The sequence below is a fragment of the Rhinolophus sinicus genome, chromosome 4, assembly GCF_057876585.1.
Source record: "Rhinolophus sinicus isolate RSI-liver-muscle chromosome 4, RSI-T2T, whole genome shotgun sequence".
NCBI lineage: Eukaryota > Metazoa > Chordata > Mammalia > Chiroptera > Rhinolophidae > Rhinolophus > Rhinolophus sinicus.
The window spans coordinates 47,616,297-48,592,724 of NC_142504.1; the positions used below are offsets into that span (position 1 = coordinate 47,616,297).

The 976,428-nt window shown below is 38.9% G+C and overlaps 4 protein-coding genes, 3 long non-coding RNA genes and 3 pseudogenes across 18 annotated transcripts; 5 read left to right on the forward strand and 5 right to left on the reverse strand.

Annotated features, from left to right (window-relative positions):
• Positions 1–114,516: 114,516 nt before the first annotated feature.
• ORC5 (origin recognition complex subunit 5) lies at positions 114,517–193,168 on the reverse strand. 3 transcript variants are annotated; one of them, XM_019713598.3, is made up of 14 exons: positions 192,981–193,168; positions 190,733–190,825; positions 187,542–187,742; positions 176,892–176,966; positions 173,861–173,972; positions 168,408–168,538; positions 159,807–159,855; positions 159,630–159,720; positions 153,486–153,538; positions 151,983–152,095; positions 151,009–151,056; positions 144,849–144,959; positions 123,812–123,924; positions 114,517–115,315 (listed from the first exon to the last, which is right to left on the reverse strand). In XM_019713598.3, the coding sequence occupies exons 1-14, from the start codon at positions 193,050–193,052 to the stop codon at positions 115,270–115,272; spliced, it is 1,308 nt and encodes a 435-aa protein (XP_019569157.1). In that variant the 5' UTR covers positions 193,053–193,168; the 3' UTR covers positions 114,517–115,269. The 3 variants fall into 3 exon arrangements, 2 of the variants coding, with proteins under 2 accessions (XP_019569157.1, XP_088653923.1); XM_088797797.1 differs by lacking the exon at positions 114,517–115,315 and adding an exon at positions 115,369–115,542; XR_012498863.2 differs by lacking the exon at positions 114,517–115,315 and adding an exon at positions 137,882–137,998.
• Positions 193,169–275,363: 82,195 nt separating this feature from the next.
• LHFPL3 (LHFPL tetraspan subfamily member 3) lies at positions 275,364–823,228 on the forward strand. Of its 5 annotated transcripts, none has more exons than XM_074340619.2 (4): positions 275,371–276,024; positions 650,073–650,309; positions 772,101–772,128; positions 820,891–823,228. In XM_074340619.2, exons 1-3 carry the CDS (start codon positions 275,586–275,588, stop codon positions 772,115–772,117), a joined length of 693 nt encoding a protein of 230 aa, XP_074196720.1. In that variant the 5' UTR covers positions 275,371–275,585; the 3' UTR covers positions 772,118–772,128; positions 820,891–823,228. The 5 variants fall into 5 exon arrangements, with proteins under 5 accessions (XP_088653924.1, XP_074196720.1, XP_074196719.1 ...); XM_074340618.2 differs by lacking the exon at positions 820,891–823,228 and adding an exon at positions 807,383–807,491 and having other exon boundaries at positions 275,372–276,024; positions 772,101–772,148; XM_074340617.2 differs by having other exon boundaries at positions 275,374–276,024; positions 772,101–772,148.
• On the reverse strand, positions 321,915–323,788 carry LOC148758369 (serine/threonine-protein kinase MARK2-like). The gene has a single exon (XM_088798076.1). It carries the CDS (start codon positions 323,667–323,669, stop codon positions 321,915–321,917), a length of 1,755 nt encoding a protein of 584 aa, XP_088654202.1. The 5' UTR covers positions 323,670–323,788.
• Positions 709,151–710,390, forward strand: LOC109454568 (RNA 3'-terminal phosphate cyclase pseudogene; annotated as a pseudogene).
• LOC141573190 (uncharacterized) lies at positions 807,873–814,275 on the reverse strand. Its single transcript, XR_016021083.1, has 3 exons — positions 814,035–814,275; positions 813,648–813,812; positions 807,873–808,047 (listed from the first exon to the last, which is right to left on the reverse strand). It is a non-coding gene; the product is annotated as an uncharacterized LOC141573190 (long non-coding RNA).
• A 13,274-nt stretch (positions 823,229–836,502) lies between the features above and the next one.
• LOC109454566 (ornithine decarboxylase pseudogene) lies at positions 836,503–838,216 on the reverse strand (annotated as a pseudogene).
• Positions 838,217–848,225: 10,009 nt separating this feature from the next.
• LOC141573188 (uncharacterized) lies at positions 848,226–876,198 on the forward strand. The gene is made up of 3 exons (XR_012498859.2): positions 848,226–849,725; positions 851,131–851,784; positions 872,779–876,198. It is a non-coding gene; the product is annotated as an uncharacterized LOC141573188 (long non-coding RNA).
• On the reverse strand, positions 854,216–898,995 carry LOC141573189 (uncharacterized). Of its 3 annotated transcripts, XR_012498860.2 has the most exons (5): positions 898,013–898,995; positions 871,696–888,873; positions 869,854–869,954; positions 869,053–869,151; positions 854,216–857,494 (listed from the first exon to the last, which is right to left on the reverse strand). It is a non-coding gene; the product is annotated as an uncharacterized LOC141573189 (long non-coding RNA). The 3 variants fall into 3 exon arrangements; XR_012498861.2 differs by lacking the exon at positions 869,854–869,954; XR_016021084.1 differs by lacking the exons at positions 854,216–857,494; positions 869,854–869,954 and having other exon boundaries at positions 863,556–869,151.
• A 227-nt stretch (positions 898,996–899,222) lies between these two features.
• KMT2E (lysine methyltransferase 2E (inactive)) lies at positions 899,223–975,004 on the forward strand. Of its 4 annotated transcripts, none has more exons than XM_088797800.1 (27): positions 899,224–899,609; positions 915,431–915,503; positions 918,405–918,589; positions 933,800–933,914; positions 934,972–935,201; positions 938,056–938,136; positions 942,445–942,503; positions 943,246–943,418; positions 943,794–943,832; positions 947,020–947,250; positions 947,361–947,491; positions 948,423–948,540; positions 949,483–949,592; positions 953,827–954,091; positions 954,822–954,920; positions 963,451–963,612; positions 963,937–964,242; positions 966,139–966,393; positions 966,554–966,698; positions 967,237–967,487; positions 967,867–967,923; positions 968,075–968,638; positions 969,641–969,927; positions 970,729–970,817; positions 970,906–971,031; positions 971,207–971,304; positions 972,153–975,004. In XM_088797800.1, exons 3-27 carry the CDS (start codon positions 918,519–918,521, stop codon positions 973,617–973,619), a joined length of 5,529 nt encoding a protein of 1,842 aa, XP_088653926.1. In that variant the 5' UTR covers positions 899,224–899,609; positions 915,431–915,503; positions 918,405–918,518; the 3' UTR covers positions 973,620–975,004. The 4 variants fall into 4 exon arrangements, with proteins under 4 accessions (XP_088653927.1, XP_088653926.1, XP_088653928.1 ...); XM_088797802.1 differs by lacking the exon at positions 915,431–915,503 and adding an exon at positions 935,679–935,767; XM_074340600.2 differs by lacking the exon at positions 915,431–915,503.
• Positions 923,419–928,209, forward strand: LOC141573187 (L-lactate dehydrogenase A chain pseudogene; annotated as a pseudogene).
• Positions 975,005–976,428: the final 1,424 nt, after the last annotated feature.

The following is a 976,428-nucleotide window of genomic DNA, read 5'->3' on the forward strand; positions in this document are numbered from 1 at the left end:
AGTGGGAGAGCTATGACTTGAACTTGCGTCTGATTCTAGAGTCCCAGCTCTTAACCCTGGAAAATGCCTCTAAGGAATGCATGTTGATATTGTTAGAAGGATGGGAAGAGAACTAACTATAACTATTCTTTATCGAATGTCTGATTACTTCACTTAATTCTTATATTTGCCTGTGAAGTAGGTATAATTATCCTCATTTTATAAGAAGAGAAAGTTGAGATTCATAGAACTTAAGTAATTTGTCAAGGGCTCTCAGAAGAGTAGCCTGGGATCAAATCTGGCCACACTTGATCCCAGGTCACTGCTTTAAATAAATCATTTAGTAAAACCCTGATATTGGGTCCAGGACATAGCTGGCACTTAATTCCAAGAACCCAATTCCCAGGAGGTCCCCCTCTTTACTTTATAAGGAGTGCTCTTTTTGTGCCTCTCTCACCATGGTTTTCTTAACATTCAATTTATGTGACTCAGTTTATTTTCCAATCTCCCCCCTTTTTTTGTGCTTTCCTTACATTATACAACATTACTTTGCTACGTACATTCAGGCAACTTTTACACTCTTAACTACTCAGGCTGGGATCACTGACTACAGCCCTGTGGTTGTTCATTAACCGGCAGAGAGACTGTTTAAATAATGCCCTGAGTGTTGTTGAGCTGCTTAAAAAGAGGGTAGATGCTGGTAAACCCCACTTAGCAGTCCTTTAGACTGGACGGTGCCTTTACAGTAATACAGGCCCAACCGCACACATCTCTGAGATTTTCTTGGTTGAATCCACTTCGACTATTTATTATTAATGCTTTTTAATAATCTTAAAAATAAATCAGGAAAACGCAGAATATGGGTATAGAATCACCTTGAACATTAAGAATAGCATCTTCCTTCAAGAGCAATATAATTTAAGTCACACAATAAGATGGCAAACCAGGTAAAAATTCAAAACTTCCAGTTTCCCAGCTCATGTGCTGAACCTTAGATTTTAATTCTATTTAATGAACGATAACAAACATCTTCAAGGATATTTGTCTGGTCCACAAAGCCTACAAATCCTCAAACTAAATGGAAAAAAAAGAGAAGTACTTTTCAAGCTAAATTGGTTTACATCCAAAAAATCTGCAAAAAATAAAAAAGGTACTGTCAGAGGTGAAACATGAGTTAATCTGGGAAAGGAAGTTTAAAATGGGGTAAGATTCCTTTATAATTAAAAGAGCTTTGAAGTGGCAATTAGTCCACCCAAAAAATTACATTTAAGCATTCTTAAACTATAAATCCTTTCTTGAGGATAAGTAGAAATTTTTCCCAGTATTGAATTTGAATAATCATAACACAATAGGGATTAAATTAGATATATATATGTATATATATGTATATATATATATATATATATATGTGTGTGTTTGTGTATATATATATATATATATATATATATATATATATATATATATAATCAGAATTTTACATCTGTCAGATCCACAATTTTCAAATCACTGGGAGGTGATGAATCTAAATGAAATATAAAAACAGACATTGAATTACATTTAAAAGTCGCAAGAGCTCACTCATTGTCTGCCTTTCATTGATTTTTGAGCCAAACATTTTGATATATTAACATAGGGAAAGTGAATCACTACTCTTATTTATTATGTAAAAGTCAAGCAGAAAGTATATAAAATCAAAAGATATATAAACATAAATATGGAGAGGGTGAACAAACTGAAATCAGTCAACTCTTTAGGCTAAAAAATTGTAATAAAAGGCCAAATAAGAGAAAACCCTTCCTTACATAGCAGTTAGTAAATATATAAAATGTATTACCCATAAGAGGTGGTACAATCTGAAGAAATTGAGGCTCTTAAGTAAAAAAAAAAAAAAAAAGTTTAGCTAATTCTTTAGGAAATGAAACTTCACTGGGAAAGATGGGATATTTGAAGATTGGTTCTGATATGCATGTCCAGCTAGAACATGTTACTTAATGCACCCCAAAATGAAAGATAAGCCATCTCACTAAAATGAGATAAGCCATGGGTCAATAAAAAGTCATTATATCATAACATTTCTGAAAAGGAACCAATTCCTCAACAGTAAAGATCCCTTTATTCAAGCGTTTCTGCTCCCAGGGATTTACACAGGCTCTTTCCTCTCTCCGGGGTGTACCTCCCATTTCTGGTGTCCTAACTGCACCCTCAGTCTTCCCCTCCCCCACCTCACTCCTCTCTTAAGTGCTGTTAACTCATCCTCCAAGTCTCCATTCACATGTTTGTTTGTTTGCCTCTGAAAGACCTTTCCTGGCCAGCACCCCCCTTCCTAAATCAGGTTCTCTATTGCTGCATTCTCCATTATGATAGGCCCTAACCTACATGTGTGTATTCAAATCGAAATGAAATAAAATTTAGAATCAAGTTTCTTACTCACACTAGGCACGTTTCAAGTATTCAATAGCCACATGTGGTTAGTAATCAATGTATTGCACAGAGAACTTATAGACTGTTGGCTGATTTTATGTGTCCACTTGACTGGCCTAAGGGATGCCGAGATAGCTTAGAAAACATGACTTCTGAGTGTATCTGTTAGGCTGTTTACGCAAGAGATGAGCATTTGAGTTGGTGAACTGAGTAAAGCAGCTGGCTCTCCAATGTCAGTGGGCATTATCCAACCATTGAGGGCCCAAATGAAACAAAAAAGTAGAGGAAGGGAAAATTCCCCCTCTCTGCTTGAGCTGAGACATCTCTCTCCTGCCCTCAGACATCTACACTCCTGGTTCTCAAGTTTTTGGCCTCAGATCAGGACTTACACTACCAGGCCTTCAGACTCAGACTGAATTACACCACTGGCTTTCCTAGTTCTCCAGCTTGCACATGGCAGATCGTGGGGCTTCCCAGCCTTCATCACCATGTGAGCCAATTCCTATAGTACATATCCTCACATATATAATCTCCTGTTGGTTGTTTCTCTAGAGAACGCTGACTAACACATGGACTTTTTTTACATCACTTCAGAAAGTTTTATTGGACAACACTGTTCTATATTGAATGGATAAATGAATGCTCAGTCACCAACACATTCATTCAATCAGTATTTATCAAACATCTCCTATGTGCCAGTCAAATTGCTAGATGCAGTGCACACAGTAGTGAATAAAGCTAATACAGTGCCTACCCTCATGGAGTGTACAATCTGTAGTGTTGGGGCTAGAACAATAAACATTATAATAAACGATAACTTCTGCCACTGGTAAATGTTATGAAGGAATAAAACAGGATGACGCAGTAGAGAGTATCCAGGGCGGGGAGGTTCCTTTAGATTAAGGATCAGGGAGATTCCTGGAAGAGTGAAATTGAAGCTGACACTTCATGAACATGGGAGAGTCCACCACATGACCATGCAGAACAGCAGTCCTGCCAGAGCACACAGCTAGTATGAAGGCCTAAAGCAGGACCACACTTGGGACATTCAAGGCTCAGAAAGGACAGCAGGAGAAGGGAAGTACTGTATGGGAGGAGGCAGGAGAAGCAGGCAAGGGCAGAGCACATCACTGATGGAGAGATTTGGGTCAGAGTGACATGAGCTAAAAGAATTAAAATTAACTAAGGAATAGAATATCTAGGAATGCCCAAAAAGGATTGAGAAAACATTTCTAGTAAGTTTTCTCCAGGGTTTCAATAAATATCCAGCATAATATTCTAATGTGATCGTTACCAGCACAGTGTCTGTCTATTACGGTATAGCAAAGTACATGCATTCATTCATTTACTCGGCAAATGTTAATTGAACAACTATTATGTGCATGGGTTAGGCACTGGGAAAACGGTGGTGAGCAAGATAGACACAATTCCTGCTTCACAAAGATTATATTTCAGTGGGATAGACAGGTGTCAACATCAATTACTATAATCAATGATGGAGTTATGAAAGTGATGCATGCTTTAAAGGGAAATAAAGGATAGCAAGAAAAAAAGGCTTAACTGAGAAAGAGTCAAGATCTATGAGTGGTTAGTTTGGTAAAAAGTGCTGAAGAGAGGAGGAAAAAATATTTCAGTCTAAAGCAACTGCATGGAAGAAGGAGCCTATGTGGACAGGAAAGTGGCAGATTCAAGGCCTGAAAGAATCTCAGTGCTGATGGCGTAGAGCATCCAGGTCGTCTACTGGCCCTGGTGAGCTCCTAGCCCTGAGAGTGAACAGAGTGGGCAGGGCCTCGTGGGCCACAGCAGGATTTTGGGTTTTTTCCTGAAAGCAATAGTGGGGCATGGAAGGGATTTTAAGCAGGGACATATACAATGGTTATGTTTGTACGTTTGGAAGATCATCTTGATTACAGTGAATTGGAGAGCCGTGAAAGTAGATGCCGGGAAAGGATTAAGATGTGGTACAAGTAGCTCAGGTGAGAGGTGATGGTCTGGAGGGGAGATAGAGGGAAGAGGGTGGAACTGAGAATATTTAAGAGATAGAACTACAGGACTGGTTAATAGTCGGATCATTGGCTGGACAAGGGCTAAGGGGAGAGAGAAGTGCTGACAGTGACATTCAGGCTTTCAAGTTTAGCAACTTGGTGACTGTCACTGTAGGATAAACAATTTTTATTAAATACTGTTTATTAAGTAAACTTTTTAAGGAAGTATAAATATGCACATAGAAGTGAACAAATCCTAAGTGGAGAGTTCAGTGCATTTTCATAAACGGAACACCCCATGTGACAACATCCAGAGAACATTAGGCACAAGTGCCTGTAACCCCTTTGAGCTATCACCCCTCCCCAAGGCATGGAAGGGATGTTAAGCAGGGACATAGCATGTCTTCAGGATGGTTCATTTTGCCTGTTTTTAAACTTTATCTAAACGGAATTGTACGATATATATGATTTTATGCCTGGCTTCCTTGGCTCAACATCATGTTTGTAAGAATGATCCATGTTGTTGCATGTAGCAATAGTTTGCTCATTCTTATTATTATGTAGCATGGGGGGCAGAAATGATCATTTGTTTACATATTGTTAATGAAAATTTTGGCTATTTTCAGATTGGGGCAACTATGGAAAATGTGCTTGAAAATACTCTTGTGCATGTCTTTTGATGAACATTATTACATATATTTTAGTTAAGAAAGGGAGTGTTGGATCGTGAGGAACCTCTTTTAACTCATTGCCAAACTTGTGAGATATAAGGAGACATCTGTAGAGGTCAAAAATGAAGTGAAAGCAGGAAGTCAGTGATAAGCCAGTGAGTGGCCAACCCACCCAGGACTCTGTGCCACCTGCCCGTTTCAATAGACCTTGAACTTCCATTTTGATGGCCTTGTGGGGTGTGGAAACAGGAGATAAATCTTAGGGCCTGCCCAAGGTGAGAAGAATGATAGAATAATGCTGCTGTATGTGAGGTTCGCAGATCTATCTACAAATTATTTGTTCCCAGTCCAGAGATACGTATAGAAATTGAGAGTTGGTGTTCAGAAACTTTTATAGTAACTTTATAGTGTAGTAACATCCAAGCAACATTCCATTTTTCTAGTAACTCATTTTGCTTGTATTTTACAAAAGTATCTGTCCATGATAGATTGCCAACAAGTAGTTTGTGAAGTACTGTGATAGGAAACTCATGCATAAATATTGACCCATCCTTAGTACCTAGACTCTCAATGGAAAGGTGAGCTAGAAAAATGTTTTCATTTGTCTCAATATCGGCATAGGGTGGTGATGGCAGGGGAATTCTCTCAGCAAAATTTGAAACTGCAATCTGGTTCTTAAGAATTTCTGGCCCAAATTATACTTCTGTTTGATTTGCAAAACCTTCAACCAAGAATTAACTTTAAAGTGGTCCTGGATGGAAAGTGCTCCTAGGCACCTGGCAGAAACAAATTCAAATTTGTTTAAGTCAGGCTTCAAAGAATTATAACAGATAAAGATGTATTGAACATATGGTCATAATCAAAAATCACTAATACTGTGAGAAAACAGAACCCAATGAGTCAATAGAAACAGTAGATAACCAGACTCAGACCCACAAACACTTCACATAATGGAGTTATCAGCTACAGAATACAAGATGTATATATTTAATAAATTTAGAAAAATGCAATAATATTTCAAAACTATAAGTAAGAATAAGAGGCTATCAACAATGACCGGGCATTCTCAAAGTGAAAAACACGATAACCAAAATTTAGAACTCCAAGGACAGAGACATCTGCTTCTGACAGTATGGAATATTATACATTCTTGGAGGACTTCTTCCTGTAAAACAACAAGATCCAGCATAGAACATAATTTTCTTGTATTATTGGGCTTCTAGAAAGTCAAGGAAATCCCTGAGACCAGGACATTTTAAAAAGGCACCAAACATGAGGGGAAACCAGAACCATGTGCAGTGAGCACATATGAATGTGGGTTCCCAATTGTTTTGGAAACTCAATATATCATCAGCTGGCACTGCAGCTCAGAAGGGAGAAAAAATGGAGTTTTCAATAAATGTGCTTAGGCAACTTGTTACCCATATGGAAAATAACACAATTGGACCTTAGCCTCTCAACTGAGGCCACAGGCTTAAGTATGGAGCTCTCACTTGCACAGTCTCCCCCAAGGCCCTAAGGGGGCCTAGAGAAGTGAGATGCTATGGCCACATTGGTGAAGAAAATTGTCCCTTCCTATTTAACTACCTCTTCACAACACTTCTCTTTGTGTAAACTGTCACTGGAGCAGCTGTGAGCATTTTGGGGGAGGAAGGGACAGAAATTAATTTGGAGGTTCACTGCATGTGAGTTTAGTTGAGTATTATTATGTGGTTTGCAGTTGCTGTCTGTTCACTTAAGTTATTGCCAGATTCTGTTTCAGTAAAGAATAACTTCCAGAAATACTTTTGCTGTCCACTGTGTGGGCCTAACTAGACATGACCTATAGGTGCCGATTAGAGGTTGTATCACAGATTGTGTTCTATAGGTTGTATCACAGACTGTGTTCTGTGGCCCCTGGTACCAGAAATATGTGGAGTGGTAACAATGTACGTGATGTATGGAGCCAGAAAATAGTCTGTGGAAAATTCTTCCAGTCATAAAATATTTCAAAAGTTCTCCTCTGTCAGACATACATGAAATAATGTAATGTTTACAATGATAACTATACACTTTTGATGTTGTATAATTTAACTAGAATTCCTGTATTTGATTGGCACAAACCTGTAATACCACTACAAACAGCAAATATTTCTATAAGTGAAGTGTCATGTTCCATGATTCCCAATCTATTGAATCACATATTTAGTGGGTCTGATGCACCTCACTCTGACAATCTGATGGTTTCAAACAAAAAGTGCACAGAATTATCACCACTGCAATGAAATGGCCTGAAGAAACAAGTGTTCCAGTGACAAATCTAAAAAATATTTATGAATAGAACTTGGAATGTGGTATCAGTATGAGTAATTTGATAATAATTGTGTTTGCTTTTGATTTGCTTTTGATTTTGCCTTAAATTCAAATTATTTTTGTTTTTCATAATTATTGATTATACGAATATTCAAATATAATGAGGAAGAAGTATTCTAAACATAAAAAATTGTTTTTTAATGGCTTCAAGTTTTAAAATGTCAAATAGTATCCTTTTATATAACAATGGGAACCAAAATCTCTGAGAGTCAATGTCATTAAGACCAAGAAAAGAATTAAAATAGCCAAGGATATAGATGATAATAATGAAATAGAAGAGACAATGGAAATTATGAGAATTAGTGCCCTCCCAAACATGAAATAGAGAAGATGAAAATAATATAAAGAAAAATACAGTTTATATGATCAATACTACATACATGAAGCTTTGCAGCAACTTCAATTTGACAAATGTCGTGACTTGGACAAGCACCATGATCTTTCAGTTTTGTTCTGTTCAGATGGATAATTGAGTAAGCTCAATACCATTTAATGAGAGTTTTATTTAAAAAAATTCAAAATAGTAATCCCATTAATATTTTTAGAAAATCAAATCATACAATAAACAAAAGAGCTTCTCAAACAGACATTTTGAAAAAAACAAACAAGTTTTTAAATGGTAAAGCCACTTTAAGATCTCATTTGGACTATTGCAAGAGTAAAGGATAGCTTTTACTGTTTTGTCAACTCTTAACAAGACATATGAGTTTGTTCATACCAGATGGATGTTCAGACCGTATGAATTTATTACGATCCCCAAAATGCACTCAAAGCATAAGAAGTCTATGACATATGAAGCAATTTATTGAAGAATATGCCGCCAAAAATGTAGGAAAAGAAATATTACAGAAGTGGATCAGGCAGTTCATTAATAAAAATATTATGCTATTTTTCTGGATTTTGTGATGTTTTTGCTAGCTTTTTACAATTTTGTACTGTTGTAAATTTTTCTCATTCTTAACAAACATTCCCTTTTATACATAGTTTATTATTTTTCTTAAAAAGGACTCCCAAGTTTTATATGTCTCATGCACCACAAGACCTAGATCCATCTCTGCTGAGATGGAACATAAAGCCGATGTGCATATGCGTAGTCTTACCTCACGTTCACCGGCAGCATCAATCAGTTCCTTAATTCCCTCTTTTTCACTTGTATGTCTAAGCTACCATTAACCTGTCCATTGGATCTTCATTTTTAATTGTAGTTATATAATACACATTGAAGGAAGGTCTGAGACACAAGAAACAATACTGTATTGTATATATAAAAATTTGCTATGTTAAGTGTTCTTATGAAAAATAATAATGAGGACAGGAAGAAACTTTTAGAGGTGATGAGGAAGAAAAAATAATAATGAGGACAGGAAGAAACTTTTAGAGGTGATGGATATGTTTATGGCATAGATGTGGTAATGGTTTCATGGGTATATACTTATCTTCAAACTCATCAAGTTGTACTTGTTAAATATGTACAGCATTTTTATTGTCAATCATCCCTTAACAAAGTGGCTGTTTTTAAAAATTCTGAGCAGAATAATGGTAATAATAATGAATAATATAGTAACAAAGAAATGTTGTACATAGAAATTTAAAAGTTAAGTTGTGGAATATATATATATATATATATATATATATATATATATATATATATGTATGTATAATTTGAGGCTGGTGTAATCAGAATTAGTGTTCAGTAAGAGGATACTAACTTCAATCTTTATTAATAAGAGTTTAGTTTAATTAAACATCATGTTTAATATGTACCAGTGTGCAGAAGGCTGACTAATGAGGGGGCAAGAGTAGAAGATCAAATCAACCTTTGTGCCACTTGCCACACCCAGACTAGAGGATATGAGAATGGAAAATTATGGACTGATCTGAAACACTCAAGTACAAAGATGCGCAAATTCTAAACAATCCACCAGAAGAAAGATAGTACAGTATGACAAAGTTGGGTTCACTCCATGCCCAAAAGAATAATTTAACATTAGAAAAGCTTGTAACTCTATTTAAAAAATTAAATAATCATTTCAATAGATATAGGAAATTCAGCGTCTATTTATGATCAACACATAGCAATATAAAAATTGAAAGGAACTACTTTAATCTGATGAAGGATATTTGCAAAAAAATTCTAGAAGAAATATTATTCTTATTGGTGAAACATTAAAAGCATTACTTTTAAGATCAACAATGAGATAAACATGCCCTCCTTAATCATCATTTTTATTTAACATTCTATTGGAGATCCTAGTCAGTGAAATAACAACAACAACAACAACAACAGAAAAGGCAATCCATACAAATTGCAAAGGAACAAACTGAATTCTTAGTTGGCAGTTAATTTGTTCCAGCGTATTGAATATATGTTGTATTGTCTCTTGGCTTTCATTACTGCCATTGAGAAGTCAACTGTCATCTTAACTGCTGTTTATTTGAAGGTAATCTATATATTTTTTCTGCTTTTTAAAGAATTTTGCTTTATCTTTGGTGTTCTTCAGTTTAACTATGATACATTTTTTCTGCATAAAAATCCAATTAACTTTTGTAACTCACATATTCATTATAATAGTCTGTACATGTCACCAGTGATTTGGTTACCTACATGGAAAACAGGGAAATATATAAAATAATACTACTCAGAGCAGCACAACAACACAACAAGAATAAAATAATTTTCCCAGGTTACTTAACTCCTAGAAAATGGTGGAACCATAATTCAAATATAGACAGAATGTTCCCTAGCAACTAACCACTACTCTGCCTTGAGTCAAAAAAAGAGAAACAACAATGTCTGATACCAGATGAAAAAAGTTATAAAACAAGGTAAAACAAGATACCGTTTCATACCTACTAGATTGTCAAAACTTAGAAGACTGACAATAGCAAGTATTGGTGAAGCTATGAATTGACAAGAACTCTTAAACACTGATGCTGAAATATAAATTGTTGCAACCATCTGGAAAGCAATATTTCAATACCCAGTAAAGTTGAAGCAATAAAGTAATTTTGTCTCTGGCTATATACCAGAGACACATCCCAGTGGGCACAGAAGGAGAAATATACAAGAATGCTCAAAGCAATACTGCTATTATTAGCGAAACCAAAAAATGGAAAACACCTAAATATCCATTAATTGAAGAATAAATACATGCTCTGGTTATACAATGAAGCAAAGGTTCTTGCTTTTTTAAAAGCTTCATTGAAGTTTAATTTAAATACCATAAATTTCAGCCATTCTCAGTGTACAATTCAATGATTTTTAGCAAATCTACAGAGTTGTGCAACATCATCACAATCCAATTTTAGAACATTTCCATTACCCGAAGAAAGATGCCTCACGCCCGTGTACAGTTAATCCCATCTTCCTCACCCCAGCTCCAGGCAACCACTGATTTACTTTCTGTATATAGGTCTGCCTTTCTGGACATTTCATATAAATGAAATCATAAAATTTGTAGTCTTTGGTATCTGGCTTCTTTCACTTAGCACCATGTTTTTGAAGTACATCCATACTGTAGCATGTACGAGTATCAGTACTCAGTTCTTATTATTGCTAAAGTAGTATTCTAATGCAGGGATAGACCATTCCCTTCTTGGCTATTATGAATAATGCTGCTAATAACATGCACATACAAGCCTTTGTAGGGATGTATATTTTCATTTTCTCTTGGGTTAGATGCCCAGGAGGGGCATTGCTTGGGAGCAAAGATTCTTAACCTTACTTGTGCCAAGGGCCTCTTTGGTTGTCTGGTGAAACCTATGGACCTCTTCTCAGAATAATAATTTATTTTATTTTATTTATTTATTATTTTCAGGTGTACATAACAATGTAATAGTTAAACATTTACACCCCTCACAAAATGATAGCCCTACTCTCCCAATCTACTACCCCTCTGACATTGTACATAGCTGTTACAATTCCATTGACTCTATTCCCTATGCTGTACTCCACATCCTGTGACTATATATATATTAAATTATAGTTGACATTCAATATTATTCAGCTTCAGCTTCAAGTGTACACTGCAGAGTTCAGGCATCCACACCGTCCATGAAGTGGTCTCCCTAATGAGACAAGTGCCCATCTGACACCCCACAAAATCCTTACAACACTTTTGATTATATTGCCCAAACTGTCCTTCATATGCCCGTGGCAATATTGTGGTTACCAATTTGTGCTTTCCAATCCCCTCAGCTTCTCCCTCATCCCCACCCTACTCCCATCTAGAAACTACAGCCCTTTCTCTATATCTCTGAGACTATCTCTGCCCACTCTACTCATTTATTCTGTTCTTTAGATTCCACATATAAGTGAGATCATATGGTATTTGTCTTTCTCAGTCTGACTTATTTCACTTAGCATGATGTTCTCTAGGTCCATCTATATTGTCTCAAATTGTAAAATTTCATTCTTTATGGCCAAGTAATACTCCATTGTATAAATGTACCACAGTTTCTTAATCCAGTCATCTACCAATGGGCATTTCGGTTGTTTCCATGTGTTGGCTATTGTGTATAGTGCTGCAATAGTCATAGGGGTACATATATTTTTTCGAATTAGCATTTTGGATTTCTCTGGATAGATACCTCCTAAAAGTGGAATTGTTGGGTCACAAGGTAGTTCCATTTTCTCAGGATAATATTTTTTTAATGTAATGCCTTTAAATAAAATATACAAATACATAAATTATATTAAAATATGGTTGTTATCAACATACTAAAAAGTTATGGTAATATATGTGTTTTTATTAACCCATTAAATAATTAGATATAGTAGCAAGATAAGCAATTAACAACTTTAAAGTATAATAATTAATGAGCTTTGTCCATATTTCAAGATCTCTGTATTAACCATAAGGTGATATGGAAATATCAGTGATTTCTATTGGTGATAAAGTCACATATTACTACGGTAGGTTGCCTACTTCATAATTGAAGGAAATGCTAAATTTTAGTTAAAAGTAGTGAAAATTCTATTTCATAGATTTTCCCCATGTTCTGCTGTGTTCTCAACCTATTAAGAACTTGAAATGTAGTATTAGTAGTGAAAATGAATGAAGGCAAGTTACTCATTTCAACAAGAATGAATCTTACAACCATAATGTTTAACTTAAATAGCAAGTTGCAGGAGAAAATATACACTATTGTACCACTTGTATAAAGCTTAGTTACCTGCTAAATAACACTATTTGCTGTTTAGGCATTCATACAGATATGGTAAAGTATGAAAAATGCATGGTATGATAGACAGCCAATTCAGAATGGTAATTACCTCTAGGAGGGAAGGATAGAGATTTGTCCAAGGAGAGGGTAAGGGGACTTCAAAGTACTGTATTAATATATTTCTTAGACTGATACACAGATGTTGGTTATATTATTTTATGTGTTTATATTTTGTTTCCAATGTATACATTTCCATATGTATGAAATATTTCCATATGTATGAAATATTTCATAATAAACTTTTAAAGAATGAATTAACTCTTTTTAAAACTTATAATTAAAGAAAAATTATATAGCCTCTACTTAAATATAAATTACAATATTCAAAATATTAATGTCCTAAATAGTGACTAAAATACTATGCTATGCTCAAAATTATGAAACTGAAAAATGGAAAGTGAAAATATTATAACATTTTTTCTCACATATTATTCCTAATTGAGAATTCATCTAATTTTTAAGTATTTTAAAAATTTTTTCAATTACAGTTGACATACAATATTGTATTAGTTTCAGGTGCACAACACAGTGATTAGACATTTATATAACTTATGAAGTAATCACCCCAATAAATCTATGTTTAATTTTTAAAACCAGCTTTAAAATGCTTTCAGAGATGTTTAATATTCATTCTCTTTATATTTTCTTTTACTTTTTATTATTTGAACTCTCTGGACTTTCCCCAGACACCTCTTCCAGACAACTTTTTTATTTCATTACATTATTGTTGGAGTTAATAGAATCTTCTGATTGTAAGCAATGGAAACCCCAGTCAAATTAGTTAAATCCAAAAATAGCTATTTATTAGTTGAAATAACTGAAACATCCAAAAAAGTTCTAACTTTGGGCATAGCTTAAATAATGCTGCCAGGACTTAAATAATACTGCACTCACTATCTCTCCATCTCTCAGCTCTGCTCTTTCCTGCAGTGGGATCCAACCAGCCCTCTCAACATGGTAGCTCTTGGCAAGTCCACGCACACTTTATCATTACAGGAGTCAGTCTCATGGGATTGTCTTAGAGTCATGTGCCAACCCCTGAACCAGTCACTGTGATGGAAATACTGATTGGCCCAGTCTGGGACATGTCTCCTAGAGCCTCGACTGAGTCAGTGAAGAGTCAGGTCTTCTGAAACCACATGGACTATGAGGGAGAAAGAGGTGGGTCCCCAAAAGAAAATATACCAAAAGAAGGCAAAGTAACTGGTAAGCAAAACAAACAACAAATGTCCACTGAATCAACTGAAGATTGACATATTCTCCCATTGCCTAGCAGTGGAGGTTCATTCTGGTGTCATGTAGTTCTCCGGTAATTACAGGATGTCTGACAATATGAATACATTCTTCCGCTTAATGATGAGTGTTGGTCAGGGCCAGTTTTTAGAAGTAGCATTCATGATAAGGTAGTTTTAACTTGATGAATAAAAGTCTGGACCATTGTAAAATAGAGGCCAGAACTCCCACGTTCTATAAAACTCAATAATATTAATGGCGTTTCCTATTCAGATCCTCAGTTTGCTACTTCCATGATGAAGTCCTACATGAATAATATATAACTCTATAAATCTTTCCAGTAAAGTTAAATAAAAAAGAAGGATTTGTTTAATACTGTTGGATTCAATGCTGTGTGCTGATGTAATGGGAAAATTATTCAGGAACATTCCATTCTTAAGAAAATACTGCCCACATAATCGACGTCTTGATACACCTGGGCTTATAAAAAGCTGGAATCCATGCTTTCTGAACACATGACCTTGTCGATAATTTTCACCACACACAAAAAATTTATCTTGGAATTCCACAGTTGCTATTAGTGGTGCTCAAAAAGTAAGTTCTCTGAAACGGGCAAGGATACAATTGTAGATGAAATCTACCCACTTTCTTTCCACAACATTCAAGGACATTTTCTGAGGAGGTTCTCTACATATAAACATTCCTCTCATTGAAGTAGGTAGCCAGTATTTTCCTTATCAGGGATTAAACTGAAGGGGATTAATAAATATTGATTTATTCAATATTGTTCACCTACAGTATGCCAAGTACCATGCTAAGCCCTGGGGATATAAAAGTGAACTGAGACAGTCTAAACTCTCAAGGAGTTTGTAGTCTGCTGGAGGAAACACACAGACAAGTAATTATAATATAGTGTGATAAATATTTGCATAATATACATGTGGTACCTCGTATTGAGGATCAGCAAGAAAAACAATGGAATGGAATGGCAGCGGTGTTGGGAATGCTTCAGTGTAGAATGAATGTCTTAGGGGAGACTTGGGCTAAGTGTTAAGGAACAAGTAAGAATTATCCAGGTACAAGAAGTGGGGTGGGGTGGGAATGGAAAGAGTAACCCAAGCTGAGTAAACAGAGAAATGAGCAAATGTAGTTGATTCAGCTCATTAAAAATAGGCTAAATGAAGGATGTATGGACCTGAAGATGTGAGCATTTCCTGGTAGGCCCTGAGAAGGGTACCGACTAAAAACTATGTGTCAAGTGCCCACTGAGATCTTATTCATATAATTGCAATTAATTTAGGCTTATGAACATTTTAACAGGTTGATATTCTTGGGGGTGGTTACAGGAGAAACATCAGTCATCTACATTTTCATGTCAATTAGTTTAATCCGTTTGCTGCCCTAACATTTGGTCTAGATCAGAGGTCAGCAAACTTTTTGTGTAAAGGGCCAGATGGTAAATATTTTTGGCTTTTCGAGCCACGCAGTTTCTGTTACAACTACTCAACTCTGCAGCTGGATCGTGAAAGCAGCCACGGGCAATAGATGCGCCAGTGAACGCAGCTGTGTCCCAACAGAACTTGATGAACAACATCAAGACACCTTGATTCTCCAAGATCTCTGTACAGGCACTAGAGCTCTGACTTATACCAAGGGCTTTGCATTCCAAAAACAATGCCCCTTCCTAGGCATGCTGACCACAACGACAAATCTTGAACTCTGAATATCTGCCTGGACAGACAACCCTACCCCCCCCCCATTTATCTCTTAAATGGCCATCCCTCGGAGGCCATATAAGTTGCTTCTCTGGAAAATGGTGCTGAAGAGGAAGGGAAACCCTGCTCATCTTTCCTTGATTCATCCCATCCGTCCAGAAGAGGCAGGAGGTAGGAATCCTAGACAACTAAATGGCTTCTCTTATTCCAGGGGTTAACCCCCTGTTCAGTTTATACTGTAAAGCATCAGACTTCCTCCCTTCCTCTTCAGCCTGACCTGCGCATAGCACACAGGTGTTCTTGGAAATAATTTTGTCTGCGTGCAGGTGACAGGGAACATTGCATTCCAATTCTGAATTTATTTCTCCCCCCTCACACTCACCCCCGAATATAGTAAATCATAGTTAGCGTTTAAGCCTAAACATAAAAGCCTCTTTAACACATTACATAGCTAAATTACAGCATTATTCCACTGCTAAGAGCTCTGTCATGTTTAGTAAATGTGTGGGTCTTGGACCATGAAACTCACTCTGAAAGGCATAAAAATAAGAAACTAGGAATACCAAGCCTTTTGGGAGGAGAAAAAAGAATAAAACTGGCTACCTTTAATAATTTATTTTTCTCATTCTTTATCCTCATTTGAATTTGAGAAAATACTTAAGGCTTAGAGGGAACTTGTTCATGCCAAACAATTTATCTCTATGAATTCCTTTTTTGTGCACTTCACAAGTCAGAGACACAAAATAATGCCACCATTACTTGCCAGTTGCATGAACTTTGATCTCAGATGGGTCATGGGTCAGTTTCAAACAAAGCACTAAATGTGAAATGATAAGCAACTTCCATGCCTATGATATTACGAGATTTTATTTTTCACATATCGGACACAATGGCATATTTTTGTCTTTATTTTTCAGTTAATGACTGTGATGTGGATATTGCTCCAAGTCAGGGACAGGTCTGACCATAGTGTTGAAGACATAAACTTCTCAGCATCACACAATCCAGTACAATATATCTTATTACCTAATCATTTAATGGACGTTTCATTGTTCATTACTATTACAGGATTTAATCAGAGAAAAGCCATTGATTAAATTTGCCTTATAACTGAAAATCTGACATTTTAAGGGTTATAAAACTAGTCATGGTTAAGACATGGTTCCCCAAAGCTACTGCTGAAGCTGCAGGTTCTAATGCAAAAAGTAACTTTAAAAGCCTTAACTTAGCCACATTCTCTATCATTTATATAATTCATACAGGAAGTGCTAAATATCACACATGTTATATTAAAAATGTGAGTTAAGGTGTTTATAACAAGACTAATGCATCAGTATTAAGATATGTAAATGAATTTGGACCCATGACTAAAAGTGCTCAAATCCAGTTGGTTTTGTAAATAATCAAGCGGTACAAATGGTGTGACTGTAGCATTGGATTTGGGGATTATAACCAACCATCTCCCACACAATCCCTACTCTTTTTGCATGCACTGCTAGCCCTCCATGGTTCTGACTATTCTAGAGGGTTTGTGAGGTTTGTTTTATGAGAACCCACAAACCTAAAAATCCAATAAATAGTTCTGACCTAATTTAATGTCTCCTGTTAGTTATATGTTCATTTTTAAGAAATAATAGTTATGATTTTTAAAAAATATTATTTTAGTACTTTGTGATGCTATATATATATATATATATATATATATATATATATATATATATATATATTTAATAGTTTGGCCAAACTGAAGCCTTTAAAATTATGACTATTATTATTTTGCACTACTATGTGAAGCATGAACAGCAAACGTCTGCGACCATGTCTAAACAATGATGAGTTTTATAACTCTTAAAAGTAGATTTCTCAGTTATAGGACAAATTTTGTTATTTTATTAAATTCTTTATAATAAGACAAAATTATTTATGACATTGTTCCTCCTTTCTAGTAAAATTCTTTTTTAGTTCACCAAATTACTGCCTGCAAGATGGGTTTACAATTTTTTAAATGTACTTGTAAATGTTTGTTCTAGATAACCTTTGTCTGAAATGTTTTTGAAATATTAATGATCACAAAAATCTCCTTCCATTGTATAACAGTTTGTAACAATATAAGGTACACACAATAATATAAACCCCTAGCTGCTTGCCTTTTCAGTTAAGGTAGAATTCAAGTCAAAGGTATCGGACAATTTAGAATTGTTTTCTCTGTTCAGTATGATTAACTTTACACCTTTGGGTTGCCACAGGCTGAGAAAGCTGGCAAAAAGAATACATTTTATGCTCTTATAATGTTTAGCTCCCAGATATTGTCCTGAAATACTCCCAGAGTTAAAATAGCCATTTATTTGAGATGTACACCATATGTGTTGTCTGTAATAGAAGGACTGATTTCCTAACTTTCCTTTACTTTAATGAAAATACAGTCTAGCCACCCTGCTTTATTTTGCAGAAGCCCTTCCAGTGGGGGAGCCATGGTTCTTCTGAGAATTATTTAAAGTGTCCGAGAGAGAGGATTTTCTCCAAGAATGGGCATCTCAGAGGCGCCACATGAGGTGAGGTCAGGAATGCTTTCTCATCAGAAGGCCCCGAGACCAGGCACCCCACAGGGAGGATGGCGTGCTTCTCTCTCTAAAGGATCCACGTTCTCTGACCTGGGTGGACACGCTGACCCATACACAGGGTGACAGAGGCTGGTGAGTTATTGGGATCGAGCAGCTTTGCTTGCTGACACTAAAACCCTAAAGTTTGTATGTCAATATGCAGCACTTTCTGGGGACTCAGTAATGGGCTTCCACCACAGCCCTCCTCTCTGCCTCTGTTAATCATTGAACTCTCTTCTGAATTTGAGAATGAGTCATAGCTTTAACTCTAGGACAGCCTGATAAAGGTTCAGTATCAATGACTTGCCCTGGGATTTCCAGGTCAAAGGAAAAGGAAAAAAGAAGGGAAAATGACAACAACTGCCAACTTAACAGAGGCCCTAAGGGAAGTGTTAATCGGTGAAAAATAAAGTTGACCTCAAAATGACCTCAATACAGCAGTGCTCCCTGTCCATGCATAAACTGAGCATATACTAAGATATAACATCTAAAGTAGGATGGAGCTTCATTTATCCGCCACATTTTGAGTTTTGCTAATAATTGGTGTAAATGGCTGCTACTGATTGGAACAACTACTTTCCTGATCTCTATATAAAGCAACTGGTTCACTGAGGTTTAAAGTGAGCATTTGTGACTGATTCTCTAAGAGAGGAAATCACAGGTAAACCCTCAAAGATTTTGAAGTCCCTGACTTAGTGATTGTACCTTCCAATACATACTATTAATAAAGCTGGGCATGATTTTATTGTCTTGGAGGTATTTATTTTGTTACATTCATTTTAGGAACTCAATTGTTAGTATTCTTCAGCGAGCTTAAAGCCAAAATGATGGAGGGGTTTTTCTTGGCCAAAGTAGATACAAACAAGGAAATCTGGACTTAAGGAAGGAGAAAATCACATTTCAAAGATTTAATAATCAGGATAATTTTCTAATTATCCTGACAGGTGAAATTCTAAGACCTCAAATAAGAGCATAATATGTTAAAATAGGTTAATGGGTGCTTTTATGGTCAAATGTATTGTTTGACGTAATTACTAAATTAAAAAAATATATACAAGATGAAGTTCAGGGACTAAGGAAGCCCTTAGGTCACATCTTACCATGTACCAGGTAAGCCTTATATGCTGCCTCAAATTCCAATGAGCAGTCCATTGTTGCTGAAATTTATTTTCTAAATTGCTTATTGTTGAAAAGTAAACTATTAAACAAGGGTCAGGGAAATAATACAATAAGTGTTCAGTAGATGACTTAGCAATTTTAGTAATTTCAGGCCATAATGTTTACCTTTTCTTAACATTCCATAATTGAGGAAACACTCACGCACGCAAATACTCATTTAATTCACTTCTTAAAATAAATCCATGCAGTTGGTATTACCATTCTGTTCTATCGACGTCAATCGTAAGGCTCAGTGAGTTTAAGAGCACTCAACAAAGTTTCATTGATTCAAACAATTATTGGTTAACTGTCTACAATGTGCCAACCACAACTAGTAAATAAACTTGAACCGAAATCTAATAACTAAATCTATTGTTGGAAACATGGTTCTAGTATCTTCCTCCACACAGAGATACAAGCAGCAGCTTCCAAACTATTTGAGTTGCCATATTAGTTGAAATCTCTTTGCCATCCAAGCACTGTGCCAAGCTACCTCTGACAGTCTGAGAGCGAGAAAACCATGGCTTTCTTTAACCCCTGAAGTACTAACTAAAGGGAAAACTGTGAGCTAGAGCTGAGAGCCAGATATCCCTTTCCCACACAGGGCTTTTCTCTGCACTTGCTCTCCTCTCTGCCTGTGTCCCACTGTTTCCACTTCAATTAATTCTTATTCGAAAATCAATCTGAAAATAAACGTGGTTCTTAAGAAAAATAAAAGAATAAGCCTGATTTTTAAAAAAAGAAACACAAAATAGACACGGTTTTAAAAGAGATTTAACCACAGATATGGAAGAGATTGTAGAAATTGTGGGGGAAATCACTGCAACACTTTGGCAATAAAATTGAAAATATAGAGGGAAGTAATAAGTTCCCCAGAAAAATACAAATTACCAAATTTAGCCTAAGAAAAGAATGAAAACCTAAACATACCAATAATTATAGAAGACAACTAAAGATATACCATTAAGAAAAGCTACAGGCCGAATTGGCGTTACAGAACTATTTAGTCTTTAAAAACTGGTGATTCATGTCACTTAATGTACTCATGCTCAGAAAAATGCATTAATCTCCATCGTATACAGCCAGGAAATCCTTAAATAAAACCCTGGAAGCGAGCGGTAACTGGCTACATTATTCTCAGAGCGCTTTGAAAAGTCGTCACAGGCTGAGCACTGGCATAAGAACTGAATCTTCATTAACTTGTAAAAACCACTGGCCATGTCTCATGACTTCCTGGGACTCTGCCCCACCCAACTAGTGCTGCAATGTTGAGGGCACTCTCAACACTGGGTCAACCAGCCTGGCCCACTTACACCTAAGGAGGCTCTTTCAATAGCTGGACTTTACTGTCAGACAGCTGGTAGCAATAGGCCTAGGGGGCCTGGGCCTTTTGCTAAGCTGCCCTAGGCCCACTACTGGCAGCTGAGCTCAGTCAACAGCGAGGCCACCCCCACATGCCTCCAGGACCAGCACAGGCAGCAGTCAACCACATATAGCTTTATGGCTCCTACCAGGTAGCCATGGGCTGGTAGCAGGTAAGGCTGAAATTGGCCTGCACAAGAGCCCCTCCCAAGAGATACCAGAAACAATACACCCAGAGGCCAGCTTCAGACCACACCAGAGCACTACGTGGCTAGCCCAACAAGCAGCACACCCAAAGGGGGTCTCAACAGGCACAAGAGCATTCAGAGGCAAATCCTCCTCTGAGGGGTCAGTCCCCACACATCAGCTCATACACTATGGATGTAGCCAATTTTCACAGTCATTCAGCCTGGGAGTCAATCCCACCCACTAATGTGCCAATGGCAATCAAGGCTCAACTACAACAGGAGAACAGACTCAAGGGACACTCCTGGAACACATGCACAAGAGATCAGGGAGACTGTGCCACTGGACTACACAAAACACATACTACATAAGGCCACTCAGCAAAGAGTGAGAGAGATAGCACATCTACTTAACACATAGTAGCAAACACAGACAGGCAGCAAGAATGAGGAAACAAGAAAACATGTCCCAAATAAAAGAACAGGAGAAACCTCCAGAAAAATAACTAAATGAAATGGAGGCAACCATAAACTCTATCTACCAGAGACAGAGTTTAAAATACTAATTATAAGAATACTTAAGGAACTTAGTGAGAATTTCAACAAAGAGATGGCAAACATAAAGAAGGACATAGACCATAAAAAAGAACCAGTCAGAAGTAAAGAATACAATAACTGAAATGAAGAATATACTAGAAGGAATCAACAGCAGATTAGATCAAGCAGAGGATTGAATCAACAATTTAGAGGGCAAGTTAGCAGAAAACACCCAATCAGAGAGAAAAAAGAATTTTTTAAATGAAGGTATTTTAAGGGATCTGTGGGACAACATCAAGCATAACAACATTCACATCATAGCAGTGCCAGAAGGAGAAGAGAGAGCAAGGGATCAAGAACCTATTGGAAAAAATAATGACTGACAACTTCCTTAACGTGGTAAAGGAAATAGACATACAAGCGCAGGAAACGCAGAGTCCCAAACAAGATGAACCCAAACAGGCCCACACTAAGACACATCATAATTAAAATGCAAAGATTAAAGATAAAGACAGAATCCTAAAAGCAGCAAGAGAAAGACAAGTAGTTACTCACAAGGGACTATAAACTGATTTTCCTACAGAAACTTTGCAGGCCAGAAGGGATTGGCAGGAATTATTCAAAGTGATGAAAAATAAGGGCCTACAACCAAGACTACTCTACCCTGCAAGGCTATCATTTAAAATTGAAGGAGCAATAAAAAGCTTCCCAGACAACAAAAAGCTAAAGGAATTCATTACAACCAAGCCAGTATTACAAGTAATGTTAAAAGGACTTCTTTAAGCAGAGGAAAGGAGAAAAGAAAAAAAAAAAAAAACAGAGATCAAAAATATATACCTACCAATAATCACTTTCAATGTAAATGGATTAAATGCGCCAATCAAAAGACATAGGGTAGCTGAATGGATAAGAAAACACGACACTTACATATGCTGTCTACAAGAGACCCACCTCAGATCGAGAGTCACACACAGACTGAAAGTAAAGGGATGGAAAAAGATAATTCACGCAAATGGAAATAAGAAAAAAGCTGGGATAGCAATATTTACATCAAACCAAATATACTTTAAAATGAAGACTATAATATGAGATGAAGAATGTTACATAATAATAAAGGGATTAATCCAACAAGAGGACACTACCCTAGTAAACATTTACGCTCCAAACCTAGGACCACCTAAATATATAAAGCAAATATTGATCAACATAAAAGCAGAGATAAAAGGTAACACAATCACAGTAGGGGACTTTAACTCCCCACTGACACCAATGGACAGATCCTCCAAACAGAAGATCAACAGAGAAACAGTGGCCTTAAATGACACACTAGACCAAATGGATTTAACTGATATTTTTAGAGCATTTCACTCCAAAGCAGCAGAATATACATTCTTTTCAAGTACACATGGAACATTTTCCAAGATAGACTACATGTTAGGCCACAAAATAAGTCTCAATAAATTTAAGAAGATTGAAATCATATCAAGTGTCGTCTTCTCTGACCACAGTGGTGTGAAACTAGAAACCAATTATAAGAAAAAAACTGAAAAACACACAAACATATGGAGACTAAATAACATGCTACTAAATAATGAAGGGGTCAAAACAATGAGATCAAGGAAGAAGTCAAAAGATACCTTGAGACAAATGAAAAAGAAAACACAAAAACTCAAAATCTATGGGACACAGCAAAAGCAGTCCTAAGAGGGAAATTCATAGCAATGCAGGCTGACCTAAAGAAACAAGAAAAATCTCACATCAACAGTCTATCTTTACACCTAAGAGAACTGGGGGGGAAAAAACAGCAAACAAAGCCCAAAGTTAGTACAAGAAAGGAAATAATAAAGATCAGAGTGGAAATAAATGAACTAGAGACTTAAAAAAACAGTACAAAAGATCAATGAAACAAACAGCTGTTTTTTAAAAAAGATAAACAAAATTAACAAACCTTTAACCAGCCAGATACATTAAGAAAAAAAAGAGAGAGGACCCAAATAAATAAAATCAGAAATGAAAGAGGCAAAGTGACAACCCACACCACAGAAATAAAAAAAATTAAAAAAATTAAGAAAATATTACAAGCAACTATATGCCTACAAATTAAACAATCTGAAAGAAATATATTAGATTGGTGCAAAAGTAATTGCTGTTTAAACGGTTAAAATTAATTGCAAAAGCCACAATTACTTTTGCACTAGCCTAATATAAATTCCTAGAAGCATACAATCTTCCAAGGCTGATCGAGAAGAAACAGAAAATCTGAACAAACTGCTAACTACCAACAAAATTGAATCAGTAATCAAAAAATTCCCAACAAACAAAAGTACTGGACCAGATGTATTCACAGGTGAATTTTACCAAATATTCAAAAAAGAATTAACACCTAGCTCCTCAAACTATTCCAAAAAATCCTAGGAGGGAAGGCTCCTAAGCTCATTTTACGAGGCCAACATTACTCTGATTCTAAAACCAGAAAAAGACATTACAAAAAAAGTAAATTATAGGCCAATATCCCCAATGAATGTAGATGCAAAAATCCTCAAAAAAATATTAGCACACGGAATTCACCAATACATTAAAAAGATCATACACCATTATCAAGTGAGATTCATTCCTGCTATGCAAGGTTGATTCAATACCACAAATCAATTGACGTGATACACCACATAAACAAAATGAAAAATAAAAATCATATGGTCAGACCAATAGATGCAGAGAAGCATTTGACAAAATCTGGTATCCATTTATAGTAAAATCTCTCAGCAAAGTGGGAATAGAGGGAACTTTATTATATCTCAACATAATAAAGGCCACATAACCACAGATAATAGCATACTCAATGGGGAAAAGCTAAAACCATTCCCCTTAAGATCAGGAAGAAGACAAGGATGCCCACTTTCACCCCTTTTATTCAACATAGTACTGGAAGTTCTAGCCACAGCAATCATACAAGAAAAAGAAATAAAAGGCATTCAAATGGGAAAGAAAGAAGTAAAACTGTCATTATTTGCAGATGACATGACTCTATATGTATATAGACATCTACATATATCTATATATATATATATATGTGTGTATATATATATATATATATATATATATATATATCCTGAAAGATTCCACCAAAAAACTATTAGAATGATACAAAAATTAGTATTCAGAAATCAGTTGCATTTTTATACACCAATAACCAACTATCAGAAAGAGAAATTAAGAAAATAACCATTTACAATTGCATCAAAAAAATGAATAAAATAAAATACCTAGGAATAAATTTAACCAAAAAAGTAAAAGACCTGTACTCAGAAAATTATAAGACACTGAGAGAGAAATCAAAGAAGATATAAATAAATGGAAACATATACCATGCTTGTGGATAGGAAGAATTAATATAGTTAAAATGTCCATACTACCCAAAGCAATCTATAGATTCAATGCAATCCCTATCAAAATACCAATGGCATTTTTCACAGAACTAAAACAAATAATCCTAAAATTTATATGGAACCATGAAAGACCCCAAATATCCATGGCAATCCTGAGAAACAAGAATAAAGCTGGAGGTATCACCCTACCTGATATCAAATTATATTACAAGACTATAGTAATCAAAACAACATGGCATTAGCATTAAAACAGACACATAAATCAATGGAACAGAATAGAGAGCCCGGAAATAAATCAATGCCTATATAGTCATTTAATCTATGACAAAGGAAGCAAGAATGTACACTGGGATAAAGACAGTCTATTTAATAAACGGCGCTGGAAAAATTAGGTACATACATGCAAAAAAAATTAAACTGGACCATGTTCTTACACCATATACCAGAATAAGCTCAAAATGGATTAAAGTCTTAAATGTAAGACCTGAAAACATAAAATTCTTAGAAGAAAATATAGGAAGTAAACTCGCAGACATTACCCTTAGTAATATTTTTTACTGATATATCCCCTCGGGCAGGGGAAGCAAAGAAAAAATAAACAAATGGGACTATTCACAATAGCCGAGATATGAAATCAACCAAAATGCCCATCAATAGATGATTGGATAAAGAAATGTGGTATATTTATACAGTGTAGTATTACTCTGCAATAAAAAAGAATGAAATCTTACCTTTTGCAACAACATGAATGGCCTACAGGATATTATGCTAAGTGAAATAAGTCAGACTGAGAAAGACAAATATCACATGATCTCACTTATGTGGAATCTAAAGAACAGAATAGATGAGCAAACAAAACAGAAACAGACTCATAGATACAGAGAACAAACTGATGGTTGCTAGATGGGAGGAGTTTTTGGAGGATGGGTCAGAAAGGTGAAGGGATTAGGAAGTACAAATTGGTAGTCATAAAATGGTCATGGGGATGTGAAGTACAGTATGGGGGATTTAGTCAATAATGTAAAGACTATGTAGGGAGTCAGGTGGGTACTGGACTTATCGGGGGAATCACTTCATAGATTATATAAATGCCTAACCACTGCACTGTACACCTGAAACTGATATAAAATAATACTGAATGTCAACTATAGTTATATATAGAGAGAGTTATATGACTATATATATATATAGTCACAGATATAAAGTACACCATAGGGAATATAGTCAATGTATTGTAATAGCTATGTATGATGTCAGATGGGTAGTAGACTTGGTGGGGTTATCACTTTGTGAGGGGTGTAAAGTCTAATCATTATGTTGTTTTGTACACCTGAAACTAATTTTTAAAATTTTAAATAAAACCCAATAGATAGCACAAACAAGAAACTTATAAATCAGTTTTGCTTATAACATAAATGCAAAATTCTAAGTAAAATATTATCAATCTAATCTAGCAACAAATTAAAAGAGCAACAATTTGAGTTTATTCCAAGTGTGAAAGGACAGTTCAAAATTAAACAATCTTTCAAGATAATTCATTACACCAACAAATTTGGTGTGAAATGTATATTGTTATGAATATAACAATAGTATACTAAAATGAGATTTATCAAAATTCACCAGTCATTCCTGATTTTAAAAACCTCTAAATAAAATGGAAGTAGAAGGAAAATATGATATAAATTATTTAACACAAACCAGTAGTCAACAAAAAAAACTAAACAGTAAAATGCTAAAGCTATTTCTGTGAAAATCCTGAACAATGCAAAATGTCCACATCAACATTAATGTACAACATCATTTTAGAGCTAATGCATTAGAAAATAAAGTCATATAAACATTGGAAAATAAAAACCAATTATTATTTTTTGCAGGATATGACTACAAACATAGAAACTCCAAGAAACTCATTTAATAAGTTAATAATATAAAAAAGAATGGATTTGAGGTAATATACAAAAATATTTAGTTTCTCTTTATAAAAGTAGCAATAACCAATAGAATAGCATAGCATATTTATAACAGAAATAGAAATATCATTCATGACAGCAATAATTATGATAAAGTACAGATGAAGAAAAATATAAAATTGTACTAGGGAACATAAATAAAGAACAGAAAATATTGGATGATATACCCTGATCCCGAATGAGGAACTTGAACATCATAAAATGTTACCCTTTCAAAATTAATATGCAAATTTAATTCAATTCAAATATACACATTTTGGAGCTGAGTAACATTTTAAAGGTCAGTTGAAAGCATCTGAGAATAGCAAAGAAGACTGAAAAAGAGAATTTTAATAAGGGACTTGCTTTGTTAGATAACAAATATAATATAATTCTACTATAATAAAAATAGTAGAAATAGACAAAAAATAGAGAGTGAAGGAAAAACCACCAAGTATAGATAAATGATAAAGGTAGTATTCTATTTATAGAAGGAAGTAGAGATTATTTAATATATAATGCAAATAGATAGTAGGCTAGTCATCTAGGAAAACAAAAACAAAATTCATTCCCTATCTAACTACATATATATAAATAAATTATATATGGATTTAGGTTTAAATGAAAAAATAAAGCTATTAGTTTGCATAATTGTGGGGCAGAGGAAATCTTCATAAGCAAGACAGGAAACTCAGGAACCATTAAGCAAACTAATAAACATAGATCCTATATAACAATTTAAAAGGCTTTTAGGCCTTTTAGGGCAAACTATATTATAAAAACAATACTAGCAAACAAACAAAAATATTGGCTTACTGTGCACCAGGTGCTATTCTACATGTTTTACATTTATTAACTCATTTAATCCTCTTTCCATTTTATGAATTAGGTAGTATACGTATTATCTTCCCCATATTTCAGATGATGAATCTATATAGCTCCAGATCACACAACCAATAAATAAAACTAGAATTTGAACGCACACAGTCTGGCTCCAGAAATTGGGCACTACACTAAATTGCCTCTCACATCATTGATTAGGAAAATATATTTGCAACATATATTACCATCAATTATACCACAAATATACAATTAATTCTAAAAATTAATAATAATAATAATAGACAAGCAACTCAATAGAAACACTGACAATGGATATGAATGGTTAATTCACAAAAGAATAAATCCATTGGCCAATAATCGTAAAAAATGCTCAACCAACTGGGCAAATACCAGTAAAAGCGGTCGTAAATTATAAGGAATGATAAAATCCAAGGTTGTCAAGGATGTGGGAAAACAGTCACACTCAGACAATACTGGTGGGAGATTGAGGATGAATTGCCACACTTAAAATCTGGCCTTATCACTGAAAATGTAATACACGTATATCTTTCTATGCAGAAATTTCACTTTTGGGAATCTGTCTTATTGAAGTAAAAACATGACAATGTAAGACTGCTTATAAGGGTATTTATTACAACATGTTTGTAGTTGCAATTAGTTATGGTATATCCATTCTAAGTAATATTGTGCAGCTGTTAAAAAGAAAAGAGTAAGATTTGTATCTGTTACTCTTTAGGGATGTCCACATACTGTCAAGTGAGAAAACAACTGGCAAATAATGTATATAGTATCCTCCTATTTTTAAAAATTAGACATTATAAGATAATCTTTGCTTTTATCTAGGCATTGAGGAAGGCTGTTAATATCAGTGTCCTCTGGGAGTGAAATAAAAGAGGTGGTTATAAAGGAAAAGACTATTATCTTTTAAATATATAGATTGTCCCACTTGAAAAAAATTTAATCTGAAATACCTGCATATGCGAAGATAATTTCTGGAAGATACCCAAGAGTGGGGTGGAATTTGAGTATGCGTAAGGGAAAGAAACTTTTTCTCTTCATACCCCTTTGTACTGTTTGAAGTTATTTTTCAAATAAGGAACATGTATTCATTTTTTAAAATATGATAAACTAATTCCAGTGATTGAAAGAAGCACAATGTCACCCTTCAGGGACAATTTAAATTTTAGTGGACACTCAGAACTTTTCATCTAGGCAGAATAAGTCTATTTTATTCGAAATAGATCACCAGGGCCAATAGGAGAGGAACTCTTCAAAACATGCCATATACGACTCATTAACTTGGTCTGTCTATGAACAATTCTTTTCAAATATTTCCTTCTCATGTATAGAATTTCACTTCTTGAACTTAAAAGCCATGCTGCCAGGATTCCAAGGAAACTAGGAGGGACACATTTAGTATTAGGATAATAATCCATGAAATATGGAGGGAAGAGATTGGTAAACACATCATATATGTCTATTAACGCTATTCCTATCACTCCACCTCATGTCATTTTTTGTATCAGGCTGATTCACAGATCAGAAAGAACCAGAAAGCTTTATGTGTCAAAATTATTTGTTGTGTACATGTCTCAAGGAAACCTAAACTAGTGATTGCATTTCCAAGGACACTGTGAAAAGCCGTTTGTTGTTTTCTAACTTTATGTTACCAGCAGAAGGTAGACATTGATCACCTAAAGAACAGATGGCCATACTGATAGAATAGATATTCTGCTGTTAATACTACAGGCAAATCCAGCAGGCAGAAATTATAGTAACTAATAAAAGGAGAAATCATTTACTTACATAAGTTATGCCATAATATCTGAATTGTTTGGTGTGGGGAAGCAGAAAGAAACACTTAAAAGTTATTCATTATTTGGAAGTACTCAGGTTCAATTTTTTCTCTTTATATTGTCTTAATAAATCACACATAAAGTATTTACCCTTGACGGAAAAAAAATAAATGGACTGAGAGTTGAATGTCAGGTTGAGTAGGGAATCTTAATTGGAGAATAATGGTCCTTAATGGATATGGATGACACTTTTAAGTGAAGTTATCCCTTTCTCTCTGACCATCTCAGCCCCCAACACAAAGTGATAATTGCTTTAAAAGCAATATAGTTCTGGATACACTAATAGGTATTTTTTCCCAAGGACTGTAAGTAGCAAATTTCAACACCTGATGAATCATGTTATTTCTCATCTCACTTAACACATTCTAATAGGCAGCTTAAAATCTCTTACAGGGTATTCATTTATCTCAATGCAAAATGTTTGAAGTTGAAATCTGGTCCAGAAAAAATGGAGCAGAGAAATCAGGAAAGGGAAATTATATAACTGTCATCACAAATAATATTCTGTTCTGGACCTTAGTCATAGCATTTTTACCATGAATGCCTATATTTCCTTCTCAAGAAAAATTTAAAAATCATCAAAAATTTAGAAATCTAAATAAAATATAGACAAACATTGAGTGTCCTAAATGAACTCATTGTGAGAAAGATAAAAGAAAATGAGAAAAAAACACTACATCAGGTTTTTTACAGAAATGGAATAAACACTTGCAACATTCATAGAAGAGAGAAGATAATTGTGGTCAGGTACATTATATTCCGACTCCTGAGAAAATATCTCACAGTCAGTCCAGGAAATGAGTTCTGAGATCCTTCCTGTATGTGGTAATATGTCCCAGGGAGCTTTATTGTCTATTAAATGCTCTACTTTCACACCGTCTAAAAGTGGATATGCATTTTTATTGATTTTTATGTACCACACTTTCTGTCCCAAAATGGACTTAAGATAGCTTAAAAAGACACATAAAGTGCAACAAGACCTCATAAACTAAAAGTATGAGCAAAGAAGAAAGGAAAATATAGATGGGAGCATAAATAGAGCCAAAAATACAGCCAAAGAAGACATGTTATAATAAGCTTACTCTTGTTATTTGTGGGCTACAGATTTGGTGCAAAGCTCCTTAACAGTGACTGAGAAAGGGCAAACAAAATCTAGTATATCCTTATAGAAGGAAAAAATCATAATGAAACTTCAGCATTGGCTTAAATTATTTTATTTGTAATAGTAGTAAAAAGATAGTGGTAGTTAGAGTTTAATCCTCACAAAGTCTAATGAAGTAAATATTACCCCTTTTTATAGATCAGGAAACTGAGGGAACAAGACCATGTACCTAGTAAGGGATAAAGTGAGATGTTACTAAATGTGCATTTAGATAAACAAGGTATAAACTCTGAGTGCGATAGCTTTATGTATTCGACTATGTGAAAGAAATTTGATTAAATACAAACAAACCTCAAAAAGCAAGTCAGCTAACAACGACAGTTTTTATATGATAAACGATGTATGAAACTAAGTCCTCCGTGCAACATTAATGAGGAATTGAGTGCTCAGATGAAAGTTCATTTAAGTTTAGCATGCTGTAATTTGATGACTCAATCTTCCTCTGTTTTTCTTTAATTAGACACTGAGAAACCTGGTTCATGTGGCCTGTTGTGATGCTGTTTGGCCTTCCTTCGGTGAGAAGACATTTTCAATGTATCAAGCTCACCAGTGTTCTTTTCTCATTAGCTTGCAATAATTCAAGAAGTACCACTAGGCATCAATTCTATCTGAAGCACAAATAAGAACTCAGGTAGTGGAACTGTGGAGCAGTTTTCAATTATAAGATACAAATGGTCTAAAATATGCTTAGAATGTCATTTAAATAAAACACAAAACTTAAGTATTCTTGTGAATAATCTCCAGTCCCTTCTTTTGGGAAACACTTGTTTTGGGAGAAACATACCTGACAATGTTTTTAATTTTAAAAATAAATACATTACTTAGGTGTTACTAATCTTCATACTAGGGGACAGTTATTTGTCACAGGAAGGGACATATAAAGAGAACAGGAATTAAATTAATAATGTTTTTGACATGTCTACAAAAAAGACAGGATCTTGAAAATATAGTGATGACATCACACCAATGGGCAACTCAGTAAAAATAACTGTGATCCTCTGATTTGATTTGAGGATATATTTTTAAGTAAAGAAAAGCCAAACTTTGGGGAAAGAGGCTTGTGGCAATGAACTCAGAGATGTCAAATACCTGAAATCAGCAAGCATATGTTGCCGGGTGAGCAGAGACAAACCCATGGGCTTTAACATCAAGAAGCTCTTCTACAGAAGGATAAAGAGCCCAATAAAAATTGAACCTGAAATAGACACATTCTATTTCTATTTGCAGATGGACTGAGAAAATATTCCTTGGAAGTGTGCCATCCAAATATGTATATTTATATAATATCCTTGTTGGAAATCAATAAGACCTATAAGAGTCATGATTTCTTTTGCTTCCATTTTCAGTACTGTTAACAGTTAGGATGTTTTCAAACTGACTTAAACAGTAATAAAATGCATTTTTCTTATATAATAAAAAGTCCAAGGTAGGGCTTCAAGTTTAGCTGATTTAGCAATTCAAAGAACTACAGGCCTCGTGTTCTTTTCCTCACAATGCTTTGCCTTCTTCCTACAAGTTTCCCCAGTGATCAGAGCACAGTTACCAGTAATAATAAGTGTACATAATTCCTCATTTATATCCAGCAGAGAGCAAATAAGAGTTTCTCCCCCAATTATACAATAAGATTCCTGACTTTCAGTATGATTGGCCTCACATGGGTACCGTTACAAAGAGAATGCCATGAGCAGACTGCTTCAGTCAGGTTACGAAGCCAACCCAAGTAAGAGACGCTATGATTGCTTTAGGTTAGGTAAAGCCCATCCAGGGGCTAGGCGGGGGTCACCTTTCCCTACATCACATGAGCTGCGTTTTGTGGATGCCTGAATAAGAGTTCTACTGTGAAGGGGACGTGGGGATAGGATGCTGGGAAGACAATCAACAGATCTTCTGGCAATAAAACCTTTTCCTGACAACAGAAAGGCAAAACGTTTTGTGCTGTGCCCTGATATATCTTGTATGGACTACAGGGGGCAGTACTGGCTCAGTACACAGTGCATCTGTCGAAGTGAGGGCACTTCTCTGCAGAGGTGTTTTTCTTTAAGAGTCATATAACATTTGCTATCACTAAATCATAACTGATATTTTCATCAATTAAAATCACAGCTACTTGGAGTCGAATGCAGAGAAATAATGACTTGTTCCTTTTCTCAGTATCTCATTATAGGACTTTTCTGTACCTTTGACTTAAATCACAGAATGATTTGATTCAGCAAGAACAGTTTATGCATTTGATTAACATATTTTCCCTATCAACCATTGCTGTGTGCTATAAAACGTGTAAACAGGCAAAAGATACTTCTATGTATTTATTCTATACAAAGCAGCATGGATAACATTACACTCAAATGTTAAAAATGTTAGAAAGATAAGCTAATAAACATACCAGCTTCTGATTTAATCAGGAAGATCTCTTGGATGAGTTAGCCTCTGAGCTAGAAATGAATGAAAGGTCAAGATGGAGAGGGAAGGTATTCCAGATAAGCAGGCTCCAGTGGACAAAGGAAGAAGGCTGAGCAGGGTGGTGACTATCTGAGAAAACAGTAGTGGGTGGGAGGATGGAAGGGAGGATCATGGGACTAGTCACGGATAACTCAGGCTGGATTCTGAATTACTAGGTAATGAGAAACCTAATGAAGGAGATAGGAATAAAACTAGCAGTTGTTTGTTGTCTAAAATGTGCCAGACACTGTGTTGAGTACTTAATATATATACTTTTTAATCCTCATAAGAATCTGTAAAGTAAGTTTTATCGTTATCACCTTCTATTTATGGCTGAAAAAACTGAAGGTTAAAGATGTTAAGTAAATTGTCCAAGATCATACAGCTAGTAACTGGCAGAAGAATTTTAATCCAAACCTGTTTACTCCAAATCCTCAGATTTCCCCATTGCCTAATATTGTCTTCTGTTGGAGGAGAGAATGATATATAAGAATCTTAGCATTCAGAATTGACCAGAGGCTATCGGATAAAAATCTGAGAGAGGCTACTCCAATAATCTAAAAGAGCAGGATGTAATTAGCAGACAGGTCTTGCATGACGTTCTTGATTGTGGAGCTCTAGATGAGATAATGTTCAGATTACTTACAACTAATTAAGTACAGGTGGCAAAGGATTCTAAAGTATCTCTAGGTTCTATGCTTGGTTAACCGGTCCAATGATTCTGCTTCCAACATAGAAGACAAAATGTCAGGAGTTGATCATCATTGTCATAAAGAATAGTAATTGGGTCCAGTAGCATTTGGAATATATTTTTGTATGTAGACCCATGCGAAATATTTCACAGAGCTCTCATTTAGGAGCAGAGCTAAATTTCAAATTTTCTTAAAATGTGCTGAGTACCCAATCCACTTGGAATTTTTTCTCATTTGGAAAAAGACTAAGTTTCCCTTTTTCTTTTATATATTGTTGATGTAAGAAAGATATCTAAAAATCTAAATTATCTTAGTCTAAAGTTTAGAGTCTAAACAAATCGACTATTGTTCAAGGTGAATTGACAAAACTAACTGACATTACAATATAATTCATGGTAGTTCTCCATGAAATAGCAATTTCTCCCTGTCAACTTTAAATACATATTCAGCTCACATTCTAAAGTCCTACCTTCTTTTGATTCCATACATTTCAACTGAGGTTGGTTTGTTTCCAGGTCTGTTTTCCTCAATAGAGAATTTCAGGACAGGAATCCTATTATTCACCTTTGAAGAAAACCTCTGTCACAATTTAATTTAAGAAGTGTGTGGTAAATGCTTGTTGAATAACAACATGTCCGTTAAATGAAAATTTAACATTTTCTATTAGGACTGTTGGAAAGAAAAGAGCTCCTGGTTCCTCTGCTTTTTGCTGCGTGACTTCAAATAAGATCTCTAACATTCTGAATGTTATCAATGATGCCTACTGAACAGTGTTGCTGTGAAGACAAACAGCAATATATGCAAAACCATGATATATATTATTTATTTGATTAAATAAATTGAGTTACAATGGTGTAAATTAGACAGCATGCCGTTAAACACCTTAGACATGTCAACAAGGCAAACATTGATGATTTAGTCTGAGGATTTGACAGTAAGTAAAAGACCTCTCCTAACATAGTCTATAATTCAACTGTCTTATAAATTCAGATTGGTAACCCTCAAAAGATTTTTCCTTTCCACTGAAATGAAGTTTAGTAATAATAAAAAATGAAACAAAGACTCAAGAAATGAATACATGCTTTCTAGAATATCAGAGTTGTTTTTCCCCCTTGCCCTTCACTGTTGACATTCCCTTGAGCAAAGAAGCTATTACATTTCTTTAGATTTTTGCAGTACATCCACTCTGTACAGCTCATCAATGATCATATAACTCCCAAATGGCTTAAGTAAGTTTTGCACTAAAAAAAAAAAAAGTCAATGTTAAGAGTATAAGATATAAAGAAGGATGCTATTGGGGGAAGAACTGGAGGACACAAAGAAAAAGAATAATGGGGGGTAGCTAAAAACTATGGTTTCAGTCTCAGATTAGAGGTTTGGAGGATAGGAGGGAACAGAAAAAAATCAGAAAGGCCATATTTCTGAGCATCCAGCAACAATGAATTCTAAAAATGTGATCCTCTCAGACACAAATGCTTCTTCAAACCTCCATTCCTCTCAGGTGCAATACAAGAAAGTATTGTTTGGACATTTTCTATAATAGCTACTATGGTGCTAGGGAACAAAGAAAAAATGTAGAATTAGCTCAAAGGTCAATGTTGTTTGCTCAAAGGTTTAGGCCATACTACAAAATCCCTACTCGTGACCTTGCCCTGAATCCTGATCAATGGACACAGCAAAAAAGAAAACAGAGAGATGGGGGAATCAGAAACCTTTGACCTCCATGGTCCTGAAACTGGAAGCTTTTCTACCACTCACAATTCAAGTGGGCAACAAATTAAACTAGACATTAAAACAATCAAGTTTAAGGTAGGTAAGATTTTTAATACAATCTAGAGAAAGATCTAGAGATTTTATTAACTATTAGAATGGCTTTCTGAAGACTTATTGTTATTTAAAGTCTTCACTTAGGAGTTCCATCCTCTCTCTCCTTACCACCCAAGGGTGGTTATTCTGCCTCTTACCGTGTTTCCCCGAAAATAAGACCTAGCCAGACAATCAGCTCTAATGCATCCTTTGAAGCAAAAATTAATGTAAGACCTGGTATTATATTATATATATTATATTATATTATATTATATTATATTACCCGGTCTTATAGTAAAATAAGACCAGGTCTTATATTAATTTTTGCTCCAAAAGATGCATTAGAGCTGATTGTCCAGCTAGGTCTTATTTTCGGGTAAACGGGGTAGTACTTTTGGTAAGGAAATACAATAGTGTGGCTGTTCATAACTCAAGTCCTTGACTCATACAATCATAGTGTTGAATCATATGCAACTACTTACTAACATTATGCTGTTTAGAAAGTTATCAACCTCTCCATGCCTCAGTTTCTTCATGTGTAAAGAGACATAATAATAGCACCTGCTTCACAGAATTGTCGGGAGTGTTGAGCTCAGTACTTGACATAAAAGATGCAATAAATGACCCATTAATATTAAACATATTCCCTGTTAACAGAGTAGGAAGTCAAGGGGCTGCTCATTTAGGAAAATATGCCTTGCCTTGGAATGATGCACTAGCATGTGGGGCACAAAGAAAAGATGTATGGTGAGCCCCTATGAGGAATTACTGGATGGCTTGCATCTGCTATTGAAAAAGAAACTATGAAGTGACAGCTCCACCATTTCCCAAAAAGGGCAGAGAGGACGCAGTCTGTTCATAGTGGCACCCTCTTGAACGGATATTTGTGTGAGCAGCAGATTTAAGTTTAAAGTTTTTGCTTTTAACTTTTAAAGCTCTTAAAGAAATGTTTCCAAGTGAGCTGTATGAACTCTGGGCTAGCCCTTGCCTCCAGGGGGTTTGAGGGAATGAAGCTTTGGACGCTGGGGCTTAGTCAAACATTAAAGGGATTGTACATGTCTTTCCTTATGCAGCCCCCAGGCAGAAAGGATCATCTCTCATTTTTAAAAGCTTTCATTTTTCAGGGCCTCTTGGCACCTCAGATTTATTTTATATCTGAGTTTTATAGCTGTTATTTATTAATTTTTAGGTAGTCTACATTTATCTATTTTATGCTTTCGTTTGGCTCTCTCTTTTGGGTATTGTTTTTTGGGAATGTACTTTGGGTTAGAACCCAGCTAATATGCACTATTGACAAGAATGTCTGCTGTGAGTTTTTGAAATGGATGGATAATAGATCAGCAGACTACTTTTAAAGTTTTTTAAAAGACTACTTTTAAAACTATTTTTAAAAGTCAAGGATACTGCTTTGCAACATATACTCTAGTCATTTATTTTAACACGTGTAATTTGAGAAATGGTAACAGTGGGATGTTTTTAAAGCCTTTTATCTGTGGTTCTCTGAATAAGCTTTTATTGTGGTGAGCCCATGGGTCCAATTTATTATATCAAAAACAGAGGTTCCAAGAAGTTAACAGAATTACCCAAGATTATATAATAAATTGTAGCCAATCTGGACATGGAGTCCAGGACCCTTGACCAGTGCAGGATCCTGCATGTGCATTAGAATGACTGAAAACTTCTCAGACATGGAGATTTTCCCATCCCCACACTGTGAAAATCCACTTCTGGAATGTGGACAAGGGACCAGAAATATTAATTTTTATACATAGTTCTATATATATTAGTTTTAATAATGCTGAGGTTGTTAGTCCATGGATCACACTTCAAAAACTACAGGAACAGGTTGAAATGAGACACAGCAGACAGGTAAAGAGTCTGACTGTTGTCTGATCAAGATGGCAGACTAGGTAAAGGCTGTGCTTGCCTCCTCTCATGACCACATCAAAGCTATAACTAAACAACTGTCATTGAGAATCATCTGAAATCTAGCTGAACCAAAGTTCTACAACTAAGAACATACAGAAAAAGCTACCTAGAGACTGATAGAAGGGGCAGAGATGTAGAACAGGCTGGTCCCACACCCATGTGTGACCATTACAAATTGGGAGGGATATCTGGCTGCAGAGGTACCACCTCTGAAAGGAGTGAGGGGTCCCAGCCCTATACCAGGCTCCCAGTCTGGGATTCCAGGGCTAGGGAGAGAAGTCACCATAACTCCTGACTTTGAAAACCAGTGGATATTGTGGCTGAGTGAGACTAAAGGTGGCTACAGTCCCAGGTGCTCCTCTTGAAAGGCCCACACATGGACTCACTCAATGACAGACTCCAGCACTGGGTAGGGACATATGGAGAGGAACTGAGTTGTCTGGCTGCAGGGCAAGGACTGAAGGGGAAGCTTTCTCCCAGACAGAAGTGCTGACAAAATTAATTATTTCTTTGTTGAGTCCTCCCTATTGCTGGCATAGGCAGCTGCCATAACTGAGTCTCCATTAACCTGGCTAACAGTGGTTGCCCTACTCTAGTGATTCCATGAGACCTTGTCCCTCCTAACTTGCTAGCCCACCCATGCCACTTCTAGGGACATTTCCATACAAATGGCCAGTCTTGGCTCATACTGCAGACTTTCCTAAAATCTCTCAAAGGTGTACAAACCCCCGAAAAGCAGCATCTGGCCTGGGCATGCCCCATACCTCTTGCTAAGCAGCCCCAAGCCCAGCACTAAGGGCAGCTGGACTCAGTTCACAGCTTACATTTCCCAGCACCTCCAAGCCCAGTACAAGTGGCAACCATCTGCAGATCACGTTGTAGCTCATAACAAGTGGCCCTGGGAAGGGCACAGGCAGCGGCTAACCTTGGCCTGAAACAGAGAGCCTCCCAAGAGGCTTCAAGCCACACCAGAGTACCGCCCAACCACATCTACAAACAACATACCCAAAGGGCAGACTGGGAAGGCAGCAGAGCCCTGCTAAAACAAATTCTGCTCCTTAGGGTGAGCCCCTGCACAACAGCTCCTCCACTGTAGTATAGCCAGTCCTCACAACCAATCAGTCCAAAGGTCAATCCCTCCCACTAATGTACAAACAGCAACCAAATCTCAACTACAACAGGAGGGCATACACATCTCACACAATGGACACACCTGGAGCACCTGGCTCAGGTGACCAAGGAGACTGTGCCACTGGGCTCCACAGGCACCTAGTACATAAAGCCACTCTACTAAGACTGGGAGATATAGCAGCCCTAACTAATACATGGAAACAAACATAGGGTGGTAGTCAAAATGGACTGACAAAGAGACATATGCCAAATGAAAGAAAAAAACAAAGTTCCAGAAAAAATAACTAAATGAAATGGAGGGAAGCAGATATGGAGTTCAAAACAATGATTACAAGGATGCTCAAGGAGCTTAGTGAGAACGTCAACAAACAGACAGCAAGAATATAAGAAGGACATAGAAACCATAAGAAAGAACCAGTCATAAGGGAAGAATATAATAAGTGAAATGACAATGCACCAGAAGGAATCAACAGGAGACTAGATGAAGCAGAGGACTGAATCAGCAATTTGGAAGACAAAGTAGCAGAAAACACCCAATCAGAACAGCAAAAACGAATTTTTTTTAAATGAGGATAGTTTAAGAGATCCTTGGGACAATATCAAGTGTAACAATATTCACATCATAGGGGTACCAGAAAAAGAAGAGAAAGAGCGAGGGATTAAGAACCTATTTCAAGAAATAATGACAGAAAACTTCCCTACACTGGCAAAGGAAATAGACTGACAAGGCCAGGAAGTGCAGAGAGTCCCAAATAAGATGAATCCAAAGAGACCCACAACAAGACACATCATAATTAAAATGCCAAAGGTTAAAGAAAAAGAGAATCTTAAAAGCAGCAGGAGAAAAGCAGTTAACTACAAAGGAGCTCCCATAAGACTGTCAGCTGATTTCTCAACAGAAAATCTGCAGACAAGAGGGGATTGGCAGGAAATATTCAAACTGATGAAAGGAAGGGCCTACAACCAAGATTACTCTACCCAGCAAAGCTATCATTAAGAATTGAAGGAAAGATAAAGAGCTTCCCAGACAAGAAAAAGCTAAAGGAGTTCCTCACCACCAAACCAGTATTACAAGGAAGGTTAGAGGGACTTCTTTAAGATGAAAAAAAAAAAAAAATCAAAGACATGAATAATAAAATGGTAGCAGCTATATATCTATCAACACTTATGTGTAAGTGGATTAAATGCTCCAATCAAAAGATAAGGTAGCTGAATGGATAAGAAAACAAGACTCTTCCATGTGTTACCTACAAGGGACACTTCTCATGAAAAGACACAAACAGAGTGAAAGTAAAGGGATGTAAAAAGATATTTCATGAAAATGGAAACAAAACAAAAGAAGTTGGGTAGCAATAGTTATACCAGAAAAAATAGACTTTAAAACAAAGGCTATAACAAGAGACAAAGAAGGATCCAGAATCCCACTTCTGGGTATTTATCTGAAGAAACCTCAAATGCTACTTTGAGGGGATGTGTGGATTCATATGTTCACTGTAGCATTGTTTACAATTGGGAGGCAGTCTGGGTGTCTGTCGATGGAAGAATGAATTAACGAATATAATGGAATATTGCTCAGCCATGAAAGGGAATGGGATCTTGCCATCTGCAGTGGCGTGGATGGACCTGGAGGATATTTTGCTGAGTGGAGTATGTCAGACAGAAAAAGACAGATGCAATGTGATTTACTTATATGTGGAATCTAAATAACAAAATAAAGAAACAAAGAAAACAGAAACAAACTCACACAGAGAACATTTTGATGGTTGACAGATGGGAAGGGGGTCTGGTGTGCATGAAAAAAGGGAAGGGATTAAGAAGTACAAATTGGTTGTTACAAAGTAGTTATGGGGATGTAGGGTATAGCATAAAGAATACAGTCAATAATATTGTAATAAGTATGTATGGTGTCAGATGGGTACTAGACTTATTGGGGTGATATATGGAAGAAGGTTTGGGGGCAGGGTGAAAGAGCGAAAGGATTAAGAAGTACAAATTGGGAGTAACAAAATAGTCATGGGGATGTAAAGTAAAGCAAAGGGAATATAGTCAATAATATGGTAATAATTAAGTATAGTGCCAGGTATGTACTAGACTAGTCAGAGGGATCATTTATTAAATTAAATAAATGTCTAACCACTATGCTGTACATCTGAAATTAATATAAAATAATATTGAATGTCAACTGTAATTGAAAAATTAAAAAGGGGGGAAGTTAGAGGGAAATAAGAGGTTCAAATTTCCAGGTATAAAACAAGTAAGTCATGGGGATGTAATGTACAGCACAGGGAATATAGTCAATAATACTGTAATAGCGTGGTACAGTGTCAGACAGTTGCTGGACTTATCATGGTGATCACTTCTTTAGGTGTATAAATGTTAAATAACTATGGTGTACACCTGAACCTAATATAATATTCTATATTAGCTATAAAAATCTTTTTAAAACAGACTGAAAAAAATACATCTTTAAATCCAGTTCATAACTCTATGACAATGATTTCTCAAACTTTCTGGATTCAGGATACATTTAAACTTTTAAAAAACATTAAGAATCCCAAAAAGCTTTCATTTTTGTAGGTCATATTTATCAATATGTATTGTACTAGAAATTTATATGATGACATTTAAAAACACTTACTTAGAAATCCATTTAAAAATAATAAATCCATTCCATGTTAACATAAACAACATATAAATAACCATATTTCCCCCCAAAAAAATTAATGGGAACAGTGGCATAATTTTACATTTTTGCAAATCTCTTCAATGATTGGCTTAATAGAAAACAGCTAGATTCTCATATCTGCTTCTGCACTCACTCTGTTGCAATATGCTGCTTGGTTTGATTTATATGAAGAAAATCTGGCCTCACCAAGAAACTTAGTTGGAAAAGGATGAACTATTTTAATAATATTTTTATTTAATTGTGGATATGCTTCTTTGATGCTATAGCAAAACACAATGGTGGATGTTTTGTGAAGGTTGGTTGTGATATGAAATCTGAAACCATATAAATAAACTTTTCATATTTTGTCACATTGGAATCCATTGGTCTCACTTGTATTTTGAATATTCTTTTTACCTCTTCCTGATTTTGTTACATATTAGTCATTTAAAAAACGTTGTTTTACTGAATTATACAGATCTTCCAAATTTTGACATATTTTACTATACAATATTAAAAATTTACACTTCTTAATATTACCATCTATATAATCATGAAAGTTAAGTATTGAGAAGCTGTCAAGCTCATGGTGGTAGATATGAACTTTCCAAACTCCTGATTTCCACTTAAAAGCTTGGATTTTATTATTGGCAACAAATAACTAAAGTTAGAACCAAGGCTTACTTGATCCATTTTGCAAAGTCTAAAAAGCCATATTTTATGTGTCAGTCATTCTTTCAAATTAAAATAGTGTTCCATGAAAAAAGTGGCAGGTTCAGCTCACAGTCAAACAATTACACTATCGATTTACAACCACTGAGACAACCATGCTTGAGACCGTTGGACTTTGGTACTTTGTGAGCACTTCCCATTTTGTCACATAGACTAAAAAAAATTTCTCAAAAATTGCGATTTCATAAAATTAATAATTTTTACTGCTTCACCAGGGACATTCTTAATTGAAACCAGAGTTTGTTTGTTGTTGTTGTTGTTGTTGTTGCTGTTGTTTGTTTGTTTGTTTGTTGAACTACAAGTGCATAATGGTGAAGAATGACTATTAGTGCAATTTGATACTGTTGCCATATTTTCGGCTAAGGTGTCAGCAGCTTGCTTTTGTATTATCGAGAAAAATGTCAACCCTGCAAAAAAGGCAAATAATACCTTAGTGTTTTTAGGAAACTAGTTCGGCCCTTGCAGACCTTCTGAAAAGGTGTCCAGTACTCCCAGGCTCTGTGGACCACACTTTGAGAACTAATGCTCTGAAAAAACAGTTTGCTGTTATTTTAATATAATCCAGCCTGGAAAATAAAAACACAAACTCAGCATGCTGTCCTCAATTTATTGGTTCATCGTCCCTCAAAAAGGTGACACAGGAGGTGTAAATGAATACAATTAATTAACCAGTCATTCCCATTAAACCATCTAAAAGAAAGTATGTCCTAGATATATGAAAAAAAAAAAAGTAGACCACTTTCTTACACCATATACAAAAACAAGCTCAAATGTATTAAAGTCTTAAATGTAAGACCCGAAACCATAACACTCCTAGAATTAAACATAGGCAATAAACTCACAGACATTACCCTTAGTAATACTTTTACTGATATATCTTCTCAGGAAAGGGACAAAAAAGAAATATAAACAAATGGGACTATATCAAATTAAAAAGTTTTCGCACAGCTAAGGAAACCATCAACAAAATAAAAAGACAACTTACTGAATAGGAGAAGCTATTTTCCAGTGATACATCCAATAAAAGGTTAATATCCAAAATATATAAGAAACTCATACAACTTAACACCAAAAAAATCTGATTAAAAAAATGGGCAGAGGACCTGAACAGACATTTCTCCAAAAAGGACATAAAAATGATCAACAGACATATGAAAAGATGCTTAACATCACTAATCATCAGAGAAAATGCAAATTAAAACCACAATGAGACATTACCTCACACCTGTCAGAATGGCTATCATCAATAAATCAACAATCCTTGGTGAGGATGTGGAGAAAAGAGAACCTTGTACACTGGTGGTGGGATTGCAAATTGGTGTAGTCACTATTTTGTAACAGTTTGGCATTTCCTCAAAAAAATAAAAATAGAACTACCTTAGTACCCAGAAATTCTACTTCTGGGTAATTATCTGAAGAAATTCAAAACATTAATTTGAAAAGTCATATGCACCCTTATGTTCACTGCAGTGCTGTTTACAATAGCCAAGATATGGAAGCAACCTAAGTGCCCATCAATAGACAAATGAATAAAGAAAATGTGGTACATATACAATGGAATATTACTCAGCCATAAAACATGAAATCTTGCCATTTGCAACAACATGGATGGACCTAGAAGGTATTATGCTAAGTGAAGTAAGTCAGACAAAGAAAGACAAATGCCATATGATCTCACTTACATGTGGAGTCTAAAAAACAAAATAAACAAACAAACAAAACAGAAACAAATTTATAGTTACGGAGAACAAATTGTTAGTCACCAGATAGGAGGGGGGTTAGAAGGATGGGTGAAAAAGGTGAAGGGATTAAGAAGTACAAATTAGTAGTTAGAAAACAGTCATGGGGATGTAAAGTACAGCACAGGGAATATAGTCAATAATATTGTAATAACTATACATGGTATCAGATGGGTACTAGACTTATCAGGTGATCATTTCATAAGTTATATAAATGCCTAACTATGTTGTATACCTGAAACTAATATAATGTTATATGTCAACAGTAATTGAAAAATAAATTTGAAGAAAATTAAAAATAAATTAATAAATAAAAATATCTTCTTGTAAAGCTGGCAAACTGGAAAGCACGCAACATGAGATAAAAACTCATCACCATAGAGTGGGCAATAACACAAGTGTCAAATGATGGTTACACTGTATGGAGGGTCCCCATGCTATTGTTTTACTCTTGGCCCAATACAAAATGAGGGATTAAAAAGAGTTTGGGGGGAAGTTTAGGTCCCCGTGGCTCTTGAGGCTATTTCATCACAAAGGGAAACATATTCCTTACCTCGGCATGCATTGTATACCCTAAGCAATACAGAAAGCACCTTCACCCAAGGGCACAAGTGTTCTGAATGTTGGGCGTTGAGGGAATTGCTATTGAAAAAATAATAATCTGATGGGAGAGATAAAAATAAATTTCAATTTGCCCTTTAGGCGTTCATCTGCCAATGACTGGATGTTACTCTTGTTTGCCTTTTTCCCTTTAGGCACAAAGATGGAAAGGTGCAGACATCTGCCGTCTAGCTATGTATTAATATTTATAGCTGCAACTTTCAACACAGTCAAAACTGGAAAGAGCCTTAGTGTCCCTTATATCTGACACATTTTACCATCACAGTGAACATTTAATATGTATTCCAGAAACTGAGCAATGTTTAGTGACTTTGCAATTAGTTTTCAGTTATTGCCTTCTGTCTGTGGGTCACTAGTTTGGAAAGCAGGTAAGAGCCGTGGGTACCAGTGCTTTCTGTCTCCTCACTAACTACTTGTGTGGTCTGAGCAGGCCTCAAGTCTCCCATCTCACGTGCATGTATATGACGGGGCCTGGACTTAACAGTGCACAAAATCCTGGAGTTGGAAGGTCTTTGGAAAATATTATCCACGTCGATACCCTCTTTGTTGAAGCAAAAATAGCCATTGGTAATTTACCACTTACTATAACCAAGAGTTAGCCTAAGTGTTGTGTACACATTAACTCAATCATTAGCCTAGTGAAGGACACAATTACTGCTATAACCATGATGCTTGTGTTCCTAAAATTCACACACAAAATCATGTATTAAAACACAGGTCTTATCGGAAAGTGGGGTTGCGTACAATACTCAAGAACTTTCCCATGGCACATTTTTAAAAAGTGGCACATAATCAAAATGGTAGCACATTTTTATAGATATGAAATAGTTAGGAAATACATAATCACAGCAAATAAATATGGTACTTTACCTTGAAAAATACCTGAAGCTTGCTTGTGGGCTGGGCACCTGCAGCTCCATGGTCTGTCCACCTGCTCCCAACTGCCAACCTGTGTGCAGATAACAAAAGAAACAAGGAAAAGAATGAGAGAAAAGATAAAGACAGAAAACAGAGAAATAAGAGGAAAAGCATAAAATAAGCTGAGAAGAAAGAGGGAAAATTAACAAGAGGGGTCGTTGTCTGACTACGTGGCCCAGAGCAGCTGCTTGTTATTGTGAAGTGGGGGTGGGGGAGAAGGGTTATCAGAAGTCAGAGGGGAAGCTCTAACACCAGATGTGGATGGACGTGGTTCCTTGTCCTGCCCAGATGTTCACGTCTGTATATTCCACTGGGGCTTGGTTTAGCTGGGTGCAGTTTTCTGCATTCATCTAGTGTTTCTAGTATACCAAACTGGGCGTTTGTTCAACTTCTTTGAACAAATTCACGTTTTTCTTAACGGGCCTTGCAGCAGAACTGGCTGTATCTCCATCTTATGTATGAGAAATCAGAGGAGCAGAAAGGTTAAGTAAATTGTTTAAGATTAGGAAGCTGAAAAGAGGTAAAGTCCATACTTGAACGGGCTGTCAGCACCAAAAGCTGTGTTCTCACTCCCCGGGCCGCAGTGCCCTCCCACCTGAGGGAGGAAGTGACCACACCTACAGCTTGTACAATTCAGCTTCCAGATTTAAAGATCTCAAAGCAGGAAAAGAAACAAAAAAGAAAAAAGGTGGCAGCTGATAAGTGGCTTCAGAGAGAGAGCAAGTGACCATATCATCCGCCACACAGTAAGTATATCTATTCCGATACTCAGAGACCATGTTTCACATTCCCAAATGCATTTTGCAAGACATTCTTATTCTCCCTTAGTCCACAACTAAGAGATTGTGTTGTGCCCCTTAAAATTTTGAAAGAACATAGGAAGGACAAGCATTTTCTGTATCAGTAGAGTACCTTTTTTAGCATGGCTGAGGGAAAGGGTGGGCACCCCTCATTGCCCTAGGGTAGTGACTGAGAAGGGGTGGGGAAGAGCCTTGATTTGTGGCATCTGCCCATTTTGTGGACTAAATAATCCTGCCAAGGCCAATTTCAAGCAACTAAGATTCATAACCAACTTGCAAAAGTCCTGAATATGTGGCATACGTAGCACTTCCAAGCCAGCAAGAACAGGCCCTGACACAAGCCAGGACGCTCCAAGCTCAGCCCCCCAAGGTCCCAGCTCCCCTGCCCTCCTCCGGGTATTGGCTTCATCCACACGCTGGCAGCAAGATGGCTCCAGCTGTTCCTATTATCACATCCAGACATGACAACGCCCAAAGGAAGAAGAAGGACCAGCTCCTTCTTGCAGCTCTTTTTTGGCAGCAAGGAAACCTTTCCCAGAAACTCCCCAACAGACTTCCCCTCTTGTCTTACTGTCTCGAATTGGGTTTCATGCCAATTGTGGGTCTTAGTGACTCAATTCCCACTAGATGTCTTCAGCAAATCTCTGGAGATTTGTTCTATTAAGAGGAGTGGAACTTGCCAGATTCATGGACCCCAAGTTTCTAGGTTTCCCTGGGATGTTGATCAAGGAGAGTCGGTGTTTAGGCATTTTAACAAAATTATTAAATATTTCCTTTTTTCTGTTGGTAAAGATACAGTTGGTCACAGTAAGGTAAGTGTATGACCATGATTAGCTCAGAATGTGGGGTAGAATAGATGTTGGAAAGGCAACCACTAATATCACTACAAATAAGTCTCCATGAACATTTATTATGTGTACTTTCTATTGTGCTAGGGACTAGGCTAACCCTTTCATGTATTATATCATTTAAAAATAAATCCAGACGGTACATACTTTTATTAATTTCATGTTACACCTGAGGAAACTTAGGCTAAGATTGGTGAATCACTTCAAATTACTCAGATGCTGAGCTGGACACAAGCCTAAAGACCACTCTGTTATATGGAGAGAACATATATAAAAATCACTTTGTAAATTTAAATGTCCTATTCAAATTACCAAGGCAAGCACAGCATAAAGCTCAGCAAACTGGGAATGGACAGATAGGAGAGGAAATAACCATGTAAGTATGAAATTTGTTGCTTTAAATGCATCCAATCTTTCAAGCTCTAAAAATTTTATCCTAAAACATGGAAAGAATCTGTGTATGTGACTTTTGTGATGTCACTGAGATGGAAGAAAGTGCCAGAAAACTGGGAAAAGCAAATGCCTGCATTTTCAAGAAGCGAAAAAGAGTAGATTGTGAACTAAATAATAATAGCTAACATTTACTGAGGCCTGGGATTGTTCCAAAAATTTTGTGATGCAGAATTATTATTCTCTGCATGTTATAGATGAAATACTGAACTCATGGAGTTTCTAAAAGGATTAAATAAGTGGTTAAATAAGTAAAGAATTTGTAACAATTCCTGGCACATAGTAAAACCCTCCATAAATGTAGGCGATTATCGTTATGGAGAAATCACAGTTCTCTTCTTTATGCCTGTGATGCACCATCTTTATTTATTTCATTTACACTTATTTAATTTATAGCTGTCATTTCTTTTTCTAATTATCTTTCATTAGCAATATTTTATAGCAATATTGTATATCAAAGGAGAGTACAATGTTAGTAGGTTCATTTTGCAGGAAAAGACACAGGCAAGCAGATTAAAGAACATCTGATGTAAGATCCTGTTATTTGTCTAGTGGTTGAAGCAGGGTTAGTTCCTCTAACATTAGGACACAAGGACACTTACAGCTCATCTCTCCAACTCATCACTGTCAACTACATCTGAATCCAGCCTCTTCAGCAGTCTGGGACCTGGGAGATGAATTCCTCAGCCTAGCTTAAATTGCTGATCTGCTATTTACTGAACTATTCTCTTTTTCTTCCCTTTGTGTTTCCGGCCTTTGTCTGCAAGTAGTCATAAAAGTTTCATATAATGACAGGTAAGGGACTAGGAAAAGATGCAGGCATATGGAATCTAACACTTGAAAGATGTTTTTGTCCTGCAATGTGCTTCAAAAAAAGCAGTTTTCTGGGCATTAAACCGTAACAATGAAAGAACCCCAGCCCTTGCCAGGGCTGAATTATTTTGGCTAGAGAGTCATTTTGCCTCACCTCATAAAAATAGGTGTGTTTGTTTCTTAGACACACTTGAATTATTGGAATGTATGAATAGCTCGAGAATGAAAACGTTTCCAAATTCTGAAATGTGAGTGCAGTGGTTTTGCTTGTTTATTTATTTACACAGGAATTTAGATCTCTTTTATTGTGATACTTATTAGCATACAATTCCCACTAGATGGCTGCAGCAAATCCTTGGAGATTTATTCTAACAGTAGTGGACCATGCCAGATTCATGGACCCCTAGATTTTGTAAGTTTCCCTGGGATGTTTATCAAGTAGAGTTGGCATTTAGTTATTTTTATAAAAATGAATATTTTTACTTTTTCTATCAGTTAAGATATTAATTCTAAGTTCAATTCCTTTCTCATCCCCTAATTTGAAATCAATCTTATTGTCATCCCAAATGTGTTTGTTTACTAATGTAATCAAGGACCACCTCATAAAGCAGTCTGTACTACTGATCCCCCAATAAGTGGAAACTGAGTGTGTATATGCGTGTGTGTGTGTTTGTGTGTGTGTGTGTGTGTGTGTGTGTGTGTGTGTGTGTGTGTAACCACGATCTGGATAATATAAAATTGAAAGAAGAAATTTTAACTTTCATTCCTGACTTGAATTTATATTATTGTAGAGAAGAAAGAAGGCCATTTATCAAGGAAGGGAATGTTGGTTGGTCCCACTCACGGCTCTCTTTACCTCCCATCCCACAGACTGGAAAAATCAAAAAGGTTACTGGTATTCTGGGAGTAATGGTAGGGTGACCTACCCACTCCTTCAGCCAATCAAGTAGAGGCACAAAATCCCATTGACTGTTATCTATTATTACACCAGAGTTAAGTAATACAGTTTCCAGGGACCTTGGTGTGGCAATGATTTAGATTGACTTTCTTCATCTATTTGGGTTATCTCTGATTTCCACTCTTAGATACTGGGTCTTACTCCTAGACTCTCGGTCCCTGACATCAATTATAAGAGAACATTCTGTTGGGCCCTCTCCCGGTGTCTTCTCTTATCTCCCTCAAAAGTACCTCAGGCTCTATAACCATTTTTCTACCCACCACCAAAGGGCAGACTTCATCTTCTGTCCTGCTTTAGCTGATGGCTTATAGTTACTCTATGTACCATCCAGTTCCTCTAACACACTGAGTGAGGAGAGCTTCAAATCTGTGAATGAATAGGAAGAAGGAAGAGACCAGAAGATCTGACCTGAGAGTGAAAAAATCTAGCAACCATTGAGACACTTCACATCACTAAGGTTAATTCCCTCAGGGTATCTCCTGCACTCAGCATGATGCATTAGTGCTGGTCTCCTTCCCTTCAGTTACATTCGAAAGAATTCCTATCTATCCTTCTTCAAGCTTTGAGAAGAGCTGGGTTCTGTGAGGGGACAGATTGGGGCGCAGGGTAAAGAATGGGAAGAGATAATCTTATATCACTTTAGGAATCACTATATTAACAAGCATCATTGATTACAAAACAATTTCCTTATTACAACATTAAATGTATGTTGTATCATATTTCTATGTATACAAACACATATGGATAGAAGTTTTTATGTGGGAGTGTGTGCAGATTTCCTTCTTCCCCAAATCACCCAAAAATATCCTGTAATTTCCAGACTATTCCTCACCCCCTTCAGTCTGTGAAGAGGATCAATTCTCTCTCACTGTGAGAGATGCTAAGTTATTTACATAATAAATGACTTACAGAGAAGTGAAGTGGTAGGAGAAAGTAAGAACAAATGTTTTTGGCAAAGTTCAAGAAAAAAGGTGACAGAGCAAATGTAAAGAGAGAAGGCAATGAAAAGAGAACTATATGTTTGGATTCCTATCAGTGTCCTTTGTAAGAGGCAGGTAAGGAATGGAATTCCTTATAAAGTATTTTTGGCTATTAAATGTACTTCATTCATATTTTTTCAAACAGCTTTATTAAAATATAATTTACATGTCACGTATTTCACGCTTTTAAAGGGTACAAGTCAGTGGCTTTTATTCACAGAGTTGTGCAACATCACTATTATTTAATTTTAGAATATTTTCATCGTCCAAAAAGAAACCCCATGACCACTAACAGTTCCTCCTCCCCCGCCCTTGCAACCATAATATCCTTTCCATTTGTATGGGATTTGCCTATTCTGGACATGTTATATAATAGAATCATATAATATGTGGCTTTTTGTGGCTTCTTTCTCTTCACATAATTTTAAGGTTCATCTATGTGGTAGCACGGATCAGTACATCATTCCTTTTTGAACAAATATCCATTGTACACAGAGACCACCTTTTGTTTATCCACTCGTCCACTGACGGGCGTTTGTTTCTATTCTTTTTGGCTATTACGAATGCATGAACATTCATATACAGGACATGTTTCCAATTCTCCTGGAGATAAATATTTTAAAAATACACACACACACACACACACACACACACACACAGGGAGCACAAATGTTGGGTCATTTGTTTACTCTATGTTTAACATTTTAAGAAACTGCCAAACTGCTGCACTATTTTACATTCTCACCACATTGTGCCAAAACTTATTATTGTCCATTATTTAGACTATCAATGTACTAAGGGGTATTAAGTGGCATTTCATTGTACTTTTGATGTGCATTTCCCTAATTTTTAATGATATTGAGCATCATTTCCTGTGTTTCTTGGTCATTTGTACATTTTCTTAGGATAAATGTCTATTTATATTCTTTACCCATTTTTAAATTTGGTTATTGATCTTTATGTATTCTGGATACAAATCCCTTATCAGATAACATGATTTGCAAACATTTTTTCCCATCCGGTAGATTGTGGAAAGCTTTCAGTATTTTACCATTAAGTATGATGCTCTCTGTAGGTTTTTTGTAGATGTCCTTTATCAGGTTAAGAAAGTTCCCTTCTATTCCGTGTGTGTGCGTGTGTGTGTGTGTGTGTGTGTGTGTGTGTGTGTTTTGTGAAAGAGTGTTGAATTTTCCAAATGTTTTTTCTGTATCTGTTGAAATGTGATCATGTAATTTTTGTCTTTCATTCTATAATATGGTATATTATATTGAGTTTTGTATGTTGAGCCACCTTGCATTCCTGGGATAAATACCACTTGGTCATGTTATATAATCTTTTTATATAGTTTCAGTTGTTGAGGACTTTTTTCCATCTATTTTCATAAGAGTTATTGGTCTGTAGTTTTCTTGTGATGTTTGGTTTAGCTATCAGGATAATACTGAACTCAGAATAAGTTAGGGAGTATGCCTCCTCTTCTATTGGTTGGAAGTTTATAAAGAATTGGCATTAATTCTTCTCCACACATTTGGTAGACGTGACCAGTGAATGCATATTGGCCTGGGCTTTTTCTGGTGGGAAATTTTAAAATTATGGATTCAATCTCTTTGCTTGTTATATATCTCTCCATATTTTCTATTTTTTCTTGAGCCAATTTCTATAGTTTCTGTCTCTCTAGGAATTTGTCCATTTCATTTAAGTTATCGAATTTGTTGGCATGTCTTCTACATGTCATGCACAGTTCCAGGTTCCAGGAATAAGGGGTGAGGAAGAGAGAAATACCTTGCCCTTATGAAGCATATATTCTCTCATAAGAAAGGTGGACAAGAAGTAAAAAATAAAAGTTATAATACACGATACAATATCAGGAACGGCTGTGCTTATTGAGTACAGTTTAATAATAGATGACAGCTTATCAAACTATTGGATATTATATTCCAATCATAATAAGTTAATACATGAATATAACGTGCTAATAGATGCCTATCAGGTTAAACAGAGTCTCAGAATGAATTTCCTTTCATATATCAAACTTATAAAACTCAAATATAATTTGCATATGCATTTTATTTTTAAAACTAAGGTGTGTCCACAAAGATATTAATTAGTCAGTTAAGACAATTCATTGAGGGGGAAACAAATCAAATCAAAACAGTTATCTTCTTAAGTGCCTAGTTATTTTGGTGGCACTTAATCTCATCATACAGCTTATGTGAAGCACTTTTTCAGTGGACCACTTCAATTTAGTAAAAATGATGGCCCTACATAGATATAATCTGACTAAATGGAAGGCTATCTACTTGAGACTGTACATACTGCACAGCTCTGGGTAAGCCATTTGTATTGTTTATATTGTGATATAATGGACTATGATTCAGAGTTTAGCTCAGGACCTTGGACAGCACCTGGTTAATCTGTCATGTTAGTGCATGCAAAAATATTAAATTTAATTACTAAGTTATGCTAAGTCCTTTATGAACCCAATCTCATTATCAATAATGACACTGTGAGGTAGATATTACTATTTTTTTCTCTTTATAGCTGAAGACACTGAAGCCCTAAGACATAAGGTCACGTTGCTAGTAGATGGCTGAGACAGAATTTGAACACAGGAAATTTTATTCCAAGCTGCTTTGTCTTTACCACTGTATTGTCCTGCCTCCCTTATAAGCAACAGATTATATATGTCAAAAGTACTTACTTTGTCAGTTACATGTAGCTAACCTCACCTTCCTCAAGTTACACTCTTTAATGAAAACTTTGCATATGAAATTTATAACAAAAATTAAAATAAAGCTATTAATTGGTCAATTAAGATGATTCAAGGGGTGGGGGAGGGCGAACAAGTCAGAACAGCCATCTTCTATCCCCACCACTTTTTCCTAAACACCATACATCCTTATCCTTGTCCCCATGTTCGGAGGCAGCATTTTCAGAGACTTCCTGTGGAGACAGGTTATGCTAGAACTCATGATGAGCTAGGATAACTATGAAAGTAACAGAAAAAACTCAAACACATTCGCAATTCCTAGACCTGCAAATGATCTGTGAGTTTAATGGTACTTTAACCTTCTTCAACTACCATAGCATTAAATCATCAGCTTTTCTCCATTAAACCATGTAATAAAAAGATTCAAAATACTGTATTTAATTATCTATGTGTATAAAATGGAGTAAAATCACTCAAGCTATGTGTTTCTGAATTCTATATATCTATACTGAAGTGGTTCACTGTTAGTGTTTTTGGTCCCTTTGAGTTTCTTAGAAAACAAAGACGGGTGGCTAGAGTATTTCTAGAACAATTAACAATGATCTTGCTGAAGGCCTGCTTACCTATTGTTCCTCTTTACTTTTAACAAGCTCAAAGTCTTTTATAATAACAGAGAGGAAATGCTGTCTCAAAAGTATTGAAAAACAACATACAGTACATATCCACTTTCAGATAGTACTAAATACAACCTCAAACATGAAGACTAAATCAAATGGAATAGTCTGACATCAGGCCACTTCTTGGGATTCTTATGCTGAGAGGCTCACATCTATCCTAAAGCAAATCATACACTGTGTTTTCATCAAGTGTTTTGTGCTTCCATTGTCTGTGTAATTCCCAGTTACCATAACAGGGCACCTGGTTCTCTGGTTGCACTGTGATGAGCACATCTGATGAGCTTGTGGCAGAATGTTCACAGGCAGCATCAGTCACTGTCGAGAGATTTATGATCCACATATGAGATGAACAGTCTGGCGCACACTGATTATTTTACTTCTGAGCTGCACCATCTGTCTCCACCCAGGAATCTTAAAGATTTCTTAGATAATGTTGCAGGATCATCTTTTAAGAGGCATTATCAGTGACCCTCCAACCACTCTGACTAAAGCAAAATTGATGTAGGAGCGCTAGCCAATGAGTCTCAGAAATTAAAGGACTTATTACATGCAAATATCCTATCCATGAAAATAAGCTTTTACTAACCATTTAGCAAAGGGGGGAAAATATGCTCTACACTATCTGAAGATTAAATTAGAAATGCCAATACCTATTCTGCTCATAGATTTAAGGATATAAAAATGTAAATTCTGAATGCAGTAGGGCTGCCTTCCTAAAATAAATTACTACTGATTTAAAAGGTGGCCTGAGAGCTATGTTTAGCTACAGTGACAGAGACCATGCTTACCAAATACCCATGTGCTCTCTCTGAGGTAGTGTCTTTAAAAGTGGTGCTGGGTATAACATTCTTTGGGTAGTTTTTTCTAAAGACCAGCCTGCACCTGAACTATGTATTTCCCAATCCCCCTTGCAGATAGGATCGGGCCGTGTGACTAAATTGACCAATCAGCTCTGAATGTGTGCAGGAGCTGGTACGATTTTTCCATCAGTCTCTTCCCCAGGGAAGGCAAGCTTGGAGAGCATGCACACGTGTCAGAGAAAAAGGAGGTCTGCTTGGCCAACACTGAGCTGTATGAAAGTGAGACAAAACTTTTATTGTGTTAAACCCCTGAGATTTCAATATTGTGTGTTGCACTTAATTACTGTGAATAATACAGCCACAAATATCACATAGCACTGAGATTTCTCACCACTAAGAACAAATATTATTTTCACTATAAAATTGGGAATGAAGAAAGAAGTTTTTCTCTTATCAAAGGAGTTAGAGTTCCGTAGCTATTCTAGTTCTACCATGTTTCCCTGAAAATAAGACTTAACTGGAAAATAAGCCCTAGCATGATTTTTCAGGAGGACATCCCCTGAACATAAGCCCTAATGTGTCTTTTGGAGCAAAAAATTAATATAAGACCTGGTCTTATTTTCGGGGAAACGTGGTATGGTATTGCCTTTAAACATTATGCTGATTACAAAGTTCTTTGGGTACTTTTTTTTTCTAAAGATCAGCCTACCTTAATTATGTTGAGGGATGTTCAAAATAAAGATCTCGGGCCGGCCCGGTGGCTCAGGCGGTTAGAGCTCCGTGCTCCTAACTCCGAAGGCTGCCGGTTCGATTCCCACATGGGCCAGTGGGCTCTCAACCACAAGGTTACTGGTTCAATTACTCGAGTCCTGCAAGGGATGGTGGGCTCTGCCCCCTGCAACTAAGATTGAACACGGCACCTTGAGCTGAGCTGCCTCCTGGATGGCCCAGTTGTTGGTTGGAGCGCGGGCTCTCAACCACAAGGTTGCCAGTTCAATTCCTCGTGTCCCGCAAGGGATGGTGGGCTGTGCCCCCTGCAACTAGAAATGGCAACTGGACCTGGAGCTGAGCTGCGTCCTCCACAAGTAAGACTGAAAGGACAACAAGTTGAAGCTGAACAGCACCCTCCACAACTAAGATTGAAAGGACAACAACTTGACTTAAAAAAATAAATAAATAAATAATAAAGATCTCTATCCAGTTATTGTTATTCCAGTAATATTAGTAGGCTGGAAAAACAATATCTAATTCCAGTACCTTGGACTACATGTCCCAATGGCTTCTAAACAGTAGCAAAGCACCTCCCCTGAAAGAACTTTAACGTCAAATACTTCCTTGATCTTTTCAGGTTGGGCACATCATAGTAACTGTCTGGAATCAGAGGTAATATGGATGAGGTGCCAGGAGAGAAGGGCAGAGGAACCCAAGTTTTCACAAGCGGCCATCATGAGCTATCTGCCCATGAATAATAATTTTTATGGCGAAATCTCATTGTTATTCTGAAGGCATGTCTCATTATCTTAGCCACAGTAGGTGAAGCACAATGAAGGAATTATTTGCAAGAAGTCCTCGGCTGTAAGCTACATTTGGTAACTCAGAATTGATTCCAGTAGTGTAAGTGTTGTAAAAAACCTGTGGTGTATGTAAGAATATTGCCTGTAACTCATCAAAGGAAATCATCTGTGAAATGTGACTAAGAAGTCTTGATAAGGAATATATATCAACTTCCTATACTTATACTAGATGGGAAGAATCATTATTTTTTTATACTAGGAGGTATATAACAAGTTAAATTTCCCTTTGTTCTCTTCTCCAACCCTATTCCTCTCTCTCACTAGATATTTAATATTGTCTGTCATTGTAATTTAGAATGCAATCTTCCACTCAATATTTTCACATGTAAGTTGTCATTCTATTTTCATCTTCTATAAATTGCCTCATGAGATCTGTTGTCTATTTTGTATTAGGTAGTTTTTTTCTTACAGATTTGTAGGCACTTTATATGTTCTGGAGTCCAAAATGTTACTTTAACATATAATTACAAATATCTTCCTCAGTCTCTTGTTTTTGTTTATTCTGTCCTTTGTGGCATAAAAGGTTTTAATTATTATGTGGACAAATTTATTAAACTTTTTACTTAATGGGTTGTGCTTTATGTGTCTTCTGTTAAAAAAAATTATCTCTTCCTACTACAAAGTCATGAAGATATTCTCCTATATAGAAATTTCTATTTTCAAAGATGTTTCAGTGTTTTCCCATTATTTGCTGAATTTTTGTGCCTTCTTTTTTCCATAATGCCAGCCTTATTTCTGCATTAGGGTAGACAAAAGTGGATCCCTGCTTCTGTGTGTATGGAGGACACAATAATGAATAGGGAATCCGCAATTTTATGAGGCTCGAGGGTAACTATGTGCCCCCTCCATAGTTTTCCATTCTTGTGGTGGAACATCCATTACATAACACTCCTGGACTCTCTCACCCCTCTTCATCTGCAGAAACGAAGGAATTTCTTATCTGCTGAGTGACTTTAGAAGCAGGGGCTATGAGTATATAGCTTAGCTCCTCCTTCCCTCTTTTCTCTTTGGGATTTGTCTGGTTGCAGAGAAAATGTGCCACAAGGTAAGCTTAGTGGTAAAGTCTCTGCCACTGCAGGGGGAGGTCACAGTTTTCCTGTGCTCTTTATGATGGGTGGGTAAGTTAGTCAAATTCTGGGATTCAGCATTAGGAAATTCTCCTTGCCACACACCTAAGTTACATCCTCCAATTCAACACTAATCAACAATAAACCTAATACTTTCATCTTCATTTGCCAGACTTGTTTATCTTCTGGTTCAGAACTTGGTATGGGGGGAAGAGTGCAACAACCCAGACCAGAAAGTCACCATTTGAACTGGGGGAAATTGTCTAAAAGACAATTTGAAAAGTCCCAAATAGGCTGCAAAGCATTTGTCAACTGAAATCAATTCAGTCTGGGAATGGGGAATGGACTTTCACATGAAGATACAGTGATGTTTCATTGAACTCAGAGAAAAGAAAGCAGTTGGACCTCAGGAAGGAAGTGGAACCAGGAAATGCAAGCCCAACTGAATTCTCTCCATCGTGTGTCTTGACATCCCTATGTGTTTGCTTCATTCTTCTCTTTCTTTACAGACAGGCTTTCTCTGCTTCTTCAGACCACATGGGCGTGTGTGTGTGTGTGTGTGTGTGTGTGTGTGTGTGTGTTGAGGGGAGCCCAAGTGATCCAGTCAATTGTAGCCATGAGAATAATCATAAAGAATGTTTTGTATACTGTATCAATAAATCAATAATGTAGGTTATCAGCTAAGAGTGAAGAATGAGAAACAGCTGTATGAGGTTTGGAGTCTAAGGAGAGAGTATAAAATTGTTGGATGGGAGAGAGGGACTTGAAATTTAAGTATCATAGCACTGGTAGTCTGTGCTGAGAGCACCTGTGAGATTTGTGGTCCTATACTTAGAAACCAGTCATCTGAGATACAATAGTTTCCTCACTAAAGAGCTGCTGATGGGGGACCTGATCCAAGTAGTGTGGTAGATAAACGCTGTGCTTGCCTCCTCCCATGACCACATTAAAATTACAAATAATGATAGAACAAATCAACCTGGAGATCCATCTGAAGTCTAGATGAACAGAAGTCCTATAACTAAGGATATAAAAAAGAAGTTATGTCAAGACTGGTGGAAGGGGCTGAGACAACAAAGTGGGCTGGCCCCAAACCTCCATGTGGTGGTTGAGAATTGGGAGGGATATCTCAGATGCATACATTGTCTCTGGAGGAGTGAGGGACCCCAGACCCACAGCAGGCTCCTCAACCCAGAGTACTGGTGCCAGGACGGAGCGCTCCCACAACAACTGGCTGTGAAAAACAGTGGGGATTCCAACCATCCAGGTGAGAAGGAAGGCAGGTAGAAACCCAGACATCCTCTTAAGGGGCCCACACTCAGGTGCACTCACTCGCAGGCAGTCACGCCAGGCTCCAGCCCAGGGTAGTTGACTCAGGAGGTGTCAGGGACATACAGTGAGAGATTGAGGTGTCTGGCTCCAGGGTGAGGGCTGAAAGAAAAGTCACCATATGCCCTGTGTAGAATCCTTCTCCCATGCAGCCAGCAGGCAGACACTATTTTTTGTGTTGAGCTCTCTCCCACACTGCCAAATCTGATTCTGCATTGGACTGGTGAACTCCATTCGCTCCCTCCAGTTGACATGCTGGGTCCTCATCTCACCCAACTCACTCAACACCTGAGGCACTTTCCTGACCAGCAGCAAGCCCCACTCAGATTGCACTCTTTCTTGGACAACTGTTGGGAGTCTGCAGGCCCCAGGCAGGTGGCAGCTGGGCTTGGTGTACTCTGAGACTTTTTGCTGAGCAGCAGCAGGCTCAGCACTGGCACTAAAACATAATCTACATTAACCTGGTGAACACCACTCATCCCACCCAGGTGACTCACTGAGACCCTGCTTCACCCAACTCACACACTGCACAAGGCTCTCTCAGTGGCAGAGCCTATGGGAGCCAAAAGATGGCAGAAGGCCTCAAGGGGCCCCAGGCATTGTACTGCAGGCAGATGTCCTCAGTTCTCAGCGTGGCCTGCCCTGCAAGCATCCAGGTCCAGCACAGGCATCAATCAATGGTAGCCCTGGGCCAATTGCAAGCAGTGGTTGACCTTGGCCTGCATGGGAGCCCCTCTCAAGAGGCACCAGAACCAACACACCCAGAGGTCAACTGCAGAAACAACAGAGCACTACCCGATTACCCCACAAGCAGCACACCCAACGGGGGTCTCAACAGGCACAAGAGCCCACGGAGATGAATCATGCTCTGTGGTGTTAACCCCCACACAGCAGCTCATAAGAGGTGGGTGTGGTCAGTGTTCACAGCAGGCAGCCTGAGGGTAAATCTCACCCACTGATGTGCTAACAGCAATCAAGGCTCAACTGCAACAGGAAAGCACACACAACCCTCACAAGGGACACTCCTAGAGTACACAGCACAGGTGATCAGGGAGACTGCACCATTGGATACCACAGGACACCTACTACATAAGGCCACCTGGTGAAGAAGGAGAGACATAGAAGATCTACATAACACACAGAAGAAAAACACAGAGAGGCAGCCAAAATGAGGAAACAAAGATATATGTCCCAAATAAAAGAAGAGGAGAAAACTCCAGAAACAGAACTAAATGAAAGGGAGGCAAGCAACCTACCAGAGACAGAGTTCAAAACAATGGTTATGAAATTGCTTAAGAAGTGTAGTGAGAATTTCAACAGAGATAGTAAGCATAAAGAAAGACATAGAAACCATAAAAAAAGAACCAGTCAGAAGTAAAGAATACCATAACTGAAATGAAGAATACATTAGAAGGAATCACCATCAAACTAGATGAAGCAAAGAACAAATCAGCGATTTAGAAGACAGGGTAGCAGAAAACATCCAGTTGGAACAGCAAAAAGAAAAAAGAATTTTAAAAATGTGGATAGTTTAAGAGACCTCTGGGATAACATCAAGCATAAGAACACACATCATAGTGGTAACACAAGGAAAAGATTGAAAGCAAGGGATTGAGAACCTATTTGTAAAAATAATAACTGAAAACTTCCTCAACCCGGCAAATGATAAAGGGATCAATCCAACAAGTGGATATAACCCTAGTAAACACCTATGCACCCAACGTAGGAGCACCTAAGTATATATTGGGTTGGTGCAAAAGTAATTGCAGTTTTTGCAATTACTTTTAACTTTTATACTGCAATTACTTTTGCACCAAGTATATATATATATATATATATATATATATATATATATATATATATATATAATATATATCACAAAAAATTCCACCAAAAAAAGTATTAGAACTGATAAATAAATTCAGTAAAGTAGGAGGATACTAAAAAATTAATATTCAGAAATAAATTGCATTTTTTTGTACCAAAAACAAACTACCAGAAAGATAAATTATGAAAATAATCCTATTTACAATTGAATCAAAAAAAACAAAAACCCAGGAATAAATTTAACCAAGGAAGTAAAAGACCAGTATTCAGAAAATTATAAGACATTGAAGAGAGAAATTAAAGAAGATACAAATAAATGGAAGCATATACAGTGCTCATGGATAGGAAGAATTAACATAGTTTAAATGTCCATATTACCCAAAGCAATCTATAGATTCAATGCAATCTCTATCAAAACACCAATGGCATTTTTCACAGAACCAGAAAAAATAATACTAGAATTTATATGGAACCATAAAAAAATCCCAAATAGCATGGTAATCCTGGGAAGGAAAAACAAGGCTAAAGGTATCATGCTAGCTGATATCAAACTATACTACAAGGCCATAGTAATCAAAATAGCATGGTACTGGCATAAAAACAGACACATAGATCAATGGAATAGACTAGCGAGCCCAGATGTAAACCCATACTAATTGGGTGATAACTTCATAAATTATATAAATGTCTAACCACTACACTGTACAGCTGAAACTAAAATAAAATATATTGAAAACAATTAAAAATAGAACCACCTTATGACTGAGCAATTCCACTTCTGAAAAAAAAAGAATAAAATTCTTTAGAAGGAATATTTTACACATAAGTTTTCTAAGATTTTATATATCTAAAATTGTCTTTATGTTACCATGATATTGATTGATAATTTGACTCAGTATAGAATTCTAACTTGAAAATTATTTTCCTCAGAATCCTAGAGTGCTAAAATTTCACACTGAAATGTCTGCTTGTGGATCTTTTTCTGTTCACCCTTCTGAGAATTTGGTGAGTAAATTCAATCTTAATTTAAAATAATCTACTTCAGATTAATGCTAACTTAATTTCGATATATAGAAAGTTTCCTCAACATACATCCCTTCCTGCCTCCCTTCTTGGACTATTATTGGCATATGAATTACACATTTATATGTTGTAAATCCATCAACATAGTCCTATAATTATAGTTTTATGCAGTTATCTTTTAAAACAGAAGAGAAGAATTATGAAAAAGGCAATTCCAATCTAAAGATTCATCTTTTTAGCTCTGAGAAATTTTCTTCTATTATTTCTTTGATAGTATCTCTTTTTTTCCTTCTGTTTTCTTTTCTTAAAGCTCATACTAGTGTGACTTGCTGTCTCTTTGTATATTTGCTCTGTTATCCCAACTCTTCTATTATTTCACCAAGAGTTCCTTCTTGTTCTCTGAGTGTTCCTTTTCTATAGTACTTTGTTCTTAATTTATGAATATATTATATTTTATTAATCTATTAATTTAAATAGTAATACTTGCTCCTGGGACAAAACTCAATAAAGAAAAAAATGTATAGTGCAAGCTCTTTCTCACCCAGTTCCCAGCAATAGAGAAAATCTTGTTATTAATTTCTTATGAATTCTTCAGAGATATTTCGTGAATTTTAAAATTGTACATGCATTTAAAAATATATTCTTGAATCTCTTTGAAAATATGATTTCAGTTTTTTTGTGTTTTGTTTTTCTATTCTCTTCTCTTTCCTAAATTATCTCGTATTTATTGGGGATCAGATAGTCTTTATCTTGGATTTTCAATTTCATAATTCTGGTTTTCTTCGTATGATTTATTGTCTATTCACATGTAAACATAGACTAGATTACTGTTTCTAGGAAGCAGATATGGATTTTCTCCCATTTTAAATGTTAGTATACTTTCTTGCTCATTCTTACCCCTGTGTGGTAACGGTGAAGGGAGTCAACATAAAGGATTTATTTTAGAATAAGAGGTTGAGAGTTGGTCTACATGCTTGTTCCATGAACAAATGGAGAGGCCGGAATTCACCCAGCAGCCTTCTCTTTGGCAGTCTGTTGTATGTGTTTACACAGACTTTCAATTAACACCGTGTTTTCCATCTTCCTTGTCACTCTCACATTCCTGCCAACTCCAAGTTCAGAGTCTTCCTGGGTTTTGCATGGTGGCTCGGCTGTCTCCACACTATGGCCCTTCTTTACATTTACACAGAACTGTGTAAGACTATCGCTTCCACCAATTTGTAGTAGTTATTAATATCTTCCACCAGATGAAATCTCTAGTCTGCTGGGGGTCCCCTCCAGTACATTGTCCTTGGAAAATGTTCTGGGCATTGATAAATAATGCAGTTCAAGTACTCCAGACAAGACTGTTATGTCATTTTTTAAAGTAATGTAAAAGGATATCCCATGGTGGTGGTGGAAAAATTATTTCTCTGTGGAAATAAATGTTTTTTAATGTGAAGATTGTCAACCTGTTCTTGTGGGTTTGGAGACACCTTAGGATGAGGGGAAACCAAGAACAAAAGAAATGCTATTTTTTTTTTTATTAATTTGTACCTAAAGCTTCCTCCACTCTCCATCTGGAAGATTGGTGTTTTCCTGAAAGACATCTGGTAGCTCTGCCTATTCTAGGTTTCTCATTAGTTTAGACAACAAGGAAAATGCACTGCAGTTATTATTTCTTCCTTATAAATACAGCACCTTGGGATGGCTACAGCATTTTGGATATTATTGTGGCTTCATCTCCCTGGGAATATTTCTCATTTCCTATTTTGAGATATATTGTTCTTTTCTTCTGTTAGAAGGCCCTTCACTCATCTAGGCTTCTAGCAACACTATAAAATTAGAAAAAAAACTTCAGAAGTTGCAAAACAGATGATTAACAGTAGTGCTGTGGCCTTATTAAGCTAAGGATCTCACGCTGTTTACCCATTCACACATGCTTATTGATTTAATGTTTTGTAAATTTAGCTCTCTTCAGTCTCAGCTGATGTGTAGGTGCATACACCAACCAGACTGATATTTACACCATAAGTGAGAAATAACTTGATAATTTATGAGTGGTGAAACCCAAAGTTGAACAGGTTTTTCCTCAGGAAAGGAAAAAACACATGTGGCACATTTTAGACAACTATCTTTTTAGACTCTTTAATTTTAAGAACATATGTACCTTCTGGTGGGGTGGTTGCAGGGAGCATTATGCAATTGGGTCAGCCACATTTTCCTTTATGAAGTGTTTCTGGAAGAAACACTTTTGCTCTGCATTTGTGCAGAGGCTGGGCCTGCGCTAATGAGGGCATCCTGGGAGTTCAGTGGCCACATTAGGGATGTCCGAAGGTCCATTACTAAGTGTCTGCCCCTTGGAGACACCACAATGACAGAAGAATTATTAAAACAGATCCTATGCATTGTCTGACATGGGCACATCCCTTGTTTGCGTGCCCTGTGTTTTAATAAGAGTTCTCTGGTTTTGTTCTTTTAAACTAGGGAAATGGATTTGGTTACAAAAGAGCAAAAGTTCTTCCATTGAAGAGAAGAGCACATATCAATTTGGGGAGGAGAAGTTAGAGGAGAGTTTGCTTTAAATTCCTCTTGGAAAGACACCCCCCGCACACACACACATGCACACACACTTGCTTGCACACATATTCATGCTCACGTCTATGTACTTAATGATGACAAGGATGGGAAAAGCTGAAGACAAAAAAGGAGGAGCCAGACGGTCAGTTCCCTTCCCCCACACACTTGCTCTCCTTTGGTCTGGAGATGTCTGTGGCTGCCTAAGGGCACCTGAGGTGGAAAAATGATCTAAAGTACAATAGCGTGTGTCTATAGTTTCTTACCCTCACAGCGGCATAAAGATCCCTGAGAGACAATGGACTTCAATGCAAGACAGAAACTGCGTTGGCTTAGTTTTGCTACCGGCTGTCATGGAGGAAAGGACTAGAAGTCAGGAAGCTGGTTTAAAGGTTGAAGCTGGAAAAGGGAGGAAACACAAGGGGAGGCATGCAGCAGTCACTGATCTATAGTAATTCTGGAAATCGGTCAGGCACATGTTATTTCTTGATAAAAGCCCACTACTGCTTCTTGGTTCCTGAGTCTCAGTTCAAGCTGACAGTGCTTCCACTGGCACAATTTTCTTAAATATTCTGGAGGTTCTCCAAAAACCATATTAAGTTTTAAGTTTCAATCCGTTTAACAAGGTCAGAGTCTCAAATCTCTTTAAGATGAACTCTCTTCTACCTTGGAGTCCTTATGAAGCTGCTGTGTGACAATCCCTTAAGATTCTAAGATGCACCGTTGTTCCACAGAGTCTGTGAGGCATACCTTAAGATCTTTAGAAGGACTTTCATCAGTTTGAGTCCATGAGGTAACATTTTAAATCATTCTGAGGTTTTAAAAGACGATCTTACAGGTCCATCCTAGATTTGATCTTTGCCTGGAAGCCATTTCTTAATTTGAGAATAGTTTGCCATTTGAAGAGATTGAGGAAAAATATACTTTTATTTTCACATCTAAAAAGTCCTGGCTCCTTTATGTTTCTTCAAAATTTGCTTGAAAATTGAAGAATTGCTATATTAGTTTTTAAATTTCTATGTAACAAATTATTACAAAGTTAGTTGTTTAAAGCAACACAAATTTTTATTATTTCACAGCTTCTGGAGATCAGAAGTCAAGCATATTTTACTGGGTCCTCTGCTCAGGGTCTCACAGGCTGAAAGCAAGATGTCAGCCAGCTGTTGTCATTTGTAGGCTTCCAAGCCTACGGGAGAATGATCTGCTTCCAAGCTCCCTCGGTTGATGGCAGAATATATTTCCTTGGATTGTATAACTGAGGTCCCCATTTCTTCTGCTCTCAGCTCCTAGAGACACTGTCAGGTCCTTACCACATGGCCTTTCCATGGCTCCCTCATATTTCAAAGCTCTTCACAGAAAGGCACTAGTGACGAATCACCTAATTAGGTCAAGCCCACCTACGATAATCTTCTTTTGAATAACTTAAAGTTAACTTATTAGGGACTTTACTTACATCTGTGAAATTCCTTCTGCCACATTCTGTAACCTAATCATGGGTACAGCACCAGGAGGTGGAGACCGTGGGGGCATCTCAGAATTCTGCCTGCCACAGCTTAGTTTTGGTTAATCTCTCTTCTCCCGGTTTACTCTAAGTAGCTTAAAAAGCCAAGCAGAACTATCAGTGCTCTTCCTGGAAACTTCCTTAGCTTGATCATCAAGTTTACTATTATATTTTCTATTTTTCACATTCTGTTACTACATAACAAGGGCCTCCATTTCTCCAGCTTCCAGTAATATTTTCCTCTTTTGCTTTAGGTCCCATTGACAGCTTCCTTGGGGTCTTTTAGATTTCCACTAACACTCTTCTGAAGGCCCTTTAAGTTTTCACTAACATTCTCCTTGTGTCCCTGCCAGCTTCCACCAACCATGAGGTGCAAAAGCCAATGACATGAAGTTGCAATGACTAAAACTTAGTGACTAAAAACAACAACAATCATTTTTTAGCTCACAAATCTGCCAGGAGAATTCCAGACACAGGTCTGTGTTTACTGAACCAATTAACACATAAAATGAGATGAGATTGCTCTGTTAGATTAAATTCTCTGATCCAGGAGTTCTACTTTTTAACTATCAATAATTAGTTATTTGGAACAAACTCCCCACTGAGAACTAGAAAAGCTGGAACACACACACACACACACACACACACACACACACACACACACACACCAAAACAGTTAAGCTGTATGTGGATAATACTTTAGGGAGAGGAAGGAAGCCCAAAGAGGTGAGTCTGGCATTTGGTGCCACTGTTCTTTCAAGAGAGGGGGCATTCTTACCAGCAATAGATGAGAAGCTGAGCAGAACGTTTAGCAGACACAAGTCTAGGAAGTAAAAACTGAAGTTCAAGGGTTGATAAAGAAGAGGAATCTATTTCTAGAGGTGATTTAAGACTCCAAAAGGATATATACCTGGAGTAGGAGTAAACTGGAAATAGACCAGCCCTCCCAGACACTGACATTCAACTTCTAATCATTTTAATTTCTGATTGTAAGGTAATCAGGAGAACCTAGCTCAAGGTCAACTTCCAAAAGTACAAGAAAATTCTCTCTAAAGAAAGATTACATTATCCAGAACTCAAATTTCCCAATCAAAAACATTTGGGTATTTGAGAAGATGAAACTTAACTGAAAGTCAAGGTAATAAAATATATGATAGATATTGATTATTTTGTCCGATGGAGTTACTAGACATGAACTTCAAAATATGTTCAAGGAACTAAAAGAACAAAATAGTGAACTTCAGTAGAGGAAAAAAAAAAAGATTGAAATAGCTACTCTAAAATTAATAGTAACTGATATTAAGAACTTTATGATTAATATACTTGACCTAACTGCCATATGTAGAACAGCACACCCAACAAGTATAGAATTCAAGTATAGAATCATTTATCAAAATTGAACATATGCTAGTTCATCAGCTACGCTAACAAACTTCATAAAGTTAAAATTAGAGAGTATATTATTTGACCATAGTGGAAATAAGTTATATATCAATAACAACACCACCACTAAAAAAACTAGAAAATTCCTATATGTTTTTGAACTTAAACTATAAACTTCTAAATAACCATGTGACCCATAAGAAATTGTAAATCAGAAAATACTTAAAGTAAATAACAATGAAAATCAGACATACATAACATAATTTGTGTGGTGAAACTAAAGCAGTGCTTAGAGGGAAATATATAGATGTCAAATATATGTTAGAAAAGAAAAGGGGCTAGAAATCAGTGATTTAAGTATCTATGTCAAGAAGTTACAAAAATAAAATAAAATGAAACCCAAAGTAAGTAGAAATAGGGAAATTAAAACTACAAGAGCAGAATTTGTTTAAAAAGCAACAGAAAAGAAAGAAGATTAACAAAGCCAAAAAACGTATTCTTTGGAAAGATTATGAAAATGGATAACACCTTGGCATGACTGATCAATGAAGAAAAGAGAGAAGGCACTAATAGTAATAAAATGAAAAAGGAATATTATTACTGGTCCTTCAGACAATAAAAACATAATATGAAGATATTAGGATTATGATGAAAGATTGGAACGTTTAGGTAAAATGGAAAAATTCCCAGAACACACTGACTACAACTGACACCAAAAGGTGGAAATTTATCAACTGATTCTAAAAGTTGTATGGAAATAGAAAGGGCTAATAATAACTAAGATAATTTTAAAGAAAAAGAACATCGTTGGAGGAGCCACACTACTGAATATCAAGATTTGTTATTAAGCTCCTACAATTGAGACTATAATATTTGTACAAGGATAGACTAATAGAGTTGGAACAGAATAGTATCAAACAAAAGACCCACCCACATATGGACACGATTTATGTGAAAGGTGGCACAGCAGAGAAGGGAGAATATGGTCTTGCAACAAATGGTGCTGGGCCAATTGGATATCCATATAAAAAAAAAAAAAAACCTGAAACTAAAATTCAGCTATTATTTTACTGTTCCCAAGGTCATAGTAGGAAAAATTCTAGGGGAAACAAAAAAAAGAAAACAGGAAAAATCTGTATGAAGCAGGGTTGGCAAAGATTTCTAAATGGACACAAAAAAACACTAACCATAAAGGAGATGAATAAATTAGAATAAATTAAATTTAGGAACTCGTGTTCTTAAAGGACAATACACCAATAAGAGAATGAAAGGCAAACCACAGAATTTTTTAGATATTTGAAATTTGAAAAACATATAACAACGGGCTTATAGCAAGAAAAAGCAAAATAACTTTCATAAATCTGTAAGAAAAATATAGACATTTCTATACAAAGATATTCAAATGACCAATAAACATATTAGAAAGTGCACAATATTATTACTAACCAGGGAAATACACAAACTAAAACCTCAATGAGATACCACTACACCCCCCACCAGGATGGTTAAAATTAAAAAGACTGAGTATATCAAGTGTTGGTAAGAATATGGAACAACTAGAACTTTCATGTACTGCTGGTGGGAATGAAATTGGTGTAACCATTCTGGGAAAATGTACAGTACACATACCTTATGACCCACTAGTCCACTCCTAGGTTTATATGAGTATTGAAGAAAAATGCTTAAATATATAAACTAAAGACATATATGAAACTATTCACACCATTATCTGTAGTAGCTAAAAATAAAACATGATAAAAACCAAAGTTCCATTAACCACCAAGTGATAAATACTGTGTGGTTTAATCATATGCGTATAATAAAGAACAAGTAGCAATGACAATTAATGTTCTAAATGCCACACAAAATGGATCAACCTCATAAACATAACATCAAGTAAAACAAGTCAACCCCCAAAAATATATATGTTACATGATTCCATTTATATAAAGTTTGAACACAGGCAAAAATAACCTTGAGTGATTGTATCTGGGGAGGATAAAGGAAGTAGAGATTAGAGGATTGCTCTTTCCCTAGGCTCATGGAGTTTCAAAGCATATATGCACAGGTCACTAATCCGCCAGAGACTGAGGATCTCCAGATCTGCTGATTTCTAGAGCTTACTCTGCAACTTCTCCTCTCTGATACTATGCTTCACAAATCCTAACCACCTTAGTGTCCCAGAACCCCACAGTGAGAACTTCAGGCTTTGTTTGGGTTCCCCCTTCCTGAGCTGAGGCCTGGCTTCCAGGCAGAACACTGGAGTAGTTGAAAGGCTCACGTCATTTGTTTCCCTCCTTCCGTGGATCACAGTCTTGCACGGCCTATTATTCAATGTCTAAAAACCATACTTTAATATATTTCCCCACTTTTCTAGTTGTTTATGGCAAGACTGCAGTATTAAAAATGTGAATATTTGGATCCAATTCCTGGAAATTCTGATTCACTAAGTCCAAGGTGAGGCCCAGGCATCTGCATTTTGAAAAAAATATGGAAAAATGATTCTGCAATGCGGTTCCCTACTTGTCTATGATAAAAAAGAGGCCATTGCCACTTACTGATAGCCCCATGGTTCCCTATTTGAAATACTGATGGTCACCTTTACACATATACACATACAATGTGCATATTCAATTAGCATATATCATTATTTCAATTAGTATGTATTTATAAACCTGTTATTTTCATTATGCTGGGCATTATGAACCTATGATTTGAATTCTAAAGTGAAAATATATTCACCATTTTAAAGCACAAAGTCAAACTGGCTTGACATGCATGCCTAATTTTTAAAAATCATGTTGGATATCCCTATACAAATGACATCTCTGTTCAAGAATTTTTATGATTTATTGATCTTTTAAGAAAACTGCTGAGTCCCCTTACATCCAGCTTCTATAATCTGTAGCAGTTTTTAAATTATTCAAACACACACCCACTATAATGTGCATACACATGTGTTTTTAAATAATATAATAGCATTGGTAGCTAATACTTATTGAGCACTTATGTGTCAGGGATTGGACACAATTCTTTATATTAATTACATCTTTTAAAACTCAAAATCACCGTAAAATGTAGGTCTTGTCATTATCTCCTTTTATAGAGGATGGTATTCTTGCGAAATGTTAGGCAATGACAAGGTACAGAACTACAAATCACCTCATATTTGTGACTCCTAACTCTATGCTTATAATAACTATGCTGCAAAATCCATGCAGAATTGGAAACATTCCCCCAAACATTTTGAAATAAGAAAGTGAAACAGTGAAGAAATTTTGGCCACACTCTTTCCTCAGATAATTAAGATATTAAAATAAACCTCTTTTAGGGAGAGATCCAAGATGGCAGAGTAGATAAACACTGTGCCTGCTTCCTTCCATGAACACATGAAAATTACAACTGAATTACAGGACAATCAATTTGGAGAACCATCTGAAGACTAGCTGAACAGAACTTTTATAACTAAGAATATAAAGAAGCTACATCAAGACTGATAGGAGTGGAGAAAAGAAACAGGCTGGCTCCAAACCTCTGTGCGGTGGTTGAGAATCAGAAGAGATATTGTCACGCAGGGTGTCATGCGGGATCTCAGCTCCCGCTCCCCACATAAGAACGCAGGATATGGTGAGGCCAAAAAGGAACACTCATGGAGCCATAGATAGGGAAGTCACACCACTATGGTCTCACTGGCGGCTGGGTTGAGACACAGGAGGCAGGAGTCACATGATCCACAACGCGCTGTCCATTTGTCTCTGCCAACCAATCTCATTTGCTAGCTGCAATCCGTAATCCACACTCCGCCATGCCACGCCACACTAAGATGCCACACTACAACGCCACGCCACCACACCACACCACTACACCACCACACCACAACTTGCTAGCTTAGCCGCGGCAGTTATATCAGTGGCTAATGGATAACCGCAACAGCCGATGGCCAACTAGTCACAGCTGATGACCATCTACTACCTGAGCCAGCACCTTTCTATGTGAGGCCAAGAGCCTGGAAACTGCTCTCTGGGGCTCTGTCCCCACAGATATCTTGGCCATGGAGGATCCCCACAGAGGAGTGAGGGACTCCAGGCCTGATACCAGGAAGGGGAAACCCCCACAACACCTGGCTGTGAAAAACAGTGAGGACTCCAACCTTCTCAGGGGGATGGAAGGCTGGGGGAAACCCAGCCATCATTTCAAGGGGCCTGCACACAGACTCACTCACTGGCAGGTACTCACCCAGGGCTCTGGTGGAGGGACAGTGACTTGGGGGCATCAGAGGCATACGGGAGGCAGACTGAGGTTTGCAGTTTCAGAACTAGGGTTGGAAGACAGTCGCCAGTTTCCTGTAACGGGGCCTCCTCCTGTGCAGCTGGCAGGCAGGCGCCATCTTTCCTATGTTGAGCCCTCCCCCACAGTCCAGATCTGAATGATTGGTTTGGTGAGCTCTGCTGCTCCACCCTGCTGACTACTGGGAACCTGCCCTACCCAACTCCCCCAGCACCAGAGGTACTTTCTCACGAGCAGACAGCCCCACCCACATTGCATTGTTTCTAGGAACACTATCAGAGTCCACGAGCCCCAAGTGGGCAGTGACTGGCCTCTGTGTGTTCTGAGACTTTTGTTGAGTAGTTTCAGACTCAGCACTGACACCAAACCAGAATCTACATTAACCAGGTAACCACAACTCTTCCCCCTCTAGTGACTCCCTGAGACCCTTGCCTCACCCAACTTGCATACTGTATGAGGCTTTATTGGGGTGTCCTGACTTTTTGAAGAGCTACCCCAGACCTGGTACTGGTGGCAGACGTCCTCAGTTTGCAGGATGGCCACTCCCACACACCTCCAGCTTTAGCAAAGGCAGTGAACAGTGGATTGCTTTGTAGCTCCTACCAAGTAGACCCCAGCTGGAGGGACACAGTGGGTGACCTGGGCCTGCACCAGAGCCCCTTGCAAGAGGCCCCAGAACCAATATACGTGGAGGTTGGCTTCAGACCACCTCAGACCACTTCGCAATTAGCTCCACAAGCATCACACACAAAGGGCGGTCTCAACAGGCACCAGAGCCCGCTGGAGTGTATCCCACTGAGTGGGGTAAGCACCCTGCACAGCAAGTTATAAGCTGTGGTTGTGGCCAAACCCCACAGCCAATCAGCCCGAGGGCCAGTCCCACCCACTGATGTACCAATAGCAATCAAGGCTCAACTATAACAGGAGGGCCCATACAAGGGACACTCTTGGAGCACCAGGAACAGGTGACCAGGGAGACTGTGCCAGGGCCCCACGGGCACCGACTAACTAAGGCCACCTGGCCAACTGCCCAAATGCAGAAGACATAGCAGATCTATCTAATACATAGAAACAAACAAAGAGGAAGCCAAAATGAGGAAACAAAGAAATATATCTCAAGTGAAAGAACAGGAGAAAACTCCAGAAAAGGAACTAAAAGAAATGGAGGCAAGCAACCTACCAAAGACAGCGTTCAAAACAATGGTTAAAAGGATGCTCAAGGAACTTAGTGAGAATTTCAACAAAGAGATAGCAAGAATAAAAATGGACATAGAGACTATAAAAAAGAACCAGTCAAAAATGAAGACTACAATAACTGAAGAATGGACTAGAAGGGATCAACAGCAGATTAGATGAAGCAGAGGACTGAATCAGCAATTTGGAAGACAAAGTAGCGGAAAATGCCCAATCAGAACTGCAAAAATAAACAAATCTAATAAAATGAGTATAGTTTAAGAGACCTCTGGGACAGCATCAGGCATAACAACATTCATATCATAGAGGTACCAGAAGGAGAAGAGAAAAAGCAAGGGATTGACAACTATTGGAAAAAATAATGACTGAAAACTTACCTAACCTGGTGAAGGAAATAGACATACAAGTCCAGGAAGCACAGACAGCCCCAAACAAGATGAACCCACACAGACCCACACCAAGATACATTATAATCAGAATGGCAAAGGTTAAAGACAAAGAGAGAAACATAAAAGCAGCAAGAAAAAGGCAACTATAGTAACTTATAAGGGTGCTCTCATAAGACTGTCTACTGATTTCTCATCAGAAACTTTGCAGGCCAGAAGGGATTGGCAGGAAATATTCAAAATGATGAAAAACAAGGAACTATAATCAAGATTGAGCTACCCAGAAAACTATCATTTAGAATCAAGGACAGATCAAGATCTTCCCAGACAAGAAAAAGCTAAAGGAGTTCATCATCACCAAACAAATATTACAAGGAATCTTAGAGGTATACTTCTTTAAGATGGGGGTGGGGAAAAGATTAAAATTACAAATAATAAAATGGCAATAGCTACATATCCATCAACAATCACTTTCAATGCTAATGGATTAAATGCTCTAATCAAAAGACATAGCAGGACTGAATGGATAAGAAAACAAAGTCTAACATATACTAGCAATACATATACCAGACAAAATAGACTTAAAAAAAAAAAAAGTCTATGACAAGAGACAAAGAAGGACCCAGTAATCCCACTTCTGGGTTTTTATCCAAAGAAACCCAAAACACTACTTCGAGGAGACATGTGCATTCATATGTTTATTTCAGCATTATTTACAATGGCCAAGATGTGGACACAGCCTGCGTGTCTGTCAATGGAAGAACAGATAAAGAGGAGGTGGCTCATATATACAATGGAATATTGCTTGGCCATGGAAGGAAATGGGATCTTGCCATCTGTGGCGGCATGGATGGACCTGGAGGGTATTGTGCTGAGTGGAGTGTAAGACAGAGAAACACATATGCAATGTGATTTTCCTTATATGTGGAATCTAAATAGCAAAATAAAGATACAGAGACCATTTTGTTGGTTGCCAGATGGGAGGGGGTAGTAGGGGTGTGTGTGAAAAAAGGGGAAGGGATTAAGAAGTACAAATTGGTAGTTACAAAATAGTCATGGGGATGCAAAGTAAAGCATAGGGAAGATAGTCAATGATATGGCAATAACTATGTATAGTGTCAGGTGGGTACTAGACTAATTAGTGGGATCATTTCTTAAATTATATAAATATCTAACCACTATGCTAGTCACCTGAAATTAATATAAAATAATATTGAATGTCAACTGTAGTTGAAAATTTTAAAAATGGGGGAAAATGTGAAGAGGAATAAGAGGTCCAAATTTCCAAGTATAAAACAAATAAGTCATGGTGTTGTAATGCACAGCACGGGGAATATAGTGAATAATATTGTGATAGTGTGGTACAGTGTCAGATGGGTGCTGGACTTATCATGGTGATCACTTCTTTACGTATACAAATGTTGAATAACTATGGTGTACACCTGAAACTAATATAATATTGTACGTTAGTTATACTTTTAATAAAACTCTTAAAGTAAAATAAAGCTCTTTTATAGAAAGAAGTAAAGTAAAAATTGATAAATGAGAATTTTTCTAATGATAAGCCTTTTCCCTCAAGTTAGCAATGAACTTTCAAGTCAATATTTACTATTATTGATTGAAATCTAAACATACAGTTAGTTCAACTGACAAAGGAAGTTTTGCCATATCAAAGAACTTTGATACAGATAAAAAAGAAAATGATTAATCCTGGAGGAATCAGAACTTTGATCCCATGTTTACCCTCAGGTGAATGGCAGCAGACACTTTACCAAAAAAGAGTCATTAAGGTAAATTGGTGACTTCAGGAGTCCCTTGGATCAATCCATAGTTCTCCCCATGTTTTAATACCCAGTTGTCTCTGTATAAACTGGATGGATTCTGTTCAGACATCTCAATATCACACATTCTCTACTCATTAAAGCTGCATCAGGTAAGGTATTGTCCCATCTCCGAAATAACTGTCTTGTTCACTTTCACTAAAAACACTAAGGCAATCTGTGCATATGTGCTTCAGAGACTACCATAAAAGGAAAGAGCTGGGGTAGTTTTCTATTACTTCTGTTTTTGTCTTTTTAAAAAAATATACCACCTTCCTCTCTTTTGCCCTTCCACACCAGAAACATTTCTGTTTTATAAAACTCAGTTTAAAGAAACTTGGGTTAATGAACTCCACATGAATAGAAATGATGTCCAGGTTTCCATAGTGAACATTAAGGTTGTTCATTTCCATCTCTTACAGCAATTGCAAACTGAAAGTTATACCAAACTGGATGTTTAATGAGCACCTGTGTCAATTTACTTGTGATATAACTCGAGCTGCTACAAAAATTGCTTTTGCAGAAAAGATGAGAAATGATAAACAAGCTCATCTTCCCAGAGGTATAGTAGCTTATCCGTAACTATCACTTCATAAACAGATTCAATCCAATTCTCATCTTTTGGTGTCTCTTAGAAAAGCAGTACCTGCCTTGGAAAAGGGTAGGAAAACATATGCTCTGGCTCCAACTCATTGATTTGGATCCCAACACAACCACCTGCTAACGGTGTAGTCTTGGGCAAATCACTTACCCATCCTGTGCCTCTCTTCTTTATCTGGAAGGTGGGAATAATAAGAGTACCTATCTAACAGGGTTGTTGTGAGGTTGAGTAGGTGATTTTAGGGGATAAACCTCAGCTTTCTTTGACTGCTTCCATGGTCATTGCAAGGATGAATTCCCCAAATATATCTCAATCTTATTTGAAGTAATACAGATAATAGCTAACAGAGTTAAGAAATATCCAAATCCACTATATTTGCAATATATCCTAGCTAATTTCATCCAGCCTCAAGACCCTTTACAAGTCCCTCTTACATGCAGAATCTACCATTGAGCAGCCTTGACAAAAATGACATTGTGCATATTCCTCCAAATTCCCAAAGTACTGTATCTTCTGCCTGCCTCACCCTTGTGGTTTATCACATATTTTCTTGTATTCACAATTATACTTCCTAAGAAAAATGTGAGCTTCTCAAAGGTAGGAACTTTGTGTAATAGTTCTTTGATTCCTCTCTTACAGTCAGCAGCAGCAGCGTCGCCAATGTCATCATCATCATCATCACCAAATGTACTCTTATATCATCATCACCATCACCATCACCATCACCATCACCACCACCACCACCACCACCACCACTGCCATCATCATCATAACATCCTCTCTTATCTCTTCAGCTAAGGCAATCCCCCAACAGGGCTGACAGCTGAAGGCTATCTGCCAGCTGCACTCCCCATGGCTGGAGTGATAAATCCTTTGTTTCTGAAGAGGGATCTGGATGGTACATCAGAAAATCCACTATAATTCAAGTTAGTCATAGGTATAATAACCATAGAAGATAGAGCCAGATCTTCCTGCACTTGGGCAGAGATTTCCCACCTGTCCCTCTGTGATTGTGCTGTGTGCATTTTCCTAGGGGAATCGATTGGATGACCTCTGAAGGCTGACCTTATCTATTATCAGCCCATGAGTCAAAGGCAGTTAAGAGGCTTCCTTGGGCAAATAATTATTGCCCTAGTGAATCAGCATGTCAAAGCTAACAAAACAAAGGTGTCTGTTTGAGTAACCACATTCAATTACAGGTCCAAGGAATTCTACTGATGATCCATTCCCAACTGAATCCAAAAGAAGTTGAAGAAGAGCTCAGAGCTGGCTCCACAACTTTTTAAAAAAACACACCAAAAACAATGAGAAACTGTCTGAGAAATAACAGGTGGCTGTGTCTGGGGTGGGTAGATGATGAGACATGCTGTACAGTCCCACGTGGAGATATGCTGGCAGGTAATTTTCTAGCTGAGCCTTTTCTCTCTCCAGATTTCCCTGAGCAGATTATTGACGTCTCTGCTGCAACCAAAGGGACAGTAAGATAATATCCTGGAAGCTCTAGAACCTACAGAGGTAAAGAGTAAACAGCATAAGTGCAGGTGAGCTGGCAAGACCTCAGCAACTGCTCCTCCTCAAAGTATCCTCACAGTTTGAGCAATTACAGCATCGCTGGATAAAAGCAGTTCCTGGGAAGAGGAACTGAACTCTCAGGGTGGAGATGAGGCAGGGGTGGCTTAGTCCTGGATTTCAACATAAGGGCCTCCATGTGGCAGTCCCCCCCCCCGGGGCCCTCCCCCCAAATATAGCCCTCCATGTCTCCTGACTCACTTGGAGAAACACTAGCCAGGGCCTAAGAAGCTTTTGCCCCTCTCTCTAGGTGGACATCACTAGCCGAATATGCCACTGAGGGTCTCCCAGAAAATGGTGACAACATCAAACTGATAATTTGACAAGACTTTAGTAATAAGACTATTTATAGTTTTATTTTTACTGTTATTTATAGCATATAGCAGTACGCAAGTGCTAGCAACAGGCCTGAAAGAAGGAGGGGAGGTAGGAAGTTATCAGCATCCCAGGGAAAAAGTCATTTGGAGATGGCTGTCTTGACAGGAGTTCTGGTCTTTAGTCAGGACACAGCCAACACTGTAGGGGGTAAAATGAGAGTAAATACCCTTGACCTCACATTCTCCCTTCCCACCGTTCTCCTGCTGGGTCTCCCCTGTGGCTGAACCCCACGGGAAGCAGAGTACAAGGGAGCCTGTTGATGTCATTTGTACAGGTCAGCCTTCAGCGACGCTGAGCAAGGTGGGGAAGGTGGACAGTGGATCAATAAATTTTTACTATAAAATTTAAAAAAATAATGAAAAACTTGCACCCAAAAAAGCAGACTTAATGTAACAGACAAAAATATTACTTAAGTAGTATTCAGAGGTATGAGGAGGAATAAAATGCAGCTGGCAGTATCGATAGGGCAGCGAAGGGGGTTGTGTACGTGTGGGACGGGGGGAGGGGTTGTCGAGGAGAAGGACAAGACACTGTGCTAAAGCCCCTGTTTCCTTTGTGGGGAAACATAGTTTCTTTAGATATTGATGGAGAAAAAATAAGCATAAGTGAGCATTTAATACATTAGGATTAACAATGATAAAAATAAGAACAGGTGTTTAATGTTCTAACTCCACAAGAACATTTTAATCTATTTAATGGAAGATAGGAAACAAGTAACAGAAAAGAAGCATTTATGTAAATCTGAGAAATCAATATAAATGGAACAAACTCATTGAATAATCTGCAGACTTTTAGATTGAACACTGGGGTAATATGGACTAATAAATTCCTTACAAAAATTAATTTAAATTAAATTTAAACAGTTATGTTTAAATAAACATAGGTAAATGAGAAGAACCATATGATCATTTTAATACTATATGCTACATATATTATACACTATATATATAATATGCTATATTAATTAGCTATACATATATAACAAACAAAAAAAGTGACAGTGGTTAAAGAACATAGAAGCTATTTCTCTCTCCTGTAAGAGAAGTCCAGAGGTAGGATGCAGGGCCGATATCGCAACTCCACAGCATCATCAAAGCATCCCTCTCTTTCTTCTGTGCCACCCTTACCATATGGCAGCTGTCCCCAAGGTCCACCCACGGATCAATATGGTTGCCCATACTCCAGCCATCATTTCAGCAGTCCAGGCTGGTGGCAGAAAGAATCAAAGGAAGAAGAGGAGGAACTTGCCTCCTCCATCTTAAAGATTCTTTCCAGGAGTCTCCCACACACTTTTGTTTATATCTAATTACTGAGAACTAAGTTATATGGCCTCACAACAAGTGAACGTAGGTCACTAAGAGCAAATATTTATGGGCCTTACCCTGTGTCAGAATCATTTTAAGAGCTTTAAGTGTCTTAATGGACTCAGTCCTCAGAACAATCTTAGGAGGTAGGTGCTATTCTTATTCCGACTTACAGATGAAGAAACCAAGGCACAGAAAAGCTACGAAACTTATCCAAAGTCACACTAGTAGTAATTAGGTAGTGATTAGCAATGTCAGTATTCTTAATCATTATACTTTGCCTTATATAGAGTAAAACACTATATATCTAAAGCATTATTATTATTTGGAATAAATTAAAATAGGAAGTTTCCCTGTTTCTGTGATTAAATAACTGTTCTACAATGTGGGTTTCTTTTAGAAAGCAGTACCTCATATAGAAACTTTCAAGAACTATTCATGACATGTGGTACTTCTCATCTACGATTTCAGTTCTCTGACTTTAAATGCTTCTATTACCTGAATCCAAACTAACTTTTATAGTGGCCCCAGTTATCAGGGGTGATAGATAATGGTATCTCGGCTTATACAGCCACAGAGCTGTGCACAGTGTCTGTCTGTCTATTATGTTCCCAAAGAAAGAAATGTTCATATTCTGATGTTTTTATTATCAACAGAATCAGTAAGTGATCTACACAGAGTTTACAATAGAACTGTAGAGTTTTATAGAATATGATCACATCATCTAAAATGCATGCAGGGTCTGCTTGTGCAGCTGTAAATCAGAAAGACAACATGTGCTGCCTGTTCTCCTTGTAAGAGCATCTCTAAACTCATATTAAACTTACAAGCTGTTTTCTTGAGATGATTAGAGAACCAGACTCTGGGCCCTTTGAGCCGAGGACGCTCCTAACTCTTTGGAATGTACTTTCTCTTCTAATAATGGCCGTTGAGCCACTGTCTTCTGCTCCGGCCGCTTCTACCCCTTTGAAGTGTACTTTTTCTTCTAATAAACTGCTCTTTCAGCACTTTAAAAAAAAAAAAAAAAAAAAAAAGAAGAATAGAAAATGAATTCTGGTAAATTCCAGGGTTTACCCAATTTATCCCTAGCAAAAGTTGGAAAGTTGCACATTAAACTTTACCTTTCCTTCCCCTCAGCCTTTCTTGCTGAAGGATGTGTCGATGTTTTGTTAAAGGAAGCACTGCTGGGAGAGGCTTTTTCCTCTGGGGTATTCAGTCTCCTGTGTCTGATTTCCTACAGAGTGCTAATTATTGTTGGAAACCTGTTAGATGAAGTTTGTCCATTGGGCATCCTTGCACAAGGAACAGAAATGAAATTACCACTTCATTTCTCATAAACATCAGGTTGTCAACAAGAAGGCAACAAGCAGTGCCAACTTCAGATAGGAACTGGTGACCCCCAGGGAGCATGCTAGCTTTAGACAGAAGTTAGGACGGGTGCTGAGATGGGTGAGGAAACTAAGCTGGCCAGAAATGACTTTCTCCTCTTGTAGGATAATATCTGAAATTCCATAGTTTGAGTTTCACTCCTTAGTTTAATGTGGGGAGCCATGGTTACAGGAAACTCTGAGCTTTACAGAATGGCTCGGTTTATGCTACCTGTTTCCTCCCCCTGAGGCAATTGTCTCTGCCTGCACCTGGGGGGAGCTTAAGCTTGTAAGCTGCTCAGGTATGTGGTGGGAAGGCCAGTTCCCGGACACAGAAGCTGATGCCTATCAGGGCAATTGATAAGATAATTACTTTTGGGGGTTTCAGTGAATTTTGTGTCTCCTATGTAAAAGTTAAAGAATTTACAGTTGCTAAGATAATGCATACTTTCGTTGCTAAGTTGCACGTACTCAAACTGCATATATAGGTGCAGTAAAATAAATTTAGTGTCTCCAGCATCACTGGGGTCCGCGATCGCCATCATCATATGTGAGAGTGTCTTTTATTCATTCCCACTCCCCCATTCGGGAACCCATCGACTTGTGGCGGCTGGCCCGTCACAGTTTAAGACTTTGCAAGGTTATTGAACTGCAATAAATCTAAGGAAAGAAGACATTTTAAATCTTTGCAATTCTTTGTATCTTACAGTGATTAAGGTTCAGAGCCTATGAGAATGTTTTAGGAATGGAAAGAAGGAAGAATAAGAATACACCCCGGAAGGACAGGGGAGGGGCAGGAGCTGGAACAACCCAGTGTTGTCCGAGTCCTGCCTTGCAGTATCATCTCTGACTGGTCAGTCCCTCACTGGGTCACCGAGTCACTGAACCAAAGGGGAATCCGAGGGGCCTGGTCATCTCACAGGAAGAACTGGGAAGAATTCTTTCATAAAGAGGAAATCACAGAAGACCTCAAGTCAAGAGGAAAGGGAAAAGGAGACCCTGGTGATATTGTGTTGTTGTTGGTAACAACTAGTTAGGTCATAAGCCAACACGTTTTGTCAACCATAATGGAATAATGGCTTTGGGCAAAATTCTACTTAAAGGTGGTGAAGGTAGAAGAATGAAATGAAACAGTAATGGGTGAATTAGGTGCCCTCCTCCTGTGAACCTAGTGAGAAAAATCATATAGATACACAAAAAAAGTTAATAGTAATTCAAAGCAACATGTCTATTAATACAAATTAGTAAAACAGGGAGAGTATGTTAAGTGAAAGTTGAATCTGAGTAGCATTGAGCAGAGAACACTTCTTGCAGAAGAGATCTGAGCCCCATCAAAAGGTGATGTCAGACACAAGTCATCAAGGAAGAGGCCATTCCCAAGTATTTTTGGTTTTGCTTTTCAAGAACTGCCCAACATGTATAAATGAATGTAGACATTGGTTACATGGGCCTCTGGGTTTCAATTACACAATTAGAATAGAGGCAATTCTTCAGTGAAACAAACCTCCCCTGCTATAACTATGGGTTACAGCTTTGGAAAGTCTACCTACATTCTCTAATCTCAAAATGCCCAATAACATCCCTTCCTTTGTACTTGCAATATTATAATAATCTACTTATGGCTGTTTTCTCAAGAGTTTGAAAGTCCTCAAGCGCTGGGATAATGCCTTATTCATCCTAGTAACCCCAATACCTGACACAGAATATAATGAATAGTTGGCAGTCATTTATTCAGTCAATACTAATTGAGCACCTATTTTGCTATATGCCAGATAGCACAGAGTAGTGAACAAAACTAGTGGAATTCTTGCTTTTATGGCACATTCCATGCAATGCCTGCTAGTCAGTGGGTAACTGGACGAAGGGGTGAATGGCTGGTCGACTGTGTATGCAGACACTGTAGATGTTGCCAGGACATTACTTCTTGAAAGGGGTGAAACCCTTTGTTTGAAAACTTGTCTTCGTCTTACCAATAAGGGTGTCCCAGAGATGCAAAGCATCCCCCTGTGGCAGAGAGCAGTATGGTTGGATCGGTCAGAAAGAGGCTGTAAGGGTTAGATGGCCTGACAGGAAAACAGGGTCCAGGATAACCAGGCCACCAGGTCTCGAGCATCCAGAGGGCTGCTCCATCAACTTTAAATAAGGTTTGTCTAAACACTGTTTTGCCTAAGCTCTCTTTCTTACTAGTTCCTGATTCAGTCGGCGGCTCATTAATCCTATTTACAAGTTGTCTCACACTCATTTATGTGCTGTTCCGCTCAAGACTCCCGTGATGTGAGTTTCTAGCTAAGTCTAATGTTTCTGTTCTTACTCTCTGACGGCCCTGATACATTTTTTTCCCCTAGCAGCTGATCAAATTGATCAGTACTAACTACTCATCACCTAACCCTAAATGGCCCTGCAATTTTTCTTAAAAAAATTTGAATAAAGCATGTCTTAAATTTATAAAAGAATGAGAGTAGAAAATTGACTTCCCGTAAAATAATGGTTTTGCATTGGTCACCATTCATTGGTGACAAAAACTCCAATCTTTAAAAATGCAGTTTTAAAATATAAATCATTAATATCTGTATAGCATTTAACAAATTATTTCTTGATTCTCACAATCAACCCATAAAGGAAATAGGAATGGTATTTAATATATGACAAATGATGAAACTTTAGAGGACTATTATTTTCTTTTTTCCCCAACTATTTTATGAAAAACTTCAAATAAAGTTGAAAAAGAGTACAGTGTAAATATTTTGCTAACTTTATTTATCCACATATAAAAACATTTCTCTTTTACTGAACCATTTGAAAATAAATTGCAATCATAAATTTTATCTCTAAATATTTTGGAATTTGTCAATTAAAATAATGACATTCTTCTTTTATAGCCATTTTACCCTAAGAAAATTAGAAACTATTCCCTAATGTTTTTTAATATTTAGACCATGTCTAAATTTTCTTAGCTGTCTCTAAAAGGTTTCTGTTATTTTTTTAATGAGATATAATTCACATACTATAAAATTCATCTTTTCAATGTGTTTAAGTTAGTGGTATTATAGCACTCATACACCATCATCACTATCTAATTCCACAATATTTTTATCTGCTCAAGGAAATCCCCTACCCATGAGCAGTCAATCCTCATTCCCTCCTCCCTTCAACCGTGCCAACCATTAACATACTTTCCACCTCTATGGATTTGTTATTCTGGACATTTCATATAAATGGAATCATGCAATATGTGGCCTTTACATGTATATCTGGCTTCTTTCACTTAGCACAGTGGTTTCAAGATTGATCAATGTTGTAGAATGTATCAGAACACCATTTCCTTTCATAGTTGAAAGTATTCCTTTGTATGAATATACAACATTTTGTCTATCAATTCCTCAGTTGATGGACATTTGAATTGATTCTACTTTGGGCTATTATGAATAATGTTGCTATAAACATTCATGACAAACTTTTTGTGTGAACACTGTTTTCAACTCCCTTGAGTCTATGCCTAGGAGTGTAATTACTTGGACATATGGTAACTCTATATTTAATATTTTGAAGAACTTCCAAACTGTTTTCCAAAGCAGTTGAACCATTTCACATTCCTACCATCACTGTATGAGGGTTCTAGTCTCTCCACATCTTCACCAACACTTGTGATTGTCCATTATTTGATCATAGCCACCCTAATGCATATGAAGTAGTATCTCATTGCAGTTTTGATGTGCATTTACCTCATGACAATGCTACTGAGAATCTTTTTATTTACTTTTTGGCCATTTATATATTTTCTTTGGAGAACTGTCTATTCAAATCCTTTGCTCATTATAAAGTCAGGTGATTTATCTTTTATTATTTGTCTTTTATTGAGTTGCAAGTGTTCCTCATATATTCTGGACATCAAACCCTTATCAGATATAGGATCTGTAAACATTTTCTCCCATTCCGTGAGTTGTATTTTCACCTTCTTGATGCTATTCTTTGAAGTACAAAAGTTTACAATTTGGACGACGGTCAATCAGTCAGTCTTTTTCTTTTGCTATATGTTCTCTTGGTATCATATATCTAAGAAACAATTGCCTAATCCAAGGTCACAAAGATTTACCTCTATGTTTTCTTCGAAGAGTTTTATATTTTTTGTTTTTACATTTAGGTCTATAATTAATTTTGGATTAAATTTTGTGTATGGTGTGAAGTAGGGGTCCAACTTCATTTTTTTTTTTTTTTGCACAAGGATATCCAGTTGACCCAGCATCATTTGTTGAAAAGACTATTCTTTCCCCCATTGAATTCTCTTGGCACCTTTGTCAAAAATCAGTTCACCATAAATGTATGGGTTTGTTTCTGGACTGTCAATTCTACCCCATTGACCTATATGTCTAAATGTTTGCTAATTTTTTGCTGGTCTTTATTATTGTAGCTTTGCAGTAAGTTTTGAAATTGGTAAGTTTGTGTCCTCCAACTCTGTTCTTTTTTTTCAAGATTCTTTTAGCTATTCTGGGTCCCCTCTATTTCTATATGAATATTAACATCAACTTGTCAATTTCTGCAAAAAAAAAGACAGCTGGGTTTTGATAGAGATTGTGTTTAATATTCTAAAAAATTACAAAGGGTGACTTTTAGGAGCTGGCCAATAAGCTTTTCTAAGCAAAGAGGACAATTGCTTTTAACTATTTTAATTGTCTGAAAGGAGTAAATGTGGGGTATTTATTCCCATTTTTAAATAACTTCATTCATTTTGAAGAAAAATTACATTAAATAGATGCAATACTGAATTTCAAAGGGTGTTCATGAATAAAGATGTGCTCTAACAAGTCATCGACTGCACTGTTACCAAGAACTAGTGCGCTTTAATCAGCAACTTAAAAAAAAAAGATAATTTTGCAAGGAATTTTTTTTTTCTTTTGAAGAAATCTGATTGCTAATTATTAAAGAGAGTACTACATAACTCCAACAACTCAGTGAGGAACAGAGTGAAAGATGAATTTTCAACGAATGAAAATTCAAAAAGCAACAACCACACTTCAGTCTGTTGGTATCAGCTCTTAAATGCTACTTTCTAGAAGTCTGATTGCCTAGGAAATCAGTTAGTGATGCTTTCAAAGAAAAAGATTTTTAAATGCTTCCTTTTATGGGCACACCAAACCCTGCAGTTGATTTTTATCACCACTTGTTCTCTTCCTCAATGCTTCATCATTCACCCCCACATCCTCTTCACCGAGTGCTTCCCTTTTTTTGGAATTACACCTATGCATTTTTTAATGTATGTTAAAATAAAGTTAAAATATATTATCACACAAATCATTGATTTCTTTCACCCAGGTCACTGTTGACCCATTCTACACCAAACTCTTGGGTTATATCCTGAAAAGCGGCAAGTGACCTGGCTGGGGAGCGTCTGGATCAATTCAGGTGAGTCCATCCATGAATATCAAGATATGATGCTATTCACCCCGCACTGACTCTACAACAAGACAGACTTAGGAATCAATTTTCGTTATAAAAAATTGTTTGGTGCTTCTAGAACAAATTCATCTTCAACAGAACTCAAGATTAATTAGACATTACATTTTTTTCTGCAGCTAATACTATGAAATCAAAGAAATAATACTCAAATATATATGTCATAAATGTGAACTTTGCCAGCTGCAAAATCTCTCATAAAATAGCTACTTCATGGATTATATGAGGGAAATTTTAATCTCAAAGTGGTAATTTTTAATCACTCAGTTTGCTTCTGAGTCACCCACCTCCCTCCACTGTCAGAGAGTCTACGTTTAGAGAAGGAAACTGATTTTAATACAACTATATAGAAAATATAAATAATGAAGTACATCTAATAAGAAAACTCCAGTAGCATATTCCAAAACAAATATTACAAGTGATATTTTTCTTATCTAGTATTTTGAGCTCTCTGATTTACTAGCCTCCCATGTATTACCCTAAACTACCAAAAGATGAACATATGTATATTTAATGTGTCTGAGCTCCAAAAGGTAACATGTGTTAAGTCAAATACCCACTCACACAGATATAAGTACATTCACCCTCACTTGTTTCACTCAAAAGTTTAACCTTCCAGTGAGGTGCAGTTTCTGAGAAACTCCTTGTTTAGTGTGATTCGAAACAACTCAAGCCTAGGCTCTCCTTGCTACAAAATCCTTGTGGAAAATTATTATAATAAAGTGGAAAATTATTATAATAAAGTATACTTTTCCAAAGAATGTGATTTTAATGCTTTCATTTCTTTAATTCATAATTTGATATTATTAAAGAATGTACTCTATGACAGTAGCTTTGAAACTTATTTTTCACTCTGACTCCCATAAAAAATAGACAACTCAATGCCCATATACAGGAGTGTGTGTGTGTGAGAGAGAGAAATAACAAGTTTTATGAAACAATGCTTGTCCTTACTATATGCAATGCACTCTGATATTTTCTATTTTATTACTTTAATTTTGGAAAAATGCTGAGTAATCCACCCAACTGATTTCACAAGTCAGTAATCGTTTGATAAACTCTACTCAGAAGGACAGTCTTATCACATCAGAGTAATCCAAGAATTGGACCTCAGTTTGTCACCTGATAACCCCAGCTTTGACTCGGCTGCCTCCCCCTTTGAGTGACCAAGAAGGCTTATGATTCTTTCGTTTTCTTTCTTTTGTAGTAGTCTGAGATGTACTGCAGGTAAATACAAACATGCAGAGATAAGACTCAGCAATCTCATAGCACCAATTGCGGGCTTTTTAAAATCCCTGTATCTTGCATATAGCAATGTATAAAATTGGTGATTATGTAATCAGCAATTAAGAGAGGAGAACATATTGGAGGAGAAATAGTCCACAAAAGCAATGCACACATAATGTGCACGTCCTAAAATCTGCCTCTCTCAACTCACTTTTTATCCTGTCCTCCCTAATGTCAACTTTTTTGCTCAGTAAGTAAAATACAGTTGCCTTCTTTGCCCCAATGCCTGTTTTCTTTCCCAGAAAGTTGCTTTTCTCTTAGACTCATGGCAGCCTTCCACGCAGTCTCTCCCCATCCTTTTCTAGCACTCTCTGAATAATGGAAGCTCTTTATTCCATCCAGGGCACTCACTCTCACTTGACTCCTCACACACTAATCAATCACTCATTGCCCAAGGATTCCCAGTAAACTCTGGCTCCCCTTCCTCTCCTGCCAGAACATCTTTTCAGCTTTCATCAAACAAAGGCACATGATTACATAGCCAACCTAGATAGGAAAAACACAAAACAAAAGAGGGGTTTAAAAAATTATTTCATTACAGACAACATTGTAGTTTATTGGGTAGATACTAGTCACTGTATCTACCCAGCATAAGATAAAGATTTTATTTGATTTACCGAGGGATTAGGTGAAATTAATTGACCCATAGGGAATTCCCTACTCTTGCTCTGGCTAGAGAAAAATTCCCTTTAGTAGCCTCAGCCTCTCTGTTTCACTGCATATATCACCTTGCTAGTGAGGTTGTGTCGCTTTTAATCTTCCATCTCATCAGCTGTGGGTCTTGTTAATTATTTTTACTTTTCCTACAAAGAATCTTTCTTTTCTTGTTACTTAGATGACCAAACTAAATATAAATTAAACTTGTAACCTAGAGTGGAGTATCTTTCTGTTCAAAATGTTTTTCTAGCATCTGCCATATCATCTTTTTAGAAGTCATATTTTATTACATCATTCCATCTGAAAAAAGATGGTCTAGGTAATATTTAATACCAGATGGCAAAGTTCAATAAAAAATAACCTACTTGACTCTTTTAGCTTTATTGCTTTTTCCTGATTTTAACTAATAGATACTTATATACAATTTTTTCCAAAATTATATAAAGGTATAAAGATAAAAGTGAAAATCAACCATCATTCCACCACTTAGGATTAATCACTAACAACTTTGGTACATATTCATGAAGACACTTTTCTCCCGTATACATACGTCACACACAAGCACACACACAAATATAATATTTTTTAAAATCTCAAAGGTAGTTAGTTGCCCTTAGGTGGTTGGAGTAGGGACAATTTTTTTTTTCCTACTTCTTTACATCTTTCTCTGCTTTCCACATTTTTTATAATGTCCATGCATTGGTTGCAAGTCACAATTAAGGAAAATCAAAAACTAAAAAGACTAACAGAGAAACTATGGTGACGAGAGGTCACGTGGCAGGGCAGAGGGAGGGCGGGGGTAGGTAGTGTGAATGGGCCGGGAAAGGAGAGCAGGTGGGACTGGGGAAGGGTCTGCAGAGGAAGGAAGTTCCAAATAATCGCACCTAAGTCTCATTTCCTGCTGCTGTTCTCCCAGAAGTGTCACACTTGGGCACCTTCACAGTCATTGTCACATGTTTATATTTTCCGGGACTTTGCTAAGAGCTGATAAAAAGAAAATTACCTAGATCTTTTGCCAGTGTCAAGAAGTGAGGAATAATTTATAAGTATTTCCTTAACTTTTGCTGGTTGGATCATTATGAAAAACCCCACTCATAGATAGGATGGAGCTCGCAGGAAAGATGTGGTTATTATCTGTGTTCTTCCATCATCAGGCTGGGGAGGAAAAAGTGCACACATCTCTGCAGGGCTAAAACTGAGTCTCCATAGGCCACTATTTCAATCCAACTCTGTTAAATTACACTCCCTCACCAATCCCAGGAAATTCCCCTTTCCCTAATGAAGCATTTGTCACCTTTTCCACACTGAACCTCCAGCCCGTTCCTCTCCTGCACCTTCAGATCACAGCCCATCCATCTCTTCCCTTTGTTTTACTTGAGGAGGGAGGCTTGTTATATATTGCTTGTATAATGCTTTAATCATGGATTATGGGTTGTTTTACAGCTCCCTGAATGCTTTGGCAAGGTCTCCATATAAATAAAATTATTATTATTAAAATCAATTAATCAGAGGCACAATTCACTTTTTAGTGTCTGACATCCTGAAAGCTAACTGATGTAGAAAAGTCTTTTTGTTCACATGCAGTGTAAAAACATTTTGTGGAATGAATAATATAGACCATGGTATTATAGAGATCCTTCAATTGTAATTTGTACGTACAGATGGATGCACTTCTTTTTGTTAACCCGTTAAGGATCAATGATTGATCAGCAGTGAAATAAGATACGCTACTAAGTAACTGTATTTAGGAAGTGCTGCTGAGACTTGTCCTATAATTTGCAAGCCATTTTAGTTCATACTCAGCAGAAGAAAGGAGGGGAGAAGCAGCTCCTTGTATAATTAGAATCTCTAATCCACCTCAATCTCTATTTGATAGGTTCCCTGGAGTAATTAATTACTGGGTTTTTCTTTTTAGTAAACTTTTTATTGAAACATACCTAACATACATAGAGAAAAGTGTGCAAATCATAAGTGTGCAGCTCAATAACTTTCACAAAGGAAACAGAAAAAAAAGCGCCAGTCAGATCAAGCAATAGAACAGCACCACTTTTCAGAGACCCCTCACGCCACCTCCCACGATTACCCTTCCTCAAATGTCATCCTCTCTCCTGTCTCCAGGTTAGTTCTGCCTGTTTTGTAACTTTCTATATATGCTGACTCACAGGCTAGATTCTTCTGTGTCTGTCCAGTGACTTGGCTTTAATGGTACTTAGGTTTTTCATTTATTAATTAAGGACCTGCCACGAGGCAGGAATTATATGAACGCTGGGGACTATAAAGACCTATCAGAGACAGTATCTGCTCCTGACAGTCTTTCATTTCAGGGGGATGACAACATGTACACAGATGGGGGCAGGTACCTGTTGATTCTGTGAAGGGAGACAGTGGAACTCCCAGCAGATGGGGCTCAGCCCCACCGGGGCTCCGTAGGTAGATTAAAAAGAATTCCCAGATGTCTACCTTGATACCTGCTATAAAATTCTAAGTTCTCTAAGGGCTTGAAGAAAAAGTAGGAAGGCATCATAGTGTTGTTTGGACAAATTACTGTGGAGGGGCTTCCTGGGGAGTTGCTGGGACCCTTCCCTTTCAGCTCATTCCACTCGCCTCCTCTTTCCAGCTCTTCCACCCCATCCTCCTCTACTTCCCTTACTCCCTGTCCCCTCTTCCTGGGTCTCCTTCTCCTCAGGACCTGCAGCTTCTGGCCCCACCCCTGCTCTGCACCTCCCTCTCCTGACTGACCCGGGCTTCCAGGGTGAGAGGAGACAGAGCTGGAAGCCTCGGGGCTCATGATGCCCACTCCCCCTCTGGTGTGGGTTCCCTCAGGGTTAGGGGTTCACAGCACTCCCGGTGCTGAGGACTGAGCAGGTGGGGAGCATCGATAAAGGGGAGGATAAATGTGGGCAGAGGCACAAGATGAATACAAGCCACAAGCAAAGCCATTCCAACCAATCCTGTTTGCTTTCCCACTTTGAGTCCTGCGGTCAGTTGAAATGGGTTTGGCTGATTTAATATTTATTGTGTTCCTTGTACCATCGCCAAGCACTGTTTAATTTCGGGTATTGAGGAGTTGTGGATAGAGTTTTGTTTTGTTTTGGCTCCTATAAATCCATCCTTCTCTCCGAAAACCAAAAAGGTGGTTTGGGGTGATGGCTGGTCCACTGTGGGGAGGTTGCTCTGCTGTCTCCTGCCGGAGGGAGGCTCTATGTTCAGTGTCAACAGGAGACCATTTAAAATACCGCAAGGGACCTGGACCTCCTGCTTCATCATTACGGCAAGAATCCCCAGCCGCTGTTTCTTTTTCATCTGGTTCTGACAGGGTGGTTTTTGTATTTTACCCACTGGCTGCCTACATTGGAGACTTGGCTAGAAATGAGCTGGCTGAAGTTCTGTCCAGACAAGATGAATGCCCAGGGCTGGGAAACTATAGCAATTGGAAGAGATAGCTCGGGTCCCTCTTCACACAGGATTTGCCACCAGGGGATGTGAGAGTTTTAGAGCACAGACTGTGACTATCATTTGGCAACTGTTAGGTTATGTTTAGAGGCAAAAGCTGCTCCCAGTCTTTCCCTTGTGATGGCAAAGCAGGCCTCACAGGTGCTGGGCTAGGAGAGTGAGATCAGGCGTGTGGACGTGGTGCAAGGCCTGGCACCGCAACTCCAAGGAGTGGTGTCTTCATCTCTTCTGGATGCGATTCTGTTTTCCAACCAGAGGATGCTCCGGTGCTAAATGCAGAAGCTTGCTGATGTGCAGGCCCTCGGGTCAAAAGTGGATTTTTAAAGGGGCCAGACTCCAGGTTTCCAGAAGGGGCATGGTTGGAACTCAAAAAATGTAGCTCTCTGGTTTGCATGTCTGATAAACAGATCTTACGGAAGGCCAGAGGTCCCATCACCTCCACAACAGAGAGTGTGTGAGGTTCTGGCCTCATTGAGCGGTCACCAGGTCCCAGACCGGGAATGACAGAGGAGTTCTCCTAAAGAAGCATCTCCTTGTGCTTCTTGGAGCTGGGGACTTCAATAAAAATAAAAAATAATAACTAATCAACATAGTAGTTTAAACTTCTTACATAAAACCCATTGAGTAAGAATCAATACCATTTAGATACTAATATAGCTATTAAATAGATAGTAAGTAACGAAAGAGTGCTGGGGTTAATTGCTAATTGTTATCTCAAAGGATGTATGGGAGAATTACATAGATGTGTCTTGTGTGTAAATGAAAGCTTATATGTAATATCCTTTTCATGCTATGAAACATTTATTCAGAGCCTGTATTGTACCTGAAATTATGTCTTATGTGGGAATTAGAGATGGGGAAAAACATAGCCCTGTCCCGAAGGCCACAATCCAGTGCTTGAATTCATGAATGTTTCTCAGAGGAAGCACAGCTCTGAAGTTATAATGGTAGTAAAAAAGATTTGAGACCAAAACAATTGATGTCTCTTTTTCTCTTATACACTATGCCCCGTATGCAGGTCAGGCAATCTTGTTAGCATTAGCATAAAAACATAACTAGAATCTACCACTTCTCACCACAGCTCCTCCACCGCCCTAGACCAAGCCGTCTTCATCTTTCATTTGGAATACCCTCCTAACTGCTCTCCCATCACAAGATTCTAAACACAGTAGACCAAGCGGACTTTTGAAAGCGTGCCTCTCCTACGGTATACTCAAGGCCCTATGGTTTCTGGTTTCCTATTTCAAAATAAAAGACAACGTCCTTACAGCGATCTTAATTGATCTGGGCTCCCATTCCCTCTCTGAACTCATATCTTATCACCTCCCCCAACTGTTTGCTCTACTACACCCGTCTCACGGCTGCTCCCTCACCCGTCCTCCCAGTTACCCTTTCCCAGGGTCTTGGCACAAGCTCTTCCCTCAGCCTGGACCATTCTTCCCCATAAAGTCACATGACTAACCCCTCATGATCTTCAAACTTTTATTCAAATGTCACCTTCTCAATGAGGCTTACCCTTACCACAGTATTTTAAATCCCCCCCACTCACACACGCACCAACTCTGGCATTCTGGTACCCCTAACTTGCATTTATTTCTATCCATGACTTACTGTTCTAAAATTTGTGCAATTTGCTCGCTTATTATGTTTATTGTTTATTCTTCATCTCCTTCCACTCGAATGTAAATTCCACTCCATTTTTGCTATTTTATTCACTAGTATATTTTTTAAGCCCTGGAACATTTAACAATCATATTTGTTAAGTGGGCAAATTCATCACATAATCAGGGTAGGGAGATTCCTTAGAAATAATCCAACTTCTCCCACCTGACACCTCAGACTTCTCAGGATGCATCTAATACACAAACTGAGGACAGTCGGTACTTCTATGCTCTAAACTCAGCTCTGCTAAGAGGGCACTCCTTACAATGGATTTATTTACATAGTTCAACTTAATTTCAACAAGTGCTTCTAAAATTATCTGCAATGAAAGACCTTTTTTTTAAAAAAAAAATTCCAATCTGCAATGGACCAATACTTTTATACATTACCATAAAAATTAATTACTAGAAACATATCATTCTAAAATAGATAAATAGTAATAAATTCATAAAATATAGTGCATTATTATAAGATTCAATGGAAATATAATTACTCTGTCAAATTGCTATAAAAATTTTCAACACTTACTTCTAATCTCCTTCCTTATGTCATGGTGGGTGAGTAACAACAGCTGGAGAGACAAACTTGGAGGGACAGCAGTCTACTCTGCTTTCTTTCACTCTTCTCTCCTGCCCCTCCCAAGCTTTCAGTCTGTCCTGCCCCTCAGGCCCTCAGGTCAACCAGGTGGGCCTATGTGTTTTGCTAACTCTGCCCACAATTCTTCCTGGGGAAGGCTTCCAGAAGCCTGCTATGGGAGCCTTACAAATTTGGTTTAACAGAAGCCCAGTGAGTTGACCTTTGGAACGTGGGGTTAAAGCCTTATCTTTCTGAAGTCGTTTATCCTTCTGTTGGGGAACAGCAAGGCCACTTTATTTTACGTCTCATTACGTTCACTATTAATGAAAAATCATATTTCTTAAAATGCAACATGCTCAATAAACTTTGCATGTATGGTACTTGGGACATCTAAAAACAAATCTAAAAGTTTATCCATATGTATAAATGTAGTGAACAACATATTTCTTATTTCACAGCAGTTAATAGCTTATTGTCTGAATACAGTAATAATAAGAATTGCACCTATAAAAGCGACTGACCATTTAAAAACTGCTGAATATGTTTTGGGGGAGGAAGTTGAAATATAATTTGGAAAACAAAAAAGGTAGTGAAATCATATTTCTCTAGACATTTAAAAATATGATACATGCAACAGAGTTCATATTTCAGAGTGCTGTAATTTCTCCTTTTACTAATACCCTGACTGAGCTTTTGTAAAGGTACCAGGCATTTGTTTTCAGTTTATGTATGGGATTTCTCCATGGAGATATGTCCATAACATGAAGGCATCCAATATAGAAAATGACATGCAATGCCTTTATTCTTCCAGTTTAATTAATGCCGTGACAACCACTTGGCAGAGACTGCAGTGGAGAGAGAGGAAGCCTCTGCAGGGAGCTGCAGGTTATAAGCAGTAAGGAAACTGTCAAACTATTCCTGGGATCCAACATATCAAAACCCGAAGCTAACTGTGCAGCACCACTGGAGATGAATTCCAAGGAGAACAAGCAACTTGAAAAATTGGGTTGTTTAGTCTAATAAGGAAGACAGTTGATAATGGTAGAAGTCGTAATTTTTGGTGCATTTCAAATTTCTAGAAAATGGATTCCCACCTTTTTAAAAGTCCTAATACCTATTCAAGTCTTTTTGATTCTGCTGAGCCACATTTGAAAAACTGACTCTTAGGAGACACTGGACTTGGAGCACTGCACCATCACTTACGTAAGGGGTAACTGTGTAACAAAGGATGGAGCCTGCCTGGAATTCCCCGTGTCTGGCTACAGCTGAGCGTGAGCCCTTCTCACCCTGATACCCAGCGTCTCTTACCAAATATGGACTAGTGGTGAGCTGGGCTGTTCCCCAGGAGGCAGAATGGCTGAATGCAGAAGTGCATCTCACCATAAGCAGCATTACCTGAGGGACTAAAGTGTTCTAGGAACTTGAGGTTTAGAAGACAAAGTTGTAGCACAGTGAAAACTGAGAATGGAAAAAGAAATAATAGTGAAAATGAAGAGTTAAAAAAGCCACAAGAGGAGGCAGCTTAACACAAGAGAACAGTTTCATTTGGCCAGAGTGACAGAAGCTGTAAAGAAACAGTACAATATGGTCAGAGCCAGGGGACAAGGCTCTCTCACTACAGGAGCTGTGAATTGAGTGGTGCGATTCCAGTGGGTGAGGCTCTGCTGCCAACCAGACCCTCCCCTCACCCTTCCTGAAGATGAAAGCAGTCTTGGCCTCCAGGTTTTGCTCGCCTGGTTCCACCACTTAACATCTTACCAGTTCAGTGCCCAGGCCACAAGCCCTCTCTTTCCCCGCATGCTGTCCCCGCACAATGAACTGCCTCTATTTTGTCCAGCTGGATAATTGCCTTCCCATTCCTCCACCGTGTGTGCCTCTATCACAGTACTTACCCCACCAGATGGAAGGAGGCCTCTCCTGACCCCCAGTGGATGTGACCTTTCCCACGCCTGAACCCCTCAGCACTCTCCTCGGTCATGACATAACCTGGTGTGTGTATCCTGGTCCCACCACCCTTACTGCATGAGCCTCCATGCAGGCAAGGATGGGGTTCCACTCAGCTGCATATGCCCTGCCCAGTGCCTGGCCACACTGGTGCCGGCTGAATACCTGTGTGTGGAAACATAGCTACTTTTTCCTCAACAAAGAAGAGTCTTCATATGGGAGGCATCATCACGGCCCCCAAAGATATTGCCTGGAACATGTTGCCTTACATGGCAAAAGGGACTTTGCAGATATGAAGGGTTTCGAGATGGGGAGATTATCCTGGATTCTCTGGGTGGGCCCAAGGTAATGATCACAGGGGTCCTTATAGGGGAAAGGAGAAGGCGATGTGATGACAGAGGAGGGAGTCAGAGTCAGTCAGACAGATCTGAAGATGCTCTGCCACTGGTTTTGAAGATGAAGAAAGGCACCAAAGCAAGGAATGCAGGAGGCTTCCGAGACCTGGAAAAGGCAAAGGAACAGATTTCCCCCCAGAGCCTCCAGAAGGAACTCAGGCATGCTGACAGGTGGATTTTAGCCCAGGGAAACCCATTTCAAACTTCCTACCTCCAGAACTGCCAGACAGTAGATTTGTGTTGTTTTGAGGCCTAAATTCATGGTTATTGGTTATAGCAGCAATAAGAAACTAATATACTTCCAGCTATTCAGCTGTCAGAGGCCTCTTCCCCTTGGGCATGTGACCCGCAGAGCAGTCTACTTTGAACTCCCTCGTGGCCCGTTCAGCAACAAGGCAGGCCCACTGTCTGCACAACCTTCCAGGTCTTTTTAAATATCTTCACAGGGGCAGACGCCGTGTCCCACCCTACCACCACCACCATCACCACCACCACCACCACTGCCGCAGCCTTTGAGATCAGAGTTTTGCTCAAGGGAAGAAAGCACCATTTCAGGAAAGCCTCCACTTGAGAATGAACAGTTTTTACTTAACACATTTATAAACCCAGAAATATTTCTACACTGTGTGCTCTGAGTCTGAGTGGAGGTGGGACCTCCACAACACTGCCCGAGGGTCAAGGAGGGTCTCACAGACCTGATGTGTGCCCAGCAGTCCCTGACCCCTGTCAAGTTTCCTGGATTTGCCTGTCCCGTAGCCCTCTTTCCTGCTGGAGTGCATGCCTGTGGGTGCAAGGTCTGAGTCTGTCTTATTGCTGCTGCATCTCCAGGGAGCACTGCACACCTGTGTGGAATGAATGAAGCCACTGCCAGCTGTACTGCCTAAAGGAAAGAGCTACCCAGAACCAGCACTGATGGGCGGCTCAGAAGGGCACTTTATATGGGATGCTCCCCGCAAGTCATTACAATTTGCCTTTTACCCCTTTTCAATCTTGTGATTTGACAGAGTTAATATATTTCCAGTTGACATTCTCTTCATTGGTGTTCATGACCCAAATTTCTCTGGTGTCTATCTTAGCCTTCCTCTCTTTTCACTATTCCAGTGCAGGATTTCGTCCATGGTCAGGACTTCAGCTGCCACCCATAAAATATGACTCCCAAATCTACCTCTAGCTCAGGATTTCTCCAGAGATGTCCATCTCCTTAACGGTGCCTGACTGTTGCAGGAACAAGCTTAACATAGGTAGAATAATCTTCAACAATTACAAAGTAATAGATAATGAGGCCCTAAATCATTTGATAAAGTTGAGTGGTTTTCTGGCCTCATTGCTTCACAAGGAAGGACATATCACCCTATTTTGCAAACTAGTCCTAATTTGAAATTATTTGCTTTAATTCTATCTCATTTAGGCTTTTGCGGATATAAACAACTGTAAGCACCCTCATTGTAAAATTCCTTCACAAACAATGAGACAGAAGTATAGTCACCTCTTCACCTGATGTGAGAGCAGATAGAGGAAAATTCTGAGGGAATATAATCAACTGGAATACAGGAGTCCCCTTTTATCCAGTTTCACTTTCTGTGGTTTCAATTACCCGTGTTCAACTGCAGTCTGCAAATATTAAATGGAAAATTCCAGAAATAAACAATTCATCAGTTACAAATTGCATGCCATTCTGAGTAGCATGATGAAATCTCCCGTCTGCCTGCTTCGTCCCCCACTGGATGTGAATTATTCCTTTGTCCAGCATATCCACTCTGTAGAGGCTCCCGGCCCATTAGTCACTTAGCAGCCACTTCACTTGTCAGATTGACTGTGGCAGTATCACAGTACTTATGTTCAAGTGACCTTATTTTATATAATAATGGCCCCAAAGCCATTCACAAAGCTCTGCAGATAAGGAGAGACTACTGTAATTACAGTCCGCTGTACCAAGTCTCACGCCCCTCCCTCAAGCATATCCTTCATGGGCAGCTCCTGTGCCTCTGCATAATGGTGGTAGGTGGATGACCTGTTCCCTACCACCCAGCTCGCATTCCGGCATTATGCTTTCCTGGGGCTCCTCGCATCCAACTAATAAAATGTTCAGTAGAACTTGTTATAAAGATACTGTCTGTAAATGACATCTCTAAATTCATCAAGGACCTGGCTGGATGATCCTTAAAGTAAGTGACTATCAGTTGCAGAAATACTGTGATAGGTGCCTCTTTTTTTGTTTTTTGTTTTTGTTTAAGTGCTCATGCTGGTTGTTATTTGTTTGTATTGCTTATTTTCCATATATATATATGTGTGTATATATATATATATATATGTATGTATGTATATATATATATATAGATGTATATATAGATGTATACACACACACACACACACACATATATATATATATATATATATATATATATATACACAAAAAAATGTAAACACATTTTAAGACAGGAATAAACTGTATTAAAATTACACTGATGGTAACCACTTTGAGCACCTTTTGCAATTGCTGAAGTCAAATGTGACTTGTATTCATCTTTTGTTATCAGTATGTCTTGAGTGTTACAATTTTAATACCATTTTTTCCTTTCTTAAAATGTGTATACATTTTTTGGCACCCTCTATAGAGAATACATATATAAGAAAAAAATTATATGTATATATATATTCTTCTTTCCTGTCCATTCATAATTTAATTTTACTGCTGTTGACACTGATTGTAATCAGAATAACTATCAAATGTCACTAATGCACCATGTATTCCATAGAGCATGTTTTCAAACCTAGTTCTCAGACAAGCCCTAACTAAGCACCCAGCCTCACTGGGCGCTCCTCACCCTTCCATATGCTGCTACTGAATTGACCTTTTATGGGCTTAGCATTTTAATCAGTACACTTTTAGATGTATTAATTTACAAGAACTAGTTTGGAAAAAGCTTTTTTTCAGATGACTTTATTTTAATACAGACATCTAACGATTCTTCTCATTCATTAAGTTTGTGAATCTACAAATACAAGGCAAGGATTTTCGGTAAATAATTTTCATACCCTTGCTGTGTTCTTAATAAGTCCGTTATATTGTCTCAGCATCACAAGCCATAGATTTGCAAAGCAGCTTGTTAGATTCAATGCATTTTCTTCCTCTCACTGTCAGCATTTAAAACAGTCAGATTCCCACGACAACTGACCCCACAGGGTCCCGTCTCCACTGGCTGCTCGTGACTGACTGGAAGACAGAAAGCCCAGCTGACACTGACTGTAGGGTCACAAGTTTCAGCAGCAGCCCCTCACCATGACCCAGGAGTATTTCCAGTGGGGAAGGAAACATGCCTGGGTTAACGAGTCAACCACCTGCCCCTTCCCCATACACGAGCTGGTTTGACCGCACTCGCTCTCTGAGCCAACGGCAAGGCTTCAGGTGAGAAACGGACCACTTCCTCACTACACACATTTTGGGAGCCCTTGGAATACAATATAATGCAAATATGCTGACTCAGTATTTGGCAAAGGTAAACTACGAGACCTTAAAACTGATGCTTGTGTGTCTACATCCCCATTAACTAGAATTCCAAGGTTTGTCTCAAGGACTCAGCCTGTCTTATGCAGTTTCTAGAGAACAACAGTATTGAAAATACAGTGGTACCTCGGTTTTTGAACATAATTCGTTCCAGAAGACCGTTCGAGTTCTGAAAGGTTGGAAAACAGCCAACAGCTAGGCCTCAGGATCTTGCACTCAGTGGAAGCCGTGTGACATGTTCGACTTCCGAGGAGTGTTGAAAACTGAAGCATTTACTTCCGGGTTTATGGCATTCGTAAACCGAAATGTTCATCAACAGAGATGTTTGAAAACCGAGGTACTACTGTATACTGATCAAAACTTAGCATCACCAAAATGGGTGTAGTATGGCTTGAGTTTGAAACCGAGCTCTGCATCTCACTTTGCTGTGCCTTGGAAATACCTCTTAACCCCTCTAAGCTTTGGTTTCTTCATTGATAAAAAAAAGAATAGTATCTCCCTTGCTGGGTAGTTGAAAATGTGGCAGAATTTATGAAAATGGGAAATTTAAACCTAGGATTTGCCTTTCCCTGCTTTTTGATTTTGGCCTTTTTTTGTTTTACTATTATGATTAAAACCACTATAAACATTCAAGTACAGCTGTGCTTTTTTGTTTGATTTTGTTATTGTTTTGGTGGATAGCGGTTTTCATTTCTCTTGAATAAAACCTTCGGAGTAGAATTGCTGGGTTGTGTGTATAGTGTATGTTTAAGTTTTTAAGAAACTGGCAATTGTTTTCCTAAGTATCTGTACCACGTGGCATTCCCAGCATCATCAACATAAGGGGGTTCTGGTTGCTCTGCATCCTTGCCAGCACTTGACAGTTTCAGTCTGCTATCGTTTGTTTGCTGTCTTTAGCTAAGCTATGTGTTGCCTCGCCGTGGTTTTAGCCTTTCATTTTCTTCTGATTAATGATGTTGAGAACTATTCATGTGTTTCCTACCATCTTTATATCTTTTTGATAGGGTGTCTATTGAAATCTTTTGTGAAAATTTTAATGGGTTGTTTGTTACCGAGTTGTTGACTTCTTTACATAGGGATGCCAGCCCTATGTGTTTTGTCACTATGCTCTCCCAGTCTGTAGCTTTGCTCATTTTCTTTTTCTTTTTTCTGTTAAATTTATTGCGGTGACATTAGTGACTAAAATGATAAAGGTTTCAAATGTACATTTCTATAATACGTCATCTATGAGGTCTGACAGTTAAGTTTGCGAACTCATCCTAGAAAAAGTGCTACATAGCTCATTGCTGAATCTCACTACAGTCACCTTCGAAGTACTCCCCTTGGGAAGCTATGCACTGGAGTCAGCGCCTAGTCCACCCGTCAAAGCAATTTTGGAACTCTTTTTCTGGAATGGCCATCAGCACTGTCATTGTATTACCCTTGATGTCCTGAATGTCATCAAAATGTCTTCCTTTCAATATTACCTTTATCTTTGGATAAAGAAAGAAGTCATTGGGGACCAGATCAGGTGAATAGGGAGGGTGTTCCGATACAATTATTTGTTTCCTGACTAAAACCTTCCTCACAGACAGTGCCAAGTGAGCTGGTGCATTGTCATGAGGCAACAGCCATGAATTGTTGGAGAAAAGTTCAGGTCGTCTAACTTTTTCATGCAGCATTTTCAGCACTTCCAAATATTAATAGTAAACTTGCTTAACTGTTTGTCCAGTTGGTACAAATTCATAATGAATAATCCCTATGATATCAAAAATGGTCAGCAACATCATTGCAACAAGTCCTTGAACTTAATTGTCAGACCTATTTGCATTGTATGTTTACCACTGAGTCAGTTCTCCTTCTATCACCAAATATTTGACCTCTTTTACCCTCTTCTACCAGCCCCCTCTCCCCTTACCCTCTTAAAAACGTCTTTTGAAGAAAATGTTTAATTTTGATGAAAAATGATTTATCATTTTTCCTTATATTGTTTGCAATTTTTGTGCCCTAATAAATCTTTGCCTAACCCAAGATCACAAAGACTTATTTTTATGTTTCCTTTGGGAGTTTTATAGTTTTAAGTTTGAAATTTAGATTTATAATACATTTTGAGTTATTTTTTATACATGATCCAAGTTATGTGTCATGATTCTTTTGTTTTGAATATGGATGTCAAATTTTTCCAGCATCATTAATTGAAAAGACTATCCTTTCTCTACTGAATTATTGTGACACCTCTATTGAACATCAATTGATCTATCTCTATCTATGATCAGCTGATGTTGGAAAAAGATGCTAAGATCATTTAGTATATTTTATTATATTTTAGTCATTTCAACCTCGCCCCTTCCCTCTTTCCCTCTAACTAAAATGTTGTCTGTGTCTATAAGTTTTTGTTTATTTGTCTTCTTCTTCTGTTGCTTTCAGTTTTATATCCTACATGAGTGACATCACATGGTTCTTGACTTTTTCTGTCTTACTTATTGCACTTAGCATGATAATCTCAAGATCCATCCTTGGTGTCACAAATAGAAGTAGTTCATCCTTTCTTACGGCTCAGTAATATTCCACTGTATATAGGTACCAAATCTTCTTTATCTGATCACCTATCAAGAAACACTTCAGTTGTTTCCATGTCTTTGCCACCATGAATAATACTGTAATGAACATAGGGGTACATGTATCTTTACGAATAAATATTTTCACATTTTTGGTAGGTACCCAGAAGAGGGATTGGTTGCTGGGTAATATGGTAATTATAGTCTTAATTTTTTGAGGAACCTCCATTTCCTAAATGGCTATACCAATTTACGTTCCCACCAGCAGCGTATGAGGATACCTTTTACCCCACGACATCTCCAACACTTGTTATTACTTGTCTTGTTGATGATAGCCATTCTAACAGGTGTCAGGTAGTATCTCATTGTGATTTTGATTTGCATTTCCCTAATAGCTAGTGAAGTTGAACATCTTTTCATATATCTATTGGCCATTTGTATGTCTTCTTGGGAGAAGTGTCTGTTCAGATCCTCTGCCCATTTTTTAATTGGAATGTTTGTTTTTTTGTTGTTGAGTTGTATGAGTTCTTTATATATTTTGGATATTAGCCCCTTATCAAAGGTGTTGTTTGCAAATATCTTCTCCCATTCGGTTCGTTGACTCTTTGTTTTGTTGATGATTTCTTTTGCTGTGCAGAAGCTTTTTAGTTTTACACAGTCCCATTCATTTATTCTTGACATTATGTCCCTTGTCTTGCGGTCAAATTCACAAAACCCTCTCTAAGATCAAGGTCCATTAGTTTAGTACCTATGTTATCTTCTATGCATTTTATTGTTTCAGGCCTTATGTTTAGGTCTTTAATCCATTTTGAGTTAATTTTTGTGCATGGTGACAAATAGCAGTCTAGTTTCATTCTTTTGCATGTGGCTTTCCAATTTTCTCTATTGTATGTTTTCTCTATTGTATGCTCTTTTGTTGAAAATTATTTGCCCATATACATGTGGGTTTATTTCTGGCTTCTCAGTTCTGTTCCACTGGTCTGTGTGTCTGTTTTTCTGCCAATGCCATGCTGATTATTGTTGCTTTGTAGTATAACTTGAAGTCAGGGAGTGTGATACCTCCAGACTTGTTCTTTTCTCTCAGGAATGCTTTGGCTATCTGGGGTCTTTTGAGATTCCATACAAATCTGATGATTTTTTGGTTCTAGTTCTTTAAAAAATGCCATTGGGATTTTGATGGGGATTGCAATAAATCTGTATTGAGTAATATGGCCATTTTTAACTATGTTGATTCTTCTAATCCATGAACAGAAAATAACTTTGCATTTATTTGCATCTTTTTCAATTTCTTTTAATAATGTCTTATAGTTTCCAGTGTGTAGGTCCTTTATTTCCGTTGTTAGGTTTATTCCTAGTTATTTTATTCTTTTTGTTGCAATCGCAAAAGGAACTGTGTTTCTGAAATTTCATTGTTAGTATATAGGAATGCAATGGATTTTTTTTTTGTGTGTGGAGTATTTAGGGTTTTCTACATAAAGAATCATGTAGTCTGCAAAAATAGATGACACTTTGACTTAATCATTCTCAAATTGGATGCCTTTTATTTCTTTCTCTTGCCTGATTTCTCTGGCGAGGAGTCCAATACTATGTTGAGTAACAACGGTGAGAAAGGGCATCCTTGTCTTATTCCTGATTTGGAGGAAAAGCTTTCAGTTTTTAACCATTAAGTATGATATTAGCTGAGAGTTTGTCATATATGGCCTTTATTATGTTGAGGTACTCTCCTTTTATAGCCATTTTATTAAGTTCTTTAATCGTAAATAGCTGCTGTATCTTGTCAAATGCTTTTTCTGCATCTGTTGATATGATCACATAATTTTTATCCTTTCTCTATTCATCAGAGATGTTGGTCTGTAGTTTTTTTGTGTGTGTTATCCTTTCCAGGTTTTGGTATCAGGGTAATGTTGGCCTCATAAAATGAGTTAGGAAGTCTTGCCTCTTTTTCAATTTTTTTGGAAAAGTTTGAGAAGGACAGGTATTAAATTGTCTTTGAATGTTGGCAGAATTCACTAGGGAAGCCATCTGGTCCTGGACTTTTACTTTTGGGGAGGTTTTTGATGATTGTTTCAACTTCCTTACTGTTGATCGGTCTATTTAGACTTTCCAGTTCTTCGTGATTCAATCTAGGAAGACTACCTCACTATCTCAATCACTGTAGCTTTATATTTATTCTTCAAATCTGCTAGTGTAAATTCTCCAATTTTTTTTCTCCGTTTTGTAAAATTGGTTTGGCTATTCTATTGCCTTTGCATTTCCATATAAATTTTACAATCAGCTTTGTCAATTTTTTTCAAAAAAAAAAAAGTCCTGCTAGGATTTTGAATGTTATTGCATTAAATTTATATAAATTTGGAGAGAAGTGACATCTTAACAATGTTGTCTTGAAGACAATATATTTCTCCATTTATTTAGGTCCTCTGATTTCTCTCATCATTTTGTAGTTTTCTACATAGAAACCTTGCATATGTTTTTATACCTCAGTATTTCATACTTTTTGGTATTACTGAATTTTTAAAATTTCACTAATTGTTCATTTCTAGCTTAAAGAAATACAATTGATTTTTGTGCCCTGTATTCTGCAGCCTTGCTAAATTCACTTATGACTTCTAGAAGCTCATATTATAGACACTTTGGAATTTCCTACATAGTAGATGAGGTATCTGCAAATAGTGACAGTTTTAGTTCATCTATTCCAATCTGCATGGCTTTTATTTCCTTTTCCTCTGCTATTTCATGGGCTAGAATCTCCAGTATACTTAACGTATTTATTGGAAGTATATTTATTAGGAATGGTGAGAGTATATTTTATATGAGTGCTGATAATAGACATCATTGCTTTTTTCCTGATGTTAGGGGGAAAACAGATATTTCAACATTAATTGTGATGTTAGCTATAGGTTTTCCACAGATGACCTTTATCAAATATAGAGAGTTCGCTTTAATTTCTCATTTGCATGGGGTTCAGTTTTTACCTTTTGTTTTTTAAACCATGAATGGATTATGGATTTTGTCAAATGATTTTATCTATTAAGGTAATCATGTGGTTTTCTTTCTTAGTCTAATGACATGGTGAATTATATTGATTAATTTTTGAGGATTAAATCAATCTTGTATTACTGTAAAAACTCCACTTGGTTATAATATATCGTTATTTTTATGTGTTTGGTAGCTTTCATTCATATTTTCCTGGGGATTTTTGTCTCTATCTTAATGAGGGATATTAGTCTTCAAATTTTCTTGTTATATCTTTGGTTTTGGTATCAGGGTAATGCTGGCCTTGTAAAATGAGTTGAAAAGTGGTCCTATCGCTTTTATTTTCTGAGTTTGTGTAGAATAGGTATTATTTCTCCCTTAAATAAGTGTTAGAATTCTCCAGTGAAGGATATGGCTCTTCCGGTTATCTATTCCTTCTTAAGTTTTGGTAATCTCTGTTTTACAAGGATTTGGTCCATTTCATTTAAATAATCAAATTGATGGGCACAGAACTGTTCATAATATTCTGTTTTTTCCTTTCAAAGTCTCTGAGATCAGTGGTTATATCCTTTCACACAGTAATTTGTGTCTTCTTTCTTCTTGGTTAGTTTGACCACAGGTTTATCAATTTCGCTGATCTTCCCTAGTGATAAATAGATTTTTTGTTCTGTAATGTGTCCCCAAAGATTATTAGATTTGTTTCCTTCCCCTCCAGTGGTTTATGGCTTTTTTTCATAGGAAGGTAGGGGAGAGTCATATGAGTGGGGCTTCATACCTTTTCATAGCAGCTGTTTCTCCCCTCTCCCAGTTCTGCACAATGAAGAGGATTTCTTCAGTGTCTTGCCCTGCCCTCATTCTTATGAACATCTGGACAAGAGCCTGTGAATGCATGCAAATTCATCTTGTGTCTGCGTCTCCCAGGAATTCTCTATTTTCATAACAACCTACACTCAGTCGTTAGCAATCTGTTAAAATATTTAGCTGTATTCTTCTTACCAACTTATATGACACCTAGCATCTGGCCCAGGTTAAGCAAATGCTCATGTCCTGCTTTTCTTTGATTTCAAGTCAGCTTTGGTTGGATCTCAGGCTAGTTGGTTGCTCTGCCACCGCAGCTTTCTGGTGGACACAAGAAGAGTCATGATTTTGTAGATTTATCTTTTTCTTCTTGTATGATTGGGGATACTCTTTCTGATTTTCTATGCACGTAGCTTTTGATCCAGCAAATGTATTTTTTCTATACCAATCAGGAAAGAGAATTACATGCATTTCTCATTCACATATGATGGACAATTAATATATATTCATGATCTTATTCCAGAATTATGCTAATTCTCCTTCTCTCTGTTATAATATGCCCAAAGGGACCTGAACCATCTGGATATTACATGAAACATCATATTGGTTCACTGTGTTGATGACATGGTATTAATTGGGCCTATTAAGCAAGAACCTGCAAGGAATCTGGACGCCTTGGTATGACAACACATGTCCCAGGTGCTGGATGGGAAATAAGCCTCACGATGATTCAGAAGCCTTCCACATCAGTGAAGTTTTAGGGGTCTGGTCTGAGATATGATGTGATATCCCTTCGAAAGTAAAGGTCAAGTTATTGCACTTACACCTCCTATTGCTAAAAAAGAAATACAAGGTGTCTTCAGATTGTGGGGCAACATACACTATTCCTACCTATTTATCAGTGATATAAAAGGTTGCTATTTCTGAGTAGGGAGCAGAGCAGGATAGAGGTCTGTAGGGAATCTAGGCTGTAGTACAAGCAACCCTGCCTCTTGGGCCGTACAACCCAGCAGTCCCCATAGTAATAGAGACCTGTGGGACAGAAGGATGCTGTGTGGAGCCTCTGACAAGTTCCAACAGCAGAGGTATAGCACAGTCCCATTCAGGGCTGAAGCAAATAGCTCTTGGCATGCTACAGCATCTTGGTAGAAGCTGAGCATCTAACCATGGGACATCATGTGTCACATGGCCAATTATCCATTATGATGAACAGGGTACTCTCAGACTCACCAATCCAGCAGCTGTCCATTTTAAAATGAAAGTGATACATTGAGGATCAATCTCAAATAGGTCCAGAATGCATAAGAAAGCACAGAAACAGGTTACCCACATCCACTGTTGCACCAATGCCTCTCCCACAGCTCATATCTATGGCTTCATGGTGGGTTTCCCCATGATCAACTGATGCAAGAGGAAAAAGGCTGGTTTTGTTTCTTGGATGGGTGAACTCTGTATGTTGGTGCAAATTGAAAATGGACTGTTGTTGCATTAGAGCGCTACTCAGTAGAGGTGACAGTGGTGAGTGGAAATCCTCCCAGTGGACACTTTTGAGTGGTCATCACTTCATGTGAAGAGAGAAGCAGCCCCAGGTAAGATTACAGTCAGACTCTGGGCCAGGGGTGAATGGCTTGGCTGGTTGGTCAGAAGCCTATAAGGAACAAGACTGGAAAATCAAGGACAAGACAATCAATCTGTAGAAGAGGCGTGTGGATAGACCTATGAGAAAGGCATAGACCAAGAGGCTCTTATGCATCCACTGCAGAGTATGCACTAAATCACCAAGTGAAAAGAGAGTGGGTCAGAAGATGTCAGCCAGTGTCTGTCCTCAACTATCCCAGTGCTTGCACATGAATAGCAGAGATTCCAGCTATGCGTGGGCCTAAAACTATGAGTGGAGGGGGAGGAAAAGAATCCTGGAAGACAGTTCAAACTACAAAAGGCTGAGTTACTCTTGAATTGGCCAGTTAGTTTCTACCATCAACAGAAGCGGGGGCTCAAAAGCTAAGTGAATTTCAGTTGTTGTTGTTGTTTTTTTTTTCAAAAAAAAGAGCCTGTGATGCTTTTTGCTTGAGTTTGTCACACTTAAGATGTCTCTGAATTCCTTGTTTGGTGGGAGGGGGCTTGAAGTTTACATTGTCATGGTCACTTCTAACCAACTCTTACTTCAGCTAACTGTGGTTTCTACTTGGTATTTTGTAGGCTTTAAAAGAAATTTACTTTAGTGTCAACCCATTTATAGGAAACAGCCTTTTTAAAATGATCTCCCCCAATGTATAGCTATTACAGAAAGTTTAAGAGTTCCAAAAAATGGTCACATCTGGAATTGTAAAGCAATAACTTAAAATTTCTCCTTGGCTGTGTCACCCATACAATAGCCCAGCTTACAGTCTCTCTCTCTCTGTCTCTCTGTCTGTCTCCCTCCTCCCCGTCCCTCTCCCTTGCCTGATCCTCTGAATCAAAAACAAATTCTCACTTCTTTACATAAAAGAGTTTAGCCTTCCAAGGAACTCTTAGGGTTTCATTTTCTGCCCTTTCTGCAGCTTCTTTCTCAACTTCTGCTCCTAGCTACTCATTGAGGTATTTTCTTCCCTGAGAGGTATTCATTCTGCTGTCAGCTGTTGAGTGAATACATTTTTTTCATCCAAATTATATAAACATGAGAGATAACATATGAGAACTGTCTATTACAGTGCCAGACACATAGATGCTCAAGTGGTAGTTAACATTATTACAATCACATAGTTTTAACAGTGAAAAGTACGAGAAAAAGAAAAATCAATTTCCATTTCAAAGGACAATGTGTCCAGTAGTTTAACTTTTGTCCTCATCTTCCTTACTCAAGTAGCTCTTATTTATTGTACGATAATGATGGACCCATACTGACAGTTTTAATCATTAACGGACTTGTCTGCTTTCTACAACTAACTGTCTTGCTAATGACTGCCATTGTTCCCATGGAGATTAAGAGAAAATCCATGCAAACCAATCCAACACCTGGAGCCACACTCCAAGCATGTCCTCTACTGAGATTCAGTAGTGAATTCGTCATAACTAGGATGAAAAATACAACAAAAGATATAGATATTTCTAAGGGAAAGAAGACAGTTAGGTACAAATAATCAAATATTCCACACTTAGATCTACTTAGAAGAAATTTTTATAGATATGGCATATAACTTTATTTATTTATGAAATGGAGAGAAAGTAAACATATCATAATAAGAATAGCTTTAAAATAATCGGCTTTTGAAATTTAATTAGCATATTTAACCTGTATACTCAGCATTTACAGGGCATTCTGTGTGGGCTGGGCATGGTGTACATTGTTATATCTAAATCTATGATTCATTCACTCCTTTTCTGTCGTCTTTTGTTGTTTTTTTTAATATTGCAAGGACCAGTTGAAATTTTCATATTAAAATTTAGTATTTAAATTTTAGTATTTAAATAAAAGAAGTTGCAATTGTATCAAGAATCCCCTCTTCCCATAGAAGAGATTGAACTCCCCAGGGACAGGGGTCATGCTAGAAGGGTTCTGAATGTTCCTGGGCAACTCGGCCAGCGAATGGGAAGAGATTTCTAACCATATTTCCTTTATAGACACAGTTCCCTTATATATTTCCATTGAGATGATGACGAACCTCATATTCATACCTCCAGCCTGGGCTTCTACCCTAACTCCCGACTTCTCTATCTGCCTCCTTGCCAGCTCCACTGAGATACTTAGTAGAAATCTCCAATTTACCATGTCCACACCTGAACCCCTTACCTTTTCTCCTCTCCAGTCTTCCAGATGTTCAGATAAAAAACTCTGGAGTCTACCTTGACTCTTTCTTTCACAGTCAATATCTAATTAATTAGTACATCCTGCAGACATTTCTTTCAAGTTATATCCTGAATCTGACAACTTCTCATCACCTCCACTGGTAACACGCTTACCTGAGCCACCATTATCTCTCACTTGGATTATTTTAATAGCCTTCTAACTGCTCTTCCTGCTCCCATGCTCATCTCCCCTATAGCCTATTCTCAGTGTAGCATCCGGTGATCCAGATCACGGATCCAAATCAAAGCCAGATCACGTGATTCCTCGGCTCCAAACTCTCCCCATCTCACAAAGAATAAAAACCAAGGTCTTTCAGCACGCTGCCAGGACATACACGACCTGGCCACCTCTCTGATCCCTCCTCCTACCACCACAGTTGCCCTTGCGTCCTATACTCCGACCACATTGGCCTCCTTGCAGCCACAGTTCCTGTGCTTCAGAAGAACGAAGAAGAGGTACCTCGATGGCGTGGAGGGATGCCCGGCAGTCTCTGCCACACCAATTCAAATTTTGAAATGACATAAAATATACTCCATATGCATTTAATACTATTTTTCAGCCTATATGTCCTGTGTGGTGATTTAGAGCGTTTACAAATTCTTTGACATTCCTTCTGTCAAGACGTGGGTCTAATTCCCTTCCCTTTAATATAAGACCATAACCTCTGCCTTAATCACAATGCTATAAAAGTGATGCTACTATGCTATCTTCTGCAGCTCGGTTAGAAACGGCCATGCAGCTCCTGCGGGTTTCCCTCGGGAAACCTTTCTGAACCTAGTTGCCATACCAGGAAGAGAGGAGAGAACACACAGAGAGAGCATGAGTAGGTGTTCTAGGTGACAGCCACCAGCCAGAATCAGCCCCCAGACGTGGGTGAGCCAGCCTGCATGCAACCTTCATATGATTCCAACCTGAATCTCGAGCTGCCCCCAGGTTACCACTTGGAGCCAATCCTTGCCCAAACTGCAGATTCACGATCAAAATAAATGACTGCTGCTTTTAGGCCATTAAGTTTGGGGTGGCTTGTTACCCAGCAGTAGATATCCTGTTTCTGGGCCATTTTGGATTCCAATTTCTACAAGTTAACATCTATTTCACTGTCTTCCTCCTTTCATACTTCAATTTTTTTTTACTCTTTCCTCACTTTAGTGTTTCTTTTTTTCTTTCTCCCATTTCATCATTATGATAAGCATTTTAAATAAGCAATTCTATTAAAAGAGACATATTGGCCACACGTTTGAAAATTGGTTTTTGATGTCTTTGAGATACTGCTTTTCATTATATTGATGTAGTTTCACATTTCAACTACTTATATGTAAATATCTGAGCCAGAGCAATGCCTCTATTACAGGGACCACGCAGGGGTTAGGGACTCCGAGCCCTGTGTAGTCAAAAACCCACGTGTAACTTATGACTCCCAAAAAACTTTACTAACAGCTATCTGTTGACCTGAAGCTTTACCAATAACATAAACAGTTGGTTAACACATATTTTGTATATTATATGTATTATATACTGTATTCTTACAATAAAGTAAGCTAGGGAAAATATTAAGAAAACCATAAGGAAAATATGTACATATATTATATCCATTCATAACATACCTAGCTTTTTCTTAATTTTTGATATTTCTAGGCTACACGGTTCATTTGGGAGTTTCTTCAAACTGTCGCAAATCTCCAAAAAATTTTCCAATATATTTATGGGATACAATCTGCATATAAGTGGACCTGTACAATTCAAACCCGTGTTGTTCAGGGTCAACTGTACTATGGAAGTCAGCTAAAAAAGATGAAATTGTCGTTGGATCTAACATTCTTCACAGAACTAAAACTCTATGTGGGTTTGGTTTTTCCTTTTGGGACCATATAACAAATGGCACTTAGCCGAGGTCTCTTACTGCCACTTCATATAAGGAAGGGCATGAGGTTTACATGAATAGTGGAGAATCGTTACTTAAAAAATTAATTTGCAGTTGAAGAGCAATAGTTACAACCACATTCTATATATTTTCTTTAACTCATTTCAAGATGGTTTCTCCCTCACCATGTCAGGGACACTACATTAAGAACTAAGACCTTTAACTCACTAAATAACCACCTCTATTCTGATGACTCATACATTTATACTCCGTAGTAACTCTGACCTCTGACCTAAATCTAACGACCTACTTTACATTACTTGGATTTCTTATAAGTAATCAAGGCAACATGTCTAAAACTGACCTCCTGATTTTCCTCACCCCACAGGCCGAAGTCCTCCCCCAGGCTTTCCTATCTCGAGGAATGGCTCTACCAGTGCTGATAGCACCTGCTGTCCAGGCCAGAACTCCATCTCCTCTGTGTACAGCTGTATCTCCTTTCTGACACAACGCCTGACACATAGCTGGTACTTAGTACTTGTTGAATAACAATGGAATACTTTTATGGCAACTGCCATTAAATCAGATTCTCAACTCCATCATAGACCAAGGAAATGAATTATGGTTTATCCCAAACGCAAGCAGATTTTTACTGATGCTAAAACCCAGGCCCTTTCCATCGTGCCAGAGCTACCACTATTTACTCAAACAGTTGAATGCCTTCTAAAATTCCCGTCATTACTGTGCATCAACATGCAGTTAAATGAATGAATTGATTATAATTTTCTCTGCTCTACCAAATTTCTACTTCTCATACTGTGTCACTGCCGGAAAATGAACACTGTGTATTCAGGGCATTTAACAGCAAATTTGAGTGAAATGTTGATATCTTGATAGGAAAGATTTCTTTGAGCTCTACTAAGCATTTTTGAAGGCAAATTGTGTCAGCAGGCTGAAATTACATGCAAAATTATCTAAACTATTCACATATGACAGGCAGTCACACTTTGTAGCAGATGAAGCTTTCAAAATGTAGGTGATGAAGCTGAATACTATCAACCTCTCATGCAGTTACCTCCAATCCAAGTCTCTGCTCATGGCTACAGGCATAAAATACAAACAATTATGGCACACAGTCGTGTGAGGCATCAGGTAGCAAGGGAGGACACTTATAGTCCTGACTGCACACATGGGCTCCTTGCTGCCTTTCATCTACTATGTTAGAGACTTACTGAGTGCTTGATACGGTAAGAGATGCATTATTCCTGGACTTGGTTCATTACTCTACTTTTCTTTGTATGGTACAAGCAGTGGTATAGACTTTGGAGAGACTAAGGAGGCATCCTCTAACTGAGTTTTCATGCTCCAGACCACCTTAATTACATTAAACAATTGTTGGTTAACTAAATCCATTGGAGATACACCACTAATTGTCCAGCCACCATAGCTTGAGAGCAAACAATGTAATTGCTCCGTCACCTGCCCTTTGATTCATTCTCAGATCATGCTTTTGACTATTCAACAAGAGCCTGAAAAATAAGTAATGAAATCTGCATGTGAATTAGAACCCAGTAGATAATACTTCCATTCTAAAGAAATCCAAGGTATTGTGTCCATTTGAGTAACTCCAAAATTTTAAACAAGAAATAATTTTCAAAGATACAGTTAGTTAAGAGTACCTCTTCTCTTTTTAGTTAAAATGTTACCACATTCTCTCACTTTCCTCCTTTCTAGGCCACAAATAAATATTTCATGGTAGTATTAATAACAACCGCTAATATTTGTTGAGCACTTACTATGCGTCAGGTACCTCATTAATTCAGTTTTTCAACCTTGGCACTCCTGACATTTTGGACCTAATGATTCTGTTGTGGAATATGCATTTAGGATGTTTAGCATTCCAGGCCTCTGCCCTCCCCACTCACACCTAGTTGTGACAGACAAAAATTGTTGTTACAATTTGTCTAGAAATTGTAAATGTTCCACGGTGGGCAAAACTGCCTTAGATATATAATTTATTTAGTCCTCTAAACAACTCCATGAGACAGTTCTAGTCTCCACAGCACACATGAGAAAACAAAGGCACATAAAGAGCATAAAGAGTCAATAACTTGCCTAAAGTCACACAACCTGTGGAGATACGGCAGGTATTTGATCCAAGCTAGGCTGACTGGATAGCCCTCTTAACTGCTGCCGGGGGACTTCACCCCTTTCTGACTTTAGGACTTAATGAAAAGAGGCTTGTTGGATCAGAATCCCTTCTAGAGTTATGGAAAAGGAATTGCTTCAGCAATGCATTCAGGGACTGAAACTGACTTGAGAGGGAAGATGCAGTAAGGTCTTCACCTGACTAATGTATACCTGCATCATGGGAATTGAAAGATATTTTAAAAACGGAGGATCACACATGTATGAAAAATCTAAAATCCCACAGCTTAGTCACTTCTTGTACCACCTAAATCATTTTTAGCTAGGTAGAATTTAAGCACCTCTTCTGTTAATGAAAATATCTGGCCCACCAACCAGCATTATTGTCATCATTATATTCCCTCCTGTAATTGGAGATTTATACCTTTCAATTAGAGAATTCACTTGCAGATGACCCTTGTTAAAATGCTATTATCCATATTAAGCTCTGTTAATCTTCATTTAAATAAATTAATCAAATTGCTGAGTCATTTAGCAAGCCATTAGAAAGTAAATTACAAAACAGGAAAGTTCTGGTGGCCCCGTCAGGAGCAGAGAAAATCTGGTTACAAGGTATTTTGCAGAGAAGCCGCGTGTGGGGCTGGTAGCTCAGTATGGGGCATACAAGACGGGCAATGTGCTAGGCAGTGGACAGGTGGCCAACAGTGAGGAGAAGCCATGGAGTCACTCACAGGAAACTGCCTCCTGTCTATCCCTCTCCCCAGTTCCGTTTGACAGTCTCTCAACCCTCCCATACTCTAGAGCTCTTCCTTCGACATGCAAGTTGGTCCCAGCCTATCCAGGAAGGCTGCACAGCAGACTTGCCACTTAATAGTAAATTCGGAGGGCTGAATATTTTTCCAGTAGCATTGCCCTTCCTGGAATCAGCTACCCAAACTGTCAACCAAGCGTAAATGACCTGGCTTTGCGAAAATGAAAAATGGCCAAGTTTTATCCAAGGGTCTATGGATTTGCAAATCACAAACACTACCAGGTTAATACCCAGAGTATTACAAAGAAAAGAGAAAAATTGAGAGTTCTTATAGTAAAAAGTACATTCTTGAGAAAAAAATCAGTCTTGCATTCTTAGCTTCTGGACTGGTCCAAGATGGTAACCTTCTAGATGTCAGATGATCTGGATAACACGTCAGGTGATCTGGACACGTGAACATCCTTTCCTACGTTCTTCAGAGGGTTATCTATAGGATATATATGTCTCCAAGAATTGACACGTAACAGAAATTTCAAAAGTTTAAGTTCCAAGACTAGTTAAAGCAAGGATACAATTGTTTCTTCATATCTCAGCCTACTTCATTTTAGTAATTTAACAGCTTGCCTATAGTGACTCCATTTTATTTCTTCACTACTTTATATAAAATACATTTTATTTCACTCACTACTTTAATGATACATGGATTCTGAGTGTGGGAAAAGTAAGCCTGCACTTGCAATGCACATGGCTTTTCCCTGGTCCTGGCTTCTCCAAACATCTTGTGGAACACAAATTCCACCATTTTCTGTGGGACCAGAGACAGGGTGAGGGTGCTCTATCACTCATTGTGGATGTCATCCTTTGGGCAAGAAAGTCTTCCCTTGCTGTCTTACGTAGGGGGACAAAAAAGAATTTGTCTTGTCCTGCTACTCACTACCCCTAAATAAATGCAAGTAGACAACTGTTTGTTTTCTTTGATCCAGAGTGTCAGATAATGACTACATTTTTGAAAGGCTTCCTATCTGCGAGTGCCTACTGTGAGAATTTTTCAAGAAAAGAATGAAAGCATAAAATGCCACTGAAATTTAAAGTAGGCTCTGTAATTAAGCACTTTAAATATGCTCAAAACAATCTTCAGCATTCAAAGGCTAACAGAAAGCTTCTTCAAAAATATGAACAGACAAGAAAATCAGACCCAAGGTTCATAACTGATATAACAGGAAAAAATTTTATTGTGGAACTTTAAAGGCCAATGATTCAAAACAGAAAAGAAAACTATCCTGCAGATTAAAAAGCTAGTTGGAGTGGTTAACTGCAAGAGTGGCCAGATAAATCTCACACAAGCACACTAGTTACCAAGCAGACTTGAGATGGAAGGAAGGTTGGCCTCTATTTGATCAAACTACTTTGCCTTTTGAGAAAGGCAGGGTTGAAAGATAAGCATATACAAGCTTGGATTTTAAAAAAACCTATTTATTATATGTTGCAACTATGATCTTTTAAAGCAGGAGCCTTAGGAAAATCTGCTTTGGCAAGCAACTGCAGAGGCTCCTGTGGAGAGGAAGTGGAAAGACTGGGCTTATATACAAGGGCTGCTGGCACCTTCAAAGCGCAGGGGATAGTTCACAGCAAAATGTAGTCCTAAGTAAATGGGTTTCAGGCAATTTCAGTGTTAAGATAACATCATTAAGAGTAGAACAGATTGTGCTCAAACCCTGCTGTTTATAATTAACACGTTGCTTCCAAATACTCCGGGGTCCCTGGTAAATAGTCTTCTGCTCACATCCACCCAGACCAATCAGAGTATTTTCATCAGATTCCATGCTGGGCCAGCACCTGTCTGGACAAATCCAATTGAGCCAAAGAACTCCTCTCCCTGGCCAGCTAAGGAGTTGGATGCACACAGCTTGGCTTAGTCATTGTCACAGTGTCCATATGGCTTTGAAGCTTGTTTTCACAAGAAATCATACAAGTATTTTATTATGTCAAAGTTCACCGTCCTATAAACAAAAACAGATAACACGTTAGCATCCTCACCCCTCAGACTGCTCAGCTTTGTACGTATGATTCTGGGAAGCACATGCAGAATAATTCACAGCTGATGCTAAATCATCCTCTTGTGCTATCAAAAGCACCATGACAGGATCGAGAGTAATTTTTCAAAATGTCGCTAGGAAAAGAGTTTCTTTAAAAAGTTTTTTCCGCTCCATACATAGAGTTTGCTTTTCTAAAAAACAAAGGAAATGAAGTTAGAACTATTCAACATTCTGTATTTCAATTTTATTACAGAAAGTTTAGATTTCATCTGAAAGCTATTTGCTTTTTGTCAAATAACCAGAATAAAGTAATTAGAGATGCAAAAGTATTTAAAGCTTCTTTGCTTTTGAACATTGTTTATCTTCCAAAACACCTGTTTTATCATTACATAATACATAGCTCATCTGTCCTCATTTGTAGTTTTCATTCTTTTCAGTCTTAACACTGGCTGACCTGTGTGTGTATTGTAACTAAATCTGTATGATCTAAGAATACGATACAACAGACGATGTGAATGTATATTTTTGTACTCTGATGGCAAGCAGAATAAAATAGAAGGGAAAGAGAGACATATAATTATTTTCCTTTCTCCAAACTCATTCTTCACTATAAATATTCAAACTTGGAGGTTTATTATGTGAATAAATGGTCAAAATAATTAGACATAATGATCTAGCAGTAAGTATAAAATTAAAGCCTTAAAGTAGTCTATTCTGCAAAAATAATCATCCATGTGAGAACAGCCTTTTAAAGATTCACTAATTGCATGCTCTTATTTATTAAACCATCATCAATTAATGTTTTTGTCTATCATTTTGTAATACACTTCCTAAAAACGTTTCTAAGCAAATGACTGACACATCAATTTTTTTTTTTAATTTGGAATGGGGAATTATAAATACTGCTTATGAAAACACATTTAAAAATAGCTCAAATGGGATGCGATGGCTATTATGGTACCTAATGGTGGACTGCAGAATACCTTAATTGTTTCATAGAACAGTGCCTGCCTGAAGAATATCTAAACTTTTCAAATGGCATAGCAGCACTGTCAAAACAATCCTGTTATCACTATTAGTAACAAAACAACTAAAAACAGGTACTAACATTTTTTTTTAAATCTTATCTCAGGCATAAAGACACAAAAGGTACAGTTATTATATCATAAAGCTGTATTATTTTGTGTTTTTCTTTCATTCAACTCTAGAACCCCCCAAATTTACTGGCAACAAGGTAGTACTAACAGATAACTTTTTCTAAAAATTCATGATATTGGTGAAAAGATATTTTGTAGAGGATCTTAGAAGAAAACACACATAGTAGGCTGTTTTTAACCATAGGCAAAAAGGGAAGTGGAATTTGTACATCCCTCCAGGGACATTCCCCATGACTTTGGGTCTTAACGTTATAAACCTGAAGTGGCAAGGTAAAGTGGGCTTACTGTCAAGTTTTACCTTTTTTTCTTTTCTTTTTTTTTTTGCATTGGATGAAAAAGAAGTTTAGAAGAAGGTTAAGATTAAAACAATTTAAATTCTGACACTATGGGATTGATTAAAAGATATTATTTGATAGAATACTACCCAGCCATACAAAATGATCCATATGAAGAGATACCTACAGTATTAAGAGAGAAAAGGAGAGCAGGGAATTACAACTATGTTTTGACAGCCAAGGAGAAGTGTTTGTACGATGGACTAAAAATAGACGAGAACATAAACAAATGAAAATACTATGACTTGTTAATGGCAGCACTCTTATTCAGTAATCTATTTGTGTAACTCTAGCATAGTTTGTGCAATAAAATTTCCTTTAATAGAATGAATGGACTGATTTAAAATCACTAAGCAATTTAAATGTATTAATTTATAAAAGTTTAACTATATTCCACTTCTCTGCTTTGGCACTAGGAAGTACTCAAGCAAATTGAATAATAGTTAACATTTCTGGAGTTTTTAAAAAAACTAAATTAATCAGTTACTAAATATGTAAGATCATTAAAAAACATTTATTGCACAAAATGCATGACTACCTTCCTCTATCATCACTCCATCCTCCAATACAAAGTGGTGACTTCCCAACTAATCCCCACGTAAATTATTCTAAGACGTGGCAAAATTTGATAGAATAACCACAAGGGCAAGATGCAACATATTCCAAATATAACTTTGTGCTTCAAGGACTTAGAGACAAACAAGTCACTTTAAAGAAAGTTTTAAGTTACAAAGGGAGTTATGTACTTTGCAAGTGCTTTCTCTGGTTTTTCATGGTTTCAGATGCCTATTAGATTCACATAAATACAATTTTAAGATTTTAGATAGTTTCTGTATACCACAGGAAATTCTTTCACAGAACCCAAATTAATTATTTTCTAAAGTAAGCATCTAGAAAGAAATAAGATAAACAAAAACAGTGTTGGTGGCAACTTACCTAGGATTAATTCTTAAATTAAATCAGAATTTAGAATATTTTAATACAAGCTAATTACATAGCCTATATCTAAGTATTTAATTTAGACTTTCTCCTTTTATGTCACTTTGTTGATTCTTTTACAACACTGAAATACTTCTTTCTCATGGGATACTATTTTATTTCATTTTCCTTGGTGGGCAGTTTGAGATTTTTTTAGTTTAGTTTGGTTCGTCTGACAACATGCAACCGTACAACTTTAAGTTGCAATCTTAAGTTATCTCATGGTGTCTTCCCACAGACTGTAGAGGAAAACAACACTGGAAACAACTACCATTTACATTGAGAACAGGCAGTATTTCGTAAGTGTCTCAGTCGCCTGTCATCTGCGTTCTCCCCTACTCTGCCTCCATATTCTGTGCTCCCTTTCTGGAACCAGCCTCCTACTACTTCTGTGTCCAAACCTTTCCACTGCTCCTTGGTCAATAAAGATCTCTATGATTTCTACCTCTTCCATGAATGGCTTTTTCTCTTCCATGTTTAACTGAAAGTTGGCTTCCCTGAAAGAACAATCCTTCTCTTCAGCTCTTTCCTATGAGGTTAGACTCTCCTGTGCCCCAGGCAGTCCTGTCGGATGGGGTTGGTCTTTGCACAAAAAGCTCTGCTTCTGAGACGCAAACCACTGCATTCACCACACTTTATTCCCCTTATCACCATCTCTTAGTCACCAAATAACATAGCGCCCAGTTTCGTCTTCCTTTCCATCCCAAGATCTACGTGAGCCTTAGTGACTTCACTGCACACTTGTCGTTTTTACCTCCAATGGCCTTTTCTGCTCTCATGAGCCATGATCAGAAATGGACTACCTCTAAAAACATAAATTCGGACCTTCTACCCTCTGCTCCCTAATCTCTATCTTCAAGCTACCTGAGCACCTTGAGACAACCGGTTCACAAACTCCTCCACTTTGTCCTGATCTACAGCTACTTACTGAGGACCCATGTGCCACACAGTGAACTATTAGCCCTCCACCGGCTTCACCTTCTTCCTTCCCTTCCCAGCCTAGACCCCACAGCTCATCACTTCAAGCGCTCATGTGTGGACATGCTCTCGTTTCACCTGGCAAAATCCCCGTCCTCTGTGATTTCAATCACATCTTTCTGCTGTCCCAGTACCCGCATGTAGAATGATGCTGGAGAGGACGACCAGTTTCACAGATTTGTGCCACAGCAAATTCAAGGTCAGAAACCTCAACTGGGCCTTCACCACGCCCAGCAAGCTGCCTTCCTTGTCAGTACATTCTTCCATTCCCACAGCAGCTGCTGCAATTATCCATATTCCTCTCAAACTGCTACTACTTTTGCCCTTAGTGTTAGTCTCAAAGTTGGCCCCTCCTTCTCAGGTAAAACAGAAGCCATCAGACCAGGACTCACTCAACTTCTGTTTTTTGCAAATATTTTGGTTTTTTGCTATTTTAAAGATTCTGGTTTTTGCAAATATTTTAAAGATTCTGTTTTTTGCAAAAAGGTTGGTTGCCTCTTTCTTTTGCTGATGATTTCTTTTGCTGTGCAGAAGCTTTTTAGTTTGATGTAGTCCCTCTCATTCATTTATTTTTTATTTTACTTCCCTTGTCTTTGAGGTCAAATTTATAAAATCCTTTTTGAACCCAAGGTCCAAAAGTTTAGTATCTATACTTTTTTCTATGCATTTTAATGCTTCAGGTGTTATATTTAGATCTTTGATATATTTTGAGTTAATTTTGCTGTATGGTGACAGACAGCAGTCAAGTTTCATTCTTTTGCATGTGGCTTTCCAATTTTCCCAATACCATTTATTGAAGAGGCTTTCTTTGCTCTATTGGATGCTTTTGGTTCCTTTGTTAAAAATTATCTGCCCATATACACGTGGGTTTATTTCTGGGTTCTCAATTGGTCTGTGTGTCTCTTTTTCTGCCAATACCATGCTGTTTCGATTATTGCAAATGCCTCCAATAGGGGTTAAGGGGCTAATATCCAAAATATGTAAAGAACTCAACAACAAAAAAATAAACAATCCAATTTAAAAATCGGCAGAAGACCTGAACAGACACTTCTCCCAAGAAGACATACAAACGGCCAATAGATATAGAAAAAGACACTCAACTTCTCTAGCTATTAGGGAAATACAAATCAAGCCCACAATGAGATACCACCTCATACCTCTTAGAATGGCTATCGTCAACAAGACAAATAACAACAAGTGGTGGAGAAGCTGTGGAGAAAAAGGAACCCTCGTACACTGTTGGTGGGAATGTGAATTGGTACAGCCACTATGGAAAGCAGTATGGAAGTTCCTCAAAAAAATTAGAATTACCATATGACCCAGCAACCCCTCTCCTGGGTATCTACCCAAAAAATCTGAAAACATTTCACTGTAATGATATATGTACCCTGATGTTCACTGCAGCATTTACGGTGGCCAAGACATGGAAACAACGAAAGCGACCTTTGATAGATGATTGGATAAAGAAGTTATGGCATATATACACAATGGAATACTACTTGGGCATAAGAAAAGATGAAATATTGCCATTTGTGACAACATGGATGAATCTTAAGAGTATCATGAGAAGTGAAATAAGTCAGACAGAAAGAGAACCATATGACTTCACTCATGTGGGATATTAAACTGAAAGCAACAAATGAACAAGACAAACAAACAAAAATTCATAGACATAGACAACAGTTTAGTGGTTACCAGAGGGTAAGGGGGGAGTAGATGATAGAAGAGGGTAAAGGGGGTCAAATATATGGTGATGGAAGGAAAACTGACTCTGGGTGGTGAACACACAATGCGATATACAGATGATGTATTATAGAATTGTACTCTTGAAAGCTATATAATTTTACTAACCACTGTCACCCCAATAAACTTTAAAAAAAAAAGATTCTGTTTTTATCTCAAGAGTTATGGAAAACTACTGAAGACTTTTATGTAGGAGGGTGACATTAAATTTTTACAAGATCATTTTGGGTATAGCATAGACAAAAAAATTATAAGGGGATAAAAGTAGACAGAAGACCAATTAGGAGGCTACCAGAGAAGAGATGATTGTGGCTTAGTCTAGAGGAAGAACAGGACAAATGATAAAAGTAATTTTGAGATACAGAGGAGGGAGTGGTAGGCTCCAGGACTAATGCTTAGATACCAGGAGTGTGAGAACGCAGTGTCAAGAGCGACTCCCAGGTTTTAGCCTGTGTAACATGGCAGACAGAGTGCAGTGCCAACTGCTGAAGTAGGGAGCTGGCGGCAAGCTGGATCATTCTTTTTTGTTGGCAGGTGGAGAGAGAGGTTAGCGTTCCTGGGTGCAGTTTTGGAAATGTATTGATGTAGCTAGGAAACATCCAACAAAGGTCAGGAATATTAGAAGAAAGGTCTGGCCTTTACAATTGGGGAGTTATTAATACACGGATGGTGGTTGAAGTCATGGGTATAATTCAAACTGCCTAGAAAAAAAGTATAATATCAAAAAATAGCCATGCCTCAAGGACCAGCTACATTTAAAGGTCAGGTGGAGAGGATAAACTGGCAAATGAGCCTTAGAGAAAAAAAAACAAAAAACAGCCAAAGAATAAAGAGAAAAACCAGAGACTAGAATCATGGGCTTTAAGAGAAGAGAGTTTAAGAAAGAGACAGCGGCCAACAGTGTCAGGAGCCACAGAGCAGACAAATAGCCTGCAGACTAAAGACTGTTCTGAGGAAACGGAATTCAGAGCACAGGTGAAGAACCCTCCTTAGATACTAGGGAAAGGGACCCACCCTACTGAAGGAAAGAATGATGTAGGCAGCTGAAGGAATTCTCGACAGACGTTTTCCATTTGTTCTGTGAAGCAGTGGATGCTGAGGAGTGACTACAGATGTTAGGATTTGTAGCTACACTGAAAGAAGTCTAAACCACGTGCTCTCCTGTTCAACACATGAGGTGGAATGGTTGGGAAGCTGGTAGAAGATAATCAATCATAGGAGAACAGGGAAAGAGAGCCAGATTGCATGAGTCTCAAAGAAGCCCACATGTTTAGAAGACTTTGGGGTTAGTAACAATCTGGAAGCAGCAACAAAAACAAAAGAGGACAGTGAAAGTGCCTGCAACCCCAAGGGATTGGGGTTTGAGAAATAAGTAACTACTACTAGAAGTAACTCCAGGGAAAGTAGTATCCCCAGGTAAGAACCAAGTTTGCATTAAGGCAGAATGTTAGGAAAAAATAGAGGATATGGGATGGAGGGAAAGAACGGGAAGTTAAATCATCAAAAAAGTATAAAACATCATGGGGATGAGAGTGGACGGGGGCAGATGTGGGAAGAAGAAGGTAGTTACTCTTTGGATACTGCTCATGGAAAGCGAAGAAGAATGAAAAAGCAAAGGTAACAAAGCAAGTAATAGAGCTAGTAAGTTCCAGGTCTACAATTCCTGCTCCCGTCTGAGGTGGTAAACAGAAGTCACTTCCCTGGATGTGTCTAATATCACTGATGCTGCAGATTAAGTCCCGCCCGCCTCAGTCTGGCTCACGGCATATTCCTCATATGGGGCAGCCACAAGCCGCTGTCCTGTACGTGACTGCTGGGGCGCGACCCAACTCATTCAGAGCAATGACAAAATCCCTGAAGCAAAGGTGCTTCATTCAAAAGTTGTGTCTTTGATAGAGGCTCTTAGATATAAAATTTTTAATATCATTGTTTGGAAAAAGAAAGTCATTGCCTTAGGGTCATGTTGAATACATTAAAAAAAACCTTTTTGCTCAATTTCTTCTGTGTAAACGGTTGCCCAGTTTTATCATAAACAACACATTTCAAAACCCTTATTTTATGTTTTAGAGTCTACACACCATGAAAATGTTTCAAATACCTGCATCATATTATAATACAGCTTTTAATTCAGAAGAGACTTCAGGGTAGAGGCTGCCAATGTGTACACTTCAGAACTTCAAGAAGCTGCACAATTCATTAGAGGAGATCTACAAATCCATACCCACGTCAAGCACTGTTTTCAGTCTGAATACTGTTTCATGCCTATGTGTTATCAATTTGAAATAAGTTAATACTGTCATCATTAATTTTAAAAGGACACTAAAATGAAATCTTCACACTCAAAAATGCTGGGAAAGCTCTGTCTTATGGATTGTCTTGTACCACCTACCATTCTACACGTACGTTACCTCTTCTACTACCAGTCTTGACAGACTGTTATCCAGCTACAACCATGAGATGACATCAGCTATTCATGTAAATGGATGGAACATTTTCCATAACAGTAAGTACATCTCTTTGTGAGGAAACTTCTTATGTTTTTTGATAGCTCTCATTTTGACAGACATACTTTCTTTCCTAGGGCTTCTAACGCACTACAATTATTCAGAATTAGTTTCATCCATTTTACATATGAAAACCTCTGAAAATACTTGAGATGGTTACCACATCCTTTCTAAGGCTTTTTTCCCCCCCACACCCCGTCCTTCAGCCAGGGATGTGACATGCTTCCTCACTCTGCCACTCTCCTCCTACCCCCTCAGCATGTACCCATTTGTCAAAGTCCCCCTTCAAACTCCAAGCACAGCACAGCACATTAGACTTGACCTGCCTATGGCAACACACACTAGATCTATTACATCCCTTGAATGAGACACCAGGATTTTTTAAACCTTGCAGTCAGCTCAAACACTCAGGATTTAAGCCAGGTCTTTCCCGCTTTATTTCAGTATGTGTGAGTTTTTTGTAGTCAACTGTCTGTTATATCATACCTTGCTACTGTGGGGTCTGCTATTCCGGTGCGTTAAGGTCTTTCAGAATCTTGATTTTTGCTATCTGACATATTAGCTAATTCGCCCAATTTTATGTCATTTGTAAATTTGATGACAGGATTAATTCTACAGTGAAACGTATTCATTCTTGGCACTTAAATGATCTTTTCTTGCTTAAATAACCAATGACATTACATTAGGAAGAACATTAATTTTTATACTTGGTATATCATTTACATAATTCAAGACATTTTACATTCACAATTATTCTATGCTTACCTAGCAACAGCTCTGATGAAGTCTAGAGATACTGTGCATTTGTATTTTGGTCCATCAAGCTGATCGTCATGGCCAACCAGGGTTAACAGCTGCAGGGTCACTAGAGAAGTAATCTAAAAAAAAGCATTTTTATGAGAAAATGTTGTCATGAGCTTACATGATACCCTTGTTTCTAAAACACTGTGTAGTTTCCATTGATAAAGATATATAACTGAATTCACAGGAATATCTGCAAAGAATATGACTACTTTGAAATTTGCATACACAAATTTGTACATATGCTCGAAGTCCTAGTTAATCAAACTAAAGTCAGTCTTTAAGGATTCCACTAGAGAGAGCTTTGTTTCATTAATGACTCACGACACAACTGCGAACCTTTAAAACTACAAATAATGCCCATCCCTTCTCTATGTGTGAATTTTATGGAGTTTCTATCTAAATATCTCAGAATATCAAACACACGCTCCCTTGAGATTCAAGCAGTTTAAATGTGGATGTGGGCCTTTCTCAGAATTGGGTAGCTGGTTGGAAGAGCAGTAAGAAATACTGCTGGGCAGACCTGGGCTTAGTCTTGCTTTAAAAATGACTGCCAAGTCAAGAAAACACCAGAAGGATTAGTCCAAACTAAAAATCACCAAAGATCTCCTACCACAAGATCCCTACTCAAGGAAATTCCTTAACTATAACTCCAGGTGAAAGTAAACTGATCCGTTAGAAGGTCTCAAATGTAAGAAGGAATGAAGAATGAAGAAAGTGACAACCAAGATGGTGCAGTAGGTGAACGCTGTGTTTACCATCTCTCACAACCACATCAAAATTACAGCTAATCTACAAAACAACCATTATTGAGAATCGCCTAAAATCAAGCTGGACTGAAGCCTTTCAACTAATGAAAGCCACTTACAGACTGGCAGGAAGGTTAGAGAGGGGGAACAGGCTGGTCCCACACCCACAGGAGGGCTATTTCGGCTGTGGGGGTCCCTCCCCAACCCCTAGAAGGGCAAGAGATTCCGGCCCCTCTCCAGCTCAGGGTTCCAGTGCCAGGGAGAGAAGTCCCCATAATTTCTGGCTGTGAAAAGCAGTGGAGATTGTGACTGAGTGAGACTGAGGGCAGCTGCACTCACAGGTGCTCCTCTTAAAGGGACCGCACCGCACACGGACTTACCCACCAGTGGAATCACTCGCTTTGAGCTCCAGAGCTGGTGCAGCAGCTGGAAAGGCGGCAGGGGCATACATGGGGAGAACTGAGTTGTCTGGCTTAGGACAGAGGCTGGAGAGGTGGCTTTCTCCTGGACGGGGAAGCTGACGGAGGCCACTGTTTCTTTGTTGTGCCCTCCCCTTTCCCACCATGCAAACACAGGTGGCTGCCATTTCTGAGTCTCTGCCGATCTGATTGGAGACCTGGTCCCACCCAACTTTTGGGCATACCCAGGCTGCTTTCGGTGGCTTTTTTGTGCAGACCGTCTGCCTTAGCTCAAGCTGCAGACTTTCCCAGACTCTCAACAGTTCACGGAATGCAGACAAGCAGCGTCTGGCTTGAGCGTGTCCTGTACCTCTGTCTGACCAGCCCTAAGCCGGCACTAGTAGCAACCGGCCTTGGTTCACAGCTTGGCCTCTCAAGGTGCGTCCAAGCACAGCACGGGTGGCAGCCATCTGCAGATTTCTTTCTGGCTCCTGCTGGGTGGCCCCAGGTAGGGCACAGGCATTGGCTGAACTTGACCTACAGCAGATCCCCTTCAAGGTGGTCCTGGGGCTGGCATCCCCTGTGACCAGCTTCAAAACAAGCTGGAGCCATAGGGTCAGCCCCTGCACAACAACTCCTCCACTGTAGTCAAGGCCAGTCCTCACAACCAGTGAGCTCAAGGGTCAGTCCCTCACACTGATGTGCAATTATCAACCAAGGCTCAACTATAAGAGGCTCACGCACAACCCACACAAGGGACACACCTGGAGCACATGGCTCAAGTGACCAGAAAGACTGTGCCACTGAACCCCACAGCACACTACTACATGGGCCATTCTAAGAGGAAGACATAGCAGCTCTGTGTCACACAGGGAGGCAGCCAAAATGGGGAGACAAAGAAACGTGTCTCAAATAAAAAAACAGAACAAAGCTCCAGAAAAGGAACTACATAAAAGGGAGATAAACAATCTGTCAGACGTAGAGTTCCAAACTCTGGTTATTAAGAATGCTCAATGATCGCAAGGAGAACTTCAACAGGGAGACAGAAAGCATCAAAATGGAGATGAAAACCATAAAAAAGAACAAGTCAGAAATAAAGGATACAATAATGGAAACGAAGAATATACTACAGGGAATCAACAGTAGATTAGATAAAGCAGAGGATCTAACCAGCGATGTAGAAGATAAGGTAGTAGAAAACACCCAACCAGAACACCAAAAAGAAAAAAGAATCCAAAATATTGAGGAGAGTTTAAGGGACCTCCGGGACAACATCAAGCATACCAACATTCGCATCATAGGGGTACCAGAAGGAGAAAAGAAAGAAGAGCAAGAAATTGAAAACCTATTTGAAGAAATAATGACAGAAAACTTCCCTAATCTGGTGAAAGAAATAGAAATTCAAGCCCAAGAAGCACAGAGAGTTCCAAACAAGATGAACCCAAAGAGGCCCACACCAAGACACATAATTAAAGTGCCAAAGGTTAAATAAAAAGAGAGAATCTTAAAAGCAGCAAGAGAAAAGCAGTTAGTTACCTACAAGGGTCAGCTGATTTCTCAACAGAAACTTTGCAGGCAAGAAGGGATTAGCAGGAAATATTCCAAGTGATGAAAAGCAATGATATACAACCAAGATTGCTCTACCCAGCAAGGCTGTCATTTAGAATTGAAGGACAGATAAGAAGCTTCTCAGACAAGAAAAAGCTGAAGGAGTTCATCACCACCAAACCAGTATTACAAGGAATCTTAGAGGACTTCTTTAAGATGGGAGGGGGGTTAAGGATGGGTGAAAGGGGAAGGGATTAAGAAATACAAATTGGTTGTTATACAGAAGTCATGGGGATGTAGGGTACAGCATAAGGAATATAGTCAATAATATTGTGATAACTAGGTATGGTGCCAGATAGGTACTAGATCTTTTAAGGTGATAGTTGGGAATAGGGTTGGGGTGGGGTGAAAAAGGTGAAGGAATTAAGAAATATCAATCGGCAGTTAACACAGTATAAAGTATATAACCAACAATGTTGTCAGGATCATGTAAGGTGCCAGATGGGCACTGGACTTATCAGAGGGATCACGTCATAGGAATGTAGATGCCTGACCAATGCACTAAACACCTGAAGTAGAATAATACTGAATGTCAACTATAACTAAATATATAGGTATATATAGTCACGGCATGTGGAGTACAAGATAGGGAAGATAGTCGATGGTATTGTAACAGCTATAGAAGATGTCAGAGGGGTAGTAGCTTGGGGGGTGGGTGGGTTATCACTTTATGAGGGGTATAAATGTCTAACTATGATGCTGTTTTGTACACCTGAAATAAAAATATATATATATGATTGAAAAAAAACTAAATAAATAAAATGGTAAATATGATGGTACATCTAAATGAATTTGCCTGTACAGATGATAACAAAAATATATTATGGATTTAAAAATAGGATAAGTGCACAATACCAGTAATACATAAATTGGGAGTGGAGAAATTATGGTTAAAATGTCCTAAGGCCCTGTGGTATCTGAGGAAAAAAATAAAATATTCATTAAATTTAAACTTTTAAATAAGAATTAAGAGGGCAGAAACAATTGTATACTTCTAAATTGGTAGAAAGGGAAAACTGAATTATAAAAATAATCAATCCAAAAGAAAATAAGAAACAAAAACAGGTAGGTCAAATAAAAAGTATAAAACAAGGTAATAGATATAAACAAAATTAAGATAATTATAATAAAAGTAAACACACTAAATGCTGCAAATAAAAGACAAAGTTTGAGTGATTGAATAAAACCGTTTAGAAGAGATATATCTAATGGGATTTACAGATGATGTAATACAGAATTGTACACCTGAAATCTATGTAATTTTACTAACAATTGTCACCCCAATAAATTTAAAAAAAAAGAAGAGATACATCGAAAAGAGAAGAATATGGAAAGATTAAAAGTCAAAGGAGAGAATGAGAGATATCAAATACTAAAAAAAAAAAAAAAAAAGGAAAATGAAGGTATATTAACATAGACAAAAGAGACTTAAGAGATTTAAAGAAAGGTTCACTTCATGACAAAATGCAGGCCCTGCACTCTTACTACAATTGACTTGCTTGAAACTTTTACTATGAAGACCTGAGACACAGAACAGGATGGGCAGCAAGGAATAACGGGGTCTTTGGGGGACAGTAAGTACTGCTGAAATCTGGATAAACTTGTATCCTTCTCAGTTTGGAAACAGGCACCAATCACAATGAAAGTAGGCCTGAAATTTCAACAAATGGGAGGAACCATAGAAAAGAGTTAACAGTTTCTTATGGCGAAATACATTAACTCCAATCCTTTCTATTTTTCTGTAAGGGATTCATTTGCTAAAGTAGGTTAGTAATAGTCATATGAAACTCACACATTAATGTGCCTTTATTATTAAAGACAGGTTTCTTTAGTTCTTTTTAATATGGAGGAAAACATTAATTATCTTATACATAGCCGGTGGCATTTCCTTTTAATATTCTTATAATTCAACTTTCTTGTGATTTGACTATTATCATATATTTAATTCAGTTCTTTAACTCAAATAATATTATTCTTCATAGAGAAACACAAGATCTGTCTTTAATAAAGTTAAAATTTCAAGAATATTTTTAGGTATTTTACAATTTTATTACTTTTACCCCATTATTTACAACAAATTTCCAAAGGCAGTTAAATTGAACCAAACAGTCCTTTGAGGTCACTCAGTTCTACCAGGATTCCATGAATAAATTAATCATGTAAATTGTGTAAAGGACAGAGTAGATGTAGCACTCAAAAGGCATTTCCGAAATATTAATAAGATGATAGCTCAATTTTGGGGGAAAGGGTCTGATTTAGGAAAAGCCAAAACACAAAAATCTAAACCAAAATGAAGCAATTCAATTTGGATGTGATCTTTTTACATTAAAAAATACTTATTTCAGAAAACTTTTATTCCCTGACCTTACAATATGAACAAAACATACAGAGTTTAGGAGAACATCACATAAAGCACTGAACAACTGCACCAACAATTTATAAGCACTATGCCAGTTTATTAAAATATTGCTAGAGTAAAACTGAAAAAGTCAAGTACAAAGATTAACTTATAGGGTCAACATTTTGAATCTGAAACATATACCTAAATAAAAAGTTCTGGGAAAAAATATAGGAAACTTTGGGAAAATTATTTCTATACATGCATTAAATAGAATATCCACCTTCCTCTTCATTATCCAATACTTAAAATTATCTTTTTTTTTTTTTTTTTTTTTTGCAATCCATGAAGCTCTTGAGGACTTGCTCTAGGTACTGTGTATTCAAAGATTAACAGGATCACAGAAAATATTAATTTACTTCCTTGCAGAACTTTATTCATGACAATATGATGAAGTCCTATCTTTATGCTGACATGAATACCTAAATAGCTTGATATGGTCAGTGGGAATATGGCAGCGTGTCTAGTCAGGTAAGGTACTCAGGACCAGATTCTGAGCAGTCTCGGTTTTGTACGTGTGCATGTGCTGCCCCATGTACAGGTCTGACCAGAGTCTTTCCCATCTGCAGCAGCAGCCTTTCCTGTTGTGACAATCATACCTGTTGTTAAGGTCCCCAGTGCAGAAAATGTTAGAATAAGGCTCTAGTTCCAGCAAGAAAGAATAAATTGGAATATTTTACAGCCAATAAAATTAATGTCTTAAAATGATTTAATCTTTGTTGGGAGAAAGCTCTCCAAACAATGGTAAAATACACTTGAATATGCTGGAATCTTTTTTAGCACTAATTTACAGAAGGCTTCTCAGGCAATTGAACTTTGAATTACCTTGGAACACATTTCATAAATATACTAACAAAGAGCCTAGACAGAAGAGTTAGAAAGAAGAAAGAAAATATATAGGAAGACCTATTGTCCAGACAAGAGGCTTATTGTCCAGACATATTGTCCATTCATATTTACTGCTCTTCCCTGCTAAGTTCAACTATAAACCCTGGAAATAACGTAAGAAGCAACAAGGAGGACTCTGCAAGGTAGAAAGAGGAAGGTAGACTGCATAGGGACCCAGGACTGGAGGAACAGGTAGAGGCAGGGAACTTGTGACTCCCCACCCAACAGCACAAGGTGACCCAGGCCCAGCATCCTCCAACCCTCAACCCAGAACAGAAAGCTACTCAGGTAGATTTACTCCCCCCTGGAATGAACAGGAATCCTGCCAAAAAGAAATGGCAATTGTAAATTCTGTATCTCAAAAAAACTATCCTTCATGAATGAAATAGAAATAAAAACATTCTCAAATGAGAAAAAAATGAAGAATCTGTCAGACCTACTGTACCTTTAAAGCACAGCTAAAGTGCTTCAAACAAAAAGGAAATGATAAAAGAAGGAAACTTAAGCATCAAAGAAGACAATGGAAAGAATATGTGGATAAATCAGACTATCTTCTCATGAGTTTTCTAAATCATATTAGATTAAAAATTATACCACCACTGACACTCAAAGACAATATTTCAAAAGTGGGAAAGTAAAGAGACCTAAATGGAAGTAAGGTTGCCACACTTCCCTGGAAGTGGTAAAACATGGATACCACTTATAAAACTAAATACGCAATAACCACGTTACCCATCAAATGCACCCTTGGGCATTTATCCCAGAGAAGTGCACGTCCACACTAAACCTATGCATAAATAGTATAAACCTATGCATAAAATAAAGTACTATGCATGTTCATAGTACTTTATTTATAATCGCCAAAAGCCTGGTAAGAACCCAGATGTCTTTTAATGGGTGAATAATTAAACAAACTGTAGCACATCTATATCATGGAATACTTGCTCAGCAATAAAAAAGAATGAACTATCTACATACACAACAATTTGGATGAATCTCAAAGGAATTAATTATACTGAGTGAAAAAAACCAATCTCAAAATGTCACTTACTAGATGATTCTGTTTATACAAATTCTTGAAATGACAAAATCTTAGAGGTGGCAATTAGTGGTTACCAGGGATTGAGGGAGGAGGCAAGAAGGAGGTAGGTGTGGTTAGAAAACATTTTAGAGTTGTAACAACAAGTTTGAAATTAAGCACTTAATCTTAGAAATGTTTAACATATTAAAAATGTTTAGCCAAAATAATGCCTCATTTTGGGTGTTGATGAGTATTAAAGGTGTTTTGCCAAGACTATTATCTATTGGAATAAAGATTCCAGTCAGCGCTTTTATCTTTTCTTCCACTGCCCTTCAAAATTCCTAAGACTGACACAGGTAATCTGGCATTCACTCCTTCCCTCAGGATCTAGCAGAGGACATGGACAAAATTTAAGAGAGGGGGGAAAACAAGAGCTACGGGAACAAACTATTATCAGTGACCACGGGTGATCAGTGGTACAGGGGCTGGAACTTAATGAGTCCATGCTCTAGAGCAGATATAGACATTGACAGATCTCTATCTATAGATTAGCGATGTAGACATTGTGCTAGGTACTTTATAGTTGATCCCAGAACATTGGTTTGAACTGCACGGGTCCAATTATACATGAATTTTTTCATTAAATATGTATAGTGCTGTAAATGTATTTTCTCTTCCTTACCTTTTTAACATTTTCTTTTCTCTAGATTACTTTATTATAAGAATATAGTATATTGTAATACATATAACATACAAAATATGTTTTGACTGCTTATGATATCAGTAAGGCTTCCAGTAACAGCAGACTATTAGCTAAATTTTGGGGAGTCGTTACACTTAGATTTCAGACTCTTAGGGGGAGGCGTCCATGCCCCTATCCCCCTGTATTGTTCAAGCATCAACTGTAATTTCTTCAATCCTCATAATAACCCCACCATGAGTTAGATACTACAAATAAACTTTTTCCAGACAAGGAAACAACTTCAGAGAGGTTAGTAAATGTTCAGTCACCGAGCTAGTAACAGGAAAAGAAGCACTGGATTTGAATACCATCTGCATCTCCAGCCCATGACTCGCACCACCCCAAAGAGGGAGCTGCAAACACAAAGAGGTAACTGAACAGACTAAGGAAAGCTTTATGGATGAAGTGAGTAAAATGACAAATCTGGAAGCATTTCACATTGAGACGGGTACTATGAATGACGGAGGTTAGAGATGCAGCAGCAAACACACTGAAGATAAAACAGAGAAAAATCCTTAAAGGGAACTGTAGCAAAAAGGATAAAGTATCTCAATATAGGCAAATGTCCTGCCCCAGGGACAGTCCCGTGAACAAAATTACCTGATGTGAGGGGTTTGATGTCACCAAAGTAAATGTGGCATTTATTAACCTAATGACATATTAATACTTCATAAATCAGATTGCATATTATATTAGGCATAAATTACTGTTTTAAGGTTTAATTTTTAAAAGATGAATAATTCAAGGGAGGGGGGGAAAAGCATGATTTCTTAAAATCTGAAATTATTATAACACTGAAAATGGTACCCCAATGCAAAATTTCTTATACATTTGTGAATTAAAAAATTCATGACTATAATTCATATATAATCGCTGAATGAATTAAGATAAACATTAACAATTTAAAAGGCAAAGGTAATGAAATGGTCTTTCCTGAAACACTAGAATAATCTTAATAATTTAAATAAATTTAAAAATTTGTGGGAAAATTATTACTCCTCTTTGTGGTTTGTTACCTACAAAGACATATTCTCTTGCCAATAATTTTCAGATTTTATGAGAGTATACACTGCTTTCTTGCTTTCTTGTCTATGTGTCAAGTTCATACTCAAATTCAAACAAATAAAATTAAAATGAGTAAAAAAGCAACCGGGTAGTGGGTTTTCTTTTTCAAAGTCAAGATTTAGACTTTGTGTTAAAAAATACTGAATAAAGTTAAAAAAAAAAAAATCTGTATTCAGTCAGTGACTTTACCTCTAAGTTTTAGTCATGATCCCATTGACATTTTTCCTCAAAATAAAATTTCTGCTTTTCAGTCCTTGGTTTAAAAATAAACAAAACTTCTTAAAATCTGAAGCATCTTGCTATCAAAGAGAATGGTATACCCTAGCTTTCATATGTTAGCAGCATATTAATACAAATTAAAGGGTTTTACTTTACTTTAGCTTAAAGTAATCAATCTACCTAATTCAGAAGCCAAAGTATATATTATTTCCCTCTGACTAGCACTTGTCACGACTGAGATATTCACAAAGAAAAAATGAGAACCTCCTTCTACAAAGAATATTTTTTAATTTACATCTTAAATGGGGTTGTGCAATATTTGCTTAGTTAATCTTTACTCTGTGTACTATTATGTTCTTTGTTCTCATCCATGTAGGGGATGAGCTGATTATTTATGTCTTAACAATAGGAGTTCGTGTACCACAGTGCGGATTTTTTTTTTTTCTTAATCTGAGAGGCAGTCACTAACAAGCTTCAGCTGGAAGTGAAGTGCTTGATGTTAAAACAGTGTGAACCTGTTCCCGGGCTAATAAACTATGTTCTTTTTGCCAACAAAAAGAAAATCAATTTACAACTGTAATTAATTTTTAACACGCTCATTACTTTTATACTTTCATAGGTTGGTACATATGTCAATTGATTTGTGAAATAGCCTATCTTGCTTGCCCTGGAGGAGCTTTACAACCTGAAACATATTAAATTATTTAAACAAAAGAACTTAATATGTGGTATGTCAGTGTATAAGGTTTGCACAATCCAATAGGCACTACATTTGATCTGATTTTGGGCCATGTGACAGTTCATGAGCATATACCAAGAGAGCTCAAATGACGTTTTTACACACACAAAGTAGAGGTGACGAGTACAGCAATGGAAGAGATAGGCAAATACTGCCAAAGCTGTTCAACTTAAAATCATCACCTCTGGAGATTCACCTTTGGAATTTTTATTTCCAAAAAAAGGGCAGGGAGTGGATTGTTATTCTTCAAATATGCTCAGGTAAGCAAAAAGTGGCATGTGTGTTTACACACGTGTTTAGAGGCACTCTAAGGAGAGTGCCTCTCACCTCTGGAACTTATCAGCACACAAATGCCTGTAAACCGCTAGTATCTAGAAAGACCACTTGCATGCTTAGGGAAAAGGGAAGTTATTCATTGAGTGAATCCCACATTCAAGACCCTGTTCCAGTGACACAAAAATGAAAAGACAAGGTCTTTGCCCTCAAAGAATTCAAGGTATTGGGGAGACAAGCATAATAAAATGGTAATGACACAATATGAAAGCTATGCTAGTGATATGTACAGAGGGTGCCAAAAAAATACATACACGTTTTAAGAAAGACAAAAAAACTATTAAAATTGTAATACTCAATGTATATGGATAACAAAAGATGAATACAAGTCATGTTTGACTTCTGCAATTACAAGAGGTGCTCAAAGTGATTACTGTCAGTGTCCAGACACTTCTGATTACGGCGAACTACTACTTGAGCAATGTTGACCAAAGTGTCCAATGTATACATTTTTTTGGCATCCCGGTATAAATGCAATTATCTGATTATAGAGAAGGGAATGACTAAGATGGAGGGAGAAAAAATGTAGATTCATTTTGAGAAATGGCACTTGGGGCGTGGACCACAAAGCATGAGAGAGCGTTCAGCAGTGGTAGGGGACAGCACATGTAACAATACAAAAGAAAAAATGGTGTGCTTTCAGAGAAGAAATAGCTTACTATGAATGGCATATCACATGAATGAAGGAAGTGGCAGGAAATGGGGCCAGTCTGTAAAGGGCCTTACAAGAAATGCTATGGAACGTAGACTTTGTTTTATAGACAATGTAATTCATTTAAAAAGTATAAGCAGAAAACAATTTTTATTTTTTTTAAAGATTTATACTGACGAGTATGGAAAATGAATTAAAAAATGTCTGGTGACAGGGAGAGCAGTTAGGATGCGTGTGTAATAGTCTAAGAGATAATGAAGCTACAGATTTAAGGCAATGGCAGAGGGGGGTGAGAGGCAAGGAATTAAGTTCAAGACACATCTGTATTTAGGAGGAAAAATAGATTGGACTTATTGAATAAATGGAGTGAAAACAAAAGGGTGGATTCAGAAATAATTTCTCCATTTAAATGGAAATCTAGAAACCATGTATTATCCTTGTTTTTCTAGCACCTAACATTGTGCATGTCACAGAGTATATGCTTGGTAAAGAATGAATGAATAAACGACTAGTTCTGAAATCTAGGTAGGGCTGAAAAAAACACAGAAGACGTTAATGAGGGAGTAATTTGGTTTGAGATATGTCATATCCTAAATAAACCTAGCACGTTCAGGTATTATTGTTCAGTTGGCAGTGTGGATCCAGAGCTAGAGGATAACAGCTAGAAATACATAATTCAAAAGATCTCAGCGATCTCAGCTTACACATCGCACTGGAAGCCAGAGAAGTAGATAAGGCAGTTCCAGGTAAACCTAACTTCCCTTTCATATTCCTAACTATATGGGCATGATTACTTTCTATTCTAAGAATTCAACTCTTTGGCACCATGCAGAGTGCCCCAGATGAGGGAGCAATTAAGTTCCATACGGACTTGGGACTGACGACCAAATTTCTCATCTAGGGGAAAGCACAAGGACTTTCCTACAGCACCAGCTACTGAAATATGTACAGGCAGGTGAGGCCAGTCGCCACCGAAGGACTCCAATGAGTTGTGAGCTGACAAGGAATCAAGACAACTTCTCATTGGAAACAGTTCCCTTAAGCAGCAACATTTCTTTTAATTATCTTTTTATAAAAATATTTTTAAATGTAGCAAGTTCTGTAAGGTAGGTTTTTCCAAATCACTTTTCTCCTAACCTGTTCTTATTAAAACCCCTTTTCTCATTAAACCAGTCTAGTCATAAAGCTCTATGTGAGGTGTGCATTTGTCTATGTAGTCACTGTATTAACGGCACAGATTCTTAAATCGCTATGTGCAAGCACATATCCACACAAACTTTGTTTCTGTTTTTAGCAAAACATCTGCCAAGTCAAATAAAATTTATTGGTGTTGAATACATTTCCTCAAAAAAAAGTGAGTAAAAGGTATACATTTGGTATATTTATTAGAAGCAATACTAGGCTTTGAAAAAGGTAGTTATGAAATACTGCCTACAAAAATAAGGTATCAAAGTACTAATTATTAAAAAGTTGGAGGCCTAATTTATGCACTTTCTAATCCCTTAGGCAGTATTTTCCATGTCACCCTTAAGCAATGGTTCCATTTTTCTAGAATTCAGTAAAAATGTCTGTTGCCGGGCTGGTAAGCTCCACAACGACAAAGTGGTCACATTGTAGAAATTTAACACCAGGTTTAGGGAAGACAAGAGAAGACTGGGAGTAAACACTGTTCTATCACAAATGAAAACAAGAAAGACACCTTTTTAACCCATTGGCAAGAGAGTAAAATAGCCTGTGCTTTTTATTCTTTGGTAATGATTATTAGCATTAGTATCCCTTACAACAAAAGTGCCGCTAAGGAAAATCATAGGGCAACTTACCTCTTTTCAAATATGAAGCATCCCAAGACAGTTTTTTTACAATCTCCTGAAACAGGCACCTACCGCATAGTGGTTTGAGGGTAGGACAGTAACACCTCCACCACAGGGGTAGCAGGAGATTTGGGAACCTAATTTATTCCACCAGTAAAGACTGAGCATGGTGGCAGCAAGGCTCTCAGCCGCCTGAGAAGAGCCTGCCTCTGTCAGACAGCAGTCCTGCTGACCAATTCATCAGCAGAGTGGGCTTTTTTACCATCTTTGGAATGGAATGCCTCACAGTCTCAGTTGTGGTTAAGAAAAAAACTAGTAAGATTATTAGACAATGTTAGCATTCAAGATATTTTCTGTGATTTACATAATTTACCTTAAGTGTCAAATATTTCAGTTGGATACTATAAAGACACTGGAATGCTGGTACAAGCTAAATGAAGCACAGAGAAATTGAAAAAGAATAAATAGCTTTTCACGTTTCCTAATACGCTAGTATCCAAGGAATTTGTTTCTAGGAAAACTCTTCCTTTTGTTCACCAACTCATACTCAAATCACTTTATATGAATATATAATAGCTAGATATTAGTATGTTACATTTTGTGTTTATGAGGTTCAAACTGTTATCTAATCAATATATGTATGCATTAGGTAGATTTCATCAACTATGACTTCTGATGTTATATGACTAGCACTTGATAAGTATAATTATATTACTTTTTTATAGAAATATAAATCAAACAACTATAACATGTAATATACAAACTAATTTTTAAAGGTAAATAAGTCTTTTAAATAATGTCTATAAAATCACATATTTGATTGAAGTGCTTTTGGTTAAAAATCTATAAAAATAATTTGAAATACTGTACATAAAAGAGTGATGTGACAATTCCTGCATGGGATGGTGGGCTGTGCCCCCTACAACTAAAGACTGAAAAGGGCGACTGGACTTGGAGCTGAGCTGCACCATCCACAACTAGATTGAAGGACAACGACTTGGAGCTGACGAGCCCTGGAGAAACACACTGTTCCCCATTATTACCCAATAAAATATTTTTTTTAAAAAGTGATGTGAGCATAACATTTAATCATAAAGTATTTGCAATATAACCATGTAACTTTTTAAGAAAAGCCACTTAGATTATAGTAGGCCATGCACAATACACTACTTATTTGTCCATAACTTTCTCAAGTCTTAATTAAGATTAATTCCAATAAACATAACTAACTACTTATAACTAAATTTAGTTGATTACTAGCAAAATTTAGTTATGACATAGGTATCAATCATGCTCCACAACTAAGTTCAAGGCATGTCATAAGGAAATAGTCAACAAACAGGTTTTTTATTTTACTTGGAAGAAAACACTTAAATACTCGTAGTACTTATATTATCAAATGCAGTGGTACCTCGGTTTTCCAACGTAATCCGTTCCGGAAGGCCGTTCGAGTTCTGAAATGTTGGACAACAGCTGACAGCTAGGCCTCAGAATCTTGCACTCAGCGGAAGCTGCATGACTTCCGAGGCTTGTTGGAAAACCGAAAACCAAAGCATTTACTTCTGGGTTTACGGCATTCAATAAACTGAAATGTTCGTCAACAGAGATGTTCGAAAACCGAGGTACTACCATAACAGGGACTACAAGTGAAAATCGTAGTCTTATTTATTCACTGCAAGTATTTAAGTGTTAGTTTTCACTTAAGTAATCAAGTATTAGTTCCTTCAGCAAGTATGTCCTCCCCATAAACACATACATACTCGTATACCATTAACTCTTCTAGAGACTAGAATCTGACAACTACACCAAGTATAAGCGAAGGGCAGTGGAAGCCACAGGCTGACTCCGGTCCTTGAGGCAGGAACTACATTTTTCTCACTTTGAATTCTAGAAATATAAATCAAACAAAATCATCAAAACTGAGTGCCTGGGACATAGTAGGCCCTTAGTAAGTGTCTCTTAGATGAAATTTTAAGCAGAGAAAGAAAAACTTAATTCCAATTAGGATTGGAATTCCAAACTTAATTTGGCCTTCACTCCGGCCAAATACTTATTTACTAAAAAGTAAATACTGACTTTGAATTTGAAGCTTGAATTAGATAAAAATATTTTTATTGTTAAACATTTCTGAATTAAATAATATTCTCCAAATCCCTTCTTTACTTGAAAAAATGAAAAATTATATAAATTTATCTATATTTGAAGAAAAATGCCAAAAATCTGTTTTGGGTTGAATAAAATGGTAGCTGCCCTAACAAGTATAGCAAAACATCTTCCTACAGCTGTGGTAAATTAAAAGTTGAAGCATCTGCTTCAAAATACTCTCCTAGATAAAATAAATTATCATTCTTCTTTCTGACTGATGATAAATTCATTTGGAAAATATCAAAATAATTAGTTTAGATATATTCTGTATGGCTCACAAAACCAACACCTAAATGAGTAGAAAGCATAGGATTATCTAAATGCTATCATTAATGCAACCTTTATAAGAAAAGATCAAGTTCATTCATGACTAAGAAATAAAAATGATGTAACAAATAGTCCAAATATAGTCCAACATATAGCATTACAATGAAAGTTCAACAGCACAGAAATTACAAATGGAAATGTATATTTTTGGGAAAAATATATTTGTACATTATACTTTGCTCCAAAATGCTTTTTATACTGTTTTGAAATGAAAATAAATTTATGAGGACATTTAAATTTAATTTTTCCTTATTAAAGTATGTACAACTAAATATAAAGCCATTCAGAAACTAGATATTAATTACTAAAAAATGCAACCTGTCAATATGATACAAAGAATTATTTTCTAATGTTCCTTTTCTTATCTTTCAGCTAATTTTAAATATTAATTCAGAGTGCACTGTTTCTTATAATATAGTAATGTAATAACTATATGAAACCTTTTAAAATGTAGAATTACAGTGAATTACCTTCAAAGATAATTTTTCAAAATGCTAATTGATCAAATAAGATCAATGGTAATATGTGATATAAATATATAAGTAATTAAATGTTCCTAATTTTTTTAAGATAATTCTTTTAAAAGTCACTTTAGAAACCTACAGCAATAATTTTAGAAATAAACTATTCACTGATTTTATCATCTGTGAAAAGATAAAGCATTATGATTTAAGATTTTAAAATAAGTGATACACCTGATGACAGTCTTGAAGAACTATACTTCTACTACCTTCATCTACTAGCTAAAGACTAGTTAGGTGGCCAAGGATAAGTAAAGAGAAGATACAGAAATATCAAGAGATGAAATAGAATATTCAAAAATTTCCAAATTAATCATTTTTCTTCAAGGAAAAAAAGATAAAGCAAAAACGTTTAACCTGCTTTTAATATATCGTATTTTGCCGTGCATAATGTGCATTTTGCACAAATTTGTGAGGGAAAAATAAGGATGCACATTATACATGGGTAGTACTCATTCCATACCTATATAAATGTTTTTAATTCTTTTATCTATGCTTATAGTTAAAAGTGTAACTCTAGAAATCAATAACCATATCTGTATACAAAATAATACCCAGGAATACGAGAATCAGTTTGGTTGAACTTGCGACGATGAAGAGTTCTTGGTCTTCTATGATGCATAAGTATGGTAAATTTGTTACTGGTATATAAAATTTCTTGTATCTTGTATCTGTTCTTGTGTTTTATAATTATTTGTTACATAAAATTTCTTGTATTATAATATGTTAAAAAATAAATGCTAAAATTCCTTTATAATACAAAAAACAAGTGCCTAAATGTAAACAAATAAAAATTTGAATTAAAAAATTCAAATGAAAGATTTTTTTCCCTGAAAGTTTAGGCCAAAAACATGGGTGCGCATTATACACGGGAGCGCATTACACACAGCAGCGCATTAATACACAGCAAAATTCAGTAGTTCTGGAAAAAAAAACTACAATTCAATAGCAGTATTTCTTTTAAAGATGATAAATGGTCTTTAATAACATATCTGATCAAACTGTTTTGAAAATAATAAATTTTATCATTTCTTGCATGTAAATGGTATAGTTTATCTATTCTATCTATGCTTAGAGGGGAAAAAAAAATGAAAATACCAGGATCAATGCTTTGTCATTCACAAAGTTCGGGCATATATTGGACTACATTTATTTTATTTGAATGAAAAGGTTTAAAATAACCTATAATCATGACTGTAACATTGTAGTAAATTGGATAAGGCTAAAATTATCTTACCAGTCTAAGAAAAATTTAAAAATCACATTTCAATTCAATGAATGAGCATTAATCTAATATAAAATAGCAAATATACTAATATTCGCTTATTTATGAGACTAAAAAGTTAATGAGTAGAATTTCATCTAAAATTTAATAAAGAATACAGAAATTCAGAATACCAACTACAGTATAATACTATTACTAATACTATTATGAATTTATTATTCTCAATTAGAATTTTATTAACTTTAAAGATTCCTTAAACTACTGTTTTTATAACTTTATTACATAATAGATTTAATGAAATGCAATGGAAATAAACCTTTGGTTCAAGAGAATTTTGATCATATATATATACCACATTTGATCAATTTATTATATGTGAAAAATTATAAATAATTGTGTATCTGGTAAATCAAGCTGTAAAGTAGTACATTACTAAACTCTTAAAACAATTGCATATAAAAAAATAGAAAAAATAATTATCGCATACAGACACATTACAGCCAACAAAAAGAAATTTACTTACAGGTGGAAAATTTTATGTAACAAAATTCCTAATCAATTTTATTTACATTTTCATGAAAGTGTGTACAGTGTACACATGTATATCATTAAAAATCTTCAGGTAATTTTATTTTATTTGAATAAACCAATGTATTAAGTTAACAACTTTCTTTAAATATAAAAGACAATATTAACAAGTAAAAGGTGTTTCCTAGTTCACCTTAAAACTAGAATGCAACAATATCGCCATCTAGTGTTCATATCAAATAAGCACTTCCAATACAAATATACTTTTGTTTTTCACTTAAGAAATTAAGTGTGCACAGGTTAAATACAAATTGTCATTCCTATGAGCAAGAAGATAGTTTTGATGGATGAATAAAAGGAGAAAAACAGAAAAGGTCACTGGGAGGCAATGGGAAGAAAAAGAAAATAAGGCATGTGGGAGAAATACCCATCTTTTGGATGTGATTTTTGCCACATTTTGTTCTTAAATACAGTAAATATGTTTCTTGTTTGTTATGAATATTTTACTGACCAATCAAAAGTAATGGTCAGCTTCTTAGGGTTGGCCGCATAATTCCTTTGTAGTGCCCCACCCTCAATATCCCAAATGGGAATCAACTGAGATCAAGTCCTAAGTGATGTGTCATCAAGTGAATATAAACTCAGTAGAGCCATGTTTTAAATATACAAAACTTATTCTGACTACTGCTAATGAGAAGAGAAAGAATAAAACGTTGTTTTAAGTTGTTAAGGTTGAAAAGAATTTAACTTTGTTAAAAAATAAAGACACATCTTGGGCCAAATTGTTTCTTAATTACAACATTACAAACACTGTTAAATACAAAGATAGGTGACATTATTCATCTATAATCAAAGCCTGCTGCTCGGGAAGTCTTCCTCAAGTCTGGAAGCTACCAGTGATTTGCTATGTGGCCTTGCACAGATCTCTTAGGCATTCTGACCTCAGTTCCTTCTCTTTAAAGATTAACCTAGTATATGGCGAGACTTTATAAAATGCAAAATGCTCTGCTGATGTAAGGTACGACGTGTAAGGTAGACGTGTAAGGTAACAACAAGCAAGGTGCGGTGGGTGGTGGCAGCAGTATTACTACTATAGATCACACTGCAGTGACTGCTACCACTACCACAATACAATCCCATCCTCTACAACTAAACCAGTGTGACAGTTCCCAAATGTGCCTTGCACTTTCCTAGTCCTACCCTTTTGGTCAGATTATCCTCCCCACATAAATCTCTAGTCTGATTAAACCCCATCTATTGGAAATAAGATGTCAGCTGATTTTATCTATTATTTTTCCTTTTATTTACCCATTTCCTCATTTCTGTACAATAAAAATGAATCACTTATTTAAATTAGAAATATTTAAAGAAAAATAAAATCCTACTCATTCACCACAGCCCATCTCCATTTTTCACCTTGTCTGTGAAGTCATCTCTCTCTCTCATCCTGCCCAATCCAGAAGTGATCTCTCTCTGCTCGAAACTTCTCAGCAGCACTAACTAGTATTCATTTCCAACCTTACGACATTATTTTTATGTACATGTTTTATACCCTAGAATAAATTACAAGATCTCTGAAAGGAAAAAAACATTTATTATCCTTCGTGTCCCCCAGGAAGGTAATTTTTGGGTACCTGGGAAGTACAATTACATGTGATACAAATATTAGGTGGGTGCAAAAGTAACTGCAGTTTAAAAGGTTAAAAATAATTGCAAAAAACACAATTACTTTTGCACCAACCTAGTACCTTCCTCCTCTGTTTAGAAGTACCTCACTTCCCTAGGCTTTAGTTATCAGAGATTTACATGCTGTGTCATACGAGCAATGTCATTTATCCTCTCTGAGGCTCAATTCCTTACAATAAAGATCGTAATACCTATTTCATAGTTATTGCAACAGCTAAAATTTAACAAAATACTCATGTATTGTATGTAGAAAGCTATTAATACAATGTAAAGTTTGATTTTAAATTACTTTAGTTTCAAACAAAGCATTTTAAAAACATATATAGGGGAAAAAATCCCCATAATACAGGTTAAAACTGAATTATGTAGGGCCGGCCCGATGGCTCAGGCGGTTAGAGTTCCATGCTCCTAACTCTGAAGGCTGCCAGTTTGATTCCCGAATGGGCCAGTGGGCTCTCAACCACAAGGTTGCCGGTTCAACTCTTCGAGTCCCGCAAGGGATGGTGGGCTCCGCCCCCTGCAACTAAGATTGAACACGGCACCTTGAATTGAGCTGCCTCCCGGATGGCTCAGTTGATTGGAGCACGGGCTCTCAACCACAAGGTTGCCAGTTCAATTCCTCGAGTCCCGCAAGGGATGGTGGGCTGTGCTCCCTGCAACTAGAAAACGGCAACTCAACCTGGAGCTGAGCTGCGCCCTCCACAACTAACACTGAAAGGACAACAACTTGAAGCTGAACGGCACCCTCCACAACTAAGATTGAAAGGACAACAATTTGACTTGGAAAAAAGGCCTGGAAGTACACACTGTTCCTCAATAAAGTCCTGTTCCCCTTCCCCAATAAAATCTTAAAAAACAAAACAAAACAAAAAAAAAACACTGAATTATGTAGATTTTTAATATTGGCATTAGGGCTACCAATCTACCTACCTATTTAGTTAGTTATATGCATAGTCTAATACCAGACTAGATTAAAACACAGAAAGGCAGACAAAATTTTCTATAAATGCTGACATAAAAATTATCTAAATTCAATTTAAACGGAGAACATGTATGTTTGGTTCTCAAGGACTTCTTTAAATGAAGAATTAAAAGTTACCACCAACACACATTAGGTTACAAAGTCTAACATCCACTCAGGGACCAAATTTGTTTTCAGTCAATTAAAATTTAAATGTCATTATTTACATATTTCTCAATCTAAAACCTTATACATAAAATACTCACTGCAACATCTCAGGTGACTTTCCTTTTCAATAAATAATAGTATCATTTGCTTTTTCTTCTATCCATTCATACTATGTGCTAAGTATTGTTTTTGTGGACCATTTAAGAAATCCACTATATTTTTAATAAATGGGTTTTTCTTAAAATGGCAACTAAAAACGAAACCTTAACTTTATTAAATACGTCCTAGTTCCTATTTTTATGCTACTGCTGCCATCTAGTGAAAATTTTGAGAACTCACTCATTCTGGAAAATAGATTATTTTTTTTAAAAATGCATACTGCCAACCAGCAAGGTATATACTCGTGTATATATATGAGGAATAAGGATAATAAGATTACTTCTTTGTAAATAATTTAAAAAATTTTTTCATTAAATTATATTTCTATATTACAATTCATCAATTTAATCATGAAGCCTCTTGTTTATTCAGCAATTATAATCATTTAATTTTAAAATTCTTGTTAAAAAAAGAAAAAAAACCAGAACATCAAGCTGTTTTTATCAAGTTATACCTGTAAATATATGTAAATTCAGTGATACCCTCAAAGACTCTATACTTGGAATTTTCAATTACTTACCAAGAACACTGTTCATTATATAGCTAAAACACAAACATGCTGACCAAAACTCTAAAGGCCTGGAACCCTACCAGCTATACTACCTGAAAAATTTCATAAAGATAAAGACGATAGATAATAACCTATCAATAAGCTTACCTGTGAAAATATATTTGCTGTTGGAGCAACTCTGCTGTCCACAATACTGTATAATATTGCTAATAATCTATCCAGTGGAAACAGTTTGGGTCCAAGGAGATGATTGCTTGTCTGTAACAAAAAAGAACATGGATTTTCTTCTTATAGCAGAGAACTCACTTTCTGAACTATAAATTCCCAGTAACAATATACTTATACTCTACAGTTGCCCAAAGATGCTAACAAACCCAACTTGCAGTACCTGATGTAATCACGATTTATCATGTAACATTTTCTTCAAGATTTTATGACTTAGCAACAAATATTAATTAAAGAATTCACAAGTCACTCAGCCTAGTCCTAAACATCACCCCTATTTTGCTATTGTAACCAGATGGTAAGTGACTTAGCTAAGTCATTTGTCAAGATAGTACATAACCAAAACCAGGGTCTAGGTCCTAACTCCTAGCCTAGAACTTACTACTTCCTTCTCACCATTCCTCTTTGTGCCACAGGCTGGAAAATGTGTTTATTCATCATTAACAGTTCAAGAAAGATCAGCTGTAGTGAATACTAGCTTTGAAAACTAATAAAATGTTTTATAATTTGTGACTAAGCTGTTGGCCCAAAACAATGTAAAATTCATAAAAAGTTTAAAGACTGTAAAATGTTCATATTGATATACAAAGTCATACGGTACAATTACTTGTCACTAGAAAACTGCAGTGCTCAAGGTCTACTCTGTTAGATGATTTTAGCAGCAATGTAAGAATTTAAGTACTCTATACTAGCAAATGGCAAATAAAATGGGAAGGTATATTTACGTGCATGGGAATAACTATTTCTTTAAAGAAGAATGACTGTAAAGAAAAATACCTGCTCAGAATTACAAAGGAAGTATCTACCTCTGCTATTTATATCTAAAAGATAGTTTACAAATCATGTTTCCAAGTCTTAAATTTTATATGCTTTTCTGATTAAATACTTCAAACATTTACAGAAGTTAACATAATAAATATCAATGACCCCACCAACAAATTTTGTCAAACCCTAACATTACACAATATGTCCAAAGAAATAAAACATTAAATCACATTACAGATCAGCTGAAGCTCCCTTGCACTCCTCTCACTTCCCACGCTCCCCATCCCTCCCTAAAAGAAACCACTATCCAGAATTTGGTGTTTTTACCACTTTCATGAGGTTTTTATACTATATACGTATCTATAAACAATATACAGCATTGTTTGATCTAAAATTTTACATAAATAATATCACTTTGGACATAGCACTCTACCGAATGGTTTTCCTTAGACATTGTTTTTGAGATTTATCATATTGACACTTATAGCTCTAGTCCATCTTTAAACTATCCCACAGAATTCCATTTTATGACAAATCATCACTATCACAAATAATATTGTGATGGACAATCCAGTTACATTTTTCCATGTGCACATGTATGAGTTTCTCTCGGTGGGGTTGCTAAATTAAAATATAGGGCACAGACAATGCTATGTGTTTACCAACACTGTTTCTCCTTGGGACACAGGAGGACTACATTTCTCAGTCTCCTGCAGTTAAACGGAGGTCATACAATTGTGTTCTGGTCAATGGGATATGGGTGAAAGTGATGTAAGCTACTTCTAAGTCTGGCCTGCAAACCACTGGATCGTTTAGTTTTCTTTCCCTTTGGTGGTAACTTTGGAGGCTATCATGTTTTTCACTTGACCTAAGATAAAAGTATGCCACCCAACTCATATTCAATTGTGTCATGGGCAATATATAAACCTTTGTTATGTTAAGCCACTGAGAGTTAGAGGGTTTATTTTTTTTACTGCAGCACACCTCAGCCTACCTTGACCAATACAAAGTACATTCACATATTGCCAACCTGCAGAATATTCAGGCTCTTCTTCCACATTTTCACCAACACTTGGAATCATCAGACATTTTTTTCAGTTTTCCCAATCTGAGAGTGTGAAATACCTTACTGCTGTTTAAAGTTTCATTTCTCTCATTAGTGAACATGGCTGATAATCACGTCATGTTTGTTAGACACTCAAGTTCCTTTTTGTATCATTTACCCATTTATTGATTCGATTTTTGCTCTTTTCTTGTTGGTTTGTATGAGTCTTTAAAAACTAGATACTAATCATCTGTCAGTGGCATGAGTTCAAGAACAATAGTTAACATCATGGTGGGATTTGAAGTCAGACGGTCCTGGAATTGGATGCTAGTTCTACCACACTACGTAATCTTGGGCAAGTTATAAAATTTCCCTTTAATACCCCAGTATATCCTCATCTAGAAATAAGGACAAGAATAACCACATTCATTAGATCACTGTGAGAATTAAATGAGATCATGTGCAGAGCTTAACAGTGTTTGGCTCATAAGTGCTCACAGCTTTCAGTATTACCATCATGATACCGTGTTTCCCCAAAAATAAGACCGGGTCTTATATTAAGTTTTGCTCCAGAAGACGCATTAGGGCTTATGTTCAGGGGATGTCCTCCTGAAAAGTCATGCTGGGGCTCATTTTCCATTAGGTCTTCTTTTCGGGGAAACACAGTACATTTGTTTATGTGTTTTTTTTCTTTTCTAGACAAATGCCTTGAAAACAATATTTTATTCACCATTTTACCCCTAGCACTTGGGATTGTTAGTTAAATAAGTGGAGAAATGGATAATGAATGAATGAATACAATAGTGTTTAGAGAAAAGAAAAAATTAAGGCAAATGTTGAGATAGCTAAATGGAATTGGTGTCCCTGCCCTCATTATCACTTAGAAGTGACTTGAGGTTAGTAAAAATCAGCTAAATTCCTGAAGTGCTGGGAATAATGTGGGAGGCAAATCAGGTTGAGAATTACACTGTGAAAGCTGCTGATACTTCTTTGATTTTCACTTTTGTTTTTATTTTGTGATTAAAAAATACATTTCCAATTTAAAATTAAAGTGTCCTAGTGGCATGCAGGGCATATGGCATTTATTTTCTTCACTGAACCGTGTGTGCTATAAATGAAAAATGGCTTCCTACCTAGAGAGGAAGGCAAAGTCTGAGGAATACCTCACTAGATTCACTACAGGTCATTAGAGAGAATGAAGAAGGCCTATAAGAATGGAAGAGAGAATCAAAAAAGGAAACCAAGTAAAATAATTTTTGAGGGGGTGGAACGGAATCAAAATTGGTGTAGAGTCAAGAAAATTAGAGACAGGAACATAAACTTAGAGTTATGAATATTTATGTCAGAAAAACAAAAACTAGAAACAGTTAAAAGTTGCCTTTGGGGAATAGGGGCTAAGGGTGAGGAGAGGAAAAGGACGTGCTTTTCCACATAAACTAACTGGCAAGTAACCTGGTACCACACAGATGCATTAATTGAATTAAAAAGTAAAATCTTAAAAAAAAATCAGTGTCAGCTGAGGACACACAGAGAAAAAGAATCATACAACTGAAGATATATTAATAGATTTAAGACAACTGTTGTGATAATTATTTGTGTGGTTTGCTTTTTAATGTTTGATGCCTGATTAACGGAGAGCTTTGTGAGGGCGAAGACAATACCATTTTGTTCTCCACTCTATCTGTAGCATCTAGCACAGTGCTTGGCAGAAAGTAAGAATTCAACCAAGATTTTAGGAAGAGAGGGGAAAAAATATTAAAAAACTGGTAAGTATACACAGGGAGCTTTCAGTTAAGCTCAGATTTTAGAACATGAACCAAAGACAAAAGAGGCTACTATAAAAGTCTAATCTGTAAGAATAACATCAGAAGAACTAGAGTTCATCTAGAACTAGAGACAGCTTTATGATGTCTTTGCTCAGTCTCCTGTCAACACAGTCCTTCTCCTAGACTTGTACAAAGCCACCCATTCCACAAGGATGGTCTAAAGTGCCAGTCCTTTCCCAGTCCTCACTCATCTTCATCACTCAAATTATCTCCCTCCTCAAATTTCTTAAATGCTTTCCTCTGTCTAAAGGATAAAATTCTTAGCTTTATGTTCATTCTTTAATTTTCTTCATTCATTCATTCCATTGATTCATTTGTTCAATCAACACCCATCAAACATCACCAAGTGCTGAGATACGGAGCTGAACAGATGGGCCTCCTTTCCTTCGGAACTGGTGAGTGAGGCTATTCCTCCACAATTTGCCCTCAAGTGACTTTTCTCTGAAACTCACCACACACTCCAGCCAACTATATTTCATTATTTCTTTTATATGCCCTACATTTTCTCACATCTACTTCTTGGCTTAAATCATTTCAACTGAAATGTCTTCCTCTTCCAACTTTGCATGTCTAATCCTCACCATTCTTTAGAGCCCACTCAAATGCAAGCCCTACCACCAATTCTTGCCTGACCAATCCAGGTATAAGTACTCTCTCCTACCAATCCTTTATGACCCAAAGCATCCACACTTGAAAGAAAGAGGGTACAAAGTCAACAATCTGCCTATGGTGGAAGGCCTAATCAGAGACATCTCAGCGAAAGGGCATACCAGAAACATCTTTTCAACCCAAGCAAATGGTTTTGTTAAGGGATTTCCCCTTCTAAACTCAGGCATTGTGTGAAGAGAGGAAAAAAGTCTTCCCTGAGAATTTTAACTAAAGCTAGGGCTAACAATGATGTGGGGGCAGAATTCAATCTTTGTGGTCTAAAAATCCACATGTGAGAATTGAACTTCGAATGATCCCAGGTTACTGGTGTTCTAGCGCCTGCACAGAAGTCAACGGAAGACCTTTCTAAAGGAACACACCTCAGGTCTCAAAAATTCCAAAGATTAAGTTGAGCCAACAACTAAAAATAAGAAAATGTTCAGGAAACAAGGCATCTGTGCATGATACAGTAAAAATAGAAAATGTGGAATTAGACCAACAAGGACTTCTAATATCAGAATATAAGATAAAGTATATAAAATAGGTATTTTTATGTTAAAGACAAATATGACTAGAAAAAGTACAAAAGTAAACAGATAAACTTGAAACAAACTGATAAAATTTCTAAAAATTATAAATAAGATTACTGAAATTACAAAGCTGATGTAAACAGGAGAACAGACAAAGCTGAAGAGAAAAATCTCATCATAGAACTGAAGAAATTACCCATAATATAGCACACAGAAACCAAGTGAATGAAGAATGAGAGCGAGATAAGAGACAAAGAGGGCAGAGTGAGAAGACATATCATGTCTCATCTGTATCTCAGGAAGACATGGTAGAGAGAATGGAGAAGCAATATTTGAAAATATTCTCATTTCTGAGAATTTATCAGAAATGAATAAAGACATCATTATTCAAACTCAGGAAGCAAAATCAATCCCACGTAAAAAGAAATCCAATCTCACAAACACCACACCACACGAAAGGAAAAGAAGACTTAAAAGCAGCTGGAGAAAACAGATAATTAAAATAAACAGACTTTTTCAGTAGAAACAATGAAGCCAGGAGACAGTAAGACAATGTCTTCAAAGTCCTAAAACACTTTTAATTTAGAAGTGTGCAATGAGCAAAACCACTTTTAAGAATGAGAGCGAGAAACAAATCACGCCTTCTCTAATGCAAAGTTTACAGTTCAAACTTCTCCATCTTCTGCCAAGAGAAGCAGCAGGGGCTTAGATATATGAAGTGGAACAAAGGCTCCTTTCAACTTCCTGCCCCAAACCCCCATCTTCAAAGGTACTCAGTTTCTCCAATTCCTGAGCTTTTGCAGATTTCTCAGGCCAAATCAGCTTGCTGGAGAGGTTTCAGCCTCTCTGGTCTGCTGAGTCACCTGTGTATCTATCTACTATGCAATTCCAAATTTTCTGGGTCTCTCATCTGCTTAATCCTTTGTATGTTTACCTCTTTTATTTCTTCAACGTCATTTTTGTGGGTGTTCCCAAGGGGGAAAAAAGGAAAATCAGCTGTGCTTAATTAAAAATTCCAGGGTGAACTTTTTCACCTATACTAAAAAGACTTGTCAACTTCCCTTTTACCTCTAGTACCAGCTCGCCTAAATGTGCCTTCAATTGCTTTATACAACATAACAAACTACTAGTACAGTATTATAATGGTACCACAGCAATATAAGTAGCTTCTTATATCTAAATGACTAATAAAAGCATGCATTTATCCACTTCCTACAGAATCCTAAATTCATGAGTTTTTCCCATTAGAGAAATTAAAATGTAAATACCTTTTCATGTTTCTTTAGAAAGTTGGTTTTCTTGATTTTCCCATGATGCTGCAATTAAGGAAAATAATTTTTAAGATGAAAATAAGACAGTATTCCACAAAAACAGAAAACATAATTTATTTAAAACATGGCATACCTAATACTAATGTATCTTAGGTTTTTTAATTTTATTCTACTTATCATTTAAAATACCACCTTAAAATATCAACATATTTTAGGCTGATTTGACTTAGATTTCAATTATATACAGATTACTTTTAAATGTAAAGAAAAAGGTTTTTAAAATAAAAGTGATATTTCCTAAAAGAACTTATTATACTGATAAATTACAGCATATTTACTTCTATAAAAACAAAAATTCTAAAGATAAATGGATTTTTCATTTATCTAAAGATAAATGAAAGCACTGATTGAGAGCATTTAATTAAGTACTTGGTATTCAATAAAAGAAAACAAAAATAGATATGGTTCTTGCCCTCATGAAACTAAAGATTAGTGGGAGAGATAGGCAAAAAAATAAAAATTCACTATAAATACATTTCATAATAAATAAAATTGCATATTTTTTTTTCAAAAAGAAAACAATTCTAAAATGAGATTTCTTCAGCTAATATATACGCAGAAGAGGCTCCTGAAGGTTCTAAATAATGTATGGAGTATATGACACTACAGCTGGAGCTTTAGAAGAATAAAAGTTACCACACTTAAAATTATTCCCATCTCTCGTATTCAAACAAAACCTTATTTATGTATTTTTCAAATCTAGACTTATTACCTAAAGTATACCTGAACTCTTCTATGAAACTATTTTTCCCATTCAGATTGTGATCTTAAAGTTTTTAGAGGATGAGTCCTAAATACATATTTAGCAATCTCTTACTCTAATCTCTGCCCCTTAGAAATTTACAGTTATTGAAAAATTTCAAAATATTCCTGGGATCTTCAAAAATAAAGTGAAAAGAAGTAATTATCACCTTAAGGAAGAACCTCTTGTCAGTTCTTGCTGGATTATATGAAGCGAGGTACGCAGCAATTAGAATAAACTTAGAGTAATATGGAAGTTCCACATGAGTATACGCTGAGAGACCTATACAACAAAAAACTTTTATGAAGGTATTTCCTAGGCAACCATTGGATTTCAAGCATCTCATCTTTTCTCATTTACCTTTTGACTTCCATACAGCATTCTCTAGTCAAAATGACCTACGCCTTGAGCTTCAAGTGCCATGATAATGACGGTGGTGGCAGTGAACATTATTACTGATATGTTTTGCTCATTCCATCACGTGTTTGGCTCCTATTCTTAAGTCTACATCCTACGGTTCCTGCTCTTCAAAGCCACACTCTCCATTAAACCTTCCATGATGCTTCCCTACCACACCAAAACAGAAAAATCTGTCCTCTACTATGAATTCCTACTTTGTATATTTCACTTACAGCCCATGTAACTTTATACCTTGTATTAACAGTTAATTATACTGAAATTATATTTCTTACCAAGCTATACTGTTCACTGAAGGAGCCACACTTTTTTTTTGTATCCAGTACCTTTCACAAAGAAACTAATTGAATGAATGGATAAATACAACAATTGGGTCGATCAAGCAGCAGTGATCTTTATGAGGGAAAAAGGAATCTGATATTTACTGAAAACACAGTATATGTCAGTCACTGTGCCAGGTGCTTTATTTAAGCATCTCTGAATCTTTGCAGTAACTTAAAGCTAGATATTCTTCCCATTTTACATGAAGATACTGAGCTGTGCTCAAGGTCACACAGTTAGGGAGTAGTGCAGACCAGTCACTGCAGATTTTCTAACTCCAGACCTATTTCTTTCCATTAAAACACACACTGAAAATCACTCGTGTAGCATCTCGAACACTGAGAAACCAAAAGAGACAAAACAGAATCTCAATACCACTTCATTTCATACCACTTCTCTCAACCACTAACCACTGATCTATTTTTTAAACAAGAATATTTTAATTACTTATTTTTTTTAAAAAGTAAAAGTTGTTACATTGGTATAAATCCAAAGTAAGTTTCTTTAAAGAAAACAAAAGCACAAAGTTTTTAAAACATAATCAACTGAAATGCATCCCCCAACGAGATTAACATAAAATTGGGTTTATTTCACAAAACTCATGAAATACTTACTCGTACATACTGAGGTAAAATTGCATCATATAGTTGTTTTAACAAAAGCATTTAACAAAATACAAACTGCTTGATTTTCATCTGATAATAATCTAACATTTAGAAAACAGAAAACTGGTATTCATACTTTACTTTCTTCCATTAAAATGAAGGTTCACTTAAAAGAAAATCATAAATTAAAAAATCATTATAGGTTATAAAGTAAATTTACTTTTATAACACTACTGACTGTAATCTGCAGCATTAACTTTAGTGTCTTGATTATTAGTAATCAAATAAAGAAGTGTCTCTGGTAATTGTCTCAATACTTCCTTTGATACCTTTCAGTTGTCCTGGGTCTGTGTCATCTTTCTGTAGCTTTTCCCACTGTGAACTGAAAGAAAATAGAAAAACAATAATAGGTTGCAAATATACTAAATCAATATACTATACTTGAAACAGAGTCCTACAAAAAGTAAATTTTTAAATTTATTTACAAAGATTCAATTTCCCTATAAACAAGTAATGTACCAGGGGTGCCAAAAAAATGTATACACATGACTTGTATTCATTTTTTGTTATCGGTATATATTGACTATTACAATTATAATAGTTTTTTCCTTTCTTAACACGTTGCGTACGGCGGGGTTTAAATCCCTCGTGAAGATTCTCGTGATACATACGCAACGTGTTAAAATGTGAATACATTTTTTTGGCATCCTCTATATACACAATACAAGGTCGGACAATTAAGTTTGCAAACTCATCCTAGAAAAAGTGCTACACACCTCATTATGGTCACCTTCGAAGTACTCTCTTTGGGAAGCCATGTACCGACACCAGCACCTAGTCCACCCTTCAAAGAAATTTTGGACCTTTTTTTGGAATGGCCATCAGAACTGTTGTCGTATTACCTTGATATTCTGGATGTGATCAAAATGTCTTACTTTCAATATTTATTTTATCTTCAGGTAAAGAAAAGTCATTGGGGGCCAGATCAGGTGAGTAGTGAAGGTGTTCCAATACAGTTATTTGTTTACTGGCTAAAAACTCCCTCACAGACAGTGCCGTGTGAGCTAGTGCATTGTTGTGATACAAGAGCCATGAGTTGTTGGTGAAAAGTTCAGGTAGTCTAACTTTTTTAGGTAGCCTTTTCAGCACGTTCAAATAGTACACTTGGTTAACTGTTTGTGTAGTTAGTACAAATTCATAATGAATAATCCCTCTGATATCAAAAAAGGTAGCAACATCGTTGCAACAAGTTCGCAAACTTAATTGTCATACCTTGTATATATGTTTATACCGCTATAAAATCATTTCGTATATATTAGAATAACATGAACTCATATACCAACACTCAGATATTAATTTTTTTAAATCTCTTTTCCTCTGATCATAATTGTAAAGCTATCAAAAAGTACCAACAAATAAACAGTATCACCTATCATTCAGTAAAACTCCCAATGATCCAGTTACCATATTAGATATAATTGTTTTATGCTATTTCTAACCTCAGTAACAATCTCTTAGAATAAGTATCATTACATCAGAAAACTGAGGCCCACAGGTTAAGTTAGTTGCCCAAGGACACCAGCCAGTCAATAGCTGAGCTAAGAACTAAATCCTTGTAGAATGCCTGCAGACTTCATGCTATTTCCACTCTCCCACTCTCTTACTTGCAATTAAAACTGTTAAACATCCCTAAATATTAAGACTATGAAGTGATTATATGTCAACTCAAAATCACAAGGAAACACACCATAGTGTAGTGAAAAGACTGCCCGGGGATACAGAAGTTTTAGTTGTACGAGACCCAAAATAAATCACTAACCTCATCGAAAAGGCAGTTAGATGCAATGATCTGGAAGGACCCCCTCCAACTCTAAAACTTTCTTACATGGCTCTTAATATGCTAATTTAAAAGAAAATGCCATATCAAAACAATTAAATACCCTAAATCAAACTGTATATATTTTTTCAAGTCTGCAAGCACAGTTGTGGAGAGGAAACCTAGTATAACAAACTGACTTTCAAAGTAGATCATTTACTCCACCTTATGGCTGAACAGTGCTTCAAAGATTAGAAAGTATTTTCACATTCATTACTTCTTGTAAGTGCCAACAAAAATAAATTTTTATCCATTACAATGTTATAACTCAAGACTTTGCAATTTTAAATTATTAAGATTTTCTTACAGAGCAATTACCCATTTAAGTTGTTATTTAAGCTCTCAAAAGACGACCAGGGAAAAACTGACCATGTTTAATTGTAAGAGAAGAGACTAACATTTACTAAATGTCTATTATGAATCCAGCTCTTAACATATCCCATTTAACCCACATAAACTTTTGAAAGACTCATTTTTCTTTTTTCACAAATGACAAAACTGAGTCAGAGAGGTTCAAATTGACTAAGGTTGACTAAAGAAGAAGATGCCTTTGCATATATAAAGATACATATATTTGCCTATTTTTGAGAAAAGATAGAGAATAGACCAGAAATGCTATATGTGGTTATAAAAAGAGTGAAAACAATAGGATGGATGTGAAACTTCTTTGAGTACACTTCTCTTAAAATGTAGTTTTAACTTCTGAATTGTTCTTTGATATTCATCTCTTCTTCAACAATGAGTTTGTTCTACTTTGCCCTATCTCTCCCTTCTCTTCATTTTTTTAACTTTGTAACTGTATTATTTTTACCGTCAGAACACGTAAAAATATATATATACACACACACATATACCATATACATATGTAATATATCTCATATATATGGCATATATATTATATAATACCATATATACATATATATGTGTATATATACATATGTGTGTATATGTATGTATATATGTATATACACACACACACATATATACGTGGTATTCCTCTACCTTTGTTTCCACCTTGTAGTTTTGAGCTAAAATTAGCTTTAGTGCTCATCATAAATCCTTTTGCTAGTTTCTGCAGTCATCTTTGTTGCACCAACACTGTCATGAGTAGACTATTCAGAAGGAGTTTATGATTATAGAGTTCCGAGTTCTTACATGTTTAAAACTGTTTTTCTATAGCCCTGATATCTTAATGACAGATTGGCTGAATATAGAATTCCTTGCCTCACACTTCCTTTCTCCTTGAGTTTCTTGAAAATGTTGCTATACTTCTTGTCTTTACTAGATTTACTTGCCTTGGTAAGTGATCAATCTTTTTGCCTAGGTCAGAGATATATTTTTCTTTAATGTTTACTTTTAAAGCTAAAAGTACAAGAAAGTCTCTCCAGTAGGCTGAATAATAGTCCCCGAAGATGTCCATGGATATCCCTGGAACCTGTGAACATTACCTTACGCGGTAAAAGGGACTTGACAGATGTGACTAAGTTAAGGATCTTGAGATGGGGATATTATTCTGGACTACCCAGGTAGGCCCAATGTAATCAAGACTCTTCTAAGAGAAAGATAGGAAGTCAGAGAGAAGATAAAAATGATACATTACTGGCTTTAAAGACAGAGGAAGGAATACAAGCCAAGGAATGCAGGTAGCCTCTCGTTGCTGAAAAAAACAAAGAAACAGATTCTTCCCAAAAGCCTCCAGAAGGAAGGCACCCATTTTAGACTTCTGAATCCAGAAATGTAAGAAAATAAATGTGTTTTGTTTTAAGCTACTAATTTGTGATAATTCATTACAAAGTAATAGACTAGGGCAGTCTCTCCAAATTGACTATTCTAGGCCAGATGGAAAGATGAACCTTTTATTATGTAGAGCCAGGTTTTCTTTTACTTCTGGAAAGTTTTCTTAGATTGTAGTTTTAATTCATATCCATCGTTTTCTTTCTTCAAGGACTCCAATTATACATACATTGACTCTTTTTTTGCCTAACACAATTATTACATTCTACTTTATTATTTGTCTCTCTTTATTTAGTTTTGTCCTCTTGGTTGTTTTCATCTCCCTCCTCATTATCCTTTATTATATTCTCAATTGAATGCATTCTCCCTTGGAAATCTTAAAATTTCATTTTCATTTCTGAGACGATTACTTTTGCTTGGATTTCATTCCTGGGATTGGTTAACTTTTGTTTCCCATCCTCCTCTTCTTTGGCCATTTATTCCGAGTTGTTGAATTTCTAATTTAAGGTATTTTTTTCATATCTGAAAATGCTGTTTAAAAATTTTAAATCAAGTTGGAATATTGTGTTACATCTACCTCTGCTTTATTTTGGGTGGGAAGGGGCAATTTTCTCAGTTGAAATTAAAGCAGGGCCGGTTAGGACCCCCATAGTGGAGGCCTCACTGTGACCCCAGCCTCACCTTTCCTTGCCTTATAGCTTAGTAATAGACTGTTCCCCTGCGGCTTGAGCTCTGAATGTCCTGTCCCAGTTCCCTGCTTTAGAAAATTACCCTGAAACTTGATTAATACCTTTCTGCTTATTGATCACAATCTCTATGGTCTAGCATTCTTTCCCGGCTACTCCCATCAGTGTTCCTGGGTTGCTGATGCCACCGGAGAACACATTGCCAAAGGGAAGGCTTCATGCAGACCCCAGGAACCGGCACACAGCCTTGTCACATAGCCTCTGGAGGAACGCCCAGATTTTCCCTTAAATACATGAAGCCGGTCTCAGAATGTTAAGGCAGTTTTTGGAGGTGTTAACCCCCCATCTTCTCAGACCACCGGTGCTCTGATAACAAACACTTATCCTATAGCCCAACTCCTGTGTTGGTCTATTGGCTGAGCAGTGCAGGCAGCACAAGTCCCGGACTCGACTGGACTCTGGTTTCAAAATGTTTTTCTTCACATATTCTGTTTCTCTTATACTACCTTTTCATGGCTTTTCCATTTTGTTTCCTGTTCATTTTGAAATGCCCAAGGTTTGCATAGATCAGCAAATAGATGATTCTATGAATGCAGCAGTGAGGGTTGTGGATGACTTAGATTTCTTAATTCTGAAGTACTTTTTTCTTTAAGAATAATGAAGTACAGTTTCTTTAATACATAGTGCCATTTGAATGGGGAAAGACTGGCGTATCTTCTGATTTTGTCATTATCTTTTTGTTTGACAGACAGAGGTGTGGGTAGGCGGGAAGGGTGTTATCCCTATTTCTATCCTTTGCTTCTGTCTTCACTACCACGCCTCCAGGGGATGCCTTGTCCTTCCAAATCACTTCCCTGTCTCCTTTCAGAAATAGTACTTTCCCAGGACTGCCACGCTAATTTTTGTCCTACATTCTCTTAAAACACTTCGTTTTTATTCTCCAGTAGCCAGTACTCTAATCCTTCAGGTCTCAGACCTGTTCTCAGTATTTTCTCATTCAGGTTAGACTTTCTTTCTGGAGATTTCCTCTGTATTTCACCACTACTAGGCAACCCCATCCCCTGCCCCCACTGTCCTTTCCTCTTTTCCTTGCAGTCTTTGCTTAATTGCACTTCAACAAGAGCTCCAGAGCTGGCTCTGCAGACTTGTTATTTCACCATTTACAAATAAACTGAATTTGTAGTCAACTCTATAGACTCCTAGTTGTGCTGTAGGAAAGGGTTATAAGTGGTTTTATTTGCTTTTGTTATTGATCTTATAAAGAGAACAGGTTTAGGTGGTCATCATTATCCTACGGAAAACTGCCTTTTCATTGTTATATAAGAATCGTTTTAATAAACATCAAATTTTTCTACCTTTAAAAGAGTAGATCACAAGCTTTTCTATTTTGTGACTTCCAAAACCTCTCATCAATGACTTTATTATTGAAAAGAAGAATAATAGTATCTTTGTAATGTTTCTACTGTTTCAGAGACTATTAAATTTTAACCTCAATTATAGTTTAATCACTGAATTAAATTGAAAGCAAAGTTATTAAAGTAGCTTAGAGAATAAGGGATTTATGAGAGAAAAATGATAATAAAATTGACTAGAAAGAAAGAAAAGTAGATACTGTTGATGTTTTTAAATTTCTTATGTTGCTTTGTAACCTAGGCTTAATCAAACTCCTATAAGGCACTTTATTATTCACAAATCACTTTCACATATATTATCTAACCTTCTAAGGACTGTTAGAGGAGGAAGCTAAGGACTGGACTTTCTAGGTGACTTGCTAAGACCACATAAGGCAGAAAATGGCTGATCTGGAAATCAAAACTGTTCTTCCCACTACATTATGTGCCACCATGTCTCCTGAGCAGTTTCATTACTAGGAAATTCTAGTAAAAGACAAATGTAGATTTACGATTTGATTTATATATTTCTTCAATAATCAAATTTTCATACCATTCAAATATCTAACAAATACAAAAAACAAACCTAAAACTGATTTTCCTGTAGCTATCCAGATCTTTAAATTTTTCAATTGTTTCAAATTGTGTAACATACAGGTTAAAAATTGTCCTTCCCAAAACAGTAAGAAATAATACAAACCTCCAGAGTTTTTTCCAGATGTGAAGAAGGTAAAGGAAAACATGTATATTTTAGTAAATATCCCAAATAAAGATGTAGAATATTACCTTGATATTTCCCTGAGATAAACAGTCTGCATGGCTTTCTTCAAATGAGGCTCAATATTTCTCCAGAGTTTGCGAGTATCACGGTCATTTGCTATCCCAAAGGGGAGAAAATTTAAATAATTTAGAGCTTATAAAAATTTTTTTAAGAAATATTAATAAATAAAATTACATAGTTACCTTCTCCTTTAACTACAGGTTCACAATATTTCGGAAAATTAAGTACTGCCTGTAAACAAAGAAAAAAGTAGTTATCTACCACAATTAGGAATTATTTTTCAAGTAAAATTTTTATTACAATTCAGGCAATTTTATTTCAATACAATTGCTCAAGTTAAATGTTGTTATAGCTTATTACTACAATAATAAAACAGCAAATATCAATAATAGTTGCAAAACAATATGTAAAATATTCCTTAGTTGACTAAATCCTACCCTAATGTATTAGCCCTGAGATATAAAGTAATATAATAAAGCATAATTTATAATTTTAGGTCATTATTATGTCACAAAGGACCATAAAACATACAATAAAACACCCGCAGCCCAAAAAACTAACCTGTTATTTTCAAGGTCTGATCATTCTTACAAATTAAACATCATCTAAGTCAGTACAACTCAAATTATTTCGACTGGTAGCACTACCAGAGACTGTTACAAATTCAAGTTCTTGGCACCATCCCAGCCAGGCACACTAGGTCAGGGTCTCTGAGGATGAGTCCCAGGAATCTATGTTCTAACAAGGAGTTCTATGTATTCTGAAGTCTGAAAAGCACTAACTAATCATATCACATAGTTTTTCCTAAGTCAGCACTGCATCCTACTGAAAGGTTGTTTAAACAAGTTGAGTACAGATAATTGTCCAAACAGTCTGCATATTTAAGTAAACCTATAAAACCTACCCTTTACCAACAAGTGGAAATTTACAAACAAAATATCTGTTCAAATACAAAATACTTTTCACAACTTTGGCTATTAACATTCAAAGATGCTCTCCAACATTATGCCCATTTCTCCTACATTAATCCTCAAATATAGGCAAATTCCCACTTCCCTGTATTAGGATTATTTACAACAAAATCTATATTCAAGCCCACTAGTATTTTAAACTGTCCTCCTAACTACCCAGAGAATGAAAATAAAAAGGCTATTAACAAAATCACAAAAATAATTCCAAAGTCCAAGCAGATGACTTTTTGATATTGAATTTTTTACTACCACTATACATTTTTCCACATAACTCCTCATTATTCCTTAAGTTTTAAGTATATAGTTTACTCTTAACTAGTTGCATTAATGAAAAGGTGGCGGAGGAGAGGCGTAACTTTATTAAGAAATAACCAAGTGCTCAGGGAATACTAGTACCCATAACAGTAACAGAAGCATAATTATCAAGAACTAATTATGGCCATCTGTTACCCCATTTATTCCTGACAAGTACACTTTTATTATACCCATTTGTCAGCTGAGGGAACAGAGCAAAATATAATTTGCCTACAAGCACACAGAGATTACAATGCCTGAATTTATGATTGTGGATCTGTGAGATGTTCTGGGAATTTATTTCAAAACAAATTGAGGATGCCATGTTATCAAAGCCTGATTCAGGTGAAACAGAGAATACAGACATACTGCATTTTGCAGTGTATAATGCGCACACATGTTTTGGGCCCAAGCCTTCAGGGGGAAAAAAAAAATCCTTCGTTTTAATTTTTTTATTCAAATTTTATTTGTTTACATTTAGGTACGTGTTTTTTCCTATTATGAAGGAATTTTAGCATTTATTTTTTAACATATTATGGTACAAGAAATTTTATGTAACAAAACATGAGAACAGATACAAGGTACAAGAAATTTTACGTACTGGTAACAAATTTACAATATTTACATATCATAGCAAGGCCAAGAACTCTTCATCTTCAGAAGGCCAGGAACAAATTCATCATAAATTCAAGAAAATCAATTATCATATTATAGGGTATTATTTTGCATATGAATACAGTAGAATTAAAAACATTTATATAGATACAGAATTACTACTACCCATGTATAATGCTCATCCTTATTTTTCCCTCACAAATTTGGGCAATAAAGTGCACATTATACAAGGCAAAATATGGTATTTGTTTTATTGCACTTCACAGATACTGTGTTTTTCACAAACTGAAGGCAAGATCTTCCACCAGGAAAAATGCTACGACTCGCTTTATTGCAATACTCGCTTGATTGACTGTGGTCTGGAACCCAACCTGCAATATGCCTGTACTCACCTTACAATGCAAAGAAAAACTTGCATTGCTTTAAGAAGCAAAACAACGTATGAAGAATACTGAGTAGGTTGCCACAAGATAGGACAGGCAATTTGGGAAGATCTTCCAGCTCTTCCTCAGTGAGATTTTCAAAGAGCCTTCATCATTGTATTTGAAATTATGTATTAGAAAATAATCTGATACGTGTACACTGTAATAAGCAGAATTCTATGATAGACCCTAAGACTCCCGGCCTCTAGTATACACCCACTTTCTCTCAGTTATTCAATCAAACACTAATTACGCACTGCTGTGAAGCAATTTTGTAGATGCAATTAGGTCCCAAAGATTACACTATTAAAGGAGAGTTAAAATAAGGAGATGACCAGATAAGTCTGACCTAATTACATGAGCGCTATAAAAGCGAAGTTTCCCCTGGCTCATCAGAGATGATTGGGTGTATAAGGATTCAACATGCCCTTACTGGCTTGTAGATGAGGGCCACATGGCAAAGAATGTGGGTGATCTAGGAGGCCAGAGAAAGACAGCCAGCAAGGGAACTTTGGACCTCATTCTTACAACCAAGAGGCACTGGATTCTGTCAACAATCTGAATGAACTTGGAAGCGGTTTCCCCCCAGTCTCAAGATGAGAATTCAGTTCAGCCAAAACTAACTTTAGCCGTGTGATATCCTGAGCAGAGAAGCCAACAGCACAGAGCCTGGCTTTCTGACCTACAGAACTGTGACCTACTAAATGTGCATGGTTTTAAGCCACTACATTTGTGGTAATTTGTTATGCAGCAATGATGCTATGACGTAGACATTATTATTATCATCCCCATTTTACAGAGGAGTTAAATTATGCTTCGAATCTTTGACTTCCACTTCTTTGATCAGCTAGAGAAAAACTCACCCCTTTTAAAGGACTCATGGGATTAGGTCAGAACCACCCTGATAATCTCACTGTCTTAAAACAGGATATCTGGAAGCCAGACTGATGTGAAAAAATAAACAAGTTAAAATTCAGATGAGGAACAAGATATTTACATGGTTTTCAAAGTACCTCCCCACAAAATACATATTAATTACAAAGGGGAAAAAAAAATCTTAATCAAATGATCAAAGTGAACATTACCAGTAATGAGATAAAATCCAATCCTGTAACACCTGACAGGCAAGATGCAATGAGCACACAGCATCATTTCTGTGATATTTCTGTCAGATACATAATCTGAATCTAACCATGAAGAAACATTAGACAAATCGAACTTGAGGGAGATTCTACAAAACTAGCCTGTAACCTTCAAAAGGCTCAAGATCATGAAAGTCAAAGACTGAGAATGTTCCAGATGAAAGTTCAAGAGAAATAACAACTAATTTGTAATATGTGATGATTCTGAACTGAATTGTTTTGTTCTTAAGCACATTATTGGAAGAACTGGCAAATCTTGAATAGGGTCTGAGCATCAGATTGTAGGAATAAATCATTTTCTGATTTCGGTGACTGTGCTGTGGTTATGTAGGAGAATGTCTTTGTAGGAAATGCACAGTAAACATTCAGCGGTGACGGGACAGCAAAACTTACTCTCAAATGTTTTGGGGAAAAAAGAGGAAAAGTTATTTTTACTGTATTTGCAATTTTTCTATAAGTTAAAATTGCTTCCAAATTTTTAAAATAAAATTTAAAAACAGCCACTACTCTTATTATCTTGTAAAGACTATATCTAATAAAGTAATTAGAGCAAACTAATAACATGTCAATATCACTGAATGTGGTCGTGACACAAAAAGAATTCTTAATTATCCAAAGCCATAAGTGAAGGCACCCTGTAAAGGCCTAACTAGGAAAGCTGTCTTAAATACCACTTCCTGCTCACTCCAAGTCTAAAGAAGACTTGTCAGAATATGGCCCAGCTCCATTTACCATGGATGAATATCTCAAAATGTTGAGCAAACGTAGATAGATTTTAAAAAGAACACATGCTTATGTTTCCATTTACAAAAAGTTCAAAAACAAGCAAAACTAATCTTTGATATTAGAAGTAAGGACAGTGATTTATCTTTGGGGAGGAAAGAAGAGGCAGAAATTGGGAGGAAACATGAAATGGGCTCCTGAGATGCTGGTAATTTTCTGTTTAACCTGTATTTATTTACACACGTTTCGCTTTGTGATAACTCAATGAGATACATATTTATTATTTCTGTGCTTTTCTATATGTAATGGTATATTTTAATCAAAAAGGTAAGAAAAACAAAAACAAACCTAACTAGATCATTTCTCCTAATTAAAGAGTCTACCTCTCTCTTAAGTACCCTTAACCAAAGAACAGCTCTTCTCTGTAAAAAAGCATCCTCATCCATAAGGGAATCAGTACAGGGAAATAAAAAAGTGGTAAAGGGCACTCACTCACCAAGCCACCTGTCAAATCAACTTTGGCAATCAATGGGATGATAGCTGTTCTGCCAGATCACCCCTCAAACTTCATATGACTTTAATATATGATATAAACCTACAGCAGGTACTAGCAGTCTCCATACTTGGGCTCTGGTTCATGCAGATAGTAAGATCTCAATCTATTTTTAAGCCCATGAACTTTTGCTCAGCAGAAGAAGGAAGCAAATTAAAATTAACTGGTCTCTAACAGGTTATCAGGCATTTTACATGCATTCCCATCTTGTTATTTCACAGGATTCCTTTGAGGTAGGTATTATATCTACTTAACAGAAGAGACAACTCACATTCAAAAAGGTTAAGTAATTTGGCCAAGATCACAGACCTGGTAAATGAAGACGAAAAATGAGGATTCATGATAGTACCTTCCTTTGCAGGACTTGTAAGGATTAATTGAATTAGTAATAGTGTAATACTTATGAGCTTATGCTGTGGAGCCAGACACCATGATTCTTTATTCACAAAATTTTATAATCTTTTTCATTTTAGTTCTCAGGGACCATTTTTTCCTATCATACAATCATATGGAAAATAAGCAAAAATCTAGTATGTACAAAAACACATTAGTATACACTGTCTTTAAGAATCCACTGATAGCTGGAGGAGAGGTTTGCAGCCATTTCAGAACAATTGCTTCCTCGTCAAAAATATTGTTTAAAAAATATGTAAAAGGGTGGCCGGTTATTAGCTCAGTTGGTTAGAACGGTGCTGATAACACCAAGGTTGTTGGTCGATCCCTGCATGGGCCACTGTGAGCTGTGCCCTCCTTAAAAAGAAAAAAATACGTAAAGGAATTTGAGATACCATTTGAAGTAGTCAGAGATTAGCTTGGTCAGCTGCACGTGCGATGGCTAAGCATGTGTGAGGCAGCAGTGTTCTACCTGAACGTTATGCAGCTTCTCTGTACCGGCTCCTTCACTATCCTGCTCCCAGTACCCACTCTTCTACTCTTCAAACATCCAGGGCGCCATCTACCCCATGCTCACGAATGAAATCAAAACTCCTATTCCGTAGGAATTGCTGGGTCCTGACTAAGAAAAGCAGCTATATTGATCAATTAATTCACAAAGCATAAATGACCCCCTCAGAAATGATATTTTAGAAGGAAAATACCTATTCAAATGACTTAGTGGTATCAGTAATATCACCTAACATTTTTACAGGTATTGTTTATAAGCACTTTAATACAGAGTATTTCATTTTATACCCATAAGAATCCTCTGAGGTATGTATTCTTAGTCGCACTCAGAAATGAGGAAACTGAAGCACAGAAAATGAAGTATCGTACCCAACATGACACAGCTGGTAAGCAGCCAAGGTATTTAATGTTAAAGTATTTTAATATTAAGTCCTCTGCTCATTCTACCACATATACTTCAATGATTTGGCACCCTCTGCTTAGTCACTATGTCACCAGCCACCACCACTAGCCACAGGCCCACACAAAAACAACCACCACCAGGCAGCAGAAACTCGGAATTACACTCTAAAGGACTGCTAAGCTCTGGCTAAGCAATCATTTTTCTGAGTAATTTCTAAGAAAATTATGATATTTGGGGGGAAATGGTTTGTAATACAATAAGTTTAAATTGTGACACACGGTAACAAAAAGATCATGCAAAAGTAAAGCTTATTTAGAAAATGAATTATTCTGTGCTTGGCATTTATATGAGTATAAAATTAACTTCTTCAATTGACCTTTTTAAAAATTATAATTACTACTTTTTAGGACTATCATACAGATTGTCAGAGAAGACAAACCTAAATGAATAATCAAAATAGTACTTTAATTTCTCCTATTTTGTGCTGGCCTCCAAAATAATACTACTTAAAGAAACAACAACTCCTAAAGCAGATTGAATTGACTGAAAAGAATCTTTTGCATATAATTTATTAAACTTTCAAGAAATATGCCACTTACAAACTTTGAAACAACACTATCCATTTGATGGAAAAAAGGAAAATTTTTTTCTCCTAAACACATGGAGAAAATAAGAACACTGTTATTTTTTCACCAATGCTTAAAGATCATTTTTTATAAGTATTACTAGTAGTCCATTAAGTTTAGACCACACTTCAAGCTTCAAGTTTATGAATACAAGTTATGACAATTAAGTTCACGAACTTGTTGCAATGACATTGCTAGCCTTTTTTGGTATCAGAGGGATTATTCATTATGAATTTATACCACCTGGACAAACAATTAACCAAGCTCACTACCTGGAAGTGCTGAAAAGGCTATGTGAAAAAGTTAGACAATCTGAACTTTTCGCCAACAATTCATGGCTCTTGCATCACGACAATGTACCAGCTTACATGGCACTGTCTGTGAGGGAGTTTTTAGCCAGTAAACAAATAACTGTATTGGAACACCCACCCTGTTCACCTGATCTGGCCCCCAATGACTTCTTTCTTTACCTGAAGATAAAGGAAATACTGAAAGGAAGACATTTTGATGACATTTGGGACATCAAGGGTAATACGACAACAGCTCTGATGGCCATTCCAGAAAAAGAGTTCCAAAACTGCTTTGAAGGGTGGACTAGACACTGGGGTCGGTGCATAGCTTCCCAAGGGGAGTACTTTGAAGGTGACCATAGTGATATTCAGCAATGAGGTTTGTAGCACTTTTCCTAGGATGAGTTCGCGACCTTAACTGTCCGAGCTCGTATGATGTAGCAATAACAAAAAAAGCTATAACCTCATCCCTAAATAAAATCATTCCTAAGTGAAACCCAAAGGACTTACATACTATATTTAAATACATATTTTCTCCATTTACATTTTTTTTTTTCAGAAATGGTTTCCCTAAATAATTCTTCCTTCTTCTATAATCGATGTGAAATGGCTGCCAACACAAATTCCCACTGGATTCACGGACATCAGTGCTGAGGAGCAGGAACTACAGGTTATTTCCCAGGAAAGACAGATGAATATCTGCTCACATCTCAGTCTCACCCAGGGACCAGTCACTGATCCTCTCTCCTCTCTGAAAAAAACCTCTGCTGTCATTTCCCCTGGGCACCAGGGATCCAAGATATTGAACTCCTGGAGAGATTTTAGTGACAAATTTAAGTTAGAACAGCTGGTCTTTTGTTTTTTTCTCAATTCAGAAAATGATTGAATCTACAGCTAAATCAGAAGAGGCCTGGAATCTAAAACTTGTGAAAGGTACAACAGGTGAACACAAGTTTAGATGGTCATCTTCTCCTAATGATGTCTTAAACACACATTCAAACACACATTGACTCCCTCCGCGTAATACTTTTCAGAGGGAAAAAAAAAGCAAAGCAAAGAAAATGTGCTAAGAGATATAGAAAGTTACTTTGATATATAGAAAGTCACTGTTTCCCAGCCTTAGGTATATTACTATTTTCTGTTACACGGGGAGAGCCTAAGTATTATTAATTGAATGTTTCTAAAAGGGAAACCAGACATCCTTGCCTCCTTTCTTTCACATCCCCACAATTAAAGTGGAAAGGTCAAAGAAAAAAATTACAGTAAACAATCATTTTCCAAACTGCCTGTGAAATATAAACAGTTATTCCAATGTTTAAAAAATTTTTAGGTAATCTTTTGTACAAATTATAAAAGTAATTTTTATATAAAGATTACTAACACAAAGTCAATGGCTAATGAAAGACCTGTAATTAAAGCTTCTGATCATACTCAAGTTCCTCTAGATTCCAGACCACTTTCAGTACATACATAAACACTGAAAGATACTTCTCAGAAATATTAACAAAGAGATGTAAAATTGCTTATTAAGTTTTTACACCTTTCTTTATTCTTCATTTTGATTTTGATGGAAGTCTAGATTTTCTGCAATTAGACAGGAAAGAAAGAAGGGGGAAAACACTCCTAAGGAATCATGAAAAGACATAACTAAAGATAAATGAAAATTTTCTAATCAGGTCAAAATTTGTACTAACCCACAGATTTCTACCTTCTTAGGGTGTATTAGCCTCAAAAAGCCAACTCAAATTTTCCAGAATAAATTTTCACTTTCAATCACATACCATTTGTACATGGAAGAATATTAAGATGTAAATTTTTTTTAAAGCAAATTTCACACTCACCAAATGTCTGAGCTCATTCAAATCCCGGCAGACGGTGTAGAAAACTCCAAGAAGAATATTAATGTAAGCAGCATAGAAATCAGCCGAATACTCTGGAGGATGATCTTGGGACAGGATCTTTTGAAGGTTCCCTAATCACAGGACACAAATGAACTCAGAATGATTAATACAGCACCCTAGTTAAATCTTATAGCATTTTATAACAAAGGTTTAAAACAATAAATACATACACCTAGCAATAAGGGATAAAAATATTACAAGATTAGAAAAGTAATACAAATTTTGAACCTGAGGTAAATCAATTATAAATCTAATGTTCTAAAAAAAAATAGTAAATGTTGCTTAAGACAAATATTAAACAAACAATGGCATCTGAAGAAAATCTCAAGAATCTTATTACTAGTAAAATCAGTATCAAGGACAACAAAATGATATATTCTATTCTATTTTTCTGCCTATTAAGTAAATCAACTTGTAAAAACAAGGAGTACTACATAAACTAGGGGTACTGCCACCAAACTGGAAAACGCTCTTCAGTTTTCGTAAAATGAATTCATAAATATTTTAATGAAATCATCATACTTTGTCATTCCCCCGTTTATAAAACATTTTCTCCCTACAACTTAGGGATCTTTATTTCTTTTCTATCTTAAACTCTTTATACAATATCACACGTTCAGATTCTTAAACTTGTATTTAATTCTGTTGGAAATATCGTATTGTAGAAGCACAGTTAAAATTAAAGAGAAACAAGCATCTATTATTCAAAATTTTCCAGTTATAGTACATGAATCAATTAGTCATTCACTCCTTACTGCAATTCCCTCTGACTTCTTGATGCAGTGGTTTCTTTACACGTCTCAATTTAGAATTCTTTGAAAATGACTGCTACTGTAAACCTAGTTCCACAGGGTTCAAGACTTATGCAATCCTTACAAGTAAAAACTCTTACAGAATGTTCTCATCATGTCATTTTCCTTTTGTTTAAGGTTCTGATTAAGAGCATTTTTAACATGGATATCACGCTATTTACCAGCAGCTCTTGACTTCAACCATTCTCCTGTTCTCTTGTTCCTCACAATCAGTTAGATACAGGTACACGATCAAACAATATATGTGGACTATCAACACATATTCATCAACAGAAATATAGAAACAGCTATATTATGGGGATATTTTAAACAGGGCAGTTGACCCCCCCAAAAAAAGAAAAAGTTTTTTTTTCAAAGCTTAGTTTCATGCTTAAAATATTATCCTGAACAGATTCCAGATGGAAGACTGTTACTTGATCTGCATTTTTATATCACAGCTACTGAAAAAATACACAAAGGCTAAAACTTGACGTTAGTGTCTATGTATTTTTATATTCTAATAGCAAAACTTAAATCTAATGTCACTAAGTTTTTTACAATTATGCATGGGAAAATATTTGATTTGATATTTGATCAGAATGCCCCAACATCTCTATGTAGATGTCCCTTATTAGTGCCTCATGTGAAAGTTAATTAAATGTTACCACTGGCCCATTTCAGTCCTGATGAAAGTCTTGTAAGAATTAGAAATCTTCAGTGTGTTACTGTAAAAGTAACCCAACTTATAGACCACACACAAAATCTCAGAGTACAACTCCACATTAAAGTAAGCCATGCCAGCTCTGATAGTCTAGGACTATTCAAACTTACTAAGAATCCCATCTCTAACAAGAAGTTAAAAACAGTGCACTAACAAGTAGTAAATAAAGGGAAGGAGAAACCATTTGACTGCTTTCCTGGTATCTTAAAACTTCACTACAAAGTATAGTCTAACACATATTAGAACAACCATTTCTAACTTGGAGAGGGACTTCCGCTTCCAGTCGTGAGGGAGTAAGAGGATCCAGAAATACCCTCCTATAATAAACAACGAAAAACTAGACAAAATACAGAACACAACTATTTTCAGACATCAAACACTAGGCAGTAAAGGACTGTGACAACTAAGAAAAGGGAATAAATGAGGTCTCACCATCAGCCAAGCTTTCTAACTAGAGGTACTTTTAGAACTGTGGTATAAGGAGATTTCCAAAAGGAGTCCATTAGTCTCACCGAGTTAAAGAGACAGAGACGAGAGTAGAGGGAGCTAACGCAGCTAGAATTTGAGAGGCAGAGTACATATGAGAAGGGACCTATGCAAGAAAGAGCTCCAGAAATCTGCACAAGGGTTCCCCTTGAGTCTTGACTTAATACCAGTCTCTCCATGCACAGAGCAAAACCCCATGAGGATAAGCAAGAACCTCTGGGAAAAAACAATTTTGGAAAGCTGTAAGTCAAACAATTTACAGAGTTCACACAGGGCTGTGAATCATTCATGTTCCCACCGGTCAGAATAGAGAACCTCTACGGAATGCATGGGGCATTCAGCACAGATCCCAGAAGAGCTATGTCTTATAAGTGGAGCTAAAATTAGCCGCAGAAGCTTGTCTACATTCTATCTCCAAAAAAGCTTAAAAGTAGCCTTCAAAAGGTCTAAAAGTAGCCTTAAAGGGGTCTAATATAGCTTCAAGTAATTTAAATGCCTACCAGAAAAGAGTCCACCATGCAATAACAAAAGAACACAATATCATTCAATCAAAAAATTACTAAACACACTAAGGATAATGGATAGCCAGAATAGAGAAAAATTGGTCAACAGAAATAAATCCAAATTGAAAGAGGTAATGGAATTAATAGACAAGGGCATTAAAACAAGTGTTATAAATATGCTCATATGCTCAAGGACATAAAGGAAAACAAAAGCATAAGGAGATCTATAACAAAAAATTCCACTGGATGGGATTAACTGTAGATTAGACATCTATAGGAAAAAAAAAGTCAGTAAACTTTTAAAGGCATAGAAACAAAAACTACCCCAAATAAAACAGAAAAAGATTCAAAAATTTAAATAAAGAGATTCAGTGGGACAATATCAAGTGGTCTAACATACCTGTAATGCAGTCCCAGAAAAGGGGAAGGAGGTGGTCAAATTTTTGAAGAAATAATGGCTAAAATTTTGCTAGTTAATGAAACTATATCCAAGAAGCTCAATAAATCCCAAGTAGGATAAACAATAAAACATATTTTCTTTTTTTATTTTATGTATTATGGGGTTTATAATAAATGTAGAAGTAAAATGTAGGACAATAATAGCACAAAGGTTGTGAGGTAGAAAATTATAAGTAACTGAGATTTTCAAATGGTTTATTATCGGAGCATAGCTTATCCTGACTGATATAATAACTAAACCAAAAACTGATCAACTGGATTATAAACCACCTGAAGAAGGGGGAAAAAAAAGCATTACCAAAAGATGAGTAGTCTGCATGTGGCAGAGACCAGAAAACAAAAATTCCAAATTGGGCCTCTAGTGTTAATGGAGAGGAGAGGGTGTCCTCAATATCAGACACCATATTCCTAAAGATGATGTATGTATCAGTTATGATTGGATTACTTACCCGCTAAGATTATCCCTTTCCATGCTTATTCTGACTATAATTTGGCTTATCAATTAATGCTTCCTTTCTAAATGTCTTTTTGTATGACTATGGTATTTTTGCTTAAAAAAAATCTTGAAATGTAAATGGCACTAGAATTTAATAATCAGATTAAACTTAGCTCATTACGTATATACTTTTCAAAAATCTAGTAGCCTACACTCTCTAAAATTGGCAAGATCACTTTAGTTATTTAATTATATCCTCAAATCCTCTCGATCTATTCTACTTTGTATCTTTTTTCACCTTTTAAAATTTTTAATCAAATTCCATAATTCACTATAGCATACTTTAATCCAACTTTACTAAGATGTAGACCCCCAGCATTTTTAATAGTTTTCTTAAATTCTGAATAATTTTTCAATACTGAAGTCTACAACGGGTCACAAAAAAATTTATCTTCAAACAGTGTGATAACATAGGTGCAAAGGAATTTTTTTAGTGAAATCCTTTGATTTATTCTTTTCTTCTTACCCTTTTTTTCCTACCCTTTTCCCTCCTTATTTTGTGATTTTCATGGAAGAGAAGCTATTGTAAATAAGGGCTCCCTTCATCTATTTTTTTGGTTCTTTTTTTAAATCTCAGTTAATTAGTTAAGGCAGGAGGTGATTTTGATTGCTGTTCTTGTGAAACAGGCAAGAATGTGTTGTTGATCTTAATGAATGTTTACAGCTGATTAGTTCAGAAGTCTAGTGTTAATGAGGCCAAGGTCAAGGAACGCTATTTTTTCAGAGCTTGCTAACCGCCTTATGCTTCCTAGTTACAATCTTTGAATCAGAAGTATCATATTTGTATAGTGACATCACAGTATTAATCTACAAAGCTATTCAGGAACACAAAAAGCTATTGTGTTCTTCCAAAGATAAACATCATTACAATCTATGACATTTAAAATTAAAGACAAACCAAAAAGAAATAAAAAACACAAGGGTTAACAGTTACTCTAAAAGTTACAGTAATGAAAAATGAGATTTACAAAATAAAAAATGCATCTCACATAGTACTTAGGCCAAGTACATGATAAAGATACCAATACAATTTTAATGTGCTTTGCCAACCTAGTCTGTTTCTTATTTGCATGGATGTTACAATTGCAGTATATACATCTTAATGTCTAGCTTAAAAATGTAAAAACACACAAGCACAAATATGAGAGAGAACTGCTTATTCAAAAAATTATAGTGATTATACAAGAATAACCCCTCTGAGTTCCAAAATAAAACGTCTGTCAGTGTAGAAACATGAGGTATGCTAAAATATAGTAAACGTTTAAATTAAAAAAAAAAAATTATTACAGTAAAAGACACATCCATTAATCCCCTTCAAAATACTCTCCCTTACTTCAAACACACTTATCCCATTGTTCCTGACACTTCCTGAAGCAGTTCTGGAAGTTGTCTTTGGTGAATGTCTTTATTTCATCCTCCATTATGAAAATGCTCTGTGTCACACATCGCTTCTGGTGCTGCAATTTCTGTCAAATAAAAACATTACATAAGGTGGATGTGTCCTCATCTACCTTATTCACCGGATCTGGCACCATGCGACTTTTGGCTCTTACTCAAATTCAAAATGACCATGAAAGGTAAACGTTTTGAATAGATTCAGGACATTGAGGCAGCCACGACAGCGCAACTAAAGACACTCACAAAAGAGGACTTCCAGAACTGCTTCAGAAAGTGGCAAGAACAATGGGTAAGTGTTCGAAGCAAGGGGGGATATTTTGAAGGGGATTAACGGCAACGGGTCTTTTATTGTAATATTTTTTTTTACATTTAAACATTCACCAAATTGTTTGATCACACCTCGTAAGCAACATTTTGAGACAGGTAGCAAAATTTAACAGATTAAGAGATCAAAGTATTCCCATTTGAACATGCTAGCTTCATCTTCCAAAGACTACTTTACTGAATATCACTTGTAAAAATAATGTTTTAACATTTACCTATGCTATAATCAGGGAAATACAAAACAAATGGCTCAAAGCATCCAGTATTTGGACGAAACTTTTCCCAAACAATTTCACTGAGTAAGATAACCGTCACATTTCTGTCGGTCTGTAAAAGAAAAAGAAATAATAGTAACTTTGCATTTAAAAATCTTTACTAGAGCAATAATTCCATTTGAATTTTTCTTTCAAATAAATCCAGCAAAGTTCCAACATATAACAAATTATTTGTATATTAATAAGCCATATTTAGAAAACCTAATCAAGGAGTTACTCCACTAGCAAATTTTCATACATAATTACTTGGAATTTCCATAAAACTTTTAGGTTAATCAACATTTCAGTTACCCATGAAGGCTAGGACAGTCACACAAGGACTTATTTTATAGAAACACATTTGCTTAAATAATTAAGATAAAACCTTTTAATGGGAATTTTCAAAAAAATCATTAGCTTTCAATCAAACAAAAAAGGCAAAACTTAACATCTCTCACCATTACAATGGCTACTGCAACCCAGAACAAAGAAATACAAATTGAAGAAAAACAGGTAAGCCATACTATACAACCACATATTATTTAAAAATTTTTAAGTTTTTAAAAGGTTATTTTCACACAAATTATCACATAAAATTGATGCTCAATACGCATTAAAAACACAACCAAGTATGACTGTTAGTATCTAAAACACCAGTGTTAAGTAAACAGACATCTTTTGGAGTATATTTAGAAATTATAATTAGCATACCAAAAAAGAACATTGCAAGAACAAACTTACTGTGTACGTTATCTTTCCACAGAGTGGCCCCAAATGCCCTATGCATGCTAGTGAAGAATTTATCTGTAGATACCTCTGCATTTTCAACACAAATTTTAATTTTTTCCATATTCTTTTGACATCTCCCAAGTTGACAATGCAGACATAGCTGTTTTGTTCTATAATTACTCTTAGGACCCTAGCTCATAAATAAATTATAGTATACTTTGATGATAATTTACTATTTATTGATTCCTAACTTATGTCTAATCTTATATTCCAATATTCATTATTTAGAAAAAACTCTTTTGACTAACAAAGGCAGCTGAGTTCAATAAATTAATAATTCCACAAAAATCTAGCATCTTTATGAAATTAAGGACAAGATGTTTACTTTCAAATGCTCTTTTTGTCTTATAAGCTTATTAACTTTTAAGAATCCTTGAATTTATTTCTATAGGGATAAAAAAGTATGCTCTAAACACAAGTTGATTCAAAGCATTGAGCTGCCTTCGCTTTAAAATATGATTATCCAAAAGCATTTTATAAAGTCAGTTAAAAAATACTGAGAGGCTTAAAAAATGTATCAGTCTGAAAGGATTTTAAGTTGGTAATGTTCTCATCTGTTCATCTGAAACTACTTTCAATATATAATATCTATCATAATTTCAACTTCATTTTACTCGGATAAATATTTATTATAAAAAAACATTTACTATATAAAAACAGGAAATGTTTTTACTCTATTTCTCTTAAATGAAATACGTTTTTAAAAATCAAGCATGTTTTCAGAAACATTAAAACAACAATTCTCTTTTCTGTTAGAGTGGAGATTACTGAGAATTTTTAAATTTTGTTCAGTTTCTATAATTAAAACTAAAAAAAAATTGTGAAAAGCCTAACTACTATGAAGGGACGCATAATCACCATCACTGGGCATGAACGGAAAAAATGCAGTAAGCTATACCGCAGGGCAAGATGATAGCAAGAATGCACTCTGGATACTAGACAGGGAGTTCTAGACCAAAGCAATGGGAAATAGTGGCTGTGAATGCCAAAAAACAAACACAGCAGAATAATAAAAGACAAGAGACGTCATCTGCTCAAATGAGATGGGCCCCTGATCTTAGTAGTAAGATGCCAAGAGTTAATCAAACTGGGAAAGGCTAAGCTGTGTGAGGAAACTTCTACGACAGGCCACCAAGAGCTACACTTAATCTTCTCCTGTCCTCTCCATATTGGAAAACTATAACTAAAATTGAACTTTAGGAGTCAGCCTTAGGAGCACAATGATTTCAGGGCACTTGGAAAGCCTCTCTGAACTTCTAACAGTTTCTCAAATCTGAGTAACGCATTTAACTTTTCAAAGGTAGGAATGCTCTGAACACTACCCCCCACAAATACTGAATTAATTCGTACTATATATAATGTTACTTATTATTTAAATAACACAGACATAAAACTAGGTAGATATAAACTATTTATCCTAAAAGTGGTCACAAAATTATAAAACCCAAAATAAATTTGTAAGTTAAATACAAAACTAGAAAATCAAAATTTAAATTAACATTAACTGAATATGATGAACAGTACTGCTTGCTCAAACTAATCTATGTTCACAAAGTGGAACAGTCACAGTTCTTTTGAGTTCAGTATTCCTATACCAACTGGTATTGGTGAACACTGAATTCTCTCACCAATTTTCTTTATTTAAACAACTGTAAAATCCTGTTTTTGCCATAATATCATTTGGCTTTCACCTGACACATATGCATATTAAAAAATATGCCTGCTCTCTTCCCAGACCATGACAATTAGAGCAGTATTAATACTATTCAGTGCCAACACAATTGCAAATTGAAATACAAAGCTGGTTCTGACACCAGTGTCCATGACAAAGAACTCAAGATGATACAGAATAGACATATCATTTTTTTTAGATTATTGAAATGAAAAAAAAACTTTTTAATTCTTGCAGAAAGCTCAGTCTAGCCCACTACCATTTAGTCAAGCAACCACCTAAAATCTTTTAATAGAAAGCAGTGTTAGTTACTTGTAATTAGAAATAAAAAGCTAAAATTGAAAAATAAATGTTATCAAGTCACAAATCGCTTTAATTTTGATAAATGCTAATTTCACTCATAATAGAGAAATGCAAATTAATACTATATTAAGATACCATTTCTCCCTATCAGACTGGCAAAAGTAAAAAGCTGACAACACAGTCTATTGATTAGGCCACAGGGGAAAAAGATTCTCACACATTACTTACCAATTCTTGTAACCTAAGAAACCCAGGCAAAATATTCGCTTCCAAATCTCTTAGATACTCCGCTTTATCTAGAACCTTATTAAAAAAAAAAAGTAGCATCAAAATCAATTTGCAATGCCCTTTTACACATTTACAATTAAGCTACAAAATTACAAAAATTAATAATGCACAATTCCAGAAGTGAACTTTCTATGTTAAAAAGAAAAACTGTAACATGAATTTTTAAATGCTATTTAGATTTGTGGAAGATATTTTAAATAGGTCAAGTAAGTTAAAAAACGGACTATTTATGACACGTTTTAATTCAAACTTCTAAATGGAAAATGAGTCACAGCGACATTAAAAAGGTTTATTTTTCAGGTATTCTACCAAAAAGATAATGATATAAGATGCTCTAAGGACATTTTCTTAGGTTTAAAAAAATACAGGCCGGCCCGGTGGCTCAGGTGGTTGGAGCACTGTGCTCCTAACTCCGAAGGCTGCCAGTTCGATTCCCACATGGGCCAGTGGGCTCTCAACCACAAGGTTGCCAGTTCGATTCCTCAACCCCTGCAAGGGATGGTGGGCTCCGCCCCCTGCAATTAAGATTGAACAGGCACCTTGAGCTGAGCTGCCACTGAGCTCCTGGATGGCTCAGTTCGTTGGCGCGTGTCCTCTCAACCACAAGATTGCCGGTTTGACTCCCAAAAGGGAGGGTGGGCTGTGCCCCCTGCAACTAACAAGGGCAACTGGACCTGGAACTGCACTGCGCCCTCCATAACTAAGACTGAAAGGACAACAACTTAACTTGGAAAAAGCCCTCGAAGTACACACTGTTCCCCAATAAACTCCTGTTCCCTTTCCCCAATAAAATCTTTAAAAAAAAAAAAAAAAAGAAACACAATCATGTGCATTTTTTATCCCATTTGATAAAAGACAAATGTTCACCATAAACCAAAAAATTTCAGCTCTTTCTGACCTAAAAGAAAGACACACAAGAAAACTCTGAATTTCATCACATAAAACTTTTTTTGCTTGAACTTTAGCTGCATGCTAAACCCTGTTTAACTGGATAATAGATCATGTTAAGATAAAAATTTTTGTTCAGTGTTATGACAATGTTATTGGGATTATGTTTGTTTAAAAGGTACTTATCTTTTAGAGATATACAATATACATATTATACTATATACAGAAAGATATAGTATACATATATAGATTTATGAGTGACATACATACATTCAGGAACAATGAAATGGGGTACAGATGACACAAAAGTCTGGCTACATGTTAATGATTGAGGCTGGGTGATGGGTTCATTTGGGTACACTACACTATTCTGTTTAGGTATTTGAAATTTCTATTTTAAAAAACCATTAAATTTTTTAAAAAAACCTTTCTGAAGAGGTCATCCATCTGTCCATTAAAAAAAAATCAAAGTCTTAAAAGCACTATTTAAAATATTTACCCTAACATTTTACTTTTTGTTATGGAAATTTTAAAATATACACAACACTAGGGAGATGAGTACCATGAATTCCCATATATATTTCACACAATTCAAACAATATCAACATATGGTCAATCTTGTTTCTTCTATCCACCCTCCACTTTTCCTTCCACCATCTTGCTGGATAATTTAAAACAAACCCCAGAGATAAATATGTCGTATGCAGCTATAAAAAATGAGCACTTTTTAAAAACATAACTACAGTATCATTATCATGCCTAGAAAAATTAAACAATATTCCTTAGTATCATCTAATAACCAGGATTCAAATTTCCCCACTTGCACCATAAATGTCTTCTCAGAGTTAGATTATTTGATTCAGGATCCAAAAAGGTCCATACATTACATTTGGTTTGTTTCTTGTTTGGTTCAAATAACACTTCTACTAAACCATCTTTTTTGCCTTTTAGTTAGGTCATGTGTCATGTAGAATTTTCCAAATTCTGGATCGGCTGATTGCATTTCTGTTGCATCATTTAATGTGTTCCTATATCCTCTATATTTACTGTAAAATAATCAGTAGATCCAGACTTTTGATCTGATTCAGGTTCGAGTTTTGGGCAAGAATACTTCACAAATAGTGCTGTGTATGTCTTACTGAATTACATCAGCAAGCACACAAGACCTGGTTATCTTTTTTATGATGTTAAGATTGACTGACAGGTTCAGGTGTTGTCAGCCTGATCCATCCATTCATTATCAAGTTCCCCAGAAGCTTTTCTCCTAATGATTTCAGCATCAACTGATGCTCACTACCTATATACATTATTAATTAGGGACTGCAATTATTAATTAGGGATTACAACACTATAATCTCCTATGATTCTTGCTGCATTTATTGGAGGACATTTTTCTGGAAAGAGCTCTCCCTCATCCCCTATTTGGCTACCCAGAAATAAAGTTCACATAGGACAAAAGGAATAAATGCTTGATTCTTCCTTTGCGTGCCTATTTTCAGAATAATGAGTGTATGCCTGTATTAGCTTTCTGTGGTTGCTATAATACATTACTACAAATTTGGTGGCTTAAAACAGACTAACAATTTATTCTTTCACAGTCCAAAGTCTGAAATCAGTTCAACTGGGCCAAAATCAAGGTGTTGGCACAGCCATATTCCCTCCACAACTCCATCCCTCACCTCTCCCAGCTTCTGATGGCTGCCAGCACTCTCTGACTTGTGACTGCATCACTTTAATTTTCCAGGCCAGCATGTTCCAAGTTTCTCACTCTCGCTTGTTTCTGCTTCCGTATCTGGCTGTATCTTCTGTTTATGTGGTGTAGTCAAATCTCTGTCCGCCTGTCTCTATATGGACATTTGTGATTGCATTTAGGGCCTACACAGATAATCCAGATAAATCTCCCCATCCCAAGATCTTTAACTGAATCACATCTGCAAAAACGCTTTTGCCAAATGAGGTAACATGTACAAGTTCCAGGGATTAGGACCTGATATTTTCAGGGGCCATTATTCAGCCTACAGCAGTACGCTAGTAAATTAAACTCCCATAGTAACCAATGAGCTGAGGTTTTGTTTTTATATATTTATTTAATATCATTATGAATTCCTGAATTTTAACATGTCTACTGTGCTTGCATCTACTTTTTGATGGTCAAATTGTCTCATCTTCGGCCAGTTGAAGCCCCTTCAGAATGGCTTCTTTGTCTTTTTCCCTCAGCTTTATTGAGATATAACTGACACATAATAGTGTATAAGTTTAAGGTGTATGAGTTGATCTGATACATTTACATATTGCAAAATGATTACCACCATCACGTTAGCTAACACCTCTATCACCTCACAAAATTCCCCTTTTCTGTTGTGAGAACATTTAAGCTGTACTCTACTCTTTTAGCAACTTCCAAATACATAATACAGTATTATTAACTATAATCACTATGTTCTACATTAGAATCCCCAGAACATATGCATCTTCTAACTGGAAGTTTGTACCCTTTGTCCAACATCTCTCCAGTTCCCTTACCCCCTAGCCCCTGGGTAACCACCATTCTACTCAGTTTCTATACGTTTAGCTTTTCTAGATTCTACATATAAATGAGATCATACAATATTTGTCTTTCTATGATTTACTTCACTTAGGATAATGTCCTCAGGATCCATCCATATTGTTGCAAATGACATGATTTCCTCCTTTCTTATGGCTGAATAATACTCCATTGTTAAAAATACTATAAACTGAGGCTATTCAAAATGGAGCCACCATTCTAGCGGAACTGCCTAGCATATCTTGTTCCTTGAACCTTTGTACTTGGCCAGACCTTTGCACTGGGCTAAAATCAACATTGTTTTACAAACAATTGTTTGTAAAGCCAGCAGGAAAGCAGACATCCTGACCACAAGGACTGATGATTATGGACTCTCTATCTGAAGACAGAATCAGTAACCAATCATGTATAGCTGAGTAGCTCAGCCTGTTAGAACCAACAGGAATTCTTTTTCTTTTCATGTCATTATTTCTTTGCTTTTCTCATAAAAGCCTTTTGCTTTCATCCTTTAATAGAGACACTATTTGGGTTTCTGCGTAAATCTGTACTACCCAAATTGCAATTCTTTAACTCCAAATAAAAACTTCTTGCTTCTCATTTCAGCTTTTTAATTTTAGGTTAACGTTATATACTACATCTTCATCCACTGATGGACATTTAGGTTGTTTCCATTATCTTGGCTATTGTAAATATGCTGTAATAAACATGGGAGTGCAGGTATCTCTTTGAGAACCTGAATTCATTTCCTTTGACTACATACCATAAATAAGATTGACAGAATTTAATTTTAATTTTCGAGAAACCTCCATCCTGTTTGACATTCCTACCAACACTGCACAAGGGTATCCTTTTCCCCCACATCCTTGCCAACACTTGTTATCTCTTATCTTTTTGATAGACATTCTGACAGGTGTGAGGTGGTATTTCGTTGTGGTTTTGATTTGCATTTCCCTGATGATTAGGGATGAGGAGAACCTCTTCATGAACCCGTTGGCCATCTTTCGAAAAATGTCTACTAAGTTCCTCTGCCAATTTTTTAATCAGATTATTTTTTTCCTACTGAGTTGTACAAGATCCTTAAATATTTTGGATATTAACCCCTTTTCAGATATATGACTTGTAAATATTTTCTCCCATTCCACAGACTGCCTTTTCATTTTGTTGATGGTTTCCTTTGCTGGGCAGACGCTGTTTAGTTTCATGTCATCCCACCTGTTTAGTTTTGTTTTTGTTGCCTTTGCTTTTGGTGTCAAATCCAAAAAAAAAATCACTGCCAACACTGATGTAAAGGAGATATTCTCCTATGTTTTCTTCAAGGAATTTTAGTTTTAGGCCTTATGTTCAAGTGTTTAATTCATTTTGAGTTGATGTTGTGCATGGTGTAAGATACTAGTCCAGTTTCATTCTTTTGCATGTGGCTGTCCAGTTTGTCCAACACTATTTATTGAAGAGACTGTCCTTTCCCCAGTGTATATTCTTGGCTCCTTCATCATAAATTAATTGATCATGTATATATATATATGGGTTTATTTCTTAGCTCTTTATTCTGTCCTATTGGTCTATGTGTCTATTGTTATTCCAGTACCATACTGTTTTGATAACTACAGCTTTATACAATAGTTTAAAATCAGGAAGTGTGATGCTTCCAGCTTTCTCAGGATTTGTTCTTCTTTCTTAGGGATGCTTTCACTATTCAGGGTCTTTTGTGATTGAAAAAAATTTTTAGAATTGTTTTTTCTATTTCTGTGAACACTGCCATTGGAATTTTGATAGAGATTTTATTGAATCTATAGATCACTTTAGATAGTAAGAACATTTTAACAATATTAATTCTTTTGATCCATGAGATCCTCCGTCTTTTTTAAATAACCCTAGTAGTTGATAAGTCTCCTAGTTTTCTAACATGGCAAGATGTTCTAAGTTCCTCTTGTACAATTTCTACCAAGAACTGAAATCACCCTTTCTCCAAAGAAAGGGTGTTTTTTTAATCATTTACACTTTATTAATAGATTATTGCAAATTATAATTATTTAAATTAGGCATAAAATTAAAATGTAGGTAAAATTGCTTTCCTGAGTAGTACAAATTGTTTTCTATCTGTTTTATTAAATAGACAGCTTGGAACAATATGAGTAATCAACTTAAGATATTTCACTCCTAACTAGTTTAGACAAAATAAAGCTAAAATTATTTACTGCTAAAAAGGTATAAATTAGTCTCTCCACTATGCATTCACATTATGCAATTTTCCCATCAATCTCCATTTAAATAACTCTTTGATTCAGGACACAAATTCAAATAAATTGGTCAATTTTTATGTCCATTTTAATATAGAACACAAAGCTGGAGCATTAATAGTTCATTCTGATTTAATATAGGTAACCAACTGTAATTAATGATTTTATGGTATTCTAATAAATTATCCTCTTCAAAAGCAATTATCAGATAACAAATTCAGGGAAGTAAAAAATTTAATTCAGATACAGGCATTTTTCTTAATAATTTACACAAAGGCATTCTAATAGACTCTTGATTTGTAAATTAGTTTACTGACAAGAAAACATTCTCAGCCACCTTTCTGTATTACTTCCTAAGTACTGAAGCTTACCAGTTCATATATTAGATAGCTGAACAGTCTATAGATTTACTCTAAAAAATGTTCTAAACTAATTATCTTCAAAGTTATCCATTCTTAACCTTTAGTCAACTAATAAATACTTCCTGAATGCCTACTTTACTCCATTGGGCCTGACAAATGAGGAGGGCCCTAATTACTCCTCATGGCTGTTTCTAGAATATTGATTCTCTCTTCTCCCTAAAGACACCACAGCTTTAAAATTCTACTTGTTGAAGCCATCCACGTATTCTTGTGTCATTCCTCTTCATTCTATAAATGTTAGTTTCTGACTATCACTTCTCTAATACAACTCTTACATTTTTTGGATATTTCAAACTGACATAAATGGCCCATTCTGATACAGTAGACTCTTAATTCCTTATATTCCTCTCCACCAGTGATCTTGTCTCCTACCCTACCTCAGTGAAAAAATCAACTTATTTCTTAGATCACTGGTTTTTGAAATGTGATCTGTGGCCCCTTGGGGGAGGTGGGGAGAATCCCTGATATCTTTTCAGGAGGCTGAAAAGGTCACCATTATTTTCATAATAATACTAAAATATGATTTGCCTTTTTCACCATGTTGACATTTGCACTGATGGTGCAAAAGCAACGGTGGGGGGCTCGCCCAGTGGCTCAGGCGGTTAGAGCTCCATGCTCCTAACTCCGAAGGCTGCCAGTTCGATTCCCGCATGGGCCAGTGGGCTCTCAACGACAAGGTTGCCAGTTCAATTCCTCGAGTCCCGCAAGGGATGGTGGGCAGCGCCCCCTGCAACTAAGATTGAACATGGCACCTTGAGCTGAGCTGCCTCCTGGATGGCTCAGTTGGTTGGAGCACCGGCTCTCAACCACAACGTTGCCAGTTCAATTCCTTGAGTCCCGCAAGGGATGGTGGGCAGCGCCCCCTGCAACTAAGATTGAACACGGCACCTTAAGCTGAGCTGCCACTGAGCTTCCGGATGGCTCAGTTGGTTGGAGTGCGGGCTCTCAACCACAAGGTTGCCGGTTCGACTCCCGCAAGGGATGGTGGGCTGTGCCCCCTGCAACGGTAACTGGACCTGGAGCTGAGCTGCGCCCTCCACAACTAAGACTGAAAGGACAACAACTTGAAGCTGAACGGCACCCTCCACAACTAAGATTGAAAGGACAACAACTTGACTTGGAAAAAAGGCCTGGAAGTACACACTGTTCCCCAATAAAGTCCTGTTCCCCTTCCCTAATAAAATCTTTAAAAAAAAAAAAAAAAGCAACGGTGGGTTAAACTAGAGCCTCCTTAGCATAAATCAAGGTGGTAATGGTGCCAAACTATTTTAGTCACTATGCATGTACATTTAAAAAAAAAAAAATAGACTTCCTGCTTCTAAGAAGATGGAGTAGATGTACTTTTTCCTATTCTTCCTCCTAAGTATTACTAAGAATCTTGAATATTATATATATATATATATATATATATGTACATATATATGTATATGTGTATTATATAAATATACATATATATATATATATATATATATATATATATATATATATGTATATGTATATGTATTTATAACAAACAGGGCTCTGAAAGGTAGAGAGAAGGCAAACTAGCTAGGGACCTCAGAACTGGAAGAATGGCAACTCACCTCAGAGAGAGTAAACTGCCTGAGTTGTCTTCTGCCTCTCATATCCCTGATGTGGAGTTGAAGAAGCCAGCTGAAGAAAGGCCAACTAGCATAGACCAAAAAGCCCCAACAAAAGCCTGCTCTCTCATCCAAAGGACGAGGAAAGGGCAGCTTAGCAAGATTTCCAGGACACTGCACTCTGCAAGTTTTCCTTGTACATCACTGATTTATTTTATTATTATTTATTTATTTATTTATTTATTTATTTATTTATTTATTGGGGAATATTGGAGGAACAGTGTGTTTTTCCAGGACCCATCAGCTCCAAGTCAAGTCGTTGTCTTCAATCTAGTTGTGGAGGGTGCAGCTCTCTGGCCCATGTGGGAATCGAACCAGCGAACCTGGTGCCATGAGCACTGCACTCTAACCACTGAACCAACTGGCCGCCCCATCACTGATTTCTTGTCTCGTTGTTTGTTCTTCCTCATCTCCTGAACACTGAAGGGCCACAGGACTCAGTCACTGGACTCACCTCTGTCTTGGTGACCTAATCCAGCTTCACAGCTCACAACTCCAAAAAGCATCATCATATTTGACCACAAACTCAAGTGTCCAAGTTCTAATTCAACATCTCTACTTGGACTTAACATGCCCAAAACCAAACTCCTGATCATTCCTCCCCCACAGGAAAACCCCACCTGCCATAGTTTTCTCCACTCAGATAACTGACAACGCCGTCCTTTGAGGTGCACACACACTTCTGAGTCATTCTGATTTCTTTCTTTCTCTCCTCCTCCAGGCTCAACCAATCAGAAAATTCTGTCAACCCTATCCTCAAAATATACCCAGGCCACTTCTTACCACCTCCATTGCTACTACCCTGGTCTAAGCCAACATGTTTTGCCTAGATTATTACAAATGCCTCATAACTAATTGTATTAGTTTTCTAGGGCTGCCATGACAAAGCACCACAAACAGGGTGGCTTAAACAACAGAAACTTATTGCTCTGGAGAAGTCCACAATCTAGGTGTTGACAGGTCCATGCTTCCTCTGAAGGTGCTAGCAAAGAATCGGTTTCACGTCGCTCTCCTAGCTTCTGCTAGTCCCTTGCCTTGTGGCAGCGTAACTCCAATCTTTACATAGCATTCTCCCATGTGCATGTCTGTCTCCAAATTTCCTTTTTATAAGGACACCAGTCATACTGGATTACGTGCTCAACCTAGTCTGGTATGACTTCATCTTAATTAGAACTGCAATGACCCTATTTCCAAATAAGGTCATATTCTGAAATATTAGAGGTTAGAACTTCCGCATATGAATTTCTGGAGTAAACAAGTCAATCCATAACACTCGTCTTCATGTTTCTATCCTTGCACCCTTCCATTGATTCTCAACATTACCACTCTCCCCATTAAACTAGTCCAGCCACAATGACTTTCCTGATATCCTTTGAATACACAAGGCGTGCTCTAATCTTCTTTGTACTCTTGTGTAAACCTTTTTGCTTGGAATACTCTTTTTTTCAGAAGTTTTCATGGCTTGCCCCTCACTTCCTTCAAGTTTCAATTCAGTTATCATCATCTCAGTGAGATCTTCCCTGTCTTCCCTACTTAGGAAAATAACTATTCTCCCTCACCCACCTGATTCTCTCTTTGTTAATGTAGCACATCTGACAGACTACATATTAACTTGCTTCTTATCTATCTTCCTCAACTAAACTATAAGCTGCAAGTGGGCAGAGATTATTTTTTCCCCTGTTCTACGGCCAGTATCGAGAATAGTGCCTGACATACAGGAAGTGCTCAATAAATATTTGTTGAATAAATGAATGAAATTAAAAAGTGGAAGGAACTGTTTTATACATTTAAGGAGATGCAAGGATAAGTAAGATTTGGTCCCTTCAGTGAGTTTATAACTTACTGTTTTAATAAAGCTTTATATTAAAATTCAATTCCAGTTCCCGAGATAATCATTTTTTAAAACGTTAAAATATTATTAAAAAATTCACGACTGTTGTGCTCGCTTCGGCAGCACATATACTAAAAAATTCATGACTGTAAAACACATTACACATTTTCAATTAACTGCTAGTCATTTTCACATTGATGTTACTACAATTCAAAACTTAGCTAACATAAAATCAGTGATTCATCTTTCCCCACAAACCTACCCCATACACAATCAACAGGTTTGACCTTTGTTGTCTCTTGCTTTTTTTCCTTTCTGCATCTCCCTTCTCAACTCTAGTCCAGGCCCAAATTTCCTCTAAAGTAAACAGCTACCAAAACCTCAAAACCGTTCATCCAGCCTTCAGTCTTTCACCTCCTCCAAACCATCTAATCAACATGCCTTCAGAGTAATCTTCCTAAAGAATGTTTGTTGCTCTAAAATCTTTACTATCTCTTCTTACTACATTGAAAATGAAATAAAGTGTTTTAATATAGTTTTCAAGACACTCCATGATCTGCCACCACCTACATTTCTAGACTTTTTCTCCCTTCATATTTACAACCCACTAAATCTAGACTATTTGACATTCCCGGGCCTCCATTCCTATCTGCATGCCTTTACTAATAGAATTTCTCCATCTGAAATTCCTATTCTTCAGTTTCTTCCTACAACACCCTAATCACTCTTTTAGATCTATCTCAAGTGCTATCACCTCTGGAAACTGTATCGGATGTACCTAAGTCAGTACTTTACATCTCATGGTTATCACTTACCACATTCTGTATGTGATCATATGTCAGTATATGCGTCATAACTCTTCTATTAAACTGAAGCTCCCTCTGGATAAGAAATACATCTAAAACATTTTGTATTCCAAGAGCACCTTGTGTAGTGCATTGTACATAATGAGACTCAAAACAAATATAAGAAAACTGAGTGAATAAACCAGTTTTCAAATAAGAGATGATATAATTAAATTACTTACAATATATACGGTCTGATCCTTGAGACTTTTAGCTTTGGTTACTTGTTTAAATAAGTGAACAAAGTCATTAAATGTGTCACAGGTTATCTGAGTAGAACATCCATCCTCTGAAGAACTGAACTGATCCAACTTGTTTAAAATTTGTTCCAAAAGCAGCTTCAAGGTAAAGCATTCAACACAATTCACAAAGACATGTGGGAGCTGAAAACAAAGCACAAAAAAGTATAAACAGAAAACACATATATACAATAATAGTTCTGCTGGATATTCCCTATTTGCCCTTCTAAACCTATACCCCACCATTTTCCAACATGCTCTGTGTCCGAGCAATCTGAACGCTACACATGGTATCGCTCAGACTCTTATTTTCCAGCACTGGTTGGATTCAGCCAATGAGAAAAACCAGCAGAAAACTGAAGAGTGATAACAAAGAGAAGCTGAATATTTATTCCCTTGATTCCCACCCCTACCCCTCAGTGGTCCAGTTTGACAGCACCTACGACCTTCTACCAAAGGCCACAGCTCCAGTGGGGCAGCCCTTAATGTAAGGCTACAGCTCTTGCTGCGGTCTGGTAATTGTTCCTTCCTGTGGCCAGTTCAGATCTGGGAGAGGTAAAGGCCCTCAGTGCTTCACCATCCCTTATTGGCTCCCTTAACATTTCTTCAACCTTTGTAAAATATAGTCCCTTCGTTAAACTCACTTCAATTATTTGAGTTTGCCATTTCTTTCCTATAGGCATTCAAAGCGAACTTGTATTTTCCTCTAAAGCATTCTTATAAGAAAACCCAAGTACATTTGAATGTTAAAATTCTTAGAGGAAATTTTATAGTTATAATTTTAAGATAATAATTTTAATGATGAATGAACCTAGATCAAAAAATAATTTTAAGAGTTAGAAACCATAATAATCCTATGAGGATTGAGACTTAGCTCTTCATTTAGGGAACTATCAAAATGGAGGTAATTCCCGAAGTAACCAGGAAACAAAAGACGCTCACACATACAGTCTCTTTTTGGGGTGAAATCACAAAAGCAGTACTGATCATTAGAGGAAGATAACTTGTAGCATCTGGGACAAATAATGGAACCTCTAACTACTTCTAGAGATACTCTAAAAACCTCACCCAATAAGGAGGCTTTTCTTTCTCTGAGTAATGGTGTAACTAAGGCTACATTACATCTACTTTGGCACAGTTTCACCGGCATTTGCTGACCTCCTTTACCTCCATTCCTTTATGAACCAGAGTCCACAAGATCTCTGTTATGAATAAGTGTCTGGCTTACTACTATCTGTGTACTACACATGACCTTTAATGGCAGCATATTCTAAGCGTCTCTTCGTGTACCTGTACCAGAAGTAGGAATAATCATCATTTATTATAAAGATTAAAGAGCAGCAAAAATTATGTGTTAAAAAATGAAATATACCCCTTAAGTATGTGACTTCCTGAGTCGGTTTTCATGCTTTTACTCTACGTACATACATTTGAACACTTCATACACAGGGTTCTCAAAAGCAAATGCCTGATCCAGACCTTGTACACTCAGATTCGGGAATCTGGTATGAAGCCCAGGCATCTGTATTTGTAAAATGCACAGGTGATCTTAGGGATCGAAGGCTAAAATTCACAAGTTGTATGTGCCAAGCATGTGCTTGGTTCTGAGGATAATCTCAAGAAACTCAGTCTTGAGCCAGTGAAACACAAATACAGTATCACAGCTGAAAGGACTCTAAATATTTTGATAGAATTAAGCACAGAGTACTGAGGTTGCACAACAGAGGAGAATCTAAAACGCCCTAGGAAGTCAACAATGGCTTCCCAAAATATAAGAACACCTAGCAAAATACATAAGCATTTGCCAAGCAATACGGTAGTAGAGGCCGAGTGAGTGAGTACAGGAAAACCATTCCAAGTGGAAGGAGCCCAGGCTTGAAATGTGCCCAGGCTTGAAAGTAAGAGAGCAGGAACTGTCAGTCGTTCAGTATACCATACAAAACATGCACCTCCAGAGCTGGAGCTTGGGACTGGGGTTAGCAAACTGCAGCCTGTGGGCCGGCCATGTTTTGGTCAAGTTGTATTAGAATACAGCCAACCATACCCATTCAGATGGACACTATCCACAACTGCTTTCACACTAAGGCAGAGTTCAGTACTTGTGGTAGAAACTATATGGCCTACAAGCTTACAATATTTGTTACCTGACCCTGAAGAAAAAGTTTGCCCATCCTGGCTTAGAACATGACTGACAGTATGGCAATAATCATTAATAATAGCAGATACCCTTATTGAGTGCTTACTATATATTAAGTAGTGTACTAAGCACTTTTCGTGTATTAACTCGTTTAATTCTCGCAACAATTCCAAATGTTGTCACTTTTAGCACTACTTTTCAAATGGGGAAAAAACTAAGTGGTAATTCCAGAAGGAGAACATGAGTCTGCCAGACTCTACAGCCCAAATTCTTAAATATAATAGTTAAGACTTTTATATTATATTATAAAAGTTAAACTGAATTCAGCTCATGAAAGGTCTTATGTATCAGACAAAGCACCTGAATATTTTCCTAATGATCTTAAGTGACTGAGGAGACTGTTGCAGAAATACAGGTAGGAAACAATGGTAAGTGAAACGGAGATAGTTATGGCTGTGATTAAAGGTACATGGCGTTGAGACAATAATAATGTAGAAGGAGTAGAACATGTTTACTGGTTCGATTTACCATGAGAGTGAGGATGAGGAAAGAGAAAGTTTAACAGCTATGTGACTATCGATACCCTTATAAGCACTATGGGAAGAAAGGTAGGGTAAAGGTGATATATTCAGTTTCGTACTTGTGGACATTCAGATTTACCAGTATCAATATTATAAATACAACAATGGAAAATAAACAGATTTTAATAGTTATTAAAGAATTTATCATCATGTGTTTTTTCCCAAATATTATCAGCTAATGAAAGTTAGAAATAAAAAAAATCACTTTCTAACATCAAGGCTCAAGTTATATAACAATCTTTTCTGAAGCCTACAGTCTTTGAAGGTAGTTAAACAAAAGTTGGTCAGAAATGTTTTATGTAGATGATATTCCTTCAGAGAAAGGTAAACTGGACTAAATAAGCTCCCAGATCCCTTCCATTTCTAGGACTCAGTAAAAATCAATTAACATTGAGTTTATTTAGGGTTATTCTTACCTCTAAAGTTTTCAACAAAGTTTGTGTTACATAGGTCTTTCCACTGGCAGTATGTCCATAAATAAAAATAGATGGGAAGCTGAAATGATGTCTCTAGAACAGAAAAGAAAAATTTCAATCTGCACATGCAAAACAGAAAATAAACATTTATCAACTCACGAGAAAGTTTCATGTAGTAAAGTAAAATATTGAATACAAATTATTTCAAAAGTGAGCATTCAGTGGAGTCATCACCACACTTTGTACCTAAATTCAACTCTAAGCAGTTCCTCTGTTAAAAAATTAAAATTTCTAAAAAATTATATTTGGCATATTTATTATATACTACATTATTATATATAGTTATAATTTTTATCATTGTACAGATTTATATATACAAACTTGTATTTTCAAATTTATAGGAGATTTAAGAGGTTTTTCAAGGATAATTCTGACCACACTTCATTTTTATTTTAACCCTTTTGTAAAGAATCTAATCCCCACACAGGCTGCAACTGCATTACACATTTTAAAGCTCTGAAACTAAACAAATGTAATCACAGGGTTAGAAGGATTTCAAGAGTCCTCTGTTCTTAGGAAAACTTACAGGATATTTTTGAGTTATGCATACTAAATTACCCTGGCCTAAATGTATACATTTCATCAAATAAAACAACTATAAAGTCTACATAGCACATATTTCAAAGTACATATTCATAAGATCCTCCAGTAATATATTAAGAGTAAGCTGCCTAGTGAAAAGTAATACTACAAATATGCTTCAGTCATTCAACGCACATTTAAATACTGAAAACCATGATACAATGAAGAGTATAAATATCAGTTAAAGACAAAATCTGCTTTGAAGGAGCTCGTAGTCTAGTCAGAAGACATACATTTTAAAAATAATTACAAGAAAATTGGATGATGCAACTTCTATGAGAAAGTAGTCTCTATGAGCATCACCTACCTCTATAGTAGTAGTCACAAACATTTATCACATTCTAGCCACTAAGTTATACATTTCCTCTTGCAAGACAAATTGGAAATCAGATTTATACAGGAAAAAACTTTCTATATGCCATATGCCTAATGCAAAAGCAGCCCAAACCCTAAAAGTAAACTAAAAATGGGTGTTTTAATACGATAATCCTTTTTGGAAAATGCATGTAAAAATCCTGTAAATTACCTAGCTCAAAAATTCTGTCCCAAGAATTAAATGCACGCTTGCTGAACATCTTGTACACAAATACTATATTTCACCTCTAAAGAAAAGTTCAAAACATCCTGCAAAAAATTTTTTCAAGCTCCACTAGAACGCTTCCTTTATGGAATCCTGCCACACTTGTCCGCGTCCATTATTTGGTGCTTAATAATATCCCTCCTTATAACATCTTTCTTATTGTTCCCTAGAACTAAATTGAACTCTTGCATTGTTATTTAACCTTTCACCTTCATAAACTCCCCAATATAAACTGTAATGGCCAGGATCTGGCACAGTGCCTGACACAGAGAAGGTGCTCAGTATTTATTTGTTGAATAAATACATCCACTTAAAAATATTAACTAGTTTTTTGAATCTCCCACGTACACAGCACCTTGCAAAAAACTGATGTTAAACATGATCTGCAGTAAGAGTAGAGCTCAAAAGCCTTTCTGTGACCCATACCGCGTTGACACTGCGCATCTCTATTTGCCAATATTCTTTCTCAAGAGGACCACTTCTGGTTGGAGTGATCTGGGAAAAGCCGCTGAATTTTTAAACCTGAAGCACTGCTTTGGCCCTCACTGATCTTTAAAACAAATATATATATATATATATATATATATATATATACACACACACACACACACACACACACACACACACTTGATTACACCAACTACCTCACTGAAATGTGCGAACTTACATTTGAATAAATGACACACACCTGTTGTTTAAAATCCTGTTCAGCTAGGTGAAAATAAGAAGCAACCGCTAGTGACTACTTTGGGCTAACACCATCTCCAAAGTGCGGCGTGTCTGTAAACGCACGTCGTGGGCTAACGTTCTGCAGGGCAGGCCCGTCCTTCTGTGCAGTTCCCTTTTAAAGGGGCTAACACAGGTTATTTGGGGAGAAGGAGTGGGGTAGACCTACAACACCCCCTATCTCAACGTAAAAGATGTTCTACTGCCCCTCAATCCAAACACACACACAAAAGGAACACGTCGCAAGACCTCGAAAACGTTTGTCTCCGGGATCTGGAAAAGATCACCTGACCACAATACCTCTCCAAATAGAGACTGCAAGGTGGACACTTGGGACTCGCGACAAAGCACCATGTTTTCCAAGTGAGGCATTCTGGCGGCTACCAGGGGACAGTACAGCCGCGGCCAGCCGGCGTCCCGAAACAAGCCAAAGCTTCACCTCCACACCACGAGCCCCTCTCCCGCCGGAAACCCGACCCGCCAGTTTGTGGGAGGGGCCGGCGTGCTCGTGCGTCGGCGTGACGTCAACTCGCACGCGTAGTTTCGCCCCGCCTTAGTCTCCAACGGTTCGAGGTATCAGGCCTTGGGTGCTTGTCTGCAGGACAGTTTGGCGGTGGCTGCTGCCCGGGGGTGGGCATCTCCAACTGCGTCCTTTGCCACCCAGAGCCGGAGAGGACGCGGGGATGCGCAAACAGGGATGCAGCTGAAAAGAGCTAATTGAGCTCAGTGGCCTGCGAACCCGTGGCTTCTGTTTTCCCTCCTTGAGGCCCCAAATTTAGAAACTCTGAGAATGCAGGAGCTTTCGCCCTGGAGCCCCACGCAGGAAGGGAAGGCAGGCGTGGAGCTGAGGCCCGTCTCTTTACAGGAATGTGGGGAAAGCGGGTTCAGATGACCAGTATATTCAAAAGATGGTTTTTTTTTTTTCATCTGACGAGGGTGTAGGAAATTAGTGGCATCCGGGACAGAAAAAGAATGTAATGGGTTGAATAAATAACTTGAAATTGCTAGTCTTCATGCAAGCCTGAAACCAGTTCTACAAGTACCTCTCCCTAAGAGGAGGAAGTTCTAGTCTATGTTGGTGAGGGTAACAGGAGTAAAAATAATACTACCTTTAGCATAAGGCTTTCACGTGTATTTATTTATTCATGGAACACCTGCCAGAAACCAGACACTAGAAGATTCTGCAAATGAAAAGATGTAGAAATGCACGGTGAAAAAACGCTTTGGGGTCCTGAAACAAGTAGGTTGGGGCCACTGACTCAACGACTTCCAGAACAGAGACCTTGGAAGAATCCTCAAACTATTCATTTTGCATCTCAACTTTCTTATCTATAAAATAGGAATAATAACAGTAATAGCTAGGATATTGCTAGGAGTAAAAGATGATATACTTAGTGTATGCTACACATAGATTTAAATTGTAGACATCATGATCAGATTCTTATGATGGCCCAAAGGATCTTGTGATAATCATTGTCTAAAACTTAGCTACTCAAAATCATATTTTTAAAGCAACAATTCAAATACAATTGCCTAAGCAAGAGAGAATTATAAAAAGTACAATGGGACCGTCCATCAAATCTTTCAATATCTCTTCCTAAGGGAAGTTAGCCCCTACCACCCTCCTAAGACTGGGTTATACAGTCTCATGATACTACATCTTTATACAACATTCAACAGAAGTATAACTAAATAATTAAAGGTTAGTCTCGCTTGCCAGGTGCTTTATGAGAGCAGGAAATCCTGTCTTCATAGTTCCATCTTCAGCATTTACCGTAGTGCCTAGTATGATAAGCAATAATCGTTGACCTGAGAGGAAGTGCCTTACTGCCTGGAGAGATTAAGGAAAGTTTCCCAGAGAGAGGAACCAGGAAACTGAGTCTAAAGAATAAGGTTCACTGTGAGACCGACAAATTCTAAGCAAAAGAAAACAGACAAGATAAAGACAAAAAGGGGCAAACAGCCAATCCCATACCAGGGACTAGACAATAATTTTAAGAGTAAACCTAGTGAGTGGCAAGACGTCAATCGGACAATCTATGTTATGCTAAGAGAATTGTATCTTATGAGGCCACAGAGAGTTTACTCTGAAACAAAGTTACCTTTGGTCATCTACTGATAAGGAAATTTAAATGTGAAGGACCAGCACGATCTTTAGAAATTGGGTAATGTATCCTTAGTACCATGTTAGACATTGTGAAAGTCCTCATAGATAGATGAGGACACTGTTTAGGGTATTATCTGAGAATAAACCAAATATTTTTTTCCAAAATAAATATATTTAATAACATAAATAGTGATCAAATAATAATTATATTCATATATTTATATTAGGAGTAAACATGAAGTAGATTTGAAAGCAATGTCATACTTAGGCAGGTTGCTGTATTATTTTATGTACCTTCTCTAACCTTATTATAAATCTTTAATTCAATCTAAACATGATGTCCAACTTTTCCTCTCCTTCTATTTACCACCTGTGAGAGGCAAAATATGAGCGTCCCCAAAATAGCCACAACCCAGTTTCAGTGCCTGTGAATATGTTAGATTACATGGAAAGGGGGAATTCGGGTTCCAGATGGAATGAAGATTATCAACTGACCTTGAGATGGGGAGAGGAGACCGTATTATCCGGGTTGGCCCAGTGTAATCATATGGGTCATTCTTTGTGAGGCAGAAGGAGAACCAGAGAGTGACCATGTGAGAATGGTTTAGACTGACATTGTTGGCTTGGAAGTGGGAAGAAGGGGAACATGAGCCAAGGAATTCAGGCAGCCTCTAAAAGTTGAAAAAGGAAAGAAAATACATTGTCCTTTAGAGCCTCCAGAAAGGAATGCAGTCCTGGTGAAACCTTGGTTTTAGCCCATTGAGACTCATTTCAGACTCTGACCTCTAGAAGTATAAGAAAGAAAAAACAAATGTGTTGTTTTAAGCAATTAAGTGTGGTGATTTGTAACAGCAGGAATAGAAAACTAATACACCACCTATTACATTGGAGTTCATTCTGATCTTTCTGCTACGACAAAAATTTGTATACACTCTACTGATTAGCACTCATGTTGACTAGTTTTCATAGTAATTATGTTTGGAAACAATTCAGGGATATTGAAGTGACTAAAAAGGATATTTGTCTTATACATTTTAAGAGTGAGGATCATAATACAGTATACCCTGAAGTATAACTTTTTTATTGCATCAGCATATGGAACAACTCTATTGAAATTACATCAAAATGTAAAATGCAAAAAAATGGTGGAAATTCAAAGTTGTTGAGCAGGAAAGCTCAACAGAATATCTCTAAATTACTGTTAGGTTAAGCAGACAACAATAGTAAGGATATAGGAGATTTTAAAAACATAATTAACAAGCCATGCAACCAGACAAAGCCATGCAATAAATAATAAAAAAATTCATCTTTCTAAGCATATGCAGCACATTTACTTAAATTGACCACCATGTACCAGGGCATAAAGCAGATCTAAACAAATTTTAAAGGATTGGTTATCATAAAGATCATATTCTCATTGCAATGCAATCAAAAACAGATGTCAATAATTAAAAGTTTAAAAATATCCATAAGTTTGAGAATTTAAAAACATGCTTCTAAATAAGTTAAGAAATATCCCATTTTTAATTATGTTTAATACTGAGTTATTTAATAACAAAAATAGTAAATATCAAAACCTGTAGAATGCAGTGAAAGCAGTACTAAAAGGGAAACAGAGCCTTAAAAATTGGAAATTAATGCTAAGAGTCCAACTGAAGTAATAAGACTCAAGTCATTAGAATGAACCCAAAAGTACAGGAGAAAGGAGAAAGAAAGAGAAAAACAGAAACGTATAAAATAGACAACAAATATCAAGTAGGAGAATCAATAAAACTAAAAGTTTGGTTTTGAAAAAAATAACAAAGTAGACCAGAAAGGTACAAAATAATAATGACTGGGAGAGTTGACACCAATAAATATACAGCCCAAATTATAAAGAAAATAAAACTGAAAAGCTTTGTGTTAATAAACTTGAAAACTTAGTCCTATGGTCTGAATGTCTGTGTTCTCCCAAACACAAACATTAGGATTTCATATGTTGAAAGCCTAATGTCCAATGCGATTGTCCTAGGAGAGTGGAGCCTTTGGGAAGTGATGAGGTCACGAGGGTGGAGCCCTCTGGAGAGGATTAGTGCCCTTATAAAAGATCCCAAACCCTTTCCATCACATGAGGCTATCGTAAAAAGGTGCCAGCTATGAACCCGGAAGAAAGTTCACAATAGAACTTGACTATGCTGGAGCCTTGATCTTGAACTTTCCACCTTTCAGAATTGTGAGAAATAAATGTTGTTCATAAGCTACCCAGTCAGTGTGTTTCGTTGTAGCAGTCTGAATGGACAAAGACATTGTTCGGGGTTTGGTTTGGTTTTGTTTTTTTCAATATTCTTGCTCTACCCTCAACTTGTGGCCTTTCCTGTGCTTGTGCACCTGAAATTCAGAGGTGGTCTCCCTCCACATTCTTGCCTCTCCCCCAGAGAAAGAATGCTGCTTTTGTTACTTGGCACCAAGCAAAGACTCACTGCCCAGTATGCATAGATGCCAATACTATGGCACTAGCTTTTGAGAAAAGAAAAAGGTTTTATTGCAAAGTCAACCAGCAAGGAGACAGAAGGCAAAGCTCAAATCTGTCTTCCCAATCCAGACTTCAGGGCGAATTTTAAGGAGTTAGAGGGAACAGGCTGGTATGCAGAAGTGCTGGCAGGGCAGGTTTTGATTGGAAAGCTTTGGAACTTGGCCATTTATGGTAAGGGGCTTCAGCACCCCATCTTCCTAGACAACAGACCCTTTGCTTTAGAAAGGGTTCAAGTTCCAGTCATGTCCTGGTCCTTTGTTTCAGTGTGAATGGGGGGGGGGGGGGGAGTGGCGAGACTTTGGTTCCAGGTGCAATTGGAGGTCAAAGTTCTCTCCTCTATGCATGCTTTGGCTTGGAGATGCCTTGAGAGGCCAAGCCCTGAACCAAAGCTAGATGCCACTAGTGTCAGGCTTGGGGCTGCTCAGTCAGAGGAATGGGGCACACTGATGCTAGATGCTGCTTGCTTGGGTTTTGTGAACCTTTGAGAGATTTTAGGAAAGTCCATCGCATGAGCCAAGAGAGCCTGTTTACATGGAAAAGCCACTGAAAGCAGCTTGGGAATGTCTGAAAGTTGGATGGGGTGGGGTCTCAGAGAATCACCAGGGAGGGGTGGACAAATGATGTTAGCTAGGTTGATGGAGACTCAGATATTGGGGACACCTAGGTCTGTATGCCAGGAGGAGGAAAGGCTCAAGAAAGATACAATGGATTCTGCCAGCACTTTCTGTCTGGAAGAAAGCTTCTTCTCCAGTCCTCACTCTGAAACTCAACAACTCATTTCCTCCCCCATGTCTCTGATGACTTTCAAGCTGCTGCCCCAGTGCTGGAGCTCAGACCGAGTGAGCCCATCAGTGAATAAGTCTGTTCATGGGACCTTTTAGAGGAACACCTGGGACTCTAGCTGACCTGTGTCTCACCCAGCCACAATTGCTGCTGGTTTTCACAGCCAGAAGTTATGGAGACTTCTCTCCCCAGTGCTAGAACTCTGGGCATTGAGCCTGGTGTGGAGTTGGGACCCTTCACTCCTCCAGGGGAACCTCCATGGCCGAGATATCTCTCCTGATTTTTAATAGTCATATGCAGTTGTGGAACCAACCTGTTCTACATCTCTGCCCCACCTACCAGTCTTGAGGTGGCTTGTTCTATATGTGCTTAGTTGTAGGACTTCTGTTCAGCTAGACTTCAGGGAATTCTCAGTGATGGTTTTTCTGTGGTTTAGGTGTAATTTTGATGTGGTCCTGAAAGGAGATAAAGATAGCGTTTACCTACTACACCATCTTGACTGGAAAATCCTAAGAGAATTTTGTTTAAAGTGACCTGGTCAGTGACTTTCCACTTTCAAACCAATGAATGTGGGGCTCCAGTATCTGACTTGCCATAATATTTCAGGCCCTAGGTGTTGATCCCCTCATTGGGGACAAACTGATCACCCAGGCTCATCCTTGCTAGCACCAGGCACATTTTATCCACTCAAGTTGGGGAGAACTGACCTTGGGTCAGTAATTAAGCAAGTGTTTGCTCAGTGCAATTGAGTTGAAATGAACAGCTGCCCTGAGTTAGGTCTGCCTGGCTGCCACTGGCAACTCCCTCTGGGTTTGCTGAAGAGTAGTAAATTATAGAACCTTTAGTCTGAAACAAAGTGCACACATACAATACAGCAGATTGAGTACTCTGCTGTACAGTACTCAGATAAAGAAATGCAAGACTCTGGGACTCAAACCCAAGGTTTAGGATTCAAACCCAATGTTTGAGGACCTCAGCAGTTTTAAACTTTCCTCCAATTATCTCCCTACGGTAGTACTTGAACCCACAATCCTCAAAGATTCTTAGACAATTTTGGCACAAGTTCATACACAAGTGTATATTTGTGAGGTCATTCACCTGAAATATCTTTGATCCAGGGGCTGTCTTTTCTTCAGGGCTCTCATTCCACCTCTTCTTCAAGAAGCCATCTTTCCTTCGATTTCAGGCTAGTTTCCCTGTGATCTTAGCTCTCTGATGAGTTAAAGAAAAATTATTATTTTTCATTTATCTAGCTGTGATACTGTAATTTATAAAGGAAATATATATTTGCTCTTCATCTTGTTTCTGGCACAGAGCTCCTAAAACCCTTGGAATTTCCTTAGTGGTGAGAGTGGCGAAGTAGTCTTTTGTTATGTTAATAATGAGATGACTTTTCAAATAGAGAAAGTAGTGCTGAGGAGCCTGAAGCACCACAGCAGAGAAACCAGAACCCAGAAGATGAGCCTCTAGACAAACCAGAATAGGCCAATCAGGATTGGTTGTGGTCCCTACCCGCTACAGTGCCTCAATCAGGCAGTCACAAGACTTTGGTCATTTCATAGTCACCAAAATTATAAGAAGGGCTCACTGCCCAACATGCATAGAAGCCAATACTATGGCACTGGCTTTTGAGAAGAAAAGAGGTTTTTATTGTTAAGTCAACTGACAAGGAGATAGGAGGCAAAGCTCAAATCTATCTTCCCAATCCAGAGTTCAGGGAGACTTTTAAGGGGAACAGGCTGGTATGCAGAAGTGCTGGTGGAGCAGGTTTTGATTGGAGAGCTCCAGAACTTGGCCATTTATTGTAAGGTATGGTAAGGGGCTTCAGCACCCCCATCTACCTGGACAATGGACCCTTCACTTTGGAAAGGGTTCTGGTGTTCAAATTCCAGTCATGTCATGGTCTATTGGTTCAGGGAGCAGGGTTTGAGACTTTGGTTCCAAGTGCCACTGGAGGTCAAAGATCTCTCCTCTGAGCATACCTTGGCTGCATGACCTTTGGTTTTGGTCTGTTGTCTCTAAAAATCAACTCAGTATCTTCTTAAAAACAGAATAGGACCACTTTGAGCTGGTTCTGCAGTTATATTTTGTTTTATACAGAATAAAAGTTGAACTAGAGCTTTGTTCATTTCCAAATTTCCAACATTTCTCATATTGATTTCCCAAAGGAAAGGTGGCCACTCCTCTTCCTCTAGATTTTCACGTCTTAGGGAGGCTTTCTCCTGTTCTGCCCTCAATCTTGTTTTTGAGCATTTAGTGGAGGTCCTTGGAGATAAGCCTATGAGTGAGAATGAATTCCCTTTGCGTCTCTGGCTCTGTATTAGCATTTACCAAATTATCAAACATTTTAGCTTTGAATATTTTTACCTGCTTGTGTGGCACCTATCTTCTCCCCCACCCCTAATTTTGCCACAGGTGAGTCAGGGTTGTTATTCATTTCATCTCTTCTTCAGGAGCCTGTCTTTCCTTCAATTTCAGGCTACATAGTTTCCCTGGGATCTTAGCTCTCTGATGAATTAAAGAAAAATTATTATTTTTAAATTATCGAGCTGTGATATTGTGATTTATAAAAGGAAATAAATATTTGGTCTTTGTCTCATTTCTGGCACAGAACTCCTAACACCCTGGGAATTTCCTCAGTGATGAGAGCAGCAATGTTGTCTTTTGTTATGCTAATGAATGACTTTTGGAGTCCTCCTAAGGATGGAGCCTGGTTACCAGGATGTAATTAGAAGAACGGAACTTTCAGTCCTATCCCCCTGATTTCCAAGGTGGGAAGAGGAGGGCTGGAGGTTGAATCAATCACCAATAGCCAATGACTTAGTCAGTCATGACTATGTAATGTAGCCCCCATAAAACCCCAAAAGGATAGCTCGTAGGTGCCCTTTTGGGAGCATTTCCACACTGAGGCACCAGAATATTTCCATGTGCTAAGCCCCAATCTCCAAGAAAACAGAAGGTTCTTCATTTGTGACCTTGCCCTACATATTGCTTCATCTGGCAGTTGATTCATATCCTTTAATATTCTTTATGTAAATCAGTAATCTAATGAGTAAATGGGTTTTGAGTTCTGGGAGCCATTCTAGCAAATTAACGAAACTGGAGAAGGGGGTCATGGGAGCCTCTGATAAATATACCCAGCCAGTCAGAAGTCGCGGGCAACTTGTAGGACTGAGCTCTTTACCTGTGGAATCTGATTCTATCTCTGGGTAGACAGTTCCAGAATTGAGTTCCAAAGTGTTGAATTCTCAGACACCCTGCTGGTGTCCAAGAATTGCTTGTTGGTATGCGGAAGCCTCCACAGACACATTAGAATTGGGTCTGGGAACACCTTTTCTCCAGTTTTTCTTGTTAGGATGGGAGTAATGCTGTCCAGATTTTACAATCTAGATAGTAGTAGAACTCAACTAGTTATGTTTTTACATCAAAGCTCACATATGTTCTCTTACCTCCTTTCCCTTTTTACTCATTCTTTCTGCTCTTGGTTTGAACCTTCCATCTGAATGCAATTTCATCATTGATTCAGGCTGTATTTCTAGGAAACCAAACCTAAGACATCTACCTAGCTTAAGTCCAAACTCCAATGTTATGAAACTCCCCCAATTTTTTCAAGAAAATTTTCCAGTCGCTGAAGTCTCATAGAATTTATTATTTACACTTGTTATAGCACTTAAAACTCTCAATCTTGTATAATGGATATTTGTGCTTATGGTTTATAGGCACCAACTGGATTAAAATACCCAGATTCATTTATTAACTCCATTCATTAATCTAGAATCTATTGAGGACCTATCATGCTGGAGTGCCAGAGATTCAGTGTGACCAAGAGAGACGTGGTCCCCATCCTCATGAAACTTACAATCTAGGAAGAAAGACAATGAAGATGTAATCAGAAGATTATTGAGTGCTACAAATGACAAATCACAGACAGTAATAATTATTCATATAAACACTTATAGAATGAATAAATGAGTGGTTGAATAAATGTGTGAATAAAAAAAAATCTCTTCTCCACAATCTCCCCCTCTCTTTATATTACATTTAGCATCAAATATAATGTTTCTTATGGTCCATGTCACATTATTTGAGAATTTCACTGTGTATAGCCTCAGGAAATATTTTCTACAAAACTTTTTCTTTGATAAGTGATCAAAAAGTAGCTCCTTCTAAGTGTTGGGTTTTCACTACAGGGCCACAGTTTTCAGTGCTTCATACTCTCTGAGAACTACTTATATTAAAAGTTTTTTTAATATTACATTGAATAGAAAAACATTTTGGAATTCAACTCAACTCAAATTTATTTCAATAAGGTAATTTTAAAAATTATACCACAAAAGAAAAATAAAGTAATAAGGATATGTAATGAAACTATATTCAAAAGTAATTTATGTAATGAAATAAAAGAAAATCTAGTATCAGGGTGAAATTAAATCCATATTAAGTTGAAAAAGCAATTCAGTTAACTTTCACACTGCAACAGCCACATAGATCCATTATTTTTGCTTTACTTCTTTTAAAACTTTCAATATTGCGTTTCTAAGGAAAATTTATTGGACAGGGTAATTTGACCCTGCTTAAAAGACATTATAGTCACTTTCACTAGTGAGTATTCATGAGTCCATTCTTAGTCAAAAGATAAAGTATAGCTCTACAGTTAAATAGGTTTAAATTAGAATCTTGACTCCAACAGCTGTTAACTGTGACCTTAGGTTAGGCATTACTTTTCTAAGCCTTGGTTTCCTCATCTGTAAAGTGGGGGGAAGAGGAAATAAAAGTAATACTTACCTCACAAGGTTGACATTTCTGTACCTCCAAAGAGAGATTATCTCTGCCCACAGTGAACGTCCTCAGCAGCCTGACTATCCATCAGTGTGCCTGAACCACAAAGGAAGGCAGGGATTTGGCTGGAATTGTTCAATACTCTATCTCCGGTCCTAGAATAGTGACTAGCATATACAAGGTGCGCAGTTAATATTTGTCAAGTAAATGTATGTGATGTGTTTAACACAGTGCTTGTATATGGCAAACATCATTATGATTATCATTATTTTGTTGTTTTAGTCTGCCCAAATTCAAATTTGTAATTTTTACCCTGCTACTTCCATAGTCATTCCTTCTCAGTAAATTAGCACCACATTTTGTTTTTTTTTTTACTTTCTTAGGCCAACACTTTTGAAGTCGTATTTATTTCCTCTTTTTTTCTTCATACCTCACAAATCCATCATAAATCCTGGCTCTATCTTCAAAATGTCACGTAAGACACCTTCCCATGGGTCTCTCACATTTCTAGATGTCTTGTGAGCAAGGTACTGGCTGACCTTTTTTCAAGACTATTTCTTCCAGCATGTATTTCTAGCAAGTAGCTTTGGAAGATACAGATAGTATCTCTCCCTAGAGCAAAGGGGCAGACAAGTTTTCAGGGAAAGCCATCTTCCCAGTACCTTGGAGCTCTTCTTGGAGCCAATAAAAAGTTGCAGCCCCTCCTGTTGGGGGTGGGAGGTAGCTGCTGGACCAAACTAGTTCCTTGTCCAGGCAACAGAAGAATTCTGGGAGTCTCAGACAATTCAATTGCAGTACCATAAATTCTAGCCTCTAACCTCCAGTCTCCTCATATATCTGACACAGGAAGACAGTCACAGCCACCCCCACAGCACTTCAATTTTGGGGTCCAGCGTATCTAAGCTTAACCAGTTAGGATTTGTCATTCCCACTGAGGACGAGGTAGATTCAGAGTCCTTTTGCAGTGCTGTCTTCTCAGGGATCCAGTTGTTATTCTGACTCCAAGGGTGTCATCTAGAAGCAGAGAAGAGTAGCTGCAGAGCTACTTGAAGCCATCTGGATCTCAATCTTCCAGCCATTCATTGAGGTCCTCTTTCCCCAGTGACCAGGACTCCTGCTGGGGTAGAATGGTGGAGAATGCTGTTTTAATGTCTTAAAACTCCTTGTAAACAGCTGATAGCTGAATCATCATTTCCAGGAAACTAGGTAATCTCAGTGGTTGTCCCACTGGGATAATTCTGTGCCCAATAAAACAGAAGGAATGAAAGTGGCGTATCTCGACTCTATCTTGAGTGTATAGCTCACAGTGGCATAGATCTCTATGGGTTGGAGGAAGATTTGGGACACTCAGGTCCTTGCTTGGTGCCCTTGGCTTATGAATGTCACCTGACAAACCTGTTCCTTACTCATGCCATGTGATAGTGCAGAATTCACCTTTATCTGCCTCACTACACTGCAGAAAAGGCAAAACAAACAGAAGATCGTAAAAACACCTCAAGAGAAAAGTCAGAAACCTAGAAAGAAACCAGAAATAGACTGACAGTAGACTTTCCTACTCAAAAAGGAAGACCAGGAGAGGAAGAATCTCTTCCAAGATATGAGAGAAAATATCAGTCTCAAATTGTGTGCAGAGAATACCTTCTTTCAAGAATGAGAGAAAATTAAATTTATTTTGATAAATAGAAACTGAGGGAGTTTACCACCAACAGATTTATACTTAAGTTACATGTAAAAGCTGTACTTCAAAAGGAAGGAAAATTATATCAGAAGGAGGGTCTGAAATTCAAGAAGCAATGGTGAGAAAGTGCTAAACATAAATTTAAAACATTGCAAAAAATATGGTGATGATGATAGTATAAAATTTTATAAAAAATTTATTTACCAAAGCAACAATAACAATAAAATAAGTCCATGGCAATAAATCTAAAAAAAATAAGCAACCATGAGCGAATCCCTCTAAAAGTATACACATGTATGAAAACCTTGAGCTATTTGGTCCTGTCTCCAGTAACTTGGCAGCAGCACCTGTAAAATCCTCAGAGCCACTTTCAGGAGGACCCCGGGGAATAGGGATGCAGGATGCTGAGAAGCCCTAATGTAAAACTGGATGTTTGTCCAGTCAGGGAAGCCCTCAACCGTGTATTGCTCCTCTTTCAGAATACTTCCCAGCCAGCCAAACATGGTCCATTCAAGATGTGGAATGAGATCTGAAGAATCTACTGGTGGTTTCTTTATAAGAAATATTCGACCACACCTTGGGAAGACCTTCCTAGTCCCTAAACACCCTTGATATATAATTACATCCTCCACCTTTCTTTGTACTCAAGGCATAACACAACCTGAGTGGTGTCAGTCGTGGAGTATTGTTGCAGTTATGGAGACTTTATTCAAGGCACTTCACATGTACTTACACTTGCCTACTATTTGCTGTTAGCCCAGCAGCAAAGAGCACAGATCTACTAAGTGCTCCATGCTTTCCCACTCTTAGTCTTGTTCCCATATCCCAGACCAAGCCAGAGCCTAACTTAGGAGAAGACACAGATGGGTCAAGGGTCCCAGGTAGAAACAAATATAATCTGACTGTTTGTGTTATGTGAAATTATACTCAAGTTCCCAAATGTTCCACCTCTATTCTTGTCTTACTGAGTCATCCCAAAATTTTCTGAGGAGAGATACTTCCTCATCAAGAAAAGAAGGAAATAAAATGGAATGGTAAGGAAGAAATGTCAAGAAGTGAAAAAAATGTAAAGAATAAAAAATGTAAATCAAACTGTTATCAGGAGGGTGATGGCAATATATCTTTAAAAAGCAGCCAAGAGATAAGAAAGGTGACAGAGAGAAAGATATTGGAAAATTAATTATGGCAAATATGAATCCACACACTTAGGTGCAAACCACTACTTTCCTTTGTTTTTTAAAATCTAATTTAATATGACTTTGGTCTCAATTTCCATGACCAGATTGAGAGAAAGTTCAGTCTCAATGATATTGGAACCCCCTGCCACCCACCTCAATCCTATGAAGGACTCCAGGAAACTTACAAAATATTATGGGTGGTACTTCCTATCTTCAGTCCAACCTCGTTACCACTAATATTCCCACTGTCCTTGATAGACCTTTGAAGGATCTTCTACTTCTTTGGGCATGTGAATTTTTGCCAATGCTAGGTGACTGTCTTAGTCCACTTGAGCTACTATAACAAAATACCATAGAGTGGGTAGCGTAAACAATAGACATTTATTTCTCACAGTTCTGGAGGCAGAAAGTCCAAGATCAAGCACAGAAGATTTGGTTCCTGGTGAGGTCCTTATTCCGACTTGCAGACATCTGCCTTATTGCTGCGTCCTCGTATGGCAGAGTCAGTGAGCTCTGGCCTCTCTTCTTATAAGGACATTAATCTCATCATGCAGCCTCTCCTTCATGACCTCATCTAAATGTAACTACCTCCCAAAGACTCCACTTCCAAATATCATTGCATTGGGGGTTAGGGCTTCAACATATGAATTTGGGGAGAGGACACAAATATTCAGTTTATAATGGTGACTAAGTGGCCCACCTCCTCCCGAAGTTTTGCCAGCGATCCCAATGCAGCCTCAGGTCCCCATTCCCAGTGGAGGCTGCTGATTTCTGAACTCTTCCTTATCTTTGAAAAATCCACTGTCTCTCCTTTATCTATCTCTCACTCTTCAAAATCATTCACTTCTTTCCATTTCTTCCCAGTATAATTCCCTCAAGGATTTCAGACTTTTGGGAAACAGATGCCAGAGAGGGAGGTTGCCTACAGAGAGGCAAAGGAAAATGAAGGACCTGATTACTTTCTTGGAACCAGCGGATTGGGAAAAACAGTACTAAAGAATACAAATTAATATCTCAACAAAAAATCCTTTCACGTTACAGTCCAAGAAATTTTGTGTAATGTCAGCCAGACTCAGACCTTGGTTAGGCTACAAATGGATCATATAGAAATGGGTACTTTTATTTCCCAGTCTCAGAACAGGGCAGTTATGGCTGAAGACTGCTGACCAAAGAGCCCTGATTCACAGTGCTAGCAATGCAATATCAGCAGCAGGTGATTGGCCAAGCCTGGATAAATAACCAAGCACTACAATTGGCATCCAGTTCATTATTAGCTACTGTCTATAATACAGGTCCACAGTTCAAAAATCTAGAAAGCTCTGGAAAATGAAAGTTTTTTGTTAATTGTTTGGAAGCAATATCTGGCTTGACCTGACTTGGGGCTATTCATAGTTTTCACTTCTCTTATTTTGTGTGAGTAGTTGGTCATATGCTTTGTTGGAGAGACAGTAATGTGTTTGATAGTAGTGTGTTGTCCCAGACTTGCTGGGGATAGTAAATAACATATGGCCCACACACCATATTTTCTTTATAAAATCTAAAAAAAAATCTGAATTCCAAAGCATTAAACCATAAGGGTTTAGAAAAATGATTGTGGAACTTGTGTACTTTGATGTTACTAGCTCACACTCAGAACAACTCTTCCAAGATACACTCCTCGAGTCACTTATTTCCAACCACAGGGAAATACAACATGAAGCAGAAGTGCAGGATAATCACTCTCAAGACTGATTAACCGGAAGGCCTGGTCTCTCCTGAGGGCAGACAGGGAACAATGAAACATGAGGAAAGGTAACACATGGCCAGGGCTCCCTGGCTCTCCACGTGGTGTGTAAGTCTGCTGGTCAAGAAAGCAGTAAATCCAGTGTAGCAGTAACTCCCTTCCTTTTGGCGGGGCTTTATTCGCATATCGGGAACTAAAGGGGAAGATGAGGCTGTGTTCTATGCCCTTGAGATGGAGGTGAAAGGCAAGAGGAGAGGGGAGTGTGCAGTCACTATTACCCAGCCTGAAGCTTATTAGAAGAAAGGGATCTTTGGGAGAACAGAAATCCAGGTTTTGCAACCTACCAAGGGATTTTGCCGAGTAGTGACCACATGCTTATTAGATCTCAGTTTTATATGAAAAAGAAGATGTAGTTGGGAAAAAGAAAGCAGTAAAGAAAATAAAGAAAATAAAATAGAAGTCACTTCAATAGGAAATGGTTTATTTCATTATATGAGAAGATGAGAGCTAATACACAAATTCTGTAAGAGGTAAAAGGCAGACAAGAGTCCAAGAAAATCAAGAGGAAAGGTATTGAAATATATGGGCCTCCTTGCACCTATTTCACAGTGTGAGAAGACATCTAGGTGTTGTTTTCTCAGTTTGAGAAAGCATCCACAATGTGAAGACTTTATTGTATAAGAAAGCATTCATATGAGCAAGTTCAAATGCTTTGATGAACGAAAGAGCTGTGATTAACTAAACAAGTATAATTTAAACTTATCTACCACAACATATATATGAAATATACTTATTTTGGAGATGTTCAGTGTATTTCTTACATAATACCACTACTGTGAGCTTTAAGGAGCTCACCGCAGGATTTGACTGGCTTAGAATCCTTCATCACCATTTGAGACGTGGCAATCTATCCGCTTATAGGGATCCTGTTAACCATATGTATCTGACCAATGTTTGCTCCATAATGCATATTCTCATGAAGAGGCTGGGGGGTGGAAAGGGAAGCAATTCTCACAGACTGATTTACTCAGCAGCTCAGAGTAAGATTTAAGCAAGGTTCCCATTTTCCTATCTAGGTTGTGGATGTGACAGAGCAGTGTTCTACCCCTCTGTCTCACTGGGGGATTCACTGGCCAGTTTCCAGCACAAGCTGTAGAAAGGGCTTTTGACCTACTTTCACATGCTGCTAGTTTTCACCTGACATTACCTCCAGCATCTTGCTAAGTGTCTTTACTCTCAGTTCTGTTTTCTCACTTTTTCTTAGCTGCCTCCTGGGATTACCTTCTGCTCACCATTGGTTTGTGTTTTACTTCCTGGCTTTGGGATGTCATCCATTTTACTTGTTTATGTGGTATCCAGCATCATCTCTGCCTAAATTCAGTATCCCCATCCCCTCAGTTCTCATCCTGAGAGATGCTGTACTATTTTCCTCTCTGATTAGCCTCCTCCTTCTATGTCATATTCTTATCCAGCCTTTCTTTGATTATTTACACATTTAGAGACCAGAGACTGCCATACATGCCTTTAAAATTTTGCATAATGCCTATCTACATGGACATTACTACATGGCTCATTGAACATTTGTCAAATTGAATATTAATCAAGCTCATTTTCAAAATACAATCAATTCTGGTCATGAAAACACTGGTGAGTCAGGATGAGGACTTTGTTTTTTTAATAAAGTAGAATGTGAAAAAAATGAAAAATCAAGTGTATTGCAGAACAGAGTACTATTTTGTGAAACTTGGGTTTTACAAAAGTTGGGGATTTTAGGACCAAGTTATTTTTCATTACTGTAGGTCATGGGTAAAAAAAGTTTGAAAGCTATGAATTAGATTTCAGAGTGGGTTAGATAGATTAACTAGACATTTGTTGTTTCTGTCAAACACCTTCTCTGACATACCTCTAGCAACAGAACCACTTCCATTTCATGCTTCTTAGACAGAGTTAACCCTACCCACCCAGCCTTGTTGTCAACAGACAACTCCATCCCTTGTCATGTGTTTGGCTGATGAGGAAGCACTTAGCACGAGCAAGTCAAATCAAGTGCTCCCTGGGAATTTTTTTTCCTAGAGCTATGAGGAAAAACTCATTTTTCCACTGGACTTCCCAAGTTGGTAGAATATAACTTTAAGGCTACCATTGGATATATTGGAGAGGATTGGAGAGAGAAACACTGCCCCCATCCCAGTGTTACACCTGAACTTTTTCATTACAGGAGACGATATACTTTCTTTTTGGCTTAAGGTCATTTAAATTGGATTTTTGCCCTTTACAACCAGAAGAATCCTGGCCAGTATAAAAGAGCATGGAATGAAGAGTGGGGAAACCTGAATTTAGACATAACAGTGCCACATCCTATCTGTAGGACTCTTGGGAAATGTCAAAAGCTGTATAGGTCTGTTTTCTTTACCTCTGAAATAAGAGAAAAGAATAAGATGGTAACTCACAATCTTTATTGGTCATCAGAGTTCCCTGTGGGGCTTTTAAAAATATAGATACCTGAGCTCCACACTATTTCTGAATCAAAATCTATAAGAATGTGGACCAGCGGACATTTGTAATTTTGAAATGACCTTAGGTGATTCTGATGCACAGCCGCTGCGGTGAGTGCTGGACTAGTCATCTCTATGGTGTTTTCTATCCTAATACTCAGTGCTACGATTCCTCTGAGATCGTCCAGTCTGATTGAATTTCCATCAGTTGACATAGTGACAAATGCAGAATCTGGATTCATACTATTGTTGTTGACTGACCTGAAATGAGTGATGCAATGTAAATGGTAATAATTACTAATTAAGATGTGCTATCACTATTCCTAATTAGTCTTATAGAGAAGAAGTGCCAATGCATCAATCACGTTTTCTTGTGCAGACACTCACAGTATGTTTGCCATCATAATAAACTCTTTTATTCCCTGAGAAGTAGAGGCTCAAGAGAAGGAATATGGAATTAATAATAATAATAATAAGTGCAAGAAAGTCATATGATTAAGTTTGCTGTGTGTCATTACAAATATTTCTAGTATCCAGAAGTATCACATTTCGGTTCTTTCCTATGTCAGAGCACAGATGTAAATTAGAGATGTAAGACAAGTGATATTACAATGGCCTCAGTGATCTTTCTCAAGTAATTTTTTCTTGCCTAATGATTTCATTCTGTATAGAAAAGGCACACTTCTCTCATGAATAAAAAAAGAAAAAACAGAGGTAAGTCTCATTACCCCTACAGATTTGTGTCTATTTTCCTTTATAATAAGCTTCAAGGTAATTCATTAGTCTGTTCATTGTTTTTCACAGGAACACAAACAAGACTAGCAGACTTGAAATCCTTCTTCTAGAAGAGTGATGTCTTGGTAAATTTTCATTATACTCCTCTTGCTCCTACCCTTTGGTGGAAACCGCAGTGAGTTATGGAATAGCTGCAGAGATGTATGCAAGGCTTTCTAATGCATGTACCCAACTCATTGTTCCGTGGTCTCCAGGGCAGTGGCCAAAGAACGGAAAAACATGTGTAGGTCTGCTATTGAATGATTGATGACGACCTTTGGGAGAGAGGAAGAGAATGGATGGGGACAAGCAAGTAGGCAGGATTGGGGAAGCAAGATAAGAGACAATTTTGTACCTGAGGAAATAACTATTTTTGAAATGTTAGAGTAGCCTGTCAGACTTGACAATTTTTTTTTTCAGATTCAGAGGAAACTGGAGTAATTATAGGCAGTAACTGTCATTGTCAAGATAGTTCTGTAATTAGAGAAGCAAAAATATGTCTCTTGTAGAGATACCTCGAATAAAGCCATGGGAACAGCCATCACATAGGAAAGGTTAATAAAATCAGAACAGTCAGATAATGGCACTGAAGCTGAAGACTACAGTAATGACCATGACAGAAGAGAACGTCTTCCATCGTTCAAACACAGACTTGTTTTAAAGCAAATCTGGATGGAGCAGTCTGGAAGGAGAAATGGGTCCTGGAATCTGCAGTAAAATTGAAGGGAGGGCACAGAGGAAAAGCCTACTGAATTCGTCTGCATTACCTAGTCAGATTTTTATAATCCTATGTGTTTTCTTAAGTTAATGGAATAAAAAATAATTTGGGGTGGAGGAATAAGATTCTTTCTTTAGACTCATAGTACAGTTAGAATCCATTTTTGCTCAGTGTAAATCTAATTAAATGGTTTAAGTGAGGCAGCTCACTGTCTACAAGCAGTCAATGTTTTAATAAGCATTGAGTCAAAATCTTAACTACCTCACAATTTGGAAAAATGAGAAAACTTCATCCAAGAAAGTGTGTAGGAAATATGTATGAATTAAAGTGCTAGCTGGAGGAATATACTTTTCATTTATTTCATAAACAGGAGAAGCAGTTGGATAAAGATGCCTTCAGGTGTCTGGACCAGATTTACGGGTGTCCAAATAGACATCCTGGATTCTAACAAAGGCACATGATCAAATCACTCATTGCACAATCTTGTTATGCATACTTTTTGGTTTTTAATTCATAAATGTCTCTGATTCTTACACACCAATAAAAGGAGATTAAGAGAAACCAAATCTTTAGCTTTTTATGTAACCTCATCTTAAAATGGTTTTCAGAATATAAGAAAATCCCAAGGAAGTTTAAATTTCCCATAAAGCCAGGTAAAAACATCTCCCTTCCTCCTCCTCTTCTTCCTTTCCTCTTCTTTCCTTTCCTCTGCATTTTATATTTAGGATATGAAATCTCTCTAAGTAAAATGTGAGAACTGTGTGAAAATTAGGCGAAAATGGACTTTTGTTTAGGAAAGCTTTATTCATCAGACACAAATAGATATAATCTTTAAATACTAACATATCAGTCTGATGTAAGAATGATTTTAAAATTCAGGTTTAAAAAGGAAAACCAAAACATTAAGATTTCAATCGACAAGACTAGAGTGAAGGTATTTTTCCACCAATGTAGTTTTTTTTTTCCCTTTTCATTTATTGCTCAGTATAATGGACCAGTTTTCTTTCTGTGCTTGAGCCAATAATATCATAACCAGTATCAAGTTTATCCAAGGATAGTGTTACTGCTGGTAAGTCCAAGGGGAGCTAGCTGAACATTACTGATGGTAAAATGATAGTTATGTTTGTGGTTTTAAAAAAGAAGTAGCTAGAATTTAAACTGTTGTGGCCTAAAGAGTTGCTTAAAAGTTTAATATTTCTGGTTCAAGTAGATATGTTAATTACTTATAAAGAAGAAATAAAAATGGTGTTCTTAGAATTCCAATTTTTTATATCTGAGAGGCTCATGGCACAAAGTACCTTTGAGTAGTTTCATTTCTGTTGAATTGACCTCCCATATAGAAGCTGCGCCATTATCTCTATATATAGCTCAATATAATTGCAAGACTCACTCACCTGAAAACATGTTGAAACTATTCTTTCATTGCTCAAATATTCATTAAGACATCAGAGTAAAGGTGCTGAGGAAATGAAGATGAAGGAGATGTGGTCCCTTCAAGAAGTCCAAAATCGGGGCGGCCGGTTGGCTCAGTTGGTTAGAGCTCAGTGCTCATACCACCCAGGTCGCCAGTTCAATTCCCACATGGGCCAGGGAGCTGTGCCCTCCACAACTAGATTGAAAACAATGACTTGACTTGGAGCTGATGGGTCTTGGAAAAACACACTATTCCCCAACAAAAATTTTTTTTTAAAAAGCCCAAAATTTAGGCAAGAAGAAAGACATTCATAAATACATGTGTGTTAAGGTCAGACATGGAAATATATCCAATTGCTAGGACAGTCTAACTCTGCCAGGAAGAGTCAAGAGAAAGCTTCAGAGATTATTTGATGTTTCAGTTGAGTCATGAGGGATGATTCGAAGGCTCACAGATAGGAGTGTTCCAGAAAAGTGAAGCACCTGTGAAAAGGCATGGAATTATACATGAATGTTTGAGGGCAGCAATTATTTTAACTTAGCTAGAACAAAGATTGAAAAATTAGAGGTTAACTGAAGATAAGGAGACAAGAAATTCAGATGGAGGTCAAATGGAGTTTACATTTTATCCAACTGGCCAGTATTTCTTAGCCTTCAGAAACACACACGTATCATTCTGCAAGAAAATTCAATGTGATTAATAAACTTCTTTCCCCCATTTCCTACTACCAAAGCCTTCGGCTTAAGAACCCCTGATAAAGGAAGTATTTTAAGTCAGAGAATGATACAATAAAATTCATGGTTTAGAAAGACTACCCTTACACGCAGTGTGGAGAATGTTACGTGATGATCTCTCATGTACCAGATTTGAAGAGGGACATATCAATGGCCAAGAGATCCATTAGCATCTCTGTCAACTCAGTTTTTTAAAAATCTGGTAATGAAAACACACGTGAGAGGAACGTTTCAGGAAACAAGTGGTATGTGTGTATCTCCGGTTTCAGTCTAGCTTCTCTCACCTGTCACATCAGATGACTTGCTTCCTGACTCATGACCTTTTGATCCACTGTTTGGATTCTGATTAAGATCTCTCATCTTGCTGAAAATCTCACAGAATAATAATTGGTTACCAACTCCCTTTTGGCACAGCCTCAAGACCTCCCACATCAATGTATGTTTTTCACAGGCTGCTTATACCAGATTTTCTCTAGTCCCATGAGCTGGCCCCAGAAAGTAGAAAACTAATGTCACCTCTAGGTGAGAGGTGACATAAGACTAAACAAAAATAGGGGCTTGGGGAATAAAGATGTGTCCCAGGAAGAATAACGGAACTTAGTTACCAACTGAATGCAGAGGATGAGAATGAGAGGGAGACATTGATGACTTTCAGGTTTTGAGCTTGAGAGACTTGGGTGCTTGACAAAAGGATATAAGAGGAAGAGGAAATGCAAGGTAGATAAGAGATATGAGGGTTTTTTGGAGACCTGTCTGCTGATTTTGAGCCCTCTTCAATTCATCCAGGATCAGTAGGGCATGTTCTGCCCATCTATTAAATGTTGATGAATCCTAGGGATTGAATCTTGCTTGCCTTGTTTTACCCTGGCATGCTGACTTTGCACAGTCTTACCCATTCTCGTGGCTTCAACCACCATTGCTTGAATGCTGGTCTCTCTACTTCCAATCTCTCCCCTTTCCAATTGGATAACAGGAACTCAATATTTATTGAAAAAATGGTATATGGTTGGGTGAACCCATCTTTCACAGTGGTTCAAGAGTTCTCTTTCTAAAATGTAAATATGAGTCAGTCTGGAGTTCAGGATTATGGTCATTGTGGAGCCAAGATACAGTGTAGAATCAATTAAAGAAGGATTGGCAATGGATGAGTTCACCCTGGGAGAATATATGACTAGAGAAGAAAGGCAGCAGGGGGCAGAACTTTGGGTATCAACAATGTTTAAGAGTTAAGCAGAAGAAAATGAATCAGGGGAAGTTACTGAGAAAGAGTGAATAGGGTGGTGGGAGGAAAACCAGGAAATCCTTGTACCTTAAAAGTTAAACAAAAAATTTTTTTTCAACAGTAGGGCCCATGAGTGACATGGCTATAGTGGCAGGGATGGAGGCATGGCCCAGTAGCATGGCTCCTACTTATCGAGACTTTTCTAGTTACTACCACTGTTGAATATCCAATCTACCATCAACAGAAACCAACACCGAGCTCCCATTATTATCTCTTGCAGGGTCCACCTACCACTTGGTGCAAGTTGACTGCGTCGCACCTCTTCCAATATGGAAGAAGCAGCAATTCATTCTGACAAAACTCGACACATATTCTGGCATGGGTTAACCTTTCCTCTCAGGCAAGCCCTCAGCCAGCACCACTATTCAAGGACTTACAGAATGTTTGAGCCACAGACATAGGATCCCACATAACATTATTTCAGATCAGAGGATTCACTTTATAGAACAGGAGAAGTGGGACTAGGTCTTTGACTATGGGATCCAGTGCTCCTACTGTTCTGCATTACCTAGAAGCAAATGGTCTGATAAAGCATTGGAGTATCCTACTAAAAGCATAACTGATGTGTAAGCTTGGAGACAATGTTTTACAAGAACGAAAGGACACAATATACACTCTGAATCAAATAATTTAATAGAATTTTGTGTCCTCAGTAGGAAGAATGACTGATCAGTTCAGGGACCAAGAGGTGAAGACAGGAGTCTCCCTGCTTGTCATCACTCCCAACTGAATCCCATTGCTTTCCATATGAGCAATTGGTTCTTCCCATCCCTGCAACTCTGACCTCTGCAGGTTTAGAGGTCCTGATTACAAAAGAGGGAATATCTGCATCAGAAGACAAGGCAAAAAATCCTATTGAATTATAAACTATGATTGCTGTAGTACTTCAGGGTCCTTGTGCCAATGGACCAGCAGGTAAGAAGGGGTGTCACCATCCTGGCAGCGATAATTAATCCTGATCATTGAGGACAGGCAGAGTTGCATAATGGGAGCAAGAAGAAATATGTTTGACACTTAGGTGACTGGCAGGACATCACTTGATACTTCAATGCCCAATTTTTGTGGTGGATGGAAAACTGCAGCAACCTTGTCCTGAGAAAATCATGGTGATTGGGTCTGACCCACCAGGGATAGCTAGCTGAAGAATCTAAAATGGACAGTAGGGGAGGGAAATGATGAATATCAGTTGCAGCCTTAAGACCAGTTGGAGTGACAGGGGCATAACTCATCCCACTAGCCTTCTCTGCTAAGTTCCTCCAGAAAGAGCAATCAACTAGCATCCTGGAGGAGTTGTTTCCAGAATACATATATATTAACAATGAAATTTCAGAAAAAGAAATGAAAAACACAATTCCTTTTGCAACTGCAACAAAAAGAATAAAATGCCTAGGAATAAACTTAGCAAAGGAGGTGAAGGACCTATACACTGAAAACTATTAGGCTGGTGCAAAAGTAATTGTGGGTTTTGCAATTATTTTTAACCTTTTAAACCACAATTACTTTTGCACCAACCTAATATAAGACATTTTTAAAAGAAATTGAAAAAGACACAAAGAAATGGAAAGATATGCCGTGTTCAAGGATTGGAAGAATCACCATAGTTTAAATGGCCACATTACCCAAAGAAACGTACAGATTTAATGTAACCCCCATCAAAATCTCAATGGCATTTTTTAAAGAAATAGAACCAAAAAAATCATCACATTTGTATGAAATCACAAAAGATCCCAAATAGCCAAAGCAATCCTAAAGGAAAAATAAGAAAAACAAGGCTGGAGGTATCACACCCTTGACTTCAATTTATACTATAAGACAACAATAATCAAAACAGGATGGTATTAGCAAAAAGACAGATACACAGACCAATGGAATAGAATTGAAAATACAAAAATAAACCCACATATATATGGGCAGATAACTTTTGACAAAGGAGCCAAAAACATACAATGGAGAAAAAGAATAAAACTAGACTGCTATCTGTCACCATATAACAAAATTAACTCAAAATGGATCAAAGACCTAAACACAAAATCTGAAACAAATTGCATAGAGGAAATCATAGGTACTAAACTTACGGACTTTGAGTTCAGAGAGGTTTTTATGAATTTGACCCCAAAGACAAGGGAAATAAAAGCGAAAAAAAAATGCATGGGACTATATCAAACAAAAAAGTTTCTGCACAGCAAAGAAACCATCAACAAAACAAAGAGGCAACCAACTGAATGGGAGAAGCTATTTGCAAACAACACCTCCAATAAGGGGCTAATATCCAAAATATATAAAGAACTCGTACAACTCAACAACAGAAAAACAAACAATCCAATTGAAAAATGGGCAGAAGACCTGAACAGACACTTCTCCCAAAAAGATATACAAATGGCCAACAGATATATGAAAAAATGCTCAACTTCATTAGCTATTAGGGAAATGAAAATCAAGCCCACCGTGAGATACCACCTGACACCTGTCAGAATGGCTATCATCAACAAGACAAATATTAAGTGTTGCAGAGGCTGTGGAGAAAAAGGAACCTTCATACACTGCTGGTGGAAATGTAAATTGGTACAACAACTATGGAAAACAGTATGGAGTTTCCACCAAAACTTAAGAATAAAATTACCATGTGATCTAGTGTTCCCTCTCCTGGATATCTACCCCAAAAAATCTGAAAACATTTATCCATAAAGATACATATCCCAATGTTCATTGCAGCATTATTTACGGTGGCCAAGACATGGAAACAACCAACGTGTCCTTCGATAGATGATTGGATAAAGAAAATATGGTATGTATACACAATGGACTATTACTCTGCCATAGGAAAAGATAAAATACTGCCATTTATGACACTATGGATGAATCTTGATATTATCATGATCAGCGAAATAAGTCAGACAAAGTCAAGAACCATATGACTTCACTCATATATGGAATATAAAACTGAATGCAACAAAGGAACAAGACAAACAAAGAAACAAAATTCATAGACACAGCAACAGTCTAGTGGTTACCAGAGGGTAAGGGAGGAGGGGTTGTAGTAGAAGAGGGAAAAGGGCATCACATTTATGGTGATGGCAGGAGAACTGACTCTTGGTGGTGAACATACAATGCAATATGTAGATGATGTATTATAGAATTGTACACTTGAAACCTATATAATTTTACTAACAAAAGTCACCCCAATAAATTTAACAAATAAAAAAATAATGAAATTAAAACAAAACAAAACAATTAAGGATGACTGAACACTTCCCATTCCAGCCTATATGCCCTGTGGACAGCCTTCATCTGTCAGCCTTTTCAACAATTGCCTCCACTATACAGATCCCCCAAGGTCAAGTTCCTTCTCAGGGCAGCCCCCATCTGATCATTGATTAATGTGGGAGTGTAAAAGCCTGGCTATCTTGACCCAATTCGGGCTAACTTTAAAGTTCCTTTCTTGTTCTAGGGTTCTAGCAGTCAACCAAAGCTAACCCGATCACAGGGTTGGGCATCCAGCAGTTTCTTTCACATACCAGTAGGTGCTTCATACCTGAGTCCATGAACAAAATGATGAAATACCACAATTGATGGTCTACTGCGTGGTGGGGGAGTGATTGTATCAACCAGGGTGCCCGTGGACAAGTACTAGCCACTGAACCCCATGCTGCATGCAAGTGTTCTTTAAGGATGGGTGGCCCTAAGACGCTATTTCCACTGACCTATATTTAAGCATGGTAATTAAGGAAGTCAGTGCTCAGAATCCAGGCTCTAGACAAGCGAGGTCACATCCAGCATTGTGTACTATACACACATGCTACTATTCTAAAACACCAGAATTCACGGGGAGACTTCCTCAAAGACAAGTTGCTATACTGATATGCATCTTAGATTATTTTACTGAAATAATCATTGCAACCACCCAGGCAAGTAGTTGTGAGCTATGACCTCTGTTTTCTTATCCATAGAATAAGCATAATAATACCTGCCCAGACTGCCTTACAGTGTCTTGTATGGGTCAACTGAAAACATGTGAATTCACTTCCTAAAAACTAAAGCACTAATCCAATAATCTCAACCACCTAGCCCAGAGACATGTTTGGCTTTGATAGAACACATTTTTTAACGTTTTAAAATTTGGGTGCCTTCGGAAGAATGACAGTCCTCAGGTTTAACACCTGGTAGGCTTCATTAATTTATACAAACTGCCTGACCCTGAAGGCTTTTGAGCTTGTAATTCTGCTTATGCAAATGTAAGATATTATCACTATCAATGCTTTAAAAAGAATTCGTACTATTACAATAATGTATGCATCATTAACAATGTCTAATAAATTATAGATAAATCTTTCTATGTCAACTGTAAATGCATCCCATTTCACGGGAACTCACTGAAGAGAAATGTGCTATCTTATTCATTATTATATCTCTAAAGCCTAAGACAGTGTCTGGGCATTACAAATGCTCAATAAATACTTGTTGGGCCTAATTGAACTAGATGGTGAAGAAAGTGGGTCATTGTAATAGGATAGATGTTAAGGAAAAGCAGGACATGGGGAAAAAAAAGATGCACGAGACCTGTGGAAATAATAGGTCAAGTAGAAATTAGTCTTCACTCCTCTAAAGAGAAGAGAAAAATACTAAAACAACAAATATTGAGCACCAAGTGGACACAGGGGCACACCCAGGACAGTTTAGACACCAGGGGATAGGTTCAGGGAAGGGAAAATGGTGTAGGTCTTCTAAAGACAAGTGACTGAGACCTGTGTCTGTCCTATAAGAGGAAAGCAAAACTTCTGAGTGTTGATGATTTTGGCAGACAATATCTAGGCTTGTTGGACAGACACATACGGGGCTGCCTGGCTAGGGGTGGTCTGCTCCATATGTGCAGGTAGGTACCCGATTTAGGACTGTAGCATCAGCTGCCTCTGCTTCTTATGTAAGATGCCTGTCTAATGATTAGGGTGTTCAGCTCTGCTCTGTGTGTGAAGTGCCCCTGTCAGGATTACATCACCCAGTCCTGTCTGCACAAGTGACCAGAACATAGTTTATCAGCCTTTACTCTTTCTCCTTCCTCCAACTTCATATCCGCAAGTCACCAAGGCCTGTGATCTCGTTTAGTATAAGCCACAGCCTGGAATGGAGAGTAGACTTCAAGCACTCCATGCTACAGCCTGGACTGTGGTCTAGATACTTGTGGCTTCCAGACTGCCACTTCTTCCTGCAACTTCTTTCTAATTTTTATTACATTGCATTTGTTTCTCCCTTACATGGCTCCCACCTGCTTTCCAAATTGAATTAAAATCCCAACTCTAAGGATTCATTCTTATCTTCCCACGGGACCATCCTGTTGCATTCGTTCATGCACGTTCATGCCCTTTCTTCCATCAGGCCATTCCTTGTACCCTCATACTCTCCTCTGAAGTCTGGGCCTATTCTATTTTCCATTTGCAGTGGTCTCCTCAGTTTTCTTCACCATTTGTAATTTTAATTTAATATTTTAATTTTGAAATGTGGGATTATGTATGATTTTGGGAAGTTCTTTAATAATACATTGACTCAAAAAGTCATTTTCCTAAGCATAGCTTATCTATCTGGGTAAATGGCCTTGTCACTTTGGGAAGGACAGACATCCTATGGTGAGGAAGGAAGGGATTCCTATATACGAGAATACCGCCACACTGACCATCCATAAGAAGGAAAATATAGCAAAATTGTCTTCACTTGAAGCAAGGTCGGCAAACTAGGGCCTATAGGTCAAATCAGCCTGTTGCCTGATTTTGTAAATGAGACTTTATTTGAACACAGCTACACTCAGTTGTTTATATATTATTCATGGTTGCTATCATGCTACAATGGCTAAGTTGAGTAGTCACAACAGAGACCACAACAGACGCTAAAATTAAAATCCAGTGTCTAATTTTTTATATGATGTTTGCCAACAACTGACCTAGAGTTTTCTTGTTTATGTTAGCCTGTCTCATCTCCTCCATCAGACTTCAGCCTACTTAAGAACATGTCCATATTTCCCCCACTGCAACTTGTAATACACTCCATAAAATGAAAAAAGGTGAATTTCTGATTGAATGGCAGGCAGTCATCCAAGAAACTTTTGTAAGTGCGCTGGATGAGCAGGAAAATCTAGAGATGATTTATATTTTATGTAGTGGAAAGGCTATAGCCATGCCCTTTATTCTCAATACATTGATTTTTTTTTTTTTTTTTTTTTTACTCCACAGAGGCACCATAAGAAAAACATTTCAACTTTGTTGAAAAGGTTTTTAGGAGACACAGTCTCTTGGGAAAGGGGCAATCTGGTTCACTGCGGCAGCCACATCTTACTGCAGTGCTTGGCAAGGAGGAGATGCTGGACAGATATTAGTCCAATGAATAATGAATAAATGAGCTTCCTCTTCTGGTTGCATATAACTTTATTTAAAATAAGCTGTTTGAAAACATATGTAAACTTAAATTTCACAATGTTCATAGCTCCCTGGTTAATTAAATAACACCCAGGCACATGTTTGTTCAAAGAATGCCAACATATGTGCAGAGAGAGCACCCACAAGACAAGCATTTTCAAGATGGCAACTTAGGAAGACCCTGAACTCACCTCCTCCCACAGACACACTGAGTCTATAGATACATATGGAACAATTAATTGCCTCTTTAAAAAATCCTAATGGCTGGCTGAGTGACAACTGCACATTGGGTAAATGAGAAGAAAATCACATCGAAGTGGGAAAGGCTGGGACATAATCTTGCCATAAGCCCCACCCCTGGCATAGTGACCTACCACTGGGAGGGAACTCAAACTCCAGAGTTTATCCCTGAGGAGCAAAGGGTTTGAGCACCACATAGGGCATCTCAACTTTTAAGACATACACTTGAGAAACGAGCCCACAAAATATATAGCTTTGAAAACCAACGGGGCTCACATCCAAGAGACCCACAAGACTGAAGCCATCAGAGAAACCACTCTTAAAGGGCTCCTGCAATCAGACTCACCTGCCCCAGGGCCCAGCTCAGAGACAGGGGATCATGCCCAGACTTAAAGTGAAGGAGGTCACTTGTTTGTATTAAAGCATCAGCCTGAAGGCCAGACATCTATTTAACACATGCATCCAGGACCCTGCTGGAACACCGTCTGGAGAGTAAGACTGGCAGGTGCCATCCTTGCTCTCCCTTTGCTATGCTCCAGAGCGCCAGCATCTCCCAGAAGGAAACTTTTATACACGTCTGGTGACCGGGTTTTGCAGCTGCTACCTAAGGGATGCCTCTTGATTGTCTGGCTCTGGAGGCCAGCAAGCTTGCGTTCCTGGTCCCATGAAACTCTGTGTGTGTGTGTGTGTGTGTGTGTGTGTGTGTGTGTGTGTGTGTGTGTTCTGTATAAAGAATAATTTCACCACCCTAAAAAGTCCCCTATACAAAAAAACTCCCGTATGCTTCACCTATTCATTCCTCTGCTTTCCCCTGAACCTCTGACAATCACTGATCTTTTTTGTTATGTCTATACTTTTACCTTTACCAGAATATTATGTAATTAGAATATAATTCCAGAATCTCATGTAATTGGAATCACACAGTCTTTTCAGATTGACAGTTCTTTCACCTAGCAATCTGCATTTACGTTTCCTCCATATTTTTCTCTAGCTTGATAGCTCATTTATTTTTATTGCTGAATAATATTCCATTGTATGGATGTACCACAGTTTGTTTATTCATTGCCTACTGAAGGACATCTTGATTGCTTCCAGGTTTTGTTAGTTATGAGTAAAACTGATATAAACACTCCTGTGCAGATTGTTGTGTGGATATATGTTTTTAACTCAGTTGGGTAAATAACTAGAGCACAATTGCCTAACCGTGTGTTAAGACTATGTTTAGCTTCTTCGTAAGAAACTGCAAAACTGTCTTCCAAAGTTCTTACACCGGTTTACATCCTTACCAACAATGAATAAGTGTTCCTGTTGCTTCACATTTTTGCCAGTTTTAGTGTTATTTACTAAAGTCAGTATTTTTGGATTTTAATCTTTCTAATAGATATGCAGTGGTATTTTATTGTTCTTTTAAGTTGCAATTCCCTAATGACAAATGATGTTGAATATCTTTTCATATGCTTCTGTGCCATCCATACATATTCTTAGCTGAAGCGTATGTTCACATCTTTTGCCCAATTTTTTATTGGTTTTCTTGTGGAATTTTAAGAATTCTTAGTAAAAACTTTTGACAAAAAGAGTCTTACTTGGGATGTACTCGTTACATACTGTAATACTGTAGAGAGCTCTCACTAAATATTGTTGACTAGGTCTTATTTAAGACTATTGATTTTACAAAACTACTGATTTTAAACATAATTATTTTATTCTGAAATTTACCTAATTATCCAGACTTTTCTGATTCAGCTTTTTATGTGTTAACTGTTTTATCCACTAACCAATTAAACATTTTTTTTTTCTGCCTTTAGAACAGCTAGGAAATAATATATTCTATGTGTTTGGATAAAGAATGGCTGAAATTGTATGGGTAATGGAAGTGTAAAATCAGACCTCCCTCAAAAATAGTCTACTTCTGCAATATTCATTTATTAAAAATAGGAATATAGAATAATCAAAAAAATTAAAGGTATTTTTAAAAATTGTTCTGAACAGACAATAATAAGTAAATTTTACTGTAACACCTTCACTGTAAAGCCAAAGGAAGAGAGAATAAATGGTGCAGTCCAGGAACAGATGATAGTGGCAATTAATATTCATAACAGCATCGTATACATATAAAATATTACTGATTGTTATAGCTAGTATATAAAGTCCAATTGACTCTCAGGATTAGCACAGTAATGTCATTATAGTCTGAAATCTTGTTATAAAACTGTAATCATGCTAGCTTAAATAAAATGAGAATTTGTAGCAGAAAAATTAATTCATTTACTTACATTTTGCATTTGACTTAATTTAAATGCCTTCTGTCTAAATTACATATCACATAGTCCTATCAGGATTGTACAAACAAAAGAAAATGGAAGCGCCAACTAAGGTACCGCCTACAGGGTGGGAATATCTGGTTAACAAGAAACAAACATATAGGCTACTTTCTCGAATGGAGGGTATGTAGAAGCAAGATCTCAAAAGGCAAAGAAAAATACAGAATCAACGGAGCTAGTTAATTATTATATTTGAGTTGTCTGAATTGAATAAACTGCGCGGTTCAAGCAATGAGTTACCATCCTCATTTGTACATGATTTTATAATTTCCTATGCACCAAAACAAATGAAAAAAAATATTTTCAAAAAATTCTTTCTGTATGTTTAACTTGTCTGGAGGATATTTTAATAAAATAAAGGCTTGCAAAACAAAGAGTTAAGAGATCTGGGTTCAAGTCCAACTGCCACTTACTAGTCATGTAATCTTGGATCATGATGTTTAAAAGTGTGCACTTTGGGCAGGCTCCCAGATATGAATTCTTCCCTCTGCTCTTCTCCCTTCCCTCAAGATCTCATACCCTCCTTCTAGCTTCTTTCCTATCAACACACCCTTTGACTTCTTTCCTCTTCCTCCTGCTTCTCTCTCCCTTCCATCTCTGCCCTCTGTTTTTTCTCCTTTTCTTTCTCCTAGTCACTGTTCTCTTCTGTCTTTCTGCTTCTATTTCTAAAAGATATACACAAAACGTGCTCATTTTAACCATTTGCCAAATGTTAATAGAATAGCTAAGTATACCCAGTTTCAGGTCTTTCATTAACATTATTTTATTTTCGTTATTGTGATTTTCATCTGTCATGTTTTCAGGCTGCCCAAAATATCTTTTTAACACCCTTGCTATATTTGAAAAATTTGCAGTTCATGAATTCAATACCTCCTTCTAAGCCTTCTTTGCAGCCAAAGCCCAGGCATATGACTGTCAGATTCCACAAATGGTACTCACCCATGTAACACTCAAGATTTGAAAGAAGGTAACTTGGAGCAGAAGAGTCTGCATGCTGGCAAGACAAGGTGTGACAACGATGAGAATGCATGCCAGACATCCAACAATGGGAAACATATTAAACACAGGCCCCAGATGCTACCTTCTGAGAGCCATCGCATTTGTACTGAGGCCACACTTTCCACACAGCTGCTCAAGAGTGATGCAGGAATACTGAGGCTGGCCCATTCCTACTCTCTGATGACCAACTTCAGCTGAAGGACTCCCTGAAGGACCTCCCAGAGACTTCCTTAGACTGCAGCAGTCTCACACATCTCTAATCACCTTCCAGCTCTTCTCCCTTCACTCAGGGTCAGACTTGGTTGGAGGTCTGATGGCTCTCCCCTCCTATTCCAACATCCTCTATTTTCTCTCACATAAGTGTTAGCCCTACTAATATCCTGCATGTTTAACTCTCTTAGTCTCTGCTTCGAGGAGGACCCAGAGTCATACAAGAGGCATTCAGCTTTGAGGGAAGGCAGTGGCTGCAAGTTTGAGTCCCTGGCATTGAAATAGCAAGGTTTGCACAAAAGTCCAGGTTCTGGTATCAGGGCTTGTTGAGGGCTCTGGTGGATATTTCCTTATCAAGACAGTTCTAATGTACGTTTGGGAACATTTTCCCTAGAAGTTCAGCCTCAAACCTCATTTTCTAGCTATCCCTGCAATTTCATGAGCTTCTTAATATCTTACTATAAAGTATAATTTATGCTTAGTCAGCCAAAATATCTTTTTCTTCCTTACAAGTAAGAACTTTAGATACAGAAATTGATTATAGAAGGGGTTACAGGCAACAGAACCTCAGAGAAATGGAGAAAATCTGGAATGGGTTATCTGAACTGGTTAGGACTGCAGGATCCTAAAATCTAGCTGACATACACAGTGACAAAGAGCTAATTAATACAATTAACACCTACAGCCGTATGGAATAAAGTGTCCATTAAAGGTGAGACTTTGTATGACCAAGCGCCTGGCTACCATAGAAAAAAATATGAAGGTTGTGAGAAATTTAAGGGCTGTAGGATAAGCTGGGCTGCTTCTAAAAGCACTGAATAGCTTAAAGAAAAAGGATATAAGTCTCAGCTTACTAAATTTGTAGCTCACAGAACACCAAGGAATGTCTATTGATGATGATGTAGAATTTCTTACCAAAAGTATTTGTAGGATAACATATTAGAAAACCAGATTCAAAATTTTATTTTCTGGATTGCTTAATTACATCAGTTGAATTCACAGCCATGCCTGTCTGTCTAAGGAAGTTAAGGGAAAGAATGGGAGCTCAAAAATTGGAATGGGAATTTAAGGGAAGATGTGAGTGACTCAGAATATCCCAAATCCACAAACTCTCCTGCACCTCTCTCCAGGAGCAGCACCACCTGCTCCTCTGTCTGAGGAAGCTCTGCCTGACTTCTTTAAAGATCCTGTGATGATCTCACCTCAATTTCCCTGCAAGGGGAAGGGGAATTCTCCTCCTACCACGTGTATCATCTCCCATTGTCTCCAGACCATTACCTGGAATTAGTTTCCAGCAAGTCCAAGGTGGGCAAATACAAAGTCAAACCCAAGGACCAAAGACTCACGCTCCAAAAGAATGGCAAGATTTTGCTAATTTGCGTTGATGAATGGAAGAAAAGAAGGAAGGAAAGAAGGAAGGAAGGAAGGAAGGAAAGAGGGAAGGAAGGAATGGTGGAAGGAAGAAGGGAAGGAAGAAAGAAGAGAGATGATATTTATAGTAATATGTTCTAAAAGAGACAGAACAAGGACAGGGGAATACCTTTAGATTGGGTTACATTTATTCATATGAGTGCACATATCAGAGTTACTGGATTAACGTTTGAGAGAATTACATAGGGGTTGTTGTTTGGCCAGCTGACTGAAACCTGGACTCAGCAGTGCCTGCTGTGAATGCTGATCAAACGCCCCTGTAGTGATCCCAGGATCAGGAGGTAAAGACTGTCAGACAGCTCCTTCCTCTGCCAGCCCCAGACCTGCTTACTCAGTGGGTGCATGGAAAACATAACTAAGCCAGAGTCAGATTCTGTTGCTTGAAACTGAGGACTCTAATACAATATATATATCTTTAATTTTAAAAATTAAACACAAGGTGTATGGGTTCTCCAGAAAAACAGAACCATATATATATAAATTACACACACACACACACACACACACACACACACACGTAATTTATTTATTTATTTTAAGGAATTGACTCATGCTATTATGGATGAAGGCAAGTCCAAAATCTGCAGAGTGGGCTGAGAGGCTGTCCCAGGAAAAGCCAATGTTACAGTTCAAGTCTGAAAGTTATCTGCTGAAGTATTCCCTCTTGCTTGGAGGAGGTCCGTTTTTTTGTTCTCTTCTGGCCTTCAGCTGACTGGATAAGTACCACCCAATGGAGGCCACTCTGCTTTACCCAAAGTCCACCTATTTAAATGTTCAGCTCATCCAAAACATTGTCACAAAAACATCCAGAGTGATGTTTAACCACATACCCGGGCACTATGGCCCAGACAAAGTGACATATAAAATGAACTATCACACCAGATAAATACAGCTCTTTATCAGAATACTGAGAATCTGCACTAGAAATTAAGAATGATTTCTATAGATAACTGTATTTAATCTTTTTGTAAGTAACCCAAAAAATGAATGCTAAGACAATGTAATGTGAGTCCAGTTTAAAATGTTGAATTTAAATGCTACAGAATTCCTTACTACCCCCTTTTTTAAACAGCTTGTTCTAATGATTAATGGTCAGATAGGAGGGCACCAGTCTATTACGCTTACTCTCAATTCTTTTTTCTCAGTCAATATGCTTTATTCAGAGAGTCCACGCAGGTAACTTGGTATTCATGGCACATACCTACAGAGAAGCCTGTGAAAGATAATGGGTAAACACTAAGGCACCAAAGTTCTGATCCATCGGGTCATCAGGCTATTGATCGTGCTTGTTTATATTTGTCTTGCCAACAGCAACCCTAAGATATGTCACCTTAATGTGTTTGACTGGAAAATAAGTGCAAAATCACGGAATAGATCACACACTTCAGTGAAAGGCAAACAGATAAAAATGATAGAGATTTAGAGAATATTTTCTCCTAGACAAATGGAGAGTTAACAATAAAAAGGATATTCTTTTTATTTAATTCAGTCAAAATTACTTTTTCACGATGTCAAGGTGATAGAGCCCCTATAGATAATATTCTCATAAAAATTTCTCTGCCAAATATATACACTCAAATGAGATATGAAAAGAAGCAGTGAATTATTCTGTTGAAAGCAACTTTTTATAATAAAAATCTGCAGAAAAAGATGAATTGACTTTACGCATTATGATATAATTATTTGACCTCCCTTGAACTGAGAATTTCAAGGACTCTGAGAGCCAGACAAAAAGCTATTTAGTTTCACCGAAGGCCTTATAAGCCTCCCCTTTAAACCAAGCCTGGATTCAATGTTCAAGGTAATTATTACTTGGTGACTCACAACAGGATGTCCTTGGCCACCAACAGAAGAGGTATACTTAACACACCAGTTTTACACTGGGCTTCCCGTGTCAAAACCCACAGGTGCTCCCCAATCCTGCCTTTGAATAATCCAGACTAGTCTAGAAAGTGTCATAGACATGCATATAAATTGACCTTTCACAGTATAACACTTAAGACAATGACTTTATTATTTCATATCGTCTTCAACAGTTTAATGATATAGCTGGGTATGGCATGGTAAAACATTTTCTCTTGTTTTCAGTTCATGAAATGCCTATGCAATTTGTGGCTAGTGCAGTAGATGGCACTGTTTTAAAACTTCCTCAGTTTGCAAATCAGGACGATTGGATGGTTATCTTTAATCAGGCTAGTTATATTATACATATAGATGACTCTGTACCAAATGGTCATGCTTTGATTTTCACAGTTGTTACTTCCTGGGAAAATGCTAAAAGGCAGTGAAACTTGAATTAACAAACACTATTTGTGTACTTGAGAGGTGCCAGTTATTACTTGGGGAGTACATGAAATTCCCTGAGCCATGGGAGCGGGAAAAGTCAGGGTTAAATTGTGTTAATAACGGTCATCTGCAGATACTAATAGAGACTAGATAACATTAAATGTGCTTTAAAAAGAAGCCAATACTGAAATAGAGGTTTACATCTTACATGATAGGCATTTAGTAACCCCAGGAGAGCTGAAATTGTTCTCCCCTTTGAAAAATATTTCTGACTCTCAGATTTGCATTGGAAATCATTAGAAAATGCTTTTGGCTGTGTATTGTTCAGCATCAGTAATATGTTATTTATTTTCACTGTCTATTATAGACATGTATGTCTCTGGCTTTTATCAACTCCACCAAGAAGATGTATTTAGGCTTTCTTTTTTTGTTGTTGTTGGTTTTTTTTGTATGTGTGTGTGTGTGTGTTTTTTTATCACTGTGTCTTTTCACCATAAAGCTACAATGAAAATTCTCCATTGTGTCTGAAAATAGGTGGAGGTTCCTATGATTGGAGGAAGACCAGTAGGAAACCAGCTAGGCCTATCTCCTGATTAACTAGGCATTTTGAGGAATCCACTGTTCTCCAACCTGGCACTTTCTTCTTCTCCAACACTTCCTGAATACAGAATATTAAACACTTCGCCAATGAATCATGAGTAATGATTTGGAATCTCTGCTTCATACACACCCAGTATGTGTTTTTCCTATTTTAGACCAATTCCTGGTCATACTCTTGGTCCCACTTCCTACTGCTTCCTTTGGAGATTTGCTTCCCGAATTACCCATTCTGTCTTCCATCTCAACTTTTCATTTTCATTGGCTTCCTCCTCTTCGCCAAGAAACATGCTTAATCTTTCTCATCCTAAAAAAAAAAAAAAAAAAAATTAAACTTAAAAGTCTTTCCCTTGATCCAGAACCTTATTTTAGTTATTGCCTGTGTTATCTTAGGCTGCCATAGCAAAATACTATAGGATGAGTGGCTTAAACAACAGAAATTTATTTTCTCACAGTTCTAGTGGCTGGAAGTCCACGATCAGGGTGCCAGCGTGATGGGGTTCTTGTGAGAGCCCTCTTTCTGGCTTGCAGATAGCCACCTTCTCACTGTGTCCTCACATGGCAAAGAGAACCTCTCCTTTTAAAGCCACTAACGCTATCATGAGGCCCTACTCTCATGACCTAAAGTAACCCTAATTACCTCCCACAAGCCCTATCTCCATAACCATCATTGGTGTATGTGTGGTAGCGCTCCACACCACAGTCCATGCATTGAGCGGAGGAGACACAAACATTCAGTTCATAACATTGTCCCATTGTCCTTCCTTTGGAACTTTTCTGATAACATTTTGGGAAAAGTAACTTTCACTTCCTGCTCCTCTTCCTCACCTCTCATTTCCCCACAACTCTCCACAATTTGGCTTTCTTTCCTCATAATGTGACTGAAATCACTAAGCTCATCAGTGACCTTCATATTTTAGTTCAAATACTGCTTTTCTGTTCTGATTTTATCTGAGTGTCCACTGCTGTTGACCACTTTATTTCTTTTCGGCTTCTTCCTCTAGCTTCTAAGACATGATGCTGTTTTTTGACTCCTAGTTCCAGACTTTCTTCTTCTCAGTCTCATTTGGATTGGCTTCCTCAATGCCAGGGTTCCATCCTTGGTGCTCTTCTCTTCGTAACTATATCCTCTCCTGCTCACTGCCATGTCGTAATCACTGCCTCTGTGCTGTGGTCGATTACCCTCGGACCCCTCTGTCCATGAGGCAAAGGGAACTCCCTGCCTGCCAGTGATACTGGCCTAGTTATTTAAACAAGTTATTTTTTAGAGGGAACTAAAATCTGCCTCTTTACTAATTCTGTGTTTTCCTTTGTGGCAATATAAAACAAATTTATCTTGTCACCTCTCTAGGAAAACTCTTAAAATACATATTTTAAAAATCTCTATAATGGACTTTCTTAGTTTTCTCTTGCCAACGCTACTGTTCATCAGTAGGTATGGTCTTCAGGCTGCTCCAATCACCTCTGAAGTCTTCACTATTTGTCAATTTCTTTCTTTAAATGTGCCAATAAAAAAAATCAAACACAATACTCCAGAAGTAAAGAAACTATTAGTCTCATGATCTGGACACTATTCTTTTAAGATACAATGATCTTCTACAAGATGTTTTCATAAAAAACAACCTGCTTTCAAACTACACTGCCACACTTGGGGGATTTTCTAAATGAAAAAATACATGAATTATCATTTATTTCTATTGAATTTCACTCTACAATTTTTTTTAGCTAGTATCCTATCTCATAAAAACAATAAATTGTAATTATATAATCTCTTGTGTAGTTTCTTTCTATTGAATAAATCATCATTCCTAGTTTTACCTTTTGAAATTTGAATAATCTTGCTTTCTGGGACTCTCTCCAAGTCACTGATATTGTTGAACAGGATGAAGTCAAGGAAGAACCTCTTATACTTTACCGAAGATGCTGTGTTTGTTACTGGCAGTGCTGTGTGTTTATTCAGGATTTGCTCTGGAAGGGGGCTGACCCACACAGTGTCATTCATAAGCATCATCTGTGTTTGTGCAACCTTCCATAACTCACCACTGATGCAGTCATGTCAACAACCCATCCATGAGGCTGTCGTGGAAATCTTCACCAAATATTTATTAAAAATCAAGATACATTAAAGTCTATGATGTGTTTGTGTTCCATCAAACCATTTCTTATCCAAAAAGGATAAGATTCATTTGATATGCTTATTCTTGCTGAACTTGTTTTTTGTAGCCAATGAACACTACATGTTCCATCAAACCCTCTGTTTTATCATATGTCCAAAACTTTTCACTTTATCTTGATTTTTTATTTTAATTTTCAGACAAATTTTAATTTACCTTTCCCTTTCCGTTCTCATGTCATGCCTTGAGTAGTTAGGCCAGGTAACTGGGCAGTGAGAATTCATCTGTTAGGAATTAGTTCATTGTTTTAGGGTATTTTGCTGACAGATTTCTGTAGCATGGTTTGTTACAGTGATGAGAAACTCTCGATACCCTGAATAATATGGATTACTCCTCTGAAGCAAGTTTTACCATTGTGTCACACAACAGTTCCCCAAAATATAAAAACTATACTTGTCCTTTGCATATCAGTGTCCCAAGTATGTTAGTGAGATTTAGAGTGTGCTTTTCATTCAGTATTTTAATCCCAGACACATCAACAGCAACATGTTTCAGGAAATTTTCATTAGCTGTATCATCAGCTTGTTTCACACTCAGTTACAAACATTCCAAACACTTTGATTGCAGTGTAAATGTTCAGCCTCAAGATTCTTCCACATTCCAAAATATTGCCTCAAAATTGATGATTGAGCATTTGTTTCTCTCAATTTTCACAGCTTTCCAGAAACATCTTAGTCAAGCAAATACACAGGTATAAATACCATCACTTTTTGGTTTTGCCTCTTCTTGACTCCCCCCTCATCTACTTGTCATTAGGGCCTGACCCAACGGAGCAAAACAACTCTAGCTGTTCTCTTAGCCATCTGAGCGTCTATTATCAGGCTGAATTTCCCCTGAACTTCTGTTTTACTGTCTCTTGCTTATCACTGACAATTTCCCATCCTCATTATTACTGGTCCATCTTTTATCTTTCCAAGCCTAGATAATCAACCCTCACGAGCAACATTTGCAGTTAAATTAAATCTCATCTACATTTAAGTTTAAATTTTCCAAGTGTTAGCCCTTGATTTCCAGCTGTGAAATGAGACACTTTGATTTCTGTGAAAAGAATTTCAGGCCGTAGTCAGCAGGTAGAAACATGTTTTGCTTCTGGTGGGGCAGGAATTTCTTCTTGTTCCTGAATCCGATTATGTCTAAGGCTGGCCCTGAAAGGAAAGCTCCTTTTTGCTGGACACAAAGGGGAGCTTGGTCAGAATGGGCAGTGGAGAGTTTAGGCCAATCCATTAAGACTACTATTTCAAGAAAACTACAGAGCAAAATTTTGGGGGGAAAAATTGTAAACCCCCAGAATGAAATTTTCACTTAACCTCTAGAATAGCCAAAAGGGAATCAAACAACACATGCCTCTTTCATAATTTTTGGGACTGTAATTAAGTCTCTTAAGAAGTGAAGAACTATATTGACATTGTTCTTTTGTTTCATAAGCCGCATGGGTTATAATGAGTGATTGAATAGCATGGTGAACAGCAGTTGACTAAAGTTGATCAAATATGCCTGATGGAAGAACAAGTCCCACATGAGGTCAATTGTAATTTCTGGTAAAACGATTAAGTCGTGGCTCTTAGCAAGATTGGCTGAAATGAAAAACATTGGTCCCTCTGACATGCAGTCATATTGGAGATCAAAAGATGATACTTTCAACTAAAAATTAGGTTTCTACTATAGCACTTTATATAATGACAAGCCATTGGTGATTCCCAATACAAAATCAAACTATTCAGGAAAGAGAAAGCCTAGGAAGTATGAAAGTAATGTTTCTTTTGTAAAAATTAGTCTATCCCTAAAATTAATTCAAGTCATGAAAAATGCAGTACTTCATCTGGAAAAATCAAATTTTGACTTTCAACATTCAACATGTTGAAGAGGTAGTATATTAGCAAGGCTGACATTACTGGAAGCCAAACTAATTGGTTGCTTAGATGATGCTAGAATTTCTGTGGATCTCACAAAATTTTTCTGCTTAGACATTTTGAGCAAATAACTTTGAAATAGCCTTCCCTAGAATGGTAGGGAGGAGCTGCACACATAGATATATTTATCTTCATTCATTTATATTGGCATATTTTCAAGGAAATTGAAACCAGAGAATGGTAGGAAAACCATTATAGAAATACACAAGTACAGTTTTCAGTAAAATTGGGATTCTGTCAGAAGGTAGGAAATTGTCTAGTGACCAAATGTGAATGAATGAATGACTTGTTGACATGTCTGATTCCACTTACATAAAACAGATGGCCTTCTCAGTTCCCTCACTATCCTTTGGTCATCTTTCTTCTCCCCAACTAGGATTAACATTGATAGATAGATTGCAAAAGATGGTGGCCTTATTAAACTGCTTCTGTTGCTATGGTATTGGCTTTTGCACTGCCTTTTTCTCTTTTTTTATGTGGCTCATAGAAACCAGCCAGAAAACAGTCTTCAGGAATGGGTTATCTATTCCTGTAAGGGTAAATAGGTTAGCCACAGAGAGCGTCAGAAGTGTCTTATGAGACGTTAGAGAACTCTGTATCAGCAAAGCAAGTGGTCTAGTAGCTGGAATCTGGAGGGTCTTTGGTCCTAAACCTCATGGGAACTTCCGGGTAAGTAGCTTCACGTTTGGTATCAGCTCTAACATCATAGCATTAAGATCAGATACTGCTGGTCTTGCTTAGAATTTACACTGTTTTCACACCAAAGCTGTCGCTTGTTGGGAAACAGCAGCAGGGACCACACATTGATTGGCAATCAGAAGATGGCTGAAAGTTTTTTGTAAAGGTAGACCATGAGGCAAGGAACATGTATTATATATGACTGGAGCGCTGAAAACAGCAGCCTTCCCCATGGTGTGCCTCTGTTCTGTGAGGAAAGAAAAGCTGATCACAAGTGGACATTATCAGCCTCAGATGGGTTCATGCACTAGGAAGCAGCAATAGCAGAAGCAGTAATACGAGTGTGTGGATTTGCATGCTGCTGCCTGTGCGCTTTGTTACTTAAACTTAGTGACGAGGTACATCTCAAATTGTGTATGAAGTTTACTGAAGGAAGTGGCATTACAGGAGTACTTTCCCTTTCAATAACATGTGTTCTCCATTGATTTAAAAATAATCTAGTGTTCTAAGTAAAAGACCTGTATTTGCATGGGAAAAAGCCAAATTTGCATTTGGAGAGTTAAAATAGGGAATAGCATGGCAGGCAATGAGCAGGATAGGCTGGACTGATCTATAATTCCCAAAAGCATGGAAATCAACATTTTTACCTCTTGAAAGGATAAAAGGGAAAGGAAAAAATATATTTAGCAATGGGCTGGCATTTGCCATTGTTTGTGACTTAACCCAGTTGCATATTGAAGAGCAGTTGCAGTCCTTCATGATTTATGTAACACTTAGAGCAGTACGATCTGTTTACAAAGAACTTCTTTGATGTGCTCAGTGAAACAGCCCATAAAGTCATATCTTTTCCACCCAAATTACATTTGATCTGAATTCCAAATTCTGTCCTAGAAGGGAGTGCAGGCAGTCAAGTACATTTGCTCTGCGATGAGCCATGGGAGGGTCCCAGACCTCTCAGAATCCCCATCAGCGGCTCTGTCTTCTCTGGGCTGTTAGGCCTCCTGAGGCTGCCTTCTTCATCAGCATCGTACCCTGAAGTCACTGGGGGGAAACTGTGATGTTCCCCTGCCTAGCATACAGTCCCTCTTCTGTCATTTGTGCCCCAGTTTTGCTCTGGGAAATTATCCGTCCCTCCTTCTCTAGATGTAGCTTTAATGGGCATAACAAGCATGGTGCCCTGCCATTATCTGGTCCTGGGGTTAGGACTATGACCCAAGCCAGGCCAGCAGAGGCTTTCTTCTGTGAATCTGACTCTTGAACTGAGACTGATACAAAGAGCTGGCCTATTCCTGCAATGGCGTTTTGAAGAGATTGTCCACTAGTTCTTATTATTGAGCTTCCCAGACTGCTCCGGGCCCTGTCTTTATTACATACATACTTGCTATTTTAATTTGCAAGTCGCCCCAACATTCATTCTCTCTTTCGGTTTTCTTTTTCTTTCCTGTTTCATTGATATGCCAGCCTATTCTTTTTTTTTTTTTTTTTTCAGTTACAGTTGACATTCAATATTATTTTATATTAGTTTCAGGTGTACAGCATAGACATTTATATAATTTATGCAGTGACACCCCCCCACCCCCGCCCTGATTAGTCTAGTGCCCACCTGGCACTATATATGGTCGTTGCAGCATTATTGACTATATTCTATACACTATACTTTACATCCCCATGACTATTTTGTAACTACCAATTTGTACACCTTAATCCCTTCATCTTTTTCACCCAGCTCCCCAGCGCCCCTCCCTTCTGGCAACCATCAGTTTGTTCTCTATATCTATGAGTCTGTTTCTGTTTGTTTGTTTATTTTTTTCCTTAGATTCCACATATAAGTGAGATCATATGGTGTTTGTCTTCCTCTGTCTGACTTATTTCACTTAGCATAATACCCTCTAGGTCCATCCATATTGTTGCAAATGGAAAGATTTCATTCTCTTTTATGGCCGAGTAATATTCCATTAATGTCTTCTTTATCCAATTATCTACTGAAGGGCACTTGGTTAGCTTCATTATCTATCCTATTGTAAATAGCGCTGCAGTGAACATAGGGGTGCATATATCTTTTCAAATTAGTGTTTTAGATTTCTTCAGATAAATACCCAGATGTGGAATTGCTGGGTCATAAGGTAATTCTTTTTTGTAATTTTTTGAGGGACCTCCAAACTATTTTCCATAGTGGCTACACCAAATTGCAAACCCACCAACAGTGTACCCAAGTTCCATCCCAACCAAGCATCCTCACCAACACTTGTTTGTTGATTTATTGATTATGGCCATTCTGACAGGTGTGACGTGATATCTCACTGTGGTTTTAATATGCATTTCTCTGATGATTAGTGACATTGAGCATCTTTTCATATGTCTATTGCCAGTGTGTATGTCTGCTTTGGAGAAATGTCTATTTATGTCCTCTGCCCATTTTTTAATTGGATTGTTTGGGTTTTTTTTGGTGTTGAGTTGTATGAGTTCTTTATAAACTTTGGACATTAACCCTTTATCAGATGTATCTTTGGGAGACTGGAGGGAAAAGTAGTTTGAGTCAAGCAGAGCATTGGTATTTTCCTGCTCCCCCATATTTTGGTATCCCCCAGTGCTTGCCTTAGTGGGTCAGACCTGATCTCTAGTGGAAACAACTTATTCTTACATCTGTTTAGTGCCTCTTCATAAGAGCCAGACCCAGCCCTGTGCTAAGCAGGTGTTGAAAACATGCCCACTGATTGACTGATTTGCTAATTGAAAACTCTTAGCTTTATAACGAGAAAATAATGTGTGTTTCATTGTACATTCATGAAAAACACTCAGTAAGAGACTTTGTTTACAAAATATATTTTACAAAAATATCTTTCATAAGGTTATTTACTATTTTAATGTTTATGTGAATCTTTCTATCTAAAAGACTCAAAAGCATTTTGCAAACAGATTTATTACCTATATAGTGTTCCAGTCAATTAAAGTAAAATTCAATTAAAATGCAACCACCTCCAAAGTAGGCACAGCAGATGTTTAACAGCTCACAGCGATACCTCACAGCAGTGCAACTTAAGCAATAGTTGACAAACGAAAAGGAAGAATTCCATTTTCTATTTAAGTTACAGGAGCAACAGAGAGAAGCAGAATGTAATTATCCAAATTAGAAATTTTCTGTGACACTGAGGTCACCATCTCCGCTATTCACAGAAGGCACAAGGGCTATGTATTGATCACGTGCAGCCAAGAACACTGCTTTTTGTCTCTGCTGATGGATAGCCCCTCAGGCACACGGCCTCCAAATACTCCAATGATGAGAATTCACAACAAAGCTGGGGATGCTTTTCAGGTCTTCAAAAAGGCAACCCCTGACTTCTTATTCTCCTACCCTAGGGCTCAGAACAGGGCTCGACCACCAGAGTATACTGAATGACACAGAAGAATACTCTGGAAATGTTGCAGCCGTAGTGTCTCTTTTTGTCCAGTGCAGGAGGGATCGTACTGGTAATCACCTCAATCCTGAGTCTGGATGGAGTGGAAAACATTCTAACACCTTCATTCTGTGAGTTTCATGTTCACTGCTGCTGAACTAAGGGATACTGAGGTGGGTTGGGGTTTCATCTACATATAGAGATGTGATTTGAAGACAGTGACTGCACAATATCAAAGCAGCCTTACAAAGAGGAAAAAAATCAACCTTATACTGAAAAGTGCCTGGATGGAAAATTATATATGCCTCCCTTTCTTCTTGATATGAGCTTATTCTGCATCCATAAGCCAGCTTGATCGTCCTGTATGAACTGACCATATGCCTTACGATCATGCATTTAATTTGAATGCTGGATAGAATAGGTTTTCAGATAGAAATGGAAAAGAACAGTCTCTTGACTTCAGTGTAGGTTGAACCTAATGATAATTTGACTCAATTTTGCCTTAATCTGTTAAAATTCTAAAATTAGAAATAAGCAGAAACATGTTAATGGATTTGTCTCTGGGTCAAATTTCTATATGAACTAGCCATCGTAGTACTACTATATAATTCATTCATTTTGGTAATGGCCACTGCAAACAACTTACTAATACATACAGAATTAGAATGAACAATTCTGCTGTCCCCGCATGCTGAGGGAAGGAATTTCCATGGTTTGAAGGAGAGGGGAGCCAGTAGTTTCTGGTAGAGGCACTGTTTACCTCTAAATCATAGTCAATTTAGATGTTGCTATAGCAATTTTACCCAATAAGAAATATAACAAAGGCTGTTTAGATATTATTGTATGACCTCACCTCTAGTCTACGGATTGCAGAGATTAAATACTGAGATATGTATTTTCCTCCTGTGTAAGGAAAAACAGAAGTCTTCTTTAAGAGGTTTATACGGACCTGTCTTTATCAAGTTCAAGCAGATGCAAGTCAATATGTTTATTACACATCCACATGTGCACAAACTGTGTTGAGCATGAGGCAGATATAAAGATGAACAAAATGAGCTCTTGAATCCTTACAATGTCTCAGGAATCTAAGGAGATAAGAAGGGGCAAAAGCCGAGTAACAAGGTCACGCAGAACATTTATGGTAGAGCCAGAAATTGCAGTAAAACTTTTTGTTGTCTGGGGCTTCCCTTCAGAAGCAGAATTTTGAATTAGGCCTGAGAAACCTCAAATTATTTTCAAGAGCATCCATAAAGAGTGATGGAATCAAGTAGGTTACCTTAAAGACAGCCAAAGAATCATTCCTGGTCACACAGAGAGGAGACTAAATTTAGAGATTAAGATAGAGGCTGTCATCGCTCTCCAGACTGAAATTTCTCCCATCACCTGACAAACTTTATTCCATAAATAATCTCCATCTCCGGTACCTCCCAAGCCTCTCCCTGACCACGGGCCCTTCTCAGCACAGAATTTGATCAACTTCCTTATGTCTAAACTAATCGTATCAACAAGCAAAATCTTACCTGGACCCTGAGCGCCTCCTACATATCTCAATCTTTCTCTTTCCCTTCACAGCCAGACTGGAAAAGGAATTTTCTGCACTTATTGCCCTTGCTTATTTATCTAAGTTTTGCCTCAGGCACCAGGAATTTGGCACCACACTACTGAGACTGCTTTCCTAAGATCACTAACAACCACTTTTCTTTCATTCATCTCAGTGCTGCATTGATCCTGTTGCTAGTTTCCTCCATTTTGAATCTCTCCTTACCACCCTCTCGAGGACACCACCCTTTCTAATCTCTTCCTTCTCAGACCACTTATTTATGGCCCGCTTCATAGGCAGCTCTTCTTCCACCCACCCCTTCAATAATCATTCTTTCCCAGGATTCCATTCTTAGTCCTCTTGCTTTGTCAATCTCCCAGAGAACCGTGGAGAGCGGAAATAATATGAGCTTCTGAGACAGTCAAGAGGATTGGAGCACTGACTCTTCCAGTTATTAGCTATGTGATCTGGAGCAAAGTATCTGACTTCTCTGAACCTCAGTTTCCTTGTCTTTAGTACTATGGGGCTAATCATGCATAACTCAGCAAGTCCTTATAGAAATAAATGTGAAACCATAAGTAGAGATCTCAGATCTGCCACATGGTATGTGCTCAGTAAATGTTCATTCCTCTTCACCTACCACCTCTCTGTTAATAATGTCTTAATTTATTTCTCTAGCTCAGACCCTCACTCAGTGAAGGTATACACCCTTTTGGGGCCTACAAGTCACCTTAGGTCCTACTCTCCACCTCACTCCCACATGGAGTACCATTGCCCTTAAAGCTCTTGAATCAATTACTCTCTCATTTTCCCATTATGACTCCCATCTTACTTTGGGGTATCCTCATCTATTTTCTGAACTATTATAGTAGTCTTCCCGTTGCTTTCCATCCAGTCATTCCCGCTACCACCCCCCACTTTACCTCCCTCCATATTTACCATCTAATGCTTCTTCTCTACTGGAGACCCTTCACTGGCTCCCCATTGCCTAGAGAACGAAGCTCACATCCTTTGCATGGCATACAAAATCCCTGAGTTTACCTTTTATTATAACTTTATACCTTTATTTCCAGCCCCTTTCTGTAGAAATCCTGCCCTCCATTCTTACTGATTTACTAGGTAGTAAGTTTCCTAACTCACATGTCCTTATATTTTCTCTGCCTTTTACATCCTGATTTCTCTACTGGGTGTACTCTACATCCTCTTGTTCATCCTGTAAACCTCAGCTTAGCAATCACCTTCTCTACTGAGCCTTTCCTAAAATTTCCCCTTCTTCTACCCTGTATACATTTTTCAATTCAACATTTATGTCTTTATTCAATCAATATTTATTGGACACTGAATTAGTTATCTATAACTCTATCTATAACAAAGTACCTCCAAATTTAGTGGCCTAAACAACAACAACATTTATTAAAAAATAGTTCCTATGTGTCAGAAATTTTGGCACAGCTTAGCAGGGTTCTCTGGCTCAATCAGGGTCTCTCATAAGACTTCAATTAAGGTGTCATCGAGTGCTGCACTCATCTTAAGACTCAACTAGTGAAGTATTAACTTTCATGTTCATTCATGATGGTAGTATTGAGTTCCTGGAGAGCTGTTGAACTGAGGGCCTCAATTTCTTTCTGGCTGTTGGGTCTAAGGTAAGTAACCTTTAGATCCTTGCCTCTCCACAAGTCATGTCTCAATATGGCAGCCCACTTCATCAGGGAAAACAAGTGAGAAGGGGTGGGGACCACCAAGATGGAAGTTAAAGTCTTTTAAAACTTGATCTCAGAGGTGACACCCTCATCACATTTACCATAAAGTGTTCATCAGAAGCAAGCCACTAGCTCTAGCCCACATTCAACAGGAGGGGATGACACAAGGGCATGAATTCAGGAGTAGAGATCATGGTGCCATCTATCACAGGCACTAACTACTGGACTAGGTTTCTTTTGCCATTAAGGCTAGGAAGGGAGGGAGGTATGGGTACAAATAGTTGCAGCAATTTGAAAAGTGATATAATAGAGTAGTATGAAAGTGCATCGATTAGAAAGATGCTTAGCTGCAAGTTACAGCAAATCCAATTACAGAAAATCCAACTCCTTAAACATATAGGAGTTTAGTTTTCTCACATAATATAAAATCTAGAGAAAAGTTATTACTATCATTGATTTAGTGACACTCAACAGGAAGGTCAAAATCATTGTAATTCTCTCAGTCTTTAACTCATGCTTTTTTTGCCTCATGAATCTATGATGGCTACTGCACCTACAGACATTATTTCTCATTTTAAGGCAAGAAGGAAGGGAGGGGGACATTTGACTTTATTGTCCCATAGCTTAGTTTTTGTGTTTGGGAAGAAAAGCTTTCCTCAGGAGATTTTCCCTTGGAGGCAATGAAGTGCCACAATTAACAGTATGGATTGTGAAGACAGACTCACTAAGTTCAAATCCATCTCAGCCATTTATAAGTTGTTTGACTTCATTTATGCTATCTAACCAATCTGCATCTCACTTTTCTCATCTGTAAAATGGTTATACCAACTTACTTCACAAAATTATTGTATGAATTAAATTATTAAACTTATGCAAAGATCCTAGAATAGCACCTGTGTAAACTTTATATATCTTATCATTATATTTTGATACTTCTATCTAATCAGCAAGAACTAGGTCACATACCTATCCTTGGATGGATCACTAACTGAAAGGAATGAAATTATATATGACTGTTTTCGACCATCGATTCATCCTTTAGAGCTGGATAGGGACCTACCCACCTAAGATCAAAGGATCCCACCTACCTGCTGAACAAATTGGGCTATATTATCTGGGAGCAAGGTGGCAGGAAAAATAAAGGCTGTTGGGAAAGCACAGGTATTTTGGAAAATGTGGTAGGCAGAACAATAACTCCCCAAAGGTGCCACTCTCCAAATCTCAGAAACCTGTGCATATATCACCTTACGAGTTTAAAAGGACTTTGAAGACATGATTAAATTAAGGATCCTGAGATGGGAAGCTTGTCCTGGATTACCATGTGGGCCCAATGTAAAAACAAGAGTCCTTAGAAAGGAAAGAGGGAAGCAGGAGAGATAGAGGCAAAGAGGAGATGTGAAGACAGCAGCAGATGGTAGAGTGATGTGATTGCTGCCTTTGAAGATTAAAGGGGGTAAAAGGATGTGGGCAGCCTCTATAATTCGGAAAAGACAAGGGAAAGACCCTTCCCTGGAGCCTCCAGAAGAAACACAACCCTGCCAACAACTAGATTTCAGTCCAGTGAGACTCATTTTGGATTTCTGAACTTCAGAACTACAAGAAAATAAATTTGTGTTGTTGTAAGCCACTAAGCTTGTGATCATTTGTTACAGCAGCAGTAGGAAAGTAACACAGGACAGAAAGGTGAAACCCCACCTCTGCTCCTGTCTCTTCTCCACCTGTATCCCAGGCTCACCTTCACACAGCACTATCACACCCCTCTCAGTGGACACAACTTCTCTGAGGGCAAGAATGGTCTTATTTCCTGTTGTATTCTCAAGGCCTAATGCATTTTATGACACATAGTAGTGGACACTTAACTGTTTTCAAAGAAATCCATGGATTAATTATTAAAGAAGTGTCTCACCCAGTAACAATTTGTTAAGGATTACAACAAAGGAGGTAAGTTAAAATCAATTTCTAAACTCAATTAGTGAAAATAACTGGAAGCATAGGAATACAGAGCACACCGGACCAGATTTTAGGAAGTCACAAAGGGAAATATGAAGTGTCTTAACACTATATGGTATGTTGTGTGTGTTTTTGTATGTGTAAACTCTTAACACTTTGCTCCTTATGGTGGGATAAAATAAGCAGAGAATGGTAAATGACAGAGGGACAACACCAAAAGCCAAGAAGGAAAGGAAAATAGAGTCTTGGAATCTTTAATAATATTTTAGCAGAATAATTAATAAAATAAGAGGAATTTCCAATCTAGATCAATTAGATAAGTTTTCCCAAATTGAACCCACATGTAGGAATTTAAGCTATTGAATATTTTAGAAGTATTATTGCTAGGTTAAAAGAGGTATATTTATGAATTAATATTTTAGTATATTAATAGCTCCCAATTTACAGGGACAATTTCTTTTCTGAAAATCACAAAAGAAATTTTATTCACTTAACCACCAGGCTGCCTAGAAACTAGTGGTTTTCTTAAACTGTTATTAATAGAAATTTTAGACAAGAACTGCAATACTTTCAGCCACCAAATCTGGAATATCAAAGTGACTTCTCATCTGCTGTGCATTTAATACATTTACTTAACTCAAGCTACTTTCAATTCAGTGGAAAATCAGGAATAATTACACTTAAAGAAAAAAGAACACTTCTAATTATTTATAAAGGACATGATCATAGGCTCATATTGCTTCTTACACTTTTCTTTCTCTAATTTTATTACTCAGAAAGGGGAATAATTTGGTTAATGAATTTAAATTTGGTGGTGGTGTGTCATGCAGGGTGGCATGAGGGGTCTCAGCTCCCGCTCCCCACATAAGAACGCAGGACATGGTGAGGCCAAAAAGGAACACCCATGGAGCCATAGATAGGGGAGTCATACCACTATAGTCTTGCTGGCGGCTGGGTTGGAGACAAAGGAAGCAGGAGCCACACTATCTGCAACCTGCCATCCATTTTTCTGCAATCTGCAACCCACACTCCACCCTTGCTAGCCCCCATCTTCTGCTAGCGTAACCATGGCAGTTATATTACTGGCCAATGGCTCACTGATTACAGCTGATGGCCAACTAGCCACAGCTGATGGCCATCCAATCACAGTTGATGGCCATTTACTACCCAAGTGAGCACCTTTACACGTGAGGGCGAGAGCCTGGAAACTGCACTCCTGGCTCTGTCCCCACATGGTGGGATTCCGGAGAAGATTTATGACAGCTAGAAATTTCTGCTATTTATGACACAACAAAGTTGATCTCCAAGCCCAGAAATGGGGACAGAGCCAGGAGTGCAGTTTCCAGGCTCTTGCCCTCACGTGGAAAGGTGCTCACTCGGGTAGTAAATGGCCATCAACTGTGATTGGATGGCCATCAGCTGTGGCTAGTTGGCCATCAGCTGTAACCAGTTAGCCAATTAGCCACTGATATAACTGCCGCGGCCGCACTGGTTGGAGACGTCGAGAGTGGAGTCGGTTAGCAGGCAGAGAAGCGGACAGCAGGTGACAGGTCGTGTGACTCCAGCCTCCAGTGAGATTATAGTCATGACTCCCCTACCTATGGCTCCGTGGGTGTTCCTTTTTGGCCTAGCCATATCCTGTGTTCTTATGTGGGGAGCGGGACCAGAGACCCAGCAGGCCACCCTGCATGACAAATGGCAGAGCTGGCAGGATCTCCCGCATGATATATATTTACATCCCAAAGTATAAAGCCTGGGCACTGGAAACTGACTGCCTTTGTTGCAAATCTACACTTACCATTTACTAAATGATTGTTCTCACTGCATCTCAGTTTCCTTCTCTGTAAAGTGGGGGCAATAATAATAATAATAGGACATGTGTCATAGGGTTATTGTGGGTTTTAAACTCATTGATTAAAGTGCTTAGGACAGGTCCTGATCTACTGTAGGCTTATAATAAATGTTAGCCTTTGTTATAACCTGTGGCTGTTCTGAATGATCTAGTGATTACTTACAGAAATTCTGTATGATTTATGGAATCATGGAATCCATGATTTCATGGAATCATGGAATGTTTGTCGTAGGAAAAAAAAAAAAGGTCTTAAAAATCACCTGGCCTAGTCCCTTCAAGGCTTCTTGCCAATCTATTTTTTTTTCCATACAGTAGTCAAAGTGACCTTTCTAAAATGTAGACATGATCAATGACTCATCATTTCCAAGGTAAAGGCCAAACTGTCTCACCTGGTTTTACAAAGAGCTGCTCACCTCCCCTCATCACCTATCAACAATTTAAGTCTGTTTTGCCAAAATCTCCCCTCCCTTGGGCCTTCCCTGGAGCTGTTGCTTCTGCCTCTAACACTCTCACAGTTATCTCACTATTGTAACCCCTACCTACCTTAAGGTAGGGTCACTTCTCCTGTAGCACTTACCATATTGTAGTTGCTTTGTCTGTATCTAGCTACTCAGCCCCAGTTCAATGAGGGAAAGGATCATCCCCATCTTCTCTATAGCTTTATCTTCTAGACTAAGTTCAGTGCCTGGAACATGGTAGATGCAAAACAAATATTGGTACTGTGAATAAATCATTAAATCAATGATTTTTTTTCTCCAGGTTACTCAGGGCAAAGATGGGATTAGAATTAAGGTGCTTTCTCCATAGGCATTTGATCAATTCTTTGGACAAAATGGAAAGGCTTTGCTCAGCAGTCATTGAACTTGTCAGAAGAAATGTTTTTTTCCAAATAACAAACATAAACCCTCTTACAGTAAAACAGCACCGGGATTATATTTTAAATTCACTCATTTTTTCCCCTGGATCTATTCCTCGCCTTAGCTTCTTATAAACATGAACATATTTTCATTTCTTGATTTTATTGTTTTCACTTGTCAGATTGTGGGGACAGAGGCCCAGAAAGTAGTTTACAGGCTCTCGGCCTCACGTAGAAGGGTGCTGGCTCGGGTGGTGAATGGCTGTCGGTTGTGGCTGATTGGCCGTCGGCTGTGGCCGGTTAGCCTATTGGCCGCTGGTATAACTGCTGCGACTACGGAGGACTGCCGAGGATAGCAGGAGAGCAGAGGAGGAGGGCCGAGAGAGAGGAACAGAGGAGAGAGTGGAGAAGAGTCGTTGGTTGGTCAGTTGGCGGAAAAGCGGACGGCAGGTCGGCGTCCGGTGGGCCCAGCCTCCAGTGAGACCGTGGTGGTATGGCTCCCCTACCTATGGCTCCGTGGGTGTTCCTTTTCAGCCTCACCATATCCTGCGTTCTTGTGTGGGGAGCGGGAGCAGAGACCCCGCAGGCCGCCCCGCCTGAAAGATGGCGCGGCGAGAAGGCCTCCGCGCATGACAAATGGCGCAGCGAGCAGGGTCTCCCGCACGACACAGATAATCATATTTTTCTTTGTGTGTGTGTATAATGGAGCTAAGATTAACATGGGTATTTTTGCTTGGCAACTTCCATTTCTGAAACTTCTGATTATAACCAAACATCTTTAATTTGATGCTATATCAGCAATTAGGAAGGGAAAATTTTTATGATGGGAAGTATATGTCTCATAGTTACTCACTGTTGTAGTTGTGAGAAAGAGAATAAAATCTTCGCCTGATCTCATAAATCTGCTAGAAGTTTTAAATCAAGCAAAGACTGCTGCTCCCCTGTGCAGAATTGAGGAGACAGCCTCAGAGTATTGATGCTCAATATAACCACTCCATCCCAGCATTTACATCAACTCTGGTAGAAGAAAATGGGACCCCAATATTCTGCATTCCTGGCAATGCCCTCACCTGCCCTCCTCACCTACAGGCCCAGCCTCTCTGGCCTACTCTGCTTTGACAATCCCGGCACTAATTTACTTACGTTCTTTATCTCTGCTTTATTTAGTTACCAGTGGGAGTCCAGGATGCCAGGTCACCTCTCCTCCCACCCACTGTAACTCCCATGCAATTCTGCATATCCTCTTTTCAGATTTGATCTTTCTCCTATCCTTTCTACCAGTTCTGTGAAACTCATTTTCCACCATCAGAAAGTCTTCGCAGAACATCTCATTCACCTTCCCCACTGAAAGGTGGCAATCCCCTCAGGACTCTTGCTTCCACTTTTGCCTTCTCCATTGAAGGCTGTTTTCTCTCCCACACTCTGTGTAACTGGGGTTGGAGGTGGTCCTTGCTTCTCATCACCTCCTATGGACCATTCTTCCTCATTCCTCCTTCCTGCCAAATACCAGTTAGACTTTGAGTTGTCAGAATCAGTCACTCACTGTCTCTCTGGTTGATGTCACCTTCTGACACCTCCTCATTATTTGAAGACTTTACCTTAGGCCTTATCTTGGGTTCAGATTCCCCATGAATCAGCCTCTGGGGTGTTTGCATGGAGGAGATTTATTGGGGAGTGCACTATGGAACAACACTTCTAAAGCAGTGAAAGAAGTAGGATTAAATTAAGGAGAAATTGATCTGTGATGTAACTGCAAGAGAGGACTCAGCTCACTCCCTGGGAGCAGCAGAGTTGGGATATTCCTTCAGAGTCGGCCCCAATTGATGATGTCACCTGAATCTCTTCAAGGACCTACTTCTTTTGAAGTGAAATCTCTTAGGTTCAAAGGTTGGGTGGCCTCTTGGTTTGCAGAGGTTAATGAACTATGATTCATTAGCTAATGAAGGCGTGGAAGAGATGGACACAGAGCTTGTTGGTGGTACTGGCACAAAGCAGAAGTAGAGTCAGAAGTGGGGTCAGCAGGTGGCATTAGAGACTAAAGTTATGTTGGAGACAACAGAAATGGTGATGCAAGTGGGTTACAGGACAGCAGCAATACCTACTTCTTCCAGTAGGAGCTGAAGCTGGCATGGCATGGGAGGTAAGAGTCACTTCTACGGTCTGTCTTCCTCACTAGGACCACAGCCTTATATCCTTCGCCTTTGTCCCATCAGTCCTACCCAGCTCAGTTCTGGAACTTAACAGGAACACAATGAACTCAAATGAATCAATCAGATATTCAGAGTTTACTCTCCCCAGCACATTTGCATTTTACAATTCCCCTCATATGGAATTAAACATTTATCCAGATCTACCTTTCTCAGACTCGAAAGCAAATAAAAACGTAGATTTGAAAATAAAAAAAAAAACAACAAAAAAAATTTTTAAATGTACCTTTAAACATTGAAGACTTGACAAAATAGTGGGGAACTGCCAGACAAGTTCTGCAAGAAAGATAGATCCTAGCAACATAAGGAAAGTCACTGAGTACCAAGGCTGCCTCAGGGCATCTGCCACTGTTAGGAAACATACCAGGAAACTTGAGCTTTGATTCATCAGCCTCAGGGATAGGGGGACAGAAATCAAGTCCTACACCAGAAAATTCTACAAAACATTCAATAATGAAATATTTCAATGATAAAATCATTCTGGAAAAACTCTTCCAGAGACTAGAAAGAAGAAACATTTCCCAACTCCTTTTATGTAGTTAATGTATCCTTGATTCCAAAACTCAATAAGGATAGTAGTATGTGAAAGGAAAAATAGAGGCTAATCTCAACATATGGAAATAGTTGCAAAACACAGGCATGTGAGAGATTGGGTTAACATTATAATCAGTCAAAGTAATTCATCACAACAGAAGATTGAAGTAGAAAAAGCATATGGTCAACTCAAAAGAAAAAGAAAATATTGCTTAAATGCACTATTAGAATACTATGGACTACTATAACCAATGGTAGTGAGTTAACTATAGCTAAATGCCACAATATAAATGAATCTTACATATCATGTTAGCCAAAGAAGTAAGAAATTAAAGAACACCTATAGCATTCCATTTACATAAAGTTTTTAAAACAGGCAAAATGTAATTATATTATTTAGGAATGCTTTCATAGCTGGTAAAAATATAAAGAAAATAAATTCTTACTGTAAATACGGGAATGCTGTTACCTTTGGGAAAGAGGGAAGGGGCTCTGATTAGATGGGATCCATGGCAGGAGCTGTCAATATTTTATTTCTTGATTTAAATGGTGGTTACTTAGGGGTTCACTTACTAATTATTGTAATTGTTAAACTTTATTTAAGGTTTATGCACTTCCAAATATGTATCTTATATTTCACACCAAAAATTGTTTTTAAGAAAATCTTTCAAGACTCACGGAAATAAAGCTCTCATGGTTGCATTTTAGGGACCAAGTCTGAGAAGTAGCAGGAAAGATATTTTGGGGTAAGATGGGCAGACCCATGGTCCCTTCATCCGCATTACACACCAGCTGTTTACTCTCTTACTCCCATAGGCAACCTTGCCCTGTACAATCTACCTCACTAGACTGGAAAACCTGGTCCTTTTCATTTAGACAGTTGTCTATTGATTTTTCCATAATGTTTTGGAACCAACCAAACCAACACTATGATTAGTTCAACCATAACATATCTTAAATTTAAATAGAAAAAAACAGGAATTATTTTCACATCTTTTAAAAATTTGAATTACACAACCAATGAATGTGATCCCAAAGCAACTAAGATGATTATTCAAGCTTTGTAATTTGTCTGGTCATGGGTCATAAGAAATAAAACACACTGAAAGAGTCAATGATATAAAATAAAAACGAAAATTTTTTTTTCTTGAATGATAGCAACAGTTCATCAGGGAAAAGCCTAGGAGTTGTCTTGGCAACAATAATACAGGAAAGTAAGCCTCTAGCCTCCAAGTCGCCTTTTTCTCTCTTTCCTAGTGCTGGCACTAAATAGTAAAGAATGGTCCCACATGATGTGTAAAACCCATAATGTTTATATATTAGTCTCAGTTAACTCATACAACAACTTTGAGTTTCAAAACAAATAGTATGCTGATGAATGTTAGAGAGTAGAGACATCTCTAATGAATGTACAATGCATCCAAGACCCCTAAAATAAAATAATATGGCATATGGTTGGGTTTACTGATGGGTTTACTCTCCAGATCAAACCTGATTAGCATCCTGTCTAGCTTCAAGTTCTGAATTTTGCTTAATCTCTCTATGACACTTGACTGTAACACATCTAATTCAGCTTTCATATCCCTGGTCTCCAACCAGCCAACACTTAGCTATTGTACAATAAATAGTTAGTAGAGTATGCTGATTTAGATAGAGCAGTTTGGAACTAAACAGATCTAAGTTCAAATTCCAGCACTGCCACTTATTTGCTGGGCAATGTTGGGTGACTTATTTAATACTTCCAAATTTAAAATTTCTCATGTATAAAATGCAGATAACTATAATTATAAATATAATCCCTTATAGGGTAGTTATGTTAAATGAGATAATGTGTATAAAAGCACTTAGCACAGAACTTAGCACATACTAAACACTCTAAATATTAATTATTATTATTATATATAAAATACTGCCTATGGCTTATAATCAGATCTTTTAAGCAATTTTTGACATCACAAAAAATTAGAGTTCTTAGAATTGTAATTCTCAGCCACTTTATTCAACTTCTGTTCCCGATCTAGTGTGTTTTATTTCTCAGTTAATACTTGGAAATTTTATTCAAAGATGACTCTGAGAGCCTTCCTCTGTAGCTCTTGCTGCTTTATTATGCTTCTTATTGGGTCCTAGTCTCAATTACAATTAAGAGTGGCAAGTTCTGAGAGACAAGACTCAGTTTAATTTCTATTCTTCTATAGTTTAGTAAGTAAGATAAAGAAGTATGTCATGTCTATGAGTATAAATAAATAGGAGATTGGGCAACAGCTGGCAAAAAGCTCAAACAAATAAAAATACTGTGGGATGACAATCCCATGGCAAGAATTAAAATGTTGATTCAAAAAGATATATGGGGGTTCCAGTCAAGATGGTACAGTAGGTAAACACTGTGCTTACCTTCTCTCATGACCACATCAAAATTACAACCAAACTACAAAACAATCATTGTTGAGAATCACCTAAAATCTTGCTGAACTGAAGCTCTACAACTAAGGACATACAGAAGAAGATACCTCGAGACTGGTGGGAGGGACAGAGATGCAGAATGGGCTGATCCCATGCCCACATGTGACCATTAAAAATCAGGAGGGATAGCTTGGATGTGGAGGTTTCCCCACCCCCGGAGGAGGGAGAGGTCCCAGTACCACCCCAGCCCAGGGTTCCAGTGCCGGGGAGAGAGGTCCTCACAATTTCTGGCTGTAAAAACCAGCAGAGATTGTGACTGAGTGAGACAGAGGGAGGCTGGAGTCCCAGGTGCTCCTCTTAAAGGGACTGTGCAAGGACTTACCAATGGAATCACTAGCTCTGGGATCCAGCGCCGGGGCAGCAGCTGGAAAGGCAGCAGGAACATATGGTGGGGAACTGAGTTGTCTGGCTTGGGACAGGGGCTGGAATGGCAGCTTTCTCATGGATGGAGGAGCTGGTGGAGGCCATTGTTTCTTTGTTGAGCCCTCTCTCTTCCCAGCGTGCTATAACTATATGTAAGCGGCTGCCATGTCTGAGTCACCATCAAGCTGGATAATGCTGATTGTCTGCCATGACCTGATCATTCGAGTACCCACCTGGCCCAACTTTTGGAAACACCCAAGCTGCTTCCAGTGCCTTTTTCATACACACTGCCTGCCTTAGCTCATGCTGCAGACCTTCCTAGGGACTCTCAAAAGTTCGTGGAACCCAGAGAAGCAGCATCTGGCTTGAGCATCCCCTGTACCTCTGGCTGAGCAGTACTAAGCCTGGCACTAGTGAAAGCCAGCCTTGGATTACAGCTTGGCCTCTTGAGGTACTTCCAAGCATGGCATGGGTGGCAGACATCTGCCAATTTCTTTGTGGCTCCTGCTAGGTGACATCAGGTGGGACATAAGCTGTGGCTGAACTTGACCTGCAGTGGATGCCCTTCAAAGTAGTCCTGAGGCTGATGCCAAAAGAAGCTGGAGCATTACCCAGCTGTCTCCAAGGATGACATACACAAGGGGTAAATTGAGCAGGCACCAGAGCCCTGCTGAGGCAGATCCTGCTCTGTACGGTCAGCCCCTGCACCACAACTCCTCCACTGTAATCATGGCCAGTCCTCACAACCGATGAGCCCAAGGGTCAATCCCTCTCATTGATGTGCAAATTGCAACCAAGGTTCAACTACAAGAGGAGGGCACACACAACCCACACAAGAGACACCTGGAGTACGTGGCTCAAGTGACCAAGAAGACTGCCACTGAGCCCCACAGCACACCTACTACATAAGGCCATTCTACTAAGACTGGAAGACATGACAGCCCTACCTAATACATAGAAACAAACACAGGGAGGCAGCCAAATGAGGAGACACAGAAACATGTCCCAAATAAAAGAACAGAATGAAGTTCCAGGAAAAGAAGTAAACAAAATGGAGACAAGCAATCTACCAGAGGCAGACTTCAAAACATTAGTTATAAGGATGCTCAATGATCTCAGGGAGAACTTCAACAAAGAGATAGGAAACATAAAAATGAAGATAGAAGACATGAAAAGAACCAGTCAGAAATAAAGAATACAATAACTGAAATGAAAAATACATTATAGGGAATCAACAGTTGATTAGTTAAATCACAGGATCAAATCAGCTATTTAGAAAAAAAGGTAGCAGAAAGCACCCTATCAGAACAGCAAAAAGAATCCAAAAAATTGAGGAGATTTTAAGGGGCCTCTGGGATAACATCAAGGATACCAACATTCGGATCTAAGGGGTACCAGAAGAAGAGAGAGAGAAAGAAAGCGAAAAACCTATTTGAAGAAGTAATGACAGAAAACTTCCCTAATCTGATGAAGAAAATAGGTATATAAGCCCAGGAAGTGCAGAGAGTTCCAAATAAGATGAACCCAAAGAGGCAAACACCAAGGCACATCATGATTAACATTCCAGAGGTTAAAAACAAAGAGAGAATCTAAAAGCAACAAGAGACAAGCAGTTAGTTATCTACACGGGAGTCCCCACAAGACTGTCAGCTGATCACAACAGAAACTTAACAGGCCAGAAGTGTTTGTCAGGAGATACGCAAAGTGATGAAAAGCAAAGACCTACAACTAACATTACTCTACCCAGCAAAGCTATCATTTAGAATCAAAGGACAGATAAAGAGCTTCCCAGACAAGAAAAAGCTGAAGGAGTTCATCACCACCAAACCAGTATAACAAGGAATCTTAGAGGGACATCTTTAAGATGAAAAAAATATATATGAATAATAAAATGACAATAACTACCTACCTACCAACAATTACTTTCAATGTAAATGGATTAAATGCTAAAGATATGGCGACTGAATAGACAGGAAAACAAGACCCTTACATACGCTGTCTATGAGAGATTCACTTCAGATCAAAAGACACAGACTAAAAGTAAAAGGATGGAAAAAGATATTTCATGAAAATAAAAAGCAAAATCTGGAGTAACAATACTTATACCAGAGAAAATAGACTTTAAAATAAAGGCTATCACGAGACAAAGAAGGACCTAGTAATCCCACTCCTGGGTATTTATCTGAAGAAACCCAAAATGCTACTTTAGAGGGGCGTGTGCAGCCATATGTTCACTTCAGTATTGTTTACAACAGCCAAGATACGGAAGCAACCTGGGTGTCCCTGAATGGATGAATGGATATAGAAGAGGTGGTACGTATATACAATGGAATATTACTCAGCCATAAAAAAGAAGGAAATCTTGCCATCTGGGATAATGTGGGTGGACCTAAAGAGTACTGTGCTGAGTGTAATAAGTCAAATAAGTGAAAGACAAATGTCATATGATTTCACTTATAAGTGTAATCTAAAGAACAAAATAAACAAATGAAACAGAAACAAACAGAGAACATTTTGATGGTTGTCAGATGGGAGGGTGGTTGGGGGAAAGGCGAAGGGATTAAGGAGTACAAATGGGTTGTTACAGAATAGTCATGGGGATGTAGGGTATAGCACAAGGAATATAGTCAATAATATTGTAGTAACTATGTATGGTATCATATGAGTACTAGATCTATGGAGTGATAGATGGGAGGGGAGTTGGGGGGCAGGGTGAAAAAGGTGAAGGTATTACAAATTGAAGAAATACAAATTGGTAGTTACAAAATTGTCATGTGGATGGAAAGTGTCAGGAATATAATCAATAATATATTAATAACTATATATAGTGCCAGGTGGTACAGGTCAGGGGAATCACTTCCTAAATTATATAGATGTCTAACCACTATGCTGTACACAGGAAAATAATATAAAATAATATTGAATATCAACTCTAATTGAAAAATTGGAAAAGGGGGGAAAATCAATAATATTGTGATGGCATTGTACAGTGTCAGATGGTTGCTAGACTTATCATGGTGATCACTTCTTTAGCATAGGGAATATAATCAATAATGTGTTAATAACGCTGTATAGTGCTAGGTGGGTACTGTTGAATAATGGTGATGTACACCTGAAACTAATATTGTATATTAGCTATATTTTAACATAAATTTAAAAAAAAAAAAAAAGTATATGCACCACTATGTTCATTGCAGCACTATTTACGGTAGCCAAGGTGTGGAAGCCACCAAAGTTTCCATCGATAGACAAATGGGTAAAGAAGATGTGGTACATATATACAACAGAATATTACACAGCCATTAAAAGTAATCAAATCTTGCCATTTGCAACAGCATGGATGCACGTGGAGGGTATTATGCTATGTAAAATGTCAGGTAAAGAAAGACAAATACCATGTGATTTCACTTATATATGAAATCCAAACAATAAAATAAATTAACAAACAAAACAGAAACAAACTCATAGATACAGAGAAAAATTTAATGGTTGCCAGATGGGAAGAGGTTGAGGAGATGTGTGAAAAAGATGAAAGGGATTAAGAAGTACAAATTGCCAGTTATAAAAGTAGTCATGGCAATATAAAGTACAGCATAGGGCATATTATCAGAACTATTCTAATAACTGTATATGGTGTTAGATGTATACTAGACTTATCAGGGTGATCACTTCATAAGGTATATAAATGTCCAATAACTATTTGTATTCCTGAAACTGATATAAAATTGTATGTCAACTGTAATTGAACAATAAATTTTAAAAATAAATTAAAAAAAAGAATTAGTCCAAAATGTACAAAAAAGTCTTGATAAGATTTATTGTATCTACTAGTTCTAGAAAGCCAAAAAAGGTCATAACCAACCAACTACGGTTCCATTCATTTGGTTAGAAAACTTCTGGGAGTACAACAGAGGATTTTGAAAACAAAGAATGAGTTTCTTGATTCCAAAATAAAATCTTTACCATCAGCTAACAGCCATGGGTTAGGAGTATGGACTTGAGCCAGGCTACGTGCCTTTTCTTTCTTTTTTTAATTGAAGTATGACAGAAGCACAGAGATTTTTGTGTACAGCTTGATGAATTTTCACAAAGTGAACACATTCCTGTACCCACTACCCAGATAAAAACAAAACAAAAACAAAAACAAAAAAAAACACAGAACACTATCAGCACAACAGAAGCCTTCCTGAGGCCCCACCCCAGTCTTTCCTGCCCTCAAACGTAACCACTTTTCTATTATTGTCAATTAATTTTGTCTGTATTTTAACTCCATGAGTAGTTTAAATACCTTTAAACAAAGATACAATATACACTTCTGTGTTTGTTTGTTTTTTGTTTTTTAAAGATTTTTACTAAAATATAGCTAACATACAATATTATATTAATTTCAGGTAAACATCATAGTTATTCAACATTTGTATACTCAAAGAAGTGATGACCATGATAACTCCAGCAACCATCTGACACTGTACCAAGCTATCACAATGTTATTGACTATATTCCTTATGCTGTTCATTACATCTCCATAACTTATTTGTTTTACACCTGGAAATTTGGACCTCTTATTCCCCTTTACCTTCCCCCTCTTTTTAAATTTTTCAATTGAAGTTGACATTCAGTATTATTTTATATTAATTTCAGGTGTACAGCATAGTGATTAGACATTTGTTTAATTTAAGAAATGATCCCCCTGACAAGTCTAGTACTCACCTGGCACTATACATAGTTATTACCATAGTATTGACTATATTCCCTTTACTTTACATCCTCATGACTATTTTGTAACTACCAGTTTGTACCTCTTTACCCCTTCACCTTTTCACCCTGCCCCCAAGCCCCTCCCATCTATCATCCCAACAAATCTAGTAACAATATGACAACATATCAGTACATAGTTATTATCATATTATTGACTATACTCATATTCCTTATGCTATACCCTACATCTGCATCATTACTGTGTAACAACCAATTTGTACTTCTTAATTACTTTCCCTATTTCACTCACCATCTAGCAACCATCAATATGTTTTCTGTATCTATGAGTTTGTTTCTGTTTTGTTTCTTTATTTTGTTTTTTAGATTTCACATATAAGCAAAATCACATTGCATCTGTCTTTCTCTGTCTTACACTCAACACACACAATACCCTCCAGGTCCATCCATGTTGGTGCAGATGGCAAGAACCCATTTCCTTCCATGGCCAAGCAATATTCCATTTTATATATGTGCCACCTCCTCTTTATCCATTCTTCCATCGACAGACACCGAGGCTGCTTCCACATCTTGGCCATTGTAAACAATGCTGCAATGAAAATATGGATACACATGTCCCCCTAAGTAGCATTTGGGTTTCCTCAGTAACCCCCTTAGTGGGATTACTGGCTTCTTTGTCTATTGTTACAGCCTTTGTTTTAAAGTTTATTGTGTCTGGTATAAGTATTGCGACCCCAGCTTTTTTGTTTGTTTTTTTCATTTCTATTTTCATGAAGTATCTTTTTCCATTACTTTGCTTTCTGTCTGTGTGTGTCTTTTAATCTGAAGTGATTCTCTTGTAGGCAGCTTGTATAAGGGTTTTGTTTTCTTATCCATTCAGCCTTCCTACGTCTTTTGATTGGAGCATTTAATCCATTTACATTGAAAGTAATTGTTGATAGATATGTAGCTATTTCCATTTTATTATTCATAATTTTGATTTTTTTTTTCTGTTTCAGAGAAGTCCCTCTAACATTCCTTGTAATACTGGTTTGGTGGTGATGAACTTCTTTAGCTTTTTCTAGTCTGGGAAGCTCTTTATCTATCCTTCCATCTTAAATGATAGCTTTGCTGGGCAGAGTAATCTTGGTTGTAAGTCCTTGCTTTTCATCAGTTTGAATATTTTGTGCCAATCCCTTCTGGCCTGCAAAGTTTCTGTTGAGAAATCAGCTGACAATCTATGGGAGCTTCCTTATAAGTTACTAGCTCCCTTTCTCTTGCTGCTTTTGGGATTCTCCCTTTGTCTTTAACCTTTTCCATTCTAATTATAATGTGTCTTGGTGTGGGCCTGTTTGGGTTCATCTTGTTTGGGACTCTCTATGCTTCCTGCACTTCTATGTCTATTTCCTTCACTAGGTTAGGAAAGTGTTCCATCACCACTATTTCTTAAGTAGGTTCTCAATCCCTTGCTTTCTCTCTTTTCCTTCTGCTACCCCTATGATGCAAATGTTGTTATGCTTCATGTTGTCCCAGAGGTCTCAAACTATCCTCATTTTTTGGATTCTTTTTCTCTTTTTTTCTGTTCTGATTGGGTGTTTTCTGCTACCTTGTTTACCAAATTGCTGATTCAGTCCTCTGCTTCATCTAATCTGATTATTCCTTTTAGTGTATTCTTCATTTCAGTTATTGTATTCTTTATCTCTGATGGTTCTTTTTTATGTTTCACATGTCCTTTTTTATGCTTACTATCTCTTTGTTGATGTTCTAAGTTCCTTGAACATCCTTACAACCATTGTGTTGAACTCTGTCTCTAGTAGATTGCTTGCCTCCGTTTCGTTAAGTTCTTTTTTGGGAATTTTCTCCTGTTGTTCATTTGGGATGTATTTCTTTGTTTCCTCTTTTTGGCTGCCTTTCTGTTTGTTTCTATGTGTTAAGTAGATCGGCTATGTCTCCCAGCTTTGGGCAGTGGCCTATGTAATAGGTACCTGTGGGACCCTGGCACAGTTTCCCTGGTGCTCCAGGAGTGTCCCTTGTGTGGGTTGTGTGTACTCTCCTGTTACAGTTGAGCCTTGATTGTTATTGGCACATCAGTGGGTGGGACTGAGACTCAGGCTGATAGGTTGTGTGGGGTTTGGCCATGTCCACACCTTGCAGGCTGCTGTGAAGGGGGCCTACCCCACTGAGTGGGATTTGCCCCAGTGGGCTTGGGTGCCTGTTGAGACTGCCCTTTGGGTTTGCCACTTGTGGGGCTAATTGGGCACTTCTGTGCTGTGATCTGAGCCAATGTCTAAGTATGTTGGTTCTGGGGTCTCTTGCAAGGGGCTCCAGGGCAGATCCAGGTCACCCACTGTCTGTGACTGGTTGGTGACCATCTGGTAGGAGCTACAGAGCAATCCACAGTTGTTCACTGCCTGTGTTAACCCTAGATACTCATAGGAGAGGCCACGTTGCGAATGAAGGACAACTTCCACAAGTACCAGGCCTATCTTTGCAAAATGCCAGTACACCCTGAGGACAGCTGCCACTTGCCAGCTCCCTTAAGGTTCAACCACTAATAAAGCCTTGTGTGGTACACAAGTTGGGTGCAGCAAGGTCTCAGGAAGTACTAGAGTGGGAAGAGTTGTGGTCAACAGGTTAATGTAGAGTCTGGTTTGGTGCCAGTGCTGAGTGAGCCTGGAGCTACTCAGCAAAAGTCTCAGAACACACCAAGGTCAGTTGCTGCCCAACTGGAGCCTGTGGACTCCAATAGTTTTCCAAGAAAGAGTGCAATTTGGGTAGGGCTGGCTGCTCTTGGATAAAGTGCCTCTGGTTTTGGGCAAGTTGAGTGGGGCAGGATTCCAGTGAGTCAGCAGGATGGAGCAAGTTGAGTTCACCAGACCAATCATATTCAGATTTGGCCTTGTGGAGGAGGGCTTAACACAGGAAAGATGGTGCTGACCTGCTGGCTGAAGAACCCCACAGGAGAAGAACCCCACACAGGGAAAATGGCAACTGTCCTCCAGCCCTCACTAGGAAGCCACACACCTCAGTCTGCCCACTGCATGTCTTCAACACCCCCTGAGTTGCTGACCCTTCACCAGAGCCCAAGGTGAGTGCCTGCAGATGAGAGAGTCTGTGCGCGGGCTATTTAACAGGACATCTGGGTTTCCCGCTGCTTCCCAACCCACCCAGATGGTTGGAATCCCCACTGTTTTTCACAGCCAGGTGTTCTGGGGGCTCCTCTTCCCAGCACCAGTACTCTGGGCTAGGGAGACTTGTTTGCAGCTGAGGTCCCTTGCTCCTCTGGGGGGAACTTCTGTGGCCGAGATATCCTTCCTGGTTCTCAACCACTATGCAAACATTTGGGGGTAGCCTGTTTCTCATCTCCACTCCTCCTACCAGTCTTGATGTGGTTTCTTCTTTATATCCTTAGTTATGAAACTTCTGTTCAGCTAGACTTCAGATGATTCTTCATGTTGATTGCTCTGTAATTTAAATGTTTTCCTCTAAGGAAGCAGGCACGGTGTTTATTTACTCCATCATCTTGGATCTCTGTTTGATTTCTTTTCATCAACAATATTCTTGTGAGACTGTGATTTATAATAAATATATATTTGGTCTTTTGACCTTATTCCTGGCACAGAGCTCTTAAAACATTTAGAATTTCCTAAGTGATGAAAGTGATGAAGCTGTCTTTTGTCACATTAATGGAGATATTTTTGGAAAGCCTTTGGGTAACCTAACAATGGGGCCTAGTTGCCAGGGGAACCAATAACAATGATTAGAGTATTGAAACTTTCAGTCCCAAACCTCCAACATGAGGAGCTGGAGTTTGAATCAATTGCCAATGGCCAATGATTTAATCAAATGAAAAGGACTGGATTCAAAGAGTTTCCAGTTGGTGAGCACGCGGAGGTGCTGGGAGATTGGTGTGCCCGGAAAGGGCATGGAAATTCTGCTCCCTTTCCTCATACCTTGCCCTGTACATCTCTTCCATCTGGCTGTTTCTGAGTTATATCCTTTTTATAATAAACCAGTGATCTAGTAAGTAAAATGTTTCTCTGAGTTCTGTGAGCCTTTTTAGCAAATTCATTGAACCCAAGGAGAGGGTCATTGGAACTTAAGCACAGGTGACATGCATCTGAAGGGGATGCCATTTTGTAGGATTGACCCCTTAACCTGTGGAATATGACACTACCCCTGGGTAGATAGTATCAGAATTGAGTTGAACTGTGGGACAGCTGGTGTTGGAGAATTGCTTATTGGTGTGGGGAAACAACCTTCCCAACACACACACATTGGAATTGGTTACCAGAACCTTTAGAGACTCACCCCTGTTGCGTACACTTGCAATTTGCTAATTCTCATCGCTATATAGTATCCATTGTATTAATATATTACAATTTAAAAAATCCATTTACTATTGGTGGACATTTGGGTTGTTTCCTCTTGGAGAGTTTTTACAAATGGTGCAATAAACAGTCTTGTACATGTCTTTTGGTATATATTATACAGAATCCCCTGCATTTTTGTTAGGGTGCATACCTCAGACTGAAAATGCTGGATCATACAGTATGCAAATGTTGAGTTTTAGTAGATACTGGTGAACCAGTATCTCCACTTTGTCAAAGCAGTTTTGCCAAATTGTACTCTCACCTGAAGTATATGAGATTTCCAGATGTTTTTCGTTCTCACTAACACTTGGTATGCCTGTCTTTTTCATGTTAGCCTTACTGATGGGTATGCAGTGGTATCTCACTATGATTTTGATTTTCATTTTCTTGACGAATAATAACGTTGAGCATATTTTTATATGTCTACTGACCATTTGGTTATGCTGTTTTGTAAAGTGCCTGGCCAAACTTTTTGCCCATTTTTCTATTGTATTGTCTGGTTTTTTTTCCATATTGATTGGTAAGAATTTATTAATATCATATATTATTAAATGTATATGTACATATATATATTCATATATTCAAGGGTTCATAAATACCAAAGTAAAACCAATGAATCACTGAAGTAGTAATTAGTAACATTTATTGCGCTCACACCAAAAATACAGTTTGCAAACTGGGAGCACTCAAACCAAAACATGGAATGAGGCTCAAAGAACTGACCAAAGCAGGTAACTTTTAAATCTTTTAAGCAAAGAAACAATTATTTGTGAAGAATTGACAAAAGAGTTGGGTTTTGGGGAAGCAATTTACTGAAGAAGTAGCAAAGTTTGTTTATACAACCTCTCAGCCCTAAATCTCTATGTCTGGAGATAAGTACACCTTCTCTTGGTACAGGAGGGTACCTTTCCCATGGGAAATGTATTTCCTCCTTTCAAGGGGAGCAAAGGAGAGTCAGAGTGCCCTTCTTGCATTAGCTGTTTCTTAAGTGACTTCAATTAAAAATAATCAACATGCCAATGTGGCAAATTTTGGGGTGGCCTGCCCTGAATTCCATCATTAGTCTTGCCATATAAGGTCAATTAAACGTTGCTTGTATAACTAAATTGATTTTGTCTGCTCAGGGAAGCTTCAAGGCTCATCTCTATTTGCTTTTGATTTTCACAATATATAAAAATTATTCTGGACATGATTTCTTTGACAGATATAGGTACTACAAATATCTTCTCTCAAACATTCTTTCTTATTTTTTTACTTTCTTAACAGTGCCTTTTAAAGCATAGAAGTTCTCATTTTAATGCCGTTCAATTTATCAACATAGTTGTTAAGAAAGTAGGTTCGGAAGTTCGTTATATGATAAAATACCAGTTCTGACTGTTACTGACCCTGTGGGACTTGGACAAATTGTTTTACCTCTCTAAGTTTGAGTTTCCTCGTCCATAACAGGGGAATAGTAATCTCATCTCTCACATGGTACTGTGGTGAAGATTAAATAGGACCATCTGTGTGAAGTAGTTGGAACACTACTGGGTGTGCACACTATTTTGTGCTCCACATCACTGTCAATGTAATTCTCATTATTTTATATCCCTGTTAAAATATCCATGTAATGAAACCACTATTTTAATAGGTTCACATCATGGGGTAAACATAATTAATTTGTTCATATTAACTTTAATATAGAAACATAATTTTCTGGCACTGTTTGATATTGTATTGCAGGCCTGGGTCAGGCAGCAGAGTTGAAGAGAATTTTCGCATTGTCTAGAATCTATATGGCACTTGATTTGCCAGCACAGTTGATTTTGACTCTTCAATTGTCTCAATCCATTTTTATGTTTAATAATGTCAGTTATGCCTTACTATAGTGAAATTCTACCACACTATGTAGCTAAAGCCTTTGAAAAAGAAAACATACTTCATTATTCTGCCTTTAATATCACTGGGAAAACGTTCTTATGATCACATTTAAACAGTTCTTCATCTAGATTTACCTGAAACTTTATTAAACAATTCCCTGGAAGTAAGGTAGGTATTTCTGGGAATTTGTTGAAAACACTATGGTATCATTCATTGTACTGTGGTTTTAATTTTCTAAATGATACTCTAGTTCCTCAAGTTACTAGGGCAAACTGAAAATCAGGGTTGTTCTTCCCCGAGTGATCTTGCAATAAAACTGCAATGAACGTGAAGACAACTGAAGTGGGAAGGAGAATGATTTGATGACTATCGTCTTGAAAATTATAAACTGACTCATTTCTTTCAAGATTGTTTCACACACACCATCTTTCTATAAAGGCCATGCAGTGATTAGCCATCTAAAATGAAACGAACTGGAAGCAGTGAGTCATGATGGATACAATATAAGACTTGGTATTTACTGAGCACATGTTATAGCAAAGCACCTTCTTACCACTTGATGTGTGTTATTTCTTTTAACCTTCACAACAATCCTCCAGAAGGGGTACCATTTTGTATCCATTGTACAACTAAAGAAACAGCCTTGGAGAGAATACGTAATTTGGCCACTATCACACAAGTAATAAATAAGTCAGGATTCAAACCCAGGTGTCCAGACTGAAGATCTGTCACTCTTTATGTCCAATGCTCTATTTGCATTCTATCAGTAGACACTTAACTTTGGGGAGGAGACTAGAACAGCGCTTCTGAAGATGTACTCCAGAGAAAAATTAATTATTAATATGTCCCTGCACTACAATTGTGACACCTTACCAGCTTACTCATCAGATATGCTTCAGTGAATCCACAAATTCCCTCAATTTGTACATACCCAGTAAGACACACTCTACAAAGCATGCAAAAGTAAAATCGAGAACGTAAACCATTCCAGACACTTTTGTATAGAAGAGATGCCACTGAAAATTCCTTTGATCCAGGTATTTCTATTATCCTTGGATCCAGGTATTTCTATTACCCTTGGAACAGTCTTTTAAACTACTTCTCTACCAATCACATAATTATTATCGTCTTGAACCCTCTATCACCTAAATAGCATAAGAATGAGAAATGAAGATAGGAAAGAAGAGACTAAAGGAGAATAAGGTATTGGACAGAAATAAAGCAAAGAGTTGGAATCAAGACTGGGTGAAAACGTACAAATTCTTTATATTAACATGATTTCTTTGTGACTTTTTGATGTGCTGCTTTTATAGTTTCTTCCGCTCTGTTCAATTATTAAATTGAAAAGTATTTTGTAAGTGACCAAATAGTCTGATTTAATGACCTCTATAACCCAATCTGGATATTTTTTCTGTAAAGTACGAATCTCATTTACTATATGTTCCTGTTATTTCTTGTTGTGTGACAAACCACCTCAAAACTTCATGGCTTAAAACCATAGCAATCATTGATTTGGTAGCAAGGCTTTGCAGAGGTGGCTCATTGCTGCTCCCCACAGCCCTGGCTGGGGTGGCTCACACACAGCGCTGCAAGATGGTGCTGGCTGCCGGCTGGGAGTTCTACCAGAGCTATGGAATGGAGCATCTCAGTTCCTCATCTTACGGGCTTCTCCACAGGCTGTTTGGACTTCCTCATGGCTTGGTGGCTGATTTCCAAGAACAAAGGTCTCAAAAGAACCAGAAATAAGCTGTTGCCTTTTATGGCTTAGCTTCAAGTCACATAACATCACTTCTGTTGTAATCACAAGTGGGCCTAGATTCAAGAGGAGGGAATATAGTTCCCACCTCTCAACAGGAGCAGCAATAAAACCACACATTAAGAGCAGCATGTGGGATGGGAGATACAGCTGTGGCCATTTTGGGAAAGTGCAACCTGCCATGCCACGTTGTTCATTCATTCAATAAATTATTTACTGAGCACTGAATTAGGAGTTATGTTTTCAGTGGTGAGGAAAATAAACACTTACTGTCTGGTGAGGGAAATAGGCATTATTCAAATAGTCATGTAAATAGATATATGACTTAAAGATATAGAGAATTATAACTGTGATAAATGGTACAAATGAGAGGTCATGAGAGAGTCTAAGGCGGTCTAAGAGATCAGCAAAGGCTTCTTTCCAGGAAAACAAGTAAGAGTTAAACTGAGATCTTAAGGATGAAGAAAGATAAATTTCTGAGAGAACATTCCATGCACAGGGAAAAGCAGGTGAAAAGGCCCTATGGCAGAAGGACAGAACGTGGTGAGAACAATGACACAAAGAAGGCTTATGTGGCTGGAGAAGAGAGTGAGAAAGCGAGAATAGAATGGGTTGAGGCTAGAGAGGCTTATAGAAGAAGTTTCCAGACCAGGCAAGAGCACGCGAAGGTATTTTGCCTTTAGTCTCACAGCAGCGAGAAGCGATTGAAGTGTTTTAAGCAGAGGCAATGGCCTAATCATATTTGCATTTCAAAAAGTTGTCCTTCACACTGTCCTCATTGTGAAGGATAAAGAGTAGAGGGTGAAAGCAAGGAGGACAGTGCTGTAGCTATTGTAATAGTTCAGGCAAGAGGTGATTAATAAATTAGACTGGCCTGGTGGGCGAGATGGGAAGAATGAAACAGATACAAGAAACAGATAGGATGTCCTGTGTTTATTTAGGTCTCTCCTGAACTACTGGACTCCAGTTCCTCTAAAGTAATAGGGGTTGATTCCTAATAACCTTTGAATCCACACTACTTAGCCCACCATCTGGAATTCAAGAGACAATTAATGAGTGTTTGTTGGATGGATGGATAGATGGATGGCTACACAGAAGAATGAAGAAAATAGACACATCTCTCCTCTTTAGTTCCCAGTTCTCCTGCCATCGCACCCTTATTCCTATCGCTCTCTCTTCTTATAACATCCTTCCTGCTTGTTCTCACTTCTCTCTCCATCCCCTCATCAATCCATCCCTCATCAAGGGAGCTTTCTTGGATCTCAGGCTAGTTAGAAGCTTCCCCTTTGTGCTTTCAGAGGGCATCTCCAGGAGATGTTAGCACGTAATGCACTGAATTGCAATACTCAATTTGTCTCTTTTACTTGATTGCCTGAGCTCCTTCAGGCAAGAACTGTGTCTTGTTCACATCTGTAACTGCAGCACCTACTAGCAAAGTGTACAAACTACAGTAGGCACTGGTTGCTATTTGTTTGTATCAATGAATGAAGGAAATGACTTCCATGTATGTAAGACCCCCAAATGCAAACAGAGCTGACATTCTGTGTGTGTGTTGGGGGCGGGAGGGAGGGGGGCGATGAGGAGTGCGACTAGTCTTCTTCCCAAAGGGTTACCATTGCCTCTGCCTGAGACTAGGCCAGAAGGTTACCGGTGAGCACTCTTCATTTCTCTTCTCTCTCGGTGTGCAGCCAAGAATCTGCCTCAACATTTGAAGAATACCCAGCTGAGATCTCAGAATTCTCCATCATGAAATACAGCAGGAATGAATTAGGCCTGAGAAATATTTAAAAGCAGGTGTTCGATTAAAAATGTAATAATCAAATACCCCTCTCAACAGAACAATTAGTTGAAGCATTATTTCATGCTTTTAGTGAAGACACTAATGAAATGTAAATACTCATGAAGCCAGGAAACACCACCAGGTGAAACATGTAATGATTTAGGCCAGTGCTTCTTAAACTGAAATCCATGACATATCCTTCAGCATTTGTGAGTTCTCTAGGAGAATTTTTCATTTTAGTTTTTAATTTGGTGCTAATTTAAAAATTAATACAAGCATATTTCAAATTATCTGATACGCTTACTGTCTGTTGGGAAAACAGGCTGAAAAACCGTACTGAAAAGTAGTTTCAGAACAGAGGAAGGCTCTGTATTTATCATTGCATTGATGCCGAGTGATCCATCAAAGAATTTATTTTTAAATGTGTTGGTAAGCAGGTCCAGCTCCATTATACATCTCAATGTCAAGGTGATAACACTCACCCCACAACTCTTATACAGCTCCTACTACTTTCAAAGACAAATAAACAAACCCCCCAAAACCTCTTCCTTTTGGCAGGAATAATTTACAACTGAAAATCATTTTCAAATAAGATGTTATTTTCTTCTTTAGTGACTGTGATACAATCATTTGAAAATGATATAGTGCATCAGAGTAATATCGTGAACACATAATAGAAGCAGACTTTATGTATAAACCCATTCATTCATTCTTTTGATATCTGCAATACACCAAGCACTGTTCTATGCTTTGGGGATACAGTAGTGACTCAAACGAAGTCCCTGGTCCTGTGGAACTTACATTCTAGTGAATGACATCTAGACACCAAGTAAAGCAAAAGCACATTATAGCCCAAAGATGCAAAAGTTATATAGTAGTTAGGAAGGAAAAAGTGGTGAGAACTGAGTTGCCACAGGGCACATTGTAGTCTAGACATTGCAGCCTCTAAAATATCTATACTAGATCAACCATAGCCAAATTCATAGCCACAGAGGACTTACTGAGTTGGTCTTGTCTTTATGCATATCAATTTGCATAAAGTCAATTAGCATAAGTGAATAAATAATACTTTAGACAAAGATTTTTATTAGGTGGTATCTTTAAATTTCTCCATTATATTATGGAAATGTTCATTTGAATTTTATTAGTTTGGTGGTTTGACATATTTAATTTGTAAATTTCTTTTGGGTTAATTGCATGAGGACATGAGGAGGTTTTAAAAGAAGGATAAGCATTAGGAATTTAAATTCGAGTTATAAACAGTTTTATTGAAGTATAATTTACATGCCATAAAATTCAATCTTGTAAGTGTGCAGTTCAATATTTTTTTTTGTAAATTTCTACCATTGTGCAACAATTACCATAACCCTGTTTTAGAACAGTTTAATTTCCCACAAAAGTTCTCTTGTGCCCATTTGAGTTCAACCTCTGCTTCCACCTTCAGCTCCAGGCATCAGTAATCTGTCTCTGGAGATTTTCATTTTCTGGAAAATTCTTATAAATTGAATCTTTTGTGTTTGGCTTCTTTCACTCAGTATAATGTTTTTGAGGTTTATCCATCTTGTAGCAGGTATCAGTTTTTTCATTTCTGTGGCTGCATGAATCCTGTTACATAGATAAAATACATTTTTTTAATCCATTACCAGTTCATGGACATTTGGATTGTTTTCTAGACAGTCTGACAAGCTCTCTCTCTTTTGATTGGAGTGTTTGGTCCATTCACTATTTTTCTAAGTTTAAAAATATATGTATAAGTGTGTGTGTGTGTATATATATATATATATATATATATATATATATACACATACATATATATACACACACACATGTGTATATGTATATATGTATATATGTCCACACATGTTTATTTTTACATATAATTTTCAAAATTAAACTTTTTATTTTGAAAGAATTATAGACCCATATGCAATTATAAGAAATATTACAGAGAAGATTCTTGGGTACCCTTTACTCAGTTTTCCCTATTGGTAACATTTTGCAAAAGTATAATACTATAGCACAACTAGGATATTGATATTGATACGGGCAAGATACAGAAAATTTCCATCAATGTAAGGATTACCCCTCCCAACAGTTGCCCTTTTTAGCCACACCCACTTCCTTCCTATACCCACTCCCTCCTTAACCCCTAGCAGCTGTTAATCTGTTCTCCATTTGTATAATTTTGTTATTTTAACAATATTAAATAAATAGAATCAAACAATATATAATCTTGGATTGGCTTTTTTTCACTCAGCATAATTCACTCAGGTTATTGCATTGTATCAATAGTTTCTTCCTTTTTAAAAATTGCTAAGTGATATTTAGTTTTGAAGGATAGTTTTCCTGGATATAGAATTCTTGGCTGGCAGTTACTTTTCCTTTTAACATTTTGAATATGTCATCCCAATGCCAGTAGCCTCTATTGTTTCTGATGAGGAATTAGCCATAAATTGTACTGTTGTTTCAGTATTCTATGAATTATTTTTTCTTGCTGTTTTCAGTATTTTCTCCTTGTCTTTAGTTTTAGAAGTTTAAATATGCTGTGCCTAGATATAGATCTCTTTGTGTTAATCCTGAGATTTGTTGACCTTCTTGGATTTGTAATGTTGTTCATCAGTTGTGAGAAGTTTTCAGCCATTATTTGTTCAGGTAATCTTTCTGCTCCATTATGGGATTTTCATTACACATTTTTGGGTATACTTAATGTTGTCCCACAGATCTCTGCTTATTTTTCTTTTTCCTCTGTTCTTCATATTCGATACTTTCTCTTAAATTATATTCAAGTTCACTGATGCTTTCTGGTATCAGATCAAATCTGCTGTTAACCCATCTAGTGAATTTTTTATTTCAGTTATTGTACCTTCCAACTCTAGAATTACCATTTGGTTCTTTTTGTAGTTTCTATCTGTCTATTAAGGTTCTCTGTTTGTAGAATAAAGTTATATTTTATTTCAGTCTTTAAACATGGTTTTCTTTAAGTTTTAAAACATATTTTTAAATAGTAGCTTTGAGGTTTTTGTCTTCTACAACCAACATCTGGGTCCACTCAAAGTCAGTTTCTGCTGATTAATTTCTCTCCTAAGTAAATGTTAGACTTTTCCATTTCTTAGCATGTCTCAATACTTTTGTTGAAAACTGAACATTTTAAAATAATAAATTACAGTAACTCTAGATTCTGATATTTCCCTCCTGAGAGATTTTTTTCAGTAACTTGCCTGGACTTAACTTACAGAATCTGTCTCCCTCATAGTGTATGCCTGCTGATATATCTGCTCACATTTTCAAAAGAAACTATTATTCTTACATTGATCTTTTAGCCTGGTTTCCTCAACGTTTTCTCCAAGTCTGTATAGCGTAGTGGCCAGGTAATGATTTGGACAGCAGCTATGCTCAAATACATAAAACCCGTAAAGCTTCCATCTTCTGACAATGAATTCAGGCATTTCTCAAGTCTTCCTCAGCTTCTACTTTCCACCAAATTCTTTTTTGTCTCCCTGGAATGTGCATGTCATTCCTCAGTTAGCCAGGGAGGTGTAGAGGATTTATCTAGCTTTTCTATGGCTCTCTCATTTCCAGGGTATCTCCATTAAATTTCTGACTACTCACTGCTTGCCCCAGTAGGATCTCAGACTACGAGAGCCATCGGTTTTCCACACTCGTTTTCTATTGCGCTTGCTAATTTCCGTAATAATGTTGTTGCTGTGGACTTTTGTCCTCCACTCCTAATGAAATTTTCCCCTTCTGGCAGAAGCTGATGGTGTTCACTGCTAGCTTGCCCTACTAAAATAATATGCTGATTGAGCTGGAGGTAAGTAGGAAGGTATGCAAACCAGGCAAGAAGACCACAGATTCCCACTTATCCAAATTTCAGCATTTCTTCATAAACACCTGTCAATTTTTTCTTTGCCTTTGTTCAAAATTCAGGGCCTTAAAATGTCTGCTTTGGCAATTTTATTCAGTTTTATGTTTGTTTTGGGGGAGAGGGGGCACTGACTTTTACATGCTGTCATGACTGAAAGGTGATTAAATTAAGATTTATGATTTAAATATTTATTCTTTATTTAGGTAACATTGCAACAATAGTTTTATAAGTCATTATTGTAGGTACACTAGAGTGTTTTTGTTTTTTAAAAGGATATATACTCAAGTTTGGAAGATACTGTAGGCTTTTGAGAATTCACAAGGCAACATAAATTTTCTCCACCTTGAAACTAAATGCCATTTCTGATCAAACATACCTTAATAGACAGAATCATATATCATGTCTGAATACTGTAAAGTGAAGAAATTCATTATGAATTTATCTTCTCAAAGGACATTAGTTTTCAGTTTATTAATTTTTCCATGAAAAAAAATACTAAGTAGAGGCAGATTCTTCAATAAAAGAGTGGATATGATGAAGTGTTTATTCAAAATGAAATTGTCTATAACCTTTAAGCAAAAATCATATTTGCATATAGTCTTTCCAGGAAAACATTTGAAAAGTCAGTTAATGTTGAAGTTTTGTCAGGGGATGGATGTAATAGAGTTGATTAAAGGTCTTGATTTTTCACTCATTTGTTTCCTATAAGAGGTTTTTATATTCCTAGCACATTGACTTTTGGCTTTTACATATGATATACTTTGGCCCATGGAATATGAGAAGACATGCTACATTCTATATTTGAGCAGACTTTTAGGTAGTTTTATAACTTGCCTCAGCCTCTTATACTTCTGTCTTTATGCCAACAATATGCCCCAGTTTTTTTGTTTTGTTTTGTTTTGTTTTTGTCATAAGGCTGAATATCTCCACAGCCTGTGCTAATAGAACCATCTCTCTGTTAACCTTGTAAGGGGCAGCTCCTTCAACTTGGACTTCAGAATGAGAATACAAGCATAGCTGCAGTCAGGTCCAGTGCCTGGAGCAGGACCTTAGCCAACCAGCAACCATTATGTGGTGTGGGTTAGAAGTATATGTTTGTGGATAAGACACTGAGAATTTGACTTGCTTCTGCAACAAATGCTGATTAAATACAGACATAAAAATGGGCCTCTTCAACAAAAGCACTGCATTATCAAGATTATTATTTTTATGTCACCATAGCAGGAAAAGAAAGCCTCTGGATGGGTTTCCTTCACATTTAGAGGAGTGTTTGGTGTTTGTTATGAGACTTCAAATGTATGTTCTGTGGCTTAGGGAGATTCTCAGAAGGGCTGAACCTGAGGTTTAAAACTCAAGTAATGTTAGGAAAGACAAGCTTTGTGGATAAAGATGTCTTTAGCAGACAACCCAGGCAGCGGCTTCAAATACAATCCCGAAATTGAAGGTACTAGGGTAGATGTTCCAAATGAGGGTGTTGATTTTCAATCAAGGTGCACCTTGAGTGGGGAAACACCATGAAGTAGGTTCAGAATGAACAGCAGATAGAATTTATTTTTTTTAAAGATCAGGAAGACCAACTAGTACTAGATTAAAAGAGAATAAAACCTACTGAACTTAAAACTTTAATATAACATCGCTCCATTAGACTTAAAAAAATCATACCTCAAGTGATGGTAATGTTTCCGTAGTATTTTATTCAACAGAGGTCATTACTTATCTTCAGACAGAATTGTTCTGAAACTATCAAGGACTTAAAAGGTTCACAGAGAGATGGTTCTGTTAGCACAGGCTGTGGAGATGTTCAGCCTTATGACAAAAACAAAACAAAACAAAACGTATGCTCTTAGCTGGTCTGGAAAAGTGAAAAGAACTTATAAAAGGAGGACTCTTACACAGAATCCAATTCAAAACAGAGGAAAAAAGGAAAGAAAGAGAATGACTGATATTCCTATTTCCCATTTCTCTCTATGCGTGAAGGAGCTCACATCTCTTTGCATAGTAGTAGACTAAGGTGCAATGAAATCAGAGCCTTGTGATCTATTTGATCTTGATTTGCAGGAGGCGTTGAAACACTCAATCCATCTGATTGTCACTGCTATCTTAGTGACTGATTAACTAAGAGGTATTTCCTGATTTCTGCAAAGCCCTAAAAGAAAACTAATGTGGGAGGGCCACAGGGAAACCCTCCGTGAGTGAAAAGACCTTCATTATTAGAATCTTTATATTCTGAAGTGGGATCTGACACTGACATTGATAATATCCATAGAAATCAATTAAGTAACAGATTTTAGAAATCATCTCTTTCTCCATTTCCCAAGGTAATAATATTAGCAATGACTCATCTGAAAACACTAAGTACCTATTGCCTGAAAAATTATAACAATTGGATTTCAGAAAGAGATTTCAATTTTAAATAAAATGTCTACATCACCAGAGTCTGATATCTCTTGTTAAGTCTTGCCTCATTTTTTTTTTTTTTCAAGTACTGGGTTTTATGATTTCTTGCAAAGTCACTCTGGAATAGTCTTTGTAGAAGTGAATAGAATTTTACTGCATAAAGAGACCTTAGAATTCACCTGATGTGCCCTCTCCCTCACCATAATTCTGGAGATGAGAAAATGGAGCCCCAAGAACCTGAGTCTCTCACAGTTAGGCAGAGTGGGTACTGGGTCTGGATCCCAAGTCTCTTGCACTCCAAGGCTTTCACACTCCCCCAAGCCACCATAAATTAGTTTAGGATCAAAACATTTAATCCTTTAACTCATCCAGAATCTTTTTAGTAATGTTACACAGTCCAACTATTACGTTGTTTTCTCTTTTATATTCATTAAGACACAGTTTGGGAAAAGAGTGGGACTCACTACTGACTCTTTGTGGCAGTAAGAGAAAAACATTTTTAACAGTGAAGTTTGAGATTTGAATGTTCAGTATTTCTAATTCAATGCTGTCAGTGACACTGACTTCTACTATTTAGCACATATGAATCATGTTATAGTTTCAAAATAGTTTTCTATCAATAGTAACTTCTTAGCATGAATCAGGCTAGTTTTATTATTTCCTCCTCCCCACAACAGCTTTCCTGGTCACATCCTATTTGGTGAATGTAATTAGTTGTCCAGATGTTTAACTGTCTGAACTCCTAAAGTCTGCCTGCTGCCAGACAAAGCTTTGGATTCAGGGTAGGGACAGTTTTACCTCCGGGGTTTCTGGGTGCCAAGAACAAAGTTGGAGATGGGCAATGGACGGATTTGGGAAAATGTAGAAGGACAATCTGCCTTCATTGATGACAACTAAAGAGTTTACAGGTGTTCTAGCTCATCCCTAATTCCAAGTCTGGGGAGACCCTGCTTCATTCTAGGAATCTGCTATAGTGTAGGGCAGGATAAAGGGGGGAAGAAGAGCTATTGGCAGGGTTCAGTGTATCCCCAACTGACCCCTCACCTCAAGCAGAAATCATGGGATCACTTTCTATCAGGAATACACCAACACTGCTGTTCCCAGTTGCTTTGACAAGAGGGGACACTTTGAGCGATTCTGAGCATGAACCCAAAGGCAATTTCAAACCTGGAATAAGAATAAGGCTCTCCTTGGGCGTGACTCAAATAGAAAAGCCTTTGAATCACAATATTTGCATCTGAGTCACTCGCCAGTCTTTTCTTCATTCTATAAAGGCACTTTAAACAGGCCTCTAACTAGGCCTTTTGATTCTCAGCCTTTCCCCTGAGCAAACTTCCATTTCAACCACCCCATAGGAACCGTAAGATCTCTTTCAGACATTGGTTTTAAAGAAAGACCACTCATACAAGTAGTTTTGGGGAGACTTGAGGGTTTGGGAGAATCACTAGGACTGACTGTCAGTTTGTGCTGTAAAGCTATCTCTGCGCCTGGGACACATGGCTTGCCAGATGGCCCCATAAATATGATTGCTCTCACTTTTTCTCTTCCTCCTTTCATGTTAAAACTCTTCTGATTTACCAGAAACTTCAGAGGAGTGAAGACACATGAAACCTGACGGGAGTTCTGACCTTCCGTTGCCACCAATGCACTGAAGATGCATCATCACGAATTATATTTTTAGAGACTTGCAAGTGTTATATTGGGCACGCTCATATTTAGGTCATACTCTCCACCTCCCCCAAGTCCCTCTGATTTTTTGAAGACCTTCTGAGCCTCTACAACTACACTTGCAAGAAATTCTTAGTCACCTAAACTTACATGTCTCATTCTACTGTTTAATTCTGTCCTCTTGATTTCCAAAGTCCTGCCTAATGGACCTTGAACTATGTATGTCTAAATTTCATACTTATAGGAAAAGCTGAATGTAAGATTCCAACACTAACCCTTTTAAATTTTTTCCCAGTTTCAGCCTCTTCATTATCTTGGGTGTCCCATATTCCTCTTTCCACTCTCTTCCTCTGTCCCCCTGTACAATCTCAAATCTTCAGGTTATTAAATGAGGGGCATGGATGGTCTTCATCACTTAGGGTATAACGTTTCTTCCATTTACGTGCAGTTTATGTATCCGCATACCTTTTGGAGCTTTCCTTTTCACCTCCAAACCCCCACCTCCCCAAACTGAACCATTCTAAACTTCCTTAGCCATTCCTGGTAGTTTCATACATCACCTGGTATCTAACATCTCTCACTGCTCTAGTAAGAAGGTGGGCAGGTTGGGCATCATGGCAAGATGGTGTCAAGGAGCTTACATATGTTTTTGCATTATAATAAAATGTGCAATTTAGTGGAGAGTTAGGGGTCAAATTCTGATAGAATCCTCTTTCTGCTTGGAGAATTCAGTGGTCATGTTTCAGAATGGTTTGTTACCAAAATCTGCTGCTGCAAGGAAGGTTTCTGGCTCCATTGTTCTGAGTGGGGGTTACACATTTCTTTTTATCTGAATCAGAAGGAACCAAGAAAGTGACTAATGGAAATAAAGAAAAGGAGTTTGAAAGGCAGGGACTGTTAACAGCAACAGAAATACTGGAAAAGGAAAACATTAAGCTAAGAAACAGCACAAAGTGCAGGTATGAAACAGCAATGCCACATGAAAATGTAAGCAATTGTGTATGGACAATTCAGGCGAAAAGACTCTGAAAACAAATCTGGTTGCTGGAGCTTTGGCTGCTGGGCAGGGGGAGATATCTGAAAAATAAAAACTATCACCTGCTGTCTTCCTCATTGTAGTTTTAGCATCCAGCATAGTGCATATTTGTGTACGAAATATAACACTGGCCAAACTACCCAATGTTTTCAGATAAACTATACGTTTCTGTGACACTGTCACTTCCATGCCCCACAGGCCCCATCTATGGCAGGATTCATGGGAAGAATGATCTGACTTAAAGGAATGCAGGGGGCATCGACCAGCACAGTTTATCTGGCTACATGGGGGGTGGAAAACGAGAAGAGAAAACCAGCTCAGTTGAGCAGCTATGAGACCACCTTTGAAGTACGTCTTTTATATTATTGCCTGCCAGCTCCTTCCCAACTTCTTTCTCCACCTCGTCGACCCGAAGCAACGGAGGAGTCAGCCAGGGGGAGTTCTGTTGTAACTGGGAAGTCTCTTGAGGGCAGTAGTCTCCTCTCCCTTGGCGTTTCTCGCCTGCACCTGCCGCGCTGCCCCTCGAGCCTCTGCAAAGATGCAGAGGTCGAAGCACGTTGTTGTGCGGTGCTGAAATGCTCCCAGATTCCGCCTCGCGCTCCTGGTCCCTAACACCAGCTGGGATCCTGGGATCACCTCTAGGATCCCCGTGGGTGTTCCCGTACCTTCCTTAGATTTTCCTCTTCCCCAGCTGCAGGCCCGCTCCTCCCGCCCACGCCCGGCACCCGAGGGGCGTCCCAGGCTCTACGTGGTCCTCCAAGCCCCGGGGCACCCGGCGGCGCGGGCCGGGCGGGGAGGGGCGGGGGAGGGGCGGAAGGCGGGAAGCCGAGTCGGGGGCGCGGGAGCTCACGCGTCATGTTGCCCCGCGCGGGATTTGTCGCTTTCAGCTGCAGCCGCTGCAGCGGCGGCGGGAAGAAGGGTGGAGGGTGGTGAGAAGTGCTGGCACCCCGGCCGGGAGGGGGGGCCGCCAGGCTGTGCCGGGAGAGCCGGAGGGGTGCTCGGCGCTGCCCCGCCCTCCTTCCGGGAGCGAGGATGCAGACTCCGAAACTGGCGCTGCTGGGCTGAGGCGGAGGCAGGGGAGTTGCAGCGCGCCGCTCGGTGAGTGTGTCTCCTGAGCGCAGAGAGGCGGGGGAGGCGGAGGACGAGGACGAGGAGGGGGAGGGGAGGGGGAGGAGGAGGAGGAGAAGGGGGAGAATGCCCGGAGCCGCCGCTGCCGCCGCCGCCGCCGCGATGCTCCCGGCTCAGGAGGCTGCGAAGCTGTATCACACCAACTATGTGCGGAACTCTCGGGCCATCGGCGTGCTGTGGGCCATCTTCACCATCTGCTTTGCCATCGTCAACGTGGTGTGCTTCATCCAGCCCTACTGGATCGGCGACGGCGTGGACACCCCGCAAGCCGGCTATTTCGGGCTCTTCCACTACTGCATCGGCAACGGTTTCTCCCGGGAGCTGACCTGCAGGGGCAGCTTCACGGACTTCTCCACGCTGCCCTCGGGCGCCTTCAAAGCCGCCTCCTTCTTCATCGGCCTCTCTATGATGCTCATCATCGCCTGCATCGTTTGCTTTACCCTCTTCTTCTTCTGCAACACGGCGACCGTGTACAAGATCTGTGCCTGGATGCAGCTCACCTCCGGTGAGTGCGCGCTCACCTCCGCGGAGGCGGGGGGACCCTGGGGCGCCTGAGCCGGAGGGGCGGGAGTGGGAGTGACCGGGCAGTGAGCGCCGCTGGGAGCCCAGCAACTTAATCCGCTCAGGCTTGGGGGTGTGGGTGGCGGGAGCCCTGGGAGGCCGGAATCCCCGCGCTTCGCCAGCCCCACCACAAGCCTCCTGTCCTGGGGATTTCGAGAACCTCGCAAGTGCGGGGACGCCACCCAGAGGGACCCGCGGGAGGCAGGGCGGTTGCTGGGCCGAGTCCGCTCAGAACCAAAGATTAGGAGAACCTGCCGCTTAAGGCTCGTGCTGAGGCGCTAAAGAGGGACGGACACAGCGAGGCGAAAAGCTAATTTGGAGAGGTTGTGGTTGAAGGAGAGTCAGCCTGCTCTGTCCGTCTCTGGGACTGTTTCTGTCTTTGGTTCATGAGGGTGTGTGTGTGGGGGGTGGTGGGGGGGGTGGGGGGGGTGGTGCTGGTGGCTGGAATGGAATTGTTTCTGTGCGTCCCGGGCAGTTATAAAAATGTTATCATGCATTCGGAAATTAATAAATCCTAATTGTTTTGGGTTACACCCTTTTAGGAAGAATGTAGCTTAGAATGTTCCTTAGCAATCCCCTGTCAAGTCTTCAGTTTGTTTCCATTCCATCTTTAAACAGAGAGAGGTCTTGAGGGAATCAAGGTCTCGTTTTTTTGGGGGGAAGTGGCTTTAGGGAGATAGGCAGAGAGGAAAACCTGTTTTATTAGTATCTCTGATCACTCTTTGTTTGTTGGTCATACATTGTTGCTAGTTGGAGAATATGAAAGTATTTGTTTCTGAATATCAAACTTTTAACCTAGAAAGGATGGGGGTGCATTTCGCGGTGGCTTTGGCGAGTGGTGAAACAAAACTGACTCCTTTCTCTACCTGCGGTGAAGCCGTGTCCCTCTCTACTAGCCAGTTTGGGTGCCCTGCCTTCTAAAGGCAGCCTCCATCCTCTGACACTTGACACTCTTGTACCAGCATTGTCTCTGTCCTTTTGATTTGATGGATGGTCTGGTGTGGAGAAATAGAGGATGTCTCAGGCAGCCAAATTTTCTCATTTGTGTTTTGTTTTATTTGATTGTGTTCATACTTCAAAGATGTTAAACCTTCAAGATTTTGTAGTTACTCCTATGGTTGGGAAGGTTTTCTGGGGAGTAGGGATTTGATCACCGCGTTTACCAGAGTGTCTTAAGTTGCTGGGCAAGAGAGATGAGGTTCATGATTTTATATGACTAGTTTGATATAACAGAAGCTTGTGGGAAACTAAACTAGTATAGAAGTACTTGCCTTGTATTAAGTGTGTCTCAGCTCATTTTGATTTGCCATGAGCTGTGAACGTGCCCTATGTGAAAGGCAAGAAAAGAGCAGCAGCAGAGGCCCCCAGCCCCCACATACCATTATTCTGGAATGTAAGAGTTCTTTGCTTTTCCTTCTGTCCTTCCACTCCCAACTTCTTGAAGAACCCTCCACCACACACACTGTATGTTTTAATATATAATGTAAATGCTTATGGCCATTTCAAGGGCAGACTAACTTTGAGATTTGGAATAAATTCACGTATGAAGTTGCTCTTGATGCTTAACTCTGATTTGACTTTGAAGACATTGAGGATGCAGGTGTTTTAGGAAAAGAACTGACCCTACACACCTAATTTTAATTTTTCTAAGTTAAATGACCTATTTAGACTGTTGATTTAAATTAGATTGTTTTTCAAAGGTCTGAAAGTAATTTGCAGGTGACTTATCAATAATTCAATTCTAAATGTTTTATTTTTATGAGATTTTTGTACTTTATACCCCAGTTTTTTCTTTTAAAAGGAAAGATTTGAGAAAAATTACGAGCTTTGAAGTTAATGCAAACTGCAACTATTACAATGATTTTTTTTTTACCTTCCTCTACCTGGAATGAGTACACAAAAATCATTTATTCTGGGGTAGTGAAATATGATGTCATGTTTTCAGAAATTTGACATAAATGTACTACCCTGTTTCCTGTATGTCAATGTAAAAATGATAGCCTCATACTGAAGAAGATATAAGGACATTTACTTCATTTTTGCAGCAGTACAGATCCTTAAGTTCTAGGCATACTTTTTGAAAGCCTTTATTTATAATTTATTTGGTATTTTATTTCTAGATAAACCATAGAAAGACATAAGTTTATTCATGAAGAATATTAATTAAAGAAGAATGGATTATGATGACAGGGCAATTAAGAATCAGTCAGCTATATTCACAGATTTTTAAGGAATGGGATGTAGACGATATTTCTGAAGAATGTCACATTTAATATGGTTTTTGGGGTTTTTAAGTCTCATGACGCTAACAAGAAATTTAACATAATGTAAGTTACTTTCAAAGTTTAGTTTCTAACCTTGAGACTATTCTTTAATGTTAAGACCTCTCATACTTTTAACTGTACCAAGGCTAATCTCAAATGTAATGTGCTACCAAGAAAGATGAGACTTAATGTGACATTTGCTTGTTAGAGGCTGTTTAAGCCTTATTGAAGGTCAAATGATTAACTTGTATATTTAGTTATCTAAGCATTTTAATATAGTAATGTCATTAATTAGAGCCAGGTAGAATATAAAATTCCATATGAAATGATATACTAAAATGATGAGGCAGGAAACTCTTATGGCACTACAACATCAAAAATTATTCTTTTTGTGATTCTGAACAATGAACTAAAAAAGGTACTTAGTTTATTGGACCTGAAAATGATGTTGCTCTTCTATCTAGATATGTAAAGCACATATAATTAATGGTGCTATTATGAACACCTGCCCTAACTCTCCCCTCTAAATCATTATTAACCTCAGTGGAGTGAAACTACAGAATTAGGAGCTAATATGTCACACTACTGTTGGCTGTAATCCTATACTTAAGGACTATTCCTGATAGAAAGACTGAAGACATAAAAAAATACATAAAATAAATAATAAATTAGAGATACAAAATTTCCAAATCTACAGAGAGACAGCTTTTTGAGAAGAGAGATTTTTCTTCTTTCTCTATTATTTCTCTAACACTGGAAGAAAAGAGGTAGATGTGTAATTGGTCAGGCAGGGTAATAAAGCCCAGATTAAAAAAAAAAATCCAGATGGGAAGGGAATTTTGTCTTTCTGGGAACTTGATTCTCTGCTTCCCGGGTTTTGTTCCTTAAACAGTATTTCAGAATGTTTCCAAGTCTCCAGAGGTGTTTATTTGTTTTACTGATTATAAGCTATATCTTGAATTGTTTCCAGAAGCCCTAGCGTTAACCATTATAGACCAAAGAAATCTTTTATTTTTTTTAGTAAGCTAATGCATTAAGGCAGAAATTAACATTTTTGTTTTTAGACATCTACCATGGGCTTCTTGGTTGAAGGCAGCAGACGAGGAGGTCCTCTCTTTGATGTGTGAAGAAGGGCTCCTGATACAGGTTGGATTTCCTTATTCAGGAGGGTTAAGGATAGGAGAAGGGGTTTCATTCCCCAGATCCTTTATCTCTTGTTATTCTAAGTGCACCAACAAGAAGGGCCACCAAGATGGCAAGGCTCTGTGGCAGAGGTTAAGGACTGAATTGCTTAGTCACTTTCCTTGGCCTCCTAGCCTTAGTTTTCCCCAGCTCCTTTTAGCCAGCTTGCTTTTTTAAACTTTATAACTTTGTCATTTAGGTGAGATGAGAATCACCAGAGGTAATCATTGCATTTCTTAGCCTGAAAGACTAGCCTTTGTAATGTTATACCATCCTCTCTTGTGGCATCTTGCTCTTGTTTAATGTACCTTATTAGCATTTGAGATGACAAGTTTTATGTGTTTATTTGTTTAATATCTGTCTTTTCCAGTACACTGAAAGTTCCATAAAGTCATGTCTGTTTTTCTTCATATAGCATAGAGGTCAAGATCATGGACACTGGAGTAAAAAGATGTGGGTTTGAACCCTGACTCTGATACTCACTGACTGTGTGACCTGGGGAATTAATCTCTCTCTACTTCAGTTGCTCACCTGCAAAGTGGGCATGTTATTGTCTTTACCTCAGGAGATTGGTACAAGGATTAAATGAGCTAATGTATATACTGATAACAGTACCTGGCACATAGTAAACAAGCACTATTTGAGAGTTAGGTTTGGTAACTGTTCTTGTATTGTTATCATTATTGCTATACCCTGGCACACAGTAGTATGTCTGGCACATAGTAGGTATTCAATAAATTTTTGTTGAGTTAATGAATTTAAAAAATGAATTATTAATGGGGCAAATGAAAGGAGAAAGAAGTGATTTAAAATTTCCCACATGCCATATTGAGAAGTGAATACAATATACTTTGAAAGCTGTTGTGCTCATCTTTCTCATTGGTTTATGGCATTGGCAGTAATCACACAAGAGGAACTCTTCCAAAATTCTTTGATGACAATGGTTGTAACTTGACAGCCTAATTCATGATGATCTTATTTTCATATCGAGGCTTTCTCTGATGCATAGGTAATGATCTTCATTACAATACTGGGATGGAATCAATTGTACAGAGAGTGCCAAAAAAATGTATATACATTTTAAGAAAGGAAAACTGTATTAAAATTGTAATATTCAATATATACTGATAACAAAAGGTGAATACAAGTCACATTTGACTTGTGCAATTACAAGAGGTGCTCAAAGTGGTTACCATCAGCGTCCAGACACTTGTGATTATGGCAAAGTACTGCTTGAGAAATGTTGGCCAAAAGTGTCCACTTGTATACCTTTTTTTTGCACCCCCAGTATCTTAGAATTCAGCATATTTTCCCTTACCTTTTAGTTTCTCGTGAAAAAAGTCACATTATTAAAGATGGAGGTTTTATGTAAGAATCAAAAGATCAGGCTTTTTTTCATAAGCGCGGGGATCCATTTTCAGGTTGGATTTCCTTATGCCCTTTCAGGAGCAATCTGGACAGATGAAGATGTGACTTCTAGGTTTCCCATTTCTCCTTTCTGGGCATCGTGAAGATGTGCTTTCCTTTGACCTACCAGAGAGCCTGCCGTACCTGCTCAGATGGGTGGCCCTGTGTGTGCAGAACTCTGATGTGGGTGCCCTGAAAAGGGGACAAGGTTGCAATTCACTCAGGTGCACACTCAGCATTTGGGACCATTAACAGTTCTGACCATTTGGCTGGTGTTGAGCAGTATGAGGAAGCAAGGTCTTGCCTCAAAGAGCTGCTAATCTCTCCTGAGTTCAGTTATGGAATGACCATAGATGGGTTTTTCCTCTGCCAGAGCATTTCAGATACTCCCCCAGATGCAGAGGAATGAAGTGTACCCCCAGTAAGAGCATTTTCATTTTCTAACAACATATTCTAATTATGAGAATTTTTTATTTACCAAGCCAAATTTATAAGGAAGTGATTTGAAATGAGAATTTAGAAACTGGATGTGTTTTTTTTTTTTTTTTTTTTTTTTTTTTTAATTTTATGTAGTGTGACAAGGAATGTGACAATTGAAGAGAAGTTGGAAAAATATTAATGTGAATGTCAAAACAAATAATTTTTATAACAGTGAGATTTTAAGTGAATATCTGTGAAAAATAACATGCCCCATATAACCCATAAGATATATTGTTAGGTGATTTTTTTTTTCTTAGTTGCAAGGCTGCACGTTTAACAGCTTTTATCCACTGTAAAAATGTTAACAGGTGTTTATATACTTCTATAAGTATAAATACATCCATACATACCTATCTAACCAGAACGTGGTATCAGATACTTAACATGAAAACAATTATTTAGTGATTAGTCTTATGTTTGGTATGAGGCTATGACCCAGTAAAAAGAACCCAGATGGTCAGCCAGTATATTACATTTTATGTGCATACTTGAGAAATCTTTCAAAGTGAGCAAAATTGAAAAATAAAATAAAAGAAACAGTAGTGCATATAGCTATAGTTAGAGTATGTGGCTCAGTGCACTTCTGTGTCTGGTGTGAGGAGATAAACTATGGGGAAAGGAGTAGAAAACTTCAGATCATACTAGTGTGAAGCAAAGAATACTTCAGGAAAATTCTAATTTAGGGCTCACTATGTGATAACGGAGTGTTTTAAAGTGTAATTTCCATAATACATTTGAACTTTGGGGGTCAGCACCAGCTTTAATTAATGTGATTTTTCCTTATAAGGAGTCAACTGGAATTTTTATTTGATATGAGAAAAGGCCAAGGAGCTGACCTTTATTCTTAATAATAACAAGTAGGTAACGATGGAAAGTAAGAGTCTGGTTCATTTAACAAATAGTAGGTAAGTTATTTGATGACTTAAACATAAAGCTGTTATAAAAAGTCATTGGAGCATTAAAAAAAGAAATACACAAAAACAACCTCTCCCAGAATCCTAAATGTTTCCACATAATTAGTATCACATAGCTCTCAAATTATGGCTATGATTCTATGATGCTCCTACTGCAACATGTCATTGTACCATTCATACTTAAATTGTCCTAATTGTAATCTTGAGCGTACTTGTCATCTCTTTTCCTAAAATAAGATAGAGAAATGAGTGGCTTGCAAGAGGAAGATAAATAGTTTTTTGATGAATCTAGACATGAACCATAACTAGCTTCTACTGGGCAGAATGAAAGAAGTAAGTAAGTCTTTCTGAGAGTTGCTGGCATGGAATTGCCAGAATGGGTCTCGCATACCTGAATTCTGACATCTTCCTCAGCCTAATAAAACCAGTTCTGTGGCAGAGTAGGGACTGTCTAATGTGCATCATAGGAGAAGAGATCGTAAATGACAGGCTGAGCGAAGTTAGTCTAATTGCATGAAATTTTGAGATTATTGATTATCAATGAAAAGGCTAGTGGAAGAGTAGTGAAAGGTAGTGAAACGAATGATAAATAATTGTCGGGTGATAAATAAATAAAAATGGCCTTATGTCAGAATCAAACATGCAGGACTTAACTAATCAAGAGTGTTCTCCATATCTTTTTCCCATTCGAAAACAGTGGCAGACAGGAGTTTGAAGGGAACTCATCTTTAGCTTTTATACTGAATGCATCATAGACCCATTTACTTAAGTATCTGAAAACTATTTGTGGAAATAGTCTGGGAGGGGAGTTCTTCGCACATTCCATTTTGGGTTTTAATGAATATCAAGGGTGAGGCTGCAAAATGAAAACGGGAAATGTGTATCATCATTGACAGAAGGCTCGGTATTTGAAAAATAGGCAAATATATCCAGTTGTGAAGAATGACAGGGATTAGAAGAGTGACACCAAAAATAGTTGAAGTTTGAATAAAAAAGACTTGAAGAAATTCAAGGTTCAATTTGATAACATCAAAAGCCTGTTAAATTTGATATAACCAATGGATTAAAATGTATTGACACAGGACAAACAGAGAGCTGGAATATGCATTACGATGCAAAGCTGTGTGCAAATCCTAATTACCAAGAAAGAAGATTTATGGCTCCATCCCCCCTCCCCCATACAGGGAGTTATATTAATAGATTCTAAAATCAAGGTATTCAAAGGGAATGATGATCGGACTTCTTGTATGGCCAATGGGAATATAGAGAAGGATTAAAATAAACCAACCTAGAAAGAAAAGTCATTGTAAAATTTGATAAAAAGCATTTTATAGTTTCTCTATGAAAATCTTGTTAACAGGTTGTGAAGCTAAATTGATTTGTATAGTGGTTATAATGGGGTAAAGGGTACTTACTGTGAATATTTAGGGTAAATGTATTTACAGAGCATTTGGTAATGTGTAGTATAAGCCAGGTTGAATTTTCTAAGATTCAGATGATTAATAACCAACAATATTGTGGATCCGTGTAATGTCAATTATTAGTTAACTGAGTGTTCTCATTTTAACCAGTTAACTGGACAAGGTATGATCACAAAAGATGGTGAATGTTTAAAGAAAAAAAATTATTACAGTAAAAGACATGTCACAATTAATCCCCCTCAAAATACCCCCACTTGCTTCAAACACATTTATCCCATTGTTCCTGCCACTTTCTGAAGCAGTTCTGGAAGTCCTCTTTCGTGAGTGTCTTTCATTGCGCTGTCATGGCTGCCTCCATGTCCTGAATCATTTTGACTTTAGGGAAGAGCCAGAAGTTGAACAGATCCGGTGAATAAGGTGGATGGAAGACACACCATAATGGTTTTTTTTCCTCTCCTTCCCCCCCTTCCTCTCCAATTCCAACTCAAGCTGTTGTTCTCAGTCTAGTTGTGGAGGATGCAGCCCCCTGGCCAATGTTGGTATTATAGCCTTGTATTCTACCTGGCTGAGGCAGTTGGTCGCCGGCCCCTGGCCAGCCGCTCACAGTAGCTCTCTGGCTGCTGGCCACTCACGCTGGTGTGTTTTTATTTGACAGAAATTGCCGTATACCAGAAGCGACATGTGACACAGAGCATTGTCATGATGGAGTACGATTTATAGCGCACCTTAAAACACACCTTCTCTCAACTGTAGCTCAAACCCAACTGATTGCACCAAACAAGTTGAAACATGTCACATACTGTTATTAAGGTTTGATGCGCCCCTTTCAGTATTGAAGATCCCTGCCTTTCCACTGGATGGCACTCAGCAGCAGCATTCACTGCATTTTGTGACCACAACGGAAAGGCTCAGTGTCACACATTGCTTCTGGTACAGCAAATTCTGTCAAATAAAAACATTACAGTGTGTCCTCATCCAACTTATTCACTGGATCTGGCACCGGGCGACTTCTGGCTCTTCCCCAAAGTCAAAATGACCATGAAAGATAAATGTTTTGAATCGATTCAGGGCATCGAGGCAGCCACGACAGTGCGAGTAGAGATGGTCATGAAAGAGGACTTCCAGAACTGCTTCAGAAAGTGGCAAGAACAATGGGATAAGTTGCATTCAAAGAGAGGGGGAATATTTTGAGAGGGATTGATGGCAGTGTGTCTTTTACTGTAATAAATTTTCTTTTTATGTAAACATTCACTGTATAATAACACTGTATGATATTGTTTGATAACACCTCGTAGTACTGACTCGTTGGCATTTTTTGAAAACCTTCATAGGGAAAGGAATGCTGTGCACAGTGATTTTACAAATTTGGTTGGTGACATTTTGGTGGGTCATGATATCAATTTAGTATGTAATGATCGGCATTAAAATTTGGGTTAAAACAGAATAGAAAATATGAATGCCATACACAAATAAGGATTTTATGAAACCTTTATTTCCTAAAATATTTACATATATGTGTATGGTCTAGATTGCAATGTATAATGTATTGCTTTCTGTGAGTTGTAGTTAAAATATTTGAAAGATACTGTTCCAGAGAAAAGATGGTATAGTATGAATTTGGAAAAATAATTTTCTCTTCTTTAGAAAATTGTGAAAGTTTTGCACCAACTTATAGGTAATTTTGTATGAGAAGGTAAAGTAGGTAAAATATACTTAACTTAAGCAATTTGTGACATTTTTCTTTGCTTTTCTCTCCTTCATTAATGACTTTAATTACTAATATGCCCCAATTAGATTATGGGTTGATTGAAAATAAGAATTATTTTTCCAGATGTGATTTGATTAGCCATTCATGCTATAAAAAAAATGACATGGTTCACTTTTGAGCAACAATCTAGCTAAGCAAACATTTAAACAAGTGTACTTAATCCAGTGCTAAATGGGTGGACTCCTAGGCTTTTAGAAGTTGGATACATATTAAAACTTATTTGGCAGTCTCCTGACTTTCTAGATAAAGAAATAATAGTGGTAAATACTAACTACTGAGCAACTACTACTTGCAAAAACCTTTAGTTTACTATATTTAACAATCACAACAATTCTGCAAGGTTAATATTATAATACCAATTTTGCAGATGAAGAAATTGAGGCTTAAAAGTTGTTCACAGTCACGGAGCCAGTAACTAGTTTGAACAATAATAATACTCTCCCCATGCCCTACAGCATATTACCTCAGAGTCAGAGAAATTAAGAGTTTTGCCAAAATTACACATTGGAAGAATTGAGACTAACACTCATCTCAGTCTCAGTGCGCTACTATTTGTACCACTTTCTTTCGCCTCCTAACTTAATGTACATTTGTTTAGTATAAATCTTCAACATGAATTTTCACCATTCTGTATCAACATGAAGGGAAGGAACTGCTATTTACAGGGAAAACAATTGTCTACATGTTTACCAAATTTCCCTCTCAAGCACGCTTACTCGTAGGTGTGATGAGCTACTCCTCATCCCATCCTTTTCATTTTCCTAACCTAGAGCTTGACTGGTCCTTTGCCCACACTGCCCCTTTGGTTATACCTCTGATCTCATAGCTACCAGTCTTGGACTGTGCATCCTACAGGACAAGAACACATGTCAGCATATCTGGCTTTGTATCATCCATACCTGCCCTGTATCGTATACGGAAACCTTCTTAATAGATGTGCTTATTGATGATGGTGGTGATGAAAGTGGTGATGGTGGAAAGGATCGCCAAGTCACAGACACAGTTCCAGAGAGGATAATAGACTTGGCAGCTTCTGGAGGCATCAGTGTGGGGAAGTGGTCGTACGGTTTGCATCCTGACTTGACCACTTATTGTCTGGATGACTTTGGGCAAGTCATCTAAGTACTCTTGACTTTTCATATTCTTGATGATATTTTTCTAAGGTTTATATAATTGTATTCCAGATACATACAGAGAGATTGCAAGTTATAGGCATTAAAATAGATCATCTGCTAACCAAGTGTTGCTGAGCATTTATCAACAAAGTAAATGTTAGGAAAATCATCAAAGATAGGGTGAACTTAAAGCAGAAAGCAAATAGAATGCAGTCCTAGACAGACAGATAGGTATCCAGAGTTAGATTTCCTCAATATAATGACCTTAAATAAAAATACCTATTTTCTGTATTCTCAGGATTATTGAATTAATCCATGTAAAACACTTAAAAGTGGACCTAGCACATAGTAAGTACTCAATACATGTTAGCTATGATTACTGTTATTACTGCTATTACCATCAAACAGAGCAGGACTAGAGGAGTGATTAGTATTCAGAAAATTTAGTAGACAGAAAGACTGAACTCAACAAGCGCAACTTAAAGAACGACAATTTCGTTTCACAACGTGTATATGCATACCTTCCTTGTTCTGAGGATCAAGAAAGAAAATGCCTATGAAATCCTTTTAGAAACTGCACAGTGTTATATGAATGCCATTGTAATTCCTATAATGGGTATTGTATATTCTTAACACACACCATATTGAGTTAAGGGTTTAATTTTGTGTTAACAGGGTCTAGCTCTTCCATTTTATTTGCCTAGAGTATTGATTCAAAGTAACACGAATGTATTTTGGAGATAATTTTGAACTGTTTAATAATTTCAACCAAAGAAACTTGAAAAATAAAGCCATGTTATAAAGGCAATGTGGACCGGCTTATGTTAAAACCTAAACACTTAAGGGCCGGCCCGGTGGCTCAGGCAGTTGGAGCTCCGTGCTCCTATCTCCAAAGGCTGCTGGTTCGATTCCCACATGGGCTCTCAACCACAAGGTTGCTGGTTCAACTCCTCAAGTCCCGCAAAGGATGGTGGACTCCGCCCCCTGCAACTAAGATTGAATATGACACCTTGAGCTTAGCTGCCACTGAGTTCCCAGATGGCTCAGTTGCCAGATGGCTCACAAGGTTGCCAGTTCGATTCCCGCAAGGGATGGTAGGCTGTGCCCCCTGCAACTAGCAACGGCAACTGGACCTGGAGGTGAGCTGCGCCCTCCACAACTAAGACTGAAAGGACAACAACTTGAAGCTGAACGGCACCCTCCACAACTAAGATCGAAAGGACAACAATTTGACTTGGAAAAAGTCCGGGAAGTACACACTGTTCCCCAATAAAGTCCTGTTCCCCTTCCCCAATAAAATCTTTAAAAACAAAACAAAACAAAAAAACCCCTAAACACTTAGGAATTCTTATGAAGTTCTCCTAAGTGATAGAGAAATACCCCAATTATTTCTTCTTCACAGTTACCAAAAACAAAATGGAATAGTCTCCATGTTTAATAACATCATGTAACAGCAGGAACATATCTGCAGCAGCATTTTTTTCTATTTTAAAGGTAGATGTAGTGTTTTGAAAATTGGTTCTCAATGTTATATCTGTGAATATTTTTCTTCAAATAAAGTAGTGATTTAAGATTTTCTGATTTATGTTCAAATGAAGATTATGTTGCTCAGTTTTTCATTAACACGTTAATTCCTTGTATTTCTTTAGTTTTTCTAGAGAAAGTTATTAATAAAAAGACAACTCAACATTGTTTCTTATTAATATTTTCATTTCAGGTTTAAAGTCATGAGCTTATTATAAAATGAGAATATCGGTTTGTTATGATTACACACTATGAGTACCACCCAAAGCACTGAATTGAATAATGAGTAAATTATCTTATTGTCAATATCCCTTTTATGGTGAATATCCAGAGTTGCTGTTGACAAGGGAACTTACTAAGCATGCTCGAGAGATGCTGTTGGAGAGATGCTGGGAAAGAGATGCTTCTAGAGATGCTGGTGAATGCTGCTGGACAGTCTCCCACCTGCATCCTGGAATCCACAGTTGAATAGCTCTGCTCTTTGAGACCTCTCAGTCTTCAGGAAAGGGCTTTTCAGCAAGAGAGCTAAAATGAGGAAATGGGGCAGGAGATGACCGATCTAGTTCACTTTACTGAGGACCCCTCAGTTGACTGCAGGATGGGCTCTAGAGGGAGCTCCAGCCCTGTCATCTTGTGCTTCTCAGAACTTTGCCTCTTAGAGGGTCAGGTCCAAAGTCGTTTTTCTCCTACACTGCTTGTAAGATAACATTTTAGAGGACGGAGGGTGGAGAATAAAATATGAAGGTTGAAAAACATTGAGAAAAAGGATTCATTCAGAATATGTAGTGGGAGGAAATCTCCTTTTACCTGTAAGGAAAAAGCCAACTCCCCCTGGACTTTCCTGCAGCCCATGCCTTGATACTGATTTTTAAAAAATAGTCTCTATAACTTATCTGACCTTCTGGAAGCTTTTATGACGCTCCAGTTATGTACTTTTGTAAAGGACTCATGGGCATGGTCATCCATCAGAACATTTGGCTGTTATTTCTTAGCCTAGATATGGACACTTGGGGGTAACTCGGACATCACTGGAGAATTAACAGGTCCCTGGAGAATTCAAAAGAAGTTGAGGGATTCAGAACTACAGAATTCTAAACAGCTGTTTGATCTTGATGGTCATGAGCTATGCATTATGTTGGCATCTCTGCAGCATCCCAAGCACATTTTGCAAATGAAAAAAGTAGACTTGGAAATTCCATTTCTTTGGAAACTTTAGTGACTTTTAAGAATTTAAAAATAATATTTACGTAATTCAGAATGTGGGCCCCAGCCATACATAAATAATGCTTTACAGGATCAGAATGAAAAACTGGGCACCTAATTTAATTACTAGCTACATGGTCCAGTCTCCATTTCCTTAAAAACAACAAAAGAAAAAGAGAAGGAATGAGTGTCTTTATCCCAAAGCTGTTGCAATTGGACACAGTTGTGCGCTCTCACATAGGTTTCTCCACCAGAAGCCACTCAAAAAACACACAAATTCTGTTCTTTTTTTTTCCTTTTTTAAAAAATGGGACCTGAGCTCAATCTGATTTTCATGTCTTTGGGAACCTGAAATGCAGAATGTTCTTGAGAAAAACCTTCAAAAAAGCACCCTCTCCTCAACATCGAGCCTTTTATTCCACCTCAGTCGAAAAACATTAACTTTAATCCTCACCAGAATTCCTCCTCATTAGCCCCAGTGCCCTACTCTGGCGCCAGTACCCACAAAAGTGTCTGACCCTGAACAGGCCAAGCAGAATATCTGAAGCTACTGATCCTGCAGTTCAATACAGCACATTAGCGTTGCTGTGGGACCGCTTCGAATTTGGGGGCCGTCTTAATGTGTGTAGAACAAAGGGGAAAAGTTCTGCAATCAATGTGAGCTCATCTGACAGAGGCTGTTCTCTTCCTTTGTGTACTATTAAAGAATTGATTTTTTTTTTAAACAAAAGTCTCTAAAAGACCAACGTAATGATTGTGAGAGGTAGGCCCTAATTATTAATGCTTTAATTGTGATAGATTTATTCAGGTAATACAATAAGTCTCACATATAATTCTTCCTCTCCAAGTCTCATGGTGACATGAGCAGTTCATATGGAATTTAGTCCTAAACGTGTTAAAGTATTATCTAAGTTTAGGGTAGAAATATGACTTATATGAAGGCAAGCTTGAACTTGGACAATGAAAGAGAAGGTGATTTAAGTTTCTGTTGTAGTTATAATGTTATTTAGCCTAACCATCATTCTGGTTTTGTTTTAATATTTGCAAAATGAATCATTGTTTTAGTTCATCTGCAAACATATTATGAATAATATATTTTACAGTTGTGTGTGTGTGTGTGTGTATGGTTTAAAGAATAATAATAAAATGATCACCCACTTTTCTGATTATACCCACCCAGAGGTAGCTACTTTCCTCTGTTTTGTGTTATTAGCTTACATTCCTTATAATACTAATATACATATTCACGCACTGTACATATAATGTACACTAATATACATATTCTTGAGTAACATAGTGTTTAATTTTTGTTTTTCTGTTTTTACAGGAAATATTTTTAATATTTCATCATTTAGTATGACATATGGGGTAGATTTTTTCTTTGCAAATGTTATTTATAAGGTTAAGAGAGTTCTTTTATATTCCTACACTGATGTTTTTAGATAGTGAATATATGTTGAATTTTTTTGAACACATTTTCTACATCTGTTGAGATGATCAAGTGACTTTTCTGAATTAATATATATTGATGAGATGAATTATAATACTGGCTTTTCTAATGTTGAAATAATCATGCATTTTAAAAACAATACTACTTTGATATATATTGTGAATCTCAGTCTCTAATATCCAATTAATATTTTAAAAAGTATTTTCATGAATAAGGTTGGTGTTTATTTTTTCCTTTGTCATACTGTCTATCTAGTTTAGGTATCAGGATTATGTAAGACTCATAAAAATAGTTAATTTTTATACTCTCAAATTTTTAAATTTGTATACTATTGGAATAATATGTCCCTTGAACATTTAATAGAATTATCATATAAAACTGTCTGGGCCTCATGTTTCTTTGTAGGAAGATTTTAAACTACTGATTACATTTCTTTAGTTGTGTAATAATTTAGATTTTTTAATTTCATCTTGAGTCAGTTTGTAAAGATGTATTTTTCTAATAATTTATTTCATCTACATTTTCAAATTTATTGGCATGTAACTGTTCATACTATACTCTTATAATCATATAAGAGTTGTTTGTTGATATCTTCTCATTTTCTTTAGACCAATTTTGCCAAAAGTTTGTCAGATTTATTAGTCTTTTTAAAAGAGCCAACTTTATCTTCATTGTTCTTCTCCATTACCTTCTTCTGTCCTATAACATTAAGTTTTGCTTTTATTTTTTATTTCCTTTCTTCTATTTTGTTTGGGTTTATTCTCTTGTTCTTTTTTTAACTTCTTAGTTTGGTTACCAGACTCATGAATTTTTAGCTGCTACAAACTTACAGAGAACACTCCTTATCTAGAGTGAGACCGAAGAGATCGTCATTAAAAGTTTTGATCAGGAATTGCATGAACCATCTCAAGGATAACCTAAAGGGAAAAAATAGATGTTCATGAAAGAAAGCTCAAGTTACTTGTTAAAATATGTACAAATCTTCTGGAGGCGTGGTTTATACGAATTTGGTATGTTTAACACTTTGTGTACGGCAGGGTTTAAATCCCTCATACCCCTCTGTTCCGGCAGGTTTTTAAAAGAAACTACTTTAAAATGCACTCTTCTCTTTAAAGCGTAAATGCTCCTATGTCATTTATTATTTTTCTATGGAATTTTTTAGGATTTACTCACCTATGATGTTAGTAATCCCTCCTGGTGTGATACTGCAGAAAGCAGCTTCCTTTGTTATTAACAAAACACAAATAATTCAATAAAATGTGCAAAGTAAAAAGAGTCAACAGTAAAAACGAGAATTCTCGTTATCCGTCCTTAACGCATGGCTCAGAAAAAAACGAAGATTCTCGTGATCCGTACGCAACGTGTTAATATTGAATGTATATTCAATATATTTAATTTTAATATTCTGTTTTTCTTACATGAAGCAATTATAATAAATGTTTTTGAAAAGTTACATATAGATGCTCCCAAATACCCTCACATTTGCTCCAGCAATTACGGCTATAATAATATCATTTTCTGTGTGTATCATGATATGAAAAAGATGAGTGAAAACTCAAACACTACCAATCAGTTGGTGTCACCAAGGTCAGTGTCAGATTTAGTGTTCAGTTGCTTCTTTGGACTCTTGCTTTGTCTTTTTTCTTATCTCTAAGGATTTCTCTTATCAGCTCAGCCATGCATGTTTTAAAATGTTCTGAATTTTTATACAGCATTTTGAAGTATTCTATTTGAGAGGGTTTTTTGGGTTATCTAGCCTGCCATATTTCCCCAAATGTAAATCCCATGGATAATATTCAGTTGACTGCTTAGTTCCATGGCCACATAATCTCTAAACTTCAAAGTGCCAAATCACCAATTTATGCCATTGCTGAAAGAGGGACAGGATCAGAGAAATGTGGATTGATGCATGCAAACTAATTATAATTTCTGAACTACTACTCAAAACTCATGAATCTCCCACAGTGAGTAAGTCTCATATTTTTCTAAGATGAACTATATATTAAGAGCAAAGGAGTGAAAGTCTCTACTTCCAATAGCATATGCATGTAATGCAGTCAGTAGATTTCTCTTAGTTTTAATGTAAAAATAGCGAATGAAATCACAGAAATACTATAATTGGGTTCTCAGTTCTTCTTTTTTTCTTTCATTCATTCATTTATTCTTATTGCATGCCTGTTATGTGCATTAGAGAAGATAGGACGGCTTTCTAATACTTTCTAATATTTAGGATTCTTCATGATTTGTTTTCACCTCAGGTTTGGAAAGAATTTTGTATTACTAAAAAGAAAAGTGTGGAGGCAGCTATATCACACCAGATAAGTACAGAAGCTCTAAAACCAGAACATCTGGGTTTGTGTGGTAGCTGCTTCATTTACAAGGTCATTGTTTGACCTTGGGCCAGTTGTTTAGCATATCTATGCCTTAAATTTCATCATCTGTAAAATGAGGATAAATATAGTCCCTTTCTCACGTCTGGAAAACAGAAAATACTCATAAATGTTAGGTAGTAGCGTCAGCAGCAGCAGTGTGGTCACCATCGTCGTCACTCTAGAAAGGCAGCCTAGGAAGGAACAAAAAGAAATAAGGACCTAGCATATTGCTGTTCTATAAAAACCCCGTATCACCTCAAGATTTTATTTCTCTTTTATTCTAGAAAAGAAATCATGTACTGTACATTTGTGGGCTATCAGTTCATGGCTACTTCATTTTTTGTTGGGTGAGGCTCTTTCCAGTCTAGGTTTTTGTTGTGGGGATTTGATGATAGTGAGAGAAGGACAGAAGAAGTTGTGGAAGTTCCCTGGAGTAGGTGCCCCTTTGGCCCTCTTTTTGGGGATCTGTAGAATGACATCATTAGGGCTCAGAGAGGAAGTGTAGCAGTTAGCAATTGTAGCTCTGTGTGATCTTATTGGAAGCTTCCTAAGGACAGGGATGTGGATGTTTTATTCACCATTGCACATTTAGTGCCTAGAATGCTTCGTGTTGTAAGTTTGCCTTATCTTGCAATGTACTAAACTGATGCCACAACTCAAAGCTTATTCTAGTAACCAGTATAAAGACAATTTCTCGGCTGTTTTTAGAGAAGGGGTCAACATAGTGATTTTCCCACAGAGTCAGTGCAACCGGGTATCGTACCGTTTCTGCATGATTTAAGCTTTACTTAAGAAAACAGGTTCTATTTTTATTTCAAGTAAACCAAATGATGAACTGTGAACCAAACTTTATTATACTTTAATATTTGTGTATATGAATATGAAATGACATTCTAAATGGCTCACCTTGACCAGAGAAATTTGACACTGAAAAATAGATGTTTTGTTAAAAAATAGATGTTTTGGTTTGTAATTTTTGACCTTACCACAAAGAATGCAAATGTTATAGAACCAAGTAAACACTAACATATTTTAGTATAAACGTTGTTTTCAAACAGATTATTTTCCAAAAGAAAGTCTTTTAGTTCTCAGCCTTTCAGGTAACAACCATAAAATCAGAGTAGAGCAAGGTGGGACGTTGTAGAGGACAAAGGGAAAGACAAAAAGACAGAGAGCAGTATAGTTCAAGGAGCGAAACAGATGGGACTGACATGTGACAGAGCAGCAGTAATCTCGTGAGTTCCCACTATCCCTGCTCCACTTACGGACGTTTATATAATGGTTGCAGGAGGAGAACTGACCAGGGAAAGTCTGATCAGAGAGCCAAAACCCCATTTGTTCCTACTCCTCTCCCTCCTCCTCCTTCTTCCTCGCAAATTTGGCTTGACATTCAAATTCTCTGGCAAGGAGAACAAGCATGGAGTTTCTAAATGAAAAAAGAAAAAAAAACCTATATAGGTAGGGAAAGAACGTTTTATTTAGAAGCTAACAAAAAGGTGATACAAAATAAAAAATAATTAATTCAAGCTTCCTTCAAAATACAATCACAGCAGTCTGCTGCTTCCCAGGGTAATAATAAAGTGGTGTCATAAGATATATTGCATAATCATTTTTTCTTACAAAATAATTGTTTTACCTTTTTCACTGTTGTGAGTTTTTTTAAAAACATAAACCCTCAGATACATAAAAATATGTAGAACTTGGGTACAGTTGTAAAGTAGATATTGTAAGCTAGAGAACAGTGCTGAGAAATGAATAATTCTGTATGGTAAACCCCAGACATACAAGGGAGCCCTTTCATGATATTTCTCAGTTCCATTGTTCACAAGTTTCTTTAAGAAGATGCTCCTTGTCTTTGATTTTAAAATGACTTTGTAATGTCTGGCTGTTATGGCAACTGCTATTTTATTAAAGGGTAACATAGTCAACTAAAATTGTCAACTTGTTAGCGTGCTAGTCTAGATTTCCTTTATATTTACTCTCTTTTCTGACTTATTACATATTTGATATAATCTTACCTTTTTGGAAATGCTTGTGTTTTCCTGTATTTATTCATATATTAGATGAATACTATTGTTACGTCTGAATGAGGATTCTGTGTTATTGCCAAGCCAGCTCCTTTTGCCCACGATAGTATCACTTCCTGGGAGCTCACTGTGTACCAGGTGCTGTTCTGGTGCTCGCCATATGACCTCACTTAATTCTCATAAAATCAATGGGTGCTATTTATTCTTCTTGTTGTCGTTACCATTTCACTGATGAGGAAATGGAGGCACAGAGAGATTAAGAAGTGTGGGCAGGATCATACAGCTGGAACTGTGCTTGTGCTGTCCAATACAGTAAACTCTAGCCACATGTGATGACTTAAATTTAAGTTAAATGACATTAAACATTTAGTTCCTCAGTCACACTAGCCACACGTAAAGGGCTTAACAGGCCCATGTGCCTAGTGGCTACTCCGCTGTACAGTGTAAAACAGAACGTCGCTGTGGTTGCAAAATGTTCTGCTGGATGGTGCTGCTGTTGAGGAAGCAGTGAAATCAGGTTGGAACCCAAGTGGTGCGATTCGAGGGTCCATACTCATAACTACTTCACTGAACTGTTTTATGTCCCCCCTTCCATTAACAATAAAGGGGCTGGCACTGAGAGACCATGAGCTGATGTTAACCTGAAGGATAAAGGACAAGACTAATGTCTAAAGCCTGAATGGGAGAGGTGTTCATTCATTCCACACGTCTTTATTGAACACCTGCAGAGTGACAGGTACTGTTGTAGATGCTGTTGATACAGCTGTGAGCCAAACAGATGGATTCTCTGACCTCACAGAGCTTACATTCTGCTGGGGCAGACAGGTACAAACACATAATTAAATAGACAATATGTCAGGTGGTGCTAAGTGCTGAGGAGAAAGCACAGCAGAGTGAGGATGATGCTAGGCAGTCTGATGAAAAGTCTCTCTGATAAGACATTTAAGAAGTGACCTGCAAGGAGGACACACAGAGAAGTGGGTACAGCAGGGCAGAGGCTCTGAGGCAGAGATCTGTGAGTTCAGTCCACATGTTCAGTGCCACACAAAAGGGCAGGCATCCACAGAAATTCCTTCTCTTCCCAACTGTCACACATCATCTATTCATTCTTCCTTATCCTTGGTATGCTGTCCCCTTTCCTTCCCAGTTCCTATATGTCATCCCTCGAGTCATTAGAGCCCATTGCATTTCTCTTACAGGTATTATTAATTTTGTAGTTTTCAGACTTTGGAACACAAAGCAAATCTTAGCACCCTTCCATGATTAACCTTGTCTGAAAGGAATTACAGGATCATATATGTTTGAAAAGTCTTTTTGCTTTTCATGGCCTCCTTCCCCCAATGAATAGAGACTAGCCTACCCGATCAGAAGTTACTATATTTATAGCCAGGCTGATAAAATTCTTTTTAGAAAACAATTAAGATGAAAAGCAACTAAATCATGGTTTAAAATTTTACTTCTGGACTCAAGAAACAGTCTTACGAATTTAATTTTTAATTGTTAATCGTTGGACCAAGCATAGAAAATGAATGCCTAGTCTTTGAGTAAATTAAAAAATGTCAAGATAGCAACTACGTTGATAGCCCATAGGGCTACATTCAACCTCTTGTTTGCAGTGTTAGGAAAGATTTGATTCATAAGGCAATCCCTAGAAACTTCTGTGCACCCTCGCTTCCTGACGATGGCGCTGTTCCTCACTTGGTCTCTACATTCTGTAAAGCCAAGTCCATGCTTTTCTTTTCTCTGTAAACATCTAGCACTACTAGATCACTACTCCCTTCTTGTCATAGTGAGGACAAATGAATTATTAAATGTAAAGCATTGCTTCTATGTTTACATTCCAAGCATTTTCTATAGAAAATACTTCTACATGTAAAGTTTTTAGAATAGTACAAAGTACATGAGTACATGATAAGAACTCCGTAAATGTTAGCTGTTGTCATTATTGTTCCCAGCACTCTACTCCCTTTCTCTGCTTGATTTAAGCAGATCTTGCCTCAAACCTCAAAGCATCCTACCTTCCTTGCTGCAGCCCAAGTGTATCTGCCAGTCCCAGCCCTGTATCCTGGACAGCTTACACGCAGTGCATGTCTCCTTTGGTGAGCATCACTTCCCATCCTGATCCCCCCTAATCTACCCTTAAAATTGGAGTTCTGTGCCCTAAAAACCTTACAAATCCTATATTAGGCACTGCTGAGATTTTATGTATTCACTACAGCATTTTATAATCTGAAAGGAAGGCCTCAAGGCAGAGGATAATCAGCCTGATTGTCCAGGGGTGCCACTTCCTCCATCTTTTTCCCTTGTGTAGGGCGGATCATGTGTGCGCACCTGCAGTCTCTAGCCAAGAGCCAGGGTCCAGTGGGTGTGGGTAGGATCCAGGTAGAACTAACTGCTCGCTCCTGGCTAATCTTCCAGTAACAGTTGGGGCTCCCCAACCCCTTTGAAAAACAGTCTAGAAAAGCTTAAGAGTTGGCAGCTGAGAGGGAGTGAGTCTCCAACTGTACTGGGTAGGTGCCTGATGTCAGTGGGGGGCCTGTGAGGGCTACTCAGAAGGGCTGTTTTCCCTCTGCAGTTCTGGATGCGTCACAGAGGCTCTGAAAGGATTGAAATGTACTGATCTCTGTTTACAATGTATTTGTGAGGAAACACTAAAAGCTCTGACATGTTCATGAAGCCAGGCATTTTTTCCATTTTATATATATGTGTGTATACATACATATGTACATACGTACATACACTGGGGTGGCGAAAAAATGTATACAAATGGACACTTTGGTTAGTGTTGTTCAAGCAGTAGTTCTCTGTATCATCCTGACACTGATGATAACAATTAAAATTAAAAATATTACAATTTTAATACAGCTTTCTTTTCTTAAAATGTATATACATTTTTTTTTTTTTTGGCACCCTCTCTTTCTCTATCACACTGTGGGCCACTCTGTGAGGAAGTATAAGATGTTTAGCAGTAGCCAATGGTGGAGGGATTCACATTTTAGAACTCCCTGGGCTTTTCGGCGACATTGGGTGAGCCATGCTGCTTGTTAGGTGAGACTAAACGAGGACGGTAAGGTATGGTGGCATCACCCTTTTTCCCCAAAACTTCTTAATATTCTGTCATTGAATCACATTAGTCTTTTTTATTTATGTTTCCTCAGGCTTTAGTTTGCGTCTGTGTTCCTGCTAGATACAGAGATAAATTATTCATTTGTATGTAAATAAAGATAGCAGATTCTGGATGGCAAAAGTGTTTGCAGAGTGAGAGTAATTCCTGGAAGATGAAGGATAACCCTTTATAACTGCCTACAATTAGCATTATGGCACCTTATTTTCTTTATTGATGTCCAATTAGCCTGGAGTTAAATAAGCTATGAGCGTCCATGCCTGATAGAGCAGGGTGTGCTTCGAGCAGGTGGCAGAACTGGCATAAACTCCAAGGGAGAATCGTTTCCACTGAAGGAATCCTGGGGTATACCACGCTGTGCTGGGTGCTTTACTTTCCTTAACACTCCTTGAGAGTAGATCTTGTTATTTGCTGATGATTCAGCTGAAGCTCAGTGATGTCATGTGACTTGTCCAGAGCCACCATGGAAAGTGGAAACGCAAGGCTCGATTCTTCGTCGCTCTCTTTTTCTATACATTTTTTCTAGTTAGTTCCTTTTCCCCTCATTTCCCACTCCCATTGCCTTCCATACCCACTAGCAAACCTTTATAACAAATCAGATGTGTATCTTTTTGTTTGTATGGATTCTCGTAAAAAAATAATCTTTCTCATTCGTGTTCCTGTATTTTTAGTTTCAGTAAATGGTATTCTGCTATAGATTTCTTTCTCTTTTGTGATCTATTTATTTATTTAAAAAATTTTTCATGCAGCACTTGGTTTGGAAGATCCATTCGTGCGGCTTCATGTACTTCTTTCTGGTCCATTGCTGCTCATGGCTGCACAGTACTCACAGTAGTACCTGCCACGCTTCGTCTGGCGACAGACAGCCAGATTCCCTCTGCCTCACGCTGAATAACCCTGCGGTGGACATCCTGTCACAACCCTTGATCGCCCAGATTGGGATTGTTTGGACCATAGGTCACAGCTCTGTGAACTTAGACTGTATTGGGTCAGTTCTCTGTCCAGGCTGGCTGCTCCAGTCCACATGTCCACCAGCGGTGCAGGAGTGCCCCGGTGTCCTCTCATCCCCACTGGCACATCCAGTTTTCTCATTTTCCTTATTTTCTAATTTTGGTCAGTCTGTATGTCTAAAGTGATATCTCATTGTTCTGGTTTGCATTTCTCTAAATTGTAAATGTTCTTTAAAAAATCACCTCTTCATCTTTTCATATGCTTGTTTGCTGAACGTTTTCTACTGCTATACTGTGTTCCATTTCAAGGGATGAAGGTCATGGTCAGGGTCCTGTTCATCTCTCTAGACCAGCACTGTCCATTCGACATATAAAGCAAACCACGTTGTAATTTCAAATTTTCTAGTAGCCACATTAAAAACCGTAAAAAGAGACAGGTGGAATTAATTTCAATACTATGTCTTATTTAACTCAATAGCTATAAATTATTATCATTTCCATATGTAATTGATAAAACAATTATTAGTGAGGTGTTTTATATTTCTTTTTCCATACTAAGTCTTCAAAAATCCCATGTGTATTTAACAATGAAAGCATATCTCAATTTGGATGCTAAATTTTTGATGATTGAATGAAATGTCACTTTATACAAGTAAAATTTTGTTTAACAAAAAAATATTTTACATTTTCAAATAAAATTTTAGATATGCCTGATTTTTAGAAAGCCTTTCTTATATTGAACTAAAATCCGCTTTTCTTTCATTTCTATTCATCTGCTGTAATATTGTTTTCCATGGCAGCACCTAAAATGTAATCTGTATTTGAGAGGACACCCTTGTAAGCTTTGGATTCAAGTTCTTGAGTTTCTCTTTTCTCACGACGTTTTCTCTTCTCTAATGACATAGTTCCTTACTTAATCACACTGGGCCCTTGGGTTGATTGCATTCCCAATTGTCCATATCTTTCATAAGATGGGGCACTAGAAACAGCACGGGTCTTTAGATGTAGTCTCTGGGTAGGTGGGGCAGTGTCCAGATGAATTCTAGCTTCCTCTGACCCAGAGTAACCTGAAACTAAATTAGCTTTTAGCAGTCACATTTGGACTTGGTTAACAATTACTTGTTGTCTGGTAATTCATCTGTTGATGTTTTCCAAGCACCCCTATATGTTTAATATATCTATAAAAGTATAGTTCAAATGTGACTTCCTATTTGCAAAAATTTCTAAGCAAAGGGAATCAAGCTTATAAAAATAAAATTTGTTTAAATAAAATAGTAAATTCCCCTCCACTGTAACTGCTCCCCAAAAACTTTCCAAACACCCCTCCTCAGAAATAACTACAGCATGTCTTAAATGACTGGAGAAATTTCTTGGACCTGGAGATTAGTGGAAAGCCTCTTTCTCCACTAGCATCTATCCAGGATGAATTAGTAGAACAGTATTTGAATCTGTTGTTAATCTGGCATAAGGATTAGTTACTGTATTTACTGCAAAGGCAAAGTCAGCACACAATCTCATTTTAATAAGAAAAATATGATACAGAAAGGTAAATCATCTTGATATTATTGATATAGTTCATTACACAGATGTACCAAATTAAGAGATAATGATATGCATTGTGGTAAGCATTAATAATAAAGAGTGTGAAAGATTGTAGGACAAATGTAGTATCAGTAAAATGGTCATATTAGAATGCAGCTTTTATAACAGAGGAAACATGCTGTAACAAAAGAATGAAAAATGTGGTTGCTGCAATTTACAGTCACATACGCAGACATGGTCACTGCTCAGGCCAGGGCAGGTGACAAGAAAGGGCAGAATCCAGATTCAAGGCAAGAATATAGAAGATCAAATAATTTTCTTTCTTGTTTTCTCTACTCCTTGGTGTTGACTACAGACTTCCCCCAACCATATATCCAGAGAAAGAGGTAGCAACTTTTCCCCTTAAATTAAGTGAGGACCAGTTTGAGAGGCACATGATGAATAGAAATAATCAAGGGAACAGGAAGATACGTGGGCCTGGAATCACCCTTACCCGACCCTTCTGAATCCTCCCACTTCCTATTAGTTCCTAGAAGAGTTTTGTTTGGACCATGCAGCAATGCAATTCAAGTGTTTTCTTTTAGTTTTGGTAGAACAGGGAAACAGAGAGAGCAAGGTGGGGGAGCAGACAAAGAATGAATAAAAGGAAAACCCAGCTTTGACCCAAAAGGATTCAAGATGGACTCTCTAGCTCCCGTTTCTTCAGACTCCTCAGGACTGAATTCACTTCAGTGAACAGTCTCCTTATAGACTGTGCTGGTCTTTGTAGGATCCCAAAGATGAGTGATACATCACTAGCATAATCTGATGGGGAGGAGATGGCACGAGCACACAGAGAATGAAAATCCAGGGCAGAGTGTGATAAGTGGTCTAAAAGACACAGTGTTGTAGGAATTGGTGGGGAAGGCTTCACATTTAATTTAATTTGGGGATTTGGGATGAACTGTTGAGTAAATGGTCTTTGAAGTGAACTTTAAAGGATGAGTAGGATTTTCATAGACAAAGATGAGCTAGAACAAGTACACTAGGCTATTCCTTTAGAGGGAAGTCCCAAGTGGTATTCTGCAGGCAGAATTCCTTGCCTAGTTTGGAGTAAAGGGCTAAGAAGTAAAGGCTTCCATGCCTGTGCTCTCCAGGTCTCACAGCCTCATGAACATAACCCAGCGTAGTCTAAGAGCGTGAGACACCTGCCTCCTTGACAAGTCATGTGCAGTACTGGCCAAACACATGGTCAGCAAGTATGAGTCTGAACCGAGGATACAGACAGGCAGGTTCTTTCCTTCCTCTTAATGGCAAGTAGTAGTTGTGGCTGGGGCATCTGGGCAAATAACTGTCTAAAACAACCTTGGCATCTTTAAAGCGCTGTAAGCACTAGCCCTTAGGTAGCCAGCTTCAGTGGACTAGAAAAAGCAGAATAGTATACATTTAAGCCCTTTTATCCCTCCTGTATTAGTCAGGGTTCGACCAGAGAAACAAAACCCATAGGAGATATGTATTAAGACATTTATTCCAAGGAATTGGCGTACACCATTATGAGGACTGGCTGGGTGAGTCTGAAATCTGCGGGGGAGGCTACCAGTCAGGGCAGACTGGAACTCTTGGGCGTGAGCTGAAACTGCTGACCATGGGTGAAATTTCTGCTTTTTTCCCGACGGAATCCTCAGTTCTGCTCTTAAGGCCTTCCAATTAATTACGGACTTTAATCACATCTACAGGGTACCTCCATGGCAACACCGAGATTCATGTTTGACTGACTAACTGGGGCCTATAGGCCTACCCAAGTTGAATGTAAAATGGACTATCACACCCCTCATAGACCAGCCCTGATATTAAGGCGAGGGCAGGTAATATTAACAGTGGGATCAGGTAACTTATAGGAATGGCAGAGGGGAATCAATCAAAGATACAAAACACCACTTATTATATGAATCTACTTATATGAATATCTGGAGCTGACAGATCCACAGAGACAGAAGGCAGATTGGTGGTTGCCAAGGGCTGGGGGCCGTGGGAGATGGGAGTGACTGCTGAATGAGGACAGGTTTCTCTTTAGGAATGCTGTACATGTTCTGGGACTGGATCGCAGTGAGGACGGCACAACATTGTGAATGTACTAATGCCATTGGGTTGTGTACTTTAAAATGGTAAATTTTATGGTATGTGTATTTTTACCATAATGAAAATAATCAAATGCAACTGTCATTAAACAGTGCTCCACAAAGCCGCCTGCTGTGGGCCCAAAGTCTGAACACACCTCACTGTGGGTCAGTAGGGTGTAATTGAAAAGTGCCAGTTTAGTGTGTTTACCTTTGGGGGGGGGGGGGATTCGGGTCCTTGACAAGTGGCAGCCTCGGCTCCCTTACACACGTGCGATGGACATTGCTCAAGCCTATTGTTCCAAATCCCCAGCTGTTAATGTGAGGACACAGGCAGGTAGGTGTTGCTTAGACAACTTGAAAGTACATTGGGTAAAGATGATATAAGATTGGTGGCTTTCACAGAACCGGTAATGGAGATCTTCAAATGCGGGGATCTTTTGTATGGAGTGTGCCGATTGGGAAGAATTTCTGACCTGTCAGAAAAAACCCAGAGATTTAACTTGGCTGTTGTACTTGGGTTCCTGGGAATATTTTACTGCCATGGCTCTTCTCTGCTGTTCAGGCTTGCTCTTTATTGGGAACTGTGATGTGTGGTCCTTTCCTCTGTGTATGGTATGAGCTCTCGGTCGGCTTACGGTGGATGTCAGCATAATGATCCTTTGGCAGCAGTGACAGTTCAGAGAAATGTTTTTCAAATTTGTTGCTACTGACAGACATAGATGAATTCCCAACTAGAGTTATGGATCACCAAGAAAATGGGCTCTGACAGCGCCCTGGAGCTGGGGAGCGAAATGGACCTTCCCTGGAAGAGGCTGCGCGGGGTACAGGTTCAGAGCTGATATGCAGAGCTGCACAGAGAGGGCCAGCTCAGAATGCCTTCCTGTGTATGTCCATGCTTCTTCCTTCTCAACTGGAAACAACACGTGACATGGTTAATGCCCTCAGTACAGATTTCTCCTTGGAAGTATTTTCAGCTCTTTTAGAAGCAACATTCAATATTTGCAGTCACTAAGGAAGAATCTACTGATTGGCATAAGTGGGACTTCAGACGACTGAAAGAATCTTTGGGAGATCCTATCTTGGGACATCATTGATGTCCCTTTTACAAGTTAAAAATGAAATTTAAAAGTTACTATTAACCATCATACATGCTGATTTCATATAGATGATTTTAGCCTATAAAAACATATTTCAGACAAAATTAATTTTTTGAGATGTGAATGTTCCCATCCTTAATGGCTCAATAAAATATATCAAAAAGCTAAGTATAATTTGCTGTGGTCCTTTCCACAAAATTGAATAATTCAACTTACACATCTAAGGCATCCTCTGACTTATTTACTCCCTTGAGTCCCACATGTGGGAACCTATAAGCAGCTTTATATTTATGGGAGGAAGATGTCTGCCCAAATGAATCTACCAATGGCCTAGTACAGTGTTGAAATGGCCACGGTTCGGGTCCATGTTTCAGGCTGGCCTCCTCTAGGGGACACCTATTGAAAGGCAGTTATTAGTGTGATGTGGCGTGTTAGATGTCTGACATGTGCTAGGCACTCCGTACATGTGATTTTTTTTCTGACAATTTTGTGAGATATATCTCATATCAACTTGACACTCAGAAAGGTGAGTCACTTGCGCAAGGTCACACAGATAGTAAGTGACAGGGTTGACTTCAAACCTAGGACCGTCTGATCCTCAAACCCTGTCATTTTCCATTATACCATGCTAAGCAGGATTTTCAGGAGTTTTAGCTACAGCTAATGTCTGAGTCTATTTGAGCTGTTATAACAAAACACCACAGACTGGGTGGCTTATAAACAACTTTTATTTGTTGCTCACGGTTCTGAAGGCTGGAAGTCTAAGCTCAGGGAGCCAGCATGGTTGGGTGAGGGCTGTCTTCAGGGTCACAGGCTTCTTGTGTCCTCACATGGCGGAAGGGACTAGGAAGTTCTCTGGGGTCCCTTTTATAAGGCCATTCATCTCATTCATGAGGGCTCCACTCTCATGACCTCATCACCTCCCAAAGACCCCACTTCCAAATACCATCTTGGGGGTTAGGCTTTGAACATGTTAATTTTGAGGGCACACAAACATTCAAACCATAGCAGGTGGTCACCAGAAAATGGAGCACAGGGCACCCACAGTTTTAAAGGAGACAAGGTGATCCAGAGAAGTTTCCTGATAAGAAAACCTGGACAATGGAAAATAATTCACTTAAGGTATTTCTGTTCTCTTAGGAAACACAGCATAAGCTTCCACTCTGCTTTGGAGCCTTGCCTTCCCATGTGTCATGTCTTCCTCCATGCTCGTGGCACACCCGCCCATGTGTCTATAGTCACGTTTGTCAGACTTTATTGTGCCTGGCACAGAGCCTGGCACAGAATAAGACCTTAATGAATGTTTATTGAATTAATCAGGTAAAGGCATCCATGTACATCTCGGAGAATGGGAAGATAAGAGGGAGACTGTGTGCGTGAAGTAGGAAACCAGGGACCAGCTAACTGGACTTGAAGACAAGCCACCTATTTCTATGTTTGTCTGAGGATGGATCCGCGGGCACCTGAAATATAAAAGCAGTGACAGCCTTGATGATAAAATCCAGGCTTTCTATTCATTGTATTTTCAGCTTTGGGTGGGTGGGGGTTAGATTTCCACAGTGGATTTTTTTAAAGTAAGTGCTTTCTTGTGTGTATCGGTACGTGTTTGTGTGTTTATACATTCACATGCATTTTTGCCCAAGATGAAAAAAAAAGAAAGAATTTGCAGAAGGCCATCATAAAAAGGGGAAATAAGGAGACTATCTGCTCTGAAGATTCAAAAATCCTCATTTTGGCCTCTAAGCTAAGGATTAGATAACTGTAGCCTGTGGGCCTAAACCCTCTTGCTGTATGTTTTTGTACAGTCACACAGAAACCGAGCTAAGAATGGTTTTTACATTTTTTTAGTGGTTGAAACAAATGAAAAGAATATTTCGTGACATCTGAAAATTATATGTAATTCACATGTCCGTGCCCATAAATAAAGTTTTATTGGTACCCATCCATACCCATTTATTTACGTATTATTTGCAGCTGCTTTTGTGATACAAGAGCAGAGCTGAGTAGCTGCAACAGTGACCATATGGCCCACAAAGCTTCAAATATTTACTATCTGGTTCTTGGCAGAAAATGTTTGTCACCCTCTGCTCTAAGCCACAATGGTGTCATTCTCTTTTAAGGCTGGTGGGAAAACAGAATTGCTTCCACTATCTTAGGAGCGTTCTAGCACAGTGTATTGATTTTATTTATAGGCTTCTATTGATTTTTGGTGTTACTTTAATCTGTGTTGTCATTGAAGGGCCAGGAATAATTGTTGTACATTGTGAAGGTACATTCTAAATAGCATCTGGAAAATCTCTCATGATTGATTTTGGCAAAGCAGCTTTAATCTTTAAGTTGCTTTTGAACCCTTCCACCTGAAAGTGAACACTAAAAGAAAGGGTGAGATGGGTAATAGCATCCCTTGGCCATGAGGGCTGCTGGGAGGATTAATGAGATAATGTATAGGCCGCACTTTGGGCTTCTTGAGGAAAGGTGCTACAAAAGAATAAGACATTATTAGTAATACATAGAGGGCCCTGAGGTAATGATAATCTCTGACTCACAAAATAATAGGTTTCCACTCAAACAATTTAGATTTGATGATTAAACACATGTTTGTAATGGGGCTGAAGTAGCAAGAAAATCTTGGAGCAAGGAGAGAGATCGTTGTGATTTCAAGGTACATAAATCTGTCTTGATTTAAAACAGGACAATTTTGGGCAGATGCTTCAGAGAAATAAAGGCGAGGGAGCAGGGAGAGTAGGAGAAGGAAGAGGAAAAGCCCCACAGCGTGTGTATTTCTGCGATAGTTAAGCTGTGGACAATGGGCTCCGGCTGCTGGGGACCCTCTGAGGCACCGTGTAGAATAAGCCTCAGACTGCTTTTCCTGAGGAGGTTGGAATTAGTGAGCTCACTAGATGATAAAAATGACTATTGCCAGGTAATGAGGTCATAAATTGTGCCAGGTGCTTTGCCTAAGTAGTTTTGTTTAATTCTGGAAAAAATCTGGACAGGTATCTAGTCATATTTAACAACAAGAAGCTGAGGAGTTAGTATAAATTACATAACGTCACTTAGTAAGTGTTAGGCCTGCGACACAGATCCAGGTCTGCCTTCCAGAAGAAAAGCTCATGCCCTTTCCTCTGTGCTATGCAAGAATGTAATTACTGCCTACTGAAATTTAAGTTGTTTCTAATTTTCAGTGTCGGGAGGATGGGTGTATGTTGGGAGGTTGTGCTGGACTAAGAACCCCCAGAATCTTGTTGATTTAACCACAACTTGTTTCTCACATATTAGTGCAGGTGGCCGGGTGGCTTCATGTGATACCGTCTTCATCTGGGATCCAGGCTGATGGGGCAGTAGTGTAATGCAGGGAAGCCTGCTCACTGCGCCATTTGTCGTGCAGGGAGGCCTGCGGGGTCTCTGCTCCCGCTCCCCACATAAGAACGCAGGATGTGGCTAGGCCAAAAAGGAACACCCACGGCGCCATAAGTAGGGGAGTCATACCACTATATTCTCTCTGGCGGCACTATACTCTCACTGGGGGCTGGATCCACACTGTCCGCAAACCGCCATCCACGCTTGCCAGCCCAGCCGCCATCTTCTTGCTAGGCCCCCATTCTTTCTCTTCTCTGCTAGCATAGCCACAGCAGTTATATTAGTGGCCAATGGCTCACTGGTTACAGCTGAAGGCCAACTAGCCACAGCTGATGGCCATCCCATCACAGTTGATGGCCATTTACTACCTGAGCCAGCACCTGTCTATGTGAGGCTGAGAGCCTGGAAACTACTTTCTGGGGCTCTGCCCCCACAAGTAGTATGTAGCAGTGCTGGCTCTGGGATAAGGGGAGTGAGGTACCTCTGACTCACTTTCACGCTCTTGCTGGTGAAAGCCTTGCATTTACACGACCCTGGGAGTGAGTGCCTCCAAAATAGTGTGCCACAGGCCCCTCGCTTCCTTTACCCTAGTCCAGTGCAAATGGCAGAGACAGAGGTCCTGGTGAAGTGCATGTAGCTTTCTCTCAGGGTGACGTGCTATTTCTGCTCACATTTCATTGAAAAAGTGGGCAGGACACCAGATATTGTGAACAATAATAGTCTCCCAGAGTAAGGTTTGATTTAATTCATTTTTACAAGCTCCCTCCCTTTTCTTGTTAATAGGTTAACAAGTTTAAGCTATTAAGAGGATCATCATGGCTTGGAATTTATTTAATTCAGATGTTGACTTTCTCATGTGGTCTCATGAAAATTCAGAGTAACCAAGTGCTGCAGCTGAAAGTTCTTCTGAGTATTAGAACTGGGGTAACAGGGAGGGAGTTTTTTCCTACCCCCAGTCAGCGATCCAAAGCCAATCTTGGGATTTTGCCATTTCCTGGATGGCATGGGATACAGAGGAGACAGGCGGTTATTACCCAGAGATTTCATCTGGAACGTGTAATAAGAGCCTTTGGCAATAGGCACAGCTTGATAATAATACAGTGTGATGGTGGTGAGGGGCTTGTTTACCGGTAGTTGTCCTTTTCAACTTGTGGTCTAGTAACTTATTCTGTTGTGGACTGCATTTTCTCTGTGAGCTAGAAACAAACCAAAGAGAGTAAATGTAAAAGGACCATTAACTGCTCTCCCCCACCCCCCACCCCTGCCCACCCCCCACACACATGCATGTCAAAGAGGTATTGCAGGAAGAAAAATGGCTTTGAGCAAATAACAGCAAAGCTGATAGTGGATATTAGGTTTTTATGTCTGCTTAGCCCTGTTCAGAAGTACAGAGAACCCAGATCTTCTACCAAAATTCTTTTCTTGTCTGGGGGCAAGTTCTAGGGGTGGAAAATGGTGTGGTCGAGTCAGAATTGGAATTCAGGTGTTGGGGGAAGAGGGCAGGGCCTTAGGAGGTAGGGAATGATATGACAGCAAAACACTATTGCATCTTTGCATTTTTGCACACTCTAACACGCACCCATTGTGCGAGCATGGGCAGGTCATTTAACTTTGCTTTCTTTACTTGTCAGATGAGACTGGAGAAGATTGTAGTTCTAAATTTGGTTATCAATAAAGGAAGAGAGTGTCAGTTCAGAGGGCTAGCAGGACTGAGACATTTCTTTTTTTAGGCTAGAAGAGACTTGAGGGTGTTTGTACTTTGACTTAGGGAAGGAGTGAGTTGAGAGAGTTATTGAAGGTGCGGACAAAGAACATTTCTGTCAGAGCAAAGTTGTGAAGGAGGTGGGAAAGAGTGACGTCAGGAGACCAGTGTGGAAAATTCAATCCTAAAAGGTGGGGATGCAACCCGCTCTACGCTGGAGCGAGGACAGAGAAAATGAGGAGAATATAGTAGCATCAAGAAGATAAAAAGCCGGTGCCAGCTTGGTCATCTGCCTAGAATGTATTGTCAGGGAGGAGAGATGGACATACAAAGGAGTAGAGAAAATGTTTGAAACAACCGTGTGGAGAGTGATCAGGAGAGTCACCAAGAGAGGAATAGAAACATTTGAGAGTGTAGCAAGGACTTAAGTGAAGTAGAACAACAGGAATTATGCTGGACCCAGTCGCCATATTTTTCCTAATTGGACACATCAGGACAAGGGCAAGGAGGGTCCCAATGCAAGACAGGACCACCTTGGAATGATTGACTTTGGCAGCTTGGCTTGAGAGGAAACCACAGTTTGCGGTTTCCTGCGGTCTCTGTGAGGGAGTAGAGAAGGTTTAGTAGGCACAAGAGTGTGGGAAAGATGGAAGGAAAGCAAGTTTGGGACATGCAGGAACACTGGAGGTAAAACAGTACTCAGCAAAGATGTACTAAGACCTATGAGTGGTTGAAATGGAGTGGGAACTACATTCTCTTTTTTAACAAGGTGGGCAGAGTGCTAGGCGGTGAACCCAGTGAGGCCAGGGCCAAGGGTCTCCTTTATTTTGATATCCTAGCGTTTAGCATTGTTGTCGGGCCCATAGAGGATGCTCAGTCAATCTTTACAGAAGTAAATCAAGCTGAATGTTGTCTAGGATGATGGGAAAATATGGAGTCGGGGAAAAAAATTCTGCAATGACTGGGCTTTAGACAGAATTGGCTTGTGCAAGTCTCATCTCATTCAGAGAGGTGACTAAGTTTCTTTTGCCAAGCATCCTATCATGCGGGCTTTCCTTTCCTCTCTTTACTACTGGCTACACAAGTAAGGGGTAATTTCCCTAACTATACCAGCTGTGCTTCCCATTTCTATAGGAAGTGTTCCTGCAATCATCCTAATATAAAATTATATCCTCCTGCTTGCCCGTCTGAATACATTTTATGGTTTTATGGCTTTGACTACATTCTTGCTAGAAAGTCATTCCTAGAAATTCAGTAAATGTAATACAGAGAAAATGAAACAAGAGTGAGGACCCAGCTAATTTGTATTAGAGGTGGGTGAGTCCATTTGTGGATTACTGAATTTTGAAAAATAGCCAGCAAAGAGAAAACAAATAAATCAAACAGCCAGTCCTGCCGAATGTAGGGTTTTTTCCCATTTATTTTGCTAAGTGTGGATGGTTGTTAATTACATATTTATGACACTACTTCATAGCTTAATTATGAATGTCCTGAAGCATGTTTTCTAAACATAATGAAGTCTGGACTGCATGGGACCCACTCGCTCCATTAATCTGCCATTGAACTTTATCTGAGAAGTGGGTTAAGTTTGCTGTGGAGTTTGTGGATTAATTAAATTGGGGTGGATGTAGCTGGATTCTCATGATCAAACTAAAATACCAGAGAGACAGTCTTCATTTTGGAGAGATTTTATGAAGTTTCTACTGTTACTGCATACAAATAATACATTTGTATTGTAATCAGAGAGAACTATTTCGATGTTGAGTTCTGAGGGCAACCCTTCATTTCCAGCTTTGGAATTAGATGCTCTGTGTTTAACTCCTAACCTGAGTGCACATTTTTCTTATTTTCCTATTTCCAAATTAGAGAATTGGTATGTTATACTCAAGCTTCTGTGTCTTAAGATGGGATTCAGTTTTAACCCGTCTAGTACTAATGCTGGGCCAGATAGAATGGGCTGTTGATGGCTCTGGGACATATCATGTTTCCCGAAAATAAGACCAAGCCAGACCATCAGGTCTACCATAGCTGATCAGATTTTAAGCGGGCAGAAGAGGGAGACTGCTATCTAATGGATGACCACAGCTAAAACTAGTGGATTTGGAAACATCAACATAATGGATATGTGTTTTGCAACTTGAAAATGCTAAAGCTGTTCACGTAGTATTAGAAAAAAAAATGTGTGCGTGTATTTTGTTTTGTTATTGTTTTTGGCTGCCTGGAGAAAAAAAAAATCGCATTGTTGTGACTTGTAGAAGAAAGTGGGGGTTGGGGGTGGGAGATGAGAGTAAGGGGGATCAAATGTGAGAGAACTGACTCTGGGTGATGAACACACAATGGGATTTATAGATGATGTAATACAGAATTGTACACCTGAAATCTATGTAATTTTACTAACAATTGCCACCCCAGTAAATTTAAATAAATAAATAAATAAATAAATAAATAAATAAATAAATAAATAAATAAATAAAAGAAAGTGGCTGTTGCTGAAGGATTGCTGGGACTTTAGGGGAGCGTATCTCACAGTAAATTTTTTTACTTTTTATTGTTGCAACTAAAGACACAGGGAAAAAATTGCATATATGTAATGGTCCTTTTACTAGAAGTAGCTACATCCCCCAGGCTTACTTTTCCCTGGTACTTCTGAACTTGAAGCCTTTAGCCCAGAAGCACTGTTGAGCATTTTTTCATATGTCTATTTGCCATTTGTATGTCCTCTTTGGAGAAATGTCTCTTCAAGTCCTCTGCCCATTTTTCAATTGGGTTGTTTGTTTTTTTGTTGTTGAGTTGCATGAGTTCCTTGTATATTCTGGATACTAGCCCCTTATCGGAGGCACTGTTTGCAAAAATCTTCTCCCATTCAGTTGGTGGCCTCTTTATTTTGTCAATGGTTTCTTTTGCTGTGCAGAAGCTTTTAAGTTTCATATAGTCCCATTCGTTTATTTTAGCTTTTACTTCCATTGCCTTTGGAGTCAAGTTCATAAAATGCTCTTTGAACCCAAGGTCCCTAAGTTTAGTACCTATGTTTTCTTCTATGCAGTTTATTGTGTCAGGTCTTATGCTTAAGTCTTTGATCCATTTTGAATTAACTTTGGTACATGGTGACAAATAGCAGTCCAGTTTCATTCTTTTGCACGTGGCTATCCAATTCTCCCAGCACCATTTATCAACATCACTAATCATCAGAGAAATGCAAATCAAAACCACAATGAGATATCACCTCACCCCAGTCAGAATGGCTATCATCAACGACAAATAATAACAAATGTTGGAGAGGCTGTGGAGAAAAAGGAACCCTCATACACTGTTGGTGGGAATGCAGACTGGTACAGCCGTTATGGAAGGCAGTGTGGAGGTTTCTCAAAGAATTACGAATAGAATTGCCATATGACCCAGCAATCCCTCTTCTGGGTATCTACCCAAAAAATCTGAAAACATTTAGAGATAAAGACACGTGTGCTCCAATGTTCATTGCAGCTTTGTTTACGGTGGCCAAGACATGGAAACAACCAAAATGTCCTTCGATAGATGAATGGATAAAGAAGTTGTGGTATATATACACAATGGAATACTATTCGGCAGTAAGAAAAGATGATATAGGAACATTTGTGACAACATGGATGGATCTTGAGAGAGTAATGCTGAGCGAAACAATTCAGACAGAAAAAGCAGAGAACCATGTGATTTCACTGATATGTGGTATATAAATCAAAAACAACAAAAGAACAAGACAAACAAATGAGAAACAGAAACTCATAGACACAGACAATAGTTTAGTGGTTGCCAGAGGGTAATGGGGGCGGGGGGTGGGGGTTGGGAGATGAGGGTAAGGGGGATCGAATATATGGTGATGGAAGGAGAACTGACTCTGGGTGGTGAACACACAATGGGATTTATAGATGATGTAATACAGAATTGTACACCTGAAATCTATGTAATTTTACTAACAATTGTCACCCCAATAAATTTAAAAAAAAAAAAAAAAAAAAAAAGATGGTGGGGTAGGTAAATGCTGTGCTTGCCTCCTCTCATGACCACATCGAAATTACAACTAAACTACAGAACAACCATTATTGCGAATTTCCTGAAGTCTAGCTGAACCAAAGTCCTATGACTAAGGACATACAGAAGAAGCCACCTGGAGACGGGTAGGAGACTGTAGGAGGGGCAGAGATGCAGAACGGACAGGTGCCACATAATTTTCCCAAGTTATTCAAGCTGGTAAGTAACAGAGCTGGGATCTGAACTCACATGTCTTGCTCCAGAGCCCATTTTCTTAACTGCTACACTAGTCTGCCTCTCTGATCCAATCATATGTTGTAATAAAACATACGGTTTGTGAAGTGTTCCTTCCTGTGGTGAACTCTTAGATGTTCTGTGTTCCTATAGTCTAGTTAGTTGAAGAAAAAGCTACTGTATTTCTTCTGATGTTTTTTTCCCCCTAAGATATATATATATATATATTAGTATCAGGTGCATAAAACAAAGTAATACTTAGACGTTTATCATTTATATCCCTCACATTGTGTCAACCCCCCTCCCCTCAACCATTATCCCTCTGACATCGCACACAGATATTACATTTCCACTGTCTCTATTCATAATGCTGTACTCCGCTTCTTTTAAGTATATATATACACACACACACACACACACATATATATATACTTGTAGTTTCTTGTAAGTATATATATATACATATATATAAACTTGTAGTTGACATTCATTATTGTTCAGCTTCAGCTTCAGGTGTACAGTGCAGTGATCAGGCATCTACATCATCCCTGAGGTGGTCTCCCTAATGAGACAAGTGTCCATCAGGTACCCTACAAAATCTTTACAACATTATTGATTTCATTCCCCAATTTAACTTTCGTAACCCATGGCAATCTTGTGGTTACCAACTGTTTTCTAATCTCCTCACCTTCCCTCTTATCCCCAACCCCCCATCTAGCAACCCTCAGTTTTTCCTCTGTGTCTCCGAAACGGTTTCTGATTAGTTTATTCACTTATTCTCTTCTTTAGATTCCACATATAAGTGAGATCATATGGTATTTGTCTTTCTCTGTCTGACTTATTTCACTTAACATAATGTTCTCTAGGTCCATCCATGTTGTTGCAAATGGTAAGATTTCTTTCTTCTTTATGGCTGTGTAATACTCCATTGTATGAACATACCACGGTTTCTAAATCCAGTCGTCTACCAATGGGCATTTCGGTTGTTTCCATGTCTTGGCTATTGTGTATAGTGCTGCAATAAACATAGGAGTGCGTAAATTTTTTTGAATTAGAGTTTTGGATTTCTTCGGATAGATACCTGGGAGTGGAATTGCTGGATCATAAGGTAGTTCCATTTTCAGTTTTTTGAGATACCTCCATACTGTTTTCCATAGTGGCTGCACCAATCTGCAATCCCACCAACAGTGCACGAGGGTTCCCTTTTCTCCACATCCTCACCAGCACTTGTTGTTTGTTGATTTATTGATGATAGCCATTTTGACTGGGGTAAGGTAGTATCTCATTGTGGTTTTTACTTGCATTTCTCTAATGATTAGTGAGGTTGAGCATTTTTTCATATGTCTGTTTGCCATCTGTATGTCCTTTTTAGAAAAATGTCTCTTCATGTCCTCTGCCCATTTTTCAATTGGGTTGTTTGTTTTTTGGGAGTTGAGTTGAGTGAGTTTTTTATAAATTTGTGATATTAACCCCTTATCAGATATGTCATTGTCAAATATTTTTTTCCATTCAGTAGGATCCCTTTTTGTTTTATTGATGGTTTCCTTTGCTGTGAAAAAACTTTTTAGTTTGATGTAATCCCACATGTTTATTTTTTCTCTTACTTCCCTTACACGAGGGGATATATCAGTAAAAATCTTACTCCAGGTAACGTGTGTAAAGTTTCTTCCAATATTTTCTTCTACGAATTTTATGGTTTCAGATCTTACATTTAAGTCTTTAAGCCATTTTGAATTTATTTTTGTATATGGTGTAAGGAGTTAGTCCAGCTTCATTTTTTTGCATGTGTCTGTCCAGGTTTCCCAGCACCATTTATTGAATAGACTTTCTTTACCCCACCGTACATTCTTGCTTCCATTGTCGTAGATTAAATGGCCATATAGGCATGGATTTATTTCTGGGCTCTGTATTCTGTTCCATTGATCTATGTGTCTGTTTTTATGCCAGTGCCATGCTGTTTTGATTACTGTATCCATGTAGTATAATTTGATGTCAGGTATCGTGATATCTCCCACTTTGTTCTTATTGCTCAAGATTGCTGAGGCTATCTGGGGTCTTTTATGGTTCCATATACATTTTAGGATTGTATGTGCTATTTCTGTGAAAAATGTCATTGGTACTTTGATAGGAATTGCGTTGAATATATATATTGCCTTAGGCAGTATGGACATTTTAACTATATTAATTCTTCCTATCCATGAACATGGTATGTGTTTCCATCTATTTGTATCTTCTTTCATTTCTTTCTTCAGTGTCTTATAATTTTCTGAGTACAGATCTTTTACTTCTTTGGTTAAATTTATTCCCAGGTATTTTATAGTCTTTGAAACAATTGTAAACAGGATTGTTTTTCTTAATTTCTCCTTCTGATGTTTTATTATTGGTATATACAAATGCAACTGATTTCTGAATATTAATTTTGTATCCTGCTACTTTACTAAATTCATCTATCACTCTAATAGTTTCTTGGTGGAGTCTTTAGGGTTCTCTCTATATAGTATCATATCATCTGCTTATAATGAAAATTTTACTTCCTCCTTACCCATTTGGATGCCTTTTATTTCTTTTTCTTGCCTGATTGTTGTGGCTAGAACTTCCAGCACTATGTTGAATAGAAGTGGAGAAAGTGGGCAACCTTGCCTTGTTCCTGATCTTAAGGGGAATGGTTTTAGCTTTTTTCCATTGAGTATGATGTTAGCTGTGGGTTTATCATATATGGCCTTTATTATGTTGAAATATGATCCCTCTAGTCTCACTTCCTTAAGGGTTTTTACTATAAATGGCTGCTGGATTTTGTCAAATGCTTTTTCTGCATCTATTGATATGATCATGTGATTTTTATTTTTCATTTTGTTAATGTGGTGTATCACATTAATTGATTTGCGGATGTTGAACCACCCTTGCATACCAGGAATGAATCCCACTTGATCATGAGGTATGATCTTTTTAATGTATTGCTGAATTCTGTTCGCTAATATTTTGTTGAGGATTTTTGCATCTATGTTCATTAGAGATATCGGCCTGTAGTTTTCTTTTTTTGTGGTATCTTTGTCTGATTTTGGGATCAGGGTGATAGTGGTCTCGTAAAAAGTGTTTGGGAGTCTTCCCTCCTTCTGGATTTTTTGGAACAGCTTGAGGAGAATAGGTGATAATTCTTTTGTGAATGATTTGTAAAATTCACTTGTAAAGCCATCTGGTCCAGGGCTTTTGTTTGTTGAGAGATGGTTGATTACTGATTCAATTTCCCTGGTGGTAATCAGTCTAGTCAGGTTTTCTGTTTCTTCTTGTGTTAGCCTTGGAAGGTTGTACGCCTCTAGAAAATTGTCCATTTCTTCCAGATTGTCAAATTTGTTGGCATATAGTTGCTCATAGTAATTTCTTAAAATCTTTTGTATTTCTGTGGTATCTGTTGTCACTTCTCCTCTTTCATTTCTGGTTTTATTAATTTGGGTTGTCTCTCTCTTTTTTTAAATGAGTCTGGCTAAAGGTTTGTCGATTTTGTTTATCCTCTCTAAAAACCTATTCTTGGATTCATTGATCTTTTGTATTGTTTTTCTGGTTTCTATTTCATTTATTTCCACTCTGATCTTTATTATCTCCTTCCTTGTACTCCCTTTGGGCTTATTTTGCTGTTCTTTCTCCAGGTCCCTTAAGTGTGAAGATAAACTGTTGATTAGTGATTTTTGTTGTTTCTTTAGGTAGGCCTGCAATGCTATGAATTTCCCTCTTAGGACTGCTTTCACAGCATCCCATAGATTTTGGGTCGTTGTGTTTTCATTTTCGTTTGTTTCAGGGTATCCTTTGATTTCTTTCTTGATTTACTGGTTGACCCATTCATTATTTAGTAACAAGTTATTCAGCCTCCATGAATTGGTGTGTCTTCCAGCTTTTTCCTGTAGTTCATTTCTAATTTCATAGCACTGTGGTCAGAGAAGACAATTTGTATGATTTCAATTTTCTTAAATTTATCAAGACTTGTTTTGTGGCCTGACATGTGGTCTATCATGGAAAATGTTCCATGTGCACTTTAGAAGAACGTGTATTCTGCAACTTTGGGGTGACATGCTCTGAAAATATCGATTAAATCCACGTTGTCCAATGTGTCATTTAAGGCCGTTGTCTTCATATTGATTTTTTGTCTGGAAGGCCTGTCCCTTGTTGTCAGTGGTGTGTTGAAGTCCCCTACTATGATAGTGTTACTGTTGATCTCTGTCTTTATGTCAGGCAATATCTGTTTTGTATATTTAGGTGCTCCTATGTTGGGTTCATAGATGTTTACTAGGGTTATGTCCTCTTGTCGGATAGATCCCTTTATTATTACACAGTGCCCATATTTGTCTTTTAATATATTGTTCATTTTAAAGTCTATTTTGTCAGATATAAGTATTGCAACTCCAGCTTTTTTCTCATTTCCATTTGCATGAAATATCTTACTCTAACCCTTCACTTTCAGCCTGTGTGTCTTTTGATCTGAGGTGAGTCTCTTGCATACTGCATACGCAAGGGTCTTGCTTTCTTATCCACTCAGCCACCCTATGTCTCTTGATTGAAGCATTTAATCTGTTTACATTTAAAGTGATTATTGATAGGTACATAGTTTTTGCCATTTTTAAATTTCTAGCTAGATTGTTTTCATCTTTCTTCTATTTACAGAAGTCCCTTTAGTATTTCTTGCATTGCTGGCTTGGTGGTAATAAATTCCTTTAGCTTATTCTTTTCTGGGAAGCTCTTTATCTCTCCTTCAATTTGAAATGATAGCCTTGCTGGATAAAGCAATCTAGGCCTTTGGTTTTCATCACTTTGAGTACCTCCTGCCACTCCCTCCTGTCCTGCAAAGTTTCTGTAGAAAAGTCTTTTGATAGTCTTATAGGAGTTTCCTTGTATGTAAGCCGCTGTCTTTCTCTTGCTAGTTTTAGAATTCTCTCTTTGTCTTTAACCTTTGCCATTTTAGCTATAATGTGTCTTGGTGTGGGCCTGTTTGGGTGCATCCTGGTTGGAACTCTCTACACTTCCTGTGCTTGTATGTTGGTTTCCTGCACCAGGTTAGGGAAGTTTTCAGTCATTATTACTTCAAATATGTCCTCGGTCCCTTGCTCCCTCTCTTCACCTTCTGGAATTCCTATGATGCACATGTTGTTGCGCTTGACGTTATCCCAGAAGTCTCTTAAACCATTTTCATTCATTTTTATTCCTTTTCTTTTTGTGGTTCCGCTTGGGTGATCTCTGCTAACTCATCTTCTAAGTTGCTGATTCGATCCTCTGCCTCATTTAACCTACTGATAATTCCTTCAAGTGTGTTCTTTATTTCAGTAATTGTGTTCTTTAGTCCTAACTGGTTGTTCTTTATGATTTCTCTATCCTTCCTTATGTTGTGACTTAACTCCTTAAACATTCTTATCATCAGTGTTCTGAACTCTGTCTCTGATACGTTGGTTACCTCTAGTTCATTTGGTTCCAATTCTGGAGGTTTCTTCTGTTCTTTTATTTGGGACATGTTTCTTTGTTTCCCCATTCTGGCTGACTCTCTGTGTTTGCTTCGATGTATTAGGTAGATTCCCTAGGATTCTTGGTCTTTGCTGGGTGATCTTATGTAGTATGTGTCCTTTATATTTGACTTGCACCACTTCTCCATTCTCCTGTGCGTGTGCTCCAAAAGTGACCGTTGTGTGTATTCTCTTGTTCAAGTTGAGCTTTAATTGATTTTGGCTTGTCAGTATGTTGGATTGACTCCTACACTGTCTAGTTGTGAGCATTGGCTCTGCCCACAGTGGATGAGCTGCTGACCCAGATGAGGCTTGACCCCCATGAGGTCTTGTGCCTGTATAGAGTTCCCTCTGGGTGCATCACTTGTAAGTCGAACCCGGTATTACCCTGGTTTTGTCTGGAGTTGGCCTCTGGGTATGTTGTAGGGCCCTGGTGTAGGGCATTTTCAAAACAAACCAAATCAACAAGCACAGCAACAACAGCAACAAGAATAGCAAAGAAAAAAACCAAATACACTCACATGTAAAAACAACCGATAACCCACACTCAACACAGGCAAAAATATCAAAAGCACACACACACAAAAATCAATACAGAAAAATGGAAAGAAGGAAAAAAAGTAAGGCCAGGGAAAAGAAAAAAGAAAAGAAGAGAGAGATAAAGGGGAAGATATATATATGCTAAAAATGACAGTAACAGTCACACACACACAAAAGCAGTGCCAGTCTTGAGTTAAGCTCACCAAACAATCTCCAGGTTGTCCTCTTTTGTACAAAGAGTCCTCTCCGTCTTGTGGAGAGAGAGCCGGCCACCTGGTGCCCAGAGTGACCCTGGCACTGCAGTTCTAGGTGCGCGGGGCTATGGGGACTGGTTGGTAGTTTTTACAAAGTCAGTGCAGTGTCTGCTCTCGCCTGCACATACGTGCACTGAGTGCACCACAGCCAGCCCTGTGCCCAGGTCTGCTGAGTCTTAGGCATTTCTTCCCTTGGGGGTGTGGGGGATAAGAGTGGAGGTGTGTGGGTGTGTGGAAGGCTCGATATTTCTGAGCAGCTGAAGGCCCTGAGTTGCCTCTGCCATCTGCTGTTAACCCTGCATGTGTCTCTGCAGCTGTAATTGTCCTGCCGCAGCAGCCCAGAAAAGGTGGGGGCTGAGAAGGGAAGTGTCTGCCACTTTCCAAGCCCAGCAGTGTCACACGCTTCCTAGACTCTGCCCTAGGTCACTGTTGCAAAGCGACTTTTTCCAGGTCCTGAGCACTACAGCTCCTCAGCACTGCAGCTCCTCTGTCGTCTGACACTGCTCTTCAGTTCAGGGACCAGCTTGAGACTCTGGAAGGGCAGGGGTAGGATTGCTGTGGGAGAGTGGGGGAAGGGGCCCAGGTAGGGCTTTTGCTGTTTTGTTTGACCTAGGGCCCAGCTGGAGATTTCTGCTGAGGTTACTGCCTCAATCATGGGATGCGCTGCTCTCTCGGCAGGAGAGTTCAGCTGTGGGACGCAGAGAAAGAGCCCATCTCCTGGCTCTTGTGATCTCTGTTCTGTGTCCTGGGACCCCCACGTCTCCCAGCCGCGGATGTGGGCTGCATCTCCACACCACTCCCTTCCCTTTTCCCCGGCTCACCCAGTTTGCCCACCTTTGAGTAATCCTCATAGGAGCCTCTTAGCTGTTCTGTGTGATGAGCAGAGTGTCCTTTGATAGGTTATAGATGTTCAATTTGTGGTATGTTCTGGAGGAGAACGCAAGAAGACCACCCCGCTGCCGCCATTCCTCTAGACTCCATTCTTTGATTCAGCTGAGCTGGTGGTAGAATCTAGTGCTTGACAAGGGTTATGCTGACTGTAGTGTTAAACCATTGGGTTTATTCCCACTCCGTGCTCCAGCACACTTCAGGGAAATGTTCCATTCTCACCAATAATGGTGACCCAACCATGCTCTGACCTCTAAGAAGAATGGGATGCAGAGCTGTTGGCAGCTCATGTCACTTTAAAGATACACAATTTAGACAGTGCTGGAATCATGGGGAAGAGATGCTCTATTTCCTTTGGGATGCTGATGGGATATGACGTCATCCTGTGGCAGTTGGTGGCCACCTTGCTTTCATAAAGGAAAAGACCACCTGAGAATGGCGCCAGCACAGAGGGAAGAAGGCAAAGCCAACAGGTCAGGAGAGATGATTCCTGTTGACATCATTGAGCACACAGGAAGGAGAATCTCTCACAGAAGCCCCTGTGGACTTCCTGTAATACCTCATTAGCCAAAACTAGGTCATGAGTCCCTGCCTCATCCAATCACTAGCAGGGGGTTGGGAGAGGGGACTGGTCGCCATAACTGGCTTGGACCGGCTGTGATTCCTTCCAGTTGAGCATCCACCGGAAGAAGGCAGCATGTATGCTGTGTTAGCAAGAAACACCATCCTGCCACAAAGGAGAAATGGACAAGGGAGCTGAGGGTTCAAAGCCAGGGGAACAGAAGACCACGAGGGTACAACATGCAAAGGTGCAGAGTTGTGCCAGTTAAGTCCAAGTATTGCATCACTACATGCTCTTCATACTGGAGAATGCAAAACAAGAGTACCCAATACATCTTTCTGAAGCAAGACATTTATTGAAAGGTTTGGAAAACCAAGGACTTTAATAAGAACCATCCCCTCCCCACAGAGCAGGGGAGGGAAGAAGGGCCCCAGGAAAAACAGTCCAGTCTCTGAAGTTTCACCCAGCTGGGGGCCGAAGTGGTGGACCTGCAGCAATGGTGGTCCCTCCTCCTGTCTCTCAGGGAGCTCCAGGACGTCCTCCAAGGAGGTCCTTCTGAAGGCCCCGGAGATGCTGGATGCCACGGCGATGCCAGATACCCTGGCCGGGAATCCCATGCAGAGAACGCCATGGCACTGGTCACATCTCCGTTGTCTGCTGGCCCAAGTCCTCTCTCCCACGGACACACCATGTGTATTTCTTGTACTGCTGCGACCTGCAGTTTGCATCCAGCCTCTGGCCGATCTCCTTCACCATGTGGTCAGGCTCCCTGGACCTCAGTTTCATTCATTTCAGCCTTTAAAATGCAGGGAGCCAGGCTTGACCTCCCCGGAGTCTTGTTCTAGCCCCGCGTTTGCTGTCAAAAGTCTATAGGGGCTTTACCTGACTGCAGCACCCCTTCTTTGGAGGCAGACAGAACAGTTTTCGTAAGAAGTTGAAGCACCCCCTAACCACCTGCCGCCGGCTCGGCTTGATGTTTTCTGTGTTTCCACTGCTGCTGCTGGTGCTGTGGCTGGAGATAGAGTCCCCAGGGTGACATTGGGGGGCTGGGCTAAGGATGGTGCTGGAAACAGAGCTGAGATCGGGAGTGGCGGTTCTGGTACCTGGTCTGTGCTCAGAAACAGTGGTCGTGGAGCCTGATGTTTGCTCGGGAGTGGCGGTCCTGGAGCCCTGGCTGTGCTTGGGAGTGGAGGGCTCGGGAGTGGTGTTCCTGGACTCCCGGCTGGTCTCAAGAATGGTGGTCCTGGGGCCTGATCTTTCCTCAGGAGTGGCAGTCCTGGACCCCCGGCTGGGCTCAGGAGTGGAGGTCCTGGAGCCCCAGCAGTGCTTGGGAGGGGACGGCTCAGGGGTGGCGTTTCTAGACTCCCGGCTGGGCTCAGGAATGGAGGTCTTAGATCGTGGGCTGGATAGAGGTGGGGTGGTCCTGGACTCAGGAATGGTTATGCTGTACTCCTGGATGTATGTAGGACCGGCAGACTCTTGGGTCTTCTGCCCTGGTTTGTGGGCCATAGGCTGCTGCTCTGCCTGCTGGCAACCGGACCACTCGGATTGAACCTCCTGGGCTAGGGTGGGGCTGCGGCTCTGGAACTCAGGAGGATGGAAGGGCTTCACTTTGATGGTTCGAGTCTGGAATTTTAAGTTTTTTCTGTATAAAATGCGGTATGTGGCCAAGATGTTATTGCCTGTTTTGTTAGACAGTGTGTCCTTGATGTCTTCACAGCGAAAGCCCAGGTTCACCATTTCTTCTATGACCCAGGTATCTATGTCATCACTGGGTGGCTCAACATATGGCTTCAGTTCTTCCTCTTGGCCCATGTTCAGCCAGGGATCTGGCATGATGGCTTTCAGATCGCCTCTCTGCTCAGGGTTGAGGTTCAGCAGTTTTGGGAGGAGGTTTGCCACGTGAATGGACAGATAGCTTGGCACCACATACCGCCCGCTGGCTATCTTCATCATCAGCTCTGGCCAGCTCGTCGCATGGAAAGGGACGGTGTCCGTCAGCATCTCGTACAGCAGCACTCCCAGGCTCCAGATGTCCGTGGCACAACTGTCATACCTTTCGCCCAGGAACAGTTCTGGGGCTGTATATAAGAGACTGCCACAAAACGTGCTGCGTTGATGGATGTTGGAGGATGCACCAAGTCCAAAGTCTGCCAGTGTGGCGTTCATCTGAGCATCTAGCAGCACGTTTTCTGGCTTCAGGTCCCGGTGAGCAATGCCCTTCTCGTGGTAGTAGTGCACTGCTGACACCAGCTGCCGGAAGACGCCGCGGGCCGTGTCCTCTGACATGCGGCCGTGGGCACGGAGGTAGTCCAGCAGGTCCCCTCCGGGCACGAACTCCATGACCAGGTAGAGGGATTCCGCCCAGCTGATCACGTGGAATAGCTGGACGATGTTAGGATGCTGCAAGTCTGCCATGCAGTGGACTTCTTGCAGGAGACAACTGCGCGTGTTGTCAGAGACCCGTTGTTTGATGATTTTCACAGCCACCTTCGTCTGCGTGAGAATGTGCATGCCCACCACTACGTTGGCAAAGGTGCCCTCGCCGATGGATCCAATGAGCTCGTAATGGGCACTGGGGGGCTCCTGGTCAACAGGGATGTCTGTAAACTCACGTGACATGGTGACCCGCTAGCTACGCTCACTGACGATACTAACGATGCTCTCCAACTGTGCTCACAAACAATAACTGTACTAACTACGCTGACTAAATGTACTAACTGTATCAACAATATTACTAAGTATGCTAATAATAATAACTATACCAACTGTGCTGACTAAATACACTATCAATATTACTAACAATACTAATAAACAATAACTATGCCAACTACACTGACTAAATGTAATAACTGTACTAACAATACTAAGTAATAATGCTAACTAAAAAAAATGAGACCAAGGAAACAAGAGGGAAGGGGAAAAATAAAACGGGGGGAGGGGTTGGGGGGAGGGGCTAATAAATAATAACTATGCTAACTACACTGACTAAATATAATAACTGTACTAACAATACTAAGTAATAACACTAACTAAAAAAATGAGACCAAGGAAACAAGAGGGAAGGGAAAAAATAAAACGGGGAGAAAACCAGCTAAAACTTCCAAGTCCAACAGGTCACCACAAATCAGCTTCCTGGGCTATAACGGACAGAAAGCTCAGCCCAGCCAGGGCCTTATCTAGCAGCTATGGGTAATTTCATCACACTGGTGCTTTACGAGCTCAGAGCCAGAAACTGACCATGTGTGGCTAAGGATAAACTACAGTGGATTTCTCAGTTTTGGGTTTCTCATTAATTACTCTGAGAAAAAGGGGGGACCCCAAAGAAATTTTTGTTCATGTGGGATATTAAAGACTGATATTTACTTCATTAGAATTTAAAGTCTATAGGATGCTTTAAAAAGAAAAAAAAAAGTGTATTAGAATGTTTTTCCAGGGGTGGATAGCATTGCATTTTGAAAAGCCCTTAAGGTGATTTGTTTCCACTCCCTCAGCCAAGAAATCGTGCTGCCCTTTGAGAAGCACTACTTGGGTGTATAATAAAGTAAGTTTTTATGTAAAATGATCATTTAAAAGGCATCTACAAGCAATTGTTCTTTAAAACCACCTTGTGCTTATTAATACTGTAGCTTAGCTGAGTAGTTTCCACAGAAAATACTTTCAGGTGTGTATTCATTTTGGATACCTTCAGTTGTTTGTTTGTTTGTTTTGTTTTTAAATAAATGAAACCCTGTTAAAAGTGAATTTGCTTCCAAAAGTGGCTACTTCATAGGCATAAAATTGACTGGGCTCAGGGGAATCAGATTGAAATAATGCTAGGGACACGAAGTCTACAAATTTCCACTATTGATTCAATGCAGGTAATTGTTTGCACAATTTCAGTTTCACAACTTCCAGAAGTAAGTGTTGCCTGTTTTTCTCTAATTAGTAAATTACCACATGTCAATGTTCGGTACATTGTTTAGAACAGATTTGTTGTCAACTTTTGTGTCAGTTTAAAATAATCCACTTCAAATCATGGGAAAATCGTGAATATTTAGTGATATATTGGATCTGATCTCAGTTTTCTTGAAGAGATACTGTTTTTCTTTAAGCTCTTCCTGATCCACTGTCCTGAAGCTCCAGACATAGCTGAAACGTTTTAAAACTAAACCATTAAGTCTTTCAGACTATACCTCCCATGTTTCTCCCTTAGCAGCACACAAAATGGAATGAAAGAAGCATCTTAGAATTATTATAATTCAATGTGTTGGGATAACTTATTTGTGCCATATTTATTTCAAGTGTGTTTTTGTTCTTAAAATTCATCCATTCAAGTTTGTCTTCCTCACCAGCTCCCAGACGCCATTACCTTCCCATTAGTGAACTCTGATGCACCTCTTCCTTTGGTCTTTGATCTGTCGTGAGACTTTTGACATTATCGGTGGTGTTTTGGGTCCTACAGAATGCCCCTCCCCATGTCCCCACACACTCAGGATTTATAGTGATACTCATGGATACTGAGATTTTCTGAGAAATTCTTCTGTTCTAATTGATACCTGCAAAAGTACCAAATTGGACACCTAACATGGTTCCTGAAAGCAGAGTAACTTACAACTGAAAAGCCTCCTTTTCTCTGTTGTTGACAGAAGATGCTGCAAAGCTACATCACACATGCCTGCTTGATATTATCAAAACAATTATTCATGTATTCATCTCGGTATCCCAGATCTGCACTACAGATCCTGCAGACATGGTCTTCACGAGTGCATCAACAGAATCCTGTGTCACCTGCAGTAAATCATCCTCAGCCCGCATCACCCGCCTGCCTCCCGACACAGTGCTGACCGGGAGATAGGGAGCCTCACTTTGACACTGGGGAGAACTGAGATTCTCATCATGGAGGAGCTAGTGATACTGAAGTCTGGTGCTATTACTTACATGTCTCAGGACCTCAGAGCGGACGCAGCCTTGCCCTTTTGCTGAGTGGGCATGGCACACAGTGAGAAGAGGCTGAAAGATGGAATTGTTTTCATTCAGTCAAGCAGTGAAGCTGTGATTGAGTGACCAGGAACTGTGCATCACACAGTGTCTTCACTGAGTTAAGACAATTGTTAGACTTTGATTAAAATGTGCCTTAGCTTTTGATGGGAGCCACACAGATGAGTCAAAAAAATTTTATTTTTTAATTAAAATTTTAAATTAAAAATATTATTTTAAAGAGACAGGTAAAATTAATTTTCATAACATGTTTTATTAACCAAATTTATCCCAAGCGTTATTGTTTCAACATGTAGCCAATCAATGTAAAAATCTTAAAGTGATGTCATATATTTTCTTCTAATTATGCCTTCACAGTCGGTTTTGTTGTTTTTATATGTACAGCTAGCTCTTCTCGGTTCAAACTAGCCACATTTCCAGTGCTCGGTGGTCCTAGGTATTAAACAAAAGGAAAGTGAGTGAACAAAAGGAGGACGGTCCCAGAAGTGTTCACACACAGATTCATTCTGGTTTTCCAGCATCCAACAGCAAGACGTAAACATGAACTGTGACAGGCACAGAGTCGAAAAGATATAAAAACAAACTCTTTGCCCCTTAAAGCACATTTATTTCTGATGATAAAAGTTAAACAGACATTTCTCAGTTGATCTTATCAAGCACATGGCATCACATAATCATCAGTGTCTGTGAAAAAACATCCTTACACTAAAGACTGGGATGAGTTTCACTGGGCTCCTTTTCATAATATCCTTCCATTGTTCTCACTGCATGAAAAAAGAGCCAAAGAACTCCAAAACCCCCGTGAGTCAGAAAAAAAGCAATCTATAGGACATTTGGAAGGAGGTGACATACGATGGCACCCAGCAAATGGCCCCAGATGTCTGGCTCTACATTGCAGTGCATTTCTGGGTACCTGGAGCAGAGGTCGCAGACTGGCAACTTACGGGCGTCACGAGACCTACAGGTATGGTGTCTTTATGCCACAGAGTTAGTTCCTACAGTGTCTATTTTTAAAAATTATATTCTAACATAAAAGTCAGGCAAGTTCACATAAAAATCCAGATTTTGAGCAATTATGAAGCCGGTCACCGGTAACACTGGATTTTCATTTCCACAAAGTTAACGTTGCTGGAGAGCGCCCCCTGCTGCATTGGCTGCTGTGCCGCCCACCTCTTGGGGGTGGGGGCCGGCAGAATGGATTCACTTTACTCACCCATAACAACTCAGCCCAAATAGATCTTCATTCACTGACAACCCTCCTGCAGAGGCAAAATGGACCATCTGTTTTTCAAGCAATCCCATCAATGTTGCTTCTCTCTGCACAACTCTGTCAAGGTTTGAATGACCCTGAGCTTAAGGTCATTTCTATGGCAGCTCTTATGTGTGCAACCAGCCAACTATTAGACTCCATTCTTCTTTTTTTAAATTAGTTTCAAGTGTACAAAGCAATGTAATAGCTAGACAGTTATCATTTATACCCCTCACAAAGTGGTAATCCCCTTTCGCCAGTCTACTACCCCTCTGACATCGCATACAGCCGTTACATTTCCACTGTCTCTATTCCTTATGCTGTACTCCTTTTCTTGTGTGTGTGTGTGTGTATATATATATGTATATATGTATATATATATATATATATATATATATATATGTATTTTTTAACATATACATATATATGTAAAACTATATTTGACATTCATTATTATTCAGCTTCAGGTGTACAGTACAGTGATTAGGCGTCTACACCATCCCTGATGTGGTCTACATAATAAGTGTCCATTGGATGTCTTACAAAATCTTTACAACCTTATTGATTATGTTCCCCAAACTGACTTTTGTATCCCTGTGGCAATCTTGTGGTTACCAACTGTGCTTTCTAATCCCCTCGCTTTCTCCCTCATCCCACCCCCCTACCATCTAGCAGCCCTCAGTTTTTCCGCTATATCTCTAAGACTGTTTGTGGTTAGTTTGTTCATTCATTCCATTCTTTAGATTCCACTTATAAGTGAGATCATATGGTATTTGTCTTTCTCCGTCTGACTTATTTCACTTAATGTAATGTTCTCTAGGTCCATCCATATCATTACAAATGGTAAGATTTCGTTCTTTATGGCCGAGTAATACTGCATTGTATAAATGTACCAGTCGTCTTAATTCAATCGTGTATTGATGGGCATTTCGGTTGGTTCCATGTCATGGCTATTGTAAATAGTGCTGCAGTAAACATAGGGGTGCATAAATTTTTTCAAATTAGAGTTTTGGATTTCTCTGGATAGATACCTGGGAGTGGAATTGCTGGATCATAAGGTAGCTCCAATTCCAGTTTTTTGAGACACCTCCACACTGATTTCCAAAGTCGCTACACCAGTCTGCAATCCCCCCAGCAGGGCACGAGGGATCCCTTTTCTCCACCTCCTTGTCAGCACTTGTTGTTTGTTGATTTATTGATGATAGGCATTTTGACTGGGGTGAGATGGTATCTCATTGTGGTTTTCATTTGCATTTCTCTAATGATTAGTGAGGTTGAGCATTTTTTCATATATCTGTTTGCCATCTGTATGTCCTCTTTAGAAAAATGTCTCTTCATGTCCTCTGCCCATTTTTTAATTGGGTTGTATGTTTTTTTGGAGTTGAGTTGAATGAGTTTTTTTTATTAACTTTGGATATTACCCCTTATCAGAAATATCACTGACAAATATCTTCTGTCATTCAGTAGGATTCCCTTTTTGTTTTATTGATGGTTTCCTTTGTTGTGAAAAAATTTTTCAGTTTGACATAATCCCACATGTTTATTTTTTCTCTTCCATTGCCCTAGGGGTTATGTCAGTAAAAATATTACTCTGGATAACGTCTGTAAGCTTTCTTCCTATATTTTCTTTTAGGAGTTTTATGGTTTCAGATCTTACATTTAAGTCTTTAGTCCATTTTGAATTTATTCTTGTATGTGGTGTAAGGAGGTGGTCCAGCTTCATTGTTTTGCAAGTGTCTATCAAGGTTTCCCAGCACCATTTATTGAATGACTGTCTTTACCCCAATGTATAGTTTTGCTTCTAATGTCGTAGATTAAATGACCATGTAGGCATGGATTTATTTCTGGGCTGTGTATTCTGTTCCATTGATCTATGTGTCTGTTTTTATGCCAGTACCATGCTGTTTTGATTACTGTATCCTTGTAGTATAATTTGATGTCAGATATCATTATACCTCCCACTTTGTTCTTATTTCTCAAGATTGCTGAGGCTGTCCGGGGTCTTTTGTGGTCCCATATAAATTTTAGGATTATATGTTCTATTTCTGTGAAAAACGTCATTGGTACTTTGATAGGAATTGATTTGACTATGTATATTGCCTTAGGCAGTATGGACATTTTAACTATATTAATTCTTCCTATCCATGAACATGGTATGTGTTTCCATCTATTTGTATCTTCTTTCATTTCTTTCTTCAGTGTCTTATAATTTTCTGAGTATAGATCTTTTACTTCTTTGGTTAAATTTATTCCCAGGTATTTTATAGTCTTTGAAGCAATTGTAAATGGATTGTTTTTTTAATTTCTCCTTCTGATGTTTTATTATTGGTATATACAAATGCAACTGATTTCTGAATATTAATGTTGTATCCTGCTACTTTACTAAATTCATCTATCACTCTAATAGTTTCTTGGTGGAGTCTTTAGGGTTCTCTCTATATAGTATCATGTCATCTGCATATAATGACAATTTTACTTCCTCCATGCCAATTTGGATACCTTTTATTTGTTTTTCTTGCCTGATTGCTGAGGCTAGAACTTCCAGCACTATGTTGAATAGAAGTGGAGAAAGTGGGCAACCTTGCCTTGTTCCTGATCTTAAGGGGAATGGTTTTAGCTTTTTCCCATTGAGTATGATGTTAGTTGTGGGTTTATCATATATGGCCTTTATTATGATCCCTCTATTCCCACTTCCTTAAGGGTTTTTACCATAAATGGCTGCTGGATTTTGTCAAATGCTTTTTCTGCATCTATTGATATGATCATGTGATTTTTATTTTTCATTTTGTTAATGTGGTGTATCACATTAATTGATTTACGGATGTTGAACCACCCTTGCATACCAGGGATGAATCCCACTTGATCATGGTGTATGATCTTTTTAATGTATTGCTGAATTCTGTTCGCTAATATTTTGTTGAGGATTTTTGCATCTATGATTATTAGAGGTATCGGCCTGTAGTTTTCTTTTTTCGTGGTATCTTTGTCTGATTTTGGGATCAGGGTGATAATGGCCTCATAAAAATTGTTTGGGAGTCTTCCCTCCTTCTGGATTTTTTGGAACAGCTTGAGGAGAATAGGTGATAATTCTTTTTTGAATGTTTTGTAAAATTTACTTGTAAAGTCTTCTGATGGTTCTTGAAAGCATAAGAGAATTGTAGAGTTCTAGATCCTTCTAGAGAGACCCCAGACAGTGGGATTTGGCTCCAGTCTTCAAAAGAATCCAATCCACCTGCTTTATTCCATTTTTTTCATAATTCTGTTTCCTACTTTCAACTCTCCACTTCCCACGACATTAACACGTTACGTACGGATCACGAGAATCTTCGTTTTTTTCTGAGCCATGCGTTAAGGACGGATAGCGAGAATTCTCGTTTTTACTGTTGACTCTTTTTACTTTGCATATTTTATTGAATTATTTGTAGAATAATTATTTATAGAATAATTTATAGAATAACTTATTTGTAGAATCTATTATTTATAGAAAAATAATAAATGACATAGAAGCATTTACGCTTTAAAGAGAAGAGTGCATTTTAAAGTAGTTTCTTTTAAAAACCTGCTGGGACAGAGGGGTATGAGGGATTTAAACCCCGCCGTACGCAACATGTTTAAAATAGCTTACCAACAAGGGCATGTGGTTTTTCTGTCCGGGGTCACCCATGGACGATGGCAGCATTTGGCATTAGAGGAGAGTTATTTGAAAATAGTTCTTTCTTAGGGTCTAATTCACTTGATTCTGTGTTTTCCAGTTAATTATGTCGTTCTCTCCTATTTTTTAGTTTCTTTCTGGTTCTCAGAGTTTCAGAATATAGTTCCATGTTTTTACTTTGAACTTGATACTTTCATTGCTTAACTTGCAAATTCTAGAAAAGTGATATTACCATGACATTCCCCACCTGAGAAATTAGGCAAATTTTCCTTTTTTCCAGATTAGTCACAATATGGATGTTACACAGTAGGGATGAATAATCCACAGTAGGGGGTATGGTATTCTTATGCTTAGAATTTGAAAGTGACATTCTGGAATACTTGTAAGAGTATATAGGCACATAATTTTACATAGACAAACAGTATTACAACAACAGCAACAACAAAAAAGTGAGCTGCCTGGGATATGCACATAGCACATGAGTGTCCCCCCATTTTATGAATATACATGTAGAAGATATATATTTTCCATGACAGAGTTATCCACACCAAAAGTCTGGATCAGAATTATCTCACTGCACATCGAGCACCTCAGAGAGCATAAATTTTTTTTGGTGGGTGGATTAATGGCCAGTTAATTCGTTTTTCTTTTCAGTGAAGTTACAGTCCATTTAAGAATAACCTAGCCCTTTCGGTACTGTTGCCTTTTTGGTGATAATTTGTTCCTGTTCCAAGCAGCCATTAAAAATAGTATGAATTCAGCCAGAGTGGTCAGGACCTAAATATGATTTCAGTCTTGTAGCTGGAGGTCCTCACATGTCCACCCACAACATAATTCAGCCTCTAGCAGCCTGTATGTTGGTGAGCAAGCAGTTTTCTCACATATGCTTTGACATTCAGGCTCTTATCCTTTTTCAGTCAGGGAGCCTGTGAAATGGAAACTCAGGGTTGCAGTTCTGAATCTGTGATGTTGATGTGGGACCGACAGGAACAGTCAACCTATAACTTGGCTCTAAGTATTAGCACAGTTCTCGATGCATCTGTGACTTCAGTGTTCCCAGGGTGCTGCTCACATCCTTATTTTTAGGATCAGGTGGTTGTGCTTCTATTATACATTATCCAGTGAATGCTTGAATAATGAATTAATCCCAATAAAACATTGTGCCTGTCATTGACCATACTTCTGAGAAAGGAAATGTCTGTGGCTTAAACATGCATTTCCCAAAGATTTCCTGAGAGATACTTTTTTTAAAAAAACAGTTCCATATGCAAATAAGTTTGTGAAATGCTGCAGCTCTAGTCCTCTACTAAAGATTCATAAAGCCTAAGGACATATTAAAGCTCTGAGAAGTCCCACTCAAAATGATGCTGGTGAACTTGGTTAGTCCAACATGTTCTACTTATTTGACTGTTAGCCCTTTCCCCCCATGACACATCTAGTAGAATAGTGTACCCAGTTGGTATATTCTGCTTTAAGCAAAAATTTCAAGACAACAAGGTGATTGAATTTTACTTGAAAATAACATCAGAGAAAAAAGTCTTATTTGCACGAAAAATTGTGAAATAAATGAAATTTTAGTTGGATGAAACTAGAGAACACTTGATTCAAAAACATTATGTATGTTTTTAATATTTCTGGAATTGTTGCTGTTTATTGATGGTGTGTTATAACCTGACATCCTTTCAGCTCCTGAACTGGGAATAAACTTTTTTTGAATATTCATTGTTTTGGAAGATACCTCTGTTATCTATGACTGGGTATTAAAGTTTCTATGCAGCCTAGGAGTGGGTGGGGTCTGGAGACACATACGAAAAATGGAATAAGACACAGCACGGGAAGTACTATGTTGGTGTCGCCTCGGGTGTTAGAAACACACAGAGCCCTGCCTTGATCTAATGGGATGGTTTTAGTAACAAACTCCTGTGAAGGGAGTCAAAGGGAGTAATGTTATTGCAAGGAATTTTGGAGCCCACTGGAAGTATGGGTTCCTTTATCAGACCATGAGCTTCACAGGATGACTTTGTGTATTTTTGTGTCTTTAGGTCCTAGCACAGTGCCAGGCACATAGTAACGAGGAAATTGTGTTTTTTGAATCTTCAATGATCTGGTAGAATTGGAAGCCGAATGTTTTGACTACCTGTCATTCAGATCATATTTCTTTGCCTTACTAATGCTACTTGCTTCAAGCAATACACACAAACTATTAGTGGATTTTAAATTCAGTCCACAATGAATTTTATCTGTAGAAATAATAATGCAAAGTAAAAATGAAAATGATAAAAACTGCACACGGTAAAATTTGGTATGTTTGGCAAATGAGTTGTAAAACCAAATCTGGTAAAATTGAAATCTGTAAAAATTGACCTGGGAAAAATTTGACTTGAAAAGTAATCAAGGTAATATGAAACTAACAGACTCAAAATTACACATGGTTAAACTTCTTATTAACTGAGAGTTCACAGAATAATGAAATCTTGACAACATTTAGATTTGACCTCAGAAAAATAAATGAATTTGGCAGAATGGATGTAAAGGAAACCTCACAGACACTTTTCTGGTTCCTCCACTGCAACAACAGGTTTCGTGAGGCAAACTCGCATGGGATAATGTTTCTTTCACTTCATTTTGCAGAGCATGTATTATTACAGTTCTCTCGCATCTGGCATGGTCTTACCTTTATTATAGCTCCTGCCTTCATCTCCTGTATTACAGTTTACCATCACCTTGCTCTCTGCTTACTGTTCCTCAGCATGCTTCAGCAGCATCTGGAATACTTACTAAAAATGCAGATTCTTGGGTGCTACCCAGAGGCTACAGATCTGAATCTATAGGGTTTGGCCTAAGAGCCTGCATCTTTACAGAGTATTGCATGATCCTTATGGAGATTACAGGTTAGGAACTCTAGTTAATGTGTAGGATTTATGATACTGGATGTTGGAAAGGACATGAACTAACTATACTATTGATGGCAGACTCTCAGGACAAAGTCAGACATTCATTGATTTATCCAATCATTCAGTACTCAGTTTGGGGACACTTCTATGTGTCAGGTTCTGTCCTAAATGTTGGGGGGTGGGTATGGGAGGTATTTAATAAAATCAAGACCCTACCTTTGTTAAGTTTACATTTGAATGTGAAAGACTGACTATACACAAGTAAAAATGAATAAAGTGTAGGGAAGTTTTCCTATAGAACTTTTCAATGTATTATCGGATGCCAAGAGCCCGCAGGAAGGGAGATGCTAGCTGAGGTCTGTGAAGCCAGGAATCTCCCCAGTAGGGGCAAGGATAATACTGGAAGTTTTCTCTTGATAATATCCCCGCTACTTTTCTTGGAATGTAGATTGTCATGGGATAAGACGGGGCCGAACTGGCTGGGGGTTATGAAACGATGCATGATGAGAAGGGATTTTTGCTCTATAAAATCTTTTGTCAAAAATATGCTCCTTGGGTGGACATCAAGCAGGTGATAAAACTGGCAAAGTGTCTGCAGGTCAGTTTCCATTACTCTGGGCTGGCAGGGAAGCCGTGGCCACATACTCCTTATCACAGCTAGAATATATGGTGAGTTATGTTATTTTAGTCATTTTACCAATAATAGTTATACTCGTACATCTACAATTCAGAATGCATAGTTTTGTCCTTGAAAGTTCTTGTAAAGGAGTCTCGCAAAGCAAGACTGCGTTGTTGGTATCCAGCATGCCTGAGTTATGACTTTAAAATGTTGACGTCTGTTGCAGTATGAAGCTCCGTTTTCTTGTTGGAAATTGTGCTTGGTGAGAACCAAGGAAACACCACAAGTTGGCTACAATTTCCCAAATATCTGGACAGTTTCCAGTTCCCCACTAATGCCATTTCGACTTCAGGAAGGTTGAAAATATGCCAAACTGTTGTGGGTGGCAGGGGACTAGATGCATTGTGACATCTTGTAAAGTTCCATGCCTGGTTTAATCACAGGATAGAAGGTAAGAATTTGTTGACTCACCAGCTATCCTCACAGGCGTGTAGTGTAAATGCTCCCTATGAGAGGGGACCAAGAGGGATCCAGAGGTGCTGGGAAATGATGGATGCCTCTTGCAAAACACACTTAATTGTTAAAATACCTTTTTATTTTCCTGCTTATTTGTCACCTGGGGTGGGGCATGGCTCCATTCTTTACAGCAAAGGAGGGCAATCAGGTTTTGATGTCTCACAAAGGCACGCATAAATAGGAGGAAAAGGAAAAGTTTAAGGAAAGGAGCATTTCAAACTGAATGTTTGGAAAAGGATGTCTTCATTATAATATCTTTGTATTCTTTAGACTCAGTTTTTAAAGAAATGAGAGAAGCCTCCTTTGCTTGGAATACTTAAAACCATCTATTGACTTTTCTGAAGAATCAGCTTGCACCTGTGAGGAACTGGGTCAATTAACCTAAGTTGACGCTTTCACCATTTTCTGTGACAGCTGGCAAAACAGTGACTGCTCCACATTTCACCCCACCCCAAACTTTCAGTGTCTTCTCAGCATTACATAATCCCTGGGAAGGACAAATCTGTATATTTAAAAAAAAACTAAGAATGCTTCCTAAATTTTCCTGTGTCTTCTCAGTAAGAACAGCTAAGTTTTTATTTGCCTTTAACTTAGAAACCTAGAGTTTACTTGCCTGAGGCTTCTCCAATTCTTGTAAAGATTCCTTCTTGTGAAAACAAAATGGATGCAGCACTGCATTAGAATTCTGAACTTTCCCAAATGAAATTTACTTTCAGCCTTGTCTTTTAAAAATATCAACTCTTTGGGGCTATAATATTCATATAATAAAATGCACTCATTTCAAGTGTACAGTTGAGAGTTTGGACAAACTATACACCTAAGTAACACTATCACAGCCAAGAGGGAAACTTTCTACCACCCCCAAACTTTCTCCCTGCCCCTTTGTGGTCATAAACCTCTTACTCTTGACCCAGGCAACCACCAATCTATGTTATGACATGGTAGATTAGCTGACATTTTCTTGAATTTCAGAGAATTGGAATATGCAGTGTATAGACTTATGCCCCTTTTGCAGAACAGCTTTTCAGATTTATCATAATGATTGGGCTTATCAGTAGTCCATTTCTTTTCATTGCTGAATAGTATTCCGTTGTATAATGTACTACATTTGTTACCTATTGATGAGCATTTATGTTGTTTCCAGGTTTTAGCTATTACAATTATGGTTGTTATGAGCATTCATGTACAAGTCTTTGTGTAAATACGTTTTCACTTTTCTTGGGTAAATAGCTAGGAATGGAATTCCTTAGACATTGAGTAAGTGCATGTTTAATTTCTAAGAAATTGTTAAATTGTTTTCCAAAATGGCTGCATCATTTTACCTTCCTACCAGCAATGTATGAGAGTTCCACTTTCTCTACATCTTCATTCACCCTTGGTATTGCCTTTGATTATAGCCATTATATAGATGTATGGTGGCATCTCGTTGTTTTAATTTGCATCTTTTGGTGTGCCTATTGGCTACCAGTATATCTTCTTCAGTGAAGTGCCTTTTCAAATCTTTTCTAAGAGTTTGGTGTAAGAGTTCTTCATATATCCTTCATACGAGTCCTTTGATTTATATGTAGACCTTGAATATTTTTTCCCAGTCAGTGATTTGCCTTTTCATTTTTCTTAATGGAGTCTTTCAAAGAGTTCAATTAATGTTTTTCATTTATGCTTTGGGTTCAATTTATTCTTAAGTCTCCTAATGTATCACCCAATGTATTGCTCCTAACTTCTGAAAGATGGAACCAATCAGATCAGGTGAGAGTGCTGACTTTTATTTTATACACTTAGCACAGAAGTTTTGAAAGAAATAGTGCCAGATGGCCTGGAGTTACAGACCTTGCTGTTTCCTTCCAACTTCCGTACAACTAGGTCCACTTCTAGGGCAAGCTTGGAAATCTAGATTGATTGGCAGGTCCCTGGTACTGTTCTAGGACAGAGCCAAGACTCCAAATTGGTCTCTGAGGGAATTTGAGGTAATTTGGGGGAATGGTCCACACTTCCTGGGCCTTCCTCAGTGCAGACCTGTCTGAACCAGAGCAAACTAACTGCTGACATCGGGGAATTTCCCTTGTAAGTTTGTAAGTGTGCCTGTCTGTGGTAGATGCTTTCTTGAACATGGAAATGGTGTCACTCCCTCATTTAAAGAGGCTAGTACCATCTTTGAAATAATAAAGTGCTTCTTTTCTTTTAAATTTTGATCATGTGAGCTATATTAGTTGTTCAAACTGGCAGTAATGAAGCATAACATCCAAGGAGGAGAGTGGTACAATAGACACATTAGCTGATGAACTTTCCTGGAGTTAATGCTTTTAGGACAAGATCTAATAGATCAGAAAGCCACCAAACTATCTGGGAGGAAGTCACAAAGTTTCATGTGAATGTGTCGATCTAATTTGAACTGTAGGGGAAATAGAGGTATGGGGAAAGGGCTCCTTAGCAGTCACTGCTCTGCTGTGTAGAGGAAACAATGGGTGTGAGGGGCGCCTCAGTCTGGGACCCTCCACCACAGTGTTATCCTAGGTTTTATCAAATCTTGTGCTTATCATGATAGGAAATGCCGTAATTATTTACTGGACTGGTTACGTGAAAATCCTCTGATTAGAGCAGAAACATTGAATTCTGCCCATGACATAGATTTAATGGGAAAATATTACTTTCTATTTGTTGATTCATAAAGTGTTATCTGTTTCATTATTGATATATATATATATATATATATATTATATTTTTACTAATAAACATAGTGGTTAAGAGCACAGGATCTAAAATCAGACTGATTGTTTCCTGTCATAACTCTATCACTTATCAGCTGTGTGACCTTGAACGTGTGATTAATTGTATCTTTTTTGAGGCTCAAGTTTATCAACTGCAAAATAGGGATATAACAGAACCCATCTCATAGAGTTTTGTTATGAAGATTTATGCAGATAATACATGTGCTTGGCACATGGTGAGTCCTTAATAAATATTAACTTATTTTATTTTAAATAACATACTTGTACAGATACATATGTAGATATGTTGAGAGGTGAAAATTTAGAGATGTTAGATATGGACATGGGAAATAATAATCCAGCACATGGTAATTGACATTTCTGCAGAAGGTTTAAGAACAAATGGAACATAAGCAGTATTCATAGATATAAGTAGAAGAAAACATTCCAGGGCTCCAGAAAGACCTGAATCTGCAGATTGAAAAGGTTTACCATGTTTCAGGAAAAGTTAATGAAAATCGCTGTAATCTAAACATATCTGTGTGATATTTTTGAATTTCAAGAGTAAAGAAAAATTCTGGCAAACATTCAACAAGGGAAGAAAAGTTTTCTACAAAGGAGTGAAAAGTCAAGTTAGCCATAGAGCTCTCCATAAGATGAAGGTCATGTGTCAATAGATTTTTAGGAGAAATGTTTGTGACTGATAAATTCTAAGCCATGTATGCCCTGAAGAAATCAGAAAGACATTCTTAACTTTGGAAGGGCTTAGAAAATATGTCATTTATATACAATCTTGAAAAACTTGACTTATAAGTATTCTCTAGCCAAGAAATAAATGAATAAAAACAAAGAAAGCAGAAAGGGGAATTTAAAAGGAATTGTTGCGAACATTGAAGTCAGTTGTGTAGATTTAATTCTTAACTGTTGAAAATTTGTTTACTTTGAGTAGAATGTAATCTTAATAAATAAATCATAAGAGATAATATAAATACTAGTTTAGTATTTATAAACTTGTTAGAAAATCCTAAATTATTTTTTAAAATAGCAAGTGTGAAGCATAGTAAGGAGAAAAATAGTAAATATCATAATTTTTTATCCTCAAGAGAGGCAGTTAATAAGTACTGTTTCACTCTCCTGCTGATAATTAGTGTCATAGACTCAATGTGTATTTTAAAGCTGAAAAGTACTTATAAATGGAATTAGAAATAGAACTACACCTTCCAAAAAGCATTGAAACTGCAAATTGGCGTGTATGATGGGTGAATTTTAACACATAAAAATTATTTCTCAATAAGGCTATTTTTAAAAAATATCTTTTGCAACATGATTATATTTTTATACTTTTTAATAGTACCTTGATTTTGCCTGTACAAAATAAAAATCATGAAGCATGATGGGATTAAAACCCAACATTGACTTATGACTATATTCGAGTTATAAGTTAAAGTGAGTGGTATTCCTCTATTTATTGACAAGATTTACAGATCAAGTTATTAACAAGAGAGTTCAGCAGAACTCTGTATGTAGGAGCAGACGTTCAATACGGTGACTCAAAAAGGTCTACTACTATAGAGCTTCTAACATTTCTGCCATATACGCTTAAACGTTCTTCTTTTTCATATTTCCATGGTATGCTATTCAGTACATAAAGACCCATGACTATTATTTTTTTATTATGGGCTAACCCCTTTATCAATATAAATAATCCCCTTTCCCCCATTTATGGTTTTTGCCTTCCTTGCATTCTGTTATGAATGATCCTTCCCTCCCTCTTCCCTCCTTTCCTCTCCTCCTCCTTTCCTTTGTTCAGGCACTCTGTATCAGGCACTGACCGTATGAATTCTGGATATGTTTGTTCGCAGTTTTCTTATCTGGATAAAATTGTAAGTAAAACAGATATGGTCCCTTATCTCATGGAACTTAAAATCTAATGACAGATTAAGATTGTAATTCCTGTTTTCATTGTTTGCATGATAAATCTCTGCTAATCCATTACTATAAAAGATTTTTGTAAATGAATAATGGTAAATTGATTTTGACTTGAAAAAATCCAGTCTCTTTCAATGACAGCTTGGTGTTGGGTGAAATATTATTGCTTCTATTGGAACACATGCACTGGAATGATAAGAGACACTAATTTGATTAAAACTGCCTAAGATTAGCATAAAAGTATACACCCTCATCCGTTGTTTGAATTAGCCTTTGGAAAGCAATTGTGAGGTGGGCAGAAGTGTGTTTTGTTCCCCACTCCCTCTGTGGGGTCCCTGGGCCCAGTCCTGGAATACCTAGCTCCCCTTTACTTCACCATACATTCACCTTCCTACTAGATTTTGGCTTCTGAGACTCATTCAGGCACATGGATGCAGAGGGAATTCTTGACTGTCTAGGGCACTGGTTCTCCAAGTGTTTTCCTTGGACCAGCAGCATCAGCATCACCAGGGAATTCTGTTATAATGTAAATTCTTGGGACTTATCCCCTGTCTACTGAATTAGAGGCTCTGGGGGTGGGGTCCAGCAGTTGTGTTGAGCAAGTTCTTCTGCCGATTCTGATCTCACAGTCCTCAAGCTTGCTGCACAGAGGAGTCATCTGGAGAGATTTGCTGACTACTGATGCCAGGGTCCCCCCTCCAATGATGCTGGGTGTTTTTTTTTTAAATTAAATTTATTGAGGTGACAATTGTTAGTAAAATTACATAGATTTCAGGTGTACAATTCTGTATTACATCATCTATAAATCCCATTGTGTGTTCATCACCCAGAGTCAGTTCTCCTTCCATCACCATATATTCGATCCCCCTTACCCTCATCTCCCACCCCCCACCCCCCACCCCCCTTACCCTCTGGCAACCACCAAACCATTGTCTGTGTCTATGAGTTTCTGTTTCTCATTTGTTTGTCTTGTTCTTTTGTTGCTTTTGGTTTATATACCACGTATCAGTGAAATCACATGGTTCTCTGCTTTTTCTGTCTGACTTATTTCGCTCAGCATTACACTCTCAATATCCATCCATGTTGTCACAAATGTTCCTATACATCTTTTCTTACCGCCGAATAGTATTCCATTGTGTATATATACCACAACTTCTTCATCCATTCTTCTTAGACGTAGTAGCCTAGCATCAAGAGCTCTGAACTTGTGCAGCCAAATTTGAGTGCCAATGGCCTAGCTCTTTACAGTTGTCAACGCAAAAACATCCAGCCTAAGAGAAAGCTTATGAGTTTATTTGAGCCAAACTGATGACAATTGCCGGGAAGCAAAGTCTCAACATATTGAGAAAATGCTCCGGAAAATGTCCGTTTTTTATTTTATGCATTAGAATCAAAGGAGGAAGGTTACATGAAATCCATTAGTTGTAGATTAAGGGAGTGGGAGAAAACAAAGCAGGGAAATCTCTGGGATTGGATAAAAAGCAAAATGGAGAGACACACATTTATTTTACATTGGTGGGTACAGGATAGTTAATAGCATTTTATAGTACATAGCGATGGTATTTGGGGAACAAGATAAGAATGAGGGATTTTGTAGTTTTCTGCTCTGGTATAGTGGGTTGTGCCCCCTCGGGGGTCCAGAACAAGGAATTACTCTGACATTCCAAGGGTATGTTATCTTAGATACAAAAAGAAGACAGACAGGCTCACTTAAGGTAAAGATTGACCTTTGTCAAGGAAGCTACAGGCCAAGGATGTGACTTCCCGCCATGGCCCACCTTAGTTAGGAATTTTTATGTTCACGCCATCCTATGAGGTTATCTTCAGTCTCCTGAGCTTGTCAGGCTTAATATGTGGCCCTTTTCCGTCCACACAGTCATTCTCTTTGTACCCCATTTCTGATCATATTTTACGTATCCTATGTCTTATTTCCACAAAGAAATCTGACAAATAAAAGAGCCAGCTTCAGTAACTAAGGTATTGTGGTAAGATGGTATGCAAAGTGCTTGCCTGAGCTTCCAGACAGATGGCCCAGATGACTGTTCAGGGCCCTGGCACTTACCTGCTGTGTGATTGTCAGCAGGTCATCTCCCTTCCTTATGGCTCAGTTTTCTCACCTGAAAAATATTAGTCAAAATACCTGTTACATGCTTACCATGTGCTAGCCACTCTTAAAGGCAGCTTATATGCAATAATGAATGTACTGTTCACAGTAGTTCTATGAGATAAGTACATACACTGTTTGCCCCCCTCCCAGATGAGAAAACCGTGCGAGGCACGAGCACCTCACAGAGCCGGTCTTCACGTGCAGGCCATCTAGTACAGCCCGTGCCCCTGACTACCATGCCATAGTGCCTCGTCATAATGAGAGTAACAGTTGGACCTTGGGAGATTTTTGTGAGGATCATAGTGTAGTAACAAATGTAGAAATCTAGTAGTACTTTAATATCTTTTCTCCTGGGAATTGTGCATGTTTTAGTGTCAGTGCTTGTAGAGGCTCCCAGCTTACACAGTAAATCTGATGTGGAGGTTTCAGGGGCCAAGACAAACTATGGGTGGGGTCCCGGGTGCAGGCCTGTCAGTGCTGCTCACAAATTAGTGGCTTCTTAATCTGCACAGACAGAGCCTGGCCTTGTCACTCGTCATTAAAGTTAATGTTTTAAAATGTACATGCTAGGCAAGGGAAGGTATAAATGTAAGAGTTTTGCCTCAGTCAGGGGGCATCCCATTCGGGAATCCCTCCCTCTCGGGAGCTGCATTTCTCTGCTTTTTAATAAACTATGCTCTTTTACAAAAAAATAAAAAATAAAATAAAGTGTACATGCTAATTGGCCCCTGTGAGTGTACCTTTAACTAGATATTCAAGATGAACTTGGCTTAACAGTTTTTGCCCTGAGATCTTAGCATTTCATTAGCATTTGCTGATTGAGTGCACAGCATCTGGCTTCTCTTTCAAAGTGTAGCTATGAACCAAATGGTTTTTTCTCCTAAGGAGCAACATTTTAAATTCATTTGATTTCTGGATGGAAGAATGTTGCTCTCGGTAAGTAAGCCTGGACCTTGTTGCTAGTTTGCTTCTCTTTTCGACAGTATTCAAAGTCTGAAGGCAAGAAAGCATTGTTGTTGTCAGAGTCAGGGGAAAAGGTCTTATGGACCCTTATTAAAGGCTAGTTTGGAATCTTGAATGTCAATAGAGCTCTTTTCTTTGGGACTTGTGGAATTCCTTTGAAGCATGTCTTCAGTTATCTGACCTCTAGCAATTGCCTTCTTTCAGCAATCAGGAGAGCCTCTTTTGAATCCTGGAAGCTTGGCAGCCATGAATATTACTCTCCTGGCTTTTCATTTTCCACCTGCAACCTATAAGGATAGGAGAAATGGAAAAGAGAAATTTTGAATAATTAAAGCAGAGTATGTGGGGAGAATAAGTTAAATAGTGGACACTAATGATGACAAAGGAAACTAAATGAAACCAAGAGAATTAGAGGCCCAGTGAACAAACATGTCCAAAAATGGTTTTAAGTCCAAAAATTGAGGGAGACTAAATGAAAGATTTGAGAATAAAATGGAGATAGGAGACTAGACAGAGGGTAAAAGGGAAAAGTGAAGGATCTGGAGTCTTTTAGGTAGTTATTTGGATGCTAAATGCCACAGTAATTGGTTCGATGCAGGCAAAATAAATACAAAACTGGGTGGTAGATTCAAGAGGTGGTGGCGTCAAAACGGAGATGCCCCCCCCCCCCCCAAACTTGGGTTGGAGCAGTTATCTGTAAAGTCAATTTGCGAGACTTGAATGAAGCCAAAGTAAGACTAAAGAATGGACATATCAAAAGGGGTTGTTCAGAAATTGCACAGATGACAGGTAAATCAGCAAAGAGGATTTGGATGAGAATCATTCAAAGTTTGCCCAGGAGAGGGAAGTCTTTCACACCAGAGGTAAAAGCAGTTGGGGAATTAAATCTTAGTCTTTTTTTTTCTTTTTAATTTTAATTTTTCAGTTACAGTTGACATTCAATGTTATATTAGTTTCAGGCGTACAGCATAGTGGTTAGACATTTATGTAATTTACAAAGTGATCCCCCCAATTGCAGTGAGGAATTCTACAGGTTACCTTAGTTTAGCTGGAATGCTCCATTTGAAAACTTGCGGCTTCTGAGCAGATAGGTACTGAATGTCCAGCTTTCTGGAAAGGGGACTGTATGCCTCTGCCACTTGTGGAACCACTTTTCCAAATCCTGTCCCGTTTTCACCCTTCTCAAGCTTGGGGAAAACCCAGGTCAGGCCACTTCCTCTTCTTGTTTAAGCATCAGTTTTCCTTGTCATTCCAGTTGGTGCATTGCCACCTGAACTCCTTGCTGGGCTCAACTTTCTGAAAAAGGCTGGGGCGGCCCAAAAAAGCACAAAGAAGGTACTTATTTCCTCCCTGTCCTCTACTTCCCCCTCAACCAACTCCTCTAGCTAAGAAGAGCCTTTAATCTTACATGGTAAGATTACCTTACATTATTCACAGTCTCTTAAAGCAATAGGGACAAGGCAGAAGTTAAGATTGTAATAGATTCTCAAGACTCAGTAGCCCAATGCCATCAAACATTTGATTTTGTAACAATTCTCCTTGTCCTTATTCTGTGTTTACCTGGCGACTTTCTCAAAAGGATTTGTCTTCCCATTAGATCTTCCCATTAGACCTTCAGGGAGAAAATGCAGTAGGCCTTGTGATATACTTATTGTGGTCCTCACGGCATTTATAGTTCTTATTATAAATTAATAAGTTGGCATTCTGATCTCTATGAGCTGAGCTAATGAGAAGCTGTCTGAAATATGGCCCCACTTATGTGCTGACAGACTGGCTTTAAGCTGAGTTTGCAAAGCTGAAGGCCAGACTTGGCACCAGGGTAAAATCACAAAGATAATGATTGCCTCTTTAAAAGACATCTTGGTAGGCAGCCAACCTGCTTCTCCTGCTGACACTTGAGCTCCCTGGGAGGATGGATTCTCATCATTTATGCATGCATTCACTCACTTATTCATTCACTCACTCATGTAATAATTCACTCATTCATTCAAGAAATAGAGTACGTTTTCCTTTAATTCTAGAGTGAGCTAAGGTAACTGCATTTTCTTACCTCCATTATAGTACTGTGGACTATATAGGTGGTCATAATTGAAGGTTAATGCATCAACTGTCACATTCTGTTATTTTGTTCTTTTACTATAGAAATAAGTTTTAAAATACTTATTTTAAAAGCTTGAAAGGAGGAAGCACTTCTGGAATGGACCTCCATTGAATCTCCACAAAAGCAATAAAACACTGACAAAAGTTATCAAAACCAACTTTTTGAGCTCTGGAAATTAAATAAAGGCTTGCAAAACTCTGAGAAGCAGCTATTCAAGAAAAACAGCCGAGTCTCAGAACAGTGAGCTTTATGGCATTTTTACTGGTTCTATACCACTCCTCTCCCCTAACTCTGTAGCTTTGAATACTAGCAACCTCACAATTATGGTAGTTGTAAAAAACAGCAGCCTAGCATCCACTAGTGCGGGCATAACAGGTTAGGAATCTAACCAAAAAGCCCCATCTGCAGAGCATTGTCATTCTTTGACCTGTCTCACAGTTCATGGAAAAGTTCTGTTCACAGGGCACTGTCATTATTTTATCAGAGTCAGAGCTCACTCTGCAGGAAAACTATCCCTGAGGAGTGTGTAAAAAACAATTATTGGCAATTATTTAATATCACACATGCCTGAGGCTGCAATGACAACTGGGACAAACAAGAGTCTGCCCCAAACTTAAAAGATAGATATGAGAAACAAGATATCAAGAGGAATTTTTGAAAAGTTCTGCTATAGTCCTGGGGATCTAGAAGGCCACATACGCGTGCAAAGCTGTGATCATGTCAGGAAAGACCAGAGAATGTCCCACTTTCTCATAACTGGCCAACACTGAGGCTCTGTACAAGCAGGAAATGAAGGCACTAAGGCAGAGTTATAAACTTCCAGAACATTGCAAGTGTGGCCCAGAGCACACATAGAGCCTCTCAACAAAGGCTGGGAGACTGTAGGTTCAAGGCAGTAAAGAAAGTATTTGCCCAATCATTAGCTGACTAGTGAGCTAACTGAGCCGAGACGTCTGTGGCTACACATAACAGAATACAGGCTGTATAGAACTAGTTCAGGAAAGACATTAAACAAACAACAACAACAGAAATAAAAAAAAAGAGCAACAACAATAAACCCTGAATGGGGGGAGGATCTGATTTCCACAGTTGCCACATTATATTACTTAAAATGTCCACTTTTCAACAAAGAATTACATGTCACCCAAAGAAACAGTTAAGTATGGCCCATACACAAGAAAAAAATAAAGCAGTCAATAGAAACTTATCCTGAGAAAGCCAAGATGTTGGACTTACTAGACAAAGACTTTAAATAAGCTTCATGAATATATTAAAAGAACCAAAAGAAACGATATCTAAAGAATTAATGGAAAATATATGATGTCTTACCAAATAGGGGTTATCAGTAAAGAGATAGATAATAAAGAACTGAATAGAGGTGAGGGGATTAGAAAACACAGTTGGTAACCACAAGATTGCCACGGGGATATGAAAGTCAATTTGGGGAATGTAATCAACAATGTTGTAAAGATTTTGTAGGGTATCCGATGGACATTTGTCTCATTAGGAAGACCACCTCAGGGATGATGTAGATGCCTGATCACTGCACTGTACACCTGAAGCTGAAGCTGAACAATAATGAATGTCAACTACAATTTTATATATATATACATAGTTACAAGAAGCAGAGTACAGCATTAGGAACAGACAGTGGAAATGTAATGGCTGTGTGCGATGTCAGAGGGGTAGTGGATTGGGGGAGGGGTGTTGTCACTGTGTGAGGGATATAAATGATAAATGTCTAACTATTACATTGTTTTGTGCACCTGAAACTAATTTAAAAAATGTTAAAAAAAAAAAAAAAAGAACTGAATAGAAATTTTGGAATTTAAAGAAAAATAACTGAAATAAAAAATTCATTAGAGTGCTCAAAGCAGATTTGAGCTGGCAGAAGAAAGCATCGGCAAAACCGAAGCAAGCTCAATCAGTATTATTCAGTCTGAGGAACAGAAAGAAAATGAAGAAAAATTATCAGAATCTCAGTGGCATATCAAGTCCTACAAGCAGAGGTGTGAGAGGAGAGAGAGGGAAGGTGACAGAAAGAATAGTTGAAGAAATATTGGCAAACTTCCCTCCAAATTGATGAAAAACATTAATCTAAATACCCGAGAAGCTCAGTGAATTCCAAGTAAGATAAATTCTACACCTGGACACGTTATAGCCAAGTCATTGAAAGACAAAGAGAAACAGAGAACCTTGAAAGTAGTGAGAGAAAAACAATTTATCAGATATAAGGGATGCTCAAAATGATATGCAGTTGACTTTTCACTGAAAATGCTAGCCAGTAGGCAGTGCAATGATATATATAAAGTTCCCAAAGAAAAAAATTGTCACACCAATCCTTCATAAACTTTTATAAAAAAAAGAAATAAAAAGCTTCCAACTCACACTGATACCAAAATCAAAGATATCACAAGAAAACTACAGACCAATATTTTTTATAAACATAGATATAAAAATCCTCAACAAAATACTAGCAAACTGAATTTAGTCACATACAAAACAGAGTATACACTATGAACAAGTGGGATTTATCCCAGGAATATAAGGTTTGTTTGAAATCAGAAAAGTCAATGTAATATAACTTATTAATAGACTAAAGGACAAAAATCACATGATCATTTCAATAGACATAGGAAAAGCATTTGACAAAATGTAACATCCTTTCGTGATAAAAATGCTCAACAAACTAGGAATAGAAGGGAATTTCTTTAACCTGATAAAGAAAATGTGAAAAACCCACAACTAACACCATACATCTATAGTCACTTGATTTTTTAACAGGGATGCTAAAACCATTCAATGGGGGAAAGAATAGTCTTTTCAACAAACAGTAGTGGAACAATTGGATAGCCTCATGCAAAGGAATGAAATTGGGCCTCCTACCTCATACCATATACAAAAATTAACTCACAGTAGATCATAGATCTAAATGTTAGAACTAAAACTATAACACTCTTAGAAGAAAGTGAAAATACAACCCACAAAATGAGAGAAAATATATGTTTTAAGGATCTAGTATCCAGGATGTATGAATGACTCTTATAAGTCATCAGTCAAGAGACAACCCAATTAAAAATGGGCAAAGGATCTGAACAGACATTTCACCGAGAAAGATACACAAATGGCCAATGAACATATGAAAAGATACTCAACATCATTAGTCATCAGTGAAATACAAATCAAAACCACAATGAGATACCATTTCACACCTACTAAGATGGCTAGAGTAAAAAAGTTAGATAACAACAAGTGTTGTCAAGAATGTGGAGAAATCAGAACTCTTATACACTGCTGGGAATCCAAGATGGAACATAGTCTGGGGAGAAGGGTGACAGTGTTCTAAAATTAGATAGTAGCAATAGCTGTACAACTTTCTGAATATACTAAAACCGACATATATTTTAAAAGAGTGAATTGTATGGTATGTGAATTTTATCACAATAAAACTGTTATAAAAAATTCTGGCTCAGTGTTTTGGCAAAGCAAACAAAAAGTCTGTCTAATAACAGTAGTTCTTAACTTTGGTGTATATTGAATCTTATTAAAATGCAATTTTGATTCAGTAGTTTTGGGGTGGGGTCTGAGATTCAACATTTCTAATGAGCTCTCAGATAATGTTGATGCTTCTGGTTCTCAAACTAATAGACTTGCAAAAAAAAAAAGTCTGGAAAGATAAGTTTAGAAATATTATCAATTAATAGGCCTGGTGATGTAATTTAGGTCATTTTAATTTTCTTTTTTATATTCTCCTAAGTTTTCTGATTCTTTGAAAGTTTTTTGTTTTGTTTTGTTTTATTTTACAATCAGAGAGAAGTAAATAGGAAATAAAAAATAAAAAAGGAAAAGAAATCCTCTGCAAGCATGTAATATTTGTTTTAGGCTAGTTTTAGTTTTCTATCTTACATTTGTGTCATGAGTATTAATTTTGTAACAAAATTATGGATGAAAATCTAAATATATACATTTGTATTATTATTGATATTACATTTTCTTTTTAAATATCTGGTTAGCGTTAGTAAGGCAATTGACATTAATTAGTTATAATTACTAGCCATCATTTTCTAAGGATCAGCACTGCCATATGCTGTGACTGGTTCTTGCATAGAGAGCTAATTTTAATATCACAGTTACCCAATATCTATTTACTATATGCCTCATTGCTGTGAAAGACACTGAGGAAGAAGGAATTCTAAAGATTTGATTTACAAGAAACTTATGATTTTATTAGGTACTGGACAGCTTACTAAATAACAAGGCTCATTTTAACATGATTAACAAACATGTTTTTTTTCTAAAACTGTGTGTCAGTTTAAAACGCTAACCTGTGTGTTGTTATTTCAGAGCAGTTCAGTTGTTGTTGTGATAGCCGGATTCTTCTGTGTGCTCACATGCTTTCCAAATTCTTTGAGTACATTCAGTGACTTGCTTGTGTGCCCCAGCCAGTCTGCCATGTAGTGTCACTTGTATCATTACAGAGCAATAATATTTTTCTAAAACTGACAGCTAGTTTCTTTGCCACCTACTCTCAGACTTTCTCCTCTACTCCTAACCTAGCAGCACTCTCCATAGTTGTTTTGTACTTAGTTATCAGAAGGACCTACTGACTGACAGGAAAAACAGTGGTTAGAAGGATGGGAGAAACTGTGCAACAGGTGGAAGAAATAAATTGCCAGCTGCTGAGATACTGGCTTTTTTGTGCAATTTTTCTGTCTCAATTCTGCACTGTCCCAAACATACATGATGACAATAAATTTCAATACTTTATGAGAATAAATATCCTCAACTTGGATTTTTCTAGGTCAGCAGGTGATTTCACTTATTGGATTAAGTCATAATGACATTTATTCTTTATTTCCTAATGTTTAGGCGTGGTGTTCAGTTAGCTTTAGATTTTACGACATCCTCAAAAATAAAACTTTTCTTTTTTTTAATGAATATACATTTATTAGTAAAGACTCTTACTGGCCTAAAGTGATGGAAATAGGCAAGTAAACCTAAACCCCAAAGGAAAAATCCAGGGTTGTCACACTGGCCTCAAGAACCAGGTGGTTGGAGCGCCCTGCTCCTAACTACGAGGTCGCCAGTTCCATTCCCACATGGCCCAGTGAGCTGCGCCCTCTACAGCTAAGATTGTGAACAATAGCTCTCCCTGGAGCTGCGCTGCCGTGAGCAGCTGAAGGTTGGCGTGTGCTGACCATGGGCTGCCTTGAGCTGCTGTGAGCGACTGACCGATGCTCAGCTACTGACCGCCCCAGCCTGGGGGGTGGGGGGCTGGGGGGGTGGGGGGGCGCAAGGCTCATAATATCAGCATGGGTCAGGGAGCTGTGTCCTACACAACTAGACTGAGAAACAATGACTTGAACCGGAGTGGGGCAGGGGGAGGCGGAAGAAGGCGGGAAAAAGAAAGAACAACAAAAAAAAGAACCAGAAGGCAGGTGGGCTTGAAGGAAGGACATATTGGAAGACCACCAAAACTCCTGTTGTTCGTTCTTCTCTCTCTGTTGAGCACCTTTCCCTGCCCTTGCATCCACATCGTAGAAAACATGACCACTGCATTGCCTATTCATTTCTGTGTTCATAAGCTTGTAGATTCAGCCACACTAAGAGGGACCAACTCTCTCTTGGACCTATTCCAGACTCCCAGGAAAGGGTTTGGCCCAGTTTTTTTTCAGTTGCCTACCTTATATTTAGGCCACGTTGTAAAAAAATGGCTTTCAAAGACCCACTGTTCTGGGGGACATGAGTTATGTCAAATGCAGAGAAACAGAGATGACACAAAATGACACAAGAGGAATAATAGCTCAGAAATGAAGGTCTCCAGAGCAGTGGTTATGGTAAGATACCACAGAAAGTTGGCAAGAGATCAACCGACTGACTGAAAGCAGAAGGTACAGCCGGCAAGGGTAGAGTGATGATGCTATAACTCTGAGGTCCTCAAGGGAAGGAATGACAGCGCCATGATATTCATCAAAGCTCAGTCTCGCGAAATCAGAGGCATCCAGTTTTCCCCAACCCATATTAGATGCCCTATGTTTTTATCATGAAATATTGTACAAAAGCACAATAATGAATGGTTAAGGGGAAAAAAGGTGAAAATGTGCAGAGATTTTCTTCTGTTTTCAGTTGTAGTGCTTTGCTTGGTTGGGTTAAAAAACATCAGATTGATATACCCAAGGAGTCCCAATAAAAGCTGGAAATCAGAGACTATAAACAAAATGAAACGTGAAAATACATATTAGACCATAAAGAACATTCTTATAGAACTTGGGACACATTTAATTTAAAATAATTAGTACCAGTGAATTTTCCCAAAAAATGTTGTACAAATTCTATTAAAGTAACAATTTAGGTTACAATTTAGATCATGTAGCATTCTCGTCTTAATAAATGCTCTATAGTTGTAACGCCAAGAGTGGAGAATCTTATTATTTTTTTGGGTTTCATTACTCAACAAATCATTTCACCATGTTCCTTTTCACTTCCATAGTTAAGTCACTAAAAAAAAAAAGGTATGAATTGAGATTAAATTGTGCTTAAGTTTTGACCTTTTTATCACGTCATCTAAGAAAACCTGAGACGTTTGAGACATTCCTGGGAATTCATGGCCGTGCTCACAGTGGTGGCATAGGAAGAAAAATACTAACTTTTGGTCAAGATGTCTTCAACCACTTCATCACATTCCCCCCCAGTTTTTTCTCCAAGGGACAGCACTTTCCTTTTCCCCTTTCCTGGGAGCCCTCACTCCTTCTTCCAGTACACATGCCTCATGATAGCAAAAGCTGTGCATTTCTTAGCCTCCAATAACCCACTTACTCAGCAAGCACTTCCTGAGCATCTACTTCTGGAAAGGCAGAAGCAGGGGTGTGAACAACCAGAAAAGAAGCAGTGCACAATGGGAGTAACGCAAGGAGTGTTTTGTTCGAAGAGGAGGTGACGATAAACTTGAGCCTTGCAGGGAGAGTGGGAATTTGACAGTGAACAAAAAAGGGGCATTCTGTGTTAAATAAATAGCACAAAGAAAGGCTCCTATAGGTAAAAAGTGGGAATTTGATAGTGAACAAGAAAGGGGCATTCCGTGTTAAATAAATAGCACAAATAAAAGCTCCTGTAGGTAAAAAGTTTATCTTGAGCTCCATGGAGAGCGAAAAACAGAACCACTTAAATGTGCAATTTCTCCTGATAGGTAGACAGGGTAAGCCCTTATTTTATCTCTTTCAGGAAGACAGACCAACTCCTTTTAATTTTTAACATGGGTGTTATGTTCTAATCTTTTAAGTGTTTTGATTGTAGTTTTGGTAAGTCTCTTCATCTCCTTCTCAACTTTTTTAAAACATAAATATCACAACTATACAAACTCTTCCTATGAAGGTTTTACCAGTCAGGAAGTCTAGGGTGAACTATAGAAGCAAATGAGTCATTGTCAGTTTGTAAAAAGTTCATATACTCTTTCTACTTGTTTTGAGTTAGGTCCCTTCCCATGGAAGCAACTCTGTATTATCTTCCATGTGAAAAGCATGAGGAAAGGCAGAGCTCCAGGACTCAATCCCTGTTTTCAAAAATCATTTCCTGAACAGAGGAAACAAATGTTGCACATGTAAAAGTATTCCTGGTCACAGTTAGTAATCTATTGCTGTTCTATCTGGATCATTTTCTTCATGTTATTTGTGGATTTCCCTTTTCTCACTTTGTGGCAAACTATGACAAAGTAAGGAGAGAGGTGAAAAATTGTCCCAGTAAAAGCATAACTAATATTTTTAATGCTTTATAATTTACAAAGTGTTTCCACATGTTTTGCCTCATTTAATTCTCACATGCATCCTGTGTTTATTATCCCATTATACAGAAGAGAAAAGTGAGGCACAGAGAAATAAGGTAACTCACTTCTCAGTATCTTCCCGCCATTAGCAAGGAGTTCCAGCCCACGCCTTCCTGCCTTTCACATTTCATTATAGTCTAGCAATTCTGAGCTGCCTGGGCAACTGTCACATCCCATTCCTTACTCTTACATTTCTGTTCTTCACTGTCAAATTTCTACTTTGCTTCCTCCAGGAAACTTTCCCTGACAAAAAGAGTATCTTACCTCCTGGGTAGTCTCATAGAAACTACATGTTCCTATATCACAGCTCCTATCACACTGTTTACTGTGATTTGTTTGCCTGGTTTTTGCCCTTGCTGGCTGTAGCATCTTGAGAGCATGGATTAAGTCTTATTTGTTTTGATTTCCCCAGTGCCTACCATAGGGTCTGACATATGGTAGGTGCTTCAAAACAGTCCTAATTCCCTTTCTAATGACTGAGGTTATAGTTCTGGTTGGAGTGAAAAAACTGGTTTCCAGAAGGTTCTGTGTGCTGCTGAAAGGTGGCAAGGAACTGGGGAGAAGATGCTGTTTCCCGTGGAGTTTTCTGAGGGATAGAATTTCTGTGAGCTGGCCCAGAAGCTGCTACGCCTGGTGTCCCCTCACTTCTCTGGACATCTGGGGTTCTAAGGTGGGCAAGGCCCTGGTGCAGCTCTAGGATACTAGAGTAAGCATTCAGGTACTAAATTAGTTGAAATCAGAGTGAGTGTTGGTATTTTGTGCAATTTTAAATTTGCTGGGCAATTTAAGATTTTTATTTATCATTTATTATTGCTCTGATGATTTTTTTCACATCTACTCTAACTGGGTGAGATCAAAGTATCTGACAATTCTCTTATGTTCTTCTGTTGTTAAGGCAATTATGTTACCTTGAAGTAACTATCCAAGATACCCAAGGGGTTGTATTGAGGGCTATATAAAGACTCTATGAGAGATTGGAACATGACCTGCCATGTATTTTTACAGATTAATATCTCTGAGCAGTTATCCAGGCTCGAGTTACTTACTGAAGTTCAAAGAAGATGACGTAGATTTTCAGCTGTGGTGATGGACATAAGAAGCATCTGAACCTGCCAATTAACTATTGTTAGAAAGAATAGTTTGACGTAAATTATATTTCCACTAACGTCGTATTTGGCAAATTTGGTTCAACATTTAATGGGAGAATATAATTAACCCTATTTGGTTGGTCAATTCTTTCAGCTACCAAGGGGCATATTCTTAAGGTTATTCTTAATGATAAGCCATTTGGTTGTCATTTTGCTAAAGAAAATCAAATATTCTACATAAACCATACTGATGTTCTTTACTTTATGAGTTATGCTTACCTAATAATTCCAGTTTTCTATTACCTAACATCTGATTTTTATCAGAATGTATAAGTGGTAAATGTATACGTGGTAGATTTTTCTAGCATTTTGACCCCAAAGACAATATTCTTTTCAGTCAGCCAAACTCAGAAACTCAAATATCCTTTAGCATTTCCTAAATTAGCCCAGCATCTATAATTTCTGCGAAAACCATAGACATTTCAAAAGTGTTCTCAATATTTTCACCTCAAACTTTTCAAAATTTTCCTGCTTCTCCAAAACGTTTTAAAGAACTGCTTATGATTTTTCCCATTATAATCATTTGGAATTATTTTTATAAATACTCTGCATTGGTGAGGACAGCCACAATCTGTAAAGGTGAACTGTGTGCTTCATTCCATTGTCGTAAGTAATTGAGAGCTATTAGTTTTACGTTGACATCTATACTGGAGTCCTATAGAAGTAACAAAATGCGTATAATTATCCTGATTGTTAGATAGAGGGGAAGAGGAAGCCAAGCATCACTTCTAGTCTGTGGCTTGGTCCTGGTCCTCGGCTTGGCTTTTGGGTCACTTCACCTCTCCTCGTCCGTCTCTCACTCCCTAGATAGTGATCTAAAGTAGCACAAGTAATGAATTATGTGTGTAGAAAAATCAAGATTCTCAGCTGCAAACTAAGCACAGTGGAACATGGCTATTCTGGGTCCATGTCTAGCTGGCATTTATCCCAAATTAGTTACAAAGATCCTTGAGATTAGTGGAGGAAAAGAAAATCTGAAAGAAAACATTTTTGTGCCTTTTTCAAAGGCCGTAGGGATGGAATTTTTAAAAATATACTTGGCGTAATATTTAAGCTAACATTTTCATTAAATAAAAACAACCAAATCAATTTCAGCAGTGTTCAGAAGACCAGAAAATAATTTGTATTTACCAACTAGAAAAGGACAGAGACCAATGGAAAAGAAAAACAAATGAGCGTAACTTTTTGTATGACTTAGAAGTTGAAAAACAAAAGCAGAAATCCTAAACTCAAATAAATTTTATTTAAGTAAAAAGAAGATACCCGGTATCAGATATTTTTCAGAAATTTAATTTGGGAAAGAGAATATTTAGAAAATATAAGTTAAGACAAACTACTTTTATACTAAAAATAGCCATAAATAATCTTACACATTCTTTGTTTTTGCTAGTGGTATTTGAGTGGCTTGCTGTGAATCTTTCCTTAAGAGAAAGATTCAGAAAATTGAAGAAAGAATCCAGTGAAGAGAAAACAAATAATACAAATTATTAAGGGAATAATGAAATTAATTTACCAGGAAAGATTAAAGTAGCAAAGAATGTCTAGTTTTGCTTTGAAGTGACTCACGGGAGTGATAATAACAGTCTACAAACATTTAAAAAGTGTAAAGCACTGAGAAGAAAGAGGAATTATTTAGTGCAATGCCACGTGGGTATAATGAGAAGTAACAGGATAAACTCAAAAAGATTGCAAAAAAACCTTCCAACCTATGAATACTTTTGGTTGGCTGACTATTTACTGGAAGTGCTGTAGGTTTTAAACATTGAGCTTTCCGAGCAAATAAAACATAAAAGGTCCTCTTTGTTATTTCTTATTAGTCTCAATTAATCCACTAACATCTTCGGATCCAAATACCAGAGAACTCCCTCGTCCCTTGCACCACATGAGGACAAAGCATGAAGATGGCCCTCTATGAATCAGGAATCAGGCCCTTACCAGATACTGAATCTGCCAGTGCTTTGATCTGGGACTTCCCAGCCTCCAGAACTGTGAGAAACATATTTCTGCCATTTATAAGTCACTCAGTTTGTGCTATTCTGTTATAGCAGTCTATACAGACTAAGACAAGTGCCTATCTACTGTGTGCCAAGAAATTAACGTATTTTCTGTCATTGATTCCTCAAAATCACCGTAAGATGTTGTTATAACTATCCCCACTTTAATTGATTATTAGTTAAAGTCAAAGGGTGACTAACATGCCCATAGGTGTGTAGTAGAATTCAAACCCAGGTTTTCTGGCTCCAGAGCCCATGATCTTTTCTACTGAAGTAAATTTTTTCTTCTCAGAGAGAGACATGGGTAGGTGTGCAGGGAGAAAATGTGGCTGCCACTGCTACTACACAGTGGTCAGCTCATCTCCGGTGTCCTTGGTGACTGACTGGGAAATGCAGTGGGGACAATAGAGATACTCTCTGATCTCTTTCTGTTGTCCACGGCAGTGTGCTAAAGTCAGTGGGATTCAAAAAGATACATGACACACACCTGCTTTCAGGGAATGTATAATTTAGGGGACATTCCAAGGGAACTGCGTAGTCTGTCTTTCTAGAAACCTGTGCTTGATTCTTCTATCTCTTGGTCATGAGTTAGAAAGACCTTGGACTTTATATTGTGAACTGATTACTGCAATAAGGTCAGTTAACACATCCATCACATCACATAATTAATTTTATGTGTGTGTGTGTGTGTGTGTGTGTGTGTGTGTGATGAGACCATTTAAGATCTACTCTTTTAGCAAATTCCAAGTATATATAATAAAGTATTGTTAACTATAAATTAGATCCCAAAACTTATTCATCTTGTAACTGGAAGTTTGTACCCTTTGGCCAACCTCTCTCCATTTCCTCCCCAGCCCTGACAACCACCATTCTACTTATTGTTTCTATGAATTTGACTTTTTCAGATTTTATATATAAGTAAGATCATACAGTATTTGTCTTTCTCTATCTGATTTCACTTAGCATAATGCCCTAAGGTCCATTCATGTTGTCACAAAAGGCAGGGTTTCCTTCTTTTTATGGCTGAATAATATTCCATTGTGATTTCATTTCATATATGTGTATATGTATATATGTATATATATTAGGTTGGTGCAAAAGTAATTGCAGTTTTTGTAGTTATTTTTTAACCTGTTAAGCCGCAATTACTTTTGCACCAACCTAATATATGTGTATCTATGTATCTCCAAAGTGGAATTGCTGGGCCATATGATAGTGCTATTTTTAATTTTTTGAGGAACCTCTATACTGTTTTCCATAGTGGCTGCACCAATTTACATCCCTACTAACAGTACACCAGGGTTCCCTTTTCTCTACATCCTAGCCCATGCTTCTTTCTTATCTCTTATCTTTTTTATAATAGCCATTCTATCAGGTGTGTGGTGATGTCTCCTGATTTTTAGGAAGAGCACTTGAACCAAAAATAGGAGACCTAGTCCAGATTTCTTCAGTAACCAGCTGTATAACTTGAACAAATGATTTAACCTCTCTGTATGTATTATCCATTGAAGAACATTTCTTACCTGCCCATAGGGATGTGATGAAAATCGACTGGGTAGCATAAAATAACAAATATGAAAACAAGTTAAAATAATGTGACTGTGAAAATAAGTGAAATATACATCTGTTGGTGACTAAAGGGAGTAATAATCCACAAATTGAAATATTTACCATTTAAACTGACCCACTAAGTCATTCCTGAATTATAACACATTTTATTAAGGATTAAAGTGAAGCTTCTGGTCAAGATGGCAGAGTAGGTAAATGCTGTGCTCACCTCCTCTCATGACCACATCACAATTACAAATAAACTACAGAACAACCGTCACTGAGAATCACCTGGAGTCTAGCTGAACTGGTCCTATAACTAAGAATACACAGAAGAAGCCATATCAAGACTGAAAAAAAAAAAAGATTAAAGCAAGGTCATCCAAAGGACATAAATAGTGCATTACTTTGCAGCAGTGAGGAAAATATGTGTAACAATCTACTTAATATCGTGTTGATTAGTATGGATCATACAATCACCAAATGATCTTAATAACTCAACAAGGAAAGAGCTAAGAAGGAAATTAGTAAACATGTAAATTAAAACATTTGAAGGAAGGATTGGCAAAGCAGAATGTCTCATGCTGATGTTTCTTGACTGTTTCATCGTGGCTCTGAGTGATTTTCAGAAATGTGATTAATTTCCTCAATCATGCAGGAAAAATCAGGACCCAACCAGATATTGTTTTAATGGGAAACACCTCATTCTGTGATGTAACCACTGCAAAATAGAGAAGACATATTGTCTATGCCCTCATGAAGGTATATTTTTTCTAATTGGATTAATTTCAGCGAGGGTATTCTAATTAAAAGGTAATATGAGCTTAGTTGTGTAAACATGTTATAACTATTCTCATGCTTGCTGGCAATCAGTTGATTTTGAATATGTTAACCTCTTGATTTTTGACTTGCAAGTTCAGTTCTAGGTTCCAGTATTTTTTTTTTTATTGATAATAATGTCGATTACTTATCTTTATATGTGGAAGAATCAACATCTTGATATCATCTTGATAGATAGCTACAGTACCATTGACTATATTATGAATATCTTAAAGTCATTCCTCAGAATGGCAGGTTATTCTGGCTAGATATAGTTTTTTGCAGTAGAACAACCAGAAAGGCTTATTGGTATAACTTTTTGGCCAAAGATGGTAGGAGGGTAAAGATCATTTCTACAGTATTGTGTATTTTTGGAATTCAATAGTCTTAATTCTTTGATAGCTACAGGTAACATGTATGTCCTTCAAAGATACTCCCCACTTTCCTCCTAAAATCACCCATCATAGATCTAACTGAGGCTTAGAATAACAGTTTCAGAACAATGGAAATAGGCTACCAAAAAGAAGTCCTCAGAGAACAAAATTTGCTCCTTCTAACTCCTTTAATAGTTGTTGGCTTGTTCTAATTTCATTTGAAGTCATCAGAATATAATAGGACAAACAGCACAGACAAGAAAACAAGTTTGGATAAGAGCGATATTAAAGATAACCCAAAGAAATATTTTCCTTTTAAAAGTAATACTGCAGTACTACAATTCAGCTGTTAAAAAGTAAAAAACAAACGAACAAAAACATTTATTTAAATTGGTGGCAATCTGTAGAACTCGATTTGCTAACTCCATTAAACACATACAAAGCAAGAAGCAATATTTTAAATTGATTTTTAAAAAATCTATTTCAGAAGATGTGACTGAAGTTCTATGTGCAGGTCTCTTTCTGATTGTTCAACTCGGTATAAAGAGAACATTGGCTTAAAATTAAGGTGAAAGGAACAAGGTCTTTCATTTTGCTCTATCCCCTCTCTTATCTGCCAGTAAAAGGCACAGATCTAACATCCAGTGAGATCGCCCCTCAATGTTAATGAGAGCTATGTTTTAGGGAGTGTTTACTGTGGTTTTAAGCACTGTGTCAGCCCCTTACATACACTATATTGTCCATTTAGTCCTCACAGCAAGCCCCGAGGGGGCATGGCTTTCACAGCTGACAGATGAGGAGGCTGAAGTGAAGGCAGGTGAAATAACTTGCCCACAGCTTTGAAAACTGAGTGGGAGAGTCACACCCACAGCCTCTGCTCCTTACCAACCCACTCCATTCCCCTGCCCCCCTGTGTGTGGCTGATGTGTGAAGATTATCACAGGGAGGGACCAAATGAAACTAGATTTGTTCAACAGTTATTCAGAATAAGCCTAGATGACGCAAAGCACCCGATAATGAAATCCTACTTACACACTGTAAAGATCTGATATCCTGTCAAGCTTCTCTAACAGTTTCAAGGCTATAAGGACCAGCAGGGTAAGGGCAAAGCAAGGCGAGGTCTACCACCCCCATTGCAGTGCTCTGCGTTCTCTGGGCTGAGATGAACACAGGACGTGTGTACGTGCTTTGTGCAGGTCCCGTCGCGGAAGAATCTCCTTTTATCCTATAGATTTCCATAGCTTATGTGACTTCTTCTGTTGTATGTCCTATAAATTTGTAGATTCCAGGTATATTTAGCACAAGCAATCCTGGATAGACCAGATATATCCTACAAAAAGTGTTCTGTAAGTAAGGACTCTTCTGCTAGTAGATATAGTTGTTTGCCAGAAGTCTGTCATTAGCATTTTTACACGGAGGTTTGAATGGGTCCCTTGCCATCTTTCTTTCCAAAGTTCTTCACCCCCTCCGACTCACCCCCACCCATTCACAATAAAGGGAAAGAATGGATTGCAAATCTGCTCTTGATCCATTTACTTCCTGCAAATTTAGAGGAAGAAATGATAGCTGCTGGTCTCTTTTCAAAATCAACTACTGGCTTAGAAATATGTTAGGCAAAGGGAGGGAAAGAGATAGGCTCTGGCTTATTGACACCTGCAAGTTCCTTCCCCATCAGACCAGTCATGTTGGTGGCCAGCGTCAGTCAGCAGAGTGAGACCCCAGGGGGCACTGACCGCTTTTTCCCTCAAATGAATTTGATGTTGTTAAACTAACATTGACAGAAAGGCCAAGATGTAGCTGTACGTAGGTATCACATCCTCACCTTGTTTTCCTTTGCCTAGGGCAGGGGTGTCAAAACTGCAGGCCCCGCCCTGTGGGCCAACTGCGGTCTGCAATCCCTGCAATCCGTTGTTAATTGACCCTCAGCAAATTCCAAAAATATACTTAGTTTACTTAAATAAACCAGGTGAGGCAATACTGCACTTCACCTTGAGTGAGTGGCCCGGCTGTTTGTGTATTTTACCGCATATGGCCTTTGGTAAAAAACGTTGAAAAAAGTTTGGACACCGCTGGCCTAGGGTGTGCTGGTTGCCCCAGTGAGCCCTCACCCTTTGGTTCTACTTCTCTGAATCCTTACCATCCTTGGGCAATTATATTGGCTAAAACTTAGAAACCACTTACTTGTCAGGTACTCCTGCAAGGTCTTTTTTTTTTTTTTTTTTTTTTTTAATTTATTGGGGTGACAATTGTTAGTGAAATTACATAGATTTCAGGTGTACAATTCTGTATTGCATCATCTATAAATCCCATTGTGTGTTCACCACCCAGAGTCAGTTCTCCTTCCATCACCATATATCTGATCCCCCTTACCCTCATCTCCCACCCCCACCCCGCTTACCCTCTGGTAACCACTAAACTATTGTCTGTGTCTATGAGTTTCTGTTTCTCATTTCTTTGTCTTGTTCTTTTGTTGTTTTTGGTTTATATACCACATAACAGTGAAATCACATGGTTCTCTGCTTTTTCTGTCTGACTTATTTCGCTCAGCATTACACTCTCAAGATCCATCCATGTTGTCACAAATGTTCCTATATCATCTTTTCTTACCGCCGAATAGTATTCCATTGTGTATATATACCACAACTTCTTTATCCATTCATCTATCGAAGGAAGGTCTTTTTATATTAGCTCATTTAATCCTAAGAGGAACCCAGTAGACCTGTTTTGTAGGTAAGGAAACAGACACAGAGCAGAAAGATCACTTGTTCAAGGTTACATAGGTTGTAAGAGGTAGAGTGGAAACTGGAACCCAGATGGTTTGGCTCAGAGTCCATGCTCTTGACCACTAAGCTCCTGCCTTTTCTAAGAGAACTGAGCCTCGTGTCCCTCACCTCCAGTGCCAGCTCCCTGGGATGCTCCAAATGGTAGTGTGCTCTGCACTACAAAATTCAGCAGATAATAATAGAAATACCATCTCACATTGCTTTTACTATCCTGAGGTCATTGTTTATGGTCCCATCTATTCCCATCAGAGTCAAACACTAGGCACAGCTTCCAGTATATGGGATCACCTGTGTTTTTTTGTGTGTGTGTTTTTTTTTGCCAGGAACCCTGTTTTTACTTTCCATTTGGCCCACTAGCCAGATTAATTTCTTTGCTGTAGAAAAATTGACTTAAAATGTAAGAATCTCTGGTTCATTAGAAAAGACAGAGTTTTAAACAGTATGTTACAGTAGAGATGGAATATTTAAATGAATGCCTTCATCTCTTCTAAATGTGGCACTATATTTTTCTATTATTTCAGTGAAAAAGAACTGTTTCTCATAAAAGTTTATTTTTCTTTGAAACCTCTTCGTTAGCATTTAGTATGAATAGTAGATGGAAATTCAAATTTATACTGAAGATGATTTACCATCAGTCACAGCGGCTTTCATACTTTATCCATGTAAAAATTATGCTCTTAATTAGAATTTCCCTTGTGCTTTTTAAGAAATAGAGAGCTTCAGGAATAAGAAGAGGAAATTGCAGCTGATGACTTTTTCAGGATCCCTAGCAGAGGAATTCCTGTGTGGATTTTTAAAAAGATGCTGCAGAAGGAGGACATTGTTAGACATTTTGTGGAGTTTCTTAGGAGCCTCTGTGTTCTGAGCAACACGTGCTTGTGCCCAGATCTGAGGACAGGGAACTCTGAGACAAAACGCAGCTGTCCTGATATTTTTAAGAGAATTGTAAGGGAGACTGTGTGCAATCAATTAAATTGTTCTTTCCCCCTTTCAGAAGGCAGAAACAATTTGTAAATGCAGAGCTGCTGCTGAGAATGTAAATGGACTAGAGTATCTGTTTATGCTGTTAGGTTTATGCATAAATTGTAGATGGCACAAGCAAGGTCTTACTGACCTCAGTAGCTAAGCAGTGAGGCAAAACAGGCTCATGGTATTCAGTTTCATGCTGCCAACCAGCAGTCTTAACATTACAATTTTGAGGGTTGAATTCTCTTACTGATTGAAGAAGAACTTTAATAAATTCAGATAATGTTGCCGTCTAAAAATTTTATCCACCATTCCAAATTAGTGTGTTTCCAATGTTCAATAATGGTGTCGCTTAGGGCGTGCTTGGTTTTAATGACAGCTAGCTAGCATTCATTCACGGGTCAGCCAGAGAAGAAAACAAATAGCCCCCTATGGTTACGCTACCAGTGCATGGTAACTCTGATTAGCATGTAATTGAGATCATGCTGGAAAACAGTGAGTGCAGAAATTGATTTGAGGTCATAACTTTTTTTTTTTTTTTTTTAAATCATCAACTGGTGTCAGTTTGAGCAGAGCCAAGAACTTGGAAACAGAAACAGAAAGGTGGGAGAATAAGTTCTTACTGCTACATTAGGGACACTTGCTCACTCATGCAATTATTAATAATTTAACCATTCAACAGCGAATATTTGTTGAGCCTGTTCTGCGTGTAATGCCTATGCTAGGTGCAGATAACATAGGTAAGATACAACTTCTGACTTGAAAGCTTGGGTGAGCAGCTGTCACTCATCATTCTGTGAATGATGCTGCATATGTTTTTTGCTTAATACCAAAGTGTTAGATGGATTCTCTATCCTTAAACACTATTTTGAAATTCCTACTGAGGAAATAATAAATGATAGTATCAGGTTGGTGGCAGACCTTGGGTCATTGTTTCTTTCCTTCCTACCTCTTGCAGGATTTTTGAAACTTTTATAATAACATGAAAGACAATTGTGAAAAATTAATAAACCACAGCTGTTCCCTCACCCCAACCCCTATACAGTATTTTCCTAATGTTACTTTCCAGTTCTTGGCTACCTAAGTATATATTTTCACATCCCTATAATAATAAAACACACCCCATTTTCTAGTCGGTCTTTTTAAATTTAATGTGATACATAAACATACTTTTTAATTATTAAATATTTTGAACATTTTTAGGTTTATAGAAGAATGGGGTGGAATAGTGAATTCCCATATTCCTCCCACCACCTGCCCTGCACACATTTTCCTCTACTTGCATCGTGCTTTAGTGTGGCACATTTGTTATAATTGTTAAGCCAATATTGGTACATTTAACTAAAGTCCACAGTACACATTGGGGTTCACTCTTTGTGTTACAAATTTGTCCTTTGGTAGATGAATGGATAAACTGTGGCACCTCCAGACAATAGAATATTATTCAAGGATAAAAATAAATGAGCTCTCAAGCCAAGAAAAGACATGGAGGAACCTTAAATGCATATTGCTAAGTGAAAGAAGCTAATCTGAAAAGACTACACACTGTATGATTCCAACTATGTGACATTCTGGAAAAGGCAAACCTATGGGGAGCGTAAAAAAGGTCAGTGGTTGCCAGGGGTTGGGGGGAGGGACAGATGACTAGATGGAACCCAGAGGATTTTTAAGGCAGTGAAACTATTCTGTATCATACCGTAGGGGGGGATACATGTCATTATACATTTATCAAAACCCATAGATACATAAATATTTTTGTAGTTATAAATAGTTGTAGTATTCCTGGTGGAAAACAACAGAAATATAGCCAATTTAAGTAGGAAAAGAATTATTAAAGGGCGTTAGACACCTTCTAGTATTTCTAGGAGGGTTATAGTTGGCTAGAGACCCCCAAACAAGGACCCAGTCAGGTCACAAGCATGACGAGTAAGGACATCCCACCACTGCCACCAAGTACTAGACATTGTAGTTTGCACGGGAGATAGACTGGTGTGGGTCAGTAGATACCACGTGTTACGGGTTGCATCCCCCACCCTGCCAAAAGAAGAAGAAGGAGAAGGAGAAGAAGAAGACAGGTTAAAATCCTAACCCTCAGCACCTCAGAATGTGACCTCATTTGGAAATAGTTGCAGATATAATTAGTTAATTAAAGATGTGGTCATACTGGAGTAGGGTGGACCCATAATCCAATATGACTAGTCTTCTTACAACAGAAGAAAGGCACACAAGGTGGAGATGGCCATGTGATGAGAAGGGCAGAGAGTGGAGTGATGCAGCTACAAGCAAAGGAAAGCCAAGGATTGCCCGCAAATGTTAGAAGCTGGAAGAGGCAAGGAATGATTCTTCCCTACAGCTTTCAGAGGGAGCATGCCCTGCTGACATTGATTTTGGACTTTAGCCTCCAGAACCATGAGATAATAAATGTCTCTTGTTTTAAGCCACCTAATTTGTGGTGCATTGTTACAACAGCCCTAGCAAACTAATACGCCACCCACTGCCATATCATCTACTCACTGTTCCCCCAACTCTCCATCCCCTGCTGTCTCCAGGGGGAAACCTTCCCTGGCCCCCCTTTCTGGATCACCAGCTCCACTTTAAATTATGGCAGGAACATTTGAGCAGTGAATCCTAGAGCACATGCCCATGGCCTAGTTTCAGGGAAGGCTGGGGAACTAGGATCTGGCATTTTCTGCTTCTATAGCCTTTCACTGAAACTCATAAGCTATGGAATTCCCCGAGCACAGGAAGGGGCTCAGATGCCAGACAACCAACAAGAGAGTCAAATGTCCAATATAATCAACTTTATAATTAAGAATTTTAAGGGCTGCATAATATTCCGTTATAGCTGTGCCATTACTAAAAAGCTTTTTCTATTTTTATTGGGTCAGTTAGAGTAACTTCCATATTGCTGTTATTTTGCAGGGTGACATGCATGTGCCTATAAGTTTTTGCTGCTGTTGAGCCGTGTCTTGAGTGGAATATTACAGCCTTCATGAATCCAACTACATATTCAAAGGCATTTTGTTTCAAAAGCGTTTTCCCAGTTTACAACTTCATAGCGTGTATATACATGTCCCTGTTTCATCATAATCCTAGTACTAAGTGATTTTTTTGAAGTTTCTTTGTATTTAACTGGTAAAATAAGTATAAAATGGTAGCTTAGGTTTGATTTGATTTGCATTTACTTGCTCTTTAAAAAGAATAAATATTTTTCCACGTGTAGTTTGTACTTCGTATTAATGCATAGCAGACCAGGTACTAACTCTGCACCTGCATTATCTGTTTAAATCCTTAGAGCAAGCCTACCAGAAAAATACCATTATAGTTTCCGTTTTACTGATGGAAAACTATAGCTCAGCCAGGATATGTAATTTACCCATGGTTACACAGTTACAGATGGCAGAGTTCTTAGCTTAAATCCTTGTTTGTCTAACTCTAGAATGCAAGCTCTTTACCCTGTGAATGGAAGTTGTGTCACGCAGTGAATCTAGCAGACCCAATTTGGTTGCAGTGTAGAATGCAAGTTGGATATTGATGAAGGATAAACCATAAAGAGGAGTATTGATGAAAACTATGGAGGATGCTTAAATATCAGGTGAATTGGTTTGAACTTAGTAGGGACTAGATACCACTGGTGTTCTGAGTGGCGGAATTGTGGGTTCAAAGTGTTGCTTTGGAAGAGCAATTTGGCAGCTTTGTATAGGATGTAGTGGAAAGAGAGATTCTGGAATTAAGGGGTCAGTTAAAGAGAGAAATTACCATTGGTAAGGTAACAAAAGCTTAAAATATAGTTGAGAGATTGATGTAGAACATTTGTGAATTTGAAAGACATTTCTAAGTGAGTGAAGAGAATTTAATGGCCCATGAAATATGGGGAGAAAGAAAGAAAAGAAATAAGTCAGAGATATATCATGTTTTAAATCTGGGTGACTGGAGGATTTGATACCACTGAAAATACATATATAGACGTTAGAAGGAGAGTAGATTTTGGGGAAAGACTATCAACTTGACTTTACACATGTCGATTTTGAGGCGGATATCTTCCAAAAGTTCAAGAATTCAGAACTAGAACTTGGGGAAGGATGAAGCTAGAGCTACAGATTTGGGGTCCTTTGAGGGGAGATACTAGTGGAAGGTGTTGGCCATATGCACTGACTCAAGGAAAGGTGGAAGAAGAGGTGGAGGCTGGAAGCTCAGGAATGTCACACTGAAGGGAAGGAAGGAAGAACAGGGATGGAGGGACACCAAGAAGTAAGTCTCTGTGCTATGATGGTACAAATATGGTCGACCATGATGAGGGTGCTCAGAAATACACTGGTCGTACCCTTGACAAGTTTGCGCTCATCCTCAGATTCCAAGTGAAAAACAAAGTTTAGGGAAGGCAGAGGTCAGCTTTGGCTCCAACCCCAGGAAGAATTCCCAGGGCCCAGACTCAGCCATGCAGAGGACCCCATCTGCAGAGGCTGGATAAGCCTTAGGAGCCCAGAAGCCAAGCAGGATGGAAAGCACTTTTCTGGGCCTTCTTTGAGAATTTATAGCCAGGCTTTCTTATTGCTTTTTCTACACAGAAGGGAGAGAGACCCAAAGGGCACGCTAGTAGCGGGGCCGAACCCATTGGCACTGTGTTCAACAAGTGTCCGTGGTAGTCTACCCTCTCTGGTAGGTGGAATGGAGGACTCAGGACATAGAACAGCTACGGCTGTCCTCTGTCTTGCATTTAACGAAGAGACAAGACAGGAAGGCAGGCAACAAAGAGGCCTGTAAAAGAAGGAAAGAGGAGCTGAGTGATAGAGAGGTGGTGATAGTGTAGAAATTCCATGTAAGGATGGAGGAAGGTAAAAATTAAAGAAATGTTGCATTTAAGTTTTAGATGGTTACTGGTGGCTACCAAAGGGTGGATTTAGTAGATGAGTAGATTTAAACCAAATTGACAGGATTAAAGAATAAGCAGGTGAGAAGCATGAAAATGAATTAACATGGACTACACTTTGTGGTAATCTGCATTGAAAAGAATGAGATGAGCCAACAACTCAAGGGTGTATAAGACTGAGACACTTGCAGTTGTTATTTTGTATTGTTTGAAAGATAAGGGAGACTGACAGAGAGAGGAAAAAGTAAATGTAGTAAGTTTATGCAAAAGAAAAATACATATTTAATGAAATAAGACCCTGGGAGACACGAGAAAGGATAGAATTAGAAAAGAACTTCTCATTGAAATTTTCAAAAGAAGAAAATACTCTATAGTCTGAAAGGACTGGTGAGCAAGGATAGCTTTGCTCCTGTAGATTTAAGGAAGAAAGAAAAGATGTAGGGAGATTTGGAAGGGCCTACAACCTACTGCTCTACCCAGCAAAGCTATCATTTAGAATGGAAGGACAGATAAAGAGATTCCCAGACAAGATAAAGCTAAAGGAGTTCATCACCAAACCAGTAAAACCAGTATAATAAGGGAATCTTAGAGGGACTTCTTTAAGAGGGGGGAGGGAAGGGAGATAAAAAAAAGTATGAATAATAAAATGGCAATAACTACATATCTATCAACAATTACTTTAAATGTAAAGGTATTAAATGCTCCACTCAAAAGATACATAAGGGCTAAATGGGTAAGAAAACAAGACCCTTACATATGCTGCCTACAAGAGACTAATTTCAGATTGAAAGACACACACAGACTGAAACTAAAATGGAAATGAAAAACACACACCAAAAAACTGGGGTAGCAATACTTATACCAGACAAAGTAGGCTTTAAAACAAAGGCTAGAACAAGAGACAATGACGGACCCAGTAATCCCACTTCTGTATATTTATCTGAAGAAACCGAAAACACTATTTCGAAGGGAAGTGTGCATCCATACGAGTATGTTCATTGCAGTATTATTTACAATAGCCAACATATGGAGGCAGCCTGGGTGTCTGTCAATGCATGAATGGATAAAGAGGAGGTGGTACATATATACAATGGAATGTTACTCAGGCATAAAAAACAATGAAATTTGCCATCCGCAACAACATGTATTGACTGTTGTGCTGAATGGAATATGAGACAGAAAAAGACAAATGCCGTGTGATTTCACTTATATGTGGATTCTAACAAACAAAATAAATGAACAAACAAAACAGAAACAAATTCACAGATATAGAGAACATTTTGATGGTTGCCAGATGGGAGGGATGCTGAGGAGACGGGTGAAAAAGGGGAAGGGATTAAGAAGTACACATTGGTTGTTACAAAATAGTCATGGGAGGGTAAAGTAAGGCATAGGGAATATAGTCAATAATATGGTAATAACTATGTATGGTGTCAGATGGGTACTAGTTTTATCAGGATGATCACTTTGTAAGTTATATAAATGTCTAATCAGTATGTTATACACCTGAAACTAATGTAATCTTGTATGTCAACTGTAATTCAAAAATAAAAATTATTAAAAATAAATGTAGGCATTTTGGGTGACGGTAGGGAAGAGATAAGGTGGAAGTGAGTCCTGACCAGATGAAAGGTGTTATAACAGGAGAAAACTGGACATGTTGCAGATAGCAACCGGTTAGCAGCTGATTTTTATGGAATAATATCATAGAGTTAGGGGTCAGAAAGAAAAGACCCACTTAAAAGTTTTCTTGGGAAGAGGCCATGAAGATGATTTTCTTTCTGTGGCATCTTAAACTAGAGGAAATGAAGTCTTCACTGAGTGTTGGAGAGGCTTGGCCAGGGAAGCCAGAGAGAAGATGGTGGCTGTCAACATGGGACATTATTTAAAGCACTGAAAGAGAGAACTAAAAGGAGGAGAATGAAGACATTGAGGAGGAAGAAATGGATTTAGGAATTGTTCAGACGTGGAAAGCAAAGATTGCCAAAGTCCTGCTAATGATGGTCTCCCTAGTTTCTTCTTCTTCACGGAAGAATTGGATTGGGCTATGTGGATTATAGAGATTCGCTTATCTTTAATTTTTATTGCAGAATGGTTAAGCATAAGTTCTAATCTACTTGGGCTTGAAGCCCAACTCTCATGTACTATCTGTGTGACTCGGGCAAGTTCCCTTATTTCTCTAAGCCTCGGTTTCCTCACCTGTACAAAGGGGATAATAATATAATATCTATCTCATGGTGAAGTTTACATATGGTATAGCACCAATAAAGGGTCACAGGACTGGCAACTAGTATATATTCGTTAACATTCCCTGTTACCATGATGATGGTGATGATGGTGATGTAAGATACATTGGAAATTCAGAGGTGAGTAAGAGACCCCATCCGCAAGGACTTAGAGGCTTTGGGGAAATATGTTAATAACTTTGAGTGACTCAACAATCATAATAAAATTAATTGATTCATTGAACAAATAGTTATGGGCCCCTTACCCTGTGACAGGTGCTGGGATATGTTGGTGAATGAAACATGCCAAGATTCCCTGCCCTCATGATATTTGTATTCTAGTGAGGTGAGAAAAAAATAAATGACAGAGTACATAAGCATAGTCCATCAGGAACTTGTATGTGTTATGAGAGGAAAGGAGAACGAACTAATGGTAATGGACATCAGGGTGTGGAGAGCTGGCCGAGATGCCAGTAAAAATAGAGGGGTCAAGTTAGGCCTCATTGAGCAAGCTGCTGGGGGCTGTGATGGACGTTTATGAAGAGCTCATCAAATGGGCTGCAGCTCATGCAAGCATGGAGGTAGGCCAGCAAAGTCGGCCTGGCCATGGGAGAAAGGAAAGGCTTCCCTGTCTAGGGGATGTTTGAACTAGTAATAGAAAGGGCCAGCGGCAATCAGAAAGACTGACAGACCTATGGAAAACAGTACAGAAGTTCCTCCAAAAATTAATAATACAAATACCATATGATCTAGCAATGGTACTTCTGAGTATGTACTGAAGGAAATAAAACCACTATTGAAGAGATATCTGTACCCCCATGTTCGTCGCAGCATTATTTATAAGAGCCAAAACGTGGAAACAACCTGTGTCCACTGATGGATGAATGGATAAAGAGAATGATATAGGGCCAGCCCGGTGGCTCAGGTGGTTGGAACGCCATGCTGCTAATGCTGAGGTTGCCAGTTTGATTCCCACGTGGGCCAGTGAGCTGCGCCCTCTATAGCTAAGATTGTGAACAACAGCTCTCCCTGGAGCTGGGCTGCGTGAGCAGTCAGAGGTTGGCATAAGCTGCTGTGTGCTGCCGTGGGCTGCTGTGGGCTACCATGAGTGACCGGTGGCCAGCGTGAGTAGCTGGCAGCCAACATGAGTGGCCGGCCGCCGGTGAGAGTTGCTGTGAGCTGCTGACCGATGACTGGCGACCGACTGCCTCACCCGGGGGGAGCGCGAGGCTCATAATACCAGCATGGGCCAGGGAGCTGTGTCCTACACAACTAGGCTGAGAAACAACAGCTTGAACCGTAGTGGAAGGAGGGGAGGCGGAAGAAGTGGGGAAAAAAAGAGAATGATATATATGATATATGCAAAGGAATATTATTCAGTCATAAAACAGAAAGAAATTTTGTATCATTTGCAACGTCATGGAGGAAACCTTGAGGGTATTATGCTAAGTGAAATAAGTCAGAGAAAGACACATACTATATGATCTCACTTACATGTGGAATCTAAAAAAAAACCCTCATAGAAATAGAGAACAAATTGGTGGTTGCCAGAGATGGAAGGAAGTAGATGGGGAGAGGCTGGTCAAAGGATACAAACTTCCAGTTTTAAGATGAGTAAGTTCTGGGGGTGTAATGTGTAGCATGGTGACTGTAGTTAACAATATTGTATTGTATGTTGCACAGTTGCTAAGAGTAGATTTTAAAAGTTCTCACTATACACACACACAAATAGTAATTCTGTGAGGATATGTTAACTAACCTTATTGTGACAATCATTTTGCAGTATATACATATATAAAATAACTACACTGTACACCTTAAACTTACACAATTATATATATACATATATATGTATGTATATATATGTGTGTGTGTGTGTATATATATATATATATATATTTATTTATTTATTTATTTATTTATTTATTTATATCTCAATAAAACTGGTGGGGCGGGGCAGGGAGAGAAAAAAAGCCAGCAGAGAACTGGCCTTTTGAGGGAATGGCTTGGGCAGAGCTTCAGCTTTGCTATTGGAGGCAATATGATGCACCCTAATGTCCTCTCCTAAAAGAGAACATTGTAAAAAAAAAAAATCACTCTCTAGTGCTTTAGACAAGAAATTATCCTATAAATGCTTCTCTCTTTTAAAAGGGGGAGGGGACATGGACTGTGGTTTATAGTGTTTTTCATATTAAGTTTTTTAAAACTATGACTACTTTGCCGTGTGTGACTTATTGGTATCATTATAGAGAAATTGGTTTTCTGATATAGCTGCCTCATGATGGGCGCTGGCTATGCAGGAGGCGGCAGAGCCCCACTTGGCTCAAGGTACTTTTTCTGGGGAATCACAGAACTGTCTTTTGTAATTCACAGAAGTGCTGCTGAATGAAGGTACAGAAGCAGAACGGGCTTCCACTGAGGCACAGAGGAGCTCTTACAGGATTCACACCAGAACTACACAGGCAGCCTTTCAACTCATTTCCAAATGCTCACAACTTTCCATTACAGAGGAGGCTGTGCGAGACCAAAGAAAGACAGATAATAAAAGTATAGACTAACTGAATAAATACATTGTAGCCATCTCCCCCGCCAATAACAAATCCAAATATTGCTTAATCTAAAACATCAACCAGCCAGGTCTGGAGACATTTTCAGTTGTCACAACTATGTAGGGGAGAAGCTACCCTAGTGAGCAGAGGCCAGGGATGCTGCTGAACTGCCTGCAACGCACAGGACAGCCCCCAGCACAATGAATTATCCAGCCCAAAATGTCAGTAGTGCCGAGGTTGAGAAACCCTGTGAGAGAGCATAGAATTTAAGCTGGGAAAGTGGGACGAAGACATGAAGTAGAGAAGGGGCAGTGAAAAGTGGTACCATGACTGCATTGTAGGGTCCAGTAAGGAGAAAGGTGTGTTGGAATCAGGTAGTGGAGGGGATGGTGGGAAAGCAGATGTGGGGTTGGAGAGTGGAAATGCTTGGAATTGGGATTTTGGAGGGTGGTGTCCAGATATTGACACAGCAGTTCCCCCTTATCCACGGGAGGTATGTTTCAAGACCCCCAGTGGATACCGGAAACCATGTATAGTATTGAACCCTATGGTATATATGTTTTTTTCCTCTACATACATACCTATGATGAAGTTTAATGTATAAACTAGGCACAGTAAGAGATTAACAATAATAACTGATAATAAAATAGACTAATTATAGCAATTATACTGTAATAAAAGTTACATGCATGTCTTTGTTGCCATTTTTAAAATAAGCTTAATGTTTGAACACAAGCATTAAGATACATAATAGTCAATCTGATAACTGAACCAGCTACCAAGTGACTAGCAAGTGGGGAGCGTATATAGTGTGGAGACATTGGACAAAGGAATGATTCACCTCCCAGGCAGGACGGAGCTGGACATTGTGAGTTTTCATGCTACTTAGAATGGCATGCAACTTAAAACGTATGACTTGTGGCATTTTGTGGAATTTTCCATTTGATATTCTCACACTGTGGTTGACCACTGGTAATTGAAACTTTGAATAAGGGGTACTACTGTATTGATGAAGGACATTTACATGTCACATACACACAGATGTGAACTTGAGTGTTTAGTCCCACCTGTAGTAGCTTTGTGATCTTTGTTAACTTTTCTGAGCACTCTCTTAATATAATGTTGCCTGGCATATAGTAGGTGCTCAATAAATGTTAGATCTTATTATCACTATTATGATGATGATTAGACAGGCCACTGTGGTTATTTGCTATAATGTCAACTAAGAGGCAAGGAAGGACAAGAAATAAAAGAAAAAGGAAAAAGCAGTTTAGATGAAATACTTTTCTTGGAAATCCAGCTTTCTTTTAGCTCTTATATCACCTTTGTAGGTGATTAATTATATTGCTAATTTCTATTTTTAGTGATGAAATTGTATTTATATTTTCACAGTTGGGAATGTCTGAGGAATTCTCTTAATTCTGGGAGGAGATGATTTGGTGAAATTATTTTCTGGAATGTTTTTCTGAAGCTTTTTTATAGAGAGGATTAAATGAAGTATTTCTTTCATCTTCTCATTTTTAACCTTTTACTTACAAAATAAATAGCTTCTTATCCTTTCCCAGCTCCCCCTTATATTGGGCTGAATACTCTTAATGTAAACTGTTATATATACAAGATACATTTCAGGGAAGCTTCTGTGTCATTTGAACTGTTGTTTCATCAACAAAACCTATTACTTCTGTTCACAATGGCAAAATTGTAGCTGAACACAGAGTAGCTGAACATAGAGTAGTGTAAAATGTTATCACTCCCCACTGATGCAGTGTGGCATTAAGTTATCTTCTAGTTTATTGGCTTGGTGTTTTCTACACTGTCCTTTTAAGCGCTTTCTTTTATTGTATGGTGAGATTTTAATTTTTCTTGCTTGTTAAGGATTGAAATTTCTTAAGTTGACTTATTGTGAAATTTTTATTATATTGCTCTGCACTATGTTCCAAATCATAGTGAAACTTAAAAAAATGAAGTCCGTGTTTATGAAAGGGACCAAATTGAGAGCAGATCAGAGGATTCAAAAATGGGTGTGCCAGGGGTAACTTTCTTCTGACAGTTCTCTATTTTAAATATGTTTTGTTAAGAATTTTATTTCTCCAAGACATAAATATTTTATTTCTTGGACCAGCCTCATGCTTTCGTTTACATTAGTGGGTTAAAAGTAATTTTTGATGACTGTCTTAGCATTGAACTTTCACTGGCTTTATAATTATCTGCTATGGTCTTTCTCTACTAAGTGCAGTTCCTTAAGAGAAGAGGAATGATGTATTATTACTCTCACTGCCACACCAGCAACCTGCCAGCCCAACATGTGACACATAACAAACATTCAAAAATGTTTATTGAAATAAAATTGAATTAGTGAATAGTTAGTAAACATTCATAGAGTTACTTTGTCCTAGGTACTGTGCTAAGTTCTAGGGATTCAAAGGCCTTGTATTTCGTGGTGTTCATAGTCTAGTCAAACCCAATGGAGACTTGTCCATTGTCAACACTCAGTTTTGTTTATGGAGGGATGGGAGGCATGGTGGAAGAAGGAAGGGAGGTAAAAAATAAAAAAATGCAATGTCCTTCAATATCTTTATGGAAACCAGTCTAGTTCTCAATGAAATCTCTGTAAATTTGACAAGCTGACTTTGTGGATGAGTGAAATGTTATTCCTAATCTATTCCAGGCTACACTAAACTATCTAAGAAAGTAATAGGTGAAGTAATCATAGACCTTTTCCTTCCTAAAGGAAACAAATTATTCTTTTTAATCTGTTAATTACTTAGATAAAAATGGATGGTGCTAGTGTCAGATCATTTTTTAAAGCACTCCTGGCAGGCTCTTTGTTTGAAAGTATTTTGTCAACATGTAGTTTAAATTACCATGGAAATTTGAAAGAAGCAAACCACATATCTTAAAAAACATTCTGTGATCAAGCTTTGTACTGACACAACCGGGCTTGTTCCCTGGCTGATTTGGTCCACATGAGGGCTTTTCTTTGCTGTAAGTTAAAATTCTTTGTGCTGTCTATCTGGGGTTATAAGCAGACCAGTGGCTTATGTGGAATGTGAAGCTCTGAATCCTATTTCAAATTCAAATTGTCTAGTTTTTCAGGTACTTGACATTTTTATGTGCAGGGTCATGAACAAAGTAGGTTGGATGATTTGATTTAAGCAGAACTTGAAACACCTCATGTATCAGCTTTTGCTGTGATGAGCATCAGGAATGAGAACTATCACCAGAAGTCCCAATTGTTTCTGGAAAATATGAAAGCTGAGATTACATAACATGTGCCAGGACAGAACATGTCTCATTTTTAAATGGATGGAAAGTGCTCTCCCAATAAAGTAGATAATATCTCAGTGTCACACACATCAGGTAGGTAATGGTAACATTTCACCTTACTCACTTAGTTTTTAAATGGTCAGTTAGCCATTTAGAACTGCAGTCATATTATACTGCCTTTGTCTGATATCATCCTAAATGACGGCCATTTTGTAAATGCCTATCCACAATTATGTTGAAATCTACATATATAAGCTGGTAGTGTGGTCCCATAATGCCAGATTTCCCTCACTTAGGAGAGACTATAGAACAATTCATATATGAAAACAAGATCATAAAAATAATTAAATTATTCCGCTATATGCAAGAATGCGTGCTATCTAATAAGTAAATTTCTAGTAGTTAATATCCGTTTTACAGAGATGAGAACAATTGAATCTCCTTGATGACTTAGGAGGTAACAAAAGTAGACATTTGCTTTTCAGGTTTGACAGTTTGGCACATTCTCTCTCTAATGTCTACCTACCGTGTTTCCCTGAAAATAAAACCTAGCCGGACAATCAACTCTATACATCTTTTGGAGCAAAAATGAATATAAGACCCGGTCTTATTTTACTATAAGACCGAATATAATATAATATAATATAATATAATATAATATAATATAATATAATATAATATAATATAATATGATACCAGGTCTTATGTTAATTTTTGCTCCAAAAGACTCATTAGAGCGGATTGTCCAGCTAGATTTTATTTTCGAGGAAACAGGGTATGTATGGTTGACATAGTAACAATTGCTATCCTGATTACATTGTCTGATTAATGTTAAATCTAGAATTTGTACTTAATCAAATATTCACAGAGCTTCACATAGTAGTAAAATATCTGTCTCAAGCTCAAGTCATGGTTTCTGACTTGTCAGTTATGACTTGTCTTTGCAGGACTATTTGAATTAACCATTTAAGATTTATAAAATAACTTTGAACTCAAGAAATTTTTATTTTGTCATTATTTTCATATTATATTTGTTTCATTGTTTAGAAATCAATGACACAATATATTTACTCATCCAAATGCCTAGCTTTAACATGATATCAATATGGTTTTCCTTGGCAGACTAATAGATTATTTTTTAAAATAACTCGATAGGAAGATATTTTTGGAAGCTTTCCCTGTATATACATACTAGACTCTGGGAATTAAACACTGATGTCAGGGCTAGGTTCAGAATTTGACCAAAAATAAATAAAACCTTCCTGACTTCCAAATGCTTATACAAAAAGAAAAATCCCTCTGAGAAACTTAAAGACATAATAAAATCAGTAATTACCAGTGATGTTCTATGTTGTTCTTTTTGGTCATAAATATTTCTCACTTTATTCAGAGATATATGCTTTTGTTGTTGAAATTGCTGATACTACCAGCATTGAAAAATTAAGACCCAAAAAGGTGATCTGCCCTATTTAAAACAACAGCCTAGATTTTTTTTTTAATAAATGAGTATGTATTAAAATACTTCCTGTTCCACCTTCCACGAGAGTGGGACAAGGTTTCGCTCTTTCCTATAGAAATAGTTGTCAGCCCCTATTAATGTGCTCCCAGAGTCTTCCCTCAGTTTTCTGAAGTTGTCCTCTCTGAAACAGCCAAGGATGGAAATTTTCCATCTATATCCTTGCTAGGCACTCTGACATAGATTTGCTCTCCCAGCTAGGAGTTAACCATCCCTGATGCTACTTATACCAAACCAAGCCAAACCAACAAACAAAATGGCATAGAAAATATCAAAACAGAGCAACAGCTATTTAAAGATTCAGGGACACACATTTAGGGGTCTATCTGTGTCATTCCTTAATTACTTCTTACACAAAAGTTGGAGTCTCAGCACTGCTGCTGGGGCTATAAGCAGAACAACTTAGGCAAGTTACATTGATTTTACTTTTCCTTATCTATAAAGGTAGGGCAATAACACATAACAGGGTTGTTTTGAACCTTAAATGAAATAATATATGTACAGTTATTTTCCATATAATGATGTTTTGTCAACGATGGACTTATAAAGGAAGACGATAATGGAGCTGAAAAATCCCCATTGCCTAGTGACATTGTAGTCATTGTAATGTAGTACAAAGGTTGCACAAATCCACAAGGCTGTGGTTGAGATGACAAACAACTTTAACCTGGGTTTGGATGAGGATGGCATTGAGGAGCTCCTAGAGGGAGGGGGTTCCTGAGGAACTGACTAATGAGGAGTTGAAACTGGAACAAGAACGGAATACATAGCTGAGGAAGAAGCAAGCGCAAAGGAAACTGCAGGAGAAGAAAAGGAAGAGCCCCCAAGAAAATTCACAGTGAAGAGTTTAGCAGAAGCTTTGCAGACCTTAAAAAATTTGAAAACATGGACTCCTACCCTGAAAGGTTTTCATTAATAGAGAGGAATGTGCATGGTGCATTATCTGCTTAAAAGCAAATTTATGATTAAAAAAAGAAAACAAAACAAAACGCCAAGCAAATCACCATGGATGTATTTCTGAAAAGAGCCTCTGTCAGGTCCTTCAGGGAGTATTACATAAGAAGGCATTGTTATCATAGGAGTTGACAACTCCATGCGTGTTATTGACCCTGAAGACCTTCCAGTGGGATGAGTTGTGGAGGTGGGAGACAGTGATATCGAGAGTCCTGACCCTGTGCAGGCCTAGGCTAATGCGTGTGCTTGTGTCTTAGTTTTTAAGAAAAATGTTTAAAGAGATAAAAAAAAATTTTTAAAAATTTAAGAGGAAAAAATCTTATAAAATAAGGATTTAAGGAAGGAAAATATTTTTGTACAGTTATGCAATGTGAATGTGTACAAGCTAAGTGTTATTACAAAAGAATTGAAAAGTAAAAAAAATTAAAAATTTATAAAGTAAAAACATTATAGTACATTAAGGTTAATTTATTATTGAAGAAAGAAAAATATTTTTGAAAAAATTTATTGTAGCCTAAGTGCATAGTGTTTATAAAGTCTAAAGTAGTGGACAGTCATGTCTCAGGCCTTCACATTTGCTCAGCACTAGCTCTTTTACTCCCCCAGAAGAAACTTCCAGCCCTGAAAGCTCCATTTATGGTAAGTGCCCTATATAGGTGTACCGTTTTTATATCTTATACCATATTTTTACTTTACCTTTTCTGTTTAGAAACACAAATACTTAGCACTGTGTTACAACTGCCTACAGTATTCAGTACAGTAACATGCTATACAGGTTTGTAGCCTAGGAGCAATGGGCTGTACCATATACCCTAGGTGTGTAGAAGGCTGTGCTATTTAGATTTGTGTAAGCATACTCTATGATGTTCACACAATGATGAAATCACCTAACAACACGTTTCTCAGAATATCAGTGCCATTAAGCAGTGCATGACTGTATATGAATTTGAAACATGATTGGGGCAAATCAACAAAGAATAATACAAGAAGAACTTGATGTCTAATGCAGGAAAGAAAGAAAAAGAGTGACTGATGTGGACATGTGGTTTATAAAAAGCTATGTGCCTGTTGATATTCGAACCAATCTTTAAAGTCAAGTCTTGTGTTCTACTTGAGATACAGAAGGACAAAATCAAGGAGAACTAGCTCAGTGGATCCTCGCTCTGCTCTAGCCATTACTCTTGGCAGGGCTTCAATATCAACTGAATATGATGGTGACAGTCATTTAGAAAACATGAAGGAATAAAAGAGAAAATGGAAATGAAAAAAAACTAAATTTAAGGCATTTTTAAAAATCTGGTTTGCAGTAAGCATCCTGTCAGTCTTTGTCCTGTCTTCTTTCAAGTTGGAGTAGTTAATCCCTCATCCAAGAGACATCTGTTCTCTGGATGGTAATGAGGAAGGTAATGAGGACATTAGAATAGAAAAAAACAAAGACTTAGCCAGCTCTTCTAGAGCCTGTTGCAGTATCCTATGGTGTTCTAACTAAAATACATGTGTATTTTAGTTTATTTAATTTTTTTTTCAATTACAGTTGATATACAATATTATAGTAGTTTCAGGTGTACAACACAGTGATTAGACATTTATATAACCTACAAAGTGATTACCCCAATAAATCTAGTACCCACCTGACATTATATGTAGTTATTACAATATTATTCTCTCTATTCCCCATACTATATTTTACACCCCTATGACTATTTCGTAGCTACCAATTTGTACTTAATTCCTCTCCCCCTCTTCACGTACCCCCAGACTTCCACCTGGCAACCAGTCAGTATCTATGAAACAAGCTCTCTGTATCTATGATCTTGTTTCTGTTTTGTTTGTTCATTTATCCTGTTCTCTAGATTCCACAAATAAGTTAAATCATATGACATTTGTCTTTTTCTGTCTGACTTACTCCACTCAGCATAATACCCTCTATGTACTTCCATGTTATCACAGATGGAAAGATTTCATTCTTTTGTATGACTGAGTAATGTTCTATTTTATATATGTTCAACCTCTTTATCCCATTTATCCATTGATGGGAACCAAAGTTGCCTCCATGTCTTGATTATTGTAAATAATGCTGCATGAACATGTGGATGCACATGTACCTTCAAAGTACTGTTTTGGATTTCTTTGAATAAATACCCAGAAGTGGGATTACTGGGTCCTTCTTTGTCTTTTGTTATAGCCTTTGTTTTAAAGTCTATTTTGTCTGGTATAAATATTGCTACCCCAGCTTTTTGTTTGTTTGTTTGTTTGTTTGTTTCCACTTTCATGAAATATCTTTTTTCATCCTTTTACTTTCAATGCATGTGTGTCTTTCTATCTGAAGTGAGTCTGTTGTAAGCAGCATATGTAAGGGCCTTGTTTCCTTAGCCATTCAGCCACCCTACGTCTTTTGATTGGAGTATTTCATCCATTTACATTTAAAGTAATTGTTGATAGACATGGAATTTTTGTCATTTTCTTATTCATATTTTTGATGTTTCTTTTCTTCTTCTTCTTAAGGAAGTCCCTTTAACATTTCTTGTAATACTGGTTGGGTGGTGATAACTCCTTTATCTTTTTCTTGTCTGGGAAGGTCTTTATCTGTCCTTCAATTCTAAATGATAGCTTTACTGGGTAAAGTAATCTTGGTTGTAGGTCCTTGCTTTTCATCAGCTTGAAGATTTTGTACCCATCCCTTTTCGCCTGCAAAGTTTCTTGTTGAGAAATCAGCTGACAGTCTTATGGGAGCTCCCTTGTATGTAACTAACTGCTTCTCTCTTGCTGCTTTAAGATTCTCTCTTTGTCTTTAACCTTTGGCATTTAATTATGATGTGTCTTAGTGTGAGCCTCTTGGGTTCATCTTGTTTGGGATTCTCTGTGCTTCCTGAGCTTGTTATGTCTATTTCCCTCACCAGGTTAGGGAAGTTTCCCGTCATTATTTCTTCAAATAGGTTTTCAATTCCTTGCTTTCTCTCTTCGCCTTCTGTTACCCCTATGATGCAAATGTGCTTGATGGTTTCCCAGAGGTCCCTTAAACTATGCTCATTTTTTATTTTTGGATTCTTTTTTCTTTTTACTGTTTTGATTGAGTGTTTTCTGTTATCTTTCAAATTGCTGATTTGATCCTCTGCTTTATCTAATCTACTGTTGATTCCCTGTAATGTATTCTTCATTTAGTTATTGTATTCTTCATTTCTGAGTGGTTCTTTTTTGTTTTCTATCTCTATTTTTATGTTTCCTATGTATTTGTTGAAGTTCTTCCTGAGATCATTGAGCATCCTTATAACCAGTGTTTTGAACTCTGCATCTGGTAGATTGTTTGTTTCCATTTTGTTTTGTTCTTTTTCTGGAGTTTTGTTCTGTTCTTTCATTTGGGACATGTTTCTTTGTCTCCCCATTTTGGCTGCCTCCCTGTGTTTGTTTCTATGTTAGACAAAGCTGCTATGTCTCCTGGTCTTAGTAGAGTGGCTTTATGTAGTAGGTGTCCTGTGGTGTCCAGTGGAGTAGTCTTCCTTGTCACCTTAGCCAGGTGCTGCAGGTATGTCCCTTGTGTGGGTTATGTGTGCCCTCCTGTTGTAGGTGAGCTTGGTTGCTGTTTGCACATGAATGGGAGGGATTGACTTTCAGGCTGGTTGGTTGTGAGTAGCTGTTGTGCAGAGGCTGACCCTACAGAGCAGGATTAGTTTTAGCAGGGGTCTGGTGCTTGCCCAGTCTTCCCTTTAGGTGTATCTTTTGTGGAGATGGTTGGTTGGTGCTCTGGTATGGCCTGAAGCTTGCCACTGGGTGTCTTAGTTCTGGGCCCTCTTGGGAGGGGCTCTGTTGCAGGCCAAGGTCAGATGCTAGCTGCTGCCTGTGCCCTGCCTGGGGCTACTTGGTATGAACTACAAAGTGACCTGCAGATGGTTGCCACTGTGCTTGGCTTTTAGGTGCCTGGGAGAGGCTAAGCTGCAAATTGAGGCTAGCTGCCACTCGTGCCAGGCTTAGGGGTGCTTTAGCAAGAGGTACAGGACCAGATTCTGCTTGTTTGGAATTTGTGAACCTTTGAGAGATTTTAGAAAATTTCGCAGCATTAGTCAAGACAGGCCATTTGTATGGAAAAGACACTGGAAACAGCTGAGGTGGGCCGACAAGTTGGGTGGGGTGCAGTTTCAGGGATCACCAAGGCAGGATGATGTTAGCCAGGATGGTGTTAGCCAGGTTGATGAAGTCTCAGATATGGTGGCCGCCTATATCTGCACACTGAGTAGTGAGAAGGGCTCAACAAAGGAACAATGACTTTCATGAACACTTCTGTCTGGGAGAAAGCTATGTCTTCAGCCTTTGCCCCAAAACTAGACAAGTCAGCTCTTCACGTGACCCTGGTGCCTTTGGAGCATATGTGAACTTTTCTGGGGAGGGAGCATATAGCTTTCACCTTTGAAAGGATTTGGGGATTCAAAAAATTGTAAGAACCACTTTATGATTAATGAATTGGTCTTGGTATGTAATGGGCTATTTTATATTCTGTGTAAAGGAGTGAACTTAGGCACAAGATCAGTCAGTGTCCCAGGTCCCATTTTATGATGGCATATTTATACATATTATGTCTCTGAGAATTCTTTATTGAATTTGTAGTACTATACTGTATGTAATGTAAACTGAGGATGTGGATCTTTGTTAATCAAACTTCTGTGCAAATAGACTTGGAAGGTGATTAGAGGCAAATTCAGACCTAAAATTTCAGGCTAATACTAATAAATCATATTTGAGATAGGCTTAAGCTTGAAAAACTATTTTGTAGCATTAGATTTAAGTTACTGATCCATTCTGTAGACAAATAATTTTAAAAACCCATCAATGTTTTTCACATAGATAATTACTAATAATATGATATATTAGGTGTTTACTTAACTATTTATTAATATATCATCAATTATTAAGTATGTTATGTGCTTATTAAGTGTTTTGTTTGCATCTGGAATGTATCTTTTTTATTAAAGATGTGACTCCCTTATTTGGTAGCACAACATTAAATGAAAAGTAAACATTTAAAAATGAAAATAAATGGAAAATGGGATTAAATGCTTTCCATTCTTTTTAATATTCATTTATTAAAAGACATTAGACTTTGCTATTTTTACTTCCAGATTAGATTTCTTATTTTTATCACTCCTATCCATCCAAGATGTATACACTAGTACTCTTTATGTTAGGACATATTCTGGATTTATTAGAGCACAAAAGTGTCCTCAATCAATGGCTCCTTGCTTGGATTCTTTTTTTCTTTTTCTGTATACTAAAAGTTCACCTCAACAAAGTCTTTTATTGAATAGTTTTTATTTTTGTCTAAATGTACATTTCCTCCAGCATTCATTTCATCTTTTGGGTAACTGTAAAATAAGTGATTATTTTAAACTGACCCCATGGCCTGTGATTCAATCTCATAAGGTCAACTGGGTTCCTTATGATTTTTAAACAACAAAATAAAGGCCATCTCCAAGATTCTAGAAGAGACCTGGTAATGATAATACTATTTGTTCTAGCAGTATGCTTTGGATCTGCATTTGAATGTGAGGATGTCTGATGTTTTGAGAATTACAATAGTAATAAAAAAATTTCAAATATTATGCATGTTCGTTACCTTCTAGATTTGCACCAGCCATTATGGTAGCCTCTAGCTACATGTAGCTACTGATCACTTGAAATGTGACCAGTGCCACATATTGAAAGAATATTTTAGAGATATAAGGTTAAATAAAATATATTATTAAAATTAGTTTCACTTGTTTCCTTTTACTTTTTTAATGAGGCTATAAGAATATTTTAAAGTTACATAAATGACTTGCATTATATAATTATGAAAAGTTATGTGATATTACTTATTATAATAGCAATTAATATAAAATAATTATAATTGTTAACATAATAGTAACGTAATACAATTTATTGAATAATATTCATTATGTAAAGTTATCTATGTGGCTACCACTGGTCTAGGCACTTTATCTGCACTTTAATTTCATTTAATCCTTACAATAATCCTCTGAGGCATGTATCTTTAATATTTGTATTTTTCATAGAAAAAAACTGATCAGAGAGATTAAATAGCTATCCCAGGGTTAACTATGGTACAGCCAATAGTCATGCCCAATCGATGTTCCTAACCAGCAGTCTCTAGCGTTTTTGATGATATACCCCCATCAGTTCTTTTTTGCCCCCAGTGAGAGCAATGTGATTGAGTATGCTTCTTTTTTTTTTTCAAATCTTGGATTCTTTGTGACATAGCAATTTGAAGGTCTCATTCATTTCTTAAATGCATGCATTTAATGGATCTGACGGCTGAAATCTATGTACACCAACAATATGTGCATCATATAAGGAAGGGCATCATTGACAGCGCTTTCTAAATTGTAATGCTCAATATTTTTATCCACTCATTAATTATGCAAACGTTTTTATTGAAATTCAGCTAGTGGATTTCTGTCTCTCTTCATGTCATTCAATTGCTCTTGCAAACTCATTGGATAATGTTGCATTTTTATCAAGTGGTTCCTACTAAAATTCTTTGAAAGCTTTAAAACAGGTTTAAAATGATGTGAGACCTTTTAGAGGCGACACATTATTTTTATGAAGAAAAAAATGGAAACATTTCTATATGTTTATCCTTAAAATTCCATGTTTAAACATTTCTGTATGTTTATCTTTTAAATCTTTCTGCTCTCATTGCTAAAAATGACACTTTGCTTTAAGGGGACAGATTAAATGTGATTAGATTTTCCTCAAAATATCTGCTCTGCAGCATACTATTAACCACTGGTCATGACAAAGAAGTTCAGAAATTTCTAGCAAGTGTCCTTTGTCAAAAATCATGCAACATATTTAAGTTAGACAACTTTCTTAAGTTCTGTACTTTGTCACAAGATACCAAGTATAAAAATTTTATAGTTACCAATTATTTTATTGAAAAGTATTATGAAGACTCTACCAGATTCTACTTTAAAAGAACTATTGGCACAAAATGAACTACATTGATAACACACTGGTACACTGTGCACTTTGGCTTCCCTTGTTTGTGGCATCAGCTTGACTGTGCAGATAATGATTTTCACACGTGGGGCTTTCTCTGTAATCTTACCTTGGAATTACTTTTTAAAAAATCTTAATTTAAAAAGTTACTTCACTTGTCTGAGGAGATATATCATTAATATTACTCAGGGTAATGTCTGCAAATTTACTCCCTATATTTTCTTCTAGGAGTTTTATGCTTTCTGGTCTTACATTTAAGTCTTTAATCCATTTTGAATTTATTCTCATATATGGCATAAGTAGGTGGTCCAGTTTCATTTTCATTTTTTTGCATATGTCTGTCCAGTTTTCCCAGCACCATTTATTAAATAGACTGTCTTTTTACCCCAATGTAAATTCTTGCTTCTATTGTCATAGGTTAAATGACCATATAAGAATGGGTTTATTTCTAGGCTTTCTATTCTGTTCCATTGATCTATGTGTCTGTTTTTATGCCAGTACCATGCTGTTTTGATTACTATAGCCTGATAGTGTGATTTGATGTTGGGTACTGTGATAACTTCCACTTTGTTCTTATTTCTCAAGATTGTCGTGGCTATTCAGGGTCTTTTATGGTTCCATATAAATTTTAGGATTATATGTTCTATTTCTGAGAAAAACGTCATTGGTAGTTTGATAGGAATTGCATTGCATCTATATATTGCCTTAGGTAGTATTGACATTTTAACTATTTATATATTAAAGAATGAAATCTTACTATTTGCAATGATATGGATGGACCTAGAGAACATTATAATAAGTGAAATAAGTCAGTTGGAGAAAGACAAATACCATATGATCTCACTTATATGTGGAACCTAAAGAACTGAATAAATGAGCAAAGTAATCATAAATAGTCTTAGAGATATAGAGGAAAAACTGATGGTTTCTAAATGGGATGAGGGAGAATGGGAGGGGACTAGAAAGTACAAATTGGTAACTACAGTATTGCCATGGGATATGAAAGACAGTTTGGGGAGTACAATCAATAATGTAAAGATTTTGTAGGGTGTCAGATGGGCACTTGTCTTATTAGGGAGACCACTTCATGGACAGTGTAGATGCCTGACCACTGCACTGTACACCTGAAGCTGAAGCTGAATAATATTGTATGTCAACTATAACAATATATATGTATAGTCCTGGGAGTACAGCATAGGGAATAGAGTCAATAGAATTGTAATAGATATATACGATGTCAGAGGGGCAATAGATTGGGGAGGCTGTCATTTTGGGAGGGGTGAAATGTCTCACTATTACATTGTTTTGTATATCTGAAACTAATTTAAAAAAATTTACTTCACCATTGATTACATTTGTGCAGGTTTTCCATAAAACATTGTTTTCATCAAATAATTCATGTACTGTGAGCATATAGATTGTCTGGCATATCTTTCCTTTAGAGGCTTACAAAAATAATTCTTCATGTTTTTGTTATTGAGGTATAATTTGTGTATAAGGGCAATTACAAAACATTTTAAATGATAATGGAAATACAACTGATCAAAATTTGGGAATACAGTTAATGCAGTGCTTAAGGGAAATGTATGTCTTCAAATGCTTATATTAGAAAGGAGGGAAAGCTTAAAATAATCAGTGATTTAAGTCTCCTGTTAAGAAGGTAGGAAAATATGAGCAAATTAATCCAAAAGTAAGTAGAAGAAAGGAAATAATAAAGAGTAGAAATCAATGAATTAGAATGTAAACAATAGAGAAAATTCACAAAGCCAAAAGTTGGTTTTTAAAGACATCACCAAAATTATTAAATGTCTAACAAAGCTGTTCAAAAAGAAAGAGAGAAAATGAAAATTACCAATATCAGGAAGGAAAAGGAATATCACTATAGATTCTACGTACTAAAAATGAAAAATAAATAATATGAACAAATCTATGCCAGTAAACTCAGCTTAGATGAAATGACAATTTCTTGAAAAATACAATTTATGAAAATTGATACAAGATGAATTAGAAAATATGATTAGGCCTATATCTATAAACAATGTTAAATTTATTAGAAAAGGTTTCCTCACAAAGCAAACTTTGGATCTAGGTCATTTCACTGGTAAATTCTATGAAAGAATTAAAGAAGAAATAATAGTGTTATACAAACTCTTTTAGAAAGCAGAAGAAAAAGAAATACTTCCTGACTAATTTTATGAGGCCAGAATAACTCTGGATACCAACGCCAGGCAATAACATTATAGAAAATTACAAATGAATAGCCTTCATAAACATAGCCATAAAATCCTTTTAAAATTAACAATTCAAATCCAGCAATACATATAAAATATTATAAAGGGTATATTTATAATATATGTAATATATACTGACCAACTAGGGTTTATCCCAGTAATGAAAAGTTGGTTTAACATTCAAAAATCAAACAATGTAACTTAACCATATGAACAGACTAAAAATTAAATATATGAATATCTCAAATGGTGCACAAAGAGTATATGACAAAATTCAATGTCCATTCATGATTTAAAAAACAACTATCAGTAAACTAAGAATAGAAATAAACTTCTTCAGTCTGGTAAAGGACATTTGCAAAAAGCCTATAAGTAAAATAATAATAGTGAAAGATTTTTTACTTTCCCCCGGAGATCAGGAACAAAACAAGGATATCTACTTTCACCATGTTTATTCAACATAGTAGTAGAAATCTTAGCCAATGAGTAAGACAAAAAAAGAAGTAAAACAAAAACTGATAAGAAAGAAGTAAAGTGTCCTTATTTATAAACAACATAATTGGACAGAAAATTCTAAAGAAGCAACCACAACCTCAACTACCACAACAAAACACACTGGAACTAGTAAGTTAGTATCAGAATATAATATAAAAGGTCAGTATACAATACAAAGCCATAAACTTGTCATCCATAGAGTGTGGTTTTAAATGAGCCAAATAATTAGTTTGCCCACATGAAATTTTGACCTATTCAAATAGCAATTAAATGGAACATCCTAATAATTAGGGGAAGGAAACTTTGAGTAATTTAAATTCCCGTATAGCTAATACTTATATACAGAAGGTGCCAAAATATGTATACACATTTTAAGAAAGGAAAACTATATTAAAATTGTAATACTCAATATCCACCGATAACAAAAGATGAATACAAGTCACATTTGACTTCTGCAATTACAAGAGGTGTTCAAAGTGGTTACCATCAGCATCCAGACACTTCTGATTACAGAGAACTGTTGCTTGAGCAATATTGACCACTTGTATACGTTTTTTTGGCACCCCAGGTATGTGCGTACATCCATATACACATAAGCAAAAGTTAATCAACCTACAGTTTATACATCCTCTTTTCAGACACTCATCAAATTGAAGAGAACAATTCACTGGCTTGTTTTCTCTCTGTCCCAGCTTCTCTCAGTAGTATTAGTAGGACAGAAATGGCTGAAGGAGAAGAGTAAGGAAAGAGGAAGAGAAGGTAAGCCTTTTTAGTTGCAGAAACTGTGATTGCATGTTGACTGAATTAGAATGCTAGGGGTAGAGCTCAGGTGATATCATCACTACAGAGACTTTCTGGTTGGTTGAAGACATGGGCTATGGGGACTTTATTTCTAAGGAATTGTGTGATTACATAGATTAACCATCAATCCTAAGGGAGACTGGTTTTCTACTTGTAAGATGTTTACATATAGTAACATCTGATTTGTTACCTAAGTCATTTAAGTGGTTTGTTTCAATTTTTTTTAGCATTTTTAAACAGCTTTATTGAGGTATAATTAATATTTTTAAAAACTGCACATATTTAATGTAGATAATTTGATGAGTTTAGACAAATGTATACATCTGTAAAACCATTATCACAATCAAGTTAATAGACATATCCATCACCTCCAAAGGATACTTGTGCCTTTTTTATTTGGGGGAGGGTAAGAACACTTAACGTGAGATCTACCCTCTTCATTTTTTTTAAATGCACAATACAGTATTGTTACTGTATTGTGTTGTACTATGTTGTACAACAGATCTGCACAAATTATTCATCTTGCATGACTGAAACTTTATACCCATTGAACAGCACCCCTCCATTTCTTCCTCCCCCCAACCCTCAGCAACCACATTCTGCTCTGATTCTGTGAATTTGACACTTTTAGATACCTCATATAAGTGGAATCATACAATATTTGTCCTTCTGTGACTGGCTTATTTCACTTGGCATATGTCCTCCAGGTTTATCCATGTTGTCACACATGGCAAGATTTCCTTTTTTAAAAATTTAATTTAATTAAAAATCTTTTTCAATTGTAGTTAATGTTCAGTATTAGTTTCAGGTGTACAACATAGTGGTTAGACATTTATATAATTTATGAAGTGATCCCCCCAATTAGTCTAAAATCCACCTGGCACTATACATAGTCATTATAATACTATTTACTATATTCCCTGTGCTTTACTTTATACCCCTGTGACTTTTGCAACTGCCAATTTGTACTTCTTACTACCTTTGCCTTTTTCAACCCAGTTCCCCAACCAACCTCCCATCTGGTGACCATCAGTTTGTTCTCTGTATCTATAAATCTGTTTCTGTTGTTGTTTCTTTTGTTCTTTAGATTCCACATTTAAGTGAGGTTGTATAGTATTTGTGTTTCTCTGACTTAGTTCTCTTAGCATAATACCCTCTAGGTCCATCCCTTTTTAAGGTTGAATAATATTCCATTGTATGTATATACCACATTTTCTTTATTCATCCATTGATGAGCATTTAGGTTGTTTCCATGTCATGGCTAATGTGAATAATGCTGCAATAAACATGGGAGTGCAAATATCTCTTTGAGATCCTAATTTCAATTCTTTTGGATATATATCCAGTAATACGATTGCTGGATCATATGGTAGGTATATTTTAATTTTTTTGAGGAACCGCCATACTGTTTTCTATAGTGACTGCACCATTTTGCATTCTTACCAACAGGGTACAGGGTTCCAGTTCCTCTACATCTGCACCAACCTTGGTTGTCTTTTGATTTTGGGATAATAGCCACTCTAACAGATGTGATATAATATGTTATTATATTTTTGATTTGCATTTTCCTGGTAATTAGTGATATTGAGCACCTTTTCACATATCATTTGGCCATTTGTATGTCTTCTTTGGAGAAAGGTCTATTCAAATCCTTAGCCTATTTTTAAAATTGGGTTATTTGTATTTTTGCTATTGAGTTGTGGGAGTTCCTTATATATTTTAAATATTAACTCCTTGTCTGTTTCAATTCTTTTAAGAAAATTCTAGCCCTATTGTAATTCTTTTCCATGTCAGCCTATATGTGTAGAAAGCGACATGGAGCTTTGATATAGGGATTCTTGCTTTTTAAAAGATCAAATGAAAGACATTATGTGTTTAATTGAACACAATGAGAAATTTATAGAGAGTGAGGAAAAAATATACAAAATCTTGCAGAAAATACCTATAAGAGTAGATTGCTAAGGTTTTGTGAACCATTATCTTTTTTATGAAGCAATTCATGTGTAGGAAACTAGATTTGTGGCTTATTGGGTAGAATCTGGGTTTTTAGGTTGATGATTTCTGAATATTTCTTCAGCCAGATGGTTCTACAGGGTGGGTGCCATCTGACCAGGCAATGTTTAGTTAGATTATTTGTGTGTTTATTAAAGCTTGCTGGCAACATATTGTACCCTTTTAAAATGTCTCCTTGGCAAACTGCTGAGTTTGGAGTGGTGATTGTTTTTGAAGTATCACTGGGCTGTCAGAGACCACTACTTACTCTCCTGTACTCTAGAATGCCAATCAAAATACCAATGGTGTTTTTCACAGAGCTAGAACAAATAATCCTAAAATTTATACAGAACCACAAATGTCCCCAAGTACCCATGGCAATCTTGAGAAAAAAGAACAAAGTTAGAGGTATAATGCTGTGTGATATCAAACTATAATACAAGGCTATAGTAATCAAAACAGCATGATACTAGCATAAAAAGAGACACGTAGATCAATGGAACAGAATAGAGAGCCTAGAAATAAACCCACATTTACATAGTCATTTAATCTATGACTAAGGATGCAAGTATGTACAGTGCTGTAAAGGTAGTCTCTTCAATAAATGGTGCTAGGGAAACTGGTCACATACATGCAAAAAACTGCAATTGCACCACCTTCTTATGCCATATACAAGAAAAACTCAAAATGGATAAAAGACTTAAATGTAAGATCCAAAACTATAAAACTAGAATAAAACATAGGCAGTAAACTCTCTGACATTGCTCTTAGTGATATTTTTTTCTGATCTATTTCCTCAGACAAGGGAAAGAAATGAAAAAATAGATAAATGGGACTACATCAAAAATTTTTTGAGGAACAGTATAGAGGTTCCTCCAAAAATTAAAAATAAAGCTACCTTATGACCCAGCAATTCCACTTCTGGTTATTTATCTGAAAAAATCCAAAACACGAATTTAAAAAGATATGTGCGTCCCTGTGTTCACTGCAGCATTATTGACCATAGCCAAAATATGGAAGCAACCTAGGTGCTCATCAATAGATAACTGGATAAAGATGTGGTACATATACACAATGGAATATTACTCAGTCATAAAAAATGAAATCTTACCATTTGCAATAACATGAATCAACCTAAAGGGTATTATGTTAAGTGAAGTAAGTCAGACAGAGAGACAAATACCATACGCTTTCACTTATATGTGGAATCTAAAGAACAGAAGAAAACAAAAAACCCACAACTGTAACAGACATAGATACAGAGGATAAATTGACAGTTACAAATTGATGGAGCTAGATAAAAAAGGTGAAGGGATTAAGAAGAAAAAATTGGTGGTTACAAAACAGTCATGGGATGCAAAGTACAGCATAGGGAATATAGTCAATAGTATTGTAATTAACTATGTATAGTGCCAGAGGGGTTTTAGACTAATCGGAGGGATCACTTCATAAATTATATAAATGTGCAACCACTACACTGTAAAACCGAAGCTAATATAAAATGTTGAATGTCAATTGTATTTGAAAAAACAAAACCAACAAAAACGAAGGTTAAAAAAAGAATGTCGGCGCCGGCCCGGTGGCTCAGGCGGTTAGAGCTCCATGCTCCTAACTCCGAAGGCTGCTGGTTCGATTCCCACATGGGCCGGTGGGCTCTCAACCACAAGGTTGCCAGTTCAATTCCTCGACTCCCGCAAGGGATGGTGGGCTGTGCCCCCTGCAACTAGCAACGGCAACTGGACCTGGAGCTGAGCTGCGCCTTCTACAACTAAGACTGAAAGAACAACTTGAAGCTGAACGGCACCCTTCACAACTAAGATTGAAAGGACAACAACTTGACTTGGAAAAAAGTCCTGGACGTACACACTGTTCCCCAATAAAGTCCTGTCCCCCTTCCCCAATAAAAATCTTTTAAAATATATATATATATATATATATATATATATATATATATATATACTAAAAAAAAAGAATGTCATAGGTGTGGCAACTTTTCTTATTTGTTAGTTTAAAAATACTCTATAGTTGGTCAGAAGTTTTCTGTTGTCTAGGCAGTTTATTGGTTTGTTTGTCATAGTTGTTTTTGTTTTTAATACTGTATTGGTCATCTTGCCAAGACCTGGTGGTCTTGTGTATCTATTTGTTCTTAGAACACTTAGTAACATTTATGTTATTAAAACATGGGTTGGTATTTTATAGAATTGAAGAATTAATTTTACAAGCTTTAGTGTATAGGGAAATGGCATAACATAATGGATAAGAACACTGGTTTGAAAATCAGAGTTCTTGAGTCCAACTCCAGCTTCCCTACTTACTAGATATATCCTACTTACTAGATATATCCAAGCTACTCAATCTTTCTCATCTTTGGTTTTCTCATTGTTAAATGGGGATGTTAAGAATAGCTACCTTATAAAATTTTTGTGAAGAGTAAATGAAGTAATCCACTTAACACAGGGCCTGGCACACAGCAATGTTCAATAAACTTTTAACACTTTTGACTTTCTCTATTTATTAAGAAAGTGACATAAAATGGCCACACTTCTAGCCTAGTGTCTTCTTGTTTGTATAGACACTTTTTGCATTTATAACAATCAAATTTATATTTAGGGAAAGTTGAAAATATAAAACTTACAAACAGTTTATGTCATTCTTTTATAAGTCTTTTAAAAATGGGGTTTTGCACATTGTAATACTCCAACAATTTTTTTGGATCCCACCTCTCTTAATATCTCTCCTGTAGGTTAATAGCAGCAAAGCGAGAAGAGAACCAAGATGGTTTTTCTGTCCTTTGATTTAATCTGAGCCTCTTGACCCTGATCCATAAAACAGGGTATTTCATCTGCAGGAGATGCTAATGAAAATCAAGTGTTGTAAGACATTGTTCTTATCACCAGGAAGGTTTATTAGTCAGTGCCTTCACAGAGGGATGCAGAGTGATTGGACAAAACTGGATATTTATTTGATGAAATGCCTTGTAGGTCAATTTCTATGAATTTTTCCTCAAGAGGCCTGGGAATTATCCCAAAAATGAAAAAACTAAAAGTTCTTTGGACTTGAGAAGTGATTTTCAGTAGAAATTGACTTGAGGGAAATCAGTTCTGTTTGTGTTTTGCTCTCTGATCATTTGAAATGGCATCTTGCACTATAGGAGGAAGGGGCAGGTGGAAAAACAAATATAAAGACATAATCACAGAACATGTGGCCATCAGAAAATCATGCAGAGCTGTATATATTCTTTCTGTATCTATAAACCCTTCGGGTAGGAAGATTCTTCCTCAGAGCTATTTATAGATAATAGTTTCAGTAGGTACTCATATCACATCTAGGTCTTTACACTCACAGAGTCTTAAATTTCTTTTTTAGATTTTTATCAGCTTATTTTTAAACTGTCAGTTACAAAATAACATGTTTGCTCTGATAAATGCATACTAATAGATCAGTAAATTCTTAACTTCGGGAGAATTTTACTTTTCAGAAACAGAAAAACTGTCACATTAGGAGCGTTGTTGAAATCTGCAGTTGTTATTTTGCATTTGGATCTTGACTGCAACTTTCTAATACATTTCATCCTTTTTTTAAAAATTTTATTGGGGAATATTTGGGAACAATGTGTTTCTCCAGGGCCCATCAGCTCCAAGTGGTTGTCCTTCAGTCTAGTTGTGGAGGGTGTGGCTCAGCTACAAGTGCAGTCACAGTTTTAAATCTTTAGTTGCCGGGGGGCGCAGCCCACCATCCCGTGTGGGAACTGGCAACCCTGTTGTTGAGAGCTCATGCTCTAACCAACTGAGCCATCCAGCCGCCCCTCATCCTTTTTTCTAGTACAGCTCTTTTTCTGGTATATTATATGATGGAATATAAAATTGTGTTGAGCTTGGGTCTCAGACGGTGGAGTGTGGGGACTTGCTTGTGTTTTGGGGTAGACAATATTAAGAAGCTGGGATCTTATTCTCAAAACTCTGATGATAACTTACTTTGAGCAAAGGAAAAGTTATAAATTTCCCTCCACAGTGGTCTTTGGGATTCAATTTCTAAATACTGAACTTAAAAAGACAATACTTTCTCTAAGGATGTGAAGTATTGAACTAGCTTAGTGATTTACAGAATTATGTTTATCTTTAATAAATTTTCATCTAATTGGTCATACAAGTCAAAAAGTCAGTCAGGATCTTTATAGAGCAAGGCCACCGATGGTATTTAAATCTTTAAATCCAATTTTTTAAATCCAATATTTACTTTTTAAATTGAGATGTAATTGATATAAACACTATATTAGTTTCAGGCATACAACATGATGATTTGTTATATGTACCGGGGGTGCCAAAAATAATGTATACACATTTTAAGAGATGTTATGCATTACTTTTTGAAGTTGAATTGAATTAGGGTAGCAATGCGTAGCATGATATTAGCTCAAAAGATGGCGTTAATCAAATGAAAGCTAGTGTCATTCATTGTGTTAAAATTTTAATACAGTTTTATTTTTTCCTTTCTTAAATTGTGTGTACGTTTTTGGGGGCACTCTGTATAAATTTTAAAATGATAACCAAAACAATCTAGTTACCATTTATCATCATACATAGTTACAATTTTTTTTCTTGTGATGAAAACTTTTGAGATCTACTCTCTTAGCAACTTTCAAATATATAATCAGTATTGTTAACAGTGGTCTTCATGCTGTACATTACATCTCAGGGTTCCATGGCATGCCTTAGTATTGCTTTTGTTAGCTCTTAGTGTTTCGCATTCATGACTGCCCCTTGTTCTGGGAACTTCCGGCAGGTACTCCTCTTACCCTTTTGACTTATGTGTTCCCTAAATAGAGAATCCAAGGTTCACATCTTAGGCATTTTTTATTCTCTGTGAAACATTTCTTTTTATAAAAATGCTTTTAAAATGTTACTTTATACTTTTGACATCTTTCTATTAGTCAATTTAAATAAATGAAAATACCCACTTATCTGAAAGTAAGTGTTGAGGACACATGCATGGTATTAAGTTGAACCACGTGAAATTACTATTTTTTAGGTCAAATGTTGGCAATTTCTTCTTTTTCTCTTGTATTTTTATTTGCTTTCTCTACTACTATGTAGGAAATCTATCTTCTGCTGTATAAATTGAGATATGATTTACCTTTAGGCTTTTTAATACATTTTAATGAAAAAATTCTCATTTTTAACTAAATTGATTTATTTTGATGTTATGTTTTTCTCCTCAAGTCATGTGAGTAACTTCCATTATCATTAATTTGCTACCAATAGTGCAAAGGAAGATTGTATCCTTGAGTTCTTTTTCAGTGAAATAATTTAGTGGAACCATAGATTTACCTGACTTTGTTGTCTTCTGAGGAGTATTGGATAGTGAAAAAGATAGGGAAGTTCTTTCCCTTGTTTTGCGCTTATTCAGTACATAGTTTATTCATTCCTGTCTGCAGTGCCAGAGTTAGAAATAACTATAGCCAAATTTGAAGGTCTCACCCTGGAGCAGGTTCATCTTGTTCCTTGGCAGGCACAGACGGTACTTTATATGATGACTCTGTAATTACCCAGTTTTGGTAAACATGCATTATTTAGCAACACAGCAAAATGGCTCCTTCAGAGCCATTACATTGCAGTTCATCAAATAAATAGTGGTTTAGCCATTTTCATGAAAAATGTGTGTTATTTCATTGACAGACTGTCAATCCATAGCATTGAGCTAATCCCCTATCACCCTTTATGAGTATTTTGGAAACTCTTTTCAAAAACCATTGCTGTATTATATGAAAACTGCACAGTGCTGTACTTCAATGTAAAAGTCATGTAGTGTGATTGTTTTTATGGGTATTCCTATTACGAACAGTAGCTCACTGTTAGAGATATCAGCACACAGCTCCCAGACTATTAATGTGAATTGGTTTCATAGAAAAGAAAATGGCTTGATTGCCCTTAAAGAATGGAAAGAAATGATTTTATAAGGTTTAGGCTTTTTCAAGATGTTTACTTAAATCTGGAATAATTTAATGACAGAATTATAAAACCCATTTAAGAAGATGCGCTGAAGTGTCTATTGCTCTGTCTGAAAGCAGGTGTGCGCTGGTGAGACTGAGCTTTAATACAAACAGAGTTTGTTTCACAAACAAAATGCCTTTCAGACTGAAATGAACATGATGTCTTTACTTGGTCTTCAAAAGGATTCATTTTCTTCAGGATAAAATTACAATGTGGGGTTTCCGTATCTCTTCCTGAGGGACAAGGAGAAGTACACTTAGAACTCAAAGAGAATTCCATGGATACAGTGGTGAGGAATCTGTGCTCATTTGTTTCTGAGCTGATGCATCGTGCAGGGATTTCTAACAAAGCAATGCATTAGGATGTAGATAGAGTTCCTACCCACTGTAATGGTTTTATTCCCCCCGAGAGACAAAAATAGCTGCCTTGGCACACTGGGGTGCTGGGCCTTGGTGGAAAATGTCATGCAGTTTCGTGCTTCTTCCCCTGATGGCTTCATACATATATTGAGCACAGATGTGACAATATAAATATATTTAGTAGATTGTCACACCCGTGACAGAAGTAGGAAATTAGAATGGAATAGTGTATGTAAGGACTTCAAGATGGAATCCCACAAATCACATCAGGCTTTGCTGCATTCAGTAACTCTACAAGGACAGGGCAAAGAAGAAAATCTTGATTGCCCTCACATATGAATTAACAGTGGTTTATATCTCAGTGTGTCTTTTCAGGCCTTAGTGTGAGGGTTTGCTTTAATCCATTTGCATTCCTGAGAAAATTCCTTCAGTCCACGTTGCTATCCATATGGGTGATATACTTAGGGCCGAACTGAGTTTGAGGACAAAGGGTTTTTCTCCATGGTTCTTTTCCATCATCCTTTGTGGTGATAATGGCCTCAGACTCTGCCTTCTCTCTCCCGCTAGTGACTCTAGGCTGTATTCCTTAAGAATGGTGAAATATTAGTAACATTTTCTATCTTGGAAATAAGAAAATATTGTTTGATAATCAGAGTTGTGTCTGCTTGGATTCTCTTGATTGGTGACACATGAGAGGGACAGTTTCTTTACACTTCACCTGTTTCTCTCAGTTCATACAACTTTGTGGCTTTGATTTTACGTTTTCATCCCTCATTTGAATGGAAATATTCAAGGCAAAGGTCCAACAGAAAACGCCCTTATGAAAGATGTTATATGACAGTTTTCTGTGGGTCCCCCCCCCAGAAACATCTGTGACCTTCTGAGTGTTCCTGAGGACTCTCAGGAAAAAGTATCTCCTGAACCTATCAGAGAAATCTAGAGAGTAGGGAGAGGCAGAGGAAGAAAAGGAAGAAAAACATTGTTTTAAGTATGGAGCTTGGCACCAAATGAGCCATCCTTAGGATTAAAGACCCTTTGTGACTTCTGAATTTTAAATGGTGCCTTTTAAAAAGTAGGTGTAAGAAATGAAGTTACCCTTCTAGATAAGACACAAAGAAATAGAATGATGGTGTATGCTCTGTTTGCCCTCATGGCTTCCATGTGAATGTCCTAACCCATTCTGCAGTGAGCTCCTTATCACTCTGTCCAGAAAGCCTTCACTACAGAGACAAAGCAGCGTGGAAATTAATGGATAAGGCTCCTATAAACCCACCTCTATCTCTTCCCTTTACCTTTCCATTCTTTGGGTCCTTAGAGCTGGGAGGCTTATAGGTGGACCAGGGCTCTGAGTAAGGAGCCCAGAGTTCCTCCTAAAAATGCAGCGGGACTAGGACTAGAGAGAACCGAAAATGGAATTGGAACTGTAGATCTAGATTTCACTTTTCTGGATATAGTATGCATGTAGTGGCTAATTTGTTTTTTCATGGAGGGAGAGTTTTGACAGAAAAGAGGGGACACTACTCATACAAATTACAAATTTTAAAATTTGTAAAACCTGTAAAGTTATAGATTTTAAAATGTCTTCCTGGTGATAAGCTGGCAGGACTGGAAAATGAACTTGGCTGTCTTATTCAAAGTTAAGACAGCTGAAGAAATTGGAATCAGTAAGGCAAGCCATTCAATTATAAATCGATTAAGCATATCTAATTTATAAAGTACTAAGGTATTACCGTGTTTCCCTGAAAATAAGACCGGGTCTTATATTAATTTTTGCTCCAACAGACGCATTAGGGCTTTTGTTCAGGGGATGTCATCCTAAAAATCATACTAGGGCTTATTTTCAGGGTTAGGTCTTATTTTTGGGGAAACACAGGGAAGGAGGAATATCTTGATGCTTGTGATGAAGAGTTTTATTTCATTCTGTTTGTTTCTAATGCAATAGTTTTTTCTGATTTTAAAAATAATATGTGAAAACAACACAGAAAAAATATGAAGAAAGTGAAAATTGGTAATCATCTTAGTACACATAAATAACAATTGTGAACATTTTGGAAAACATGTCCGTTTTCTTTTTATGCTAAAATATATGTGATAAGATTGGCTATAGAGAATATAAAATATTTTTATAAATATTTTAAAATATTTTTGTTTTGATAAAATGACCCACGTTTATTGCTTAACATTTGCAAATAATATAGTCAAGTACAAAAAAAAAAAAAAACTTCCCCAAAACTATCACCCAGAAATAGCTACTGCTAACATTTTGGTGTTCTTTCCTTTGAGTCATCTCTCTATGCATAGGAATAGATTGATTTATGTGACTTTTACATGAACGAGATCTCCTATTTACTCAAAGTATGGCATGGCTACTTCTCCCATCAGACATCAATTTTAATGGGTGCAGTGTATTTCAATCCATGGATGCATTTTATTTTACCATTACTTTATTGATGGACATTTAAATTGTTTACAATTTTCACACAGTGATGCAGTAAGCATCCTTGTACCTTGAACCTTTCTTCACTTATTCAAATTATTTCCTTAGGATACATTCTTAGAAGTGCAGTGCCTGGGTCAAAGGGTATGCCTATTTTAAAAGCATTTTATATCTAATGACAAACTTTTATAATTTTAGTTTATATTTCTTTGTTTACTAGGTGGACTTAACCTTGTCATATTATTAATTAGCCATTTGTATCTTTTTCTTTTATTGATATTTTTCATCCTTTTATCTGTATCTTTTTTGTGAATTGCCTCTTTTGTACTTTTTTTATTTGTAAAAGTTCTTTATATAGTAGATTTTAACCCTGTGTCTGTCAAATACTTTTTCAGTTTGTAATTTGTCTTAAAACTTACTAAATAGTGCCTTTACAGTTTGCTGGCTCTTGATCTGAGATTTGCTTGTGTAAAAGAAAAATTGCACTGGATCAGCTAAACAGGCAAGGAAGACTTTATCACAACTATTGCAATAGGGCAGGGAGATTGAACTCAACTCCACTGAAACAAAAGGTGGCATTTTAAGTATTAGAATGAGCTGGTGGCCAAAATACTAGAGGACTTGTGGGGTGGGGGAGGTTAGTCAATGTGATTTAGGCCATCTGTGTCTGCTAATTGGTACTTATTGAAGTTTGGCTCCTACTCTCCTCCCACAGACACTGGGAGATAGGGGTGGAATTTTTCTTGATGATTACATTTCAAAGGGATGGCTTCCAGGTCCTTGAGAAAGACATTCCTGAATCACAGAAGACTTAAATCTCTAAGAGGCACAAAAAGAATCAATAATTGCAAGTTTTTTAAAGTAAATGCTCTAAGAAAAGGGAGGCTTAAGGGCCTATAGTCAGGCCTTTAAACCTTTCTAACATTTAGTCAAGCTAAGGGGGAGCTAAGACTGCCTTGCTCACCTGAGGAATGGTAATTCCCTTCTCAGGAGTAGGGAAGGCAATCAGAGAAAGAGATGGAGGAGAGACGGATATCTCTGACTTTTCCACATACTGACTGAAGTACTTCTCAGGCAGAAGCCAGGGCTAGAATCCATGTCATGTATGTACAAATGGTGGTTGAAGTGAAAAGAACATGGGGGACGGGCGTCAGTCAAACCCTAGGTAGACCCATTGCTGCTGTCCCTGAAAGATGCCACCACAATCAAGTAGTGATAAACAAAGCAGGCAGTCAAAATATACTCGTATGTTGTAAGATTGGTCCTCATCTGTGAGAAAGAAGAATGATTGTCATTGGGCACTCAGAACTGGGATTCTGCCAGTTCCTGCTTGACTTACTGCATCCTCACCTGCCAAAAACTGTAGCTGTCAAGGCCATCTACAGGTAGTATCCATAACCTAAGAGCAAGAGCCCTGAGAGCCCCAAGGAGGCCTGGATTCTAATCGCAGCTGTATTATTTATTAGTACCCTGTAGACAAGTAATTTAACCTCTGTGCTATTCAGTGTCCTTACCTGTCAAATGGGGATAATAACTCTGTTCAAGATTATTGGGGTAACTCAGTGAGGCCATGTATGCAAAGTGCCTGGCCCAAGTCCCTCACATAGAATGAGCTCAATTAATTTCTGTTTCCTTCCTTACCACGCTGCCTATCTAATTCGTAAATGCCACTCCTCTGCTTTCATTAAAAGACATGAGTGGCAAATTGCCTAACTGTTCCATTCTTTAATTCCTATATGGCCCATGTAGAAAGGTATAAATTACTTGGAAATCCTATCCTTTGGTTTTATGGTCCAGTGTACAGTCTGTGAATTCTGAATGAAAGGAAACGAGATATGTAACCTGCTTCTTCCATCTTCTCTCATTAGCTGTGATCAATCAGCCAGTCTCCTCTTTGTACCGCCATCATTTTGCCTCACAGCCTCCTCAGAGGGTTTCCTCCGTAGTGTCATTTAACCTTTATGCACCAACTAGGTGTCGATTGCAGTATTTCACTTCATCACTGGATCTTATGATTTAAAAATGCACATCAATTAGCCTTTTGCTTTTAATGAGTTATTGCTGATGAGGCAAATTAATTGAATCACAAAATTCTTAGGTCTGTAATGTGCAAATAATTGATTCACAACTAATTGAAAAGTTTCTGATCTTAAAATTTGGACAGTGTATGGCAAGCGCTTTAAAAAACAGAATCTAAAACCTGAGTCATAAAAAAAGAGGGACTTAGACTTTGAATTCTACATATTTAATAGCTATTTCTTTCAAACAACTAAGAATTAGCACCTCAAGACAATGACAAAGTACATGCCTTATAAGATTGTATAAATATTTAGATTATTTGTAAGAAAAAATACTAGAAGGGTCAGAGCAATCTTTATTTTCATAAATCATTGCATGTAATTATTCAGTGGTAATTATTTTATATTTTAAGCATTCACAATGGGAATTTACTTGATTATGAAGTGTTTTGTTTTTTGTTTGTTTTCTTTTTTTCTGTTGTCCAAAACAGCATGGAGCACATAAGTGCCAGGGATACGCTTGTTGTCTGTATTTGTTTGTTTGATGATGGAGTCACTTTTCAGTGAGTTGACTATTATAGTTCTGCATATAGAAATGAAAAGTATCTTTTACAATTTTATGTAGTCTATGAATAAAAAATCTAAATATGCATACATATTTAATTTATAAAGTTGTATTTATACAGTGTAATGCTTTATGGTTTTGTAAGCTCAAAAATTATGATGAAATAGTTAACTCATGATAGAGCTAATAAACTCACAGAGGAACTTTATATTTACCTGGAAGACTAAAGGGTAGAAGGAGGAAATGCATACATAGTGTACATCCTTTTTTTTAAATGATATTTAAGAAATTAAAACAATAAAGAGATACATTGTTTGTGTGTTCGGAGTGTAGTTTCAAAAAAAATAATCCCAATGTGTAAAAACTAATTAAGTTAGGAGATGTTGCCAAAGATACAGTAACAATTATACAGTGACTTCACATTTTAGCTTTAAATGCTTTAAGATTGTTTTCAGCTTTAACAACTCTGGGGAATGATTGAGTCCCCAACTCATTTTTAAAGGATTTCTCTTTCCTCTCCTATTTTTTTTTAAATCTTGTGTGCTATCATTGGCCTATTTGCTCTCAGCCATCCTGTGCTCGGCTAGGTCCCAGCACTCTCAGACTGTATTTCTCACATCCGGTGTCCGTGGGCTTTCCATTAGGTTCTGCTAAGGAAAGGCTCTGTTTGGGGATTCGGAAGTATGGAGATGAGAGGTGTCTGGGTTCTGGAGGGTTTACAACAGTGCAGTAGCGGTACCAGCATTGTTAGCCTTGGCATTGCAGGTGTGTGGTGGTGGGGAGGGGCGGCGTTGCAAGAGGGCCTCTGGGCAGCAGAGCTTGCAGCAGCAGGCTCCAGGGCTCCTGCGCACACAGCCAGGCTGAAACAGACAACAACAAACTTGCAGCACAGCCCCGGCCGCTGAGAGTGTTCTTGCTCCTCCAGCCCAGGGCAGCCGTGGTTTCCTACAGTACTAATCTTTGAGTAATTGTACCTTGTCGCTTTGGCTTCTGAAGTGCTTCCAACACCCGTGTAACCAATTCCTCTATTGAATTTCTTTGTGTTGAAATATCTAGAGTGGTTCCTGTTTTCTGATCGGTTCCTAGAGCACTGTGTTCAACCCCACATTTAAGTACCACTTCTTTCCTGTTCGTGTGTCAAAATCCTACTATGTTAATGTACTCTGAATTTTACCTGAAGTAACAGCTTTAAACCCTAGATGAAATTTTAGCCTTGAGCATTGAGTTTCATTCTGAGTCTTCTTCAAAGAAGCCAATATAACAAGATGGAGTAGGCAGAAATATTACTCTGAGGAGATCAAAATTCATGGTGCAAACTGCCACAATTGACCATCCAAAGAGTACTTTGTTGATGTTTCGCTATGGAGGATGTGGAAGGCAGGAATTTATAGGGACCCAAGTACTTTTATGGCTAGCTCTACCCATCTTGTTCCTAGCTGTGTCATGCATCCCAAGCTATAGCGTTGAAAACTAACAGAAGTGTCTCCTTAGTGACTAGTACTAGAGAGGAAATAAGTATATACTTGTCTTTTTGTTCCAGGATTAATAATGGGATCTAATATTTGAACGTGATATCCTCCTTTATGCATATAGTTTTCCAAGGAAATGTTAACCTGATTTCAAAAAAGAGTCCATTTTTATTGCTTAAACAGATTTACAAAAAATAAATAAATAAATAAAAATGCATCAATATACTTTTACCCAGCAACAATTTACATATCTGAAAAGTTATCTCTTAAGCTATTGTTACTGAGAATGTGCAAAAAACCCCGAACAAAACATTCAATATTATTGGAACTTATCACTTTGTTTCTGATTTCAATCTCCTAAAACTGTGGTTTTTTGGATACCTCCTAGAGGCTAGGGATACATTTGAATTGAAGGAATGAACTGCAGAAGTTTATCATATAAATGTGTTTTTAGACAATACTTACATCTTTGTCCTTCCCCAAGCAGGAAATGTCAACATTGGAAACAAGAGAAATAAGTAGACTGTGTTCCCTGCTCAGACAGCTGTGTGTATGTGTTAGTCCATGTGGGTTACTGTAACAAAATATTGTAGCCTGGGTGGCTTATAAACAGCAGAAATTTATTTCTCACAGTTCTAGTGGCTGGGAAGTCCAAGATCTAGGCACCAGCTGGTGAGGGCTGGCATCCTGATTCATAGATGACATTTTCTCACTGTGTCTTCACGTGGCAGAAGGGGTGAGGGAGCTTTCTGGGTCTCTGTTTTAAGAGCACTAATCCCATTCATGAACCCTAACCCCATGTCCTAATACCTTCACATTGAGATTAGAATTTCAACATATGATTTTGGGGGCAATGCAAACATTCACTCTATAGCATTACACTAATGTTACTACTAAGAATATCCAGGTAATTTGGGCATAAACTGCTCTTCCAATGATTAAAAAGTAACCATTGTTTTTCTTTTTTTTTTCTTCAAATTTTGCAGCATCTGATTAAATCCCTATATTGTCAGTCCTTGTGCAGCCATAGCTCTGCCAGTATTTCCATCAGTCCTAACCAATTGTAGCAAACTGTTTTTTGTGCATTTAGTTGGGCTGAGACTTTAGGGATAAGTGGAACTGGGTGTTTAACCTAGCTATAATCCCTGCCTATGGATTAAAAGGGATGTTAGCTGGAATTGAAACCTCCTGATGAGAATCAAATGAAACCATGTTGTAGGACCCCACCTGTCTCAACAGCATAACATTTGCCCAGAATCACTATCTGAGTTTTGGTTCCTATTTTCATTGTTTTTCTTTCTCAAGAACAATATTTCTGACTCTTCCCTTTAACTATCGCTACCTCCCTCCAAAGTGCCCATCCCTGCTAAGAATGAACATCTCCCAGTGCTTCTCCAGTGGTCAACTCCATTATTAATGTCAGTTTCTACTTTAGCTTCACATTGGTGTCCCTTTTTTCCAACATTCTCTGTAGAACACATTTTTTATTTTTTTACTTGCATCTGTGAAGTTGAAGTGTCTAAAGTTAGTTGTAAGGTAGGGCAAGGACAGTGACTTTGAGTTTATCGTTCTTTGGTGGTATCAATAAGATTCATTGTAAAAATGGGAGGCGAGGCATATTCCTTGTCCTACCTGTCTCACATGGTTGATGTGACAGTCAAACAAGAGTAGATAGAGGGTTTTTTTCCAGTCACGATTAAGGAGTAGTAAACAAGTGCCTAGCTCCTCTCACAACCACATCAAAATTACAACTAAACACTATCATTGAGAATCACCTGAAGCCTAGTTGAATCAAAGTCCTACAACTAAGGATAAACAGAAGAAGCTACATCGAGACTGGTAGGAGGGGCAGAGACATGCAAAGGGCTAGTCTCACACTCGTGTGACCATTAAAAAATCAGGAAGGATATCTTGGACACACAGGTCCCCTGGAGGAGTGGACAGTCCCAGTGCCACATGAGGCTCCCCAATCAGGGTTCCAGTGCTGGAAAGAGAAGTCTCCATAACTTCTGGTTGTGAAAACCAGTGAAGATTGTAGCTGACTAAGATAAGGGGTGCGGCAGTCCCAGATGCTTTTCTTAATGGGCCTGTACACAGATTTACTCACTGATAGACTCACTTGCTGTGAGCTCCAGTGCTGGGACAGCAGCTTGGAAGGTGCCAGGGATACATGGAGAGGGACTGAGTGGTCTGGCTATAGGGTGAGGGCTGGGGGAGCAGCTTTCTCATGGATGGAGTAACTAACAGAAGTTATTGCTCCTCTGTTGAGCCCTTCCCCTCAACCGGCATGCAGTCACAGGTGGCCACATATCTGAGTCTCCATCAACTTGGCTAACACTGTTTATTTGCCCTGATTCCCTGAGATGCCGACCCACTCAACTTTTGAAAATACCCGAGCCGTTTCTAGTGGCTTTTCTGTGCAAACAGCCTGTGTTGGCTCATGCTGCAGACTTTTGCAAAATCTCTAAAAGGTTCACAAAATCCAAACAAGCAACATCTGACTTTGGCCTGTCCTATACCTCTTGCTAAGCAGCTCCAACCCTCGGTTCTTGGCTTGGCCTCTTGAGGCCCCTCCAAGCACAGCATGGGTGGCAGCTGTCTGTGGATTGTGGCTCATGCCAGGTGGTCTCAGGCAGAGTACAGGCTGCAGCTTAGCTTGACCTGTAGCAGGTCCCCTCCCAGGAGTCCCTGGGGCTGGCACACCAAGTGACCAGGTTTGGATCAAGCTGAAGCATCACCCAGCCACTTCCAAGGCTGACACACTCAAAGGGCAGATTGGGCAGGCACCAGAGCCCTGCTCAAGCACATCCTGCTCTGTAGGGTCCGCCCCTGCACAACAGCTCTTCCACTGTAGTCAAGGCCAGTCCTCACAACCATGCAGCCTGAGGCTCAATCCCTCCCACTGACATGCAAACAGCAACCAGGCCTCAACTACAACAGGCGGGCACACACAACCCACACAAGGGACACACCTGGAGCACTTGGCTCTCGTGACCAGGGACACTGTGCTACTGGGCCTCAGAGGAAACCTACTACATAAGGCCACTCTAGCCACTCTACTAAGACTGGGAGGCATAGTAGCCCTACATAATTCATAGAAACAAACACAAAGAAGCAGCCAAACTGTGAAGACAAAGAAACATGTCTGAAATAAAATAACAGAAGAAAGCTCCAGAAAAGAACTAAACAAAATGGAGACAAGCAGTCTACCAGATGCAGAGTTCAAAATATTGGTTATAAGGATGATCCGTGATTTCAGGAAGAACTTCAACAAAGAGAAGGGAAACATAAAAATGGAGATAGAAACATAAAAAAGAACCAGTCAGAAATAAGAATACAGTAATTGAAATGAAAAATACATTAGAGGGAATCAACAGTAGATTAGATGAAGCAGAGGATCAAATCAGTGATTTAGAAGGTAAGGTAGTAAAAACACCCAATCAGAACAGCAAAAAGAAACAAGCATCAAAAAAAAAAAAAAAAATGAGGATAGTTTCAAGGGGTCTCTGTGACAACATCAGGTGTACCAACATTCGCATCATAGGGGTACCAGGAGAAGAGAGAAGGAAATAGATATAGAAGCTCAGGAAGCACCAAGAATCCCAAATAAGATGAACCTAAACAGGCCCATATCAAGACACGTCATAATTAAAATGCCAAAGTTTAAAGGCAAAGAATCTAAAAAGCATCAGGAGAAAAGCAGTTAGTTACCTACAAAGGAGCTCCCATAAGACTGTCAGCGGATTTCTCAACAGAAATTTTGCAGGCCAGAAGTGATGGCAGGAAATATTCAAACTCATGAAAAGCAAGGACCTACAACCAAGATTACTCTACCCAGCAAAGCTGTCATTTAGAATCGAGGACAGATAAAGACCTTCCCAGACAAGGAAAAGCTAAAGGAGTTCATCAGCACCAAACCAGTATTACAAGGAATCTTAGAAGGACTTCTTTAAGAAACAAACAAACAACCTAACTAAAAAATATGAACAATAAAATAGCAATAACAACATAGCTATCAATAATTACTTTAAATGTAAATGGATTAAATGCTCCAATCAAAAGATAGGGTGACTGAATGGATAAGAAATCAAGACCTTTACATATGCTGCCTACAAGAGACTCACTTCAGATCAAAAGACACACACAGACTGAAAGTAAAGGGATGGAAAAAGATATTTCATGAAAATGGAAACAAACCAACAATAAAAAGCTGAGGTAGCAATACTTATACCAGACAAAATAGACTTTAAAACAAAGGCTGTAACACGAGACAAAGAAGTATCCAGTAATCCCACTTCTGGGTATTTATCCAGAGAATCTCAAAATGCTACTTCTAGGAGACATGTGTATCCTTATGTTCATTGCAGCGTTGTTTACAATAGCCAAGACATGGAGTCATCCGGAGTGTCTGTCAATGGATGGATAAGGAGGAGATGGTACATATATACAATGGAATATTGCTTAGCCATGGAGGGGAATGGGTTCTTGCCATCTGTGGCAGCATGGCTGGACATGGAGGGTACTGTGCTGAGTGGAGTATGTCAGAGAGAGAAAAAGAGATGAAATGTGATTTCTTTTATATGTGGAATGTAAAGAACAAAATAAACAAACAAAACAGAAACAAACTCATAGTACAGAGAATATTTTGATGGTTGCCAGATGGGAGGGAGGTTGTGAATGGGTGAAAAAGGGGAAAGGATTAAGAAGTACAAATTGGTTATTACACAGTAGTCATGGAATGTAGGGTATAACATAAGGAATATAGTCAATGATACTGTAATAAGTACGTGTAGTGTCAGATGGGTACTAGATTTATTGGAGTCATAGATGGGAGGGGTTTGGGGGGCAGGGTGAATATGGTGAAGGGATTAAGAAGTACAAATTGGTAGTTACAAAATGGTCATAGGGATGTAATATAAAGCACAGGGAATATAGTCGATGACTTGGTAATAACTAAGTGTATTGCCAGATGGGTACTAGACTAATCAGGGGAATCAATTATTAAATTATACAAATGTCTAACCACTATGCAGTACTCCTGAAATTAATATAAAACAATAGTGAATGTCAATTGTAATTGAAAAATCTAAAAAGGTGGGCGGGAAGGTGAAGCAGAATAGAGGTTCAAATATCCAGGTATAAAACAAATAAGTCATGGAGATATAATGTACAGCACGGGGAATATAGTCTATAATATTGTGATAGCATGGTATGGTGTCAGATGGTTGCTGGATTTATCATGGTGATCACTTCTTTAGGTATATAAACGTTGAATAACTATAGTCTACACCTGAAACTAATATATTGTATGTTAACTATAGTTTAATAAAAATCTTAGAAAAAGAGTAGATAGGAGGAAGTAAGAGGTAATGGAAAGAACCTAAGTTTGTGGGTGGGGCAGAAAAACCTCAGCTTACCTCATATCTCTGCAACTCAATAACATGAGATCTCCTTGAGTGTCAGTTTCTTCTACTGTAAAACAGGAGCAATAAAAACTCCTACCTGTCTATTTCACAAAAGTGAATTAGAAGTAAATGAGATATAGTATGTGAATATACTTTATATATTGGAAAGTGCTATAAAATGTAGGTTATACAGGCTGATCTCTGATCAGGAAAAAAGTGGCAAACTGACTATGAGGGATCAATCCATTTCATTATCCCATATTAGATTGTAGTACATGACAAACAGCCTATCTTCCGTTATTTGGCAATCTGTGTATAGATACATACTTAACTCAATAACATTTCTTGGGTTGGTTTCTCCTCACCCAATCAAGAAATTAGATACATTTGGATAGGACAATATTTGAGAATAGACAAATTGAAAACATGGATTGGCAATAATTGATAATTTGCACTGAATAAGTTATGAACTTGGACATCAAGTCATTTGGTTTCTTTCTTTACTTCTCTCTTTCCTCCTCCCCCTCTTCCTGTTCTTCCTCCTCCTCTTCCTCTCTCTCTCTGTTCTCTCCATGTTGTTTTCCACATCTCTCACCTGTAGGCTAACCCATGAATTTCCTTACTGTTTGGTGTTTTTGCCTTCCCCAACATTAGAGTAACGGGTAAGTCTTTAACTCTCCCCCAGGAGAGATGGATCTGTCAGTGTTTAGTGCACTCAAGATATTTTAAACAGAAAGATTTAATACAGAGAATTAGATGTTAGTGAAATCATTGAAAGGTATGGAGAAGCAGAAATAATCTGGGCTGTTGAGTTCAAGGTTAAACTACCATAGCTGCAACCTAGAAGTCAGGAAGCTTCTACTTCCCTCCCGTCCTCCCTGCCTCAGTTGGCGTGCACCCTTGAACCTGGTGCCCAGACTCTGGAAAATGGAACCTAGTTACTGAGGTCGTAACTACCTATCTTGCCAGCCAAAATCACATGGGAACATCACCTTGGCAATTGCGTTCAGGACTCCTGCTGCTAGGGAGTCTAGAAATGCAGTTCTTAACTTCCCATCCTCTGCAAGACGGGTGAGAATGGAAGCTAGTGCCAATAGCTTCAGCTTGGGAAGCTGGCTGGCTTATATTGCCAGATCATCCTGAAGTTTTCAGAGGCAAAGGGAGAAAATAATGACTTTGAATTATAAAGAACCAATAAAATGGTTGCATCATTTGCACCCTTGCCAGTGTAAGCGAAGATAGGACGATCTGCTCTCAGACTGAAAGTTGTATAGGAATGGTTCAGCTTGGAGCAGCTTCTACGGAGCATGAGAAATTCACCAAGTAGGAAGTACTGTGGAAGGGACTTTCTACCTTTAACCTTTGAGGTGCTTCCCCGGGAAGACAAGTTTGATCATTGAGCTCTTGTGTTATGTATTCAATAGGAGACTCCCATTTAACAGGCTCACATCAAACCTTTGCCCTGTGGGCATATGGATGGTTTGATCCAGCCTCTGGTCACTGGAGTAAATAAAGTGGGCACCGACAGCTTCAGAGCGGATGGGTTTATTTCTGAAATGGCTGCTGCAGATTATTACAAGTGCTGTTTGGAAGCAGAGAAGCAATGTCATACAGCGGGGCTAACAGCAGACCTTTGTTCTATTTCCAGCTCATCAGCAATGTGTTTTACGTAGTAGAAAAACGACAGGGTGTTTTAACTCCCTGCCACCTTTTGTGGCATGACCCCTGGCATCAGCCCATCTGAGCGGTGGTATTCATTTTGTGAATACTAGCTGGTAGGCATTAATTGGAAGTGGTGCCAAACTGGATTTTGTTTGTGTGTTTTTGTCTTAGTAAAAGTTTCCTCCCAAAATAAATAACCTATTAAATATTTAACTATTCTTATTCTTAATATTATTTGCCAGGTTTAGCTAAGTCATAGAACTTGGTATAAATCTTCTCCAAAGGGTGGCCACGTGCCTCAGGTCACTAACTTTAAATTTGTAATTCTCATTCGTTTTCCTGATTACGCCCACTTGAATCTAGCTCTTGGAGATCTCCAGGATTCATGATGGTCTCCCTTTCTAAATTACCTTTAACAGTGTTAGAACTCTGTTCCCCAATAGTAAACATTAAATTTTGTTGCTGCTCTTCTAGAAGCCGATGAAAAATGGTTATCAGAGAATCTTAAATCAATTTGAATCAATGTAGTATTTTTTTGTTGGTTAGACAAAAATGACATTTCTTACCTCTCAGAGCATGAATGAAGTTCAATTACTGTCCTAAATGTGAGACAAATTATGTATTAATATCTGTCCCTAATCAAACATTTCCTCTGAGCACAATTATAGCACAATTATAGAAAAGTGTAAGGAAGTAGGTCGCCACACTCTGAGAATGCCTGCATCCCAGGTAAGGGTGCTTGCTATATGGGGTTCAGGAGTTAGATTAGAGTGTGCATTGCCTGTGCTTCATTCTGGAAGGAGAGACCATACTTAATGATGAGAGGTTGGAAAACAGGCCAGCTGGGAGATATTCAGACAAGAAGAAAACGGATATTGTTGCGGTTTTCCCATCCTCTGTTCTTAGTATCTGGCCCCATATTTTCAAAAGCAAGAAAAGGAGAAATGAGCAGTTAGAGTGGCCTTCGCCAGAATTGGCTTTTATTGATAATTCCATTTCACTCCTATTTCACAAACAGGGTTAATCTATATTCATCCTCTTATTTTTTAATAACTACTCATTCTCTGTTTCCCATGTACTGTAGTTCCATTCATGTAACGTATTGTGTGTAAGACAGGATTTTAAGGCATTTGTAATATCTCAACTCATACTGAACGTGGCTAAGATAAGACATCTCATCTTTATGACCATCTCCATATCTGGCCCAGGAGCAGTACCACCATGTTACATTTATTCAACACTTTTAGTGTTCTCTATGTGCAACCACAAACAGCTCTACCAATATTTACTCACTGAACTCTGATGACAACCCTATTGTTCCCTGTTGTACAGATGAGGAAACTGAGGGACAGAGTGTAGGGAATTTGACCAACTTCACATAGCTAATGATTCCCAGACTGAAATCTGTACCCAGGAACGCTGGCCTGGAGTCCACGTCCTTAACCACTTTGCCTCTCCAACACAACCACAGGCACAAACACTTGGGATAGTCTTTCCATCCGATGCTTTCTCTTCATAGCAATTCCTCTGGCTTTTCCATTCCTTCCCGTTCATTCCCACTCTCATTTCCACAATCTGGATTCTAACAGGACCTTTTCTGTGCACCCTATGTGTTACATTCAGGACACTGTCTCCCCACCAGTTCCCAGCCCAGCTTACACCTTTCCACCCTTTGTCTTGTCGAAGCTTTCTGTTTCCAGGGAGTCCAAGAAATCTCAGCTTTTCTACAAACACAGCCCTGACCAATAAGAAGGCAATTTCTCTTTATAAACATGGAATTTCTGTGATTTTCTCTCTTATCATATTCCTGATGTATGATCATTACGCTCTATGCAATAAGACAATTAGATAAGGTATTTTTCCCCATAGGGTATGCTCAATTACTTTTGGTAGATTTTCTGGGTTTGTGTAAATGTTCACTTAGACCCTAGATGTCAGGAACAGTAGTTATAATTCACTTCAAGGCATCCCATGAAATAGTCTGTTGTGGGAATTAGATAAATATCTTTGATGACAATGATAATAGTGACAATGACAGTGCTCGGTTGCAGGATGAAAATATGATGCTTTGCTGCTGATGTTGAAACAAAGTGAGGTACCTTCCACATTGCCGTCCTCTTCTCTTCCCGTCCCTCCTCCATCATGTGACCATGTGCTTATAGTAGTACAGCTACAGTTCTGATACGCATTATTGCATTTAATTCTCATCACCAATATAAGGTGGATATCATTACTCTTATGTTGCACATGAGGAAACAGATGTTTAGGTAACTTACCCTACTTCATTTATGGCAGTGCCAGGGTTTAAAACCAAGGCAATGACTGCAAAATCTGTGGTCTTGACCTTTACTGTTTATGGTTTATAGAAACCTTCATGAATCTCAGATAAAAGGGTCTCTATTGTGTGACTTTTGAAAAGTTAGGTAACCACTCTCATTTTTCCTGGCTACATTTCATTGTAATTCATAGAATCAGAAAGCTGCATAATAAAATTTCACATTTAGTTCTTTCCATTTGGATTCATACCTTGAAATGGAATTATCTTAACGAATATGTATATATATTATGAGAAATCTTACACTGAAGTTGGATCATTAATGTTTTGATCAAATATTTTACTTAATGTAAACTTTTCATTCCTCAAGGTTTGTAAATGTGTACTATTTTAGTCACTATGATTGAGCAAAACAAGATACATCAGCTTCATGCCACTGATGAATTGTATATGCTTTTAAGAAGGAAAGACGAGCGGTGGATAGAAGCTACATTTTTAGGAATCCAGCTTCACTTTCCATCAAGTGAGAAATCTGCAGTACAATCCTCAAAAGCTACTTCATTCTATTTTTAATTACCTTTAAATATATTTGCTTTGTAGAATAGTAGAAAATATAGGCGAGCAAAAGTAGAAAATACAACATCCTATTTCTACCACTCCCAGAGCATCACTGTTGCATTCTCCTGCATAGCTTTCCAGATCCGTTGCACACATATGTGTATGAGTATTTGCCAATATTCATTTTTAATTAATTAAAGTGTTATCCTATTATACCCTCTATTATGTAATATTTTTTTTCCAACCAATGATTTCATTTCCATTTAGGTAAAATTTCATCTCATCTAAATCAAATCCATATTCATATTTTTGCAATAGACCCAGAATTTTTCTGTATTATTTGGTTTGTTCAAACCAGTATCATTAAATTTGGTTATTATCCCTTAAGGCTCTTTTAATTTAACACAGTTATTTTTATGAAACTGGCTTGTTAAAAAATGCAATTTCATCGTAAACTGTCACAATCCAATCCTAGACTGAAGATTTCAAACCTGATCAGAATAAAATTTGATGAGGCGTTATAGGAGCCACCTTCATTAGATCCTCCAGGAGACTGATAACAAATATTAATGATACTAATAAGAGATTCCTAATTTCAAATAGCTGTGTTTTAAATGAAATTAAGATTTTATTCTTTGTGGAACTAGATGCAATGAAATGGAGAACTGTTTTCAAACCAATGGCTCAGAATTACAGTGACATATTTTGTGAAATATAAATCCTACCAATATATCGTCAATGGTAAGAACAACTGCCAAAACTCTGTTGGAAATAAAAGCTTCTTTCAAGTGTAAGTTTTACAACCTGTTAAAATGTTTTTCTATACAATTTATGGTTGGCCTTTTCTAAAGATTTTTTCTTAATGACAATAAAGATTTTCTTTATGCAGATTCTTCCTAGTTGGACTTCTCAGTGGAACACTTATATCTTCTACAATGTTTCACTTGTATCTACTCAGAATGAATAGCAAATGGCAGCCAAGTCGGCAAACATCATAAAAGCCTTAATACAAATAGGCTTAGTTCTTATAATCTTCTTCGTATCTCATCAATTGCTTTTTCTATTTGCCAGGAAAACTGGCATTCAGTGCTGTTTGTGCTTGTCAATCCATGCATTGTGGTAGAAAACTTGGGCTCTGGAGTCAGAGCAGCCTGGTTTTATTTAAATCCCTTCTCTTCCGTGTGACTTTAGGCAAATTACATAACCACTCTGTGCCTCATTTTCCCTGGTTGTAAAATTAGAATAAAACAGCCTCTATCTCTTGGAATTGTTGTGGGGATTAGATGTAATACTCATTTAGAATAGTGCCTGGCACATAGTAAGCATTAAATAAGTGTCAGAGTAAATTTGTTTTAAAAACTGGATTTGACAAATGGCACTTGCTCTGAAAATGTTCCTTGATATCCACCCTTCACTAAGAGATACAAGAAAAATAAAAAGTAAAACATGTATTTGGGGAAAGTTATTTATAAGTTGTATGATACACATTTCCTCCTCTCGTCTAGACACACACACACACACACACACACACACACACACACACACACACACAGTGTGCACTATTTGCCCACAAGCTCACCATTTTGCTCTCAAACCTGCCACTGTCAGGGAGCAGGACAACATCTCAGGCCAGGAGGCACATGTGATCTACTCAGCAGAGCAGCCATGTGAAATACATCCTAGGCCTTGTTGCTTCTACCCCAACTCACCGCAGTAAAAGAAAATCATCTCATCCCCTGCCTTCTGGAAGTCATCCCTGAACAATTAGAATTCTGCTCCTAGAGACCTTTGAAGGCCTATTTTAGGATTCAGTACAATTAAATTGGACAGGTATTTGAGCGTTTATTATGAAAAGGCACTATGCCAGGACCAAGGTGAATAAAAAGATTAAGAACTTATCCTTGACCTCAAAGACCCAGTGGCTCCAGAATAAAGGATGTAATAGCAGAACGTAATATATGCTGAAAAGACATAAGCACGGAGTCATGGAGAGGCTTTATTTTCTGTTGCAGAGAGAAAAGGTGGGTTCTTCTTACTGGAGAACATGGAAGAAGCACATGCCAAGATAAAACCATAAAAGAGATAAAGACACAGAGGTCTAAAAATGGTATATACTAGGGAACTGTGGGATGTCTGAAGCAGTGTGTATTGAGAAAAACAACTAGAAATATAAATTGGAACCAAATCACAAAGGGCACAGAATCTTTGCAAGGTTGAACTTCATGTTTTATGCCAGAAGAGCCACCATAGGTCATTAAGATGAGAAGAGAGATAATGTGATCAGTTTAACGATATTCTTCTCTGGGAATTCTTCCTTTTATATAAAACGCCCCTTGTGAGCTCTTAACTTGCTCCCATTAAGTTTTTAGTATGGATGCTAAAACCATTGTTTCTCATTATATCTAAACATTATTTCCTAGTTTTTATACTCTGTCATGTTTTTAAGATGGTAAGTTTTATGTTATGCACTTTTTATCACAATTAAAATTTTTTAAATTAAAAAAATCATGTCTTACAGAAAGAGCTCTGTGGTCAAGTATGTTTGTGAAACATGCGTGCTTATGATTCCATTTTGGTAACCTAAGAGTTCACAAGGTTCTGAGAAGTCCTACAATAAAAGAACCCACAACTTCATTTAGAGCTGAATTTCCAAACAGTGTAAATAGTAGTACACACTAGTTTTTCTCAAAACAATTTAGGAAACTTTTGTTAGACCCTATGACTAGAAAATCATGAATGACTTGTTCTCTATTCTTTCTTGATTCATCAAGCAATGGTTTTTGGCTATCAATTTTAGACTCTTAATTTTGAGAACAACTCTTAATAGATATTGTCACTGACGCTAGTCTATTTCAGAAGTAATTTTTCTTCTTGCTGAGTGTCGCATGTCTTGAATCTGTGCTTACTAAGCTTAGAGAAATCTGAGTGGTGACATTTGTTTATTATTGAAAACACTTATTAGATGTTCTTCCAAACATTTTTCATTGGCAGACATCTAGCTATTTCTATCTAAAGTGGGCATGCCCAAAGGAGCCTCTTTGTGAATGATTATTATAGAAAATTAAAACAAACACAAAATCCCATCAGAGATTTTCCAACTTGGAGATACCACTCAAGAGATGTAAAATAGCAAAGTAATGTGAGAGAACTGTCCTCGTGAAAGGACTGGGAAACGATTTCAGATGATTTTGATTGTTGATGTTGTTCCTGACTTTTGTCACCCCTTAAGTATTATAAGACCCAAGTGTTGGAAGAAATGGGAGTATATAAATGACGTCTACTAAAGGCCTGAAATGACTCCTTAGCACCCTCTTCTCTTTATTGCTAAATGAAAAAAAGAAAACGTTTTGGAGGAATTATTTTCACTAAAATCTTTGTATTAGATAAATTAGAAACAAGTATACTCCATAAGAGAACATATCTGGAGCAATATTAACTACTTTAAGGCAGGAAAGGGGCTGCTTAATAAATTACTATTGATGTGTGTTAAATATTTTATTGTGATCCTGGTCTCTACGGACATAATTCCTTATTGGTAGTTTCATTCATTTATTCACTCATTCAGTACGTATTTATCAAGTGTTCGCTACATGCTAAGCACTGTGCTAGGCACTAGGCATAAAGTGATGAGCAAATCCAGTGTGGTCTCTGCTGTCATGTATCCTGCCATTAAGAGAAGATAAGCATTAATCAGATAATCACACAAATGAGTGGATGATTATGAGCACAGTGATGTGTTTTAAAGAAGAAATGCTGTCCTAACATGAGCGTTAATAAAGGGACCTAGTACACCTACGAGGGCTTCACTGAGGAAGTGACACCTAACTGCGATTCGAAGGAGGACCAGGAATTAGCCAGAGGAGGAGAAGGGAAAGCTTTCCAGACATATGGACAGCTTATGAAAAGGACTAGGGGCTGGTCCATGTTGAACTTTATCTGGCGACAAATAATTATGAAATCTTTGAATGAAGGAAAGATTAGAAGAATAAGCATTAAAATGTTAGATGCCAATGTTTTTCTCCTTTTTAATAAACTGTTTTATTTTTGAAGTTTAAAGTTATAAAAATCTCCATGATTGAAAAGGACTTTTATTAGATTGTTAGTTTTATAGGAACCCTCTTATGAGGCTCTAGTCTCTTAATAAAACTCCTGATTGGTTGAGAAATTATTTCAACTTTCACAGAATTACCTGGCAAAGGAAGATGTGTATCTTGCTAGTTTCTGGGGCTTCAGTCACCAGGGATTCCTGGAAGTCACAGCTTCCGAATGAGTAAGAGCAAAGATCATGGACCCTGGGGGCTCGTGGGAGAGTTCCGATGTTTGCTTCTTCAGTCCTTTCTCTTCTCTCCGTTGCTTCTAGACACAGAGAGTCTTAAGGAGGCATGGAGTCCTCCAGAGGGAAATGGCAGTAGGACAGGGGTTGGGAACAACCAAGACTCTTCGGCTCATCCTAATTCTTCATTGGCCAGTGGTTTACCCCTTTACTTGGTTTTGTCTCACCCATGTCCCTGGTGTACGGAGCCCGAGCAGCAGGAATCTGATGTCCTCTAGTGCTGTTTACAAGTGTGTTCCATGCATGCTGTCCCTGCATCTTAAATTTCTCTCTTAGGGAATAAATATTTAAAGGCTACTAACGAAGGAGATTTACCAAGTTTCAGGCACTCTTTGATATGTTGCGGCACAATTAGCTCTCAACTATTCATCTTAGTTCCAATGTACAAATAAAGTGCTCTCTGTAATGTCCTGCAAAGACAGTTCTGACTGAGGTGGGGGTGGGTGGTAACAGGACAACATCGCCCCAGAACCACATGAGGGGATGACACACCTATGCCTGTGCTGTCCTGGGAGATTTCCCTCCACGTTGAGTAGAACCACTCCCAAGGAACTCTGCCTTGACTGGAGTCCGCGGCAGGCTGGGATCGGCTAAAGCTGGGGTTGGCTGTTGGCTCTTGATCAAATTGTGGGAAAGGACTTCATGCTGATAGAAATCTCCAAGAGCCCACAGGACCCTTATCTGAAAGGAGAGAAAACGGGGCTTAGTTTACCTAAATCTAGTCAACCTGTGTCCTTGACAGTGAGCACTACCATACAAGCACTAACAGTTCTCATTCAGGAGTTAATCTTTTCCTCAGGTACTTCATTCTCTACTGGCTATTCTAAGGGACCACACAGGGGCTCTTCAGTGTGCTGGTTCTGTACCACCCTGGGCTAATACAAGGTGTTGAGGGGATATACAGGGCACTTCTTCCACTTCTGTTAACATTAAACAGCCCCCAAAGGGGGAAATTTGTTCAGTTCCCAGACTTCCCCCTGTCTGCCAAATCTGCAAGATTTTTGAGCCCTCACTGCCTCAGCATGTTTTCTACTCTCAGTCCCCACAGGTGGGCCCTATATATACACATAGAGTAATACTTCCTGTTTGTGTAGCCGTTTATTATTTCCTAGAACGTTATTGTTGATCATCTCATTTGTTCCTCACAATTAATCTGTAAGGTCAGCAAAATAGGTTTCATTAACTTAATATGCAGAACGGAAAACAAGTACTTGAGGAGAAAGCTTATAATGTTTAAATGGTATTTACTCATCACACTTTTATACTAAACATTTTGAAGCATTTCATCATGGATACACGTATGGAGAAAAGAAAACATCGCATAGTAGGTAAATCAAGGCCCTGGAAGGAGACAGACCCCAGTATGAGTTCTGGTGCTGTGGGACTTATGATTAATTATTCAACCTCTCTGAGCCTCTCTCTTTAATTGTAAAATAGGAATAATGATTCTACTGCACAGAATTGTTGTGGAGCTCATATGCAAGTCATTTAGTTCAGTACCTGATGCATAGTTGGTGCTCAACAAAGAACCCCCCCTTCCCAAAAGGCATAAAGCAAAACAGTACTCAAATTAACACCTAATTGTGACTAGCCAGTTGCAGATAGCTCTGCCTAACTGCAGATGAAAAATTATAGAGCAAATGTCTTTCTATGAAATGGAAAATGTATTTGGACTAGGAAAGAGAATAAACAACTTTATCTGGACAATTGGAGTGGATTATTCTCAGAATATTTCAAGGATATGTAATTGTGAGGCTTGAACATTAGCTATTTATGCCCAGTTGTCAAGTCAAGAGTTGCTTCTTTGTGCAGCTCTCTATTGTAAGCTGTTTTGAACAACTTCGTTGGAAAGTTAAGTGTCTGAAAAAAAAATTATGGAACATATTCTACCATTGTTCTACACACAGTGTCCCAGAGCTGATATTATGGCCAGAACAGGCCATGCATAAAACAGGTATTGGGTATGCAAATAAGCTAACAGTAATGAAATCTTAAATAACCCGTGGGCAAAATCAGGAATTTTTATCAGTAGATATTCACAGACTGGCATTTAAACTAGAGTGGTTGAGGGTGTGGGTGGTGGTAATTCGAATGCATTTAAGAAAGCGTGAGACTCACCTGTTCATGAAATGAAGCACTCAGGTCTGGCCTTTTAAGGAATCACTTATGGAGGAACGGTGAGATGAAGCGAGGAGAGAGCATTCTACTCATTTCTACCCCTGGTCAATCATGTCACTTAGCCTTGCTGGGCAACATGATTCTTATTTGTTAAATGCTGGGCTGTTCTAACACAGACATTCTACACTTCTCTGGATAAGGCCCTTGAATAAGGACACTCCTTAACAAAAAAGCCATCTGTGTCTCACTGTTCTACTGCTCCTCCTTAGTGCGTGGTCCTGTCAGTTCTCATCCAGATGATTACGCTAGTCCTGACTGGGTTCCCTGCCTCCAGTCTCACGCCCTGAAATCCATGCACCATATTGCTTTAAAACTATCATCTTTCAAAACTGTCAAAGTCATCAAGTCACTTCCTACTTTCCAGCCTTCAGTGTCTTCTCATTAGTTTCATGAAAAAGCATTTCTATGACATACAAGGGCTCCATGATTAGGCTCTCCACTTGTCATTCCTGCCTCATTGCTCACTTTCCCTCACCCTAGGCTCCAGCCACACAAAATTACTTGCAGGTCTCCAGCACACCTGGATACTTCTTGCCTCTATGCCTTTGTTTATACTGCTCTCCCTGCCCGGAGTGCTCTCCCTGTTGTGTACGTCTCCCTATCATCCACTAAATCCCAGGAACCCTATCTGATTTATCCAGTGCTCAGGGCTGTGCCTCACACATAGAAAGACTTGATAGTTAGTGAAAGAATGAATGAATGAATGATGATAGTTCAGATTTCAGACTAGACATTCAAAGAGTATTTTATTTTCAGTGCTGCTTAAGTTACAGAGATAGGCTGCTCACACAAAAAGTTCATCTTGCCTATAATAAACATGGCAATTCAGAACCCAGAGACCAAACTCAGTTAATTTTGTGGAGATCATTGGTACAGAAAGGAAACTCCCTGGACAGAGTTCTTATTCTCTGAAGGAAAAGTTCTAAGTTCTGGTCACTTGTGCCTTCTTCTATAAAGCATAGATGCAATCTCTGAGGAGCAGTGGGGAAGTCTCATGGGCACAGAAGGATAAGAAAAAAGAAATATGGTTGGAGATTGACGATGAGAGCAGGGGAGCTGGTGAGGAATCCAGTGTGTTTGTGAAAATACCCTGAAAGAGAGTATTACTGTTGTCATGCGGGAGACCCTGCTTGCTGCGCCATTTGTCGTGCAGGGAGGCCTGCGGGGTCTCTGCTCCCGCTCCCCATACAAGAACGCAGGATATGGTGAGGCCAAAAAGGAACACCCACGGAGCCATAGGTAGGGGAGTCATACCACTATATTCTCTCTGGCAGCACTATACTCTCACTGGAGGCTGGATCCACACTGTCCGCAAACCACCATCCACGCTTGCCAGCCCAGCCACCATCTTCTTGCTAGCCCCCATTCTTTTTCTCTTCTGTTAGCGTAGCCACAGCAGTTATATTAGTGGCCAATGGCTCACTGGTTACAGCTGACGGCCAACTAGCCACAGCTGATGGCCATGCAATCACAATTGATGGCCATTTACTACCTGAGCCAGCACCTGTCTATGTGAGGCTGAGAGCCTGGAAACTACTTTCTGGGGCTCTGCCCCCACAACTGTGTATAAGGGGAAGTTGAAATGTTTAAATGTCTCCTAAATACAAGGTATATGGCACCCCATTCCAAACATTTTGAGTGTTAATAAGAGCCCTTGCATATGATGATAGCTCTTTTAGAAAGCATATAGGCTCAAGGACTAAGCGCTTGACCTTGCAAGCTCAGATACATCACTGTGTGGTAGCAGATATTGGTGCCCTACCTACATCTGTAACCGTGCACCCACGTATCCCTCCCACCCCTTGAATGTTGGTGGCTATGGGCTCACACTTGTACCTTTCACTGGAAAATTGCCCTTATTGGAGGCTAATTGCCCTGCCTGAGTGGTTACATGCTTCCCTCTCCACAGGGATGGTCTGCAACTGACTGATTAATACAGGAGTAAAAAAGCCCAGGTCCTTTTCCTCAAGGTGAAAGATTTCTGTAGTGCTTGCTAGTCACACTCTAGTTCCCCAGGGGATCACACTGAGGTTAGATTTCAGCTGAATCACATCCTTGCTTTATCATCTTCCCCTGTCATCTCCCTCTTCTCTCACTTCCTTACAAGTTTGTCTCTTGAGAACACTCCCTCAATAAAGCACTTGCAAAATTACTTGGCTCAGACTGTACTTCTAAGCACCCAATCTAAGCCACATGGGTAGACTGGAAACCCTCTCATGGAGCCTGACCTTCCGGATCAAAGTGTTGCAGAGGGTTTCTGTCAATCACATATTTGCCCAGATGGAGCCTTTTCCAGTCTTCTCACCCTGATTAGATGTCCCAACAATGGGTAGTTAGCAAAGCTCTTCTTTAAGTTGGGTCTGTCCTTTAAGGCCCTGTGTGTTTACACTCCTATGACTCTTCGCCTGCTTCCGTGTGCGTAGTAGGCAGAGTGAGTCAGTCATTTGTCACAAACAGGGCTAAAAGAAGATACTGCCTTTCTGAGGTTTGCTTTTCTTGTTGTTCCTTCTCTCTGCCACCTCCTCAAACCTAAAACAGCAATTGCTTGCATCTCATGAACATTGAACATATTTAGAACCCAAAAGGCAGCTGGCAAGTTGCCCAGTGTGCCATATGCACCTTTTCTCACTCCAGGTGTTCTGCTCTTAACTGGCAGCTCACAGGCTGACTGTGGTCTAGTCTGAGGAAAAGAGAAGATCTGGGAAGATATGCTCAGCATATTTTTTCATAAAGCCAAGTCTCCATCTGGGCTTTCGTTTGTTGGACAGTGTTTATTATCTACTCATGTGGATGTGTACACAGGATTACAGTGAGGACATTGATATACTTCATACCCTGCTGATGTGGACACATGTGGAAACATGTGAAGATACTCCCAACTCCAGTTTTGCAGTTTGATGTGATGTGGGGGCAGAGCCCCAGAAAGTAGTTTCCAGGCTCTCGGCCTCACATAGACAGGTGCTGGCTCAGGTAGTAAATGGCCAACTGTGATTGCATGGCCATCAGCTGTGGCTAGTTGGCCGTCAGCTGTAACCAGTGAGCCATTGGCCACTAATATAACTGCCGTGGCTACGAGAGAGGAGAGAGGAGAGAGGAGAGAAGGATGGGGGCTAGCAAGAAGATGGCGGCTGGGCTGGCAAGCGTGGATGGCGGTTTGCGGACAGTGTGGATCCAGCCTCCAGTGAGAGTATAGTGCCGCCAGAGAGAATATAGTGGTATGACTCCCCCACCTATGGCTCCGTGGGTGTTCCTTTTTGGCCTCACCATGTCCTGCGTTCTTGTATGGGGAGCGGGAGCAGAGACCCCGCAGGCCGCCCGGCACGACAAATGGCGCAGCGAGCAGGGTCCCCAGCATGACATGTGACCACAGAATTGGGGTATTGACTCCAAAATAGATGGAAGGCATTAAATTCTGTGGAAATGTGCTCAATGCAATAAAAACAAAAGTTTGGGGACCACTTCACCAACTGATCAGACGGCAGGACCCAGTCATTGGTTTTCATTAGTGGTCTTGACTTGTGTTGCAAGATTGATTCTGTTCCCTTAGATGCCCTTCTGGTCCTAAAGTAGGATGGAAAACAATCTCCAGCAAGTGGTGATGCTTAATTAATTGTTGATAAGCTATTTCTGAGTGCTATGATTAAGTGGGAAAGGTATAAATCAATAGGACTGTCAATCTAATTCAACATTTTGTAAATTTTATGTTAGTTGTAATTTTATTTCTTAACCAAAGAGCAAAGTTTTAAAATTAATGATACACAGACTTTTAAACAGTTATTTTTGCTGTTTGCCTTAGGAAAAAGAAGTATATCATGTAAAGGAGATGTATATATGCTGCCTAAGCGAACACTATGTAAAGGAGATGTAAAATTAAACATGTGGGTGAAATACTCCTGACAAATTTTTCAAAAAATATTTGGAATATTTATAGTTCTTCTAAGTAACTTAGTAAAAATACTTAAACTTGTATTTTAGACATTAGTCATTTAATGTAAAATATGAATTCAAGTAAATGAACATATAGCTTATATATCAAATTTTTAAATGGTTTTTATTAAAAAATATAGCTAACATACAACAGTATACCAGTTTCAGGGGTACACCACAGTTATTCAGCGTTTATATACCTAAAGAAGTGATCACCATAAGTCCAGCAACCATCTGACACCGTACCACGCTATCACAATATTATAGACTATATTCCCTGTGCATATATTACATCTCTATGACTTATATGTTTTATACCTGGAAATTTGGACCTCTTATTGCCCTTCAGCTTTTACCCCCTTTTAAAATTTTTCAATTACAGTTGGCATTAAGTATTATTTTATATTAATTTCAGGTGTACAGCATAGTGGTTACACATTTGTATAATTTAAGAAGTGATCCCCCTGACTAGTCTAGTACCCACCAGGCACTATACATAGTTATTACCATATTATTGATTAGATTCCCTATGCTTTACTTACATCCCCGTGACTATTTTGTAACTACCGATTTATAATTCTTAAACCCTTCACCTTTTTCACCCTGTCCCCTAACTCCCTTCCCATCTATCACCCCGATAAATCTAGTACCCATTTGACACCATACATAGTTATTACAATATTATTGACTATATTATTTATGATATACCCTACATCCCCATGACTACTTTGTAACAACAAATTCCTACTTCTTAATATCTACCCCTTTTTCACTGAACCCCCTAACATTCCTCCCATCTGGCAACCATCAAAATGTTCTGTGTATCTTTGAGTTTGTTTCTGTTTTGTTTATTTTGTTCTTTAGATTCCACATATAAGCGAAATCACATTGCATCTGTCTTTCTTTGTCTAACATACTACACTCAACAGTATCCTCCAGGTTCATGCATGCCACTGCAGATGGCAAGAACCCATTCCTTTCTGTGGCTGAGCAACATTCCATTGTATTATATATATGTACCACCTCCTCTTTATCCATTCATTCATTAAGAGAACACAGACTGCCTCTACATCTTGGCTATTGTAAATAATGCTGTAATGAACATATAATGCACAGGTCTCCTTGAAGGAGCATTTTGGATTTCTTCGGATAAATACACAGAAGCAGGATTACTGGGTCCTTCATTGTCTCTTATTATAGCCTTTGTTTTAAAGTCTATATTGTCCGGTGTAAGTATTGCTACCATAGCTTTTTTTTTTCTTTTTCTATTTTCTTGTTCCATCCTTTTGCTTTCAGTCTCTGTGTTTCTTTCAATCTGAAGTGAGTCTCATAGGCAGCATAGGTAAGGGTTTTATTTTCTTGTCAATTCAGCCACCCTATGTCTTTTGATTGGAGGATCTTATCCATTTAATTGTTGATAAATATGTAGTTACTGCCACTTTATTATTCATATTATTTATTTATTTATTTATTTATTTTTTGTCTTAAACAAGTCTCTCTAACACTTCTTATAATACTGGTTTATTGGTGATTAACTTCCTTCACTTTTTTTTTTTTTTAAACCTGAGAAGCTCTTTTTCTCTCCTTCAATTTTAAGTGATAGCCTTCCTGGGTAGAGTAATCTTGTTTGTAGGTCCTGCTTTTCATGACTTTGAATATTTCCTGCCAATCCTTTCTGGCCTGCAGAGATTCTGTTGAGAAATCAGCTGACAGTCTTATGGGAGCTCCCTTGTAAATAACTAGTTGCCTTTCTTTTGCTGCTTTTAGGATTCCCTCTTTGTCTTTAACCTCTGCCATTTTAATTATAATATGTCTTGGTGTGAGAATGTTTGGGTTTATCTTTTTTGGGACTCTCTGCACTTCCTGGGCTTGGAGATCTATTTTCTTCACTGGGTTAAGGAAGTTTTCCATCAATATTTTCAAATAGATTTTCAATTCCTTGCTCTCTCTCTCTCTGTCTCTCTCTCTCTCTGTTTCTCTCTCTCTGTTTCTCTCTCTCTCTCTCTCTCTCTCTCTCTCTCTCTCTCTCTCTCTCTCTCTCTCTCTCTCTCTCTCTCTCTCTCTCTCTCCTTCTGGTACCCCTATGATGCGATGTCGGTATGCATGATGTTGTCTCAGAGGTCAACTGTCCTCATTTTTCTTTATTCTCTTTTCTCTTTGCTGTTCTGACTGTGTATTTTTTTCCTACCCTGTCTTCCAAATCATTGATTCGATCCTCTGCTTCATTTAATCTGCTGGTGATTCTTTCTAGTGCATTCTTCATTTCAATTGTAGTCATTTCAGACTGGTTATTTTTTATGGTTCTTATGTCCTTTTTTATGCTATCTTTTTGTTGAAGTTCTCACTAAGTTTTTTGAGCATCCTTATAATCAGTGTTTTGAACTCTGTCTCTGGTAGGTTGCTTGCCTCCATTTTGTTTAATTTTTTTTCCTGGAGGTTTTTCCTGTCCTTTCATTAGGGATGTATTTCTTTGTTTCCTCTTTTTGGCTCCCTCTCTGTTTATGTTTCTCTGTATTAGGTAGATCTGCTATGTCTCCCAGTCTTGCCAGGTGACCTAATGTAGTAGGTCCTATGGGACCCAGTGGCACAGTGTCCCTAGTCCCCTTCTCTGGGTGCTTCAGGAGTGTCCCTTATGGGTTGTGGGTGCTCTCCTGTTCTGGTTGAGCCTTGATTGCTATTAGCAGATCAGTAAATGAGATTGACCCTCAGACTGACGGGCTGTGGGGTTTGGCCATGTCCACAGCTTATGGGCTGCTGTAGGATGGGGGCTTACCTGACAGAGTGGGATTTGCCACAGTGGATTCTGGTTGAAACCACCCTTCAGTGTGCCACTTGTGGAGCTAATTGGATGGTGCTCTGCCAACTTCCAAGTATGTTGATTCTGGGGCCTTTTGTGAGGGGCTCCAGTGCAGGCCAAAGTCAACCAATGCCTGTGACTGGCCAGTTTCTACCTGGTAGGAGCTACAAAGTGATCCATGGTTGGTTGCTGCCAGGGCTGGACCAGCAGGCATGTGGGAGAGGCCATGTTGTGAAGTAAGGATGGCTGCCACCAGTACTGGGCCTGGGGTAGCTTCATAAAAAGCCAGGACACTCTGAGGCCTACTGCCAGCTGTCAGCTCCTGTAAGGTTCAGCCACTGATAAAGCCTCCTATGGTACAGAGTTGTGGGGACAGAGTCCCAAAGAGCAATTTCCAGGCTCTCGACCTCACGTGGAAAGGTGCTGGCTCAAGTAGTAGGTGGCCATCAGCTGTGACTAGTTGGCCATTAGATGTAACCAGTTAGCCATCAGCCACTAATAAACTGCTGTAGCTAAGCTAGCAAGAGCAGATTGTAGCTAGCAAGTGGGGTGGGTTGGTTGGCAGAGAAGCAGAGGGCAGGCTGTGGATCGTGTGGCTCCTGATTCCTGTGTCTCCAATCCAGCCGACAGTGAAAATATAGTGGTACAACTCCCCTATCTATGGCTCCGTGAGTGTTCCTTTTTGGCCTCACCATATCCTGAGTTCTTACACGGGGAGTGGGACCAGAGACCCCGCATGACAGGAGTTGAGTGTGGTGGGGTGTCAGTGAGTCACCAGGGTGGAGTGAGTGGAGCTCACCAGACCAGTTCAGAATCAGATTTGGCCACGAGTGTGGGGGTGGGGAGTTCAACACAGGAAAGATGGCAACCACCTGCTGGCTGCATGGGAGCAGTACCCCACCCAGGGCAACTGCTCCTCCAATCCTTGCCCTTAGGCCACACAAGTCAGTCTTTCCCTGTATGTCTCCCATGCTCCCTGAGTCACTGTCTCTCTTCCAGAGCCAAGGGTGAGTGACTGCGAGTGACTGAGTCTGTGCATGGGCCCTTTCAAAGGACGTATGAGTTTCCCACAGCCTTTCATTTCACCTGGACAAAATCCCCACTGTGTTTCATAGGGAGCTGTTGTGGGGTCTCCTCTCCCCAGCATCAGTGCTCTAGGCTGGAGAACCTGGTGTGGGGCTCGGGTCCCTCACTTCTCCAAGGGGAACCTCCATGGCTGAGATATCCCTCCTGATTTTCAATCACCACATGGAGGTTTGCGGTTGGCCCGATTCACATCTCTGTCCCTCCTACCAGTCTCAATATGGCTTCTTCTTTATATCCTCTGTTTTACAACTTCTGTTCATCTAGACTTGAGCTGGTTCTCCAGGTTGATTGTTCTATAATTTAGTTGTAATTTTGGTCACAGGATGAGGCAAGCACAGCGTTTATCTACTCTGCCATCTTGGATCTTGCCTCAACTTTATTGAAATGTTTTTAAACTGTATCCTTGCTATTCCAGTCTTATTTATCATAATCGACCTGGAGATTAGAAATTTTAATTCTGTTTTCCTTTCCTCTCCTTCAGTGATTTGGGGTTCTTTAAGTTATAACCTTTCGTTATTAAAAAAGAAAGAAAGAAAAAAATAACTTGTCTCGCTATGCTGTGACTGCATCCCACTTCTTCCTTTATTTGATTTTAAATGGTGTCACTGGCTCTGAAGGATCAAGTGAAGCAGGACTGAGCAGACAGATACTAGTGACACACCCCAACCCATAGGAGATCGCAAGCGCACTCCTCCGCTTACTCACCCCACCCTCACATAGAAACACCTCCCTCCCCTTTCCTCCTTCACTCCATCTTTCATAGCATGGACATCCTTTGCCAAAGTCCTGGAGACAGAGCATCATGAGGATGGGCAAGGGAGAAGGTAAAAGATTCCGGGGTCCACAGGGAGTGTGCTCCTGTTGATCTCTTTGGCTTCTTGATTCCTTTTGAACTTACACTCTTGAAGTCTCTCTTCTCTCCCCAGGCAGGTGAGGTAAAGGATTTAAGGTACCTCATGCAGAATAGGAGGGTTCTCCAGAGATGAGAATGGGGTGGTAGGTAGGGGATTGAAGGCCTAATGAGACAGTCTTTTCTTTTTTTAACATATTATTCATACAGTTTTTAATAGGTAATTCATCCATGCAATTTAAACATCATGAAGTATATAAAATTATGCAGTGGAAACTCTGTGTCCCATATCTTATTTCTATCTTCTTAGTTCCTAGGCACGATGATGAGTTTTGCACTTAGAGCAAGATATTTTATCATGCAAAGGCAGTGTCCCTTAATTCTTATTTTATGGAGTATTCTTTTTTAAGAAAACTAAAAGTGGTGATGATATGTTTTTATTTTCTTGAGAATACTGGTATGGTGAATTATATTAATGTAACTCTAAATATTAGACCATCCTTTCGTCATTGTTAATAATATGATGTTGGATTCCATTTACTAGTATTTTATTTAGTATTTTTACATTGACATCCTTAAGTGATACTGTTTGTGGTTTGAGAAATTTTTTTGTGCACAGTTTATCACATTTTGGTATTAATACTATGGTTACCATAGAAACATAATTTGTAAATATCCCTTTTATTGTTTACCCTGGAATAGTTCAAATAGCATTGTAATAATATTCCTTTAAAAGGTTTAGTAGAATTTTTCTGCCTCTTGAGGCATCTTGGCCTGGCACTTTTAAGGGATGGGGGAGATCCCTTTGATGGCTTCCTCTATTTCATCTATGGAAAGTAGACACTAGATTTTCTATCACTTTTTTTTTTTTAATTGAAGGAAGGGAGACGCAAGGGTAATATTGCATGCCAGCTGTGACTCAAAAACCTGAAGCTCTCTTCTTCTTGGCTGCCACCACGACAGGCTGCTTCCTGCAAATAAGACCTATCTCCATGATTTGTCACGTAGTCCACTCTCTTTTGCTTCTCTAAACTAAACCGACTCAGCTCACTCCTATTTCTACAGCCCGCTGTTACAGGCAAGGTCCCTTTGGAACAGGCCTCTTAACTTCAGAAAGCGTATTTTTTGTCATTCCTTTCTGAGATCTCCCACAGCTGAATTCTTGCCATAGAAATCTTTGCTTGGCTCCTTTTCAGTTTCCCCAATGCAGCTCCTGAGTGAACTTCATTACTTTTGGCAACCCCTACAAATTTTTAGTTTCTTCTAGTTTTGCCAAAAATTGAGTGTGCTTTTGAATGGTTCTCAAGAGGAGAAAGGGCAAATGCTGAGTTATACAACCATGTACATGGCAAACTTCCTTGTTGAATTTTGGATTCTTGAGGTAATAATGCTCTGTTCATTGGTTCACTTTTCCTTGGAGAGGTAAGACCTTCAGTGTAAAAGGGCCTTCATGCTTTTCATCTGGTCCACTTGAGTTTGGGATCCTGGGACATTTCTTTTCAACATAGGGGAATGATTGCACAACCTCTCTCTCACCTCCAGAATCTGCCGAAGAATTCGGAAGGACCAAGACCTGAATTATACTTACCTTTTTTACCTCTTAAGGGGATGTCAGATGGTCAAGGGCTGAGAAAAAGTCCATCTGACCATGAGACGATGCCAGCTGACAAGGCAGCACTGGGCTTCTGGACATATGGCAATGGACTGCAAGTGTGGTTTAGGTAGGACTGTGGTGTCAGGGAACCCCAACTGCAGTGACTTTGTTCCAGAGCATGCAACGAAGTTCCAGGCAGGCAGCAAAGTCTGCCAGCACTCAGTAGGATTCAGACTCTGCCACTGAGAATGAGTAGAGCGTGCTAAAAAGCAGGTGCCAAGTTCTTGGGAGATCAGGAGGCTGAGGCTTTAGGCAAAGAGAACAAGGTTGTGTAACCGGAACATGGGACCTATGTAGTCACAGTGTCCTGTGCTCAGAAGGGGCCCCCACATAATTTCCTGCTCTGCTGTCACTATCTCGAGGTTCTTAATACTTTCTGAACAAGGACCCCTGAATTTTCATTTGCACTGAGCCCTGCAAATTTTATAGCAGGTTTTATGTGTAAATCAGGATAGGCTCAGGGAATTCCTATTCACCTTTTAGATTTCAGTTCAAATCTGGAAATATATCCTCTCTTACCTTTTATGTCCTCATCATCTAGTGTGCTTCAGTAAATAAATACATTAGTTTAATGGTCACCAGAAGGGAAGCACCAGGTCCAAGTAATTGACCTTGGGCTCTTTCAGCTCCCCCTTGTCAGAAGTACAATGGAACTCAGAACCTGAGATGGGAATGAAACCACAGGTTACTCAACTCTAGGCACTGAGAAGTGTGAGGCATGGATCCGGCCTGTGAAAGACCATAAGGATGATGATGTAGGGTGGTACCAGGTACGTGCTGTATGTGGTGTCACAGCACCATGACCAGTATCCCCACCCCACCCCAAGTCCAGGCAGATGTGACCGTCTAGTTCACTGGAATAGTTTGGAGACAAGGAATTTTTTTCAGTTTATTCTTATTTGCCATGTGGCTGGGTATAAAAACTGTGTGGTTTACAGCGTCCTTACTGTTCATACCCTAAGCTTCCCAATTCCTACCACTGCTCACACTGTGGCCCATTGCAGGCTTACTATGTGCTTCCCAGGGAGTGTTTTTATTCACGCCAATCATCTGACAGAATAGTCTAGGGACTGGCACCAAGAGCTATGCGTTTGCCTTGTGATCAAGCCTTTGTTAGGCAGTTTTGTAACTAATTTTCAGATAGTTTCTGTAGTTTTATCATCAGTCCAATTTTTCATCTTCCTAGCAGTCCACTTTCTTTTTATTTAGCAATTAGACATTCTTGCCTAACCCTCTTTTCCTAATTATTTTACTCAATAAGAGAAAAAGAATCCCCAAAGGAGTGACCAACATTCTCTCATCCTTTAAGGTGCTTCCCTTTCTACTACCAAGAGACCTTTGTATGAAAGCAGCCTAAATCACCCCTGGTAGAGTGAGATCTCTTCCTGATTCATATGAGATTCACAAATAAGTAATGATCCCTGTCCAGAGACACCAGAAGCTGCAGCAAACAGCAAACACATGGAGCCATTAATTCTTCTTGACCTGTGGCAGAATATCTGAAAATCAGATATTCTCGGAGTACTCAAATCCAAGAATTCCCCCTGGTCACATTAGGCACCCTTAAAAAAAAATAAAAATCAGGCTCTCCACTCTCCATTGGGCACATAGAAAACCACAAAAGGGCCTAAAGACCTAAGGCTGCTAAAAGAAAAAATTAAATCCGCATATGTTTCAAATATACTGAACTAGGAGTCCATGTACATACTGAGTTCATTTGGAACTCAGTGAAAGTTTCTGAAACGTCTGGTATCTAGATCCCAGGGGCCCAGGATTTACTCTTAAGGGTGTGTAGATCCAGAAAACAGAGCCCAGAGAGCGGGAGTAATGGGCCTCCCTCCAAATGCAGCTCTGGGAGGTAACCTAGGGTTTAGATTGGACCAGAGACTCAGATAGGCATCGCTGGCATTTCGTTTCTATCCTGACTGCATAGATTTACCTTTTGCATCAGTACTCAGTTAACAACGAATTCCGGCAGTACTCTACTTTCCCACAGAATATGCAGTTGGGGGAAATGGAGTGGGAAAGGACCACTTCATCCAAGCTTTAGAGGATTTTTAATGTGTGCCTAGGTGTATATATCCCCTTATAGATCATAACATAACCCAGCTGAAGTTTCCAAAGTCATATTCATTTTAGGTATTTTCATTTAGCGTTACAAGTAAAGAAATGACCCTATCGAGCTTGGCAAAATTGCAAGAAATTTTCCATGTGAAAAAAAAACAAAGTATAGATGGGGGAGGGGGCTAAACATAAAAACAGTATCTCACACATTGCTTCAGGGTGGGCAGGGAAATATCAGGACACTAACAGATACCTGCTGGGGTGTCATGCAGGGTGTCATGAGGGGTCTCACAGCTCCCGCTCCCCACGTAAGAATGCAGGACATGGTGAGGCCAAAAAGGAACACCCACGGAGCCATAGGTAGGGGAGTCATGACACTATATTCTCGCTGGTGGCAGGGTTGGTGACACAGGAAGCAGGAGCCACACTATCCGCAACCTGCCGTCCATTTCTCTCTGCCAACCAACCTCACCTGCCAGCTGCAACCCACTCCGCCAACTGCAATCCGCTCCTGCTAGCTCAGCCACCATCTTCTTGCTAGCCCCCATTCACTGTTAGCATAGCCATGGCAGTTATATTAGTGGCCAATGGCTCACTGGTTACAGCTGACAGCCAACTAGCCACAGCTGATGGCCGTCCAATCACAGTTGATGGCCATTTACTACCTGAGTGAGCACCTTTCCACGTGAGGGCAAGAGCGTGGAAACGGCCCTCCTGGCTCTGTCCCCACATAGGGTAAATCAGATCACTACAGTAGGGGAGGGGAGGCCGATTGGCCAGCCTCTCAGCCTTCTCCTACCATGCCCCTTCACACTGAAAGTGCTAAGCAACTGGGGTTGGGCTAAGCAACTGGGGTTGGGCGCATAGAGGCATAATATAAATAAAGCATAGAATTATAATCCTTTTGCATTTAAAATTGATTTCTATTGTATTCTGTATTTATATTATCCAAGCATTTGAATATATCCAAAATAATCAATAAAAAATTTTCCCATACAAATTAAAATGACCAACGCAAAACAACAAAAACAAATCAGAAAAAATTTTAAAACAATAATTTACAATCCTCAATTTCATTTCTATCACATTTTAAACACATTCTTCATCTCTAAGAATAAATATTCTCATTCAAAAGTCACACAAAAATTAGGTCTATGTTCTAAGGAAACGTGTGTGTGCACCAGTGTGGAATGTTTATGTGAAAAAAGTTAATTGGGTTTGAATGTTTCTTTTTTTAGTATGTGCTGATTCACCAAGCATTAATTTTAAAATGATTAAAGATTTTCTTCTGTTCTAGCATAAATTATCAACCAATAGATAAGAACTACAGGAGAGTTTGAATAACAATGCTACTATGAATTGAATTTTATTTTAAAATATTGGTATGCATGTGCTGTTTCATTAAATGATCATTCCCCATTTCTTATTTACAAGTAGTTAACAGGAAACAATATCAAATTTCTAGCAGGGCAAAGAGGAGACTGACTTGCCCTAAATTGCTTAGTACCACCTCATCTTAGGGAGATATTTGAGTTTCTAGCTGGTTATCTCTGAAACAGATCCATTCAGAACATGCCTGAACCTAAGGTCAGACCCTAGACCATACTGAACTCACCAAGGAAATGGTACCTTGCAAGATGTATTGGGCAATAGCTCTGTCTTCAGGCTTTGCCTGGCATGCTAACTATTTTGTTGGATATGTTTTCCATTTGGGACTTTGTCCAGTTAGCACAGAAGAGCTTAATAAATATTGTATAATAATAAGTATTCAAGACATGTGTTTTGATTCTTAGGTAAATTCTCTGAAAATCTATTCTGCTTTCCCATTTATTTATAACTACCATGACCACCAATTTAAAGGATATTTGACTCATGAGAGCCTGCAAATTCCTTGCTTTCTACTTTAAAGTGTCTCTATTATAACCACCCTCTCTCTTTTCCTTTCTGCCTTAAAGAAGGATGTAGATGGTCACCTTCTTCCCTCCACTTGCATCTTTGATCCTGTGCTCTCCTGCCTCTTTAAGGGCCTTTGTCCATCCATCATCACTCCCTACTTTTATCCCTCCTTTTCCACCAGATCCTTCTCCTGAGTCTGTAAATAGAGACAAGTCTCGCTGATTCTAAAAAACAAAGCAACAAAAACTTCATTTTCTCTTTCAAGCAATTCTCCTTTATTCCTAATTTATTTATTCTTAAACTTACTAAAATAACACTGTTCCACTTCATTTTCCACATGGTCATTAATTCTATGTAATTAGCTACTGTTCCCACTATGCCCTGGAATCCTGAAGGTTCCAATGACTTCGTTAAAACGCCTCCCAGGTCTTGGTGCTCATCGTCCCTGTTCTGTCTGCAGAACCTGATCTCCTTTCTTGAGTGCGCTTCACCTCTGACACCGGGCTTTCCCAGTTCTCCTTGGACTTCCTCGAGTGCTCCTTCTCCACCTCCCCTCCATCCCCCTCCATCTTCAAGCGTAGTGAGATTTTTGATCTCTGGATCCTTTCTCCATCCCCTAAAGCTCCCTGCCTCTGAAATGTCACCCAGTATCAGAATGTCAGTATCTCCTCTGTGTAAGGACTTCCTGATCTAAATTTTAGTACCCATCCTCTCTCGAGAGAGCCCTTGCATCTTGAGAGCCTGCTGGCCTTTTTCACCTAGATGTACTCCAGACAACTTTAAAACTGAACTCACCAGCCAAATTGTCTCCTAAGTCAGCTGCTCCTGCTGCGTTCCTCATCCTGCTGATGCCCCCACACTCCCAGTCTTGGAGCCACTAGGACCCCTCTCCCTTAACCCCATTGTCAAGTTCATTTTCAGATGCTATTGATTTTACTTCTGCAATGATTCTTGCAATAATCTTTTTTTCTTTGTTCCCACCACCACAATGCAAACTCAATCACTCATTACTTCTCTCCTGAGCTATTACAGTCAACTCCCAACTAATGTCCTCTCCTGGTCTCTTACTTCTCTATACCATCCTAGAGTCCTACGCTATCCAGTAAGGACTCATGGGTCACAGGTGGCAACTGAGCTCTTGAAATGTGGCTAGTCCCAACTGAGATATGCAGTAAGTGTAAAATACATACCTGATATTGAGTACTTAATACTAAAAGAACAATATAAAATATCTCAATAATTGTTATATTGTTTACATGTTGAAATGATAATATATTATGATATATATTAAAATAAATTTCATCTTTTTTTGTGGTGACTAAAAATTTTTAAATATATTGCTATTAGGTCTAGTGCATGGTGAGGTTTATGTTATTTTTCTCCTCGACAACTTTAACAACTTCTCCTTACCATGAAATGATACTGACAATAGAAGCAATAACTAACATATGTTATTTTACAAAATGTTTTCACATCACTGCTTCATTTAGTGTAAAATCCAGATCTTTTAGTTCAACATTCCATGCCCTGAACCATCTGGTCCCAATCTTTGACTATATTTCCCATTTATTCATTCACTCGTGTAATAGCTATGCATCTCTCTCTCTACTCCTTGTTTATACCTTCCACGCCTCAAAACCTTGTCTACCACATATTCCCCCCTTACACCCTTGCATTCCCACCCCCTTTGTTTATAATGTTCCCTCTGTTAGAACTTTCTTCTCATGTTCACATGTCCATATCCTTCCATCCTTCACTATCTTTAATGAAATCTTCCCTGCTTCTTCCATGCCAGAAAAATATTGCCCCAACTCCTTTAATGCTCTGTGTATGTGCAAATTGCTGCATGATCCTCCAAAAGATCATGCTTGCTTGATCCCTTTCCTCTTTCAAAATCCACAGCAAGAGGCAGAAGCCAAGATTGCAATTAGCTCTTTAATATGTCATGCTGTTTCCTCTGTACTTCTGTCTCTCCTGAGGTGCTTCTATCTCCTCTTCAGGAAAGGCTCACCCCCTCCCCATGACCAGCCAGGAAGTCAATTACCTTCTTTGGATTTCATGGCACTTTTATTTGAGCAGTGTTTCACTTCATTTTGTTCATGCCAGATACTCTGACATTATCTCATTTAATCCTCACTTATTCACTTTAAGATGGTAAGCTAATTGTCTGTAGTCACAGAGTTAGTACATAGAAGAGCCAGGATTTTAAAGTCTTGCTGGTTCCAAAGTCTGTGTTTAGCCATTAGCTCAAGTGTAATTGAATACATGCCGTGAATATGTATGTCATCATCACTCCTACTATAGATGTTAAACCCCCTAAGGGCAAGAGCAGTGCTTGCTGTCTGTGCCTGCACAGAGCACTACATATGGGATATGAACACAACGCATTACTGGAAAGGGAGCGAGGGGAAACCTGGAAAATTTTAGTCTGAATTTTTATAAATTTTCCAGTTCTTAGGAACTTTCCCAAATTATTTTTTCAGATTCTATTATCAATACAATAAGTAATAACAAGTGTTGGAGATGTAATGGAGAAAAAAGAACCTTATACGCTTTTAGTAGGGATGGAAATTAGTGCAGCCACTATGGAAAATAGTCTGGAAGTTGCTCAAAAAATTAAGAATAGAATTACCACACATCCCAGCAATCCCTCTTCTGGATATCTACCCAAAAAATCTGGAAACATTTATCCATAAAGATATCTATACCCAATGTTTATTTCTGCATCTTTATGGTATAAAATTAAGGGTATACATGAAGAACAAGGTCCTTTTTGCTCACTCCATCATTCCTTCCCTAAACAGCTTCCCACAGCCTATTTTGTGGATAAAGACCCTAGTTTTATAGGTGATTTGCCAGGTAGCTGAGGTGCTGGGAGTGTAAGAATGGAGGAGTAGATTATGAATACCATTATTAGGGTCATCAAGTATGACTGACAAAAACCAAAAGCATTCTTCCCAGAACATGTTTTACACATTTACAAAGTTTACTTATGTGCCAGAACAAAGCATTTCTAATTCACTTGATAAAGAAGATTCTTAGGTTTCAATCCCAAAAAGTAAAATTTTCTTTTGAACATTATTAATTTAAAAAAATATACAAACTTAATGTGAGGGTATATATATTTTAAAAACATTGCTAATTTATATAAAGAAGATTCTTAGATTTCAACCTCGAAAGTAAAATTTCCTTTTGAACATTATGAATAAAAAATACACACACAACATAATGTGAAGATACACACACACATGCATATATTAGGTTGGTGCAAAAGTAATTATGATTTAAAAGGTTAAAAATAATTGCAAAAACTGCAATTACTTTTGCACCAACCCAATATATGTATATATAAAAGGTAGAACAGTAAAGCCAACTGGAAACCACTTTAGAAGCCTTTGTCTTCATCTTTGAGAGCTGGCAGATCTGCCATTTTTAGTAAACAGCCTATGATATGCATTTTGGGGGTGAAATCTCATTTCTTTTATTCCGCTGTTGCTATGGTTACCATCCTACAGAATCCCTGCACACACCACTTTAAAAAAAAAAAAGGAGGAAAGGAGCACAGACATCAATTTCAATATTAACATCTTTTCTCAAATATGCAAAACCAGATACAGTATCTGCTGAGGTGTGGAAAGTGCTGGCCATTCTTCCCTCCAGAGGGTCCCTGATGGGACACTGCCTGGAGCCTTATCAGAAATCTCTGGCACTAATGTCCCAGTGTTGCCCATTAATCCCATCTCCAGTGTCACCTTGGAAGGCAGCAGACACCTGGAGGGGTGGAAAAGCAGAGGCAGAGCCCTACTGGCTCATTTGGAGAATAGTCTGGACACCTGAGTCACAGTATCCTAACCACTCATAGCCTGGCATAGATGACATATGAGAAGACAGGATCCAAAGGCCTGGATTTTAGGGAAGTTAGAAAATCTAGGGCCAGTCCGGTGGCTCAGGTGGTTGGAGTGCCGTGCTTCTAATGCTGAGGTCGCCAGTTCGATTCCCACATGGGCCAGTGAGCTGCGCACTTTACAGCTAAGATTGTAAACAACAGCTCTCCCTGGATCTGGGCTGCCATGAGCAGCCGGAGGTTGGCGTGAGCTGCCGTGTGCTTCCATGAGTGGCCAGTGGCCAGCATGAGTGGCCGGCAGCCAGCGTGAGCCGCCGGCAGCTGGCGAGAGCTGTCGTGAGCTGCTGTGAGCAGCCAACTGAAGACCAGCGACCGACTGGGGAGCGCAAGGCTCATAATAGTCCCTGTAGGGCCAGGGATCTGTGTCCTACACAACTAGACTGAGAAACAATGGCTTGAACCGGAGTAGGGTGGGGGGTGAGGGGAGGTGGAATAAGGGGGAAAAGAAAAAAAAAGAAAATTAGGCGTGTGGGTGGGGCAAGATGCCCAAGGCCTGAATGAGTTTTGCCAAGTTCTTTTTTCTAAGATTTATATTTGATCCTCAGTTTCCCAATCTCTAACACAAGGACAAAAAATTAATGCCTGCCTCACAGAGTTACTGTGAGGATTATTAAATAAGATAATCACTGTGGATATATTTTTTGAGCTTGTGGTACTATAAAATGCAGTTTTTAATCATTGTGGTTATGGTTATTACTATGAAAACAAAATCAGCCATGACCTCCATGACTGGAAAAAACTCCCATGCCTTCCAGCAAAACACCAGGTCCGGAGGTTTCCCCTCTCATCTATATCTGCCTCTTATTGTAGACATTTTATCTTTGCACTAGGAGATAACTGGGCCAAGAATTTTTAATCTGAAATGGATTTTAATCTTCATTTGTTGCATTCATTCTCTGCACATGGAAACAACTTTTTTTTTTTAATTTTCATTTTTTTGAGCAATAAAAACACTTTGAAATGTCTGCTGTTGGGTAAAAATGGGTCCACAATCAATTCTAAGCTAAAAATAGACTATTAAATAAATCATTATTTTTTTAAAAGATTTTTAAATATAGCTAACATAAATATTATATTAATTTCAGGGGTACATCAGAGTTATTGAACATTTATATACCTAAAGAAGTGATCACCATGGTAAGTCCAGCAACCATCTGGGACTGTACCACGCTATCACAATATTATTGACTATATTCAATATGCTATATATCACCTCACCATGACGTATTTGTTTTATACCTGGAACTTTGAACCTCTTATTTCCCTTTATCTTTCCCCCACTTTTTAAATTTTTTAATTACAGTTGACAGTCAATATTATTTTACATTAATTTCAGAAGTACAGCATAGTGGTTAGATATTTATATAATTTAAGAACTGATCCCCCTCACTAGTCTAGTACTCACCTGGCACTATATATAGTTATTACATTTTATTGACAATATTCCCTATGCTTTACTTTATATCCCTGTGGCTATTTTGTAACTACCAGCTATACTTCTTAATCCCTTCACCTTTTTTACGCTGTCCCCTAAACCCCTTTCCACCTATCACCCTAATAAGTCTAGTACCCATGTGACACCATACGTAGTTATTACAATATTATTGACCATATTCCTTGTGCTATACCCTACATCCCCACGACTACTTTGTAACAACCAGTTTGTACTTTTTAATCCCTTCCTCATTCCCAACCCCCGCCCATCTGGCAGCCATCAAAATGTTCTCTGTATCTAAGAGCTTTTTTCTGCTTTGTTTCTTTGTTTCTTTTGTTCTTTAGATTCCACATATAAGAAAAATCACATTGCATCTGTTTTTTCTGTCTGACATACTCCACTCAGCACAACTCCCCTCAGGTCCACCCATGCCGCTGCAAATGGCAAGAACCCATTCTCTTCCATGGCTGAGCAATGTTCCACTGTATATAGGTACCACCTGCTCTTTATCCGTTTATCCATCAATGGACACCTGGAGTGGGAAGAGTTGTGATCAACAGGTTAATGTAGACTCTGGTTTGGTGCCAGTGCTGAGTCTGGAACTACTCAGCAAAAGTCTTAGAGCACACTGAGGCCAGTCACTGCCCACCTGGGACCCATTGACCCCGACAATTTTCCAAGAAAGAGTGCAATGTCGGCGGGTCTGGCTGCTTGGGGAGAAAGTGCCTCTGGTGTTAGGTGAGTTGAGTGTGGCACGTTCCCAGTGGCTCAGCAGGGTGGAGTGAGCCGAGCTCACCAGACCAATCAGATTCAGCTTTGGTCATGGTAGGGGCAGGCTCAACGCAGGAAAGATGGTGCCGGCCTGCAGGCTGCACGAAAGGAGAACCACCTCAACAGGGAAATGGCAACTGTCCTCCAGCCCTCAACCTGAAGCAACACAACTCTGTCTGCCCCCCGCCCCCCCATATGTCTCTGACACCACCTAAGTTGCTGACCCTTAGCTGGAGCACAAGGTGAGTGCCTGGGAGTGAGAATCTGTGCATGGGCCGTTTAAGAGGATGTCTGCCCCAATTCAGTGTTTTTCCCCCGATGTCTCTGGCACCTTTGGAGCCACTGCCTCAGCACTGAAGCTTAGAATGAATGAGTCTGTCAGTAAATACATCTGTGTGCCGGCTTTTAAGAGGAGCACTTGGGAGTCAAGCTGCCCTCCATCTCACTCAGACACAATTTCTGCTGGTTTTCACAACCAGAAGTTATGGGGGCTTCTCTCCCCAGCACAGAAACTCTCAGCTGGGAGGGGCTTGGACCCCTCACTCCTCTGGGGGACATCCGCAGCCGAGACATCCCTCCCGATTTTTCATGGTCACACGTGGGTGTGGGACCAGCCTGTCCAGCATCTCTGCCCCTCCTACCAGTCTCAAGGTGGCTTCTTCTGTATGTCCCTAGTTGTAGGGCTTCGGTTCGGGTAGACTTCAGGTGATTCTCAATAATGGTTGTTCCGTGGTTTAGTTGTAGTTGATGGGGTTCTGAGAGGAGGTGAGCACATCTTGACTGGAAATCCCCACATTTAAGTAAATTGTTAAATAGAAAGATGCATTCATCTATTTCTCTTTTGTGTATCAATTCCAAAATGTTCAATGAATTTCCTTCCACGATGACAGTGAATCAAGGTTTACGCATGGACACTTCCAGGTACAATAACTCATGGAAGCTCAAATTAAGTGAACCATGATTGAAACTCATTTCTTTCTTCAAAAGTGATGGCACAGAATATGGCAGGTAAAGCTTTTTGTTGCCTTAATCTTATTCCTGAGGGAAGTCGTGTAATCTTAACTACTTTATGAGGAAAAGAAAAATACAGGGATATGCGTCAGGAGACAGGAAGTCCAGTCCTCGCTTTACCATCAGCTTGATGAGTGATCTTAGGAAAACCACTTAACCCTGGTTTACCAGTTTCCTTGTTTTCAAAATGAATCACACCTTTCCTACTTGTTTCAGCAGAGTTCTTGCTATAAAACGAATTGATGTCTGTGTGCTTTGAAAAAAAAAATTTTAATGCTATCCCAAACCTGCATTGTTTACATTTTTGTTAATATTTGCCCTTAAGGGTAGAAACCCATTAAGGTTACAATGAAGCATGACCCAGCTCTTATCCTTTAAGTTGCTATCTTAGTATCACCCCCATGCAGGCTCTGTTGGAAAGTTCTATCACCAGCCAGTTTCAGTGGCTACCAGGCCTTTGTCATGAGAATGAGGGAATTCTTTGTGTTTGTGTTAGCTTTCAGTGCACCAGTATTGCATCTTTAATTACAGAGTGTTTTCCCTCCCCAAAGAGGCCTGGTGACTAGTAATAAGATGAATTAGCTCAATCTGTTACGTTAATTTCTTTTTATTGGGAGGTTTAACTCATGAAATTAATGATCTCATCCATATTTTGAAGCAAGATAATAAAACGCAAGCAGCTTAATCACATTTAACCCCAAAACTGTGCAGAATTAGTAAATTGCTTTAAAAGATTCCATTATATTTTAGTAGTGATTTCTTCATAGTAAAAGAAAAAAAAATTACTGCCAGCAATAAAGAAAATAACAAAATGAACCAACAGTTTAGAAAGATGTTTTATAACTTTTATTTTTCCAGATGCACTAAATAATATTATTCTGTCAAATAATTTTAAGGGATTGTTAATACAGTCTCTTTAACAGAGGATTGACTCATAAAGATGAACACAGTACATGTGGGTGGGTAAATGTTTGTACTGGCTCTGCATCATCTCTGATTGGATGGCTATTTCCAGGACTGATTTAGTCCAAGAAGAAATGGGAATATGGCTACATATTGGTGCCTCACAGGTTCCATAAGCCTTTTGTTTTAATGGTGGCAGTTCTTCTGAGGTTTGTTCCTCTCAGAGACAGTTGAGGGGGCTAGATAGTTTCTGGAAATCTATTTTAACAGCCTGTTGATTTTATCAATATATGTGTGATCCCTTCTAATCAACTAGAGATCAATACTAGATATTTTGAAAACCAAAATGGAAAGAATTTTCTATAGCCTAGTTTGTGATTTTAAAAAGACTGCTTACTAAATTTTGCATTATAAGGTTGAAATTAACATTTTACTTTTATGAAGGTAACAAGAAGATAGTGACATTATATATTTTATATATTATACACACACATATATATGATATATATGTGTGTATGTGTATATATATATGTATATATATATATATATATATATCGCTCCACAATTTCATTATTAAGCATTTTGTGTGTTGATGAGCGATGAGGTACCAGTGATTTTTGTGCTGTCTTAAATCCACCCACCTGTCCTTCCTCCTTACTTTTGGGCTCCTACAGGCTTTCATCTTCTCTCACCTGGACCGTGGTAATTAGCCCACTTCGGTCCCCCTGCCTCACGTCTTTCCCTCTTCCACACTTTTCCCTCCCCACTGAAAACTGAGTGAATTTTCTCAACACAAATCAGATTACTCACCATCCTGAAATTCTTGAGCAAATCCTTGCCCATAGAATAAAGCCTCTCTTCTGTTCTTATGTGATTGTGCACTTCTCTCAATGCTGCAGACTCCTCCATGTCTCCCAGCCTCTGCTCCCGGGAATATTCCTGTTGCCCTTTCAAAGGCCTTGTCATCCTTCAAGTGTTTTGTGTCCTGAGATGCCCTCTCAAACCCGCCTCATCTCCCCTATACTTCCAGGCTAGCTTGCATGAGATATTGCTATCTTGGTATGTATACTTGTCATTTTATATTACAACGTTGTATTTACCTCTTGCCTCCTTATCTTTATCATTAATATATCCCCAGAGTTTATCGCAGTGTCTGGCAAAATTGCTCAATAAATGTTTATTGAATGAAGGAAGGAAGAATAAGGGAACAAACTGCTTGGCTTGGTGTATGTTTTTTAATTCCAAATATTATTGCTTGGGTAATCGTATTTTTTCACAGACTCTTTACAATATAATAATCCAATACCACATACCACTTTAATGCTGCTTTTCTTTCAATAACATTTGTTCTACTAATTTAACAGCTATTAAGTAAGATGAAGCCTTCAAAACCAGTCAACTAAACTGCTCTAGTCACTTAATGCTCTACACAATTGCTAATATGATTTAAACTGACGGCGAAAGTTTTTAGATTTGAAGTTAAGAGCAAATAAGATGCTAGTAAAATTTGGAACTCCATCTAAATGGAAGTTTTTGCACATAATTTTATTGTTGTGAACATAGAACTGAAGATAAACAGTTTATCTCCTGAAGTAACAGGAAGCCACTCACTCCTTCTCTTCCAGGGATTTGGGGTTTGTATTCCGCAGGCCCTGCTCTTCCCTTACATCCACCGTAACATACCCCAAGTTCAGAGATCCTGGGCGAGTTGACCTGATACAACCTGAGGCTGAGGTGTATTATGAGAAATGAAAGAGAGTGCTAGAAATCATAGGTACCTATTTGAAATAACTGGAAAAGGAAAGGTTGTAACTCAGGGAAAATCACAGAGAAAACCAAATATATTCTGCAGCTATGTCTAGACTCTGCTATTGAATTAACTGTAGCATGGTTGATTTGATGGTTGTCCTTTTTCTTTCCTTTTCTTTTTCTGGCTGTAATAACTGGATTTCTGAACAATAAATTAGATCAATTGTACTGTACTGGAAATCAAATTAACTGAAAGGAATTTCAGAAAAATCAGGTTGTGGCCCGCTTATTGTAAATACATTTGGTCACAGGGGTGGAAATTAGATTTCTAAAGGTACCTATAAGGAAAATGATTCAGTGAAAATAGACAAGAATCATCAAACCTTCACATGTCATTATTGAGATTTTATGGAAACTGAAACAATTAGAATTGTTCATGTCCACAAAAATGGTATCCTAATACTATAGCACACGTTACTTTCTATATTATATGTGAAATATTATAGTACAAAACAATTTATTTGCTAACATCTGAACTAGTTAACATTTGTTCTCTTCTTCCCATGGTTTGCAATTTGGAAATAAATTCCACTTTTACATAAAGAATAGGGAAGAAGTCAGTATTAAATGCTTCAGTTCTTAAAAGATAAAATGCTTACCATCAAATCAAGAAAAAAAATGGTTTTATAGTCTTCTTATTTGAAGTCAAACAGATATTCAAGTAGAAACTACAGAAACAATGTTGGCTAAACCATCTGATTAGTAGGTTCTTACAGAGGTTCTGACTCTGGTGGCATGAATTATTATTGCTCCACATTAAGATACAGAAGATTGTACCTGCTTTCCAGGGTGGATCTAGGATGCTGTGTTCGATCTGTCCCCATCACACGCATCACCTCCAGAGGTACCAGGGTATGCTCCTTTCAAGAAAGGTGAAATGCACTCATGTATTGTAACTTGCCTAAAATGCTTTTCCAACCCTTACAACTCAAAGAATTTCTCATAACATTTATTTTCCCCATGTCAGTATTGTTAGGGCATAAATAATATTTCTTGTTGTTTATTCAACTCTATTCCATGCTCATTGGGTAATAAGATGGTTCTGGTAGGTCTAGTACCTAGGGCATTTTGTTTTAAAATAATAATACTCAGTTACATCTGAGTCCTTAGAAAGGGGCATTCTTTCACATTGTCAATGGTAGTATAAATCATTTCAAATTTTCAGGGTAAGAATTAAAAAACAGTTACTAACAGCCTTAGAATTCCACAAATCCTTGATACAGCTAGTTGCTTCTAGAAATTTATTCTGAAAATGTAATTACATATGTTTGCAAATATTTAATTATTTAGAAGCTCATCACATGTTTGTAAAAAGAAAAGCTAGAAACAAATTAAATACCCCATATAAGGGATTGGTTAAGTAAGTTTTATGGGACAGTAGAATACTATGAAGCTATTGAAAGATAGTCACATACAATTTAAGTGGTAAGATCAGTTTAACAAATAGAATGAACACAGCTATCCTGTTTTGGTCAAAGCAAACACATATATGCACACACACACGTGAAGAAAAGACTGGAAGGGATGTAGCTTTCTCTGGCTTCTGGAATTATAAATGTTTTTTATACTTATCTTTTTCTCACCTATTTTTTTTCTTGATTTTCTATAATCACGTTTGTTTATAAGAAACAAACAAACAAAAAATTCATTTTTATGTGCTCAAGACAATGATTTCCAAAATGTTATTAAGCATTCTATTTCAAGATTTGATCATTTCCATATTTAAGAAAAATTTTTTAAGTTCAATGAACATTTCTTTAGTTTTCATGTATGCACATTTCTTTAGACTCTTGTTTTATGTTTTGTTTTGTTTTTATTTGGTTGATAATGGAAAATAACTGTTCAGCCCACTTACGTGAACCATGCTCTACTTGAAGATAGTAATCAAGTTTCCTCTTATTCATTTTTCTCTCCAGGCCTAAAAAGACCCTATTCTTTTCATCTTTCTTTGTGAACCACTTTTCTCTTCCTTTAATCTTTATTTGTTATTCATCTCTGAACCTTCTCTAGTTTCGTCATATGAATTTAAAATGCAATGACCAAACTGGAGACAATCAGAAAAATGTAGCTAAGATATACTGGAAGGAGTTGTCCTTAACCCTTAGCTATTCAAGAGCATGATAAGTTCTTTTTAATAGTCATAGTTAATTGTGCATTTACTTTTCATTTATAAACAGTTAATGTTTCCCAGGGTTTTCTATTTTTTTGCTACATTTTTATCTTATTATACTTTATTCTAATTTTTAATGTCTGCAGTTAGATTTTTGTCTTCAATGTTTTCTCTTTGTTATACTTACGCATATGGCATTAAATTGCATTCTTCTGATATGAAAATATCTCAGAAATGTCAAGGTCATGTGGTGTGAAGAGCAATAAAAATTCTTCTGATTAAGAATTCTCCACAGATCTGGTCAGTACATTCTTGACTGTTGGTCATGAATGTGGAATACAAATATGTTGGCCTTAGGGCTGATTCTAATACACACCACACCACATCACCTCTTCCTCCAGGTTGCAGCCTTAATTAAACTATCTGCCCACATTACAATAGGGCAATAAACACCTTACTGCCTACTTTGTTGATGAGACATGGTGTATAATGGCATTAAAACATTTGCCATATTTCAAGATAAATTACTTGAGTACTATCCCTTCGTTTTTGCAGTGGAAATATCATAAAAACAATACAATTGGCTCAGTATGCTTTGCTCGTCATAGAGTTACTGTGGCAGTGTTTGGTTGGCTGATCATCAGCAGTGGAACAGTTGGCCTGATGAAATGTTCCTAGTCTTCAAGGATTGCAGAGTCACACTGCTTATATGTAGGAGGTAGTGCATCAAAGCAAAACTCTTCAACATTTTAGTGTGTCAGAGTGACAATGTTCCCCCAAATCTATATTTAGAAAAATGAGCACTAAAGAAAATATATAATACTTTTCTGTCCTGTAGGACATAAATTATATAACCAATGGAATTTTTGTCTTCTAACTCCATCATTACATTCAGTCATGAACAGGAGAAAACATTTTACCTGGGCTGCATTTTCTAAAAGGCATCACATTGAAATGAGATATGGAAATGAAAAGCTTTCACATTGCTGATGTGAAGAGCAAATTAGAAGCAAATGATGGTAATTATAAAGCACAACCTTGCGTTCTTCTGTATATGCCTAAAGGTAATGAGAAAGTAGAGGGTAAAAAGTTGGACCTGGTAAAGATGGAGAATTGCGAGCTGTAGTGAATTACAGACGAAAAAGGCATAATGATATCCATTGTGTTGGGGGAAAAATTGAGCAAGGATGGCAGAGTTGTTTTGTTTGAGAGGAAAAAAAAATTAAAATTCTTTAGAAATATTGCAATTGGTTAATTATCCTATGTATAAAATATATTTATATATCAAAAAAAGATAAGCACAAGGTGATGAATGAATGACTATAGTAGAAGAACCCAGTCAAGTATTCAAATATGAATAAATACAGTTAATGGAATTAGTCACTGTTATAATTACCAGAGCTTGTCATGGTAATATGAAAGCTAATCTCTCTCAAATAGATTAATGAAGAGTCTTTAAAAAGTCACTTTTCTCCATTTTTAAAGATCACAGTTATAGGTCAGAAGTTATATAGTGAAAAGACATCTTGTACATATTTCTTCTTCCAAAGCGAAAATGGACTTGATTACACATAACTTGTACACATTTCTTGAAAGTGAACTTCACTTTTAATTCACTGGAATAGTATGAAAACTGACCTTATAAGGAAAATATTTTTTTCTCCCAACACCTCGGAGCATGCAGAGCACACTCCGTACATTATCCCATCACTGAACTCCTACTCATATCTCAGGACTCAGCTTAGTTGTACCTCCTCTGGGAAGCCTTGCGTGAGCCCTCAAGTCTCCTAAGGATTCCAGTGACAATTGCTGTACATATCATGTTGCTTCCTACTTAGCCCATGACTTGTTCACTTATCTGTCTCTGCCACTAGACTGTGTCAGCTCCTTGAGGCTGTATTATACTCACTGTTGTATATCTAGGACCTACCATAGTATCTAACACTAACCTGTGTTCATTAAATACATATAATATCACTTGGGCCTCAATTTGTTCCTGAAAGATATCGATTGTGATCATCATCCCCATTTTATAATGAAGAAAAAGAGGCTCTAAGAGCTTCTGTGATTTGCACAAGGCCATACAGACAGTTAGTGAAAGAGCTGTAATTCAAACATTTGGTACAGAAACCAAAGACGATAGAATTTTAACAGGGGTAACCAAACAATTCTAAATGCAACAGACATCTGGATTTAATTTAAAGAAAAGGGTACAGAGGTAACTGGTAATCTTTGAGAGCAGTCTCAGCACAACACTGAGGAATGGAAGTGTAACTCCAGGAAATTTAGAGAAAACAAATTGCAATGAAAGGGAAGTAATAGAAACAAGTGATCAATTCACAAAGTTTTCCATTGGAGGCCACAAAGTGTGGAGGTCACTAGGAAGGCAATTAATACAATTCTTTCAGAAGGAAAGACCTGTTGCACATTTAAAGCACAGAGCCAGGTTCCACCTCCAGGAAGATGGAGTAGATATATTTTCCTCTATTCCTCCTGCTAAGTACAAGTAAAAAGTTTGGGCATTATATACAAAACAAACATAAGGAGACTCTGAGTGGTGGAGAGAAGGAAGATGGTCTGGAACAGTCGGCCCTCAAATAACAATATGGAAGTGAGTTCCCTGTGTTTTCCCAGATGTGGAGCTGAAGAAACCAAGAACACAGAAATGCCAGTGGGAAGAGAGGAAAAAAAAGTCCCAACTAAAGCCTGCTGTCTCTAGCCAAAGCACCAAGAAATAGGCAGCCTAGCAAGATAAAAAAAACTTTTAGATTATGACCAGTCTATTCCAGCCAAACATTATACATGAAACTGTGGCCCTATGCCACCCATTCCAGCCACAGCCAAGTGGGGAGCTTAGACTTCCACTCTCGCCAAGCTGTAGTGAGCCCTCCCTCCCACCCCCAATCTGCTCTGGTGTTAGTGCAGACCACCTGGGAAGCCTGGACTTCCACCTCCACCCAGCAGTAACCAGGTCCTCCTCCATTCCCCACTGGGGTGGTGTCAAAGGAGGTCTAGTGTAGAGTCAGGACTTCCACTATCACCCAGCAGTAATAAGGCCACTGCCACTACAGTGTCAGTGGAGGACACACAGGGACCAGAACTCCCATTCCTTACCCAGGAGTAACAAAAAGCCCACACCCTTGGGTCTCAACAGATCCCAACGAGGGAACATGGAGTCCTACCTGCACCTGGAAGTAACATCACAGTGTACCTCCCCTTTCCTCTGCCAGAGTGGTATCAGAAAAAAAATAAAGTTAAAACAGAAGTTTTAAATAAGACCAGGAGTCTTATAACATAACATGAAAATGTCCATATTCCAGTCAAAAATCACTTATATCAAGAACTAGGAAGATCTCAAACCAAAGGAAACATGGCAATCATTAGACACCAACACCAAGATGACAGAGATGTTAGAATTATCTGAAAAAGATTTTAAAAACATTATGATAAAATACTTCAATGAGTATGAAGAAGCTTGAAACAAATGAAAAAATAGAAAACCTCAGGAAAGATGTAGAAAGTCCCAGCAAATAAAAAGAGAATATAAGGAAAAACCAAATGGAAATTTTAGAACTGAAAAACACAATAACTGAAATTAAAAGCTCAGTAGATGGAATCAACAGCAGAATGGAGAGGTTGGGAAATCATTGAACTGAAAGTTAGAACAATTGAAATCACTGAATCTAAGAATCTAAGATACACAGAAAAAGAGACAGAAAAAAAAAAAGAATGAGCCTCAGGGACCTGTGGGATTATAACAAAAGATCTAACAGTTATGTCATCAGAGTTGCAGAAGAAGAGAAAGGATGAAACTGAAAAAGTACTTAAACAAACGTTGCCTGAAAACTCCCCAAATTTGGCAAGAGACATAAACCTACCGATTCAGGAAGCTGAGCAGGATAAACAACCTAAACCCAAAGATATCCACACCAAGATTCTCTGTAATTAAACTTCTGAAAACAAAGAAAAAAAATATTTAAAGAAGCCAGAATAAGATAGCACTTTACCTATGAGGGAGGGGAAAATTAAAGAGGTAGTGAATTTTTAATTAGACACCATGGAGGAAAGAAGGAATTGGAAAACTGTTTTTCAAGTGCTGACATAAAAGAACTGGCAACCCAATATTCTATACCCTGCAAAAATATTCTTCATGAATGAAAGGGAAATCAAAACAATCTCAGATAATAGGAAACAAAGGAATTTGTCAGCAGTAGACCTATCTTAAATGAATGGCTAAAGGAAATTCTCAGAACAGAAAGGAAACAAAAGAAGGAACTTTGGAACATTGAGAAGGAAGAAGCAACATGATAAGCGCAAATATGGGTAAAGACAAAGGCTTCTTTTCTCCTCTCCAGTTATCTCTTTGGCAGTTGAAGCAAAAATTACAACACTCACATGGTTCAAAATGCATGTAGAGGAAATATTTCAATGGGACTATAAACTGGTGGTGCAACTACTCTGGAAAACAGCTTGGCAATTTCTTTAAAAACTAAACATTTAACTACCATACGAACCAGCACTTAACAGTCCTGGACATTTATCCCAGAGAAATGAAGACATATGTTCACACAAATGCCTGTATATAAGACTCGTAGCAGCTTCATTCGTAATAGCCAATAATCAGAAACAACTCAGATGTCTTTTAAAAGGTGAACAGTTAAAACAGACAGTGACCTAGTCCTAGCAGAGAATACTGCTCAGCTGTTAAAAGGAACAAGCTATTGATGCATGCAACTACCCAGAGAATTAATTATGCCGAGTGAAAATACCAATCCCAAAAGGTTACATACTGTGTGATGTGATTTACATAACATTATTTACATGACAAAATTGTAGAAATAGAGAACAGAGTAGTGGTGGCCAGAGGAAAGCAGTAGGTGAGGTTGGAGGGGCAGGCCTGTGGCTATTAAAGGGGGATCCGTGTGATGATGGCAGTGATATGTGCTTTGAATGTATCAACACCAACGTCCTGGTTGTAATGTTGTACTATAGTTCTGCACACTCTTCCTTTTGGGGAAATTGAGTGACGGGTTTAGGCGTTTTCTGCATTTTTCTTACAACTGCATATGAATCTACGGTGCTCTCAAAATAATTATCTTTTAAAACAAAATGCACAGAACCATTAGAAAGGGAAAGATTGAAGATGAGAAGAGAATATGAGGGACAAACAGGAATGGGAGTTTTACTTTTCATTTAGGAGCTCTCCCTGGTGTTCCCACAGTTTCAATGCCAATACAGCTGTTTATTAAGAAGTTAAAACAGAGGAGATCTCCATAACCTGGAGAGTCCTAATGCATCACATGGAGGTAATAGTTCAAGACGGAGAGTAGCAAATGCCAACACGTTTTATCTCTTCCCTCCTTGCATTCTCACTGATCAAATTACTCAACCTAGAACAGCAGATCTCAATCTTGGCTAAACATTGCAATCATCAAGGGAGCTTTAAAGAAATACCATTGTCTGGATCCACCCCACCCAAAGATTCTGATTAAATTGATCTAAGTTCTCTCTTGGGTATTAGCATTTTTAAAGGTCTAGAGTGATTGCAAAGTGTAGCCAAGCTTGAGAACCAGTGGCCAAATGGAGTTGCACAGCCTGTTTGAATGTTATTTCTGGGTACAAATCATATGTTTGTTTCCAATTGAAAGTGAAGAGACAAGCTTGTGGTGTGTGTCAATCATTTCACTGTACCTGTAGTGATGAGGTTAAGTACGTGTTTTAAGGTAGAGATCTATTTATAAAGGAAATCAATTACCATGGTTGTTAGCTTCCCAAACTGGGAAGTCCTCACACTTCCCTGCCTGTCTCACTGGCCTTCTTTCAGCTTCTAGAACATTCCATGCTTTCTTTTGCCACAGAGCTCTTTAACATATGCCATTCCCCTACACAGATCAAGAAATCTCTCTTTCTCTCTCTGTCTCCCTCTCCCTCTCCTTCTCATCTCATTCTCACATCCTCATTTTCTTTCCCTTGTTTGCCTAAATAATCTCTTTCAGATCTCACTCAGCCTTCAACTCCTCAGAGGACATAGCATTTTATGCTACCACAAACCTCTTTCCCAGTACCTACCAGTTATAATTTTACAGTTATAAATCTACAATTATTTTATCATTATTCCATTAATAGCTGTCTCTCCCACTAGAATGTAAACTCTCTGAGGGCAGAAATCTCATTTGTTTTTGCTCACTTTTTTATCTGCAGCCACCAGCCTAGTACCTGACATATTATAGGTGCTCTATAAATCATACATTACCTGAATGAAACAATCTCTATTTAGAAACTTAGGGGGTGTTCACCAGAGATGGAAGATGCCATAAAAGCAGTTGCCTAGGAATGGTTCAGCCGCAAACTAGTTAATGTGACCTTGGGCAGATCACTAACTCTCCGTGGGGCTCAGTGTATATATCTGTGAAATAGGGATGGTCCTCAAACTTGGCTGCACATTAGAATCACTGGGGAAGCTCAAACTACCAATGTCTGGGCCACCACAGATGTCCTCATTTAACTGGTTTAAAGTGGAACCCGGATATTAGGTACATACATTAAATGCTTCAAGGTGATTGAATATGCAGTCAGAGTTGAGAACCACTGGACTGGGCTTCATGAAGTCTAAAGTCTGGCACAATTATAGAATTTTACGGTTGTATAAAACAACCCACCTTCTTTTGAAATGACCCTCCTTTTCTGTTAGGATAAGCTATACATCCTCCGGCTTCCTCCACGCCCATGATACTCGGAGACAGACACAAAGTGAATACTATTTTAACCTACCACCTTCATTTTTTCCTTTTTTAGTTTCTACAGTGGTGGTGTTAGCACTGCCATCTCCACAGACTTGGCCTGTTGGCACCCTGTGAAGTGAGACCGTGAGATGGTGCTATGTGAGGTGCAAGTAAATTGGAAATTAATTATTGACCTAAAAACAAAGCAAATAACAATTTGCTCTTTTGATTGTTAACTTTCTGGTTTTCAGAATAACAGTTTAAAATCACATCTTTCCATCCAAATGCCCAGAGGGATTCAACTGCACTGAAGGTTAATTCCCTGAGATGTTTCACTCTTGAACGGTTGCCTGGTTTGGTTTTTAATATTTGGCCCTGAAAATGAAGTCTGATGCCAAATTTTCTTTGTTGTCATTTTTTAGCTGTAATTGGCTCTGAGATATAAAAGAATTCATCAGGTTCCGTGACTGTTACCCATAACAGAGTGATACTCGTGATCAAAGAACTGGAATCACAAAATGCAAATAAGGAGAGAGCTTATTACCTAGGCATATGAGAGGCTGCTCCAGAGTTCAAAGCCAGTGCTACACCCTCCAGTTTCCTCTGCGCTGTATTATGTTTTGCTGCTGTTTACTGGGGTTGTGACATCAACCTCAGCTGATTAGTAGAATGACTGGAATTATAAACAAATCATGCTTTGAAGTGGTGTGACTTCATTCTAATTAGAAAAATTCTAATTAGAATTTGGCATAAGAAACAAAAGCAGTATGAGGGGGAAGAATTTTGTACATCTCTTTGTAGCCCTGGAGATCAAGTGTACCTCCATGGTGGTCTATTCACCGGGTGTGCGAGACCTGTGTGTAGAAAACAGCTGGACAATTGAAGTTGTTGGGTAGCCATCAGGAAGAGTTGCCGTCTTTATTCTTGAGCAGTGTGGACAGTCCTCTGCCTGAGTTACTCCGATACTCAGGTGAGTCCCTACATAGACTGTTCATTCTTGCAGCCAGGAGAGTACTCTCTGAGCCCGTTCTTTAGTGGTTCAGTTACTTCTATGGTGCGTCTCTGCGTGCTTAACCTAACTACTCAAAGATAAAGGCTTGAATGAATTCGTTAGGCACAGAGAAACCTTTTATCTGGGGAGGGAAAGGAGGGAAGACAGCCAAATGGCTGGCTTTCTATTCTTCTGTATTGGGGAAGGGAGAGTAAATGAGAAAAATTCCCCTTTCTTCACTTCCCACCCCTCAAAAAAATAGCTCTGGCCATAAGCCAGATATAAACCCTCTTTTAGAATGGAGGCCACTTCAGAAAGAATTAAACATTTTGACCATTCACACTGTAGTATGGGTTATGTGAATTAGAAAACCAGGTCACTTTCTTCCTCAGGGAGGTCAGCCATAGAGAGAGACTGATGGTCTGGATTGGGAGGGAGAGGAGCAGTGAGGTGAATTTCAGAGCATAAGAAAAGAAGGCTTCAGTGGTGTGGGGGATTTCGGAAGGTTAGAAGCGGCTGAGAACTCCTGATGCCTGAGTATAGCAGTGAAGTCCAGGAGTCGGGTGTCATAGACAGGGCAAACTACAGGCCATTTCAAATAAGGTTTGTCTACTTTGGGCGTTTCCTAGATTTAGCTGTGGAACTATGTGGCAGTGAAAAATATACTTCCTGCTACATTGGGTATGTATATTGCTATTGGCAAATAAGAGCTTTTACTCTCTTACCCTAAAAATTAGAAGGTATGACTTCCTTAGGAAAATGTGTGCAGTCAGCTACCCTTGCGATCTATCTGGAGACTCAAACACTGGTTGTAGCACTGCTTCCATCCTCCCCTTGGTTCCCTAAGGCTGGAGAAGTCCACCCTGGGGTGCGTGTGCTTCCAAGACTCAGAGACTGTCCATGCGGTGGGCACACACAGAGAGCATAAGGAAATCAATTTCCAGATGACGTCTTTCCTGAAACTGATCTACTGGAGACGGGCCCTGCGATCAACAGTCAAGGTCCTGCTTTCCCATTTCCCCTTTCCAGTCACTCTTTTCTGGTAACCTCCAGAATGACAAACAAAGGGACAACTAGAAATATGGACGTTAGATAACCCTTCTTTAATCAAAGCATTTAAACGGGGGGATGCGTCTTTCCTGTTTTAGACACATTTATGTTACTGGCCAAGCCTGGTGTTAGAAAGTAAGTCTGATGGTCCTCATTGAGATGTTCTGGATTCCCACAGTGATGGCAAGTTTTCTTTAATGGCCTCATTTTTCCCACCCACCCCCAACTATTTTCAAAGAATGTGTTGCTTCTGTGGGAGAGTTCTTTGAGAGCAAAGCAAAACAAAACTTAAAACGAAATCGAAGATGGCAGCGCTTTCTGTCATCCTTGCAACAAACTCTTGGCAGAGCTTCATACCCTATCTACCTCCCTAGCTCAGAATTAAAACTCCAAAGTGAGGTGGCTGCCACAAAGGTGCATATTAACACATTTATTAGAACTGAAACATGAGGCCAAACTGTCTCTAATAAAAAGTGAGGTTGTCAAGCCAATTGTTTGACATTAAGGACAGCTTAGCCAGTTAGCAAAGCTATCAAAGACATCTTCCATACATTGAATAAGCTAGATCTGCAGCTCCAAAGTTTTGATAAAAATTTAAGTCATGTTATGAAAAAAACTCATATTGGCAAATTAGAATTGAAATTAACAATGTTTTTTTTTTTTTAAATTTTTCCAAGCATTTCTGAGTATAGTGAGTTAAATAAGATGCCTTTAAGTGAAAGAGAAGCAGGTATAATGAATAATCATTTGAAAAATCTTGGTAAAATCATTTTGGTACACTTCCCAGAACCTGATAAAGTTAGTGCTGCTAATAATGAGTATTGAGTGCCTGTGCAAGACAGGTTTCTGCTTTCCAAAATTAATTAAAAGTTGCCAGAGTTAGGGGATGGGGGGTGGGCAAATTGGTGAAGGGGATCAAAAGGTACAAACTTCAATTATAAAATAAGTCCTAGAGATATAATATACAGAATGTGACAATAGTTAATTATACAATATTGCATATTTGAAAGTTGCTAAGAAAGTAGATATTAGAACTCCTCATCACAAGAAAAAAATTGTAATTATATATGGTAATGGACGTTAACTAGACTTTGTGTGGTGATCATTTTGCAATATGCAAAAAAACAAATATCGAAACATTATGTTGCATACCTGAAACTAACATGTTAGATGTCAGTTATACTTCAATTTTACTTTCAGTCTGTGTGTGCTTTGATCTGAGGTGGGTCTCCTGTAGACAGCATATGCGTGGATATTGTTTTCTTCTCCATTTAGCCACCCTATGTCTGACTGAAGCATTTAATCCGTTTACATTTAAAGTAATTATTGATAGGTATGTAGTTATTACCATTTTATTTTCGTATTTTTTATCTTTTCAAAATTATTTTTCTTAAAAAAGTCCCTCCAACGTTTCTTGTAATACTGGTTTGGTGGTGATGAACTCCTTTAGGTTTTTCTTGTCTGGGAAACTCTTTGATTCAGTTTTGCTGAGTAGAGCAATTATGATTGTAAGTCCTTGCTTTTCATCACTTTGAATATTTCTTGCCAATCCCTTCTGGCCTGCAAAGTTTGTGTTGAGAAATCTTCTGATAGTCTTATGGGAGCCACTTTGCAGGTAACTAACTGCTTTTCTCTTGCTGCTTTTAAGGTTCTCTCCTTGTCTTTAACCTTTGGCATTTAAATTATGATGTGCCTTAGGTGTGGGTTCATTTCGTTTGGGACTCTATGTGCTACCTGGGCTTGTATGTCTATTTCCTTCTCCAGGTTAGGGAAGTTTTGCGTCATTGGTTCTTCAAATAGGTTTTCAATTCCTTGCTCTCTCTTTTCTCCTTCTGGTACCCCTATGATGTAAATGTTGTTATGCTATTACATATAATGGAATGTTATTCAACATAACAACAAGGAAATCCTACCATTTGTGACAACATGGATGGATCTTGAAGGCATTATACTAAGTGAAGTAAGTAAGACAGAGAAAGACAAATGCTGTATGATCTCACTTATATGTGGAATCCAATTTAAAAAAATACACGCACACCAAAAACATAGAAAAAGAGAGCAGATTTGTAGTTACCACAGGCAGAAGGTGGGAGGTGGAGGAACTGGAGATAAGTAGTCAAAAGGTACAAACTTTCACTTACAAGACAAATAAGTACCAGGGATATAATGTACAACATGATGACTGTAGCTAACACTGCTGTATGACTTATGGGAAAGTTGTTAAGAGGGTAGATCCTAAGAGTTCTCATCATGAGGAAAATTTTTTTTTAATTTTATGTATATAAGATGATGGATGTTAACTAGAACCTATGGTGATAATTTCACATTATTAAATTGAAGCATCATGCTGTACATCTTAAACTTATGCAGTGATGTATGCCAATAATTTCTCAATAAAAATGGACAATAAGTAAATAAAACATGTTTTCCAGCCCTTTTTATAATGGAATAAGACATTTCCTAGGATTAGGGAGGAAAAGTTAGTTATAATAAAAAATAATTTTTTCTTTACATCTATATTATATGTGTTAACAGGGTCAAAATGTATGAAGTACAACTTACCTCAAGACTCATTAACCAAAGCTGACGTTGCCTTTCATTTTTCCCCGTTCTATCCTGTAGACTACAGCCTCGGCATCTTTTCTATCTTTCCCATAAAAATTCATTATAATGAATGTTTAAGATACACACAGCCGCTTAGATATGTGAGGCATGTATGTGCTTCAGCAGCCATGTTGGTCTACCCTGCAACATGGAAATAGGTTATCACTCTTCATGAATAACTGCAACAACAATAAAAGTCCAAGGAAATCCAGGACATTGCTGTCTTCATCCTGGTTTGGTAAGAAAGTAATGGAGCCTCTGAAGTGGTTATCCTCCATCCTGGCTAGACTGCTAGGGAGAGTTTAAAACATTCAGATTCGGTATTCATCCTGAACGTATTAAGGAAGAATCTCCCAGATCCATCCCAGGAATCCTTCAAATGGTTCTGATGCAGTCAGTCAGTCCACAAATAGGTTTTTAGGAACCCTTTCTATCAATGAATATAACAAAATCTTGATGAATTTCACAGGACTGCTTTTCTCCTTTGCCTTAAAGTCCAGCAGTATTATGTTCCAATGAGTTAAAGAACACTGACAGATACGTATGTAGGATCTAGTCACAGAATATGGCACAGAGGTAGATGATAGGATGAGGACAGGAGTTGAGCAAGGCAAGTAGGATGGTAGATCAAGAAGACGGGTCTCGTGCAAAGAAGGGGCCAGGAATACATACCAAACACAAATAGACCTTGGAGCTGTGGCATGGTCCACATTGACACAGGAAGTCAAGTTCATAGGAAGGCAGCTTAGGAAGACCAGGCAAAAGACCTGGAGATACAGAGATCTCCATCGCAAGATGCTGAGGCATATAACCTGTCCCTGATAGAAAACTAGTTCAATTACTGATTTTATGGGAGGGGCCAGCAAGTGGCCCTTCTGGTCCTAACACCAATAACGTGATTTGCTTATGGATCTTTCACCAGCCTGGAGCATCTAGAGGGCAAACCTGGTGTCCTCTCCCTGGATCCTCAGACCCACCCCAGTGCTTGTCAGTATTTGTGGAATGGATTAAACTGAATCAACCACTCCTGACAGAACGTATGGTATTTCTCAAGAGTCTTATAAAATCTTATCTACAAGAAAAAAGTATGTTTTAATTTTGGGACAATAATTGCAACACTACTTTGACTAAATTCCAAGAATAGTGGGAATGCTTTAATGCTGAGTTGTATTTGGCCTACAGTCCTTCAGATTTCTTCCAAAATTTATAGGTTCTATGCCTCCCCTAAAATATTCTTGCAGCCCTATTCATCTCAACCAATTCATTCTTTTTTACTCTCAGCAGTTTGCTTTAAAAAAAAAAAGAAAAAGTTTTTATTCATTTTTCCTGGTTTGGCTTCTGCAGTGCTCCAAAGCACTGACAAATTATGTACACCTCGTTTTTCTGCTATAATGTTGACTTCCTAAGGAAGCAGAATGTGCTGTGGCCATATGCATCATTGTGGAAATAAGAGAAGGTGGTGCTGATTTAACAGCTCCTTCAGCTTGTGTTGGAGTAACAGTTCCTCTTAAAGTAGTCGTGGGTGTGTTTGTTTCCCACTCAAGAGTTGAGCTCCTTAATGTGTATCACACATCTTAAATCTCAATATGCTGCTCACTGTTTTAGCTCCAAAAACCACTAAATTCAAATCTCCCAAGAGAAGCAGTTCCTCCCCTTTCAAAATTGCTCGTGTCACCACTTTTATATGTACTTATTCCACTAGTAGTGTAACATACTGACATCAGGCATTGGAAGTCTGAAGACTAACAGCATCAGTATAAATATATATGATAAATATTCAAGGAGCCTTCTAGAGCCTCCTAATTTTATGATTTTCCTGGGCATTATTTTACTCTAGGGTAGTGAGGATACTTTTGGAAGTAACAGAAACCCAAGTCAATGAATTTAACAAAAGGAGAAAGTGTTGGCTTACATAACAGAGAAGGCTATTCAGGTAATTCACAAGATTGAAAGAAGAGCTTAAGGAATCAGGTCTCAGGGACTGGTCCAGAGGAATTGTCTCCAGACCTCTGTCTTTATCTTCTCTTGACTCTACTTGTCTGTTTTTGGCTTTATCCTGTAGGTAGGGAGGCTCTCCCAAGTGTGAAGAGGGCTGCTGGAAGACGCTGATTCATACCTCTCAGCTTGACAACTCCTGTAAAAAGAGAGCATCTTTCTCTCAGAGTCCATGTGTCAATCCAAGAAAAGATTTGGAGCCATATTCCTACCTTCTTGAACAAAGTTTCTCAGCTTTTACTGTGCATAAAAATGATCTCAGGTGCTTTTGAAAATTCAGATTCTCAGGTACAACCAGCAAAAATTCCAATTCAGTGGTTAGATAAACCACATGAAATGGGGAAGAGGTGGTTTTCCAAAACAAAGGGACACTAGTCAAAGAAACAAACAAACAAAAAAATACACCCATAAAAGAGTTTCATTTAGGATTTGTGATTCCATTAAAATGTCCACAAGCATCTGTGTGGCATAGCAGTGGTGCCATAAAATATAGACATGGACAAAAAAGATGGAGCCTTTTGTATGAAGGTATCACAGCAGTCCTGAGTTCTCTAGTTACAAATGACATATCCATTAGCTACTTAAGTACCCTTATGCATTATGTGTATAAGTAAATAATGGCCAATGTCATCTTGAAAATGTGACATACCCCTTAATGATATTAGTTAAGCATTTCTTTAAAATGTTGATTGCTATGTTCTGAATGTTTGTATCCCCCCAAATTTATATGTTGAAATCCTAAGGCCTGATTCGATGGTATTAGAAGGTGGTACCTTTAGGAGGTACTTAGGTCATGAGGGTGAAGTCCTCATGAATGGGATTAGTGCCTTTATGAAAGAGACACCCAGAGCTCCCTTACCCCTTCCACCATGTGAGGATATGGCAAAAACGCACCAGCTATTAACCAGGAAGAAAACCTTCATTCAGCCATGCTAGTGCCTTCTTATCTGGACTTCCCAGCCTCCAGATGTGTGAGAACTAAACTTCTGTTCCTTATAAGCTACCCAATCTAAGACGCTGATGAACAATGCTGTGGACCCGCTTGTAAATGTTATCTAGACTTTCATTGACATGGCAGTTAAGACTTTTTGGTGCACTAACAGCAGAAGCCAAGAAGCAATTTTGAGATTCCCAAAATTAGTTCTAATTCTGTGGACCTAGTATTAATAACATGAAATTCTTATCAGTAAAGACAGAGAACCCACCACTCATTCAGTGGTTATATTGGGTACCCATTAAATGAGAGGCAATATTCCAGTGATGAGGAAGACTGAAAATCTCTACCCCCTGGAGCTTACACTCTAGTAGGGAAATAGACAGTAACTGAACACATATTCTTGTAATAAAATGCCAAATAGTGATAAGCACAATGAGGAAAAATGACGCTGGGTAAAAGAGTAACAGGGGTATGACTTTAGCTGAAGTGTCAGGGAAGGCCTTTCCAAGGAGATAACCGGCCATGCTCAGATCTGGGGAAAGTACAAAGGCACAGGCCTTGAGGTGAGAACAAACTTGGTGTGGTCACACCAGTATGTCTACAGCAGCAAGTGGTGGGTGATGAGGTTGGAGAGGTGGGCAGGGGGCGGATACTGTACGGCCTTGTAGTCCATGGCAAGGACTTGGAGTTGTATTCTAAATGTGGTGGGAGCTATTGGAGGACTTAGGGGGTGGCAGTAGTGAGATCCAGTTTTAAAGTTCTATAAGGTCTCGCTGATATTTGTGTCTGGCGTAGACTGAATGGCCAGAGTAGAAGCTGAATACACTGGATTGTAGACCAAGGAGAAGAGAGTTTCAATAAGAAGAGGGTAGGAGCTAATATGAAGAATCCCCCAAATAGGGAGAGTGGAGACCAAAAAAGGCCTTGAGTTGGACAGTGGATCAGTTACTATTTTTAAATAAAAGAAGAATATCAGTAGTGATCTTTGAAGAGGGATGAATATAGACTGTTAGGGAGGGAGCTGGACAGCAGAGGAGTGAGGGACGGTGATGAGGGAGGTCAGACAACAGACCCAATATGGCCCCTTTGAAAGTCTTGGCCTCACTAAGGCCATGTAGCTCAACTTGTCCTCAATTATAGGTCTGAATACAGAGGGAAATTCACTTATCTTCTAAACTCTTAAGGAATATCCACTTCCTTCCGCCTCCCCAGCTGATACAAGATAGTTTGGGGCTCAAACTATAACAAGGTCAGAAACTTTTAATATTCAAAGAATGTGACCATATTTATTTAAATGTAAATCACAAATCAAAGTTTATGCGTGGTTATCTTTGAGGACATTGATCTCTATCCTTCTCCATCTCTTGGAAATGGCTGTTCCAAATTAATTAAACTCTCAAGGGAGCAGAAGATTCCTGTAGAAGGCTGATAATTAAATTAATAGCTCCTTAGACCTTGTGATACATTTTTCACAAATAAAACTGAAATAAGTTGCTTTTATATCAGCAATTCTGCATGTTTGATCATTTCAAAGGGAATAGTGTTTTCCTTTTGGGTTCAGCAGCCACCAGGGGGTTTATCAACACATTTCAAAGCAATTGAGTGAGTTGCTATGATTGCTAGAAACATATACAGAGGACTTTTCAGTTATGTAAATAGAGTAGAGTCATTTGGCTTCCTCTTGGAGGATAAGCAGTGTTGTCATAAGGGGATTGAAGCTAAATCTGGTAAAGATGCACAGATTCCCGTAAAAGGATTTTGCTTTACTTTTTTCATCCTATTTACCCCAGGCAGATAAGCAATTTAAAAACACCTACTGTATGCTCATGACGGTGTGGTGCATACAGAATCATGGTCCCTGGTATCAACAAGGAAAGAACTAACCGAGTGAACAAAAACAAGCACATAAGAATCAATGGTAAACAATCTAAGGGAATATATAATGAAGTGCTAAACCATGTGCAACAGAATATTAAAAAATGTTCCAATCACATGGGATTATTTATTGTCCCCTGAGCATACAGGGCCTTTTTGAGGATTATGAAAGGTCAGTTGCAACTTTCATGTTAATTAAGAAAGTCATAATTATGTAGATTCCATGCCCTCACACCCCCTCTTTTTATTTTCTAGAGAATTAAGTCCACACTCCTTAGCATGGAATCCAAGGTGTATGACTGAAGGCTGTTTGGGGGTATAAGGGATCGGAAATCCAACTCAAACTGGCTTTGGCAGAAAAGGAAATTCATTATTCATTAGCTCATGTAACCAGTTTAGGGGTGGTTTATTTTCATGCATGATTTGATCTAGGAACTCAGTTCCTCCCAAGCTTTCAATGAAACCTTCTCCTGCATGGCCTTCAGTCAGACTCCACATGTTAGCTCCTGACAGCTCCAGGCTCACAGTCCCAGTGGGCAGAGTATGTGCTTTCTTCCCAAGAGACCCAGCAGAAGGTTCATTGCATCTCTTGTTTCTGATTGGATTGAATGTCCATCTATGAACCAATGACTATAGTCAGAAGTATGTGATGCTCTGATTGACCAGACCTTATTAACATGGCTCCCTTTGGATAGTCTTTTGCTGTCTTTAGGACAGTAAAACAACATACCTTAAATACAAGATTCCTCACGTAGGCCTTGTGTCCCTAGCTTCATCTCTTACCATTCCTTGTTCGGCCCCCAGTATTCCAATCACAAGGAATTCACTCCTGTTCCCTAAGAACTTTAGGCCCTTTTCAGGATTAAAAGCTCATGTCTATGCATTTTCCACTGCTTGTGATGTCATTTCCTGTCTTCAGAAAAACTCAGTCTCATAGTTCAAGATCCAGTTCCTGCCTGACCTGAGCTGACAAAGGGTCCTCCAAGAAGTGCAATTAAGAACAGACGTCAAATATTGGGTACAACATCCTCTTCAGTGAAAGTAGTCATCAAGTGATTCCTCTTTCCAGTCTGTGAGCGATCATCCCTCTTTCTCTCCAGAAGGCAGAAAATCATGTTAAAAGATTTGGCCCACAGTTTGAGGGCCAGACTAATTGGGGAAGTGGCAGGAGAGAACCAGCCTTGTTCTTCAACTTGCCTAGCGAGTGGCATAGATGAGTCACAACAAGAGTGGGCAGAGTCTGTGGGATCAGTCCAGAAAAGGCTGAATCAGCACAGAGGGTGGAGATTCTGGGGTGAGCCTAACATCGAGTCAGGCTGGGGGGAACTAACAAGGGCACATTTGAGACTGGGACTCAGGTAGAATGAGTCAGGCTCTGAGGGAGTAGACATGACGAGAAGAGTGCAGATGTGCAGGTACTGGTGCCCAGACAAAACGGCTATGAGAGAGTATCGCTTCAACTGCTTTTCATCCAAGAATGTCTGTGCTGTGTTTATCCTCCTAGTCTACATGGTTTGGACAACTTCTGTTGAAATGTTAAAAGTAGTGTAACATCTTTGAGATATTTGGAAAGAAAAGATGATAGAATTGAACAATCGCCATTAGGTTGCAACTCAGAGTTTGAGACCTGGGCCCTTAGTTCTAGATCGAAGTCATTTTACATCCCACAGAAATGAAAACAAGTTAATTCCCATAGACTTGCAGAAGGTGAGATATTGGTTCTATTTTCTGGTTACTCCAATGTAGCCTAAATCACTTTGCACTACAGGCCATTGGCTCTTTATGGCCACAAACAGTGAGTATATGGCCGAAAGGGTGCTTTCTTCCCCAGCAGCTATATTTCCGGTACACCCAGGGCCCAGTGCAGCCACAGCTGTAATTGACAGGCAGCTAGTGCGACTGGTTGTTTGCTTATCCTTGTAAAATTGAGCGTGACAAGCCAGTGAGGGGTGGAGCTGTGCCTGTTGTAAACACGTTTAGAATTCGAGAAAAGCAAAATGTAGATTTGAGAATTTGATTTGTGAAGCTCATAACTATTCATTCATTTCTTAACCATAGTTCATTAAATTTAACAGCTGTGTGACTCCGTATTCACAGATGACAACTGCAACATATTTTGGGTAATAAATTACTAGCTGCTTTAAGAAACGGGGCTGATTTAACAGTGTGTTGTGGGTAGTAGTAAAAGCACTAAAATCTCTTTCTACCTCCAAGGGGTTTGTTTTAAAGGTTTAGATTACAATGATAATCATTCTTTTAATCCTTCACCATGGAAGCAAGTCCATTTTCACAGGCAGTCATTTACTTGTCTTGTAATAAAAAGTAATTTATGATACGTGATATCAATTTACATTTATACTTTCTCTCCATGGCAGTGGCATAATGCTCTTTGGTTGTTCTAGTGGAAGTGCTTTACAATTATCTGATATCTGAAATGAAAATATTGCTTGTATATAAAAAACTAAAAGTTCTGAAAGTCAGAGCAGGGCCAGGAGTAGGTCTGAGTTATAGAGTTGAAGTCAGCACTGAAGGATGCCCACTGAACATTTGTTTCTTGTGTTAAATACGACGAATGCACATTTTTATGACAATTATTGCATCTCTTTTCATTTGGTTTCATTTTTGTCATTATTGACTGTTCTTTTCTTTCCCTCTACAACCCTTTCCTCTCCCCAGATATGTCCAGACAGATCAGCTCACTTTGTCATTTGGGAACTTCAGGGAGCAGTAGGACTGTAGTGAAGATATAAGCAGCTATCACAAGCTAATAACCATGACATCTGTTAACCACTAGACAAAATAAGAGTGTGCAAGAGCCATTGGGTCTGAACTGACTGTTTTCCCAGTGGGAGGGTTAAACTTCAGCTGATTAACACACTCATGATCCCGATTAACTTTGTGGCACAGTGTTTACATAATTATGCCATTGGCCATGAAATGAGAATCTTACTTTCAGAGTTGCTTCAAAGGCAATTGTTTCACTTTTTCCTGGAACCTGAGACCCTTAAAGAGATAGCCTGGCCCACATTTTATCTGCAAACATGTCTTTCAGGATTTCTCCAAGGGTCCCATCCACATGCACAATGAAGGGATCCATATGGAAATCATTTATGTTGTGGGTATGAATAGAGGGCCACAAACTCTAAAAGTACAGGAAATACCATCTTTCTTTTATTTCGGTTAATGATTTAATTCTGACTTTGCCCTACACCGCTTTGCTGGGCTACAACCTCAGCTACCCATAGGGCCCTCCCCACCACCGTTTTGCTAAGGTTCTGGGAGTCAGGATGACCGCCTCAGCCATCAAGCATCTGTTCCTACATTGTCCCCGCCCATGTCATCAGTTCATTGATGGGTGGATTTGGTTGACACTGGGCACACAAGGAACTGTGTCAAGGCTGGGAGTCCGGGGCCTTGGTTTCTCCTGGGTTCGGCCACTTCTCTGTGGTACTGCCAAGGACTAATTTCTAAACTCTAATAATGCCCAAGGAACCACACATCTCCTCCTTCCAGCCTACGTAACCTGTTTTTAGCCTTGGAAAATCTTTCCCTTTCTCCCTGTTTCCATCAGAAGCATGCACATAGACTTCTCTTTCATCTTCCTGACTCTGCGAAATCCTCTCTTTTCATGGTTTCCTCTCACAGGTGCCCCCATCTCCTTACACCCCATTATTCTCAATAGGATTTTGCTTCTGAAAACAAAAACAAGGAAGGGAAGTTTCTATAGGCAATTTATGTTTCTTTCTCTGAAATGGAAGAGAAAATATACAATGAAAACTGTAAATGATGATCACAGAAAGTTATCCTTGCATAGATATATACATACATATATTCTCATAGGCAGATGCCTGATCGATTTGCAGGTCCTGTGACAAAAGGACCTGCAAATCTTATGCACTGAGTGATCTGTGAATTTGTCATAGTATCCGAGGTAAAAGAGGTGCTGACTTTAACACATCAATGATGAGAGGGTGGAGACAGGGTCAGCTTCCCAGAAATCTTCCAAGGAATCTACTGTAATTGTCAGGCTTCCACTTCCAAATTATACTCTTTTACCCATAGGATTATATATAATACAATGATTTTTGTGGTCATCGTTTAGCTATCAGCATTAGCCAAATCCTCTATGTTCAAATTGGCTGTCCCTTGACCTCTGTCTGCACTGGGCTTGTGTGACCACTCTTCTTTGAAACCGTTTTCTCCCTTCGATCCCACAGAAGCGCTCTTTCATGGTTCTCCTCTGCCTTTCTCATCTGTCCTCCTTGAACTCTTTCATGAGGCTGTTTCCTTTGTCCACATCTGAATAGTTGTCAGTATACAAGTTTAGGCTTCCATTCTTGGTCCTCTGTTCCTCTCACAAGACGATCTCACTTGCTCCCTGAGTTTTCATCACCAACCATCCACTAACAACTCACCCCTGTCCAGCCCGATGAACTTTGTACCCTCAGACGCATATTCAAATGCATGCTGAGCACTCCCATTTGAATGTTCCGGAGCACCTCACGCTCAATATATCCAAAGCAGAATGAATGCTCAGTTTCTAGCCAATGGACCTGCGTCCCTAATTGTGGTTCCTTTTAGCGTCAAAACAGTTGTAATGCCCATCCCTGCTCATTAGTGTTGACGAGCCCACCCAGCCACACAAAATCAATACCTATGCTCAGTAGTTGCTACAGCTCCAGATTTACGTGCTGCCTCCTTGTTACTACTTTTATCCACCTGGCTCTGGGACTCCAGGTTTGACTACACTCTTTGCTTCTGACCCTGACAATTTGATTATCTTTGGTCTCCCTTTTTGCTTTTTGCACTTCGGCTTCCCTTTTAATACTTGACTCTGTCTCTCTGATAGCATCGTCCCCTGCAATCTTGGAAGGAAACATCCAGTCAGTCAGGCTAACGTCCTCGGCTGCCCTCCCCTGCCGAAGGGTGAGCCGGCCTCCTGACTTCCAGACTTTGCTTGATTCCCCACTTTCATTCACTTCCTCACATGGAGTTAAGCACTATGCTCCTCCACACCCCTGCTTGCACTGCCTTAATTTAAGCCCTCATCCACTCTTCCCTGGATTATTCAAACAAGTTCCTCATGGTCTCCAGTCTCTTGTTCTGTTCCCCACATCGCAGCCAGAATGACTGTTCTGAAACGCAGTGCTGATCATTCTTTGCTTAAAACTCATCAGCAAATATTTGCAGCCCTGATAGCTCATCAGAAAAAAAAAAAAAAATCCATGAAACATTTCAAATATATTGATTTTGGCTTCAACTCCAGGAATGGTAATTTAGTGGATCTGAGATAGGGCTATTGCACTGGTGTGCTGAAAGGTCCTCAGGGAACTCTGACGAGCAGCTTACTTAGCAAGGCCCCCTCCCCCACACATTTCCATCTGACCTCCTGCTTTAGGACAGCTGGAAGGTATCTCTTCCCATTCTCTATCCCGGGGTCTATTACAGCCTTGATGTTCATTGACACTGACTGAACAACTGCAGGATGACAGCAAGTTTTATCAAAGAGCCAGAGCTGTTTTGGAGGTCCTTAAGTACCCTGAAGCAACAGTGCAAAGCTTTCTTTTGTAATTGTTCACAGTGTAATTCAATATATTCCTTGTCTTAATTCTATGTTCAGTGCTATTTTTATAGAGTACTAGACAAAACAATTCCTCACCCTCCTTGGTATTTACACCTTTAAAGTATTTATAGACTGCTTTTATATCCTCACTTAGTCATAACTGTGCAGTACACATATTACTTCCACACTATTAATTTAGAAATCCATTCCCCTATAAGGTGATAACTTTTCCTGAATTATTCCATTTTTTCTGTAGTTCTTAAATTGGGGTTTTTCTGCTTTGAATAGCTAGATTATAAACCCACTGATGATAGCAATGATGGCTTCAGCTTCACTGTCTCCTCTCCCATTCCTGACACAGACCTGGGCATAAAATACAGGGAAGGGAGGGAAGAGTGGGTTTCCCAAGACTCCCACTTCTGTCATTTTTTTGGCCCGGTTAACCCATATTTAAGATGCTCATTACTCATACCACTGGCTATTTTAAGTATCAGTATTTCTGATTGAACTGCAAATAAGCTTATTCAGGCTGCATTATTCTTTGGTAAGAAAGAAAACCTAGGAGAAAATGGAATGCACTGTATTATTTTACATGTCTGGAAAAGGATTGACCACATTATGTAACTTGAAAATTTGTCAAAAATCCAAATGATGCTTCTATCAAGCAGTGTGAATTTATCATTCTGAGTCTGTATTACAAGAAGTTGTATTTGGCTGCAAGCCAATGAAATGTACCAAAATGCAATTTCCAAGGCATTCAGAGCTGTACCGCTCGTTTGATTCTGTGCATGCCCGTGTAGTAGCTGGAAAATATTCATTAACTTTCTGTTACTAAGTGAAATGATTCAGGACCCACTTCAGTAAATCCTTGATAATTCATAGACACCCTCTGCACTGACAGCCCTCTTAAGCATCCAGTTCTGTTCTAGACACAGGTGTGAGGGGAAAAGGGGTTTTCTACCAGCAGAGGAATAACCCCAGGGCCCTGCAACAGTGAAAGCCACAGAACGCCTAAATTTCAGACAGAGAACACTGATTTGTTGTTAGGCCTATTAGAAAGAAAAGAGCCCTGTGCCAATGGAGGAATGTATCAAAACCAGGCCAGCCTTTGAGAGCTAAGGAACACGGCAGAAGCATGGGCATCCAAAGAGATTAAAAAAAAAAGAAGGAAAGCAGAGAGAGGAGATGGTGCATAATGAAAGCAGAAGGGATAACAAGCCATAGACTTCATAAGCTTTTTATAGATGTTGGGATGGAAGTCATGGAAAGACAGAAAAGAAATAGTTATGTCGTCAGAAAGTTGGAAGCAAGTGATGTCAGCACACACTGTAGTGATCCCCAGAGCCAGCTATGTGTGCTCATTAGCACAGATGGTGTAGCTCTGCCATCTGGAGGGGCTATCACTGTGCCTATAGGACCCCTTACCAAACTACATCACCTTCCTGTGGCCCAGACTATCTATATCTTCCTCTGCAGCCATTGCTGCATAGAGGGCATGGTAAATCATTCACAATCATAAAGAGAATCCAAACTCAAGTCAGGATAAAATGGCATTAGTTTTATTTGTTTACAAAGGCACAGATGTATATAATACATTTTTAAATATCAATATTTCTAATTTTTAAAATATTTAGTATAAACCCTCAAACAAGAAAACAAACCAGAAATGCCGAAAGTCTCTTATGAAACTGGGGGACACCTGTAACCCCAAGCTGCAGTAAATGAAGATGGAAGGCAGGTATATGATAGAGGACAGTGAAGTCAAATTTTGACTAATTCATGTATCTTTTAATGGTCGACCCAGCTCATGTGCCTGGAAATATTTGTGATTTCATCTCCAAGCCAATTTGAAATTTTATTTTCCCCAAGTGCAGTTTCCCAGACCATTACAGCAAGTCTTTCCCTAAAGCAGGAATAATAATTGGCTTTCTATCAATTAAAGTTGTTCTGTCAGAGGAAGACATTGATCCAATTTCCTGTGATCTGTTCTTGCTCAGGACACATGAAACGTGACTTTTGACCTCTTGCTCCTCATATCTTTCCCCTTGAGTGCCAGCCTAAAGTTTTCTGTTTAATGTAATCCTTTTACACTGATGATATGATGCTTCTATTGCTTACTTCCTCTCTAGAGCCCATACTGTTTATTTCTGAATGGTAACAAATTAAGCTTGCATTTACACAAAAATTATTTCACTAACTTCTTTCAAGTCAATACATTTATAATAGAACACACCCAAAAGTACCGAAGAATGTGAATAATGGGCAATAGCATTAGGCTGAAATGACCACCAGTTTTATCCTTCTCCTATATTTTTTCCTGTGGTCTTTGATATCAATATTGTGGACTATTTAATCTCCAACTCTGATTAACCTTTTTTTAGATTGCAGAAGGTGCTTCTGTCACTCAGGATATGAGGCTAAAAAGGAATTTTAACTGTTGAACCCTTGCAGCTTCCTTAATGAGCCTGGCTGATCTTTAACCCAAGAAATTGGTGGCCCATCTGTTCAAGAGGAGCTTGACTCCTGCAATTGTTTGGCTCACGTCACAGAAGGCATTTCAACACACAGCCTCCATCTGGTCACTGCTACTTGCTAATCTAAAAAGAGACTTGGGGACGTGGGGGAGAGTGACATTTCCAGTTAACAGTAATTGTTTCTAAAAGCTCTCAGCTTCTTTTTATGTTTCCTCCTCCTTCTGACACTTTCATTTCCCATGGAGGACTTTCAGAGAATGAGGTTATCAGTAGACTCTTTAGACTATAAGAAAGTTATTCTCGTGCTACATTTCCTCAGTCACTCAAGCTTGGTTTTGCTTATTGGTTGTTTATCTGTTACCCCTCCTACTCAATTGTGGGTTCCAGCCCTAATTAATGGATTTTCCTGGATGCATTGCCCATATCTGAAGCAAGTGTGATGAAACGGTGATCTCACTAAACCTGCATCTAAATCATCACCCAACCTCTCTGTTTTGTCTGTCTTGATGATTGATAAAGGTTGTACATGTAAATCCATGATACATCTGTCAGTTTTTATTAACTTGGATTAAAATTTTGGATTCCCTCCTTCATGGATGTGAACACTTGAAGCTCAGATAATCATATATAGATGAAGGATTGTCATCAATACACTTATTTTGCTAATCTAAGTCAAGAACAGCACTCTCAAAATGTGGTATATGTTTACAATGGAATAATATTAAACCTTAAAAAAGAAGGATATTCTACCATTTGCAAAAATGTGGATGAACCTGGAGGACATTATGCTAAGTGAAATAAGCCAGACACAGAAAGACAAACACTGCATGATGTCACTTATACTGTGTTTCCCAGAGAAAAAGACCTAGCCCTACAATCAGCTCTAATGCATGTTTTGGAGCAAAGATTAATATAACACCCAGTCTTATGTTACTATAATATAAGACCGGGTCTAATATAAAATATAATATAATATAATATAATATAATATAATATAATATAATATAATATAATATAATATAATATAATAGTACAATAATCTGAAATAGCCAGAATCATAGAAACAGAGAGTAAAATGGTGCTTGCCAGGGGCTAAAGGGTGGGGGAAATGGAGAAGTATTGAGCAAAGGGTATAAAGATTCATTTATTCAAGTTGAATAAATTCTAGAGATCTAATATACAACATGTTGACGACTATAGTTAACAATACTGTATTATATACTTGAAATTTGCTAAGAGGGTTGTTAATGGAATGTGAGAGAATTCACAAGACTCAAAAGGAATAGAAGTTAGGAAGTTTATTTAAGAGAAGCACTGGCAGAGGAATTGCCAGGGACAGAGTCCAGAGCAGATTGCTGCAGGCAATTGCCCCTAACTTCAGGTTAGCTTTTTCTTATATAGAAAGAGGTAGGTAAATTTTCTTACAGCAGGAGATGTGACGTCCAAACTTAGGACATTTGATTTATAGACTGAAGTCGTTTGACTGACATATTCTGGTTATATAACTAGTTTCTTTCTTCATATGCCGTTACTCAGAATGCATACAGAAAATCCCACAGGGGGCCCAAGCCATAATGTTCGTTTTATTTTAATTGTATTATAATGAGGCAGAAATTCAGGCCATGGGCAGTCTCCAGCAGTCTGCACAGGTGTCAGAAACCAACTAATTCCAGTTGGGGTCTTATCTCCTTTTCCTGAGGGTGTTTGGACAGCTTGGTTTATCTCTAGAGGATGAGCATGGGCAGTCCCTGGAGAGGGGATGCAGGCCTGGGCAGTCCCCCTTGGGCTCACTTTTATTAACTTTTTTTCTGCTTCATCACTTACCATGCACTATTTTATTAATTAAGCCTTGAAGTACCCAAGTCATGAATCACCACTGCATAATTAATGCTAAATTTTTAAATAAAGATAGCCCTTTCTACTCCACACAGGCTTTGCAAATCTGAACACTGTGACAGCTAAAGGGGAGCTTGTAAGGAATGTGTTCTTAGATCAAAGTTCAGGAAGCATAACTGTATAAGATTCCAAGATGTTAAAAATAATCTGATACCTAGGGATGAGTGTCACCCAAGTGCACAGAGCTGAGTTGCAAAAGCTGGAGCCCAGTTTAGAAGATTGTCTTTCAGATGTCTTGTGTGGCCATGAACATTTGTCTTTGAACACAGAATCATACATACACTAAGTATTGGGGAAAGGATAACAACACTTTCAAATGCCATCTAAAAGCTGTCTAAAATGTTTTATTTTTCTCTTTTAAATACGCTATTTATTTATTTATTTATTTACTTACTTACTTACTTACTTATTTGAGGTGTACAAAGCAGCGTAATAGTTAGACATTTTCACTGCCTCATCATCCACTCTACATGGCAGCCGTCCACTGCACAGGGCAGATAATTTGCCATTGCTATTTTTTTTAATCACAAGAGAATTGGAAGGAGCTTTATGTCCACATAGACCTGGGTTCAAATCCTGATTCTGTCATTTGTTAGTATTTTTGTGATCTTGAGCAAGTTTAAAATCACGAATAAAGGGGGAGGACTGGGGGTTGATAAAGAAAGTAAGGATGTGTATACTAGGCAGAATAATGGCCCCCAACGATGCCCACAGCCTAATCCTCAGTACCTGTGAATACAGTAGCCCCTGCTTATCAATGGGGGATGTGTTCTAAGACCCCCAGTTGATGTCTGAAACCATGAATAGTATAGAACCTTATATATACTAGGTGTTTTTCCATACTTACATACCATTTCACTTAAAGGAAACATTTTATGTCTTCTCTTTGGCGTATCTGAATTGCCACCATCACCACTCTTGCACTTTGGGACCATTATTAAGTAAAATAAGGGTTCCTTGAACACAAGCACTGCGATACCGTGACAGTGGATCTGATAATGGAGACAGCTCCTAAGTGACTAATGGGCAAGGAGCATGTACAGCATGGAGACACTGGACAAAGGGATAATTCAGGTTCCAAGTGGGATGGAGCAGGACGGTGTGAGATTTCGTTAAACTATTCAGAATGGCATGAAATTTAAAACTTAAGAGTTGTTTACTTCTGGAATTTTACATTTAATATTTTCAGACCTTGGTTAACTGTGAGTAACTAAAACAGCAAAAAGCAAAACCATGTAAAGGAGGACTACTGTATGTTACTCTACACGGTAAAACTTTGCAGATGTGATTAGATTAAGGACCTTGAGATGGAGAGATTATCCTAGTTTATCCAACCGGGCTCAAGCTAATCACATGGGTCCTTAAAATCAAAGACTCTGTTATTACTCAGGTCATAGTCAGAGAGAGATGTGACTATGGAAGAATGGTCAGACACATGTAACATTGCTTGCTTTAAAGATAGAGGAAATGAACTATGAGCCAAGAAATTCAGATGGTCTCTACAAACTGGACAAAAACAAAACAATGACACAATCTCCCTTAGAGCCTCCAAAAAGGAATACAGTCCTGCCCTTTAAGACCTGTGTCAGATTTCTGACCTACAGAGCTGTAAAGTTATAAATACATGTTGTTTTAAACCACTTCGTTTGTGGTGATTTATAAAATAGGTATTCCTGGCAGTGGAAATGGTACATCCACAGGCAGAGTCAATTCAACCACTTTAGTGCAGAATGCTCTTATTTGATGCCCACTACTTACTTGCAAGGCCCTTTTCTACAAAGCTGAGGAGATGCTGCTCATTGTTCCCTATGTAAAAACAACTCTAGTAGGTAGGATACAGGAAGTACCCCAAGAAGTGAACTAAATGAAGAGAAAGATTGCCCCTGGTGTGGGCACAACTTAATTTTTACATGCTGACTTTGAAGGAGTAGAAGTTTTCCAGGAAGGGAAGTGTGGGAAGAGTATATTGGTGTAGGGCATACAGCCCATAGGTCAAGAGTTTCTGGTCAAGAAAGAAAATAACCTAGTCAGGTCTGGTTGGCCTAGAAATGAGATCACTGCTGGTCCATGATGAAATATGCACCATTGTTTTCTCAGAAATGAGGAAAACAAAAACAATGTAGTGAGTCCTTTCATAAAGCTAAATACATTCCATTTAAATTCTTTTCTTTCATCTTGAGATTATATTTCTTTCTATTTTTGTTATTAAAGTTCCTTTTAACAAAATGATAGTGGTTGTTGCTGCCATTGTTGAAATGTTTTTATCTGGAAAAATTAAAAGTTGGCAAACCTATGTTAGTTTTCTTGGTGTGGGTGTGTTGGGGTAGAGAAGGGTCTCTGATTCACAAAATGTGGACGTCTGCAAGACAGAGTACTATGGCAAAGATTGAACTGGGGGGACTAATAGGCAATAATGAGATTCAGCTGGAGAGTTAGAGGGATAGATTTATGCAATGATGACTACCATACTAAGAGATTGGGCTTTATTCTCTTGATAACAGAGAGCTGATGAATGTATCATTCAATGCTGTGTTCTAGACATTGTGTCAGGTGTGGGTAAATTATGTAGTGTGAGATGGGAGTGATGTTGTAATACACACCTTACCTCACTAGAGTGGTAGACTATTGAGGAAAGTAATCAAAAAACTATATTTTTGAGGATGGGAGGTGGTATTGAAAGTGTGGTTGGCAGAGGGGACAGAAAATTCTAGAGCATTGTTCTAAACCACAGCAGATTCCCCCTCCCTCCCCCCAGGTTACACGGACATTTGGCAATTTGTCTGGAGACACTTTTGATTGTCATCACTGGGGTTGGGGTTCTATTGGCATCTGGTAGAGGCCATCCCACAATGCATGGGACAGCCCCCCACAACAAAGAATTCTCAATCAGTTATTGATTATCCCATTTCTGTCCATCCTCACTGCCACTATCTTAGTTCAAAGCCATTGTTATCTATTGTCTGGGTTACTGAATGTAACAACTTCCTGCTGGCTTTCCTCTCATTCTTTTCCCTACTATAGTTGGAGGGAGCTTTCTAAACAATGCTTCTCATCTTATCACTTTCTTCCTTAAAATCCTGTGGTGTGGAGGGAGGCGTTGGCTGTTTCTCTACCTCACTGTGCTTGTGCTTGTTTTCCTAATATCCACATCCTCCCCACCACACCCATCCACATACACACACACACACACACACACACACACACACACACACACCTCTGGCTAACGCTTGCTCCAGCTCCTTCAGGACTCACTTTCAGAGGGAGAGCTTCTCTGATCCCCATGGCTGATGTCAGTGTCCTTCAAGCTCTCCCATGGACCAGTGCGTATCCCCCCATTGCCTTAACCACTCTTTGCATCAGTGGGTCACTTATCTGTCTGTCTCTTCCACTAAAATGTAAAAGCAAGGACTGTGTGATTCTAATGCGTACATAGTACACATCAAGTGATATATGTTGAGTGAATGACCCCCACCCCCGTATGAATGCTGAGTTGGGTTCAGTACTCTTGAGACACAGAAGGGCCAGATCAAAGCCTCTTTCCTCCCCATAGGCACAAGGTGGTGAGGACCTTGAGTAGGGTTTTGACCGTGGTGAAGGAAAGAGAAGAGGTGAAATACACAAAAACAAGGCTATAAGACTTGTTGACAGATTGGCAATGTGGGAAGATAGAGAAAGAATACTGAAAAGGATTTGTAAGTGAACAAGTGTGTAAGACGAGAATGCTACGATTGTCATAAATGACAATAGAGAAGCGTGCTTCTGTACTGCAAATTCTCAGTAAATGTTAAATGAATAAACTTGAATGTTTCTTCTTAAACTTGAGAATCATCTAAATAGAATATATAGATGGAATTTAAAACCACCTATATATAAATGGGATGCCCCCAGAGAGTATGCCTAGCAAGGAAGAAAAAGGAGCCCAGGACCAAGCCCACGGAGCACCAACAATTATAGGTCATTAAAGGAGGAGCCTGGAAAGGGGATGAGAAAGCAGATGCCAAAAGGTAAGAGAAAATTGGAAGAGTGAGAGCTTGCTATGGAAGCCAGGAAGGAAGAGTGTTTAAAGAAAGAAGTGGTTCATCTCAGTGCAGTGCTGAGAGACTAAGTAAGATAGGGGGAGAAGTGACTGTTTCACAGAGCTTTCCTTTTTGGTAAACAAAAGTACCAGGAGGGCTAGCAGACCTCAAGGAGCAGAGATGACTGCTAAAGGGGAAGGCAGCTTGGTTCTCTGATGCCCCAGTTCCAGCACCTGGTCGTGGAGACCTGGCCTTAACTGTTTTCATTCCTTATATCACTTTGACTTTGTTTCCCTAAGCAAGGTAAGGCAATTCGGCTTATGAAGATTAAAGCCGTCCACTTGTCTGAGTGGTCTTAAGGAGACCGATAACTTTAATGGTTGAGCCAGTGAGAAGTGGTCGCTTTTTCTGATGAACAGAAACACGTGCGAGAACTGTCATAAAAAACCTGAGCCCTGATTGCAGACCCAGGCTGCTCTTCAAGACTTCCCAAATTATTCCTATACCGAACATGCTCTAATACCCAATTCTATTGCTACAACTGCCCAGAAATGGAATCTTGGCTAAGAGACCCTGCCCAGACAAGTCATGGTCCTCAATAAGGCATTACCCTTACCTCCTCCTCACACACAACCATTGCAGGTGGGAGGCTGCTGGGACCACCCAGTGAGGAAGTGAGGAAACCACCCAGTGGGGAGTGAGGAAACAACTGATGTTGCTTCTTTTTTCATCTACTTTTTTCAGTGCAAGGGTTTTTAAAAATGCCTGCCATGAGGAGTTTTCCATTTATTCAACACACAAAAGTGGGTGAGGAAAAACGGAATTATCTGATTTTACTTCTTCTAGCCAACCTAAGTGCCATTCAGAGCACATGGAAATAAATCAATGTACTATCATTCAAATGCTGATGGCTATAAAACATCACTAATAACTGGAATTTCAGTCCCTTTCCAATGAATGTTAATCCCATTTTTAGAGTATGAAAGTAACTCAAATAGTAAACTAACATTTTTAGGTTTGGGGGAAATTTTGTATGGCTCCAAGGTCATCTGAGAATATAAGCTCACCATGTACACAAGTCACTTTGTGTAACAAGTGGTGATCAGGCAAGCAACCACAAAGTTATAATTTGCCTTCACAAAGACAGACATTTGGAACATTATGAGGTCAGGTGCATTTTGATGGGACATCTGTTGTCCTCTCCCTTAGAAATATAACATTTTCATTTCCCATTAACCCCAATCCCTGAAGTCATTTATCTCTCAGTTCTTTCTAGGCCAACTGGGAGTTTCAGCTGAGAAATGATGGGGGGAGCCATTCAGTATCAGTAACAGGGGCTCTTGACAAAGCCCAAAATAGTCCACCCCATAGGTCAGTTGTCCTCCACTCCATCCTTCATCTTGCATCTCTATTTATCTGCGAGATGATTTCTGAAGAAAAGAGAATGTTTTAGGTGGCAAGTGGGAAATGATTTGGGGTAACGGAGAATGCAGTTGTGGAATTCTTTAAAATGACACGTCCTCTTCCTGCCTCTCACCACAAATGGAGCTGTGGTTATAAAGCAGGCTCTAGAAAAAGAAGAAGCATCTTGTTAGCCTTTTGAAAGGGTATGTGTTTTAACTTAGGACAACCTCATTTAAGCTTCAAATTTAGGATTTCTGGATTAGGAATATTAGATAAAACCTGACAGTTTTCCATTGAGATTTATACCAAAATTGATACTGCCTTATGTCATCTTGAATTCAAGCCTCTGTGTCCTGCCTGACCAGCACCCAATAAGCTCTCATATCATTTTTACCTTTGAAAGTTGCCCAGTTCCTTCTTTGGTTTGATTAGGGCCAACTAATAACCCTAAAATCAATCATTCCCACTTACACCATTCCTGTGAAAACACGTGCTTCTTCACAGTCACTGCCTTCTTATCCTCTTCTTTCGCTGGCTTTGTTTGTCACTGAGGAAAGATTGAATACCAGATAAGTCTCACCAAATGGAATCAGTCCTACTCAGTTCTAGGCTTTTTACCACTGAACGGCCTGCTCTGGGGCCTCCTCGCCAATGTTCAGCTCTGCAAATTCCCATCTCATAGAATCACTTCCTAGATTCTTGCACTTTGTCTCATACTGGCCTCCAGGGAATATCCAAACTAGTTACCAGCCAACTCATCTGCATCTTTGCCTGCCTTCTCTGACTATGAAGAAGGGTTCTAGTCTTCCAAGGGCTTTCCTCAAGGTGAGTGTGATCTAGTGGCTCTGGTAGAACACTGTGTGCACCACCTCCCTTCCAATTATATGGACAGCGCCCAGAGATGCTCCTGTGCCCAGGGGACTTAGTTTAGCCATTTGAATCCTTCCAGCTCTTTCCTACCACAGTGCAAAAGCGTCCCGTAATTAGAGCTTGCTGCTTTAGCAAATCTATGTGAAAAGTCTAAGAGCAAGGAAATTGCTGTGTCGGCCTTCCTGGTCAGCCTCCTGCCTCCACCAGGCCTGCTTCCACGTGGGGCCCTGCAAACTCAAAGTATACAACAGCTAAGAACTTCCTTCCAAATGGAACAGGCATTTTCCTTTCTTTCCTAGCTTGTCTGAACATCTTCATACACTAAAATGTAAAGGATTGTTGGCTGTCTATGAGCCCACTGTGAGCTGAACATCTTACAAAGGATACTTGACACAAACACACAAAAATTACAAAGGAGGAGATTTGGGGCCTGGTATTAGCAAACTAAATTTTTGTTTCAGAGGCTGGTTCTGAGCTATGGAGGCACGTTTCATTGTCATCAGTGTTTTAACTAACTTTCTGAAGCAGAATGTACTTAATGCGTCTTTAGTGGATGCACCCTGTTGGCCATCTGACTTTGAAAGAAATATCCCAGGGAAATAACCATGGAATTTGATTTAACACCTCATTTATAGTATTTAATTTTATATTTCTAGTAGAAATACATGAATCCATTACAAAATATTTAATGTAGTACCTTTGAATCAGTAAACTATTTTTTTTTTTAATTCCCTTGATGTGTAGCCAAGACTAATTGCCAACTACTTATTAGCCACACATTGTATAATGAAGGTTCATAAGGCACTAGATAACAAATGTAACTTTCTGGGGGGTGAGGACAAAAGACACTCAAAAGAAACTCAAATAATGAAACTATTAATTGATGTGAAGACTGTTCTCTTAATGAATGGGCCCCTCACTGTAATAAATGATAATGTAGATTTCTTTCATTGTAGTACAAATTGTTACTATTCTAATGTTCTTAATAACACATTGAATTAGGATTCACTAGTTGAAGAGGATCATATAGAGAACTCATCTTCTACAATAAACTCTTGTGTCCTCCAGAGGCTACACAACTGACTTATGAATGTTCTTGGTTTGGATTTGGAGGCCTGGGTTCAGAAACCCAAAACACTACTTTGAAGGGACACGTGCATCCATATGTTCATTGCAGAATTATTTATAATAGCAAGATGTGGAGGCAACCTGAGTGTCCATCAATGGATGAATGGATGAAGAAGAGGTAGTATATTATACAAGGCAATATTACTCAGCCACACAAAAGAATGAAATCTTGCCATCTACAACAACATGGATGGACTTAGACTGTGTTTTGCTGAGTGGAGTAAGTCAGACAGAGAAAGATAAATGTCATATGATTATCACTTATACGTGGAATCTAAAAAACAAAACAAACTCACGGACAGAACATTTTGATGGTTGCCAGATAGGAGGGGCTTGGGGAGGTGAGTGAAAAAGGGAAAGGGATTAAGAAGTACGAATTGGTTGTTACAAAGTAGTCATGGGGATGTAGGGCATAGCATAAAGAATATAGTCAATAATATTGTAATAACTATGTATGGTGTCAGATGGGTACTAGATTTATCGGGGTGATAGATGGGAGGAGAGTTGGGGGACAGGGTAAAAAAAGTGAAGGGATTAAGAAGTACATGTTGGTAGTTACAAAATAGTCATGAGGATGTAAAGTATAGTATAAGGAATATAATCAATAATATTACATAACTGTGGTGTCAGACGGGTACTAGATTTATTGGGGTGATCACTTCTTATATAAATGTCTAACTGCTATGTTGTACTAATATAATATTGTATGTCAACTGTAATTGAAAAATAAAAAATGATTTTACAAAAAATAATATAAAATCTCCCTAGGCAATTATATCAACATATACAACTAATTAATACTTGAAGATTAGAAGCTCACTACATGTTTTAGAGTGGTATTTTATCCCTAGTAGTATCTTCATCCTATTATTTAAACTAACCCAAATTTCTGAAACCAATGTTCTTTTAACCATAAGATTTGCTTTCCAATAATTAATGCAGTTTTCCCTCTCTTAATTTCTTGTCGTATTTTAAACAGTTGTTCTCCAGTTGAATTTTATGTATGAACTCAAAATAGTGCTGTGTGTGTTTTTTTAAAAAAAAAGGAAAGCAAGAGAAGAAAACAAATAAATGGAGAGTTCAAGTAAATATAAATATGTGTAATCTACATACATCCCCAAAATGGTGTTTTTTTTTAAACCTGATGATTTTTTGAGTTAAGCATTCTATTTGTAACTGTTTGCTGGAAATAATCTTTTCTTTAAGTGCTCCAATAGGAATCCCTGCAAAGGAGAGATACAGCCTGGCCAGGCTTGCAGCAGTTAGCCCACCCATGTGCATGATAAGGAGGAAAGAGGTGACCACACCGTTTTTCTGTATCTTCCTAAGGGAGAGAAATACAGCAGCAGTTCTCTGCCACTTTGAGACTCCATATTACCAGCAGCAGACTGCGAAGCAGCCCCGGGAGGAGAGCAGGCGGCCGCCATCGTGCTTGCGTTCGAGTATCCTGCAGTCCAGCTGCCTGCACAACACTGCTAGACGGTGCATTTATTTTAAATGTTTGATAGAGTTGTGCAGTCCTTAAGGGATTTTTAGAGCAGAACTTTTGAGTCAAGAAACATTTGGGAGAACTGGACTTGACTTCAAAATTTAAAGAATTCAGTAGTTAGACTTGTGGAGAAAAGAGACTATAGGTTGAGACGGAAGTTAAGATGTACACAGGGAATAATGGGGGGAACTGATCCATTGGTGAGAAGATAAGTAAATAGGAAACATGACTGAAAACATAATGTGAAAGTTTACATTTAATCAATAATCAAGGTGGACTACTGAAAACTGAAGATTGTAGATCAGGAAAGATACTTTCCAGTCCTTACTATATTGGCGACACTGTTCACACACACACACACACACACACACACACACACACACACACACGGTGCCAAAAAACATATATACACATTTTAAGAAAGGAAAACTGTATTAAAATTGGAATACTCAACATATACTGATAACAAATGATGAATACAAGTCACACTTGACTTCTGCAATTACAAGAGGTGTTCCAAGTGGTTACCATCAGCGTAATTTTAATACAATTCTCTCCCTTCTGTGAGTGTGTGTGGTATATTTTAAAAAAATAATTGACCCCTCTCTACAATCCTATGAAGTGGGCATTGTTAATCCCCATTTTTCAAATGCAGGAAGTTAAGTAAACTGCCCTAGGTTGCTTAGCTAACCTGTGATAGAATTAGGATTTGAACCCAAGTAGTCGGTTCCATAGAGTACTTTCAACCACTATCTTCTTTCATGCTCTTGAAAGGAAGTGCTGGGAGGAACATTAAGTGTGATTTTTCTGTCATTGAGCTCACTTTAATGTAAGAGAATGAGTAGGAAATTTGTCCAGGAGACTGGTAGAGTCTTGATAAAAGTAATTTTCCACAAGGGAGATCTGTTTCCTGCCATGTGAAATGCTATAAAATGAAAATAGGACTGTTTTTAACATTCTTCAGTGGTAGGAATATGGTACCTATTATTGCTTAGCACAAATAATCAATATTAATTAAAATATAGCTAGAGGAGTCTCTAACCTAATACCTTTTCAGGGTGCACTCTTTTCAGCACCCCCTGCATGCATGCTTACTTAATATATAATACGTATTTTGGTATACTCTTGCTCTACCCAAATATGTGTTGGAGTCACGGGAACCCACAAGGGACATTGGTGTCAGGGTTTTGCTTTTACAATTGGCATATAATGAGGAAGAAGAGATGAGATTAGAAAAGAAAACTTGTAACAGCTTTGAATAATCTGAGAATGTCTTTACACAATGAGGAAACTTTTTACTTACCTTCCATATTTCCATATCTATCTGGAGACCTTGATTATTTGTAATTGTACTTACTATGTTCCAGGCAGTGTGCTGGGTGGGCACTGCCCTCCTGGAATTTACAGCCAAGGGGAGGACAGAGATGTTAACCAAGAAATATGATAAACATGTTGATTGTTATATCATAAGTCTTGTAAAAGGAACGGTGGAGGCCAAAGGGAAAAGGCAATCATTTTTGCTCTGGAGAGAGGAACAGAGGGTGGGGCAGGGCTGTCAGACTGTCAGGTGATGTGATTGTGGAAATAACAGTTCAAAGGTGAGGAACAGTCTTCAGGCAATATGGGAAAGGACACTGTCCAAAGACACGGTTACATCATAGGTTATTTAAAGGACCACAGAATGAGTAGGAGACAGACAGTATAAGAGGAAGCTGGAAATTTGCCAAAAACCAAAAGCCTGATTGCATGAGAGGGGTTTTGGACTTTCTCCCCTACGCCATGAGGAGTCAATGGGGTTTTAAGCAGCAAAGGATCTTGTTGGTCAGATGTGTGACTTAGGAAGGTCGCTTTGACTTCTGCTCTCACAAAAGCAGCAAGATTAACCATCTCTATTTAAACCTATGAAAATGATTTCAGTATCATAGAGAAAAGAAACTGGATTCAAATAGAGGAATTCATGTAGGGGGATATAGCATTATTTTATGATGTTTTTAAAACAGTGAGCAATTATTCTAGATTTTTTAAGCTATTTGTATCAGAAGTCGTAGTTGTCCTTGATATCTCTTTTTTTTTTCAATCACACACTTCAAAAAGTGTTTTTATCTTCCAAACAGTATGAAAGCCGCTTAAAATTTTCCAGAGCTCTCCTAGCTCACTCTCGCCAGGTTATATTTAGCTCAGCTCTAGACCTTGACCTTTTCAATAGACTGCACAACATGAGGCACTAATCGGAACAGTTCTTACTAGACTGAATAAGGTTAGTGGCTCCTACCCTGGCCTTGTACACACACACACACACACACACACACACACACACACACACACACTCATTCATGTTTTGGAGTATTTTGGAAAACAGCTATTAAGTTGGCCCAGGGGAAGACAGATGTTTTGTAATTTTGCCAACAACATAGGTTTTAAGTAGGCTTTATTTCTTTGAGCTTAGGAAAAGCATAGATTTGTATTCCTTCCTTTCTTAAGAAAATTTTTTTTCTGTTTGAACAATGTTGGCATGTTTCTAGTTGCTATAAATCTTAACTTGAATAGCTCTTCCTTGGGTTCTGTTTCTCAGGTATGATTTGGTTTGCAGGCAGGATCTGTATGATTGACCTGCAAGGGTGTAGTGTTCTCCCTCGGAACGTGAACCGTCGCCTCCTTTCTGTACTTGCCCCTCCCCCACCCCCACTTTGCTGTCCCTGCTTCTGTGGATTCATTTTGCTCAGGGAGGCCTCTGTCATGTTGTCAAGGTACTTTTAATGCACCATGAAGTTTATTTACAAATGCCTCACTATATTATTTATTATTGTAGTGTTAATAATAGTTGTAGTATTGATGACAAAGCAGGAGACCAGGCATGCCCTCCTTGCACTTGGCAACACAACTACCCAAAAAGTAATCTAAATTTGGCAATCCCATTTAAAATAAGGATGATTATCAAAAAATAAAACAAAGGAGAACTGGACACTCAGGGCCATACTGGCTAGTTCTCCCAGGGAGGAGTATGAAAACAGAAAGAAGGACTCTTTCTGAAGCACATCAATCTCCATGTGGTGATTATAGAAACTTGGCCAGCTGGTCATTCCCTTATTTCATGGTGTGCACTGCTCATCAGCCACCTTCTACTCTCTAGAACACTCAGTTTCACAGCCTGGAATCTCCTGCCTGCTTTGGTGGAGTACTACCTAACTTAAGCCTTTTCAACACTTTTTCCGGGAGGTGGTTATATGTGGAGGTTAAAGGTGTGGTCTCTGCCTGGCTGGCTTTGAATCCAGTTCCACTACTTTCTAGCTATATACCTTGGGGAACAACCTCCTTGTACCTTAGTTTTCTCATCTGTAAAGTCCTACCTAGACTTAACGTAGGACTTAATGTAGTCTATAGCAGCATTAGAGAGGTATCAGGCAGCACACAAATGAGCAAGGCATGAACCAAGTAATGAAGATGAGGGAGAATAAACACTAGCGAGAAGACCAGGGTGGAATAGCCAGGCACAGACAAGGGCCAGCACCACTCTAGGCGAGCAGGGCTGTGACCTTTCCAATAAGGAATAGTTAGCCCTCTGACCTAGTACTGTAGCAATTTCCTCCCAACTGGTTAAGGCTCACCAGAGTGTCATCCTGTTCATGGTTGGGCTGGTTGAGATCTTCTAACCAGACTGAAATATCACTGAGGGTCCTGTGAGGAGGGTTTAGTTTCCTAGGGGTAGAGTAGGAATGGGAAGGCATCTCCTTCTCTTCTCGGAAAAATTATCTTTGGGACTCACTATCGCCTTTGAGTTAAGCAATAGAGACCTGAATCAGGGTTGGAGACTTAAAATGAACCAATTCAGTTCTTGGCCATTTCTAAGAAATTGTATATTACCTATAATTAAGCTATGTTATGAAATTTATATATATATGTAGATTTTATCATTGAAATAATTTTAAGTATAGCAGGTTTTTAGGTGTGCTAATTGTAATCTAATGGATCCAGTAAAGAAAATTGCTATCTCCTAATTTTCCTTTTTTTATCTAGATTTTTATGATCTGGAAATATAAAGTAGGAATTAAGCCCAAGGGTTCAGATCCTGGTTCTGCTTTTTATCAGCTGTGTGACCTGAGGATGCTACTTAACTTCTCTATGTTTTGGTTTTCCCTCTTTAAATGAGGATATGAGTGGTGCATATTTTATGTGTTATTTTGAAGATTGGATGGGTTAATATCCATAAAGCATTTAGACTGCTGCCTCATTAAATGTTAATCTGTATGATGATTATGATTATTTATATATTAGATTTTCTTTATTGTGAGGTACCTCTCTGCTCAGTGTGCAGCTTCATACCATGTTATTTTGATCCTGAATCTAAAATAAGAATCCAGGTCTTGTTTTATAGATGTTTTGCAACATCCTTGCCCATGAGAAACAACATTTCACATTCTTAGTTTACACCTCCTGAATTGAAGCCCGAGGTTGGCCTCTGAAGATTAATCTGAAGATTAATAACTCAGGGCAGAAGGCAGCCCACACAAACTGTGCTGTAAGACACAAAAATATGCTTTCCTCTGCTGTTTTTCCACCTTTCTGTCTATTTTGATAATAAGTTATAAAGGACCCAACATCTTCAACCTAGATAGAGTTAGGTCTTTCTTTTGTTGTCTAGAATAGAGGGAAGGAATTACGAGACCACTTACTATTTTGCTGGTCTCTGAGTACCTTCCAGAAAATTTTTAACTCTCTTGGTTGGATATGAAACTGCTTCTATGCCCAATGAATTTAGAAATATGAATCTAAAATGTAAGTGGTTTAAAATCACGTCGTTCCCATTTCTCCTTTCAGTTTAACTTTTCTTTTGCTGTGCCTTACTGATCTTCGTCACATTTCTCATGAGCCTTAAGGCAATTTACAAATTAAAAGCACAAAATATTGAGATAATTTCACACCCTACAAATAAGCAAGTCCCCTCTGTTGCCATACTAACGTCTCAGCTGTTAATGACATTTCATGCTGAGAAATAAACACTGGAACTTAATTAGTCCAGACCTGGGGAATCTTCCTCTCCCATTAAGTAGTGTCTGGACAGACTAGAGGCTCAGGTGTTGACAGTGTGAATGTGAATTATTGTGGATCATGGATTTATTCTGATATGTTCTTCCAGGATTTACTTGTGATGTCTCTATCTCAACGTCCTTTCCATAAGATACCCAGGATTCCTCTTGATGTTTATTTCTGGCTGATGACAATTTATCAGTAAAGAATCTCTGATCTGTAGCACCATACTTTATGTTATCCATCAGTCTTATAATGGGTCATCCTTGTCTCTTTCATTTTGATAAATAGCTCAGTATTTTTGGTGGCAGGACTGTTTATTTTGTTGTTCTTGGAATGCTCTTACAAATCTCAGTTGATTTGACATTCTCATCTTCATCTGGGAAAGGGATGCATTATAATGATATTATAATTTTCATTAATACTTATTTTTCTTATCATGCATTCTAGATGATTTACAAAGGTTATTTGCCATCAAGTTCCTCATCTTGCAAGGCAACTAACCAGACTGCACGCCAACAATCTGATTGGAAGATCCTTGGAATATGTTTTATCCCCTTCAAATATAGCATTCTATATACAAAACTCAATAAATGTAAATTAAGAAATCATCTGGCTAAGCAGAAATATTAAAATGGGCCTTTAGTCAAGGCCTTAGTGATTGAATGTTAGGCAAATTGAGTAACAATGACTGATCTTCCTGCCATAGAAAATCCCCAATAACAGCAGCAACAGCTACCATTTATTGGGTGCTTGTTATGTGCCAGGCATATGATAAACATTTCACAGACAGTATCTCATCCGATCCTCTCTATAATGCTACAGTGTGGCTAGAGAGATTAAGTAACCTGGCTAAAGTCATACACCTGATAGAATCAGGATTTATACCTACATTTGTCTCACTTAAAACCTATGACCTTAACCCCTATGTTATGGGCTTTATTGCCTCTGCTTTTACTGATTGATGTTCAGAGGCCTAAATTTGGATCAGAGCTTTGTATGTCATATCCAAGACTCAGTAATTCTTGATGTAATAGTACCACTTTTAGAAAACTTTTCCCTACATTATAAAATATGCCACTAAGATAGGTAAAACAGCCAGCAGTAGGAACTGATGACTTTCAATCCTGTGCCATTTAATTCAACAAATATTCATGGAGGGCCTGTGTTGTGTAAAACATAAAGCTGATTATTGCAAAGGATACAGAGATATTTGAATAATATAAGTATAATGAACTCATCTAGATACCTCATAGAATCTGATCATCTATATAAAAGTGTTCTTATATGAGAAAGAAACTAAACAGACAAAATTGGACATAGAGAAATGTGTTCTGAGTGTGTTTCTATGGGCTCTCTTGTTGGCAATGCCTTATAACCGAGGCAATCAGATGTGAGTGTGTACCCAGTCCACTTCAGAAGGTGACAGGAAGGAGGTGAGGGTAGGAAGGTTGGTCTTGAAATAACAGAACATCGCCAGGCTCTCTTCTGAAGCCTACAAGCGCCATGCCATAATGCCCACTTTGTCTCTCTGTAGGAGAAAAGTGTGCCTAGATTTTCAATCTTCTTGAGAAGACTGGGGAGGAGAGTACCACCTTCCTTTCAGTGCTAGAGTACAGGCTGGGATGCTTCTGTGTAAATGTGAATTACCCATGCTCACTGCTCCCATTAGCAACAAGTTTCCACTAGTGATCATGAAATATAAACTAAAGGAAGTCAGTGGTGGAATCTTTTGAACCTAGAAAATTAAATAACTTTGTGTGGACTGCATTAATCTGGAGTCATTTTACAAATGGCTTAATTTGTCAACAGAAAAATACTATTAATGAGTTAAAATTATAGGTGGCCAGTAGGCTTTAGTAAAGTAAAAATAAGTCTTTGAAATCACCTAAGCATTCAAACATATGGAACAAATTTCTTGAAAAACATTAAGTTCTGTGGAGATAACCTTATTCAGTTTCGTGGCTCATAGATATTTTGAAAGAAACTAAAGTCTTCTAGAAAAATCATAATTTTAAGTCTACCTCCTGTTCAGAACGCTCTGTGCTTTAAACAATACATTTAAGAGACTGATGCATCAGATGCTATTTACCTGAGCACTTTTTAAAAAGCTGTATTTAAGAATAAAACTAAATTGACCTATTAGTTAAATTGGTCCAACTGAACAAAACAGGTTTGTTCAGCAGATTTGAGAGGGGGAGGTTTAGAGAAAAGAGAAGGAATTGACCGGAAGTAGAGGAGAAATAAGAGCTGTCTGAATGTTTAAACTGGGTTAACACTAATTTAAAATACATATTACTGATAGCTTGGCCCTTTAATGAAGGCCATTCAGCAAATTCATGTGCTTCATCTGGTTGGCTAACAGGCTCTTTTTATTTCTCAAGTTTCCCTGTTTGCTAAGCGGCACCACACTTTATCTTCCTGACTACACGTAATTCCCAACAATCTTGCAATATGACCTGTCACTCCAAAGGATCATTTCTGGGGCAAGTGTAGTCTTTGGTGTATCTCATGTTGCATCTCGATTCATCAGAAAATATGATAACAACTGGCTTTTGTACAAAAACTGGGTCTGCACAGGCAAGGGAGACTTTTTAAATCTTCCTTTAGTAGCTTTTATATTATTACTCAACAGACATTCTGGGCCCCCATTCTGGGACAACCGCAGGTGAGTGACGACTATTTATGACAGGACCAACAAGCGTGGTACATACACTATTAAGGCCACAGCCGTCCATTCGCCAGAGGGAATAGGCATCTCAACTGGAGGAGCCAAACACAGGTGGGAATTGGGAGGTAAGCTCTAATCAGTTTTGTGACGCAGAACCTACCTTCTCCCTACACTTGTCACCTACCCTCAGCTTCCACATCTGGAAGTACAAAAAGAAAATGCATTTACTGCACATGTTGAGAAAGTGAGTTGTGAATAATAAACATTTATACAAGGGATTCCAGAGTTTCTTTTTAATATTAAGGAGGAAAAATGGTGGGATTTCAAGTAATATCCAAAGGTCATTCATATTATTAAATCTGAGAGACATGGACAGGGCCGCAACATGGGCCTAAAGCCCTGTTCTCATCTCTTTCCCATTGGTCCATTGATGGCTCTGGAAGTCTCGTCTTTCTTCCCCACTGATGACCCTGGGGCAGTTGTGACCCTATTTCACAACAATTAGTATTTTTTAAATGAAAAGTTTTGAGGAAATACTACGTGACTGAGCCAAGTCCCCTCTGTGCCATTTATTTCTTCATTTATCCAAGCACCAAGGGAAAGCATTATTTATCCCTTAAATGCAGTTCTCATTTAATAACTGTGTTGCATGGGGTACTGCACAAGGAAAAAATGTTGTAACCTTTCAAATGAAGCTAAAAATTCTCCTTGACCTTCTGTTAGGGTTTTTCTTCTCCAAGTAATATGCTTGTGACTCATCCCTCACACTCTTTTGTGCCAGTCTTCCCCAATGACTGTTGTAATTCTTGGCAAACTTGGTTTTATTTGTGTAACTTCTTCCTAGACAGCTATATAGAGATGCTCCTCAACTTACCGTGGGGTTACATCCCGATGAAACCAATGGAAGTTGAAAAACATCATAAGTTGAAATTTGCATTTTACACCTGAAATTAATATAAAATAATATTGAATTTCAAAATAAATAAATAAAGTGTAAAAAAAAAGAAAATGCATTTAATGCACATAACCTACTGAAATCATAGCTTAGCTTAGCTGGTTTCTATTGAATGTATATCGCTTTCACATTATCATGAAGTTGAAAAACCATTAAGTCGAACCACCTTAGATTGGGGACTGTCTGTATTTTCTATATTTTGTATACAAAGCAGAGTGATCTTTATATAAAATTAAGTTTAGGTGGCACAGTCTTTCACTTAACTTCTGTGAAAACAGAGTTTCCAAAGGGATTTGTAGTGATTGAGAGACCATGCACATTTTAGAAGATTCTAAATATCCAAAGGAACACATGTGCAGTAGAGCAGTCTTTAGTCATGGCAACGTTTTAGGCCCTGAAAATAAATCACTCATTCTCAGGAGATGCCACTGAGTAGAAGAGCCTTTTTTAGGAGGGGCCAATGCAGTTCTCATTTGCCTTGGTTATACTCACATTGTGTCAGGAGATGTGAGCATTTTGTATTCTTCCCTTTGAATGTATTGACACCCCCCCCAAGGCTGGTGTGTCAGCCCATCTGTGGTATCAAATGAAGACCTGGGTAACCTTTAGGGTCAAAATCAACAAACAACTAGGACAAGCATCCCTCTAGTCACAAAGCTATGTTTGTCTATTCTTTTTGGAAGGTTCTAGAATCTTTTTAGACAGTATAAAAAACCTGTTTTGTCAGAGACCAGCCCACAATGAAGGAAGTGACTGGGGCTGGTGATGAGTGAGGGGGCTTCTTTCCTTTTAGTTTGTGCTGTGAAGATGTTTCCAAGGACCCAGGGCAGCCATCAACGTGCTTCTGCAGATCCCTACCTCATTCTGTAGAGACAGACGGGCCCTGCTGCTGAAATAATTGTCATGCCAACTGCGCTGTATGTGGACCCTCCCATCTCTCTGGGTCTTGGACTCAGATGCATGTCTGCTGCCCTCTCAGTCAGGGCTTGGGGTACCAACAATGTAGGTACTGTAGGTTCAAAGATGTTAGAAATGGAAGGGGCCTGAGTCTAATACCCTTGTTTGAACTGCCGTCATCTTCAATCCCCACACCCCTCCTATGGGCCCTCAAGGAACCCTGGAGACAAAGAGCTTCTAATAGAATCCTTGATAGGTGTGTACTGGAGATTCACCTGGGGAGAATTTTCAAATTCAGTCTCCATAGAGAGCGACTGACTCAGTAGATACAAGGTGGAACTCGTAAGGTGATTCTGATGTGCAGTCCTGGTTAAGCATCTGATACCATGCGACACTCTTCCTCTGGTGCTAAAGGTACTTGTGTTATGCTCATCTCCCTCACCAAAGTGTGAGCTCCTTAAAGGCAGGGACTATGTCCTATTCTTCTTTGAATCTTATTACTATCTTATGGCAGGTACTCAGTATTTGTAGAATATACAGGAAGTTCTTCAGCTGAGAAAGCCAATGGCGGTGCATGTTAAATGACTTAGCCAAGGATACATAAAGAATTTGTTGCACAGTTGACTGTAGGGCTCTGATCATCTGTTCTATTACAGAACTTACTGTTCTATTGTCCCCATACTGACATCTCAAGTTTACCCTGTAATCTTACGGTATCTACACAGCCTGTCTCTAATGGGACCTAACTTTTGACTGCAGCCTATATTGCATCCTAACAACCATACTGCCTATCTGGCAGCTTTCCTGTTCTCTTCTAGTTGTCTCTGTCTTCATGGGTGGAAACCCATGGCATGGTGCAGATTCTTGTCTCCAATAAAAGTATCCTGGTGGCACCCTCCCTGAGGCCAGAGAAATCAGAATTCATCTCCTAAAGCATTATAAATTAATGACTACACTTTTCAATCAGTTCTTTAGATCGCTGTTAAATTTACCATGACTCTATTCCTTGGTATGTAAAATAACATAATGTTTCTAAAAATCTAGTGGGCTCTTTTTTATTTTTGTGAATTAATAGGGGAAAAATCTTTATATTGACTGAACATTGAAGCATATATTGAGCATATGTGGAAATGACATGCTAACAAATATATTTTAACAAAAAACAATCCCCCTAAGAATTAATAGATTTGGTGATTAGTCTTCACTAGAAAGTTCAAAGCCTCAACTGCCATATTTTTATTAAAGTATATTTTTCAACTCATCATTTATGTTGTGGCTCTGGATAGATGTCCAGCTATAGACAATATAGTGATTGAAGTACAAAGAATCAGAGGATGAGGTGTTCCTGTGTCCTTCCTTACCTTCCTCCCCGGGCCATGGTATCTCTTATATTTATCTCTAGTGTAGCACCCATGACATACAAGTATTACTGCAAGTATTTGTTTTTATGACTATGTCCTCTACTGGACTCCAGGCAACGTAAGGGCAGAGAAGTGTTTTATCCATCTCTGTATCACCAGCATCTAGCTAATAATAAGACATGGAAATGAATGAATGACATTTTACCTGCAAACTAAAGATAGTTTTACTTTCATGGCCAAGGTAGAAAGAATTGCACATTACTGTCCTCTTTCTCATTCAATGATCTCTTAACAGCAACAATTGTGAATAGAGTATTCATAATGATGGCTAACATTTATTGAGGGTTTATATGTGCAGGCACATACTTAGTTTTGATATTATGACATTTAATTCTGACAGCAAGCCCTGTGAGCTAGATGTTGTTGTTTCCCCTGTGTGCACGATACAAAACAGGCTTACTAAAGTTGAGTAACTTGCCCCAGGTCACATGGCCTGTAAATACTGGTAATAAGAGTCAAACCCAATTCTGTTTGACACTAGAGACTTTCTTAACCACTGTGCTATGCTGCCCTCTCTCCCCTGCTGCCACCCAATTTTCCTAATTATCTTCAAGGACAATCTTAAGGCAAACTCATGAGAATCATAAATATTTGCTAAAACAGAGACATGCCTCATTGTGTTTTAAAGCACCAGAGTCTTATATAAAAATGCTAATTTCTCCAAAATATGTTTTCTCTTATATGTTTAAAATGCTGGCTGAAATTAAATTAGACTGTTTCTGTGTTTCCAGCAGCCATTGGAATGGGTAAAATTTATCATTACAGAGTGAATACCCAATGAATTTTGATTTATTGAGTGTAGCCTTCCCACCTTTTGCCTGTGTTTGTCAGTCTCACCACGTGCTCAGCAGTCATCAGCATTGTACCCCCTCATGGTGGCACCACGCTTTGGTCACAGACAGCTCAGGCATCAGCCTTTCCTTCGGTGACTTCCACATACAAAAATGCTTCGCCCAAAAGAATGACTGTAATTTCAGGTCCCCTGGTTATGTCCTCAGTGACACCACTATCTATTCAGCCAAGGTTATGTAAACCAGGATTCATATCAGAACTTGGACTTGATGGTATGATTCGCAGTTTTTATGTCACAAAGCAAAAAACAAAAACAAAAAAAAGGAGCAGTTTTCTTGATAGCAAGGAGCAAATTTATTTCTACTCCCTGTCCCTGTTTATCTTAGGATGGATGCCTCATTTTCTCTATAATCATCAGTTTTTCACGAACAGAAGTGTTTCTAATAAACTCTATGCTGCTTTCTTATGAACTCATATATATTATTAATCCCACTTTTCCGTCTCATAATCATTCTGGAATACTACCTGTTCTTGTCTTGTAAAGAATCAGACATTTTCACGTTGCTCACACATCCTGCCTTTCGTGTTCACCCAGTAAAAAGAGTTCTTTTGGAGAACCCAGGAGATGTGAGTAAGAGTAGCATCTGAATTAAAATGTTAATTTGATTATATTTCACACTCTGCTTAAATTCATGTTGCCTCAGTATTAAAAACCTCTTATAAACTCTTTTAGCAACTTCACCCTAAATGCTTCACGATGTCAGTAATTCATACTTCTCATTTTTACATGATACTTTGAAGTGTCAACTTTAGACTGTATAATAAAAAGGCCATGAAAAAGTTCAGAATTTTTCATTTCATCCAGTATAGAGACCATAAATGATTCTCCATTAAACCAAACTCCTCTGATTTTCAATCTTCAGTCAACGGCAAAAGGTGAAGGGTAGAATGAAGTTCTGTGTTTCTGCACAGATCAGAGAATCTTCCATTTGGGAAAAACCTTGAAGATCCTCCTTCTCCATCCTTTGCCTCCTTACAGTGCAGCTGTCTCATCTCTGAAGACTCTGGCAAGTGGTTCCCAGCCTTTTCTTGAGCACATTTAGTGGAAAGGAGCTCACTCCTTTGAAGGAAGCCAAATTCACTGATAGGTGTCTCAGGTTATAAGAAAAATGCTCCTTGAATAAAAAACAAAAATATTCTTTCTTTTTATTTCCATCAACCTGAATTCTGCCTTCAGAAGAAACACCACATATATTTAATCCTTTTTTCCCTCTGACAACCCTGTAGGTGTTTGCAGACAACTAAGTCTTCTCAAAGCTAAACATTCTTCCATCTCATTCCTCCCTCAGAGGAATGGTGTTCAGTATATTTATCACCCTGTGGTTCTCTGGATGCACTCTATTTTGGTTAAAATAGTTTTAAAATTATACGTTTTTATTTTTTTTTTTAAATCTAACAATGCATATGTAAAGTAGAATATAAAAACCTTCTAAAATTTTAACACTCCCTCCCCAACAGATAACCACTCTGAGCCATTTGTTGAATATTCTTCTGGCTGCCAGTCGGTCTTAAACTACAGCTTTTAACTGAGTAATTCTGTTCCCTTCAAGAGAAAGACCACCTGAGTTTCAAAAAAACAAACTTTACAGATCAAAAAGTATGATGGTGTTTTAAAGGATTTTCCCCACAGATATTAATCCATATTTTTTATAAGACAAACCAAACAAAAGTTTTAAAAATAACACAAGTATAATTTTTGGCTCATGTATGGTCCACCCTTTGGAGACATGGCTTTGGAAGCAAGAGGGAAATGTGGGTGTCAATTTGGTGAATGATTAAGTCTATTTTAGTTCAAAAAATTAATATTCTACTTGAGAAGAAGAATTCTACAGCTTCATGAACTTACTTGAGGGTGTGAAAATCAAGCCTTTTGGGGAGATTTCCTTTTCTTCAAACACTGGGAATATACATAATAGTGTTGTCTGTCAATTTTTATATAACCCAAGGTCACAGACCAATGTTTTCTTGAAAAATGTGATCTACTATGTTGTATTTAATTTTTCAAAAGAGCAAAAATGGTTCTCACTATTTTACTAATTAGCTACCTCATAATAGCACATATTTCCTCACAGTGCTATGCTTTTAGGGGTTCATCTTGTATAGGGATTAAAGTAGATCAGTGTTTTCCTAAGTCTGGAACTTCATCACTGGTATTACAGCTGGTAATTTTAAGCATTAGGGACCACACTGAATAACTGTGAATCATAAATGAGAAAGGTATCTCTTCTTCAATTATCTTTCAATTCTATTAATTAAAAGAACAAAGTCTCTTGTTGGTCTCTAACATTAACCAGTTTCCTTTTAAATAGCAATAGCAGGTCTTTTCAGGCACAGCTTTTGGCCAACCACAAGATTTAGTTAGAACTAAATAGATTTTTTTTCATTGTATTTACATGAACAATTATCTTATATTTATGGCAATTTGTTTTCTGTTAAAAGTAGAATAGGAAGTTTTCTTTAAATCAATTCATTTAGGGAAGAAAAGTCAATTGATTTAAAGAAAAATATTAAATAAATTATGTGCAGGTGGTGTTTGACTATCAAATGGTATATGGATAAATTTAGGAAACTCAGATGTAAAGGAAATACCAACTAGTATGAGACAATTTTCTATGTAGGTGTTTGCTCCACTTGGAATTTTTTTGTCCCTCCTATTTTCAGCTACAGTTATACTTATATCAGTTATTGAATGGCCCTTTCCTCCTACCTGCAAGAATCCTGGGAACAACTTAGGAGAAGCCTGTTACTATTTTAGTCTTCCTTCACTAAGCTCTTCTCAGTGGCTCTTCCTGATTTAAAAAAAAAAAAAAAAGTGATTAGTGGGTAACATCCCCTTTCTCTCTCAATACTGTCATTTATTCTGGTCATAGTGTTTTGCATTGCACAACTGTATGCTGCATGTTCCTCTTCCCTTTATGAGTTCCCCATCTAAGCTTTCTGCTTTGTCTTTGTAACAAGCAATAGTATTGTACTTTAATTTTGGTGTCAGTGAGAATGACATCCATTCACAGAGAGCATGAATTGGAGGAGGCAGAGAGTGGAATGACTGACATTGGGAATAAAAGATTATTGTATTGCATCTTGAAAATATTTACTGCTAAGTCAGATCTCTTGATTGTGTCCAAAGCAATACAAGTGGACTCAAAAAACAGGTAACTATGAAAAACCCCAGCAAAATTAAGAAATTATGGAAGTTCCCAGTAATCTAAGTATCATGTCAAGTGAGTTTTCACCAATTGTTTTCACCACTAAAGATAGTCAAACAATGAAAGTCCAACAAAGAGAGATGGTTTAGTTGTCTACTCTTTTCAACTGAAAAGAAACCTGTCATGTCAGTCTGCTACCATGCATTCTCATACTCTAAGTTTCAACAGGGAGCAGAGACAGGGGCAGGAATTAGCTGTGCTGGATAAAGGAATGTAACTCCTACAATATCATTAATGAGTTGTTAATTTTTAGAGAATTAGAATAGAGTAAAATACACTTAACATACAATTATACTGAAAATATAACTATCATCTTTTCATTCAGAAGATCCCTTAAAGTACATTTTTAAAGGAAGTGTTTTGGCAAATGCTAACTTGATGAAAAACTGCTCAAAGCAAATAGCAGCTTTCAGAGTTCCTAATTTTATTGGGGTCTTTTGCCAGGGAGAAGGGAGAGGAACTAGCAGGATACCCTCTATTAAACACAGTTTTTAAAATGCTGTAAGAATTTGAGGGTAGTAAACATAGGTTTTTGTTAAAAAAAAAACCAAAAACTATAGTACACTTTTGTTTTCTTTTTTTTTTTTTTTTTTTTAATTTGGGACTATGTGTTTCTCCAGGGCCCATCAGCTCCAAGTTGTCCTTCAATCTGTTTGTGGAGGGCACAGCTCCCCTCCAAATCCAGTCACTGTTCTCATTCTTAGTTGCAGGGGGTGCAGCCCACCATCCCATGCAGGAACTGAACAGGCAACTTTGTTGTTGAGAGCTCGTGCTCTAACCAGATGAGCCATCCAGCCGCCCCAACACATTTTCTTGATAAATAGAAACCGAACTACCTATTCTGGAGTGATATGATAAGGGATCTTTTTTGAATTTGGGAAGCCTAATTTAAGAATTTGTTTATGTTTATTTAGGATTTCCTCCCCAGTCTTGCATGCTCTTAGGGTTTTGTCTCTGTTCCTTGTTACTGTTCTAGAGAAAGAGAAGGCAGTATTGGAACAAAAGAAGAGCAGCCATAGACTGCCAGGGGGATAACGTGACACTGTACGCATGCAGGTCCTGGAAAAAAGATGAGAAAGGGCACATGGGACATTTTAACCCCAGTATGATCTATGAGAGTTTTACTAAAACATGATCATTGCTTTTGATAATAAACATTAACTCTTTAATCATTATGAATGTCTAATGGAAGTAATAAATTACTTATTCGTACATTTGTTTCTGAGTGGATGGAAATAGAACACATACAACAGAAGACTTCTTTTACCAAGTGGCTAAGATTAGTGAGGTTGAGCATTTTTTTCCTATGTCTGTTGGCCATGGGTATGTCCTCTTTAGAAAAAGATCTCTTCATATTCTCTGCCCATTTTTTAATTGGGTTGTTTGTTTTCTTGGTGTTGACTTGAATTAGTTTTTTAATAAATTTTGGATATTAACACATCAGATGCATCATTGACAAATATCTTCTCCCATTCAGTAGGATGTCTTTTTGTTTTATTGATGGTTTCCTTTGTAAAAAAGCTTTTTAGTTTGATGTGGTCCCATATGTTTATTTTTTCTTTTATTTCCTTTGCCTGAAGGGATATGTCAGTAAAAATATTACTAAGGGTAATGTCTGCAAATTCACATCCTATATTTTCTTCTAGGAGTTTAATGGTTTTGGATCTTACATTGTCTTTAATCCATTTTGAACTTGTATATGACATAAGGAGGTTGTCCAGCTTCATTTTTTTTGCAGGTGTCGTACACCTGAAACTAATTTTTTAAAAAAGTGACTAAGAATATTTTGCATGATACTAATTCTTTATATTTGGAAGTTGCAAGAGCCTTAGAGGGAATCCAATTTCCCCAGTTTGGCAAGTCAGAAATCTTAAATCCAGAGAAATTGTGCCCAACTCAGTTAACCATCAAGCCAGAACTAGATGTCAGAGCCCCTGCATGTCAAACTATTCCTCCACTGCACTTTCCCCTCTTTTAAGAATTCTCTTTAAGGGTTTGCATGAACTCTATGATATGCCCCTAATTACATTGAAAAGAGTCAACCTTGAAAAGAAATTTGGAGATTGGTTTATTTAAACAATATAACAATAGAAGTTGAGTATGATTAGCAAGACAATTCTGTCCATAAATTTCACTGTTTTGTGTGCATTTTTAATGTTACTGACAAATAAGTCCTTTTTTAACATGTGGAAAGTGAGTGATAAAATGGCAGACAGTGCCTCTACAGCTTTAAAAAACAGAAACAAGCAACCTGCCCAGAAAGTCCCCATGGTCGACTCCTTCACTTTACCCTCTAGAAATGAAGAGGGAACCTGCTTCCCCTACCCCAACTGGTGTTCTTGAAAGCAGTATCTCCAGAACCTCCACATAGAAGGGGCTTAAGGAACCAATCTTTTTGGAATGGGTGGTTAAGGAATTTATTTTGTAGCCAAGATTGCAAACATGTTATTTATATTTAGACTATTCATTTTGAATAGTTTGGGGAAGGGAACAGATGGAGATTATAGGTGGGCTCAGGGTACCTCTAATATGCCTCCAATGCTAGACATTGCACTAGTATTATTTCTTAACCTTTCAGACTGCCTTCCTGTCTAAACAAAGGATACATTGGCTTACCCCACAAGCATAGTGAACACAGGTCTTCCTCCCAGGGCAGACCTACTGTTCCTCTGTCTTATTGGAGACAGTTGCTGTCCTTTTTGTCATGACTTACACTGTTTAAGGACCATTCATTTCCCAGTGCCCTTCAGTCACTTATCTTATACCTTGACCTCCAGGTCCTTGGAGAAGCAAACAAGTTATGACTATAACCACATCATGACTAAGGTTTAAATAGGGAAGCGATTAGTGCAAAATTTCCAAAAGCCATTAGTCTTATCTGCCATCAATTCCTTACTCTATGTATGAGGTCTGACAATTAAGTTTGCAAACTTGCCACAGTGCGCTTACATTGGCAGCACTGCACAAACATCTCAGTAAGGTTTCATAACCTTGGTATATCAGTGTCTCACAGCTGTGTTCACGTCAACGTGTGGTGATGTCTTGCTGAGTGGTGTTCATTATTGTTGTTGCGTGTTTTTGTGTGCCATCGCGAGAATGTCTGAGCTTGAATTAGAGCAATGAATAAACATTAGATTTCTTGTGAAACTTGGCAAGAGTGGAAGTGAAATCAGGGACGTATTAGTCCAAGTTTATGGGGGTAATGCCATGAGGAAAACAGCAGTGTACAAATGGAGTAAATGTTATTCTGAGGGGAGAGAACAAACACGTCACAGATGAAGAGAGGTCAGGGGGGCCAGTAATGAGCAGAACTGACAAAAACATTGCAAAAATTAATCAAATTGTGCGTCAAAATCATTGGCTGACTGTGAGAAGCATAGAAGACCAAGTAAACATCAATAGAGAAACAGTTAGGAAAATCTTAACTGAAAATCTTGGCATGAGAAAGGTGTATGCAAAAATGGTCTCAAACGAGCTCACTGATGAACAAAAGCAAAGGAGAGTCGAAGTTTCCAAGACCTTTTGGAGAGGCAAGACAATGTTTTGGGCTGTGTTATCACTGGTGATGAAACCTGGGTGTATCAATACCCTGAAACAAAGCGTCAAAGTGCACAATAGAAGTCAGCCAATTCTTCGTGACCAAAAAAGTTCCATCAGTCCAAATCAAGAGTCAAATAATGTTGCTGACCTTTTTTGATATCGGAGGGATTATTCATTATGAATTTGTACCAACTGGGCAGTTAACCAAGTTTACTATTTGGAAGTGCTGAAAAGGCTGCATGATAAAGTTAAACTAAAATGATCTGAACTTTTAGCCAACAATTCATGGCTCCTGCATCACAACAATGCACCAGCTCACACAGCACTGTTTGTGAGGGAGTTTTTAGCCAGTAAACAAATAACTGTATTGGAACACCCTCCCTACTCATCTGATCTGGCCCCCAATGACTTCTTTCTTTACCCAAAGATAAAGGAAATATTGAAAGGAAGATATTTTGATGACATTCAGGATATCAAGGGTAATACGACAACAGCTCTGATGGCCATTACAGAAAAAGAGTTCCAAAATTGCTTTGAAGAGTGGACTAGGTGCTGGCATTGGTGCATAGCTTCCCAAGGGGAGTACTTCTAAGATGACCTAGTGATATTCAGCTTTGAGGTATGTAGCACTTTTTCTAGGGTGATTTTGTGAACTTAAGTGTCAGACCTCATATGTCTTAGTCTCTCAGCTTGGGTCTTGGACTCTAGCTCAATTCTCTGTTTAATCAGTTGCTTTCTGATGTCTGCTATCCTTGTGAAGCACTTCAGAATCAACTGAATCCACATAGTTTCAGCTTTTCTGTTTTCCATGAAAAAGTTCCAGCATTTCATGAATTTATTCATTCAATATACGTTTACTAAACGTCAAACATGAATCAGTAACTGTGATTCTAAGCATATAAATACTCAGTTCTTGCCCTCAGGAGAGGGACATATAATATAGATGGGAGGACTGGACATATTAAATTGATAATCAAAGACAAGATGTTCTAGGAGAGGCTATGGGAGTGTGTAGAGAAGCCAGTGGGAGTGGTGATATCAGAGAGAGCCTCCTGGAAGAAGTCACTTCTACCGTGAAACTTAAAGGATAAGTAGGGGGATCTGGTCAAGATGGCAGAGTAGGTAAACATTGTGCTTACTTCCTCTCATGACTATATAAAACTTACAACTAAACTACTGAACAACAATCATTGAGAATCACCTGAAGTCTAGCTGAAGGGAAGCCATACAACTAAGGATGTACAGAAGAAGCCACCTGAAGACTGGTAGGAGGGGCAGAGACACAAAACAGGCTGGTCCCACACTGCATGTAATCATTAACTATTGGAAGGGATATCTCAGCTGCGGAGGTTCCCCCACTCCTGCCGCTAGAGGAGCGAGAGATCCTAGTCCTACCTATACCAGGCTCCCCAGCCTAGGGTTTCAGTGCCTGGGAAAGAAGTCCTCATAACTTCTGGCTGTGAAAACTAGCAGAGATTGTGGCTGTGAGACGGGGTGTGGCAGCAGTCTCAGGCATTCCTCTTAAAGGGCCCACACATGGACTTACTTGCTGATGGATGCACTTGCTCTGAGCTCAAGTACTAGGGCAGCAGCTCAAAAGGTTCAGGGACATAAGAGAAGGAACTTAATTGTCTGGCTTCAGGGCAAAAGCTGGAAGGGCAGCTTTCTCCCAGGCAGGAGGAGCTGGTGGAAGCCACTGTTTCTTTGTTCAGCCCTCCACCATCCCTGCATGCACATGCAGGCGGCCGCCATATTTAAGTCTCCATCAACCTGGCTAACACCACTCATTTGGCCTGCCCTGGTGATTCCCCGAGACCCCACCCCACCCAACTTTCAGGCCCACCCAGTCTGCTTCTAGTGGCTTTTCCATACAAATGACATGTCTTGGCTAATGCTGCAGACTTTTCTAAACTCTCTCAAAGGTTCACAAAACTCAAACAAGAAACATCTAGCTTTGACACGTCCCATACCTCTAGCTGAGCAGCCCTAGCCCGGTACTAGTGACAGCCAGGCTTGGTTCATGACTGGGCCTCTTGAGGTACCTTGAAGCCCAGCACAGGTGGTAGCCATTTGTGGTTCATGCCAGATGGTCCCGGGCAGGGCACAGGCTGTACTTAGCCTCCAGTGATGCCCATTCTAGGAGTTCCTAGGGCTGGCACACGTGGTGGCCAGCTTTGGATCAAGCAGGAGCATCACCTGGCCACCTCCAAGGTACCAGAGCCCTGCTAATGTGAATCCTATTCCATAAGTTCAGCCCCTACGCAACAGCCCCCTCCACTGTAGTCATGGCCTGTCCTCACAACCACTCAATCTGAGGGTCAGTCCCTCCCATAGATGTGCAAATAGCAACCAAGGCTCAACTACAACAGGGGACACACACAACCCACACAAGGGACACACCTAAAGAACCCAGCTCAGGTGACCAGGGAGATTGCACCACTGAGCTCCACAGCATACCTCCTACATAAGGCTATTCTACTAAGACCGGTAGACATAGCAGCCCTACATAATACATTGAAACAAAATCAGGGAGGCAGCCAACTAGGGAGACAAAGAAGCATGTCCCAAATAAAAGAACAGCAAAGCTCCAGAAAAAGAACTAAACAAAATGGATGCAGAATTGAAAACACTGGTTATAAGGATGATCAATGATCTCAAGGGTAACTTCAACAAATAAATTTTTTAAAAAAACCATAAAAAAGGACCAGTGAGAAATAAAGACTGCAATAACTGAAATGAAGGATACATTATAGGGAATCAACAGTAGATTAGAAGAAGCAGAGAGGATAGAATCAGCAATTTAGAAGATAAGGTAGCAGAAAACAACCAATTAGAACAGCAAAAAGAGGGGTGGCCGGATGGCTCAGTAGGTTAGAGCGCCTTTGAGCTCGCTTAGTTCAATTCCTTCCTTTTATAGATGAGGAGCCTGAGCTGTAGCTTTCAGCCCAGGTCACAATGTTGTCTACCCTATTTCCCTGAAAATAAGACCTAGCCGGACCATCAGCTCTAATGCGTCTTTTGGAGCAAAAATTAATACAAGACCCAGTCTCATTTTACTATAAGACTGGGTTTTGTATTAATTTTTGCTCCAAAAGACGCATTAGAGCTGATGGTTCTGCTAGGTCTTATTTTCAGGGAAACACAGTAGCTTTCCGCCCAGACCATACCTGATCTTGAATTCTACACTGTTTTGATTAGTCTTGCAAAACATCATCCAAGTAGCATTGATACTCTATGTGGGTACAAGACTCAAAACCATAGCATCATACTGAACTACTAAGTGAAGTGTTTTGTCCATTTCAACTATACCACTTGACATTTCAAATTTCTATTCCATGATAGCTTTAGAAAGATCTAGTTAATTTTGTTTACTTATGCAGCAAATGTTCACGGAAGACCTACTCTGGGTCAGGCATTGTGTTTAGTGCCTGATTTACTCTCATTAAATAATAACAAAATATACCTTAAATTTAATCCATGGTTTAACTTGGCATCTTATTTAAAAAGTAGCCAATAAAAGTTTGCATACAGCCTTTTATAAGTTTATCATTAAAGGTACTTGGAGATTAATTTCCCAAATCTTTATTGAGTCATTTGCAAGGTCTGTGGTTGCTGTGGGATTTAAAGATACAGACATCAAAGGAGAAAGTTTTTTACTGTGTACGTCTCAGAGAATTGCCAATCTGTGTGTGTTCTTGCATGACCAGGAGTGTAGTCAGCCTGCCCTTTTTGTCAGTAGCTCAGCCAACCAGTCACAAACTGAATGCAGTATTAACTCATTAACTCATTTATTATAAACTTTCCACCTGCCTCCAAATAGGGTTCAAGGAGCAAACAATACAAGATGGATACCATTTTTTATCAATTCTAAGAATGAATATATTCCCTCATTTTTATCTCTCTGACATCAGTGTGCATCTTAAAATCAACAGATCTCAGCATTGTTTCATAGATTGTCAGTGATTTTTTTTCTCTCTTAGAGGTTCATAGAATAATGTTTTCTAATCTTAGACTGAGTGAAATAAAGTACTTTCAGATAATCATGAGAAATAATTTTTAAAAAACAGGTGCAAAATAATTAAAGGTGAAAAGCACTACAATAAGGCTAGCTGCTGCAACCAATTTAACTCTCTGTTTTCTAAAAACAGGATACCAGTTAAACATGGCAATTCCTCCTGAAACTCCAATAAAATGAAAATGCAGGAATAAAATAGTACAACTCCTACCCACCCACTTCGTCAAAAAATTTAGAAAGACTACTTCAATAAATGAAATATTTTAACATATTTTCACAAGGTAGAAAGCAGAGCAGATGCAGGAGTGGCAACTGACATGGCAGAGCCCAGATAGCAATAATTTAAGTGCCTGTAGATGGGATACTAATGATCATGGTATTAAACTGTAATTATTGTGAAGGTATTTCTAGAGGCAACTAAAATTATGCAACCTAGGCAAATGGCATTTTTGTAACTACTTAAAGTTTCTTTCTAAACATCTTCTGGGAAATATTATCTGGGCCAGTCTTGGGGGCAGTGAGGTCAGCAGGGTACAGACAAAGCAGCTTCATGCTTCCTCTTGGGTCCACACTCAATACGCTTGAATCCAGTGTAAATCTGAATTGTGCTATTAAAGGCAGTAACTTACCTTTAAATACAGCTTTTAAAAATTGTTCAAGATTTTATTTAAGTTGGGATAGTTTTTAAAATCTAGTCAATTATACTTTCTGTTTTAAAACATAATGTTCCACGCATGGGGGGAGGAGCTAAGTGGATTAAATTCCAGCAGTACATAAATATAAGTATGAATATATATATATGTTGTATATTTATAAATGTGTGTGTGTATTCCCCTTGAGCAAAATGAATTCTCATTTCATATAAATGTTCTTAAACCTACAGATGATCTCTCCTAGTGTCCCTCTGATATTCACTGTTTTTCTGGAAGTTCTCTGGTTTAATAAAGTATACCTTTTATAAATGCTAATGGATAAGCAGGAGATGGAGTTTATCCTCCATAATGTGAGCTATGGTTTCTGTGAGTGGTCACTCGTTATCACCTTGTATTTTCTAGAAAGCCATCACTGTGCCCATTCTGCCCCAAGGTGTCTAATGTGTTCTGACAGCTTTAATAAAGGCTTAAAGCATTTCCGCAATAATACAAACTCTCTTTTTCCCTCAACCATGGGGAAGTGAGAAAAATACATTTAGCTTTGTTTCTCTATGGAAGAAAAATAAATAAATTTTGGAAGAAAATTTTGTCAGTTTATCATCTTTTATTGTGGCCTATATAGAATGTCAGGGAGAATGGTACCTCAGATAAAGAAATGCCTTAAAGAAAGGCATTTTTCTAAGTCACTTAATATTGATTGTGTCCCAAGTGTCAAAAACAAGTTATAGGCAGTTAGCTTTTCCAGGAAAGAGGTTTCAGAAAGAGTCACTGTGACTTACGTTTTAAGATTCCCGGTATTACAGACTTGTTCTGCAAAGGCATCCTCTAAGCATAGGTCATTCCTAGTGAGGCCCTGCCGAGGAGGCTCCTGGAGCTGCTCTGTGATGGGTCTGCTTCAGATATAATCTTTGTCACTTTGCATCCTACTTCCTGAGATGTTTGAACACTAGGATTTCCCATCCATGATAGACGAATTCTGCCTTTGGCTGCCACATCCACACTCCCCCTCTCCAGCCAGGGTTGCCCCCTGCCTTCGCCTGTGGATTCTAGGCCTCAAGGTAGCCAGGCAAAAATGTTCTAAGGATCAAATAGAAACTACTTGTGAAACTATTTAAAGCCCTTAAAATTTTGATATTATATTGTGTTATGTCGTATTATGTCATATCAAATTATGTTGTATAATAATCTCCTAGTTTACACCACTGACCTGGCCTCAGCTTTCCTAGTGTCCGATCCTTAGCTTTGTGCCCCGCCCCACAGGTGTGATGGATGCTACTTGACAGAACCCACCCACCAGAAGGGACCACTCTACACCTTATCCTGCTCACGCTACATTCTAGACGTTGCCCTGAAAATAGTTATCATTTATAGATGAACAAGTCAGCAGGTAAAGTCAACTAAGAAACAACTAAGAGTGGTCAGTTGAAAACCTTGCTTGGCTTCGCCAGAGCTTAAAGCAGAATTATACTTTAAGTCTCCTAATTTGATTTTAGGGTCCTGCCCACCAGTTTCCTGGAACATCCTCCTTATTGAACCAACAGTTTGAGGAAGCTTAGTAACGCATTTGGAAGCATTCAGGAGGTCTGCTGGGCTAAACTGCATTGCCTGATTTTCGCTTATCATTATCTCTTCCCCATTTCTAAAGTCCCAAATAAATCAGCCAGTGAGTCAACATCAGCTGTTGTTATTGTCATTCGAATTAAGCACTTACTTTGTATTTTATAGTTACCTAATTTACTCTTTGGAGGTAAGCTACAGAAACCAGATTAGAACTCTAGCAAGAAAACTGAGCCCAACCCATAATACAATAAATACTTACTAAGTATCTACCATAGCACTGACACAGTAGTGAGCTAAGACAGTGTCCATCCTCCTGGAGCTCACTTACTACGTATGTAGCTAAGCTGGGCATGTAATAGCTCACAGGGCATGTAATAGCTCACAGGGCACGTAATAATAGCTCTTGGGGGTGATTAAGTCAATATCTTTACTAGTTAATAGCAAGATTTACAACTCAAAACAGCGTTTTGTAATGAAGTACTTATTTAAATTGTTAACTATTGATGGTAGATTCTGTGCTATAAATATAAGACCTTTCAATGTTCAGGCTTAAATTTAAAAGGTGAGATATGCAGTAATATACTGGCAAAGACCCTTAGGAGATTTACAGAAATTAAAACAGTCACTCATCTTTAGTCAAAATAAGTTCTGATAATATTTTCTTGCTTAATAAACTCCTTTCAACTGACTAGTCGGGTTCCCTCTGAAGTGCTTATATATGCAAATTATTGGTGACTGTTGAAGGCCCAGGAATAGTCTGTCAAAGATGACGACTATAGTATATGTTATCTTTTCCTTTTCCCAAACATTTTATTATGAAAATTTTCAAACATAAATTGAAAGAACTGTGCAGTGATCACCCACATACCTGCCACCTAGATTTTAGAATTAACAAGTCTGTGCTTTATCATGTCTTTCCATCAATCCATTCATCGATCCATCTTACTTTTTATGTATTTCAAAGTGAGTTGCAGACATCAGAGACCTTAACACCTAAGCACTTCCGCATGCATATCATCAACTAGAGTTCAATATTTTATTATAGTGTAAAGTACAAATCTTAAGTGCACCATTCAGTGAGTTTTGGCAAATGCATACACCCTGTAATTCAAATACCTATAAAGATACAGAACATTTCCATCACCCCAGTAAATTCACCCATATGCTTCCTAGTCAGTCCCTACTCTCACCCTCAGAGGCAACCACTGTTCTGATTTTTCTCACCACAGATTAGTTTTGACTGTTCTAAAACTTCATATAAATTGAATGAGCTCTTTTGGATAAGGCTCCTTTCACTCAGCATAATGTTTTTGAGATCCATTCATGTTGTATATATCCTAGTTCTTTTTATCATTGAGTAGTATACCAGTGTATGAATATACCCAGTTTGTTTATGGACTCTCCCACTGATAGACAATGAGGTAATTTTCAGTTCATGAATATTATGAATGAAGCTGAGATGAACATTCTTACATCTAAGTCTTTTTGTGGACATACTTCATTTCCTTTGGGTAAGAAGCTAAGAATGGAATTGTTGAACTGCTGCACACTCCCATTAGCAAAGTATGAGAACTCTAGTTGCTTTACATCTTCACCAACACTGTGTGTTGTCAGTCTTTTTAGTTTTAGCTATTCTGACAGATGTACAGTGATATCTTACTATGGTTGGTTCATTTTGGAAATCCCCAAAGACTAATGATATTGAGCACCTTTTGATTGCTTATTGGCCATTCATGTATCTTCTTTTGTGAAGTGTTCAAATATTTCTCCATTTTTATTGATTTGTTTGCCATTTATTATTGAGTAGAAGGGTTTTTAATATTCTGGATATAAGTTTTTTGTCAGATCTATGTTTTGTAAATATTTTCTCCTGTTGTGTGACTGGCCCTTCTTCATTTTCTTAACAGTGTCTTCTGATACACAGAACTTTTCAATTTTGATGAAGATTAATTTATCAGGTTTTTTTTGTTTTATGCATATTTGCTTTGTCCTGAAGCCTTTCCTACTGGCAATTTGTGAAAATATTCTCCTATGTGTCCTAGAAGCTTTTAGCTTTTACATTTGGTTCTATGATTTATCTCAAATTCGTTTTTGATGAAGTTCACTTTTTCCATATAGATATCCAGTTGCTCCAGCACCATTTGTTGAAAAGACTTTCTTTTCCCCATTGAATTATCTTGGCACATGTATCAAAAAGCAAATAACCATATAAGTATGAGCCTACATCTTAGCTCTCAATTCTGTTGCATTGATCTATTTGTCTATTCTTATGCCGGTATCACGTGATGTTGATTAACGTAGCTTGATAGTAGGTTTTAAAGTAAAGTACTAAAGTCCTTTAATTTTGTTCCTCTTTTTCAGATTGCTTTGGATGCTCTAGATACTTTTTGTTTCCATATAAAATTTTTAATCAATTTGTTAATTTTTACCAAAGAAAGTATTGATGAGATTATCAGAAATGCATTGAATCTATGACCAATTTCAGAAAAATTGATATGTTAACTACACTGAGTCTTCCAATCCAAACACATGGAATATCTCCCCATTTATTTAGTCTTCTTTAATTTCTCTCAGCAATATCTTGTAGTTTTCAGTTGTGAAGTTTGTGCATATTTTAAAATTTTATTCCTCTTTTTAAATCTCTTTTTAAATTTTATTTTGTGGTTTTTGACAATATTATTAATGGAAGTGTTATTTAATTTCATTTTTCAGTGCTAATATATAGAAGTATTATTGACTTTTGTATGTTGACCATGTATCCTGCCAACTTACTGAGGTCTAATTATTAATTCTAATAATTATCTCCTATTTTATATTTTCTACTTAATTATACCATTTGTAAATAGAAGCAGTTTTTTCCTCTTTTCAATCTGTATGCCTTTTATTTATTTTTCTTACCTTATTGCACTGACTAGGATCTTCAGACCAATATTAAATATGAGTCGTGAGAATGGACATCTTTGCTTTTTTCCTGATCTTAAGAGAAAGTATTCAACATTTCATCACTGCATATGATGTTAGCTGTAGGTTTTCCATAGATGCTCTTTATTGGATTGAGAAGTTCCCTTCTATTCCTATTTTGCTAGTATTTTTTATGCATGGGTATTGAATTTTGTCAAGTGCTTTTTCTATATCTGTTGAGATTATTGTATTTTTCTTTTCTAGTCTATTAATATGGGGAATTACACTGGCTGATTATTTTGCTTTGTATTTAATATATATTGTTTTTTAATAAAACCAGATAACAAACTTAAACTCATAAGTAGCTGGTCTGGTGCTTCTGGAGCCATTTCAGAGAGTATCTGGATAGGTGAGGTTTTAAAGTACTGCCAAAATAGGCTTCTCCAAACCAAAATGTTGCAAACATCCACTCGCATCCTCTCTCCTTCTCCCTACTCCCAACACTCTTGTGTGGTCTTCTACCTGTCCTTCCTTTCTTTCTTTTACTGTCTGCCCTCTGTCTCCCCTGGGCATGTGACAACTTCTTGTGGTACCTGGTGACTCCCCAGGGGTTGTGTTGCCTGGGGAGATGCCTAAGACTAAAGGATTCTACCCAAGAAAACCTTTTCACTAACTCTTTGTTCCTCTATAGGAAGATATTGACATACACAGTGAACAAGTTTTGCTTTGGTCAAGATCTGCACAGGGCTCTTCAGCATTCTCCATCATCCCCTTCATTACTTTAATCCACAGCCACTTTATTTGAATATGACGCAGCTAATGGTGGCAGTGGAATAAGGCACTGGAAAAAAACAAAACACACACACACACACGAATAGGGCTTTGTCCCTGATAAGTGTTAAAGAGAGAGCAAAAGCCTTTGCATGAGGAAGGTTTGGGGCAGGCACATTGTTCTAATATATCAGTTGATAACTTTTGCTGCCTCCAAGTCATTGTGTTTTCCCAAGTGAAGAACCTTTGGCAGAGTGCTAGAAGTACACACTCTCTGCGAAATGAAGTTATTAAACCAATACTGCAGGGGAATGCAGAAGGACGCTCTGTTTATAATTCAGGGGAAACAATTTAGAATGCACTTTTTAAAGCTGAACACAATTACTTAAAATCTTGAAGGGAAACACCTGCCTTTTAAAAATCTGATCCCCAGGGATTTCTTTTATCTTTTAGATCTAGTTGCTGCAAAATACTGACAATACACAAAATCTGAGAGTTGGTAAATCTACATCTACTGGTGACTTGCTGAATTAATCAAATTACCTTAAAGTTAATGCAGTGGTGAGAATAGTTTAATGATATTGAAAATCTTCATGGTAATAATTACAGATGAACAGGGTCAGTCAGTTGAGAATTAACATGAAAACTGAATGGAATGAAAATCTGAATTAGGATATCAGAATGTGCATAAATTGTGGGGAAGGTGAACCATGAAAATAAAATTCATTTATGTTCATTTCTAAGGAGGTATGTTGGAATTGGAACCTAGGGTAATTTTAAGGATTGGACAGTTCTAATGGGGAAAGAAAAAGAGGAGTTAAGGATGGTTAGGAAAGCAAGTTAGAGAAGATCAAACATTATTTTTTCTTACACCTGCTTCTTCCATTTTTCAGGGTGCTGAAAACAGCTGTTACAATTCCCCTACCACTTCCACCCATAAGTTTCTTCTCCTTGATGTCATCTGTACACACATCTTTTATTTCTCGTCTGTAATTTTAAGAGAAGAGGTAACACAGTATATAAATTATCCTTCCTGCTCAAAAAATAATTGACTATACTCAGCATGACAAAGTAGAAAATAGAAATGAGTTAAAGTAAAATACATTTTCTTCTAATTCATCTTACCTTACCCAGATCCCCTTTCTTAAAATTTGGAAAGGTATTGTTTTAATAATGGAATTTACTTTAAATATTATTTTAAGGTTTCCAATGGGTTGAAACATCTTAAATATTTAAAATTAACATTATCTACTCACTGCATTTTTGTAGAAGGCACTCACAACAGATGGTGTAATAACTTTTTAAAAAGTGTTTAACTCAATGAACAGATGTGGGTCTCCTGTGTTACGTGTCAGGCAAATGTTTTGTAAAAACCCCTCTAGAAGAACACTTTAACCCAATCTGTAAGCCCCCTTCAAATCAACTGGAGAACTGTTGGAGAAGTCGGTAGTCATTTCTGAAAGCATGTGAAATGTTGAAAAGGCCCTTCTTTCAGGTACATCCTGTTGGAAGATTATATCCATACTCTCTTCCAGTTCAGAGACATAAAATTAGGGGTTTAGTATGTATGAGTGTGGGGAAAAAAGAGAAAGAGAGAAATTGTCCCTCTGTGACACCAAAAATAGTAGAGGGAAATGCTACTGAGTTGTTCATTCATTCATTGAGTTTGCTTTGACTGAGCATTTACTATGTTATAGACACTGTGATGGGCACGTTAAGTACAGAAATGAATGTGAAGGTGTGGTCCTTGCCATCAGGAAGGCGCCTCTGGAATGAAACCAACAAATGCAACGACGTATTTTGAGTGTCATGATAGAAGGATATGTAACAGCATACAGAAAGATGAGGTCAGAGACATTTTCAGAGTTGAGTCTTACAACTGAGTGAATGTCCAACTGCATGGCAAAAGGAAGAAGGCAAAGGAAACAAGTAAAAGGACCACCATGCGATGGCTCAAATGTGGAAATTGCAAGTAGCTAAGTTTAGCCAAAGAGTCGCATCACTGGGAGGATAACTAACAAGTTGGAGAAATAGGTAGGTTCCAAATTATGAAAACCTTAAACTCTGTCAAGGATATGGATGTTATCTATGAGGCATTTGTGAGTCCTGAAGGTTTTAAGCAACAATAATAAAATCAAATTTGATAGTTAGAAGATTACTCTGGTAGTAGGAGGCAGGACTCAAACATATGGGAAAATGTTTTAAGAGATTTTATTTTTACCAGAAATTAAACATTCAGCAATTATATCATGACAGTCATCTGGTTGACATGGAAGGCGGGTCATTACGCCATAGACTGCAGAAACTGTTCTTCCAGTTGGTTCCGTCACCTCCACCTGTGATCTCAAAGGCTGCCTCCACTCCTATTGCTTCTCCACCACCCTGCTCAACAAATGTAATCATTTATTCAGTGATTGCTCATGTGCCAAGTCCTGTGATGGGCTCTAGAGAGTGTGAGACAAAAATAACTTATCGTCCCTGCCCTCAAGGTGTTCACAAGGCCATCCCCAACTGTCTCTCTGGGACAAACATGACCTTGAAGAGTCGTAATCTCATTCCTTCTCATGAAGCCACATCTGACCTTTCCCTCCCCCTTCCCAAAGTCAGACTCATTTGTTGCACTCACCATCTTCGTGTGCCAACTGCAGAGTGAGAAGATGTACTAGGAACAGCAACAGTTCCATTTTGAGAATTGCCGTGAAGGGAGGCTGGGTGGTATTGAGTAAGAGGGTCCCTAATGGTCTGTTGCTGAGTCAGAGCCTCACCCACCAGTGTAAACATTTAACAAGGTTACTGCTTTTCGCAAGGTTGCTATAGTCTATCAACTTGCGAAAAGTTCTGTGTATTTCTCTGTCACTGAAAGAATTAATAACTGCAAATGCCCATGATGAACTTTTAGGTGAACATATTAATTATTGTTTTGATTGCTAGGAAAACCAACCCCTCAAGCAAATCTCAGAGCACAGTCTTCATTAGCCACAGTTTGAGCCTGTTATTGGACCCATTATCTGCACTGCATATGACTAAATTCACCCTCAGTGAGGCAGCTTCCCCTGTATACTCTCAGTTTGTGGAGAACACCTTCAGATATCTCTTGCCAACTTCCTGGGGTCAAGTTGTTCTAGTGGCATGAATTTCTTGGAAATTGGTTCTTAGTAATGAGAAAAATTCCTAAAGGGTTTCCATGCTGCCCCTCATAATAAATTGAAACTTCTCTTTGTTGATGCTATAGACCTCACAGCATAGCTTCCAGCAACAAAAACCTGTAATCATAGCCTTGAAGCATTTATGGCAACCTTATCAGCTTTGGCAAAGAACTAAACAGCACATGCTGTTCCATCATTACTTGGGCAAATGTTTACTTGAGAGCCTACTGAGTGACAGGCAGTTTAAGTGCTGTTTTCTAGGCCTGGACACCTTCCCCCCAAACCCAATTCTATCAAGTTGTTCTCCAGGTCTCTGCCTAAACATCAAGGAAGATTTCCCTCAATCCCTTCAACCAGGTTAGGATCTGAAAATTCCAGGGATGTGACCCAATTCCAATGGATGTGTGGAGGCTTCCCCACACCAACAAGCAATTCTCGGATGCCAGCAGGATGCTGAGAATTCAACTCAGTTCTGTCACTGTCTATCCAGAGATAAAATCAAGTCGACAGATAAAGGACTCACTCCCACCAGACCACCCTCCACTTCAGACACCAGTCAAAGCCGAGGTTGTCACCTGTACTTCTGACCCATTAGCTATAAATCAGAGGTTCCCCGCCCCCGCTCAGGTTGATTAATTTGTCAGAATAGCTCACAGAACTCAGGAAAACCTGTTTACTTACTAGATCACCAATTTATTATAAAGGATATTAAAGAATACAAATCAACAGCCCGATGAAGAGGTACATAGGACAAAGCCCCCCAAAAGTTGCTTCTGTCCTTGTGGACATTAAGACCCAACATGGTGGAACACGGAAGCATCTGGTTCCTCACTGTGGAAGCTCTCCAATAAAAGGGCTGAAGAGCTGTCCTGAGTTTTATGGAGTGTTCATTACAAAGTCATGACTGACTAAGTCATTGAGCATGGCAGTTGATTCAACCTCAAGCCTCACTTCCCACCTTGGATATCAGAGATTGGACTCAAAGCTCCAGTCCTCTAAGGACATGGTTGACTTCTACAGGCAACCAGTCCCCACCCTAGGGTGAAATCCAATAGTCACCTCATTAATACGATAAGAAAAATTCCAAAGCATTTGGGAGCTGTGAGCCAGGAACTGTGATGAAGACAAAATATATCTGAGAAATATATTTTGCTCATCTGAATGAATGACCAAATATATACAGAGGGTGCCAAAAAAATGTATACACATTTTAAAAAAGGAAAAAAACTATTAAACTTGTAATACTTGATATATACCGAAAACAAAAGATGAATACAAGTCACATTTGACTTCTGCAATTACAAGAGGTGCTCAGAGTGGTTACCATCAGCATCCAGACACTTCTGATTACGACAAACTACTGCTTGGGCAACGTTGACTAAAGTGTCCACTTGTATACATTTTTTGGGCACCCCTGGTATATTTCTTAACCACAATATCATAGGATTCCCGATAGATGCTCTCATAACCCTCCACAACTCTCCTTAAAGACATTCAGCACTATTAAAGTTTTGTAATTCTGTAATTTGAAGGGCAAAAAAATGCCCATCTTTCCCACCAGACTATAAGCTCTGTGCTGATGGAAGTTATTTCTTTTTTTACAGTTACTAATACAGGACATAAGCAGGAATAATGAAGTGTAAAGAGTGAAAATGAAACTTTATTTTGTAGTTAAATTGTATTTATAATATTATAATTACAATATTCCAACTAGTAATATTACAATAAGTAGCAGGGAGTCCTGAGGCTTGTCCCACGACTGTATATATCATGTAAACAACCAAGATGGCTGAATGCCTGTGAGATGAACTGCTCTGATAGAACCTGGCATTCTCTAATAGTTTTTTGAATGAAATAATCCCTCCAAATACCCCCTCCTCTTGCAGAATCTGTTTCAAACCTCCTTTGCAAGCACACATAAAGATACCTTCACACTATGAGAACGCTTGTTTATCTGATGGTTCTGCACATGGCCTGGAGCAAGCCTTTCCTAGGCGACACTGCTACTGCAGGCAAGAGCTCTGGCCAGCTGCTGTGGCAGTGTCCATACTTTAATTTCCATCACATGGGGTGCATTCTCCCTGCTTGGGATCTTCTCAGGACTCATAAAAGTGTGTTTGGTCAAGAGGTACCAATGAAGAGCTTCATTGTGAACTCCATTTCCAAGGTGAGCCCAACGTGTCATGACACATTTAAATAAGCAGAATTGGTTTGTTGAGACAAATCTTCCTCAGAAGCAGCAGCAGCTTCATGAAGTAATTTCTTTCATTTGGGATTTAAATCTCAGTATGACTGACAGATGGCTACAAGTCTACGTGAGCACTTTCAGCTTTCTTTGTCCAACATGAAGTAGAGATAACAATAGTAATTCTGCATCTTTATCAAAGATCTTATCAAAGGTTAGGAAATTAAAATCACTCTGTTCAGATCTGTTTGTTTCAAGATAGATTAATGGCACATGAATAACATACCTAGTTACAGAAAATTCCTCAGTGTGCTTCATACCTGCCTCAGTAATCATAGGACCTATTGTTGTAGGGTGGAGGTAGCATTCAAATACCTAATAATGCAACTGAAGGTTTACACTCCTAGACTTATCCAGCTTTCCTTCTATTAGCTTCCTATGTTCATTGCCAGAAGATGAGTGGCTAGACCTTTGCACTCTACTGGAATAACTAATTAGGTCTAAATCATTATATTTTCATATGTCCATCCTTCCCAAGTGACCGTGGGCTCGTAGAGGGAACTAGTGACCCTATATTGTTTATCTGCTTTATCTCCAAGCATCAATCACAACATGTGACCCCTATGTGGATGATGAATAAATGTATGTTAAACAACAGGAACTCACAAAGATTACCTCTTCTGTTCTTTTCCATTGGAAACAGCTGTAGTCATCTGCCCTTCAGATAAATTTATACTTGTATCTCTTTCTAAGTCACATATCTATAGGATGATAGGTGGTTATGTAAGATGTCACAACAATATTACTTTGCCTAATGGGAGGAGCATTCTTTTATGAATTTGTATATGTAGCATGATAAGGCATTTCTTTCCATTTCAACTTCTTTTTGGATAATTGTTCTTTCTTTTTGTCTTTTGTATACTACTTAATTCAATTCAGTCATTCCTTCTGTGAATATTCATTGAAGCTGCCTTTAGAGCTAACTACAAAATAAAGTTTCTGTTTCCACTTCTTACATTTCAAGCTTCAACACAACTGAATCATTAAACACTTTAGTTAAGACTTGCAGATGCATCTTTAAATTGATCCCCTTTGATTAAAGCTAGTTTGCAGGCTTCTGATAATATAGTCACACCAGAAGGAATTAAATGCTGATTATTCTCATTAGATTATTCAAGTCTACTCTACTTTACTGTACTATATAAATAGACAAGTAGAGATTTCCTCTATTGAGATACGTGGTTTAAAAAAAATGTGGTTACTTACTTGCATCAACTCAGAGGAAATGTAATCTTAATTAAAGTCTGAAATAGACTATATTTTTAAGGAACTAGAATTATCTCCAAAATTCTGACTAGAATTATTCTCTTTCAATCAATATATAAAATGGCTGTGTATATTAGGTCTACTGCTTCTTTTCTTAAGTAGGTAAACATTCTTCCAACTTATCCAGTTATTATTTTTACAGGTAATGAAGGAGAAAATTTTACTGTGGTTCCCATCTGAATTATTACAAGTTGAGAATTAGTGAACCAATAAATGAGAGTTATTTCATAGATTTCTGCTAGTTTATGTGATTTTAAAACTCATACATGTAGAAAAACTATTATAACCATTGACAGTCTGTCTCTATCACAGTACTGTTTTATATTTACTTTCTTTTCATTTTCATTGGAATTAAACTTGACTTTCAAGTTCCATTGTGGAACTAAATTTTTCTTGTGACCATATTGAGTTTCTTGGACTGGCCATAATGGAGGTAGAAATAATAGGACAGAATAATGATGTTAGATGGTCCTTGGTTGGTCAATAAATGCTCTCTGTCCTCTCTTTATAAGTACAGCAGCATTAGGCTTTAAAAGTGAGAGAACCTGTCATACGTTTTGTCCATTCCTGTTCTAATTCATTCAACCTACATAGCACCTTTTCTATGCCAGGGACTGTGCCTGCATTGGCGATAGGAGGATGAGCCAAACACATATCACTGTCTAATGGAGGAGACATCAGAAATTTTACACTTAAATAGGATGAGGAAAGTTCTTGATGCAGATAGGCACCAATGTTAGGGAGACATCACAGAAGGACCTAAAGAGAAACCTAAACCAAGCTTCTCTTCCTGGCAGCAGTGGTGAGGAGGGGGCCAGAGACCTGGTCTCTCTCGTTTTCCCATCCAATCAACCAAAGTACCTCTACCAGCCAATCATCAGCAATGGCTGATGTGAGGCCATTCAATAGATAACCAAGGTCTGGCTGGGCTCTAGCTTAAAACTTTGTAAACTCAGACACCAGCCAGAGTGTCTGTCCCTGGCCCTATAGCTGCAGTCCTCAGGGAACACTATGGCACTGGCCCCTCAGCTCCATCTCAGCCAGGCTTATTGGCCCCGGTCCTGGGCCAGGAGCTCAGGTAAGGACTTAGGCCCTGTGCCCATGGCAGGTGTCTGTGTGTGGTAGTGCACCTGGCCTTCCTCACCACTCCTTTATTTGGTGTTTAACGCCTAGAACTGTTACCTGGGACACTCCTGGCCCACTGCCTCACAGGGGGGAGTGAGGGGTAAGGAAAGTATCCGAACTCATAGTAGAAGAATTATGAAGTCGATTCTATCATCATAACATTACTTCACTATTGAATAATGGTTACTTTTGGAGAATTAATCCTTCATTCTTTTCATTTGACAAATATTTATAGAGATACTGAGCTCTCTGTTCTGTGGAGAATACAAACCCGCAGGAGCCTAAGGACCTAGGATTAATTCTATATGCTTTCCATATCACCAAGCTGATCTATGACAGAAAGATTATTGTCATGCAGGTTCTAATAGGACACTCACTCTTCCACTGAGCTGTCACCAGAGTCATTGGAGCCATCGTTTTGATGTGGATGATGGTGATGACAAAAGCTTATGTTTCATAATGCTTTTCACTTTTACAAAACATTTCCAAACTATTATCTTATTGTATCTTCACAGGAAAGAAGTAGATAATGCTGATGAAATCCTCTTTTTTACCGATAAGGGTTTAGAGACACCTAAGACTGACTTAGTCACTTAACTCATGGTGAAGCCAGGGAGAGTCTGATGCTTGAATGACACTCTGTGGCTCATAAGTGGCTGTGCTATGTTATCTCATTCATTCTTCAGTGTCCCTGTGAGTTGGCGTCCCTACTCTTACAGATAAGGAGACAGAGGTGCATAGAGGTGATGTAGCTACTCAAGTTCACACATATTCACAGCCAGCGAAGAGGTACTAGCAGCTACCTTGGAACAGACACTGTATTGAGTGCATCTATCCTGGTAGACACTGTATTGAGTGCATTTACATAAAATGTCTTATCTCATCTCCTTACAGCCTGTGAGGTAGGGGCCATCATTCATATTTGATGGGAGAGTAAACAAATTAATTACCCAGGTCTCCATTTATCAGTCGTGGAGTCAGTTCTTAAACTACTTTCTTACTTTTTTTTTTAAACTCTTTTCTAATATTTTTGCCATTAAGCCAGAGGTTCTCAGCCTTTTTCCCAGCTCCAATCTACTTATAAGCAGAGCGCATGCTCATTAATAATATCTCTTCATACATAACAGAGATCTTTCATAAAGGATTTGTTAGCCTAGGAGGTATATCAGAATCTGTTGGGAGAGGAAGGGGTATGAAGAGGGTCATTCAAGAGAGAGGGTAATTTAAATTAGCACTCTTCATCTCCCCTATTAGTCACTAAACTATGTCTTTTTATTCTTACAATAGTCTTTTTTTTAAATCCAACTTCATCTCTGTTTTATCCTTTTGACAAAAATGTATTGATTACTTACATTGCCGAGTATATTTTAGGTGTTGAAGATACAGCAGTGAGCAAAATCTGTGAGGTTCCTACACTCATGAAGCACATATTCCAGACAGTGACAGTTCTCTGAATGAAATTAAACAGGATGATGAGATACACAGGGCAGAGTGTCTGCTGGATGTGGTGCTGAAGGAAGTCCTCTCTGAGGAGTGACATTTCAGCCAAACCTTAATGACGAAAAGCAGTCAGCCGTGCAAAGAGCCAGAGTCAGCTCTTGGATATTTTCTTGCCCACAGTGGGCACTGGCACTGCTCTCCCTTATCCCACAAAGGCACCCAGTGCAAACTCAGCCTACTGGACTCCCAGCTCGAGCCAGAACACTGAAAGCACCAGCCATGCCAGATCCTCACCAGCCTTTCTCTGTGCCAAAGCCTGGAGCTGGCTCTGGTACATGAGACCTGGAATCACAGACTGCCCTGCACTTTGTTCCATCGTTTCCCAAGTCCATGGGAGTCCTCATTCCACCTTCCTCAAGGGTAGCGACTTACACAGAGAGAGCCCCTGACTCACATGCTAGTTGACTTTCAAAATGTCAGTTCTTTCAAAACTGAAACACACTCACAGCAGCAGTTTATTTTTTTATAAGTGGTTTGTGAAGGATCCAGATTCTTTTCTCTCTGTGTTCTCTGTAAGGGACTTAATGTACAAGCAAGAGACAAGGCAACTGGTGGAGCAGGTGGGAACTAGAAGATTCTGGAAAGCAGCTGGGCTCATGATTCCTTGCTTGACATGTCTATACCCCATGTCCTGTATCTTTTATGTGTAAAGTGAATAGCAACTAGGTTTTTATTCAGTATTGATTACAGAGGGAGGCTGTGTGATGAAGTCCCCCATAATTAAACCTCAAGGGCACAGAATCAATGGTGTCTTCAGTATTGTGTCAGTAGAAGTGTTTCAGACAAACTAATCCCTCAAATAGATCAGTCTAGGACTTACAATGAGTGGAAACTAAGTTTATGTTCGTATAAAAGTGAATAATAAACTTTAAAACCCAACCTTAAAGACAAGTGATGGGGATAAAGGAGGCATATGATCCCTGGCAAGATTTTTCAAATTAACATTTCTTTCTCCCATTGTAAAAAATTATGATACATGCCCGGGAGATATGACCCCTTTGACAATAGTCATTATATGCAGTTCTGCTACTCATGGTGTCGGTTGGAAGAAGGAAAATTCCAAAACCTACTGGAAGAGTTTTTCATACAGCCAGCCTTTAAATAAATTATAACTTGTAGAAGCTATCAGTGTGGGGTCGGGATATGCGCAACCTTTGCTGATGACTCCAAGTTGGAGTTAACACTCACCCACCCACAATTATGTCTCTAATAGTACCTCTGTATTACACTGCACTTACCTGTAATTTCTGCTGTCTCATCCCAATGTGCAGACAGACAGATGTGTTTCATCTCACAGTCTCACAGTGCCATGTATGTAGATGGTGAAGATTTGTTGAATAAAAGTTATTGTATTCAGACCCTTAGACATTTCCTAATTTTTTGCATTGATGCATTTGGACAAAATTTTGAATTTCTAAGATAAGCTTCTCAAGTAAGGCAATACATCAGTCTATTCTTTCCTCCAGTATTCATTCACTTGTACTATGTTGAGCAGCTTACCCCTCACAGATTTTTAAATGTATACTTAAAAATAACAGTCACCACTTTTGAAATCTTCTGTTTAAGTCCTGATGATTTAATTTTGAGATTTCTGTAACTTACAGTGCTTAAATATCTCATTTCAATCTACCTAAGCTGGCAGAAACTCTGAAATAAGCTTTTCCTGGATAACAGAATAAACTGTGTCTGTCATTATGATATGGTATTTTTTAACTTTTGAGGAAAGCAAATAGCAGGAAGATCAAATTCCTCCAATAATGGATTTTTCCACTCAATTATGCAACTGTCGATGCTGCTGGGCCATGCAGAACTAGTTTCAAGACTGCTCCAGTGCCAGATGAAGCTATCAGGATTGCCAGTCTCCAGGGAGCCTGGGAATTGTTTCCAAATGGCCACAAAGGACCATCGGAATTACATGTACTTTATTAGGGGAAAATAGTTATTTTCTTACTCAAATTTATCAGTTAATCCCCTTCATTCAAGATTCTGAAATGACTCTCAATAAACACAATTCTGTTATTTTCAGCTGTCTATACAAGGTATCTGTAACTAAATATTCAGATAACCTAGGTTTTGATAGTATAAACACAACTATCTTTTTTTCAATCCATAGAAAAATTCTATAGTCTCAAATAAGATTCTTAAATCTTTGACTGATAATTCTCAACCAAAACAATGGCTTCTGCTTTTTTTTCATAAGGACAATCCCTTAACCTCCCTCTCCTTTCTAATAATCTGACTTTCCAAAGAATTACCTTCTTATTAATGGAATAAATTAGTGGAATTAATGAAATAAATTAATGGAATAAAAGATATGAAAAGTTTTCTCCCATTTAAATTGAGCAAAATTATCAATTCCTCTGATTTTTAGTGACAGTGATATGCATGCATATTAATTTCCTTAATGGCTATCTTCACTGCCTTTGATTAAGTATTTCAAAATTATTCTCATAACTGCTGCAGTAGTACAGATTTATAACATAAAAATGCTGGCCACAGAGTAATGAATGAAAAAATTATTTATCAATATGTACTTACAAATCACACACACATGCACTTAAATACACACAAAATTCCAAGGTGTACTTGGATTTGAATAAGCTGACTGTGGAATTATAAACTCACAAACATCAGTAAGTGGTGTTTCTTATAAAAACAATCTTTAATAGCCTCAAATCACATTTTGGTGATTCCGTTTACAGATAACTTTCAAGAACATCCCTGTTGCATACAGCGATGTTTACCACGGTTGACACACTGCAGAAAAAACACCAGACTTACTCCCACAGTAAGAGGGCAAGAAATTCAAGTCCTTTGTAAAGCTTGTCAGAACCAAAATGACAGTTTCTAAAAAAGAAGTATCTTTAAAAATATTGGAAAGTTACCGCAGATTTTGACAGGCTCTTATTTTAAAATAAAAAGATGTTGGCTAGAACCAACCAAGCAGCCACATGTAGACGGCAGAATTTGAAAACCGATGGGACTGGAAACTTGCAATATCAACCACACCCTGTCATCATTGTCCATCTTTATTGATTGGATCACTTTAGCATGGCTTGGCTCTTGGCAAGACAGTAGTGAGTGAGATTTGGAAAGAGAAAAACAGAGATATCGGAAGGCACTATTGCTTTTACCTTTTTTTTTTTTTCTGCAAATTCATCATTTGACCATGTCCACAGACAACTAGCTTTCTTGTTTTGAACAGCCTGACAGGTATCTGGGGCTGACTTGCTTTGACTCTGTATTTGAAATGTTCCGTCTTTTGTGAGCTTGGCACACCACTATCCTCTTTGAACTTCAGGTTTCTGTAAAAATGTAAAAAGTGGAAATAATGAGAATGCTGCTCCTGCCTGCCTCACAGGGTTGGGAGGAAGGTCAGATGAGATCCTGTACGATAAGGGGCTTTGAAAAGCACAAAGCGGTGTACAGATGTATGGTGTCATTCTGATGGTCTCAGAAGAGTTGTCTGCCTGAAATGCATCAAGCGATCCCGAAATGTACAGAACCGTGTGTTCAGATCAGTGTCGTTGGTATGTCTGCCAAAGGTTTTGCAAAACTCCCTCTGTGATGTTCCCACTATACACCATCCCCATGGTTCAATCCAGCAAGAATGGAAAAGATTCAGGGCTCATTGCAGAGGGTCAGCCTGCACAAGGGGCCAAGCCAGAGACCGATGGCGTCATGCTGGGCGTTTAGGAGCACACTCATTTCCCTGAAATGAGAATGAGGAGGAAAAGATACTGATGTTCTTCTAGTCACTGCATCAGTATCCTAGGTGGTTAGCACAACTCCTGCAGAAATCTAACCTTAAGCAAATGGGTTCAAATCTAAACATGGTGATTACGTCAGTCTAGTAAGAATTAAAAAGTGAATTCTGCTTGACCCACCTAACTATGTAGGCAAGTTACATACCCTCTCTGTACTTCCGTCTTATCATCTGTAAAATGGACATAGTAATCATGCATATCTAATTGGGCTGTTTAAAGGATTCAATTAGGTGATACAGCATTTAGAACAGTGCCTTTAACATAGTAAGCTCTCAATAGAAATTAGCTACAATTAGTTTTATTTTTATTATCTTAATTAGGATTTAAACTCCTATACTTCTATTTGTTCATTTATAATATAAATGTAAGCAACGACCCATCTCATAGAAGTAGATAATTTTTTTCAGTAATTGAGATAAGTCTTGAGATACATAAGTAGACATTTTTTATTTTGAAATGAATGATGTTCAAAAGAAATATTCTCTTTGGTTTAAGAAGTTGGACACAATAAAGGGTCTCAGCTTAAATGAGCGGGGAGAGGCACAGAATCAGCAGTAATGAAAATGGCACAGAGAATATAAAAACCCAGGAGAACAGTAAAGTGCATTTAAAATGACAATATTGGTATTACACTGTGCCCATAAAACAGCTAAACATGCAGTTCTTGCCAAGCTTGTTTGCCATCACTTCCGAAATTTGGCTGATGAGCAAGGAAGACATCTGGAAAAATAGTTAAAACAAAATAGTGTCTAATTAGTTTTTAAATATTTTAGTTAAAAAGTACAGTAATTAAATAATGCAATTCTGAGGGGATCAAAGGAAGCAACTTCTGGGAAGACACAACATACTGTGTTCTCAGACATTACCAGTGGAGACATTTGGGGCTTGTGAGGAAGCATAATTGTTTCTTCTTTAATTTTTCATTATGAAACTATTCAAACTAACGAAAGTACCAAAAATAATATGACACCTTTTACCCACCACTAAGTTTAAGTACATATCAACATTTTGCCTTAGTTCCTTAACAGAGTTATTGCTAAAACCAAAATTATATCCAGTTATTGTATTAGCTGGTCCCCATTCTACTATTGATTACCGTTGGTGTATCACTATTTTCTGTGACTACAGATATGATCCAATTAATTAAAAGTTGGGGGTAAACTTTGGATTCTGGGTTGTAAATAAAAAATCTTCCCTATATCCTGAATTTTCTAAGAGATTCACTAAGTATCCTGGCATTTCTGATTGAATTAGTCAGGTTTTTGTTTTGTTTTTTAAATTGATTAAAGCAAGGCCAGCCCTCTTACGTTAGGTGACATGATTTAAAGTACCTTAGAGATCCTACTTACTCAATAATATTTTCCCCATCAATTCACCAATTCCCCTATTGGTCAATTGGATTCTAATCATAACTCACTCCTATGGGATCTGTATTCGTTTGGGTTCTCCAGATATATACTGGGGGTGCCAAAAAAATGTATACAAGTGGGCACTTTGGTCAACATTGCTCATGCAGTACTTTGCCGTAATCAGAAGTGTCTGGACGCTGATGGTAACCACTTTGAGCACCTCTTGTAATTGCAGAAGTCAAACGTGACTTGGATTCATCTTTTGTTATTGGTATACATTATTACAATTTTAAGTTTTTTCCTTTCTTAAAATGTGTATATATATTTTTGGCACCCTCTCTCACACACACACACACACACACACACACACACACACACACACACAAAGAGATTTACTATAAGGAATTTACCACTGTCCTTCAGGGGCGACCCAGAAAGGGGCTATAGTTCTACAGCTGTCTACTTTCAGATGATGCCTGCATATTAATGAAGAGCCATCTCTAAACCAGGTATAACTCTTCTGTTCCTCTGTCACATGATCATAGGGAGCTCCTTGTGAAGCCATAGGTGCAGGCTGGGAGAGAAGGCAGTGAAGCAGGTATGGGAACCATGGATATTTGGGCCACTGCTCCCTGTAACTCACTTGTGCTTTCAGGGCCTGCTCAAGCCCAGTCACATAGATGCCACTTACATTTGATGATGGAGTGGTTTGTACTTCTTGCTCACTACATCTAAGCAGCATAATTTCATCAATGTAATGGACCAATGTGATATCTCATGGGAGAAAAAGATAATTAGATCCCTACAAACTAAATGATGACCTAGGGCTGGAGAGCTGACTGGGGATGTGATGGGAATCACCACCCCTTCACCTTTCAAATCTTTGATGGTGGCACTAATCCTTCAATACCTCAAAGAATGCAATATTGCTTTTGGTTTACTATTTCCCTAGGTAGAGGCAGTACTAGTGGCTTTTACTTGACTTTTTACACCATCATATCCCTCGTTCCACAAGTCAGGAAATCAATGTGGGGATTCTGCCAGTTGTTAAGTATATCTATTCCAATGATGCATTCTGGAACTGGGGAAATAACCACAGGATGGATTTGGGGACCCACTGGCTCCACTGTGAGCTAAAAATCCATTGATCACCTGACCTCAATAAGCTCCAACTCTGACTCGTGGACTACCATGACATTTTGGATCTCCTAGAATTAGTGTCAGCTCTGAATCAGTATCCAGTAGCCCCTGAAAAGACTGTTTTCTTTTCGCCAATGCACAGTTACTCTGTGAAAAAGCCATAGGCCCCTTTGGGGAAGGCTGAAAGAAAACGTAATCATACTAATTTCTGGCAGTGTACCAGGGCCTTCGTCAAGAAGCCCCAAGCCTCCCTTCATTCAAGGGATTCTGTCTGTTAACTGGCTCAAGTCTGGGAATTGACTGAGATGCCATGATTCTATTTTTGTGATTTAGGTTGGACTTTTGTATGTTTGACCTAGAACTTTCTTACATGTTTATATAGATCAAGAATTTAGTAGGCTTCCTATCTGTTTCTCTTCTATGAACATCGTGAACTAGGCAACACCGCAGGTATGCGGGAGTCAAACTCTTCTGCCTGCTGCTTTGACTTTATTGCCCATGACAGTAAACTACACCCACTTGCCTGGGCAGTTGAATGCTGCCACTTGACGCCGGCCACCCTGGAATCTCCCATTACAGTTAAGTTCCAGATTCAGTGACTGCAGTTGCCACTGTAAGGTCTGGCCTACATAGGAGAGAAATCACAGAACTCTTCAAGGAGGCTGAGGCTCCCATCACAAATGTATTTCTCAAAGTAGTGGTGAAAGATATATCTTCTGGACCTTCCCAGGGTGGATAAGTCTTAAATGACAGTAGGTTTTAAATGGCAGCTGGGGGTGGAGGAGACTGTTTCCACTGGGGGTAGGGAGGCCTCTTTTACTACCAAAGAAGACACATCAGAATTTAGGGGCTCGATGTCCCCAGCTTCATTGGGGTCTTCCCACAGGTCCTTATTCCAATTTACAAGATCCTGTTCTTTCCCAGTCATTGCTCTCACTTTAACAGTAGACTGGGAGTTCAACTTGCATCATAATTCAGCCATTGCAGAATGAAATTCTGCATTTGATTTTCAGTCATCTCATCCCTGGGGCTATAGGAGATAAAGGTCCCTTCAGGGCACACATAGAAGCGTTCAGTCATTTATGTGGCACTTGAGCTGGGAATATGACTCTTGAGCTCATCCTTTTCTCTCACTGCTTTGTCAAGATACATTAGGAGCAACTATCCAACATCATACTTGTTATATTTCCAAAAATGTTTAGAGGTATCATACATAGAATCACTTAGCTTCTTACTTCTTGGAGATATTTTGCGTGCTCCTGTTGTCAGATCACAGCATAGACTATCAGGACTCTCTTTACTACTGGAAATATTCATTAGCATCTTTAAATCCAGTCAGATTAGGTTGTCAATTCCAGAAACCCCAGAACAATTCAGAAAACTCATCCTTAAAATTCTGTTCCTCTAGAATTCTGAGCTCCAGAGCAGAAGGCCAAGGTCCCAACTCAACAACCTTCAGATCAAGAGAGAATTCTTTCTCACTCAGCCTTTTATTTTACTCAGGCTTTCAATGATTGGATGGAACCCATTCGTATGGAAGAGGACAATCTGCTTTACTCAGTCTACCAATTTAAATGTTAATCTCATCCATGAACACCTTCACAGACACACCCAGAAATAATGTTTAACCAAATAGCTAGGCACCACAGGACACAGTCAAGTTGACATATAAAATTCACCATCACAAGGTGGACGAGAAAAGAAAAAGCAGCTCTCTCAAACACATACTCCGTTTAAATACCCAGCTCCTGGTTGTCTGGAACCACCTTCTAAACATCTTTTCATTTTGCACAGTAGCGTGAATCAGTTGAGTCCTATGAAGCAATGAGATGCTGGACTGTTAATTTTAAAATATAATGAGATGGGAAGAGTGAGAAAGCAAAGCAGCTCTGATATATCTGGACCGGGAAAGGCAGATATAGACAGACCGATACGGAGTTGGAGTAAACTCTAGATGGTGATAAATCATGGTGGTGGTGGTGGTGGGGGGTGGTAGTGGTGACGATAGCAGATAAATTTTATTATTAAACGATCATAATGAAACAGGTACCATGATATCACTAACTTGATTTAACCATCAGAGCAACCATATAAGGCATGTACTATTATTGTCTCTAGTTTCCAAATTAGAAAACTGAAGCTTCTGGGGTTTAGATCCAGTCACAGGGTCTTGCTCAGATACAAAGCTGGAATTCCAATCCACTATATGAAATTACTAGAAGGAGATATCAGTACCAAGAAATACAGGCTGCATAGGGAGTGATCCAGGAAGGAAATACACCATCACATGTATTAGGCACTGCCTAATTTTGCCTTAGCTAATTAGAGGATGTGTTTATGAGAATACTTGAAGTGTCTGAATCAAAGGGCAAACAAGGCAGACTAGTCTCTGATGTTTAGCTCAATTCAGAGAAATTGGCAGTAAGGATAGTTGATGCAGCAAAAGAAGAAAGGGGAAAGACAAAATGAAATAGAATCATCTGTGCTCAATCTTCTCATTCCCAAGATTGAAATTGATTATAGAGGAGAAAAAAGAAACATGGGTTCAAAAATTAGACAGTTGATTGAAAGGCAGAAAATACTAACATAAAAGAAATTCAGATGGGTTTCCATGTAGGAATAACGATAGAATAAGAGTAGTTACAAGTACATCAGTTAAATCTCAACGTAGGTCATTTGAAAGAAAGAAGGTAATACAGAAGTGCTGTGCTTTGCATAATAGACAATGCAATCCTTGGATGTTTGTACACTTCAGGCTGATGTGTAGGCTCTTAGGGAACATGTCATCCACTTCTGACATCCAGCTTCTGACACAGCAATTTGCCTACAGTAAGTGTTCAATAAAATACTGCCATTGTCCAAAAATGAATTGGATGATTATCACAACTACTTTTCCACTGTTAGGCAACAATCTAATATATTTTTTTTCCTTTTGGAGTTATGTGGTATGTGAAACATTAGGGGACTTAATTACTTAAGTATGTTTGGAAATTTAAGACCAGAGATTAAGAATAGACTTTGTAGTCATACCAGGTTTTCAATCCCAGCTCTTCCACCTATTAGCTCTAGGACTTTAAACATGTTATTTAATCCCTCTGAGCCTCATTTTCCACTTCTATGAACTCATGCTGATTATAGCCATCTCCCAGTTTGTTGAGGATTGAATAAAAGGAGTCCAGAGTTATCCTGATGCCTCAATAAATAATGATAGTGGATGGGTGGCCAAGAAGCAAAACAGTGAATGCCTCAAAAAGAAATGAGTGGACTTACCAACACCCACAGTTTGAAATAGAGAAGTCCCATGAATTTTCAGAGGGTACCACCACCTCTCTAATAGCTACTTGTAGTTTTATTAGGTTGGTGCAAAAGTAATTGCGGTTTTTGCAATTATTTTTAACCTTTTAAACTGCAGTTACTTTTGCACCAACCTTATAGAAGTGTTTGAATGTCTACATGATTTGTTTGGGCTTCTAAAATTTGACTATGAATTTAAAAATGTAAAAAGAGCTCTTGAGGAAAGCTCCACAGGCACCTGTGCTGAGATCGAAACCTTCACAGCTGTTTAATCATGTAATTGTGAACGATACAGGGAGGTGGAGTGCTGTGAAGGCTGACGGCACTGCTTTGCTTAGAGAGACTGACATTTCATTTTCTGAACTGCCTTGCCAAATGATTCTCTTCCTCCTCCTCTGTAGACTATCTGAGAATCCAAATGTTGTGAATTAACCTGTGGCATTAATCATAGCTTCCTTGTTCCAGAATTTTTCATATCAGTGTTACCCCATGCTACACTCAGGTCTTACGTTTATGACTAAGAGGTGGAATTGGAGTAATTCACTTGGAAACAAATATGCATAGAAATGTATTTAACAATCACAGCACTTGTAATGAAGGTTTCTCACTTACATGTGGAATCTTAAAAAGTCAACTTTGTAACAGAGTAGAATGGTGGTTACCAGGGGATGGGGTGTAGGGGAAATGGGCAGATGTTGGTCAAAGGGTACAGACTTTTGGTTATGAATAGTTCTGGAGGCCTAATGTACAACATGGTGACTATAGTTAATAATTATGTATTGTATACTTAAAATTTGCTAGGGAGTAGGTCTCAAGCGTTCTCACCATACAAAACAACAAAATACATATGTAAGGTGGTAGATATGTTAATTATCTTGATTATGGTAATCATCTGGATTGTATGTATATCGAAACATGATTTACACCTTAAATATGTACAATTTTTATTTGTCAATCATACCTCAATAAAGTGGGGGTGTAGGGGTGGGAAGGGAGTCAGTACCAAATTATGCCAGAGCCCTAGAACATTTTTAATGCTCAATACCCAGGTGGAAACTCCACAGATCAGCTTCGGTCAGATCTGCTTTAAAAACAACTTGAGCTGTTTAAGAAGACTTTTAAGAATAAGAACTCTATTGCCTTGAATCCTGAAATTCCTTTCCTGTGTAACTAATTACAAATAGTCCTCAATGCCTTTCAATTGCTGCTGTCAAAGAAAGAAATCAAGGGCTTACAAAATAATCATGCTTTTGAAATTACCTCTTCAGAACCAGTAGGCGGATGAAAGGGTGATGAAAGGTAGTGATAAAGGACAGTTTAACCCTTTTAACCTTGCATAACACCAACCCACCCACCCTTCACTCATCCTCAGATCATCATTTGCCTAGATAACTCCAACCTTTGGACCTTGGTTTAATCATCACTTCCTCTGTGAAATGTCCCCAACCACTCTGCCACTCAATCTAGATTAGGGTTGTCAAAGAAAAATTACATCAGATGAGTTTAATAGGCAAGGAAGGCTTTATTCAAGGCTATTACAATAGGGGAGAGAGATTGAACTACATCAAAGGAAAATGTTAGGCTCGGCCAGAGGAATGAGTTGTGGGAGACAAAGATTGGTCTATTAGAATGTATTTGGCGTGTTTGAGCTGCAGGAGGTCAGGCTAGAAAAGACCATAACTTCCCCAAGCAAAGCGGGTATGGAGTATTATAGGAGGGGGTAAACGAGGCTGTTCTCCCTTCAGGGGTTTTTTGTTGACAAAGAGTTTCAGGGCATGACCAAGCCCTCCAGCTCCACACTCTGGCCCCAGGTCGCCATCCAGATCACAGGCCCCTTGGAGATGAAGCATGAAAGGATCAAGACAAGATGGCTTTTTAAGATGAGGTTTCTGCTCCTGGCCTAAATATGGCTAAACAGAAAAGGCGAGAGAATTTTTAAACACTGGGGTGAGCTAGTGGAAAAGTACTGGAGGACATTAGAGGGGAGGTTGGTCCATGAGAATTAGCCGTCTGTGTTAGCTAATTGGCACTTAAATTAAGCTCCTAAACGCCCCCACCTCCCAGACTGGGAAATACGGGCGCCATCTTTCTTGATGATCATACTTCAAAGGATGGCTCCCAGGTCCTTGAGAAAGACATTTCTGAGTTATAAAACTGGCAAGAGGCTGGGAGAAGATTTACATCTCAGAGGAACAGAGAAAGAATTTATAATTCCAAGTTTTCTAATGTAAATGTCTCTAAGAAAAAGGAAGGCAGGAGCCTATCATCGAAAGCAACCTGTCTAAAGTTTAGTCAAATTGAGGGAAACATTAACATCTTGGTCAGGGCCCTCCTGTCTATTATGTGCATTTATGGCACTTTCATAATAGTAGTTCCAATTATAATTACCTGTTTGGGCTTCTAAAAGTTTAACTGTCAATTTACAAGCTTAAGAAGAGCTCTTGATGAGAGCCCATAAAATATGAGTGTAACTGATTTGTTTAACATCTGTTCACTTGCAGAAACATGTCACTATTTTGTTTATTACTGTGTCCTTGGTACACAGTTCCTGGCACATAGTAGGCTCTCATTAAATACTTGTGGGGAAAGGAGGAAGTTCTGAGAGAACCCGGCTTCTTAAGAATTCCTCCCTGGTTATTTTTGGTATAACAGGATTAAAGATTCCTTTGGATATTATGTAAATGGAGGACTTTATTCATTAATTTATAAATGTTTATTATTATGACCACAGCACTGTGCTGTCCAAACAACATGTCTTTTACCTGATTTCCCCTTGATAAATCAAGTAAACACAATATGCCAAAAGTCTGCACACAGTATGCACAAAATATTTTTTCCTCATGTATGAACTGACTCAGACTAATAGATTAGCTTTAAAAAAACATGTGAAAAAGGTTTGCATACCGTCTTCAACTTTACAAAAGATGGTTTAAAGAAGGTAAATGGCGTATTTCTTTTTAAAAAATTATTTGGAAACATTTGCATTAATGTCATTTTTTTTTCTCTCAAAAATCCTTCCCCATAGCAAGTAAAAGCATTTATAGTCTTCCCATTGATCATTCTTTTTCAGAAATAGTCATTTTAGTTTTATAAACATTTTAAATCATAGCTCAAGTCTATGCCTTGGACTACAAGAATGAATTGTATTGGAAGAATTAAAGTATTTATAGAACCTGAAACACAACTTCTCCATAAAGATAATTCCCCTAAATTCAGTAATTCAGCTGCCTTATAAATAAAATAAAGGTGATTATTAATTGAATATGAAGCCCCATGAAACAGACTTTATTAACAATGAATCTAGAATTTCAAAACTTTTTCCAGCCACCAAGAATCACTCAGGGTTTTTCATGCATGACATGGAACAGCATTCTTAAATCATAACACAAGTTAGAGGCTTTCATTTCTGCCAGGACCATCCTGTGGTTGCACTGTAAAGACAAAAAAGCTAATTTATTCCTTTACATATTTAATTGGTTCCTTCCCAAGTTTCAGAGTTGAAAGAGTTTCATAATGGCATCTTAACATTTATTTTGTTTTTGCTAGATATAATTCATGTTTACATAATGCTGAAACATCTGGATATGAAGAGAAAAATCTAATTAATGGCCTTCTGGTTTTTTCTAGATGATATCTAATGCCCAGATATTGCCTTGATCACAGAAACACAGAGTTGTGAACAAATAGTTAGATGAATGTTCTAACTTCTTCCAAATGTTCTAACTTCAAGTAGCCCCCAAGGTCACTACTCTGTGGCTTTAATAATGACTTCAAGCTGAGACTTTAGAGTTTCCCAGTTTTTGATATATTCATGATAATAGTAATTCCATAGTCTGTAGAAGTCGAAATCTGAGCCAGTGTCTGTGTACCTAGGGGAAATTTGCAGTCTGTGCACACTGAATCAATTATAATGCTTGCAGCTGACAAGTAACAGAAAACAAATATATATTAGGACTTAATGTTCAACAATGAGGAATCGAATTATCTCACTGAAGAAGAACTCACTGGGAAGGCAGTTCCAGACAGTTGAATCTGCAGCTTAACAATCTCATCACTGTCCAGTGTTTCTGTCCTGCAGTCTTCCAGGTGTCTTTCTTGTCCTCAGGACCAAAAGGGAGCTGCCCCAGCTCCACATGTGTGTGGAAGAGAAAAGTCACCTTGTCCTACAGGTCTGTTTTTATCAGCCAAGGAAGGAACCTTGCCCAGTAATCTTCCATGTTGCATCCATTATTTAATCATACGGACAGGCCTAACGCTGTCATTTGCAAGAAGAATGAGACCATCATGAAAGATAGAATAATTAGGATTTCCCCTAATCCCATGCCCAAATGAAGCCAGGTTCTACCAGCAAGGACGGAGGGAATGGCTTTGTAGATAACCCCCAGGGTATTCTAAAACGCCTAGAGCCCATCCAATAATTTACTCATATGCAACTATTTTCTGAGTGCCTACTTTAGACCCTAGGAGTCTAGACAGCAAAAGCGATTAAGCCCTGCCCACATTAAGTGAATGGTCTAGAGGCAGAAGATATTTAAAAATAAAAACAGAAACAAACACAAAAAGCAACTAGACAAGGAAATCGTGCCATGGAAGGGAAAAGGAAGGTAGAGGGGTTGGGAGTTTCTGGTTCTGAGGGCAGTGTGTGTACTGCATGTGTTGGGGCAGGGGATAGGAGGTGGTGTTATATTATATGGGGCACTTGGGGAAGCCCTCACTGATAAGGTGTCATTTCAACAGACTTGGGATGTAACTCTGAAATGAGAAGACATTCGAGGGTTTGAACAGAGGAGTGATATGATCTGACTTTCGACTCTGGGTGGGCAAAGGCTGCCGTAGGAATACCATGAGGCAGGAATACCATTGCCATATTCCCAGTGAGAGATGATAAAGGCCTGTCCCAGGGTATCCGTGGAGGAGGTGACAAGTGGTGGCATTCTAAATATGTTCTTAAGATAGAGCAAACAGGATTTGCTGATGGCGGAGTGGATGTAGCATGTGGGAAATAAAAAGAGGCAAGGATGACTCCAGAAGCTTTGGGCTACTCAACCAGGAGGACAGAATCACCATCAAGTGAGAGGAGGAAGGCTGGCCAGGGAGCAGCCTCGGGAACACGGGCAGGTTTGCACCCACCACTGGATTTATCAACAAGGAGAGCGTTGGTGACTTTGACAGGAGAGGAGTGTTTTTGGTAGAATGATGGAAACGGACATCTCATTGGAGCACCTGACTACTCCTAAGGAATGGGGCTTTGAGAATGACAACTTTTATGTTATGAAAAATTACGTAGTGAAAAGACAAGCCCCTCAATAAACGCTATGCTCAGAAATGGGTGTAGATAAAAATTATGTCTGTCCTGCCAAAATACATGATGTAAGTAGGCTTGCACCATTGTTAATTGGTCCAGCAGTGGTGGTAGTTGTTGTTTTAACAGGTGTTACATTTTTCCCAACACCTTCCCGCGACATCATGAACAAATCCTAAAGTCATTATTTTCTTGTAAGTTGCCCATTTTATTCACCACTGTATCCCAGCACCTAGAAGAGTGCCTAGCACAAAGTAGGATTCCAATACATATTTGTTGATTGAACACATATTTATTTCACAACCGGACTACCAGGTATGACTGTGAAAAGGATTATGTTCAGTCCAACCACCACCTTACACAGTGCTTTACAACACTACAGGCTTTACAACACCTACTCATCCCATCCTTATCCCAGCTCTATGAGAAGGTACTATTTTTATTGCCCCCATTTTATAGATAAGCGCCAGAACCAGGATTGAAACCCAGGTAGTCTGATTCTGGAGTCCATGTTCTTAAAGATCTTGTTCTGCTGCTTCTATTTACCTCATTTTAAAGACCCTACCTCTACCAATTCATTGTATATAATTCCCTCTTATCCACAGTTTCACTTTCCACAGTTTCATTTACCCATAGTCAACTGCGGTCTGAAAATATTAGATGGAAAGTTCCAGAAATAAAGAATTCATAAGTTTTAAATTGCATGCCATTCTGAGGAGCATGTGAAATCTCGAGCCATCCTGCTGCATCCAGCTGGGAACGTGCATTGTCCCTTTGTCCTGTGTCTCCACGCTGTGGACGCTCCCTACCTGTTAGTCACTTAGGAGCTGTATCAGTTACCAGACCCACTGTCATGGTATCTCTGTACTTCTGTTATTTTTCACATATTCCTTTTACCATGACTTGTTTTAAAATGTCTAATATAATGCCAGTGGTATTTTAATGTTACATATCAGCTTGCAATTATAGTTTCTTTTCCTTGTTTGAGAATTTTCTTTACCAGTGCTCATCATATTTCTTTTATATAATTCAATTAAAGTTTTTATTAATTCAGAATGATTTGGATGAGAGATATTCTGGTTAATAGAATAATAAATATTTATTCTAGTTAGTAGATTATTTCATATTTATTAAATCAATATGCTGATATATCAATTTTCAAATAACTCACATTGAATATACTTAACCACTTAATGCTCATTAATTTACTCTTTAAGTCAGAAAGCATTTGTTACTTGGATCGGGCAGTGTTCTAGATACCAGGAAAATAACAACGTTCTAACTTTGCTCCCCAAGGAGTTTATTTTCTACCTGGGGAGCTAGACAAGTATCATGCAATATGGCAAGTGACACATGATGAGGGTGAGAATACCCAGTTAGGGAACCTTCAGACTAGCCTGGGACCCAGCCTTGGGAAATCAGAGAAGCAGGCAAAGCTTGTTCACTGTAATTTGATCTTGAACAATTCAGAGGACACTATGAGGTCTAATAGTGCTTTGTTATTGGAAGTAGTTATCACTCTACTATAGGTTTATACAGGTTTTGTCAACCATTTTAGGAGGAACGATGATGAACAAACCCTTTTGTCTATAGAGATTGTATTACATATTTCTTTGTTTCTACCTCACCTTGCTTCATTGTCAGATCGTACAGTTTTTGCTTCCATTTTGACAATTTGTCACTGCATGACAGTCTCTGCTTTCTTCTTCCAACTCTGATTCTTTAAATACTTTCATAAATCAGCATCCATTTCATTTCTACAGATACTTCTTATCAGCATTAACTGCTTGTCTAAGCTTCCAGGATGATCCTTTGATCCACACAGCAACTCTAGCCAAACTGAAATACTTTTGATCTTTAGTGTAGCACTTTCCCCCTCAGTGATTTCTCACTCTTGGTACATAATGGCCCAGAGCTCTCTAACTCATCACTGAGGATCTTGAAATGGCATTAATTCCTGTGTATAGGAGCCCAGTTTGAGGGTTTATGATGAACAAGAAGGCTAAATGAAATACCCAACTACTTTTTGGTAGCCAGAGCACTACAGCGGATGAAGATGTCGTGAGGTCATGACAGAGGCTGACCTTACTGACATGAGGCTGGGAACTGTCTTGTTTCCTTCCTCACAGAGAAAGCCTTTTCCTCAACCTTCTACAGTATAAATGTCTACTTCCTTCAGGAAAACCTTCATCTCCTGTTTCCAGGAGGTGGCTCTCTTCAGGCATTTTTCCTGTGCATCTCGTCTTACACAGGTAATTTGTGGGGGCAAACTAAGACTGTGATTTTCACATTTCTTTACCTTCCAGATCTATGGACCCATCCCCAGATCTCCCAATTTTAAGTCTCCAACCCCACTCCTAATTTCATGACACCTGTGCTGCCCATCCACAAGTCGAATGAGCTCTAGTTCTGAAAATTAATTTTGAATTGAGGTTTACTTGAATTGGGGTTTTTCCCTCTTCATGGATTAATAGAAAACTCCAATATTATACGAGAGAGCTTGCAGTGAAGGAGTTTGCCCTGCTAGAAACAAGCATGCTCATATGTTTATGTGTGTGGCCCTTCTAAAAGCACAATGCTAGTATGCGATTTCCCAGAGTTAACACATTTGCAAACTGAATTACTCCCCACTCCAGAAGACTCTTACTGAAAAAAGCAGCTTGTACTGGATTGAATTACAAAAACCACTGAAGAGTGAGCTGGGCAAGAGCAGGACCCAGAACTTCCAAATACAGGTGCTGACATTGACACCTTTCCCTCCATGGAGCTGGCAGATCACTTAATCTCATTCTTATCTGTGAAGATAATGGCATAGTAGGGAATTGTTATCTCTCCCACAAGGGTGTTGTAACTGGCTTTTTCATGTATCTGTGACAGAAAAAGAGATGGCAGCATGTACACTCCAACTTTAGTCCTCTCATTTTGCCACAGAATTGTTGAAAGGAAGGAGACTAGGAAGAGAGATCCCTCCACTGATAAATAGAGGTTATAAAACTTTATGGCAACTTTGAGCTCTAAGTCCCCAAAGGTTTCTTTTTTAAAAAGTAGGCCTCTGATGCCCAATTTTCTGGTCTTTTAATAAACCATATTGACACAAAAACATCATCTTCTACCCACTAAAAAATACCCTTCCCACCCTAGAAGATAAAGCATATGTGTTTATAATTAATTAAGTTCTCTTGATTTCTACTTATTGTGGCATAAACAATGAATCCCTCTAAGTGTGGTAGATTGTGTTTCAAAGATGACTGCAACAATATCACCTTCCCACCAATGGCTTTATTGAGATATAAGTCACATAACATAAAATTCACCTATTTAAAGTGTACAATGCAGTGGTTTTTAGTATATTCACAAGTTGTACATCCATCAACCACAATTGACCTCATACCCTTAGCAATTACTCTCCATCCACAACTGCTAAGCAATTACTTTCCTATCCATCCTTTCCACCCCACAGTCCTGGCAACAACTGATTTACTTTTTGTCTATAAATTTCCCTATTCTGGACACTTCATGCAAATGGAATTATACAATATATGGTCTTTAGGACTGACTTCTTTCACATAATATAATGTTTTCAAGGGTCATCCATGTTGCTGCATGTAACAGTACTTCATCCCTTTTTATTGCTAAATAATATTCCATTGTATAGATACACCACAGTTTATTTATCTATTCCTCTGTATGGACATTTGGGTTGTTTCCATTTTCTATGCTATTATGAATACTGCTACTCTGAACATTCATTCACAAGTTTTTATGTAGACATATGTTTTCATTTCTCTTATGCCTAACAGTGGAATTGCTGAATTCTATGTAACTCTTATATGTAACTGTTGGAGAAACAACCAGACTGTGTTCCAAAGTGGCAGGTTTACATTCCCACCAGCAGTGAATGAGAATTCCAATTTTTCTACATCCTCACCATTTGTTATTTGTCTTTTTTATTATAGCCATCCTAGTGGGTGTGAGGTGTTCTCTCATTGTGTTTTTTATTTGCATTTCCTTGATGGCTAATGATACTGAGCTTTTTGTCATGTGTTTATTGTCCATTTATATATCTTCTTTGGAGAAATGTCTACTCAAATTCTTTGTCCATTTTTAATTAGGTATTTGCTTTTTATTATTAAGTTGTAAGAGTTGTTTATATATTCTAGATATGAATCAGATATATGCCTAGCAAATATTTTCTCCTCTCATATCCTCTTTTGCAAAGTGATTTTGACCTTTCTCTTTCAATCTGGGCTGATTCTTTTGCCCATTTGATCAAGAATATGTTGTAGGAGTGATTCTGAGTAACTTCTGAGTCTGTATCTTAAGAGATCTTCAGATTAGGCCTTCAAATTCAGAAAAATTTCTTCTTGGAACCTAGCTGCCATGCTGTGAGAAAGCCCAACCCTGTACAGAGATCCACGTGAAGGAGAGCTGAGGCCCCTGGCCAATTGCTCTAACTGAGCTTCCAGCCAAAGCTGGCACAAGCTGCCAGCCATGGGAGTGAGGCCATTGTGAACCTTCCAGATTTCCAGCATCTCAGTCCATGTCACATGAAGCAGAAGAACTACACAGATGAGCCCTGCCCCAATTTCTGACTCAGAATCATGAGGAAAAAATAGTATTGTTTGAAGCCACTAACTTTGGAGGTAGTTTGTTTCACAAAGTGGAGAACTGAAATACTCGGCAAGTGATTGTTTGTGTCTAGCTCAGAAATAAAAGATTATATTTACTGAAGAAACCTACCACAGAAGAGAGGATGTTCTTTAGTGTTATAATTGGCATCCTACGTCTTGAATATTGTGTATGTTGGGAGATCTTTTAGGCATTTAGGCAATAGTGACCTCTCAACTGCTACATCACTTCAAATGCAAACCAAATATCCTGAGACTTTTCAACGCATCTAAAAGTGGAACACCTACCTTCCAAAACAATTCAGGGTGCAGTTTGTAGAGCTGCAGCCATGCTCAACAACCCAGCTACTAACTAAGTGGCCAATGTTGAGATCAGAGACCTCTTGTAATTAACTCCTATGGTTTGTAGATAAAGGAGGACCTGCTGAAAACCAGGAACTCTTATGCAATTTCAACTATTCTAATAGTCACTCAGGGAACAGTCACGTCATCTTCTTAAAATCATCTTCTTCCTTAGATGCAGAGTCCCATAGGGTATGTGGAGGGGCTTCAGCTACACTCCCAGTGGGGAAGAAGGATGGATGAGGCCAGTGGATGGGCTTCCTCATTACCATCCCTTCAGCCAGTGCAGCTTTGTTTTTTTCTGACTTAGATATTGGAATAAAGAATGGAGTCATTATTTTGAATTATTATTATTATTCTGAAGAAAGAGAGAAAGGGATGGATGGATGGATGGATGGATGGATGGATGGATGGATGGATGGATGATATTTCTTGAGAGGCCATTTAGTGGTATCCGTTCAACTCAAAAAAGTTGAAGCATTACAAAAAGTGGCAGGTTGAAATTTATAAAGGATGTGCTTTTCTTCTTTCCCTAGTCAAAAAAGCTGGATGTGTCTTTGGTTTATCATATATGAGAGGTATTTATCTCCAGAGAATTCATTAAAGAGCAAAAGAAGAATAAATCTGGGTTCAGCTATAAAAAGGACTTTCTAGTCATGTGAGATGTTAATGTTAATCATTGAGATGGTTTATAGATAATAGGCATTGTGTTTTCACCTCCTTAAAGACTGTGAAGTATTAAATGTTCATTTTCATTCTTCCCACAATTGTTTACATGACACTGTCTGTAGGTTATATGTAGAGGGCCCTTTCTACTTCTATTGTTAAAAACATTTCTACAAATCATACATAGTCAGATGAACTCTTTACTAAGATGGTCCTTGCATTAAGTCTCTTCCTGGATAGTTTTAAGCACCATGCAATTATTTAAAAGACACTAATTACATTGAATATGTCGTCCTCCTTCACCAAGTAAAGTGTGTGAAAAGAAGGTAACCATTCTGTATTCATTATATTTATTTGAAAACAATGACTTAACTGCATTTGGCATTGTGGAGTATATCACAGAAAACAGCCAGCTTAAACAACAAACTTACAATTTTGCCTTTTTGTTTTATGAGCCACATGCTGTTCATCTCAGTTCCATAGTACATGAGACCCAAATCCTGCCATTCAAGAACCAGGCAGCAGTAATAGCATGGCATTCCAGCAGACAGAGAAGTAACACTTAGCATTTTTCTATCTTCAAAGTGTCCATCACACCTCCCTTAATTCTGTACCTCTATCATCTTATCCATAAGGGAAGGGTAAGACCATATAATCTTTTTTCTTTTTGGTCTTTCTGCTGAGACTAATATCACCAGTCATTTGTGATGTGAACACCAGCCTCCCCTGATCTTTGGCTGTCCTCCACCTCCAAATTACAAACAACTTTCAGTCACTACGTGGTCAATGGCCTACCTACACTTGGTCTCCAAGAGGAAATTTTTACCAATTTGTGAAACCTACCCTGGAGTTTTTCATGCGCTAAATGTGACTTTACCAAACAAATACAATCATGGCTACCCACACAAAGATGGCAATGTTTAAAATGTTTGCATGGTACTCACATCATGAAACTTCATCAAAGTTTCCAAAATAATACCCCAGCCAGCCAGCTATCATCTTCCCTCCATGGCCCTGCCAGAGCCAATCTGCTTGACTGGCTCCACTCTCACACTTGGCATATACTCAGTAAGAATAAACAACACAATGTGCTGTAGTCATTCATTTCATATAAATAAGACAGTAATATTATGGGAAAAACTCCCTCAAGCCCATGTAATTTTTTCACTTTAATAAAAATATGCACTAGCTCCAGGACCTAACATTTCAGACATGAGTGCCTGCTCTTTGCGTGATTGCTTCCCAGAGAGGGTAGTGTGTGTGACTCATTATCAACCCCAAAGACACTTGGGGCTCTGAACATCTGACTTCCTGCCTCTAGAGTCCAACTGTTCACAGTTGCAAGTGTTACCAGAGGCAGAAGTTTTCAAACTTGTATTCTATTTTTTCAGTTTCCCAAATAGAAATCTGTAATAAGCTGAATTTCTCTGGTTTGCATGATATCCTTTCTTTGTTCTCTCACTTTAAAATACTTACCTCCCCTCCATCCTTCATTTTTATGGCCTCCTTTGTAGTGACCTGGTGTCCCCAATATAGTATGGAAATCTATGTCATTTAGGACTTTTGACGTGTGGATGCTGGACATTGTGAGGAAAGAAAGTAATTTTAGCTATTGTGAAGTACTGAGATGTCTTGGTTGAGAACATCCAGGAGCTAAATTATTTGATTGATGGAACATGTTTACTGCTGCTTTTGTAATCAAATTATGGGATGTGGGTTCTGGTGATGGAAGGGACATCTTCAGAAGGAACTAGGAGAAGATACTGCAATATCAGACAGATTTGGGGTGATCAGGCATATCTACAAAATTAGGTCTCTTCCTGGGCTGTTTTACCAATATAAAGATCCTCCTATTTTTGCTAGGCTGTCATGAAGATCCCTTTCATTATTTGTACTGAATGATCTTCTGAATAACAAACAAGTAAGAGTTCAGCACTTAATACAGTTTCTTGCATATTAAACCCACTCTGTTGTGAGAATCTGAGATTAGAAGTCTGGGAATGTGTGAACGCAGAAACGGGCAGAGGTAGTGACAGGGTGGCAGGGTGAGGAGCACAAGATTGGAGCTCTGAGGAGGCCCTCCACCTACCTGGCTGTCTGCCTGCTGGCCCACTATGCCTCATTTGGTCTCTGCAAGCTGGCCAGGCTGCGCTGAGCAAGAAGGAGGCAGTCTACAAGCCAAGAAGAGAGAAGAGAGCCCTCACCAAGATGGCAGAGTAGATAAACACTGTGCTTGCCTCTTCCTGTGACCACATTAAAATTACAACTAAATTATACAACAATCAACTATGTGAACCATCTGAAGCCTAGCTGAGCAGAAGTCCTATAACTAAGGACATAAAGAAGAAGCCATGTTGAGACTGGTTGGAAGGGCAGAGACACAAAACTGTCCAGCCCCACACCTGCATGTGGTGGTTGGGAATCGGGAGGGATGTCTCGGCAGAGGAGGTCTCCCCACCTCCAGAGGAGGAAGGGGCCCAAGCCTCACACCAGGATTCCCAGTACCAGTGCTGGGAAGAGGAGCCCCAACAACATTGGTCTGTGAAAAACAGTGGGGATTCCAACTGTCTGGGTGAGATTGAAGGCTATAGGAAACCCATATGTCCTCTTAAAGGGCCCATGCTCAGATTCATTGCTCAAAGGCACTCACCCTGTGCTCCAACAGAGGGGCGGTGACTCAGGAAGCATCAGAGACATACCGGGAGAGAATGAATTGTGTAGCTTCAGAGTGAGGACTGGAGGGACAGTCACCATTTTCACTGTGTAGCATCCTCCTCCCATGCAGCTGGCAGGTGAGCACCATCTTTCATGGGTTGAGCCCTCCCCAACACCATCAAATCTGAATCTGCATAGGCTTGCTGAGCTCCCCTCAATCCACCCTGGTGACTTCCTGGGACCTGCCCACCCAACTCGCACAATGCTAGAGGCACATCCTTGGTCAGCAGCCAGCCCCACCTGCATTATACTCTCTCTTGAACAACTCTCAAAGGTTGGTGGGCCCCTAGCAGGTGGCAGCTGGCCTCAGTGTGCTCTGAGACTTTTGTTGAGTAGCTCCAGGCTTAGCACTGGCACCAAATCAGAATCTACTTTAACCTGGTGAACACCATTTGTCCTACCATGGTGATTCCCTGAGATCCTACCTAACCCAACTCATGTACCACATGAGACTGTCAGCAGCTGAGCCTTAAGGGAGCATGCAGGTGGCAGTAGGCTTCGGGGTATCCTGGGCTTTTTTCTGAGTTACCCCAGACCTAGTAATGGTGGCAGCCATCCTCGGTTCACAATGTGGACTTTCCCACATGCCTCCAGATCCAATACAGGGAGCGACCAACCACAGACTTCTTTATAACTCCTACCAGGTAGTCCCCATCCAGACACAGGCAATGGATGACCTGGCCTGCACTAGAGTCCCTCTCAGAGGCTCTAGAATCAACAAAGCTAGAGGTTGGATTTAGACTATAGCAAAGTATCACCCAATTAGGCCCACAAGAAGCACACCAAAGGCGATCTCAGCAGACACTACACCCCACTGGGGTGAATCCCATTCCGTGGCATAAGCCTTCCTCACAGCTGCCTGTAAGCTGGTGCACATAGCCAAAACCCCTAGTTAGTCAGTCTAACAATCAATCCCACACACTGATGTGCCAATAGCAATCAAGGCTCAACTATAACAGGAGGGCAAACATATCCTGACATAAGTGACACTCCTGGAGCACACAGTGCAGATGACAAGGGAGACTGTCACTGGGCCCCAAAGAGCACCTACTATGTAAGACCACCCAGCCAAGACTAGGAGACAGAGCAGATCTACCCAATGCATAGAAAGAAATACAGAGAAGCAGAGACAAATATGTTGCAAATGAAAGAACAGAAGAAAACTCCAGAGAAAGAACTATAAAAAAAATGGAGGTAAACAACCTCCAAGACACAAAGTTCAAAACAATGGTTATAAGGATGCTCAATGAACTTAGGGGAAGAATAGATGAACTCAGTGAGAACTTCTGCAAAGAGATAGCTTTAAAAAGGACATAGAGACCACTTAAAAAAAAAGTCAGAAATGAAGAATACTTTAACTAAAATGAAGAATGCACTAGAAGGAATCACCAGCAGACTAGATAAAGCAGATCAAATCAACGATTTAGAAGACAAATACCAGAAAACAATCAGAACAGCAAAAAGAAAAGAAAGAATAGTTTATGAGACCTCTGGGACAACATCAAGCATAACAACATTCACATCATAGGGACACCAGAAGGAGAAGAGAGAAAGAAAGGGATTGAGAACCTATTTGAAGAAATAATGACCAAAAACTTTTCTAACCTGGTGAAAAAAATAGACATAGAAGTTCAGGAAGCACAGAGAGTTCCAAACAAGATAAATCCAAATAGGCCCACACCAAGACACATCATAATTAAAATGGTAAAGGTTAAAGACAAAGAGAATCCCAAGAGCAGCAAGAGAAAGGTAACTAGTTACTTATAAGGGAGCTCCCATAAGATTGGCATCTGATTTCTCAATAGAAACTTTGCAGGCAAGAAAGGATTGGCACAAAATATTCAAAGTGATGAAAGGCAAGGACCTACAACCAAGACTATTCGACCCAGCAAGGCTATCATTTAAAATTGAAGGAGAGATAAAAAAACTTCCAAGACAAGAGAAAACTAAAGAATTTCATCATCACCAAACAAGTACTGCAAGAAATGTTAAGGGGACTTCTTTAAGAAGAAGAAGGAGTGGGGAGTAAGAACATAAATATGAATAATAAAATGGTAACAACAATGTATCTATAAATAATCACTTTAAATGTAAATGGATTAAATGTGCCAATCAAAAGACATAGGGTAGCTGAATGGATAAGAAAACAAGACCCATACATGTGCTGTCCACAAGAGACCCACTTCAGATTGAAAAATACACACAGACTGAAAGTAAAGGGATAGAAAAAGATCTTTCATGTGAATGGGATGGGTGGGGGTGGCGGGGAAGCTAGGGTAGCAATACCTATATTGCACAAAATAGATTTTAAAACAAAGTCTATAATAAGAGACAAAGAGGGACATTACATAGTGATAAAGGGATCAATGCAACAAGATGATATAAACCTTCTAAACATTTATGCACCCAACAAAGGAAAACCTAAATATATAAAGCAAATATTGACTGTCATAAAAAGAGAGATCAACAGTAATACAAACATAGTGGGAGATTTTACCACCCCATTGACAAAAATGGACAGATCTTCCAGACAGAAAATGAACAAGGAAACAGAGACCTTAAATGACACACTAAATGAGAAAGATTTAATTGATATTTTTAGGGAATTTCACCCCCAAAGCAGCATAACATACATTTTTTTCAAGTGCACGTGGAACATTTTCCAAGATCAACCATATTTTTTAGGCCACAAAACAAGTCTCAATAAATTTAAGATTGAAATCATATCAAGCATCTTCTCTGACCACAGACGAATTACTATTAACAAAATCAAATCAGTTATGAAAAAAATCCCAACAAAGTCCTTGATCAGACGGCTTTACAGGTGAATTTTACCAAATATTCAAAGAAGAATTAACACCTATCCCTCTCAAACCATTCCAAAAAATTAAAGAAAAGGGAAAGCTCCCGAGCCCATTTTACAAGGCCACCACTATCCTGATTCCAAAACTAGACAGAGACATTACATAAAAAAGAAAACTATAGGCCAATATGCCTAATGACAGGAGATGCAAAAAATCAACAAAATATTAGTGAACCGAATTCAGCAATACATTAAAAAGATCATTCAACAAGATCAAGTGGTATTTATTCCAGGGATGCAAGTTTGATTCAATATCCACAACCAATTAATGTGATACATCACATAAACAAAATTAAAAATAAAAATCACATGAACCATATCAATATATGCAGAAAAAGCATTTGACAAAATCCAGCATCCATTTATGATAAAAGCTCTCAGCAAAGTGGGAATAGAGAGAACATACCTCAACATTAGCGGCATCATGCTACCTGATGTCAAACTATGCTGCAAGCCTGTAGTAATCAAAACAGCATGGTACTGACATAAAAACAGACACATAGATCAATGGAACAGAATAGGGATCCCAGAAATAAACCCAAACCTAGGAGGTGTGATCAAACAATACAGTGAACATCTAAATTTTAAAAAAATGTATTACAGTAAAAGACAATTGCCATTAATCTCCTTCAAAATACTCCCCTTCACTTTGAACACACTTATCCCATCGTCCTTGCCACATTCTGAAGCAGTTCTGGAATTCCTCTTTCATAAGTGTCTTCAGTTGCGCTGTCATGGATCCCTCAATGTTCTGAATCATTTTTACTTTGGGGAAGAGCCAGAAATCGCATGGTTCCAGATCTGGTGAATAAGGTGGATGAGGACACATCATAATGTTTTTATTTGACAGAAATTGCTGTATAACAGAAGTGATGTGTGACATGGTGCATTATGATGGAGGATGATTTACGGCACACTTTAAAACACACCTTCTCTCAACTGTAGCTCACATCTGACTGACTGCACTAAACAAGTTGAAACTTGTCACACACTGTTACTAAGGTTCCACACGCCACTTCCCATATTGAAGATCCCTGCCTTTCCATTGGATGGCACTCGGCAGCAGCATTCACTGTATTTTTTTATCACAACAGAAAGACTCCATGTCACACATCTCTTCTGCTAAGGCAATTTCTGTCAAATAAAAACATTACGGTTTGTCATCTACCTTATTCACCAGCTGGCACTGTGAGGTTTCTGGCTCCTCCCCAAAGTCAAAATGACCACGAAAAGTAAACATTTTTAATCAATTCAGGACATGGAGGCAACCACAACAGTGCAACTAAAGACAGTCACAAAGGGGACTTCCAGAACTGCTTCAGAAAGTGGCATGAATGATGCGATAAGTGTGTTAGAAGTGAGGGGGAGTATTTTGAGGGGGCTTAATGGCAATGTGTCTTTTATTGTAATATATGTTTTTAAATTTAAACATTCTCCGTATTTTATTAACACACCTTGTATATGGTCAGTTAATCTATGAGAAGGGAGGCAAGAGCATACAGTGGGGTAAAGACAGTCTATTCAATGAATGGTATTGGGAAAAATGGACAGATATGAGTATATGTCAAAAATGAAACTAGAGACAAAAACCCTTAAGAAAGTGGGAATAGAGGGATCATATCTCAACATAATAAAGGCCATATATGATAAACCCACAGCTAACATCATACTCAATGGGAAAAGCTAAAACCGTTCCCCTTAAGATCAGGAACAAGGCAAGGTTGTCCACTTTCTCCACTTCTATTCAACATAGTGCTGGAAGTTCTAGCCACAGCAATCAGACAAGAAAAAGAAATAAAAGGCATCCAAATTGGTAAGGAGAAAGTAAAATTATCATTATATGCAGATGACATGATACTATATATAGAGAACCCTACAGACTCCACCAAGAAACTATTAGAGCTGATAGATGAATTTAGTAAAGTAGCAGGATACAAAATTAATATTCAGAAATCAGTTGCATTTGTATATACCAATAATAAAACTTCAGAAGGAGAAATATAAAAAGCAATCCCATTTACAATTGCTCCAAAGACTATAAAATACCTGAGAATAAATTTAACCAAAGAAGTAAAAGATCTGTACTCAGAAAATTATAAGACACTGAAGAAAGAAATGAAAGAAGATACAAATAGATGGAAACACATACCATGTTCATGGATAGGAAGCATTAATATAGTTAAAATGTGCATACTGCCTAAGGCAATATACATATTCAACGCAATTCCTATCAAACTATACCAATGACGTTTTTCACAGAAATAGAACATATAATCCTAAAATTTATATGGGACCATAAAAGACCCTGGATAGCCTCAGCACTCTTGAGAAATAAGAACAAAGTGGGAGGTATCACGATACCTGACATCAAATTATACTACAAGGCTACAGTTATCAAAACAGCATGGTACTGGCATAAAAACAGACATATAGATCAATGGAACAGAATAGAGAGTCTAGAAATAAATCCATGCCTATATGGCCATTTAATCTATGACAATGGAAGCAAGAATGTACAGTGGGGTAAAGACAGTCTATTCAATAAATGGTGCTGGGAAACCTGGACAGACACATGCAAAAAAATGAAGCTGGACCACCTCCTTACACCATATACAAAAATAAATTCAAAATGGCTTAAAGACTTAAATGTAAGATCTGAAACCATAAAATTCCTAGAAGAAAATATAGGAAGAAACTTCACAGACATTACCCAGAGTAAGATTTTTACTGATGTATCCCCTCGCGCGAGGGAAGTAAGAGAAAATATAAACATGTGGGATTACATCAAACTAAAAAGTTTTTTCACAGCAAAGGAAACCATCAATAAAACAAAAAGGGATCCTACTGAATTGGAAAAGATATTTGCCAATGATATATCTGATAGGGGGTTAATATCACAAATTTATAAAAAACTCACTCAACTCAACTCCAAAAAAACAAACAACCCAATTAAAAAATGGGCAGAGGACATGAAGAGACATTTTTCTAAAAAGGACATACAGATGGCAAACAGATATATGAAGAAATGCTCAACCTCACTAACCATCAGAGAAATGCAAATAAAAACCACAATGAGATACCACCTCACCCCAGTCAAAATGGCTATCATCAATAAATCAACAAACAACAAGTGCTGGCGCGGATGTGGAGAAAAGGGAACACTTGCTTGTGCACTGTTGGCAGGATTGCAGATTGGTGCAGCCATTACGGAAAACAGTATGGAGGTATCTCAAAAAACTGAAAATGGAACTACCTTATGATCCAGCAATTCCACTCCTGGGTATCTATCTGGAGAAATCCAAAACTCTAATTCAAAAATCTTTATGCAATCCTATGTTTATTGCAGCAGTATACACAATAGCCAAGACATGGAAATAACCAAAATGCCCATCGGTAGACGACTGGATTAAGAAACAGTGGTACATTTATACAATGGAGTATTACGCAGCCATAAAGAAGAAAGAAATCTTACCATTTGCAACAACATGGATGGACCTAGAGAACATTATGTTAAGTGAAATAAGTCAGACAGAGAAAGACAAATACCATATGATCTTACTTATATGTGGAATCTAAAGAAAAGATTAAGTGAATGAACTAATCAGAAACAGTTTTGGAGACATAGAGGAAAAACTGAGGGTTGCTAGATGGGAGACGGGGTGGGGATAAGGGAGAAGGTGAGGGGATTAGAAAATAGTCGGTAACCACAAGATGGCCACGGGGTTTTGAAAATTAATTTGGGGAATGTAATCAATAATGTTGTAAAGATTTTGTAGGGTATCCGATGGACACTTGTCCCATTTGGGAGACCACCTCAGGGATAATGTAGATGCCTGATAACTACATTGTACACCTAAAGCTGAAGCTGAACAATAATGAATGCCAACTATAATTATATATATATATGTATACACATATATGTATGTTATATATATATATGTGTGTGTGTATACATATATATACACATATATATGTATACATATATATATGTATATACATGTATGTATATACTTACAAGAAGCGGAGTACAGCATTAGGAATAGAGACAGTGGAAATGGAATGGCTCTGTGCGATGTCAGAGGGACAGTGGATGGGGGAGGTAGGTTCACACAGTGTGAGGTATATAAATGATAAACGTCTAAGTATTACTTTGTCTTGTGTACCTGAAACTAAAAAAAAAAAAAATTTTTTTTAAATGAAACTAGACAACTTGCTTATGCCATATGAAAGAATAAACTCACAATGGATTAAAGACTGAAATGTAAGACCCAAAACTATAAAACTCCTAGAAGAAAACAGGCAGTTAACCCTTTGACATTGCTCTTAGCAATATCTTTTTGGATATGTTTCCTAGAGTGAGGGAAATAAAAGAAAAAATAAACAAATTGGACTATATCAGACTAAAAAGTTTTTTCACAGCAAAGGAAACCACCAGCAAAACGAAAAGACAGCCACTGAATGGAAGAAGATATTTGTCAATGATATATCTGATAAGGGGTTAATACCCAAAATTTATAAAGAACTGATACAACTCAACACCAAAAAAACCCAGAACAATCCAATTAAAAATGGGCAGAGGACCTGAATAGACATTTCTCCAAAGAGGACACACAAATGGCCAATAGACATATGAAAAAGTGCTCAGCATCACTAATCATTAGAGAAATGCAAATAAAAACAATGAGATACCACCTCACGCCTGTCAGAATGGCCATCATCAATAAATCAACAAACAACAAGTGTTGGCGAGGCTGTAAAGAAAAGGGAACCCTCATGCACTGTTGGTGGGATTACAAATTGGTGCAGCTGTTATGGAAAACGGTTTGAAGATTCCTCAAAAAAACTAAAACTAGAACTACCATATGACCCAACAATTCCAATTCTGAGTATTTATGTTAAGAAATCCAAAAACACTAATTTGAAAAGATCCATGCACCCCTATGTTCACTGCAGTGCTATTTACAATAGCCAAGATATGGAAGCAACACAAATGCCCGTTAATAGACGAATGGATAAAGAAGTAGTGGTACATATATACAAGGGACTATTGCTCAGCCATAAAAAGATATGAAATCTTATCATTTGTGACAACTTGGATGGACCTAGAGGGTATTATGCTAAGTGAAATAAGTGAGACTGAGAAAGACAAATACCATATAATCTCACTTATATGTGGAAAATAACAAACAAAATAAATGAACAAACAGAAACAGAGAACAAACTGATGGTTGCCAGAGGGAGTAGGGTTGGGGAGCTTGGTGAAAAAAGTGAAAGGATTAAGAAGTACAAATGGGTAGTTATGAAATAGTCATGGGGATGTAAAGTGCAGCATAGAGAATATAAGTCAATAATGTTGCAACAACTATGTGTAGTGCTGGCGGGTACTAGACTAATTGGGGGATCACTGCATAAAGTATATAAATGTCTAATCACACCTGAAACATATAAAATATTAGGGAATGTCAATTGTAACTGAAAAAATAAATCAGTAATTTAAAAAAATAACTCTGAATTTCTAATTGATCCATGATCAAACTGCCAGATTCTGCCCCTAAGGCGGAATCCAAAGAAAGCACTTTTGACTCATCATGTGGTATTATAGGGCGAGTTATTGAAAATTCTAACATTCTCTTCTGTTGACTGCTGCTCTTGCAATAAATGAAATCAGGAAATAACTGTAATTATGAATTATTCAAATCAGATGGATATAATCCATTAAAGATAGTAAATTTGTGCCCCTTTCATCCTGAATCATGAGGGTAGGCAGGGTTTCTAACATTCCCGTGGGGTCAGGAAAGCTGTACCCACAGGTAACTCTTTAATGCCTTGGATCGAAGGGCTTCGAGAGGAGACAAACACAAGTCTGAGTTATATGACAGTAATAGCTGTCCTTTGTCCATTGACAATCAGATACACATGGCCTATTCCTGTTTTACATCAATGCTGGTAATTGTACATGGGTATGGAATCTCACTGGAGCTGATGTATTAGGTACATTACCAAGCAAGTCTTAAATGGACCAGTGCTTTATTGCTGCAGCTACTATCCTAGACTAAGCCTTCCCTGAATCACTGCCGTATTCAGGTATGAAAGCACTAAAAATCAAAACACAGCACTTCCATGACATACGTAATCCTCAGATACTGGCAAATCAAGCTGTAGAATTTGACAAGCAACAAAAATGAAACACTCAATGATTTTTTTTAAAAATCTGATGATTTACGAATGATTATTTTGTATTTACACAATATCTGTTGGGGATATATCGGTGATGACAAAAATATTTACTTTGAGCCTCCTGTGTTGTTGTAACACTAAATTTGGTTAATAAATCTTCCCTTGTGGTCCCACCAGCTGAAATTGTCAAGGATTTCACTGCATGTGCAGAATTGCTAAATTATTCCACCCAGTAGCAGTGTTTTCTGATCACTGGAAATAGTGGCTGTGTGTGTGTGTGTGTGTGTGTGTGTGTGTGTGTGTGTGTAAAGGAGAGAGAGAGAGAGAGAGAAATTGATTCATATTACTAAGATTCCCTAAAGCTAAATTTGGCTTTTCCAGTTAAAATTAAATGTAAGATTTTTATAGGATTTTTGTAATTTGAACAAAAGTTTAACTCTTTTTTTTTTTTTTTTTTTTGTATATGTGCTGCTAAAGCGAGCACAACTCTTTTTTAAAAAAATTGAGGACTGACCCCAATTCTATTCTCATTGATTGGTAATGGTGCCTTTGGACATTTTGGCCATAATTTTGGGAGGGTGTGCCTTATGTGCGAATGTTTCTTGGTATCAGATTGAAGGAGACCTTCTCAAATCCAGGGCACCGGTGACTCTCCTCAGCACCAGTCATATCAACATTAACTCAAGGTGTCTTGGAAATGTCTCAATGTCTGAGGATATTGCTAAATAAAATATCATCTTAACCTCTGTCAAACAAATTTTGTTTGGGTTTATTCCTTTTGTGTAATTGTAATTAATACTACCACCAAAAATATCTTATACGTGTTACCAGCTGATGACCAGAAAAGTCCTTCTCACCTTTAGTCTCATTATTCTCCCTTAGTTCTTCTGACATATTAGACCTGTCTCACTTGCAGTCCTTTGTATTCATAGAAGGATACTGGTGATATCACTGATGATCCTGTGCTTTTGCATGGTGATAAAGACTGATGAGGGGTCGGCAGCTCCCTACTCATTTCACATGTTCTGGAAAATTAGCTGCTGGCTTGGTTGTTGCTCACACTTCTGCTTCTTTATGCTCCAGAATTTGTGATCCCACAGGTGAAAATGATTTACTTTGTCTGTGAGGGCCACAAGCAAGGTGGATTAGCTTGCTGCTTTTGCAGTGTTTATAGTGTAGATAACAGCACCTTAGGTCTTCCACGAGAAGTCCTCACCATATTTCTTTTGCCTGCTATTCCTGTCCCCACATGGAAGCTGGTTAGCAGGCCATCTGTTATCTGTCATTTGTACATTTCCAACCCTGCAGAGCTGATGCTACTGTAAGCCTGGCTTTAGTTCTGATGAGGTGGCTGTGTTCCAGCTCACTTCTCATGACTCAGACTTGCCAACTGACGCATAAAAGGTGTTGAGAAAACTATTTAAGAAGTGACTTAGAGTAGATATAGCCAGTTTGTATCCCAGCCATATTGGCCCTTAAATATGTAACTTTTAGCTGACTCTTCAGCTTGATACAGGGTTGATGCCACATTAGATAGGGATCACTTCTGAGCACAACTCTTAAGTAGAAAATGTATAAACTGGACCATGTGCATTTTTTAATGTCTCTTATTCCTCAAGAGTATGGATACTTCTTTGTGCATTTTTCTTCTCCTGCAGCTGTTGTCAGCACATCATTTGTCAAAGAACTGGAGGTTCCAGCTGCCACTAGTCATTCAGTTAGATGAGACTAAGTCAGAAGCCTCCAGTGAGCATAGTACCAGGTATCTCAAGGAAAATATACAGGAGAAATAAAAGACAAAGTCCCTGCTTTTGAGGACTTTGTGGTTTACTGTCAGAGTCACAAAAGACTTATAAAAGAGATGTCAAACATTTAAAATGTATATTTTGTGTTGCACGTGTACGCCAAGGCCACAGAGGCATCAAGGGCAGATGCAGGACAAATGAGCAAATAGTATGTGATAAGGTAAGCCCGGTTTATAAGGCAATTGGCCTGGTTCAAAGGAGGAAAACAAGCATTGAAGACAGAGGTAATCACATGCGAAAAAGGCATGGATGGTTGTGAGAATACACATCATCTTTAGAGGGCAGCATGCAGATTTGTCTGGAATAAAGAATTCTAGCAGGAGGAAGATGAAAACTGAGATTTCTAAGATGGTAGAGCAAGATGGCGACCATTAATGGGAGGCCAGTAACACCCATGCACAGGAGTTGAACCAACGAACTCAGCACCACATGATTCAAGGCAGGGGACGGCTTCGCTGTTTTGTTTTACATTTGCCAGGTGTTATAGAGATATTTACTTACCTGATCTTTACAAGTTGGAACCAGTTCTTTCTCATGGCCCTTGTAGACAGTCAAGGTCAGATTCTGAGAGAAAAACTATATAGTAACTTGAACAGGGAAAGTTAAATATAAAAAATTATTATTTATAACAGGGTATTTGAACAAGAAATTTGCTAGTGAAAAACTAAAGAGCTCTAAAGAAGATAAGAAAATCAGATATAAGGAGCAGCCACTACCCTTAGAGCTTAGAGTATTCAAGGAAGAACCTCCCCTCCCCAGCCCCCACCCCCCACCTCAGGATTGAGATCCAGACCTTGTTGGAGAGGGAAGAGCTGACTCACTGAATGGCAGAAAAGTCACTGTGGTGCCGAAATGGTGGGACTTGCTGGAAATCTGCCCTTGGGTGCCAGGAAAAGCTATTTACAAGGAGGTGCCTCATCTCCTACAGTATCTCTGCCATATCCTTTACTGACAAAGCTTAACATCATACTAGCTGACAAAGGAAATGTATTTCAAAGGTTCAGCTCAACTTTTGCACAGCATGTGATGAAGTATGATTTGCAACTGAGGTAATAAATTAATAAGTGGAGTACTTTGACTTCTCATTTTTTGAGAGTTTACCAATGTCCTCTTTCATTTTTCAAATATAAAGCCATATTGAATATGTTTCTTAAACTAGTCACCTGTTTACCACCAACCCATGTAACTCCACCTTTTCCAGAGATCCTGATTGGTCCTTAGGGAGCATGACTCATGATTGAGAATCAGCAGTCTAAACTAACATGTTTATATTCAGTAGGACTATCTCCCAGCTTTACATGCAAAGGATGGAGAAAGAATAGTTTACCAGTCTTTGTGAAAAAGTCCTGGGGGGCGGAGGGGAGGTAGTTTTTTGTAAATACACTATGGGCTCACAATTTCACATGATCCCAAATAAAAAACACAAATACAATGTTAAGATGCATTTAAGATTCAGAACAAGAGATATCCTGGCCTAGTTTTTATCTACAGAGGTTTTGCTATCATCTAAATATTGCTTTCAATTCTAGCAATAGAGTGAAGAACTGTAGCACTTCTAAAACTGTATGATGAAGAGGTGAGAATGGTGACAGGACCTGGGGATGTTAGCCTAAGGAAAAGAAGGCATAAGCAAGACATGGTTACAAACTTTATAAGTACTTTCACATCAGAAGATAATTTTAACTTATTTATTATCATCCCAGAGGGCAGAAGAGGAACCATGAGTAATAAGTTATGGGGTGGAACCTGAGATCCAATCTAGGAAGAACTGTCTCAAAATTAGCAGTGCTGAGAAAGGTCAGGGACTGCTTTCAGAGGTAACGTGTCACCTCTCTTTGGATAGAGGTGGAACAAATTTCTTTGCGTTTCCTTCTTTCTCTGGTCCTTTATAAGATTCTATGAACAGGCCTAGGTAGTCCTGCATATCCTAATATTCCTTCAAAGAGACAGGCTCAACCTTCATATTTAACTCATCCTCTAAGTTATTTGTACTGCATGAGGTCACATCTCTTTGAGGAAGAAAACAATGAAGAGTCCTCTAAAAAAAGCTTTTCATATATCGGCAGCAATAAGACTTGCAATCATCCCAGTCCTAGAGACCCAAATAATTAAGTTCCTGCATATAATTAAGTTGTACATTACCATCACTAATACCACTATTTGAATGTGCTTTTCAGGGTGTAGACATTATTATTATAATAAATTAAAAGGCTTTGATGGTTCACTTTAAACTGTTATATAAATTATTAGCATAAAGACTATTACAGTCCTATAATACGAAGCAATTTCTAATATATAACTATTATGAGATAACCTGATTGCATTTTAAAAGGTAAACACTGACTATTTTATAAATGTTTTCTCAGGAACTTGATTCAGTCCCTCTAGTTTTCCACACAGATAAACCTTTTAAATTAAGTCAGTTATATACAATTAGGGAACCAGGTTATGTGTTAAACGATAAGGGTATAGATATGGAAACTATGAATATTATGTAAGTAATTGGATAGTCTCCATAATGCTTTGAATACCTCAGATAAGTATTTTCTCAATAAGTACAAAGGATGAAGACGATTATAGAAATGATGATGATATAGTCTAGAGACAATTTTTAGTGCTGTAGAGGCTTCTGAAACCTTCCCAGCCCTGGCTAAGGCTTCTATTTTGGTCATCAGCAAGTTATTCAGCTTCTCAATGACAGATACTGTCTGGAAAATATCAGTCAATCTTGAGTTATAGTTAAACATTTGGAAGCATAATTTAGTGATCTGTCTTCCATTCCGAATTCCTAGATTATATTCAACAGCTATAATTTTCTAGGGAAAGAACATTTATTCCAGTCTACAAATAATAACTGATCATCTACCTTGTGACAGGTATTTTGTTTGTCTGTTTCTACTCAAGTGGCTGGAAAAACCACTGATAAACTACAGGCAACCATAACTTAGGACTAAACGAGTCTACTTGTGGTCTTTCCACAAGACTATGCCTGCAAGTGGCCTCTATCCCCTACTAGTTTGGCTAAATGTTACAGCCATAATAAACAAGGAATAGTTTTGTTTCTATGAGGATAGAAACCACCTAAGGTCACCATCATTTAGAGCTTTCTTCCTACAGCTTGATTTTTATATAGAATAGCCACATGTTCATTATAATCTAGTAGTGAGGGATCATTTTCCAACATGTACAATTTGTTATTATGTTACATAATTACATAATGGAAGCTATTTATCTTTTAAATCTGCCCTAGATGTAAAAATTCTCACTTAAGAAGAATTTGCCATCTGTACATATTCATCTTTTTAAAGTAACCACTAAAGTTGCCACAATTTAGCTGATTTATTTGAATATGGGATATCCATTTTTTTCTCCCTACTGATCCTCCCCCCATTTTTCTGGCACCAACTGTGTGGGTCCAGCCCACTTGTGACACCCAGCCACTGGTGTTGGATATAAAGACTATTTGGGGAGTGTCAATCAGTCCTTGCTATTCACCCAAATAGTTGAGTGATTCTAATACAGCACTGGTTAAGTACCACGATTATCCTAAACTTTTGTAACAGTACATAACAAATATCTTTGTTTCCTCACTGCTCTTCTTCATTTTCTGCAGTAGATATGTGAAGTCCAATAGCTAGTAAACATTTTTTCATAAACTATACGGTCAACTATGTGTATTAGTCAACTCCAGCTGCCATAACAAATGCCATAGACTGGAAGGTTTAAACAACAGAAATTTATTTTCTCAGTTCTGGAGGCTGAAAATCTGAGATCAGGGTGCTAGCATCATCAGATGCGTCTCCTGATGAAGGTTTTCTTCCTGGCTTGTAGATTCCCCCACTCGCTGTGTCCTCACATTGTAGAGCTACAGAGCTCTAGTGTCTTACTTCGTGTTATAGGGGCACCAGGCTTATTGGATTAGGGCCTCACCTTTATGATCTCATTTAACTTTTATCACCTCCTCACAGTCCCCATCTCCAAATACAGTCATATTCGGGGCTAGGGCTTCAACATATGAATTGGAGGGGAAGGGGTGCACAATTCAGTCCATAGCACTATACCTTCAGGATTTCCAAACTATTAGCTAGAGAGTGACAGGCATTATGCTAAAAACTTTACACATATTCTCTTAATTGTTACTACAACTCTGACTTTAGTAATAGTATTGAGAATTTAAGGTCAAAGAGGTTAAGCAAATTTCCAAGATGAGAAAGCTAGGAAAACTCAGATCTCAGATTCAAATCCAGCTCCTTCCAACCTCAGAATGTGTGCTCTTTCTAGTTATACCATATTGCTTTAGAACATACTTTATCAGTATTTTTGTCAGTCCATATACTATAAGCAAACAACTTGTTAGACTAACATTTTATTCAGTGAGTTGAACAGCTCTTTTGAGTCATGGATGCAGACTATTTGAGGAAGTGTATGCTCTTGTCGTTTTATCCTATAGCTATGACCCTTCTCTAAAATAAAAAATACAATAAAATAAAAAACTATGCAGAGAGAACAAAAGCACAAACTCCTTCCTGAATTAAACAAAGAGATACGTACCATCCTGAATTATAGTATATGAAAAGAGAAAGTAAATAGAAAAATGGTAAATGACTTATCCAAGAAGAGTAAAGTTGATCTTATCTCTTCTTATTGCCACAGGCAAGGGAGGAAGGGAGATGACAAGCAAGCCCAAGTTGTCCTCTGTGGGGCTCTTAAAAAGTCTTAGAAATTGGAGACATTGAGCGCCTCATGAGAAGGCAGGCTGTGGCTGAAAAGAGGGAAAGGTATTTGAAAGACTATTTAAGGAGTAGCTAGAACCCCTCAGAATTTTACCTCCACCCCATATGATCAAGAAACAGGTCTTTCCCCACTGCCATAGAAAATAGATGTTTATACCCTGAAAAAAACAAATCAAGTAAGTTCTGGGCTCAAGAACATCAAGCACCAAGGAAGAAAGAGTGTTAGTCTTTAAATGGGAAGGCTCAGTCAAAGTCTGTCCCTTTCCCTGTTCTAGTGTGCTAATATACAGAATTATATCTCCTAAGCAGAAGATTGCAGAATCCTTCTCTGAAAAAACTGAACCACACCAAAGAACTACAGATCCTGAAATTTGGATATTCTACTCAAAATGCCAGCTGGCCATCAAGTTGCCCTAAACTAAAGCTATTTCGTATACCAGCCCTGCCTATATGCAGAGAACTTCATTTGTTTGGTGCCTCACTCTTAAATATAAATGGGAAGAAAAGGATCATGTGACATTTGAAGAAAGTCTCCAACATCAAATACAGGAACTAAAACAAGTAAACAGAAAAACAGAGTCCAGGGGAAACAGAACAGAATCAGATGTCAAAGAAACTATAATTAAAATGCTAAGAAAGCTAAGAGAAGAAAAACAAAACAAGAATAAGATACTATGGGGGAAAAAGGAATGATTAAAGACTAAATAAGAACATTGAAAATTTAAAATAGTGTAGCCAAATAATTTTTTGCAATGGAAGGATCTCCCAGAATATAGAACAAAAAAGAGACAGACAATATGGGATGTGGGGGAGATAAGAAAATAGAGTATCAGTCTAGCATGCCCAACACCCAACTAACAGGAGTTATAAAACGAGAGAACTTAAAAGACAGTGAGGAAGAAATTTTTAAAGAAATGAAACAGAATTTCCTAAGACAGGATGATATTAATTTCTAGTTTGAAAAGGCTACCAAGTACTCAGATAATGAATGAAGAAAAGTATATTCCAGTGTACATCGTAATGAAATTTTAGAACACCAGGGAGAAAGAGAAAATGCTGAAACCCTTCTGGTAAGAACAAATGTACAAAATGTAAAGGAAAAGAAATAAAAGAGTATTGGACTTCTCGACAGAAATATTGGAAGCTGGAAGACAATAGAGCAATGACTTCAAGATATTGAAAGAAAATTGATCTTTAACCAAGAATTCTATATCCAGCCAGACTACCATGTAAATAGGAAGGTAGAAAGAAGACATTTTCAGTCATGCAAGCACATAGAAAATTTATCTCTACACTACTATTGCTCAAGAAGTTACTGAAGAATGTGTTCCACAGAACCAAAGGGAGTGAACAAAGGAGAAGGAAGACACGTGCACGCGATCCAATACAGGAAAGAGATGAAGGAAGCCTCCAGAATGAGAGTGAAAGGAAGTCCCAACATGAGAGCTCTGCTCCAGGCCAGAGCACAGCTAGTCAAGATGGGCGCAGAAAACTAGAGGACCCTAGGTGGTATGTCTCCCGGGGAGAAACGGACCAATACATTAAATGATAAATTTGACCATGTGGAAAATCATACTGAGAGGCATTTTATAGAGCTGTTAGACGTTGTGGGAAAGACTCAATCAAATGTTCCCAAATAAATGAGAAAATAAAAAAGTAATTTATTAACGATAGGAACAATAAAACATAACTCACGAAAGGAAATGTAATCATATTAACTTTCTGGCTCAGCAGTGAACAATCCTTAACAGTCAATATAATGAAAACACTGAATATGTGTGGACCTAACCAAAGTTGAAGTATAATTATATTGAGAGGAGAGGAAGAATATTCACCTATTGTAAAGAAAATGAAGCCTTTTTCAATAGTGAGGTAGTAGTATATGTACTCGCATTACTTAGAAATATGAAAGTTAATGTGTTGAGTATATGTATAATACTTAGAAATATGGAAGTTAATGCCAGAAGAAACAACCCAAACCTCTGAGGGATGGGGAAAAGATAAGATAGGATACAAAAGACCGGTATTTTTTACTATCAGACTTGTAGCACTGTTTGACTTTTTAATCTATTCATATGTAATATTCTGTTAAAGTGATATTTTATTTTTTTGAAAGTGGGTAAAAATCCTTATTTCATACACAGTATTTTGGAAGTATTTGGGGGGTGGGAGGGAATGTTTTTCAAGCAATACAATGGTAAGTATCATTTGGTTCTTGGAGGGAAACCAAAAGCCACACATATCAGTGATTAAAATTTACTTATCTATATGCCAGATTCATGTGGGTTGATAATTTTAATTAACATATATAAAACCACTGACATCAAATAATTACTCAAAACCGTACATTTGGAAATGTACTTGAATTTTCCATATGTCAGAACTCCTTAATTATTCTATGATCTTTTTGCAGTTTTAAAGTATTGAGGAAAATATTTTAGATTATAAATATACTGATGGCCAAATGAGCCTCATTCAGAGTCTCCAGCACCAGCATCTGTTATGCAGTCTCGCTTCTCTCCTTCACAGCATAGCTGGGAAACATGCCACTTATAAATCACACAGTGATTTCTATAGAACTGGAGTTTTTTTAGAATTGTACCTTTTTAGGAGCAGTATATATGAATACCAATGAAATGTGTGTTCTAAATAATGAAAATTTGAGCAATTATCTTACGCTTAAGGTACTTAATACTTAACTTTTGATTAACTCTTCTAATGGAGGGAATTGCACAGATAATCGAAAACACTGAAAGAAAATATTTGTTTGGTTTGCTACCATATTACATGATTTTAGAAGCATATTTACCCTTATATGATGCTTCCTAAGCTTGACTTGTATTAAAGACAGGTTTGCTTTTCCCAAACATATCGTGTGGATGGGGGAGCAAGAATAAGGCAAGCTAAGTTGACAGTAGGACAGGGAATAATAAGTAACTGTATGTCGACTATGTTTTGGTACATTATTTCCTAGACGGTCTATCTTATCTCCAAGCTGAATGCCAAATAACTTGAGAACAATAAAAATAATAAAAGTTTGAATGTCAAAATAAACCAGGTGTTTACTTTTGATCACCAATAATGTACATGCTAGGAAAAGGTGGCAATATCAGACTTTAGATAACTAACCACTAAGTTAAATTAAAATTATGAGTAGCTTCTCTTGAAAGGGACCACGTTACTCCCTCCCTTAATGCACCATACAGAACATAACATGTTCAATAAATTATGTAAAGAGGATACATGCATGAGCTAATTTTGGTGTGAAAGAGGATCTGGCTGATCACTTCTGAAATAATTATCTCTCAGTACGTTGCTTCATTTGTTCTGTTTTCATTTGAGGTTGTCAATCAGTTTTCACTGAGAACTAAGTGAAGTAAGTCACTAAGAAGTAAGTCAAGCAAAAGCTTTATATCTTGATCTTTTAGGAATTGCAATTTTCAGGCACAGATTTGGGTAAAAACTCCAATTGTGAAAGGCAAAGAAAGAGACAGAGTTTATAAAAACAGAAAAAGGGAGGCTTCCAAAAAGATTACATAAGTTGTTTTGAAAGAGCTGTGATTGGTGCTGGAAAGCACACTTACACAATGCTATACATAATTAATTGCTTATTTCTATTGCTAGGTGAAATATGTATTTTTCAATTTAGAGGTCAATGATGTAGAGCCAGTTACAAGATCTGTATCAGAATGTAGCCACTTGGTTTAGCCCAGTTCAAAAGTTCAGTTTCACATGGAGGAAGTGTGTTAGCTCAGCTTCCCAGAGGCCTCCTGGCTCCATTATAGATTGTTCTCTTGACAGTACTAACTCCATTTTGCTGTTTTTCTTTCACAAAGTAAACTCAAGAATCAGAACTGATTTCTTCTGGAGAAAAGGGAGTATCCAAGTAGACAATTGTATTTCTTGGCAGCTTCTTTCAAGTGAAATATGAGAGGATATCTCTGGTGGCTAATCATTCTTTCTTTGCTGACGTGCCTGTGGTTTTAGTGACAAATTCCTTCTTAGATTGAATTGGAAAAGCTTTATATGAAAGGAGAAATAAATGGGAGAGATTATAAAATGTTTACAACTACTCATTCACATCTTCAGATTAGCTTCTAACAGAATTTTCTCTTTTTTTAATGGTGTACTTCTTTTTATTGAGATATAATTGACATGTAACATTGTGTATATCAGAGCTTTTTAAAATTATTTACATAGAAAAAAAGACTTCCTCATGAATATGATGGATATCTGTTCTCTGCACCTCATTACATTAGCAAATATTTTTGAAGTGATACATAAATGATGAAAATCAACCCAAGTTTTATAACCACACATAACAAAATAGACATTAAGAATAGTAAATATTTTGTTTATTGCTCTTACAGATTCCTCAGGAGCAATATTTAAATTGTTTCACACTGAGATTTTCTACTGTCCCATAACTTTAAAGTTTCACAAATGATTTTATTTTCTATTTCTCTCCCAGAGTAGTCTATGGTAGAGAACATATGGTAGATGAAATATGGTAGAGAACAAACATAAGTAAGAGGGTTTCCAACTGCAAATTTTTGTTTTACTTTTCCCTTTAATTTTCAGAGCCTAGTACATCATGTTTTCAAAATGAAGCCTCTCACTTGTAAAGTTTTTCTCTTCTTTCTCCTTTTTAAAATGTTTTAAAGATTTTTATGAAAATATAGCGAACATACATTAACATTACATAGTTTCAGAGATACACCATAATTATTCAGCATTTATATACCTAAAGAAGTGATCACCATAAGTCCAGCAACCATCTGATACCGTACCACGCTATCACAATATTATTGACTATATTCCCCATGCTGTAGATTACATCCCCATGATTCATTTGTTATGTACCTAGAAACTTAGACCTCTTTTTCCCCTTCACCTTTCCCCCCCTTTTTAAATTTTTCAATTACAGTTGACATTCAATATTATTTTGTATTAATTTTAGGTGTACAGCATAGTGTTTAGACATTTATATAATTTAAGAAGTGATTCCCCGTGACTAGTCTAGTACTCACCTGGCACTATACATCATTATTATCAAATCATTGACTATATTCCCTGTGCTTAACTTTACATCCCCATGACTATTTTGTAGCTACCAACTTGTACTTCTTAATCCATTAATCTTTTTTACCTGCCCCCCAACCTCCTTCCATCTATCACCCAGATAAATCTAGTACATATCTGACACAATACATAGTTATTAGAATACTATTGACTATATTCCTTATACTAGACTCTACATTCCTATGACTACTTTGTAACAACCAGTTTGCACTTCATAATCCTTTCCCCTTTTTTCCCTCATATCCCAAACCCCCTCCCATCTGGCAACCATCAAAATGTTCTCTGTATATATAAAATTGTTTCTGTTTTGTTTGTTTATTTTGTTCTTTAGAGTCCACATACAAGCGAAATCACATTGCGTCTGTCTTTCTCTGTCTGACATACTGCACTCAGCATAATACCCTCCAGGTCCATCTCTGCCACCACACATGGCAAGAATCCATTCCCTTCCATAGCTGAGCAATATTCCATTGTGTACATGTACTACCTCCTCTCTATCCATTATCTATCGATGGACACCCAGGTTGCCTGCACATCTTGGCCATTGTAAACAATGCTGCAATGAACATATGGATGCACAGGTCCCTTCGAAGTAGCATTTTGGGTTTCTTCAGATAAATACCCAGAAGTGGGATTACTGGGTCCTTCTTTTTCTCTTGTTATAGAATTTGTTATAAAGTCTATTTATTTGGTATAAGTATTGCTACCCCAGTTTTTTTTTTTTTCTTTTCCATTTTCATGAAATAACTTTTTCCATCTCTTTACTTTCCATCTGTGTTTGTCTTTCAATCTGAAGTGAGTCTCTTGTAGGCAGCATATGTAAGCATTTTGTTTTCTCATCAGTCAGCCCTCGTATGTCTTTTGATTGCAGTATTTAATCCATTTATATTGAAAGTAATTGCTGATACATATGTAGCTATTGTCATGTTATTATTCATAATTTTGATTTTTTTTTTTTTTCATCTTGAAGTCCCTCTAACATCCTCGTAATGCTAGTTTGCTGGTGATGAACTCCTTTATCTTTTTCTTGTCTGGGAAGCTCTTTATCTGTCCGACTTTAAATGATAGTCTTTCTGGGTGGAGTAATTTTGGTTGTAGGTCCTTGCTTTTCATCACGTTGAATATTTTGCACCAATCCCTTCTGGCCTGCAAAGTTTCTGTTGAGAAATCAGCCAACATCTTATGGGGAGCTCCCCTATAAGTTACTGGTTGCCTTTCTCTTGCTGCCTCTATGTCTTTAACCTTTGCCATTCTAATTATAATGTGTCTTGGTGTGGCCTGTTTGGGTTCATCTTGTTTGGGACTCTCTGCACTTCCTGGACTTGTATGTCTATTTCCTTCACCAGGTTAGGAAAGTTTTCAGTCATTATTTCTTCAAATAGGTTCTCATTCCCTTGCTCTCTCTCTTCTCCTTCTGGTACCCCTATAATGTGAATGTTATTATGCTTGATGTTGTCCCAGAGATCTCTTAAACTATCCTCATGTTTGTTTGTTTGTTTGCTGTGTCCAATTGGATGTTTTCTGCTACCTTACCTTTCAAATCGCTGATTCAATCCTCTGCTTCATCTAATCTGCTTGTGATTCCTTCTCGTGCATTCTTCATTTCAGTTATTGTATCCTTTACTTCTGGCTGGTTCTTGTTTATGGTTCCTATGTCCTTTTATATGCTTACTATCCCTCTGTTGGAGTTCTCACTAAGTTCCTTGAGCATCCTTATAACCATTGTTTTGAACTCTGTGTCTTGTAGGTTGCTTGCCTCCATTTTGTTTAGTTCTTTTTCTGGAGTTTCACCTTGTTCTTTTATTTAGGATGTATTTCTGTGTTTGTTTCTATGTATTATGTATATCTGCTATGTCGCCTAGTCTTGGCCGGGTGGAGTCATGTAGCAGCGGTCCTGTGAGGCCCAGTGGCACAGTCTCTGGTCACCTGGTTCAGATGCTCCAGGAGTTTCCCTTGTGTGCCCTCCTGTTAGAGTTGAGCCTTGGTTGCTGTTGGCATATCAGTGGGTAGCATTGGCTTTCAGGTTGACTGGCTATGGGGTTTGGCCCCATCCACAGCTTATGGGCTGCTTTGCAGGGGCCTTACCCCACTGAGTGGGATTCACCCCAGCAGGCTTACCCCACTGAGCGGGATTTGCCCCCATGGGCTCTGGTGCCTGTTGAGACCACCCTTTGAGTGTGCCACTTGTAGGACTAATTGGGTGGTGTTGTGCTGTGGTCTGAAGCCAACCTCCAAGTATGTTGGTGCTGGAGCCTCTTGAGAGGGGCTCCAGTGCAGGCCTAGATCACCCACTGCCTGTGACTTGCTGGCAACTACCTGGTAGGAGCTACAAAGCCGTCCATGGTTGTAATGCTGCCTGTGCAAAAGTTGGAGGCATGTGGGAGAGGCCACGCTGTAAACTGAGGATGTCTGCCACCAGTACTGGATCTGGGGTAGCTCTGCGAAAAGCCAGGACACCCCAAGGCTTGCTGACACCTGCTGGCTCACTTAAGATTCAGCCACTGAAAGAGCTCGCTCAGTATGTGAGCTGGGTGAGTCAGTCTCACAGAGTCACAAGAATGGGAAGAGCTGTGGTCACCAGGTTAATGTAGACTCTGGTTTGGTGCCAGTGCTGAGCTTGAAGCTACTCAAGAAAATTCTCAGAGCACATCGAGGCCAGTCACCGCCTGTCTGGCGCCTGAGGACTCATAGTTTTCCAAGAAAGTGTGCAATGTAGATGGGGCTGGCTGCTTTCGAGAAAAGTGCCTCCAGCGTTGGGGGAGCTGGGTGGCATGGAATCTTCCTGAGTCAGCAGGGTGGAGCAAGCAGAGCTTACCAGGCCAATCAGATTCAGATTTGGCCGTAAGTGTAGGGGGCGGGCTCAACACAGGGAAGATGATGCCCACCTGCTGGCTTCACAGGAAAGGGACCTCACACAGGGAAATGGCGACTGTCCTCCAGTCCTCCCTCTGCAGCCACACACCTCAGTCTTCCCCCTCCCTACCCAGTATATCTCCAACATCTCCGGAATCACCGACCCTCTGTTGGAACCCAAGGTGAGTGCCTGCGAGTGGGCAAGTCTGTGCACGGGCCCTTTAAGACAAAGTCTGGGTTTCCCACAGTCTAACTTCCCACCGGGACAGTCGGAATTCCCATTGTTTTTCTCAGCCTGATATTATAGGGACCTCTCTTTCTGGCACCGTACTCCAGGTGGGGGAGCCTGGTGGGAGCCAGGTCCCTCGCTCCTTTGGGGGGAACCTCTGCAGCCAATATCCCTCATGATTCTGATTTGCCACACACAGGTGTGGGGCCCATTTCACATCTCTGCCTCTCCTACCAGTCTTGACGTGGTTGCTCTTCATATTTTTAGTTACAGGACGCTATTTGGCTAGACTTAAGATGGTTCTCCAGGTTGACTGTTCTGTAAGTTGTAATGTTAATGTGTTCACGAAAGGATGCAGGCACAGTGTTTATCTACTCCACCATCTTGGCTCTCCTTCTTTTTCTTGTTAGTCATAGGTAGAAGGGCTTCCCCCTCCTTCCATGTGGAAAGAAAAGCCAGTTTTTAACACCCTCCCATGTTCTTTCCCATCACCCTGGGCCCCTATTCACCCACGCAGGGCATAATAGGAGTGGATTAGAAAGCATCATGCTCCCATCTGCTGCCACATGTAATTATAAGACATCTGGTGGAAGTGTCAGTTGTGAAGGTTTCCCCTTTACCAGATGGCATTCTGAATGCTAAAAGATTATCGAACTATAACCCAGCACCTGCCTCTTGACCTATTGTTGTTTTTAAAATCTTGTAATACACAGTGATTTTTTTTCTCCTTGGTTTTCTCCAGTTTTATAAAGTTACAGGTTACACTTTTATAGCCTAACTTCAAGGCTTTAGCCAAGGATGTTTTTAATTTATTTATTTTTTAGCTTTTCTGTTTTAGATATTTTTCAAATAAAGTCAGCTTGGTCATTATTTTGCAGAGGGAGGTAGGAATGCTGCAGAACCTGAAGTCTGAACTTTGGCTCATTAGGGAGGCGTTTACCCACCAAATCTCCTCTGCGGGTGGAGCCTTGACTTCATCTGGCTCTATCTGCAGGAGGGAAGCTCTCCTGGCCTCATTTCACTCCAACCCTTTCTCTACCAAGTTCTCAAGCAGGAAATAAAAAAGGGACGTGGTAAATAAAAATTTATCTTAGCCTTCCTGTAGACTCCTGCAGCCTCCATAAGCCTCGGTTTTTTTATTTTTAAAATAGAGGTAATAGTAGTACCTACCTCGCATGGTTTTTCTGATGATTGAGTGTCGTGCGGGAGACCCTGCTCGCTGTGCCATTTGTCGTGCGCAGAGGCCTGCTCGCCGCGCCATTTTTCAGGCGGGGCGGCCTGCGGGGTCTCTGCTCCCACTCCCCACACAAGAATGCAGGATATGGTGAGGCCGAAAAAGAACACCCACGGAGCCATAGGTAGGGGAGTCATACCACTATGGTCTCACTGGAGGCTGGGTTCACCGGACGCGCGACCTGCCGTCCACCTTTCCTCCAACCAACCGACCGACGACTCTCCTCCACTCTCTCGACCCTGTTCCTCTCCTCTCTTCCGCTCTCTTCGGCTCTCCTCTTCTGCTCTCCTCGGCTCTGCTCGGCTCTTCGGCAATCCTCGGTTCTCCTCGGCAATCCTCGGCAGTCCTCGGCTCTCCTCCGTAGCTGCAGCAGTTATACCAGCGACCAATCGGCTAACCGGCCACAGCCGAGGGCCCATCAGCCACAGCCGACGGCCATCCACCACCCGAGCCAGCACCCTTCCACGTGAGGCCGAGAGCCTATAAACTACTCTCTGGGGCTCTGTCCCCACATTGAGATAATTCATGATGTTAGTTATTATTGTTGTTCAACTCTTTATCTCTACCACTACTACAGGGTCTGTTAGATATAGAATCATTCATATACATTCTGTATACATTATGATTATCATATATGTTATGATTGTTTTGTATAGATTTATTTGCTTGAAAAGTTTCACGTTTATCTTGCCATCACCAGCGTAAAGCTAGGGCAGTAGGAGAAATTGAGTGCACTGTGAGGAGCTCTAGAGCTTAAGCCTGGTTGTACATTGGAATCACCTGGAGAACTTTACAAACTATAGATGCATGTGTAGAGGCCTGGACCCCACCCCCAGAGCTATTAAATTATTTGGTCTGAGACACAGCCAGGCCTTTTAAAAAGTCCCCAGATGATTCTTATGGTCAACCAAGGCTGAAAACTACCGTTTTGTTTCCATTTAAGCCACCTGAGCAAAATCTAGCCTGGAGCTCTATCTTCAGTGCACAGCTTCTGAAAACACCAGCACCTGGCCAATTCACAAAGGAACGCTCCACCCTTTGTGGAAAGAATTGCAGAATTTTCTTGGGTGACTACTGAAGTATGATCTTATCTGTGAGAAACCCTGAGAAGTCTACTAATGAGCCCTTATTAGTTAATGGAGTTCAAATGCAAGTGTCGTTAATGGATGTCAGCTACTGGTTGTTTGCTGAGTGTTACTTGTACTAGGAGACTGTGTGCACTGATAAAACATTTCCAATTTTTGAATTGACAGTTGTCAAAATCACTTGTCAATGATTTCACAGAAAAGTCAAAATACTAATTATGAAGTTCCTCTTTCATCACCAGACAAATGTTTCACTGATGCAGTCATAAATTACCATTGCAGTTTCTGAGCCTGACAGACGCAGTGCCCTGTATCTGGAGAATGATCAGGCCTGTGGCTGCGGGTGCAGACTTCACACATTGTGCACACCCTCACACCCAGAGCTCTTGTTCAAACATTCACCCAAGCTTGACCTGCCAACGCTGTGAGAGTTCTTTACCAACTTTCTTTAACCTCGCAGTTTCCAAGAAACCTCTTTTTCACACAGTGTAACACAACCACATAAATGATATTGGGTGTTTATAAGAAAGCTGACACACATGCGCAAAGCATGGATTAACTAGCAGCATCCATTCCCCCTCTGGGGAAAGCAACATCTAGAATTGGTTGTCATAAAACTGGGTTAGTAGCATTCTCTTCATATTTTAAGCTGAGCACTTTTACCATGGCTAAGACTAAATTTTCTTGGTAGAAGGAGCCCTTGATACCTGGCATCCAGCAGGAGCAACAGCTTTTATCCATTGGAGCCCTGCTCAGAGTTGTGAGAGGCCTCAGGGCAGTTGTTCCTCCCTCTGGTGCCTGCTGCTCCCTCGAGGGACACTTCTTCTCCCCCTTCCCGACCTCCCACTTGTCTATCATCTCTCACAGTGGTTTCCCAGGCCTGGCTGAACACAACCATCACCTGGAGGAGCTTTTAAATTATAAAGTCCCAAGCTTCATGCCAGATCAGTAAAACAAAACAAACAAAAAATTCCAGATATCGGTGTTTTTTAAAAGCTCCCACATGGTTTTGATGTATAGTGAGAGTTACAAACTACTGACCTGAGTCTCTTGTCCATCACCCAGTCCTCCCTACCACCTCTCCCTATCACCCCTCCTCGCAATGTCTCCCCCTCACCCCTCCCCACCATCCCTCCCTGCAACTCCTCCCTAATACCTCTTCCCACCACCCCTCCCCACCATTTCTCACCACCTTCCTCCCCACCACCCCTTAACCACACTACCATCCCTTTACAGTTCCCAGATCATATCTCTGCTCTGATTTCTCTATAAAAATGTTCCCACCATAACAGAGGCAACCACACAGCATTTTCAGTTGGATCTAGATTATCTAGATTCTCCCTATTGCCTTGCCCATGTGGACACCATATGCTTTGCTTCTTCCACACCTGCAGAGCAACCCCAGTTACTCCTCTTTTCAAAAGGAAAGCAACGCCCCAAAATGAATTATGAGCAAAACTGGGACAAGGGTATATGATGTGCATATAACCCAGACCTCACTGAATGGAACTAGCATTTGAAACAAGAGCCAAGGCAGAGAAACATCCCTTGACCTAAAGGTGCTCAGCAGGGGCAAAGCATTGCAGGGCTCCATGGCTGAGAAGTCTTGGGTACGGCCAAGGCTTCTTTTCAGAAATGCTTGGTTTTCAAAAATTTGCTGTATGCTTACCTAAAAAATAGAATCAGACATTTGTTTGAAAGAAGAACGACCCCTAAAAGCTCTTCTGATATTAAACAGTTATGTCCATGGCATAATTTCTGTGTTTAAACTTCAGTAGTTTGAAATCGTTTTCTCTTTCATATGGCTCTGTTTCTCAAGACTTAAGCCAATTCCTAATAAGCATTTCTCTGGTGGAATGTGATACCTTGTTTCCAGTTTCAGAGCACATTTCTAATCTTGGGGGCCTTCTCATCCAGCCAAGGGGATAAGGCATTTAGTTCTTCTATTCAGGCCAACTCTTCTGCCCTCAACTCTCCCCTCAGAGAACTGCCCAGGTAAACTTGGCAGCCCCAGTCGAGGAAAACTTGGGCCAGCTTTGAGAGTGAGTTGCTTAAACTTTCCCACAGCTTTTTGTGAGGCAGTCAGTGTTTGAGGCAGTGTAGCTCACAGGTGATACCTCAGTCTCTGGTTTTATTCCTCAAATTCTGTAAGCAGACAATTTACTCAACATACCTGTGCCTCAGTGTCCACATCTATAAAATAGGATTGGCTTGTTTGGGGGATTGACTTAAAGAGTTTGAGTATGTTAAGTGCTTAAACTCAACACTTGGTAAGCATGAACATATATTAATGTTTATTATTGCTATCGTTAGGTATTTAAGAGCATTTTTAATTTGGAAGATTTTAAAGTTTTTGTTTTATATTATTGTGGAATTAAGACAGATTACTTCACATGGAAGCATTGACTAGCTGTATTAATTTACTTTTGGTTGCAAGAAACAAAAATCAACTCTGGCTCTCTTAAGCAGCTTATATTATTACAAGGATACAAACATGTTTAATAGAATCCAAGGATGGGAAGGCAGTCTGGAAAGTACTAACGCCAGGGACTGCTCTGTGATTCCTGTCTTTGCTTTCATCTCAGTCTTTGAGCATCTGCTTCCTTCTTCTCTTCCTAGACCAGCTTTGCTTCCTCTTCAGTCATATAGCAGATCTTAGCTGCTAATAGGGCCAGCCAGCAAAAGAAACAAAATTATTCTCTCTCAATCCCAACTCTAAATTTCTAAATACAGGTGTGAGATTTTCTCAAGTCTAATCACTGAGGCCAGGGCAAAACAATGTTTTATAAAATGGCCGCTATGAGCCTACCACTGTATATGGGGCGAGGGGAAATGGAGGGCCATAAAGGAAAAGTTGAGCAGGGTCATTAAGCCACTTGGAAGACACAGCTAATCTGCAGTTTAAATGATCATGGTGCATGTTATGAGCCAACTATGTAGTAAGGAGAAAATATTTACATCTTAAACAAATAGAACACCTTAGAACTTGAACTTCTCTAATGAAGGTTTGCACACCACCCAGGGGGACTCAGAAATGTGACTGGTAGTATTTTCTCCCTGGAAGCACAATTTTGCTAAATGATTGGAGGTGGGGAAGAATTTTATGTAATATTAAAATGGGCATAGTTATTTGTACAAATGACCAGGCACACCATGTTGTATGTAGATGGGAACACTCAAACATCATAAAGATGTCAACTCTCTAAGTTGATTTGTAAATTTAGTGCAATCATAATAAATAAAGGTATTTAGAGCACTCTATCTTTTCCTCTCTCCATTTTTTTGAACTAGACAGGTGGTCAAGTTGAAGTAGAAAAATAGATAAATGAGGATAGTCAGAGGAACTCTAAGAATGAACAATGAAGGGGATCCAACCCCCACTAGCTTTTATAACATTATAAAGGCTTAACAAGTAGAATGGTGTGCCACTGGGACATGAATAAACAATCAGACCAATGTAATTGAGTAGAAAATTTGGAAATAGACCTCGATATAGATGGGATTTTTGTATATTATCAAGATAGTATTGCAAATTAGTGGGGATGGAATAGTCAATAAATGGTCATGGAACCATTGAGTGCAATTGGGAAACAAAAAATGTGACTTATATATCACATCACACATGACAATAAATTATGAAATGAAGAATGAAGCCATGAAAATACAAGAAAATACTGAAGGAATTTTTATAAATGTCAGTTAAAAAAAAGAAAAAAAAAGCCTTTCCAACTATGACCTAAAATTAAAGAGCAATAAAATTTTTAAAATTGATAATGTTAAATATGTAAAGTTCAAAAAACTTCTCAGGAGCAAAAAAACAAACAAAAACCCACCTTAAGCAAAATCAAAAATCAAACAAAATGGGGAAAATATTTCTCCCTCACAGACAAAGAATAAATTTATCAATTATATAAAGAGCTTCTAGAACTCAATAAAGGAAAAAATGAAGAAGAAAACAGGCAAAGGATGTGGAAAAAATTAGGTCACAAAAAAAGGAATTACAAATAGCTTAAATGAAAAGATGTTCAACCTCATTCATAATAAGAGAAATGAAAATTCAAATTGCATTTAGATACTATTTTTCACCGATCAATTTAACAAAACTTTAAAAAATAGATAACCCAATATGTTGGTGAGGACATAGAGAAATAGACTTTCACATGTAGCTTATGAGGAGTCAGTTGGCTCAATTCCAGTGAATGAGATATGGCAATATCCACCAGATTGTAAACGCACACATAATTTGACCCAGCAATTGAAGTTCTAGAAATTCATCTTACAAGTTATGCTTGGAAGTGTACAAAATGTGTGTGCTAGGTTATTCATTCCAACAAAAAATTAAGAGCCAAATGTCCATCAAATGGGGACCAGTTAAATAAATTATGGGACATATATACAATAGAATACAAAGCAACTGTGAAAGAAAAAAATAGAAAGTGCAGAATAAAATGTATTATATTCTAAAATATATTTTAAAGGAGAGTTAAAGAATACGTGTGTGTGTTTGTGTGTGTATATATATATATGCACACTGTGTTTACTTGGTTATGCTGTAAACATCACTGAAAGGATATACAAGTGACTAAAACTTGCTTTGACCTATTTAGTGGGAGGATAGCAAATGGAGAGTGTGGGGGGTGGGGGATAGAGATTTCATTTTAACCTGTTTAGACTTTTTATTTCTGAGCCATGTGAATGTATCATAATCCAGTTAAAACTTTCAATACATATTTTTTTAAAAAAATAAACATGTTGGCCTAAGATATAAAATTTTCCTAAGTTTTAAAAATAAAGCAGGAGTCATTTTTTTTATATTTAGTAGCTGCCGCGACCCCTTGAACAGTCTAAAACCTCTCCAACCTCAGTCCTCAATCCTGCAGTCTTTCCAAATCGGTTGATTCTTCACTTGATCATAATAAGAAATTAGACTGAATGACATCTGGCCTTATCACATGAAATATGACCTCCCAGTGAAAATAATTTTTTAAAAATTCCTTGGTGGGTGCTATGTTCCCTCAGAATATCTCACAATAATTTGTTCTTGACGAAAAGAGAATGCAAAGTAATTCTGTGACAGAAATCATTTATAAATACAGCAAAATGTTTCTAAAGGAACCATGTCTAACTCCTCTTGTGATACGAGGGACTCGCCTAGCATTTCTGCTCTGTGGGGGTAGGTTTTCCATACTGCTGCTCTTCCAAAAGGGGATCTCATGGTCAGAAAGCAGAGTGGTGCCTCAGAGAGGCTCCCCCACATCCTCCAGGCACCGTGGCCTGGGGTACATGAGGCTTTACCCTCAGACTCGCCTGGGCTTGACTCCAGGCACCACCTCTTAAGAACCAGCTAACCACAAATAGGGTACTGAATCCCTCGGAGCCTGATTTCAGGGTACCGGAAGTCCTTTATACCTCCAAAATACTTCCCCATTAAAGCCCTACTGTTTTCTGGTTCTCACCATCTCAGTCATGCCTCAAGGGCTTCAAAAGGAACTCTCCTTGTAGGGCCTAACACTTCTCAAGTCCTTCCAGGGAAATCCATCCCAAAGGCCTTTTGTAGGTCCCATGGTTGTACAGAAAAGGGTGTTTACATTACACGGTTACACATTAGCAGGAACTATTTAATATGAGATGCTTACTGTCACCTCTAAGAGATCATTGCTTGGAAGGACCAGGATTAAAACCAAACCAAACAAAAACACACAAAAAAAAACAGAAAAATGTGATGCAGGTGAAAGAATAAAACAAAGGAAGCTTGGGTGTTGCTTAGTCAGGGTAATTCCACTTGAGGGCAAAAACATAGGAAGGCAAACATCTAAAGGAGAAAAAATTATACTGGTTCTAAATTTTATTGAATGAATGAGTTACTGGCCAGATGCATAGAACTACAGTATCCATCAAATGTAAACCAAGCTTAAGCTTTTGAAATATTGGTATTTCATATAGAAAAGTAAACACATAATTGAAACAGATTGTATTATATGAAATATAGCCTCTTTCCCACGTACTAATAATTCAGAGTTTTATTCCTGTGAAATAGGATATAAAAATTGGCAAAGAGAGAAAAGAGACCTGAAACCTTTTGACTGCATTATCTGGTTTCCTTTGGGAAAATGGATTCTGAAACTCAAGAAAATTGTTTTAACTGGGAAAACTCTCCAAGTTTACTTCTAATGTGTATTGTACTAAAACAAATTAAATAAGCAGGCACAAACAGTAGTTGTCCTAATCAAATATAAACATAATTACAGGGGACTGTGCTATTGAATGTTTATATAACCTAAATCATTAGTCACTAGGTTGATTTTCTGCAAGTATAATACACTTAGAGTACATCAATGAGATTTGAATTACCAACTCACTATTAAAAGAAACTGTTTCATGTATTCAGTATTTAGCAAACTTCTACTGAGTTCCAGATTCTGTGCTAAGTGCTGGAATATGAAGATGAATAAGCACAGTGCCTGCCCCTACCCCACCGCCACCCACCCCCATCCCTTCCACCCCAACCCTGTCACCAGGATCCCCCTGGAACTGTAAACATGAGCATCTCCATTCAGCCTGCTCAGTACTATGACAACCATTAGAAATGGGTATCGATTATCCCAGAGTCACAGATCCCATCCTATGACCAGTGAAAGGTATGGACGTCTCAGGGGAAGTATTAATTATTTACTTTTTCCTTTTAGCCTAATGACAACACAAGTCTCCCTGTTTTTCACTATTTGTAACATAGCTGCTGAAGCGTATGAGTTTTCCAGAAAGAGGGAATTCCTCTGTCTGGACCAACTCGAGAAAGCTTCCTCCTTAAGTTCATAAAGGCTCATATCACTCAACACCCCAAGTAAAATTCTCTGAACTAAGTCAGGCTGACATATTTCCTACTCAGGGTAGCTCTGAACCTCTGGCTTAAGCTACTGATTCTGGCACGAGGAAAGTATTCATCCAGCCTCCAAGGAAGTATAATAAGTTGGGGCTGGAATTATGAATCTGAGTTCTACAGACATGAGGGGAGGGTCTTTAATAACTTGTGAGTTTGTCTTCCTGTTGTTGCATTCACTATTATCACATAGTTGCAGGGTTTTGCCACATCAAATATTCATTTTTAAAGTACTGTATTAGTTTTAAAGTACCATATTAATTGGAAATGCTTTCAGCTGCAAATAGCAGCACACTCAACTAGAGTGGCGTAATCAGTTATTTTTGTCATGTAAAATTACTGGGATTTGTTTCAACAAGGTCAGTGCAGAAATCTTCTGGATTCTCTTGTCCTTTTCGTCACAATCATTGAATGGCTGCTGCAGTTCCTGCCATCTATTTTATGTTCCTTTAGGAACAAGGAAGAGAAAGGTGCAGCATCTATTTCAGGAAAGCAAAAGTTTCCCAGGAAGCCTACAGCAGACATTTGCTAGCAAGTCATTGTGCCAAAAAGGGAGAAGGAGGAGTCAGCCAACCATTTTACAGAGGTCTGCTGTAAACCCCTCTCATGGATCCAGTGGATGATATTGAAATAAGTGGATAACTGGTCTCATATGCTAATTAAAATAAATTGACTGGTATCGGCAATGACATCTGACTTCTGAGGAAAGCTTCTAATGAACTGATTGGGGGGTGAAATATCTATTGTCTCTATTAGATATTTAGATGTGTTCTGCCCTTTCTTTACTGAGTTGGCTCGGCTGTTGCCATCTGATGGATCAGGACCTCTCCTATGTAGGAAGCCAGTGGCAGAGATGTAAGCATGTGCTGTTCCAATTGATGGGCGGCTCCTATTTGCGAGAGTGATAGTAAAGTTCTGTGTTCTGAGCACTGACTCACCGCCAAGCACCGTGCTCAGGAGTGAGCTTCCCAGGGATGGTCTCGCTGAGCCCCCCAGTCAGTCATATTTCCTCACTGCTAAGCCGAAGCTCTCAGGTGATGTCTCCCGTTAATAGTCTCTTTCCCCAGACCCTACCAAAGGGAAAGCTGTCATTAAATCAATGAACTATCTGTCCATTGGTGCCATCATAGAATCAAGGAACTGTGGTATTATTCTCAGTTTAGGACACAAAAGCTTGCAAAGGTAAGGTAAGGTTTGGTAACTTACCAGTGGCACCCAGCCAGAGACCTAGCTTACTGAGTCTCGCCCTGCACCACTTTATTATACCTTTCCTCGGGTTAACATGGTCTGTGTCATACAGTAACTACCATGTACAGAGTGCTTAGTTTGTGCTAGGCACAGAGGTGAGTGCTGGCATGGGTCAGCCCGTTTCATCCTCACAACAGCTGCCCAGTGACTACCAGTGCTGGTGAGTTCTAGTCCCAGTGTGAAAACAGGCTCTAAAAGTGAAGTTGCTTGCTCAGGTTAAGCCCAGGTGGTTTGATACCAGACGCCATGCTCTTCACCACCATGTGGTACGAGCTTTCAGGGTAACACGTGGGAATATTTTGTTCTGCTGTATTCAACATGACTTGTTAACTGTCCGACCCAAACCACAGGGAGGTCTGTGGCCACATCCTGGCCCTCAGTCCTTGTAAGTGCTTTCTTCCTCCCTCTTTTCTCTACTCCTGTCCCAGTGTAGTGATCCATGGACAGGACTCTGAAGAAATCATAGTCTGGAGAGGGCATTTAGGGCATAGAGACAGACAAATGAACAAGGTAGAACAGATTTTTCTGGAAAGCTATGGGAGCACGAGAAGCGTGCAAGCAACCCTACCTGGGGGAATGTAAGAGTTTTTCCCAGAGGAGGTGGCATGGACCTCTTGCCACTCAACAGCAGAGGAGGGGGGGTGGGGAACTCCTGGTAAAGGGGCCGTGTGTGTAAGAGCACTGAGGAATGAAAGAGCATGGAGAGTTGTAGGGTCCAAGGGGCAGATCCTGGCCCATAACAACCTCTGCCAGTATTGGTTACGTGGAAGGTGGTCAAGGTGGGGGTGGAGGGATGGGGCAGGAGACCAGCCCAGAATGATAGACAGGGGCCAAACCATGATTGCTGGATTGGAGATTTTGACAAACCAAATATAAGCTGCTGTTGAAAGGACACAAGACTTCCGGAGGCGCTGAAGTCCCGGCAGAAGGATGGATTTGTGTGCGATTAGCACAGAGGTGTATTGTGACAAGGAGCAGCAGGAACAGGGAAAGTGCCTGTGCATCCCAAATTGGAACCTAGGCTTTGGGGAAGGATCCCCTTAGGATGCTACCACAGTGTCACCGAATCTAGTACCCTGTACTCAGAAGTGTCGGTCATGTTGACAGGACCTGGGAACCTGTTAGAAATGCAGAATCTCAAGCGCCACCTGAGAGCTGCTGACTTGGTACGCATTTTTTATAAGATCCTCAGGTGACTCATGCCCACTGAAGTTTGAGAAGCACCACTCTAGTACTGGGGAAGAGAGATCTTTATCAAGATGTCTGTCCCATCCAAGCAGTGAGGCCCAATAGAAGGTCTTTACATGAGGAAAGATAGCAACCAAGAATAAACATCTGCTGTTGCCCAAGTGAGAGGAAAGGAGAGCCCAAAGTGCCGAGATCGGAAACCATGAGCTCTGGTGCAGGGCACGGGAACTGTATGTAGTTAGAGGATGACATTATGTGAAGACATGTCTTGTCCAGGGACTGACTATGCCATCCCTGTGGGGGAGGGGTGCACACATCCCCAGCAGCCTCAGGTACCCCCTGGAGAATGCCTGAGGTAGAGGAAGAGAGGCACTTCGGCAGACGACCCAGGTAACAAGGGCGAGGGTAGAAGGCATCGTCCTCACTGCTTCTTCCTCCTTAGCAGACAGTCCCTTCTAGCAGGAGTTAGCTAGTCACATGTCTTCAAGACTTAATGAACCTGGAATATTGGACAAACATTTCATACAAGGCTAATATTACAACAACTCATAGCTATACATAATTAAAAATAGATTATTCCACTCAGAGTGGTGAATTCCTTGCTGAAAGCATTGTTTTCACTACACCTGAGTGCTTCTAGAGTTTATAACCTTCAGAAAGTTTTGACAGCCTGAAGAAAATGAGCATTTTAATATGGCAAGTTGCTGATTACCCTTTCTTACGTCAACGCAAACTGGGAGGGGGGTATAAAATCCACAGTGTGGAGGGAGATCTGTCCTTGACACCAAAGAAATCAGTGGCAGGAAAAAGGGACAAGATTGGAAAAGCAAAGTGGACAATGACTTAATGTGATTCAAAATTTCTGTGAGGCATCACAGTGAAACTTCTAAAATGAATGACTCATATTGTCAAAGGGTGTCTGGTAAAAACAGAAAGAAAGAAAGAAATCAGACTCAACAGTGACTTGCTTCAATCAGAATCTGTCTTCCTCTCAAAGGACTTCTAAGAATGTAACTAGCTGTCTTCGTGTGACAGGGTCACCTCTGAGTGCTGTAGAGGGGTGAGGAAGCAGCCATGTAAAAACAAGTCAGACCTCGGAACACTGCATGGGGTTACAGTACAAGGGAAAGTTTGAACCAAGCCACAGACGGAAGTTTGTCAGATCTTTGAATAAGTGGGAAGCAGGCTGCAGTTTAACAGGCCACACGGAGAAGCACTTGCCCTGGGGATGCGGTTTCTCTTTCATGTGCTAAAAATCCAAACCTCCGCAAGCTCTAAAACTGGCAAAAATATGACCAAAGCCTTATTGTATGGGCTCCTTATGCCACTATTCTGAAATAAAAATTTTAAACCAAAGCGTAGATGGCCAGAATGCACTGAGCTGGGAGGATGAATCATCTCTGTGGAAACAAGTCTATGTGCAGCCCTGAGCCCCGGGGCCTTGCACCTGCTCCAAGGTGCCTCTGCACCTGGTAGCAGATTACAGACTCATCCTGGCACATGCCCTCAGCAGTGCAGTTAGTGAAAAGAAGGGAGGCTGGTGCCTGCCTTTGTTTTTCATGCAGGCAGGACTGAACTGGATACAGGAGATCTAGCACCATGATTTTTTCATAAAAGTGTACAAAAGAAATTAAAGTGACTAGGGCCAGGTATTCTTGCTTCTGTGTCTAAGCCCGTGTATGATGATATATTTCTGGGTCCACACTCTGTGCCTCCAGCATATCTTGCCCAAGATACCACCCCTTTTATCTTGCCCAAGAAGCACATCAGAGCATGTGCTCTGGAATCAATCTGCCTCTTACTAGCAGTGAGACCTTGGGAAAGGAGCAGCCTCTCCAGCCCTCAATTTCCTGTTTGTGAGTGGTGATAATTCCAGACTCGCAGGTGGTTGTGAGTATTTAGTGCTATCACATATGTGGGCTGTGTATCATGGTTTTCTGACCTACAATAGATGCTCAGTAAGTGTTAGGTACCTTGTCTGTATCCCCCATAGGATGTAGAGCTTTTGTGATAAGAAGCAGGAAAGAAGATCTTTTGTGATAAGATGTGGAAAGAAGCAGGAGAAAGGTGTCTGCATTTCTAAGCTTGGCAACTAGGTAAATGGAGTTGCTTTTAACTGAGAGGGGAAATAGGAGGAGGAAGTAAGGGGGCAAGATGTTTGGTTTGGCAGATGCTGAATTTGAGAGGAGGAGATGTCCAGAGACACTTGAAAAGATGACAACCTGGGAGAGTAGATGGTGTTGGTCAGCACCATTAACACGGGTGTGTAGAGTGGGGACAAAGGGTCACAGAAAGGCCCCAGGGAGCACCAATATGCAGCGCAGGTTGGAGAAAAGATCCACATTAGTCAGAGGAGAGGAATGAGCTGACAGCAGTGCTCTGGGTTCGTAGGCAGTTCCACAAAGAAGGTTAGAACGTGGGGTCAGGTGCTGCAAAGGCCCTGGATGATGAGGACAGAAGGAGGCCACTAGGAGGTCAGTGGGGATTTGGGGGAGACAGCACCCTGACTGCTGGGCATTGAAGAGGGTGTGGGAGAGGAAGTCAGAGCTCAGAAGTGGTGAATGAAAGCCTCTCTACCGAGGGACGAAATGTGAGAAGTGTCAAAGAGAGAAGAAGGGGACACTAGTTAAAGGCTGATTTTACCACTACAATAACCACTACAGTAGGGCAGAGAGTCCAGTGCACACTGAGCATTTTGATCTGTGCAGAGGTGACTGAGTGTTTTGAAGGGAGAATAATGCAGGGGGATGGTGGGGAGTGGGGTATGAGCAGTATCAAGGAAGTGGACAATATCAACTGCAGAAGGGGGTTGCTCAGTGTGATTGGGCCCTTTGGGTTTGCTTACTGGCCCTTATCAGAGTTAGACCCCTGCCTTCCCACAGAGACTGGGCGGGGTCGGGGGGTGGGTATCCTTCTTCAGGTGTTAGCTGGAACAAAGAGTACATTCTTTTGGCAGCCTTGAGCTTTCCCAGGCATGAACTTACAGGGGGGTTAGGATATAAACCTGAGCTGTTAGAAACTGTGCTGGAGTTTGTTCAAGTCTCTTAGTGGAGTGTGGGGGCGGGGATGAAATCATTTGTGCAGAGTGTCTGCAGTCTGTATAGACCAAGGTTGAGGCCTCGTCTAGAAGAGTGCTCAGAGCACCCTGAGTTCAGTTCAAGAAGAGTCTTTATCAGAAGAGGCAGGGTCATGGAAACAAAGATATTTTTAAGCTGAGTGGAAGGATCCAAGAGAGAAGAAAGATTGAACTAGAAATTGAGGATATGGTAGAAAACACAAGTGATCAAATACCCAGAGTGGAACCATGAGGCAGGGAGGGGCTCTGAAGTCTCATAGTGGCAGTGTTCAAGCCAGGGGTCAGCAAAAAACGGCCAGGTAGTAAATATCTTAGGCTTTGCAGGCCATATATGTTCTCTGTCAAATATTCCTCTTCCTTTGTTAACTGTTTAAAATTGCAAAAATCACTTTGGCAATACCCAAACAGGCTGCAAGCCTGATTTACCAACCACCACATTCCAGCTCCTTTCCTCAGCTCTGGCTTGACCCCATGGGTATATGGGGTCACCCCTCAAATTTACACAGAACACTTTGACATTCCACCTGCGTATGGGGACTTCCTCAGAACATTCACCTGCAAAATTTCATCCCCTCCTCCCCGCCAAGGAAAAGAAATTACAGCCTCATCTACTAGATGCAGAACTAATTTGTCGCTTGGCATCCCCCCAAATCCTCAGGCCCGATTCATCCCACCAAGCTGCATGCCAGCAGTCTCCATTCAGAGCCAGGCGATGTTGCCTCCCTGGAGACAGCACTTTCTTGCCCACTACTTAAGCTTAATTGGGAGCAACTTCCTGCATGACAACTTTCACATTAAAAATATCTTAGGATGGCACCTAAAGTCTGCCCATTCACTCTGTGCCAAGAAATTCCTGACTTGCTTCCAAAGAGAAACCACAAGTAGGCAGTTTCAGGTCCCCTCGGTCTGCAAATCCACACGCGATTTATAGATTTCTTAGTTGCATTATCTAAGACCAGAAACAGGAAAGCAGATGTGGTATCTGTCTATGGCATCATGCTGGCACTTCTGCCCTATGTCACTGGCAGAAAATCCAAGGGATTGGCCAAAGGAATTTGCTCCTTTTAGCTCATGATTATGTCTGAGAATTTTATTTGTGTTAAATATTCGGACGTGTTTCCAGGACCAGAGGATGTAGGTGGGCTACCATGTAGAAATGGTTCCTGAATCTTCCAGGCTCTGAAGTGCACCCCTGAGAAAAACAGCGTGCTATAGTGATTCCAATTGGGGAATCAGCCTCAGATCTGATTCAAATAACTGTGTGACCTTGAGCAAGTGACCTAAGTTCTCTGAACCGCAGACTTCTCATCTGTGAAAGGAGGATAATCGTGCATGCCTGGCAGAATTATCAGGGGGATTAGACATAATACTCGTAGCCTTCTGAGTGAGGCATTTGGCACCCAGAAAGCACACAGTAAGTGGCTGTAATAATAATATCTGTAAGGTCATAGAGTATCATTTCATAAAATAAAGCAAGTAGGTGCCATAGATGCCCAACAGTATGGATATTTATCTGCCTGAAGAACAGCTGAGCAATGTGATTTTTTTTTTCAAAGTGTCTTTCAGTTCTAGTTCCATAAATTCCAGGTTTCTAATCACGTGCTTTTTTACCACACCAGAACCTTCTTATACTACAGATAATACTCCATGTATGAGTTAAGCAAACACTGTTTTACGTGTACACGCACGCACGGACGCACACTTGCTTACACCAAGTATGAATTGTTCTCTCTGACCTTGGAGCATTCTCACCTGCTGAATTCCTTACCTCAGGAGCATCCTGAGGCACCTTCCCCCTCTACCCCTCCCCCAGCCAGCCCAGGAAGCCAGCCCCACAACAGTTCTTGGCCCACTGACTCCCTCCCTCCCACACGTGCAGTGCAGTGTAGTGAGCTTTGGCAAAGTGCACTCCTGTTTTCTCTTGCCATTTTTCCAGTTGGATGTCTTTCATTTTTCATTCCATATGTCTGTTCTATCTCTTAGGTTGTCTATTTCTTGGCCCAGGGTTCCACATCTTGTTTCTTCTCTTTCCTCTGAGTGTATAGCTGTGTGTTTGTTGATTAAAAATGGACAAAGACAATTGTCTAGGCACATATCTGGGTGTGCCTCATGAGTAGGTGTACTTGACAGTGTTACATTCCAGGAATGATACCTTGGCAATCACAACAGCAAATAAATATTTTATTAATAGCAGGAAATGGTGTCTGATAAGCACCTTGGGGTGACAGCCCTTGAGGGCAAAATTGGGGAAACCCAAAGGGTCACAGGCAGATGAAACATTAAATGTCTTTCATTATAAAACACAAATCTGGGGACTAAGGCCAAAAATAGGTATTACTTGTGTTGATTGTTTGTAGCAGGGAATTTTGTTACCAAAAAAAATCAGCAAAATGCAAATAGAGATGGTATTTACAGGATGCTTTGGCTTAGTGCATCTTTTATTGCAGTGGGATTTAACCCGTGTTGCATTATCTTTTTCCTGCCCCTTCTTATTTTCCTTTGAAAGAGTTCCAGCAACACCCAACCATTCATTGTTAGTTTCCTTGGTTACCAATGACTTTCAGTTTTTCATTTATGGGTTTCTGGTGTTAAACAAAATATCTCTGCTTTTGTGCTGCATTGACAAAGGTTTAGAACTAGTGATTGTGCTTTTGTCTCCAGAAAAACACGATATTTTGTTTTTCCAATAAAATTACTACAGTAACAAAAGAATGGAAAATGACTCATAGGGATTTTCTTTACTGGAAAAGTTTTATTTCTCTCATCATAGATTTCAGACTTTTGGCATTGATTTAAAACTCTATATAATCAATCTGATTATACAAAAAATAATTTGAGTTCCTCCATCTAAATAAAATAAACAAGATTACTTCAGCTAAATTTTTTTTCATTTGATTCCCTCCAGCTTCCCTTACGTAGTTGGCTGTGTTTTATATGATTCCAGGGGAAAGTAGGTGAGATGGGAATTTAGGGAGTCCAGGTGAAAAATCTGTTCCAAAAAATAGAGGTATTTTTTGCTTGATTACTAAGTACCGTTCTATGTAACAGTGAGTTCAAATGAGTTCAACCCAAGTAAATCCATGAGTCTGGTGAGGCCTGGTGCGGGCCATTGAGGAGGTAAAGAGGAGCTAGAGTGGGTTTTGTTGGGAAATAAGTGTCTGTGAGCAAACCTGGGGGCTGCTTTGAAGGCTATCATAGTGCTGACTTCCTGCTGACAGCCCTGCTTCTCCATCTGTCTCCAGGCTGCCAGGAACCTGGTGACCAGATCTCCTGGCAGAGGCTGATATGTGATCCTGAGTGGGGGACAATGTGCATGGGTACCCTCCCCTCTCTGGCTCCCTTAACAGGGTGGTGCTTTGGACATTGCCCAGCCTAACAAGGCCCTGCCCGGAGGAAATCCACAGCCCACGCGCCACAAAATTACTCTGATCACCATCCTCACAGCATGCTCCCTAGACTTCGCCGGGATTCCATGAGCTCAGGGGCTGTGGACCTGTACGGCTGGAAGTCTGCTGATCGTGAGCCCATTTGCAATCACGTTTTATTTCCCTTTTAAGACAGCACATGGAAATTCTAATTCCCATGCGAACATCTTCACATTCTACTGCCTTTTTTAAAGAAAGGTCCTGGGTATCTACCACTTCCCTTTGGAGCCCATGTTATGGACATTTTCTGAGTGTATGATTGTCCACCAGGCCATAGCTGGAAACAAAGCCCTGGTGTCCCATTGACCTTTGTTTAAAGAGTATGACCAGGAGCTTGGCTGACTGTGATGACTCAGTTTCTCCACATTCCCCTTTCTGGGTTTTTTTCAACCATGCAAAATCTAACAGAAGATAATACACACTGAGCACACTTATGTACATAGTAATTGATGTTATGAATCCATTTCCAGGTGGTTCATAAGTATCAAAATATTCCAGCACCACCATGTTTACCAACTCTGTATATTTAAAACCAGTTGTGATTTGTACAACCTTGTCTTTGAAGAATTCAGACTAAATGAGATGCTGCCAAAAGGAGGCCTGCTTCCCAATGGCATGCTCTGGTAAGCTTGCCTATCAATAGTTTCAACTGTTCTAGGCCATGTGTAGCTAATGACATTGGAACGGCAGAGTGTACATTTGATTCTTCAGGCAGCAAATCATTGGTTGAAATTCATTCTGAGGATTAAAAACAAAATGTGTTATTTTTCAGTTTCTGTTGGGCATACCTGCGTTTAGTTTTAATAGTTATCACTTGCTTAATGTTCAGTATCTGCAGAGATTAAATCCTCATAGCAGCCTTGTAACATAGACCATAATATCCCCACTTTACTGAAGAAATTGAGGATTATATAGTAATTACTTTACCAAACACATGAACATGCCTGGATGTAAATACAATTTTGGTTCCAAATTCCACACCCTTTTCAGTACCATTGGCTTTCTCTCAGTGCATTTCATTCCCACTCATGCTCTGTCCTGCCATCTTTCCTCTCTGAAGCTTCCTTCCTGGCCTACTACAGACTTGCCCTTCCTAGCTCAAAGGTCATGGCTTTAAATTCTCTCATCTCCACTGTATTGAAAACTTCTACAATCACATTCAACTTGAACAGCACTAATGATAGTAAATCCTGAGTCTTGACAGCTGAATAATATCCCATTTTATTTGGCTACTAACTTGCCAGTAGAAAGCAATTACGATGATGTGTAGGCCCACTTAATCAAGTATTTTTTCATAGGTACTAGTACAATTATTTTCAGTGCTTATCCTTTGGGGAAAAAAAGCTTTGGCAGAAAAAAATAAGGTCATAATATTAAGTCATAAAGTGCTCATTGGAAAAAAATTAGACATGATTTCAAGTAAAATTATGGAGAGCTTTCAAATTTCTTGCTGCATTGCAGTTTGAATTGCTTGGTATTTAATGCTGACTTGGTCAAATAATATGCATATAGCACTTTATAAACCGTTAAATACAGTAAATCTCTATATATTCTTGCACGTTTTCAGTTCTGACTTCTTTTAAATATCAAGTACATTTCTAGATAGATCAAGATGAAAGACTCAGGGGAAATACCTCTTCCCAATATGTGTACAAGTATATCTTTCTGTATTTTTTTTTTCACTCCAGTCCGACTTTGAACACATGCTGACCTAGTGCTTTAGAAACACAGTGAGTCTGTGAAATCAGCTTAGTTCACCCCTGAATTTCTCAAAATCCCTAGAGATGATGTCAGTGGTTCTCCATCTTTAGTACCTGAAGTACTTATTTAAAAATCACCTCCTTTGGCTGCACTCCAGATTTAAATTCAGGATGTCTGGGCTGGGGCACAGAAATTTGGATTTTTGACAAGTACCTTAGATGATTCTGACATAGGTGTTCCCAAAACCCTGCTTGAAAAGCTGAATGAGATAAAGGAACTAATATAACATCACCTTATAGGATTCTCAGGACACGCCTGTGAGGTAGAAATTAACCAGTGGAAAATCTGAGGTTTAGTGAGGTCCCACTACCAGCACCATCTGGTTCCCCAAGCCCACTGTGTGCCTGTGCACATGACCTCCCCATGTCTGGAACCCCCTTTACTTCCTTTCTGCCTGATGAAACTCCCCTAGAGAATCAGGGCTCAGCTCTGGGTAGGCAGAGTACATCTTCCTCTCCTTTCTCTCAGAGCCTTCGGCTGGCTCTGATGGTTTGCTATCACCACTGTGAAGATGACTGGTTCTACATCTGTCTGTGCCCCCACAGGTCATCACCTCCTCCATGGCACATTTCATTTCAGGTGACTAGGCCTCCCCCAGTGCCTGGAACTTAGGGGGTGCCTCCTAAATATGGCACTCGGATTGTAGAGCCAGGATCTGGACCACCATCTTCTGTCAGCCATCGAGTGCTCTTTCCTCTTCACCAGGAAATGTCAGCTGCTTCAGCAGGTGATGAAGTTTCAGATGCCTTCCAGGAGTGCTCTGCAATACACAGTATAGCCATATGCTTTTTCTGGATGCTTCTGGTGACCTAAATTCTGGAAGGTGAATTCTTAGCAGGATTAGGGGAGTGATTTGAGGCCCTGAAACAGACCAAAGAGACTACTTTTCAGCACAAAAATTGAAACTGTTAACTTGGTACGTTAGTGCAGTGTTCTAAATCAGCAACTGAATTGAACAGTGGAAGACCTTTACATCATTCCCGGCTTCTCAAAATTTCAGACAGTGAAATCAGGGAAGAAGCTGGGCTGCTCCCATAGGAGCTGCCTTGCTTTCGTCTGGCTTAGCTACAGACCCTAGTGTGCCTGAGCCAACTAGCACTAATACTGTGTTTCCCCCAAAAAAGACAGAGTCTTAAATTAATTTTTGCTCCAAAAGATGCATTAGGGCTTATGTCCAGGGGATGTCATCCTGAAAAATCATTCTAGGGTTTATTTTGCGGTTCAGTCTTATTTTCGGGGAAACACGGTATTAGAAAGTATTAGTTAAAAATGTCCCCTGGTGTGCCCTGCTGGCCCTCTACCCCCAGAGAAGAGGTTCATTGTCACTTCCTTCCTAATCATTAGGAGATGTTTCAAACTGATTCCTGTCTGGCCCTCAAATTTCCCACAGCAGCCCTTTTTGTTTAATTGAACCTGATACATAGCAAGTAATCAGTTTACCATCTACTTTGTCAGCACCGCCAGCCCAGCTCTGCCAGTTCAGCTCTGCCCTTCTCCAATTCCAGGCTGAGATCTCTTTCTGATCAACTGTGACTTGAACCAAAAAAAAACACAAAAAACTTTTCCTCAGTCAGTGTGGGGGAGAATGTTAGTCATGGCGTGCTGCCTCTTTGTACTACGCCAAGTTGTCTATTTCTATCAACCGGGTGCAAATTTGGCAGAAGGTACATGATTTGCATGTCAGAGTGTGTTAGCAAGTTGCTATATAAACAATCCAATGTGAACTTCCTAGTCACCCTCTGTTGTCTGTGGAGGTGTGAGGAAATAGATTATTCTCTAGTCAATGTCAATTAAGTCATCCTTGAAGACTTTCATTTTTGCCTGGAAGGTTATATTAATAGCCACATTTGCATAGCTCTTTGCTTTTTCAAAAACTTCCACATTTGGCTTCACAACAGCCCTTTGGGCATCAATATTCATCTGATCTTGCATAACACACAGAAGTCAAATGTTTTTCCCAAGGTCACATACTCCATTGTACACCATTGTGTCTGTTCTTTTCATTATACTAGAGCACTTCCCCTAAAAAGAGATGCCGCACATCTTCCTATTATGCACATGAATGTAAATTCAGATGGGGTTAAATCTAAAAGTGGTGCTGCTGCTTGCTGGTAATGTGGTCATGAAGACATCACGTTTCTTTTAGGAGTACAATTAACATTCTTAATGAGATGGGTGCCTCTATATTGAGATCATGTGAGCATTGATTTCAGGCAGGCTTAGAGATGCTGCAGTAATGGTCCATGAAGTTGCTGAACTCAGAGCACAGTGAGCTTAATTAAGGTGGTATCGAAGGAAATCCGGGTTCTCATGAGGTGGTGATGGCAGCTAGATATGTAGATGTAAACAACATACAGAATCTCACTGGCCTCTGGAAGTGTTGCTCTGCTGGCTGAGGAGTGGGGAGGTGGCTGTCCTACCCATTCTACCCATGCCTGCACCCTCTTCCTGGAGTCATTTCCCCAAGTAGTTACAACATCCATGGCGCTATTACTAACTAACTGAGCCGGCTCATTGTAGACCACCATTTGAGAAAGCAGTCCACCTGAACTGCCCTTCTTGGAACAGGCAATGAAATCAGAAGACAAAAACACCTCTGTCCTGACTCTTTTGTCTTAGTTGATTTGGTTGTGAGGAGAAAAAGATACTTTTATGTTATTTTGAGATGGGGACAAGGAGAAATATTTGGTAAGTCCAAAATGTGTTTCTGTCATAATATATAGATGCTAATAACTTCGGCAACAGGACACAGCTGGTGATATTTTATTGGTCGGTTCTGGTGGTATGTTGAACTAAACCACTTTACAGATAATTATGGTAGCAGAAGTCAGAAGTATATTATTACTCACTATTTGGGTTCATGGTTCCAGGGATTTTTCATAGATCATCTCATTTAATCCTCCCAAAGACCCAGTGATGTAAGAACTGTTATTAATTTCCATTTTGCAAATGAAGACACTGAGCACGACCTTTCATAACTTGCCCAAGATAACACAGCTAATAAATGGAGGTGCCTACAGTCAAATTGAGGTAGCTTGGTCTCACAACCAACTCTCTCAATAACTATGTGCTCTATGGGGTGTGGTAGGCGATACCCAGCTCCCAGAGCAATGAGGATGCTTTACAGGCACTTAATGTTTGTTGGGTGAATGATACGAACAAATGAGTGAACAAACAAATAAATATTCAATCAGCTTTCAAAAAAGAAAAAGGTGTATTTGAGGTAGTTACTGTTGACAGAAACTCTCTTCCCAAATACTGGATAAAAAATAATTTAATAATAGCAAAAGCTCTGCATGATTATCATTAAATTATCAATTTTTAAAGTTTTAAACCAAAATGTATGACTTTCCAGAAACACGATTTACACAGTTTGAACTGATTCCCTCATAGTTATCTCTAAGTCATGCTCATCTGTATTTAAAAATACTTTCCTCTTCACCACAATGTATTTAAGTCCAAATTCCTCATGTAGCCTTTCTTCTCAAATCTGACCATGCTTGGCACTTTTATAAATATATATATATATATATATATTTGAATGACTGTTCTGCCAATGTTAACTTCAAAGTATATAAAACAAAATAATAACCTTGATCACAAACTCAAGAACTTGAAGGTTTTCTTGAGTTTCAAGAGATTCAGCCTCTTGAGTTTGTAGTCAAACTTGTTTACAGAGCATGGGAATATGAATCTGAAATGTGTAATGGATTTTTAAAACAAATTATTTTAGCTACATGCTAGAAGACCAACTCATACACTGAAGGAGAAAACACATCAGAAGTAACAGATAGCCAGCACATAAAAAGAATCTGCGTGGATTTCTCCTTTTTCCCTCAACATCTTTGGGGGGCCAGTGTTAGAATTCCAATCCAGGAAGAGTTGAACTTTTATCTGGAGGGATTCAGCTAAAGAAAACCATGAGTCTGTTCTGGCTGGAACTCCCCATCTACGGGAGGTGCCAAGACTCACTCATCCTTCACTGAGCATAGATCCAGGCTGCTGATTACAAACCAAACATGGCTACACCATCTGGTTGGAGAATTCATACGCAACATGCAGAGTTGTCAAGACTCCATGCCCTGCTGGCAGCCTTACTATCATGGGTAAACCAAGGAGAGTTAGAGTATATGACAAAATTTTTCAGGTTTTCTCTCACCATGTGGGAGAGCAGTTTGGGGAACTACATATTTTATGCTGAAGAGAAGAACAAGAAAACTAAAAGAGCTGGGACTTCACGGTATATTACAAAGATAAATTTGTATTTATTATCACAGAATCCCACAATTCTAGAATTGGATCCATGTAAATGAGAGGTCTTTGGAGTTGGGTGCTCAACTATTCAGTCACTCAGACCATATTTATTCACCTGGCCTGTAAGACCATCAAAACTTTGAAATAGGCAAAATATTACTGCATGTATTTTCAGTGTTAGGTCACATACTAGCTAGCATATCTGTCTGGGAATTATCTGATTGTCTAGGGTGTGTTCCTTTGTTTGAATTGCTATTTACTGTTGATTCATTGATAGATAATGACTTCTAGAAAACTGGTAGTGATGGAAATAAATGATTCTTGTCTGATAGCATTCCAGTGAATTTTGTCCAGTGGAGATAAAAATAATTTCTGTCCCATATTTGGTGCCATAGAAAAGATAACTCAAAGGTTACATTTTCATTACCCTGGGACATTAGCCAGTTTTGTACCAAATTAGAAAATTTATTCAAGTGTTCTTTCTTTTAGCCATATAAAAATTTGGCCTTCCAATTCTCTTTGAATACATGTAAAAACAGTACAATTTTAAAAAAATAAAAAAGTTAAGATTCCTCAAGAAGTTCCTTTCTTTCTCACTCCTTCAGATCAAAAAATGAATGTTTCTGATCGGACACTTTTCCTCATCATGATGATCTAGAACCCAGGCTCCTTTCATCTTCTGTCTCCAATATCCCCTGTGGCAAGAGCTGGCAAACTTTGAAGGTCAGATGATAAATATTTTAGGCTTTGCAGGCTACACAGTCCCTGGCCGTTCTTCAGTTTTGTAGCTGTGCAGCAAAAAGCAGACATCATCCATTCAATTAAAAAAATACAACCATATTGAGATGGGGGTTTTTTTAATGTAAAAAAAAAAAAAATCCAGGAATTTCTAAGCTGTAGTTTCCACAGAAACTTTGACTCATCTATGTGTATAAACTCTGCTTTGCGTGGCTTCAAAGCAGTTATATCAAGACCGAGTTGTGTCTAAGGCAGCAAGAGCTGATTATGGACACCCTAATTCCCATGTGTCCTTTGTTCATAATTTGTCTGAAAGAAAATGCAATTTTTTTTCAGTGAAGCTTTATGTATGTTTTCTCTCTGCTCAAAGGTGAGTTATTTCAGATGCATGAGGAAAGAATGGCCTATCTCTAATGGACTTGTGGGTGAGGAAAGAATTGATCTTCTGCTTTGTCTTGGACTTTTTCCAGGGTCTAGATCGACAGGTGTCTTCATAGCCTCTTAACTATCAGAGAAGATTGCCTGACTCAGACAGTGTGAGGTGGGGACTTCTCCCGCTGCTCATCTCTCCCAGAGATGAGAACCACTTGGAGTTCTCTCTCTGAGCATAAAACCACAAACTCCAAACTTACTGCACATGTACCTTGCTTTACCTTTGCCAATTCTATTTAAAATATCCCATAACAACTTCTAGTGGTTTTTGGTAAAACCTTTTTAAAAGTGCAAATATCCCTTCCTACAATTATCCATTCTTTTTTTTTGGGGGGGGGGGGGGGAAACAACCCTTAATTGACTTGCATAGCACCTGGTACAAATTGGTGCATAAAGGTGTTTTTATGGTGGCTGTGCCCACGTTTTTGTAATCACAAGTCACTTTCACGCTCCCTGCCTGTGTCAAGCATCACGTGCCCTGGGCCATTGCTGTCACTTTATAGATTTGACTTTTCAAGGCTCACAACACAGCCGCTGCTCCCATCCTCCTGGGTGCCACTGCCTGTAAGTTAAATTAGCTGTCCCAGCAGGATTGGTGTCATCTGGGTGATGAGCTTGTGGTCAGCTTAGCCAGTCTTCCTGTAAAGTCTTGTAATTGGATCAAATATCAACATAACTAATAGTTATCCATTTAGTGTACAACATTGAACTTGTCAAAATAGATCAGGGTACATAATAACTAAGGTTAACATGCCATTATGTTTACAACTTACAACTTGTCGGAGTAATTAAAGAAATACAAGGTAAAATTATAGACTTTTCCACTGTATGGTCACATAGTGATACTAACTTCTGGCTTCAACATGAACTATTAGGCTGGTGCAAAAGTAATTGCGGTTTAAAAGGTTAAAAATTATTGCAAAAACTGCAATTACTTTTGCACCAACCTAATAGTTATGTGAACTTGAACAAATTACTTAACCTCTTTCAGTCTCGGTTTCCTCATTGTGAAAAAAAGAAAACATAAATAGTCCCCATTTCTTCAGGACCCTGTAGGTGCTAAGCACTGAAATAGCTGCTCCACATCTGTTATTTAATTTATTCTTAATAACAACCCAGCAAGGTATTATTCCCATTTTATAATTTAGTTGAAAAATTGGTTTGTGAGGTTTTTTTCCTCTACTAATATCAACGTCCCTATTTCTTCTGAAGGGATTATTCTTTCCTTCCATTACTTTTGTAGATTATGAGGGTAGTATCAAAGAACTATTGATACAAGCAAGAGGGAGAGTGTTTACTTTTTTTCTAATATCTTTTCCCTTCTTAGAAAATTCACTTTTATTTTAAAGTATGTCTTTTGTTGTTGCTACAGCAATAGTTCAAAGTTCCTATGTGGTGGAATAGATGCAGGGCTAACATTCTACAGTAAGTGCAGGAGGGGCCGAACTCGTGGGTTGATGGCTTGGGTTTTTTTATGGCTGTATCATTTCTGACTCACCAGTACCATGTCAACTAAGACATTAAATCTTTTGACTATCATCCCAGAATAAGTGATCTGGGCTCACAGAGCCCCTCTGCTAGTTGCATTAACCATCTTGTTTTCTAATCCATCTGTGAGGTCTGTGTTTCTACTTTCTAGACTGAGGACCTCTTGGGGTCAGAGTCCATATTCTAATTTATCCTTCTGATCTTGGTTCCAAGCATAGTCGTTGGCACAGTGAATGTGAACGATAACTGTTTGGATGAATGAATAAGTGACTAAAGAATGAGTGACATGAAACCAAGGCTCAGAGAAATGAATAATCTCTTCAAGGTCAACTGCTAGAAAGTGGCAGCACCAGCTCTGACTCTCCTCCCTGCATCTTATCCAGTTGATGAGGGAATTAGCATCATCAGATCATGGATGTGCCGGGCACGTAGTGGGAACTCAAATTTTTGTTTCTTCCCCTTCTCTACTGAATTATCATTAAGTATCTGTCCTAACCTTTATTTTGAAATCACAGCTTAATCTAGTCTTGGCTTTTGTGGATTCAAGAGAAGCATACCTTTCAGTTCATCCTGAACCCTGGTGGCATTTCTGTGGCGTTCCTTCACCTTTCTCCCTCCCTCATCATTCTGGTTGATCCTAGAAATGGCTTCACATTGCTGCCCTCTTCTTTACAGCAACTGAGCCCTCTGCGTTCCTGCATCTTTTTCTCTATCCAATCAGTGAAAGAAAAAATATGGTCATTTCTCTGTACGACTCTCTTAAGACTGTTTTCATTTCTAATCTGAATAAAATAATGTTCCCCGCTTTCACGTAACCCTAGATGTTTATCATTTGCAGTGACAGCTTACTTACTGATTAGTTTACATTTATGTACAAATCCATTATGACATCCAGCAGACCTCCTGCAGGTTCCCAGCCTGCCACTTTGTAGGCTCTATATCTTTGAAAGCCTGGGAATGACTTGAAATCTTAACTAAATCAGACTTTATTTTTTTAATACTTGATCAAAATACGAAAAGGGTTTATACATAGGCCCAAGGTGACTTATCCCTACATAGTATGCATTCTTAGGAAGTACTAAATTAGCATTATTTTGTTGGTTTGTCTTAAGAATTTCCAAAATAGAATATTAAGTATAAAATTATTTGCCTCTATCTGTGTCATGTGTTCTCACCTGACACTTTCTGGAGTGTCACTGATTTTATGTAATCTTATGATTAAAATGGCTGATACATAATCAGAGATCTTTGTAATCAAAGGCAACATGCAGGGAACCTTCCATCTACGACCAATCTTTGCACCTTTGCTACAGGCACTGTGTGAAATCTGAGCTCAAATAGAGCCAGATGTGATGCTTTCTGGTGTTTTCCAAAAGCAGTGTGCATTGTATTGGAAAGAAAAATACTTTGGGGAAATCAGACGTGCAGGTATGGAACACAAGACAACAGTACAGAAGAGAGGATATGATGGAAGGCAAATTTGTCTGCTAGAGACGGTGACTGCCATGTGAGTTGACAGACATTGCCCATAGTGAGCTGTGCATCTCATGACTTGAAGCCTGACTGTTCTCAATTCGTGGCAAGAGTTCAGAACTGAATGAGAACAATAAAGACAGTATCTCTTTGTTTTGAAATTGGAGCTTCAATTAGCCCTGGGAAAGCAATGAAAGCGTAGCACCTTAACCACTCTGAGTTGGAACTGTATGTGATGCTTGTGACCTATCTGTATATCTTATCGAACAACATTGCTCAGCCCATTTAAGAAGGGAAGAAACTGGGTTGCTGAAGAAGGCTTCTGCAGGACTGGTGAGAAGGGACCAACTAGACATGCTCAGTTCTTCATCAGAACCTTCTTGGCCACGTTGAAGCTTTTCCAGAATCAGCTTAGAGATAGGACAGTCCCAGTAGTAGGAACTGGGGATCTTCTGCTTTGTCCATGATTAGGAAAAACTCAGAATACATGCTCTTTGAAGTACAGTCATACGCCCCTTAATAATGGGGATACGTTCTGAGAAATGTGTCATTTGGTGATTTCATCATTGTATGAACATTACAGTGTGCGCTTACATAAACCTTATGGTATAACCTACCATACACGTAGGCTGTATGGTACAGCCTGTTGCTCCTAGGCGGCAAGCCTGTACCCATGTTACTGTACAAACAACACGGGATGTATGAGGCTGTTGCCAGCATCCCACCGTGTACCGTTTAACAGCAAACTGTTTCTATAAGTAGAAAGAGTCCACTCTAAAATAACAATAAAAAGTATAGTATAGTAAATACATAACCCAGTAACATAATAGTGTATTATCAAGTATTATGTGTACTTTTATAAAACTGGTAACGCAGTATGTTTGTTTATACCAGCATCGCCACAACACATGGGTAATACGTTGCCCTGCGGTGTTAGATGGCTACAGTATCACTAGGCAATGGGAAGTTTTCAGCTGTTATGATTTATGGAACCACTGTTGTATATGTGGCCTGCCATTGACGGAAGCATCATCATGTGGCTCATGACTGTATCCAAATGATGTCTGCTAGAAGCTCTGATTTCTTCACCTGCTCTGCTCCATTCTCACGTACCTCAGAGTTACTGTCCATCACATCATATAGCAAAAGCAATCCCAGGTAGATTGGAAAGTTCAAAACTGTAAAACAGTTCTATAAGAAAGTATATGTGATTATTTTATTAAGTTTGAAATGGGAAAAGGACTTTGTAAGGCGTAAAAGCAATGGAAGAAACTAGGGTGGGAAATTGACACACATGACAACATAAAATTTTAGTATTTCTGTACTTCAGAGGACATCATAAATAAAATTTTAATGCAAGTCAAAATTAGGAGAAAATGTTTCCAACAAAGGGTAAATGTGTCCCAAATATAAATTAGTCTGATAAACCAATAAGAAAAACACTGAAAACCTGAAAGGAATCAAAGATCTGAGCTATTCACAGGAGAAGAAACACAAATGTATTCCTTAACCAAACACCAATTGAGTTGTAAAGTGCTATGCTAGGTGGTAGAATACACAGTAAAGAAAACACTGAGTTTCTACCGTCATGAAAAAAAATATTTTGATATGGAGAGACACACAATAAGCAAATTTTCAAAGCAAATAAATGTATGATATGTCCATAAATATTTTGGAGAAAAATAAAACAGCAGAGCAATAAGGAATCCCAGGGGTTGGGGAGCTGTGTACCTAAGAAGGTGACATTTGATAAGAGGTCAAAGAGGGCACTCACCAATTAGACATTTAAGAGAAGAGCTTTCTAGGAGAGGGAATAGCAGGTGCAAATGCCCTGAGGTAGAGAATATTTAGTGTCTTCAAAATAAGAGCCACCAGTGTGGCTGAGCAGAGTGGGTAGAAAGGAAAGCAATGGGCAATGAGGTCAGAAAATCAGCAGATAGGAGCAGGTTGAGCAGGGTCTTCTGTGCTACTTCCTACCTTTGCTCTGAGTGATACATGAAACGCTTGGAAGTTTTGAGCAGAACAGTGACATAATGTGGCTTAAGTGTTTAAAGGATCATCGTTCAGGTTGCTATATGGGGAAAGGGTGGAGAGGACAAAGGCTGAAGCAGAGAAAGCAGTTAAGAGGCATTGCAACAATCCAGGTTGGACATGAAGGTAGCTTGGACTAGAGTGTTAACAAAGGAATTGTGAGAAATAATCAAATTTGGATATATTTTGAAGGTAGAGTGAACGGATGTTACTGAAGGATCCAATGTGGGGTGTGAGAGAGGAGCTCAAATGACACCTGTTTTGTTTTCTGGGGTTTTTTGACCTGAGCAGCTAGAAGGCTGGATTGATGATTTGCAGTGTCGGGGAGACAGTGGGGACAACTGGTTTGGGAGAAAAACTCAGCAGTTCCCTATTAGCCGTGTTATATTTGAGGTGTCCCCCCAAAGCTGTTGGATGCATGAGGGTGGAGCTCAGAGGAAAGGACCTTGGGAGTCCCCAGCATGTGGGTGTGTTTTAAAGCCTGAAACCAGAGGCAATGACCTTTGTCTAGGTGCTAAAGAGGAAGAGAGAAGAAAAGTTGTCTGAGGCCAAGCCTGGGCCACTCCAACGTGAAGAGTCCAACTGATGACCAGGAGCCAGCAAAGAAGACTGAGAAGTGTAGAAGAGTAAAATTTTAATGTGATTAAATATGTCAGATTTTGCTTCATGATTTGTTCCATTGCTTTTAGGCTCACCTAGTTATTTTATGCTTTTAAGATGTTCTCTACTTCTAAAGACATTGCACATTAAATATAAAGGCAACAACCAAGATCAAGGAAAAAATTTGAACAAAGGCTTAATATTCCTGGTATATAAAAAACTCAGAAATCTCTAAGAGAAACACTAACACTTCAGTGGAGAAAAGGATTACATGTATGAACAAGTGTGAAGTCAGGAAGTCATAAGCTTTATGCTTGGTTTTTGGGGTTTTTTTTTGTTGTTGTTTGTTTGTTGTTGTTTGTTTGTTTGTTTTTTTACCTTAGCAAAATCCATCTTTGGCGTCCAAAGAAGGGAAAATGTAATATTTTAAATATATAATCTAATGTAAAAGCAAAAATATAATTAAAAGTTTCATCAAGAAGCTTCTCCTCATGTGTTTATGATGCATGTATTCTTTTCTGGTAGACAACATTTTATCAAGCATAGCTGATATTTTTTAAAAATTGTCTGACAGCCACATTGGAAGAAGAAAATCATCTTAGAAATATCATAGATAAAGGCTTGGAGATGTTTAGCCTTACCGATAAATAAATACATATGAATGAAATACAATTTTTCCCTTATCAAAATGGCAAAAAACAAACCAGAAAATAGAAGAAAATTCCAGAGTGAGCTAAGAGATGTAGAAATGGTCTTTCTGAGACAACGTGGAGGGTTTGTAATTTGGTATACATTTTCTGGAGGACACTGTGTCAATTTGTCTCAGAAGCCTGAAACCTTGGCATATGTTTTGATTCAGCAGTCCCAGCCTTAAAAACTGTGATTCTACAAATGTATTGAAAGGAAACAGTAAATGATACGGGCAAAGATCTAACTACAAGAATGTTCACAGTATCCACAATTGAGTTGGTGAAAAGCTGGGAACAACACAAACAATTCAGAAATGTCTATATGATAAAATATCCAGAAATTTAAAATGATATTACAGAAGTAATGACATAGAAGAATGTTTCCAATATAGTGAAACTGTATGACCTATTTCTGTTAGACTGGAAGAAAATAAAGCAAAATGTTATGTTCGTCTCTGGGTAGTATGAGATAAATGGTTATAATTTTATTAGATTTGCCTGTTTCAAATTTTCTACCATATATTTATTATTTTCATTAGCACATGGAGCAATTACAGAAGAAAAAGTTGGGAATTTTTAATAAAAATGACACAGAAGCTACATTCTAGGGCAGCGTGTCCATTAGAACTTTCTACAATGATGGAAATGTTCTATGTTTGTGCAGTCTACAGCACTAGCCATGTATGGCTATTGAGCACTTGAAATGCAGCTAGTTCAACTGAAAAACTCTCTTCATTTTAATTCAATTTACAGAACCACATGCAGAGAATGACTACTGTATTGGACAGTGGAGTGCTCTGGCAGACTTGCATGGGGCATAGAGGAAAGGATCAGCAGACCTTGTTCAATTCAAGGAGAGCTCCGAACTAGTCAAAATCTGAAACTATCAGCCCTATTGGAGTCAGGATAGCCATCAGTTTCCTAGTAGAAACAAGTTTTATTTCCAATTCCAGTGTATAGAATTCATAGGTTCGTGTAATTTAGGTGTAAATTAACTGTAATCCACATAGAATTTTCATTCCATACTGTAGGTTTTTCTTAGTTTATATATTTGGTTACTGTCATAAAATTTATAAAGAACTCTTTTGGATCCTGGCAAAGATAGAATTCTGGACAGAGTAAGTGCTATCCCAATACTACAGGCAAGATTCTGAGGCTCAGAGGAGGTCAACAGCATCCCTTATCGGTGTTGCTTTTTAAACAGACTTATTTCTGTGTGCGCATGCAGCATGTTAGATTGATATATGAAGAACTACCCTATAATGACCTCTTAAAAGAAGGAAGGGAAAAAAACCTCCCTCTTCTGGTATTTGGTTTCATGGTTGATGAAGCAGAGCTATTTTCTTCTGCTTTATGTGTTTAAAAGCTTCCAGAAAATCTACCACCTGTTTTTAACTAGAAGGAAAAGGCACAATTCTTAATTCTTCTTAACCAGGATTATTAAATGTTATAGCACTAAATGTAATGTAAGTGCTGTACTCTGATGGGAGAATACTGTTTTAAAAATAATGAAATTATGGCAGAAGCATTTAGATATAATTATATAGCCATAATAAAAATTTCAATTAGGCATTCATTACATTACAATTAACTCGGCATTTAAACACCAATATTAGTGTAGCCATCAGTGTCACTTGTTTCTTGCTTTTTAAAAACAACATTTTTTTTTTCTGTTCTTCACATTGGTCTGAGATAAGTTCTGGAAAATTTAATCAAAATATACATACATTTTCTAAAAAATAAAAAGTAAAAGAAAGTATACTTCAAGTTATTATAATTTATAATTATACAATGTATTATAAATTTTGATGTGACAAATTAAACAAAAGTCTTGCAGCTTAAAATGTGTGTGAGTCACATAGTTGCTGAAGGGGGCAGATTCTAGAGCAGCTCAGCCAGGTGGTTCTGGCTCAGGGTCTCTCATGAGGTTGCCATCCAGCTGTCTGCCAGGGCTGCAGCTGTCTGAAGCCCTAACTTGAGCCTCCAAGGAGGAACCACCTCCAGCATGGCTATTGGAAAGAAGCCTCTGTCCTTACTGAGCGTTGGCAGAAACAAAGACCTCAACACATGAATCTCTCCACAGGGCTATTTGAAAGAAGCCTCTGTCCTTACTGAGCATTGGCAGAAACAAAGGCCTCAACACATGAATCTCTCCACAGGGCTATTTGAGCGTCCTCACCGCACGGGAGTTGACTTCCTCCAGAGTTACGGTAGTAATCTGGAAGAGAAAGTCTGAAAGCCTCAGTGTCTTTCCTGGCCCACTGGACGGCACAGAGCCATACTGCTCATTAGGAGAGAGTCACCAAGTCCAGCCCATTGTCAAAGGGGAGGGGTGAGGCTCCGCCTCTGGAAGGCTATAAGGCAGCATCAAGAGATGTGTGTACTTCCTTGAAACTAATACATACATGGAATGCTTTAGGCTATTAACTAACTTGATTGCTGTATGTTTATTTTATTAGTCAAATAGGGGAAAGCCAAGCCGTACTTCGAACTAGAGTTGAACTTATATGCTGAGGTTCGTAGCCAGGTATGCAATATACTTTCTCTTCCCATGTATCTCGGAGTTTCTCCCCATGTTTCTTGCAGTTCTGTTCACAGTAACTGTAATTTTATGCCTGATACATTTTTCCCATACATCTGGGAGATCACAAGTCAAAAATGCATGCTAGCCGCTGTGTTCCAAGATTTCTGATAGATTCATTGTGTATGAAGAGCTCAGAGAAAACTCAGGTGGTCGCTCAACTTCAAAGGAAAGAGACAGAAATGTATAATTGTGGATACTCTGCAGCCTTGCTTTCAAAGATAGAAGACATTTTATTTGAAATAACTCCTTGCCGTCGGCCTTTCTCTATCTGCACTTTTTCCCTGGCTGATCTCATGCAATTCAACGAGGCTCAAGTTTTTATCTGCAGCCCAGACCTCTCCCTGATCCTCAGACTTGTACATCCAGCTGCCTACTCAACACCTCTGCTGGGATGATTAATTGGCTCCTCAAACTTACCATGTCCAAAACAGAACATTTCCTTCAGAGTCACAGGGAGGAAGGAAAGCAGTGAGATAAGCATGCAAGACACTGAGCCTGGTTTCTGCCCACCTGGTGACGTGGCTACTTAGCCTGCCTCCCACACAGGCTGTCCTGCTCTGTATGCTGAGTCGATGTGAGGAGTTGTGTCCCACTCATCTGGCAGCAAGAGTAATTTCCTGATTAGGCTCCAAACTGCAAACAGATTTCCCTGTGTGGATGTCAATGGCACTTCCCAAGTGACAGCATTTGTCATCCCTCATGGCTGCAGGAATATTTGCCAGCAATGGGATTACTCATCAATCATTTATGCCCAGGATTGTGCAGGTGGCATGAGCAACTATTTTGATGGTGTGATTTCAGGGTACCGGAAGTCCTTTATACCTCCAAAATACTTCCCCATTAAGCCCTACCATTTTCTGGTTCTCACCATCTCAGTCGCCTCAAGGGCTTCAAAAGGAACTCTCCTTATAGGGCCTAACACTTCTTAAGTCCTTCCAGGGAAATCCATCCCAAAGGCCTTTTGTAGGTTCCACGGTTGTACAGAAAAGGGTGTTTACATTACAAGGTTACACATTAGCAGAAACTATTTAATATGAGATGTTTACTGTCACCTCTAAGAGATCATTGCTTGGAAGGACCAGGATTAAAACCAAACAAACACACACACACACACACACACACACACACACACACAAAACGGAAAAATGTGATGCAGGTGAAGGAATAAAACAAAGGAAGCTTGGGTGTTGCCTAGTCAGGGTAATTCCACTTGAGGGCAAAAACATAGGAAGGCAAACATCTAAAGGAGAAAAAATTATCCTGGTTCTAAATTTTATTGAATGAATGAGTTACTGGCCAGATGCATAGAACTACAGTATCCATCAAATGTAAACCAAGCTTAAGCTTTTGAAATATTGGTATTTCATATAGAAAAGTAAACACATAATTGAAACAGATTGTATTATATGAGATATAGCCTCTTTCCCACTGTACTAATAACAATATTTTACTACGCAGTTTATTAAGTGAAAAGCATTATTCTACATGCTTAACATATCTTTTTGCTTTTGTTTGGATTGGGTTTTTGTTTTGTTTTGTTTTGTTTTGTTTTTTTGGTATACCCTGTTTATTGTCTGTCTCCCCCAGTAGAATGTAAGGTGGATGAAGGCAGGGATTTTTGTCCATCTTATTTGCTGTTATATCCTTAGGCAACATCTAGAATAGTTCTTGGGGCAAAGTATGTATTTATAATTAATTATTGAAAGAAGAAGAAAGGGGGTCAAAGGGTATAAACTTCCAATTATACGATGAATAAGTTCTTGGGATCTAATATACAGCATGGTAACTATAGTTAACAATACTGTACTGCATATTTAAAAGTTGCTAAGAAAGTAGATCTTAAATGTTTTCACCACCAATGCAACAACAAAAATCATGGTGATATGTGAGGTGAAGGATGTGTTATTATAACTAATCTTATTGTAATAAATCATTTCTCAGTATATGTGTGTATCAAGTCATCATGTTGTATACCTTAAAATTACACAATTTTATATGTCAATTATGTCTTAATAAACTAGAAAATAAAAGATGAAGGAAGGAAAGGGAAGAGGGAACAAAAATGAGGAAGGAAGGAAGGAAGGAAGGAAGGAAGGAAGGAAGGAAGGAAGGAAGGAAGGAAAGAAGGAAGGAAAGAAGGAAGGAAAGACTGGAGGGAGGGAAAAAGAGAGGGAGGGAAGGAGGGAGGGAAGGAGAGAGTGAGGGCGGAAAGATTATCACATTTAATCCCCTATAGGGCTTTGTTATCCCCATTTTACAAATAAGGATACTGACACTTTAAGAGGTTAAGTAATTTGCCAAAACCACACAAAGGACTTGATTCTCACATTCATTCAACAAATACCATTCTCCTAACTTTTAAAAGACAACATTAGGTGGGGCTGGCCTGGTGGCCCAGGCGGTTAGAGCTCCATGCTCCTAACTCTGAAGGCTGCCGGTTCGATTCCCACATGGGCCAGTAGGCTCTCAACCACAAGGTTGTCAGTTCAATTCCTTGAACACGGCACCTTGAGCTGAGCTGCCTCCCGGATGGCTCAGTTGGTTGGAATGCGTCCTCTCAACCACGAGGTTGCCGGTTTGACTCCCGCAAGGGATGGTGGGCTGTGCCTCCTGCAACTAGCAATGGCAACTGGACCTGGAGCTGAGCGGCGCCCTCCCCAACTAAGACTGAAAGGACAGCAACTTGAAGCTGAACTGCACCCTCCACAACTAAGATTGAAAGGACAACAACTTGGAAAAAAGTCCTGAAGTACACACTGTTCCCCTTCCCAAATAAATAAATAAATAAATAAATAAATAAATAACAACATTAGGCAAGAGTTCCAGTCAAGATGGAGTAGGTAAATGCTGTGCTTGCCTCCTCTCATAGCTATATCAAAATTACAGGTAAACTATAGAACAACCATCCTTGATAATTGCCTGAAGTCTCACTGAACTGAAGTCCTCCAACGAATGACATCCAAAAGAGAAGCCACCTCGAGACTCATAGGCGGGGTTGAGATACGGAACTGGGCTGGTCCCACACCCACGTGTGACCATTAAAAATTGGGAGGCATATCTCAGTTGTGGAGGTCCCCCTGAGGAGCAAGGGGTCACTGTCCCACACTAAGCTCCCCAACCCAGGGTTCCAGTACAAGGAAGAGAAGTCCCCATAACTTCTGACCATGAAAACCAGCGGAGATTGTGGCTGAGGGAGACAGAGGGCAGCTACACTCCCAGGCGTTCCTCTTAAAGGGCCCATGCACTGACTTGCTGGATGATGGACTCACTCGCTCTGAGCTCCAGTGCTGAGGCAGCAGCTTGAAAGTCACCAAAGACATACGGGGAGGAACTGAATTGTCTGATTGCAGAGTGAGGGCTGGAGGAGCAGCTTTCTCCCAGACAGAAATGCTGGCAGAATCCTTCCCAGTGTGCACACTGCAGACGTGGGTGCTGCCATATCTGACTTTCCATTAACCTGGCTAAATTGCTTGCCCCACCCTGGTGATTCCATGAGACCATGCCCCACCCACCTTTTCAGTACACCCAAGGTGCTTCCAGTGGTTTTTCCATATAAAAGATCTATCTTGGCTCATGCTGCAGACTTTCCTAAAATCTGTCAAAGTTTACAAAACCCAAATAAGCAACATCTGGCTTCACTGTGTCCCATATCTCTTGCTGAGCAACCCCAAGCACAGCACTGGCAGCAACCAGCCTAGGTTCACAGCTTGACCTCTTGAAGCACCTTCAAGCCCAGCACAAGTGGCAGCCATCTGCAGACTGCTTCATGACTCATGCCAGGTTGCTCCAGGCAGAGCACAGGTTCAGGCTGAAAGTTGCCAGTGGCAGGGCTCCTTCCAGGAGTCCCCAGGGCTGGCATGCCTGGTGACCAGCTTCAGACCAAGAAAAACCATCACCAGCCACTTCCAAGGGTAACCCATCAAAAAGACGGACTGGGCAGACACCAGAGCCCAGTCTTGCTCTCCATAGGTTCAGCCCAAAGCGAATCCTGCTCCATAGGTTCAGCCCCTACACAACACCTCTTCCACTATACTCACTCCGAGTCCTCACAACCACTCAGCCTGAGGGTCAGTCCCTCCCATTGATGTGTAAACAGCAACCAAGGCTCAACTACAACAGGAGGTCACACACAACCCACACAGAGGACACAGCTGGAGCACCTGGCTCAGATGGTCAGGGAGACTGCACCACTGGGCTGCCTAGGACACCTTCTATTTAAGGCCTCTCTAGTAAAATTAGGAGCTATATAAACCCTACCTAATACATAGAAACAAACACAGGGAGGCAGCCAAAACAGGAATACAAAGAAACATGTCCCAAATTAAAGAATAGAATAAAGCTCAAGAAAAAAACTAAACTAAATGGAGACATGAAGTCTACCAGGTGCAGAGTTCAAAACACTGGCAATAAGGATGTTCAGTGATCTCAGGGAGAATTTCAACAAAGAGATAAGAAACATAAAAATGGAAACAGAAAACATAAAAAAGAATCACTCAGAAATGAAAAATACATTAGCAAGAATCAATAGTAGATAAGATGAAGCAGAGGATCGAATCAGCAATTTAGAAGATAAAATAGCAGAGAACACCCAATCAGAACAACCAAGAGATATAAGGATACAGAAAAATGAGGATAGGTTAATGGGCCTCTGAGACAACATCAAGCATACTAACATTTGCATCATAGGGGTACCAGAAGGAGAAGAGAGAGCAAGAAATTGAAAACCTATTTGAAGAAATAATGATGAAAATCTTCCCTAACCTGGTGAAGGAAACAGCCATACAAGCCCAGGAAGCAGAGTCCCAAACAAGATGAACTCAAAGAGGCCCACACCGAGACACATCATAATTAGATCTGAAGAGAGTCTTAAAAGCAGCAAGAGAAAAGCAGTTGGCTACCTACAAAGGAGCTGTCTATCAGCTGATTTCTCAACAGAAACTTTGCAAGGCAGAGGAGATTAGCATGAAATATTCAAACTGATGAAAACAAGGAACTACAACCAAGATTACTCTACCCAGCAAAGCTATCATTTAGGATTAAAGGACAGATAAACAGCGTCCCAGAAAGGAAAAAGCTTAAGGAGTTCATCACCACCAAACCAGTATTAGAAGGAATGTTAGAGGGACTTGTATAAGACCAAAAAAAAGATACAAAATATGAATAATAAAGTGGCAATAACTACATATCTATCAACAGTTATTTTCCATGTAAATTGATAATGGTAGGGTGGCTGAATGGAGAAGAAAACAAGACCCTTACATATGCTGCCTACAAGAGACTCACTTCTGATTGAAAGACACACACAGTTTGAAAATAATGGGATGATGAAAGATATTTCATGAAAATAGAAACAAATTAAAAAATCTAGAATGGCAATACTTATATTATACAAAATAGACTTTAAAACAATGGCTATAACCAGAGACAAAGAAGGACCCAGTAATTTCACTTCTGGATATTTATCCAAAGAAACCCAAATTGTTACTTCGAGGGGACATGTGTATCCATATGTTCATTGCAGCATTGTTTACAATGGCCAAGATGTGGAGGTAGCGTGGTTGGATAAAGAAGATGTAGTACATATATACAATGGAATATTGCTCGGCCATGGAAGGAAATGGGTTCTTGCCATCTGCACTGGCATGGGTGGATCTGGACAGTATTGTGCTGAGTGCAGTATGTCAGACAGAGAAAGATTCAATATGATTTTGCTTATATGTGGAATCTAAAAAATAAAATAAAGCAGAAACAATTCACAGATACAGAGTACATTTTGATGGATGCCGGGAGAGGATGCCGGGAGAGGAATGGATGGGGGGGGAATGGCGGGGGGTGAAAAAGGGGAAGGGATTAAGAAGTACAAATTGATTGTTACAAAATAGTCAATGGGATTGTAAAGTAAAGCACAGGGAATATAGTCAATGATATGGTAATAACTAAATATAGTGCCAGGTGGTATTAGACTAGTCAGAGGGATCACTTCTTAAGTTATGTAAGTGTCTAACCACTATGCTGTACACTTGAAATTAGTATAAAATAATATTGAATGTCAGCCGTAATTTAAAAATTAAGAACATGGTAGAGGAAAGGCGAAGGGGAATAAGAGATTCAAATTTCATGTATAAAACAAATAAGTCATGGGGATGTAATGTACAGCACAGGGAATATAGGCAATAATATTGTGATCGCATAGTGTGGTGTCATTTGGCTGCTGGACTTATTATGGTATATAGATGTTGAATAACTATGGTGTACAGTTAAAACCAATATAATATTGTATGCTACTGATAGTTTAATAAAAACTTTAAAAAGAAATAAAAGCCAACAGTAGGGCACATAGATGCCACACACGGTCCTGGTTTAGATTCTCATACATGTCCATGTGACTTGTGCATAATGCTTAAATAGCTAGAGTTAAACCCAGATTCAGCCTACTCTAAAGGATTAGGCTGTACTGTGTACTATTAACTGGGTCATAGTACAAGTTGATAATCATTACCTCTCTTCAAGATAAGTTAGTAGATTAACAAATTAAGTTACAAAAAGGCTTGAAAATATAACGAACTACGTAATTGCCAAGCATTGTTATTAACAGCCTAACTAGTTACGGAAAATAATTCATGTAGGTATCCTGGGCCAGCTAATGTTTTGCATGTCCCTACTTCAAACTCATTTCAACTTATTTAAAAACAGCCAGAAAGGTAGAAATCTACTCCCACATCTATATTTTCCTAGTTGTGTGACACTGGAACATATTTTCCTAGCTGAGGACGCTGGTCCTCAAATTATCACCTGAGGACCACAGCACAGGCTTTACCTGGGGACTTGTTAGGAATACAGAATGTCAGGCCCCAGACCCAGTGAACCAAAATCTGCATTTTAAAATCCCCGGGTGACTCATCCACATGTTTAATTTTGAGAAGCACAGCTCTAAACCTAATGACCTCATCTAGTCAAAGGTGAGAATTGAAGTGTCCTCCATCGTGCCTGAGAGTGCTTAACAGGATTTTGTTCCTTATGCCTCAACCCTCTACGTGAATGGTATCCTTGCAACCTCCTAGAAGACCCAAGTGTTCTGGCATTACTGGCTCAAGGTGAGGGTCTGGTTCTAGACAGTCTTGGAATGGGACTGTGCCAACAGGAAAAACAGTTTTTTGGATGACTGTGCCGACTTCCTCTGCTCTAATGTGTATTTGCAAGTTTATTTTTACCCTCTTATCTGCTGAGCTGTTGTTAGGATTTGATTGTGTCATGTACTTTGACATTAATTTTAATATGCAGCAGTTTGCATTCAAGCTTGTTTTGGATGGGATTTTTTTCTTCTTGTGCTTATTTATATCTGACTATAAAAGCAATACAAGCTTATTGTAGACAAGTTACAAAACACAAACCACTGCTGCTCATATGTGTGTGTTTCTTACCAGTCTTATTTCAAGCAAATGTGGGATTATACTGCTAAATTTTGTGACCTGATTTTTATACTAGTCCTGAACACTTTCCCACATAATATAACTTGAAGATAATTAGATGGAGCTCTAGTATTCGCTTTTGTGACTATATCAAAACTTAAATGCCTCCAATTGAAAGGATACATAGTTTCTGATTTTGTTTACTATTTAAAGTGTATTATGATGAACATGATTCTTTATAAATCTTTGTCCATGATTAATGACTTCTTAGTATTGGTTCCTTCCAAAATTTACTGTCAAATGGTATTTGATTACTTTGATACATAATGTCAGCTTCTAGAAAGACTGCTAATTCATAGTCCCAAAGCAGTTTAAGTACTAATCTAAATACAAAGCCAACAAATTCTGGAGTTAGTGTATGTTTTTAAGTTTCTAGTATAATTGAGGGACAATATAATGATGGACATATAATTATTTTGATTTTCATTCTTTGTTTCTCAGAAGACTTCAACATTATCACCAAATTACAAAATCAAAAACAACAATCAAAATTGTACATCCCTTTAATTGGATTTGGGAAGAATTGACATTTATGCAATATTTAGTCCTGTTAGCCAGGAACTTGACATTCCTTCCTCTCCTTTATTCAAATAAAATACTTCATCAATTTTTTTGATTGGCTTTAGTATATACTGCTATTATTGATAGAGAACCAATTCTCTAATATTTGTGAAAAGGCATTATCTCCATTTTAAGGTAGAATTTAATCTTCATTTTATAATAAAGAAAATGCCAGGATTCCTTTTAAAACGTTAGTGTCTGGAACATACATTAGTGCCAAGCTTGTTAATACATGACTCTGGATTTAAGTTTTGCTTTCTATCAATTTCCTTTCATTTCCCATATTGTTGTGGTACTAAAATTAATTAATGTTAAAGAATTCTTTCCTACCTAAATGAGATTCAAGCTGAATCACCCAATCCTCATATAAATAATAAGGTTATATTAGTGCAGGGTTTTTCAAAATCAGGTCCCTGAAGCCCCCTCTCCTACGGGACCTTCTCAGGTGAAGATGAGGAGAAAGTAGGATTTTGGACATCCCTTCCCCTGATTCAACTTCCAGTCTCCCCATCAACCAGCTCAGCTCAGCTTTTTATCTGTTTTTTATATCATGCTTCTGCTTCAGATTTCCACTGAACAAAAGACTATAGAGTAAAATAAATAAATAGAATGAGATGGGAAGGGATGAGGTGGAATGGAATGGAGTGGAATGGAATGGAATGGAATGGAATGGAATGGAATGGAATGGAATGGAATGGAATGGAATGGAATGGAATGGAATGCCACACCACTTGTCTTTCAGATAAAAGAATCTTTAAAACATTTTTAATGTTCCTCTGAGGGATAGGTTTGATAAAGACATATTTTCAATGAACGTTTTAACCTATCTTATAGCCAAATCCTAAAAATATCTTCCACCTACAACTAGACAGTATAACATGGATTGACCACTTTTGTTTTTAGAACTTGCAGTTTTACTGGTTGGTTGAAATTACATCATGCTTCCCCATACCTAGAGATGGCATTTGAATGCAAGAATACTAACAAAGAAGGCACTTTAAGCCAATTCAGTAAAATTTGTGTAATTTTTTTTGGCAAACAATATTTGTTTATTATTTTTTAATATTTGCAGGTAGCATTCTTATTCCACAACACTGATATAATAAACACCACGTTTATTTTAACTCTCTAAATCTAATTTGGTCTACCATGAACCCCAACTTGCAGGAAATTTCATCTTAGTCATTACGAGGCTCCTCTCATTCATCTAATGAAAGTCTCAAAGGTTACAAGGTCCAGAACTTTCTCCAGTGGCTGTCTAGTCAAGGGTTCAGCTTTTTCTATAACAAGCCAGATGGTCAATTCTGTATCTTAGGCTTTGTGGGCCATACTGGTCACTATTGCAGATGTTCAATTCTGACGTTATAGTTACCAGCCATAGACAATATGTACACAAACAAAGTAGTTGTGTTCCAATAAAACTTCATTTGTGGACACCAGAATTTGAACTTCATATAATTTCCATGTGTCATTGTGTTAGAAAAATCTTAGTCCTCCTGTGTGTCTCTCCTTTACTCTCACACCACTGCCACAACTCACAATACTACTGATACCAGATGAGTGTAAGTTTTCCCCACACGAAGCAACTGGGTGACACCAGCTGGGTTTTCTACTGTTTAACTCAATTCTGACACTAGCTACCTGGTGATAGCATTCCACAAATTTCGAGCTCAGGCCCCAAGACTGCCCCACTCGCCGCTTCAGATGCCCATGTAAGTCCTGGTTGTCAGCTGTGCTTCTAACTGACTGGCTATAAATCAAACGTTCCCACGACCCTCACCTTAGGTTAACCTGCTATAGTGGCTCACAGAACTCAGGAAAGCAGTTTATTTACTCTTTACCAGTTTATTTAAAATGTGATAAAGGATAAAGATGAAGATCCAGATGGGAGAGATGTTTAGATCAAGGTATGTGGGAAGAGAGGCAGAGCTTCCATGTGCTCTCCTTGCACAACACCCTCCCATCACCTCCACATGTTCACCAGGCTAGAAGCTCTCTGAACCCCATACTTTTGAGGTTTTCCTGGAAGCTTCATCACTTATGCATGATCAGTCATTAACTCCATTTCCAGCTCTTCTTCCCTCTGAAGAATGGAGGATAGTGCTGAAAATTCCAAGCCTCTGATCATGCCTTGGTTTTTCTGGTGACCAGCCCGAACCTAAGAGCCCATCAAGAGTCACCTCATTAGAACAAAAGACACTGCAATGACCAGGAAATTCCAAGCGATTTAGGAGCTCTGTGTCAGGAACTGGGGTCAAAGACCAAATGTTACAACAAAAGCTACTAGTAGTGCTCTTATCACTTAATGAAATTACAAGGTTTTAGGAGCTCTGTGCTAGGAACCAGCAGCACAGACCGACATATATTTTCTATTATCTCACAGTCACAAAATATTTTTATTCTTTTGATTTCATTTTAAAATATAAATCCATTCTTTGCTCCCAGTTGTATACAACTAGGTGGCAAGCTTTATGGTTTTCGACTCCCACTCTTGTCTCCTGTCCACACTGAATGCCATTGATATTCTCAGGGTAAAATTCAACTGGTGCCAGGAAGGAGGGCAGTTGCAGAGGCTGACCCCAGTACCTGACACAGAGCTCCTAAATCCCTTGGAATTTGCAATTGCGGAGGCTGGAGCAGGCGCTCACCACCAGGCCACCCTGGGTGCTCCACCTTGCAACTCCCCTCCAGGACCGGCAGGGGGAGGCACACCTAGCTCAGACGTTTGTCTCCAACTTAAAGAATTTTTCTGGGTTTTTTTCTTTTTCTTTTTTTTTTCTTTTTTTTTGATAACTGGGTGGTTTAGGATACTCCTGATCTCCACCACTCAGGGCCTTATTTGCCCCCTTTTGGTTAAGAGGGAAAGTCATAGTCATTCTGTTTCTTTGACAGCAGTAAAAACGAAATGTGAATTGATCATCTGAAATTATCCTGCCTCCATGGGTACTTTGAGAAGAGAAATAGGTTGTCTTTCTCCAAGAGAAACGCATTTGTTTATTCTTGTGACCACTGAGTAAAGAATTAGATGTAGGAGTCTAGGACTTTGCAGCCCCAGTTCAGCTGTTCCCTTTTTCCGGCGAAGCCTAGCCCAGAAAGAGTCAGTGCCTCATAAAAAACACTCAGCATGACCTAAACCCACACACGCTTTGCCTTCTCCCATACTGTCTCCTCCATCATGCATTTTCCTTGCCTTACTCAACTAACTTGGGTTTAAAAGTTAGACGGTAAGAGCACCCAGTAAATATTCCTACAGGTGCTCATCACGGGAAGCCTCCAGGAGGTATAACCCTACCTGTAGCCACAAGAGATCAACTGAGCATTAGAACGGCAGGACCCTCTGCCTCTTAAGATTCTATACATCCAACAAGAGACATTACATAGTGTTGTTTCACCGATTCCATGATACATTCATTACACATGGTCATTTCTCAGACCTGCCCAGTGAAGTTGTAAGTGTTCCCCACATGAAGATCAGTTGCTCCTTGAAGCCAGTTGTTTAAATGTCTCTGAAGACTTAGATGAGTAAAAAAAATAACAATGGATAGCAAGTCCAAACAAGACCCAAGGAGACGCTGCAGCCAGCTGATTCCATCTTAGCCTGATAAATGGAAATACCATTTAAGTAACGATGGTGTTGAAGAGGAAAATGGAGGCCTGAAGTGTGCCATTTAGCCGGAGGGAAAGGGAAGAGAAAGAAAATGGAAGCTGATTCTGTCTTTATTTAAAATTAGAGGGGTACTTTATTTTTTTTATTATTAGTTTCAGGTATACAAAACAATGTAATAGTTAGACATTTACACCCCTCACAAAGTGATAATCCCCCTCCCCCAATCTACTACCCCTCTGACATTGTATGTAGCTGTTACAATTCCATTGACTCTATTCCCTATGCTGTACTCCACATCCTGTGACCACATATATGTATATATACATATATATACATAACATATAAAATTATATATATAATATATAATATATATAATTTATTATATATAACTATATATACATATATATATTAAATTATAGTTGACAATCATTGTTATTCAGCTTCAGATGTACACTGCAGTGGTCAGGCATCTACACCATTCAAGAAGTGGACTCCCTAATAAGACAGATACCCTACAAAATCTTTACCAGATACCCTACAAAATCTTTACAACATTATTGATTATATTCCCCAAACTGTCTTTCGTATACCCGTGGCAATCTTGTGGTTACCAATTTGTGCTTTCTAATCCCCTCACCTTCTCCCTCATCCCCACCCCCCTCCCATCTAGCAACCCTCAGTTTTTTTCTCTATATCTCTGAGACTGTTTCTTACTAGTTTGCTCATTTATTCTGTTCTTTAGATTCCACATATAAGAAAGATAATATGGTATTTGTTTTTCTCCGTCTGACTTATTTCACTTAGCATGTTCTCTAGGTCCATCCATATCATTGCAAATGGTAAGATTTCATTCTTCTTTATGGCATTTCAGTTGTTTCCATGTCTTGGCTATTGTAAATAACACTGCAATAAACATAGGGTGCATATATTTTTTCGAATTAGCATTTTGGATTTCTCTGGATAGATACCTAAGAGTGGAATTGCTGGGTCATAAGGTAGTTCCATTTCCAGTTTTTTTAAGATACCTCCATACTGATTTCCAGAGTGGCTACACTAATCTGCACTCCCACCAACAGTGTACGAGGGATCCCTTTTCTTCACATCCTCACCAGCACTTACTGTTTGTTGATTTACTGATGATAGCCATTCTGACTGGAGTGAGGTGGTATTTCATTGTGGTTTTATTTGTATTTCTCTAGTGATTAGTGAGGTTGAGCATTTTTTCATGTCTGTTGGCCATCTGTAAACCCTCTTTAGAAAAATGTCTCTTTGTGTCCTCTGCCCATTTTTTAATTTTGTTTTTTTGGTGTTGAGTTGAATGAGTTTTTTATAAATTTTGGATATTAACCTCTTATCAGATGTATCATTGACAAATATCTTCTCCCATTCAGTAGGATGCCTTTTTGTTTTATTGATGGTTTCCTTTGCTGTGAAAAACTTTTAGTTTGATGTAATCCCATATGTTTATTTTTTCTCTTATTTTTCTCTTATTTTTTATCTTATTTTCTCTTATGTCCCTTGCCCTAGGGGATATATCAGTAAAAATATTACTAACGGTAATGTCTGCAAATTTACTACTATATTTACTGCTACATTTTCTTCTAGGAGTTTTATGGTTTCAAATCTTACATTTAAGTCTCTAATCCATTTTGGTGTAAGGAGGTGGTCCAGCTTCATTTTTTTGCATGTGTCTTTCCAGGCTTCCCAGCACCATTTATTGAATAGACTGTCTTTACCCCAATGTAATTTCTTGCTTCCATTGTTATAGATTAAATGACCATATAGGTATGGGTTTATTTCTGGGCTCTCTATTCTGTTCCATTGATCTATGGGTCTGTTTTTATGCCAGTACCATGCTGTTTTGATTGCTATAGCCTTGTACTATGATTTGATGTTAGGTATCATGATACCTTCTACTTTGTTCTTATTTCTCAATATTGCCAAGGCTATCCAGGGAATTTCATGGTTCCATATAAATTTTAGGATGATATGTTCTATTTCTGAGAAAAATGCCATTGGTAGTTTGATAAGAATTGCATTGAATCTGTGTATTGCTTTAGGCAGTATGAACATTTTAACTATATTAATTCTTCCTATCCATGAGCATGGTATGTGTTTCCATTTATTTGTATCTTCTTTCATTTCTCTCTTCAGTGTCTTATGATTTTCTGAGTACAGGTCTTTTCGTTCTTTGGTTAAATTTATTAAGTACTTTTTAGTTTTTGAAGCAATTGTAAATGGGACTGTTTTCTTAATTTCTCCTTCTGATAGTTTATTATTGGTGTATACAAATGCAACTGATTTCTGAATATTAAATTTGTGTCTTGCTACTTTACTGAATTCATTTATCAGTTCTAATGGTTTTTTGGTGTAGTCTTTGGAGTTCTCTATATATAGTATCATGTCATCTGCATATAATGACAATTTTACTTCCTCCTTTCCAATTTGGATGCATTTTATTTCTTCTTCTTGTCTGATTGCTGTGGCTGGAACTTCCAGCACTATGTTGAATAAAAGTGTAGAAAGTGGGCAACTTTGTCTTGTTCCTGATCTTAAGGGGAATGGTTTTAGCTTTTCCTCATTGAGTATGATGTTAGCTGTGAGTTTATCATATATGGCCTTTATTATGTTGAGATATGATCCCTCTATTCCCACTTTGATAAGAGTTTTTATCATAAATAGCTGCTGGATTTTGTCAAATGCTTTTTCTGCATCTATTGATATGATCATGTGATTTTTATTTTTCATTTTGTTAATGTAGTGTATCACGTTAATTGATTTGCAGATGTTGAAGCAACCCTGTATACCAGGAATGAATCCCACTTGATCATAGTCTATGATCTTTTTAATATATTGCTGAATTCTGTATGTTAATATTTTGTTGAGGATTTCTGCATCTATGTTCATTAGGGATATTGGGCTGTAGTTTTCTTTTTTTGTTATGTCTTTGTCTGATTTAGGGATCAGGGTGATAGTGACCTCGTAAGAAGAGTTTGGGAGCATCCCCTCCTGGATTTTTTGGAATAATTTGAGGAGAATAGGTGATAATTCTTTTTTGAATGTTTGGCAAAATTCACCTGTAAATCCATCTGGTCCAGGGCTTTTGTTTGATGGGAGTTTGTTGATTACTGATTCAATTTTACTGGTAATCACTCTATTCAGACTTTCTGTTTCCTCTTGAGTTAGCCTAGGAAGGTTGTATGCTTCTAGAAAATTATCCATTTCTTCCAGATTGTCTAATTTGTTGGCATATAGTTGCTCATAGTATTTTCTTAAAATTTTTTGTATTTCTGTGGCGTCTGTTGTCACTTCCCATCTATCATTTCTGATTTTATGACTTTGGGTCCTCTCTCTTTTTTGATGAGTCTAAAGGTTTGTCAGTTTTGTGTATCTTTTCAAAAAAAACAGCTCTTGGTTTCATTGATCCTTTGTATTTTTTTGGGGGGGTCTCTATTTTGTTTATTTCCACTGTGATCTTTATTATTTCCTTCCTTGAACTCCGTTTTGGCTTATTTTGCTGTTATTTTTCCAGTTCCTTTAGGTGTAAGGATAGACTGTTGATATAGATTTTTCTTGTTTCTTTAGGTGAGCCTGCATTGCTATGAATTTCCCTCTTAGGACTGATTTTGCTGCATTCCATAGATTTTGGTCATTGTGTTTTCATTTTCATTTGTTTCAAGGTATCTTTTGATTTCTTTCTTGATCTCATTGTTGACCCACTCATTATTTAGTAATATGTTATTCAGTCTCCATGTATTTGTGTGTTTTCCAGTTTTTTTCTTGTAATTGAATAATAATTTCATAGCACTGTGGTCAGAGAAGACGCTTGATATGATTTAAGTTTTCTTAAATTTATTGAGACTTGTTTTGTGGCCTAACATGTGGTATATCTTGGAAAATGTTCCATGTGCACTCGGGAAGAATGTATATTCTGCAGCTTGGGGGTGAAGGTGAAAATCTCTAAAAACATTGATTAAATCCAACTAGTCTAATGTGTTATTTAAGGCCACTCTTTCCATATTGATTTTCTATCTGGAGGATTTGTCCCTTGTTATCAGTGGTGTGTTGAAGTCTCCTGCTATGATAGTGTTACTGTTGATCTCTGTCTTTATGTCAGCCAATATCTGTTTTATATATTTAGGTGCTCCTATGTTGGATGCATAGATGTTTATTAGGGTTATGTCCTCTTGTTGGATCGATCCCTTTATTATTATGCAGTGCCCTTCTTTGTCTTTTATTATATTCTTCATTTTAAAGTCTGTTTTGTCTGATATAAATATTGCTATTGCAGTTTTTTTTCTCATTTCCGTTTGCATGTAATATCTTACTCCATCCCTTTATTTTCAGCCTGTGTGTGTCTTTTGATCTGAGGTGAGTCTCTTGTATACAGCATATGCAAGTATCTTGTTTTCTTATCCACTCAGCCACCCTGTGTCTTTTGATTGGTGCATTTAATCCATTTACATTTAAAGTGAATATTGATAGGTACATAGTTATTGCCATTCTGTTGTTTGTATTTCTGGTCTTCATTAGTTAGATTGTTTTCATCTTTCTTCTGCTTAGAGAAGCCCTTTTAACATTTCCTGCAATGCTGTCTTGGTGGTAATGAATTCCTTTAGCTTATCCTTTCCTGGGAAGATCTTTATTTCTCCTTCAATTTTCAAGGATAGCCTTGCTGGATAAAGCAATCTAGGTTGCAGGCTTTTGTTTTTCATCACTTTGAATATCTCCTGCCACTCCCTACTAGCCTGCAAAGTTTCTGTGGAAAAGTTAGTTGATAGTCTTATGGGAGCGCCCTTGTAAGTAATTTGCTGTCTATCTCTTGCTGCTTTTAGGATTCTCTCTTTATCTTTAACCTTTGCTATTTTAACCATAATGTGTCTTGGTGTGGGCCTGTTTGAGTTCATCTTGATTGGAACTCTCTGTGCTTCCTGGGCTTGTATGTCAATTTCCTTCACCAGATTAGGAAAGTTTTCTGTCATTATTTCTTCAAATATGTTTTCAATCCCTTGCTCTCTCTCCTCTCCTTCTGGTATTCCTATGACGCACATGCTGTTGCACTTGATGTTATCCCACAGGTCTCTCAAACTATTTTTAGTGTTTTTTATTCTTTTTTGTTTTTGTTGTTCTGATAGGGTGATTTCAGCTAACTTGTCTTCTAAATCGCTGATTGGATCCTCTGCTTCATCTAATCTGCTGATAACTCCTTAGAGTGCGTTCCTTTATTTCAGGTATTCTATTTTTTTTATCCTAATGGGTTATTTTTTATGATTTCTGTATCCTTCTTTATTTTCTCACTAAGTTCCTTAAATATTCTTATAATCAGTCTTCTAAATGCTGTCTCTTGTTGGTTACCTCTGTTTCATTTAGTTCTAGTTCTGGAGGTTTCTTCTTTTATTTGGGTCATGTTTCTTTCTTTCCTCATTCTGGCTGACTCTCTGTGCTTGCTTTGATATATTAGGTAGATCCCCTAAGTCTCTCAGTCTTTGCTGGGTGAACTAACATAGTGTGTGTCCTTTATATTTGAATTGCACAGTCTCCCTATTTTCCTGTGCGTATGTTCCAAAAGTGCCCCTTGTTTTGTATGTATTCTCCTGTTGAAGTTGAGCTTTAATTGCTTTTGGCTTTTCAGTGGGTGGGATTGACTCCCAGGCTGACTAACTGTGAGAATTGGCTATGTCCACAGTGTATGAGCTGCTGTGTAAGGGTTGACCCCTCAGATGAGCCCCTATGGGCTTTTGTGCCTGTAGAGAATTCCTTTTGGGTGTGTCACTTGTAGGTTAAACCAGGCAATGCTCTGGTTTGGTCTGGAATTGGCCTCTGGGTGTGTTGAATCTTGTGCCTCTTGGGCTGGGCCATTGTGCAGGGTGATTTCAGAACAAAACAAACCAACAAGCACAACAACAACAACAAATATACTCACAAATAGAAACAACCAACACTCAACACAAATAAAAATATCAAAAATACAAAAACCAAAACAGAAAAGAAACAAAACAAAAAATAGCAACACCAAAAACAAAAATCAATACAGAAAAGTGGAAAGAAAGAGGAAAAGTAGAGCAGGGAAAAGAAAAAAGAAAAGAAGAAGGAGAAAGGAACAACAACAACAACAACAACAAAAAAAAAATATATATATATATATATATAGAGAGAGAGAGAGAAGGGGGAAGAAAAAATACATATATATATAACTAATTAACTCTTTCTATATATAATATATATATATATATATATATATATATATATATATATATATATATATATATTAAATTGGTACAAAAGTAATTGTGGTTTAACAGATTCAAAATAATTGCAAAAACCACAATTACTTTTGCACCAACCTAACATATATATATATAACTCTCTCTCTCTCTCTCTCTCTATGTGTATATATATATATATATATATATATATATATATGTATATATGTATATATATATATATGTATGTGTATATATATGTGTGTGTGTGTATATATATATATATATATATATATATATAAACTAAAAATTATAATAATAATAAAATAAAATAAAAAAGAACAGTGCCAGCCTTGGCTTAAGCCCACCAGGCTATCTCCGGGTTGTCCTCTGCTATAGAAAATCTCTTCTGCATCTTGTGGAGGCAGAGCCAACCACCTGGCTCCCAGAGTGACCCTGGCACTGCAGTTCTAGGTGCGTGGGGCTATGGGGTGTAGTTGATAGTTTTTACAAAGTCAGTGCAGTTTCTGCTGTCGCCTCACATACATACACTGAGAGCACCACAGCCAGCCACCAGGAAGTGGGTTTCTTCCCTGTATGCAGGTCTCCTTGGTCTTAGGGGACTTCTTCCGTGGCGCGGGGGGGGGGGGGGGGGGGGTTAGATTCCTGAGCTTCTGATAGCCCAGGACTGCCCCTATAACCCACTGCTGGTGACACTTGCATGTGTCTCCTCAGCTCTAATTGCCATGCCAGGAGCCGCCCAGACAAGGTGAGGGCTGAGTAGGCAAGTGCCTGCGTCTCCCTGGCCAGCCCAGCAGTATCATACTCAACCCAGCCTCTTCCCTAGGTCATAGCTGCAAACCGGCTTTTTCCAGTTCTTGAGGGCTACAGCTTCTCTGTAATCTGATACTATTCCTTTCCATTCTGGGACCAGCTTAAACCTCTGGAAGGGCGGGGGTAGACAAGCTGTGACCATGAGAGCCTAGCCGCAGTTCTCAGCTGAGATCTCTTCCTCGAATGCTAGGCACCGCTGATCCCTTGGCAGGACTGTGGGGTGCAGGGAAAGAGCCCACAAGCTGGCTGTTGCAATCTCCAGTCTGTGTCCTGGGGCCCCGCATCACCGCAGCCTCAGATGTGGGCCGCATCTCCACTCCATTCCCTTCCCTCTTGCCCCACTCGACCTGTTTGCCCACCTTCAGGTAATGCTCGTGTGTGTCTCTTAGCTGTTCTGTGTGATAAGCAGAGAATCCTTTGATGAGTTATAGGTATTCAATTTGTGGTAAGTTCCAAAGGAGAACTCAAGAAGCACACCTCACGCCGCCATTTCTATCACACCATTCGAGGGGTACTTTAAAAATGACTTTCTATTAGGTGAATAGTTTCTGAAATTTCTGGTTAAGAGGTTAAATGTCTACTTGAAATCCTTGCACTGTATACTTCTTAGTGCCTTATCCCTTTTCAGAGAAGAGCTATAAAAACAAAGTTCCAAACACTCAGCAGAGCATACAAGAAGTTCTGTTTAATCTTCAAGGCCAGGTTCAGAATAAATTTCTCCATGTAACTGGTATGGTCAGAATTAACCAGATTCTAAGTGTGAATGGCCAGCTTGACCCATAAAAAGTCTCTTTCTTCCTGGGTTGCCCTCTCCAAAAATATCTAAGAATGACCAGGTGCAAATGGAAGCCAGTTGGTCCTTTGCCACCATCTTAGGCTCCAGTCTTAGGTTAAGCCTCTGCTTAGATTCTAAGGCTTAGATTCTAAATTAAAAGTCCTAATAACACAACAGATTCTCAGAAAGAAGGAAGGAAGGAAGGATTCTCAGGTGCCTTATGCATTTAAGATATAAATGGGTACACCTTACTAGATTCACAGAGGACTTTTGATCCTCAAAGGGGTGTGGGGGGGGGGCATGTCTTGCCCTATTAAAGCAGAGTTTTACTGATGGGAATGTGTTAAGCATGGAAATAGTACAGAAAAAAAAGTTGAGAACTAGCCCTTTAGACAGAAGCACATGAGAAATAACTACCCAAGGATTGGTGAGATTCTGTTTCAGATTAATTCATGTTTTCACCTCTAGTACTTTATATTACCCCTGCTCTTTCCATATTTGAGACATCTGGGCAGAATTCTGCCTTCATTCCCCCAGATAAAGAATAATATAGCAGGACACAGATAACCAGAGTCAAATTCTTGGCTTTTGAGTTTCAAAATCCTAAGCCCTGGCCTAAGACAAAAGATTTGGAAGAACTGTGAGTAAAGAGAGCAAAGTGCCCTCAGGGTGTGAGGAGGGGTGAGGGGAGTAAAGATGGGAAGTCCTGTTCCCCACACTACTCCACGGGTGCTTCAGTGGCTACTCCACTGCCATGCTTCAGACAGGGGTGTGCTTGAACCCTCAACGTACATAGAGCCACCAAGAGGACAGCCCCACAACCGGCACGTAAGACAGCTGTGTGTCTAGGCAGAGAGGCCCTGGCAGCCTCGAAAGTTCCCAGCACCACCCATGGGGAGTGTGGATGAGCCCTGGTGCCTGATGGGAGGGAGGAGAGAAGTAGAACACAGTGATATGGGAGCAGCGGCATGATACCCCTGCCCCAAGAGTGAGAGCCAAGGGTAGAGAGCTGGACGACCAGAAGGGCTTTGCATTTGGACAGAGGGCAAATATAACAGTGCCCCACTGGACCAGCAGCTGACCGCCAGGGCATCTCACCAGACTCCAACATTGATAGGAAACTCAGGACCAGCACTCTGTAAGCCTGCCTGGAGTTTAAAGAAAACCCCAGAGAAAAGACTCTGAATAGGCACACACAAAATTAGGAATTAGTTTCTGTTCTGCATAAACTAGGATGTAGCTAGGTCTATTGATAGAGTCTTGAAATGGAGAGTGTTTGCTTCTCCTTCCCTATTCAGAAACAGCAAGGACCATAAAAAAGCATTCTAGAATTTTTTAACATTAATTGAAGTGTCATAGAACTTGCCTTGGTGGTCTATGCATGCATTCTCAGTGGGGGGCAATATCAGTTATACAATGGTTTGTGATCCCCTCCCAAAGGGCTACAATGGGCTACTAGATGTACAATACATTTTGGTATTAAAATTTCTTAAGGGAGTCCAATTAGGAAAAAAAGTCTAAAAATGCTCCTTAGAGGGAATAATGAAGAAACAAATGTTGAGAAACACTGGTCTACTGCAATATGGAAGACTTGGGAACCAAATTTAATAGTCTTAGCCTCTGTATCTCTGAAAAACCAACACTAACTAAAGGCACTGTGGCAATCATATTGAATTAACATGGTTAATTCACTTATTCAATTAAAAACCTAAAACCCACCTTTTAAAATTATTTTTCTGGAAGTGCAAGTGGTGGATATAGAAATCTTTATAAAGGATTATGGACATTTTGTCAATATACAGTGAAAAATTCAGAACTCTCTGGATGCTTATCACTACCACCCAACCAAAAGAGGAAAGGGACGTAGTTTGTCAGGTTTTTAATTGAATGTGAATGAATTAACTATGTTGATTCAATATAATGGCTATAGATGAGCCATCCCTATTGAACCAGAACTAAGACTGTTATTATAAAAAATGCAAAGCAAAAAAGCAGCAAGAAGACAGATGAGACCCTTATCAAAAGGGTATATAACCTTATCTGTTGGATATCCTAACTTTTTGAATCCTCAGTACTGTGGTAAGAATAATTAGCTGGTGAGAAACGCCAGATGAACAGGAGAAAACATCCTCGTTTGTAAATAAGGCCAAAGAAGCTAGTGAGACTCAGAAAATCAAGGGCTTTGCATCTGGGTGTTTCAGATGGGGAAGGTTTACACATTGTTTCTGCTGAGTGAGGTCCATGCAGGTGACGAAAGGCGACAGGAGGAATCAAAGGTGTCCAGAGGAAACTCACACCTACCCAAGGGGCCGAGAAGCAATAGCAATACTAAATTTACTAAATCTAGCATGTACCTAGCTTAGATAGATGAGGGCAATACGCAGGAAGCAGAAGGCCTGGAAATTGTGCAGAAAACCAGGGACAAAGCAGTCGGCTACAGTAGAAAGAGAAAACAGATCTGGGCTCAGACCCTTGCTTCCCTTCTTTCTGAATGTGGATGCCCTTTGCCAGACGATTTCAATTCTGGCCTTCAAACCTCTCATTTGTAAACCAAGATTAATCCCTACTTGCAAAATTGTTTTGAGGATTAGATGAGAATACGTGACCTGCAAAGCATGAGTGTCTAGTAAGTGCGCTTGGCAAATGGGAGTTTAAATAGATAGGTGAAAGTTTAGAAGGATGAAATGGGAAAAGCTAGTGTCACTAAGTTTTCTGTGTGTGTGTGTGTGTGTGTGTGTGTGTGTGTGTGTGTGTGCGTGTGTGCGTGTGTGCACACGCACATGCACATGTGTGTGTTTACTTTGTAAAATTTATCAAAGTTCACCTTATAAAGGGTACTGAGAACATGGGTCCTCTAAGGGGCGGAAACGTCTTAGGTAGAAGGGAAGGTATTAACCAGTGTAAGTTCCTGCTTCATCATCACTGAATAAGAGGCCTAATCACAGCAAAAACTGAAAAATCCGACGTTATGCCACAAAAGATGAAGAAATTCAGGGCTTTGAGGATTGTTTAGGACCTTGCAGAGTTCTAAACCAGGAATTCGTATGAGCATTGGCATTTGAGCTGCTTTATAAAAAATAAATGCATAGTGAGAGGTTTTGAAAAATAGTCGGTAACCACAAGATGGTCATGGGGGTTTGAAAATTAATTTGGGGAACGTACAGAGGGATAGTGGATGGGGGGAGGGGGGTTCACACAGTGTGAGGGATATAAATGATAAACGTCTAAGTTTTGCTTTGTCTTGTGCACCTGAAACTAATAAAAAAGAAAAAAAGAATTGATGATGAAAATTAAATAAATAAATAAATAAATAAATAAATAAATAAATAAATAAATAAATAAATAAATGCATAGCGGCAAACAGACTCATTAGAAAGGGGTTTCATAGCACAGGAATGAACTTGCCAAAATGGCACTAATTAGGAAAGGGTGAATAGGAACCATGAGAAAAGATACCTGTGGTCTACGCTGTGTCAGCTGGTGAAGGTAAATGAAGTCACCCATCATTTTATCCCTTTCTGAGAAACTATTTCTAACAGGTCCTGGGAGGGAACAAATCAGGCATTCTGGGTAGGATTTATCTCTTCTATGTCAAAGAGACTTTTGATAACAAGAAAATGGTTATTAAAGGCAGGAAGAAGTGGGCAATGGTACAACAGGAAAATACTATCTCCAAAAATAAAGGCAAGTTTTACCGACTAATAAGAGATAAGCTCTGAGAAAGGACTTACCAAACAGTTCGAGGGCTTTGAGAATCAATGTGAGAACCTGCAATTTATTTCAAACTGTCAGATATATGAGGAGGGTCACATAATTTATATGTTGCAAGAATCCATAAACAAGGATTGAGCACATATATTGCCTGGGAGTATGTGGGGACAGAGCCCCCAAGAGCAGTTTCCAGGCTCTCGGCCTCACATGGAAAGGTGCTGGCTCAAGTAGTAAATGGCCATCAACTGTGATTGCATGGCCATCAGCTGTGGCTAGTTGGCTGTCAGCTGTAACCAGTGAGCCATTGGCCACTAATATAACTGCTGTGGCTATGCTAGCAGAAAATGGGGGCTAGCAAGAAGATGGTGGCTGGGCTGGCAAGCACGGATCGCAGTTAGCACGGCGGAGTGCAGGTTGCGGATTGCAGAGAAGTTGACAGCAGGTTGCAGACAGTGTGGCTCCTGCTTCCTGTGTCTCCAACCCAGCTGCCAGCAAGAATATAGTGGTATGACTCCCCTACCTATGGCTCCGTGGGTGTTCCTTTTTGGCCTCACCATGTCGTGCATTCTTATGTGGGGAGCAGGAGCAGAGACCCCGCAGGCCACCCTGCATGACAGAGTATGTGGGGACAGAGCCCAGAGAGCAGTTTCCAGGCTCCCGGCCTCACGTGGAAAGGTGCTGGCTCAGTTATTAGATGGCCATCAGCTGTAATCAGATGGCCATCCGCTGTGGCTGGGTGGCCATCAGCTGTTCCCGGTTAGCCATTGGCCACTGATATAACTGCCGTGGCTACAGTGAAGGGTTGGTTGGTTGGTTGGTTGGTTGGTTGGTTGGTTGGTTGGTTGGTTGGTTGGTTGGTTGGCAGGCAGAGAAGTGGACGGTGGATTGTGGCTAGCAAGTGAGGCTAGCAAGCGGATTGCAGATTGTGTTGATCCTACTTCCTGTGTCTCTCCCGGCCGCCAGAGAGAATATAGTGGTATAACTCCCCTATCTATGGCTCCGTGGGTGTTCCTTTTTGGCCTCACCATATCCTGTGTTCTTATGTAGGGAGCAGGAGCTGCACATGAATAAAAAATGAATAAAATATAGATTGATGCTTCCTGACAAAAGGAGGTTTACAGCTTACTTTGAAGCATCAATGGAACAAACCAGACATGCAGTATATTAAGTCAAAGCATATAAGTAAGATAACTCATTTGCCTTTTCAAAAATAAGTAGTGTACTTTGGAGATTGGAACAGTTTCTCCAGTCTTATTTCAGAAGTACAACAAAACTATAAAGCAGAACTTTTATTTTGAGATTTCATCCAACTTCTCTTTACAATTGAGTTTTACCCTAGTGCTAAAGCAGTATTTATATTCTTAAATACGAAGGAACAAAAGCCAGCTTGTCAGTTCTTTACCTTGTGCTCACAGAACATTGGCAGCTAAGAGAAGACCCCGTTAATGAACCCATTGTCCAAGGGGTCTGGTGGGAAGGTAGAGGGTGCAATAGCTCCTGATTCCTCCTGCAAGCGTTTTGCCTTTTATGACTTTCAATTTAAATTCTCATCCTTACCATGACTGTATTATGGGTTTTGTATTCCCTGGGTGATGGTTTTCATGTTCTTGAGAAGGAGAAACAAACTCACCTAAATAAGTTCCAAATCCTCATCCAATGTCATGGGGCCTTCGTGTATAATTCTTGAAATGCCGAGAAGGGTACTCTTGCCAGGTCTCATTTCAGGCAGGTTCTTGGTGTGGAATATTCTACCAGTGTTCATGGGGCTTTTGTTACATTTTGCTTTTGAATTTTCTGCCATCCTGTTGATCAAGGGCCAAAAATGAATACAATAAAATTCACATGTGCAAGAAAAAAAAATTTCTATAAGTGATCATATCTTGCATTAAGGCTCCCACTGTTAGTAGGAAAAAACAAAACCAAAACCAAAGTTATGAACTTACCAATTAAAGTTAACCATGTCTCTTTCTGTTCATTAAGCTTTGAAGGGGTTGACTTAGACTTTTTTGGGTCTCAGTCAATTCAAAATGTAAAACACTAAAAGAACCAAAAGCACAAGCAACAAAAGAAAAAATAGATAAGTTGAACATCAAAATTTAAAAATTTTGGATACATCAAAGGACACTATTAACAGAGTGAAAAGGCAATCCAATAAATGGGGGGGGGGATTGCACAGCATATATCTGATAAGGAATTGATACCCAGAATATATAAAGAACCACAACTCAAAAAAACAAAAAATTAAAATGGGCAAAAGACTTGAATTGACACTTCTCCAAAAAAGAAATACAAATGGCCAATAAGTGCATGAAAATATGCTCAACATCATTAGTTATTAGGGAAATGCAAATCAAAACCACAACATCACCTCACACCTATTAGAATGGCTAGGCTACTATTTTAAAAAAAATAGAAAATATCAAGCACTGGAAAGGATGTAGAGAAATTGGAACCTTTGTGCATAGCTGGTGGGAATATAAATGGTATAGCCACTGTGGGAAATGGTGTCATTTTCCACAAAAGAAATAAACATAGAATTACCATATGATCCAGCAGTTTTACATCTGGGTATATACGAAAGGAAAGGAAAGGGAAGGGAAGGGAAGGGAAGGGAAGGGAAGGGAAGGGAAGGGAAGGGAAGGGAAGGGAAGGGAAGGGAAGGGAAGGGAAGGGAAGGGAAGGGAAGGGAAATGGAAAGGGAAGGGAAATGGAAAGGGAAGGGAAATGGAAAGGGAAGGGAAAGGAAGAAAGGAAGACTCGAACAGATATTTGTTCCCCCATGTTCATGGAAGCATTATTCACAAGGGCCAAAAGTTGGAAGCAACCCAAGTGTCCACTGATGGATGAATGGATAAACAAAATGCAGTACACATACAATGGAATATTATTTAGCCTTAAAAAGGAAGGAAATTTTGCATATACTACAACATGGATGAACTTTGAAGATGTTATGCTAAGTCAAACAAACATCACAAAGAAAATTATTGTATGATTCATTTTATATGAAATTCCTAGATTAGTCAAATCCATACAGACAGAGAGTAGAATGGTTGTTGCCAGGGGCCAGGGGGATTGGGGAATGGGGACATAGTATGTAATGACCACAGAGTTTCACTTTGGGAGGTGAAAAAGTTCTGGAGACTGATGGTGGTGATGGTTGCAAACAATGTAAACGTACTTAATGCCATAGAACTATACACTTAAAATGGTTAAAAGGGTAAATGTTATGTTATGAATACTGCAACAAAAAAAAGCTATAAGGGCAGTTTTCCCCACTTTCCAGGTTTCTCCTGGCTGCATTCTCCTTCTCAAAACTTAGGTGTCCTCACAGCACTGGTGCCAGGCTCTTGGTTTGTGTGCTGACCTCAGTTGGGGTGTCTTGATCCTAGGAAGCTCAGGCCATACTGCCTCCAGCATCATAATATCTTCAGTCTATTCTCCCAGGGAGTTTGCTATCTTCCTCTGATGAGTAGGCCCCGCCTGAGCCATCAGGCCTCACAGATCCGCTGGCATCAGCTGCAATCCCTATTCATTCCCATGTCTGAGAGTCCAAACTTCAGTCCTTGGCTGTCAGGTCGCTTCATCCCTTGCTGCCATGACCCCTCTTGGGAAGACCACCAGTCAGCATCTTTAGGCATTTTCCAAGTTCCCACATGTGAGAACCATGTGACTCTACAGGCCATGGGGAATCCTTAACAGCTGCCTTGAGTCCTCTCTTGATACCAACATGCCATACCACCATTTCACTTTCTCCTGTCCCTTCCCAATATCAGCTCAAAGAGGATGAGCAAAGAGTACTTGTTCCCTCTGTTTTGGGCTTTCCTCTTAGCCAACCTGAGGTTTCCATGATTTCTTCGCCCACCCAATCCCCTCTGCCAAGGCCCAGATTGGTGCAGCTGTTGGGTTCATAATGGAGCCAGTCAGGGTCTTCACACTTTTGAAATCATTACTCATGAGTCTCTCCCTCTTCTGTTTCCACCAGCATGAAGGGCTCTCCACTCCTTCACTGGGTTTGGGAGTGTATGTGAGTTCCTGTATGACATGCTCTGTAAGCACTATTCAGTCACCTGTACTTTGTCCATTGGCTAACTCTAAGAGTTGGAAATGTCTGAACAGACTTTACATTAATATGACTTGCAAATGTGCTTTTTTGTGGGTCACATGGTATTTTTAATTATATTTCTTTCCTCTATAAGTGACTTAAAGGAGAATATTTTTAGCACTGAGGTTAATGAATTCACTATTCTTACATTCCATCAGTTGTTTAAATTCATATATTTTAGTTTACAGTTTTGCTTTTTCTATTTTTAATTGCCTTGCATTCTTTGACTTTATTGTGTCCTCCATTTTTTTCACATTCATCATATTTTCTATTCTGTCAAATCCCTTTTTCTTCTAGAACCCCCCATCCCCTTATCCAAGCTGTACCAGTTTGTCTCCAGGCTGACTGCACATTCAGTAACCAGGAATCTTCCATTATTGCTCTCCTGGTTTGGGTCTACTGTTTTGGGATCCCATGCCTTCTGATTTCTTTGTTTACACTCTCATTTTTGCAGGAGTATATCCTCAAGTAACTGGTAAGAATAGGTGTGTGGGTGGTAAAGTTTGAGTCTTGCGTGTGTCTATAAGAGTTTTTACTCTGTTGTACCACTTAATGAATAATTTATATAGTATTCTGGCATGAAAAATATTTTTCCTTAGACTTTTATAGGCATTGCTGTATTGTTTTCAAATATCCAACATTGTTGATAAGCCTGGTGTCAGTCTCCTGCTAGTCTTGTATATGTGAACTTTTTCACTCTAGAAGTACTTTCTTATCTTTGGTGTACTACAATTTTACAGTGATGTGTGTTGTCTAGTTTCACTCATCCTGCTCAGCATTAAGTGAGTTTTTTCTATTAAAAAATTCACGTCTTTCAGCTTTTGGTAATTCTGTGTTTCTGAGAACACCTTTTTGTTCTGACTCTTTTTATGGCATTCTGTTCTTACTTCTTAGAGGATATTAACCAGAAATTTCTGTGTGTATCAAGGGTGAGTGGTAGAATTGTGTTTTGTTTTCTAATTCTGTTCTTTTCCTTATTTCTTATTCCTTCAGTGTCATTTTTTCTGTTTATTTTTCTTGTTCTCATTCATGTGACAGGATTTCCTCAAATATCTACTAATCCTTAATTTTCCATTCACAATTCAGAATGAGGCAAAAACAAGCTCATTGTGAACACTGAATATCTGAATAAGGCTTATTAACTGCTGACTTTCAGACTAAGAAACAAAAATATAAAAACAGGAAGGTCTTTTCTCTTAAAAGCTAGTTCCTACACTGGTTGACTCATTCTTCCAAAACAGTTCGATTTCTTTAGAGGAAGCTCTCCAATTATTTTGCCTGTGACATAAACTCCTGACTGGTGGGCATTATGCACCTGGGAAGGAAATAGAGCCAACTGTTCCGCACAGACACCTTCAATTAACCCCCATTTTCTACTTCCTATCTCATCCTCAATTCTACCTGGCTTATGTAGTATTCTTAGATAGGGTCGCTCCTCAGCCCTGGCTCCTTCATCTTGTGTCCTAAGTTGTGGCCACTTCCAACTTGTTTAATTATTCACTACTCCTCCATCTGCTTCCATGCTTCAGTATAATTCTGGAAGGTCTCAGTTGCCAACAACAACCATCCCTTCCCATCTACTTTCTTGTTTATTGTGGGATTATATCTTTTTTCCTTTATAGTCTATTTAATTAGAGTCTCAGAACAATGAAATAAACATGTGTTATCAGTCTGATATCTTGAAAGGAAAAATTTTGTTGTAAAGGTTTTGACATAAAGACCCCTTCTTCTCATTTTTTTCTAGATTTTGGTGGTTTTTTTTAACTTTTAGTATCTATTTAATTTCCAAGTAGTTTTTCTGGTTGTCTTTTTATTGTTGATTTCTGGTCTTTTCAAATCAAGATGTAGCTCCTAAATCATGATTTTCATGAATTTATTTAGGCTCTTCATCACGAAATTGATGTTTGTCAGTGTTCTATAGATATAAATTATCTATTCTGTTCGTAGTGTAAAAATTCTATACATGTCAATTAACTTGACCTTGTTGATTATGTTATTCAAGCCCTTTAGTTTTATTTTTAGACTACTTTATCTGTCAAGCTCCAAAGTTTATTAAAATCTTCCATTGTGGTTTTATCATTTTCTCCTGAAATTTTTAGCAACTTTTGCCTTATGTATCTATCTGCTATGTTTGTACATAACCTCATGCATAAAGGCTTATTTTTCTCCGGATATCATCTTTGGCAGTATATAATCTTCTTTGTCCCATTAAATGCTTTTGACTCTGAATTCTGGTATACCTGCTTTCTTTGTTTGCATTAACTCGGTTTATCTTTGTCCACATGCTTATTTTCAATCTTTCTTTGTCACTTTAACTGTGATTCTTGTTAATATATAGTTGGATTTTGTCTAACAGAATACAATAATGTGTTTTGATAGGGAAATTCAGACTTTGACATTTATTGTGATAACTGATATTCTATTTAATTTAGGAGGAATATTATTGTGATATTCCTTCCATTTATTTTAGGTTTCATATTTATCATACCTGATTGTTTTCTTTTCCCCTCTACTTACTTTTCTTCATAAGTGCTTCTCAATTTTCTCCCCACCTTAAGTGGGACAGGATGGCTAGAATGGGCTGCAGTTGGGTATTTCCTTCTCCCAGGTTGATTGAGATCTGACAAAACCCCAGTTGGTTAGGCTCTGGGAAAATCGTTTCCCTTGAGGGCAGGTCTGGGTAAGAAGAACAGATGCTCTGGTGTATTCAAAATGGTTCCTTTTCCTCTCCCACTGCTGGAAGCATGAGGGGATTTTTTCTCCCATCTTCACTGTGAGAACCTGGTAGAGCTCCAGGAGGTAAAACTCACAAAGGTGTGTGTGAGGGGGTGTGCCCTAGGAGTGGGTCCCGCTGGAGTTTTTAATTCTCAGACTTGTCCACACTGATCCTCCAGCAATTCATCAATTACAGTTCAAGTTTCCCTATTCCACCACTGGCTCCCCAGGAGGTTTCTCCTTTGGGTTTCTGCTCTGCTAACTTGCCTCTGTATCCACCTGTCTGTCTCTCCTATTTGGGGGGCAGGGGTTTGCCCTGTGACCTGACTCACCTGACAGATCTGAGAAGAGTTGTTCATTTTTTAGTTTGTAGACAATAGTTTAGTGGTTACCAGAGGGTAAGGGGGGTGGGGGGTGGGAGATGAGGGTAAAAGGGATCAAATATATGGTGATGGAAGGAGAACTGACTCTGGGTGGTGAACACACAACGGGATTTATAGATGATGTATTACAGAATTGTACACCTGAAATCTATGTAACTTTACTAATAATTGTCACCCCAATAAACTTCAATTAAAAGAAAATTTTTTTCATTTTGTTCAATTTTCTATTTATAGTTAGGATGGAGTGGTGACTTACATGATGGAAAGGGAACCAGCAGTCCCTCTCCTTACTTTTCTGGCTTGGTCAGTTCTTTCTTCATTGCATTTTGACCCTGATAATTTGGAAGTGCTAATTATTGTTTTTAGTTCTTCCAAGGCTTACCTTCTCACCCCAACAGCTGTAACCACACCTGTATTTCTCTATTAATATATAACAATTGAAAGTGTCCTCCCACCAAGCTATTTTCTTTGCCCACTCAATACCACAAAGATGATATTTTTAGGCTGTTATAGCCTCTCCTATCTACATTACCACTCCCTATGGTGGTGTCCTGGAGCTGGTTCATACTGACTCATCTCCTCCCAACCCTGTGTTCAGTTACATCACCTTGATAACTTGAAATTGGCCACAGTGGGAGTAATTACACCATGGAAATTGGTAAACACTACAAAGCAGGAATTTGTTTTTTAGTTTATCATTTTTCCATGAGTCAATTGTTAATTATTTACAAGTACACTACTGCATTTCTGCTTCCACTAAAATTTGTACATTTTGCTGAACTCCTTCAGAATTTTAGTTCAGAGATATTCTATTTCCTTTTAGTATATATTTTGTTTCAAAATGCTGCATCACATAGTAACCATTGCTTTTACTAATCTATTGTTATTGTTATAATTTTCTCTCTGGAAATTTATAAAATTTTTTAATCCAAGGATTTATAAACATCACAAAGATATAATTAGATATGCATTTTTCCCATTAATCCTATCTGAGTCTTGATAACCATTATTAATATAAAAACTTGTCTTTCTTTCTCCATAAAATTTTTCTTCTTTTTTAAAAAATTATTTCTCCATATATTCCATTTCCTCTTTTCAGAACTCTTAGTATTTACATTTTAAGTCTCTAACCAAAAAAGTCTCTTGTCTTTTCCCTCATATCCTTATAATTTTGTTTTTTTGTGCCATTTTTTCTACCAGGTCTTCCAAACCACTATTTCAGTCCTCAATACCAGCCATCTTCTTCAGTTTTTTTTCTTTTTTAATTGAGGTTTATATTTAGCTCTAGGAAATATTGTGTATTCTAACAGCACCTCCTCAAGGAGCCTCAATACTCTTTTGGAGTTCTCTCCCACTTCTTTGTTCAGCTCTATAGCAGTGGGAGCTCCCAGGTCCAGTTCAACTTTCACTTTCTCCCTTGGATCTCTGATGACCCTTAAACAAATTATAATTTCTTTGCCTCCTCATGGTTTATTGCCCTTTAGCACCTGTTCAACCAGGACTTTGAGGTTCCCCAGACCATGATGTTGGGCATGAAAACTTATGCTTATGTCAATTGATAAGCAATTGAGCTGGAAGTCGCTACACTGAGGCAGGAAGGGGGCCTCTTGGAAATAAGCAGCAGTGTCCTCTCCCTAAGCAACTGGAAGCAACTCAGCCCATCAAAGTATCTCTCCTCCAGGCTCAGGAGCACATGCAGCTCATGCAATCAGGCCTCTGCTTGTGGGACCCCTTGTGCAGCAGAAAATTTGGAGTGTTTACTCTACAATCCTCTCCTCTCCTCTATAGCACAGGGAGCAAAGACCTTACCTCTCAGGCTGCTGCATACCCTCCTGGTTCCATCAGCAGCCTCAATTTGTTCACTGCGTTTTCAGAGGAGGAACTTGGAGGAATGAGCAGGGGTGTGTTCTCAGTCCTCCATGTCCCAGTACATATTTTCAGTGGCAAAGGAATTGACTATGCTATATGCCTACAGTCTGACCCTATTTCATGGTTATAATAGCCACTGAGCATCATCAGACCAAAGTAACAACAGGCATAGAAACTGGGCATTACCTCAAAAATTCCAAGACATCAACTGCTGCCAGCCAGTGATACCACTGACAGGTGAACCAGGCAGGGGTATCACTCACAGACAGGCCTGAAAAGGACACTGCTATGTAGTATCCATCTCAGCGTCCCAAAGACCACTGTGTAGGAGAAGCACCAGCACCTCTCGACGTTGTCTAGACCAGTTGGGCCAGATGGGCAGTATCCTTATTTCCTGGCCATCAAAGTCTCACATGCAAGACAGTTGGCATCTATGATGTAGCTCTTACTCCAGGTGAAGGCAGAGTCAAAATTAAGGTTCAGTAAAGAGTGCATCCCAGAACCACTTTGTTTGAGGATGTATGAATTTAATGGATTAGGATAGTAAAAATTGTAGGTATTAACTATTTGCTGGAAGTCAGTTTGCAGGTTGGTGGGGCGTATCTTGCAAAATACTCCATGACAGCCTCCTCTTTTATTAACCTTCAAGTAAGAGAAAGGTAGTCATTAGTCAATTATGTGAGTGGTGTTTGTCTCAGTGATGAAATGTCAGGGGTCAGCATTGAGGTTAATGTTGTTCCAGGTTAAGTGGCCCACCACAATTCTCATTCTTGGTGACATCTTTAAACAACAACAAAAACAATTGACTAACAAGAGTAACTGTGATTGTGAGACTCCAGAGGAGAAAGGGAGTGATATCTACAAGATCTGATGCCCAGGTAGACTAGTATATGATGCTGACCAATATACTGGTCCCTTAGTACACGATGATGAGAAAACAAAAGGAAATCTTAGATCTTTTGACACCAAACGTTCAACATCCTGGCGTGCTAGAGGAGCAATTGCATCATCCCTCAACCACAGCTAAAGCACCACCTCAAGTCAAACCCAATATATGAATATGCCTGACAACAGATGAATAGAGACCTCAGTTCATGCTCCATTAGGCTTAATTCACTCCAGAGCTCATTTTTCCCAGGATCCATAGAGCTCAGGCAGGGAAGAGCCAGAAGCCTCAAATTTTTAACCAGCTGGTTCACTGAAAAATATATTATGTCAAATTGAGGATTATATCAGCCTGAGATGAATAAAGTGGGGAAACTTCATAGTCAAGTTGACCCGCAAGATTGGAACCCTGTAGGAATCACAAGAATGCACTGGCCAAAACCAGATGAAAATAATCCATAATATAGCAGCAGTTGATATCCTGGGAAGGCCAGTCTGCCATAACTACGTGTCAGCTGGAACCTCAGTGAACATAAAGATTTAACATGGCGGTCCTGCTGGGTTCACAAGGAGGATGTCCCTCTGACCCACGAGGAGTTTTGGGTACAGAGCTGAGCCTTTTCCATTTTCCCTAGTACTTCTTTTTTTAGATTTTTCTATATACTGGCTTCATTCTGGCTTATGAAGTTCTCCAGTGATTGCTGAGTTCTCCAGTGATTGCATCTGTATGACTGAAAATACTTCTTGCAGGATTTAAGGCATCAGTTTGATCCCCTACCCAACGTAGGAAGGCAGACACATAGAAGGAGAAAAGGTGAGGTTTGGGGGAACATATTCAACCATTCAAGTCAAGCCAAGCATGAGTAATCTAAAACCATGAAATTGTGTTTAATTCCAAAAGTACTAAGAGAAGTTCAGAGGGACATCAGAGACCCCCTCAAAGACCTAGATTATGTCAGAAATAAAGAAGAGGTGAGAGGCCAGCAGGAGTCTGTGTGCCTAGAACTCTTTTCCCCTCACTTCCAAGGGCCAGCTTGCAGGGTGGTGGAAAGAACCAAACATCCATCACCATGTAGACAGACCCAAGAGCAAGGTTCTTGTCAGCTTTTACAGTCCATAGATCACTTCAGGTATCTAGGTAGCATTCTAGGATCTGACACTGAATAAAGATATGAAATATTCTCATCCAAAACATGGGCATGTTAAATCATTTTTCCTGTTATTTAGACTCTTTCAAGGAAACATAAGCTTTATTCTGGAAATATCCAGTGTTGATATTTACTATACTTCCAGTAGAAGAGATGAATAACATACCATATTATTGATGCTAGAGGGAGCTGGAGTTTAAATCTTATTGTAATATAACAGATACATCCCCCAACCTCAGCTTGAGACTACAAAGCAAGTTTATATTCCTTTTGCTAGAATTACTATCTTTTTAAAAATCCCTTTTGTCCTCCTTGGTAATTGTAAGTTCTGCATATTTCTATTTTGATACTGTTACATTCCTTTTCCTAATAATTATGTTTTATACCTATATTTTAATATTTATATACTATAATTTGAAAACCATGCCTCCCCACTCGCATATACACACATACTGTTCTACCTCCCTTCTCCAACTGTCAGTCGTCTGTGCCCTAATTCTCTTCCAACTCTTGGATGTTGTTGAAAATTTTTCACTTGGCACAAAAAATTTTAAATTTTCCCATTCAGTAAATTTTGAAATTCCAAAGCATTACACTCAGTGACCTATGTCTCCCTTTTTTTCTCATTCGGTTACTCATTACAGCAGTTAAATTGGGTGTCCTTTTAGATAACAAATCCATTGAGAGAAGAAATTAGATTTTTCTTGTTTTATTTAAAAAAATTTTTAATTACTGTTGACATACAATATTATATTAGTTTCAGATGTACAACTAGTGATTAGATATTTATATAACTTATGAAGTGTTCACCCTGACAAATCTAGTACCCATCTGATACCATTATATTATTGACTATATTCCCTATGCTGTACTTTACATCCCCATGACTATTTTGTAACTACCAATTTGTACTTCTTACTCCCTTCACCTTTTTCATCCATCCCTCCCACCCCCTCCCATCTGGCAACCTTCAAAATATTCCCTGTATTTATGAGTTTCTTACTGTTTATTTATTTTGTTCTTTACATTCCACATATAAGTAAAATCATATGACATTGGTCTTTCTCTGTCTGACTTACTCCACTCAGCACAATATTCTCTAGATCCATGTTGTTGCAGATGGTAAGATTTCATTCTTTTTTATGGCTGAGTAATATTACAGTGTACATATGTACCACCTCTTCTTTATCCATTCATCCAGTGATGGACATCCAGGTTGCCTCCATATTTTGGCTATTGTAAATAATGCTGCAATGAACACATGGATGCAAATGACCCTTTGAAGTAGTATTTTAGATTTCTTTAGATAAATACCCAGAAGTGGCATTACTGGGTCCTTCTTTGTTTCTTGTTATAGCCTTTGTTTTAAAGTCTACTTTTTCTGGTGTAAGTATTGCTACTTCAGATTTTGTTGGTTTTTTGTTTCCATTTTCATGAACTATCTTTTTCTATCCCTTTATTTCAGTCTGTGTATGTCTTTCAATCTCAAGTGAATCTCTTGTAGGCACCGTATGTAAGGGTTTTGTTTTCTTACCCTATGTCTTTTTTTTTTTTTTTGAGCATTTAATTCATTTACATTGAAAGTAATTGTTGAATGATATGTAGTTATTGCCATTTTATTCATGCTTTTGAACTTTTTTTTTCTTATTTTTAGATAAGCCCCTTTAACATTTCTTGTAATACTGGTTTGGTGGTGATGAACTCCTGTAGCTTTATCTTATCTGGGAAGCTCTTTATCTGTCCTTTGATTCTAAATGATAGTTTTGCTGGGTAGAGTAATGAGAGAAGGAATTAGATTTGTCTTAATCACCACTATCCTCAGACCTGGGACATAAATAACAGTTGCCTAATTGAATAATCTACTTGTTAAAGATATGTAGAATCATTTTATTTCTAGCCATACCAAAAAAAAAAAATGGCACCTGTTAACACTCATCAGCGGCTGACAGGAATTGCCCTAACTGAATATATTACTCTAAAGTTCACCAACAACAACAGAAATTGATGAAGTCCCTGCAATTTTAGTTTACTGAGATATTGTTGCCAGTTGTTTCTAAGGATGTCATTCTGACAACTCAGAATTCCAGTACTTTGAGTTAAGTTGGTCCATTTCTTAAAGCTCATGGAAACTCAGTATTGTTCCACCACATGATCATTTCTCAGTAATGGCTTTATAGCCATCTACTGCAATACAAATATTTGTTGGTGAGTCCAATTTTTGCATTTTTTTCCCCATCCTGCTTTGACCTTAATAGTTGACTCTATGTAAAGACCGGTCTTTTGTCAGATTATCTACATCAGTCTCACTAGTTGTTAGGTGAATCTACTTCTTTATTGGTATTCTAATTTTACTATTAGAGGAAAGTTCTGTATTTTCCAAAAGTAAAAATTGAACTCTATAGTTATATAATGGTTAAGATATGGAACAGCAGTCAGACAACCCAAGGTGTCAATCCTAGGACCTCACTACCTGTGATATTTTTCAAGTTACTTAAGCTCTCTATTCTTTTTCTTTCATGATTAATATTTGTTTAATTTACTTTTAGTGGAAACTTTTATTGAGATAAGTATAGATTCTTTTTTATTATTATTAGTTTCAGGTGCACAAGACAAAGCAAAACTTAGACGTTTATCATTTATATTCCTCACACTGTGTGAACCCCCCCTTCCCCCATCCACTATCCCTCTGTACGTTCCCCAAATTAATTTTCAAAACCCCGTGGCCATCTTGTGGTTACCGACTATTTTCTAAACCTCTCACCTTCCCCTTATCCCCACCCCCCCGCCCCTCAGTTTTTCCTCCATGTTTCCAAAACTGTCTCTGATTAGTTCATTCACTTATTCTTTTCTTTAGATTCTGCATATAAGTGAGATCATATGGTATTTGTCTTTCTCTGTCTGACTTATTTCACTTAACATAATGTTATCTAGGTCCATCCATGTTGTTGCAAATGGTAAGATTTCTTTCTTCTTTATGGCTGCGTAATACTCCATTGTATAAATGTACCACAGTTTCTTAATCCAGTCGTCTACCGATGGGCATTTCGGTTGTTTCCATGTCTTGGCTATTGTGTATAGTGCTGCAATAAACATAGGAGTGCATAAAGATTTTTGAATTGGAGTTTTGGATTTCTCCGGATAGATACCTAGGAGTGGGATTGCTGGATCATAAGGTAGTTCCATTTTCAGATTTTTGGGATACCTCCATACTGTTTTCCACAGTGGCTGCACCAATCTGCATTCCTACCATTAAGCTCTCTATTCTTGTTTCAACTTCTATAAAATGGGGGATAATAATAGTACCTACTTCATAGGGTTGTAATGAAGTTTAAATAAGTTGCTCCACATAAGAGAGTGCCTGGCACAAGTGCTCAATAATGTTAAAAATTATTTTTTTAACATTATCAAAACATTTCAAAAAATGAAGGCCCTACTAGCTTTTGCTCCAATTTCCCTGACAAAGATTTTATTACCCTGAATATTTGTTCAAACTATTCCTCTCACTGGGGATTCTGGTCTCTCAGATACCTAAATGATAATTCTGGCTTTATATAAAAATAATAATATCATTGGTGTCTAGGGATCAGCACAGATAACATTGGGATAATGGGTAAGAATTAAGGTATTGAGCTCATCCTACACACTAGACCCATAACTAACTCCATGCAAACTCCATGAAGTTTGAGGCCACAAATTGAGTGCAGCAGTGCCTAGAGGTAAGGGAACAGGACCCATATGTACTCTTATTCAAACTTCCAAATGTGACAAATGGTGAACGTTTTGGGAAATGTTTATTTAGCACTATCACTCTGCCAACATCGAGGTATGCATGTGGATCGCCCACATTTTGAGGGAATGGAGACAATATAGTCTTTGATGACAGCCTGTACAGGACTGGACCTGTTGAAATGGCCTTATTTGCTGTGGTTTACATGTGTTTGGCCAAATAGCATGCTGTCTGGGAAAAATAGAATGCTGAAAGGGAGAAAGTTGGGACTAGCAAGACTGGACTTACACGGAGTCACTAATGGGAATAGCAAGTATCTGTTCCAAAGTTAGGCTTGATTGAAGCTGGGAGCAATTTCCAAGGCAGAGAGGTGGGCAAGCCATAGACTGGATCCTTCTGCAACAAGGCCCCCACGTCGGCCTTTTGAACATCACTTGCTTTGGTCAAGGTGATCCATCCTCAGAATAGGACTCAATCTTTCCCTAAAGGGTTTAAGAAAAAGAATTACACAGCCAGAGCCAGGCAAGATATCAGGCTCCAGACAAGCAGGCTCAAAATAAGGTCAAATATTGGTCCCAACCAGAAACTGTAAAGCTAATCAGGACACCAAGGCAGAACCATGTCACAAGCTGGTAAACGTAGCAGAGATCCATGGAAAACTAGACTTGGGAAACACAAGTGTTCAGGGTTTATCCCACACAATACATCTGTAATGGACTTTATGCCCCTTGATCTGGACTATTGGAACTATAAATCAGAAGTCAGGAACAAAATTATAACAATACGTTATTAGCAGTATGTAACATTGTGTGGTAGGTAGAATATTGCATCTCCTGCAAAGATGTCTGCACCCTAATCCCTGGAAACTGTGAATATGTTACATTACATGGCAAGGGAGAATTAAGTTTGCAGATGCAACTAAATTTGCTAATCAGCTGACCTTGTGATGGGGAGATTATCCTGGATTATCTGGGTTGGGACAGTCTAATCACATGAATCCTTAAAAGTGGAAGGAAAAGAGGTAAAAGAGAGGGACAGAGATATAGTGTGTGAAAAGTACCGTGCAGGCTTTGAAGATAAAAGGGGTCATGAGCCAAGGAATGCAGGCAGCCTCTAGAAGCTGGAGAGGGCAAGGAAATGGAGTGACTCCCAGAGCCTCCAGAAAGGAAAGTAGCTCTACCAGGGGGCCCCATATCTGAATTCTGATCTATAAGAAGAATAAGATAATACATTTGCGTTATTTTAAGCCACTAAGTTTGTAGTAATTCATTACAACAGAAAATGAGTACTTATTATGAATGAGAACATGTTTAATCTCGATTGTGTTTGACTTTTTAGAATCAATAAAACCACAGTTTGTCCCAAATGATATTTCTTTTATATAAAAAATTCAACTTCTCTTTGAAGACTACAAACAATACCCTGAAGAGGGGAATCGGCAGTGTTGTAGGGTGGAGAATGTGTGTTTATCTTCTTTTACTCCCTAGAGCTGGGCTCAAGTAAAGATAGGGGACCAGGACCAATGCCAGACTATGGCTGCTCTAGACTTTTCTCAATTTCCATTCAGAAATCTTAAGTTATCATGGTCACATATTGGTCTCCAACAAGAATTAATATCCTCTGCTCTGGGCAAACAGGTAATTGATATTCTGGATTCAGATAGTTGTAAAAGAAAAAAAAAAAGAAAGAAAGAAGAACAAAGAAATTCTTTAGCAAAATATATTTGAACAAGTGTACCATCTTATCACTGTATTAAATGTTTCTAACTAGTAAAGTTTATCAGTAGTTTATATAAACATCATCCCAGAATTGAAAATGCTTTAGGTCATCACAGTACTATAATTCCACCGGCATACCCCAGCCTCAGTTATGAGAGTGACAGATGGATTACAACAGATTTTTTTTTTAATGCTAAGAAGGAACCTTGAGCCATGGTTAGAGGGTAAAAGTACAGAGCCTTGAGGGGAGGGAAGATCCCTAAGGGCAAAGTACAAAAGTCAAACCTCCCTGTTCAGTTTCTAGAACTTTCCCTCAGCTACTCTAGTGCCCATGTTCAAAACAAAACCACTTTCAGAGCATTTCACTGGCAGGTTAAGACTGAGTTAAATTTCATTTTAATCAAGAGAAGGCATTGTTCTTCAGGCATTATTCTTTAAATGTCAGATTGGTCAAAGTTTTATCTGTAGTTTAGGCTACTGCTTTTAGAATTTGAAGTTGAAAGATGTGTGAAAATCTTTTGACAGAACATTTAACACAGTGACTTCTTTTACCCTCTTCTGACCTGGTTTTTGTCTATACATTTTTATTATTATTATTATTGATACCTACTGACAGTTCTGGTTTGGTTTCTCTGGGGATAATTTCTTGTTCCAAAGCAGCAGCATTCTCAATAAATATATAAATTACTGAAAGAACCAACCATAGATTGATATGGCCTAACATTTCTCAAATTATTTTCCAAAGTCTGAATAAATTGTTTTGAAGGAGTAGCAAAGAGAATGGAAGTCTAAAAAAAAAGTGTTAACGGAAATCTGATGGGGAAGGGGAGCAACAAATTAAAGAAAAACAAAAACAATTTTCCACATTGGTCTTTTTCTTTGGCAGTTTTTTTGTTTGTTTGTTTTAAGTGTAATAAATCAGTCCCCTAGAGTCCACATAACCTTGATCTGAAGTATCCCAAGGACGAGGGATCAGAGGGAGGAAATGACACTAAAGAAGAGCAGAGTAGGCATAAGGAACAGTCAGCTCGAAGATTTGTTATCCAGAGCCCCATGGTGCTGTGCTGCTCTTTTCAATGTGGTGAAAAACTAATTCAATGCTTAGTCCACATCATGGCTGTCCTGAATGATATGCTAAGCCCTCTCTGCAAAGAGACTGACAGCACTCCATAGCTTATGCAAGTTTTCTTAAACAATGTAAGCGCCAGGACTGGGGCAGAGAGATAGAGATGGACGGATGGATGGATGGATGGATGGATGGATGGATGGATGGATGGATGGATGGACGGATGATTGATAGATAGATAGATAGATAGATAGATAGATAGATAGATAGATAGATAGATAATCAGCTAAACTGTGGAAAAGTATAACCTGGGAGCCTATTAAACATTTGTAAATATGTGTATCTGATGCCCTACTGAAAGTAGGATCCTTCATTAGGAAGGACGTTGGAGAATCACTCATCTTTCTAGAACTTGGTTCCACTCCAACATTTTTAGTGTACAATATTTATTTTTTCCACATGTTATGGTTGAGCAATTAATTTTTGCCATTTGAAGTTTCTAAGCATTAAAATGTTACTTCAAGAAAATAAAATTAAAAGTGAGCAAGTTGTGTAAAAGAAAACCTCACTGCTATAAAGCTGTATTGGTGCCAAATTCTGTTTTGGGAAAGAGTCTAGAAATGGGCACTCTGTTTCCAGGGCATCTAGCAGGCTTGGGAGAGCTCATCCTCACTGAGAGGAATTCAGTTGCTCCTGAGATCACCCCTTCCACTGAGAAACAAAATTCTGGTGGCCAGATTGGTATCAGACTCCTGACCTCGTCTAACTCCAGCCAACGGCAACTTTCCCTGAGTCTGGTGGTGAGTCAGAGTGGATAGCGAGTGCTGAGCAAGAAGACATTGAGTTAGCTCATGAATTATTTCTACAAGCACAATTATTTCCCATAACATGTGTATGTATGAAGCATCAAGTAAATACAAATTTATTTCTAAATATGAATTATATAAGGTAAATAGTAGGTAACCAGTTAATAATCTAGACTGAGACTCCCTGTTTTACAAATAAAGTAGCCATAGCACAAAGAGCTGCTTGGAAAAGTGCTGGCAGGTTAACCATTGGTCTATGTTCTCTGCTTTGGGTGTTATGACTAAAGCAGATAGATGTACTACCGCACAGGGTCCTGTTAATATGGCCATGGAGAAAGATGACTGTTTCTTCTGTTAAGATCCTGTGTATGAAATGCAGTATAAATCTTTAGCATGTGAAATTGTTGCCTGAGTCAAGGGCTCACTACAAATTTCCCATATGTTTGTGACCTGCAAGCACTTTAGGTTTTGTATTTATTGAAGTGTTCATTAAAATATTGTTTCTTTTGAAATTCAAAGAAGTCACTTAAAAGAAATAAATCTTTACAAAAACAGAACATAATCGATTCATGAGACATGAATTTTTACCTGAAGCAGAAATTATTCTATATACAAGTAACCATATATAAATTAATAAGGTACATATATATTCAGCCATATATATATATAATTGCCATATATATAATATATATATATTATATATATATCATCTTACAAGGAATATATGCCTTTTAAGAACATATAGTGTTATAAAATGTTTGGCCAATGTAAAATATCAAATCAAAAGCTAAGGATAATTTTCTTATGAAATGTGTACAAAACGAAATATACATATATTTATGCAATAAAACCTAGTTAATTCCCATCCCACATACTTAGAATTTATAATTACTCTAATGTTCTTGGCACTACATATAAGACGAATTCTGATTAGGTGAAAAACTAGTGTAAAAAGTAATATTTATACACATAAATGCTAACAGTTTCTAAGCATTATTTTAGGAGTAGCTCTTATACTCAAAGAATAAATGTTTAATTATAAACATGCTAAGCACTGCAAAGATTCTGTAAGTGTTCTTAGGACTAAAACCAATATTCTAAAGTAATTTCACATGCATCATTGTTGTTAGCAAAGAATAATAACACAGGTAGTGTTAAAAGTACAGATTCCAATGCTAGACTCCCTGAATTCAAATCCTGGTTGTGCCGATTGGGGGCGTTGTATGCCCTTGAGCTATTTGAAAGGTCTCTGCCTCAGCTTCCTCATCTCTGAAAAACGAAATAAAGTTGAGGTGGTGGAGAAGCAGTGAATGACAACCCTCAGTTCCCCCTCTGCAATGGGCTGAGTGGTTATGTCCCCCCAAGATTCTTAGGTTGAAATCCTAATCCCAGTGTGACAGTTATTAGGAGATAATTAGGTAATGAATATGGAGCCCTCACGAGTATTACTGTGTTTCCCCGAAAATAAGACCTAAATGGAAAATAAGCCCTAGCATGATTTTTCAGGAGGACATCCCCTGAACATAAGGCCTAAGGCGTCTTTTGGAGCAAACCTTAATATAAGACCTGGTTTTATTTTGGGGAAACACGGCAAACCTTCTACCATGTGAGGATACCACAAGAAGTCAGCCACCTGCAACCCAGAAGAGTGTGCTCGCCAGAACCAGACTATGCTGGTACTCTGATCGCAAACTTCCGGCCTCTAGAACTGTCAAACCCTCCCAAGCTCTGAACCACATGAAAGAGAGAAGAGCTAGCAGACAGAGACCAAAATATCCCCTGTATTATGAGAAAGGTTGAAAAGCATGGCTCTGTGTCTTTTAGCCAAAGTCATACTTCTTTTCCTACTCCTAGACAGCACTGGAAAGTCAGACCTACTCTGTGTAAAATCCACAGCACACAGAGGGGAGCATACACCTCATGGAAGCAAATAGCTCCTACGGTCAGGAAAGGAAGGGGCGGGGCTGGTGTGCCCAGTTCCTCTCCTCCAGATATTTCTCGAGGGACTTGCTCCACGTCCATGGAGAGAAATAAGGCATCGGGCTGAGGTTATTTCAGGGCAAAAATCCTTCTTTGTGGAAACTAGAGGAGCCAGAAAGAAGTGTTCTCATGTTTTTCTTAGCTTCGAGAATTAGATGATGCATGTACAGTGTGTCCCATTCATGGTGAGTGTTCAGTAAATATTAGCTGCTATTATGGTGTATATTATTAACTGCCATTATCAAGATTTCAAGGAATTTAATTGAAGCCAAGATATACATCAAATGCCAGCTAGTAGCAGGCTAGAGATCAGAACTGTATTGTATCTTTAAGGTCTAAATTCTGATTTGTATTATATTTGGCTAGTAACACTCAACATTAGAGCAAATGAGCAAGTTATGTTGTACAACAAAAAGGGTTTTCCTCGTTTCTGGTATCACATTCTATAAAAGAGTTCTCTGTGTAGCTCTTGAGTGCAGGTGTGGGTGAAACCTGATCACCCCATTTCACTGTTTCATGTGTAGTGGGGGTTTCAGAGCTGACTCTGCACAAGGTAGGATGCCTGTTCTCAGAGCTAGGGCTGAGTGGCTCGGCAGAGTAGCAAAGCTTATCACACACAATTGTCTTTTATTTATTTGTTTACTTTTCTTTTTTTTAAATTTTATTTTATTAAATTTATTGGGGTGACAATTGTTAGTAAAATTACATAGATTTCAGGTGTACAATTCTGTATTACATCATCTATAAATCCCATTGTGTGTTCATCACCCAGAGTCAGTTCTCCTTCCATCACCATATATTCGATCCCCTTTACCCTCATCTCCCACCCCTCACCCCCCTTACCCTCTGGCAACCACTAAACTATTGTCTGTGTCTATGAGTTTCTGTTTACTTTTCAATTAGAGTTGACACTCAATATTATTTTATATTAGTGTCAGGTGTACAGCTTCACACACAACTTTCTAACTCTTCTCTTTTGAGAGCCCAATGTTTATTTACACTTTCTCTTCCACCCCTTTTTCCCCCACTTCTAAGGGATGCTTTTGCATTACAATCCCAAGTTAATGCCCACAAAATTATACTGGGTGTAGAACCAGGAGATGATTTGTTTTCTCCACCAGACTCTGAGCCACAGTATTTCATGTCCTGGCTTGTCTAGTGACTCAGTTTTCCAGAAGTAAACTGAGGTATAAAAACAGTACCTTTTCCAGATGTATAAACATCATAGCTCAAGTTTGCCAGCCATGTCCTAATGAAGAAGCTGCAGGAATGAGCTTTGTCTCTCCTTTACCAGGTGCTGAGAATAACAATCCTCGCGTGAACGTTCCCCCTCCATAGCCTGGCAGCTCTGCTGGCATCGGTTTCTTCAATTATTGTATGCCTGAATAATTGATAGAGTTAAGTGAATGCACATTCATTTTTTTTCACCAATTTCCCCTTGAGTGCTTCAGCAACCTGAGGCAATTTATCATGCTTTTTGTGCAACAGTGCATAGACATTTTAAAGAGTGAGTTTAGACTTTCTCTCCCTGTCCAAAAAATAAGTAGTTCTCAGGTTCGCAACGTTAACCATCCTGATTAGGACAGCTGGACCAGCAATATCAGCAGGCCCAATTGACCCAAACCATAGACCCCCTACTGCTTTTCCCATCTTGTTTCATTTTCCTTTGGAGAAAGACCCAATTCAAAACATTTGTGGATTTTTCTAAAGATGTTTCCCACACAGAGGTTACATTCAGCTCTTTGGCAAGAAAAATGCCAGAGCAATTAGTGGTGCTGGGGAACCACTAGCTGTTTGTGTACTATTTCAGAAGAAGCCGTTGTGGGCTTCAGCCTCCACACAGAGGTTCCTTTCAAAACGTAAATGCTTCCTAACCATTTGGAATACTCTTAAAATTGAAATCAACAGTCATGCCCTCACAAAGACACCTTTATTATATATTTTAGATTAGAAGATATCATGACATCATACAGTAAGGACATGGGTTTCTTTTCATCATTCTTCTCTGCCCACCTCCAGCTTGTGAGCTCTCATTTCTCTTCAGTATTCAGAATGTTCTCTGGTATACTTGCAGAAAACCTGCTGCTGAAATGAAGGAATGTAGAACTGTGAGTCAGTTAGTCATTTTTAGGTGACATTCTAATAAGAAGCCCACTTTTGGATAATAGCTCAATTGGAACTAATTCTCCAGTATTCCTCATGGTCAGGAAATAGCATGTCCAAATTAATCAAATGTTCTGGTGCTTCGTATATGCTAATGTGTCGTGTAGTGATGGTGCTAGTCTTACAGGATGAACAATTTGCAAAGAATTAGAAATAATTAATTATAAAGCCAAGAGGAATAGCATTTAATTTTTCATTGACTGAGACATTAGCCTAGGATCTTTCAGGTACTTCTTAGTCAGGATTAGAAACAGCTGTTAGTTTTCAGTGGCTATACAAATCGTGCAGGTTAATAAGGTTCTAGTTAATAGAATGCCAGAAAACAGAATTTATTATAGCACTCAAGCATTAATGCAGAACGTAATAATAATACCTTTCCAAAGAAACCAACAGAGCCTAAATTATTTTAATGGCTTAAATTAATCTTAAATACACTCTAACTTTTGGGGGCCTCCACCTTTCAAATATAGAACAGCCAAGTAGAGGAAGTCTGGTTAGGAAGAGAAGGAAATGTGTACTTTGATAATGCATTGTGAGAAAATAAAATTTGTTATGCAATGACTATCTAGAAACACAACTTTCAAAAGGATAGAATCTAAAAATTGAATTTTAATTACAGATTTCACTTACAAAGTTTTAAAAGCTTTTAAATGCAATTATTTTTTTTAGTATCCTACTATACAACCATTCAGATTTTCCAAACAGATAAATTAGAAAATGATTATATCTCATTTTAAGAAAAGGCAAACAAGAAGGGAGTAGAGAATCCAGTGTCTTCTGGACTGAAGAATGGAGTACACTTGTTAGGAGGACCTCACATTTCCCCCTAGGAGGCTAATCCCTGACCTTGTTAGCCTAGTTTTTATAATTTTGAGATTTTGCTGAATAGCCAACTCCCTTAGACTATTGAAAATAAGAATTGCATTTTAAAAATTATATTTTTAACTTTCAGCAAAATACCCATTGCATAAAATGAAGCACAATTGCTTGTTCTATCATGTTTTCCCAGATTCTTCACTTAAAATTTGATTAAGGAAATCATAGACTTTGAAGATAAGGAACAGGGGCTGCCATTCATATTCTCCTGTGGTTTTAGTTTCAGAGTGTTAATTCTGCCTCTGCTCTTTTTATCCCAATTTGTAACTCAGAGTTTCCAGAAATGGAAGTTTTTTTTAGATAGTCTACCATCAATGCAGAAGACCTTGAGAAAAGATGTCTTTGTTGTCACCATTCCACAAACATCCTGTTCCAATGAAGTTGTCCAGTGACATCCAATAATCTTCCTGAACTTGTCACTTGGTGATTTCTATTAAGTTTAGCTAAAACTGTAAGTTATTCTCCAAGTAATTCCCATTCATAAAGAAAAGTATTTGATTTTTTTCTTTATAAAAAGTAATTTTCTCATAGATAAAAATTACTTAATATGTAGAAAAGCATTTAGAATATATATTTTTTAAAATCCCAAGTAACATGGCATCCTTAGAGGTGATTTTTTCGAATTATGGTTTGGATTCAAAGATCTTCTGTGTCTTCCCAAATAAAATGAATTTTTGCTCATGGAAGCCACATGTTTTTAAAATACACGGATTGTTATTGGTAGACCATGCCTCAGAGAGCATGTTGGTACTGAATGCTGGGAGGTACAAAGGGATCAGGAATTTAAAAATATTTTCAAATCATTAACTTCCGTTTTTTTCTAATTATTCTACCAAATACTTATAACCTATTGTCTAATCATAACAGAATTGTTGCTGTTATATGTCACCAAAATATAAATCCATCTTTAACTAGACTTTGTGTAGCTTTTGTGACCTTGAGTAGTTGTGATGACTTCTATAAATTATATTTTAAAGTATAGTGTCTTGCTATTACAATTCGTCTATTCATTCATTTACTCTCTCATTCAAAAATATTTTAGTGCCTTCTGTATATAAGGCACTGTTTTAGGTGCTATGAATATGATGACTGACCCAAGACTCTTTCCTCAAAAAGCTTATAGTCTGTTAACTGAGATAATACTTGAAAATAAATAACAAATGTAAAAAGTAACAGGAATTCTAAGATGTGTATAGTCAACAGCTATGGGAGTTCAGAGAAGGGCAATTGTGATATTGTGATTTATAATAAGAAATATACAAACAAAAACTCATAGGCACAACAGAATGGTGGTTACAAGAGGAAAAGGCAGTGTGTGTGGCAGGGGAAGGCAGAAGAGGGTAAAGGGGATCAAATATATAGTGATAGAAAGAAACTTGACTTTGGGTGGTGAACACACAATGCAATATACAGATGATGTATTATAGAATTGTACACTTGAAACCTATATAATTTTATTAACCAATGTCACCCCAATAAATTTTTTTTTAATTTTAAATAAAAAGAATTTTTTAAAAAGAAATATATATTTGGTCTTGTCCACTGTTCCTGTCACAGCGCTTCTAAAACCCTTGGAATTTCCTCAGTGTGATGGCAATAAAGGTGTCTCTTGTGTTAATGAGGTGACTTTGGTACGGCTGAGGATTTAACCTGTCGAATCTGGTGCTATCTCCAGCAGGTAGTGTCAGAATTGAGTTGAACTGTAGGACATCCAGTTGGTGTCTAAATATTGTTTGTTGGTATGGAAGGAAAACCCCCACACGCATCGGAGTTGGTACCAAAACCAATTTAGCCACATTCTAGATTAAGAAGCATTTGAGATAGCTTGCTTTGTGGAGGATGTCTTATATGAATGTTAAAAGACATTTAAGAGTAGAACATTTAAGGACAACAGTGAAAAATACTCCAGGCAGAAGAGAAAATAAAGAGATCCAAAAACTTTGTGTGTGGGTAGGGAGTCATGTTTAGTTCAACCTAAGTGAAGTGACGAGTATAAAGGGGAGGGGACTGGAAAAGTTAGTGAGGCCTGGATCATGGAGTCTTTGAATACCCAGGATGTCTATCTGAGTGTTCTTCAGTGCCAGCGGGGAGCCAGCCAAGGTTTTGCACCTGGTGGTCTAAGTGGTAATGTATAATCTGGATTAGAGTTAAAACGAACAGGAGGCTGAGGAAAATCAGGGTTCCCTTTGAGAAATAATGAAGGCTTCAAGTAGGGAAGTGTCAATGACACCTACCTATGCATAGGTATTGCACAGTTAGATGAGAGAATCATGGCAACATTTGGGATGTGGGACAGAAAAAAGAGCAGAATCAAGTATGACCCAAAATTTTGAACTATCACACTATAAAATAACAAGGAACCCTAAAGCAGAATTCTCCCAGACAATATTCCTATTTGTCAACGTCTCTTGATCTCTGTTTCCTCTGGACCTGCTTTGTAGAGCTATGCTGCTCCTGTTAGAAAATAAGAAAGTAAGTGTTGACGTCTAGCTTGTTCCACAAGTAGCAGTGAAGCAGTTACATGACATCTCTTCTTGCCAACATCAGGAATTGTTCGGCTCAGTTAGTCACAGAACTCCAACTTGGTTGTGCCATCACAGTCTCCCTAAGTTACAGGCCTTGGAAACAATAATCTGCCTGAATGTATACACAGCCCCTGCCTCTCTCGCAACCTCAACATAATCACTTTCTCCATCCTGGTCCTTGATCTCCTTGTAGCTCCTTAAACACACCAATCCTCTTTACAACCTTGGGGCCTTAGTCCATGCTGTTCCCTGGAACATCTTCCCCATGAATTTGACATTTCCAGCGTCTAGTCCTTTAGGCCTTAGTATAAATCCTTCAAGAGGTCTTACTTGACCACTTTTGTAAAACAAGGTCTCACCCACCTTTTCCATCTGAGTCCTTTGTGTCTTTCATGCCTAGTGCTTATTATAACTTGGAACTCTTTCATTCTCATGATTATTTTTGCTTCTGCCTCTTCCTGACAAAGCATAAGCTCCATGATAACATAAACCATGTCTCTTTTCTTGATCACTGTATCCCTAGCACCAAGAACTGTGTCTGGCACTCCACAGGAGATATTCAGTAAGTAATTGTTGAATTAATGAGTGAATAAATTAATGAATGAACCCATGTGTTCAGAAAGCTCTTTATAACTTGAAACTATCATCATTTACCCCTAAGTAATTCAATTAAATATAAAGAGAGTGGGAACAACAACCACTTACGTTCTTTAATCTTCAAAGTAACATATTCTTATTTTTAAAAACATTCATATAATTCCCACAGTGATATCTAGGAAATAGAATATAAGTATTCTCCCTAAATTTCTAAATTTCCATAAAAGCTGTGTGGTACCACACCATGTTGCAGTGTTTTTCTGCCTTTTCAATCATGAAATAGAACTGAGAATAGAATAGAAAATTTCAGGGTGCATTGCATGTGGAAAGTGAGTTTCAAGAAACTTTTCAGTGTGTGTGTGTGTGTGTGTGTGTGTGTGTGTGTGTATGTGTGTGTGTGTGTGTGTGTGTGTGTGTGTAAGAAATCACAATATGAAATTATATTTTACTGTGACTCAAAGTTAATATACACTCTGGTATTTTCCATGTTATCCTAATCCCATATCTTGCTGCTATCATAGCTCTTCAAAGCCAAGCATTGAATCATTGCATCGTCATTCCTGTGTTATGATTTCTTATGCACATGATTTCTATTTGCAGTGGAAGCCTTCCCACAAATGCACACAAAATTCAATCAACATACCTTCACTTCTCTCCGTGCTTGGGCTGTCTGTGAAGTGCACTCCTAGAGGTCCTGCAGCACGTCAGCTGCTTTTAAGTTAACCAGGTTTAAGGAAACCACCCTGGGCAGGACAGCAGTGAGACTGGGGATTCTTTAAATCAAGGATTTTAAACAGTAACTTGACAAGCAATAGCAATATCTGCAATATCTGCTAAAATAAAATTTATGTTAACTCCATTTTTTTCTTTTTTTTCTCTCTCTCTCTCTCAGCTGCCTGCCTTGTGCTTGGTTGTATGATTTTCCCTGATGGCTGGGATTCAGAGGAAGTAAAACGGATGTGTGGAGAAAAGACAGACAAGTACACTCTTGGGGCTTGTTCAGTCCGCTGGGCATACATCCTGGCCATTATTGGGATTTTGGATGCCCTGATCCTCTCATTTCTGGCGTTTGTGCTTGGTAACCGACAAGACAGCTTGATGGCAGAGGAACTGAAGGCAGAAAACAAAGGTAAGATTGCTTCTGGGAACTCTAACCTGGACACTTAAGCACAAAAAATGATGCTCTCCTTTCTTTCCCAGCACTTCCCGTGGGTCTAATTCGCTGCATCTTTTAGTGCTGTGTAGCTCACAGACTCGCCCGCAGACTCGACTCAAGAAGTTTACACAATTAAAATATCATATTGTTACATTTACTTCTCTTGGGGTCTCTGAGTCCATTATTATTATTTAAATACATTTTTCCAGTTTCTTCTTCCCTTCCTCTCTGAGTTAATGACTATGAATACAACTTTTTTTGGGGGGAGGGGCTCTATTTGACTAAATGGAGAGTGCCTCTTCTCCATGTATCCAGCTATTTTCCACGTTCAAATAAATGCCGGGGGACTCTCAGAATATTATTTATAAATGTCTTTATTAAGCTGTTCACAATCGCTTTATTTAAATTCAGACTCATTCTCTCAGAGAAAGGTAGAGACACTGGCCCCAAATAGTTACAGTTAGAGATTTCAATAATTACCTAATTAGCTGAATTTTAAATGTGTTATCTGGGTAATCAAAAGTCCTCATATTTCTTTTCAAAAAGAAAATGGCTTCTGAAACACAAAGAAACTAGGATAGAAAATAGAACATTGACTAGTGAATGATACAGAAATATTACAGAAGGCTAATAAGTAGCAAATCATTATTCAAGATGAATCTGTTAATTTTCTTTCCAGATTTCTAAACCGATTTCTTAGAACAGAATTTACTGTCTCTGTTTTATTATAGACTTAGATTCATTTAACTGTTTTATGTTTATGTTATCTTTAACTTTAAAACTTTAAACTTATATCAGTACCGTCAACTGAGTGGTTCCTTCTAGTTTTTTTCCTAATTAGGAACTAAATCCATCCTTGAATTATGAAATTTAACTTATTGCAAGTAGCTGCTAACTTTAATGAACCTCAAATATGAGCACATATTAGTGTCTGTGTGTGTGTCCTATGCAATGATAGTGTAGCAAGCTTTATATTTAGACCATAACTGTGCTTGTAAACTATGAACTATAAGAAGAGAAAATTGAGAAGTCTGGGAAAGCAGCAGTCATCCACAAACCCTTTATCTCCTTGATTTATAGACAGAACATATAGTAGTTTACTTGGTTCTATCAAAAAATATCCTAAACTCAAAAACAATCCTTTCACAGGGAAGTAGTACGATAACTCCTAAAACTGAAACTGCTCTCTGAGTCACCCTTACTAAATAAAAAGGATAATATGAAGCTGATTATTATATTTTATAAAGCATGTTGCAGATTTAAAGTGCTTTCACATATGCTCATTAACTTGGTGCTTTTGTCTGTTGTCTGTGTGACTTGCTAGATATACACAGGTCTCTGTCCAGTAACTTCACTTCAAAGGTAATAATAAGGATAGCTCAATATTAGACAAAGTTACCTTTGTGCAAACTCTTGATTTGCACAACTACCCAGAATGTTATTTATTCACTGTACAATTCAGAGTTATATTGAGAACCTTAAACTTTCCAGACATTCTTTTGACCTCACATAAGGAGAAGAAAATTCCAAAAAATAAAAAATAAAACCAGGAAGATTTTTACTTGGCAATTGGGAATTCTAACTCTCGTCCACATTTACGAGTGACAACAATTCTGACTTCATGCTTCAGAAAGGAACAGCTAGGATTATAGAATAACACTCAATAGTTCTCAAAAGGGGTCTTTTCTCCTGGCTGATTCAGTTAAATGTTGATATCTAATCCTTTCTCTCTAAGCTTTCATAAAGAAAGCATTGTCTTCCGCTCAGTGATGTATTGGAAACACCTTGGTAAAGTGCTGATGGGAAAGAACGTTAAGAGGCCAATATAGGGGTTAGGGACTGTGTATGATTTTTCTGTGTTCATCATCCCCATTTGTATGTATCACATTTGCATGTATCCATAGTTTCTTCCATCTGGTTCTGACGGACTGAAATCAGTAGCAGTTCATCTGTATCAAATTAGATCCAATAAAGTAGCAGACAGTGTCAGGCCATATTGATGAAACATTTTGTTTCTTCCACATTTTTATTTCCCAACTGGAATTCCTTTATCTGGAACTCTGAGAAGGTATCAACAGCTCTACTCTGCAGGAATTTCAGATCCTCATCCAATAGGTTCTATATAAAATGAGACCAGGATCCTAAGCCTTGTACAAAATGTAATCAAACCGTCATATTTCTAAGAAATGGTACAAGCTTTACAGTTGCTATGCAAAGTAGCCTATATTGTTTGGTATTATTTAAACATTTATTCAGTGTTGAAACTCCCAAAATTAGATTGTTTCAGGGAAAACCAGTCAGTGATTTTTATATATATGTGTATGGATGTAGTTTTACTAAACAGTAGTTTAATGGTTTTCAAATGCATGCAATAACTAAAACTAAATAGCATTAATGTTCTGTAGATCTTAAGGGAAGAAATATCTGATAAAATAAGAATAATTTGTAATTATGAAATTGATTATGTCTAAATGGGTATTTTACAATTTGCAAAGCTATTTTAATATAACTTTTCACTTATTAAAACCATCTTTTCCATTGTTAATTTTTTTCTGCTATAACTACCAAGATATCCCTTGGTAGCCAAGGCCCCGTTTGGGTTCCAGCGCAATGCAGTGAGACAGAGGCAAATCTAGCTCACAAAAGTTTAGAATTTTTTTACTCCATCATGCCTTCTGGTATCATGGAAGTAGATAATACCATATCTCAAGTCTTGACTCAAAAGAATGAAGCTTTCATATATTCTTGTGTACATTATATCATTATACACACTGTGATGTCTTTTACAATCTTCCAGTTTTATGGTCTGCTTATCATCCTGACAACCTACCTCCTATGTTAAGTCGCAGGAGCATTAATTATAGAGAAAATAAACCTACAAATACAGCATGTGCCCCCAATTCAAAGAAGTTGCCCGTAAGCAGTCTTTGTCTCAGTATCATGTCATGATCATATATTCATATATTCTGGCAACACACTTCCCCCATTTATCTGGAAAAGCCTCCAAATGGGTTCAGGTTTTCCATGTGTCATTGTAGTAAGGATATTGCTTAGATCCATGAGTCCTTCCCAGCAACCACCCCAATGGACAAAACAAAAATCACTATGTGATTCTAGAATATATCAAAGAAGGGAAGGGAACTCAGTTCTAGTTGAACTATATTCTACTCACAGAGTTTTAAGATGAAAGGGAATATAGGATGCTACTGAGCCATAAATTAACAATCATAAACGTGCTATTCGAAGGGAAAACAGAGGGAGGTACACAGGTAAATGACTCCACCTTTACAGACCACTGCCTCTGAACATGAATTTCCAGTGACCTCACCCCAATCCCATTTCATTGTCCCCCTTCAACACCACCCACAACATTTTTTGAGCCCCTCCCTTTCCAGGAGTGCAAAGGTAAATTAAAAGAGGTCTGTAGCCGAAATGTATCATAAATTATGAAAACGCAAAATTGGAATAAAGGAGTTTTCACATACTTTCAACAAACAGAAGACAACAACTTTGATGATGCATGTGTTGTCTTAGAAGGAACTTCTGTAGGAGATAAAGTTAACCATCTATAATGCTCCTTCAAAGACCCAGCATATTTTTTCATTAAAAAAAAAAAAAAAAACCCACTGAAAAACAAAGAGAAGTGAAACCTCTTGAAATATTGCACTAACTTCATGCAGGAGTTGGCACATGTGAGAAAACTCAACTGCCTACTCTGGGTTTGGGGAGCCAGCCCTGCAGGCCCCGTGCGGTCCCTGGTTCTGGGGAAACAGCAGATGTCAGGTGCTCTTTCTTGTTTGGGAGCTGGGCAGCATGATTTCTAACCGAGCCGACGACATAGGCATTCACCTTGATAGGCTGCTTAATTGCGTATTTGAACACACTGAACTCTGAAGTCAATTTAATTACGTAAAATTAAAGTTTCATCCAGATAAAAAGGATTTGAAATGAAAGCTTCCTTTTCAATTTCTTTCATTAGTTGTAAAAGGATAAATAATTACATTTTCCAGAGCTCCTGTGCCACCAATATCTCTTACCTTGTCAGACACCATTCATAAAGAGGTCTGCTTCTGCATTTGTGTGCATGGTCTCTGGAATTGCTTATCAGATAATTGGGTCCTCTCACAAGCAGTTTTAAAGTCACTTTGTCTTCTAGCACTTAAAGCGCAAGTGAGAAAACATGATTATCCATCAAGAGGTGACTCCAGCTTCCATCTATTTATCAAGTGGTTTAAGCTCTTCTTAATGCTGTAATAAATGGAGTTAGAATAAATTCATTTTACTTAAACAACTAACAGAAATGGCAGTTGGATTCAAGGCACCACGCATGCGCCGGCTGCTCACAGTGAGAGGCCGCGTGGGGTGGTGGAAGGAGCTGCCCATCCAGAGCTGGTGTTGTCTCTGACACACCGCGCAGCCTTGCTCCCACACCCCAGTAGTTCCCGAATTCAGCTTCCTCATCATAGAATACAGGCTTTTCTAAATGGCACCTGAGGTGTCTTCCAGCAATAAAATATTCCAGTGCTGGGATGCCTTCAAAGGTGTCCTTTGAAGATGCTCTGAGGACGTAAGAGCTCATGCCCTCAGAGCAGTGAATACACTAACTAAAGGCTTCGTTAGGGACTTGTTAGCAATGCGTGAGTGATGAGGCGAAGGGAAAGATAAAGTTCAAGGAGAAGGAGCTCTAGGGGGTCTAGAGTTCCTCCCTCAGGCATATACCTCCCCACTGAACGTGCTGTCACAGCCTCCTTCATTCACACCAACAGTCGAATGAGTGAGGTTTAGAAACTCCGGCCCTCAGCAGAGGAGTCTGCTTCCCTCACTAGATTCCCATACTATGTGGTGTCCACGTGGACACCCTGGCAATGGACAGAGCCCCAGATCAGAGATAAAAAATTTGTTTCTCATCTCAACTGCAGCACATATTAGTCACGTGACTTTGAGCAAGTCCTTTAACCTCTCAGAAGCTCAGTTTCCTCTTCTTTAAAATAGGAATAATAACAGTACCCATCCCTGCCTCCTAGATGGGGTTGGGAGGGTCCAACAAAAGCATGTATGTGGAAGCAATTTATAATCAATATGTATATAGGCTTTACTTATTACTAATCATTTTCCCACAACATTTATTTGATCTTTGCAATAATCCTATGAGATAGTTATTATCATCCTAGTTTTTGAAGCTCATAAAAGTTAAATATTTTGTCTAAATTTTCACAGTTAGGAAGAAATGGATTCAGGGCTCCATTTTACTTGAAATTTACTTGAAATTTCAAATCTTTTTATTACACAATACAATATAATTAATTTTTAATAGATACGGATTCTGTTGCTTTCACCTCTACCAGTTAGCCCTGTACCAATAAAGAGTATTGTTTTATTTTCATTTGGTAGCTTTTAGATAATGTAATTTCATCAAAAGTTTAGCACACTTGAGAATGGGGAATAGCTTATATAACTGATCCTGTTACTTGACTATGTATTTTTATAAAAATCTAGTGGGATACAAAAATCAGATTTGTGATTGCTAGAGGCAGGGGCAAGGAGTGGGGGGCAAAATGTGTGAAAGTGGTCAAAAGGTACAAACCTCCAGTTATAAAATAAATGTCATGGGGCTCTAATGTATGTAGCATGGTGACTATAGTTAATAATACTGTATTGTATATTTAAAAGTTGCTAAGAGATTAGTTCTTAAAAGTTGTAAGCACAAGAAAAAAATTATAACTATCTGAAGTAATGGATGTCAACTAGACTTATTGTGGGGATCATTTTGCAATAATACAAATATCAAATCACTATATTGTATACCTGAAATTAATATAATGTTGTATGTCAATTATATCTCAATAAAAAAAAACTAACAACAACAAAAAAAACCTAGTGGGGTAAGACCAGGAAGCTCAGGCAAAAAGTATTTTCAAGGGCTTTGAATTAAAACTTTATTAAGGCCATAGTGAACTATCTGTTTCCCAATGGGATTGGTGTAGAACAAAGTCGTCGTGGTCATCAAAGCATCTCAGAATGTGCCTCTAAAATCCTGACTATATCCTGGTACTTTTTCAGACGGGCTCAAATTAATCTAAGAGTTGAAGCAGACCCTAGAGGTCCTCATAGACTTGTTTTATGTTCTTGCTGCTGCTAATTACTCTCCTCCCACTCTTTCATAAGCTCACTCCATTCAGGTTTTCACCCCCAGCATTTCACAGACGCTGTCTTGTGAAAGTCACCCCCAATCTGCTAATGCTAAATTTCATAGTCATTTTTCAATATTGACCTATCAGTAGCTTTTTACAATTGACTACTGGCCCTGTCTCAAAACTCTTCCTTTAATTGGCTCCCAGTAGCTGACCTTGCCTAGACTTCCTTCTGGAGCTCTTTCTGCTCAGTCTCCTTTATTGATTCCTCCCTATCTCCATTCTTCCTATTTACACTCACTTTCTAGGTTATATCGTCTGGTGCCATGGCTTTAAATAACATGTATACACTAATGACTCCCAATTGTAATTCACTTCCCACCTCTCCAATGAACTCTGATTTCATATATCCAACTACCTACTTGATACCCTTTGTTGAGTATCTAATTATCATCTCAAACTTAACATTTCCCAAACTGAGCTCTTGATATTTCCCACAACGCCTGCTGCTCCCAGTCTTCTCCATCTCAGTTCATGACAACCTTATCCTTACAACTGCTCAGGCCAAAACCTGAATCATTCTTGACTCTTCTCTTTCTCTCACAACTCACCTCTAACCCATCCAAAAATCTCGTCAGCTCTACCTTCAAAATATATTCAGAATCCTCCCATCACTGCTGCCATTCTGTCCAGGCCATTATTTGAGACACTTCTACATGTTTTCACTGGTTCCATCATTGCACCATTTCAGTGTAATCTCAACAGAGCAGTTAAAGGATAAGTTCGATCATGCCATTCCTCAGCTCAGGAGCCTCTGATGACTGGAGGATGTCACTCAAAGTAAAAACCAAAGTCCCTTACCACCATCTACAAGACCACGCAGGTCTGCCTCTATCTCTGCCACTCTCACCTCCTCTCAGTTTTCCCCCTTCATTTCCTCTGCTCCAGACACACTGACTTCAATGTCGTTTCTCAGATAAGCCAGGAATGGTCCCATGTCAGGGCCTTTGCATTTGCTGTTCACTCTGCCTGAAATGTTTTTCCTCAAAACCTCAGAACTTACTCCCTCACCTCAAGCAGGTTTTAGGCAATATCACCTTCTCGATGAGATGTTCCGTGGCCAACCTCTCTCAAATTTCACATATATATATATTTCATATAACCCACTATATATTTTACCTCTTTTTCTTGTTAATTGTTTGCCTCCCTCCTAGAAGAGCTGTACAAGGGCAGGGATTTTTGTCTCTCTTGTTAAGTATCCCCAGTGCCTAGTACAATGACTGGGATATGTAAGCACTAAATAATTATATTGAATGAGTGAATTATTGAATGAATGAATGAATGAATGAATGAATGAGTATTCTAATCTCTGTCTTATGCAGGCATTCGACTGTTGCACAGCTCTTAACCTTAGCAAGTTTTTGTTTCTGTTTTAAGTTGAAATGTGCCTCCTTGTAATGTCACAGTCTCAGTACTGCTACTCCCTTTTCTACCTTAAGCTATTGTCTTATTTAGAAACAGTTATTATGTCTGTAATGGTTAAAGTTACGCAATCACCAAGAGGCATAGTTTCCATGTCTTGCTTGGCATCTGGAGACACCTATTTTGTCTGTGCTGTCCACTACCCACCCAAGGAACCAGGGCAGAGGGCCACCCTGGCTGGAGTGGATGCAGAGATAGGGGACATACAAACATGTAGTGGAAGGAAGAGAAATGCACAGGACTCACTTATGGATGTGTTGCTAGAGATTGTCTCCTTCAATTTATACTCCATGCCTAGAGGTAACTTAGAAAATATCTGAACTTCCAAGATTGACTCTGGCCCATTTAATAAATACACATTGAGAATGTACCATGGTGTGCTCAAAGAGTTCTCTCTTTGACTTTTACCCAAATTATACCCTCAAAGTCCTAAATTTTAGGATTATTTTTTCTGGTTCTATTTTGATAAGGATTGCTTTGAATCTATAGATTGCTTTGAGAAGTATGGACATTTTAACTACATTAATTCTTCCTATTCATGAGCATGGAATATGTTTCCATTAATTTTTATCTTTTTTAATTTCTCTCTACAATGTTGTATGATTTTCTGAGTACAAGTCTTTCTAAGTCACTGACCTGTGTAGAGCCTGACTCACATGTAACCTACAGGAGGGCACCATCATTTCTATGTTGAATCTCCCCCAAAGGGCCAAATCTGAGACCAAAAATACTGCACAAATAAATAAGTGTTGAGGTTAAGTTTGCAGAAATATGTGTTATCTCTCTTGGTGCTTCACAAAATATGACCCCCCAAAAACCTACAATTTTCATATTTTGCTCTAAGTTTCTTGAGAACAAGGACTATCTCTTACCTGTTATCTCCAGTGTTATTTGGTTGCTGGGACATAGTAAGTGCTTGATAAATTTGAGCACTTATATGGTTTTTATTAAATCAATTTCATGAAAAAAATGTACAAATATCTAACTCATGTCCCCATTTAGCATGTCTTCTGCATTTGAAGCAGTTTGTACCTTACATCATTGATTTCAAAGGAAATAAATTTGCCTGCACATTACACATAAATACACATATTTTAAAGAATCAAGGAGTGGTATATTAAAGTAATATACAGTAGCTCTAACACTCTAATATGTTAGGCAAATCCCTGCACCACTTTAGGCCTCATTTCAACAGCCACAGTACTGTACTGTGCACTTAACTATGCACTGAGCAATGGGTAAGACTATGGCATTCAACTCACCTAACATCTTTTGTGGGCCTCAAGCATGCCAAGCCTAGAGATAGGCACTGGGAATTCAAAAATGAGTAGGGCAGGAGGATTTCCGGTCAAGATGATGGAGTAGGTAAATGCTGTGCAGGCCTCCTCTTATGACCACCTCAAAATTACAATTAAACTACAGAACAACCATCATTGACAATCACCTAAAACCTAGCTGAATAGAAGTCCTACAACTAAAGACATACAGAAGAAGCCACCTCGAGACTGGTAGGAGGGACACAGATATGGAACAGGCTGGTCCCACACCCACGTGTGATCATTAAAAATTGGGAGAGATATCTTGGCTGTCGTAGTCTCCCCCAGAGGATTGAGAGGTCCCTGCCCCACACAAGGCTCCCTGGCCCAGAGTTCCAGTGATGGGGTGAGAGAAGTCCCTCAACTTCTGGTTGTGAAAACTGGCAGAGATTGTGGCTAGGTGAGATGGAGGGCAGCTGGAGTTCCAGGTGATCATCTTAAAGGGTCCATGCATGGACTTACTGACAGACTCTCTCTGAGCTACAGCGCTGAGGCAGCAGCTTGAAAGGTGCCAGGGACATACACGGAGGAACTGAGTTGTCTGGCTTCAGGGCTAAGGCTGGAGGTGCAGCTTTCTCCCAGAGAGAAGTGCTGGCAGAATCCATTGTTTCTTTGTTGGGCCCTCTCCCCTCCCAACATGCAGACACAGGCAGCCACCATAGCTGAGTCTCCATCAACCTGGCTAATACCATTCACCCTGCCCTGGTGATTTCCTGAGGCCCCACCCAACTTAACTTTCGGGCCTACCCAAGCCTCTTCCAGTGGCTTTTCTGTACAAACAACCTGTCTTAGTTCATGCTGCAGACTTTCCTAAAATCTCTCAAAGGTTCACAAAACCCAAACAAGCAACCTCTGACTTTAGCATATCCCATACCTCTTGCCAAGCAGTCCAAAGCTGAGCAATAGCAGCAGCCAGCCTTATTTCATGCCTTGGACTCTTAACACACCTCCAACCCCAGCGCCAGTGCAGCCATCTGCAGATTGTTTTGTGGCTTATGTCAGGAGGCCCTGGGTAGGGCACAGACTGCGGCTGAACTTGGATTGCAGAGGAGCTCCTTTCAGGAGGCCCCAGGCTAGCACGCCAGGGGGCTACCTTTGGACTGAGCATCACCCAGTCATCTCCAAGGATGACACATGCAAAGGGCAGATTGGGCAGGCACCAGAACCCTGCAAAAGTGAATCCTGCTTCATAGGGTCAACTTCTGCACAGCAGAACCTACGCTGTAATCACAACCAGCAGCCAGCCCTCACAACCAGTCAGGCAGAAAATCAATCCCTACCATTGACATGAAACAGCAATCAATGCTCAACTACAATAGGAGGGCACACACAACCCACACAAGGGACACACCTAGCGTACCAGGCTCAGTTTACCAGGGAAACTGTGCCACTGAGTCCCACAGTACATCTACTATATAAGACCACTCTACGAAGACCAGAAGATAAAACAGCCCTACCTAATATTAGAAACAAGCACAGGGCGGCTTCCAAAATGGGGAGACAAAGTAATGTGTCCCAAATTAAAGAGCAAAACAAAGCTCCAGAAAAAGAACTAAACAAAATGGAGAGAAGCAATCTACCAGATGCAGAGTTCAAAAGACTGGTTTTAAGAACGTTCCGCGATCTCAGGGAGAACTTCAACAGAGATAGGAAACATAAAAATGGAAATAGAGGGGCCGGCCTGGTGGCTCAGGCGGTTAGAGTTCCATGCTCCTAACTCTGAAGGCTGCCGGTTCGATTCCCACATGGGCCAGTAGGCTCCCAACCACAAGGTTGCTAGTTCAACTCCTCGAGTACCACAAGGGATGGTGGGCTCCACCCCCTGCAACTAAGACTGAACAGGCACCTTGAGCTGAGCTGCTGCTGAGTTCCCAGATGGCTCAGTTGGTTGGAGCGCATCCTCTCAACCACAAGATTGCTGGTTCGAATCCTGCAAGGGATGGTGGGCTGTGCCTCCTGCAACTCACAACGGCAACTGGACCTGGAGCTGAGCTGCACCCCCCACAACTAAGACTGAAAGGACAGCAACTTGAAGCTGAACAGCACCCTCCACAACTAAGATTGAAAGGACAACAATTTGACTTGGAAAAAAGGCCTGGAAGTACACATTGTTCCCCAATAAAGTCCTGTACCCCTTTCCCAATAAAATCTTTAAAAAAGAAATGGAAATAGAAACACAAAAAAGAACAAGTCAGAAATGAAGACTACATTAACTGAAATGAAGAATACATTAGAGGAAATCAACAGTAAATTAGTAGATGTAGCAGAGGGCTGAATCAGCGATTTGGAAGACAAGGTAGCAAAAAACACCCAAACAGAACAGCAAAAAGAAAAAATAATCCAAAAAAATGAGGATACTTTAAGGGAACTGTGGGACAACATCAAATGTAACAACATTTACATTATAGGGGTACCAGAAGGAGAAGAAAGACAGCAAGGAATTGAAAACCTATTTGAAGAAGCAATGATGGAAAACTTCCCTAACCTGGCAAAGGAAATAGACATACAAGCCCAAGAAGCACAGAGTCCCAAACAAGATGAATCCAAAGAGGCCCACACCAAGACACATCATAATTAAAATGCCAAATGTTAAATACAAAGAGAAAATCTTAAAAGCAGAAAGAGAAAAACAGTTAGTTACCTACAAGGGAGCTCCCATAAAAATGAGAAACAGAAACTCATAGACACAGACAATGGTTTGGTGGTTGCCAGAGGGTAAGGGGGGTGGGGGTGGGGAGTGGGAGATGAGGGTAAGGGGGATTGAATATATGGTGATGGAAGGAGAACTGACTCTGGGTGATGAACACACAATGGGATTTATAGATGATGTAATACAGAATTGTACACCTGAAATCTATGTAATTTTACTAACAATTGTCACCCCAATAAATTTAATAAAATTTAAAAAAAAAAAAAAAAAAAAGATTGTCAGCTGATTTCTCAACAGAAACTTTGCAGACCAGAAGGGATTGACATGAAATCTTTAAACTGAAAAGCAAGAACCTACAACCAAGATTGCTCTACCCAGCAAGGCTATCATTTAGAATTGAAGGACAGATAAAGAGTTTCCCAGACCAGAAAAAGATAAAGGAGTTCATCACCACCAAGCCAGGAATGTTAGAGGGGCTTCTTTAAGACAAAAAAAGAAAGAAAGATAAAAAATATGAATAATAAAATGGCAATAACTACATATCTATCAAGAATTACTTTAAATGTAAATGGATTAAATGATCCAATCAAAAGCTAGGGTGGTTGAATGGGTAAGAAAACAAGACCCTTACATATGCTGCCTACAAGGGGCTCACTTCAGAGTGAAAGACACAGACAGACTGAAAGTAAAAGGATGAAAAAAAAGTATTTCATGAAAATAGAAACACATAAACAAAAAAATCTAGAGTAGCAATACTTATACCAGACAAAATAGACTTTAAAACAAAGGCTATATAACATGAGACAAAGAAGGACCCCATAATTTCACTTCTGGGTGTTTATCTGAAGGGACATGAACATATATATGTTCATTGCAGCATTATTTACAATAGCTAAGATATGCAGGCAAACTGGGTGTCTCTGAATGGATGAATAGATAAAGAAGAGGTGGTAATATACACAATGGAATATTACTCAGCCATTAAAACAAATGAAATCTTGCCATCTGCAACAACATGGATGGACCCAGAAGGTATTGTGCTGAGTAGAGTAAGTCAGAAAGAAAAAGATAAATGCCAGATGATTTCACTTATATTTGGAACCTACAAAAACAAAACAAACAAACAAAAATAACAGAAACAAACTCATACAGGGAATATTTTGAGGATTGCCAGATAGGAGGGTGGTTGGGAAGGTAGGAGAAAACTGGAAAGGGATTAAGAAGTACAAATTGGTTGTTACAAAATAGTCATGGGGATGTAAATTAAAACTTAAGAAATGTAGCCAATAATATAGTAATGTGTCATGCCAGGTGGGTACTAGACTAGTCGGGGTAATCACTTCTTAAATTTTATAAATGTCTAACCACTATGCTGTACACTTGAAATTAATACAAAATAATATTGAATGTCAACTGTAATTGAAAAAATTTTAAAAGGGGGGAAAGGTGAAGGGGAATACGAGATTCAAATTTCCAGGTATAAAACAAGTATGTAATGTACAGGGGATGTAATGTACAGCATAGGAAACATAATCAATAATATTGTGGAAGGTGGGCAAATTGGGCGAGCAGGGGAAGAGGAAAGGAAGCGGAGTGGAGATGCGGTCCGTATCTGCAGGTGTGGAAACGCGGCCAGCATCCGCAGCTGCAGAGATGCAGGGGGTCCCACAATGGAACAGAGAACACAAAAGCCAGGAGGTGGGCTCTTTCCCTTCATCCCACAGCTGATCTCTCCCGCTGAGGGGGCAGCATATCCAGCATTAGAGGCAATAACCTCAGTGAGACCTCCAGTTGGGCCCTAGGCTGGACAAAGGACAGAAAATCCATACCTGGGCCCCTCCCCGCCTCTTCCAATCCTACCCCCACCCTTCCAGAGACTTAAACTGGCCCCTGAACTGAGGAGTAGTGTCAGATTACAGAGGAGCCTTAGTGCTCAGGCTCATGGAAGACTGGCGTGCAGCTCTGACCCAGGGAAGAGGCTGGGAAGAGTGTGATTTTTGCTGGGCTAGGAGAGAAGAGATTCCTCCACCTCCAGCCACCACCTTTTCTGACCTGCGGGAAGAGTGTGAAACGGCTGGGCTGGGAGAGATAAGACCCCTCCATCCCCAGCCCCCACCCTTTCTGGCCTGCCTAGGGCAGGGCAATTACAACTGCAGAGGCACTCCCAGGTATCAGCAGTAAGTGGCAGACGCAGCTCCCAGCTTTCAGCAGCTCAGAAATCTCCCACCCACCACACACACACACACACACACACTCACGCACACACGCACACACGCACACAAAGGAAGAAGTGCCCTAAGACTCAGGAGAACTGGACACAGGGCCGGTGGTGCTACTCTCAGTGCACATATGTGCAGGCAAGAGCAGAAACTGCACTGACTTTGTAGAAACTACCATCCCAGACCCCTCAGCCCCTCTGCATCTAAATCTGCAGTTCCAACGTCACTCTGGGCACCAGGTGACCGGCTTTGCCTGCACAATACGCAGAGGACTCTTTGGTGCAGCAGAGGACAACCTGGAGATTACTTGGTGGGCTTAAGCCAAGACTGGTGCTCCTTTTGGTTTGGTTTTGTTCTGTTTTGTCTTTATATCTTTGATATCTTTTCCTGTGTTGAGTGGGGGTTGTCGGTTGTTTTTACATGTGAAAGTATTTGATTTTTTCTTTGTTGTTGTTGTTGTTGTTGTTGTGCTTGGTGATTTGCTTTATTCTGAAATTGCCCTACCAGGGCCCAGCTTAAGAGGCACAAGATTCAACACACCCAGAGGCCAACTCCAGACCAAACCAGAGTACTACCGGGTTTGACCTACAAGTGACACACCCAGAGGGAATTCACACCTACAGGCACAAGAGCCCATAGAGGCCAAACCACATTTAAGTGGTCAACCCTCACGCAGCAGAACACCCTGCGGTGGGCAGAGCCAAGTCTCACAACTAGTCAGTCTAGGAGTTAACCCCACCTACTCACAAGCGAAAAGCAATTAAAGATCTTCTTTAACAGGATAATATACACAACACAAGAGTCAACTTTGGAGCACACGCAGAGGAGAAGAACGAAGTGGTGCAAGTCAAATATAATGGACACATACTACTTAAGATAACCCAGCAAGAACTAAGAACTCTAGGGGATCTACCTAATACATCGAAGCAAGCACAGAGAGTCAGCCAGAATGGGGAAACAAAGAAACATGTCCCAAATAAAAAAACAGAAGAAACTTCCAGAAATGTAACCAAATGAAACAGAGGTAACCAACCTGTCAGAGACAGAGTTCAGAACACTGATGACAAGAATGTTTAAGGAGCTTAGAGACGACATAAAGAAGGATGTAGAAATCATAAAGAACAACCAGTTAGAACTAAAGAACACAATTACTGAAATAAAGAACTCACTTGAAGGAATTAACAGCAGGTTAGATGAAGCAGAGGATCGAATCAGCGACTTAGAAGACAAGTTAGCAGAGATCACCCAAACAGAACAACAGAAAGAAAAAAGAATAAAAAACAATGAAAATGGTTTAAGAGACCTCTGGCATAACATCAAGTGCAACAACACGCACATCATAGGAATACCAGAAGGGGAAGAGAGGAAGCAAGGGATTGAGAACATATTTGAAGCAATAATGTCTGAAAACTTCCCTAACCTGATGAAGGAAACCAACATACAAGCCCAGGAAGTGCAGAGAGTTCCAACCAGGATAAACCCAAATAGGCCCACACCAAGACACATTATAGTTAAAATGGCAAAGCTTAAAGACAAAGAGAGAATCCTAAAAGCAGCAAGAGAAAGACAGAGGGTTACATACAAGGGAACTCCCATAAGACTATCAAATGACTTTTCTACAGAAACATTGAAGGCCAGGAGGGAGTGGCAGGAGATACTCAAAGTGATGGAAAACCAAGCCCTATAACCTAGATTGCTATGTCCATCAAGGCTATCATTTAAAGTTGATGGAGAGATAAAGAGCTTCCCAGAAAAGAATAAGCTAAAGGAATTTATTGCCACCAAACCAGCATTGCAAGAAATACTAAAAGGACTTCTGTAAATAGAAGAAAGATGAAAACAATCTAACTACAAATTTAAAAATGGCGATAACTATGTACCTATCAATAATCACTTTAAATGTAAACGGATTAAATGCTTCAATCAAGAGACATAGGGTGGCTGAGCGGATAAGAAAGCAAGACCTTTGTATATGCTGTATACAAGAGACTCACCTCAGATCAAAACACACACACAGGCTTAAAGTGAAGGGTTGCAGTAAGATAGTTCATGCAAATGGAAATGAGAAAAAAGCTGGAGTTGCAATACTTATCTCTGACAAAATAGACTTTAAAATGAAGAATATATTAAAAGACAAAGACGGGCACTGTATAATAATAAAGGGATCGACCTGACAAGAGGACATAACCCTAGTAAACATCTATGCACCCAACATAGGAGCACCTAAATATATAAAACAGATATTGACTGACATAAAGACAGAGATCAACAGTAACACTATCATAGTAGGGGACTTCAACACACCACTGACAACAAGGGACAGGTCTTCCAGACAGAAAATCAATATGAAGACAACAGCCTTAAATGACACATTGGACCACTTGGATTTCATCGATATTTTCAGAGCATTTCACCCCAAACCTGCAGAAGACACGTTCTTCTAAAGCGCACATGGAACATTTTCCAAGATAGACCTTATATTAGACCACAAAACAAGTCTTGATAAATTTAAGAAAATTGAAATCATACCAGTTGTCTTCTCTGACCACAGTGCTATGAAATTAGAAATGAACTACAGGAAAAAAACTGGAAGACACACCAATTCATGGAGGCTGAATAACTTGTTACTAAATAATGAATGGGTCAACCAGGAGATCAAGGAAGAAATCAAAAGCTATCTCGAGACAAACAAAAATGAAAACACGACGACCCAAAATCTATGGGATGCTGCGAAAGCAATTCTAAGAGGGAAATTCATAGCATTGCAGGCCTACCTAAAGAAACAAGAAACATCACTGATCAACAGTTTATCTTCACACATAAGGGATCTGGAAAAAGAACAGCTAAATAAGCCCAAAGGGAGTACAGGGAAGGAGATAATAAAGATCAGAGTGGAAATAAATGAAATAGAAACCAGAAAAACAATACAAAAGATCAATGAATCCAAGAGTTGGTTCTTAGAGAAGATAAACAAAATTGACAAACCTTTAGCCAGACTCATTAAAAAAAAAAAGAGGACCCAAGTTAATAAAATCAGAAATGAAAGAGAAGTGACAACAGACACTCCAGAAATACAAAAAAATTTAAGAAATTACTATGAGCAACTATACGCCAACAAATTTGACAATCTGGAAGAAATGGACAATTTTCTAGAGGCGTACAACCTTCCAAGGCTAACTCAAGAAGAAACAGAAAACCTGAATAGACTGATTACCACCAGGGAAATTGAATCAGTAATCAACAATCTCCCAACAAACAAAAGCCCTGGACCAGATGGCTTTACAGGTGAATTTTACAAAACGTTCAAAAAAGAATTATCACCTATTCTCCTCAAGCTCTTCCAAAAAATCCAGAAGGAGGAAAGACTCCCAAACACTTTTTACAAAGCCACTATCACCCTAATCCCAAAATCAGACAAAGACACCACAAAAAAGAAAACTACAGGCCGATATCTCTAATGAATATAAATGCAAGAATCCTCAACAAAATATAAGTGAACAGAATTCAGCAATACATTAAAAAGATCATACACCATGATCAAGTGGGATTCATCCTGGTATGCAAGGGTGGTTCAACATCCGCAAATCAGTTAATGTGATACCCCACATTAACGAAATGAAAAATAAAAATCACATGATCATATCAATAGGTGCAGAAAAAGCATTTGATAAAATCCAGCAGCCATTTATGATAAAAACCCTTAAGAAAGTGGGAATAGAGGGATCATATCTCAACATAATAAAGGCCATATATGATAAACCCACAGCTAACATCATACTCAATGGGAAAAGCTAAAACCATTCCCCTTAAGATAAGGAACAAGGCAAGGTTGTCCACTTTCTCCACTTCTATTCAACATAGTGCTGGAAGTTCTAGCCACAGTAATCAGACAAGAAAAAGAAATAAAAGGCATCCAAATTGGTAAGGAGGAAGTAAAATGTCATTATATGCAGATGACATGATACGATATATAGAGAACCCTACAGACTCCACCAAGAAACTATTAGAGCTGATAGATGAATTTAGTAAAGTAGCAGGATACAAAATTAATATTCAGAAATCAGTTGCATTTGTATATACCAATAATAAAACTTCAGAAGGAGAAATTAAAAATACAATCCCATTTACTATTGCTCCAAAGACTATAAAATACCTGGGAATAAATTTAACCAAAGAAGTAAAAGATCTGTACTCAGAAAATTATAAGACACTGAAGAAAGAAATGAAAGAAGATACAAATAGATGGAAACACATACCATGTTCATGGATAGGAAGAATTAATGTAGTTAAAATGTCCATACTGCCTCAGGCAATATACATATTCAATGCATTTCCTATCAAACTACCAATGACGTTTTTCACAGAAATAGAACATATAATCCTAAAATTTATATGGGACCACAAAAGACCCTGGATAGCCTCAGCAATCTTGAGAAATAAGAACAAAGTGGGAGGTATAACAATACCTGACATCAAATTATACTACAAGGTTACAGTAATCAAAACAGCATGGTACTGGCATGAAAACAGACACATAGATCAATGGAACAGAATAGAGAATCCAGAAATAAATCCATGCCTATATGGCCATTTAATCTATGACAATGGAAGCAAGAATGTACGGTGGGGTAAAGACAGTCTATTCAATAAATGGTGCTGGGAAACCTGGACAGACACATGCAAAAAAATGAAGCTGGACCACCTCCTTACACCATATACAAAAATAAATTCAAAATGGCTTAAAGACTTAAATGTAAGATCTGAAACCATAAAATTCCTAGAAGAAAATATAGGAAGAAACTTCACAGACATTACCTGGAGTAAGATTTTTACTGATATATACCCTTGCGCAAGGGAAGTAAGACAAAATATAAACATGTGGGATTACATCAAAATAAAAAGTTTTTTCACAGCAAAGGAAACTGTCAATAAAACAAAAAGGGATCCTCCTGAGTTGAAAAAGATATTTGCCAATGATATATCTGATAAAGGGTTAATATCACAAATTTATAAAAAGTCACTCAACTCAACTCCAAAAAAATGAAACAACCCAATTAAAAAATGGGCAGAGGACATGAAGAGACATTTTTCTAAAAAGGACATACAGATGGCAAATAGACATATGAAGAAAAGCTCAACCTCACTAACCATCAGAGAAATGCAAATAAAAACCACAATGAGATACCACCTCACCCCAGTCAAAATGGCTATCATCAATAAATCAACAAACAACAAGTGCTGGTGCGGATGTGGAGAAAAGGGAACTCTGTGCACTGTTGGTGGGATTGCAGATTGGTGCAGCCACTATGAAAAATAGTATGGAGGTATATCAAAAATCTGAAAATGGAACTACCTTATGATCCATCAATTCCACTCCCAGGTATCTATCCGGAGAAATCCAAAACTCTATTTCAAAAATCTTTATGCAATCCTATGTTTATTGCAGCACTATACACAATAGCCAAGACATGGAAACAACCGAAATGCCCATTGGTAGATAACTGGATTAAGAAACAGTGGTACATTTATACAATGGAGTATTACGCAGCCATAAAGAAGAAAGAAATCTTACCATTTGTAACAACATGGATGGACCTAGAAAACATTATGTTAAGTGAAATAAGTCAGACAGAGAAAGACAAATACCATATGATCTCACTTATATGTGGAATCTAAAGAAAAGAATAAATGAATGAACTAATCAGAAACAGTTTTGGAGACACAGAGGAAAAACTGAGGGTTGCTAGATGGTGGGGGATAAGGGGGAAGGTGAGGGGACAAGAAAACAGTCAGTAACCACAAGATGGCCACGGGGTTTTGAAAATTAATTTGGGGAATGTAATCAATAATGTTGTAAAGATTTTGTAGGGTATCCGATGGACACTTGTCCCATTTGGGAGACCACCTCAGGGATGATGTAGATGCCTGATCTCTGCACTATACACCTGAAGTTGAACAATAATGAATGCCAGCTATAATTATATATATATATATATATATATATATATATATATATATATATATATATGTGTGTGTGTGTGTGTGTATGTATATACTTACAAGAAGCGGAGTACAGCATTAGGAATATAGACAGTGGAAACGTAATGGCTCTGTGCGATGTCAGAGGGATAGTGGATGGGGGAGGGGGGTTCACACAGTGTGAGGGATATAAATGATAAACGTCTAAGTATTACTTTGTCTTGTGTACCTGAAACTAATTAAAAGAAAAGAAGGTAAAAATAATAATAATGATATTGTGATAACATGGTACGGTGTCAGATGGCCGCTGGACTTATCATGGTAAGCACTTCTTTAGGTATCTAAATGTTGAATAACTATGATGTATATACCTGAAATTAATATAATATTGTATTATGTAGCTGTATTTTAATAAAATATCTTTTGAAAAGCAATGAGTGGGACAGGGTTTGCCCCACGTCTCTTTGGAAAGGACATTTATTGTTATAGGTCAAGGTTATGTTTCTGAGATCCAATCCTATTCTGACACCTGTGGCTTCACGAGGGCACTTTGTTGGTGCCACCTCTGTGTAAAATGAGTGCATGTCATTCCCTGACAGCCAACTTACTCCAGAACCAGTGAAAGATGGAGCTATAATAAGCCGAGACTACATCCAAGTACTATTTGACATACAAGATTTCATCTGCTGGGAGGCTTTAAAAAATCAGCTTGTGGAAAAAATCAGTATTGATATTAAACAAAAAAAGGAGCAAAACTATGAAGAAACAAAAAATACAGTAGATATGTGTGGCATAGAGACAAGGAAGAATGATAGAGATGGGGTTATTTTTCATATTACTAAGGTATTCATTTCAGAGCAGCCTGTTCAAAACCTAAACTCCAGAAACTGTTTTGGGGAAAGGTCACTTGTAATTGCCAACTTTATCACTCTTGAATCTTTCCTTTACAGTCAGTGGGCCAGCTGATACTCAGCAAGTGTTATATTTATGCATTTCACTGACATTTTCTTCCTGCTTTGTTACCCAATAATAATCTGGACCTTGAATTTCGTGGGAAGAAAAATCAGTTTTTCCTGAGTAGATATCATCTCCCTACCTTAACTTCACCATGTCACCTTTGATGAAGTGCCTGGAATAATCAGGAAGTGAAATGTGAATCCTGGCAAGTACCACACCATACTGCCTGCAGGTCAGTGTGCTGTCAAAACCCACAAAAGTGAAAGTGACGACATTGTCAAGAGATCTAGAGGGCAGAATTCAACCAGGGAACAAAACAGCTGTGGTTTGAGTGTCAGCCACCCCAACGTATGTTCTGACAGAGCCACTAGACAGACCAGTCACTGGACAGAAGCCCGGGCAGTGGGTGGACAAAATCCATCATGCTGCAGGTGAGTTGTGGCACTCACTGAGAGGAAGGCTCTGACCCAGAGCTTTCATAAAGGGACAGTTTCCACAGAAAACCTAAAGCAACTGTCCCTTGTCCCAGAAAAGGTGGCCAGCCCAGAAGTCACTTGAGCCATTCCATCTGCTGTCCTGATGGGTCTTCACCAGAGGCTGGCGTTTTGGTGCCAAAGTGCAAACAGAACTAACAGTCTCTGACTGTCCAGTAGAAGAAACGCAGTTTTCTGGTGTCTGGGAGCTTTGTTTTAAGTTCGCCCATTTAAAAAGAAAAAACAAAAGCCTTTCCTGACCTTGGTAAGTGGGACCCAAAGAGGCTCTACAGATCAGTACATGGTAGCAGATGAAGCTTTTTTATAGTTCATTTTTGAAGAAAGTCTTCTGAAAGCATGAGTGACTTTTCTTTGGGGCGGGGGGCTTCAGCCTAGGGAAAAGTCTTAGTGGTGGGCTCAGTAACTCTTCAAGTGTTACAGTGATAATGACCAACTGTTTCGTCTCGTCTCCACTGAGAATCAAGCTAAAAGAATGTTGAAATACAATCACAGAGTGAGGACATTTAGAACAGCAATCATTTAGTTCTTTACAGTTACTGAGGGAGCTTTAAAAAATATTCCAGTACTTGGACTCCACCCCAGAGAGTCTAATTCAGTTGGCATGAGGTAGATCCAGGAATGAAAACTCCCCAGGAGGTTCTAATATGCAGCCAGGATTGAGAACCAGTGGGTTCACCCAGCACCCTCATTTTACAGATGGGGAAGCTATACTACAGAGAGGGAATATAAAGCACATCCCATCGGTTTGAATCACTATAATTAGAAATCAGTAGGAAATCCGTGACATAATCAAGTTTCATTCAATAATAAGCTAAATAATTGTCTCTCTGATGTGGTTCCATTGCTGCCTTTTTTGGAAACATAGCTCTCTGCCAGCCCTGAGAAATTGATTTGTGCCACCTGCTAGCTCTATGAACTTGGGCAAACGTCTCTAAGTCTCAGCGTCCTCATCTGTAAGGACATTAATAGAACCTGCCTCATAGAGATTTTGTGTAAACAAAGTAAGATAATGCATGTAAACTGTCTGTCACAATGTCAGATGCATATCAGCTATTGATATTTTTAGAGCTTTGATTTTACTTGGCAAACACGTGTGTATAGCTTATTATATTTCATGATTCATGTGGCACAGAGCCCATGCCCTAACCACCTCGCCCTACTGTCTCCCTTTGTTTCTGCAACTCTGTGTCATAATGGAGGCCGCATTAAGATCTAGAGATTGCTCCCTCCACATACTTAAATATGATTTTTTCTTCTAGTACCTTTACAAATATTTTTAATAAGACTGGTGAGGGTTAGTTTGTTGGTTGGTTGGGGGTTTTGTTTTGTTGTTTGTAATCTTCCTACACACACCCATATCTCAGGATAATGGTGACAGAGGGGGCCTTGTTACTTTACGTTTGCAATCCAGAGAGCTCAAACTATGTAGATGGCTCTGTAAATTCAATGACAGTCACCAAGGAAAGCATATAACCCCCTGATGGAAATGTGACTCACTCCTTACGGTGTTTACGCATTCTCAAGCCAGCTAAGAGTTTCATCACTGCATCACTGCACAGATGAGGGGCAAACCAAGGCCTTAAAAAAGTCTGTGAGAGGTGTCCTTCAGAAGTGATGGAGGGAAGAGATTCCACCCAGGCAGAGGAAGCAATAAAGACAAGAATCCGCTGAGTGTAGGGGGAGTGAGCACTTTAGTTCTGCTGCAGTATGATAACAATTTAGTGCCACTAAGTTAGCAAATCCTTCTGTTTTGCTTAGAACACATCTTTCTTTTCCTCACCATAACCATGGCAAAGAAAATCCATGTGTCAAATAGACATTAGTAATAAAATTATTAGAAGTTAAAATAAATTGTGGGGGACTCTTTCCTCATATCCAAAACCCGTTTCTCTCTGGCTATCTCTCCTAATGCCCTGGAACCGATCATACCCACCAGGTAACTCCTACAGAAAGCCTTCTCATCATCATTATTATTAGTCAAATAATAATTTTCAAGTAGTAACTATCAAACTTCTATGAGCATAATATTTACCCGGGGTGCTTATTTTAAATGAAATGAAATTCTAAGGAGTAGCTTTGGAATCTTTTTTTTAATGAATAAACTTTATTTTTAGAGCAGTTTTAGGTTTACAGCAAAAGTAAGTGGAAAGTACAAAGAATTTCCACATGCCTCCTTCCCCATACACACAGCCTCCCCCACCATCAACATCCTACATCAGTGTGGTTCATTTGTTACAACCAATGAACCAACATTGACACGTGATCAACCAAAGTCCCTCATGCACATTAGGGTTCACTTTTGGTGATGTGTATTCTATGGGCTTTGACAAATGGAATCTTTATTTTTAATAAACATATTCAAGTAAATGTGATGCAATTGATTTGAGGACCACACCTGAAGCAACACTGCTCTAGGTCATTGATAATCAGATTAAAACTATATTCTAATATAATGATACTGAGGCCAACAACCGTAGCCAGACCTGTACTATTACTTCAGAGCTCCTTTTCAAAAGTAGCCTTCAATGCATAAATGGTCTCCATTCCAAAAGTTCACATCTAGATTGGAACTCACATCATGTATTTCTCACAGAAAGAGTTGATGTACACACAGTGAAGTGCTTGGACCTGCCTTCCAAAGCTTATTTCAGTCATAATGTTACAGGAATAAGGTTATTTTAGCAATCACATTTTAAAAGGAGGCAATAGAAATGCAAACTCATAAGTCAATAGGCAAAAATATTTTTTAAAACAATTTTGAGAACTGGATTTTTCCCCCCCTTCTTCTGCCTCCTGAACCCCCCCCCACACACACACACACACACACACACACTCCGGTTCAAGCCATTGTTTCTCAGTCGAGTTGTGCAGGTCGGCAGCTTACGGCAGCCCACGGCAGCCCACGGCAGCCCAGCTCCAGGGAGAGCCCTTGTTTACAATCTTAGCCGTAGAGAGTGCAGCTCACTGGTCCATGTGGGAATCGAACTGGCGACTTCGGCGTTAGGAGCACGGCGCTCCAAGCACCTGAGCCACTGGGCTGGTCCCTGGATTTTTAAACAAAGCTTCAAAGATACAAACCAGAAGACAAACCAAAAAGAAAGTGTTAATTGAATTACATCAAAATAGGACTTCTGTTCTCTAGAGACTATGGTCCCCGCAACCACCACCATCATCGCTTTCAGGGCTTCAGCTTTGGGCTTTTCAAGGTTATTTAAAAGGTACTCAAAAGACTGGCCTCACTTACTGAGCAAGGACAGGAGAACCACAGATTTATTAATGGGTGGTGGGTGTGCAATGACTCACAGGCATTTAAAGTCTCTGCTCTTGAAGAAGGAAAGGTATTTGCACAAAAGCCATAGATAATGGTCCTTTTACTTAAGTGACATGCTAAATAAATGAGATCCTACAAGGATTGAGTTTAGCAATTTTGTCTCAATTCTGTTTCTGATTTAGGTCCAATTCACTGTTGTTTTTTAAAATAGGTTTTGTTAATGGAAAAGAAGTCCTTTTTTCAAGAAAGCATTTTGAAAAACTGTTGGAGGAGGGAGATATTAACACTTTGGGGCGGTAGAGATACTTTACTATCCCTGCTGGAATGTGGGTGTGGGCTGGTGAGTTCCTATCAATAGTCTGTTCTGTGAGGCACTAAATTCTAGTCCTGTTCCAACAACACTGCCCTGTTTTGATATTCTGAGCTTTTGGCTACACAGCTGATTAATTTCAAGGAATTACAAAAACTCTTTATTAACAAAAGTATTTATCCAACAAATATTTATGGAGTACCTGCTGGGTGCCAGTCACAAGGCACAGGGTGGTGAGCAAACAGGAAGTAGTTCTGTTCCATGTCTCTGACAGACGCATGAGGGAGGAACTCACTTTTGTTATATTACGTGGGATGTTTCGGAAGCCTTGGGTTTGCCTGAGTGGTCAAACCCTCAGGTTTGTCTCTGAGTGGTCCTTGATGTTAAAAAAAACAAGCCACCATCTCTTTATTTGGTTATTTCCAGCTGGCTTATCATTGGGAGAGGGGTGATAATGGAGGAAGGAGCAACTAGGGGAAAAAGAAATCAGTTGCTTGATATTAAAGCTTAATGGTAGAACTTAGCAGTTTCTTTTCACAGGAATAATGTGTCCTGATCCTAAGGCAGCCCGTATTCTCAGGAAGCAGTTTCCATTCTCCCACCTTTCCATCAGTGACTGCTTTGCTTCAGTTCTTCAATCTTTTACCTAAAAAATGGCTGAACAATATTTATGTGGTAAACTAAAATGATTCAAAGTAAAAAAAAAAAATAGTACTTTCGTTTATGAAGAATAACTGGGACAAAAACCAAGTGACAGATTTGAAGACGTTATTTGGAAAGTTTCAAATCACCAAGTATCCAGAATAAGCATGGAATTCCTCCAGATTACTAAGAAAAAATATCAAACTCAGTTACAAAATGAGCAAAGGTTATGAACAGGCATTTTATAGAAGAGGAAACTCAAAAACAGCAACAGCATATGAAGATAATGTCCCAGATCATTGGTGATTAGAGAACAGAAAAGTAAAACAGCAATGAGTTATCAATGTACTCCTTTTAGGCTGGCAGAGTTTGGACAGGCCAGCAGGCAGCGATTTGCCTCATGCGCCGCCAGGGGGAGTGTGGACTAGAGCAACCATTTTGCAGAGCAATCTATCCAATTGTTAAATATACCCAATGACCTAACAGTTCTGCTCCTGGATTGATAACCAGGAATTTTTTACTAGGGCCAATAAGGGACTGTGCATGAGGATGCTCGCTGAAGTATTATTTGCGGTGGGGAGTAGGAGGAAGTGTTGATGTTCATTATGAAGGAGTGGGTAAGTAAGACGGGGTGAGTGGAAACCATAGACTATGATGTAGCAGGTCAGAGATGACAAATTAAATGAACACATAGCAACATGGGTGAATCTTAAAAGTAGATGCTTAGTGAAAACAAAAAAGGAAACAGAATAATATAGGTAATAAAATATCATTTATGTAAAGTATAATGCTCTACATTGTGCAAAAATATATTCAAATAAAAATGTATGCATTAATGGTTACCTATGGATGGAGGAGAATGACAGTGGGAAGTGGAGATAAAGGGGATTTAACAAGGAGAAGCAGTGTGTTGTAGAGATGAGAGCACAGCTTTGATATCAGACGGCCTGTATTAGAACCTACATGTGTACAATGTAGATCACATTATGTATCTTACAGCATCCTAGTGAGATTTAAAAGATATAATTCAAGTAGAGCACTTACCTCAGTGCTTAAAATATATAGTAAGCTTTCAATAAATGTTAGCAACAATTACAATAGAATTCTAGCCTCATCATGAAGATGGATTTTGGGAATATAAAGAATTAAGGGTAGGAAATAAGGGCTGGGAGAGAGAAAGGAGATGGGAGAATTGATGCAGAACAGGCTGAGAACGGTGACAATTAAGTTTTCCATCTTTGCCATGAGAATCTCACAGCTGGCATCAGTCTTCTCTTCTTTGCCCTTATTTTCTCCCCTTATTTTCTCTTTCACTTCCCCAGTACCACAGAAGTTTCCACTTCTTGCCACCATGTGCTAGGACAGAGTGACATTAAATAGGAAAGAAGCCTAAGGAGTAGAAAAGGGGGAGAATCTGGGATCTGTGGCAATGAGAAAGTAGGGAGTGTGTCGGTCAGTTACTGCTGTGTACAAACCATCCCCACACTCAGTGGCTTAAGAAGACAATCATTTATTATTCCTCACAAGTCTGTGCATTACCTGGCAGCTGGAGCATCTGGGTTACATTTGCCTGGGGTGTTTCTGCTCTACGTGTCTCTCATCCTCTTCCTGGAACTAATAGGCTAGGATGTCCTTCCTGTGGTAAAACAGGGGCCCAGAAAAACCAGGCTCAACAGCACAAGGACCTTTGAAGCCTCAGCTGTATCACATGTGCTGACATCCTATTGGTCAAAGTCTGTCATGTGGCCATGCCTACACCTACAGGTGAGGAATTATACCTCACCCACAGGAGGGAGGCACAGCAAAATTACCTGACAAGGAACAGGGAAGTGTGAAGAATTCGGGTCATTCATGCAATCAACATGGGGAGGCCACATACTTCTTATGGGTGACAGGAGAGAGGGAACACAGTCTAGCTGGAAAAGCAGAAAAACTGTTTGAATACCAGAGGGTACAAAAAGTGGGCCCAGGCAAGACTCTGACTCTCTCTCTCTCTCTCTCTCTCTCTCTCTCTCTCTCTCTCTCTCTCTCTCTCTCTCTCTCTCTGGTGGAAGCCCCCAGTGACTAGTGTTCTATTAGCTTTAATACAGTCAGTTGGTAACTAAGGAGAGATAAGTCTTACTATGGAGTCTGGGAGTGGGAGGTGCACGGGATGGGGTGGGGCAGTGTCTGTCCTTAAAGAAGTAGAGAACTGAATAGATAGTACTGTTTGGGGATATTTACGGGGGAGAAAAAACTTTCTTGAATCCAGAGTACATGTGGAAACATTAACTAAGGACTGAGACAAAGGTACAAATTTGTATAAAGTTTGTCCCTAACCCGTAAGTCACCATTCCTTACCCTGAACCTTTGCTAGACTATCATAACCTAATGTTGATGGTCATACTATTATATCAACAGCTACAGTCTGACATCGATGAAATTTAAATACAAAATTGTCAGTTTCTCATGAAATGGGTGAGTATCCACAAGTCTCTTTTAAGAAATAAATGCCTCCTTTATCCCAGGCTAGGAGAAGACCTACTTAAACAGCCTGAAATGTATATTCATATTACATTATAAACACAACAGTTTTATCTTTCAAAGAAGAATTCATTCATTCAAAAAGGCATTCTTGGTTTGAATACCAAACATAGATTCTAAAGACTGTTTTCACTACTGTGTGTAAAATACCCTTTTTCTACCACTAAAATTAAATTTAAATATACCTTTCATTTTTTAAAAATGTGACATTGTTTTATCAAGGGCCTGGTTCCTAGACTGGTGCCATGCAAGCAAGAAAGCAAGCAATGAGCCCTACCCCTGAAAATTAATAAAATAATAATCATGGAGGGATCATTATTTATTTCTGTTTTAGTCCAAGCTGGAACTAGGACTGTATCTCTTTCAGTTCTTCACCCTCAGAGCCTGGCGTCTGCAGGTGCTCAGTATTTATATGAAATTAAGTAACTGGGAACTTTCTACACCCTACTGAAACAAAAAACCTGAAATGAAAGCGTGATCAGATATTACACGTATTACACATGCAATTTTACAGGCATATATTCATCTGTCTTTATCATCTGACCTGTTCCTTGTGTCATTGGTTGCTTTTCATGGAGAAACATCACCCAAAAGAGGTATAAGACAGGTGCACACTGTCATCCTAGGTACCCATACCATGGGTTTCTTTCTGTTGTTAGAATGCTCTTTACATATCCTGGAAGAGTTTGGTTCTTAAAATAAGACTAAATATTTAAAACACAGAGTGCTAAGTTTCCTTAATCCTAAAATCTTTTTAACGATCAGAGCAGGCTTGTGTTATCTTGAATATTTTAAGAGGTGCAAATATGAAATTGTCATTTGAAACATTTCAATTCAGGTAACTCCATGAATATTTCTTCCTGTAATATATGTGATTGATAGATGATTTCCTGAGCTGATTTTTAAATAGAACTGAGGACAAATACACATCTAAGGAAAGTGCCTTTTGCTCTCTTTCATTAAGCATGAGAAGTAGAATGGGCTGATGCTTAAAGAGCTGTCATTTCTGAAAATGTCTGACTTTCAAAAATGTCTGAATGGGTTAATCAAGTCTCTAGATTCTGCCTGTAAGAAAGCACGGTGGCATGGGGGAGAGGGGTAATGCTGCATGGGAAGCCGAGATCTCTCAGTGAACTTTCCTTAGGAGTGGATGTTGTTAACAATCCCAGGTTATTCTTAGCCAGCCCTGCATTTGCATGTGCTCCCACCCCAGCCTCTGCTTTGTAGTTCTTGCCATTCCTTTGCAATCTCATTCCACACTGTGTGAGGGTGTGTGTCTGTGGAGGCCTCTGAAACATGATCACCTTAATGAGTCTCATAATTTAGCAGTGACCTGCCTCACAGCCTACGCTGTGAGTAATAACCAATAAAAAGATTGGGGAATCCTTTGCAGCTATAAAATGCTGCCAAGATGATAATGAGGAACAATTCCACAGAGATTATAAATTTTGTAGCCAAGAAGCTAATAAGAAATTTTTAGCAGAAGGCTCTTCCCTTGTCCCCTGGGTCTGGCGTGAGGACAGTACAGTGACCCTGGGGGCGCTGTCCAATAGAAATGTCACGTAAGCCACATATGTACTTTTATGTTTCCTTATAGCCACATGTTTAAAACATGTTTTTTAAAGTGAAATTAATTTGAAGAATATACTTATAAAAAAAAAAAAGAATATACTTATCTAACCCAATATATCCAAACTTCCAATTCAACATGTGATCAGTATAAAAAATATAAATTACTTTACATTTATTTCACACTGAGTCTTAAAAATCCAGTGTGTATTTTATCCTTGCAGCTCACCTCAAATTCAGATGCACATTTCAAGCATTCAGTGGCCACACATGGCCAGTGGCCCGTATACGACAGCACAGGCCTCTGTAGCCGACAGCCTGCTCAATACAAGCTGTCCAGCCTCCACTGAGTAATGTGCATGAGTATGTGAAAACACTTTTTTAATTTTCCACGAACATTGTTGAATCTTACTTGCATGATTTCCTAGCAGGAACGCAGCTTCAAGGAAGGGAAGAGGAAAAGCACCCATGTTTTCTGAGCTACTGTATGAACAAGGACTTAGAGCCTCTCATTTGCCCTACAACAGATCTGGGAGGATAAGAAATTGGTCCTCATTTTACAGAAAGGAAAATCAAGATTCATGGAGGCCAAGGACTTGCCAAGGTCACACAGCTGGTCCTGGCAAAGCAAGGGAGGAACTCAGGCTTGGCTCCAGAGCTGTGGTGCTGTCTCCCATATCGTGTTCCCTCCTCAGACATCACTGGGTAATGGTCATTCCCCAACTGGTGAGCGTCCAAATGACCTGGAGGTCTCATTAAAACACCGGTTGCTGGGCTGCACACCCAGAGTGTTTGATTCAGCAGATCAGGGTGGGATTTACATTTTAACCAGTTCCCAGGTGACGTTAATGCTGCTAGTCCAAGGACCACATTGGGAGAATCTCTGCTGGATACACTGGATTTGATACCTTAAACAGGGATCTGTCTGTCTGTATAATAATAATGCTCACTGTAGGGACAGAGCCAGGAGAGCAGTTTCCAGGCTTTCGGCCTCACATGGAAAGGTGCTGGATCGGTTATTAGATGGCTGTCAGCTGTAATCAGATGGCCACCCGCTGTGGCTGGGGGGCCATCCACTGTTACCAGTTAGCCATTAGCCACTAATAGAACTGCCGTGGCTGTGCTAGGGGGTTGGTTGGTTGGCAGAGAAGCGGATAGCAGATTGCAGATCGTGTGGCTCCTGCTTCCTGTGTCTCTAAGTCAGCCACCAGCGAGAATATAGTGGTATAACTCCCCTATCCATGGCTCCGTGGGTGTTCCTTTTTGGCCTCACCATATCCTGCGTTCTTGTGCGGGGAGCGGGACCAGAGACCTGCATTACACTCGCCTATGCTTCCAGAAACAGAACTTTGATTTATAAATTTGTCCATTGTTGGTTGTTCTTTTAGTCAGCTAAAGTTGGCTACCACATAGTATGGACTAGGTTAGTTCCGCTCATTATGAACCTTTTTATTCACTCATAATTAACCATTGAACATAAGCACTTTCTTGCAAATAAGGAAGAATTCACGTCTTCACTCAGTTCCTGCAGGGAAGAGGAAATGATACATATGCATGTCTCGTATCATGTAAACATCGGGTAGTCTTTGCTAAAGCACACACACTTCTAAATCATCACTACTTCCTTTTGAAAAATTGATGCAGTATCTTTTATTTAAGATGCTGCCACATCATCAAATATTTTCTGGGTGGCATTTTTTAAAGGCAAGTGACAGTCACTGTGTATTCATCACAACTTAGAAAACTCTAATCTGATTCTGAAATTTAACTTATTGTATTTTAACCACTACTGCTGTGCTCAGAAAGCAAGAAATTATTTACCTTTCTACCTAACTGTAAGTTCTACCACCTCTTGATTTATTAAGTGTCTTGGGGGCACTTCCAATCTTTCTAGCCATTGACCTCTAGTCCTTTTCATTCCTGCAAGGGAGGGTTCTTTTCATTTCTCTTATGTATTCTGAATGACTTTTCAGCCCTCTCTTCTACCCTAAGTCCTAAACCCTGTCGCATATGAAGAAAAGCAACAAATTACCTGATGCACAGAGCCCATCATCTTCACAAGACGAAAGCAGACCCAGCTGTGCTGATTGAATAGGACCAGGTCAAACTGATCCTGGCACTGAAAGTGGAAGAGTCATCTTCATTAGAGGCTTCAACAGATACATGGGTAACATCTGTATTTTTTTTCCTGTCATCTATTGACAGTAAGGTAATGAAAGTAAGGTAGTGTGGGGCAGTTAGGCTGGAGAGCATTAGGTCTCTCCACTTCATCCACTGCCTGTACCTTTCATAACAAATGCATGAAGCCTGTTTCCTTATCTGAATATGGGTTGATTGATTTGGTTGTTTGTTTTTAATTTTAGAATAGTTCATCCTTGTAGCACTTAGAGCTTTTAAGAAGGGAAAAGGTGGTATTTTGGTGTATGTGAATAAATGAAAAAGAATAAAAATGGTAATAGCCCAATGACACAAAGACATGTTGTGAACAAAAACATTAGGAGAAAAGGCCACCAGTTCAGTCATGTTACCAAAAATACCTGCCATTTCTCAAAGCTTTCCCCCAAGGGTACTGGTTCTGGAGGAACTCATGAAAGGAAGGTTTGGGGAAGGCAGGAATGGGAAAAGGGAACAAAACATAAGATAAAAAATGGACTTGATGAGTTATTTATAATGCAGTTCATAAATACAGAATCCCTTCGTTTTATTTGATTCATAACTGCTTCAAGTGAGTTTCCTCAAACACATAGCCTGCCAGAATCTTTTTTTTTTTTAATTTACTTTTAAATTTTATTGGGGTGACAATTGTTAGTAAAATTACATAGATTTCAGGTGTACAATTCTGTATTACATCATCTATAAATCCCATTGTGTGTTCACCACCCAGAGTCAGTTCTCCTTCCATCACCATATATTTGATCCCCCTTACCCTCATCTCCCACCCCCACCCCCCTTACCCTCTGGTAACCACTAAACCATTGTCTGTGTCTATGAGTTTCTGTTTCTCACTGATATGTGGTATATAAACCAAAAACAACAAAAGAACAGAATCTTCACTTAACTGCATCTTGACACAAGCATAGACCTCATCCTTAAAACACAAAGCCCAGGTCTTGGATGAAAAGACGCAGAATACCATATTGCAGTCCTGTTGATATAAGTGCCAGCAAGCCACATCAGGAAATGTCAATTTGTCTCTAGAATTTCACAAGGAGAAAGGTTCATAGGTTTTGCCAGACACCAGCAGAGGATTTCCTAACCTAGCCACATTTCCTTGCTATAGCACAGAGCTTCTCAAACTTCCGCGTGCTGATGAATCACCCAGGGAGCTTGTGAAAATGCAGATTCTGATTCAGAATAAGCTGCAGGTGCTGCCCACGCAGCACACTTTGACCAGCAAGGACCTGGAAGGCTCTGTTTTGTGTCTGAAACACTACCTGGCATGACAGGGTTAATATCCAGGACCTGAGAGTAGATCTATTCACTGCAGCAGGGGGGACGAGAGGGAGATGACACGTAGCAGGAAGAAAAATAGGGACCCAACTACAAGTGACAAAAAAAATAAATAAATAAGGCAGGTGGAACTTGGCACCCAGAAAGCAATATGAAAAATAGCAGGTGGTAGCTCAGGCAAGCAGTAGAAATCATGGATGTAATGATCATTGAAAAGGTGATGTGTGCAATGGTGAATCTCAAAAATATCTGTGCAGACAGGCAGCTGAGTAGCACTATCTTGCCAGAGAGATAAATACAGAAGAGACGAAGGACAGAGGGAGAGGAAGGACAGGAAGATATGGTCCTGGTAAGAACAAGATGATGGTGGGGAACTGAGAGACAGACTCAAACCAAGGAAAACAAGACAAAGATCCATTTGCCTGCAGTGAAGCTTCAGAAATGTGGTTGATCCCACAGATATGAAAACTCGGCCCTAAAGAAACTAGTGTTTAATATGCATGGTCTGTGTGCCAGGCACTGTTGCAAAGGGCTTCATGTTTACTATCTCACATGATTCTCACCAATATCGCCGGCAGGCATCATGACTCCGTTTTGGACAGGTATCTGAAGTTCACGGGGATTCCCCCCTCACCTAAGCTCCCTTACTAATAAGTGGCAAAGCAAACGACTCACATTCTATGCTCTTTCCATGACTCCAAGCAGCCTAGCAACACATTGATGGGCTAACGTAATGCTAAACCAGGACTCCTGAAATCTGCCCCCAGGCCCAAAGAAGGAGGTGGGCCTTCAGTGTGGCAAGCAGCCTGAACTGAAGATGGAAGAGGGAGGGAAGGGTATGGTGCCAGGCATTGTGTGGCATTGTAAAGAGCTTCTGTTTACTAAGGCTACAATTCAGAATTGTGATTATGCCAGAAATAATCCAGCCTCTTTGTTAACTCTTCTGCAGTTAGTTCATATAGGAAACACCCATATCCTAAGCTCTGGGCTTGTCAGCAAGTAATTGGCACAAAAATTGTTGAAAGAGGGCAGGAGAGACATTGTAAAGGTCACGACATGCCAACCTTAGCCAGACCTTGTCCTTGTTTCTCTGTTGGTCTCTGAGGTGGCTGTCCCTGAACAGCTCACTGTAAAAAACCTAATGGCCCCATTGCAGCATATTCAAGAGCCTGTTAGTCACGTGGGTGTGTTGAAGAGTACTCTTCAGTTGCAATGAGCATAAATTGACTGGACCTAGTTTGAGGTGAAAGAAAGCAAGGTAAACGTGGTGGAGACTGCAGACTAGCTCACTGAACCCCACTGTGCCCCATGTATAGTTTGCTGCATGCTGGAACCATGGAGGCTGCATTGCTCAGACTCCTTGGGGTGCAGGTCTGCACACCATGGAGCTTCCACCGGACAGAGGTTACCTCAGGAGCTTCAGGCCATGCCCCACAGTTGGTGAGGGGACATGTGTGGCGTGGTATTAGCAGATGTGTCTGTGGCTGGTTCTTGGCTTCACAGGTATCAAGAATCTTCTAGTGTGGATCCTGACAAAAGCAGTGTGGTTTGAAAGCCAGTGGGAGCAGCTTCTTGCTTCCTCAGCTTTCTGGAAGGAGCAGTAACTCCCTTGGTGGGCCACTTCTGTGGGCCTGTTTGAGGAGTAGTCCTGAAAGCTTGGCTTAGAGCTTGCTCCTCTCCCTACCAACTACTTTGTTAGTACCCAATCCCTGCTTTTTGCTTACACTACCAATTCCTGCTTTTTGCGCTTTGAGTCCTCCTCTACCTGACATACAGAATGGATTATCTTCTCTGCAACTGAACCTTGACTAATCCAGAAGGAATTTACACTAAGGATACTAGGGGTGTCACCTAGAAATGGAGTAGTAAAGAAATCAGAGGGTGCGTTTCCCCTCCTACTCTATGTGTACAGATATATCTCTGTCTCTCTCATCTACTTCATTCTGCCTTTTCAGTAAATCTGCTTTCTCTACTGATCAGCCCTTTCTACAATGCGCTTTGAGTCCTCCTCTACCTGACATACTTGCTCAGAAATGATGGACAGCCCTCTCGTCCTAATCCCAAATTCCTAAGGGAGAGAATCTGCTTGCATAATTTAGGCTAGATGTCTACCCCCAGTTCAGTTACTATTGTTTCAGTTACAAAACCTGTGAAGTTTTGTTAGTACTTTAATAATCCACATTTACAATGAAGGAAACTAAGTCTTCGATGGTTTACATGACTTGCCCCACATCACAGAACTATTGAGCAGAAGAATCAGGATTTACACCCATGTCTCCTGTCCTCAAATTCAATATTCATTCCAATATACCATCACTGCCTCTTTAGTGTTTTTAATTATATCTGTGCAGTGCTTTACAATTTATAATGTTTCTATATCCTCTGTCTCATTTGCTCATCCCTTGTCCCATTATTATTGTTATCTCCATTTTACAGACAAGATAATTGATGCGCATGGAAGTTAGGTGACTTATTCAAGGTCATACATTTCATAAGAGCTACTGCCAAGGTTCACACCTCCATCTTCTGGCTCTTATAGGAATTAATTTTGGGGTAGGAATGGGAGAAGCCAAAATGTAAATACGGCTAAATCTTATAAGATATCAGATTTGATATCTCAAACCATTGCTTATAATGGGTTCTAAGAGAAGCAACAAGAAAGTGATACTTTCTTTTAGTTTTATTTTTGATGAATTGATTGGGGAAAATTCTATTGGACCCTAAAATTCTGACAAATCTAAATAAATGGCAATTTTAAGAGAAGGAACTCCAGCCTAGCTACGAAGAGTCTCTCCACTCCTTTCTCGACACAATAAGAAAGGTTATGACTCTAGCAGGTTACTAAGCAGCTGACAACACACACCTGGAATGGGATTTGATGATTTTATTCAGAGTTTAAAGATCAGCATGGACTGCAGAAAGCTGTTGAGCTCAGTTTTTGGTCAAACACCTTGCCATGGTGTCTTGCTGATCTGCACTTTAAAGAGATACCTAGGTGACCTTCCAATTTTAATACATCTTAGAAATTATTTCTACTGGGGAGAGACAGAATTAGCATGAAGGACGCATCCTTGCTTCTCATCATCACTTTTAGAAGTAATATTTTCCTTTCACCCAAACTTTTGCAAAGAAAGGCATTTCCCAAGAGAAATTACAAAGGCATTTTCTGCACCATCTTGGACTAATAGTTATTGAGCTGCTTTCATGCACAAAGTACAATACAGGGCAGGCAATGGACCAAATATTTCTATATTTTTGCAAGCCGCTCCATGATTTCTCCCATGCTGACCATGTGGCAGCAGGGCAGAACCCCATGACAAAAGCTTCAATTATTGTAATTCTCTCGAAGCAGAGCTTTCAGCAGTGTTTCCACTTCCCGCCATTTACGTGCAGTGCAGAAATCTGATTACTTTGTGGTATAATAATGAATATCCAGGCTCCACTCTCTTGTGCAGAAATCTTGCCCATCTCCTAGAAAAGCTCCGGCAGCTCCTTCATGGTCAACATCGGGCTCAATCTAACCCACTTCACTTCTGACCACTACTTAGGAATGGTTTTTAAACTCCAGCATGTTCGTCACTATTTTATAGTTAGCTCTTTTAATTCTCTAAACCCCACTCTTTGGCTTGTTTCAATATCTTTTTTGCTATATCATCGTTGTATAACAAAATCCTTTGCTCCTGAGTTGGCACAGAAATCCATAATGGTTGTCTGGAATGACCTTACAGTAATTTCTGTGACCGGTAAAGCTGAACTTTGTTGTTATCCTGGCTTTCTAGAGAAAAAAAAAAAAAGAAACTTAGGAGACATGGGAGACAATATGGAGAGCTCGGAGTGGGATGATCAAAAGCTAAGCTGTGTCTCCTTGCGGTCTGAGTGCCATAAGACCGAGAATTGGGCGGAGGCCAGTGTGAGAAGCACCCTCTTTGTCGAGATTCTGGTTTTAGAAAGTGCAGCCATGAGGGGCATGAACCAACAACAGAGAGGATCTTTCTCTTGGCTCTTTGCTGATTTTCCCCACCTTGTTCCTTTTATGATGATCTTAATTTTAAAACTACAATACTAAAGGGGTTAATTTCACCCCTTTAGTAATTGGTGAAACTAAAGGTGTAATTGGAAAACAGTAATTGGTTCTTTCTTTAGGATTCCATCTTGCTGCCAAGTCCATGAAAGTTCTGGGGAAAAGAGGATGGAGACTTTCTCTCCCTCCCCATCTAGGAGGCAGCCCCTGAAAAGAACCTTTGGGGTTCTTTGGCACACAGTTTGAAAACCACTGCATATGTCTAGCTTTGTGCAGGATCCTCTGATTCTGAACCTCTCAGATGAGTGGCAGAAGTTTGACATCAGAGGATGAGACAAAGAGCAAACTTTCTTCTTTCATTCTCCCCCCTCACCTCCCAATCCCATTTTTTTTTTCCTCTCCTAATTTCCTTCTACCCTCAATTTTTCTCCTCTACAAAGCTATGGCAAAGTTCAAACTGTGGGTTTGGAGAACCATATCAGATGTCCTAGAAGAGTTATACTCAAAACACATAAAATGATGTTCTGGGAAGGAAAACCTACTTCAAGCGTTTTTAGTCATTATCTTGGATTGGCACCAAGTCCAAAATTGCTTAGCCTTGGTTTGCCTACCAAGTTCATACATTCCATTTCCATTATTTAGCAGAGCTTATAATCATGGGAAGCATTGTAATTGCTTGTCTTAAGAAACTTGAATTGTCTTTTCAAAACCCTATAAAAAAAAAAAAAAATCATTGAACATCTCTAAATTTTGAATGATGAAGTTGTAATCAAAACCAATAAAGGTTACAGTTCTGATCAGATGCGATAAGCTTGGACTTTCTGAAGATGATGTGAGTCAAGGTAACCATCATGTACAGGCTCTGCAGTCATCTAGTTCAGTGCCTCAGTGAGGAGACTGGCTGTGATCAAACATGAAGTGTCAAAACTAAAGCCTCTGGGTGCTAGATGGAGCTGGGAGAGGTCATTTGGCTTTGCCATCAGGGAATGAGCTCTGGGAGATGAAGTGTGAATGCTAGAGGATCTGTAAATCCAGAGGTGCCTCTGGCAGATTGCTTCCATCTTGGAGAGGACCTAGAACAAACATCTGAAAATTCAGGTAACACCCAGAGGGACAGGATTAACAGAATCACCTCATCTCTGATATTATGAGGCCCACAGTAGCTGATCCAATTTTCTCCAATTGCCATTTATGTAGTTTCTGGGTACAGTTTGCATTCATGCTCCTTCAAAATTAGTTTTAGGTACCCTGTGTATATTTTTCATTTCTTTTATAAGGTATCCTCAGCTTACTTTGTTACACTGCTACCCTGTGTATAAGTCTCATTTCTTTCATAAGGTACCGTCAGCTTACTTTGTTACATTACCTTGTATTTCTAAGTACGTATCAGTGTGCTTCTCACAGCACAAACCCTAATTAAACCAACTTTCCAACTTCCACAGGAGGCAGGGAGTGATCTTGTTGGAAAAAAAAAAATCACTAATGATAGTTAAATGGATTGGCCAAAGTATATTACCAAATCCACAGGTTGGCTTGGGAATAAAACCCAGAGTTCAATGGGTTTTGACTGTCTCTCCTAAAAATCACACCATCAGATTTGGGTATTTTCTCCCACTCATAAGATAATTTTTATTCATATTATCTTCATGTGACATGAGCCATAAGGAGATGATAGAGCAAAGGAGAGAAATAACATATGTGATTTTATCTTTGCCTAAAAGCAAACACTCCCAGATCCTGTTTCTATCCTCTCATCTCCACCATGTGGCATCCCCAGTTTTCTAATCCCTAAATCTCTGAGATAATGACTCTTTCAGCAAAGTAAAAGAAGTCACTGACTTCATCAGCCTCCAAGGAAAATATGCATGGAAGACAAGCAAACATCCAAACACCCTCGTGATTCTTCTATTGGGGAAAAAAAAAAAGGCAGAAACATGGTCTCTTCCTTCCTCTTACTGGAAATATCTCAGATCTCTAGTTTTGATCTTCATGTTTTATATTGTTTTTCAGTACAGTGACCTGGTCAGTTGGTTGAAGGAGTCTGAAAATTGCTGAGAACACTTTACTTGGCTCAGTGACAAAAAGATAACACCAGAGGATAACATCTCACTGTCCCTCTGTGAACTGACTTCACACTCCTGTCTCTGGGGAGTCAAAAACCACTCTCAGTGTTGACGTTTCTGTTAGTGAAGTCAGCAGAACTGGGCTTGAGCTTGCTGCTTCACCCACACAGCTAGAGTTACTGCGTGACTAAACAGTATGAAATGACAATGCAAGGAACTCTTGCGGTCTCAGGTATCCCTTTGTCATCCATAGCTGCTCCCCTTCCCAGCAGCAGAATCCCTGCTAATTAGCCAGGGGCTAGATTATGCCCATGACTGGCAGTTTTCAGATGATGAGAAATAAGGCCAATGAGCAAGGACCCTGTCAGTAAGAGATTAATTTGCCTTTTATTTCCAGGAACACTACTTTCAGCATCCCTCTTTTAGAAGACATGTTTGTTACCAACTTATATCAAACTGAAACAGCCCTCTCTCCAACTGGCCTATTCTGCACTGCAATCCTTCATACAGATGTTAAGCACAACACTCTGATACTTCCATAACCATGTGCACACACAACCGTTGGACTGTATGAGTGAAATGAAATGGAATGGCTGGACAACACTTCTCTGAACACCAGCCTAGTCTTCCTGCAAGTTTCCATCAGCTATTAAATACAGATGCTATTCAGTAGTTAATCAAGAAACCGGATTGCCCTCAGTCAGTTGGGAAACAGAAGTGTGGGTATCATATCAAATATCCTGGTGTTTCTTATTAAATACTTTCTTTTTCCATCCAACCAGTGAATACTAAAGGGGACAAGCTGCTTTCTGGCTTTATACCATCTCTAAAAGCTGAGTTGAAGGGTATACAGCTCTTCAAGTTTGGGCAGCTTTTCATATTGTCATTAAGGAGAAAACAGAAAGAATGGGCTTTGAAGGCAGAGAGGCATGTCTAAACAAAATATTGATGTTCATTTCTCTTTTGTCTTTCTAAGTACAAAACATTCTCCCTAAACAGCCTAAAGCCCAGATCCTCAAGAACAAGGTTGTTAAAGAAGGTATACAAATAGTAGGTTGAGCCATAGGAAATTCCCAACAGTCAACATTTTTTAACCAAAAAAATGGCAATTTCCTATAGTTAATCTAATACAAATTTACTTTTGACATACAAAATAGAATTTTGCACCAAGACAATGGCTTAAAAGCAATGCAATATTAACAGAGAAAGGATTTTCTAAATTTATGTGTTTGATATATCAAGGATTAAGTAATAGGGTTTTTTCTCAAATCTTCATCTTCCTTTAAGGCCTAGCCAAATACCTGGAGTCAGTCTAGTACAAGATATTCTGGACCTTCAATGCATTCAGTTATGAGGCAAAGAAGATGATCAACAAGGAGAGCTGTATGGCTTCCTCGGGAGACTTAAAGGAAAGAGGTAGATCAGACTCCAAACAGAAGACAAGAATAGCAAAGAGGCAACAAAAACTTCTGAGAATCATAGAGGCTGATGCTGACTTTGAGTTGGAATACAGGGAGGCACAGATGTAGAGCCACAAACAGAAACAGGTTCTATGAAACATAGATGAGTTACAGGACTACTTGTGGTCTCAATGTAAAGGAGATAAAAGATTGGAGAAGTAGACCAGTAACATTTGCATGTATGTAAAAGCCTTTCTCTGAGAATATCCAAATATTTTTTCAGGTACACATAAATGCTGAACTTAATAATACTTGCTTATTGAGCTTCATAACGTTCTCGGGAGACTGAAAGAGCACAGACCATAATGGCACAGGTATAATCAACTCACATGGGACCTCTTTGGGAATGGCAGATATCTAACACACGTGATCCAATTTGCCCCTCCCACACCCATTGCAGACATCATTAATCAATCCTGGCACTCTTCCACCTGGGCACCAAGAAAGTCTCAGAATCCTCCTCAACATAGATTTCAGGAAGCCTCTACCAAGTAATCTGAAGTAACACCAGAAATGAAGCTTATTTCCATAGCCCTTGGGGGTCCCCTTCTGTGTCTTTGTTAACATAGCTATCTCCTCCTGGATGATCTCCCCCTTGCAACTTACTTCTTCTGCCCCACCCAACCCCTGCCCTATCCCACTAAAATGTAAATTTCTTAAGTGCAGGTATATTCCTTCTTTTCATTGGTGAACTCCCAAGACTCTAGAATAGTGCTTGGAACAGGAGTGGGGCTCAACAGATATTGCTGAAATGAATGAATGTATTTTTGCTTGTTCAGCTCACACATCACCTCCGTAATGAACCTTACCCCTGCCCTTCCAACCAGATGCCACCTCTCTCTCCTCTCACTTCACATAGCCACACAGTATGAGTAACTTCTTTACAGAACTTATTGCACATCCTGTAGACCATCAGTCAATCTTTGTTGAATTAAGTTACAATAAGAACAGAGACCTCACCAGATAATCAAAATTATGACACCTCGCAGTTGTATGGCACTTTCACTTGTTCAGATCTGTATTTTATTTCAGTTCATTCAACCCTATAAGCTGAATAGGACAGGAATTCTCTCCATTTTGTAGGTGAGGGGGGAAGCCACAGAGGTGGTTTTCTCAGGATTTGAGCATGTCGGAGGTAGTATCCGTCTGCTCAGTGCTTTCCCACTACCTAATGCTGCCATTTGATATATCACTTTCTTCAGTTGAGAATATATTCATATTCTCCAATTCTAAAAGTTTTAGAAATACATACTAGTTATATAGTTATAGTTCTGTTATATTTTGAGTATTTCAGTAATATTTTCCAAAGAAAACTAGTTTATTAACCCAGTGAATATTGGTATTTTGGGCTCTATTTTGTAGTTACATACTGCTTATATTGCTCATAACCCTCATCCCTGAGGGATTTGTATACCCTAAACCCTCTCAGAAGAAAATAAGAGACTTTGGATTTTTTCTCCGGTCTTTTTAATATCCTAAAATGACAACTTTCCTGCTGCCCAATCATTTAAAGCTAATCATAACTACTTATATTCATGGTACTTCCATGTCTATTATTCTTTCTATTCTCTCACCCTAGATGGATAGAGCGAAGTTTATGACCCCCATTTGACAGATGAGAATAATGAGGTGTACAGCAGGAAACTGACTTGCCCCAAATCATTCAATCAGTTCATGACAGAGTGACTATTAGAACTCAATTCTTTTGACCCCAGGATCTGCTCTCTTTCTGCTCAAACTTAACGGCCTTTTTGTGAGCTGTCACAAATCACACAGTCCCGGGGTATGCAGATGGGAGAGCTCAGGCAATGAGCTCAGACTGCCTCCTCGCCCCTACCCCACAAGGACACTGGAACCCACATAGTGGTGCCCTTTCCCATTCTGATGTCACCTCAATTCACTCTCTTCCCCTAGAAAAGGTGGGCTGTGCTAACCCGCACCTCTGCCCTGCAAAGTGAATGGCATCGTCACACAGAGATAAGGTAGAAAGCAGAAAACTCATTTCCTTGCTGCCTCAGGTAGAGAAGAAAGTATCCTGGGGTCTCCTCCTTTGAGAGTGTGTTCACCTTCAGAATATAAATGGTTCTTCCCATGATGTTACCTACTCTCGAGGCAGACAAACCACACGTTCAATGGGTAAGAATGTGACTTGGACTTCAACCTGCAACCAACATGTTTTTAATTCAAGCTTTCTGCAATTTGGCTCATATTAACTTTATTGAGTAATTACCTTATTCAGAGTGCGGTTAACAGCACTGTCCACAAGAACGCCAGCTTGCTACAGAGAGGTGCTTGCTGACAACAACACAGAGAGAAGCTGAGGCAGGGTTTTTGGGGGGCATTATTTTGACATTTTTAAATTTTTCAATTACAGTTGACATACAATATTATATTAGTTTCAGGTGCACAACATAGTGATCAGACATATACATATAACTTATAAAGTGATCACCCCAATAAATCCAGTACCCATCTGAGACCCTACATAGTTATTACAATATTATTGACTACATTCCTCATGCTACATTCTACATCCCCATAATTGTTTTGTAACTAACAATTTGTACATCTTACTCTCCTCCCCCCTTCACCCATCCTCCAAACCACACACCCCAATCCAGCAACCATCAAAATATTCTCTGTATGTACGAGCTTGTTTCTGTTTTGTTTGTTCATTTATGTTGTTCTCTAGATTCCACATATAAGTGAAATCATATTTGTCTTTCTCTGTCTGACTTACTCCACTAAGCATAATACCCTCTGGGGGCCATCCATGTTGTTGCAAATGGCAAGATTTTATTAATTTTTATGGCTGAATAATATTCCATTGAGTATAAGTACGACCTCTTCTTTATCTATTTATCCACTGATGGACACCCAGGCTGCCTCCATATTTTGGTTTTTGTAAATAATGCTGTAATGAACACATAGATGCATATGTCTTTTCACATTAATGTTTTGGGTTTCTTTGGATGAATACCCGGAATTGGTATTACTGGGTCCTCTTTTTCTCTTGTTATAACCTTTGTTTTAAAGTGTATTTTGTCTGGTATAAGTACTGCTATCCCAGATTTTGGTTGGTTGTTTGTTTCCATTTTCTTGAACTGCTTTTTGCAGCCCTTTACTTTCACTCTGTGTGTGTCTTTCAATCTGAGTGAGTCTCTTGTAGGCAGAATATGTAAGGGTTTTGTTTTCTTATCCATTCAGCCACCCTAGGCTTTTTCATTGGAGCATATAATCCACTTACATTTAAAGTAATTCTTGATAGATATGTAGTTATTGCCATTTTATTATTCATATTTTTTATTTATCTTTTTTTAATCTTAAAGAAGTCCTTCTAACATTCTTTGTAGTGCTGGTTTTGTGATGATGAACTCCTTTAGCTTTTTCTTGTCTGGGAAGGTATTTATTTGTCCTTCAATTCCAACTGATGACTTTGCTGGGTAGAGTAATCTTGATTGTAGGTTCTTACTTTTCATCACTTTGAAGATATTGTGCAAATTCCTTCTGGCCTGCAAATTTTCTGTTGAAAAATCAGCTGACAGTCTTATGGGAGCTTTCTTATATGTAACTAACTGCTCTTCTCTTGCTCCTTTTAAGATTCTCTGTTTGTCTCCAGCCCTTGGCATTTTAATTATGCTGTGTCTTGATGTGGCTCGCTTTGGGCTCATCTTGTTTGGGATTCTCTGCACTTCCTGGGTTTGTAAGATTATTTCCTTTGCCAGGTTAAGGAAGTTTTCTGTCATTATTTCTTCAAATAGGTTTTCAATTCCTTGCTCTTTTTCTTCTCCTTCTGGTGCCCCTATAATGTAAATGTTGGTATGCTTGATGTTGTCCCAGAGGTCCCTTAAACTCTCGTCATTTTTTTTTCCTTTTGGATTTTTCTCTTTTTGCGGCTCTGCTTTCTTTTATTCTGTTTCCTGCTACCTTATCTTCCAAATGGCTGATTCGATCCTCTGCTTCATCTAATCTACTATTACTTCCCTCTAATGTATTCTTTATTTCAGTTATTGTATTTTTCATTTCTGGCTGGGTATTTTTATGTTTTTTATCTCCATTTTTATGTTTCTTATGTCTTTGTTGAAATTTTCACTGAGGTCATTGAGCATCCTTATAACCATTGTTTTAAACTCTGCATCTGGTAAATTGCTTGTCTTTATTTTGTTTAGTGCTTTTTTGGAAGCTTTGTTCTGTTCTTTCATTTGGGACATGTTTATTTGTCTCCTTATTTGGGCTACCTCCCAGTGTTTGTTTCTATGTATTAGATGGAGCTGCTATGCTTCCTAGTCTTAGTACAGTGGATTTTTTGTAGTAGGTGTCTTGTGGGGCCTAGTAGCACAGTCTCCCTGGTCACCTGAGCCACATACTACAGGTGTGTCCATTTTGTGGGTTGTATGTGCCCTTCTGTGGGTTGTAGTTGAGCCTTGATTGCTGTTGGCACATAAATGGAAGGGATTGAACTTCAGGCTGCATGGTTGTGAAGACAGGCTGTGAGTACAGTGGAAGAGCTGTTGTGCAGAAGCTGACCCATCAGAGCAGGATTTGCTTTAGCGGGGATCTGGTGCCTGCCCAGTCTGCCCTTTGGGTGTATTTTTTGGAGGTGGTTGGATGGTGCTCTGTTGTTCTGAAGCTAGCCACTGGGTGGTGTGTTTTTCTGGGATCGCTTGGGATGGGCTCTGGAGCAGGCCAAGATTAGCTGCTGCCTGTGCCCTATCTACGGCCATTTGGTATGAGCTACAAAGTGATCTGCAGATGTTTGCCACTCTGCTGTGCTTGGAGCTGTCTAGGCAAGGCTAAGCTATGAACTGAGGCCAGCTGCTGCTAGTACTGAGCTTGGGGCTGCGTATCAAGAGGTACAGGCATGCCAAGGCCAGATGCTTCATGTTTGGGCTTTGTGAACATTTGAGAGATTTTAGGAAAGTCTGCAGTATGAGCCAAGACAGGACATTTACATGGAAAAGCCTCTAGAAGCAACTAGGGTGGGCCCACAAGTTGGTTGGGACAGGTTTTCAGGAAATCACCAGGGGCGGGCAAATTGTATTAGCCAGGTTAATGGAGACTAAGATATGGTGAGCACCTGCATCTGCACACTGGGTAGGGGGAGGGCTCAACAAAGGTGCAATGGCTTCTTCCAGCACTTCTGTCTGGGAGAAAGCTGCCCCTCCAGTCCTCACCCTGAAGCCAGACAATTCAGTTCCTCCCCCTATGACCCGGGCACCTTTCCAGCTGCTGCCCAGCACTAAAGCTCAGACAGAGTGAGTCCTTCATTGAGTAAGTCCTGCACTGGCCCTTTAAGAGGAACTCTTGGGACTCTAGGAGGCACTTTAAGAGGAACCCTCTGTCTCAGCTCTACTGGTTTCCACAGCCAGAAGTTATTGGGACCTCTCTCCCTGGCACTGAAACCCTGGGCTGGAGAGCCTGGTGTGGGGCTGGGACCCCTTACTCCTCAGGGGGGATCTCCACAGCTGAGATATCGCTCCCGATTTTTAACCACCATATGTTGGTGTGTGACCACTCCATCCCACATCTCTACCCCACCTACCAGTCTCCAAATGGCTTCTTCTATCTGTTCAGCTAGACTCCAGGTGATTCTCAATGATGGTTATTCTGTAGTTTAGTTGTAATTTTGATGAGGTCATGAGAAAAGGCAATCACAGTGTTTACCTACTCTGCCATCTTGACTGGAACCAAGGCAGGGGTTTTTTTTTAACCTATTTGTTGAAATCTTAAGTCACATTCTTTCTTGTGGGCTTTCTCTTCTAGTTTGTATGGGACCACAGCTGCTTAAATATAAATGCAGCTGCCCAGCCTCCCTGGCACCCACACCTGCTGCCTCTGTGACAAAGAGATCCCCTTGGGGTCTCCCCACCCAAAAGCTGACAGGGCAGTGAGGGGCCACTGGCTAGGATTCTACCCATCATCCCAGTGAGCTATCCAAGGATAGGCGGGTGCCGCTGGGGGAGAGCCAGGGTGGGCTCTGCCTTGAGATGGAAGGAGGGTTTCCTATTCCTGATTGTCCACATTCATCATGGAAAAGTAACAGCCCCATCAGCATTGCCCAAAAGTCCACTTTCTTAGCACAAAGCCATCACAATTCTCCATAGCAGAACAAAAGTGGTCTTCAGTTTGAGAGAAATACCATGCACACTTTATACCCCTCTTGGAAAGTCACAGAGCACAGCAATATCCAGAAGACGCTGAGAAATATCCCCCAGTGTTATGGGTTTAATTGTGTCCCCCACGTCCCATATGTGTTGAAGTCCTAACCCCCAGTACCTCAGAATGCTACCTTATCTGGAAATAAAGTCATTTTAGATATAATTAGTTAAGATGAAGTCACACTGGAGTAGGGTGGGCCCCTAATCCAGTCCTTTTCTGTCCACCAGATAACACTAACCATGCTCAATGTTCATCCCTCAGCTTCAGATTCCTTTTGGAATGAGGCAAAGACAGAGAAATGAGAAGAGAGGATGACAGAAGGAAAGCAAAAGGAGAAAAGACAGAAAGAAAGTGGTGATTCCTCTTCTCTTCCTCTTCTCACAGGGCTCTCATTAATAAAAATTAAAAAGATATTGGTAGAAATCACGAAATTTCTTGAGCACTTGCTATGTGCCCAGGATGGTTCTAAGTATTTTGCATCCATTACCTAACCCCAACAATGAGTTAGATATGGCTATTGTCCCCATTGTATAATGAAGAAACTAAAACAAAAGATTTTTAGATAACTTGTCCAATGTCACTCAGTTAATAAGCAACAGAGACAGGATTTGGTCCCAGGCAGCCAGTCTCCAGCACCCAATTCTAATCTCTTTGCTGTACACGTCCATACCTTCACTCAGATCATGCAGTGAGAACAGGTCTGTGCAACCTGAGGTTTTTCAGTACTTCAACCCCAGCAGAGCCTCTAACAAATGCTTATCACTATGTACCAGTGTTTTTCCAAAACTGGGGCTTTGTAGAAAAAGAGTGCTTTGATTACTTATATTCTGAGCATCAAGATATGGTCCATTTTTTTCAAGTGCTTTTGTATATTCAGTTCTTTCTGATCATGTTTCTTGGATGGAGTTGTGCTCTGAGGATCTCTGTTTGCAGTACAGGGAGCATGCTGGATTGAAGGCCTCATTCAGGAGGCAAAATAAATGAGTCTTAGCATCTTTATGCATTAGAGCAAGACCACACGGTAAAATGTTCATGTGTCCTGCCTCTTTGACACAGGATAGATGCTGAGCCATCAGATCTGGTGTTACAGTCACAGCAAGTTGCTGGCTTTTCTGGGGCAGGTTCAATTTCAAGGATGTCCCATTGTCAATGCACACATCAAGGGTTGAATCACACCAAGGCTCAAAAATAGGATAACCATAGTGTGAGGTATTTCAGGCAATTAAATACAGCTACTAATTTTTTAAAGGTTACTAACCAAACGACATTTCCAAGGAACCTCAGCTCTCTTAATAGTTCCCATTTGTGCCCAAATACCAACGCTCTTTCTACAAAATAATTCTTTTTCATTTTCCTGCCAGGTGTGTGATAATTAGGGGCCAGTTAGAAAAAGAAGTTACAGAGATTAAATAAATAGTTTACAAGAATTTAAAATACACTCTCCTGCCAGACTGAGGAATGTGATTTAAAACCTCAAAGATGTTTTTCTTGCACTGAAGCAAACAGCCACTGTAATAATTTAACTGGAATCTTTTATTACATTATCCATTAATTTTAAAAATGCAAATGTTCTGAATATAGCCAACAACTAACAATTTTGCTTACTCTCTAAAGGTTTATTCTTCAGGGTTTCTTCTTCTAAATTCTCTGAACTTACTCTTCCATCTTTTTTCCTTAGCTTATCAGAACATAAAAAAATGCATGCTCACTTTCTTCTTACATCTTGATTTTCCACATGCACTTTAAAATGCATTTCATTTGCATCAGAATGTTGGAATACACTGTCTAGAAGAAAAGGAGACCATAATTCCAAAACTAGTCTCTGGCCATATTCTCTAGTTTGGTTTTAAGGTATAAACTGGCTGGTACCAGACCAAAGCCACAGAGGAATATAGATCTAGGGGAACTAAATTTAAATGTCTTCCTAAGAACATGGAAGCTTCATGTGGTAAACATCATAGGTACAAAGGACAAGAAGTGAGTCACCTCTGGGAGTCCAAAGTCACTCGGGCTACAACTGAAATTACATGTCCTCGCTGATGAGAAAATATATTTGGAAATAGGACACTTTAGCCTATTGCCATGGTTATAATGCCAAATACAGCAAATTTAAAAAAATAATACCCCAAATCTCAATGTTACCAAGATGTCTCTGGGTCTCCCTAACCCCAATGCTCTTCCTCAGGCCTTGCTGCCACGCTCTAGTGAATTCATTCTGTGTCTGAAGCACCCTGACGTCCTAAGCCAGGCACAGGAGCCCCTGACCGCTCCCTTCTACGCAGGTCAGTCTAAGCCAGGGCGCTCACCTAGCAGTGTGCTGTCCAAGCCTCCACCTCCCCTGGGCCCCACCCCCAGTGTTTCTGATGCCAAAGGTCTGGGGTGGGGCCCAAGAATGTGCATTCTAACAAGCACCCAACTGATGTGAGCCTGCTGGTTCCAGGACCACACTTAGAGAACTTCTGCTCTTAAACTAACAAGAAAGTGACGTTCTAATGACCCAAATATTTATACCAACACTTAGATGTTTTGTTTTCATTGCATATCTCTCCTGTGTTTGGTTTCCTATTTTACAGCCTGTAGAACTGTGAGGATCAGAGCTGCCAGACCAAAGGCTAACTAATCTCACATTGTAAATAACTGACAGGCTCTGAGGACAGGGGGAGCAAGCTACCTATGGTTGAACACCCTCGCCCCTCTGCACAAAGCCCCACTTGAGAAAAAAAATGATGTTCAATTGAGTGAACTCTCCTGAGACCTTCTGCCTGGAAAGTAGCATTGTATTACAGCATCCTCCAGGGGGCAGTGCTATTGGGTTCTAAGTGTTGTGACCTCCAGGCAGCTCAAGTTATCTGGGCCACAGGAAAGAGTTGCAGGGAACTAAACTATAGCCCCAGACATTATGGTGTGGCCTTAGGAAAAAGGAGCGGCCTCTCTTGTCTTCATTTTCTGCCTTGAAAGGACAGGTTGTGTCTATGGTTTTTAATGGCACATTTTTTTGATGTGTTTGGAGATGAGCTTGGACATGTGTTTTCCTTTCCAGGGGAAACAGGATTCAAGAGTTTAGCAGGAATGGTTCTTTAAAAAGCCCTGAGCCCTTTGGCAGACACCCCTGTGTGACCCCTCAGTCCGAATTTTGTTGCTGTCTTGGTGCCCAGTCAGGAAGCGCTGTGGCTGGAGTCTGATGGGAATAAGGAGCTCCAGCCTTTTCCCAAGGATACCTGCTGGTCGCCATGTCTGCAGTTTCTCATTTCCCTTTGCAGCGAATTATTCCCTTGGCCTGATCCAAACCCCAAAAGGCAACCTTCCCAGAAATTGCCAGTGCCTGATGGTCAGCAAGTCAGAGAAAACTGCTTGTCTTATTTAGTTACTCCACAGAAAACCAAGGAGGCCACTTCACCATCCTCCCTGGCTGGCTGACATTCGGCTCAGTTGCCATAGATGAACCACTTGTTTTCTCTTCTTCCCTAGCTGAGTGACTGAGTTGGAATGGAAACACAGCAGAAATCACATTCTTTTGAGAAATTCCTCCAAGTGTAGGGAAGCGCGGGAATCCCTTGTAATTTAAGTAAATTGTTTTGGCAGCCTTACTTCACCAGCTGCTTATTGGCCTGGGCAGGATTTGATGTCTAAGAGAATCTGGGATGTATTTAATCTCTTCTCCTTCCCAAAACAGTGCTAACCCAAGCTCCTGGGCTCAGCTTCCTAGAACTAGAGCCCTTCCTTAGAGGAAAGAGGACTGAGAGGGAAGCAGGCCAAGCCCTGTCAGGGCAGCAGAGCCACGGTGCAGAGCCCCATATATTCTCATACTTTCCTTCACATGCTTTTAGAACCAGAAGATTGCACGGGGTTTAGATTTGTCATTGTTGAGGGCCCCCACCTCTGTGACTCATCGAAAGCTGGACCCCCTGCTCATTTTCCCACAACCTTGTGTGACGGTGGTGACGCTACCGCCTCGGTCTCAAGTGCCTTGAGTTGCCTCACTAAGCCAGAACCTCTTGACTATTGGAATGGCCAAGTCGCATGGAGTTTAGCATTATGTCTGGTACGGGGAGAGAGGGGAGGCAGGAAGACATCAACAACAGACTTGACCACTCTGCAAATTTACCCAAGAGGCACCCTGAGCTCTATGTACTCACATGAAACGCACAATTATCCTGATTCCCAGGTGGAATGAAAATTCCTCACTCTGTGTTTCTCCAGTTCTCCAGTTATGTGCACCCTGCAGGAACTCCCTGAGCCCATTAACATGCACTGCGCTTCCCACACACATCTCCTACCTTGGCCAGCACGCTCCCCTCTGCCCAGACCCCCTCCCCCCCCAGCTCCTGGGCTGAGGCACCTGCAGTGCAGTGTAATGCAGTGGTTGGGCGCCCCTGCTCTGCCCTGCTCTGCCTCGGTTAAAATCCAGATTCCCACACGTGTTGTCACATTCAGCAAGTCCTAAACCATCCTGTGTTTCTCCTCTGAAAGGGGGAGGATGCTAACAGAGCCCACTGCAGAGGGATGTCAGGGGTTTCCATTCAGTAGAATTATTTTATGTAGAGTACTTGCCGTAATGTCTGGCTAAATAAATGTGAGCTATCATTATTCTTCAAGACACAATTTGAATGCCACATGTGTCCTCTAGGAACCGTCCTTTCCTCTTTTGCTCTCTGTACATGAGCCTCCTATAGCTATTTTCACATACAGAGGGTGCCAAAAAAAAATGTGTTTTTCATTTTAAGAAAGGAAAAACCTGTATAAAAATTGTAATACTCAATATATACCGATAACAAAAGATGACTACAAGGCATGTGTATACATTTATTTGGCACTCCCAGTATATTGTAGTTGCAGGCAGCTTCATGTTGTAGAGCATGCCTCATTACCTGAGCTCAAGGCCTGGCTATTAACCCACTTAATAGCTGTGTGGTCTCCATGCCTTGGTTTCTTCTTCTGTAGAATGGGGATAATAATAGGATGTCAGAGTGTGCTTGTGAGGATGAAGCAAGTCATACATAAAGCACTTCAACCGTGCCAAGCACACAGTAAGCACCACATAAGCACAGCCTTTGGTCAGTGTCTGTTTACTTCTTTCTCTCTCTCTCTCTCTCTCTCTCTCTCTCAAAACTTTGAGCTCCTTGAGGACAGGGAGATGCCTTATTTATTTTTTGGACCTCCATACCTAAAATATACTTTGGCAGATTACAGGCTAGAACTCCTGATCTCTTGTTTGCATTTCCTTCTTCCTTTCTCCCTGAGCATCGATTCAGCACTGATGTGTGGTGGTCACTGACAAACTCAATAGACACATGCACCAGGTCCGACTAGACGACAATCTATAAACTTCCTATTTTAGCTCTAGTTTTTTCTAAGAAGCCATCCCTATCTCTAAGAGCACAGCTTCACATCTAAGACCCCTATGTGGAATTCCTCTAAATAGTATAAATTTGTTTTTTTAAGTGAACTTTAATTTGTTTCATAGCTTATAATTGTGACTTTAAGTGAAAGAAGAAAGGTTGAATTTTACAAATATATGACCAGCCCTTGGATCCCCAGTCGCCCCTCCTCTTATGTAAATCTGTGTGGCTCTATCTTTGGGCAGAGAGATCCCACCCCCCACACTGGTGGCCACTTCTGACTCTTGAGTGGGTGCTGATGCAGAGTTTCACTTTCCTTTGTGACAACCAAGACTCCCTGGAAGGGAGAGAGCCAAAACAGGGACCCAGACAGGGGACCAACTCCTACTGTCAACAAGGCCCTGGCACGCCATTCTCTGACAAATAAACTCCCTAAGTCTTCAACCAACTCCTTGAAATTTTCCCTCCACTTCCTTACCTCAACTAAAACCCAGCCCTGCCCTAAGGACCCCCACTTCCGCAGCCCTGTCCAAAGTAAGGTCTTATTGTCCCACAGCTTTTTAAGGTGGCGATGACAATGACCTCCTTGATGTCCACTGCTGCTTTCAGGGCATATCTTGGCACCCGCAGGTTAAAAACAAACATGGAAAAAAAGGCTCCTTGAGATTCATGTCACATGGCTGCCTCTCTCCCAGCCTTTCCCCATTTACTATAATTTGCAACGTCTTCCCAGGCCTGCACACTTTCTGAACATTTTGGCAGCTGGCCCCAGTCTTCCTTCACCCTCAAGCACTGCCTTCACCCTCAAGCACTGCCACCTACCCAGAGACCTCATCAGTGACTATCCACATCCATGTAAACTTATTTAAAAATAATTTTGTTTTTTTTCAATTACACTTAAAATACAATATTATATTAGCTGCAGATGTACAATATATAGTGATTAGACATTTATATAACTTATGAAGTGATCACCCCAATAAATCTAGTACCCATCTGACATCATACATAGTTATTACGATACTATTGTCTATATTCCCTATGCTGTACTTTACATCCCCGTGACTATTTTGTAACTACCAACTTGTACTTCTTAATCCCTTCCCCCCACTTCACCCATTTCCCCAACTCCCCTCCCACCTGACAACCATCAAGATGTTCTCTGTATCTATGAGTTTGTTTCTGTTTTGTTTGTTTATTTTGTTCTTTACATTCCACACATAAGTAAAATCATATGACATTTGTCTTTCTCTGTCTGACATACTCCATTCAGTGCAGTACCCTCTAGGTCCATCCATGTTATTGCAGATGGCAAGATTTCATTCTTTTGTATGGCTGAGTAATGTTCTATTATATATATGTTTAATCTCTTCTTTATCCATTCATCCATTGATGGACATCGAGGCTGCCTCCATGTTTTGGCTATTGTAAATAATGCTGCAATGAACACATAGATGCATATGTCTTTTTCACATTAATGTTTTGGATTTCTTCGGATAAATACCCGGAAGTGATATTACTAAGTTCATTTTGTCTCTTGCTTTTGTTTTTGTTTTGTTTTTTAATTTATTGGGGTGACAATTGTTAGTAAAATTACATAGATTTCAGGTGTACAATTCTGTATTACATCATCTATAAATCCCATTGTGTGTTCACCACCCAGAGTCAGTTCTCCTTCCATCACCATATATTTGATCCCCCTTACCCTCATCTCCCACCCCCCTCCCCCCTTACCCTCTGGTTCTTGCCTTTGTTTTAAAGTCTATTTTGTCTTGTGTAACTATTGCTATCCCAGCTTTTGTTTGTTTGTTTCCGTTTTCTTGGACTGTTTTTTCTACCCCTTTGCTTTCACTGTGTGTGTCTTTTGATCTGAAGTGAGTCTCTTGTAGGCAGCATATGTAAGGGTCTTCTTTTCTTATCCATTCAATCATCCTTTTGATTAGAGCATTTAATCCATTTACATTTATCATAATTCTTGATAGATATTGACATTTTATTATTCATATTTTGATCTTTTTTTCTTCTTCTTCTTCTTAAAGAAGTCCCTTTAACATTTCTTGTAATGCTGGTTTGGTGGTGATGAACTCCCTTTGCTTTTTTCTGTCTGTAAAGCTCTTTATCTGTCCTTTAATTCTAAATACAGCTTTGCTGGGTAGAGTAATCTGGGTTGTAGGTCCTTGCTTTTCATCAGTTTGAAGATTTTGTGCCAATCCCTTCTGGCCTGCAAAGTTTCTGTTGAAAAATTAGCTGACAATCTCACAGGAGCTCCCTTGTACATAACTAACTGCTTTTCTCTTGCTCCTTTTAAGCTTCTCTCTTTGTCTTTAAACTTTCCCATTTTAATAATGATGTGTCTTGGTGTGGGTCCCTTTGGGTTTATCTTGTTTCGGACTCTGCTTCCTGAGCTTGTAAGTCTATTTCCTTCACCAGATGAGGAAAGTTTTCTGTCATTATTTCATCAAATAGATTTTCAATTCCTTGCTCTTTCTCTTCTCCTTCTGGTACCCCTATGATGTGCATGTTGTTGTATTTGATGTTGTCCTAGAGGTCCATTAAACTATCCTCATTTTTTTGAATTCTTTTTTCTTTATACTTCCCTAATGGGTGTTTTCAGCTACCTTATCCTCCAAATTGCTGATTTGATCCTTTACTTCATCTAATCTACTATTTGTTCCCTCTAATGTATTCTTTATTTCAGTTATTGTTTTCTTCATTTCTGGCTGGATCTTTTTAATGTTTTTTTTCTCCTATATGTCCTTAGTTATAGGAATTCTATTCAGCTAGACTTCTGGTGATTCTCAATGATGGTCGTTCTGTGGCTTAGTTGTAATTCTGAGGTGGTTGTGGGAGGACATGAGCAGAGCATTTACTTACTCTGCCCTCTTGACTGGAAGCCTCACATCCATGTAAATTTTCAGTTCTTTGATTTCCTCTACTTTAATGCTCCACAATTTCTCTCCACTTCAAACACCCACTAGAGACCCTGGACCATGCTGTTAACTAGAACCTCTGAAACATCAAAAACAGATGTTCATTCTCTGTCCTTTCAAATTTATCAAGAACGTGAGCCCTCAAACTTAACTCTCTGTGTCAACACTGGCCGTCTGATGAGTGCACCCTCACTTCAACCCTTTCTTTGCCAGCATCCTCAAATCCTTTGCCAGGTGTCCTTATATAAGTCCATCAAGACTCCAACTAAGATTATTCCAACTGTCTTCCTTCCTGGATTCTACGCCTGCCCTGTTAAGTAATACCAAAGGGAAAAGGAAATCACAGAGCCACAGAAATAGGCACTATTACCAAGAATGCAATCTTTGTGTGTTTCTCTTCTTGACCTCCTGCTTCTTCCACAGTGGCTGTTCCAAGTCATCTCCATTCTCTTCAAAGTCTTATCTCACCAACTGCCCCAGCAGACTGAGCACACACCCTTATCTCCTACCTCACGGGACAAATAGGCTCAGTCAGATAAAGTATCCCCTCACCTTACAGCCACTAACCATCTACACATTTGCCTTTCTCTCCATCATTTTCCTGTTTTCTCCTGTCACACTGTAATGGGGGTCCCTCCTCCTGTCCCAAGCAAATCCCTCTGCTTGTACACTGGAACACATCCCCTCCAGCTTCCACAGACTCTTACAATATCCATTTACCCTCAGGACTTCTCTTCACCCTCTCCCTGCACTTTCTGTTCTTCCCATTAGTATTGAAATATGCTCAAGACTGAAAACTTAAAAATAAAAACTTTTCCTCAACCCTACATACCATACCCCAGATCTACCCTTCTTCATCATGAAGCTTTTTGACAGAGTTACTTTCACCTTCTGCCTCCTCACCCACTTTCTCACTGCAAATTATCTTTAGGACTTACCAGACTTTCAGCATTGTCACCAGTGATCTCTGTGACATTAAATCTAAAGAGCACTGTATGGTCCTTATCTTTTTCTACTTCTCTACAGTATTTGACATTGATTACCACTCCTTCCTACCTGAAGTCCTCTCTTCTTTTGGCTTCCATGACACCACACTCTCCTTGTTTTCCTCCTTCCTTACAATTTATTCTGCTCTGAGGGTCTCTCTTCCCCTGCCTCTTCCTTAAATATTAATGTTATTTGTGATTCAATTATTGAAACTATTTCATTTATCTATTATTGCAGAACAAACTACCCCAAAACGTAGTGGCTTAAAGCAACAACTATTCTCTTATGTTTATAATATTGTGAGTCAGAAATCCAGGCAGGGCAACTCTTCTGCTCTATGTGGCAAAGACTGGGTCACTTGATGATATTCAATTATTGGCTGGGCTGGGCTGGACATTCCAAGATGTCTTCACCCACATACCTGGCATTTTGTCAGGTACAACCAGAAAGCTGGCACCCTATCCCTCTCCATGTAGTCTCAGGACTTCTCCACATGGTCTCTCTAGCAAGGCTGTCAGTCATCTCACAAGGTAGGTCAGCGATCCAAGAACAAGACCTCCAAGAGATAGGAAGAGAAATCTTAGAGCCTGAGCCTGCAGTCTGGCATGGCATTACTTCTGCTTCATTCTAATGATCAACTAGTCATAAGCCCACCCAGATTCAAGGGAAGGAGACATAGACTCCATCTCTCAATGGGAAGAGGCATTCAAGAATTTGTGGCCATCATCAGTCCTCCACAGCCTTCTTCTCAACAAAAACCAGTCTCTGCACAGCCACCATCATCTTCCTCCTCAATTACTGCAATGCCTTCCTAGCTGGTCTCCCTGCTCCCATGTTGCCCTTTCCATCCCATTATCTACAATGAATTCAGAGCAACCTTTCAGTAATGCATATCACATCACATCACTTTCCTGACTAAACAGCTTGCCATTTCCATGACTAAACTCCTTAGCGTGGCCAGCTAGGTCCTTTGTGAATTGTGACTGCTGATACCGACACCTCAACCTCTCACCACTTCTTATATTCTATGCTCCACAGTGTTGATGTCCCCAAGTATACCACGCATTCGTTTATCTCCAAGCCTTTGTACATTCTGTTCCTTTTGCAATGCTCTTCTACCCAGCACTTCCCGTGTCCTCCCTCCTGTGGGTGAGCACAAGCGCACACACACATACATGTTCCATTTGTCCCCTCCTTCAGATCTTGACTAGACAAGTGGTTTTCAAAATGTGGTCACATAGCAGGCAGCATCAACATCAACTGGGAACTTGTTAGAAATGCAAATTCTCAGGCCCCACCCCAGACCTACTGAATCAGAAATTCAAGAAATGGGGCCCAGAAATATCTATTTTAAAGATCCCCCTAGGTGATTCTAGTGCATGGGAAAGTCTGAGAAACACTGGTTTAGACAACACTTCCTCCAGGCAGCTTTTTCTGATCTACACCCTCCCCCACCTGACTATTGGGATAGGGATCTCTGCTCTGAGTTTCCATTCTTCCCCTGATCAAATCCCTATCACAGGGTCGTGAAATTGCGTGCTTATGAGTATTTGTTTAACCCCACTGGGCTCTCTTTGAGCTCCTATCAGCAGGGACTGTATCTTATTTATTGCTCTATCCCCAGCATTTACATAATGCCTGTCACAATAGTAGCTCAATATAAAGTGGTGAAGCCAAGATTCAAACCCAAGTGTGCATCCCAGTCTTCTAGAAAAGTAAATGACAAGCACCAAAAACAAGACTTCTAATGCATGGAGAATATTGCTAGTCAGCAGCTTCAAGTAAATGTTTTGATTCTTGCATAATAGAAAGGAGACACTAAGTAGATACAGTGCCTACAAAAGATTTTAATAAAACCCCAGAGGGAAAAGATATGCACTGTAGAATCAACCTAAAACCCTGATATGGACCACTTGACTGTAGCCCTGAAGTCAGATAAACAAAATTCATCACCTTCCCATTTCTGCATGGCCACTTCGTCCATTGCTTGAATTTTAATGCACACTGTCTAACTGTGTTTACTGGAGTTTCTAAAATGCCATTGAATCTTTAGAAATTTGGCAGAAAAGAAGAATCTGGGTCATGCAACTGTGAAATCTAAATAAGACGTAATTAACATGTCCATCAACTTTCAGAGAATTGATGCTAGTTTGCAAACTATTCATTAACTCTGCACAACAACAGCAACTGTGTACAATGTAGACACCAAGCTGAAGATGAGAGGCTCAGTGTAGTGCTTTCTGCGAGTGCAGTTGGTGATATGAAGGAATAAACTGCTTCTATTTTCTGCATAGTAAGATATGGCTAGTTAAGAATTGGGGCTGGAATGATCATATCGTGACTGTGTAATTACTGACTCTCAATCCTTTTAAACATAACCTTGTGACTAGCAAAATACCCTCCAAATTATGAAAAAAATTTCATGAATCACTAGGGAAGGTGGGGAAATCGGCCCTTCATATTAGAAATAAAATGGCAAAATGGCTACATCTGAAAATCAGGAGAGACCTGAATTCAAGTCCCAAGTCTTAACTGGCCCTGTGGCCTACTTAACATTTCTGTACCTCACCTGTAAAATGTGGTAATAACGCCTATTCACAATGTTGTTTTGAGGATTAAATAAGATAATGCACATATTCTGCTGAACACAGAGTTAATACACAAAATAGCTGTTGTTTCTATTCTTCCTAGTCAAAATTAGACAGTGGTATCAAAAACCAAGTGGACTACAAAAAACAGTATGATGGTTCCTCAAAAAATTAAAAATAGAACTACCATATGATCCAGAACCCTACTTCTGAATTTAATATCCAAAAGATTTGAAAGCAGAGTCTTAAAAAGCTATTTATAGCACCCTCCCTGATGGGACAGCGGAGGGGAGGTGGACGACAGGATCATGGAAAGGGCAGCCAGATCCTGAGAGTCTCCACAGCCCTGAGCTGTCTCCTGGGCCTCCCTTTGCAGGTGCAGAAGATCCGAGCCGGCCACAGCATGCCTGGCCTGAGTTTTATAAATGTGTCATCAAATCTGGGGATATAAGCAATCTGAATGCACACGTTTTGATGCAGTATTAGGACCTGAAGGCCTCAACATTTATCCAGACTGGAAATCATTCAAGATTTATGTGATGGGCACCTGGAGGGGGCAGAAATCGGCTCAACAAAAATAATGTTTACACCAGAGAAGATCAAAGGTGGAATCCATACAGCAGATACCAAAACTGCAGGGAGTGTGTGCCTGTTGCTGCAGGTCTCGATGCCCTGTGTTCTCTTTGCTGCTTCTCCATCAGAACTTTGTTTGAAAGGTGAAACTGATGCTGATATGGCACTGCAGATCAATTACAGAGTGAAGGTTTTCAAGCCAATTGTTGAAAAATTTGGTTTCAAATTTAATTGTCACATTAAAATGAGAGGCTACTACCCAAAAGGGGGTGGTAAAGTGATTGTCCAAACGTCACCAGTTAAACAATTGAATCCAATAAATTTAGCTGACCGTGTCTCTGTGACTAAGATATATGGAAGAGCTTTTGTTGCTGGAGTTTTGCCATTTACAGTAGCAAAAGAAATGTTGGCTGTAGCTGTAAGATGCATCAGAAAGGAGATTAGGGATCTGTATGTTAGCATCCAGCCTGTTCAGGAACCTAAAGACCAAGCTTTTGACAGTGGAAATGAAATAATCATTATTGCTGAGACATCCACTGGTGGTTTGTCGGCTGGATCATTGCTTGGTAAACAAGGTGTAAATGCAGACAAGGTTGGAACTGAAGCTGCCAAAATGCTATTAGCAAATCTTAGACATGGTGGTGCTGTGGATGAGTATCTGCAAGACCAGCTGGTCATTTTCAAGCCATTAACCAGTGGCGTTTCCAGAATAAAAACAGGACCAGTTACACTCCATACACAAACAGCTGTACATTTTGCTGAACAACTAGCAAAGGCTAAATTTACTGTGAAGAAGTCAGAAAATGAAGATGATGCTTCTAAAGACACATATTATCGAGTGCAAGGAATTGGAATGACAAATCCAAATCTACAGGGTATTTACCTTTTAAATGATACCTCGATGACGTATTGCACTAAATCATTTCATAAATACTACTAAACAACAAATAAGAAGTAACTTATTGAAGGACCTGACAAATTTGGAGATGAAGTACAGAGTGTTCTAGATTTACTGAGAATGCTTCATCAAACTAATCTCACTTTGAATATCTCCTGAGATGTGGACAATGAAATATAAGAGTTGGTGGATACGTCTGATAGCTGATTTCAATATTAAAGTATTGATATAAAATTTTTTAAAAAGTTGTTTGTACTCCCATGTCGTGGCAGCGTTATTCACACTAGCTAAGAGGTGGAAGCAACCCAGATGTCCATCGATGGATAAACTGATAAGCAAAATGTGGTGTATCCATGCAATGGAATATTATTCAGCCTTGAAAAAGAAGTAAATCCCATCACATGCTACAATATGGATGCATCTTGAGAATATTATGCTAAGAACATAAGCCAGTCATAAAAAGAAAAATGCTGTATAATCCCACTTACATGAAGTATATAAAGTAGTCAAACTCATCAAAGCAGACAGTAGAATGTTGGGGAAGGGAAAAGTGGGGAGTTGTTGTTTAATGGGTATAGAGTTTCAGTTTTGTAAGATGAAAAACTTCTGGAAATCTGTTACACAACAATGTGACTATACTTAACACTGCTAAACTACACTTAAAAAATGGTTACGAGAAAGATGGTAAATTTTAGATTTTGTGGTTTTTTTCACACATTAAAATTTTTTTAATTAAAGAAAATGGACCCAATTTCCTCCTTTGTTTCCTCCATTACCATGTACTCCTGCCCTTCTGTCCACTCTGTCTTAGCGCCTTTCTCTCCATCCCCCTCTCTCCCACCGGCCTTTTAGTTGTCGGACTTCCTCAGGGGATCTGTCCTTGGTCCTCACACTCCCGAGGATTTCAGCCACTCCTCTGGCTTTATCAGCCACTTACATGTTGATGACTGTTCACTGTTCTACCCCTAGTCTTTAAAATAGGGCCTGGAGTTTAGTAGGCACTCAATAAATATTTGTTAAGGAAGTGAATATCTAGGTCTCTAACCCCTACCCAACTCAAAACTGCAGAACTGTATTTTCCATCTATTCTCTGAACACCTCCAGCTGACTGTCCCATTGGTCTCTCAAATTCAGTATATCCAAATTTTAATTTATTTAACCTCTCCTTGGGGAAATATGAAAGCGCTTCCTCATGATCTTGGTTAATATTGTCCTCAATTTTCCCAACATGCTTTCATTGAATATCAAAAACAAACAAAATAAAGGACAAAAATCATATGATTATATCAATAGATGCAGAAAAAGCATTTGACAAGATACAAAATCCATTTATGATTAAAATACTTAATAAAATAAGTACAGAAGGAAAATACCTTAATATAATAAAGACCATATATGATAAACCCTCAGCTAATACCATAATTCCTGATGAAAAAGTGAAGTCCTTTGCTCTACATTCAGGCACATGACAGGGCTGTCCCTTATCGCCTCTGCTTTTCAACATAGTATTGGAAGTCCTAGCCAGAGCAATCAGGCAAGAGAAAGAAATAAAAGGCATCCAAATTGGGAATGAAGAAGTTAAATTGTCACTTTTAGCACATGACATGATGCTATATATAGAAAACCCTAAGGTCACCACCAAAAAGCCATTAGAAACAATAAAAGAATACAGTAAAGTTGCCAGCTACAAAATCAACATACAAAAGTCCATTGCATTCCTATATACTAACAGTGAAGTCTCAGAAAAAAAATTTAAAAACAATTCCTTTTGCAGTTGCAGCAAAAAGAATAAAATACCTAGGAGTAAACTTAACCAAGGATTTGAAAGACCTATATACTGAAAACTATACGACATTTTTTAAAGAAATTGAAGAAGACACAAAGAAATGGAAAGACATTCCATGTTCATCAATTAGAAGAATCAACATAGTTTAAAGGGCCATATTACCCAAAGCAATATACAGATTTAAGGCAATCCCCATCAAAATCCCAATGGCATTTTATAAAGATGTAGAACAAAAAATCTTCAGATTTGTATGGAATTACAAAAGACCCCGAATAGCCAAAGCAATCCTAAGAAAAAAGAACAATGCTGGAGGTATCACACTCCCTGACGTCAGCTTGTACTACAGGGCTACAGTAATCAAAACAGCATGGTATTGGCAGAAAAACAGACACACAGTCCAATGGAATAGAACTGAGAATCCAGAAATAAACCCACAAAAATACAGACAGATAATTTTTGACAAAGAAGCCAAAAACATACAATGGAGAAAAGACAGCCTCTTTAGTAAATGGTGCTGGCAGAATTGGAAAGCCACATGCAAAAGAATGAAACTAGACTGCTATCTGTCACCATGTACCAAAATTAATTCAAAGTAGATCAAAGACCTAAACGTAAGACCTGAAACAATCAACTGCATAGAAGAAAACATAGGCACTACACTTATGGACCTTGGGTTCAAAGAGCCTTTCATGAATTTGACTCCAAAGGCAAGGGAAGTAAAAGCTAAAATAAATGAATGGGACTATATCAAACTAAAAAGCTTCTGCACAGCAAAATAAACCATCGAAAAGATAAAGAGGCTACCAACCAAATGGGAGAAGATTTTTGCAAACAACGCCTCCGATAATGGAGTAATATCCAAAATATATAAGGCATTCATACAACTCAACAACAAAAAAAACAAACAATCCAGTTAAAAAATGGGCAGAGGACCTGAAGAGACATTTCTCCAAAGAGGACTTACAAATGACATACAAAAAAAAAGCTCAAAAATCACTAATCATCAGAGAAATGCAAATAAAAACCACAATGAGATATCACCTCACCCCAGTCAGAATGGCTATCATCAACAAGACAAATAGTAACAAGTGTTAGAGAGGCTGTGGAGAAAAGGGCACCCTCATAAACTGTTGGTGGAAATTCAGATTGGTGCAGCGGCTATGGTATGTAGTGTGGAGGTTCCTCAAAAAATTAAGAATAGAATTACCATATGACCCAGCAATCCCTCGCCTGGGTATCTACCCAAAAAAATCTGAAAACATTTATCCATAAAGACACGTGTGCTCCAATGTTCACTGCAGCTTTATTTACAATGGCCAAGATATGGAAACAACCAGTGTCCTTCGATAGATGAATGGATAAAGAAGTTATGGTATATATACACAATGGAATACTTTTCGGCCATAAGATAAAATAGTACCATTTGCCACAACATGGATGGATCTTGAGATTATAATGCTAAGCAAAATAAGTCAGACAGAAAAAGTAGAGAACCATATGGTTTCACTGATATGTGGGATATAAAACTGAAAACAACAAAAGAACAAGACAAATAAATGAAGAAACAGAAACTCATAGACACAGACAATAGTTTAGGGTTACCAGAGGGTAAGGGGGGTGGGGGTGGTAGATGAGGGTAAAGGGGATCAAATATATGGTGATGGAAGGAGAACTGACTCTGGGTGGTGAACACACAATGTCATATATAGATGATGTATTACAGAATTGGACACCTGAAATCTATGTAACTTTACTAACAATTGTCACCCCAATAAACTTTAATTTAAAAAAAAGAATAACATCTACCTCACAGAGTTGTCGAATTTTGCATGAGATGTTATGTAACATGATTAACCCAATACCCAACATAATGTAATGCTTAATAAATGGCAGCTATTATTATTATCATAGAATCAATTTTTCATTGTGCTATTTAGGCATGCATTCTCACTAGCAGATCTCATTAACATCTTTATTACCACTCTATAATTCCACGTGGATAGGAGGGTAAAAGGGACTGAAATAATAAGTGCCATCCTGAACAACAGGGGAAGATGAAGGTTTCTGATCCTATTGGGTAAGACTACACGGGTGTGTGTGTGTGTGTGTGTGTGTGTGTGTGTGTGTGTGTGTGTGTTTCCATATGAAACTTGAAGAAAAGATTTATATACCTAATAATGTTGTTACATACGGTTAGTGCAATCTAATTATGCTCATTTGTTCTAATTACACAATTAAGTTTAATTACCCAGATCATGCAAATGAATGCATTTGTATTATTAGGAAAATAACTTTTAAAGAAACAATGTGATATATTTACTAAAAGCCCAGCATTGTTCAGAACCAACAAAACATTTCTAGAAAACTCCCTTATTTTGCCTTGCGTATGACTAGGCCGAGTTGCAATCTAGAATTATTAAGGTATATATTTTATTGCAAGCCACTTACCTTTATATTTTGTTTTGTTGTGTTGTTTTTTAAATGTCCTTATCACTGAGCATTGTTGCAGATGTTCTTCAACTTCGCTTCTAAAATGGGCCTTTTCTCAGAGTTGCTTTGGGAACCACCCAAAAACACTCTTTTTTTTCTTAACTTTAATTTATTTTAAGTGTGTTTTTCCAGGACCCATCAACTCCAAGTCAAGTAGTTGTTTCAGTCTAGTTGTGGAGGGCGCAGCTCACAGTGGCCCATATGGGGATCGAACCGTCAACCTTGTTGTTAAGAGCACCGCGCTCTAACCAACTGAGCTAACCAACCACCCAGAGACACTCTTAACATCATCCCTGGAGCCTCATGTTATCCACCTTATGCTCTTTGCCCTTCACGTACAGGAAAGTCTTGCAATTGTTTTCAGTATAACTTGGGTGACTTTGGGAAGACAGCAGCCATAAGACGAAAAAATTAATGTTAGCTCATTCCCAGTCTAGTCACATGTCCAAAAACAATAGAAAACATGAGAACAAAGATTTGAGGTGGTTATCTTCTTTGCATTCTTTCTCACTGAATCTTTTTATATTAGTTTCAGGAGTGAAAAACAACATAACAATTAGATATTTACACCCCTCACAAAGAGATAACACCCCCAAGTCCACTACCCCTCTGACATCGTATATAGCTGTTACAATACCATTAACTAATTCCCTATGCTATACTTTACATCCCATGAGTGTATATACATATGTATATGTATATATAAATTCCCGTGAATATATATGTGTGTGTGTGTGTGTGTGTGTATTTTAATTATAGTTGACATTCAATATTATTCTACTTCAGCCTCAGGTGTACAGCGCAGTGGTCAGGCATCTACACAATCTATGAAGTGATTCCCCCCGACAAGTCCAGTATCCATCTGGCCCCCTATATGATCTTTACAACATTACTGATTATATTCTCTATGTATTTCACATCCCCATGACTATTTTGTGACTACCAATTTATACTTTCTAATCCCTTCACCTTCTCCCCCATCCCCCAACCTCACCTCCCATCTCACGGAATTTTTAAACCCTGTGCAAATGCAACATAACCCAGTGATCCTTTTATAAATTGTCTGTAGTGCCATAGGAAGAGTAGAAACCATTTCTTTCTGTTCACACATGGAAGAAAATGTAATTCCTTTATGAAGACTATTCTTGGCAGATTTCCTGGCTCCATTCTTATAATCTTTGACATATGATATAGGTCAACTACTTCATAGTTTAAGAAGCAGAACAGAATCACCTACAGCGTAACTGTTAGGGAGCTGAGCATATATGTATCAAGAGATTCAAATGGACTATTCAAGGCTGTTTTCCAGAGGGGACCCATGGTGCACCATCCTGAATCCTGTCAGCTGCAGCTTCTCAGATGGACTCCTCCATCAATTTAGCTCATTCTCTTCACACACCATTTCACACTTTATCTTCTCACTCTATTGTAGGATTTCATTCAATATAACTATTCTGTTACTTTTGCTCTCCCACAGTTGAGAAAGCATCGAGTGCTCTTTTTGTCCTTAAAATACACATATGAGAAGACAAACTGATCCTGGAATTCCAATGTAACGCTTTCTCACTGAGGCCAATCAGTACCGTGACATTCTTGCGGTTTTAATGAGGATAAGGCTATCTCCTCCCAGCCTTCCTCGTGTGGAAGCTGTCAGAATTGCTGAAGCCTGAGAGAAGGACGTCGTCAACAGTTGGGGCGTGTGGCTGTTCATGAGCAAGTACACATTTTCCTGAGGTGTCAGTGAAAGCGTCAGCCAAATCATACTGGCCACTTCCTCAGCCTTTCTCTTCACCTTCATTCATTCTCTCTCTCTCATTCTTCAACGAGACTGCATTTACACAGGAGCTGTGGTTAAAGGCAGTGGCAGGGTGAAAATTATGTATAGGCAGAATTACCATTTAGGAAAGCACCACCATTTCTCTAAATCCAACACGTCAAACTTTTCCTTCCACCGGTGTGGAAAGTATTGCTGCTTTTTGGTTGAGCACCATTCTTGCATTTATGGACAATGCTTTTTTTTAAAAGAATAAATATTTTTAAATTCCAAAACACAAAACAGGTCAAGATGGTCACAATATGGAAAATACTAGGGAACTGAGAAGGACTGAGTAAAGACTGGAATTCACAGCCCCTGTCACATACTCACTGACAGCTTACCTTCCATAACTCCTAACTATAGTGGAAGGCCAATAAACAACCTGCACTATTTAAACTCTCTCTCTCTCTCTCTCTCTCTCTCTCTCTCTCTCTCTCTCTCTCTCTCTCTCTCTCTCTCTCTGTCTCTTTCATACTATAGAAACATACTATGTTCCAACCAACCTTCAACTATCTGCATTGGAAACAAAATTAATGTATAAACATAGATTCCAGCTTCTTGTTCTCCTACCCAACATACTAAGAGTAAGAAACTTTGGCTCCTGTTTTCAGGTGCCAATCACTCCTTTCCCATTATTTTCTACTAAATTCTTATGCACCTTAAAATGGGTTTGGACAACTTGAAGAGTAGTAGGAAAATAGAGAAAAATTACCTAATGTAGCAATCATTCATAAACCATGAATTTCCTTCTATTATTAGTCTTCCATGTTGATTACCAGCCTGGTTTGGGTGTCTGTGGGTGACTTAGATGTTCTTCAAGAGAATTCTTCTCCATACACATCTCAATGGTGGGATGAAGCCTTTAACAAGACTCTGTCAACATTCAGATTGATTATAGGCCCTAACTTTTTCTAGGAGTTTTTTTCTCTCTCTACTATATAATAAAGGCACTAAATTAACATGATATCTTATAAAATTTGACAGCTAAGCAATTCTGCCTCTAGGTTTCTGAATTTCCTGATTTATTCTGCTAGGATTCTGTGTTCAAAACTGTCTTGAGGGGTCGGCTCAGTGGCTCAGGCGGTTAGAGCTCCATGCTCCTAACGCCCAAGGATGCCGGTTCAATTCCCACATAGGCCAGTGGGCTCTCAACCGCAAGGTTGCCTGTTCGACTCCTCAACTCCCGCAAGGGATGGTGGGCAGCGCCCCCTGCAACTAACAATGGCAACTGGACCTGGAGCTGAGCTGCACCCTCCACAACTAAGATTGAAAGGACAATAACTTGACTTGGAAGAAGTCCTAGAAATATACACCGTTCCCCATTAAAGTCCTGTTCCCCTTCCCCAATAAAATCTTTAAAAATAAAACTGTCTTGAAATACAAGAAAAAAGTTGGTAATGGCACGTTGCTGAATAGTGTAAACCAGAGAGACCCTAAGTGCTCACCAGGGCTCTGGGCTCCATCCTGGCTACCTGGTTGCTTTCAAATGCTATGCTGAGTGTTGAAATTTATTATAAAGCTTTAAATGATTTGGGTCCTCATAGCCTGACCTATTCACCACTGGAGGCAGTTCTCCCCACAAATTCCAAAATGTCCTCATACATAACTGAAATCAAGATATTTCCTGAGTGGCCTTTCTGCTCCCAGATTCAATGCACACATCCCACAGCTCTCCTCACAGGCAGAGCTGCTTCTCTACAATGCTCAGTTCATCTAGAGCCTGCCTGCTACCTGGAAACCTTCCCAGCACTGACTGACTTTGTTTATGTCTCCTTTCTAGAATTTGCTTGCACTGTTTTTTGGGGGTTGGTGGGTTTGTTTGGGTTTTTGTTTGTTTCTTTCTTTTGGTACCATCCAGTTTTTCAGCATCTTGTTTATTTCTTATCTCAGGGCCACTATCTCCAACCAAATTGTAAACCACCTGTGAGTAGCATCACATCTTATTTCCCTTTTCAGCCCATGGTGCCTAAAAACAGACTATGGTAATCTTAGTAATTATTGGATTTACATGAGGATGCCAAGTCCACCTTCTAGAATTATGCTAAACAAGACATTCTAGTACACTGAAATTCATACCTGACCAGTTGCTAGATGACCAGATCCCTACGTATTTATTCATGACTTTGAACAAGTCATATAACCTTTTTGTGCTTCATTTTCCTTGTATACAAAATGAATATATTATACAATTTACCTTTCTACTTCCAGGTTTAAGTAACACTCAAACAAGATAGGGTAAGCAAAAGCAATTCATATCTATAAAATACTGTTCAAATGTATGGTTTATTATTAAATCATTTGGTCTTTCTGTACATTGTTGACATAAATGAAAAATATGGGTAAAGCATCTTAAACTTTCTGGAAGATCTTCAACAAATTTTAGACTTTGTCATTGTTTTTCTGTGGTTAATATTCTATTATTATTTTCATAAACTGCCCTCTTTTTCTTCCTTCTTCTTTTTGGTATAATTGCAACTGTCTTTCTGAGCTGATTCCTCTCCAGCAACCCGGCTCTCACATTGTGATCTGATCAGAAGAGGGAGGATGGTGTCACTGGCTTCAGGGACATTTTCTGATTGCTCACAAAACAAAAGTACAAAGGACATTTCAAAAGGCTGGGAACCCAGCCTATGGGCAACATTTCCACAGACAGGGCTAATTCTGGCATAATTGAAAAGGGGTTAATTAATCATGGAATTAAGCATAGAGAAAGGCTTTCTGGCAGCCTTACATAACAGGATCTTTGATATTCCCCCAGGAGTGTAGGACCTTGTATTCTTAGATTCCAAGGCAACTACCATGTTTCCCCAAAAATAAGACCTAGCCAGACAATCAGCTCTAATGCGTCTTTTGGAGCAAAAATTAATATAAGGTATTATATTATATATCATATTATATAAAACCCAGTCTTATATTATAGTAAAATAAGACCGGGTCTTATATTAGTTTTGGCTCCAAAAGACTCATTAGAGTTGATTGTCGGGCTAGGTCTTATGTTCAGGGAAACACGGTATGTCTTGATACACCTGGCTGATCAAATTAGGACAACCTCATCTAACAGCTTATAAGAGATCTTCAGTGGTGGCTGCAGGATGATTTCAGGTTTTTCTTTCCTGAGATGCTAAGCTCTCAGGAATCTAAGAGCGTGCCAGGAGAGCTCGCCTACTCCCAGTCTCTCCGTGGTTTGTGGAGGGACAGTGGACCTTTAAGAAGTTCAAATCACAACGTTTCAGTACAGGGGATGGAAAGGAAGCATCACAGTCCCATGTAAAGTCAAAGGTGGTTTTCCCATCAGTGTCATCCATGCCCTCTTTCCCACACTTCCTTTCTCCCCTTTCCTTTACCCCACTAAAGCAAGGGTTTGCTGTCTACATCTAATGGATAGAGAGACACTCAGGTAGACATCTTGGGAAGGATAATGGATAGTAATATATGCCTCCAGCTTCTTCATTCACTAGAATGCTGGCAGCTTATAAATTTTTTTTTTTTTAATCTGAGAGAGGATCTCTGTGGCCAGCTTCTTCCCTGGAAGGCACAACATGTCTCTCTCCCATTTGAATCCAAAAACTGTTAGAATTCTCTATAAGTCCAAACTCTATTACAGATGAATTAGTCACCTCCGTCATGGCTACTTATTTCAGTTTATTTTGACCAAATAGCTTTTTCACTATTGGCTGTTACAGGTCTTCAAGACTCAAATGTCCAAAGAATTCTGCTGCCTCTGGAGAAGTAGGCATGTGGCTGTATAAAATGCCCTCTGAGAGCAAACCCAAGCACTTTGCTCCTGTGCCTTGTTTTCACTGCTGTAACTTTACACCTTCATTTACTAGACAAAGGGGATCTATTCTGTTTTGCTCATAGAGAATAAAAATAAGATGCTCCACAGATATGCTGAAAGAGTTTGGACAGCCGATAGACCTGATTCAGCAATCACTTATATTTCAGTACATAAAAAACCTGCTTTGGAAAATATCAGACTGTGCAAAGAGGGACGTGTGACCAAAAGATATAAATCTCACAGATATCCTGTGAGCTGACCATTAGTCTGTATCAGATCCTGCTGTTTTCTAGCATTTATAAGATGCAGTTAGCTGCACAACTGGATAGTAAATGAAGCGTGTAGTTTTCCTCCTGAAGCAAGGGGAGAAAACAGAGGAGAGGTGGGAAATGTCTCTCACAGAAAACCAAGTGTTTAAATCAAAATGAAAACAAACAAACTGTGGTTGTGGAAGGAGCACTGATTTCAAGACTTTTGGATCTACTAATATAAAGTCTGCACACAGGCAAAATCAGTCAAGGTATTAGAAGTCAAGATCGGGTCACCCAGAGGAGGGCATAGTGCAGGTGGGAAGGGAGCATCTGTTTCTTGCTCAGGGTGCTGTCTAGACAGATGTTCCTACTTTGTAAATCTGCTGAGCTTAGACATGTGATATGCATACTTTTCTGTGTACACTACAGAAGTATAATACACATTATACTTCAATAAAACATTAACATTAAAAAGGCTTTGCATTCTCTTGCCTAACCTGCTCTAAATAGCCAACAGATTTGGTGGTGGTCCCTTGAGCCCTGGTTTCTTCTACAAAATGAGAAGTTAGACCAGATCGTCCCAGCCCTGAAGCTTCCCGGTGCCGTCATCATTGGCACGCGATGAATGCATAGCATTGATATTCCTGCAATTAGTGACCCGAATAATAATCAGAACATGGGCAAAGTTGCCACGGGCCTTCCCAGAAAAGAAAAGAATGGAAGGCTGTGTAAATTTGCCACACGGGGAATGATGTGGAATAATTGCAACTACCTGACACACATGGATAGCAAAGGAGAGTTAGGGTGGCTGTCAGTGTGGCCCCTACTTTAAAAGCAGATGTTCACTATATAGCTAGTGAAGTGTTTGATCACATTATATTTGAGAGCCAATGCTTCTCTAATAGTTGTTTTCTCAACGGTAGCTGCTGGAAATTATGGTTCTGTTAAAATACACTACAGGAACTTCCAACCAATCCTGCAGTTGGGGGTTCCAAACAGTTCCTTCCCTCTCTTGTTTAGTATAAAATGAGTATAAAGGTGACATGTAGAGACTGGCAGCAGGGGGAGTCAGCAGCTCTACCATTAGCGGAAAGTTGCCAATCACATCTCACATGCCACGGCTGGGAACGTCCAGGGCCTGGGCTAGAGGGCACTAACTGCATAGACAGGAGAAATTACTGCGATCTCCATTTGCTAAGAAAATGAGCTATACCTAACTCTCCCTGTGGGCTTTTCCCACAGCTTGAGTCCGTTGGAAGGCAAAATATATTGAGTAGAATGCAGAAGGGAAAAAATAAATGATTTTGATAATCTACCACACAATTAGACTAGGTGGTCAGCACCTGGATGATAGATCCACAGGGAAACTCTTAAAATCTTATGATTCTTTTCTCAAGTCTCTAAAGTCCCATAGAGGCGGGTCACCTGATTCTACTAAGCCACCTGTCTTTGTCCCCCGGAAAACCATTCTGGAAAACCAGGCCAGACATGCTCTCTGATGGCCATCCCTCTTGTGAATCCCAAGAATAACCCTTTGGCACAAACACAGCAGTGTATTATTTAGTCTTCCAGCAAACATGAAGGGAAACAATGAAATGAAGGAAATGCAAATCATGAGCTGACACATAAGATCCTAATTATCATAATTTGACCCGTTCCCTTCCCACTGCCGGAAAGTTAGCCTTCTGGATGAGAGGGAGCCAAACCAGCTAGATAACAGCCTTCTGTTCTCTCTCCCCATCCCTTGCCTCCTTTCTTTTTATCCTCTTCCTTAAATGATGCTCATTAAGACGATTCTTCTAACAGTTTGTGAGCCTCAATTGTATCAGTGAGAGCTTTGCATGCCTTGATAAAATGAGTTAAAGAAAAGGGAAAGGAGGGGAAAAAACAAAAAGCAGACACATGCTGTCCTTTTATTCCCCAAAACAACTGGTGCCAGAAATCTCTCTGGAATCATCCTTGTTAGATACAAAGACAGTAAATCTAAAAGGTGTAGGTCTTCCATGGGAGGGTTTCAGAAAGTATGAATAATTCAGAAAAAGGCCAGTTCAGACTCCACGCGTCCAGTCACGTCAGTAACACCATGCCCTCCACCCACACACAGCTCCTAGACTATTTCTGTTTCGTCGCTTACTCACAGATTTGCCCTCTCCCTCACTCCTCCCAAACTACCTGAGGTAAGTTAACTTGGCATGGCTTCTTGTATTTATGGTGGTAAATGAGCCAGGCTGGGAGACAAACAAAATGTGTTAACTTCATGCCTATTAAAATTCACCTAAAATGTGCCCATTAAAATCTGGATCTAAATAGCACACCCCTGCCCGCATTAGTGCTGGGGCTTCTGTCTTTTGCTATGACAAGTGCCATGAAAATGGGCTCTACTGTCACCCTTCAGCTCATGTATGGGATGTGATGGGATGTTTCAATGGCAGCATTAAACCAGGACTCAAGCAAGCAAGTCATTAAATCACGAGGCTCACAGCTCTGCGATAGTATGTGCAGTTGACAGAGTGGAAGGACTACTCCACTGACCTTTTATATTTCATAGCATTTGACCATGTGGCTGTTTCAGTTTCAACCAGTGTGTAGGCAAGATACAATTTAGTAATACAATGGACACGTTTTCAAGAAGCAAAAATGTCCATGAGAAGTCAGTGTGCTTATCACCGGTGTGTGCCACAAAGCCAGCCAGGAACGGACCACGTAGCTGGAGGCAGAGGGTAAAAGCAGGCCGTATTTGAAGGCCATGAAGTCAGTAAGCAAAGGGAGGAATTCATATGATAACTGAATTTGAGGCAAATCTACATTCTACCTCCAAGTGAAATGTGACAAGAGGAAGAGGCAGCCAGGAGGGTGCGAGTCAGGGCCTACAAACAAAGCAGGAAACCTGACAGGAAACCTGGTTAAGTAGGTATATTAGTTTGGATACTTTTGGCTGCAGGTATCAGAAAATCCAACTCAAAGCAGCTCTTAAACAATAAGGACATTTTTTGGCAGAGAGAACTGGAATTCCAAAGGTAGGATAGGCTTTAGGTTTGGCTGATCCAACAGCTAATCATTTCATCAGGGACCCAGGTTTTTTCTATCTCTCTGCTCTACCATCTGTGGTATTAGCTCTATCCTGAAACGTTCTCGTCTTGGTCACAGAATTGCTGCAAGTAGCATTTGGGCTTCCATGCTTTGTCCCTCACATCCAGAGAAAGCAAGGGAGTTACTCCTAGAAGCTGAGAGAAGAGAATGAGAAGAAACTTTCCCCAAAGTCCCCACAAACCTCTCATAGCATCTCATTGGCCTGAATTACGTGTATGTCTCACGTTCCTTCCTGAATCAGTTACCACCAGGTTAAAATTATTTTGATTGACTTAAATTCATTAAGACCCATTCATGGAACAGGAAATAGGGTCAGATTTATCTAACTTAATGAGTAGCATGGGAGAGAGAGAGGTGACGAATCAAAGTCAGCATTCTCCTAGGAAGGAAAGAGATGTACACTGCATGGTGACTATAATAACCGTTAATACTGTTCACCTAGCATTTCTGGCTTTCCACCTTCCTGGCACATGATGGGATAATATTTCCTGGCTCCTAGAGGTTCAGTAAGGCCATGAGACTTGTTGCAGTCAATGAGTAGTGAGCATAAGTGGCACCTGTCACTGCCAGGCCAGAACTCTAATGGCCAATGTGAGGCCTCCAGACCTATGGTTAGCGCTCTTTGAGAGACAAATGAATGCTCAAGGTGGTGGCTGCTACTTCGGTGTATATTCCTGAATGTGGAAGCGAAAAGCAGAGCCCCTAGCCAACCCATGACAGAGATGAGCAAGAAATAAACCTTTGTTTTTAAAACCCACTAAGAATTGTTTTTTTAACTCCAACATCCCGTAGTCTATCCTTAGTACTGCTACAGACAACCCCAGTGGCAACAGCGGATGGTAGCACTTGGAGTCTTGTCCTGAGTGGGAGGCCACGTGAGGTTGACAGCAGTGTCACATACCAGTGAGGTATGGGCAGGCCAGGGTGAGTGGGTATGTAGTAGAGCCAGAAGAAAAGCAAAGTTTTCCTGAGAGCTCCCTTCTATGGACAGAGCTGCCACTGTGATTCTTGTCCTCAAGAGAAACAAAAAAAAATTGATTCCTAATTTACCTCTTTTAAGTAATCTAATGATCATGACAGCATAGACACATGCCTGGCATATAAGAAATAAAAAAGAATCTACTTTCTATTGAATTTTTTAATTAAAAAAATTACTCAGAAATTTGGAAAAAAGAATTACCCAAATCAAGAAAATCTGAATTCATATAAATAGTTATTTAAGATCAGAAATGTATTCATGGGGAAAAAAATAACCTACAAAGCAGAAAACAAAAATTTTAAGTCTCATATTTATTAAAATAAATTTTAGTTTTTGTACAGCATTTGAAATGTGAAGGTTATCACTAATTGCTAGGTATATATAACTACACATTTCCAATATTTATTACTCTGATGAAATCTACCAAAAAATTATAATTTGATACTGTTTCATCTTATAATTGACTTTTTAAATTGAGATATAATTGACATACATTGTGTAAGTTTAAGGCATACAATGTGTTGATTTGATACATTTATATGTTGTAATATGATTACAACCATAGTGTTAGCTAACACCTCTATCACGTCACATAATGATAATTTCTTTTTTGTTGTGGGAACCATTAAGATCTAGTGTCTTAGCAACTTTGATGTTTAAAATACAGTACTGTTCAAAGCTTCCGGAAAAATGGCGGCGTGAGGTGAGCCTCTGTAAAGCTCCACTGGAATTTACAAAGAATCGAACAACAAAAACTCCACAAAGGACTCCCTGCACAGCAGACAGGCAAGACGAAGAGGCCCACTACCGACTGAAATCACCTACAGGTGGGAGATTCGCGCAAGTGGGGGGAGGAGGAAAGGGAGAAGTGCGCGGAGACGGAGCCGCGCAGGCGCAGGACGCAGACCTAGCTAAGTGCTCCGAGCTCGCTGCTTCCCGGAACTACCGCAGCTGCGAGTGAGGGAAGAACTCGGACTGCTAGGGCTCCGCCAGGGCTCCACAGGGCTGAGGGGGCAGCATATAACACGGCTGAACCCAACGCTCATGGCAGAGACCTTGGAGAAAAGACTGAGGGAAGAAGGCTGAAAACGGTGGTTTAAGCCCTCACTGCCGAGCAGAGAACGGAGCCTTAGGCACTGAGACTAGCCGCCCCCTCCCTCCCCTCCCAGAGCTCGCCCCGCCCCCACCTCGCGGTGCTAGAAATGAAACAGTAGCAGTGTCAGATCAAAACAACAGAAAATTTGCTGTTTTGAGAACTGTGGACTGCAAACACAAATTCACAGCCCAACTAGTTCTAGCAAAGGGGAGGGAGCTGTGGAACCAGGACCGGCTGTGGTGGTGGTCGCCGCCATTGCTCTGGGCCACCTCTCACAACTCACCCCGCCCCTGACCCCACCTATCTGGGCGGATCCTTGCAGGAGTAAACAGAACAGCTGAAACATACGGGCTCTGAATCAGGAGATGGAAGAGCTTTGGAACATCAAAAGCTCTCCGCATACCCACCGGGACACTGCGCCCTGTGACCTAGACAAACTATTAACAGAGGAGAAGCCCGTCTCCCAGGGAATCCCCCCAGTGTGTGAGAAGCTGGAATAGTGCAGAGAAAACATAGCACTACCATGTGGGAGAAGAAAAATAAGTTGCAGTTGGAGAAATAATAAAACATTCTACCAACAAGTACTGGAAAACAAAAGAAAGACCTCTTCCTATCAACCTGTTGCAGAAGTCACTCCTGTAGATGTCTAGGAAGAGAAATAGTAAACCAGTAATCGCCATGAATAACCAAGGCAACAAGACTGCTCAGAAAGAAAGTGAAAAATCTCCAGAGAAGGCACTTAAAGATCAGAAATATGTGACTTAAATGACAGAGAATTCAAGATTGCAGTTCTGAAAAAACTCAACGAGATACAAGAAAACACAGATAGGCAGTTAAAGGAACTCAGAAACTCAATCAAAGAACAGCATGAGCATTTTACGAAAGAGATTGAAATTTTAAAAAAGAACCAAATAGAATTTCTGGAGATTAAGAACTCAATAGAAGAAATTAAGAATGAAATAGCCAGCTTAGGTAGTAGAGTTGACCAGAAGGAGGAAAGAATCAGTGACATCGAAGCTAGAAACCTGGAAATGACACAGATAGAAGAAGAAAGAGACTTGAGACTTAAAAGAAATGAAAGAACGCTACAAGAACTTTCTGACTCCATCAGAAAGAGCAACATAAGAATAATGGGCATACCAGAAGGAGAAGAAAGAGAGAAGGGAACAGAGAATATATTCAAACAAATTGTCGATGAGAACTTCCCAAATTTGTGGACAGAACTGGACCCTCGAATCCAAGAAGCAAATAGAACACCTAGTTACCTCAATCCCAACAGGCCTTCTCCAAGGCACATTGTATTGAAGCTGTCTAAAATCAATGACAAAGAAAGAATCCTCAAGGCAGCCAGGGAAAAGAAGACGGTAATTTACAAAGGAAAGCCCATTAGATTATCATCAGATTTTTCAGCAGAAACTCTACAAGCCAGGAGGGAGTGGAACCGAATATTCAAACTATTGAAAGAGAGAAATCATGAGCCAAGAATAATATATCCAGCAAAGATATCCTTTAGATATGAAGGAGGAATAAGGACCTTTCCAGACATACAGAAGCTGAGGGAATTTTCTAATACACGAGCTGCACTACAAGAAATACTAAAGGAGGCTATTCGACCACCATCAACAGGGACAATTTGTGGCAACCAAAACTCAAAAAGGGGGAGAGTAAAGGCCTGAACCGGAATATGGGAATGGAGAAAGCAAGCGTGCTGAAGAAAATGGAATACTCTAAATATCAAACTTTCTTTTACATAAACTTAAGGGTAACCACTCAAAATAAATCCAGAACTGAAATATATACTGAAATAAAAGAAGAAACAGAGGGAAACGTCATAGAATACCACCACACAGAAATAATAGACAACAATAAAAAGGCAAAGAAACAATGGAGACACAGCCTTACCAGAAAACTAAAGATAGAATGACAGGAAATCCTCACATATCAATAATCACTCTAAATGTAAATGGACTGAACTCACCAATAAAAAGGCACAGAGTAGCAGATTGGATCAAAAAACTAAACCCAACCATATGCTGTCTCCAAGAGACACATCTCAGCTACAAGGACAAGCATAGACTCAAAGTGAAAGGGTGGAAATTGACACTCCAAGCAAATGGTACCCAGAGAAAATCAGGTGTAGCCATAATGATATCAGATGAAACAGACTTCAAAGTGAAAAAGATAACAAGAGACAAAGATGGACATTTCATAATGGTGAAGGGGACTGTACAACAAGAAGACATAACAGTCATCAATATTTATGCACCCAATCAGGGAGCACTGAAATACACGAAGCAACTACTAACAGAACTAAAGGGAGAAATTGACCGAAACACAATTATACTAGGGGACTTAAATACATCATTGACAGCTATGGATAGATCATCCAAACAGAAAATAAATAACGAAATAGTAGCCTTAAATGACACATTAGATGAAATGGACATAATTGACATTTATAGAGCACTTCATCCTATAACATCAGACTATACATTCTTTTCTAGTGTACATGGAACATTCTCAAGGATAGACCATATATTGGGACATAAAATCAGTCTCAACAAATTTAAGAAGATTGAAATCATACCATGCATATTCTCTGATCACAAGGCTTTGAAATTGGATATCAACTGTAAAAAGAAAGCGGGAAAAAACACAAATACATGGAGATTAAACAACATACTTTTAAAGAAGGACTGGGTCAAAGAAGAAATTAGAGGAGAGATCAAAAGATACATAGAAACAAATGACAATGAAAATACATCCTACCAAAATTTTTGGGATGCAGCGAAAGCAGTTTTAAGAGGGAAATTTATCTCATTACAGGCCTATCTCAAGAAACAAGAAAACTCCCAAATAAATAACCTCATGTTACACCTTAAAGAACTAGAAAAAGAAGAACAAGTAAAACCCAAGGTCAGCAGAAGAAAGGAAATAACAAAAATTAGAGCAGAACTAAATGAAATAGAGAACAAAAAGACAATAGAAAAAATTAATGTGACAAAGAGCTGGTTCTTTGAGAAGATTAACAAAATTGACAAACCCTTGGCTAGACTTACTAAGATAAAAAGAGAGAAGACACTGATTAACAAAATCAGAAACAAAAAAGGGAAAGTTATCACGGACACCACAGAAATACAAAGGATCATCCAAGAATACTATGAAGGACTATATGCCACCAAATTCAACAACCTAGAAGAAATGGACAGGTTCTTAGAAACATATAGCCTTCCAAGGCTGAACCATGAAGAACTGGAAAATCTAAACAGACTGATCACCAGTAACGAAATTGAATCAGTCATCCAAAACCTTCCCAAAAGCAAAAGTCCAGGACCAGATGGCTTCACTAGTGAATTCTACCAAACCTTCAAAGAGGATCTAATACCAATCCTGCACAAACTCTTCCAAAAATTTGAAGAAGAGACAGTACTCCCTAACTCATTTTATGAGGCCAACATTACCCTGATACCAAAACCTGGTAAGGACAGCACAAAAAAAGAAAACTACAGACCAATATCTCTGATGAATACCAATGCAAAAATCCTAAATAAAATTCTAGCAAATCGAATACAACAATGCGTTAAAAAGATGATTCATCACGACCAAGTGGGGTTCATCCCCGGGGCACAAGGATGGTTCAATATACGCAAATCCATCAATGTGATACATCACATAAACAAAATAAAGGACAAAAATCATATGATTATATCAATTGATGCAGAAAAAGCATTTGACAAGATACAACATCCATTTATGATTAAAACACTTAATAAAATGGGTATAGAAGGAAAATACCTTAACATAATAAAGGCCATATATGACAAGCCCTCTGCTAATCTCATAATTAATGGAGAAAAACTGAAGCCCTTTGCTCTATGTTCAGGAACACGACAGGGATGTCCCCTATCACCTCTGCTTTTCAACATCGTGTTGGAAGTCCTTGCCAGAGCAATCAGGCAAAAGAAAGAAATAAAAGGCATCCAAATTGGGAATGAAGAAGTTAAATTATCACTCTTTGCAGATGACATGTTGCTATTTATAGAAAACCCTAAAGACTCCACCAAAAAGCTATTAGAAACAATCAACGAATACAGTAAAGTTGCTGGCTACAAAATCAACGCACAAAAGTCCATTGCCTTCCTATATACTAACAATGAAATCTCAGAAAAAGAAATCCAAAAAACAATTCCTTTTGCAATTGCAGCAAAAAGAATAAAATACCTAGGAATAAACTTAACCAAGGATGTGAAAGACCTATATGCTGAAAACTATAAGACTTTTTTGACAGAAATTGAAGAAGACACAAAGAAATGGAAAGACATTCCGTGCTCATGGATTGGAAGAATCAACATACTTAAAATGGCCATATTACCCAAAGCAATATACAGATTCAATGCAATCCCCATCAAAATCCCAATGGCGTATTTTAAAGAAATAGAACAAAAAATCATCAGATTTGTTTGGAACCACAAAAGACCCCGAATAGCCAAAGCAATCTTAAGAAAAAAGAACAATAATGGAGGTATCACACTTCCTGACTTTGGCTTGTACTACAGGGCTACAATAATCAAAACAGCATGGTATTGGCAGAAAAACAGACACATAGACCAATGGAATAGAATTGAGAATCAAGAAATAAAACCACATAAATATGGACAGATAATTTTTGACAAAGAAGCTAAAAACATACAATGGAGCAAAGACAGCCTCTTCAATAAATGGTGCTGGGAGAATTGGATAGCCATGTGCAAAAGAATGAAACTGGACTGCTATTTGTCACCATGTACCAAAGTTAATTCAAAATGGATCAAAGACTTAAGTATAAGACCTGATACAATAAACTGCATAGAAGAAAACATAGGTACTAAACTTATGGACCTTGGGTTCAAAGAGCATTTTATGAACTTGACTCCAAAGGCAATGGAAGTAAAAGCTAAAATAAATGAATGGGACTATATGAAACTTAAAAGCTTCTGCACAGCAAAAGAAACCATTGACAAAATAAAGAGGCCACCAACTGAATGGGAGAAGATTTTTGCAAACAGTGCCTCCGATAAGGGGCTAGTATCCAGAATATACAAGGAACTCATGCAACTCAACAACAAAAAAACAAACAACCCAATTGAAAAATGGGCAGAGGACCTGAAGAGACATTTCTCCAAAGAGGACATACAAATGGCAAATAGATATATGAAAAAATGCTCAACATCACTAATCATCAGAGAAATGCAAATAAAAACCACAATGAGATATCACCTCACCCCAGTCAGAATGGCGATCATCAACAAGACAAATAGTAACAAATGTTGGAGAGGCTGTGGAGAAAAAGGAACCCTCATACACTGTTGGTGGGAATGCAGACTGGTGTAGCCGTTATGGAAGGCAGTGTGGAGGTTCCTCAAAAAATTACGAATAGAATTGCCGTATGACCCAGCAATCCCTCTCCTGGGTATCTACCCCAAAAATCTGAAAACATTTAGAGATAAAGACACGTGTGCTCCAATGTTCATTGCAGCTTTGTTTACGGTGGCCAAGACATGGAAACAACCAAAATGTCCTTCGATAGATGAATGGATAAAGAAGTTGTGGTATATATACACAATGGAATACTATTCGGTGGTAAGAAAAGATGATATAGGAACATTTGTGACAACATGGATGGATCTTGAGAGAGTAATGCTGAGCGAAACAAGTCAGACAGAAAAAGCAGAGAACCATGTGATTTCAGTGATATGTGGTATATAAACCAAAAACAACAAAAGAACAAGACAAACAAATGAGAAACAGAAACTCATAGACACAGACAATAGTTTAGTGGTTGCCAGAGGGTAAGGGGGGCGGGGGGTGGGGGTGGGAGATGAGGGTAAGGGGGATCGAATATATGGTGATGGAAGGAGAACTGACTCTGGGTGATGAACACACAATGGGATTTATAGATGATGTAATACAGAATTGTGCACCTGAAATCTATGTAATTTTACTAACAATTGTTACCTCAATAAATTTAATAAAATTAAATTTTAAAAAAAAGAAGAAAAAAATAAAAATAAAGAAAGAAAGAAGAAAATTAACTTTAAAAAAAAAAATACAGTACTGTTGTTTATAATTACTATACTGTGCATTAGATCTCCAGGACTTATTTATCTACTGGTTGCAAGTTTGTACCCTTAAAAGTTCCCCAATTCCCCATCTCCCAAACCCTGGTAACCACCATTCTACTCTTAATTGCCTTTTTTTCTAAAACAACATTTTAAAAGTATAAACAAATTGATATATAATACAGACTACCTTAGTACCAAGAAAGATTAAGTACTATGTAATCTTGATATTTTCTGCTTTTTGAAAGCCTATTTCTCAAATTAAAATAGAAAAAGTCTCAAATTTTTTAATGATTAATAGCTAAAATACCTCTTCCATATCGTCCTCCATATTTTATTCCTTTAAAAATGTTTACAAACCAACTCCTGCCTTTGCTGCATTTTTTGGATTGACTCTGACCTGTGTATACTGTAAAATTTTTCTAACCACCTCTACAATAATAAATTGCGTGGAATTCCTTGGTGTAACCTGAGAATGATTTGGAGAAGTTTTTTTTTTCCCTCTTGAGATTCAGTGGGAATGGGATTCATATTTACGATTCAGTGGGCTTTTTGTACTACAGGTAAATTTTATTACTACATTTGAAAACATCCGATCTGATTATTGAGAGCTTTCAGAACAGAATAACTGGGTAATTTTGATTAGATCAGAATCTGTGTGATTTTGCCTTCCCACAACTTGACCCTGCTCCCAGGGCCCAGGCACACTCTCAGCTGTCGTGGTCTCTGGGGTTGTTTTCCATCTTCTTTCTTGGCGATTGTGTCAACAGCCCACTTCCTTCCTTCCCTTCACCCAAGGCCAGTGGTGCCAGCGTCTCTTGTTCTGCTCTTCCAGGTGACCTTCCTTCGTGCAAGTGCAAGATGCCAGGTCTAGGCTTTGTCCTTTGTTGCTGTGATGCAAGTGAACTGAAATTTTTAATAGGTGTTAGGTTGGTGCAAAAGTAATTGTGGTTTGAAAGGTTAAAAGTAATTGCAAAAACTGCAATTACTTTTGCACCAACCTAATACAAAGGCAGGTCATGAAAAGATAGCTGTCCCCAAACCAGACATGTCCTTAAACCTAAGACTGACATTGCCTTCCCTTTGAAAATTTGCCTCATCAATAACTGAGTAACACCACTGCTTGCCTGATACACTTCTCTCTTATTTGAAAAGTAAAACAAACTGTAAGTATTGCTGTTTAAGTGAGGTTTTCTAGGATTTCCAAGAGGCCTCATGTGCTCTGGGATCTGTGTGTGACCAGCTCAGGCTTCATTCCCCAAAGAGAATGAGAACTCCCCTCCTGCCTCTTCCAGAGTGCTTCCAGCTCCTCTTCCTCAAGCCTCTGCTCCCTTCTCCCTCCCTTCTTGTGCCCTCCTTAAACTCAGGCACCCCATTGTTTTAACCCACGCATTACCAGCAACTCTGGCCAGAACCACTCTCCAAACCCTATTCCCAACTGCCAAATGCAGGATATCTTGGAATACCGTAGATGCCCGAAATCCTACCTTCCTAACTGAACTAATTGTCCCTTTATGTCCCCACCCAAACCTTTGCCTCCTCCTACCATCATCATCCACCCTACCCAAACACCTGTTTGAGCATTCTTCAGTGATCTACTTCCTTTCCTTTCTAGTGTGGGAAGGAAGAGTTGGAGAAAGGGGTAGGAGTTAAGATGCTATAATTCCTACACACAACCCCAACTCTGGGACTAAAATCAGGGAGGGTACAGGAGGCAGAGTGCAATAGAAGCTCCAGAGAAGTTCTAGAGGCCTCACAGTAGATAGGACTTTGGCCTGGCTTTCTGTGATGGTCTCAGACTACCAGCCTTGTAAAGAAATCCACAGCCACCTGGCACCTGAGCCACAGCTTAGAAATAACTGAGGGAGACGTCCAAGTAGATGAGCCTAAGAATATATTTCCAGTTTCCCAAGGGCTGCTTGAGCCATACAGGCATCTCAGAACTCCCTGCTTATCCCAGAGGGAACCAGAGAGGTTCTGAGAACACCAGTGATCCAGCAGAACCTTGGGGTCTGGACAAAGAAGCCACAGAGTGTGAGGACTTTGAAGTGGAAGGATATGGCTGACATGATGCATATAAGCAGCAGGTGACCCCAAGGACCATATATGCCTGGGCACGCTGCAGGGACACCAGTACAAAGCACCCAGGCCTGGGACCAGCCCAGCCCAGCTAGGGTCTTCACAACGGGGACAAGCCAAGACCCAGAAATGCCCCTGCCCCTCACCATGAGGACAGATAAGGTCTCCTCCACACCCATACAAGGGGAGGTTGGAGAGCAAGATAAAGAGGAATGACCCTGAATGTCTGAGTATAACCAGAAGAGTCAGAGTTGACCTGAAAGGAACAATTTTAACTTGGAAGAGTGAGATTTCTTTCATTGACACTAAGGTTTTTTCAGTTTGTTTTTCTCCCTTACCACTAGGTTGAAAGCTATCAAAAATGATTAACTTGTAGATAGTAAATAAAAGCTAAGGTTTTTTTTCATTGTTTGAGTTGTAGTAGTAAACTTTTGACACTGTTATACAAAAATTACCATTAACCTCTATCCTCTACCCAACTCTGTACCACCATCTAACAGTAGACTAGAGACTGTAGACTATACCTCTGAACTATCTCGTGTATGTTCCATCTTTTCCATCTCCAGTGCCAATCCCGAGATTTGCCCTGGTCATCTCCTACCTGGATGTAAAGCATATACTGTCCTCCAACTCCCCCTCTTCCTAACCCACCCTCATCTACATACTTCCTAAAATATGTTGCTCCCAGCTTTAAAATCTAAGGTGACTCCCCATGACTAAAGGGTGATGTTCAAGATCCATAGCTTGTCTTAGAAGTCCCTTTCTAACCTAGTCCCACTCCAGCCTCAGCCCTGCTCCTACTCCACCCTCTCACACAATGCAAGGTCAAGCCATAGCTTGACTACTTACGTACTTACCATTGAACACCTACTTAATTAACTACTTGGCATTCCTAGAATAGACGAAGTGTTCTCACTCACTACTCTCATCTCTGCTATTTCCCCTGCTTAGAGGCCTTTCTTCTACTCTTGCCAATTTCCAATCTATCCTTCAAGATCTATATCAAACATACCCATCCTTTGACATCTTCTCTAACTCTCTTCATTCCCCCAGTCAAATTTGTCACCCATTCCTTTGTTTCCTTTACACCATATACAAGTACCTGTTTCAAATATTCTGTCCCATTCACGTAGCAAGAAAAGCATTTGTGGACAACACTTCTCAACTTATGGTTCCAAGGCCATGTTTTCCAACTTAATGATTAACCTTTCTTACATTAAATCATGGTCTTCAGTTTGCATATCTAACCATACACTTAAACTCCCAAGGGGCAGGAACTATATGTGTATTCATCTTTTTTTTATTTACTTTTTTTATTAGTTTCAAATGTACAAAGCAACCTAATAGTTAGATATTTAAACCCCTCATAAAATAATAACCCTCCCCCCAAGCTACTACCCTTCTGACATCTTATATGGTTGTTACAATACCATCGACTATCTTCCCTATGTTGTACTCCTCATCCTGTGACTATACAAACCTACATATTTAGTTATAGTTGACATTCAATATTATTCTACTTCAGCTCTTCAGGTGTATAGCGCATTGGTCAGGCATCTACACAATGTATGATGTGATCCCCCTGATAAGTCCAGTACCTATCTGGCACCTTACATGATCTTTACAACATTGTTGATTATATTCCCCATACTATATTAACTATCAATTTATATTTCTTACTGCCTTCACCTTTTTCACCCCGCCCCCAACCCCATTCCCCTCTATCACCCTGATAGACCTAGTACCTATCTGGCACCATACCTAGTTATTACAATATTCTTGACTATATTCCTTATGCTATACCCTACATCCCCATGATTATTGTATAACAACAAATTTGTACTTCTTAATCCCTTCCCCTTTCATCCATCCTTAACCCCACTCCCATCTTAAAGAAGTCCCTCTAAGATTCCTTGTAATACTGGTTTGGTGGTGATGAACTGCTTTAGCTTTTTCTTGTCTGGGAAGCTCCTTACCTGTTCTTCAATTCTAAATAACAGACTTCCTGGGTAGAGCAATCTTGGTTATATGTCATTGCTTTTCATCACTTGGAATATATCCTGCCACTCCCTTCTGGCCTGCAAAGTTTCTGTTGAGAAATCAGCTGACAGTCTTATGGAGGCTCCCTTGTAGGTAACTAACTGCTTTTCTCTTGCTGCTTTTAAGATTCTCTCTTAATCATTAACCTTTGGCATTTTAATTATGATGTGTCTTAGTGTTGGCCTCTTTGGGCTCATCTTGTTTAGGACTCTCTGTGCTTCCTGGGCTTTTATGTCCATTTCCTTCACCAGATTAGGAAACTTTTCTGTCATTATTTCTTCAAATAGGTTTTCAATTCCTTGCTTTCTCCCTTCTCCTTCTGGTGCCCCTATAATGCAAATGTTGGTATGCTTGATATTGTCCTGGAAGCCCCTTAAACTCTCAATTTTTTGGATTCTTTTTTCTTTTCTCTGTTCTGGTTGGGTGTTTTCTGCTACCTTATCTTCTACATCGCTTGTTGGATCCTCTGCTTCATCTAATCTACTGTTGATTCCCTGTAATATATTCTTCGTTTCCATTATGGTATCCTTTATTTCTGACTGCTTCTCTTTTATGGGTTTCCATCTCCATTTTTATGCTTCCTAGCTCTTTGTTGAAGTTCTCCCTGAGATCATTGAGTTATAACCAGGGTTTGGAACTCTGCGTCTGATAGATTGCTTTTCTCCATTTCTCTTAGTTCTTTTTCTGGAGCTTTGTTCTGTTCTTTTATTAGGGACATGTTTCTTTGTCTCCCCATTTTGGTTGCCTCCCTGTGTTTGTTTCTACGTATTAGGTAGGGCTGTTATGTCTTCCTGTCTTAGTGAAGTGGCCTTATGTAGTAGGTGTGCTGTGGGGTTCAGTGGTGCAGTCTTTCTGGTCGCCTGAGCCATGCACTCCAAGTGTGTCCCTTGTGTCGGTTGTGTGTGCCCTCCTCTTGCATTGAGCCTTGGTTGATAATGTGAGGGACTGACCCTTGGGCTCACTGGTTCTGAGGACTGGCCTTGACTACAGTGGAAGAGTTGTTGTGCAGGGGCTGATCCTATGGAGCAAGATCTGTCTCAGTAAGGCTCTGGTGCCTGCCCAATCGCCCCTTGGGTTTGTAGTTCTTGGAGAAGGCTGGGGGATGCTCCAGCTTGTTTTGAAGCTGGCCACTGGGGACACCAGACCCAGGACCACCTTGGAAGGGATCCGCTGTAAGTATACTTCAGCCACAGCCCGTGCCCCACCTGGGGCCACCCAGCAGGAGCCAGAAAGAAATCTGCAGATGGCTGCCACCCATGCTGTGCCTGGAAGCACCTTGAGAGACCAAGCAGAGAACCAAGGCCAGTTGCCACTAGTGCCAGCTTAGGGCTGCTCAGTCAGAGGCACAGGACACGCTCAAGCCAGATGTTGCTTGTCTGGATTCCGCAAACCTTTGAGAGACACTAGGAAAATCTACAGCTTGAGCTAAGGCAGGCAGTTTGCACGAAAAAGCCACTGGAAGCAGCCTGGGTGTAGCCGAAAGTTGGGCGGGGCTGGGTCTCGAATAGCCAGGGTGGGGCAAAGGGTAGGTGGAGACTCAGAAATGTCGGCTGCCTGTGTTCACATGCTGGGAAGGGGGACGGCTCAGCAAAGAAACAATGGCCTCCACCAGCTCCCCCATCCAGGAGAAAGCCACTTCTACAGCCCCCATCCCAAGCCAGATAATTCAATTCCCCACCATATGTCCCTGCTGCCTTTCCAGCTGTTGCCCCAACGCTGGAGCTCAGAGCGAGTGATTCCATTGGTGGATAAGTCCACGTGGTCCCTTTAAGAGAAGCACCTGGGGGTGCAGCCGCCCTCAGTCTCACTCAGTCACAATCTCCTCTGGTTTTGACAACCAAATATTGTGGGGACTTCTCTCCTCAGCAAGGAACCCTGGGATGGGGTGGGGCTGGGACCTCTTTCTCCTTTAGGGGATGGGGGGGACCCCCACAGCCGAAATAGCCCTCCTGATCTTTAATGGTCACACACAGGTTTGGGACCAGCTTGTTCCGTGTCTCTGCCCTTCCTACCAGTCTGGAGGTGGCTTCTGCACATCCTTAGTTGAAAGGCTTTAGTTCAGCTTGATTTTAGGCAATTCTCAATAATGGTTGTTTTATAGATTAGCTGTAATTTTGATGTGGTTGTGAGAGATGGTAAACACAGCATTTACCGACTGCGCCATCTTTGTTGTTTCTAGCTGTATTCATCTTTATAGCCACATGTTTCTGCCATGCTCACTTTTTCCACCCTACTGAGCTTAACAGAGGGATCACTGGCCTATTAGCAAATTAGAACTCGCCCCCACCCCACACAATGGGTCCACTTCCACACCAGGGCAGTGTTGGCAAAGAGAAAGACTTGGTTTCAGTTTGACTTACCCGCTTGACTAGTGCCTTTGTGTATTGCACAAGCTGCCCAACTATATGCAACAGCCCTGGGATCTAAGATGTAGTAAGAGAAAAATAAGTCTTTGTTGATGAATGAACCTATCTAGGAAACATCCCCTACCTTTGTCCCTCTTATATTATATGAACTCTGTGCCTATGGTTTACATAGTTTTGATATCACACTATATCCACTAATCAAATATTCCTCAGTGTGTCATGGATAAAAATGTCAGGCTTAGCCACAGAATCTTATTACCCCATGATATTTGCAGCATCATTGAAAAAAATAATTATTTACCAGAACTTTGTACAGTACTCAGCATAGATACTCGATATATACTTATTAAATAAAACTGACATTAATATTGGAAATAGTATTGCAATTCCTTTAATGGTTGCAATGTAACTATTATCCCCATTGTGTCTCTGAAAGTAAGTGAACTGTATTCAGAGATTTGATCTTAGGTACCCATTGACTGTATCATAAAAATAACAGCAACCTGAACATTGGTGAATATTTGTGGTTTTAAACTACAGATCTGTTTGTTTCTTGATAATGTTTCTAACACCCAACCAGTTGGTGCATGCCCCCATATCCCACACAACACATTCATTCATTCATTCAGCCTCCAAGCTCACTTAGAGCCCAGGCAAAGCCAACAAAACACTCCAGTGCAAGCTGAGGTAAATGGAAATGTAAACACATGGCCCTTCATTTCTGGAGTAAGGGCAGAGAAGGGAGTAAGAGAATTGCAGAATCTACAAAGGACATAATGCATGACAATAAAGGCATTGAGCTGTAGCATACTTTGATTTTCAAAAAAAAAAAATAAAGTGCATTAGCCATAAGACTGCTCTAGAAGAAACGATAAATTCCTTTACAGGATATATATGTATTTTGGGGCCCTTGTGTTTCTCTGGGCTGCTAAAAATACCACAAAGTCAAAGATGTAAGTGACAATTATGGGTTTATCGCAAACCCTCTATACCTCATGTTAGAAAAATTCACTAAGGGCTAAATAGTTTAGGTGAAATATTTATCTCTGTAGGTAAAATAATTTGTCAACTCTAAATAAAACTGTGGAGGATTCAAAAGTTGCCTTCAGATGAGATATGGGATGTTCATGACCCTAAAATGTGTTAAATAAATGTTAGTTACCTCCTCTGAATCAGTTAGGAAACTGTCAGTTGCAGATCACAGAAAACTTGATCCTAAGTGGATTGAGCACATTAGGAGTAATTCACTTCAGGCACAGCTGGATTCAAGGCTTGGGCAACAATAGCAACAGGCCTCAGTATCTCTTCTTATTCTCCTTGCGCTATGTTAACTTCTGTCTTGGGCTTTGCATCATAGGAGATGGAGGCAGCAGTCCAGGCCCTAGGTTCTCTCTAGTTTTAAGTCAGTCTGAAGAATGGGGCATATCTTTGCAGGATTTCCAAGAAGGTTTCATTGTTTTCTGCTGACTCTTGTTGGGTCACGTTTCCAACTCTTCGCCAGTCACTGTAACCAGACATGTGATATTCTGATTGGCCAGGCTTGAGTTTCATGTCCACCTATCCCATTTTCTTCCTGTGATAGACAGTCAGTCCCTAAGTGGCCCCCAAGGACCCCCAACTCCTGGTATTCTGCCTTTCTGTAATGCCCTCTCCTTGAATGTGAGTGGGACCTGTGATTTGTTTCTAAACAACTGACTATGGCAATGGTGGTGGAATATCACTTCCATCTTGCCAGCAGACTCTCTCTATTGCCTTCTTGGCTGGCATGCTTTGATAAAGCAAGCAGCCATGTTGGAGAAGCACACATGGGAAGGAACTGAAGGCGCCCTCTGGATAGGAACATTGGACCCTCAGTCCAGTCGTCCTCAAAGTACTGAATTTTGCTGACAACCACTGAGCTTGGAAGTGCATCCTTCCCCAGGCAAGCTTTCAGATGAGACTCCACTCTGGTCAACACCTTGATTGCAGTTTTGTGAGAGAGACTGAGGCAGAAGACACAGAAAAGCTAGACAACAAATGTGTGCTGTTTTAAGCCACTAGGTTTGTGGTATCGTTGTTATAAAACAACAGATAACAACGCACTTCCTTTTCCCTCCCACATCGCTTTCAGAACCTCTCCCAGGTCTGCTCTGCTCTCCCCACCCAGCACCCGGTGCCAATCTTTAGCAGCCAGAGGGCTTACACAGTAAGGCCTAGCTCTCTGTGGTTCCCATGTATTGCCCTCACTCACATGTGCACTGACCTCAGTTTAATGTTCAGAGAAAGCATGTGACTGGGCCGGTAATCACAGACTCCTCCAGTCTTAACCCAAAAGGAAGGACATGCAGTGACGTTTTTCATGGATGCTATCTGAGGCCCCTCTGGCATCCCTTAAATTCAGCTACAAAGGTCAGTTTCATACATAATCTGAGCATGCAGAGCTGAAGGGTATGGAAGCACTTTGGAACCCAAAATAACTGTTCCTCAGAAGAGAAGTAATTCAGATGAATATGTAATCCTTGTTAATGGCAGGTTATGACTGTCTGTGATGATGTGGACAATTGTCACCCACCTGCTACTGTTTTAGAAGTCCTCTCCTATCTGGAGTCACCACGAATGGCAGAATTGACCTCCATGGTCCTATGCAAGCTTTTCTCTGTCTTCAGTTCCTTCCTCTTTCCCTGCCTCTTTCACTCTTTGCAGGAATGCACAGCTGCAGCCCCCCAGAGCCCAGACCTGCAGTTGCACTGAAGGAGGATTCATGAGGCTACACAAAAGCTTCTAGCCACCAAAGCACAAAGCCTTTCCTTCAGCTCCTAGGAGAACCATCATCCTACATGGACAGTCATATTTCCTGTTCGCTGTGGGGCTTTCCAGGCTGGCCCCAAAACCCCTTTTTTGCTCACACCCATCTCCTCTCGGCCCAATCCACAGTTTTAGACTGACTCCCTCACTATTCAGGGAATAGCATTTACTAGGTTTACTCTTGGCCACACTGCTTTATCTGAAACCTGGGCTTTTTTCTTCTGTGGATTCTGTGATTCTGCAACTCAGCGCAGCATTTCAATCACATTGCACAATAAACCATGATGTGTTTCGTGATTAAGCCCTAAAAAGGCGACAGGTGGTGCATTTACGAGTAATTAAAGCCTCCTCCGGGGTGTGTTATAATGCTGGAGACTAACAGTGCAGGAATTACCTTGGTGAAGAAACAGCTCTGCCTATCACATGGCTGTTGCTACGTGCAAGCTTTCAGACAAAGAACAGTTCACTAAGCTTTTTTCTAATTTAGGTCATTTGGGTCATAACCACTTGGAGGTTCTAAGCGTTTGTTTTGCTTTGTGGGTGTTTTTTTTCCCCCAGAGTTCTGATACTGTATGTGACAAAACATAATGATTCACTCATAGTTAAGTTTCAATTAGTTCAGGACTGAGTTATTCATAGACTGTTTAGAGATACATTACATCTTTTGAATTATTAATTCAAGATAAAACTCATTCTGTTAGGATAAATTTTTCTACAACAGTTTATCCCAAGAATCCTCAAATGGTTCTGGATCTCTGAAGATTTCTAAACTAATAAAAGAATTGCATTGACCCCAAACTTGTTTTTGATACAAATACAAGCTGTGGATTCTGGAAAGTATCAAAATTCGCTTTCCACTAATGATACATGTGTTCCTGGCAACTGCGAACATTTTCTCTTGAGTGTCTACTAAAATGAAGAGCACTTAGGATCTTTTTAGGATGTTTGTCCATTATGTTCTTCTATCTGAATGTCATCTGAATGTTTTCAACATTAAAAAAATCAAATTGATTAAATTCCATTGACACTTCTGGAATGGAGATTATTTGTTAGTGCAAGGAGGTCCTTTTGCTTTCAGTTAGTTGTGAACAGAATATTTTTCAAACACCAGTAGGTCTGGGCCCTGGAATGAGGGAAGGGCACCCAGCAAAGTCCCGGGGGGGCCAGGCCTGAGGTCAGGCATCTGCCCTCACCCTGCCAGCTACCAGAGCCAATGGCTTCATTTTACTCCCAATGCCTCTCGGCCTTCAAACACGCCTTTTGGAAATTCTCTTCTCCTTTTCTCCACCCTCTCCTCTTTCTACATGTTCTTCCTAATAATTTCATTTATTCCTATGACCCTGTGGTGGGTTGAATTATGTCTCCCTAAAAACAGATGTGTTGGAGTCCTAACCCCCAGTACCTTAGAATTTGACCTTATTTGGAAATAGGGTCTTTACAGAGGCAATATGATTAAAATGCAGTCATAGCATGGGCCCTAATCCATATGACTGGTGTCCTTATTAAGGGGGAGGTTTGCAAACACCAACAGACACACACTGGGAGAATCATGTGAAGATGAAGGCAGAGATTGAGCTGATGATTCCTTGGTGATGCAAAGGAACACCAAACATTGCCAGCAAACCACCAGGAGCCAGGGAGATGCCTGGAACAGATTCTTTCTCACGATCCTCAGAAGGAATCAACCCCGCCAACACCTTGATTCTAGATTTCTAGCCTGCAGAACTGAGAGATAAGAAATGTCGGTTATGCAGGCCACTCAGTCTATGATACTTTGTTAGGGCAGCCCCAGCAAACGAATCCATATCCCAACTCCCACATTATTATTTCCGGCTCAAACTCCTCTTCTAAACTGCCCGATTAGCAAGGGACACACAGGTTCCTCACAGTCAGGTCAAAGGTTTATTTAGCCCAATGCCTGGACCATAACGAGTTCTCAATAAAACTTAACGGTGCTGCTACTGCTGACGATGATTGTGATGCTGCTGATTGAAGCGGCAGAAGAAGGGGGAGGAGAAGATGCAGCAGCAGCAGGAGAAGCAAAAAACAAAGCAGAAAGAAGAAGAGAATGAATTGATTAAGCCCGTCTCCCTTCTGTGAAATACAAAAGATGTAAACAATCTCAGCAGGATATACATGTTCTATATTTGTACTTTCCCCACACACCCACCCAAAGAGAATAAATCAGACTCATTATTGAATCTTCTGAATATTTGGCCTTACTGAATACACTGGTGGACCCTGCCTGATATTTAATCACAAACGGACACCCTTGAGAGGAAATCAACAAAAGTATTTCTTTGCAGTCAGGTGATCGGCAACTTCGCCTCATTAGCCAGCACTGCATTCCATCCAGCTAGAGGAGGAGAAGGTGGTGTGATATGTTCACACAGGGGCTGGGATTTAAGTAACAGTCTCTCAACCTACTCTTCTCACCTTCAACCAGACTCTTCCTCTGATAGAGAAGAGGAAGCATAAAACAGCAAACGATGCCCACCTCCTGCAAGAACAAGAGTGCCCAGATTATTTCAAATGATACTATTTATGGGCCACCCGCTAGATATTCAAAACACTGTCAGACTATGGGGACAGAGCCAGGAGTGCAGTTTCCAGGCTCTCACCCTCACGTTGAAAGGTGCTCATTTGGGTAGTACATGGCCATCAGCTGTGGCTGGTTGGCTGTCAGCTGTAACCATGAGCCATTGGCTGCTAACATAACTGCCATGGCTACGCTAGCAGCAAATGGGGGCTAGCAAGAGGATGGTGGCTGAGCTAGCAAGCGTGGATTGCAGTTAGCACGGCTGAGTGTGGATTGTGGATCGTGTGGCTCCTGCTTCCTGTGTCTCCAACCCAGCCGCCAGCGAGACTATAGTGATATGACTCACCTATGGCTCCGTGGGTGTTCCTTCTTGACCTCACCATGTCCTGTGTTCTTATGTGGGGAGCGGGACCAGAGACCCCGCATGACACCCTGCATGACAGACACTTCAGTCAGGTTCATTATTCCAACTGATCCCACCAACCTCCACGTCCAGCATGGAAGAATTATTATTCCCATTTCAAAAAGCACCACCCATTTCACAGGTGGTTAGATTGCCTAAGATCACCCAGCTAGGAAGTGGCAGAGCTGGGGTTTGAAGCAATGCCTCCTTGACTGGCCTGCTTAGGGCCCACTGCCTGGAATGGTGTCTAGTACATATTAGTGCTTTGTGACCTGTGTTCTTTCCACAACATTGTGTAAATTGTCTAGAATAGGAAAAAGAGAGATGAAGAAGATAGAAACTCAAGACCAAATCTCTGAGTGACAAGTGTCTAGGTATTGAAAATTAGCTATTTATTCCTTTTGTTCTACCAATGGCTGATTCCATCAACTTACAGTGATTACAACTCTACACGGCTATGTTTATTAGCTACCTTAAGTCCAGTGACTTAAACTCAGGTAAATAGCAACAAAAACAAATGACTATCATTTGGAATATCTCTGATTTTAGGACAATCCCTCACAAAATACTTATTTCATTAATCACTATTTGGCAATTTGCTGCTCTCTCACACAAACTCCACAGATCTTGAATCACCTTGCCAGGAGTTTAGGAACAAGTGTAAAGTGCAGGTCTTAGAGAAAGACAGATACTGTATTCTATCACTTATGTGAGATCCAAGAAAGACAAACTCATAGAAACAGAGTATAATGGTGGTTGCCAGTGGGTAAGGGAAATGGAGAGATGTTGGTCAAAGGGTACAAATTTCCAGTTATAAGATGAATAAGTTCTAGGAATCTAATGTACACCAGGGTGACTAGCTGATAATACTCTATTATGTACTTGAAAGTTGCTAAGAGAGTAGATCTCAAAAGTTCTCACCACAAAAAGAAATGATAATTAGTGATGTGATGAAATCATTAACTAAGGCGATGGGGGTAATCATTTTGCAATATACAAGTGTGTCAAATCAACACATTGTACGCCTTAAACTTACACACTGTTATATGTCAATTATATCTCAAGAAAGCTGGGGGAATTTTTTTTTTTTAAGTCAGTGCAGGTCTTTCAGCCTGTATCTCTTGAGAAGTTTATAAATCATTTAACATCTTTTACCTAAATGTCAGGTTCCTGAGATGGGCAGAAGAGGTACATATGCCTTCAGATTCTTTTCTTAGTATATGTATGGAAGAGAGTGAACAAAATGTGAAGACCTCTTTCCAGTTTCCACTTAGGAAAGCAGATTAGTGAATGTTGCAGACTCTCCCCATCTGCCTTTGAGGGGCTTGGTCTGGGCACAGTACAGATTTTCCATTGGGAAAAAACTCCCAAAGCTCTTGATCTAAGGTCAATTGTGTTTATTAGTTCTTGACAACTTTTCTTTCTTAAAATACATTTCTAGCACTCTCACAAAAACAGTACTTTTAATTTTGAATTACTGATAAATAATATTTCCCATATATGATCTTGTATCATAACATGAGTCTTGGGCTGGCCCGGTAGCTCAGGTGGTTGGAGCTCCGTGCTCCTAACTCCAAAGGCTGCCGGTTCGATTCCCACATGGGCCAGTGGGCTCTCAACCACAAGGTTGCCAGTTTGATTCCTCAACTCCCACAAGGGATAGTGGGCTCTGCCCCCTGCAGCTAAGACTGAACACAGCACCTTGAGCTGAGCTGCCTCCTGGATGGCTCAGTTGGTTGGAGCGCATCCTCTCAACCACAAGGCTGCCGGTTCGACTCCCGCAAGGGATGGTGGGCTGCGCCCCCTGCAACTAACAACAGCAACTGGACCTGGAGCTGAGCTGCGCCCTCCACAACTAAGATTGAAAGGACAACAACTTGGCTTGGAAAAAAGTCCTGGAAGTACACACTGTTCCCCAATATAGTCCTGTTCTCCTTCCGCAATAAAATTTTTAAAAAATAAAAGTAAAAATAAAAATTAACACGAGTCTCATAATACATGCTGTACCACATGAATAGCTTAAAGAGTTTATTATGGAAGACAAGAAGCATCTGACCCAAACAGCACAGAGAAAGCTCGTCCTACTATGGCTTCCAGCTCCCCTGGATTTGAATGCTAGTCATTTCATTGATGAATCTTTTCTGAGCACCAGTGATGGGCTGTGTGCTGAGCCAGGTGCTGGGGATCCAATGATGAGCAAGATGGACATAGTTCCTGGCCTCTCTGAGCATGTAGGCCAGGGGTGTCCAAACCGCGGCCCGCGGGCCAACTGCAGCTCATGATCCATTGTTAATTGGCCCGCACCAAATTCCAAAAATATATTTAGTTACGTAAACCAGGTGAGGCAATACGTACTTCACCTCGAGTGAGTGGCCCGGCTGTTTGTGTACTTTACCACATATGGCCCTTGGTGAAAAATGTTGAAAAAAGTTTGGACACCCCTGATGTAGTCTATTAGAAAGCAATTAGAATAAATTGTGGTAAGTGCTTCCATAGGGAAAATGCAGGCTATACCCAGGAGTGCTGAGTCTAGTCTAGAAGGGTCAGAGAAGGCTTCTTGGAGGAAGCAACAACTAAGCCAAAATCTAAAGCAGGAGCCTAGGCCCAGGGGAGGAGTGTGCCAGCCTCGGAGTGTGCAGCGACCCAGAGAGAGAGTGGGCACAGCGCTTCCTAACACTTGAGGTCCTGAGGGCCCGGCAGGTAAAAGATAACATGAGGAAGACCAAAAGGAGCAGCAGGGGCCAGCCATGATCCTGTAACTGCGGACTTCGTACAAGGGCAATGAGACGCCATTGCAGGGATTGAAGCTGGAGTGACATGAGCAGACTTGTGGTTTAAAGGGTGGAAATCAAGTTGCAGGAGAGCTCATCTAGGGACCGGGGACTGCAGTGGGGAGGCTCCATGGAGTAGCCCAGGCAACACATGGTGGTGTGTGCAGAAGCACGGTGACAAGGAGATGGGAGTGCCTGGCTGGACACAGGTTTCAGTGGGAGAGTCCTTAAGGCTCTGTGAGAGGGGCAGCCTTCTGCCTGCTTTGAGCCACTGGAAAGGTAATGGTGCCAGTAGCTAAGAAAGGGGACCTCAGTGGAGTAGTGAGTTGGAGACGTGAGGGAGGTTGGAGAAGAAAGGACATGAATTCCTTTTGGGTAGAGTGAGCATATAATTTATTATCCAGACTGGCACACATTTAAAAATAAAAGGAAGAGCTATTGCTGCTATTGGGACAACAACATAAATTGAGCCTGTACCTGGCAAATTGGACACATAGTCATTCTAGTTTGGGGACATATTGAGGTTGGAGGTACTAATAAGATATTCAAGTGAAGATGTCAGGTAGACAGCAGATATACCGGGGGTGCTAAAAAAAATGTATACAAGTGGACACTTTGGTCATCGTTGCTCAACCAGTAGTTCGCCATAATCAGAAGTGTCTGGAGGCTGATGGTAACCACTTTGAGCACCTCTTGTAATTGCAAAAGTCAAACGTGACTTGTATTCATCTTTTCTTATCAGTCTATATCGAGTATTACAATTTTAATACAATTTTCCTTTCTTAAAACGTGTATACATTTTTTTGGCACCCTCTGTACATGTCTGAACTTGAGGTAAAATTATGGATTAAAGAGGTCTCCACCAGGAAAACAATTAAGGAAGTCGTTTCTCTCCAACTGCTTTGTGGTGTTCAATTAAGACACAGTTTATGACTGTTGTCATTGGAGATGCCAGTATAAACTGACAGCCACGGATGGTTGCTCTGTTTTTTCCTTACAGCATATCTCACATCATGTCCAGGAATGTTCCTGGGTGTGCCCTGGAGAACTGTCTCCAGCTCAAATTTAGAGTCAGGATGAAATGTGATCAAAGGCAACTTGCCTAAGGTCAGACTTCTAATAGGGGTCAGTTAAGAGAGGAAGGGTGGATGAGCACAGGTATCCCCAATCCTGTAGGGGGAGAAAAGCTCAAAAATGCTCCTCTCCTGACTCTGGATTAGTGGCATCATTTTATATCTGGATGACAGTAGGTGTTGCTGTGGCTGTTATAATCATTAGCAATTATCATTATTATTATGACAGATGCCACACCGATGCTAAGCATCAGTCATTGTCAACGCCAGCATAAATGAATACATATATTAAAGTTCTTTCCAATTTTAGTTCTTCCTCGGTTTCAAGGCTAAACCTGAAATAACATGAAGACATTTATTGCTGTCACCTACTCGCTGATTATATCATCATAAGAGAAAGCTATTTTAGAGAATGCACACAGCAGTGAAGGATTTGTACAGTATGTCTGCAGAATTAATATGTCCCATAAACATTAAAGGTTTAAATTATTATTTCATAACTACTTGTGTCATGGAGGGTGGCATGCGGGGTCTCTGGTCCCGCTCCCCACATAAGAACGCAAGATATGGTGAGGCCATAAAGGAACACCCACGGAGCCATAGATGGGGGTGGTCATACCACTGTATTCTCACAGGCGGCATCCGCCTCTCTGCAATCCACAATCCGCCCTTGCTAGTCCCCATTTGCTGCTAGCGTAGCCACAGCAGTTATATTAGTGGCCAATGGCTCACTGGTTATAGCTGACAGCCAACTAGCCACAGCTGATGGCCATCCAATCACAGTTGATGGCCATTTACTACCTGAGCCAGCACCTTTCCACGTGAGGCCGAGAGCCTGGAAACTGCACTCCTGGCTCTGTCCCCACAACTTGATAATACAGAGAATTATTTCTCTAATGCTGACAAAATTGCTGCAAGTGAAAATTCGAGAGTTGCCAGGCAGAGACTCAGGCTTCTCTGAGTGTCCACGCCACCATGAGCCCTCTGTTTGTTGCATATGCTGTCCTACTTGAAAAGGGATTGATCACAGTTTCTCAGTGAGTGAGCTTCATGACAACCTCGAGTCTCTATCCGAACTTAAACTCATTATTTCTTTGGCAAGACCACTGCTGACAGAGAACCAACAGCTGCTGAGAAAGCGATGACCTCAGAAAGGAAAGGGAAACAGCCCAAGTGGCCGTCCCGAATAGAATGGATGAAGAAACTGGTATATTCATGCAATGGAATGCTACACGGTGATGAAAATAAAAGAACCACAGCTACCCACGTAACATGGATGAACCCTACAATGCCCAATGTTGAGTGAAAGAAGGAAAACATAAAAGAAGACATAGAGTATTATTCTAGGAGCAGAACCTGAACTTGGAATATTGTTGAGATGTGTACATAGCTGATAACCCCATAAAGAAAAGCAAGGTAGTGGTTACTTTGAAAGTCTGGACAGTGTTACCCCCAGAAGAAGAGAAGGGCATGTGATTGTGGAGAGACCCGTGAGGTTTCCAGGATGCTGGCAGGTCCTGTTTCTTGACCTGGCTGATACTTATATGACCTGACTTTACAATGATTTGTTCAACTGTGCATTTGTATTTTATGCACTTTCCTGAATGTGTGCTCTACTTCACAAAGAAAATAATTTTTTTAAGGTAAAGAGACTACTTGAGTGGTAATATAGGGAAACCTAAATCTGTACATTATAAATGTCTTAATACAGTGATTTAACCAAAGGGAACTAGAATTCCTCCAATTCTCTTTCCTGCCTTCCAGTCAGAGCTCTTCCTCAATGCCATCTCCCTCAGATATAGCCCTTTCCTTTAATTCCGCTCAACTCTCCCCTGCCCCTCACCCCGCCCAGAACAGTCCCACTCCTGGACCCTCTCTTGGTTTCTGACACAAGGAGAGGCCACCTCTTGGCAAAGAGCACCCCTTTTGACGATGAGGAGAATCAGCACGATGGTGGACTTCCTGTCACCTAGGACATCCTACAACAGCCTTGACCCTCATGAGTAGGAGAGGGAAGTCGCTGCCTGAAGGAGGGACTTGAAGAACTGGGCCCTATAGGAAAATCTTTATTCTTAAGTGTCCTGGGAAAATATTTTTTACGGTCACCACCCTTGCTGGTAGATGTCACGCTTTTCCCCAACTAGGTCCAGCAGGGGTCACAAGAGCCAGCCGTGTGGCTGAGAATCATGTCTAAAACTCTCACATCTGCTACAAACCTAGTTTCCTTTCAGGCTGCTACCTGTGATTTGGAGGTCTGCACTAACCTTCCGGGCTTCATGCACCTCTTCACTGTCTCCTCAGATCGCTTCATAAAAGGACGCATTTGCCAAAGATAATCAGATGGTCTACACAAAGCATGAATGCGAGCTCTAGCGTGAACCTATCTCCTTGGATTTGAAATCATCACCTTTGATCTTAATTTTAGTTTTCCATGGTAACCATGGTTTCAGAATCCTTCTTTCAATTACTGTGAGCAGTTGCATAAAGGAGATGTTGGGTTTAATCTCTTAAGCCCCTTCTGAAATTTCTGCATTGGTCTGGGTGGCAACTCATTTACAAAATGAACTTCAGACCCTGCTTTCCAAGACAGACAATGGCTGTCAGAGCTGAGCAGTTTTTTAGCTTGGAAGAGGGCTCAGGCCTTAGCAGCCTTTGTCTGGATGTGGAAACATCTCATCTTGCTCCAGTTACTACCTCCCGTTGGCCTCCCAGCACTGGGCTGTTTTAACTCCACTGCATTTGTCAAGAAATGCACTCTCCATGCCTGCCTCATTCACCCTCCGACCTCTGGCTTCACGGAGTCCTTGGGGTCAAGTATACACTTCGACCCATGACCACCTTAACTCCAGAACAACTAGCTCCTCAATCATTCTGTAGTTCCCCTCCAACTTTTTTCCCTTCTCCCTCCTCCACAGTCCACCCTGTCAAACTCTTCAAGGCCCAACCTCCACTGCACCCTGGCCACCCCAATCCACAAGGGCCTCTCTCTGTTCTGAAGTCGGGCGCTCCCTGCCTCTGCCTATCTGAGCACTTCATTGAAGTGTTGCTTTGTGTTGCTGTTTATTTCTGCTGAAGCAGAGCTGGTTTGCTGGGTGGTCCTTGTGCTCAGTTCCCTGGAGGTGGAACCCTGTCCAATACTTCGTAGGCACAAATGATGTCTAGACCGTGCTGGGCATTCAGTACTGATGTGCGAAGTAAAGGCTCAGGCTGTTTAACTGTGTCTCCCCTTAGTCACAGGCCTCCCCTTTTCCTCCTCGCCTTCTCTAACCGCTGATCCATCTTCTCTAATCGCTGCCTTGATGTGGCCCAATCCCAAATCAGAAAAGAGTATAGCTTTCTTGTTCCCGGAAGTGTTCTCATGTAAATACCACCTTTTTTTAACAACCTTCCTTTCCAACATAATCTCTGGAATCTATCCTTTTCCCAATCACTTGCTTGTGTTTGTCAACAGTATAATCTTACTCTTGCTCATCTTTCTCCATGAGATTGGCAGAATCCTGAGGATAAAACTATGCCGATGCTTTATTATATAGCCCCGAGGGCTTCGCACCCATAGGAATTCAGAGGCCTTTCCTGATTGGCTGATTGACAGATGTGCGTATAGATTCACAGAAGCCTTCTTCCTTAGACTGTCCCACTGGTCTCGTTCCCATCCCAGTGGACGCCCTTAGCCACACCATTACACCTTCCTGCTCCAAACAGTGCCGCTCTCACACCACATCATCAACTGTCCTTTGAAATCCTCCCTTTGCTGATGTATCATAAGTCTTAGTTGAAACACAATACCAAGCACTTAGACTTGTGCTGCCTGTTTAAGTTCAAATTAATTAAAGTTGAATACAACTTATTTCCTCAGTCACACCAGCTGCATTTCAAATGATCAATAGCCGTACGTGGCTGGTGGTTACCATATCGGACAGCACAGGTAGAGAACATCTCCAACATCATAGAAAGTTCTGTCGGACAGTGCACTTAGAGCAAGCAAGAGAAGTAATGAGACAAGGGAAAGAAAGATTTATTGAGCCAGCAGGGGTGATCTATTCATTTCAGAGTTCTTAGGGACAAGTGTACCTAAACTTCTCAGAGGAATGTGGTTGTTCATTTTCCTGTTCTGTTTTATTTTTCTGTCAATTTTAAGGAGAGTCTTTCCACGACCCTCTGGGTAGTCTACTGAACCTGTCACAGTTGACACAACCAAGAAGTTCTCCCTGAAGTCTAACCTTGTGTGTGGAATTCCCTGCCAGCCTAAGGCAGCTGACCTGGGCAGACCAGTGCATCTTTCAATACCTAGGGAGCTTCTCAATTTTGTTAATGCCAGTCATTGCACTTCCAATTTTAACCCTATAATGTGGTTATTTATAATATATGGATTGGGTTTGGGGATTTGTTGGCTTTAGTAAGTCTTTCCTTCCTCTATATGCTTTAAAAAAAAAAAAAAAAAAAAAAAACAGGGAAAAAAGGAAGAAAGGAAGTAGTAGCACTTCCTGTACAAAGCCCAGATCTTTGAGATTTCATTTTTAAGTGCTCATATTTAGGCTTCTTCCTGTTTTTTAATCTCTGGTAATGCTGTCACTGACATTGAGATTCTCTTCTCTCATCATATGTCTGCGACATAGAAGAAACTGCCTGTACAATTCATAGTTACGTAGAACTTTACGAGAAAATATGTCACGGCCCCCTATCAGTATTCATAATGTTTATTTTTCATCACTTCAAGCATTAGGCAAAGCCCCAAACCATTCCTGGCATTCCTAAATGGATTTAGTATCAGCTTAATTTGATCCCTGTAAAAGCAACTGAAAATTTTTCATCTTGATCCTGCTAAGAGAGTAGTAAAGCATATGAATGGTAGGGAATGTGCTTGCATTTCTAATAATAATTCCAAAACAGATGGTCCCTATCTACAATCATCACAATTAACATATCACCACTAGGAATCCAACCCGGCTCACCACAGTTCAGTTTTATGCAGACATCTTCTGCTGCCCTTTATCTGTCTCCGAAAGAATATATTCCTCTTGTTCACTTGGATCTGGAGGAAAAAACTGCTCTCTCGACTACTTACATCCAACCTTGCACGGGAGCCTCCTATGTGATTACACACACAAAATTCTGACCTTTGCTTCTGAGTGATTTCTCAACATCCCAGCAGAAAATGTTTTTGCAGTAGGAAACCCGTGCCTTTTTCCCTCCTTCTCTCATAAAAAGCAGCAGTTTTATTACTCCTGTAATATAAAGTCTATGTCCTTCAGCACTAATACCCCACGTCGCAGCAGCCAAATTAATCACTTTAAATGCTGTTCACAGGGAAGCCCTTTGCTCGAAAGCAATCATCACCATGCAGGATTCCAGTTGTTTTATATCAAAGCCCATTGATATTTGCATACTTTAATAGGGATTCCACACCATCTTAACAAATCTACCACCGCAGCCTATGTTTTTGAAGGCACATGGACAGCTTATCAAGGAACAATCAGTTTTAAAAATTACAAAGAGAAAAACATGACTATAGAGAAGCTTCAGCTGCCATAGCAGTCCCCACTGTCACTAAGCCTCTGACGGGAGGGAACCTAGGATCAAAGCAATGCACAGAGTGAGCTGATCGTGACTTTTATTAATGAGAGAGAAAGCTCTGTCTCTGTTCTATCCTTGTGTGTTTAACAATTTGGGCTCCTATCTATGTCATCACAGAATTCTCTCTGGGAAAATTGGGCTCATCGGGACATTTGCACCTTCTCACTCCTACACATCTGGACATGTTATATCTGAAAATTGGAAAATGCAAGTGCATTCACAGACCATATGAAAAATGAGAGTGGGAAACACCAAGCTCATTTGTCATTCTTGGTGAAAAAAAATTGTACAGGCAGCTTCTTCTGCAAGAGAAGCAAATGAATGAAAGGGTGAGAGGAGTGCTAATAACCTACCACGGATCCAGATTAAAGTGTCAGTGCTTCTGCTCAGCATCTGAGCAGCTGAAATGCTTCTCTGGATTTTGATTAGGGAAAGGAAGATACTTAAAGAGATGTGAGCTGCATGCCCATGGTACATTTTCAGAAGCCAACCACACCTTGTCAAACCAGTAACAGAGATGATGCTGGCCAACTGAAGATCCTTGGCAAAATCATGAGACCGGTGAATTGCTGTTTCCAGGGGTCTTTGCCAAGGCTCCCCAGCAGCCCGCTATTCAGTTTACTAGCAGGGAGTGCATACAGCCTACAACACCAGCGTCCTCCCAGTATCACGTAGAACCCATTTCTCTGTTCAGTCAGGCAGTTCACCTCACCCTCAGTCTGATCCTTGTTACGTGAGTGGGCACTGACTTGGGGAGTCACCTTACCTCCCCCCTAGCCGAAGAAGTACAGACTCGCTGCTATCAGGTCCCTGCTCCACCCTCTCCAGAGGAGGAGGGAAATGCCTCCCTTTCCTTTGTATGAGCCCACTACCAAGGAAAGCAAACACAGCTAATTTCTCAACCAGTTTGTCTCGACATTGATTTTAAGCATTTTCAGGATCTAATCCCCGATAGGAACCTAGAGAGACACCCCCAGATCTCTCTAGGCTTAAACTCAGACTACATTTCCTCTCCCCCGGGAAAATCAATCACCTTCCAGCTGCCTTCTTCCCAACATTTTCATTTTGTTGATTGTTTCTTTTACTGTGCAGAAGGTTTTTCATTTGATGTAGTGCCACTTATTTATTTTTGCTTTTGTTGTTTGTGCTTTCAGTGTCATATCCAAAAGAATCGTTGTCAAGGAGCTTTCTCTTCATTGCGTTTTCTCTAAGAGTTTTATGGTTTCATGTCTTATGTTTTATTTAAGTCTTTGATCCATTTCAAATTAACTTTTGTGAGTCGTGTAAAATGGGGGTCCAATTTCACTCTTCTGCATATGATTATCCAACTTTCCCAGCACCATATATTGAAGAGACAATACTTTCCCCATTGAGTATTCTTAGCTCCCTTGTCAAATAGTAGTTAACTGTATATGCAAAGGTTTATTTCTGGGCTCTCAATTCTGTTCCATTGATCTATGTGTTTATTTTATTTTAATGCCAGTACCGCAGTGTTTTGATTATTACAGCTTTGTAACATAGTTTAAAATAAGGAAGTGTGATGACTTCATCTTTATTCTTTCTCAGGATTGCCTTGGCTATTCGGGGTCTTTTGTGGTTCCATATGAATTTTAGGATTGCTTTTTCTGGTTTGTGATTGGTTTGTGGTACCATGTGAATTTTAGGATTCTGCAAAAAAATTCATCAGAGTTTTGATAGGGATTATATTAAATACATGTATAGGTAGTCTGGAATAGTATGGATATTTTAATAATACTAATCCTTCCAGTCCATGAACAGAGGATATCTTTCTATTTATTTGTGTCTTCTTCAATTGTTTTCATTAATATCATAGTTTTCAGTGTATAGATCTTTCACCTCTTTGGGTAAATTTATTTCTAAGTATTTTATTTTTTGGATGCTGCTATTAATGGGATCATTTTCTTTCAGAAACGCAACTGATTTCTGTATATTGATTTAGTATCCTGCAACTTCACTGAATTTATTTATTGGTTCTAACTGTTCTTTGGTGGTGTCATTAGGATTTTCTATATACAAGATAATACCATCTACAAACAAAGACAGCTTTACTTCTTTCTTCTGATTTTGATGCTTTTTTTTCTTACCTGATTGTTTTGTTAGGATTTCCAGTACTATTTTGGGTAAGAGCTCACTCTTACCATTATTATTCAAAGCTTTTCCTCTAATGACAGCATCTTTGTCCAGTTCCTGTTATTAGAGGAAAAGCTTTCAACCTTTCATCATTGAGTATGTTGTTAGCTGTGAGTTTGTCATATATGGTCTTTACTACTATGTTGAGGTACATTCCTTCTATCCCCAATTTGTTGAGAGTTTTCTCAGGAAAGGAAGTTGTACTTTATCAAATGCTTTTTCTGCACCTGTTGAGATGATCTTGTGATGTTTATCTTTCATTCTATTCATGTGGTTTATCACATTTTTTGATTTGCATATGTTAAACCATCCTTGTATCCCACTTGATCATGGTGTGTGATCCTTTAAATGTGCTGTTGAATTCAGTTTGCTAATATTTTGTTGAGAATTTTTTGCATGTATATTAATCAAGGACATTGGCCTGTAGTTTTCTTTCCTTATAGTATCCCTATCTGGCTTTGGTATCAGGGTAATGCTGGCCTTATAAAATGATTTTGGGAGTGTTCCCTCTTCAATTTTTGCAAGATTTTCAGAAGGATTGGAATAAATTCCTCTTTAAATGTTTCGTAGAATTCACCAGGGAAGTCATCTGGTCTTGGGTTTCTCTTTGTTGGGAGGTTTTTAATTACTGATTCAGTCTCCTTAGTTATTATTGGTCTGTTCAAATTTTCTATTTTCTGTATGATTCAGTCTTGGTAGGAATACATTATTAGGAATTTATCCATTTCTTCTAAATTACCCAAATTGTAGGGTATTTGTTCATAGTACAGGCATACTTCATTTTATTGTGCCTCATAGGTGTTGCATTTTTTTCTTCCTTTTTTTTTTTTCTTTTTTTTTACAAATTGAAAGTAAGACCCTCTATCAGAAAAAAGTTATGACTCACTTAATGTGATACTCACTTTTTGTGGCGATCTGGAACTCAACCCGCTATATGTCTGAGGTATGCCTGATGATCTTATGATCATTTGTATTTCTGTGGTATCAAGCAGTTGTAATGTCTCCTGTTTCATTTCTGATTTTACTTCAATATTCCCTTTTTTTTCTTTGTTAGTCTAGCTAAAGGTTTGTCAATTACGTTTATCTTTTCAAAAAGCCAGCTCTTAGTTTTGTTGATCTTTTGTGTTGTCTTTCTAGTCTCTATTACATTTACTTCTGCTCTGATCTCTGTTATTCCCTTCCTTCTATAAACTTTGGACTTATTCTCCTTTTTCTAGTTCCTTGAATTGTGAAGTTTGATTGTTTATTGGAGACCTTTCTTTTTTCTTTATGTAGGTGTTTGTCTGGGAAAGTCTCTATATATCTCCTTTATTTTTGAAGGACAACTTTGCTGGATAAGGAATTTTTAGTTGACAGTTTTTATTGTTGTTTTTTAATGTCAGCACTTTGAATATATTGTCTCACTCCCTCCTGGCCTATAAGGTTTTTGCTGAGAAACCCAGTGTTAGTTTTATGGGGGCTTCCCTTGTAAGTTACAAGCTTTTTTTCTCTAGTTGCTTTTAAGATCCCCTCTTTGTCTTTTATTTTTGACAGTTTTATTATAATGTATCTTGGAGAAGATTTCCTTAAGTTGAGTTGGTTTGGGGACCCCCAAGCTTCATGAACTTGGATGTCCAAATCCCTCCTCAGATTTGGGAAGTTCTCATCCATTATTTCTTTAAATAAGCTTTCTGCCCTCTTCTTCCTTTCTTCTCCTTCTAGGACCCCAATAACTCACAGATTGTTTCTTTTGATAGTATCACATAGATCACGCAGGCCTTCTTCGCTTTTTCTCATTCTTCTTTATCTCTTCTTTTCTAACAGGATAATTTCAAAGTTCCTGTCTTCTAGTTCACAGATTCTTCTATTTGATTTATTGTGATGTTGGTGCTCTCTATTGCATTGTTTCATTTCATTCATTGCATTTTTCAACTCCAGAATTTGTTTTTGTTTTTTATGATTTCTCTTTATTAAACTTCTGGGTTTTTCTTGTGTTGTTTTTCTTGATTTTGTTGATTTATCTTTCTGTGTTTTCTTTTACCTCATTGAGCTTCCTTAAAAGTGCTGTTTTGAATTCTTTATTGAGTAAATCAGGAATCTCCACTTCTCTGGGATCAGTTATGGGAAAAGTATTGTGTTCTTTTGGTGGTCCAATGTATCCTTGATTTTTCACATTCTTTGAAGTCTTGAATGGTTGTCTTAGCATATAATGTACCTGTCACCTCCTACAATCTTTACTAACTGATTCAGGCAAAGATTCTGTCAGCCCTGCTTGGAATCTGAGGCTTTCTCTGATTGTCTATGGATATACCTGCTCATGCTTCTTGCTCCCTCTTGTGGCAGCATTCTTAAGCATATATGCCTTCTCTCGATCCTGATGAGCCAGGCCATGTCCTGACAACCTCCTTTTTGCTTTCCCAAATGTTCAAGTTTGTGGTCTTTCCCAGGCCCAAATATTCTGGCTCACTGGCCATCTGCAAAAATTCACTCTTCCTGTCATCAGAAAATACACAGGGAATCAGCCATGGGGCAGTGGGGTTTGTGAGTGAGGTGTGTGGAGCACTGGGGGAGCCTTTGGGCCAGCTGGAGAGATGTGTAGGGGAGGCATCCCCAGTGGCTCATGGGCGGGCCTGCCCATGAAGTCCCTGATGTGGTTAGTAAGATCTGCATCCTCCTGATAATTCCAGCCCCCCATTTGTGTAGCTCATGTCTCATGAGCGAGAAGTGGGCCTCTGTGGTAGTATCCCACTTACACACTCTCACTTTCCTCCAAGGAAGAAATCACAGGCCAAGAAGGGCTCTCTTGCCACTGACCTGTGCCACCTTAGAGAAGGTGTGACGCAGATAAAGTCAAGCTGTTTCTCTTACCCTCTCCATTGTGTCCAATCTCAATTTCTTTTGCTCCAGTGGTGTGCTGGAACTTCTCTGCTGGACTCCTGGACTTCCACAAAGGCTCTCTTATCCAGGGGTGATTGTCTAAAACGCTGTTCTCCAGGGACTCCCAGACCACACCAAGAGTAGCTGGAGCTGGGTCATGGGGCACTTCAGGGTCCACAGCCAGTACCAAGGTCTGTATGCCTACTACTCAATGCATCGGTAGGCAAGACTCCTCCCTGATCCCTTGGCCTGTAGTGCTGGTTACAGAACCAAACCTAAATGGGCCTGTAGCCTAGTTCTGAGGGGTACAGAGTTGTTTTCAGGTCTGTACTCAGGACCGTGGTCAGTGAGTCAGCTGCCTGCACACAGGCCTGTCTCCTAAAACAACTTTCCTCAGTCTTGGACTGCACCGGGGTGTCACAGGCTCCTACCTGGATCCCACAGCTCCTACAAAGGCACTTTTGTCTGTGGATGAATGCCAAATTGTTGTGGAGGAGGAGATATGAGTGATGGATGTATTATTCAGTCATCTTGCTAACATCACTTCTTCTGGATACCCAGAGTTATTTTTATTGCATGTTTTCTGCCTTTGAAAAAATACCATTATATGAGGTTGAATTTTTGTAATAAATGTTCCAGGGAGTGCCTTCCAGAGAAAATTCATTCCATGGGTTTTAGCAAGTGCCCATAGTGGTGAGGACATAGGGGAAGTGAGGCTGGGCGGGCTGCCTTGTGTCTTTCACCTCCAAGATCTTTTGGACCACTCCTGAGAGGCACAGGCCCCTGCTAAGATCATGGCAGGGCTGCGCCACCTTCACTTTCTCCAAGTGAAGAAAAGAGGCAAGGAAGCGAAGAGTTCTGATTCAGAAGCACTTGCAGTGGCGGGCAAGAGGTGTGTTAATGCAGATTCACTCTGAAGTGAGGGCTACGGCAGGGAGTGCTCTCTTAGTTCTGAAACCCTGACTTATCCCCTAGCTACATTTACCTGTCCCTGCTTCTCAAAGAGAACCAAATCTTCAAATTTCACAGTATAACCACGAGGGCCCGAAGGTTCTGGAAGACAAAGACTGGACCCATTTCGTGGCATTCCATGTGATGTGAATGAGATGGGACACCAAATTCAGGAAATCTGATTTAACTTACGGTGTGACCCCCTCACTACACTGATTTATAACCTTGTTTTTGCCATCTTTAAAGTCCTAAGGTAGCAGAGTTTCTAGAGTTGCAAAAACGAGTTCACAGAGAAATGAATTACATAACCAGTTCTCCCAGCTCTAAGTGAAACCTCAGTTTAGATACAATAAACTACACAAATAAGAATATCAGTGAAGCACTTTGCAAAGACAGACTAAGTACTGTCATCAAAGGTTGGTAAATTTATCAAGAATTTTAGAGAGCTACATATCTCCCCTGAATTGTAAGGTGGAGATGATAACAGCCTACATATATTAAGGCATCAATACCAGGGAGAGAAAGGGCCTATTTGGTAAAGCATGAGGGGCTGTAACTTAGACTCTGGTGACACTATCACCTGGAGGAGGAAGTGGGGAAGGTCTTTCAATGATTCCCACCCAACTACTATAAATGGAGCTTTATCCCTTTGAGGAGGTTTGTACGAGACTATGATTGGATGGGGCTGCAGTAGCCCAGGGCTCACACTGCTCCCGAAGTGATCTTTGTCTGAAGGGTCTTTCTCAAAGATGGAAACCATTGAGCCTCAATACAACTCTAGTGTAGTCATGATGTTTCTAATACAAATGCCTAGAAGTAGTCTTGATCCAAGTAGATATTTGATGAAGGAAATGTTAAATTCCTCACACACACACACACACACACACACACACACACACACACACACACTTTTATCAGTAAAAAGAAAATCCCTGAAGTTTTATCCTAGTCTGCTTTTGAAAGTTCCCCTTCCATTGCAGGGTTTCCCAATCTCACCACTATTGACATTTTGGACCAGCTAATTCTTTGTCGGACGGGTCTGTCCTGAGTACTATAGGGTGTATAGCAGCATCTCTGGCCTCTCCCCATTCTAAGCCATTAGCACCCCTCAGTTGTAATAAACCAAAATGGCTGCAGTCTATTAGGCTCAGTATTGCTATGCTTGACCCAGGCTGACTGAGAGGGAAGTGAAGCGATCATTTATACCCTTCTGACCTCAGCCCCAGTTCCTTCTAAAACCCTCCCATGTTGACAGATAATCTCTTTCCCTTTCTCCCACTCACACATGCCTGCTTGAAATGGATAATCCAGGCTAAATTCTATTGTCTTGAGTTCCCAGACCCACTGCTTTCTATGGCCACTCTGTATGTCTACACAACCTGAGTCACATGAGCAATTCAGAAAAGATAAATCACCAGCTGGGGCCCTGAGCTTTCTAAGCTCTTAAATCTTGTTTGAATAGTTTATTAGCTATATCTCTTTTTTCCCCCTGCTTAGTGGCCATATCAGCAAATGTGGAGGTTGATTTACAGTTTGTACTTTGTGCACTCTCTGAAGTAGAGTGAAAAATTGAAAGGCTCATGTCAAGCCCATTCATTCACAGACACATTCAAGATCAAATTAATTTTAAAGCACTAAGGGCTGTTTAATGTTTCCGAATTTTGCTTTACAAATCTATAGTGATCTTTATGGCATAATATATATTTCAAGCTAAAGCTATTGCAGATTTGGAAATACATTTTTTTATATAAAACATTCTGGGATGAAATATGTCATAGGATGAGAAATGAATCTCAGAAACCCAAAACTGCTTAATAAATACAATGAGCTGGAGGCAATTAACCAAAAGGGCTCAGCGTCATAGAACGTTGTAGCTGGAAGAGCTGAAGAGACCACCTGGTCTAGCCCTCTGATGTTAGAGATGGGAAAACTGAGGCCTGGAGCAGGTAAGTGGTTGTCCTGGGTCACACAGCTGCTTAGGGCTGAACTAGGCCTAGAACCTGGGCTTTCTGAACTCTTCATACAGATGGAAGATACTTACAAATTAAAATTTGTTGTAACAGAAGTTTTTTTGAATGAACCCATCTTTTTTCTCTGAATTTATTAATCTGGGGAGCTGTCACTAATATTCTCCACATACTGTTCTGCAGGACCTTCCCTATGTCCTACAGCATATACTACAATGTCTTACTATTTCTGTGCACCACATATCGCTTGGACTACAGTCCCACTGTTGGGCATGTCTGTGATCATTCCTTCATGCAGAGTGTAGGTTCTGGAGGCCTGGGACGCCATGTTACTTTGGGTTTGTGTCCGCGCAGGGTATAGCCCCAAGCTAGTCTTACAGTAGACACTCAACAGGCACTTCTTGGTAGAATGAACAATGAAAACAAAGCAATCTTTGGGTATCAGCCCACCATCCTTTGAAATTCTCCCACCAATGTCCTTTCTCTCTGTGTTAACTCTTTGCTGAAGATCACAGCTATTTTGAACCTCTATTCCATCTAGGAGTGCCCCAAGCTGATATGGCTTCCTTGGTCTTAGGGATGGAAACAGAAGAGTTTGCTAACAGGCCACCACTAGCCCATATGGTGCCATCGTGTAAATTAGAAGAAGTCACTCCTTCCTCTAGGCCAGTGGTTCTTAACCAGGGGAAATTTGGGATCCTAGAGTATATTTGGACAGCAAGATAGGGCTGTGCAATGGATTGGTACAGAACTTGCTATCACACATTAGCTGCTCTGTGAGAAGGGAGGCAACATGGAAATATGATGGACTTGAAGTCAGATTGACAAAAGATCAAATCTTAGCTCTATCGCTTTCTCCCTGTGGGTCCTTGGGCAAGTTATTTAATCTCTTAGAGACTCCATCTACCAGTCTGTAAACTGGATGTAGTAAGACCTATCATCCAAAATTGTTGAAAGGATTAAATAAAATAATGTGTATTTCAGGATGGTGTCAGCAAGCAGCTAACAGAAAAACCAAAATAATAGTGCCTTAAACACAGTAGAGGTTGATTTTCCATCATGTAATAAGGAGTCTAATGGTAGCAGTTCTGAGTTGGCAAGGGGGTTCCATAACATCAAGAATGTCCCCAGTTTCCTTCCTTATTTTGCTGTATTATCTTTAGCATATGACTTCCATCCTCAAGATTGCCTTGTGATTATAGAATGGTTGCTGCAGCTCCAACCATCACATTTGCATTTCAGATAGGAAGAAGGAAGTAGAGGGAAAGACAAAAAGAAGGCTGAGTCTTTAAAGAGTCTTTCTAGATGCTCTACCTAACAACTGTATCTATAATTCATTATCATATAATTCATTAGCCATACCTATTCTCAAAGGAGACTGGAAAAGTTATGATTTTATCTGGACATATTGTCCCCCCTCCCCCGACAGTACAGAGGATTAAGGCAAAAGGAGAGGGTGGATGGTGAGTAATTAATTGGTAGTTTCTCTCATAGTATGGAAAGCACCTAGCAAATGGAAGGTACTCAATGACTAATAGCTGTTATCATTTAATTTATTCTTAAAGCTATTTTGGAAATGATTGGCTCATCTCACCATGCTGACTCTCCCATTTTTGGGTCAAGATCCATCTCTCCAAGGCCTCCCATCCTTGGAGGACCTCATGAAGGAGGCTGACCCTCTTTCAGATCACAGCCTTTTTGAAAGCAGCTGTGCTGTGCTCATCAGGCCACCTCAACCCCAGATTGACAAGTGCCAAGTCCTTCAAGTAAGGCAGTATTGTTGGGAGTCCTGAACATTCTTCTCTGAACTAGATCTCTCTTTAGCTGGGGCTCCCACAGCAGAACATAATGATGCACGTATGGGCAACCCGAGAGGAACCAGAAGGCCTGTCAGTTCCCTGGTTATAGATGTTCTCCTTGCAGCTCACTCCTGCCATGCTCACTAACTCAGGCCTGGAGAACTCTCTCAGCAGAGGCTGTGAGACAGCCCCAGGCCTTTCTCCTATGGGATGAACTAAAAACACAGTCAACCCTCCTGGGCTCTGGTGCCCTCAGAGAAGAGAAGCAGGGCTCCTGAGCCTGTGTCCCCTCCACCTTCAAACTCCTCAGCCCAGCAGCAGGGAGTTGCCTGCTCACTTAATTAGCAGTAGGCAGAAAGGTCAAGGGGACAGCCTCACAGGAAAGAGAAACAAGAGCCCCTACCCCAGCAAGCAGAGGACTCAGTAACTCCACCCTAGCCCCCTCCTCTGCCCTCTTGTCTGAAACCAAGAGACCTGGATGCCCAGGTAAGCTTCCAGCAAAGGGGTGGTGTCCTGGGGGTACAGGCCTGACAGACCTTTCCAGGGGTTGATGCCACCAGGGCTCAGGGGAGCACAGCCAGCTCACCTCCTGTTCTCCAAACAAGAGTGTTGGGCGAAGGCACCCCACGCCAGAGAAGCTAAAGAGGTCAGACAGACAGATGGCATAAGTAGGAAGGGAAGAGGAAAAAGTTGTCCCCACACATACTGGTTTCCAAAGAGCATACTTAGGAGGCCGAGGTTGCAGTTTGGCCCAAGTTTATGGTTCCAGGACTTAGTCCCAGCCTTTGTTCCCAGGGGAGACAGTGCACCCCCATCAAGATCCCTCCAAGAGGTGCCATTCTCACTGACCGAGGGTCCACAGCCTGGCTTGCCCACCATCAAGGGCAAGCGGAAATGTGGAAAAATGAAGGAAGAGAGTAGAAGAAAAGTTATAAGGATCCACTCCTTCAGTGAGGAGTGTTAGAAGTCACGGACGCCTTTTACGTCATGGATTGCTGGGCTGCTCATGGAATGCACAGAAGAAGAAACAGTGGCTTCTCTTTGGATACAGCGGGTATCCATCCTGTTTACCTAGCACAGTCCCAGTTTACATGTGCTGACGTCGTTTGTAATAGCACCCACTTTCACTCTCAAAACTGACCTGATTGGACAACAAATGACATGATGACTCTACCTTGGAGAAAGACTAGAAAGTATACAAAATTACTCTTTTGGTAATTTTTCTCCTATAACTTATGTTTCTAGATAGAAATTGGCCATTTCACCATATGACCATATAATTTCAATTATGTTCTTATCCAAGCTAACTTATCTTAGTCAAAGTAGTATATTATCAAGCTGCACTTTTATTCTTAATTAAAAAAAAAAAAAGTGTTATCCATGCATAATGGCAATACCAAAACTAACCAGAAAGAATTTTGATGAAATTGCAGTCTACAGTTTTTCGCTCTGATTCCTAGAAAATTCACTGCAGGCAGTTCCAAGTTATGTAAAGAGAGCTTTGGAGAGAGAGGAGTCATGCTCTCAAAACTTTCCTGTACTTGAAAGTATGTTTTCCTTAAGAAAAACCAAGTTTGTTATTTTTGAAGGAAAAACAAAAAACTTTAAAAGACCAAGCAAGCAGCAGCAATATTTAGAGCCTGGAGCTATATGTCAACCTATGTGTAAGCATATCCTGTATCCGAGAGAAAATCCAGAGGAATGCACTCCCCTGGTGCGAGCCCTGCATTGCAGCTCGCCTCCTCCACTGTGCCCTCCCCCGCCCTTCTCACTCACAGTCGCTACATGTACCCTACTTACACCAAACCACCAGACACCCCAATAAGATTTCCAGATTCTCTGAGAGCCTCCCTGCAGCGATTTTGACACCTGAAAAATAAAGAGGCAACAGGGATTTTCCTGCATCACAAAAAGATTTTGAAGATGAATGAGCTAACATCTCAGAGAACACCTAAGCACGTCAGAAACAGGTGCAGAATACTGTAACAACGCCCCACAGAATACTGGAGAGAGTGTAGTGTTCGGAGCAGCTAGACCTGAATTTGAATCCCCACTGAGCTGTATGTATCAGTGCTGCCTAGTTAGGTGACTGGGTGAAGGGACAAAAGCCTCATGGGCTCACGGTCCTCACCGGTAAAAGGAGGGTTAGTACTGCCTACCTGCTAGGATGTCCTGGGAACGGACTAGGAGCCATAAGGAAATGCCTGTCACACAGTAAGCAGACACTCTCAGCCCCTCTCCATGATTAGCCATTCACTTTCCTGAGGACTAAGGATGTGTGTACAATGAAAAATTTTTCAGCCCCCTTCTTCTTCTGTTTCCCTGTCTTTTGCCATTTCCATGTGCATTGCTGAAAGCCAAGCTGGAACAGTGAAGAAACTTTGAAATGGAATGAAACTTACAGAAATCAGCATTGTCCTTTGTTTTTCTTCCCACTCTAGTAAAAGAGCTTTGCGCAGACAATAGACTTGGATTTGGAATATTTGGAGGTTTAGATGCAGATAATTGTTATTGACCCTTTATGGTGGAAAATCTAAAGTTGTTTGTATTGTCCCTCATTCTACTGGGCAATATTAATACCCATAGCATTACATCCTCCCCTGAACATTTAAAAAAGGGGAGGAGGGGGTATATATGAAAGACCAAAATGTCCTCCCAGCTACACATTCAATGACTTTCATTCATAGGGCTTGAATGCATTCATCTGAGAGGAAAATTTTCTTCATAACCAATATTCATTGCATCCAAATTTGTCACAGAATAATACTCCTGTAAAGCATATTTAACCTAGCAAATTGAGCCCTAAAGCACTTCTTTCACTCTGTTATTTCTCATTTAGTGTACTCTTTCATCCACCTCAGAAAGCTCTTTCCCTGTCCTGGCTCATCACCTTTCTGGTCAGTATTTCTGCTTGATGCAAAGGTCAGACCATATGGTTAGAATAACTAAATCCTCAGGAGGACTTTCCTGTCTCTAGATTCCATAAGGGCCCCGCTTCAAACTCCTTCTGAATTCTCACCTTCTGTATCTGCTGGATGCCCTTGGACATCACCAGTGCTTTTGCCTTCTGACCTTAAATATTCTATAGCATTGTTCACTTCTTGAAATCATCTGTTTAGACCTGTTAGGTATCAGTGGTTTCTGGCTGGGCAAGAGGGACCATGATGGCAGTCCACATGCCAGAAAAAGTGTGGCAATTGCCATTGTCTAATAGAGACAGACATTTGCACAAATGGGAGTGGGACAGAAGAAAGACTTAGGGCCAAAAGCCAGCTGACAGGTTTCCAGCGTTCCATTGACTAGTTAATCAACACACCACATGGGCGTAATCCATTCAGCGTGTCCTGCTCAGGTCCTGAAGGCCGAGAAGGCTGCTTCGGCTTCATGATGGTGTAGATGGGACATGCCCAAGGAATTCCTTTATTAGATCTCTATAGTGCTGAGGAGTTTGCTCATCTCAGTTAGACTTCTCACATCACTGAGGGCCAGTGTAGCCTTGGAGAGGTAGAAATACCTTTTATTTTGATAGAGGTGGAAAACAATTGTCAGCCAGATTTATAGTCATTAAACAAATACAAATTCATATTCTTTGGCATTGTCTTTTTGCCATTCCTTCCTTCCTTGCATTCTTTTCACTTGTATGGGTTCCGTTGTGAATTTTCTATAATAATTGACAGTGTGGGCTCTAAAGTCAGATGCCCTGAGTTCCAATTTTGGCCCTTTAATTTGCTACCTATGTGGCCACATGTGGTATGTTTAACTGTTAGGACCACAGTTTACTAAGCCTCTCGAATGGAAATGAGAATGGTGCCTACCCAAGTGCTTTATGGAGATTCAATGAGTTAATTTTCATAAAGACCTTAATATCAGACAGAGTAAGTGCTCATTAAATATTGTTCAATCAACCAACATTTGCTGTGTGTTTTGCTAGTATGAGTGATTTTGAAATGTACCCTCCATGCTGTCCCACACTTTGCATCTAAACAGGCAACACCCAGGCCTAGGAAATAAGCTGTAGACATGAACAGCACCAGCAAAAATGTAATTTTAGAGGCGCTATGACCCTGGAACAGTGGGGTAGTCACGTGTTCATTCACTCATTCTATTCAGTGAATACTTATTGAGTACCTACTATGTGCTAAGTACAGTTTTAGGGGATGGAGATAAAGTAGTGAACCAAGTAAACCAAATCCCACTTCTCCTGGAGTTTGTTTCCTGATGGGGAGAGATGGGCAATAAAATTTAAAAGACAAGAAAATATCAGAGTGAAAAGTGTCGTGCAGAGAATTTAAACCGGGTAATGTGGGAGATAGTGACTAAGTAGCTCCCCCAGGCTGGGTGTTCAGGGAGGGGCTCTGAGGATGTGACATTTAAGCTGAAATCTGGAGAGACTGATGCCACAACAATCAGTGAGAAAGAATTCCAGGCAGGGTGAAGAGCAAGTGCAAAGAACCAACGATGGGACAGAGGAGCAGAAAGAAGGCCAGCATGACTGAACAGTAGGAAGTGACAGGGAGAGGGGTGTAAAAGGAATCTGGAAGGTAGGCAAGGGCCTGATCCTACAGGCTTTCTAAGCCAGGGAAAGGACTTTGGATTTCATTCCACCTGTGATGGGAGCCATTGGATGGCTGTGGACAGGGAGAAATATAATTGGACTTAAATTTTTAAGGATGCTTCTGGGCTCTTTAGCCACTCCTGTCTGTGGACGTGGGTGGCCCCTATGCTGAAGCATGTATTGTCTCTGGAAAAAGTCACCCCACACAGCCACATACAGGAAGAAGTGCCCAGAAGACCAAGAGTCCTTCGTATTCTGATCTCAAAAGCCCATGGCTCCTTTACCATTTGGGCTTTTAGGAGGTGACGAGGTGAAAGCAGTGATTAAAGCAAGAAGTTGACCCGAGAATTAAAGACCAAAAAAGGCAGTGTCAGGACAGTGGTGAACATGACAACTGGGTCCTACTTTCCAGCACCCTGTTTTTCATGAGTTCATTGTGCTCTCCTATTCATTCCAATATTCCAGAAAGAATTGAAGGCTTACCCCTGCTGAGCAGCGATGAGGCAGGTTAACTTTTGAGCTGTACCAAAAACTAGACCCCAAGAACACTTGGCTGTTACAGATTGTGAGTCTGCATACCCCCTAGAGTCCCTTCTAGGGGGTATGTGTGTATCTTGTAGAATGTAGATTTACCACTGAGGACAAATGAAAATTGCACCCAGTGTGGTGTCTGGGTTCTGAAGCTCATCCAAATGTATTTGGAAATAATCCCAATGATAGTAAAATAAGCATCTTTCCTAATATTTCATTTGTGATGAAGATTTTTGTTCCATTAGGAAACTGTCAATATGTGTAAAACAAATATTGGGCAGTGAATTAGGAATCCCAAGTTCTAACCTCAGCTCTGCCACCAGGGTGTTGTGTTTAAAGTGTGGCAAAGTACTTTCGCTCTGAACCTTAGTCTGCTCACCTCTAATTGTCAGTTCTCACATTTGATTGTCTACTATCATTCTGATTTCCTACTGGCCCCCATTTGTGAGAGGGCAGGGCTAAGACAGGGGCATCTGATCTACCCCACAGCTGATTGGACCACACAGGGATTAAACCTTTGATGTCTTTTTGCATCATTTCATTGTTAGTTGGACCAGCCATCTCTGCAGTGAGAAGTACAGGTTAAGTGAGTTTATCTTCCTCACTAAACTATATACTCTTCAATAATACTGTGGTCACTAAATTTTACTGAAAGTTTACTACTCTGCACCTTATTTCACTCAATCATCATAATAAACCCAGGAAGTAAGTGCAAGACTTATCCCCACTTCCATGCAGGAAACTGCACCTTAGAGAAATTAAGTAATTTGCCCGGGGACACAGCTAGAGCACATCGGATTTAACTCAGGCTGACTCCAGGGCCCAGCTGCTACATTCCAGTGCCATCACTTACTTATTTGACTGTAGTCCACAATACATATGGTGTTTGACAGATATTATTAGATGTTCAATAAGTGATTCTTGAAAGAATAAATGTTGAATGTTCTGGTAACTGGCCTTCAATATTTACTCATTCTGCTGTGGAGAAGCAATACAGCCTTGCTAACCAGAGGTTTACACACACTACTTAGATATTGTACAAAATGGTCCATGAGACCAGCCCTAGTAAGCAGAACTTAACCTATGTGATGGTTAATTTTATGAGTTAACTTGACTGGGCTAAGGGGTGCCCCTGTAGCTGGTAAAATATTATGTCTGGGTGCATCTGTGAGGGTGTTTATGGACCAGATTAGCATTTGAATCAGTAGAATGAGTAAAGAAAATCGTCCTTACTAATGCAGGTGGACGTCATCCAATTGTGAGGGACTGAGTAGAATACAAAGTTGGGGAAAGGACAAATTTGCTCCTTGTTTGATTGAGCGGGAACATCCATCTTCTCCTGCCCTGGGCCACCAGAACGCCTCAGGCCTTAGATCTCAGACCGGGACTTACACCGTCAGCCGCCAGGTTCTAGGGTGTTTGGACTCGGACTGAATCTTACGCCATCGGTTCCCCTGGTTCTCAGACCTTTGGTCTGGGTCTGAATTACACCATTGGCTTTCCTGGGTCTCCAGCTTGCAGACAGCAGATCATGGGCCTTCTCAGCCTCCATTATTACATGAGCCAATTCTTATAATAAATCATATATATACATATATGTAGTAGTCACTAAATTTCTCTATATATACACAATACATATTTTATTGTATTTCATTTTAGTTTAAATTTAAAGAACCACATGTGGCTAGTATCTACCATATTGGAACATGCAAGTATAAAGAAACACTCTTTCATTTTTTTAACCCAAATAATGTAGAACTAGAACCCATTGCGATGTTTTTTAAAAAAAACACTTTCCATAAAATCCAAAACAACAATACTGTAAAAGCCAAAAAGAAATTCTAGTGTGCTTACCTTTCCACTGGAGAAAGAATTCTTAACAAAAAAGAAAATTCTGACCCAAGAGTAGAAGAAAGCGAGTAGGCAGGAAAGAGACGTTCCCAAGGGGTACTCCCTGGCAAATCCTCGTGGTCTGTGAGACACAGAGTGGTGAGAGACTGTCAAGGAGAGAGAAATTCCCCTCAGAATAAAATCTAAGTGTGTTCTTAACCACCTGTCACCCCAGAGAGAGGACAGGATGGCAACTTTAAATTATTGAGATTGTAGAACAGGGAACTTAACTACCGTACAAAGACAGCTGAGGTGTTGAAAGTACATTTTAACCGATGGAACTTCATGCCTGAAATCTCAACAGTGTCTGATGCCGTCTGGACGGCAGATTGGAAATCTCTATCTCTTTTGTTTTAGGAAACTAATATTTTCATGAAAAATACCATTCCACGAAGGCAGGACTGTGCAGAATTTTCATCTAAAGCAAATTTTGGAAAAATCATAAAGTGACCGAGGATTCAGGGAAAGAGAGGGTGATGAGATAATACAGGACACACAGTCTCCATTGTAAAAATGTGAACTAAAAATACAGATTCTATACAAAAGATGTAGCTACTGAAGGAGCACAGGTAGAGGGAATATAAACTGAAGATGTTCCTTAATGGGCCCAGAGAAGAGCCAAGATGCATTCTAAGCTAGGACAGTGCTTCTCAAACTGGATTTCAAGGACAGAATATTCTTGCAGGGAGATGGGGGTCTTTGGGTTTAATAAGGACATTTAAGTTTTGTGCTTTATTTTGTCAATTATAAAGATAAAACTTGCCTTTTTTCAGTGAGAATTCTCAATTGAAAATAATGTGATAAGAATGAAATTTCAGCTTTCTTAAGTAAATATTTCTCAAATGCTGATTAAGAAAATTTATCATAGGTCTTAGAGGATTATTTTCCTTTAAAGGGGTCCATAGTTTATTCAGATTTGGGCATCAGTGGCCTAGAGGCAGACCACACATATCCTGTGATCTTCATCTTATTGGAGGAATTAAAGCAGTTTCCTAACATTGCCCTTAGCTTGCTTACGAAGAGATCAAACCTTTCCATATTACTCGGATTATATCCCTAATGGGTGTCATTGCTTAGAAAGCTTTGTTCTTCTATTGAAAATGGAAGCAGCATGGTGAAGTGGTGCTTGACCATGCATCAGGAGGCCTACCGCTAACCCTGACCATCTCCAACAGGCTGTGTCACTTGTCCTCTCAGAACCTTCGTGTCCCTATCTGTAAAATGAAGCAGTGGACTGGATAATTAGTTACCAATGTCATGTCCAGCCTCGATTTATTGATTCTAACAATAAATTACAACATCTTGTATTTCTTCTTTGAAAGGCCTCTCAACCAAAAATCGTTTTCACTAGAACTCTATTTCATTTCTGTTCTTTTCATTGCTACCCTCCACCACTGAGCACCTAAAGCCCAGGAGGTGATGCATTTGAAGGAAAAATCAGTCAACACTCAGCATTCCACCTATTATCTACTACTACCTAGGAAGTGGGAAATTAAACTATAGAACCCGAACTCCCCGGGCTTAGGGCAAATCACCCAGTAAAAGAAATACTTACTCAGAGGGACATTTTGGGCGGTTTTTATAAAGTTTCGAATGAATGAGGCAGCTATTCATTCAACGGTGAGTAAACCGAATGGAAATGTAAAAGTTTTGTCTGTTTATGTTTTGAGTATTATAGATAAAAATTATTTAATGAGTAGATTCTCAGCCTGTTAGTTGATCTACCACTACAAGAGTGACTCATCTATTTCGTGAGCCCTCTGAACAGTCAAAGGTGCCCATTTAGCATATGAGAAAACTGAGGCACAGAAAGATAAGACACTTGCCCAGGGTCACACAGTTAGTGAGTGGCAGAGCTAAGATATGAAACCACAGTGTGGCTCTCAGAACTGGGCTTTTCATAACTATGAATCATCACAAGTGTATTTCTGCACAATATAAATGGCCAGGTATGACATTGTTATTTTTAACTTTTAAAACTAAAGTGTGAGCTCTTAATGCATTTTATCTTTATTCTGTTTTTCCCTCCCAAACTCTCAGATGATGGAAATGCTTAAAGCAAACTAAGGTAGTGTGAGACCACACCATGTAAGTGTGAGCATGGCTCCTTGTGGGTCCAGCTGTGTTTTGTGCGCTTCTGCCTACCGTTCCCGCATGTTCTCTCCGCTGTTCTCTGATTTCTGCTTTCGCCGCTTGGTGCTTGGGCCGCATGAATCGTCATTTTTAAGCCATAGATCCTATATCTTTGTTCCTGATTTTACATTTGTGCTTCTCTCTCCCCCAATCTTTGGCACATGGGAAAGAGCCAGAGCAACTGTCAGACTGGCACCTCCTGGGGAAAGAGCTGGGAGCCTCCTAGGAATGTGTTTGGTTATCGTTCTCTGACAGTGAGCCCTCAGATTGTCGGCTTTTAGGATTCTAGGCATGTGTCCATGTTCACACTACAACATGACACTCCACAGTGTGGAAACGTGTAGGCCTCTCCATTCAAGACGTGGTCACTCATAGCGCCCTTTGCTATGCAGTGTTATACTGGGGCCACCCACCTAAACAGGGTGTTGCTCTGTGAGTCTTTGTAGGAGTGGATGTTATGTGAAAATAAATATCACTGTGCCCTGTAACAGGGCTAAAATGAGCCGTGGAGAGAAGAGGTAATCTTCTCGTTCATTTATTATTTTGTCTGTAAATATGTGTATGATGGAACACATAAAAATATTGAACAAACCTATAATTATGAAGGAGAAAGGATAATGGTTTTTAAACCAAATATGGGCTATACTGGCCCTTCATTGTACACACACACACACACACACACACACACACACACACACACGATCCCTTTTGGTATTCCTTGAATCCACATAAACTGTATTTCTACTTTGTGAATGCAATATGTGATAAACTAGATTTACATTGTGCCTAACAAAGAGTATACCTGGAACATTTAATACATGATCCTATTTTACTGTACAGCCTTCCCCACCTGACCATGATTTTGGGGTGGTAACTGCTTCTTATTTTCGATGTCACTAAAGTTATAAATGTGTGTTTAATAGGAATTAGTTTGGAGGAAACTTTGCAAGTTAGTTTCATAGATAACAAGAATTTTAAATTGAAGGGGCTCTTATAGGCTTCCAAGGTGGCAAAGTACGTAAATACTGTGCTCACCTCCTCCCACAACTACATCAAAATTACAACTAAACTACAGAACAACTATCACTGAGAATCACTGAAAGTTTAGCCGAACAGATGTCCTATAAATAAGGATATACAGAAGAAGCCATGTCAAGGCTGGTAGGAGAGGTGGAGATGTGGAACAGGCTGGTCCCACACGCTCGTGTGGCAATTAAAAATTGGGAGGGATATCTTGGCTGTGGAGGTCCACACCAAGGAACAAGGTCCTCCAGCCCAGGGTTCCAGTGCCAGGGAGAGAAGTCCCCATAACTTGTGGTTGTGGAAACCAGTGGAGATTGTAGCTGAGTGAGATGGAGAATGGCTGCAGTCCCAGGCGCTCCTCTTGAAGGGCCCATGCACAGAATTACTCACTGACAGACTCACTCACTCTGAGCTCCAACACTGGAGCAGCAGCTCAAAAGACACCAGGGACATACAGGGAGGAACTGAATTGTCTAGCTTCAGGCTGAGCGCTGGAGGGGCAGCTTTCTCCTAGACAGAAGTGCTGGCAGAATCCATTTTGTTGTTGTTGTTGTTGTTGTTGTTGTTGTTGAAACCTGCCCTCTCCCAGCCTACACCGACACATGCAGGCAGGCCTCATATCTAAGTCTTCACCCTCAGCCCTGCCCTGGAGATTCCCTGAGACCCCACCCAACTTGCAGGCCTACCCAAGCCACTTCCATTGGCTTTTCCATACAAATGTCATGTCCTGGCTAATGCTACGGACTTTCCTAAAATCTCTCAAAGGTTCACAAACCCCAAACAAGCAGCATCTGGCTTCAGTGTGCCCCGTATTTCTTGCTAATCAGCCCGAAGCCCAGCACTAGTGGTAGCCAGCCTCGGTTCACAGTTTGGCCTCTCTCAGACACCTCCAAGCACAGCACAGTGGCAAGCATCTGCAGATCACCTTGTAGTTCATACCAAGTGGCCCCAGGCAGGGCACAGGCAGCAACTGATCTTGGCCAGCACCAGAGCCCCTCCCAAGAGGGGTCCCAGAACCAATTGGTCCCAGAACCAATACATTTAGTGGCCAGTTTCAGATCACACCAGAGCACCACCCAACCATTTCTATGCATGGCACTCCCAAAGGGCAGATTGGGCAGGCACCAGATCCCCGGTAAAGCAAATCGCATTCTGTAGGGTCAGCCCCTGCAAAACAGCTCCTCCATTGTAGTCACAGCCAGTTTTCACAACCACACAGCCCAAGGGTCAGTCCCTCCCATTGGTGTGCCAACAGCAATCAAGGCTCAACTATAACAGGAGGACACACACAACCCACACAAGGGACACACCTGGAACATCCAACTCAGGTACCAGGGAGACTGTGCCACTAGGCCCCACAGGACACATACTACATAAGGCCACTCTATCAAGACCTGGAGACATAGCAGCCCTACCTAATACATAGAAACAAACACAAGGAGGCAGCCAAAATGAGGAGACATAGGAACATGTCCCAAATGAAGGAACAGAACAAAACTCCAGAAAAGGAACTAAACAAAATGGGGACAAGCAATCTACCAGACAGAGTTCAAAACACTAGTTATGAGGATGCTCAATGATCTCAGTGAGAACTCTAACAAAGAGATAGCAACATAAAAATGGAGATAGAAAACATAAAAAAGAACCAGTCAGAAATAAAGAATACAATAACTGAAATGAAGAATACATTAGAGAGAATCAACAGTAGATTAGATGAAGCAGAGGTTTACATCGGTGATTTAGGAGACAAAGTAGCAGAAAACACCCAATCAGAGCAGCAAAAAGAAAAAAAAAATCCAACAAAAATGAGGATAGGGTAAGGGGCCTCTGGGACAACATCAAGCATAACAACATTCCCATCATAGGGGAACCAGAAGGAGAAGAGAAAGGAGAGAGCAAGAAATTGAAAAGCTACTTGAAGAAATAATGACAGAAAACTTCCCTAACCTGGAGAAGGAAATATTAATAGACATACAAGCCCGGGAAGTGCAGAGAGTCCCAAACAAGATGAACCAAAAGAGGCCCACACAAAGACACAATATAATTAAAATGGCAAAGGTTAAAGACAAAGAGAAAATTTTAAAAGCAGCAAGTGAAAAATATTTTACGTAAGGAGCTCCCATACATAAGACGGTCAGCTGATTTCTCAACATAAACTTTGCAAGCCAGAAGGGATTAGCATGAAATATTTGAAGTGATGGAAAGTAAGAACCTACAACCAACATTATTCTACCCAGTAAAGCTATCATTCAGAGTCAAAGGTCAGACAAAGAGCTTCCCAGACAAGAAAAAGCTAAAGGAGTTCATTACCACCAAACCAATATTACAAGAATGTTAAAGGGACTTCTTTAGGAAGAAGAAAAAAAGATCAAAATATAAATAATAAAATGGCAATAACTGCATACCTATCAAGAATTACTTTAAATGTAAATGTATTAAATGCTCCAATCAAAAGACATAGGGTGGCTGAATGAATAAGAAAACAGACCCTTACATATGAGTATGCTGCCTGCAAGAGACTCACTTCAGATGGAAAGACACACACAGACTAAAAGTAAATGATGGAAGAAGATGAGTCATAAAAATGGAAGAAAAAAAGTGCTTACAACAGACAAAATAGACTTTAAAACAAAGACCATAACAAGAGACAAAGAAAGATTCAATAATTCCACTTTCAAGTATTTTTCCAAAGAAATACTAAACACTAATTCAAAAAGACATATGCATCTATATGTTCATTATAGCATTATTTACAGTAGCCAAGATATAGTAGCAACATAGTGTCCATCAATAGACGAATGGATAAAGAAGAGGTACATATATACAATGGAATATTACTCGGCCATAATAAAGAATGAAATGTTGCCATCTGCAATACCTAGAGAGTAGTATGCTAAGTGAAATAATTGAGACAGAGAAAGACGAATATCATATGATCTCACATATTTAAAAGCTAAAAAACAAAACAGAAATAAACTCATAGATAAAGAACATTTTGGGGGTTACCAGATGGGAGGGTGTTGGAGGAATGAGTGAACAAAGGGAAGGGATTAAGGAATGTAATCAATAATATTGTAATAACTGTATGGGGTCAAATGGGTACTAGATTTATAGGGGTGATCCCTTCATAAGTTATATAAATGTCTAATCACTATGTTTTACGCCTAAAACTAATATAATATTGTAACTGAAAAATAAAAAATTATTTTAAAAAAACATAAATTAAGAATCCAGGTAATAAAGTTTTTAAAAAATAAAATCGAAAAGGCTCTCACAAGATGTGACTGAGCACTACTCAGTCCCCTGCAGGGTTCAGCCTCCCACCCATCGCTCAGACACGCACAGAATTCTGGAGCCGAAGGATCCTTAGAGATGGATCCTTCACTCCAAACCCTTCATTCATAAACAGTGACAAGTTTCGAGAGGGAAAGTAACTTGCCCAGGAAAGTAACTTGCCCCAGATGGGGCAGCACCTGGTTTAAAACTCAATCCTCCTCTTTCCCTCAAAGCATCTCTTCAGTGTATGTCCCAGTTTCTTTCTTTCCGGGAGAGAACCCTATACACAGCCAGGAGAGCCTTTTTTTTTTTTTTCTTTTTTTTTTTAAAGATTTTATTGGGGAAGGGGAACAGGACTTCATTGGGGAAGAGTGTGCACTTCCAGGACTTTTTTCCAAGTCAAGTTGTTGTCCTTTCAGTCTTAGTTGTGGAGGGCGCAGCTCAGCTCCAGGTCCAGTTGCCATTGCTAGTTGCAGGGGGCACAGCCCACCATCCCTTGTGGGAGTCTAACAGGCAACCTTGTGGTTGAGAGGACGCACTCCAACCAACAGAGCCATCTGGGAGCTCAGCTGCAGCTCAGCTCAAGGTGCCATGTTCAATCTTAGTTGCAGAGTGGGGAGCCCACCATCCCTTGCGGGACTCGAGGAGTTGAACCAACAACCTGTGGTTGAGAGCCCACTGGCCCATGTGGGAATCAAACCAGCAGCCTTGGAGCTCCAACCACCTGAGCCACCGGGCTGGCCCAGGAGAGCCTTTTTAAAGTGCATGAAAGTAAAGGAGCCTGCATCCCAGGAAAGGACCATGGGTCATAGTCCTAGCTCTGCCACTAAATATCTGGTGAGCTTGGGAAAGTTACTATTCCTCTCTAGACCTCAGGCTCTTCATCTGTAAAATGAGTTTGAAAACAGCTGATTTCAAAAAATATATGACAGTAGGTTTGCTCCTAACCTCAGGCTGTTTTTCATGCCATTTCCTCCCAGCAGTATTCATTTCCCACTATAGGATTACAGAAAAACTTAAAGTTGGGCTGTGCCAATGAAGACAGCACACAGGAGTAAGAACCCTGTAAGTCTCTGTTATTAACTGAAGAAGGACAAAGACAGGAGGGAGAAAGTGCAGGTGAGATGCAAGTTGCCTGCCACCCTTACACAGACTTACAACACTGAGGTGGATGTGGCAAACGTCAGGTTGGGCCATCTCAGATATGCCGGTTTCTGCAGTTTGGAGTTATCCAGCTGGTATCTACTTCTCTCCTTTCCAAGACACCACTGATTAGAGCTCTGGAACTTGAGGAGACCCAGTAGGTGAGCAAGGTTACATTTTCTCCTTTCAGTGCGTTGCTTACCGAGTTAACAGGGCCAGGAAAGTCTCTGAGGCAGTGAGAGACTAATTTGAAAGCCGGAAAGCAAGAGTAGAGACCCACACATTCCAGCTTCCTGCACAGCTATGAGATATACCCCCCGTTTACATAAAATTATAGAAATACAGATATTAACCAAATATGCAATGTCATTTTAACAGCTGTCTTTTTCCATGGTGAATCCATGGCATTTTTTTTTCTTTTTTCTTTTTTTATTAGTTTCAGGTGCACAAGACAAAGTAATACTTAGACGTTTATCATTTATATCCCTCACACTGTGTGAACCCCCTCCCCCCATCCATGGCATTTTTATGATGCATCTTTAGATAAAGCAAAGTATCATCACTTGATTTAACATTTTGGTCCATTTTGGTTTCTATATACTGAGTTTGATTTGATATGTAACTTTTTCCAAAATAGCTCATCTGGTCTACAGCAGCCTTCCCTAGATCTGACACTGATTCCACACTGGTCAAGAAGAACAGGACAGGGTATGGTGGGGTGGGGAAAATCACAGAGGTGGATAATTTCCTGTGCACTTCTTAAGTTCTAAAGCTGCTGTACAAAATGTAGCTCTGCAAAGAGCCATGACCTCAGAAAGTATCACTGGGATAGAATTTAAGCTCCAGAATTTTTGTGGAGAAAGGGCTTCAGAGGCAGCAAATCTGGCTGGAAGAGTTATGCTGGAGGACTCTTAAAGCTACATTTGCAAAGAACTTGACATAAGGTTGAAAATTTTCAATCAACCATGTCATTTGGAGGGAGCCGCTGCTGGAAATTATGGTAAGGGCCTGCATGCCCCTTCTTGGCAACCATCATTTCCCTGGTGTTACCGTCCCTTCTCCCATGACAACTTAGTGCTGTTTAATGAGGAAAATCACATCCTTGGGCAGTCATGCAAGACCAGTCCTCACATAGTGGATGCGGGACAGACAGGCAGGCACAAGTCATGAGCTCCTCACCTTATTTTTGCCTTTTCCGTGGAGCCCCCAAAACAACAAATCAAACGGGGTAATTTTCAGGCTTCTTCCAGGTGCTTCTTGGCCCCTTCCAAGGATAATGGTTGTCCTACTGAGACCTCTAGTGGCCATATTGGTAACTGCGGGTACCTGAGGAAGGAGGGGAGGAGCCATAGAGCCTACCTAGCAAGCCACGATGGTCTGTAGAGGCCTCAGCCTGAAATACTTTCTAGATGGAAGAAAGGAAGCATCTGTGTCCTGAGATCCCTGAAATATCAGCCCAGAGGCCTGATGCCCACCCCGCAAAGGAGCCTGGCTTTTTAGAGATGGTTTCTACCTGGTTAGCTACAGTAATGAGCACTCTGCCTACTCTTTGTGCTTCCAGTTGTTATTCCAGCTTAGTTCTGGGATGTACTGAAAGTGCTAGATTTGGCCAATCCTTCTGTTCTTGCCCTACTAAAACAGACCTATAGCCCCATTTTTATATAGAACCAAACAGCTCCCAAGAGTCTGAAGCGCCACCCACCAGAATAAACACACACCATTTGTTCCCTGAGGCCCTGCGTAGGGGCCCGGCTCCTGGAGCCGCGTGGCCCAGCAGAGCTTTCCCAGACATTCACCTTTTGGAGAGAGAGAAAACAAGCCCTCCACCACCACTGCCTCCTGCACTCTGAGCCTCAGTAAATAGGTTACACTCGACAGTTGTTGTAATTGCTTTAACCCAGAGGTTCTCAAAATATCGTCCCCAGACCAGCAGCGTCAATATCGCCTAGGAACTTGTTAGAAATGGAGGTTCTCAGGCCTGACCCTAGACCCACTGAATCTGAAGCTCTGAGGGCGAGGCCCAGCCGTCTATGTGTACAAGCCCTCCAGGTCATTCTGAGATTTGCTCAAGTTTAAGAACCACCGCTCCAAGCATTGATTTACAACTGTCAATATATATATAGGGTTACAAATGCTCAGCTTCTTTAAAATGTACATCCTGACCCCTCACTCACAGCGATTTAGTAATTCTGCAGTGGGGATGCACAAATCTGATTTTCCAACCACCATTCCATGTAATTCTGATGTGGGAGATCCACAGGCCACCATTTTGAGAAATTCTGTGCTAGAGAGAGTAAGTCTATCTTTGCTGTTCCTCTCTTGAATTAGAGATAAATACTGTCCTCGTATCTCATTGGTCATCAAAGAGGGCTCAGGAAGTATATCAGCACACTCCAGGTCTGTGGAGGGGGTCGTTTTACTCCCTTGACATATTAGTTTTGGCTGCCACTGTGAGGAAAACCTCAGTGGAGTCTGTAGCACAATCCAAAGTGAAATCTTCCTCTGGAGAGAGATGCTCATTACTGAGGGAACAGAAAGAGCAGGAAGCCTGTGGTTTCCTGTGAGTCTGCATCTCGGAGGGGCTGTGCCAGTCCCGACCATGAAGCCATGTGTCACCTCTAGGCTGTCCATCAGAGTTGCCCTTTCTTCTCCCTTCTCGAGAGACTTAGTGGAGCCTTTCCAACAGGACCCCAGAGGCTAGTTCTTTATAATACTACTAGGAAGAAAGGGTTTTCAAAACTTGAGGTTATGAATACACTTGGCTAATACGGCCTCTGCTTTGATCATGCTGGAAAAAGAGAGTTCATTTTTGTAAATAAACAGTCCCAGCTCCCCTCAACACAATGCTGGCCCTACTGGGAGCCCCAGAACGTGTTTTCCATTGTTCTTCTGACCCATTTAACATCCCCATCTAACCCCCTCACCCAGTTCTCTCCAGAGCACCCACACCATCTGGGGTTCTGATTCATTGGCATGTGCTCTGAGAAGACTAAAATGCTGAGTCATATTTTCAAGGATCTGACAGGAGCAGAGCAAGAGACTCGTGCTGACATTTCTTGTCACCACCTAGGATTCTCAGTCTGTCTTGGCACCGGCATGCACAGATGATGTCTGCTTGGAGTAGTGGCTTTATCAGGTGAAGCCTCTATTCTTTCAAACCATGTGGGTAGAGCAGGCGGAAACCAGGCTCCCTTCTTTCCTTCCCTTCTTACTTCCTTCCCCCCCTACCCCCCGCTTTCCACCTTCTTCCCCTTAACCATTTTCCCGTGTTCCCTTTGCCATATTTCCTATGCTTCTGTGATTTTCTCCAGCTTTCCCCCCTCCCTCTCCTTTCTTCTTGTTAGGCCTCCCACAATACTAAAAAGCAGGCACCCCCACCCCAGGAACTCAAAGAGTTTCACCAGCATTAAATGCTACAGCCACAGGCATTCTGCCAGGCAGAGAATGCCACCTTAATTTACTATGAAGCATAATTAAAAGATAGATCTTCCATCTCCCCTCATTCACACAGAGGGAGAGAGAAGAGAAGCAAAAAAGGGAAGAGCTTCAAAGGAAGATCCAAAGAGAAGCCACTAATGGGGCAGAGTCCAAGTGCTCTGCTTAGAATCTAGGGCAGGAAAGGGAGGAGGGGGAAGAAGCAGGGGCAATGCCGAAAGGAGGGCAGTAGCGAAGAGGAGAGAAGGCTTTTTGTCCAGAGGACAAATCATCTCTTCACACCGAAATGTTCCTGGACATTGTGTGGGAGCCGGGGATGGGCAGGGCCAGCCTGGCTCCCAAAAGCACCAGCTTTCCTGTCCCCTCGCTTACTTGTTCTCAGCTCCTGCACCAGGGCCAGCTCTGGGAGTGCACAAACAGTGTAGTCCCACTGGGTCCCGAGCTCAGCAGCGCCCCCCGTGCATGGGGCTTAATGCTCTGAGCCCCAGTTCTGACACTGTGTAGCACTGGAGCCTGCGGCGGGGGTGGGGGGGCAGGGGGGAGCCATGGAGACAGTGCAGGGTGTCCCACTTCCTGCTGCCTCCCTCTTCCTCATCCCTATCCTGCCCACCCCCATCCCATGTCTCCAGCTCCCTGGGGGGTGGGTTCTCAGCCCCCTCTCCTGCTCCCTGGAACCTGAGCCCTGCCTGACTTCCCCTCCTTGTGCCACCCCAGTGACCACTGAGACCCTCTGCCCCAAGCAAGGGCCTGGGCACAGGGGGGAAGGTCATTGTTGGTTGTACCTAATCCTACACCCTCTTGGGGCAGGGCATAGCGGTGGCCATCCCACCCAGGACTGGCAGCACTGTGGCAGTACTCTGGTGGACACCAAGCAGGATGCCACAACTCGATGAGGGGTGAACAGATTGCTCACTCCTGACCCAGTTACCTAGTACAGAGGCTGCAGTACCCTGGAGGGTGGGGCTCTGTCACACCTGCGAAGGTTGGAATATCCCTGTACCAGGGGCAGTTCCCTGAGCCGCTCTGTGCCAGGGGAACCCTCTCTGCCTCCTTCCAACCTTCCTGAGGCTGTCTGTGTTTGTCCTTCTGGCCAGCTCGAGGCATCCTCCAGGGACAAAGTACACGTTGCGATTTCGATGATGGCACAAATTAGTTAAATGCTCTGACCTTTGCATTTAAAACTGGCATTGTGCAATGAGAAATGAATGGTAAAATTCGTGTTAATAATTTAAATTTTTAATTTTTATTTACTTAGAATGGCATTAAATGGCAAATAAGACACCACCACTGATGGGTGGCTGCACAACAATGTGAATGTATTTAATACCACTGCACACTTAAAAATGTACAACATATACATGTAATATGTAAATGTAAAAAGGGTAAGATGGGAATTTTTTGTAGTGTATTTTACCACAATAAGAAAAAGGGGGACAAAAGAGTAAAAACAAACAAACAGCATGATAAGGCAAGAAAGAGACCACAGGACAAAAAGTATTTTAATACTTCTAATGGCACTTTTTTGCTTTTTGGTTAATTTTCACCTATCACTGGGCCTGCAAATCATGTAGCTGGTTGTGTCTGTCCCTCCCAGTCTCCCCTGACATGGAGGGAATCACATTAATTATTATACAATGCTGGAGGTGAAATTCTATTCCTGTGGGGGAAAAGTTTCCCAATCTGTGATTGAAGGTACTTTCAATCTTAGTACCCATTCAGCCACAGGAGAAAAAACCTAAATATGAAAACACAAAGAGATTCTTGCATGTAGGTGAGCACCCACCACTGTGTGTATGTGAGGTTACCTAGAAAAATCTATAAATTCCTCATAAGTACTCTCCATGGACACGTAATGTAGCCACCCAAACTCTCCCTTTCTCTGCACCCTTGTGAACCTCGGTAAGCTCTTCAGACAGGTGTGGGGAGTTTAATGTATTTCCTGTGAAATCGTACCATTCTCCTTGATCAGCTTATCCCAGCTTTGCAAATTGAAAAAAATTAATTCCTGGCATCAACAGCCTGTTAAATTGGTTCTGATTAATAGTTGAATCTTAAGACTCTTTCAAGACAACACAAGAACAGTTTAGTGGAGAAGTGAGAGTGAGGCCAGGTGGAACGTGTCACGTCGTGGTGGAACAGACTGATGACCTCAACTGGAGGTTAAATGCAGATGCTTGATTCTGGAGGAGGCAAATGCCTTAGGAAAACCAGAGAAACACACAGAAACTTCTCCCCTGCAGGCTAAAGGACCTAGCATTTATTTCCTATTAATATATTTCTAGTACTGATCTAGACGCATTCTTAGACTTGAAGTATGACTGCAGGTGCTATTCTTGTAGTTCACATTAAACCTTCTTGGATTTTGAATTATTTCTAGTGGCACTGCAGAATGTCTTCCTTTAATCCTGAAGGAGAAAATACAATCGTCCTGAAAATACAATCAGACTGCGAAACAGGTAGACTTAACAGTCCAAAAGAACAGTCCCTCGGGATGATTTGCAGGCATATAGTATGTCCAAATCACTCTAGATGTTTACGACCAATCCTTTAAGCGTGTCCACACTTGTACACCACCAGAACTTACGTGAGCCAAGCTTCTCCCAGCCCAGTCTTGGACTGAAGGTAATTTCAATCCTAGTATTCTGTTACCAACTGGAGAAAGAAGGAGACCTCAAAGTAAAAGAACAAAGAGAGTCTTGCATTTAGATGGGCACCCATCATACTCTTTTCAGAAACTCCTGAGTTTCTCAATAGAGGCCTTTAGGCTGCCCTAAAGTGTGGCCTCAGAATCATCCGGGGGATGGGTTTAAAATACTACCACCTTCATGCTTTCCAGATCGACCGATTCTGACTCTGGGAATTTTTGAGTTAACCAGGAGGCTCTTATGTAGTAAAAATGTGAGGCCCTCCAGACGCTTTCGTTAATTTCAGTGACTCATTGTGTTTTCAGAACCTAAGGATCCAACAATTCTATTGTGCAGTGAGAATAATTAAATCAAATTATTTGTATGTTGTGTAATTCCCAGAAGTTACGAGCAAATTTATTTCTACATTCATTCTTTCAGTAAGCATGTACTGAGGCTGTGCAAGCCCTGGGCGCTGAGCTTGCTTCTGTAAGTTAACGGAGCGTCACAGCACCTCTAGGACACCTGCACGTAGAGTATAGTTAGGAAAGACTCAGCCTGCAAGAGAAGGATGAGAAGTGAATCTTTCAGAGGATTAGGGGAGAAGGTAATAACAGCTAAGGGACTCCCCTCTCCCTGGCATTATTGTGATTTTGCTCTGTGCTGGGACTGCGCCTGTTTTATCTTATTTCATCCTCACAATAATCTATGAAGTAGGTTCGAGTATATTGCCCCCATTTTGCAGATGAGGGCACTATAACTCAGAGAGTCTATTCGATCAGTAAGCAGTGGAGCAGGAGCTCACGGCAAGCAGTCCTCTTCTGGAGTGCGGGCTCTTCCTCAACACGCTCCCCACCATCACGGTGGTTTTCCTTTCCCTAATGAGGCAGAAACCAGGAGATGACGCTTTCCATTGTGAATATTTTGCGCTCTCCTGTCGCCACCTAATTTCTAGTCCAACACGATTCCTTCTATATAAACCCATAAAGCACACATATATGCCAGGCTCTGGGGATACAAGGGGAATAAATGTGTGCCTCAAAAAGCTCCGAGTTACTAAGACATTCAGTCATACAGGAAGTCTAGAATTACAACTCAGAACCCCCAACTTCCATGAGCTATCTAAGGCCAGTTGTTACCTGACCTGCCTTTCTGAAACTATCCACGCAGTAGCTTCCTACTGCCTTACATGATTGGGCTGTCAGAATGACTCTGCCAGTTTATCTGTTCTTACTCAAGCACAACCTTTCCTAGGGGCATAAATTTGGAACTGAATCCTCTTTCTCATGCAGCCTGGAGAATTATAATTTTTTAACACCTTTCAGTGTGTTAACGTCAGTCTTTTTCCTCCTCCCCGAATGCTAGTAAAATTTCCTGGGCTCCTGAAACTGGCCCCTTCAGTGTAACCCTAATAATAAAGAGCAAAGCTGTGCACAAGAGCAAGCAGGAGGTTTATAGCTGAAGGCTCTGCAGGAGAGAAATAGGGCATGTCGTTTGCAATCATTACTACATAGCAGCGTCTGTGGCAGTTAAAGTCTAGTTGAAATAAGTTGGTCAATTCTAGCTGTGTCCCAGGCTACTTCCTGCTATGAAGGCTGAATACAAACCAGAATATCTCACTGTCAAAATGAAAACTGTATAAAAACATCTTGAAACCCATTTAGACTTGCCCTGAAAGATACCATGGTAGATTTCTTTCACCCCAAACCAATCTGTAAGAATTTTCTTCAGCCCCTTTTACTTTACAGGTGTTCCAGTAATGAGGGGGGCTTCTTAGGGGAAAGACGGCCCTAGGGCCACAGTTTCAGGCTGTGAGAATTGGGCAGGCTCAGATCTTACAGCAAACCACTAACACAGGCATCCATGACCCCTCACAATTTGGTCCTCAAAACCAGAGCTAACTCCAGAGACTCCCTCTCAAACACAAATATAGACACAGAGTGTATCCTGCCCTGCTCTGCCCTGCCCTACTCAGATTTTGTCAGTACCCCAAGCTGCTTCCCCTGACCCCCACCTTGAGAACCCTCAGTCCAGGATCACCACCAACACCGTTTCTGCTTTTCCTACCTCTATCCCTAGGTAGCTGAGCATAGCTGGAGAAAGACCCCAAACAGAGTGATGCATCTACTACACCTTCTGTGGGGACAGAGCCAGGAGTGCAGTTTCCAGGCTCTCAGCCTCACGTGGAAAGGTGCTGGCTCAGGTGGTAAATGGCCATCAACTGTGATTGGATGGCCATCAGCTGTGGCCAGTTGGCTGTTAGCTATAACCAGTGAGCCATTGGCCACTAATATAACTACTGTGGCTACGCTAGCAGAAAAATGGGGGCCAGCAAGGAGATGGTGGCTGAGCCTGCAAGCGGAGCAGTGAGGGCTGCAAACAGTGTGGCTCCTGCTTCCTGTGTCTCCAACCCAGCCACCAGCAAGAATATAGTGATATGACTCCCCTACTTATGGCTCCGTGGGTGTTCCTTTTTGGCCTCACCATGTCCTGCGTTCTTATGTGGGGAGCGGGAGCAGAGACCCCGCAGGCCGCCCTGCGCGACAAATGGCGCAGCGAGCAGGGTCTCCCACGCGACACTGAACTAGCAGAAGCAGATTGCACTTAGCATGGCAGATTGCAGCTAGCAAGTGAGGTTGGTTGGCAGAGACAAGTGGACGGCAGATTGCGGATCGTGTGGCTCCTGCCTCCTGTGTCTCCAACCCAGCCTCCAGTGAGACTATAGTGGTATGACTCCCCTATCTATGGCTCTGTGGGTGTTCCTTTTTGGCCTCACCATGTCCTGCGTTCTTATGTGGGGAGCGGGACCAGAGACCCCGCATGCCACCCTGCGTGACACCTTCATACAATGAGTAACCTCTGCTGAGAACTCCTTGCCCCTCGGTACCTCTTTCATTCATTTCTTCCTGGTCCCTCACAGTCCCTTCCAGAAGTGTTTCTAAACCACCTCCTCCTCTGTGTTCAAACCTGCAACACATCCTTGGTGGACCCCACCAGACCCTCCACTGAGATGAAGCTCATCCAGTGACAACTTCAAGTTCCTTCTTATCCACCTCCAATCTTTATTTTTTGTTCTTTTTTTATTCCCTCATCTCTGTCTCTCTGTCCTTTTTCTGTCCTGGAGACTACTTTTCCTCCTGAGTTGTTTTTATTTTAAATAACTCCCCACTCCCCTGAGCCCCCAGCCCCTGGCAACCACCAACTACTTTCTGTCTCTATGATTTTGACTTCTCTAAGTATCTCATATAACTGGAGTCATACGGTATTTGTCTTTTTGTAACTGACTTATTTCATTTAGTGTAGTATCCTCAAGGTTCATCCTAGGTGGGGCTTGTGTCAGAATTTTCCTATCTTTAAGCTGAATAATATTCAATGGTTTGTATATACCACATTTTGCTTATTCGTTCATTCATCAAGAGACACTTGAGTTGCTTCCACATTATAACTATTGTGTCTCCTGAGTTCTTAATTCCCTCCCCTTTGGCCCCTCCAGAATGTAGAGTCCATCACTTACTTTCCTTTTCCCACAGTAAAGCGGTTTCCCTGCAGTGGTGTTTCGCCTTATCTTATACATACGCTCAGGACCGTGAACGCCACCCTCTATGTGATGAGCTTTTACTCTTTCTCTTGCCGTTGTACTACTATGATTTCATTTTTTAAAAATAGTCCCCATACTTCTACTTCCACACTACTTATTTGCCATTTTTCGGAAAAAAAGTTTTATTATGAATATTTCTTCCATTCAAAAAAGTATAAATAATGATGTGATCAACACCTGTTTCCTCACCACGTGGCTTAAGGAAGAAAGCATTACCAATACCCCCATTCAGAGCTAGATTGAAATTTAATCTTGCTTCTAATCCTTCCTTCATCACACACACACACACCCCAAATGACCTTTCGTCTCAGGTCTTCTCTGTAACCTCACTTGACTCTTTTCCTTGGCACTATCTCTTCTCTCGGCTACCATGACCCTGGACTCTCCTGGTTCCCATCCGATAGTTTTGATTCCCCTTCTCTGCCTTCTCTAGCTCCCCTCCCCCTTCCAAGTTTCTGACCTTTGTTGCCTGCTCCTCTCTCTATGATCTCTCTCTTCTGTATTATCCATTTGCACTGTTTTACCTCTCACTGACTCCCAATTTAAATATCCAGTCTATATTTTCCAACCAAGCTCCATTTCTAAATTTCTATTTGCATGATAGACATAACGAGACTGTCCTAATGGCGCCTCAAATCAGCAAATCTCAGGGCTTGATCCTCAGCTCTATCTGTTTGAGCTTCTCAACGATGACTGAAATGGGGATATGCGCTCATCAAACTCGTGAGGAACACAAAGTTGGGTGGGGTGTTATATAGCTGGAAAACAATATGAATCCAAAAGATTTTGACAGGTTGAATCTAATATGATGAAATTTAACAAAGGTCAATGTAAGGACCTCACCATGATTCTAAACGCCCAACCACATTATTAGAAAGATCATGAATCAGGAGCTATATAGAGGAAAGACATAAGGGATTTACTTAAGTGGCAAGGTTATCAGGCAGCAGCTCTGTGAAAAGGCGAATGGAATCTTAAGTTGTAGAAGGTAAATATCTAGAGCAAGAAAAGGAGTGTCCTCCTCAATGTAACAGTATTTGAGGCCTGCAGGGCTCATTTCAGCTCTGCAAACCACATTCAAAGCAAGGCTGTAGGAAACTTGGTGGCACTGAGACAGGAACAGCTGGGACCGTTAGAGTGCCCAAACCGGTCATATGGAAGAAGAAAGATGGAGCAGGCTCCTTGTAGCCCCATGTTATACAGCACCAGTAGGAGGCACTACAGGACATGGATTCAGCCCAGGCCACTGAGGAATTCTCCAACTCTGAGCTGCAGAAGGTGGGAAGAGCTTTTGGGAGGCAGTGGGTCACTGGGCGAGGTTTCCAAGTTCAGTGGACATGGAGATGGAAATTCCAGCGTCCTCTCTTCAAATCTCTGCTACCACCGAAATCCTTGATTATGTGTGCCTGCCTGGAACTGAACTCTCCATGTAACACATTAAAGCTAAAAAGCCAATGTTCATTGTTATAGCCACAGAAAAAAGTGATTTAAGAAAATCACTTTTACTTAGTGATTTCAGAAAAAATTTTAACTCGGAAAACTTGGAATACAGGAGAAAGTCCTTGATCCATTATAAGATATCCACTAAAAAACAAGGGCAAACATTATTCTTGAATGTAAAACATGGGAAGTCCTCCCTTTAAAGTCAGGACTAGAAGAAGATGCCTCCACCACCATTACCATTAAGCATTATGCTGGAGGTCCTAATGACGTATCAAAACAGCTCATCCACCTGAGAGAACATAAGACAGGTAAAAAAGGGCATAAGACCCCATCTGGGTTTGGTACCTAGCTCTATAGCTTACAATTTAATGACCTTGGAAATTAGCCATATCTTTTTCCCATCTATAGAATGAGCAATCTTCTCTGCCTCAAGAAGGTTTTATGAGGTTTGTGCCTCTCATGAGCACAACCGGACCACAACAGGAAACAGGTGGTGCCCTGATTCAGGATAGTTTAGGAGAGTTTAATGAAGCAGCTATTGACAAAGGTGTAGGCAGGACTAAGGAGAACCCAGAGGGATGATAAGGCCTCCCCTAGTTAGCAACAGAGGGAGCCATGACCCGAGAGGGAGTGGTTACAAAAGCTAGAGAGAGATGTAGCTGCAGCTGTCTCTGTAACTGGCTGTGGGAGAGGCCACCTCACAGGATGTGTGGCTTTCAGTACAAGAATAGTGTCACCCAACTTGTGGCCTGTTAGGAGAGAAAACACCCCAGCCTTTCTTTCCTTCCCTCCTCCAATCTGCTGGTGTCTCCTATCAGCTGAAGCCTGAGGGTACAAGAGTCCAGTTGATGCAATCTAAGGGGTCAGCCCCGTGGAACACGGAGCTGGATGGGGAAGGGCAGAGAGTGGATCTGGAGGGGCAACCAGAAAATATCAAGCAAAGTGCTTAGTAAACTCTAGTCTTTTCCTCATTCCTCCCAGTTGCATTTTCCTCGTCAAGCAAAGCTGAGCTGTAAATTGGACATTTTTTTAGCCACTCTCACATGTTGTTAAAAAGCCTCAGTTCAAAGGGCATTCATTGTTTTATTTGATCCCCATAACACTTTATTTGGTAAACTGGGCAAGTGGTATTATACTGAGGCTTAAGAGATTAAATGCCTTTTCAAAGATCACAGAGGGTCCAAGGCTATACCCAGATTCATTAGGTTTGTGAGCTGTCCCAGATGCACAGATGCTGAGAATGGTTATTAGGAGATGGACCCTCTGAGTAAACTAAGGATCTTACACATCGTCATCCAGCTCCTTCCGTTAGGCGGAAAGTTGTGTCTCCAAAAAAAGACTTGACTCCACTTATAATAAAGTATATATGCACATGTATATTATAGGTGTATCTATAGCTACATATTATTTACAATAAAAGATAAATATATAACAAAAGATACATATCAATGGAAGATAAAGGGACCATCAGGACCAAGGAAGGGAGCATAATTCCAGTACTATGCTCATTATAAAAGTGACTCTAGTTACTGCGATATGACTGAGCTCACACAGTCTGGGTCAGCATTTGAATCCAGATCTCTCTGATTACAAAGCCCATTTTTAGTTCCTTTTGCCATGTTCCTCATTCCATTTCATCCCTGGGAGAATCAGGCAGTGAACTCCGTAACATTGAGATCCGTCCCTCACGATAGGCAGCAGCCCTAGAGAGGAAGTCTCTCGTATTTTGCCAAATTGGACTGAGCCCCTTGGCATCAGTAAGTTACACAATTCTCATTATCTGAAAAGAAGCTACATACTGTTTTTTCTCAGGGGGAAAAAACGGAAATGTTTCTAGAAAAAACTCTATAATAGATTTCTTATGGAGGGAACTTCCTTTTATGTAAGACACTGAGTGACGTGATGGACAGTGTCCTTGACAACAGTTCCATAAGTAATAACAACGAGTGTTTGCCATGACCATTTCTCAAAATCAGGGCATAAAATTAAAGTACTTCTCAGTGAAGGGGGTTCTGGGAGAAGTAAAGGTAACTGTCCAGGCATGAAGTTTCCTGATGTTCTAACAATGTCCCTGGTGGACTTTAGAGAACCTGAGGGAGAAGGAGAGAGAGTCCCGCCCTTTGAGACGATTTCCTCTTAAGTAGCATTTCTGTCAGGCAGGCTCTTCACTGGCAGCTATCTGGAGATCACTCTCTCCATCAAGGTCTGCAGTGAGTGCTGGAGCCTGAGGCTGCAGGGCTTTGGGGAGCACAGGGCAGGTGGTCGGGCTGGGCTGACCATCCATCATGACAGCACTGTGACTTCTCAGTCACAGAGATGTCAGCTCCTGACGGCTTAGAACTTGCTCAGGCAAGTGACACTGCAGTGCCCCTTCCACCATCTTCCAGTGATTTGTTTTCCACTATCAAGGAGTACAGGACACAAGTTGACTCGGGGATAGAAAATATTCTCCCACTTTCACCTCCTTCACGTCTAAACCTCTAACACAGCTTCCCACAAATGCCACACAGTCTGCCAACCAGAAGAACCAGCCCCTCACCTTTTGCAGGGAGTTACAGACCAGGACTAGTTAGAATCCCTTCTCCATGAACTTTAATGGAGGTGAAATGGGATGAAAATGGACTTCCGGGGTGGACTTGAAAGGACCTAATATAGGCAACACCACGTATTGCTACCTCTAGGTGCCAGGCACCTTCTAACATTACCTCTAATCTGCACTACTTACCTTTCCTACGGGGGCTTATCTCCATTTTATTTCTCAGGTTAGAAAACGAGGTTCTGAGATGATAAACGATTGGCCAGGGTCACACATGGATAGAGCTACAGGTGGTCCCAGCTTTCTCTGACTCACGCAGGACCCGCACTGCTGCTCCCCTCAAGGCAGCAGAAGGCCGATGCTTCGGCCTCTGTGATTTGGAGAAGGGCAAGTCTGGGCTCTCTGGCTGCCTGTGTATGAGCTGCTCGTCCTGCCTGGGTCCCAGGTCCCTGCCTGGGTAGCAGATCCAACTACCCCTCATCCCTGCAGAGCTCAAAGCTGGACACAGATCTGGACCCACTGCACCCTGAGGCCAGCCTTCCGAGGAGCTTTATCCACACCTCCCATTGCCCCTCACAACAACCTTGGGGTAGGTAGAGCCAGAGTGATAACACTCATTACAGGGGAGTCAGGGAGGTAAACCTGTCTCTCTCTCTCTCTCTCTCTCTCTCTCTCTCTCTCTGACACACACACACACACACACACACACACACACACACACACACACACCAGCTGCCCGGTATGGAGCCTCCCAGCTGCTTGGAATGCCCTGTCCCAGGAGAGTGTGTGTGGGAAGATGTTGTATAGCTGAGAAACTGGGTGTCTGTCAACAACTATATGCTCTGTCAGATGAGGACAGCACAGCCCAATTACACAGCGCTGGAGTGAGGCTCCGTTAATTGCCTTCATAGCTGGCATAGTGGGGTTTTTTCTAATTAGAGCCATTGGCCCGGCCTGAAAAGAAATTAAGAATAAAAATGGCTTTGTGTTATTGATTCCAGATTGCATTTTGTGTTGTTTTCCTTGACCTTCATTTGATTTCTCTCTGTTCATCTCAAAATCCTATAAAGTGAACAACGCAAAGATGATGAGTAGGTGTTTGATCTTATGGTTGGAAACATTTCAATTTATTCTTAGGTGTATTGAATTTCAGTTTGGCCAAACAACATTAACTCTCCTGCCTCTATTTTCAAAGAGCATCTGCCAGCACCCGTGGTCACACAGTCTGCTGTCTAGAAGAACCAGACCCTTTTGCAGGGAGTTACAGACCAGGACTAGTTAGAATCCCTTATCCCTGAGCTTTAATGCAGTTGAAATGGGATGAAAATGGACTTCAGGGGTGGACTTGAAAGGAACTACCACCTCTAGGTGCCAGGCACCTTCTAACAGTACCTCTAATCTTTATTTGACCAATTATAAATAAAGCAGCACAGTTAAAACCTGTGCTGCTTTGTTGACCTTTGATCAAAGGCTAACCAAAATACAAGTGCCATGTTTTAGGGTCGTACACTAGCTCCTCTGTGGTTGGGATCTGCATGACAAAAGCCCTGAGCTGCCTCTGAGCAGCTTGTGGTCAGGATGGCAGAGTGCAGCCCAAAAGGCAACTGGCCTTTACTGCATGCCTAGTGCAGGCCAGGCACCTTCCTTCAATTATCGTCATTTGGTTCTAACATAACACTAAAGAGTAGGATTTATTGTCTTCATTGGAGAGGTGACAACATAGGCTCAGCGACATCAAGTAACTAGCTAAGGCTCACACAGTCTAGGTCAGAATTTGAATCCAGATCTCTCTGATTACAAAGCCCATTTTTAGTTACTTTTGCCATGTTCCTCACTCCATTTCATCCCTGGGAGAATCAGGCACTGAACTCCGTAACATTGAGATCCGTCCCTCACGATAGGCAGCAGCCCTAGAGAGGAAGTTTCTCGTATTTTGCCAAGCAGGTCTCATGCTGATGCAGGCAGATGCCTTTCTCTTGGGGGCAAAAAGTTCTCCACTTTTAACTTAGGGTCCTTCTTAGTTTCAGCCTGATTCTTTTTCCCACAGTCCCTTCTTCATCTTTCTTCCCAAACTTTATCATTCTCCTTCTCACCTCCAAAATTATTTCTCAACTTCCCTTTTTCCCTCTCAGCTGATTTCTTGCCCAGTCAAGAAATGGTGGATGGGGTTGCATTTAGCTATCTATTCACCTAACATGTATTGGATCACCTACTACATGCCAAGGATAGACAAGAAAACCAACCATGAAGCACCAGTTGCTCCTGGAACACAGACGGAGAAGTAGCTAAGTAGGCCTACGGGGCCAGCAAAGCTTTCAAGAGTAGTTTCCTCATCCAGGATAACCCACCCTGACACCAACAGAATCATCTACAAATGAAACAAAAGTCTCCCCATCACGCTTCAGATGTGCTCATGTTCCTTCAAAGGAGGTAGTATGTGCAGTGTTCTAAGTCACAGCCTCTGAGGCCACCAAACTGCCTACAGTAAAATGCCAGGGGCATCACCTGCCAGCTATCGGACCTCAGACAGGTTACGTCACCTCTCCACACTGCCCCTCCTCCATCTGTAAAATGGGGCTAATAATAGTGCCTAGCTCCTGGATTGTTGTGACACATATGTTTATAAAGTACCTGGTCATTGCCTGGCACAAAGTTAGCACCATATATTCTTCTTCTTCGCTCAGTAACAGACATTTGTGGAGGCCCCTCTGAGTAAAAGTTCTGTGCAAGAGACAGCACTGAATACCAAGGCGTAGCATAGGCTAATAGCTAACGGCATAGAGTTTGGTATCAAACAGATCAAGGGCAAATCCCATCTCTGCCACTTACCAACCTTGTGACCACAAGCAAGCTACGTACCCTCTTCAAGCCTACTTGCACTTAAGGTCAAATGGGAATGGTGATAATCTGTCTCACAGGGGAAGGATTATAGGTGAAAATATATGAAGGCTCTTAGCACAGAGCCTGCCTCATGCATGGCAAGGGCAAAATACATGGCATCTGCTAATGTCATCGTGGGCACTGTGGCAGGTCCAAGAAACTGACTCCCTGAAGCTTGCAGCCAGGTGGGGAAGGCAAACTCTACCGTCCCTAAAGCAGGGTGACAACAGGAACTTCAAAAACTGAAGGCCTGGCTTATGCATCGAGGAAAGAAACTCTGGGCGTTTTTCCCATAGACTCTGACTTCCTCTGGGATCCCCCCAGGCAGATCCAAACAAACTGGAATGTAGGATCTGGGTGTCAGGAGGACTCAGCCATCCCAGATCTACCTGTGTGCCAGGTGTACAGCATCCTCAAAAATGTTCTAAAGAGAAGGACAGCATCCCAACTGGGCTGTCTTTTCCTCACTGCAGTGAGGGAGGGGGTGGCACTCTATAGACAGTGTACATATGTGCACCAGTCCTGAGAGGTCCCAGGTCTCTGATACCATGTGGGACTGGACCGAAAACAGCATTCGACTGAGGATCGGACTAATCAGCCTCAAATATTTGACAAGGGTGTTTGAATCCTTCTTCCACCTGCAGTGCAGGTTGAAGCTTTGGGCTGCCTACACTTTTCAAAAGAAAACGAAGTAGGCATGCTTATGTATATGAATATGTCTGTCAGGTTCATTCGGTCTTCAACTCATCTTCTTAAAAGAAATACGTGTCAAGCAAATATGTTGTTAGTAAGATTGTTTTAAAAGAAAAACAGTGGCAGAAGATCCTATTAAGAAAAGAATCTGAAACCAGTGTGTTAATTTTTTAAATCCTGGTTTTTAACAATGTGTGAATGGGCTCGTACACTCCCACACACACACATTTTATTTCTTTTTCTGTACATTTCCAAAGGGATTTCAGGAAATAACAGTGTCGGGGCAGAGCCCCAGAAAGTAGTTTACAGGCTCTCGGCCTCATGTGGAGGAGTGCTGGCTCGGGTAGTAGATGGCCGTCAGCTGTGGCTGATTGGCCGTCAGCTGTAGCCAGTTAGCCAATTAGCCGCCAATATAACTGCGGTGGCTACGGAGGAGAGCGGAGGAGAGCGGAGGAGAGCGGAGGAGAGCGGAGGAGAGCGGAGGAGAGCGGAGGAGAGCGGAGGAGAGCGGAGGAGAGCGGAGGAGAGCGGAGGAGAGCGGAGGGAGAGAAAGAGAAAAAGAATGGGGCTAGCAAGAAGATGGCGGCTGGGCTGGCAAGTGTGGATGTCGGTTTGTGGACAGTGTGGACCCAGCCTCCAGTGAGAGTATAGTGCCGCCAGAGAGAATATAGTGGTATGACTCCCCCATCTATGGCTCCGTGGGTGTTCCTTTTTGGCCTCACCATGTCCTGCGTATGGGGAGTGGGAGCAGAGACCCCGCAGGCCTCCCTGCATGACAAATGGCGCAGCGAGCAGGGTCTCCCGCATGACAAATGGCGCAGCGAGCAGGGTCCCCCAACACAACAAATGGCGCAGCGAGCAGGGTTCGAACCTGCGCGGGGAATGGTGCAGCGAGCAGGGTCCCCCGCATGACAAATGGCGCAGCGAGCAGGGTCTCCTGCATGACAAACAGCAAACTGCCTTCGCACACTGCTTGCCTTCACAGAGTGGGAGATCTCAGAATGGGAGGCAAGGCCCCTGGCAAGACTTTTGGTTGCACCCATCTGACAAACCTAGTACCAGTGGTCCTCAGGTTGTAGGGTCTGCCTGCTTTTCTGGGGGCAATGGCAGGGGAGGAGGGTGGCTGAGTACTTAAGCCAGTATGTGGAGATCCCTAATGAAAATGAGCCCCGGGTCTTGCCCCACTGACGTGAGTACTGATGTTGGGGTGAGAAGAAGGTGAGCCCAGAAATATGATAGGACTCCCAAGAAATGCCATCCATATATAGCTCACAGCTGCTGTAATCTCATTTGTCTAATTCTCTTTATTATTAGAATGTTCAAAATATTAACCTCACTCTGGATATTAAATTAATTTGGACAAATCACAATTGATGCCAATTACCTGTACTGAAGAGCTTCTCCTCTTACTACTACAATCCACAATTGCACATAATTGCAATCTAATTTATTTGCTTTAATTAATATTAGACTTATATAAAAGGAGATGGGAGAGATTTTTCAAGAGTGTCCTTCTGCTGACAATGTTTTAGTGCCTAAAAGGAAGGCTTTTTACACTAAGATAATTTTTAAGTTCAAATGAGTTGGGTTTCAAGAAGCTCTCAGAGCACGATATGTACGTGTTATTTCAGGCTCATTCGTTGCCCCTAATCCCACAACATTAAAACTCTATTTTGATGGTTTTTGCAGAGAGTAATTTTACGTGAATTATCCTCTCTAGTTATAAGGTGAAATGTTCATTCCCCAGATATAGGGCAGGCCCAGACAAAATTGTGCAGTCAAAATTTGCCTTTGATGCTCTTCCATCTTCTTTTTCTTGACCCCGCCCCCTTGTCAGTGCCTCCCCGCACACCCACACCCATATCCTCACACCTCTGGCCACCATCCCTCCAGCCCACCAGATCTAAGCCAGCTCTGCACTCCCTGGCCTGAGTCCTTCAAAATTTACTAGTCCTGAGTCCTGGCAAGTCATTAGAGCCCATTTAGGGGAATTAATCCATGGTAAAATGTTACCTGACTGATGATAGTTCTCAGATAATCCCAGATAATATAGCTCATTTTAACCAAGCCCTTCAATGCCTTAGTCATATTTAATGGTGATGGAAATGTTAGTAACAGATAAAGGAGATTTTTCAGACCTCAGAAAGCCTTTTAGAATTCTTTAAATTATGGGACAAACAAACGAAAAATCACAACTCCACACCTACAGTAAAGAGAGGTAGGAGAATCCCCAGTTTAGTCAGCTACAGATTTAATCTTTATTTCAGATATTTACCAGCCACAACTGTGTGTCGCACATTGCACAAAAGGTTAGCGATACAGGAAGGCACTATACTTACAAAACTTTTCCCTCCCCACTCTGCCTAAAATCATTCGTTTTAATATTTGGGAAACACTGGATTAAAAAAAGGTTTCTTAGACAAGCCACAGATTGGGAAAAAATATTTGCAAATTATATATCTGATAAGGGAATTATATCCAGAATATATAAAGAACTCTTAAAACTCAACAATGAGAAGACAAGTAACCCAATTAAAAACTGGGCAAAGAATTTAATAGACATTTCTCCAAATTTTATACGCAAGATATACAACTGGCCAATAAGCACATGAAAGATAGTCAACATCATTAGTCATTAGAGTAATACAAATCAAAGCCACTATGAGATACTACTTTCCATCCATCAGGATGGCTATGATCAGAAAGATAGACAATAACAACTGTTGGGTGAAGATATGGAGAAATTGAAACCCTCATATATTGCTGATGGGAATGTAAAATGGTGCAGACACTGTGGAAAACATTTTGGAAATTTCTCAAAAAGTTAAATAGTTACCATATAACCCAGCAATTTTACTCCTAGGTATATACCGTGTTCCCCCAAAAATAAGACCTACCCAGAAAATAAGCCCCAATTAAGATCATCAGCCAGACAGACGCATTTAGTACGTTATGACGATGTTCCAGAAGAAGATGACATGACTCTATTTGAATAAATGTAGACTGTGGTACATGAAAAAATAAAACATCCCCTGAAAACACTCCCTAATGCGTCTTTTGGAGCAAAAATTAATATAAGACCCGGTCTTATTTTCAGGGAAACACAGTATTCACGAGAAATGAAAACATATGTCCACACAAAAACTTGTACAAGAATGTTTAGAGCAGCATTATTCATAATAGCCAGAAGGTGGAAACAACTCAAATGACTATCAGCAGAAGAATGAATAAACAAAATGTGCTATGCCCATACAGTGGAATACTATTTGACAATAAAAATAAAAGAAGTACGGATCCATGCTACAACATGGATGTCATGCAGAGTCTCTGGTCCTGCTCTGGGCAGGTGGACACACAGTATGGTGAGGCCAAAAAGGAACACCAATGGAGTCATGGATAGGGGAGTCATACCACTATATTCTCGCTGGCTGCTGGGTTGGAGACACAGGCAGCAGGTGCCACACAATCCACAATCCGCAGAGAAGCCACACGACCCACAATCTGCAGTCCGCTTCTCTGCCAACCCCCTTGCTAGCTGCAATCCACCTGGTCTTCCTGAGACTGAGTGTTGCCTCCATGCAAACTGCTCCACCACCTTTCAGAGAGCTTTGGTGGGCACCATACGCTGCGTTCTTGTATGGGGAGTGGGACCAGAGACCCTGCATGACAATGGATGAACCTTGAAAACATTATGCTGACTAAAAGAAGCCAATCACAAAGGTCATCCTGCATGACTTCCTTTAAAGGCAAATCCAGAGAGACAGAAAGTAGATTAGTGTTTCCAGGGACTGGAGGGAGGGGAGAATAGGGAGGTATGGGGCTTCTGTGGTGATGACAATATTCTACAATTAGTAGTGCTGGTTGCACGACTCTATTAATACACTAAAAATTAATGAATTATACACCTGAAGAGGTATTTTATGGTACGTGAATTATATCTTAGTAAAGCTTTTTTTTTTTTTAAAGTTTCTCTCTCAAAGGTCAAGGAGTGATAAATCTTCAAGCTGGGGGTATGGTTTATGTTGTATTGAGGGTAATTAACTTTCCTCACTTGCGTAGCACTGAGGGTATTCCTGATCATAAAACTTTCAGTGATGAAACCGCGAAAGTCCTAGGCAAACCCTGCAATGTTGTGGACATACTTACATGAAAAAACCTGTTCCGTGTTTATCTGAAATTTAACTAGGCATCCTGTACTTTTATTTGCTAAATCTGGCAAGCCTAGTTTTACAAGATAATCCAATTCACCTAGATCAAATTGAAGCAGAGATCTAGAATTAAGATTAAAAACAAAAAGGGACCAAAGGAGTGTGAAGTTAAGGAAAAGAGCTCCCAAAACAAAGCAATTTATAATCTTGGCCAAGACGATGACAACATAGTTTTGCAGAAACCTCTTTACACAGCCTTCTCACTGAAGTTCTTTCATTCCCCAGGTCTATAGCAAAGGGTTCATTTCGAGGGCTCTTAAAAAATGATATTAATAAATGGTCACAGAAAATAATGTGTTTTTTTAAAGGTATTTCATCTTGGATGAAGCTTAAATTAAGCTTCCTCCTGGCAGCTGAGTGCATGATGAATTGTATTATAAGGAAGTCTATTTTTAGCCCTCTAGTACTTTGGCAGCGAGGCTGTTAAAAATAGAAGCAAACCTAGTAGAATACAGAAGCGAGGAGCGTTTCCTGATTACTGAAAATTACTGAAGCCGGTTCTCTGAGCCTAAATGATTGTAGCGAAGGTGTGTGCAGCTGTGATCAAGTTAAAAGACTGTGGCTTGTAATTTGGAAATTAGTGTGTCTGTGTCACTGAGGCAAGAAGATGAGGGCCGTAGCTCTAACGCGAGTTCCTGGAAATGCTCAGATACTGGTAGTATAAAGGTCTTGTGTGTCTGACCAGGGGAGGCGCGGTGTTTTTAAGTCATTTGCGTGTGTATGGGTCCTCAGGAGCTAAGACTCAGTTCATTGATTGTTCTCCCTGTTGACCGCACACCAGGTTAGCGGCCACCAGGGGGCACCAAAGCCGCCGGTCCCAGAGGAAAGTGAGTCATTGACACTCCGCGCATCTGGTCACAGCTTTCCCTTTGAGCTTCTCTTCTCGGACTGTGCCTTTCAGTCCGATTTGGAGTGACCCACACAGGGTTCCAGGTCTGGCTCTCCCACTTAAAACTTTTGCGGCCTCTTTAATCCATAAACAGGGATCATAATAAACTACCTCCCTCAAAGGCAGGTGGTAAGAATTCAATGAGATAGTGCCTCATGCATGATAAATGCTTAGTAGGGTGGATTGGGGTGCTAACAGTAGCACAGAGAAGGCAGTAGCTTCCTTCCAGTCCCTTCTATTGTGCGATCTCGTCCCCTCTCCTCTCTCTTTTCTCAGGGAATCCCTGAGATCGCCTTCATTCTCTGTCAAGTCAAAGGTCTTCGTTCTGGCCGCTTGCCAAGCATGTTCTCCACAAAAATACCCTAGTACCCCCAAAGTTCTGGTCAAGCCTCTCTACCCCGGGATTTTCCCAGGGTTGTTCACAAGCCACCTGCATCAGAACTCCATCTATGAAGTTGGAATTTCGGGAATGGAACCTAGGAATCTGCATTATAATGTTTCCTAAGTGAACCCTATACATGATGAAGCTTGAGAATTTTTGCCATCTTCTTAGTGAGATTTTTTTTTTTGGGGGGGGGGTTTATTGTTAGTTTCAGGTGCACAAAACAATGTAATAGTTAGACATTTATATCCCTCACACAGTGATAACCCTCGTCCCCCCATCCACTATCCCTCTGACATCGCACAGAGCCATTACATTTCCACTGTCTCTATTCCTTATGCTGTACTCTACTTCCTGTGACTATATGTGTGTTTGTGTGTGTGTGTGTGTGTGTGTGTGTATAGATATATATATATATTAAATTATAGTTGATATTCATTATTATTCAGCTTCAGGTTCAGGTGCAGCCTCTGTGGAAATCAGTATGGAGGTATCTCAAAAAACTGGAAATGGAATGACCCTATGACCCAGCGATTCCACTCCTAGGCATCTATCCAGAGAAATCCAAAACACTAATTCGAAAAAATTTATGCACCCCTATGTGAGTTGTTTTCTTTTAAATGGAGAGAGAATATACTACAGATTGATCTCAACCAGCTGTTAGGAAGTTAAATTAGCTGATTATCTGATTAAAGTAATTCATGCTGAACTGTGAGGAGCAAATAAACTCCCCTTTCAGGAGAATTTGCATTCTGACATTTTATAAACTCTAATGAGTTTCCAATTAGTGAAACGTATGGGATGGATATTTAAAGAGAAAAACGACCTTTCCTGTGACCATTCCCTCAAGGAAGCCTTTCTATGTGCATCAAAAGGAAACCCATTCCTTGTGGCACCCGGATGGCTCAGTTGGTTAGAGCGCGAGCTCTGAGCAACAGGGTTGCCGGTTCGATTCCGACATGGGCCAGTGAGCTGTGCCCTCCACAACTAGATTGAAGGACAATGATTTGGAGTTGATGGGCCCTGGAGAAACACACTGTTCCCCAATATTCCCAATTTAAAAAAAAGTTCTGATTTCCCCCCCCAAAAAAAAAGAAAAGAAAAAAGGAAGCCCATTCCTCCTGCCCTAGAACCACCTGAAATTCAGCCCAGGCCTGCTGATTGGTGAGCGGAGTGAAAAGAGGAGGGGAAGAAGTGGAAGGCAAAGCAAAGAATGAGAAACTGATAGAGAGGAATGGGGCTGAGGGGAGGGGAGAGGGAAAGGAAGAACCCTGTCAGATATCCCCATCTCTACTCTCAGATATCCCCACCTCCATAGCATTCGATGCCCCAAGCTTGTCCAACTGCAGAACAGACTGATGGGAAAAGGACTGATGGGAAACGTGCCCAGGCACTATTGTTTCCACTCTATCCCAGAGAAGATCACAGCAGAAACTTCTATTTTATTTGCTATGCAGTTCAATTTTTTAATATGAAGCTGCAAGGAGAGAGTAATCCCCTCACTCCTCATTGCTGCCCTGAGACCACTTCTCCTCCCTCTAAGGGTGGGTACATCACAGGCCCTCTTCCGTGGGCTGCCCCCTTTCTTTTTACAGCCCCAACTGAATTCTTCCGATCTTACAGTTTTAAATATTGTCGTACAACTGGTGACACCCAGATATGTGTCTGCAGGTCCCACCTCTGCCTTGCACTGCAGATCCTTATGTCTAACTGCCTACGCTATCTCACCACCTAGATGTCTAAGGGGCAGCTCAAACTTTAACACGCACAAAACTAAACCTCTGATTTGCCTCCAAAATAATCTGTTTTTCCCCCGTGTTCCCCATCCCAGTAAATAGCACCCCACTCACCTAAGTGGATCAAAAACTTTAAAGTCATCCATTTTCTCTCTCTCTCTCTCTCTCTCTCTCTCTCTCTCTCTCTCTCTCTCTCTGAGAAAGTAATCTCTCTCTCTCTCTCTCTCTCTCTCTCACACACACACACACACACACACACACACGTATACACTTCATCCTACCTACCACCAAATCCTGCTCAATCTCTCTTAAGAATGCATCTTGAATCTGACCCCTCTCTCACCAACTCCACCACTAACAACCCAGTCTGAGCCAGCATCACCGCTCCCCCAGACCATTCATTGCCTCCCAAATGTCCCCCCTGCTTCCACTTACCCCTACAATCTCGTTGCCACATACAGCCACAGGTGAACCTTTTGTAACATAATTCTCATCACTTCCCTACCCTCTCTTTACCCTCCAATGACTTTCCATTGCATTCAAAATAAAATCACAATGCCTTACCATGGTTTGAGGGTCCTACAAGACTTGCCCTATCCACATTGTTGACCTATCTCTTACCTCCAGCTTCCCAGGCCTCCCTGCTGTTCCTTCTGTCCTTACCATTGCTGATGCCTCCGCCTGGAAGGTGGAGATCCCCAAGATAGCATGTTCCCTTGCTTAATGCAGAGAAACCTTCTCTTACCACCTGCCCCAAAATAGCAGCTCTCCTCTTACTCTGATTTCTTTTTCTTCATAGAACTTAAAACTGCCTGATATATTACAGTATCTATTTATGTGTTTATTGTCTGTCTCCCCACTTGAATATAAGCTCTCCGAGAGCTGGGACTTACTCTCTTTTGTCCACCACTAGTATCCCTAGTGCCTAGGACAGTGCCTGATACATCATACATGCTCACTTGATACTTGTTGAATGAATGAAGCAAAAGTAATAAGCAAATGTAGGAATGAATGTAAGTAAGGATGGCTACTGACAGGTGGTTTCAAGGTTACATCGAAGGTCTTATTTATTAAGAGAGTTGCAGCAAAACATGGAGTAACTGGTACTTTTTTTTCCCCCTCCCTTGTGTTATTTTATGGTGGCTACTCAAAGATAAAGCACGTCCCTATCTCATTGCCTATTTCAATTCAGTTCATTTCAGGAGTTCTGGACTTCCTCTTTGTACACATAGAAAATCTCTTCTTTATTCCACATTCTGAGCCCTCAAAAATTATATGTATTCACAATTACCAAATCATAAACTCAGCTTTTACCCACTTACTGTACATAAAACAGAGCTAATGAGATTAGGCAATAGAAAGCAAAATTATACTAATGGAATTCTCCCAGGGGCTAAGCTGATTTCTCTCTAAAAGTTAAGTACATTCCAGAAATCACATTAAAACTCTTTCAGACCTCCCTGGGTCTCAGGGGTCAAGAGAAAGGAAACCTGATGTAGCTTCTTCACAAAGCAGCTTACCACTCTCAACATTTAAGTATGCTTTGTGACTTTCTTCCTGCATCTTAAAGAAATCCATAATATTTTCTCTTTGCATGCTAAAGCTTGCTGTGATGACAGCCACTTCCCCATAAATGGTGCCCACAAAGATGGGCATCAACTGCTACTGGCACATCGGCCTCAGCTCCACACACCATAGCACAAAGTAAAATTGATTCCTTTGTAAGAAATAGCTGAAGTGAAAAGAGGTGACTGTCTACCTGATCCTATAAGAATACTGTCTTAATTTGGGGTCCCCCATAGGCAGACCCTGAAACAAGGAATCAAATGTAAGTCATTTGTTTAGCAAGAGATCCCAGGAAACACTGGTAGGGGATGAGCATTGACTTTTCCAAAAAGCATTTCCTAAAAATGGATGTTCTCCTATAAAGTCATCTTCTGTACAAACAAAGCATAACAAGAGAACTCTGGGAAGTTTTCAGTGAGAACTGAAATCTCGGAGAGACGTTTGGAAGCAGGTCACCTGGGTACGGGTTGAGGGCGCTGGGTCTATTAGTGGGGTTTTCTGGGTTGGGTTTGGGTTTTGTTTGTAACAACTCTCGACAGCCTGACAGTCAGAACAAGTTACAAAGAAAAGCCGATCAGGTGGCCCTGACTGGAGAAAGCAGCCCTGCCTTTCATTCTGGAAGCCAGCCCTTCCCCTGGGGTGGCCATCGGAAGGGCAGCCACCCTGCTGTGGTCTGGGCCTCCCTCACAGAGCCACTGTGACCACTGCTTCCAAGACAAAGAACCGCAGATACATGTACACATGCATGCACACTCACTCGGGAGACCATAATATTACAGACACAACATAGACTAACTTTTTTTGTATATTTGGGCATGTTTTAAGACCCTCACCACTTCAAACAGTAAACAGTCTAATTGTATAAAAACATGCAATAGAGAAGTACACACATTCCACAGCAAAGACGTTGAGGGCCCACCATGAGCCGGCATTCTACAGGGTCACAGGGATACAGAAATGAAATGCGTAGTTCTTGTCGTTGGTGCTCACACAATGCCAGTAGGGAAGACACCCTTGGAGACAGATACACGATACTCCAATGTTATCCTTGCTCTGTGTGTGAACAACACATGAGCAGTCATGTGGGGGGGTGTAAAAGGCAGAGGCCTTAAACCAACTGTGATAATGTTTGGAAAGCACTCTCAAAGGGTATTTGGATATTGGGGATGAGTCTGTGTTTTCCAGGAGAAGGAAAAGGGTAGGTTCCTATAAATTGTTTTCATTGAGTAATCTGCTGAAAATCCCCATGTTGACTTTTGAAAAGTCAAGCTCACATCAGAAAGTCAGAGGTGAAAAGGTGGAAGGAAAAAGAACAGACACATGATAGCTTCACCTCAGAGAGAGATGTCTAGAGTCTGGGAACAGAAAGGAAATTGTTCAGATCAGTGGGATCTGAATACTTGCCTGGTGAAAATCTCCATGCCCAGAGCTGAAATAAACCGCTAGCAGAAAGGAAAAGATTTCAGTCCAGAGGCCACAGAAGGAAAAGCAGGGAAGCCCCGCTCTGCCAAAACCACATCATCAGCCAACCAGGCTTAGGTGGACAGTGAAGACGGCCTTTGCACCTCCTTCCTTTGTCTGTTTACCTAAAGTAGAGATCGCATGTGGCTCCCAGAAAGGCCTGTTGGGGTGATGCTGGTGCTTCTGTGCTTCACAGGCCAATGAGAACAGACCAGATGTGGCACCAGGAAGCTCACCAGCAGTGCCCGGTGGCCTCACACCCTGCCTGCCATGGACCGGAGTGGATGATCATTGAATGTTCATTGAATTTTATTTTAATGTCCAATGGTAGATAATTTCTATTTCTATGTGGCTACTGAAGCACCTATTACAGCTGGCAAGACACATCTGTTGAGCCTTCTTGCTGATCTGGGTGCCTTGCCTATTTGTACCCCAACTTTCCTCTAACATCAAATTAAGAGTCTGTTTTGAGTGGTCCCTGAATCACGAATAAAATCATCTAAGCTTGGTTGGAGGTTGGAAAGCCTTTCTTTTTTTGTTTTTGTTCAACTTGTAAATGGTATTTATTATTATTATGCAACCTTAACTAAATTTCTATAACTATTATAATGGATATGGAAAATAAAATGTTTTTCATTTTCTTTTTTTTTTTTAATTAAAGTTTATTGGGGTGACAATTGTTAGTAAAGTTACATAGATTTCAGATGTACAATTCTGTATTACATCATCTATAAATTCCATTGTATGTTCACCACCCAGAGTCAGTTCTCCTTCCATCACCATATATTTGATCCCCTTTACCCTCATCTACCACCCCCGACCCCCTTACCCTCTGGTAAGGAAAGCCTTTCTAAGAACCAGAGATCTGTTCCCTATCTGTAGAAGAAGAATGTCCTATTGCAGTGAACAAGCAATAGACAAAGGAGAAATAGCATATGCTCTGGGGAAGCATCTTCAGCCCTCTTATCTGTGACAGCCACCAAAGGCAACAATGACGAAGAAAAGAGATAGGGTGTAGATAGGCTGATGGGAAATGTCTGTGAGTGCTGGGGGCAGCCGCCATGCTCAGCCTTGATTCTAGGATCTACTGGACACATTGAATCACCTTGAATACAAGTTAGTACTGCTTCCAGGAATCTAAGAAAAAAAATTAGTTATGTTTTTCCATTGTTATGACTTCTTCCAGCCCTTATGAGTGTTCTTCTTTTGCAATACTGTGCACATCAATCTCACTTTTCATTGTTGACTCATGCAACTAGCGTGTAGTGAGAGATATATTGAGGAGCACACTGAGTATATGTGGAGGTGGCAAAAGAGATGCTTAGAAATACCACAGGCCGAAGAGGACATATAGATGGCTGATAGACATATGAAAAAAAATGCTCTCTAATCATCAGAGAAATGCAAATTAAAACCACAATGAGGTATCACCTCATACCTATCAGAATTGCTACCGGTATCAGCAACAAATCAACAAACAACAGTGTTGGTGAGGATGTGGAGAAAAAGAAACCCTCACATACTGATGGTGGGATTGCAAATTGATGCAGCCACTATGGAAAACAGTCTGGAGGTTCCTCAAAAAATTAAAAATAGAACTACTTTATGACCCAGCAATTCCACTTTTGGGTATTTACCTGAAGAAACCTAAAACACTAATTTGAAAAAATATATGCACCCCTATGTTCACTACAGCACTGCTTACAATAGCCAAGATATGGAAACAACCAAAATCCCCATCAGTGAACGATTGGATAAAGAAGAGTTGGTACATATTTGCAATGGACTATTACTGGTCACAAAAAGAAATGAAATCTTACCGTTTGCGACAACATGGATGGACCTAGAGGGTATTATACTAAGCGAAATAAGTGAAACAGAGAAAGACAAATACCATATGATTTCACTTACATGTGGAATCTAAAAAACAAAATAAATGAACAAACAAAACAGAAACAACCTCATAGATATAGAGAAAAAAATTGATGGTTGCCAGATGGGAGGGAGATTGGGGGGCTGTGTGAAAAAGGTACAGGGATTAAGAAGTACAAATTGTCATAGGAATGTAAAGTACAGCATAGGGAATATAGTCAATAACGTTGTAATAACTACATATGGTATCAGGTGGGTACTAGACTTATGAAGAGGGAAATCACTTCATAAGTTATATAAATGCCTAATCACTATGCTGTACACCTGAAACTAATATAATATTGAATGTCAACTGTAATTGAAAAAAATTTTTAATTAGAAAAAAATGTTTAGTCTTCAGACCATCTTCTAATCACCCTTTTAGGGAAACAAACTGAAACACGTGAAGACAATTGTCGTGCGGGAGACCCTGCTCGCTGCGCCATTTGTTGTGCACGGAGGCCTTCTTGCCGCGCCATCTTTCAGGCAGGGCGGCCTGCGGGGTCTCTGCTCCCGCTCCCCACACAAGAACGCAGGATATGGTGAGGCTGAAAAGGAACACCCACGGAGCCATAGGTAGGGGAGTCATACCACCACGGTCTCACTGGAGGCTGGGCCCACCGGACGCCGACCTGCCGTCCGCTTTCCGCCAACCGACCGACCCACGACTCTCCTCCACTCTCTCGACTCTGCTCCTCTCTCTCCGCTCTCCTCTTCCGCTCTCTTCGGCTCTGCTCGGCTCTGCTCGGCTCTGCTTGGCTCTGCTCGGCTCCTCAGCAATCCTTCGTAGCCGCAGCAGTTATACCAGCGGCCAATCGGCTAACCGGCCACAGCCGACGGCCAATCAGCCAAAGCCGTCGGCCATTCACCACCCGAGCCAGCACCCTTCCACGTGAGGCCAAGAGCCTGTAAACTACTTTCTGGGGCTCTGTCCCCACAACAATTGAAGATGGTCAAATGTTTAATTTCCTTTTCTTTACAAGGCATTTAATTTTCAAAATGATAATAGCACATTTTTCCTAACTATTAAAGTAATGCATACTCATTTCTCTGTAAAAAAAAAAAGAAGAAGAAATATCAGACAATACAAAAAGTGACAAACATCCTAAATCTCATTCAGAGCTTAATTAGCATATTATGGGGTAGATCCCCATATATAAACATATGTAAACATTATATATACACATACATACACATATACATATACATATACATATATAAACATTCTCAAAAATGGGATCACCACACTATACATGCTATTTAATAACCTGCTTTTTTCGGTTAATGTCATGGATGTTACTCATCTAATATAGATCTACATTCATTTTAAATGGTTGTATGAATGTACCACAATTTCTGTATTCAATCTCTTATTTGAGACATTAAGTTTGCTTTCAGTTTTTTTCCTATAATAAACAATCTTATGTGTAGAACTTTATTCTCATGTTAGCATAGTATATTCAGAGCATTTTCTTTTACAAACATTCATTAAATGCCATTCATTGGACTTCAAGCTCACAACCTGGTATTAAATGAGACCCCAGTCTCATCTGTGCAGAGCACAGAAAGGAATAGAGTGACAGGCAAGACCATCTCAAGACTCGGACTTGTCTGGGGGAGTAACAGCAAAGTAGAATGCTCAAGAAAACAGCAGAGCAGGATTTTGCTTGTCTTTAGTTTGTTATCCTTACAGATACTACTCAGAATCATAACCATTGAATTTGTGTTCTCATTGGTAAAATGGCATTAATGATATTACTTGCCACTTCGGGGATTTTGTGGGGATTGAACAGTATGATGTATGTACAGCCCTTGGCACAATATCTGGCAGACAGTTGGTGCTCAGAAAAGTAGCTATTATCATCATACAGAAACCTTGAAATCCCGGCCAATACACTTATAAGGAAAAAGGACCATAGCTGATTTTTAAGCTTTTTGGGAAAATGTCCTCCCTGGTGACATGATTTGACTGAGGGTATGACCACATCCGTAAAACATCAAACAATCCTCCCCTGGGGTTAAGTTTGTTGGCACCTTCCCTCCTCCTTCCAGCCAAAGGCATTCCCTGAATGGGGTTGTATTTCCAGCACTTGGATGTCAATCTTGTTGCCTATAAAACCCTCACGAGTTATTTTTAAATGCTTAATTCCAAATACACAATAAGAAATTATATAGATTTCTTCTTTTATTTGTCAAACTAGGGAAAACGTCACAGGGAGATCTCAGAAACTATTTTTCTCAATTCCACCCTATTTCATCTGCTCTGTGCTTCTCCCCATGGGAGACAAGTATTAAATGCTGACCTTGATTCCTCAAATAATCCTGTAAAATAGGTGTTATGTCTATTTTACAGGTGAGAAAGCCAAGGCTATGGCCAGTAAAATGAATTGGTCATAGTATCTAGGGAGTGGCCAACCCAGGATTCAAATTTTCCTCTGATTCCAAATCCCAGGTGTTAACAATCTTAAACTTGAATGCAAAGGAGAATCACCTGGGGGTCTTGATACTGATTCACTAAATCCAGCTGGGCTCGTGGAATCTACATATTCACAAATACCCAGGTGACTAAGATCCAAGAACATCGGAGTCACAGTTGGAGAAGCACTGTCCTTTCCTGTACAACATTTATAAAGCCAAGCTTGGGGGGCAGCGTTCTCCAAGGCCATAGGATTTTCTTCTCCAGGTCATCACCAAAATAGCTTTACTGAAACTTCAGTACACCTTGGAATGGAGCTATGTATATGTTTTGGACATTTGCTGACTTACAAAATGGGTCCCAGACCAGGATTGGACACACTGGTTTCTGGATGATTCTCTTTATCTGCTGAAATTTTCTTTAGCATCTCCCCAGAAGAGAGTCAGATCATTGCAATGACCTTTCCTTCTCTAAAATCCTAATCATGTATCTTCCAATCCATCTTATCTTATCCTCTACTGACCCAGTTGGCTTTCTTTCTTCACAGGTTTCTAATGCTTTAGTCAGTGTGAGAGAACGTGAAAATTGGGAAGATTTGTGATATTGTATGGAGAAGGCCACATTGGGTACAGCAGTAGTTTCCAAACTAGGTTCCAAGAATGCTTGGAGAGCTGCAAAGGTACAATATAGAGGAGGAGCTAGAGAAAGAGAAGAAAGCCAGAGCAGGGTGGGATTCTGCACTCAATTCTGTTTCATGTGTAGAACTGGAATTCCTAAAAGATTCACTCGAAAAAATTATTTCACTGGAAAATAAGACTGAAAAACTAATGGAGATACTGGTGTAGGTTTAAAGAATTCTATCCAAGTCTCCAGCTAACTAGCGGAATGATATGGGGGAGGAAAAAAGATTGGCTTTGTTGATGCCTGTCTTAGACTACTAGGGCCGCTATAACAAAATACCACAGACTGGGTGGCTTAAACAAGAGAAATATATTTTCTCACAGTTATGGAGGCTGGAAGTCCAAGATCAAGATGTGGGCAGGTTTGATTTCTCCTGAAGCCTTTTTCCTTGGCTTGCAGAAGGCCGTCTTCTTGCTGCGTCTTCACATGGCCTTTTTCTATGCATGCATGCCCCTGGTGTCACTTTCTCTTCTTATAAGGACACTAGTCCTATTGGATTAGGAACCCCCCCCTTATGACACCTTTTAACTCTAGTTACCTCCTTAAAGGCCCTACCTCCAAATACAGTCACATTTGGAGGTTAAGGCTTCAATCTATGAATGGTGGGGGGGACACAATTCACTCCATAACAATGCCTCAGTCTCCTTTCAGGAAACACCAGAGGTTTGTTAAGCAACCTGCTGTGTGCTGGGCCCTGCTCTGTGTGCTTGGGACAGAGGCTCCCTAGAAGGGGCCTTGGCACTCGAGGAGTTCACTATCTAGAAGAACTAGGTAGGTGCTGATAAGGGATGACTAGGGCAAATGGGGACTCAAAAGAGAGAAGGGAGCGTTCAGGAAATGCCTCCCAGGGAAGTGCGTTGAGATGAAATATGAAACATACAGTTAGAAAACTGGAGGAAGGGCATTTCCTGCAGACGGGCGCAGGCCTGGAGGATTCGTTCCGAGACCCACGGGTTACATCAGGAGGAGAAAGCACAGTCCGAAGTGGGGAAGCAGTGAAGAGAGGCTGGAGCAGTGAGGCAAGGAGGCCATGAAGCGGTGCTGAGCAACTGACTTACTCAATAGCAGAGTCACCTCGAAAACGTTTTCAGCTGGAGAACACTTCTGCCTAGTAGAAAGCCCTAAAATTCTGCAATGCAGCTGGTCTCTGGCTCTCCCTTACCACCATGTCATTTGTGGCTAACTGATGTCAGCCAGTCAGTGATGGATTACACATGTACTAACTGCATTAACTCTTGGTTACATCTCTAACGGGAGCTGGGGAGTGTGTGTGTGTGTGTGTGTGTGTGTGTGTGTGTGTGTGTGTGTGTGTGTGTGTGTTGATTAGGTCTTGGTTATAAATTACCCTCTGGACTGTGTGGTCTACATTCCTGTGGTCTACAGAGGAAGCATACATCATACTTAAATGTCTTATTTCATAACAACAAACACCCATATGGATAATTAGGACCAGGACTATTAAATTTGTCATAATAAAAGCATGTAAAACCTCACAATCCTGAACTCCCTGCCTACTAAAGGCTCATTCAAGACCATAGGTTCACATCCTGAGAAACAAAGCCTCACTGCTTCCTGGAGGAGGGAATGAGTACATGCTTTTAAAGAGCTGTGCCTTTCCATAATTTCCCAGAAGCTTGTAGTGTAGTCACAAAGAAGAAAGGGGCGCATCAATTGGGTTTTAATAGATAATTATTTGTCAATTACATTTTAATAACACTGATTTCAGTGCTCTCTGAGAAACGTTCAAAAGATTATCCCTTTCCTATTATAAATTCTGGGCTAAAAGAGGACAGGCATTGAATAAGCAATTAGGTGCATAAATACATATATATCAATATACATTGTACGGGTAACTTAATTAAAAACAAAGTTTTCCCCCAACTCAGGAAATCTCTCCATAAAGGTAGTAGAAAAAGAAAAGAGTTTTATTATTCAATAAGCGTTAAACCAAAATATGATGTGTGTCACAATCTGCTAAAAGATTGCAAAGACAACATGGAATTTTACCTTTTTACATAGCCAAGCAGATACAACCCATCCCATACATGTTTTCAGGATAAACAACAACTAGTCTTCAAGAGGACCTGACAGTATCACTTAGCATAAACAATTCACCCTAAATTTACTGGGTTAGTTGAGAGTGACCATTTGTGTTACAAAGGAAAAATACACTTCTGTTATCTTTATGACAAAGGTAGTTTTGCAACTTGGAGCAAGGCACCCTGAAATTAGGCTCCTGCCCTCCCGCAGAAATTGGGAGATGGGCAGCTATTGCCCTTAATGTTTCCATTTCAAAGAGATGGCTCCCAGGACCTTCAGGAAGACATTCTTGGGTCATAAAGCTGTCAAGAGCCTTATTTTGTTTCTAAAAAGATTTACACAGATTTCTAAGAAACAGAGAAAATTTATAATTACAAGATTTCTAAATGCCCTAAGGAAAGGAAGGGCGGGGAAAAAGTCTCTTCCCTTATTTTCAACGGGGAGAAGTAAGCCTCGTATTTATAATTTTCATTTGTCCTTACACCATCAAGGCAAAAATCCACTTCCCAACAATAATAATCATACTGACAACAGGAATAGTTAACAGAACTTACTCTGTGTGCCTTTATTTAGCGCTCACAACTGCTCTATGAGCAGCACTAGTCTATCCCCATTTGCACACGAGGAAAGTAGGCCAGGTACCCCGTCAAGGCCACAGAGCTATTAAGTGGCAAAGCTGGAGTTCACACGCACACAACCTTGTCTCCAGGAACCCCAGTTTGAACCATTGGGCAGTCCTGTCTCAGGGAAAAATAAACGCTTACATGATTTATTGCTGGTTAGTGTATGTATGTGGTATTTCTAGAATGAAATAGTGCTACTTACACCATTCTGCATTTAAGAAAGAAAACCTGCCAACATTTATTGATCTCTTCCTTTTGCCAAATGTGCCCATTGAATCATAAACATATTATAAGCATCATCTCAATCAGGACAACTGAGGCAGGGGTTACCCGCATCTTCCAAATAAAGCAGAGATGTTAAGGAACTTCTCTAGAGTTACCCAGCCAGTAAGTGGTGGAATTAGGATTCAAAGACAGAGGAAATAGCTTCAGAACATATACATTTAACCAATAAACTATATGCCTCCAAGAAAATCAGGAAACCTATATTATCAAGGAAGGCCACTTGACCTTCAAGATAATGTTCCGAGAAGAAGAGAAAGCCTGTGAAGTCGACCTTGTTGCCAGAGAGAAAGTGAGAGCACCTCTAGCAAAAGAAGTATGGACAGAAGCAAGGAACAGGGAAACCATACAAATTATCGCTGATAGTCTTTCCCGTACAGGAAGGAAAGATTAGAAGCAGATATGTGAGGCTGAGTATTCAATGTCAACAGACAGAGATGAATTTACTGAGGAGCCAATACATCGTTGGGCTCCATGATTTGCAATTTCATGTGTGGTAATACTCAAATTGTTTTTGCTTTTATTTATGTTTTTAAAGGATTATCAGGATCACATAGTGAAGTGTTACTCATGAGCTAGTTCATGAAATGAAAAGGCAAAACACTTACGAAGAATTTCAGAAGAATGCATAGAAGTCACCAAAGTGGGGATGGCACATTAAGATCTTCACCAAATTTTTTCGTTCTTGTGAAATGCATTAAGAATTGAGGTTGCTACACTCTCATTCTGCCATGGATCTGTTTTGGGGGCTTCATTAATAAAAGCCTTTCAACCTGTATAAAATATGGAATGGCTTCATGTTAAAACTGAACAATGAATATTGAGATTAATAAATCAGCACCAACATTCTATTGTCAACACACCTAGGTAAGGCCTACCAAGTAATTGTGCCTGTTTTATTGCTTTTCATAGATTCCACAGCATCCTTAATGAGGACGAGAGAAGGAAGATGTCCATAAATTAACAATCAAAATTCCTTCTCATGAGTTACTTACTTTCTAGAAAAGATCACGTGAGAAAATGTTGTGCCTGATGTCAAAGTCTAATTGTCCATTGCATACAGGAATAGCACACAATTATCAGGGCCTCATTCTTAGGCTATTTTCTCCCCTTTCTTAGCCAAGAAGATCTACAAAAGTGACCAGAAGAACAGTTTTAGCAATTATCCTCCAACTCTCCTGTGTTAAAATCAGTATGTCAAAAAAGAGGTAGGAGGAGACAGAGACAGATGTCGGGGTAGGGGCGGGGGGTGAAGGGGGTAAGGGTGGGAAAGAGAGAGAGAATAAGAAAGGCAGAGAATATAAAGGATTAAAAAAAAAAAAAAGAACCTAGGGGAAGAAAGGAGGAAAGAAAACACACTAGTACTATCTCAGGTTGTACATTTTTCATTTCTCAGATACCTCTCTGCATATTTATAATTTAAAAAATTAAATGATTGTTACAACCAAGTGGTAAAATTATCCATGGGCTCAAGATGAGGGAGGCCCTCCCTGCCCCTGATTCCTCTGCCCAGCTCCTTAATGGAGGTGGAAGGAATTGAAAGCCCCCAAAAGTCCACACTGAGGTTGCAAGTCACTGAGTATCTCCACCAAACTCAAGACTTGCTTTGCCAGGTTTTTCACAGATTCCTGTGCTTGGTTTGGTTTCATTCATTCATTCAACAAACAACTTTTGAGCACCTGTTATATACCAAGCACCTCATTAAGCAGGTGATACAAAGATGAAGAGAACACAGTCTCCACCTCAGGGAGCGCAGTCCAGTGCTTTGCTTCTCCAAGTGTGGTACCAGCAGCAGCATCACCTGGGACATTATTAGAAATGCAAATTCTCAGGTTGCTCCCCAGACTTACTGAATCAAAATTTGCATTTTTTTTATTAAAGTTTATTGGGGTAACAATTGTTAGTAAAGTTACATAGATTTCAGGTGTACAATTCTGTATTACATCATCTATAAATCACATTGTGTGTTCACCACCCAGAGTCAGTTCTCCTTCCATCACCATATATTTGATCCCCTTTACCCTCATCTACTATCCCCCTGCCCCCTTACCCTCTGTCTGTGTCTATGAGTTTTTGTTTCTCATTTGTTTGTCTTGTTTTTTTGTTGTTTTTGGTTCATATACCCCATATCAGTGAAATCATACGGTTCTCTGCTTTTTCTGTCTGACTTATTTTGCTTAGCATTATAATCTCAAGATCCACCCATGTTGTCACAAATGTTCCGATATCATCTTTTCTTACCGCCGAATAGTATTCCATTGTGTATATATACCACAACTTCTTTATCCATTCATCTATCTAAGGACATTTTGGTTGTTTCCATGTCTTGGCCACCATAAATAAAGCTGATAATTTACATTTTTAACAAGATCCCCAGGTAAGTCTTAAAATTTAAGAAGCACTGACCTAGTGACTGATGAGTGGGGATGATGGCATGCAAGTAAAGATGAGCAATGGGAATATACCCCAGTTTTCATCAACCCTCACAACAAACAACTACAATCAATTCAGACCCTCTAATCCCCTAAAGCTCATGTTAATCAATCTGCAACGAAAATCAGTGTTAGACTCTAACTGAGCCCAAAAGTATAAGCAAGCATTTATTTTCAGCACAGATCCAAACCCCCTGCAGTCAGACCACACAAGGGACAAACCAAAGAGAGAATATGGATAGATCAGTAAGTGGAGGTTGGTGGTTCAGGTATTGCTCCTGTAAAAATTGGGTTAAGAAGGAAAACACAAGTCAAAGATGGCAGCACACTGTCTGACCTGTGAGCATTGTGCCAACTGTCCAGCTGCACGTCACTGCAGTATACTTAATACAGCAAATCTAAACCACAGTAGGAGAAAGGGCATCTGTCCTCTGTTCCAGTTAGCTACGTATTGCTGCATAACAAATTATCCCAAAATTTAGTGACTTATAACTTTGTCAAAGTTTTGTTTAAAAATCTCATACCCATTAGGATGAGTACTATCAAGAAAAATCCAAAAAACAAACAAACAAAAAAATAGCAAGTGGTAGAAAGATGTAAAGAAATTGAAGCCCTTGTGCACTGTTGATGGGATTATTAAAATGGTGCAATAAAAAACATTATGGGGATGGCGGGATGGCTCAGTTGGTTAGAGTGCAAGCTCTTAACAACAAGGCTGCCAGTTCAATTCCCCTCGGGATGGTGGGCTGCGCCCCCTACAACTAAAGATTGAAAACAGCAGCTGAACTGCATCCTCCACAACTGGATTGAAGGACAACAACTTGGAGCTGATGGGCCCTGGAGAAACACACTGTTCCCCAGTATTCCCCAATAAAATAAAAATGAAAAACATTATGGAGCTTCCTCAAAAATATTAGAAATAAAAATACCATATAATCCAGCAATCTTACTTCTGGGTATATAGCCAAAAGAATTGAAAGCAGGGTCTTGAAATGATATTTGTACGCCCATGTTCATAGCAGCATTATGCAAAGTAGCCAAGAGGTGGAAGCAGCCCACGTGTCCATTGATGGATAAATTGATAAATAAAATGTGTTCTATTCATACAATAGGATATTATTCAGCCTTAAAAGGCAAGGAATAAAAAAAAATGTTTAAAAAAAGGCAAGGAAATTTTATTACATGCTACAGCATGAATGAACTTTGAGGATGTTATGCTAAGTGAAATATGTCAGTCACAAAAAGACAAATACTGTATGATTCCACTTATAGCAGCTATCTAAAGTCATCAACTTCATAGAAACAGAAAGCCAAATGGGAGTTATTAAGGGATGGGGGAGGGAGGAAAATGAAATGTGTTTAGTGGCTATAGAGTTTCATACTCCCAAGATAAAAAAGTTATAGAGATCTGTTTCACAACAATGTAAACATACTTAACACTACTGAACTATACACTTTAAAACGGTTAAGATGGTAAATCTTATTTTATGGGTTGTTGTTTTTTATCACAATAAAAAATAAGCTTCTTATACTCTTAAAACCCAGATTCAAGGAAAGGGGAACGTATACTCCCCTTCTCAACAAGAGAAATGGCAAAGAATCTACAACCATCATTAACGTGCCACACCCACTGTGGGACACAACATGTCTAGAGCACCTGAGGACACAGATAGTGGGGTATTATTTTCAGGGCATTTATTTAATTTCCCAGAGATAAAGAGTGTCCGAAGGCTCTGTTAGAGGTGGGTGCCATTAAAACAATAGAACAGGAGGAAATGATTAAGCCTATATAGCCAAGGAGAGAATATAGCCGGACTTCCTCTTTTACCTCATTTTCACAACAAAGATTCAGCAAGCCATTCTGCTAAAAGTCTGACACTCCCACCAAATATTCTTTTTCACTCAGACAGTGCCTGCCCCCAGCCATCCTGACACTGGGACTCCAGGCCCTAATTGAATAGGTCAGATAGAAACAATCAGCAGAAACGACCACAGGAGACTTTTCAAAGTCCACAAACACATAGAAAATTCAAGAACACAGCATTTAGGTAGTCCAGACAAGTGGCCATTATAAATGCTGCTCTTGTGAGCAGTGATTCAAATGACAGCTTCAAAAAGGACTTGCAAAAGCCCTGTGGAAATGAAACATGGGCAACTCAGAGCACATGACATGTTACAAGGACAAACCTGACTGAACAAAGATCCAAAGCTTCATTTAACGACTTATTTACTCAGCCCTGTTCTGTACAAACCTGGGAGAATATGACATCTTTTAAATTGCCTCCCCTGAGCTATGCAGCATCCATGGTGCATGGGAAAATTTTGAAAAACGCAGAATGTTTTACAAAGTGAAGATCACAGTGTAACCACACTAATGCTTCCACCAAATTCTCCAAACTGCCTTGGTGTCTCACCGTCATTAGAGTAAAGAAATGATGGCAACATCTGCAGAGCAAAACCCTGCCTTTTATCCTCTTCCGCCTACTGGCTTCACAAATGTGCTCCAAGGGCTAGCCCTCTCCAGGCCCTCAGGTGGACAATTCTTCATTGTGCATACCATTGAAGTAATCATAGTAACATTCTAATTTCACTCCCCACGGCAAAGTGTTTTCCTGATACTGTGTGGAGAGTGTTGGTGTTCTGATCATCCCTGGAACAAATATGCTGGTTATTTTTAGCCCAGCATAATCTGCAGAAGTCTCACACACCCTGGGGTTCTGGTTGCATGGTGGTGCGAGCGCTAGGAAGAAACAATACACAGTGGTCGCAGTGTCTGAGTAATTCAAACTCAAGGCAACATTCCCAGGCGGCCTGGTGATAACCAGCCTGTTCTCACCAGCAGGACAAGACCAGGATCACGCCTAGTGTGCAGAATGTAATGAGACACCCACCTGCATTTGCACAAGCCAGAGAGCGAGTGCACCTCCTTAAACGCTGTACCCTGGGAGCCTCAGGCCTCACCCCAGTCCAGACATGGTTCACTGGCTTCACTCTCATTTTTCCATTCACTTCCCAGCTCCCTGCCCAACATCGATACCATGTGTGGGCAGTGTAGTCCCAGGGTTGACAACAGAACAAAGAGTAGAGCTTTAAAAAGGAAGGGTTGAGTCATCAATGAGGGATCCAGTAAGGGCTTTGGCCACGTGGAGGGTACAGGTGACGCAAGTCCAGAGCAAATCCAAGTAGGGTTGGTGATGAATGACTTGTCCTGGTCAGCCCCTGGACTGCGGGCCCAATGATGGGGTGTAAACAGAAACCCTTGTGAGATTGGCAACAGATGTTCCCTTCCTGCAAGAGGGCTCAGATCTTCCCAGGGAGCTGCCTACCCTGCAGGAAGTTCCCGTCTCTTTTCCAGGCTTGAGTGTCAGTGCTCTGGGGGCTGATCTAAAGCCCTTCCACCCCCATTTGCTCTCTTCCCAGCTCACTGGGATGTCATCTGTCTTAGAGCCGGGGAAAGAGAAAGTGGGAGTCTCTGGTTCCTGGACGCCCACAAATGGTTTACACCAAAGCCGACTTTTCTGTCATAAAATCGGGTATATTTATTTGTGAACCTCAAGAAAATAGGGACTACGCTCTTGCCTCCCTCTTCTCATGCACCGTACACATATAACCCTGGGCAGTCCCATGGGCATGAGGTTGGTGCAAAAGTCATTGCGGTTAAAATAGTTAAAAACAATTGCAAAAACCGCAATTACTTTTGCACCAACTAATACCTTCTCTTCCACGTGCATAGCCATTTTTCAACACACATTTCCCTATTCTGTTTCATATGATTACACCTCCCACCCACTCCTCCCTCCACCCCAGCTAGCACCTTTCACAGATCTTACTGGAAAACCCAGACTTTCAACATTGTGAATTTTAAATAGAAAAATAACCAGAGTGAAGAATGCTAGAGTAGTGGAATCCTGGACCCACAACGTTGATTCCATCTAGCGAGAGCACCTCCACAGCACCAGAGCAGAGACCGCTCAAGGTTCAGAAGTGCCTGTAGTGCTGGATAAAATTCCCCGATTGCTTATGTTGCTTTTAATAATATCTGAAGAAAGCATTCCCTTCCGTAGGGCTTCTGCCAGCATGATTCAATTTCAGAGAATCATTACAGACTAATCACCATTATGACATGATCATATTTCAATTATCCCCTGTGAAGGCTGGGTACATTAATGTAACTGAGTTCTCTCACTGAGAGAAAGAAGTTCATTAAAATCATAATGTGCATAAGATTTTTTAAAGTGTGTTGGAAAACAAGGGCACAAAGACTGGAAACAACAACAGAATCTCTTAGATCTTTCTCTAGCACTCATTCGAACACCATAATCTTATCTCGTGATGTGGATCAAGGACTATAACTGAATAATGGGCCAATTGTTTTTTTATCATTTGTGTCTAAGTGCTTTGTGATGCAAAACCCAATAGGCTGTCTGCTTTCAGCCCACATCTGGCCAGCTAGATGCATTGACCCATCTTCACGGTAGGTAAGGGTACATTTAAGCCCTAGTTAACAGTGCCAAAGTCTGAAAATTATCTAAAGAATGAAGCTGATCACACTATTTGTGGTCTAGTTATATCAATACAGGCACAGTCCCTAATGTGAAGAAAAGGGAAAGCAGCCAGCCCTTGAGAATTTGTCCCAAAGAAAGGAATTTAAAAGAACAAATAGAGCTTTATATGCAAAGGTATTCATTATTGATAACAACAAAAACAGAAACTTAACTACACTCTGACAATGGTGAAATAGTGCTGAGTAGACTACTGGGCATGGAATGGAAAGGAATGAGGGTGGAATGGAATACTATGCAGCCATTAGAAATTGATGCTAATGATGCAGAGAATGGAACTATATAGAAAACTGTTTTCCACGTAATGTTAAAACCGTCCTCTGTACTGTGATTCCAACTACATAAAATCAGTGCATATGTAGGTAAGAAACGGGAGGAAAACAATGGGTGTCTCAAGGTGATGGGATTGTGGATGATTCAGCTCTATAATCATTTCTTTCCTGGCTGGAATAATGTTGGTTATATAATAAATCAATAAAACATAGAGGAAAAAGGAAAACACTCATGTGAGGCATTTTCTATGTCAGGCAAAAAAAAAAAGTTGGTGATACTTGAGGTCGTTTCGCATTCTTCCTTGCTCCCGCGAAGCAGCTGGTCATCTTTACCCAGATGGAGGAAATACACACATCTCAGTTGTAGGAGGGATCCTTTGCCAGAAGAATGTGATGTTTGTTTAATGGGGGGAAAAAACCTCAAACTTTTCAATCTTCTTTGATAACAAGAGCATTTGAACCATTTGTTGGTGTGGTTTTTCTGTGACAACTATGCACAAAAATCTTGCTTGCTGGCATAAAATGATGCATTTTTTCTTTCTTTCCTCTTTCTTGTCCCCACCTCTCCCCTGTTCCTTTCTGCAGTTCTGCTAAGCCAATATTCTCTAGAATGAGCACAAGCTAAACAAATCGAATAACAGCTTTTGTACATCACCATCAAGAAGGAAGATGCTTGGGAGAGATCAGAGTACAGAAATGGACATGAACAACAGTGAAACATCCAGTTGTCAAAAACCCTTCTAAATCTAGATCAGCAGATATGGGAGTGATTTTCTTGAAGGAGATGTGATTATGGATTAAACACCAGCTCACTGGAAACTATCATTGAATAAGATCAGATAACATTCATGAGAAATTACATTCATGAGAAATCACATTCAGGAAATAGTTCAAGGAAGAGAAACATAAATGTGCTAGAATTAACATGTAAAAAATATATATATATATATGTACTGAGGTTTGTAAGCTGTCCTTTTTTAATCAAACTGAAAACAAAAAGCTTTAACCTTTAAACATTATTTTAAAAAAGGCAGTCAATCCTAAATCATTCCTATGTCAGTAGCCAAGTGGCTGAGCAAGCATCATTTATTGAGGAAGCATCTTAGAAAATGCCTCTGAATATCTTCTTAGGAGCCATGACCTAGGTTCCCCCATCTCTGCTGTTCATTTATTTCACTGTGTAATTAGTTACAAGCACTCAGTTAAGAGATGTAACACTTCACACTTTTTACCGAATCTGTGTTCCGTTTAATGTCTGTACAAGTTATTACTGAGAAAGTGTTTCTGACATAAACTCTCACTCCATCAAGCTGTATATTACAGGAAGTACATCTTTACATCATAGGTTCCCAAGCAACATAAATTTCCCTGTCTTTCAGGAGATAGCATCAAGGAACTCTGAAAAACATAGAAAGCTCATTTTCACTTTCGATGCTCACATGTAATATATAGGCTGCTATCAAATAAATACTTTTTCTAATTCTCCCTAGTATATGCATAGGAATTTAATACGCTTTATAAATAAGCATTTAAAATCGCTCCTGTTTTTGTTTCTATTTCTTTGCCCAACATGTCATCAGAAATCCACGTATATTCTTTCTTTACCTTACTGACAGGCACTCATTTTGTTAAAAATAAAAATCATCCCATTAAACCTATTTCTAAATGATAGTAAGTGGTACTAACTAAATAAACAATAATTTAATAGCCTTAGAAATAAGTGAATATATACTTATACAGGTCAAATAAACTTGGTAGGAGTAAGTCGCCTTTCTGTTTACTAACGTTGGTTTCAAAATACACAAATTTTTTTTATTTGGTTGGCATTTGAAAGTAGTTACAACTGATCAGTTGTTTTCAACAATCTTTAGCTTCCAGGCTCCCCTCACCCACCTCACCACATATCCTGCCAATGCAACAACAGGAAAAATTTAATATTGAAGTAGCCAATTGCTTGAGAATGAACACAAGCTAAACTGTACATGCAGGGGTAATCAGCGTAAGCCACACCATGTTCTATACTTGACCAGAAACTATACCTTCATTTTTAGACTAAAAATTAAGATTAAATTAGCATATATCACTGGAGCACCAATGGAGTATAATATAAGAAATGATATAGACCGGGGTTGATTTCTCTTACCCTCTGTCTATTAGGACCGCACTTCTATTTTTGCCAAATGTTTTGTTACTAGCCATCTTTTCACCATAAATGTGATTATGTTTCAAATGGCTAAAAGTATATTACAGGTATGCTCAAATGAGTAAAATCCAATTCACAAAGATAAGGATTTTCTAAAGAGCCAAATTAAGGGAATATTTATTATCTCTAAAATATTAGCCCCTCTCGGAGTTATTTCTTGCTTTAAATATTAGCTCTTCCACTGCATTCAAAACACCCTACTTACCAAATTTAATTATACACAACTTTTCAAGAATTCATCTTTTATTTAAAGGGAGGTACCTCTCTACTTTATCTGCAATAAAAGTAGAAGGTATTGGCTTTCTCTTATCCATGTAAATTACAGATTCCATTGGGAGTTTTACATCACAAATAGTGGTGTTTACAAAAATGAAAAAGTGTTTCCTATCCACATGCAAATGTTTTTAAACAGTTTTTTCCATAAAACCTAAGTGTAATTTAATTTAGCACACCACAGTGGTCTGAAGATGGGTCATTGATGATGTACCATCTGTACATAGCTAATACACATGTATATCACTAAATGTTAACTAACTATAAGAAGTATGTTTTTATCTTTTTTTAAAAAATAAAGTGACTCCCTTTCTCATTCTGTTCTGTTGTATTGTGTCTAAAAGTTGTGTGTAATTTTTTTAAGGTCCAGGAAATGTAAAGAAATTTGTTGGAATATCTGAATTTCTGTAAAAAATAAAAATAAAAATAAGATTTTCTTATTTTAAAGATTGCTTGGTTGGTCGCGTGGCACACATTTGGTGCATCAGTGTCTGTATTTGTCCAGTGATCGGAGACAGGTAATGATTTGACTGAAATAACTATCTTCAGAAAAATCTCCTTGCTGTCAGATTCCGTAACATGTGCCACCAGCAGACAGTATTAGACATTCAGGACCCTCGTGCAGAATGAATGATTAACATTTCCAGAGCCTCTTCTCGCCAAATATGGACATCCCTCAAGCTAAATCTTCACATACTCCGTTGAATGAAATTGATAAGTAACAGGCCAAACTCTTCAAGTAAAATGACCTGAAATATTGAATTAATTGCTCAATCTTTACTTTGCAAATTGAAAACAGCCACCTACCTGTTCATCAGACATGAGCAACCCTTTTGCAATAGTTCATATTGAGTATGTGTTGTCGAGGTGAGTTCCAATGCTAGGTCCTTTAGTTACTATATGACTCTGAACAACTCTACACGTCGGTGTTCTCATCTATAAAATGAACATAAATAATAATAATACCTGGCCCCATAGTGGTGCTGTGATGATATAAATTACAGTGGCATTGTGCTTGACAGGTAGGAGATATTCAATGAATGTTAATTCCTTCCCCTCCCACTTACATGCAAGATATTGAAGGAAAAAAAGAAACATGAAACACAGCCTCTGCTCTCAAAATGCTAAAGATAATTAGGGTAACATTTATGATCAAGGATTAAAAATTAAAATGCCTACAAGGGCCAGGTAGATAAGTGGATTAGCAGAGCAAAGCAAGCTGTGTTGGGAGATAATAGGAAACAGTGGGCACTGTGGAGCACTGGAGAGCCTAGGCCTGGTCTAAAGAGAATAAGTAGCCAACATTCAGTTTTAGTCACTCAACAAATAAGTGTTGAGTCTCTACTGTGTGCCAGGTACTATTCTAAACTCTGAGAAGATAGTGGTAAGCCGGACAAGCAAGGTCCCTGCTCTTATAGGTCTTAAGTTCTAGTAGGAAAAGAGTCAATGAACAGGAAATTCTCTTTAATAGGTACCCTAGAGAGAATTAAAACATGGAGATGATGAAAAAATGGGAAGGCTAATCAAGGAAGGCCACTGTGAAAATGTGGCATTTAAGTGAGAATGATGAGAAGGAGCCAGCCATATGAAGAAAGGGGAAAGAACATGCCATACACAGGGAGTCACCAGTGTAAAGGTTCTAAGGCAGGAGGAAGATCTATCCTTGAGGAGCAGCAAGACACACACTGGGGTGACGTGAACTGAGCCAGGAATGAGCTCTATCTAGGCTTTGTAGACCAGGATGGTTGGTATATATTTTAAGTGTGAGAAAAAGCCATTTGAGGGCCTTAAGAGAAGAGTGATGCAAACTATGTTACATTTTTAAAAGATTACTCGGTTTCTACTCGTAACGGTATGCACTAGATACTCTAAAAAGTCTTCCTTATACAGTACTACCAGCTCTTGGATAGATTGCAGTGAGCTTAATTTTTTAATACACAGCTTAGCTTGCAAAATAATAAGAGAAATCCCAAAGGTATTTTTTTTAAAAAAAGAAGAAACTAAAAACTGAGTGTGAAGTGTAAGCAAATGCAAAAATTGGGATTGCCTGAAGGCAAATCCATATATCAGAGTAGGGAATGGGAGACTAAGCCTTGGGCCATTGGAACTGGATGAGCTAAATTTGAGAATCCCACTCTAAATCAGGACACTTGAAGATGGCCGCAACTTTAGACAAGAGTGGCCCAGAAAAAATATTCATGCTAGCAAACAAAGTCTATCAAGTCTATCAAGAATTCTTATTTCCACAGTAGTTCTAGATGGGGGGGGGGGGGGGGGATAAAAAGAAGAATAGTCACCCCTGATATTTTTAATCCATGGACCTGGCCCCCTCAAGTCTAGAATTCAATTTTATATGCTCCATATGATCAAAGAGACTGCAAACCAAGAGATTAAATAACTTGCTAGGGCCCGGTAGCTAGCAGATACAAACACAGATCTTGTCTGGAAGAAACCATCTCTAACATATATCTCACCAATTAAGCTCAACAAAATATGAGACTCTCATGTTTCTGCTCATCTTGCCAGCAGGAACACTGACTGCTTTCATTCCAGACTATGTTTTCAAGATTCTTTGTATAGCAAACAGTCTGGGAAGATAGAGACAGGGCCTCCCTCCAGAGAAAAGCGTAAGTTTGTTCATTGTTCTGTAATAAAAATAATGTATCCCTGTGGGGCAAGTTCAGGCTTATAATGGGCTCGTGCCCATTATAAAAGATTTAGGTTCCCTAAGCTCAGTGTCCCTCTCTCCTGCAACGTAACCCAGCGCAATGCAGGTATCACCCAGCCCTCTGGAAATGTGGCAAGGGGAACCAACGTGCTGCCACTTGCTGTGCCATGAGTAGTAAAGCTCTTTGTCTCTGACCCAGGAGTCTCATGTTTTGCTAGGATCCATGAGACTGTGGCAGGCTAGCCTCTTAGTTTGCAAGTAGAATTAAATCTTCACCCCTTCACAGTTCTTCAGTTACCACTTGGAAATAAAAGAAATCAGACATCTGACTCACATTGTACACAAAAACCTACATGGGATGAATTAAGAACTTAACTGTGAAAGGCAAAATTTTAACTTTTAGAAGAAAATACAGATAACCTCAGAAAAGGGAAGGATTTATTGAACAAAACATAAAATCATAAAGGAAATAATTGATAAATTCAACTACATTAAAATAAAAACTTCTGTTCTTCAAAATATTCTATAAAGAAAATTAAAGCCACAAATTGGGAGAAGGTATTTGCTAAATATATTACTGATGAAGGATAACAATACACAGTATATAAAGAACCCTTAAAAATCAATTTCCTAAAAGCCCCCCCACCAAAAAAATAGGGGAAATGAGCAAAAGATATGTACAGGAATTTAACAGACAAGGAAACACAAATGGCAAACATGAAAACTCAACTACATTACTAATCAAAAAATGTCAATTGCACAATGATAATATTCATTTTATTGGCATAAATTAAAAATCTAACAATATTAAGCATTAGTACGGTTGTGCAGCAGTGGGGTTTCTTACTATGGTTGGTAAGAGTAAAATTTCGTATAATCACTTTGAAAAACAATTTGGCATCCTTGCAAAATTGAACAATTGCATACACTAAATTCATCGATTCTATTCCTAGGTACATATATGCTGGAGAAATTCTTGGCCATAAGGACCAAACACATGTACAAAAATGGAAAACACAAATATTCATCACAGAAAAATAAATAAATTGTGGATTATTCACAATTTACTTTTCAATTAATTAATGTAATACTACTATAAGCATGTCAATGAATAAATCTAAGCTAAAACACCAACATAGATGATTATATTAGGTACATACAATGCTGAGTGGGGAAAACAACAAGTTGCAGCAGATTCACTATGGCTCCATGTTTATAAGTCTCAAAAGCAAATAAAACTAAACTATGTATTGTTTAGTGATAAATACGTATATGGTAATACTATAAAGACAAGAAGCAAAAGAATGATAAAAACAAATCTCAACATTGTGGTTACTTCTGGGGAGTAGGGAGGGATTGTAATCAAGGAAAAGTATACAGGCAATTTCAATAGTTCCATATCTTCATTGAGAAGATGATTCATAGTTTTACTTGTTTCATGCTTCCTAAATTATATATATGTATATCAAATTTTGTCCACTGAAATTAGAAAAAATTAATTAAATATTTTAAAAAGAAAACTGACAATTATGAGGAAAAGAGATGGTAAGGTTCAGAGTAGAAGCAGGAAGATTGGGGGAAGGCTATTGCAAGGTGAGGGAAGGAGGTGGCTTAAACTAGAATGGAGACAGATAAATTTGGAGAATGTTATGGATTGGGTTTCTGGGAAGCTGACTCTGATAAAGATCACGGTGAGATAAGTTTATTATGCAGTGCTCTCAGGATCAACACCTGTGAAAGGGAAGTAAGGGGCAAGGAAAGAAGCAGGTGGGCCGAAGGCTGTGATGCAGTCTCGGGGAAGGCCTCAGCTGACCCCACAAGGAGCCCAGAAGCTGGGATACCTTTACAGAGTTGTCCTGCGTTACCTGAGGAGGTCGGGCCTCAAGCATCTGTCACTGTATGTGGGTTGCTTGCCCGCAGGAAGTGGGTGTGATCTTGGGTGTGGTGGCTCTCTTCAGCTTAGGGCCATTTCCAGAGAAGGCAGAGGACTGTGAGATGGTAGCGCATCCAGCAGCTGGAGAGGTAAGTGCTCTGGTCCCGAGGAGGCTCTGGGGAGCACCACACAGCATCCACTACAGATATGTGTTTTTGGAATAGGAGACTTACTGATGGATTGAATGTGGAAAATGAGGGAAAGAGAGCTACCGATTTTTCCTCTGAGTGGATGGTGGTGTCATTTACTAAGAGAGGAAGAGGAGGAGGAGGGGGGCTTTTGGGAGATGGAAATCCAAAAAATCTTTTTGTGAAATTTAAATTCAAGTTACTATTAGAAATTCAAGAGATGTCAAGTTAGATAGTCAGTGAGCTGTAGATGTGTGGAATTCTAGGGAGAAGTCCAGGCTAGAAACCCAAATTTCACAGACCTAGTAAATACATAGCTTTTAAAGTTTGAAGACTGGATGTGAGCATTTAGGAAGAATATGCAAACACAGAACAGGACCACCGGCCAAGCAAAGACCACTCTGAGCCAGCAGAGGAGACTAAGAGGAACCTAGGAAATGGAGTGTTATGGAGACCAGAAAAAAAAAGTACTTGAAGAAGTGGAAAGCAATTGTCAAATGCTGCTGAAAGGCCAAGTAAGACAAAAGAAAAGACCACTGGATTGGGCAGTTACAGAGGTTACTGGTGATTTCGACAAGAACAGTCTTGTGAAGTAGTGGAAATATAAGCAGTGAATTGGGGGAAAGAGTTGAAATTGAGGAGGTGGAGATAGACAACCTTTGCAACAAGTCAATTGTAGCCAATCGGATCTGAGAGATTAGGTTTGCTAGCTTTTCTAGTTTCTCAAGACAAGACAATTTTTTATAATATTCATTGTCCAATAAGTTGGTACATTGTTCAACAGTGCAGTCCAACACTGAGTCAAAAACACATTTAGTTGTAGTCCTTTGTTGCTTATCTTTATTTTGATTAAATAAACCCCCCATCCCCCCTTTGGGTAAAAATAAATGTTTATTGAGAAAAAAAATACATTTAGGAGTCAGGCTGTGAGTTTCTAACTTTCATAGAAAGGGCATACTCTCAAAGAGTAAACTAAATATCATGGCAGAACACGCTATGGAACAGTAGAGTAAATGCAGGAACCCTTGGGAAGGCTAGAATGGGTAGCAAGTTGAGTAAAATCCACTTAAAATGGCCACAGAGAGGAAGGCAAGCCTCAGGTGGACTTTCTCAAGGTAGATTGGGGGAGTGGGAAGCAAAATTTTTGAAAAACTGTGTGGCTATATAACCTATCCTCCAATCCAGCATTGGTCAGCAGTAACACCTTTAGATTTCTGTGTGGTCCTCTCACTGATGTTATTTAGGTAGGAGGGCCAGATTGTTAATGGTTTTTCATTCCAGATACTTTAAAGTTTGGACTGTATTCTGCAGGCAGTGGGAAATCGTTGAAAGGTTTTGAGCAAGGGAAAGATATAATCAGAGTGCAATTTTAACAAGATTATTTCTTCAGCAGTGAACAGGATGGAGTCGTGCTAGGCTAGGTTAGAAGCAGAAAGCCCTTAGGAGACTCTTCCAGTTGTGGACATGACTGGGTGTGGGGCATGAGAGTGAGAAGCGAGACGATGCTCAGATTTCCAGTCTACATTACTAGAAGGCTGGGCGTGGAGGGTAGTTGAGGTGACAATGGGGTTGCATGAGCTGACATGATAAAAGCTGTAAGAGCCAACATTTCGATAACACCACGTAGCTTACAAGTATTTTCACATCCATTATATCATTTGCCCTGTGAGGTATTATTATGCCCATTGAACAAATGAGAAATCTGGGGCTCAGAGAAGCTAAATGATTTGCCCATAAGGTTTTAGAGGATGGTTTTAACCATAGATGTGTTTTGACAATGGCTTTCAGATAAACTTGGGTTCTAGGTGGTCTGTGGGCAGGAGTTTGCCTTTCCAAGGTTATGTCCTCAAACTTCAGTTTCTTGGAGGGATTAGCTGAATTCCATTTCTTTGAAGTTGGTGATCCTCCTAGAAGAGACTAGTAATTTGCATATGATAGCGACACAAACTTTTTTAAAAGAACCTACTTCTAAGTCAGTTTTCCACTTTGAGGACAGTTAGCATCCACATACATACGTACAGCCTACTCTGAAATAAAACATTAATTTTCTCTCCTGGGCAGGATACCAGGTAGAGCATTAAAATTCATCCCGTGAGAGCCAAATCTTGGTGATGAACTGAGATGAGGAAATGCTCTCACTTCTCACTGCTTGCCACTCACTCTCTCAAATAAAAAGCTGAAAATTCCCATCTAATGAGAGATCTATTTCATTATCTCAACCACAAGTCAATAGGCCCAGGAGCTCAGATGGCAAACCAACCTGTGGATCCATCCTAGCTCCCAAATCACTTAAATACTGTCTTTTTCTCTGGCATCACCTGAAAGGAACTTCTCCAAGGACTAAATTGGCAGCTATATTTGCAATTATGGACTAAAGGCTGATTCTTAGCCAAACCAAGATGGTGAACAGAAAGAATCCTGGAAATACGTGCATGTGATGTTATCTTGCTGATTCAGTTCCCCAAGTTTAAACATTTACTTACATCTATGGCTTCCCCCTAAGCAGGAATTTCTAAAATTTTGGAAGTATTTTTCCTTATAAAAATCTTTACATTTTTTAGGTCTTCTGACTTTTAAAAGCGTGTGAATTCTCTTCTAGGTGATCCAAACCCATTTTGAATTCAATACAGTTGCCCTGATCACGTGATGAAGTGATGAAAAATAATGAAGTTGCTTTCCTAGAGCTTAATTTATTACAGGTCTTAATTTACTACCCCTCCCCCTACCACCCAAAAGCAGAGCCTTCCTATGGGACCTTTCCTAAGCCAAAAAAGCAGTAAGTGAAGAAGCAATTCCCTTAGGACACATCTTGCTAATGATGCATAAAATAAACTGAGATGCAGCAGATGCTCACAGACACAGTTCAAAGCTGTTGTAGCCGCTCGGTGCTGACCGTGTTTTCCCGGGAAGCAGCTCGGCGATGCCACTTTCGCGGCTCAGTGTGCACGCTGGCCGCAAAACAAACGCTGAAAACCATTTTCGCTTTTTGCCTTTCTTCATTAAATCAAAAATTCTTTTCAGATTTCTTTCGGTTCACGGAAACTGGTACTAATGTAGGTCTTTCGTACAAGCAAAGTGGTCTAAGGGGAGGGGGGTGGAATGTGGATACTGTGTACAGATTTAGAAAGTAGTTGGATTTTTAAAACTTGATTTATACTGCCATCTAGTGATACATTTTTCTGTAGGTCCACTGGGTTACCCTTAAAAACGCAGAATCTAGGATTTCTGCTTGCAAATTTAGAGAGAACTAGTTCCTCTATGCAACATACAAGGTCCCCTAATACAGGCTAAGAAAAAATTTTTAACATAAATATGGAAGGGGGCTCCCAACAGAGATCCTTTTCAATCACAGAGGCTTCTTACATTAGCTCTTTTTATTTATGTCTTTGATTTTTACCATCATTATTCCACATAAACTGTTTATTTCTCCTAGATAAATAAATACAATCCTGCCTGACTAATTTAATGGTCTCTCTGTTTTGCTCTTCAGGTTCAAATCCTAGCCCAGAACTTGCAATCTGTGTGCCTTTAAACAAGTTATGAAACACTTCCATGCCTCAGTTTACTAATCTGTAAAACAGGGATGATAATTAAATGTACCTCATAGAGTAGTGTAAGAAACACTGTGCTCAGCACAGAAACTAGCACAAAGTAAATGCTCAATGGAAAAACAGGTACCATTTTATTGGTAGATCACAGTGAGCTCAATTTGCATAGACTCTCCAAAGGCTAAGATAGCAAAACAGGCCCCTGTCCCATTCCGCTAGCAAATAGATCCTTAGACACAATGAGGACCCAATGTCAGGTCTCTGGACGCTAGAATTACCATATGATCCAGCAATTCTGGGTAATTCCCTAAAAGAATTGAAAGCAGAGACTCAGATAGATATTTGTACACCAATGCTCACCACAGTATTATTCACAACTAAAAGATGGACACAACCCAAATGTCCATCGGCAGATGAATAGATAAACAAACTGAGATATACTCACATACAATGGAACATCATTCAGCCTTAAAAAAGAAGGAAGTTCTGACACAAGGATGAATGTTGAAGACATTATGCTAAATGAAATAAGTCAGTTAACAAAAATACTATATGATTCTACTTATATGATGTACCTAGAGTGGTCAAGTTTATAGAGGAAGAAAGTAGAATGGTGGGGGCTGGAGAAAAAGGGGAAATAGGGAGTTATTGTTTAATGAACACAGAATTTCAGTTTGGGATGATAAAAAACTTCTGGATATGAAATAGTGATAATGATTGCACAACAATGTGAATGTACTTAAGGCCACTGAATTATACACTTAAAAAGGTTAATATAGTACATTTTATTATATATATATATATATATATATATATATATATATGTATATGTGTATATATATATATATATATATATATATATATATATATATATTTTTTTTTTTTTTTTTTTTTTTTTTTTAACCACAGTAAAACAAAAGAGCCCTGGCCACACATTGCCATTCTCCACTCTCTACCCTCATTACCTACAAATGCTGGCTGAGCAGCCCTAGGGGCAGGGATCCTAGCCAGGGTGCACCAGGACCTTAAAGGAGGCCCCATTGCCTCTGACTATCCCACCCCCATACACACACACACACACACACACACACACACACAGGCACATTGTTGTGTTACCTTCTGACACTTAGATGGAGAACAAAGAGTCAACACCCTGGAATCCCAGAAAGATGCCAGAGCTTGAGTGACAGTGGCTCTTTAACTCCAACCTGGGCCCTTCTCCTTTGTGGCTATCTGGGTCTGCCAAATCAAGGTTATGCTTTTAAAGAAAGGAGATATCGCACATGATTCTAACTTTTATTTGTGGGCAGAGATTGGAATAAACGTGGACAACCATGATGCCTATTGATTAACACTGAGAACAGCTTAAATGAACCAGTGAAGCAAAAGATAAGCCAGATCCAGAAACAGCTGTGGCTCTAAGCCCCAGCAAGGGACTGGCAATCTATGAGACAAGTCAGCAAACGGAGAACTAAAAACCTGCTCTTATCTGCTTTATACTCAGAATAAGTTATCTTACTTGTAAAAGAAGCCAGAGAAAAACAAAATCCAGAAGTCTCTTCCCCAGAACCATACTAAGAAACAACTTGGAAAAAAACAGAGGTTTGGCCCTGCTTTTTTTTTAAAGTTATTTTTTATTGAGGTAACATTGATTTATTACATTATTACATTATGCAAGTTTCAGGTGTGCAACACTGTAAATTGACATCAGTACTCATATGTACTATATTATTCTCACCACCAAAGATCTGATTTCCATCCATCACCATACAATTGAACCCCTTTATCTGTTTCACCCTCCCTCTACCCCACTTTCCTTTCTGGTAGCCACCAATCTGTTGTATGCCTCTACAAGTTTGTTTTTGTTTTTTGTTTGTTCATTTGATTTTTGTTTATATTCCACATATGAGTGAAATTATATGATACTTGTCTTTTTCCACCTGACTTATTTCACTTAGTATTATATGCTCCAGGTCCATCCATGTTGTCACAAATGACAGGATTTCACCTTTTAATGGCTGAGTAGTATCCATTGTGTATAGATACGTGTGTATATACATACACAACGTCTTTATCCATTTATCTGTAGATAGACACTTAGGTTGTCTCTATGTCTTGGTGTCATGCAGGGTGTCATGCGGGGTCTCTAGTCCCGCTCCCCACATAAGAACGCAGGACATGGTGAGGCCAAAAAGGAACACCCACGGAGCCATAGATAGAGGAGTCATACCACTATAGTCTCACTGGCAGTTGGGTTGGAGACACAGGAAGCAGGAGCCACACGATCTGCATCCCGCCGTCCACTTGTCTTTGCCAACCAACCTCACTTGCTAGCTGCAATCCGCCTCTCTGCAATCTGTAATCCACACTCTACCACACCACCACACTATACCACACTTGCTAGCTTAGCCGCGGCAGTTATCTCAGTGGCTAATGGTTAACTGGTAACAGCTGATGGCCAACTAGTCACTGCTGATGACCATCTACTACCTGAGCTAGCACCCTTCTATGTGAGTCCGAGAGCCTGGAAACTGCTTTCTGGGGCTCTGTTCCCACACTTGGCTATTGTGAATAATGCTGCAATGAACATAGGAGTGCATGTATCTTTTCAAATTCGTGCTTTCATATTCTTCAGGTAAATATCCAGAAATGGAATAGCTGGGTCATATGGTAATTCTATTCTTAATTCTTTGAGGAAACTCCATGCTGTTTTCCATAGTGGCTGCACCAATTTATAGTCCCACCAGCAGTGTACAAGGGTTCCCCTTTCTCTGAATCCTCGCCAACACTTGTCATTTTTTGTCTTTTTAATGATAGCCATTCTAAAGATGTAAGGTGATAACTCATTGCAGTTTTGATTTGCAGTTCCCTAATAATTAGTGGTGTTGAACATTTCTTCATGTGCCTGCTGGCCATGTGTATGTCTTCTTTGGAAAAAATGTCTATTCAGATCTCCTGCCCATTTTTTTAATTGAGTTGTTTGTTTTTCTGTTGTTGAGATGTGTGAGTTCTTTATATATTTTGGATATTAACCCCTTATGAGTGTATGATTTGCAGATATCTTTTCCCATTCGGTAGTTTGCCTTTTCATTTTGTTGATAGCTTCCTTTGCTGGGCAGAAGCTTTTTAGCTTGATGTAGTCTCATTTGTTTATTTTTCCTTTTGTTTCCCTTGCCACTGGAGTCAAATCCACAAAAAACATCACTAAGACCAATATCAAGGAGATTACACCTATGTTTTCTACATGTATTTAGTGGTTTCAGGTCTTACATTCAAGTCTTTAATCCATTTTTAGTTAATTTTTGTGTATTGTATTGTATAAAATAGTGGCCTAGTTTCATACTTTTGCATGTGGCAATCCAGTTTTCCCAAAAACCATTTATTGAAGAGACTTTTCTTTTTCCATTGTATGTTCTTGACTCCTTTGTCATAAATTAGTTGTCCACATATATGTGGGTTTATTTGTAGGCTTTAGAGTCTGTTCCATTGATTCATATGTCTGTTTTTCTGCCAGTACCGTAAGGTTTTGGTTACTACAGCTTCGTAGTATAGTTTGAAATTGGGGAGTGTGATACCTCTGGATTTGTTCTTTTTTCTCAAGATCACTTTTGCTATTTGGGGTCTTTTGTAGTTCTATACAAATTTTAGGGTTTTTTGTTCTATTTCTGAGAAAAACGTTGTTGGGATTTTGATAGGGATTGCATCAAATCTGTAGATTACTTTTGGTAATATGGACATTTTAATAACAATGTTAATTCTTTTTTTTTTTTTAAGGTTTTTTATTGGGGAAGGGGAACAGGACTTTATTGTGGAACGGTGTGTATTTCCAGGACTTCTTTTTATTGGGGAACAGTGGTGTGTTTTTCCCAGGACTCATGAGCTCCATCCAAGTCAAGTTGTTGTCCTTTCAATCTTAGTTGTGGAGGGCACAGCTCAGCTCCAGGTCCAGTCGCCGTTGTTAGTTGCAGGGGGCGCAGCCCACCATCCCTTGCGGGACTCGAGGAGATGAACCGGCAACCTTGTGGTTGAGAGCCTGCACTCCAACCAACTGAGCCATCTGGCCATCAGGGAGCTCAGTGGCAGCTCATTGACTTCATTCTAGTTGTGGAGGGTGCAGCTCGCTGGCCCATGTGGGAATCAAACCGGCAGCCCTGTTGCCCAGATCTCGCACTCTAACCAACTGAACCACCCGTCCACCCCTCTTAATTCTTCTAATACATGAGCATGGGATATCTTTACATTTCTTTGTGTCTCTTTCAACTTCTTTCAACAATGTCTTATAGTTTTCAGTGTACAGTCCTTTCACCTCCTTAATTAAATTTATTCTTAGGTATTTTTTTGGTTGTTGTTGCAATTGTAAATGGGATTTTTTTTTTTAATTGCTCTTTCTGACTTTTCATTGTTAGTATATAGAAATGCAACAAATTTTTGCATATTGACTTTGTACCCTACAACTTTACTGGATTTATTTATTATGTATAATTATGGGTTTTTTTGTAGAGTTTTTAGGATTTTCTATATATAAAATCGTATCTACCACAAATAGTGACAGCTTTACTTCTTCTTTTCCAATTTAGATGTCTTCCATTTCTTTTCTTGCCTGGTTGTTCTAGCTAGGACTTCTGATACTGTGCTGAATAATAATGGCCAGAGTGGGCATCCTTGTCTTGTTCCTGATCTTAGAGGACAAGCTTGCAGTTTGTCACCATTGAGTATGATATTAGCTGTGGATTTATCATATATGGCCTTTATTATGTTGAGGTACTTTCCTTCCATACCCTTTATTGGCAGTTTTTATTATAAATAGATGTTGAATCTTGTTAAATGCTTGAGATGATCGTATGATTTTTATCCTTCAATTTGTTAATGTAGTGTGTCACGCTGATTGATTTGAGAATGTTGAACTATCCTTGCATGCCTTGAATAAATCCCACTTGATCATTGTGTATGATCCTTTTAATATATTGTTGTATTCGGTTTCCTAATATTCCATTAAGAATTTTTACATCTATGTTCATCAGACATATAGGCTTGTAATTGTGTGTGTGTGTGTGTGTGTGTGTGTGTGTGTGTGTGTGTGTTTTGTCTTTGTCTGATTTTGGTATCAGGGTAATAACCAAAATGAATTGGGAAGTGTTCCCTCCTCTTCAATTTTTTGGAAGATTTTGAGAAAAATAGGTATTGAATCTTCTTTGAATATTTAGTAGAATTCACCAGTGAAGCTATCTGGTCCTGGACTTTGTTCCTTGGAAGGTTTTTGATGACTGTTTCAATTTCTTACTAGTGATTTGTCTGTTGAGATTTTCTACTTCTTCATGATTCATGGAAAAGTGTATGATTCTAAAAATTTATCAGTTTTCTCTAGATTTTCTAATTTGTTGGCATGTACCTATTTATAGCAGTCTCTTATGATCCTTTATATTTCTGTGGTATTCATTGTAACTTCTCCTCTTTCATTTCTAATATTAATTATTTGAGCCTTCTCTCTTCTTTTCTTTGTGAATCTAGATAGAGGTTTGTCAACTTTGTTTATCATTTGAAAGAACCAATTCTTAGTTTCACTGTTCTTCTCTATTGTCTTTTTAGTCTCCATTTCACTTATTTCCACTCTGATTTTTATTATTTCCTTCCTCTACTGACTTGGGCTTAATGTCTTCTTCTTTTTCTAGTTCCTTTAGGTGTAAGATTAGATTATTTACTTAAAATTGTTCTTGTTCCTTGAGGTAGACCTGTATTGCTACAATCTTTCCTCTCAGTACCATTTTTGCTGCATCCCATAGATTTTGTTTCAAGATACTTTATTTTTAAAACAGGTCACAACACTAAGCTTCTGGCCTGTTCTGTCAATGTACAAGCTACAAATGCTTGCTCAGCAGCTGAAGGTCATTCTTTAATAGCATGTTTGAAAAGTGAATAAAAATCCATATAAAACAAATATTCAAATAGTTTCCGTAGGAACACATGTAAGTGTGATGCCATCTTCTAGTCTTCCATATCTTTCCACCTGTGCCAACCCTACTTACAAAGACATTTCAAAATGAGCAGTAATTAAGTTAAATTTTCCCCCTATATCTCTTAATTCAAGCCACACTCACACTCAAGTAACAGCTACAAGATTGGCCTCTACGCATTAATACTAGTGAAGTACAGCCTGCTGGGTGGCATTTCATCTCACTCTCCCAGGCACAAGACACAGGCAGAGTACTGACACCTGCTCCTCCACTTAGGGTGGGAAGTCATGGTCCTCGATTTGCTTTATCAGCCCTGATATCACATAGTAGATAGCCTCTAGAATCCACGGAAAGTAGAAGTGGAAGCCATGGTGTAAGCACCCATATTTTCAAAGAACATCCAGTCACCCATGTACATCTCAGGCAAGCCACAGTGCTCAACAATGAGATGGAGGCCATCACATATTGGTCCCCATATACTAGATGAATAACACTTCTCATGTGGTTTGGGCCTCTTCTATAGAAGGAGCTCATGTGTGCATGATCATAGAGGATGCAATGAAATGATCTGTATACTGCATCATTCATGTAATACATAAAGGTTTTTTCACTCATCTTCATAATCAAAGCCTGTTTGTTCCTTTAATATGAGTTTTTTGGCAATGATATTACCTGCAAGCATGAAAGCTAATGCAACATAATATCTGCCTGGTTCCACTATGACTATCACTCCCAAATCTGACAGAAAATACTTGTCCACTGCTGGGTTGCTTATACCAGCAATCTCTTCAAATTTAAGCTTCACACCCTCAGATCCAGGAAAGCCACCACCAATATCAAGCAGATACATGTTGAAAACAACCCCAGCTCCCATGTCAAAGATGCAGTGTACATCAGAGGTGGCCTGCACGAAGGTCTCGGGATCAGTACAGCCACCTGCTACGTGTAAGCTGACACCGATGACATCAATATTTAGCTCTTTGCTTGTTCCAAAAGCAGCCTGCTGGTTTAGAATGTGGCATCAAATTTAACACTGAGGTGACAGTCTGCTTTGGAATCATCAGTGGCAATCCACAAAAACAACTTCGCCTTGGATACGCTCTGGCAACTTTCATCAACTCAACTTCACTATCGAAATCATCTGGACTCCATTATTGGCAGCATGCATATCTACTTCCTTCACCAGGTTGGAGAACTTTTCCATCATTATTTCTTCATATAGGTTCTCAAGCCCTTGTTGTCTCTCTTCTCCTTCTGGTACCCCTGTGATGCGAATGTTGGTACAATTGATGTTGTCCCAAAGGCCCCTTAAACTATCCTCATTTTTTATTTTATTCTTGTTTCTTTTTGCTGTTCTGATGGGTGTTTTCTGCTACCTTATTTTCCAAATCACTGATTCAATCCTTTGCTTCATCTAACCTACTGTTGGTTCCCTCTAATGTCTTCCTTTCAGTTATTATATTCTTCATTTCTGACTGGTTCTTTTTTATGTTTTTAATATCCATTTTTATGTTGCTATCTTTTTGTTAAAGTTCTCACTGAGATCATTGAGCATCCTTGCAGCCAGTGTTTTGCACTCTGCATCTGGCAGATTTCTTGTCTCTGTTTTGTTTAGTTCTTTTTCTAGAGTTTTGTTCTGTTCTTTCATTTGGGACATGTTTCTTTGTGTCCCCATTTGGGCTGCCTCTCCTGTGTTTGTTTCTATGTATTAGGCAGGGCTGCTATGTCTCCAGGTCTGGATAGAGTGGCCTTATGAAGTAGATGTCATGGGGGACCCAGTGGCACAGCCTCCCTGGTACCTGAGTTGGATGCTCCAAGTATGGGTTTTGTGTGCCCTCTTGTTGTAGTTGAGCCTAGGTTGCTGTTTGCGCATCAATGGGAGGGATTATCCTTCAGGCTGATTGGTTGTGAGGACTGGCTGGTGACTACAGTGGAGGAGCTGTTGTGCAGGGACTGACCCTACAGAACAGGATTCACTTTAGTGGGGCTCTGGTGCTTGCTGAGTCTACCCTTTGGGTATGTTTTTTGGGAGGTGGTTGGGTCGTGCTTTGATGTGTGGTATGAAGCTGTCCACCAGATGTGTTGGTTTTGGGGCTTCTGGGGAGGGGGCTCTGGTGCAGGCCAAGGTCAGCTGCTACCTGGAGCTACTTGGTATGAGCCAAAGAGATGTGCATAGAGTTGCCACTTGTGTTGGGCTTGGAAGTGTCTAGGAGAGGCTAAGCTTCAAAATGACTCTGGTGCCATTCGTGCTGGGCCTGGAGCTGCTTAGCAAGAGGCATGGGGAACACTGAGGCCAAATGCTACTTTTGGGGTTTTGTAAATCTGTGATAGATTTTAGGAAAGTTTGCAGCATGAGCTAAGACAGGCTCTTTGTATGGAAAAGCCACTTGAAGCAGCTTGAGTGGGCCTGAAAGTTGGGTGGCGGGGTTTCAGGGAATCACCAGGGTAGGAGGAACAATGTTAGCTAGGATGATGGAGATTCAGATGTGGTACCTGCCTAGGAGCGCAGGCTGGGTGGGGGGAGGTCTCAACAAAGGAACAATGGATTCTGCCAGCACTTCTGTCTGGGAGAAAGCTGCCCCTCCAGCCCTCACTCTGAAGCCAGACAATTCAGTTCCTCCCTGTATGTTTCTGGCGCCTTTCCAGCTGTTTCCCCAGCACTGGAGCTCAGAGTGAGTGAGTCTGTCAGTGAGTAAGTCTGCGTACAAGCCCTATATGAGGAATGCCTGGGACTCCAGCAGCTGTCCATGTCACTCAGCCATGATCTCCGCTGGTTTTCACAGCCAGAAGTAATGGGGACTTCTCTTTCTGGCACTGGAAACTTGGGTTGGGAAGCCCAGTGTGGTGCTAGGACTCCTTGCTCCTTATGTGGGACCTCCACAGCCAAGATATCCCTCCCAAGTTTTAACTACCACATGTCAGTGTGGGGCCAGCCTATTCCACATCTCCACCTCTTCTACCAGTCTGGATGTGTCTGTATGTATAGGATTTCTGTTTATCTAGTCTTCACATGGTTCTTAATGATGGTTGTTCTGTAGTTTAGTTGTAATTTTAATGTAGTCCTGGGAGCAGGCAAGTACAGTGTTTACCTACTCTGCCACCTTGACTGAAAGGCTTAGAGCATATGTTCCTGTTAAATAATTTTATTCTGTTATTTCATGCCTTTTTGATAATAGCCATTCTAACAGGTTGAGGTGATATCTCATTGCAGTTTTGATTTGCATTTTCCTATACATATGGTGACAGATCCAAACTAGACTTTTGACAGTGATCAAGCTATAGTGTATACAGATATCAAATTATAATGTTGTACATCTGAAACACATAATTAACCAATGTTACCTCAATTTTTAAAAATCATTCATTTTAAAATTTCACAAGTAAAATATTTTTACCGAATAGAAAACAGAATAAGAATAGAGAAAAGTCACCCATAATACAATTAGGACATAATCACTTTCAACATTTTGTGTGTGTGTGTGTGTGTGTGTGTGTGTGTGTGTATGCTTTTCACACCCAAGAAACTAGATACAACTATACATATCCTCAACATTAGGTCATGAACATCTTTCCACATCTATAGAGCCACTTCTACCACTGCCTTTTAGTGGCTGCAGTGTGTTTCACTATATTGATAAAAGATAATGGTTTAAGCCAATCCCCCAATGCTATGCATTTGGATCATTCCGGATAAAATTTAAATTGTTTTATAAAGTGGCAGACAATGAGACTGGGGGAGGCAGTATTCCAGCCTTTTATAGTCTCAACCCTCTCACCCCCATCCCTCACTGTCCCACTTCAACCTAACTGCTCTACATTTCTACACTGTGTTCCTTCACACTAGCTCTCAGGATATTTCCAGATGTTTTTCTGTGTGAGTCCTGCCCAGAAACACGTGTTGTGGGGACCACAGTATCATCTCTTATTTGGGCTTCCCCCTCTTAGTCTGTGGAGATAACAGATCACAAAAAGGGTGGCTTAAGCTGGATCTTGTTTCCAGCATATTGTGTTTTGTTAGTGGATGGTGACCTCCCAATTACACTGGTAGCATCTCCCTGCCCACATGAGAGTTTCTGTAATGATTAGACAAGAGTCCTTAGAACTTGTTAGCAGAGGGTTGAAATATTCCTGCAGTGAGAGAGGCCTGAGAAGGGGTAGGGAGGAAGAGATGCCAAGTAGGGAGTACAGACACACACACACACACACACACACACACACACACACACACAGAGGCATGCTCCAGTCTTTGCACTTAGGAGATGAGAAGATGTCACAAGAAGACAAAGGCTGTATCTTTTGCATTTCAGAATGACAGAAGCCAGGAACTATGGACTAAATGCAAGTACCTATTTTGCTCCCAAAGGAGGGATGCCATTGCCAGAGGCCTCCTGTGGGTGCTAAACCAGCTTTGAACTGAGATTATTTTGTCAGATATATATTTTACATACTGCAATCTTTTCATTTTTCCTGGTCTCCATGATATTGCTTCAAGGTCTCTCCCTTTTTTCATTTCCTCATGTGACATCAAGAACATCCTTGAAATAACAGTGTGCCTTAAATAATTAAGATAAGGCTTCTGAAGAAAAAAGAAATGAAGTAGGGGTCAGGGGAGGCCAGTCCTGCTTTTAGAAATTAAAGGGAAGCAGGAGGAAGGGGAGGACCCAGCCTCACCCCTCTGGCAGGGAGTGGCAGGAACAGAACAGCCACAACCCTGATTTCCTAGTTCCCTTCTGTTAATAGTACCCACATTCTCCAAAGTGGCCAGACTTGAAAACCTGAAACCATCTTTGTATTATCTTTTCCTCTTCTCTCACACCTAAGCTGTTGTCAAATTCTATGGCTCTTTCCTCCCAAGCACTTTCCCACTCCCATCCCTTCCTTTCCATTTCAATAGCAAGTGCCTTTTCCTCACATTTAAACAACTCCTCTAGTCTCCTGTTTGTCCTCATCTTCCCCACTCCACCTCCCTTGGCTCCTCCCAGCCCATTCTTACCGACCAGATTCATGTCCCTAACATTATTTGCAAAGTGTTTTCCTTCCGTTTGAAAATTCTCAATGGGTCCCCATGGCCCAGCAGGAAAAACCCACCACAATGAGGCTTTGTCCTGCTCTCCCTCTCGTTTCTCACCCTAGCAATCCAGTCTTCCCTGGAATTCCACCCCTGTAAATGCCTAGGCTTTCTCATCTTTACCTCTGGGATCAGAATGACCATTCAAAGCGAATCTTTCACTTATCTCTCAACCACAGGAAAGCATTCCCTCTTCTATGGCTTTATTCTTTGTACCTTGCACTGCCCCATATTTTATTATCTAGTTAATGTTTTATTTCTCCTGTTGGATTACATTTCCTGAAGGGCAGAGGCTGAATGTTGTTGGTCATTGTAGCGCCTGCAGCCCCAGGACGTTCTGAGTTTAAGTGAGCTGGCTTGGTCATTACCGTTAATCCCCTTGGCAGCTCCGTCCATACGCTGCATGATTGAAGACAGGACACCAGCCTGGAAGGCTCGGAGGCTCAGCCACCTCCTGAATCCAGGCTTGAGAACGGATGCCCACAATTTGCCAAAGGAGCTTAGGCTGGTGTGATGGGTTGAACTGTGTCCCCCTCCCCACAATTTACATGTTTAAGTCCTAACCCCCAGTACCTCAGAATGTGACCTTATTTGGAGATAGGGTCTTTATCAAGGTAATCAAATTAAATGAGGTCATTAGGGTGGACCCTTATCTAATTTGACTGAGGTCCTTATAAAAAGGGAAATGTGGACCCCGAGACAGACATACATAGAGTGAAACTGATGTGAAGACACAAGAATAAACATCATTTACAAGCCAAGGAACTCCGGAGGCTACCAGAAGCTAAGAGAGAGGCCTGGGATAGGTCTTTCCATTACAGCTTTTAGAAGGAACCAACCCTGCCGATACCTTGATTTCTGACTCCAGACTGTGAGACAATAAGTTTCCGTTGTTCTGAGCCACCTAGTTTGGGGTGCTTTGTTAGGGCAGCCCCAGCAGTACAGCTGTATTCCTGAGACATATGGGGAAGGTACAACAAAGTCTTGGAGGTGCTCGGGACAGGAAAGCAGTGGAAGGTGGAATCAGCCAGAGCCAGCAGCTGAGCCAAAGTGGCTGGTCACCCCCTACCCCACCCCACTCCAGGGGAGGGCCAGCAGTTGGTCCTCCTCACATAGCTCTTTGAAGGCAGTGTTTTATTTCTGCATTTGGGCAGGGGAGGGTGGCAGTAGGGGGTGGGGAGTGTGAAGGGATGGGGTGCAGGAAACCCCCGCTGAAGGGCAGACCCTCCTGCCAGGCTCCAGATGTTCCTAGACAAACTCTTTAGAAATGAAAGAAATGGAGCCCTGGAGATTCCTCCCTAATTATCACCTTCCCTGTGCCTCCTCCTTCCTCCTCAGCAAAGGAGTCACTATTGTGGAAATATCTGTCCTCCTGACTCAAAGAGGTATTTCCTGAAACTTCCTTACCCAAAATATGTCCTCCCCTCTGTGGAGCCCTAACAGACAGGCTAATTATATTAAGATTGACTTCATATAATTAGCTTAGCTAAGTGTAAGGACCCGTTAGCAGACAGAAAAACTAAGGCATAATGGGCTTCACATTAAGGCTGGCTGCTGGTGAGGAAACATAAGCCAAAGCTTCTGCTTCCCTGTAGTCAGCCCCATAACTTCCTGTGGTGAAGGCAGTAGGCTGGAAAAGCAAGAAGAAAGCATGCGGGTGTGAATGTGCAATGAGCTCAGAAGGAACCACTGCCTGGCACCCAGGGCCCTGACACAACCACCATCACTGCAGTAGTGAGCACTCTGCACCAGGCCCTTGCATGAGCACTCCAAACCTACACTGCCCAGGACAGCAGCCACTGGCCGCCCGGGTTATTGGACGCCGGAAATGTGCTAGTCCAAACTGAGACACTTAGTAATGGTAAAATACACACTGAACTTGGAAGACTTAGTATGAAAAAAGGAGTATAAAATGTCTCATTAATATTTTTTAAATATTGCTTACATGTTACATTGATACTATTTGTATATGTTGTGTTGAATAGATTATATTACTAAAATTAATTTCACTTCCTTCTTTTCATCTTTTTTTAATACGGCGACCAGTTTAAATTACACATGCATCTGGCATTTAAATTTCTCTTGAACATCACTGCTCTGAATACAGCATCAAGCCTCATGCTGTGCACAACCATTTGGGGAGCTGCTAGTCTCATTTCCACTTTACATAGATAACCCTCAAGACCTGAGAAGTGAAGAAACTTGCCCAAGGACACACAGCTGGTAAGAAGAGAAAAAAATCCAAGAAGTGCAAGCATGGCAGCAGAGAGATCTATCTACAGAGAAGTGAGCGATGAGGAAGGCTCAGACTAGGCTGGTGACAGGGAGATAGAGAAAAATAAGCAGATTTGAGATACATTCTTAGTTAGAAATACTCGCCCTGGGCTGTACATGTGAACAGTGAGGAGGAGAAGGAAAGGATGGTTCCAGTGTCTGGCCTGAGACAGAATCGTCTGGGATCACAGGGCCTGAGTGACATAGGGAAAGAGGCACATGTGTCATATTCAAGGTCCTAACTTTTCCATTTACTGACTTTGTTGTCCAGAAGTTGTATCTCCTCTCAGGACTCCATTTCCTCAGCTGGAAAATGGTAATAATGAAACCTCTTATAACAGAGCTGTCATGAAAAAGAAATAAGATGATATATTTAAAAGTGCTGCAGAAGTGTTGGTATGTTCATTGTTTAAAAAGAGAGAGAGATCTCAGCATCCAGAAACATTCTTGTCCTCCCCATTCTTGTCATTTCCCAGGCTGCTACATCAATGATTAGCTCTGGGGCCACTTCCCCCTGGGGAGCACATCAAAGACAGCACAAGTGGCTTCACTCCCTGGGAGGCCGCCTGCCTGGGGTCATAGCCCTTCTCACTGGAAGAGCTGGGCCAGAGCCACAAAGCCAAACAGACTCCCACAGTGTTAGGCCAGCACTGGGCAGAAATCCAAGATATGGAGGCCATCTGGGCTCCTCATTCCCCTCCACCCCACCAGGGTCAGGATTCCGTGGACACAGGCCCCTGAGATGCACAGCTACAGACCTTCAGGGGCAAACGCAGCCTGCTCTCAGATACGTTCTTCTCTCTGCCAGGACAGAACCCTCCCAATTCCATCCAATGCCACTGAGCCCTACATTGCCTTCCATGAGAATGGCATGCCTGGAGTTGTGCCTCAAGACCTACTGGAATCAAAGCCAATTGCTGGGACCAGCCCAGTGGCTCAGGCGGTTGGAGCTCTGTGCTCCTAACTCCGAAGGCTGCCGGTTCGATTCCCACATGGGCCAGTGGGCTCTCAACCACAAGGTTGCCAGTTTGATTCCTCGACTCCCACAAGGGATGGTGGGCTCCGCGCCCTGCAACTAAAATTGAACACGGCACCTTGAGCTGAGCTGCCTCCCGGATGGCTCAGTTGGTTGCAGCGCATCTTCTCAACCACAAGGTTGCCGGTTCGACTCCCGCAAGGGATGGTGGGCTGTGCCCCCCTGCAACTAGCAATGGCAACTGGACCTGGAGCTGAGCTGTGCCCTCCACAACTAAGACTGAAAGAACAACAACTTGACTTGGAAAAAAGAAGTCCTGGAATTACACACTGTTCCCCAATAAAGTCCTGTAAAAAAAAGCCAATTGCTGACTTCCTCCTCCAGCCCTACATTGGCCCAGCCAAATCTGAGAAATGGGTGATGAGTGTTTTAAGAGCACTCTCCATCCCTTTCTTCACCTGTTCCTAGTAATCCCAGGCAGGAGCCTAGCCTGAATGCTCCTCCTCCTCAGTTGCAGTCCCATTTGGAAAGAGATCTGAATTGAATGACTGACTCGTCCACCATCCAGCCCCGGCCTCTATCCTGACCTTAATGCACTAGGTTGACTTTTCTATCTGTTACTCCCATTAGACCAGACACGGACCATCCTACTCTTGAATGGTGTGTGGTTCTCAGTAAATGTTTGTTGAATGAATACATGAATAAGTAGGTCTCTGCTAAGATCTCCGCTCATAATGGTTTTCCGCAGAGATGGTTGTATTTTAATGGAAGGTTCTTTAAAACCAAAATGACCCCAAGAGCCAAAGAATTGACCACTCTACTGATGGCTTACACAGCCATGATCCTGAGGGAAAAGGAGCCTTTGCAATCCTTTTTTTTTTTTACAGATCAACCACACGATTTTATTAGAATCTTTTGAACAAATGTATTCCTCTGTGAAAAACTCTTGCAAAAGAGACATTGGGGTTAGCCAGATGGCTCAGTTGGTTAGAGTGCAAGCTCTCAACAAGGTTACCATTTCAATTCCCACATGGGATGGTGGGCTGTGCCCCCCACAACTAGATTGAAAACGGCAACTGGACTTGGAACTGAGCTGCGTCCTCCACAACTAGATTGAAGGACAACGACTTGACTTGGAGCTGATGGGCCCTGGAAAAAACACACTGTTCCCCAATATTCCCCAATGAAAAAAAAGAAAGCGAGATATTGGGGTATACTATTTTTAACCCTGAGCAATAACACTGCATACCAAGGAGGGTGGGTCAAGAAGCTGGTTCCACTGAAGCACAAGCCACTGATAATTCTCTATGTGATCAGGTTTTTATAAAAAAACACATAGTTTTCAATAAATAATGCTTACTTTTACAACTTTGATACAGTAATGTCATATACTGTTTCAATACACTAAACTCTGCATGCTAGATAGTCTAAGAGAAGGCAAAACTTGGCCATGCATTTTCTGTTTCCCTAGTGCTATCACACTCCGACCTCTAGTGCGCACCGCCACAGGGAGCTCTCCCCTCTCCCACAGCATTAGGGTGTGGGCTGGCATGCAAACTCTAAAAAGGTCCCCCCACCCACCCCCACAAACCATTCAGACTTCTAAGCAAAAGAGTTTTTCAGCTTTTCTGCTCCCAAACCTGGAGTGGCTATGAAAGTAAGTTTCATGTGGCCTCGGAAAATACAGACTTGTTGACAGGGTCATGCTGAGAACTGCTCTATAGAAGTTTTGGTGGCCATCATGAAGCAGCCCTTCTAAGAGGATACCAAGTAGGCAACTGGTTACTGCTAACGCTTGCCCCAGCCTTCCTGTGGGAGATTTCAGGGGACTGGACTGGGGCTCTTGGAGGCAGCTTTCCTGTTGCACTCCCTGGCAGAATTGCTAGGTAGCTGGAGCCTGTGACATGGCTGACTTTTCTCACCTCTGTGCCCACATTTCAATCTCTAGGCTGTAGCAAACATGGGCTGGGTTATCTGGGCCATACTTTCCCCACCTTCTGGAGGAGCTTCACCTCCTAATTAATCATCCTAGGCCTTTTCCATGTCTCCTATTTCTGAATGTTTGTGACCAACACCATTTCTCAGCAGGGCTGGGACTAGGGTGAAGCGAGTGAGGCACTCACCTCAGATGCAAATGTTAAGGAGACACCAGAAACTCAGTAATTAAGATAAACAATATTTTGATGTAATCATCTCAAAAATCAATATTTTTAGATACAAAATAATTCACAATGGACAAAATATCAAAAACATTCAAGATTGCATTAAAATATTATATATCTTGTTTAATGAGGTTTCGCCACCCCCTTAAATTTTGTGCTGGGATGAGTACCTTACTCACCTAATTCTAGTCTCAGTTTCCCAAGAGTAGTGTTCTAATCTCAGCTTGAGCTCCAGCTGGTGCTGGCTTTAGCTTGTGAGAATGGACTTGAAGGAAGTTGGTAGGATGACTGCCTGGAGCATAGCTAGCTGGGGACCCATTTACCTTTTTTAGAAAGCCATGTAAACAGATAGGCAGGGGGCCAAATCTATTGTTCCGGAAGTTTCCAGATGCCTTGAAAGGCCCTTGAGCTCTGCGGTCTGGTGATCAGAGGTGTAAAGCTTTTTGAACAATCCAAGGTATTTGACAGGTTGCCAACACCCACATTTTCCATTCTGGGAACAATGCCAGGTAGAGCCACAGCCACCCTACCCCCACCCTCACCCCCACCCCCACATACACTTAAGTGAGGAAATGTCTGCTGGTTGTGGGTGGGGGCGGGTCTTGTAAAGGCAAAGGTCGGAAGGACAGAGGAGTCTTTCTTATCCTGGCTGCAGGCCCTTTCCCCTCTGGTACACACTGATGTGCCCACCCTTTTGCACTTTCAAAACCTGTACTTGTCTTTTTCCTCTAGTCCTCTTTGGCCAAACTCAGCACACATCTCTGTTCCTCCCTACAGAGGAGCTGTCTCTCCCACTGGTTCAAAATGTGGCCCTGCTCTGTCCTGATTTCCTGACCCCACTGCAGTTTCTTCTTCAGAAAACGAGAGAGTGAGCTATCTTGTTATGGAGGCAGGGAGATACGACCTCAAGTTCCTTCCCCGTGATGCCTTTATTATGCTCTTTAGAAGAGCTGGGACACCACATTCATTGACAATGTCTTTCTGGGGGGACGCACCATCTGGGGCTACTCCCCCAAAGGGTAGGCATCTGGACTCATTTGACTGCTGTTTTTGGAGGAATGCAGGTGAACAAAAGGGAGTTTCCACTAGGCAAACTGTTTTTTCCACTTCCTGTTCTTTGCTATTTTGCTTTGTTCCGGTGTTAAACCGCCAAGTTTCAGAATCAGATGAAACTTCTTGTAGTGATGGCCCACCACAAGGTCTCCACGAATCCTGTAACCTGGTGACTAAACTAGATTTCATGATATCAATCAAAGGACAGGCTTTGCAATGGCCGAAATCCATTTTCTGTATCAGGCTTAGTACTGAGCTTGGATCTCATGAGATGTTTCTTCCTAATTCTGACCTGAGGGAGATTTGCACTTTTTCTGGAAAAGTATCTGCATTCACTTCAGCCCCCACAACTGCTTAGGAGTGACTGGGGGGATCTTCCCCTGTCAGCTGGTTCTTATGCGGAAGCAAGGAAAAGCTGCAGAGTGGCTGGGCCTGGGAGAGCCTCTGCAACAAGAGTCTGACAGCAGGTCAGCAGTTATCACTCTCAGAAAGGGAAGTGTGAGTGTGTTATGTTGCTGTGGCAACTAAGGGCAACAGAGCTGCAAACCTCAGAAGGCAAAGCCCATTAAACAAGGGGGAGTTTCAAGTACCTTGTGTCCCCCAGGGACTGGGTCTAGTTTAATCAGGGGAAAAGTCAGTATCCAAAAGTCCTCAGTGATGCAGAGGAAGCCAGGGGAAACAGTCAATGGCTAGTCACCACTGAGTCACAGTCACGACGTTAGAGCAGGAATGAGCTGCAAAGAGCAAGCAGTCAGACCCCTCACTTTACTAAGAAAGGAACAGGAAGACGGAAGGTGCTTGATCAGGGTTCTGCTGCCAGTGAGTGTCAAAGCCAGAAGCACCACCCGTATGGCCTTCTGTTTGCATAGCTTTAACAGTTTGCAAACACTCTCACATGTTTTAAATTCATCTGACCCTGCACCAAGAGCAAATATTTATTGTTCTTCCAGGAAGAGGCCAAATGGGGACTGCCCAGTTTCTTCATCTGGGAGGAAAGGAGTATTTTTCTAATGGAATTCTTGCCAGGGTTCAATGAGTTAATAGTTTTGGAATTCAAGAGGATATTGTATCATCCCTTACAGAGTTTTGAGTAATTAAGGGATGAGCAAGAAGAAATCAAACAACTGGGATCAACTTTATCATTGATAAATTTTGTGTTGGAGCCAGTGGTTTATATTTGTGGGTAAGTAGATACCAGAATTAGACATGGTACCCATGCAGGCTGGGGCAGGCCTCCCAGATGGGAACTGTCCCTGGAAACCATGCATCATGGAAGAAGAGAGCCATTATCATGCTGGGGAGGAGGCAGGCTGCCAAGAGGAGGAAGAGAGGAGCTGAGCTATGCATCTGGGTTCCTATCCCATACTCACCATGTTCACCTATTAGGGATGTTTACACAATGGAGTATTGCGGAGCTGTAAAAAAGAAACAGAAGTAGTTCTGTGTGTCGGTATGATTTTTGGTGTATATTGTTAAATGAAAAAAGCCGGGTACAAAACAGTATGTCGCCTATGCTGTTATTATCTAAGAAGGGGAAATACCTATTTACATGTATTTGCCTTTTTTAAAAAACTGGAAAGATGAACCAAACATTAGTAAAAATGGTGATCTATAAGGGGACGGGAGATAGAGTGAAGGGGAGAGAAATAGAAGCTAGACTTGACTTCTCTCAAGGTACTTTATTTTGTAGATTTGAGCTTAGAACTATGCATATGTTTTAAATAATTATAAAACAAAATTTCATAAAGATGGGTTAAAAAGAAAAATTCTTGAAAATTGAAAGCAAATAAAACAAAGGAATCTAATTGTGTATTGAATTAATGACTTACCTATACTGAAAAGATTTATTTCTTATAACTTTAAAATATAGAATACTGACTATCTCTCCACTATGATATATCCTAAAGATAAAAAGGACCTGTGTATTAGTCTGCTGGGGCTGTCATAACAAAATACCACAGATTGGGTGGCTTACACAACAGAAATTTATTTTATCACACTTCTGAAGGGTGGAAGTCTAAGATCAAGGGCAGGGTTGGTTTCTTCCTAGGCCTGTCTCCTTGGCATGTAGATGGCTGTCTTCTCCCTGTGTCCTCACATCACATTCCATCTGTGCATGTCTGTGTCCTAATCTCCTCTTCTTATAATGCCACAGTCATATAGAATTAGGGCCTATCTCAATTACCTTTTTGAAGACCCTACCTCCACATATAGTCACATTCTGAAGTACTTCAATATATTAATTTGGGAGGACACAGTTCAGTCCATAAAAACTATAAAGAAATGTAAAACTATATTCCATGTTGTAGTAGTAATATCGGTATTGGTGTATGTAGTCTGAGTTTTAACCCCAGCCGAGGCCCCAGAGACTATGAAGCAGAGATAAGCCATACCTGATTCCCTTCTCAAATTCCTGACCCTTAAAATCATGAGCAAATTAAAAAATTGTTTAAGCTGCTGAGTGTGGAGACAATTTGCTACGTAACAATAGTAATCAGACAGAAGCATTTTGTCCCCCACTCCAAAAAAAGGGGGTGCCTGAATCTTATCAACCCTCCAGATATATAAGTCTACCTACCATTTTGCAGGATTAAAGAACATGTGAGGGGAACCTAACACCACAGAAATACAGTCAGAAAAATCCAGAATGTGGAATTTTCTATAGGATCGATGATCTGGCTTTTTCAACAACAAAAAAGTTGCAAGGAAAGGAAAAAAAGAAGAGTAATTTCTAAGTTAAGACTTGAGAAACAAATCGACCATGCAAACTTGACATGTGATCTTTATCTGGATTGTGATTTAGAAAGACCAAAACAAAAATATTATTGGGCCGGCCCGGTGGCTCAGGCGGTTGGAGCTCCATGCTCCTAACTCCAAAGGCTGTCAGTTCGATTCCCACATGGGCCAGCTCTCAACCACAAAGTTGCCAGTTCAATTCCTCGAGTCCCACAAGGGATGGTGGGCTCGGCCCCCTGCAACTAAGATTGAACACGGCACCCTCAGCTGAGCTGCCTCCCGGATGGCTCAGTTGGTTGGAGCCCATTCTCTCAACCACAAGGTTGCCCATTCGACTCCCGCAAGGGATGGTGGGCTGCGCCCCCTGCAACTAGCAATGGCAACTGGACCTGGAGCTGAGCTGCACCCTCCACAACTAAGACTGAAAGGACAACAACTTGAAGCTGAACAGCACCCTCCACAACTAAGATTGAAAGGACAACAACTTGACTTGGAAAAAAAGTCCTGTAAGTACACACTGTACCCCTATAAAGTCCTGTTCCCCTTCCCCAATAAAATCTTTCAAAAAAAATATTATTTATGACACAACTGGGAAAATTTGGATACTAACTGGATATTTATTGGTATTAAAATTATGGTAATCTTTTTAATTTTCATAATGTTATTGTGGTTATATTATGTTTGTTTTGTTTTAAGGGTCTTTATCTTAAAGAGATAGATGCTAAAGGATATGAATTAAATGACATAATGTGTAGATTTTTTTGTGAAAATAATCATAAGTCTACAGAAATGGATCAGTCACGGTACTGCCTCCTTGAAGCTCATGGTCTAGTGGCAAAGAAAGCACGTACACAAATAAAGTATAAGGAGGAAAAAGTGCTAAGTATCACAAAATGGGATAGGGTGTGTGTCTAGGACAAAGTTTCAACAAAGAGTTTATCTTTGCAGAATCCATTCCCACCCAACAATGACTGAGATGCTTTCTTCAGCATCTACACCCAAGCCTCCCATAGCTTGGTATAATATAGGTTTGAACTTGTGTACAAAATATGACCTCAAACTATTTGAAAAAGCTGGTGTTATGATATGATAGCTGCAGCTTTCCCAACATTACAGAGGGGGTCAATTTCGTGTATCTACTTTATGATTATCTCAGTCAGGTCAGGCTGCCATAACAAAATACCGTAGGCTGGGTGGCTTAAACAATAGACACTTATTTCTCATAGTTCTGGAGGCTGGGAAGTCTAGGATCAAGGTGTTAGCCAATTCCCTTCCTGATGGCAGCCCTCTTCCTTGCTCGAAGGTAGCAGCCTTCTGGCTATGTCCTTACATGGGGAGAGACAGTGGCTCTTCCCTAATCTGCTCACAGGGTCCCATTCTCAGGATCTCACCAAAACCTAATTATCTCCTAAAGGCCCTATCTCCAAATATCATCACACTGTGGGGGTGGAGGGCAGGGCTTCAACATACGAGTTTCGAGGGGACACAATCAGTCCAGAGCAATGGTCTGCACAAAGGTGTATGTATCTTCAAGGCATGAGCCCCAGACCCAGCTGCATCAGAATCACCTGTTGAACTTTTAAAAAATACTCAAGTGTCAGAAACTTTGCCCCAGGCTCAATAGGTTTGAGCTGGGCCCTGGATTCTGACTTTTTTTTAACAGCTTTCTGGTCACTCTCTTGAGCATTCTAGCCAAGAAGCACTGACTGAGAAACGCCTGGTCCACTGGGGCGGCCACGCCTTAGGGGAGGAGCAACTTAAACATCACATTTCATAACGTCACTATTTCCATCCCCAGGTCTACTTTCTAATTTTGATTTTGGATTTATCTTGCATTTCTTTTGCTTTCATAGCTTAAGTACTGATTACTGACAAATATCACTCTGGTCCTAGCAACAAACTTCTCCTGAGCAGATACTAATTCTTCCACTTACCATAATCCCCCCATCTGAACACATTCAATATTTTGTACTCGTCTGAGTTAATCCAACTTAGGCCTGCAATATTTTCTTTGTCTGGAGCACTTCAGAAAGAAGTTTTGGTGTTTTGGGGTTTTTTTTCTTCCCAAAAGGCGAAAACTCTTCTTCAACACTGGACTTTTGTATTTTCTTTCTTGGTCTTTTAAATTCATTTAACACCTTTGCACTCACCCAAGAAAAAGAAAATTTTCTAGACTATTTCAAGGAATTACACACATGATTTATTAAAATATAAATTCTTTATAAAACTGTGACTTTGCTTTAATTCACTAAAATGTGCAATGTTTTTCATGGGATTGATTTTTTAAATGCTTTTGGGTCTGGCAATGGGTTTCAAGGTGCTACAATTAACTATTGATTAGTTGCAAGCTGACTTTTAAATTGGTTGAAATTTTGCTTCTTCCCCTTACCTTGCTGTTGCCTGTCTGCGTGTGGCTTCCCTGCTTCAAAACCACCAGCCTAAAATGACTGAGAGCCCTGTCCCCTGAATGCCAGGCACAGTGAATGACAGAATAAAAGGAAACTACACATTCCCTACCTTCAAGATTAAAATGCAGATGGGGAGATAAGAAATCACAAAAGATTGTGAAACAGTATAAGTTTTGACTATGTTCCAAGCTTTTCCTTTATTAGAATCTATGTTCGTTTGCCAGCTTAATTGATTAGATAAACTGAATGATTTGTTTTCTTCATTCCTCTGCCGCCAAGCGTGGACTATTGAGGAGGCAATCTGGCATCTTCTCAGGGGCCTATGACATAATCTGAGCTTTGTATAAATTTGCAGGAAAGAGAAGGGAGCAGCCATGGTCCATGAAATTTCTGCACAAGCTTCAGCATCACCAGAGCACTTTACCAAGAGAGGATTTGAGTGCCAAGCAGTGCTTGGAACAAGCTGCTGTCAGCACATTCTCCACCCTCCTCCCTTTCTCTTTCACTTCAGTCATCGCTGTTATGTAAGCTCAGTCACTTTTTCCCTTCAAGATCAAGTTTGCTCATCTGGGCCGTACTTCTTTCCAAGGGGCCAGCCTCCTGAAACCTCTATACTATCAAGTCTACAGTGAGCTCCGTCACAAATGCAGGTCCTTGATTCACCTCATGTTCTGGCCAAAGGATCCTTAAGCTCTTATGTACAGGTCTCTTTAAGCAACATTGTTTCATTCTTAGACTTTGAGAAAGCAAAACCATACCCCCCCAGGGCCCAGAGAAAAGCTAGTTGAGAGCTGGCTAATTAGGTTTTTCTTTGTTTTAAATCACTAGCTTTTCTCACCATTTTAAAGCATTGACTGTAGTTCTCAGCACTTTCTTTCTTATAAGGTGCCAAGTGCACAACATTGTAGGACAGCGGGATCTGGATTCTGGGTCCTGGGGTCAGGCTCTGAGGCTGTGATTCCCTCAAACCGCACATTTGGTTTTACACACTCTGCACCCTTCTGTTATTCCATCAAGAAATAGAAATAAAATAAAATGCCTGTTTCATAGTTAGTGCATTTCCCTTGAGAAGAGAATTGCAAATGGTAAACGAGTTAATTTCCCAAGAAACACATCTTAAAGGGTGCAGCTGGACTCCAGGACATTTGCCACCTGGCCTGCGAGACAGAACTGTGCAGTGGGTTCTTTGTGTGATCTCAAGGGCCTTGTCCACTAAACGCCTCATGGAACCTTTTTTGATTGTAAGTCAAATTTACATGGAATCCAGGAGTTCTATCTGCTTAGTGCTGCTAGAAATCCAGGATTTCTTACTTCCTTACTGCTTAGGTGCTTTATTTGCCTATTTCACTAAGATGAATAATGTGGCCAGTATCTCTGGGAAGTGAAGGTTTTGTCTGGTTATCTTGTTGTCATGACAGCCTCTAAACTTATTTTACCTTTATAAAAATCAGTTACAACCGTATACTGTATGATTCCAGAATAGGTAAATCCATACAGACAGAAAGTAGATTAGTGGTTGCTGGGGTCTGGGGAGCTTGAGGGGCAAGGTGAGTGGCTTTTTTTGGATATGGGGTTTCTTTTGAAGCTGATGAAATGTTCTAAAATGGTTTGTGATGATGGTTACACAACTCTGTAAATATACTAAAAACCATTAAGTTGTACATTTTAAATCGGTGAATTGTATGGATAGTGAATTATATCTTAATAAAGTTGTCGTTTAAAAAAAACGCAAAAGCCCCCAAACAGTCACAAAATGCTCAGGCAACATTGAGGAGAGTGTGTGCATGAATGTGAAGGAGACAAACCACCTTCTATCACAGAAAAAGAGTCCAGTCTCTTATCCTACCCACTCATACTGTATACACAGTTCCCATCTTCCTTTTTATAGTCTTAGTAGTGAGTGAGCAACAGCGAGGTCTCGGTTAGCGCTGACCTTTGCTTTCAATCAACGACAAACATGACTGCTGTCACCGTGGTTCAACTCAATCACACAGTTGGATTTGGGATATGTGCTAGGGCTTGTGGGCTGACCGGATGGAGATTCCGCTCCTCGGAGGGACGTGGTTAGTGAAACCTGGGCTCCAGTGCCAAGATGTTGGTGAAGGCTGGGAAAATGTCTTCACCTGACCTGGAGTGGAAGGTTGCTGCAGAAAGAATCCTGAGGGAAAAGACCGTTCTCTCTGGTTTGGCCTGGACATACGTTCTGGGAATTCTTTTTTTTTTATAAAGTTTATTGGGGAATATTGGGGAACAGTGTGTTTTTTCCAGGGCCCATCAGCTCCAAGTCATTGTCCTTCAATCTAGTTGTAGAGGGCGCAGCTCAGCTCCAAGTCCAGTTGTCATTCTCAATCTTTAGGAGCAGGGGGCGCAGCCCACCATCACACTCTAACCAACTGAGCCATCTGGCTGCCCCTCTGGAAGCTCAGCAGCAGCTCGTTGTCTTCAATCTAGTTGTGGAGGGCACAGCTCACTGGCCCATGTGGAATTGAACCGGCAACCCTGTTGTTCAGAGCTCGTGCTCCAACCAACTGAGCCATCCAGCCGCCCCCATTCTGAGAAGAGCAGATTTTGAGCCCAACATTCCTCTAATTAACTTCCAGCTCAGCACCCCTCTTCTGCCTCCAAGGGAAGCCATACCAGGTTGGGGGGGCCAGTTGAGTTGGGAGGACGTGTAATAAAGTGATTGTACCAGAGGCAGCGTGTAGCATGAGCACAAGAACATGAGAACATTCTCCCCTGGCACTTAGTAGTAACAAGGTTCTATCATGGTTAAATTTATGTGTCCACTTGGCTGAGCCACAGTGCCCCCTACATTTGGTCAAATATTATTCTGGATGTTTTGCTGAAGGTGTTTTTGGGTGAGATTTACTTTAAATCAGTGTACTTTGAATAAAGCAGATTGCCCTCCAAAATGGGAGTGAGCCTATCCCATCAGTTGAAGGCCTGAACAGAACAAAAGGCTGAACTCCTGCAGCAAGAGGGAATTCTGCCAGCGGGTGGATGCCCTTCGGACTTGAACTGCAACATGGGCTCTTCCTGGCTTCCCAGCAGAACCTATGGACTCAAACTGCACCTGTTTCCTGAGTCCCCAGCCTACCGGCCTCCCATCAGACTTGGACTTACCAAGCCTCCACAATGGCACAAGCCAAGTCCACAAAATAAATCTTTTTATCTTTCTTTACACACAATGTGAAGGAGACAAACCACCTTCTAGTTCTGTTTCTCTGGAGAACCCTGCCTAATACAGGCCCATATTTCTCCCTCTTCAGCAGTGACACTTGGGGCAGAACAGAAGTATAGCACTGACCTCACCAAAAGGAGACTAGACCACAGCAAACCAGGCACAGGAGCTCCTGGAGTAGGAGCTGAGGCCTCCAGTGGACCAGCTTAGTAAGTACAGCTGGTGGAGAGCCATGTGAGAAAACGATGCCTCCAACTAGAAGAGGGCTTGAGAGGTACCCACGGCTGGTGTAGCTTGGAGAACCATGGGTTCACTAAAATACTGAGGCAAGTCGTGCCTGCCAAGTCCAAGTCTTCCTGTAGAATGTGCTTCTGGTAGGGAGGGTCAGGCCCAGGTGGGCTCTCCAGGCTTGGAAGGGTCGTTTCAAATTTCTGTTCTTTGTGAACAAAGCTAATCAAATACGCGTTAGGCAGGCGCAGCAACAGACAGCTCCACAGTCAGTTTCTTGAGCAGCTATCAGACCTGGGAAGCTGGCCTTTGAAGCTCCCCTAACAAATAACAAAGAGCAGTTCCTGCGTGTCCTGATGCCTGTGGGGGACTGCTTGGCAGTCAGCAGGGGCTCACATCCTGAAATAAAGAAGTAACATCCGCTTGGCCACACTTATTGCAAATGATAAACGTCTTTGAAACATATAGCCACGTGTATACTCTGAAACAAGAGTCACTCTGGTAATAAGATGGAAGGAGAAAGGTGGTTTGATATTTAGGAGAAAAGGACAGGAAATCCCTGTGAGCGGTATTGCATATGAGAAGGTATGGAGGAGGAAATGAAGAGGCAGGGGGCAAAGCAAAGGCCAAGCTCAACAGAAATAGGAAAATCAGCCAGAAAGCACAGCGCCCGTCCCACCGTGCCCCAAAATGTGAGCAAAGATGGGACAGCGAGTGTTGTCCCCTCTGAGTCTCTGCAGCGTGCATTGTCCACACAGCTGCTTTGGCACATGGCATGGTTTTCTGGAATCATAAGCACTTCTGTACAACTGTCCTGACTCTGCAGTTAAATTTAAAGGCAGACATATTTTTTTTGGAATAACATCCTTAGTAGAAGAAATATGAACCAGAGTGGGTTATAAGCACAAAAGAAATTAATACAGGGAAGGTGGTCCTTATGAAATAGTTGTAAGTACTGGAGCAACAGGCATCCAGGCCGCGGCCTCTGGAATGACTCCCTGGAAACCATAGAACTGGCCCCCGTGGCCCCCTCCCCCTGCCCGGAGCTACAACCTTTGCCCAGATTAGGAGAGTGAGGGGTCAGGGAGCGCATGAAGGCACTGTAGTTGCCTTCGTGAGAAATACAGTGGTCAGGCTCAGGGACTACTGTGGCCATTCACATGGAGCTTGGCCAAGGAGCCGAACAAAGAGGGCCAATGGCCTCCGCCTTACTTCCGCCTTCTGAAACGCGCACCATCAGTGACTTGTACATCCACAGCTACAAGAGAGACTGGGAGATGTAATTTTAAGCTTTCCAGCCTCTGAAACACAGAAAGGCACCCAGCAAGATGTAGGAATGAATACTCACTGCCAATCGATTTCCAGTACAAGTAGTGATTATAACTGGGCTGTTATCCATGCCCTGTCTCGGGGTTGCTCTTGTGCTGGGCCTGTTCAGCCCTACCCAAGATCAAGTGCAAGGCTAATTCTCCCTCCCCAACCCCCTACCCCCCATGCCATTAGAGGTCCAGCCCCACCACTCCCCCGCCTCCTTCTCAAAGGCTGATGAGCATCCCAGGATGTTGCAAGGAGGGATTGTCCATATGGAATAGAGAGACAGAGACCCAGCAATTTCTCCTGCTTGCACAGCCCTTCGTCACCGGAAAGTATGGGCTTACTTAGGTGCACGCTGGTATCAAGTCCAGACCTCGCTCCTGGCCCCACCACCTCTCTCTCATCCTTTCCCTGCTAGCTCCCTCATCCCTCAGCCTGGGGAATACTGTCCCAATCTGGGTAAGGAGCTTTGCTTTGACTTCTCTTTTCTCTGAAATCTGTTGCCTATTAGTCTTCGCCAGTACCCTAAGGGACTAGACCGATGGTTTGCAAGTGTTGCCTGCATCTGAGACACCTGGAGAGCTTGTTAAGAAAAAGACTTCTAGGCCTCATCCCCAGAACCGATGGTTCAGTACGTCCAGGGTGGGGCCCACGAATTTGTCTTTCTGACAAATACTGAGGTGCTGCTGGTGCTATGGGCCTGAGGGCTGCACTTTGAGAACCACTGGCCCAGGCTTTTGAAACTCCAAAGCTCTGTGCTTTCTGCTTTCAAGTCCCACCCCTTAGATATGAGCAAAGAATGGCTTCTCTGTTAAAATGGGGAGATGGGGCGAGGAGAGAAAAGAAATCTGGGAGACAAAGAAATCAATATTTCAAAAACATCAAAGAATCCCACCACTCAGTAATAATAACATAACCCCTTTGTAATGCTTTTAATGTTTGGAAGAGTGGTGCTTAAGTACTTGAAAAACATTTTTATTGGATGCTACAAAATAATTTTTCCTTTTCCCCTTCAGTCTTCTATCTGTCCCTACCAAGTACATCTTGGCGGACAAATGGGAACACGTCCTTCCACATCTTCATACTCTTATGTTATTTTGCATTCCCAGCCCCTAGGACACAGACCTTCGGAAGGAGACCCACACCGCCGTGGGTACATCTATATGGTAGATGCCAGTCTCTCAGCCAAAGTTTTATGAGGTACATCACCCCTGTAGGGGCTACAGGGTCATTGTTTCCACTCAGGGGGCTCCTTCCCTGTATGTGTGTTAATTCTGGGACATTCTTTTTGAAAGTGAACTTGGTGGAAACTTATGGTTTCACCCCAAAATATCCCACAAAATTCCCAGCAAACCCCAAATCATGTAGGTTACATGACAAGGCTTGTTATTCTTGGCAGAAATAGTCTTATTCTGGCAGTAAATTTCTAAGAACATAATGAAAGTGCTTTTTAACATCCTGTTTTGTACTCCTTTTGTTGACTTCTGAGCATTTCTTCTCAAGCAAGGAGTTACACAAGATTTGAAAGTTGCCAAACTTTTATTTTACTGGTAGTTTTAATCGGTTCCTTTCCTATGTTGCTGTGCACCTTTATCTGCTTTTAACTTTAAACTCAGGGATTGAAGTGCCATGAGTCACTCTGAGATTGGCCCAGAAACCATGTGGGGCTGGGTAACAGTCTCCTAGAGCAATCTGCAAAGCTCTGAAAAGCTCGTTGCAGGCTATCAAGGTCAAACATTGTCCATTGTCTGTGGGTAGGTATATGGAATGAACCTAGGAATATGGATTTCTGTGATAATTGGTCCTTGTACTTCTTCCTGAACCAAACATTTCAGATCCCTGTGTTTTCCTAGGAGTCTTCAAAAACTTCCATTTTTCATTTCCCAGGAAAGCCAGTCTGGTGCAAGGGTTAGGAGTGTGGATGCTAGAAGTGGACAGCCTTGCCCAAAACCTAGTTCTGTCTCTTCTTAGCTGTGTGACCTTAGGCGAAATACTCGACCTCTCTATGGCTCAGTTTCCTTATAAAATGAGGGTGCTAAAGCACCTACTTCAAAGGGTGGTTGTGTGGATTGACTAAGTAACTACATACAAAGTGCTTACTTAGAGCAGGCTCTGGTATGTAGTAAATGCTCAATGCAAGTTCTCTTCTTATCATGCACTTGCTCATATTATAGTGTAAATTAGGGCATGACATGAGACTGTATCGGTGAACATCCTTCTGACTTCCCGACTGGTAATGGACTCACAAAGTCCTGGTCCTTGCCAGAGATGGGTGGTAGCAGTTTGCTCCTTGTAAGCAACATTTGCCATCCACTTAGTTAAGCTTCTTTGCTGCTCCATGTCAGAGATTCAAACAGAGGCAAAAGTCACAGGCTTTAGCAATCTAGCTTGCCATCACAAGCCCTAATGCAAAACGTAGCCTTCCTTGTTTCCAGCCTACTCAGGGTGACCCAGGAGCTGTTAAAACTTAGTCTTCCCACTGCCATTACCTAGCCGTGTGACAGGGGACATTACTGCACTTCTCTGAGCTCCAGTTGAAAAAAATTCAAGGCTTGGGCCAGAACCCTAAGATGTGGGGCTTCCTAGATCCAGGAAGACCTCAGGCCTCAGCTGATGGATGACTGCACTCTGGTGATAAGTTTGATCATTGCCAACAAGCCATGTGTGCTGGCGGTGAAACCACCAGAAGTGGAGGAAGCATCAATAGGAAAGGCAGGGATGACAACCAGTTTGTCAGAGCCTACAGGGAGTCGGCTCTGGAAAAAGTAACCAAATGGCATAAAGTAACCAGGTGGGTTTGGTAGAAAAGGCAGACTAGAATCTGGTTAAGGAAATTATCGGTATCTTCAGGGTGCAAAATATGCAGGGGGAATGACTGTGTCTAGATGGTGGACCAAAGACATGAAGGAGTCATGGCTCGTGAGCAACTGACTTATTCCCTGTACCAGCCAGTGGGGGGCTGTGGAGGGGGTATAGGAAGGCATATAGCTGGCCGAGAGCAAGGCAGTAATTGAGTCTCAGCTAAGGGGCAGCTTTGTCCTAATGAGGGAAACTGAGGCACAAGGGCAGCATAATGGTCTAGGTCACTGCAGGGCGGATGTCAAATAGAGGAAGCAAGGGGAGGACAAACTGTGGCTTGGAAGACCTCACGGGCTCTCAGAGCTCTGCTGCCGCCCAGGAGAGCATTACGGGGCCAACGAATCATGGGACCAGTGACCCCAGCTCCCACCACAGCTCCTAGCAGTGCGATCGTGTGGTGTCCAAGGAGGCAAGCGGTCAGAACATGGCAATCTGAGGGAGGACGGAGTAAGGTGATCATTCCTCAGCAGGAACAGTGTCTGAGATTGGAAGAAAGACTTCTCTGACCAGCCTACGATGCACATGGACTTGGTTCTGGGAGAAAACAGCTCCTGGGTCTATCCCAGCTGTCTACTCAGTTGTTTAACAACTGCTAAAGCAAAACGAAATGGAAAGGCTGGAGTGTAAAAATAAATAAAACGACTTGGCTTGCAGATTTAGTGGAATTTCCCCAAATAGCTTACCAAATATGAAATGTTTTAGGCTCAGATTGGGATTATTTTTTTCCCCTTTTAAATTTAGAAGCAATCCTGAATACTTGGACCCTGTTCTGAACTGAGTTCCAGAAGTCTGGAAGTTTATAATTCAAATTTTATGTCATTTTTCCCCCTACTCATTTGTTTGCTGTTGTGCACTACTCATATGAGGGGGAAAAATCAGTATCTGGGATAGGTGGCAGTTTTTCTGCATTTCTTAGTGTTTCTACCTGCTTGTGAGATATTTACTTACTTTAGCATCTCTTTATGGTACAGTTCAAATATCTATTGCTCCTCTATAAACTGCTACATGACTTGGGCCTCAGCTTTGTTGAGCTGGTGGAGCGCTCTTGTTTATGCTGTGAGCCCAGTGTCTCCATATAAGGCCCAGTTGCGTGCTATCAGATTTCATCTACACCTCTACTTTCAAACAAGTTCCTTTAAGGAATTAGCTGTCTCCTTGCCAATGAAATTATTAACAGCAGCAACTATTTCTCTTTAGGTTTTTGAAGAAACAATACTTTTAAAAAGTCTCTGGTTTGAAAAATGGGAGAAACTGGCTCATATCTTTATAAACTAAAATCTTTTCAGTGTGGGTTATAGACTTGGGTTTTTTAGCTGAGTTCATGGTCATCATGTAGATTTTTCAAAAATGATTTATCGTATTTCTTATAGTATATCTGAAATATCTTCTAACCTCCATGTAGCACAAAAATTTCAACTTAGGTATAAGATCTGAGAACATGGTTTGGGAACAAATGGGTAAAGATTATTTCTTTTGTGGAGTTCATCAAAGCTTGCTTTAAAAATACTGTGCTATTAAACAGTGGTTTTTGGAGTGATCGTTAGGTGGGCTTAAAGTTTTATATAAATAAGTAATTAGAACATATTTTCATGAAAATGTATTTTCATGAAAAATCTATTATAGATTTCATTTTATTTCCTATTAGTGGAATACAAAATGTTCTCTGCAGTTATTTTGGCTTCAAGTTAGCTTTCTGTCTTCATGATTTTTATTAGATTTAACTGGCCTACCAGCTAGAAAAGACTCCATTCTAGCTTTAATTTACTGGTTTCACATTTGCTGAATCAGAAGCTTTTATAAAGGCCTATTCTGTTGGGTAAATAATCTCAACATTTTTTTAAGCAAAGGGAGGATGCTCCCTTTGCATCTCAACATTTCTATTAGTCTTACCTTTAGACTTTGTCATGATAAAGAAATTCCCTTTCGATTCTATTAGAAAGTAAATATTGGTACATTTATTCTCAGTTATGGAGTTTTATTTGCAGATGATTTAAAAGTGAATGAGAGGGTGGCCAGTTAGCTCAGTTGGTTACAGCATGGTGGTGGTAGCACCAAGGTTGCTGGTTCAGTCCCCGCATGGGCCACTGTGAGCTGCGCCCTACTTACACATGAATGAGAAAGAAATGTTTTCAAACATTGAATAGAGTAAATGAAAATTGTTTCCTTGCATTGTCATGAAAATATGTTTAAAATAGTAATATTACCAGACCAATGATTAGAGTTGTGTCACAACCCAGGTATGATAATTGATTGTATTCTGTGCTCCTGAAGTGTATGTTTAAAATAGCATAGACACATATTATAAAGGAGAGGATCCTAAATTGTGTGCATACTTGCATGTGTATCCAGCAGTCAGGAAGTAATATTTTGGGCACCACAAATCTGAGAAATTTTTAAGATGTAAAATTATTATTGTAGAGATGCCAGAAAGAGGGAAAGGAAAGGAAAAAGTGAGCGGAAAAATCCTGATAGTATTATTCTTTCTGTTCAGTGTTGGTAAAATGGCAAAAAGATGTTTGTATTACATGCAACTAAAAATGACCAATTAAAGTGTGGAAGAAGTGTTCCTTTGCATAGCCAAATGCTAGGCAGGGAAGTATAATGTCACCAGAAATTACTACAGCAAGTTTCAGTAAAGGATTGCAGAACAATAAGGCCTTGTTAATCTCATACTGATTTATTCAAATAGTGTATAATTCAAAGCAATTGCTGCTCCCCAGGCAGGAATTTACAATTGCTACGTTTGAAGGGTGGATAATGTGTCATTCCAAGGGGAAATCAGGTCTGGAAAGGGCCTCGCGGTTAGAGAACCTCATAGGTCCCCAACCAGCTCCAAAGCAGGCCAACTAAAACAATATGACTTGAGAACCACCCTGTGAAATCAGTCTGCCTGAACTGAGCTGTATTTCCCTTGCTTCTCTCCTGCCTTTTTGGTGGATGACAAAATGTCCCCAGAGCAAGGCGCAAGGGAGGAAGGCAGAGAAACTCAAGTCCTGGATAAGCTATCATGTAGAAAGTGACCCCCGCGCCCCACGGCAAGGGCTTACAATTTCATTCCAGAGAACTCCATCTTCCCTATATGGACGGTATGTATATTTAGTAATGATGGTGAATATAGAGCATCCTCCCTTTGCATAAAAACAGTGGACAACAGTCAGACATGAGTCATCTGTAAGAGGAGGCGTGAATCACAATGTATTTTGAACACTTTTGGTCAATAATCCTTCAGAGAACAATCCTCCAGTTTTATGTTGTTAGTTATGTGGCATTAAATGTAAACAGCTTAAAATTCCATGATTTTTAAAAACTCAGCTTTGATTCCTATGATTGATTGATCCAGGTTTCCAGGGATACGAAGCTATGTCAGTCACCCTGCAACATATTGTGAGGTCAGGCTGAGTGGCTAGTTTCTGTGAAGTGGCTAATTAGGTTAATTAATTAATTAATTAATTAATGGGGTTTCGTAAAACCCTTATGTAGAATCCACCTTACATGGGGTGGGTCATTTTTGACCTGAGAGCTGCTTGTTAGGTACTCAGGAAATCACTATAGAAATCCTTAGGCGAGACATCCCAGCAGATCGGGATTCAAATGATCTTTCCATAGTCTGGGATTCTGAGTTGCTGTTACATATTGTAGCATGCACTTAGCATTAAAATGCTGCTGTGGCAGAGGCATGTATTGCTCACCAAATAGCTATATACTTCCCCGTGGAGCCTAGTCCCTCTGTAGTTTGTTCTGTTCAACCACAGGGACAAAAGTGAACATGTATACCTTGCAGGCTGAAGCACAGAAGAACAGGTGCGAATTCTCCACACATTCTCTTCCTCTACTGGCAGGATGGTGGCCTAAGACTACAGTAACACAGCTCCCAATTTGTCAGAGCCTCTGACAACCGGGGTTCTTGAGCAGGATTCCCTTGTCTCTACCTCCCATTCCACAACCAACCTGCATCAGTCACACAATGAAAGCAAATATAAACTTGTATTAAGCCAAGATTGGGGCTTAATTTGTTATTGCAGCATAGGCTAATACAACCACTATTCTAGATGTTTTTGTAAAACAGGAAACTCCATATGGAAAAAGGATAAGCAATCTGAGTTAATGTGGTCCTTGAATGAGCCACTGAGGCTCTGCCAGGTAGCCTTTGTGTCCTGTGCCCCCAAAGTTATTCTCCATCAGTTGCCACTGTTCCTTCAGGGAGTCGTGAAGGACGAAGCGACAAAGCCCTGGGCATTTGGAGGTTACTGACAGTTCCCCACTGATGGTTTCCCTTCTTATTCACCATCCTCCTTGAGATTTTAAGCTTGCTAAACATACGGTAAAAATCAGTGAAATTATTCATTGTGGTTTTCATTTGAGTGAACTAGTTTCCGCTTCTAAGAAGGATCTTAACAAAACAGGAAGTTTTTCTTGGATTTAGAAATGGAACGCTGCCTTCTGACATTAGTCTTTACCAACTTCTACAAATCTTTGTTTTCCTACTTCCCTGTCAGAGGGTGGGGCAAGTAGAAGAAACTAGATAAAACCAGAAAATGCTGATTAGTTCACTAGTAGAGTTAGGGCTGATTCTGTTTGGAACGGAGAGGGGGAGAGTCAAATGGCAGCCTGACCAGGCCAGACCATATCCTGTCATCTGACCACTTTATCTCCTACTTCTCCCACTTTGGCCTTGGAAAACAGGTGTGAGGGCCAAGAAACATTATGATAGTTGGTAGCCACTCCTTGATAATAACTCTTGACGTATATATACCAACTGATATTCCTCAAAACATTTTGATATGCATCACCCATGAGAATCCAGGAAGGAATACTTGATTCTCATAACGATCTTATCATGGTCAAGATAATCAAATGTATTTAATTTCCCTTTTATGGTAGAGAAATGGAAACACTAAGAATTTACTTGCTAGGGTCACACAGCACAGGGGTCAACTAATAGATGAAACTAAAATCCAAATCTCCCAATTTCTATTTTCCTTCAATTGTGTGACAGGTTAAAGTCCTCTCCCCACCCCACACAATAATAGAGACCATTTATCATCACCACCATGATGTAATGTAAATTACCACCCTGAGCGTCTGTGTTATTTATGTCTGCATTTGTATTAGGCAAGTCTATCAGGAAAGACGTCAAAATCCTACCGTGATTATCGCCAGGGGATGGAGTATCACGATGCTAATTCTTAAGCTCTTACTGATTTGTATTTTCTATTTCTTCCCCCAGAATAAGCATGTATGATACCATCTAAAAATAATAGAGAGGGTAAAACTGCCTCTAGTTTTCAATTTTTTCTGTACATAAGGAATTCAGCAGGCTTCTAGCTCAGCACTTTGAATTATTAAGTAGGTTTGTTTGGAGCAGAAAACCAAAGGAAGGGAATTGTTGCAGAAATTGCAAACTGTCCTCCAGTCCATTCTTTTCTTATATAATAGAATTTCTAGCTAGACACACGGTCACCCAGTTTCTCAGCCTCCCTTGCATCTAGATGTGGCCCAGTTGGGAGAAGTGATATATGTAAGGGCAATATCTGGATTGGGATTGTTGTCCTTAAAGGAGAATGTCTTCACTTCTTCATTTCTGCTGGAATGTAGATAAGAAGGTTGGAGCTGGAGCAGCTATCTTGGACTATAAAATGGAAGCCATGTATTGAGGATGGCAGTAAGAGAAAGTAACTGGATCCCTGACACTAAGGAACCAACACTGTATTTTGACATCTCTTCGTTAGTTGTTGATCCCATATCCTAAATAATATCAGATCTAAACATTTATTAGAACAGTATCCCTGAAAATGAATGTGCTCTTTGGAAAGAATATACAAGTGAGTTAGCCAAACTTTCTTTTGTTTGTGGGCACAGGGACCCAATTCTACCTCTGTTATCAACAGTGAGTACTTAATCTACGACGTGTTATATAATAGGGATGGTGAAGAAACTGCCAAAATTAATCTGCTATTTTTAGTGGGTCAGGTGTATTTGGGCTCCTAGTTTCCATCTCTTTCTGCCTGACACTGACTAACTCCTCCACCTCCCTCCTTTCCCAAGACATAATTCAAAATTTGTGTATATTTTGCCAAGGGTTTGTGTAGGAGGGCTGCCCAAATGAGCCTTCTTGCCATCTAACCTCTCAGGCAGTGTGGTTAATTACAGGCCATATCTGGCACTTAGTATGAATTCAAATGAATTATTGAGAATTATAATTATCCATGTACTAACACACAGTCAAGATTTGTGTTTATAAGTTAAGATGACTAAGGATAAACCATGAAACAACAACTTCTTCACAGAAACTCTAGGCTTTTTAGATGGTTCTTAGGAACACAGTGAGCTGAGTTGCTCACTGGCCAGATTCCCGCCATTGACTCTAGTTTGTGATCTTCCTGGGTCATGCTAAGTCCCTTTATAATCTATTATGACACCAGAATGTCATAATTTAAAGAGAGATTGGTGAAGCCCACTTAATACAAGTTAATTAGCAGCTCTGATTACTCATGGAAACTTGTAACCCATCCAAGCTCCTTCCAGATTAAAATAATACCTGATTAAATGCTGGATATATTTCATGGTTGTGTTTGAGAATTCCTTCACAACTTCCAAGGTTATTCTCTGATACCATGGTCAAGGTACTTTGTATTATTTCATTTTCCCTGTTTTTCAAATCAGGAATCTGTCACACAGCATCAGGATTTAAACCTTCCCGAGGCCGAAGCCCATTTTGTTTAGAGCTCTCACTAAGCACACTTGTTCCAGAGGCTGGAAAAGCGCAGTCAGCATCTTCACTGAGTAGCTTTGTTATTTGCTGTAAACAGTTGTAAATTCCCAGAACCCCAGACACACTCATATAAAAATGGTAATTACTAAAAATGCCTCATAAAACCAAATTGTAAATGAACCGTGAATGGAAGTCCCACTGGAATTCTCTGCCTCTGGATCGCCTCTACTAGCAGATAATTGAGAACTGACAAGATTTAATTTTTCTTAAATTATATTCAGTCAGATCTCTCAAATGTGACTCCTTTTGTCATTTTGTGGAAATTCTCAATTATGAAGAAAGTGATGGTTGATTCTATGCATCAAGCTGCTTTTCAAATGTGAAGTCTGTTTTGCTAAAGGAGAAACTGAGGGTCATTTAAGTAAACAATTTCTCCAGGCCCTCAAGTTTTGCTGAAACTCTTGCAGACATACATATGGGAAACTCTGTTAGTGCTTATTTCTTTCTAAAAGTTCCAGAAACCATAACTTCTGGTTAAGTGCCCTGCTGGAATAGCAGGCTTTAGAAAAAACAAGAAAAATCCCACTGGGATGAAAGAAGCTCATTTGTTTTCAAGTTGTGGCCCTTCCACCCTCCGGGTGGCCCCTCCCCCATGCCTGTGTCTGCGTCTGTGATTTATAATTTTCCACCCACACAAGCCTTGGCATTCACTGGGAATCTACTATGAGGTTTAGGTGTAAACCTGAAGGAAGCTTTTAAGGACTAGAGCGTATTGCGGGTAGGGGGGAGGAGGGAGAGAGTTAGAGAGGAAAAGCAATTAGGCGACCCCAAGCTTGGCATAATCAATGAGCACAGGGGGGCGGGGAAGGCCGGCTGACGGGAGGACTGCTGAATGTGGTTCTGCCACTAAGATAGTGCCTTCTGTTCTGTGGCACAGCGTCCAGTGGGAGAGCTCGCAGCCCCAGGCACTGTTAGCAGGATGGCCCGCTCGGGAACACCCTCCCCCTTTGTCAAGATTTCTTTTACGTGCTTGCACAGCCAGATCTGTGTTCCCAGGAAGGCTTGGGCTTACCCCTGCAGGGTAAATAGCAGCTGCACTCTTTTGCCAGAAAAGAACTTGCTGCTCCGGCTTGGAGGTTCAGTGGGTGACGAGATGAGTGCAAAAACCTTTCTGGAAGAGAAAAGGAGATAACAATATGGGCCACCTTTTGAAAACTGCAAGGTGCCAAGCCAAAGTGAGCCATCATGGTTCTAATAATTATCATTATGGTAGGTGGAAGCCTCAGAACTGCTAGCTTAGTTCCTGAAAGGACTTGCAGGATTCTCCTTACACCTCCAAAGACTGCAAAACTCTAAATTCTCCCTTGGAAAATGTTTCTCATGCAGTGTTGAGGCTGTGGGCCCTAGAGGCTGACTCAGGTGGGAAATCTGCCTCTAACACTTATCTGGGTGACCTAGTGCAATTTTCTCTGGAAAAGGGGAAAAATACGCTCTATCATACTGATTGTGGTTTTGAGAGTTACCGTGTTTCCCCGAAAATAAGACCTTTTGGAGCAAAAATTGAGACCAGGTATAATATAATACTGCGTCTTATATAAGACCGCGTCTTATATTAATTTTTGCTCCAAAAGACACATTAGAGCCGATGGTCCAGCTAGGTCTTATTTTCCGGGAAACATGGTAGAGGCTTGATTGTAGAGGCTGGTAGCTCTTTATGAGAAAATTAATCTGATTTAGCACTAAGACAATGGAAGGGAAGGAGAAACAATACTGACATATTTAACATAAGACACATAGGAAAAATAAGCATGGGGACATTTTCTATAGACAGGATTAACCAAAGACTCCAGAGGTACTCAGGGGTCAGAAGTACCTAATGCTTTCTTCAGGTGCTGGGTTCTTGGGGAGCCCAAAGGCTAGTGATGGTAAGCATCAAAGTCCATGTTTATCAGGCAGGACGGTGTCCTAGAACATCTGGAGAGAGAAGGTATCTCTTGGATTGTGTCAGAGGAAGTAAATTTTAACTGTATAGCCTAAGCAATGCTGGAATTAGGTAAGGCTGGATGAGAACGGTAGAACCTACTACTACTCTCATTGATTTGTAAATCCTGATTCACATGGGTTCCACAGAGTTAATCATCTGCTTTCACACTGGTACACTGCTAAGACAAATACTGTCCACAGCCTGTTGAGAAACAACACTCATCTAGAAAAAGGAATTTGGAGCCTCAATTTTTAGACTAATTATTTTTCCTATCATTTTGCATCTTCTATATTTTCTAAGATCTACCATCTAACCATTCACCTTGAACACTAAAAGAAGACAAGTAAGTCTTAAGGGTGTGCAATTACAGGCACTATGAAGGATGCAAAGAAATGTAACATGCTTCCAGACTTCAGAGTTGGCATGAGTTGACTCAATGAAATGGGGCCAAACATTAAAATCACACCTATGCTTCTATTCTTTATTTTTTTCAGCAACTTATTTTTTTTTTTTTTTAACATTCTTCCCATTCCCCAAATAGCAGAGTATAGCACCTGAGTCAAGATTATTATCTTCAACCATGTTTAGTATTGACTGGATCTATTTACATGTAAAAAATAGCTAGCAATTATTGAGCTCCTATTTATGTGCAGGAAATCCACATTATATGTATTATTTAACTCATTTAGTCCAAACAGGAACCCTATACAGTTCATACACGTATATTGATCCTCATTGTACAGATGAGGAAACGGGAGCCTAGAGATTAAGGAACTAGTGCAAGGTCACCTAGTTTCCATAGCTAGGAAATCATGGGTAGGTGCAGAGAGGGTCTTTTGGATATCAGGAAGCAAGATCAATCACACTGGGAAGGTGGGCTGAAATTTACATTTTATCCTCTTCCAGTTAAGCTCTGGAAGGATAACTATGCTTTTGTCATTAAAAAGTAATACACTAGAGGGCGCCAAATACACAAACTGTGACTTTTAAAACTGTTCTGATAATGCAGTTCCCACAGTGTGGTACAAGATACATAATCAATAATGGATTCAAGCCAAAAGGCCCTCCCAAAGAATATGACGCAGTTTATGATAATTAAGAGGCTCTATTTCTGTCCCCTCAATTTAAAAAAAAGAACCTCATGCTTTCTATTGAGCAATTCAAACTTAGTCTCTACTTGATACTGATGTTCTTCAAAGTGCCTTTCAGCTAGGTGTTTCTCTTTGCTGAGCAGCGAAGGGAAACAGAGTAACAAAAAATTGCACTGAGATATATTTTCTTTTAAATTTTATTTGGCAAAATAAAACACACACATTTTAAAAAGAAAAACTCATATCCAAGAGCCTTAAATGAAAAGGAACAAGACCTCATTCTCAACCTTAAATTCAAGAGGCAACATCTTTTATAGTTAATGCCAAATTTCTAAATATGTTTAGTTCTTTCTTGATTTATCAAACTGACATTTGTTTTTCTCTATGAAAATTGAGTTAGCTAACAGAATGCCCATCTTATAAGTCACAAAGACAGTTTACAAAATAACTTTTATTTTTCCACTATTACAAGAGCAGTGTATCATTGTAGAACATTTTAAAAATGGAAATAAAGAGGAAATTAACGTTTTGATGCATATCCTTACACACATTTTTACACTGTATAAACTATAAAATGCTTTTTCCATATCATTAAATATTCTCCCATTTCCTTTTTTGTTTTTATTATAGTATAACTTACATATAAAAGTTAAATGTTCTGAAGTATAAGGAACCTCCAGCTGTTCAACTGGTGTTGGCATCAGACAATTTCATTCCATAGTGGGAATTGTGGTGTTTGATGGTATCATTCAATTTCAGTTATGGGCCAGTGAGAATAGTCAGTTTCTCAAGGGGCAAGGGCTTAAGAGTCCTGCAGGGATTGCAGAAATCAACAGAAACAGGTTAACAACTCAGCCTGGAAAGCAAGTTCTAATTATTCCTCAGCTTCTCAAGACTCAGTGGATTATGAATCAGTCACAAGTTTGGAGTTTATCCAATTTTTTTGGTGGAGGATAGCCTCTTTTGTATGTTTATCATTCTCTTATAAGTTATCCTAAGAAGCAGAGACAACAGTCATCAGAGCAACTAAAAAGCAAATTTAGCACCTCTCTTTTGCTCTTTTTATAAGACTTGCCGCTGCTCCCCATCTGCACCTGGTTCCAAACCAGAAGGCAAGTATTTTGGAAGCATGGCCTGCTGTCAGGTTCATGTTAGGTTGCTGCCTAAGAGTGGTCTACCTCTTCATTCCCTGTGAAATAAAATCACACGAAACAGAATACTCATCCAGTACAAAGCTCTGCAAAAAGGGATGAGTCAAGTTGAATAAAGGCAGAAACTTCGTTAGAAACTAGGAGGCTGGGTGACGGCAAACATGCTCAAGAGATGTCCAACAAAACTCAGCTCTATGAGGTGAGAGAAGGCCATTCCCATGGGGACCGAGAATCAAACACTTTCCACACCTAACCAACGAACATGGCATTGAGCAAATAGGTGCTCGATAAATCCATATAGCTTTTCCTTGTTTTTTACTTAACCGTAATGCCAGAAACTACTCTATGCCAGGTATTTTTCTAAGGGCTTTGCATTCATTACCTCATTGAATCCATTAACAAAGTAAGAGGCTTAAGAGATTAACTTTTTCAATTTGGACACAGCTGGTAAAGGGTGGAGATGTCAGAATTCAAATACAGGTCAGTCCCATGGCAGACCATCATTGCTCCTGCCCTTCCCCCCGCCCCCCAGCAGAGGGTCATTAGTAATGAAGAGTCATTTCCTCTCCCAGCACACAGGACAATGGACATACTGGCAGCTACCAGCATCAGCATTTCCGGAAGATGGCGGCTGCCCCAGGCTCCGAGTTTAAGCTGTGCGTCACGGCCGGAGGTGGTTGGAAGTAGCATTATACTGTGTTTTGGAGGAAACAAGGAGCAGATAGCATGAAACGGAGTTAAGTAAGAACCCTGGGTACCGATAAAGCTAAAGCTCTGGGCCCAGGGGACCGCACGAAGCACACGGCGGAAGTGGGCCCGGCGGAGGGCGTCCTACGCCGCCCGGACGTACAGCGCGGAGGAAGTGCGCTCCTGGGGCTCTTCCGAAATGGTGCGGCCCGGGCGGCAGCTCCTGCGGCGCAGCTGGCGTGCGTCTCTGGAGATCCGTTTTCACCCTCCTCTGACCTCGCTGTACTCCCGGCCGCAGGCAGCCTGGCAGGCTCGACCCTAGGGGCTTCCGGCCTCTGGAGAAGGGAGCCGTAGCCGAGGCGGCCCTCTCCCGGGACACGCTTTCCGGCACTGGCCGCGAGATTAAGCGCGGGCGGACTTGGCCCGCCTGCCCCTCCCCGCCGGGAGGCCGGCGCCCCGTGTGACGCAGGAAGCAGCCCGGGCTACGCCCTTCACCGAGCTGGCCAGCCTGCTACCCTGACGGAGACGCCAGGCCCGGGCTCGCTCGGGCAAAAGGCCAAGCCACGAGTTTGCATCTGCTGCGCAGCCAGCCACAGCTCGCTCTTCCAGACGCGGAGCGAAGATTTGGACGGCTCGGTCAAGTTCACGAGGGCAAAATACCACCGCACCGTGGAGAGAGGGAGTTCGCAACGAAGGGGTTTCTTCTCAAGTGCGAAGTGGTTGCTGGGCCCTTAATGGGGATCTTAGGTGTGTCCATAAGTTATGATAAACCAGTTACATATCGTAAGTAAAAGGGGCTTTCCCCACAATGGGTCAACTGGGTTATGGAACCTCTTCTTGATTGGACTGGAGCCAATCAAGGGCTTAAGTTCTCAAATGTTTCTTACTAAGTAAAATTCCTCACTGTGGCTTCTCCTTGGCCACTTTATGTGAGCTAGTTTCTCCACGGCTAGTTGAGAGGGAGTTATTCTAGCTGGAATAACACATCCCCCCAACCCGAACAGGGTGCTGGCATAACATTAGTTACAGGACTCATTGCTTACTTAGCCTTCTCGCATAACAGTGTGTACACTAAAATACACATTTAAAACGGTCTGACAAGGGATTTGTAGGCTTTATGGGCTGTTAAAAGTCCATAGCACAAAGCTAGTTAAGAATCTCTGCGTATTTGGGGTTAAGGGAAGTGATATTAAGGTCATTTAAGCTTATTTTCTGGGAGCTTGAGACAAAGTTTCATTGTCTTGGCCAGTAAAGTGTGTTCTGGGAAAAGGTACATTCATCAGAAGCAGTCCTATTTCAGTAATTAGGCTGTCATGTTGCTTGGCCCTATTTTCTATCTTCTATTGGGAATCAGGTGTTGGTTCTTTATTGCAAATAATTTGGTTCCATGAAACCAAATCAGAAAAGGAAGCCTTATGATCAATCACTATGTTAACCCATACTTTGGGGGTGTTTTAAAGCTGTATTCCTCGTGTTCACAGAACCTGATTTTTGCACCTAGATTCCCCCTTGACTAGCTTCCACTTGTGGGTGGGTTCACAGGATACTAATGTAACTTGTCAATTTTTTTTAAAGCCTTTCAACAAATGGTCATTTGGGTAGCAGTTATCCGTTTTTGTTAAACCCATTATGTAGATAACTTCCTTTTAGATAAAAATTTTAATCCCTTTAACTCATTTGACTAGGTGAGTCCCCTTCTCCCCCAGTTAATCTTTGAAAATGGTATTATTCTCTGACCAACAATTAAATATCTTTTTTATATCATTGCCTTTAATGTAGGTTTCCTGCTCAAAGGAATAGAGAGGGACTGTCAAATCTCAGTCAGATGTGATGCAATTCAGTTCTGTGTGTAGCTCAAAATGGCAGTTTTCTCCCCTTTTCCTGAACGTTTCCAGGGTAGATTCATAGCTCCCTCACCCTGCCCCGCACCCCCCACAAAAATCCATGATGCTCAAATACTCTTTACAATTGTTCATGCTCTACCGTGTATTTGCATTCCAAAAGTCTTGTTAAAATATTGATCTGGGTTTCATAAAATAGCCCATAAATGAGGAGTCTAATATTATGGTATCTGTTCTTATAATTGTATTTTAAAAGCAGAGGCAATTTCTTCACTACAGTTTCAGTATCTTAAAAAAGGAAAATTAATTTGATTACAGTTACCTTTTCAAAATACATATAGGATTGACTTGATTGACTTGGTAGGTTTGTCACAAATCTGCGTGCTAAACAGGCACCATCAGTAATTCTGATGCAGGTTGATCCACATTTTAAGGACCACTGGCTTAGAGACAAATACTTCAAAAGCTTTCTTTGTTTGGTCCTAGGCTATCCTGGCAACTTGTATATTTTGTAGAATCAGATGGAAAATACGGAGGCACCACAGCCACCAAACTGAATGACGTGCAAAAATGCAAATTTGTTTTGGAATTCTTGAAGTTCTGTTGTATTATAAAGGAGCAACACAACCAAATGACATATGCTCGATGGAGAAAAACCTGTTTCACAAATGCTTTGTTATTTATTAAAGGTGTTCAGGCTCAGAGATAATGTATTCCAAGTTTTATTAAACCAGTTTAAAGTTCTTCACATATTTATGATTAAAATTTACAATTCTTTATTACCTTGGTTAATATGTTGACTAAGGGCCTACTTTGAGGGAAAAGTGCTGGAGTTGGAAAACAGCCCTTACAGGTCCAGGACCTGAATCAAGATGTAAAATGAAACCCTGTACTGCAGTGACACCTTGCCAAAATACCCGGTCAAGTGTGTTGGCTAAATCCAGAGATGCTCCCCAAAGACGTTAGATGAGGCTCTGTTTCATTTATAGCTATGTCCCTCTGTGACAGGCAGCTAGAGTTATTACTATCTATATATACCCAGTGGGACCTCGCACCAAGAATCAGTGAGTGCCACACAGAAGAACATAGAATCTGATCATATTTGCTGTTTCCTAACAAGTATAAGAATATATTTGTAAATTTGTATATTGCCCACAACTGCTAATTTGTTTTACATAAGAAAAACTTACGGGAGGAAATTTTTAGAAAGACTGGAGAGCTGAAAGTGAGAAACAAAAGCTTAGGAGGAACAACATATATTGTACACTTCAAAATTTGTTAAGTGGGTTGATCTCGTGTTTCTTTTACCATGTTAAAAAAAAAAAAGAGAGATAGCATTGGATTTTGTGAACAAAGTAAGCTTCTTTTGTAATTTAAGCTCCCTACTCAGTCTCTCCTGTGAAACTGTAAAATATACAATACTTATTAATGCCTCATGAAATAAATTCTTTTTGGGAAATGTGATGAATTACACAGCCTTGTTTTAAATTTTGGCCTGAGTTTTGCCCAAGATGGGCAGCTACATATGGGATGCACATGCACTGATGACCAATTTTTAAGTCTAATACAGCTTTGGCAATTGCTTTATAAAATGCTAACATCACTGAAGAGTCCATCATCTTAAAAGAAAACCATGACAGTTTTTATTTATTATGTGTGATCAACTCTATTAGTAATCAAGTAATAAAAAGTATTTGTAATAATTTGATTCCATTGCATTAAAACTTTTAACTTGTGCCATCTTTACAGGTTAAGTTTTCCCAGTGAGGAAACAAATAATCTCTTTCCATTTATTAATGTCACTTATCCTAGAATTCTTTTTTACTACTGAACATGATACAGGCCTTGGTTCACAGGTTAAAATCCTATTAGTTTCTGTTTCTTTTAAAAATAAGAGACTTATTACCAACATGAGACTTAAGAGAATGTCGTACAACCAACTACCTAGCAGGTTAAGAGATTAAGTAAAACTACTAGAGAAATATGTACTAACATCTCTGTATTTGCTAGTTGGCTGTGATGTATCTTTTAAAATTCCAATTTCTTCCTATATGTCTGTAAATATATAGGGTGTAAAGCCCTATATTACTAGTTTAAATATATCAAAAATTTTGCACATGGGGCCAGCCCGGTGGCTCAGGCGGTTAGAGCTCCATGCTCCTAACTCTGAAGGCTGCCAGTTTGATTCCCACATGGGCCAGTGGGCTCTCAACCACAAGGTTGCCAGTTCAACTCCTTGAGTCCCGCAAGGGATGGTGGGCTCTGCCCCTTGCAACTAAGATTGAACACGGTACCTTGAGCTGAGCTGACGCCGAGCTCCCAGATGGCTCAGTTGGTTGGGGTACGTCCTCTCAACCACAAGGTTTGCCGATTCGACTCCCGCAAGGGATGGTGGGCTGTGCCCCCTACAACTAGCAATGGTAACTGGACCTGGAGCTGAGGTGCACCCTCCACAACTAAGATTGAAAGGACAACTTGACTTGGAAAAAAGGCCTGGAAGTACACACTGTTCCCCAATAAAGTCCTGTTCCCCTTCCCCAATAAAATCTTTAAAAAAAATTTTTGTGCATGGTATTATAAATTCATTTTAATGATGGCATATTACTCCATCTACTGGCTGTGACGTGTATATATTATTTGCCTACTCATTACCCAGTGATCTAAGCTGGCTTCGCTCTTTTCTACGCACTGACTGATCACTTGATGACCAGCAGACTTTCTGGCTTACTAGTTGCCATTTGAGCATTTGTTTTTTTTTATTTTTTTGTTTTTTTTTTAAAGATTTTATTGGGGAAGGGGAACAGGACTTTATTGGGGAACAGTGTGTACTTCAGGACTTTTTTCCAAGTCAAGTTGTTGTCCTTTCAATCTTAGTTGTGGAGGGTTCTGTTAAGCTTCAAGTTGTCCTTTCAGTCTTAGTTGTGGAGGGCGCAGCTCAGCTCCAGGTCCAGTTGCCGTTTTCTAGTTGCAGGGGGCAGAGCCCACCATCCCTTGCAGGACTCAAGGAATTGAACTGACAACCTTGTGGTTGAGAGCCCACTGGCCCATGTGGGAATCGAACCGGCAGCCTTCGGAGTTAGGAGCACGGAGCTCTAACTGCCTGAGCCACCCGGCCGGCCCTGAGCATTTGTTTTTAGAAGTCTTCAGTTCAAAATACTTCTCCTTTAATTGCTCTAGTCCGGGAACCCACAATTGTTTTTCTGTCTAGGGCCACACAGGAAATATTTTAGGCTTTACAGGCCACAGTCTTAGTCAGGTTGGGCCCCCCACCCAACCCTTTACAAATGTAAAAAACATTTATTACCTCCCAGACTATAAAAACACAGGCTGTGTTTGTTGTAGTTTGCCCATTCCTATTCTAGTCCTTAATGGGAAAAAGGGTATATAAAGCTCAACTGCATACATGACCATAGTAACTTAAAAGTGCTGGCTGGATACTCAACTCACCTTGGTCTTCCTCATAATGCATTTTGGCACCTCAAATTATCACTAAGTGCTTCTGTTTGACCAAATTAATACAGCAAGTTGAAATATACTCACACTATACCCTTGAAGAAAAAAAATTATTATAAAGAAATAAACTGAGACTTAAGTTTATTGCAACATGGGTACAGCCCTCATGTATATAATCTTACACCGTGTTTCCCCAAAAATAAGACCTAACCGGACCATCAGCTCTAATGCGTCGTTTGGAGCAAAAATCAATGTAAGACCCAGTCTTATATTAAACTTAAAGTAAAATAAGACTGGGTCTTATACAATGTAAGACCAGGTCTTACATTGATTTTTGCACCAAAAGACGCATTAGAGCTGATGGTCTGGCTAGGTCTTATTTTCGGGGAAACATGATAGTTCTTCATATAACATCTTACATCTCAAATAGCTAAAACTTGCCAGTATAATTCTAGTAGCTAACAATGGAAATTACTGTTCTTTTATGAAAATATTACCATAGATTTTAAAAAAAACATTGTTTCTCAAATGGCTTTGTTTACTTGTTTAGTCTGCTTATGGAATAAGCTGTGTCCAAACAACCTATACTGTTTGCCATCTATCTACCCAATTCCTCATTTTACTCATGTTTTACGGGACAAAATCAATTTAGGATATCGTATTGAGTGCTAGAGGCCCAGAGAGGAAAAAAAGAGGTTTAAAGGTGCAATATAAGCTACTGTCAGTGTCACTGTGGCTATTTAAACAAAGGTCAAACATTTGTTGGGCAAACTAATGCATGCATATGAAGGGAGAGATACCAGCTAACACTGGATACTTTAGGAGGTTTTAGGCTAATCCTAAATTCGAACAGTCTCCACTAGTATTTGTTAAGCTTATGCTGAATGGAGCAAGACTGACCATTGTGATAGCCCAAATACACCTTCTCTTTTAAGATTCAGTGCTTGAGAGGAATTTTAATGGGGTGTTCTTGTTCATGTATTTGGCACTTGTGTAAACTGTGGCTCTAGGAACAGTGATACTTTAGTTGAGTCTCTAGGGGCAATAAAAACAATTAACAAAGATTGAAGGCCAAGTTCTTCTCTTTAATACCTGTTAACTCCATCTTTATCTCCACCCTTGGGTACTTACATACTGTATTATTTATAACTGCAGCCACTCATAAATTACTCTTCACTGCCTCTTTGAACAATAAGAATGATCAACACAATGGAATGTTGGAAGGATTAAATGCCACATCTAATATGTCCCTCCAGTCATGAATTTATTAGGCAGGGGGAGTTAAAGTATAGTCATCTTAAAAATTTTTTTCTTCCTATCTCACAATTCTTTATCTTATCCATATAATCTTAAGTGCAATTGTGTTGTCTTTGTGCCTCTCTGGTTAAAGAATCCCACAGCTAATGACTAAGCTAGTGCACTACTTTGGTTTCCGATTTGGCACAACTCTGAACTTGAAAAAAAAAAAATACCAAAGTCCCCAAAATTAGTGACAGTAACATAGGGAGTAACTATGACTATCAAGGTAGCCAAATGACTCTTCATCTAAATACCATGTTTCCCCGAAAATAAGACCAGGTCTTATATTAAGTTTTGCTCCAAAAGATGCATTAGGGCTTATGTTCAGGGGATGTGATCCTGAAAAATCAAGCTGGGGCTTATTTTCTGGTTAGGTCTTCTTTTCCGGGAAACATGGTAGTGATGCCCACGAATGGATGAAGGAGATTCCCACTGTCCCTAGCTAGGATCCATGAAATACAACCAAGGTAACTAGCTGGGAAGTTATCAGCAGGGAAAGAACTGGTTGAGCTTAACTTTGATCTAGGAACAACTGCATTGTACTTCTCTATTCTTGATTAATCTTCTGGATAATATAGTGACCATGGTGGAAGTTACTCAAGACTAAAAGATGAGTATTCTTAGAATCACATACACACAGTTTATTACCAGAATGCTTATTTACCAAAGGTAGGGACTTCAAACATAGGGATCAAGACAACTGTATTTTCATGTTTTGCTGAATTATATTTTTAATTTATTTTCAATTACAGTTGACATTCAGTATTAATTAGTTTCAGGTGTACAGCATAGTGGTTAGATAGCTATATTACTTACAAGGCGATCCCCCCATAAAAAGACACATAATTTTGTTAATAGGCAAGTCAATGTCTCTCAGGTTGAAGGTACAATAACCAAGATGAGAGACAGGTTTTAAGACTCATCCAATTATGAAGGAAAGACGTATATATCTCTTTGGCCAGTACATTATCTCCAAGGAGTTTATATAGAAAGTTTAATTCTATTCATAAAGTTGCCAGACGAACACGATACTATAATAAAACATACATGTGGAATTGAGAATACTATATTTGCTGTCATTAGAACTGGAATATTTTATATATCTTGAAGTGGATCGTAGTCCTAGCTCATGACATTTAAATTTCTTAATATCGACCACTGTTAAGTTACTAATATTAAATGAAGTGACGCTTCTTTCTACCACGAGTTGCACTTCTGGGATTTAAAGTTACTGGTTTCACTTTTAAGGGAAAACAACCCTAATTAAAGGATCACATTGTCTAAACATTTTAGTTGAAAAAGTACAATGAAATGTCATTGTGCCCCCTTTACACACACACACTGGGGGTGCCAAAAAATGTATACAAGTGGACATTTTGGTCAACGTTGCTCAAGCAGTAGCTCGCCGTAATCAGAAGTATCTGGATGCTGATGGTAACCACTTTGAGCACCGCTTGTAACTGCAGAAGTCAAATGTGACTTGTATTCATCTTTTGTTATCGGTATATATTGAGTATTACAATTTAACAGTTTTCCTTTCTTAAAATGTGTGTACTTTTTTTTTGGCACCCTCTGTATATACGCTTGTGTGTGTAAAGTTGGGAGTTTAGAAATAAGGCTTCTTTTTCACAACAAACCTAAACACCCCTAAATAAAGACAGGTTCACAGGCTAACAAGACTTGACCTACATCTACTAGAGAAAGTTCAGTTCATCAGAATATTCTAAAGTTTTTAGAAAACTATTTTACTGTTCTGATAAAATCTCCAAGAAATGTAAGAAATGGTTTATGGCAATAGCACCTCCAAGCTTCTCAGGTTGGAGGTCTAACATTATACTAACACTCCCCCAAAAAGAAATGAAAAAATAGTTTTTGCACTATAGTTCTATATAGACATTTTAGTGAAATGCTTCATTCTGCATGTTTTTCAAAGTTGCATTTGCATGAAAAGTACCTGAGGATGATAGGCTTGTCAAAAATGCAGATTCCTGTGTCACACTAAGTACATGGTTCTTCAGGAATTGCTACATTCTGAGAAAATTATGAATGATGATACCTAGCATCTTGTTTTGGGGAACTCTGGGTGTGGAGCCCAGGAATGTTTAATAAGCTTCCCAGATAATTATGGTGATCAAACCGGCTTGGGAACCACTGACTTGAAGCATTTTAACATGTATAGTAGGGAAACTAATTTTAAAAAGTGGATTTAAAAAAAAAGACTTGGTAGCCATGACCTATATAATCCTAGGCCTAAGAATTTACCTTCAATGAAAATTTGATTATTAGAAATGGGTAACCAAGTTCTGTCTTGAGAATTAAGTGCATTATGATATAGTATCTTCAACTAACACTTAGAAATATAAAATTGCTTGTGTTGTGGGAGGGATTGGTTAGCACATTGATGGATTCAACTTTATAAAAATCGGTATTAAAATAATCTGTCGATTATAAACCATTCAGAATTGAGGCTAAATAACTTTTCATACAGAGATAAACGTATTTTGGGGCACACCGGTTTAGTTCCTAGGATTGTTGCTGCATATTGGTAAGCATTTATGGATCTCCATCCATATTTGTGGAACCATAGTTGTTCTTTTGAAACGAGATGCCAGCATCTAGTCCTGAACTTCCATCCTGTTAATAGGGTTGTTGAAGTGTTTAGAAAAGTTAGCTATGAGAAAGTTCTCTAATGCAATTATGTTAAAGTACCTTTACAGTTATCTTTATTATTATATGCATTGGAAAGGCAGGTCAAACCTGAAAAATAAAAATTTATAACCAAACACCGGAAGATGGATGGGAATTTTCAATTTGCCCCCCAACAATGTAAAACTTTTATAAGAGGCGGCTTTTATCTGCAAAAGTACCAGAATATGTTTCACTGAGGATTATTACTTTTTCAAGATAATTGTAATGGATGAAACCTAAGAATGGATGTCCGATTATTTTCTTCTAGAACAAGGATGGCTTTGCTCTTGTGCACAAATCATTAGCAAATTTAGGTTCATATATAAAAATACATCTCTAATCCTTTTTCCTTCTCGTCACAATTTAGGTTTAGCAGCTATTTTGCAGATTTATACTTACACCAAAGAGAGAAGAAACCTAATTAATTCATTGAAACATTTACTTGAGCACTGACTATGTCCTAGGTGTTACTGCAAGCACTACACATTTGTCTGAGGGAGACAATGCAAATAAACACTGCCCTTCAGGGCTCACATTCTAGCAGGGTGAAGAGATTCTATATTATAAACAAACTGCAACAAGTACTATAATAGAGTTGGGTAAAAGGTACATGGAACTATAAAGACCAATGGACTTCTTGGAAGAACACGAGGGAAAGCTTCACAGAGGAAAAACACTTGAACTGAGAGTAGGGCTATTCCATGAAGAGATGGTGGTAGTATATACAAAAGAAAAGAGGTCAGAAATCACAAGGTAAGTTTGGGCAACTGAATCAAGCAGTAATAATACAGGTGGAAGCAAGCAAAAGGAGCAACTGGATCTTTGGAAACAGGCAGGCGCCAGATCACAGTAGGCCTGGTATGGCATCCTAAGGAGCATGGAATCCATTAAAAAGCATTTCAAGTTAAGATCAAACTCATGTTTTTGTAAAATCACTTTGAAGAATGACATTGATTAGGAGTAAGACTAAAGCCAGAGTAAGCTAACATTTTATTTGACAAATGTTCGGGCAACTGACTGTCAGACCTGAACTAAAGTAGAGGCAGTCGTGAAGACAAGGGGAGGTAGACCAAGAAATAAAAAGTTAGACTGGACATTACTTAGGGACATAATGGACATGGTGTTAAAAGAACTGAGGGTGATTTGTAGGTTTCTGATAAGCTGAGACCATACTGACTGCTTCTAGTTTGTATCCCATTGTTAGTTAATTTACAGGCATTTTCCCACATCTCTACAAACTAGAACGAACACCTTTGAGAAAATTGCTTTCCGCTAATACATGCTTATTGTAGAAAATTGACCTGTAAGCCTATAACCCAGAGAGAACCTGTGAAAGCATTTTACTTTATTTCCTTGACCATTTCTATGAAAACACACAATATACAAAAGCCCCACAAAACTGTAATCCTATTTCGTATTTGTTACCATTTCTTTGTAGGTATGTAATGCTTTGAAATTCTTTGAATGCTTGTATTTTTATGGACTTGCCTATGTCTTTATTTGTTGTTAACCATTTTAAAACCAAGTGTTAGTGTTGCTATTTAGAGAACCAAAACTGGCAACTGCATTGGTTTCCATATTTCTCATCATTTGAAGCCCCAAAGCCTAGGAACCAATGGATTTGATTAGCTCTAAAGCCCTGTCAACTCTTTTTAGTTTGTCTCTCATACATACTGGATTGTTACATTCCACCAAAAACCCAGAAGAGTTTCATAATTATTTTGCTTTATTGATTCCTATCCTAAAGATCTGTATGAACATCCACTGTCTGGATTATGTCCTAAATCCTTCAAGTTATCCTATCTTCCAACAGTGGCTCTGTATTCCAGACACACAGAATGTGAGCTTTCTCTATCTTAACCATTGTTATAAAGGCTCCTTGTACGACATAAGATCTAGATTATGAAGCAGAAGCCCTTGATTTAGAAGGAACAAATCTAACCTGCCTGTTGCAAAGCTGTCTGGTCGCTGACTGCTACTAATATATGAGTTACCCATGCACCTTGACAAAGACTGTTTATCAATATTATAATTATTAATTACCCTGTTCTTATAAGCACCTTTCTTCTAAGTAGCTAAAAGCCTTCTGGTACATAATATCTCCTTGATGAGTATTAACAAATAGAATAAGCAAGCAAGGAAGTAAGTTCTGCCAGTGAGAGGGAGAGGCTGCAAAGGACACGAATAATCAAACTCTACTTTCAAATTCATAGCTTTAAGTCCAAATAGTCTATGATGTCAAAACTCTTCCGACTCCCCCAATCTGAAGAGGGCCAATACCCTATATTTACCTTCATTTGGATATTCTAGAGCCACATGTTTTAAAAAGTTCGTTAGTCTGATTGTAATTATTGAGTTCTAAAATACCAAGTTTTATGACCGTGATGAAGAAATCCTTTTCACTGAGAAGTCCTTTTAAAAGAACTAAATTAAAACTTCATATATGAATGCTTAACTGTTCTCTTCCTGTCTCTCCAAGCCTCACTCCATGACTTGATTTTGCAATTTGATTCCTTCATTTTACTTTGCTAATTCATATTTTAGAATATTTTAATTTTTGCACAAATTATAGTTATTCCATGAAAATGCATGGCAAGGAAAAACTTTCAGTTTATTTACAATTATAAAATTTATTTCCGGAAACATATGACTTCTTTCACTGTTTTAAAAATGGAAGATATAACCTAAGTTTTGGGTTTTGGGGGAGCGGGGGGAACCCATGATGGCAAGGGCTTGTGAGAGGGAAAAAGTTTATGCACAGAAAACAAAACCAAGCAGCTGCTTCTTACAATACTGTACAAGCAATACTGTACAGTAAACTTTAAACTTGACTATGCATTTAAAGAGTTTAATCTTTTTTAAAAAATCGATTACACTTTCATCTAGGCCTCCAATTAAACTACTGTTTAGCCCTCATCCTTGAACATAGTTTCATAATTCCCATTTAGCTGACAGAAAAAAGGGAGGCAGAGATACACAGAAATAACTACATGTCACAGCTATTATGGTCTCATGATCATTTTAATTTTCATGATATAAACTTTACCCTGTTAACTTCAATGTTTTCTGTTTTGTTTTTAATTTCAGAGAAGGCTATTTGGACCTAAAGCTATGAGTTAAGAAGTAATCTACTACCTAATTGCAATTTAAGGTTCATTTACTTTGTAGGTCAGTATGAGGAAAGTTTAAGAAAGTCTTCATTTCCCTTTCAATCTAACTATGCCAAGCCCTGATCATCTTTATAGAGACTGGGGCTTTTATAATACCATAGTTTGATATGTTAGTTATAAATAAAACTCATTCTTCCCTCCAGAGATAAGAGTAACAAATTTAGAACACTTTGATACACATGTATTTGTAGACCGGTATATACACTGTTGCATTAATTACAGAAATTGAACAGTATTTGATCAAGAGGGAAGTCTGTAGAGTTTAAGGGTAGAAAAAAAGGGGAAAGGAAACCAAAAATTAGGTGTTCACTCTACGTTGAATGATCACCCAGGAGAGCAAGATAGGATACATAAAGTATTGAAAACAAAAACAAACGACTTATTTACATAAGCTTTAAGTGAACGGATTCATATAAAAATGGAGGAAAAAGATCAAATTTGATCACACCTAGGAAAACAAAGTATAATATTTAAATCCTAGTTATCTTCATGGTTATTCATTTCCTCATTTGCAGAAAGAGGACTAAATCAAAAGTAAGTCTCTTCTATCCCTAAAATCTAATTTGTGTAACATACACCATAAAGGTAAAGATAAATAATTTAAATTCAGCTGACATACATTAAGTATAAATGGTATTCATTCTTAGCTGGTTCTGAACATTAGCTAACTGTAGATGTTTAAAAATTATGAATTTGGCGTCTCTAATGTTTTACCTCTAAATTAAATTATATCCCTTAAAAAAAAAAACCCACAAAATTTTAAGCACACAATACAAATACAAAGCATACACAAGCCAGACACTTGTACCATATTTGATGACATCTTACATGCTGAAATAAGAGCTTAGACATCTATTAAAAAAAAAAATCTTTTAAAAATTCACTTGTGAAATGTGTATTTTAGTTTCAGACAAACCCTTTTTGTAAAGAAGTAAAACGCCCATGTTAAGTACTAAAAAGGTTGATGATAAAACGATGAGTGTGGGATGCAGGTTAGATTTTGTAATGTAAAAGCACTAAATCTAACATTTATTTTTACTGTATCTTATGGTTGACAGAAATGGTCAAAACGTATAATAGGGAAATTTCCCAGGCAAAAAATATTTCTAAGAAAAACTAGCCATGTACAGAAATTTATATATATAAAGAAAAAAAACGAGAGTATTTTTCCTCTTCAAATTCAATGTCGTAACTTGAGTGCTATTACATAGTAAGTTGCTTTTGCTTTCTTACGGGTGTACTCCCAGATCTATAAATGGATGAGACACGAATAACCCGTGAAGTTTTTCTAAATATACACTTTAAAATGTAGAACATGAAAGTCACCTGGGAATTATAATTATAACTGTTAGTATTTTCAAGTTATAATCACTACAACTTTCTTATAGCAATTTTATATGGCCTGATAGTGTTTGGTTTAACACTAACGTCTTGGTCATATAAAGGTAGTATATATATTACACAATTTGATTATAATTTCTGCTGATTGCCAAGTGTGCATAAGTTGTACTAAAGTTATAAAATATGCATTTTACATGGGAATGATGAATTTAAGATGTACTAACATAAACAAAAACGGTAACCTGAAATTTGAAGCATTTTAATAAAAGATTTTTTGGGCCTAGAATTTTAATTGAAAAACAAAACAAAAACAGATGTCAACATACATTTCCTTTTGGCGCAAAAAAAAAAAAAAAAAAAAAAGACAGAAAAAAGCATTTCCTGATACAGGAGCAAACTTACAAGTTCTAGCTTTTGCTATACATAGGTATAAACACAGGTTGCCTGCGCTGTGTGTATTCCCAGCATAAAACTTAAAATGCCAGAACTCCTAAATTCATGTTTCTTAATAGCAATGACTATCAATTACTCATCATCTAATGCTGTCAGGCACTAAGCTACACATTTGCAGACAATTTACAGATGAGAAAACAGATGAAGTAAGTCAATCAAGATCATATACACTGCAAAAGGTGCTGAGCTAACTAGGAAGGGAAGTCTGACACGAAAGCTCCTACTTCCTCTCTCATTCCCTCTTTTTACATAAAACCAGGAAGGAAAAATGTGGTAAGAAATCAAATATTTTTTCCTAATCCTAATCCAATCTAAAGTTGAAATAAGGAATGAGACCTGTAACCTAGTACTTGACAAACTCTTCACAATTTTAAACTTGTAGTTAGTGAGCAGTATCTGGGTTCCAGGCCTACTCTGACACTTAAAGTCAGTCATTTCCCCAAAATACAAGGTGTGATCAAACAATACGGTGAATGTTTAAAGAAAAAAACTTTATTACAGTAAAGACACATTGCCATTAATCCCCCTCAATATACTCCCCCCCTCACTTTGAACACACTTATCCCATCATTCTTGCCACTTTCTGAAGCAGTTCTGGAAGTTCTCTTTCGTGTCTTTAGTAGCGCTGTCGTGGCTGCCTCAATGTCCTGTATCAATTCAACACGCTTACCTTTCATGGTCATTTTGACTTTGGGGAAGAGCCAGCAGTCGCATGGTGCCAGATCGGTGAATACCGTGGATGAGGACACACCGTAATGTTTTTCTTTGACAGAAAGTGTCGTACCAGAAGCGATATGTGTGACACAGAGCACTGTCATTATGGAGGATAAAATTGTTTATCCATTTCTCAGGCTGTTTTCTATGCACATCGTTCCTTAAACACTCTAATAAGTCCTTATAATATTCAGAGTTCGCTGCAGTGTTCCTGGGTACAAATAGAGCTTGCAGAATTCCATTAAGGTAAAAAAAACCAATATAACATCACCTTGATGTTTGATCTTGATTGACATGCTTTTATCCCATGAGAAGAACTGGGTGATTTCCACTGAGAACTCTGAACCTTGGTCTCAGGATCATAACCATAGACCCAAGTTTCATCTCCCTTGATGACATGTCTGAATCTGAACTGGCATGATCACACAACGCCGATGAAACTGACAAATGCTGTTTTTGTTCGATAGTCAAAATGCGTGGAATAAATTTTGCACTCACTCGCTTCATATTCAAATCTGTTGTTAAAATGCTTTGAATGGAATGTCACAAATTCAGATGTTTAAATCCTCAGAAATGTCCTTAATAGTCAATCACCTGTTCGATCAGATCATTTCACTTACTCTTTCAACATTCTCTTGGTTTTTGATGTTGAAGGACATTCCAATCTCTCTTCTTCAACCGATTCACCATGACGAAATCGCTCGAACCACGTGTAAACCGTCTTCATGGTTACTGCAGCATCACCATAAACTAATTTTAACATTTCATGTGTTTCTTCAGCACTTTTTTGCAGTTTGAAACAAAACTTCACGTTAATGTGTTGTTCGTGATCCATGCTTTATGCCACACTTTAAAACACACCTTCTCTCAACTGTAGCTCACACCTGACTGACTGCACCAAACAAGTTGAAACTTGTCACACAGTTACTAAGGTTCGACGTGCTGCTTCCCGAATTGAAGATCCCTGCCTTTCTGTTGTATGGTACTCAGCAGCAGCGTTCACCGTATTTTTTGATCACACCTCATGAAAGGAAAAAGAATGAGTAAGAAATGGCTTGAGACTCATTGGGAAAAGGACTTGAAATTTAAGAAAATAATGAAATTATCTGGGTCCAATCCACCCTCTTTTCCAATCTGATCAATGTACTTGTGCAAGCCTAGTCAAACTGGTTTATTTAAAACACATTCTCCATTCCTGTTCTGTACCTTTGCACATAAAGCCATGCTGACTGCAAATACTTTGTTTCACTGCTCCTACTCCTTCACTATTGAAATCCACAAATATTTTGCCTTCTAGTTTAAAGATCGATTCTTCTGTGAAACACGCTACCTGTGAACTGGGGTTTCTGGCTGAATAATTATAGTACTTATCCACATAGCTTAATCCCAAACTACATTATAAACTAATAGAGTAAGGACCAGTCTTAGCTTTTAAAATGACCAGTACAAATATCAGAGGGAAGAGGAACACAATGGACAGAAACTAGATTTGAAGGCTAAGAACACTGGCAAAATATGTGTTTAAAAAATGAGGGAAAACCCCAAAGTTTTATATGATGGTATAGAATCAACCAGAATATTTTGCACTGAATTATACATTCAACTGGCTTGCTATTATTACCATAAACGTGGCGTTCTGTGGCAAAATTTTCAGACACTTGGCATCAAATCACATTGCTATTAGTGCATAAACTGAATGCCTATTGTATGCCAAGAACTTTGCACGTTAGCTACAAAGATGAATGAGGCACTGCCTATGAACATCTGATAAACAGAAAAAAATATATATAAGCACGATAGTGTGATAGGTACAGAAGTAACAAAGTAAGAAAACGTCTCATTTTTCTGGATAAAGATAGTTTACTACAAATCAATTAATTGCTCCTGGAGCTTTTATTTCTCATTTAATCTCTAATTATTTAAGATGAAACAGTTAATATTTTACCTATTCTATGGATTATGAAACTGAGGCCAAAAAAGCAAACTGCCTAATGTCTCACTTTAAGTGGAAGAGCAGATATTCAAATTTGGGTCCTTTTAACTTCAGTGCTGTCCTTGAGTGAGGTTCATAAGTGGGGGCCAGATGAAAGACTTTACATGTCACAGGGTGTAAGGACTTTATCTTCAAATCTCTGGTGAACTACTTGTTTTAAGCAAAAAAGACTTTTGGACAGATGTTTGATCATATGAATTAAGGTAGAAGGGTAGAATCATCAAGGAAAAAATGAAACACAAGGAGAAAAGTTGAGAGAGAAAAGAAGTTTGAGAATTTAATTTGTTAAATTTTTAAAATTTGTTTAATCTCATGTACCTATATTTAGTAGTTCCATTTGAGTTCAGAGATTATAAATTCTGGAGTCATCAATAGGTAAAGGTGGGCGGAACTGATTAATAAAATTGAGGAAAAGGCAGCTAGGGATATAACACTGGGACTACCAAAATTAAGCAGGAGGAGACAGCAACTAATGAAAACAGGAAGGACAGAAGTGGCAACTAGCAACCAGTATTAACATACAAACGAAGGAGTTTTAAGAAGGTATATTCTAAGTAATCAAATGTTATAGATTATATAAGACCACCCACATCTGGAGCACATAATACAGAATTTAGACAAAATGTTATAAACGCAAATAATTGCATATAGTCTTTTCTTATTCCTTAGGAGAAACAAAATTTACACAAAAGGCTGAGTTTGTGGAAAAAGGGAACCAGTTAACTTTTAGACACAAATTCCAAAGCAGGCACAAGTGAACCTTTTACTTCAGACGTTACTGGCAGAATATATCCTGAGTCATTTAACTTTCTAAAGGATTCTTCAATCTTTCATTTGATGAATCCTCTTATCTTTTTTACTCCCATTTGCCCTTCAACTGACCATAAAGTGAGACTGTGGGAATAAAGGTAGAGAGTAGCCACAGAACGTCTTGCATAGATGTGGTTAGACAAGTTGTGTTTAGGCCAGGAGAGCGATGCCTAGACTACCATACTGTTATCATATGAACCTGAGAAAAGTGAGTATTTTTGCTGCCTTTTCAGGTTTATACTACTGTACAGAATGAGAAAAAATAATTTGGTATTTCTTGCTTATCCAAAATAAGTTTTCTTCAGGAGTGAGCTGTCATCTTAGCATAGCCTTCCTTCATTAAAAATTTGAATAGTAGGGATTAGACTACACTGGAAGAATAAGTTCTCTCTTCACCTAAAAATATTAAAATTTGTAAGAAAGACATTAGCAAAAAGGGACTGGGCATAATGGGGAGTAAGTATGTGATAGAGAGGTGCAAATAAGCTAGTGAATGCACTTTTATATATAAAAGGAGAGGCTTATAAATTCCTACTAGTTTAGTTGCTATCTTCTGACTTTGCTGTAAGTCAAGTATTTAACAAATTAATAATAATTTACACAAATTCAGAGTTTTATGTATTGCTAAACCATCTCATATGCTCACCAAGTATCCACGTTACTTTGTCCCTTAGGAATCAAGTCATTGGTTGTAGAAGCAACCTAGTTGGAGAGGGTTAAACAAGTGCATGGTTTTCACAATTTTTTGGAAGTGATTTATGCTATTTTACTTTCTAAGGAAGAGGAAACCTTCCTCAGGTGAAGAATAACTGAAAATCTCAGTTTTAAAAACAAACTAAAATCCTAAAACAAAACAGAACTTGACTCAAAAAAATTTACAGTCCTTATAAAATCATTTACATTTAAAAAAATACTTAAACATACGATCTTTTCTGTGCATTATAGAAAAATCTAGTAAAAGGTGTTCCTTAGAATAGTTTTTTAAAAAAGTTATTTTTACTACAGCTAACCAGACTCACGTATGTACCAGCATATAATTTAGCTATTTAAAAAAAACACAAATGGAATCAGTTCCTTTTATGCCTAAAATGTGGACACGTCAGCTTTCTTGCTAGATTTGTCTATTAATATTGAATTTGCTAAGCTTTGATTGTATCTTTCAAGACTAACAAATGTCAAATAATTATATTTCTTCAAAGTCAGTTCTTTCTTCTCTCCAAGCAACAAGCATTGATGTTTCTGCAATGTCTTATAGACCTGCTTTATTCTAGTATTCCTTCTCTTTCATTCAGGCTCTTCTTACCCCAAGTACACTAAAGGTTCTAAGAGCCAGTCCCTTCTGAGTTGAAGGTAGATAAGATTTAAAACAAGTCCTAACACACTTCACTGTCCTGTGTCTCGACTCAAAACTAAGTCTTCATTCACACAGTATAACTAGAGAAAGGAATATGAACTTTGGTGAGGTTCGAGACAGGTGTTGAAATCACTGCTCTGCCACCTTGGGTTAGATTAATCATTTAGCTGAGACAAAGTAACACAACAGAGAGCAGTTTTTTGTAACCCCCCCCCCCCCACTCTCAGAAACTAGTATTGAGATGACCTGGTATGGCATACCTTGCTAATTAAAAAATCAAAATAAAAACTTGTAATTCCTCAGTCTTTAATTACAACTGTTATATTCTCACTTCTTAACCAGTGATATTTATTTGAAGTTGTCAGCAACACACCAAGCTATGTATGAAGAAATGGAAGTGGCACTGAAATTTAAAAGGTAGAATAAAGGCTGGGAGAAATTATCAAGTAAACATTTAGATATAAATGCTTCAAAGTTTCTAACTACTGAGTAGTTTATCTTGTCAACCTAACTGAAAATGTAAGGGCTAGGAATTATATTTTGTGTGTCTGAAATATGATAGGAAAGCAAATTATTTCATTGAAATTAGAGCTGGAGTTCCAATTGGTCCCAGGAAGAAAACAACTGAAGGGGAAAAACCAGAATATAGTTTTAAACTTGAGACACAAATATCAATATACTTTGGGAGGGGAATTTTTAAAAATAAATACTTTTGAGGGTAAGTAATAAAGTAATATCTCTAGGAATAAATGTCTATATAATTTAATTGAATTTAAGCTTCAGTTGTATGAGTCACCATTTACCTTAGAGGTCGATAACCAATTTATTTTGGACAAGTACCATATAAAAGATAGTTGTTCACTGAAGGTATATTCTATACCTCAAAGACAATGCTGACTGCCGCATTCTGCTTTGTGGTGTGCTTACAAGAACCAAACAAAAAACAACCCTAAACTCAATATTCTTTTATAAAAAATACAAATACAAGATAAACTGCATCCTTCAATGCTTATGCAAACATAAGCAATGAAGAAAAAAGGCCGTAAAACTTTTCTTTAAAAAAACCAATACAATCACAAAATAAGACTAGTGGAGTCAATAAACTAGGTTCATTCAGAAATTTGTTTTGTTTAAACTACCACTCCACCAAGCAAATGAAGGCTCACTAAATAGATTTTACAGCTCTTTATCTGGTTCCGTTTTTACATTCGACACTAAAGTTTACCTTGGATTTTAAGGAGTCCTTTTTACTAAATCTACTGTTAAATCACTCCAGAGGAGAGTAGGCTCTGTAAATTCTTGCTACCTTCCCATTTGCTTCATTTAGGTGGAAGCAGAATACTCTTAGTTTCCAAACCAAATTCCCTATTAAACATGTTTCAAACTTGAATTAAACAAAATAGTTAACAGGGAGGAGACTAAAGGCCTTATCTTTTCAGATGGCAGAGGGCAGGTAACTTTGAAAACGTATTTTTTTTTTTTTTTTGGATACTTAGAAATATACATTACTTTTCTTTAAAAGTAACTCAAGTTTGATTCAAAGTATATTTTTTGGATACTTAGAAATAAACATGTTATTTCCCTTCTTAAAAATAACTCAAGTTGATTCAAAGTATCCATGACCCTTGAAAGTTTTTTGACTACTATTTACAAACATGGATTCCAGGTTTAGTGTTAACATGAGTAACACCTTGCCCAGGAAGAGACAGCATTTAACTCATTTTTCAGAAGTTATACTAATCAGGCTGTGTATGTTGTTTAACATTGAAAGGTGTATTTAATGGCGTAAGTTCAAACAATTCTCACATACAAATCTTTTCATTCTACACTTAGAAAACACTAAAGTCAGGTGTGGTGGGGCAGAAGAAAATTTCATATAAAAACAAAATCCAGTGAAAGTCATAGGTTAATTCTGATTATTTTCTTACCTTAAACTTTACCCCAAAAGCTTTAAGAGCAGACAAAAGGATCATCGATGTTTATGCTATAATACTTGTATCTGTCTCCTAAGAGTCTTACTGCAGAACTTCACTTTGCATACAATTTTCATAAGCCCTGATACTGCAACGCCAACCTCATGACAAACAAAACACACATATAGCTAATAGAGACTGGAACACTGACACTTATGTCAGGAAGAAAAGTGACAAAAACTAAACGCAAAGGCACAACGAATTAGGTCCTCCAGTATCAGAGCGAGCAGTACTACATACCGTGATAAACCCTAAACAAATCAAAGAATTATAAACCCAAGTAATCAACTGGTTTTGTATACCATTGAAGTTTGTACGTTAAAATGCACTCTAGATTTGAGAAACATGGATGTTGAATAATATTAAGGCCAGCTTTTTTCTTTCCACCTTTTTGGAGGCAGAATTATCTCTGTCCCATTGGCTGGCCCCGTTTCCCTACTCATCTTATTAGAGGAAACCTAGCCTGAGCCTCTGTAACCGTTCATCTCATCTCCAAACTCTGGTGGGCAAATTTTTTTGAAAAAGTTAAAGTGAATAGTTTACAGTTTGGACTGCATGGTCTGTTAGTTAACTGTTACCATTCTCTAAAGAAACATGAACACCTGCAGGCCAACAGTGTCAAGCATTGGGCTGTGTCACCAAAGAATGGCTTACTTTACTTGGGAGTAGGGATTTAAGAGTTTCAAAGGCAAAGGTTTAAGTTGTGTTATCCAGGAGTGGGAAGAGGCACTTCATGTACTGTGGACAAAGGTAAGAAACAGCACAGCTCTTGATTTGAGATAATATGCATTTTAGCCATCAGGGGATGTTTGCTACGTGAACCCAGTTAGATTTGAACAGAAATAGGGAAAGGAAGATTGGGATATGACTCTCTTAAATAATGAAATGTAGGATGAGAACATAAATTTGAGGGAATGGGTGAAGAAAGTTGCTAGGAATCAAGTAGTAAGTTTAGTATTTTTATGAATTCAGGAAGCCTGGGGACCCCCAGTAAACATTAACACTGCATCTGTACCTCTAAGAAGGAGAGTTGGGCATTATCAGATAATAGATACAAATGAAATCACCCAGAGAACACATAATGCAAGAATGTACTCAAAGAAAGGAAGTAATTGCAAATAGTATTTAAAATTCCACAGGAATGTAAAGAAAAATTAGAGCTCAACAGGCTTATGGATTTGGCAGTAGAAAAGAGGGCACATGCTTATTTAAAGTACAAATCAAGGATTGGTTTCCATTAGCTTGAAAAAAGGCCTCTTTTCCTTATTAAGGCACAGTAAAGCTAGGAACATTATAAAAATTACCTTAAAATCTACTGACTTCGTATTTAGTCCCTCAATTCTCAGCTGGAATAAAAGTTGCTATTGAGGGTAAAGGAGACATAATTTATATGTAACAAATAGACCCTTGAAGTTATTCAAGAGTTCTTACCAGCAAAATACCCATTTTATATTTAAAGTGAAAAAAACAAAAAAATTTTGAACTTTAAAATCTTTGTACTACTTAATATTTACAGTTTAATTACTGACTTTTCAGTTCATTTACCTTCAGTTACTTCACTAAAAAAAGACACAAAAATTATTAAGTACACACAAATTAAACACCTCAATCTTGTTTCTACACTACCAAGTCTATAATACAACTAAGACTGAAGGAAATAGCACACTTTGACCCCAGTTTAAACTTATCTTTTCAGGTCCAGCAAACATTTCCTCCTAGCACCAAACAGAGGTGGTTCTGTCAAAAAGCAAACTGGGTTTCAGTTGCAAATGTCCTTGTTGAATAACTTCCTACTCTCACTTGACACCATCCAAGGAGAAGTCTGTTAAACATTCAGGTTTAGTTGATGGCAACTACACTAGTTTGACCAGTGGGAATGATCAAGAACAAAATCAAGTCTTTCTTTCTTTCCAAATCTGCGAATTTAGACTTTAAGGTCTTTTGAACTGCTGGAAATCTTCACCTAGCAAGTTTTCAAAAACTAAAACTAAAGTTCACGTTTCTACAAAAGTGATTTAAAGTAGGTTTTAATGATACTTCTGATAAGGGATTAACATACAAAATTTCTAAAAAACTCATACAACACCAAGAAAACTAACAATCCAATTTAAAAAAGGGCAGAGGACCTGAATAGACATGTCTCCAAAGAGGACATACACATGGCCAAGAGACAAATGAAAAAATGCTCAACATCACTAATCATCAGAGAAATACAAATTAAACCACAAGATCTCACCTCACCCATCAGAATGGCCATCATCAATAAATCAACAAACAAGTGTTGGCGAGGATGCGGAGAAAAGGAAACCCTCTTACACTGTTGGTGGGATTGCAAATTGGTACAGCCACTATGGAAAATGGTTTGCAGGTTCCTCAAAAAATTACAAATAGAACTACTTTATGATCCAGCAATTCCTCTTCTAGGTATTTATCCAAGGAAATCCAAAGTACTAACTTGAAAAATATATATGCATCTCATGTTCATTGCAGCACTATTTGCAGTAGCCAAGATATGGAAGCAACGTAAGTGCCCATCAACAGATGACTGGATAAAGAAACTGTGGTAGAATGGAATATTACTTGGTCATAGAAAAGAATGAAATCTTACATTTGCAACATGGATGGACCTAGAGGGTATTAACCTAAGTGAAATAAGTCAGACAGAGAAAGACAAATACCGTATGATCTCCCTTTAAATGGAATATAAAGAACACAATTAATGAACAAACAAAATAGAAATAGACTCATAGATACAGAGGACAAAACTGAGGGTTGCCCAAGGGAAAAGAGATCGGGGAGCTGGGTGAAAAAGGTGAAGGGATTAAGTACAAATTGGTAGTTACAAAATAGTCATAGAGATGTAAAGTACAGCATAGTGAATATAGTACATATGTTGCAACAGTTATGTATAGTGCCAGGGAGGTACTAACCAGGGGACCACTGCACAAACAATATAAATGGCTAACCACTATGCTGTACACCGGAAACTAATATAAAACGTCAACTGTAACTGAAAATTTTTTTTAAAAGTAGGTTTTAATATTTCATAATGATGCAAGAATTGTAACATTTACCAAGTGATTATAATTTCATCTTTTATTTTTAAAAACCATACTAAGAGGGCAACAAAACGACAATATATAAGACTGAAGTATTGAAAACCGCCTTAAAACTTCAGATTACACTAGCAGTTTTTATTCTGTGTCACGCCTAAATTTAAAGAGAAAACCAAATCCACTCATAATATTGCATTCTTGTAGAACATAAAGATAGGAAGGCTGGGGGGGTGGGGGGGAAGTACAGATGGAAGGTACAGAAAGTTTGAAAAGGGCCGTCAAAATTCAGATGATATATGCTTTGGTTTCTTATAACTTTTACGAAATTAAAAGTGTTCCTGGGTGTTATTTACGCCGGCTTCCAAATTTATAGAATTTTTACTCGGATCTGAGAAACTACGTTTTCTCAGAAAATAATTGATACTTCTTTAGGTTGTGGCCAAGGAGCTAGTCTCTCCTTTTCACTGAGTCCAGTGGCCTTCAAGGACTCAGTTGATTACGATTTCCACATTAGGGACCTGCCACATTACGTAAGTATACTTTGCAGGGAGAAAGGCAGATAAGAGAACAGGGCGCCAAACCTTCTCCTCCACCAACAGCCGTCACACCCCAAAAGGAGTGTCTCTCCGGGGGCTTTCCCCCTCTGGAGCCGCAGCTGTTAAGCTGTATGGGGGAGGGGACGCGCTCTCAGTCATCTCTTCCTCTTCAGGCCGCCAACGCCGACCGCACCACAGTCTCCTCCGCCCATGCCCTTTCCCCTCCCCCGCCCCAGCCCTGGGTCTGAGCCAAACCCCACAGGAATGCAGCCCGGTCACATGCGCTGCGGCGGCGGTGGACGTGCCTCTCCCCCGGCGCCCCAAGGAGACCCAGCGCCATCTTGCCCTGACGCAGTTACAAAAGTCATGGGAGAAATTGTGTCTCCTCGTCCACGCCAGCGCCCCAAAGTTCCGCAGAGGCCGAGCCGGGGCCCTCACCTCGCGCAGGGACAGGAGAAAATGTCAGGGAAGAGCCTTGAGATTCCCTTCGCCACTGCTTGGTTTCCATATCGGCCGCGACAGCAGCGATCACCACCGTCACTTCTCCCTCTCTGCTTTTGCAACAGCCTCCCACGACGGCCCTGGCCCCACCCGCTGCTGCAGCATGAGGTCATCGCTAGCCAATCACCACGCTCCCGACAGAACACATCAAGCATTGATTGGCTGCAAGGACCGCCTCTGCCTCTCCCCACTCCGCTCATCAAACGCTCTGGGTCGCTAAGGGGCAAGAAGACGGAAACCGCCATTTCGGGGAAAGACCCCGAAAACAAGAGCCGGAATCACCATGCCATTTTAGTGGGGAAACCCTTGTTTTATTCTTTGGCCTGCCCCATTTTTCTTCGAGATAACCGTCTCTCTGTCCCTCCCCCGTTGAATCACCGCCACATAAAGGAATTCCCGCTCCCCTCCCCGCATTGTCCCGCCGGCGGCGGGGAAATCCTTCCCCTGGGCCGAGAGAAGTAGAAGGCAGCAACGGCAACTGCACCGACAGCAACGGCAGCTTTTTACCCCGATACACGGTGGCAGGGAAGCGACGCTGACGGTGGCTGTATTTTCCCTGCTGCTTCTCCCCCCGACCTCTTCTCTTTCTCGCTCCTCCATCGAGACGGCGCTGGACTCGCCAGCTCCGCTTTTTATCCGGTGCCCGGAGCCTGCGCACTGGAGCCTCCTCAGCCCCTAGTGGGCGTCGATTTACACCCTAACCGAGTTCACCCAGCGCTGGAGGCCAGAGTGGGGAGGGGGAGGGGAGGTCGGGACTGAGGTGGTTTGAGGAGTGGGAGGAAATGCATTGCTTTAGGAAGGTGATGGGAGGGGGTGTCGTTCCCAGGGCCTACTGTTATCCTTCCACCCAGTAGTGGTGTGCCCAAGCTCACCGGTATCCAGACTTGAGGGTTACTCAGGGAAAAGGAGTAAAGAACCAATCCTACCAAATATCGAAACTTCCCCAAACCTTCCGTGAATTGTTGAAAGCATCTGTTGTGAAAAAGACGGGGATTCTGTCCACCTTTCTGCCTCCAGTTGACTATCTTCGACCCTCTGTGGAGAGGCAACGGCGGGCGGCAGCCCACAAGCAAAATGGCGGCAGGCACCTTCGTCCCCTCCCCCTCTGCCCCTGCAGAGCGGGGCGGGCGGGCCCCGTGCACTTGCCGCCGCTGCCGCCGCGGCCGCCGCCGCGGCCGCCGCCGCCGTCGCCGCCATTTTCCCAGAGAGAGAGGCAGTGACACTGAGCGGGCGCAGGGGGCCGAGTCGGAGACCGTGCCTGAGTTCGGGAGCGGCAACAGAGGGGGCATAGACACTCTGAGCAGCCTCGCCGTCGCCTCTGCGTTCCTGCTGACTATCTCGGTGCCCCCTCCCCTACTCCTCGGTTGCTGGCGAAGAGGCTGCGCGCTGCTATTTGGGGAGGGGTTGTGTGGAGCCGGGTCCGGTGTCCGCAGTGGCTGCTGTCGAGGGGTCGTCTGATCGTAGAGGTCTGGAGAGACTCCTTGGGGGTCGAGCAAATAACGGGGTTCGGGTGTCTGGTGTGTGAACATCACAGGTCAGTGCCTGTCGTCTCCTTGGGAGTTTGTGGGGTGGAGGAACGTGTGTTTCAAGGGGGAGGGGGCCTTCTCATCTTTATCCTTGGGGCGGGGGGTCGACGTTGACTCTCAGGTGTATTGGGTGGAGCAAGACGTTGCTCGTTTGAATCGAATTTATGCTTTCTCTTCCTTGTCCCTAGAAAGGGAGCATTATGGCGGGTTTTAGGGCTGGGGAATGGGAAACTGGCAGTTAAACCCCCTTGAGAGTGGGAGTTAGGGAGGCGGCGCACTCCTCCTGGGCAGCCCGTGAAGGCCGCTTGGGTGAGGAGGGAGGCTTGTAGACTGTTAGTAGGTTTTGTGTCGAAGTGGTCCCAGGAGCTGCCAGCCCTCCCTTTCCTCCATCGCATCTTGTTCAGGTGCTGAAAAACCGTATAGGCCTCATTTTCTTCTTCCATTTCTTAACTGGCGGCCTCTGGTATAATTTTCTCGTCAATACGAAGGGGGTTAAGAGGACGTCCTGGGTCTCTATCTCCCTTTGTGGGAGACCCAGACATCTCATCCTCCCCGAGAGAAGGTAAACCCGCCCCTGAGGTGGTCACCCCAGTACCCAGCCTTCCCAGTCTCCTCCCCCACTCCTCTTGCATTATCGCTGTCCTTTACTGTACCGAAGGCTTAGAATCCACAATATGGCACATTTCAGAAAAGCTTATTTTGACCAAGGGATTGGCACCAACACTGTGGCAGCAGACACAGAAGAGAAACAAACGGTTCACTGTGCTAAGCTGAGGAAGGGGGAGAGAAAAAACAATCCGGAGTGCTCTCTTCCATTGGCCTTAGTTCCGTAGAGATCCGTTCTTGCTAGACACTGTCTTAAGAATGATACAATCTGAAGTCAGAGAAATCGCTAGAGTTAGCTTTAGAGTAAACCCCGTTTTTCCTATTTGCCCCCTTTTTTAGAGATGTGAATAACGTAAGGTGTTTGGAGTTCTGGAGACCTTGGAAAGAATTAAGTGAGGTGCATTCAACTCTAGGCTGGAGACATCAATACCTACTTGGAAAATAGCCCGGTTTTTCCTTTAATTTCCGAGATGGGGAGTAAAAAGTGAAATTTCCCTCTTTTGTCCTTTACAGATTCTAAAAATGGCGGCCCCAGGCTGATGTTGTGGTAATCTAATCAGCTCGGGTCCTCCACACCCCATGCAGTGCGTTTGTCTGCAGCATATTACAGGCTTATTATGTTTACATGAAAAGACTGGGCTTCCCCCCCCCAAAACCGTTTACAAAATGTGTTGATTTTACTGCAAATTACAATGCTGTGTTTTAGTTGCTTAATTTTATTGGGGTTTTTTTCCTGAGAGGCAAATAAAATGACACCACTTTTGAAAAAAATAAAAACACTCAGGTAACGTTAGAAATTTGAATAGTGAGGCTGGGTGTTCTTAAATATTTAAAAAAATTATTTGGGGACAAATAATAGTTTTTGTTTGGTTTAATCCAAGCATCTGTTATTCAATATGCCAAAGTAAATTAAAATGTTTGGTAAATTTATTAAGTGTAATCTGCTTTGTATGACTAGACATTTTAATCTAGAATGAAACATTTCCCATCCAACTCTTGACCAGTTCTATGAATTTTGGTTTTTGTACTCAGATTAATTTTTAGGGAGCTGTACAAACAAGCCTAAACCTGTTACTTCACTGGGTGTGGAGATGCTTGTTCTTCGCACTATTAAATTTTGCATCCATTTTCTCCATTTATTTGAGCGTTCATTAAGAATGTTCTAAGTTAATTGTGTAAAATTTATTTGGTAAAGTGACACTCCATGCTTTTCTGCCTTTTAATATTCTTATGGCATATTGTCATATAAGAGAAAGAGTAAGGCTTTAGTTCTTGAGCCCTCCCTCCCTGCCAAACATGACCACTTATATATTATGGGATGGGATGTGGAATTTAGTCAGTTTTAATAGTCTTTAAATGAAAGCCATACCATAATAGGGTCTTGAATCCACTTTGTGCTAATTTCAGAATTTTATAGATTGAGGCAGAAAATGAAATGTCAATTTAACTGTATTCTAAAAAGTGTGATTGGAATTCATCTCTAGTAGGAGATCGATCTGTTTGGCCTGAACTAAGTAAGCAGTGAGATATGAGTGAGCCATTAATGGCATTTAATGACCATTCTGACTGTGAAGCAACCAAAAAAGATGAGTGCCTTTCAATCCAGTAGTACTTTAAAAGATTGGAGAGTATACACCCTTTCATGATTCTCTTACTCCGTTGTAAATGCTGCTCTAAAGTATTTACAATAGAATAAGAGAATCATTAAGTTCATACATGAACTAGATTGATGTTAAGTTTCTGTTCTGCAAAGTAGTTTTAGAAACAACTGGCATAGGGAGTTTCATCATGGAAGACTGAGCACACAACCTTACTTAGAATCTCTGAAATATTTTATTATAAAATGAAATGTTGGTGGGTAGTCGGAGAGTTTGTGTAGGGATTTGGGGTCAATACTCATTTGTAATATGCTGAGTGATCATATAAATCCAGATCCTTTAACTGCTGTGTAAAGATTGTGCATTTATTTTAAAGACTTAAGTGGTTAAGAACCGTGGTTCAGAAGGTTGGTACTTTAAATTTACTATCTAATGTAGGAAATCAGTATACTCTTAGGGAAATTTGGTTTATGTGGCCATAGAAGGAGCACTGTCTCTAACCATGTTTCTTGACCTTGGTCAGGTCTAGACAATAAAGCATTTTGAACTTATTTGGCTTCAAACAAACAATGTCAAGTTAGAAATTATAAGAAAAGCTGCCTTCACTCTACTGGCTTTCTTCATACTGGCCTGCTTTGTTGCTTTGGGTTTTGTTTGTTTATATCAGTTTTGGTTCCTGTAAAATGAGACTGGCTTTTTTTTAGTATATTGCACTTTAAATGGTTACTTTATAAATAACATGACTATAAGTGTTGGGTTTTTTTAATTAATGTACTCCCCAATAGATTATGTTATAAGTTACGATTGTCAAGGCAAAAAAAGGTTAGGCATAATTTTTGTTTCCAGAGAGTTTTGGTCCCTTGGGGGGAAGCTAGTCAAATGGTCTTTGTTCTTAGGATAGCCGAGTTTGAGGGATTAGAGTTGTTTATCTGTTTAAGTGGATTTGTAGAAAATCATAATGTAATTGGAGAGCAAATTTTATTTTTAGAGACTACATTTTGATCATACTTCCCTTTTGTTATCAGTGTAAGTTATAGGATCCCTTTGATCTTAATTTAAGTTTAGAACCTTTATTAGGGCTTCTCCATTTCCCTTCAATTCTTTAGGTTTCTGATGACTCTTCTATAATTTTGGCTGTCTGTCTTCCCCACAGCTTCCAGCCAGAGAATTTTTACCATATATATACCACAGTAAGTTCTAAGACTTCTTGGATCTGAAAATGAGGAAGTGAGGAAAAAAGCCAATTAATAAGTTAGGAGAAATTCTTCCCCTCAATACATACCTTAGAGGTCTTAGTGAAATTATAACTTAAATTGATCTCTTATTTCTAAGAATAATGTAGATATTTTCATGCATCAAACTCTTAAACCTATGGTTTTATTTTTTTTTCTCAAGTGTATTATGTAAATCCTAACAGCTCTGCTTTTCTGGAATTTACTATTGGGACTTAAATGTATACTACCATTGTGTCTTTAAAATGTATAAAACCAATAGGACTATGAAAAGTTATTAAAAACTGCTTAAGAAATATTAACATGGAATTTTCTTAAAAGATGCTGTTTTTATAAAGTATTTTAATTATGTATAATAGCTTTATCTTCAAAGGATCTATTCTTAGCAGATGGTAGGTGCTCAATTATTGAATTTAAAACTTTTGTTTAAGTGAATATATTTACATTTCAAATATTCATGGTGATCAAGGGACTTTCATGTCATATGTTAGAATAAGTGTTAAATACTTATAGTCAGTGAGTCGTAACTTTTTAATGTTGGATATGGAACTATTTTTACTTCATGGTAAAATTATTTTTTGTGTGTGTTGACTGGCAAAATAAAAAGGATACTATGTGAGATATTGCTGTATAAATGTTAGCTAGCTTTTAGGCTGGGTTTAAGATTGGAGTGGCTTACTATCTCTTTTTTACTCTTTTCCTGTCTCTTTGGTAATGTACACATGTTGGGAGGAGCCTCACTTTTTCCTAATACCGAAAGGATAATATTTTTGTATTATTCAAAAATTTATTTAATATGAAAGAGCAATATTTGTGGTTGAAAATTGTTTTTAGTGCACTAAATTTGAAGTAGAGAGTATTTAACTGTAAACATTTTGCTGTTGCAATGAAACTGAGTATTTTTTAAAGAGGTAGGAATTAACCCAAAGAAGTTGTTTTTTATTATTGTGAACACTCATGCTAAGTGCTACATTAAAAATCAAATACTGGTGACTCAGGCTAAGTTAATTAGATTTATTTGTATCTTTAAGAATATGAGAAGTTTTTATTAATCATTGGTAACTAGTATGCTTTTTTTAACTTATCAGAGTCAAGAAAACAGTTGGTCTTATATTCCACTTGATACACATTTTCACTTAATATAAAATCAGTTCTTTTTTTCCTTGTGGACAGCTCATAAATCAAATTTTATTTTTAGACAGTTTAGGAAAACCATTCTTGTATTTTAGGTGAATTTTACAGCTTTATTGAAAATTTGATTTGGTTATTTACCTAAACTATTTGAGCTGTTTGTTGTGTTGAAAATGTCCAACATCACAATCACAATTGTTTTTTGATGTGTTGCATTAAGATGCCATCAAAACACACATTATACCTTTAAATAAGTAAATAATTATAATAATTTAATGAGTAAATAATCAATTACTTGTCCATCATTTTTAATTAAAATATTTATTTTTGCATTTTAAAACTGTCTTAAGTGTGAAATCTGGGTTTAAGAAAGGATCTGTATACAGGTCAAAATGAGAAAGAAATTATTGTGCAGCTTTCCTTATTCTAGTTATAAAACTAAAGAAGAGAGGTAATTTTCTAGCAACTCTTAGGTGATTGCTCAATTTATAGACTTAATCCAAAGTAATAAACATTCTTGATCCTGAAGTTTGTTATTGAGAAAGATAATATTGAGTAATCACACCTGTGTTATAACCAATATGGTTGCAGCATTAAACGTCTGAAGCTGTGGCGGAAAGCGAAGTAATATAACGTGGGATTGAGTTAGCTTTGGCTTGTGGTATTTATAAGATAATTTTAAAGTTCAAGTTCACATAATTATGTTATGTAACATTTTCTCTGAGACCAGAAAGATTTTCAATATTTGAATCTATGTTGACTTTTGTTTTCAAAGCATTGGATATTTAAAACATTTTTATTTAAAGAGTTAAACAGAATTTACCTGGATTCCCGTTTTTTTCACTGTTTGGTCTAAGAATAAGGTAAAGCCTAGTGTCAGTGGGTTTTAGCAAAAATGAGGAACATGGTGAAAAGAATTAACCATTACCACTTAGGATATTGTTAGGAAAACACAGTTTTGTTTTTTCAGTTAACATATCAAAAGACTATATATGAGAAAGATACAGTCTAGACTGTTTAATATTTTTTCTGATTTCACAGATTAATAATGAAATTTGATCATTTCTATTTTTGAGTTTACAGGGAGACCTCTTGAATTCCTCTTATCCTGGTTTATATGTTTAAAGAAAGACAAGGCTCATGAATTTGAAAACCCATTTCCTCTTAATGATGTCGCAAAAGATGGGAAGATTCTTGATGTGACTGATGTGAATGATTAGGACTGTGCTTTAGTAGCCATAAGTTGAGGGGGGTGTGTGTGTGGGGGGGTCTGAGGTTAGTCTGATATATAGTAACTCTTCTCCAGAAAATAACATTGTTTCTTTTGGAATTACTTGCTTTTCTGCTTCTCTTTAAAGGAAGCTGTATAATTGGTTGAATTGACACAGCCTTGTTACATCTTGTCATTAAGACCCTACCAAAAGGATATTTTTGAAGCACAGACAAAAGATTAATGTAGCTATTATTTGTCTTGCACAATGTATTTCTATTTCTCAAAAGCCTGCTTTTGGGCCGGCCAGGTGGCTCAGGCGGTTAGAGCTCCATGCTCCTAACTCCGAAGGCTGCCAGTTTGATTCCCACATGGGCCAGTGGGCTCTCAACCACAAGGTTGCCAGTTGGATTCCTCTACTCCTGCAAGGGATGGTGGGCTCCGCCCCCTGCAACTAAGATTGAACAGGGCACTTTGAGCTGAGGTACCTTGAGCTGAGCTGCCGCTGAGCTCCCGGATGGCTCAATTGGTTGGGGCGCATCCTCTCAACCACAAGGTTGCCAGTTTCGACTCCCGCAAGGGATGGTGGGCAGCGCCCCCTGCAACTAGCAATGGCAACTGGACCTGGAGCTGAGCTGCGCCCTCCACAACTAAGATTGAAAGGACAACAACTTGACTTGGAAAAAAGTCCTGGAAGTGCACACTGTTCCCCAATAAAGTCCTGTTCCCCTTCCCCAATTAAAAAAAAAAAAGACTGCTGTTTTAGGGCTTGTTTGGATACAAGGAACAGAAATCAGTTTCAATAGCTTCAGTAAAAGATTTCTTAAAAGGCTGTAGGGAAATCTCACAGAATTTATTTGAAGAAAGTACAGTTGGGCCTCACAGGAATTGGCAACGTGTCAGAGAGCCACTGTCCTCCATCTTGGTCCTTCTAATTAGCTGTGACTGGAGATTCAGGTAGGGTGGTTATTTAGGGTGTGTTGGGGTAGTTTCCTTGCGTGGAGAGCAAGAGAAGGACACCTCTAATTCATCTGCAAACAATTACTTTTTTTTTTTTTAACAGATTTACTTGGGAGGGCCTCCAAACTAATTAATATCAAACTGATGATTATATTTTAAATTTAAAATGCAAATATTATATGTAAATATGCATATGTAGGTTGATGAATGCTTTTAAAATAACCCAAGGGTTTTTTGTTTGTTTTAATTATTTAATTTTGAAATAATTTCAAACTTACAGAAAAATTACATGAATAGTACAAAACTTCCCTTACGCCCTTAACCCATATGCCCTGATTTTTAACATTTTGTTACATTTGCTTTATTATTCTTTCTGTACATATAAAAAAATTTTTTTCTGAACCATGTGAAAGTATATTGCCTACATCATGCTCTTTTATAGCTGTTAATACTTAAGTGTGCATTTCCTAACAGCGATCATCTTTTCTTAGGTGACCAGAGTGGTTAAATTCAGGAAATTTAGCATTTATGTAATACTTTAGTCTGTTGTTCATTTCCATCAATTATCCCAATTATGCCCTTTATTAGCATTTTTTTCTTGGTACTATCCAGGATCACAGATCGCATTCATTTCTCAGGAGCAGTTCCTTGGTCCTTGTCTTTCATGACATTGCAGGCTAGTTATTTATACAGTGCCCCTCAATGTGGGTTTGTCAAGGTTTCTTCATGATTAGGTACAGATTTTGCATTTTTGGCAGGAATACTAGATAAGTATTGTAATACGTGTTTTTCTGCCATCTGGAAGCACTTGATTTTTTTTTTGCCACTTACCCAGGTATGTTCATTCTGATTCCTTGTCTAAGGTGTTGAGTAGTTTCTCCACTATATAGTTAGTGTTTCTCATTTTAGTATTAGGTAATTCATGGGGAGATACTTTGAGGTTGTGTGAATATTTGGTTCCTCGTCAGACTCTCCTCTCCTAGAGACTCAGTATCTGTTGGTGATTCTTTCCTGAATAATTTTTTTGCTCTGGTGGTTGCAAATATACCAAGGTTTTTTAGGAGTTGTTTGTTTCTGGGTAATTGGGATTGTGGGAGTATTATTTTCTTTTCTCTTCTGGTTTTTCTGCAATGCATGTGGGCTGCTTTTGTAATCACAACAAATAAGACATTTTAAGGAAGGAAATGTACTGATAATTTAGATAGTATCAGATAGTATTCCTGCACAGTTTTCCACACAAATGGGATTTAAAATAATTTCCTAAATGCTGGTCTAATTTGAAATCAAGAACACAGAAATTAAGTACTTAGATTATTAAATTATCTTTTTAATGTGGTAGTTCCAATTCCTCACTTAATTTTTAGAATTATTGGCAAATGAACCTTGAGTTACACTTATTTAGGTTTATGATGTGCTACTAATGCTAGCCGTTGATTTCTAAGACAAGGCTGAAAATATGTATTTTAATTATGGTAATATTCCCCTTTCCCTATTTAAAAAATCCTTCAGGTAATTTTTTTTGAAGTGAAATTGTTTTTTCTAAAATCATTGAGACAAGTTTTTGGTTTTTTTTTCTTTTTAACGTATATATGCAAGTCAGTATTTTTAAAAAGGGGGTTAGTGAGATGGTACACTTGATACACATAGCATCAAACTCCTGTAACTCTTAGAACAAAGTAGTACATGATTTTTCAAACCACGTAAAGAAATACATACTCATTGTAGAAAAGTTCAGAAGGACAAGAAAGGGACACAAAACACGGAAAATATTTGTTTTAGACTTTAATCATGTTATAAACTTTTATCAAGTTGGCATGTTTCCTTTTCATGATAGCAGAATGTTAGTAGTGAATTTGGATGATAATTTGAATGTCATACAGATTCAGGCCCTGGGTAACATACTGAATGAAAATTATTAATTTAATTTCTTTGGAAATTTTCAGAGAGATGGAAGAAAAAAAATTTGAGACTTGTGAACATGTATAGAGTGAAGATTACATTCTCTAAAACTTAATACTTCTGAGAAAATGAGGATAAGCACATGTCAGAGTAGTGAGTATTAATGAGATGATGCAGCGGATTCTTAGCATTTTGTAGGTGCTTAATTGGTTTAAAACGTACTTGAATCAACTGTACTTAACTGTCTTATTAAGAGAATGCAAGTTCATTTTGTAGTAATACCAAATTTTATCTCATTAGGTGCAAAAACAAGTCCCATGATGAACTAGAGAATTTCCTTTTAGTCTGGAACCCTATCCTGGATATGTGAAGTAGCACCCTATCGATTCAAGTGAAGAAACTAGAGTCAGAATTGACTTGTGAGATCTTTTTGTTAAGTGTTTCTCATTGTGCATGGACAACATGTATCATTTACATGCAATGCTTATAAAATGAACATTCTTGGGCCCCATTCCAGAGCCACATAATCACGTCTAGTGGGGCTTTGAGCTGGCATTTTAGTACTATTCTCAGCTGATTTTTACACTGTTCTAGCTCTTCCCTTTTATTTTACAAGTAGACTAAGCCCCAAGGAAGTTAAATAAATTTCCCGAGGTCGTATAGATAGTGGTTGATCAAGGATTAAAATTGAGATCTCTATGCTTGGTGCTTTATACTTATTTAAGAAACCATGCCAGGACACTCACTATTTTTGGATTCTGTGGATGAGGGAATACTGGTCTTTGTGCAAAGTCATGTGACAGACTATATGTAGTGTTTCTCCACATCCCAATTCAAGATGATCTGTTGGTTTCCAGAACCCATGTATTGAATTGGAATTATAGCAGTACAAATTAGAATCAAGTTGTGGTGAACTTTGAATGCTAGGATAAAAGTATGGATTCTCTGGGAGAGCTACTGAAAATTTTGTTTGGAGAGTGACATACTGGGACATGCTTATTGACACCCCCCCCCCCCCCCCCCAATTCTTAAGATTATGAAAGTAATATAAGCTTGTTAAAATAACTCAGTGCTTCTTTAGGGGCAGTATTGCATAGAGCGTAAGAGTGGAAACTCTAGGACCACACTGCTTTAGTTTGACTTCACTCAAACCAGGTTGCACTGCTTTGTGACTTTGAGCAAGTTACTTAACCTTTGTTTGCCTTAGTTTCCTGATCTGCAAAACGGAGATAATAATAGAGCCTACCATATAGAGTCATTTTGAGAATTCAGTGAATTAACATGTGTAAAAGTCTCTACAGCTGTTTCTGCTGTAGTTGCTAGAAAAAAGTGAGTCTGTGATTCCCATCCCGTGTTTCTCATATGCTGAGGTGATCTCTATTTATAGTTTATGTATTTTTCCTGATGTGTTTTATGTAGATACTGTAGAAGTTTCTTTAATCTTTATTTAACCAACCTGCGGGATTAATATTCTTTCTTTAAAAAATGCCCGTTGTATGTTGAATGATGTATAAACTTCTCTGTGCTGCTTCTACTGGTGAGTTGAATGCTCATAAGAGTCCTATGATTGTTCCCAAATTGGCTAATCCCATTGTACTTGTATTTGTATTATTTCATTAGCTATTACACAAACCAGTGATAAATGTGTATGAAGAGAGAATTGTTTAAGTGAAAACTGTAAGTTAAATACTTTGGAAAACTTGATAAAGGCAAATTAATTGCTGAAGAAAATTGTTGTCAAGTTAGGTATGAGTAAGATAGCTAAAAGATTATGTGGAGAAAATAATAAAGATCTAAAAGGTAGTCTACATTCATGTTGTTCCATAAGTGTCAAGTGAGTTCCTACCTTGAAATAACCTAAAACCCAAAACCATAGATAATGCATTATATGAGCGTATGATTTGTACAAGAACAAGAACCCAGAATTCCAGTTAGGGGAGCCATATATTCAAAGAGAACATATTGGCTTGACACCAGAATATTGATGAATGATGTTTTAAATTCAAAATATATAGTGTTTAAGATAGATATATATTAATTTTTTATGATTATAACTTTTTATGATCGTGAGAAACTGATATTTATTGTTTAAGTTTAATCTAGAGTGATAGTGGAGATTTGAAAACATATTCTGCTGGTTTAGCCTAAACTGTCATTTATAGGCAGTTTAAAGTAAATGGTTCATTAAGGATTTTGGGGAAAGAATTTCTAGTTCAGTCCACAACTTCACATAGTAATTTTTTCTCCATGTTCAAATGACTTTTATAAGACTGGCTGATCAGCTCAGTACATGTGGATTATTTTTCATTTATAAATAACCTCTTCACAGAAAGGTCTTTTTACAGTGAAGTTTAAAAGTGAAAGAGAGTGTAGCCTGTCTCATAGGATATATACTAGTCGCTTATAGCACTCATTTTATCTACCAACTTCATTCTTGACATTATTTTTTCCCTTTATTGTAAACACTGTCAGTGATTATATGCCTTGTACAAGACAGGCTACTCTAAAAGCCTGTTTTGAACAAGACACATAAAACGTTAATAAACTTTGCATATCTGAGTATTTCTCCTAATAGACTTAGATCTGTTTACTTCCATAATTCCCTCCATAGTAACATCTTGTAAACCTATAATACAATAACATGACCAGAATATCGACATTGATACAATCCACCCATTTTGTTCAGATTTCCCAAGTTTAACTTTTACTCCTGTGTGTGTGTGTTTATTTAGTTCTCTGCATGTTTATCGCAGGTGTAGCCACAGTTAAGACACAGAACAGTTCCATCACCACAGGGATTCCTGGTGTTGCCCTGTTATAACTACACCAGTCCGGTCTCCATTTCTGTAATTTGTCATTCAAGAATGTTCTATAAATGGGTAGAATTATACAGTATGTGACCTTTTGGGGATTGGCTGTTTGTTTGTTTTTTTCACTCAGCATGATTTCCTTGAGATTTATCCAAGTTGTTGCATGTATTAGTAGTTCATACTTTTCTTTGCTAAGAGTGTTCCATTTAATGTTATTTGCCCATTTGGTAGTTACCACATAGAATATACAGCTTAACAATTTTCCTTTTAAATCTACAGAACATGTTGTCTTTTTTGTTGTTGTTGTTAACTTTTCTAACTCTATTTTCTCCTACTATCTCAATCCCAAACTCGCACAGGACTGCTGAAAGCACAATTTAAAAATTACTCATACAGATAACAGTTTGTTTTTTTAACTGAAGGAAGTTTTAGAACCCATTGAAATATGTGATGTTACGCTTCACAGTACTCATTACTTTTGTACATAGAAATAAGAGTTTAAGGAATTTGGGAGATGTGATTATTCTTAAGTTTGAAGATTCTTTTTCTGCATTTGTCTATTGAGCAGTACATTCTAAGGTGTATAGTTGTGGGCCTATGGTAAGTAGCAAGTGGGGATAGATAACTGTTTAGTGTGAAATCACTTTTGGTAGTTATACTCTCAGATATGGACAAAGACTAAACTCATTCTAAGAACAGTTTTGTGTGTGTAGGAAAAAGAAATTATATATTTGTATCTTGAGAGACTCATCTAACCAGATAACAACCACTGAATTGCTACTTGCATAAAAGGCCACATTTTACTAGATTTTACACTATAGTTTAGTGAGCCCAAACACTTTGGGGTATGACAAATACTTTCAAAAATAATAGCATCGTGTGTTAAACTGGAGAGTGTTGAAATTAATTTAATTTGGAGTGGTGGTGGAAGAGTGTACCAGTACTTTTAGCTGGTTGCAGAATTGGTATTTAGAATAGCTTCCCAAAAACCCTGGGAGAAAGAATGATACCCATTATATAATGCTAAACAAATGGTTTACTATAGCATATTCATACATGTATTGTTTGAATTAATGAACTTTATTTAAAATTTAATTTTTTTTTAATTGGGGAATATTGGGGAACAGTGTGTTTCTCCAGGGCCCATCAGCTCCAAGTCCTTCAATCTAGCTGTGGAGGGCGCAGCTCAGCTCCAAGTCCAGTTGCTGTTTTCAATCTTTAGTTGCAGGGGGCACAGCCCACCATCCCATGTGGGAATTGAACCGGCAACCTTGTTGAGAGCTCGCGCTCTAACCAACTGAGCCACCTGGCCGCCCCTGGGCTTTATTTTTTAGAGCAATTTTAGGCTCACTTCAGAACTGAGTGGAAAGTGCAGCGTTCCCAAATGCCTCCTCCCCGCACACAGGCACAGCCTTCCCCACCATGGACATTCCTCATCATCATGGTACATTTGTTGCATTCAGTGAACTAACATTGACACATCCTACCAACCAAAATGTGTGGTTTGTATTAGGGTTCACTTCTTGTGTTCATGTATTTTTTTTTAAAAGGTCGTTTTTCTTGATACTTTAATTCCAATATCAAATCTCTAGTGAGCTAAAGTCAAGGTGACCTGGATTGCAAGGTAACCCAGTTTGGAGTTCTAAAAAATACTGGCTGATTTGGGAAAGTGCTTCATTCTTGACTGTCCAGGGATGGTTTGGTGGTCATTAGGTAATATCATAAGGATTGCCATTGGCTTATGCTTTAAAGAGTTTAATCTTATTGGAGCCAATCCTTTTTGACAAAAATTCTGTAAAGAGGATTTCAGGGTCCAAATGCCATATGTATTTTAATCATTACTCTGTACACAGATTTTTAGTTTAAGAAAATAACTGCAACAATGTGTTTGGGGTTTGTAATAAAGAGGCTTGGCTGTTGAATTTTTAAGTGCAACTATTTCAGTCACATTCTCTGAATTTGCAATCTAGTACGAAAGAATCCTTTCTCCTTTACTGACAAGAATGGACTCTGGAATAGATCAGAAATTCTTAATAGTGTACTTGAATTTTACAATTATAATAACTGAGCATTGTTCTCTAATACTCATCTTTTAAGGACTTTTCCTAAGTATTTAATTCCCGGAAATTTTACCTGATAATCATAGCTAAAACTTAACTGAGTGCTGCATACAATTCTTGAAACAATTCAGATATACTATGGTTATTCCTATTCACAAATGAGGAACTAAAGCTTCAAGAGAATAAGTAACCGTTATTAATAAAGGGCAGAATGTGAAAGCTGAAGTGTTGCTACTTTGATAGTATTGAATTTAAGTAATGGTGGGAATTGCTCTAAATAAGATACAGAGAAACTCTGAAAATCGTATAGAACAAGAAAATGTGCTTTTTGAACATTGAATTTTACATATAGGTTTCCATTTTTCAAGTTGGTCTACGAACATTAACCCTGACTACAAGAAGACAGGTTTTTATAGATTTTATTTGTTAAGAAAGTATTCGAGTATAAGTTGAATTGATGAAATACTTTGTCTCTAGGAACCAAATGGTTATTAAAGGTAGACTCAAGTTAAAATTTAACTGGTTAAATAGGTGTTCTGCTTAACAAATAGTTCCGTATATAAGGAATTGAATATACTTATGCCTATCTTAGTAATCTCACATTTGAAGCATGGGTCCCTTAATTTTTTGGTTGCTTTCAATTCACTAGTGGGGCATGTTTTTATGCCTGAAAATAATAGGGAATTTAAGTATCTTTATCCTTTTATTATATGCTTTGCAACATCCCTGAAATATTTTAAATGCAAGTTTTCGACTTTGAGCCCATGTATCTCCACTTTTGTAGTGTGTTAATGCATTGTTGTGGAATGGATTTAAGTTTATAAGTAGATTAGATTTGGGGGAGGAACAAGGTGGGTTTTGTTATTGTTCTTTAGTGTGCCAGGTGATCTGGAGTGAGATACTTATGTATTTATTTAATTTCTCCTCTTTATGAGAGAGGCAGTTGTCAGTTTTTCCCCCTTAACTATAAATTCTAGATTATTTGTTTTACCAATCATCTGGCAAATTTTAATTTTAGGCAAATGAATGTGTAGATTCTAGAATCAGACTGCTAGGGATAAAATCCTGATTCTACTATTTATTAGCTATGGAACTTTGGACAAGTTTAACCTTTCTGCTTTTATTTGTAAAATGGGGATAATAAATATACCTACACCATAGGCTCTTTGTAAGGCTGAAGCATTGTAAGCACTCAGTATGTAAAACTATTATAACTTCTGGTTGGGTAGGGTTGAGTATCAATCAGGTAAGTGCTCATGGAGCACTGTCTGATACTAATATTAACCCAATCAGAGAAATACATAATTCATTCTGTTGTCAAATTTATTTATTTTAGCTTTTCAGAATTGGTATTTATTTTGTTGTTTTCATGATCAAAAATAATGTGTTAATGTACTTGGACTGTAAGATTTAAACTGTAAGGTTATCAATCTTACCTACTTCCATTTACCGTTGAAGCCAGAATAGTGAAATGACTTTCCCCAAGTTTCATAGGTAGGTAGTAACTTGGTAATAGGTCTTGATCAACCAGTATTTTTTATTATGCCTTAGTCAGCTACTATAAATAAAAATCTTAAATGAGCAATAAGAGCAGTTTAATTTATAATGAATTCTCTGGTATGTGGTCCCTCACAATTTCTTTTAAGTTTCTTTATTTCATTTCTATTAGTAATTCAGCCAATAATTCACTTGCTTTTTCTCTTAGTGATACATGTCCAAAATATAAACACTGATTTAATTTTAAGTATTTATTGAGCTCTGCGTAAGGTGCTAATAAAGGACAGGAAGATAATAAATGACTCTTGTCAAAAAGATTATTTTAGATTGGGCACTTTTATTTGTAATTTTAGGGAAAAAATTTCCTCATATTTTCATCCTTTCTGTCTTTGGGTGTCATATTCATCTTTGCAGTGGTATTTTTTGTTCTGTGAACTTTTTAACATGGTCTTAAAAGCAGCCTCAGTCTTCCAGTTTTTCTGATAGACTGTTTTCTAATTTAATGGTTTTTCCTTGCCTCTTATCTTGTTTTTTCCTACTTTAGGGTTTTGTTTTGGTATCATTGCCTTTGCTTTGATAATATTGAAGCTAAATCTGCTTGTAATATTACATTTTCTTTCATTTGGTTTCTAGCTTTAATTGTTGCCTTTACTTGTGTTTACATTTATTTATATAAAAAAGCAAAGAGTAAATTTATCTTTCTAAGAATTAGAAGCTATCTCTGTGTGAGAGTCCCTTTGGTTCTGGTGTCATGTTAGACAGAAGTACCTATAATTTTATGCCATTTAAAAACAGCTCAATACTCCTATGTTCACTTGGTTTCTAGGTCTATTCTGGATAGCAGGTATTGTGAAGACATTTATTCTTTCTTGGACCTCAGATTTACCAGACATCTCATGGTATTTCCTTTTATATTATTTTTTTAATGGCTGCCATTTATTCTCAGTGTATTTTATACATATTTTACTTGCCAGTTGGATAACCAGTTTTTTTGATTCGCATATAAGATGTGAAAGCGTGCTAATTGTTTGGATTGTATTGAATTTTTTTCCCTCTAGTTATGCCTGTGTTATAAGCTCACATCTTTCCTACTTACTACATTGGTTTTCTTTTTTCTTATTTTTAAAGACACAATGATTTTACCTTAAGGAATTTATGATTTTATTAAATACCAACTGGGTTTGCGAGTGTTCTGGCTGTAGAGTTTTTGATATTAATGAATATAGTGAAATATTAGCCAACTTGTAGTCTCAATAGATATGATCTCTTGTCTTCTGACCCCTTGTGAGCAAATGACTGAGTTCTTCTTCCCTATTGAATCAAACTCAGAGTCTCTGGTTCTGTTTCAGATGTGATGATTTGTCTTTATCCTGGGGATGAGCGTCTGTGTTTTTGGAGAGATGCATTTCTGAAGAAGGTGTCATGTAATTGTTTTTATGGCACTTAATTGGATAGGTTGACAACTCATTTGGTTAATGAGGTGGAGCTGCAGTTTTATCCTGGGTGCTCTAATTCACTCACCAGTCCTTCGTAGTGTGCCTCTGTATTCCAGGCACTGTGCAGGGTGTGAGCGAGGCAGCCTCACACAAATATAAGCCATTGTCTGAAATAGGTTTAATTATGGCAACTCGTCACTACTATCTAAAAACAGCTCAAATGTAGTGTTTACTGAGGATTGTATATTTATATAAAAATGGGATACACAATTAAATACATCCTCAACGATTCTTTTAAGATGGAAATATTATTCAGTTACCTAAAAGAATACATAATGATTTAATTTCTGCTTTCCAGTTTTTGGCTCTGGTTAAAAAAACACAACTAAATATTTAACAACATATATCTAAAATATAAGATTTTCTATGAATTTAACATAAAGATAATAAGCTGAGCAGAAGAAAACTTCTACGAACTAGATGCTACCAACGAGGAAGAGAATTATTTTTTTAATTGTTGTCTGTTATTGGGTTCAAGTCTTCAGCATTTTAAAGAAATACAGAATCATTTAACAGTTGAACAGAACAAACTTACAGTTTTGTATATTGCTTGCATTTTGTCATTTAGAAATTTTATAATTGTATAACTTTGGGCAGGTTAATAAATACGGCTTTTATGAAGACTAATATGGTCACGGTGCAGAAAGGAAGTTAGGACTTCTCCTTTTTCTCATTCTGCTTTGTTTTTAGAGGATAATTTTAATTTGATGGAGCAAACTATAAAAATACAGCAAGTAGACAACCATAATTACTTTATTTTCAAAAACTATTAGAAGATTCTCTTTAAATGAGAGCTAGAGAGTTTTTCTAGCCACACATTTTTTTGTGATGAAATAAGAGCAACTCTTCTTATGTAACTATCACTTATCGATTGCTAAATATGTGTTATGCAGTGTACGAAATGCTTTGTATTATTTCATTTTCTTCATAGAAACCCTATGAGGATAGATTAAACAAGGAATCTGATGCTTAGAGAGGTTTAATAACTTGCCTAGCTCACACACATCTAGTGAACATTAGAGACAGGCTCCAATGCTTACGTTTTAAACTTTTAGGTGCAATTGCCTATTGCATATTTTTGTTATAATAACTTGTAATCTAGAAGCTCTCCCCAGTTATATTATGCATGGTTTAAAAGTAAAGGCTAGGTTTTTTTTTGAGAATTCAAACCACCGTTACCACCTTATTTCTCTATTTTGGTATTTTCTGCCATAAGGTATGAGCTCACAATCTGCATCATCTTTGAAATAGGAATTAAGCTGAGTAGGTATTCTCAAGCTTACTTGTAAAAATTAAAGATAAAGATAAGAATTACTGTTTGAAGAAACTGCTTTTCTGTGTTTCTTCAGGTATAACATGACAGGCACAATTTTGACTGTTGCTCTTTTTATGGGATTATCTCTATCTGTTTTGTTCCCAAGTTGTGCTATATCATTGTTGAAAAGATTTTGAGATATTTCACAAACAGTACATGTAACAAGTGTTATACAGTGAATTTAGATTAAAAAAATTGATGTTGAAACAGAATGTATTTTCATTAGTATGGTAAATTTGTTTTAGAAAACACTTCAAGTATATTAGTTTTCTCTACTAATGGTCTGTATTAGAAATAGACAACTCCCTCAATATGCATGTATTTCTGTAGTATGGAAAATGGCAACCATTGTAAAACAATTGATTTTATTACAAATAAAATAACTTTCCTTTTATACATGTATAAACAATAGAGAGGAGTTGGTTCAAATCCTGATTTTATCTCTTAAACTGAATAACCTTGGTTAAGTTATTTAACCTTTCTTGCTGTTGTGTTCCTCAGTGGTAAAGTGGAGATCCCTATCTCAGAATTGTGGGGATAATTATAAATCATCCATGTAAAAGCTTAGTATGATGCTTAGTCCATAGTAAGTACTCAGTGTTTGTTAGTTTATTGTTAGATCACTCACTGATCCAAGACAGCTTGTTTTTGGATACTAGTGCTATAAGAAATTCCATTTTATCTTTAAAAATGAATAATATTTGTTGGTTCTTCGCTAAGCAATATAAATAGTAATCCTTCCTTTGACATCCTAAATTCATTTCCTAAGGAAGGTTATGATTCAGAAACTTTCTTTTGATCACAATCACATAGCTTAATTCCAGAAAAATAAATGAAATAGAGACTCCTTGAGCAAATTTAATTTACATAAATATTTTAAAAGAATGCTTTCTTCATGTATTTTACTTACTGTTAATTGCTGTAGTGTGACTTATTGCTAGGAATAGGGAGATGAGTCTTAACTTTTTGTTCCCTTTTCTTTTAAACAGGGTTTGTGGATGCACTTAGATGTTTGCAATGAGCACTGTGGCTGGCATGCCCCAGTGTTTTGGATACCAATGCATAGGACTCCATAGTAATCGAATTTATCAGAGGCGAACGTCATGAGCATAGTGATCCCATTGGGGGTTGATACAGCAGAAACGTCATACTTGGAAATGGCTGCAGGCTCAGAGTAAGTATTTAAAGTAAAGGTATTTTGGTTAGGGAAAGGCATAATATAGCATACAATTAGTTTAGCACAACCAAACAGTACTTGATTTGCATTTATACTTTTCTCATTTTAGACTCTTGGCTAAAATAAAATGCCAGAAGGTTAAAGGCAAAAATCCCTTCAACTAAAATTACTTTTATAAATACCTTTTGAGTCAAAATGCTATGGCTTTTTCTAATTCTGTCTTTCCCATTTGGTAATTGTTGACATCAAGAATCAATATAATTGGTTATTGTTTTTTTAGATTGTTATACGATCTTTCATGTTTAGATTGGAAAATAATTTGATTTTAAATTTGAATTTTTTAAAAAAGAAATTATAATATCCATTTAAACATGGAATTTGCTTTTTTTTAAAAAAAAGAAAACAAGTTTTGTTGAAAAACAAAATTCAAGCCATTTTTAAATAAGAAAGAATTTCCTACTGGATGGTTATTTTGACATTCTTTGCTTTTATGGGAGCCATTTCTGATTGATTCAGTGAAAGATTTTACTTGCCTCTAGACTGTTTGGTCTAGGCAATTGTGTGGATAGACTTTGTTATATTTTGTTTTTGAATGATCAGCTACTTGAACACTAAATTCTTGCTGTGAACTTTGCGTTATTTGTTTTTGGAAATTAGAAGGGGTTTAAGTGACAGTGTTCATGGAAACTGAAGGATGGAAAGATGAGTGTTTGTTCTCTGGTTCAGTCTATAGCTGCTTAATGGGGCTTTTACTGACTGGAAAACTGAACTTAATAGAATTTAAGTTTTTAAAAAAAGGAAATTTATTTTAGGGCTCCTAGAACTGGTATATGGAAAGGATGAAAATGCTGTTACTGTTCTCCTTTTGCTGGCACTTCAAGTGGCCTAGAAGTATTATCACCACTCCTGCTTCTGCCATTGGGAAAGATGGAGATGCTCTCTAATATTCCTATAATATATTATATAGTCCATTTAACTGTATGATTATTACAATATAGTTTTTATGAGCCATTCTGTTTTTTGTACTATGTATGAGTTATTTTTGTTGTAAAATAGTAAGATTCCCAAACAAGGCATTCTGGTGACAGTTGGTTGCTGTCCCAAATAAGGAAGGAAGGAACCTGGAAACAGGGCTCAAGAGGCAAGGAGTTCCAAGTCTAAAGTGCTCGTCTTTCTTAATGTACAGCATCTACCAGATGCAAATCCATATCTGATGATAGTTATAGGCATTTATTGGTAATAATCAAAGATTCTTTGCTTCTTAAAAGTGCTCACTTTGACAGATTTTTTTAATTGGCCCTGTAAACAATTAATACAAGATATAATTTATGAAACGTTATTTATATACTAGATAGGAATTTGTCTAGTAGAAACATGAGATACACCTGTGCTTTGTTTGAATGTTTAGTGTGTGTACTATAAGGCAATTCACAAACAGAATGAAAATCACATAATTGTTCAGTTAAAAGGAAATGAATAATTGAAAGAGGGCAGTCTCGGGGATAGCTTCCTGCCTATGTTCTTTATTAAATATATTTATAGAGTATTTGTAGAATATAAGTATGACTTATGTGGAGCCAAATCTTTTCTGGTATAAATATGGCCATTTTTATTTGGAAAATTAGCAATTTGTAGGTAATTACAGAATGACTATCTTTTTAAGAAGTATTTTTGTGTTAGGAAATGATTTTTTTTTTTCCATTCCATATATAGGTGTATATCCCTTGGGCATAGTTTCCCCAACTCATTGAACACAGAAGTATAGCTGGTGCCAAATTTTATTATGGGACAACATCAGATTTTTTTGGTTTAATTTTCAAACTTTTAAATTTTTTAAATATAAAACCTGGAAGCTTATAAAATACCCTTAAATCACATTTCTTCTCCCTTGCTACAGAAACATAAAGCTTTTGGAGTTCTTTTCATAAGAAATTTTGATATAATTAACACGTTGCTTCCTTTCAATTTCAAATACATAATCAAAAGATACTATAGTTGTGTAAGGTGAAGCATGCTGGGGGTAGGGTGTGTGGGACTTCCCTGTACATTTCTTTGTTAATCTCTTGTGAAACTACATAATTATTTCAAAATAAAATGTATTTTAAAAAGAGAGAATTACATTTTATTGTACTTATACACTGTTAATTGATTATACATTAGTTACTTTTTAAAAAAATACTGTATTGCTAAAATGTAGTATATCACTAATAAATTAAACTAATTTAAAATTTAGGAGATACTCAGTGATTGTTTATTGAAGAATTAATGTACTGGACCAAATTTATACTCATGTCTAAGGCTCTAAAAGAGAAATTACTGGGTCACTTAGAGTTCATCTCCTCTATCTGTACCATTTTATAGATAAGCAATTGAAGGTCTAGTTCAGGTTCTATGAAGAATGGGCTTGCTAAGCTCTAGTCCAGTATGTCCATACTTGGTAACATTTGCTCTTGGATTATTGTGTCTCTAAAATAAAATTCATTAATCCCACCAAATCCAGTTTATTCTTCGTAACATATTTGTTTTCCTCTCATCACTAAGTTTTGAAAAATTTTGGGTTTGTTTTGCCTTTCCTTCAGAGTTAGGGATCTTGTATTTTACTCCTTTCTATTCCCCATTACCTTGTCAAGAGTTGGCTCTCCCTGAAAGTTTGAACTAAGGATGGTTTTAAAATACTTTAGGAATAACCGATAGTGAATATTGATAGACTGACTTAGGGATATCTGTTTTAATAAGAAGAATAAAATTTTGTTGCATTAACCTAAGTTTTTTCTTAACCAATTGCAAACATTCCCATAGTCAAATTTGATAGATGTTTTATTTAAAAATAACTTTTTACTATACAAAGCATTAAGAAAAAACAAAACCCAGATCTTGGTGAATAGAAATTGAGCTGAAGCCAACAGCTGTAGGGGAGACTCTAAGATACCCTAAAAAAAACCTGCATATTCGCAGTTTTAGATCTTTGCAGGAAGCTTTTATCTGCATTTTGTTTGTCCTGAGATTTGGAAAATACTAATCACGACATACAGGTTAACATAATAACTGACTGGTTTTCTCGCTAATGCCTGGTGTAATTTTTGGTACAATTGAAAATGTGGAGAGGTAATGATATATTTAAAGGGAATGTTGAGCTAAGTGTAAGCATTTTTAAAAATTTTATTAGCAAAATGACCATAACTGGAATAATGAGACCACCTTTCTTATCAGGAAGCTCTAAAAGGTTTTTTATTAACTGCATGTCCATAAATGTAAGCTAATACTAGAAGTAGACATCTTGCTTCTAGCATAATTTCATAGGATAATACGAGCAATCCAAGAGAAAGCACATTTTGGATCATCATTTTAAGCATCAACTGTGTAGAAAGTGTTGTACTATAGGTTCGGGTTGCAAGTGTAAACTTTTATCCCTACTTAAAAAGGTTTTTAAAGGTGAAATTAATTTTGTTAAATATTTTATTTAAATGAATATACCTAGAGTATTATCATTTTACATATCAGTATAAAAATATTTAGATATTTTATGTTTTAGTCTTTAAAATCTGGCATGTATTTTATACTTCTAGCACCTGTCAATTTGAACTAGCCACATTTCAAGTGGTCAGTAGCACATATGTCTAGTGGCTACTGTATGGATAGAGAAGCTGAGGACTAGCTAGCAAAGTAGTCGGATCACAGAGGAGAAAAGAAGACAGAAACCTAGGCTAGTTATGACAGTTGTAAACGTGAGATCATAACCTACGTCTTTCGGAATAAGAAAGATAAAGATATAACTATGAAGTAGATATTGTTATTCTTAATTTATAGGTGAGGAAACTGAAGTTATGAAGCAGGTAAGTGGCAGAGGCAGAACTGACGTGTTGGTTTTAGGCCTTTCCTGTCATAGCACCTTTACTCATATTATTACAAAAAATGATTTATATAACATAGCTACTTTGTTTTAATATATGGTGCATGTAAGTAGTAGTTTCGGTTTTTCTTAGGAGTAGTAAATTCAATATAATAAATGACTGCAGATAACAATGGTATTTTCAGGTCTTTGCTCAAGGATAACAAATGTAAAAGAAAACCTAGACTCCATTATCACTAGATAGATAGGAAAGTTGAGCCAGAGTTCACCTGTTTATTAGACTTGTATGTTTTTTATCCTAATGGATAAAACTTACCTTTTCTGTTCCAACCATCTGAATTCCTAAATTGGTTAAATAGGAGGGGAAAAAAAGATGGGTAATCCTTCTAGAGCTGGAAAATGGGAAGAGGTATAAATAGGGAATTTAAATTTCTTCTTTTGTAGCCTTTTAAAAAGAAAAACCAAATTACATTTCTCTCTCAGAGACTGGGAACATGATTGCTAACATTGTACATACCTTTTCATATTATTACTACCAAAGAGTCCTTGGTATCATTAGAAATCATTATAGTGAGCTTTTATGTAATTAGGTGTATTTTAGGGTGAGGTGGGCAAATTAGTAAATGTGACATGTGTAAGTTAGAGGTGAATTATGTTGGAGGAGAGCTCCTCCTAGTACTATGCCTGGCAACGTAGTAAATGCTCACTTGTTGACTGAGTACTAAAGAGAGAATCCGAGTTTCCAGTTTTGTTCTGCCACTAACATAGTACTAGTGAGCTCTAGAAAGATTTAACTCTGTTGGCTTTCTAGGTATCACATTTAATTGGCCATTCTTTCTCATTTTTTGCTAGTTCTTCTGCCCCAAAATCTTTTTTTTTTTTTTAAATCTAGGCTCATCTTTTTATTTAAATAACTCCATCTCTATCCAGTTGCTTAAGCCAAAACCCTAAGATGTCATTCTTGATGGCTCTTTTTCCCTCGCCCTTCACATCTAATTCATTTGTCAGTCCTGTATCTTCCTCCAAAATACACTTAAGGTCAGTACAGTTCCCTCCATTTCTCGTCCAAGTCCTTGTCATCTCTTGTCTGGACACTGCAGTGGCCCCATGTTCCATTTTCGCTTCCTACAGTTCATTCTCTTTGTAGAATTTAATGCAATTCTTTTGAGCATAAACCAAATCATATGTTTCTCCCACTTGAAAACCTTCCAGGGATTACTTGTTTCACTTAAAATCCTAACTTCTTTTGGCTCCAAACGCCCCACTTCTCTAATCTCTACTCAATATTCTCCCCTTAGCCTACTATTACTCCCACATTGATATTATTTTCCTTGTTCTTTTGAACCTTCTAAATTTGTTTCTGCCTCAGGGCCTCTGTAACTTGCTGTTCCCTCTACCTGGAACATTCTTTTGTTCTTAGCATAGTCTTAGCTGAGCTCAAATATAACTTTCCAGTGAGACGTTCCCTCTCCACATTGTTTAAAATAGTATCTGAATAACCTCTCTGAATCTTTTTACTCAAATACAAGCTTCGTGAGTACAGACACATCTGTTTTGTTATATAACACTGTGTCTGCAGCACCAACCACACGGCCTGGCATATTGCTTGAATGTCTCTTGGCTGATTATATAGGAATGATTATTGAGTGCTCATATCTTAGCTCATTCTATTTCAGTTGCTTCGGAGAGACAGAACTAAAATTAAAACATTTTACAGCCTCTCCATTGCAGAAAGATGTAAAGCACTCTGGAGTTGAACAGAATGTCCCTTATTCGTAAAAAATTCTTACACAATTGGTATGATTTCAATGAGTTGAATGCTATAGTTCTTTAAAGTAGTAGTTCTAGTTAGTACCTATTTCGAGAAGCTGGAAAATACTAAAAATCAGTAGGAAACTAGCAGAATTAAAATAATGACTAGAGAGAGACTGAAATTTACTACATCCATTACCCGAGTGACTGTACTGACAATGATGGAATACGTTAGGACAGAATTATAGAAGAAGGAGGGATTGAAAATTCTCCAGCATAAGAATTTTAACAAGTGATGGTATTTTTGCTTGGAAATTGTATTTTGCCTTGGAAATTTAATATCACATTCTCTTTAATTGATGAGAGATTAAATGATGAAATTTCCCAGATTATGTAGTTAAAAGTAGGAGTTTAAAATATAACTTTATGTTCTCAACTGTAGAGTCTATGGAAAGGTCCTGGATTAAATGATGAAATTTCCCAGATTATATAGTTAAAAGTAGGAGTTTAAAATATAATTTTATGTTCTCAACTGTAGAGTCTATGCAAAGATCCCGGATTAAATGATGAAATTTCCCAGATTATATAGTTAAAAGTAGGAGTTTAAAATATAATTTTATGTTCTCAACTCGAGAGTCTATGCAAAGATCCCTCTTTGGAAGCTCTGTGGTTATGTGCTGTATATCAAAAATAGGTACTTAAAACTGATTCAAGTTTTGTGTGGCTAAACAGCCAAATAAAAGATTCTGCTATAAATAAAACAACCTAATAAACAGTTTTCAGAATTCAAAACAGTCTATTACGGGGAAAAGTAAATTCAAAGAAGTTTGGCATGTCCTATAATAGCTAGTAATTAAGTGAATGAAAAGATCATTTGAAACATATTTGGCAAATGACACCAAGTTTGGTAAGATTTAAAAAATACATTATAGACCTGAGCAGCTACTGCCAAGTGCAGATACAATGCCACTGGCACCCACCATCCTGCCCACCTGCCTGCCGTGTACTTCCAGTTCATTTTGGTTCTAAGTCTAGTATGGCAGCTCTCAAGGATCAGCTGATTATGAATCTTCTTAAGGAAGAACAAAGTCCCCAGAATAAGATTACAGTCGTTGGGGTTGGTGCTGTTGGCATGGCCTGTGCCATCAGTATCCTAATGAAGGACTTGGCAGATGAACTTGCTCTTGTTGATGTTATGGAAGACAAATTGAAGGGAGAGGTGATGGATCTCCAACATGGCAGCCTTTTCCTTAGAACAGCACAAATTGTCTCTGGTAGAGACTATAATGTGACTGTAAATTCCAAGCTAGTAATTATCACAGCTTGATTCATTTGGTTAAGTAAAGCTGTAAAAATTATAACATGCACTACAGGCGATTGTGATGCTGGTGGTCAGCAAGAGGGAGAAAGCTGTCTTCATTTGGTCCAGTGTAACGTGAGCATCTTTACATTCATCATTCCTAACGTAAAATACAGCCCCAACTGCAAATTGCTTATTGTTTCCAATCCGGTGTATAGCTTGACTTATGTGGCTTGGAAGATAAGCGGCTTTCCCAAAAATCATGTTATTGGAAGTGGTTGCAATATGGATTCAGCCTGGTTCTGTTAACTAATAGGGGGAAGACTGGGAGTTCACCCAGGAAGCTGTCAGGGGTGGGTCCTTGGGGAGCATGGAGACTGGTGTGCCTGTATGGAGTGCAGTGAATGTTGCTGGTATCTCCCGGAAGAAAATGCGCCCTGCTTTAGGCACTGATGCAGATAAGGAACAGTGGAAGGAAGTTCACATACAGATGATTGACAGTGCTTATGAGGTGATCAAATGGAAAGGCTACACATCCTGGGCTATTGGACTATCTGTGGCAGATTAGGCAGAAAGTACAATGAAGAATCTTAGGTAGGTACATCCAGTTTCCACCGTGATTAAGGGTCCCTGTGGAATAAAAAGGTAATGTCTTCTTTAGAGTTCCTTGCATCTTGGGACAGAATGGAATCTCAGATGTTGTGAAGGTGACTCTGACACCTGAGGATGAGGCCCCATTGAAGAAGAGTGCAGATATACTTTGGTGGATCCAAAAAGAGCTGCAGTTTAAAAATCTTCTGATGTCATGCTACTTCACTGTCTAGGGTACAACAGGATTTTAGTTGGAGGTTCTGCATATTGACCTTGTCATTTGACCTGTGACTGATCAGTAATATTACGACAGCATAGGAAAACCACCAGTTTCCTAAAGTTAGAAATAGGAATGGTTCATAAAACTCTGCAGCTACCATATTTTGCTGTGTATGATACGCACTTTTTTGCCCAAATTTGTGAGGGAAAAATAAGGATGCGCATTATACATGGGTATACTAACTCCATATCTATATAAATGTTCTTAATTCTTTTATTTATGCTTATGAGTTAAAAGTGTAACTCTACAAATCAATAACGATACCCGTATGCAAAATAATACCCTGGAATACGGCTTTGTTGAACTTACGACGATCTTGCAACAAAGTTCTTGGCCTTCTATGATGCGTAAATATTGTACATTTGTTACCGGTACATAAAATTTCTTGTACCATAATGTTAAAAAACAAATACTGAAATTCCTTTATAATACAAAAAACAAGTACCTAAATAAATAAAAAGTTAAAACGAAAGATTTTTTTTCCCCCTGGAAGTTTGGGCCCAAAACGTGGGTGTGCATTATACATGGGAGCGCATTATACATGGCAAAATGCGGTATATCCCAATGCTGGGTAGCACTTACCTTGTGTCATCTTAAACTGGTTAGTGTGAAATAGTTCCATCTCCTCAAAGGCACCACCACTGCCAATGTTGCACACGCAACAGTTGCCCTTCAAACTATTGTGTGTTTACTGTGCATTGTGTAGCTTCTAGTTCCTTTACCCTACATGCCTAGTCCAACTTTTTTTCTCCAACCAGTCACATCTGAGGATCCAATGTATAAATCCAAAATTGCATGTCTTGTGCATAACTGTTCTAAAGGATCATATTTTGTGTACTATATGTATCAGAGTAGTGTACATTGGTACATAATGTAAAAATAAAAGTCTGCATATAAATAATGCAGCCAACTACCCAAGTATCATGCCAACTAAAACACCAAATAAACCTTGAATAAAAAAAATAAAAATAAAAAAGAGCATATTATAAGAAGGAAGGCTTCTAGGAATTATTGGTAGCTTCTGGTTGGTAGTATGATTAATAGATTGAGAAATTACCAAGAGTTTCACCAAGAGTTAAGTCTTCTTCAAGTAATACAATATTTGGAAGTCTTTTATTTCCACACTGTCATTGAAAGCATCTAAATAGCAGATGATATAAGAGTGATTAATGCACCCTGTGTTCTTATATACCTAATACAAAATTAATGTAGGTAAATCAACAAGGTGGGTTGGTCCCGTACTTGATAATTGAAGGAACTTAAGGATAAAATTACAGAATTATTAGTTGTAATAGCAAGTTGCACATTTTAATATTCTTTTCTTAGATAAAAAGTTTACCAGTTTGGACCCTCGCCATCATACATTCATGAGGATCACTTTGAAACTAGACAGAGTAGTAAGTTTTTCTGTGAAGAACTGAGCAAAGGTAACTTGTTTGTCAGCAGGGATGAGCGAAGCAGTCTTAGAGAAGCAGTCTTTTTACATGCTCTGATCAGCTTCACGACTTCTGAATCTACTAAATCTGGGAGAATTACATACAGATTCCTCAACTTCACATTGGAAGCCCTCAGCTTTATCTTGCCATGCTGCTACGCTGATCACATCATAACCTTGCTTGGGGGAGAAACAAACCATTAGTGTGTCTGTATAGTTTTTCAGGATAAAGACCATATTCTTTAGCTGGATCCCCAAGCTACTTTTTGAACTGGTCCTTGCCTAACATACCTGCCCTCATCTCTGGCCCCTTCTCCATACCTTTAACTCTTCTCTGCTCTGAATTTTAGCAGTTCTTTTTATTCTGTGGTTCCTAAACACCAGTGAATATAAAATTTAAGGTGCTTATCAAAATATAGATTTCTGAGCCTGATTTTTTAAATTTTTGATTCATTTGGTTACGTAGAGCTGTAAAAATTATGACATACACTACACGTGATTGTGATGCTGGTGGTCTACCACGTTCAGTGAAACATGCTTAAATGTGTCTGTGTTGTCTCTCTGTATGTATGCCTTCTGTCTGGAATAACTTCTCTACTTCTCCACCTCTCTGTTTCTTGGGCTGGTTAACTTATTCTTTAAAATTTGCTTGAATGTGATGACTGTTATGAAGGGCCCCTGTGCCTACCTCTGATGGCAGTACTGCAATTATTGATACACTTGTTAGATTTCATTTCCGGCAGCTCAGTGTCTTCTGCTTAATGTGTGCTCAGATGTTTATGGAATGAATGACAACTATATAATTGTAAGTTCCTTGAAGGCAGAGACACTGTCTTATCTTTCTATCTCTCATAGTCCTTGGCAAACATTAGGCTCTCAATATTTGTTTAATTTGTGCTAGTCAAACTGAAGTCTATGGATGTAGTCCCCAGGGGGCTCTGTGAGTAATAGAAAGTTTTAACATGTTGCTATTTTAATTTTGAGCTAGGAAAAAATTTCAGTATGTTTAGAATCTTCCTGGATGACTGCCACTTATACCGAATACTGCAATGATATTTGTGCAAGTTCTTGAATCTGTTCGATGATGTTGGTACACAGATCACCTGAAATCCTAGTTTAATGTAATGTTTCTCTAAATCCAAATCTACAAAGAAAAATCCCTTTCTATTACAGGGGTTTGTATATTACTTTTGAGAAACAGCTAAATAAACACTATCCTAAAGTCTGACTGACCTCTCCATGCTCCTCGAAGACTCCCCATGCCATTTTTCCCTATCTTTTTGCCTGTGCATGGGATATCATCTTTCTCCATCATTACTGGGTTTTTTTGTTGTTGTTTTTTGTTTGTTTGTTTTTTGTTGTTTTTAAAGATTTTATTGGGGAAGGGGAGCAGGACTTTATTGGGGAACAGTGTGTACTTCCAGGACTTTTTTCAAGTCAAGTTGTTGTCCTTTCAATCTTAGTTGTGGAGGGTGCTGTTCAGCTTCAAGTTATCTTTTCAGTCTTAGTTGTGGAGGACGCAGCTCATCTCCAGGTTCAGTTGCCGTTGCTAGTTGCAGGGGGCGCAGCCCACCATCCCTTGCGGGACTCGAGGAATTGAACTGGCAACCTTGTGGTTGAGAGCCCACTGGCCCATGTGGGAATCGAACCAGCAGACTTCGGAGTTAGGAGCATGGAGCTCTAACCGCCTGAGCCACCAGGCCGGCCTGTTGTTTTGTTTTGTTTTTTAAGGTTTTATTGGGGCAGGGGAACAGGACTTCATTGGAGAACAGTGTGTATTTCTAGGACTTTTTATTGGGAAACAGTAGTATGTTTTTCCTAGGACTCATCAGCTCCATCCAAGTCAAGTTGTTGTCCTTTCAGTCTTAGTTGTGGAGGGCGCAGCTTAGTTCCAGGTCCTCCCTTGTGGGAGTCGAACCAGCAACTTGTGGTTGAGAGCCCCAGCTCCAACCAACGGAGCCACCCAAGAGCTGAGCAGCAGCTCATTGACTTCATTCTAGTTGCGGAGGGCGCAGCTCGTTGGCCCATGTGGGAATCAAACCAGCAGCCCCGTAGCCCAGAGCTTGTGCTCTAACCAACAGCCATCTGTTCGCCCATTACTGTTTTTTTTAATTAATGTTTTTCAATAGGAGATACATATCTGGTATAAAATTCAAATGTTCAAAATCCTGCATATCTTTCAGGAGCATTCTCACCTTTAATGAAACCTCATAGTGTTATTTTTTTTGCCTTCCTGTTACTCAAGTAGATGCGCCCTTCTCCTGAAAACCCTAGAGTCTAGAGCCTAGAACTTTGACCTTTTGCAACTCCTTCAAGGGGTCTTTTTCGGTTCGACTAAACATGCAGACTTACAAAACTATCACAGACCATGCTTGGCGCTAGTCTATATGGTGTATAGGACAGGAGCCACAGCCTGTGAGCGGTTAGCATCAGGTGTTCCTCTCTGGGAGGCCATGCAGGAGTATAGTCAGCCATCCAGGAGCTATTTTTTTTGGCTTCTCAGGTGACTGCTCAGGTGCAAGGAGACAAGATCCATGTTGTGAGTCTCCCTGATACAGAAGCCTCATGTCACTCAGAAGCCCATAGTTCTTGCAACAAGCATAAGCAGAGCTTCCAGGTTCCCTGCAAGGGCCCTGGAGTCCCTGCACCGTTGGGAAGTGCAAATCTGTGGTATCCTCATCGAGTACGAGGTCTGACAGTTCACGAACTCAGAAAAAGTGCTACATACCTCATTGCTGAATATCACTATGTTTACCTTCGAAGTACTCCCCTTGGGAAGCTATGCACTGACGCCAGCACCTAGTCCACCCTTTAAAACATTTTGGAACTCTTTCTGGAATGGCCATAAGAGCTGTCATCGTATTACCCTTGTTGTCTTGAATGTCATCAAAATGTCCTCCTTTCGATATTTCCTTTATCTTTGAGTAAAGAAAGAAGCCATTGGGGGCCAGATCAGATGAGTAGGAAGGTTGTTCCAATACAGTTATTTGTTTACCGGTTAAAAACTCCCTCACAGACAGTGCCGTGTGAGTTGGTGCTTTGTTGTGATGCAAGAGCCATGAATTGTTGGCGAAAAGTTCAGGTTGTTTTTGTCTAACCTTTTCATGCAGCTTTTCAGCTCTTCCAAATAATAAACTTGGTTAACTGTCCAGTTGGTACAAATTCATAAAGAATAATCCCTCTGATATCAAAAAAAGTTAGCAACATCATTTTGACTCTTGATTTGGACTGACGGAACTTTTTTGGTCGTGGAGAATTGGCTGACTTTCATTGCGCACTTTGACGCTTTGTTTCAGGGTCTTATTGGTACACCCATGCTTCATCACCAGTGATAACATGGCCCAAAACATCATCTTACCTCTCCAAAAGGTCTTGGCAAACTTTGACTCTCCTTAGCTTTTGTTCATTGGTGAGCTCCTTCAGGACCATTTTTGATCACATCTTTCTCATGCCAAGATTTTCAGTTAAGATTCTCCTGTTTCTCTATCGATGTTTACTTGGTCTGCTAAGCGTCTCAGTTCAGCTGATGATTTTGACGCACAATTTGAATTCATTTTTGCATTGTTTTTGTCAGTTCTGCTCGTTACTGGCCGCTCTCACCTCTCTTCATCAGTGACGCATTCTCTCCCCTCAGAAAAACATTTAATCCATTTGTACACTGCCATTTTCTTCATGGCATTATCTCCACAAATTTGGACTATGTCCCTGATTTCACTTCCACTCTTGCCAAATTTAACAAGAAATGTAATGTTTGTTCATTGCTCTAATTCAAGCTCAGTCTCATGATGGCACACAAAAACACACAACAACAACAATAATGAACGTCACTCAACAAGACACCACCACACGTCGACAGGAACACAACTGTGAGACACTGATACACCAAGGTTATGAAACCTTACTGAGCTGTTTGTACAGTGCTGCCAATGTAAGCGCACGGTGGCAAGTTTGCAAACTTAATTGTCAGACCTTGTATTTATAGTTTTCCCAATCTAGGTAAAATTAATTTACCAATCAACGGTCATTTTTATTAATGTGCCTAGCAATACAGCAAATTAGCTTACTAGGTTTTTACGGGAAGAGAGGTAGAAAGTTAATTAAAGATCAAAGTCTCAGAAGAGGAAACAGTTTTGTTAAGCATTTACCCATACTACTCTTATGGCATTACCCTATTTTTACCTTGTATGGTGTTTTTGTGTATTTTTTTTTGCTAACCCCAAGATCCTCCCAAGATCAAAAACTCTTTGAGGGCTATGAGTATAGTTTAGATGTCTTTTTTCTTCTGTGTAGCATCTAACAAAGCACCTTAAACATGTAGTGAACATCATCATAGAACTACTTGTTGAATTAGTTTGTGCGCTTCTTTGACTATAAGGTAAATCCACCAAGAAACTTAAAAAAAACCCCACAATCGATGAATGGAATTTATAGATGGAAACAAAGTGGAGGAATAAATCTTCTGGATGAAGTGGTAAAAAACAGTGGTATCCCCTTCTAGCCTTACTGGGTTGCTCTTATTTTAATGCCTATGTGAGTTCTTTGGAATAGAGACTGTATAATAATATCTCCAGGTGCAAGCTATGTTAATAGTGATAAGATACAGATTTGAGAAGACTGAGTCAGCAGAAAATGGCAAATGTTTCACTGTGGGTAGGGTCAGAATACTAAGATAAGATCCTTTCTTGACTTTGATTCAGCAGTGAGCTGCTGAATGCAGCCAAATGGTCATCATTATCACTTTGTACAGTGCATTATACTCTAGGCTAGGGTTCCCCACTGTGCTGTCTGCCACATCTTATTGAAGCAATAAATGCATCTCAAGAAAGAAATGATCACTAGGGCTTAAGGGGCTGTGTTATAAAGATGATTAATAAGATTGAGAACTATTAAGAAGTCTTAGACCATGAAGAGTGCAAATAGTACTAAGTTCTAAGGAAACGTTTTGGATAACAGGTAGGATAAGGGTTATTCTAAAACAATCATCTCAAATGGTGGCTATGATAAGAATAAAGCCACAGAAGCGAGTCATGTCGTGTGTATGCAAGGGAGAAAATAATGTCAGTGTTAATTGGCTCCAGAAGTAGGTTCACTACCACACTGATCAATAGGAATGACCAGAATAGGACTCATGAGGATTGATAGGGATAAAGAAGTTGAGAAAGTGATGTATATAAAATGCTAGGCCGGGGAGCTTTTACAAGTCAACCGCAGTGGGTGAGTTGTTATTCCCAGTTGTATCAGTAGTATCATTTAGCCATTCCCAGGCCACAGCTGTGGATCTCACCATAGGCTGCTGCTTGTGGTTTTTATAAGCAAACCTTGGTTCATTGTAAGGTTTCCTATTTCTTAACTTTACGGGGATTTTCAAGGCTTCCTTATACCTTGGCTCACTGACATACACAGATGCTCCTTGATTTACGACGAGGTTACCTCCCGATAAACCCTTCGTAAGTCTAAAATGCGTTTAATACATCTAACCTACCAAACGTCATAGTTTAGCCTAGCCACTTTCTACTGAATGTGTATTGCTTTTGTACCATCCTAAAGTAGAAAAATCGTTAAGTTGAACCACTGAAAGCCGGGGACCATCTGTAGTTTTGAACATTGAAATGTATACTTCACATTCAAATTGGGGTCCGTATAGATTCAGTGTGTCCTTAGTCCTGTTTAAATTATTTCTACCACTTTTCTCCACCCCTGTGCATAGTGTCCCCAGTGCCACCAGGTATATTAAATAATGTTTAATCTCTAGTAATATTTTTTTAATGATAGAGGGAAACTATATTTGAACTTGAAGGTGGGACATTTATTTTACTTAAATAAAAATTTTGTTATGACATGGAATCTAGGTAGCATATATCTTATCCACAGGGTGTGTACCTGCTGTGAAAAAACATTTTATTTGTATAGCCAACAAAAAAAAGTGCTTATAATTTTAAATTGATTAAAAGGGAAAAAAATGAATGGAATTCTCTTTAATGCAACTTTTTTCCCTCCAGACCAGAATCCGTAGAAGCTAGCCCTGTGGTAGTTGAGAAATCCAACAGTTATCCCCACCAGTTATATACCAGCAGCTCGCATCATTCACACAGTTACATTGGTTTGCCCTATGCGGTAAGTGTCAAGCATTTCTCTAGAAGGGTATTTTTTATATCTAGAGGTTAAAAGTAGATGTGTGTGATATTGTGCTTAAAACTATTTTAAAAGCATACTTGTTTTATACTATCTAAATAATTAGATATAATTTATTGTTTAATTTTTCATTGATCTACATTTATTTAAGGGATTAAAATTCTGTAAGAGGAATTCCCTAGAAGTTTTATTGTTATTACTATTATTTTGTGTTTTATGCTATCAATAGTTTCGTGTTATAATTCATTACTTTATAAAAAGACTAGGTAGAATTGTACTATCGTTAATTCTAAATTATATAGCAATTTATATAGTAAATTATATATTTACCATTTATTGAGCACTTATGTGCCCGACTCTATAATAAGCAGTTTTACATATATTGTCTCATTTAATCTTCAAAAACAATTTCGTGAGATAGGTATAATTTCCATCCCCATTTCATAGCTGAGAAGATGAAAGCTTATCTACATTAACTTACTCAGTGTTGCATAGCTGTAAGAGGCAGAGCTTAGATAGAAACAGTTGCAGAACTGGATACATTTCTGATATTATTGAGGTACAATTGTGAGAGAGTTTTACGATTTATACCAGAATAAGACATACCCAATTAAAAAAAATTCCTACTAATACTTTATAGTGATAATGTGCCTTTTGTAGTTGTTTTGATTATTCTTTAACCTCCATATTCCTGAGGTTGTTTTTTTTTACCTCTGTTCTCACATCTTGCACCTGCTTTTATCTTGAAGGTGGGATTATATGACCAGAGGACTGTGAAGATATCTTCTGATTTGGGGGGGGTGAAGGGATTGGGATTTGAGGAAAGTCATTGTGAAGGTGACCAAGGTTGTAAATACACATTTTCACTTACTACTATGGTTTAATATCTAGCTTCACCAAGTCATTATTTTAAAGCTATTAAGGAAGAAATGGGCCAATTTTATATCTCAAATATTCAAATTAAGGATTGAATTTTAAGTTGCTTAGTTCGTATCACTGTTGGAATTATGTTGTGCTATGTTTGTGTTCAATTATCCAGGACCATAATTATGGTGCTCGTCCTCCTCCAACACCTCCGGCCTCCCCTCCTCCATCAGTTCTTATTAGCAAAAATGAAGTAGGCATATTTACCACTCCTAATTTTGATGAAACTTCCAGTGCTACTACAATCAGCACCTCCGAGGATGGAAGTTATGGTACTGATGTAACCAGGTGCATATGTGGTTTTACACATGATGATGGATACATGATCTGTTGTGACAAATGCAGGTAAAATATTTCATGCCATTAGTTTATTTATTTATTTTTTGACTGCTGCTAACCTTTGGTTGTTAATGTTGGAGAAGATAATTAATTCCTTTTGAAGGAATTAATGAATGCATTTTAAAGTGAGATTTCTGCTACTATCGATGCCGTGTGTTTTGCTCTTAGAAAAAGCCCCTATGGGAAAAAAAGCTATCTTAGAACTGATTAGAATTCCTCATTGCTAACTGAGTAATAGGCAATCAGTTCTGATCATTATTCTTATAGGATCACATTTCTCTTTTCACTCATTCAATAGTAATATAACTACACATAGTAGTAAACACGATAGAAATGAGAAGAGAATTGAGTCCTGTATATTTCCTTTGGAATTATTTGTGCTGTATAGTCAACTGTGATTTTCCAGTTTGGGGGAAATTATACATTTTGATTGATGTTTGTTTGACCTGACTCTCTCACCTCCTTTTGACTTGAACCTTGCAGCACTCTGGAGTCTCCTTGAACCAGAACCACAGTCTCCCCTCCCCCAACCCTGGTTCAACCACCAAGAAAGGCCTCTTCCCCTAGAGAAGGTGTGATTGGGACAGAAAGTGGGGCTTTGTTTTCCTTTCTTTTCTTTCTTTCTTTTTTTTTTTTTTTTTTTTTGTGGGAGGGAGTTGGGGAGGATGGAGAGGGAATAGTAGGATTTCAGCCTAAAAGTTACTAAGTCCATCCCCTGCATAGTGTGGGAAGCAGAGAGTATTTAAGCAGTGCACTGTAGAGGGTAAGAAAGTTTGATAGCTTTACACAGTTTCCTGAGTCTGGTCCTTATGGCATAGCTTCATTATTTGATTTGAAATAGTATAGCATATATCCATATTTGAATGTGAGTGTAAAAATGTGTCCTAGAGCCAAATATAAATTACTTTGCATTATTTTGTAATAGTGGTCCCATTTATTAGGTTAAATGATTAGAGGTTGGATATTATTGATATAAACATGCATTTAGGGTTATATTTCAAAAAGTTTATTTACAAAGGGGAGAGTTAGTCAAGTGGAATGTGAAATTTGATATTTTTATTGAAAGGTGTAATATTAATACTTTGAGTTAATATTAATAAAAACATATCGTACCTTTTCAAATTTAAAAATAAATTCTTATTACCTGTGGCACATATCATTATCATGAGCAATCACATCAGTAAATTTATTTAGGAGGTAAATTTAAAAAATAACTTCAGTGATAACTTGTTTTTCTCATTCTTTTTTAATTAGCTACTTGTTAGAAAATTTCAATTCATATTTTAACCAATCATATAAAATAGCTTTCTCTTAGCTGATCTTGTCTAAGGTGATAAATCACATGCCATTTGCAATGTTTTTATTTTAATGCATAATCTAAACAGTGTTTTTCTTTTGATTTAATTACAATGATCTATATATAATATAGAATTATCTCTATTAGAAAATAGTGAAATAGTCCTTAGGATTTATACCTATCTACAAATTCTTGAAGGACCAGTTCACAGTTTTTGGATTACTCAAGGTATTTACTTCTCAGCAACTGCTCTCTTTGTTATGAATCTGTTTTTTATTCTATTTTTCTACTGCTTAACCTGTAGTGTATTGCAAGGCTTAATCTTTTCTAGTCTTGTTTTATATTGCCTCTGTGTATTTTCATATACCTACTGCCCATACTCATCTTTCAAGTTTGATATGTAGAGCTCTGATCCTTTATTCATTTTGTAGTTCTGTTTCTTCTGTTGTCTGCATGACATCATTGCTTATCCCCCAAATTCAACTTAATTCATTATTGTAACCCTCCATGTCAGGTGCTCTGCTTTTTTTTTTTCCTGCTTACCCATGCCACATCTTTGGTATATATTCCATTACCTTCCACATGCTACCAATTTTTATTCCAAGATTCTTAGTTAAGAAGTAAAGAACAATACAATAGCAATTAGTAGCTTATATATTAGAATGGCTAATTATTCTGTAAAGAATAATTAAAACTATTTCTAGAAACAGGCATATATATCGACTTTAGACCAATTTAGTCTTGGCAATCAAATGTAATAATAATAAATTGAGGTTTGCCTCATGCTGGTCCATGTATTCCATTAAAAATAGATAACAGAGTAGGTTTAATCTCTAGTCTCATAGAATATTTCTTTGATTCTTTAATATCACCTTCTTTGCCATCATTCTAGTTCTGTCCTCCTTTAACTCAGGTCTGGAATGTTGGGAAAGCCTCTTAATTCGGTTTTTCTGCTTCTAATTTCTTCTTTGAATTAATAACTATATACCATCAAAGCATCTCTAGTTGTTACCTGTTGCCAGTTAGAGGAAATCTACACACATCCTGACATTCCCAAGTCCTGTTAATATGACTTCAATTTACTAATCCATGTTTACCCCCCTGTATTTCTCAAAATGAACATTCCTCTTCATATATATTAACCGCCTCTGGCTGTTGCTCCTCATTTCTGCCTACTTGAGAAAACATTGCTACAATAGTATCTTCCTAATTTCCCAAATGAGGTTCTGTTCAACTTTGTTATTCTTCAGGGTGCTTTTCCCATTAACTCCAAGTAGTGTGGACCTCTCTACTTTGTGATTGCTAATAATATTTGTAATGTATACCTTTTACAGTTTAAAATTATATTTGCTTTATATATTTGTCCTCTTGTTTTTACATCTCAAAGTTTTAGCTCCTTGAGGACATATTTCTGTGCATTCCTCACAGCACCTTTTACAGTACTAAACTCAAAGTAGGCACTTTAAGTGATAGTTAAATGGAATATTAAATTTTAATTTAAGGATGATTTTAATAATACTCTACATGTTCTGTTTTTTTGTTTTTTTTTCTTTCTTTTTTAAGTGTTTGGCAACATATTGACTGCATGGGGATTGACAGGCAGCATATTCCTGATACATATCTATGTGAACGTTGTCAGCCTAGGTAAGTTGTGCATACTGATAAGATAGCCAGGAATTTCACAGAAGTAATCTTTAGTTAATGGAAGTTTATGTATGAATTCTAGATTAAACAATTAGTGGATTACTGTATTTCATCAGTTCAAATACACTTTTCATTTTTATGTTTTTATTTTTCTATTCTGACATCTCTAAAATCAGGAAGAATTTTTCCATTAATTGTTATGGTTTACTTTGTTAGGGTTTTTACTTTATTAATGATGCATAAAATAACAGTGCATTTTCTAAGTGATGGTATCTTTTTTCACTGGAATGCACTATGTTGAAGAGTTACTAGGACATTCTCTTACAGAATTTTGTAGGTCTATAATATCTTTCCACCTTTTTTGCTGTTTTTTTTTTTTTTAATTTTTTTTTATTACGGACATTTCAAACTTACATAAAAATAAAAGACAATTATCAACAGTCTTTTTTTATCAAGGATCTTGTTTCATTTATACTGCCATATATTTCTTCTCCCCTTGATATTATTTAATGTAAATCCCAGATATGTTATTTCATTCATATGTATCCTTATGTATTTCAATATATATGTATTTATGTGTATATATTTCTGTATATACCGTGTTTCCCCGAAAATAAGACCTAACCGGAAAATAAGCCCTAGCATGATTTTTCAGGATGACATCCTCTGAACATTAGCCCTAATGCATCTTTTGGAGCAAAAATTAATATAAGACCTGGTCTTATTTTCAGGGAAACACGGTATCTATAAAATAATTCTTTTTTAAAAACCATAAACACAAAACCACTACTATACATCAAATTTATTATCATTCAGCCACTGTGAAATTATTGATTGGTTGATATGCATCTTTTTATGTCTCTAGTAATCTAAACCTACTCTCCTTAGTCTCATCAATCCCAGTCTCCTTTGCAATGTGTTTTTTAAAGGAACTGAATTGGTTATCTTGATGAGTTTGCTGATTGCATTACCATGGTTTAAAATGTTTCTCTGTCATCTATTTCTATAAATAGGTGTGTGATAAGATTTAGGTTTCTCTCTCTCTCTCTGACTATTTCATAGATTGTGTTCTATCAAGTGACACGTAGTAATCATGTTATCATTGATAGTGATTCTTTAGGTCCATTAATTTATTAGGAGTTGCAAATTAGTGACATGTTAATTCTATTGCTCATCCCTTATTAGCTGGAAAATTTCTATAGGAAAACATATCCCCATATTAACTGTTCAGTTTTCTTAAGATATATTTCAATGAGGAAAGGCAGGATAAATGTTTGTGGATCTTAGGCTCTATTTACCAGTTTCCAGAATAATGAAAAACATTTTAAGTATCATTATGAACTCAGGGATTTCAACGTATTGGATGTCAGTCTGTTACAGTTATTATGTCTTTATTGATGTTCAAAGTTTGTCCCATATTTGGTCAGTGGGAACCTCTTGAAGTTGGCTCTTGAGTCCTTTTGAAAATACCATAGTGTGGTACTTGGTAGTTTTTTTGCTGATATCACAAAGTGTCTCAAGCTTATCTCATACATCTATACCCCAAACTCACAATTGGTTTTCAAGACCAGAGTCTCAGAGCTAGTCATGCTTTGCCCCTTCCTACTGGATTGATCACTGATCCTAGATCTTTTTAGTAGATAAAACTAGGAAATATGTTTTTGTCTATTTGTTTATTTTTAAGATAAAATACATGAGTTTATACTGATAATTGCAAAATTAAATTGCAGTTAAATATATTGAGGTAAGATTTTGGTATATAACATAGTATGTTTCAGGTATACAGCATTGTAATTCAATGCCTGTATACCATTTAACTATTTCTGTGTTCCATCTGTATCTCCCTTTATTCTCGTTCTCAACAACACAGATAATAATATAATTAAAATACCACAATTACTGAATTGCCTAATTCCACAGACAAACACAACAGTCTCAATACTAACAATACCAACACTAGCACTGACAATATGATTGTGTAAAACAGTTTAGAAATTTGTCTTTTCTTAGTTTCCACAAGGGATGTGTACTTTATTGTATTTAAAGTCCCTTGAAAGAATTTCACTATGTGATTATAACACTAACTGGATACATACTTATATTGATGAGGTTCTTTAATTTTTGATTTTTAAAATAAATAAACCTTTTACGTTGCTTGTAGATTCACATGTAATTTTGAAACAATACAGACATCCTGTGTATCTTACAAAGTGTATTCCAGTGGTAACACCTTGCAAAACTATTAATACAATATCACAGGCAGGGTATTGACATTGATACAATCAAGATACAAAACATTTCCATCACTAGAATCCCTCATGTTACCTTTTATAGCCACACCCACCTCCTATCCCTCCACCCCTGACCTTTGACAACCATTAATCTATTTCTATAATTTGTCCTTTCAAGAATGTTACATAAATGGAACCATACAGTATGTGACCTTTGGGATTGGCTTTTTTCACTCTGTAATTCCCTGGGGAGCCAGCTGATTTGTTGCATATATTAGTATTTCATTCTTTTATATTGCTGGGTATATGTGCACCTCAGTTTGTTTCACCATTCACCCGTTGAAGGATATTTGGGTTATTTCCACTTTTTGACTATTACAAATGAAATCGATAAAAACACTTGTGTACAGGTTTTGAACCTAAGCTTTGTTTTCTCTGGAATAAATGCCCGAGAGTATAATTGCTTGGTCATATGGTAGTTGCATGTTTAATTTTATAAGAAATTGTCAAACTGTTTTACAGAATGGTTGTACCATTTTACGTTCCTACCGAAATGTATGAGTATGCTTATTATTTCTGATTGTTAAGGATTGCTTTTTATACTTTATTTTCTATAATTATATATTTGTGTAATTATGTAAGGAGAAGTCAACATTTTTCTAAAGTCAGATATTTAAGACAAGGTATATTCAAGTAAATGTAACTTTTTTATCCCTGTTCCTTTTACCCCAGAAATAACAATTTTTAAAAAATGGATTATTCCTTCCATTGTTTGTTTTCTTACTAGAAATAGATGTGTGTGTATTCCCTTCCTTACTTAGGTAAGAGGTAGTACATAGTTTTTGCCACATATCTTTATTTCTTTTAGAAATGTATGCTGAAGATCACTTCATAGTAGTATAGAGAGATTGACTTATTTCTCTCTATAGCATCAAGGTGCTCCATCTTTTTCAAATATAGTTTATTTACCCAGTCCCTTTTGAGTGGACATTTGAGTTTTTTCCAGTCTTTTGTAATTGCAAAAAGAAGTGGGATTGTTCAGTAAAAGGGTAAATATAAATGTAAAAGTTTGTCAGATATCACCAAATTCCCCTCCAGTAATAGCTGCACAATTTTGAATTCCCAGCAGTTATGGATAAACATACCTATTTTCCCAACCCTTACAAGAGTGTTTGGCCGACTTGGATTTTTGCCAGTTTAACTAAGTGAGATATGGTAATCTTAGTGTTATATTTTGCATTTTTTTTTACTATGAGTGAGGCTTTTCTATGTGATTTTGTTTCACTTTATGATAGCAGCCTTTTTGCCAGGTAGTTTTTGATAGGGTAATGTTGATGAATTCAGTTAAGAGTTGGTTAAAAACTGACCATTAGGGAGGGCAGTCAATTGAGCCATATCTGCTTATCACTCTGTGATGACTAGGATAGTTACCAGTGAGGGGTAGGACAGTTACATATCCTTGTAAACAGTAAGGCAAGTCTGCTACTGAGTTGTAGGCATTTCGGTCTAGAGCCCTTGTTCTCCCATTGAAAAATAATATCTATAGTGTTATTTGACCTCTAGACTAATAAGATAGGCAGTGAAAACATTGGGTGTGGGGGTAAAACAGTTACTATGGATGATAGGGGGCGTTAATGAAATATTTTACTTAATTATTAAATGTTAAGTGTTTATTATTTCAAAAGTGGGAATAATTTTAGGCAAATGGTATAATGCAAATAGATTCTAATTTAGTGTCGTACATTTATTTTAAGAAATTTAATTTGTGATTTTAGTTGCATTGTTAACATTTTTTCCCAGACTTTTTGCTTTAATATTCAGTTTGAAAAAAAATGTACTAGTCTCCTAAGTAAAAAGTTATTTTAACAGAGTGCAATTAATCACTTAACTGGCATCTTCTGCTAATAATGCTAGATCAAATCTAAACTGTGAGACAAGGGATAGTATGTATATTTTATACTGCCTTTTTTCTTCAGTGAGAACATTAGAGAAATTGTAAAGTTTATCATATATAAATCTGCTCTGTATCTAAATTTATGAAAGTTTGATAAATAATTATGTTAATATTTTCATGTAGGAGTTTGGATAAAGAGAGGGCGGTGCTACTACAACGTCGGAAGAGGGAAAATATGTCAGGTGGGTGAAAAGGATCTATAGGAAATTAGGATTAGTGTGAGTGAGAGAATAAATGGCCTGCATAGTTTTAGTCAGATGTAAACATTTTACTGAGGAATGTTGATGGTATATATAATTTAATGGGACTCCATTAGTTTATCTTTTGGAATAGTATTTCTTTCATTTTTAGGACCAGAATTTAGAAGTAAATTTGCTACAACTTTCATTTTGGCTTAAAACATGTTGATACCAGTACAATTAATTTTGAATAATCATAGTTTATTGAACTATTCCTGTTTGATGGACATTTGGGTTGTTTCCAATATTTTTTGTTTTGTTTTTATTACAAATATTACCTTCTACAAAACTCTGTTGGATACGTTTTTTGTGCTTTAGCCATTTTATTTTTAGATAGATCCCTAGAAATGGAAATGTTGGGTGAAAGGGTAAGTGCATATAGAATTTGCCTAGATATGGCTACCCTTTGGAGAGAATTGAGAATTTCTACTGGCATTGTATGCAAGTGCCTGTTTTCCACAGTCACACCATCAGAGTGTGTTGTCAGACTTTTGTGTCCTCTCTAGTTTAATGTATGAGAACTGATATTTGTCATTTGCATTTAACTATCCCTTACTGTGAGTGAGGAAGTTATAAAAAGTGTTTATTCTTCAGAAAGATGTAGATATAATAGTTTCTCATGTGGAATCCTGTTTTATTGTTTGCATGTATTACACATGCAATAATTTTTATTGTGCCTTTGAAGATGGTGATACCAGTGCAACTGAGAGTGGTGATGAAGTTCCTGTGGAATTATATACTGCATTTCAGCATACCCCAACATCAATTACTTTAACTGCTTCAAGAGTTTCCAAGGTTAATGATAAAAGAAGGAAAAAAAGTGGAGAGAAAGAGCAAAACATTTCAAAATGTAAAAAAGTAAGTTTTCTGTTTTTCTAGATGAGTAGATAGGAAGTGGTGGGAGCTGAGTTCTACAGGAATTACTATACTATTTTTTATACCCATTCAATTTTTCCATGGTTTTAATATTGAACACACAGAAAATTTAGAATCTTTCTTAGCATTGTATCATACACACATTTTTATGTTCTTATAGTCTGCATTCTATTTTTAATAGAACAGTATTCTAGTAGATGACTTTATTTACTTTCCTCTAGTTCTGGTGGTATTGGTTATTACCAAACTTTTTGTTATTATAAGACTTCAGTAAAAAGCTTTAGTGAACTAGTTGATGCTTAAATATTAATTATATCCAGTTAAAAAAAACTAACTCAGAATTCCATTTTATTTCAGGCCTTTCGTGAAGGGTCTAGGAAATCATCAAGAGTTAAGGTAAATACATTAAATTTAAACCTTTATTATCAGCTGAGCTTACTAAGTAGTTGTTTGTTCATAATCTTTATGCTTTCTTCATTGTGTGTCATTTCATTTGTTGTTATCTATATCAGAAGTGAGACCATAGAGAATTCTAATTGAATTGATACATGACTCTTAGAGTTTAGCACTGTTAAAATATTAAGTAAAAGGAGGAGGTATATAAGCAATTTCTAATAAAATTTTAGGTAATCTGAATTTTAGTTATCATTGCATTCCATGTCTCCATTACCACATGGTGTTAGTACACTAGACATATGAATGCAAATCACATTTGGAATATGAAAATTTGTTCTTTTGCATACTTGGGATTCTAGTGATTTAGTCAAGTCAGTTGTTACAAACTACTATAAAAAAATCACCATAGATCCACCATGTAAGTACTCACTAGTCACTTGAACCTTGAATTAATTAGAATACACCCTCAATTTTATAGATGCCAAGATTGCTAAGAGAAACAAGGCTACCCACCTCTGCCTCCCTTAAAAGATAGGTTTGTGTTGGATCACAGAGGTCGGCTATACAGTGGTACTATAGCTTTTTAAACTAGGTAGTAAAGGATAATGGGTTTTTCAAGTGGTCAGATACTAAAATAGGTGTGGGGAGCATGTTCTAGTGTATCTGTTGTCCCCGTGATATAAAGCATAAAATTATTCATTATTCCTGTTCCACATTCCTGGAAAACAAGTCATTAAACAGTTGTCCGATGATTATTCTTGCATACTTTGTAATTCTTTCTCAAGAATGTTAATTCATAGTGTCACTCAGCATACTGCAAGTCCAAAGTTTCATAAAATGTTCTTTATATGTTAAAGTTACTATTTTATACTTATTCTGTTAAACTTGGATTTATGGTATTTTTCTCTGACACAGAATAAAGAGGCCTGAAAAGTTTTTGGGTTAAGCTGGTGGAATTATTGATACTCCAGCAGTTTTCCTTTCTTCCCAGTTTATCCAATCACTTAGGCTTAACGGGGAAGGAACATGTTTAACCTAACTGAAATATTTTCATTTATTACAATAAAGTAGTGATTAAGGAAATAAAATTTTAAAAATGTTATGTGCATCTTTCAAAATCTTTTCCTTGATATCTCTTTAAGATCAAAACAATTCTTTTTTTTTCTTTGAAGTTTATTGGGGCAACAGTTGTCAGTAAAGTTACATAGATTTCAGGTGTACAATTCTGTAATACATTATCTATATCTCACATTGTGTGTTTACTACTCAGAGTCAGTTCTCTTTCCATCACTATGTATTAGACCCCATTTACCTTCTTCTAGAGCCCCACGCCCCCCTTACCCTCTAGCTCAATACAATTCTAATAAGTAATTCTGTAGTATTTATAAGATTCAAGAGATGTAGAAAAGCTGTATTAAAGATATATAAAGTCATTAGAGGGCTCTTTGGTGGAGGGGCAGGGCATAAAACAAAGAAAAATTTGAAAACTGAATAGATTTCTTTTAAAAAGCTGAGGAAAGTCTTAATATGTAGTGTCTCGTATTTGTATAAAAATGTTCTTTATCAAGTGGTCACTATAATGTAGAATATACATAAGTACATAAAATATGAATTGGTAAAATAAACCTACTCCTGTCAAATAGTTGAGCAACTTACTATACAGTTGACTCTTGAACAATGCCAGGTTTAGGGGTGCCAACCCCCTGCACACTCAAAAATTTGAGTATATCTTTTGACTCCCCCAAAACTTAAGTTGTCCCTTGGTGTCCAAGGAGGATTGGTTCCAGGACCCCCCACTGATATCAAGTCCCCTATATAAAATGGCAGAGATCAATGCTTATAGTTGGCCCTCCGAATCCTCAGACTCAGCTGCAGATCGAAAACAATACAGGTATTTATTGAAAAAAATCCACATATAAATGGACCCATGCAGTTCAAACCCGCGTTGTACATAGTTCAACTATAGTTTGTTTCATTGTAGGGAAGAATGATACTTTTTGTAATACATATAGATTAGTTACTTATATGGAAAGTTGACGGATGGTAAATTTTAGTGTTTCTGTACACATACATGTCTAACAAGATATATAAGGATCTTTATGAAATCTATATGTGGTGTTAAAATTTCAGAGTTGTGTTAGGTTGTACATATTATAGGAAGAAATTGTTTTCTCACAAAAGTGTTTAGTATTGTAGAAGGAAAATGATGAGCAGTATTTACAACTAAATTGAAATTTCACATGTTAAATCCATTATAAGTTCGAATTATGCTAACAATAAGACACAATATATGTTCTTGTTACCTGCATTAATTGGTTTTCATCCTAAGATTGCAAATAATTAATTATGAGAGTTCAGGATTTAATAAATTTTTAAAATGTGTGGTAATTGCCTTCCTATAAATTGCATTCCAGTGAAAAAAGTTTCCCTTTTTGTTTTGTAACATGAAGAAGAGAGGTGGTAACTTTATATGGCATTTAGCATCTTACAGATTTTAATAGGGGCTATAGAGGAGGAGCAAGCACTTGAGCTTGAAGGTCCTTGCCCTCATTATAATCCTTGAATTTAGGCTCTGGACCATTTGGGTTCTTTCAGATTCTGTGAAACATTTTATTCTCATGTCAAATTTGTCATGTAGACAATTGGAATTACACTAAATTAAGATAGCAAAGTTTGTTTTCGTTTTAAAATGTTAAAATTATAGTATATCAGAAAAGTTTACACTTAATATGCAGTATATGTAGTTTACATAATAATTGCACATTTATTCTGGTTAAATAGGACTGTGAGTACAGAATAGACATTAGCAGTCTCTAAAATCAAAAATTTCATGTACTGTCTTTTTTTAACCATTAGCTAGCTGATAGTGACTCGAAACTTTTGGGTAGTTGCAATTTTATTGATAGCCTCCATTTGGCTGCAGTAGTGACAGTGAAGCTTGAATTTCTACTATTCTGACTTAACTCGGCTTCTTTCAGTTTTCCAACTCATATTTGTGTGGCCTACAGCATAAAAATGTAGTAAGGTACTCATTTACAGTTTTGTCACTGGGACCCACTTAGAAAGTCTAACATTATTTCTAGTTTACATTATATTCTTTTATATAGATTGTCATTGATTTTGTGTATGTCTGTCTCTATAAATACTTTAAGTACAGATATCAATGCTTAGGTTGCTTTAATTTCAGGGTTCAGCTCCAGAGATTGATCCTTCATCTGATGGTTCAAATTTTGGATGGGAGACAAAAATCAAAGCATGGATGGATCGATATGAAGAGGCAAATAATAACCAGTATAGCGAGGGTGTTCAGAGGGAGGCACAAAGAATAGCTCTGAGATTAGGCAATGGAAATGACAAAAAAGAGATAAATAAATCAGATTCGAATACCAACAGTTTGCTCTTCAAACCTCCTGTAGAGGTAAATATAGCATTTGTCAAAAAGTTATAAAACAAAACCTTTTTCTACTGTTAAGTAGTTAGACTAAAAGTGATCAGGTTTAATTATTCTCAATAATTCTCTGATTTTAGAGCCATATACAAAAAAATAAGAAAATTCTGAAATCTGCAAAGGATTTGCCTCCTGATACACTTATCATTGAATATCGAGGGAAGTTTATGCTAAGAGAACAATTTGAAGCAAATGGATATTTTTTTAAGAGGTACATTCATTTATTTTTCCCATGTTTCCTAAAGTTATATATTGAATTTTTGGCTATTTTACAAGGATGCTGTGTTTATGTGTATTTTGTTTCCCTAAGTGATCATATTAGCATTTAAAGCTGTAGTGTGATTGAACAATGACTAATGATAACTTTTAAACTATAATAAAATATAACAACACAAAAAATGTGGATATATTTCTCAGTCTCTTACCCATTTCTATCTTACTAACACTCCTAAAACAATCTACTTCAAAGATAAACTGCAGCAATATAGGTGGATGTTAATTAAAAACTCTGACTACCAGAGATTAATAAGGAACCCTTTCCATCCAGGACCTTTCCTGATTCCTTGTAACATAACTGCTAGAACCTGAAAAGACCATTGGTGACTATGATAGGCAAAACCCTTCCTGTCTTTATTAGATGGTGTTAGATTTGGTCTTATATTATTGCCACCACTTTGAACTCCCACTTTCTTGGTATGGAATGGCTAGGGAGGTACTATAATTATTGAAAATATTTTAGTTATAACTTGAATTTTTACTTAAGATATGAAAGATATACAAGAATCCTTCCTTTTTATATTGATTTGATCTGAAATAGAGCTATAAATCAAACACTTAAATGCACTAGGAGATAGGGACTTTAAAGATACCCAATTATGAATCCTTGTGTAAAGGCAGTAGTCACTCCCTTTTTATCTCTTTGTAAATTTGAATTTCCACCTTCAATTAATTACCTTGGTTTAGGTAAGGTTCTAGGAACAGGTAAAAATCTTATTAGCATGAACTAGACTAGTAATTAAGAATGGGTTCTGGTATCACATTGCTTTATACTCAAATTTTGGCTTCACTACCTACTGTGAGTCTTTTAGAAGTTTCTTAAACTCAAAATGTTAATAGTTTATAATGCATTTCTTTCTTTGTAGACCATACCCTTTTGTTTTATTCTATTCTAAATTTCATGGGCTAGAAATGTGTGTTGATGCAAGGACTTTTGGGAATGAGGCTCGATTCATCAGGCGTTCGTGTACCCCCAATGCAGAGGTAAGCTCACAGAAACCTTTGTTGGGAGTGGGGGCGTAGGTATATGGGGTCTGAGTATTAACCACACAAGTCTGGAGCCTGAGACACTTTTAACTAGTGATTCATATCGTACTGCCCAGCATCTTTCCACTGAAAATGTAGTGACGTTAGCTAAGATCTTAAATATTACTTTGCACATTAAAGAAATTGTGTTGTTTCTTGTAAGAGAAAATACTGGACTTCTGTTTATCCTAGAAGCTCTATATTTGGCTCAAATACATGTTTTGGTTTGATAGAGGTAGATGACAAAGCTGAAAACTAAAATAAGTTTTATGTGCTACTATAAAATTTTTAATAAAATTGTGTTTTAATGTAATATTTTTGGTTTTGTTTTACACGGAACAATAAACATTTTAAATTTTATAGTTGTGTAACGTTACAGTTAAGAGTACAGGTTTTGAAGCCAGACTTATTAGATTCATGTCTTCTCTTTGACTAACTAGCTTTAGAACCTTGTCTATACTTCAGTTTTATCTGCAAAAAGGTGTTCCGACGACTAAAGGTGTTAATACGTGTAAAGTACCTAGGACAGTATCTGTCATAGAAAAGTATAGTGTTAACTACCATTATTGCATTTTATCAAATCAAAGATGCCATGCCTAATTTCAGATATGCTATATGCTAAAAGGTAAAAAATATGAAGCATAGAATTGATGAAATAACAGTATTTTCTTTTTAATGCTACATGGGCTGTAGAGCTTGCATCAAGATTGTATTGATGTACCTCTTCCCCAGTTGATAACCACTTAACTATTGTTACAAGTCTTATAATTAATTGTATGTTTTCCATGTTGTGTTTGTGAATTACTTTGAAAAGAATAGTTTTCAAAATTGCAGGATGAGGATGCTTCTAAAGGTAAAAAATAATTCATATAAACACAAAATTATTCTTTTAACTAACAGGTGAGGCATGAAATTGAAGATGGAACCATACATCTTTACATTTATTCTATACAAAGTATTCCAAAGGGAACTGAAATTACTATTGCCTTTGATTTTGACTATGGGAATTGGTAAGTTCAAACCTGTAAATATGATATCTGTTATTTCAAAATAGTTCCTTTAATGTCCGCAAAAAATTTTAGGTATTGTCATTACTGTTACAGCTTTTTATATTTATTTATCCCGAGGCCATTAAAAGTACTTGAAAACAAACATTTTGGTATCAGCTTCTTCCATTACAGCAATGTTGCTTAGTTCCTTTCTAACCTTTCCTTAATTACTGTTGTAATGTAAATACTAATAGTAATTATAATTAGTAATCCCAATTCAGCTGTACAACACTGACCTTCTTTATGTGAGAATTTTCCCCTTCTTTTCCTTCTTGTATTTTTTTAAGTATAGTTGGTGTACGATATTAATTATGTTAGTTTCAGATGTACAATCTAGTGATTTGACATTTTTATACCTTACAATGTGGCCAGCCCACTAATTCTAGTAATCATCTGTCAATGTGCAAACATCACAATATTATTGACTCTATTCCCCTTCACCCTTTTACACATTCCCCCATCCCTCTGGCAACCATCCCTTTGGCAACCATCCCTTTGGTCTCTGTTTCTAAGAGTCTGCTTTTGTTGTCTGTTCATTTTGTTTTTTTAGATTCCACTTACAAGTGAAACCATATGGTACTTGTTTTTCTCTGTTTGACTTACATCACTTAGCATACCTTCTAGGTCCATCATCCATGTTGTCACAAGTGGCAAACTTTCATTTTTTTTATTACTGTGTAATATTCCATTGTGTGTGTGTGTGTATTTATTACCACATCTTCTTTATCCAGTCATCTATTGATGGACACCTAGGTTGTTTCCATATTTTGGCTGTTGTAAATAATGTTGCGATGAACATAGGGGTGCATGTATCTTTTTGAATTAGTTTTCTGTTTTTCTCAGGTAAATACTCAGAAGTGAAATTGCTGGGTCACATATTAAATCTATTTTTAGTTTTTTGAGGAATCTCCATCCTGTTTTCCATGGCGGCTGTACCAATTTATAGTCTCACCAACAGTGTAACGAGGGTTCCCTTTTTTCCCCATCATCATCAGCACATTATTTGTTCACTTTTTGATAGTAGCCATTCTGATTAGTATGAGTGGTATCTGATTGTGGTTTTGATTTGCGTTTTCCTGATGATTAGTGATGTTGAGCATTTTTTTGTGTGTTTGTTGGTCACCTGTATGTCTTTTTCAGAGAAATATCTTTTCATGTCCTCTGCCCATTTTGAAAGGATTATTGTTTTTATTACTGAGTTGTATGAGTTACTTATATATTTTGGATATCAACCCAAATTATCAGATATATCATTTGCAAATATCTTCTCCCATTCAGTAGGTTGTCTTTTTGTTTTCTTTATGGTTTCCTTCACTGTGTAGAAGCTTGATGAAGTCCCATTTGTTTATTTTTGCTTATTTTCCCTTGCTCGAGGGGACATATGCAAAAAGATATTACTCAGACTGATGTCAAATAATTTGCTGCCTATAGTTTCTTCTAGTTGTTTTATGATTTCAGGCTTACATTTAAGTCTTTAATCCAACTTCTTTATTTTTGCATGTGGTGTAAGTTCGGTCCAGTTTCGTTTTTTTGCGTGTATCTGTACAGTTTTACTAACACCACTTGTAGAGACTTTCATTTCCCCATTATATATAGTTGCCGCCTTTGTTGTAGATAAGTTGACCATCCTTCTTGTTTTTGGGGGGTACAGTTTTAGTGATACAGTTAATTTGGTTAATCAGTATGAATGGATAATTTCACTTTTTGCCTATCGAAACAAATTGTGCCAAATTTTTTTTTCAGTATAAATTGAAAGGGTTTGTTGGAGATCCTGCAAGAAAACTCCGAGAACTATTGTTCTGAAACACTGGGGGCGGGGAGTTCATTCTGAATATAAAAACTTCAATTTCAATTTTTAAAAATTTAACGTAAAAATAAATAAAAGTCCATGTGCCTACTTCCCAAATTAAGAAATAAAACATTATCCATTGAAGCCTCTCATGTTTAGCAGGCAGATTGCATCTCTTTTCCCTTTCACCAGAGATAATTGCCATCTTTAATTTGGTGCATTTAAAATAGTATCTGGTATTATTTTGTGTATTTTAAAATTATATTTAAATTATAATCTGCATTATTTTGCATTAATCTTTTCTCATTCATTAATTTTATGAGATTCAGTCCTATTGTTATGTGGAGCTCTAGTTCATTTCTTTTCACTGTTGATGGTTCTATCCCTGTTGGTGGACCTTTAGATTGACAAAAAAATGACTTTTTGAACATGTCTGCATGTGTACATGTTCTCTTCATCTCCCTAGGTAGGGACATAGGGGCAGAATTTCTGGGTTGTAGAATGTGCACAGCCTCAGTTTTTACTCGGCCTATATGAAGGACCAGTTTACATTCCCATAGTTTTACTTCCTGGCTCCACTTTACTGTACAATTTTAAAAATTGATGCTAATCCATGTGAAACGGTATCTTTTTATGGTTTTAATTACATTATCCTTGATTATTTTATGAACCCAAGGATCTTTTTATGTATTTATTTGTGATTTGGCTTTCCTGTCTTGTGAATTGCCTAATTATCTATTCAATTTTTGTGCTGAGTAGTCATTTTCTTACTGATTTTTTTGGGTAGAAGGGCATTCTTTATATATTTTGTAGTCTTTGGGTTATAAGTATTTCAGTGTATTTCCTCCTATTCGATATTTTATTTTTTTAATTGTTGTATGGTACCCCATTTAAATGCAGAAGATTTTAATGTTCACTATGTTTTCTATCAATGAAAACTCTCTTCCTTCAATATGCATGTCTATTTGATAATTTAAGTGTTCCCTTTTTTAGCCCTTTCTCCCACAGAAGGTGGAAAATGTAGCACAATGGCTCTTTGCTCATTGCTTTGAGAGACTATCCCACAGTGGTTAAGAATATAAGCTTTTTATAATCTGACTGTCCGGTTTCAAATCCTAGGTTGGTTACCTATTAGCTATGTAACCTTGGACCAGTTTCTTTGTGCTTGAGTACAAAGAAACTGTGAGAATTATATGTAACAAGGATATTTTGAAGATTCAGTGAGTTAACACATGTGTTTAAAACAGTTCCTGGCACAGCATAAGTGCTTAATACACATTAACTGTTGCCATCATTATTATTTGCAGTTCTGATATCAGAGAAAACATCTAGAAAGAGTTTCAAGCTAGTTTCTGTTAATACCTGATATGGAGAGGTGGGAGGTAGTCAGTAAATCTTTTAATTCTACCTGATTCACACAGCATTATGCAGGCAGCTAGGAGTTTGACCTGTACCTTTGTACCAGTGTTGAAAGTGAATGAGTAGGAGTATTAGAAACTTGGAAAAGTAAATCTTTTTATTGTGAACAAACATTAAACTACTTTTAAAGCATGCAAAGTGGGAGGCTTCTATTATTGTTTAACTCAGGTTTGGGCTTTTATCCTGTAGCCTAGAGAAGAACTAAGTCTTGGTGGTAGAGATAAAGAGGGCAGAGCAGTAAGAAATACTGGAGAGATGAAAATGTGGACCTGTATCAGAATGCTGTTCCTAACATTTATTAATGTGTGACTTTGGACAAGACACTCTCTCTGAGCTTTGGTCTAATCTGTAAAATGGCAGTAATAATTATCACTACTGTGAAGAGAAATAGTAATTTTAGTAGTACTATTGGTAATTTACTATTTACTAATTACTAAAATTACTAATAGTGATTTTTCAAGCTTCCATTTGAAAGACGGATTACTTGAGAGGGGCAAAGGAAGCATAACTTTAAATTTTTTCAAGAGCTTTTTAAAGAAACCTGGTTATTGAAATCATTCATAAGAGAAAAACTAGTTAAAGTTTGGTACTATACCTAGCATATTTTTTATTTAAGTCAAATATAGGGTATTTTGTCACTTGTGTATATACTTTATAACACTCTGGGACCACTTTAGTAAATATGGTTTTTGCTTTAAGGTGAGTCACGGTATCATTTTACTTAAAAAGAGTCAGTTTATTGTGTTTTTTTCTATAACCATTGCTAATTGTCCTTATGATTGAAGGCCCAGACATCAACTTTTAATTATTGTTTTTATAAGAAAATAAAATGTCTTTTGTGATAGTTGTCAGGAATGCAAATTAGAGAAAAGAATTGCTTATAATTAGTAATAGCATATAATTTTGTGGAGTTGTCGCTTATAATGGATTAGAAAATTTTAGTTTGTTTTATGTCTTGAATAAATAGTTAACTGGTTATCTTTCTAGTAAGTACAAGGTGGACTGCGCATGCCTCAAAGAAAATCCAGAGTGCCCTGTTCTAAAACGTAGTTCTGAGTCCACGGAAAACATCAACAGTGGTTATGAGACCAGAAGGAAAAAAGGAAAAAAAGAAAAGGATATTTCAAAAGAAAAAGATACACAAAATCAGAATATTACTTTGGATTGTGAAGGAACAACCAACAAAATGAAAAGCCCAGAAACTAAACAGAGAAAGCTTTCTCCACTGAGACTATCGGTATCAAATAATCAGGTATTGAACTGTACTCCACTGCTTGTTGATGTCAGAAGTTTGCAAAGGAAAAGAATTTGTCATATTTTAACTGCTTATTTTATATAAAATAGTTTAAAATTTGTAAGTTAAGTCCACTCTATTATTTAATGAAGTACTTACAAATGTAAAATACAGGTTGTGCTAGAATTTGTACAATATATGTTGAACTAAGAAACTACTCAGCCAACAAATCCTTGCAGAATTGAATATAAGATTTTTCTAAGGCTGGGTAATTTAAAAAATTCTTCCAGATTGCACTGTCTTGTATTCAGAATAAATGTTCTGACTTAAAGTCTTAAGCCATAAAATTTCCTGTTTTTAAAATATTTGGCACATCATTAATTATATAAGGGTGACAGATAAGATTTTTGAGAGAAAGTTTTCTTAAGAACACAGAAGATAATTTTGTGGAAAGGGTTTGGCCTATACTTCCGCCCTGACAGGAAATACTTTGTTACATGCCCTCTAAACACATGAAAGTTGGGAGGGATAAGAACATTATTGACTAGAACTTTAAAAAGCAAAATTATTTGAATGATTATGAAAACTTGATTTAATTAGGAAACCAGTTTTAAGTTTCTAAAATGGATTTAAGTAGGCTTGTAATTTTTATATGTTGAATTAGTTGGGTTGATACCCATTTAAAATAGTTAGTGCCCCTAGCTGTATATGTAGTAGTTTTTGTAATGCAGTGATTTCCATCTTTCAGGAACCAGATTTTATTGATGATATAGAAGAAAAAACTCCCATTAGCAATGAAGTGGAAATGGAATCCGAGGAGCAGATTGCAGAAAGGAAAAGGAAGATGGTAAGTTGGGAAGCTAGTAGCTGCTTCATGCTGTCCCTCAGGCTTAGTGACGATGTTGTTCTCTTGCTGCCTTTATGAGGGCTTTTACACTGTTTTGTTTGAAGTTAGCAACCCTCATGTACTACTGAGCATTTGTTTGGCTTGGTTATTACCATTCAAGTTACTTCCACTAATCTTTTGTGTTTTCCCTATATATTCATTAGACATTTTAGAATGTGTGACATTTAAGAAATAATTTAACATTTTTTAAGCTGAGAACTATTAATAAATTTTAATGCCAGAATTACTGTTTAAAATGTCTTTCATTAGCTAAATGTATTCTTTCTCTTCATAATTTAATGTAAAACAAGATGGAATTTTAAAACTTACAATAGCAGCAAATAAATGGCTTATGCAAAAAAAAAACCCACTGGTAGCTACTATTTGTGTATCTCATACTGCTATCATAAAATAAGGTTTTCATTAAAATGTTTAGTATTTATATTCCTTGTACTATTTATTTGCAAATATCTGTATAAAAACTAGGACTCGATTTTTTTTTTTTACAAATCTATGCTAATTTAGTAATCAATACAATCTTTAGGCCAGTTAAGAAAGTAGTATGGTATAGTTTGCCCTTAGATTTGAAATGACTTTACACAACTAATGGTCTTAGTATGGATTTTCCCGTCCCCTTTATTTTATGTTCCCTGATTTCCAGTTTTAGTGATCTTCACACTGTATTCCATGGAATCTCAGGTGTCATATACTCATGGGGTAGAATCTTTGCAATTTGAGTTTTGTAGGTGTACTGAATGTCTGTTTCCTGTTTTATTGCCTTGATAATCATTTCTCTAGTACTGATTCATTGTTGATGTTCAAAATTGTGAAAGCAATGCAGAACTCTTTCATAGCATCAGGATTTCAGGAACACTGCTCTGATGGGGCAGGGTAGTACAAGATAGAAAAGAGAAAAGTACAGCGATTGTTTTTTTTGTTTTGCTTTTTAAAGAGTTCTTCTACCTAAAGGAATCATCTTGAACCTTTTTCAAGATTCAGTTGCATCTAAATTATCTGTACCTACACAAAATTACCTCTGACCTTTTCATGACTAGATTTTCCTTTTGGCCTGTTCATTCCACAATTGCCACAGTCTTGTTATTTGCACGAATCTGCAAGAACTTTTAGAATATGCACTTAGAGGATCATTTGTTGGGAGGCATGTGTCCGCTAGGAGGAACCTCTTACAAGTGGTTTTTAGAGCTATAAACACTTTGGAAAAAATATGAAATTTAAAAAAAACACAAAACCTCGGGGCTTGTTCTGTGCTTATAATTTTATTCAGATTGCATTATGTTTAAAAGTTTGTATGGAAAAAGACAGTCTTTGTGACAGGGAGTCCACTGTCTTCCCTTAATGCTGGCATTTTGGAATAAAACCTGCTTTTCTTTTCACCAAAAAATAAAACACAAAAGTAATACGTCCTTCTATCAGTGCTAAGAAAGTTAGTGCTTACAACCATTTTCAGATTCCAGAAGAAAATAACACGCTTTTGCTGAGGTTGAACGTGGTGGAACTTAGGGTGGACATGTGACAAAAAGGCTGGTTTGGGAATCCACTTCTGGATCTGATTTTGCTTATTAATATAGATGAATACTTGTTTTTATATTCCTTTGAATATGTCATTAAGGTGGCTGTACATTTTTTTCATAGGTATAAAATGGGGAAAACTTGAAAAAGTATAAATGTTTAGAATTTGTTGGTATTTTAAAAGGATACGAAATATTTAAAAATCTTAGGCTTCCTGACTTGTAAGCCCTCAAAGTCAACTGCAATGTTATTTCTAATTGGTACATTTGCTTTGATGTTTTAAATAAGAATGCAAAAGCATGCATCCTAGGATTTTTACGTAATTGGTACGGTTGTTCCCCTGTCAAAGTATTAGTGAGGACCAAAATAACTGGTTTTAAAAAGTTTAAATACTAAACAGTATTTATTTTTCTAGTGTTTGCCTTTTATATTGCTTAACATCAGTAGTTAGAAAGGTAAACTCCTGAGAAACTTATGGAAAATTAAATTTTCATTTGTGACAGGACAGACTTTATTATTAAGGGTGTAAAGGGAAATACTAGTTCACAAGTATATTTACGAGCTTGGGATATAAAAGGAGTCATACTCTCCTGCCATGTAATGTCCAAATTCAAATATATTGAAGCCCGTCCTTTTGTACTATAGTTTAAACCATATGACATTGTTTTGACCATTTTTTACCTATACAACTGGCAGTTTCATATACAACCTAAAGTTTTGCATTTTGCCCAGTCTCCAAAAATTACATCAGTGGATTTATGTATTTTCGTTGCTGGCTTGTTTTTTGATGAGAACGGAAGCTGATGTTTCTACCTTCAGGTGCATTTACAAAACCAATTACAACATAGCAAGAAGTGTGGTAAAGGAAGATGAAATACGATGGCTTATAGCTTGGGGGACTCAGAGACCATCTCAGGAACTAGGTAGTATTTATCATAGACCTTATGAGTAGGGTTTAAAGAACTGCAGATTAGCTTATGGATAAATTGTGTGGAATTGAATGGATGGTATTTCTCTAGGGGAAATAGGTAGTTATAAATCATATTTGGCTGAGATTATAGGCTGGTATTGGGAGGAGGGGTAGGGTGTAGAGATATAAGGTTGGTTGTAGATCACATGAAATGATTTCATGAAAGAATATTTATTCGAATCACTATGTGGCCAGGGTAGAAAGCCATTCTTTGAACATTTTCTTTTCCCATCCATTATATTTTTCTTCTCCTCCCCTTAAGTTATTACCTGCTTATAAAAGCAAACTTGTGGCTAACTAGAATGGTCACTGGACATTTCCTCTTCAGTTAGTAGGAAATACTTCTTAGGCAGTGGGCTGGAATTGACTGGGGAGATTCTTAACAATCAGCACGTTTAAGTTGAAACTCAGTAGACTGTTTATACTCAACTGATTCCAAAACCCGGGCACTACTGAGTAGACTCCCCCAGGTACACAGCAGTTGAGGTGAGATGGGGTGGCCATAACCTTGCCTGTGGAAGGGGGCTAGATATCAGAAAGTTCGCCTTATTTTGTTGAACAAGTGATCAGTTAAAATACAAAACCTTTGAAAGATTTAAAGGGATGCATATCTCCCCCCACCCCCGGCTTATGTTATAAAGAGAACCTCCTTTATAGTATCTTTTAATACATTTTCAAAATACTTTCCCATAATTTTATGGAAAGACTGTACCTTGGGAATATAGTCTTGGTTAATATTTTATGGCCTGTTGTGGTCAAATTGTTTAAACTGGAGTCCATGGAAGATGGCGCAGGACAGAAATTGGACAAAAAGGGTACGAAGGCTATGAAAGGATAGTAACCCTAGGTATGAGATTCTTGAACTTGTGAAGCAGCTAGGATAATCTAGAATTATTTGTATAACACTAGGATGTAAACTACTTAAGGGTAAGAATGCCTAGCTTTTATAAAAGTAGATGATCAATAAATGAGCCTAATAAATGTTCACAGCAGCAATTTGATGAAAGATACAGGCTTGAGTGTGAACTTTAGGTGAAGCTTCCTTATAGCACAGATTGTGCCCTGTGGAGGCCTTGCCAGGATGCAGGATTCCCCATAATTTTCTTACTCCTCATCCTTCACATTAAAAAGTGTTCCACAGAACTCTAATTTAGGATGTTTTGTGAAAAAGAGACCTGTGGCCAGTTGAGTTTAGTAAACGATTTACCATGTCCCCAACTTGGAGATCCCCAGTGTACATGGTATGTTTAAACAGTTGTGAAATTGTTATCATTTCCTAAATGATACAGCCTTGTAACTTGTTTTTTGTGGTGACACCTTCAAAATTCCAGATTTTTATTCCATGGAACACACTCTGGGAAATCACTACACAGAATCCATGCTGTTACTAATGCCTCCAGGAAGTGACTCAGTTTACTAGATGACTTCAGAAGATATATTGTAGTAATAGTAAAATGTCATTAGGGAGAGTAAATTTATTGCCAGAAAAGTCATCTGATAACATGTTTATCTACCATCTCACTTTTCTCTCTGTATAGCATAATTAAGTTGATGCTGATTACTAATTTTAATTTTCTAAGGTCCCTGTTTCTCTCCTCATAATTTAGGGATAAATATTTCTAAAGATGAGTGATTAATTGTATTGTAGTATTGAATAGCAAAAGGGAAACAGGGACCATTTATTTTTACAGGTATTCTGTTCAAACAAAATGAGGATATTCGGCCTTAGCTGCCCTGTTTAAGTATTTAAGTCTTGTTTAAATACTTAAGTTATATGCCTTCAAGTAACAGTGACACATGCTTTATATAATGTATATAACTTAACAAAAATTTGTGTTTGCTATATGCTGAGCACCATTTAAGGTACTGGGTCAACAAAGAAGGCAAAGGTCCCTGTTCTGGAGAAGCTTCTATGGAGGATGGGGTGCAAGAGTAACACACACAAACCAAGTAGGAAACGTGCTATGAGGATAAACTAAATCATCATGTGGCAGAGAAGAAATGGACATACCACATGAGCCATACTTAATAATGTTTTGGAACATTATTGGTAACCAATTTTATATATATTTTTTAAAGATTAATAAATCGCTAATTCCTATTTGAAAGGATAAGGGAAGTTACTTGAGTAAGCAGCCTTTTCTCTATTTCAAGGCTGTAGTGTAGGGTAATGTGGAAGGTTGGTCCTGTTCTTTTGCTTTCCTTTGAAAGGCAAGACTTTTGGTTTGTTTGTTTTTAAAAAGCCCCTTCCAACTTGGTAGCAAGGTAAAAATTAAATCATGAGTCCCCAGATGTCTTCATTTTGTTTCCTGCTCAATTTTTTATTTTTAAAATTTTTTTATTGGGTAACTGTGTTTTTTCCAGGACCCATCAGCTTCAAGTCAAGTTGTTGTCCTTCAATCTACAGAGGGCGCAGCTCAGCTCCAAGTCCAGTCGCCGTTTTCAATCTAGTTGCAGGGGGTGCAGCCCACCATCCCATGCGGGAATCAAACTGGCAACTTTGGTGTTATGAGCACCGCGCTCTAACCAACTGAGCCATCCGGCCGCCCCACCGGCAGCTCAGCTCAAGTCGTTGTCTTCAATCTAGTTGTGGAGGGCACAGCTCACAGTGGCCCATGTGGGAATCGAACCGGCAACCCTATTGTTAAGAGCACGCGCTCTAACCAGCTGAGCTAACCGGCCGCCCCCTCAATTTTTATACCCTACTACTAGCAAATTTCCTTCTAAAGGTACTATGGGCATCCACAGTTCATAAGCTTACATTTACTAAGTTTCAATTTACCAGATATCTCTGATTTGGATAAACTGTAACAATTTATTCAGTGCTTAATTTTTTCAGTTGCAGTATTATGTAAAACTTGAATTCATGTGTTTTATTATGTAATCTCTGAACTACACGAACCTTAGGTTATTTTCCTCATTTGCTGAATAGGAGTCTTAGACAAGATATCCACAGTCTCTTCTAACTATAAAGTTATGATTTCAAGTTAAATTTGAGCTCCAGTGTTTATACATTGAAGCAAAGCTGGAATAAAATTTTTTTTTTTTTTTTTTGATTGGGGAACAGTTTTTTTCCAGGACCCATCAGCTCCAAGTCGTTTTCAATCTAGTTGTGGAGGGCACAGCTCACTGGCCCATGTGGGAATCGAATGGCGACCTTGGTGTTCTAAGCACTGTGATCTAACCAACTTAGCCAACCGGCCATCTGAAATAAAAATTTTAAGTGAGAAAATTCTACAAGAATGCTATTAAGCAGATTTCCTTTTCCCTATAGGAAATGACATGATGCATGTGTATGTCATAAAAGCTATCTGTACGTAGATCTCATCAGAGAACCCTCATAGGTTAGCACCCGACACTCCAGCATTAACAGTGTGTCAAAAAATCACATTAGTGATCCTGTATGGCAATTGAATTCTAGTTCTCTATCAGGGTCTGTCAGTTGCCCAGCTCACACATGATATTGAAGTCTGGACAGAGTCATAAACCTGAAATGAGTCACAGTTTTAGAATATACAGGTCTTAGTGACAGCCTGTTGTTACAAGTATAATCTAAATCACATCAAGCACAGAGGTAGGGTCTGTAGACAGTCCGCTGGGATTAATTAGGACCCCTAACTTCTCTAATCCCTTACAAAGCTAGATGGAATTACTTTAAGCTATCCACAAAAGTGTTATTGTTCAGTGAGATCACTGGGTGGTCAGTTTTCAGTCATTAAATATACTGCATATCTGGTTATGTATCAAAGAATGCATTAGTTGCAGTGGTGTATATAAAAGCTGAATGACATGAACTTTAAGGAATTGAAAAATAAAAGTAGATCAGTGTGCTAATGATTTTTTCTCATATGGAAAATCAACCATGCTTCCATTCCCAACATAGGATGTCTGCTGAGTGCTTTCAGTTAACAGTTGTAATAAATGTGTAAATGTATAAATAGAGTTAGGCTTTCTTTTACTTTATGCAGCGTGTCAGTGTTTGTTGCTAGGAAAGAAGAGTTCATCAGGCGCCAGGAAGCTTGGGAATAATTGCAGTGCTGCCTGTGAGTGCGTCACATAGTACACACGGGCTTTGGATTCTTCAGCAGTGGGGGAGCCTCAGCAGCTCCAAAAGACGATGTGCCATCTCTAAAGAAAAGATTTTGTTTTGACTATCAGTTAGTTGTACTGTTTATAAGGGAGTCCAGTTTTTATTTAAATGAGTTTGGTCTTTACATCAAATAATTTTATCTCCGACCCTCACACTCACCATCCAAGTGAATATTGGACTATGTCAAAGAAACCTCTTTTGACATAAATTCATATTCATCTTAGAAAATCCTGGATAACCATGATATAGAAAACACCTTCCTTGGGTAGTTGGCTCTGCGTAATTTTAATACATAAAATGATCCTTCCTAAGAAGTTTCTTTCTTTTTGAAGAATGTACTTTCCCCGGATTTATTTTAAAATTTTTAAAAGAGATAAGTACAATAATAATTACCTCCACTTCCCTCTACCCATCCCCACTGAACAGGTGAAGCAATTATGAAAATTATTTTCAGTTACTCCAGGTTTCTAAATTTAGGGCTTTGGAAGAGCCCTGATATATGGAGACAAGGTTTTTATAGACAACCATAGATAAAAGGAGGTCGAATAAAGTGATTTTAAAAGACCAGGTACATGAATTATCTAAGGAACGAATTCAGCTTTGAAACTTCCACTTCAAATTAAAAGACCTTTTTTTTTTTGCCTATGCTGTTTATTTAAGACACAGAAACATATTTATGAATAAGTAGTCTTACCTCTTTGGACCTTACTTTCCTTACCTGTAAAATAAAAAGGGTGAGGATAACACATTTTGTTACAGTGACACAAGCTTATAAGTATTCTCAGCAGAGTTTTGTTGACATACTACTTTGTCCCCTTACTGAAAATAGCAAAGAAAGAAATACACAGAAAAGAGTAAGCAGTAGTTTCCAAAGTACAGGTGTCTTGATGCTTGAATCTCTGCTGATAATTACTGGAACTAAAAAGCTCCAGTGTTGAGACCATGCAGCCAGACCCTGAGTTTCTGAGCTTTCTTCCCCACATCGATGACAATAGAGGAGACAAATGGATCTGAGCCCTAGGACCTGGTTCTTCTCATCTGGAGAACTGGACAGTTGACAGATGTGCTTCCAGTTTCTGGCTGAAAAGCCAAAGCACTTGCCAGACCCAGTGGCCAAGGCCCTGGGTCTGCTTTTAACGCTCTCTCTGTCTCCAAAGAAAACTTATGCTCAAAGGGATTCTTGCTGTTCCTCAGTGTAAGACAGGAAGAGCAGAAAGTAGAGGAATGCCTTGTAAGAACCTTAATGGAGGGCAAGAGAGCTCAAGTAGAAATAAGTAACACTCACGGGAATGCCTGCCATTTTCCAAGTACTGTTGAAAAACTTCAGAGCTATTTCCTGTTTGAAATCAGTAAGAATTTGGCGAAGTGTAAGTTATTCCCCACATTTTATAAGAGGCTGACAAGGTTAACTAGGGTTGTTGAGTTGCCTAGGGTCAGAGAGAGTAAATGACTAGCAGTCGTGACTTGAACCCAGGAGTTCACCCCACAGTATCTTGCTACCACGTCATTAATATATTCACTTTTTAAGTTCATATGAATTTAATCTTTTCAACATTTAACCTTTTCAACCATAGGAACTTTGAATCTTAAAAAAAGGCTGACATTTGTTCTACTGAGAAAAAGATTTTCAATTTGGTAAAGCAGTATAATTTTTGAGGCTTTTTGTTTTCTTTTGCTTTACCCTTACCATTCATTGGCAATCATCCAGGTGCTCCTTTCATGCAGTGTATTTGTAATGACAGGACTTACCAAGATTGTGTGACTGAAAATCTCAGATGAATATAAGTGTTGTGCTAACAGCACCATAGAAGTTATTTTCTTAATTTGCCATAAACATTTGGACTTTTGGATTTTACTTCAGAGCAGTGATATTTATGTCACTTAAAATTTAAATTTTATAGACAAGAGAAGAAAGGAAAATGGAAGCAATTCTGCAAGCTTTTGCCAGACTTGAAAAAAGAGAAAAAAGAAGAGAACAAGCTTTGGAAAGAATCAGCACAGCCAAAACTGAAGTTAAAACTGAGTGTAAAGATGCACAGATTGTCAATGATGAAGTTATTCAGGTATTATTATTCAGGTCTAGTTCTATTTTCACCCTTAACCATTTTCCAGTAAAATTTCCACACCTAATTTAATTACATGAATAAATATTTTGTAATGTTTTATTAGCCTTTCAATAGCATTTTTAAAATCCTATGAGAATTTAGACTTGAGGCTCTACTTTGTTTTTGAGAGTAAGGAAAATGTTAACTATGTCAATTATATATTGAAATCACAAAGAAATACTGGTAAGTTAGCTTCTGAAGTAGATTAATGCTATTAGATTTCAACTTCTCACTTATGTAAACATAGTATTAAAAGTTCCATTCTGTTGTATTTTGAATTAGGAACAAGCAAAAGAAGAAACTAGCAAGCCAACCCCTGCCAAAGTGAACAGAACCAAACAGAGGAAAAGTTTTTCTCGCAGTAGGACTCACATTGGACAGCAGCGTCGGAGACACAGAACTGTCAGCATGTGCTCAGACATCCAGCCATCTTCTCCCGATATAGAAGTTACATCACAGCAAAATGATATTGAAAATACTGTACTCACATTAGAGCCAGAAACTGAAACTACACTAACAGAAATAATTACTGAGACTGAAGTTCCAGCACTTAATAAATGTCCTACAAAGTACCCCAAAACAAAGAAGGTATGATTGTAAGAACTGTTTCCTAACAAGTGTCTTAAGGTGTTAAATAGACTCATATTTTAAAAACTCAAATCTGTAAGATCTCAGAAGGAACAGAATGGGAGGAGGCATAGCTTTTTATATTTGCAAAGTTTAAACTAACAATGAGAATTGCAAAACTGTAACATCAGTTAATATAAATGTTTGCATTATGAAGACAATTATAATATTCAGTCTATGATGACTTCCTTTTAGTATTGCAATTCATGATTTCTTTTAAATATTTTGCCTGCCCTATGTATCAGAAATAACTGGTTTTAGATGTATTCTCCTTTATTCTTTGTATTTTTTATAGATACCATAGTGTAGGTAGATTATAAAAATTTGAAGAAATGATTGATTTCTATAGAATGTGCTAAGAATGAAAATTTGTAAGGAAGGTTTTAGATCAATTTATTAAGATCTTTTAAAAACCACTGTCAGCTTTAATGAAACAATTATGGGAAACTGTTCAGAGATAAACCACCCAGAGCTTTGTATTTATAACTCAGAAATAACAGAACATCCTTATGAAGCTTGTTTTTCTCCCAGTTTTGCATAGAGTACAGTGGACTGGAGCAGAGATCCTTAGGCTGTCTGGGGAAGGGAGATAGATCATAAGTGGATCCTTCTCACATACTCTGCGTCAAAATACTTGAAACTTAATTTATCTTGTCTCTGTTCTTATCACATTCAGTAGTTTGTAGGTTCTGTGAAACCATGAAAAGTGTGTTTAGTAAACACCTAGGATAAACTCAGGAGTGCACTTTAACACGTTGCGTACGGCGGGGTTTAAATCCCTCATAGCCCTCTGTTCCGGCAGGTTTTTAAAAGAAACTACTTTAAAATGCACTCTTCTCTTTAAAGCGTAAATGCTTCTATGTCATTTATTATTTTTCTATGGAATTTTTTAGGATTTACTCACCTATGATGTTAGTAATCCCTCCTGGTGTGATACTGCAGAAAGCAGCTTCCTTTGTTATTAACGAAACACAAATAATTCAATAAAATGAGCACAGTAAAAAGAGTCAACAGTAAAAACGAGAATTCTCGTTATCTGTCCTTAAGGCATGGCTCAGAAAAAAACGAAGATTCTCGTGATCCGTACGCAACGTGTTAAAGGAGAGCCAGAGGGGTTAGTTAAAGGTCAGATGTACACACAGGTCTGTCCAGCGTGACAGCTGGAACTGGAGCAGCAGGTCAGCACTTGTCTTTAACACGGAGCAGTTATTTTGGCCCACTTTGGAAGGACAAAAAATAATTGCACCTTTTCTTAATAGATTAGTGAAAAGAAAACCCCATGTTTAAAAGAGATGCTACTTTCTTGATTACAAATGACTTCGTCCCTGCTCTTCAATTATTACATGACTAAATGATTGTGGTGCTAGAAATTTATTTAAATCCCTGATCAAATGCCTTAATAGTGACTGTCACTGCTGCCAGTTTTTTTGTATTTTAATGTATATGCACTGGTCTCATCTGGAGATTCTGATGGCAGCCAGGGTGGGCAGGCACTTCCCAAAGCAGATTTTTCTAACAAGCTGAACATTTTATACCTGTAATAGAAGCAATACCGAAGCTCAATTTAGTGTTTGTACCAATGTCTCCTCGATTTTACTGTTTTACAAAAGTTACAATGTGTTTTATTTCTACAAAGTATCATGTAAAAGAATTTAGGAAAAAGAATCACTATTCTGATAACCAAGGAAATGTACATGACTTGTATTGATTTTTTTTTACATCATATATGAGTGTTTAAATTACTCAATGTGTCATTTTAGGTAATTCCATCGATTTCAAATTTGGTATTAGAATATTCTATATGAGAATCTATGTAATTACTTATATATTGATCCAAAGTTTTCTTTTTTTTTTTAGCACTTGGTCAATGAATGGTTAAGTGAGAAGAATGAGAAGACAGGAAAACCTTCAGATAACCTTTCAGAAAGACCTCTGCGCATAACCACAGATCCTGAAGTGTTAGCTACACAGCTTAATTCTTTACCAGGCCTCACTTATAGCCCCCACGTATACTCTACTCCTAAGCACTATGTTAGATTTACTTCACCGTTCCTTTCAGAAAAAAGGAGAAGAAAAGAACCTACTGAAAACATCTCTGGCTCATGCAAGAAGGTAAACATTTCCTTGGATATAAAAATCTAGGAGGAGCCAAATGTCAAACTCGTTCCTATTATTTCTGATAGTGAAATGCTTTTGGCATCGGCTTTACATGGATAGGTTATGTGAACAGCTACAAACTGATTTCTACTCATTTATTATTTATGTATTTCAGCGATGGCTGAAACAGGCTCTAGAAGAAGAAAACTCAGCTGTTTTACATAGATTTAATTCACCCTGTCAAGAAAGATCCAGAAGTCCTACAGTCAATGGTGAAAGTAAAAGTCCACTACTATTAAATGAAAGCTGTTCCCTTCCAGGTATAATTTATTTTCAGTATTGTTTTAGCGTGAAGAATATGGCAGGAGTTATATGTAACTTTATAACAGGCATATTCTAGTTATTATGTAGTTTAATAAAGAAGTACATTGTTACATGTATTTTCTCATTTCTGTCCTCCAACCTTTTGGATGAAGACAGACATGAAAACCTTAATTTGCAAGTACCATGTATACTAGAGCTTATGGCTGAATTTTTGGACTAGTTCTGGCTTTTAGGCTGGCTGCTTTTCAAACAGATTCAAAAAGACTCTTAGAAATCGTTAAAATCTGTACTTCTAAGATTTCTTAGAGACCCCTAGGCCTGTAAGCCTTCTGGCAAGATAATGCTCGCATATAGTGAAATTAAGTTGGGGGTGGGGAAGAGATTGCTTCAAGACAGTAATAGCTTTAAAAACCCCTAAATTTGAGTTGGGGTTGAAAGTCATCATTATCACTACTGTCACTCTTTCCCAGAATGTATTATTAGATTATAGCAAATAGCAGCAGTATAATTTTTTATAAATTATTTCACCAACAGATTTAACTACACCACTAAAAAAACGAAGACTTTATCAGTTGCTAGATTCTGCTTACTCAGAAACCTCCACACCTACTCCTTCACCATATGCTACACCAACTCACACAGATATTACTCCGATGGACCCATCATTTGCCACTCCTCCACGAATAAAATCAGATGACGAAGCTTGTAGAAATGGTTATAAGCCCATATATTCACCAGTTACCCCAGTAACTCCTGGCACACCAGGAAATACCATGCACTTTGAGGTGAGAAATTTTTAAATGGAAAAAAAAAATTAACTCATGGGTATTTTCCCCCTTTAACAACTAATGTACTGAGATTAGCAAAAAGTTTTTAAGAAACTGTAAGAAAATTTGGAACATTCAAATTTGGAATTTGAACATTATTTTTAATACAATGAGTATAACTTTCATCTTATTGATATACAGTCAGACTAAATGATTATGTGTATGAAATTGGTCTTAAAGCAAATGATCTTATATGGGAAATGGAAATAAAACAAAAAAGAAAGTTTAAAGCTAAAGTCTGTGTAATGGTTTCTCATTTTAAGTTTTCATTTTTAGAAATATCATGTATTTAGTTACATGTTTTAATTTTCAATTCTAATCATTTCTTTTTATATAGAATATTTCTTCCCCAGAAAGTTCTCCAGAAATTAAGAGACGCACTTATAGTCAAGAGGTAAGGAGTTATTCAATATTCAAAAAGGTTATTTAAATTGGTGATTTTTTTCCCTAGTATTGTGATTTTGCTTTAATAATTATTGGTAGCTTTAAAAATACGTAGTCTCAAGATGTTGTCATTTTTTTTTTTTTTTTAATTCTGTTAACAGGGATATGACAGATCTTCAACTATGTTAACATTGGGGCCTTTTAGAAATTCTAGTTTAACTGAACTGGGTCTACAAGAAATAAAGACTATTGGTTATACCAGCCCTAGGAGTAGGACTGAAGTCAACAGGCAGTGCCCTGGAGAAAAGGAATCTGTGTCAGACCTTCAACTGGGACTTGATGCAATCGAGCAAACTGCCTTACATAAAACCATGGAAACACCTACACATGACAGGACTGATTCTAACAGCCAACTGGAATCTACTCACTCTGGACGGGGTACAATATATTCTTCCTGGGTAAAGAGTCCTGACAGAACAGGCGTTAACTTCTCAGTAAATTCCAACTTGAGGGACCTGACTCCCTCACATCAGTTGGAGGTTGGAGGAGGCTTCCGAATAAGTGAATCCAAGTGCCTGATGCAGGATGATACTAGAGGCATGTTTCTGGAAACACCTGTGTTCTGTACGTCAGAAGATGGGCTTGTATCTGGTTTCGGACGGACTGTTAATGACAATTTGATCGACGGAACTTGTACACCCCAGAACCCACCACAAAAGAAAAAGGTTACAAATTTAACAATTTATAGTCCTTTTAATAGTGTTTTTTTCATACTATTTCTGAGGGTTATTAGAAGTTATAATGATGTAAGGCATTCATACGTTAGTTATTCAAGTTCAATTTTTGATATGTACATTTTTAAACCTTTTGTAAATGCCCAGTTAATTAGAAAATGCTTACAGAGAATTAAAACAAGCTAGTATAGAAAATTCTTATAAGGAGCAAGGTTTCAGAGATCTAAACCTCAGGATAATTTATTTCACCCAGAGAGTAACTTTTAAAAATGATAACCAGTTCCCAATGAAATGGAGTTGTATATTTGTGTTACTTCCCTTTTTTACATAGAAGAGGCAGCCTTATATAGAATACCTCTTTCCTCAGTATTTAGGCCACACATATAAATACGAGTATTTTGAAAAGTCTAAGTATTATGTAAATAATAAATTCCCTGATGTACCACCATTATTTGGTTGGCAGAGATAGTGAGTGCCTTATTTCAGAGGAATGGGATAAATTAACGTCACTTATTTGTTAATGGGCTTATTGCTTTAAAAGTCAAAGAATTTTAGTGATGTGTGCTTTTAATTTTTATAACAGAGTCCAGTTGGCAACTTTGTGGGAAGCAATGTAGTATAGTGGAAAGAGCACGGGCTTTCAAATAAGACCTAGGTTCGAATCCCGGCTCCAACACTCACCAGCTGTGTGACCTTGAGTGAGTGAGTTACTCAATTTCCTCATCTGTAAAATGGGGATGCTAATATACCTATTTCATAGGGTTGTTGTGAGGATTAAATGAGATAATGTATGTAAATCATCTATATACAATGCTTGGTATATAGCAGGCATTTGATAATTGTTAATTATTGTTATTATTTGTTCAGAATCAAATTATTTTACATAATTTTCCTAATGTAAATATAGTAATTCTCTTTAGAGAAAAAAGGAATAGATTGACCCTGACATAGAAAACAAGAATAAAAGACTTGCTTTTCCTTATCTTTCTTAAGGTTTCTCTGTTAGAATACCGTAAAAGACAACGTGAAGCTAGGAAAAGTGGCTCTAAGGCGGAACACTTTCCCCTGGTTACTGTGTCCCCTCATGCAAGTGGGAACCTGAGCAGCAGCCATGGTGATGCGTGTGTCAGCAGGAGTGACAGTGGGGAGCAGGCAGAGGGCACTGGCAGCCTGGCTTTACCAGCACTGGCCACAGGGCAGAGAGCTGCTACAGACGAGAGCAGCGGCAGCAGCCCCGGCAAGGACGTGTCCGCCAGCGAGAAGAACGAGCCCGTGCAGTGGTAAGCCCGCCTCGGCCTCACTGTGACTTCAGGACTAGCCACCAGGAGTGAGCAGCTACCTTAGCCTTAAAGCAGTCTGCGTTTGCAAGGATTGGAAGTGCGCTGTTCTGAAAAGAATAAGCTTTTGTTAGTGAACGATCTTCCTGGGGCTTTTTGGTTCTCCTAAGGCTGAGATAGACATCTGTGGACATAAATTTGTAAGATCCTCTTTGCTGATGGGTTATTAATCAGCTATATATATTTGCTTGTGTTGTTATAGATTCATTGTTTACTCCTTGATAATTTTCACATTTTTCACATAAATACTCCTCTCCAGAGAACCTTTATCACCGTCAGCATCCTGCAATTTCTTTACCAGTTACCTTAAAAGACCAAGTTTAGTGTTTGTTCAGTAGGAGTAGAAGGTGGATGTAGGGTGGGACTTGGCAAAGGGCAGGAGGCCACGTTCACATTGCTCCTTGGTCCCCTACGGAGAGCGTCCAATCCCGACACAAGGTCATTTGTAAACAGTAACCTGAAGTGACATTCTGAATGTTCATACACTATCCTCCAACCTCCTTTTCACCACGAAATTGTTTAAGACAAAAGGATGGAGTCTGACTGAGCACTTCAAATAAATGAGGATAAAAATCTGTTTTGAAAACTGGTAGAAAGAAAAAGAGCTGTTTTCAAAGCTTAGCACGAAAATGTTTTCCCAAAAGAGCGAACGCTTTGCTCTGGGAGGACATGCTTTCACTATCATGTTAAATAATCTGGCCGGCAGTAGCTTCTTTGAATTAATGGTATGATTTTATTGTAAAGGACCGCCTCAACTTCAGTGGAGCAAGTGAGAGAGAGGAGTTACCAGAGAGCTTTACTTCTCAGTGATCACCGAAAAGATAAAGACAGTGGTAAGTGAGCTTGTTCCTTTGCCAAAAAGTGGAGTCAGCTAATCACTTTGCAGTTCTAATGTTCTCTTTGGGTCTGCTTCATCTCTAGGGGGAGAATCACCCTGTGTCCCATGTTCACCGAGTCATGTTCCGTCTTCACCTTCATCTCATTCAAATCACATTCCCCAGTTGCAACCCAAGGTCCCAGTCCCTTCTTTCAGTGAACTTATGGAAGGTCAGTAGCAGATGACCTATCATGGTTATTGTTTTAAATACCTTTTTAAATCAGAAAGGAGGGAACCTTTATACAAAGTTGATTTAAATAGAATGCACATTGCTTTGTAGTGTTAGTAAAAGGCAGTATTTATCATGAAATTTTACATTTACTACAAGTTTCTTCTGCTTTATAGATCCTGATCCTGAAAATCCAGAACCCATGACTACCAATGAATGTCCATCTCCAGATACTTCTCAAAATACTTGTAAAAGCCCTTCAAAAATGAGCAAGGTAATAACACTGACCTTTGAACGTGGATGAAAGTGCATGGTAACAGGCACACACAGATTATTCCGCTGTACTAAGGATCTGTTTGTGATTTCTAGATACTTTCTGTCAAACAGAATTTGACCAAACTTTAATGTGCTACTTCAATAGCTTCCATTTTCTCCAAGAGTTCCACCCCTAGTCTATTGGTGTCTAGAAAATTCAGCCTTTTCATGAAATATTTAACCACCCAATTGTCTAAAAACAAAAGATCGGGTGACATTCACTTAAAACAAATGCTGTCTCCATCATGGATCATAAAGCTGTGAGCACCGAGTGCGGCAGTATCTTTGGAAACGAAAGTAGGGAATCTGAGATTGAGTTTCTTTTTCCTTAAAGAACATTATACGTATTTAAGTAGGTACTCTTGCATGTGGATTATTTGAACAATGTAAAGGTATTATGATCAAAATGGTTTTGGGCAGCTAGTTTACCCAAACCAGTTTATCATTAGGTTAGGTATAGAAATGTCAATTATGGAACTGACACTTGCTAAGTGTTTAGGGTTATTAGAGTTCTTTCAGAGTAAGGCTTCCAAACATGTTTCATTGCTTAGGGGGGGGAAGGCAGATTAATATAAAAAATCCAGTATTTCTTTTAACTGTCTTCAGTAAAAATTCAGGGAATTCAGTTGACACTTATTACCATAACTTGAAGTGCCTTTGTGATTGACTCCGCAAACCTAGCTTATTCCCTACGCCCTTTGCTCAGTACTAAAATAACATTAAATACCAGTGTAACAAACCTCAATGTACATAAAATGTTTCTTACATTTATGTAAATAGCTTATGTGACCTGTTTTCTTTTCATAGCCTGGTTCACCAGGACCTGTAATTCCTGCCCAGCCACATGGGAAAATACTCACAAAACCAGATTCCCACTGGGAGGCAGCAGCTCCTGTGTCAGAAGCTGAGAACGGTGTTCACCTGAAAGCAGAACTCCAAGCACCGCAGCTACTGAGTCCCCCCCACGCCCTTTCCAAGGCTCACCCTCCTCAGCAGCTGTCACAGAAGCTGCCCTCGGCGCCCCTCAAGTTGCACTGCCCGCCGTCCCCGCACACAGAGAACCCTCCAAAGCCCTCCACGCCCCACACGCCTGCCCAGCACGGTTACCTCTCACCAAAGCCTCCTGCCCAGCAGCTGGGATCTCCCTACAGGCCGCACCATTGCCAGTCACCTCAAGTTGGGACAGCTCAGCGGGAGCCGCAGAGAAACTTCTATCCGGCAGCACAGAACCTTCCAGCCGGTGCGCAGCAGGCGAGCCCGGCGGCGTTATTCACACAGACCCCCTCAGGACAATCCTCGGCAACTTACAGTCAGTTTACCCCCTCGAGCCTGTCGGCCGCGGCCCCGCCCCCGCCGCCCCCGCCGCCTCCCTCCTCGTCTTACTACCCGAGCCAGCAGCCCTCCGCCAACTTCCAGGCCTACACTCAGCTTAAAGGCGGCCTCGCCCAGCAAACTGTGTTTACATCAGGACCAAACCAAGCACTTCCAGGCACCGCCGGTCAGCAAGCCGTCCCGGGTCACCACGTGGCTCCGGGCCATTTCCTACCCCCCCAGAACCCCCCGGTGCACCACCAGACGGCTGCCGCTGTGGCCCCGCCGCCCCCGCCGCCGCCGCCCGCTCCAGGCCCGCACCTCGTGCAGCCGCCCGGCTCCCACCAGCAGCACTCGGCGGCGCAGGCGCACGTCGTGGGGCCGGTGCACGCCGTCACCCCCGGGGCGCACATGCACTCCCCCGCTGCTGGCCACCACCTGCCCCCGCCACCACCGCCGCCAGCGCCCGCGCCGCTGCACCACCCGCCGCCGCCGCACCCCGCGCCCGGCCTCCCGGGCCTCCCCGCACAGCACCAGCACGTGGTGAGCCCGGCCCCGCCTCCGCCCCCACCGCCGCCGCCTGCCGGCGTGCTGGCCGCCGGGCACCATCCCCCCCATCAAGGACCTCCCCTCTTCCCTTCCAGTGCTCACCCCGCCGTGCCCCCGTACCCCGCACAAGCCGCGCACCACACCACTCTGGGACCCGGAGCCCAGCACCAGCCGTCGGGAACGGGGCCACACTGTCCACTACCGGTCGCAGGTCCTCACCTCCAGCCCCAAGGACCAAACAGTATTCCAACACCGACTGCTTCAGGGTTCTGTCCCCACCCGGGCTCTGTGGCCCTGCCACACGGGGTTCAGGGACCTCAGCAGGCATCACCAGTACCTGGACAGATACCAATTCACAGAGCACAGGTGCCACCAACATTTCAGAACAATTACCATGGTTCGGGGTGGCATTAAAATGGACTCCAAAAACATTTTTTAAAATGTTCTGTAAGATAAACTGTATATTTCATATGTACCTGTTAAGGTACTTTTTAAAGCTTGTACATGAAACTTTGTATAAAAAAAAAAAAAAAACCAGTGCTTTCATTGTATCTTTCCCATTTTTGCTTTTTAAAATTCCTTTAAAAATGTGCTATTAAACCAGTCGTAGGTATCTTTATTTTGTAAGTGAACATTCCAGCTATTTTTCTGGCAGTAGAATTGATGCTACATGACCTTTAAATTTTATTGTTGCAGTTAAACTTCATTTAGTGGATGTTTTCTATATTATTTTATACATATGCATTAAGTACAAACCTAAGTAATGGCACTATGAGGATTTTCATTTTTTTTCCTTCAGCAGCTCTGTGAGTGCATCTTAGATATAAAAAAACACAATACAAATTTTTATAGTTTGGTGTGGACATGGCTCATTTTGTTTTATCGGTTATTTACAAACAAAATGTAATTTAATGTATAGATGATTTTTAATGTCTCCTGACAGACTGTAAATACTGCATTTCTTTTGCATATATAATTGCTTACAGCTTTTCTCATTTGATATATAGCATTGTACATATGACAAGTCTGCAAAACTGTGTGATCTTTGTGAAAGTAGTACAGTATATGGCCTTTAATTTCTTTTTTATTTTAAATATACTGTCACATTGAAGCACTGGTTGGGCATTTTAATTCATGTTAATAAATCACAATTATGTCAGTTTTACCAAATTGTCCTGTACAACTTCTGAGATTGGGGTTTAAGCAAGTGTTTTTTTAGAAGTTATATTTTCCAGTATGGTTTATAAGGAGCCTTCCATTTTCTTTAGCGACTACTACCTCAGCTGGACCAGCAAGCGTCAGGGGCAGTAGTAAGGCCTGCTCTTGTAATGTTCCTGCTGGTCATTTTGGCAGGAGCAAGAGCCATGAGAAAGAAACTATGAGGTGACAGAGCTCTGTACATTGAATTATGTTTGAATACAAAATGAACCCATACCATTAAAGCATTACACAGAAAAGTTATAGATTGTAATTTACAAGTGTTTGAAAATACGGAAATATGGAGTAGTTTGCCTAAAAAACACAGGAACAATCTAATTTGTACATTTTAAAACATAACTGAAATGTCCTATTGATTAATCAAAATTATTTGGAAACCTTAAATTAACATTTACTGTCTAGCTATACTACTTTAAAAAGTAGCGGGAAATTTTTAAAATTTCTTTTGTGTACAAAATTAAAGGAAAAAGGCATTATTCTTAGCTCTCTCAAGTGAAATGAAAACGGCCTCTCAAGTGAACATTTTATTGCTGAAATATAAAATGCTAGTTATTTTGGGGAAAATAAAAAAATTCTTACTATTTTGTCTTCTGCCTCTCAGGAGGATTAATTAAGCATAACCAATAGTAATGACCATATTTGTCATAGTGTCTTCCATCATCCAATTACATGGCAATTTGGCACAGTATACAAATTCTGTGCATTGGTGAAAAAAGTAAACACTAAAATGACTAAGATTTGGCAGTATCGTAGGTCATGTTTTACACTTTTAATTTCCATTTCCTTTTGAAAATTAGCTAATGATAGTACATTAATACAGCTGTGTTTAGGAATCATTCCTAATCAGCTTCAAGTTTTAAAAGAATTTAGGTCAACTTTACCATCCTTTCCTTTATCAAACAAAATTCTCATGGCATTCACTAAAGCAACTCATGTCCAAGAAAAAATGGCTTTACCATCCATCCTGAAAGTTTCAAACAGAACAAAGTTAACTAGCATAGTGAAATATCAATATCTCTTCGAAGGATTTTTAATTCCTCGTAGTTTTAAATTTTCTTACTACATAATGTATACAGAAGCTTTATAGAAACTGAAGAATTTTATATAATTCTTTGACTCCTTAATGAAGGATACATACTCTCAAATACTGTCTTCTACCAAAATTTCATTAACGTTAAAAAAAAATTAGTGGAAAAAAAGTGGAATTTAAGAATTAATTTCAACTGTAAATACAAACTGAATTGAAGTTTTCTACTCCAGCAGAAACAGTTGTTTTTTTCTATTAACTAGTTATGTATGTATGATCCAGCTACAGGAAGAAGCAAGTTAGTAAATCAGTTTTCACCTAAAAAATGTATGCTTTTTTGAAGCACCTATATCCACTTTTTTTCTGCCCTGGGCAAGTTCTAATTTCCAGCCAGCTTCTGAATCTGCTGTAATCACATATGTGATCCACTGCTTGTCATTTCCATGAAGACTTCACATGGACTAGGGAGAGGAAAGACCGGGCATTCCACCAGCCGGCTCTAGTGTGCGCGGCATCAGCGCTTCTCTTGGCTCATGTGCATCATCGTCAAGCCACCAAGGAGCTGCCGAAAACCACACCACCCCTAATACAAATGAAGATTCCTTCTAGAACAATTGTTTTTTTACAATAAACTATTTAGGCTATTTTATCATAAGGGACAGATCCTTGCAAAAATCCGTAATAACATAGTTTATTTCCTAACAGCGAAAACTGCATTAGACAACTTTCATTCAAGTGTGCTAAAGCTCTAATAAAAATTCTTACAGACTCAGAGAAGACATAATTGTACCCTGCAGTTCTTAGAAGAGTGGTTCCTATGGAAATGGTGGATGGCATCACTGGTCTACTGCCACCACCTGTCACAGGATCTATATGGTAACCCACAGCCTCATTAGAAAAACTTAGAAGCACACTTCCTAAATGAACAGTATGTTTGACCTCAGTGATACGTGACATAATGCTAACTCCTAAAAGATG

What these genes read in the sequence shown, in the direction of transcription:
- KMT2E (XM_088797800.1), top strand. Translation starts at nt 918,519, where the DNA reads ATGAGCATAGTGATCCCATTGGGGGTTGATACAGCAGAAACGTCATAC. An exon ending in GACGCACTTATAGTCAAGAG is followed by an intron (nt 967,924 to 968,074) that starts GTAAGGAGTTAT and finishes TTCTGTTAACAG; the next exon opens with GGATATGACAGATCTTCAAC. An exon ending in ACCCACCACAAAAGAAAAAG is followed by an intron (nt 968,639 to 969,640) that starts GTTACAAATTTA and finishes ATCTTTCTTAAG; the next exon opens with GTTTCTCTGTTAGAATACCG.
- LHFPL3 (XM_088797798.1), top strand. Translation starts at nt 275,586, where the DNA reads ATGCCCGGAGCCGCCGCTGCCGCCGCCGCCGCCGCGATGCTCCCGGCT. An exon ending in CTGGATGCAGCTCACCTCCG is followed by an intron (nt 276,025 to 650,072) that starts GTGAGTGCGCGC and finishes TCTCTCTCTCAG; the next exon opens with CTGCCTGCCTTGTGCTTGGT. An exon ending in ACTGAAGGCAGAAAACAAAG is followed by an intron (nt 650,310 to 807,382) that starts GTAAGATTGCTT and finishes TCACCCTTTTAG; the next exon opens with GGAAACAAACTGAAACACGT.
- LOC148758369 (XM_088798076.1), bottom strand. Translation starts at nt 323,669, where the DNA reads ATGTCACGTGAGTTTACAGACATCCCTGTTGACCAGGAGCCCCCCAGT.
- ORC5 (XM_019713598.3), bottom strand. Translation starts at nt 193,052, where the DNA reads ATGCCTCACTTGGAAAACATGGTGCTTTGTCGCGAGTCCCAAGTGTCC. An exon ending in TTTCCCTGATTATAGCATAG is followed by an intron (nt 168,539 to 173,860) that starts GTAAATGTTAAA and finishes TCCTGTGATTAG; the next exon opens with GGAACCTTCAAAAGATCCTG. An exon ending in TATCTCAGGGAAATATCAAG is followed by an intron (nt 153,539 to 159,629) that starts GTAATATTCTAC and finishes ATTTTCTTTCAG; the next exon opens with TTCACAGTGGGAAAAGCTAC.